The sequence below is a fragment of the Taudactylus pleione genome, unplaced genomic scaffold (assembly GCF_031769625.1).
Source record: "Taudactylus pleione unplaced genomic scaffold, aTauple2 ptg000007l, whole genome shotgun sequence".
Lineage (NCBI taxonomy): Eukaryota > Metazoa > Chordata > Amphibia > Anura > Myobatrachidae > Taudactylus > Taudactylus pleione.
The window spans coordinates 18,247,628-19,401,060 of NW_028284410.1; the positions used below are offsets into that span (position 1 = coordinate 18,247,628).

A 1,153,433-nucleotide genomic window follows, 5' to 3' on the forward strand; every position below is an offset into this window, starting at 1 on the left:
ATATATATATATAAATATGATCCCTATGTGCTAGTAGGCACACTCAACAATCTCTCCTGTAGTGCAAGGCACATGGCTTCGGGCAAAAATTAGGCCATCCCAGTCAGGGGTCCCAGCGGCTGTGGTCCTGACGCTTTCATGGAAGACATCCTTTGTTTATCTCTGGGAAGCCACAGTCATGTCCCACACTCCCAATTGAAGGGCATGGTTAATTGCACACGGAGAAGCCTCAGATGGAGAATGGGGCTATCAGGGAAATTAAAATTCCCTTAACTCCTTCTCTGCCTGACTGAAATACAGTGGCATTGTTGGTAAAATTAATAAAATATATTATTAATTGCAAACAAGCTTTCAGCAGATTTAATTATGGTTTAAATAGTGTAATTTAAATGTTACACATTTTAAAAGAAGCTTCCTCCTCTTTTATCCCCAGCATCTCCTAGCCTCCCCTATCTCTTCCCTGGCCCTTGCCCATGAGGCCATGGCCCTTTTTCAGGTATACTACCTTATTTAAAAAATGGGGGGGAGGGGGCTCCAATGCTCTCTCTGGAACAGGACACCAAAAAGTCTAGTAACGGCTCTGCAAGAAGGTGCTATGATCACACATCATGTTGGCATAGTCTCATCATTTTTGGATCATGCCCAAACTGTATGAGCACTGGGCAGACCCCATAGCCTTTCAACACCCTTTTAATGCAGTCCACTGGCGGATTAATGAGACAGAGCTCTGAAATTGGGACTGTCCTATCTATATATACATTTCATATTTTGTTCATCAAGCACTATAAGGGTAAAAATATGCACCCCTGCAACACATTTATTTTTGCACAAGTGTCAACAAGTGCTGATTAATTTTAGCTTTTCCTTTATTCCCTCTAAAATACTGCTCAGGTAGGATTCATTTATTACTTAAATTAATCACAAGAGCTGGAACATCAGTAAAGTGCATCTGGGCTGTGCAATATGCATCCTATTGAGTTTGTTCTCCTCCACTTCTGAGGATGTGTAACATTAAATACTGCAGGGAGAAAGAAAGACTATACAGTTCTCTGCTAACTATAATCTCTGCAATATCTGACATATCTCAGATGATATTCTGCCTTTACTAGCTTTGCCTCCCCTCAAAATAAGCCCTTGAGAAATATGCAGCTGCCAGATCTTGGCTGCACAACCAGAGAAAGCAGTGCTAGGTACAAATAATAATAACCGCAACATATGGATATGATAGTCACTTGTAGATGGGAGACAATGGTGCAGATGGAATAATAGAATGTAAAATAAATAGTAAATGGATAGACTTGGAAAGAACCAGTGGCTGGCTGGCATAACGCATGGAGCACATGGAATTCTTTGCTGATAAGGCAATATTTTTTTTACATTTATTGCTTAATCGAACAATAAATGTTTTAATTATTATTGCCATCCAAAGAAGTAGGAACACATGGCAGGTGGGTGGAGGTAGTAGTAGGGACACATGACAGGTTGGTTGAGGTAGTAGTGAGAGATGTGTGCCGACCCCCGTGTTTTGGTTTTGGATCTGTATCGCCTTTTGTTTTGGATCTGGATTGGTTTTGCCAAAACCGCCCTTGTGTGTTTTGTTTTTTGTTTTGGATCTGCATTTTTTCTAAGAAAACAGCTAAATCACATAATTTGGGCATATTTTTGTTCCTACAGTATTATTAACCTCAATAACATTTATTTCCACTCGTTTCCAGTCAATTTTGGCCACCTCACAGCTCACAATATTGATTTTTTTCATCTAGTTAAAGGCCAAAAGGTTGCATCCAGCTAGCTGACTGACTAAGCTAAGCGACTGCAGTGGGCGGCACTAACATGTGGCAGTTCAGCTTCCAACATGGCACAGACTGGTATTGCAGTGGTAGACAGGATGGCAGTTTAATAAAATATACAACCCCTAGGAATTTTAAAAACCAAGAATGTTTTCCCTAACTAGGTCAGAGGCCCGACGGAGTTGGAATGTTTATGGACTGAAGACAGGGAAAGAACGGAAGGATTTCTTCATTTTTAATTTATTTAATTTAATATTTTGATTCTTAAAAAAATTATGAGGGAAGATCAATCTAGGATCAAGTTCTTCAGTTCCTACAAGACATATTTTATCTGGAGGAGGTTTTCTAATTTTTTATGCATCATCATGATATAATAAAAAAAATTAGGTGGCCTTGCTTGGGGAGGTGCTGCCAGAACATACTGTAAACAGACATTTACTAGTTTGTACTCAGGGAGGTTGTTAGGGATAATGGGACCAAGATTTGCTGTTTACATTAGAGGAAAGCAGCCTGTAGTTCTCTGGCTGAACTAGAACTCCCAGCATCTGTGATGTCTGCTGGGCCTACTAGAAGTTATTTGTCAACATCAGGTGGTTTGCTTCAGGTTACCTCATCCTGCTTTATGCATTGTATGTACCATGTAAATATGCATGTAGGTGACCAATATACACAACTAATTTTTGTATTAAACGTATATGCACTTTATTGCACACATCCTGGCAGGAAGATGCTCTGTGCTGCTGCTCATAATTGCTCACCCCATCAACTTGGTGGTTCAGAATTTTCTTTAAAAAAATTGAAAGGGGCTTGCAGGAGATGCTGTCTGTGGAAATTACAATTTCTGGACATTCATAAACCATAAAATTAAAAATGTCAGGCAGCAATGCCCCAAACAGCACATAATGCAAAGAAAAGAGGTGCAATTGTCCTTGGGCCCGCCTGTCCACCCTTATGTTGTATATATGAAACAGGAGATTCCCAGTTTAACAAACCAATCACTTCAGCAACAGGGACTGCCACTAGTGGCTGAAATGATTGGTTTGTTTGGACCTCCACAAAACAAGCTGCCCATGCGCAGTGCACATTGGTGGCAATGATCCCATACACAAACTGGCTTTACAACATAGGAAAGATCAGATGTCGTCATTGTCATCCCCATTAGGTGCGGTTAGTTATTGGTCACTTGAGGAGTATAAGCCTATTGTGGGTTTTAGGGGAGGGCTTAGAGGTCCTATATAAATAGCCTGGTGAGAGGAGCCATCTTCCTCTTTCCAGTTTTTTCAACGTCACCCATCCACCCGTGTAAGCTGGTTTATGTCTAGAGAATTTGTATGTGGTTTCTCCCAACAGCTAGAGGTGCAGACTGGCGAGAAGCAGTGCTCCTGGGTGGCCTATTATTGGCGCAGGAGTGCCTGGGGTAGCATCTTTTCTTTTGAGAGCAGCAAATTTGTCACCGCCTAAAGGGGGGACATGGTCTCCGTTCCAAGGGAGGGGCCAAGGCTGTGCCAATTAGGGAAGGGTGGTATTGCCCCAGGTCAGTCTGCGCAGGGTGGGTATCCGCCCCTTTTATTTAGTATTTGTATCCTTTGGGCTGTGGCCTTGGAGCACTGCTTTCTTCTTGCCACCTATTCTAAATTTTCAGTTTGATCAAATTTTGGCTGTGACCTCTTTTAATTCCATATATATGTGTCAGTGTGTTTATTTCTAGGTTTAGGCTTAAGTTAAGTTAACAAAAGGGAATAATAAAACAAATAGGTGACTTATTTTTTACAAATACACTGCGTTTCTTTCCACTAATAGTGTGACAATATTTTTTACGAATACACTGCGTTTCCAGTAACAGTGTGACAATATTTTTTACCAATACACTGCGTTTTCCACTTACAGTGTGACAATATTTTACAAATACACTGCGTTTCTTTCCACTAACAGTGTGACAATATTTTTTATGAATACACTGCATTTCCACTAACAGTGTGACAATATTTTTAACGAATACACTGCGTTTCCACTAACAGTGTGACAATATTTTTTACGAATACACTGCATTTCCACTAACAATGTGACAATATTTTTTATGAATACACTGCGTTTCCACTAACAGTGTGACAATATTTTTTATGAATACATTGTGTTTTTTTCCACTAACAGTGTTACAATATTTTTTACGAATACACTGCTACCACTAACAGTGTGACAATATTTTTTACGAACACACTGCATTTTCCACTTACAGTGTGACAATATTTGTTATACACTGTGCTACCGCTTACAGTGTCACAAACAATATTTGTATGAATATTACACTGTGGTCTGACAGGTAGCGTCACAGTAAAAAAAAATATATATGTAGTTCACAAAAAATATATAATATATTATTTTTTTATTAATTATATTATTTATTAGCTTTTTTTTTTATACACTGGGCATCCTTGGATGGCAGAGCACCCCTGGTTGGACACAACAGCCCCTGCCCCTGGATGGACACAGAAACCCCTTGATGGACACAGCAGCCCCTGCTCTAGATGGACACAACAACCTCAGGATAAACACAGCAGCTTGAATAGACACAGCAGACCCTGGAGAGACACAGAAGCCCCTGTCCTTGATGGACACAGCAACTCCTGGATGGACACAGCAGACCCACAGCAGCTTTTGGATGGACACAGCAGCCCTGGCCTGGATGGACACAGCAGCCCCTCTTGGATGAAGCACAGCCCTGACAGCCCGGGACTCAGCAAGCAAATGGCGCCGATCACCGCGGGGGAGGGACTTTTATGCAATCCAATATGCGTGAGAATCCGACACAGTGGGATGATGACATTTTGCTTTGCTTTGAGATCCGAGTCAGGTGGGAAAACCAGAGCCGGATTCAGATCTTGCCTCAGATCTGCAAGTTTGGGTGGGTTCGGTTCTCAGGGAACCTGACCTGCTCATCTATAGTAGTAGTAGAGAAACATGACAGGTGGGTGGAGGTAGCAGTAGGGACACATGACAGGTGGGTGTAAGTAGCAGTAGGGACACATGACAGGTGGGTGGAGGTAGCAGTAGAGGGACACATGACAGGTGGGTGGAGGTAGTAATATAAACACATGACAGGTGGGTGGAGGTAACAGTAGGGACACATGACAGGTGGGTTTAGGTAGTAATATTAACACATGACAGGTGGGTGGAGGTAGCAGAATGGACGCATGATAGTTTGGTGGAGGTAGTAGTGGCACAGGACAGGTGGGTGGAGGTAACAGTAGGGATACATTACAGGTTGGAGGTGGTATTCGGGACACATGACAGGTGGGTGGAGGTAATAGTAGGAACACATGACAGGTGGGTGGAGCTAGCAGTAAGGACACGACATGTGGGTTGGAGTAAGAGTAGGGACAATTGATAGTATGTGGGAGTTGCAGTAGTAAGTATACATGTCAGGTGGATGGAGATAGTAGTAGCAGGGACACATATGACATTTGGGGGCCAGTATTAGTAATAGGTACACAGATGACGTTGGGGTTATTAGTAGCAGGGAGACATGAGATGGTGATAATAGTAGTAGTAATAATAGTACTGACTGGGTGGGGATAATAGGAACACATGACAAGGGCGTTGGTGGATGTAGTAGTAGGGACTAGGTGGCGGTAGTAGTAGTCCGGACACAGATTATAACTTAGTAAGAGTAGTAGGGACACACTGGGTGACAGGGTAGTATACTGGGGACAGTCAGTACCTTCAGTTCTTTTGGAGACCGGGATATGCTGTCAGGCTACATTAGCTCACTGCGGGCGACTGTGTTGTAGTGAGCTTACTTTTCACTCAGCCTCCTAGACTCCCTCTTAAGCTTCTCCTACCTAGGGATATCCATCGACCATCAATGAATAACAAATATTGATGGTTAACCACCGTAACAACCATCGATGGTTCTCCATCATCAATGGTACAGAGCCCTGCCCCAAATAATTTTTCTCTACTTTGCATCGGGATTTGTGAAGCTCTGCCCCTACCTCTGATTGGGTCTCTTCCTGGTAAATAATAGAGCAGTGAAGACCATTGGTGGGTGAAACCACCAATGATTTCATACAATCAAGGTTAATCACCAATGGTGACTATTGATGGTTAACCCATAAAAGGCCATCCCTACTCCCACCTCTTGAATGTGCTGCTGGGCACCAACTCCATCCTCCTGTTTCACCCTACTCCCATGTCCTGCCATTGTGTTTCTATTCCGAGATGGCAGAACAGTGTCTGTCACTCTCCCAGTCCTCAACCCTTGACACAGTATACCCCACCTCATGCAGACTATGGGAGCTCTGTAAATCCAATACTCACCTGCAGGCTGCTTCTTGTTCATACAGAAAATGACGCACTGCATGGGCTGCACATATACAGCCAGCAACCCCAGTTCACATCCAGCTGCACTGACAGGCAACAGCAAAGAAACAGCCGCCCCCGCTGCAACCCAGCCCCTGGCTAGAACTGACAAACATGTGATATTAAATCCGTAGATGTAGGGTTGGATAAGTAAAAGCAAAGGTCAGGGCAAGTTATAGGTGATCGGATAATAGGAATAACTAACAACAAAACAGACATTTTCAGTCATGTAACATTAAGGAGACATATAATTAATATATCCTGTTCCTTTACAGTGATGCCAGGAAGCCGCCTTTACAAAGATGACCACTGCAACCTTTCCTGTGCAGGCGCTACCCCGTGCCCCTGTGACTGTGATGTAATGTACAGAAATTTAGGTGGCTCTGCTGTCACCATTACTAAGGCACCAGGGAAAGTACCAGAACAACAATATAAAATGGACAATATGGCTTGTCTGGTTCACAATGTTAAAAAAAAAATGTGATCCCCAGACATCTGCAAAACAACCCTGTTATACCTGGACACCACATAATGGGCCTGATTCTGAGTCATACACAGCCGCTGCTGTATCTGTATGCTAATGCCGCAGACGATTTTGTACATAGTGAGACGCCGACTTGCAGCAGTGCAAATCCATTTCGGTGCTTCTTTGGCAGATGCAGTTTCTCTCTGCATTAACATCAGCATCAGGACAGCATTGTGTCTCTATATGCCATGCTTGCTGGAATGATACCTTCTAGGGACACAAGCCAGTTATTGGTTTAAATAATAGCGAAAATAAGATCTTTATGCTCTTTTCTTCATCCAAGGGCAAGTGTCTCTACAACTGTGTTGGTGATAGGGCATGGCCTTCTGTGCTTCTAGTCATTTTAAAGAATTAAGTTTATTGCTAAATTTTAAGAAAAGTCAACTGTAGAATTTGCCCTCTTGCTAATCTGTCCCAAATGACAGTGTCTGTCCTATAGAAACTCCCCCGGTTACCTTCAGCCACCACAAGATGAATGCATTGAGAGAGCAGGTGAGTTCATCCATCTGCCACAGAGATCAGAAGAACATTCTATTGGGTTCTATGGATGAGGGGTGGTTTCTTATTTAAAAGTATAGATAAATGATTTACCAACTAATCCATGTGGCACTCCAAAGAGGAACGATCAATTTAGGGCCTGCTTCAGCAAGGATTGCAGTTGCTTATACGTACGCAATCTGCCTATTGTTTCGCACTGCGCATGCATGCACATCGCAGTGCGTGTATGCAAACCGGCCACTGCGATCCTACACAGACCCATCACAGAGTGATTGATAGGAAGTGCCGTGTGTGGGTGGTAATGGGGGGGTGGTCGGGGAAACGCAGGAATGCCAGTGCATTCGGACACCGTTGCAGGGACGTGCTGAAATTAGCCACTGCGATGCCATAAGCAGACTGAGGTCTCATAGCGTGCGCAGGTCAACAATTCCTGAGTGAGGTCTTAATTATCTGCAAACAGTAGAGGGTAAGTTCATACCAGGAGCCCGAAGGCGAGGTAGTTGTTGGTGACTCCCCCCCGCTTGCATTCACTACCAATCATCACTCACACCCGCTCTCCGAAAACCATATTCACCACCAACACTACAGCAGCACCCAGTCACACACTCTCCTCTCCCTGTATTCACTTCCAGCACCCCAGCAGCACTCAGACACACACTCTCCTCCCCCCAACATTGGCTCCCAACACCTCAGCAGCAAACAGTCACACACTCTCCTCTTGCATTCACTTAAAACATCCCAGCAGCACCCAGACAAACACTGTCATCCCCTACTTCCCTCCAATTTCACTTGAAAACCCCCAGCAGCACCCATACACACACTCTCCTTCCCCTGCATTCACTGCCAACACCCCAGCAGCACCAAGACACACACCCCAATTAACTACCAACATCTCAGCACACAAACACCTGTTGCTGATCAGCATCTTCCATTCCTGCTATTTGCTGTTCTCACAGCAACAGCAGAGGAATCAGGTGTGAGGAAGAACCAACAAAGGAGGGACACCAGGCTCTGCCCTGCCCCTTCTATGTACATTGGTGCTGTTTCCTTGCTGGATATTCATCCCTAGAGACTGGACTCCAGGGTAGAGTCCCTGGAAAAGGGAGGACCAAGCACATGCCCCCTGGGCTCCCTGCTTATTACTGCTCTGGGAAACAATGGTGGAGGTCAGTGTGCCCCCTTCAGGGCTAGCGCCCAGAGGCGACTGCCTTCCATTATCCCTAATGTTTACACCCCTGGCAGAGGTGCCCAATGTCTGCAGTCAATCTAAAGAGGTTTTCTCACGCTCTGTTTCATCTAGAACATAACCTGAAATATCCTCGAAAAGTGCTTATCTCAAAGAGTCGTATGAAGCTCATTAAATAAAAGCTATTACTTCCTTGTTAATATACATATTAGAAATTTTGTTTTGTATTTTATCACCATAAATTAAGTGTATTATTTGTCTGGGGCATTAACTAACTTGCTTAAAAACCCTCAATGTGCATTGTTACAGTAAGAAAATTATGCACATAAAGTCATTATAATGTTGTTATTCTATTACCCACATTATGAATTCTATTGTATTGACCACTCAAGTGTCTGAGAAATTAAAGCACTTGCTTATATACTGCTGTTTATAGACTGCCTGCAAATGCTCCTTTCTTCGGATGGTTATTGAATTTATCTCTGGCTTGGCACATATATCTGACTCTGTGTGTAATACATAATCTAATTCCAGATGTATTGCCTATGCAAATTGATACAACGACATGGTGAATTGATTTATTTTCTGGATAATTAGTAAACTTCAATATCTGTACCAAAACGGCCAGCAATCAGTAGATGTTTAATTAACATGCAATAACTGTCGTATTAAATCTACATTAGCTTCCTATTTAAAGGACTTAATTAAAACTTGATATTCACGAATGCTTAGGAAGCATTGCATTTACACATAACAGATGTAAAATATATATATATATATATATATATATATATTGCCCAGCACTCCTGAATAAATAGTATTCAACATATATATATATATATATATATATATATATATATCTATATCCAAAAGCAATAGGCGGCACTCGTCAAACTTGTAAAAATAGAGAAAACTTCCTTTATTCCGACATGTTTCGGGGACAACCCCCGTCCTCAGGGACAAATGTATACTAAACATACAACACATACAAACATATATAGACACTCCCATCCCAATCTGTGTGAAAACTGCCTAGTGCATGCACCTGTGTGTAGTCGGCCCCTAGACAGACCGCAGGGCGTGGATCACACACCCTACTGAGCCCTCCCGGCCACAGCCCACAGGTGCATCTAATAAATCATAGCAACCAACATTGCTAATGACGTAAACTTACACCAAGATTTCACTACAAAGTATATTGACATATGTATTCCATAATATAATTTGTCACTATGCATTCCATAATATGTAAAAATAGTTATATTCATTTATACTGCTCAATTTCTTGGATTCAAGGAGGGCACCACAGCGCTATTGAATACATTGATTTATTTTTCCTGACTCACGGAGTGCCGGGCTGAGGATTGCAACTATATATATATATATATATATATATATATATATATAATGAAATCAACTGCTGAAAGAAATTGTGTCAACATGCTGAAATGTAATGACAGTTGGTCTGAACTCTGACCCCCCACACACACACACCGGTGTCAGTAATGTTACTTCCATAGAACAAATCTACAATATTAACAGCTGGATTGATATTTTGGTTGACACAGGGCACTTAAGACAGGGAAGCCCCTATGGTCTAGAGTAGGGGTAGCCAACTTCGGTCTTCGAGAGCTACTAACAGTTCACGTTTTCCAGACCACCTAGCTGGTGCACAGATATATTCATTACTCACTAACACATTTGAAAAGATCCACAGGTGGAGCTAAATATTTCACTTGTGATTCTGTGAGGAGACATGGAAAACATGCATTGTTGGTAGCTCTCGAGGACCAGGGTTGACTACCCCTGGTCTAGAGTCACACAGACACACATCCTCACCAGAGTAATGCAGTCACATAGCCAAAGGCATGCACAGAGCATTACAGAGCATTACAGACAGGTAGAGTCACACAGACATACACAAGGTGACACATATATAGGGTGACACAGAGACACAGACTGAGGCACATAATATAGTGCGCTCTCTCCCTCTCACCCAGGTAAAGGAGCTGTCACTGAGTCTAAAGCTGGGTACACACTATAAAGGCTCATAACCACTAGATGTGCTGTTGGAACAATATTGGTGAAAGATTTCCCTTGAACTTTCTGTAGTGCAGGACAAACGATAGTGGGTGTACACATTGAAAGATGTCTTTAAATATATCTTTCAGTGAAGTCATCCTGCCACATCTCTGAACAGGCAATTCTTGACGATATCGTCAGATTGGCCTGCATGTACGGACAACAAAAGACATCATTAACAACCCGTGGGAACGCGCATCGTTGGTCGTTCACTGTGCACACACTGAGTGATATGAACGATATATCGTTGAAAGAAAATCATAAAAATCATGTAGGGTGTAAATGCTATCATACAATATATCATTCCTATGGGGATTGGAACAATATATTGTGCAGATCATATAATGTGTACACCCGATTGTGTGTGCAGTCATTAATTCCATTGTTTCATCTGCTGTGCTACACAGCAGATGGGATGTTTTAATTAACTATGCCATGCAGCTACATGTCGTACACCGGATTGTGTAGGGTGTGTGTGATATATTTTTACATTTCGTTGTTCTGTTGCTGGATACATACATTGTACAATGTGTACCCAGTTTTAGGACTACAGCAGCTCCACCCCCTACTATTTCCTATGGTGCCTGCAGGAGCCCCATCCCACTTCTCAGACTACACCTCCTTCCTTTCCTGCCCCTTTACATCTCTGCGTTTGTAACTTAATGGTCTGTGCAGAAATCAGGGTTTAATGCCTGAAGCTATTCAATTAAAGCCCCTTTTTCTCACCCACTAAATAACCCTTGCAATGGGTGTTAACACATAGGTTCGGGAACTTATCCTGGATTCTATGCGTTAACATAGTCGTGGCACCGGTTAACAGCCTATTTATCGGGGATTTAATTTTGGGTCTGATCAGACCCTTCCAAAAAATCCCAGTTAACTACAGCCTGCAGGCTGTCTTTGGGGTTAATTGAATAGTCCTGGGGGTTCATTTAGCCTACTGTAAATTTCCGTGGTTAATTGAATTCCATCCATAGTAATGTAATGCTTTAGTAAGCTGGTAGCGCCACTTCCTCCCACACAGCCCACGGTGCCTCTAGAGAGGAGACATGTGTGCAGAGAACCCGTACCACAGACACAATCCCATGGTATTACTAACAGCGGGCACCACCATCTCCCACACAGTCCCCGTCACATAAAGCAGGGACTGTGTGGGAGGCAGCAGCGACACCGGCTGTTAGCACTACCATGGGAGCATGAATGCAGTCTGGATCCTCTGCAGATATGTTTCCTATCCAGCAGCGGCGGTGGAGACAATGCAGGAGGCTCCATTTGGCTCAGCAGCTGTCACATTGTCAAACAGAAGTTGCTGTGTAAAAACATCAGGAAGAATACTTGGGGCAGTCTCAGGTCTGTCAGTCAGAGTCAGTCAGGGAACGAATGAGCAGATGTCATACAGTTTACTAAAGCATTACATTAGTAAGAAGTAGCAATTTAAGATCCGAAGTCAATTAACTGCGATATGCCGCTTTTCATCGAAATATGGCTCATTGTGCGAATTTATACTTATTGTGCAATCCTATTAGCTGCAGTTTTCGCATCTGTGAATTCTCCATAGCCAAAAGAGGTGAAAAGGCTTTTCCATAACCAGAGCAGGTGATAGGTTGTGCAAAACCCCAATTTTAAGGTAAAAATTTCAGGACTTGGTGCAGAACCCCTCGGACACTCCCCTTAATGGTCAATTAGGGGTGAAATAGTTTTTAATTAGCGTAATTTGGCCAATAATGACATGTCATTGCTTTCTATAATTTTTCCACTGTTCTACCAAGATGCATATAACAACCATTGACACATTTTAAGAACTCCAAATACTTTTATTAGGACCACTAATGCACTTCTATATTATTTTCCTATATCAGTTTGCCTTTTTTGGGAATACAGACAGATATTCCCAGTTCCTGCTGTACTTTTCGCTGGTTACACCACTGACAGTTTATGGGAGAATGCCGCATTGCAGCTTTTGGAATTGGATTCTGCGAAAAACAGGAGCGTGTATAGGCAAGAGACGCGAAATTAACTCACAAAAAGTCCCGCAGTGTGCGAAAACTTAACATACATTAAGTTTTCTCATTTTCGCATTATTGCGGCTAATTGAATTTGGCCGCAAGTGTTACTTTAGTAAGAGGTAGCAGTTTGTGTTACATGAGTTTACTTAATATTCCAAACAAGTTTACTGTTGTTCTGAAGCAGTTTACTAAACCAGGAACGCCCATGTTCTTAGGGCCACCATCAGAGGGGGAATGCCGGGACTCCAGTCATGGGCCCGGAGAGTGGGTGGCAGTGGTGCGGAATGCCCCGGCAGCCAGAAAGAGCATCAGCAGCATTTGAAATATGGAGGCGACCGTGAGCCAATCACAGCAACGCCACCTGGAACCCCTCTCTCTGGAAATGCCGCCAGCATTGTTTCTCTATGCCTGGCAGAAGAAACCCCCTAGTCCACCCCCCAGTTCAGCTGTCCTTTCTTGCCCTTTGCCCCCCCTAGTCCAGCCAGCCTTCCCTGCCTCACCCCCCAGTTCAGATGTCCTTCCTTGCCCTTTGCCCCTCCTAGTCCGGCCAGCCTTCCCTGCCCTGTGCCCCCCCCAGTCCACCATTCCACCCTTCCTATTACAATGCATTTTATGTAGATCTGACTCTTTCAATGCAATTTATGCGGATCCGACTTTTTAAATGTATTTTATGCGTGGTCGGCTTTTTCAATGTATTTTATATGGATTTGGCTTTTTCAGTGCATTTCATGTGGATCTGGCTATTTCAATGTTTTTATGTGGGACTGGCTATTTCAATGTATTATGTGGATCTGGCTATTTCAATGTCTTTTATGTGGGACTGGCTATTTCAATGTATTATATGGATCTGGCTATTTCAATGTATTTTATGTGGATCTGGCTTTTTCAATGTATTTATGTGGATCCAACTTTTTCAGTGTCTTTTATGTGGATCTGGTTATTTCACTGTACTATGTGTGTGTATATATATATTATATATATATATATATATATATATATATATATAGGCTGCCGATATTTGTGATCTATGATCGGGAAGTCCAGTGTGACCCACACCCAGCAGCCCCTCATGATCGCCCACCCACTGCTGCTGGTTTTACAGACGGCGATAGTCTTTTCTAACTAGTCTATCACCATCTTATAGATGACATAACTCATTTTTTCTCCTGATGTCAACATGAAAAAATGTCATTTTAACATGACATGCAAATAGGCCATGTAAACTTGTCCATGAGCAAAACAGTCTCCACTTAGGTCAACTCCAGCCAAGTTAAGTGTCTGTCCGTGTGCTTTATTTATTGTCATGCCAAAAACTGAAAATCCGAGTAACACATTTAAAAGTGAGCTTAAATTTATTTTGGAGGATTCCCTGGCAGTGGTGTGATATCCAAGGACGTATTTAATTTCTTGTTTTTATTACATCCAGTTACACCAACGTTTTATTATTTACCAAAGATACACAAATCTTTAATTTGTCCACCAAGGAGACCTGTCATTTCGGGAGTGGGTTCTATTACTAGTAATCTATCATGTTTAGTTGATATTTATTTGCAGAAATATGTAAAAAATTTGAAATCATATATTAAGGATACAAAATGTGTCTTGAGATTAATAGAGAATATTCAATGGAAATCTATGTATGTTTTTATCACATGTGACGTGGAGTCACTCTATTCGCATATTGATCATGAATTGGGGATTTAAGCAGTAGAGTATTATTTGTTACTTGATACCTCCATTACAAATTATATGAGACAATTTATTTTACGAGCTATTAGATTCATTTTGTATCATAATTATGTTTTATTTGATCAAAAATATTTTTTGCAAATTCGGGGGATGGCGATGGGGACCAGCTTCGCCACCAGCTTTACAAACCTTTTTTCATGGGCAGGTTTGAGGATCAACATGTGTGGGGGAGCGAGATGGGGGCAGGGCTGGTCCTGTTCGGCCGTTACATTGATTTTTTTTTTTTTTTGGGGATGAGGCACTTTTACCAATTCACCAATTTCTACATAATTTGCTTCATAATAATTTTGGTATTAAATTCAAAAGTAATACACACCCGATTGAAATTAATTTTTGGGATATCACACTCACTGCTAAAGATCAAGGTTACCCGACAAAGGTATTGGATAATGCACTAGAAGAGATCAAAGCATTAGATAGGAGTGTATTGCTTAGTGAGAATAGGCAGGACAAGAGAGAGGGTAAGGATAGATCTATTTTGTTTATAACTAAATATAATAGTGAAGCATAACTTGATGAAACTCTGAACAATATCCCTGAATTGTGTAATAAGGTAGTGTTCAAAAATTCAGATAATTTAAAATCATGAGATGTAGATAAGTGGCTAATGTAGTATGGAATATATCCCCCACTGGCACTCAACAACGTGTTTCAACGCTCATCGGTGTCTTTATCAAGTACAGTGACCTTGTAACAGGTACATGTGGCACTCGTATCTGCGGCGCAGATACGAGTGCCGCATGTACCTGTTACATGGTCACTAGGGGATATATTTCATACTGCATTAGCCAGCTATCTACATCCCATGATTGAGTACCCAGGTTTAATATCATCTGGAGATTGTATTTACCTGGCTTGTCACCATCTGATGAATGGGAAAGTTGTGTTACGTTGAAAAAGAAACCTTTATGAGCCTGTAACAAGCTTGTTTGTTGTAAGCTTCCTGTAACAATCACTTTATATTACTTGATACACTTAAGGTGTATTCATCTCTACATCCTGGAGCACACACCTTGGGAACTAGTGGAATATCCCTATCCTTACTGCATATCATAACTGCAATAGTTATGTAATATATTGCATTTTTTTCTGTTTTTTATTTTATAAAATTCTGTGATGGAGCCCTGAGAAAATAGGACAACTACCTCAAGACATCACAACCATAGTTATTGGGACTATTTTTTTTGGACTTCTACCTCTGAGCGCTATATGGTTGTTCCTTTTGTATGTATATATGCTTATGAAGTGGTGATTCATCATTCAACAGGAGCTGCTTTTGAGGTGTAGTGCCCTATATTCTAGTGTTTTTGTTTTTCTTAAGCATTTAAAGATGGCCGCCTATATAAGGACTGACTCACAACAAGGCTTTTAGCACATGGTGCAGATAGTGCATGTGTGTCCAGTGAATAATGGCGGGCAGATCTCCGCTATACATACCGGAGACAAAGGGGTGGATGTATCTGAGGAATCCGCTGACGCTGTTTGGAAAGGCAGAGGAACGCGTTATATACTATCTCTATCACTCTGAGGAGGCTGGATGCTTGGGCTGATAACAGGAGAACGGACTGTTGAAGCTGGATTATTAGCTGAGACAAGATCAGTTTAAAATTGGATCTCAGTGATGCCATCTTGCGACTGGCCGCAAGACGCCATCTTGGAAATGAAATCGCAAGATGCCATTTTGCGAATGGCCGCCCAAGCGCCATTTTAGATAAACTCACTTTAGTACATATATTATTACTATTAGCATCATGCGATTGCATCTTACACCATTTCTCATACACACATTAATACGCACAATTGCGCAGTTGACTAGTCGCATATTAGCGAATGCATAAGATCCTGTATGAAAACGTCGAATATTAGCTTCATGCATATGCATCTGCCCCAAGTTAACTAGCATCTTTACATCAAACCCCACATACTCACACATTACATATTCACATACAAGGTTCCATAAGCTTTAAGGTATAAGATTCAAGTATGCACATTTACTATAATTGCTATGAAATAAAGATTATTTTGTAACTAAGGTTTTATACGTGATAAATAAGCCATGTTTGGTATTGTACTGATGCGTACTCTCTCAACACTATTCCGGTAACATCGATGTAGAGATCGCAACATGCATTCTCAACTTATTGACCGCAGAGACTTCAAGCAACAAAATGTACACTATATGACCAACTGTTAGGATTTGCATGAGGCGGGAAACCAGAGACCACCAGTTGTTAGAGGCTGGACTGTGTCTATTTGAACCAACCTGTTAGATGCCTTGTAACATATGCCCTCGCCTTTAGGACCAATGGTATTAGCAACAAACTTCTCTATTGTGTTGTCTATTTCTGGGGGGGGGTATAAATATGTGTGCTCTGACCCTGGGTTTCTAGTCTTCGTGCTGAATGCTGATTGATGAGGGGTTTCTTGCTGATGCCTACATCTGGTCCAGAGCGCTGCGTATGTATAACTGTACTTGGGTCTGTATAATTCTTTTGGTCTAAATTGTACTTATAACTAGTGTGTAACTGACTATACTTTTACTTGAATAATACTTTGTGCTTTGGAACCACAGGTTCTAGGTCTGGAGTCTTTATTTACTGTATAACTGTGTACGCAAAATAGCGTCATCCTTAGAGGTAACTGTAAAGTATCTTATATCAATGAGTAAGCAGTTAAAACAACAGCAGCAGAAACTGAAATTGTTGTCCAATGATATGCCTGAAACTAACTGTCATGATGTTGAATCAGGAGAATATGTTATGATCAGAAATTTCTTGCGTTCAGGTTGTTTGACTGATCGGTGGGAAGGTCCATACCAGGTGCTGCTGACAAGTACTACATCTTTGAAGGTGGCTGAGAGAGATACCTGGGTCCATTCCACTCACTGCAAAAAGATCAATCAACCGGTGGAGAAACAAGTCTGATAGCGTGGACCTGTCGCTCGCGAACTTGTTCCGGGAGGATTGAAAAGGTCATAGTGAGATACCTGAACTAAAAGAAATCTGCAGGTCTTGTTGTGGCAATGGACTGGCCTTCTGTGTTCATTTTCATGTTCTCTTTTAGAGTGTTCACCATCCTGGTCGGTTCGGGAATGTCCGGTTTCTGTGAAGGGGGACCGATTGTGGACAGGGGAGTTCATGACAGTGCTGATGGAGTGGAGTCAGAAGGAGTGCAATGCCAATCAGGGGAGTGTCTGACCAATCTTAGTACTGTTAATGTTAAGAGAGCTGTTTTTCCGGATACTTGGGGACGGTGTGGAGGTTTATCGTCTGAAGATTCCTGTATTTGTGAGCTTTATGGGTTCCTAGTTGATGAGAATTGTATCCAACGGTGCCAGCCTAAATATAACCTGGACTGGGGTGGGTATCCTTTAGAGGATTATCATAGCATGGTAGGCAAAGTGTTAAATCAAACTGATTTAATGTAGGGTTGGTGCCATTTCCGCTGAATATCACGGAAATTTTAGAATTACAAAAAGGGAAACCATTGGATGGAAAATTCCTCCATCCAAACCTCCTCATTTCAAACTCTATCAATTCCAAGTAGATAGATCACTTTTGTGTTTAAACATAACCAACCCCAATAAACCCGGGAGTTGGGAAGTGACAGGGAATAATCAGACGATGACCTTCTCACAAAGAGCTTATAATGAGTCCATAAACCATGATCTGTTACGCTCAATTAAATCTAGTGGGAGACATTTTAGGTACCGTATGCATTAAGTTCCACCAAAGAAATTATTGGTAAGGTGCCAGATGGTTATTGTGCTAAAATAATACAGCCAGAAACTTGCATGTACCAGATGGAAGACCCAGAAATAGGATTGTTTGCAAGGGAAATGTGCTTACTGATAATGATGTATACCATTCCTTATGTTCTCCCTGATAATGTATATTTTATATGTGGAAGAAAATCGTATAAGTGGCTCTCCCCGAGTTCCGAAGGTTTGTGTTACCTGGGAAGAGTAGTCCCAGAAGTTATGACCCTCACACATGTTGTATGCTTGGTATACATAAAAACACACCGTCACCATATCTTCACACACAATATGAACACAGAGGCAAATGAAATATGTTACCTGGTGACGTGCACAAAGCCACTCAGTTAATTAGTGAGACAACTGGCTTTCAAGTTTTAGTCGCATTGGATCCCACCAGGATCGCTCGGGGTACATTAAACTTTAGATATATTCAGGAACTTGCTAAATTGATAGATAATATCACCGAGATGTACGATGACACATTCAGGTATACAGGGAGAGAATTGCAAGTGTACAAGAAAGAACTGGTGCAACACAGGCTAGTGTTAAATTATTTAACTGCTGTTACTGGAGGGTACTGCATAACTTTGGCCACCCAATTTGCAGTAAAATGTTGCACCTATGTCACCAATGATACCAGCGACCCCAAGGAGGTGATAGACCGAAAGATGGATGAAATTCTGCAGCTAAAATGGGAATTTCGTAAGAACCATAATGCTTCAGTGGTTGAAGTAGGGGAGAAGATAGAAGGATGGGTTTCATGGCTGAACCCCGTGAAATTGTTCTCAGGTCTAGGGGAATGGGTCCAGGAAGTGATCACCAGCATAGGCAAATTCTTAATTCTTATACTGATTGTCATCATAATAATTGGCATATGTGTCCGGTGTGTTCTTATTGTGTTGAAGTGTGGAAAATTTAAAAATAGAGTAAAATGAAAGAACGAAATTATGATGGTCGTCAGTATGAATACTGAGGTAAATACAGAACTGCATTACAACCCTGAACTAGGAAATACCATCATTTAATGTATTATATTTAGACATGCATAGAATGTATTATTGAAATGTTATTTTAAAACACCTCAGATAATGTAAAGTCTCAAATTTCCCCTTCAAGACTGCCTTTATAGGACTGGTGTATTCCCACACATTTCACATGATCTTCCAAGATCCGCGGTGTGCGTATAATAATGCTAGTTTTATGTCCCCACTCAGAGACACATTATTGATGGATTAAGAACCACCTTGTGCCATCCCATAATAACACTAAATAGTATATAAATGTAAGCCTAAAGATTATATTTTAAAATCAGATTGTGATAGCATGTTGTTCGCTATCAAAGGGTGGACTGTCGAAGCTGGATTATTGGCTGAGACAAGATCAGTTTAAAATTGGATCGCAGCGACGCCATCTTGTGACTGGCCACAAGACGCCATCTTGGAAATGAAATCGCAAGACGCCTTTTTGCGAATGGCCGCCCAAGCGCCATTTTAGATAAACTCACACTTTAGTTAGGGATGTGCAGGCTCGGTTCTACTCGGTTCCGTTCGTTTTTTTTTACCGAATCTTATTGGGTATCAGCTGTCACGAGTTTTGGATAGCCAATAAGATTCGGTACAAAAAACCGAACGGAACCGAGTAGAACCGAGCCTGCACATCCTTAACTTTAGTACATGTGGCGATATTACTATTAGCATCATGCAATTGCATCTTACACCATTTCTCATACACACATTAATACGCACAATTGCGCAGTTGACTAGTCGCATATTAGCGAATGCATAAGATCCTGTATGAAAACGCCGAATATTAGCTTCATGCACACGCATCTGCCCCAAATTAACTAGCGTCTTTACATCAAACCCCACATATTCACACATTACATATTCACATACTAGGTTCCATAAGCTTTAAGGTATAAGATTCAAGTATGCACATTTACTATAATTGCTATGAAATAAAGATTATTTTGTAACTAAGGTTTTATACGTGATAAATAAGCCATGTTTGGTATTGTACTGATGCGTACTGTCTCAACAGTATTCCGGTAACATCGTTGTAGAGATCGCAACATGCATTCTCAACTTATGGACCGCAGAGACTTCAAGCAACAAAATGTACACTATATGACCAACTGTTAGGATTTGCATGAGGCGGGAAACCAGAGACCACCAGTTGTTAGAGGCTGGACTGTGTCTATTTGAACCAACCTGTTAGATGCCTTGTAACATATGCCCTCGCCTTTAGGACCAATGGTATTAGCAACAAACTTCTCTATTGTGTTGTCTATTTCTGGGGGGTATAAATATGTGTGCTCTGACCCTGGATTTCTAGTCTTCGTGCTGAATGCTGATTGATGAGGGGTTTCTTGCTGATGCCTACATCTGGTACAGAGCGCTGCGTATGTATAACTGTACTTGGGTCTGTATAATTCCTTTGCGCTAAATTGTACTTATAACTAGCGTGTAACTGACTGTACTTTTACTTGAATAATACTTTGTGCTTTGGAACCACAGGTTCTAGGTCTGGAGTCTTTATTTACCGTATAACTGCGTAAGCAAAATAGCGTCATCCTTAGAGGTTTATAGGCAGGATATCAGAAGATATAGGCAGGGGTGTGTAGAGGTTCAAAGGTAGTATCATTAGGACCTAGTGGAGAAGTATTTACTTTTCTGAATATCTTTCTAAACCTGGCTGTATGATTGTCAAACACTGGCAGCAGGTGATATAAGTGACCGATTTTGTTTACTGGGGACCTGGACTGACAAGAAGCCTGTCAGAAACAGTTTTATATGAGAAAATGATTGAAGTTTTATAAAGTCACAATATATATAACTAACAAGCTGTGAAAAGGATCCTATCAACCAATTGAAATCTATTGATTACTAAGTGACTGCACATAAAGGATTTTTTTTTGAGATTCAAATAAGGCCTTATTATTGTTGTTTTTTTTTCAGCATGCTGTCAAAGACGGGAAGCCGATGGACGGAATCCCGACCGCCGGCTTCCCGACTGTCTAATCCTGGCAAGGGTTAAATGACTGGCGTCAAAATACCGATGCCTGTCATTTTACCTATACCGGGAGCCAGACACCTGGCTTACCGATCAAAGGTAAGCTGGGCATCGGCCGTGGAGAGCCGTTTTAGGTTTAGGGCTTCCGAGGGGGACTTAGGGTTAGGCACCCCCCAGGAGGTTAGTGTTAGGCTAGGGAAAGGGGGGGTTAGGGTTAGGCACCCCTGGGGGGAGGTTAGGGTTAGGCACCTCCCTGGGGGACTTAATTTAGGTGGTGGGGAAGGGGGGTTAGGTTTAGGCACTTGGAGGGAGGATTAGGGTTAGGCACTTGGGGGGAGGTTAGAGTTAGGCACCCCTAAGGGAGGGTTAGGGGGTAGAATAGAGTTAGGAAATACCTTGGACGATCGAGATTTTTACCCCTGCGGGCAGCCGCTGTTGAGATTTGAACCATGCGGCCGGCGGTAAATCATACCGAACCCTTCAAAGACTATATAGGACTGGTTTTCACTATTACAAGTGGACCACACTCAGTGTTGGACTAGGACATGAAGGGCCCACCAGGGAAATACAATGGCAGAGGCCCACTGACGGGTTGTCATCAACTGTTTTATAGACACCACAAATAAATTATTTTGTAGTTATACTGTAGTTTAGACATTAATTCATTGTTCTAGAATTGTAACCAACAGGATTCTACATCTAGTTTTTTGCAAAAAGATATCTACTCTTGAAAATAATACAATTGTTTTCTTTTTTGCAAATTTTTGCCATCCCAATTTAAATGTTCACTATGTGTAGGTATAATATTGTTTCCCAACAAAGGCTAATATTTTTAAAACTAGGAAAGCTACCCCATTAAATGAGGGGACCCCTTTTTTATTTGACATAATACGGGGGGGGGGATCTAGGCTTTATTTTGTTTTTTGTTTAAGTCATTGTCTGGTGATCATCAGACAAGACAATAACTACTAAGGGGCACATTGCAAAAGGGGAGTGTCCTCTTTCAAACAAACAAATATACTCCCACATGTGTGTAGGACAGTATGGGGGAAATGGGGCACAATGGTCCAGATGTATTAAGCTCTGGGAAGTGATAAAGTGGAGAGTGATAAACAACCAGCCACTCAACTCCCAACTGCCATTTTACAGGCTGTATTTGAAAAATGACAATGAGGAGTTGATTGGTCGTTTATCACTCTCCACTTTATTACTTCCCAGAGCTTAATACATCTGCCCTACTGCCCTCCCCCATCTATGGAAAAATTTATTTTTTTGTAGAGCTGGGTCATATCATCTGGTGATCACCAAACAATAGCTGCTAATAGGGCAAATCATTTGAAAGAGGAGACTCTTCTATTTCAAACAAGGGTACCAATGTGCATGCCAGTGTCATTATGTTAGTGATTGGACTTTACATGCCCCGTCCGCTGCCTGCATGTCTCCACCAGTCAACCAGACTGGCTGGGAACATAAGTTGCTTCAAACTTTTGTTTTACCCTTTGCTCATAGAAGGTGACCACTAGTCATTCGTAGTTTTAGTGTACATGTTCCTCCAGGTAGAAGAATATTACGAATTTTTAACAACATGTATGTAAATCTACACTTTCTGAAGTCAGTAACAATGTGATTCTAATAGATATTTAGTAGATAATGGGACAGGAAACAGATATACAATCCCAGTACTACGCTATTAATGTTCTCAAGGGTGTGTGCTGTTTTGTCAATTATTATTATTTTTTTTAATCAAACATTATTTTCTTTATCACATGACTATTTATAATGCACATCAATGGTCTGATCAATGCCTTCTCAATATCATCTAAATATATCAAATCAAATGTCCTGACTGACTGGCTGACTTACTGACTCATCAACGTCCAGCCCAAACCCCTGGACCTAGAAAAATAATGTCTTGGAGTATATTCCTTATATGATGTAGGTGCCCACTAAGAAGGGATTTTTCGATATTTGACTCCTAAGGGGGTGAAAAAGGGCTAAAATGTATCCTCCCCCTGTGCAGTTTCTTGCTGACTGTCTCATTATGCTGCAGCACAGTTCAGAATTCAAACACCAACTGTCACCCCAAGTGCTGCGGAACATCACTTGGTGTGGCTCCTCTATTTGAATAGTGAGGAAAAGGAATGTGTTACTACAGAGGTGAGAGAAGCAAATGTGTTACAACAGCTATAAGAGGGGGATGTGTTACTATAGAGGTGAGGGAAGGGAATATGTTAATACACAGAGGGAGGGGAATGTTTTACTATAGATGTGAGGGACGGGAATGTTTTACTACACAGGTATGGAAGAGGAATATATTACTACATAGGTGAGGGAGGGAAATGTGTTAGTACAAAGGTGAGGGACTGGAATATGTTACTACATAGGTGAGGGAGGGGAATGTGTTAGTACATAGGTAAGGGAAGGTAATGTCTTACTATAGCAGTGATACATTACTATAGAGGTGAAGGATTGTGTTATTGGAATGGTGAGATGGAAATGGAAACAGCAAATATCTATTGTCTACTTGGGTGAAACCGGATACATCAGCTAGTCTTATATATATAAAATCAAATGTCCTGACTCACTGACTCATTAACGCCCAGCCCAAGCCCCTCGACCTAGATACATGAAAATAGTTAAGTACATGTCTTCCATGATTCCATGACGAAGGTGCCCACTAAGAAGGGATTTTTTTAAATTTTCCTAAGGGGGGGGGGGGGAGACCTATGTTTCCTCCCCCTGTGAAACGTACAGCATGACTGGCTCATCGTGGCTGGAGCACAGTTCAGAATTCAAACACCAACTGTCATGCCAAGTGCTGCGGAACATCACTGGCAGTTGGTGTGGCACCCCTATTTGAAGGGAAAGGAATGTGTTACAACAGAGGTGAGAGAGGAAATGTGTTACAACAGCAATAAGTGTTACTATAGAGGTGAGGGAGGGAATGTGTTAATACACAGAGGGAGGGGAAAGTTTTACTATAGAGGTGAGGGAAGGGAATGTGTTACTGCACAGGTATGAAAGGGGAATGTGTAACTACACAGGTGAGGGAGGGAAATGTGTTAGTACACAGGTGAGGGAGGGGAATGTATTACTACATAGATGAGGGAAGGTAATGTCATATGTATTACTACATGGTGAGGGAGGGGAATGTGTTACTACAGGCATTAGCAGGGGTAATGTGTTACTACAGTGGTGAGGGAGGGGAATTTGTTACTCCAGAGCTGAGGGAGGGAATAAGTTACTACAGGTGTGAGTGTGGGTAATGTGTTACTACAGGTGTGAAGAAGGGATTGTATTTCTACACAGGTAAGGGGGGCAATGTTGAATGTGTCATAACATGGGCGAGGGAGTTAAATGTGTAACTACAGAGGTGAGCAAGGATAATGTGTTACTACAGAGGTGAGGGAGTGGAATGTGTTAGTACACAAGTGAGGGAGGGTAATGTCTTACTATAGCAGTGATACATTACTATAGTGAAGGATTAATGTGTTACTGGAGTGGCGAGATGGAAATGGAAACAGTAAATCTCTAAGGTCTACCTGGGTACTATCCTAGTCAAATATAAATCTTGCTTCCTTGTCCCAGCAGATGCCCAGAATTGTACAGTAGCTGTAACTAATTTTACTAATATGATAACCCTACCCCTGCCACCCCCCGTCATCTGGCTCTGATTCATACAGAGATGTTGCACTTTCCATCTTTCTTTCAGGCTTCTCTTCTGCAGACACTCTGTATTTAACATGATGCATTGTGTGGCTGCAAGTGCTTTATTCCTAGGTTCCTCTTCTTCTTCACAGTAAGCATCCACGGCATGACAGGATGATGTCACTTCACACCGAGCAGAACAAGAAGCTGGGCAGAGCTGGACTCGGCAGGTGTCCCTGCTGACCTCAGAGCATGCATCGGGTTGGGGGTGGGTTGTGGGTTGGGTGGGTGCTGGCTGATCATGGTGCTGCAGAAACAAAATATGTGACACAATCCGCTGGTGAAGGATACCTTGTGGACAGGTTTGGCCCTGCCCCTCCATTGTGGAGGGCAGGGCTCAGAGTCAGTGTTGCTCACTGGGTATCGGGTCTGTTCAAAAATAAAGCAGAAAAATGGCATAACAAAACTGATGCTTTTCTCTGCATATAGCTTATCAGTTTTCAAAATATTTCAATATTTTGTCAGGAGCAAGGGTGCCTGACATGCCTTATTGTTGCCATTTTCCGCATTTGTGAAAAACTGCACATTTACCTTCCTCACTGTGCATCTGCTGGGTTGGCGCCTGCACCGAGGAGTCGGCGGCAGGGAGGCACTGTGTGAAAAAGCCAGAAGACAACAGTCTCTTTCTGCTTTTCTCCAGTGTCGGCAGACATAATGCCATACAGAGATGGTGTTATGTTTTTGCTTCTCTCATCTAAATAAATATTGTTTGAGCGCGACTCCCATTGAAACCTAGAGGGCTGTGGGGCCAAGCACTAGCAAATAAAAAGGTGGAGAAATCAGTGATTTCTCAGCACCTTTCTCTGTACTACAAATATAAATTATGTGCTAAGCTATAATGCTTGAGAAAAGCCTTATTTGATGTTACTAAATACTGTCTTGCACTAACATACGCACATACTGAAATTCACAGAGAGAAAGTGGGGGTGATTCAGAGGTGGACGCAAAGCAGTAGCAGCTGCGACTTTATGCTAATGATCTGCCCGATGGGCTTTCTATTGAGACACCCACCAACTGCAGCTCTTATCCACCATGGTGTGCACAAAGGCCACGACTGAGCGGACATCGACTGCACACATATATAAATCGAGGGTCTGACATAGAGAGACAGTATTTCACATAAACTCAGGCTCTGACTGACAAACAAGCACATACAGACACACCTATATACATAGAGGGTCTGACACTCACAGAGAGAGTGTCTCACATACGCCAGTGAGCGATACCTTGTGGACAGGTTTGGCTCTGCCCCTCCATTGTGAATGACAGCACACCCAGAGCCGGATTAAGGGGGGGCACAGGGGACAAGTAACCCCGTGCCCACCTCTCACAAGGGGCCCCCATGGACCCTCACAGTCATGCAGCTGCATTGCTGCAATCATCAGGGGCCAGGCCAGCACTGCTGCTGAGTGCTGATCTGTATTCAATACAGTAGGCGGAGTAATGAAGCCTCTCTCACCTCCTTGCCGAGACTCTGTCTCTTCTCCTCCGTGAAGACCCACCCATTTCTGTCTTCTACCTAATGTCTGGGCTTCTCCCCTAGGGGTCTATTCATTAGATTATTTATCGGGGTGCGACCCCGATAATTAACATACTAACTCGGTGTGAGCGCCGGAGCAGCTGATCCGAAAATCAGCTGTCTCTCTGCGAGCGGCTTCACTGATCCTTTCAGAGCAGTGAAACAAGTGTGCATGCATGCAGGTCACGCATGCATGCACAAAAGCCCCGATGTCCGGCGGAAGGTGTAGTAATATTATGGGGGGTATATTACTGCTATCTGGGTGGTGGAATGGGGGTGTAATAATAGTGGGCAATATTGAGAGGGATGGATCTGTAGTAGCAGCTGCAACAAAGTTGCCGCCTCTACTGTGTCTTTATGCTAATGCTGTGGTCGGTGCTCAACCTATTGAGACACTTACCAGCCGTGATGCAAATTCGACAATCATCTGCACCATCAGACATTAGAGCAACACTATGGTTGCTCAGAATGTCTGTCGGATCATTGTTGCCGGTGCCAGTGAAGCTGTACCTTTCAATGCAGTCCCTGACACCGACATGCCCATCGCCGTTAAAGTCACCGTCCAGGAACACCTATAGAAATTGCAAAGATCTCTGTGCAATTCCAATATGCGTACCCCAGAGGTAACCATCAGGAAGCCTGAGCAGTGCACTGAATGTTTGACTGGCTGCGTCCACCTCTGGATCAGGCTCACTATATGGAGTGAGGGGAATAGTAATACCATCTGGGAGCAGATAAGGCAGAACATTAATGTTGTGCGTAAAAATTATATATAAATATATTAGAGATGAGTGGGTCTGGTTCCCTGAGAACTGGACCCACCCAAACTTCCAGTTCCAAGGCGAGAACCGAGTCCAGCTTGGATTTTCCCGCCTGACTCGGATCTCAAAGCGAGGCAAAACGTCATCATCCCGCTGTCAAATTTTTGCGGGTTTTGGATTGTATAAAAGTCCCTCCCCACAATGATCAGTGCCATTTGCTTGCTGATTCCCGGGCTGTCAGGGCTGTGCTTCATCCAAGAGGGGCTGCTGTGTCCATCAAGAGCAGAGGTTTCTGTATCCATCCAGGGTCTGCTGTGTCCATCCAGGGTCTGCTGTGTCCATCCAGGGGTTGCTGTGTCCATCAAGGGCAGGGGCTTCTGTGTCCATCCAGAGCCTGCTGTGTCCATCCAGGTGCAGTGGCTGCTGTGTCCATCTAGGGCAGGGGCTGCTGTGTCCATCCAGGGGTTGTGTACATCTAGGGCAGGGGCTGCTGTGCCCATCCAGGGGCTGCTGTGTCCATCCAAGGGTTTCTGTGCCCATCCATGGGCAGGGGCTGCTGTGTCCAACCAGAGGTGCTCTGTCCATCCAAGGGTGCCCAGTGTATAAAAAAATAAAAGCTAATAATAATAATAAAATTATTGAAAAAATAATAATAAATATTTTTTTGTGCTGTACCCCAGTGTACATTATTATTATTTATTTTATTGTGACGCTGCTTGCCAGACCGCAGTGTATTATTCATACACATATTGTTTGTGACACTGTAAGTGGTAGCGTAGTGTATAATAAATATTGTGACACTGTAAGTGAAAAATGCAGTGTATTCGTAATAAATATTGTGACACTGTAAGTGGAAAACGCAGTGTATTCGTAAAAAATATTGTGACACTGTAAGGGGAAAATGCAGTGTATTCATAAAAAATATTGTGACACTAAGTGGAAAACGCAGTGTATTCGTAAAAAATATTGACACTGTTAGTGGAAACGCAGTGTATTCGTAAAAAATATTGTGACACTGCTGGTGGAAAACGCAGTGTATTCGTAAAAAATATTGACATTGTTAGTGGAACAAATATTGTGACACTGTAAGTGGTAGTGCAGTGTGTTATTCTTTTCTTATTCATAAAAAATCTTGTGACACTGTAAGTTGAAACTTCACAATTTTACAATTTAATAACACAAAGTTAGAATAAAAAAATGCAATGCTTTTCACTTCTTTCCTCAATCATGAATAAATGATTAGTCTACACGCCGACTACAAGACCACAACAAAGTGCTAAATAACGTGCATAATATATTAAACATAATGACATCACAAACAACTCAGCTGAGATTCACATAAACATATTTTCAAAAGGTGAAAATAGAGGATATGGTTTTAAAAATGGAATAAAGCAGCTAAAACTGCGTTCTCTGATATAGGCCTGTATTCTATTAGCTTCGCACCCGCGATACTTTTCCACCTGCCGCACTTTTCGCCTACATAGCATGTTTTGGCCACAGAAACTTATCGTGCATCCCCCGCTATTTGCCGTATTCAATTTCAAAGAATGCAAAAACGCGTCCCGGCGAAACTCAAACAAGCGAAAAGTGCTGTCAAAAATGGGGAAATCAGCCTGACACCCCCCAAAAGATGCACTAACATTGGGGATCAATATAGATGTTCCCGAATAGCCCTACTGAAGCTATTTTGGGTACTTAAGTGCTGTCAATTGCTTCTAATTAGCGGCTTTGCACAAGTGGTGAAGAATAGCATTAAGCAGGTTTTTTTTATGGAAATAAGTAGTCCTGTCAAATTTGGGGTACTTGAAAATGGGTACAAGCATGGTTTAAAGTAGGGATGTGCAGGCTCGGATAGGTTCGAGTTTGCACGTGGAGTTCGGATTTTTCCCTCCAAAAAAACGGAACTCAGAAAGAGGCAAAACGTCATCTTACATGGACGAACATCATCATTCCTGGACAAAAGTCCAGGAATGATGATGTTCGTCCATGTAAGATGACGTTTTGCCTCTTTCTGAGTTCCGTTTTTTTGGAGGGAAAAATCCGAACTCCACGTGCAAACTCGAACCTATCCGAGCCTGCACATCCCTAGTTTAAAGTCACTAAAGTAAAGTTTTAAAAATTTTAAAAAACGCACCTTTTACAAGCACCTGCAATGAACAAAACACCTCCCCCTTACTTGGAGACCCCCCAAAAGTCTATTTCGCTAGCTTAAAAGTTTGTACCCCCACTTTGCACTTTTTCACCCACTATTTTCAAAGTCTTTTTTGGGGTGTTCCTCACTTTTTTCTCAGTTTTTTTTACATAGTTATGCTTTGTAGGGCTGGCCCAAGGGTGCTGAGTGGTTTCCCGACATTTGCACACCAAAACTGCAATTCTGCACTTTTTTCCACCTGCTATTCATAGGCGAAACTTTTCCGCCTATTACATTGCATTGACTTTCCACGTATGCGAAAAATATTTGGAATTGAATAAGGAGATAAGTTTCCACCAGGCGTCATTCCCGATACCTTTTCGCGGATTCTGACTTTTTTGCTGCTAATTGAATGCGGGCCATAGTGTCCCTACTCCCTACCCATGGCCCCTCTATCTGAATTTCAGGGAGTCAGAGGGCAACTCCATGCAACCGTATTCCAGAGTGCAGCTGCTCCTCCTGTAGCCCAGGTCAGAAGATGTGTAGGGGGTGTCAGTAGCGCACGCAGGGGGGGTTTCTGAGTACCCAGAGACCCCCCCTGATGGACCAAATTTGTTTTTTTAGAGACTGAGACAGCACTGTCTCCGTCTCCGCACTGCCCGCGGGCGTGACGTAGCTGCCGCGGCTCACAGACAGCTCTCTACCAAGGAGGATCAGTGCAGCGGGCGCCGGGCAGGTAGCGCTGTTGTGTGCCACTGTCAGTCCCTGCTGTGCTGTGATTGGCTGGCTGTGAGGGGGCGTGTTGGTGCAGCGGCAGTAGGGGGTGGAGCAACCGCATGTCTCCTGGTCACTGTTCCCACTGTTTCCCATCATGGTGTGCGGATGCTCCCGGGCCGTGAAGGGCCATCGCTGTAGTCGTCCTGGTGCAGCGTGCAGGTGCTTCGGTGAGCCTGGCTCAGCTCCAAGTCCTATGTATTCAGCCGGGAGGAAGCTACTACGCATGCAGAGCAGCTCCGCTCACATGGACTCCAGCGGTGACCCTCCTCCTTCTCCCTCCTCAGCCATCGGTAAGTATACTGATGTTTATGTATGTATGTATATGTATGTTGTGTATAAGTATGCGTGTGTGTGTATATATGCATGAATGTATGCTGTGTGTAAGTATGTATCTATCTTGTGTGTAAGTATTTTGTGTGTGTGTATGCTGTGTGTAAATATGCTTGTGTGTGTATGTAAGTATGCTTATGTCCATGTGTATGTTGTGCATGAGTATGCTTATAAGGTCTGTGTATGCTGTGCATTTACACATGCTTTTGTGAGTATGCTGTGTGTGTGTATGTATATGTATGTATACATGTACATATATATATATATATATATATATATATATTGTGACACAGTCAGATTAGGGGTTCCCTCTCCTTGGTAGAAGGACTCCTTTCTTACACACACCCACAGCAGCAGGGAAGCAGCACACCAGTCTGGATGCGAGTGGATGAACAAGCTGGTCGGCGCCAGTCTTTATTGTACAATGTCAGAAATAACATAAAGAAAACATAAACATAAATCCTAGCCCTGTCGGGGGAAATAACTTCACAGGTGGTTCCCTCACTACCAGAACCTGGCAGGGCCTAATGCCCTCACCAGCAACAAAGGCACAGCACAACACTCACAGTTAGGTTTTCAAGTGTCTCTGAGCAAACTCCCTGCCTGCTCTCCCAGGTGAGACACTCAGCCCTAAACATACTAGGCTTATATTGGCCACTCTCAGGTGGAAACCCTAACAAGCCTGTTACCAGGCTACGAGAACCAAAACCTGGAGTGGTCGTGGGTGGAGCCCTCCCTCTCCTCTCACCCACAACCCCCAGGTCCCAAACCGGTTTTTCAAAAAGCCGAGACTCAAGCCTGCTACACTGCAGACTTTCTCCTGGGGGTTTAAAACACATAAGACAGGAATCTGGGACAAATGTACCTGCCACAGACTACTTTACCAGTGATCCTATCACATATCCCCCCCCTTTGTTTCGACCTGTGGGGCGGAACAACTGAAGCCCCCAAACAATGAACACGTGACACCGCGTCAGCATTGGCCAGTTGGCTTCCTGGCCTGTGTTCCACTGAAAATTTAAAAGTTTGTAACGCCAAGAACCATCTCGTAATTCTCGCATTACTGTCCTTATTTCGGACATCCACTTCAAAGGGGCATGATCAGTGATCAATTTGAACTTTCTTACAACCAAGTAGTACCTGAGAGCCTCTAACGCCCACTTTATGGCCAACGCCTCCTTCTCCACTGTGGCATCGGGTAGGCACCGAATTTTGAAACACTGTTCAACTTTCGGAAGTCATTGCAGAAACGCACACTCCCGTCAGGCTTTGGAATCAACACAATGGGACTTGACCATTCACTATGTGATTCTTCAATAACCCCTAACTCTAGCATATTTTTAATTTCTTTCGACACCGATTCTCTTTGTGCTACTGGTAACCTATAGGGCTTTAGATTAACTTTAACCCTTGGGTCAGTGATGATGTCATGTTTAACGACCGAGGTTTTCCCAGGTATGTCAGAGAAAAGCACCCTATTTCTGATCAGAAACTCCTTGACCTCTTGTTGTTGAATTGCCGACAGGGTTTTTGCCACTGTCACTTTGGGAACTAAGGGCCCTGGATTTACTGGAGGGGCTCGGACGGCCGACAGTACCGTTCTATCTTTCCATGGCTTTAACAGATTTATATGGTATATCTGTTCCGGCTTTCTTTTCCCCGGCTGGTAAACTTTGTAATTGACCTGTCCCACTCTTTCTAAGATTTCAAAGGGCCCTTGCCATTTAGCCAAAAGTTTATTTTCCACAGTGGGAACCAACACTAACACTCTGTCCCCAGGAGCAAAGTGGCGTAACCGAGCATTGCGGTTGTATACCCTCTGCTGTGCCTGTTGAGCCTGTTCCAGGTGCTCTCTCACTATCGGCACCTCTATAATAGGCAATGGAACTAGTGGACCCTTAAAATGTGGTCTGGGAGCATGATACTGACAATCGGGGCAGGATGCGCAAAAGTCAGATACCTCTTTATGAAGCCCGGGCCAGAAAAACCTCTGCATTATTGGCTCAGTGGTTTTCTCTACCCCTAGATGGCCTGCCGTTATATGACCATGGGCCAGATCCAACACTGTTCTTCTGTAGGCTTTGGGAACTATTAGTTGTTCCACAACATCTTCCCCCTTCTTAGTCACCTGATATAACAAATCCTGACACATTGCCATGTGGGGATAGGACAAAGGACTATCAGGGTCTATGGGTTTACCATCAACTACTTTTACATTCTCCCTGGCTTTTACCAAAGTAGGATCATTCAACTGCTCCACAGCAAAGACCTCTCTTCTGACCTCTAAATCAGGCAGACGATCAACTGGCCCAACAACACTTCCCACCTCAATGGGAGGCACATCAGTTGGCGGGCCACCGTCACGCTCCGCATTCTCTAGTTCACCAACCATAGTAGAAAAAGGGAATAACTCTGACTCCGAAGAAACTCCCTCCTCCACTACATCGACAACCTTCTCAAATGGACCGGGGTTGTTCACTTCTGGAACAAAACGACTTTCCCACAACTTCCAGAAGTGAGCAAAGTCTCTCCCCAATATTGCATCGTACATCAGACCATGCACCAAACCCACAGAAACTATAGCAGAACCACATGGTGTCTCGATGTTCACCTCGGCAGTAACATAATATCGAGTATCCCCATGTATGCAGGTCACACCAACAGTTTTCCCCTTATGCCTCAAGGGGTTCACCAGCTCAGCTTTCATAAGTGTCACCAAGCTACCAGAGTCTAACAGTGCCTCTACTCGGGTGCCATCTACAGTGAGTACACACATGTGCTTATCAGTCTCAACCTGCCGGTCAGCCGTACAGGCTGTCTGTGCAAAGAAAGACCCCCTGCGGTAGACATGAGCAGTATCACATTGCATAGGTTCAGTTGTAAGTGAACAATTAGCGGAAATATGGCCGAAGTCACCACACCGGAAACACTGAATCATTAATGTCTAGTCGTTTACGGGGCAAAAACCTTCCTGGTCTGGTAGGCCTGTCTCCAGGTTCTACACCCTCAGTCTTAGGTACATTCCACCGCCCAGCACCCTTCTCCCCTGGAACAGTCTTATCAGTGTCTGTGGGAGTTCGCCGGTGCGCCATCGGGGCTCGGTGGGGCATACTCATCAGCTCCTCAGCCGCCACGTACCTCTCCACCAGCTCGACCAACTGGTCTGCGGACTTAGGGTCTGCATGGCTCACCCACTTGCGCAGAGTCACAGGTAATGACCGCAGGTACCGGTCCATCACGACCCTTTCCATGATCTGTGGTCCCGTCAGCGTCTCGGGCTGTAGCCATTTTGAGGACAGATGGACGAGGTCATGCATCTGTGAACGTGGAGGCTTGTCCATATGGAACTCCCACCGGTGGACCCGTTGGGCACGAACAAAGGTGGTGACTCCCAAGCGAGTTAGGATCTCCTGTTTTAGGTTTTTATAGTCCTTGGCATCAGCCAGGCATAAGTCGAAATATGCTTTTTGTGGCTCCCCAGACAAAAAAGGTGCCACCAGACTTGCCCACTGCTCCTTGGGCCAACTCTCCCTTTCGGCCGTTCTTTCAAATGCGGCGAGATAGGCCTCCACATCATCGCCCGAAGTCATCTTTTGGAGGAAGTGACTGGCTCGTATGGAGTGAGTGGTGGTGGGAGGACCAGTATTAACATCTCTGGGCCGGGCGACCAGGTGCTGTACCACCTCTTTTAGGGCCTGGCTGTTTTCCGCTAAGGCCTGGCGGGTTTCCTCAATGGCGACCTGTTGAAGTTTGTTCGTCTCCTGCTGAACTGCTGTAGCTTGGAGCAAGGCCTTAATAATGTCCTCCATTTTGTCCTGGGGTGTAGGTTGGAAGCTGAACCTTGCCTCTCTGAGCATTGGCTGACACCTCTTCTATGGGACTCCAAGGACACAGCGTTATTTCCACACTCACAAATTGGGTGTCTGTCCCTTTAATTTTTAAACGGGAAGTTTTCCTCTTGCTGCAACTTCAGTGTGTGTGGGTGCCCGCATTCTCCACCATATTGTGACACAGTCAGATTAGGGGTTCCCTCTCCTGGGTAGAAGGACTCCTTTCTTACACACACCCACAGCAGCAGGGAAGCAGCACACCAGTCTGGATGCGTGTACAAGCTGGTCGGTGCCAGTCTTTATTGTACAATGTCAGAAATAACATAAAGAAAACATAAACATAAATCCTAGCCCTGTCGGGGCACTAACTTCACAGGTGGTTCCCTCACTACCAGAACCTGGCAGGGCCTAATGCCCTCACCAGCAACAAAGGCACAGCACAACACTCACAGTTAGGTTTTCAAGTGTCTCTGAGCAAACTCCCTGCCTGCTCTCCCAGGTGAGACACTCAGCCCTAAACATACTAGGCTTATATTGGCCACTCTCAGGTGGAAACCCTAACAAGCCTGTTACCAGGCTGCGAGAACCAAAACCTGGAGTGGCCGTGGGTGGAGCCCTCCCTCTCCTCTTACCCACAACCCCCAGGTCCCAAACCGGCTTTTCAAAAAGCCGAGACTCAAGCCTGCTACACTGCAGACTTTCTCCTGGGGGTTTAAAACACATAAGACAGGAATCTGGGACAAATGTACCTGCCACAGACCACTTTACCAGTGATCCTATCACAATATATATATATATATATATATATATATATATAATTTGTGTGTGTGTGGAAACCCCCCCTTAAAAATCCTGCGTTTGCCACTGGGTGTGGTGATGATATGGACTAAAATGGAGCTCACATCCACTAAAGTGGACAATGAATCCCCAATCTATCAGGGAGCACAGCTATAATTTATACACAACACAGGATGGGATGACAATATAGGCTTGGGTGCTGGTATAATTTGGGGTGATGGTGTAGGCTGGGGTAACGATATAAACTGGGGTTATAGGCTGGGGTGATGCCTGGGCATAAGACCAGAAAAGCCACATCTTGGGTGCAGAATTATTTTAGCCCAAAACCTGACAACAGTTGTGAAGGCATCTGTACCATTGTAAAGCCAAAATTAGTAGAGATAGAGACCTTAACCATCTAGAAACCTACACCTTTGTACGTCATCTGCAGAGCATCCATCAAAAACATTTTTGCAAAATTCAGAAACTGGCTAAAAAAGTAACAACAAGCAGTCCATCATCAGCTAGCTCCCTTCTCTTTGCTAGATCAAAGCACTTTGAAGTATGGGGAATGGCTGCGCTAATACGCAATGATCTGACTTGGGTTATAGCTGCTGGGTGTTAGTGAGGGCACTACAAGTCCTTACTGAATATGTACATAGAAGTGGTTAAAAGGGGGGACACCCAGCGCGTATAAAAGCCTTCAATGATAAACGGGCTGGTCATACCCTATATAGATAGCCGTACAACATATATTTATACACCTTATTGTAGTGAGGTATATATCTAGTTTAATATATATGCTGATAGGGTTAGTATAATATAATGCAGTATTAGTACTAGACTCGTGGTACAATAGATTTTTTTAATATAAAGGCATGTACAGTGTGTGTAAATAAATAAATACACCATGCATTTGGTGGTGTGGTCAGTGCAGCGGAGGTGTTCAGTCTGGCTCCAATTCAGTATGGTCGGTATCCCCGTGCTTTAAGATTCTTTACCTAGGTATGTAATTATTTTGATCTTCCGGGTGCGGTCCCTCTCTAGTGCAGTACCTGGATGCAGCCCATGAGAGTCCCGTGGAGCTGGTTGTCTGCCGGCAGACTTCCTAGGACGGCTGCAATGAGAGCTGTGCGGCACGTGTCAGGATCAACTCCTCTGCAATCTACGCGTTTTGCCTGTAAGGCTTCCTCGGGATAGCAGATGTCAGTCTACCCAGCTGGGGCTCTAATTATGTCGTCCTGGCTGTGAGGCAGCTGTGGCCATTTTGGACAAGGGATATTGCCATATATAAAATAATGCCTTCCTTGATGTTATTTTGGTGAACAGATAACCAACTGAATGGTTTGCCAGGGATACGCATATCTATGTGTGGGGTGCATAATCAAACGGGACCGATAAGGGACATAACATAACATTAACACAAAAAAACACACACAACACACATAAATAGAGTCAACACAATAAATGTATATCTGGCTATTCTGTATTTAGGGGGATACATTTATCTATATTGGACATATTGCATGCCTGCTTGGTCCAGTTTGCTGCATTCGTGATGAACAGGGGAACAAATCTATACTGTGGTAACAAGAAGAATAAATATGTTAGCTGATGTAGGAATAATGGTGTTAGATATTTATACGGTTGGAAAATATGATGTAGTGGAATATGGATGTACCCCTGTTATTTTATAGGGGACATTCCATAGTATAAAGTGTACGGGGTGAAACAATATTCTGACTGGTGTTTGATATAGGTCAGTGCCATGAGACTATAGTATTAAATGTAAATAATGAATAGGAGAAAGAGAGAAAGAAGAAAATATCCATAAAGTGTGAAACAAAGGCTGAGATGATAAGTGTATTGACTTAAGTTTGGTTTGTTGACTTATAGGAATGGTGACTTAAGTATGGTTTGTTGACTTATAGGAATGGTGACTTAAGTATGGTTTGTTGACTTATAGGAATGGTGACTTAAGTATGGTTTGATGACTTATAGGAACGGTGCAATCTCCATGTCTATATTCAGGCCTTTTGGGTTTAATGTTCACATTTCATATCTTGTTTTGGTTTCCTCTTTTCTGAGTAACTTGTCTGTATTTCCTTCTCTCCATGGTCGTATTATTTTCTAGAGACCAATAAATCGCAAGTCCCTTGGATTGCTATTGTGTTTTTCTTTGAAATGGAGTGGAATACTATGATTCTCTTTCTTATTCTGGATGTTGCAAAGATGCTCCTGTATTCGAACATACAGTTTTCTCTTCGTTTTCCCCACAAACTGTAGGCCGCACGGACATGTGAGCATGTATATGACGCCTGTGGTTTGACAGCTGATCCGATCCTTAATACTGAATTCTCTGTTATTGCTAAATGATTTTATTTGTTTGGTAATTTGTGTGTGATTCCACTTGGTCTTTTTGCAAGCTGTGGAAATCCTGCATCTTGAAAAGCCTGTAGTCTTTGGAGTCTTCTTAGTACATACTTCTTTAAGGTTGCTACTGACGAGTGCAGATCTAATGGTCGGGGCTCTTCTGTATACAATCTTCGGGTATTCTGGTAGATGTTTCCTCCTGACTGTGTCCGCACTAAATGTGCTTGTAAACTCCAAATTAGCCGTATTTTTGTTGATGGTCTGTATGAATTGTTCTAAATTCTCTCTTGGTCCTTTCCATATGATGATTACATCATCAATGTATCTCACCCATAGTTTCAATTCCATTCCATATTGCATGCTGTTCCATATATTTTTGTCTTTCGATTGGGAAAGGAAGAGGTTGGCGTATGATGGTGCAAATTTGGTTCCCATCGCTGTCCCCTTCCATTGGACATAGAAGGTGTCCCTCCCCATACCAGAAAAAGTTTTGCTGGAGGATGAAGTTGATAGCTTCTACAATAAAGTTAATTTGCAGTTGTTCTAGGCCTGAATCTTTCTCTAGTCTCTTCTTAACATTGGTACAACCGATCTCATGCTCAATGCATGTGTACAAGGCTTTGATGTGGCATGTAGCTAGGAGGAGGTGTTCTTCCGAGGTGATATCTTTTAATATATTAAGGCTGTGACTTGTGTCTCTAATATATCCAGGTTGACATATTACCATGGGTTGTAGAAATTTGTCCACGTATCTGGACAGATTGGCTGTTAAAGATCCCACTCCTGCTATAATCGGTCTTCCAGGCAGTTTCTTAGTGTCTTTATGGACTTTAGGTAGATGGTAATATACGGGGAAGATGGGGTCTTCTTTTTTTATGAATTGGTATTCCTGTGTTATCAGGATCCCTATTACCAGACCTTTCTTAAGTAATACTCCTAATTCTATTTTATACTCTATGGTCGGATCTTTTTTGAGTGGTTCATATGTGGATGTGTCCTGCAGTTGGTTCAAAGCTTCTTCATCATAGGATTCCCTGTCCATAAGGACGATGCCCCCACCCTTGTCCGCCGGTTTAATAACCAGGTTTTTGTCCTATTTTAGTGAATTGATGGCTTCTTTCTCTTTCTTAGTGATATTTCTTTTGTTTCTACTAATTTTGTTCATCATATTTTCTATATCTTGTTCGACTAATTTTTTAAATGTTCTTATAAGCGGTCCTTTTAGATGTTGGGGGTAAAAAGATTTTGGTTGTAGCTCTATGTGTTTAAAGGTGTTGGTGCTTCCTTCTTGTATATTATTTGTAGTTTTAGCCATTGATGGTTTGTGGTTGAAAATTTTTTTAAGAGTTAACTTGCATATGAATTTATGTAAATCAATGAAAGTATCGAATTTATTCAGTCTGTTTGCGGGCGTGTATTTTAGGCCTTTCTGTAGAATGCTCTCTTCTGTGTTGTTTAGCTGATGTTGACTCAAGTTGAATATGCCTTTTGATGTTTGCTCTTCTTAGGTTCCCTTCTGTGGCTGTGGTTCCTTCTTTTTAATCTTAGTTCCTCCTCGCTTTCCTCGCTTGTATTTGAATTTGTTCTTTTCTTTCTTTTCCCCTTGTTCTTCTGTCCTTGTAAGTTTTTGGAATTGCTCCTGTTCGTGTATGTATTTTGTTATTGCTCTGGATGGCGTCCATGTACCCTTCTGCCTCGTCTTCTTCGACATATGATTGGTGTTCTTTGTGTAGTAGAAGGCTTTGGTTTTTTCCATTCAAGCGATTCATAAGTGTGTGTGCAGACAAACTTAATTCCTCCTCCACACTCTTCTTCCCTTGCTTGAGGCTGTTAATAAGTTGTTGTTCACTTGGATATTTGTGTTCTTCTGTATTCCATCTGGATGTTCTCTTGGCGATATGGTTCTTCTCCTGTTGTTGGTATCTATTTTCTCTTGGGTTGGTTGTATATGTGTAATTCTTATTGTTTGTAACTCTGAGATGATCCATGTTGGGGGGGTGTCGCTCATCTCTAATGTAGGGGGGATGCCACGCTGTGTATTGATGGGAGGGGTGTCTATAATTGGAATTTCTAGTTGGAAATGTCGGAGTTCTTGTTGTCCATTTATCCAGTTCTCTCAAGTGTTGGTGGTATTGTGTCTGAAAGAGAGGTGTTCTTTTCTCAATCTTCCAATTTCTGTAGTCGGTTTTATAATCTTCAAAGTCTCATACAAATTTTCTTTTCTTTAGCTCTATGACTTCGTACTCAATTTTCCTTAATTTATTTTTGGTTAGAGACTCCAATTTTTTTAAGTCCTCCAATTTCTTCAAGGGTTCTACTCTTTTATTTATTTGTTCAATCTCCATTTCCAGATTTTTGATGGATTGTTCTCTGTCTTCTATAATTAGCTTCATTAGGCTAGATGAGCATGTATCTAAAGTCTCGTTCCATCTCTTCAAAAAGTCTTCATTTTTTGAATGGAAAGTGTTTTTTTTTATTAATCTTAAACCCCTCGGGATCATGTTCTGTTCCAGGTACCTGCTGAGGGTAGTACTTTCCCACCAGTGTTTTATTTCGGTGGTTTCCAATCTTTCCAAATTCAGGTATAATGTACAGAAATTTTCTTCCAATCCGTGTGTGTTTGTTTCAAACATGGGATAAAAGATTCTAGATGTCTGTATCTTCTCAGTTTAAAGCCATGTAGTTTAGGAAAGGTTTATTGTTTAGGATAGGTCTTGCTTTTTGTAAATAATGTGTGTTAGTGGTGATAGATTCTACTTAAAAAAAGGGAAGAAGAAAAAAAGAAAAAGCTGCTATCCCTAATGTAGTGCGATAAGCAATATGATGTATGGGGAAGGGATTCGCTAATCTGCAATGATCTGGCTTGGGTTATAGCTTCTGGGCGTTAGTGAGGGCACTACAAGTCCTCACTGAATATGTACATAGAAGTGGTTAAAAGGGGGGGACACCCAGCGCGTATAAAAGCCTTCAATGATAAATGATAAACAGGCTGGTCATACCCTATATAGATAGCCATACAACATATATTTAGACACCGTATTGTAATGAGGTATATATCTAGTTTAATATATCTGCTGATAGGGTCAGTATAAGATAATGCAGTATTAGTACTAGACTCGTGGTACAGTAGATTTTTTTATATAAAGGCATGCACAGTGTGTGTAAAAAATAAATACACTGAGAGTGGTATGACTCTGTAAACAATCATAAAATTTATTAGAACTGTGTTATAAAAGCATTGATATAAGATCAAATACAGCTGTAACCAATGTGCTATTTAAAAGAGACTAATACCGGTATACAACATAAAAAATGACATTTGACAAGACATTCAAACCAGTATATGACACATTGGACCTCATTCAGACCCGGTCGCAAGTGCTGCGCGCTCGCAACCGGGTCAATGTTTTGGTCCTGCGCACGTGCAGCGGCCGCACTGCGCGTGCGCAAGCCCCGGAGCGAGAGAGAGAGAAACTCTCTTGCTCCGGAGCTCACTACAAAAGGGCTGGCTGTCAATGTTGATCGACACCTCGGCCCATTTTGTAGGTGGGTCGGGGGGGTGACTACACAAACGGAGGCGTTCCTGATGGAACGCTTGCTGTTTTGTGGGCGGTCGCACCGACATCAGCAGTGATGTCAGTGGGGAGCTTTCTGCTTGATCAGAGCAGGAAGCTCTCTGGGGCTTGCGGCTGCCGAGACCCAACCTTAGGATCTCGTTGCAAGCCCCGATGGTCGCGATGGTCTTGACCATTGTGACCATCACCCTGGTCGGTCGCTAAGCTGTGGGTCCCGTTTGATTATGCACCCCACACATAGATATGAGTATCCCTGGCAAACCATTCAGTTGTCTCCATCATCATCCAATTCCTCACCATTATCAGTGTATACATCATCTTCACACAATATTAATTTGTCCCTGCTAGAATCCACCATTACAGGTGCCTCTGTAATTTTTGCATGTAATTGACGGTAAAGGTATTTCTCACAGAATTTGTAGTTCATTTTGATGGACATCAACTTTTCCACATTTTGGGGAAGTAGCCTCATAGGCCGATCACTGTGCTGAAAACGCTTTCTGAGTACACACTGGAAGGTGGGCAGCTCAAGTAAAGCAAAGCCAATTTGTGCAAGGGCCTTCAAATTACCTTTTTTTCCTGCCAGTAGTCAAAAGGACTGTCTGACATGCCTATTTGGATGCTATCATTAAAATGTTTTAAATAGTCCTCAACCAATCTTTGAATCGTGACCATATCAGATGGAGTCACGGTAGAGGTATCATTAATTGTAGGCAATTCTGACCCTCAAAAGTTAAAACTTGGTTGTGTTGACTCATCTGCATCACCAGTGGGTGTTTTGAAAGTTTTGTTTTTTCTTGACAGATGCACTTGCTGGAGAAACTGAAGGAGAAGCCATCGCTGCATCACGTGCCACTTGAGCTGATAATTTGCTTACCAACAGCTCTTTACATATCTTCAGATCTGTGTCCATTGGGAAGAAAGAAACAACGTCTTCATCCCTTCTGGGATGAAAATCCACTCCCAGCAGCAGCAGGCATGGTGCTCAAGGATTCTCAAGAAAGACACAACGTAAGACTTAAACCTTAAATATTGCATTTGCTCTGTTCTGCTTGCCCACATATCTGTGCTGGTTAAGTGGACAGTGGGTACAACGGCAGTTTGGAGGCCACTATGTTTTTTTAATGTCCCTGTACAGATTGGGAAATGCTTTTCAAGTGGAATCTTTGTAAAGGATTATTTAACAGTCAATTGTTTAACAGTCAAGACTACTAGTAGTCTTCCTGGTCCCCTTCTGGGATGAAAATCCACTCCCAGTAGCAGCAGGCATGGCTGATGTGAATGAGTAAAATATTTTTTGTAAATGCCTCCCTTCCCCTTCTCCCTCATAAATTTATTTTGGAATCAAAATTTTTTATTAAATTTACTATCAATCAGCCCTTCCTGTCCCTACCTTCAACTACATACATACTCCAACTCCCTCAGCCCTTTTGAATAATAAAAACATTTGTTTCCTGATGTGCCATGTTGGAAGTTGAACTGCCACATGTTTGTCCTGCCCACTGCTGCCACTTAGCTTAGTCAGCCAGCTAGCTTGGTGCAAATTTTGTGCCTAAACTGGATGAAAATAATATTGTGAGCTGTGAGGTGGTCAAAATTTAATGGATATGACCGGAAATTAATGTTATTGAGGTAAATAATACTGAAGGAACAAATAAAAGCCTAAATTATGTGATTTTAGTGGTTTTTATATTTTTTTGATAAAAAATACAGATCCAAAACCAAAACACGCAAGGGATGGTTTTGGCAAAACCAATCCAGATCCAAAACAAAACATGGGGGTCGGTACACATCTCTATTAGAGAAGAGCAGGTCCAGTTCTCCGGGAATGAGACCCACATGAATTTCGGGGATCCGGGGGGATCAGAGACACAACTCGGATCTCCCTGCCTGCCCTGCATCCCTAATTGAGGCAAAATCTTGCGATCCCACTGTCGGATCTCGAGGTTTTGCCTCGAGTGGCCATTTTATAAAGTCCAATTAAATTCAATGGGCTTAACACTTATTGGCTGAGAGAGCCATCTGTCATGGCTATCAGCCAATCAGCGTTAAGCCCATTGAATTCAATGGGCACAGGAAGGTGGAAGATGCCAACCATCCCCTTTGCCTGCTCTCCCCGATGCCAACTGCACTGGCATCAACCACTGCTGGCACCCCAGCTGCCAACACCCCTGCCACCCTGCATTGAGGACACCACCTGCACCCACCACTGCCAACACCACTAGGACCCCCACACTGAGGACATCGCTGGCACCCCCACTATGCCAACACCACTGGCACCCTGCACTGAGAACACTGCCAGCACTCCCCACACTCCCCATGTACTGAAGACACCATCAGCAACCCCACACTGTCGGCACTCCCACACTGAGGACACCACCGGCACCCCCGCACTGCCCACACTTGGAACCCATTGGCTAACCAACATTATCCTACCCCCTCCCCCAATCACTAACCCTCTGTGTCCCTGAGTGTGCAGAGTGACAGACTGGAGGTTTATGGCACTACGGTCATATAAAATATCCTCCATGTTCTTTCCCACTCTATGTCCACGTAGATAGTAACTGATGATGTTGGACAGTAACTAATGACATCAGGGTACATCTACTGAAGGGGATCTATCTGTAACCACACTACCACAGCCAACAAAGAGGAGAACTACTAGTCTTTGTATCAGGTATGAGGGAGGGAGGTGGTTTGTGGGTTTTATGGGTACTGCAGCTTAGGAAACCTTCTCTTTTTCCAGAACTTGGACAGAGAAGTACTATTTTCATTGTCTTAATAGTTTGTTGTCTAATTATTTGAATTTTTCCCCTTTTCTCATCTTCTCACATTCTTTCCATTCTTTATTTTCTTTTCTTGGCTTTCGTTCCCTTCTTTTTCTTTCCTTTACTCTCTTTCCTTAGTGGTTGGTATGGATCATCCCTGCAGGAATCCACCATGCAAAAAAAAAAATGGTAGTTGCTCAGTTCAGCTTAATTGCATAACACAGGTGCTTGTAAAGGGCGGGGTTTACACTGACCACAGAAAAAAAGAGATTTGCCCTCCAGCACACTGCAGCAAAAACAATACTTAAATCCTACATGATAAAAGCGATTCAGAGGTATTAGTTACACACATTTGCAAATATATGAATAAGCGCCAGGCCAATCATCAAGGCTCCTCTATACTGGCGTCCCTAAAATTAAGGGGCTCACATTCGAGAAGCAAGGCACCCCAAAAGAATTCCAGCCAAGGGCCATCCCCAGGGCATCACATGTAAAAGGGAAAAAAGGTGATAGTGAAGTATAAAGGAAAGATGTGTAAAGTTAAATCAATAAGTGTTAATGAAATGAAAAAGAATTAAAATGACATAAATAATGTACAAACAAATAGAGAAGTGATAAAAGTATTCCTTGTGAATTAAGTGGTGATGCCATGAGAAAGGCCCAGTCAGAACCCCCCCAGGGGCCCCACTCCCAAACGCTCACCCCAAAATAATTATTGCTACATAATGGTAGCACCCACTCTGGGTCATATAATTACAATTGATGTATTGCATGATAACAGTACATATATAAGCTGAGAGCTAACTTACCTTGGAGGTACCCCAAAAAGCCTCCACATGGCACTATAAGCATCAGCACCTCCTTCTAATGCTGACTGCCTTCATGCCTCTCCAAACTTGCAAAAAAAATGGTAGTTGCTCAGTTCAGCTTAATTGCATAACACAGGTGCTTGTAAAGGGCGGGGTTTACACTGACCACAGAAAAAAAAGAGATTTGCCCTCCAGCACACTGCAGCAAAAACAATACTTAAATCCTACATGATAATAGCGATTCAGAGGTATTAGTTACACACATTTGCAAATATATGAATAAGCGCCAGGCCAATCGTCAAGGTTCCTCTATACTGGCGTCCCTAAAATTAAGGGGCTCACGTCCGAGATGCAAGGCACCCCAAAAAAATTCCAGCCAAGGGCCATATATATATTTGCAAATGTGTGTAATTAATACCTCTGAATCGCTATTATCATGTAGGATTTAAGTATTGTTTTTGCTGCAGTGTGCTGGAGGGCAAATCTCTTTTTTCTCTGAGTAATGCCACCATCCCAGCCCACTATTTAGTTAATGTATTAGGCAGCGGGCCAGTCGTGCAGGACGGGGCTGTCGGGGTGAGAGGAGGTGGGCGGGCTAGGGACCGGGCCATTATCTGTGACCTCTCAGGCTCTAAAGATCCGGGCCTGGGGGTACAGGCAAGAGGCCACGGCAGTTCCATCAAGCATTATGCTGCAGACAAGGCTGTTGGTTTGCCCGGTGCGCATCCCGTCAGAGGGAGGTCGGCGATGTCGCGGAGCAGGCGACCCCCTGGTGGTTCCCGGGGCATCGGGCCTATCAGTTCTCGTGGGGGTCGCAGCGGGCCCGCGCAGCCGGACCAGTCTATACAAGGTACATTGTGCAAAGAGGACATTGCTCATCACCATGTTCGGCAGCTAAGGAGGGGTTCGCATGGAGGCTGCGGAAATATGCACAGGTGCCCCAGCCCCAGGGACAATACAAATCTCTCATCCATGATCCTCCTACCCTTCCGAGCATATCCCAGTGGCCGGGCCCCAGCCAGCTGCAGTGGAGGTAGTGGTGACACTGGTGAGATACAGGGGCAGGAGTGAGAAACAGGGGGCTGTTGTGAGATGCAGAGGACTGTGGTGACATGGCGTCGGTTGTTATGAGATGCAGGTGGCTTTGACAAGATTAAATTGCTCCCGCAGGAAGCCGGGGTGGGTCGCTAGTATATACTGTATATTAATATTTCATCTGTTTAAGTTGAATGTATTCACTTTTGTCATCTTACTACAGTGCACACTCTGTATTTTGTTCATTTCTCTTTCATATGACATTAACAGAAATTTTGGTCGCTACCTTGGGCTTAAATGTAAGCATTGCTTAAGAACACTAGAGTGTCATAAAGGTTAAGATTTACACATTCTGTACACATTCTATACACTGCACAAAAAAGAATACGGTCCTAGAACTCTTATATAGCTTTTCTTCTCATAATTCACAAAGTACATCCAAGTTCCGTATACAGTATGAGAGGACTGGTACAATGTGATATCACTGTGATATCCATAATAACTACAATATATAGATCAACTTATTCTCACTTGCAAAAGTGATTGGTCTGATTTGTTTACATATGAGTCTGAAATGTCAGTATCTGCAAAAACATATTTTTCAAAAGGATTGCTGCTCTCAGTAACACTATTCTCAAACAAAGAAACCAGTGAAACCATGCATCATGTGTTGTACCTCCAGGGCTATATCTTACCTGTTAATGGCGTTATCTCACAGGTAGTGGTGGAAGGACTTAGAAGCACAGCTGAATGGTTTTCACGCCGGGCCTGTAAATTAGACCACAAGATTAGCATACATCCCCCAAGGGCCCGCTGCTTCGTTTATTAAAAGTCAGTTTCCTGTTTTCTACTTTTTTCTTTATTAGTGACAAACAGCTCAATCAATTCCACATGCAAATCTATAAATATCAAAATCTTACCAAGTCCCTTCTACTGTATGCTCACTCTACTTTTCCTACTGGTATTAACAACCTCTCTTTATTTTCATTTGACCTGTATTCTTCCTCGCTTTTATCTGTGGCAATACAATGGGTGATTAAGCCTCACAACCAGCTCCAGATGAGATAAGGTGCGTACATACTGGATGATATTTTGCCCGATTTTCCCGATTTCAATGCATCGGAACGACAAAAAATATGTCAAATCGAGATCACAATGCCGATGCGCGTCCCTGTGGGTCATACATCGCATCTTCAGATCTTGCCTACAGCAGGCAAGATCTGCCAATCTTGTTAATAAGATTCAGTTAGTTGGTCAGATCGTTTGTCAGATTGGACAGTTTATGCAACATATTGTTTGTCTTGGAGTGCAGGGGAGTTCAATGGAAATCGTTGACGACATTGCATCTTTTGCGAGTCGGTTAGTGTGTACGTACCTTTAGAGTGAAACATAGGGGGAGATCGATGTGTCAAACTTTGGAGAGAGTGAAAGTACCAGCCATTCAGCTTATAACTGTCATTTTACAGGCTGTGTTTGGTACTTTATCTCTCTCCAAGCTCTGATACATCTCCCCTTGAATTTCTTGACCAATCCTACAAAAAGGCCTAAATTATTATTTAAAAAAAATAAAACAAAAACCCCCCCAAAAAGCTGAAAAATGATATCTGCTACTCTTGTGAGCATTGGCTCGAAGAACATGGATTTAAACTGGAGGTGGTGGGTGATTGGTTACTCCAATAACTGTAAACATTATGTGGTAATGGAATTGTTTCCCAACCTATATCTAGATACATTACAATATGTTTGTAAACTAGTATAAATTAAGCATGGTACATAGATCAACAACATTAATAGACATCAATCATTGAAGTAAAATTCATATGCAGTGGGATGCACTATGATGGATTATAAAGAAATACAAATGTAAGTTTCTTTCACTACCTTATTCACTTTTGGTGCACACTGCTCTATGTTTATATTACAGTGAACCTTTTGGGTGCAGATATTTATTTTCAGTTTTCTGGGTAGCTAATATGTTATCTTGATGATATTATTTTATTTTCTTCAAAAGTTACCTTAGGTAATGATTCACGTATTTAATATGATTAACATAACGGAGTTCTGTATATATACATTATATATAAATAATATTTTAGGTGGAGTAGCGTACAGTATTCATGACTGTGGTTTCACAATATAAATATAGAGGACAGAATGTATAGAGATCACTCACTCACTCACTCACTCACTCACTCACTCACTCACTCACATACCAATAAAGCATCAGCTTGTATGTGCTTTTGACTATTTGAAACACAAATAAGCAAATTTAGATATAGTCTAAATTCTGATGTATATGGTGTGCTAACCACTATCAGCTGATATGGTTAGCCACGTAACTACTAATGCATTTATTGGGTTGAGTGTAAGTATTGTATTACATTTGCATTTTATACAATATTTTCCTATTGTGCCGCTAGCCGATATAATTGTTTAAGTGTTCAAGTAACCTTTGTGTTTCATCTTTCTTTTCAGAAACCATAATCATAAAGAGGGCATCCTGGGTAACAGAAAGAGAAAAAGAAAAACATAAATTACAGAGAAAACAAAAGCTGATATAATAAAAGTAATACATAAACATTGTAGCAAACCTGCCCTTATACAGTGTAAATCAAGGGAATAGTTCATACTGTGTAAAGAGCCTTTGCAAACAAGAATGTCAAATACTGATGTTACAGAAATCTCACAGGTAAATCCTGACTGCCTACATACAGAAGTGATCCACTGTTATAACTGCTAAGATCAAATGCCATAAAGTCACGCACTCTACAACATAGTATGTACAATACAGTTCAGAAGGATTTTGTCACTAATTATATAGGCGCAAATAGAATGCTTCAATAAAAAGGTAAATGATTATTTTTTTAATATTATACAAGTACTTGCTAACACATAAATACATTTTAAAAATAAGTGTGAGCTACTGTATGTGAAAAGTACAATATATATAAACAATATATACATAATATTATTATTAATATAGTGAAACCTCCAAGTATTATAGTATGAAACCTCCAATTAATTTATTTACATATAAATTATTTATATATAATGTATATTGCTATAAGCCAGAATTTATATAATAACATTGGAAGGAATAGGACAATTAGACAATGGCAATACCTGTAATGAAATGCAGCAGCAACAATAAGAGAATAGAGAAAGATTACCTAAAGTTTAAGGCAGTAAACCTGGCCCTCACAAGACAAATATAGACTGAATGGGATAATTGTTAATAAAATTAGTGAAAGCTCAGCCACTTCTGTAGTTGTTGAGGTACGTTGTCTCTATGAGGGTAAAATGAAATAAGAAAACAGATACATATGTAGACCCACCAGCCTTGAAGCTGACCTCCTCTCTAACATCCCGCTACATAGTGTAATTTTCTGAGTACCTAAGCATATGTATAAAAGTGAAATCAAATGACTGACTCAGATTTGACATAAATGCTGAGGTAACAGTGAAGCATTGTCCTCTATTGAAGGACACCACCTTGTCTAGATAAAGTCTTGTAAATGTTCCCCTCTAAAACTTAGCATTCTCTGCACCTACCCATCATGTATATTTATAGCTGCATTAATAATGTTCTTCAAAATGACTTATGTTACCAAACCATACATTAAATACACCTTCCTAAAATAGATATTCCCTAGAGCAACAAACCAAGGAATTTAGATATGCATAAAAAACTCATAGATTAAAAGCAGACATATTTCATGCAAAACAAATAACAGTATACATTTGGCGTGATTATGAGTAATAGAAAATTATATTTAGTCATTTGGAATCCTTGTTTTGTTTCTGTTCATTGCCCTATTTCAATCTGCTTGAAATTAATCAGCCTTGTTTTGTTTAAATATATCGACATACATTGTCCTGAAAAATCTGAGACAAATAAGGTTACTTTCTAGCCACAAGCTAAGTGTGGTCAATGGATTTTGCTTATGTGAGGGATCTGCTGTTAGGCAGGTACGCTTATACATTAATCTTACAGAGTGAAATGTCTACAATGGACCTTTTTTTTTAGGGAGATTTATAACAGAGGAAAACAGAAGAAAGACTAGTAATGTAAAGAATTACGTAAAAAGAAAAATATTTACATATTTTATGGAGTGCATGAAAAACATATGCAACAGTTATATTTGTATGCCTTATATCTGAAGACATTTAAAATGAATGAAAATTACCCACAAACAATAAGGACAGGAACAGAAAACACGTGAAAGAAGAGAAACAATGATGAAAAGAAAAAAAAAAGAAAAAAGTGCTGTGGTACAGGCTGACCATGACCAGGGATTTCAAAGAACCAGCAATTAACAATATGTAAAAGCTATATTAATGTATTATTGTGTTTGTGTCCTTAACTTTCAGCCAGTATCCATAACTTAATTAGGTACATTTATATATATCCAGGCTGTAATATGTTACCAGTGTGGATTACATGGGAAAACAAAGGAAGCCCATTAAGTCAACATCTTAAATTCAAGCAGGAAAACTGTTTTTGCATAAATCAGTCGAGCATACTGTACAAGTTACATGAAGTTGGATACGACATGTCTGAATGCAGCAAATACAGTAAAGGTAGCTCAGCATTTGTGGTCAGTTCATAAAGGTGTCTAAGTTATAATTTGAGGTGAATAATACCCCTTTAATTCAATTTGTGGATTTTGGGACAAATTTGGCTCCAAATTCATGAATCATAGCAAATTATATGATATCACATCGCATATAGTGAATTGAAAAATATAAAATGACCCTGGCTGATCCTGATTTAACATAGTCAGCGGTATTTATAATAGTTAAAAAAATATATATATTATTTTTTAAAAGTCAAATATAAATGCCACCACACTTCCCCTTAAGTCTTCATCCAACCCCAGTACTAGACAGGCTTTGATGGTTTCATTATAGCCAGGAGATTATAAGCATGGGGTTCACTTGCCATAGTGAAAACTAGCCTCAATCTGGTCAGCACATGGCACATGTTACAAAGACCGTATGCCTGCCTCCCTGCTTGTGCATCTTATTTGCATTGCATTGCAAATAAGAAGCATTTACGGTGAAAAAGACACACGAAAAGATGCTTGGCATGAGTAAACTTTTGTGGAACTAGGTGCGTCTAGAAGGGCTGTTACATGATTGCAGCAACAAAAACGGAGGACGCATCTGTAAACTTTTTATATATACTCTGTTTGCTTAAAAGAGTCCATACTCACCAAATCCTTTTTTGTTCGGCGGGAGGCTTGCCACGTAGCAACAGCTGCTGGGTAGGGTACAAGCCTGCCCACATCGCTGAGAAGGTAAAGTGAAAGAAATCTTCACTTCTCGGACAGCCGGGGGAGCGGGTGAAGCATCTGCCTCAGCTGGCGCATGCTTGTCGTGGTCACTTGCACATACGGTCACATGCACACTAAGCCTGTTCCCTGATCAGATTCTACCTCAGCACTGACAGAGATGGAGGACTCTGTGTCCGTGTCTGCTACAGACACCTTACTTTTGTCCCCATCTCACAGAAAGAGGGTTATTAGATAGCCTGTTAATTATGGGCTGTCTGATACATCTAATTCCTTTTCAGAGGAAAAAATATTGTTTAAAAAGAGAAAGATTATTAACCCTATCTGGTCAGAAGACAGCAGGGATTCCTTTGAGGAAGAAGGAGTGATTCAGGCTGTGCAGTCTCCTTCTCCTCCTGACGTCGAACAAAGGCCTGCCAAGAAGTGCATTGCTAAAAGGAAAGACATACTGTAGGTGGTGTTTCTGCAATGGATGCCTGTTCAGGAAAAAACATCTCAGCTGGAATACCTCTACGGTCCACAGCAGACCTTCTTCACCTGCCCATGGCCGGCACGCATTCCCTGCCACTGACCAGCATTATAAGCTACCACGTTCACATAGGGTCGAACCTTTCATCTTACTCATACAAGGGCTTGAGTGGACTGGGAGTCAGAGGAGGTTACTCAGATCAGTGTGTCCTCTCACAGAGACGAGTATAGTGACCTGCAGATGGCCCATGTAGCTCTGGAGGGCAGAATGCCTCCATCTAAGATGACTACATCTCACTGGGCTTTGAGCAAGCGCTATTAGGTATATAATTTTCCTGAGTGAGCATTTGGAACAGCATTCATCAAGGAAGATGAAATGGTTCTCCATAACCATACCGGCATTCCGGACATCTCTTCCCTCTTTGCCCGAGAGATCGACCCGGCACTTTCTTCACTCATTGGAGATAAGGCCCAGGATGATGTAATTGACAAATTACTCAGAAAAGAGGTCTCAGGTGCTGCTGGTCCACTGTTATTCATCTTGGATAATGCAGAGAAAGAGGGAGTTTAAGTGGCTCCCTAGAATCACTCGTAGTGTCCAAGACAGCACTCAAAAGCTATTAGTAGAGCTACCTTATTGATTGATATAAAATCAAAAGTTTGGAGAAACACCCATAGAACACCCATAGAACTAGCTGGCTAGCAAAAGTGGGTCTGACTAATCTAGCTTCCAGGCCAGTGGACATTCCCAATCTCAGAAACTCTGACCTGTTTGGCCCCGATTATATAGGCGAGGGCAAAGTCTGTTATAAAGCTGGCAGATCCTTTTGCCAGGAGGGTTCTGTCAGAGTCAGGAGTGCGACCCAAGACCACGAGGCGTCCCCAGAGCACCTAGCAAATTCCTCAAAGAGAGACAGAGGATATGGTAGGTCACCTTATTACACTTTCCACCGCCTCGTCTTTCTCAATCTTTACCTTCCTGGAAGCAGATTGCCCCAGACAGGTAGCTATTAAAAATCATAGAGAAAGGTCTCTCCCTATCCACTGTTCCACTTTCCTTTTCTGTTTTCCTCTCCCTAGCACTGTCTCAGGTCAAGATAAAGTTAGACACCTCCAAGGCAAGCTGGATCAGCCATCTTTTTCCCATAAGGAAACAGGATGGTGCTTAAGACCCATTTTGAATGTCAAATTTCTCAACCAATACATAAAGTCTTGTTCATTTCTTGCTTCTCCAGAATTATTTTTGCATCAAAATAGACCTCAAAGAGTCCACCCGAATCACTGGAGGTTTCTAGGGTTCCTTTGGCACGATATCCTCTACCAATGGATCGTCATGGTTTTTGGCCTATCCAACACACGCTACACATTTGCTTGGCTCAGGAAGGCTGTAGTGACACACCTTTGCTAGAAATGAGTACATTGTATCATTTATTTAGACAACCACCTTGTAGTTCACTGATAACAGAAGAAAATCTTTTCCCACCAAGACCTCATTCTTACCCTTTTTCAAAATCTTGGTTTCACTGTAAACATCAACAAGTCAATACTGACATCTTGTCAGTCCATTAATTTTCTGGGATTCCTAATAGATTCCCATTCTTTCTGTATAGTGGTACCTCCAGAGAAATGGATGGATGCTCAAGTCTTTGTCTCTAAGGTTTTTACCGCCAACCTTCTATGTGAGTTTTAGCCAAGATCATAGGGAAAATGAGAGCCTTAGATCCAGGTTTCCACCATGCTCCCCTCATATACAGATGCTCTCAGATCCTTCTATAGTCTCTACTCCGGGAGGTGTTCAATTAGTCTCACAAGATTCTGTTAACCCCTGCAGTCCACTGGGATATACAGAGTTGGACAGTCCTTCCTCTACCTCCTTCCAAGCCACTTTTAACCCCTCCTCCACACATCATCATCACCTCTGGTGCTTGCCTCACAGGCTGGAGTGCATTTACAAAAGGCTAGGCTGTAAGGGGAAGGAGGTTGGCCCAGTAATTTGTGAACCACATCAACCTTCTCATGCTGAGAGCAGCCAAGTTAGCACTGCTCTCCTTAGTGCCCCCATATATTCAGAAGAACTCTGTCCTGATCTGCCTGGACAATAGAATAGCAGTCTCCTATCTTTACAGAATAGGAGGCTCTCAATCTCTCCTTCTCTGTTGAGAGGCGGTAAAGATCTGGAACTAGGCGGTGGAAAGCTCCATACATCTGTCTACCACATTCATTCCAGGAGAGTTAAACAAGTTGGCCGATTCACTGTCCAGAAAGAGACTCATATTAGACCAAGCAGGTCTAAAACCAAAGATTTTCCTCAAAATTGTGGCAACCTTTAGCCAGCCACAGATGGAACTGTTTGTGACCCCCATCCAATACACAAGTCCTAACTTTCATTTCCAGGGTCTGGACCCAGGGGGCCACTTACATGGATGCAATGTCCTTCCGATGAACTGATCTTCCCATCCCTTATGCCTTTCCCCTCCTGAATGCTGAGAGTTCTCCACAAGGTCAAAACAGACAGGGTGTCTAGGCTCATTCTAGTTTACCCGATTTAGCCCTCCAGAGTTTGGTTTCCCTTGATCACCCAGCTCCAAAAGGGGCACCAACTTTCCCTAGGCATGTCCAAGGACTGCTTCCAGGGTACTTCTGACCTACTTCAGGAACTTCGTCAATGCATGCGGATAGTAACATTACTCGGCTGTTAACTGACTCTAATCTTTTGGCTTCCTCCAGAGCCTTGATTAGCGCTTCACTCAAACCAAGAATGAGATCCAGATACTAAGCTATCATAGACGAATTTGATTATTGTCGGTCTACGTGACCTACATCTGCCCCTTCAATATCCCAATTCAACTTGGCAACAGAGTTTCTAGCTGTTAGGTACGACATTAGTTTAGCCTCGGCTACAATTCGCTCTTATGGTTCTACCTTGGCCATCCTAATTTCCGGCCTTACAGAGAATAAGCTACAGTATACCTTTGATTGCTTAAAGGTATTTTCTTCTCCAGGCCATCATGCCCACACTACAGTACTCTTCCATATGGGATATTGATCTTTTCTTGACATTTTTAGCTTCTATACCTTTTAGCTTCTATATTTGCTTTTGATCAACTGGAATGCTGCCCTGATTAGATAGATAGATAGATTTTTAAAGGTATTCTAAATGGGGGAAAAAAAATCCTATAAAAATGAATCCTACAAATTAGAGGCACCTGGTCCTTGCTGATTACAGCTGGGAGCCCCCAGTACTTCATTCACTTATGTGGGAAAACAACCACTAAACTGCAGATCTGAAGATGCGATGAAAGACACACCGGAATGTGTAATAGTGTGTACACACTGGACGATGTGGGTGATTTGTCATTTTGAGGTCAATCAGACGACAAATCGTCCAGTGTGTATGTGCTATTGCTACCGTACGACAAGTGTAAAAAAATTGCTTTAGGCCACAGCTATGCACACCACTACCTGATGAAGAATGCCCCAAAACCAACCGAACCGGAGGCATCAGTGTACAACTGATGCTCTGAATTTAAACCAGATTCTCAAATCATTCTGTAGCTCCAAAAAAGGGTGAATCAAGTAATTATCTTTTTTTACCAAAGCGGTCACTCTCTCTAATCGGCACCAAAAACCCTACCCATTGGAATAACCCAGTAAGCTAAATTCAAAAGTGCCAAAAGAGACTGGACTTGTTTCATAAAAACATTTTTCACGTCCACAAAGTTCAGCATCAGGCTTTGCAATCTATCCACGTTTCCCATAGGTAAACACAAATCCAACAAGATATCAATCTCGATACCCAGAAAAGTAAGCCTAGTCATGGGCCCTTCTGTCTTATCCCTAGCACACAGAACACAAATACTTTAACTGAAAAGTGAATCTCATTACACACAGAACTACCCAAAGGCCTCACCAACCAAAAATCATCTATATTATGTATAACCCAAGCCTGACCTGTGCCAGCATGGACACACCATTGCAAAAACAAACTTAAATGCTCAAAAAACATGCAGGAAATCAAATAACTTATTGGTAGACATTGTTGTAAAAAATATAGGTGCCTGATTTTAAACCCCATGAATTTGTAGGAATCTGAGTGTAGTAAAAGCAGCCAAAAGGGGGACTCAATATCCACCTTCGCTAACAATGGACCTTTGCCGGCACCTTGAACAATTCATAAGGCCTGCTCAAACAACCGGTAAAATTCCCTACAATATCTAGGAATGAAGGCGTCATTTACGGACTACCTTCTGGGTATAATACGTATTGAATCAAGGGGAAATTCCCAGGTTCCTTGTTATGTACAACACACAAAGGTGAGATGCACAAACTTTCCATGGTTGGTGACATGCAGCCTAATCTGATCTCTGTGTCAACATTAGCGCTCACAACCTCAGGAAAATCCCTAGCGGATTTTAGGTACCTTTTAGCTCAGCCAATCCTATTTCTTACAGAAGCTCTCATCATAATGCCTCCACACTGGCCCCTCAGTTATCATTTACATTCCATAGATCATATGCATCTAGTACAAAACATACATAAATTCAGCTTATCCAGACTCAAGGTAGCATGCCCCAAAAATGTAAATCCCTGCCAGCCAATGAGAACAGCACCAACAGGCCTCCTCAGCCACTAGGCCTGCAGCTCTTGCCTCGTCTAATGTCCATTAAGCCTCACCTAAGACTGAAAATATATTGAGAAAATGTCCCCTACAAATATTTTCCTTAACCTTTGACCAAACCCCTCTTAATATGGATGTGTTGGAGCAGTGGACCATACTACCCTGGGCCTCGACACTCCCCTTGCTAGCTGCCACACTAGATGCCCTATGACCCTTAAGCTTACCCTTAAAGTGCTGCGCCAAATACTTTATAAACTTACAGATGACTTAAGGAGTACTTGAATCACTAGACAGCATCGGACATCCACAATTGGAAATAGTCCGGGCATGCTTACCGGCTCTGGATGTGAAATGCATCGGTCCATCCCTCACCGCACAGCAGGCCCATCACGACTTGTCTTGACGACTCAATGTTCTTAACTTGAGCAATAAACGGCATCTCGTAAACCAATATGGGAACCTGCAAACTTTCAAGAGGCACCGTTAAAACACTGGCCAGCACATTTTGCACGGAAAGCACAGTCCTAGTGAGGGGCAAACGGGAAGTCATGCTGTGTAGGAGGAGCGGAGTGGACCATGTGGCCAGCTGGTACTTGGCTAGCAAATTGTGCTGTAATAACTGGAGCAGGGCTGACAGAAGGCGATCTTACTGTAAAAGGGGAAGGAGCACTCTCTGGGACCCCTGTCTCGGGGTTCCAATAACTGCTGCAGCTGTGTCATGCACAGGCTGTCCAGCAGTAATTTGCCCCATATATTAATTGACCCATCAATGGTGGGCAATGGAGCTGTGGCAGGCTGCCCCTTATATCAATATATCTATTACTGGTGGGCAGTGGAGCTGTGGCAGGCTGTCCAGCAGCCATCTGCCCCCTTATATTAATATACTTATCATTGGTGGGTAGTCAAGCTATGACGGGTTGCTCAGCAGGTATTCACCTTCTTATATTAATGGACCCACCATTGGTGGGCAGTGGGGCTGTGGCAGGTTGCTCCACAGCTACAGGCACTGTGGGAAGAGCTGTGATTTGGCTGCCAACCTGCACAGTGCCTAAGAAGGCAGCCAAGTGCATGGGAATGGGGCCGTCTCCCATCTGCAAGAGCAGCATGATTGCTGCTGCTGGGGACTGATCAAGGGTACTGTCACAACTCACAGCACCCCTTTGAGCTAGGAGACCACAATGGTAAATTTACATTGGTGATGGGTGGGTTTTGTGTTGCCAGGCCATTTATAAATTCTGCAATTACACACAGCAGTGCACCCAGTGGCGGATTTTGCCTAGGGACTGCGATGCTACAGCCCCCCCCCAGTAAAATCCGTCACCTCATTGGCTGTACTGGCTACACTGTGACTGGCAGTGGCTTCCTATTGGAGGCGCCAACTGCCAGTCAGATAAACAGGCAGTCTCAGGGTGAGGTGTCTCCTTCCCCTGGGACTGCCAGTCCGGGCTGCTATTGCAGAGAGCTGCTTCCAGGAGGAAGCCACTATTCTGTCTTTCAGCAAGCCCTACCCAGCTCCTAGGGGCTGCAAACGATGAAGCCCTTTGAAAGGTGTGAAAATTTGCATGCGCGGCTCCCCACCGCTAATCCGCATGCGCTGGTCCTGGAGCCTGTCACATTGATTTTGCATGCACCGGGACCCGGCCAGTAGCTACATCAGTGGTGAGTCCCCCTCGGGGTGAGTCTTCTTGGCAGTGGCAGTCCCCCTCCTCTAAGAGGGTAGGAGCCGCCACTGAGTGCACCCCATAACCAGACCTCAGCTGTTGCTGACAGCCTTGGTTTCCAGTGGAGTGGCCAGGAACCATTTCTTACTGTTCTCTGGCCTATCAGGAATAGATACAGTGTACCTTACATACAACAGTCATGTTTGCTGCTGTAAAATTACTTTACATTGAATTATCAAAACTGACTAGAGATCTGGTATAACAAAAACATGAAAAGACATTGAAGTAAATAATCAATAAAAATTTTTTTTTACTTTATAGGCTTGAAAAGGTGAAAGTTACAGGAGAATGGGAAAATTCATGGAAAAGTGTATTTTTCCTGTATTTGTCTGTTGTTTTTGTCTGACATCACTGCACAAAAAAATGTATCGATTTTACTACAGTATGTTACCAGAGGATACCACTACCTGTCACCCACCACCAAAAAAGTTACAATTCCAAGGTACTTTATGTAGTTAAAAAATATATTCTCAGTTTAACCAACACATAGCAAAACTGTGAAATGTGCTCTGGTCTACACGGTATGAAAGCATTAGATTGTAAAGGTGTTAAGTTAACAGTTGACACAATATTCAGAGATACTGTACAGTATATGTTCTAGCTCCCATACTATGACAGATTTCAAAATATTTGACATAGTATATAGTATAATCCTGTTTGCTACACTAGTAAATCTATTGTCATATGCCCTTTCCATTTTAGGCTCTGAATGGCCCTGTGTAGTATTTTTTAAATGGATTTGCACACAGGAAACCTGCCATGTACAGAACATATCATTTCTCCAGAATTATAGCATTAGCATAAATATTTTATTTGTAACAAATGTCCTAACTTTGGAGCATTAACTATTTCATAGTAAAGTAGTTTTTTTTATTTAATGTACTTAATTTTGTAACACCTTTTCATCTTTTTCTTTACTCTAACGATGGATGATAGATTCAGATTAAGGGCCATATTCATCATGATAAAAATGAGTGATAATTTAGTTTTGAACTCGCCGCGAGTTCATTGTTAAATTTTAACCTATTCATCATTCCTCAATTACTAAAGTATCACTTCCAAAAAGCTGCTATTTATGCGGAGACAGCTTTTTGGAAATTTGATACTTTTCCCCGTCATCCCACTGACTGTATAGTGAGTGTCTTTGCTCTCCACACTCCCTGCCAGCACTCTACCCAGTGTCCCTGCTCCCTGTCGGCATTCTCTAGCCACCAGTGTGCCCTGCCCAGACTGCCCTCTCCTCCGGTGTCTCACATCCAGAAGGTGCAGCGTAAAAGACATCTTCGGATGTCAGAGTGGCATACAGTATCACTCACAAGTTTCAAAAAATACTAAAGTATGGGGACTGTGGACTGTGGACATTATTGGGGGAGAATTGTAACTGATATCTCCTGTGTTACAGGAATGATGAATGGGTCTGACACTTAATTTATACAAAAATAGGTAAAAATGTTAATTTTCACCTACTTTTGTAGAAATTAAGGGATGACGAATAGACCCCTATCTATCTAACTAACTATGGACTTGTTTGGTGCCTCCAACTGACCTGTCTTCTTTCTTCCAAGGTCAGGGGGTTCCCCAGGGGTTAGCTCGGGGATACCCTTAATGGGCTGTTGTGTAGGGAGTAGTAAAACTTGCGTCCTCTGTTTGCAAATGCTTGATTTAAGAGTGAGTGTGGCCAGTACATGAATAATTAGCATATTAACCAGCTTTAATATGCGTCATACAAAGTGTATTGTGTGTCATAATTCTAGCATATACAGGACCAGCGATCACAGTAAGCCATTAGATGCGGTAATAGGGCCATCCTGCCTGAGCTGAATGGTTTTAAGTCAGATGTGGGCACCATTCCAGAGCATGGGAGCAAGTCCGGGAGTCTGGGGGAGCAGCAAAAGAAGCTAGCACAGCCCTGGACATATATGTACATATTGGTCTAGTTATGCACTGGATAGTGTATGATTATACAGTATTAATATTTAACCATATAGATGTTCTATAGCAGTGCATGTTTTCCAACTCTCCTAGTTGGTGCACATGTATATTTATTACTGGCTGACATGTGTTAAAAGATCTGAGAAGAACACGCAGCACTACTAAAATGCTATTATATTACTGTTTCTATTATGGTTTGGGCTGGGGAGGGAAGTTTGCAGGCAACTCTAAACCCCCCTGTGTTTGCATATGTCCCTCGCAGTGACTCTGTTTATAAAAATATATATACCCTAAGAAGGGTAGAGAATTTTAATAAAATAAGCAAATACATACAGTATAACTTTTCCCAAATTCATTAGATGTAACAACTTGACGCACACTGCAAACTAAGGTATATCCAATTGGGAAATATATACAATTTAAAGGTAAGAATGAATGCAAATATACTAATATTTAAACCTCCCGCAATGAGAATCCCTATCCCAACTATACCCTTTAACTTATACCTCTTTTCCACCAAAAACCCAGGTCCGACCTGGGTTTTTGGACATGGTTCCAACCCTGGTCAGACCCATTTACACTGCAGCTTCGATCTGGGTTACTCCCAGGTCAGCCCTGTTCACACTGAACTCAGGTCTGCCCTGCTAAACCTGTGAGGTCATAAAAAGTGGGAGGTGAATGCCCCACAACCACCAATCAGCTCATTGTAGGCATGACCCAGGTCAGATAACCCGGGTTGAACCATTTACACTGCACCATTACCCAGGTCCATCCTGGGTCCAACCCTGGTAGCTACCTGGGTTGGATTGCTGGGTCACTTGACCTGGGTTATTTTTCAGGGACCCTTTTACACTGAGCTGCGACCCGGGTAGACCCAGCAAAAACCCAGGTTTTTGCTCTGGTGTAAATGGGGTATAAGTTGTCCCCATTCCAACTTTTATAATCTCATCCCTAATACCCTTTTCACACCAAAATTCTGGGTCTGACCTGGGTTATTGAACGTGGTTTCCACCCATTTCACAGCTGCCATCCCTGTTCACACTGCATTCATGTTTGCCCAATAAAACTTGTATGTGTCATTAGAAATGGATTGAATTGCATTAATCATGACCGATAAGTTACCACTGTGTAGCCTGGAGTTATTGTGGGTTACTGCTGTTTCAAAGAGAAAATGAGAGCATGATGCAGCTTGTTACACTGTGCTTCCTTGCCTAGGCTTATTTCAGGAGGAGAAGGGCTTAATCTATGGCCTAGAGGTCTAATGCTATATGGCGGCAATGGTTGTGAACCGCGCTCATACAATGTCTGTGTAGATGGTGGATGGGTGGGGTGGGGGTGGTTTTGTTGGGGGGAAGGTGGTGGGAGAGGTGGCGGGTGGCAGAAGGGGTGGGGGGGTGGGAGGGTAGGGTGTGCTTAGTGTAGATGTGGGGTCCCGAGTGGAAGTGGGTGGGTGCGGTTGAATGGGTGGTGGGGGGTAGAAGTGGGATATGGGGGTAGTTGAGGTTTGTATGGGTATCTGTGGAGTTGCTGGGAGGGGGGGAGGGAAGAGTGCTGCACCTGTAATACGAGTACCTGGTCCTACTGAGAATGCAAACTGAAAAGATGGGTCAGGTGCGCTCTCTGGATGTGTGGGAGAACTGGATTGTGTGTGTGTGTTATGTTTTGATTGTGTGGAGAATGAGAAATGGACAATGAGGCAGTGGCGGAACTCCCGGAGACAATGGAGTCATTTGCCACCGGGCGTCAGCCCTGAAGGGGGCACCTGGCTTCATTGTCCCCGGGAGCTGCATGGAGAAGGAGCGCCGCTGATCGGCGCTCCACCTCCATTGGCGTAACTACGGAGGGTGCAAGGGGTGCGGTCACACCCCCTGCACAGTCCATTTGCCGAGCGCCCGCTGATTGTGTTACCAGCTGGCACCCGGCTCCTATTGAATCCCCCAGCGGCAGCCGGAGGACGGAGCTCTCTCCGTCTTCCGGGTCCCGCAGTGTACTATGGGAGTGACATCATAACGTCACTCCCATAGTGCCGAGGAGCGGACGCCGGGGACGGAGCTCAGGAGTGAGCTCCGTCTTCCGGGTCCCGCAGTGCACTATGGGTTACGTCACTCCCATAGTGCCGAGGAGCGGACGCCGGGGATGGATGGCAGCAGCTCTGGAGCGGGGATAAAGGTAAGTGTTTGTTTGGTTTTTTTAGTGTGTGTGCGCGCGCGCGGTGGGGGCCATCACTACTGGGGGCAACTACAGGGGCCTCACTACTGGGGGTAACTACAGGGGCTCACTACTGAGGGTAACTACAGGGGCTCACTACTGGGGGCAACTACAGGGGCCTCACTACTGGGGGCAACTACAGGGGCCTCACTACTGGGGTTAACTACAGGGTGCTCACTACTGGGGGCAACTACAGGGGCCTCACTACTGGGGGTAACTACAGGGTGCTCACTACTGGGGGCTACTACAGGGGTCTCACTACTGGGGGCAACTACAAGGTGCTCACTACTGGGGGCAACTACAGGGTCCTCACTACTGGGGGCAACTACAGGGGCTCACTACTGGGGGCAACTACAGGGTGCTCACTACTGGGGGCAACTACAGGGGTCTCACTACTGGGGGCAACTACTGGGGGCAACTACAGGGTGCTCACCACTGGGGACAACTACAGGGGCCTCACTACTGGGGGCAACTATAGGGGCCTCACTACTGGGGGCATCTACAGGGGGCTCACTATTGGGGGCAACTACAGGGGGAAACTACAGGGGGCTCACTACTGGGGGCAACTACCGGGGGCTCACTACTGGAGGTACTGCATAGGGGGACCATTACTGGGGAGCACTACATAGGCGGGCACTGCATAGGGGAACCATTACTGGGGGCATTATATAAAAGGAACTGCATAAGGGGGGCGGCAGCAGTTGGTGATGGCATAGGTGCTGGGGGGTGGTACATTTTAGTTTGGGGGGGGGCACCAACATTTATCTTGCCTCCGGGCACCTGGGATGAAGTTACGCCACTGCAAGGAGGTGTAGGGCTGGCTGTCTGATGTCCATATATAGGGGCTGGCTGTTGTCCTGTCCATAGGGGCTGGCTGGCTGTAGTCTATAGGGGCTGGCTGTTGTCCATAGGGGCTGGCTATTCTGCTGTGTTGGTCAGGGGGTGCTCTGTTCATAAGGGGTGCTCTTCACCCCCAGTGTGAAAAAAACAAAACATATTTTTCTACGCGTGTTAGCCACACCTGTCATCAACGTAGGTGCGCAGGGGAACTGTGCTGCTGTCTATCAAGGGGCTGCTGCCTCTTTCAGGGGTGCTTTTCTCCCACCCCCAGTGTGAAAAAAACACCAAACAATTTTTTCTATGTGTGTGTTAGTCACACTTGTCAGCAATGTATGTGCACAGGGGTGCTTTGCTGCTGTCTGTCAAGGGGCTGCTGCCTCTTTCAGGGGTGCTCTTCACCCCCAGTGTGAAAAAAAAAATTCTGTGTGTGGTTGTGTGCTTTAGCCCCAACTTAGCTGCGCTATAATTGCTTGGTGACACTGCTGTAAGACCACAGTAAGTATGGAGGACAGTCACATGACCGGAGAGCAGGATCCACATAACAGTCTTGTAGCTGCCAGCAGCAGTCATGACGACGATGCAAGGCTGTCAACGTAATCTATGAAGGCCGATGTACCAGGGCTTAAGTCAGGCCAAAATGTCAGGCTAAAAATATCAAATTTTACCCTGTTATAGCAAAAAAAATCTAAAGCTAAGTCAGCTTTAGAGAAACAAAAAATTGGCAATATGCCATTCACTACACGAAGTGTCAAGGAAAGGATAAGGCCTTGGCTTTTATTTATGACTGGTAGTTCTAGTTGTGATGATTTAAGCCCTTCTGCTTGTAAAAGAGGTACAAATAAAATAAAAATTGTCTCCGAAAATTCACAGATCCCAGAGGAGAGTCCAAGTGTGTCCGCGGTTGCCATGTGTGAACCTGACCTTTCTAATACTGTACTTGAAGGGGATCCTACTTCCACCATTTGTGTGCTCTCTACAAATATGGGGAAGAGCAGCACAAGTCAGCATGCTGACGTAGAAATCGAGGATGCCTCTGTGGAATTGCACCATGAGGATGAGGAGGATATTTATGTAGTTGGCGATAACAACCAAGGATGATGAGGATGTTGATGATGATGAGGATGTTGATGCCGAGGATGTTTGTGTAAAAACTGTAAATCAGGCAACAGTTGCCCATGGTGAGAAAAATCCCATTGTTACCATGCCTGGGCAAAGGACCAAAAAAATTCACTACTCGTGTGGAATTATTTCCACCTAAATCTGGACAACCTTTTCCAAACCATTTGTAACCATTGTGAAGTAACAGTGTGTAGAGGTAAGGACCTTAACCATCTAGGAACCTCCTCCCTGTTACGTCACTAGCAGCGCATTCATCAAATTGAAAAGGGTATTTCAAATTCAGAAACTTTGGAGACAAAAGAACCTGGCAACAATCAGTCCAGTGTCAACTAGCTGCTCCCTTCTCTCTGGATCCAAGCACCTGCAATCTCCACCACCAACACCTGCATCATCATTAACATCCTCAATCATGATCGGAAGTAGTCCTGCATCCAATTTCAAAAGCATGACTGACTCCTCTCCTATCCGTGATTCCTCAGAAGGATCCTTGAGTGCTTCGTCTGTTGCTGCTGCTGGGGGTGGATCTTCATCCCAGAAAGGGACCAAGAAGTCTACTACTAGTAGTGATTTCAAAAAACAATTGACTATTAAACAGTCCTTTGATAGAGGAAGTAAGTATAACAGCTGTCATTCAGTTTCACAGCGGATCACTGACGCCATGACGGCTGTACTAGTATTAGATGGTGAAAAAATAGAAAATGAGGATGAAAGTGTGGAGGAAGTGCAAAAGGAGGATAAGGAGGAAATTTGTGTCCTATCTGACGCTAATGAGGATGTTGATGATGAGGATGTTTGCATAAATCAGCCACTAGTGGCAGCTGTTCTTGCTCATGATAAAAAGAAAGCCAGAAAAGTCACATCTTGGGTGCGGAATTATTTTAATTTAATTCTGACAACAGTTCCATTTGTAAAGCCAAAGTTAGCAGAGAAAGGGACATTAACCATCTAGGTACCTCCTCCCTGTTACGTCATTTGCAGCGAGGTCATGCAATTGGTTTAACAAAATTATAATAATTTGTAAATTAATAACAATCAGTCCAGTATCAGCTACCAGCAGTTTGGACCAGCACATGCAATCTCCACCAACCACCAACACCCTCATCATCAACCTCCTCCTTAATAATTGAAGGTAGTCCTTCCAAAAAATGTTTAGTGGGGGCCCAAACAAACCAAGGAGTTCAGCCATGAAAGTGTCAGTCCTAGTCGCTAAGGTGCTTGGTTTGTTAAACCGTGCATGTCCTTTTTAATATCCCACATAATATCCAACATAAAAGTGAGTGGGAGGGACAATTCCATCCTGCACCTCTTTTCTTTATATTTTGCACAATTTGGGGCATTGCCGACTGACATAATTATAGTTTATTAATCTGCCATCCTGTCTGCCACTGATGTGTGGCAAAGTTTCATAGATGTCCTATATTTTTTTAAACTGCCGTGCGTTTGTGCTTCTGCTCTGTTGCTTACTTTAGCCAGCCAGCTCGCTGCAGCCTTTGGCCTATATTGGTGAAAAATAGTGAAATCAATATTGTGAGATGTGAGGTGGTTAAAAATGCCTAGAAATGCCTGAAAATGATTGTAATTAAGGTTAATAATACAGTAGGAACAAATACAGGCCCATGTTATGTGGATTTAGCTGTTTATATCATTTTTTGGAAAAAATACAGATCCAAAACCAAAAAACAACCAAGGCAAAAAATCCAAAACCAGATTCAGATCCAAAACCAGGGGAGATCCAGATCCAAAATCAAAACCAAAACACGGGGGTCGGCGCACGTCTCTACTATTAATGTTCTCCATTACGAGTCATTAGTGACATTCTTATGGTACTTCTCTGGCTCTCTCTCATGTGGGTCAGCCTGCCATGATATGTATGTCTTTCCAGTGTATGGATATTTTCTTAACATGGAAAATTAGCCATCTTGAATTTTTACAATTAACACTATTGATATTACATAAGAACTAAAGCAGTTGCTATGCAGCAGTTTAGGTGGACGTGTGGAACTATCTCTGTAACCAGTGTTAGTAATCGTGTGACCAAGAAGCAATTCCGCTACCATCCACATAGTATTCCATGTTAGGATGGATGATCAGAGTATCCATACAGTGGCGGGACATACATACCATCGCAGTTTGACACACATTAGAGAAAGCCATGTGTTTCAAAAATATGGCACTGACAACATACTTACAGATCTTTAGTCTTAGGCCGCATACAGTAGCGGTTCTAGGCCCGGGCAAGCCGGGCCGTCGCCCGGAGCGCCATGGTGTCCGGCGGGCACTGGAAACGCCCACCCTCCCTCCCCGTGCTAAAGCGTTTATGAAGCTTCAGGGGGAGGGAGCGGAGGAGGGAAGGGGCGGCCACACAGGACGGTGCTGGGCGCAGCAAAGCCTAGCGCCGGCCCTGGCCGCATAGACACTTAATGATATGCTCCATGAGCGATGTCTTAAGTGTTTCCCCTGCACCGCCGGGATCAATGTCGTTAACTATATCGTTCAGTGATAGCACCCTCCCTTATCCCCATACTTGCAGAACCTGACGAAATCTTCAGGTTGCCCTGCAAGGGATGTAGTTATGAGCCCGGTGGCCGTAATGCCGCCGGTCTCAATCACGATGCTTAAACTCCGACACGGGATTGGAGTCAAAATACTGATGTCTATCTTAATCTCGACGCCAGCCCGAAACGAAGGTAAGTTGGGACATCCTTAGTGTTAGCTGCGGGGGAGAGGGTTAGGTTTAGGTAGCATAGTGGGGTTAGCATTAGGTTTTGGGGGGGTAGGGTTAGGCACCCCAAGGGGGAGGGTTAGGCACAACTGGGGGGGTTAGGGTTAGGCACTAAGGGGGGAGACTTAGGTTTAGGCACTAACGGGCAGGGTTAGGGTACAGGGAAGTTTAGGGTTAGACTACAAAAAGGAAGGGTTAGGGGGAGAAGAGGGAAGGGTAAGTATACTTACCCGACACCTGTCGGGATACAAACTATCGGGATATGGCTGTTGGTATTTTGACAGTAGGCATCCTGACAGCCGGCTTTACATACCGATTCCGTCCTGCAAGTACAGGCCATGAAAAACATTATTAATGATCCACGGGAGCACGCATCGTTAACGATATCTTGCATACACGCTGGATGATATTAAACGCGATGAATGATAATGATATCGTTATCGTTCATAATTCAACTTATCTAGTGTGTATGCGGCAATAGTCTTGAGGGATTTTAGCTAAGCTGGGGCTTTTCAAAGCAAATAGGCAATTATATTAAATGCAAATTATGTAGCCAGTATTAACATTGGGTGGTGCTATCAAATGGCGCTACCTATTAGATCCTTAATAAGCTGGATTTAGGATATTGCCCTGAGGAAGAGACAGGAGCCTCAAAATATGTTGGCTTGAGCAGCTATCCTTCACCTTCACTACCCAAACTTGCACAGGAAAACAGGTACGTTCCACCCACTCTTTTATCATTCTGCTTATTCGGATTAAGGTGTTTGTGTGGAAAGCGGCGGGACTACCTGTATCTTGTTGGTTATAGTACCCAGAGATCGTATCATATTTAATTTGTGTATCACTGCAGCTTTCTTTGTAAACCTACCGAATAAAATGTTTATATGTTTAAATGTTTACATCGGTACTGGTCTGCATCCTGGGAGAGAAGTAACCTTCGGCTTTTGTGGAGAAAGATACTTTATATGTTTTATGCAAACCACTCTACCATGTGTACTGGTACATTTACTTCATAAAAGAAATACAGTGAGATATTATGATACTTTTCTATGCCTAAAAGCGACCTTCCCTTAGTGACTTGTTGGTACACTACCCTATTTCTACCAGGGGGAATGCGTGCAAAAGAATCCTTTATATGAGGATATCTCCCTTTTCACTTAGTAAGCAGGGTATGTGTAATTTGCCAAGTGTTTCTTGAGAAAGGGAGTACTCCAACCCCTGTTGACCAGTGAAGACCAGTGGTGGATTTTACCTAGGGGCTGCGAGGTTGCAGCCCCCAGAGTAAAATCCTTCATTTCAGTAAGCCAGTGCAGTCCGTGACTGCACTGGCTACACTGTGACTGGAGGTGGCTTCCTATTGGAATGGCCACATTCCAGTCACACACAGGACAAGCAGCCCCAGGGGGTGGTGTCTCCTTCCCCTGGGAATGCCAGTCTGAGCTGCCATAAGCAGAGAGCAGCTTCCAGTGGAAGCCGCTGCTCTGCCTTTCGGGCAGCCCTACAGGGTTTCTCAGGGGCTGCTACCAATGCAGCCCTCAGAAGCTGGTCTAGTGTTATGTACATGCACAGCGCTACCACCGCTCATGCGCATGCGCAAGTCCTGGTGCCTGACATTCATTGTGCAGGTGCCGATACCAGAAGCAGCGGCAGTCCCCCTCAGGTAAGTGGGTAGGAGCATACTGTATATAAAGCAGTTACCAGTGCTAAACACTAATAATTAAATAAATAAGTAGTGGATGGTTTTAAACTAATTATTTAGACATTTATTGACACAATAAAATCACCAGTAATGGATACACATGTATCTGATATCACACTAAAAACAATGTAAATGATCACATGATCGCGAGTGACTTGTGTCAAAGAGCTGTACGAACAAATCACGTGGACAGGACTTCTTACAGACACACCGCTCTAACAACTTTAAAGTTTTTTTCATAATAATGAAATTTCATGAAACGTTATATAAAAGATGTAATAGGATTGCCTTGATCAAATGAATTATTTTAATATTGTAAAGTGGATAGTTTTTAATATGATAAATGTAATTAAATACATGTGTGAATAATTGATTAACTTAGAGATTAGGTATATATAGGCCATGGTGAACCATTCAACCATATACCCCTGAGGAAGCTGGATAATACTATACCCAGCGAAACGCGTTGAGCGATACATGCTCTCTGTTGACCCAGCTCTTAACAATCTGTGGATGTTTATGCTGCGGACTTTAGATTTCTCCCCCTGGTATACTGGCAGAAATAATGTACATCCGGAGGCTTTACAAAAACCCCATTCATGTGCAACTAGAACACTGCAAAGGGACTGTATCATCCGTGGAAAAGGTGGAAACACATTAACCCATTCTGTGCAAATTATGCTGCCCAAGGGACTGTGTGATATCCTTGACACCTGGATACAGTAACTAATTTTGATGGCACTAGGGGAATGTTTAGTCCAAAAGCAAGTATATACTGTAGAGTCCAGCCTGACAAAGGACTTTAATGAGTTATGAGCCTAAGGTCCCAGTACATTTCTATTTATTTACATTGGCCCTGATTCAGACCCACTCGCAAGTGGGCGTACGCACGTTCGTCGTACGTAAAAAAATATTTAAATTCAAGCACTCGCTCGTTTTTTCCTACGCAGCTAAAAATCCGCCCCAAACTCAGGCGACCCCTCCTCTGACTAACGAGCGTGCCAAATAGCGAGCGTACATCCCCGAAATGGCTTGAAGGGAACGCACGCACAAGTACTAAACCGGAAGTGGGACTGTCAGATTCCGATTACCTGCTCGTTTTTTCGGCCTACCTCCCTCAATCGTATCATGCCAATCAATGTATCAATTAGCTTAATTGGTTTGTTTTTTTCAACACAATGCAATAAACTTTAATCTTGTCCGTGTTTGTATTTGCTCGCAGAATACGTACGGCTGAAACCTTCGCTTTTATTGTTCCAAAGACATGTTAGCCCCAATTAAACAATTGTTCTATTTGTTTGTCTCCCCACAATTTTTCTGTGGTTCATTTCTTTATTTAAATTTGCTTACGCATGTCACTGCATCAAGCCTATCATAACTCTCAAGAGATTTGTGGCCCTGTCGAACACATGACTCATACACTAACCAATAGAATTTGTCCTGTTAATTTCCCAAATACATTAGCCAATCAAATTTTTTTGTGGTGCTTTATTAAAAATATTTTGTCAAAAAAACACCATTGCCATCATGAGATCCGCCGCATTCACCAGGCGCGAACTGCTGGTGCTGACGGAGGTGATGGACAGGAGGATCACCAGTCAGCCTCCACCCATCTCCAATAGGCGCAAGCGTTCGGCATATGCGGAGGTACGTCGACGCCTGCGCTCCTTCGGCTCACGCCGACATATTGGCCAGCTGGAGCGCAGGTGGTCGGACCTGCACCGGCGGACGCCCCGCTTGCTGGCATGCTTTCGCATGCAGATTGCGGAAAGTAAGTGTTCTGGACTGTGGTTTTCAAGTTTATCTTGTGGGCCCTAACTGCGTGTGCATGTTTTCATATCTGTCCTATTGTGTCATTGTAGTCATATCTGCATGTGCATGTTTTCATGTCTGTCCTATTGAGTCATTGTAGTCATATCTGCATGTGCATGTTTTCATGTCTGTCCTATTGAGTCATTGTAGTCATATCTGCATGTGCATGTTTTCATGTCTGTCCTATTGTGTCATTGTAGTCATATCTGCATGTGCATGTTTTCATGTCTGTCCTATTGTGTCATTGTAGTCATATCTGCATGTGCATGTTTTCATGTCTGTCCTATTGAGTCATTGTAGTCATATCTGCATGTGCATGTTTTCATGTCTGTCCTATTGAGTCATTGTAGTCATATCTGCATGTGCATGTTTTCATGTCTGTCCTATTGAGTCATTGTAGTCATATCTGCATGTGCATGTTTTCATGTCTGTCCTATTGAGTCATTGTAGTCATATCTGCATGTGCATGTTTTCATGTCTGTCCTATTGTGTCATTGTAGTCATATCTGCATGTGCATGTTTTCATGTCTGTCCTATTGTGTCATTGTAGTCATATCTGCATGTGCATGTTTTCATGACTGTCCTATTGAGTCATTGTAGTCATATCTGCATGTGCATGTTTTCATGTCTGTCCTATTGTGTCATTGTAGTCATATCTGCATGTGCATGTTTTCATGTCTGTCCTATTGAGTCATTGTAGTCATATCTGCATGTGCATGTTTTCATGTCTGTCCTATTGAGTCATTGTAGTCGTATCTGCATGTGCATGTTTTCATGTCTGTCCTATTGTGTCATTGTAGTCATATCTGCATGTGCATGTTTTCATGTCTGTCCTATTGTGTCATTGTAGTCATATCTGCATGTGCATGTTTTCATGTCTGTCCTATTGTGTTTTTTTTTTTTTTTGTTTCCTGTTGAAACTAACAACAATTTTTTGGTCATTTTTTAGGGGCACAGCAAACACTACGGCGGCATCGCCACACAAGACGCCGGTCCCGGCCCCTCTCTCCAACCCCCAATTCCTCTATTCCCCCCTCCTCCCCAGACCCTGTGGCCGAAATTTCTGGCCTACTTCCCCTCCAGCCCAATTCCCCCTCTCCTCCATCCATCCCTCCTCCAAATACCCCCTCCCAGGATCGCGAAAACACCTTGCCCCTCGGGTTGAGGAATGTAGCCACCTCCGAGGTGGTCCAGGGAGTGGCTTCTGGCTCTCTCGTTTTGGACACCACAAACTGTTTGTATGTAATCATGTGTCGTCCCCATTTTTTTTGTCTTTTTTTCGCCTTAGGGTATTTTTGGGGGTTGTCTTTACCTGTTCCTGCTGATGTCACCATACACATATCACACCTGTGTGCCTTTTTTTAGGGCCCTTGTATTTTTGGCATACGACATTTTGGGGTTCTGGGTTTTATCCGTGTAATTTATTTTTGGCCCACAAGCTTGTAAGTTTGTGTTTGCTTGTTTTTTGTTTTTTTACAATGTTGCTTCATTATCGATTTATTAATCCCCAAACTTTTGTCACCCACAGAGGAACAGAGGCGTCGGGAACAGATTGTGAATTGTGTGGGCCGTATGCGGGAGCAGGTCACCGGGCTAATGCAGGGCCTTGACCATCTGTTGGTCCTCCTTCGGAATTATTATTTTTTTTTATTTTTTTAAAAATTGTTTCTTAATAAATCTGTTTAAAATCAAGCTCTGTCTCATGCGTTTGGAGTAAATCCAAGATTCTTTACACTGACATAAGTAGACTCATCAAGCAAGGTTTGCTCCAGAAACTCACTACAGATTGTGTGTTGTATTTTGAATGCAAACAGGCACAAGAAACACCTCCCAGTACCAATGTCATTTTCCTTTTTTGTGGTGGTCAACATGATAGTTTACACCATTTTTCAGGTTCCTATTTGGTGGCCAAACTGCTTAGGACAATCTTACGAAGGCAACTGATTGTACACGATTCCTTGTTGTGTTGGTTAGTACCCCGAAAACATATTACATTTTAGCTCCACTTGCTTCATTACTGGGTTACCCCTTAGGTAAAATTAACGTTTGGGATTTTGTTTACACTTGCTTCTAACGTGCCCAAAAAGGAAACAAATTACACTCTCCAAATATTTATTCACAACAGAAATCAAAATACAAAGTGGTCACTCACAAACAAAACACACAGTGATAATCAGAAAAACTCCACATACCAAAAACACTAAACAAACACACAACAAATCAAGAACTGGTTGACGAAGGTCCATGCCCACATGATTTCACAAATATGGCGTTGCAATATTGGTGTCAGAATATATTCCCGAAGTTTCCACAGAAAGGTTTTTGAAGGGTAGCAGGAAGTAGTCATCGTGGGAGTGCCAAAGATTATGCAAACAAACAGAAGATGGTGCAAGAATTAATATAAAAAAAGATGAACGTTAAAAAAACGTAACACATTGGGTATACACACTGTTGTTTGATCAATAATTACCTAAAATATCGGGCCACCACATCATCGCGTATGGCCCCCCCACATACTGACCTCCGACCAACCTCGGGGGGGCCATCCTCAGGTAAGGCATCCTCTGGCTGCATTGGAACACCAATCCTTATGGCGATGTTGTGAAAGATCCCACACAGGACCACAATTTTCGAAACCATATCCGGCAAATACATGAGCTCGCCACCAGAGCGGTGGAGGCATCTGAATCGGCCTTTTAAAAGGCCGATACAGCGCTCCACCACTTGCCTGGTGGCTGTAAGTGCGGTATTAAACTCACTTTGTGGACCTGGTGTGGGAGCCAAGTAAGGAGTGAGCAGCCAGGGCATGCAAGGGTATCCACTGTCTCCTGTGAAAAAGAATAGACAACATCAGGATCACTGTGTATCAAGCTTAACATTGTTATGTACTAAAGGTCTACACTTACCCAGAAGCCACGCATCACCAGCTTGTAGGTTGTTTAATTTGTGCCATATCCCTGATTGCCGGATGACGAAGGAGTCATGTGCACTTCCTGGTAATTTTGCATTCAGGGACAGGATCTGGAGGGAGGCATCACATACCACCATTACATTCAGGGAGTGATAGTGTTTCCGGTTTCGAAATATGGCCTCCAGCCGTGCTGGAGGCTGAAGTGGTATGTGAGTACCATCCACAACCCCTATGATGTGTGGGAAGCCAGCTATTTGGTAAAAATTGGCCTTGGCCACACTAAGGGCACCCATATCCAAAGGCATTTGAATAAAATGATGGAGGTGCTTGAAAAGTGCCTCCATCACTGCCCTCAGGATCCGGGAAAAGGAGGATTGTGAGATGCCTGCCACTATTCCCACCGTTGTTTGAAACGATCCTGAGGCACAGAAATGTAACACCGCCATAAATTGCGTAAGTGGTGGTATTGCTGTAGGACTGTCAATTTGCCGCTCAAGATCACTCTCTATTAATGAGAGAGTGTCTATGATGATTTTGGGAGGAAGACGGTAGCGTCTTAAAACCTCATCATCGGGCATTCCAAAAAGGGTGACACGTGTTTGAAATATCTGGGGCCTTGCACGCCTACGATGCCTACGCCTGGGACGAGATTGAGGTTGGTCGGCTTCCGGGAGCATGGCCAGAACAATCCGCCCTAGATCAACCTGAAATGGCAAGATTGTAATGTAAGGCTTTGGACCCACCCCAAAAGAAAATTCAAAACAACTTAGCTTGATGATACCATCCATTGCTGCTTACATGCCGGGGTATTGTCATGATACGTCCAAACTGAAATTAATCACAAAAATTATTTGAAAAATTTCACTCTGTGCATTTTTGTTTCTAAATTTTGTGCTAGACCAAACTTAAAATATGCGAAACACACATTTGGCAAAAGAGCAAAACGACATTGCACACAGTACATCAAAATGGGTTGAAATGTTTGCCCAAAAAGCGAAAGGGCAACCTCAAAAAAATGAAAATGTTTAATAAGCATTTAAAAATGCGCAAATTAGTTCGCAAATACAAGTCCCAATAGTAAGTAGTAAAAATGCGCTAATTAGTTCGCAAATACAAGTCCCAATAGTAAGTAGTAAAAATGCGCTAATTAGTTCGCAAATACAACTGCCAATAATAAGTAGTAAAAATGCGCTAATTAGTTCGCAAATACAAGTCCCAATAGTAAGTAGTAAAAATGCGCTAATTAGTTCGCAAATACAAGTCCCAATAGTAAGTAGTAAAAATGCGCTAATTAGTTCGCAAATACAAGTCCCAATAGTAAGTAGTAAAAATGCGCTAATTAGTTCGCAAATACAACTCCCAATAGTAAGTAGTAAAAATGCGCTAATTAGTTCGCAAATACAACTCCCAATAGTAAGTAGTAAAAATGTGCTAATTAGTTCGCAAATACAACTCCCAATGGTAAGTAGTAAAAATGTGCTAATTAGTTCGCAAATACAACTCCCAATAGTAAGTAGTAAAAATGCGCTAATTAGTTCGCAAATACAACTCCCAATAGTAAGTAGTAAAAATGCGCTAATTAGTTCGCAAATACAAGTCACTATACAAACTGTGAAAAATGCGCTAATTAGTTCACAAATACAAGATAAAAAATGGACTTACCAAGAGCAAATATATAAGAGTCCAAATCAAAAGGTCTTTGGGTCCGAAATTAATCAAAAGCTAAAATATATGAAATTATGGATCCAAAATTTACAAAAATGAAGAAACACAATGAAACAACAATTGATCAAAAGTTACACTTCACAAAACTTACCAAATCAAGAAACGAGGTAAAAAAAATAAAAAACAAAAAAGAGAACGGAAAATAAAAACGCAAATCTACCAAACAAAATAATCTCCAACCGCCAACTCCTTTATACGCAAACAATAAACTCCAGCCAAGGTAACCTCCAACAATCCAAAAATGCCACCTCGACTCGAGACACACCAAGCCATAAATAGTGTTTTGTTTCCCGCACAAATTAAGGAGGGATCATAGGAACGCACAATCAATGATGCGGCCGCAAAATAAGGACGCATGTATAAATACGTCACGAAAACACATTAAAATTCTGGTGTATTTCTTGTTTGGACCTCAGACATGGCGACAGACCAGGGAAACAATGCCCAAGAGTCAGGCGGTAAGTCTTTCATGCATTTTGTATCAATGATTAAATTGAAACATAAGATTGGGCAAGTTGTGATTTGGTGAAATCTGAATATTTACACAAATAGGTGAGGAGGATGACATGGAAGAGGCTGCCGGGCCCAGTATTCCGGCCAAAGCTGCCAAAAAAAAAAGGCAGCCACATTTCACAAGAAAGGAGATGGAGGTTTTGATACAGAAGTGTGTGGACATCCTGCCACAGGCAGACAGGAATATGAGTCTAAGCCAGAAGGGGAGAATGTGGGAAGAGGTAGCCGTTGCTGTCAATAGGGTGGGTGATTATGTCCGTCTAGCCCGGGATGTCAAACGGCGGTAAGTAAACACTTGCCCCCCCTAAAAACAAACACCATTTTAAACAAAAGGATAATGGATTCCATTTTTTCCCACAGATGGGGCGACTTCAAATATCGCCTAAAGCAAAAACTCGCGGACAGGGCTAGGCATGCAAGGGGGACAGGTGGGGGTCCCACCCCTGTGTCATTGGAGTTGACCGATTTAGAAGAGCTGGCACAGGGGTGTGTGCAGCCTGTGGAGGTGTTTGGCGTGTCCAACATGGATACGGACATGCCAGACTTTGCGGCTCCTCATGTTGTCCCAGGTAAATCTTTGGATGTCATCAACTCTGAAATGTTATTGTGCCAATATGTAGATTCTAATGTGAGGCTTTTCTCTTTTTTCCTAACAGAGACACAGGCGGATGAGTCTGCTCCAGAGGGGAGCCTTGGCCGCCGAATTTCTGCTGGCTCGGCAGGGGAGGAACCAGTACATCCGGCTGAGGACCCTGCAGAAGCCAGTCCAGGGCAATCCCCCTCACAGGCAGTGTCCCTCCTCACAGAACTCAATTTCAAATCGGATTTCCATACGGAGATTCTGCAGAGGATGGACGCCAGTCTGCTACGGGTGGCTGAGGCCCTGGAGCAAAATGCTGCGGCCAACGTGACCATTGGTCAGGCCCTGGCGGAAAATACCAGGGCCAACATCCGCATCGCCAATGCCCTGGAGCAGCTCATTCGACAGCACATGGTGGAGCCGACCTCCCTTCCTGCCGGAACATCAGGATCCTCCACCTCTGGCACAACATCAGCCAATCCTCCAAATGTGCCTAGCCCTGTGCCTAGTCCAGAGGCCACAACATCTGCCTCTGGACAGGCCAGCCCGATGACATCCCAGACCCGGTCTGGCGCCCTCCCTCCCCCATCCAAACGGGTGAAAAAATGATGACAGCAATGGTGACTTTTCCCACAATCCTTCTGTGCTTGGCTCATATTCCTTTCTGGTCAAAACTTCCCTCTCCTTTCTTGTGAAATGTTTTTAAATTTTTTTTGTATGTTTATGTCAACAGTTATGTTGGGCCAATTTGTTTGATTTTGGGACATATCTTTGGCAAAAAAAGATGTTCCCAAATTTTTAATTTTTTTTTATTTTGTTTGAGCAATAAATTGAAACAAAAAATCTGACATTGGATTGTGAAATTATTGTACAAATGGGTTACATTTAATCCTGGACCAAAAGGCAAAAACTGGGAAAAAAAAAAATGGGCTCTTTAAGGAACGTTTAAAAAATCATATAACGAGGCAAATTCAAGAGGCAAAAATAAAATGGTGCGAAAATTAAAACATGATGACATTATTGTTACAATAGGCCCTAACCACCAAATTGAGGGCAAAATAAACCCCCACAAATGTACGCAAATTGATTGTGTCATCCTGACATTAGCAGCTCTGATTTCCACCTGCGTACGGTTTTGTGCTATCCCAAAAAACTGATTTCAAAACACATAAAAGCCGGTTTTCAATCCAACACTAATTGCTTTTCAGCCCTCCCGCGATTAATCGCAACAACATCGTGGAGTCCCGGGACGGAGGAGAAGGTCATCGCCAATGTGGTCGAGTAATCCAGACCCAAACTGTGCGAGCATTTTGAAGGGAAAGAGGATCATCCAGTGACGTATGAGTCGGTCCGAACACATTTTACGCTCGCATTTGCTAATGTATGTACGCCCCAAAAACGCCTCGCCACGCCTGCGTTTTTCCATCTCCACCCCCGTCAACACCCAAAAACGCCCTGTTCTGTCAATCACATTTGACATGTCACTTCCTGTACGCTATTTGACGAACGAGACCAAAAAAGCTCGCAATCTGCCGTACGCACATGCGCACTGTTACACCGACGCATGCGCGGTTATTCAACATCGGAACGCAACGAGAGTACTGCTGTTTGCGAGTGGCTCTGAATGAGGGCCTTTGTTTTTAGTGTGATATAAATACATGTGTATACGTTATTGGTGAGTTTATTGTGTCAGTAAATGTCTAAATAATTTGTTTAAAACCATCCACTACTTATTTATTTAATTATTAGTGTTTAGTGCTGGTAACTGCTTTAAATATATTCTTGTATCCTTTTAAGAGGTTGACACCCTCTATACCAGCTGCTCTCTGTCAGCATTTTTGGCTCTTTTCAGATAGTTTTTTTCCTTTTTCAAGAGGGCAGGAGCCGCTGCTGGTGAAGACATTTCACCAAAGGGATTGTTTATCATTCATTATTTACATCGTGCTACACATTATTTTCTCCTTTTTTCCCACCTTTTTTAACAACTCTGTGTCATCCACACACGTTACTCTATGTCATCCACACATGTTACTCTTTGTCATCCACACACGTTACTCTGTGTCATCTACTCACGTTACTCTATGTCATCCAGTGGCATAACTTCATCCCAGGTGCCCGGAGGCAAAATAAATGTTGGTGCCTCCCCCCCAAATTAAAATGTACCACCCCCCCAGCACCTATGCCAGCCCTGGCTGCCACCCCCCTATGCAGTTCCCCCAGTAGTGGTCCCCCTGTGCAGTGCCCTCTATAGAGGTCCCCCTATGCAGTGCCGCCTATGTAGTGCCCCCCAGTAATGGTCCCCCTATGCAGTACCTCCAGTAGTAAGGGCCCCTGTAGTGCCCCCAGTAGTAAGCCCCCTGTAGTGCTCCCAGTAGTAAACCCCCTGTAGTAGGTCCCCAGTAGTAAACTCCCTGTAGTGCCCCCAGTAGTAAGCCCCAGTAATGCCCCCTGTAGAAAGCCCCCAGTAATGCCCCCTGTAATACCCACTGTAGAAAGCCCCCAGTAATGCCCCTGTAGTAAGCCCCCAGTAATGCCCCCTGTAGTAAGCCCCCATAATGCCCCCGTATTGACGCCGCTGGAGGTGGAGCACCGATCAGCGGCGCTCTATCTCCATAGCAGTGCCCGGAATGGCCCGGGGGACAATGGAGCCAGGTGCCCCCTTAAGGGCTGGAGCCCGGCGGCAAATGACTCCATTGTCTCTGGGAGTTCCGCCACTGATGTCATCCACACACGTTACTCTATGTCATCCACACATGTTACTCTGTCATCCACACACGTTACTCTATGTCATCTACACACGTTACTCTGTCATCCACACACGTTACTCTATGTCATCCACACACGTTACTCTATGTCATCCACACACGTTACTGTACAGCAGGGGTGGGGAACCTTCTTTCTGCCAAGGCCCATTTTGATGTATATAACATTATTTGCGGGCCTGATGCAGGCCACACCCCCTCCATGTAATGTCACACAGGGGTGGGGCCACAATCGCTGGTGATTACAGCAATGCCATGGGCATCCCTGGATGCTCCGGGGAGCTGTTAGGGCAGTGGTGTGACTGTCTGAAGCATACTACGGATGCTCCAGGCAGCACTGCTGCATAGATTCTGGCTACACGGTGCCATTCTAGGCATCAAGTTAGCCAGATGAGGCTAGCAGAAAAAAAGCTCCAAGGGCCAGACCAAATGATTCCTAGAGCCTTATACGGTCCCTGGGCCTGAGGTTCCCCATCCCTGCTCTACAGTATGTCATCCACACACATTACTCCATGTCATCCACACACATTACTTTATGTCATCCACACACATTACTCTGTCATCCACACATGATACTCTATGTCATCCACACACATTACTTTTTGTCATCCACACACGTTACTCAACAGTATGTCAACCACACACGTTACTCCATGTCATCCACCAGTGGCGGAACTCCCGGAGACAATGGAGTCAGCCGCCGCCGGGCGCCAGCCCTGAAGCGGGCACCTGGCTCCATTGTCACCTGGGTCCCGGCCATTCCATTCCATCTACTGGCTTCAGTCCCACTCCCAAGTCTAACTAGTAGTAGAGGAGCCGCTGAGCGCCGATCAGCATCAGCGGCGCTCCTCCTCCGGCTCCACCACGCACGGCATTATATCAGATACAGTAATGAGTCAGACTGACTCATTACGTGAGGCCCCGCCCCCACCCGCAAGGCCCCGCCCCTTATTTACCGGCGCCGTGCGAAGTAAAGGTCCCTGCCCGCTCCGGGTGTGAGCTAAGGAAAGGACGCCACTGCAGGTAAGTGTGCTGGTGCTGCCAGGGAGAGGTGCTAATGAGTGCTGCAACCCCCTTGCAGTAAGCTGTTGGGGGGGGTGGCTGCAGTGTGTGTTATGATGGGCAACTAAGCTGTGAGGGGGCAGCGAGTGCTGCAGTGCAAGGGAGGACTGTGAGCTATGAGGGGGTTACTAGGGTTAGTGCATGCTATGATGGGGTCATAATCTGTGGGGGGAGCAGTGATCTGTGAGAGGGAGGTAGGCTGTGAGGGGGTCAGTGTGTGCTATGAGGGGTTGTAAGCTTAGGGGGGGTCAGTAAGTGCTGCAAGTGCGTGGGCAGTGAACTTTAAGGGGATGGTGAGCTGTTAGGGAGTCAGTGTGTGCTATGAGGGGGGAGTGACTGCTACAAGGAGGGACAGTGATCTATAAGGGGGGGTAGTAAGCTCTGTGTGATGGTTGCAGTGAGTGTTGTGTGGTGGCAGTGATCTATAAGGGGGGTAGTAAGCTCTGTGTGATGGTTGCAGTGAGTGTTGAGTGGGGGCAGTGATCTATAAGGGGAAGTAGTAAGCTGTGTGTGATGGTTGCAGTGAGTGTTGTGTGGGGGCAGTGACCTATAAGGGGGGTAGTAAGCTGTGTGTGATGGTTGCAGTGAGTGTTGTGTGGGGGCAGTGACCTATAAGGGGGGTAGTAAGCTGTGCGTGATGGTTGCAGTGAGTGTTGTGTGGGGGCAGTGATCTATAAGGGGGGTAGTAAGCTCTGTGTGATGGTTGCAGTGAGTGTTGTGTGGGGGCAGTGATCTATAAGGGGGGTAGTAAGCTCTGTGTGATGGTTGCAGTGAGTGTTGTGTGGGGGCAGTGATCTATAAGGGGGGTAGTAAGCTCTGTGTGATGGTTGCAGTGAGTGTTGTGTGGGAGCAGTGATCTATAAGGGGGGTAGTAAGCTCTGTGTGATGGTTGGAGTGAGTGTTGTGTGGGGCAGTGAGCTGTGAAGGGTGCTGTGTGCTGAGAGGAGGTAAGTGTGTGCTGCAAGGGGGGCAGTGTGAAATGGAGGGAAATAAAATGGTAGACAAAAAATACAGTGCTAGTAAAAATATGCTAATTTCCAAAATATGAAGTGCTTTTTTATCAGAAATGTCTTGTTATATTTAAGGGTTCAAACATGTTATGATTGGTGCAGATCAGACAAGCAGTTTTTGGGGGGTACAGTTAAAGATCATATCTTTTATCACTCTGCCAGTGCCATGTTAAATTATTTAACATGACAGAATGATAAAACATATGCTCATATCCCTCCTTCTAACATTACAGAGTGATAAAAAATGCTCTTTAAAAATATAATCTCCCCTAACATTACAGTGATAAAACATATGCTCTTTAAGTATATAAAACTCCCCCCTTACATGACAAACTGATAATCAGGGGCAGAACAATGGGAGACAATGGAGGCGCCTGCCGCCGGGCGGCAGCATTGAAAGGGCACCTCCTCCTTTGCCCACAATATATTCACCCCACTTAAGGGCTATTTTATATGAGTGTTTTTGTGTATATGTAATAGATTAGATAGATATGCACCATATTTATTTTCCCTATTTTAATAGGTGGGCACCAAATTATAACTTGCCTCCGGGCGTCTGGGAAGAACTTATGCCACTGTCATCCACACACGTTACTCTATGTCATCCACATACGTTACTTTTTGTCATCCACACACGTTCCGCTACAGTATGTCATCCACACACGTTACTCCATGTCATCCACACACGTTACACTTTGTCATCCACACACGTTACTCTACAGTATGTCATCCACACACATTAATCCATGTCATCCACACACGTTACTCTTTGTCATCCACACACGTTACTCTTTGTCATCCACACACATTTTTCTCTACAGTATGTCATCCACACACGTTACCCTATGTCATCCACACAAGTTACTCTGTGTCATCCACACACTTCCCTCTATGTCATCCACACGTTACTCCATGTCATCCACACACGAAATTTGAAATTACTCTGTCTCATATACACACATTACTCTGTGTCATCCTCACACATTACTCTGTCATCCACACACGTTACTCAATGTCATCCACACACGTTACTCTGTGTCATCCTCACACATTACTCTATGTCATCCGCACACGGTACTCAATGTCATCCACACACGCTACTCTATGTCATCCACACACGAAACTTGAACGTTCTCTCCAGGGATGTGTTATTCTTTTATTTTTCTGTTGTTTAGAATGTATACAGTATGTAGTTGAATGACCCAAGGGTGCCTAGATTTCCAAACACACTTTTAAATGCAAAATATGCCTGTTTTGGCATTTAATACTATTGCCATTTTATATCACTCAGGCAAAACAGCTGACAATTGGTGTTTTTGAAAATTCGCAACTTTGTTAATATTCCCATTAGACTATAATGTCATTATGCACAATGTCGACATAATGAACATGTTGACATGATGTCGATGTCAACATTTCTGTATGTCTAAATGCCCTGATAGCTGTCTGAGTTATGGGACCTCATTCAGAGTCGGTCGAAGCGGCCGCACAGTCGTACGGAAAAAGTGGCCGGATATTCAAATGATTCCCTCGCAAGTTGCGTCCCTAAGTTCGGATCGGTAATTGGCCGACCAAGGGGAGGAAGCGGTCGGAAGACAAAAGAATACGCCCCCTTCTCGTACGCATTGCACGTCATCTCCGGGCATATAAGGATTAATCGAGATCATCGGGAACCATCGGCACTGGCCGTAGAGCTTGAGGTTGACCATACCCTCTCTTAAGCTCTACGATCATGTCAGTGTAAAAACCTCCCATGTCACATGTGCCATGACGCTACTTTGTTAATTATGCACTCCCATAATCCGTATGCACTCCCATAAAACGCCGTTCGCATAATGAGGCACGCCTGCGTTCGGATCTCCACTCCCCCGTTTTCAAGCACCTTCCCCTGTTACCACCCACAAACGCCTCCATCTGTCACTCAAACTACCGACCTGGCTGTGTTCAAGGAGAGAGAATTTTCTGATTGTAGCGGCTAGTTTGCGCACGCGCATTGCGAACTTTAAGCATGCGCAGTATAGCGAACATCGGTGGCGTGCGACCGTGCAGCCGCAACAACCGACTCTGAATGAGGTCCATGGTCCCTATAACCCTAAATCTAGCACTAACATGATTTCTTGACATTTTGACTGTCGCCATGCACAATGTCGACATAATGACCATGTTACCATTATGTCCATGTCAGATTTTCATATATCGGCATGTTACAGAACATGTCACATTAATCACCATGTTGACATTCTGACTGGATACCTAGCTCTTACCCCTTAGACTTTATTTACAATGTACTGTATGTATGCATCACAATGCAGATACTACTATCAAAAATTGGTAACATAGAGCTTTTGCGGTGCATTTCTGCTCGTTTGTACAGGGAGAAAAAGATTTCCAAAAAACAAAAGGAGATTGAAGTATGATTCCTTGCTGTGGGTAGTAGACTCCTTGTTCTGCAAGTGATGTAAACAGTTTTGGGTATTCGATACATTTCATTTTCAGTAAAAGGCCTCAGGCTGAATGCTTTCATACAGGTTACAGATCTCCAAGGTTATTTTTAATACACAATGTCATTTACTGCAGGGGGTGCATTATTTGTTATAATATCCAAGTTTTACTAATGAACACTGAAGCGATGTACAGTATATAGATATTGCTTACAGGAATATTTACAGACAATATATATATATATATATATATATATATATATATACATATATATATATATATATATATATACATATATATCTATATATATATATATATATATATACTGTATATAAGGTGTGGAAAATATGCTGCAAAGTAAGAATGCTTTCAAAAATAGAAGTGTTAACAGTTTATTTTATCAATTAACAAAATGCAAAGCGAATGAACAGAAGAGAAATCAATATTACATTTTAAAAAAGGATTTATTATGCACATAAACATTTTTTTATTGAGCATACATAAAAAAAAAAAATACTACTCATCTGGTAAAACCCAGGAAAACCCAGTATATACACACAGTATACAGTATATGCAGAGAAAAAAATATATATATATATCTACAGTATATATGCATAGTATAGACAAATACCCTAAAGCTGGGTAAACACCTATGTACAATCCTGGCACATACACACTTAGCAATTGTTCGGCCAATGTGTATGCACTGACAAGACAACTGCAGGGACCCGCCAGTGACTGCCGAATTGAGATGTCAGTCACTGGTGGGTCCCTGTAGCAAGTGTACGGGTGGTTTGGCGGGTCACCCGTACACACAGCCAGACATGCCGATATACAGTATCTGCAAGATATATCATCATCGACTGTGCTGCAGGACAGATATGAGATAATGAGATGCGAGACATAATGTCTGTACACATCAGCCGATGCACTATAGATATATCGCCCGTTCAATGTAACGGGCGATATATCTGTCAGTCTGTACCCAGCATAAGTGGTACCCCTCTTGTTTATACACAGTCGAGTCACATTATTATGACCACCAGCTAATAGCCAGAGTAACTTCCGTGTGCAGCACAGAGAGCAGCTAGATGGGCTGGGAGTGACTCAATAAGGTGCTGGTAGGTTGGCACTAGGGGTGTGCACCGGCCACTTTTCGTGTTTTGGTTTTGGATCTGGATCTTTCTCCGTGTTTTGGGTTCTGGGTTTTGTGTTTTGGATCTGTATTTTTTGAAAAAAAAAGCATAAAAACAGCTAAAATCACAGAATGTGTTGGTTTTTCTGCTCCTATGCTATTATTAACCTCAATAACCTTAATTTCCACTCATTTCCAGTCTATTCTGAACACCTCACACCTCACAATAGTGTTTTTATGTCCAAAAGGTTGCACCGAGGTAGCTGGATGACTCTGCTAAGCGACACGAGTGGGCGGCACAAACACGTGGCCCATCTAGGAGTGACATTGCAGTGGCAGACAGGATGGCAGTTTGAAAAACTAGGCCCCAAACAGTACATAATGCAAAGAAAAAAAAGAGGTGCATGTTGGAATTGTCCTTGGGCCCTCACACCCACCCTTATGTTGTATAAACAGGACTTTTTCTGAACGAGCGAGCGCAAATAGCGTCCGGCTCTGAATCAGGCCCACAGCCCCTATGGACAACAGCAGCACAGCACAACACAGCCAGCCCCTATGGACTTTGGAGGAGTGGACACAGCCCCTATGGACAACAGCAGCACAGCACAACACAGCCAGCCCCTATGGACTTTGGAGGAGTGGACACAGCCCCTATGGACAACAGCAGCACAGCACAGCACTACAATGCACTACAGAGCCCAGCCAGCCCTAACTCCCACCCTCCCTCTTCACTGTCCACAGCCGAGTGTGAAAATGGCGCCGACGCGGGTACCTTATATATAATCCAAAACCCGCGAGACCCGGAAGGCTGATGACGTTTTGCCTCGATTTCAGATCCGAGTCAGGCGGGAAAAGTCGAGCCTGACTCAGATCAGCCTCGGATCGGGGGGGCTCGGGAGGGTTCGGATTTCAGGCAGCTAGAGCCATGCTGACTGCAGTGCATCCCACAGCTGCTGGAGGGTGTTTGGTGGAGTATCCATAGAGTGAACACAACGATCAAGGTGGTCCCACAGATGCTCAGTTTGGTTCAATTCCGGGAATTAAGGGGCCAGGGAAGTACTAGGAAGTCTTTGTTGTGCTCGTCCAACCACTGTCTTTTCTAGCCGTGTGACATGTGTGTCGCATTGTCTTGCTGGAAGATCCCATCCACCAAAGGGAAGACAATCACAATGTATGGGTGTACATGCTCTGCAAGGATGGATTTTATACCAAATCGGTTGAGGGTGCCTTCCACGTGGATGAGTGGGCCCAGAGAATGCCATGAAAACATTCCCCAGACCATAACCCTGCCACCACCAGCTTGTGTTCTTCCAGCAATGGTTGCAGAGTGTTTGTTCTCCGATGTTTCCCGCATGACATGCCAATGTCCTTAATAAAGCAGAAAGCATGACTCATCGGAGAAGGCAAGCCTTCACCAATCAGCGGAGGTCCAATTCCGATACAGGCATGAAAATCGAAGCATTTCCCACTGATGCACCTTCATTAGCATAGGTGCAGTGACTATATGTTTGCTTCAGAGCCCCATGCGCAACAGGGTCACTGAACTGTCATTTTAGACACAGTCTGGTGGCCCCCAGGTCCATTTTGACGGTGAGCTGCTGCACAGTAGCGCGTCGATCGGCCCTCATGCACATTTGTAGCCGACGTTCACCTCTCACATCAGTGGCACACGGTGCTCTGCAGTTTCCACGTCGGTTATTTGCAATGGTGCCATTTGTCCAGTCACAATACACCTTCACCACAGAAGCATACGAACAGTTCACAAACTGCGCTGTTTCAGAAATACTGCCACCCTTGGCCAAAAAGCCAATAGTCATCCCTTTTTTTTTTGCAACTCTGATAACTTGCCCTTTTTACCCATGACAGCAACAAGTGATATGTTTGCAGACGGCCTATAGCACACCTTATATACCCACCAAGCCAGCGAATGGCACGTGACGTACTTCGTGGGCTACGTGCTGCCGACGTTAAATGTAGGAGGTGGTCTTAATAATGTGACTAGACTGTATAATATAAATTGGTTGGTGAACTAAGCTGTTGAGCTGTCTGGTGGGAAGGAAAATCTGGTAATGAATGGGAGCAAATAACAATAGAAATTTGCTCTCAAACACTGAAAAACTGACTAGATTTTCCTTCCCACTAGACAGATTGGACAGATATATCTATAGGTGTGTACACAGCTTATGGTTACTGTATATCAGTAGTGTCGCAACTGCTAATGGAGAGTACATACTGTATGCAAAACAGAGAAAGCAACCATCTCTCCAATACAGTACCCCATCACAGATAATTAGCTTATGCCTAGATGACACAATTAAACACTACTTGCTGCTCACCACAGCATAATGGACACAATCTCACACTTATTGCTGTTCACCAAAATTTAATAGACACAACCATAGAATAATTACTATTCACTGAGATTTCAAGTGTGTAATCATCTCCTTACTGTTCGTTATTATACACTCACACTAATTCTGTACTCTGAAGAATGAAAATGCGACTTTGGGTAAACATTTGTATGTAAAACGATCATTAATGAGTGCTTAACATTTACTGTATTTTTAATAGTACGGTATATATGACAGCGTGTAGCCATATTTTTTTATTTTGAACTCAATCTACAGTAAATTTGTTTTATTTGCAATTGAAGATGAATCACTCAGAAATAAATGCAGTTTTTACAATTGTCTTTTTAAAGACATGGAAGGCCTACATATGGAATTATGAGTATAGGTATTGTAATTACACAATTTTTCAATTTTATACAGTACCTACAGTAGCTAAATTAGGATTCTACATCCAACTAACCTTAAACAATATATTAACATGGTGATGCAATTCTATATAGCTTTCTTATAATTGCATTACATTACTGTTTAACCATTGTTTGTATATTTTAATCCAGGAAGGTTAATGAATATTTTATTGTTCAACAATGTGCTTACTCATCAGAAAAGTTATGAATTCAAGAACAAACTGGCTCAAGTGCAGAGCCATATGGGCGATTTGGAATACCGCTGTTTTACGACAAGAAAGCCACAGCGTTCTGAAGTGATGATACGCACAGTCAGCATAACATTACAGTGAATAAGGGAAAATGTTTCTCTGTCACACCAGACCGATTCAGTTTTCAAACTGCTGTATTGACTCTGGTGTGCCAGGAGGACTGTCACCATTCACAATGTTACACTGGCTGAACTTATCATTGCTACAGAAAGCTATAATATTTGTGTAAGAAAACATCACCGTTTCACATTGCACACCTGTCAGTGGGCCTGATTCAGCTTGGATTGCAGTTGCTAGTACGCACGCAATTGGCAGATTGTTTCGCACTGCGCAAGCTTGTGCAACGCAGTGCGTGTGTGTGAACCAGCTGCTGCTATTGGAACTGCGATCACAGTGGTGACGCAGACCCATTGCAGAGTGATTGACAGGAAGTGCCATTTGTGGGTGGTAACGGGGGTGTGGTCGAGCGAATGCAGTCGTGTCAGTGCGTTGGGATGCCGTTGTAGGGGCGTGCCTAAATTATCTACTGTGATACCATACGCAGCCTGAGGTACCATAGTGTGCCCTGAAGTTAGCAATTCCTGAGTGAGGTCTGACCTGCCTTAACTGTGTGTATGGGTCCGATGTTACTCGATGTTACCGACTATTTAACTATGTTGCCAAAGTGTACAGATGTAAGTATGGGGAAGTGGGCGTCCTTATGTTAGTTGCGATCACAATGTGAATGCAATCCTTTGCATATCACCGCTGATATTAGCAACTGCGTTGCGTGCATATTAGCAGAATAGCTATCCTTGCTGAATCAGGCCCTATGCTTTTATGGTCCTTGGAACTCAAGGAAAAGCATTTCAGAAAATTAGAGGGACTTTTAAATATGCTCTAAAAATATCAAGCAATTAAATGCAGATATTTCTTGTGTCAGACTTTCCAATCAAATAAATTTAGAAGCAAAGCAAATAGAAACACCAGAATATTGCAAGAACAATATACAGTCAGGTGCATAAATATTGGGACATTGACAGAATTTTCATATTTTGGTCTCTATTCACCACCACAATGGCTTTGAAATGAAACAAACAAGATGTGCTTTAACTGCAGACTTTCAGATTTAATTTGAGGGTAATTACATCCAAATCAGGTGAACGGTGTAGGAATTACAACGGTTTCTATATGTGCCTCCCACTTTTTAAGGGGCCAAAAGTAATGGGACCATCAACTCAAAAGCTATTTCATGGACAGGTGTGGGCTATTCCCTCGTTATTTCATTATCAATTAAGCAGGTAAAAGGTCTGGAGTTGATTCTAGGTGTGACATTTGCATTTGGAATCAGTTGCTGTCGACTCTCAATATGAGATCCAAAGAGCTGTCACTATCAGTGAAGCAAGCCATCATTAGGCTGAAAAATCAAAACAAACCCATCAGAGAGATAGCAAAAACATTAGGTGTGGTCAAATCAACTGTTTGGAACATTCTTAAAAAGAAAGAACACACCGGAGAGCTCAGCAACACCAAAAGACCCGGAAGACCACGGAAAACAACTGTGGTGGATGACAGAAGAATTATTTCCCTGGTGAAGAAAAACCCCTTCACAACAGTTGGCCAAATCAAGAACACTCTCCAGGACGTAGGTGTATATGTGTCAAAGTCAACAATCAAGAGAAGACTTCACAAGAGTGAATATAGAGGGTTCACAACAAAAACAGGAAGACCAGATTAGAGTTTGCCAAACAACATCTAAAAAAGCCATTACAGTTCTGGAACAACATCCTATGGACAGATGAGACAAAGATCAACTTGTACCAGAGTGATGGGAAGAGAAGAGTATGGAGAAGGAAAGGAACTTCTCATGATCCAAAACATACCACCTCATCAGTGAAGCATGGTGGTGGTAGTGTCATGGCGTGGGCATGTATGGCTGCCAATGGAACTGGTTCCCTTGTATTTATTGATGATGTGACTGCTGACAAAAGCAGCAGAATGAATTCTGAAGTGTTTCGGGCAATATTATATGCTCATATTCAGTCAAATGCTTCAGAACTCATTGACGGCGCTTCACAGTGCAGATGGACAATGACCCGAAGCATACTGCAAAAGCAACCAAAGAGGTTTTTAAGGCTAAAAAGTGGAATGTTATACAATGGCCAAGTCAATCCCCTGACCTGAATCCGATTGAGCATGCATTTCACTTGATGAAGACAAAACTGAAGGGAAAATGCCCCAAGAACAAGCAGGAACTGAAGACATTTGCAGTAGAGGCCTGGCAGAGCATCACCAGGGATGAAACACAGCGTCTGGTGATGTCTATGCGTGCCAGACTTCATGCTGTAATTGCCTGCAAAGGATTTGCAACAAAGCATTACAAAGTTAAAGTTAGATTTAGGATTGTTTAGTTTGTCCCATTACTTTTGGCCGCTTAAAAAGTGTGAGGCACATATAGAAACCATTCTAATTCCTACACCGTTCACCTGATTTGGATGTAATTACCCTCAAATTAAATCTGAAAGTCTGCAGTTAAAGCACATCTTGTTTGTTTCATTTCAAAGCCATCGTGGTGGTGAATAGAGGCCAAAATATGAAAATTCTGTCGATGTCCCAATATTTATGCACCTGACTGTATATATATATATATATATTAGGGGTGTGCACCTGCAACTTTTCGTGTTTTGTGTTTTGGTTTTGGATCTGGATCTTTCTTTGTGTTTTGGATCTGGATTGGTTTTGCCAAAACCACCCTTCCGTGTTTTGGGTTCTGGGTTTTGTGTTTTGGATCTGTATTTTTTTTTTAAAAAGCATAAAAACTGCTAAAATCACAGAATTTGTGGGTTTTTCTGCTCCTATGCTATTATTAACCTCAATAACCTTAATTTCCACTAATTCCCAGTCTATTCTGAACACCTCACACCTCACAATAGTGTTTTTATGTCCAAAAGGTTGCACCGAGGTAGCTGGATGACTATGCTAAGAGATACGAGTGGGCGGCACAAACATGTGGCCCATCTAAGAGTGACACTGCAGTGGCAGACAGGATGGCAGTTTGAAAAACTAGGCCCCAAACAGTACATAATGCAAAGAAAAAAATGAGGTGCAAGATGGAATTGTCGTTGGGCCCTCCCACCCACCCTTATGTTGTATAAACAGGACATGCACACTTTAACAAACCAATCATTTCAGCGCCAGGGTCTGCCACACGACTGTGGCTGAAATGATTGGTTCGTTTGGGCCCCCACAAAACAAGCTGGCAATTAATCTGTCCCTGCACAAACTGGCTCTACGGAGGCAAGATGTCGTCCTCATCCTCCTCATCCACCGATTCCTCACCCTCTTCAGTGTTGTGTACACCCTCATCCTCACAGAGTATTAACTAGTCCCCGCTGGAATCCACCACCACAGGTCCCTCTGTACGTTCTGGAGGCTGGTCTCCCTGGAAGAGTTGATAATTCATTTTTATGAACATCATCTTCTCCACATTTTGTGGAAGCAACCTCCTATGCCTTTCGCTGACAAGGTTCCCGGCTGCACTAAACACTCTTTCAGAGTACACACTGGAGGGGGGGCAACTCAGGTAAAATAGAGCCAGTTTGTACAGGGGCCTCCAAATTGCCTCTTTTTCCTGCCAGTACAGGTACGGACTGTCTGACATGCCTACTTGGATTCAGTCACCAATGTAGTCCTCCACCATTCTGTCAATGGTGACAGTATCATATGCAGTGACAGTAGACATGTCAGAAATTGTTGCCAGGTCCTTCAGTCCGGACCAGATGTTCAAACTTGGTCCTGCCTGCCCTGCATCACCGCCAGCGGGTTGCTTAGGATACCTAAGTTTTTTCCTGGCAGCCCCAGTTGCGGGAGAAAATGAAGGAGCTGTTGACGTGTCACGTTCCGCTTCAGCTGACAGTGTGTTCACCAGCAGGTCTTTGCACCTCTGCAGGCTTGTGTCGGCCGGAAAGAGAGACACCACATAGGCTTTAAACCTAGGATCGAGCACGGTGGCCAAAATGTAGTGGTCTGATTTCAACAGATTGACCACCCTGGAATTCTGGCAAAGTGAATGAAGGGCTTCATCCACAAGTCCCACATGCCGAGCGGATTCGCTCCGTCTTAGCTCCTCCTTCACTTTCTCCAGCTGCTTCTGCAAAAGCCTGATGAGGGGAATGACCTGACTCAAGCTGGCAGTGTCTGAACTGACTTCACGTGTGGCAAGTTCGAAGGGCTGGAGAACCTTGCACAACACGGAAATCATTCTCCACTGTGCTTGAGTCAGGTGCATACCCCCTCTTTTGCCTATGTCATCCTCTGAAGCATATAGAGGGTTGAGTTCCACCGCGTCACAACCTCTTGCTTCAGGTGATGGCGGGGCAGGTTCAAGAGTGTTTGCTGGCGCTCCAGTCTTCGGCACGCAGTCCCTGAATAGCGAAAGTGGCCAGAAATTTTTCGGGCCACCCAAAGGGTCTCCTGCACGCCCCTGTCGCTTTTCAGAAAATTCTGCACCACCAAGTTTATTGTGTGAGCAAAACATGGGACGTGCTGGAATTTGCCCAGATGTAATGCCCGCACAATATTGGTGGCGTTGTCCGATATCACAAATCCCTAAGTCTAAGTGCGGTAAGCCACTGGGCGATGATTTCCCTCAGTTTCTCTAAGAGGTTGTCGGCAGTGTGCCTCTTACTGAAACCGGTGATACACAGCGTAGCCTGCCTTGGAACGAGCTGGCATTTCTGAGATGCTGCTACTGGTGACGCTGCTGTTGTTGCTGCATAAGGTGATACATCTACCCAGTGGGCTGTCACAGTCATATAGTCCTTAGTCTGCCCTGTTCCACTTGTCCACATGTCCGTGGTTAAGTGTACATTGGGTACAACCGCATTTTTCAGGACACTGAGGACACTTTCTGACGTTTCTATACAGTCTTGGTATCGCCTGCCTAGTGAAGTGGAATCTAGATGGGATTTGGAACCGGGGACACACTACCTCCATCAATTGTCTAAATCCCACTGCACTAATGGCGGATACCGGACGCACGTCTAACACCAACATAGCAGTCAAGGCCTCAGTTATACATTTTGCTTCAGGATGACTGCTGTCGTACTTCATCCTCCTTGCTAAGGACTGTTGGAGGATCAATTGTTTAGTAAAAGTAGTGGTGTTCCTATTTCCTCTCTGGGATGATGAACGACTCCCAGCAGCAACAGCAGCAGCAGTAGGCGTAGCAATTCAGCATCCTCCAGAGGAATTCCGGATAGGAGAGTCAGTCATGCCAGTGACATGGCCTGCAGGACTACTTCCGATCCTGGCTAAGGAGGAAATTGACGAGGAGGGAGTTGACGGTGTGGTTTGCAGGCACTTGGATACAACAGGAAAAAGGGATTTAGGTGTCCCTGGATTGCTTATGGTCTTAGCCAAAGTTTCTGAACTTGACAGTAACTTTTTATGAACGCGCTGCAGGTGCCATATAAGGGAGGATGTTCCTAGGTGGTTAACGTCCCTACCCCTACTTAATTCACCTTTACATATGGTAAATATGGCAAGACAGTTGTTGTCCGGATTTGGATAGAAATATTGCCAGACCAAAGAGGTGGAATGTTTGGTCTTTTGCCCAGGCATGACTGTGATGGGCTTTTTCATCCCACGGACAACAACTCCCCCGGAGCCTGATTTAAACAAACCACATCACCATCAAAATCCTCCTCGCCAACTTCCTCCTCAGCGCCAGCTACACCAGTATCCTCATCCTGTTGTACTTCAACAGTGACATCTTCAATTTGCATATCAGCAAGTGGACTGTGGGAGCTCCTTTCAGCACTTGCAGAGGGGGCGTGCAAGTGGTGGAAATAGCCACCTCTTCCCGTCCAGTGCTGGGAAGGTCAGGCATCGCAACCACCACCACACTTGGACTCTCCTTGGGGATTTGTGATATCTTCTTAGAATGCACAGTTCTTCACTGTGCTTTTGCCAACTTAACTCGTTTGATTTTTTTAGCGGGATGAGGGCTTCCATCGTCATGTGAAACTGAACCACTAGTCATGAACATAGGGATAGACCTTAGCCGTTCCTTGCCACTCTGTGTCGTAAATGGCATATTGGCAAGTTTACGTTTCTCCTCAGATGATGTAAATGTTTTTTTCAAGGTCATTTTCCTGAACTTTGTCATTTGGGATTGTATGTGCCCTCTACTATGACATTGGGCATCGGCCTTGGCAGACGACGTTGATGGCATGTTATCATCTATGTCATGACTAGTGGCAGCAGCTTCAGCACTAGGAGGAAGTGGTTCTTGATCTTTCCCTATTTTATTTTTATCGGAGAAAGTTTGGTCCTCCATTTATGTTATATTGATATATACGTGCGGCTAAGGCACACACAAACGCAGAAAATAATTTGGTATTTTTGTTGGAGACTAGTACACTTTGTGGGTTACACCACCCTTTAAGAAATGAGCCAGCCAGCCCTTTACTTATGGGACACAGACGCACGCTTGGTGCTGCTCCTTTGTTGATGCACGTGCAGCCACAGTGCACACAATTCACAAACACAGAAAATATTTTTTTATTTTGTTTGGAGTGCCCTTTGGGGGTTACAGCACCCTTTAATGGACAAGCCAGCCGGCCCTTTACTTATGGGACACAGGCGCATGCTTGGCGCTGCTCCTTTGTTGATGCACGTGCAGCCACAGTGCACACAATTCACAAACACAGAAAATATTTTTTTATTTTGTTTGGAGTGCCCTTTGGGGGTTACAGCACCCTTTAACGGTCAAGCCAGCCGGCCCTTTACCTATGACACAGGCGCACGCTTGGCGCTACTTTGTTGATGCACGTGCAGCCACAGTGCACACAATTCACAAACACAGAAAATATTTTTTTATTTGGTTTGGAGTGCTCTTTGGGGGTTACAGCACCCTTTAACGGTCAAGCCAGCTGGCCTTTTACTTATGACACAGGCGCACGCTTGGCACTACTTTGTTGATGCACATGCGACTACTGCGCACACAATTCACAAACACAGGAAAAATATTTATTTTTTTGCACTTGGGGGGAGCACCCCTGATGGACAGAGCACCCCCTGGACAACACTACAGCTCCCCTTTAGGACTGGGACACTGCACAGGACTTTGGAGTGGACACAGCCCCTATGGACAACTGACTGCACAACACAGTCCAGCCAGCCCCTATGTACTTTGGAGGAGTGGACACAGCCCCTATGGACAACAGCAGCACAGCACAACACAGCCAGCCCCTATGGACTTTGGAGGAGTGGACACAGCCCCTATGGACAACAGCAGCACAGCACAACACAGCCAGCCCCTATGGAGTTTGGAGGACACAGCCCCTATGGACAACAGCAGCGCAGCACAGCACAGTACAACACTACACTGCACTACACTACACTACACAGCCTAGCCAGCCCTAACTCCCACCCTCCCTCTTCACTGTCCACAGCCGAGTGAGAAAATGGGGCCGACGCGGGTACCTTATATAGAATCCAAAACCCGTGAGACCCGGAAGGCGGGATGATGACGTTTTGCCTCGATTTCAGATCCAAGTCAGCCGGGAAAAGTCGAGCCTGACTCGGATTGGCCACGGATCGGGGGGGTTCGGATTTCAGAAATCCGAACCCGCTCACCCCTAATATATATATATATATTTATTTATATATATGTACAGCTTTATTTGCTACATTATTGCATTGCAGCGTAATTATGCTACTAGTAAAGGGATCTTAGTTAGCCCCCTGATCCACTCCATCCCACCCTGCACTCTGTATAGCGTTGAACCCTGTCTAACAGCTCCTCCCCTGCTCTAGCCCACTCTGCCCCACCCCCTTTCTGTTACTCTATCCCGCCCAGCCAACTCCACTCTGGCCCCATTCCTTACAGAAAACTTAGAGCCCTATTCATCATCAAGGGTCATATGATTACTCTCCTCTGTCCCCCCGCTAACCCTCCCTTAGTGGTGCCTAACCCTTACCTCCCCCTAGTGCTTAACCATAACCTTCCCCCGGTGGTGCCTAAACCTAACCCCCTCCTACTGCTCCCTAAACCTAACCCTTCCGGGGGGGGTGCCTAACCCTAATCTCTCCCTGGGGGTGCCTAACCACAACCCTCCCTAATAAGAGTGCCTAGACCTAATCTCCCCCCCAAAACCTAACCCCGCTAGACTCCCTAATCTTAACCCTCCCCCCCGCAGCTAAAGCTAAGGGTGCCCCGCACTTACATTCACTCGGGCTGGCGGCCTCTGCATTCCGGCGTCGGGATTAAGATAGGCATTGGTATTTCGACCCACCTCTGCCTATTTTGTCAATACTGTGTCCCACAGTTTCTGATGGAAGCCCTGGCGCTTCTGCATGGTTAACAGGTAATTTATCGTATGATGAAAAGGCCGCCAAGGCAAAATTCTGCCAGAGAAGTGTGTATAATTGTACTCCAAATTGCAGAATAATGTGATTATTGTTATTAAAATTAACAACAACAAGCAAGTAACCCTTAGACTCTCTTACCAACATTTTCAGGAACCATATAACATTTGCTAATACAGGTTGAGTCTCCCATATCCAAAATGCTTGGGACCAGGGGTATTTTGGATAACGGAATATTCCGTATTTTGGAATATTTGCATATCATAATGAAATATCTTGGGAATGAGACCCCAAAATACACACAGAATGCATTTATGTGTTATATACACCTTATACATACAGCCTGCAGGTCATTTTATACAATATTTTCAATAATTTTGTGGCTCAAGCAAAGTTTTTGTACAGAAATGAAATTCATTTGTTTCATATACACCTTATACATAAAGCCTGAAGGTAATTTTATACAATAGTTTTAATAATTTGTGCCTTAGAAAAAGTTTGTGTACATTGAACCATCAAAAATCAAAGATTTCATTATTTCAGTCATTCCAAAATAATTCTGTATTTCGGAATATTCCGTATTTCGGAATATTTGTATATGGGAGACTCAACCTGTACTAATTTTCTAATTTTTAAAAAGTAAAGGATTGGTTCTCATATATTATCGTATATACAGTAGTAAGCTAACCAACCTTTGTGTACGGTTCCTTTCTTCATGTAACAGTATGGAGAATCAGCATAAGCCTCTGAGGACAGCAATTGTAATTTCCACATCTCTATCTGTAACCTAAACATTACAAGACTGAATGTAAAAGGAGAAAACAAAAGACACAGGAATTAGATAAGGAAATCCCTTGTAGACTTTGTTAATGATTCATAATCAGCTAATAAGCTCATCTCTGAAAGAAAAATGATCCACTTGCCTGCTTGCTCATTTATCATCATGTTGTACAAGCAGGGCCGAGAAAGCTAATTAAGTCTCACAATCATTACAAAAGGATTCCTTTTAATATAGGTACAATGAGGCACTGGGGGCTACCCCACATGTTTTATCTGGGGACTGTGAATGAGAAGGTTTTACTTAATAGTGGCTGGTTCTGAAATCCCTAACGTCCAACGATATCTGATGTGTGTTCCCATTTCTTCTCCATTGGGGCTTGGAGTATGATGATAAAGAGAATTGTTACTATTTTGTTGAAAGCATGCATGTAGTTTTGTGCCATAAATTATGTATAAAATATATAACATATTAACAAAACTAAAAGGATTATTGTAAATATTAAATAATAAAACTACTTCAAACGAAGTGAGGTCACTTTTAAAATAGACAATAAACAGATAAAAAAATATCTTGGTTTTGCACCAGTGCGATACAATGATTGGAGAAGCGCACATCAAGGCACTCGTCTACTCTATGCAAAGTAAAAGTCTCTTTATGAAGAACACTGCAAAAGTGTTAATGTCATATCAAAGTCTACACTTTTAGGCCCTGATTCAGAGCCTGATGCTCTGACAGAGCGCTCGCTCTGAATCAGGGCCGTCCTTTTCTTTTTTTAGAGCGGCCTCCTGGTCGCTTGCATATAGTGAGCGGCCAGGAAGATGGTCGCGATGGTCAAGACCATCGCGACCATCGGGCTTGCGACGAAACCCTTGTGGTAGGGTCTCGTTGCCACAAGCCCAAGAGTGCTTTTGCCCCTTTTAGAGCCAAAAGCACTCCCACTGACATCACTTGTGATGTCAGTGGGGCCGGCCCTAGACGGTAAGCGTTCCCATGGGAACGCCTCCGTCTGGGCAGCCACGCCCCCGGCCCGCCCACCAAAGGGGGCATGCTGCCACTCAACATCGACAGCACGCCCCTATTGTAGCGAGGCCCGTCGCTATCCGGGTCTCGCGCATGCACACGACGGAGCCGCCTCCATCGCGCACATGCGCACTGGGCCAACATCGACCCGCTTGTGAGCGCTCAGCGCTCGCGAGCGGGTCTGAATCAGGCCCATAATCCGCACGCAATGCCAAAAAGACGCTGCTGCAATTGAGATGGACGGTATCAGAAATGTTGTGGAAAAGTGATGGGTGTTCCTTCGTGACTAGTAGTGCACGTAAAAATGGTCCATTCAGTGGGTGTGTTATTGGATTGTGGCGGGTGTGTCAATGCAAGTGGCTGCATTCACAGAAATAAGGCATAAGAGGCCATAGTCAGACAGAGAAACTGCATCTGCCATAGGGCTGGTGCAAGTTTCGATGGTGCAAGTGATGTCTGCCTATAAGAACATTCCAATCGTTATTACAGCATGCACGGTTGCTAAAAGTGGATGACTCAGACTTTGCCCATTTGGCTGCACAGATGTACATGAGGGTAGGAGTTTGTATCATCATTTGCATAAAGTTGAAGACGGGCCACTGCCAATATAAACGATAATGTTATCGTTCATCGCATTCATTATCGTCCAGTGTGTATGCAAGATATCATTAACAATGTCTTTCAGAGAGGAGGGGGGAGCAGGTACTAATTATTCGTGCCCAGGCTTGCGAGAGGGGCTCGGCGGGGGCCCGGACCAGGTGCTGCCCTCCCTCTTACATCACAGCAGCCCAGCACACGATGCTGTGTGCTGGACTGCACTGGGAGAGTGCTCACGGCTGCTGCGGAGCAGCCATAGCAGTCTCCTATGTCTGTGGGGGGGAGCGATCACACTGATCGTGCCCCCCACTGGCTATGCGCCAGGCTGAGGGGCTCACAGCAGTGCTGCAAAAAATGTTTTTTTCCTCCTAAGGGGGCATGGCCACACCACCGTAAATAGGCCATGCCCCCTATACCCGGGCCCGGTTTGGCTATCGGTGCGCCTGAGTGCAACCTGATGATATCGTCAGGTTCTGCAAGTTCAGGGATGAGGGAGGGTGCCGTCACTGAACGATATAGTTCATGATATCATTCAGTGTGTATGCTCAATGTCGCTAACGACATTGAGCCCAGCAGTGCAGGGGAAACACAACAATATCGCTCATGGAGCTTTTAGACTCCTTTCAATTAATACAACTGTCAATTAATTTCCTTTTTTTATATTAAAATTCTACTCCATTTAAAATGGTTTGTCGCTTAAATAAGTTATGAGAGTAAAGGGACACAAGGACAGTTTACATTATATGCCTATAATGCACTTCACCGCCAAAGACCATTGGCGTTCTGGCTCTGTCTATATGTTTAATGGTATCTGTTTGGTACATCCGCAATGTCATACACTTTACACAGAGATTGCTAACTGTAATAGTACAGTTTCCAAAAAATAATAATAATAAGAAAAAAAATAACGGGTAGACCACAAGCCCCTGGTATAATGAGAACCAGCCACTGTATTACATAGATATCAAATTAATGCTTTTCTACGATACAGTACTATAAATTAGCAAAATCCATTTCAGTTACTTTTTTTGTAGTAATTAGAGACTTCTGTAACTACTGTGGTTGTTAATAAATTGAAATAAATAAAATTCCAGTGCACCTCTTTCTTGATATCCCAAATACAGGATACTGTACAGTATGTCTGTTCACAGGGTTAACGAGGAGAGGTAACGAGAGGAAAAGATGTTAGCCTGGTGTTCCACACACATCGTTATGTTGCTGGAATTAGCTCTGATCTATATAATACATTAAATTTTAGTGCTTGCCATTATTCACTCCTGTAATGCTGTGGTAACTATATATTCAATAGCTCTAATGATTAACGCAGAGGATAGAAATGTACCTGCTTCAAGATCCATTTATCTCTCCGGGTGAAATCTGCCCAAACAGAGAAAAAAGAACATGCGGAAAAGGGGCCCTTCCAGCTGTGGCTATTAATTAAAATAAAAAATAAGAACTCTAAGTGGCATCTTAGACTGGATACCAATTCATGTAATTGAAGTCTTGGTCCTCTAGGGCTTTCTCAGATGTCCCATTTTTTTGCATTTATTAGTGTCTGACCCTCTTTCCGAAGGAACACCTTCACATTTGTTTTCTAGTAATGCAGTCCAGTGGGAGATAGGACATAAGAGGGTATAAATAATCGGATTATTTTCTTTTTCCTGAAGAAGGATGGTCTGCTTAGGACATCTTAAGACCTGGTATTGAGTGGAGGAAGCAGATTTCCTGTGGGCTTTACAAGCAGTGATGGATATGGTCAAGATCAATTCATGATGGGATGAGGTTAGATTATATTTAAACCTTATAATATTTATATGGTTTCTCTAGAGCTACTTATTCTGGCTTGTGAAGGATAAGGGCCTTCCTAGGTGAACATATTACTTTATCAGAAACCTCATAGTGGCCACTTGGAAGGAGATTTTTCCGGTTTGCCATGCTGCTCAGTCTCCCTTTTCTAAAGATGAAAAACTTCAGACAAGCGTGCAATAATATAGTGACAGTCATGTGTGTTTGGTTCAAAGCTAGTATTAAAAGTTGACATAAATTCTGCTAAATAATAATCCATAAACAAACATAGCTAGGTCATAAGCCATGTACTCACTAGCATTTGGACTGGAGCTCACTGTGCAGTGTGTTTGCGTAAGGTAAAAACAGTTGGGAGTTTATTTGCTAACTAGCAGCTTTTCAAACCCTCTGAATTTTTGCCCACAGAATTTAAAATAGGAGTACTATTAACTAAGTGCAAACTGAATGTGTTCTGCTGCCAAAAACACTGACAATGGTGGCTTTTAGTCACCGTTTAGTAAATAACCCCCTTGGATGGTGCAAGATGTGTTCCAAAACACACTTGGGAATGCTAGTAAAAAATTCAGTAGGTAGTGCGACATTAGAAATAATAGGTTAAAAATGCTACTAAAATGTCTGCAGCTAATACCAGTGGCATCATGAGGTGGGTGCGGGTCGCACGTGGGGGTCACCCTCAGAGGGGGTGACACCAATATGCCGGCTTCTCTGTAGTGACAGGAGCCGGGTGCTGCAGTGTGACATTCTCTTGCAGCACCTGGCTCCTGTCATAGAAGAGGAGCCGACAGAAGAAGAGGTGCCTCCGGAGTGAAGTCATCGGGATCCCCCGCGAGGCCAGGCACATTTATTTTATACCATGCCCCCTTCTTGGGTGCGCCTCTGGCGCGCAGGGATAGTCAGGCCCAGTGATTTGGGGCAAAAAATCATAACCAGGCAAATTTGTTGGTGTATTGGTTCTGCAACTTTTATTAAATGCAGGTATGAGATGTAATATGTGAGATCATTAGGACTCAGGATTCCTGTAATTTGGGGAACCCTGTCTTAAATATACTAGAATGCACTTAAATTACTTAGGGGTCTATTTACTAAGCAGTGTTAGGAGACAGAGTGAAAAGTGATAAGGTGCCAGCCAATCAGCTCCCAACTGTCAACTCACAGGCTCTGTTTGAAAAATGACAGTTGGGAGCTGATTGGCTGGCACCTTATCACTTTTCACTCTGTCTCCTAACACTGCTTAGTAAATAGACCCCTCAATTAGTATTTTATGTGGGTGTCATGGACAGGTAGATAATGATTGTCGCCAGCACTAGTGAACTGGTTGTGATTGGCTGTTTGTGCATGCTATTGGTGTTTTCAAGCAAATGTTTTTTTTTTCAAAGATGTGGTTTTGTTTCTGCTGTATTAGAGTAGTATTTTAAGTTTTATTGATAGCTAATAGTGAATGCGTATTTTGGGAATAAAACAAATGGCTATCAACATGAGTGTAAATGTATGTGCAATATGCCGTAAACTGTGAGCATATACTTCTGGTGTCAACCAACATGTATCTTGTGATATTTGCAGAAATTGCAACTTTTTGAATAAATGCAAACTGCTCCTGTGTTTTGAAACACAACTGTGGACAACCCTGCATCAACTCCTTGGTCTATATTTCTAACAAAATAACTGAACTGCAACAATAATTATATTTTTTATCTTTCTTGTTTTTGTATCTCCAGCGATGCTGGGCTGACACCAGAGTGAAGTCATCGGGATCCCCCACAGGCCTATTTATTTTAGGCCACAGACCATTTTCGGGGCACATCTCCGGCACACAGTAATGATCAGAGTGTGCACCGGGCATCACCAGACCTAGTGACGCCTCTGCCATATTGCAGGCATATATCTTCAAGTTAGGTTGCTTTTCACAAAAAGAGTAGAGCCATGGCAAAACTGCCCCTACATGCAGATCCTGGGCTACAGTCAGTGTTGGACTGGGGCATGAAGGGTCCACTGGGGGAAGGCATTGGCAGGGGCCCATGCTTAAAAAGTGGGAATTTGCAGGGAATTGACCAACCATTACAGAGGACATAACCTACAGACAACATGCATTCAACAATGCATTGTCTGTTCATTCATGTCTCTGCTCTGCCAGGTACCTGACCATGTAATAGAGTAACAATGTGTAATTCAAGTGCACTATCTGAAACCTGACATTAGAAGAAGAGGTGGGGCTCACAAGCAGTGGGGCCCACCGGGGATTTCCCCTGTACCCCTGTGGGCCAGTCCGACCCTGTATGCACTAATGAGAGAAAGCATCTCCTTACTGAACCTGGATATTGCACAGTGATCGCATTTGCAAAGGAATGCTCATCTTAATCTTTATGACTTTCTTAGTGTTTTTCCCAATGCCTTTATATAATCTGGACAGGATTGTTCATTTTTGTTGCCACTGTTTATAGGATAGCTTAGCTCTTTGTTGTACATGCGATTGTGTCCACACAGTAAGTTTGTAATATATTTGGATAGCTCTGAACATATGATATATAAGCATCAAGATGCAGAACGGTAATATAATGTACTTATGAGGGATTGTAAGGTACAAATCAACACAATAAAAACATCTGAAGATGAAACCACCTTCAAAACGCTAGGGAATTACAGAGACAGGACAGCTCTCATCTTAATAGAGTTATGCAGTTTTTTTTAGTACACTTACTGTAAAATTGTATTTTTTTTTAGGAAGTGTTGTATTATGATATGTTTTTATAGACCCACTTATAGCAGTCAATGGTGTAAAAAGACACAAGTGGGAACTATCTACCCTGGTAGGAAAAGAAAACATTGAAGTGTAATATTTTTGTTATTACGTATTGAAAACTGGACTGTTGACTAGCAAATCAGACCAATAATATAAATAATTATAATGGAAAGTGAAAAGTAGCATACAATGCCCCTTCCATCCTTTCCCTCCTGCCTTATTCAGTAAATGTGTGCTGTATGGTGCTGTTTGTGTGCAGTTTAGGATTTTCCATGGGCACATATTTCTGTATACAGTATTTTCAAAAATACTGTATATATTTGACTTATATGACAATATTCAACATGTAATATGCATTTCATTGGAAAGTGCAAGACAGTACAGGTACAGTGTCAATTACAGGTGTGTCTAACTTCCAGTTCCTATAATTACTAGGGGTAGATGTACTAAATCAGAGCTAATGAGATAAACTAGATTGGTGGAATGAGTTGTCATGTGACTAAGGGGGAGATGTCCTAAGTCTTTCAGAGAGATAAAGTGGAGAGAGATAAAGTACCAACTGTCAAACACATCCTGTAACGTGACAGTTAGGAGCTGATTGGTTGGTACTTTATCTCTCTCCACTTTATCTCTCTCCAATGCTTAGTACATCTCCCCCTTAGTCACATGACAACTCATTCCACCAATCTAGTTTATCTCATTAGCTCTGAATTAGTTGCATCACTTACTGTACACTCACACACGTAATTTTAGCTTTATACGTGGAAAAATAGCAGAATTATATTCTAGTAAAATTGAGGTAACATAAACCTTAATACAATTCATATTAGTAGAGGCTTCAAATTATGGACTACATGTACTAAAACTCCAAATGCCGCTCCTGCTTTGCCTGTTATCATGGTAAAGCAGGAATCTGTTATCATGGTGTTTAGTGAAGCACCGTGTCGAAGAGGGTGAACGAAAAGTCACCCTATCAGTTTTTAATTTTGCAACAAAATAAATAAAAATAGATCCTTCTCAATTAAAGCATAGATTAATAAAGTCGTCACAGCATAAAAATAGAGCAATACTATACATGTGCAACCAATCAGTAAGAACAGAGATAAACAGATGCTCCAGTGAAACACAATAGGAATGAAACAGTAACATCAAATAATATATACCAAGAAGAAGGTGTGAAGGGCAAAGCGGACGGGAGGTCTATAATGAATACATTAAAGGTCATCAATATCGCAGCATGAACCAAATCTGGATTGACACCAGCAATCCCAGATTTTACGGTACTTATGAACAGCATTTCTACTAGTGTACAAGAATCTTTCATGGTCAGGCGAGTCATTATTTATTTATTAACCATTGTGATTTACAATTGGGAAAAAAACAGCAATAAAACACAACTTGTTAATAATAGCAGACAAAGGGGTAAATCCTATTCCCTGCGAAGGGTGCAAGTTCCCATTGCAACGGCCCACTCCGAGCACAAATTAACTTAATTTTGCTTTTTCCCCTATGGGCTTGTGAGCGCTTTCAGGTGTATCCGGGCTGTTGTAAAGTGCGCCCGTTGCCATGATGACTTGCACCTGCAAGTACATTGCATACAATTGGATTGAGCCCAAATATGTAAGAGAGCCCTGCTCGCAAGCTTGCAATGTGTAGAGAAATAGGCATTTGATACATGAGGATAAGTGCTACATATTGCATATTAGTCCAGCTAGATTACAGAGGCTCTTGGGGTGCTGTACGAGTGTATGTAAAGTCATGTGTGGACTGTGTAGGGGATAGGAAATTAGTAGAATAGTTTAGGTTATGTGGGTGGTTCTGGGATTTGATTGCCTGAAGAAAAGGTGAGTTTTCAGGGAATGTTTGGAGGTTTGGAGACTAGAAGAAAGTATTGTTGTGTGTGGGAGGGCATTCCACAGAGTGGGTGCAGCCCGAAAAAGTCTTGTAACTGAATAGGAGCAGGTGATGAGTGTGCATGAGAGATGAAGATATTGAGAATAGGAGTTGAGCTGGGAGACAAGAGATGAGCAAAGGGAGGTACAGTATGACTTTGTGAGTATGTGTGAGTGTGTACAGTACGATTAAGAACACTGATAGGAGTGGCCTCTGCCAACCGAGTATTATTCATGTATCAGTTTTTGGAACTTGATGAATGGACAATGTGCCACATTGGGACAGCAATGGTGAATTAGTCTGTTATTTAAAACATGAGTAAACTACTGTTTTCTTATGTCTAACTGACCCGTTCACCTTGATGATTAGGCCCCTAAGGAAGGTATTCATTCCATTCGGGATTCTCTACTTTTCATTTTCTTGTTTCATGGAATCAAAATGCTATTCTGAAATTCTTCCTACTGATCAATACAAAATTCTCTGCAGAAAACAATATTTTGCAGCGGTCAATTTAGTTCCTCAACCTTTAACTGTTTGAGAATCTGTGGAATGATTTGAAAATTTCTGTTTGTCAGTGTTTTCTGTCTAGTCTAATTGAACTGGAACAATATTGCAAAAAAAAAAAAAAGAATTGCAAAGGGGTGAGTACTTTTTATAGCCAATTATATATATAAAGATGTAAGACTGTGCCCCTTGCATACATGTTTTAATGTCTACAAGTTTAATGCTTTGACAACATCGCTCCCTGCATAATCATTACTTTTTCCTTATTACTCTGTGCATGGCAGTTAAGTGGTTATTTATTTTTTTCCCTCCTAACGAACACTGAAAGAATTAATTGTCTGCAGTCACTACATTGAGTAACAATGTTATATGCTGATCGATGATTGCTCTGATCATTCAATTGCTGGGGCTACTTGCCAAACTCACTATGCAATTGACCACAATGTCATTCCATTTATTTTTGGCTGCCATTGTTGTCCAGTTACGGTAGGCCAAGGATATTTTCCGGTCTTTTGCATCCATGCTGGGAAATCTGAAGATTGAACACCAAGTATTGCATGAGAGATGCTGGCATTAACTCTTTCACTTTTAGAAAGTTACCTGTTGCATAAAATGTATACAAGTGTGTGTTATTATTATTTGATGAACCAATAATAAAGCATTTGGGATTGTTGCTAATCAGAACGATTTTGTTCTTTGACTTGAAGCAAGTGCAATTGCTTTTTTGATTATCAGAATTAAAGTCTCAGATGTGCATTCCCCCTTAACTGTGTGGGCAACACTTTTAGGGTTTATGCTGACGCACCCTGTCATATAATGTTCTGATGCCACACTCTGATGCCTCATTCAGTGGTGAACACTGATCGCGTCACTCCTGTAACTTCTTTTGCAGAGATGCCCACCACCAGCTTCTCAGATCCACCACTTGCATACAAAAACGCAGCACTGAAAGAACATCAGTCACACCATCAGAATGAGCAACACTATGCTTGCTCAGAATGGGCCTGATTCAGATTGGTTCGCGGTGTCGATTTCAGTTGCAAGCGGCCAATGTTTTTTGTCTGAGCATGCGTCAAAGACGCACTGCACATGTACCGAGATAGCCTTTTGTTGTAGTGTGACTTAGGACTGATTGATGGACAACGACAGTTTGGGGGAGGTAAGGGTGAGTGGTGACACTTTTGGGGTCGTGTTGCAGCCAGCGACTGCATCCTCATACACGGTGGTACAGGCACGGATGGCTTAATTGTAGCTTAGCTGCGATGGACATTGTCCGTAGCAACTAAGCTGCCGGGGGAATTACCACTGGGACGCAGTCATTAGCTGCAACATCCCTCTCAAAATGATTGCCACATATCTGCGTTTTAGTCGCCACTTCCCCATTACCTCTCCCAAATGGTCGCTGACCATTATACCATGACTATCGCGGCATTCAGGAGAATGCAGCAGTTCAAAACGTCTAGAACCTCAGACACAGGTCCTGATTCAAAGGTGGACGCAATGCTGCTGTTTGCACAGTTGAGCAATCATTTGCTACTGCACATGTGCAAAAGGTCCTGTAAACCCCTACGGCACATGCATTTTCCTGAGTGTATGTGGAGTCCATTGTTGCATACAGAGGTGATGGCATTAGAACTGGCGAGGTAAAACTATAGGATTTCCTGGGCGTTGTATGGAAGGTGGCCTGAAGTGAGTGTAAGAAAAGGCTATCTTAAGGGCGTGTTATGTAGACTGTCACGGGAGCAGGGCCATAGCTAGAGTAGTGCGGCCAGTGCCATCACACAGGGCACCGCAGGGCAGGGGGCGCTGGTTGGGCCTGTCAAATTTCTGTTTATTGTTATTCTCACTTGTAGCTTCCTCTTCTTTTATCCCCAGCATCTCCTGGCCTCCCCCATCTCTTCCCTGGCCCTTCCTCATGAGGCCATGGCCCTTTTTTGGGTGCATTATGTCCCTTTGAAAAATGAGGGGGGCGCCAATGCTCTTTCTGGCACAGGGCACCAAAAAGTTTAGTTACAGCTCTGTATGATGGCAGTGTCAATGAACATACAGAGCCACAGCCACAGAGGCCATGTTTAGCTGCAGTTCTGAAAGAGACACTACGCCAGTCATACGCTGGTGCAAGTGTTGATGGTGAACGCGATTGTTGGTGAAGTGTTCAGAAGCACCGATCGAGTTACACTGACAATGGACATTGGAAGAGGGTGTCTCAGGGCTTGCAAAGTCTTGCGCATGCTAGAACACAAGAGGAAGGCTGAAAATAGCATATGCATATTACCACCACTTATATTGTGAAGAAAATTTTAAGCTAAGCGCTCTATGGTACTGCAATAAGTATTCTATTCACGTCCTAATGTATGTCGTGGTCTATCTATAGAGCGTCCTAATGATTGTGTATAGTTCCTAGTAGGCTTATGTCAGGTAGGCAGTATCTATACACAATATATACACAATCATTAGGACACTCTATAGATAGACCACGACATACATTAGGACGTGAATAGAATACTTATTGCAGTACCATAGAGCGCTTAGCTTAAAATTTTCTTCACAATATATTTGGAGAGGTTTGGAACACCTCATAAAGATAGCAGCACTTGGTACATTTAGCGGGTTACTTAGTGTGCGCAAACCGTCTATTCTTACTACCTTATATTACTACCACTGCAACTCAAAAATTCACAACCACATCCACCCATAAATCAGGCCCACAGTCTCATTCAGGAGAGCACCACAGCTCATACCTTAAGTAATGCTGGGAACACGACGTCGTTAAGGAAAGCGATGCAGCTAACAGCCTATAACACTATTCAGGGTGGCACCGCGGGTTACAAAACTACACCAGAGACTGTGGACCTCATTCAGAGTCGGTCGTTGCAGCTGCATGGTCGTACGCCACCGATGTTCGCTAAACTGCGCATGCGTAAAGTTCGCAATGCGCGTGCGCAAACTAGCTGCTACGATCAGAAATTTCTCTCTCCTTGAACACAGCCAGGTCGTTAGTTTGAGTGACAGAATGAGGCGTTTGTGGGTGGTAACAGGGGAAGGTGCTTGAAAAGGGGGGAGTGGAGATCCGAAAGCAGGCGTGCCTAATTATGCGAACAGCGTTTTATGGGAGTGTATAATTAACAAAGTAGTGTCATGGCACACGTGACATGGGTGGTTTGTACACTGACCTGATCGTAGTGCTTAAGAGAGGGTATGGTCAACCTTAAGCTCTACGACCAGTTCCGATGGTTACCGATGGTCTCGATTAATCCTTATATGGCCGGAGATGATGTGTAATGCGTACGAGAAGGGGGCATATTTTTTGTCTTATGGCCGCATCCTCCCCTTGGTTGGCCAGCTAACGATCCGATCTTAAGGACGCAACTTGCGAGTGCATCATTTGCATATCCGGCCCCTTTTCCCTTACGACCGTGTGGCCGCAACGACCGACTCTGAACGAGGTCCTGTCTCTCATTCAGAGTGCACCACAGCTTCTTGCTTCTGTAACATCAGACACACACAGCCTCATTTATCAATGTGTTTATAACTCAAAACTAGTGATAAATATCACTTTTTATGATAAATGGTGCTCTAGCCAATCAGCTCCCAACTGTCACTTTTTTAACAGTTGACAGTTGGGAGCTGATTGGCTGGAGCACCATTTATCATAAAAAGTGATATTTATCACTAGTTTTTAGTTATAAACTAGTTGATAAATGAGGCCCTTATTCAGTTACAGTACATTTCTGCAACTACAGTATACCAACATCAATAACTGGAACTCACTGTACATTCTAAAAGCAGTTGCTACAGTATCTGTGTGAGCAGTAATAAACAAATAAAGGAAAAAAATGTAAATGCACAAGAAACTGATTCAAACAGCCAAAATTTGTCAAGGAGTGTAGGGCGGGGTGGATAGGCGCATACACACATACACGCCATTACCACGTGTCTTCCTGTACTGTCCACCGGATAGTAAGGATATGCCCCTGAGTGTCTCCCAAGAGAAGATTGTGCTAGACACTGCTGAGTACACTGACAAGCCACTGTGTCACCACAGCTTACCACTCGGTGTGTTCAACTACCACTATTGCATGCTACATCCACCGCACACCACTTGCAATAACCAATTCCTGGCTAGATCTGTCTTATACTGCATGCTACTGCATTGTGCTGCATTAACCCTGTGTTGCTCACGGGTTGGATAAGGGATCCCATTGGTCGGGATGCCGGAGGTCAGACTACCAACAGTAGAATCCCAACAGTCAGAATCTCGGCCCAATTAGGTAATTGTCCTAACCCTAACCCCAAACCCACCTTTCACGCAGCCTAACTTTAACCCTTCCGCTCCCGCAGCCTAACCCTCCCCCTAGTGCCTAACCCTCCCCCTAGTGCCTAACCCTAACCCATAACCCTAAACATAACCCTCCCTTTAACCCTAAATCTTACCGTTGGGATGCCGACGCTCAGGATTCTGGTGCTGGGATTCCAACTGCTATAACTACATCCTGTTGCTCACATCTTGCTGTTCTACCTGGTTAATAACCCAATTCATGGTTAAGCTATTCAATGTATGGACTAACCTCCATCACATACCGCTGTCACCTATCAACATAGGTTCTGCCAATAAGAGCAATGACAGGAAGAGGGAGAGAGAAATAGGAGGCAGAAGGGAGAGAGAGATGGGAGGAAGAAGAGAGTAATGGGAGAGAGAGTTGTGAGGTAGAGGAGGACTTAGATATGGGAGGAAAATGGAGAGAGAGAGGGAGGAAGATGGAAGAGGACTTGTTAGACAGAGAAAAGCTGGGGGAGTAGATTAGAAAAAATAACTGCAACTCCATGAACAATAGCCAGCGACTCGGCAAATGCTGATCTAAAACACTAGTAGAGAAGAGAACACAATAGATTAGAAAAAAATAGGGATGTCCAGGAATGATGATGTTCGTCCATGTAAGATGACGTTTAGCCTCTTTCTGAGTTCCGTTTTTTTGGAGGGAAAAATCCGAACTTAACGTGAAAACTCGAACCTATCCGAGCCTGCACATCCCTAAATAAAACCAAAACAAGTAAGTACTCTTGGTCCAATTATGGAGGATGCATTTATTCTAGATAGTGGTGGTTATCCAGAGACTTAGCACCACATGTCAAATGAACAACATCACATGTCAAAATGAAAAACATCACATACTAAATTTAACAACATCAAATGCAGAGAACTACCTAAGTCAATGTTTCAATGGTCAACAGATGAATATTAACACATCATTTATTAATATTAAATAAATCATGTTTGTAAACAACAGTTGATTATTAATTTGTACAGCAGATTATTGTACTTTATGAAATAGATAATTTTGAAGGCACATAACTATAATGTACATTAATTAGTTATGTTATTTATTTATTTTTATTTATTTATTTATTTGCAGGCCCATTTAAACTGAACTTACTGCTACAGGTAATTGATTGAAGCCACTGGAATGATAGAATGCTGATTTTAGAGTTATCAGCTGTACCCTGTGTTCACAGGTAGCGCCAGTGTACAGGAAGAGCGTTCGCCAAATGAATCAGCTAATCTAAAGTTTCTGAGTGTGTCTATCGTGTTGAAAGCACCCAAAGTATAACATTACGTAGGAGCCTTATTGGTGTCTGTTTGTACAAGGCCAAGTACTATATTTCCAGACAAATCTGATGCAATTATACTACTACACTTCTCATTAATGCATGAAATACAACTCATTAACATTCTCACATATGACAAGTAAATACGAATGGGACAAATCTGTCAATACATTCATCATTCCAAGGGCTTAAACAAAGCTCTAGAGGAGTGAGACTTTCAGTTTAAAGTACCTGCAATAAAAACACTATGTATTTATGTGTCATTTATAAGACAAATAATAAAAGAACATAAACTGAACATGAAAATATCTAAACTGAGGATGGTTTCATTTATGTGTTTATAAATATGAATGTGGTCTACTAACTGCCATAACTTATTAGGATAGAATTTTAAAAAGTGTATTGATCCGAGTTCTTTCTCTGAAGCATAATTTTTATAAAAGGTCTATAAAAGAGCATTTCTTTTTACTAAACAAATTCAAATAAATGTCCCATAAAGCCCAACTCTACTGGCTTGTCTCATAGATTGGATCCATTTAAAAAAAATAAAATTAAAATAACAACCGCAAACAGCTCATTAGACTACATGTGCATTGGTATACTTTTGTATGTGTTTTTGCATCCATTTATCTTCCTTCTCTCTCTCGTTAATCGTCACAAATCGGGCAGTTTAATGTCGAAAACGACCAGCGTTGCACGCTCCCGCTGGTCGTTTCTGACATCTACCATCGCCTAAACATGCTGGTCAATCTGCCGATAACGACAGATTGGCCATGTTGGGGAATGAGGGAGGGTGCCTACACTGAAAGACTGATCGTTCAGTGTAGGCACAGCACAGACTGTGAAACGACTGCACGATTACATTGTCATAATCGTGCAGTCGTTTCACAGTCTGCTAGTGGATGTGCCCCTTAACTCTAAATTAGGTCCTCCTAATATACTGTATACATCAGAGTTTTGGAAAAGTGTTGCTTGAATATAGTCATTTTCAGTGGCGGATTTAAGCTAAGGGCTGCAGCCCCCTCAGTAAAATCTGCCACCTCAATGAGCCAGTTGCAGTCCTTAACTGCACTGGCTACCAGTGGCGTAACTAGGGTATTTGGAGCCCAGGGCAAATTTGAAAAGGGAGCCCCCCAACCCCATGTGCGCGCGCCGAAGGCGCGTGCGGCAAAAAATGGGCGTGGTCACTTAAAAATGGGGCGTGTCAACATGAAACACCCCTTTATTTTCAAGCTGAACATTCATATCCATATGCACCTTAACCCCAGTACCCCCAGTAGTGGCCCCCCCAAATGCAGTGCCCCACGTAGTGTTCCCCCTTATGCAGTGCCCCCAGTAGCAGTCCCCACAATGCAGTGCGCCCAGTAGCGGTATCCCCTTATGCAGTGCCCTTTTATATAGTGCCCCCAGCAGTAGTGTCCCCCCCATGCAGTTTTCCCAGTAGTGGTCCCCTTATGCAGGCACCCTGTAGTGATCCCCCCTATCTAGTGCCCCCTGTAGTGGTCCCCGCAGTGCCCCTAGCAGTAAGCCCCTTATATAGTGCCCCCAGCAGTAGTGTTCCCCCCCTCCCATGCAGTGCCCCCAGTAGTGGTCCCCCTGATGCAGGATCCCAGTAGTGACCCCCCCCCTATCCAGTGGTCCCTGTAGTGGCCCTTCCTATTATTGCCCCCAGTAGTGGTCCCCCGAGTGCAGTGCCTCTAGTAATAGGCCCCTTTTAGAATGCTCCCAGTGGTAGTCCCCCCCCAAGTAGTAGTCCCCAGTAGAGTAGCCCCCCCAGTAGAGGTCCTCCCAATGGCACCCCCAGTAGTAGCCACACCTCCCCCAGTAGAGGTCCCCCCAGTAGTAGCCAACCCCTCCCCCGTTGTGCAGATAGGTTTAAAAATAAATAAATATATAAAAAAATATACTTACCTGATTCCACGCTGCTCCTGTCCGCGATGCCGCTCCTGCCCTCCAGTCCGCCCGGGCTGGCGCGCTCAGCATTATGGTACTGACGTCATGACGTCAGTCCCATTACCCACTGCAGGAGCCGGACGGAAGTCCGGCTCTTGCAGTGGGTGCTGCAGCAGTCAATGAGAGTCTATCTGACTATCATTGGCTGCTGTTTAACAAACGCATCGCCGCCAGCGCTGGCGGCGATGCGTGTGTTATGCACAGCCTGAGCCCACCTCCTGGCGCTATTGGGCAAGCGCTCAGGGGTAGGGAACGGGCTCAGGCGTGCAGCACAGGACCGGCGCTGGAAGCCTAGCGCCGGTCCTGTGCAAATGTGTAGCGCTGACCGCACTCATTGCGGTCGGCGCTACACTGGCTATCTAGGGCGGGCGGGCCGGTACCGTGGCTGGGGGCGCCCCCCGCGCCGCCGGTCCAACGGCGCCCAGGGCATGAACCCTGCTCGCCCTGCCCTAGTTACGCCACTGCTGGCTACACTATGACTGGCAGTGACTTCCCATTGGAAGCGTTACCTGCCAGTCACGCACAGGACAGGCTGTCTCAGGAGGAGGTGTTTTCTCCCCCTGTGACTGCCAGACTGGGCTGCGATTAGCTTCCAGTGGGAAATAGCTCCTCTACCTTTCGGGGAAAGCCCTACCTGGTTTCTAGGGGCTGCTGCCATTGCTATGCACATGTGTGGCACCACCACTGCGTGTTCGCATGCTCCGCTCCCGGTGCCTTCCAGGTATAAATGGCTTATCAGTGTGCATTTTCTTGTAGCAATTTAAACTTATATGGTTTTTAACATTTTGGGGAATTTCTACGGGTGTCATTATGCATTCTGCTTCCGTACTGAGTAGGTTAGCAGTTACTGTATGCTCCATTTGCAGTTAGCTGAAAATGTTCCTAATTGAGGTCATTACCTCCATTACTTTTTCTATTGGGATGAAGTACTGTTTGCCAGACCTGGAGAAAAACAAACAAACCTTGCCTTATGGTAATTTGCATTTTTCTGTAATAACCTTTCAGATCAGCAAACCTCGGCTACACTTACACATTCTTTCAAAGAAACGTTTTCTTAGACAGACTTATTGTCATTTCCTTATCAAACAACTTGCTAACGTACACTATATTTTCCAGTATCATTCTTGTCCATTGTCTATGATCCATATGCTACCAAGGAGTACATTGACTTAATTAATTTTAGATTTAAAGCAACCGAAAGGCCCTTTATTAAAACAGTAAGCCTGGAAAAGAATGGTGACATAATTAAAATGTCAGCGTGGGGATCCCTTGCTGAAAGTATGATTAGTAGATGTTTCACTTAAGAGCAAGCAGGTCGGCTTCAAATTTGAGTTATAAATTTAAGGAACTCACACACTCATCACTTGCCTCTATTATTAGCATTTTTATTTGCTATGTACCTTAGGAAAGAATGTCAGATGTAATTGGAAGTTTCTACTAAGAGAAATACAATCCAAGGAAATACTTTATTTTGTTGTAGCAGGGCTGTACTGTACTTTACCATGCACTTCTGCTTTTAAAGAGGTGAAATACATGGGATGTAGTTAATAGACCGGCGGACGCAATGCCGCCCGTCTAAATCCTGACACGACCTTCCCGACAAGGGATTTAAGATAGGCGCTGAAATGCCAACGCCTATCTTAATCCCGGCGCCGGAAGACCGACCCCCGCCATCCCGATCGTCCTCTGCCAGGAAAGTATAACACTTAGCCCTGGGATGGGGGGGCTAGGTTTAGGGACCCCAGGGGGGACTTAGGGATAGGCACCCCCCCGGGATGGTTAGGCTTAGCCTAGGGGAAGGGGGGGTTAGGTTTTGGCACTAGTGGGGGAGGTTAGGATTAGGCACCCCCCCCGGAAAGGTTAGGTTTAGGGTGCAGGGAGGGGGGGTTAGGTTTAGGCACCCCTGGGGGGAGGTTAGGGTTGTGCACTAGGAGGGGAGGTTAGGGTTAGGCATCCCTAATAGAGGGTTAGGGGGCAGAGGGGAGGGTTAGGGTACTTACCAATGCCCGTATGGATCCCGATCTGTCGCACTGTCACAGTCGGGATTTGAACTGGCGGCTGTTGAGCCGCCCGTATTTCAATCCCATTCCAAAATACATTGAAATCATTTTTTGATGCACTTCATATTAAGCCTTTCTTATTTGAGTCTCTCATTTCCAGTTTTGTGTAAATAAGCATGTTAATCTATTCTGATAATATAATATTGGAGTGAACTATGACAATAGTGGCGCACTCTATCAAAGTGTTGATCCACCGCAAGATGGCTCTAATCATTTACTTACTGGGACGATACCAAGATGGCTCCAGCTACAATCTTATAGATGAGCTGAAAAGGAGTTTAAGAATATGTTGGGCATTCTAAGAATTTATAATGACGTCAAGATGACATTGGTGCTTAGAATACCTGCACTGGGATCCAGACACCTGTCAGAATCCCGGCACCAGGATTTTTATTTTACCTTTATTACACTGTTTGGTGCCCCTATTTCCTTTATAGGGCAGAATTGAATTAGTTTTGCATCTGCAAAAAAGTTCCGCCTGCCTGACTTTTTGCCTACATAGCGTGTTTTGGACGCGAAAACTTATTGTGCGCATCCCTGCTTTCCGCCGTATTCAATTTCCTAAACAGGCGAAATCGTCATGCGGCGAATGCAGAACAGGCAGAAAGTACTGTCAGACTTGGGGAAATCAGAGTGAACCCCCTAAAAAGATGCACTAACATTGGGGATTAATGTAGATGTGTTCCAATAGCCCTAATAAAATTAATTGGGGTACTGCAGTTGTTTAAAATTCTTGTAATTAGCGTCCTTGCAAAAGTGGTGAAGACTGGCATTAAGCAGTTTTTTTGGGTGAAAATAAGTAGTCATGTCAAATTTGGGGTACTTGAAAATGGGTACAAGCATATTTTATGTCTCTAAAGTGAAGTTTTAGAAAAGTGAAATTCCGCTGTCATACAAGCACCTGCAATCCCAAAAACACTTGGCCTCTTCTTAGAGCACTCATATAGTGGGTGTAGAGTCACAAGGACATGGCTCAAAAAAGAGAATTTTCCATTTTTTGGTGCGCTCTTAACATATAATAATACAGCATAAAACTTAACTTTTAATTAATTAGACAAACAGACATGAAAAAACATACAAAACAAATCTGCTTGCAATTTGAGCATATAGTGCTGCAGATCATTACCTCCTATTAGGAGAATTCAGTGTAAACCTGGCTCAAAAATGGGTCTGTCAGAGTGAAAACAGAGGAGTGAAAAGTACAGACGGTTCCTACTTTCCCTGCTAACTCCGGTATCTCCCTGTTGCGAGTACACAGTGCAGGGCGGAATCGGCGGTGAAAGCGGGATGAGGGGGCCGACAGAAATACCTGATTGCCCTGGAAGGAGGTCTGGCAGGGGAGGGATGGTCGGAACAGCGTCCCGCTAGACAATCTTGCAGCCGTCGGTAGCCGGGTCACATGGGCGCCCTGTGAGAACCGGACTCCTGGTGCTGATTGATGACGCGCGTTTCACATAGAGAGCTTGTTCACATTGGAGATGCTCTGTATCCATGGATTAAATGCAATGGATAATGGTATATTGATAAAATAGCATACATAAGATAATAGCATACTGCCAAATTAACAGACCCATACCAATTTTTGAGCCAGGTTTACACTTAATTCTCCTAATAGGAAGTAATGATCTGCAGCATTATATGCTCAAATTGCAAGCAGATTTGTTTTGTATATTTTTTCATGTCTGTTGTATAATTATTTAAAAGTTAAGTTTTATGCTGTATTATTATATGTTAAGAGTGCACCAAAAACTGGAAAATTCTCTGTTTTGAGCCATGTCCTTGTGACTCTACACCCACTATATGAGTACTCTGTACTTTTCCGGTGGTGCACCACCAGCCATTTTCTGTGAATTAATAAGGAATAATACCCTGTCTTCAATATAAACAAAGCCGGTTATTAATTATTGAATTTCAATAACTGTTTTAATAATTATCAATTCTTTCTCCTGTGCAGTTTCAAATAATCCCCCCTCTTTCCTCTTCTTAGAGCACCCCCAGAAGCTTATTTCTCTAGTTTTTGAAGTTGTGCCCCCACTTTCTTCATTTTTGTCCCAAATTTCAAAAGCGGTTTTTGGGGTGTTCCTGGAATTTTTTATTCTTTTTTTGGGTGAATTGTCCATTGTGGGGGTGTACCAAGGATTTTGAGTGGTTTTCCAACATCTGCACCCCAAAATATAGATTTTACACTTTTTTTCACCAGCTATTCTGTGGAGAAATAGTATCGCCTATTTCAGTGCCTTGACTTTTCGCATAGGGGAAAACAGACTGGAATTGAATACGGAGAAAAAAAAACAGGAGAAATTTTCGCAAAAAAACACGCAAAAACGTTTTTTAACTCCGAATTGAATACGTCCCTCAATCTTTTTCAGATATTACACACTTAGCAGGTGTATATCAGAAGAGGCTGCCATGTTATACTATATGTATTTCACATTTACAAATATATCAGTTTTATTTAGTGAGAGCTCTAAAGCTGGCCACACATCTGGCCGATTCCAGCACATTGGAACGACAGATCGTGTAAAATATGGCCAAATCCTGAGTAAATTGTGAGTCCCCACTCACGATCACGATGCGATGTGCGTCCCCGCTGGTCGCACATCGCATCTTCAGATCTGCCGTGTTGTTGGGCAGATCTGACAATCTAGGACACGATGCACTGTGAACGTCTGGATGCAGGAGAGATTGTATGAAGATTGGACACCAAATTGTGTGCAGATCGTGTGCAGAGCTGCCGGGGAGAGTTTCAAGGGAAATCGTACATAAATCATAAACATCGGCTGATCGGGTGCAGATCGCCATGTGTGTGGCCAGCTTAAGCCTATTTCTGTATACAAATTGGGTCTGATTCGGAGCCCACGCCGATGTTCATGCAGTGATTATGTACTACACATGAGCAAGACATTCTGAAAACCCCTATGGTGTATGTGCTACACAATGTGAATACACAAAGGTGCTACTGAGATTGGGTCAGATGGTATCAGAAAAGTGGCAGAAAAGCGAAGGGCATTCCTGGGAGGTGAATGGGTTTTTTCTAGTAGTGCAGGCAAAAATGGTCTATTATGGGAGTGCAGGTGTGTCCCTATTAGAGATGTGCGCTGGACCATTTTTGCTTGTTTTGGTTGTAATGCGGCATCCGGTTTTGGTTTTACCTTTGCTAAAAAGCTGTGACTGGTTTTGGTTTTGGATATTTTCCAAAAATTTACAAAACAGCTAAAATCACATAATTTGGTTCTATTTTTGTTCCTAGGCATTTATTAATCTCAATAACATTAATTTCCAGTCATTTGCACTCATTTTTGACCCCCTCACAGCCCACAATATTGTACACCAATATAAGCCAAAGGCTGGCTGGCTAAACTAAAAAACAGAGGAGCAGCACAAATACACGGCAGTTTTTCAGTTTACAAATGTTTTGCAAATTAGTAATGTGATCAATCAGCCTTTTTGTTGAGCAGTTCCAGACACAGTGCAGGATACAGTGCGGTCGGATATAGCATGGGTCGGATACAGCGTGGGTCGGATACAGTGTGGGTCGGATACAGCGCGTGTCGGATACAGCGTGGGTCAGGTAGAGCGCGGGTCGGATACAGTGAAGGTTGCATACAGTGCTGGATACAGAGTGGGTCGGATACTGTGTGGGTTGGATACAGTGTGGGTCGGATACAGCGTGGTTCGGATATAAAGCGGGTTACAGTGTAGGTCAAGTACAGTGCGGGTTGGATACAGTGTGGGTTGGATACACCAATGGTGCACTTACTGTGACAGAGGGTGCCGGCATTGTCCTCAATGTGGGTGTTTCTGCGGTGTCGGCAGTGCGGTGGTGGTGGCAGTGCAGGGGTGCCAGCGGTGTTCTCCATGCTGGGGTGCCAGTGGTTTCGTCAGTGTGGGGGTGGTGGCGGTGTTATTAGTGTGGGAGTGCTGGCGGTGTAGGCAGTTTGGGAGTGGCGGTGTGGGCAGTGCCGGTAGTGTTCTCAGCAGTGTCTGCAGTGCAGGAGTGCTGGCAGTGTTCTGACTATGGAAGTGCCGGCGGTGTCAGCAGTGCGGGGGTGCTGGCGATGTCCTCAGTGCAGGATTTCTGGGTGCCAGGGCTGTCGGCAGTGTGGGGGTGCCAGCGGTGTCCTCAATGCAGGAGTGCCGACGTGTCGGAAGTGCAGGAGTACCGGTAGTGTTCTTAGTGCGGGGGTGCCAACAGTGTTGGCAGTGCAGGGGTGTCGGAAGTATTCCGAGTGTGGAAGTGCCGGCGGTGTCGGCAGTGCGGGGGTGCCGGCGGTGTCCTCAGTGTGGGGTTTCTGGGGTGCCAGTGGTGTCAGCAGTGCCGGTGGTGTCCTCAGTGTGGGAGTGCTTTCAGTGTCAGCAGTGCAGGAGTGCTGGCTGTATTCTCAGTGTGGTGGTAACAGCAGTGTCATTAGTGCAGGAGTGCTAGCAGTGTTCTGAGTGCGGAAGTGCCAGCGGTGTCGGCAGTGCGGGGGTGCCGGCAGTGTACTCAGTGCAGGGTTGCTGGTGGTGTCTGCAATGTGGGGGGTGTTGGCAGTGGTGGCGCAGCAGATGTGGCATCCTCAGTGCAGTGGGGGTCGCCATCTTGTCTCCATCTGTCCCATTGAAGTCCATGGGGAAGCGCTGATTGGCTGAGAGCAGTGGCAGATGGCTCTCTCAGCCAATTAGCGGTCATCCCATTGATTTCAATGAGATTTTTAAAATTGGTGCCCTAGCCAAAACCGCAAGATTTGACAGCGGGATCTCGAGGTTTTGGCTCAGATAGGGATCCGATGCAGACAGGGAGATCTGAGCTGCGGTTTGGATCACCTTGGGCCTCGGAAGGTCGGGTGTGTTCGGATTTCAAGGAATCTCTAGTCCCTATAACCTATAGATACTCTTATGAGAGCAGCCGCCATCACTATCAGCATGTATTTGCACCAGCCCTATACTATGGACAAGAGATTCATCTGAGATCACAGGATCTTTGCATACGCATACATCTGAACAGGCTGCTACAGTATATTGGTTTAAACACCCAGGACACACCCACAGCAAATGTATGCTAAGTGCAAACGTCCCATTGCCGCCCAGTTACACCCTTTAGCCACAAGTGGAGATCCAGCTGATTTACGTAATACTCTGAATAGCCCCAGAGATCTGCAGAAATGTATATGTACGCCTCATTTGGCCTCAAGATCATGTGCAGCATGAAAAATTGCAGATTCGGTCGCTCTGAATCAGACACTGTGTAGTTGTTAAGGGGTTAAAGCACCAACATGTGATACAAACCATAAAGGCAAAATATAGTATCGTTAACCTGCCATTCTACTGTACCTCTTATTAAAAAAATAGGAATTACCTTGCAACTCAATTACAGGCAGTTGAAGGACCTCAATGCACATTTTTATAATCTGAAACAGGTCAAAACACAGATAATGCAGCCACGTGCTCGCTCTGAATCAGGGCCGTCCTTCCTGATTTTTAGAGCAGCCTCCTGGCCGCTCGTATAGCTGTGGGTGACCACCCACAGCTATAGCGAGCGGCCAGGAAGATGGTCGCGATGGTCAAGACCATCGCGACCATCGGGCTTGCGACAAGACCCTTGTGGTAGGGTCTCGTTGCCACAAGCCCTAGAGTGCTTTCGGCTCTAACAGAGCCGAAGGCACTCCCGCTGACATCACTTGTGATGTCAGTGGGGCCGGCCCCAGACGGTAGGTGTTTCCATGGGAACTCCTCAGTCTGGGCAGCCACGCCCCCGACACGCCCACCAAAGGGGGCGTGCTGTCACTCAACACCGACAGTACGCCCCCTTTGGTACGAGACACGGAGCGACGGTTTGCCCGTCGCTATCTGGGTCTCGCGCATGCGCACGACGGGTCTGAATCAGGCCCTTAGGTCACTGTTCCCAGACCTGTCTTTGTGTTTGAATCAATTAACTAATCCAATGTATGTCATTTCTGTGAAGCAGCTCTGCTAAGTTATAAGTCACTTTGGCACTCATGGATGGATGCATTTGTCCCCTGAACCTTAATACAGATTGCGGTAGATATACTGTTAAATTCAGGTGCAGCCACTGGGTGTTAGTACTAGATAGCAGCTGTACAATAAGGAATAGTCAGTTCCCTTCAGAAATATATATAAAAAAGCAAATTTACAGTGCTCTATTAATTCATTCTTACATACATCATTGCCATAAAAAGAAGGTCTTGTTTAATATAAAATCTGATATTGAAGAAAATATAAATAACATACAATGATATAGAATATAAAACACTATAAATTCTGAAATCTGGTTTAGTCCGTAAGCAGTGAGGAAATACCTTCTTCTTGATGAAGGTAATGCCAATGAAGCTAGGTTCTCCTTATTGCTGTGATGCCGATAGCTGTTGTGTCGAGTTGGAGCAGTATATTGGAGATCTTGAATGCCAGAGGTAAGTGATTGGCAAGGCTTCTAACGCATTTTGCTGTGTTACTCACAACTTTATCAAAGTGCCTGGAACCTTAGCAAGAAGACACATGCAGGTCGGATGCAGCCAGTTGATCAATACTACAATAGTATAGAGAAAGCGCAGGGATAGAGTACAGACAGAATAGTGCAATACAGACAATGTATTTATAAAAAACTGTTGATAAGAATGATTTTGTGTCACCAGTTATTGCAACAATAGAAAATCTCCTAGTGCTATAATTTATCAATAAAATATTGCCAGGGTAGCCACAAGGCAATACTGTCAGAGAGCAAAAAGAGTGATAAGAGCTGATCAGTTCACTAGGCCGGTCTCCAGATATATGGGCATAGAGATGTGTCCTCATACACCTAGGGGTAAATTTACTAAGAATCGCTTTTGGGTGAGTTTGCAATCTCATGTGAGTTTAGGCATGTTTTTCATCTTGCAAATTTACTAAAGACAAACTCGAGTGAGTTTGGAAGTGAGTTCTCTCTTTTCACTGTTAAAACTCATGTGAGATGGCAAACTTGAAAAAACTCACCATCTGCCAAATTAGGAAGTACTTTACAACGATGCAACTTGCAAATTTACGAAGAATCGAGTTTCCAATCTCATGTGAGATTGTAGCAAACTCACTGTGAAATTGAGATATTAAACACTCACCTCCTGAGCTATAAGTTTGGCAGAAACATACATAGATCATTGTGATTTGTGTATGTTTCTGCCTGTATACCTAATATAAAGTGTTTTTAATTTAAATAAAATTACATAGGGTCCCCCCCACTCCCACAAAAGCCTAACCAGCCCCGGACTTGCCAGCCAGCCCTGGTTCCTAAAATTACGGGGAACAAAAATGTATAGTGTTCCACCGTAGTTTAGGTACCAGCACCAGGCTGCAGGGCCAGTCCTGGTTTTAATTATAGGGGGAAAAAAAATGCGTAGGGGTCCCCCTATAATTAAAACCAGCACCGGACCCAAAACAACTGGGGTGTAATGCCACAGACCGGAGACCCTATTACCGGGTCTCCAGGGCCAAAGCATTCTCACCCCAAGTCGCTCAGGCCAAGCCGGGGATCTCAGGGGAGGTGGGGACCCGCAAAAAAAGGGGTCCCTCTCTCCCAAAAGCCCAGGCTTGGTCTGAAGCCCGAGGCTCTTCCCCGCACCCCTGGGCTGTGGGTACAGGGTTAATAAAGTGGAAAATCAAAGTAAACTATTGTATTTTACAGTGGAACTACAGGTGCCAGCATACCTGCCAGCAGGCGGTCGGCACCCGTACCTCCACTGTAAAATATATAGTTAACTCAAGACACAACACACACACCATGACAAGTAAAAGTTTAATACACACCTACCCACTCACACATACTTACCTGCTGCAAGGAGTACCTGCAATAAAGATCCTATACAAAGATCCTATGCAAAGACACCCCTGAATGCTACAGAGACCAGCGCGAGGATGGAGGTGAGTATAGGATATTTTTTGCAGATCATTCCTCACGTATTTCTCCATGAGAACATCTGGCAGCAGGTAAGTATGTGTGAGTGAGGTATGTGTGTATTAAACTTTTGCTGTATACGGTGTGTGTGTTGTGTTTTTATTTAGCTATTTATATTACAGTGGAGGTACAGGTGCCGGCTGCCTTCTGGCACTTGTAGTTCCACAAGTGCAAAAGGGCAGGCATGCTGGCACCTGTAGTTCCACTGTAAAATACAATAGTTTACTACTATTTTCCACTTTATTACCCTCGTACCCACAGCCCAGGGGTGCAGGAAAGAGCCCCAGGCGGGAGAGGAGAGACACCTTTTTTGGGTGGTCCCCACCACCCGTGAGATCCCCGTCTTGACCTGAGCAACATGGGGTGAGAATGCTTTGGCCCTGGAGACCCGGTAATAGGGTCTCCGGGCTGTGGCATTACACCCCGGTCATTTTGGGTCCGGTGTCTGGTGCTGGTACCTAAATTACAGTGGAACCCTACTCGGTTTGTTCCCTGTAATTTTAGGTACCAGGACTGACTGACAAGTCTGGGGCTGGTTAGGCTTTTGGGGAGGACCCTACGTAATTTTTTTAATATATTTTAACCTGATTTTACAGGTACAACACACAAGCAGCTTACAGATATCTCACTGATATGTGCAGGCTGCTTGTTAAGGAGAGTTTGGCAGAGAGAAAAAACTCAATCTCAGGTGAGTAATCTCATCTAAACTCACAAATAAGGGGAGAAATCTCGATCTGCTTCACCATCGGAAAACTCACTTTCAGCTAAACTCACTTCTTAGTAAATTTGCGAGTTGTTAAAGGGTAAACTCACCCGAGTTTCAGTGAAGCAAAGAGAGTTTAAAAAAAACTCGATTCTTAGTAAATTTACCCTCTAACATCAATACGCCATATAATGCAAGGCGCTTGGCGCGACCGAGCTACGCTGAGAGGAGTACCGTACCATTGTTGCTTTATAATTTGTATCTTATTTGCATTGCAGATGCAGCGAAATACCACTCAAAGTGTACTACAGACGCTGTGCTGCAACTTTAATCGTACAATTAGGTTTAAACCTGTACAGAGCCACGACTGTTACATTGTAGCACTTCATATACAGAATCAGAAGCATTCATATACAGAAGTACAAATGTCGCACTTCAAATTGATCATTGCAATCTAGCAAAGTAGTGTTGTTGCTTCCAGTTGTTTTATTTATGGAAATAAGATGCAAATTTTGAGCAAGAAAGACACTCGGTGTGTTGAGTTGGGCTGTTTGGCGCAACGGAAGCCACAGTGTATTAGGACACATCTGTACATGACCCAGCTATCTGGTTTATGCATAAGCACTACAGATAAAGATCTAAGCTTGCGGTTTCTGGTCCACAATTAAATTGGAAAAAAAAAGGTTAAAAATAGACGAGATGGTAATAGCGGAAATGGATTGCAGCTGTACATATGCCGCCAACATCCTTGTTAAATAGATTTACTTGTGCTTTGAATGGGGAAGCTATTGTCAGACAAATCCAGATAATCTTTTCGTTGGTAGAGGTTAATTATGGAAATAGCATTGGTGTCATCAATGATAGATAAACCCCACCCCCGGGTTTTAAAGCCTTAAGAGACATATGAATTTCTTCTTTCCTGCTGCAGTCTAAATTGAAATATCAATTAAGTATTAAAGTGCAATCAGTGGGAGATATCAAGATGAAATCAGTAACCCAGAAAGGGGGTAGCTAGTGTTGACAGTTGTCATAATTATAGTATTCTTGCACCAGTGCTCCAGCACCTACTAGAAATGAGCCTCCAGACAGATGTTTATGCGTCTGCATTTAGATCGATCTCAGTCATGAACATGCCCAGGTGCACCTAAAGGGTAGTAGGGAGGGTACAGATTACCTGGGTTCAACTTCATTTGGTGCCCAGGAGAGCAGGGGAGGCATAACTGTCTCCCTCACAATGCCATGACCCCACCCACTAGTTCACGCAATGCCAATTCCCAGCTCTACGCACCACTGGTATGTACACAAGGAGGATTAGCCAGGATCACTACAAGGCCACACTCTACCACCCCCAACACCCAGGCCCTGAACAAGTCTTTACAGTACTTAGTGGAATTACTTTCTTTGCCTGCCCTCTATCTCGTCCAGTTGTAATGAGGCGATAGTGTAAGATTCAATCAATTCTAGATACAAACTTATGCACAAACATTGTTAGTTTGTGCAGAAAGTACCGATATAAATCCAACTCTAGAAGCTGATTCTGAGTCGAACGAGGACTTGGATTTTCTAAACTAAGACACCGACTTGCAGGGTCTTGAGATGGTGCATTTCCATCTTGGAGCGTCTGTAGACACACCATCGGTCACAACATCAACACTTGCACCAGCCCTTTGGCAGGTGCAGTTTCTCCGTGTGAGTATGGCCTAAGTGTGACAGTACAGTGTCTTTGGACGTAGCCGCTTTCAGCTGTTTTAACCCAGCAACCTCCAGTTATATAAAGCATGTTTTTTTTTGTTCATTTTAAACACTAGATATTTCATCTATATTGCTTATCTCTGTGAAACACAACCTTCTATATACAGTATAACTATATCATTTGTACAAACCTCTCTCCTTCCATCATACATGAATTATGCAGCAAACCAACCACAATCACTCACAATTCAAATGATGCATGCAATTATCTTGCATGCCCAAAATGTACTAAGATATATACAAAATCATTACATACTCCTTATGTACATTCTCGAACAAACATTTACAGTATATAAAAATGAATCATATTCTGATGCTTATTAGATTCACTATTAAGCATTAGGTCAAATTACATTTTAAGGTAATTCCACCATGAGTCATTATCTTCGGGGCAGATTTATTTACTTTTATTGATTTTGGCTATACAATATATGGGTGTAGTAGCTATTACCGCCGGCCGCATGGTGGGTGCCTAACCCTAAGTCCCCAGGGGAGCCCTAAACCTAACCCTCCTGCCCCGCCTCGTGGCTGTCCGCACCTGGCGCCCGGCTTACCTTCTTTCGGTATGCCGGGCGTCGGTCTTCCGGTGTATGGTTAATGACAGGCCTCGAGTTTTCAACGCCTGTCATTAGTACCATGCCGAGATTAGAAAGTCTGGAAGCCGGCGGTCGGCATTTAGACCATCGGCTTCCAGACTACATCCCCAATATATAGGCACAGGCCTCTGCTGTAAGTTACTTTTTACTTGAGGATTAGTCTTGGCTTAGTTAAACAGTGTGACTGACCTACAGTATAGTAGGATTGGCCCATCCATGGTTCGTAACCATCGATGGTTTCCCCGCAATGGGGGTTAGGTCCGATGGGTTAGGTCCAATGATAAAATCCCATCACTTTTAAGTACTGCGCATTCGAGGCTGCAGTCCCCGTTCCTTCGCACATGTGCAGACTCAAACCATTGTTGTTTTTACCCCAATGATTAAAAACCATTAAGTATTATCCCGTTGATGGCCATCCCTAGACTGAACTGCACAACACTGGACTCAGAGTGCCTGATTTAGAGCCATACACAATGCCAATATTTGAGCAAATGGTTGATGATTTTCAATTGCGCAGAAAGAAGCACATGCTACATTGGTACAAAATGCACACATGGACGCTGCAGTGTCCAACTCAAACAGGTACCTAACCCACCCCATGCTGCTAAATAGTGCCTATAAAGCAGCCAGCTCCTGACTGGACAGTGGCACCTTATTAAGATGGTTCTAGTAGAGATTGCCAATGCAAGGAGATCTACCTGAGCTTACTGATGGTTGAGAGGGGAGAGGTCATAAACCATTGTGAAAATAGTGAAGTGTGCAGTGTGTGCTGAGTTGCAATGTGCTGGAAGACAGTAGTTAAGGTTGAACAGACAGCCTGGAAGGAACAAAAAGTAAGTAAAGCAGTGAGCAGTGTACTGAAGGTTACTACAGAATAGCGGGGAAGACCCGCAGCAGCAATTCATGAACATGTTCAATCCAGCAGCAAGTTATGACAGATATAACCATACTAGTAAAGAGTAAGTACCACAATATTAAGAGTGTGTGAGGAACATTACATCTAAGCCAGCAAGCAAGTTAGACTGTGGGCCTGATTAAGAGATGTACGCTAATGCATTTGCAGCTGTGATCCCGCAAGCAGCTGCTGTGGGGAAATATGCTAATGCTGTAGCTGCCTGTAAATGTACTGAGATGCCCACTGGTGGCTTCACATGTCCAAGCAAGTGTGTACAAATCCGCAGCAGTGTATAACCATCACATTTGTATAACCATCACATACTGAAATACTTAATTTTGGGACTCTTAAATAAGGACACTACAAAGTGATTACAAAATATACATAGTAGGTAGTGTGCAGTTTATTTCTGTCCTTAGTTGTTTCAAATCTATGAGCCAATTCTTTGGAAAGAAAAAATATATCTTAACATATTCTTGTTTAGCTAAAGTGTTTCTAGAATAAAAAGATATAGCATAAATTATTGCATTAACTATGTGCTAAAATTTGAGGCTTTATATTTTACATAAAATTAACAATGATTAGAAGAATGTTTATTTATATGACACGTTTCTCCAAAAATGACTCAAAGAGCTTTACATTTGCAGGAAATAAGGCAGCCATCTTGGGTGCACTATAATGATTACAGTGGGTAAATACAAAATCTAAAATACAAACTGTAAGTTACCCTAGAATCATCAGTTCCTCTTCATCTTGCCCAAGAAATTCAAGGTGGAACAGCCATCTTGGTTCCACTACATAGGTTACAATGGCTGGATTAATTAATAAGCAGAGTTATGATTACAGATACAATATACAAACAATATCCACAAAATCAACAGTTATGTGGATTGCTTATTCTATATGCAAAAGCACCAGGTGAGGCAGCCATCTTGGGTGTACTACCTAGGTTGCAATGGGGGTGATAGGCACTACCTGGAGATACCTATTGAGAAAATACAGAAAATGCTGAAGAGATATACTTGCTGTAATGGGTACTCAATTTTTGATGCTATAATATACTGTATTGCTCATTGAATACATATATTCCTAGCAGAGATGATAGCATTCCTTAATTCAATCAATGCAAAGTAATTAAATATTGAAATGATTTCTCACATTCCAATATTAAGTTATCTGCATATAATTTTTGGGTGATTTTATCCAATACAACTTACCACCATCATAGTAAGTTTCCCAGAGGGCTGATGATTCAATAGCCACAAATATATGTGCTATGTTCCAATTCTTTATATCTAACTCTGGCAGGGTTATATAGTAAGCTAGCATTTGTCCATAGTTTTGCTCACATTGATGTTTGTTATTGCTCAGCTGAACTCATATTACAAAGACAGTATTGGCAACTAATATTGTGATGTATATTTTATATTGTAGACATTGATCACAAATTGTCTTTGTAAACAATATTTGCAGTTTATCTTTCAGAGATTAACACAAAAAGATGCTTGGGGCTACTAACTTATGAGCAAGCCTATTGATGTGCCATTTACTGTATTGACATGTATACTGCAACTTCATGAGTCAAGATAAGCTGCCTGATTAGTGCTTAATGTATAGTAGGATTTTTCTGTGAAATAAATCTTGATATATATAATGTATTTCTATATGCATACATAGATAACTGTTTCCATTCAGGATGTGCAATATATGTATATATTGTATATACTGTATATATTTATATACATATAGTCATTTTGGACTAGAGGAGCCTGTTGAATTCCGATAAAAACAACTTTTTGTCTCCATAGCTCATAAACAGTCCCTAAAAGTATATTTGTCCTCAAAACATTATATTTATATACATCTAGTCATTTTTGCCTTGAGGAGCCCGCATACTGCACACATTGAGTGTCAAGCATCTAGTTTTTCCTATATTGCTCCTCTTCCTGATGTCACATTGAGGTAATACATAACTCAGTTTCTTTTTAGGTGACTAAACTATACAATATGGGAAATGCAATCCAAATTCATCCCGTAGTTTTTGCGTGATGCCGTAACAAACAGACAGACAAACAAACAAAAATTAAAAAAAATATATATCATTTCCATAGTTCATACAAAGTCCCAAGGAGTACATTTCTCCCAAAAATTTCTATGCACTGACACAACCATTACAACTTTATTATAAGTATTGATTTAATTTTATCAAAATTCAAACATAATTAATTAGTAAAAGTAAATAATATAAAAAAGTGTAACAATATTTATAATAACAATATTAATGTAACAATATTTATAAGATTACTTTTTATAAAAGAATGATTTCTCAAAAGCATTTTTTATCATACTTAAACTGCAGTGTATTACTGATAAGCAGTTATGTTTTAGCGGTGGAAATGAATATCGTTAATATTAGCATCTCTGCCATCATGAGACCAATTTGCTGCATTGTTAACTGCTCAGATTTTCTAACTAAAGAAAAACAAAGCACAAAAAAAAAATAATGGACAACACAAATAGGATTTTGGTTCAATGCCTTGTTCAAGGACTCATGGACAAGTATGTTGTGTTTCTCTCAGAGAAATTAATGGGGATTTGGGGGCTAGAGATGAGAGCTTAGGTGCTTGTGGAGGTCACTAACTGACAATGGAATCATAGCTTAGGAAAGCCTCTAGGGTTTTTTCTCAATGCAAACTAACAAGACGTTGTGATCATTTCGTGGAGAATGGCCTTGCATCAAGCCGGATTTAAATGCAGATTATAAAGTGAACTGCATACCCCCGCTAGTATTATCGTTGAGGAGAGAAAGAGAAAAATAAAAAATACAGAAATACGCAGAAGAGAAATGGGCTTGGAAAGTGGTCTCCATTGAGGCAGTAGGAGCTGTCAATCAAAGGTGTTGACAGGCTGTAGAGATTGACAGACAAGCCCTCTCTCTTGACTCCAGCTATCGGGGGAATGAGAGAAAGTGTCTACAAGAACACGCTAAATTGCCAAAGTCATTACGAGTCGCCAATTACCAAAGAAAAGATAACAAGGTGTAGTTTAGAAGAAAAAGGCACAGAGGAAAGAAAAAGAAAAGAATGATAAAATCAATGCTGTCTTGGAGAAATTCAATAGATTGAGTGCTTCAGAACTTCAGGAAAACAAAATGAACCATTTAGGGAATACAGAATAAAGTTCTGTCAGCGGTCAATGGATGTTCATATCAGATATCTATGTTTACACCTATGCTTACTATTAAATAAGAATAAAATGAAATACTGTATAGCCGGATATGTACTCTGCACTGCACTTGTATTTATGTATGATTTATTGTTATGTGACTCAGGTAATAGTTATCAGAGTATTTTTTCTGCTAATATTTTATTTTGATTAGTTATTGTGTGCTTAAACAAATAACAGCGTGCTACATAAATCATTCACAAAAATGTTACTTATACAAGCCGATGCCAACACCAATTCCACAAATTGTTAATAATTCACAACTATAAAAAATTCAAATGCTCTGCACTTCTGTGCAGCCTTCTAATTGTTATGTATTGGTTACTGTGTGCAATAGACCTGATTTGATATTTGATTTATATGATAAAGTTTACATGTGAGTGATATGTAATAGCATAGTAATAAATTTAAATTATAATTATTAACCTACATTAATGTAGCACCAACATGTTCATTTGATGGGGCAAAGGCTATGAAAAGAGTACTGAATATGGCATGCTTATATCATCCAGGTCAGTAGCAAATGTTTCTTGGAGATAAGTATAATAACTTCAAGAAAAGTGGAGAATGGAGAATTAACAAATCAACAACAATAATAACAAAGTTTATATTAATATTCTGTGTGCCTTCTTTTTTTATTTATTTCTACTCTTTTGAATTAATGGGCAGACATCCCTGTCTAATATGCAGAGAACACTGGGGTTTGCCCCTGCTGGAGTCCTTTTGTTAATAATTGCCCAGGTTCTTACAGATCGGTAGTGGGTGGGGCAGTAATCTCAGGGAGGGCATGCTGTTTTTTTTTTTTTTGAGGGGGGGTGGGCAGTTACATCAATCAGTCTACTCCAGGTCATTTCCTCTAGGATGGTTTAGAGTTTAGGAGGAGGAGGCACACTGCCTGCTTTTTCATGCTTTATTTGCCCAGTGCACGTTATATATAAGAGTTTTAGCTATTTATTTACTATACTTTAAACAGTTTAGGTCCTGTGAAGCCAGTGCTTGTGCTACTGCTGTGTAAATAGAGAAAACGTTGCCTTAGGGCAATTGCTATGGTGTTGTGGCCTGTCAAATTTCTGTGTATTATCATTCTCACTTGTAGCTTCCTCCTCTTTTATCCCCAACATGTCCTGGCCTCCCTAATCTCTTCCCTGGTCCTTCCCCATGAGGCCATGTTTTTTGGTTGCCCGTCTTATGTCCCTATTTGAAAAATGAGGGAGGGGGGGGGGCGCCAATGCTCTCTCTGGCACATGGCACCAAAAAGTCTAGTTATGGCTACTCTCCAGTGGATGTAACATTTATTTATCTAATGTTGGTGAATCAGGACCTATTCACAAAATTAATTAGCCGGGAGGGAAATATCTGACATTCGCTTATTCTATTTCTCATGGCTTTTATTATAGAGCGTAAAAAGTATTTTTAGTCATACAGTACTTGCTTATTTGAAGGTTTGTAACTGTGTGCATATTATAACTACAGTATTATTGTAATTTGTTCCCACACACACATCCTCCTCAGTGCATCACCTGCATGTTTTCTCATCCTTATGCATTTAACATGATTGGGAAAAGAATATAGCTTACACTATACCAGAAGTCATAGGATTAAACCTTAAAGACACCGTATCATATTTACCATTTATTAACAAATGAGGCAGATCATGTCTATTTGTTACTTTAGGAAATATTTGGTAGTTTGTGTTCATCATCTTTTTTACTTTTTAGTTTCTCTGGGTATAATTCAGTACTGTCTTCTTTTGTACATGACTGAAATTATACAAAGTACTTGTGGTGGCCTAATATATGTCCATGGGTTGTGTTATATATAATAATAAGATACTAAAAGTAGAATAATAAGATACCATGTGACTTCTCCTCCCCACCTCATTTCCACTTTTTCTATTCTGTACCCTTTTACTATTTTTGTTTGAATACAAATTATTAATGCTAGAAATAACAGGTTTGAAAACAAACAAAGAAAAAAAGACAATAATAGGGTAAATTTTTTGTCAATAGCAGTATGTTTTTGGAGTGTGGGAGGAAATCAGGCTTTGTGCCCAAGTGCTCAAGCCTCTACAGCAAGGGTGGTCAACCCAGTCCTCAAGAACCCCTAACATTACACAGGTTACTAAAGGTGCCCACACACATACCGACTTTTCATCCAGCAAAGTTTTCGACTACTTTCACATTGCGCGCTCCCGTTTTTCACCCTATTCAATTGCAAAACAGGCGAAAACGCAGCAAATAGAGAAACTAGAGAAAAGGACAGTTTTTTTGGGGAAATCAGTCTTTACCCCCTAAAAAGCCTAACTGACCCGGGGAATCAATATAGACGTGTAATAATAGACCTAATAAAAGTATTTTAGCTTCTTAAACTGAGTCATAGACTTGTTATTTATATACTTGCATTAATGTGGAAAAATTATAAAAAGCTATTTCTTTCAGGAAAAATAATTGTTGCAGTTAAATTTGGGGTTCATTTAAATGGGTACTAGGACATTTTTGTGTCTATAAAGTGTATTATAATTTGTTTTAAAAAATACACCTGCTGCAGCCTCCTGCAATCCTAAAAACATCTGACTCATCCATACAGCACCCCAAAATGGGATGTAGTTGTGTGACCGGAGACCGCAAGGCTGCCAGTCACAATCCCAACGACGGAATGCAGAATGACGCAGGCCCAGGGGAGGTAAGTACGGGCATCCGACCTCTTAGCCATGCGGGGGGGGGGGTAGGTTTAGGGCACCCTGGGGGGACTTAGGGTTAGGCATCCTCCGATGAGGGTTAGGCTGGGGGAAGGGGGGGGTTAGGGTTAGGCACTAATGGGGGAAGGTTAGGGTTAGGCACTGGGGGGGAGGTTAGGGTTAGGCACGCCTAAAGGAGGGTTAGGGGAAGGAGAGGGGAGGGTTAGCTGTACTTCCCTCCGCTGTCGGGATATCCTCCCTTCGACCAGCCGCTGGCAATACAATCCCATTCCCCCAAAAATACCCGAACCAATACTTTATGCCCATTTTACAACACTTTTTACACTTTCTCCCCAAAATGTGTTTTTAGGGTGTATTTAGATATATATATATTTTTTGCCTAATTAGTCATTAGGGGAGGGAGGTGTCCAAAGGGTTCTGAAGCAAGTCCCCACATTTTTAGGCAAAAATAGGTGGAGAAACTTTTTTGCCTGTTTTTGCCTATGGAGTTTCGCACATGCGAAAACGTGCTGGAATTGAATAGGGTGATACTTTGGAATGTGGCGAAAACATTGCATCGGCTAAAGTTTTTCGTCAATCGCGGCTTTTCGCCTCTAATTGAATATGGGCCCTAGAGCCTCATTTATCAAGGAGTTTTATCATTTACAACAAGTGATAAAACACGTTGCGTATGATAAATGATGCTCCAGCGAATCAGCTCCCAACTCTTATTTTTTCAAACAGATGACAGGAGCTGATTGGCTGGAGCACCATTAATTTATCATATGCAACAAGTTTCATCACTCTTTGTGAATGATACAACTCATTGATACTGTAAATAAGGCCCCTAGATAGAGATTTGGGGCCTCTTTGAATGATAAAACTCGTTGATAAATGCGGCCCTTGGAGAGAGATCTGGAGAAAGAGCTGGGAATCTGTAGCCAGAATCCTGCAGTCTGGGCAACACAGTGAAGTCTTCATTAGAGCAGCAGGGATGAGAGCTTCTGGAGGGATGTGTGTGAAGCTGTAGAACTACAGGCACCAGCTAGCGTAGGGCCAGCTGAACCTGTATGTGTAAGGTGCAAAGTACAGAGAAGTTAAAGAAATGCAAAATAAAAAGGAGAAAGACATACGGACTGCAGTTCAGCTGCTGAGCTAAGCGATTTCAAATGTCATTGCAGTAGCTATCTGTTCCTTCCTACTTTGGTCATCTCTGTGGCCTCTTGGTGGCAAAATCTGCAGCGAACATGAGGAACTAGCAGGCACAAAGCTACTCTGATAATACAAAAGTGAAACCATTCTCTAGAAGATGAAGAGGAAGGAAGATTACTTATTATAAACTATAGAGAGTAGTTATGGTTGCCTACTGGTCATACTTGCCTACCCTCCCAATTCGGCCGGGAGCCTCCTGAAAATCTCGTGCCACTCCCGGCCCCCTGGAAAGGCAGACAAGCTCCCATTCCCCGGTCACCCATCTGGCCCCCCCCCCCGCGATTACCATATAAACCCCGGCAGCGGAGGGGCCAGTCATGATGCAATTCATACTGAATCGCGTCATCGTGGCCCCGTCCCTTGCTTCACAATGCCATTATTCTCGGCATTGTGAAGAGGGGGAGGGGCCATGATGATGCGATCATGCTGACACGCCCATGCTCTGCCCCTGTTTTACCTGGCCACGCCCCCCCCCACTGATGAAACCCGACAGCTCCCTCCCGGAAGGAGGGTTCTAAAAGTCGGCAACCCTGCTACAGGTACCAATGTTATGATTTCTACAAATACTAGTTTATATTTGTTATCTCCACCTTCCACTTTGTCTCTTCATTCCCCCTCTACTACACAATTGGTAGCCGCTAAAAAATGCTAATCACCAATAGCTGATTTAACATTGGTGACTGATAATGCTTATGTCTTGCAATACACACATCATTCACAATAAGCTACAGGTGTGCTTCTTGCTTATTTCCTTAAGTGTGCCCCGGAGCATTGATTGATTGTAAGCACATTTGGGCATTGGGCCTGATTCAGAGTTGTACACTACTCTCATCGCTGCTGCATCTTTCGATGCGGCAATGATAAAATAATATTGTAATGCTGCAAGAGGCATCTGAGGACAAAAGACACCCCCTGCCGGCATCGCAGATCAGTGTGCTACGTTAGAAGAAGCAGCATCAGATCACCATCGCAACCATCGGCCACCTAAGCAAGCCTCAGCTTATTCAGTATGACTGCTGGAATTGCTCAGCCAAGGCCAGGAAATCTGCATCAGAAGATGCAGTCCCTGGAGTTGGCACTCCTAGAAAATGGGGGTGATACTCCCCATTTGTCAATTATGCTGCAGCTTAGGGGCTCTGTGAGTGTACTTGCAGATAGAGACCTGCACATGCGCTGTGCAGATCCTGTGTATACACAGATCTCTAACAATCGGACTTGCATGCAAACCATAATACCCTCTATGTACAGAGATAAGGGTTGGGATTTCATACTGTATGCAGACTAGGAAAAGTGAGAGCATAACAAAATAAAGGGAAAGAGCGTGAGAGGAGGAATATATGATAACGACTATAAAGAAGAAGGGACTGAAGTGTAAATAGAGCAGGAGAGTAAAAGGATACAACAGAGGGGAGACATTACACAGGAGAAAATAACAAAGGACAAATGGAGGATAGAGACAAGAGAGGGATAGAGTGAGAGGATCACTAGTCCTGATGAGACTAGAAAAAGTAATAAAAAAATAAAATAAAAAAAAGATAAAGGGCCTGATTCAGAGCCGCTCGTAAGCGGCCTCTCGTTCGCTCCGAGCGATGTTTGCCCAACTGCGCATGCGTACGGATCGTTATATGCATGCGCGAACCAGTCAGTGCGGTCAAAATTCATGTGCTCGCAAAATAGCGAATGCCTGATAATTTGAGTGACAGAATGAGGCATATGTGGGTGGTAACAGGGGAAGGTGCTTGAAAACGGGGAGTGGAGATCAGAACGCAGGCATGCTTAAAGGTCAAAACAGGCGTTTTATGGGTGTGCATAATTAAAACAGCAGCATCATTGACCACGTCACTGGGTTATTTTATAGCCAGAACTGCTCGCAAGATTGTGGTAGCAAAAACCAACCACAAGAATAGCGAGCAGTTCATACCCTGGTCGATGTACTCGATTAATCTAATAAATAGCGGACATGACGTAGGATGCGAGCGGCCAGGGGGCGTATTTTTCAAAAAAACAACCGCAAGTTTTGTTCGCTCGTTCAGACCTAGAGGCGTGAACAGACCGCAAAGAGCGAACGGTTCATTTGAATAGCCACCCCTATTTTCTGGACGAGCGAGCGCTAATTGCGTCCTGCTCTGAATCAGGCCCAAAGTTTCCAGGGAATCAGAGGGGAGTTAAGTTGCACTAAGATAACAACTAAGGTTGAGGTCTAACAAAAGAGAACTAATGAAAGGGGTAAATTCTAATATAAAACCACAGTCTGAGTGTGCGATATAGTTAATGGGGTAAGTGTGGAAAATGAGGACCTGATTCAGACCCGCACGCTAAGGCGTGATCGCTCACTCTGAGCGATTTTCGCCCATCTGTGCCTGCGTATAATTTGCAGTGCGCGTGCGCAAGAAATTCATTACAATCTGATTTTGGTTTGCTCGTAAGCCACTATCAGGCTGCTTTGAGTGACAGATAGTGCCGTTTGTGGGAGGTAACAGAGGAAGGTGCTTGTGAACGGGGGAGTGGATGTGCGAACGCAGGTGTGTCAGGCCACCAAAACGCTGTTTAAAAGGCATGCATAATTAGCAAAGTAGCGTCATTGTACACGTCACCTGCATGTATTTCAGCCAGCGCTGATCGCTGTGCTTGCGGCAGGTTAAAGCAACCCCAAGGGCTGCGAGCAGCTCCGATGGCTCACGATGGCCCCGATTAATCCTTTATTTCCCGGAGATGACGTGTGTTGCGAGTGGCAAGGGGGCATCTTTAGACACTTGCGAGCGCAGTTTGCTGTAGGTCGCTAAAACATAGTGGGCGTCCTTGCGCGACGCAGTGCGAGCACTTCATTTTTGATAGCGTATACAGGACATACAGTAAAGTAGCTAGAATAGATTAGGTCTCACTATAATACCATAGAGACAGCGCTACTGTACTCACTGCTGTTATTGCCTCCAAAGATGCTGCTACCAAGTATTAAACAAAGGTTTGCATGTAATCTATTACTGTCTGGTTTAATTAAGAAAAATCTTTAAACAGGTTATGTTTATTTAATCTTTTGTAATGATCAGCAGTAAGAAATCCAAAGTAAACTAATTTGTAAATGAATGACAGAAATTAAAATATGAAAAGTGACAGGAAGAGAAATACTTGTTATAACTAGGGATGAGCGGGTTCGGTTCCCTGAGAACCGAACCCACCCGAACTTCGGGGATCCGGGGCGATCCGAGCCCAAGCTCGGATCTCCCTGTCTGCCCCGGATCCCTCTCCCGAGGCAAAACCTCGAGATCTGCTGTCGGATCTCGAGGTTTTGCCTCGAGCGGCCATTTTAAAAAAAATGCCTTTGCCTTTAATGGGCAAAGTGCTGATTGGCTGACAGAGCCGTCTGTCACGGCTCTCAGCCAATCAGCATTATGGTGCTCATTTGCATGTAGCACGGACTCGTGAGATCCGTGCTACATGCATCTGTGTGATTGACAGTGACACAGAGCACAGATGGGTCAGTGAGACCCGTCTGTGCTGCTGTGTATTTCAATGACACAGATGCACGCACGGACCAGGAGATCCGTGCTACTTGCATCTGTGTCATTGACACAGAGCACTAACGGGTCCGTGAGACCCGTCTGTGCTGCTGTGGTAAAAAAAAAAAAAAAAAACCTGTGTAACTAAAAAGAGAAAAAAATGGCGTGCCCCCCCCAAAAAAAAGAGCAACCAGCCCCGGGCATTAGTGACCCAGTGCTGGGTGTGCTTAAATACAGGGGACAAACGACATAGGGGTCCCCTGTACTTAAACACAACCGGCACTGGGCTAGTCAGAACCAGAGCTGGTTGCCAAAATACGGGGGACAAACGACGTAGGGGTCCCCCGTATTCTGCGCAACCAGCTCTGGGCTCTGATCCGGTCCTGGTTCTGGAAATACAGGGGAAAAAAATGAGTAGGGTTCCCCTGTATGTTCCAGAACCAGCACTGGACTTTTTCTAGCAGGGGGCTGATGCCACAGCCAGGGGAGCCCTTTCACCGGGCCCCCCAGCCGCAGCATCAGCCCTGACCGCTAGTCAGCCCAGGCCGGGGATCCCTGGAGAGCTGGGGACCCCCCCAATAAAGGGGTCACCCTCTCCAGGGCTCCCCAGGCCCATGCTGATAGCCCGGGGCTATCCCCGCCACCCCTGGTGGCGGTGGGTGGCGGGTTGATTGTGTGGTGTGGTGTAAATAAAGAATATCAAACATTGTCTTTACAAGTAGAACTGCAAGTCCCAGCAAGCCTGCCCCGCATGCTGGTACTTGGAGAACCACAAGTACCAGCATGCAGGGCATTAAGGGCCCACTAGTACCTGTAGTTCACCTGTAAAAAAATGTTTAAAAAAAACACAGGACACACACACCGTGACAGTATAAGTTTATTAAACATACATACACACACACACACACATGTACACATACTCACCTATGTAACCTGTAGCATCGGTCCACTTGTCCGGTAAAGTATCCATAGGGGACCTGTGAAAAAAAACATACTCACCATCTCCTATGCGAGGTTCTGTCCTCTTCGTTCCAAAGTAGGCATCCCCGGACTTGGCAAAAAAAAAAAAACGAAAACGCGATCCACGAACTTAGTACCGTTCTATAGAACGGTACTTCCCGAATGAGAGCTTAGCGGCGGGATATCACCATGGAAACCCCGCTGCTAAGCGTTCATTGGCTGAGAGAGGCCATCTCCCGTCTCTCTCAGCCAATGAACGGCTCCCTCCATTGTAGTCAATGCTGGGAGCCGCAAGGTTATTAAAGTTTACCCTGCGGTTCCCACCATTGACTACAATGGAGGGAGCCGTTCATTGGCTGAGAGACGGGAGATGACCTCTCTCAGCCAATGAACGCTTAGCAGCGGGGTTTCCATGGTGATATCCCGCCGCTAAGCTCTCATTCGGGAAGTACCGTTCTATAGAACGGTACTAAGTTCGTGGATCGCGTTTTCGTTTTTTTTTTTTTGCCAAGTCCGGGGATGCCTACTTTGGAATGAAGAGGACAGAACCTCGCATAGGAGATGGTGAGTATGTTTTTTTTCACAGGTCCCCTAGGGATACTTTACCGGACAAGTGGACCGATGCTACAGGTTACATAGGTGAGTATGTGTACATGTGTGTGTGTATGTATGTTTAATAAACTTATACTGTCACGGTGTGTGTGTCCTGTGTTTTTTTAAACATTTTTTTTACAGGTGAACTACAGGTACTAGTGGGCCCTTAATGCCCTGCATGCTGGTACTTGTGGTTCTCCAAGTACCAGCATGCGGGGCAGGCTAGCTGGGACTTGCAGTTCTACTTGTAAAGACAATGTTTGATATTCTTTATTTACACCACACCACACAATCAACCCGCCACCCACCACCACCAGGGGTGGCGGGGATAGCCCCGGGCTATCAGCCTGGGCCTGGGGTGCCCTGGAGAGGGTGACCCCTTTATTGGGGGGGTCCCCAGCTCTCCAGGGATCCCCGGCCTGGGCTGACTAGCGGTCAGGGTTGATGCTGCGGCTGGGGGGCCCGGTGAAAGGGCTCCCCTGGCTGTGGCATCAGCCCCCCGCTAGAAAAAGTCCAGTGCTGGTTCTGGAATATACAGGGGAACCCTACTCATTTTTTGTCCCCTATATTTCCAGAACCAGGACCGGATCAGAGCCCAGAGCTGGTTGCGCAGAATACAGGGGACCCCTACGTCGTTTGTCCCCCGTATTTTGGCAACCAGCGCTGGTTCTGACTAGCCCGGTGCTGGTTGTGCTTAAGTACAGGGGACCCCTACGTCGTTTGTCCCCTGTATTTAAGCACACCCAGCACTGGGTTACTAATGCCCGGGGCTGGTTGCTCTTTTTTGGGGGGGTGCACGCCATTTTTTTCTTTTTTTACACAGGTTTTTTTTTTTTTTTTTACCACAGCAGCACAGACGGGTCTCACGGACCTGTCATTGCTCTGTGCCAATCACACAGATGCATGTAGCACGGATCTCCCGGGTTCGTGCTACATGCAAATGGGCACCATAACGCTGATTGGCTTCCTGTCTGCCACTGCAGTGCCACTCCTAGATGGGCCACGTGTTTGTGCCGCCCCCTTGTGTCGCTTAGCATAGTCATCCAGCTTCCTCGGTACAACCTTTTGGCCTAAAAACAATATTGTGAGGTGTGAGGTGTTCAGAATAGAGTGGAAATGAGTGGAAATTAATGTTATTGGGGTTATTAATAGCGTAGGAACAAAAAAAGGCCCATTTATGTGATTTTAGCGTTTTTTTTTATTTTTTAAGAAAAAATACAGATCCAAAACACAAAACCCAGAACCCAAAACACGGAAGGGTGGTTTTGGCAAAACCAATCCAGATCCAAAACACGAAGAAAGATCCAGATCCAAAACCAAAACACAAAACACGAAAAGTGTCCGGTGCACACCCCTAGTTATAACCACTGTGTTCTTTATTACTCTCCGATATCACTAGTCACCAAATATAAGAAGTTCTTACATTCTCACTCGTATATGCACTTACAATACCAAGAAATTCATACATACAGTACTACATCACAGCTATACTAGATAGATAGATAGATAGATAGATAGATAGATAGATAGATAGATAGATAGATAGATAGATAGATAGATAGCAATTGCTATCACATTAGTGTTAAACATAAGATATGCTTCTTAGTTTCAGACTTACAGTATCTGCACACAGGCTTTTATATGTAAGACCCCCACCAAGCATCTCAGCTATGACACAAGTTGGATTAAATGAACTAACACTGGGTGGCATGAGAAGATGTGATCATAAAAATATTAATAAATAAATTAATAAACTAAACAAAGGACATTGGGCCTGATTCACTACAGATCGCTATCGTAATTGCAGCTGCGATTACTCTCGGAGGTCCGCTGTGAAAGTATGCTAATGAATGCAATCATAAAGCTGTTGAACAGCCAGCATTGAGACGCCCACTACCGCTATCTCACATCCATAATACCTTGCACTTCTGCATCACAGCTGACATCGAGCATCAACCCCGTTGCTGCCCACACCCCCTGTGGCTGCCCACTTCCTGAGCAAAAGTAGACAGTGCGGGGGGGGGGGGGGGGGTGATGGCATTAGCTTAGCTCCCCCACTGTACAGTGCCTATAAAATTGTCTCTGTACAGTGACAGTACAGAGGCCACGATGACACGACTGAGTCACCACATCCCCCTCACTGCCCACCCATTGCTATAACACCCCCCTGTTGTGATGTGGATGCAGACCTGGCTACCATCTCCCAAAGGGGGCAGCCAGAAAGTAGGCAAGTCTGATCTGGGGTGATTGTTGTATGCACTGGCATAACTAGGGTATTTGGCGGTCAGGGCAAGGTGAAAAATGGAACCCTCCCAACTGTGTGCCTGGCCATGTGCCAAAAGGGGTGTGGTCACTGAAAATGGGGGCGTGTCAACATGACACGCCACCGTTTTTCGTCACTCTGGTTACATTCCTTTCCATTCCATATGCACCTTAATGCCCCCAGTAGTAGTGCCCCTTATACAATGCCCCCAGTAGTAGTGCCCTTTATGCAATGCCCCTAGTAGTAATGCCCCTTATGCAATACCCACTGTAGTAGTGCCCCTTATGCAGTGCCCCTAGTAGTAGTGCCCTTTGTGCAGTGCAACCCCCAGTAGTTGTGTCCTTTATAGAGTGCCCCTTATGCAATGTGCCCAGTAGTAGTGCCCCTTATGCAGTACCCCCAGTAGTGCCCCTTATGAAGTGCCCCCAGTAGTACCACTTATATACAGTGCCCCCAGTAGTGCCGCTTATGCAGTGCCACCAGTAGTGCCCCTTACACAATGCCCCCCAGTAGTGCCCCTTATACAGTGCCCCAAGTAGTGTCCCTTATATACAGTGCCCCCAGTACTGTCCCTTATACAGTGTCCCAGTAGTAGTGCCCCCAGGGCTGAATTAAGGGGGCAACAGGGGCAGTCATCCCAGGGCCACCAGACACAAAGGGGCCCCCACCACTAGCGCACGCAGCCCTACGCCAGCCAAAGTGGGGGCAGAGCCAATATGGCAAGCTCTGCCCCCATATCACTCACAAAATCGCTGCACTATGGTGGCAGGGGGCGAGACCTAATGAGGTGCCCACGATTATCATCCTGGTGTTGCATTAAAATGTAAGTGAATGTGTACTAATTTATTGTGTATGTATGTGTTAGTGTGTATTTATGTGTATGTTTAGTGTGTGTACAGTATATGTGTATGTATGTGTTAATGTGTATATGTGTTAGTGTGTGTATACTGTGTATGTATATGTGTTAGTGTGTATGTATGTGTTTATCTGTGTGTATACTGTATATGTGTGTGTTAGTATGTATGTTTATATAATATACAGTCTACATTTGCTACATATATATATATACAGTCCCACATAGTAGAACAGATATGTACAGACCAAACTTGGCACTCCCGGATTTGTAAAAAAAAATGTGGTTTGTTCATTTGGACTTCTGGACTACTCAGAGCCCTGTCGTCAGGATGATATTCCCAGATGAAAGCTGAGCTGTTGCGGTTCTGTGTTCTAAATGCAGCATCATGTCCGTAATGCTGATCACTGATGTCTGGCCTCAGGAGCAGCTCTGCGCTCTATGCAGCAGTGCTGACTGTGCTGTTTCATTTACAACACAGAGGCAGAAGTTAAGTAATCAGGAGGGGTCAGGGTAAGCTCCATGTGGCGGCGGCGGGGGTGGTGGTAGTAGGCTCCGTGTGGCTTGGTGGGTGCCCCCACAACTTAGTTGCCCCAGGGCCCACACAAGCCTTAATCCGGCCGAGTGCCCGTTATATACAGGGCCCCTTATACAGTGCCCCCAGTAGTAGTGCCCCTTAGATACAGTGCCCCTTATATACAGTGCTCCCAGTAGTAGTGCTCCTTATATACAGTGCCACAGTAGTGCCCCTTATATACAGTGCCCCCGCCAGTGAACGCTGGCCTCTGAAGTGATCAGAGGATAAGGAAGCCTCCGATCTCTTCAGAGGCCAGTGTTCCCAGTGAAGCATAACGTCACCTGTGATGTGAGGAGCCTGCGCAGCCGCGCCTGCTGGCTCAAATTATATCAGGTCAGCAGAGCAGCAGGAGCAACAGCCTGGATGATGACCGTGTGGAGTCATGTAAGTACTGGGGGGGGGGCACTACTTTAAGGGGCACAATTACAGGGACACTACTTCAAGGGGCACAAATACAGGGGCACTACTTTAAGTGGTACAACTACAGGAGGCACAGCATATGGCCACCACTACAGGGGGCAATACATATGGGCACAACTACAGGGGGCACTGCATATGAGCACAACTACAGGGGGCACTGCATATGGGCACAAATACAGGGGGAACTGCATATGGACACAACTACAGAGGGCCCTGCATAAGGGGCACTACTATAGGGGGCATTGCATAATGGGCACTACTACAGAGGGCATTGCATAAGGGGCACTACAACAGGGGGGCATTGCTTAAGGGGCACTGCTACAGGGGGCATTGCATAAGGGGTACTGCTACAGGATGCATTGCATAAGGGGCACTGCTACAGGGGACCCTGCATAAGGGGCGCCGCTACAAGGGGCATTACATAAGGTGCACTGCTACATGGGCCCTGCATAAGGGGTGCTGCTACAGGGGGCATTGCATAAGGGGCACTGCTACAGGGAGCCCTGTATAAGGGGTGTTGCTAGAGGGGGCATTGCATAATGGTACTGCAGCAGGGGGCCCTGCATAATGGTACTGCAGCAGGGGGCCCTGCATAAGGGGCACTGCTACAGGGGCCATTGCATAATGGCACTGCTACAGGGAGCATTGCATAATGGGCACCTCTACAGGGGGCATTGCATAATAGGCAGTACTACAGGGGGTATTGCATAAGGGGCCCTGCATAATGGGCACTGCTACAGGAGGTATTGCATAAATGGCACTACTAAAGAGGGCATTGCATAAGGGGCACTACTACAGGGGGCATTGCATAAGGGGCACTAGGACAGGGGGGCATTGCATAAGGGGCACAACTACATGGGATTACTACAGGGGACACTGTATAAGAGGCACCTACTTGATACATGCAGTTTACAGGTTATAAACTATGGCCCTCATTCAGACCTGGACGCAAGTGGCCGTTCGTATGTTCGGCGTACGTACAGACATATGTTAATTCAAGCACTCGCTCGTAATTTCGAACGCATCTAAACATCCGCCCCAAACTCTACCAACCCCTCCTCTAACTAACGAGCGTGCCAAATAGCGAGCGTACATCCCCACTGTGGCTTGCAGGGAACGCACGCACAAGTACAAACCGGAAGTGGGCCTGTCAGATTCCGATTACCTGCTCCTTTATTCTGCCTACCTCCCTCAATCGTATCATGCCAATCAATATATCAATTATCTTAATTGCTGGGATTTTCTTTTTTTTTTTTTTTTTGGCAATGCAATAAACTTTACTCTTGTCCGTGTTTGTGTTTACCCGCAGAATACGTACGGCTTAAACATTCGCTTTTATTTGTCAAAATACATGTTTGAGCCAATTAAACATTTGTTTTATTTGTTTTTAACCACGCATATTGTACTGGGTTCATTTCTTTATTTAAATTTGCTTACGCATGTCACTGCATCAAGCCTATCATAACTCGCAAAAGATTTGTGGCCCTGTCGAACACATGACTCATACACTAACCAATAGAATTGGTCCTGTTAATTACCCAAATACATTAGCCAATCAAATTTATTTTCGGGTCTTTATTAAAATTGTTTTTTATAAAATACACCATTGCCATCATGAGAGCCTCGGCATTCACCAGGCGCGAGCTGATGGTGTTAACCGAGGTCATGGACAGGCGGATCACCAGCCAGCCTCCCCCCATCACCGATAGGGAAAAGCGTTCCGCATATGCGGAGGTACGTGGCCGCCTGCATTCCTTCGGCTCACGCCGCCAGATCGGCCAGCTGGAGCGCAGGTGGTCCGACCTGCAATGGCGGACGCCCCGCTTGCTGGCATGCTTTCGCATGCAGATCGCGGAAAGTAAGTTTTTGTGACTGTGGTTTTCATGTTTATCTTTGTGGCCCTATCTGCATGTGCATGTTTTCATGTATGTCCTATTTATTCTTTGTACTCATATCTGCATGTGCATGTTTTCATGTATGTCCTATTTATTCTTTGTACTCATATCTGCATGTGCATGTTTTCATGTATGTCCTATTTATTCTTTGTACTCATATCTGCATGGGCATGTTTTCATGTATGTCCTATTTATTCTTTGTACTCATATCTGCATGGGCATGTTTTCATGTATGGCCTATTTATTCTTTGTACTCATATATGCATGTGCATGTTTTCATGTATGGCCTATTTATTCTTTGTACTCATATCTGTATGGGCATGTTTTCATGTATGTCCTATTTATTCTTTGTACTCATATCTGCATGGGCATTTTTTCATGTATGGCCTATTTATTCTTTGTACTCATATCTGCATGTGCATGTTTTCATGTATGTCCTATTTATTCTTTGTACTCATATCTGCATGGGCATGTTTACATATTTGTGTTGTCAAAAATTTGCGTTTAACTAGGTCAGGGTCGAAAATAACCACAATTTGTTTCCCATCTTTTAGGGGCAGAGCGAAGACTACGGCGTCATCGCCGTCAAAGACGGCGCTCTCGGCCCCTCTCCCCAACCCCCAGCCAAACCTCCACACCCCAAAATTCCATTATTTCCCCCTCCTCCCCAGCCTGCACAGACCCTGTGGAAAATGTGTCGGGGCTCCTTCCCCTCCATCCCAATTTCCCCTCCCCTCCAACCACCCCTCTCGTAACTACCCCGTCCCCTGAATCCCAAATCACCCCTCCCACCTCGTTGGGGAATGTTGGCACCTCCGAGGAGGACGAGGGAGTTGCTTCTGTCCCGGGCGTGATTTTGAACGGTATGTTTGCATTTTTTTAATCTTTTTTTAAAAAAATGTTTGTATGTAATCCTGTGTCTGTGCCTTTTAATTTTTTTGGTTTGTCAGAATTTGGTGTAGATTTCTGTTTGTCTTTACCTTTTACTGCTGATTTCCCCATACACATATCCCACCAGTCAGAATCTGATGTTTTTTGGTGCAATTTTTTGGGTGTCCATTTTTGGGTCCTTGGATTTTTTGGGTTAAATGTGCTTTTGGTCACAATATTGTCATTTTTGGATAGCTTTGTTTGGCTTGTTTTTTCATGGGGTTTCATTAATTATGTATTAAGCCCCACACTTTTCTAACCCACAGAGGAACAGAGGCGTTTGGCGGACTTAGCCGGATGCGTAGAAAGGATGCGGGGCTACGTCATCGGGCTGCTGGTGGTCCTTGACCATATGTCTGTCATCCTGCGTCCCTAATTTTTTTTTGTTTTTAAAAAATAGTTGTATTCATTAAAAATGTAAACTTAACGTTCTGTCTCATTCCTTATCACCAAATCTTAGATTGTTTACAGTGACATAAGTAGACTCTTCCAGCAAGTATTTGCAATTAATGTCACTAAGATTGTGTGTTGTATTTTTTAGGGAAACAGGCACATGAAACACCTAACAGTAACAATCTGCTTGGCCTTTTTTTGTGTGTGACAATTTATATATTACTACATTTTACATGTTCCAATTTGGGGGGCAACCTGCTTAGGCCGAGATTACAAAGCCTACTGATTGTACAGAATTCCTTTTGGTGTTGGTTTTGACCCAGAAAGCATATTTAAATTTAGATCAAATTGCGTCATTACAGGATTAACCCTTAATAAATTTTAACGTGGGTGAACCTGGTTACACTTGCTTGTAATGGGCAATAACATTTCCAAAATTACACTCTCAAAACATTTATTCACAACATAACATGACTCACAAACAATACACACAGTGAAAACCAAAAATACAACCCATCAAACACCATATGAAAAAAGAAATGAAAAATCAAGAACTGGTTGACGAAGGAGCATGCCAACATGATTCCACAAATGTTGCGTTGCAATATGGGTTCCAGAATATATATCCAATGTGTCCCCATGAAGGTTTTTTTTGGGTAGCAGGAAGTAGTCATCGTTTGAGTCCCAAAGATTAATCAAACAGAATATGGGAAACAAAAAACAAATTAATTAGATGTTCTCCAAAAATCCTTACCACATTGTGTCTAAACACTTTTGTGTTGCCAATAATTACCTAAAATATCTGGCCTCCACATCATCGCGTATGGCCCCCCCACATACTGACCTCCGACCAACCTCGGGGGGGCCATCCTCAGGCAAAGCATCCTCTGGCTGCATTGGGACACCACTCCTTATGGCGATGTTGTGAAAGATCCCACACAGGACCACAATTTTCGAAACCATATCCGGCAAATACATGAGCTCGCCACCAGAGCGGTGGAGGCATCTGAATCGGCCTTTTAAAAGGCCGATACAGCGCTCCACCACTTGCCTGGTGGCTGTAAGTGCGGCATTAAAATTACTTTGTGGCCCTGGTGTGGGAGCCAAATAAGGAGTGAGCAGCCAGGGCGTGCAAGGGTAGCCACTGTCTCCTGTGAAAAAGAAGTGACAACATCAGGATCACTGTGTATCAAGCTTAACATTGTTATGTACTAAAGGTCTCCACTTACCCAGAAGCCACGCATCACCAGCTTGTAGGTTGTTTAATTTGTGCCATATCCCTGATGACTAATGAGCCATGTGCACTTCCGGGTAATTTTGCATTCAGGGACAGGATCTGGAGGGAGGCATCACATACCACCATTACATTCAGGGAGTGATAGTGTTTCCGGTTGTGAAATATGGCCTCCAGCCGTGCTGGAGGCTGAAGTGGTATGTGAGTACCATCCACAACCCCTATGATGTGTGGGAAGCCAGCTATTTGGTAAAAATTCTCCTTGGCCACACTAAGGGCACCCATATCCAAAGGCATTTTAATAAAATGATGGAGGTGCTAGAAAAGGGCCTCCATCACTGCCCTCAGGATCCGGGAAAAGGAGGATTGTGAGATTCCCGCCACTATTCCCACCGTTGTTTGAAACGATCCTGAGGCACAGAAATGTAACACCGCCATAAATTGCGTAAGTGGTGGTATTGCTGTTGGACTGTCAATTTGCCGCTCAAGATCACTCTCTATTAATGAGAGAGTGTCTATGATGATTTGGGGCGGAAGACGGTAGCGTCTTAACACCTCATCATCGGGCATTCCAAAAAGGGTGACACGTGTTCGATATATCTGGGGCCTTGCACGCCTACGATGCCTATGCCTGGGACGAGATTGAGGTTGGTCAGATTCCGGGAGCATGGCCAGAACAATCCGACCAAGATCAACCTGAAATTGCAAGAATTGAATGTAAGGTTTTTTTGCCCAAAAATAATTGAAAAATTACTTAGCTTGATGATACAATCCAATGATGCTTACATGCCGCGGTATTGTCGTGATTTTACCAACCTATAAATAATAACAAATAAACAATGCAACAATTTAGGGTGGGCATTTAGTAATCTAAATTGGGTGCAAGACAAAACAGAAAAGGGGAGAAACACACATTTGGGCAAAGAGCAAAACGACAGTGCGCAGACTACCTCAATTTGGGTCCAAATGTTTAGAAAAATTGCTAAAGGGAAATCTCAACCAATTTCACGGTACAAAATAAGCAGATAAAAATGCGCTAATTAATTCGCAAATACAAGGCAACAAATACGCAGATAAAAATGCGCTAATTAATTCGCAAATACAAGGCAACAAATACGGAGATAAAAATGAGCTAATTAATTCGCAAATACAAGGCAACAAATACGCAGATAAAAATAAACAATTAGTTCAAACATTTCGGATTCACAAAACCAAAGTTTACAAGTGTAAGGTCAAACAAAGTTGCGTTAGAAAAAACATGACCATTTAATAAACAAGGGAAAATATAAACTTACCAATAGAGGATATATAAGTCACCGGATAAAAAGGTCGTTGGGGCAGAGCCAAAAGAAACCTAACAAAGGAGATTTGAAAAGAAATTAATGAGCCAAACTTCACAAAAAGAAGGAGACACAAAGTGAACAAAAGTAAGACGGGCAAAAACTTACCAAAAAAAACCACGACAAAGAAAACAACCACAGCAAAAAAAGCGAACGGAAAATAAAACGCCAACAAGACAAACCAAAAACCACTCCAAACAACGCCAAATCCAAATCCCGCCTACAATGCACTCCGACCAATGTAACCTCCAACAACCAACAACCGCCACCTCGACTCGAGACGCCCCAAGCCATAAATACTGTTTATTTTCCCGCACAAATTAAGGAGGGATCATAGGAACGCACAATGAATGATGCGGATGAAAAATAAGGGCGCATGTATAAATACGTCACGACCCCCCAAAAAAATTCTGGTGTATTTCTTGTTGGGAGATAAGAAATGGCTACAGACCAGGGAAACAATGGCCAAGAGTCTGCCGGTAAGTATTTCATGCATTTCCAAACAAGGATTATTTTGAAACATAATATAGTGAAAGTTGTCAAGCTTAAATTTCTCAACGTTTAAACAAATAGGTGAGGAGGATGACATGGAAGAGGCTGCTGGGCCCAGTATTCCAGGCAAAGCAGGGAAAAAAAAAAGGCAGCCACAATTCACAAGAAAGGAGATGGAGGTTTTGGTACAGAAGTGTGTGGACATCCTGCCACAGGCAGACAGGAATATGGGCGTAAGCCAGAAGTGGAAAATGTGGGAGGAGATAGCCAGTGCTGTCAATAGGGTGGATGATTATGTCCGTCTAGCCCAGGATGTCAAACGGCGGTAAGTAAAAACTTGACCCCCCTAAAACCAAAACCAAAAAAACCCCCAGAATAATGGTTCCTTTTTCACCCACAGATGGAGCGACTTCAAATATCGCCTGAAACAAAAAATGGCGGACAGGGCTAGGCATGCAAGGGGGACAGGTGGGGGTCCCACCCCTGTGTCATTGGAGTTGAATGATTTAGAAGAGCTGGCACAGGGGTGTGTGCAGGCTGTGGAGGTGTTTGGCGTGTCAAACATGGATACGGACATGCCAGACTTTGCGGCTCCAAATGTTGTCCCAGGTAAATATTGTGATGTCACCAACTCTGAAATGTTATTGTGCCAATATGTAGATTCTAATGTGAGTCTTTTCTCATTTTTCAAACAGAGACACAGGCGGATGAGTCTGCTCCAGAGGGGAGCCTTGGCCGCAGAATTTCTGCCTGCTCTGCAGGGGAGGAACCAGTATATCCGGCTGAGGACCCTGCAGAAGCCAGTCCAGGGCAATCCCCCTCGCAGGCAGTGTCCCTCCTCACAGAACTCAATTTTAAATCGGATTTCCATACGGAGATTCTGCAGAGGATGGATGCCAGTCTGGTACGGGTGGCTGAGGCCCTGGAGCAAAATGCTGCGGCCAACGTGACCATTGGTCAGGCCCTGGTGGAAAATACCAGGGCCAACATCCGCATCGCCAATGCCCTGGAGCAGCTCGTTCGCCAGCACATGGTGGAGCCGACCTCCTTTCCTGCCGGAACATCAGGATCCTCCACCTCTGGCACAACATCAGCCAATCCTCCAAATGTGCCTAGCCCTGTGCCTAGTCCAGAGGCCACAACATCTGCCTATGGACGGGCCAGCCCGATGACATCCCGGACCCGGCCAAACGGGGGAAAAAACGTTGACAGCACTGGCTACATTTCCCACACTCCTTCTTTGCTTGCCCCATATTCCTTTCTGGCCAAAACTTCCCTCTTCTTTCTTGTGAATTGTTTTTAATTTTTTGATTTAAGTTTCCATACCTTTTATGTTTGCACAAATTATAATTTTTGTAGGAATAACACTGCCAAAAATGTTTGGGCCAAAAATGTGCCAGAAATTGTTTTTTTTTTCCAATAAATTGTCAAAAAATGTTCGACACTGTATTCTGACATTATTTTAGAAATGGTTTACATTTAATCCTGGCCCACAAGGCAAAAACGAGCAACCAAAAAATTAAAAGTAGAATTTAAAAAAAAAAGGGCACTTTAAGGAACACTTTAAAATTTACATAAGGATGCAAATTCGGCCGACAAATTCAAATTGGAATAATACACACAAACATGATGACATTATTGTTAGAACAGCACAAAAACCAAATATCAACCCCAAAAAAAAGACCAACAAATGTACGCGAATTGATTGTGTAAACCTGAAATTAGCTGCTATGATTTCCACCTGCGTACGGTTTTGTGCTAACCAAAAAAACTGTTTTCCAAACACATTACAAGCTGGTTTTCAATACAAAACTGATTGTTTAACTGACAAGCCGTGATTAATCGATGAAACATCGTGGAGGGCCGGGACGGAGAAGGCCATCGCCAATGTGGTCGAGTAATCCAGACCCCAAGCTGCGGTTTGAACGGAAAGAGGATCATCCAGTGACGTATGACTTGGTACGAACACATTTGACGTTCGCATCAGATAATGTATGTACGCCCAAAAAACGCCTCGCCACGCCTGCGTTTTTCCATCTCCACCCCCGTCAACGCCCCAAAACGCCCTGTTCTGTCAATCACATTTGACATGTCACTTCCTGTACGCAATTTGCCGAACGAGACAAAAAAACTCGCAATATGCCGTACGCACATGCGCGCAGTTACACCGACGCATGCGCGCTTTCTCAACATCGGAACGCAACGTGCGTACTGCTGTTAACGAGCGGCTCTGAATGAGGGCCTATGTTCCCAATAATCTGGTTCTACACAGACATAGACACTGTGCAACCTGTCTTGAGGTTAGACTGGCAGGAGCAGAGAGGAGTCTTGGTGAAGTGGATCTTTCAGGGCAGGATGTAATGTGGGCATTACTGTGTGGCATAATGCACTATTAGGGGTATTACTTAGTGTGGCATAATGTGTTATAAAGGGCATTACTGTGTGGAATTATGTGTTATAAGGGGCATAATGTGTAAGGGGCATTACTGTGTGGCATAATGTGTTACAGGGGTATTACCACTTGGCATAATTTGTTATAAGGGCATTACTGTGTGCTGAGAGGGATCAGTGATGTGAGAGGAGGGGGGTCTGTACTGAGAGAGGAGGGGGGTCTGTGCTGAGACGGGTCAGAGATGTCAGAGGAGGGGGGTCTGTACTGAGAGAGTAGGGGGGTCTGTGCTGAGAGGGGTCAGTGATGTCAGAGGAGGGAGTCTGTACTGAGAGGGGAGGGGGTCTGTACTGAGAGGGGTCAGTGATGTGAAGAAAGAGGAGTCACTGATGAGAGGGGAGGGGGGTTCTTTGCTGAGAGGGGTCCATAATGTGTGGAAAGAGGGGATCTGGATCTTTCTTCCAGGTTTTGGTTTTGGATCTGTATTTTTTTGGAAAAAAGCATAAAAACAGCTAAAGCACAGAATTTTTTTTTTTGTTCCTACGCTATTATTAACATCAATAACATTAATTTCCACTCATTTCCAGTCTACTCTGAACACCTCACACCTCACAATATTGTTTTTAGGCCAAAAGGTAGCTGGATGACTATGCTAAGCGACACGAGTGGGCGGCACAAACACGTGGCCCATCTAGGAGTGACACTGCAGTGGCAGACATGATGGCAGTTTGAAAAACTAGGCCCCAAAGAGTATATTGGCCCTCTATCAGAGCCGCTCGTAAGCGGCCGCTCGTTCGTTCTGACCGATGTTCGCACATCTGCGCATGCGTACGGATTTTAATACGCATGCGCAAACCAGTCAGTGCGGCCAAAAACCGTTTGTTCGCTATATAGCGAATGCCTGCTACTTTGAGTGACAGAAGGAGGGTGGAAACAGGGGAAGGTGTTTGAAAACGGGGAGTGAAATTCAGAACGCAGGCGTGCTTAAAGGTCAAAACGGGCGTTTTAAGGGAGTGCATAATTAATCCAGCAGCGTCATTGACCACGTCACTTGGTTTTTTTTTAACTCAGAACTGCTCGCAAAATAGCGGTTGAAAAAACCAACCTCAAGAATAGCGAGCAGTTCATACGCTGTACGATGTACTCGATTAATCTATTAAATAGCGGACATGATGTATGGTGCGAGCGGCCAGGGGGCGTATTTTTCAAAATTACAAACGCAAGTTTTGCTCGCTCGTTCAGACTTAGAGGCGTGAACAGACCGCAAAGTGCGAACGGTTCATTTGAATAGCCACCCCTTTTTAGAAAACGAACGACCGCAAATAGCGAGCGGCTCTGAATCAGGCCCATAATGCAAAGAAAAAAAATAGGTACCAGATGGAATTGTCCTTGGGCCCTCTTACCCACGCTTTTGTTGTATAAACAGGACATGCACACTTTAACAAACCAATCATTTCAGCGCCAGTGTCTGCCACACGACTGTGGCTGAAATGATTGATTTGTTTGGACCCCCACAAAACAAGCTGGCAATTAATATGTCCCTGCACAAACTGGCTCTACAGAGGCAAGATGTCATCCTCATCCTTATCCACCGATTCCTTACCCTCTTCAGTGTTGTGTACATCCTCATCCTCACAGAGTATTAATTCATCCCTGCTGGAATCCACCACGACAGGTCCCTCTGTACTTTCTGGAGGCTGGTCTTCCTGGAAGAAATGATAATTAATTTTGATGAACATCATCTTCTATACATGTTGTGGAAGCAACCTCCTATGCCTTTCGCTGACAAGTTTCCCGGCTGCACTAAAAACTCTTTCGGAGTACAAACTGGAGGGGGGGCAACTTAGATAAAATAGAGCCAGTTTGTACAGGGGCCTCCAAATTGCCTCTTTTTCCTGTCAGTACAGGTACGGACTGTCTGACATGCCTACTTGGATGCTGTCACCGATGTAATCCTCCACCATTCTGTTAATGGTGACAGCATCATATGCAGTGACAGTAGACATGTCAGAAATTGTTGGCAGGTCTTTCAGTCCAGACCAGATGTCCAAACTTGGTCCTGTCTGCCCTGCATCACCGCCAGCGGGTTGATTAGGATATCTAAGTTGTTTCCTGGCAGCCGGAGAAAATGAAGAAGGAGCTGTTGCTATGTCATGTTCCGCTTCATAGGATCGACCACGGTGTCCAAAATGTAGTGGCCTGATTTCAACAGATTGACCACCCTCGAATCCTGGGAAAGCAAATGAAGGGCTTCATCCACAAATCCCACATACCGAGCGTAATCGCTCCATCTTAGCTCCTCCTTCACTTTCTCCAGCTGCTTCTGCAAAAGCCTGATGAGGGGAATTACGTGACTCAAGCTGGCAGTGTCTGACTTCATGTGTGGCCAGTTCAAAGGGCTGGAGAACCTTGCACAACATGGAAATCATTCTCTACTGCACTTGAGTCAGGTGCATACCCCCTCCTTTACCTGTGTAATAGGTGGATGTATAGGCTTGAATGGACTTTTGCTGCTCCTCCATCCTCTGAAGCATATATAGGGCTGAGTTCCACCATGTTACAACCTCTTGCTTCAGATAATGGCAGGTCAGGTTTGCTGGTCCTCCAGTCTTCGGCACACAGTCGCTAAATGGCGAAGGTGTCCCGAAATTTTTGGGGCAACCCAAAGCATCTCCTGCATGCCCCTGTTGCTTTTCAAAAAATTCTGCACCACCAAATTTTTTGTGTGAGCAAAACATGGGATGTGCTGGAATTTGGCCAGATGTAATGCCCGCACAATATTGGTGGCATTGTCAGATATCACAAATCCCCAGGAGAGTCTAAGTGGGGTTATCCATTGGGCGATGTTTCTCTAAGAGGTTGTCGGCAGTGTGCCTCTTACTGAAACCAGTGAAGTGGAATATAGATGGGATTTGGTACCGGGGCACATTACCGCCATCAATTTTCTAAATACCACTGCACTTATGGCGGATACCGGATGCACGTCTAACACCAACATAGCTGTCAAGGCCTCAGTTATCCGCTTTGCAACAGGATGACTGCTGTCATGCTTCATCCTCCTTGCAAAGGACTGTTGAACGGTCAATTGCTTAGTAAACAAAGTAGTGGTGTTCCAACTTCCTCTCTGGGATGATGAACGACTCCCAGCAGCAACAGCAGCAGCAGCAGCAGTAGGCGTAACAATGCAGGATCCTTCGGAGGAATCCCGCATATGAGAGGAGTCAGTCATGCCAGTGACATGGCCTGCAGGACTACTTGTGATCCTGAGGAAATTGGCAAGGAGAGAGTTGCTGGTGTGGTTTGCAGGTGCTTGGATACAACAGGACAAAGGGATTTAGATGTCCCTGAACTGTTTACGGTTTTAGCCACAGTTTCTGAACTTGATTATGAATGCGCTGCAGGTGACGTATAAGGGAGGATGTTCCTAGGTGGTTAACATCCTTACCCCTACTTATTACACCTTGCATAAGCTACATATGGCAAGACAGTTGTTGGACGGAGGTGGATAGAAATATTTCCAGACCAAAGAGGTAGATATTTTGGTATTCTGCCCAGGCATGACGATGGGCTTTTTCATCCCATGGACAACAACTGTCTACCCCAGTGCCTGATTTAAACAAACCACATCACCATAAGAATCCTCCTCATCAACTTCCTCCTCAGCGCCAGCTACTCCAAATTCTTCACCCTGTTGTACTTCAACAGTGACATCTTCAATTTGAATATCAGCAAATAGACTGTGGGTGTTCCTTCCAGCACTTGAAGAGGGCGTGCAAATTGTGGGAGGAGCCACCTCTTCCCGTCCAGTGTTGGAAAAGTCAGGCATTGCAACCGCCAACACACTTGGACTCTCCTTGGGGATTTGTGTTATCTTCTTAGAACGCACAGATCTTTGCTGTGCTTTTGCCAGCTTAACTCTTCTAATTTTTCTAGCGGGAGGAGGAGGACTTCCATCGTCATGTGAAGCTGAACCACTAGTCATGAACATAGGCCAGGACCTCAGCCGTTCCTTGCCACTCCGTGTCGTAAATGGCATATTGGCAAGTTTCTGTTTCTCCTCAGATGATTTACATTTTTTGGGGGGGGTCATTTTACTGAACTTTGGCTTTTTGGATTTTACATGCCCTCTACTATGACATCCACCATCAGCTTTGGCAGACGACGTTGATGGCATTTCATATCGTCTATGTCATGACTAGTGACAGCAGCTTCAGCACTAGGAGGACGTGGTTCTTGATCTTTCCCTATTTTGTCCTCCACATTTTTGTCCTCCATTATTTTTATGGAGTGCATTATTTTTATGGAGTGAATAACCCCTGTAAAAATTATTTGAATGAAGTGCAGCTTACACCACACAGGACAGCCCCTGTAAAAATGATTTGGATGAAGGGCAGGTTACACCACACAGGACAGCCCCTGTAAAAATTATTTGGAGGAAGTCTTTTTTAGATATTCATTTTTGGAGCCTATGGAATCTAGCATTAACTTCATTGGAGCCTTTATCAAAGAGAATAGATCTATTTAAAAGTACTTATATTGGACATTATGCTGGCACTTAGTGCAAATTATAGAATATCTGAAATTGTTTGATATGTCAAAAAACATATATCATTGCGCCCTCTAAGTATTTTTGTGTGTGTATATATATATATATATATATATATATATATATGCACTCTTCATCACAACGACTAGCTGTAAGTAGATACTCTGGGCCTCATTCAGGGGCGGTCGTTAGATGCAAGTGGTCACTCTGAATCAGGGCGGCCGCTTGCATCCTGAACGGCCGCCTCCTTGTCAATCATTAAGCTGTGGGTTAACAGCCACAGCTCTAACGACCATCGCGACCATCGGGGCTTAAGACCAGACCCTAGGGTAGGGTCTGGGCACTCGTAAGCCCCAGGGAGCTTCCTTCTCTGTTTGAGCAGGAAGTTCCCCACTGACATCAGCAATGATGTCAATGGGGCTGCCCCCAAATGGCAAGTGTTCCGATTGGAACGCCTCCATTTGGCCGGGCATGCCCCCGGCCGGCCAGCAAACGGGGCGAGCTGTCACTCAACATCGACAGCTCACCCCGTCTGCTACGAGACCCCTAACTACAGAGTGCCCATCGTTAGCAGGGTATCGCACATGCGCACGACGAAGCCGGCTCCATCGTGCGCATGCGCTGTGGGGCAACATCGAGTCGGTTGTGAGCACTCAGCGCTCATGACCGACTCTGAATGAGCTCCTCTGTGCCCACCTCTAAATAACTACATCTGAGCATGTCCTCACTGACCTCTGGGGGTCATTCAGACCCGCTCGCGAGCAAAGGACGCTCGCAAGCAGGTCGATGTTGTGCGAATGCACATGCGCATGATGGAGGGAGCTCCGTCGTACGCCTGCGCGAGACCCGGTGAGCGACGAGGAATACATCGCTCAGGGTCTCGCACCAAAGGGGGCGTGCTGTCGATGGTGAGTGACAGCACGCCCCCTTTGGTGGGTGTGCCGGGGGCGTGGCTGCCAGACGGAGGCGTTCCCATGGGAACGCCTACCGTCTGAAGCCGGCCCCACTGACATCAGTAATGATGTCAGTGGGAGTGATTTTCGCTCTGATAGAGCCAAAATCACTCCTGGGCTTGCGGCAGCGAGACCCTACCACAGGGTCTTGTCGCAAGCCCGATGGTCGCGATGGTCTTGACCATCGCGACCATATTTTTGGGCGCTCGCATATGCTGTGGGTGGTCACCCACAGCTATGCGAGTGGCCAGGAGGCCGCTCCATTTTCAGGGAGGAGGGCACTGATTCAGAGCGAGCGCTCTGGTCAGAGCGTTCGGCTCTGAATCAGGCCCTCTGTTAGCAACCTACAATATACATGGGAACTCTGAATTAAATAAACAAAAATCAATCTACAGTAATTCATCAAACTTCTACTTTCATGTTCCAGAGTAGAATTCAATGATTTACTAAGGTATATCCTTTCACAGTGGAAAAGCATGGCAAGTCATATGTTTGAGTTGCTAGTGTTTGTTTTTAACAAATAAAATTTTTATAACTAATATGATATAAAATAAATAATATCTTGCAGTTCTGTTTGCCGAGTGATTTGTGCTAATGTTTTTATTTCAGTAAATCGATTTAAAAATGTTTTTCATGTACAGCATATATGATGCTATTGTGGCATACAAAGCTGCAGTGGCTGTGTGACAATATGTAAATGCTACAGGTGGTGTCTTGTGTAATAAGATGCCTCTTGCTGGTTCCCTCAGGTTACTCAGGATGTCCAGGTATGTCAGGCTGCCAGGGCCAGTGACGCTGTGTCCAAGGAAACAGCCACTGTCTTCAGCACACCCAGAAAACGGGAGCGACATGCCCCGTTTTCTGGAACTTTCATCATCCCCGCTCTCAAATACCAGCAGCATATCAGTCAGGCTTTGGGGCACTGTGACCGACATCGCAGTAACAGATCTGCACAAGTGCAGTGCAGCTCCTGCACATGCCTAGCTCTGCAAACATAGGGCCTGATTCAGAGCCAGACGCTCTGACAAGAGCGCTCGCTCTGAATCAGTGCCCTCCTACCTAAAATTGGAGCGGCCTCCTGGTTGCTCGCATAGCTGTGGGTGACCACCCACAGCTTATGCGAGCGGCCAAAAAGATGGCCACGATGGTCAACACCATCGCGACTATCGGGCTTGCGACGAGACCCTGGTGTAGGGTCTCGCTGCGCAAGCCCAGGAGTGCTTTTGGCTCTATCAGAGCCCCACTGACATCACTAATGATGTCCGTGGGGCCGGCCCCAGACGGTAGGCGTTCCCATGGGAACGCCTCCGTCTGGGCAGCAGTGCTGAATTTACTTAGCTATCATAGGGGTCTTTTTACTTAGCCTTGGATGGAGATAAAGGGAACTGAGATAAAGTACCATCCATCCAGCTCCTAACTGCCATGTCACAGGCTGTTTGAAAAAATTACAGTTAGGAAAATGATTGGCTGGTATTTTATCTAAATTCAGCACTGGCAATAACAGTAGTTAATAAGTTACAAAACAAGTAACAAATATCAGCACAAATAATCAAACATTAGAAATTAGTACTCAATTGTTGCCACTTGATTGACGTATAAGCTACAGTAATACATCTCAAAGTATCTGTTTTTTAGGGTCAGGGGGAAAGGAGCCTATGGAATCTGACCTGTCTCACATGTGTTGTTAAACAGGGTCAATAAGTTTGAAATATGTGTTCCTAAGTATTGATGGAAGGAGTGTGCTCCTGAGCTGCCTCCCTCTAGCACTAGGACCCACTGAGACTCAGCTTAGATAAGTCTGAACTCTGACATGTGCTACTGCATATGTGCAGCGTCTACACACGTCTTGACTCCATAGCATTCATGAGGACAGGTCAGACCAGGAGACTCTCACTACCAAAGGGCCCTACAGTGCCCTGCTGAATGCCCGCAAGTACGCTATATCACCACCATTGTACACTAGACCACCAGTGCTACTATCCGCCTGTGTCAGAACTGTGATCACACCCGGCTCACTATAATGCACAGCAATACCCTGAGCTACAGGCTGCCACTAACAGTGTATTACATCTACTGCTGGTTCACCTGTAATTTTCCCTGTGTCACATGCTACCTGTTGTTCTACCTGATATATAATAAATCTAAGAGCTGGTTAAGCATACCATGTGTGGACTTACCGCCACCAGCACCAACTACTGCATTATACAGATGTGTCAACATACATCTGAGTTCCTTGCGTGTTAGACAGCCCTTCTAGTCCATGCCATGGTGGGACTCGGTAGTGCAGAGCATCTTTTCGTGCAATTTTGTACCTTTAAATGTGTCTTATTCACAAAGTGATGTGAATTTGACGCACAAGCAGCTTCTGCTGATTAAAATCATATATGCGGCATGCCTATATTCTGTGTGTGACTGCGGCTGTGTCTACATGCTACATGCTACATTACAGAGTCACAGCCGCTGACTCCTATAAAAAATAGTCATGCCAGTGTAGGAGGACACCAAAATGAAATTTGAAATGAATAAATTGCCAAAGCCATAAATATTGTTAAGAAACTGAGCTATTGATATGACCAATTATGGAAGTGGAGATTATGGAATATAGCAATGGTTCCCATACTGGGTACCATGGCACCCTGGGGTGCTGACAGCACTTGCAGGGCTGCCATGGGTTGGTGGTCCAGGACCAAAGCAAATTTATAGTCATTGTGATTGATAGTCACCAGCACTGGTTTTGCATATCATAAAATGTGGACAGTACTAACAGAAACACAACCATGTTCAACACCACAGAATTGGATGACAAGTAAGCACAATTTACTTAATTTAATAATCTTTGCTGTTATCAGCTTTGTAGTCTATATAGACCACAAGCTGATCACTGCAAAAAAAAGAATTGTTTTTTTAACTAACAGTTACCTGTAACCAGAGGTCTGCTGATTGGAAATTGGCTAACTCTCTCTTGCGGTCAGCTGGTCGCCAGGGCTCCTGAGAATCGCAGAAGAGAGATCACCGATCACAGAGATAAGTGTCAGCTGGGGGAGAGGGGGTTGCGCGGGCGGGTCGCAGGGGATGTAGTCTGGAACCCGACGGTCTAAATGCCAACCACCAGCTTCCAGACTGCTTTATCCTGACTAGGGACGAATGACAGGCGTCTAAATCTAGACGCCTGTCATTTCCCCGATGTCTGGAGACCAGCGCCCGGCATGCCGATCGAACGGATGCCGGGCACCGCAGCGGACAGCTGCACAGGGGGGGAGGTTAGGTTTAGGGCTCCCGGGGGGGACTTAGTGTTAGGCACCCCCCCGGGAGGTTAGGCTTAGGCTAGAGGGAGGGTTAGGGTTAGGGTTAGGCACCCCCAGGGGGAGGTTAGGGTTAGGCACCCCCCCGGGGGACTTAGGTTTAGGCAGCGGGGAAGGGGGGTTAGGGTTAGGCACTTAGAGGGAGGGTTAGGGTTAGGCTTATTGGGGGGAGGTTAGGGTTAGGCACAGGGGGGGAGGTTAGGGTTAGGCACCCCTAAGGAGGGTTAGGGAGGTTAGGTTAGGTTAGTGAATACTTACCTTTAGGACGATCGGGATTTCCTCCTTTGTTGGGCAGCCGCTGTCGGGAATTGAACCATGTGGCCAGCGGTAATACATATCACACCCGGTCGTAGCACTAGCCGGCATTGGCGCATGTGCGGGTGCACTCTCACTGTACCTTTAGTGAAAAATACATTGTGAATTGTACGATAATGATTCGCAGGGACATAACTTTCTCACAAGCTCTGTCCCTGCTTGAGAATGTTGATACATTCTAGTGATAATTCCTAAATTCGCAATGCGAATTTAGGTGAAATTATCACACTACAATCTGCATTTAAAATGCAGATTGTAGTAAATAGGGGTCCATGGCCCTCATTCAGAGCCGGACGCTATTTGCGGTCGTTCGTTTAAAAACAAGGGGTGGCTATTCAAATGATCCGTACGCACATTGCAGTCTGTTCACACCTCTAAGTCTGAACGAACGAGCAAAACATACGCTCGTTTATTTGTTAAAAACGCCCCCTGGCCGCACGCATCCTACGTCATGTCCGCTATTTATTAGATTAATCGAGTACATCGACCAGCGTATGAACTGCTCGCTATTCTTGTGGTTGGTGTTTGCTACCACAAATTTGCGTGCAGTTCTGGCTATAAAATAACCCAGTGACGTGCTCAATGACGCTGCTGTTTTAAATATACACACCCATAAAACGCCCGTTTTGACCTTTAAGCACGCCTGCGTTCGGATCTCCACTCCCCATTTTCAAGCACCTTCCCCTGTTACCACCCACATACGCCTCATTCTGTCACTCAAAATAGCAGGCACTCGCTATATAGCGTACAAAGGATTTTCGGCCGCACTGACTGGTTCGCGCATGCGTACTAAAAAGCGTACGCATGCGCAGATGTGCAAACATCGCTCGGAACGAGCGTACTGCCGCTAACGAGCGGCTCTGAATGAGGGCCCATATGTGAAAGTCTTCTTTAAACATCAAACAAGATGAGTAGTTAAAATTGTAAAATATTGTAATTTGATTTTTTTTTATAATTTTAATTTCTTTACAATTGAATAAATGTGGAAGTACCCTCTTTACTGACTAAGTAGAAAAAGAATTACAGCTCCTCTACTGTAGAATGTTGTTCATTTATTGAAAACATCTACATAATATATGGGAACAAAATAATGAATATTGATTAATGACTGTAGTCTACTGATCCTGGATTAAGACTTTCATTTCCACCACATTCCTACAATAAGATACCTTTGATACAGCATTTGTGCTAGAACTTCAGACAATTCACTTTACTTACAGTACATGCAATATTGAAAGACCTGCTACTACTGTTGGGTGCAGAATGCCAGAGCTCGGAATCCTGCCCCTGACCCTAACCCTTCCTTCCCGGTGTCTAAACCTGACCTCCCCCTCCCCACACCCTAAACTTAACCCTCCCCCCTTAATGTCTAACCCACCCTCTAGTGTCTACCCCCAACCCCTTACCCCTAACCCTCCACCTATCCCCAGTACTTACCGTTCGGATGCCGGCAGTCACGATGCCGGTATCCTGATAGGTGTCGGAATCCTGGCGCAGGCATTCTAAGTGCGGGTATCCCATCTGTCTGGATTTTGACCTGATCCCTGCTATACTACTGTTGTGCATACTGTACTAATGAATAATAGGGATTGTGGGACAAAGCATTCATGTTAGAAGAACCTCTAAGAATACTCACTTTATTATACATACACTCCCCGGCTAGCAACTGCACATTAGTATTGCTCTAATGCAATAGTCTGATATATGGTAGTAACTTCGGGTAGACTTGGACGCATAGTTGAATCTATTGAGTACTTTAATGGTCAAACCTGTTTTCTACTGTTTGTACCAATCTCCCTAATTCCCTATCTAGTGCGTCAGACCCCTCCAGCCACTGATTAATTCATACATACCTTTATACAGATGATCAAGCCTATATAGGGATCCTAGGCAGCAAATTCAATTGCTTTCTGACCCAGGTCTAAAGGAGTGGTGTGGTAGGATATGTAGATATTCCTAATGTTGACATAGTCATAATGTCAACATTGACCATGTTGACATTCATCAGGTAAACACTGATGAAATGTTGACATGTTAGAGTGTCGACATATCGCCTTGGTGGGAAAAAGGGTGACCTGCCTACTCCCGACGGCTGCAGCGGCTCCATCTCCGCCTTCCAGGTCCAGACATTTGGTGGAGCGGCTATTTTGGTGATTATTCTCCACCTATCTCTAACCCTAATCCCTTCTCCTAACCCTCTTGTGCCTAACCACAATCACCCTACACTGTAGGACAACCCTAACCTCCCCCTAGTGCCTAACCCTCCAGTCCTGCAGACTAATCCTAATGTCGACAGTCTGACAATGAGTGTTACAACATCTGTGCAAATAAAACAATCTCATTTTATGGGATTTGTAATAAAGGAATAGTTGTATGATTTTAGTTATCTAGGATTAGATCATGTATTCATAAGCATTGTATTTTCTTTCTAATTTATATATTGATCAAAAATCGTTTATATGGAACAGCACACCCAAAAATGATTTATAATATCAAACAACATATAAAACAAAATTATTAGGATAAACTGGATCAGAAATTATGATTATAAAAGATACAGTGCGAATAGTAAATCTTATTGGATTATAATGTTTAGATAATGCAATAATAATATTAATGTTATATGTTTGGAGTGGAAGTTATGCTGGTGCATACAATCTGGGTAAGTAGACACGTTCCTCTTAGAACTGCCCTTGGATGTAACAAAGTTAAATAAAAACAAATGCATATTTACAGTAATTCACTGTACAGCAAAGCAACAAAGACCAATACAGTGGATTATATATGTAAGAAACTTCACACAAAAACAATCAAACAAACAAAAAACAGACTAATTTAAGCATAGAGAACATAATCATACAATATTAACTTTTCCACCTCCTTTGTTCTTGTAAAACTATAGTAACTGTAAAAAAGCACAAATTGTGAAATACGAGTTTATTGATGATGAAGCCAAAAATGAGCTAAGGGCTGTAGTAATAAGTAAAACTGAGAGGGCTAATACTAATGACTGTGACAGGAAAAAAAACAGAACCTAATTTTTATTATCTGTTTTTCTCTAAAAATGCAGTGTTAGTCTGTCATGGGTTTTTTTGCAATACTGTACCTACAGAAAGAATGTTTTTGTTTTTCCAATTGTCACTCTGCATCCTGTATGTGGTAATAAAATGTGTTATATGGATGAAACGTAAATTATGTGGCAACAATTTAACTCCTTAGGCATTTAGGGAAACTATGCAATTTGTAGCATTAAAAACTTCCAACATTCTTAAAATGACCCTCCTTTTCACAATACCATAGAAAATTGCTACACATACTGGGGGAAAAATTACACTACACCATTGTTCTAAGGGGGCCAGTGAGTTTGTCAGGATTAAATGGGCTTATTTTTTTCCCTACTAACACCAAGTAATTTGCAGCTTTTTATGAAGCACTAATTACAAATATTCATCCGATCATAAAGCTGTAATCACTTGAGATGGGAAATTAGAGGAGCTCTTGTGCAGATTGCCATTGCCATAAAAAGGGATATTTTAACCCTGTCTGTCTACAGTGGGCAATCCTGACAGGAAACAGTGCCATACTGGTCTCCAAAGCAGTTTGAACTGACACGGGTTTGATTTTCTCTCTTGCTGGTGACAACATAACAAATGCCAGATGATCCATTGAGTGAATTGTATTTCCTCATGTAACAGCAGCACTTAATAACTAATTCTCATTCACTAATTACATAATCCATTGATAGCACTACGGCAATTCATGAACATGGAAAGAATAGCATTTCAAAATAGACAATTGTTTGTATCTGTTTATTTTAAAAGTACAGGAAACATTATGGGGCCTATTTATCATTAGATATTTGAGGCATATTCTGCAATAAAACACCTGTTTTCAGGGGATATCCAGAAATTTTAAGTTTCCGCCATTTCTGTCAGCAGCTGCAGCCATCATAGGCTTCTATGGGGGTTGCAAAGCTGTCGGGTTTACCATGCTCCGGAATTTTCAGACCCCTGAGGAAAACTGGCAACAGTTGTAATGGACCATTGGGCAGTCAGTGAATACCACCTCTGTATACCCATGATGCATATATGTGAATAAAGCTTCTTCATTATTTCAAGTGAGCGCTGCTTCTGCCATATCTATTTTGAATGGGTGAGTGTTATATATATATATATATATATATATGTATATATATATATATCTAGAGAGAGAGAGATATGCACACGTTTGAATAGGTTGAGAGTTCCTCAGGTTTTGAATTATTTTTTCTCAATGGTAAGATTGGGAATCACTGCTCTACATAAAGCCAGGTATTTAGAAATATGCCATAATTTAGAACAAAGCAGGTCAGCTTTATGAAATTCAAACATGAAATTACAAATTCACCAATTTTCATTATCCTTACAAGGATGCCTACTAAGGTCCATATTCAGTTAGAAGCGAAAAGTCAGTTGCCAGACTTTTTGCCATCTTCACGGTTTTTCTGCGCGAAAAAGTATCGCACTCGTCCCTGCGTTTCCCCGTATTCAATTTGAAATCGGCGAAAACGGGACATGGCGAAACTCAAACAGGCAAAAGTTCCTGTTGTTTTTGGGGAAATCAGCCTGACACCCCCCAAAAGATGCTCTGACATGGGGGTTCACTATGGGTACCCCCGATTAGCCCTGCTGAAGGTATTTGGGGTCTTTGAATGGTCTCAATAGGCGCTATTTTGCATCTATCAGCAAGTGGTAAAAAATAGCATTTTGCAACTTTTTTGGGGGAAAATAAGTATTCCCATCAAATTTGGGGTACATGAAAATGGGTGCAAGCATATTTCAAAGTTGGTAAAGTCAAGCTTTAAAAAGCGCCAAAAACACACCTTCAGCAATCACCTGCAATCACCTGCAATCACCTGCAATCACCTGCAATCAAAAAAACACCTCCCCCATACTTCCAGTACCCCCCAAAGGCTAATTAGCTAGTTTTTGCATTTGTACCCCACTTTGTTTTTTTTCACCCCTTTTTTCAAAGTTCTTTTTGGGATGTCCTTTGTGGTTTTTCTTTTTGACGCAGTTAACATCAGGGGGGAGGGTGTCCAAAGGGTGCAGGGTGGTTCCCGCAACATTGCACCCCAAAACCCCAATTTTGCACTTTTTTCCGCCGGGTGTTCATAGGCGAATCTTTTTTGCCTATTACATTGCATTGCGTTATCGCGCTGGCAAAAAAATGCTGAAATTGAATATGGGGATAAATGAAATCAGCGAAATGATGTCATCGGCAAAAAGGTTTAGCTGAAAACGGCTTTTTGCTTCTAGTTGAATACGGCCCTCAGTCTAAAGCAAAAATAATAAGTAGTGTGTGAAAATCTTCAGTGGCTTCAGGAGAGTGATCTTCATTGGCAGCAAGTGAAAGCGGGGTTTGTAGGTCAGCGAAGACTATATACACTTGTTCTTCTTACTTAGGGCCCATTAGCCCTGGTGACAATAGCTCCATCTGCCAGCTCTAACTTCTCCCTAATACTAACATTGTAGACATGAAAGCACTTGAGCTGCCAGTATGAATCATGCTGTGCCCATTCTCTGATGCATCCAAGGCACCTGTAACACCTGTAAGGTAAGGAATTGAGTTTCGGCAGTAGTTCTATTTATAGCACTAACAATAAAGGGGCCACCTATTTATCATTTTCCCTAAAACGTCCCTGCAAACTATCATTTCTAATTGCCCCATATCAAGGCACTATGAAATTATTTTTCTTTGAAATTTATCAAACTTCTCTTGCTAGGACAGTGGCTCCATTAAGATAGAAAATACACAAAAATACAGAAATACACCTGGCGCTAATCTTATTTAAAAACACTATTTAAGTCAGGAAAAATATATACTGAATCTGCAGCTCACTATATAAGAGAGCTACTCACAATCTCATAAATGCATATAATAGAACAATGGGAAAGGAGCACTAGAAATAGTATTAATGAATACATATTTATTTTCATATAAACACACACATTATATATATATATATATATATATATATATATATATATACATATATATATATATATATATATATATATATATATATATATATATATATATATATATATATAAATATGGTTCTTTCCGATGAAATTTATCTTAATGCCGGCCGGCAATATTTATAGCCTGATTGCTATCTATAAATACACAAAATATATCTAGTAGAAAAAACACATATAAATGATACATTTATAAAATCCACATTATTTGGCCCTTTTTAATAAAAATCAGAGTCCTGTGTAGACTTCTAATGGTAACATCCTTAGATAATTATTAGCTGTTCCACATCTTTCTAAAGTTTTCACAAATTGAAACATATAAAGCAAAAAACAGCAACAGTTATAAAGAGAGTCTATTTTGTATCCAGCTGTAGAGACAGCCTTGCAACAAGTTGGTAGCTTTTGTTCTTTGCACTAGACTGATTCACAGCAGCATGTATACTTATTCAATTGCTGCACTCCTGAGATAAAAACGGACATGAATATTTGTCCAATTATTTATAGCAGCTCAGTAATGATTTGGAGCTGCAATATTTATATTAAAAAATCATATACAGTCTCCAATTAGCTGTTCCTCTGAACATACTGTACATGCCTTTTTTTAAAAGTCTCTGCAGTCTGCAATATATGTAATGTATCCATCATGGCCATGTGGTTATGTAGGAAAAAATGCAACTCTTTACCAAGATGTTGAGTCCGCAGTCTCAGGGGATCTAGCAAGAGACTCTCCCGCTGCTACCTGTTGGTTTCCGTTGCTCATTTCTAGGGGATGTAGCCATACAGCACCCTATGTATTTTGCTCGGTGAGTGCAGGAAAATGACAGCTGGCGCCACTGTTTAAAAACGCATTTCTCCGCCTCAGAGATCGGCGGCTTCCTCAGTTAGTTTCAGGAGTGCAGCAATTGAATAAGCATACATGCTGTTGGCTCCATTAAGATCCTGTCCCAGTGAAATGTACATAGCAAAGTGGTAACTTTACTATTACTATGCCTGTGCAAGTATACTGTAGGCTGCTGGGTAGAGATCAGAAGATCCCTGGATGTGTGAGAGACAAATGGTGATATTGTAGCCTATATCTGAACCGATCCCATCTGAAGATGGTGTTAGCTTTTGGGGCCAAGCTCTGAACACAAAACTTTTAGGAGCTTGGTAAATTGAGAATGTTCTCAGTTCCCACAGATAGCTATGGGATCTTATTATAACTGCTATACTCAGATACGAGTGTCAGGGGTGTATCTAGGGGTCTGAGCACCCCTGGCAAAGTAAGGGACTGGCGCCCCCCCTGTTGTCAGATAGTAAACAGGCACCATGGTGTCTGTATGCGCGGTGAGGGCCTCTCCTCTTCTCCACCCTCTCATTGTCTGGCACTGATGTATGTATGTATGTGCTGGGAGTTGTGTTACACCACCTCATATATCACTCTACAATCCCCTATACTGTAAATAATAAAAATAACTCCAATTTCAGTGTGTTCATAATGGATAATTAAATTAACACTGCCTCCCTACAGCAACACTGCCAGTCAGCAATCTTCCCAGAGGATCACTTACCATTACTAGCCTACTTTCTCATGCTGGTGCTCACTGTTCCCACAGTCACATGCTGGCCGCCATGGCGGAGGAGCGGATCCTGCTTCAGCTGAACTGTGAGGAAGAGTCACCAGTGAGGAAAGGTAAGGGGCCGTGCGCTGTGCCGCCACACAGTCCAGTCAACAGACATCTCTGGCCCTCACTCTACAGCCACACAGATATGGCTCAGAGGGCAGTGCCATAAGCGTAGTTTCCGCCACAGCAGCTGCTGATGAAAGAGGGCTTCCAGCCAGTGGGAAGTGCCCTGTTCTTTTGGTGGCCTTAATCCTGCTCCTCCTCAGCTCTTATTTGCTTTACACACACGCACGCTAATTACAGGCATGGCATGACGTCATCATGTCACGTCATGCCTGTAATTAGTGGACTGGAAAGTCCATTGATTTAGGCAGCCTGAGCCGGCAGTTACAGGGCAGCTGGAGTTCAGGTCAGAATGGGAGCTGCTAGTCTTCTTAGTTCACCCAGTCCTGGGGGGAAGGGGAGTTTCTGGCTGTGGGTGGCACTACTGGGCGGCTCCGGCGCCCCCCATCGGCCAGTGCCCCTGGAGAGTGCCATCCTGGCCAATAGGGAAATACGCCCCTGACGAGTGTGGCAATTCTCTGAAAACAGACATTTTCAGAGAATTACTGTAACTTCAAGATAACCTAGTAATGTTTCACATTGGTTGGCTGAATGCAAATCATACCAGCTTATAAATATTTTCACAGTGAGATCAAAAGAACATAACTAGTGTGCTATGTAGTATTAAAAGAGGATGTCATGAACTACTGGTTTACACAGGAATGAGGCTACAATCCTTATTTAATCTGTAGCAAAATATATCCAAGTTGGTTTTTTCTGTAGTCCTCACCTTCTGTCATGTGTTATACTTTTCCTACAGTCCTTCTTAAATGCACCTTGCATTTAACACAAAGCCATTATTTCTTTCTGAAACCTGCTTTTGAAAAACTATCAGCAACAAACTTTAGCATTAATGCAGGCAACACTCGTTTTCTAACATTCTAGCCCAATACATCATCACCGTTTCTGCTCTAGCCGTCCTGCCATGTTCTCTACCAGTGAGGTGGCCATTAATAAATCACGTCCTCCAGCACGTCAGATTGTATCTGTGTCTGTCATGCAATCTTCTTACTTTGCAGATGGGATTTGATACTGGTTAGGACATGCATATTATTAAGCAGAGTAGACTGTTAGTTTCCTATCGGCCTTGGATCTGAGACGATCCAGACGAATGGATGAAATGAAACACTTGAGTGGAGATATTTGTCATCCTCAGTAATAAAGTCCTTGTAAAGAGATACAGATTATCAAGGTTTTACTACATATAATGTATATGATTCATTTTGTTCATCTATATATTATTACTATTAAAATAGTTAGACTATGTATGTTTTTTTGAACCTAAGAGCTTCACTTGGATTTATGTGCTACTCACTATTGACTTGAGCCTCATGCATATTGCTGAGAGATCTAATTTTGAAACAGAATAATAATAATATTAATAATAATAAAAATAAATTATATATATATATATATATATATATATAGTGATTTGGGTATATCATGTATGGTTCATCAAAAATAATTCTATCCAGACATTACCAGTTTAGAAGGGCAGTGGGTAGGCAATAGAAAAGGGGATTGCTTATATAGCTGAAATGATTACTACCTATAGTGGGATTCAGCATACATGCTCATGTTAAAAGGTCCAATATTATTGTTATTGTCGTTGATTCGCAATGCATTGTAATACTATGCAGAAGATAAACTGCAGTGTCATTTTAGTTGTAGGCTCTAAAAAGAGGTGGGTGTTCAGAGATATTAAAGCTGGTAGATAGTGTACGATTATAGGGCCATATTCAGAGTTCTACGTAAACCCGTGGTTAGTGTACAGCTCCGATGTTTGGAGATTTGCACATGGGCAGGATCTGTACTGATCATGTGCTGATCTCCATGTGCGAGATCGCTTGCAGTGACAGGCTGCGGCTGTTTGGGGAAGAAACGGAAGCAGCATCAGGCAGCGTCCCAGAAAACAGGGCGTCAGCTCCGTTTTCTGGGTGTGCTGAAGCCATTTGTTGCATCCTTGTATGCAGCTTTACTGGCTTCAGGTGCGTGAAAACACTGGCAGTTCTAAGTAACCTGAAGGTTACATTGAACATGAAAAATCCCTGCACACTGTATATGCTGACATCTTGTAGTTGAAACATGATACATCCTCCTGTTACTTCAAGACCATGTCATGTCATGGTTCCACACTATTTTAAAATATGCCCAGAGTTAAATGTGGACTTTTCATGCTACGCAACAAAATTTTATATGTGCATTTTTTAGGACATACTTTACGGTATCAGAGTTTCTTTTGGTAACATTTTTCAATAGATAGCTTCTAATTAAAGATGTGTGGGTCCGGTTCTCAGGGAACCACCAACAACCGAATTTAGGGGTTCTGAGTTTAACCAAGTCCGAGTTTGGAATCACTTTGGGGTACCGAGTCAAACCGAGTTCCGGTTCAGATCTTTCTGCGGTTCAGAACATGGATTTAAAAAATGTACTTGGGTTTATAATGACGTAATTTTAGCTGTTTTTTTAATTTAAAAAAAAAAATACAGGTCCAAAACCCAAACACATGAGGGTGTTTTTGCAAAACCAAAACACTAAAATGAATCTGGATCCAAAACCAAAGCAGAGGGGTCGACGCACATCTATACTTCTAATACATTCAGAATTAAGTCCTAAAAAATATATAAATACTTTTTTAAAATGTTTACCATGGTTACTGTTACATGTCAAGCGAAATTCCATAAAATGACATCTATATGTCTGGATCTGTCGATTGCAGGGATTCGCAATACAGTACGTGTATTTTTAGTCAATCTCTTACGTCATTTTAAGGACATAAATAGGAATGTGTTTTATCTTGTTTTCTTTTTAACCCTTTCTGTAATAAGTTCTTTCATTTTTTGTTGTTTATCGATCCAATGCATACTGGATCTATTGGTAACTGAAATTTCAGTTACTGTTACATCCATGTTAACATGTGACATTACCTAATTTTACTTTATTATTTTGTTTTATTACATAGTCATAATCTTATGCCTGTGCTTCGCTCTCTCCTGCTATGAAGTGGGCAGGAGTCTGCCTAGAAGAGATAATATCATGGTATATAATATATTATTACCTTGGTGTACAGGATGTAATAAAAAAGAAAAAATAGTACCGGACCTGGTGGCATGTCTCCTTTCAGGGCTTAAGAGATATGTAGATTAATATGGTTCAATTGGTTTGTGTATTTGGAAGCCTTTTTCATGTATAGGCTGAAGTGCTCCAAGCATTATTTTAATAGGGGGGTCAGATGCATGCTGATGGCAGCTTAACAAGAAACTATTTAGAAACCTGTCTTTATTCCATTTCTCTATGTTGCGCTAGCTGTGGCAGTTATAATTGCAGCATGATGTCTGTATCTCAATTATCCATGGTAACATCACATCTACAAATGGTAAAGAAAAAATAGATTTCTTTAACCTATCTAATGAGAGTACACGTATCAGTTCAGTTTGTTCCAAATTTAGTTTTGGATTAAATATAGCTAAGATATATTCAGACAAACTTGGGGATACACTGTTAGCAAGCATAAAACTATTTAAATGTCTAATAACACACATGAGATTATATTTTTAGAGCTATACAGTACAAGAGTTCATGTACTGTATATATAACAAAAATAAAAAGAAATGTATTATATGATTAACTGGCAAGAAGGCTGAATTGGTTTAATAAAGGTAATCTACAAAAGTTCAGAAGTCCTTGCACTACTGTACTGTAGCTTAGTAATTTGCATGTCAAAATGGCAGTATCGGCAGGAGAGTCTAGACAGGAGGCACTAAATATAAATGTTGGCTGGGCACACTCATGTTGTATGCCTCATTTCACACCCACATGGAAAAATTAGCTCTCAGCAGGGCCGTTGCATGGCTTCTTGGCACCCTAGGCATAGCTTTAGCCTAGGGCCCCCTCTTTCCTCAGATAGCTATACAAGCCCTTATATAGTACCCCCAGTAGTGGTCCCCTCAATGCAGTGCTCCCACTAGTGGTCCCCACCTATACAGTGCCCCAGTAGTGGTCCTCCTAAGAAGTGCCCCTTATACAGTGCCTCCAGTAGTGCCCTTATACAGTGCCCCAGTAGTGCTCCTTATACAGTACCCCAGTAGTGCCCCTTATACAGTACCCCCAGTAATGCCCCATATGCAGTGCCCCAGTAGTGCCCCATACACAGTGCATCCAGTAGTGGTCCCCCATATGCAGTGCCCCCAGTAGTGGTCCCCCTATGCAGTGTCCCCCAGTAGTGGTCCCCCTATGTAGTGCCCCTTATACAGTGCACCCAGTAGTGCCCCTTGTACAGTGCCCCCAGTAGTGCCCTTTATACAGTGCCCCCAGTAGTACTCCTTAGACAGTGCCCCCAGTAGTGGTTCCCTCTATGCAGTGCTCCTTATACAGTGCCCCCAGTAGTGTTCCCCCCATGCAGTGCCCCCAGTAGTGGTCCGACCTATGCATTGCCTCCTGTAGTGGTCCTTATACAGTGCCCCCAGTAGTGCCCCTTATACAGTGCCCCCAGTAGTGGTCTAACCATATGCCGTGCCCCTTATACAGTGCCCCCAGTAGTGGTCTCCCCTATGCAGTGCCTCCAGTAGTGGTCCCCCTATGCACTGATCCTTATACATTGCCCCCAGTAGTGGTCCCCCCTATGCAGTGACCCATATACAGTGCCCCCAGTAGTGGTCTCCCTTATGCAGTGCCCCAATAGTGGTATCCCCTATGCAGTGCCCCCAGTAGTGGGCCCCCCTGTGCAGTGCCCCTTATACAATGTCCACAGTAGTGGTCCTCCCTATGCAGTGCCCCTTATACAGTGCTCCCAGTAGTGGTCTCCCCTATGCAGTGCCCCCAGTAGTGGCCTCCCCTATGCAGTGCCCGTTACACACAGACAACAACAAATAACACAAAACTTACCTGAATCCCCGCTCCTGCTCCTGTGCCCCCAGTCGTCCGTTCCTCCATCCTCCCGCTCGGCACTATGGGAGAGACTTCATGACGTCTCTCCCAACACCCACTGCGGGAGCCTGAAGGCGGAGCTCATGAGTGACCTCCAGCCTGGCTCCAGCAGTGGTCTGTCTGACTGTCCAGAGAGTCTGTCTGACTCTCATTGACTGCTAAAACAAACACACTGGCGCCAGGTAGAACGAGTGTACTACCCGGCGCAGGGGTTTGTTACTGAAATGTATTTTTCTAGACCCATCCGTGCCCTCCAGTTGCCGGCGTTTACAGAGCTTTTTCCTTCCATACTTGTGCTTGTTGTTTACACGTCCATGGTGATGTTGGAAATCAAACCTTGGCTTATACAGTACTTTCACTTGGGCACCTTTTACACATTCCAGTTGTACTTACATGGGAAAGTACAGCTGGAAAGGTGCATCTCTTCTAATATAATAAAAACAATTAAATATTTGAAAGTGACACACACCTCACCACTCTTACCATTTATACAAGACGTAAATGAGGCTAAGCTGATCAGTATTTTCAGCAATCACTTTACGGTGAAAAAAATGAAGGTGGTAGACCTAAAGTGGTAGAAACTTGACATTTGTAGTCTCCACTAGGCAAATTTTAGTCAGACACATATAGCCACAAGAGAACACACATCGCATATTTTATGGTTGGTGTCTATAATGTACAAGTCAAAAGTATAATATACTTATACAGTATTTATTGGTAGAAAATACAGACTCACCTATTTTTGGGGTGGGTGTGAGGGATATTAAGTTCTAAATTGGTTTTTCCAATGAATTCCCCCCATATTTCTGTTTTTGACCCTTTAGTCAGTTTATACAGTAATGCTGTGAAACTGATTTTCATGAATGGACATTGTTTTAAGACACATTAAACAAATGACCAATCTTCATAACAGTGTGCAATATGGTGAAGATTTGGCAAAAAGTACAGTATGCCTTTCACACATGGAGAAAACCAATATTTTTAATGCTTGTAATGGCCATTATAGCCAGATAATTTCTGAAAATCAGGAACAGGAATTGATTGTATAATAGGTGTCTGTACTATATCACATTCTTTAAAGTAGCTCGCTATCAGTGTCCAAAAACTGATTTAAATGGAGGAAAAGGCAAACCCACTAAACATCAGGATTGTTAGTCCTTGCAACTTCCCCTTGTATCTAATCCTGTAATAAGCGTTGTTAATGCTAGTATGCTAGGAAAATTAGCCACTTAAAAACAGGATTATCTTGGCAAAATAGGGACACATGGTGGCTATACTTTGATGGAAGTTGTGAATCCCAATTCTCAAGAAGTATAAAGCTTTATTTTAAAGTGTCAATGCTTAAAATCAGTTGCCTTAATCAGCACAACTAAACTTAAGGAAGTATGTAATGTTCTGTGAATGTAAGTGATTGTGCATGCAGATGGCGGTTACTGTTAATGCCTATATAATTATCTTCTCAAACATATGAATCAGTTGCAAAGTTGAGAAGGCAGCAGGAATTTACATGGTGGTGCAGAAGACTGCCCTCACCCCAAGGTAGTGGTTGCTTCAAAGATCACTTTGTCCCAATGGCGGAAATGTTGGGTGGTAAGATCTGTTCATCGGTTACAATAACTGCTACATTGAAGGGTACTGTAAGTATACAGCAGCCAGAGTCCTATACACTGGTGTCATGGTATCAGAAATCAGATCATCCCTCCATGTTATCGAGTCCAGCAGTACAGTCTCTATCTACACTGTGTCCTGTTGTCCACTTCTTTGAGCATGGCAGCCATTTCCCCTGCTACTAGACAAGACCTGGTGTGCCCTCAAGTGGCAAACAAAAGGCATTGTATGGGGGATATAGGGATGTTCACCTGGGGGGAGATGCACTAATCCTTGCAGAGTAATAAAGTGGATGGAGATAAAGTACCAACCAATCAGCTCCTGTCATTTTTCAAACACAGCCTGTAAACTGACAGTTAGGAGCTGATCGGTTAGTACTTTATCTCTCACCATTTTATCACAGTCCAAAGTTTAGTGCATCTCCCCCACTGACATCACAGAGCTGCCAGATTTGAATTTTGCTGCCTTTTGTAACTCACTGAGGACTACAGTCTCCAAATCATGACTGTGTCCATGACCTTTTAGCCTGTCCTCTGCTACTGAACCATTGTTTGTGACCCCAACCATTGGCTTAGTGTCATGATCTGAGGCTAGAAAGGGAGCCGGGGGGTTAGGATGGTTAGGAAGCAGCGAGGGGAGTGGCAGTGCTAGTGTCCTCAATAAAGGTCCGTCCCAGGTGTTGGCTAGACCTAACCAGAGGTGCGGAGTCTAACCCACTCAGTATTCTTCACCAGTGACCCCTCCTGTTGGGATATGGGTTTCGCCGCACCGAGTGAACAGGTTGCGGCCCCCTGGTTAGGTACCGGGAGTGACCAGGAGACTAGGAAATGTCACTGCAATAATGAGTGGAATGACACACTGGTATGTTTTTGGTAACTCGGTAGATCTGGACGCAAGGTAGTGTAAAGACGCTCTGTAGATCCAGTCATGGAATACAGTAACTATATAGGTACTCAGACGCAGCACAGTCACAGAGGAATTGTTTCACAAGATGGTACTAGATGAAGGTACAGAGGCCCTGATTCAGAGCCGGATGCTCTGACAGAGCGCTCGCTCTGAATCTGGGTATTTTTTTTTTTTTTTGATGGAGCGGCCTCCTGGCCGCTCGCATTGCTGTGGGTTGCCACCCACAGCTAATGTGAGCGGCCAGGATGATTGTCGCGATGGTCAAGACCATCGCGACCATCGGGCTTGCAATGAGACCCTTGTGGTAGGGTCTCATGGCCGCAAGCCCCAGAGAGCTTTCGGCTCAAACAGAGACAAGTGATGTCAGTGGGGCCGCCCCCAGACGGTAGGCATTCTTATGGGAACGCCTCCATCTGGGCTGCCACCCCCCCGGCCCGCCCACCAAAGTGGGCGTGCTGTCACTCAACATCGACAGCACGCCCCCTTTGGTGTGAGATCCGGAGTGACGGATTGCCCGTCGCTATCCGGGTCTCGCGCATGCGCACGATGGAGCCGGCACTGTCATGTGCATGCGCTCTGGGCCACCATTGACCCGGTTGTGAGCGCTCAGCGCTTGCGACCGGGTCTGAATCAGGCCCAGAGTACACAGTCTGTGGCTATAGACGCAGCACAGTCACAAATGAATGGTATGAGATGATACTAGATGAGGGTACAAAGTACACACACTGTGGTTATAATCGCAGCACTTGTCACTGGAAGATGATATCATAAGATGGTACTTGATGAAGATACAAAGTACACACACTGTGGTTTTAATTGCTGCACTTGTCACTGGAAGATGATATTGTAAGATGGTACTTGGAATGAGAATCGATAGTAATCAGCTCTTGGAGTGAGATACTGAGAATCAATGGTAATCAGCACTTGGAATGAGACACTGAGAATCGATGGTAATCAGCACTTGGAATGAGACACTGAGAATCGATGTTAATCGATACTTGGAATGAGACACTGAAAATCGATGGTAATCGATACTTAGTATGAGATGCTGAATGGCGATGGTCACGAGGAGGGTTCACTAGGAAGGAACACAGCGGAGCATAAGACTCAGTCACAGTAGAATCCACTACAGGAGCGAAGTAAACACAGGGATGCAGCTAGACAGCTAAATTAGTAATTAGCTTGAAGGCTGACACATGTAACACAGGGAGGCAGCTTGGGAGCTGAGCACCACACCGAAAGACAACACAGGAACTGTTACAGGAAACACTGGAGTTCTGTGAGAGAGCTGAAGAAACACGCTGAGAGTTAGCATGAGAGCTAATACAAGTAACACTGGAGGTCAGCGTGAGGGCTGAAACAACATACTGGAGATACTTTGTGGAAAACACCGGAGAGCATAACAATCACTGGAACAGCGAAGTTGAACAGCGGTTTCCTGTTCCTGGAGTCAGACTTAAACTTTTCAACCTTATCAAACCCTTGCATTGGCTCCTGCCTTATAGTTGAACAGCGGTTTCCTGTTCCTGGAGACAGACTTAAATACCCTTAGGTAGCTGGTCATTGGATCAGCTGAGTGACTGCAGGACTACCATTGGAAGAGACTAGTCAGGTGATATGGACCAACATGGTTGCGCCCATGCCCGGCATTCCGGGAACCAGGACGTATGCACGGAAGCCCAAGCAGACCCCGGGGAGAATACTCAGTCACCACTCACCTCCACTCCCAGTGACTGAACACCTAAGCCCAAGGACACCGGTGCAGAGGTGAGTAGCGGCCGATCCCAGGCCGCATCCTGACACTTAGTCTGACTTCTTTTCTATTTACAGTAATCCATTTGACTTTGACATGTCTGCTTTCTGTACCAGTATCTGCCTGTTGATTACCCACCAGCCTGTCACACTAGGACCAACTCAGGGGCACTGCGACCCGTGTTCTGGGCACAGTGAAGACCAAATCCTGGTGAAAACCAACAGTACTTTAGACTCAATGTCCCTATTATTAGTTGTGCCAGTCCTAGTAAATAGTAACAATCCATTAAATCTGTACTCAAGCTGTGAGTATACTCTGGCAAAGTGATGTATTCCGCTGGGAACTCTTAACGGCTTATTGCAGCATTTAGTGTTTCATGTGGAAAAACTGGAAGAAAACCAGTAGCAAATGATTCAATGCCTGCAAGGCACTGTGGGTCGATGTTTGTCCACTGGGCATGCGCACGACGGAGCCGGTTCCATTGTGCGCATGCGCGAGATCCGGCTAGCGACGGGTGCTCCGTTGCTCTGGGTCTCGCACCAAAGGGGGCGAGCTGTCGATGGTGATTGACAGCTTGCCCCGTTTGGTAGGCGTGGCCAGGGGGTGGCTTCACAAACGGAGGCGTTTCCAAGTGAACACCTGCCATTTGTGGGCGGCCCCACTGACATCACCAGTGATGTCAGTGGGAGAGCTTCTGGCTCTATTAGAGCCAGAAGCTCTCTGGGGCTTGCGGCCACGAGACCCTACCACAAGGGTCTCGTCGCAAGCCCGATGGTCATGACCATCGCGACCATCATCCTGGCCGCTCGCTATAGCTGTGGGCGGTCACCTACAGCTATGCGAGCGGCCAGGAGGCCGCTCCAAAAAAAAAATGCCCTGATTCAGAGCGTCCATCTCTGAATCAGGCCCTCTGTTTGGATTCCTTACAAACAGTTAAAAGATATAGAACCTGAACTAATTCCTCTAACTTTCCTAATTTTGAAGGGGAGTCTAAGAAGTACAATTGATTCTTGAATCGGTATTCAATACATGTTGAGGTCCTTCCTGGGATTTTTTCCTCCAAGAAAGCCATGGTTGCATTTTGTATTTTCAACATGATCAAACCCTTGCATTGGATACTGCCTTATAGGGGTAAAGTGATCCACTTCTTCATAACTGTACTGTGCTCTCAAAGGTCTTTCAGAAAGTTTTTGATGCACCAGATTGTGTTTCCCCTGCATTAACCAGTTTTCTCCCTTTATGTCTTTGAACATACACTCTGCATAAGAATTGAGCTGTAATAATAAGGGGCCCTGGTGACCACCTTCTGGTGGGGGCTTTACAAAAGGATTAAAGATGAGCTTGAACCAGAGAACCAGCTTATTTAGATGATCTGATTTATCTGTGTATCAAGGTGGACATCCATTTTAAGGAGAGGGTTTAATAAAAAGAATCAACCTGTCGTTCTGGGTTCAAGTTGGCTCCTCATTTCCATTCCCTTGTGGCTTCCCGTACATCACTACCTGTGGCATTTCCTGAAAAGCCTATGCATTTGGGCCACTTCAGGTTGACTCCTGAGGAGCATGAGAATCAGCTTTGGAAACAATCTGTGCCTCTACTTCTTTAGAATCCTCAACTCAGTTCTTAATGATGATATCGTTGGTCACAGCCAAGGACTCTGGAGATGTTGGAAATTTCATCTGTGCCTCTTTGGTAGAGAAATGTCAGATTCCCCCTACTCCTATGCATCAATGGGACCAAAATTACCAAAGGATCCATTGTTGCTAAAATTAAACCCATTGTTATGCTAACAGGAGTTCTTTAGCAAGAATAAATAATTTTCTACATTATACAATATAGAGCCTTGCCTGAAGTCTTCAGCAAACAACATGTGGAGTTACCCTCCCCTTTCCACAGAGAATGGGACTGTGCTATTGATCTGATCTTTGTAAAAATACCTCAATGTAGATGGGTATATTCTCTTTTCATTCTAGAAACTCAGGCTAAATTAAGCAAAATCTTGAACATAGGGTCATCTACCCATCCTCATCTTCAGCTGGTGCTGGCTTTCCTATCCTCTTCCCCTTACTCCTATTAAATCCAGAGATGAGTGGAAAACTGCATTTGACAGCAATGGTGGTCACTTCGAATGAACAGTTTGGGGCAATTCAATTGTTTTATGGGTGCCCAAACATAATGGGTGCCCATCAGAGTAATTCAATATTTCACCCCAGTGCACATGTGTGTGTGCCCAGAATCACCGGGTTTAGCTGCATAAAGCGCAAAATCTGTGCCAACTACAGTAGAATGAAACAACATGTAACAGAAAGATAGCAATTGCATTCCATGCCATTAAATCTCCTTTTCTTCAACTGATGTGAAGAAAGAAACCACAAGGGTTCCGTAGCGCCTTACAAAGTATTTAAACAAATGAGCAAACAAGAAAACAGCGACTTACAGTACAAAACAATGTAGGACAAGGACATAGTTTATAAACATTGCTGCGATAGCGATCATAACACTCAAATAAGCAGCAGAGCGTCCTCAACCAAGTGTTAGGTGCCCTTGTGGGGAGTTATGAGTAGACAATCGTATGATTAAGAGAAGGAGAAGCACATGAGGAAGAGGGCCCTGCTCGTGAGAGCTTACATTCTAAAGTGGAGATGCAGACAGACAGCGGTGACACAGATGGGGTAGACAGTGGGGAAGGAGCAGGGTATCCCATATTGATGGGACACATTTTAAATGCAGGTATCTACAGTGGAACAAGCACATTTATTAAGAACTATGTGCAATACATAACCAAGGTACAGGAGTCCATAGCACTGTTAAAGGTTTGAAGATCACATCCCTTATTATTATTATTATTATCCTTTATTTATATTGCGCCACAAGTGTTCCGCAGTGCCTTACATAGTACATAGAACTAATAAGTGAACAAGAAACAAGTAACTTACAGTACATTACAGTGCAGGACAAGGACACTATTTATATACAATGCTGCAATAGCAATTAAAGCACTCACAATAAGCAGCCGGGAGTTGGCAGTCACGTGTTAGGTGCCCTTATGGGGAGTAAAGGTCACGACGTCGAAGAGAACAGCGTATGTGTATGTGTCTGCCCAAGATCAGATTAGTCAGCCAGTGGGTGAGATCTGCTCTACTTGGCCGTAACATTAAGGATCAATGTCCTGGAAAGGAGATCAACATCAACTCCCAAAGTCAGACTTTGAAATACAATACATTTTAATGATGGGCAAGTGCCTACGCTGTTGTAAAATGTATTTATTATATATCTATATATATATAGATATATAATAATGTGGCTGCATTTCCATGTGTTAGAGCATGCAGACAGGATCAAGAAGCTCAGTTGTTCAGACCAAGCAACAGACTGAGGATGAAATATGATCTAAGTGACTATGGGGTCTATTTACTAAGAAGTGTTAGAAGACAGAGTGAAAAGTGATAAGGTGCCAGCCAATCAGCTCCCAACTGTCATTTTGCAAACACAGCCTGTGAGACAGGAGTTGGGAGCTGATTGGCTGGCACCTTATGACTTTTCACTCTGTCTCTTAATACTGCTTAGTAACTAGACCCCTTTGACAGTGAATTGGTTGTTGGTTCCAGAAGTGGTGGTTTAAGTGTATGTAAAACAGCTGATAGCTTGTGATTTAGTGTGCAAAAAAATAAAAAATTCAGTGAGCAGCTGTTCTGTGGGTGAAAATCCTGTGTTAATGAGAGAAGGCAGAGGAGACTTGCCATACTGTTTCAAGCTGTCAGGATGGCAACAGTAACTCAAATAACCATGCATTACAATAGTGGTATGCAAGAAAGCATCTCTGAACACTTCACACCTTGAAGCAACAGAGGACTACACCAGGTTACAACATAAATCCATGGATCCACCCTATGTTTGTCAAAAGATCAGGCTAGTGATGGCAGTATAATGGTGTGAGGAAGGTTTTCTTTGCGTACATTAGGACCCTTAATATTAGCTGACCAACAGTTAAATGCCCTAAACTACAGTACCTGACTATTATAGTTGACCAAGTGCATTCCTTTATGGTCATAATCTACCTTTTTCCAATGGCTACAAACAGCAAGAGAACACACCATGTCATAAAGCGCACATAATCTCAAGTTAGTTACAATAATATGGCATTGTGTTCAGTACACTTCAAAAATGTAGCTTTCACAGTCACCAGATCCAAACCCATCAGAGCACCTTAGGTCTATAGGTCTGCAGTGACTACGTGAAGCTATCATGTCAACATGACCAGAATGTTTCTAGCATCTTGTTAAAACCATGACAAGAAGACTTTAGACTGTTCTAGAGGCAAATTGGGATCCTACCCAGTACAAAAATGAGTACCTAATAAAGTGTGCAAGTATATGCAATGGTTTGCACCCTAAGTCAAAACTTTAGTCTGTATTATAAATGACATTTACACAGACTGTTCCAGACAGTATTTTTATTGTGAGCCATTAGACCAGGGGTTCCCAAACACAGTCCTCAAGGCACACTAACAGTCCAGGTTTTGAGGATAGCCATACTGGAGCACAGGTGACTTAATTAGTACCTCAGTTAATTTGATTTAACCATCTGTGCTCAAGCCTGGATATCACCAAAACCAGGACTGTTAGTGTGCCTTGAGGACCAAGGTTGGGAATCACTGCATTAGACTCTTGGGGGTATATTTACTAAAGATTGATTTTAATCTATTTAAAATTGATCAATATCAATGTTGTGTTCCTGGGGCTAAATCACACATTTACTAACATTTAAAAACCAAATCAAAATTGTTTGTTAGTAAATGTATGATTTAGCACCAGAAACACAACATTAATGTTGATCGATTTTAAATAGTTCAAAATTGATTAAAATCGACCTTTAGTATATATACCCCTAAAAGTACATTTTTAAACTCGTAATTCATTATTTGTCTGGAGATTTTTTTTAAATAAAACGGAAAAATGCTACTGGCAAAAGTATTCAATACCATGTGCTGTGGACAAACCCCTGTTTTCGTCACACTGGGTGTTTGCCCAGCACTCCGGGAGCTGCTGGGCAGCCACCAGCCTCTCTCGACTCCCGGCATAGTGTGGATGACGCGCAAATGCAAAGAAGCTGCAATAGATGTGTAAAAGGAAATGCTTGATACAATTGTGGTGGATGTTGTACAACAAGTGGATATCCAGAATGTCAACACTAGAATGACAACATGGCCAGAAAGTCAACAGTTGGCATGTCGACAATGTGTTTTACTGTTCATTCTGCATCTAACCTTAACCACAGCCTAACCCTGACCCTAAAATCAACTGTCAACATTCTGTTTGTTGACATTCACAATGTCGACAATTTAACAAACTCAACATTCTGTCAGTGTTAAATCCTGATTGTCAGCATGTTGTATGTTGACATTCTGAATGTCAACATCCTTGTGTCAACATTTTGAATGTCGACATCATTAATGTATACCATTGTGGTAAATCAATGAGTCTGTACTGTCTCTAGATTTATAACACAGCTCTGTGGCCTAGGCCTTATAACCTTGTCACTGTCCCTTATAGATTACAATGTGGGACTGGCCCACAGAGACGCGAGGAGAATCCAAATGGGCCCCACGTCCCAACCCTTTTTCCTAGGGGATTGCCCTGGGCATGGTGCTTCTTTAATGGACTACTTAGGAAGGACTGGTTATTTCTCATACAAGGGGGTGGGCTTGCATTGCCCTGACATTGATGCTTTGTGTGTGTGTGGTGTTAATATACTGTGGTTTCTGGTGTATGTTTATTAGAAAATTAAGAAAACTGCGCTAATATACAGACAAAATGAATAAATTTATTAAATAAAAAAGTAGAATAAAAATACCAAAAAATAAATAGTTGTCAACAATAATGCATATATATAGATGAATGGTGGATGGAATTAGTGAGCCACTAAAATTAACCACAGAAGTATCTGAGGATTATAATGATATCAACAATATAGGTATTATAAGATAAAGTACATATGAAAAATGGCATATATTAGACAATAAAGAGCACGTAATACACAATGAGTGTATCTATATTGAATAGATTCACTGATGAGTATAGATGATGCAAATATTGCTGTATTAAGAGTTATTGAACAACAACCGTTGTGTAGCAAAAGTTCAGTAGCATCAATGGAAAATGTTTAGCCACTTGATTGTTGATAATTTATTAATAGCTTCTTGTTGCAACACTGTAACTGCAAGCCTGCAATAAAGGTATCCTTTTTTAAGTGTCCACAATAATGTGTTGTCTGTGTAGAGAGGTGGTTGGTAAATAGCAAAAGTCAGAGTGTCACCCCGTCGGGTGCATGATATAAAAATAAGCTTTGCACACTGACCAACCTCAAAGTCACAGACGGCAGCTGATGTTAACAGCGCGGCTCTCTGTCCGGCTGTATGGTGGAGACTGCTAGCCGGAGAGGAAGGCAGCCTCCGTGTCTCATGGCTGTAGGGATCAGATGGTAGGCTCTCTATCCGGCTGCAGGTAAAATAATAAGTAGTGATGATCAAGCCCGGAGAGGATGCAGGAAATATTGGATGGGTGGATAAGCGCGGCTGCGGCTTATCAGACCTCTCTATACCGTTGGCTTTTCTGATCTCTCCACATCAAATAAAGGCTGTGGGCATTGGCACATGCAGGAGCTGGTTACAGGGTAAAACAATTGTAGTGGATAAGGGCAGCTACGCGTTTCATCCCATCTCGGGACTTTTTCAAGCTTATGCCCATACCAAAAGATCCCTCCCTTATAAAGGGAGCTTTGTAAAGCCTTTATTTGATGTGGAGAGATCAGAAAAGCCAACGGTATAGAGAGGTCTGATAAGCCACGGCCGCGCTTATCCACCCATCCAATATTTCCTGCATCCTCTCGGGGCTTGATCATCACTACTTATTATTTTACCTGCAGCCGGATAGAGAGCCTACCATCTGATCCCTACAGCCGTGAGACACGGAGGCTGCCTTCCTCTCCGGCTAGCAGTCTCCACCGTACAGCCGAACAGAGAGCCGCACTGTTAACATCAGCTGCCGTCTGTGACTTTGAGGTTGGTCAGTGTTCAAAGCTTATTTTTATATCATGCGCCCGACGGGGTGACACTCTGACTTTTGCTATTTACCAACCACCTCTCTACACAATATATATCACAGACAACACATTATTGTGGACACTTAAAAAAGGATACCTTTATTGCAGGCTTGCAGTTACAGTGTTGCAACAAGAAGCTATTAATAAATTATCAACAATCAAGTGGCTAAACATTTTCCATTGATGCTACTGAACTTTTGCTACACAACGGTTGTTGTTCAATAACTCTTAATACAGCAATATTTGCATCATCTATACTCATCAGTGAATCTATTCAATATAGATACACTCATTGTGTATTACGTGCTCTTTATTGTCTAATATATGCCATTTTTCATATGTACTTTATCTTATAATACCTATATTGTTGATATCATTATAATCCTCAGATACTTCTGTGGTTAATTTTAGTGGTTCACTAATTCCATCCACCATTCATCTATATATATGCATTATTGTTGACAACTATTTATTTTTTGGTATTTTTATTCTACTTTTTTATTTAATAAATGTATTCATTTTGTCTGTATATTAGCGCAGTTTTCTTCATTTTCTAGTGTTGTGTGGGGTTGCAATTTTCCCTTTATTTTAAACTGCTGCAGCTACAGATAATACAAGTGTTATTTAAGCGCCCTGATATTTCTTGTCTTCCGTATGTTGTATGTTTATTACTCTAATATACTACGGGTTCTTGTGTGTGTGTGTGTGTGTGGTTAATATTCCTTGGGAACTGGTGGGTACCATACTGTGGGTAGGGGCGTTTCTAGAGAGGAAGGGGCCTGTGTACAGTCTCCGACACGGGTACCCCCTCCTCTCCGTCGGCGGCCGGATGCGCACTGAGCCGTGTCACTAGAGTGTGCCCAGAGTCTATAGCGCATACACAGGTCACTGAGAAAACAGCCGTGGCGTGGTGTGTCCTTTGCCAGACACAACCAGTGATGTGAGGTGAGGTCAATGGCTGGGGAGGCACACATGGAGATAGGTCTAAGTGCTGGGAGCCTGTCTCACCCCACTCACTGTAACTCTCCCCTCGCTACACTAAGCGTCAGTGTCCATAGATTCTCCTCCCCTGTGTCTTCTCTTGGTTCTACTGATTGAGCTCCAATCTCTAAACACTGCAGTGCACTTCCTGGTCACATGACACATCCAAGCTGTTCATCAGTGCTCATGGCACGCCCCCATACTCAGAGGCATGCCTCTATTAGCTCTCTTTCTGTGCAGCTTACTGCTCATGATGTGGCCCTGCCCCCAGCTCTGAAAGCAGTGTCTGACTATACAGAAGTGTGGCTGAGCTGTTGCTGCCTCTCTCGTCTCCCTGCAGTCCTAGTGAGCTACACAAAGCTTGTGAGTGTTAACTATAAAAATTATTACTATAAACAAAGAAGATGTTTATAAGTTATAAATATCTTCTTTGTATTCATCTTATATATATATATATAGAATTTGTTTAGTCTTTTTGTCTGGAATGCTCTTTGAATTTTAATATCTCAAATACCAATTAAGATATTAATGTGATTCTTTTGCGACGGATTTCAATCAGCAATAAATTACAGAATTTGGAATAAAATTATATAAAATTTCATGGAAAAAAAAAAAGTCAACAAAACCCATAATAAATACTTTTGTATAGCTAACCTTAAAATGTCAAGAAAACTACCAGAACACAGAGCCGCCACAGTGACCCGGGGGAAGCGGGATAGGAGTGACCACCGCCGGCTGCTGTTTTCGCGCACTACTGGTGGTCTGTGCTCTCACATGGACCCGGTGCCCTAGCCATGTGCGGACACTGATTACGTTCTGCTCAGTTTGGCTCCTGATTGGCTGCCAAGCTGCATGACGTAGCGATTACATAATGAGGGGGGGCATGCAGGTGGCATAACACGTGAGGCTGCTGCCGTAGGAGATGCTCTTCCCTCACAAACTTTCTCCAACACATCAATTCCAGGCTCGCAACTCCCAGCCAATCTTCACCGGGTTTGTGCCTCGAAAGCAACTCCTCTTTTCTTTGCTTTCCACAAGAGCTGCCTGCAGCCACTGACTGGCGGAAGGCTGGGAGACGGTGAGGCGGAGTAACAGCGCATTATCATTTGCATCTATAAAGGCTCAGCTTGCAATACTCCCTGGAAACGGTCCACACCTTGCATCAGAATCCATGGACAAATATATCAACACATCGATTCCAGGCTCGTAACTACCAACTAATCAGCACTGGGTTTGCACCTTGAAAGCAACGCCTCTTTTCTCTGCTTTCCATGAGAGCTGCTGGAAGCCGCTGATTGGCGGGAGGCTGGGAGACGGTGAGGCGGAGTAACAGTGCATTATCATTTGCATCTATAGAGGCTCAGCTTGCAGTACCCCCTGGAAACAGTCCACACCTTGCTTCAGAGTCCATGGACAAATATATCAACACATCGATTCCAGCCAATCAGCACCGGGTTTGCACCTGGAAAGCAACGCCTCTTTTCTCTGCTTCCCACGAGAGCTGCCGGAAGCCTCTGATTGGCGGGAGGCTGGGAGGCAAAGTAACAGTGTATTAACATTTGCATCTATAGGGGCTCAGCTTACAATACCCCCTTTGCTTCAGAGTCCATGAACAAATATATCATCGCACTTACAAATTGGCAAAATGTTACAATAAAAATATCCCCAAAAACCATAAAAGGGCATGGCTTAGCCACTTCTATTTCACACACATTTTTTTACCCGATTCCGTTGTATTAACATATGATCTAGCCATTATCTTGTGAAGCATTGTCCATATGTACTGTATGTTCTGGGTTCAAATTGGTGAAATGTTCGCCACAGGCATACTAGTCATTTTTATATCAAATCTCAAAAGTATGACAGGGGAGGCTCCGTGGACACTACCTCTACCATACTACCCCTCAAAATGTACACTATAACATATTCAGTTGCCACAACAAGGACCATTGATTTCTCTGTCTTACTTGGCTGGCAAACAAAATATATTTATGAACTGTAAAAATAACACACACAAAGGGGCTGATGCAATGTGGAATGCAAGTTGGATGTAATTTCTCCCGCATTGCAAGCACAGAATTATTGCATTTATTTGCCCATATGCAGGATTATACGCATCTTTGCGAGCAGACTGTCTCTATCTGAGCGCTTGGGACCTGATTCATTATGGATCGCAACTGCGATCACTGCTGTGATTACGCATGCAGTTTCACCGCGATCGGTATGCTGTTGCAGCTCTACACAGGAAAGTCCACCTTACCTTACATACATCCATAATGTTTAGCAAGACTGCAAAACCATCGGTAACGTCGAGTACAATCACAGCCTAACGGATACTTACACAAGGTCTGACCTTACTCAGGAATTGCTAACTTCCACACACGCTGTTGTAACTCAAGCTGCATATGGCATCGCAGTGGCTAATTTATGCACGCCCCTGCAACGTTGTTCAAACGCACTGGCACGCCTGCGTTTTGTGGACCACCCCATCCCCTATCACCACCCACAAGCGCCACTTCCTGTCAATCACTCTGCGATGGGTCTGCATAGTCTCTGCGATCGCAGACCCGATCGCTACTTCACGCACGTGCACTGCGATGCATATGCATGCGCAGAATGCAACAATCGGCCAATTGCGTACCTAATTGCAGTTGCGATCGGTAGTGAATCAGGCCCTTGGTTTGATAACTGTTATCATCATCATCATCATCAGTGTGTCAGTCCTATCCTTGGTGCAAAAAATGTATTTGAATATAGAGATATTTACATATACTCTGCATAATTACTTTACTCTGTATATGCTGCCATTCTGGCCACACACCCTTACTGATCAGTGCCTATGTGAGAACGCTGCATTGGTGTTGCACAGTGGTTATGCCTCCTCAGTAACAAATGGTGAAGCGTCTGGAATGACTCTGCATCGCTCGTACTTGTGTACACTTGGTCCTGGCGCTTGCAAACAAGCGCACATTAAACTCTGCATCAGCACCTAAATCTGTATACTAAAATGAGGGAACCACTTTCATTCCATGAAGCCTTTCATGAAAATGACAGAGTGCACAAAAATGCACAACGCCTTTATTCTAATAAACCTGCATAGCTCCTTTAAGGATATTTTAGCAAATACAGTAGGTGTTACTTAGTAAATACTGTCAACCATGCATTTTGTTGTTTCAAATGAAACTGCTGAATTAACCACTTTGTTTCCACATACATTAGTAGTCTGATCCGGGCAGGGGAAAGGTGAATTCACACAGAAACCAGGCCTTGTGGAGTCAGGATTCTCTTTCAGTCATTAATCCCTCTAGATTTTGCCTTCCATGAGGCTGTGAGATGATGGAAAAAGCCATCGGTTTTGATTTAGTCTCTGAGGACGAGGACATGTCCCCAGTACACTTCTACACTGCAAGAGGTGGGTGAGCAGGTTAAGAGCGTTTCCTTTGTCTAGTTTCCATTAAACTTCAATCAGAGCTAGAGAAAGAGAAATTCCTCTAGGCTTTCACACATCCAGGTATCGGGCCCGGCTGACTTTAATAAAAGTCATAACTGATCTCTCGCTAGGAGGTCCCTAGTGGAATGAGCTCAGCAAAAATTCAAGCAACTCCTTTGAGAAGCAAAACAAAAGCCCGTCTTAAACATCACATTATCCTAATAATCCCATTGCTACTGAAGCCATTCAATTATTTTAAAGGTCTTAATTTGCAAACTGTGGTATTTGAAAGTTTTGTTCAATGTTATTGAAGGATGGGGATGAGGGTATGTGTAAATGAATGTCATTTTATTTACAGTATTCTTATGTGGGTCTTGTTAATTGGATGGTAAACTCTTTCACTTGTGTCTTAATGCTTAATTTGTACCTGTCTTAAAGAACATCTGTAATATTCTCATTTATGAGTTTGTGGGACATTAGAAATTAATTCCTTGCAATAAATGTGCAACTTGAGAGTACATTAATTTGCCTACAACTAGGAATTGTGGAAAGAGGGCAACTTTCTCTCATGTTCCTTTTCATCAGAGGATATGTTTGTACTTTAGTGAGCCAACCCGTGTTTTGGTTTAGGATTTGTTTTAAAAAACATCATTGTGTTTTGGTTTATACTTTTTCAAAACCAGGCTAGTGTTATGTTTAGTTTGTATGTTTGCTTTTATATTTGAATATAATCAACAATATAAATGTGATAACAAATGTTAAACACACATAACATTTTGTAATTTAGAGTTGTTCTTTTTTGTTTTTACATTGTTGTGTAATTTACATGCTTTTGATCAAATTTACAGTCTATTTACAGTTATATTTAAGTGTTTTCTAGTAAATTGCTGTTTGTGCCAACACATTACACTCTGCTTTGTTGACAATTGTGTAATCATATAATATATACATTTGTGGCTTTATTTTTTTCAACTGTATCCTTTGTATTTTCCTTTTGTTGTCATATTCATCAGAAAAAGTATTGCATAACATTATACCTCCCAACACTTTTAAGCCTTGAAGGCAGCACATGGGGGCAAAGGGGTATGGCCAATCATTCATGGCTGTGGTAACACTCCCAGTACTTTTTTTCTTTATTCAAGTTTTAATGTCGGATGCTGTGGTGACACCCTCCCCACTAGTGTGTGGCAGTGCAAAACTCCACAACCTCATGCTGTCTCTCCAGCCCTTCAGTGTCTCTCCAGCTACAGCCAGCCCCCTTCTGTCTCTCTAGCACTCCAGTATCACTCCAGCTCTGGCCCCGGCATCATCCGGCTCAACACCACAGGCATCCTCTTCTGGGACTTCTGGCTGTTTCTCTTCACGCCATGGCTCCTCTGCCTTTCAGTGGTGTGTCGCAATGTGCCCTCATGATGTCACATGTGCCGCATTGTGACTGGTGTTTGGTGCAATTTATTTTTTTTGTTTATTTCGGCAATAAACAAAAAAACCCTTTATTGCGCCAGCTGCCTTAAGAGACAGCGGCTCCCAAGACCCCATAGATATATCCATATATAACCACCGGCTGCACCACTGAGGTGATCATTAGGGTGAAGCAAGTGATTATAGATGGATTTATCTGTGTGCTCCTTCTACATTCCCTGCCGCTGGACCTGCTCCTCAGTGCCCCCCTGACAGCTGGCACCCAGAGGCCAATAACTTTACTGCCTATGGAAGTTCCACCTCTCTCCTGGATGACTTCAGACCAAATGATTAACACTGCAACAACACTGTAACTCCTCTTCAATAGAGTACTAGAACTATATGGGGTGTTAGTGGTTGTGGGAGCACTGAAGTCACCTGTCCCCATAAATTTGTTTTCCTGATTAAATAGGGTATAAAATATATTGTGTGCTTTTTCAGTAGCGCTTACTTTTTTTTAATGTAACTATTAAATTACCACCATTAGTGCCATGAAACAAAAATCAGAGGCCTTCTCCTTGCACAAAATTCTCTGAAATGAAGATCGACACTGAATGGGAAATGCTGTTTCCCACGTGCACTGCTTTCCATGTGACAGGAAGTGCATTCTCCATCGATACCTGCAGAATGCCACATTTGGCTTTTCAATACATGCATGGTCCCCAGATCCTTCATAATATACAATCTATTTTCATACATGAATTAATTTCCTTCTCTGACCTTGATTTTTTCTTGTTTCATTAAATTTTTTCTTAACATGTCCTCCATCTTTTCTCCTCAGTGTTGAAGTTATTACGTTTTCCTCTTGTTCCCTTTCTAACTAAATTAAATAAACTGAAAATAAGAGTATTGTTTACCACAAAACTCCAATAGTCAGCGAACAACAGATGCCATTCTGAATGTGAAGCTCCAAGCTCCACACAACGTGCACTGAAAGTCTTCCCAGAGAACAGAGGTCTTACTTCCCCCATGCAGTAACGTGTTACAGATATCACACAGCCATACAGGACTATGTAAAAAGAAAGGCAGCCTGTACAAGGCAATCAGTGAATGAGCACTAAGTGTGTGCCATCAGCATCCCATTTGTATTGTGTTGTGCTGAGCTTAATTGCAAGTCAAGTGCCATTTCTAAAGAATAGAGTGGAACCAACCATTTGAGTGAATCGAACCTTAGCTCAGAGAGGAACATTTTACAATACGCACACTGAAGGCCATGGCAGATGCTTTCAGAAAGACACTACACTTATTATCAATGGGCAAAGGGCACTTACTGAGTTCACAATAATCACACATTCCTCCATTTGCAGAATTATTGGTAAGTACATTTAACTATTTCATAGCTGTGAAGAAAGATCCACAGGAATGTATTTCATTTTCTATAAGCATAAAACACAAATGAAGAGAATTAAGTTATTAGATACAGAGAAATGCTACACATTAAACACAGAGGAATATTTGATATATATGATAATGGGGTGTAAAATAAGTATAAGGAATAGCTAGGGATGGGCAATATTTTTCAATACGGGCAGCACAGGCGGTGTAATGGTTAACATTACTGCCTCACAGCAGTGAGTTCGTGGGTTTGATCCACACCATGGCCCTAATTGCGTGGAGTTTATATATTCTCCTTGTGCTTGCATGGGTTTCCTCCTGGTTCTCCGGTTTCCTCCCGGACTCCAAAATATACTGGTAGGTTAAATTAACCCTAGTATGTATATATGTGTGAGAGCATGTGGTAGGGAATATAGGCCCTGATTCAGAGCCGGACTCTCTGAATCAGGGCCCACCTCCATTAATATGGAGCGTCCTCCTGGATGCTCGTATAGCTGTGGGTCACCACCCACAGCATATACGAGCGTGCAGAATGATGGTCGCAATGGTCTTGATCATCGCGACCATCGGAACTGCGAGTAAAAGCCTGCGGTTGGGTTTTTCAACCACAAGGCCAGGAGTGATTTTGGCTCTATCAGAGCCAAAATCACTCCCACTGACATCACTAGTGATGTCAGTGGGGCCGGCTTCAGACGGTAGGCGTTCCCTTGGGAACGCCTCCGTCTGGCAGGCACGCCCCCGGCACGCCCGCCAAAGGGGGCGTGCTGTCACTCACCATCAACAGCACGGCCCCCTTTGATGAGACACTCCGAGTGAAGGAAAGTCCTTCGCTCGTCGGGTCTCGCGCATGCGCACGATGGAGCTCCCTCCGTCGTGCGCATGCGCAGTGGGGACCATCGACCCACTTGCGAGCGGACAGCCGCTCGCGAGTGGGTCTGAATGACCCCCATAGAGTGTAAGCTCCACTGGAGCAGAGATTGATGTGAATGGGCAAATATTCTCTGTAAAGCGCTGCAGAATATATGTGCGCTATATAAATAACTGGTGGTAATAATAATAATAATAACAAAATGTGTCTATTTGGATAAACTACAGCAAGGGTGTATTGTATAAGCGCGGCAAGGAGGCATTAGTCGCAGCTCTTTCTGATGTTGATGTTTGGTCCTTGCTGGGTATGGCTGGGTGTTCCATGCAGAGAGCAGGCAATCTGCAATCCTGCACCTAATGCCATGCCCACATGCATAAAAACAGTAATTTTCCTGTGATGCTCAGTGTTCTTGTGAAGCTCAAGGCGTGCATTTGGATGGCTTAACATTTTACAGAACTCCTTAAAATATTTCTGTTGCACAAAACAGATAGATTTTACATTACTTTGGAGTTACACCAGGTACACATCAGGATGACGGCCAATCATGCAGTTGGTCAGAGTGATTTCCCTTCGCCCCTGGCCATCACAGATTGGCCATACATGCTACAGGATTTAATGAACGATGGAACGATACCTCATTCTATCCTTCATTAAACGGCACAGCCGCGCATATGATATCGTTTGATTGGGCATGCAGCAGGGCCAACCAGAAGGTCTCGCATGTGACCCATGGGAGCTTGCAATTGTGGTTACACACTAAATGATGCAGACGATTTGTCGTTCCAATATGGCAAATCATCCCGATATCGTCCTAGTGTGTACCCGTGCTTAGCTTGTGCTATCAATGGAACATGTCTGGGCATAAATTATAGAGGACATAAATATATGGGAAAGCAGTCCTAGACTGCACACCCTGAATATATATAATGGGGGTATTACCTGTTGAGACTGTTAATGCAAACACAAAAAAAACAAATAACAGATGCACAACTCCAAATTACTAATGTTATATACATAAATACATTTTGCAATAACATTTTTGCAATAAATAAGAGTTTTTTTTAGCATAATCATGGCCAAGGTTATGGGCCTACCCACCATATCCTGGTAACCTCTTTAGGGTAGGTCCCTAACATACAGGGGTTCAATCCAGGGTGCAGGACACCCCCAAACGTGGGTCCCAGTCAATGAGCGGGCACTAATGTGAAGCCTTTGCTCATTGGCTCACGGCCCGGGAATAATGACAGCTCATTCCCATGAGCTGTCATTCGCGCACTGTAACTACATGCTTCAGCATGTACGTACAGTGAGTCCGTGGTCCATAATAGATTTCTGCGGAGAACATCGTGGGACAAAAGGTGAGTATTGGAACTTTTTTGCAGATACATCCATGGATAGTTTATGTTGACAAGGGGACGTGAACATCGGGCAGCAGGTAAGTATGTGACAGTGTGGTAGGTGTGCATTAAACTTCTACTTTCTACGGTATGTGAGTGATGTGGTTTTATAACTATTTATTTTACAGTGGAGATACAGGTGCCGCACATCAGCTGGCACTTGTAGTTCCACAAGTGCCAAATGGCAGGCATGCTGGCACCTGTGGTTCCATGGTAAAATACAATAGTCAAACTTTATTTGGCCCCCCCATTACACCTAGCCTGGGGTTAAGGGAGAGGGGGGAACTCTTTTTTCGGGGGTCACCACCTCCCCTGAGAACCCCAGGTTGGCCTGACCGGCTTGGGCTGCGAATGCTTTGGCCACGGAGCAACGGTGAAAGGGTCTCCGGGCTGTGGCATTACAGCCCGGTCGGTTTGGGTCTGGAGTTGGATCTAAATATAGGGGGTACCCTATGCAATTTTTTTCCCTCTATATTTAAAACCAGGACTGGTGCTGGTTCTCAAATTACGGTGGAACCCTATTATTTTTTTTCCCTGTAATTTTAGGTACCAGGACAGGCTGACAAGTCCGGGGCTGGTTAGGCTTCTGGGGGGGACCCCACATCATTTTAAAAAAAAGAAATTAACCCTTAAACCTTAATAAAATAAACAATGGGTCTGCACATATTTCACTGATATGTGCAGCCTGCTTGTTCGGGAGAGAAATTCAGGAATCGGGACTTCAAAACGGACAGGATCGTCTAAATACACTGTCAATTAAAACAATCCTGTCAATACCGGGAGCTTGGTAAATTCCCGATTTTTTCAGTGAAAAAAATGGCCGTTTTTGACCGATCCTATCCAAGTTGAGAAACGGGACAAAAATCGGGAACAAATCGAATCTTCGTAATTTACCCCTTAGTCACTGACTAATTATCTTCCTGAATGTTATAGCAACAGTGACATCTACAGGCTATTACAGAATTAGACATACTAATAGAGATGGACATTTAGAATAAAGTATTAAATGTACCCATAAACAATGTATTTTATGATGGCATAAAGTGCAAGGTTTAATACATTTTACATCATATTAAAGCATCTATTTCTATATAGTTCTCTTCTAAATGTAGAATTGGCTTAATCTGCAGGAGATTGTAAATAATTCACTCACTTTTACCATCAGGTTATATGCAATGATTTAAAGGGTACAATGTTTGCAAGATCGTCTGTGGTAAACATTGAAAATGTTATAGAGAGACATCCATCAAGTTTTTTTTAACCTCAGCATATTACATCTGTCCTGCTTGGAAGTGCAAGTTTAAATAAAGCAGAGGGTTTGTAACACTTTCACACTTCTGCTACTCACACAGCAAATGATCCATCTCCTCTCAAACTGCTCGAGATAAGAAAAACATGCTTTCCAAAATTCAAGGAGTTTAAATTGATTACCTTATAATGAATACCTACAGTTCACAGCAATACTGCTTGCCCTGAAAACAGGAACAAATTCTGTGTGAGGTGCCTGAGTGAATATTTATCAAAGCAGCCTGGAAGAAGCAGTGTCCTTAATAATCTCACTCTGACAGGGGAGGAAAGTAAGACCGATCCTGTGGAGTGATCAGTGAATTTACTTATCTTAATTCACTTGCTTTGGTTTAAGTCAACTTTTCACAGCGGTAATTAATAGGAACGTTGTGTGCGCTCGGACAAACTAGCACTTTGTGACTTTAGTGTGAGGTTAGCATGGAGTGCTTTAGTAGAGCTAATTTTGACTTAAAGCTAGAAGTCGGATGCTTCATCTTAAAAGTTGCTAAACAGAATTAATAGTTTTTGATTGACATTAATGGCGGCATTTTTATCTATCTAATGTGGAGATGAGAGAAATTCCCCAAACTGTTCTGCAGAAAATTAGTTTCAATATGCACTTGGCTTTCATATTTGCCTGGCAGAATGTATCCTGAAGTGTGCCATGCAGCATTCACCCTATCATTTAGTTCTATTGACCATTGTTTTCCCAGTTCTGTTTGTAAACTATACAGTAAGTTTAGCAAAATGAAAAATTACAAATGCAGAGCGGCATCGCCAAGCAAAAGCAAAACTTGATGATCATATATATTTGCTTATAGTTATTGCAGTCATTTGATAAATATTGCAATACATATGCCATGTCACCTCAGTCCACCCTCTGCTCTGCCACCTCACAGTCAGGGGCGTATTAAATGAGGAGGGGGCCCGTGTGCAGTCTCCATCCGGGCACCTTCCTCTCTAGCTGGCAGCACATGTGAGTAGACTCTGGCGCTGACCAAGAGACTACTGCGCATGCACATATCTCTAGGAAAATATTGTGGCGGCCATTTTCCCTGCAAATTTTTAACTGTGCAATCACATATCGCCAGGAAAATGGCAGCCATGGAGTTTTCCCACTGATTTGTACAGCACTGCCACCATGGGACAATGAAGAGGTAATTATGAAACAACATGGGGGCAGGGTGTGTGATGTGGGCCCGTGTGCACCATACTTCCTGCACCCATTATAGATACACCACTGGTAACAGCCCTGTTTATAACCCGTCCTGCCCCATGTCTTCGGTGTCCAGCTCCCCTTCCCCTGCCCACTATATATTAACTCTGATCATCAAGGTGCAGAATGGTATACCATACACACTGGCTGATCTGTCCCTATGGTGCAGTGGGTGCCGTTCGATGGAGTTAATGGTAAATATTCCCCCACCTTTTTTGATATGAAGATAGTACTCTAGGCCAGTTACAATTGAATGAAGAAGTTGAGACCTCTGCTCTTGATCTAGTTCTGTTGCATCTACTTCCAGTCGTGGGACAGGATGCACTAAACGTAAAATACAGTAAAACCCCTGTTTACCGCATTTTCCATATGCATCAATCACCTGGCCACCAGGCTCCAATGCGGAAGGGCGTTACCCTATAGAAGCCTATGGGCTTTACCGCATCGCGCTGCTATGAGGGATCTGATCTGATTCCTCCCAGCATGCCCCGCGGCTGTCGCATCACTTTGCGCATGCGCAGATGGACTCCCGGGTCATAAACCCGGAAGTCCATGGCGCAGGGCAGATCGCAAAGGACAGCTCTTATCGAAAGAGCTGTCCTTTGTGCTACTGATCGCATATGTTAGTGTATATGAGATCAGCAGGGAGGTGGTGTCCGGCGGTAAGTGCTGCGAGATGTTAGTGCATCTCGCCCCTGATGGAGAAAAGCGCTATATAAATAAATATTAATTAATTATTATTACTTTTGTGTAATTATGCCTCATAAATGGCTCTATTTTTTATCATTATTTTTAATAAAATAAAGTGAAAAAGGGTGTTTTCACACCCTTTTCACATTATTTTAGTTTCACCTAAAGTTACTAAAGGGCAATTGGAGTAGAATTCGTAAAATTCTACTCCAACCCCTAATTATCACTTATTTTTAATAATCAGATCGCATTTCCCATAATGTTAATGGGAAATGCGATCTGCCTGGTACTGTAGTTACTAAAAATAAATTGGGAAAAAAATACAGGGGAAGCCCTGTGATAATAACGGCAGGTGGCGTTATCCAGTATCTCCCCCGATTACCAGACTCCTGCTCTACTCTAATAGGCAGAGCAGAGCCCGGAGCCGGCCCCAGTGTAAAATTGTAAAAAAAAATTAGATTAACGGAGGTAAGTGCAATTAAGTGAGGGGGGTCGCAAGGGGAGTCGCGGGAAGGGGGTTGCGATTGCAGGGGCGGGGCTTAGCAGTGGGGGCGGGGCTTAGCAGTGGCTGGTCGGCGCATGCGCGGGCACTTGTCATGGTATTTTTTGCGAAAATACCTTGATAAGTATGCGGAGGTTATTCACAGGGAGAGAGCTTTATCGCAAGCTCTGTCCCTGCAAGGGATTTTTAGTAAATCCCTGTGATATTGGATGAATTCGCAATGCGAATTCAGTCGGTGATATCACACTGGAATCTGCATTCAAAATGCGGATTGTAGTAAATAGAGCACATAATGTGGGCTGCACAGACAGTGTAATGGTTAGCATTACTGCCTTGTCCACTGCCAGAGAGGTTGGGGCCCAAATGGAGGCTGCACATGGGCCCCCTCCTCTTTTAAAATGCTGCTGCTATTTAGGTGACTTTCAGTCAGTAACTACAAACCAGAGAGTCGTATGCAGCAGCGTCCGTGTGTTCATCTTTTGCACAGTTGTGTCAGCAGCTTTATGCTAAATACTGGTATAAGCCCTTCCCTGGTTTATATCCTTGTGTCTGAATTTGTAGGATGGAGATGCCCACTTCATGCTTGGTGCATCTTTAGCCTTGTACCTGCCCCATGCTAGGTGCATAATCTCTGTCAGAGTATGGCCTCCAATGTAGACGATTAAGCATCTGAGTTTGCAACCAGTTCTGCCTCACGTGTAGGGGCCCATTATATTATTGTATATTTGTGGGTGTTTTGGGGGTTAACCGCAAATATTATGTTTCCTCCAGAAAGAGGTGTAGCATGTGGCCAGGGTGCCCCGGAGCACGAGCGTGCTACCATGCTCTCCCCCCCAAAAAAGTGTGTTTGCTATATAATATAACCACTACATATATACACATACATACATGGCAGGGTCACACATACATACATACAGGGTCACACATACATACAAATATATTGAATACACATACAGGAATGGTCACACATACATACAGGCAGGGTCACACATTCATACATACATAGAAACACACATAAAGGCAGGGTCACATACATACACACACACACACAGGCAGGAACGGACACACATACAGTACATACACACATACAGTACATACAGGCAGGAAGAGTCACACATACAGTGCATACAGGCAGGAAGAGACACACATACACACATACAGTACATACAGACAGGAAGGGACACACATACAGTACATACATACAGGCAGGAAGGGACACACGTACGTACGTACGTACATACATGCATACACACATAAAGTACATACAGGCAGGAAGGGACACACATACGCACATACAGTAAATACAGGCAGGAAGGGTCACACATACACGCATACAGGGCCTAATTCAGACCCGCTCGTGAGCGCTGAGCTGTGCGCATGTGCACGACGGAGGCCTTTGGTACGCGCGGGGAAAAAATGGGCGTGGTCACTTAAAAATGGGGCGTGTCAACATGACACACTCCTTTATTTTCACGCTGAACATTCCTATCCATATGCACCTTAAGCCCAGTAGTACCCCTTATACAGTGCCCCCAGTAGGCAGTTGTGGTCCCCCTTATGCAGGCTCATAGTAGTGCCCCTTATACAGTATCCCCAGTAGTGGTCCCCCTTATACAGCCCCCAATTAGTTCCCCTTACTCAGTGCCCCCAGTAGTGGTCCCCCCAAATGCAGTGCCCTATGTAGTGTTCCCCCTTATGCAGTGCCCCCAGTAGCAGTCCCCACAATGCAGTGCACCCTTTAGTGGTATCCCCTTATGCAGTGCCCTTTATATAGTGCCCCCAGTAGTAGTCCCCCCCTATGCAGTGGCCTTTATATAGTGCCCCCAGCAGTAGTCCCCCCCATGCAGTTTTCCCAGTAGTGGTCCCCCTTATGCAGGCACCCAGTAGTGATCCCCCCTATCTAGTGCCCCCTGTAGTGGTCCCCGTAGTGCCCCTAGCAGTAAGCCCCTTATATAGTGCCCCCAGCAGTAGTCCCCCCCTCCCATGCAGTGCCCCCAGTAGTGGTCCCCCTGATGCAGTGCCCCCAGTAGTGACCCCCCTATCCAGTGGTCCCTGTAGTGGTCCTTCCTGTTATTGCCCCCAGTTGTGGTCTCCCCAGTGCAGTGCCCCTAGTAGTAGGCCCCTTTTCTAATGCCCCCAGTAGTAGTTCCCCCCCCAAGTAGTGGTCCCCAGTTGAGGTTCCCCCTCCCAATAATGGTGCCCCCAGTAGTAGCCACCCCCCCGTTGTGCCCCCACCCCAGTAGAGGTCCCCCCAGTAGTAGCCACCCCCTCCCCCATTGTTCCCCCAGTAGTGCTGACAGGTTTTTTTTTAAAAAAATATAAAAACATACTTACCTGAATCCACGCTGCTGCTCCGGACCGCGACACCGCTCCCGCCGCCCTCCAATCCTCCCGGGCTGGCGCGCTCAGCATAATGGGAGAGACGTCATGATGTCATGACGTCTGTCCCATTACCCACTGCAGGAGCCGGACGGAAGTTCGGCTCTTGCAGTGGGTGCTGCAGCAGTCAATGAGAGTCTATCTGACTCTCATTGGCTGCTGCTTAACACACGCATCGCCGCCAGTGCTGGCGGCGATGCATGTGTTATGCACAGCCTGAGCCCGTCTCCTGGCGCTATTGGGCAAGCGCTCAGGGGGAGGGAATGGGCTCAGGTGTGCAGCACAGGACCGGCGCTGGAAGCCTAGCGCCGGTCCTGTGTAAATGTGTAGCGCTGACCGCACTCACTGCGGTCGGCGCTACACTGGCGGCTAATTAGGGTAGGCCGGACCGTGGCCGGCAGTGGCCCCCGTGTCCTGCCGGTCCCACGGCGCCCAGGGCACGCACCCTGCTCGCCCTGCCATAGTTACGCCACTGCCTCTCTTACCTTAATGTGGACCCTGAAGCTTCTTCCTCAACATGCTGCTGTAGACCCGCTGCTGGGGTTAGTTGAACATCTGCTGAGCTCCACCAATCAGGGCTCAGCACAAGCTCTTCTAGTGCGCAGGAGTTTCTCACTAGAGCAGGAAGGCAGGACAGAACGCTGCCGCGGATCCGGCACAGGCTGTCAGCTACTTGACAGCTGCTCCAGAGTCTGACTGCAGGGCGCCTTCTGGTAAGAAAGGAGCCTGGAGCTCACGCTCCAGTGGAACCACCCTCCCTATGCCCCTGCCTCCAGACGTATCACAGAGGGACCACAGCAGATATCTCTGATCCCTCTGTTACCACCGGGGGATGCAATGCTGCCTTATTTACCAACTTCCGGAATGCAAAGTATTGATGAACTTGGCCCCCACATCTACCGCCATCTGAAGATCATGGTAGCCCATTGTAGCCTATGGGTTATACATCGCAGATCCAGCCAGCACAGGGTTTCCCAGGAACCCTCCCCAGAAATGAACATGCTTATGCATTTGTTCCGTGTATATTTATGTGCATGCTATTTACTCTGCATTGCAAAGTTGAAGACATGTAAAATCACCAATTTGTACTTTCAGACTGTTCCTTAGAAATGGAACTTTTTCAAATACATAGGGGCATATTCACGTCCGGAGCTATTCAATTATTCAGAATTTTCCCTGCTTGGTAAACCCTGGGTAACCTATAGATTGTGCATAAAATGCTAGAATCTGTGGGTTTCCCATGTGTAAAACCCCAGAGGCTGCATAAGTCTGGGCTGACAATTACCCCCTACCCACTTCCCTCACGGCTAATTGGATATGTCCCATATCGCTAGATATGAGAGCAGTTGCATCACACACCTTGGTGACACACAGTGCGGACTGAGGACCTCATTCAGAGCCGCTCGCAAGATGCGATCACTCGCATCCAGCGTATGCAAATTTTTCAAAGTGACGCCATGGGAGCGATCGCTCGCCAAGGCATAAGCACACCCACTTTGGCTGTGCGATCGATCGCTCTGTGTATGCTGATACCCATTATCCTATGTAGAGACGCCCACTAGCGCACGTCATCTCCAGGAAGTGTATTAAAACATTGGTACATCGAGCACCATCGGTAGCAATCGCAGCGCTTGTGGTTGTCTTACCCTGCCACAAGCACTGCGAGGACTTCAGTGTAAAAAACAAGCATGTGACGTGTACTATGACGCTGTCTGTTAATTATGCACACCTTAAAAACGGCATTGAAACTCCCAGGCACGCCTGCGTTCGCACCAACACTCCCCCGTTATTAGAGTCCTGCCCGTTACCACCCACAAACGGCCTCTTCTGTCACTCATTTCACTGGGCAGTCTTTGCTGGGCAAGTGAGCGGCCTGCGATCACACAGAGTAGTTCATGCACACGCAGAATGAAGCGTGCGCATTCGCAAACCATCGGGCCGCTGGCGAGCACATAGCGCTAGCGAGCGGCTCTGAATCAGGTCCTGCTACAGTGCGGCACCCGTTTCCTGTCACTGAGGAGTCTGCACTTTGGAGTCTCCCCTTGGCAGATGACACCCAGGTGCAGCCCGCACCCCCCTTGTGACGCCACCGTATGAGAGTAGCAGAGGACATGCTGCTTCAAGTTCATGGTCAACTGAACTACAGTAACTATACCAAGAATTGAGTAGCACTTGCTGATATCCAAGTTTCCATACAGCAGATACAGTTATTCATTGATACTAAGAAACCTGGGGGACAGTTACCACTTCCATATCTCCTAGCATTTGCAATGACATATGCGGGACTTCCCAAAAAGGGTGTAGTTTACTAGTAAAGGAGGTGTGGCCTTGTGGCACGTCCCCATTTACATCACTCAGGGGGCGAACCTAGCAATCCCGGAGATGCTGGCCTGCCCCCAGGCTCTCCCTCACAGTGAAGAGATGCCAAGCGCATGTGCACGTCATCTATTCACTCGCTGCTCTGCTATGCAGCGGTCAGAGTGATCTCCCGCAACTTCCCCCCACCACCATACACTGCTGCCCGTGGGACAACGAAGACATACCAGACCAAAATAGACTGTCCATATATTCAATAATTCATTACACATTTATCCTGTTCATAACCTCTTAATGCAGGCAAATGTCAGTACCCCATGTTTGAATAAAATATATTCTTTTTGTTTGTCAGTTATTTTTTTTGTTATTTTTATTATTATTTATTTTTTATTGGCGTACCAACAAAGAAGGAAACATTTTTTTAACAGGAAACATAGTTGAAAAGTAATACAATAAAAAATATCAATCATTGGGGTTAATTTATCAAGGAGTTAAATGTGTTGAGAAGTGGACCTGTGGAGAAATTGCCCATTGCAACCAATCAGCTCCTACCTATTATTTTATAGACTGTGCTTGATAAATGCTACTTCAAAGCTGATTGGTTGCTATGGGCAAATTCTCCACTGGTCCACTTCTCCACGCTTTTCACTGCATGACACATAAACCCCAATGTCAGATAATTGAGTATGATGGAGTGCCATACATAATATAGGAAAGGACATTGTCAATGAAAATATTAGCAACAGAACAAAATAAGCTGATGGGGCCCACCATACACCAAACGTAAAAGCGTATATATAAAATATGAGAGGAGTCACTTATATTATATATGAGAGGTCACAGCCTTCAAAAAGAAAGGAGGATAAGGGGGGCGACAGGGGCAGCAGCCCCGGGACCCCCACATAGGGTTGGTGGGACCATGTAGCAGAAAGATTAAACCAGTCCAAAAAAAGAAAAAATGAGGGTCAGTGCACATCTCTACAAATAATCAGAATTTCATTGTGGACATGATATGAATACAAAAATAGTTTGAAATTTATTTTTAATTACTTGCATTTTAATATTACAGTGCTTATCTGTATACTGTACACAGGTAATATGTTTACTAAATTCAACCAGCAAATGCAGTTCAGTATACAACACATTCTGTGTATATTTCTATACAGGTCATAGAGCCAGACAGATCCAGGGTACTTATGGCAAAGAAATCCAGGGAGTAACAAAGAGGACTCATTGGGCCTGATTCAGACCCACTCGCGAGCGGCTGTCCGCTCGCAAGTGGGTCGATGTTATGCACTGAGCATGCGCACGATGGAGGGAGCTCCGTCGTGCGCATGCACCAGACGCGACGAGCGAAGGAAATTCCTTCGCTCGTTGTGTCCGATCAAAGGGGGCGTGCTGTCAATGTTGATTGACAGCACGCCCCCTTTGGTGGGCATGCCGGGGGCGTGCCTCCCTGACGGGGGCGTTCCCACGGGAACACCTCCCGTCAGAAGCCGGCCCACTGACATCACTAGTGATGTCAGTGGGAGTGATTTTGGCTCTGATAGAGCCAAAATCACTCCGGAGCTTGCGGTTGAAAACCTCAACCGCAGGCTCCGGCTCGCAATTTCGATGGTCGCGATGGTCTCGACCATCGCGGCCATCAAAAAGCACGCTCGTATAGCCTGTGGGTGGTGACCCACAGCTATACGAGCGTCCAGGAGGACGCTCCATGAAAATGGAGCCCGGCCCTCATTCAGAGCGTGCGCTCTGCTCAGAGCGTACGGCTCTGAATGAGGGCCATTGTTAGCACTTTCCTTACAAGTAATGGTATTATAAAATATCAGTAACTCTAAAGCATATATCTAATAGAGTAGCATACAGAAGCCATGAAGATGACCTGATTTTGAGGAGATAACAATTACTGTAATAGACTGCTCTCAGACTACAGATAAAGAGCATTGAATAGAATAATATATGTAAATTTACCCACATTAGTCGTTTCTCAATTATCAACTACTGTATACGAAACTATACAAAATATGAATCATGCAAAAGAAGCAATTCCACAATCAAGTTATTTTCTAACTGTTTTAGGGTACTGGCAAAGTTTCTAGGGAAGAAAACCCACCGTTCACTAATCTGTAGGGGCTGACAGCCCACCCTACTCCTCTGCACAATGTTCTGCACTTGCTGCTCAAAAGAATGGGTTCTCTGAGACGATTTTAATTTTTAAGTCACATATCGCCATACGTGATAGTTAGACATTCCCCCCCTCCCCCTCAACTGTTGGGCCATGTACAGTAGCAGCTGCTACACTAACAGCTATGCCCATGCTACTAGAGATGGTCAAGTCAAAAACTCCAGTACACATTGTCTTCTCACACTGTGGTATCATCAAACAGTGTAATGTTTCCAGAACTTGAGTAGGGCTCTGTTGCCTTTTTTCTTCCCACACATACTCTGGGCTGTAGAGAGCCTGGTCGGGCCCGAGTAATGGTAAGGGAGCGTAGCCAAATGTAAAAAAACCTTATCTGCAGCATCGCTTGTGTCCCTCGGCAAGGGGGGGTGCGATCAGTACAGTGCATTGGCAACTGCTACTGCAGGTGAGACGAACCCAGGCTCCTGCCGGGCACCTCCAGCAAAACCAGGCCTGTATAATCAGTACCCGCTCCTCCACCTCTCAAAGGCCCTGCACATACTGAGGGGAATGTATTGTGTATTGCCAGAGCACTGTGGCACCAAATGCATGGCCGAAAGCTGGGATATCAGGGCCCCCTTCAATTTGCAAATTTGTGCTCTACTCTCTAAATTAAAATGTATTCTAGATTCTTGGAGGACACTGTGCATGCCCCTCATCCCTCATATCCAGCACAGATTAATCTTCTCTGGGGCCTAAAAATCTGTATCCAGTTCCCAAATTAATTACAAAGGGCAAAAGTGGATCCTGCGCTCAAACCCCTAAGTCTGTATGGAAGCTCTGGGTTAGTATTAGGTGTAGAGACCCCTTGAGGTGTAAATGCGATCTAAGGATCAGTGCAGAGGTTCCAAGATAAAAAGTATACGTAAAATAATACAAATAGGTTTACTGGCAATATAGGTAACCAGAATCGCTTATCTGAGCACGTACCACCCCACACACCCCTTACACATATCTTTCAACCTTTGTGACTCTAAATTTGAGTGTGTGCTGCCTTGAAGCATCGGAGCACCAATGAGAAGGAGTTTCATCCAATGCTTCTGAAGTCCTGGCTTATCTCCACTCTGTCTTCTCTTCTAAAATCACTCCATTACTTAGCAGGGTATTCCTCCTAGCTGTTGCCAACTCAGGACAATAGTCCTTGTATACAAGAAGGCAGGACATTCCTTTCAAATTGCAACAGTTAGGATGCATTGCCCATTTCTCACCTTAGTACATACTTGCCTACTCTCCCAGAACTTGAGGGAGGCTCCCAATATTTTATGTCACCCCCGAAGGAGTAGGCAGATCTCCCGCATCATCCCCACTTTGTAGTGAAGTGGGCCGGTTGGGGAGATATTACGGGGAATTCACAGGTTTGCCGAGAGGAGGCAGGGCCAAAATTACACGAATTGCATCATTTAGCCCCGTCTCTCCCCACGGACCCGCGAATCGCAGCCTTCTCTGTGATGGGGTGGGGTCTAATGACGTCTACAGTCCGGACCCACCCCCCGAAGATGTCAGCAGAATCTTCTCTCTGGGCTTCTCCTGGGGAGGAGTTTTGTAATGTCAATAAGTATGTCTTAGCACCACAAACCACTATGGTGCTTGTATTTCCCATTTATTGACTAATAGAACTGTTCACCTCAGAAGGGTTTAATCAAATGCATTGCAATATTAAGTGATAATTTAATTTTCTTTTTATGCTTTATTTTTTAAGTCTGATTTTTAATTTTAATTAGTATTTTTTATTATTCCACTAGCCATTGTTGTCTACAATAGTGAAAACAATTTTATTATTTTTAGATTTCATTTATCTATGACAATAATTATTTGAAATATGATGCCATTAATCTAACTATTAAACAATTTGATTATTGATTACTAATTTTGGTTTGGTCATCCCTTATTTGCCAATTGCAGCCCATATTCCATGTTTGGGTAAGATGGTGTTTGACCATTCATATCTTGAGTGCTGACACTACCTTTAACAGATCTATATTGCTTGGCTCCCATTTATAGAGAGTAAGGGACTAATTTTGCATAGGGGAAGTGTCACAATGAAGTTTTGATCTACAAAGTACCCTTCTCAGCGCCAGAGGTTCTATCCCAGTTTCACTTTTGATTGTAACCCGTTTAGGTCACCCGTTGAATACCACATGCCGTTAGTGAGATATGATAATAATGACTAGATTGAATGAATAGACATTTATGTCCCTTTGGCAGGGAGTTGTTTTATTTACACATTCAGGAAATTGTTCCAGTTTCCTCTGGCTGCCCAACAGAACTGTCTTCCTTGGATTATGTTGGCATATTAGCTGTCTTTTGTTTTTTCAAAGTAACCGTATTATCCTAACTCAAATGAGCCAACGAGAAGCATTAAGCCAAGGAAATCCGGAACAGCAGAGTAAGCAGATGGAAATCCCAGTGCTATGTTTTTGTCTCTACAGGGTGGACAGAGTGCGAAACAGTAATTATCATCTTTAATGTTTATTTTAACTTTATAATGGAGCTAATCTATATAGAATAAATAAAATATAGACAAAATATACAGTTAAAAGGAAATTAAAAAAAACACGAAATTCAATTTGAAATATTAATATATAGTATATTAAAGATTGTGTATTACTGTGCCACATAATATACGAGAAAATAATGGATCATTTATGCGTAACTAAATCTGTCCAGCATGCTGTCTGTTCTATTCTTTACAGAAAGCAGATATTATGTAGGAAGGAAATTCTGTATATTTAGAACATGTGTTACCATTGTAGGATAGTTCAGAAGGCAGAGTTTGTGTGACTGTACAGTATATATGTATATACAATACAGAGTTTGTGTGATTGTATATATTGTATAGATATACAATACAGAGTTTGTGTGATTGTATATATTGTATAGATATACAATACAGAGTTTGTGTGAGTGTATATATTGTATAGATATACAATACCGAATTTGTGTGATTGTATGTATTGTATAGATATACAATACTGAGTTTGTGTGATTGTATATATTGTATAGATATACAATACAGAGTTTGTGTGATTGTATATACGAGGGTGGATCCAAAAGTCGGTGTCCTGACCATGAATAACAGAAATTGAAGTTTAAATGGAATTTATTTTTCGACATAGGGCCGTATTCAATTAGACGTGAAAAGCCGTGATCCGTGGAAAAGTATCGCCGATCTCAGCTTTTCGCGTGGAGGAAACTTTTCTCCGTATTCAATTCCAGCCGCTTTTCGCGTACGTGGAAACTCAATGCAATGTAATATGCGAAAAAGATTCGCCTCTGAATAGCAGGTGAAAAGAAATGCTACATTTTTATTTTGGGGTGCAAAGCTGGGGAAACCACTCAGAACTCTTGGGACAGCTACCTGAAGGACAACTGTGTCAAAAAATCCTGGAAAAAACTGAAGAACACCGCAAAAAAGTACTTTCATTTTGGGGGCAAAAAAGTAAAAAGTGAGGGGACAAGCATAAAAACTAGCGAAACAGACTTTTTGGGGATGTGCAAGGATGGGTCAGGTGTATTTTTGATTGCAGATGTTTGTAACAGGTGCTTTTTTCACGTTTTTTTTATCTTCACTTTAGAGACTTTAAACCATGCTTGCACCCATTTTCAAGTACCCCAAATTTGACAGGACTACTTATTTACACCAAAAATACTGCTTAATGCCATTCTTCACCACTTTTATAAGGACGCTAATAGCAAGCAATTCTCAAAACTTAAGTACCCAAAAAAGCTTTATTTGGGCTATTAGTACTCAATCTATATTGATCCCCAATATTAGTCCATCTTTTTGGGGGTTTCAGGCTGATTTCCCCACTTTTGACAGCACTTTCCGCCTGTTTCACATTCGCCGGGTCCCGTTTTCGTGTGGTTTGGAATTGAATACGGCGAATAGCGGAGGTGCGCACGATAAGTTTCAGCGTCCAAAACACGCGATGTCGGCTGAAAGTCCAGCATGCAAAAGTTTATCGTGGGTGCGAAACTAATTGAATACGGCCCATAGTCTCCGTTTACTTCAGTACATTTCTCCCATCAATGCTCTAACCTCTTGATTCCGTTTAGGAAGAAGTCCGGTGATTGGTCCTCAAACCAGTCCTGTACAGCAGTCATGACATCGACATCAGATGCAAAAGTCTTCCCACAAATGTGTTCCTTGAACCTAAGGGGGTCAGTCAGACCCGGTGGTTAGCGCCGATGTGCCCGGGTAGATGGCCCCCCACAGAGCATGCGCAGGACGGCGCTGGCTCCATCGTGCGCATGCGTGAGACCCGCTACGACCGACAGCACCGGTCGTAGCGGGTCTCGATCCAAAGGGGGTGAGCTGTCGATGTTGATTGGAAGGCGGGCCGGGGGGGTGGCAGCCCAAACGGGGGAGTTCCCATGGGAACGCCTACCGTTTGGGGGCGGCCCCACTGACATCACTAGTGATGTCAGTGGAGAGCTTCCGGCTCAGACAGGGTCTCGTTGCAAGCCTCGATGGTCACGATGGTCTTGACCATCTCGACCATCACCTTAGGCGGTCGTAAGGCTGTGGGTGTTAACCCACAGCCTTACCACCGCAAAGGAGGACGTCTTGAAAATTCAAGACATCCTCCCCTCATTCAGACCGACCGCACGCTCTGTGCGACCGGCTCTGAATGAGGTCCTAAGTGTGAATGTCAGTAGGCATCATCATCTTCATTTGCAAATATTTAATGAAGGCTCGTCTTTCAGTTTCTCTATTTGTCAGTATTCTCCATTTTTCAACTTTTAGTGACGTTGCTCCCAACTTTCAGGGATGTTGTTCTGTTTATTATTCAATATCTGAAAAAATAAAAGAAGAATTGTGCAGTTAATTTCCACAGTGTTCTGCTAAAACCTCCAGCAGTATATATACAGAATATCAATACGGTGCAACATCTACTACTACGTCAGGACATGGATTTTTGGATCCACCCTCGTATGTATGTAAAATGTTTTATATTGTAAATTATTCAGTTATTACAAATTTTATTTAACGTGCTAATGTTATGGAGAGTTTGAGTTCTATGATCTCTTACTACCAAAGTTTGGAGAGTGCCTGTGACAACTTGTCCTTTTGCAAATGCTACCATCTTGCTCCACAAACCTGCATGTATGCTTTAGGGTGGAAATCTAGGCACAATCGCAGAAATAAAGGTACATCGCAAAATTCTACGTGATTGTGGCAGAAAATAATAATACTAATAGCATCCAATAGCATCCAATAGCAGTACTCAGCAATATCTGCTTCTCCCTTTAACCATCAACAGCAAATTTACCATTACAACTGTTTGAATCTTTTCTAGTCTACACAAGGATAACAGTTGCAGAGCAGGTAACATATTTTGAAAAAGGTAGTTGAAAGGTGCAAGACAGCCTTGCTGAGATAGGGATGACTAACGACCATTGATCGGTTTGCCATTGATGTTCAATGATTTTCCCATCGGATCAGGCAGCAATGTTTTTATTGTATTTTTCCCAGCGCAGGGGGCATAGAGCTTAGCTCCAACTCTGGCTGTCCACATACCCCTCCACTACTGTGTTCTGTTCAACAGCCTTCTTTGTCACATGTGGATAAAGGGAAGTTTAAAGTATTCAATACTTTCTGGGTTGTTCTAAGAAGATTCATCACTGACTAGTGGCAAGTTCAGAGGTTAGGTTGCAGCGCAGTCCAAAATTCAAATAGGGGAGCCTCACAAACTGCCCTTTCAAAAGCTGCCAAACATCTAGGCTGGGACTCACTGACACTTGGTGTGGCTCCCTTATTTGAATTTTGGACTGTGCCGAAGCCCCACCTCTGGAGCTGCCACTGTCACTGACTAGCCAAAGCTTTGCTTTCCCCATGTCAGAATGCCACGTTTGCAATTTCTCGCAGCCCAGTTACTGAGAAATACATCGCTAGGTTACTTAGCAAATAAGATGAAGGAACCTTTTAATATATTGTAGTTCCCTTGGATCACTGAATGACTTTTTATTTAGGTTTCATATAAATTACAATTTAATAGATAAAATTACTGTGAGTTAGGAGGACATATCTATAGTATATTTTTTTATATGAAAAATAAAAATGTATATGATTTTGCATTGAAGAAATAATCACGCACTCATATTTTTATGTATATGTGTTTATTTTTTGTTGCTTTTTTTACATATTTTCCATTTGTCTTTATTGTTAGGAACTTAGCTTGCGTGGACGACTAACTTCATATAACATGGAGGTGTATAGTCATCACAAGCAGACAAGTGTGTGATTGGAAAAAAAATTTGACGGGAGACTTAGCTTGTCTCTTTAAGGTAACAGGTGCTGACAGTGAAGCCTCTGCTTAATCTAAAAATGGAAAGATAGTACTATTAAGTAGATTAGTTCATAATGAAACAGGGAATTACACACGCTGCACTACTCATAAACGCTGCAACTGATTTTATTTACAGTACAATCAAAGTGATTTGAATCAAAAATTATTCGTAAAGATTTACATTAAAAAAAATATTAATCATTCATTTGACAGAAGTCAAATTAATGTATCAAAGCAAAAAACACTGTTTGTGATTACGCATCTGTGATTTAAGCTCTGCCTGTCTCTCGCACTGGGTCTTGGATGCGAACAGCCTATGAACTTGTTTAGAAGTGCATAAACCAAGACAAAAAATGTTGTGTTTAATATAGATGCTCAGAAAGTTTTTATGATGCTTTACTCTATGGTAAACTCATTTGTAGGCCCCATTCAAACGTTGGGACACTCAAAATAAAGAATAAAATAAATAGAATATGTTGTATACTACATGCACAATTTGAGTGGATATATTGCATTTATTCAGGGTTGGACACATTTTCTGAAGCTTATAGGGACAGAAATGTATGTGTCCCATCAGTTAAGCTCACCTCTAAACCATATGCCTTAATAGCACTTTTATATTTATTTATGTACAGTATTTAATGTTTTAAATCTGTTAATATTTAAAATAAAAATATAAAATGATAGCAAAACAAACCAGACATGACAATTCAGCAGTGATAGTCATCAAATAAAAAAAGGATGCTATCTAGCCTGAGAACTTGTGTTTGCAGACATCGGTGTATATTTATTAAAGTGCGGGTTTTTAGATGTGGAGTTGTTGCCCCAAACAACTAAAGATGCGTTCACACGGACAGATATATTGTTACGATATGAACGATAACGATATCGTTCAACGATACATCGTTCATTTTTATTCAGTGAACGACCAAAGATGCGCGTTCCCGCATAAACGATAACGATATCTATGATCGTCCGTACATGCAGGCCAATCTGGATGATATCGTCCACCTTGCATGTTCAGAGATGTAGCAGAATGACTCACTGAAAGATATCTTTGAAAGATATCTTTCAAAGATATCTTTCATGTTGTTGGTGGTACAGATCGTACCGTATGTATGCAGCTTAATCTGATTCTACTTATCATTTATCTAGTACCTTCTAGAAGATATTAGCTAGAATCTGATTGGTTGCCATGGGCAACAACTCCACTTCTAAAAACCCACACTTTAGTAAATATACCCCCTACATGCCACCAGGTGATGACAGATGACCAATGCTACAAGAAGAGTGCATATAAAACCATGCAAATCTGGAACAAATCTGGGGGTTACAGGAACAAGGCTGGAGGAAAAGTGTTGGGGAGAGTTGAGTAATAGAAGTGTTGGGGCAGGGGAGAGTGGAGACATTGAGGAAAATATACTCTTCCTTTTACTCATGTAGGCTTTAGACGAACTTCACACCATTGTCCAGCACATCTCTGGTCTCTGCATGCCCAAGTGTCTTTGGTGCTACAATGGTTTAAAGGGGAAATCATTTAAAAGTGAAACCCAAGTTGACTGATTGCCCCTTTAAAACATCAGGCAGACTCGATAGGATCTCGCCGATGCCTGCAAGTTGCAGGCTATTACCTTTACTGCATGATGTTTCAAGGCACCTGGGAGGCAATACAATGGGACTCAAACACTATTACACAATATTATGAATATAAAGTTCAGAGTGTGGTAGGTCACAATGTAGCTGGAGATAAAAGAAGGGACAGATTGAGCGAGGTCTGACCCTAAACAACCTAGTTAGCACTCAAATAGCAAATGTCTGTACTTGTAGTCCATTGGGAAAAGTCTACAGCATATAGAAAAGATAACACTGGAGACAGAGTGGAGGAGAGGTGTTGGAGAGTCCTTGGGTAATTCCAGCATTGTAAGACGGGGAGCTGATGAAGAGATAAGATTGGAAGCCAGGAAACCACCTCTGGTGGGAGGCCTAGCCCCTGTTTCTCTATGGAAACCCATTGTTTGTTATCCCAGTGCATTTCAGGATTCTATGAGGTGTATAATTTAATAATAACTAGCAATATTAGGTAGTTAAAGACCTCCCTGGTGTTTTCTGCTTAGTAAGACATCCTGTGGAAACATAGGACACTTCCCTCTCCAAACTGTAACTTTTTGATGCCTTGGATTGCTAGGAACCAAGAGGCTGGGACATGAATCGGAAGGGACAACATCTATTTATCTATAAGACTTATAAATGAGAATGTATGTTTGTTTGTTTTGTTTCAATAAACTCTAAAATCACTGAACCAGTTGTGATGTGGTTTTCCCATTGTGTAGGTAATTTTTCCTGGCAGGTGTTCCACTAAGGATCATCACGATCGGTCATCAGGGGGCTGTGAGCAGGGCTTCATGGTGAGGAGTCCCCTGCACTGCTCTTGGCAAGTCTAAATTATTTTTAGCCCTATGCTCTGAAGAGAAGCTTTTGCTGTGAGCAGTGATAGGAGTCCAGAGCCTGCAGTAAAGAGGGCAGCTGCCACTTGAGACCTATTACAAAAGCGTTGGTGTACCAGTTGCTTAGGGACCCATTATGTACAGTGATCGGTGGAGCTTCCTATCATCTGAGGATGCTGTAGCACTGCTCTCAGTGATGAGAATACCAGAGGGCAGTCTCTGAAGAGAACAGAGGGGCGCTCAGTACAAGTCTCTAGAGGTGGTTCCTGTGCAGGAGGCATGGATCAGTACAAAGGAGCTGGTGTCCAAGTGGCAGAGATCACCAGAGTGCAGCACAATGAGCAAGGGAGTCGACTGCCTAGGGAGAGACAGATCACCAACTTCCACCTGAGCAGAGCCAGGTTTTGCAGTTAGTTATATATACAATTTTCAGCAGCTTGTTCATTTTGATCACATTTATCCTCCCTATCCAAATAGCTTTTTGGTTTGCCAAGATCTATAATCCATTCATAGAGGCTTGAGAATTGTTGCATAATTCTGTGGGAAGAAATGTGGGAGATTACTGGGAATCAGATACCTAAAGTCAATGGCGGCTCCAGGTGTGGGGCTCCAGCACAGTCCAAAATTCAAATAGGGGAGCCACACCAACTGCCAGTGAGTCCCAGCCATCTATATTTGGCAGCATTTGAAATGACAGTTGGTGTGGTTCCTCTATTTGAATTTTGGACTGCGCTGCAGCCTCACCTCTGGAGCCTCCACTGCCTGAAGTGTGTGGGATGCCAGACAAAGGAGAATATCCATTGTAGACCCTCAATCACAGGAGCAAGCAGTCATGTTCAGAGATATTTACTATTATAATTAATTTAGAATCTGACAGCCTGCTAAATTATCTACATTTATGATCATGACCCTACCCCCCCCCCCAACCCCCACATAGACACCGGAGATATTTGGACTGGAGCAGATAGCCCTGGTCACACCTCCATGCATAAAACAAAAATTTTAATGATACTGGACAGCCTTTCCTGGGACTATTCTTGATGTCAAAGGCTTCAGATACTGAGCAATTGATCTTGATCCTAGCTCAAGGGAAGGTAAATAGGACCAAGACCCTGTGAAGCCACCTATCATAAAATCAGAGCACACTCTGTCAAACTCCTCTGCTTCTATATGCAGGAGCTCAGGGGGTGGCAGATCATGAGTCATAATACTGTAAGGTCAATAACTTTTATGGTCATGATGGATTAAAGTAGGAAGCACCAGTTTTAAACGGTCAGCCAAGAGTTTAGTATATATTTTGACATCAATATTTAAGAAGAAGATAGGACAATTAGCTCAGACGAAGGTTGAGGTATTTTCCCTCTTTTGGGATGACAATGATTTGTGCCTCCAAAGATTGTCAAAAGAATTACGAATTCTCAAAGATGGTGCTAAATACCTGAGGAAGAAGCAGGGCTAGTTGCCTATAAATTACTTATAATAAGAGGTGGCAAAGCTGTTTGGTACTTTTCCTACTGGGTGAGGGGACTATTGCTTGTTCTACTTCCTGCAACATGAAGGGTTGCCCCGAGAATGCATACATACGTGGGTGTGAGCCTACAGTAATAATATATTGTAGCTAAGCATCAATATCATTCCATCTGTTGCCCAAACGAACCATAGATGAGGACCCTGCAATATTGTTAAGTCTGTAGAAGTAATGTCAATGTACGTGTCAAAGTGAAACTGACCTACCTCAACCTTAACATAATCCTGTTAGAAGCAATTACAATTTTTAGGTAGGACAATTTAAGTTTGGCATTAAGTACAGTAGTTCATTCAGTGCCCACCTGGTGGCCACCAGTACCGCATATTGAGTATAGGAGAGAGAGAATACGTAGGAGGTTTCTAGAGTTTAATTTTTTTAAATAAAGAAATTATGTGGCATTTGTCAAGCTGTTTGGTCAGGGAGTCACCGACACTGCCATATATCAGCCAACAATAATTATTATCTCTATTGGCTTTAGCCAAAATGTTCATTGGTGAGGATCAATAAATGGCACATACTGTATTGGCAGCCAATGTAACTCCCCCACTGTAGCATTCAAACAAGGAGGGTGGGATGTGTGTTTGAAATTTGTTCAAATCAAATCAGTGTAAATGAAATAAGCAAAGGATTCTTACATGGAACACAGAAGGAAAGGAAGAGGAGCTGAACAGATGAGAAGATTAGATGATTTGAACTCTAGATACTGTATTATTCCGACTTAGCAATGCTTTTGCATGTATAGTTTTAGAATAAAGAGTTTTTGTATCACATGACAAATGAATTGTTTATTAATTTAATCTTTAAAGTAGAGATGAGCAGTTCGGTTTTGCTGAAAACCAAAAACACCCAAACTTTGAGGTTCCCAGTCAAACCAAGTCCGGGCTCGGATCACTGTGGGGTCCTGAGTAGAAGTTTGGAACTCAGATCTAGAAACCGGATCTGATGTGTTTGGATTGCAATTAAGTCCCTCCCTTGTGATTTCAGGTGCTGTGAGGTGGTCAACATTGTCTGGAAATTACTGGATATTAATGTTATTGATGTTAATAATACTATAGGAACAAAAGCAGGTCCAAGTTACATGATTTTACCTGTTTTATCAATTTTTAAACAAAACTAAACCCAAAACAGAAACTGGACCAAAACACTTAAGGGTGATTTTGCCATAACCAAAACAGGACAATTATTTAGAATCAAAACCAAAACTACTTTAAAGGCATTCAGCTTACCTGCATAAGGTGAATAACTAACCTTTTCTCAACACAGCCATCACACAGTGCACATTATTGGATGTTTTGTCTCTTTCCCATATACTTCCCAGAACAATTACTTGGAAGATATTCCTTACTGCATGGAGGAGCCATATGGCAGATGTGCACCGCTCTTGTCAAAGTACAAATATAACCTATTTTATGTGAGTTCATTTACACTTTCTCACCATCAATTCTATACAGAGAGTAGTTAATGCAGAGTTCAAGACAGATTGGGCATAGTAGCCCCAACATTGCATATATTAAATGTGTATATCCGCCCATACGCAGATACTGTATGTGTATACAGTATGCCCATACACGCACAATTCTCATGAAAGAGAAGTAGGATACAAGAATGGGGAGGCTGCTATCCAGAAATATATAGGATCCAAAAAAAAGACCCAAGTGCACAAGACCTAAAACTTTTTACTTCGGACCTGCAAGTACAAGTGTTATAAATATAATAACCAATAAAAAAATTGTAAGCGGAGGTTGAAGTGTAGGATGAAACCTCAAAGCCAGAGAGGGAAATGGTTTGGGTGACTAATCACCTGAGCACCTAGTATGAGGTGCCCAGTTGACGGGCTGGGCCTGATTCAGCAAGGAACGCAGTTGCTAATATGCACACAATCGGCTGATTGTTGCGTACTGAAAATGATACTATGTAACTACTTCCCATGCCACCTGTTGAAAGTACTACTGTCTTATATCAGCCAACATCTAGAGGCACTGTAACCAGATACATTCTGACACCTTGCTGTTTATATCATGCATATTAAGTAGCTAGTACTCTGAAAAGAGAAAGTATATGGAATGTAATGTCCTATCCTTTTGCATGCTCAGAAGAGTAGACTAGGGCCTCTTCATCTACATGCCCCACAGACATCATACCTTAAGCTCTCTATATGAATAATATTCATCATTTTAAACTACTTTTAATATCTTGTCTTATAGCAAAAAATCTACTTTTGCATTTGGATACAGAGTGAGGCATTTACCTTTAGCAACAAACACAGCTCTCCCATGAGACAAAACATAGGGCCTGATGCACAGCGCTCCCAAGCAGCTCGATGTTTGGCCACTGCGCATGCGTGAGCCCCGCCGAGTGACTTAACTTCAGTCGCTACGGGGCTCGCTACAAGACGGGGCGGCTGTCAATGGTGAGTGACAGCTCGCCCCGTTTTGTAGGCGGGTAGAGTGGGGTGGCTGCACAAATGCCCTTAGGAACGCTTGGCGTTTGTGGGAGGACCTACTGACATCACTACTGATGTCAGTAGTGGACTTCCTGCTCTATTAGAGCAGGAAGTCCACTCGGCCTTGCGGCAGCCTAGACCCTACCACAGGGTCTTGTCACAAGGCAGATGGTCGCGATAATCATGACCGACTCCAGGCTGTGAGTGGCAGGAGGAAAAAAACTCCCACAGACCCTGCGAGCTGCCTGCGGCAGCGAGTGGGTCTAAATCAGGGCCATAGCGCATATCTTGCAAGATAATGCATGAAATCTTATAAATATGCTCAATTACTCCAAAAATGGCATTTGCATTGTAAGTGCCTCTATGCATATTGTAAATATTTTGAAAAAGCATTTAGTAAGAATCTAAATTGCATGTAGTAGTGTTATTCTTCTAAACAAAAGTGTGAGGGCTATTCCAATCCCAAATGTATTCATAATATATCACAGCATGCAAAGTAGTGCAATTGGTCATGCTACATAAAGGTGAGGTTAGTGTGATAATAAATAAACATTTCAAAATAATCCCAGCATACAAAAGACATGACTCTATGCATTAGAATCCATACTTGCCTACTTTTGATAAAGCATTTCAGGGAGATTATGAAAGCAGCACCTATGAGCGCGCTGTTACAGTGAACGTGTGCTACTATGTCTGAGAGGGCTGGGTACAGACGGTCTCTCGGCCGACGGCAATTTGACTGTATCCCGTCTGAGAGACGTGTCATAAAATTGATTTCCATCCAAATGTAAATGAGCCCTAAAGCAGTTAGTAAGAGCTACTTGTTGATAAAAACACACTGATACTTTTCAGAAAATGCATATAGCCATAGGGATCATTGTGCCTTATAAGTTATAACCAATGCAGGGAAATTATACTAACGATCCCATTTTACTGTATATATCTCTGTTTTTTTGTATATACCAGCTTCATAAAGGGGGTAAGGTGCAATCAGGGAGATTGCTGGACCCTTCAGGGAGTCAGGGAGATTGCCACTATTTCATGAAGTCTCCATGACAATCAGGGAGAGTTGGCAAGTATGCATTAGAACCACACTCATCTTATCAAAAAATGGTTTTATGTTCATCCTAATTTTTTTTAAATTCATCTTACTCTCCATCCTGGCTGTTATCTAACACCTTCCCCTCCTGCCTCCTGATTGCAGTGTTAAGTGTAGACTCCTATGTTCACGGTAACCCTGTAGAAAATGTCTTATTCTAATTTAACTTCATATATAAGGAACCATGGGCCTGATCCAGTAAGGGTCACTATTGCGATCGCAATAGTGATTACGCACGCAGTCTCATTGCAAAGGTAGCTAATGATCGCAATCGCAATGCCGTCACAGCCAAGCATGTGGACGCCCCCTTTACCTTACCCACATCCGTAATCCTTAGCAAGACTGCGAAACTATCGATAACATCGAGTACAATCGCAGCATCACCACACTTGTACAAGGTCTGATCTTACTCAGGAATTGCTAACCTCATCGCACGAGTGAATGCCCAAACTGCGTATGGCATCGCAGTGGCTAATTTATGCACGTCCCTGCAACGGCGTTCAAACGCACTGGCACACCTGTGTTTCACTTACCACCCCCCCATCACCACCCCCAAATGGTACTTCCTGTCAATCACTCTGCGATTGGCCTGTGTAGTCGCTGCGATCGCAGTCCCAATTGCAGTGGGGTGTTCGCGCACTACGATGCATATGCATGCGCAGAACACAACAACTGGCCGATTGCACGCGTAAACGCAGTTGCCATCGCTGAGGAATCAGGCCCAATGCTGACAATCTCTAGCAGTGCTTAGAAAAACCTGGTTCTTGAAAATCCAGAAGTTATCAAAACAGTACTGTAAGCAATGTGAAAACCTTCCTCTGTCACGTAAGTCGGCAACAATAAATATTGTATAGATTGTAGGATTGAGATAGTAAAAATAAAAAAGGACATCACCAGTAAGTACAGAGACAAATTATGCCAGCTTTCTGGCCTTACCCTCTGTACACGTTTGGGAAAAACTAGCAGTGTTGCTCATCAGGTCTGGGGCTGTTAAACCCACATCACTAGCAAAAAGACTACAGTACATACTACATTGCAATGAGTTCCAGTGCTCTCAGCCCACAGAAAGGGTTAATGTGCCATTGTCGCAAGCATGTAAAGGAGAAATTTCCCTTGTCCTTGCCTAAGTGAATGGCTGGGATTAAACTGACAGCCCACCTTAGTGATGGCGAAATAATTGGTTGTTCAGCGATGTCCTTGTCAGGAGCTCTGACAGTTCTGCAGATGTCCTGCTCAGCTCTCCAAAGGTTACTCTCAGCTGGGGCCGCTGCTCATTAATCATTCCTCCGTGACAGGCTTGGGAGAGGCCCACATCTGCCACCCTGTCCCCCTCAGAAGTCCCTGTCGCGCCAGCCCCTCATGTCACCAGTCTCTGTGATGTTAACCCCTGCAATATATTTGTGAGGTAATGTGGGCAGGGCAATTGCATAAACACCCAAATGGTGGCAAATCAAGATGAGTAGACTGGGCAGAGAGATACTCATCTTATAGGCTATACAAATTCTATTGGCTCTTTTAAATTGCCTCTCTCACTAATTTTTGTGCTAAATCACAAGTTAGACCTCAGGCCATGTTAGATAAGCTGTGCTCTTTCGTACTTTCCAGTTCTGGTTCAATCCTTCCAATTGGGAGATGTCTCATTATAGAAGACTAGCATTCACAGCACTCTACTTCTACCAATCTGTTTTTGTTCTAACTATATGCTATGAGCAAACCCTGCATACTGTACAGTATGTGCAAGACAAAATGTGTTATATCTAACATCCACAATTCAATACTGTTTGAGTGTCTAGATATTCTGTAGAAAATATAAATATTTTGTCAATACAACATTTTCAAGTTTTGTTATTTTTCAGTAATTTAACCTAGATCATGTTTCACTGCATTATTAGCACTTATATGAATAACTTATGCTGTACTTGTGAATCTCTAGGACTGACATAGTGTTAAAGGTGGCATCATCAATAGATTATGCATGCTTGCCTGCTTTCCTGGAGTATTCTTGATACTTCCTAATTATGGGGCCTACTCCCAGACTCTGGAAAGAGTAGGCCACCTTCCTAGATCCCAGAAGCTTCCATAGTGAAATGGGAGGAACCTTGATTACATAATTTTTGTTATGAAAACATAACACGCAGCAGTGGGTGGGGCTATGATGATGCAAATCCCATCATCATATGATCCACATTTTTATCTTGGACCTCCACACCAGGATCTCCCAAATGGGTGACTCAAAAAGTAGGCAAGTATGGATTTATGTGATGACCTCACTTCCTGTATTTACTTTATGCTAATAGAGATTGATAAATAGAATGTGCACCCATGTGTCACAGTGATTTGACTTAGAGATGGTCAGAAAAACAGCTACATTTCACACAAATCCCGTGTCTATTTTGCCCTGATTTATCCTCTATCGGCATGACAGTAGCGTATTCCCTAGTTTGCAAGTTTGTTCCAAATTGCACAAAATTTCCAGGAACAGACCAAAGTTTTAAACATTTGGCCCTAGAAATTTAATAATTTATTATTTACCCAATACACATTCTCATATTCTGTATATGTACTTTGTACTGCAATTGTCACCATTAATGCTAATGTTTTGGCATGTATGTTAATGTGTATTGAAGACAAACATTTAAAAAGCAAAAAATATAAATGGTTTTAAGTTTAAAAAAACATAACATGAACAAAACTCTGCAGTGAAAGTAAAATGCATGATGAGCTTAGATGCACCTTGGAAGTAGCAGGTCTGCAGCAGATTACTATGGGGCTGATGAAGAGTAACTCAAACAAAATTTAAAACCACTGCAGTTGTTGCCCACCATTTTACCTCCATTACCAGAGAGCATACCCCTATAGCTTGACATACTAAGTTATTGAAAGCTAGTGAATGCCAAAGATAAACAAGCTCTCAGAATGCTGGGGTTCTGAAAACAAGAATAGCCATGTGCGTGTGACATGAAAATATTATTGTAATAGTACACATATGCCAATGAGAAACTCAGGTAAATTGTCAGAAACCATGAATGGATCTGCCAAACCTCTTGTATTTGTGTGGTTACAGAACATAGTTGGATGGGTTTTTTTTTTAGATTTTATTTGTTGGTTGGAGATTTATTAGGCCTAGTTTCAATGCTTAGATGAGGGTATGCTTTAAGGTAATTTGGAGCAGTTGTTATTGTACAGTATAGATAGGGCAATGGCTTTGAGTCACTGATACTCAAGTTCTTAGAGAAGGAGCAAGGAGGGTTATATCTTTAGACCTAAAAGGTTTGGGCTTCAGTACCATACAGGACTTGGTATTATTACAAATAAAATAGCATACACAATTGGCAAATTGGTCCATGTGTATTTTGTGCAGCTTGTCCCACAGTACAATGAAAAGGCAATATCATGTGTGTTATGGGAAAAAAATAACTACTGTTTGTAGCTGAACCATACCCATCACATACAACTCACCAAATGTGTTATGTGCCCATAATAATGGCTTCCTACTCACATTGGCCAGTATATACAGAGTCTGACTCCCATTCACAGTTTTGCCATGCATACTAACCTTATGCATATCAACAATTCCACTTCCACCATATACAGCTACAGGAGTGCCCAGCATACTAGCTTTGTGTACCAAAAGTCCTATGCCTTTCAGAGTACCCAGTATAAGTTTCCTGTCCACACAAATTTACCTCCTTCAATTTGCTGTAGTCATCAAATATTCTCTCTTGGGGGGAGATGTATCAAGTGTTGGAGAGAGATAAAGTGGAGAATCTGCACAAAGCTACCAATTGGCTTCTAACTGGTATATATCTAGCACAGTCTTTGAAATAACAGCTAAATTCTGATTGGTTGCTTTGAGCAACTTCTCCACTTTATCTCTCTCCAAGGCTTGATAGATCTCCCCTTTGGTTTTGATTACTGATTCCTCCACATTAGCAGTATTATGAGTATCCTGATATGGTGGAGAATGAATGGAGAGTTAACACTGTATCAAAGTAAATTGCCTCATTGCAACAAACTCAAAGGTGGTTTCAGCCAATGACACCACAGTGTTTTTTTTTTTAACACAAAATGTATTGATTGTTTGCATAAACAGTCAGTAGTGGGTGGGAATGCAAACAGAAGAAAAGGGGGGGTTCTTAGCGTGGCAAATTTTGAATAGTTGTAGAGTCATTGTATAGAACATATAAGAAGCATATTCCGTGGTACAGAGAGATACGAAGCAGTGATAAAAGCAAAACAACTGTTTAGATATTGTGTAGCAAGGTTTGGATTGGTTAAGGGGGACCAGGATAGTCAGGGAGGAAACCATGGACGTGTTAGTACAGGATAGATATGTGGAGAGGAGGAAACTCTGGAGTCCACATTGGTTATAAAGGGACAAACTACAGGAAGAAAAGTCACTTAGTCGCTTATACTTGGTGCAAGGACAGATCTCTGTATACTCTCTCCTCTGAATTGCCCTCAATTTTGACAACATGCCCACAACACACGCATGGCACACTTATCCTACATGCAAACTCACGGGTGCCGTGCAGTTACACCCACTGAGCTGCAAGTGGAGATTCAACTGAGATCTGTACGACTCTGAATCTACTGTAAGTGCTCTGTGTTGCAAGATCCTTCCGCAGACTGCTTTCCAAGGCAACTATGAATCAGGCCTAGGGTGGTTTGGTTATATTATATCTGAATAGTTTTTTTTTACACTGTACAGTTTGTACTACATCTTGTCATACTCCGGACTATTAAAACCACTTTCTCACCTCTCCGGTGCTTGTTCAGTATAGCACAGAGGTCCACTCATGCTGCACATTGCTCTCAGCTGGTGCTGAGGTCTGTCTGTGCTGCTCCTGCCCCATCCGCTCAGTATCCTGTTACTGAGCATGGAGCCTCTGCAGCTTCTTGCTCACAGTGTGTCTTCCCAGCATGATGGCACACATGCTACATGCCAGAGTTCACACCTAAACAACAGCATGGACCCAGCCAAGTTGGACTCTGTCACCTGACACTGTTCGCAACTCAGAGCGCTGCTCCCAGACCAGCTGATTGCAGCATCCAATCACTGGGGATCCTCCCCTAAAAGTTCCATTTCCAGACTGGCCTCTGTTGCCAGTACAGCGTCGCTTCTGCTGAAGTTACAGCTCTGTGCTGAGCTCCCAGGTAGTCCGTATCGCAGAGGTTCTCAAACTCGGTCCTCAGGACCCCACACAGAACACGTTTTCCAGGTCACCCTTCAGGTGCACAGGTTTATTCATTACTCACTGACACATTTTAAAACTTTCACAGATGGAGCTAATTATTTCACTTGTGATTATGTGAGGAGACTTGGAAAACATGCACTGTTTGGGGTCCTGAGGACCGAGTTTGAGAACCTGTGCTGTATCTGAATGGTCCCAGTCTGTCAAATCCAGTTCCTATACCTTGTAAACAAGTGTCCTGTACCATCTTGCACACCAGTCTGGTTTTTACCACTGAGACTTGTTCTTACTGCCACCATCGGTTCCAGCCAATACCTCCAACCATCGGTTTCATCCGATGCTTCAATCCATCAACATTGTTCCCAACCGATAAAGTTAATTAATTCATCAACATCGGACTTGTAACAATTAAGTTCCTCAATTCATCAACATCGGTCCCAACCGATCAAGTTCATCCATTCATCAACATAGGTCTCTTATCAATTAAGTCTTCAATTCATCAACATCTGTCAAGTTAATAATTCATTAATATTGGACTCATATCAATTAAGTTCTTCAATTCTGCAACATCGGTCTCAAACCGATTAAGTTAATCAATTCTTCAACATCGGATTCAAATCCATCAAGTTTTTCAAAATCATTGGTCCCAATCCGATTCTGCTCATTCATTCAGTATTATCATCTCCAGTTCTCATTACAACCTGCTGTTTAATAAAGACATTATATTTCTGTCCTCGCCTTCCGGCCCATCATCCACTGCCGTATCTCTATCTCCTCACATCATTACATGAGGAGGTCCTGGCTCAAGCCACCAAAGTTCCTTCATGCATCTCTGATCTCCATTTCAGCCTCCCACGCCTTTTCCTACCCAAACCAACCCTCAGCTGTGACACATCCTAGTTAACCTTTTTCAGAAGTGCTATTTATTTGTAAATATAACCAATCTGTGTTTCATTCCAAGCGCTTACTGAGTCACACACAAAGCAGCTGTAAGTGCGGACCAGCCAGGACAGCCAGATTTAATACCCTATGTTATTGCAAGTATCCGTACAACTGTAAGTGGAGAGTCATGCAACCCACTGTTTTTCTGTCCACAGCCATAACTATTATTATTAATATCAGCACTGGCACCTGCCCCATGCTGGGTGTAAAAGCTCCATCAGAAATAGGCTTCCCTTCACTGTACGCACCTCAGAACAGCACAGAACTCTAGTAACATGCCCACGACACTCCCATGACACAAGTTTGTCGCACAGTTGGCGATCAGAAATGTCCATTTCACGGACAGAGTGGTTCGGCCAAGATCCGGCTGACTCTGACTCAGCCAGAGATACACAACAATGTGTAAAGTCAGTCCTGCACATGTAGTAGATAACATTTGTCAGCCGCATTCAAGAGAGAATCAGGCCCTGTGTGTCATACTGTACCTTTTATTACCACTGCACGCAGGTCTGTCTCCTGATTATTTATCTGTTACCCACCTTCATTTTCACACCATTTGGACACAATTATATTTTTGTTTAACAATTATTTCCTGAAATCATTATAATTGAAATTGTTCACACTTTACAATAAATGTAAGTTTTACCATTCAATGTGGATTCATTATTTTATTTTGGGGGTGCGGTTAATGTTATTTTTATCATTTAATCTACAATGTATTCATTCCCACCCCTCCACTGTGTTTTACTTATGTCTATGTGCTGTATATGCTGTATCTCTTCCTAATATTTCAGTCTATAATTAACACAAGTGTACAACTCTTATAAAGTTTTAATCGATACTAGTAGCAACTCTGCAGAAGAAAGGGAGAGAAAATTGTCTTCATTCAAATTGTTGCGTCTCCAAAAACCTGTCTGTCTGAGTGATGGCTAAACCACAAGAGGGGTCCAAACAGTGTATGAAATGAATCTACATGTTTAATATGTAGAGTGGCCATTAGGTATAGCTGCAGTCAATGAAGTGGAGAGAATACACATTGTGTATTACGGGGCAGAAGCTTCATGCACACACCAAAAGAAATGTCATTCTTTCTTTGCACATTTACCATTGCAATTTATTTCTACTCCCACTCCCTGAATTACAGAATCAACAAACTACCATAAATAAAATGTAATAGTATCATGTATTGTTCTTATGTGGTTTATAGAATTGCCACGTCAGCAAGAAGTCAGATTATTGTGCCACCAGTACTGTATGTACGCAGTTTAGGTTTAGGTACTATTATGGCAAACAAGCTTTTTACCCTTTATCTGCTAGAACAATTCTTGGATTTATCAAACAAATTTGACACAATTATGTTTATAATAAACCCTTACTCATAAATTCTGCATTATATGTATTATATGATCACACTTTAGAATAAATTTATGTTTTACCATTCAATATCGTTTCATTATTTTATTTTTAACATCAGAGTATCAACATATTCATCAAGTGATATATTATGTACTAGATGCTTTTGCAATGATAATGACAACACAAGGTAAGGTGAGTACACACGGTACGGTATATTTGAAAGATAATGATATTGTTGAACGATATATTGTTCATATCGTTTAGTTTGTATGCAATGAACGACCAACGATGCGCGTTCCTGCATGAACGATAACGATATCTATGATCCTCCGTACATGCAGGCCAACTTGGATGATTTCATCACGATTTGCATGTTCAGAGATGTGGTAGGATGACTTCACTGAAAGATATCTATCATAGATATATTTCAATGTGTACACCCAATATTGTTTGTCCTGCACTACAGAAACGCTCAAGGGAAATCTTTCAACAATATTGTTCATTGAACAGATCGTACCGTGTGTATGCACCATTAGAGTTGTAAATTATGTTTTTACATGGCATTAAGGCCCTCATTCAGAGGCGGTCGGAGGATGCAATCGGTCGCTCAGAAACTGGGAGGCCGTTTGCATCCTGACCGGCCGCCTCTGTTTCGGTCGTTAGGCTGTGGGTTTACACCCACAGCTCTAACGACCGCTAGGGTGATGGTCGCGATGGTCATAGACCATCGCGACCATCGGGGCTTACGACGAGACCCTAGGGTAGGGTCTCACTTGTCGTAAGCCCCAGAGAGCTTCTGACTCTGTCAGAGCCGGAAGCTCTCCACTGACATCACTAGTGATGTCAGTGGGGCCTCCCCCAAACGGCAGGCGTTCCCATGGGAATGTCTCCGTTTGGGCTGCCACCCCCCCGGCCCTCCTTCCAAACGGGGCGATCTGTCAATCAACATCGACAGCTCACCCCCTTTGGAAAGAGACCCGCTACGACGGGCGCTGTCGGTCGTAGCGGGTCTCACACATGCGCACGAAGGAACCGGCTCCCTCGTGCGCATGCGCACTTGACAAACATCAAGGCGGCCGTGCGGTCATAGACCGTACGGCCGCCTCTGAATGAAGCCCTAAGTGTTCAAGAGGCACTGTTAACATTTTTTAATAATATAAACTTCTATTGTATGTTAAAAAATAAAACTTCATTTTTAGAGTGCCACACGGCTTATACTAGGGGTGCTGTGAGTCAGTTTGTTGTGTGTTCAGTGCCTTTAGGCACTGTTAAAACACTTTAAAATATAAAACTTGTGTGTTAAAAAATATAACATCATTATCAGGGTGCCATCCGGGTTATACTCGGAGTGCTGTGAGGCAGTTTGTTGTGTGTTCACGCGTAATTAAAAAAATGTTACTATAAAACTTGGGTGTTAAAAAATTTGTAAAAATATGTAAACAATTTTTTTAGGGTTCCACCCGGATTATACTAGGGACGCTGTGAGGGAGTTCGTTGTGTTGTGTTCAGGGAGCACTGTTAACATTTTTTAATAATATAAAAATTATTTTACAGATGGGTCCACATACATCTAGCCTCCTGGCGAGTTAAACAGCCCTTCTAGTTGCGCCATGCAGTGGTGTGACTCAGTAGCGCTGACTGTTATTTTGTTCATCTTTTTACCTTTCATTGCGTCTTATTCATACAATGATGTTAATAGATAACACACGCAGCTTCTGATGGTTAAAATTATATGCAGCATGCCTATATTATGTCTGCATCTGCGGGTGTATCTGCATGCTAAACACTACGTTATAGTGTTACAGCCGCTGACACTGTACCGTAGCATTTCGCATGCAGATACACCTGCACTCGCTCAGAGAACATAGGCATGCTGCATATCATATTAATTGTCAGAAGCTGCTTGTGCTATCCATGCACATCATTGTGCAAATAAGATGCATTTGAAGGTAAAAAGATGCACAAAGAGAGGATCGGTGCTACCAAGTCACACTGAGCTCCCGCGGTATGCATGGCACGACTTGTAGCGCATGGAGGATAGATGTATGTGGGCACATCTGTAGTTTGCATATTAAAGTCCCTCCCTCGTGATCAGGCTCCATTTCACACTGGAAACCAGAGGTATAGGGTGTGATTATAGGGGCACTTTGTATGCAAAAAACAAACACTATTAGGAGCACTGTTATGTTAAGATGGGATCCGGTCAAAATCCCGGGATGCCAGCGATTAGAATGTTGGCGCCGGAATTTTTACACTATCTTGAGGAAGGCACAGGCTTCTCCTGAAACATGTAGTTACAGGACTACTCAGAATAAGGGATTGTCCAGAGGAGCCCCTTGATAGGGATCCAGTAAGAGGTTTCTGGAGACCACCAACTTTTAATACCTATGGGCCCTTATTAGAGGGACTTCTGGTAATTCCCCATTTTTTATCACCATCAAGTGTATTACATTTTTATGTGGATTGTGGATTATGTGAATGACACTATTTTTTATTATTTGATTGTGGAAAAATACATTTTGTGTTGAAATATTACACTATGTCTTGCACAGTGCTTTTGTTTTGCATGCAAAAAATGACATCATCCAAGAAATATCAACCAATTTATGTGACCAACTTTGTGCTTCATTAAGGAAAGTATTTTTGTTTTACCTATTGATTAATTGTGTGACACTAGCACATCTGCGTTATCACTGTTTTAATATTGTGTATTTTGGAGAGGTTTGAAGAGTATAACCATTGTTTGATCAGTCAGTTGCTGCTACTTAAGTGTCAGTGCACCCAAGGCTACTTCAGGAATCATACTGCATATAGTTGTGTGTTAAACAATATAACTTCATTATGAGGGTGCCACCCAGCTTATACTAGGGGTGCTGTGAGGCAGTTTGATTTGTGTTCAGGGCCTTCAGGTACTGTTATAATATAAAACTTGTGTGTTGGAAAATATAACGTCATTAAGGTGCCATCATTACTAGAGTTGTTGTGTGTTAAGGCAGTGTTATTAAAATTATAAAACTTGTGTGCTAAAAAATATAACATCATTAGGGTGCCACCCTTATACTAGGAGTGCTGTGAGACAATATGGATCAGTCAAAAGAAAAGCCGAAGCAGCAACCCAGTACTAGTGCTGCAGCTGCTGCCAGCAGTCATGGTAGTACTTCAACATCTACTAAAGGTGGTCCAGGGAAATAAAGTTTAAAAAGGGCACCTGAAATCTAAACAATATTTCACAATGTTACAGAAAATATCACCTCTAATAACATAGAGAAAAATTACTGCAGAAAACAGTAAAATTGCCAACATTCCATACACCACATGCAGTGGCAAGGAAAGGCTCAGGCCCTGGCCTTTCTTTGTGAGTGGTGCTCCTGTTACTGATGTTTCATGCACTAGAATTCCTACTGCAGAAGCTGGGAACAACCATAGTCAGGCATCTTCTGAAACCTCACCTGCAACACCTTGTCACTCTAAGGGTTAAATTTATTAAGATTTGTCTTGGTCCCGATTTGCATTTTCAGGTGATAATATAACTTTTTTGCAAATTTATTATCATTAAAGTCGGTTGATTTGTGGTGGTTTTGGTGTTCAAATCGGGTGGTTTAATACCGCAAATTTGTCCATTTTGACCAATAGAAATGATATCACCATCGGCTCAATTCGGAAGTACTTTTCACTTATTTCTGCCTAAATCGGGAATTTACCATTATTCATTTTGCAAAAGTTGGGCATTTTACGCTCCAATCGGTGACTCAATAGAAGTTTTAAATGCACCAGCTCCTGAGCTGCGAGTTGTCATTCAACATACACAAATCCGAGTGATTTGTGTATGTTTATTAATGGAAAGTGTTTTATTTAAAAAAATGACATAGGGTCCCTTCCCAAAAGCATAATCAGCCCCGGACTTGTCAGCCTGTCCTGGTACCTAAAGTTACAGGGAACAAAATGAGTAGGGTTCCACCGTAATTTAGGTACCAGTACCAGGCTCCAGGGCCAGTCCCGGTTTTAATTATAGGGAGAAAAAAAATATGTAGGGGTCCTCCTATATTTAAAAGCAGCCTCGGACCCTTTCTAGCAGGGGGGGTGGGGGGCTGATGCCACAGGCAGGTGAGCCCTTTCACCAGGCCCCCCAACCGAAGCATCAGTCCCAACCGCTAGTCAGGCCAGGGATCCCTGGGGAGTTGGGGACCCCCCAGTAAAGGGGTCCCCCTCTCCAGGGCACCCCTGGCCTAGGCTGATAGCCCAGGGCTATCACCGCCACCCGTGGGTGGCGGGTTGATAGTGTATGTGGTGTGTAAAAAATATAGAAGTATCAATTTTGTCTTTACAGTTGAACTGCAGGTCCCAGCAAGCCTACCCCGCATGCTGGTACTTGGAGAACCACAAGTCCCAGCATGTGGGACATTAAGGGCCTGCTGGTACCTGTAGTTCACCTGTAAAGAAATGTCTAAAAAAACACACAACACACCGTAAAAGTACAGTTTTATTACATACATACACACACACATACTCACCTACATTACCCCTTGTCCAAAGTAGGCATCCCAGGTCTTCTTAAAACAAAAAAACAAAAATCGAGATCCACGCATCAGATACAAACCATGATGGTTGATATCTCCTGAATTAAACACTCAGATGCGGCTTCTGCCCTTATAGAGCCGTATCTGAGCTCTCATTGGCTGAGAGAGGTGAGCCCCTGCCTCTCTCAGCCAAACAATGGCTCCTCCATTGAAGTCAATGGAGAGCCACAGGTTACTAAAGTTTATTCTGCAGTTCCCACTCATCCCAGCTTATCCCCGTATTCAATTTGAAATCGGCAAAAACGGGACATAGTGAAAGTGAAATTGGTGAAAAGTTCTGTCAGTTATGGGGAAATCAGCCTGTCACCCTTCAAAAGATGCACTGACATGGGGGATCACTATGGGTACCCCCTCATACCCTGCTAAAGGTATGTGGGGTCTTTAAATGGTCTCAATAGGTGCTGTTTTGCATTTTTAAGAAAGTGGTTAAGAATAGAATTTAGGAGATTTTTTGGGCAAAATAAGTAGTCCCATCAAATTTGGGGTACATGAAAATGGGTACTAGCATATTTTGAAGTTGCTAATGTGAAGTTTTAAAAACCTTCAAAAATCCACCTACTGCAAACACCTGCAAACAAAAAAACACCTGGGGCATACTTGGGGACCCCCCTGGAGTCTATTTTGCTAGTTTTTAAGTTTGTCCTCCAACTTTTTGGGGTGTCCTTAGGTACTTTTTATGTTTTTTACACAGATTACCTTTACGGGACTGTCCAAGGGGTGCAGGGTGGTTTTTGAAGTCTACACCCCAAAACCCCAATTCTGAATTTTTACTCACCACCTATTCAATGGGGATGCTTTTTTGCCAGGTCTGTTGCATTGACTTTGCGCACCACTGAAAAGTCAGCCAAATTGAATACGGGGATAAATAAAACCGGCGAAAAATGACGTCATTGGGGAAATAGTATCGCTGAAACAGACTTTTCACTTCTAATTGAATACGGCTCTTTGTGTATCCACGAGTGCTATGTGTGAGTCTGACATTTCTGACACTGTACTTTTAGATAAGCCTCTTTCCACCATTTCTGCACTCTCTGCAAATGTGGGGATGAGCAGCACAAGTAAAGCTGGTGACATAGAAATTGAAGATGCTACTGTGGAAGTGCAACATGGTGAGGAGGATATTTGTGTATCTGATGCTGATGAGATGTTGATGATGAGGATGTTGTTTATGTCAAAGTAAGTCAGCTACTAGTGAAAGCAGTACTTGCCCATAATAAAAAAGAAGGCCATTGTCATGCCTGGGCAAAAGACTAAAAGCTATCTCTTTTATGTGAAATTATATTTACCCAAACTTGACAAAATTTGTCAAGCCATCTGTACCATTTGTAAAGCCAATGTAAGTAGAGGTATGGATGTTAACCATCTAGGAACCTCCTCCCTGTTACGCCATTTGCAGCAAGTTTATCCAAAGTTTTTAGAAAAGATTGAAAAATCTGGTAAAATAATAACAAGCAGTCCAGCATCAGCTAGCGTTCAGCTCTCAGCTAGATCCTAGCTGATGCAATCTCCACCAACAATATTAATCATCAATCTCCTCATTAATGATCAGAGGTAATCCTCCTGCATCCAATTTGCGAAGGATAACTGACTCCACCAGTATCCAGGATTCCCCAAAAAGATCTTTGCATGCTAGAGCTAATGCTGCTGCCAGGGGGGAATCTTCATCTTAGAAGGGGACCAAGAAGACTAGTTTGAAGCAACATTTGACTGTGAAACATCCCTTTGCAAGAGGAAGCAAGTTTGAAAGATGCCATTGAGTTTCACAGCGCATCACTGAAGCCATGATGACTTTTCTTGCATTAGATTTGTGTCCAATATCCTGGACATTAGATCTGTGTCCTGTGACTACGCTATCAAATTCCTTCTCATTTCCATTTGACAAGAAAAGCAATTCCTCACCTGTATAGGGACATTAAAAGAAAACTACAGTAGTTCTTGGCCTAGAAAATGACATTGTACCCATTATCCATTTAACCAAGATATGTGGACAAGTGGTACTGGTCAAATGAAAAATTGCATGACTGTGACAGCAGTAGCATCTAACACACAATGCCAGCTCATTTACAGACAGGCTACTCTCTTTATCACCAGCTTCACTAAGAAGCATACCGGTGTCAAACTGCTTTAAAAATTCAGAGATGTCATAGCAAAATGGCTTACCCTGGTAGGACTATCCTCAGCGGTACTGGTCAAATAAAAAATTGCATGATTGTGACAGCAGTAGCATCTAACACACAATGCCAGCTCATTTACAGACAGGCTACTCTCTTTATCACCAGCTTCACTAAGAAGCATACCGGTGTCAAACTGCTTGAAAAATTTAGAGATGTTATAGCAAAATGGCTTACCCTGGTAGGACTAGTACACACAGACTAGTCCACGGGAGCAGTACACAATTTCAGGATCCCGGGGAAACTAAAACAGGAATTAGGGCCATGAGGCCACACCCCCTGCCCGAAAGGTCATGCCCCCTACTTCGCAGCATGCACTAAAATCCCCTCCGTACCATGTGTCACAACAGGGAGGCATGCCACTGGGTCAAGGGGGGCCTAGGGACCCTGCACCCATAGTATACTTACCTTGTGCCAACAAATTGGTCCCTTTTTCTCTGCAGTGTCACCTTCCCAGTGCCATTTTCCCAAATATCACTGGGAAGATGGTGACCCAGAGGAGGAGGGACCCGCTTTCTAACAAAAGGTAAGATGTAGGGCCCCCTCAGGCGTTAATAAGCCCCGGGTGTATAAATTATGCTATATAAACAGTTACACTTAAATAAACTAAGGGAAGGTAGTGCCCAAAGCCTCAGCTGATGGACAACAGTGCCACATAGGCATATGCTCATTGTCCTGTATGGATGAAACTGTAGGTTTTCATCATGCACCAAATGCATATCCATCCAAAGATGGCTCAGAGAAAGCATATGTAATAGCATGAGAAAAGTTCATTGTAGTGAGTCATGGATGAATGGTCTAATGGAAAATACAAATGTTATTCCTCCTTAATGTCCATTATAAAAATATCTACATGCACAGCCCAGAGAGTAGCAATACTGGGTGAATTAGGCAGAATACTTTTCTGTTTCTCCATAGGTCATTTTATGAGCAGGTCCTCAGTGGGGTTTCTTAAAGTAGATTCCTTTCTTAGCAGGAGTGATAATTACAACCTCAGAAAATGTTTATGATAGTGTGAGGATGCATTTGGATGTGTGCAGTCTAGCTCCTGAGAATAAGCAAAAAATAAAAGGTTAGTCAATATCAAACTGTGGAGCATTTTGTTAATTAACATGACTTTCATCTGACGTGGTTCATTTATAGTTTTATCATTTGTCATAGTGGGTTCTTAGTAACCATAATATTGGTACTAAAGTACAGTAGGTGTTCAGACACTTTTCAATACTAATTATTTAATCTTCACAATGATGTTGAATAATTTACACAACTTTGGTACATAAAAGTTAGAATTGTTATTTATGTTGACATGGCTTTAAGGCTTCCTGTAATGTAGATTAATGGATTATAAGATTTTGGGGACAATATTTGATTTGTATTTATATGTTTTAAATACAGTATAGCTTGTTTATTGATTAATTTTACACTTGCAGAGCGTTGCAGAATATGTTATCATGGTTAGAAGTTTGGGTTGTAATTTTTAGTTGCAATATTTTATTATTGTCCATGCCTCTCATACATCAGTTCCTTTCCCAGTGGAGCTTGCAATCTAATTTCCCTATCACAGAAACACAAACACACACTAGAAACTATTTAATCAGAATCAGCTTATCACTATATCTTTGATTTATGGGATGAAGAAAATATTGATTATTTTATCTACAAGTGACATAAAATTCAAATAATCCATGACCTACAAGAACTCCTACAGTTTTCGTCCTATGTGTTATAAGTAACAAAGCACAGCTAGTAAAGAATGTATATATAAAAGATAAATATATATAAAAAAGCAAATATTAGCTGATTGTGCAATTGTACACATATCTAAGCATATTACTGGTAAACCCATTTTTTTCCATGGTAAATGTGTGCGATGAAGGTAATACCCCTTTTCCACCAAAATTCCGGGTCTGACCCGGAGTTGGAACAGGGTTCCTATCCGGATCAGACCCGGAATTTAGCCGAGGCCGACTCGGGATATTCCCGAGTCAGCGCCGCTCACACCGCAGTCGGGTCTGCATAGATCCAGCTTTTCCGTCGTGAAAGTGGATGCTTGGAGATGATGTCATCTCCAAGCGCCACTGAAGACGGACCAATCGGCCGGCTTGCGGTGCACTGCAGGTCATCAAGACCTGGAGTGCGCCGTACACACAGCAGGGTTTCACGGGCTAAGCCCGTGTTAAGCCCTGCTATTTACCTGGGTTGGATTGCCGGGTCACTCAACCCGGCGATCCAACTCTCTCCCCTTTTACACCAAGGAGCTGCCTGGGTTAACCCTGCAATAACCCGGGTTTTAGCTCCGGTGTAAAAGGGATATAATTGTGACATAAATACTGCAGTATAGGTTGTTTTATCTGTTTTTGTAGTTGTGAATTAATTTCTCTCATGGATTAGGTTGCTGAAGCTGCTGGACAGCTCCTGGGCACTTCAGCACTGAGTTTACTACCTGCAGAGCTACTGTATTCTCACTGCCCCACTGTAACAAACTGAAAATTAAATACACTTTTTCTAAAGAGAGAACTCATATCTATCTATCTATCTATCTATCTATCTATCTATCTATCTATCTATCTATCTATCTATCTATCTATCTATCTATCTATCTATCTATCTATCTACATGATGATTAAGTAATAAGGGGACCAACAGATGAACGTAACATATATTTTTAATTATAGAGAATATGTTATACATTTCCAACCACAGAGCTATGATGTGGTGGAAGTATTGAAAGTGGTAGGATCAATGAGTGGGAGCAGGCAAGACCAATACACAGACAGAGCTTAAATCACACGGTACAGGATTGTGTACTATCTGTAACTTCTAAACCTTCTCAGTGCTGTTTCTGGAACATGTGACTAAAAAAGACAAAACCCCCGCTCCCCAAAACAAAATTACATTGAGCTTTATAAGTGAATGTCCAAGTCGATTTGACATCTGAATAAAGTCAGTACTATTTCAGCACATGCTGGATACATGATGTTGTTAGGCAAGTACACAGCTTGCTAGCTTTTATGTAACACTTTCGGTGTGGTCAAATTAAACATCTTATTGAAGCAAATCTGTCTGCCACAGGACAACAGTGAAAAATTGTCCAATGCTGATTAACCTCCTACGGAGGGTGAGTATATTCCCAAGATACAACACTACTCACCATGATTGAAGACACCACCCATAAAGAATAATTCCTCATTGAGGCTCAATTGTAAATCCCCTGGTTGTCTGGCAGCATACAGGGTGCGGGAGGCATCAATCATCACATTTTGCATGCGACGCATCCCGACACTCATCGCATGCATGCCAACGTTAGATGCATCCCGCCACTCATCGCATGCATGTCAGCATTAATAACACCAGTATACATGAAGAAAATCAGAAAGGACAGCTCTCCCAATAAGAGCTGTCCTTTGCAATAGAAGGACTTCCGGGTTTATGACCCAGGAGTCTCTCGGCGTATGCATCATATAATGCTCGCGCTGTGGGGGGTGCAGGGAGGGTTCCGACTGGATCCCTCTCACAGCACAGTGTGATAAAAAGTATATAGCAGTGGTTCCCAAACTTATTTGAACCACGGCGCCCTAGAGTATCAGCATTGTTTGCACGGCACCCCTAAGTTTATCTTTGTTGTTGAGAAATTCTGAAAAAAATTTAGTAAAATAGTAAAGTGAAGTAAATTGTGCTTACCTGTCATCCTTGGGCTCAGTTATGTGGTGGTGGACAGGTTTGCACTTCAGTTTATTCACATATTTACATTACATTGACCATATGATTTGGTTTTGGACCACCAACCTGAGGCACCCCTGAGAGTGTCCCAAGGCACCCCAGGGTGCCACGGTGCACAGTTTGGGAACTACTGGTCTATAGGCTTCTATTGGGCAATGTCATCTGAAGATGGCATTGCCCATTGGGTCCAAGTAGCGGAAAGCTGTGCTTTCCAAAGCTTGGTGCATATGAGAAATGCGTCCAACCTGAAAACTGCATTTTTGGGGGTTTGACTGCATATTTAGCTTTGATGCATTCCGCCCTGTATCAGTGACCCACACCATAGAGGATTTGTGGCGCAGGTCACCACACAGATATTCGACTTCTGAACTAAATATCTACTGTATTGTGATGCTAACAGCTGGTGACAATTGAAACTGTGTACATTATATAAACATTTTCTATATCATTTAAACTGGATTTTTAGTTTTAGTTTAAAAACGTACTGTATGTATTAAAAGTCCAGATGTCAGTCAAAAGTCTGGTGGCTTAAAGAGGGTCAGTAAAACCAATGCGCTGTATACATTTTGTGTTATGCTTTTGGCTAATGTTATTTTATTATTTGGTGCATTGTGAATTTGACTGTACTCATGAGATAAGCTGTACATTGCAAACTGAAAGTAGAACCCTTTGCGTGTATAAATGCAGAAAAGCAGGCACACATAATGCATCAAGTCCTAGTCCCTTATTTCAAATCAACATAATTTAGAAAATTACTTTTCTTCCAAACCAGTATATTAAATACAGACTATCTGCACTAGACTAGAAAAAAATATTTTGCTGAACTACTGGAATTCCACATTTTTTAATGGTTTGGACAAACAGTCAAGCCAATTACTGATTAGAAGGAATTTTCTAGGCATTTTCAGGTCCTGACTGTAACAAAAAATCACCCTACGTAGAACACAGAACTATTTTATGTATAAAAAAAAGCATTCCATAACACTAAGATAAAATATTATCCTTTCATAAAATGTAAGCTACTATCTCTATATAACTAATCAGATTACACTCAAACTATTATCTATTTCAGCAACCAAGTATCATATAAGGATCACTGACATCCAACACCCTTAGTTATATTAATAGGTTTACAACATCCTCTTTTCTACGTTGCTCTGTCCTAGTTAATATGTTAGGGCTGTAATAGTCATCACTTTAGAGCATTGATTTACTGTCTATCCCCAAAAGTTTACAAAGAAACAAGCAAGGACACTTTGGGAGTAAACTGAAAGGATTACAATTCTGTCTAGAAGAAACCGTTGTGTCCTGTGTTCTGGACGTTTATCAATGAGGGTGAATTCCATTGTATAAAATAATAGAATACTGACTGTATAGCAGTAGGATCTAACCTGCATAGTCTGTTTCAGCATAAAGTATAGCAAATGATTTATGTTTGTATTTAATTTACTAAATATCCCCATTGACTATATACCAATTTGTACAGGGAAGGGCTTAGGGTAGCTTGATGCATGGGTTCTCCATATTTTATAGGCTTCCATATTTTGAAACACAAAACCAGAACATACCTGTGAAATGACATTTTCTTAGTTTATTGGAGCCATCCCTTTGTGTAATAAATGCACAAATGTAGTTACTGTATACTACCACTACTCTGTTTAATCCTTGTGCTCCGGTTCTCCACATCTTACTCTGAGTTAATGATTCCTGCACTATCATGAGAAATGTAACCAGACAACATCACTTTGGAGATTTTATCTGCCAGTTTTACAGGATTTTATTGTGTTATTTTTTTTAAACTACATCAAAATCACTTCTTCACACTTACTTCACCCATATCCAATCTATTTAGAAAGCATCAATGTGTCATTAATGCTGTATTTTTACACTATTTCCAGATACATTTTGTCTGCTCATACTACCAATTGTTAGGTCTCCAATAATATTTCCTGGTTTTCTCTGAGCAGACTACTTTTATCCTCTCTACCTTACAGTATGAAAATACAGGGCTGACATATTCAGCCAGAGGAGTATTAAACAACAGAGGCTGTCAATTATTGTGGTACACACATCAATTATTAGTGTTATTGGACTGTTTCTAGTTGATTGACATGGTGATTAGCCAATACAGTAGGTTTAGAGAAGTCTTTGAGGGTGGAGTTTTGGTACATTATAAAGTAGTTGAAATGCCAGAGTTTGGTCTCTTTGTTCCTGATTTCTCATCCTCCCTTCCCTAATTTGGCTGGTTTATGTGTGTATATTAGCTTTTGCTGTAAAAATTGGCAGTTGTGGGCAATTACTAAAGTTATAAAGTTATTGGGTGTGCTCTCCTTATAAAGTTGAGAGGGTGACACTAGCCTTCTGGGAATGATGACACCACCTGGATGGGTTTGATGTGTATAGTTGAAAGGAAAGTGAATGGGTTGTTGTATGTTTGATGGCTTCATGTTCCCTGCCCGTTCATTCTCCCATCACCATATTTCTCTTATAAAAAAATTGATTTGTTACAAAATGTAAAGCTTTTATTATGACTGCTATTTTAGGTTAAGTTATATTAAGGTCTATTAAGCTCCATTGATTTGATGCTCTCATGCACAATGGGTGATCAATCATTTGGGTGTTTATAGGGACTTACTACTTTCAATAGATTTTGAAATAAGTATTTGCTTTCACTGTATTTCAATGTATCCATTGCTATCAGTAGTAACACTTAGTCAGTATATTATACAGAACATATATGGGGAATAACTGTCATACAGTATTTACAGGGCTGGTTCCAGGAGGAGCAGCGCCCTGTGCTGAATGAGAAGGATACGCCCCTTAACCACACACGTGGTGAAAAGGGTGTGTGACCTAATTACCATAGGTCACATCCCCTAAATTATGCTATTTGGGAGCATGCCCGTAGAGAGCTTACATTCTTATTGGTAGAGGGCACAGCTGAGAAAATGGTAGTGAGTATGGCTAAGAGTGAAATTTGGGACAGTTGTGAGGGTGCATTAGTGAAGGGTATTATAAGTAGTATTTCAGAGATTTGCAGGCATAAGGAGAGTGTGATAGGGTATTGTAGGAAATGCCATAGGTGGGCTGTGGAACAGGAGTCTTATAGTTGGACATCACTGCGATATCCAGCTGCGCACACTGTGGTCTATTACAGCAGTGCAGTGCAGTAGGCAGTAGCAGTGCTCTCTGGGGCTCTGTGCTGGCTCAACCCCTATGATGTCACAGAGGGAGGGGGCGGGCCTCCGGTAGATGTGCAGCATAGAAATTCTGAGCAGCTGTACACACCGCTGTCTGCGTGTCCAGAGCATCCTTCAGTGCTTCAGTCAGCACTGAAGCTGCACTACTGGCCGAAGGGTGCCGTCTCAGGCACCTTCCCAGCCAGATGCACGGGCTGTGGGGCACCTAGGGTCCTGTATCCTAGGTGATGACAACGCTTGCACACCCCTCCCTACGCCCTTTATTACAGTGCATAATGCCTTCACCCAAACATTCTGGATGCACTTCATGGCTATATCACTGAATTGAATATCTTGCATAGGGCATGACTAGGTTGAGCAAATGTGTGTTTTCAGATTTGTTAATTTGTACTGTACATGATCACAAAAAATGGTTTGGTCCTACAACTTCCTTAAGTTTGGAGATGCAGACACCAAGTACAATAAGAGTGTAAGAATGAACAGAGGCAGACTTGTACAGAGATGCATATATGTCATTTAGTAACTGTATATATTACAGGTGCAAATATACAGTGATGATGATAAACATTGGTGACTCCAACCTTATATAGAGAGGGAGGCTGCCTGGCTGCTGTTCATTTTGTGTGGTAGTGTCTACTGCGCATGTGTGAAAATCATAATGGAAGGTAAGGAAAAATGCACATGAGTACAAAACTTGTCTTCTAGGAATACAGCACCTAGAAGCCAGGTTGCGCTGGCGTACTCAATGCAGAAGTGGCTTTTCACTGGAAGAGCTTTCCGTTATAGGGACTGTCAGTACCGGGGGAAGGAAAATGCCGCCCCCTGGGACAGACAGTCCAGTGTGTAACTAGCAGAGAGTGCTTCCAATGGGAAGCCTGCCAGTGCATGGACTACTGTAGATTGGGGTATATTTACTAAAGTGAGAGTTTTTAGAAGTGGAGATGTTGCCCATAGCAACCAATCAGATTCTAGCTATTATCTTTTAGAAAGTGCTAGTTAAATGTTAAGTAGAATTTGATTGGTTGCTATGGGCAACATCTCCACTTCTAAAAACTCTCACTTTAATAAATATACCCCGAAGACTGGGGGCTGTGGTGGATTTGACTAGGTAAAATCCACCACTGATGCACAGTAGCAAATATTCATTCAACTGAGCAAACATTAGCAAGATAGGAAGCTCAGAGTTTCAGTCATTGTCATAAGTACAGTAAGTGTTTTATTGATTGGGATGTAGTTAATAGACCGGCGGACTAAATGGCGCTGGTCTATATGCCGACAGCAGAAGCCCGTTCAGGGACTTAAGATAGGCATTGAAATACTGATGCCTATCTTAATCCCAGCGATGGAATGCTGAAGGACGCCAGACCAAGGTAAATCTGGCTGTTCTTAGCACTTAGCCGCATGGGGGGGTTAGGTTTAGGCAACCCCGGGGGGGACTTAGGGTTAGGCACTCCCCAGGAAGGGTTAGTATAGGGGAAGATTACAATTAGGCACCACTGGGGGAAGGTAGGGTTAGGCACACCCCTGGGAGGGCTAGGTTTAGGGTGTGGGGGGGAGGGTTAGGTTTAGGCAACCCCGGAGAGGACTTAGGGTTAGGCACCACCCCGGGAGTTTTAGGGTTAGGCACCCCTAAGGGAGGGTTAGGTTTAGGGGGGTGAAGGGCAGGGTTAGGGTACTTACATGCTCCGTCGGGATTCTCCTCTGTTAGGCTATTGAGCCACCAGGATATCATACCCAGCCCTATTGATTTAATTAGCCTCCGTAGGTAACATATGCAACAGTACAGGGACAGCTAGACATACAGTAACATTGACTTTCTTTTGCACAAAGGGGACAGAGATTAGAGAGCATGATTCAGAGGTGAACGCAGTGCTGCTTTCGGTCGCAAGCCGCCGATGTTTTCAGTGTGCGCATTCATCCCGATGGTCACCACCTGGAGATGTAAAATGAATTTGTACACTGAGAGAGACAATTTCAGTGGGTGTTCATGGGTGGTAACAGGGGTATGGCTAGCTAGATGCGAGGGTGTTTTCAGAGTTGCACTGGCAACGGTGGCCATGTTCTGATGGATAACCTGAGCAACGACAGGGCTCCTCTAATGTCCGATGGTGCAACCAATGTGTAACCGTTGGATGCTGATGGTGCGATGGGGCTGCTTTGAGTCACAGTCAGTGGGCTTCTCTATACAAATCTCATCGGTCGTGGCATTAGCATAAAGATGCAGTCATGCTGCGTAAGAAGATGCAGTCAGGGCTCTTATAACCGCCAACCCAATTACTATTATTATAATATTTTTATTTTTTAGTCAGTATAATTTATTTAGTATTGCCTATTCTTTTATCTTTTTTATGTTATTTATACATTGCTTTCTAACTGGAAAACAAAAAATAATGCAAAAAAGTTCCTTCCCTCTTATCAGCTGTTTAGTACACTGCCAATGTGCTACCCATCCAAGATCAGTGATGAGCAGTAGCCGTCAAAGCTAAAACAACATCTTAGTAGCCATATTTAAATACTCAAAAGCAAGTACAGCAAACCCAAAAATGGACAAAATGTGTTTTGCGTCTATCACTTTTGAGCTTTTTTAAGCAGCTGCAGATTCAATTAGAATATTTCTGAATACTTTCCAGGAAGGTCCTCTTTCTGCAGGAACAAACATTCTGGGATTTGGAACCTGATGAAAATGGGCAGCCTTTTAAGTAAAAACAAAAGTAGTATAATTAGATTGAAATGAGTGAAGGTCAGTGTCCCAGAACACGCACTGCTTTGGATCTCGTGTCTCTGTATATCTGCTCATCATTCCACTAGCTCAGCAATTTCCTTTTCTTACACTACAAAGAAATGACTGTAACTCTGAGCTTCCTGCTGCAGCATAAGGTTTTTGCATTTTATTGACACCTTTACTTAACTCTTCCTTATTTTCTTATAAAAGGATGTATAAGATCTATCTATCTATCTATCTATCTATCTATCTATATTGTATCTATCTATCTATCTATCTATCTATCTATCTATCTATCTATCTATCTATCTATCTATCTATCTATCTATCTATTGCATCTATCTATCTATCTATCTATCTACCTACCTATCTATCTATCTATCTATCTATCTATCTATCTATCTATCTATCTATCTATCTATCTATCTATCTATCTACAGTATATTGCATCTATCTATCTATCTATCTATCTATCTATCTATCTAACTATCTATCTATATTGCATCTATCTATCTATCTATCTATCTATCTATCTATCTATCTATCTTGCATCTATCTATATTGCATCTATCTCTCTATCTATCTATCTATCTATCTATCTATCTATCTAGCTATCTATCTATCTATCTATCTATCTATCTATCTATCTATCTATCTATCTATCTATCTATCTCTCCCATGGTGTAGGTAAGTGAATATACTGTATATTCTTTGAAACATTTCAGCAAATGTTATACCTTAAGAAGTGTATTGACCATGTCGATATTCTCATGTCAACATTCTGAATGTCGAAATAGTGAATGTCGAACTCGATTACCACACTTGGTTAAACAATGAGGCTGGGGGTTGTGTTGCATGTCATCTGTCCTTAGAAAGTCAATCAGTTAGTGGGGCTGTGATTAGGGGATAAGGTATTTAAATCAGTGTCTATAAGGCTCAGATTATTCATCAAGTGAGGGGTATATTGCTGATTTGCTGATCATTTTAGTTGTGATAAAGAAGGAGGCCTGGGCTGCTAATCTTAAACATAATAACAGGTGCTACCATACTGAGACTTGTTTGGCCAAAGATGATTGTCCACCTACCACATCACGGTGAACCTCATAAGGTGGGTCCCTAACATCCCTAATACAGCCACATTAAATCATTGTTGGAGTTTATTATAAATATTTTGATCATCTGAATTCTTAGTGGTTAGAGTGTGCACATGCATTTTCCTTTTTTTCTGCAATTTAATTTTGATGCCTGTATTACATTTGCTCTTAGCTCATTGCTCTGTATTTTGGACTAAATTTAACTCTCTAACAAGTTTTGCCCTTTTATTCCTTCATTTGTTTTTCCTGGGATGCCTGGAGTCCCCCCCTCCCTGTTACATGTATTGTGTCAAGTTGCACTGGCAAGGCTGATTGAGTCCAGAGAGCAGGTCTTATCCAGTATCCATATATAAAACAATATTGAACCCCGCAAAAGCACTCAAACCTAAACATACACACAACAATGCAGAGAAAACATCTTCCCTTTTTTAAACCTTTCAAGCTCTCAGTTGTAATGAGTCATAGGGGAGAATTTACGAAGCAGCGGCTTCTGTAAGCCTCTGCTTCCTGGCGGTTTGCAGGTGAACATTTTAAATGGCGCTCGGAGTCAGTGTAAAGCCCGGTGTGCTTTACACTGACTCCGGGTGCCATAATATGTACCTGCAACCCGAAGGGAAGCAGCGGCTAACTGAAGCCGCTGCTTCGTAAATTCTCCCCATATTCTCCTCAGTAACCATGTAAAAAAAGAAAAGGGGGAAAAAAATACACTATGCCATAATATTCTGTCCTGTATAAGCAATGTACGTGAGAAAGAATCCCAGGTGTTTAAGTTACAGTACGTGATAAGGTGATTCTGTCCACCTTGAAGAAGAGTTGCCAGCAACTGGAAACTTATTGGTAGCGGTTTGACCCACATGCCTCACCATCACAGATATTACAATGACAAGTGCTTGCCATGGGATGTTCGATGTCCTGTGTATATAATATAATAATTTAGCATCTCTCTGCAATGGTGTGGTGTTGAGTTCTGGGGGTCACAGGATGATTTCCTATGCATGGGGCCTGCTGACTCTCCTTGCTGTGCACGGTTGGTGTTTTCGTAATCCCTGACATGCCTCTTTCTCCCTACCCCTAACCTTACCTTCCCTGTACCTAAACCAAACCTCCCTAACCCCTTTACTTACCTTTGGGATGCCGGCGGTCCGTATGCCAGTGGTTCGTATGCCGGCGTTGAGATTCTAACAGATGTCGGGATATCGGCGGCGGAATTCTGAGCACCGGTATCCCCATGGTCAGTATTATGGCCACATCCCAATTAAACAATGTGAGAATCTTCAATTAATCAACTTAAATTTGTACATGAAAAGATGTACACGTAACAAGGAATACACATGTGTCCTCATACACCTAGCATATATACACCATATGGCGCAAGACGTCTGATGCGACTCAGCCGCTTTGAGAGCTGTAGCTTCCCATCTTTTTCTTTAAGCTGTGCGTGTTGTTTGCATCTCAGATGCAGCAAAGCACCATAGAGTGTACTAGAGATGCTGGGCTGAAATTTTAACCACACAGGAATTCGTTTTTAAAACGTACCAAGTCACAGATGAAGTGCAGCGGAGACTGCCATGAAACAAAGCCACAGCCGGTGCATCATAGCACTTTGTATACAGATTCAGACTCATTCGCACACAAATGTACAAATGTTGCACACCAAATTGATCAGTGTAATCTAGCAAAGTAGTTTTGTCACTTCCAGTTATTTTATTTATGCGATTAAAACTAGAGCTGTGCGCCGACCACCGTGTTTTGGTTTTGGTTCTGTATCTCCCCTGGTTTTGGATCTGGATTGGTTTTGTCAAAACCTCCCTTCCGTGTTTTGTTTTGGGGTTTTGGTTTTGGATCTGGATTTTTTCTAAAAAAATCTTAAAAACAGCTAAAATCACATAACATGGGACTGTTTTTGTTCTTACAGTATTTTTAACTTCAATAACATTTATTTCCACTTGTTTGCAGACAATTTGACCACCTCACAGCTCACTATATTGTTTTCATCCAGTTTAGGCCCAAAATTTGCACTAAGCTAGCTGGCTGACTAAGCAAAGCGGCAGCAGTGGGCAGCACAAACACGTGGCAGTTCAACTTCCAACATGGCACATCATGAAACAAATGTTTTTATTATTCAAGAAAGGCCTGAGGGAGTTGGAGTATGTATGTAGTTGAAGGTAGGGACAGGAAGGGTTGATTGATAGTAAATTTAATTTTTTGATTCCAAAGTAAATTTGTGAGGGAGGAGGGGAGGCACTTACAAAAAAAATTGACACATTCACATCGGTCCTTGCCCCAGCAGAATCCTTGAGCACCATGCCTGCTGCTGGGAGTGGATTTTTTTTCCTCCAAGAAAGGGACTAGGAAGACTTCTAGTAGTGCTTTCCAAAACAATGACTGTTAAATAATCCTTTACAAAGATTCCACATGAAAAAGTGTTTCCCAACCTGTACAGGGACATTGAAAAAAACATAGTTAGGTGCCTCCAAACTGCCACTTAACCAGCACAGATATGTGGACAAGCTCAAGATTTATGGTCTTATGTTGTGTCTTTCTTGAGAATCCTGCACCTGCTTCTGCTGCTAGGAGTGGATTTTCATCCCAGAAGGGAACCAGGAAGAGTGCTACTGCTTTCCAAAACAACTAACTGTTAAAAAATCCTTTGCAAAGCTTCCACATCAAAAGCATTTCCCAACCTGTACAGGGACAAAAAAAAAAACATAGTTAGTGGCCTTCAAACTGCCGTTGTACCCACTGTCCACTTAACCAGAGCAGACATGTGGAAAAGCGGAACAGAGCAGCAAATGCAACATTTCAGATTTAAGGTTTAAGTGCCTGACTCAGACCTGCTCGTGAGCACATCAATGGTTGGCCAGTGCACAATGCGCTTGTACGAGCCCCGGATCGAGTGATGCGACCCCCGGAGCGAGTGAGAACTTCACTCGCTCCGGGGCTCACTACAAAATGAGGCCTGCTGTTTGTGGGTGGCCCTACTGACATCATTCGTGATGTCAGTAGTGAACTTCCTGCTCTATTATAGCAGGAAGTTCACTAGGGCTTGCGGGAACCGAGACCCTTGTCTCGTCGCAAGCCCTATGGTCACCCACAGCTATGCGAGCAGTCTTGAGGCGGACTTTTAACAAAAAATATCCGCCCTGATTCAGAGCAAGTGCTCGCAAATAGCAAGCGCCTCTGAATCAGGCCCTAAGTCTTGTGTTTTTCTTGAGAATTCTTGAGCACCATGCCTGCAGCTGGGAGTGGATTTTCATCCCAGAAGGGATGAAGACATTGTTTTGTCTTTCCAATAAACACAGATCTGAAGAGATGTAAAGAACTACTGTCAGGAAAAAGAGGCAAATTGTAGGCCCTTACACAAAACTGACTTTGCTTTACTTGAGCTGCCCACGTTCCAGTGTGTACTCAGAAAAAGTTTTCAGCACAGCCGGGAACCTTGTCAGTGATCAGCCTGCTTTCCCAAAATGTGGAAAAGATGATGTCCATCAAAATGAACTACAAATTCTGTGAGAAAAATCTTTACCGTCAATTACATGCAAAAATTACAGAGGCACCTGTAATGGTGGATTCCAGCGGGGACAAATTAATATTGTGTGAAGAAGATGATCTATAAATCACCCCAGATTATACCATCACCCAAGCCTATATCATCATTCTATCCTGTGTTGTGTATACATTACAGCTGTGCTCCCTGTTAGATTGGGGATTCATTGTCCACTTTAGAAGATGTGAGCTCCATTTTAGTCCATATCATCACCACACCACTACACATCTTCTGACCTGGGCTACAGGAGGAGCAGCTGCACTCTGCAATACGGTTGCATGGAGTTGCCCCTCTGCCTTGCTGAATTTCAGGTAGAGGGGCCATGGATAGGGACTGGGAGTAGGGACACTATAATCAGAGAATGCAGTTTTAGCTGCTTTATTCAATTTTTTCAACCATATCCTCTATTTTCACCTTTGAAAATGTTTATGCAAATCTCAGCAGAGGCGTTTGTGAAGCCATGGCTATGCACGCACACACACAGAAAAAAAAACACATTGATTGATTGGATTAATTTTTTGGGGCACTTGGGAGAGAGAGCACCTGAACGAGGCAGCAGCCTCTTGATAAACAACTCAGGCAGCACCCCTGCAAAGCTATGTTGCTGGTGATAAGTTTTGCTAGCACGCACACACACAGAAAAAAAAACACATAGATTGATTGATTGGATTAATTTTTGGGGGGCACTTGGGAGGGAGAGCACCCGAACGAGGCAGCAGCCTCTTGATAAACAACACAGGCAGCATTGTCTCCTGCACAGCTACTTTGCTGATAAGTGTGGCTAATGCACACACAGAAAAAAAACACTTGTAAGTTTTTTACATTGAGTAGGGGTCCCCTGAAAATTCCAGAACCAGCACCGAACTCTTTCTAGCAGGGGGATAATGCCACAGCCAGGGAAAATCTTTCACCGGTTTACCCAGCCAAAGCATTATCCCTGTCTGCTAGTCAGTCCAGGCCGGGGATCCCTGGGGAGTTGAGGACCCCCCCAGTAAAGGGGTCCCCCTCTCCAGGGCACCCCAGGCCTAGACTGATAGCCAGGGGCTATCCCCGGCACCCTAGGGCGGTGGGTACCGGGTTGATAGTGTAAAGTGTAAAGTGTAAAATTAAAGTTTCCATATTGTCTTTGGTTGTAGAACCACAAGTACCAGCAAGCTTCCCCTGCATGCTGGTATTTGGAGAGCCACAAATACCAGCATGCAGGGCATTATGGGCCCGATGGCACTCGTAGTTCCACAACTAAAGAAATACGTAAAAAAACAAACATACACCGTGAAAGTATAATTTTAATAAAACATACATGCACACTCAAACTCACACTCACACATACTCACCTAGTATCCAAAGTAATCCATAGGGGTGTACCTGAAAAAAAAATCCATACTCACCTCTACTATGCGTCGATCACGTCCTCTTCTCCAAGTAGGCAATCCAGGGGTTAAAATAAAGAAATGCAAAAAAAAACGATCCATACGGACTGAGCAAAGGTATGTGTGTAGTGTACATATACCTTTGCTCAGTGAAGGGGCCGCCAGCCAATCAGGGAGCATCTCCATCGGAGCAGCTCCCTGATTAGCTGAATTCGGCCAGCCTGTGTGTCCCATAGACGTCTATGGTGAGAAATCCCCATAGACGTCTATGGTGAGAACCGCTATATCGTAGCCGCAAGATTAATTGAGGTTAATCTTGTGGTTACATCAATGATACAATGTCGCAACTGAACCACTTATTAACTATGATGTAATGACTTGGGACAAAATGTATTTTTCATAAGACAAGTTTTATTTTAAAGTCCCTGTTGAGTGCCTTCCTATCTAGATACTATATATTATAAGGGCACAGTCGTGCCCTTATATTAATGCTGAATCAAGAAAAATGGAAATCTCCATAGAGACATCCAGAGGTGTGGGGGGGAAATCTATAGGAGGTACCGAGCTGATATTTGGCATGGGCGGGTAGAACTGTCGTTCAGTGCTGCATGCCACATTTCAGGGCAAAAAAATAAAAAAATGAAGATTTGGGAGTAATCTAAAGTTCCAACTGTCAGTTTTTTCTGACACTCTCTGTTAGGACCACTTTTCTGCTGTTCTTTATGGGGGATATTTGGGAAGGCATAACTCAGGGTAGGGGCAAATTTAGACTTGGGGTTTGTTTTATTAGGTAGCTATTGTTCCAGGGTAGGGCCTTTTGGGTTTCAGATAATTGAGAAACTTACAGTTTTTAACCTATTAGCTCACAATTGCACCATTATAGAGATAGGAAGATTAAATTCCTTGCGCAGCCTCAGTAGGAGCCTCCTGCAGGTGTACTCATTGTGGCTTCACCTTGGTACACCAAGATGGCTGTCCTCTGAGGGTGGTAGCGGGGGTCGGAACCAGGGTCAAGGAAGCTGGCGTTTCCTGTGGCTGGGGCCCGGGGGGATGTAGCGGACATTAGCGGTGGCTGAGACCCAGGGAAGAAAGCAGGCAGCAGTGGTGCAGCCTTTAGTGGCCTAGGCAGGGCGAGTGGCAGGCAGTAGGACCCGGGGGAAGTAGCTGGCATCAGCGGCAGATGCAGGGTCGTGAAGCCTGCATCTGTTTGTAAAAAAAAATTTACTTGTGTAAAAAAAAAAAAAACTGTGTGGCTCCCCCTCTAAAAGAGCAACCAGCGCCGAGCTTTTAGTGACCCAGTGCTTGCTGGGAAGCTTTCTGAGAACTGTAGTTCCACAGCAAAAGACAATATGTAACTTATATTTTTTACAACACATTACACAATCAACCCGACACACACTGCCCCAGGGGTTCCGGGAATAGCCCTGGGTTATCAGCCTAGACCTGGGGTACACTTTAGAGGGGGACCCCTTTATTGGGGGATCCCCAGCTCCCCTGAGATCCCTGGCCTGGGCAGACTAGCGGTCAGAGTTGATGCTTTGGATGGGGGGCCCAGTGAAAGGGCTCCCCTGGCTGTGGCATCAGCCCCCTGCTAGAATATGTCTGTTGCTGGTTCTGGAAAATACTGCTATTTTTTTCCCCTGTATTTGCAGAACCAGGACTGGCTCAGAGCCCAGTGCTGGTTGCGCTGAATACGGGGTCCCCTACATCATTTGTCCCCCGTATTTTGGCAACAAGGACTGGTTCTGATTTGCCTGATGCTGTTGTGCTTAATACGGTGCCTCCGAGGTCGTTTGTCCTCTGTATTTTCACAACCAGGACCGGTGGTTAAAAGCCCGGGGATGGTTGTGTTTGGGGGGGTTTCCCTTTTTTTAATTTTTATTTTACACAAATTAAAATTTTAACACAGATGCATAGATGGATCCATACATCTGTGTCTTATTTTCTCAGTGCACTTCTGTCGCCCGCTGATGCCCCTGTGCACTGCTGCCCCTGCTCTGCATGCCGCTGCCCCGCACTCCTGCAGCCTGCTTCCGCAGCCGTCTCTCCCTGTTCATCCCCAAAACACCTCCTGTGTGCCGGCCTTCCTCCACCTGCGCTAATGTACCATTTTGTTGCCCTTCTCCCCTGCAGGTGGCTCGGTTTGCTCCTCCAAACCCTGATAGTTAATACATTTTAAAAAAGCAACGAAATTCCATAGACAAAAACCTTAAGGTTTCACATGTCCCATTAAGGCTTCTTAAACATGATCTGAAATTTCACAAAACCTATTGAATTTCTGCCACTCAAACTTCAAAAAGCAATAAAATTATGATAATTAAGGCTGATGTCTTAATGGACATGTTCCTTGCGTAATACAGATATGGTAAGCCATACCAAGTGGTTAACTGCAGGTTCAGCACTCTCGCAGAGTGAGATTGCTGTCACTCACAAAATGGTGGAGCTGCTAATTCACAGAATTGTGTGCTCATTGGAATACACACATGCAGTCTATGCAACTGAGGTCTGAGCAGAACATAGAGCTGCCCAGATGGGATAAGAGTATGGTGGATGGGGGGAGAAGACGGAGTGGTGTGGATGGGTCAGACCTAAAGGTGTGGAGAGGGGAAGATTAAACAGTACAGATGTGGACAAGCCAAAGTGATGCAGATGGGTGGAAAACAGTGGTGCACATGGGGGGGAAACAGAGTGACATGAATGGGGGGGTACAGAGTGGCATGTATGCTGGAAGACAGAGCAGCGCAGATGGGCAAAGACAGATTGGTGTGGGTGAGGAATACAGACTAGCACAATGGTAGAACACACAACAGTAGGGATTGGGGAAGACAGATTGGTGTGGATGGATGGGAAGACAGGGTGTTGCAGGTGGCAGGGGAAAGACAGAGTGGCAAGGTTGGGGGGCGACAGAGTGATGCAGATGGAGGAAGAAAGAGTGTCAGAGATGAGGGGAAGACAGAGTGACATGGCTGGGGGCAAGGCAGTGGTGCATATGGAAGGAAACATAGTGGCATGAATGCAGGAAGACAGGACGGTGCACATGGGGAAAGACAAATTGGTGTGGATCAGGGCATGCAGACTAGCACAGTTTGGAGAACACACAGCTGTAGGGATTGGGGAAGTTATAGCAGCATGGAGGCAAAGATAGTGTACATGTATAGACAGTATGATAGTTTTAGCAATTGTATAAAGCTGAATGTGTATAAAGAATGAGATGGATGTATTTTGTGAGAAGGATGTTGGATTATTGTTGTGACTAAATGGGAAGATTGTGGGCACTGAATGAGATGTCTGTGCCACATAACTGCTCAGACCTCAGTTGCATAGACTGCATGTGTATATTCCAATGAGCACACAATTCTGTGAATTACCAGCTCCACCATTTTGTGAGTGACAGCAATCTCACTCTGTGAAAGTGCTGAATCTGCAGTTAACCACATGGTGTCATGGCATACCATATCTGTATTATGCAAGGAACACGTCCATTAAAGATGATCGTAATTTCATTGCTTTTTGAAGTTTGAGTGGCAGAAATAGGTTTTGTGAAATTTCAGATTATGGTCTGACCGGCAGTGTCACCGAACAATATATTTTTTACACTGGGGAAAAGCACCCCTGAATGAGGCAGCAGCCCCTTGATGGACAACACAAACACAGACAGCACCCCTTCTGAGAGCGGACAGACCACCTGGAGAGTCACAAATATGTATACGATAAACTGCGTTCTCGCTGGCAGTGTCACCAAACAATAACAGTGCAGCTAAGTTGCTAATGCACACACACAAACAAAATATATATTGTTTTAGATTTTGTGGATTGATAATATTAATTTTATTTCACTTTTATTTTTTAACACTGGGGAAGAGCACCCCTGATCGAGGCAGCAGCCCCTTGATGAACAACACAGACCACCTGCAGAGTCACAAATATGTGGATGATAAACTGCGGTCTGGCCGGCAGTGTCACCAAACAATAACAGCGCAGCTAAGTTGCTAAAGCACACACTCAAAAATATATATATTTTTTAACATTTTTTGTGGACTGATAATATTGATTTTATTTCACTTTTATTTTCTAACACTGAACAAGGAAGTAGCCTCTTGATGAACAACACAAACAGCACCCCTTTTTTATGGCAACAAAGAACTCTTGCCGAGTGCGGACAGACCACTTGCAGAGTCACAATGATGAGATGATAAACTGCGGCAGTGTCACCAAACAATAATAGCGCAGTTAAGTTGCTAACGTGCACACAAAAAAAAGAAAAAAGCACTTTTATTTTTGTTTACACTGGGGAAGAGCACCCCTGAACGAGGCAGCAGTCCCTTGATGAACAACACAGACAGCTCCCCTTTATTATGCACCCCTGCCGAGTGCAGACAGACCACCTGCAGAGTCACAAATACGTGGACGATAAACTGTGGCAGTGTCACCAAACAATATTAACGCAGCTAAGTTGCTAATGTGCACACACACACCAAAAAAAAGAATGGAAAAAAAAGCACTTTTTTTTACACTGGGGAAGAGCACCCCTTATTGACAGAGCACCCCTCCTGGACAGCACAGCACCCCTTTATGGACTGCAGCCCTAGCATGATGGACAAGCCAACAACACAGCAGCAGCCACAATTAATTGATACAGCAGCTGCAGCACCCATTGAAGGAAGCCCTCCTTTATATACTGCAGCCTAAGCCCCTTTATGGACAACACAGCAGCAGCCTTCAGCCCAGGACCCAAGTAGACACACACACTGAGTGACTGACAGTGACTACACGTCTGCTAGCTTCTCTTTCCACAGCCGGAGTGAAAATGGCGCCGACCACAGGGACCTTTATATAATCCAAAACCCGCAAGAATCCGACAAAAGGAGGATGACGTTTTGCCTCATATTGAGATCTGAGTCACGCGGGAAACCCGAGCAGGTCTTGGATCCGACTTGGAATTGCAATGTACGGGTGCGTGTGGTTCTCGGAGAACCGTACTCGCTCATCTCTAATTGTGTCCCTTTTGAAACTTGAATGATATTTGCTATGAAGCTCTATTTTCTTCTGAGACCCAGCAATAAGATAGTAGCTTAGTCATTTAAATCAACATGAAGTCATAAAAGTTGGTTGATGAACATATAATGGGTTGTATACACTCGGGATCCTGGCAGTCAGAATCGCGATGCCAGCATCCCGACAGGGTTAAGATATTGACACCTGTCGGTCTGCATCCTAACCCTTCCCCACTTCCTAGCCCTAACTCTAACCCTCCCTCCCCTGTACCGAAACCTAACCTCCCCCTAGTGCCTAAACCCAACTTCCCCCTCCCCAAACCCTAAACCTAACCCTTCCCCCTTAGTGCCCAACCATAGTCCTCCCCCTAGTGCCTATCTCTAACCCTAACCTTCCCCCTAACCCCGCTACTTACTTTCAGGATGCCGGCGCCGGGATTCTGACAGGTGTTGGGATTCCGGCGCCGGCATTCTGAGTGCTGGAATCCCCGCAGTCGGTATTATGACTGCATCCCCATATAACAGCATCCTACTAAAATTTAACAATGTAGTTTGTAAATAAATGATGTGTCCTTGTTGAGTAAGATCTATAAACAGATAGTAGGAGAGCTAATACAGTACCTGAGAAAGTTCGGCGGATAGTTGAAAATGCCTACACAGCCTCTAGTTATAACTTATTTCCCATTTGTTGGTGATTGAATTGACTGTTTCTTTGTTTGGTTCTGATGCTATAACATTGCTGCTTATTATGTGTTAATATTACAGCACCTCACTGTAGTCCTATATGCATTTTACCAGAATTATATTTGAATAATCCACTCTGTAGCAGTGCATGCAGGTTTGTTCAAGATTCCATCAGCAATAATGTCTACCCCATGTAAGCTGTACATTTTTTGTATGTTTTGTGGAATGCTTTCTTTGGGGATGGGATTCCAAATGGCATGCTTTTTAAATCGTGTTTAAATATTGCAATGTTTACAAGTACTCTCTCTAGCTTTAGTTGTCAGTTTCCAGATTGTTCATGAAGATCAATGCTTATGCCAGTTTAAGAAATGCCATCCAACAATGTATTCTATAGTGCTCTCTTATTATAATCTCATTTAGGTCCCGTGGGTCTATGCAGATCCTAATTATATAATTATATTTCTTTTTTGCTGCTACCATTGAACTCATCCACTCGTATGGGTCCTTGACCTTTACTATTGCACCCACCTTTCCCATACTTGCAATTGCCTTTTTAATTCTCTCTCTAAGAGCTATAAGAATATTTCTCGGGTTATATAAAACTGCTCATGCCCAAGGTTGCAATATAATGGAGCATATATCTGGCAAACAGTCCAAACCTTGAAAAAAACCTACATACTGTAGGGCTCCAAAATCTTCTCCATTGTCAGGTGTGCTTCAACCTGCTCACTGTTCATTATTAATTGTACCTTTTTGGATTCTTGCAACCTGTAAGGAACCTTAAACAGCTGGGTCGGTTGTGCCCATTGTTCACATGTTCATTTGAATATATAGTTGCCTATTATTATAAAATTGTTTCAAAACTGTATCCTAATAGTCTTGATGGACTTGTTTTATTAGAGCACGTTTGTTTTGTGCAACATGTGTATAAATGTATATTCAATTTACTTGTGCACCTGTGTTAATCGTGACATATAATTACATTTGCTTTTATCCACTTTTAGTACACAATATTCTCCACGTTTGTCAGCACATTTTCAAGTGCCTCTATAATGTATATGCAAATGTCATCTCAACATTAGAAATGTTCTGGGCCAGATGGCAAGCATGTTCATGGTGGCATGTCCTGTCATACTGTGATACGCCAGTGTGGATGTGCTCATGAGTAATGGATAGATGTTATGTGCCTGTACAAATCCAGGGCACAGTTTATGCAGGGAACGTGATAGGAGCCTGCTATCTGCCTGTCTTAATCTTGGCTTTGGATTTACACTATACTTCTTTTTACTAATTTGAAGCAGCCCCAGGCTGAGTATTGTAGAGTTTAACCTGGCTTTGATCTTGCCTTCTTTGATTCTGTTTTATCCTTGTGGCTTCTTAGGTCTGGTACCCTGTATTCCTTGCTGACAAAACACCTCTGACTCATACATAATTCTTTGAAATTTAATACATGCATTCAAAATTTGCTTTAAGAGAAAGGGCTGCTGTAGGTGACAAGCGGGCTAGTCTGATCACTAAGGTTTAATGACAAAGAGGGGGCTCAGATACAACAGTTCCTCCTTTTGCTCAATATTACCCAGTGGACTTCATTTACAATGTACATTACACAGCCTGGGACTAATTAAAGTTCCAGGCTCCTTAGGCTTTCACAATAATAGTGCTTTATGTTTGTTTTCATATTCAGCGGTACATACCGGACAACTGTCCTTGGACTTAGGACAAGAATCAAGATAGTTGGTAGACTGTCCCACTCTCTCCTACCTATTCTTGCAGCTTTCACTTTTTCCAAAACAACCCATTATCTACCACTTCCGTGCCACTACATTTCATACTTCTCATATCTTTTATTGAACTGCCTAGTGTTTGTGCTGTTGTGTCTGTCACTAATTTTAGCCAGCCAGTTTGCACAGCGATTGACCAATGTTAGTGAAAATATTTACAAATGTGAGGTGGATATTAATAAAATTGTGTATCAGTTATTGAAAATGAATGTTATTTACAGTCAGGTGCATAAATATTGGGACATTGACAGAATTTTCATATTAATTTCATAATACTATTAGCAAGTTACGGCGATTCACCAGAAGCCTATTTCATGACTTTACATATTATAAAGGATATATATTTTACAAATGATTTTATAGTATGTTAAAATTGCATTAGGGCAAGCGGCCAAGTGACAACTGGCTTGTGTAGATAAGCTTCCTGGATAGTGTTAACCCTCACTACAGGTGGTCTGGCTTGAATACACACACCTTACATTAGCAAGCTTCCTGCAATGAAGATTAGAGTTTCATCTTAGGTCTGTCTCTTGTAGCTGGGTTATTTGCATTTCACACAAGAGTTTCGTTTGAAGGCTGGGACAGGTGGGGGGGGACTGCTCACAGAGTGGGTTTGTGGAACTACCTGGCTCAGCATGTCACACTGCTAAAATGTTCACTCAGTGAGAGTTAACTGCACCCCTTCCTCATACACACATTAATATGTCTTTATATCAAACCCTGGATACCCACACATTACATATCTACACATAAGGTTCTATAAGCTCTAAAGTGTATGATTTAAGTTGGTTCAGTTAGTTTAAATGCTGAGAAATAAAGATATATGATAACTAAGGTATTATACATGCTAAACCAGTCATGTTTGGAATTGTACTGATGCGTACTCTTTTCACAGTATTCCGGTGTTATCGGTGGGGAGATCGCATTGTGCATTCCCGAGTTATGGATCGCAGAACTTACAAGCAACAAAATGTATATTTTAGAAACAACTGTTAGGATGCTACGAGAGGCGTGAAGAGGAAGACCCCCAGCTGTTAGAGGCAGGGAGAGTCTGTTTGAACCAGCCTGTTAAATGTGCTGTAACAGATGCTTCACCCCTGAGAACCAATGATATCAGCAACAGACTTTCCTTCTGTCCTGTTTATTCTGGGGGGGTATAAATATGAGTTCATGAACGCTGGTTATGAGTCTTCGTGCCGAATGCTGAATGACTAGGGATCTCTTGTTGATGCCTATCTCTGGGTCCGAAAGCGCCTGCATATGTATACTGTACATGGGTCTGTATAATTTCCTTTTGCGCCTAAATTGTGTCTTGATCAATTGCGTGTAACTGTCTGAACTTTTTCCTGAATATCACTTGTGCTTTGGAACCACAGATTCCACGTCTAAGTCTTTATTTATGGTGTGACTCCGTACGCAAATTAGCGTCATCCTTAGAAGGTATAGGCAGGACATTAGAAGGTATAGGAAGGTGTGTATAGAGGTTCATTCTAATATTAACAGATGGGGGCTCATCGAGTGAAGTCACTTACCTACTCATACGGCACATACGGCTATCGATGTCTCAGCAAAGGGTGGAGTGGCCACATGCAGGGTTTTCCTGCAACCGCTTTGTGCTAAAAAATCGCTATCCGTTTTCGTGTGAGCAAAGGAAGCTGACTAGAATCCAGGGACAAGAAAGGAAAAAGTTTGCTTTCCTTTGTTGATAGAACCTAACGTTTAAAAGGGGTGCCGCAGTATTGAATACGCGGCTGAGTCGCAGCTTTGCGCACAGCAAAGATGCACTTTTGCGTACGCAGTTAAAAAGTCATTATACAGTTGTGTGGTAGTCGCATTATTGTGTATGCGGCTGGTCACACAATAGTGTATACGTACTTCCGGTTCTGCTGCCACGTGTGTTGAACAAAGCCGCTGAGATTTTGTTTTTTTATTTACAGCTAGCATTGTTGTAAGTATCTCGATTGGTGTTGCCATAGTCTGGGAGAACGTTTATTTTTCTGCGCAGGAAAAGAGTGTGTAATAGTGAGTATTTGTTGTTTTAGGGTGTAACACGGTTCCTAAGATTAAGGGCAATGTATGACCCTTAAGTACTAGGCACAGGGGTCAGCCTAGTAGCTCGGTAAGTAGCTTACCGTTCTATACACATCAGCAGGTGTACATGTCGTCTTTGTTGTAGGGACCGGCTCTCAGTGTGATTGCAGTGTTCAATAATTAGGTTGGGTTATTTGAGCATTGTAGTTGAGCCGCACTAGGAAACTTGTGATTGTGAACTGAGAGATAATAGGTGAGTGAAAGCATCTAGAAATAACTTTCATAGGTGAGTGAAAGCATTTAGAAATAACTTTCATAGGTGAGTGAAAGCATCTAGAAATAACTTTCATAGGTGAATGGAGGCATCTAGAAATTTCTTCCATAGGTTTGCTGCTGTTGAAAGCGCCATTCTGGCCGGCATGACATATTATGCATACTAAGTATGGTGCCAATGCAACCAGATATTGTGATTTATGGTTTAATATGACGAGAAAGAGTGTTAGGCCATTTCCTAGAATTGGTAGCTTTGTTAAGGAGATACTGAGCAATGTCCGACAGTACATCTGATTGATGCATTCTCGAGTGAATAAGGTAAAATATTGTGAATGTTTAAAATTGTGGCAGCATGAAGGGGATGCATGGCTTAAAAATGTGCAAGCGACGCAAACTAGCGTCGTGAGCGCATTGCCAGAAAATACATCTGCGACGTTAAATTGCAATACGGGCGAGCCACAAATTGGCTTGCACATGCGGCAATGTAGCATTGTGGAGAGTATTACCAGCTGTTCACGCTCACCTCCCCTACCTTATGTGGATGGAGGTGCAAGTACAGTTACCAAAAATACCCAGAAAAATGTAACAAGCAATTTGTACCCTCTCTTAAGCAACCATAAAGAAAATGTTTATGATATGGATGATGAGCCTATTGTAATGTCTGCCATTTCCCATACTGTGCAAATGATAGATGCTGCATCACCACAATCATGGGTGGTGCCGCCATCTCCATAGGTAACAGCAAGGGAAATGTTAACACACTCTGCACCAGTAGAGGAAGTTGTTAATACCATACGTAGCAGCAGCAGATTAAACCCCCAGCCAGGTAACCAGGTCAAAGGTAGCAGCTCTACTGGTCTGCATCCCAATCGGACGATAACTGTTCCGAACGGAAATGCAGATGCGAATGGTGTAGTGCCCACGAGGGAAATAGTAATGCATTGTCCTTGGACAAGAGCAGAACTAAATTCCATCATAAATGATTTCCCCGATCCCAAAAAGGAACTAGCCAAATGTCAAAGATTTTTGAGAAATTTGGGTAGTTCTCATGAGCCAACTAATAAAGGCCCTCATTCAGAGCCGTACGCTCTAAGCAGAGCGCACGCTCTGAATGAGGGCCGCCCTCCATAATTATTGAGCGTCCTCCTGGACGCTCGTATAGCTGTGGGTCACCACCCACAGCCTATACGAGCGTGCAGTTTGATGGCCGCGATGGTCTTGACCATCGCGACCATCGCCACTGCGAGCCGGAGCCTGCGGTTGAGGTTTTCAACCGCAAGGCTCGGAGTGATTTTGGCTCTATCAGAGCCAAAATCACTCCCACTGACATCACTAGTGATGTCAGTGGGCCGGCTTCTGACGGTAGGCGTTCCCTTGGGAACGCCCCCGTCAGGGAGGCACGCCCCCGGCACGCCCACCAAAGGGGGCGTGCTGTCAATCAACATCGACAGCACGCCCCCTTTGATCAGACACAAAGAGCGAAGGAAAGTCCTTCGCTCATCGCGTCTGGCGCATGCGCACGACGGAGCTCCCGCCGTCGTGCGCATGCGCAGTGCACAACATCGACCCACTTGTGAGCGGACAGCCGCTCGCGAGTGGGTCTGAATCAGGGCCAAAGATTGGTGTGTGGTGTTAAGGGCCTGTCTACCACGCAATACCGACGTGACAAAATTTATCACGGATTGTGTATTGGATGGTGACGTTCCCTTAACAGACCAAGTAAATCAAGGTAACTTTTCCCACATTGTAACTCAATTGGGTATATATTTTCCAGTAGTAGTTAACTGGAACAAAATTTTCACCATTAAACAGAAAGAGAGTGAGACTGCAGAAGATTATTGCGATCAGGCTCTGCAGGCTATCACCCAGTACACTGGGATAGAAGATATTAAAGATAGCACTCACCACAGGGGAATGATAGTCACGGTACTCATGGAAGGTCTGAGAGACGACTTAAAGACTCGGGCTCAGACTTCACAGCCTGGCTGGAGGGGAATCACAATAGATAACCTCATAGAGTCTGCCATAGAACATGATAAAAATATCACAAAGAAGAGAGAGACCCAGGGCGAAAAACTAATGTCTGTCAGTATCCAAGCTCTGGAAGGAATGACAATAACATCACAGCCAACCGACACCCCTTCACCCACACACACACCTGCACCTGAACAATTACACGTCCTCACCAATCCCACACCACAGCAAACACATCCTTACCCCACATATCATACACAACCACAGGTCCCATACTCATATCCCCCACAATATCCTTAGCCTCCCTATCCTTACCCATACCCACCACCTTTCCCTCTTGCTCAAATCCCACAACAATCTTTTCATCCACCCCGTTCAAAATTATGTTTTAACTGTCACCAAGTGGGACACGTAAGTAAGTACTGCAAAGTGAAGAACACCACACAGGAACACGAGTTTCCCATGGGTTCATAGGTAACCCCAGTATCTTCTCCCAGGCCTTATATGACTGTTTACAATCTTTTCAACCTGCCAATGTATCTGTTCTAATGTAAAATGTGGACGATTTATTGTTGTATTTTAGGTCATGTTTAAATGATATTAAACTGTTGTGCTTTATCTCCCACTTATAGGACACAAGGTTGCTAAGGATAAACAGCAGCCATGCCAGGCTGAGGTCAACTACTCGGAATATTATCCAACCCAGTGGCACAGGCATTATTTAGAGCAGTAGCTATTAGTAACAAAATTTAATTGCAGGAACCTGTATGCAGATACTATATCCCTAGAATTATTAAAAATGATAGGGGGACTTATTTTACAGGTCACGTTTCCAAGAACATGTGTAAGATGATGGGTAACAACACTAAGATTATCCCAGACTGTCTTTTCCTTTATTTGCCCCCCCTTTGAGATACTGTTCAAACAGGCAGCCTCATGTGAAAATATGATAATGAGGTTACTGTGCAGGGTCTCACGAAGATGAATGAGAATAACCGAAATTGAAAGTGTTATTAACTAACATGTCTAATGCAACCTGTCATAATGTCAAATCTGGAAGAATAAGATACCTGAACTGAGAGAAATTTGCAGGTCTTGTTGTGACAATGGACGGGCCCGCTGTGTTCAGTTTCATATTCTCTTTTAGAGTGTTCATCATCCTGGTCAGTCCGGGGATATCCAGTGTCTGTGATGGGGGACCGATTGAGGAAACGGAGCTGATGGCAGTGCTGATGGAGTGGAATCAGGAGGAGTGCAATGCCAATCAGGGGAGTGCCTTTCCAATCTCAGTACTGTTATTGTTAAAAGAGCTGTCATTCCGGATACTCAGGGAAGGTGTGGAGGGTTATCGCCTGAAAATTCCTGTATTTGTGAGCTTTGTGGGTCCCTAGTTGATGAGAACTGTATCCAACGGTGCCAACCTAAATATAATCCGTACTGGGGTGGGTATCCTTTAGAGGATTATCATAGCATGGTAGGCAAAGTGTTAAATTAAACTGATTGCTGGGTGTGTTCACATGTGCCCCAGGGACAACATAACGTAGGGTTGGTGCCATTTCTGCTGAATATCAGGGAAATTTTAGAATTACAAAAAGGGAAATCATTGGATGGAAAATTCCTCTCATCCAAACCACCTAATTTCAAACTCTATCAATTCCAAGTAGATAGATCACTTTTGTGTTTAAACATAACCAACCCCAATAAACCCGAGAGTTGGGAAGTGACGGGGAATAATCAGATGATGACCTTCTCACAAAGAGCTGATAATGAGTAAATAAACCATGATCTATTGTGCTCCATTAAGTCTGGTGGGAAACATTTTAGGTATCGGTATACATTAAGTTCCACCAAAGAAATTATTGGTAAGGTGCCAGATGGTTATTGTGCTAAAATAATACAGCCAGAAACTTGCATGTACCAGATGGAAGAACCAGACATAGGATTGTTTGCAAGGTAAATGTGCTTAATGATAATGATGCATACCATTCCTTATGTTCTCCCTGATAATGTATATTTCATCTGTGGAAGAAAAGCGTATAAATGGCTCACCCCGAGTTCCGAAGGGTTGTGTTACCTGGAAAGAGTAGTCCCAGAAGTTATGACCCTCACACATGTTGAAATGCTTGGTATACATAAAAACACACCGTCACCATATCTTCACACACAATATGAACACAGAGGCAAAAGAAATATGGTACCTGGTGATATACATAAAGCCACTCAGTTAATCAGTGAGACAACTGGCTTTCAAGTTCTGGTCACATTGGACCCCACCAGGATCGCACGGGGTACATTAAATTTTAGATATATCCAGGAACTTGCTAAATTAATAGATAATATCACCGAGATGTACGATGACACATTCAGGTATACAGGGAGAGAATTGCAAGCATACAAGAAAGAACTAGTGCAACACAGGCTAGTGTTGAATTATTTAACTGCTGTTACTGGAGGGTATTGCGTAACATTGGCCACCCAATTTGGAGTAAAATGTTGCACCTATGTCACCAATGATACCAGCGACCCTAAGGAGGTGATAGACCGGAGGATGGATGAAATTCTGCAGCTAAAATGGGAATTTCGTAAGAACCATAATGCTTCAGTGGCTGAAGTAGGGGAAAAGATAGTAGGATGGGTTTCATGGCTGAACCCAGTGAAATGGTTCTCAGGTCTAGGGGAATGGGTCCAGGAAGCGATCGCCAGCATAGGCAAATTCTTAATCCTTATACTGATTGTCATCATAATAATTGGCATATGCGTCCGGTGTGTTCCTATTGTGTTGAAGTGTGGAAAATGTAAAAACAGAGTGAAACGAAAGAATGAAACTATGATGGTGGTCAGTAATGACAATATGTATACCGAGGTAAATACAGAACTGCAATACAACCCTGAGCTAGGAAATACCATCATTTAATGTATTATATTTATCCATGCATAGAATGTATTATTGAAATGTTATTTTTAAAACACCTCAGATAATGTAAAGTCTAAATTCACCTTCAAGACTGCTTTTATAAGACTGGTGCATCCCCACACCTTTCACATGATCTTCCAAGATCCGCTGTTTGTGCGTATAATAGTAGTTTTATGTCCCCACTCAGAGACACATTATTGATGGATTAAGAACCACCTTGTGCCATCCCATAATAACACTAAATAATATTTAAATGTAAGCCTAAATTAAATTTTAAGATCAGATTGTGATAGCATGTTGTTCACTATCAAATGGTGGACTGTCGAAACTAGATTATTGGCTGAGACAAGATCAGTATAAAATTGAATCGCAGCGACACCATCTTGCGACTGGCCGCAAGACGCCATTTTGCGAGATGGCCGCCTAAGCGCCATTTTAGATAAACTCACACTTTAGTACATGTGGCAATAATACTATTAGCAAGTTACGGCGATTCACCAGAAGCCTATTTCATGACTTTACATATTATAAAGGATATATATTTTACAAATGATTTTATAGTATGTTAAAATTGCATTAGAGCAAGTGGCCAGGTGACAACTGGCTTGTGTAGATAAGCTTCCTGGATAGTGTTTGCCCTCACTACAGGTGGTCTGGCTTGAATACACACACCTTACATTAGCAAGCTTCCTGCAATGAAGATTAGAGTGTCATCTTAGGTCTGTCTCTTGTAGCTGGGTTATTTGCATTTCACACAAGAGTTTCTTTTGAAGCCTGGGACAGGTGAGGGGGGGACTGCTCACAGAGTGGGCTTGTGGAACTATCTGGCTCAGCATGTCACACTGCTAAAATGTTCACTCAGTGAGAGTTAACTGCACCCCTTCCTCATACACACATTAATACGTCTTTATATCAAACCCTGGATACCCACACATTACATATCTACAAATAAGGCTCTATAAGCTCTAAAGTGTATGATTTAAGTTGGTTCAGTTAGTTTAAATGCTGAGAAATAAAGATATTTGATAACTAAGGTATTATACATGCTAAACCAGTCGTGTTTGGAATTGTACTGATGCGTACTCTTTTCACAGTATTCCGGTGTTATCGGTGGGGAGATCGCATTGTGCATTCCCGAGTTATGGATCGCAGAACTTACAAGCAACAAAATGTATATTTTAGAAACAACTGTTAGGATGCTACGAGAGGCGTGAAGAGGCAGCTGTTAGAGGCAGGGAAAGTCTGTTTGAACCAGCCTGTTAAATGTGCTGTAACAGATGCTTCACCCCTGAGAACCAATGATATCAGCAACAGACTTTCCTATTGTCCTGTTTATTCTGGGGGGGTATAAATATGAGTGCACGAACGCTGGTTCTGAGTCTTCGTGCCGAATGCTGAATGACTAGGGGTCTCTTGTTGATGCCTATCTCTGGGTCCGGAAGCGCCTGCTTATGTATACTGTACTTGGGTCTGTATAATTTCCTTTTGCGCCTAAATTGTGTCTTGATCAATTGCGTGTAACTGTCTGAACTTTTACCTGAGTATCACTTGTGCTTTGGAACCACAGATTCCACATCTAAGTCTTTATTTATGGTGTGACTGCGTACGCAAATTGGCGTCATCCTTAGAAGGTATAGGCAGGACATTAGAAGCTATAGGAAGGTGTGTATAGAGGTTCATTCTAATATTAACACAGGTGAACGATGTAGGAATTACAACAGTTTCTATATGTTCCTCCCACTTTGGGACAAACTAAACAATCCTAAATCTAACTTTCACTTTTTAATACTTTGTTGCAAATCCTTTGCAGGCAATTACAGCCTGAAGTCTGGAATGCATAGACATCACCAGACACTGGGTTTCATCCCTGGTGATGCTCTGCCAGGCCTCTGCTGCAAATGTCTTCAGTTCCTGCTTGCTCTTGGGGCATTTTCCCTTCAGTTTTGTCTTCATCAAGTGAAATGCATGCTCAATTGGATTCAGGTCAGGGGATTGACTTGGCCATTGCATAACATTCCACTTTTTAGCCTTAAAAAACTCTTTGGTTGCTTTTGCAGTATGCTTCGGGTCATTGTCCATCTGCACTGTGAAGCGCCATCCAATGAGTTCTGAAGCATTTGACTGAATATGAGCATATAAAATTGCCCGAAACACTTCAGAATTCATTCTGCTGCTTTTGTCAGCAGTCACATCATCAATAAATACAAGGGAACCAGTTCCATTGGCAGCCATACATGCCCACGCCATGACACTACCACCACCATGCTTCACTGATGAGATGGTATGTTTTGGATCATGAGCAGTTCCTTTCCTTCTCCATACTCTTCTCTTCCCATCACTCTGGTACAAGTTGATCTTTGTCTCATCTGTCCATAGGATGTTGTTCCAGAACTGTAATGGCTTTTTTAGATGTTGTTTGGCAAACTCTAATCTTGTATTCCTGTTTTTGTGGCTCACCAATGGTTTACATCTTGTGGTGAACCCTCTATATTCACTCTTGTGATGTCTTCTCTTGAGTGTTGACTTTGACACATATACACCTACCTCCTGGAGAGTGTTCTTGATTTTGCCAACTGTTGTGAAGGGGTTTTTCTTCACCAGGGAAATAATTCTTCTGTAATCCACCACAGTTGTTTTCCGTGGTCTTCTGGGTCTTTTGGTGTTGCTGAGCTCTCCGGTGCGTTCTTTCTATTTAAGAATGTTCCAAACAGTTGATTTGGCCACACCTAATGTTTTTGCTATCTCTCTGATGGGTTTGTTTTGATTTTTCAGCCTAATGATGGCTTGCTTCACTGATAGTGACAGCTCTTTGGATCTCATATTGAGAGTCGACAGCAACTGATTCCAAATGCAAATGTCACACCTAGAATCAACTCCAGACCTTTTACCTGCTTAATTGATAATGAAATAACGAGGGAATAGCCCACACCTGTCCATGAAATAGCTTTTGAGTTGATGGTCCAATTACTTTTGGACCCTTAAAAAGTGGGAGGCACATATAGAAACCGTTGTAATTCCTACACCGTTCACCTGATTTAGATGTAATTACCCTCAAATTAAATCTGAAAGTCTGCAGTTAAAGCACATCTTGTTTGTTTTATCTCAAAGCCATTGTGGTGGTGAATAGAGGCCAAAATATGAAAATTCTGTCAATGTCCCAATATTTATGAACCTGACTATATAAATACAAATTTAGGAAAAAAACATCTCAAAATGACATGATTTACCTGTTTCTGAACATTTTTCATGAAATCTAAACCATAACACATCAGTGTGATTTGCCAAAACCAAAATATGAGGATGGTTTTAGAACCAATACCAAAACAGGTAGGTCCGTGTGTCCACGAGGATCCATCATCCCTGGAAGCTCCATTGGGAACCAATAATATAAAGAGATTCGTGTTCATCCAGAGCTGCCAGTGTGACGTGCCAGTCAGAGCCGCTGACTGTTTGAATGTTGGATTTGTCCCCTTGTGTTGGTTTATATTAGCAGCGTGAATCAGTCACACTGGCCGATGGGGAGCACACTGCAATCAGGAAGGAAGAGTCGGAAAATATGTCACAGTGGTAGAATGAAGCCAGAGTGCCAGAGAAGACATTAGAGCAGTGTGATTAAGCCAGGAGGAGATTTTATATGGCAGGATCAAAAAGGAGGAATTATAGACTGTAAGAGGCAAAGTGAAAAGAGGCATCTGTAGTCAAAGGAAGCAGCAGTAGTGAAAAGTAAAAAAGCTAAGAAAGCCTCCAACTGCTGCCCCTTTGGTCTTCATTCTGCCGAAAATGGTAAGGCCTTTGGGCACTTACCTATTACTACCCACTATTTCGCCAATGGGAGCAATAGGCTGCAAGTCCCCTTCAGTGCCCAGTTTGGCCCCAAATTGAGCACTGGACTTGTGCTCTCACTTTGTGCAGGCCTGTGAAGGTGGCTGTGTGGCCCACATGGACATTAAACTAATCCACTGTAAAATCAATGAACTGGGTGCAGTGCAGTAAGAACTAGGTTTACTACAGTGTAGCATGCATTTAGACCTGGAGAAGGTTAGGAGGTGAATCCTCATTCTGTTGCACCAAGTGCCTCAGAGTATCACCACAAGTTGGGCAATAGGCCTATGTTTTTACTATGGTTCTGTTATGGTAACTTGCTGTTTACAATTGTTTGCTTGTATTGTCACTAGTATTACATTATTGTTGGTGTATTGCACTAATGTTGTTAAATATAGCTAGGGTTGTACACCTACTGTTGCCTTGTTATATATAGCTACTGACCATCTAGATCAGGCCTGGCCAACCTGCGGCTCTCCAGCTTTTGTGAAACTACAAGTCCCAGCATGCTTTACCATCTGATCGGTGGGAGGGTATGCTGGGACTTATAGTTTCACAGCTGCTGGAGAGCAACAGGTTGGTCAGGACTGATATAGATACTGTACAGTAGTTGATATGGTCAGGGGCTGAATTTTTTTAATTTTGATGTTCTTAGAATAAGTGTAGGGTTAATACACTTTAGAAGTCATTAGACAAGTACTGTGCAGAAAGCTGTAGTGTGAGACATCTTGATTGACAGGTGTCAGTCAGTATATATACGCTGAGACAGAAGTAAAAGAGTGAAAATACAGTTTATTTGGAGCAATAAAGTGATAGCAATATTATATTATATTCATATATCAGAGTTTAATGTATTTGTTAAGTCTTCATCTAAATACAATTTTAGGGGAATTTATTTGTCAATCGCCAATACCCAGAGTTCAATAGTCAGTTCAGTACTAGCACACTGCTTGCACGGTCCATGGCTTAGCTGAATCCCACAGAACATAGGCAAGACTCAAACTTATATACAACTGATATACATACATAATGACTCACTATGGTCAGCCACCAGGACTGGCACAAACTATTTTTCAAATAATTGTTACAGACACCTTACAGACATTTTATAGCAGCAATCTCTTACAGCTACAGTAGCCCCCTTTCTAATTTTTGTGTTTTTCTTGCTTAGCAAGAACTTACAGCATAGCATCTACTGTAATTTCACCTTTTATTAGGCTTCTCACAAAGGACATCATTCCGAGTCGCACGCAAAATATCAAGCAGCAGGTGCCCGTCTGCAAGTGTATGCAAATGTTGCTGCAAATTCCTTGCTGATGAATGTGCAAGGACTGAGATGCCCACTTTTAGCATCCGTGCATTCTGTAATACCGATTGGAATGTCCTTATATGCCAACATCAGTTGCACCATTCAAACTTGCACCAGTCCTATGGCAGGTGCAGTTTCTTTGTCTGACCGTGGCCTCCAGTGCTTGCGGCTATGAATGCAGCCACTTGAATAGACACTCCTACAACACTCCCATAACATCCACCACCCAGTCACTCCCGTGACTTTTCCACAACATTTCTGATACCATCTGACCAGGGTCATATCTGTAATGCACCCATTTTATTTAAAACTTACCTCACCGAGGTCCCGCGTAGGGTCTCTCAGCGCTGCTCAAAATGCTGGAAAATGGCCACCGCGCCCATTTTTCTGATGTTTTGCGCATGCACTGTGAGGAAATTGCCAAGGAAAATGGCGACCAATTCCCTGGCGATCTGTGCATGCGCAGTTGACTCTTGGTACACTCTAGCAGGCTCAAACTGGGCCGCCGGGGAGTCAGGGGGATTCCTCGGTGGGCCCCAGTGCCTAAGAGCTCTGCCCACTATAGCAGGTGGGCAGGGCCCAGATTGTCCATCTGACAGAATGGCCATCAGGACAAGGTGGCATGTGCCCCCCCGTGCTGCTACAATATTGCAGGTATGGGGCCGCCAGCAGCTGCAGCCGCACACTGCCTCACATAATCGGGAGACAGAGCTGGGCTGCATCCTTTGTTCTATCTGTATCCCGGCGGGTGGCGCTTCAGTGACATGGTCCACCTCCCCCCTCCTATGGGATCGGGAATGGGATTGGGAATGTTCAGGGATGCTCCCCCCCGAAGTGCAAAAAAAATTAATAAAAGTGTTTTTTTTTCTGTGTGTGTGCGCATTAGCCTCACTTAACAATGTAGCTGGTGAAGCGTTCTGCCTGTGTTGTTAATCAAGGAGCTGCTGCCTCATTAAGGGGTGCTCTCCCCCCCAGTGTAAAAAAAATAATATAATAATAATAAAAGGTTTTTCTTCTGTGTATGTGTGCACGTTAGCCACACTTATCAACAACGTAGCTGCGCCAAGTGTGCTGCTTGTGTCATTAATCAAGGGGGGTTGCTGCCTTGTTCAGGGATGCTCCCCTCCCAAGTGCAATTTTTGTTTTATAAAAGTGTATTTTATTCTGTGTGTGTGCGCATTAGCCACACTTATCATCAACGAAGCTGCGCAGGCGTACTGCCTGTGTTGTTTATCAAGAGGCTGCTGCCTTGTTCAGGGGTGCTCTCTCACCAGTGTAAAAAAAAAAAAAGTGTTTTATCCACTGTGTGTGTGCACGTTAGCTGCACTTATTAACAACGTAGCTGTGCCAAGCATGCTGCCTGTGTCGTTAATCAAGGGGCTGCTGCCTTGTTCAGGGGTGCTCTTCCCTCCCCCCAAGTGCAATTTTTTTTTTCATAAAACTGTTTTTTTTTTCTGTGTGTGTGTGCTCGTTAGCGACACTTATCAGCAATGTAGCTGCGCAGGGGTGCTGCCTGTGTCGTTTATCAGGGGGCTGCTGCCTTGTTCAGGGATGCTCTATAATTGCTTGGTGACACTGCTGTAAGACCGCAGTGAGTATGGAGTACAGTCACATGACAGGAGAGCAGGAACCACATACCAGTCTTGTAGCTGACGGCAGCAGTCATGTTGATGATGCAAGGCCGTCAACATCATCTATGAACGTCAATGCACCAGGGCTTAACTCAGGCCATGTAAAATAAAAAAATCTAAAGCTAAGATAGCTTTAGAGAAACAAAAAGTTGGCAATATGCCATTCACTACACGAAGTGGCAAGGAAAGGATAAGGCCTTGGCCTTTATTTATGACTGGTGGTTCTAGTTGTGATGATTTAAGCCCTCCTGCTTGTAGTAGACGTATAAAATAAAAAAAATTGTTAAGACGAGTAAGACACCGGAACCAACTGTGTGCTCCTATTAATAACAAATCCTCGTGGAGAGTTCAAGTGTGTCCCCGGTTGCCAAGTGTGAGCCTGACCTTTCAAGTAGTGTACTTAAAGAGGATCCTCCTTCCAATATTTGTGTGCCCTCTGTAAATGTGGGGAAGGGCAGTCAACATATTGCTGACGTACAAATCTAGGATGCTTCTGTGGATTTGCACCAGGAGGATGAGGATGATATTCCTGTAGTAATTGGTGCTGCCACTAATAAGGATGATGAGGATGTTGCTGATGAGGATGTTGATGCCAAGGAGGATGTTGTTTGTGCAAATCAGGCAACAGTTGTTGCCCATGGCATGAAAAAGCCCATTGTCATGCCGGGGCAAAAGACAAAAAAATCCACCTCTCATGTGTGGAATTATTTCCATCCAAATCCGGACAACAACTGTCAAGCCATCTGTACCATTTGCAAAGCAAGAGTGAGTAGAGGTAAGGACCTTATCCATCTAGGAACCCTCTTGCGTCACTTGCAGCACATTCATCAAAAGTGTTTGCAAAATGTAGACCGTTTGGCCAACAAAAATGTAACAATGAGCAGTCCAGTGTCACCTAACTGCTCCCTCCTCTTTGTTACATCAAAGCACCTGCGATGTCCACCACCAACACCTGCATCATCAACATCATCAATCTTCATTGGAAGTAGTCCAAATAAGAATGAGTGACTCATCTCCTATCCATGATTCCTCAGAAGGATCCTTGACTGCTACCCCTGTTGCTGCTGCTGCTGTTGCTGCTGTGAGTGGATCTTCATCCCAGAAGGGGACCAGGAGGAATACTACTTGTAGTACTGTAACAAAACAATAGACTGCCAAACAATCCTTTGCAAAGGGGATCAAGTATGACAGCAGTCACTCAGTTGCACAGCGGATTACTGACGCCATAACAGCTATGCTGGTATCAGATGTGCATCCAGTATCCGCCATTAATGCAGTGGGTTGTAGACAGTTAACTGTGTCCCCGCTACCAGGTCCCTTCTAGATTCCACTTCACTAGAACAGCAATTCCCAGTCTGTACAAGGACATTATTAATGTTCTCCGAAATGCTGCCGTACCCACTGTCCACTTGACCACTGATATGTGTATTGGATAGGTGTATTGCCTACAAAGCTGCAAACAACAGCAACAGCATCTAACAAATGTCAGCTCATTCAGAGGCAGGCTACTCTGTGCATCACCGGTTTCACTAAGAGGCATACCGCGGACAACCTCTTAAGAAAACTCAATGATATCATTGCAAACTGGCTTACTCCGCTGGCATTCTCTTCTGGATTTGTGATTTCTGAGAATGCCCCCAATATTGCATTACATCTGGGCGAATTCCAGCATGTCCCATGTTTTGCTCACACAATTAATTTGGTGGTGCAGCATTTTCTTTAAAAATGATAGGGTGTACAGGATATGCTCTCGGTGGCCCAAAAAATCTCGGGACATTTTCGACATTCAGCGACTGCATGTTAAAGATTGTAGCACCAGCAACTACTGTTGAATTGCCCTGCCATCAGCTGAGACAAGAGGTAGTAACTAGGTGGAATTCTACCCTCTATATGCTTCAGTGGATGGAGGAACAGCAAAAGGCCATCCAGGGCTACACAATGGGCTATGACATAGGCTGTGGAGCGGAAATGCACCTTACTCAAGCGCAGTGGAGAATAATTTCTGTGTTGTGAAAGGTTATCAAACCCTTTCAACTTGCCACATGTGAAGTTAGTTCAGACACTGCCAGCTTGAGTCAGGTCATTCCCTTAATCAGACTTTTGCAAAAACAGCTGGAGAAACTGAAGGAGGAGCTGAAATGAAGTGATTCCACTAAGTTTGTTGGACTTGTGGATCAAGCCCTTGATTCACTTCACCAGGATCCAAGGGTCGTCAATCACTTGAAATCAGATCACTATATTTTGGCGATCATGCTTGATCCTAGGTTTAAGTCATACATTGTGTCTTTTTTTCTGACGGACATAAATCTGAAAAGATGCAAAGAGCTGTTGGTGAAAAAATTGGCAGCTGAAGTGACAAATGACTCGGCATCATCTCCTCCTTCAGTTTCTGAGGCTGCCAGGAAAAAACTACATTTTCCTAAGAGACCCACTGCTGGTGGTGATGCAGATCATTCAGAAAAACATGATGATGACATCTGGTCGGGTCTTAAAGAACTGCCTACAATTACTGACATGTCTACCGTGACTTCCTCTGATACGGTCACCATTCAGAGGATGGTTGATGACTATTTTAGGGATTACATCCAAAAAGGCATGTCAGAATGTCCGTTTCAGTACTGGCAGGAAAAAAGAGGCAATTTGGAGGCCATTACACAAACTGGCTTTGCTTTATTTAAGTTGCCCACCCTCCAGTGTGTACTCCGAAAGAGTTTTCTGCGCAGCTGGGAACCTTGTCAGTGATCAGTGTTGGAGGTTACTTCCCCAAAATGTGGAAAGATGATGTTCATTAAAATTAATTACAAGTTCTACGAGGAAGACCTTTACCAGCAATTCACTCAACAAAATACAGGCACGTGTAATGGTGGATTTCAGCAGGGACAAATTAATTTTGTATGAAGAAGAGGTGCATTGACAGCTTGTTTTTCTGCGGGCCCAAATAAATCAATCATTTCAGCCAGTCCTTGTCGCTGAACTGATTGGTTTGTTAAATTGTGCATGTCCAGTATACTAAATGGGTGGGTGGGAGGGCCCAAGGACAATTCCATCTTGCACCTCTTTTCTTTGCATTATGTGCTGTGCTGTGCTTTGTCATTGCTGCCTGATATTTTTAATTTTATAGTTTCAGAAACTGCCATTCTGTCAACCACTGCAGTGCCACTCTGTGACATGTTGAAGGCTGAACTGCCACATGTTAGTGTGGTCCACTGCTGTCACTTAGCTTAGTCAGCCAGCTAGTTGGATGCAACCTTTTGGCCTAAACTGGGTGAAATCAATATTGTGAGCTGTGAGGTGGTCAAAATTGACTAGAAATGACTGGAAATATGTTATTGAGGTTAATATTACTGTAGGAACAAAAAAAGGCCCTGTTTTTATGATTTTTTTGAAGAAAAAAAAACCAGATCCAAAACCAACACCAAAACACGCAATGATCGTTTTGTCAAAACCAAATCAAGATCCAAAACATGAGGTAGATACAGATCCAAAACCAAAACGAAAACACGGGAGTCCGCACACATCTCTAGAATACATATAAAGTGGAGGTCAGCAATGTCTGGGGCATAAAGTGGGGATCAGTCACAATGCATGAGGTTGGTTGGAGAGACAGGGGTATGACTCTGGAGAGACATAGGAAGATTGTGCTGAAGAGACACAGGTGAGAGATGCTGGGGGGTGGCAGTAAAGAGAGGCAGTGGGGATGGTACTGTAGAGATGCAGAAGGTTGACACTGGAGAGATGTAGAAGGATGGTGTTTCCAGGATGTTTGATAGGGGAAGCTTCAAAAATGTACAGTATTCCTCACTCTCATAGCCCCTAAAACTTCTGGGAGCCTAAGCGGGACAGCATTTATTCTGGTCTGGGCGTTATTTGCAATGGGAGGAGGGAGGGGAATAGATTTGGACCATAACTTTTAATTTAAGGGCAGGCAGATTTTGGGTAAGGGCTTTAATTATGGAGATGTTTGCTTGTGTGTGTGTCTACGGGGGACAAATCTAATGCATTATTTTTAATGATGGAATTGTGTTTGTGTGGCGGGAGGGCAAATCTAGGGTTTTATTTTGATTTGTCCTGAGGTATAGCTTTTAGCAAGTGTGTGGAGGGTCATATCTCGAGCATGAATTATAAAAATGGAGGTTTGGTTCTGTGAACTCTGGTGTCTGATTTGAAACAAAGGGGGGTTAGATCTGGCATATCATTTTTAATGAACGAGGAGAGGCGGTCAGATTTGGAGGTTTATTTACTAAGCATTGGATCCTAAAACACTGCACTTTAGATTGTGTTAAAGATAAAAATTAAAAAGGGCAATGCTTTTACACTAGCCATGTTTTGCTAGTAATATCATTGCCCTTTTATAATCCGGTCATAAATACAATCAGAAGCACTGGGTTTTAGTTCTTAGTAAATAACCCCCTTGGACTTTGATTGGAAATGTGGTTTATTGTCTTTCTTAATTGCACTCCATAAGATCGAAATTGTGAGGGGGGATGTACATATATCATGTGGGCTGCTAAATAAGCAGATATTGTGCTATGGCACTAATGGCACTTCTCTCAGGTAGATGACACACGCCCTCTGGTAAATAACCATGGTTCTACATGGGCCCCTATGATTGCATTCCCTGGTGGGCCCTTCATACCACAGTCCTTGACATTAGTGCCCAGTCTATTGATGATGCGGTAGCTGGCCAGCCACGTCAGTTGGCTGCCAGCCGCCGGGGTGAGAGGAGGGGCCCCCTGACGGGGAATGCACACGGGCCCCCACCTCTCTTAAGACGCCCTTGCATCTGACCCAATAGAAACAGCACCTTTATTGGCAACCAATCACATTTTAGCTATTATCTTCTAGAAGATGTTAGATTAATGATAAGTAGAATCTAATATCCACTTCTATAAACCCGCACTTAAGTAAATATACTCCAAATTGTAACTACACCAAAAAATATATCTTGTAATAATACATTTTATCATTTGCTAACTTACATATGAAAATAATGGTGATACATTTACTGTATAAGTATAAATAAATTGGTGATCACTTACACTAAGGGGGAGAGTTAATAAGGCTTGGAGAGAGATAAAATTGGAGATAAATAGTACCAACCAATCAGCTCCTAACTGTCATTTTTCAAACACAGTGTGTAAAGTAACACATAGCAGTTGATTGGCTGGTGCTATTTATCTCCTATTGTGTCTCTCTCCAAGCTTTATAGAACTCACTTCTTATATTTGCTTTTGAGAGAATCTACAATAATGTATTTTTACAATCGACAAGTCCATCATATCCTACTTATTTATTAAAATGATCCCTTTCTTGAATTGGTAATTAATGGGGAGTTACTTTGTGAAAATAATACTATATACACCTAAACAAGCTGGTTCCGAATATATAAAAATATATTGTATTTTGGTAACTAATAATAATAATAATCTTTTAAAAACAATATTGAACTTTACAATTTCCTACGTCTTATGGTTAATATTTAGACAACTGTGGAGCTGACTCAGAGTTGTATGCAAACCGATGCCTTCTCTTGGAAAAGTGATGGGCATTTCTGGGCGGTGATAGGTAGCCAACTTAGTGCACACACAGAGATGGGCATGTTATGGGCGTGTTGTGGGCATGTGTGTGAAAGTGGTTATATACTCATATGCCTGACCATTCACACAAGAGGCCATACCCAGACGGAGGAACTACACCTGTCATAGTGCGACTGATGGTCTACGGACGCTGACAGTGGGCGTATCAATCTTTACACATTCAGACATATGGATTTTACACATATACACCATACCTGCCGACTTTCTGGCTGCTCCTTCCGAGAGGGAGCAGCCAGATCAGCAGAATGAGGGGGCATGGCCAGAACAAGGAGGAGTAGCTGGGCGGGTGACAGGCACTTGTGGGCATGGCAGTGTCAGTTTGGCCCCACCCCCGCTACACAATGACGATAATATAGGCATTGTGAAGCAGGGGGCGGGGCCAAAATGATGCTAATCGCGTCACCGGCCCTCCCGCTGCTATTCCCGTTGCAGGGGTTATTTTCAGGAGGCTCCCAACCAAATCGTGAGGGTAGGCAAGTATGATGTACACTAGGGAAGGGCTTTGGTATGGAATTTGCATAAAGCTGCAGATAACTACTAATAGATGCAGCCGCGTATCTTTCCACCCCTAAATCAGACCCATAATCCCCTATATCTCTATAATTTGAGTAACTTACATGAGTTTTTGTGAAAACCTATGCCTCCATATCTACTTTCTCTCCATTATATGAAGTGTCAGTTTAATACCTATGTGGTGTTTTTGTTAGCTGGTAGAACGCTCTCCTTAGGCTGCCAGCAGTTTCTCTTGTTTTTAAGTTGCTCTTCAACTTAAACAACAAAACAATCGTGACTCCTGTCTTGGTTTAGATGAGAACGTATAATTTTGTCTGCTGGATACACTGTCATCCATTGTTAACAGTCCCCTCCACTCAAATCTTCCTTCAGTAACCCTTGTCTCAATGGCTCCAGCTGTCATTCACTTACTGCCACATACTGCTCCACAGCTTATATTGTCATGGCAACTGAGGGTCATGCGACCACTACTACAGCCAAGGGCCCATGGTTTTGGCGATGGCACAGTTGGCTCAGCTTGTGGGGTGCATGGGAGGGCACTCCACTGCCATCATGTCAGATAACAAAATTGCCAGATAATTTATTAACTTGGTATAATGAAGAGAGGCACTTGGCCTACTCTTCTATTACATCCTGTGAGCATGTATGCCAAGGGCAAGGGTCAAAGCACTGCCCTAGTACAGCACTGCCTGCTATTCCTTACAGGCCAGCCTTCTCACTTATCCGCTGATATGCTGGTTTTCTCATCAAACAGGTCTTGTCCATTTTCATGCTTTTGGTATCCTCCGCCCTGTGAAAATGTGTCTGCAATAACCCTCCATTTACCTGGAGTATATTAAAAGGCAATATGTATTTATGCAACTGTAACATAATTCTTTATATTATTGTAGGAATCTGATCTATGGGCCTTTATAGAATGGCTTGCAAAGTTTTCATGATCTGACTGAACTGTTACATAAGTTCTATAACTTCTGTATACTGATCTAATTTATTTTATTATTTATTGCAGACACAATTGTAAGGAATTCTTTCGCAATTAATGCATAATTTTGTTCTGTACGTAACATTGCTCTGGATGCATAAAAGGTTGGTTTACCATTTTTGCATAAAACATGCATCAAGGCCATCTTTAACAGATTAAAAGAAAAAAGAACTTAAAAGAAATGTATGCAAATATGTTATTGAAGTGTATTTCCTAAGGTATTCACTAAAGTAATAAAGAAATTACAGTAACTACTATATATTTCATATTGTGGAAAGAGATTACTGAAATGAGATAAATGAGTGAAGAGAATGTATTTTTAGAGCCATCTTTGCTCAGTAGAAGGTCTCTGGCCTATGTTTTAAGAAGGCAATCATTTAAAGGCAAAACCAGGTTGTTTGCTACTTTAGAACATTGGCTAGACTTGCCGAGAAGTTGCTGATGCCTGCAAGCTTTCTCAAACACGTCAGTTTGAAAAAGAAAGTAATTAAAAATGCGTCAGTATGCTTGAAGAAAATCGCAAGAAATTTGCAAAGGACAGCTCTCCCGATAAGAGCCGTCCTTTGCGAGAGGGGGACTTCTAGGTTTATGACCCAGAAGTCCCTCTGCGCAAGCACAGAATGACGTGTGCGCAGCCAGGGATGCTGAGAGGGATCCGGTTTTATCTGTCTCACAGCACTTTGCAGAAATAACGCCATTTTGTTTATATATATATATATATATATATATATATATATACAGTATATATAAATATATATATATACATATATATATTCAATCCAAATTACCGGCACTCCTGTTATATGAGCAAAAATGTTTTTCTTGCTGCGGTGCTCACCCTGAGGATGGACGTTCCCTGTATGTAAGAATTTCCAGAAAGGAGGCTCTCACAGGCTGAATAGACTTAGAAAATAACTAATGCTTTATTGCATTAGCGCATCTACGTTTCGGGGTACATTCCTCGTCATCAGGACACAAATAATGCATACAAAATACAAGTGATTTATACTGACAGTCATGGTGCAATTTCCTGCCGCATGCTGTCCCGGTCTCCGGTGTCCGGCGTTCTACTTCCGGTTACATATGGAAATTCTTACATATATATATTTATATATTGTGACAAAAGCACTGGTAAGGTTACACACCAAAGATATATATGTCTCAGGTTTCTGACCTATATGTTTTTTCTTTGCACACCCTGATGAAAAGACCGGTAGGGTCTTGAAACGTCAGCTTAAAAATAAAACACTGATATTGATTTTTTGAAAGACCGTTGGAGTGCTGCCAATTCCTTCATCCGTGGTATAATTGCTGTATATCACCCTCTTTAAGGAAGGCACCTCGGTATTTCCAGATGTTATTCCATGAGTGCCCAACTAAATGTCATCATTATATATATAAATCACCAAAATGGCCACTGACCAGAGCCTATTCACAAGGCCAGCAAAGGTTTATTTACTTACAAACCATCATACAAAATTGACGTTTCAGTCCCTAAGGACCTTTGTCAATAGGATGTTCTTAATATAACAACATAACAGCCATCCAACTCCATAAGGCTGTGATGCTGTTGTATTAAGAACATCATATTGACAAAGGGGAACGAAAGGTCGATTTTGTATGATGGTCTGAGCGCTGATTTAGTTATTTTTACTAAGATATTCATATACCAGTCTTATTGTATTTTGTACTAAGATATTCATGTACCAGACTAATTGTATTTTGTACTAAGATATTCATATACCAGTCATGTACTGAGCTATGTAATATGATACTTCAGCCTTGCCACAAGTAATAATGACAGTTCCAATGTTCCATTACTCTCATGATTAATGTAAAATATTTAATAGGGCTAACCCAAGTAGTGCTTTAGGAGAAAATCTCTGCACATCTAGGTGCACCTCTAATTTGTTGCAGCATCTCCTGAAAGTGGAAGGTAAGCGTGAACCTTGATATACACTAGGTAGAACATCCAGGCACATTGGTGGAAGAAAATTTACCTGTTGTGTATGATTCCCACAGATTCCATTTGCAAAAGTCCAGTAGGTTGTTTTTGGACAACAGTAGATGCCATTGTCAGCTATAGTAAAGCAACCTTGTAGGTTTGTTGAATACAAGGCAGGAATACAATCAGCCTCACAATAAATGTGTTTATTGATGACTGTTCGCAAAGGGATTACATAAAATATTCTGAATATTGACCAAACATAAGTGTCTTTACATGATTTTTGTAAAATAAAGTCAATAAGTAATTAGCTAATTTGATGTTGATTATAGTTTGAAAGTGAGTCAACTATGAATTTGGCGAACAACACTTCAGTGCTAAGGGAGAATCCCACTTGTCTTTAGTGTGTACAGTACATCAATGATGCTGAAGATGAGTTTCACTCATCTTCATCATTACAGTACTGTAGGGATTGTAAGTATTGCTACAGGTTGGGAATGGGTAGGAGGCTGGATAAAAACTAGATAATTATGATGGCCAGCCTGTGATAGTGTAAATTACAGGAGTAGGTTTTACCTTACACTAGGCAAAAAAAAATCTGCAAGGGCTGAGGGTTTATAGAAAGGTCTACTATGTTCCACATCATGGCATCTAAAGAGTAGCTGGCATTCTAATTTGAAAGAGGGGAGTGACACTGGCATTAAACTATAGCATGAACATATAAACATAGCCTTAGTCGTAAATTACTGAACTTCACAGATTATATTTTTGATAAAGAAACACAAGAATAATACTTCATCTTTTTATGAGCTGTAAAGAATTTTTAAATAACTAACTATTTCCCGCAGCTTCGCTTGCGTGGATGGCTGTTATCCCTCAGCTGAACTAATTTTACAATGACAGTAGTGGCATCTAATATTGTGATATATATATTTTATATTGTAGTCATTGATCACAAAATGACTTTGTAAAAAATATTTGCAGTTTTTGCCTTCAGGGAACGACACAAAAAATGATTGGGGCTACTTACTCTTGAGCTAGCCACTTAATCTACAGTAACTCTGAAAGGTTGCAAGTAACATGAGTAGCAACTCTATGATATGTAGTAATTGTCTTTGTGCACAATCTACTGGATTGACATGTATACTGCAACTTCATGAGTGAAGATAAGATGTCTGATTAGTGCTTAATATACAGTTGGATATTCCTGCAAAACAGATATATATATTCATGTATTTATGTATGCATACATATATAACTGTGTGCATTACAGATGTGCAATATATATATATATATATATATATATATATATACATACATTTAGGCCATACAATGGATTTCACTCAGGATCAAAAACAAATGATAACTCCAAAGGTGTATCAACATTTCAGGGTGCAAAACCCCTTTATCAAGACCAGCAATTAAACTTAGCATGTACCTTACATAGATGTATCCAAAGTGCTCCCTGTTCACCTAGCCACGCTGTACGCCAGCGCTAAGGCGCATATGTCACATCATCGGAGACACGATGATGTCATGTATGCACCTTAGCACTGGTGTACTGGTCGTCTCAGGGGGGTGTGGTTTATCACCATAGTGACAGCTAAAAAAATACAAATAAAACAAATGTGAATCAAAAGACAAGTTCAATCCAGCTTGAAAACTAAAAATGGTAAGTAAATAAGTAAGAACAAAGAAAGGAAAAATACATAAACGTCCTCACGTCCTCAGCACAGTTTTGAAAATTTATACTGGGTAAATTACAACTACTGCTCCCATCAGATGCTGTTTTAGTGATTGCCTCAGCACAGTTTTGAAAATTTATACTGGGTAAATTACAACTACTGCTCCCATCAGATGCTGTTTTAGTGATTGCCTCAGCACAGTTTTGAAAATTTATACTGGGTAAATTACAACTACTGCTCCCATCAGATGCTGTTTTAGTGATTGCCTCAGCACAGTTTTGAAAATTTATACTGGGTAAATTACAACTACTGCTCCCATCAGATGCTGTTTTAGTGATTGCCTCAGCACAGTTTTGAAAATTTATACTGGGTAAATTACAACTACTGCTCCCATCAGATGCTGTTTTAGTGATTGCCTCAGCACAGTTTTGAAAATTTATACTGGGTAAATTACAACTACTGCTCCCATCAGATGCTGTTTTAGTGATTGCCTCAGCACAGTTTTGAAAATTTATACTGGGTAAATTACAACTACTGCTATACTAAGAGCAATTTATCTAAAGGAAGTTAGGAATGTATTGTGAATCTGTGTTGGCCTCCCCCTTCTCACAAATTGTTTATCTTAGACTTTATTGCATCCCAATTTAGTGTGTGTTAGAGCTTTTGGGGTGGGGTCCCAATCAGTGAGCACAGAGACACATGTTTGTAACTTTAGATATTACTGCTCCCACAGGCTGCATAGCCGGAGGCTGCCATAGTCTGTGTTAAGATTCAAAGTGTTCTGATTATAAGTGTAAATACAATTTGATAACTAAGTCGGAGTTACGCTGGAGTTAAACTGGAGGAAAACGAAACTCAAAACCAGAACACTTTCTGAACAACAAGAAGCAACATACTTATGTGAATGAACAAAATCAACATCTTCTGCTGTATCCAGGCAACTACTTACTGCACTCACTGCTTGGACACTGCAAGTGCTCCCCTGTCTGTGTACTGCTCTTGTTGATTGATCTTTGTTGATCAGAACACTTTGGACTGGATCAGCTCGGGTACATTGTAATTTTGTCCTCATTCATTTTGTATTGCCTTTTCCAATTGTGTCACATCTATCCACATTAATCATTTGTTTATAAACTAATTCCTGCACCCACTACTCACATACCTCTCCTTTATATATCACTTTTGGAGCTGCGCTCATACATTAGCAGCACTGTTCTTTACATGTATTTTTGAACATTTAACAACTTTAATCCACACTGACTCTATATCTCTCTGTCTCTACATCACACAGCCTCCACATTACACTGTCTCTATATCACACTGACTCTATATCTCACAGCCTCCACTCCAGTTTACATCTCAATTATTACCTTGTCCACAGCATGAACACCCTTACTTCACACAACCCCCATATTCTATGTCCACATAATCCTCTACTTTATCCGTCCCTCTCTTCCCCCTCCTGTTTCCTTCACTTGCTGTTCTTCCTTTTTTTCTCTCATCAGTCTGCTTCCAACCCTCTGCTTCTTTCCCCCACCTCTCCTATACCTCCACTCTCAACCACCTCCCTCCATGGTCTTGTTACCCCACTACTAAGCCCCATTCCCTCCTCGTTCTGTCTGTCACCTCCAGGGCTGCCAAGAGAAATTCTGGGCCCGGGTACTGCAACATCCTGTGGGACCACATCATGTATGGCTGCACCCATTTGTGAGTGGGTCTAGCATGTGAGATGCACCCACTCACAGGAGCATGGCATAGCACCCAGCAGCTGGAACTAAAGTAGTCACTACTGTATTAGGATGGTGGGACAGTCCCATAATAGCTGCATTTCTTGTCAGGCTGTATATAGATGCTAAAATGTAACACACAAATTAAAGTGCTTCTACTTTACTTTGTACATCTCTCATGTAAATAACACAAACAATCTATTTTCTATCATAGAGATAGATGTATGAAGGACTTAATTTTTACATAACATCAGGTCGTCTTATACACACACATTCCGCAGCACATATCCTAACCCACTGCTCCATGCTCCTTCTTCACTATCTACCCCTCTGTGTCGCCCCTGTCTGTCTGCCCTTCCCCTTTAGAATGTAAGCTCTCACGAGCAGGGCCCTCATCCTCACGTGCTTCTCCTCCCCCTACTTATAGTATAATTTACTCCTAACTCCCTACAATGGCACCTACCACCTGGTTGCTCATGTCCTGCTGCTTGTGTTTTGCAGCTGAGTTTATAACCTTGTCCTTGTCCTGCATTGTTTTGTATTACTATTAACTGTTTTTCTTGTGTGCTCATTTATGTACTGTGTAAGGCGCTGCGGAACCTTTGTGGCGCCATATAAATAAAGGATAATAATAATAATAATAATAATAATAATAATAAATGGAAAGAAATGGAAATAAGCTTTGCAGAGCAAAACATAACTATGTCCCAAAAGACATTTGTATCATTAATACTATACTAAGCATAAGAGGAATGTTTCTCTGTATAATACATATCAAAATATCTCCAAGGCAGATTTTGAGATGGTGGTTCAAATGAAGACTTTTTGTAAATAGGAGATTAAGATTAAAAGAACACTTTGCTGAGACACCAATCGAACCAACAGATTCAGCTCCTATTTACAAAAAGTCTTCCTTTGAACCACCATCTCTAAATTTGTCTATAAAAAACTTTATGCCACAGATGGAGAAGAAATTGACAGAACAGATTACCAACCACAAAATTACTAATAAGAAATTGTCAATATAAGAGAATAAGGCTCTGAGGTATCTAGGTACGTATCAAGATATAGTGATCCGCCCCACCGATAAGGCCGGGCCATAGTTCTTCAAGATCTCAGCACTTATAAGAATGAAGCTTATCAACAGCTTTCTGATGAGAATATATATAAGATCTTTCCCAAGGACCCCACAGAATCCTTTAAAAAGGAGCTTGAACTAATTTTGGATAGAGCTGTGGAACAGCATATTATCTCTAAGAAAATCAGAGACTCTATGTTTACAGATTGGGTGGTAATTCCGGTTTTTATACTATACCCAAAATGCACAAAGATGCACAGGCACGCCCAGCTAGGCCCATAATAGCGGCTAGAGAGTCTCTCTATTATACAGTGGTGCAGTATTTGGACTATTACTTACAGCCCATTGTTCAAGCACAAGACACTTTTTTAAAAGATACCACAAATTTCTTATGGAAGCTATTAGAGCTATAACCTGTACCTAAAGGTACGATATTATGTACTATAGATGTGTTCAATTTATATACCTGCATCCCCCACTCATGTGGATTGGAAGCAGTAAGAACTTTTCTGATGGAGAACAGTTTACACAAGGGCCCTAATCTTGATTTTTTTTTATGTTATTGTTGGAAATTCACCTTGACAAGAAACTATTTTCTTTTTGATTCTAAGATCTTCCTACAGCATTCTGGTTGTGCTATAGGGTCCTGTGTGGCCCCTAGTTTTACCAACATCTTCATGTCTAAATGTCAGAAGTGGGATACAAAGGGTTAATAGCCATAAATCTGCTAAGAATGTGTAGTGGATGGTTTAGCGTTGTGCAAACGCAGGTTTGTGCAAACCCAGTGTTGAGTTGTGCAAACTCATTGTAAATTGCCTTCATGGTTCAGCATTGTCCTGAAGGAATGTTCCTCTGTCTCATTTTAATGAGGGATGTGTGACCTGATCAGTCAGAGCATGTATACTGTATGTCACAGTATATGTGCATGTTGTCTGTTTACTGCCTTTGTGTTACTGAACAAACAAGGAAAATGCATTTTAAGAATTTTAAAAAATAATATAATATTGTAAAAGATAAATTGAAAATTCAGCTGGCCGATTTCCAGAGAAAGCATGATGTTAGTTTTTCACTGCCTAAGAGTAAAAGTAGTGACATTTTACGTAGTCCCATATATGTTGTGAAGGGAGGAGGGAGTGTAAAATCCAGGCAGAAGAATTCAGCAGTAAAAAGCAAGCCTGTCTCACAGATAGAGACACGAAACTTGAAACCACAATGTCCCATGAATTCACAAGGGAGGGGCAGTGAGGGGATTCATTTAGCAGCACCTGCTAGTGAGAGAGAGCACTTTACAAGCACAGCTGTAATTGAGAGAAGTAAAGATATCGCAGAAGATCTTGATAGTCACACAGTGTTAGAACAAGAGTATGGTTCTGAATGGAATGTAAACAAATGTGTGCAAGATGTATTAGAAAATAAAGTTTCTGATAACATGACATTGGTTTGTGGCACTCCTGAGTTGAAAGATGGTACACCTGAATTGCCACATGCTGCCCAGTTGGCTGTGTGTCAGGAAGTGCCTGTGTACCCATTAGAAAATGTTGGGCAAAGTGATGATGGGGGAGTAGTTATGATGCCTGTGATGAATGGGAATTACCAAGAGCCAGGAGGTGGGAAATTGGCAGGATTGCAGTTAAAGTCTATACCCCTGAGACAGAAGACTGCCCCCATGATGATATTTCTTCCCAAAGAGTTACTGTGAGGTTTCACTATGATGAAAATGTATGCTTTTCAAATGACAATTATGGTTTATCAGTTATTGATGAAACAGTAGTGGTGGGAAACACACTGATACTGATAACCAGTGATCCATCACATATGGCAATGCACAACAATCTTGCACCCACAACATACAAACTGATTAGGCAAATGCTGTTTGACAACAGAAAACAACAGGAAAATTTGGGATGTAAACACTGTGTTTTGTATTACAGAAGAGCTGATTGTGAGTAGTAAGAAAGATCAGACCCCAGTGTATTTCCTGATAAGACCTTATCAGTCAATGGTTTTAAATCTGCTGAAAGATGCACAGTCACCAACAGCAATTAACAGAGCTGACATGTCGATTGCTGAGGAGTTCAAAGCAGAGGAATGGATTGTGCATAACAGAGGCATGCAAGATCAGACTTTGATACATGGAAGATGGTACTTACAAGAAAGGATATGCATGAAACAACAAAGCCCTTAAGTTGTACCAGTTATTTCACAGACAACTGCTGGGCTTGTCAAGTTTAAACCATTGTTGCCAACGATACCAGGACTGGACTATAGTGATGTTTGCACCAATACCAAACTGTTATGGACTCTTTCTGTAGAGTTGCAGCCATCTTTTCAAACTGTCAGACAGACAAATGAAGAAGAGAAGCTACCCCTGCTGCAAATATGTGGGAGACCAGTTCAGAGTCATGTGCCAAATTAAAAGTACACCAGCTGCAACTTGTGTGGTTCACGGATATATCGGCCACACTGACAGTGCAAGGACACTGCTGGACAGCACCATCATTCCAGCCAGCTACACAAGGACTGTTGTATGAGAGCAGTGAAGTTGGATCAAACCAATATGCAGAACTGCGAGCTATTTGGTAATTGTCGCTCGCCCTCTGTACATGCTAATACATATGCCCATAGCCTGAATAGTGTGAAATTCATTGCTGATGCAGCACTGATTGTGCAAAGACTTGTGAGCTATGAAGAAGCTGATGCACATTCCAGCAAGCCTTATTTCAAACCATGGACAGAGACAATGCAGAAAATGTTCATGTTTGACAAAGACATTTGAGAAGCTTTAAACCAACACAGCACGGAGTGATTCTAAGATGCAGAAACCCAAATTGATAAGATGCTGTATAAATTCCTTATGAGGGGGTACCACCCCAAAGAATTAAAAAGAGCTAAAGAGAAACACTTACCATCTCAAGACAAGAGGCTTTATTATTGATAGCAAAGAGAAATAGCAATTCCAATAAAATAGTTTGGACGCAAGGTTATACATCAGTCAGTAAACCGATTATACAGTTAGCTAAAAAAATCTTGCCCATTGTTACATCAGATTATCAACTCCCAGGATTTAGAGAGTGCTCCATTCTACCATTGTTCAAAAGGGCTAGAAATATAAAGGACATAGTTGTCCAAAATGATGTATCAGTCAGGAACAGTAATTATCCAGAATACTTCCTTACCTGTAAAGCAGGTTACTTCAAATGCACAGGCTGCATAACCTGCAGCTTCTTGGAGACAGGCAATACATTTGCACATCCACACTTGGGCAAAATTTATAAGATCAAATTTCCTTTAACATGTTTGAGTAGATTTGTAGTCTACTACATAAGATGCCCATGTGGGCTACTTTACATAGTAAAGACATCAAGACAATTAAAGGAACTGATGGCCTTACATAGGTCCAATATTAGAACAGCCCTAGATGACAAGTCGTCTGATCATCCAGTCGCAAGACACTTCCGTGATTTAAACATTCTTTGTCTACCATCAGATACAAGATGATAAACTGGATACCACCTAATCGCAGGGGTAGTAATAGAGATCGATTGCTGATACAAAGAGAATCTTGGTGGATCCACACATTCCATCTGCCTTGGAGATATTTTGATATGTATTATAGGGAGAGACATTCCTCTTATGCTTAGTATAGTATTAATGACACAGATGTCTTTTGGCACATAATTATGTTTTGCTCTGCATAGTTTATTTCTTTTTCTTTCCGTTTATGTATTTTTGTTCATACTTATTTACTTACCATTTTTAGTTATCAAACTGGCTTGATCTTGTCTTTTGATTTGCTTTTGTTTTATTTGTATTTTGTTTATCTGTCACTATGGCGATAAACCACGCCCCGGGAGACGACCGGGACGCCAGCGTTGAGGCGCATACGTGATGTCATTGCATCTTCGACGGGATGTGCAACATGGCTAGGTGAATGGGGAGCACTTTGGATACATCTATATATGGTATGTGCTAAGTTTATTTGTTGGTCTTGATAAAGGTTTTTACGCCCTGAAATGTTGATACACCTATGGAGTTAAGTATCTTTTGTTTTTGATCCTGCGTGACATCAATTGTATGGGCTACATGTAATCGGTTGTGAGGATGAGCACCAGGAAAGCTGTATCTCTAGTACAGACGAGTGCCGAATGCTGTAACTACATTATATATATATAAATATTTATGTACATATAGTTATTTTGGATGTGTGGATCTTGTACAAATTCCAATGAAAAAATATTCATAAACAATTCCTAAAACTATATTTGTCCCCAAAATATTATATTTACATACACCAAATCATTTTTGGCTTGAGGAGCCTGCGCACTGCATGTGCTGAGTGTCAAGTGTCTGCTTTTTCCTTTATTGCTCCTCTCCCTGACATCACATTGACATAATACATAACTCAGTTTCTTTTTAGGTGACTAAGCTAGACAATATTAAATAACACAATCCAAATTCATTCCCGTAGTTTTTGCGTGATGCCGGAAGGAACAGAAAAACAGACAAACAAGAATTCAGAAAAGTTTTTCTTTCTCCATAATTCACACACAGTCCCAAAGAGTACTGTACATTTCTGCAAAAAAATTATATGTACAGAGTGTTTTAAGAGTTTGTGCCTAAAAAATATAAGACATTTTCTATATCACAAATCGGAAGAATATATTTAAATAATTACCATGATTCATAATCTCATGACAAATTGTTCTTGGTCAATGGTCATCCCACCACTGAGGAGAATCCTGCTACTATTAATAATACATTCCAGAGGAGAGTAATATTGTAACAACATGTAAGGATATGAATCATAAAGCTACTGCACAGAACATAACACAGAAATAAAATGGGTATTGCGTGGGTTTAATGGTTAATATTGCTTGGCTCCTATATGGTATTTTAGCATTTAAAGCAGAAATCTAGCTCATACTGTAATTCATAAATGCTGTCCCATTTTCAATTTTGTTAAGCGATATACAGTAAAGAAGTTATACAAATGTATCTCTCCTAAGCTGGTTATTCCTAATATATCAAGTGTTCAATTTCCTAAGGCCCAACTTTAATGATTTTCGTTATACTGTAGACCTTTTGCTGACCTATTATTGTAATATTGAAATGCTGTTCACTTTCATTGAAGTTAAATGCTATCTGATTGCTTAGTTCAGGTACATTTTTACTGTTTTATTTAATGTAGTTCTGTCTTTTGTGTACACATCTATCCTCCACTCATTCTACTTCCCAGTTTTGCTGCTGTCATGCTGCTCCTCACTTGATACCTTGACCTGCATTAAACTTTGACTGCCTTCTGACGGTGATCATACCATACTATAGTTACCCTGACATTGCATTTTGACCATGATATAAAGTTTTTGACGTGACATTCTGGAGTATATTTACTAAAGGTAGATTTTAATCAATTTTGATGTTCTTTTTCTGTGGCTAATTCACACATTTACTAACATCATTTTAGATTAGTCTTTGAGGGATGTAGTTTGGAAGCTGACGGTCTAAATGCCGACCACCGGCTTCCAGACTTTCTAATCCCGGCGTGGTACTAATGACAGGCGTCAAAAACTCGATGCCTGTCATTAACCAGACACCGGAAGACCGACGCCCAGCATACCAAAAGAAGGTAAGCTGGGCACGGGCAGCCGTGGGGGGTGGGGGGTTAGGTTTAGGCCAGGGGAGGGAGGGTTAGGGTTAGGCACCCCCCCAGGGGACTTAGGTTTAGGCAGCGGGGAAGGGGGGTTAGGTTTAGGCACTTAGAGGGAGGATTAGGGTTAGGCACTTGGGGGGAGGTTAGGGTTAGGCACCCCTAGGGGAGGGTTAGGGGGTAGAATTAGGTTAGCGATACTTACCTTAGGGACGATCAGGATTTTCACCCTTGCCGGGCTGCCGCAGTCGGGTTTTGAACCGCTGGCCATGCGCCCGGCGGTAATACCTACTACACCCATTTTAGAAAGTATTAGTAAATGTGTAAACACCATATATATGTTGATCAAGTTTGATTGATTTTAAATTGTTTAAAATCGATTACAATCGACCTTTTGTAAATATACCCCACTGTATCTGACCTGGTTCATAATTCTAGCTTGTTGACAACAATCTTAAGCCTGATGTTCTAAAGGTCATTAAGTAAGAGATGCTTTTCTTTACCAACATGAAAAAGTGTGCAATCAGGACATGGGACACATACACACATGGCAATCAACATTTGTCTACACTTCCAAAAGAGATTAGGCGTTTGGAGGACACCTGTGTCTGTTGCAGAGACCTAGCCTTAGGATCACTACTTAGTGTGCAGTGTGTGACTCTGCTTTCTCAACAGAATATGCCATGCTGCAGCACAACTCTAATACGGTTGTAGCTAAGTTTGTGAGGCTTCTCTGTGCACCTGATAAAGCAGCTGAGGGGCTCTGCTGGAGTGACCCCTACACTCAAAAAAGTGAAATAAAGTGTGAGTAGTAGTGTCCCTTAGCGCTAAGTGTTTCAAATAATATACAGAATATAAGTGAATACAGTAATATAAAACTTTTATCAAAGACACATATAAACTGAGTAAAACAATAAGTGCAGTTTTGGAGTCAAGAACACTGTAACAAGTAATATCAAAAATGGAAACTGCACATCTATGACTTCCCAAAATAGGAATACAGAAAGATATTGATGATGATTTGCCAATATAGATACTGATTGACCTGAAGTGGTCTGAATTGTCAAGGATCATTGGTCAATAAAGTTCTAATAATATGTAAACAGTAAATCCCCTGGCAGTGAAAGTACTAATAACAATTTAACATATAAATTAGCTCACAAAAGGAGCAATTAGGTATAATATAGTCAGTTAGCTCCAACGGGTAGAAGGAATACAGCAGCGTATATCAAAGTTTATCATGTCAGTTGGTGGAGGTGAGTGTCTTCCAGGTAAGTAGCAGGGTGTCTCCGGAAAAGACTGTGCTAGAGACTTACCTCCCTCTTCCCTTAGACCCTCTGCAGCTTATTAAGTGCTTCCTCCAGCCTCTACCTTGCCTAAATGCATTAAGCCCCCTCTATCATCTCCAATCATTAGATTAACCAGAAGTTGCCGGATGTGCACTTCCAGTCATGATGGTGTCACCTCCGGTGATGCCACCGGAACCAGCCTACCAGGCATACAGGTATCCTTAAAAAAGAGCCACAAAGATCGCAACGCATTGGGCGTACCTGAATGTGGTTACCAACAGCCACCAGACTTTTAGAACCTAAGCCTGTGAGTGTTGAGCAGGGTATTTTCCGGTGACACTCTGTTATGTACCCGGAAAACACTCACCTCCACAAACTGTAAGATAATCTTTGATATATGCTACTGTATTCCTTCTCCCTGTTGGGACTAATTGACTTTATTTTATACCTACTTTCTCCTTTTGTGAGCTAATTTATATGTTATATTGTTATTAGTACTTTTCCTGAGAGGGGATTGACTGTTTACATATTATTAGTACTATTTTGGCCCATGAGCCTTGACAATTAGGCAGATCAGTATCTATATTGGCTCATCATCATCATCTTTCTTTATTCCAATTTTGGGGAGTCAAAGACGTTCATTTTCCATATTTGATACCACTTGATACAGTGTTATTGACGCTAAAACCGCACTAATCTTTTTCTCTCAGTTTATATGTGTCTTTAATTAAAGTTTGATGATACTGTATTCACTTATATTCTGTATATTATTTGAAACACATACTGTAGTGCTTAAGGGACACTGCTACATACACTTTATTACAACTCTCATACAGAGCTAGGAGACCTGGAGATTACCACAGTGCACAGGACACTGCTTCCATCGAAAGGCAAATCTTGCCAACAACATTAGGACTCTATGAGGGGTATTCAATATGAAACGTTAACTTCACTGTAGAAGTTAACGTTTCATATTGGAGTTTTTACCTGCGTTAAAGTATCGGGCACGCTCCCGCTTATACCCGTATTCAATATCAAATTAACGAAAACGGGACACTCTGAAGTTGGATTTGGGTAAAGTTACGAATTTTTCCTTAAAAAAATTGTAAGACCCCCCTAAAGTAGTAAAAACATGGGGGAACACTATGGGTACCCCCATTTTTGCCTTTATTTGAAAGTCGGGGATTTAAATAGCCGCAGCAGGTGTTTTTTTCCGACATTGAAGAAGTGATGCAGAAGAGCACTTAGGTTATTTTTTTCATTTTTTTAAGTGGTCCCATCAAATTTGGGGTACATGAAAATGGGTACTAGCATATTTTTATGTCCCTAAAGTAAGTTTTTAAAAATTCTGCATTTGTGCACCTGCCGCTATAATTCTATTCTAGAAAACATCTGCCGCATACTTGCAGAATAGCCCTGAACCTATTTCCGTATTGTTAAACAATTTTTTCCCATTTTTTTTTTTTCACCCCAATTTTTTTATTAATTTTTTGGGGTGTCCCTATTTTTTTTTAAACTTTTTTGGACACAGTTCTTTTTTAGATGTCATTCCCAGGGGTGCAGGCTATTTTTTTAAAGCCTGCACCCCTAAACCCCAATTCTGCACTTTTTTCGACACCTATTCAATGGTGAAAACTTATCCCCGTTTTTTATCAAAGACTTTTCAAAACTGCGATAAGTCTATGAAATTGAATACGGTGTAAAAGTAAAACCTGCGATAATGACGTCATACCTCCGATATTAACGCAAAAACGATGTTATCGCACCCATATTGAATACCCTTGTATATCTATATTGGAGGAAACAGTTACCCCCTAAAATGACATTTCCTAATAGAACTTTCTTGTGGCTACTAAACAGTGACTATATCATTACTGGGTTAACTAGGCTGAACTGCGGCATTCCATAAAACATTTTCACAGCCTCTTTATCCCTATCTATTTATTATTGGAAATGCAATATATGCTATTATAGTAACAATATGTTTTAATTCCGTTTATTATAAAGGCACAGTCGTGCCCTTATATTAAGGCTGAATCGAAAAAAACTGAAATCTCCAAAGAGAATTCCGGAGGGGGGCATGGTGTTTAAGGGGCTACACCTCAAAAGCTATAGGAAGTAATGAGCTGAAATTTAACATGGGTGGGTAGATCTGTCGCTCGGTGCGGCATGCCAAATTTCAGGGCAAAAAATTAAATATGAGGATTTGGGAGTAATCTAAATTTCCAACTGTCTTTTTTTTCTGACACTCTCAGTTTGGACCACTTTTCTGCTGTTCTCTATGGGGGATTTTTGGGAAGGCATAACTCAGGGTAGGGGGCACATTTAGACTTAGGGTTTGTTTTATTAGGTAGCTATTGTTCCAGGGTAGGGCTTTTTGGGGGTCAGGTAATTGAGAAAGTTACAGTTTTTAAACTATTACCTCACAATTGTGCCATTATAGAGATCGGTAGATTCAATTCCTTGTGCAGCCACAGTAGGTGTACTCACTGTGGCTTCACTTGGGTGCACCAAGATGGCTGTCCTCTACAGGCGGTGGCGGGGGCCAGGGGGAAGGAAGCTGCTGTTTGCTGTTTCTGGGACCCGGGGGAGGTGGCTGGCATAAGCGGGCGCTGAGACCTGGGGGAGAAAGCAGGTGGTGGTTTGGCCATTAGCGGCCTAGGTGGGTGAGTGGCAGGCAGTAGGACCCAGGGGAGGTAGCTGACATCAGCGGCAGATGCAAGGCTCATGAAGCCTGCATCTGTGTGTAAATTTTTTTACATGTGTAAACCCTCCCCCCAAAATAGCAACCTGCACCAGACTTTTAGTGACTCAGTGCTGGTTGTGCAAAATACAGAGGACTAACTATGTAGGGGTCCCCCATATTAAGCACAACCAGCACCAGGCTAATCAGAACCAGTCTTGGTTGCCAAAATATGGAGGACAAACGACATAGGGGTCCCCCGTATTAAGCGCAACCAGTACTGGGCTCTGAGCCAGTCCTGGTTCTGGAAATACAGGGGGAAAAAATTATTTGGGTTCCCCTGTATTTTCTAGAACCAGCACTGGACTTTTTCTAGCGGGGGGCTGATGCCACAGCCAGGGGAGCCCTGGGCCCCCCCAGCCAAAGCATCAACCCTGAACCACGTGGGTCCCAGCCAATGAGCGGCCGTACATGTAAAGCAGCTGCTGATTAGCCAGCCAGCTGTGTTAAAAAACAGATGATTCCAATCATCTGTCAGTTCACGTAGTATAAGTATATGCAACAGCATATACTTACACTTGTTCAGATTGGTTCGGGTAAGTCGTTTTTTTGTTTTGCAAAGACCCTGAATGCTACAGAGAGCAGTGCTAGGATGGAGGTGAGTATATGATCTTTTTTGCAGGCCATTTCCCATGGATTCTACATTGGAGAATAGGACAGGAACATCTAGTAGAAGTTAGGTATGTGTGATAGATGGATGTGTGTAATACATCTTTACTATTCTTTATTTACGTAATAATTAAGAAATCATTATAAAACCCACTGATAAGGGCAGGGGGGGTAGTAATTATGGATAAGTGTTAATATGATATAGAAGTTTTAAAGCAATTGAATGATGAAAATACATATAGAAGATTAAAACAGAATCCCTATGAAAGGGTAGAGACGGATTCATGAGAGAGTCCAGAATGGAGGGTATTATTTCCATGAATGAAGAAAAATATATAATTAAGAAAAATTCCTCCATCCCAGTATTCTATATTCTACCCATAAGGACAGTATGAACCCACCTGGATGAATGATTGTAGTGGGGACCTATTCGGTCACCTCTGACTTATCTCATTATTTAGACCATCAACTCCAGCCTGAGGTTTTAAAATTTGTCTTATTTAAAAGATACCACAGGTATTTTAAATAAAATTAAAGACTTTGTTTGGCATGAAAATTATAATTTAGTAATGGCTGATGTTAGCTCACTGTATACAATTATAAATCATATACACAGAGTGGAAGCAGTGGAACATTTTCTTAGAAAAAGTGGGATGTTAGAGCAACAGATTGATTTTATAAGAGGTATTTTATTCATTTTAAACAATAATTTCTATTGGTTTGATGGGCTTTTTTAAACAATTAAGAGGCACAGCAATGGGTACGTGATCTGCACCCGCATACACCAATTTATTTATGGGCCTATGGGAGGAATATACAGTATGGAACAAAATATAGTAGAGATCATAAGGAATATCAAAAAATGGTATAGATATATAGATTATATTTTCTTTATTTGGGAGGGTGATGAGAAGAGTTTAAAGAGTTTCCTTGATTATTTGAATAATAATGAATGAAATATAGAATTAACATTCAACTTCAGTAAGATGGAAGTGAACTTGCTAGATTTGATCATTTACATTGAGAATAATGAGATCAAAACGAAAAACTTTTACAAACTCACAAACAGTAATTCTTACATTAATATCAAAAGTAACCATCATCCATTATGGTTGAATAATGTACTCAAGGGCCAAATAAGAAGAGTGAAAATAAACCTTTAAGGACCGAGTAAGTGACCTGAGAAAAAGATTTTATAAATAGGGTATAAGAAAGAGGATTTAGACCCACATATAGAGCAAATGATTCATATCGATAGAGAGGAATTATTAATGAAAAAGGATAAAGAAAAAGATTTTATTTTACCATTTATTACCACTTATAATGGTCAACAGAAATTGATAGAGACAAATCATTAAAAAACACTGGTATCTATTGAAACAAGATCCAATTATTAGATCAATAATTCCGGATTGCCCCAAATTCATATATAAGAAGGACCCAAACATTAAAAATAAATTAGTTAAAAGTACGCTCCCAGTTAGGAAAGCAAATAGAATCAAAAGTAAAGGCTTTTACAGATGTGGACTACTGTATGTTTGATGTGCAGAAACCATACTACACAAGAAGTAAAAATTGAGGAATAGATTTAAAATTCGACGGGAACAAAATTTCCAATAGAAGATTTTATAACACGTAATAGTAGAAATTGTTTATATTTAGTGGAATGCATGTGTGCCCTGCAGTACATTGGACGCACATCTAAAACATTAAAAGAGAAATCGGGTGAACACCGTAGGAATATTAAAAAAGGATATGAAAATCACTCGCTCCCAAATCATTTTGAAGAATGCCACTCCTGCCTAATAAAATGAATTAAGAGAGTAATTGGGGTTAAACAAGTAAGACAGCACTGGAGAAAAAGGGGTATGGATAATCAATTGGCTAAATTAGAAATGAAAGCAATCTATGATTTCAAAACATTTATTCCATGAGGTTTGAACAGTTAATTTGAAAATAAATGGTTTTTATAAATTTTAAGAATTTGTAGTAACTATGTATATTTTTATTAATGGATTTGCTCTTAATAATGAAAATGTCTGGATATTTTGGGTTTTATTAGTATATTTAAGGTACTGTTTTATATATTGGGGATACTGGGGATCTCTATAGAATATGATATTAATTTACATGTTTTTATCAGATCAATATGGTAATTATATCCTAGTTTTTATGTACATTTTTTCACCAAGCACTTTATTGACTACTTTTTTCCTATTAAGTGGATCAAACAACGAATACTCTCTTTCACTTTACCATTCATCATTGCAGTAACTGTGCATTCCAAAAGGTGGAATGCATACTTCCAAGATAGAACCCGGAGATACAAGTGGGCAGACCAAGTTTACACGTGGGTTTGCGTTCTTTGGTGGGAAATGCATAAACCCAGGAGAGGCCCTGTCACAGCAGCAGGAGCCAGCGATGTGAGATTGCCTCCCTAGTGATCTCACTAGATATGATGTAGCCGTCAGTCAGAGGGTGGCATTCCAAGTGTAGAACGCAATAATGATTTACCCTGATCATGTGACCAGCCATAGCAAATTATAGAGAAAATTAGATATACCATACCCACAAGACTTATGGTGCATACACACGGTCAGATTTTTCTTCAGATCTGAATGATAATGATTTAAAAAATCATTCAATCATTCATATGTGAAGGAAAATCTGACATATCTGACATGCCTGAATGATGAATGATGAACGATGCGCGTTCCCGATGGTCAGATAACGATATCTGACATCTGATGTGTTTGCAATCAGACTTGGACGATTCCATCCATTTTAATGCAGTCAAAAATCGTTCACTCGTTCAAATCATTCAAATCGTTCAAATCTTTGGTAAAATCATTTAAATCGTTCAAATCGTTCAATCGTTCATCTGACAGATCTAACAGATCTGAAAAATCTGACAAATCTGACCGTGCGTATGCTCCATTAGGGTGAGTTCCAGAACGCCGATACCAGAAGTAAACATAGACTTCCATGATCAGTAGGATTTATAAACTTTTAAAAGGTAATTACATCACATGTGTTACAATTAAATGTGCTCATAGTTAAAGTTTATGTGCTGAGGGAAGTTTTAACGATGTCTGTAATTGCTATCCCCACTCCCTGACAATCAACCAATGAGAGGAAGGGTAGGGGGATAAAAGGGTTTCAAATCCACCTAATGTTCACACCTTGAATAAGACTCTAAGAGTAGAAATGCATTGGTGGAAGGTGGGAGCTAACTGTATCCAGAGAGGAACATCTGAAGGGATTACCTGCACTGGTGTGCGATGCTACTGGTTTTAAATCTGGATTGGAATCTGTTTTAATACATGCATCTTGGTCTACTGATTGCACCCTTGTTTTTGGTACGCAGGATAGCCCCACGCATGGTGGATATATGTTTTTTTTATTATTATCTATTTGGTATGAAAATTGTACTTCACTATTGGTGATTTAATTCAATTCCCCTATGTGCTGAATATGGGGATCATTGAGAGGAACTACATAGGATGACTATGATTGATGAAGATTTTGCTGAGAATTGATGTTTCCATCGTGGAAGGATATATGAGACAGAATTGGATAAAGTGAATAATTGAACTTTATTGACTTATGTAATCAAGAGGTGACCCATTTGAAAACGCCTGACCTAGTGGTTTTTCGTATATCTGTATATTAGGAGATAGTGACCTCCTTTGAGGTTAATTGGCAGCATTCATTGTGAAGCGCAATCTTTTTATTTTTTGTGTATCATATAATAAACTCTGTACTCATGTGTTTAGCACAGCTAAACTTTTGATAGCCACTAATTGGAAAAAATCTACTGCACCTTCTATTACAGCACTAATTAACAGACTTTGGTATACCGCCTCCATGGAACATATCACTGCTCTCCTCCATGATAAAGTTCCAAAATTCCATCAAGTTTGGACCCCTTGGTTCTTACACTTTAATAGAACACTTCCAGCCCTGGTGTGAACCTCATTTTAGAATATTGGAATTGTTTGCCACTTCTATATATTCTACTAAGGTTGGTTATATTCCCCGTACCCTTGCAACTCTGCTGCCTGGTGTTCCCCCTTCTCTACACCCACCATTATTTTTTTTTCTAGCTATTTTTTTGTTTATCGGAATTGTAGGTTTATATATTTTGATTCACAAAAAAAATTAAAATCCGGTAGTTTGACATTTTTTTAGATATTATGTTGCTGTTATGTACTTTTGTCTAATTGTGACTCTGTACTATTTGATGCTACATTATTTTTTATTTACTTTTGCTGTATGTATTTTTATTTATTTGTTATCTACTTTTATAAATAAAGAGATTTAAAAAAAAAAGTTCAGAGTGCAGAGCACCAATCTTGACTCGCAGAGGTCAAGTCTGATGGGTAATTGTAACCCCTGTGATGCACCTTCCATCAACCGATGTGAGGTAAATAGGATGAAGCATACTCTTGGTTGGTAATGCCCATTGCTGGACCAATTCAGATGTGACAGTTACCAGTTACCAGCTGTGCCTGAATTCAACAGTGCAGAGACTTGCTTGAAGCACTTGGCCACTTGAAGAGAAAGTTAGAGAATAAAATCGGTTTTCTTTGGAGAGGAATGAACTACTCCTAACTTGCTGAATTAGGAGTTTCCCAGACACTTCAATCAATTGTTGAGCTGATGAGAAGGAGCAGATTCTCAGACTGTCGCCTTTTGCATTCTTCCTGTGATAGGCGAGAATGGTTGATTTGCATCGGTTCCTCTTTGGGAGGAGAAACTTACTGAGGCAAGACTATCGCTCAAGGTTTAGAATGAATGAATCTCTCTCTCTCAATAGCATGTTCTTTAAAACATAAGTCCACTTTGGTGCACAAGGAAATCAAGTCCTCTAACTTGCCCAGGAGATCACGAGTAAAAAGAACTTCTTTAATTTTATCGGATAAGCCATTCCAGAAGGCTACATAGAATGCTCCATCATTCCAAGAGAGTTCTGATGCCAGTATTTGAAACTGCATCAGATACTGGCCTACAGAATTTTAACCCTGGCATAGCCATAGAAGGTCTGAAGATGCAGAAGACACTTTCCCAGGCTCGTCAAAGATTCAGCAGAATGTCGTGACAAATTTCTTGTAAGATGTTAGGATGAGATCCGATCTTTCCCATAAGGCTGAAGCCCAGTCTAAGGCAGAGCCAGATAATAGGGAGATGATATATTCCACAAGGGTACAGTCTACAGGAAAATTGCTGGGTTGGAGCTCAAACTGTATTTCACATTGATTTAGAAAGCCCCTGCAATTTTTGGGGTTCCCATCAAATTTAGCAGGAGTAGGAATGTGCAGACAAGGTGCCACTGAGGAAACTGGAACCGGAGAAATCGGAATGGATAAAGTGGCAGCTCCAGAGCCTCTCTCTAGGGTCCCAAACTGGGTCTTAAAGGCACCCTAACAGTCCAAGTTTTAAGGCTATCCATGCTTGACCACAGGTGACAATTAGTACCTCATTCAATTTAATTTAACTACCTGTGCTCAACCTGAGCTGTTGGGGTTCCTTGAGGACCACATTTGGGAACCTACGTGCTAAAGAAATCTTAGAGGCATTAACAATCTTAAATTCAATCAAAGAATTTAAAGCGTATGGGCCTTTTGTTACCTTTGTTCTGCTACATTTGCCTATATATGTTCTAACTTAGTCTGAATGATGAATACATTTCTCCAGCATCACTCACAAAACTTGGGATGAAAAGGCTATTATAACAAGCTCTAAGGGAAAAGCAGTTGCGTACTAGTACTGACCACAAGTTTACCAGAAGTAGCTTCTAGGACAGATTTTGAAAAAAGGATATTGGGAAAATTCTGTTGCCAACTACAAAGGTCCTGTTTGCTCATCTGGCAAGTCATCCCAAACTGGGTTCTCAGATCATTTGAAGAACTGGATCATGTCTAAAACAGTGACAGAATAAATTACTTAATTTCCACAGCATACTTCCATTAATAAGAGTCACATTTCTCTAAATACACAAACTGCAATCAGGTCAGAAGGACACCAAATGCTTACATTTCCAAGAACTCTGCCCAACTTACTCACTATCTGAGCAAACCCAGCTCTTATTAAATTGATGAAGTTCTTGCTGGTGACAATTTAAAGTGTGAGACTATAAACCAGCAGAAGACTAGGGCATGGTTTAGGAGACATATTATTTTACCTGCATGAGACAGTGCTAGTCTTATATATAGGTTGTCTGCAATGGCCGCTATTATATTAGTGCTGGTGGCCAATAACATTATTACGTACAGAAATACAGAAGAGCAATCACCACAAATCAAATCACTGCTTTTTAAATAATTAAATTAAAAAGAGAAATAGTGATTTAAACTCACATGAAAATATAAACCTCTTTGATGATGTCCCTTTGGACTTTCTTACACTTGAAGATGTATTGTATATTCCAGACTGGCACACTGATTGTTTGATATGAACAATGATCCCCATACATCAAACCTTCCCTCCTTTCATCCAGTCTCATCATGCTAATTTGGTTTCTCAAAATAATGCCCATCCCTTTATTACAGAAACTCATTTGATGTCCTTGTATACCTCTGATGGATGCTTGTTGACATTAACCAATTTCTAGCATTCATCACCTTTTCCGTACTGAACACAGCCTCTCCATTTGCAGCAACATAATCTACAGTATTATAATGATAGGCTATTTAAGTGCATCTACTTCATTAAGGTTATTGAGCAACTATGTTAAAGAAAATATGTTGCCTTTTGTTTCATTTAAAGAAGTGTCTACGTATCATTTTATTTACTAATGTTGCCTAAGAATAGCACACTGATGAAACAAAAATGGGATCAGTAACAAACATGAATCTCCTGTTTTGGGATGTCATGCACCCACTGGTGCTAAGATGGGAAGGAGAAGGAACAAAGTATCTGGTCCTGCCTGGGGGCCAGAGACTGTCAGGTAGGTGTAGGTCTGCCACCAAAATGGCGTGACCATGCATTTTTCACAGTGGCACAGCATGTTACTAGGGCCCCAGTATTCACAATGGGTGTGACCATGCCACCACATGATTGAACACTCAAACATGTTACCTCCCCCGACAGATTTCCCAGTGGCCCTGCACACACCTACTTTAATGGACAGTCACAATGAATAACGTGGTATTGACTGATTACTAATTTTTGTGCATGAATGAATGAACAAGGTTTTGATTTATGGGATAAGGTACTCGTGTGAAGTTTTGTGAATGCTGAAAGTATGTTGAGGCATTCGCCAATGTAACAGGGCTAGCTGACCTTTTCTTAAAAAAAAAGAAAAATTTGAATACACTGGAACTTATTAATAATTGGTTCTACGTATGCACAGAAATTTGTGCACGCGTATGTTCATATAAAGTTTTTGTACATCATTGATTTGCGTCTCACGCTATAAGAGACCTAACTGGGGTGGAGATGCAAGGTTGACTATAGTATGGGTATATTAATATAACTGCAGACACATCTGTATATGTGCCTTTGAGAAAGGGTATATTTTACAGATGTGAGTGGCTGTATTATATAAAATTGTGCCTAGTTATTCGCGTGACACATGTCCATTAAACCTACTGCAGGAAAAAGAGAAAACTGCAGATTTTTGTATTTAATGTACTGTCATTTAATTTAATTTGTGTTAAATATGTATTTTTTGTTTGTATTTAATTGCATTCTATATTTTTATTATGATTTTATTAATAACACTGTCACATGATATATGTGTTCTCTTTGTTATAGCAATGCTATTGTAATTCATAAGTATACACACTTGCATATATCTGACTATGTCTGACACAAATGCTACTGCTTTGAGTCGGACATGTCTTGACTTGAATATGCACTTAAATTTGCTTTTTCATTTTTTCTTTTCCAAGGCTTTAATAACAGCCCTGTCCTTAATGAATGGCTACCTTAGGGACAGGGTATAAATGTGAAAGAAGATAGTACTGTACTTTGATTCACTTTATTTTAAAACTTTAGCTGACAGCGAGGTATCATAAAGTGTCTGTTGTACCATACCATGGCAATGTGAAAGGGGCACATATTTACAAATACATACATTTTCCAGATATGTTGCTACAATTGTTACTTTGCTTACTTAAGTATCAGATGTTCCCCGAGCCTCTTAGATTGTAAGCTCATTTGGGCAGAACCATCTTTACCTTCTGTTTCATGTCATTGTAAATCATTTTATCATGATCTTTTCAATGTACTGTACAGAGCTGTATAATTTGTCAGTGCTTTATAAATAAAGGATAATACCTCTATGTTGTATCCATCTGTCTGGAGCTTACCGGATGAAATCATTGAAAACACATGTTTATATCATCCAAGCTGTTCTGTTCTTTTTCTTTCCTACATGCTCAAAAGCAGTGAATATTGTTTGGTGCCAGCCATTCTAGATGTACAGAATAGCATCATATGACAGTATGTGCTACACAATCACCTAAAACAGGTGGTGCTGTTCCCACACTGTCTTATCTAGCAGATTGGAGGACCTCATATAAAGCTATGGCACATTGCAGTCTAACTGAACTAATCTTCACTTTCATCCAACACCATCTATGACATTGATATTAGTTATGTTCTTTATGAATATCCCTCAACAACTAGACATCTCCAGCACTAAAAGAGGATATCACCACTAGAAATATATATTTTTTCTATTTCAGTAGCCCAGATTCCCGGTCACAGAGCCCGCCCAGGCAGCAGCTGGATTGCAGCTCTGACTCCATGTCTGGAACCTCCCCATCCTTCATACACGCACCCCTCCATCACCCAGGGCACATGCCCAGCCAGCTGCCTCAGCTGCACACTAGTACACATCACATTGCAAATAAAATCAGCCATTAACTATTTCTTTATTATAATGCAAAACATGTCACTACTGGTCAATCACTAGCAGTACTATTCCGTAACAGTCCCTTAAGATTATGATGGAACTTATTAAAACCCGATGTACAAAAGAGAATTCATGATAAACAATTTAAATCTGCACAAAAACATACTAAAAGTTTATGTGTGAGTCAAGATGTGTTGGCCCATGATTATTGGGATGATAAATAGTAGCTTGGCAACTAATGTATTTGGTGGACATTGGAAACAGTGTATGGCAGTGCTGTAAATATACTGTATGTACATCTCGGATTGCTTGAAGTTACATGTTTACCAACCAGTCTTTGCCCACCAGAAGCCCCCTGGTGGCCATGATGTGTTAGTTGTTTGTAAGTTAGCATGCAGTAAATAAATGTTTAGTACATCTCCAGTATTCTGCCATGCATACATAGATTCGACCAATTTACAAGAGCAAGTTGTAAATCTTAAAGGAAAGGAATTCTGAAGCAATACCGGCTTCGAAACCAGAGTCTGAAGCCAGAGTTACTTCAACAACCGGATACGAGGACATATGGACATCCACAAGATGATATGACCGATATGTTCTCCCAACAGGAGGCCCACAGGGAGACTCCCAATAAATAAGGGAGCATTTCACAGTAAAGAAAGTCTGTAGCATATTTACAAGACGATGCATCAAGCCTTCTAAAACAGACACATGAAGTTGCCCATAGTATAACCAATCATAGCTATAATTTATCTAGTACAGTCTATAAAATAATTAGAATCTAACTGATTGCTAGGGACAACTCCTCCTCTTGACCTCTTTAGAATGTTTTGTTTTGTTGCACTATATTGTTTCCCCTGGTGGATATATATGCTGTGTTATATGTTTGTATACAGTGATTAATAATTAAGCGTGTTGACAGTTGAAAGTAAAGTGTTGCTCAGGGACTGCTGTCTAATATCAAGAGTCTCCCGAGTGATTTATTTGGTGTTGAAACACTATAGTGTATAAGTCCAATTATTTGTTGACTGTATTCAGCTACATTTCAGGGTCTAAATAATTACATTTATATTTTTATTAATAATTTTTCCAAATATAGGCTTTTGATCAAGATACTATCCAGTTACTAATCTAAAGGATTTCAATTTATGGATAACTTGATTATACATTTTAAGAAAAGTGTCTGGGAACGGTTTCAGCAGTGCATGCAAGTGCAGTGCTGAATGCAGATTCACGATTATCGGGAATCTGTGTGTGCGCAGGACCCATTCTGGTCAGAATGGGTCCTGCGTAATTGCACATAGCCCCTTTGGTGCCTCTGGCTGATTGACAGGCAGAGGCATTTAAGGGGCGGTGCGGGGGCAGGGGCGGCCGTTGTTCCAAGAAATGGGGGTGTGTCTGTCCTGTTTTTGGGGAGTGGCTAGGCCAGGGACTGCGTCAATGGACACAGTTTCCTTACCTTGCAAGCTGGCAAGCCAGAGTAAGCTGAGGCTTACTCAACTGACTGGATGCCCAGTGCAATCCACCAATGCAACCATCGACCGCCGATGGTGATCCCAGCCTGTGACCTCGCATTCGCATATTTGCAAGGATGGAATTGCAAAGCTACCTGCGTGCAGGCTTACAATTTTGTCCGATGCTAAATTACCCCCTCTGTCTTTTGATTTAAAATGGATTTGTACTGTAGGTGACTAATTTAATTTCTTTGAGACTATGGGGTCTATTTATTAATAGACCAGTTAAACCCAGAAAAAAGCAATCCATATCGCCACACATTTTTGGAATGTTTTAAATTTGCTCTTTATCAACCCGGGGCTCAAGATGGCATTATACAGAAGGGAGTCTGGCTCCAAAAAGCTTATTTTTCATTACTTGATAAATTAGAAAAGACTGAAGCACCAATAACTGCGGTATCCTGCATTACTTCAGAATTCAGAAGATATCTGTGATAATTTCTCCGTTCAGCCTTTAGTAAATTGCAGTGATACATAAATCATGCATAAACTGATGATATATGGGAGGGGCTTTTTATAAATAGACCCCCTTAGAGCTAAAATACTGTCTAACATATATTATGACATGCATCTTGTAAGCATCCTTAAAGTCCAAAACTGACTATAGCCAAGTGAAAATGCCTTAAATCATCGACTGTAAGGGACAAAGGATAAAAAGCAGCCTCTATTAGCATCAATTTAATAGTAGAATTACCTTAATGCACAGACCTAACATCTCTTTGCCATAAACATCTTGGTAGTACTCTGCATTATCTTTAGATTCTTTATGTCTTTTTGTTTGGCTGTCACTTCTCTCAGATCACTTGTAATATCCCCCAAAATGCCCTGTCACATACAGGTTCACTCACTGTCATATGAAAGAAAGTCTTGTCTGCCTGAAAGACGTAGCCCGGCTTTGGATAATGACAAGCCTAAATTTCTCTAGTCAGAAGACATGTTCTTGACTGTACAGAACACCGCTGTGACACACGATATACTTATCATAGGCAATTTCTCTATGACCAGCCAAGTGTTAACACAGTGTTTATTCCAGGCAGCATCCTTTGAAAATGTGAGAGAGAGAAGAAAATGAGTTGACATATTATTTCTTCTGTCTATATTTCTTAAAGTTTATTTATACAACGTGGTGGACATGTCTGTGGCAAAAAAGTTGTCCCATATCTTTTGTTCATACATTTCTTTTGATGTGTTTCCTCAAGCCAAAAAGTATTGAGCCAAAGCTTCCCATATCTCAGAGAAGCTGAAATGAAGAACAGTAAATATATATATATATATATATATATATATATATACTTATAGGAATATTGCTGCAGTGCCTTCCCAAATTTTGTATAGCAGACAGAGACCCGTATATATGTGTGTATATATATATAAATATATATATAAGGAACAGAGGCGCCCCTTTATATATATATAGTATATATAGGACACTGTCTAATATATATATATATATATATATATATATTTTAGATTGATGATCGCTATGGGTAATGTTATACAAATCCATTTCAGCTCCCCAAATCCCACATAAGCCAAACAGGTATGATGATGAATTTAGTATCCTCCACCTGTTTGCATACTGAACCAATTCTTATACATAACATTCTGGGTAATGACATGTAAATGGATTATACTCACATGCTTGTCCTAGCAATAACACCCCACAGAGAGATCACTCTAAACATAACATACCATACTACACAGCTCCTCTACTATCCTTGTAGAGGAATTACACCATGTTTGTCATCGGTGTTTGTTAAGTGCTTGTTTATTGGTTTATTTAATGTGAAGTACATAGGATAATGCACCCCCTGCTGTAAAATATAAAGATATTAGAAATCACCAAGGAGTTCCATGCTCGAATATAAGCATATTGTAAGTCAGCACAGAGACTTTTCATATTCTTATATTTCACACTAGGGAGTGGAATGTGGCTTTTCTAGCTCCACGCAAGCTAAGAATTTGTTTATGCCTGATATTTGTACCATAATGCAACAAAAAACAATTATTTTCTTTCAGAGGAATAAATATTGAAATTTATATTGAGGGTGGAGTGGCGCATTTGCCGGGGCGTTCCCTGTGTTGTGAACTGATGTCCTAGGAAAGGATTTATTTAGCAGAAATCTTTATTTTCAAAAATACAGTATAAAGCAATACAGATCTGTAAGTCAGAGTATCACATACAGAACACTACCCCTGGGCGTAGCCCCAGGCAGTGTCACTATGTCTGCAATGTGTTTATTTGTAAGCAGGGTAGCAGTTTCAGCAAGTTTTGCTTTTGCTGACATTACCAAAATAACCTTTTTATTCATAGCTTTTAGAAAAAAATCCCTTCTTACAGCTTAATCGGAAAGTCCCTTGGAATATAACATGGCATCGGTTTCCAAACATAGCATTAGAAGAATGTTTAACTCTTTAGTTCTTTGAGGTCCCGCATCACTGGTTTGGCAGGAGGCTACAAAAAGAGCGAATTTTCATAGCGATATTTTACATGGTAAAGACCACCATTATTCTGATGAAATTTTCATGTGACAAATACCCTAAATGTCACATACAGTATGTAATGTAATGTTTTAAGGAATGTAATGAAGAACCTACCAATGTCTCATTCTCATGAATAATGCATGACATAAATAATGCTGGAATTAACAGCATTTTAGTAGAAGGGAATGGTTGAGTTTAATAAAAGGGGATATCCTAAAATACCATTTTACTCTTTCTACCATGCACCTTACTAGTGGGACCTATAGTCTAAAACACACCAATGTTGGTTTGTACTTGGTGTGTATTTGTGTATATATAGCTTGAAATTATTGGTACTGTGGTCACTTATATCTAGTTTAGATGAGCTCCTCTTTTATCTCTTATTCTGTAACTGTAATGTTGCCTTCGCCCTTGCTTCTATTTATCACTGTTGTTTCCCTAGCATATGTATCTGTAACTTTGGCCTTCTGTCTCATCCTTGCTTCCCTTGTCGATCTTGATCCAGTCTTATATCCCTTGTGTGTCCATCATGTGCTGCAAGGTACTGGTAGCTAAAAAAAGTCCTGCTGGCTTATACAGAAAAATAATCAAACTGTAAAAGGCAACCACAACCTCAGGGGTATATTGAAGTGCCAAATGTATATATATTAATGTGTGCATAGGGGGAGTTTCCAGTTGCCTGGAACTCATGCTGGCATGGGAATGGTACAGTTATTGATCCAGGAGGGGGCATAGTATGCATCCTGGCAACTGGCCCCTACCCTGGACCAGACACTCTATAGCATTCATTCCAGTGTTTGCCTGCCCCTCCTTCCCTCACTGCTAGCAGGAGACAAGGTGCAGCAATGGATGGAAGATGGTAAGTGTAGGGAGATGGGACCATTGGAATAAAGCATTTATTTAATTTCCTAATATATCATTAGCAGAAGGAAGAATCTATGTAAAGTTTTATGACAGCATTTAGATGTGAGAGTTTTGAAGTGAGAGTCTTCAGTACTGTAGAGGGAGGTATATGCTGCTGGCATTTGTTGTGCATTCCTTGTATATTCACCTAAAATTCATTGGAAGGGATTCAAGTCTCCACAATGTGCCTCTGTAACTTTGGTTAAGGCACTCTGTGAAGATGTACCTTTACTTATTTTATGCATTTCTAGAAACTAGTGATGGCTCATATAAAACATTATACATAATTATAACAGTATACCAAATATGCAATACATAAATAGTGGATAATCTACAGCAGGGACATATATAGAAATTTGAGTACCCCATAGCAATTTAAAAAGGAACTGGGTACCACTCACTGGAAAATTCATATATACAAATAAGGCTTTGACAGAGAATTCAAGCCCCCAGTAGTGGAATTATTGGAGGTGTGACTACTACCAGGTCCAGATATGAGGGGGTCACTCAAAAGAGCCCTACAATGCCAGGTCACTCAGAAAAGCAAAGTGGATGCCTATTTTGTTGTCCAGAGCCTGATCAGTAGGGGCATGTATCTGAACTTTTAAGCTCAAGAGATGCCCCCACTTTGATCTTTTGAAAGCAAAGGGAGAGGCCTGGGAGGCAGTTGCAACATTGCTAGGTACCTGCCCAAATGTAGATATCGGAATTGGTAATGTACTGTACGACAATAATACCTTTGAACCAAAGATGAAAGGAGGTAATACAGTATAAGATTTAGAAAATTGGTCACAGCTATATGAAATGATGGGAGAGATGTACCAAACCTTGGAGAGAGATAAAGTGGAGAGAGATAAAGTACCAACCATTCAGCTCCTTACTGTCAGTTTTCAAATACAGACTGTGAAATTACAGATAGAATCTAATTGGTTGGTAGATTTTCTCTCTCTACTTTATGTATTTCCAAAGTTTGATACATCTCCCCCATGGTCTGAGTACTGTCCTAATGTTATAATGGTTTCTGGATTCATGTTATATTACTACAAATTCAGTAATTTACTAAGCCAACCCAAAGCATACTGAACCAACATTTGCTTTGTTGAAATCCAAAATTTTGGATTTACATGCCGTGCCTTTAATTTCACAGAACCTTGCATCAATTTGCAGGTGAAAAAGAATGTGCAAATCTTAAGCTGCATACATACGTAAAGATTTTCTGTCCAACCATCCAACTAGTTGATTGGTTGGAATGAAAATCTGGTAACGTATAGGAGTAAATGATGATCAACAATTTGCTCCTAAATGCCAGAAAACAGATGAAAATGGTCGTCAGACAAGCTTGTTAAATGTTTGATCTAAACAATTTGTTCAAACAACAGTTTTTGTCCATTTTCTGGCATTTGGGAGCAAATTGCTGATTGTCATTTGCTTTCATACCTTAAAAGATTTTCATCACAATAAAGTTCAGGCAACTTTGCTTATACCCCTAGTTTCATAAAGATTCAACGAACTATTCAAAAAGGTTTTTTAAGTAAAATAAAAACCTAACTATAAACAATATTATTAGCTAAATACAATATCAATGTGTTTTCTGGTGAAAGGGTAGTGTGCAGAGATAAAGACTGATCTGCCACAAATGCTTAGAGCTCCATAAGGAAAATAGCTCTGCATTCAAGGGAGGCAAAAGAAAAATGTACAGATAGAGAAAGAAATTGATGGCTGAGAAGTTTATGAACGAGGTCCATTATGTCAAGATACAAATTACTGCTGAACTGAATGGCCCATCTTAAATGTAAATTTGAAGCTTTTAAGACCATTTTCATTACAGTTCAGTCCTTGTTAGAAATACAGTAAAGTCCTGGTGATTCTGATCGCTAGAGAAAGAAATTATTGTGATTGCACTTTTGATCGGAGATTGCAGGGATCAAAGGCCAAATTTCCATTGTTTCCAATTTGTTTAGAGCTTAAATAAATATAATCGAAATTTCAGGAGGCAAACAGAGAGAGAAAGAGACGGGGAGGGGTGTAATGATATAGAGAAATCCTGGGCTTCTCTAAAGAAGGAGTTATGACTCATAAAGGAAAATCAATGGCTTTAATGGAGTGATACTGAGTTTTTTAAAATGACATACAGCAATGTACTTGGAGATCTGTAATTAAACTAATGTGCTTTTAAAGGCGAGCATCTGATTGGCCGTTGGTTTCCCTTAGAAAAGATGAGGTTAACGGCCTGCATCTACCCATACGGCTTGTTTTATTGCTTTAAGTGTAGTTAACTATTTGCTATCAATGAGTTCAGTGAAACAATCTGTTATATTACACTCAGCTAATGGACAGGTACAATATCTTCCTTTTTTTAAGTAACTTCAATTTCATTTTAACCTATTACATACATTTATCTTAGCACTTCAAGCAGTAATGCTAAAGTAAAACAGCAGGGGGCAAACTTTTTGCTTTCCTGCAGATCTGATTATGCTTATTATATTATAAATGTTCTCCTGCAAAACAGTGCTTCCCCGAAGTCTTAAAATGAAGCTACAGTAAAACTGGAAAAAAGTTTTGATATAAAATGTCACAAAAGATCTGGCTAATAAAAAAAGTAATGAGAAGTTGGTTTCTGCATGCTGCGGAGTACTGGCATAATGCTGTAATAGTCTGCGTTTCTTAATCACTGGGTCTCATTTACTAACATTGCATTTACAAACAATACTTGCACTGAACCATAGAGATCAATCAGCAATTAATTTTTGTCTTTGTAGTGCAAGTCAAACAACAAGGCAATTTACACACAGCAAAATTCACACTTATTAGAGTGTGGAGACAATGGAACAGTTTTTATTACTGGTCATGTGTTACTTTTTGTGTGTTTGACTATTTCTATTACATTAGTAAAAGTGCGGTTAAACCTGAGAATACCAATAGAAATGCACCCTGTTTCACCGATGCCAGTTCATGTAAATAATTTAATCCCATTGTCGAAGCCACATAATTGGCTGAGACAGAATCTGTTTAAAATTAAATCTGCAGGACGCCATTTTGCGACTGGCCGCCTAGCGCCATTTTAGCAAATCTCACACATAAGTACATACGGCGATGCTATTATTTAGCGTCGTGCGATTCCCATGCAATAGAAAGATGTTAAAAGTCCTCATTATATAAATACAGACAGTTACTAAAACATGTAATATGATCAACTCTGCAAAACACGTACCATGGTGTACTCCACAAATCACGTAGTCGCACAATGCTAACTAACGTCTTTTCTTAATACCCCAATACTTACACACTGCACACTTACATAAAAAGGTTCCCTAGCATTAAGGTTAATATTTAAGGTTTTATTTATTATCAGCAGTGTTGTTGATTAAATGTTATTTGATATCTGAGGTTTAGTACATGATAAGCCAACCGTGTTTGGTGTCATTCTAAACCACTTTGTCTTTGCAGATTTTGGGTTCCATTGGTGAAGAAATCGCAACATGTGTCTGCAAATTATGGATCATAGAGAGTTAGGCTATGCATTAAAATGTATCCTGTAATGCAGCCAGTTTAGATTTGTTATGCAGCGGGAAAATAGACACAAAGAGCTGTTGGAGGCTGGAATGTGACCATACGAATTGACCTATGAACTGTACTGTAACAGAAGAACCAGGAAGAAGAGCCAATGGAATCATGCCAAACTGTTCTATTGTATTGCCTATCTCTGTAAGAGTATATATGCAGACTATTTGAAACTAGATGCAAGTCACCTTTCTTTGCTGTTGACGGAGGTTTCATCTTTGATGCCGGGATCTGGATTCAGAGCGCGTGTGTATGTAACGACTGTACCTTGTGACTGTATAATTTGTTTGCGCTAATTGTAATTTAGATCACAGCGTGCAACTATCTGCTGTTGTGTTGAATAATAACTTTTTGTGCTTTGGAACCACAATCAAAGTCTGAAAGCAATTATTTCTTGTGCGACTCAAAATGCTAAATAGCAACAATTTTAGAGTGTATAGATAGGTAGGAATCGATACCATATAATAAATCTCTTAAACCGCATCAGTTCAAAACTAGATACACTTTAGATGTCCGTAATCATAATAGTGTACATATACTATCACTAAGCAGGCACAAAAATGGGGCGTGGCAATATCCCATTCGGGCATGCTACATTCCATGAGGGAGTGACCAACAAATTTGAAAAGTTGGGCTGCTCCTTCCCCTTTCTTACTAATATTCCACTAATGCCATACACACCTGGAAGTGGCAACCACATTTAGGGCACATCTCCTAACTGCCTTGAAATCTTTGGTATATTAGGCCAGTCTTCCCAACTTGTGACTTTCCCACCTAAATTACTGTAGATCAGCTGGAAGTTATGCATACCTCCCGGCCATTTTCAATTTCTGCAGGGTGGTCGCTATTTGAGGGGTTTGTCCCAATGTTACAGTAAGGACTGAATTGTCCCAATCACCAGCCAGTTGGGCCTGTATGACCATTCACTGCTGCCTCCTCCATGATGCAGACATGTCCCCTGCATGATGTGGCCACACAATCAGTCTCGAAAGGCACAATGTCAATGTTAGGAGGTATGGTTACATATATGCTCCTATTTAGTAATTAGTAAGGAAGAACAACCAATCTACCCTACCCCATTAGACAATGAAAATGTTTGCAGCACTGAATATACTGCCATCTTGGGTCTCAAATTCATGTGCTTACCTGTATTTTCTGGCATATTCATGCAAAATAGGAGTGTTCTGTCTCCAAACAGCACTTGCATTTGCATTCCGACCGCCGGAATTCCGAATGTAACTAGCGGGGTCGGGGGAGGGTTAGGGTTAAGGGTTAAGCACTAGGGGGAGGGTTGGGCAATAAGGGGGAGGGTTAGGTTTAGGGTGCAGGGAGGCTGAGGTTAGGCTAGGCACTAGGGAGGGAGGTCAGTGTCAGGCATCGGGGGTGGAGGGTTACAGGTAGGGAGAGGGTGAGGGTTAGAATACTGACCAACAAGTGTTGGTATTCTAACCCTGTCAGGATGCTGGCATCAGGATTCTGACTGCCGGGATCCAGATCCCCGGTATCCCGAGTGCCAGTATCTCGTACCTAAGTATCCAAAAGGACCAGCACTCAATCTGCACAATCATTATATTGTGCCCGAGTGCCCTCCACTATGTTAAATACAGTAGTAGTAAAAATATGAGACGGCACTCCAGGTCTTTGCAAAAACTATTATTCCATGTTACAAAGTATTCACCAATGCTTCAGAGCGCCATCACACTCTTTGAGAGAGTGATGAAAGTGATAGCGCTCTGAAACGTTGGTGTATACTTTGTGACATGCAATAATAAACATTGAAGTTTTTGCAAAGACCTGGAGAGCCACCTCATATATCTTCTACTAATACATATATATATATATATATATATATATATATGTAGAGTTTTTATTATTTTATTGATAACTTGCAGATCACATTTTCTTACATGAGTTCTAATTTCATATTTGGAAGTAAATTAAATACAGAGATGCCAATCCCTCATTTTTAGGGGGCAATTAAATTTTGTGGAATGTGCTGCTGAGCATTAACGTGATACTCTCGCAGCGCAATACCTGCAACATTACAAGATTTCTGCATTCCTCTATGGTAGCGTTTTTCAACCACTCTGCGGTTGTCAAGTGTGCTGCGAGGTCAGCGAAGCCTGTGTTGACTTTACTTGTACTGGTTGCCCGGGCAGTGTTGGGCTCTTCTGGGAGGTTGAGGCGCACCTGAGCCATGACTTATGAAGACGCGGTGGCAGTGCTTAAAGTGGTCTTAGAGAAGTGGTGGAACTTATCGCCCCCCTTGGTGTATTTTCAATAAAGGGACAGTGCGCACCTTCTGCAGTGCTCACTATGTAATGCCCCCATTAGCAATCCCCCTGTAATAGTGCCCCCAATCAGAGCCGTAACTAGACTTTTTGGTGACCTGTGCTAGAAAGAGCATTGGCGCCCCCTCATTTTTCAAAGGGACATAATGCACCCAATAAAGGGCCATGGCTTCATGGGGAAGGACCAGGGAAGAGATAGGAGAGGCCAGGAGATGTTGGAATGAAATAAGAGGAAGATAAAAGCAAGAATGATAATAAACAGAAATTTGACAGGCCCAAACAGCGCCCCCTGACCTGTGGTGCCCTGTGCAATGGCACTGGCCGCAATACCCTAGCTACGGCCCTGCCCCCAATAGTAGTGTCCTTAGTAGTAGTGCCCCCAATAGTAATGCCCCAATAGTATTGCCCCCAGTAGTAGTGCTGCCTGAGTAATGACCCCAAATAGTAGTGCCCCCAGTAGTAGTACCCCCAGTGGTAGTGCCACCTGGGTAATGCCCCCAGTAGTAGTGCCCACAGTAGTAGTGCCCCTGAGTAATGCCCCCTGTAGTAGTGCCCCCTGAGTAATGCCCCCAATAGTAGTGCCCCCACTAGTAGTGCCCCCAGTAGTAGTGCCCCCTGAGTAATGCCCCCAGTAGTAGTGCCCCCTATATTGAAGCCTTTAACGCACACAAATAAATACTAATACTTACTTTAAGCCCCGCTCCCAAGTCTGCTGTCGACTGGTCTTCCAGGCTGCGTCTCTGAACTATGGGAGAGACATTATGACATCATGACGTCTCTCCCATAGTGCACTGCACACTGCGGGAGCCGGAGCTCCGGAGTGAGCTCCAGCCTCTGGCTGCCACTGTCGCTGCGGGGAGGGAGCCAGGTCCCCGCTGGTAACAAAATCTTAGAGGGCGCCCGGCAAATGGAGCCTCCCTGCGGCACTGGGCAGTTCCACCCCGTTCCGGTCCACTTTAACCCCTGCGTGGCGGCATGACATAGGTCACACATGCCGTGCTGCATGCCCATCTGCACACTGCTCGCAGCTCTGCATTGTGTGCTCAGTCACTGAATGTGACTGAGCAACCCCACCCGATGAGGGAAAGGACAACTGGTTATTTAAATTTTTTCTGTGGCGGCCAATGTAATTTTTTTTTATCCTGTGGGGAGCAATGTGATTGTTTTTTTCTGTGGGGGGGCCAATGTGTGTGTTTGTTTTCTTTCTGTGGGGACCATTTTGTTATATATATTTTCTGTGGGGGCATTGTGTTTCATTTTTTTTCTGTGGGGTCTAATGTCTGTTCTTTTTCCTGTGTGGGTGTTTTGTCCCATGAGGCCAATGTGTGTGTTCCTGTGGGGGACTGATGGTGTGCCTTAGCAATTTTAAAATCTTGTTCGGTGTGCCACGAGATGAAAAAGGTTGAAAATAACTGCTCTATGGGGTTGAGGCAGGGTTGTCTCTTCCATTGGGCTTGTTGGGCAGTTGCCCAAAAGCCCGAAGCATCAAGGGGCCAACCAGCCCCCTGCAGCTGCGGGCAGTTTTTTTTCTTTAAAGCACCACTGTGTTCCGATCCGCCAGTCCCTCCACCGGTGATGAGCGGACTCCACCCCCTTGCGGTTGACAAGTACTCCCCCACTGCCGTCCGCCGTTACTACACTGTCCTGTCTGCTATATCTGCCTGCGCCAGTCAGACAGTGTCTCTCTGAGAGACAACTGCCTTGATGCGCGAGCCGCAGTAGCTCCGCCCAGGCCTGCTTCTGGCTCCTTCTAGTATGCCGCTGCTGCCCGTAGCTTGCCACGCAGTGTCTGGTGCCGGACTGGTCACTCGGGGATCCGTCCAGTCCGACGTCGTCCCAGTCTCTCTCAGCCTCCTCAGGAGTCAGGACAGGAGACTCCTCTCCTCTGCCAGGCGAGCCACTGCGTCCCGACCGGGTGACACGTCAGGTAAGAGACTGGCCCTGTTTTCCGCAACAGGGCCTGTCTGGGCAATGGGCATTGTGTCCTTCATTAAGGTTTTAATTTGGGAATGGCTGTTACATTCTCCACTCCCACTAAAGCAAATAATAACAAGTGCAATAAATAACAGGCTAGAAAGAATAGATTTGCACCAATACGGGCAGACAGCAGGCTCCCTTGTGTACTATATGGTGGCTGTGTCATATTTAACATTTATTTTTTTTATATTTAAACTGATTTTGTTGAAAGTACTACTAAATCTAAAGGTTTTTTTTATTGACCATTTACTGTACATTTTTTTTCCCGTGAATGGTTGGGTAGGGGCCCCAGTGCATTGCTTTGTCCAGGGCCCACACTGCTGTTAAGACAGCCCTGGGTTGAGGAAAGATTTGTGATGTTGCTGGACGCTGTGTGCCATTCCACGTGGTGTACCACATACACCATGTAATGTACAGTATAAATGAATTGCCCCCTTAGAATCTATCATTGTCATTCAGTGTACATATGGTTGCAAATTGCTAACTGAAGATGTGAATATAAAATAGAATGTGTTATATGAATTAAAAAGGTTTCTGCTAAATAAATGACAACAATGGAAATTAAGCATAATTCCACTTTTTTTTTTTCGATTTTAAAGGCAGGATAGGAAGAAATAGCATTAGTAATACATTTTGGAATCAAAATGCATTTATTGTGTAAATATTCTAACATAACAATATATTATGAAATACTGAATTAAAAAAGTAAATCTTTCAGGGGCCTATTCATCAACACTAAAATAAAGGTTTTAAGGATATTTTCCTTAATTACCGTTTTTTTTAGTATACATTAACACACTTAACACAGGAGATATCACTGATATCTCCTGGTTAAGTGCTTCTGCGTTAATTTCCGCGACTCCCCATACATTAGTATGGGGATGTAGAAATTAGGCTATTCATGAAATTCTGAAAATTATGTATTTTCGGAATTTAATGGTGTTACTATATGCCACTCTCAGGTGGCGTACAGCGGGATATAGTTACCTACTTCCAGCGTGAGCAAGTCCTCCTCGGCTCCCTCCATCTCTCCCTGGTCACTCCTCCAGCTGCGGCTGCTGCTCTGCCTGTGTTCTCCCAGCAGAACACAGTAAAGTTAAAAAAAAAAAAGCATTAAGTTTGAAAGAAAAAAAAAACATTAAAGTTCAAAAAAAAAAAATCTTCAGATGGAAGGTCTGGAAGGTCGGGGTCCGCGGCTGCAGGCTGCTGCACATGCGCCACTTTTGTGAACATACAGTACCTTGCAAAAGTATTCACCCCCTTGGCTATTTACCTTTTTTGTTACAACCTGTAATTTATTTATTTTTTTAATCTGAATTTTATGTGATGGATCTGCAAAAAATAACCTAATTTGGTGAAGTGAAATGAGAAAAATATATATAAAAAAGAATCTTTAGAAATAAAATTCAGAAAATTGGCCTGTGCATATGTAATCACCCCCTTTGCTATGAAGCCCCTCGGTGCAACCAGTTACCTTCAGAAGTTACATAATTAGTGAAATGAAGTCCACCTGTGTGAAATCTAAGTGTCACATGATCTGTCAGTATAAACACACTTTTTCTGAAAGGCCCCAGAGGTTGCAACACCACTAAGCAAGAGGCATCACACCATGAAGACCAAGGAGCTCTCCAAACTAGTCAGGGACAAAGTTGTTGAGAAGTACAATTCTGGGTTGGGTTATAAAAAAATATCCAAATCTTTGATTATCCCCTGGAGCACCATCAAATCCATCATCATCAAATGGAAATAACATGGTAGAACAACAAACCTGCCAAGAGAAGTCCGCCCACCAAAACACACAGACCAGGCAAGGAGGGCATTAATCAGAGAGGCAGCACAGCAACCAAAGGTAACGCTGAAGGACCTACAGAGTTTCACAGCAGAGACTGGTGTATCTGTGCATGTGACCACAATAAGCCATACACTCCATAGAGCTGGGCTTTATGGAAGAGTGGCCAGAAAAAAAACATTACTTAGTGATAAAAATAAGAAGACATGATTTGAGTTTGCCAAAAGGCATGTGGGCGACTCCCCAAATGTATGGAGAAAGGTGCTCTGGTCAGATGAGACTAAAATTGAACTGTTCGGCCACCAAGGAAAACGCTATGTCTGGCGCAAACCCAACACATCCCATCACCCCAAGAACACCATCCCCACAGTGAAACATGGTGATGGCAGCATCATGCTGTGGGGATGTTTTTCAGCAGCAGGGACTGGGAAACTGATTCGAGTCGAGGGAAAGATGGATGGTGCTAAATACAGGGATATTCTTGAGCAAAACTTGTTTCAGTCTGCCTGTGATTTGAGACTGGGATGGAGGTTCGATTTCCAGCAGGACAATGACCTGAAGCACACTGCTAAAGCAACACTCGAATGGTTTAAGGGGAAAATTTAAATGTGTTGGAATGGCCTAGTCAAAGCCCAGATCTCAATCCAATTAAGAATCTGTGGTCAGACTTTTGCTGTTCACAAGCGGAAACCATCCAACATGAAGGAGCTGGAGCAGTTTTGCCATGAGGAATGGGCATAAATCCCAGGGGCAAGATGTGGCAAGCTCATAGAGACTTATCCAAAGCGACTTGCAACTGTAATTGCCGCAAAAGGTGGCTCGACAAAGTACTGACTTTAGGGGGGGTGAATAGTTATGCACGCTGAAGTTTTCTGTTATGTTGTCCTAAATGTTGTTTGATTCACAATACAAAAAAAGACAACTTCATAGTTGTAGGCATGTTCTGTGAATGAAATGATGCACACCTTCAAACAATCCATTTTAATTACAGGTTGTGAGGCAACAAAACATGAAAAATGCAAAGGGGAGTGAATACTTTTGCAAGGTACGATTACATCGCATGCGCAGCACTGATTAAAGCTGCGGTAAGGTAGAGTAGATGGGGAAAAGTATCTATTTTCTGCAAAGCTGTCATTGCAAAAATGACAGCTTTTCGCAATAGATACTTATGGAGCGGAGGAATGATGAATTCCAGAGCTGTAACTAGACTTTTTGGTGCCCTGTGCCAGGGAGAGCATTCATGCCCCCCCCATTTTTTAAATAGGGACATAAGAAAGTGCACCTCAAAAATGGCCATAGCCTCATGGGGAAGGGTCAGGGAAGAGATGGGGGAGGTAAGGAGATGCTGGGGATAAAAGAAGAGGAAGCTACAAGTGAGAATGGTAATAAACAGTAAAATTGACAGGCCCAAACAGCGCCCCCTGCCCTGCGGTGCCCTGTGCCATGGCACTGGTCGCACTACCTTAGTTACGGTCCTGATGAATTCCTCCGGTAATTAGGTAGCACTCCATGCGAGTTCTAAACCTAATTACCGCCATCGATTTTTAAGTAATGCTGAATAGGCCCTTCAGTATCTACAGCAGTAGTGGGTTAAATATCACTACTAGAGAAACATACTTTAACAATTAAAGTGCCAAGAGAAGATTCTTATCACATGACAGATAGTATTAAAGTGTACAGTGCCAGATTAAGGTTCACATGGGCCTGGAGCTGAAATTTATGAAGGGCCTATTGCGTGATGCGCAGGGGGTGTGACCAGTGCCGTGGAGGTGTGACTAGTGATGTGAGGAGATGTAGGTTGAAAAAGCGCAAATCTTATATTCTAAATATATACATTGTTGATTATGGTGAAAAATTAATAAATCCATTTTTCACCATAATTAACATTGTAAATATTTAGAATGTATATATTTAGAATTATTTTATGTACATTGCTGTGAGGGTACTTTGTGACCTAGCAAATTTACGCTATGTGCTCTCTGCTGAAATTGTTTCGATAAAATAATTAAATAATCATACGACTATTACAACAACACAAAAGATGGCATAATAATAATCAAGGGTCTCATTATGTCATATTTCATACTATGGGCATGTTTCAGATGTGGACGTTATTGCTCAGCCACAAGGAAGCGGTTGTGCAATACTGTCCAACTAGAATGCATATGCAGCAGGAGGTACCTGTAGGATATAGACATCTCCTGCATGCATCTGCGATCCCAGTGCAGCATCCGTAGACACTGCCTCGAATCACCATTGCGACCATCTCCCCCAAACGGCAAACTGCGGCTTAAGGACTAGGGAGTGATCACAGGGCCCATTCTGTGCATGCACCTTCAAATATGTACGTAAACCATTCGGTTTAACTTTATCTACATATCTGACTCAGGCTCTGTGGCCATATACGGTGTGTTTGTATATAATATACACAAATGTATACAATACATATATACAGTACACAGATTCTGGCACACAAGCATACCTTGCAGAGGCAGCGCTACAGCAGGCTTTTGGAACTCCTGGCTTACCAGGACTGGGTCACGAGAAGGAGGAGCTCAGCTGCTCTATACATTCAGCCATGGTAGTGGGGTGGCATGACATCACATGTCTGAGGAGGCGTTGAGATACTAGGTGAGCAGGGGGATTCTGTGAAGCCTTCCCCTGTGCCGCCTTTTGTATTATGGTGACCAAGTGTACAGCATGATTCCTTGGTGGAAACACTGTGTGCCCATTGTGGAGGCTGCTGAGCATTTAACCCTGTGCACCCACCAGGCGACAGAGGGGGTGGGGGACACATTTGGGGAAATGTTTCCGCAATTGTCTTAGTAAGTGATGCAGCTGCTGGGGTACTTAGTGGTGCATGAGTGCAAGCTCATTAACCCAGCTAGTGAGAGAGAGCTTGCAGTGGAGACTGCTGAGCAACCCAGGGGCCAGAGCAATTGTTACCTGGGTGAAAGCATTAGTTCTTCATTAGAGGCAGCACTGCAGGCTCTCTAGGTGCCATGCATTGCCCCTTGTCATCGATCTAGCTCCAGTCCCCGACAGCCGCCTATGTGCTGGCTGTATGACTGTGGATGCGGGCAGTAGGACACCCTGGCTGTCACTGCCTGACTCATCCCCTCCGTTCAACTTCAAGCCACACACATACTACATACATACATTCAGTTTACTTACATTCGAAGACGTCCTGCGCAGTACCGTTGCAACGCCCACTGCTGCTCTATGGGAAGTGTAGTTCTCAAGGCCATAGACGCCCATTTGTTACTGCACTCATTGCCGTGCATGGACACTACAGCTCCCATCGGGCATTGCGCGGGTGGGAAGTGACTAATGGAACTTGAGCTCTAGATAGTGAAAGTTAAATGCAGGGCAGGAACTGTCCGAGGCTGAAAACCCTGGACTCGACTTGACCCCTAGGCAGGCAGAGCGGCCAGGGAGGTGTGTGGTGTCGGATTTCAGTCAGCCGCTGACAGTTTTTGGCAGGATTTTTTTTTTATTGCCAGCTGATCTGGTATGCTGTGGGCCTATTTTCGCTAGAGGCCTGGAGCTGTAGCTCCATCCACCCCATTGTTAATCCGGCCCTGACAGTGTAAATACCAAAAAATTGAGATGACAAATGATCATATAGTAATTTGCTATATACTCATATACTATATTGTACTGTTGTTTAGGCATTATTACACCTGTAATTCTATTTTGGTGCTTTGACATTGTGTTATCATTAAGAACAGTCGCATGTCACAGCGCCCCAGGCAGTTGTCTAAGAGCCACAAAATATTTGCACTATTTGCCACGGAAAGAAGTTGTCATTTGTTTTGTTTGTTGTCTTCGATGCACATTTTCTGTATTTTGTCTTGCACCCTGTATGTCATTTTAAAAGGGCAATCTCTTGGCACGTTCATTATTACATCTCTATTAGTAATACATAGTAAATCTACTGCTGTCTGAGTAATCAGATTTTATTTTTATTTACATGTTTTTTTTAAGTTTGTATTCATACAGTATATCGCATACAAGCTTATTGCTCAATACATCTATATTATTCGATTATTTTAATAATATTTGATGATTTGTAACATGTATTGTATGAAGCAAACTTTATTTATGCATTTCATATTTACATTAACGTGTTTTGTATTTAATACATAAATAATTGGGTGCTTTAAATCATGGGAAATTCAGTTTGCTGTGATGAAATATGGAGTGTGCTAAGTCACTGTCTCCATGAATGCTCCTTAGCTGAAGCATTCTCCTTTACCAAGATGGCCACCGGTTGGTCTTCTGCGCTTGCGCAGTGCCATCTTGTTATTGTGTTAGAGCGCCACAGTGGAACACGGACATGTTCCACTTAGCTCCAGAGACCCTGTGAATATTCTGCATAGAACCTGCATATAACTGCACCGCTACCCTCATACATGCCCAGCTGGTCCTCTGTTTGTCCCGCTAAATCTCCGCTCCATCCATTTCCACTAATTGTATTACTGTCAGTACGGCTGTACAAACACCTCTACTACACTTCAATAATCAAACACCTGGTTAAGGCTGCCAGCTGTATCTGGATTCTGCTGGTGTCTACTATTATAACTTGCCTCCCACCACAAGTAGCACACACATATCAGCATGCTGGATATCACATCACTTAAGGTGGGTACACTACACATTAGACGATATTTCGGCCAATCCGAAGGATCAGTCAGACATATCATCAAAATCGGCTAATGTGTATGCTCTATGTTGGGCCATGTGCGCTCCTGTTTGGTCGTCAGTTGCATCATCAGGTCGGCCCTACACAGGGCAGGCTCCACGGGGAGCAGCACCTTATACTGAATGGGAAGGGGGCACCCTTTAATCACACGCATGGCATAGCGTGCATGACCAAAGGGGTGTGGTCTAATTACCATAGACCACACCCCTTAAATGCCGCTATTTTGGGGCACTGCCTATGGTATGCCTCCCATTAAATGTCAGGCTGGGGGCGAGCCCAGCACTCCATCAGTAGCTGGGCTGTCCCCAGCCCTCTCTCTGCACTGAATGTATGCACGGCATCCATTCAGCTTCTACGGAGTCCGGCACCGCCGCACAGTTGCGGTGGTGGGAAAGTGCCTGAAAAACGAGACTGTCCTGCTGAAATCGGGATGGTTGAGAGGAGTGCAGTCTCTATGGGGTGGTGCCTGTGTTTGACCGCACTGGTCGAACGCCCCAAAAGCCAGCCCTGTCCCTACATGCAGCTCAATCTGACAATGAGAGTGACGACCTCATGCATTTTAATGCGGCTGGTGAATGACATCATGGGTCGGCTGGATCGTCTGTCGCATTGTGGGTCATCTAATGTGTACCCACCTTTAGGGTTAACACCTTTGCATTTTCAGATTCCTAGACATGGGGCAAGGCAAGGAACTTGGTAAAACTAGATTAGTTTTACTGACTGGAGCCAGTTGCGGCTCCAGAGGTGGGGCTGTAGCACAGTCCAAAATTCAAATAGGGGAGTCACACCAACTGCCACCCCAAATGCCACCAAACATCGCTGGCCAGGACTCACTGGCATGTGTGTGGCTCCCCTATTTGAATTTTGGACTGTGCTGCAGCCCCACCTCTGGAGCCTCCACTGTTTACCAATTTATTTCTAAGATTTCAGGCCCACATATGCCACTTTGGCAGGTGCAGGCCGATAGCAGGCGCAGTTTCTCCATCCAAGTATAGCCTCCTATGTGAGCGGTTGACCGTCAGTGTAGGCAAGCACTTATACCGACATAAAACGCCAATAAGCCTATCTCTGTGAATAGCCACCTCCCAGTCACCACCATCAAATACATTATCAATATAGGTCTCCGTGCGTGCATCTGAAATTGCAAAGTGACTGAGTACAGCAGTGTGTGTGACTCAGAATCAGCCTCTTATATCAGAGGCCCCTCATGCTCCTTTATATGCCGGGTGGGCGGCAACCTTAGCAAGGCCACATCTATTTCGGTCACCAGGAAAATTAGACTGATTGCAGCTATAGGCACATCACCAAAATTGGAGAAAAATAAATTAGTGTATAAAAAAACTTTTTAAGTCCACAGTTTTGACAGGTTTGTATATAATCCTTATTATAGTGAAAGTATATTATGTATGGCTTTTATCATTGAGTAAAACAAAGGTCCTCCCACAGCAGTGCAATGCTATATTCATAGTTTGATATTTGTTTTTTGTTCTTTTTTTAAATGAACCTTCTACGACTTTCATATTATCACTTTGTTTTGACAACATCCACTATGGAAACTTTGTATAGGTAGAGATGAGCGGTTCGGTTTCCTTGGATACGCAACACACCCGAACTTAGGCGTTACAAGAGAATCCGAGTCCTGGCACAGATCTTCCTGCCGAGTTTTGATCCCAAAATGAGGCAAAACTAATCTTCCTGGCCTTCCCCCGGGGGATCAATTAGCCACGGCTCCTGAAAGAATGTTGTCGGCGCCCTCTACCCCTTGAGATTTCCTTACACTGTCTTTCTGTTATTACCAGCCCTCTGAACTTGGACAGATCATATGATTTCCGGATTGTTTTGAGAAATCTTGAAGGGTGGCAGCCCTAACATTACTATTATTTTACCGTTAATGCTCAAGACTATCGGAGCTACAAGTTTGCACTAAAGGAAAAAGATAATTTGCATTCGTGGCTCAATTTTCTTTTAGATGCTGTTAAAGCCATCATAGATACACAGTACTGTACATACCCTTATAATATTATACAGGTAGAATATTTGCAAATTGCTTAGTAAAGGACCTTATGTTTTCCTTAAGCCGTTGCCTTTATACACAATTAAAATGTTTGCAGTAATCAGTGTATTCAGTTTATTGAACTTCACACCTGATCCCCACACTTTAGAGAGCTGGGTCTTTTCATCTCCTTCTAATACTGACTTGTAGTACCCACTATTTCATTAAGCTTTGTGTTGAAACACTGAACCCGTCCAACTTCTGATTCAGGTTTCTTATTGCACTTTTCCCATTATGCCATATGGCACTAACTGATGAAAATGAGTTAATGTTTCGAGCATGAATTGTTTCTTGACATATCAGTGGCAAAGAACAAGTTAAGCACATTTTTTAGCATTTGTCAACAGAGAAAGTTGGCAAGAGCCAAGAGGTAGCTGGCAGCTGCTGATTACGGCATAAACCACATTAATAGAAAGACTGTGGAGAAATATTTGAAGCTCGTGTGGGTGAGAGCAGTGAGGAGGTGAGAAAGAATAGTATTGATTCCAAAAAAAATACTAAAATAAAAAGTTCTGCGAAGGAGGAAGAAGTGATGTGTATGACAAACTGCATCATTTTAAGCTATAAGGTCAGGTTATATCTTGTCATGTTGGGGGTGGCTGAAGCGATGTTCATTCCTATATATCAGTCTACCCTACAATTCATTTTAACTCTCCCAGCTAGAATCACAGGAGAACCACTGCTGAATTAGTGTAGTAGTGTATCATATTGAGTATGGGATAAAAAGCAGAGTTGGAGCCATACATTTTTGGACACTATTTTGAAATGATGCCTCATAAGGAGAGCTACTGTGGATAGTCTTTAAGTGTAAATTTTAATTTGCATATTAAAAGTCTGGGTGACTCCTGATTCATGGATGGCTCTCCCAGACTTTGAGTAGGGCAGGAGAGGCTCATAGGGGTATATTTACTAATGTTCGATGAGTTTTGGGTGATTTCACATTCGATTTACATTCGGTTTTTATTTGATTTTGCCTTTGTATAATTACTAAAGGTAAAACCGAATGTCAAATTGAACATAAAACCGAATCACACTCAAATCCCACTCAAAATCGAACTTCGACAAAACATCTGTACTTTTACATAGACCACATAAAAATCCCACATTTACAATTATTCAATTTGAAAAGGAACACCAAATCGTACTCAAAATCGAGCTTCAAATCCCCAAAGTAATAGTCTTGCTTCATCGGGTGATTTTAGCATGAGCAGGTATGTATTACACTAGATCAGTGAGACCGTGCATGCTACTGTGTGTAAAAAGTTTGTAAAGTGTGAAACTTTTTTTAAAAAAGGATGTGGGGTCCCCCCATAAAACCACAACCAGCATCAGGCTTTTCTGAACCGGTCCTGGTTGTGAAAATGTGGGGGACAAAAGTTGTAGGGTCACCCGTATTTTCCAAAACCAGCACCAGATTCTTTCTAGCGGGGTTGTAATGCCATGTCTGGAGGACCCTTTCTCCAGGTCTCCCAGCCAAAGCATTATACCTGACTGCTAGTCAGCCCAGGCCAGGGATCCCTGGGGAGGTGGGGACCCCACCAATAAAGGGGTTCCACCTCTCCAGGGCACTACAGGCCTGGGCTGATAGCCTAGGGCTATCCCCAGCACCCCTGGCAAGGGGTGCTGGGTTGATTGTGTGTAAAAACAGATTAAATAACATTTGTCTTTTACAGGAGAACTAGAGGTCACAACAAGCCTCCCCCGCATGCTGGTACTTGGAGAACCACAAGTACCAGAGTGCAGGGCATTAAGGGCCTGCTGGTACCTCTAGTTCACCTGCAAAATAAATATTAAAATAAACCCAAGACACACACACCGTGAAAGTAGAACTTTATTACATTTCCACTCGCACTGCGGCCCTGGCGCATACACTGTACTGAAATCACTGGTCATTTGGGACCGAATTGGGACCGCATCAGAACCTATATCAACAGTTGGATTAAGGCTTTTCTGGGTCCAAGGTGCTTAAGACAGGTGCGGGTCCTATGGTCTAATATTATGGACATAGGGCCTTAATGAAGATGTGGACACTAATTTTGTACACAGCTGCCGTGCGAATATATGCTAATGCTACAATAGCCTGGAAATGTATTGAGACGCCCTGCGTCCTCATAGATCTAAGCGTCTGTTTACAAATACAAAGCGGTGGTCACAGATCCTTCGATAATTGACCATCTGAGTAATCCTATGGTAGTACAGATTGGGCGCGAGAACTGAGATGCTGGCTCCATATTTTCTGTGTACGGGATCACAGAAGTAGGCAGATACATGTCCTGAAATCGGTCACTATACACACGTGTTTTTGATGTTACTCCCTGTTACCTCCCACTAAACAGCCCCTGTCTGTCATTCATTGTGAATAAATCCTCACTAGAAACGTAGTCGCTTTTGTTCACAATTCAACTGCCGCACGTGCAAATCGCATCTAAAATGCATGTGCAGTCCTCCGATAATCTGTGTGAACACTGAAATAGCGTCCACATCTAAATCAGGCCCATAGTGTTATCATTCACAAGAGAGAGGAAGTTACTAGTACAGTATATAGTAAATATTACGGAAAATTTACAAAATAAATATTTATTTATAAAATCTACGAAAGTTATTTTATTAATGTTATTTTTGCCTTGTTGTTACTAAGCAAATGAGTGAGATCTATCTGGAGGGTGACAAGAAGGGACAGCGCACTTCAACGAGAATGGGAGTGTCTGGTCCAGAGTCTGGATGGAAACTTAACCCTGTGGGAAGGTACAGTACACCGAAGTGGCCAAGTGTGTGCTGCCAAAAGCGACATGCATGGGCGCCGAGAGGGGGGGGGGAACGGGTACAATTTACCTAGAAGGACCCAGCGGGGGCCCGGGTCAGGCGCCGGCCTCTCCCTCCTCTTTCCTTCGCAGCAGCGTGTGCTGGGATGCAGTGGGAGATTGCTCGCAGCTGCTAAGCAGCAGCCACAGCAATCTCCTATGCCTGAGGGGGGAGCGATCACACTGATTGTGCCCCCCCTGGCTTTGCGCCGGGCTGAGGGGCTCATAGCTCCCCCTCCCAAGCGTGTAGCGGCACTGCAAAAGTGTGTTTTGTTTTTTCTTCTCAAGCGGGCGTGGCCACACCCAGGGGCGTATCTATAATGGGTGCAGGGTGTGCGGGGCCCCGTACCGCACACCCAGCACCCATAGCATACTTACCTCTCCGGAGTCCCACGTCGGAGCGGGGGAACGGCGCTCTAAAAACAACTGGAAAATGTCCGCCGCGTCCATTTTGCCATCCTTTGCGCATGCGCAGTACAGGGAACATGGCCGCCGTGGCCATTTTCCCGGTGTCCTGTGCATACTCTATAGACTCTGGGCGCACTCTAGTGCCCAGAGTCTATAACTCCGGGGCTGGCCGTGCACAGCTCAGTGCGCTACTGCCCGCCGGACAGAAAGGAGAGGGCCCATGTCAGAGACTGCATACGGGCCCCCTCCTCTCTAGAAATGAACCTGGCCACACCTCCCGCGATTAAGCCCCTTCTTTACCTGGGCCCAGCGGCGCTCTCTACGGCACTGGCGGCATGACCAACTTTTTATGGATATGTGCCTAGTACTAGTACTAGACAGCACTGTAACCCACTTCCTCTACATTTCTCCTGGTCTTACATACACACAGCACAACCACCACCAAATACATATTTAACATGTAAATAACTAATGCCCTAAATTAAATTTATGCCCGTAATGTAATTAATTTCCTTCCAACAAAATTCATTTCTGCCCCTCAAATCATTCATAATCAGCACCTTCAAATTGTTTCTACCCCAGTATACACACATACAGGCACCAATACACACAGACATCCACAGAGTCACACTAGAACATAGTTGCACCCTCACAAATTCACTCAGATACACACACACATAACGAGAGACTCTGAATGAGGTCCAATGTTTTCAGTCTGTGCATGCTTCGTCTTTCACTGTGCATGCATCCCGATGGTTGCTGCCGGGAGTTGCAGAATGAAGTTAGATGCAGAGAGAGCCAAATTTTGGTGGGTATGTCTGGGATGGAACAGGGGGGTGACTAGCCAGATGCAGGCATGTAGTGGTCAGAAACTGTATCTAAAGACGCAGTTGCAGTGACACAGATAACCATGTTCAGATAGAGATTCTGTACCTCCATAGGGGTAGTGCAATCTCCGATGGTGTGCCGATGCATCCGATGATGTGTCTCAATAAGCACAGTATTGGATTAGTGCCGAAGCCCATGAGCATCTCTGTACAAATACCATTGGATGTGGCATTAACATAAGGACGCAGTCGTGCTGTGGCACATGACGCAGACGCGGCTGCAATAGTGTGCACCTCTGAATCAGGCCTGCAGAGAGACAGACACCCACATATAAAATCAGACATACAGATTCACACAAATACACTGACTTGGGCACATAATATAAGGCTTGCTTCAGAGATGCAAGCTATTGCAGATGTGCCTGCGGCTTTTTGCATAGTCTCAGGGGTGGTAATATGCAAATGCTAGTTTCAGCCTTTTCCTTGTGTACTAGCGAATGCCAGAGAGTGCAAGCCCTGAGATGACCACTTTTAATGACCATGGATGATGCAACTCCACCAGTGGTTCTGAACAATCCACAATCAGTGCACCATCGTGAGTACCATCAATTCTGCCCATGGCTGTAAGAAACAGGAGAATGGTCCTAAAGAGATGCTGGGTGGATGGTGTTGGATAAATGCAGGATGATGGTCCTTTATCAATGCAGCTGAATGGTGCTGGAAAGATGCAGGACGATGTTGCTGGAGAGATGCATGGGTTATAGTTCTGGATCGCAGCATTGAGGTGGCACTAGAGAGTCACAGATGGCTGAACTGGAGAGACCCAGGGGGATGAGCTGGAGAGACAAAAGGAACTAAGCTGGAGAGATACAGAGGACTGAGCTGGAGAGATGTAGGAGCATGGTCCTGGAGAGACGCAAGGGGGGATGGTGTTGGAGAGACACAGGGTGGGATTGCTCTGTAAACATGCTAGAGGAATAGCATTATAGAGACATGAGTGATGGCACTATAGTGATGCAGAGAGAGGGAGCTGGAGAGATGTAGGAGGATGGCATCTCTTTAGAATGTTTAACTGGGGAAATTTGCTTTGCTCCAAAACTTGAGGCACTCAAGTTCTCAAAAACGTTTAAGGGGACCCCATAAAAAAATACTGGGAGGGTTGACAGAAAAATAACTAAGAGTGACACTGATGGCAATTTTTTCTTATTAAGTCACCTAACGTTGTAGTCTCAGCTAGTGGCAGGGTTAAAAAAGTATCTAAAATGTATTTCCAACTTGTACTTTAAGTTTTCCAAAACACAAAAATATGTAGTTTTCCAATACACAACAGTATGTGTGTGCACATGATATTCATCCCAGTCATTGGGGTTTTAGCTTGCTCTTGTGTATTCCTTTTGTGCTTCCTATGTGTGCTTCAGTACCAATATAAGTACTGTATACAGCCAGAATTTTAAAGAACAGTTTTCAAGGGTGCATTATTTTATTTATTTGCCCTGGGCACCATCTGGCAGTGGCAAGGCAGCATCTCAAAGTAGCTCTACCTCACGTGAGGGTGGGAATGGGGATGGGGAAGATCATTGGACAACCTTACCTAGGACAAGGGAGAAACAAAAGAAAGATCAGCCAATACAAACTATGTGAGATCTTGCAGCATATAGGGCCTGATTCAGTAAGGATCGCAACTGCAATTACGCACGCAATCAGCCTATTGTTGCATTCTGCGCATGTGTATGCATCGCAGTGCGCATAAGCGAATACTCCACTATGATTGAGACTGTGATTGCAGTAACTACGCAGACCCATCACAGAGTGTTGATAAAAGAGGAATCTACAGTGCGTGTTTGTGTATCCAGACTCTGAAATAGAAAAAGGTGTTTATTTGTCCTATCCACCATGTTGAAATCAGCATGTGAAGATTGCAGCATGTGCTTGATCCTCTTTATACATTAAGAGTTCCTGTTTGATTATTCTTTATTTACTTTAAACTTATATTTAAAATTGCAATTATGGAGTGCAATCTGATCATATAACCTATAAGCAGGCCTGGTGTTACCTTTAGGCAGCTGCCTAGGGAACCAGGCATTTGGAGGTGCCACTGAGCCCGGGACCAGGTGGCTGGGTTGCTCGATGCAATCAGGACCATCAATGGCCATAACGAGAGCAGTGACAGGCAGAGACGGGGCTGTAGCAATGCAAGAATCTCTCTCTTCCCTTCTTGTCATGCGAGTGAGAGAAATATATCCTCTTCATTTGCAATATTTATTGCGCAGTGCAGGAGCTGGCAAACAGGCCCCCTCTGCAGGAATGAAGAATTGGCAAACACTTCAGGCTCTGCTAGGAGGATTCACTCTGAGGTGGCAGGAAACGCAGAAATGGGTAGAGAATGGCCATCGGTGGTCAGACCATCAATGGTGCCATCAAAGATCTTCGTCAATGGCACAAAACCATCTATGTGTAGAAAGCAATGTGCTACTGCACTGTCTCATGCTGTACACTAAGACCCAGGGGTAAATTTACTAAAGTGAGAGTTTTTAGAGGTGAGTTTTAGAAGAGATGTTGCCCATAGAGTCTGGACCAAGCGCTAACCTGATGTGCTACTACACTTGTGACTGCAGCCATCTTAGTAAAAAACCTTCCATTGGCAGCAAGTGATTCCTTTGAGGGGCACTCTTTTGTAATAAATTAATTGATATAATTGATATCAGGAAATATAAATAATTACAATATAACTTTTAATCGGTTCCCTCTTTAAAGAGATTGGGGATTATTTTGACTCTGAGGGGTAAATTTACTAAGCTTCGAGTTTGGGTGAGTTTGCAAACTCACGTGAGTTTAGGCATGTTTTTCATCTCGCAAATTTACTAAAGACAAACTCCTGTGAGTTTGGAATTGAGTTCTCTCTTTTTACTGCTAAAACTCATGTGAGATTGCAAACTCGAAAAAACTCACCAACACCTCTATGTGTGAGCGAGAGAACGAAACATGCGCTCACTATTTTGTAAAGACGCCCCCTGGCCGCTCGCATCCTACGTCATCTCCGCTATTTATTTGATTAATTGAGTACATCGAAAGGCGTATGAACTGCTCACAGTGCTTGTGGTTGGATTTTCCTACCGCAATCATGCGAACAGTTCAGGGTAAGAGACAACCAAGTGACGTGGCCGATTACGCTGCTTTGTTAATTATGCACACCCTTAAAATGCCCGTTTTGACAATTTGGCACGCCTGCGTTCGGATCTCCACTCCCCGTTTTCAAGCACCTTCCCCTGTTACCACCCACAAACGCCTCATCCTGTCACTCAAATTAGCAGGCACTCGCTATTTTGCGAGTGCTCGATTTCCGACCGCACTGACTGGTTGGCGCATGCGCATTACGACCCATACACATGCGCAGATGTGCGAACATCGCTCGGAGCGAACGAGCGGCCGCTTACGAGTGGCTCTGAATCAGGCCCTGAGTTTCCAATCTTGTGTGAGATTGTAGCAAACTCACTGTGAAATAGAAGTTTCATATGGACCACCTCCTGAACTGCCAGTTTGGCAGAAACATACACAGATCAGTGTGATTTGTGTATGTTTCTGCCTGTATACCTAATATAAAGTGTTTTTATTTAAAATAAATTACATAGGGTCCCCCCCAAAAGCATAACTAGCCCCAGACTTGCCAGCCGTCCTAGATCCTAAAATTGTGGTGAACAAAATGAATAGGGTTCCACCATAATTTAAGAACCAGTACCAGGCAGCAGGGCCAGACCTGGTTTTAAATATACAGAGGAAAAAAATGGTGTGAGGTCCCCCGTATATTTAAAACCAGCTCCTTTCTAGCGGGGGATTGATGCCACAGCCAGGGGAGCCCTTTCACTGGGCCCCCCAGGTGCAGCATCAGTCCTGACCGCTAGTCAGCCCAGGCCAGGGATCCCTGGGAAATTGGGGACCCCTCCAATAAAGAGGTACCCCTCTCCAAGGCACCCCTGTCCTAGACTGATATCCCGGGGCTATACCCGGCACCCTAGGGCGGTGGGTGCCGGGTTGATAGTGTTAGTGTGTAGTGTAAAATAAATGGTTAAATATTGTCTTTAGTTGTGGAGCTACATGTACCAGCAAGCCTCCCCCGCATACTGGTATTTGGAGAACCACAAATACCAGCATGCGGGGCATTAAGGGGCCGCTGGTACTTGTAGTTCCACACCCAAAGCAATACGAAAAAAACACAACATATACAGTGAAAGTAAGATTTTATTATAACATACATGCACACTCACACATACTCACCTACTATGCGAAGTAATACATAGGGGTACCTATAAAAAAATCCATACTCACCTCACCTATTCGTAGTTCACTTTTCTCCAAGTAGGTATCCATGGGCTTAAAACAAAAAAACAGGTGCTCCCGATTCCAAGCAGGACTGAGCAAAGCTATGTGCTTCCACATTGCTATACTGCATGCAAATGACCGGGACACACGTGTGCCCCGTCATTGAAGGAGCCGCCAGCCAATCAGTGGGCATCTCTGTCAGAGCAGCTCACTGATTGGCTAAGTGCGGTCAGCCAGTCTCCCCCATAGACTTCAATGAGGAGAATTCTCCATTGAAGACTGTGGTGGGAACCGCTACATTGTGTCATTGATGTAACCATAAGGTTAACCGCAATTAACCTTGTGGTTACATCAACGGTGCTGCCGTGTGTTCCTCTCTTATCCCAGATCCGCTTAATTTGAAGACCTGGGAAAGCAGAAGGAACCAGACCCTCACACCGTACCTAACCATTTATCTGTCCTTTTTGAACCTCTTTGGTTCTTGCTTCCAGCTCATTTATGAATAGCAGTGTTCATGTATTTTCCCCCAATTGTTTTTCCATGAAGTATAAATAATAATCACCAGAGACAGGGGCTGCAACATTGTATACATGACTAGATGTGTCATTTATTTATTATTTATTGTCTTTTATTTGTTTCTAATACATGATACTGAATTGCTGGCATTTATGGTTAAGAGAAAGACAGAGATAAAACAAACTATCTCTCATATAACAAAAGTATATCGAGAATATATCTGTCCAGTATGTATATACTATACCTGCAACATTTATCACAACCATTTTTAGAAGCATTATAGTGTTTAAATTCTAATTTATGTGTATGTTGGTTGCATATAGTTCTACTACATAAATTAATTAATAAAGAAAGGGAGTGTATGTACTAACTGCTAAACCTGCCTATTATACCAATTAGGGGATACATTGTTAATGCTTAAAGATCACCACAAGCTAATTATTTCATACACAATTATAGAATGTCTAATATATTTATGTGTGCTTGTTGATGGATATGATATTTATGTGTGCTTAATGATGGATATGATATTTATGTGTGCTTATTGATGGATATGATATTTATGTGTGCTTATTGATGGGTGACTCTATCATATTTTCATAATCAGAGTCATAATAATTCCCAATTTCTTTTAAAGAAGGATCCAATTAAAAATTATATACAGATAAACAAATGACCAAGCCACTTGTGCTCACAGACTGCTGCCTAGTCCACACTCAGGAGCACCAACCCTTTAAACACTGAACAAATAGAAAGAATGAGCGGTCCAATAGGCGCTGAATATATCAGTCTTCTCTAGATTCAAGCACTGGAGATATGTCACTCTCAGGGGAAAAAACAGAGACACAATTTTCCTTAATTAATTTTCAACGTCTGCAATCTCAGTATGCAATAGCCCGGAATAACTTCGGACTCACCTAATACAGGTAAAATGCATTCAGATGGATAGGTTGGGAGCCCTATCCAAACCGAAAACAGAAAAAAGTAATAGTTGTAAGTAGGGATGTGCAGACTCGGATAGGTTCGAGTTTGCACGCCGAGTTCGGATTTTTCCCTCCAAAAAAACGGAACTCAGAAAGAGGCTAAACGTCATCTTGCATGGGCAAACATCATCATTCCTGGACAAAAGTCCAGGAATGATGATGTTTGTCCATGCAAGATGACACTGGACTATATTGACTAATGACCCACTCCTTTCAGAACATATTGATGTTCGCCCTGATTTTGTATACCGTAAGGCACGTAATATTAAAAACCATGTTGTCAGGAGTGCAATAGATACACCTGTACCAATTGGCAACATACGATCTAAGGGTTTTTTCGCTGTGGAATGTGCAGCATGCGTAGGACATGTAAGGCAAAAGAGAGTAAAATAACACATTTTACGTCCACCCAAAAGGGGGAAAACCTTTGCGATAGAGGACTTCATTACATGCAACACCAAGTATTGCATATATATATTGGAGTGCTATTGTGGTAGCCAATATATAGGTAAAACAACCAGGGCTTTAAAGGAAAGACTTGTAGAAACATTTAAATAGGGCTTGAATCACATAATGTTTCTCTACATTTTAAGCAGAATCATCAATGCGATACCAAACATCTGGTCTCTTTTTGTGGTATTAAAGCTATCAATATGGGTTGGAGGGTTAATGATAGGGATAGTAGATTAGCCAAAAGTGAAATGAAAATGATCTATTTAGTAAAAACGTTGGTGCCTATGGGACTAAGGGGGTCATTCAGACCCACTCGCGAGCGGCAGTATGCTCGCAAGTGGGTTGATGTTCCCCACTGCGCATGCGCACGACGGAGGGAGCTCCGTCGTGCGCATGCGCGAGACCCGGCGAGCGACGGGCTTCCCATCGCTCCGGGTCTTGCACCAAAGGGGGCGTGCTGTCGATGTTGATTGACAGCACGCCCCCTTTGGTGGGCGTGCCGGGCGCGTGCCTGCCAGACGGAGGCGTTCCCATGGGAATGCCTACCGTCTGAAGCCGGCCCCACTGACATCACTAGTGATGTCAGTGGGAGTGATTTTGGCTCTGATAGAGCCAAAATCACTCCAGGGCTTGTGGCTGGGAAACCCGACCGCAGGGTTTCCCTCGCAAGTCCGATGGTCGCGATGGTCAAGACCATCGCGACCATCTTTTTGGACGCTCGTATATGCTGTGGGTGGTGACCCACAGCTATACGAGCGTCCAGGAGGATGCTCCATTTTAATGGAGGAGGGCCCTGATTCAGAGCGAGCGCTCTGGTCAGAGCTTCCAGCTCTGAATCAGGCCCTAAATGTGGACTTTGAAATTAAATGGTTTTTATAGTTTTAATCATAGATACAGTATATGTGTTTTAGTATTTTATGGTTTTTACCTATTTTTATTGAGCTTATTAGTTATATATTATATCTCACTTACTTCTGCTATTGTGCTTCCTTTCTATATAGACCACTGATTCTGGAGGATGGGAACATCATAACCAGAATTATTTAAAAAATGAAGATATTTGTATTGATACAGACCAACACAAAATGGCGGTTTCCTGAAACTAGATGGCATAGTGTCATCACCATGACACACATAGACGCTAGTTATATATAAGTCAGAAGCTGCTTTCAGATCTCCGTGACCATAACAACCAGAGACGCTACTGCCGTGGAAACTGGAAGTGGTCCTCGTGCAACCTCGAAACCCATACTCTGGAGGAACCAAGAATATGATGTGCTCACTGGGGGAACATGTAGTTCTGCGGAACTTACATACCAGAAATGACATTTACAGACATCCAACTGCATCATTTGATGTTTATCTTATAATGGATCACACATGTGCTCTAATGTGAATTACCAGCGACCAAAAAAATATGGACTGGAATTTTATAATGTTTGGTCTTTTAGGATATGTCTTTTGTACATTTTGTGATATTATTTTATTGATTTATGTGTGGAATTGTATTTATACTGTACCTATGGATTGTGGGATTTATGATATGTATATGGAATAGAGTATTTTTTAGGATTGATTTCTAGGTTTTACCATAGACTTTTTTGTTTGTTTTTCTATGTTAGATTATGTTGTAACATAGGGTATATAAATCCACAATTGGAAGGTCCCTGTACACCCTGAGGAAGGACCCGATTGGTCAGAAATGCGTTGGTGGTGAAGAGGGACCCTCCATCTGTATTGGATTCACTGAGCTAAGTTTTCCATCAGCTAGGGCTATCTAAATCTCACTCATTCCGGGTGAAGGGGATAGGGTAGCCCTGTGAGACCACTCTATGTTTGGAGGATGCGTTTTTTTTTGGGACTGTATTTCAATGACTTTGTTTGGAATAAATAATCTTGTATGAAAATCATCGGGATCTTTTGATGTTTCCACCCATGATGTTTGCATAATCGGTGTATGGATTTTCTGATATCCAAAAAGATACCTTTTGGGGAACGCCTATACCTGTACGCAGGTGAGTCTATCCCCAAGGAGGAAATTTATCATCCCACCGTATTATCGATTACTGTACTTAAGAATATGTAGGTGTGACAACTTGAAAGTCCGAAGTTATTCCGGGCTATTGAATACTGAGATTGCAGATGTTGAAAATTAATTAAGGAAAATATTTTTTTTCCCCTAAGAGTGACATATCTCCAGTGCTTGAATCTAGAGGAGACTGATATATTCCATTCAAGGGACAGTGCCTATTGGACCACTCATTCTTTCTATTTGTTCGATTAAAAGTTCTGTTTTAATTAATTTTCTGTCATCAACTATATTTATGGGTGTTTATTGATGGTATCATACTTTAACACTCAGAGTCAAAATAATCCCCAATCTCTTTAAAGAGGGAACCGATTAAAAGTTATATTGTTATTATGTATATTTCCTGATATCAATTATATCAATTCATTTATTATAAAATGAGTGCCCTACAAAGGAATCACTTGCTGTACATTGGCCGAGGCCAATGGAAGGTTTTTTCTGAGTACTTGATATTCGATTCCAGGGAGCACCTCCAGCTATATCTATAATTTGGTAACTAATTATTAGAATGTACTAAATTGCTGGTATATAAATTTAATTACATTTTTGTCCTGTGCAGGATATTATTTGTGTTTTTTGTCAGACTGCAGCCATCTTGTCTGAGTACGGTGTAGAAAGACATACCCGGAGACAGAAGTCTCCTACTTAGCTCCTATTATAGACATGATAAATACCTGTGTTTACAAGCTGTACCAGCATCCCTGCACCGCTTCCTGTTTGCAGCAAACACTCACTGGCTGGTGAGCTGTATAGAACCACGCTTTGCACAAGCTCAACTCCGGGACCAGTGTACATGTATCAGTGAGTACAGCCATGGGCCAGGGGCGTATCTATAATGGGTGCAGGGTGTGCAGGGAACACGGGCCCCGCACCACACAGCCTGCACCCATAATATTACTTACCTCCCCAGAGTCCCACGTCGGCGCAGGGGTCCGGCACTGTAAAACAACTGGAAAATGGCCGTGGCGGCCATTTTCCCGTCATTTGCGCATGTGCAGTACAGGGAAAATGGCTGCCGTGGGCATTCATTATAGACTCTGGGCACACTCTAGTGCCCAGAGTCTGTAACTCCGGCGCTGGCCGTGCACAGCTCAGCGTGCTGCCGGCAGCAGGGCGGAGAGGAGGGGGCCCGTGTCGGAGACTGCACATGGGCCCCCTCCTCTCTAGAAACACCCCTGCCATGGGCATAGCTATAATGGGTGCAGGGGGGGCCGTCGCTATGGGGCCCAGAGGGTTAATGGGCTCCTGACCTAGGTCACATAGTTGTCTACCAAGTTCCCTGTATTGCCTGCTAAGCAATTGGGTCAGGCCCGTTGCATGGTCTGATAAGGTTGACTCTTCAGCACTCATATAGGGAGTGTCTCTTCCCCTCAGTAAAGCTGACATTGATATTATCCATCTCCAGTGCTCCTGTTTCACCACCACAAGCACAGCTGAGTTAATCAGTGAGCCCAGCACTGTTGGAGACTAGGCTTCTCCTTGATTACAGCCTTTGTGAAGTAAGTGAGCTCAATGGGATATAGGGACTAAGGGCCTGATTGAGAGATGGACAGAAGTGCAGAGCTGCACACAAGCGGCTGTGCAATTCCATCCATCTAAAATTCTAATGCAGCAGGAGTTTAAGTATTATACACCTGCACACTGGGGCCAGATGACCTGTTCGAGGAGTGCTGCTGTTATATAAAGGTTTCCCTCCTTTCTTTTTGGAATACTATTACATATATGATACTGCGCTCAACCCCTATGATGTATCTGTTGTGCCATTAAAACGACAGTATATTAATACTAATATGCACATGCAGTGTGGATCAACATAAGTGCTTTAATAGTGGGCACAGAAACACAACATGTATAGCGAAGGAATAACAATGTCGATTTACACACCTCTTATACAATATTGAGATAATAACTCATACTAATTTAAGTAAGTTCTTATTAGTTGGGAATGAAATAGGTGTGCATATGTTCGTTGAGGAGTGTTCTGCTGCATCCCACTGGTTCCCCTAAAATAAAAGTCAGTTTTGTGCACTTACAACTTTCTCAGGTCAGTCTGGGATGCCTAAATGGTCTTCAGGACTACTGGATGGGGCATGTGCCTTATGGGTAGGTATCAGGGACTACACACTGGGCTAACCCAAATGATGATCAGACCTGTGGTTCATCTTTTTGCAGATGTCCCCCAAACTCCTTGTTTATCAATGGCATTACAAATACCTAGGGAGGGGATGACACCTGCTCAGGTTTTGGGACCATTTGCAGAGCACCCCCTCCACTTTGGAGACTCACCTGCTGCCTGATAGACTCCCTCTCCTTCCCTCTATCCCCAGGACTTGAGAAGCAGCGTGTTTTAATGGCACATCAGATACATCATAGGGGTTTTGCACAGTATCATATCTGTAATAGTAAATGCAGCAGGCGGTGTCTGTAGGATCGACACCTCCTTGCTGCATCTGCTAAAGCTTTCCGCAGCCTGATCGAGTCCTGGTAGCTGTGAGTCCAGGAAATCTGCGTCCACCGACGCAGACCCCGGCGTCGTCCCTCCTGGAAAACTGTGCCTAGGAATGCCCACACTCCACCCCCAAACACTGCAGCATGTCAATCATGCTGCGGCTTGGAAGGACCCGTTCTGCACATTTCCAGCAAGTGTCCTATGCATGCGTAGACCACTCACCATCCAAGATGGGTTAGTGTACATTTCTGAAACAGGCCTTGACTCAGATATAGATGGTATGTGTGCAGCTGTGCAATACTGTCCATCTAAAATACTAATACTGCAGGAGGTGAAGAGAAGAGACGCCTCATGTCAGCATTTACAATCCCAGAGCTACAACCAAGGTCACTACCTGGGATCACCATCACGACCAATGGGCACGATGTTCCCCGGCATTAGCCAGTTGCGTAAGCCTCAGCTTACGCAGGCCGGCCAGCTCCTGGTTGCTTGCAAGGCCAGGAAGTCTGCATCCATGGACACAGGCGCTGGCTTTAGCACACCCAGAAAACAGGGAGCGACATTTCCGGGAACTCAGGCCATCCCCGTCCCCGCACCGTGCCCCAAATGCAGAAATGGAGAGCAGCTATGAGGTAGGGAGCAGCATCAGATATGGACTGCAGTTATGGGGAGGGGGCAGATATGGTGTGCAGCTATAGGGAGATGTCTGTTATGTGGAGGGGGCAGATATTAGAGCAAAACTATTGGGAGGAGGCAGATATGGGAGCACAGCTGAGAAGAGGGTAGAATCAGATATGAGTGCAGCTATTGGGAGGGGGCAGATATGGGTGCACAAATATTGAAGTGCGGCTATACAGGTGAGGGGCCAAATATGGGAGAAAATCTATATTGTGTAGGGGGCATATGAGTATGGGAGAGTGTCAGTATAAGAAAGCAGGTATGGTAGAGCATCAAGTCAAGGTTGGGCATATCAAAGAAAGTTAATAAGGGTGGTTATTGTGCCTCTTACTGAGGCGAAGCAGGAAGCATTAACACCGAGATGTATTAACATCTCTGCCACTGAAGTTAGGGAGAGAAAACTCCCCAGTGCTGATGCACTGTGTCACCTCCTGGCTGGCCCAACTGTACTTGCGTGAAATCTCACAAACATTGAGAGATCTTGTACGCAGCCAGCCAGACCCTCACAGAAGCTGCCACACGTTTGCAGACATAAGGCCTGATTCAGGCAAGTAGCTATGTGGGCCTGATTCACGCAGGCAGTTTTGCAATTGCGATCCTTGCAATGTATGACACCTCCTGCTGCATTTGTGATCCCAGAACTGCGACAGAGGTCGCAGGCTGGGATCACCATCGCGACCATTGGTGGTTGATAGTCGCGATGGTGGATGGCGCTAGCCACTCCCGGAAAACGGGGCGTACATGACCCTGTTTCCAAGAACGATGCACTGCCCCTTAAATGCATCTGCCTGTCAATCAGGCAGCGGCATTGAAGAGTTTGCGTGTGACTACGCAGGGCCCAATCTGCACACTCGGGATTCTGCGATCAGCAGCGCACTTATGTTCCCTGCTGAATCAGGCCCATAGTGTACCAGCAGGAAATCCTGCCAGAATATGAAAAAACTATAAGCCACAAAAGTGCGCTTACTGTATTTAAAAAAAATAATAACATCTAAATGATTTTCCATCACCACACAATAGTATGGCAACAGCAAAATAGTTTGATGTTTGCAGATATTGTAGAGAAATTTGATTTCTCTACATTATCTGCTTTCATACATACCAAAATTCATTGTAAATGTCAAATAGTGCTAGTTATAACACATTTGACACTTGCCACCTCTTCTTACATCTCCTCCAATGCTACACGAAGTGGGGTGGAGGGGCACACTGTCTGACCAGTTCCTGTTCTCTCCATATATTATACTGGGATGCGTTCAGCATCCCAGCGGTCGGGATGCTCACGCTTACATTACTGGTGCCGGAATACTGACGCTGGTCTGAAACCCGGTGCCAGCATCCCAACCGCCGGGATACCGAAGGTAAGTAGCAGAGTTGGGGGAAGGGTTAGGTTTAGGGGTTAGGGTTAGGCACTAAGGGGAGGGTTGGGTTTAGGATACGGGGAGGGGGAGATTAGGTTCAGGCACTAGGGGAGGAGGTTACGTATCAAAGAGGGAGAGTTAGGGTTAGGGTAGAGAGAGAGGGAGGGTTAGCATACTGATCAACAAGTGTTGGTATGATAACCTTGTCGGGATCCCGGCGTCAAGATTCTGATCGTCAGGATCCCCACTGTCGGTATTTCATACCGAGTATACAGTATGTCCTTAGAAGCTAGAATGCTTCTTCTATTGTATGATAATTACAGTAGGATGCTCTCTTTGTATTATATCAGTCACTTGGATGTTCTCTTTATTGTAAAGCAGTCATTAGTATGATCGTATGGTAGGCACTAGGATTATTTCTATAATGTATTACATTACCCTCTGGGATGTATGCCAAGTGATATTGTAGTGCAGTGATGTACAGTATGATGCTATATGGCTGTAGTTTTGTACACAATGATTTTTATATAACGATGTATGATACAGTATCATGTAGCATGGCTGTAGTATTGTACCCTAGAATGGTGATAATGCAATACAGTTATGTATGGTATAGTGGACAGTATGATGTAGTGTGGTATGTGTTACAGTTCAATACAGTGATATAGCATGAGGTGTGGTATAGTGTAGCAAGCTCCTGCCATCCAGACATGCTCCAGATCCCCAGAGGAGGTGAGTAGCTATGTGGGCCTGCAGCTGCTTTTATTATATAATTCTTCAGTTCGATATTTTTTTGTCTGATTTTAAATAGACAAAGTTTATTGCATCAACGCACGTTGCAGCTGCTCTTGAAATTGCAGTTGTGGGAATGTACAAATGCTAATCTCAGCCTTGCCTTTGTGCTTCACGATGAGATGGAGTGTACGAGCGGTGAGACGCCCATTTTTAGGCTGTGTGGTCTGTATATTTGCAATGGAGAGTGTGAACACTCCAACATCGGTTGCTCCATTGACATTTGCGGTAGCCTAGGGTCTACTCTAGCTACTCTCCTAAAATACAACTAAACATGATCTCTGAAGCATTAGATTTGCAGTTTGTAATGCAGCAGTGTCCCAAGACACTCTCCTGACACTCCTATACCATGCCCATGAATCGGCCCCTTTTTGCGATCACTTTAGGTCACCTCTCAATCTACGCCCTGATATGCTCAGGATCACAAACACCTTTTGAAGTGTTAGTGTTTCCATACACTATTACGAACTGCACAGGACACTTGGGTTCACATCTGCACAACAAGAGAATTGTGGCCCTTTCGTACATGCTCAGTAGCAAAACATCGCTTAAATGCATAAACATCGGAAATGCGTCATCCCTGAACCAAGCCCAGAATTCTGAAAACATGTCAGGACTTCTCAAAACCTATGCATTACTGATTCCCTCTATATCTACATGTCACAGCTTTGAGCTTTATATCACAAACCTTTTCTTTCGAAAAACATTTGCTGTAATACATGCAGTTGAAATATAGTAGTGTCATGAGAGCAGGATTTAGTTACCACTGTCGTTAATATACTGTATGTTTCTATTTTACTGGTTGGTATATAATTGACTTTAGTTTCCTTTGTTATTGACTATCAGTAAATTTACTAATGGTTAGCATTGCTGCCTCATTATTTCTCTTATACGGAGGAACATAAAATATTTCTATACTCTGAATAGTAAGTATAAAATATTTTTACTAAATAAGAACCATTTGCTTTACTCTATATGTAGTGTTAGACAAAAACATTGAAGTTTATATTATAATTCTGTCCATCAACTATCATAGTAAAATCATCCCTCCCCATGCATGCACGCACAGCTTTAATCTTATAAATCAATAAATATCCATTGATGCAACCTAATCTTTATCATTTCCTGGGCTCTACAACAATAAAATAAATATGTGAAACAAATGCAGAAGGAAAAATCTAATTAGAGAGAAACCCTCTCTGCCCCAAAAATGATTGCTGAAGTTAACTGAAATAAAACAGTACAGACATTAGCTACTTTAATTGCATTAAAAAAAAGCTGACAGATGAAAAGCATTATTACATATTGATTTCATGCTAACTTAAAAAAGCAATGTGTGTGGCAATCCTTAAAATTAAGTACCTTTGTAATAATTGCTCTAAAAAAAACCTTTTGTGTGTGGGATTAAACAGCATAATATCAAAATGACATAAAATTAAACCAGTTCTGCGAAGAAAGAAAATATAAATATGTTACAAAAGGCAGATCTATTTTTAATGAATCCATCTAAGCTCTTTCTTCTTGCTTTGCATGCTGGATATCATGAATAGAGAAGAATAAGAACATTGATTTGTTAGCGGAATTTAAAAAGAATCGAAATATTGCAACATGAAGTAAAATATCCCGGAGTCTACTGCCGGGAAATCACACAGGCTGGAGAAACATAAAGGGAAAAATGGAAGAATGATGACACGATAATGTCAACTGCTGTAGGGGAAAGTGACCAGGGTGTCATTATTTCAGGTAACTTAAAAGTACTCAAATTCTGATTGTTTCGAGGTTACAATCAAAAATAAGGAAAAAAATAATGGATTCTACTAAAAACAGTGAATTCTATATCTGCCTGAGTACTGTAGCTACCTACCAGTCTTCTATGGTGATTGGGGAATATGATGCATTTTGTACACTGAGGGCTTGTTTCCATCTATACACTGTTAATGCACTTTCCATCTGCTCACTATGGCTGGACAGCATTATATAAAAATAGTATTCATTTTTCTTATTGCTCATTGTCACCATTACATTCTACAGTATAATATAAATGCTGCACTAAACATTTTAGAAACAGTGTAATGGTATTCTTAATCATAAACCTAGACTACCCACATGCTTATTAAGGTTATTGGTAAAAGGACATCTATCTATCTATCTATCTATCTATCTATCTATCTATCGTATACTGAATCTGTAGAATCCGGCACTATGGGCCTGATTCAGAGCCGGACGCTATTTGCGCTCGCTCATCCAGAAAAAGGGGGTGGCTATTTAAATTAACCGTTCGCTCTTTGCGGTCTGTTGACGCCTCTATGTCTGAACGAGCGAACAAAACATGCGAATGTAATTTTGAAAAAAACGCCCCCTGGCCGCACGCATCATACGTCATGTCCGCTATTTATTAGATTAATCGAGTACATCGGACGGCGTATGAACTGCTCGCTATTCTTGTGGTTGGTTTTCCCTACCACAATCATGCGATCAGTTCTAACTATAAAACAACCAAGTGACGTGGTCAATGACGCTGCTTTAGTAATTATGCACACCCTTAAAACGCCCGTTTTCACCGTTTGGCATGCCTGCGTTCTGATCTCCACTCCCTGTTTTCAAGCAGCTTCCCCTGTTACCACCCACAAACGCCTCATTCTGTCACTCAAAATAGCAGGCATTCGCTATTTAGCGAGCACACGATTTTCGGCCGCACTGACTGGTTGGCGCATGCGTATTAAAATCCATACGCATGCGCAGTTGTGCGAACATCGGTCAGAACGAACGAGCAGCCGCTTACGAGTGGCTCTGAATCAGGCCCCATGTTCCAATAAAAAAGGTAAGACAGCGTGCCCTCGTATCTGTATACACAGTATATCCTTTGGTTATGTGAATAACCCATGCAGTACTATTTGTGTATAATATCACCAAATGCTTCTTTACTATGAAAGATCTTAGTGTTTTATACAGTTCAATATAATGACACCAATATTCCTGCAGACAAGTCCCTGCTTTTCAATGCCTCAGCACTGTAACCAAAGTAGCATGCTGTCTTCAGCCCAATAATAATGCGCAACGTATCCATATAATCCAAGTAAACTGCAGTTACTGTGCATATACAATGTAACAGAAATGATAGCATATTGATATTTACCTGTGCCGTGCCAATGTTTCAGGGCATCACAGCACCCTTTCGTCATGGCTAAATCGGGAAAATAATAGTTTTATACTTGAAAAAAGGGCACTGTGATCAGGGCTGTAACTAGGAGTGTTCGACTGGTGTGGCCTCGCAGAGTGTAGGGCTTTGTGGTTGGCATCGTTGCCGCCCCAAGGCCCTAGCTTCTGGCTAGCAGGGTGCCTGGAGTGGCACCCTTCAGCCAGTATCGCTGCTGCATTGCCACCCGTAGCATTGTTTGGAAGCTTCAGACAGACATCCTACCGTAATTACAGCTGTTCTGACCTTCAAGACTCTCCAGGCACTGCTGCAGTTCCAGGTGCTGGCGGCCCCATCCACTATGCGTGACATCCTGCGCAAAGGGGGTGGGGTCAGGCACAGGGCGCTTAGAGCCCTTGTTATGGCACTGGATGTGATGCCCTGAAACGTTGGCAATGCACAGCAGGTGGTGAGATCAGCTTAATATCAATATGCTATCATTTCTGCTACATTGTACATGTACAGTAACTACCGTTTACTTGGAATACATGAATACCATGTGCATTATTATTGGGCTCCAGACAGCATGCTATTGGTTACAGTGTTGACGGCCGTTTCGGTGTGGCTAAACCTTCGTCATGGGCCCCGTCGGGCCACTGACCATATTCTGCATAATGTCACCAGGTTGTTGATGAGTGTATACGTTGCCAATCATTATCCAAATATATTGCATTGTTGCTTTTGCAATAAGGTGTTCATTTGGCTGCTGCTTCATTATACTTGTTGCAAGCATAAAGAGACAAATGCAAGTGCACAGGGTAATCATGCTGAACCTAATAATATAACTGCTAAATAGAAGAGGTTCTTTGCATAATAATGGCCATAATTATCGGCCTGCCCACCGCGTCCAGGTGACCTCTATCAATCAGGTCCCTAACACTCCTATGGAGCAAATATAGGGCAAGGGACCCCCCAGGTCAACCCAGCAGAACCGCCCCATGACATCACACTAGTGTGAGATTTAGAGTGAGGGTTAAAGAATAATAAAGAAAGCCTATGTGTTAAGTCCTACATAAGTAGGAGGTTTTAGTAAAAAGTGTATAAAGTGCTACATGTATAAAAAACAAACTAAAGAAGTGAAAAAGTGTATATTATGATGCCATGAAACAGTCCAGCCACACCAGCCCAGCCACACCAGCCCAGGGAGCCCCGCACCCAAATACCAATCCCAAAACTGACACAGCATATATATAATAGGTCTTACCCTCAGTGTACCTCATTAGATGTGCAGTCTTGGAGTGCAAGACTATGTCCCCCTATTTAATTTGTACTTTATGTATGTATGTACAGTGGAAGGACGAGACTCCTTCCACCTTGATTTTCACCCCTCCTATCTGTTCCTTGGTGTTTCTAATTAGCAAGGAGTTCTTGCTAATTAAACCAAAGGATATACTGTGTATATAGATACGAGGGCACCCTGTCTTACCTTTTTATTGGAACATAGTGCCGGATTCTACAGATTCAGTATACGATAGATAGATAGATAGATAGATAGATAGATAGATAGATAGATAGATAGATAGAAAGAAAGATGTCCTTTTACCAATAACCTTAATAAGCATGTGGGTAGTCTAGGTTTATGATTAAGAATACCATTACACTGTTTCTAAAATGTTTAGTGCAGCTTTTATATTATACTGTAGAATGTAATGGTGACAATGAGCAATAAGAAAAATGAATACTATTTTTATATAATGCTGTCCAGCCATAGTGAGCAGATGGAAAGTGCATTAACAGTATATAGATGTAAAAAAGCCCTCAGTGTACAAAATGCATCATATTCCCCAATCACCATAGAAGACTGGTAGGTAGCTACAGTACTCAGGCATATATAGAATTCACTGTTTTTAGTAGAATCCATTATTTTTTCCTTATTTCCACTTTAAATTTCACACTAGTATGATGCCATGGGGCAGTTCTGCTGGGTTGGCCTGGGGGGTCCCTTGTCCTATATTTGTTCCATAGGAGTGTTAGGGACCTGCCTGATAGAGGTCACCTGGACGCGGTGGGCAGGCCCATAATTATGGCCATTATTATGCAAGGAACCACTTTGATGCTATTTATCGGTTATATTATTAGGTTCAGTATGGTTAGAGTGTGCACTTGCATTTGTCTCTTTATGCTTGCAACAAGTATAATAAAGCAGCAGCCAAATGAATACCTTATTGCAAAAGCAACAATGCAATATATTTGGATAATGATTGGCAACGTATACACAATTTGGTGTTTCCAAATTCTGGAAGTAGGCACGCACTTAGCGTAATTTCAGGTAATATTGTGTAAAAATAGAAGTAGTGCTGGCCTGTGGACTTTTCACTTCATAAATGACCCTCAGGGGTAAATTGTCAAAGAATTATGTTTGCCGTAGGCCATCAAACTTACTATGAATCGTGTTTGTATGTGTGTTTTGTTTTGATGGTGATCCTCTGCGAATTGTGGTGTGTGAGATTTGATTGTGATTTAATGCAATTTCAATTGTAATGAGTGTTTTCATTTGAAATCGAAAAATCCAGTATGCCCCTGAAATTGCAAAAACATTCTCAATGCACTACAATTTAATTCTCAAATCCAGTATGCCCCTGAAATCGCAATGACATTCTCAATACACAGAGAATGCCTCTGCGGCACCTCTACCTGCTGGTTATTTTTATTCTGTGTACTGCTCCTGGGTCATTTCAGTCAGCTGCGACAAAACAAAACAAAAACGGCTTTGACCCAACACAGCAAAAAAAAAAAAAAAAAACACCTTCTGCCATGTTGCAATCACACACAGTGCTGCAGCTGCGTTGGGCTCCTTTTATAAGCATCATGATTTATCCTGGACGAATAGAAACAGTTTTCACATCCAAACAGGCCACATGAATTGGTGGTCTATTGATTGTGAGCATTGAGCTATTATTTCAGTGCGAATTCAATCAATTTGACAAAAACAATTCTTAGTAAATTTACCCCTCAGAGAGCTATATAAATATTATTAATCTCATTTATTTACTTGTTACAAAAAATATGTTACATACTGTATGCCCAAAGTGTCCTAATTACTTCTGATTGTTTTATTTTTGTGGGGTTTATAAAGGTGCATACTCACGGGACTATGGGCCTCATTCAGAGGCGGTCGGAGGATGCAAGCGGTCGCTCAGAAACTGGGCGGCCACTTGCATCCTGACCGGCCGCCTCTGTTGCGGTCGTTAGGCTGTGGGTTAACACCCACAGCTCTAACGACCGCTCCGGTGATGGTCGCGATGGTCAGAGACCATCGCGACCATCGGTGCTTACGACGAGACCCTAGGGTAGGGTCTCCCTTGTCGTAAGCCCCGGAGAGCTTCTGGCTCTGTCTGAGCCGGAAGCTCTCCACTGACATCACTAGTGATGTCAGTGGGGCCGCCCCCAAACGGTAGGCATTCCCATGGGAACGCCTCCGTTTGGGCTGCCACCCCACCGGCCCGCCTTCCAAAATGGGCCAGCTGTCAATCAACATCGACAGCTCGCCCCCTTTGGATCGAGACCCGCTACGACCGGTGCTGTCGGTCGTAGCGGGTCTCACGCATGCTCTGTGGGGGGCCATCGACCCGGTCCGAGCTCACCGGCGCTAATGACCGGGTCTGAATGACCCCCTATCTGTACCACCAATGACATGAAAGATATCTTTCAGTGAGTCATCCTGCCACATCTCTGAACATGCAAAGTTGACGATATCGTCCAGGTTGGCCTGCATGTAAGGACGATCATAGATATCGTTATCGTTCATGCGCATCGTTGGTCGTTCACTGAATAAAAATGAGCGATGTGAACTATATATCATTAAACGATATCATAATCATTCATATCGTTTGTGTGTACGCACCTTAAGTTTCCCAGTCTGCTAAACAAAAATATGGTTCTCATGGTTTTACATCATTATGGCAAGAAGGGTTAGGGCCAGGGAGGCTCAGGGCGTGACTGTATCAGACGAAGGGCAGTATGTATGTACAGTAAGTAGCAGATATCCAATGGGTGTGAAGTTCCACTTGTCTTCACTCAGAAGATTGGAGACAGGATGAGGTAACCCACAGATATCAGATATTAGATGTGATAAATCTAGAGCCAGTTACTGTAAGGTGACGATACATGGATATACCGAGCTGCTTGACCCCAGTGCCCAATAAACAAATCTACATCCAATTTAGCTAGAAACTTTTTGGCTGTTCAGCATTCGGATCAAGATTACTAGCCAATCTTTTGATTAGACAATTTTGCAGCCTGATTATGACCATCATCCAGCTGATTGTTCTGCAAGATTTAAATAAGATATTACAGGTTTTGGTCAGGTCTGGTAGACATTGTGGGCCTAATTTCCAGTTAATTAGATTATCTAACTGACTGACAACAATACAGCATATACTGTAGAGGAACCTAGAGACTAGCAATCCATTGCCAGTTTCATTACTACGAATAGCATATTTTTTTTCTATTCAGAGCATGTTAATGAAATAAGCCATAGGCTAGGATGTACTAAAGGAAAAGTGCTATAAAACCCCAATTTTCTGGGTTTTTACCGCATTTTCCTATGTACTAAGCCCCGGCCGCCCTAATTATCAGTGCAGAGAGTAACGCCAGAAACACCTGGCATTACCCTATAGAAGCCTATGGGCTTCTTATCGCATCCCGCACCTGACGCTTCGTCACCGTCTCGCCAGCCTGCACTCGCCCAGCACTGGCCCCACTCACATGAGTGTCCTGGTCGTCAGCCTGTGCTCCTCCTGGGTCCTCCGCCTCCTTCTCCTCCTAATCTTCTTCCGGGTGCAGAGAGGAGGAGGAGGAGCCTGGGACTTCCTGCACAGGTCACCAGAAGGAATTTCCCCACGGAGACCCCCTCACCCGGCGTCGGTTGCTTCATAAAGGGCAGCTCTTATCACAGGAGCTGTCCTTTGCGATACTAATCGCTTATGTTAGTACATATGTGAGGGGCGAGTGCGGTGCAATGCCTGCCTACTGCGGGGTACTCAAGGGACTTGGGCCTACTGCCCAGAGTCCCGCTCTATTTTGCAGCTCAGGCCTAGTGGCCTGCCTAAAGGTGGGCTCTGGTAGTGGCCTGGGCCTAATATCCAGACCACTTTTATTGGGGCTCAGATATAGGGCCTAGTGCCCTCCTGTATGGGTACAGGCCTACGCCTGGTTTATGGCCACGGGCCTAGTGCCCGCCTACTCGATCATTTAGTGGCCTGGGCCTAGTACCCAGGCCACTCACACCTTATTACGGGCCAATCCTTTTATAGGGCCTAATGCCCACTATAGTGCCCCGGGCCTTGTGCCCGCCTACTTACCCACGGGCCTAATGCCCGACAACGCTCCACGGGTCTAACGCCCGACAATCCTGGCGGTCTAGGGAGGGGGTATATGGTGGGCCTCACGGAGGGCCTACCTGCTACGTTGGAAGAGGCTGCGGGGGGAGCTTCGTGACGCTCTTTCACTTCCCACCCCCGCAGTCCTCTCCGGTCCTCAGCCGCATTCTTCTGCCGCTGGCCCGTCCTGGCCAGCGGCGCCGCCTCTTCTTCTCTTCCTCCAGCCGGCGCCGCCTGTCTTCTCTCTTGACAGCGGCGTCTTCTGGCCTCTTCCGCGGCCGCCGCCCCTGTTGCCGCGCCGATCTTCCACTCTTCGGGAGGTCTTCTCTCCTCCCTCTCCGCCGCCGAACTGACTTTTCCCGCTCTGCGCCATCTAATACAAGACGGCGCGAGTGGGCGGGGCTATGACGCGGCGAGCCGCGATTGGCTCGTCGCGTCCGCCTCTGATTGGCTGCTGGCCCGCGAGCCAGATTTGGCTCACGGCCAGAGCCAAACGCCCGCCGCGCCCAACGCCTGACCGGCGCTGGGAGCAAGTACTCTCTCCCAGCGCCGGCTACCCGCCGCCTCTTGGCTGCCGGGCGCCAAGCTCCGCTGAGCTTGCGCCCGGAGCCAAGCTTCTCCCGGCGCCACAGTACCGCCGGCACTGGTGAAAGGGACCAGGCGGTCCCTTCACCGGGTGCCCGCGGTATCTGCACCGATGCTAGGGACATTACTGTCCCAGCGCCGGCAACGGATGTGTCCCGCAGAGGACACATCCCTCCTGCCTGCCCCTGCACGTCAGCTGATGCTGGGATCAAACTCGTGATCCCAGCACAGCCTTCCACACATATGCGATTAGTAAGGTTGCAGTGACTGGCGGGATGAACACCACAAGGTTAGTACATCCCGGCCATAGTGACCTGGCTTCCATATCTGTCCAAGGTCACTTGTTTTAAAAGCTTGCTAAAATACTGTATAGTATATAGGGCCTGATACAGAGATTTATGTAAATATGAAAAATACGCAAATCTACAATGTTTAATGATCTGCACAAGCGCAGGAGCCGCACTGCTCATGTGCAAATCTGGTCTTGCAACATCGGTCGCTGTGCCCCAAAAGCTGCAGTATGACTGACATGCTGCTAGCATTTGGGGATGGTGGCAGGGAACATCCCAGAAAACGGGGACGTGTCAGCTTTATTTTCTGGGCGTGCCGAAGCCAGTGCTTCACTGGCCCCGGCAGCGTGATTTTACTGGACCTGAGGGTTACTCAGATGTCCGATGTTCATGCATTTAATCCGATGCTGTGTCTTTGGATTCAGCAGTGGATCAGAGAAGCTGGCAGACGAGTGTATTTTTACTTAAGACACATCCTGCAGCTTTTGCATGATTTTGCACAGACGATGTGTACAAAGACATCTCTGAATCAGGCCCATAGATTCTAACCATTGTTATTTGTTACATGACACATATTCTACATATCCATGTAGAATACAACAAAATCTGATGGGCATTCCACAGTGGTGCAGTATGAATAGATGTGATCAATAGATACAACATTACAGCACATGTGAAGAAATCAGCACAGGATGCTTGCGTCCAATGTCTGCTTACAATGGTCTAATGAATTTTTCATATTATCATTGCAGCTTTTGGAACATTCATGGGATGGAGTAAAAATATAATTTCTATAACTTTTACTCTTATGAACTTGTTTTCAGTACAGTAGTTGTGTTAAACAGACTTGGTTAGACTGATGGGGAGTCCATTAAACATTTGTGATGACATCATGCAGTCATTGTTCAACTGGCTGTGTCACCACAAATCATCCTTTTTGTAAATTAAGTATGGGCAATGGGAGTATTAACTGCCCAAATTGTTAATTTCACAGTGTTCTTTGTATTGTTCCCTAGTTATAAGAGAGGTGAGTCCCCATATTTTGTCTTTGTTTTCTTTTTGCTCTACAATATATCCCAGCACCCTCTTATTTGTTAAAACAGGCATGGTTAGCAGTAATTGCTGTTGACATTGTTGGGATCCTGGCCTCATCACAAGGGACAAATCTTTCTTTCACCAAGGACAGCTCGTTAGGCTGTCTCTGAACTCCAAAGGCACTTAATTAAATTGTAAGAAAAAAAAAAAGCTTGGTACTGGTGGGAAATTTGCACACAAAGACCTTTTGGCTGGCTCTCGTCTTTTCTATTGTGCTTTTTTTTTCGCACAACTCCCCAAACAAATATACCAGTATCAACTCTCCCTCCCATCTTTCTACAGGACTCGTACGCACACTGCTTTCAACTGCTGCAAAAAGCTGCTGGCGACCCTCATTAAACTAAAGAAATAAATTGGGTTTGTTAGGGAATGTTTTCCCAATGATTCACTAACAGGACTTTTCTTTCCAACACAATCAAGGATATACAAGTGCTTCAGAATAGCCCTTAACAGACTGATTGGTGAAAGACTTTGTGGAACTGAAGAGAGAAAACAGGTACATGAAAAAAGACAGTCTTTTGTTGGGCTATGTAAACACTCGGAAGAGGCTGTCCACAGTTAAACTGTCAAACCTGAGGCTTCTGTTTGTATTCACACAATTGGTCCGACAAATATTTTGGCACTTCTGTTCCTTAGCATTCCATGAGTGTATGCAGCGGTCACCCTTCCGTACTGGACTGTTTCAGATGGCCATGTCCTCTTTTCAGACACTTGTATAGAAATCTCTGCAGCACCATTATCTGTCAGCATAATAGTGGGTGATAAAAGGAGAAAGCTGTGATTGTCTTGTCTTCAAACAACCCTAACAAGATGTATCCAATCTATAAGGATGAGGAAAAGTTTGTAAATGACATATTTACACATAACAATTTTAGTGTTGGATATAAATAAATAGTTGCAGTAGAATAAAAGGGATATTTATTACAAACTAAGGTCCATCGTCCTATAAACAAACACTTTACCTATTACCACTTTCCTTGGTAGGCTATTACTTACCTGAGTACATAGCAATATGAATATAAATAAGAGAAATGTGTAGCTACATATAGTAAGTGTATATATAAAGCGTGTTGCATTTTAGGCAAAACAATTGTGTTACATTATATATGGTTGAAAATTTTTGACCATACAAGAAAAGTTTTTCAACTGAGACAAAAATGTACACACTAACAATCATTCTTTTTGTTTTTGAAAATACATAATTATCATTCTTTTGATTTCTTTTCACTTATTCCAATATTAGGGGCATACTTGCCTACTCTCCCGGGAGTCTCGGGAGTCTCCCGATTCTTCAGGTAACCCCAAGTACCCCCGAAAGAGTAGTCAAATCTCCTGCAAGACGCCCACTTCCTAGTGTAGTGGGCAGGATTGGGAGATCTTCTGAGCAATTTTGCGGGTCCATAGGAAGGGGGCAGGGCTAAATGACGTGAATCGCTGCATTTAGCCCTGCCCCCTCCTCACAGACCCATGAATTGTGGGGCTTTCCTCTAAAAGGGGTGAGGTTTAATGACGGTTATAGTGCTTATAGTGGGGTTCCAGCCCTCTATTGTCTCTTCAGCTGCAGCCCCCAGTGTCTTTCCAGACCCAAAGAGTCTCTCCAGCTGCAGCCCTCCCAGTGGTTTTCTAGACATCTGGTGTCTCTACAGCTGCAGCCTCCCAATATCTTTCCAGATCCCCAGGGTCTCTCTAGCTGCAGTCCCCCCAGCTGCATCCCCCTGTGCCTCTCCAGACCCCCAGTGTTTCTCCAGCTGCAGCCCTCTGAGTGTCTCTCTAGACCACCAGTGTTTCTCCAGCTGCAGCCCCCAGTGTTTTTCCAGACCAAAAGAATCTCTCCAGCTGCAACCCCTCAGTGTCTCACCAAAACCTCAGTGTCTCTTCAGCTCCAGGCAGCCCCTGTCTGTCTCTCCAATCCCTTCTGTCTCTCCAGTCCCTATGGTCTCTCCAGCCCATAGACACTTAACTTCAACTGTGTCTTCTGGCTGCTCCTCATCCTCTCTGGGCTAAGGCTCCTCTCCTCAGTAGTGTGATGCAGCGTGACATCATGGGTGCTGTGCCACAATAAACAAAGAAACTTTATTACATCTGCCGCCAGTGCAGAAAGTAGTAGCGACTGCCGGCTCTCCTAATCTTCCAGTACATGCCTGCCCCCTGATGGTCACTGCAGAGGTGCAAATAGCTGTGCCTTGAAGTGGCAGTATGTTATTCCACCTTATACTGCCCAACTTCAAGCCCTGATCTAGTTTATTTATTATCAGCATACTATTGCCAACGTCGGAGATATCCCTCTATTTTCTATCGCATAAGCAGTAACCAAAGCTTTCTATGATAACTGCAAATTGGTGAAAAGTTTATCTTATTGTTGCTGGCACTGACAGGCACTTACCACTGATTTAATTTTGCATTCGATTCTACATCAGTCCATAGTCTACTAATGTTTTCTGAAAACATCATAGATGTCATAGAAGTTTACTGATAGACATGTTCAGTATATGTAAGTAACTAACTACACTAAATAGGACAAGGCAAGCAAAGATTTAATACTGTAGAATCTTTCTTCCTTATAGCGTGTCTATAAGTAGTTGGTGATGTAAGTTTTAGATTACTCACTAAACATAGCTTTACACCCCACTACTGTTTTAACCTTGACATCTGTAAAGACATTTCCCTGAGGAGTACTTACAATTAAGAGCTAGGGGGACAGGTCCTGACTTGGGTGTGTATTCTTCAGCAATATCCTTCTATATAAGGACACCTTGTGGGAATTTAGTGTTTGCTCTTAAACATCCATCAATGAGGAGCTACCTGTCTTTGTAATAGAGTCATAACCCCACTTAAGCTTGTCTTTCAGTAATTACTTGTATAATTTATCACTCTGTGAATATTTACTTTGAAGGTAACTGTATCTAGTTACACCATACCAGATAATTTATCACACAGCACTGGTTCTTCACTCCTACATAAGGAATGTGAAAGTGAACTCTTTATATAAGGGTTATCCTTTTGGACACCACTGTACACATTTGCATATCAATAATTTGAGTGTCAAGTATCAAGCATAGAGAAAATCCCTTACATTTTAATTGTTACAGGGATCAGCCATCTACCAGTATCCAGGGATGACATGAATAGTTTAAAGATCCAATGAGGAAACATTTGTGATTCTTTGTTGCCTGAACTAACATGAGCTGAAACACAGGGGTAAATTTACTAAGAATTGTGTCTAGTTCGAGATTGCCCGAGTTTAAACACGCACAGAATCGCAGGAATACGGGTGACTTTTATCAGCTGAAACACTCAAAATCTACCAAGAATCGTGTTTTGCTGTATCGTATATTCGATGGTGTATGTGATCGTGTTTCCTACCCATGTTCCCTATGATCTCCATAGCCCAACACTCCTGAACATGCAGCCTACACATATTAGTGAGATACGTGCTGGTTGCATGTGTGTTTTTTGTAAAAAAAAAAAAGGTAAACAATCAGAAAAAAATGGCGTGGGGTACCCCCCAAAAGCACCAGCCCTGGGCTATGTGAGCCAGTCCTGGTTCAAAAAATACTGGGGACAAAATGTGTAGGGGTGCCCCGTATTTAATAAACCAGCACTGTGGGCTCTGTGAGCCGGTCTTGACTTTAAAATATGGGGAAAATATGGTGTGGTGTTCCCCCATACTTTTAAAACCTACCAGGCTCCACTAGCCGAGGTGTAATGACGCAGCAAGGGGGCCCTTTCAATAGGTCCCCTGGTAAAAGCATTAACACCCCAAACTAGTCAGCCCAGGATGGTGATCCCAGGGGAGGTGGGGAACCTCTCAATAAAGGGGTCTCCACTCACCTGAGTACCCCAGGCCTGAGCTGAAGCCCAGGCTATTCCTTGCAAACCTGGCCTGTGGGTGAAGGGGTAATAGTGATAATAGTCATAGCGTAATATTGTTTTTTACAGTGGGACTACAGGTCCCAGCATGCCTGCCCTTTGGTACTTGTAGAACTACAAGTGCCAGCAGGCGGCCTACCCTATCAGTACCCCCACTGTAAAAAATATATTAAAATAACCACAGTACACACACCGTAGAAAGTAAAAGTTTCTTGCATAAACTCTCACTCACACTATACTCTCCTTGTCCCCGGTGTCAATACTCACCTACCCCTTGGCGCAGGTCGGTCCTCTTGTCCAGTAGCATCCCAGCCATTAAAACACAAAAAACGCAATGTCCCGAGCCATTTCAGACTGAAGAGCTGTATGTCTTTACACATAAGGTTTCCTGCACTTGCCGGCCACCAGCCAATCAGAGGCTGGTGATTGGCTGTGGGTGGCCTGGCTGTCAATCAACAGCGTGTCTGTTAGCCAATCAGTGACCTGGCTGTTCCCGATGTTTGCGCTGATGCACATTGTTGAACGGATAAGAGAAGGCAGTAGTGGGCATCCTGATGCTCAGGTAAGCTTTGGATGACATTAGCATATTTTCGCAATTGCAATCCATGAGCGATTGCAGTTGTGATTGCATTAGTGTAAATCTCAGAATCAGGCCGTCAGTTTATCTCTAATTGCCACTTTAAATCTTGAGGCTAAATTGCCAAGATCTCTGCACTTCCTGCAACTCTAAAGCTAATGCAGTTGACCCAATGGCTAGTTGTTCTAATGTTAGTGAATATTTTGTTGTTTGTGTCCAGGAATGACTGTGTGTTTAATTGAGTTGGGAATATGCAGCTCTTAAATTTAATAGCATATTATGAAGTGTGTTATAGAGCAATAATGCTGTATATTGTAACATATATAGTATTTCTGTCTACTTAGATTATCTGGTTATATGTTATTATGTTGAGGCTTGATGCATTTTGGCGTAGTTTGGTTTTGTTGAATATAATGCCTGTTGTTATATATTTATGATATACATCTATGAGGACTGCTATGATGTATAGTTTGATGGAGTTATCAATATTATGTGTATGCTTATAGAATTTTCTGTGGCTAGTTCCAGTCCAATGGGATTCCAGAAGCTATGCTCAATGTTTTGGTTATCCAATTGACCCTGGGAGCGCGCTATTTAAACGAGCTCCAGAGACCTGCTCATTGCCAGAACAACTCAATTCCTTCTTATAAGCATAGTTCCCTGGCGCCGGCTTCATTTGCTTACAGCGCTGTTCCTGTGTCTCTCAGCAAGTGCTCCATTTACACTTAGTGCCTGTATCTCAGCAAGAACTCTGCATTTTGGAAGACACTAATTAAGTTTTTTTAATGTGCCTGGACAGGCTGGTAATTGCTTTTCTAGTGAAGTTGTACCTAGATGGGATTTGGTAGCGGGGACAGAGGACCTCAATTAAATGTCTAAAAACCACTGCACTAATGGCGGATATGGGATGCACATCTAATACCAGCATAGATGTTATGGCATCAGTGATCACTGTGCAACTATTAGGGCATGGGCATGACTCTTTGGAGTATAGTCCAGCTACAGCCTTCAGGGCTGGAATTCTTGGCTGAATGCGGCTGTATAACAGCTTTGTGAGCTGGAGGAAGACTTGGCTTGTTGGGCCTAAAGGCCGTAGATGATGAAGTGACCTTTGGGCCGTGCCACAGCCTTGAGGGCTGGTGTCACTTGGCTAGTTGTGGCCAGTGGGCCGTGCAGCAGCCTTGGGGTCTGGAGAATATGAAGCGGCCTCTGCAGCAGCCTTGGGGGCTGGTATAACTTGCCTGGATGCAGCCTGTGGGCTGGAGAATGTGAAGCAGCCACTGGGCTGTGTGGTGGCCTCGAGGGCCATAGCAACTTGGCTAGATACGGCAGTAACAGAAGCAAAGTCACTGATGTAGGAGCGCGGGACTGCGCACTGACTTTGCTGGAGTGCGGCCTGTGCCGCCGGGTTGACACTAGCAACTGATGCAGTAGTGCGGCCTGTGCCACCAAGTTGACACAGACAGCTGATGCTGTAGTGCGGCCGGTGCCACCAGGTTGACACCAGCAGCTGACACTGTAGTGCGGCCTGTGCTGCTGGGTTGACACAAGCAGCTGATGCTGCAGTGCGGCCTGTGCCACCGGGTTGACACAAGCAGCTGACACTGTAGTGTGGCCTGTGCCGCCTGGTTGACACAAGTAGCTGATGCTGCAGTGCGGCCTGTGCCGCCTGGATGATACAAACGGTAGGTAGATAGTATGCAGGACTGTGCCGCCTGGATGACACAAATGGCAGGTAGATATTATGTAGGACTGTGCCGCCTGGATGACACAAATGTCAGAACAACAATATACTATAGGAGGCAGGAAAACTGGAGCTCAACTGGAAGACAGGAGACAAAGCTAGAACTGGAACACTAAAACTCTATCACCGGCATCGGAGCAGCGTTAGTGCCAGCAGGATATAGATGCAGGACCCAATCTGAAGTGATCCACAGAATGATGGACAGGAGGTAAGCGGAGATTCAGTGAACACTTGCTCTGTGTACACCTCACACAGTGTTCACAGTGCGGGGGCTTGTGACAGCAACTAGGTGACTGCTGTCATACTTGCTCCCCCTTGCAAAAGATTGTTTAACAGTCTAGAACTACTACTAGTAATCTTCCTGGTCCCCTTCTGGTATGAAGATCCACTCCCAGAAGCAGCAGCATGCATAGCACTCAAGGATTTTTCTGAGGAATCCAGGATAGGGGAGGACTGAGTTAGCCTTATCAAATTGGATGCAGGACTACTGCCGATCATGATTGAGGATATTGTTGATGAAGGTGTTTGTGGGGAAGATGCCAGGTGCTTCGATCTAGCAGAGAGAAGGGACCTAGCTGAAGCTGGACTGCTTGTTGTTACTTTTTTAGCCAAAGTTTCTGAATTTTGCAAACACTTGTGATGGATGTGCTGTAGATGACATAACAGGGGGGAGGTTCCTAGATGGTTTGGGTCCCTACCTCTACTTAATCTGGCATGGCAACGGGATGGCTTGACAATTGTTGTCCAGATTTGGGTAGAAATGATTCCACACATAAGAAGTGGATTTTTTTGTTTTATGCCCAGGGATGACAATGGGTTTTTCCACAACTGTTTCCACTAGGGCCTGATTTACACAAACAACATCCTCAACAACATCTTCATCATCAGCATACTCATCATCAACATCCTTATTAGCGTCAGCTACACAAATATCTCCCTCATCTTGGTGCACTTCCATAGAAGCATCCTCAATTTCTATGTCAGCATGTTGACTTGTGCTGCTCATCCCCTCATTTGTAGAGGATGCAGAAGTGGTGGAAGGAGGCTCCTCTTTGAGTACAGTATTGGAAAGGTCAGGCTCACACATGGCACATGCCAGCACATTTAGACTCTCCTCAGGGATTTGTGACATTTCTGAGTGCACAGTTGGTTTCTGTGCCTTAACTATTTAAATTTTTTTGAAACATCTACAGGGAGAAGGGCTTACATCATCATAAGCGACAGAATCACCAGTCATAAATCAAGGCCAAGGCCTTAGCCTTTCCTTGCCACTTTGTGTGGTGAAAGGCATAATGCAAATTTTATGTCTTTCTAAAGCTAACTTTCCCTTTGATGTTTTTTTCTTTACCACTGTAAAAGATTGGTTCTTTGATTTTAGATGCCCTAACTAAAGTCCTGTATGCCCTTGTGCATTGGCTTTAGTAGATGATTTACACAGACTAGAATCATCATGACTGGTGGCACTGGCAGCAGCTCCAGCACTAGTATGTGGTTCCTACTCTCCTCTCAACTGACTGTTCTACATATCAACAAAGACAAATGAAAAGGGGCACAGCACACATGTAAATTTGTACCAAGTTTAAATATTACACTGCGGTATCAATGACCTATATTTTTTATGAATAAAATAAAAACACACTGCGCTTCCACTTACAGTGTCACAATGTTTTATGAGTAAAACACTGCACTACCACTTACAGTGTCACAATATGTTTTATGAGTAAAACACTGCACTACCACTTACAGTGTCACAATATTCTTTATGAAGAAAAGAATAACACACTGCGCTACCATTTACAGTGTCACAAAAATATTTTTCTGAATAAGAAAAGAGTAACACACTTCGCTACCACTTACAGTGTCTCAAGATTTTTTATGAATAAGAATAGCACACTGCACTATGACTTACAGTGTCACAATACATGGATGATAAACTGCGGTCTGGCCGGCAGTATCACAGAACAATAATAGCGTAGCTAGCACACACAATTTTTTTAAATTTAACTTTTATTTTTTTACACTGGGGAAGAGCACCCCTGGGCGAGGCAGCAGCCCCTTGATGAACATCACAGCACCCCATTATGGACAACAAAGCACCCCTGCAGAATGCAGATAGACCACCTGCAGAGTCACAAATACGTGGATGATAAAATGCGGTCTAGCCGGCAGTGTCACCGTACAATAATACTTTTTACACTGGGGAAGAGCACCCCTTGACGAGGCAGTAGCCCATTGATGAATAACACAGCACTCCTTTATGGACAGCAAAGCACCCCTGCAGAGTGTAGACGGACCACCTGGTTTCTGGTTTATTTCACGTTATTACATTTGCAGATGATATTGCAATTTGCAGATGATATTGCAATCGTCGGCCTGATCAGGAATGACAATAAGAAGGAATATAGGAATGTCCTCTCAGAGGTAAATTTATTAAGATTCGATTTGGTCCTGATTTGTCCCGTTTTTAAACTCGGATAGGATTGATCAAAAATGTCGGGTTTTTTTTCACTTAAACAATTGGGAATTTACCAAGCTCCCGGTTTTGACACGATTGTTTTGATTTATGGTGTATTTGGTTGATCCTGTCCGTTTGGAGGTCCCGATTTAACCGCCAGAATTTCTCTCCTGAACAAGCAGCCTGCACATATCAGTGAAATATGTGCAGACTGTTTTTTTTTCTTATTATTTTTAGGGTTCATTTTTGTTAAAAAAATGACGTGAGTCCCCCCCCCCCCCAAAAGGCTAACCAGCCCCGGACTTGCCAGCCTGTCCTGGTACCTAAAATTCCGGGGAACAAAACGAGTAGGATTCCACCGTAATTTAGGTACCAGCACCAGGCAGCAGGGCCAGTCCTGGTTTTACTTATAGGGGGGAAAAATTGCTTAGGGGTACCCCTATAATTAAAACCAGCACCAGACCCTTTCTAGTGGGGGGCTGATGCCACAGCCAGGGGAGCCCTTTCACGTGGCCCCCCAGCCACAGCATCAGTCCTGACTGCTAATCAGCCCAGGCCAGGGATCTCTGGGGAGTTGCCCTGGCCTAGGCTGATAAGCCGGGGCTATCCCCGCCACCCCTGGGCAGTGGGTGGCGGGTTGATAGTGTATGTGGTGTGTAAAAAATAGAATTAACAACATTGTCTTTACAGTCGAACTGCAGGTCCCAGCAAGCTTCCCCTGCATGCTGGTACTTGGAGAACCACAAGTACCAGCATGCGGGGCAATAAGGGCCCACTGGTACCTGTAGTTCACTTGTAAAGAAATGTGTAAAAAAAAAACACAATACACACACACCGTGAAAGTACAGTTTTATTACAAACATACACACACACACACATATTCACCTACATTACCAGGGCTGGTCCCCTTTTCCAAAGTAGGCATCCAAGGTCTTCTTAAAACAAAAAAACGAAAATCGCGACCCACGCAACAGATACCAACCAGGATGGTTGAAATCTCCCGAATGAAACGCTCAGACGCGGCTTCTGCCGTTATAGAGCCGTATCTGAGCGTACATTGGCTGAGAGAGGTGAGCCCCCACCTCTCTCAGCCAATGAACGGCTCCTACATTGAAGTCAATGGAGAGCATTAAACCACCCGATTTCAACCTGAAAAAATGAAGAAATCACACGACTTTAGTGATAGTAAATTTCCGATTTGCAAAAAAGTTATATTATCACCTGAAAATGGAAATCGGACAAACCTTAGTAAATTTACCCCTCAAGGTAATGGTATGCAGACGGGATGCAGATGGTCTAAATCCCGACCGTCGGCATCCCGACTGTCTAATCCCGGCAAGGGTCTAATGACAGGCATTGAAATCCCCACGCCTGTCATTTTACCTACGCCGGGAGCCCGGCATCCTGATCGAAGGTAAGCTGGGCACCGGGCGCGGACAGCCCTTTTAGGTTAGGGGCTCCCGGGGGGGGAGGTTAGGGTTAGGCACTACCCTGGGAGACTTAGGTTTAAACAGCGGGGAAGGGGGGTTAGAGTTAGGCATTTGGGGGGGAGGTTAGGGTAAGGCATCCCTAAGGGAGGGTTAGGGGGGGTTAGGTTAGTTTATACTTACCTTTAGCACAGTCGGGATCTTCACCTCTGCCGAGAAAAATAGAACTGTAAAAATCATTGATTTTAATTGTGTATAAAATAACAGACATTATAGTGGACTTTAGCAGACTTAGGAGGCAGCCCCTCCAGCCGGTAGTTTTAAATGGCCTGGCTGTTAAGGTTGTAGAGTATATAAAATTTTTAGGGATAAACATTTCAAATGATTTGTCATGGTTCCTCCACACTCATTCCTTCGTAGTCAGGACTGCGTGGCGCGTGATTGGGCTAAAGTTGCCAAGTGCTCAAGAAATCTATGAGAAGAGAATTTTAAGGAAAGCTATGGGAATATTTACTGACAAGTCCTATCCAATGATGGCTTATTTAATATGTTGCCTTTGCATATGCAGTACTCAACAATCAGCCGATTTTGTGCGCATTAGCAACTGCGTTCCTTGCTGAGTTGGAGGTTTTTAAGTAATTCTTTTTTCTTATTTTAATGATTGAAGATGACTTGCATACAGTATGTGTTTGATTCGTAATACATGTATTCTGAATTTGTAAATGACATTAAAGCTAGAGCAAATTTGCATGATCACTACATGATTGATGTTGCCTACAAGGGTGCAAGGCCAAGGTGGCAGCTACCCAGTAATGCCAATTCAGCCGCATATGAGATGCGTAAAACTCATTCAAAACATTCAAATGCTGAAAGTTGCAGTCCATGATCCATGCAGTTTGTGTGCAACTTTGAAACAGGCTTATTATGGGGTGTTGATCATAGAATATATGTTTTGTGCATTGTGGATACGTGTAGGATATATGGTTTATATAGGTAAATAAGGCTGCAGCCTTAGATGAGAGAAGTAGCTCCCAAAATAATCATTAGGCAGTCTGTATAACTGTATATGGATTTATATACATGCAGGGGCAGGCTGGTTCATGAGGCAGGTGGTCATATGCCACCTGGGCTGGTTCTATATTGAATAGTAAAGGACGGCATCTGTAGGCTTTGAGGGCTTAGGCATGCACACTGCTACTTTCACGCTGGACTGTAACCGATCTCCACAGATCATGGGGCTCACAATCATTCCCTATGACTCTTCTCTTTTTGGATTTCTCCTGTCTACCACCACACATGGAATGGATGGTAAAATAGCTACCCTCCTCTGCTTCTGTGCAAACAGACTGTGGGCCTGATTCAGTACGGATCGGAACTGCGATTGCAATAGTGATTACGCACACAGTCCCAAGGTATGCTAATATCTGCAATAACAATGCCATACGCAGCACAACATAAGGACGCCCACATTACCTTACACACATCCATAATACTTAGCAAGACTGGGAAACCATCGGTAACATCGAGTACAATCGCAGCCTCACGCACACTTGCGCAAGGTCTGATCTTACTTAGGAATTGCTAAAATCGTCGCACACAGTAGGAGCTCAAGCTGCAAATGGCATCACAGTGGATAATTTGTGCATGCCCCTGTAATGGTGTTCAAATATACTTGCATGCCTGCGTTTCACTGACCATCCCCCTGTCACCACCCACAAAGGTCACTGCCAGTCAATCACTGCGTAGTCACTGCGATCGCAGTCCCAATCGCAGTGGTGTGTTCGCACACGCGTAATGGGATGCATATGCATGCACAGTACAAATCAATTTGCTGTTTGCATGTGTAATTGCAGTTGCGATCGCTGCTGAATCAGGCCCTGTGTCCTTCACTAAAGCATCTCCACACCCCTCTGACCGTGTACTTACAGGCCATGCGGTCTAAATATGTCTCTGTTACTCTTCGGCCTCTCTATCTGGCTCTGCTCCCTTTGTACACTTTTCTGCATCTGCATGCCACACAAAAAGCACTGCTGCTCACACCCTTCTTCCCAGGCTATTCTTTTAACTCCTCCTCCTTCTTGATATTATGGGGTTTCTCAGCATCACCCCTCCTCTCCATCCATGTAATATCTCCTCACTTCGGGTGCAATGTACATGTGCCCAACCTTTCCTCACCAGTTGGATGTAGACCCTGCTGCAATCCTCAACAGCAACTAGCAGGCTTTGATGATTGCGGCAGCCAAAGTGATACCCGCTAATTTGCAAGATATCATATTTACATATCTACAGAGACAATCAGTTCATCAGAGTTCAAATTCACATTTGCAATGAAAAAAATGACAAATACTATACACTGTGGCCCTGGTTCAGAGGCGCTCGCAAACAGCGAGCGCTCGCTCTGAATCAGGGCGGGCGCTAGTTTTTTTAGTTGCGGCCTCTTGGTCGCTCGCATAGCTGTGGGTTACCTCCCACAGCTTACGCGAGCGGCCAGGTGATGGTCGTGATGGTCAAGACCATCGCGACCATCGGGATTGCGATGAGACCCTTTGCGGTAGGGTCTCGTGGCCGCAAGCCCCAGTGGACTTCCTGCTCTAATAGAGTACGAAGTCCACCTACTGACATCACGAGTGATGTCAGTAGGGCCATCCACAAATGGCAGGCATTCCTGCAGAAACGCCTCCGTTTGCCCAGCCACCCCCCCTCCCCGCCTTCCAAACGGGGCGAGTTGTCAATCAACATCAACAGCCGCCCCTTTTGTATGCAAGCACCGGAGCGAATGCTTTGTGCACTCGCTCCGGGGCTCGCGCGTGCAAACTGGGACACCATCGACCCACTTGCGAGCGCTATGCGCTTGCGAGCGGATCTGAATCAGACCCTGTATCCATTTTAGCTCAAACATGCCCAAATGTTTGAATTAGCTCAAACGTGGTTCACTTGTACTGTACTTTGCTTAGCATTTTATTAGATGTAGAATTTATATTTATATATTTTTTAAATTAAGAACTAGTTCTATTAACCAGTTAAAGAACCAATTTCTTTTCATGATGTGGTAAGGAGAATAGAGTTATATGTGCCCATCTCAGCAACTCAGCAGACTGAAGCAGGAAGATTGTAGAGTCAAACACACCACTATATGAAATTAAATTCACGGGCACAACTTGTTAAATACAGTAAATTTTATGTTTGATGTCAGTGTCATGTCATTGTCTAGTATCATGCAATGCAACGCCAATGCTAGGATTACCTGGATTGACATATTTTCAGCTACCAATATGTAATATCACAGTTTCTCCTTGGAAAGGAACTTTCTGTTTATGGCTTCATCTCCCACTGATAGTGAGGTAGTAACACAAAGTACTTATGGTAGGTAGGATAGGATGTCATGGTTGTCTAGATGACTGAGCCTCAATCCTGGTTGATCCAACCATGCAGGTTTGATGCTTAACATATGAGGACAGATTAAGGATAATCATTGCCTCTGGTACCACCACTTTGTTTTTCTGTCCTCTTCAAAGTTGTACTTCTGGCCTAGTTCATGTGGGTCTTCACTTGGTCCTGAAGTCATATTGGTCATTGTTCCTACAAAGAAGAACATATTACAGCATAATTGCATAATTGCACAGATGCAGTAGTGACACTAATCACTGGTACATTTGACCTCCTAGTTCTTCTGGCATAGCCTGCTCACTTCCTGTGTCCTTATCAGTATCAATTTTTCTTCTGGAGATGATAACAGAGCCATGGAAGGGGAAGAGGGATAATATACATGACACTTGAAGCTGTGGAAAGGACCGAGAATATTAGTTGGGCATATCAAGTGCTTGTCAAATGTTCTGTGAAAGGTTTTTTGTACATGCTTCTCTTGTATATTGCTGGATACTAGGATTTGGGGGGAGTATAGAAGCATTGCAAGAGCATAGAGCAGATGTAGCCTTGGTTAAAGACAGGTGTTACAGTATTTATGCTTCATTATGGCGGCTATTTGAAGTGGATATCCATGATATCCAACCATCATGGGTATCAGGTATCTTTATTTTAGAATAAATAATCTTATGCTTCATTTGATAAGGTCTTTGGTTGGTGAGGAGTGCTGGCCAGTGCACTCATTTAAAATAGTTACCTATTGTCTGTTAACAGTGCACCCCATTGGTCTGATTTACAGTTGGAAGTAAATTGGGCATATGTTGCCCTTGACTTGGGGGGACACAAAAAAATGCATATATTTATCTATATGCTGAGTTGTACAGGGCCAGCCCTGTTCATTTTGGTGTCCTAGGTGATTTCATCTGCTGCTGGCCCACCTATCACAGTGGAGGCACAGGCCTAATGACCAACCTATCTCGTGAGCATGGGCCTAGTGGCCGATCACAAGTGGCTCCGGGCCTAGCGACTGCACTACATGTGCCCCTTGACCTAGTCCCCGCATCACTGTTGCTAATGGTGGTCTAGGGTGATAGTTATAAAGGCAGGATGACCCACTGTTTATGAGTACCTACCATGATCCTGAGCCTGCAGAACCAACTTGCTGAGTACTTCATCTATAACAACCCACTTTCCCGGAACTACTATCGTTCACTGGTACTGTACTCTGCTGCCACCAGAACTTATACTCTAAGTAGTGCAGGTTCAAGATCTCAGACACATATATTTAAAGGGAACAGGACACTTCAAACATGACTAAGTGGTATAGGAAAACAAAATCACTAGTTAAATGTACCATTTAATAGATGGCACTAGGAACTTAATGCACTAGCTAAATATGCCAACTAAATAGCCATAACCGGATAATACTAAAATTGTATATAGAAAACAGCTAACCAAATATTCAGAATTGTTCTGGTAATAACACCAAAGAATATGTTAGCCGGTTTTCTGAATAGCACATATAATTGAACTAAAGGAGAATGCTGGGCAGATCTTTCCAAATAGCACAAGTAATTTGCACAGTGGAGAAATGCTAACACATAACAGGTTTTCTGCATAGCACAGAAAATTGAACTGTAGAGAAATGTTGGTCAGATCTTCTAAATAGTACAGGTAGTTTACATAGTAGAGACATGCTGAACCGATCTTCCAAGTAGCACAAGTAATTTTCACAGTAGAGAAATACTCTCAGATAGCAAGTTTTCTGCATAGCACAGATAATTGCACTGTGGAGAAATATTGGCCAGATCTTGCAAATAGCACAGTCAATTTACAGAAAAAAGAGACAATGGGCAGATCTTCTGAATAACCCTGTTTGTTTGCACTGTGGATAAATGCTGATAGATATTCCAAATAGCAAAAATGTAAGAACTGCACAAAGCAGCATAGAGCAGTTATCAAAGTAAATACCAGAACTGACAGGTTCAGACCAATTACAATCGACAAAGGAGTGTCAGGGGGAAATCACTAAAAAGGTTAAACAGCCAATAATCACAGATAGAAACCAGCAAGGCTCTGAAATCAGCTGCAGTAATCAAAATGCAGAACACAGACTGCACAATGACCCCTGGTCTGCACACCTGTCTGGTTGCCAGGAGACTGATTAAAGCCACTAGAGCTAACATCACTAAGAGCTGCTGTCCTGTACTTCTTTTGGATCTAACACCCACTGGGACCTTACATGCTCTGCTAATCTTGGTGGGCACAGAGCGGTGCCCACCCCTTCCCCACAGGAATCAGTGTTACTACTCAGTTTGCCAGATCTTATCTTGCCCCATTGTGCTGTCTTGGCTCTGTCGAATACTTGACTTTTGCAAGAGTTTACCTGAACATGAAGGGGACCAGTAGAAGCTGTTTTGCAAGAGCCTCCTTGCCGGCAGTGCTTAGGAGTTCTCGATTCTTCTGGTTTGACCCTGTGTCATCTGTTTTCCTTAGGCTGCCTCTTCCAATCTACTGTGTTTCATGCCTTTTTGGGAGCTCTTCTATGCTCCCCCTCAACCATGGTGCTGACTTTGCTCCTGCTAATAAAAGCAGAAGCATGTGGGCAGAACGATTATGCATCTAGTTCCAGCTGGACACATCTCTACAGTGTAGCTCCTGTAGTGACCTCTGCCCCAGCCACCCCTTGGTTCCCCCTCTGGAGCTAGGTCACCTTCAGCAAGTGCCTAGGTTGTCTATGCCAAGGGCAAGGCTTGGAATGTGATTGCCTGCTATGTTTGGTTTTGCTTACTAGCCAACAACATCATCAGTATGCATCTGTACCTTCTGTGGAAAACATGCCTTAAAACATGAATATTTTTGCTTTTATCCATCTTTCTATACGGCGCTCAATTCATCTTTTATTTCCAATTGTATTCTGGATCATTAAATAAGCATTTTTTTAGAATATGTGGTGAAGCCTATTACAGTGTTTACACTATTTGGAATAATATATTTTCATAGTTTCTAGTGATTTAGAAGTCTCCCTTCCCTGCTGGCAATGTTTCAGTAGCCAATTGTAAAGAACAATGGAATATGACAGCGAATATATATAAAGAAAGCCTTCTGATGAGACCGGGGGTCATAATACCCAGAGAAACACGTTAAAGTTACAGGAACATCTAGGATTTTGCTTTGCACTTTACTGGGATCCTGTCTGTCAGTATACCTGCCTGCCACATTGAAAATCGTGCCTCCATCACGTTCCGCTCAGCCGTTCACCCCAGGACGAACGTTATCGGCAGAATCATCCTTGGAATTACAGGAGGGCTAATATCATCATGGGGAACTACAAAGGATAGAGCCGACATCTTTAAACAGGAGTGCCAGGTGGCTACATAAGTGACTGCTCACAGGACATAAATATTTTCTATGTAACAGAGAACATTTGGACTCAGAGTCTATACCTTAAAGTGACTGCTCTAATACGGAGTGTTGACTACTATTACACCAACAGTGGAACTTTAACTGGCTGCTTTTCATTTTCCTATGTAGGAACACTGTTACCAAAGCTAAAAGGACAATCAGCTCACTCCCTCATTGAAGGGTTTCTGCTCACAATATCATATAAGCTACACATCATATCAGTGTTACTGCAGAAATGAATATATGTTACAAGTGAGAGAATACATTGTTGCAATATACCGGATTTACGGCCCAATTCAGACCCGCTCGCTAGGTTGTGTTCGCACGCAGCCAGCCGATTTTTGCAATGCATCGCAGTGTGCAAACAAGTACGAGTGATCAGGAAGTGTTCGCTCGCTGCGCATAGACAGCCCGGCAGATTGAGTGACAGGAGAAGCCATTTGTGGGTGGTGACAGGTGCTGGCTGATAAAAACGTGGGAGTGGAAGTGCGAACACAGGCGTGCCTGAGCGTCTTAACACCGTTTCAGAGGCGTGCAAAATTAAGAGGCAGCGTCATAGTATACGTCACGGCTGAAATTCACACTGAAGCGCGTGCTAATGCCTTGCCATGCGATCGCCTGCCTTGCCGAATTTGCATATGCATCTAGTGAGCGAACGCATCTAGCGAGTGGGTCTGAATCGAGCCCTCTGTGCAATACTTATTTAAATCCTTTTTAATATTCAGAGACCTCCTATAAACAGGTTTTTTTCTGCTGCATCATACACAGTGTTATTTACGGATGCTTTTTATATTTCTGTTTTTATGTAATTAACATATAATTGTACTAACATTATTGAGACCTTAATACATGTTTTAATTAATTCATCAACTAAATTCAGGGTCAGCGCTTCACATTTTTTCCTTTTTTGCTATATAAATAAAGCAGCCTGTTATATAATTTTGCCCATTAAAACAGACGATCTGCAAGGTTAGCAGAGTTGATAGCAAATTTGCTGCGGTTGGTTTATGGTGAAGGTTCTAAAAAAAAGTAAAATTGATGGAGTTAAAATCACAATGGTGATCTCATCTTCTTAGCAGATACGCTACAGATGTGTCCTCCCTCGTTCTTGCTGCAGTCACGTCAGAAAGCCACTCTCGAGGCTCTACTACCATTGGGTGTCTTTTTTTGCTGACAATGCTTCCAAGTCGCAATGTGATGTGACTAGGACACACCAGGAGATTGCTGATTGATTTGATATGCCACATTTGTATGAGTATATCTGTGTGCTACAATGCAACAGCCACAGCTTTTTTCCATACCAATTTCTGTTTGCAGACTCAGTTGCAAACGGATATACAAGTGTCACATATCAAATTAATCAGTACAGTCTCCTGGTGCTGCGACTTAGATGCATTTTCGGTAAAAAAAGATGCCCGACGCTAGCAGAGTTGCACGAGACCTGGTAGTTCACTCATTACATGGCTTATTGAGGCTAGATTATACTTACCGACTTTGCATAACTCCTCCCTGGGAGCAAACCTCTTCGGGGGCAGGGCCAGACTGTAGATGTCATTAGGCCCCGCCCCACCACAGCAAAAACATGAGTCAACTTTGAATCGGGCCTCTTGTGCTGTGGTAATGGAGTTTTAAAAACAGTATTTACTGTACATCCAACCACACTGCAGTACAATTGGAGTATGATGGAGTTGGCCTGGCTAATATGTCATGATCTGGTGCTTCCTCCAATGATTGTTGGATTGTGCTAAATATCTAATATAAATGTGTTAGAAGTATATAATATGGCTGCATTCTCAGCCTGCAAAACTTTGAAGTACAAACAGATTGGTTCACTTATGCACAAGAGCTGCTTCTCGCCAATGGCAATATACACTAAGAACCACTGTAATGTAATGGTCTCACTAAAAGCTCACTCCCAGAGTTTAAGTATTTCTAAATTGGATATATTACACCTATTAAACTGTCAATGAATGTAATAATCATTAATTTTGTTTCAATTTTGAACCAGTTTCATAAAGCATTATTAACTAAGGTGTTGATACTCTAATGCTGCCCTTCAGCTACTGAACTGAATCCAAATCTATCACTGTAGTTGAAATCACTCCAAAATATTATTCACATGTGATTACAACAATTGTTATTTTAGGCAACTCTGTATTATCTATGTTTTTATGTACAAAGAAGAAATGGATATATTATATATGCTAGCGACCCGCCACGGTTTAGCAAGGGGGCAATCTATCTTGCCACAGCCCCCTGTATCTCATAAGAACCTGCTTCTTGCTCCAGTCCCCTGCATCTTACCAGTGTCAACACAACCCCCACTGCTGCTGTCCCGCAGCTGCCTGGGGCCTGGCCACTGGGACGTGCTGGGAAGGGCAGGAGGATCATGGATGAGAGATTTGTATTGCAGCTACTGTAAGCATTATTAGAAGCATGTCCCCAAGGCTGAGGCACCTGTGCATAGTTCTGCAGCTTTCATGTGCACTCCTCCCCAGCTGCCGAACATGGTGATGAACAATGTCCTTTTTGCACAATATACCCTGTATTTCCTGGGCTTCCTGTTGAGCATCCTCGCCATGGTGCCCCTGTCCGAGAACAGCACTGACTTCAATGGGAGGTGATACTGTTCACAGAGACTGTATTGCTGAGTGGGGATATCACACTGGAGAGGGAGAGCTTCACGGTGGAAGAGTGGTGGCCGGAGTCCGCCTGCAGGTTCAACGTAGGGATGGACATCAGAATCCGATGGTTAATAGCCATCAATGTTTTTTGTTCCAATGGTAGTGTTTTTACCGTTTGATAAATGCGGTCCGATGTTTGCCACCATCAAATACAAATCATTCGATAGTGTTCCAATGGCTGTTTGTTTTAGTTTTAGTTTTTATTTATTTCCCCCAAACTAGGACTTCCTTACTTATTATATAGATATAGGTATTTATATCTATATAATAAGCAGGTAAGTGTGTGTGTGTGTCTGTCTGTTTGTCCTTTACACACGGCCAGAGTTTTGTAACTAGCTCCACCAAATTTAGCAGGGTGGTGTAGTTTGAACAGGATTACATTTTTGCCTAGGTTTGAACTTCATCAGGGCCACACAATCCCATAAAACCAGGACACTCTTAAATTACACAGGTCCTGGGACTGAGGGGCTGGCTTCATACACACACTGTCACACTCTCATCTCTACCAAAGTGCTGTGTTGTATCACTTTTTCAACAGCTGCATACATGAAATATGGAGTTAGTCAGCCCTCTGTGTTTGCATGATAAACTTTGACATTAAACAATGTGCATTATTAGCATTTCACTCACTGTCTCATCTTACAGCAGCCACCTAGGGGGTCTTAGCAGAGTGCCTGGCAGGCTTGTGAGCAGCTCAGCACTCAATACATTCAGACTGTGGCAGACAGCATAAACAATCTACAATCTTTGATCCTGGCAAAGCTTAGTGTAAAGAGATTACAAACAGCAGGAGAGATTGATCGTAGGCACACAGTACAACTGTGGATGGGTCCTCTTCTATTTGCGAATGGGACTCCAATTCTGACATTCTCCCTCTGATGGCAGCCCTGCTAGACATAATCTTCAATGTTGGTCTGCAGAGTGATTTCAGGGGGTGAATCAGCTGCTGACGCAGTGACAGCGATCACACAGATTCCCAAATTATCAGGAATCTGCACATGTGCCTGACCCATACTGTGCATGTGCCAATCTTCCATATATAGATATAGTTTCAAGATCAGGGTAAGGGTGCCATCTCCTGGGGTAAATGGTTGCACATATTGTACAGAAACTAAGTAGTAGTACACCAGCCCAGGGCCTTGGTACAAGAAGCCACTGCTACTTTTATTAGCAGAACAAAAATAAACAAAACATAAAAGAAAATTCTGGCCTGCTCTAATTAAACAAAAGTATTCTCTTTCTGAGAGTGAAATTACCTAATGTCCCTCTCACAAAACAGAAGTCTCACAGCACTTACATTTAGTAATCACAGTTTCTCTCAACAGCCCTATGACCTGCTCCCCTGACAGTGAGAGACTGACAATGTTTCAGATCAATGGGAGCCTTTATCAAGCTATATCAATTTATATAATGTGATAAAGGCTCCTACTGATCCGAATCGTTACTAGTTTGTATAATACACACCTGGTTCATTGCAACTGTTTCAGTGTAAAAATGTGCGCTCTCTTTTTTTCGCAATTTCACACACACACACACACACACACACACACACACACACACACACACACACACGTACTTGCTACTGGTCAAATTATTTAGAACACCCCTATTTTTTTCAGTTTATTGAAATTAGGCACTTTAATTTCTCAATGTACTCTGAAATAAGAGCATATAACAAATAAACAATTGGAGATAAAAAGCAAATCATGAAATCATTATATTCTAAAGTTTGAATCAATAAAGGAGCCAGGTTGCAATATAATTCTTTTTACAATGGAAGTCAAATATTATTTGGAAAGTTCTTCCCAACACTGTTGCATTAGTTGCCACAAATATGTTGCATTTGTAGGTTGGTTTCACCCTTCTGTCCAGTTCATCCCGAACCAGCTCAATGGGTTTAGGTCTGGAAACTGTGCTGGCCATTCCATGATTTGAAGCATTTTGTCTCCTTTTTCATCCCTATAGTTTGTAAGATTGCGAGCAGGGCCTTCCTACCTCTGTGTCTGTCTGTTTTTACCCAGTTTTGTTCTATAAATGTTTCCAATTGTGAAGCGCAACGATATATGTTGCGCTATATAAGAAACTGTTAATAAATAATGAAGGTATTTCTGACACAGCCTGGAGGTATGTTCTGGGTCATTATCTTGCTATAGGATGAACCCTTGGCGAACTAGGTATAGACCAGATGGTATTCCATAATAGTGCAATATTGCATATTGCAAAATGCTCTGATAGCTATTTTGATACAGGGTGCCAGTCATTCTGTGCTAGGGGCTCACTTGGGATCCAGCAAAAGAACCCCACATCATCATGGTTCACCTCCTCCATGTATGTTAGTTTGTGTTACAGAAGTGTACTTACTAATGCTGGGCATACACTGCCAGATAAAATGTCTGTCAGACCGACAGACATTTTATCTGGCTGGCTGCCAGCCGCAGATGTCCGCGGCATACACTGTGAGAGAAATCTCACAGTGTATAGCCCGACATCCACGCTCCGCCCCCGGGGGAGGAGACATTTCCCTGTTCCTTCCGTAGGAAGGAACACAGGAAATGTCTATCTGTCGGCCGCGCTGGGCATACACTGCCCGATGCGGCCGACAGTTTCTCGGGTAAATATCGCATCGGACGGGCATGCTGGACAATCCAGCATGCCCGACCGAGCAAAATTTAACCCTCGGTCGCCCGCATACACGCTGCAATTATCGCGGCGATCCGCCGATATCGGGCGGATCGTCCCGATAATTGCAGAGTGTATGGCCAGCATAAGATGCAGCTTGTAAAAGCAGACACATTCCAGTGTTTTTAAGTCAGAAATGTAAATGGTCAATGTGGTGTCCTTCTATTAGAAGCATTGAGCTTTTACATTTTGTGCTTAAACACATAAGTAAATATATATATATATGTTTGTGTTAGCTTGATGTTTTTGTTTAATATTGTCTCTGCTATTGCAGAATATTATTGCATGTGCGGCAGGAGAGATGCATATTCGCATGTACATGCTGCCATAAATGGACTTGTAATCTGATTCTGGACAACAAGTATACTGATCACGAAGACATTTCTTAAGAAAAATGGCAAAGCTACCGCAGGTGATGCCAGTGACACAGTGGTTTCATAGCTCCTGCTTCTTTTAAGTAACATCTTTTACCATGAACTTGCAAGTTTGAGAAACGTTTCCCAGGGCGAATGACAATTGAGTCCTGTCAGTTTAATTGCTTAATTCAGCGTAATTTGTGGAAATCCTCATTTTGTGTATGCATAATTAAATAGCTATTGTATATCAAACAGTAAATGTGGATTGGACTCAGAGCTTTTGTTTTGAAGCTTTAAGTGCATTCAAGTGGCCCTGCTGCATCTCAAATAGCTGGTTACCAGAATAGTTTTTTGGAAGAATAAAACTTCATTAAAAACTCTTTTTTCTTTTTTAGATCGGACAATAAGTTATTATTCTGTAATAACTTTTTTATTAATCAGCTGATAAGATCTACGTCGTTTTCAGTAGTCCATGGCAGTGCTTCATAGCCCAGGTAAGCCTCCTATTCATTGCCACAGAACAGCTGTAAATCTGTAAGCCTTTGCTTGTTCCCTAAAAGGGCCTTTTTTATTACTCTGCAATGTACCAGTTTTTGCAAACCTAAACTTTTTTTCTATTTACCCCTAGCAGTACGTATAACACTTTTGTACCAGTTGTTTAATTGCTTACATTTCAATAAAAAAAAAAAAGGGGGGATGTTCTCATACTGTTGTGTTTGTGTGTGTGTAGACACTCACACACACACACACACACACACACACACACACACACACTCACATACTATATGATCTCTTATACAACTATTGTAATAATAGTTTAAATGTGCAAATAGTTGAATGCATTAAAGAGGTAGGCAGAGGAAGGCCCAATTTACTGTGCATGTGACAGAATTCAACTGAAGGAGTGTGTTCCAATAAAGAACACACACAAAGCAAAAAGATGTGTTTAGAATTATCCCAGAAGACCACACACTTCCAACAACTGCACAGTGTTTTCCTTAGAGAATGAAGACTCAACGAGCCAAAAGAGATGAGGGCAAAGGTTCCGAGCCTTCTTGAACAAGTCTCCAGAAAAAAAGCATCTGTTTTGCCTTTATAAATGCTTTTGTATTTGGTGTTTGAGGTAAAATGACCAACAATTGGTTATTTTTTGCCTACAAATCCCACTTAAAAACAATAGGAATCTTACTTTGAGAATAATGTATTGGTTTGCTAATGCAGTGCAATGACCTTCTTCACCTCACTTCTTTTCCTTGGAAGCCAGGATGCAGTGAGGGCCAACAAGTCTATTGTAATGATTTAAGTGGGTTATTCTATTGTGCCAGCTGACTAACCGTATGCACCCAAAGGACATTGATCTCCTCCAGTTTTGGTCACACTTTCATCCTCTTGTGCTAAAGGGATAACAAAAACAATACTTATTTCAATTAATATGGGAAATAATTCAGAAAACTTGTACACGCAGTAAAAATATAATTACAGCCATTCATATGTTTGGTATTTGCTAACCGGTACTGAAAAAATTATTAAAGAACATGCTGATTCACAGGTACAGAGTTACGTCCTTACATTCTTCAAGTTTACCTTTTGCTTTGTCAGGTAATGTCAATGTGCACTGTTTTTGTAGTTTCTGAATCTGTAGAATTTTATATCTATCAATATAGGTCTGCAATGATGACTGTAGATGTGTGTTATGTTGGGTTATATTGGTCTTTCAGGAAATGATACATGGACACTGATGTCAGAAGTTGAGAGTCCAGCTACTGACATTACTCTATGTTATTAATAGCATTTTTTTTTTATCTCCCACACATTTGCTAAAATACTTTTGGCAACATCTGAGTTTGTATGAAATATAAGATAAAGGAACAAGCTTACACAATGTTACATTTCTCCATTTGACAAATCTGATGCATTTGTTTATGAGGAGGGGGAGGATAAGGAAGACCACGATATCCTGTTACAGAAGTTTGAAAAAATGTGTCTACCTGTAAAAAAAAATCAGAATGGACAGGCATATTTGATGAAACAATACCAATGCAGTCTTATGCATCCATTTTCAAACTTCTAACAAAAAATTGTGACTGTGGTGTCATTGACAATGAGTTGATTAGGGACAAAATAGACTGTGATATACATAATGATAAAGTCTGGGCACATGTACTGTGGGAAAATGGGTTAATAATTGGGTCTGCCATATATTTTTAACAAGCAGTCTGAAAGAGGTGCTGGAGTGTTAAAGAAAGAAGCTGAATTGTGCAATGCCCAGTACACACAACAAACATTTACAGTACTCAATGATTGAACTACACTGGGCACTACCACCTAGACCAATAGAAATGTCTGGCTTGTAACTGGCAATGTAATGAACCACTTAGTCAAATGTAGCAAGTTTAAACACGTACCAGTTGTTAGACTGCAGCGTGACACACAGAGAGACATCTGCACAAGGTCAATCGGACAGACACTGAGCCAAAATAATAACCCACCAGGGTGTTCTACCATGAGAGTATTGACCTCATTACTGAACGAGGTAAATTCTTACCAAGCCTCCAAGTTTAGTATAGCGATTACATCATGTAGATAAAAAACTTACACTGTTGCTATATGCAATGTCACATCACAAAACCTCCTTCTCAAAATGAATCCTCATGACACATTGATCATACAATTTATGTGAAACTAGTAACATATGGAGGCCAGATAATTAAAACACCATGGCTATGCTGGATTTCACAGTGCCATATTGCAGTTCCACATGGTCAACCATTTTTGTTACCATATAGCAGTTTCAAGTTGTCAAACCATTATTTATCCTACCTGATGGTGCTAAGCCTTGTCAATACACTTAGAACCAGAAGTGCAGACAGGGCAGGATTAAGGTTTGTGTGGGCCCTATGGTAACCAACTTGTGTAGTCCCCTAACAAATAAAATTGTTAATACGATATGATATTCCTGGCAATGTTAATAGAAAGTCTAATGTGTATATCCTTCCAGCACCAAAAATGTGATAAACACATTGTAGTGCCCGCAGTTCAAATTATGCACCACAGAAACCCCAGTTCACAGTGCCCCCATGGTGGTGATCGCTAAGTGCTGGGGTTCCCCAATGTGTGTGAGTCTCTGGACAACTGCCTCTCCCAATGCAGTCAGGGATGAATCTAGGCTCTCTATCACCCATGGCAAAGACGACTCTGCTTGGTTCCACTCCCCTCCTGCTCCCCCCTCCCATACATAGTAGTCAACCTTGGCTACCTTGGACACAGCTGCCAACTTTGTAAATAAATGCATCTAGTGTGAGGGAAAAACTCTTGTTTAGTCCTGTTACATTTAGGTGTCAGAGTCTACTTTATTTATTCTATGGTTCTGGGGTGTCTACACTTTTCAATGGAGCAGGCAAGCTCAACTGTCTCAAAACACAAAGCATTACAGTCACCGCCATACTATACAGAGAGCTTTGCAGTTACCGCCATATATTGCAGAGAGCATCAGTGACCAACGTATAATGCAGATATTACAGTGACTACTATATAATGCAGAGAACATGGGGGTGGGTGGGACTGGACTGCACCCAATAATTTTAAGCATAATAAGAGGTGCTACCATGCTGAGACTTGTAGTGCTATGAAGAAAAGAAAATGCAGGTGCACACTCTAAGCCGTAAGAATACTGATAAACACAATATTTATAATAAATTATAACAATTAACAATTAGTATAAACAAGGTTCTTAGCACGTTTGACCAAAAATGTATGCCCACCTACCACATCAAGTTGTACCTCATCAAGTGGGTCCCTAACATCTCTAATACTGATACAAAGAACAATGACCACCAGATAATGCAGAGAGCATAACAATAACAGCAAGATAATGCAGAAACATTGCAGTGACTGCCATATAATGCAGAGAATGTCACAGTGACCACCATATAACAGAGAAAATCACAGTGACCACCATATAACTGAGAACATCACAGTGACCACCATATAATGCAGTGAGCACTGCAGTCAAAAAGTGGTACAGTTAGAATATGAATTGATTCAGTTCACCTAAAAAAGGCAGTCTTATGGCCTCACCACCTTATCAGCACCAATGAACAAGTAACCACTGATATGCCTTAACCATAGGGATCTATCACCCTTGATGCTAAAAGCAGATTTTCAAAGATTTCTCTTGATGCTGTCCTCCAAGCTTACTACTTGCATTATTTATACACATTGGTAGATATGCATTCCTGCTCATGCTATATTGTCCAACCACAGCTCTCTACTGGTTACACATGTGAAATTATTGTTAATGATATCCTTGCGTGGAGGGCATACCAAATAGGAAGATGATGAGCATTTAATCCAAGCCCTTGAATGGGTATGTGCAATACACCTCAAGTTTGAACCTAACAAATGTTGCATTAGTATATCAGAAGTAATTTACCTCTGACATATCTTAACCAACCCCATAGTCAGACCTGATCCAGCGAGATTTGCAGCCATACAACAGATGTCACCTCTGGAGGACACGTTTGGACAACAATGATAAGCATGGCTAATAATTATACTGCAGTAGTTATACATCAAGACACAAAGGGCCAAATGTAATAGGGTGTGAGATTATTCTCACATATGGATTCGCACCTAATCGCATGTTTTTTTAGTTACGAGTATCACTCTCAAATCGCGTATGTAATATGTAAGCAATATTTCAGCCACATACGCTGTTCACACGTGACGTCTTGTGAGAAAACTCCCAGGAAAAGCCGTGAATTTTAGTCCAACCGGAATGCGAAATTAATTTCAGCAAGCATACTGACACAAAGAGAATCACCCATTGGCAGGGCAAAGTCCCATGACTTAGGCATCACACACTATATAAACCCATGAGCAACCATTTTGTGGCTTTGATAGGGAGTAAGGAGCTGAGTGAATGAGAGGAGAGGCGTGGTCTGCAGACACAGTGATGCAGCATGGCAAGCAGGAGAGCAGGGGGAGCTCAGCAGAGGCTGGAGGAGGAGGAGGGACCGCAGGTGTTTGTCAGGCAGAGTCATGGGATGTAGTCAGGAAGCCGACGGTCTAAATCCCGACCACCGGCTTCCCGACTTTCTAATCCTGGCGTGGTACTAATGACAGGTGTCGAAATCCCTACGCCTGTCATTTTACCTATGCCGGGAGCCTGACACCCAGCTTACCGACCGAAGGGTTAGGCACCCCCCGGGAGGTTAGGGTTAGGCTAGGGGAAGGGGGGGTTAGAGTTAGGCACCCCCGGGGGGAGGTTAGAGTTAGGCACACCCCGGGACACTTAGGGTTAGGCTGCGGGGAAGGGAGGTTAGGTTTAGGCACATAGAGGGGGGGTTAGGGTTAGGCACTTGGGAGGGAGGTTAGGGTTAGGCACCCCTAAGGGAGGGTTAGGGTTAGGGGGTAGAATAGGATTAGTTAATACTGTACTTACATTTTGACGTTCAAGATCTTCAACCCTGCCGGGCTACCGCTGTCAGGATTTGCAGCCGGCAGTAATACCTACTACACCCAGAGTCTCAGTCATCAGGAGGAGAAAGGTTTGTCTGACCAGGAAGCACAGGAGGAGGATGATGACACACAGGTGGGGGAGGAAAATGAAGATGAGGGGGAGGATGAAGAGGAGGAGGTGGAGGAGGCTGAGTCTGCTGTCCTTTGTCTGGGAAGACGTGCTGTGGGCACAATATGCGCTTCACCTATGAAGAAAATTCTGCACTAGTACATGCTGTGGTACCAGGTTTGTGCAGTTCAATCTAAATAACTGGACCACCACATGATCTGAGAGTCCAGGTCCATCCTTAGTCGATATACTCGCCTGGCACGGAGCAGAATAGGGACCTGGATCTGGTAATGCTCCTGCGCCCTCCTCCTGCGCAGCTCCTCCATAAAAAGCAGCCCACAAGCATATAGCTCTAATGAAGACAACAAACTCCATTTCTCCAACCCTCACAGGTGCAATGGCTGTAGTTGTGGTTTATATAGAGAGTGTATTAAGTTTTATGGAGTTCACATGGGTTAATTTGGCTCAGATTTTTTGAATTTATGAAATTGACATTAAACTCGCCTATCTGAACCTGGTCTAATGGTTTTACGATTTTTTGTTAAGTTTGGATTGCAAATTCATAACCCACACTCTATTGTATCTTTAACATTGGAAAACATCTGGATGCGAAGTTTCACAATGGGGAGTTTGAAATAGAAGAGAAACATGTGAAAAAACCTGTTCACACTCTATTACATTTGAGAGTTCCGAAAAAGTGCGAATTTAATGTCAAGCTCACAAAAAAAATCGCAATCTATTACATTTACCCCAAAATTTTTGAAACACTGCATCACAGAAAGCTGGGAAATCATGGACAGTCTTTACATTCAATGAAAGGATTTGTTTGTTCTAAAGCTTCCCCTCTAAAGTCCATGAGAAGATAACCCGTAGCCTGTGCATGAGTGAAGGGAGCAGATGATGCAGATTGGAAATGCATTATTGCAAGAAAACACAAAATTATCTCCATCATAATAAACTGAAGGTCTAATTACAGACAGCCTTTGTGAAGGCTGGGTGGCAGATGGACACTCTGAAGGCTGGGCAGATGATGGACACTCTGAAGTCTGGGAAGCAGATGAACACTCTGAAGGCTGGGCAGCAGATAGACACTCAGAAGGACTGAGCTGGAGATTCCAATTTAGGACCATCAGAAATGGCATCAGTATCCTCATGCCTCAAGGCAAGGGCAGCATCTGACTCTGGAGCAATTTGTGACAGAGCAGCTTAATCCACATGCCCAGAGGCATGGGCAGAATTGTCCTCACTCCCGGTGGCAAGGACATGAGGCATCATCAATGAGTGTCATGAAGTAATGCTTCTGACTCATGGATCCTACCTACATTGCTCCACACACACCTGTATGCACTAATTCCATTGGCACTTGTGCTCTGGATGTTTGCTTGGGAAAGGTGTAATGTGTTTGCTTGCCCATTGCGCAGCTATCACATGCTGGTCTTACAGAATTGTTCACTGACATCCCAATCTCCTTGGTTGGATGCAGCAGCTACAATTGCATGACATCCTACTGTATCTAGGGTGTAGAGTTGTTGGTACAAGGTTGCTGCAGCAAATACAGTCCCTCTTTGGTTGTACACAACCTACAGACCATTTGCAGATTGGACCTAGAAACTGATGGCTCTTCTGCTACTGTATATGAATATTCAACACATGAAATGAGATACCCACTGTCAGCATCCGTAGGCGCTGGCATACCAATTGGTGCGTTTTTGTCAGGTGCAGTCGCTCCATCTGAGCATGGGCTCCTATGTAAGCAGTTGAATGTCTTTGTAAGCAGTTTAATGTTTTTGTATCCTGACACACTCACAACACGCCCATAAGATGGACCATCTCACCACCCAGAAATGCTCACTACATTTTTAACACATTTCTGATGCCTTGCATTATTATTAGTACTATACTTTATTTATATGGTGCCACAAGGGGTTCCCAGTGCCTTACAAATTACAGAAATAAACAGTACAGTATGAACAAAACAAGAAAGAAGTGACTTACAGTACAGAGCAATGCAGGTCATGGACACGGTTTATAAACATTGCTGCATCAGCAGTCATAATACCCAAATAAGCAGAAGGGCGGCAGAACACAGGGGTCACTGTAGGCAGTGCGGAGGAATTGATGGTATAAGCGTGGGAAGGAAAAGCATGTGCGCCTCAATCGCAAAACCTATTCTGTGCGCGCACTATCTGGACGCATACGCAGTTTGACATAGACGCATGTGTAGAACAAAAACTTGCTCCACTGCATCCAACATCTGCAGTGCCTGCGACTTAGAATCATGCCTAATGTGCGTCAGTCCCTTCCATGTGTGTCAGTCCCTGCTTTGTGTAAATTAATCATTATGTCGTTTGCGTCAGTGCCGATCTGTGTGCTAAGGCACAGCTACAGTATTTAAAATAAAAAATAGTCCATTCTAAGGAATACTGTACTACCTACTTTAAAATATCATTAGATTTTTTTAATTTACCTGAAAATTCTGGGACCCGTAAGTTTCCTCCCATGTTCAAACCATTGTATTTGTAGAGCTATATCACTCACACTCCAGTGCTCTTTCTCAAATTCTCACCTGCCCCGTTAGTGTAACTGTATGCTAATTCATCAAGCCTTTATTTGCATTTCTCATCTCTGGACTTATTATTATGCTCATGGCTATGTGATATTTTTCTATCGTAAATGCACAGATATGTAGTAGAAGTGTTTAAATACCATGGAGGAGTTGGGATTTATCTAAGTAAAGGAAGCCATTTAAAATCTCTATACAGTATGTGTCAAAACAGTTCATTAAGTTTATTTGAAATATTCCCATAGCTTTCAGTGTAAACAGATATGTAAAATAAATTTGGATCATTCCGCACAATACTATGCATTTTTATCAAGATTTGGGATCCTCTATACACTTTGGATAACTAGGCTTTGCCCCAGAATCACAGGTCCTAGCCGCTACAACTACACACAAGTGATCTGCAGATATATCTGCAGATGATGGTCATTCATACACACTGAACGGCCATCATCTGCTTGTGCCTCAAGTCCCGGCGGCCGGGGGTTGGGACCCGGCAGCCGGTGGGTGGGTCGGGGGCGTATCCTGCCTCCCTCCTCACGGCTGCCGCTGTGTGTGTGTGGGCGGTCTGCAGACCGCCTGTACACACTTGCGGATGGCCAGATATGTCTGCAGACATATCTGTCCATCATCTGTGCAGCACAGCCAATGCGATATGTCGGTGAACGCCGACATTCACCAACATATCGCGGGTACACACTGGCCGACGGGCAGCAGATATATTGGCCGATCAATTGATCGGCCAAAGTATCTGTCAGTGTGTACCCAGCATTACTCTCAGCTACAGTATTTTCAGATTATTAACAAATCTATAGTTGACCCTAGGATCCTGGTCTGTAAATTTAACTAAGATTTAGTATGTGCCAGTGTTTATTAATAACTGTTGTTATATTTAGTGTTGCTAGGAAACAATATGTCATGCTGGTTTATGTACTGGGCTAGTTACTATGTTGTACTCTTGTCAGGCACTCTTAGGGTGGTACATGCTTATTCCTTGAATAAATATAGAGAGTGTTGCGGACCCCCACAATGAGTGGCAAGATTCCCCAACTGCAAAAAGACTCCAAGAAATGGATGAATCTTAATTAGAAGGAAGTACAGAACATATGGAAAAAGAGTGGAAATTGAAGGATATGTTTGAGATTGACAAAAACAAATATTTAACAAATGTTACCACTTATAAATCAGTTTTGACAATAAGCTGTATATTATACTATCAGTACAATATAGTTCAATTATGTCTCAGTGTGTATTACCTTTTATGTCTGCTACTAGTCTTTATTCGTCTTTACAACTTATAATAATTTTCTTTGGTATAAATGTGAATTAATAAACTTAATATATATATATCAGCTCCAGGCATGCTCCGTGTGTACTGCCGCACAGGGGCACCTGGGTGTGGCTGGAGAAGATCCCCGCCCTCCACCCACCTCACCTGCTGCTGTTATTATTTTATGCTCAGGGGGAGGGCGCAGTGAGTGAAGGGGTGGAGGGGGAGCATGGGATGGGGCTGGGTGCAGAGATACCTAGCACTGGCCCTGATGTACAGTATATGCACTGTGAACTAAATTCCTGCAGTAGTTCTCACGGGCTATTAAATGTACCATTTGTTGTAGCGTTAGGTCTCACATGAGTGCAGATCCCTCCCCTGGGTGTCTCTGACACTAGATGTAACTAGGTGCACTAGTTGCAAAATAGCCCATGTATTATCATCATTGGAAGGTAGAGTTTGAACATGTTATTAGAACAAAACCTGTCTCTATTCAACTGACCAGGACCTACAAGGAGAGCCCTTAGCTTCATCATAATCATTTACTTATAGATAGTTATAGATTCCATAGACGTCATTCATGTAACAAATATGACAAAAATAAAAATGAATACAATTAAGCATGATAATACATACATGGATAAGCATAGAATTAGCACAAGTTCTGGTATGAATTCCATGTGGGTGGCAGAGACTTAACTAGGGATAATGCCACCTAGAGCAAATGTAAAAATTGCAGGGGAGGGTGAGACTGATGAGATACAGAGGGGGATGACACTTAGCAGGGGAGGTGACGCTTGTGAGACATGGGGTGACGATGATGGCGAGGCAACAGGAGGATAGTGCGGTGGAGACGCACAGGAGTACGGTTTCGGAGTGACGCAGATGGGATGACTTCTTTGTACCTTTGTTGTATGAAGATTATCTATTATTCCTATGCAAACAGGTGGCTTTTATAACACATGATCTTCTATATGCATACATAATACTGGTTTAAAGACACTACCCTTGGCCACTAGTCAGCCCAGGCCAGGGATCCCTGGGGAGCTGGGGACCTCCCCCAATAAGGGGGTCCTCCTCTCCAGGGCACCCCAGGCCTAGGCTGATAGCCCAGGGCATGCTGTTTTTTTTAAAAAAAGTTACACAGGTATCTGTTTTTTAAACACAGACGCACAGATGGATCTCACTGATCTGTCCGTGCATCTGTGTCTTTATTTTTTTACAGAGATGCATGTATCATGGATCTCCCTGATCCGTGCATGCATCTGTTTTCTATTGCACACAATCTAATTAATATGCAAATCATTTGATCATGCACGATAGATCTGTTGTACATCGTGCAGCTTTTGCTGCACATTGTGCACTGGAACTGGCGGGGAGGGATCAAGGGAGATCATTAACGAGATTGGATTGTAAACAACATCATACTGTGTGTACCCACCTATACTTGACAGCTTGTCTCCCTTTCTTTTCTATAACTTAACACTATGCAAACTGGCCTTATTCAATATTTAAGTAAACCACTATAATAATTCCCCAAAGAAAGTTCACACCTTCTTGCACAGTTAGACAAGTTGGTTGCAGCAGGGCCGTAACTAGGGTGGTGCAACCTGTGCCATGGCACAGGGCATTGCAGGTCAGGGTGGCGCTGTTTGGGCCTGTCAATTTTCTGTTTATAATCATTCTCACTTGCACTGTAGCTTTCTCTTCTTTAATCCCCTGCATCTCCTGGCCTCCCCTATCTCTTCCCTGGCTCTTCCCCATGAGGCCAGGGCCCTTTTTCAGGTGCACTACCTTATATCCCTATTTAAAGAATGGAGGGGGGGGGTGCCAATGCTCTCTCTGGCACAGGGCACCAAAAAGTCTGGCCAATATAACGTTGGTACACATTAAGGGTAGTAGTATCTGCTTTGTGATACCTGGTTTATATAGGTTATGTCGGAGTTATTAAAAAACTCCATAAATCCTGAATTAGGTTGGAGGCATTGTATATGGTGGTGTTATTTCTCACCAGTTAAGTCTATATTAATATTAAACTCCTGAGTCATAATATTCAATTGTAGTCTGCAACAGATCTCCTTAATAATGATGCTTCTGTGTAGTAACCTGGTGCTTCTTTATTGAACTAGTCCAAACTGTCAAAATATTGTATTACTTAGTCCTCTTAACCCCTTAGTGGCCAGGCTGCAGGTAAATTCAGAGGAAAGGGGTTTGCAATTATATGAGATGAGGGAGTCCTGCATAAACTTAGGGGTCGATTCAGACCCAGATGCTAAGCTGTGCTTTCTCGCAGCCAAAAGGGGCCAGGTATGCAAATTACGCGATTGCACTGTCTGGTGTAAGGACGCCCTCTATGTCTTAGAGAGCGAAGGCAGAACGAATGCATGCCGGTCTAAAGACGCCCACTTTTCTTTCTTAACACACGTCATCTCCAGGAAGTGGATGATTAATCAGAATCATCGAGAGCCATTGGAGCTGCACGCAGTGCTTAGGTAGATCCTACTCCACTGCAAGCACTGCGATCAATGCAGACTGAAATATGCACACCCATAAAATGCCGTTTAGACAACCAGACACGCCTGCATTCGCAGCACCACTCCCCCGTTCACATGCACCTTCCCCTGTTACCACCAACAAACGGCACTATCTGTCACTCAAAGTAGCATCCAGTCTGTGTACTACGAGCGCACAGTGAGTGACTCGCACATGCGCATATTGACGCATACGCATGCGCAGACCAGCGACAATCACCCATAGCATGTGTCCGCATCTTAGCGTCCGGGTCTGAAACAGGCCCTTAGTTTTTAAGAGCTAGTTATTTTTATGATTTATTTTTCAGTCACATTACTGTAATTGCTCCTGTACTGGGCAATTGGGAGAATCTCCTCTTAAGATTATTTAACTAATATGTATAAGCTTGGCTTATACATATTAGTTAATATTGGAGGTCTGACAGGAGTTTGAGACATACAATTCTGTAAACGCAGCGTAGTACTGCTTTTGTGGTGCTGCACAGACCTCTTGGCAGTCATTCAGTACCTGGCTCCTGGACAGCTCCTCAGACTAGTTACTAGCTTCCCTCCCTGATGTCGAGCAGGAATGTCCCTAGCTGGGATGCAGTCAGGAAGCCGAAGGTCGAAATGCCGACCGCCAGCTTCCCGACTGTCAAATCCCGGCAGGGTACTAATGACAGGCGTCGAAATACAGATGCCTGTCATACCTACGCCGGTAGCCCGTCGCCTGGCACACCGAACGAAGGTAAGCTGGGCAGCGGCCGCGGGGGGGAGGGAAGGTTAGGTTAGGGGCTCCCGGGGGGGACTTAGGGTTAGGCAGCCCACCAGGAGGGTTAGGGTTGGGCTAGGGGAAGGGGGGGTTAGAGTTAGGTACTCCAGGGGAGGTTAGGGTTAGGCACCCCCCGAGAGATAGCTTTAGGTTGCGGGGATGTGGGGCGGTTAGGTTTAGGCAATTAGGGGGGTTAGGGTTAGGCACTAGGGGGGAGGTTAGGGTTAGGCACCCCTAAAGGAGGGTTAGGGTTAGGGGGGTAGGGTTAGTTATAGTTACCTAAATCCCCTGTTGGGATTTTCACTGCTGTCGGTCTGCCTACATCAGGATTTGAAACGAATACTGATTCCCTCTAGCTTTCACTCCTAAGTGTAGGCGGCGGCTCCTTGAAGCTCACTGGTACTGCTCTCTGGCAAGCAGAAGGGGGAAGTCCTGGTCTCCTCTAGCAGCCTCACCCCAGCGCTGGCTCTCTCCTCACACTGACAAGCTGAGCAGCGGTCAGCAATGCTCATCCAGCGGAGCACCTACCTCCCAGACTGTTACCTCAGGAGACTACTAAGCCAAATAGTCATAGCTGGTCTGTTTATACCTTGCAGTAACGTACTGGCTGGTTTACCACTGGCTGCACATGCTGCTGTAACTGACAGCTGCCCTCTGCACACACAGCTCAGACAAGACTCCCCATTTCCATCAGAGACACCCTGCCACAAGCCCACATTAATTTCCTTTCTATTGAGGAAGGCTGCACACTTGCAACTTTTTTCAATGCTGGGGTGACACACATGTACATTCAAATGAACCCCACCACATTACCATAGGTTTAATATATACATATGTATACATGCATGTGCATATCAGATGAAGACCCCAACCAGACAACAAGCATGTTTTAAGGGTATCCATGCTTAAGCACAGGTGACTTAACCACTTGCCTGACCTGGTTGCATTTTTCCTTTCACCCCAGGCAGTGCTTTATCTGATCTGGTCACAATAATTCGACCAGCCAGATTAACCGTGTGGGCGGCTGCAGTAAGACAATCTTCCCGCAGCTGCTGCTCTCAGAGAGACCTTCCGGTCTCTTTGCTTGCCTGCACCCTCCCCCAGTGTTTGCTGTGCTGCTGATCACTGCTGATCGGTCAGCACAACAGGATCCCCCACCCAGCGGCTGCAGAGATTAGCAGCCACTGCGAAAAGGTAAATTAACCTCTCCCCTCACCCCCAAGTGTACCTGGTGCTTGAAGCTGCTGTTGCTGCACATCAAACCTAATGATATCGCTAGCTACCAGTGCATTGTTAATGAATGATGTAACGGTGATCATCACATCGTTCGTTAAAGTTGTCCAGTGTGGATGCACTGTTGTGTACCCAGCTTAACTCTGGATTTAATATGAACTTGCATGATTCATAATGTTTGACACTTGCTCAGACTGTGAGGTTAAAATAATTCATGAGTGTCCCCATTTTTAGTGATTGTATGATAGTATGTGACCCTGGAGAAGTTCAAACCTACGCAAAAACCAAATACTGGTCAAACTACACCACCCTGCCAAATTTAGTGGAGCTAGGTCCAAAACTCTGGCCGTGCATAAAGGACAAACAGACAGACACGCTTTCTCGCTTATTATATAGATTTACTCCCATATCAAACCTTTCAGTGGCTTTTTCTATACAAGGTTTTATTTTATATACATTATTTTAAATGACTATCCTCATGCATACGGTATATACAATGTTTTTGTTTTGATTAGCTGCACAACTGACTAAACAGTGAATTACCTGTTATGCTATACATTGAAATGTATTTAAAGAAACATGGGAGAGGAGCTCTTAGTCTGTGGAACTTACATTTTAGTGAATAAATGAGGGATGCTGGAATAAGAGGTCACAGTTTTTTCAATCTACATGCACAGACAATAAAAAAATACCTATAACAGTTACAGTGAAAGTCAGGGAAAAGTCACAGGAAATATCAAATTAATATTCAAATGTGTACTGAATGGAAATATTTAGTAAAAATATGTTGCTTCTGTGTGAGTAATAATAGGATTCTCAAAATGTTAACATTTGTCTCTCATTTCTGAATCTAATGAGGATATTCTGGGTCCTAACAAAGAGTTATTTACATGTTATCGCAGAAGAAAGCTGGTATTCTGATATTCAATGAAGGTTAAAATTTTCATTTTTTTTATCACGTTTCACAATTGATTTTAATGACAGGTTCAAAATTATGCAGCAGGGAACTTTTAGCAGTTTTATCAATACAAATACATTTATTCACTCACATTAACCCATGCTTAACTATTAAAGCTATTATTATTATTATTATTATTACTAATAAATATTATTATTATTTATGTGACTAAATCTGTCTTGCTTTATGGCTTCCCTGTATCCCACAATAACTAGGACTTCCTCCCCACACTTTCACTCTTGTCATGCTTGGTGGGGGCATTACGGTGATAGCACCTGAATGCGCATCCAGAAGTACGGCAAGTATATTGATTAGCTCTGCAAAATTATACCTTTCTCTGTCTGCTGGATGGTACGACGCAAGAGTCAGCTATATGCGTTTTCAAAGGGATTGGAGATTCAGGGCCTGATTCCGTAAGGACCGCTATTGCCATCGCAGCCGCGATTACGCAAGCAGTCTCGCTGCAAAATATGCAAATGATTGCAATCGCAATGTCGTCGCAGCCAAACATAAGGACGTCCCCCTTACCTTACACATATCCGTAATACTTAGCAAGTCTGCGAAACCATCGGTAACAATAAGCACAACCGAAGCCTCACGCACACTTGCACAAGATCTGACCTTACTCAGGAATTGCTAACCTCGTCACACAGTGAGCACATAAGCTGCGTATGGCATCGAAATGGCTAATTTATGCACGCCCCTGTAACGGCACTCAAACGCACTGGCACACCTGCATTTCGCCGACCACCCCCCGTCACCACCCCCAAATGGTCACTTCCTGTCAATCACTCTGCAATGGGTCTTTGTAGTCACTGTGATCACAGTCCCGATCGCAGTGGAGTCTTCGCGCACGGACACTGCGATGCATATGCATGTGCAGAGCACAACAAAATGCTGATTGCGTGCGTAATCACAGTTGTGATCGGTAATGAATCAGGCCCTCAGTTCAGGCTAATTGCCATTTTGTTTCTTAAATGAAACCAAATGAAGAATATTTTACAGCACCTGGACAATCAGGAAACTTCATTTACAAAGTGACAAATTCAGTTAAAATAGATGAAAAAGAGGCAATTTGCACCTTTCCTAATTCCTCACACAGTCATAGAACTGGCCAAACTAGGGTGGTTTCCTCTATAACAGAAAGACATCACTACACTAAAAACAGCCCCTTTACTGTCAGTTGGTACCTCTATGGACTACAAGAGCCAGAATATTAAATGAGAATATGACCTTGGAAAAGGGAACTTTCCAGGCCAGTGTTGCCAATGTAATGTACCTGGTCACCAAGACTCATTTCCATTGGAAAAAAGCACAATTTTTAAATAAACTTTATTTGAACAAAAAATTGCTGATTCTTTTTACCCTCAGGCATCAAGTGGGCCAAACACAGGGTCATAGGCACATCCACTTGCTAAATCTATGATTACAATTACTGTGCTTTGTGGTGGTGCACACCTATGAAGGGGGCATTCCAGCTCCCCACCGGGTCTGGGTAAGTAGTACCCACCCCACCCTGCTCTCTGCATCCCTGAACACCAAGTAAACTGAAAAACAAAAGACAGTGAACTGATTTAAAGTCCAAGGGTCGGAATCGGTATGAATTACCGCTGTACCCCTTGCCGGCGGTACAAATCCCGACAGGGCGTGGCCGACAGAGGAAGAAATCCCGATCGTCCGTAGGTAAGTATTGACTAACCTAATCTACCCCCTAACCCTCCTTTAGGGTGCCTAACCCTAACCTTCCCCCCAGTGCCTAACCTTAATCCCCACTCTAAGTGCCTAAACCTAACCCCCCCTTCCCCGCCACCTAAACCTAAGTCCCCCTTCCCCGCCTGTCATTCGTCCCTAGTCGGGATAACAGTGTCTGGAAGCCGGTTGTCGGCATTCCATCCGCCGGCTTCCTGAACGTATACCCCAAGGGTCTACAAAGTGTACTGTAATTATTTAGTGCTATCAGTGTCAGTAGCAGATAATAATAGGAGTGGATGTGGTGACTGCTTGTGGCAATAAGGGTGACCGATTGGTTGTTTGGCCCCATATTCCCTACGGACCTTCCATCACCACTATTTGTTTCCTTGGACTTGTATGGATTTTTTTTTTTATCCCATTTCTTTATTTTTTGCTATGGATTAGAGAGGTCCTGGTGTCTGACCTGGTGGCTGACCCCTCCCTAGGGACCAGCAACCATACTGACCTCTTAAATAGCTAATATTTAAACATTTATGAACTAATTCTGTTAAGAACTTTTATTTATAACTTATATAATTCCTTTTTTTCCTGTATGACATATTTGGAAACAAAAAAAATTTAATTAGTGTATAAATGAATAAGAACGTTAATACTATTTATAGCTTCTTTAGAACTTAGTTAACACAATTCTAATATCAAAGTTTGAAAACAAATTCTGTGTGATACTGTATATTTGAAACATGGTACAGCACACAGTCTGACATAACACACTTTGCAGAAGTACTGTGTTTCTTTGTAGGTTTTTTGCCACTATCATCTCTCTTTAAACAGAAAACAGCAAATTTTCAAGCTGGCTTGCCTCTTTTCATTGCTGGAAGAACCATACGGACTATTATCCTTATGGTTCCTACCCTACCATGTGTTGATGACATGTGGATGCTTTGGCGGGATGGTAATTTTTAATAAGCAGTAAACATCACCAGCAGGGGGCGTAGCTTGGAAGCAAGTGAGGTGGAATCGGCACCATTGTGCTTCACAAACACTGGAGCTTTTTGTCCATATTACTGCTGCTCCACTCTGCAATCCTGCCTGTACTTGTTCCACCTTGCATTTTTGCCGCTGTTTAGGGAGGTATACTGCAGCTGAATCTCGGCAGCCTGTCTTTCTTAGTCTGCTGGCGATCCCCAGCGGGACCCTCCTGTGTCCAACTGTCTCTAAATTTATAAATGAAGTGCTACAATGCAGCAGCTGCTGCTTTTTTCCACCACAAGTTTCATTGTGCTTCATATCCAGACTCAGGGCCTGATTCAGAGATGGACGCAAAGGCGATTATGCATGCAATAGAGCAATTGTTTGCCATTGTGCATGCGTATAAGCAGAACTGCACGTGCTCAGCGATCGCACTGCAATCACGGACACACATAGGAATCTATCGCAGAGTGAGAGACAGGTTGTCACCGTTTGGGATGGTGACGGGGACTGGTCTGAAAAATGCAGACATGTCTGTCCGTTTAACCGCTGTTTCATGGGCGTGCTTAAATTTGCCACTGCGCGTGTATACACAGAGCTCTGCCTATCTAAAGAGCCCCCAAGATGGCTGCTGATGTGCTCCAATGTTACCGATATTTACGCAGGTAAGAAGGCAGCAGAGGGCGTCCTTATGCTCGGGTGATCTTTGCAGACATTAGCATAATTTTTGCTATTGCGTTGCATGCGATATTACAGCTGTGATCGCATTAGTGTCCATCACTGAATCAGGCTCTCAGTCACATATTAAAAAAATCAGTGCAATCTTCTGATGCGTCCTAGTGCCATCACATTGTGACTAAGAAGTATTTTCAGCAAAAAGGATGCAAAAAAGACGGCCGGCGTTAGCAGAGTTGCACGGGACCTGGCATCTCACGCCAGGCATCTGGCAGTGCATGGCATAGTGAGGCTAGATGTATTAGGACTAGGGGTGAGCGGGTTCGGATTTCTGAAATCCGAACCCCCCCGAGCCCCCCCGATCCGAGTCCGATCCGAGTCAGGCTCGACTTTTCCCGCCTGACTCGGATCTGAAATCGATGCAAAACGTCATCATCCCGCCTTCCGAGTCTCGCGGGTTTTGGATCCTATATAAGGTACCCGCGTCGGCGCCATTTTCTCACTCGGCTGTGGACAGTGAAGAGGGAGGGTGGGAGTTAGGGCTGTGTAGTGTAGTGTAGTGTAGTGTAGTGCTGCTGTTGTCCACTACTTCAAAGTCCATAGGGGCTGGCTGTGTTGTGCGGTGCTGCTGTTGTTAATAGGGGCTGTGTCCACTACTTCAAAGTCCATAGGGGCTGGCTGGACTGTGTTGTGCAGTCAGTTCTCCATAGGGGCTGTGTCCACTCCAAAGTCCTGTGCAGTGTCCCAGTCCTAAAGGGGTGCTGTAGTGTTGTCCAGGGGGTGCTCTGTCCATCAGGGGTGCTCCCCCAAAGTGCTAAAAAAATAAAATATTTTCTGTGTTTGTGAATTGTGTGCGCAGTAGCCGCACGTGCATCAACAAAGTAGTGCCAAGCGTGTGCCTGTGTCATAAGTAAAGGGCCGGCTGGCTTGACCGTTAAAGGGTGCAGTAACCCCCAAAGTACACTCCAGTCCAAACCAAAAAAAAAATGATTTTCTGTGTTTGTGAATTGTGTGCGCAGTAGCCGCACGTGCATCAACAAAGTAGTGCCAAGCGTGCGCCTGTGTCATAAGTAAAGGGCCGGCTGGCTTGACCGTTAAAGGGTGCTGTAACCCCCGAAAGTACACTCCAGTGTCAACTAAAAAAAAAATTATTTTCTGTGTTTGTGAATTGTGTGCGCAGTAGCCGCACGTGCATCAACAAAGTAGTGCCAAGCGTGCGCCTGTGTCATAAGTAAAGGGCCGGCTGGCTTGACCGTTAAAGGGTGCTGTAACCCCCGAAAGTACACTCCAGTCCAAACCAAAAAAAAAATTATTTTCTGTGTTTGTGAATTGTGTGCGCAGTAGCCGCACGTGCATCAACAAAGTAGTGCCAAGCGTGCGCCTGTGTCATAAGTAAAGGGCCGGCTGGCTTGACCGTTAAAGGGTGCTGTAACCCCCAAAGTACACTCCAGTCCAAACCAAAAAAAAAATTATTTTCTGTGTTTGTGAATTGTGTGCGCAGTAGCCGCACGTGCATCAACAAAGTAGTGCCAAGCGTGCGCCTGTGTCATAAGTAAAGGGCCGGCTGGCTTGACCGTTAAAGGGTGCTGTAACCCCCAAAGTACACTCCAGTCCAAACCAAAAAAAAAATTATTTTCTGTGTTTGTGAATTGTGTGCGCAGTAGCCGCACGTGCATCAACAAAGTAGTGCCAAGCGTGCGCCTGTGTCATAAGTAAAGGGCCGGCTGGCTTGACCGTTAAAGGGTGCTGTAACCCCCGAAAGTACACTCCAGTCCAAACCAAAAAAAAATTATTTTCTGTGTTTGTGAATTGTGTGCGCAGTAGCCGCACGTGCATCAACAAAGTAGTGCCAAGAGTGCGCCTGTGTCATAAGTAAAGGGCCGGCTGGCTTGACCATTAAAGGGTGCTGTAACCCCCAAAGTACACTCCAGTCCAAACCAAAAAAAAAATTATTTTCTGTGTTTGTGAATTGTGTGCGCAGTAGCCGCATGTGCATCAACAAAGTAGTGCCAAGCGTGCGCCTGTGTCATAAGTAAAGGGCCGGCTGGCTTGACCGTTAAAGGGTGCTGTAACCCCCAAAGTACACTCCAGTCCAAACCAAAAAAAAAATAATTTTCTGTGTTTGTGAATTGTGTGCGCAGTAGCCGCACGTGCATCAACAAAGTAGTGCCAAGCGTGCGCATGTGTCATAAGTAAAGGGCCAGCTGGCTTGACCGTTAAAGGGTGCTGTAACCCCCGAAAGTACACTCCAGTCCAAACCAAAAAAAAAATATTTTCTGTGTTTGTGAATTGTGTGCGCAGTAGCCGCACGTGCATCAACAAAGTAGTGCCAAGCGTGCGCCTGTGTCATAAGTAAAGGGCCGGCTGGCTTGACCGTTAAAGGGTGCTGTAACCCCCAAAGTACACTCCAGTCCAAACCCAAAAAAAAATTATTTTCTGTGTTTGTGAATTGTGTGCGCTGTAGCCGCACGTGCATCAACAAAGTAGTGCCAAGCGTGCACCTGTGTCATAAGTAAAGGGCCGGCTGGCTTGACCGTTAAAGGGTGCTGTAACCCCCAAAGTACACTCCAGTCCAAACCAAAAAAAAAATAATTTTCTGTGTTTGTGAATTGTGTGCGCAGTAGCCGCACGTGCATCAACAAAGTAGTGCCAAGCGTGCGCCTGTGTCATAAGTAAAGGGCCGGCTGGCTTGACCGTTAAAGGGTGCTGTAACCCCCGAAAGTACACTCCAGTCCAAACCAAAAAAAAATTATTTTCTGTGTTTGTGAATTGTGTGCGCAGTAGCCGCACGTGCATCAACAAAGTAGTGCCAAGCGTGCGCCTGTGTCATAAGTAAAGGGCCGGCTGGCTTGACCGTTAAGGGTGCTGTAACCCCCGAAAGTACACTCCAGTCCAAACCAAAAAAAATATATATTTTCTGTGTTTGTGAATTGTGTGCGCAGTAGCCGCACGTGCATCAACAAAGTAGTGCCAAGCGTGCGCCTGTGTCATAAGTAAAGGGCCGGCTGGCTTGACCGTTAAAGGGTGCTGTAACCCCCAAAGTACACTCCAGTCCAAACCAAAAAAAAAATAATTTTTTGTGTTTGTGAATTGTGTGCGCAGTAGCCGCACGTGCATCAACAAAGTAGTGCCAAGCGTGCGCCTGTGTCATAAGTAAAGGGCCAGCTGGCTTGACCGTTAAAGGGTGCTGTAACCCCCAAAGTACACTCCAGTCCAAACCCAAAAAAAAATTATTTTCTGTGTTTGTGAATTGTGTGCGCTGTAGCCGCACGTGCATCAACAAAGTAGTGCCAAGCGTGCACCTGTGTCATAAGTAAAGGGCCGGCTGGCTTGACCGTTAAAGGGTGCTGTAACCCCCAAAGTACACTCCAGTCCAAACCAAAAAAAAAATAATTTTCTGTGTTTGTGAATTGTGTGCGCAGTAGCCGCACGTGCATCAACAAAGTAGTGCCAAGCGTGCGCATGTGTCATAAGTAAAGGGCCGGCTGGCTTGACCGTTAAAGGGTGCTGTAACCCCCGAAAGTACACTCCAGTCCAAACCAAAAAAAAATTATTTTCTGTGTTTGTGAATTGTGTGCGCAGTAGCCGCACGTGCATCAACAAAGTAGTGCCAAGCGTGCGCCTGTGTCATAAGTAAAGGGCCGGCTGGCTTGACCGTTAAGGGTGCTGTAACCCCCGAAAGTACACTCCAGTCCAAACCAAAAAAAAAATATATTTTCTGTGTTTGTGAATTGTGTGCGCAGTAGCCGCACGTGCATCAACAAAGTAGTGCCAAGCGTGCGCCTGTGTCATAAGTAAAGGGCCGGCTGGCTTGACCGTTAAAGGGTGCTGTAACCCCCAAAGTACACTCCAGTCCAAACCAAAAAAAAATAATTTTCTGTGTTTGTGAATTGTGTGCGCAGTAGCCGCACGTGCATCAACAAAGTAGTGCCAAGCGTGCGCCTGTGTCATAAGTAAAGGGCCGGCTGGCTTGACCGTTAAAGGGTGCTGTTACCCCCAAAGTACACTCCAGTCCAAACCAAAAAAAAAATAATTTTCTGTGTTTGTGAATTGTGTGCGCAGTAGCCGCACGTGCATCAACAAAGTAGTGCCAAGCGTTCGCCTGTGTCATAAGTAAAGGGCCGGCTGGCTTGACCGTTAAGGGTGCTGTAACCCCCGAAAGTACACTCCAGTCCAAACCAAAAAAAAAATAATTTTCTGTGTTTGTGAATTGTGTGCGCAGTAGCCGCACGTGCATCAACAAAGTAGTGCCAAGCGTGCGCCTGTGTCATAAGTAAAGGGCCGGCTGGCTTGACCGTTAAGGGTGCTGTAACCCCCGAAAGTACACTCCAGTCCAAACCAAAAAAATATATATTTTCTGTGTTTGTGAATTGTGTGCGCAGTAGCCGCACGTGCATCAACAAAGTAGTGCCAAGCGTGCGCCTGTGTCATAAGTAAAGGGCCGGCTGGCTTGACCGTTAAAGGGTGCTGTATCCCCCAAAGTACACTCCAGTCCAAACCAAAAAAAAAATTATTTTCTGTGTTTAGCCGCACGTATATATCAAATCGATATAACATAAATGGAGGACCAAACTTTCTCCGATAAAAATAAAATAGAGAAAGCTCAAGAACCACTTCCTCCTAGTGCTGAAGCTGCTGCCACTAGTCATGACATAGACGATAACATGCCATCAACGTCGTCTGCCAAGGCCGATGCCCAATGTCATAGTAGAGGGCACATACAATCCCAAATGACAGAGTTCAGGAAAATGACCTTGAAAAAAACATTTAAATCAGCTGAAGAGAAACGTAAACTTGCCAATATGCCATTTACGACACGGAGTGGCAAGGAATGGCTAAGGTCGATCCCTAGTATGTTCATGACTAGTGGTTCAGCTTCACATGACGATGGAAGCCCTCCTCCCACTAAAAAAATCAAAAGAGTTAAGCTGGCAAAAGCACAGCGAAGAACTGTGCTTTCTAAGAAGATATCACAAATCCCCAAGGAGAGTCCAAGTGTGGTGGTGGTTGCGATGCCTGACCTTCCCAGCACTGGACGGGAAGAGGTGGCTCTTTCCACCATTTGCACGCCCCCTGCAAGTGCTGAAAGGAGCACCCACAGTCCACTTGCTGATATGCAAATTGAAGATGTCACTGTTGAAGTACAACAGGATGAGGATACTGGTGTAGCTGGCGCTGAGGAGGAAGTTGGCGAGGAGGATTCTGATGGTGATATGGTTTGTTTAAATCAGGCTCCGGGGGAGACAGTTGTTGTCCGTGGGATGAAAAAGCCCATCACGGTCATGCCTGGGCAGAAGACCAAACATTCCACCTCTTTGGTCTGGCAATATTTCTATCCAAATCCGGACAACAACTGTCTTGCCATATGTACCATATGTAAAGGTGAAATAAGTAGGGGTAGGGACGTCAACCACCTAGGAACTTCCTCCCTTATACGGCACCTGCAGCGCGTTCATAAAAAGTTACTGTCAAGTTCAGAAACTTTGGCTAAGACCGTAAGCAGTCCAGGGACACCTAAATCCCGTTGTCCTGTTGTATCCAAGCACCTGCAAACCACACCGTCAACTCCCTCCTCGTCAATTTCCTCCTTAGTCAGGATCGGAAGTAGTCCTGCAGGCCATGTCACTGGCATGACTGACTCTCCTATCCGGGATTCCTCCGGAGGATCCTGCATTGCTACGCCTACTGCTGCTGCTGCTGCTGTTGCTGCTGCTGGGAGTCGTTCATCATCCCAGAGAGGAAGTAGGAACACCACTACTTTTACTAAACAATTGACCCTCCAACAGTCCTTAGCGAGGAGGATGAAGTATGACAGCAGTCATCCTGAAGCAAAACGTATAACTGAGGCCTTGACTGCTATGTTGGTGTTAGACGTGCGTCCGGTATCCGCCATTAGTGCAGTGGGATTTAGACAATTGATGGAGGTAGTGTGTCCCCGGTTCCAAATCCCATCTAGATTCCACTTCACTAGGCAGGCGATACCGAGACTGTACAGAAACGTCAGAAAAAGTGTCCTCAGTGTCCTGAAAAATGCCGTTGTACCCAATGTCCACTTAACCACGGACATGTGGACAAGTGGAACAGGGCAGACTAAGGACTATATGACTGTGACAGCCCACTGGCTAGATGTATCACCTTACGCAGCAACAGCAGCAGCGTCACCAGTAGCAGCATCTCAGAAACGCCAGCTCGTTACAAGGCAGGCTACGCTGTGTATCACCGGTTTCAGTAAGAGGCACACTGCCGACAACCTCTTAGAGAAACTGAGGGAAATCATCGCCCAGTGGCTTACCCCACTTAGACTCTCCTGGGGATTTGTGATATCTGACAACGCCACCAATATTGTGCGGGCATTACATCTGGGCAAATTCCAGCACGTCCTATGTTTTGCTCACACAATAAACTTGGTGGTGCAGAATTTTCTGAAAAGCAACAGGGGCGTGCAGGAGACGCTTTGGGTGGCCCGAAAAATTTCTGCCCACTTTCGCCATTCAGCGACTGCGTGCCGAAGACTGGAGCGCCAGCAAACACTCTTGAACCTGCCCCGCCATCACCTGAAGCAAGAGGTTGTGACGCGGTGGAACTCAACCCTCTATATGCTTCAGAGGATGGAGGAGCAGCAAAAGGCCATACAAGCCTATACATCCACCTATGACATAGGCAAAGGAGGGGGTATGCACCTGACTCAAGCACAGTGGAGAATGATTTCCGTGTTGTGCAAGGTTCTCCAGCCCTTCGAACTTGCCACACGTGAAGTCAGTTCAGACACTGCCAGCTTGAGTCAGGTCATTCCCCTCATCAAGCTTTTGCAGAAGCAGCTGGAGAAAGTGAAGGAGGAGCTAAGACGGAGCGATTCCGCTCGGCATGTGGGACTTGTGGATGAAGCCCTTCATTTGCTTTGCCAGAATTCCAGGGTGGTCAATCTGTTGAAATCAGACCACTACATTTTGGCCACCGTGCTCGATCCTAGGTTTAAAGCCTATGTGGTGTCTCTCTTTCCGGCCGACACAAGCCTGCAGAGGTGCAAAGACCTGCTGGTGAACACACTGTCAGCTGAAGCGGAACGTGACACGTCAACGGCTCCTTCTTCCTTTTCTCCCGCAACTGGGGCTGCCAGGAAAAAACTTAGGTATCCTAAGCAACCCGCTGGCGGTGATGCAGGGCAGGCAGGACCAAGTTTGGACATCTGGTCCGGACTGAAGGACCTGGCAACAATTTCTGACATGTCTACTGTCACTGCATATGATACTGTCACCATTGACAGAATGGTGGAGGATTACATCGGTGACAGCATCCAAGTAGGCATGTCAGACAGTCCATACCTGTACTGGCAGGAAAAAGAGGCAATTTGGAGGCCCCTGTACAAACTGGCTCTATTTTACCTGAGTTGCCCCCCCTCCAGTGTGTACTCTGAAAGAGTGTTTAGTGCAGCCGGGAACCTTGTCAGCGAAAGGCGTAGGAGGTTGCTTCCACAGAATGTGGAGAAGATGATGTTCATCAAAATGAATTATCAGCTCTTCCAGGAAGACCAGCCTCCAGAAGGTACAGAGGGACCTGTGGTGGTGGATTCAAGTGGGGACGAGTTAATACTTTGTGAGGATGAGGATGTACACACTGAAGAGGGTGAGGAATCGGTGGATGAGGAGGATGAGGATGACATCTTGCCTCCGTAGAGCCAGTTTGTGCAGGGACACATTAATTGCCAGCTTGTTTTGTGGGGGCCCAAACGAACCAATCATTTCAGCCACAGTTGTGTGGCAGACCCTGGCGCTGAAATGATTGGTTTGTTAAAGTGTGCATGTCCTGTTTATACAACATAAGGGTGGGTGGGAGGGCCCAAGGACAATTCCATCTTGCACCTCTTTTTTTTCTTTGCATTATGTACAGTTTGGGGCCTAGTTTTTCTAACTGCCATCCTGTCTGCCACTGCAGTGTCACTCCTAGATGGGTCATGTGTTTGTGCCGCCCACTCGTGTCGCTTAGCATAGTCATCCAGCTACCTCGGTGCAACCTTTTGGACATAAAAACACTATTGTGAGGTGTGAGGTGTTCAGAATAGACTGGAAATGAGTGGAAATTAAGGTTATTGAGGTTAATAATAGCATAGGAGCAGAAAAACCTACAAATTCTGTGATTTTAGCTGTTTTTATGCTTTTTTTCAAAAAAATACAGATCCAAAACACAAAACCCAGAACCCAAAACACGGAAGGGTGGTTTTGGCAAAACCAATCCAGATCCAAAACACGAAGAAAGATCCAGATCCAAAACCAAAACACAAAACGTGGCCGGTGCACACCCCTAATTAGGACGCACCTGTATATGTTCCATGTACATGGAGACAGACTGGACGGTTTCTCTTTAGACGGAAATAGGTGTCTGCACTCCTTTCCTGAAAGGTCGATAAATAGAAAAGGGAAAAAAGAGAGCCACAGTAGACATATTGCTGGGACACAAATTCCATATATGCTCTTTTTATTTCACTCAACTTTTAAAGCAGAGAAATATGCCCATAAAGGTATCTTACACAGCGTGTCATACCCAGCAAATTAACAATGGCCACAATATTTTGTTCAATATTCAACATTTCATGTCCAGCAATGACCAGGATATTATTGCCTGCAATGAGCAACATTTTAAATCCAGAAATGAATAGCATATTATTGTACCATACGCCTTAAAAATATTTCAGTGTTTGCCCATTTAGTTACTGTATTATACTTTGAATACCTAAAGTAAATTTGCCCTTGGCCAAGTTGGTGTACTGTAGAGGAAAAGAAATATTAGGAGGAATATTGGTTGTTAGTTCCTCCATATTTTGGTCACTATTCAAAATATCTATTCAATACAGTAAAAAAACATTCACCACAACGTTGACAATTAAATTTCAAACCAACTACACACTCTCAGATTTTTTTAATCAGGAACGAGCAACGGGACGATTTTTCAGAAGATTTATCAGAAAATTGAAAGCTCCAATATCTGTGCTGCACATTATGCATTTTTTTCCATAGAAGCTATAGATTTTCATCACACCACACCGATTTTGCATATGTCCACCCACAAAGATGATGACATAGTGACAGGAGAACGTATGAGCAGACGTATGAGCAGATTATTTAAAATGCACATGTGATACCCCGCTAGGGCAAGGTATCATAATAAAAGTGATACAGTATGTAAATATATTATATTATGTAAATGTTAATGTAAAAATGAAGTGGTATGGATTACATGAAATGTTTAACCTGTTGAACCCAACACGTCATACATAGGAAGTAACAAGGAAAAAGGCTCTAGTCTTATATAGAGAAGAGAGACACAGTTCCACTATATGCTTTCTAACAGGACAGCCCCTTCATAGCTAAGGATTGAGCACAATGAGCCTTGCAGTGACTGCTATTTAAGTGAAGTCAGAAGAACTTCTACAATAGAGATATAGAGATATTAAGCCTTGCGCAACCAAGCCGCTTATAGAGGACCTCAAAGAATGGAGCTTGAGGACAGTGGATAAACGAGTTCTGTAAGGGGAGGTCTATTATTTAGCAAAGTTGTCCCTTATAGAGAGAGAGATATTCAGAGAACTATTTGGCTATTAATTGGCCTATTGCCTTGAACTCAATAATGTTGAAAGTCAAGTTAACATTATTTCTCTTCACAAACTTTAGCAACAGTTCAACTAAATATTGTTTTTTCTCCCTCTGGAGAAGTTTCAGCAGCACATTAATGAACTTTAATAATTCATTTAGCACAGATAAAGTTTATAACAGCTACTAGTACAGACTTCAGTCATTGTCTACCTTGGACGCACATTACAGGAACGAAAAGAAGGAAAACCTTTGTGCACCACCGAGCTCATAACCCTGGGTAATATTCTAAGGAGAAAATAATTAATTTGAGGGACGTTATACTGCAGTATAAATACAGTTGTGGTAGCTAGCAGGGTGAGAAAAGGGTTAAGGTAGTTTAGGAACATACTGTAAGTATAAATTATTGTATTGTACCCTTTTTATTGAAAGAGTAATGTTTTAGAGTGCTAGATGAGTTGGCGACATAGAGTAACAAAAGAGCAAGATAATTTGTTGATGTTTAATTTTCTAAGTGTAATAATATAGTATTTTCAAAATAAAGTTAACTGTTTGTGATTATTGTATTTATTACCTGTGGCTAAGCTACATGAGACTGTCTTGTCCGACAGATCAGATAAACAAAGGAATGCATTTGTGGTTATTTTTTAACCGTTTTATCGGTGAAATGCTGAAGCAATCATTCATACACACTATGCAATAAATCAGGCTGATTATTTGCAAATCGGCCCAATAATTGTATAGTGTGTAGGTAGCTTTAAGGATAACAGATCCCATTCCTGTGCAGTGTTAAGCCACCTACACACTATACAATTATTGGGCCGATTTGCAAATAATCGGGTGATTGGCATGATTTATTGTATAGTGTGTAAGAATGATCGTTTCAGCGTTTCACCTATAGAACTGTTAAAAAACATCCACAAGCGCATTCCTTTGATTATCTGATCTGTCAGTCAAGAAAGAAAATCTCGGCCTCAAATTCCCGATATGGAGCAGTGTGTGTGCATTTTTTATGATCTGCCCATGTTTCCTATGTTCTCCTGTCACTATGTCATCATCCTTGTGGGTGGACATATCTAAAATCAGTGTGGTGTGATGAGAAATGTGTAGCATTTAAATTTTCAAAAATGTCATCCCATTCCTCGTCCCAATCAAAAAAATCTGACAGTGTGTAGCTAGCTTTAGTACTCATGTATTTTAGGAAATAGACAAAAGGGGATATTATGAATATTTTAGAGTTGTAATTTATATAGTAGAATTAGGATTTAAAGTCCCGTCAAGTCTTCTGTTTAACTGGCAACACATCTGATTGCCATGCTGTTGACCAAGAGTCAGATGAGATTGCAGCAGACAATAACAAACTAGCCAGTCCGCTAATAATAATACAACAGGACAGACAGTGTACTGTCTGGGGGGCTCACACAGTTGGATCTTGTGGTTACATGTGACTGATCATAGGATATTTTTGCCAGTGTATCTCTATAAAATTTTTAGTGCATGTTAGTTTAATTCCTTTCAAAATAGTTGGTGCCAATGTAAGCTACTGGTAACATGTTGGTCATACTGTAACATTTTAATGCATAGCGGCAGGGAGCTACGATATGTGCTACAACAGCACATCAAAATCTGTAGCTACGGTGTAATACAAAAAACACAGTGAATGATTCCAATATGGTGCTTCTGAAAGCTAGAGAGCAACCACATTGAGACTGATTTCATTAGCTGCGCATTAACTAGATTTCCCATATTTCTATTTAAAAAAAAAAGTTAAAAGCCAGCAATGTACTTATCAGTGATGTGTAAAGATTGAAATGATGATGGACTGTGGCTTTCAAATTATTAAAGAAAAAACAACATCATGTTTATTTTATCTGCCCATAAAAGTCTAGCAGTTCTCCATGAATATGCAAACTGATTTGGTTTAATTAGCATGATTGGCTTCTGCAGAAGCAGAGTGGAATGTGTTTAGAGGGATATGAGGCAATCACTAATGAGGTCAGGGTAATGGGCTTGTAAAAGAAAGCTTCAACTGCTGGTCCATCTGCTACACAACCAACATAAAATCATACAGTTTGTCTCTATTGAATCTTTTCTGTGATTGTAAGAGGAATCGTGGAGAAGTGGGGATGATAATGAGTTGCCATAAACATGTTGAATGGGCATGAAAAGGTTGGTACTGGCTGTGCTGGAACTTTGCTCATTGTTGGAAAACTAATTCAACATTTTAGTTTTCATATACAGTAATACATAGAAGACCTTATATACTCCATATTTGACTTCAGGCTACCCCATTAACTGACCCCCCCCATGTATGCCTCTGAATCACCATTCCCATGTGTGCCTCTGACCCCTCCCCACCTCTGTGTGCCTCTGAACCACCCTTACAATGTGTGCCTCTGACTGCCCCACATTTGGCCTTTAGACCCTGTTAACCTATTGCCTGTCGACCATCTGGTGCCGACCTCTAGACACGATAGATCTTACATCTGAATATTACCTCGATATGTTATATAAAATGTATTTAAATAATAAAGACAATATAATGGAGAAAAATATTTGGCACATTAAGGGCTAGATGTAATAGTTTGCTGTCTTCCGATGCTGCTGGGATTTATGTGAGTCTCCCAAGCTGGTTTAGCCTTTAAAGTGATTGTGACTTTAATAATACGGGGAGACTCACACAAATCTCCACGCCATCGTGAATTTGAAGGTATAAAATAAAGGACTAGTCCAGTCTAATCTTTGTTTTCTGATAAACCCTTCTCAAACCAAATGGTTTTCATAGTCTAGGACTCCAACTGTTCCAGCGATTATCAAGATACCTATGTTTCTTAATAATGAACAGTTGTATACAGTACATTATATACAGAAAGGCAAATGATCTTTTGACACTGTAGTCACCCTTAGTAGTCATTTAGTACTGATGTCAACGAAATGCATTGACACTATCTAATTGACTGTACTGTATCTACTATTGGATTCCAAGACCCTGAGGATTGTTAGCAGTACATTGGAGTCAGCCTGGATATTATTTAAAACTCAGATATGACTGATTATTTTTCCATTTTCACTTTTGTATGCACACTAGAGCCAGTCAGACATCTTGGTGCCCTGGGGATGAGAGTGCACCAGCACCCAACCCCCTTCCCCTGGCCTGCATCACAGAGCACCATGTTCTGTGGCAGTAGCTGCCATGCCACCAGAGGGCATCAACCCCCAAAAAATGACCCTCCCTTCAGCTCTCATACTCACTAGGTACTTATAGTTATATGAAAAGCTTCTGGACCCAAAAAGTGGTATTCATATAAGACTATTTGTAAATTAAATTGGTTCTCACACCATTTACAAACATTATCCAGTTTCTAAAATGAATGCTCCTATAAGTGTCTTTTCTTCCTTTTTTTCACAGATTACCGTACCAGCACAAACAACTGGTTTACCATTCTTGGGAAGTCTGGCAACCTCAACATTAGCAATTCTTTATTTTCTGTATTTTATTTTGAACACTGGTGTTGCTGATTGCCAACTTTTCAACATAATTTGTCACAATCTTTTAACTGCACCAAAGGGTAAATTTACAAAAAATCAGTTTGTGTGGCAGTTTCACTGCGGTTTTCACCTCCATACTGCTGGCTACGTGTGATTTGATCAACCTTGCCTCGCACAACCCCAGCATTTGTTCTGCCATTTTTTTGGTGATTTGTCAAACTGCAATGTGGTGCTTTGTAAAACAGTGGTTTTCCAGCATTTTGACATGTAGTAATTCATGCGATTTCAAACCTAAAAAGATACAGTAAATCACCAAAAAATGTTGTTTACAAAACCACCTTTGGAAAATCTAGACCTAAAACTTTGATTTTTATAATCGTTGTATCAGAACAAAAGACTGAAAAAGTGTAATACTTACCAGAATGTTAGAATTGGTAAAAAGATACAGTTGTTTGGAAAATAAGGATTATTTCAGAAGTTACAAAAGCTGTATGTGTGTGGACAGCTTAAATCAATCAAATATACCAGCAAAGTACCGTGCCACACACAGTATAACAGCACAGTAACCCAGTGTTATTCCTGTGACATTCCTTACTATGCAATACTGACCCATTTCTCTTTGTGGCTAGCGTAATCTACAGAATTCATATATGTGTGGCTAATATACAGTCAGGTGCATAAATATTGGGACATTGACAGAATTTTCATATTTTGGCCTCTATTCACCACCACAATGGCATTGAAATTAAACAAATAAGATGTGCTTTAACTGCAGACTTTCAGATTTAATTTGAGGGTAATTACATCCAAATCAGGTGAACGGTTTAGCAATTACAACGGTTTCTATATGTGCCTCCCACTTTTTAAGGGGCCAAAAGTAATGGGACAAACTAAACAATACTAAATCTAACTTTCACTTTTTAATACTTTGTTGCAAATCCTGTGCAGGCAATTACAGCCTGAAGTCTGGAACACATAAACATCACCAGACGCTGGGTTTCATCCCTGGTGATGCTCTGCCAGGCCTCTACTGCAAATGTCTTCAGTTCCTGCTTATTCTTGGGGCATTTTCCCTTCAGTTTTGTCTTCATCAAGTGAAATGCATGCTCAATCGGATTCGGGTCAGGGATTGACTTGGCCATTGCATAACATTCCACTTTTTGGCCTTAAAAACTCTTTGGTTGCTTTTGCAGTATGCTTCGGGTCATTGTCCATCTGCACTGTGAAGCACCGTCCAATGAGTTCTGAAGCATTTGACTGAATATGAGCATATAATATTGCCTGAAACACTTCAGAATTCATTCTGCTGCTTTTGTCAGCAGTCACATCATCACGCCATGCCCACGCCATGACACTACCACCACCATGCTTCACTGATGAGGTGGTATGTTTTGGATCATGAGCAGTTCCTTTCCTTCTCCATACTCTTCTCTTCCCATCACTCTGGTACAAGTTGATCTTTGTCTCATCTGTCCATAGGATGTTGTTCCAGAACTGTATTGGCTTTTTTAGATGTTGTTTGGCAAACTCTAATCTGGCCTTCCTGTTTTTGAGGCTCACCAATGGTTTACATCTTGTGGTGAACCCTCTATATTCACTCTTGTGAAGTCTTCTCTTGATTGTTGACTTTGACACATATACACCTACCCCCTGGAGAGTGTTCTTGATTTGGCCAACTGTTGTGAAGGGGTTTTTCTTCACCAGGGAAATAATTCTTCTGTCATCCACCACAGTTGTTTTCCGTGGTCTTCCGGGTCTTTTGGTGTTGCTGAGCTCTCCGATGCATTCTTTCTTTTTAAGAATGTTCCAAACAGTTGATTTGGCCACACCTAATGTTTTTGCTATCTCTCTGATCGGTTTGTTTAGATTTTTCAGCCTAATGATGGCTTGCTTCACTGATAGTGACAGCTCTTTGGATCTCATATTGAGAGTCGACAGCAACTGATTCCAAATGCAAATGTCACACCTAGAATCAACTCCAGACCTTTTACCTGCTTAATTGATAATGAAATAATGAGGAAATAGCCCACACCTGTACAGGAATTAGCTTTTGCGTTGATAGTCCCATTACTTTTGGCCCCTTAAAAAGTGGGAGGCACATATAGAAACCGTTGTAATTCCTACACCGTTCACCTAATTTGGATGTAATTACCCTCAAATTAAATCTGAAAGTCTGCAGTTAAAGCACATCTTGTTTGTTTAATTTCAAAGCCATTGTGGTGGTGAATAGAGGCCAAAATATGAAAATTCTGTCAATGTCCCAGTATTTATGCACCTTTCTGTATACTACATGTATGCTACATGAGCTATTCTTTTGTGTAGAATATTCAAAGCAAACACATTTTCTGGTAACCACTGTTTAATGCAAATTTTAAGAGGTTCCTGTGCAATATAGAATCCATTCTTTGGTGGCCAAATGACATTACAGACAACCATTTTCTGGTGTCTAGCAGACAATGCAAATTTTATTCTCTCATGACTACTGGTCAGTGAAGACCCCATCATCTTCCTATTTTTATCAGACCTGCTAGGCCCCTTTGACACAAAGCAAACTTGGCAGAAGCCATACAGCCTGATTGAGAAGTCCTGTTGGCTTTGATGCTGCCATCAACATTTGCCATTATTGCTGAATAACAGCAGCCAAGTGGATTTCAATCCCCGTAGACAATGGAAAAGGAATTCTGGTCATGTGACCAACATACCCGTAAAGAGCATCTCAGTTGTTTAGCAAAAGACCCTGGGAGAATTAGGAAAAATGGTGGCTACTCCCTACCTGTGAGCTGCCTTCAATGCTATGGCTACTAAAAGAGGCAAATGGGAAGCAAGTTTTCAACTGACCATGAATCAACCAGAGCTGTAATCTACATAGGCAATGAGGCTTAACATTTGGCTATGGCAGTAGTGGAAATCATTGAAGGGAAAGTATCAGAAAGACTAAATGTTTAAGGAAAGACTGAATTTGGATCTGTTCATTTCTCTCTGGCCTTCTTGCCCATTCTGGAGAACATACTAGGACACACTCCTGGAGGAAATGATTTGCACTTCTGCAATACAAACATGTTATTTCCTCTTCTTTATTGTCTTTCTTCTTTTCTTCTTTTATTTCTTCTGCCCCTCATTCAAATAGACGAATGTCAAATTTAATACACCTGTGAATTAATTCTTCAAAGTCAACCAGTGGGTCAATCCATACTATTTCATCTTTTTACAACTTAACTGTTGCTACATATCTGCTGCTTTCCTACATTCAATGTTGTCCACCCTGCAATGGAATAAGGTCACATATTAAGACACTAAGGGATACATTTACTAAAGTGAGAGTTTTTAGAAGTGAGTTTTAGAAGTGATTGATGCCCATAGATGAATTAGTTTTGAGAAGTGATCCTTTACCTTAGCTCTCAGTAGATCACTGGTAACTTTAGTTAAGTCTATCTTAGAAGGGTGCAGAGTGTTGGAAGTTCTATTGCAAAGTACCTGGAATTAGTGAACAGAGAGAAAGTCTGTAGTTGTAGACAATGGGAGAGTAGTTGGGATGGCGAGAGTAGTCAGCTGACTGAAGAACAAACAATGGGTTTGTGCAAATTGGTGGATATTAGGGATCTTAGATAGGTTTCTTTGAGACAAGAGAGGGCTGGATAGGAGGAAGATAAGATATATTTGAAATGGTAAACTGTGTGGAAGTGAGAATTTACCCATTCATGTTCAGCTGTAACTGAGAACTTTTGCAGGTGCCATCTCTGTTTGGAATGCCAGTACTGGGGTTTGTCTGGAGCTGCCTTGACTGGAACTGTTTAGTTGTACAAGAAGACTGGCATTAAAGCAGGGCAGGGTAGTAACAGGTGACAAGAGTGGTTCAATTGTGACAAAGACCAATTATTTATTGCTTTGTGAGCACTTATTCAAGTGTTGGTTGGGGTGGAGAAGGCAAAATACTGTTGATGAAAAGGAATTTGTGGTCAGCGAGTGGGGAGGCAGAGAGTGAAAACCTGGAGATGGCACAGTCTGCTAGAAGAGTCACCGGATTGGCCATAAAAAATCAGAAATATATGAATTACATGTGCTGCACTGCAAAGGTTAAAAACTGTACATTTTTAATTGACTTTGTAGTATGTATATTTTATGAAATATGTACTGTAGTGTTAAATATTCTAAAAGTGTCAAAGAGCAAAAGTACAAACAAACATGGTACATGATAAAACATTTTTATTCGTGTCCATCATGCTTATGTGATTGTTAAATGACAAACAGAATAACAAACAGATCCAAGTTAACAATGAGACATGCATCACAAGATGAGGTGGAAGAATGACTATGTCCTGCGTGGTGTGCTGTCAATCAGCAATGTAATGAGTACAATGCTTTCCACAAAAATAAAAAAATGTACTGGCTTGTGAAGTGACAGCACGCAAATAGAGCATATGCTGATATATACTGTACCCACACAAACTAATTTCAGAATGCCATACCAAGTACATCCTGCTCTATGTAGAACATACAGTATGAGAAACACTTATCCCTATCCAGATGCTTTTAAGAACACCTGTCACCTGCACAATAAACAGATATATTAGTAATAACTAACATATGATATATTTACTGTTTGTTACAGTCATATAGATTATTTTATATTAAAATTTTACTTGTGCATGAAGTCATCTATTTTTCAGACAGTTTTTCAATATTTGTGAGTATTTCTGATAAAGGAATAAAGGAGCCTGCTCACTATGCTCACTGAGAAACTTTCTGTGATGTCACCTACCAGCAGCAGGAAGTCTGTCAACTTTCAGTAACGTGTATTTGAATAATGACATGATAATCTCATCACAGGATGCCCAGCAGACAGAAACAGCTTGACAAATAGCTTGACAAGTAGTACTGGAAAGTACTGCTATTTACTATTATATGTTTCAAAATATGAGAGGCCCTCTTTAAGGGCTCAGAGGGTTACTGGGTTAAAGTGGACAAGTTATAAAGTGATGTGTGTAGAACATGTGAAAGAAAAATGCATAGCGGTCTATTTATCATTCAATTTCTCACAAATATTTTTATGTTTTTGCATTGCCTTCATTAAAATTATGTATTGCCAGGAAATGTCATAGTGCTTAGGAGATTTCACAAAAAGTGCACAAAAATCAGCTCCGTTTGCTCTTCCCATACTTCTAATGGAAAATGCATTCAGCCTGTATTTACCAAATTTAAATTGTGTATTTCAATTTGCAGGGAGCCCTTCAAAACAAAGCCATCTTCAAAGTTCAAATACCTTCCCATTCTCCTGCTCAGCCCAGATTAGGATACATTCTCATATAGATGTACAAATGTTAAATTGTAAAAATGAATGAAGGAGTGGCGTCAACAGGTGCCCAATCTCCTCGACCTAAGGAAAACTACTGTGTTTCCGAACTTAACCCAAACGGAATAGAATTGAATTGAAAACAAGAGAGTATCTCCGGCGCTGAGAAAGGAACTTTAATGATCAAAACATCATTGTGACACTTCCCCCTATGCAAAACTACACAGGCAAACGCAGGGGGGGGGGTTTCCGTCTGCCTGGAAACCCCCCTCCCCAGCCCACACCATGACCACAATAGAAATAGTAATATAATAAATAAATGTAAAAAATAGCACCACCTGTGGATCTTTTAACATGTATCAGCCAGTAATAAATAACCTGTGCACCAATTAGGGGATTTGGAAACATGCACTGTTAGGGATGCACTGCTATAGAGCCCAATATTTACATATATGTCTAGGACAGTGCTAAGTTCTTCTGCTGCTCCCCCAGACTCCTGGACTTGCTCCCATACCCTGGAATGGTGCCCACATCTAAAATAAGAACATTCAGCTCAGGCAGGATGGCCATACTGCCACATTTAATTGCATACTATGCTGGAATTATGGCACACAATACACTTTGTATGACGCATATTATAGCCGGATAAGTGGTAATTATGTCCTCTTCATGGACTGGCCACACTCACTCTGAAATCACGCATTTGGAAACCCCCCTCTAGAAATCCTGCGTTTACCACTGAACTAGTCTCTTAATCTCCATAAATGGGAGCCGAGCAATATAGGACTGTTGAGTGTCAGCACTTAAGATATAAGTGGTCAAGCACCCTCTTACCCAAACATGAAATATGGGCTGCAAATGGCTAATAAGGGATGACCCAACTAAAAATATACAAACAATAATCAAATGATTCATTAGTTAGATTAATTGCATCATAATACAATTCACTATTGTTACGGATAAACAAAATGTAAATATAATAAAATCGTTTTCACTATTGTGCTCATTCAACACTGCCTGAGGAAGAGCCCAGGTGCTGTGAAATGCACTGCAGTTTTAAGTTAGAAATTTTCTTTATGCTTTATTTTTTAAGCCTGATTTTAACTTGCGATACTGTGTTTTTAAGTTATTGTTAAATTATTTGTATTTTTAATGATTCTTTTGACCATTGTAGTCTACAACAGTAAAAACGATTTTGTTATTTTATATTTTGTTTAGCAAAGTAGGTTGGTTGCTTACAGTCAGAGCCGGTGCAAGGTTTCAGGGCGCCCTAGGCAAAGGTTCAAAATGCCGCCCCTGTTTTCCCCCAAACCCTCCGCCCAGCTCACAGACACATACACAGCGCCCTAATAATATTCACATGACCCGAATTAAAGGGATGATTCCCCCTGCAGTGCCCCCAGTAGTAAGGGCTCCTGCAGTGCCCCCAGTTGTAATTTACTTGTAGTGCACCTAGTAATGCCCTTTTAGTGCCCCCAGTAGTAATTCTCCCTGCAGTGCCCCCAGTAGTAATGCTCCCTGCAGTGCCCCCAGTAGTAATGCCCCTTGAAGTGCCCCCAGTCGTAATGCTCCATGCAGTGCCTCCAGTAGTAATGCCCTTGTAGTGCCCCAGTAGTAATGCTCCCTGCAGAGCCCCACTAGTAATTCTCCCTGCAGTGCTCCCAGTCGTAATGCCCTTGTAGTGCCCCCAGTAGCAATGCTCCCTGCAGTGCCCCCAGTCGTAATGCCCTTGTAGTGCCCCCAGTAGCAATGCTCCCTGCAGTGTCCCCAGTAGTGATGCTCACTGCAGTGCCCCCAGTAGTAATGTTCCCTGCAGTGTCCCCAGTAGTAATGCCCTTTTAGTACCTCCAGTTGTAATGATCCCTGCAGTGCCCCAGTAGTAATGCTCTTTGAAGTGCCCACAGTAGTAAGGGCCTCTGTAATGCCCCCAGTTGTAGTGTTCCCAATAGTGCCCCCATATGATGCACCCAGTAGTAAGGCCCCTGTAGAGCCCCCAGTAGTAAGGCCCCTGTAGTAAGCCCATTGTAGTGCCCCCATATGATGCCCCCAGTAGTGCCCCCTGTAGTAAGGCCCCCCCAACGCGCACAAAAAAAACTTACCTTAAACTCTGCTCCAGTGCCTGCTGCCGTCCCCGATGCCTGCTCCTCGGAACTATGGGAGTGGCACCATGACGTCACTCCCATAGTGCACTGTCAGGAGTGAGCTCCATCCTCTGGCTGGCGCCGGGAGGGGGGAGAGAGGAGCCGGGCGCCCGCTGGTAACACAATCTCAGCAGGCGCCCAGCAAATGGAGGGTGCAGGGGGTGCGATCAAGCCATAGCAATCGCACCCCCTCTACCCTCCGTAGTTAGGGCTGACTCAGAAGCGCCCTCCAGTGGCCGGTGCACCTAGGTAGCTGCCTAAGCTTGCCTAGTGGAAGCGCCGTCCCTGCTTACAGTTGCTTTATTTATGCAATAGAGACACACATTTTTTAGTCAATAAGGCTCTCGAGGCATTCGAGTCGCCTGGTACCTGACCTGTTTGGTGAGACTGAAGTATATGAGTACGTATCTGTATATATAATGTTCTAAATTTAGTATATGCAAAAATGAGCAAAGGTATGCAAAACATGCAGATTATACAAATACAAATTATATAAATAACACTAATACTGGAGCCAAGTAGCTGTATGTATGTGTTGCTGTGCATGCCCTTTGTAAGATTGGTGCATGCACAGAACAAAAGCCGAGAGAGGAAGGCTTTTGCGAAACCTGGATGAAGTCTATAATGGGAGTGAAAGACAGCGTCCTTCTTGCAAGGGCATTTGTGGTGCGATATTTGATGATAAATATGCCCCATAGTCTATCGGCTTTCAGATAGGTAATAGTTTTCCCACTTCTCATGTCATTTTGCTTTTTGGTATTAATATATATACTACACTTGTGCATATTATTGATTTGTAATTTGTAGTTAAATTGTAACACGATGGTCCCAAAATAAAACAATAAACCCAAAAAGTGAATGCTCTTACTTAATGTGCATCGCTACCATTTCTTAACTCGTTCCCCATACCTGTAACACTCACAGAAATATTACATGAATTCAAAATGTCATTTATATAACATAAAATTGAAAAACAGTTTGTTAAAAATAATTTACCCCATAAAAAATTATCACCTTAATCTTAATAAAAATATACCTTAAAATAACATTCAATTACCCACTTAATAAACCTTCTCACTCTCACTACTAAGGAGGCCACAGAGATCACCGACCAACTCACCTCTAAATTGAGGACCACCACACCGACTATACGCCTCCCTCAGGACACTGCCCTTGGAGTACTTTTCTAATAATATCTGCTCACTTGGGTATCTTGGGTACAAATGGGTATCCCACCAAAGATAATATATGACCCCAGCTGCATTGCTGTGAGATAATGTAACACTTATCCAATGCCAGGCTAATACAAATAGATGGGAGGGCAGGAGATGTTGTTCAACCACCTAACAATTTTTTAACCCCATTCTGCTTAAGGCATAGAAACCACAACAACAATTATCTAAACTTTTCCCTTATTGAAATTAATGAAGATCTAGTCTCCCCTTTTAAATTGTCCAGGTGATTCATATTGGGATGTACTGAAGAGACAGTCTCTGAAATGGGCATTTCTGGATTGCAACCATAGACAAAACTAGGGGATAGTACTACTAATGTGTTTGCTCCTCTGTGTTTCCTTCTCAACTTTTGGGATTCCTCCACAAAAGACCAATTGAACACCCATATCTATGCAAGACTGTTACAGAAGTAAGTGGCTCACCCCCTTTAGATCTGGTAGTTCCAACATTAGTCATATAATTATGATCTAGGTCCACCTCAATAAATAAGTAATGATAATTAATGTTCCCAAGTATAATAATTCTGCAGCAGGAGCGGATTTAGATGCCACAATCAGGGTCGCTGCGAAAGGAGGGGGGGATCGAGTTCTAATTACTCGTGCCTGAGCCTGTTAGAGGGGCCCAGCAGAGGCTCCAGTCCTTAGGCCCCTCCTTCTTACCTGTCAGCAGCAGCACCACACGCTGCTGTGGGCTATGGAAGATCCAGGGTGGCTACTGCCACTGAGAGCAGCAGTCTCCTTTGCCTGCATGATGTGCGGGGGGGGGGGGGAATGATCATACTGATCTACCCCACTGGATCGGCCCCTGTTCTGATATTCAATGGTACAGTTGAGTAGAATTCTACAATAAATCAATATAACTATTTCAGGTATATTCACACTTTTTTTATACTGAAAACAACATGATCTCTAGTGTAGAGCTTACATTTGAATTAACAAATACAGTATGAATGGAAACTGCCATATTGATTGTTGTTGATTGCACTGAGCTTTTTTAGCTAAGCGGACACATTTTGTACCATCTTAAAGTTTGCTGTAATTACACCTTGACGGCTACATACAATGGGATGTAATTTGCTTAGTTTAAGTGCATTTCATAGAGGAAACAAATTGTAGAGCACATATAAATCAACATATAAACTTAAAATGTAGTGTTGACACTTGGAATAAAAAAATGTTTCCTTAATACTTGTATCATGAGTTTTGAAAAACAAAAATGAGGATAAAAAACAGTATTAAAGAATAAGAAAATGATAGTTGTAACTAATGAAGTTAAGGTAACAGTGGGTAGAGATCGACAAATGATTCACATTCATCCATATTTCAGCATTTTGCTAAATCATTTACAAATCAAGTCAGATTAGCAAAATTCTTCAGATGACTTCAATCCCTGGAGAATCATAGGCCAATCACATTACATGGAACATGAAGAATCCAATCAGCAAGAATCAAGTAATGTCACTATACTATAGCCTTCTAAAGGAATCTTAGGCATTCTACTCATCCAAGACTGGTGTGTTTATTGCTGTCCATATTAAATTAAATTTTATGACAATTTGTAAGCTAAGGTCTACTGCACACTAGTCCCAAATTCCAGAAAACTTGTATTTTATAATAAACCTTATAAGTTAACAGCAACAATGGGGCATACCTGGTACAACAAAAAGACACATACTGTAAGTGGATGTGCGTCAGTGTTACCCATTGTTTTCGAGCCTCCCAGATATATTCAGAGGGTATCCAACAACTTTTGCTGTCTCACTTTAATTACTTGTAAAATTAGTGTTGTGAGGGGCAACTATGCAAAGACACAAAACGGAAACGGAGGAGTACATTTAGAGACAGATGTGAGAGATGACCTCATACAAGACTACAGGCAGAAAAGAGAATGGTACACACACAAATGAGATACACAGTGACGGGGGGTGATAGAGACACAAATGCTGGGGGGGCTTATTCATATCTGATGCAGCAGTAGATCTGAAGAGAATCCCCAGTGAAGGAGGAGCAGAGAGAAGTTCAGGGGGCATAGCATGTACATGAAAAGTTTTGCCCCCTTTGTTTATTGGTTTGGCAGCCTCTATGGGAGGGGAATCAGGTGTGAGGTCAAGGGCGCAGCATATGCACTGAAATAGTATTGTCCCCTGTGTATCCTCTGACATCCCACACCCTTTTTCTGCCCCATCCCAGCAGTCTTTATTGAAAGTAAAAATGCATGACATAGTTAGGTGGCCTCTGCAGGTAGCCCCACCAATCATTGACACCCAGAGTACATGCTCTGCCCACTTCAACAATGCTACACCACTGGGCACACAATAAACATAAAAAAATTGTTTGTCCCACAAAACAAATCTGAGTAACATAACCCCCTCCCTAAAAGTGGAGTGCGGTACTGCACAGATTCCAACTTCCTACTTTACCAGGGAGACTTCATGTCCTGTTCAAAGATGGCGACTGAAGTCACTATTGAGCATGTGCAGGGACCATTTTGTTTTTACTGTGTACTGTGTGAAGAAAGACATGGTGGGAGACAGTAGTCTCTTACTTAGCTCCTATGAGAGACACAGATAATTACCTGCTGTAATGATGTTCCAGCACTGCTACCCATTAGCAGCATACACTCAGCGGTTAGTGAGCTATATAGGACCCTGTTTTGCTCAAGCTCCGCTCCATCACCAGTGTGCATGCAACAGTGAGTATGCCTTTATCTGCTATAGATCAATAACCCTACACCACTGGTTAAGTAACTAGGCTGTTCATAGTTTGAGTCATCCACTGGTGTGTGCCTACATAACTTTGCAATATCAACACCTGCACATACATAATTTCCAACATAGATGGGGGCCAACCTCCAACCCATCAGCAAAGTATCCAAACTCCCCTCCAAACTACACACAAGAAGCCCACCTGGACCGGTGGTGTTGCTGAAACCAGCAAAGTAGATTCAGCTGAACCCAAGTAATGGTGGGGAGAGCATCTCAAGACCTACATCAAGACAGCCACTGCTACTGTTCTTTCCTACCAACAAAGGTCCCATTAAGGAACTGAAGTGCCACCATACAAATCATCTACAAACACCTACGTACCAAGTCTCCACTACAGTACATAAAAACATACCTTCTTCAGTAAGATGAACTCCATTAGGTCTATAAAGATGGGTTTCTCTAAATCTACGGATGACTGACAACTCCACTACCAAGACTCAAGATTTTATGACCATCACAAGATTTACACTCTTCCTGGCCAAATCAATGGCCACATTACTGTTACAGCAACACCATCAGCCAAGGAATAATATTGGACCAAAGTACTCAGAAAAAACAGCCACATTTCCACAACCATCTTCACAATTTTCCCAATCGACCATCTCAAGTCTAATGATGTCTAATGGGACCAAGTTGATAATCAGAATGAGGGGAAAACCAAAGGCTTGAAGAGCCTGCTGCAAACAATCATTAAAGGAATGTTACTGCATCCCCCTCTAACCTCACCAAAGAAAAATACCAAAGGAAACAACTCAAATTCAGAATAGTCCAAAAAACAAAACAATGGAATAGAACCCAAATTCATTTGGAATCAATATAAAAACTACAAAAGATCAACAAGAGGGATTAATACAATTCCAATAACTAAGAACAACAACAGAATAATGCCAAACATGAAAACCTAATAAAGTGATAAAAGAAGTAAAGGGTAGGAGAGGGGAGGATGTGTCATAACTTGATCTGAAGCAAAACACAAAAAACTTGCCTATGTGGTATGAAGCCATAAGCAAACACCAGCAGGGAAAAGAAAATTCCTCACAGACCCTAACCAAAGGTAGCGAGTGGCTAGGACACAAGTTAAGCTAAATCCAATGTATCACTTGTATGCATTAGACTTCCAGCGCACAAATTATAATTGGTTCAGCTTCATCTAGAAAATATGGTTTCTGTACTGGCAATTATGGAAAAAAGTAAGAGTTGTTCTTTTTTAAGTGTGAAAATATTGCACCTTTCATGTCTTAATGGAATTAGCATGGTAACATGTACTGTAGAAACCTGTGCAAAGTATTTTTTTAAGAATTTTGAAACAGTAACATATTCAATTATTCTGTGCCCCTCCATGTTGCCTGGAGTTCCAATGTATCAGTTAGTCAAGATGTCGTATCAGATGATTCAACTATCATTTTAAACTGTTCATTTTTGCCTTTTTATTTAACTGACTTAATGATCATTTAATTTTCAAAAAAAAAATTCTGAAGATTCCCCCACAAAATATGCAAAACTATCCATCCTCTCAAGACTTAATCCTTCTCGTGAGCATTGCGTAGATAATTTATGCAGAGTGGCAGAATCCTGGGACACAATTAACTTAATCATTTTATGCCATGAAATAAGAGAGCATTCATTAAAGCCCCTGGCAGGTACGGACCGCTAGTATGCGAAGAATAAATTGGACAACCTATCTATAATATTGTTTCTGAGTAGCTGGAAAGAGAGGATATTATACAAAGAGAATATTAGGTAATGTGACAAATCCATTGGTCTTTAAAATCCTAATCATGTTGTTAAATCTTTTAGAGGAATTTTATATTAAAGAAATTGTCAGCTGCAAATTTAGTAAAGATTATGCTACATTCAAGGTGACAAGATGGAAGTGTCACTTGGTAATTTTTCACTAACACATGCCTTAGACCTTGACGTTACAGTTAATATGGAATTGTGCTTAATATAGGATAACGCTAAGCATAATACATACAGAGGTAGGATTTAAGTAAACACACCACATGCAATCACCCATCCCCCATCCTGATATATAGAATCTCTGCATTGTCTGGGCATTGATTGTATTCCATGCAGGTCACTGTTGCAAGTGATTGTCAGAAATGCTTATAATGTTGCACATAGTTCTTACAGTTGTAGTTATGCCCTGCTGACAATACATATAAATAGACTTTCGTTCCAGAATAGGATGTGAGTTGATCAGGTGATGCTGACATCCTATCCCAGGGCCGAAACTATGATATTTGTCACCTGGTGCAAGGCAGCAATTTTGCGCCCCCTCCCTTCCTGTACCTGAAGTTTGTCCTTGCTCGTCCATGCGGAAGGCTGGCATAAACCCCCTGGCAATGAGCATAAACCCACCTGGCCAGTAAGGACCTCTAGCATTTGTCTCCTCTTTGGCGGCGGCCATTTTTGGATGGCCATTTTCAGCTTTTTTCACCCCCTGCAATCTGGCACCCAGTGCACGTGCACCTCTAGCCCCCCCCTAGTTGCGGCCCTGCCTATCCTTGATGACCGGGTAAGCCTGTTGGGGCTGATACATATTACCAATGTTAATAAGCAGCCAGGGATTTCCAACCCCTTTAATTATGTTATATATAACTAGAATAAACCTGTGCAAATAAAGGGAGAGTTTACAAACTCCACACAGATAAGGTCTTGATGGGAATTGAAACCATGGCCCCAGCAGTTTGAGGCAGCAAAGCTACAGTACCTGATAGAGAGGGGGTGAGGGGAGGAGGGAGAGAATGAGAGAGTGGTGTTTAATAATTATTTGTTTTTATTTCAGATAGTCTTAGAGTAGAGATGATTATTGCTTCAACACTAAAGATGCTGAAAAACTGGTTCCAAATTCAATCAAGGTTCACTGCTTTGATAGCCGTTCCCATATTTGCGTTACAAACATTCCTTGATACGAATGTGAAGTTTTGGACACTCGCTGTTTGCTTTGGACATTCGCAGTTTCGAGGTTCACTATTTCCAGTTTTTGCACTCACATTAAAATGGGTGATCACATTTTTAATTATATAAACACTATTTTTAATAATATTCGAATGTTTAATATTTACTGTTCGCTGTTCCCATTCAGGAGTTTGCTCTTCACGTTTGCACTTAAAAAATATTACAATGTATCAACATAAGTTTGAAATTACATTTAGCTGCATTAGGGTATAATTGATTTATATAACTTGTTTTAGATATTGTATGGGAACAAGCACAGTAGAGGGGGAATAATATCTCCCTCGTTCCAATGTTGTCCTTCCATGACTTAATACACTATTCCTGTGGATGACCTAGCCTCTGACTGTGGCTGTTTTGCATCTTAAACCACACACTGAGTGGAATAATAATATGTTTTATATTTTGGTGAATGCTGAGGAGTGGATCACAGAGAGTGGGAGGTTTCTGTTGATTTCCTATATAAGGCACACGTGAACTGCCATTTCAGCGTTTCAGGTACTTCATTCATGTTGTGGGAACTGCATCTGTGTTTAAAGGCAGGGAACCACTTTTCGAGATACCTTATCATCTTCTGATAAAACTTATACAGTAACTCTGCATCTAGAAGTTAGATTTTATCTGAACCACACATGCTTAATTTATATTGAAATTATTATTAATTCCATATGTTTATATTTGAACATTTCATTGTTCTACTATAAAACACTCTTAATTATCATAATATTGGACATATTTCTACTCTTTTATTACAGTACATTCTAGGCTGAATGTGACATACAGAGGAACATTGCTCACTAATTATTCTTATATCTCTAGTAAAAAAAAGTTCTACAATGCATAAGGAAATATTTACACCTTCATTGATAACCTTAATATATTATTTTTTTTAGGTTGAATATAAAATATCCAGTAGTATAGCGTAGAGCATAGAAACATTTTTTAAAGAGGTAAGTGCTTTATGTTTCAGAAGTGATATTATTATTGGTACTGTATGATGAAAACAACTGTATAAAACAAGCTGGGTTCTCATATACAGCTTTTTCAGACTGAAGAACAGGCATGCAGACTTTGGACCCCTATAATTAATTACAATTCATATGACCAGCCAATTTTGTGTTGTGTGAAACATGATAATGTACATGTTCGTTATATGTTTTAGGCATTAAAATATTGGGAAAACAAAAATGAAGAGTTTGGAGGAGGAAATGAGCTACACAAATCACATAATATTCATAACTGGAAGCAAACGTGCGTTAGTCCTACTGTACTATGCAATCTTCCTCACATTTTTACTGGCCACAAATAGTATCTATTAATATTATCTATTACATATTAGATCTTTTTAAAAAATACAGCTAAAATCGAGAACGTAAAAGAGGTTCGGCCATGTTAGTTCAACCATGATAGAACCTGTTCAACAGTTTCAAGCTTAAACTGACACATTTGAACTGTTTTTATCTTCAAACCTTGGCAAATCTTCAATGCAAACACCAACCTTCATTATTTAAAAATATATTTAGATAGCAATAAAAATATTTAAGTATACTAATTATAACGCACACCTGGAACACAAACCTCATATGCGAATGGCAAACTTTCAACATGAACAGTGAGCATGAGCAGCAAATTTTCAACCCCAAACTAAAAGAGTCAATTGAAGATTTTACAGAGAAAATGTTTGTGCTCATCAGACCAGTGATATTTGAATTAATGCTTTCAGGGGGAGATTTATCAAAGCTTAGAGAGAGTATAGTGGAGAGAGATACAGTACTAATTAGTGAGCTTCTAAAGCTGGGCACACACTATGCGATGTGCTACCCAGAAACAATACCATGTAGTAATATATCGCGAATGCCGTACACGGGTTGGGTATGAAATCCCGGCTGTTGGGATGCCGCTGGTCAGAATACCGACAGCGGCATCCCAACAGCCAGAATCCCGACACCCATGGGAAGGAATGGTAAGTACTTTTCTAACCCCTACCATAACCCTCCTTCCCGGAATGGGTATGAAATACCGCCATGCGGCCGGCGGTTCGATTCCCGTTAGCGGCAGCCCGACAGGAGCAGAGTGCGACGCAGCGGAAGCCCGACAGCGCTGGAAATCCTGATCGTGGATAGGTAAGTATCCACTAACCTAACCTAACCCCCCTAACCCTCCTTAGGGGTGCCTAACCCTAACTTCCCCCCCAAGTGCCTAACCCTAATCCCCCCTCTAAGTGCCTAACCCTAACCACCCCCTTCCCCGCTACCTAAACCTAAGTCCCCCGGGGGGGTGCCTAACCCTAACCTTCCCTCCCCCTAGCCTAACCCTAATCCTCCCGAGGGGGTGCCTAACCCTAAGTCCCCCCGGGAGCCCTAAACCTAACCCTCCCCCCCGCGGCTGTCCGCTCACGGCACCCGGCATCACTACGATCGTGATGCCAGGCGCCCGCCATCGGGAAAATGCGGGCGTCTACATCTAGACGCCCGGCATTTCACCCTTGCCGGGATAAGACAGTCGGGAAGCCGGCTGCCGGTATATAGGCAGTCGGCTTCCCGATTGCTTCCCCTCCCTCCTCGATGCCTAACCCTAACCTCCCCCCTAGTGCCTAAACCTACCTTCCCCCTCCACGCACCCTGAACCTAACACCCCCTCCCTGGTGCCTAAACCTAACCTCCCCCTAGTGCCTAAACCTAACCTCACCCTCCCTGCATCCTAATCTTAACACTACCTCCCCGGTTTCTAACGCCTAACCCCACTACCTAACCCTAACCTCCCCCTAATATCCCGATACTTACCTTCGGGATGCCGGCGGCCGGGATACTGGTGCAGGGATCCCGACCTGTCGGTATTTTGGTGCCGGTCTTCTGACCGTTGGCATGCCACACGCCGGGATGCCGACTACATCCTGCCGTACTCACTGAACAATGCGGTGCACGATGGTGTGATGTATCATTACATGCTGCATGTAACAGCACCAGGAAAGATCCGGTCTTAAAAAATGAACTTCCAGATAAACAGGCGTTTTATTTATCGCAGAGCTGATAATTTAAAAAGTAAACTGGTACGGAGTGCATTAGACTTTTCGACCAATAATCCAGTACGTACCAAGGGGTTCCATCGTTGTGGGACTTGTAGTATGTGCATAAATGTCCCAAAATCCTGCAAAAAAATTACACAGTTTACAATCAAAGGGAGAACTTTTAAAATTACTGATTTTATTACATGCCATACTACCAATATTATTTATCTTGTCAAATGCGTCTGTGGATTATACTATATTGGACGAACATTAAGGGCTTTAAAAACGTGCATGGGTGAACATATACGCAATATCAAGAAAGGAATGGAAACACACTCCCTTTCAGAGCATTTTAAGAAACTACATAATTGCTCACCAAGGAACATTGTTAATTTTATGGGTATACAACATATTAAACCAACATGGAAAGATAGGGATGTTGAGACCAAACTTGCGAAGAATGAAATGAAAGGGATCTTTAATTCAAAAACACTGGTGCCAGATGGACTGAATAAAGACTTCAAATTGAAATGGTTCATTTAACGGGCAGACTTCTTACACTAATTCATAGACTTACATATATGTTTTTAATTTGTGACCCTAGGTTTTTTCCTAAAACATGGGCTTAAATTGTGTTTTTTAAAATATAAAATGTTTTGATATAGGTTTTTTATATATTTTTATATATATTGTTTTTATATGTATTTTATATATATAGTTATTATATGCTGTGTTACCATTCTCTGTATTCTCTCACAAGATGCACTTTATATATGTATATATGAGTATTCTATATGAATTTATAACCTCCGTTTTTTATCTATTTATGTGGACTACCAAAGTGAAGGTCACTATCCCCGGGGACTTTTTAACAATGTGACACCATTACTATGACAACCAAGTGACCACTTTCGGTTTTGGAGGAGGAGAAAACCGGGTGCTTACATCGAGTGACTTCTGGAGGTTGTGCTGAGGAGTTTTATGATCAGGAGCACTATTACGGAAGCATCATGTTGTGGTTGATGCAGGAAGAGAGGAGTTGGGCAGCAAGGGCGAATTAGATGCCCTGTAAACTGAACGAACGATGGGAGCCACGAACAGGAAGTTGCGGGCCACGTCACTTCCGGTTTCGGCACTTCCGGGTCTTGGAGGGACAAATCCACTTCCGGGTAGAGGGGTATATAAGACCACTCTGGAGAGAGACTCTGCATCCTTCTGAAGAAGAGCCAGGTGGGCTCGAAACGCTTTAAGGACAGCAGACCACATGCACTACGGAGAAGGACACTGGAACCCGAGTACCTGCATTCGTTGGTCAGTCACTGTTTTGACTTTATCCGGATAGTCGGCAGTGCAAACGCAACGCCTCTTTGATCTGGTATGCAGGGTATTTGGGTCCTCTTCTTTTTTAAGAGACATATGTTCTTTAGCCTTAATAGGTATTCATGTTGATGGCCATGTAGAGCTTAATTTTATGATTGTTGTTTTTTATGTAAATTTTTATTGATGAATTAATAAATGTACTTTTTGCTGGCAATATTATACTATTGTATACATTTCTTCTCCACATATTGGAAATTTCCTATCATACCGTTCCAAGAGGGATCAGGAAAGAAAAGTAACTAAAATTTCCCTTTTTTGGTTATAGCGCCACTTGGTGGTCACACACGTTATATTTTGTCATGAGTTCTGTTTTAGGGGTTTAAGGTACCCTTGTGTTTCCACTAGCGGCTGCTTTACCGGGATCATCTTAGGTGTTGTATAAATATATATTTTTATTGTAACAGCACCAGGTCGTTTATTGCATCGACCCATCTGCTGTGCAGAACAGCAGATGGGACAATGCGATGAATGACCATCTAGAACAACAGATCCGGTGTACACACTGGGCCTGATTCAGAGATGGACGGAATTGCACAACCGCATGCAAGCGGCTGTGCAATTTCGTCCATTTAAAATGCAAATGCAGAAGGAGGTGTCAGACACCTCCTTGCTGCATCTGCGTGATCACAGCCTGGTATCACCATCGGTCGCGATTGTTGTCCCTTCGGCCAGGCTGCGGGAGCTGAAGCTTACTGCAGCTTGACCAGGTCCTAGCAACTTGCGAGGCCAGGAACTTTGTGTACACCCACGCAGATCCTGGCCTCGTCCCTCCCGGAAAATGGGGGCGAAACATCAGGCCCATACAATGTGTGGGATATATCGTTCCAATCAGCGGAGGGATGATATATCGTACAATTTATAGGCTGTGTTTGAACAATGACAGGAGCTGATTGGTTGGTACTTTATCTATGTCCACTTTATCTCTCTCTAAGGTTTGATAAATCTCCTTTTCAGTGTCTTCTTCTTGTGTTATTCTCTGGATGACTAAACTACCGTAGCATCATCTTTTCATTATAATACTCATTTTAATATTTTCTCTGGTCTTTGTCAGTTTCTGACAATTCGTTATCCCTAGCATTATTATTTTGATGTTGTTAAACTGCAAAAGAGCTTTGTCACCAAGTTTATTAAATAGTTGAATTATGGATCTCAGGGCCCGATTAAGACCCGCTCGCTAGATGCGTTCGCACGCAGCTAAAGTATGCAAATCCCGCGATCGCATGGCAAGGCATTAGCACAGCCACTATGTCTTGGCGTGCGATAGCGGTGTGTATTTAGATGCCCAGCAGCTTGTCTTAAGACTCCCACTTTCCCGCATCATCTACAGGAAGTGTATGCAACAATCGGTAACATCGAGTAACATCGGACCCATACGCAGCACTTGCGGATGACCATACCCTACCGCAAGGACTGCGAGTGCTTCAGTCTGTAATTCAACCATGTGACGTGTACTATGACCCTGCGTCTTAATTATGCATGCCTCTGAAACGGCGTTAAGATGCTCAGACACGCCTTAGTTCGCACCAAAACACCCCCATTTTCATCGACAATCCTCTGTCACCACCCATAAACGACACTCATTCTAGCGAGCTCACTATGCACAGTGAATAAACGCTTTACGATCGCATGGACTAGTTTGCGCACGCGCACTGTGGCTTATATGCATGCGCACATTGCAAACATCAACAGGCTATGTGCGAATGCAGCCTAGCCAGCGGGTATGAATCGTTCCCTCAGTTCAAAGTAGAGATGTGCGTAGATCCCCATGTTTTGGTTTTGGCAAAGCCACCCTCAAATGTTGTGGTTTTGGCAAAACCACCCTCAAGTGTTTTGGCTAGAGATGTGCGCCGACCCCCGTGTTTTGGTTTTGGATCTCCCCTGGTTTTGGATCTGAATCTGGTTTTGGATTTGTATCCTTGATGTTTTGTTTTTAGGTTTTGGTTTTGGATCTGTATTTTTTCCCCAAAAATGATATAAACAGCTAAAACTACATAATTTGGGCCTGTTTTTGTTCCTACAGTATTATTAACCTTAATAACAATCATTTTCAGGCATTTCTAGGTGTTTTTAACCACCTCACAGCTCACAGTATTGATTTCACTATTTTTCACCAATAGAGGCCAAAGGCTGCAGCTGCAGCGAGCTGGCTGGCTAAAGTAAGCAACAGAGCAGCAGCACAAACGCCCGGCAGTTTAAAAAAATATAGGACATCTATGAAACATTGCCACACAGCAGTGGCAGACAGGATGGCAGTTTAATAAACTATAATAATGTCAGTTGGCAATGCCCCAAATTGTGCCAAATGTAATGGAAAGAGGTGCAAGATGGAATTGTCCCTCCCACCCACTCTTATGTGGAATATTAAAAAGGACATGCACAGTTTAACAAACCAAGCACTTTAGCCACTAGGACTGACACTTTTGTGGCTGAACTCCTTGGTTTGTTTGGGCCCCCACAAAACATTTTTTGGAAGGACTACCTTCAATTATTAAGGAGGAGGTTGATGTTGAGGGTGTTGGTGGTAGAGATTGCATGTACTGGTCCAAACTGCTGGTAGCTGATACTGGACTGCTTGTTATTAATTTACAAATTATAATTTTGTTAAACAAATTGCATGAACTCGCTGCAAATGACGTAACAGGGAGGAGGTGCCTAGATGGTTAACGTCCCTTCCTCTGCTAACTTTGGCTTTACAAATGAAACAGATGCCTTCACAACTGTTGTCAGAATTTAGATTAGAATAATTCCACACCCAAGATGTTGCTTTTCTGGCTTTCTTTTTATCATTAGCAAGAACTGCTGCCACTGGTGGCTGATTTACACAAATCCTTATCTTCAACATCCACATTAGCGTCAGATAGGACGCAAATTTCCCCCTAATCCTCCTTTTGCACTTCTTCCACAGCTTTTTTTCCAGCTCCAGAACTTGAGCCCAGAGCACAGATTGATGACGACTGGAGTCGGGCAGCACTAGGTTGCGTTGCCAACTTGCTAGATCTTGTGCAGCTAAGCCTAACACGCACACAGACAAATGTATATTACACAAAAAAAAATATTTTTTTTTGGGGGGTGTCCAGAACTTGGGCCCAGATGGCCGCAGCAGATAGCACAGCAGACAGAACCAGCCTAGATGGATCAGCAACAGCCCAGATGGACACAGCAGACAGCACAGTGACAGCAGTAGCACCAGCCCTTATGGATCAGCAACAGCCCAGATGGACAAAGCAGACAGCACAACAACACCAGCCCAGAATGGATCAGCACCAGCCCAGGACACAGCAGACAAAACAGTACATCACCTCTCCCTAGCCCTACACTACCCACACTCCCTGTTCAGTCTTCACAGCAGGAGTGAAATGGCGCCCTCTGCGTCCCTTATATATAGAGACGAAAGCTCGCGAGCCACGAGATTTTCGTCTCTATGGTTTTGCCTCGATTTGAGAGATTCGAGTAAGGCGGGAACATCCGAACCGGCTTGGATCCGACTCGGATCGACAAAATTCGGGTGGGTCGGATCTCTGAAAACCGAACCCGCTCATCCCTAGTTTGATTCAGATTCAGTTTTGATTTAGAATTTTTTTTAAGTGATAAAATCAGCTAAAATCATGTAATTTAGACCTGTTAACATGCAATCCAAAACCCGAGATTCTAGTTTTAAATCCAAGTTCCGAACTTACAGCAGACTTGAGCTGGGACTCGATTCTACTCGGAACCCCAAAAGTGATCCGAACTGGGACTTGATTCAACTCGGAACCCCCAAGTTCGGGTGTGTTCAGTTTTCATGAAAACCGAACTGCACATCTCTAGGTCAAAGGCCCTATCATATAAAATTGGCTCAACAATTTCAATATAAAGAAGCAGCGATTGGTTTCCAACCCCTTTAATTATGTTATATGCAACTGGAGGAAACCCATGTAAATAGGGGAAGAAAATACAAACCCTGCATAGATAGGCACTTGAGGGGAAATCGAACCCAAGATCCCAGCACTGTGATGGAGCAAAGAAGGATGATAACAGTTTGACAATAAAGATCCCTGTCTTAGAGTGAAACAGATGACTTCCATTTTTTTTGCTCAAAAGTCTACTCATATATAGCTATACTACAACATGTAAGATCTATCCCTGATAGGATTCTCCAGTTGCCTTCAGTGCTGCAGCAATCAATACAATTGTAAAGGAGCTGCCCTTCTTAACATTAAAGTAGACAATAGAGTATTCAAAAATGTATGATGTCCTGAGTCTTGCTTCTCACTGCACCATCATGCTGGAAACTCACCTGCCTCCTTCTCCGTCCCCTCTCTTGTAATATAACTACTACAGGCTCTCTCTAAGTGGGATGTAGTCATCGTCCCAGCGGTCAGGATGCCGGCACTTAGAGTAAAGGCACCGGAATCCCAAAAGCGGTCATAATCCCGGCTACAAAATCCCGACTGCTGCCATCCCGATGGTAAGTATTAGGGTAAGGGGAGGTTTAGGGTTAGGTTTAGGGGAGGGTTAGGGTTAGGGTTATTCTGTGGGGGGGTTAAGGTTAGGCTGCTGGGGCAGGAGGGTTAGGGTTAGGCTGCAGGGGGGAGGCTTAGGGTTAGGCTGCACGGGGAGGGTTAGGCTGCGGAAAATGTATGTTAGGGTTAGAGAGAGGGTTAGGTTACTAGCCACCAGGCGACGGGATTCTGACTGTCAGGGTTGCCGCTGTTGGTGTATTGACCGCCGGAGTCCCAACCGACAGAATCCCGTACCCAACACCTCTAAGGTAGTGGTCAAACATCTGCTGCAGAGAGAGTCAACTTACACTTCAAAAAGTAGGCCCATATTATTTAACCTGTATATTAAAGAGCTGAAACAAATCACTGCTCTGCACCAATGTACATACAATATACATAATTGGAGTTTTAGTTTGCTATAAAAACCCTGTATTTAATTCAACACAGTTTTATTAATTTCCTGTACATTTTCATGTACACTGTTTGGATTAGATATGTACAGTCTCTTTTATTTTACTCTGTCAAAAATTAGGATATTATTTTCATATATGAAGTTGCAATTTGATTTAGATAGCACTTCAGAGGCGGCACATGTATATCATTCTGGCAGCCATGAACTGGGGCATGCAAGTGCAGTAATGTGTAAAGGCTACAAGTACTGTATAATTACAACAAGGCTGAATAGTCAGCTCTGCATTGTACGCAGGTAGACACAAAGAGATCATTATGCTCCTTTGACCAGCTGCTACATGAATGAGTCTAGAACAGCTTTAGTCAGGTGAAGCCCTTGTACTGGAGTAGACATTATTCATAAAACTGCCCATACTGCACACACAGATATGATGATTGTACTGTAGTTGAGATTAATTGTGCAGCATGTGGTACTAGATAAAATGGAAAATCGGTTTCATGAGGTGATCCTCAGAAATAAACATGTTTTTCCTGATTCTGTTATATATGTTTATAGCAAAACACAACCTAAATTTTATAATTCACGAGTGATGAGTATGATAAATGGTGCTCTAGCCAATCAGCTCCCAATTGTCATTTCTCAAACAGATGACAGGAGCTGATTGGCTGGAGCACCATTATTATATGTAACGAGTTTTATCACTCGTTAGGAATTATAAAACACGTTGATAAATGGGGCCCTATATATGGCTTATCCAGCACAGAAGAGAGTGAGGAGAACAACTAAAACTCACTGGGTTTAACTTTTAAAGGATAAATGTAAAAGGAGACTTGCTGCTCAAAGTAATTTCATAGCTTGGATACATTATGAAAATAACAGAACTGCTCCATATCAACACACATACCACATCTATAGCAACCTGACATGGATGCCTAATAGTATTTTTAGGGCCTAATTCAGATATGTACGTAAATTCAATATTTACGTACATCTCCGATGTTTGCAGATCTGCGAATGTGCAGGAGCCGTACTGCACATGTGCAGATCTTTTTCTGTGATGATGCTTGCAGTGCCCCAAAAGCCGCAGCATGATTGACATGCTGCTGACATTTGGGGGTGGCGACAAGCAGTGTTCCAGGAAATGTTGGTGCGTTGATCTCATTTTCTGGGTTTGTCGAGGCCAGAAGCTGTGTCCTTGGATGCAGCTTCAATGGCCCCTGCAGCATGATTCACCAGACATACTAAGCAACCTGAGGGTCACTCAAGTCCGATGTTCACACAGTTGATCCAATGCTGTATCTTTGGATGCAGCCATTGGATAACAAAAGCCTGCAATTGCATTTTACTTAAGATGTCTCCTATTTTAGCACAGCCACAGCGTAAAGAGATGTAATGGCTGTGTATGTCTGTCCATCTCTGAATCAGGCCCTTAGACGCTTCCAGAATGAGTTGTGGCCTTTTTGGACTCCCTATGCTGCAAACTGCTTAGGGACTGTGGGGCTCATTCAGAGTTGCATGATGTCTAGAACTGCTCATACTTCCTGGCTGAGCATACACAACTTTAAGCAACTAGGAGCAATTGAGTCAAATTCAGTGGCGTTATTGGGGTCAGTGACACCTAGTGCACCAAGTAGCCCCTGTGGTGGCCTTGCGGTGAAGGGTGTGGCTTCACGGCACACCCTCAGTTTTATCACTCTGGAGGCATGCACAGCACTTCCGAAGATGCCAGGCTGCCCCCAGAGACTCTCCCCATACTGCCAGCTTTTCCTCATTGACTGAGAGCCAGGTGTTGGACAATAAAATCACAGTATATAGAAAAGGGGGCCCTAGACTGCACACTCTGAATATATATAATGGGAGGATTTCAACCCCAGTATGTTAGGGACCTACCCTCAGAGGTTACCTGGGCGTTTTGGGTAGGCTCATAACCATGGCCATGATTATGCTAAAACCTCTTTTTGCAAAATTCTATTGCATAATGTATTATATATAATTAATATTAGTATAGAATTAGTAATGTTGGAGTTGTGCACCTGTACATTTTTTTCTTGTGTTTGCAATAAAATCACAGTGTCACCCCTGTCTGTCTGCCCCTCCCTTTTAGAATGTAACTTCTCATGAGCAGGGCACTCTTTCCTCATGTGCTTCTCCTTCCCTTACTCGTACTATTATCTACTCCTAAAGGTGCATACACACGTAACGATTATTTGAACGATTTAACTATAATGACATCGTTATCGTTCAATCGTTGAAAAAATCGTTCAGTTTCTGAGTTAAAACAATGAACGATTATCATTCATGCGCGTTCACGTTTGTAGTTTGTAGTTTGTACTTCAGTCAGACTGACCAACTCAACGATTTCAGTAAGGGACTATGCAAAAATCGTTTGTAGTTCAAAAAAATCGTTCATTACATTTAGTAAATGAACGATTTTAGTAAACGATTTTCATTCATTTTTTCAAGAGAAAAATGAAAGAAAATCGTTTACTAAAATCGTTAATTTACTAAATCGTTGTGTGTGTATGCAGCTTAACTCTCCACAAGGGCACTTAACACTTAGGCCCTCATTCAGAGCCGTACGCTCTGAGCAGAGCGCACGCTCTGAATGAGGGCCAGGCTCCATGAAAATGGAGCGTCCTCCTGGATGCTCGTATAGCTGTGGGTCACCACCCACAGGCTATACGAGCGTGCATTTTGATGGCCGCGATGGTCGTGACCATCGTGACCATCGAAATTGCGAGCCGGAGTCTGCGGTTGAGGTTTTCAACCGCAAGCTCCGGAGTGATTTTGGCTCTATCAGAACCAAAATCACTCCCACTGACATCACTAGTGATGTCAGTGGGCCGGCTTTTGACGGGAGGCGTTCCCGTGGGAACGCCCCCGTCAGGGAGGCACTCCCCCGGAACGCCTACCAAAGGGGGCGTGCTGTCAATCAACATTGACAGCACGCCCCCTTTGATCGGACACAACAAGCGAAGGACTTCCCTTCGCTCGTCGCGTCTGGCGCATGCGCACGACGGAGCTCCCTCCGTCATGCGCATGCTCAGTCCATAACATCGACCCACTTGCGAGCGGACAGCCGCTCGCGAGTGGGTCTGAATCAGGCCCTTAGTTGCTTACACCCTGCTGCTTGTTGAGTGTTATGATCACTAAAGCAGCAATGTTTATAAACCATGTCCTTGTCCTGCATTGTTTCTTACTGTAATTCACTGTTTTCTTGTTTGCTCACTTGTTCATGTACTTTGTAAGGCGCTGCGGAACCCTTGTGGCGCCATATATATAGGATAAGAATAACAATTCTGATGTGTCAGAACTGCACTGCACACGTGCAATGGATGAATTACTATCGCACTCACTGTGAGGATTCACTCACAATTGACTGACAGGAAGAGACTGTTTTGTGAATAGTTACTTGGAGTTTCGGCCAAAACATGGGGGCGTGTTGGAGCCATTTCCTGGGTGTGTACTAGCCAGCGTTTGCGATCGTGTACGCAGAGAACAAAGCTCCAGCGTGCCCATTCTGAGTGACCATAGACTCACTTGAGGAATTGCTGTTTTCAGGATTTGCATCCAATGCATTTGCATTTGCATTAGCGCACAACTCTGAATCAGGCCCTCTGTTGGGGATGTAGTCTGGAAGCCAACGGTCTGAATGCCGACCGCCGGCTTCCAGACTCTCTAATCCCGGTGTGGTACTAATGACAGGCGTCATTAATCATACGCCGGTATACTGAATGAAGGTAAGCCGGGCGCCGGGAGCGGACAGCTGCGGGGGGGAGGGTTAGGTTTAGGGCTCGTGGGGGGACTTAGGGTTAGGCATCCCCCTGGGAGGGTTAGGTTGAGGCTAGGGGAAGTGGGGGTTAGAGTTAGGCACCCCCGGGGGGGGAAGGTTAGGGTTAGGCACCCTCCCGGGGGACTTAGGTTTAGGCAGCGGGGAACTGGGGTTAGGTTTAGGCACTTAAAGGGGGGATTAGGATTAGGCACTTGGGGGGGAGGTTAGGCACCCCTAAGGAAGGGTTAGGGATCTTCACCCTTGCCGGGCTGCTGCTGTCAGTAATACCTACTACACCCCTCTGTTGTTACCATAATAACTTTTCTTATCTACTATGTTCGTATGTGGTTGGTATGTTATACTTAACCAATCATCACATCTGGTTGAGATTTGCTTGTGATGACATCAGGGCTTTCCATTTACACACTGTACAGTATATAGGAATGTACTATAACAGGAAAGGATTCCTGTGATTTTATATTGTGTTTATTTATGAGGCATAAATAAAACTTTACATTTGACTGTCTATAACAAACTTCCTTTCCTCCTCCCTCGACCACTCTAATCTGACTTCCATTTCTTTCAATCAACAGTTACTGTCCTCTCCAAAGTTACCAATGATTTCTCTCTCCTCTATTAATCACTCCCATGTCTTCCCTCTCCTCTGTGTAGATATCTCTCTCCTATGCCGCTCAATACATATGGAGCACAATCCCAGGTCCTATCAGACACCACCAGCATCTAATATTTAAAATGTACCAGTGTTTTAGTTAACTCCACTCTCACCATCTGAGCGTCCCTACACTCATATTCTCAGACTGTGTCCCCTTCTTGTCTCTGCCTTACCCCTCGCCTCCTCCTGTTTTGTCTAGCCTACCTCAACCATCTGTATGTCATTCTACATTTGCCTCCTGCAAGGTCTGTATGACAACTGTTATTTACCTTGCCAAATACACAATACAGTATGTACATAGTCATCTGCCCAATGCTTTGCCTATTGCCTCAACCATTTTCCCTCTGTACGTTTCTGTGGTTTTTGAAACTCTTAATCAATAAATTATAATAAAAAAATGTGGCCTCAGCTGCTGTATTCCCTGTTTGAAATTATTGGTGGTGGATCCCTCGGACAGGCACTGATTTGCTATATTGTGTGGTCTCCATTAGCTGTACTGTACTATTCCTTAACCAACAATAAGAAAAGATTTAGTTTAAAATACAAATAAATATATCCTTTCATAACAGCAGGTACACTTCAAATAAAAGTTTAAAGCATAATAATTATGGTTATATGTGCTAGCTTATTAGAGTAGTCACACTTTAATTTCATTATGTTTTAAAGTCATTACTTAATATTAATTACATTTACTGTACTAACCAGACTGTTGCTATATAACTATTGTTTATTTTATTACTTAATCTGTGGGCTGCTCTGTGTATTGAGCCATTAATTCTCAACCGCAAAGCTTTGACTTCTTGACTAAACATGTTCATCTATTGTTGGGCTGTGCTTCAAAGGTACTCTATAATTTTCTTACACTGTATTTTGTACAAGTTATTTTTTCTATTCTACAACTACCAAATAATAAATTTAGGAGACTCTTTATATATTCACTTTATGCTGTTTATTGTGTCCGTTCCCTCTCTGACAGATTTCTGTTTTTGTTCACATGAAGTAAATTATGAGTACTTTATTAGTAAATTATGGAGGAGGTTATTCACCCCTGTGACCATATAAAGATAGCTTTGCACTTTTATACAGGACTTAGATTTCCAAGTTGTCTTATAGGAGCTGATTCTGGTCACATAGATCTCTCTTCATGGAGGCAAATGGCAAGTGTTTGCATACAGAGCATGTACAGTAATGGCTTTACACATTCCTGTGTATGCTCATCCTATTCAGAGTCAGACGCAAATTGTCCGAATCTGTATGGGGCTGGTGCAAGTGCCAATACTAATGATGATGGTTGCGGCTGCTGGCATGAAATCAATAGGTGGCACGAGTTTACGCTTGCATGTACACAATCCCTGCCATTAGATGAATGGATTCTGGTATTAGCATAAGGTAGCAGCTGCAACTACAGCCACATTGCGTACGACTCAGTATAAGCCCCATAATGTCTATACTAATTTGCAGAAGGCAGATATTCCTGTACTATATAGGGGTCACTAGTGAACGCTAAATGTCATTCCATCAAAACTCCCTCATTATGTGAAGACTATTTATATACAGTCAGGTGCATAAATATTGGGACATTGACAGAATTTTCATATTTTGGCCTCTATTCACCACCACAATGGCTTTGAAATGAAACAAACAAGATGTGATTTAACTGCAGACTTTCAGATTTAATTTGAGGGTACTTACATCCAAATAAGGTGAACGGTGTAGGAATTACAACAGTTTCTATATATGCCTCCCACTTTTTAAGGGGTCAAAAGTAATGGTACTATCAACTCAAAAGCTATTTCATGGACAGGTGTGGGCTATTCCCTCGTTATTTCATTATCAATTAAGCAGGTAAAAGGTCTGGAGTTGTTTATAGGTGTGACATTTGCATTTGGAATCAGTTGCTGTCAACTCTCAATATGAGATTAAAAGAGCTGGTACTCTCAATATGAGATTAAAAGAGCTAGTGAAGCAAGCCATCATTAGGCTGAAAAATCAAAACAAACCCATCAGAGAGATAGCAAAAACATTAGGTGTGGCCAAATCAACTGTTTGGAACATTCTTAAAAAGAAAGAACGCATCAGAGAGCTCAGCAACACCAAAAGACCCGGAAGACCACGGAAAACAACTGTGGTGGATGACAGAAGAATTAGTTCCCTGGTGAAGAAAAACCCCATCACAACAGTTGGCCAAATCAAGAACACTTTCCAGGAGGTTGGTGTATATGTGTCAAAGTCAACAATCAAGAGAAGACTTCACAAGAGTGAATATAGAGGGTTCACCACAAGATGTAAACCATTGGTGAGCCACAAAAACAGGAAGACCAGATTAGAGTTTGCCAAACAACATCTAAAAAAGCCATTACAGTTCTGGAACAACATCCTATGGACAGATGAGACAAAGATCAACTTGTACCAGAGTGATGGGAAGAGAAGAGTATGGAGAAGGAAAGGAACTGCTCATGATCCAAAACATACCACCTCATCAATGAAGCATGGTGGTGGTAGTGTCATGGCGTGGGCATGTTTGGCTGCCAATGGAACTGGTTCCCTTGTATTTATTGATGATGTGACTGCTGACAAAAGCAGCAGAATGAATTCTGAAGTGTTTCGGGCAATATTATATACTCATATTCAGTCAATTGCTTCAGAACTCATTGGACGGCGCTTCACAGTGCAGATGGACAATGACCCGAAGCATACTGCAAAAGCAACCAAAGAGTTTTTTAAGGCTAAAAAGTGGAATGTTATGCAACGGCCAAATCAATCCCCTGACCTGAATCCGATTGAGCATGCATTTCACTTGATAAAGACAAAACTGAAGGGAAAATGCCCCAAGAATAAGCAGGAACTGAAGACATTTGCAGTAGAGGCTTGGCAGAGCATCACCAGGGATGAAACCCAGCGTCTGGTGATGTCTATGCGTTCCAAACTTCAGGCTGTAATTGCCAGCAAAGGATTTGCAACATAGTATTAAAAAGTGAAAGTTAGATTTAGGATTGTTTAGTTTGTCCCATTACTTTTGGCCCCTTAAAAAGTGGGAGGCACATATAGAAACCGTTGTAATTTCTACACCGTTCACCTGATTTGGATGTAATTACCCTCAAATTAATCTGAAAGTCTGCAGTTAAAGCACATCTTGTTTGTTTCATTTCAAAGCCATTGTGGTGGTGAATAGAGGCCAAAATATGAAAATTCTGTCAATGTCCCAATATTTATGCACCTTACTGTATAGGAGAAAATACATATTTTAGCATCACTTGTGTACTAGTGTGAGGGCCTGATTCAGAGATTTACATATGGCAATATTTACGCAGATCGAGCAATTGTTAGCCATTGTGCATGCGTGAAAGCCTGAGTGTGCACGCACAGCGATTGATTTGCGATTACGCTCGCGCAGAGGATTCACTCTCGGGTAGTCAGCGTTTGGGGGAATTAACGGGGAATGGCTAAGCAAACACAGACATGTCTGACCGTTTAAACTCTATTACATGGCCATGCATAAATTATTAGCCATTGTAATCTCATTCGCAGCATTCTCAGGAGACACGCTGTGTTTGGGACAGGTCAGACCTCACTCAGAAACTGCGTGGCTGCTGATGGTACCAATGTTTAAATTGTTGCATGTTGTCGTTTGGCTAAGCTTTGGAGACATTAGCATATTTCCGCTAATGCGATCTATAGGAGATCGCAGTTGTGATTGCATTAGCGTCAATCCCGGAATCAGGCCCTATAAGTAGAATTGTGACATACTACAAAGGCACAAATCAGTAACAAAGTGTGAGAGTGAATGTGGTAAAGCATTATAAAGATCCATGCACTATGCCTATTTAACACTATAATACCATGGCTCAGATAACACCATTAATGCTGACACAATGGAAAACATTGACTAGAAATAATAACTTTTTGAGAGTACATGATGAATGTCAGTCATAACAAATGACTAATGAGCGGAGAGTTTACCAACTAATTCAGGGCATAGGAAGCATGGAATATCTTAAGACACTTGTAGGGTGGAACACATGAAAACAATCCCTGCTAGTGACAGATGCATTTGTATAGGCTGATTTGTGGGCAGCTGTGACTTCTCCCTCTCTTTTAATAAAATGCTAGTATTTTCCTTGAGATATATGATGCCAACTGGCAAACGCCTATGTGCTAACTCCCACACCCTGCAGGGTAATGACAACAGGTATCAAGTGTAGGCGCTACCTGGCAGGCTTCTTGATGCTGACTCGTTTCTTCTGAAGGGCAACTCTTCTGTCACCTGCAACATGAATTCTATTTATATAAACTCGCTCACTGTGCATTTATGTACAAGATCTGTACTAGAAAGTATTGTTAAAGGCAAATATTCCTACTGTAATATTTCTGCTCAATGCTGCCTGCTTTCATTCACATTAAAATTCCGTTATCTGACAACTTATACGTATGTTTAAAATACAGTACATGTTGCTGTCTGGGACACATAAGCTGGGTACACATTTAATGATGTGTACCCAGCCGACAGCGCAGCAGCGGGGGCCATGCTCCATTTGGCAGCATGGCCCTCGCTGATGATGTCGCTGATGATGCGTGGGTGCATCGTCAGTGACATTGAGGATACATACTAGATGATGTTGCCGACATTTTGTCCGATCCTGCTGGATCTGACGACATATCATCAGCACAATCGATAGTAGTGCTACTTTAAGGTATCTCAGCTCCAGTGCAAAATATGTCAAGCTTTCCTTTCTTAGCACCTGTACAGTTACAGTGCAGCATAGTGTAGAACGGAATGGCATATGGTATCACAGGGAATCAGTATGAATCGGCAGATGAAATACCAACGCCAGAAGGCCGGCAGCTGAAAATCCCGACTACAGTAAGTAAGAAATGGGTGGGATGCATGATGCATCACATTTTGAAAGCGATGCATCCTGCCACTCATCACAAGCATAGAAGGATGAGAGCTGTCCTTTGGCATAGAAGGATTTCCGGGTTTGAACCTTATTTGCAATGTGCATGCATAATTTTTAGGAGGGTTCACCACAAAATATGCAATGATGCATCCCACCCCATGTACTTATAAAAAGCAAATGGGCAAATGTACAGAAACCCATGGCATTCAATTATATTTGATTAAACTCATTTTTATTCATTAGACAAAGCCAAACTAAGGGACCTATTCATCATCACTTAATTTTCAGTAAAGAAGGTGAAAAAAATGAACATTTTCATCTGCAATTGTAAAAATTAAGTGTTCGGGCCATTCATCAAGAAGGTAAAGCAGGAGATATCACAGATAGGTTGTGACTGAGACCTTTGCTTGTCCATATAAACACTAATGTTGCACTTCTGCAGTACCAGTGATTCACTGATGAGTTTGAACAGAAATGAACTTGATCAAAGAAATTAGCTGACTGTATTCTGTAGTTTTTGTGCATGGGTGGGTATGATATGTCGACAGATGTCTGCAGCGACTCTAGCTGCGTCTTCCGGGTCCTGGCGGTCATATGACTGTGACTTTTGGGTGAGGCCTCCGATCCTCCGGTGTTCGGGTGAGCATTTTTCTCCTAACCCTAATCCCAAACCCAACCTCTAGTGTCTAACCCTAACCCCTCCCCTGCAACCTAACCCTAACCTTCCAACCCGCAGCCTAATCCTAATGTCCAAAATCTAAAATACCAATGCGATACCCAGGTGGCTTGTGGAATGGAGTGAGTATAGAGCATACAGAGTGGAGGTACCTTTATGTAGGAGTGTCCTCTCCAGGAAATATTTTGCTGCTGTACCCTGCCCAGGCAGGGAGGCAAGGTTTCCCCCCAGGTTCACAGATATGATGCAAAACAATAACATGTTTATTCTGTGATCTGGTATAAAGCCTAAACTAATCATGTTATAAATAATCAAAGTTATATTGTACATTTACTGTACAATATAATCCAATCGATAATGGGCTTGTATGAAACACTTTTGTTCTATAGTATTGAACTGCAAGTTTTATCAAATGTCTTCAAGGATTACAGCTCACACTATACTGTATCATTTACATTGCATTGAAATCCTACAAATAAATTGTAAATGAGCAATTCAGTACTTATGCAAGAAATAGTCTCTTCCTATAAAGCATTAGAATACTCGTTGTGGCCAGTTGGCGCACAGTAAACATTGGCTAGAATAAGAGTAAGAATAAAGCTTAAAGTCCTGCACAGTAACAAGCACAGTTGCAGCACTGTCTTAAATAATGGAGCAAGGAGGATACAGTATTTGGTATAGGGTTCCCACAGTATGGTAGCAACAGCAGGTACTGTACAAATGGAGTTGCAGGGAAGTGATGAACAGCAGAAGTTTGGAGGGGACCGCCGGACGCATGTGTCATCTACACAAGATGTTAGAGGGGCAGATGGAGTGAACAAATTCACATGGAAAGGGGTGTAAAGAGAGAAAAGCAAAAGGCTGACAACAGATCCTTGTGGTATTCCAACAGCTAGAGGAAGGGGTAAGGAACATAAGTCAGAAGTAGAGGCACTGAAGTAGTGACCAGAGAGGTAGGATGTGGACCTGGAGAGAACGGTGCTGCAAAGCTAAGGTAGTGAAAGGTGCCAAGCAGAAGACAGAGGAAAAGATGGCAGAGATGTTGTGGAGTATGAGTAGGGAGAAAGTACCCTGTAATTTAGACAAGAGTAGATTGTTTGTCACTTCAGTAGGGGAAGATTTGGATGACTGTAGAGGACAAAACAATGATAGCAGTGGGTGGAGGAGAGGTAGTGGAGAGAAAGTGGATCGGGCACAAATTTCGGACAAAGTATAAGTTGCATATACTGTAGTAATATAAAATATCCATCAGACTACAGAAAATTAGGACAGCAGTGTGTGACATTATAATATTGTATTATAACATTTTTACTTTTTCACACAAAAAAAATCATGTTTGTTATTCTTTTATATGTTGTTTTAGTTGATGATATTGTTTATGGTACATTTAAGGAAATGTCAGTTTATTTTTTATTTTATTTTCCGCAAAATGTACATTGTGACATAGGTGTGAATTGTTGGATGCTATTTTACCATCTCTGATGGAAAACTATTCAACGAATCTGCCACCTCTTTAGAACTGTATTCCAGTGATTGCCACTTAACCCACAACTCTTCAGATTAGCCTCAGGGCAGGAACTTTTCTCTCACACTTTTCACTCTTTGAAATGTGCTTGTTACTATGTATGCTTTGTTTAATCGCCTAATGAATGCAACATTTCTATAATATTCCACCATCCCCTTCTCTCCTCTAATGCATTTCAGACATCCAAATTAGGATCTGCCTTCACTCGACATGTTCTATTACGCTCCTTCATCTTCCCTCTGACTTCTGAGAGTGCCCCCATATAATTGGCGCAATTATCACATTGATTAATTCCTCTGCCTGACTTCAGCATTTGCATAGGTTGATCTCATAGCATCCAAATGATGCCAAAATGAGATCAGGTCAGACTTATGCAAGATGTTCATGTTAATTCTACAATAATAAATATAATAAATATACAGCTATATATACAATCCCATATATACTGTAGTATGGGTTTTGCTCACTGGGGTGGTTATTGGTAAGGTTTACACAGACCTTTATATTCATATAGACTCATTTGGTCACAGTTTCTTTTCACAGCAGTTAATCTGCCTTTATTAAACAATAGCAAAGTCTTTCATGTAGTGTTTTCAATAAACAGTAACCTGTCTGTCACTTAAAGGTTGCTTCTTACAACAGGTAATTCATGAAATAAACTCCCTGAGTTCAGTCATTATTACTGTAGATTCCCTACCTAGCACCTAGGTCCAAGATAACCAAGAAAACATAGCAATGTAGTAGTTACATAGTATACACAAAAGCTTCTGCTGACAATACTTTGGCTGACTAGTGCATGCCACACACTGATGACAATCCATCATCTGGGTTGAAGGGGATGAGTGATTTGAATTATCACTGAGCGCCTCCATATACTGACTGATGTTTCAGCCCAATCTTAAGTACAGTGAAGGAAGTCGGCAGAATGACGGTGTGACAGTCCAAAACAAACATGTTAGAAAATGAAAACCAATGATCCCAACTATTTGTATACTGTTTTTCAGTGTTGAATGATTATTATACATGTACAATGATTAGTGTTCAGTGTATGGCCAGCTTTATAGTTACAATCCTACAAAGTAGAATGGAATAGTAGCGCTCGACTGGGCCAGAAAGGTCAGTACCTACGATTAAGGACACCTGTGCCGACAGTTAATGTTATGTATGTGTCAAAACTGCTTCAGAAGGCACCTAGACACAGTACATCTTTGCATTTTTATTTATACATGTTTGGGATTAAGACCTGTTTACTTACAACATATGCAAATTGGTACAGACAGATTTAGAATTTGGAGGAGGGTGTATCCTAGCTCAGATGTACTGTAAGGCTGGCAAGTATTTATGTGCTACGTGCAAAAACAGTGAGCGAGTTCCTTGCATTTAAAAAAAAATGAGCTTGCATTCCTTGGTTCGACAAGGTTCCAATATGAACCATTTACCTGGATACCTACAGTAACTGAGGTCCCAAGTGCTGCCAGTTGTAGAGTACCCAAAATCGTATTTTTTGTAGGTTTCTGACAAACAGACATAACTCACTTAGAAAAAAAGTAAAAAAAATGGTGCGCTGTTGACTCAGGTGCTGTCTAATATAGAGACTTGCTGCTGAGACCAGAGGGATACCTGCAATCTACCCTCAAAAGGAACAAAGATACATATAAGGTGTCCTTGCTAATCACTATATATAAGAACAGGCTTTGAAAATTTTAAATATTTGGTTTTATTAAGTACATATAAAAATGAAATGCAGCTCAACTCTAGGAACATATATAAACATATATAGACATTGCACTTTAAGTAAAGGAGGAAAATTGGTGCTTGCACTAGTTGTCTAAGCACATGCTGTTTTAAATATAACATAGAAAAAAAAGGTAGAAGCTATTGTCCTCTCTATGTAGCCTTGGTGGTAATCAGCATATAGTACCAATATCAACTGGAATGGTAACAATCTAAATAGATAGAGTCGCTCTAAAAGGGGCCTGATGAATGAATGTGACGGCTCCCTGTATGAACGGAGCCGTATAGGCGAAAAAACACTTGTGAAAAATAAGTAGTAAACAGAAGGTCTCCAGACCAGTATCACAGTCCAGTATCTTACCTGTCCCGTGGGCTCAGAGCTCCAAAATCACCCAGGGAACCATCTGCTTGTACGGCTCCCGGGCGGATCGAGATGGTAAGAATGGTATAGATCCCTGTGCCAGCGCCACTCCGGCGGCTAACTGTGGGACTAAGCGTAGCTCCGGTGACTCAAAGGCAAGGGAGTCATGCAGGAGATGAGCCGTCCGCATCTCAGCGGCTCCTGAATGGAGCGTAAGCAGTTATCACTGGGCGATACACCTCTGTATGAGGCCCCCCGTCCAGCGGAGGCAGTAGGTGGCGGAGGTAAGTGTCCGCACAGACAGGCTCAGCAATGTCCGTCAGTCTGTCTCCGCAACACTGATGTGTGAGCGGATTCTGATGGCACAAATAGCCAATGACGGTTCCACAGGTGGGGTACAGCGGTGGGATATGGTAGAAGAATTGAAAGGTGCTCTTTGGACTGTGGACTGTGTCCACCAGGACAGGTAAGGCACTGGACTGTGATACTGGTCTGGAGACCTTCCATTTAATACTTATTTTTCACAAGTGTTTTTTCTCCTATACGGCTCCGTTCATACAGGGAGCCGTCACACTCCATTCCTCAGGCCCCTTTTAGAGCGACTCTATCTATTTAGAGTGTTACCATTCCAGTTGATATTGGTACTATATGCTGATTACCACCAAGGCTACATAGAGAGGACAATACTTCTACCTTTTTTTCTATGTTACATTTAAAACAGCATGTGCTTAGACAACTAGTGGAAGCACCAATTTTCCTCTTTTACTTAATGTGCAATGTCTATATATATATATATTAGAGTTGAACTGCATTTAATTTTTATGTGTTTAATGAAACCAAATATTTCAAATTTTCACAGCCTATGTTTTATATACAGTGATTAGCGCAGACACCTTATTTGTATCTTCATAACTCACTTAGGTTGTATAGAATTCTATCACACTACCACATGCATCAGAATGTTCACAACTCTCCATGAAAGTTTGATAATGCTACTGATGTTGAATGTTTATGTTGCTTTTGTGCTATTTACGAGGATCTATATAATATACGGGAGGGGCAATTAATTTAATCTGCATTTGCCGCAAAGTTCGGCTTGTTCACATAACTGCCCTATATGGTAGCCTCAACTTCGCTACTTTTCCTGCACATCACTATGTTGCTGGCTGCCATGTCTGTACAGCACATAGCAGCCATTACGCTTAATTGAATCAACACCAGTGCCCTTGGACACAACACATATGGATCTATTATGGGCCTAACAACATAACAGTATAACCTTAACTACCAAGGGAGTTATTGCAGATGCTAAAGGTATAAGGCAATGATATTCACATAGTATATGCAACTACCCAGCATCAAAGTGTTCATTGAAACCTGTCAGATGTTGTCCAGTATGCAATATCTGTTTATCTAGAGTATATAATAAAATAGCATTTTATTTAGGACATGGTTCATCCTTTAGCTTTCATCAGAGAGAGGTTGACTGAAAGATACCCTGAATGTATAAAATAAATGAAAGCAGAAACCCCTGTAGTAAAATGATCATCTGGTCAAAGTGAAGAGTGGACACTCTGAGAGCTATGTAGAACATTATATTCCAGGAGACCAGCAGTGAGCCCTCTAACACATACACTGAAGTGGCAGACTAGAGAGCACTGCTGTTTTAATGTTTGCAGTGCAGACTGATGAGGAATATATATATTTTTTAGTAGGCACACATGCACTTGATTGGAATGTTTCATCAGTAAGATGTAATTGGTGCAAACAGGTAATTTGAAGATTACAAGCCTTATTCCACTATAACAGTGATTACTGATTGCTAATTATAGTGCTGATTTTAGGAGCCTGAAATCTTGACAGTCACATTAGCCATTTGATTTAATGCTACATACAGTAAATGTTTCTACTTCGAGCAAGATTTCAATGTGAGCTTGGGAACGAGACAGAGTTTGACTTCTGATCTTACCGAGGTAGCTTTTTATTTCTTAATTGCAAATCTGATTTAGACTTGATGCAGCTGGTAAATATATGTAGATGTGTTAAAAACAGAAAGCATACCTTGAACCAGGGACAGGAAACTACTTTCCAGCTGTTATTGTGGTACAACTTCCAGCAAGTTCTGCCTGCTAAGGGATAATAGAATGTTATATAACAAGATGCAAGACAATATGTAATCAATTACGTGATATATGAAATAAATAATATCCTAGGCACTAGTGATGTCCATTAAATTGTTACAAATATTTACTGTCAATAATTTATTTGTAAAGATATTGATTACATCAACAAGCCACAAAGTAAATAACATCTAAAACTATTTAAAGTTACAGTATGTGTGATACTATTGATGATAAAATACTGTTTGTAAATCATTTCATGTGAGCTTCAGAGAAGCTCTGAAAACACCTTTACACATGGGCATACTGTAACTATAGGAGCCCTTACAAACTTTTGCTATGTGGCGTTCAAATACCTAGTTATGCCCCTGCCTTCACAGGTGAGGCAGGTTTTGTTGCAACATGCAACAATTAGAAAGAATTCCATGACTCGTTCCCTTATATATATGTTGCAGCTGTGGCATTCAGTTAAGATATCCCACGTTAGGCATAATCACAATAGTTGTCTTAATTTGGGCTTCCGTTTTCAAGTATTGGCCCCCATACACCAGCTACGGATTGCTGCAATGCTGCGTTCCTGTGAGGCCAGGTTGGAGGATGGGTGAAATCCAACAACAAAATATGATCGTGATTTGCAAATTGGTGAAATTAGTGTAATTTCTCTGATTTTCAGAATGATCGCGGAACATCAATAACCATCGCAGGATCCGGCAATCCGTCACCTAGTGTAAGGGGCCTTTTGTTGTAAAGTATTATATACATTACTTATTGCATGAAAGGATACAGAATGTCAGATAATGTTAGAATCTGCTTTACATAATTATTTCTTACTTTACAGCAGTAACTCCATTGGAAACAAGAAAACCCAGAGAGTTACAACATGTTATGTCACCCCACATATCAGAAGTTTTTGTAATTGGAACCAACAAATAATCTTCCTAAGACATCTTAAATATTAAGATGCCTCAAAATACATTCACATGGTCACAGGCACAGGTTAGAATTGAAAAACACATCAAGATGTGCCCTTCCCATTTCAATTCTTAAGGATATGGCGCTGATCCAAGTATCTTATAAGGGAGGAGTATGCTTGTTTCCAGGTCAGTTCTCAGCTTGTTGTAGTGAATACCTAAAGCATTGCAACAAGGATAACAAGAGAGAGAAAACACTGGCCCGGGATGACCTCTGCAATGCAGCTTCTGTCCACAAAAAACATATAGTCCTAGAGTGATAATTGCTTATGTACTGCTAAAAATAGACATACATGTACTGAAGTGGAGACAAATAAAAAGTACATTTCTGTGTATTTGTGTACTATATCATTGTCAATTCAACAGACCTGCAACCAATGGCTGACAAGCTTACATAAAGTGACATTACAGTCTGTAATTAGTATTACCTATTTATTAATGATGTTGAGATGAGATTGGACAAATACAAGAACACAGAGTTTATTACTTCACAGACTGTCACCATTTTTGGCATTTCCGTATGTTTTATCTTGTGAGCCATTTATTTATTTTGCAATAATATTTGTGACCTTGCACTGGCCTGAACTGCTTATTATTAACAACATACAAACAAACAAAAGAAAAAAGAAATTAATTAGCATAAATCGTAAATATTTGCAAAACAGTTCACTGCTTGTATGACAGACACATCAAATTAGTGCTCACCAAATAGAATCTTGATAACCTTCTTTTCTATTTTTCGCTATTAAAAGTTGGCCTGTAACCCACACACAAAGAACAATGATATATCTGAGATATATTAAAAAAAAAAAAACATTTACAGTAATATACTGTATAAAAGACTCTTTAATAACACATTTAAGGGGACCAATTTTTTTTTCTTTTGCTATAATGCCGGAGTTAGGGAAATGCTGGTTACCAGACACAAAGAATAGAGAAGATATTACCAGGATGATGGTCAAATCTTGTGCAGATTAGTTATGGTGGCAGTACAGGCCATTTCATAGAGCTGATCATTTTGGGGATACATTATTTGAGTTACTCTTTTGCTTCGCTATTGCACGCTGTATGTGTAAATTATCATTTCATGGATCATTTAAAGCCAAATTCTGCTGGTAAATAGTACAAATTGCAGAAAAAGTTAGCAAATTCGGATCACCTCCAGGAGAGATAAATGCCAATAGCTGGAAAGTTCAGTAAGCTCCTTTGTAACAATAATAAGTAGTATTTCAACATGCATAGGCCCTTCTTTATTTAGACTGATTATTAGATCAATATATTGTGAACTCACATAAGCAGACATAATTACCTGACTAATGACCTTGAATACAGTTATCTATAGCATGGCTAGAAAATAGTAAATCATTGGGTGGTGGGGGGGGAGGGATAGTAACTCAAAATCAGTCTGTCAGTGTTTAAAAGTATCAAAATTCCTGAAATATTTAAAATGGTCAAGTCATTCCTTTGTAATATTATGTGCTATTAATATAATTTACAAATCAGGCTGGTCCTGCATAGAACTGCCCCTTTAAGTATAAACCTCACGCTGGTCTCCATTAGATACGCTCTACAAATCGTTTTAAATAATGATGCAATTATCTCTGATCCAAATCTCCAGGGTTTGTACTAACTCCCTTAATCATGTTAAAAAGGCTTCTTCACACCTCTCCATCTAACCCCTGGGGTGATTACGGCAATTTACCTGGTTTGGACAATCTAATAACTGTACAGGTGTCATTTTTACACTTTAACTTTGCAAGCTTGGGATGCTGGTGCACCTATTAGTAAAATATGCTAATATAAAGTAGTTCTTAATGCTAACCAGAAGGTTCTTTCGTTCCAGGAAAACCCTTAACTGCTTCACTCCTCAGAGACAGTTTATGAGTTGCCAGGTATGCAAAATTGTTTCCTCCAACAAACTTCTAAATATCAATGGAAGAGTTAGTGACTGGAGACTGGTCTATTTTTTTTTCATATCACAAGCAGTTATGTATTTTCTCCATTTCTATTTTAGCAGTGATGTTTTCTGTCAGAAACACCATTTGTATGTCCCACAAAAATATGTGTATAAGTAATGCAGTGTATTCTGAATAGGGGATTTTCACTATCAGAACTAGATTAAAGGCAATCCTATTAACCCTACCTTTCTTCTTTGCATTAGTTAATATATAGAACCTAAAATTCCCAGAGAGGGAATCAATCGGATCCCTCCCAGTGTACCCAGCGGTTCGCGTGTCATTCTGCACTCCCAGGTCATAAACTCAGAAGTCCTTCTATAACAAAAGACAGTTGTTAATCGCATTTCTAGGTATGTACCGACATTATTAATGCCAGTATGTATCCGATAAATGGCAGGATGTATCGCATCTGTCAAAGCCGGATTAGTGGCTGAGACGGAATCAGCGTAAAAATCCATGATGCGATGCTTAGTACATCCCGTCCTGTGAGTCTAAGCTCATCACCACACTACAGCACCAGAAACGGCTAGCGATAGCTAACATGTTCTGATAAATATGGCCCTCCTCACATCATGTTATGTTTCAGCATTGGCAATGATAAGCACTTACGTGCAGTGTTCCTAAAAAGGTAGCAGGCTGCCTTGGTTAAGTATACTGTACATTGAATTCATAAATATATTTATTAGTAATACTCAAATAGACATTACAAAAGTGTGATTCAGGTATGACAAGGGCAGGTTTGGTTGAGCAAAGTGTTGTTATTACTTGGCTAGTGGCACAAAAGTTGCATGCAGTTGTTTTGTCTCTGCTAGGGAAGTCAGTAGAATAGATATGAATGCATGTGTGTCAATATTGACATTTCACCTTCCCATCAGTTGTATCTCATTACATCTTGGCAAATTGTTCTGTAACACAGCACTATACTGATTTCAGTCATTTACTCAACACATTGAGTTTGACATAGTCTTGCAGGATGATGCTATGATGCTGTAACATTGGGTATGTCAGAATAGCTGTGACAACCGAGAACTAATAAACACAGAGAATTATTATAATGACAGCATGCCAATCAAGAAAATTTTAACAGGATTATTCAGTGTTTCAAAATTCATTTCCTTACATTTCTGTTCTGCAGCTTGCTGTTTGGAGTTCTGTTTATGTCCCCACAAGAGGTAAATTTGCTAGGATCAAAGTGTATTTGTTAATAGTTTATACAGTCTTCTGTAAGTAGAATGTGTGTGGTACCGCAGTACTCCCATAAAATTAGCTGTACAACTTAAAATAAAAAAAAACAAATTTCCTTCAAATACACATATTTTAACATAAGGGCATGGAGAAAGCATATTTATTATTTTATAGTATTTAATGGATCCATCTTACAAGTAGGTGTCGGTGTAGTTGTTAGCACTGTACAGTATTTTTACTAAAGTTCAACTACAAACATTAACTCATGGTAAGTGATGCAAACCCTGTTGGAAGTTGTAGTACAGTAAAATCTAAAGTTAACTCCTGCCCTCCATAAACCACTTTCTGGCATCAGATCTCATATCCATTTCCCTTCTGTTTCCTTTTTTGCCACTTTTGTTTCTCCATATTCACTATGTTTCTCCACCTTTCCCAAAAAGTTTACATGTTCCTTCACCATCTGGAGTAGTGACAGATAGGAAATGCAAACTTCTGGAATGTTAGCACAGCTGGAATAACTACTAATTATTAAGCCTTCTTAATGCAGATGATTATATTCAGTCTCCATACACAGACTTCACAGTAGTAATACACAGATTCTGTAAGCTGCATATACTGTATCAGCATCTAGGTACTCATGGGAAAATCTGACACCACTTGATAATCAAAAATTGGTTAAAATGAGTGCTCATGTTTGGGGGTAGGAAATGGGAAAGAAAAGGGGGTTGGAAGAAGATAAAGTAAGGAAAACAAACAGAAAAGTAAGGAGAAACAGAACAGAAAAAAATCCTTGAAAAAGTATCAAAGGCAGGTACAAAACGCGTTGGTTAAAACTGAACAGAGGATTGAAGAAGCGGGCACTACCAGTGGACCAGCCGTCATGAATTCCGCAGACCACCGTAGTCATTTTTGGCCGCCATGTACAGCTTTCGCTACCCTGTCGGGACCAAGTGAAAGTTTCTGCTCTGATAGGCAGAGTGAAGACGCTCTACCAGCACTTGGAACAAAGGAAAAGGTAGGGACAGTTTAGGTTAATCGCTCCAGACTGGACATTATCCCAACAGTATCCGGGCCTGCCTTACATCTTTTTGAAAGAGCTTAAACATTTATTGGTATCAGACATGCAAATTTATATTTATTTTTATTTCATTATTTTTGATTACTTTTTATAATTTTTTCTGTTTTATTCCATTCTTTCTCCTTACTCTTCTGTTTGTTTTTCTTACTTTATCTTCTCCCAACCCCCTTTTCTTCCCCGTTTCCTACCGCCAAACATAAGTGCTCGTTTTAACCAATTTTTATTAGGAAATCCTACTAACTGAGCAGCTTTTAGCTTACTCACATAGTGCAGTTCATTCTCTATATTTTCTACCACTTAATAATCAAACATGTTGCTTGGCTGTAATTGAAAGATATATTGTTAGGATATCAAATAATTATACCAATTGAGTATATGTCTTTCAAGTTTCACCAGGACTGTATTTCCAAATAGGCTGTAACCACAAAAGCATGGGCTTTTATTTTCACTTAGTGCACTCATCACACATTTGAACCAACTACACATAACACTACACTACACTAAAATATATACATATATAATTATATTTAGTTACACAATTTGTGCTTGTGGTTTAGATGCAAATTATGTCCATCTTAGCATGTGCCCCGAAGTATTATAAATAATTACACATTTCTCAATTCACAAATGTGCTATTTAACCCACAAATAATGATCCTTTTCTGTTCTAGGTTAACTGTTAGCTTTAGTCATATGTATCATTATATACTATTTATAGGCATCACTAGCACATGCAGGGGGGGTTCTGAGTACCCAGAAAGCTCCCTGACAGACTGGAGAGCAGGCTCCATCTTGTTAAACTCCGCCCACTTGCAGAAGAATGCCATGATTCGCAGGCCAATCGGGAGGAGGCGGGGCCAATATGACATGATTCCATTAGAATTACATCATTAGGCTCTGCCCCCTCCCAATTGACCTGCAAATCACTGCATTTTGTCGCTAGGGGGAGGGGCATAATGACATGGTGCCAGCCTGCCAGGTCCCATCCCGCAGCTGCTGCAAGGTAAGTGTGTGTGTAATGTATGTGTTTTGAGTATGTAGAAGAAGCACTTGTCATTGTATTGTGTAAGTGTGATAAGGTGTGTGTAGTGGGGTATAAAATAAGTAAAAATTGTAAAAAAAAATTAAAATTTAAAGTAAACAAAAAACAAACTGAAAAATAAAATATATGGCTAAAATGGTAAAATTAAATGAAATTAAGTGGTATGGCAGTGCAAAAAGAAAAACGGTTAATAATTGTTGTAATACCACTGGATGTTTATAGCTCTTAATTGCATATTTGTGGGGCCAGCTATCGGGGTAAAAGAAGGAAAATTTTCTGCAGGCGGTCTGGCTTGCTCGATGTAGGGAGACACTTTGATGGTCTAAGTACCTTGCCCTAATCCTACATCTGTCTCCTGGCAGCAATTACCTCTTCCTCACAGTGATGTCTCACTCACTGTCAGCGTTCTCCGTTCACCGAAAGTGGACGCGATCTTTACTTCCGGTTCGATGACTGTCGGCGTTCCCACTGTCCAACACGTTTCATGCAATGACGCACTTTGTCAAGGATAGTGTTGTCTTGTAATTGGTCCCTATATATAGCAGGGTTTTTGAATAAAACTTTATTTAATTTACTTTAAAAATGGAAGTCCTCATCCGAATCTTGTATAGAAATGTTTAAGTGTATTTGCTCTACAGTATTGCCAAAAATAAAAATCAAATAAATTAAAAATAAAAGTAAAACTAAATATGAATGGAAATAAATGGTAAATATAAAAATAAAAATAAATTGTATATTGCCAAAAAATATATAAGTGTAAATAAATAAAAAAGGGGGGTAGATATAAAAATGAAGTGGTGTCGAAGCTGGATTACTGGCTGAGACAAGATCAGTTTAAAATTGAATCGCAGCGACACCATCTTGCGACTGGCCGCAAGAAGCCATTTTGCAAAATGGCCGCCTAAGCGCCATTTTAGATAAACTCACATTTTAGTACATGTGGCGATAATACCATTAGCATCATGCGAATGCATCTGTGACCATTACCATAGGTTACAGCGATTCACTAAAAGCCTATTTCATTACTTTACGTATTATACGGGATATATTCCAGAAATGGCTTTGCAGTATTACATTAAACAAGTGGCCAGGTGACAACTGGCTTGTGTAGATAAGCTTCCAGCATAGTGTTTGCCCACAATGGGTGGTCTGGCTAGAATAAATAAGCAAGCTTCCTGCAATGAAGGCAGGGAGAGTCAATTTGAACCAGCCTGTTAAATGTACTGTAACATATGCGTCTCCTCTGAGAACCAATGATATCAGCAAGAAACTTTCCCTTTTTCCTGTATTAGTCTGAGGGGGATAAATATGTGTGCTTGTATACTGGTTTTTTAGTCCATGCTGAAGGTTGTATGAACTGAGGGTCTCTAGTCTGAGGTCTATCTCTGGGTCCGGAGGCGCAGCGTATGTATACTGTACTTGGGTCTGTAATATTTCCTTTTACACCTAAATTGTGTATATATCAATTGCGTGTAACTGACTGACTGTACTTTTACCTGAATAATACTTGTGCGTTGGAACCACAGATTCCACTCCTGTCTTTATTTGCGGTCAGACTGCGTACGCAAATTAGCGTTATTCTTAGAGGTTTATAGGAAGGATATTTAGAAGGTATAGGCAGGGGTATATAAAGGTTCTGATCCAGTTTCGTTAGTTGGGGGCTCGTAAATAAGTCACTTACCTGCTCACACGGTACATACGGTCATCAATATTTCATCAAAGAGTGGAGTGGCCACATGCAGGGTTTGCCTGCAACCGCTTTGTGCTGAAAGATCGCTATCCATCTCCGTGTGAATTAAGGAAGCTGACTAGAATCCAGGGACAAGAGAGGAAAAAGTTTGTTTTCCTCTGTTGATAGAACCTTGCGTTTAGAGGGGTGCCGCAGTATTGCGTACACGGCTAAAACGCATTTTTGCGTACGCAGTTAAAAAGTAATTATACGGTTGTGTGGTAGTCGCTTTAATGTGTATGCGGATGGTCGCACAATAGCATATACGCACTCCCGGTTCTGCTGCCACGTGTTTGAACAAAGCCATTGAGGTTTACATTTTTTTCTATTACCAATATCTGGGTTAAACGAGTATTTTTCTGCGCAGGAAAAAAGTGTGTAACAGTGAATATTTGTTGAACAAAGTTAAGGGTATCTTATGATCCTTAAGGGCTAGGTGCAAGGGTTAGCCTAGTCGCTCGGTAAGCAGCTTTACCGTTCTATACACAGTAGCAGGTGTACATGTTGTATAGAGGTGCGTGAGAGTAGCCGACATATAAACTCTCATAGGTCTGGAAGTTACCTTACTAAAGCTTATCCGGGTGTGGAAGTGGCCTGTTTCAAATCTTATCCAGGTGTGGAAGTTGCCTTACTAAATCTTATCCAGGTGTGTGGGCGCCGCTGACTTAAAATCGTCCACAGGTAAGTGAAAGTATCTTGATTGTCTTTCACCAGTTTAAATTTTTATTGAAAAGCGTAGGAGTTGTCTCAGAATGGGAGCCACGCAAACAGTAGAGATGTTAGGCAATGATGTGCTGCTAATAGAGGCTCCCATTGGATCGGCCCGTCTTATTATGCATACGAAGTACGGTACTTATGCAATAAGGTATTGTGATTTATGGTTTAATATGACGAGAAAGAGTGTTAGACCGTTTCCCAGAATTGGTAGTTTTGACAAAAGTGTGTTAGACAATGTCCAGGATCACATCAGTATGGTGCTATCCTGAGAGAAAAAGATTAAGTATTTTGAATGTTTAAAACTATGGCAGCATGAAGGGGATGCGTGGCTTAAGAATGTGCAAACGACGCAAACTAGCGTTGCGAGCGCATTGCCAGAAAATACGTCCGCGACGCTGAGTTGCAATACGGGCGAGCCACAAATTGGCGCGCACGTGCGGCAATGTAACAAGTAATTTGTACCCCCTCTTAAGCAACCATAAAGAAAATGTTTATGATGTAGATGATGAGCCTATTGTAATGTCTGCCATTTCCCATGCTGTGCAAATGATAGATGCTGCATCACCACAATCACGGGTGGTACCGCCATCTCCATCGGTAACAGCAAGGGAAGTGTTAATACACTCTGCACCCATTGAGGAAGTTGTTAATACCATACGTAGCAGCAGCAGATTAAACCCCCAGCCAGGTAACCAGGTCAGAGGTAGCAACGCTGCCGGTCTGCATCCCATTCGGACAATAACGAATGGAAATGCGGATGCAAACGGTGTAGTGCCCACGAGGGAAGTAGTAATGCATTGTCCATGGACAAGGGCAGAACTAAATTCCATCATAAATGATTTCCCTGATCCAAAAAAGGAATTAGCCAAATGTCAAAGATTTTTGAGAAATTTGGGTAGTTCTCATGAGCCCACTAATAAAGATTGGCGTGTGGTGTTAAGGGCCTGTCTACCACGCAATACCGACATAACAAAATTTATCACGGATTGTGTATTGGATGGCGACGTTTCCTTAACAGACCAAGTAAACCATGGTAACATTTCCCGCATTGTGACTCAATTGGGTGTATATTTTCCAGTAGTAGTTAACTGGAACAAAATCTTCACAATCAAACAAAAGGAGAGTGAAACTGCAGAAGACTATTGCGACAGGGCTCTGCAGGCTATCGCCCAGTACACTGGGATAGAAGATATTAAAGATAGCATTTACCACAGGGGAATGATAGTCACGATATTGATGGATGGTTTAAAAGAGGAGACTTACAATAGATAACCTCATAGAGTCTGCCATAGAACATGACAAAAACATCTCAAAAAAGAGGGAGACCTAGAGCGAAAAATTAATGGCTGTCAGTATACAAGCTCTGGAGGGAATGACGGTAACATCACAGCCAACAGACACGCTTGCACTTGCACACACACTCATGTCAGAACAAGTTGCTCTCACTAACCCCACTCAACAACAAACACAACTCTATCCCACTAACCCAATGCAACCACAGGTCCCAGGATATCCACCTACTTCTTATCCTCCACAATACCCTTACCCTCCATATCCTTACCCATATCCACCACCTTTACCCTCTGCTCAAACTTCAAAACAACACATGCTTTCACCTGAATCACGGACATGTTTTAATTGCAAACAAACAAGACACTTAAGTAGAAACTGCACAGTAAAAAGAGTATGGACCCCACATCAGGGCAAACCTAGATATCCCCATAAGGGATATGCGCAGAGGCCAGCAAATGTTCAGCAAGCACCAGCTCCAATTGTAGCTGTAAATGCTTTATTGGAGAATGGTAGCCAACGCTAGGCGTCAGGTCATACCTGTAGTCTACAGATAGTCAGGTTAACGGGAAGTACTAGGGAAGAACCGGTCTTGATGGTTGATGTAGCTGGTACTGAATATCCTTTTCTTGTAGACACAGGGGCGACCAAGTCAGTGATGAAATCTCCCATTAATTTACAGGTGACCAACGAGACAATACCAACAATGGGTGTGACAGGTAAAGTGGAACGTTATCCTTTAACAAAGTCCGCAGAGGCTAGTATTGGGCCATTGCATACCAGACATTCTTTTCTCCTGGCTGCCGCAGCTCCTACTAACCTGCTCGGCAGAGACTTGTTATGTAAAATGGGATGTGTCATATATTGCACCCCTGATGGTGTATATTTAGATATCTCAGAGAGAATGGTATACGAGGTGCGGGATATGTTAGACACTCCTCAAAGGATAATGTATCACTCTACCGTTTTAAAAGAAAATCCATCACAAGTAGATGAAATGTTGTCCCAAATTCCAGATTCCCTATGGACAAAAGATGGACAGGACACTGGATTAATGGCAAACGTAAGCCCAGTAATGGTAAACTTAAGAGGCGGCAGGCAAGCTCCAAAAATTCCCCAGTACCCACTAAAAGAGGAAGTAGAACTAGGGGTGTTTCCAATAATTGAGCGATTATTGCAACAGGGAATTTTAGTTCGTACAGCTAGTGTAGCCAACAGTCCCATCTTTCCAGTAAAGAAGAGTGGTGGGAGGGGTTATAGGCTGGTGCAAGACCTTAGAGGTGTTAATAAGGTAGTAGAGAGCCAATTCCCTGTAGTGCCAAATCCAGCTGTCATCCTGATGCAGATCCCACCAAATGCAACCCATTTCACTGTCATTGATCTCTGTTCTGCTTTCTTCTCTGTGCCTCTCCACCCTGACTGTCAGTATCTATTCGCATTCACATACAGAGGTGTGCAATATTCATGGACACGATTGCCCCAAGGTTTCATAGACAGCCCCAGTATTTTCTCCCAGGCATTGCATGACTGTTTACAAGCTTTTCAACCTGCCAATGGAACAGTTCTAATTCAATATGTGGACAATTTATTGCTATGTTCTGACTCTTTTATGTCATATGTGAATGATACTAAACTTTTGTTACTTCATCTCTCGCATACAGGACACAAAGTGGCTAAGGACAAGTTACAGCCGTGCCAGCCCAGAGTAAAATATTTGGGACACTGCCTAACCCAGGGGTTACGACATCTCACAAATGGTAGAATCCAGGCCATACAAAACATGACACTGCCGCAGAATCAACAGCAAATTCGTACCTTCTTGGGAATGTGTGGATATTGTCGAATGTGGATCCCAGGTTTTTCTATTTTGGCCCTGCCTTTAAAGGAACTAGTCTCTTCCTCAAAGCCCGATCGTGTCATACACACTGAGGAATCAGAACAGGCTTTTCTTAATCTTAAGGATAGTCTGACAAAAGCTCCTGCATCGGGAATACCCGATTATGAAAAACCTTTTGATTTATATTGTACGGAAGCTGATGGTTGTGCTGCAGGTGTCCTTACACAAAAACATGGTGATGCCAGTAGGCCCGTAGCATACTACAGTGCCCAATTGGACACGCTAGCAAGATCACTCCCCACCTGTTTGAGAAGTGTAGCAGCTACCACTTTATTGGCGAGTAAAAGTGAGGACGTAGTATTGGGCCATGATATGATTGTCTACACTCCCCATGCTGTATCTGCTCTGTTGAACTCAGCTCAAACCAGACACGTCTCCTCGGCTAGGTTCACCAAATGGGAACTAGCTCTAATCGCTCCTGCAAATATTACTGTCAAACGTTGCAGTACGCTGAATCCAGCAACATACCTACCATATGTACAACATGATGTACAAAGGGTGGAAGGAGAAGAGTTGCTGGTGGGAGGTGAGTTCGGCAGACATGATGATACTCATGATTGTATGACATATCTGAATCAGACCTTTACTGCTAGACCTGACATACATGACACACCTTTAGAGAATGTGGATGTAACTTTCTATATGGATGGGAGTTGTCATAGACAAACAGACACAGGTGAATTATGTACAGGTTATGCTGTTGTAAATGACACAGACATCATGGAAGCTAAACCTCTCGGTCCTCCTCACTCAGCCCAGGTGGCAGAGTTAGTAGCACTGACTAGAGCATGTGAACTGGCAGCAGGCAAATCTGCTAACATTTACACTGACTCGAGGTACGCGTTCGGGTTGGTGCACGATTTTGGGGCTCTATGGCGTCTGAGAAATTTTATGACAGCAGCAGGCACACCAGTTGCACATTCCCGACACATAAAACATCTCTTAGAATCAATCCAACTGCCCAAAGCAGTGGCAGTAATTAAATGCAAAGCCCACACATGTGAGGATAACCCGGTGTCACTGGGCAACAACAGAGCCGATGAAGCTGCAAGATGGGCAGCAGGGTTAAAAATGTCTTCCCCAATTGAAACAATTATGTCATTCCAAACCATTGATATGCTGAAATTAATTGAGATGCAAAATTTGTGTTCAATTCAGGAAAAATCCATTTGGAAGTCCAAGGGGTGTGGGCAAGAGTCTTCTGGGCTCTGGAGGGACGGACATGGTAAGCCAGTAGCCCCCAAGGCATATTACCCCAGCCTGGCTGAGGCAGCACACGGTCTAACTCACCTAGGTAAACAGGGTATGTGCAAGTTGGTGAGGGCATACTAACCAGGCTTTTCTTCACAAGCAGAGAAGATAGCAATGTCCTGTCTGACCTGCTTGAGAAAGAACATAGGGAAAGCGATCCCTACCAAACCGTTCCACATTCCACCAACTGATGGACCTTTCGAGGTGATACAAATTGATTTCATCCAATTACCACCCTGCAGGAACCTTAAGTATGTATTAGTGTGCACAGACGTATTTTCCAATTGGGTTGAGGCCTACCCAGCGGCCACTAATACTGCTGCGTTTACCTCCAAGAACATAGTTCAGGAATTTGTATGCAGGTATGGTATCCCTAGAATCATCGAGAGTGATAGGGGTACCCATTTCACAGGTGATGTTTTTCAAAATATGTGTAAGCTGATGGGTATTAATAGCCGACTTCATACCCCCTACCGACCGCAAGCCAGTGCCAAGGTGGAGAGAATGAACGGGACTATTAAAAATAAATTAAGTAAAATTATGGCAGAAACTGGACTAGGATGGCCAGAAGCGTTATTTTTGGTCCTACATAGAATAAGGACCACTCCTAGACCTCCTCTGAATCTGTCCCCATTTGAAATACTATTTGGCTGACAACCTCATTTGATTATAAGTCCACAGGAAGACTTGAAGGGTAACAACAAGGTAACTGTAAAGTATCTTATATCAATGAGTAGGCAGTTAAAGCAACAGCAGCAGAAACTGAAATTGTTGTCTAATGATATGCCTGAAACTAACTGTCATGATGTTGAACCAGGAGAATATGTAATGATCCGAAATTTCTTGCGTTCAGGTTGTTTGACTGATCGGTGGGAAGGTCCATACCAGGTGCTGCTGACGAGTACTACATCTTTGAAGATGGCCGAGAGAGATACCTGGGTCCATTCCACTCACTGCAAAAAGGTCAATCAACCGGTGGAGAAACAAGACGGAGACAAGGCTGATAGTGTGGACCTGTCGCTCGCGAGCTTGTTCCGGGAGGATTGAAAAGGTCGTAGTGAGATACCTGAACCGAGAGAAATTTTTGCAGGACTTGTTGTTAAAATGGACGGGCCTGCTGTGTTCATTCTCATATTCTCTTTTAGAGTGTTCACCATCCTGGTCGGTTCGGGAATATCCAGTTTCTGTGATGGGGGACCGATTGAGGAAACAGGAGCTGATGGCAGTGCTGATGGAGTGGAGAAAGGAGGAGTGCAATGCCAATCAGGGGAGTGTCTTTCCAATCTTAGTACTGTTATTGTTAAAAGAGCTGTCATTCCGGAAACTCGGGGAAGGTGTGGAGGGTTATCGTCTGAGGATTCCTGTATTTGTGAGCTTTGTGGGTCCCTAGTTGATGAGAACTGTATCCAACGTTGCCAACCTAAATATAATCCGTACTGGGGTGGGTATCCTCTAGAGGATTATCATAGCATGGTAGGCAAAGTGTTAAATCAAAGTGATTGCTGGGTGTGTTCACATGAGCCACAGGGACAGCATAATGTAGGGTTGGTGCCATTTCCGCTGAATACCACGGAAATTTTAGAATTACAAAAAGGGAAAACATTGGATGGAAAATTCCTCTCAACCAAACCACCTCATTTCAAACTCTATCAATTCCAAGTAGATAGATCACTTTTGTGTTTAAACATAACCAACCCCAATAAACCCGGAGGTTTTGAAGTGACGGGGAATAATCAGACGATGACCTTCTCATAAATGAGCTGATAATGAGTCCATAAACTATGATCTGTTATGCTCAATTAAATCCAGTGGGAAACATTTTAGGTACCGGTATACATTGAGTTCCACCAAAGAAATGATTGGTAAAGTACCAGATGGTTATTGTGCTAAAATAATACAACCAGAAACTTGCATATACCAGATGGAAGAGGCTGAGATAGGATTGTTTGCAAGAGAGATGTGTTTAATGATAATGATGCATACCATTCCTTATGTTCTCCCTGATAATGTATATTTTATATGTGGAAGAAAAGCGTATAAATGGCTTTCCCCGAGTTTCGAAGGTTTGTGTTATCTGGGAAGAGTAGTCCCAGAAGTTATGACCCTCACACATGTTGAAATGTTGGGAATACATAAAAACACACCGTCACCATACCTTCACACACAATATGAACACAGAGGCAAGAGAAATATGATACCTGGTGATATGCATAAAGCCGCCCAGTTAATCAGTGAGACAACTAGCTTTCAAGTTTTAGTCACCCTGGATCCCACCAGAATTGCTAGTGGTACATTAAATTTTAGATATATCCAGGAACTTGCTAAATTAATAGATAATATCACCGAGATGTACGATGACACATTCAGGTACACAGGCTAGTGTTGAATTATTTAACTGCTATTACTGGAGGGTATTGCATAACATTAGCCACCCAATTTGGAGTAAAATGTTGCACTTATGTCACCAATGATACCAGCGACCCTAAGGAGGTGATAGACCAGAAGATGGATGAAATTCTGCAGCTAAAATGGGAATTTCGTAAGAACCATAATGCATCAGTGGCTGAAGCAGGGGAAAAGATAGAACGATGGGTGTCATGGCTGAACCCAGTGAAATGGTTCTCAGGTCTAGGGGAATTGGTCCAGGAAGTGATCGCCAGCATAAGCAAATTCTTGATCCTTATACTGATTGTCATCATAGTAATTGGCATATGCGTCCGGTGTGTTCCTATTGTGTTGAAGTGTGGAAAATGTAAAAACAGAGTGAAACGAAAGAATGAAACTATGATGGTGGTCAGAAATGATAATATGTATACCGAGGTAGATACAGAACTGCATTACAACCCTGAGCTAGGAAGTACCATCATTTAAATGTATAATATTTAGACATGCATAGAATATATTATTGAAATGTTATTTATAGAACACCTCAGATAATGTAAAGTCTCAAATTCCCCTTCAAGACTGCTGTTATAAGACTAGTGCATTCCCACACCTGTCACATGATCTTCCAAGATCCGCGATGTGCGTATAATAGTAGTTTTATGTCCCCATCTAGAGACACATTATTGATGGATTAAGAACCACCTTGTGCCATCCCATAATAACACTAAATAATATGTAAATGTAAACCTAAATTAAATTTTAATAGCAGAGTGTGATAGCATGTTGTTCGCTATCAAAGGGTGGACTGTCGAAGCTGGGTTACTGGCTGAGACAAGATCAGTTTAAAATTGAATCGCAGCGACACCATCTTGCGACTGGCCGCAAGACGCCATTTTGCGAAATGGCCGCGTAAGCGCCATTTTAGATAAACTCACATTTTAGTACATGTGGCGATAATACCATTAGCATCATGCAAATGGATCTGTGACCATTACCATAGGTTACGGCGATTCACTAAAAGCCTATTTCATTACTTTACGTATTATAAGGGATATATTCCAGAAATGGCTTTGCAGTATTACATTAAGCAAGTGGCCAGGTGACAACTGGCTTGTGTAGATAAGCTTCCAGCATAGTGTTTGCCCACAATGGGTGGTCTGGCTAGAATAAATAAGCAAGCTTCCTGAAATGACACAGGAAAGGTGGGAGGGCCTGCTGACAGGACATGTAGAACTATCTGGCCCAGCATGCTAAAATGTTAGAGAACTATCTGGCCCAGCATGCTAAAATGTTAGAGACAAATGCACTCATCTTCATACACACATTAACTAGCGTCCTTATATCAAACCCTGAATACCCACACATTTCATATTCACACATAAGGTTCCATAAGTATCAAAATGTATGATCTAGGGGCCTGATTCAGACCCACTCACGAGCGGCTGTCCACTCGCAAGTGGGTCGATGTTAGGCACTGAGCATGCGCACGACGGAGGGAGCTCCGTCGTGCGCATGCGCCAGACGCGACGAGCGAAGGAAAGTCCTTCGCTCGTTGTGTCCGATCAAAGGGGGCGTGCTGTCAATGTTGATTGACAGCACGCCCCCTTTGGTGGGCGTGCCGGGGGCGTGCCTCCCTGACGGGGCCGTTCCCATGGGAACGCCTCCCGTCAGAAGCCGGCCCACTGACATCACTAGTGATGTCAGTGGGAGTGATTTTGGCTCTGTTAGAGCCAAAATCACTCCGGAGCTTGCGGTTGAAAACCTCAACCGCAGGCTCCGGCTCGCAATTTCGATGGTCGCGATGGTCACGACCATCGCGGCCATCAAAATGCACGCTCGTATAGCCTGTGGGTGGTGACCCACAGCTATACGAGCGTCCAGGAGGACGCTCCATGAAAATGGAGCCCGGCCCTCATTCAGAGCGTGCGCTCTGCTCAGAGCATACGGCTCTGAATGAGGGCCTAAGTTGGTTAAGTTAGTTTCAACGCTGAGAAATAAAGGTTTTTGATAACTAAGGTATTATACATGATAAGCAAGTTGTGTTTGGTCTTGTTCTGATGCATACGCTTTTTACAGCATTCCGGTATTATCGGTGGAGGGATCGCATCATGCAAACTCAAGTTATGGATCGCAGAACCTACAAACAACAAAATGTTTAAACTGTTGGAATGTTCAGAAGACGTTACTAGAAAGATTTCCCTGCTGTTAGAGGCAGGGAGAGTCAATTTGAACCAGCCTGTTAAATGTACTGTAACATATGCTTCTCCTCTGGGAACCAATGATATCAGCAAGAAACTTTCCCTTTGTCCTGTATTAGTCTGAGGGGGATAAATATGTGTGCTTGTATACTGGTTTTCTAGTCCATGCTGAAGGTTGTATGAACTGAGGGTCTCTAGTCTGAGGTCTATCTCTGGGTCCGGAGGCGCAGCGTATGTATACTGTACTTGGGTCTGTAATATTTACTTTTACACCTAAATTGTGTATGTATCAATTGCGTGTAACTGACTGTACTTTTACCTGAATAATACTTGTGCGTTGGAACCACAGATTCCACTCCTGTCTTTATTTGCAGTCAGACTGCGTATGCAAATTAGCGTTATTCTTAGAGGTTTATAGGAAGGATATTTAGAAGGTATAGGCAGGGGTATATAAAGGTTCTGATCCAGTTTCATTAGTGGAAAACCATTATATAGTTATAAGTAAAATCAAAGGTATTTACTCAAAGGTAATGAATATATCATATAGAGAAACATTTAGATGTAATGTGTGGACATGTAAATGACTAGGTTTTGAATACATGAGCTTCTTGAAAAGTCCGAGTTACAGGAAGGTATTGAGCTCAATGTCTATGTTGAGGCCCCTTGGTTTCAAAGTGTCAAGTTCATATATCCACTTAGTTTTGTTCTTTTTTAGTTCTGTGACCAGATCGCCTCTGCGCCAGTGTGCAATTATTTTCTGGATTGCAGTAAACTTCAGTCCATTCGGATTCTTATTGTGTGTGTCTAAAAAATGTTTAGACATGCTGTGTGTGAGTAGTCTTTTTTTAATATTATAAATGTGCTCAGCTAAGCGTGTTTTCATCTTCCTTTTTGTCTGCCCCACATATTGGAGTCCACAAGGGCACTCCAATAAATAAATAACTCCCTCGGTTTCACAAAAAATTTCATGACAAATCTCGTACATTTTGTTTGTTTGATTGCTTTTAAATGTTGTTGTCTTTTTTGTTGTTTTTTTGTTTGTGATTGAGCATCCCTTACAGTTTAAGCAGTTCTGGAATCCTTTTGATTGGGTTCTTATTTTCTCAATATTTACAACAAGAATGAAGCTGGATGTGAGTTCTTGTCTTAGACTGTTGGCTCGTCTGTATATGATATTTGGTTTTGGTGAAACAATAGTCTTTAGCTCTTCATCTAACATCAAAATGTGCCAGTGTTTATTAAAAATTTCTTCAATTTATGTTTGGAGTTGTATTTGGTAATGAATGCTGTTGATCGTTATTCTTAGTCTACTTGTTTCTGTTTGTATTTGATCATACTGGTTCTGTCCAGTTTGCTGATTTTTGCAATTTCTTTGTCCAATAGTTGGTTGTTGTAACCATTTTTTATGAATTTCTTTTTTATTTCTTGACTCTGGTCATTGAATGCTTTTTCACTTTAATTTCTCTTGATTCTTCTTGACTGGCCTCCTGGTATGTTGTTCAACAATTGTCGGTGGTAGTTACTACTGTATGGTAAGATGTTGTTCCCGTCAACTTCTTTTATAGATTTTTTTTGTGTGAATTTTGCTCTCCATTATATTGATTTCGAAGTCAAGGAAGACTATGTTTTCCTGATTTGTTGTTGTTGTGAATTCCAGACCAATATTATTTTTGTTCATATATTTGGTGAATTCATTTAGGTCTTCTTTATGACCCCTCCCATATAAAGAAGAGATCATCAATATATCTGTGCCAACATATTAGGTTTTCTCTGTATTTATTGTTTTGCCATATCATGTCATCTCTTCCCATTTTGACACGGATAGGTTTGCGTAACAGGGTGAAAATGATGCCCCCATTGTGGTTCCTCTTATTTGTAGAAAGTAGTCATCATTGTACCAGAAGTAGTTGTTATGTAAAATGTATTCAATTTGTTCCATAATAAAATTGATTTGTCAGTTTGGTAATTCTGTTTGAGTGGTTAGGTAGTGTCTTGTGTATTGTCATCCCAATGTGTAGCCAATGCATGTATATAATGATTTTACGTCACTGGTTCACAGTGTATATGTATTTTTCCTTTAGATAACTTTTTTGTTTTTTAACAATGGGTTGTAAGAAACAATCAATGTAATGGGATAGGTTTGAAGTTATGGATCCGATTCATGATATTATAGATCTGCCCTGTAGTTTTGTTATATTTTTATGGATTTTGGGAAGGTAATAAAAAGTAGGTATTTTTGGGTTTTTGATCATGATGAATTCATATTCTTTTTAATTGATTATTCCCATTTGTAAACCTTCATGTAATTGTGCTGTAAGTTGGTCTAGGAATTTTTTTGTTGGGTCATGTGATAGTATCCTATAGGTTTCCTTACCCGATAGGAGACTTTCTCTTCATATTCATACTGGATTTTGTCCAGAATAACTAGACCTCCTCCCTTATCAGCTGGTTTTATCTTTTTTGAGTTGTTTTAATGCATTCTTTTCTTTTGCCGTAAGATTGTATTTGGTTTTGTTTCTCTCTGGTAGTTTGGCGATGTCTTCGTCCACTATGTGTAACATACAGTAGGTGTGTATGTAAGAAATGTGTGCATATCATACTTACAGACCTTCTGGCAGCCCCTTCTGGGAGGGCACTGCCAGGTCGGTGCAGAAGAGAGAGTGGGGGCAGCTTCAGTGGGCGACATTGTGACCCCGCCCCCTGCTTTAGAATGCCTATATTACTGGTATTAGAGAGCAGGGGGCAGAGCTACGATGACTCAATTCAGCGCAAATCTCGTCATCGCTCCCCTGCACCACCCACTTTCACATGCGGGGGTGGCGGCCAATCCGGGGGACTTGGCTGCTCTTGTGGGGTGCCAGGAGGCTCCCAGCTGTCCCGGGAGAGTAAGCAAGTATGGTCTGTATATATATATATTGTGTGTATATATATATATATATATATATATGTGTATATCTATGTGTGTGAGAGAGAGAGAGAGAGTTCAATCCCGGCACTCGCTCAGTAAGATGATGTGAAAGGCATGGGTGCCCTCCATGGACCATTGGGACCCATATAGCACTCCATAATGGCGGCACTCCATGACTGATATATATATATATGTGTATGTGTGGAAATCCCCCTGTAAAAATCCTGCGCTTGCCCCTAGGCATACCATGGACACTTACAATAATTTTGATGGTACAGTACATAAAATTTCCTTCCAGTCACTTAAATACCTTAGATAGGTTTAGTATCACATAAATCGGATGTAGAACTCCTGTTCTAGGGAATCCCTCAGATATGGCAGCAGGGGTGATCGATGGCTGATAGGCAGCAAGGACTTTTTGAAATTTTTGAACTTGGCACCGGTCACGAGCCATTCACGACTCCCAAACCAGCAGTCAATTAGAAGCAGAGATGGCGAGTCAATTATGGCTGATGTCAGACCTTGCCGAGCCTTCAGTATGGCGGTGGAGGTTAATAAAAGAGGACATCGGTTGAAGAGCTCCGGCAGCAGTGGAAGAGGCCAGAAGATGGCACTGCTAGCCAGGACGGGCCAGTGGCAGAAGAAAGAAGATGAGGACTGGAGAGTGCTACAGGGAAGCAATGGGCTAAACAAATCTCCCTACTGCAGCCTCTCCCAACTTAGCAGTAGGTGGCCTTGGTAACTGGTAATTTACCACTCCCCCTCCCTAAACCATCAAGTGTCAGGCATGAGGCCCGTGGGTGCAAACAAACCTCATGTAAGACAGCCAGATTGCCCATGCCACAAGTAAATGTGACTCTGGACATTAGGCCCAAGTCACTTTAAGTGCCCTAAGGTAGGCAGGTGATAGTCTGAGCTCATGGGGAGTGGCTTGGCATTAGGCCCAGGTCACTGTTTAGTAACAAATAGGTAAGAGGGGCCCCTACGGTGTGGCATAATGTGTATAAGGATTACTACTGTGTAGCATAATATGAATAAGGGGAATGCTGTGTGCATAATGTGTATAAGGGGCTCTACTGGGTTGCATAATATGTATAAGGGGTACCACTGTGTGGCATAATAGGTATAAGGGGCACTACTGTGAGTGGATGGGACCACGCATCTTTCGGCATCTGCGCTGCTTTGTTGTGACATATTCTGCAGTGAGGAACCTCTTTTGCGCAGGATTAGCTGGCTACATTACACATAATACACTTTGTAGCACACATATAATGGGTTACTGTGATCGCTAATCCTGTATATGGTGGAATTATGACACTCAATAAACTATGGGCCTGATTCAGAGCCACTCGTAAGCGGCCGCTCGTTCGTTCCGAGCGATGTTTGCCCAACTGCGCATGCGTACGGATTTTAATACACATGCGCGAACCAGTCAGTGCGGCCGAAAATCGTTTGTTCGCTAAATAGCGAATGCCTGCTATTTTGAGTGACAGGAGGAGGCGCATGTGGGTGGTAACAGGGGAAGGTGCTTGAAAACGGGGAGTGGAGATCCGAACGCAGGCGTGCTTAAAGGTCAAAACGGGCATTTTATGGGTGTGCATAATTAATACAGCAGCGTCATTGACCACGTCACTGGGTTGTTTTATAGTCAGAACTGCTCGCAAGATTGTGGTAGGAAAAACCAACCACAAGAATAGCGAGCAGTTCATACGCTGGTCGATGTACTCGATTAATCTAATAAATAGCGGACATGACGTAGGATGCGAGCGGCCAGGGGGCGTATTTTTCAAAATTTCAACCGCAAGTTTTGCTCGCTCGTTCAGACTTAGAGGCGTGAACAGACCGCAAAGTGCTAACGGTTCATTTGAATAGCCACCACTTTTTTTTAAACGAACGACCGCAAATAGCGAGCGGCTCTGAATGGGGTCCTATATATGACACATATAATGGGTTACTGTGATCGCTGGTCCTGTATATGCTGGATATATGAAACAGAATACACTATGTATGACGCATCTAATGGCTTACTGTGATCGCTAATCCTGTATATGCTGGAATTATGACACACAATACACTATGTATGACACATATAATGGATAACTGTGATCGTTGGTCCTGTATATGCTGGAATTATGACACATAATACACTATGTATGACACATGTAATGGGTTACTGTGATCACTGGTCCTGTATATGCTGGAGTTATGACATACAATACACTTTGTATGACGCATGTAATGTTTTACTGTGATTGCTGGTCCTGTAAATGCTGGAATTATGGCACACAATACACTATGTATGACACATATAATGGGTTGCTGTGATCGCTGGTCCTGTATATGCTGGAATTATGGCACACAATACGCTATGTATGACACATATAATGGGGTACTGTGATCGCTGGTCCCGTTTATGCAGGAATTATGACACATAATAAATGATGACACACAATACACAGTTTGCGCGCTTTCGGTTTGCGGGGGATTTTCAAGCCCTGGTGCTGTGCCTATGGTTCCTCTTTCTACGTCTGTGAATGTGGTTATGGAATTTGTGCCTGTTCTACCTTCTCCCTCCTCTGCGGGTGTTGCTGCGGCTGTGACCTCTGCTGACCAGATTGATGACGCGGTGGTTTGCTGAATAGATTGGTTAGGTTGCTAACGTTAGCAGGGGGGAAATGATAGCCGATAGATAGGTGTGTGCTTATCGCAATTTGAATTTAATTTGCTCAAATTGGCATTTACAATGGCGTCATGGCGTATTTTGGGTTAGTGAGTGGATGGGACCACGTGCGCTTCGGGATCTGCGCTGCTTTGTCGGGACGTATTCTGCAGTGAGGAACCTCTGCTGCGAAGGTTTAGTTAGGAGTAGTTCACATATGATCAGTTCAAATGACCTGATCTTCAAAATGAACTAGTTCAATCAGTTCACAGCTCTGGCAATGATTAGTTCATCATCATGAGTTAAAACAAGTGGGATTCCCCATCAGCTAAAGGCACAGTGGTGTGGAGAAGTGTAGTGGTGCATCAGGATGGGGATTCCAGTGGTAAATACAAATTTGGTTAGTTTTTGCAGCAGTGTATGGCAGATCTCGGTCTACCTTAGCGCGAAAATGGCGCTCATTCGTTTCGAATGGGGACTGCCACGTCTGCCCCTGCTTCCGGTTTTCCAATGTCAGAGATTCAGGCTCTGGGTAGGTGGCAATCCGGAGTATTCCGTCTTTATGTGCGTTCGTGCACGGGGATTGCTAGTGCTTTTTCAGCATGCTAACCAGGGGTTTAGACTACTTGCTTTTAGGGGTTTAGAGGGATTTTTATTTTTCCTACAGAGGCAACAACTAGTTCCCCATATAAGTAGAAAAGATCCTAGTAGGTTTTGTATTTACCTCCAGCCTGGTTGGCATGCTTGTGTTTGCCACTAACATTGTTATTGTTGTTTTATGTTGTCCTGTCTGCGGCTTGCTAGTGTGCATGGTATGGTTTGAAAGTTGTGGGTTCTTCAATACTTTTATTGGGGCGTCTGATGTCTACGGGGCGAATGTTTGGTCGGCCTACGGTGTTGATCATGCACTTGGGATGTGGTTCATAGTGCACTCAGGTGACATGCATTAGTTTAGGATTGATGTGGTCCTTTGTTGAAAGCAAGTTGGATTATGTTTGTGGCGGAGTTGTGGTTCATAGTGCACTTAGGTTCAATGACATGCATTTGTTTAGGACTGATGTGGGCCTTTGTCGGAAGCAGGTTGGATTATGTTTGTGGAAGCGTTGTTAAGGTGATGGTGGAGTTGGTTTGGTTTGTTTGGTGTCGGGCTGCGGCTTGAGTTGCCTCGCTTTGGCGGAAAGAACGGTTATGTGCTTTTAGTTATACAAATTAGATGGGTGCGCTCTCCTGGTTCAATGATAGGCCAAAACCGTCCCGACCGGGAAATGACACAACCCGTTCGGGCGTGCTTTTTGCAGGAGAGTTGAACATCAACAGTGATGTGTTTGGTCTACGTGTGTTTTGTGGGAGTGTCCGTTCTTTGTTGTCCACCACCATACTAACTTTAAGCTCACAATCAAGTTCAATGGGCAACATCTAATTATCTAATTCAATAGCCCAAATTCAATATTTTATTAATTATTCATTAATTATTAATAATCTAATGTCAAATAATTTTGACCTATAATTTTAAATCCAACTCCTGTTGTCCGTGTGTTTATTTTAGATAAGTCTTTAGTTGTGTTAAGTCTGTAAGGTATAGTGCACATATCAACCATAGGGAGTATATAGTATTATCGCTGCAAAGCAGTATTGCAGCACAGTAGTATGACAGCATAGCAGAGTTGCATGCATTGTAGTATAGCAGCTTAGTAGTATGACAATCGTGGGCTTAGCTATAGTGGGTGCAGGGGATGCCATTGCTAGGGGACCCAGAGGTTTAAGCTGGCCACACACTAGACCAACTTACATCCAACCAGCCAACTTGTTGATTGGTTGGAATTAGGGGTGTGCACCGGCCACTTTTCGTGTTTTGTGTTTTGGTATTGGATCTGGATCTTTCTTCGTGTTTTTGATCTGGATTGGTTATGCCAAAACCACCCTTCCGTGTTTTGGGTTCTGGGTTTTGTGTTTTGGATCTGGATTTTTTCTTAAAAAATAAAAAAAACCGCTAAAATCACATAAAATGGGCCTTTTTTTGTTCCTACGCTATTAATAACCCCAATAACATTAATTTCCACTCATTTCCACTCTATTCTGAACACCTCACACCTCACAATATTGTTTTTAGGCCAAAAGGTTGCACCGAGGTAGCTGGATGACTATGCTAAGCGACACAAGTGGGCGGCACAAACACGTGGCCCATCTAGGAGTGGCACTGCAGTGGCAGACAGGAAGCCAATCAGCGTTATGGTGCCCATATGCATGTAGCACGAACCGGGGAGATCCGTGCTACATGCATCTGTGTGATTGGCACAGAGCAATGACAGGTCCATGAGACCCGTCTGTGCTGCTGTGGTAAAAAAAAAAAAAAAAACCTGTGTAAAAAAAGAAAACAATGGCGTGCACCCCCCCAAAAAAGAGCAACCAGCCCCGGGCATTAGTTACCCAGTGCTGGGTGTGCTTAAATACAGGGGACAAACGACGTAGGGGTCCCCTGTACTTAAGCACAACCAGCACCGGGCTAGTCAGAACCAGCGCTGGTTGCCAAAATACGGGGGACAAACGACGTAGGGGTCCCCCATATTCTGCGCAACCAGCTCTGGGCTCTGATCCGGTCCTGGTTCTGGAAATACAGGGGAAAAAAATTAGTAGGGTTCCCCTGTATGTTCCAGAACCAGCACTGGACTTTTTCTAGCGGGGGGCTGATGCCACAGCCAGGGGAGCCCTTTCACCGGGCCCCCCAGCCGCAGCATCAGCCCTGACCGCTAGTCAGCCCAGGCCGGGGATCCCTGGAGAGCTGGGGACCCCCCCAATAAAGGGGTCACCCTCTCCAGGGCACCCCAGGCCCAGGCTGATAGCCCGGGGCTATCCCCGCCACCCCTGGTGGCGGTGGGTGGCGGGTTGATTGTGTGGTGTGGTGTAAATAAAGAATATCAAACATTGTCTTTACAAGTAGAACTGCAAGTCCCAGCTAGCCTGTCCCGCATGCTGGTACTTGGAGAACCACAAGTACCAGCATGCAGGGCATTAAGGGCCCACTAGTACCTGTAGTTCTGTGCTCTGTGTCACTGTCAGTCACACAGATGCATGTAGCACGGATCTCACGAGTCCGTGCTACATGCAAATGAGCACCATAATGCTGATTGGCTGAGAGCCGTGACAGACGGCTCTGTCAGCCAATCAGCACTTTGCCCATTAAAGGCAAAGGCATTTTTTTTAAAATGACAGCAGATCTCGAGGTTTTGCCTCGGGAGAGGGATCCGGGGCAGACAGGGAGATCCGAGCTTGGGCTCGGATCGCCCCGGATCCCCGAAGTTCGGGTGGGTTCGGTTCTCAGGGAACCGAACCCACTCATCCCTAGTTGGAATGAAAATCTGGTAAGGAATGAAAGCAAATGACAATCAGCAATTTGTTCCCAAATGCCGGAAAATGAACAAAAACTGTTGTTTGAACAAATTGTTTAGATCAAACATTAACAAACTTGTCTGACGACCATTTTCATCTATTTTCTGGCATTTAGGAGCAATTTGCTGATCATCATTTACTCCAATTCCTTACCAGATTTTCATTCCAACCAATCAACAAGTTGGCTGGTTGGATGTAAGTTGGTCTAGTGTGTGGCCAGCTTTAGGAGGCCCCAAACCCAAGTTATATAGTTGTCTATCAGGTTCCCGAAAATGGTCACTAAGCAATTGGGTCTGGACCATTACCTGGCCTGAAAAGTGAGACTTATCAGCACTACTATAGACAGCAGTCTCTGCCTCTCACTAAAGCTCCACACGGATATGATTCCCCTACCACACTCCCATTTCACCCTCACTATTACAGCTGAGTTAATCAGTGAATCCAGTGCTGTTGGATAGAAGGCTTCTCCTTGATTACAGCCTTTGTGAACTAAATTGGGGGGAGATGGAGGTTGATCTTCGAGATTTGGACAAGGGACAGTTTGCGGAAATTAAGAAAATCTCCAAGCGCTAGATAAGGCATTAGCTAGTGACATTCTATTTTCAGTGAGTGTTGTGTGTAGTGGATGTTATAATGTTAAGCAGGGTGCATGTAGTGGATTTTATAATGTACGGTGGCATAATCTGAATTGGGGCACTGTAATGTAGTATAATATGAACTGGGAGCACAACAATATTACATAATAAACTGGAGGCACTACAATGTAGTATAATATGAACTGAGGGCACTACAATGTGGCATAATATGAAGTGAGAGCACTACAATGTAGCATAATATGTACTGGTGACACTGTGTGTCATATTGTGAACTGGAGGCACTACAATGTGGCATAAGATACACTGGGAGGGGTGGGGCCTCAAATGCTTGATGTTAGAGCAAGTGTGGCCTATGAGAGTGCATAATTAACACTTAGGGGCAAATTTACTATTGGTCGATTTGCAGGTTGATTTGAGGAGTGATTTAGCACTTCTCAAATCGACTCAAATCGAATGTTTGAAAACCAGTGATTTTGCCAAATTTACTAATATTTGTTTTGAAGGTAGATTTGGCAAAAAAATTTGATTTCAGTCGGTTTTGAAGAGTGATTTGCAGCTCAATTTGACATGTTCATGTCCAAATCGAACGGCAAATCACCCTTCAAAACAAACTGAAAATCCCCGACACACGAACTGCTTCATGCTTTCACTTTCAGCATGAGCAGTTCGTTGTCACACAGATACATGCAGACATCAGTGAGATGCCTGCATGTATCTGGCTGTAAAAAGTGTATAAATAGTTAAATAAAATAAAAAAAAATGTGAGGTCACCCCCTAAATCAGAACCAGCCACGGACTACTGAAACCCAATTCTGGTTGACTAAGTACAGGAAAAAATGACGTAGGATCTCCCTGTACTTAGTACAACCAGCACTGGGCTATGGGAAGCAGGGCTGGTCCTGGATTTACAGGGAAAAAATTGCGAGGGTTCCCCAGTAAGATCCAGAACCAGCCCTGGACCCTTTCTAATGAGGGACTGATGCCACAGCCAGGGAAACCTATCACTGGGCCCCCCAGCCGCAGCATCAGCCCTGACTGTTAGTCAGCCCAGGCCAGGGATCCCTGGGGAGTTGGAGACCCCTTAAAAAAAAGGGGTATCCCTCTCCAGGGCACCCCTAGCATAGGCTGATAGCCCAGGGCTATCCCCGCCACCCCTGGGCGGTGGGTGGCGGGTTGATTGTGCAGGTGTTGTGTAAAAATAGATATAAATAAACATTGTCTTTCCAGTAGAACTGCAGGTCCCAGCAAGCCTCCCCTTGGAGAACCACAAGTACCAGCATGCGGGGCATTAAGGGCCCACTGGGACTTGTAGTTCACCTGTAAAGAGATGTTGCAAGAAACACACACACACCTTACAAAGTATAACTTTAATACATACATACATACATACACACACTCACACAATACTCACCTATATTACCTCCAGTGGTCCCCTTCTCCAGTAGGCATCCATGGGCTAAAATAAGAAAACGAAAACCCGACCATCGTATTAAGGAATAATCATTCTAATCAGAATGATTACTCCTTCCCGAATGAAGCGCACAGACGCGTCTTCATCCTTTGAAGCTCCGTGTTTGTGCGTTCATTGGCTGAGAGAGGTCAGGCCCCGTGTCTCAGCCAATGAACGGCTCCTCCATTGTACTCAATGGTGGGAGCTGCAGTGTTACTAAAGTTTATCCAGCGGCTCCCACTGGTTGTACTAAGTACAAGTGCTGGTTGTACTAAGTACAGGGGGACCCTACGTCATTTTTTCCCTGTACTTAGTCAACCAGAACTGGGTTTCAGTAGTCCGGGGCTGGTTATGATTTTGTGGGGGACCTCACGTCAATTTTTTTCTAATTTTAACTCTTTCTTTGCTTTTTACAGCCAGATACATGCAGGCATCTCACTGATGTCTGCATGTATCTGTGTCAATCCGACCTCCTCATGCTCAAATCGAAAGCATGAAGCAGGTCTATTGTATTGGGGATTTGAAGTTCGATTTGAAGTCCGATTTTGAGGTCAATTTCAAATTGAAGGATAGTAAATAAGGGCTTTGTGTGTTGGGCTATGTAAAAGTACCAATGTTTTTCCGATGGACGATTTGAGGGTGATTTGAGTCCAAATTCAATTTGAAGTCCGATTTTACATTCGATTTGGCCTTTAGTAAATACCCAAAAGCAAAATCGAAACCAAATCGAATGAAAATCGCACCTCAAATCACTCAAAATGCTAAATCGACCTTTAGTAAATTTACCCCTTAATTAGCTATAGTCTCCCTCATACAGCGTGCAATATATGGGATTCGTCAGACATTTACAGGGACAGTGATCAACCATCCCGATTTTGGCAGGACAATCACACTTTTCTATCACTGTCCTATCGTTCTGAGTTTATGACTATTTACCACATCAACCTAAATAAATGCCTACAGAATGATGGTCGACCTAATGACCATGTCGATCTTTTTACTGTCGACATTCAGAACCTGTTGACTTTCTGGTGTCGACCTTCTGAATGTCCACCTTTATACCGTCAACCTTTTATACCACACCCCTGCAGTAGTCAGCCATACATAGTGCAGTGTATTTAATACATCAGGCATATACTGGGCCAGCGATCACAGTAACCCGTTATATGCGGCAGTAGGGCCAACCATACATAGCGCAGGGTATGTAATACATCAGACATATAGAGGACCAGCGATCACAGTAACCCGCTACACAGCTTGCAGCAGCAGAGTCAGCCTTACATAGTGCAGTATAACATATACAGGGCCAGCGATCACAGTAATCCGTTAGATGCAGCAATAGGGACAGCCATACAAAGTGCAGTGTATGTAATAATACTCTATGTCTGACATATACAGGGTCAGTGATTACAGTAACTTTTGGCATACGGCAGTAGGGCCAGCCATACATAGGGCCTGATTCAGACCCGGTCGTTAGCAAGCGGCCGCTCGTTGCAGACGATGTTCGCTAATGTGCGCATGCGTGTAGTTCGCAGTGTGCGTATGCAAACTAGTATGAGCGATCGGATTTTGCTCGCTCGCCCTGCAAAGACTGCCCACTGGAATGAGTAATTTACAGATGTAAGTGGCTGGCGCTATGTTCCCTGTGAAGTCTAGCGATAGACCCAGAATGCAGCCATGAACTGCAGGAGCTTTCAACAAGGCCCCTCAAAAGGATAATTGTATTTTGAAGTGGTTCCGGCGCTTCCTGTGATCTAATGAAAATCTTTTCTTTTTGGTATTTTTCTCCAAAAAATATATGAAAAAGAAAAAGAAAATATATAGTGTAAAACCGTAACAATGTTTTATAAATCGTGAAAGGTTGATATAAACTCACCCTTTAGATGTGAGTTGTAGACGTTGGACCCAATTTTCACCGTGGTCGTGCTGTGGTTGCAGAATGCAACGTTGGCCTTTAAGGCGAGGTCTTCAATTCCTCCCACAGTGTTGTAAATGGGGAAATAAATACAACAAGACTCCATGGTACAGATCAATTTACCCAATCCAAGATTTTACACAATATGCAGTGTACTCACCTTGGGATATATTATACGCCTTGGATATTCATTTTCTTATCCCGATGTCCGTTGGTATATTACTATGGGTCCTTATACCCAGTCCAAAAATAATTGTGGAATTAGACTAATTTCTTTATAAAACAGTAATTTATTTCTTAATCTGTATATGATAAAAAGGTCTTAGCGGTATGTAGTTAATTTCACCAGACCTCAAAAAACATACAACAATTTCTGTGTAAACAAATTTAAAATATATAAAAATGCAAAAATAAAAAAAGAAATAAAAAAAGCAAAGATAATTCCAAATCTTAAAAGAAAAAGGAGAAATGAATGAGTGGAGGATTCTAATAATGAATACCTAGCTCACATCTAAAGGGTGAGTTTATATCAACCTTTCAACATTTATAAAACATTGTTACGGTTTTACACTATATATTTTCTTTTTCTTTTTCATATATTTTTTGGCGAAAAATACCAAAAAGAAAAGATTTTCATTAGATCACAGGAAGCACCGGAAACACTTTACAATAGAATTATCCAGTGGAATGAGTGACAGGAGAGCCCGTTTGTGGGTGGTAACAGGGACAGGGCAGTAGTAACGGGAGAGTGTAGTTGCAGACACAGGCACGCCAGAGTGTTTTCTGCCGTTTCTGGGGTGTGCGTAATTAACAGGCAGTGTCACATACACTGAAGTGCTCACAGTGCTTGCGGTAGGGTACAGTCAACTGCAAGCGCTGCGGTCGGATCTGATGGAACCCGATGTACCGATGGTTGTATATACTTCCTGGTGATGACGTATGCTAGTGGGCGGCTAAAGACAGGCTGGTGGGCATCTATAAACACAAAGTGATCGCTCGCCAAGACATAGTGGGCATGCTTATGCCTTGCTGAGCGAGCGGCTGCCTTGACGTCACTTTGCAAAATTTACATACGCTGGGAGCGAGTGGCCGCATCTAGCGAGCAGGTCGGAGTCAGGCCCATAGTGCAATGTACTGTACATATGTATCTCAGGTTCCTAGACAATTCCCATGTTCCCATGATGCTCGCTATTCATGTAGCTCATTATTGCCATAGCTCCCTATTCCTATGTCAATCACATAAGCAGATAGAGTTTACTTACATTACATCATAATGATTTCATAACAATAAAGCATCATTAGCTTAGCATTAACAATAATTGAAGCATACTGATTTCTTATAAATGTGTATTCATATACACCTAAGGGTATATTTACTAAAGTGAGAGTTTTTAGAAATTATGATGTTGCCCATAGCAGCCAATTACACAATCTACTTAACACTTCACTAACACCTTCTAAAAGATAATAGTTAGAATCTCCACTTCTAAAAACTCTCACTTTTGTAAATATACCCAATAGCCTCAATACGCCATACGCCGTATGACACCTGGCGCGAGTGAGCCGCCAGGTTCCATGTGACTCTGCTAGTGCCGAGAGTCTTTATTGCGTCTTTGTTGTCTGAAAATGTGCCTTTGTCGCAATATGATGTGACTAAGACGCACCACGACACTGAACTGATTACTTTGATAATGAGAATTATGAATCTGTATACGAAGCACAATGGACAGTGGTGTGATAAAAAGCAGCGGTCGCTGCATCGTAGCACTTCTTATACAGATTCAGAATCAGTTGCACACAGATATACAAGTGTCATATCTCAAATTAATCAGTGCAGTCTCCTAGTACATCGTATTAATTTGCGACTAATACCCCTTTTCCACCAAAATTCCGGGTCTGACCAAGAGTTGGAACAGAGTTCCTATCCGGATCAGACCCGAAATTTAGCCGGCGCCGACTCGGGATATTCCAGAGTCGGCGCCACTCACACCGGAGTCGGGTCTGCATAGTGGACGCTTGGAGATGACTTAATCTCCAAGCGCCACTGAAGCCAGACCAATCGGCCGGCTAGCAGCGCACTCCAGGTCATCGTGACCCGGAGTGCGCTGTTCTCACAGCTGGGTTTCACGGGCTACGCCCGTGTTAAACCATGCTATTTACCTGGGTTGGATTGCCGGGTCAATCGACCCAGCGATCCAACCCTCTCCCCTTTTACACCAGGCAGCTGCCCGGGTTAACCCTGCAAAAACCCGTGTTTTAGCTCCAGTGTAAAAGGGGTATAAGATGCATTTCTAGGTAAAAAGATGCAAAAAAGACATTCAGCTCTAACAGAGTTGCATGGGACATGGTGCACTGAGAAGGTCTGTTTGACTCGCCTGCAGCAACAGTGTATGAGGACAGGGCCACAACTGGGGGGCGGGCTAGGAGGACACGTGCCTTGGGTGCCAGATTAGAGGGAGCATGATCGCGGCTGTTGGGATTCCCAGTCTCCCAGAATGCCGGTGCTGGGACCAGAAGCTTCATAGAGATACAGGCTGGGATGCACTAAGGCTGCGGTGACCATTCCGCCAGTCACCGCAACCATACTAATCGCATATGTACTAACATATGCAATCAGTATCGCAAAGGACAGCTCTTGCGATAAGAGCTACCCTTTGCGAAGCAGCTGACACCAGGTGACGGGGTCTCCGTGGGACCCCGCTCCCTCCGAGCCCCGGGAGCTTCCTGCTGTCACTTGTGCAGCAAGCCCCGGGCTCCTCCTCCTCCCTGCACCCGGAAGAAGATTAGGAGGAGGAGGAGGACCCAGGTGGAGAGCAGGTGAGTGGGGACCAGCACTGGGTGACGGCGAGGCGGCAGCGAAGCTTTGGGAGTGGGGTGTGGTAAGAAGCCCATAGGTTTCTATAGGGTAATGCCAGGTTTTTCTGTTGTTACCCTCTGCACTGATAAAAGTGCGGTCGGCTTAGTACATATAGAAATGCGGGAAAAATCACGAAAACTGGGTTTTTACAGGATTTTTCCTTTAATACATACCGGCCTAAATAGTAATGTTTAATAATTTAATCTTATTTTATATGTATTCCTGAAATGTTCTTTCTAATAATTAAAAAGCTATTAAGCAACCAATAGAGTACTTGTTTGTTGTAATTGACTGTTGAAGACATGATTGTATGCTATTACACATAAATGCAATCTAGGCATAGATACGGTTCAATGAGCAGCACTGAATGGTGTTATTTTAATTTAATTTATTTTACTGTTTTCAGTTTAATTTTTTTTGCAACATTAAATTAATCAGTTCGCTATTTTCTCAATAAAAATAATGGAAGAGGTTGTTTTGAATAAAACAGCATCAGCCTGTGGGTACATCACCGTTAACTTAGAGTATAGGGCCCGATTCAGAGAAGGACGCAATGCGAATACCTACGCAGTTGAGCAATTATCGGTAAACTGTGCAAGCATCTATAGTGCACTGAGCATGCATCAAGGTACATTATCGTCATAGCTTGCAGCAATTATCTACTCACAGTGTGATGACAGTCAGGGAGCATTTGGGGGAGGTAACAGGGAGTGGCAGCATAAACACAGGCTTGTTGCGACCATTTTGGGGGCATTTTGCAGCCTGCGTCTACGATCCCATACGCTGTAAAAATTACTCTGGCGGCTAAGAACACACAGCCATTGAGTTACTTAGAAGGTCTTTGTACATACGCAGATGCTTGAATTTGCGAAGATGCCGGTGGGTGTCTCAATACAAATCTAGGCATCTGCGACATTTGCATATTTTCGCACAGCCGCTGTGTGCAAATTCACAGCTGCGCCATGAATCATTTACAATATTTACTAACTCTAAATAAGTCAATATGTAGCAAAATATTTACTAACTCTAAATATAGCTCTTCCTCTGAGGCTGAAATGAATTAAGGAACAAAATCTGATTCATATTTTCTCAATAAAAATGATCAATTGCAATAACTGTAAATGTATTTATAGTTTATACCACATATGTAATAAATATTTCATCAAGACAATATGTATTGTCAGACAATCAGATGACACAATTTCAGTGATAACAGTAAGTTGGATATTTTTCCTTTCTGAGCTCCTTATTCCCTCCACCCAGCAGGATTGTGATACAAATCAGGAACTCCCTTGCCTTTTAAGAAGAATTTACATTCACATACACACCCTATGTCTTGCTCAAGAAACATGAATCATATTTTCACACCTTAGCAATCATCCAGTTATCAAAACCACACAAAGAAGAGTTAATGTTAAGGGCATTTAGAACTAATGACTACCTTTGATGCCCAAGATTGACATATCAAACTGGTATTTTACAAAATTGGATATACAACAGAGGATTTGCCAGGAAGCAGCTTCATTTGAATACCAGCAGTGCCACCTACTTACTACTACTGTGCCTTGGAGAATATTTTCCTTTACTATTTATCCACAATAATCCTCCACTGTTTACCTATCCATACACAGTATATGTAAATTGCTTTGTGCCTTGTTGTAATATATCTTGAGAGTAATGTAATTTACACTGACTGTTTCAGTCTGTTAATATTTTTAAATAATTATTTTAATTAACTCATATGAAGGAAACACGCTTCATCAAACATAGTTATTTACAAACCTCAAAAAAATGCAAAGAGCAAATGCGGACCCATGGGTCTATTTTTGCACTATTGTGCTTATATTTTTCGGAAAGATGCAACAAGTCAGTAGCAACTGCAAGGGTGCCAGGGGTGTATTTATAATGGGTGCACCCATAAAGCTTACGTCTCCGGAGTCCCACGTTGGCTCCGGTGTCTGCACCTGTAAAATCAACTGGAAAATGGCCGCCACTGCAATTTCCCCGTCGTTTGCGCATGCGCAGTTCAGGGAAAATGTCCGCCTCGGCCATTTTCCCGGTGACCTGTGCATGCGCTATAGACTTTGGGCACACTCTAGTGTCTATAAGTCTATAAGTGCGGCGTTGGCCGCTCTCCGCTCAGTGCGCAACCTGCCGCCGGACGGAGAGGAGGGGGCCCGTGTCGGAGACTGCACATGGGCCCCCTCCTCTCTTGAAATGCCCCTGAATGGTGCTAAATTATTTTGGGGGTTCTGGGTCGATCACTTGTTTGTTCATGAATGCAGGGATATGTCTTGTATTGCTGCAACATGCAAACACAAATGATTGAGAAGCAGAATATTTATATGGGCTTCATAGGGTGTAGAGTGTGCGTATTTCAAGACTAATTTATGTTTAATCAGAGTAATTGACAGGTTTTGGGCCAATACCTTGGATGCAGTGGCAGAACTAGCGGAGGTGCAACTGGTGGCTTGCACCGGGACCCACTGTGGTGCAGGGACCCATAGCCGCTGCACCCGCCGCCAGTGTCCCCTGGGCCCCACAGTATTTACTTGTGATATTGACAGTCATTGTGTCTACACTACAGTACATATGTCAAAACCACCAGCATGACGACATTAAAACGCTACTAAAAGTTTATTAATGGTGTTGCTAGGTCACATAATTGTCTACCAAGTTACTAGAATTGCCTGATAAGCAATTAGGTCTGGTCCATTGCCCAGCTGGAAAAGGGGGACTCGTCACTGTTTATATAGGTGTCTCTCTCTCCCTCTCACTAAAGCTCCATATTGATCCATCTCCCTTTCTCCCATTTCACCCTCACAGGTCTAGCTGATTACAGCTTTTATGAAGTGAGCTTGGGGGAGGGGATTGAGATCTGCGATTAGGACTTTCCCAGAAAGGGACAGTGTGGTTATATTAATAGGATCTTCAATCAATATTGAATATCTAGCATTAGGAAGTATTTCAGTCTGGAAGGAGACAGTTGGTCCCCGACCCCTCCTTACCTATCCTTACACTCACTGGAAACTGCATACTTCTCAACTCTGAGGGCCCTGCAGTTGTGTGGCTATCGTGTATATTGTAATTCAAAAGCTGCCAATAGGGATGGAGTAGTTGAAGCTTCACCATTGGCAAATATGTTAAGATAAGGCTGCCTAATGAGGTGACATTCCAGTTTCAGTGACTGGTGTGTGTAGTGGATATAATGCTGGTAAGGGTGTGTGTAGCGGATGTTATATGTACGGAGGGCACTACCGTGTTATATAATATAAACTGGGAAACTGCACTGTAGCACAATATGAATTGGAGGCACTATAGTGTTGCATAATATCAATAGCATGTACTGCAACATGGAGTTGGCAGGGATGTACTAAAGGAAAAATGCTGTAAAACCCCAGTTTTCGGGGGTTTACCGCATTTTTATATGTACTGAGGCCCAACTGCCCGATTTTCGATGCGGAGGGTAATGCCAGGTTTTTCTGGTGTTACCTTATAGAAGCCTATGGGCTTCTTACCACATCTCGCTCCCCATCACCTTGCCACCCTGCAGTTGCCCAGCAGCTATCACTGCCCCCTCACCTCAGCCACCTGCATGCTCCTCCTGTGTCCCCTGCCTTCTTCTCCTCTTCTTCCGGGTGCAGGGAGGAGGAGGAGCCAGGGACTTCCTGCATAGGTCACCAGCAGGAAGCTCCCAGGGCTAGGAAGGGGAGGAGACCCATGGAGACCCCCTCACCCGGCAGCTGCTTCGCAAAGGGCAGCTCTTATCACAAGAGCTGTCCTTTGCGATACTAATCACATATGTTAATACATATGCGATAAGTATCAGTGCAGTGACTGGTGGGATGTACACTGCATGGTTAGAACATCCTACCCATAATATGAATTGTGGGGTACTGTAATGTTGCACTGTCTGAAGTGGGGGCAATACAGTATAGCATAATATGAGCTGGCAACACTACAATGTGGCACTATATGAACTGAGGGCACTACAATGTTACATAATATGAACTGGGGGCACTACAATTCAACTTGGCAAAAATGTACTGAGGACATTATGTGGCATAATATAAACTGTGGGTACTGTGTGGCATAATTTGTGCTTACAGCATTACAGTATGGCTTAATATTAACTGGGGGCCATGTGTAGTGTAATGTGAACTAAGGAAATACTATGGGGCACAAAATTAATTATGGCACTACTATGGGACATAAAATTAACAATCACTGCAGACAGTAGTTAATAAAAACTTAAAAAATGTCAATGTACTCTTAAGGATCAATGCATTAAATTTAGAAATGTGTGCAAACCCCCCTGTTTTGGTTTTGCCAAAACCACCCTCAAAGAGTTTAGTTTTGCCAAAACCACCCTCAAGTGTTTTGGTTTTGGATCTGTATTTCTTTAAAAAATTATAATAACAGCTAAAATAATGTAATTTGGGCCTGTTTTTGTTCCTGCAGTATTATTAATCAATAACATTAATTTCAGTTATTTACAGTCAATTTTGACCACCTCACAGCTCACAATATTGTTTTCACCCATTTTGGCCAATGGCTGCAGCAAGCTGACTGGCTGAACTAAGCAGCAGACCAGCAGTACAAACACATGGCAGTTTAAAGAAGAATATAGTACATCTAAGAAACTTAGAGGAAAAGCAGTGTTAGACAGGATGGCAGTTTATATAAACTATACGATGCTATAGAATGTTTTTCATTAATCAAGAAATAGATCAGAGGCCCGAGGCCACCACAGGTAAATGTAGTGTTAGTGTAAGGCAGGTAAAGGTTTGATTGATTGATCGATTAATTAATTAGTTTGTTGATTGATTACAGACTATAACTATAAAGAAAAACAAATCAGAGACATGGAAAATACTATTAAAAAACAAGAATCGAAAATAACATTGCGATTAATTGATTGATTGATTGATTAATTCATTGTTTAGAGAATTAGAGAAATAGAAAACACTACTAGAAAACAAGCATCCAAAATCCCAATGAGATTGATTCCTCAGGATTCAATGCAGAAAGACAGCCTAGCCAAATTGAAATTTAATTATTAATTATTAATTGTATGATTATATGATTCGATGACACTAGTGTGTATCTGCTGGGAAGCTGCAGGAAATGGGGCCTGTATGCCTGTATGAGAATATGATGATGGATGGTATTGCAATGTACAAAAGAACATTAGTTTTCCAGTAAGTACAGTAATATACAGTACACTGTCAGTCAAACACACACAATCTTGGCAAAGTCCATAATGAAAAGTGGTGCATGATGAAATTATCCTTTGGCCCTCTCACCCTTATGTTGTATATTAAAAACATAACAATGACATAACATAACAAACATACAGTTTAACAAACCAAGCAATTCAGTGACAGGGACTGCTACTTTTGTGGCTAAAGTGCTTGCTTTGCTTGGGCCCCCACAAAAAGCTACCAATGGGCTTGAGGCAGCTAACAGTGTTGTTAATCATATCTACAGTTGGAAGATGTCATTATCATCCTCATCAGTGTTGTTAATATCATCATCACACAATATTAGCTCATCCCTACTGGAATCCATTGTTTCAGAAGTCTTTGTACTTTGGCGGCAAAGGTCTCTTCATGTGTAGCTCCACATTTTTACGAAGTAGCCTACTATGCCTATAACTTAAACGTTCCTGGCTGTGCTAAATTCTCTTTCTGAGTACACATTGGAATGTGTGCAGCTTAAGTAAAGTAAAGTTTGTCCATGGGGCTCCAAATTGCCCTTTTTACCTATCAGTATTCAAAGAACCTGTGAGACTTGGTCATTTGTACATTGTCATTAAAATAATACTCAGATTGATAGTATCAGATTGAGTCACGGTAGAGGTGTCAGTAATTTTGTTCAATTCTTTTAAGCCTGACCAGATGTAACTCTGGTACGCTGAGTGATCTCTTGGGAAAGCTCAGTATTTTCCTGGCAGCAGCATTTGCTGGAGAAACTGAACATAATTAGCAGAATCGCTTCATTTCATCTTCTTCAGTTTCTCTAGCTGCTTTTCCAGTATTTTAACTAATGGAATCACTTGACTTAGGCTGGCAGTGACTGAATGGGTTGGATACTGCGCAAGGGATCCCATCGGTCAGAATCCCGATGATGGAATCCTGACAGGGTAAGGTTACTGACACCTGTTGGTAGGTATCCTAACTCTACCCTTACCCCTCACCCTCCCTCCTTGCACCCTAAAGCTAGCCTTCCTCCCTAGTGCCTAAACCTAACCTCCCCCACAGCCTAAACCTAATCCTCCCCCCTAAATGACTAACTCTAACCCTCCCCTAAGTGCCTAACCCCTAACTTTCCCTCTAACCCCACTACTTATCATCAGGATGCAAGCGCCGAGATTCTAACCGGTGTCGAGATACCAGTGCCAGCATTCTGAGCGCCGGCATCCCACACTCTGGGATTATGACTACATCCAGTCTGAACTTACTTCAGTTGTTACAATTTAAAATGGTTTCAGTTTCTTGCATAAAATGGAAAGTATTCTCCACTGTGCTATAGTAAGGTACGTTCCCCCTCCACTCCCTATGCCATTGCTGGTTGTGGAAGGCTTGCTGCTGTTCCTTCAGTCGCTCAAGCATATAAATGGTGGAATTTCACCTGATTACTGCCTCTTGCTTCAGTTGGTGGAATGGCAAGTTTACCTGCTCATGCAGCTGCTGCAATCTTCCACATGCAGTTGCTGAATTCCAAAAATGGGCAGAATTTTGTGGGCCACAGAAAGTATGTCCTGCACACACCTGTAAGTTGTTTAAAAATTCTGAACCTCCAAGTTTATTGTGTGTGCAAAACATGGTACATGTTCAAATTCCTTGTGTAATGTTGCTTGCATTATCGGAAATTACAAATCGTGAGAAGAGACTTAGCGTGGTAAACCATTTTGCTATCATATTTCTGACTTTTTGCAACAGGTTGACATTGTCCTGCCTCTTAGTGAAGCCAGTGATACAAAGAGTAGCCTGTCTGTGAATTAGCTGGTGTTGTGTGTTAGAGACTGCTGCTGCTGTAGGCGATACACCCACCCATTGGGCTGTCACTTAATCTATTGTTTGACCAGTACCGCTTGTCGACATATCTGTAGTTAAGTGGTACACTTGCACAATGGCATTTTCTGGGCCAAGAATATTTTTTTTTTTATTTCCTGTACAAGTGGGAAATGCAGTTCTGGCAAGATAGAAACGAGGTAGAATTTGGCAGCGGGGACACAGGACATCAGTTAACTGTCTAAAACCAGATGCATTGATGGCAGATATTGGATGCAGAGCTAATGCTAGGACAGCCGTCATGGCTTCAGTGATCTGTTTTGCAACTGGAAGGCTGCTTTCATATTTGCTTTCTCTTGCAAATGATTGTTTCAGTCAGTTGTTGTTTGAAACTAATAGTCTTCTTGGTCCCTTTTTGTGATGAAGATTCATCCCCAGCAGCATCCCTAGCATGCAAGAAATCTTCTTGGAGTCAGTTAGCATTCACAAATTGGATGCAGGAGGACTACCTCCGACTATTGATGAAGAGATTGATGTTGGCGTGAAAATTGCATGTGCTGGGATCTATCCATGCTGCTGCTAGCTGAAGCTGGACTGCCTGTTATTATTTCACAGGATTTATTAGATTTTCCCAAAAAAATTGTATGAACTCATTGCGGTTGAAGTAACAGGGTGGAGATTGCTAGATGGTTAACGTCCTTACCTCTACTTACTTCGACCTCACAAATTGCTTAACAAATGTTTTCAGGATTTGTGAAAAAGTAATTCCACCCAAAAGCAGTGGCTTTTTTTGGTCTCTTTCTTATCACTGGCAAGAACTGCTGCCACTGGTGGGTGACCTACTTTGACACAAAAAACATTCTCCTGAATTTTGTCAGCTTCTTCTTGTTCAACACATTTATCATCTACATCCTCATTATCATCAGAGTCACAATTTTCTCCCTTATCCTATTGCACTTCCACAATAGCATCCTCAATATTTATATCACCATCATTACTTTTACTGCTACAGATCCTCACATTTGCAGAGGGCGTAGAAATGGTGGAAAGAGCCTTCTCAACAATTACAGTTTCAGAAATGTCAGACTCATACATAGCACTTGTGGACACTTTTAGACCTTCCTGAGGGATCTGTTTGTGAAAACACTGTTTGTTCTTCAGCCTTTTTTGTGCCATTTTTTGCCTAGTTGAAACATGACACCTCTAGACTCAGAAGCTGTTGCATGCTTGGTTATTAATGAAAATGCCTGATTGTGTTTGGCCCCACCTTACGCTATAGGCATTATAGCGCATAAAACAGCAGTAGCAGGACCACCACTCACAAAGGAAGGCTATGTTCTGAGCCTTTCCATGCCACTGCATGTGGTGTATGGCATATTGTCAATTTAAATTTTTTTGGCAGTATACAGTATTTTCCTTTATTGTTAGAGGGGTTTTTTTTATTTAACACAGTTAAATATTGTTTAGATTTTAGGTGCCCTTTCTTAAACCTTCTTTCCCCTTGACTACCTTTAGTAGATGTTGAAGTACTATCATGACTGACAGCAGCCGCAGCACTAGTACTGGGTTGCTGCTCCTGAGAATTGATTTGGGGTGCAGATGATGGGGGGATACCTCCTCACACACCGTCACTTACACTGGGAGGTAAACAGTCTATGCAATTTTATTTGCACTAATATCTATTTTTTATACCGATCAACACTGGCAATTGACACGCCAGCATTTTTCTAACCAACTCCCCATTATGTCCCCCAAACGCTGACTACCTAAACATTTGCTGCACATTCACAATGCGGATTTCTAGCATGCGCAATGGTTATCACTCACTCAAATTGCATAAATATTGGCATTGCATTTGGATCTGAATCAGGCCCCATGCCAACATGATGCAATAAATGAACATGAGCACAGATGCCATTGCAGCTGCGATATCTCATTGTTCACAATTGCGTAAATATGCTAATGACACACCCGCCATCCAGTACTTAGAGACGCTGAAAGCATTTCACATAGAGACACTGAAAGCATCTCACATTCTTTGCTCATGCACAAAACCGAAAACATCGAACGCAGATCCGTAAGCCATCAGCCTTCTGAGTAAGTCAAAGCTGTTGTTGACATAGCGGGTGTCCAGACACGCAGGGGGCTTTCCTGCTGCAAACAAGGACGCTAATATGCACCCCCTGAAAACAGTGTTTAAATGGTCAGACATGCCTGTGATTTTCTAACCACCCCCCGTTATCTCTCCCAAACGCTAACTACCTGTCAATCACTTTGTACGTAAATCCTCTGTGTGAGTAATCACAAAACAATTGCTGCACATACACAATGTGGCTTTCACGCATGCGCAATGGCTATCAGTCCCTCAAACTAGGTGAATATCAGTATTGCGTGTGGATCTGCATTAGGCCCCATGCCAACATGATCCCAATAAATGAACATTAACAAGGATGCCATCGCAGCTGCGATATCTGACAGCTCGCAATTACATAAATATGCTACTGACACACCCGGCATCCAGTACTTAGAGTGAATCCTCTGTGTGTGCGGCTTTCACGCATGTGTAATGGCTATCAAACGCTCAAACTGCATAAACATCGGCATTGCATGCGGATCTGATTTAGAAGACCCCGTACCAACAGGATGCCCATAATGAACATGAGCCCAGATGCAATCATGCATGCAGGTACTGCAGCTAAAAATACTGAAGCTCACAGAATAATTTCTCAAAAACCGGCTGGCTATAAATCTAGAATGTTTATTAGGTAATGATCTATCTGTATTTTAGGATTTAAACAATGAATACTGGTAAAAATGGTAAAATATAAATCTTACAGTGGTCCAAAAGTATAGGTAGCAAATGTTTGCTTATTGCAGCATGTACATTTAAGATAAATTATTCCAAATGAAGCCTCTATATGTCTCAGAAGTGAGACAAAACAGCAAACTTTTTTGAGCTGGTAACATAATGGGATCGGTATGAAATAGGTCCGGCAGTTCATATCCCGACGCCGGAAGACCAGCAGCAGTGAAGATCCTGACAGCTAAAAATTTAAGTATAACTAACCCTACACCCCCTAACCCTCCATTAGGGGTGCCTAACCCTAACCTCCACCCCTAGTGCCTAACCCTAACCCCCCCTAAGTGCCTAAGCCCCCTGCCCCAGCAGCCTAAACCTAACTCTCCCAGGGTGGTGCCTTACCCTAACCTCCCACCGGGGGTGCCTAACCCTAACACCATCTTACCCTAGCCTAACCCTAACCCTCCCAGGTGGGTGCCTAACCCTAAGTCCCCCCTGGGAGCCCCTAACCTGTCCCTACCCCTCCGCAGCTGTCCACGCCCGGTGCAAGCCTACCTTCATTCAGTATGCTGGGCGTTGGGTCCCGGCATAGGGATAATGATAGGCATTTGGATTTCGACGCCTATAATTAGACCCCTGTTGGGATTTGACAGTCGGGAAGTCTGCGGTCAGCATTTCAGCCATTGGCTTCCTGACAGCATCCCAACATAACATATTGCAAAGTGATGCTCTATTTTAAAGATTCAACCAATCTGAAAAACAGATTAGGCCCAAGCAGTTAGGCAAAGAAGGACTAGATCAGTGTCCCTCAAACATAATATAATTTGTATGTTCTTTTGAATAGTACTGCGGAAAGTAGGGATGGGACATTGAGCCCATAACATCAATGTTATCATCACTTATTCCTATCTGCACTTTACCATCGATGACACTTAAACTTTGACTGCAATACATTGTAATTTTAGCCATAGAACTTTGATATGTTTTGAGCTAGATACAACTTCCAGAAGGCATCATGGCTAATTGGCTTCATTGTGCTGTGGTCCTCAGTGGATTGTTGCTGTGGGGCTTGGAACTTCATCTCCCTGCACAGAGATGAAACAAGCTTGTCCGAGTCTCTGAACCCCAGATTTCCAACCAACTCACTCAACAGCACAGCAGCGTTGGTGCTTCTCCAGATCAAAAGGGAGTCATATCTCCAAGTGACATCACTTGAACATCACATCAATAGTCTGTTGTCAGGGATGACAGCTGGGACCACTGCCTGAGTACTGCTGCTTAGCCCTGACTATGACCCTCTACAACCCAACCCAATCCAACTACTAGTCGGTCATCACAGTATGTCTCAAACTACTATGTCAGTCACACTGCAGTGAATGGCGTCACATGCACGGTGGCTGCTGAGTGCTGCAGACTCTAAAGTATTAGCAGAGTGTAGGGTGACAGCAGATAGTAATAGCAAAGAGTACTGTTACAAATACAGTATGAGTAGCGGATTGTGCTTGGTGCAGCAGTCATCCAGATATGGAGCTAAACACTCTTATCCACATCTCATACAGTGTTACTTTCCCAACTTTTTCCAAATAAACATGTGACTCCATCGCTAGACCAACTGTTGCCATAGCTCTGTCTAAATCCTCAAGATTTGGATTATCACTGGGGGTGTCAAGAACAGTGCTCACCCTCAGGCTCATGCTGCTCTGTCCTGGCGGGTGTCTTGGCCAGGGATCTCACGTATGGTGCTGCCAGCAGGTGATGGTGGTCTCAAGGGTCCAGAGCTCTATTGGCAATCCCACCGGCTCCAGGCACTGAGTGCTGTCTTGGCGGCTCCTGTCCGGTTAGGTGTGTCACTGGAGGATCCTCAGTGTGCTGATGGTCTCAGGGGGCTCGGGGTTCCGACGGCCTTGGACACTGGGTACCACCATGTTTATCATGGTCAGCTGACCACCATGGCTCCAATGCATAACAAGGTCAGCGGCCACCTGATGGTTTCAGCCAATTCCTGTGAGTCACAAGGTAAAAAGCCTCACTCCTCTCAGCATTCAGTGCCTGATCTTCATCGCTGATACATGCTCCCATGCTGGTTATACTTGTATCTGACGAATCCGGCTCCAGTGTATTTCTTCAAATTCAGTCTCAGTTTGGCTCCAGTGCATTTCTCAACTCTGAGTCATTCCAGCATCAGTATATGCTCCAAAGACTCTCCCATTCCAGTATCAATATATGCTCCAAGTCTGTTCTATTCCAGTATCAATATATGCTCCAAGTCCGATCCATTCCAGCATCAGTATATGCTCCAAAGATTCCTCCATTCAAATATCAGTATATGCTCCAAGTCTGACCTATTCCTTCATCAATATATTCTCCAAGTCTGATTCAAACTCCAGTATCTACCATAATGCTGTCTTGGTCCCTGTACCATAACGTGACATTGACATCCTGGTGTATACCATCTATGAGTAGGTCTTATATCAGACCTTCCTTATTGCTGGCCTCCCATACCACCAGAGAGCAGGTATTGGGTCCTCATCTGAGCAATCCAGAGTCTCCAGTTCTGACAGGTGGTACTAGTGATCTTCCACAATTTCTCCTGCTTCATTTGCATCTGCATGACAAACTTTCATGTACTATAATTCTCAGCACTGTCAAAAGACATGTTGCTCCCTGCATTTCTATCATAAGGATTGTATAAGAGTCTGTCACTTAGATTATCTCATTCCGTGTCATCTGCAACCTTGTTGATCTTTGTATCAGCGAATACCACACCAAGGGTATCTGAAGTTTGGCAGCACAGTGACGGCTTTGGAACAGAACCCAATTGCATTGCCCTGGTGGTTAGAGAGATATTTTTTATGGGGATAGATGGTAATTGCTAGCACATGCTTACTGGGTCCATAACCTATTAGCAACATGTAGGGTGACAGCAGATAGTAATAGCAGTGTACTGTCACAAGTATGCAGAGCGGATTGTGCTTGATGCAGTAGTCCTCCAAATATGGAGTTAAACCCAGGTACACATGTGTTGACAAAGGTATTGATGACACTGTGTGTGTAATGCAGCGTTGGTGCTGATGGCAGGTTATTCCAGTCATGGTATGCTTAACCAGTACTTAGATTTATTGTAATCTGGCAGTAATGCAAGAAACATAAGACACAGGGATATCACAGGTGTAACAGCGGTAGGCAATCTGGTCCTCATTCAGAGTCGGTCATTTAGTCGTAAGGTAAAAAGGGGCCAGATATGCAAATGAAGCACTTGCAAGTTGTGTCGTTAAGTTGGGATTGCTAGCTGGATGAGCGAGGGGAGGATGCGGCTGTAAGACTAAAAACATGCCCCCTTCTCGTTCGCAATACATGTCATCTCCGGGCATATAAGGATTAACCGAGACCATCGGGAACCATCGGAGCTGGTCGTAGAGCTTAAGGCAGACCATACCCTCTCTTAAGCACTACGATCAAGTCAGTGTAAAAACCTCCCATGTCACAAGTGCCATGACACTACTTAGTTAATTATGCACTCCCATAAAACGCCGTTTGCATAGTCAGGCACGCCTGCTTTCGGATCTACTCCACCCCGTTCACAAGCACCTTCCCCTGTTACCACCCACAAACGCCTCATCCTGTCACTCAAACTGACGACCTGGCCAAGTTGAAGGAGAGAGAAATTTCTGATCGTAATAGCTAGTTTGCGCACGCGCGTTGCGAATTTTACGCATGCGCAGTTTAGCGAACATCGGTGGCGTACGACTGAGTGGCCGCAATGACCGTCTCTGAATGAGATCCTCTGTGTGGAATATAGCAGCCTGGAGTGCTGGGCGTTGTAGTGCACTGGGTGTGAGCCCCAGCGGATGATAGCCCCAAAGTCCCTCTGTGTATCAGTGGTGGTATAGGTTACTTATGGTTATTGTTACTTGCTGTACTGGCATGTATTCTGGTGGGAGTCTCTGGAGTCCATCCTATCCTAATGGACGCTGGGGAATTAAGGCGCACAGAGACACAGCGATGTGCAGTAGCGCATGCCATAGGTCAGACTCCTCTTGACTGAGCTGCGTCGAGTCCTAGTGATCACCAGTTCAGTTCCACCAATAGGATGCTGCTGCTGGAGGGAGGAAATGCAGGAGCGCACTTCTTCCAATAGGAAGAAAGGGGTAGGTGGGGCTGGTCAGTCATTGGCACAAATCAGTAAATAGTGACATCAGATTGCCAAAAATCAGTACAAAACCATCAATGGTGATTAAACATCACCCTCTCACCATCGATAGAAAAAAAAATTGATGCAAACCATCCATGTTTATGAACGATCGTTGTCCTTGTCCTAAAGGTCATGGATGGAAAAGCATTATGTGCCTCATGAGCTCACAAACTAAAATGGTAGTGGGGATATTAATGGTTGCTTTTTATATTTTTCTGGACTTGCACATCTTACAGTTACTGATGCAAAGTAAGTGCACCCTTTGGTATCTAAAGCAATAGTCTGAGGTAACAGTTTAATATTTTGAATCAAACTGAACTAATTCTGCTCTTTGTGCACCTGTCAGTTTTAAACACTGTAGAAAGAAATACTTGGTAATGTCTTCATCTCTATAAAATAATTTCCCTACCATGGAAAAGTATGTTGTGAAACTGATCTACAGTATGTGTGGGTTCAGCTGACACAGCACGTAACCTCAGTTTAGGTCTGTGTGAGTCCCTGAATTATTTCCACAGTATGAAGGTTTGATCCAGACAAAATATCCCTCCCTTTGTACTATAAAGCATTACACCTCACAACAACACATTCCACCCTAACCTCTGAGTATTTTTCCTTTTAGAGCATGATAACTACTGAAAAATACTGTATCTTTTTACTTGATGTCCACTCACCTTATTAGTATCTATCAAATGATTCACCGAACGGTATGTTCAAGATGTATTGACTTCTGCTCCAGTAATCATTAAGATGCATTGTCTCTCAGGGGAAATATTGACCTTAGGTTTGACTCTGTCACTGTTTACAACTTTGGTCAATAAATCTTCATGTTCACCTAGAGGAAAAGGAACAGCATGTTGGGAAATAAATAAAGCTGTGAAGAAATAGAAAAGCATGGGTGAGGAAGTTCTGCAGCATTTATCACTGTGACCATTGAAAGCTATACTGTGGAAAATGAGGTGATATTAATGGAGGGCCATTAACACTACCTGCAGTTGTTGGTAGAAGGGGGTTCCCCCAGGACCACGTTCACCCTGAATAGCACATTTTATACAATGTTCACTTATCTGTGTCCTGGACCAGTTTCTTCAGCATTGAGAAGCTTTCTATGCTCGATTCAGGCTCCCAGTTAAGCTACTGTATCACACTGTGTTGTTTGCTCCTTTGTCAGCATTCTCTATACTTTACATGTTTTCCAGTGTGATATCTCCTGTCCAGGGGCCCATTTATCAAGAATCACATACTCAATTTGATCTGGGAGTGATATTAGCGCTCCTGATCACATTGCAGTATGCAATAATGCCGTGTGAATGTATGAAATAGCACACGCAGGGGCAGGGACTCCAAAAGCAGCACGTCACTGCAGTGTGTTCAGAGCGGTCTCTTCACTCCATCGGGGCTCCTGAGTATGCGCTGTCTGCAGACCATGTATTTGTGGCGGCCATTGCCGGTAAAATTTGCAAAGTGTAGTCCATAGGCTACAGCAGCGCAATGGCGTAAGCTGCGAGAATGGTGAATCTGACTGTATAACATCCACTATAGAAACCTATGGGGGTTGTGGCTGCTGTTAGAAGTGGTAGGACAGCAGATACAGTATGTGATCCCTCCATAATATATAATAGGGGAAACTTAATATTTGCGGATATCCTCCCGAAAACGGGAAATATGCCGCAAATATTTAATAGGCCCCAGGAGAGAGTATAGTACATAAAGCAAGTGCTATATTTAATGTTCCCTATTTGGTGAATTGAATCCTAAGGGAACCCTTTTTAGAGCACTTCATAGCGCAACAGGTACTATGTAGTAAAATAATGAAATGACAATTAAGATCTGGTTACAGGTTCACTTTAACATATGTACAGAAAAAAATTGCATTACAGCTCAATTCATTTAATATTATAGGGGTCGTAGTGTAACACACCTGGCAATACTGTACTCCAAGCTGCTTCTGCCTATTAGAAAATGTGTCTTTTATTGAAATATTTTCTATCTTCACTGTACTTTTAATCCATTTATTGTTGCATTGCAAAAAACACATAATGGTGCTGATGAAGAGTTGTTAGCAAAATGGGTATAAATTACTTGTAAAATAAAATCTTAATTCAAATATCAGGCTCTAGTATAAATAATTCTACACATTTAAAATATGTCTTCTCTCATAGCATAAATTGCCGCTCCTAGGTAGTACCTCTGACCAGTACTCAAATATACAATAGGTAATGAGAATTATAATTCTCAAAGAGCACAACAAATTAGCATAAAATGTAACTATTAAAAAAAAAAGCAAAAAAAAGATAAATACATAAATATACTGGTACAAGTACAATATGCAAGAAACAGTTTAAATATTTTAATGCAATAGGGAAATTGCTATAGTAATATTAACACATAAAGATCCAGATGCATCTGTAGATAATGGCACTTGATTGAAAGTATATCCAAGGTTGCCAGACATACTGTTAGCAATGTAATCTGGAAAAATAATAAAATCGGCAGTGTTCTTGGTACTTTTGCTGACAAGGAATATTAATATGTAAGTCCCAGGAGTGTGCACACTCTACTGTTGGGGAACACCTCAACCTCCCCCCATGCTGCCGCAGCCCCGGTCCTTTGTTCCAGGCACCTGGCTCCCTACTAGTGAAGAGGGAAGATACAGTCCTCTTTGGAGGTAATGTGTCGGCGTGTTCTTGTATGGGTTGTGGTGGGGCGCAGTGGAGCAGCACAGCGTTCAGGAGGGAGGGAGAACATCCCGAATATATGATCCAGCAAGAAGTTAGTAGATGCAGCGTCAGTCAGGTTCCGGTTCCCCCCCTTACGCGTTGCTCTGCCTTGTGTAGTGGCAGCTTCCTCAAAGGGTTTGAACAAAAGATAGTTTGCAGTTCCCTGGCTCCATATTTAAATTGATCTTATCCAATGAAAAACCTTTCATCCGCCTGTATGATAATTAACCCCTGTAACCCTACATGTAACCCCCCTTTTACCTCTGTAAAGGGTCACCAGGTTACTAACCTCCCAATGAATGTACCCACCTTTAACTTCATGTCAAATTGTGCACCTTATGTTAGATCAGTGCCTCCACCCAAGTACAGGCTGAGTCTCCGATATCCAAAATGCTTGGGACCAGGGGTATTTTGGATTACGGAATATTCCGTATTTTGGAATATTTGCATAACATAATGAAATATTTTGGGAATGGGACCCAAATACACACACAGAATGCATTTATGTGTTATATACACCTTATACACACAGCCTGCAGATAATTTTATATAATATTTTCAATAGTTTTGTGGCTCAAAGTTTGTGTACATACATAAAATTCAGTTATGTTTCATATACAGCTTCTACACACAGCCTGCAGGTCATTTTATATAATATTTTTAATAATTTGTGCCTTAGACAAAGTTTGTGTACATTGAACCATCAAAAATCAAAGGTTTGATTATCTCAGTCAAGCCAAAAAAATTCTGTATTTCGGAATATTCTGTATTTCGGAATATTTGGATATGGGAGACTCAACCTATATATGTAGTAAATCTGGGCCTACTTGGGAAAACCCAAATCAGGGATTTGTTGATATACTCGTGTTGTTCTTATTTTTCTAATTACAGGAGGTTAGGTTCACTGACATTTTAGCACCATAATAAGTCACAACAACATATGGTTCAGTTGTAAATCCTTGTGTTTATGAAGTTGTAGGATAAGTAGTACATTCCTTACCATGAACATAACATTACATCACCTACTATATTTATAGATAATACATAGGTTCATATAATATAGTGTCATTACATAAGACAATATATCAGTACATATAACAGTTTCGCCTAATTCAGGTAGAGTTGGTATTCAGGGGTAGTGAGGGCACAACCCTGTTACATGTATTTCTTATATATGCCGCAATAATGAGTATATTTCTCATTGTTACCTCAATGGTAACTCATATACCTATTAATACCACTCTAGTCTTGTACCATACGCTGTCTGCTTTATTAGTACACATATATGTATATACATGCCCATCAGGGGCGGATTGGCCGTTGCCTACAGCGGGAAGATTCCCGGTGGGCCGATTGGTGTGTGGGGCTGCTTGTCATCTGTGGCCCCGCCCCCTTTAGCAAGTCCCCGTCATGGCTTTCTTTCATGACAGGCAGCCCACCGGCTGCCTGTCACAGCTAATAGTGCGGCCCGCGGCTGTTATCGCGGGAAGAGGAGAGGCTCCAAGTCCCACCCAGCTGAAGGAGAACAACATGCGCCACAAACGCCGGACAGTGACGTCATGCACTTCGGAGGCAGAGGCAGCAGAGCAGGTCCGGGACCGGCAGGAAAGGTAAGTCACTTCCTGATAAACTAGGCACAGAGCAATCACATAATTCACGGGGGAGACAGCAGTGCTGACGATGCCCGCTCACCATCTTTGCACTTCATCGGGCCCCCACCTGCTGCTTGCCAGCCGGACTGTACAGAGGACTCATAGGGGACATGACTGGAGATAGTTGGGGGTGGCCAGGAGACTCAATTTGCAGGCCAGTGCTGTCATTGGCACCTGCTGCGGCCAGCCTGTCAGTCCTGCTTGCAGGGCATTTTATTTGAAAGACTGACAGGCTGCCTGCAGAGCTGCACTGGCTAATTGATTTCTGTCTGGGGGGTTAGTCTGTACTAAGGGGGAAATGATGATCTGTTTTGGGGGAAGGGGGTTATTCTGTTCTAGGGGCAAATGATCTGTCTGGTGGGGAGTGGGGTTATTTAGTGTTAAGGGGAGATGATTTATCTGGGGACTGGGCTATTATGTGCTAGGGCAGGATGATGGCGCTGGGGAGACGCAGGATGACGGCGCTGGGGAGACGCAGGGAGATGGTGTTGAAGAGACACAGGGAGAAGGTGTTGAAGAGACGCAGGGGGAAAGCACTGAAGAGACACATAGGGGGGATGGGCTGGAGACACCAAGGCGATTGTGTAGGAGACACACAGAGGACAATAGGACTGCTGGTATTATTAGAAGAAAAGACTGGGGAACGGACAGTAATCTTCAGTAAGACAACAATTCAAATGAAACCATATCACTGATGCAAATGGTACCAAATTAACAAATATATTTTATTAATATAAATTTGTTTGATAAGGGAAACTCACATTTGTCTTGCCCAAAAACTTCTGTTACTATGGGGCCTATTCATTATGTTAATTATCTGGGTCCGAACGGACTCGGATAATTAACATTCCATCTCGCTGCGAGTGCCAGAGCAATTCATCATTGCTCCAGCACGGAGACAGCTGATCCAAAAATCAGTTGTCTCCTTTCGGAGCAGTGAGACAAGTGCACGAGTGACCTACATGTCACGCATGCGCACAAGAGCGCTGACGTCTGGCAGAAGGAGTCGGACTGGGGGGGGGAGGGATCCAAAAGGATCCCTCTTCACAACCCGGACCTGTTTCCCTGCAGTCAAGCTCCGAAATTATTGCATTTTCGGAGCTTGATAAATTCTGTCGCCATACTATTGTATGGGGTCAGCGGGCCATTCCGCAAGAGGATGGCCTGATATCTCCTGCTGTACCTTCTTGATGAATGGCCTGATAACTTAATTTCTACAATTGCAGGTGAACATGTTCATTTTCACTTGCTTTTGTAGAAATTAAGTGATGATGAATAGGCCCTTAAGTATTATCTAGTTGAACTACTGTTGCATGATGGTGACATTGGCTTTATTGCTACACAAACAGGTGGTTTCCAGACCATGTGATCTCCTGCATGAATAGTGACTACCGACTTAAGACACGGCCTGTCCAGAATCAATTTCTTCAGAGGTTCCCCATTGCAGAGAAATCATATAGGTAAGAAAATGCTCATTCACATGCTGTGTTTATTCACTTGAAAGAGGGGCTGTGGGCATGCACATCAGCTCCTCGAGCGGTGAGTATGCCCCCAGCATGACGAAAATGGCAGGCAGTGGCTTGCGGGCATGGCATATCATGTGAGGCCACACCCCTTTCCGTGAGGCCACGCCCATTTTTTAGGCGCGTGCCGATGGCGCGCGCACACGGCGTCTCTTTTTCAGATTTTTCCAGGGCCACTTTCAATTCCCAATCCGCCCCTGATGCCCATCCTTTCAACTGATATCACATTAAATATTATTGATTATTGAAAAAACAATGCCTGAATTATATGTGTCCTTAGTCCTGGCTGTATCTATCAATTTGGATCTGCAAAACCCATCTAAAGTTCAAAGTCTGCAGAATCCTGAATGGAACTCATGGAGCTAACATGTGTGGGTATCCTGTTTTGAAACTGGAAAGGCTAGAGCTATACTCCTCATTAGTTCTAGGCTTAATTAGCTCTCCTTTTATAACTTATAAGTCAATGTCTTTCTCAGGAGAAGATATCCTCTGGTATTTTTTATGGAGTGTTTTTTCTTCTAGCCTAACCTACCCAAATGTCTGACCTGGCTCTTATAATGGGGATTAAGCAAAATGTATGCCCCTAAATTAGCCGACCAATGCCACCAATACCCTTTTTGTGAGGTAGCTCCTAAACAGTACTGCTTAATGCAGGTTAAGTGACTTATGGCTGGAAACGTGGCATCGGTGTGAATGTAGTGTATTATAATACTACTCACAGCAGGCACAGCGCTACTGATGTTACCCACTATCACTGGCTTCTTTCAATGTCCCCTCCAAGTAATACTGGGACTCTCTCACTTCGTGTATCTTTTGTCATCCGGCTCCACTGACCAGAAACGGGCTACCACGGCCATCTGGTCACAACCCCCGGCCTCTCTCTTTCCTGCTCCCCACCTCCTTGTCAGATACGGTATTTCCGACTGAGGATCTCAGCTGCTGCCCCGCCTCCTCAGCTGGCGGGGCAGCTGCTCCTGCCGGGCACATGACCGCTGCTGACAGGTATCCATGCCGAGCAGGCAGAGTGAATACCACTGCCCACCGGCATACACAGCTCAGGCTGGGCTCCCTCTCTGGCTCTGCCCCCTGCGCCCGGCAGCCCATCGCCGCTTGATGGCTGCCCGGGTCACAAGAGGGCAGGCACTGGAGGGAGGGAACAACAGACTGGCCGGCAGAGCTCACAACCAACACTGCACACGACCCTTCTCTGGCCACGTGACCCTCACCTTCCCGCCGGCAGCACGAGCCACTGATGCCTCGTGCTGCTCTGTACTTTAACATGAGACCTCTCTCCTATAACTATAGCTTGTGCCATTTCTAGCACTTTCTAAAGTGAAGTGAGCTGTTCCTATCGCCTGCATTTTTAGCTTTGGCTAAAACCTGTCCAATACATACACAGTATGACTGACATTATATACATAGCTCTTGTTACTGTACATATAAATTCACATACATTTTACCTCACAAATTGTAGAGCTACAAACATTACAATCATCTGTAAGGACTGTACCTATTTTAACCCTTAAGCAGGGTTAAATACAGAATACACAATTATCTAGGGAGGTTTAATTGAGGGATTTTAGTATTGCATTTTAGGGACATTTTTGTTCATATTTCTAAACCAAAAGGCAGCCTTCTTAGAGCTGAATTTTCTTCAGCTGAGTGTTAACCAATGCTCTTCACTACATGTGTGGTGGTCATCTGTTAAGGCACTGTATATAATTACATTTGCAAAAACCTTGATGTAACATTGTGAAACTCAGAATTAGTCCCGTTTAGGCAGTGTATTCATTAAAAGGACAGAAATGCCATTCCTGTGTTTTTAAAAGTGAATTCATTAAGAAAATTCTATAAAGTGCATAACGAAAGCATATTTCAGAAAAAGAGATGTGCCAAAAGACTAGGTCAGCCTCTAAAATGGAAGGTTATAGGTTTCCTGGAATATGTAACATTGAACATTGCAGAAAGGGTTATAGACAGAACTCTTAGGAGGTAAAAAAAGACTATGAAATAGGTAATATACAGTATGCTGAGGGGGGGGCAAACTACTGGGGGCCTTGTAATGGGGGGCATACTACTGGGGAGGCATACTACTGGGGGCCTGCTTATGGGGGGCATACTACTGGGGGGGTCTGCTAATGGGCTGCATACTACTGGGGGCCTGCTTATGGGGGCATACTACTGGGGGGGCATACTACTGGGGGCCTGCTAATGGGGGGCATACTACTAGGGGGGCATACTACTAGGGGGCATACTACTGGGGGGCATACTACTACTAGGGGCACTGCATAGGGGGCCCTACTACTAAGGGGACTGCATTGGGGGCACCACTACTGGGGGCATTGTGTAAGGGACACCACTTCTGGGGGCATTGTGTAAGGGACACCACTGCTGGGGGCATTGTGTAAGGGACACTATTGCTGTGGGCATTGTATAAGTGGCACTACTACTGTGGGCATTGTATAAGGGGCATTACTACTGTGGGCTTTGTGTATAAGGGTCACTACTGTGGGCATTGTGTAAAAGGGTCACTACTGTGGGCATTGTGTAATAGGGTCACTACTGTGGGCATTGTATAAAAGGGGCACTACTGTGGGCATTGTGTAAAAGGGGCACTACTGTGTGTCGTAACATAAATAAGAGACACTACTTTATGGTGTAATGTGAATCAGGGGCACTATGTGCGGTGTAATGTGAATAAGATTGTGCACTGTGACTCCTTGGGCCATAGCCCACTTTGTAAACTGTGATTCTGCTGGTCGTACCCCACTGGGTGGGTGCACTACTTTTCATTTCTGCCACTGCTTTGTGGCAATGTGTCATAGATGTGCTTTATACTGTGGTGTCTTTGTCGTTGTGCCGCTGCTTTGTCGCTTAGTAACCAGTCAGCTCACTGCAACCTTTGGCCAATAATGTTGAAAATAATATTATAAACTGTGAGGCGTTCTAAATTGACTGTAAATTAGTGTTATTGAGGTTAATAATACTCTAGGAAGAAAACAAAGACCAATTTATGTGATTTTAGCTTTTTTTGTCAATTTTTGTAAAAAAATCCAATCCAAATCCAAAGCCAGTCACCGCAGTTTGGCAAATCCAAATCCAAAGCCGTACGACGAATTAGAACCAAATCTGTCAAAAATGGTCCGGTGCACATCCCTAGTTTGTAGTGGCATTTGCATAAAGTCGGAGATGGGTATTTTGCAATAAACGCTGCCGCATGCGTGTGAATCATACACAACATTTTTAATATAATTTTGAGAAGCCGCGTGGGTGTGACATGAGTCAACTTTTACACAACATATCTAACTGTATGACTATTTTTGCAACTGATTTTACACATATAACACGTATAAATTGGTTTCTTTCTGTTTAATGATAATCTGAGGTAATATTTCAATCATAATGTCGACAAGAGGTATGTGGAGCTCTGAATGGGATGTCAACAAGTGTGAAATATTATTTAAAGTGTTTCCAAGTTGCCGACAGTACAACTGTAAACATCAATGGTTTCTTTCTGCCATTACTGTTGTTTGTATGCAATTTAAAATAGTTAAGCATCCCTTTGTATACTGTATGAAAAGAATGAGGCATATGAAGCACGTTTCGAAAAGAGAAAAAATACATCCCCCAAGGAGTATTTAACTCTGTTTAAATAAATGCACCTATTTCTTAGCCGGGTGCACATATACCATAGGCAAACGCAGGGGGGGTTTCCGTCTGCCTGGAAACCCCCCTCCCCAGCCCACACCATGACCACAATAGAAATAGTACTGTAATAGAACTTTACTAGTGTCAGTAATAAATAACCTGTGCACCAAATAGGATATCTGGAAAACTTTCACTGTTAGGGATGTGCTGCTATAGAGCCCAATATGTACATATATATGTCCAGGGCAGTGCTAGGTTCTTCTGCTGCTCCCCCAGACTCGCTCTAATACTCTGGAATGGTGCGTACATCTAAAATAAAAACATCCAGCTCACTGCCGCATCTAATGGTTTACTGTGATCTCTGGTCCTGTACATGCTGGGATTATGACACACAATACACACAATACACTTTGTATGATGCATATTAAAGCTGGTTAAATGCTAATTCTACCCTCTTCATGGACTGGCCACACTCACTCTAAAATCAGGCATTTGGAAACCCCCCTCTAGAAATCCTGCGTTTGCCACTGTATACAGTAGTTGCACTCCCACAGTCCAGTATTGGATGCTATCCCTGTGTTATGGGATTGTACATTTATCCATGTGCATAGGACATTCACATAATGGGAAAATTGAAAATGTGACTTTAAAGTAGGGGTGTGCACCAGCCACTTTTCGTGTTTTGTGTTTTGGTTTTGGATCTGGATCTTTCTTCATGTTTTGGATCTGGATTGGTTTTGCCAAAACCACCCTTCCGTGTTTTGAGTTCTGGGTTTTGTGTTTTGGATCTGGATTTTTTCTTAAAAAAAAAAAAAAAAAAGCTAAAATCACACAAAATGGGCCTTTTTTTGTTCCTACGCTATTGATAACCCCAATAACATTAATTTCCACTCATTTCCACTGTATTCTGAACACCTCACACCTCACAATATTGTTTTTAGGCCAAAAGGTTGCACCGAGGTAGCTGGATGACTATGCTAAGCGACACAGGTGGCCCATCTAGGAGTGGCACTGCAGTGGCAGACAGGAAGCCAATCAGCGTTATGGTGCCCATTTGCATGTAGCACGGACCCGGGAGATCCATGCTACATGCATCTGTGTGATTGGCACAGAGCAATGACAGGTCCGTGAGACCCGTCTGTGCTGCTGTGGTAAAAAAAAAAAAACCTGTGTAAAAAAAGAAAAAAATGGCATGCCCCCCCCCCAAAAAAAGAGCAACCAGGGCCGGGCATTAGTGACCCAGTGCTGGGTGTGCTTAAATACAGGGGACAAATGACGTAGGGGTCCCCTGTACTTAAGCACAACCAGCACCGGGCTAGTCAGAACCAGCGCTGGTTGCCAAAATACGGGGGACAAACGACGTAGGGGTCCCCCGTATTCTGCGCAACCAGCTCTGGGCTCTGATCCGGTCCTGGTTCTGGAAATACAGGGGAAAAAATTAGTAGGGTTCCCCTGTATGTTCCAGAACCAGCACTTGACTTTTTCTTGCGGGGGGCTGATGCCACAGCCAGGGGAGCCCTTTCACCGTGCCCGCCAGCCGCAGCATCAGCCCTGACCGCTAGTCAGCCCAGGCCGGGGATCCCTGGAGAGCTGGGGACCCCCCCAATAAAGGAGTCACCCTCTCCAGGGCACCCCAGGCCCAGGCTGATAGCCCGGGGCTATCCCCGCCACCCCTGGTGGCGGTGGGTGGCGGGTTGATAGTGTGGTGTGGTGTAAATAAATAATATCAAACATTGTCTTTAGAAGTAGAACTGCAAGTCCCAGCAAGTCTGCCCCGCATTCTGGTATTTGGAGAACCACAAGTACCAGCATGCAGGGCATTAAGGGCCCACTAGTACCTGTAGTTCACCTGTAAAAAAGGTTTAAAAAAAACACAGGACACACACACCGTGACAGTATAAGTTTATTAAACATGCATACACACACACACACACACATGTACACATACTCACATATGTAACCCTGTAGCATCGGTCCACTTGTCCGGTAAAGTATCCATAGGGGACCTGTGAAAAAAAACATACTCACCATCTCCTATGCAAGGTTCTGTCCTCTTCGTTCCAAAGTAGGCATCCCCAGCCTTGGCAAAAAAAAAAACGAAAACCCGATCCATGAATTTAGTAACGTTCTATAGAACGGTACTTCCCGAATGAGAGCTTAGCGGCGGGGTATCACCATGGAAAGCCTGCTGCTAAGCAATCATTGGCTGAGAGAGGTCATCTCCCGTCTCTCAGCCAATGAACGGCTCCCTCCATTGAAGTCAATGGTGAAAGCTGCAAGGTTATTAAAGTTTACCCTGCGGTTGACTAGCGGTCAGGGCTGATGCTGCGGCTAGGGGGCCCGGTGAAAGGGCTCCCCTGGCTGTGGCATCATCACCCCACTAGAAAAAGTCCAGTGCTGGTTCTGGAACATGCAGTTCTGGAACCCTACTCATTTTTTTCCCCTGTATTTCCAGAACCAGGACCGGATCAGAGCCCAGAGCTGGTTGCGCAGAATACGGGGGACCCCTTCGTCATTTGTCCCCCGTATTTTGGCAACCAGTGCTGGTTCTGACTAGCCCGGTGCTGGTTGTGCTTAACTACAGGGGACCCCTACGTCGTTTGTGCCCTGTATTTAAGCACACCCAGCACTAGGTCACTAATGCCCGGGGCTGGTTGCTCTTTTTTGGGGGGGTGCACGCCATTTTTTTCTTTTTTTACACAGGTTTTTTTTTTTTTTTTTACCACAGCAGCACAGACGGATCTCACGGACCTCTCAGTGCTCTGTGTCAATGACACAGATGCAAGTAGCACGGATCTCCTGGTCTGTGCATGCATCTGTGTCATTGAAATACACAGCAGCACAGACGGGTCTCACTGACCCATCTGTGCTCTGTGTCACTGTCAATCACACAGATGCATGTAGCACGGATCTCACGAGTCCGTGCTACATGCAAATGAGCACCATAATGCTGATTGGCTGAGAGCCGTGACAGATGGCTCTGTCAGCCAATCAGCACTTTGCCCATTAAAGGCAAAGGCATTTTTTTTAAATGGCCGCTCCAGGCAAAACCTCGAGATCCGACAGCAGATCTCGGGGTTTTGCCTCGGGAGAGGGATCCGGGGCAGATAGGGAGATCCGAGCTTGGGCTCGGATCGCCCCGGATCCCCGAAGTTCGGGTGGGTTCTCAGGAAACCGAACCCGCTCATCCCTACTTTAAAGTCCTGCTTACTTTAAGACCAACCTCTTCAGAACCCTCATTAGGTGGACAGAGAACCCAGTGTCCATTACTGTGTCCCCAGGACCCATGCAGGTATCACCTGACAGTATCAACTGATACGCCAGTGTTAGCCATCTGTTAAGCACAATCAGTGTCCACCTATTCCCCACTCCCATATAGAGATGTGCGGTTCGGTTCTCCATAAATCCGAATCCACCCAAATTTTGTGAATCAGGACAGATCCAAGTTGCGGTTCTAAACTCCTCAGGAGATCAGATAAATCCAAGTCGCGGTTCTGATCCTCCAGTGCTTTGGAATTCGGATTTTAACTCTAATTTTCTGGTTTTGGATTGCAAAAATTACATGATTTTATCTGTTTTTAAAAACTTTTCATCATTTTTTTTTTAAGTTTAGATCCAAAAACTTGAGGGTGGTTTTGCAAAACCTATACCAAAATATGAAGATGAATCCAGATTCAAAACCAAAACATGTTGGACAGTGTACATCTCTACTCTCATATGATGTTATATTGGCAGAAGCTACAGTAATGGTGGGTACACACTACACGATATGCTCCCTGAGCGATATCGTGTAGTGTTGTCCCCGGCAGGCTGTGCTCAATGTCGTTCATGACATTGAGCACAGCCGCTGAACGATATCATTAACGATATCATTCAGCGCCGGGCTCTCTCCCCCATTCCCTGACATGCAGCAGCCTGACGAGATCGTCAGGTTGGCCTGCATGTCAGTTCGATGAACGATAATGATGAACGACCCGCGGGAACGCGCGTCGTCGTTATCGTTCATCTTTTTGGGGTTAAAAATGGACGATAAAGTGGACGACTGAACGATAACAATATCGTTATCGTTCAGTCGTCCACTTTATCGCCCAGTGTGTACGCGCCTTAAGTAAGTAGGGACCGCAGGCCACACAACAAGCATGTCAAACAATGCTGTGCAATGCTTATGTTTTATTCGTCTGCTCTAAAAATACAATACAATCAGAGGGAGAGTAGTTTATATCAGTAAATTCCACCAATAACAAGTCTAGCAAACACAATGGCAGCTTAACGCCTCCACTTCCTCTTGTATTGCTATAGGACTAAGCATCGCATCACCACAATCATCACCTGCAAAACAGCCACCATATCCCTTAATGGTTTACAATCGGGAAACAGGCTGCCTTACTACCGGCAGCTGACTTTCCGACTGTCATATCCTGATCGAAGGGATGTCGGGCGCCGCGAGCCGACAGCCGCGGGGGGGGAGGGTTAGGTTTAGGGCACCCGGGGGGGACTTAGGGTTAGGCACCCCTCCTGGAGGGTTAGGGTTAGGCTAGGGGGAGGGAGGGTTAGGGTTAGGCACCCCCGTGGGGGACTTAGGGTTAGGCACCCCCCCGGGGGACTTAGGTTTAGGCAGCGGGGAAGGGGGGAGTTAGGGTTAGGCACTTAGAAGAGGGATTAGGGTTAGAAACTTGGGGGGGAGGTTAGGGTTAGGCACCCCTAAGGATGGTTAGGGTTAGGGGGTTAGGTTAGGCTAGTTTATACTTACCTTAGGGACGATCGGGATTTCCAGCGCTGCCGGGCTTCTGCTGCCGGGCTCTGCTGATCTGTCGGGCTGCCGCTGCCGGGAATCGAACTGCTGGCCATGCTGCAGCCGGGATCCTATACCGATTCCCCCTTAATGTAAATAATATTGCAAATAGGTATAGCATCACTGGAAAATATGGTTTTTATTTTAGGCCTGTTCTTGGGCATTGTATAAGTGCACAAGTTCAACACTCAGATGCGTGAGGCGGATAGTGAACTAAGAATAAAAATCATTATGCTCAGACACTCAAAATAATTCACAAAATATGTGTCAACAATTACTAATGCTGGGCATACACTACAATTATCTGCCAGATATCTGTCCAATCTGGATGGTTGGAATGAAAACTTGGTAATGTATGGGAGCCGATGACCATATGGTCTTAAACACTAGAAAATTTACAAAAATGATTGTTCAAATTGGTTAAATTCATTTGATTTAACCACTTTGTCTGCTTTTGTCTGTTTTTCAGTGTTCGTGAGCAAATGGACGATTGTCATTTGCTCCCATACATTACCAGATTTTCATTGCAACCATCCAGATTGTTAGGTTTACAGGGAAATCAGGGAAAAGCTGGGAGACCTGAGCACAGGTGGGTTGGAACTGATCCAAAATGTATATCAATTTATATGTAATAATGCTATAGTTATCCACAATTGTAGAGGAAATCACTATTATAAATAAACAATAGTCACGCATGTGGAGGTGCCATTAGTGGATGCTATCACTATATTTTGAAAAACTGTATATAAATGTATATGTAGTTATATGTTGGAGATAAGAAGTAGTGAGTGCATAAGAGACTACATATTGGTCTATTAGAAGACTATACTAGGTGACTCTATTTAAGCAATTACCAGCTATTATATATTGTCTTACTACAGATTATATACAGAGAGTTGCCTATTTACTTGAATATGACTGCTGCCTATACTACTGAGTATTAACACTCAGTAATACCATACTATTTATTATTCATATTACAGTATATTATATCATCGTTTGATACTATTTTAAGTGTTGTACGTTGTTTGTTTGTTGATAATTTTAACATACATAATAAAAGTTATATTTTAATATTTTGTCTAAGAGTGCCCCCAGCAAAGATGAGAGTTCCTTTTCTTCCTTTGTCTTCTCAACCATCCAGATTGGACAGATGTCTGACAGATAATTATATAGTGTATGCCCAGCATAAGACCTGCCAAATGGTTTTGGCTACTCACACATGCAGCAGATAATGCCCAGTTCTAGAAACTGGAGCAAAAGCCTACAAGGATTTTCACTGACGGAATGGCAATAGGGCTGGGTTCTTAGCATCACAGCAGTAGGTACTTGGAACAATAGCAAGGAAAATAGGGTGAGTTGCAGAATAGGAACAATTTTGGATTCTCCCTGAGAATCTTCTCTGGACCCAATTTATGTGTTCCAGTTCTTTGGATATGCTGGGATTCGTGGCTAGCATTGGACAGCCTCCTAATGTCAATGGTGCCCCCTCCCTTATCACTCAACTACTATAATCCGCCTATACTAACAGACACATGTACTTAAGCCCTGGGTAGAAGTTACAAATGAACATCAGAGGTGGTCAACAGGCAGCCCTCCAAGCCTTCCTTCCTCTTTTGTAATCATATTTGTTTGTTATAGATTGTAACACCTATTTATTTAACAGGCCTACTGATTTGATATAACATATAGGTGTCTCTTTGATTAAATTAATTAATTTAACTTACTACTGATATTAAGAGTGCGGCCCTTTAGAAGACCTCCCAATGCGGCTAATGAAGTTTATTGGGTTGTGTATCACTGGTCTACATAGTCTAATTCTCTGATTTGTTACAGGATGGTTCTTGCTCTGCCTACTGTACTTCAATATTGCTTAAACATTCACCCCAGCCAAGCCAGGCCCTAAAGCCAAAACAAGCTAGAACAATCCAAGCATATGACTTCAATTAGACAATAACCTTTTTTAAGTAATCCAAGTGTAAAATTGTTGTAATACACTAGACTATACCAGAGAGGGGTTGGATGTGGGAGTTTGTAGTCGGGATGACGGCTGTTAAAATACGGACAGCGACATCCAGATGCTCAGAATCTCGACAGGGGCTAAGTAAGTATTCTAACCCTACCCCCTTCACGCTCTAACCCTAACCCTCCCTTCCTCCATCCTAACCCTAACCCTCCCCCCCACCCCCTAACCCTCCCAGTTAGTAACTAAACATAACCCTCTCCCCTAAGTGCCTAACCCTAACCCACCATGGTGGTGCCTTACCTTAACCCCCCCTGGTGGTACTTAACCCTAACTCACCCCTGGGGCCTATCCCTAAACCCCCATGGTGTCTAAACCTAACCCCCCCAATGGCTAATAGCTAACCCGAGCCGCTATACTTATGATCGGGATGCCAGCTGTCAGGATTCCGGTATTGGCATCTCACCTGATGTCGGGTTTCCAGGGCCGGTGTTGTGGCCGCAGGTCGGGATTTCACCCGCCAGCATCCCGATAATAGGTAATCTGACTACATCCAAATAAAAAGTATAGTGGTCGCTCACATCAGCTTAATGATATTACACAGGTGCTTGTAAAGGGCGGGGTTTACACTAAACCACAGAGAAAAGGGATATTCCCTCCAGCACACTGCAGCAATATCAACAAAAATACTTGAATCCTACATAATAATAGAAATTCAGAGGTATTAGTTACATACATTTGCAAATATATGATTAAACGCCGGGCCAGCGTCAAGGCTCCTCTGACTACATCCCCCAGAGAGAATATATACTGTATATATGTTGTCTCTAACATTAAGGGGTTCACGTCCGAGCGCAGGGCACCCCAAAAGAATCCAGCCAAGGACCATCCCCAGGGCATCACACGAAAAAGGGAAAAAAGGTGATAGTGAAGGGTAAAGTATAGATGTGTAACGATAATCAATAAGTGTTAATATAATGAGGAAGAATTAAAATTACATAAATAATAAACAAACAAATAGAAAGGTGATGAAAAAGTATCTATGTGAATTAAGTGGTGATGCCCTGAAAAAGGCCCAGCCAGAGCAACTTCGGGGGCCCCACGCCCAAACACTCACCCCAAAATAATTATTGCTACCTAATAGTAGCACCCACTCAGGATCATATAATTACAAATTAATGTACTGCATAATAATAGCACATGTATAAGCCGAGAGCTGACTCACCTAGGAGTTACCCCAGAAACCTCCAAATGGCACTATACGGACCAGCACATCCTCCCAATGCTGGCTCCCTTCATGCCCCTCAGAACTGCAAATAAAAAGTATGGTGGTCGCTCACATCAGTTTAATGATATTGCACAGGTGCTTGCAAAGGGCGGGGTTTACACTGAACCACAGAAAAAAAGGGATATTCCCTCCAGCACACTGCAGCAATATCAACAAAAATACTTGAATCCTACATAATAATAGAAATTCAGAGGTATTAGTTGCATACATTTGCAAATATATGATTAAGCGCCGGGCCAGCGTCAAGGCTCCTCTGACTACATCCCCCAGAGAGGATATATACTATATATTTGTTGCTGACAGACTAACATATTCAATATTTCCAATAACAGAACTGGGTACTGTACATAGGGACAAATTTAACAACTAATCTTATTACCAGCAACATTATTTGGTTTAGTATTGCAGTGTTACTAACTAATAAGCCACTGGTATAACATTATTTAACCTTCTAACGAGGTCCAGCAACATCCCCCTCCTCAGCGGCCTACTCCACTCTGTTTCTGGCAGCCTATAACTGTCAGCGACGGTCTGCTGTGTCCTATGCATGCGCGATGGCCAGTCTGTCTTGGTCCCAATTGCCAGCAATGTGTACCGTATCACACTCACCATCCCATAAGTGATAGTGACAAACAGCGGTAATCTTGGTTTTCCGCTGTTTGTTAAATATTAAAAGGAAGACATAACCCTGTTAGCGAGTGCTAAAGTGGTTATGTCTCGTTGTTAGAGATATAAAGTTGCATGTAAAGACAGCTAGCCATATTGACTAAGGACATAAAAGTACATGAACAGATAATCATGAAAATGTTTTCAAATATTAATTGTTTGTATTCCATGTTATAAAAGGGTACATATAAGTGTTGTTTTATACATGTATTCTACATAAACACAGTATTTCAAAGTTCATAGAGTATCTTCTTTCATTTATATTCAACATATTTTAAAACTGATGTTTTATTAATCTCATCGGTTAGCTTTAGTAGAACATTAACAAATATAGATAAAATATAGTGTACATTGGATAAAACACTTTATACTTAAGAAATAGAGTTTTGTATTTCAGTGTCTGTGATGTATTTTGAATTTCAATATTGTTAAGTAATTATTCATATTGATAGATGATGCAACTGCATGTTACCTCATGCTCTTTGCTTTTACTCTAACCTCTCTGTTTTTGGATATGTTTTTATAAGAAAAAAGCAAGCAGTTCAATAATTTAACAGTTTTTTAGTTAGTGTTTACATATTATGCAGTGGATTACAGAGAGATTATTTGTCAATCAAATCAGTCTCTAATCCATTGGAGTTTACAATCTAAATTTCCTAACACAAGCACAAATAATAGGGTTAACTTTGTCAGATGCCGTTTAAAATAGAGATGAGCGGTTCGGATTCTGTGGAATCCGAACCGCTCGGAACATAGGGGATCCCAGTCCACCCGAACGCTGTTCGGGTGTTCCCCGCCTGACTCGGATTCCCCTTCAAACGGCAAGAGAATCTGACATCAGGATTACTAGGGTAGGGCAGAACGCAGTGATAGCGGTTTGCCTTACACAGAAACAAACACACAGCCACCAGCGGCACCTGTGTGTTTGTTATAGCAGCCAATGAGAGTCAGACAGACTCTCATTGGCTGTTGCGTCCCCGGAGGGAGCCGGCTGGGTAATGGGAGAGACGTCAGACAGCTGCAGTCACAGCAGGAGCGGGAATTCAGGTACGTTTTTTTTTTTCTGTGTAAGGCAGCGCTACTGGGGGCAGTACTAATGGGGGCACAACTACTGGGGGCATACTACAAGAGGCACAACTAATGGGGCACAACTACTGGTGGCACTTCTAATGGGGGCATACTACAAGGGGTACTTGTAATGGGGAAATACTACTGGGGGCATACTACAGGTACTACTATTGGGGGCATACTACTGGGGGTACTACTAGTGGGGGCATACTACTGGGGACCCATCTACTGGGGGCATACTACTGGGGACCCAACTACTGGGGGCATACTACTAGGGACACTACTATTGGGGCATACTACTAGGGGCACTACTACTGGGGGCATACTACTTGGGGCTTACTACTGGGGACACTACTACTGGGGGCATACTACTGGAGGCATACTACTAGGGACACTACTAATGGGGGGCATACTACTAGGGGCACTATTTATGGGGGGCATACTACTGAGGGCACTGCATAGGGGACACCACTGCTGCCAAACAGAGGCGTTCCCGAAGGAACGCCTGCTGTTTGAGGGCAGCCCTAGTGACATCACTAGTGATGTCAGTAGTTGAGCTACCTGCTCTATTAGAGCAGGAAGCTCACTGGGGCTTGCGGGAATGAGACCCTACCACAAGGGTCTCGTCGCAAGCCCGATGGTCGCAATGGTCGCGACCATCACGACCATCATCTGGCTGCTCACAAAAGCTGTGGGTGGTCACCCACAGCTTAGCGAGCAGCCAGGAGGCTGGATTGAGAAAAAAAAACATGCCGCCCAGATTCAGAGCGAGCACTCACAAAGAGCGTCTGGCTCTGAATCAGAGCCTTTGTGTATAAGGGTCACTAATGTGGGCATTGTGTAAAAGGGCCACTAGTGTGTGTGTAGTAACATAAATAAGAGACACTACTTAATGGTGTAATGTGAATCAGGGGCACTATGTGCAGTGTAATGTGAATAAGATTGTGCACTGTGACTCCTTGGGTGGTAGCCCACTGTGTAAACAAGTACTGTGACTCTGCTGGCCATACCCCACTGGGTGGGTGGGAGGGCCCAAGGACCATTCCATCTTGCACTACCTTTCATTTCTGCCACTGCTGTGTGGCAATGTTTCATAGATGTGCTTTAAACTGTGGTATCTGTGCCGCTGCACCGCTGCTCTGACGCAGCGGTGCAGCGTCCAAATCCAAATCCAAAGCCAGTCACCGCAGTTTGGCAAATCCAAATCCGGAGGACGAATTAGAACCAAATCCAAATCCGCCAAAAATTGTCCGGCGCACATCCCTAGTTTAAAATACCATTATATCTTTGGATTGTTGAGGAAACCAGGGCACCTGGGGGAAATCCCGAGAGGCTTCAGGAGAACATATAAACTCCACAGAGATAGGGTCCTTGTTGGAATTGAAATCATGACTTCAGTGATTTGAGTCAACAATGCCATCCATTATGCCACTGTGTTGTCCCATTTTCCTAACTAGTAAATATTATGAATGATAAACTAGAAGACCACCTCTAAGGAAAACTTTGATGCTAGTCATAAATATTAATTAAAACCCATATTTAAGTAAACAATAAAATGAAACAATCTAAATTATATTGTAAAGCATAAAGGCATATAACGCTTTTAAGTGGATTGGTATGGAATACCTCTGGATGCTTGGTTCTAATCCCGACGGCGGAAGGCCGGCAGTGCAGATCCCGACAAGTAATTTAACTATTTACTAACCTAACTCCCCCCTAACCCTCCCTTAGGGGTCCCTAACCCTAACCTACCCCCCAAGTGCCTAACCCTAACCCCCCCCAGTAAGTGCCTAAACCTAACCCCCCCTTCCCCGCAGCCTAAACCTAAGTCTCCCAGGGGGGTGCCTAACCCTAACCTCCCCCTGGGGGGTGCCTATCACTAACCCCCCCTTCCCCTAGCCTAACCCTAATCCTCCCGTGGGGTGCCTACCCCTAAGCCCCCCCGGGAGACCCTAACGTAACCCTCCCCCCACGGCTGTCCGCACCTGCCGCCCACAGCTTACCTTCGATAGGTATGCCGGGTGTCGGGCTCCCGGCGTAGGTAAAATGACAGGCGTCGGGATTTCGACGCCTGTCATTAGATCCCTGCCGGGATTAGACAGTTGGGAAGCCGGCGGTCGGCATTTAGACTGTCGGCTTTCTGACTGCATCCCCTTTTAAGGCACCTCTTCCCACTGGATGGATCCTAATTGGTTCAGAGCTATCATAAGGAATCCACAGACCTTCTTATGTATGTATTTTTCAAAACAGTGCTATAAATAGAAGATTGGCTATGAAATAAATTACTAATTATTAATATCCAAAAAACAGCAAAAAAGATATATATAATTATACATTTAAATGTAAAACCTCTACGCAAGCAACCTATTAAAATCAAGGTATATAAATTGTTATGTATATTTCGCTACATTCTCACGACAATTCCCCAATACAGTACATTTCAGTTACACAGTTGAAAGTTCCTTGAAACACAACCTCTTATTTTATCTCTAATTCCAAACTTCATAGTCAGCAAAACAAATTGTCCACTACACTGGGCTTTTCTACTGGACAATCATCTTGCATTATAGAATTAACATTGAGGTATTTGTCTTGTGTAGACTTGTCCTTTATATCAGTAAACTGTTATAGGCTGTTTATACTACTGCATTTAAAATGATGTTCTATGTTTTGCAATATCAGCACATAGAGAAATGCTATCACAACATAGTGATCAGAATCTTCTTTAGGGTATTGTGTTCTATGATTATATTATTCCATTTTTACCTACCTGCTACTCTCCATTTCAATATAACAGGTCATTGTTTTATGCATACTACAACCTTATGTGTAACCCGTGGACTGCCAAACAAATATGATCATGATGTCAATCATTAGAGTTATTATTAATATGGCGCAGATGTGGATCATATCACATGCCTTTACAGGTTGAAGGTTTTCAAGCAGCAGCCAGTGTCCCAGGCTAGTGCAGATTCCGGACTTAACATATGTTTCTCAAGGAAGCTAACACCCGAGGTGTGATGTCAGTGGCTGCAGGGAGTGCACCTTTCACCCATACAGCAGAGAAAACATACTGATGGGTGTGTGCATCCCAGCCAGCTGTCACAGAAGACTGATTGCACAAAGGATGTTGTGCTGATTAAAGGAAGAGAGGATATTATTTTCTAGTCTAATGATATACATTGGGCTAAGCTATGGAGGTGTTTCTACAGGAGAAAGAAGGGAATGAGAACAAGTTTTGTAAGTGGTATATAGCTATCATAAAACATCTCATGCCCAGCTCATCCTTCCTATAATATATAATGTGTATCTTCAATGGTTTCCATGACCATGGAGAGATCTTTTCTGCAGACAACTGGTAAAACAACATGACTTTTATAATTCCCTAGCTTTCTTTAATGACCGATGTACTCAAATTAAATTACATCTTGATTAGTCAATGTGAAAATGTATTTGCGTATTTAGAAAGGATTTTTTATATGGCAGCTACATATTACACAGCACTTTTAATCAATGTGTGGGAAGTATCTTAAGCATCTGTAGAAAACCCACTAAGCATGGGGAGGACATACTGTACATTCTACCCCAAAATCTACCAATGTATTATTATTGCTGACAATATACTGCATATCAATGCAGTATCAGACACAAAAGCATTGGCCAGCATTTTAAAAGGGATGTAGTCAGGATCCCATTGGTTAGGATGCCGACTGTCACAATACCGACACCGGCATTCCGACGGCCAGAATCCCAAAACATAAGTTTTGATAAGTCAGTGATAAGTCCAACATTATTAGTGTTAGTATTAGCCATCTGAACGAGGTGGTTAAAGGGACTCCACAATTTGAACAAAATTTGCACAAATAACCTCATGCTTATTCTAAAAGTCAGAATCTGTATTTTGCATAGTTCAACAGTTATTATGTTATAGTCTTAGTGCCAGAAGTGTGCACCTGCATCTTGAATTGTATATAGACGTACACAGTTTTCACCATTTAGACCTCACCACCATTTAGGAAAATTGACAGGAATTAATATCAAGTCACTTTTTCATAAAAATATTTAATGCCTAGCAAACTTTGACAAGGATCGGTTCATTTAGGGTGTTCTAGTGCTAGGCCAAAATACAGCCTGTACACTTAATTCAACTAACACTAAATTATTGAGTAAATTACATACCACTGCTGTTTATCTGATTGCAAAGCACAAGTTTGCTGGAGGAGGGCGAAAATTAGAATTTCACAATTGCAACATCTCTTGTATGAAGGGCAGTGATTGAACAGCAAAATCAACTCTGTGGTCTAAACTGACAACATTAAGATGTCTATCTGCTGACATAGACGAACCCATGGGGTAAGTGTCTAGCAAATGTAGATTTGTTGCCCTGTTGTACTATAAGCAATGAAGTTTCCCTGACAAATTACAGAGAAATGAAACATGGAGAATCAGAATCCCTGAATATTTTTCTAATTGGTCATTAAATGGCGCTGATATGTACCAACAGTAACATTTTACATTCCTAGATGTAGTGTAGACAAGGCTCCATGGTTTTAATGATTTACTCTAAATTTTACAGGTTGTCCAAGGTTGAGGTATTTAACATTTAATTCCAGGAAAACCTTGGACCACCTTATCTTTAATTGATTTTATTATCTTTTCATTTCTACAGCTAAGAAATCTACTTTTAAAAGGTTAAAGGTTTCCTTCGACTAGCTTTGTCATTTTATATAACCCTGTTTAATATCAGAAGATCAAACACGGCTATGGCCTTTTCTCCTTACTCATTAGTAAAAAACAAAAAAGAATGACTTCTGTAAATGAAAGATAGTTATTTAGAAGTCTAAGAAGTATTTTAAGAGATGATACAGAAAATGTATATAAAAAGTATCTATTAAACAGCTTTTGGATAACAGTATAGAGGAAAATGCACACAATTCTAATGCTCCAGGCATATGACATTAGAAATAAGAAACAAACACAAGTTTACTGTTAAGCAAATTATTGCATAGTGCTCATCTGTGTGATGGTACAGTACAAGGAGGAAAAGGTCAGAAGATCACTTACTAAACTAAAGCTGGCCATACACGGTGCGATTTGCACCTTGCAATGCGGCAGGGGATCCGACGGCCAACATATAAGGTGGTCTCCACTCACAGTGCGATCGGGTGGCCGACCGTCCAATATGCCAGCACCCCCCTCCCCCACTCGCATAGCGCTGCATGGGATTGCACATCGCAACCCTAGATCAACTGAACCTGCAGTAAGATCTGAAGGTGTAATGTATGACCCCATGGGTGCGTGCAAAATCTGATATCATGCCCATACACCGTACGATAAAGCAGCTATATCGCACCTTGTATGGGCACCTTAAAACCATGCAAACAATACATAGAAATAAAGGAATCTACTGGTGATTTGCATGCGCCTAATGGAATTTCAGTAATCTCAGTATAGTGCACCCCCTGTGTACCCCCTGACCAGGGCCGCCATCAGGAAGGGACTGCCGGGACTGGAGTCCCGGCCCGGACCCTGGCTGAATGTGGGGGGGCCCGCTTGGGCCCACCTGCTCCTACCATCTGCCGCAGTAAAGCCTGCAGCGCGCACTATCCCTTTGACCAGTAGAAAGGGGGACGGCCGCTGCTAACGCCCGTCATCGCCGCTGACCCAGTCCCCAATGGAGGAAGCAGCCAGGACACCCGCCGGCCAAATATTCAATAAAGTTTGTTTCTTCTGGATTGGTGCGCCGCTGGAGGGAGAGTTCGGAGGAGCCCCGGCGCAGGAGGAGCAGCGTCTGCTGAGGAAGAAGCGGAGAAGATGCCAGCGGGAACAACTCGGAGCCTTCTTCAAAGAAACAAGGTAAGTGGTAAAGCGGTGCACAGCGGGCAGGGAGAAAAAAAAGCTGGGCAGACTGGCAGAGCACTAATAAATGGGGCAGTGAAGTGGGGAAAAATAATTGGGCAGAGCACTGGATTTAATGAGGGGTGGGGGGTTGGGGGGAGTACATTTCTGAAAAAAAGCTGGGCACACAGGGCAGAGCACTGGATTTAATAACCGGGGAAGGGGTAGGAGTGAAGTGGGGAAAATGAGCTGGGCAGAGAACTGGATTTAATAACCAGGGGGGAGAGTGAAGTGGGGAATAACAGCATGGCAGAGCACTGGATTTAATAATCAGGGATGGGGGAGTGAAGTGGGGAATAAAATGGCTGGGCAGAGCACTGGATTTAATAACGGGGGGGAGGAGGGGGGTGGGGCCCTGGCTATTTTGTCAGTCCTTGACCCCACAGTTTCTGATGGCAGCCCTGCCCCTGACATTTGGACAGCTTACTTCCTTTTCTTACACTTACAGAATAAAGTTGTTTTAGAAAAAAGCAGAATATCCATATATGTTCCTAGTATTTTTATTGATCAAAATTAAAATAAATAATTGATTTAACAGCAGTTTGATCCATGGACTTTTTCAGACCCAGTGAATGGGCAATATTTCTGCAAGTAATTTAAATGTTTAAGCAATTTGCATTTGAAATCTCTGTTTTGAATATTCTAATCTGTTACTATAATTTCTTTCATAAAATAGCAACTGACAAGAGGACACTGACAGTTACACTCCTAAATACGGCCACCCTATTGGATTACCTGTAAATAATTGTTTAAACTGTTTGAAATTCCAAGAATATTCAGTCATCCATTATCCAATCAGTTCAGTTTAGCACCTTTTTATACTTAAAATTATGTCTTTATTACAAATGTTCTATTATTAATTTTAAAGCTAAAACAGTTTTAATTATATCCAGTTTAGATTGAATCAGCATAGTTACTGATACCATCAGAATGAGCCATACTCCTCAGTGTGCTCTGTGGATTCACAGAACTTGGACAGTATAAATCATAAATATTTAAAAATCTTAACATGTCCAACCAATGTGGCCATTCTAGCAGTAACCCTAGCTTTGAGTAACAGCAATATCCCAATGACAATTTTAATATTTTCGGAAAGGAATATCACTACATTTGATCATTAAAGCAACTTCACATTTAACAAAATATTTTGAGGGCCATATGTATTCATGGAGACTCCATACTCCAGATTCCATACTGGGAATTTACAAAGCATGGCGGCACAGTACCAAAGCTGTTTACTTGCCTCATAAGCTAATGTTAGTGCCCCTGTGCCTACCATGTGGCTTTTTGGTGCCATAGATGGCTGTTGAAGAAGCATGTATTATTACTGGATGAGGTCAGATCAAGGGGTTCCATACACGCAATGGTATAGGCACAGATAAAGCGCAAAATTGTAACAATAATAATGCCAGTTTGGAGGTGATGCCACCCAGTTATTTCCATAGGGGTAAACTCCACAAATATTACATTTGAAGATTGCCCCGCTGTCTCCTTACTATCTTGAGTTAATGAATACCTATTTAGGGTATTTTGAACAGTTTGCTGGAAAATATCCAGAAAGGTTCAGTTTAAAGAACTAATGTGTAGACATTGGAAAGTAGGCTGCAATTCAGGCTCAAATTGATTCTTAGGGGTATATTTATATATACAGTCAGGTGCATAAATATTGGGACATTGACAGAATCTTCATATTTTGGCCTCTATTCACCACCACAATGGCTTTGAAATGAAACAAACAAGATGTGCTTTAACTGCAGACTTTCAGATTTAATTTGAGGGTAATTACATCCAAATCAGGTGAACGGTGTAGGAATTACAACGGTTTCTATATGTGCCACCCACTTTTTAAGGGGCCAAAAGTAATGGGCTATCAACTCAAAAGCTATTTCATGGACAGGTGTGGGCTATTCCTTCGTTATTTCATTATCAATTAAGCAGGTAAAAGGTCTGGAGTTGATTCTAGGTGTGACATTTGCATTTGGAATCAGTTGCTGTCGACTCTCAATATGAGATCCAAAGAGCTGTCACTATCAGTGAAGCAAGCCATCATTAGGCTGAAAAATCAAAACAAACCCATCAGAGAGATAGCAAAAACATTAGGTGTGGCCAAATAAACTGTTTGGAACATTCTTACAAAAAAAGAATGCACTGGAGAGCTCAGCAACACAAAAAGACCCGGAAGACCACGGAAAACAACTGTGGTGGATGACAGAAGAATTATTTCCCTGGTGAAGAAAAACCCCTTTACAACAGTTGGCCAAATCAAGAACACTCTCCAGGGGGTAGGTGTATATGTGTCAAAGTCAACAATCAAGAGAAGACTTCACAAGAGTGAATGTAGAGGGTTCACCACAAGATGTAAACCATTGGTGAGCCACAAAAACAGGAAGACCAGATTAGAGTTTGCCAAACAACATCTAAAAAAGCCATTACAGTTCTGGAACAACATCCTATGGACAGATGAGACAAAGATCAACTTGTACCAGAGTGATGGGAAGAGAAGAGTATGGAGAAGGAAAGGAACTGCTCATGATCCAAAACATACCACCTCATCAGTGAAGCATGGTGGTGGTAGTGTCATGGCGTGGGCATGTATGGCTGCCAATGGAACTGGTTCCCTTGTATTTATTGATGATGTGACTGCTGACAAAAGCAGCAGAATGAATTCTGAAGTGTTTCGGGCAACATTATATGCTCATATTCAGTCAAATGCTTTAGAACTCATTGGACGGCGTTTCACAGTGCAGATGGACAATGACCCGAAGCATACTACAAAAGCAACCAAAGAGTTTTTTAAGGCTAAAAAGTGGATTGTTATGCAATGGCCAAGTCAATCGCCTGACCTGAATCCAAATGAGCATGCATTTCACTTGATGAAGACAAAACTGAAGGGAAAATGCCCCAAGAACAAGCAGGAACTGAAGACATTTGCAGTAGAGACCTGGCAGAGCATCACCCAGCATCTGGTGATGTCTATGCATTCCAGACTTCAGGCTGTAATTGCCTGCAAAGGATTTGCAGCAAAGTATTAAAAAGTGAAAGTTAGATTTAGAATTGTTTAGTTTGTCCCATTACTTTTGGCCCCTTAAAAAGTGGGAGGCACATATAGAAACTGTTGTAATTCCCACACCGTTCACCTGATTTGGATGTAATTACCCTCACATTAAATCTGAAAGTCTGCAGTTAGAGCATATCTTGTTTGTTTCATTTCAAAGCCATTGTGGTGGTGAATAGAGGCCAAAATATGAAAATTCTGTCAATGTCCCAATATTAATGCACCTGACTGTATATATATATATATATATATATATATATATATATATAATATATATATATATATATATATATATATAGTGCAGGTTTTTAGAAATGGAGTTGTTGCCCATAACAACCAATCAGAATCTACTATTTACTTAGCACCTTCTAGAAGATAATAGCTGGAATGTGATTGGTTGCTATCATCTCCACTTCTAAAAAATCTGCACTTTAGTAAATATACCCCTAAATACTTTGTGCATTGGGGAATTTGATAACATGATATTCCTAGGGAAAGATTAACCATCGGCCGAAATGGAGAGTTATATTTCATTAGGAGTGAGAACATAAGTGTGCTCTGATTGTCAAAACACATCATTCAGCACTTCACCACACTGTCATATGACCCCACCCAATATATCTATTACAGTCAATAACTACATTGGCATAAGTATTAACACCAACATGGTTACAACATAAGTAATTAGATACAAGCAATTACACAACAGTGCCACTTGTTTTTATTATAAGGAAAATAAATCTTTTTGCAATGCATATCATAATCAACAAATCTTCAGTTGAACTACTGGACCAGATTAACTTAATTAATACTTGTAATCAGGGTTGTCAGATGATGATCTATCTTTTTAGACAGCCAGGTTGCGCTACAAATCTTGCTCTGCAACCTGCTTATAAACATAGCGTCCCATATCCTTCATGGAATTATATTCCTTAGAAAGGAGAAGTTTCATTAACATTGGAGATGCTTCAAACTAAACACCCTAACTTTTTTGGATTGTTGTGTTTCCCATTAGGAGAGTAATACCAGCCTGGAGATATCTGACAGGTAGGCACAAGTCTGTATCCTAAAATTTTCTAAGCCTGTTTGGGCACATGTACCATTGCTGTCGTAACTGATTCCACACCCATAGATTCTGAGAATACAGCACTGCCAAAGCTTGAAAGAGTCACTAGTTATTATAGTAATATATCAGGAATAGTTAAATTGCAATTGTCTTGCTTTTACGTTGTGTAAGGCCCACAAATCAGTCTCCCAGTCAATGTCAGAATATAAAATTGCTTTACAACTGCTAAACACATGAAAGCATAAATTCATAAAATGTATTATAATAAAATAACAACTATTTACTATTATATCTGTTTGCTCAAAGCTGGCATAAAAGAGCAATGTCTTTACTTTTATAAATTTGTTATTTACAGTATATACAGACTGATATTTTATCTTAAACTAATGGTGTAACCCGACCGATGATAGTGGCCGAGCTACAGTAGTTCAGCATCATAGTGCTAGTTTGCACTGTTTGTAGGTAACTAAAGTTTGCTTCATATGCCCATTTGTTTTATGGTTCTCAAAGCTTCTTTTTACCTTAATGTACAAATCTGTTCAAACTTTGTTTTTTTTTAAAGAAAAAGGCTAAAATTAAATTTAATATATAGTCCAAGTATTTGTACTAACTGCAAAATGCATTAATAAAGAAGGCTGATTATAACCCTAAAGTGTTCTAGCCCCATAATACAAATACTGTGTTTGCCACTTTATAGAATGTACTTAATTTACTTATTATAAATAAATTGTCACCGTAGAAACTAACCACTATAATCTTAAATATGCTAAGAGCTGGACTGTACCTCTACAAATAATATAATGGTACTTTTATCACTAATGATTTTGTCTTTTGCCAGAGCTATAATTACACACAATTATTTTATTTCCAAATTAAAATAAATGTGTTTTTCATGCCTAAACACAGATATTAATTTTTACTCTAAATTACACTCTTCTAGTATGTGGTTTTTCATGAAACTAAGAGGATTTTTTTCCTGGGTCATAAAATGAAATAAACCTAGCAATAGTTAATGGGCAAGAATAAATTAATATATAAATGGCATTGAAATATGCGCATATATAGAAGTGTCCCCCCAAAAAACTGAAGGACTGACAAGAAGCAAATTACGTAATATAAATTTAAAAAAATATATATAACAAATCAATCATATTAATCTTTTTACTCTAATAAGCCATGCTTATTAATTGATGAAACAGAAAATTTAAGCCCTTTCCGATTAATTTGATATAAGTAGTGATACAAAGGAATGTTTGCTTTACAACTGCTAAACACATGAAAGCATAAATTCATAAAAAACAATATAATTGTTACTTTTTTGCCCCATGGGCCCTTCACTTTATTAATACACTGATTTCTTTAAAGCATTGTCTAAAACTTCATTGATTCTTTTTATAAGATAATCTAATAATTACCAGAAGATCTAAATACAGTATTTAAAAATTTGTGCTCACCTCCTGAACATTTGCAAGTTTTTCTAAGAACATCTTGGACCTTATACTGGTTTGGACATACATGTGATTTGCATATTTTTCTTAGCTGCATCTTGTATGTCATTTAGTGCATATGTGCGTCTTTTTACATTGAGCATCTTTTTTTTCAGGCGTACACCAGCCCCGTGACAGCGTACATATATGGTGCTGATATTGGCATGCAGACATGGCCAAAATACACTAAGGGCTGGAATGGTCTGATTTGCTGGTGCTATAACCCATGAAGGGGAGGGACCAGCTCTGAATATGTCTCAAAATTAAACATTTTTTTCGGATGCATCTTGTGATTCTGCTCACGTCCAACTTTAAATAAGACCCTTTATCTGTATATATTTTGTGTATCTTAGAACAAAAGAAAAAAATGGATGGAGATTGCAGGGTACCAATTAATTGGTTTGCCAGGCTTCTGCGGCCATAATGAACTACTTCCCCACAATTCACCAGGCTCAGCTAGGGCACATGCACAGCTTGAAGTGAGAGTTACAGAGAGGACAGTTAGTGACAGTTAAGCAACGTATCCACTACACAACATAATGAACGATTGAACGATAACTTTATTGTTCAATCGTTCATTATATTGTGCAGTGGACATTGAGCCCACACTGAACGATATATCGTTCAGTGCCCACAACCTCCCTCATCCCCAAACCTGCACAACCTGATGATATCCTCAGGTTGGACAGCAGATTCAGACGATGAGTGACGGCATCAACGACCAACAGGAGCGCGCATCGCTGGCCGTTGATGGCATATCCAATGCACAATATTGCGGACAATTGAACGATAACTATGTAATTATCATTCAATCGTTCATTATATCGTGTTGTGGATATGCAGCTTTACAGAGAGGATAGTTATAGACCAGTGTTGGCTAACCTTGACACTCGAGCTGTTATGGAACTGCATAACCCAGGATGCACTGCTACAGTTTTGCTATTAGGGCATGCTAAAACTGTGGCAGGGCATGCTGGGATATATAGTTCCACAAAAGCTGGAGTGTCAAGGTTAGCCAACACTGTTATAGACTGTTACAGATGTGGCAGAGCTGGACAAGGAGGTGCTGGGTGATCTGCACATCAAGGTGAGAGGGAGAAATACAGCTCCAGAACATGGCAGTGGGATCTAGAGTCACTGACACATACTAAAGGGAGCCAGCAGTTGTTATCATACGTGACTTTACCCAAGTTCAGAGGGAGAGCTGATTCACTAGTGATACTCAACACTAGGTGAGAACGTTCCAATTATTACACCAGATTGTGGAATAAATATTGTTGTTAGATTGTATCTGAATTGTATTGCATCTCTCTGTGGGTCTATTTACTAAGCTGTGTTAGGAGATAAAGTGAATGGAGGTAAGGCACCAGCCAATCAGCTTCTAACTGCCATCTCACAGGCTGTGCTAGAAAAATGGCAATTAGAAGCTGATTGGCTGGTACCTTATCTCCGTTCACCTTGTCTAATAACACAGCCTAGTAAAAAGACCCCTATGTCTGGGGAAGCCTTGCCCCTCTGCCGGGGTGTGGCTTTAGTGAAAACTGTTGCTAAAAGAAGATTTCCCCACCAAGGCAACTCTAATCTGTACTGGTACCACACTATTACTACCCTACTACTTCAGGGTATCACATACAGGGGCCTATTCATCAGGACATTATTATAACTAGTGATAATTATGTTTTAAACTCGCTGCGAGTTTAAAACATGTTTTGGAGGCATTCATCATGCTTCCATAACTAAAGCATCACTTCAGAAAAGCTTCTCTTTTTGCGGAGTCAGCTTTTCGGAAAAGTTATACTTTTCCCCATATAGATGAGGTATCCATGACTCTCCCTCCCTACTTCACTCTCTATACCCCCGCTGTGTGTCACCTCCCCCCCCGTGTCCTCCAGTATCTGGCCACACCCCCCCATGGCCACCAAGGGTGTCCAATCGCCCCCCCACAGGTGTCCAATCGCCCTCCCCCGCTGGTGTCCGATCCGCCCCCCTGCCTATGGGTGTCCGATCCCCCCTTCCGTGGGTGTCCAATCCCACCCCCTGCCTCTGCCGCCACCGCTTCCTCTACCCCCGGCTCACTTGTCTTCTGCCGGTCCGGGCCACATGTCTGCAGTGCCTCAGAGCTCTTAACTTAGGGGCTCTGCAGTGCAGAGTCAGACACATCTTAAGTGATCCCTCTGCTGTGGCTGGCATGTAAATCTTCACAGGCCTTTGTGCAAACAGCAGCCTGTGAAGATTATCGGAGGCTGAACGCCATCACGCCATCTCAGGATGACGTTCAGTAACGCCATCAAGTTCTTAAAAAAATGCTTTTTCGGAACTTGATGAATGGCCCTGACAATGTAAATTTACACCTGCTTTTGTAAAAATAAGTGATGATGAATAGGCCCCCTTGTATGTCTGGCATATATGTAGATCTGTTATGAAAAAAAAGAAAAAAAATGGTAAAGGCAAACTACAGTATAATCCACATAATTAAAACCTACAAAAATTTAAATGCTATTATGATTTGTTTTAAAAACTGTACAAGTAAACAAATACTTAATCGACAAAAAATATCTTTACATCACTGAGTTATTTCCCCCCAACCACCACCATCATTGCCTATTGCATTTATTTACTTTAAAAAAAAATAATAATAATAATAGTATTACATGCATATGAAAAAAAATGTTTGAGTGTATATATTAATTTTAATACCATCATTTCCAGTTATCTAAAAAAAAAACATGATATACAACTTTTTTATTATTCATAATAATATTAATATTATAACTACACTACTCTAGAAAGATCAAAATGGGACAGGCCCTTGAATGGAGGGAAATGAGTTTTAGTGTGAACAAATAATCTAGGCGATTATAGAGAATATGCTATATAAAGGATTACATGCAGTAATCAGTTCAGATAAAAGAACAATAATAGTACAATAAGGCACAAATGGCAGAATCCATTCATAGAAGAAATACAATGACAATTAAAAAAAATTAATAATATAAAAATGGGTTCCTGGGTGATTTGGTTGTTGTATGTCACCAGCATTCTATAGTGTATCTCTTTTTTGAAGATTGTACCCACAGTCGTACCTAACTAAAGTATAGTACTTATAACCATCTTGAAATTGTGTGAAGGAAAATAGATTATAAATAATTTACAATGCACAATACTAAATAAATGACATATACTAAACTTAATATTAGCTGAAACTGAATGTGTTCATATAATTTCAGAGTGATGTAGAAATAGGTTCCACCATTCACAAAACACATCTTCCACTTGTAATATCGCTGAAGTTTGTTGTAAAGGGAGTATTAGACCTACATACTGTATGCAGAAGTCCTTATTGCAGCACGACTCATTCTCACAATAAAATTGAATTAAAGGATGATGGTAATCTTTCAAACATTGTCAAAGTCTATGTATAGTACAGTATTCACTTGATGAATTATGGATATTTCAGCAGGAAAATGTGCATGATTTTTTTGGTCTTAGTTAGGCCTGCTCCTGCAACTCCAGTAATTTTCATGCAGTCACTTACAGTGATAACATATAGAACTATTTCTATTTGTATTTTATCATTGTTCATCATAATAGTTAGTGCAATGCCTATAGTGAGAAGAGGAGTAGCTGTGACCAGTGTTTGTGGGTGTGGCCAATGCGGTGGGTGTGGTCAGTGTTGTGTGGGTGTGGCCAGTGCTATAAGTGTGGCCAGTAGTGTGGAGGTGGAAGTTGTACACCCCTCATACATTATTAGCCCTGATGTCTTCCTAAATATGCAAAACTAGAACAACTGCATCACTTAGTAAGGAAAGTAGAAATAAAATGTTACTTATGGTTTCTAACATGTGGCCAGATGGGTGCAGGTCATCATTGTGCTGTCATGTTGATGGGCCTACTTTTATGCGGAGGCCTTTAGTCCCATCTGTCCCATTGCTAATCTGGTCCTGAGTTGCTGACATCAATATTTCAGATTTGGAAGCATAAAACTTTTTGTCATTTAGTCAAATGTATTTGTCTATATAGTATTCTACCAGAGAGAAGTACACGGAGAGTCACCTTTCATTTTTAAATCTGTCCCACATACCTGCATCATATACTGTACAGTTGTGACCTAATTGCAGACAATAGCATTAAACATTGCAATTACAAACATGTTAACAGAGTTGAATGGCAGATCTCTGACACATGGCAGATTTAAGTGACATAGGGGGCGATGTATCAAGTGGAGAGGTTGCTCATAGCAATCAATCAGCTTACAGCTATCATTTATTAAGTACATTCTATAAAATGATAGCTAAGAGCTGATTGGTTCCTATGGGCACCTGTACTCTTTGGAAGATGTGATACATCTTCCCCTCAGGTACACTGGCGAAGAAGTATTTAATCACAGTACTGTAAGTGCTCTGCAAGACTCCCTCATCCTCTGTGTCATCAGAATCCCCCTCCTCATCTTTCTCAATGTCCTCCATGTGCTGGTCCAGGGGCTGAACCCTCCTCTTAGCACTGGATGCCATGTTGCTTGCTGGCTCCTGTCCCAGCTCCCGGCCGGAATGCAGAGGAGGAAGTCAGCATGAAGCTCCCTGGACTGTACCATAACCATCAATAACCGGGGGAGAAGGGGGTGTTCTCACAGTAGGCTGCTTCACAGTGCAAGTGGCGATTTACCTTTGTTTCCATTTCTTCATTTTAAATCAGTAAAAAGTAAAAAAAAAAGCCTATTAGCACCTTGATAATGAAGGTTTATTAAATGTACAGTACTTTGACTGTGCTCTTGGTGACCAGAATAAAATCTGGGCACCATATATTTCTTGCATAACCTGCGCAACTAATGGTTGAAAGGAAATCGCGGTATGATGCAGTTCGGTGTCCCAATATTATGGCGTGAGCCTAAGGACCACTGTACTGATTGTTATTTTTGTCTAACTAGTATTGCTGGGCATTTCATTAGAACTAAGCACACTATCAAATATCCCAAAGTGTCTTCAACGCTAAAACCTGTGCCTCATGGAGAAGAGCAGAATGTTCCTGTAGTTCCTGTGTGTACTAGTGAATTGGGGACATCAGTGGAAAGCGAGTCAGAAGACACAGAAATTACTGGGGAATATCACCGCAAATCTCAAGACAAATATCCTCACATCATAGAACAGGAAGTTCTGACTTTGGTTCATGACTTGACACTGTCAAAACAACAAGCCAAACTTTTGGGTTGTAAGCTGCAACAGTGGAACCTTCTGGCTTAAGGTATGACAATATCAAGTTTTAGAATAAGAAACTTTTCTTTGGCCACATTTTTTGAAAAGAAAAATTCAATGTCAATTGACGGTTTAATGATTGAGTTTTGTGTTCAGCACAATATTAGTGAGTGGCGACTGTTTATTGATTCCTTGAAGAGTAGTCTGAAGGGAGAACAAACTACCTTTAGTTTCTTTGGCCGATGCAGCAGACATGAAAGAAACCTATGAAAATATGGCTGTTATGTTAGAGGGAATCAAGTATAAAGGTTATGGATGGAATCTTTGTTGTGATTTAAAGGTAGTTGCACTGCTATTTGGTTTGCATGGAGGCTTCACAAAGTACTGCTGTTTTCTGTGTTTATGGGACAGCAGAGACACTAAAAATCACTACACTGTATTACAAAGAAGTGGCCAAAGAGAGACAGTTATGTTGCTGGAAAGAAAAATGTCAAGTACACTTCATTGGTTGAGCCCCATAAAATCATTTTACTTCCGCTTCACATTAAGTTGAGCCTAATGAAGACATTTGTGAAAGCTCTGGATAAAGAAGGCCTGGTTTATCTGAGGGAAAAGGTTCCAAAGTTAAGTGAATCAAAGCTAAAAGAAAGTATATTTGTTGGACCCCAAATAAGGAAACTTATTTATAAAATAAATTATAATGATAAATTGATGGCAACTGAGTCTGCTGCTTGGTCCTCCTTGAAGGCTGCTGTGCGTGGATTCTTAGGGAACAGAAAAGATGTCAACTACGTGTCCATCGTGAATGAACTATTGGACAACTACAAGAATATGGGTTGTAGAATGTCAATTAAAATTCACTTTTTACATTCCCATCTAGACTATTTCCCTGTCAACATGGGTAGAGTAAGTGATGAACAGGGTGGAACGTTTTCACTAAGACATTCTGAGAATGGAGCATCGCTACCAAGGATACAGGGACCCTGCAATGATGGTTCCTTCTTAGAGAGCTTAATGAGACACTGTACAAAGGGAAAACATCAACATCCTGTTTCCCTAAAGCAAACTGACTTTACTTTTTATCTTTTATTAACAATTACATTACAGCTAATTTGGATTCTCAAGAGCTTCTGAAGTTCAGTTTCTGCAGTTTTTAATCGTTTCTGTAGTTTTATTAGTATTTTATAAATGAATAAAATGAGAATATTTACATTCTAGAGATCAATTGAATTTTTACTTATCTTACTTTGTTTCAGATATAGCTATTACTGCTTTTGTTATGTGTGTATATCTAATAAATGTGAAGTGATAGAGAAAATCAGATTTTCCACTGAATTCAGCATCCCTAAATTAGGCGAAATCACATTCACATGCCAGATGCAAAGCATTTTTTACATTTAGTTGAGTAGTATTTGTGATGATCAACCTGTAAATTGGAATAGTCACATATGTTCGTACCACTGGTGGCTGCACCACTCTTTGCACTCAGTATCATCATCTGAAGGTACAGTATGCTCTAATAGGCTTATGCTGCAAATAATTGCTTGCTCTCACAAATTTAGAGTAAAGTTGGCCACACACACGATCAGCCGATTTGTACGATTTCCCTTGAAACTCTCCCCGGCAGCTCTGCACACGATCTCCACACGATCTGCACACAATTTGGTGTCCAATCTTCCTACGATCTCTCCTGCATCCAGACTTTCACAGTGCATCGCCTCCTAGATTGTCAGATCTGCCCTACTGCACGGTAGATCTGACGATGCGATGTGCGACCAGCGGGGACGGGCATTGCATCATGATCGTGAGTGGGGACTCACGATTTACTCAGGATTTGGCCATATTTTACACGATCTGTCGTTCCAATGTATCGGAATCGGCCAGATGGGGTAAAATATCGCTATGTGTCTGGCCAGCTTTACTGTTACAGTAAGATTCTCTTGCTTGGGTGCTCATTATTCTATTGTTATCCTATAACTGTAATTGAATGTGCCTGAACCATTGACTTTGATGTTCTTCGATTGTTCTACTACAGAACTGAATCTTGCTTCAGTTGACTTTACCTTTGGCCCTGGTGTTTTAGAACTATCTATACTGGTTCATGTGACCTTGCCTTTCTTACTGTATTTGTTCTGCCATTGCTAATATGCTTCCTGACCTCCAATTGTTGGACCACAGATTCTCATTTTATGTATTTTCTAAATCTAAGTAATATTCACTACAGAGGCATTTCTAGAGAGGAGGGGGCCCGTATGCAGTCTCCGACACGGGCCCCCTCCTCTGTGTCCGGCGGCTGGCAGCGCACTGAGCTGTGCGGGTCCAGCGCCGGAGTTTTAGACTCTGGGCACTAGAGTGCACCCAGAGTCTATAGAGTATGCACAGGTTACCGGGAAAATGGCTGCAGCTGCCATTTTCCCTGTACTGCACATGTGCAAACAACGGGAAAATGGCAGCGGCCATTTTCCAGTCGTTTTAACAGCGCCGGACCCTGTGCCGACATGGGACTCCAGAGAGGTAAGTAATATTATGGGTGTAGTGTGTGCGGTGCGGGGACCCTCTAGACCCAGGGGCCCGTGTGCCCCGCACACCCTGCACCCATTATAGATACGCCCCTGAATCACCAACAAACCTGTCTACAATGACAACTGCAACATCTGAGGATCTGCTGTAATCCCAGCTACAGACCACAGGTGGCAATGCACAGTCAACACTGACAACTGCACATTTTTCACTTAATGCAATTAGAACTTTATTAAAGGTCAAGTCAATTATAATTATGAGACCACCTATGTAGCCTTTATTAGGACATCACTCCTATCAAGCATTGCATGAGTGAAATTGGAATTGTGGACCTGATTCAGACCCGCTCGCTAAGGAGCGATCGCTTGCTCTGAGTAGTTTTCGGTCATCTGCGCATGTGTATTATTCGCAGTGCGTGTGCACAAGCCATTCGTTGCGATCTGATTTTGGTTGCTCGTAAGCCACTATCAGGTCGCTGCTTTGAGTGACAGATAGTGCCGTTTATGGGAGGTAAAAGGGGATGGTGCTTGTTAACGGGGGAGTGGATGTGCGAACACAGGCTTGTCTGGCCACCAAAACGCCATTTAAAGGGCGTGCATAATTAGCAAAGTAGCATCATTGTACACGTCACCTGCATGTATTTCAGCCAGCACTAATCGCTGTGCTTGTGGCAGGTTAAGGCAACCCCAAGGGCTTCGAGCATCTCCGATGCCTCTCGATGGTCCTGATTAATCCTTCATTTCCCGGAGATGACGTGTGTTTTGAGTGGCAAGGGGGCGTCTTTAGACACTTGCGAGCGCACTTTACCGTAGCTCGCTAAAATATAATGGGCTAGTGAGCGACCGCAACTTGAGAGCGGGTCTGAACTGGGCCCCGTGTTTCTCTGCTGATGCTTCAAAGCCGTGTATTTTGTTTTTCTGTTTATTTGGCTTCTTCCCTCATGATTCTAAATTTTTCCAACCCATCAATTTCATTTTTTTCCCTCATGACCAGTCCTCTCAGGATTAAGTGGTTTGTCCATTTGTGGTGTATCTCCAATAGCAACTCCAGCCAAGTGGTAGTTCTCTCAAGACAGTAACCATCACTGTGACACTGAGCGTAGCTACAGTCGCTTTAAGGGAAAAGGGACTACTATAGGTGAAAAGCAAGACTAGCCTGGATTAATGTTGTTCATAAAATAACGCAGGGTGACATTACAATATTTTTTGAAACAGAAAAATGCTATTTTTCCTTACGCTTACCAACGGACATGAACGTTACAAATAATTTTTGTTGTTTTCTGCATTTATATCAGGTTGGTTATTACTAGTGTTATAAAATTACATAAAGCATGATAAGAGCTTTTGAAACTGATAACTGCTAAGATGCCAATTTAATATCCAATTCCAATTAGGAAATCAATAAATCTTATAAACAGATCTGCAGACAACACCCTAATCTAAGTGATCCAATGCAATTACATTTATTACACCTTAATAATATCCCTGAGGTGCCTATGCAGCTATACACAGCCAGAGATTACAGAGATTAATTAATGTACTTTATGTGTGTATTAAAATAGAATGTGTGGCTCGCCCATAAGATAAGGTGAACCTGACAAACAAAAAACAAACAACAATATACTGCTTAATTTACAAAATAATAATCTAAATTAAATTCATTTTGTATTTGAATCTGTTCAAACATTACAATTAGGGGGACAACCTAACTGCTCATGATAATGGCCTAGGAAGTGGCCAACTGATATTAATTTCTGATAGGTTTATTTTTTCACAAAGCCTATTTTTATTGTTATGATGCTGGTCATAAATGTCAGATTCCATAGATCTGCGGGTTGGGTCACACGGTCTATCCCCGAGGGTAAAATAATGCTATTTAATCAGAGACCCACAATCAACATGTCCAGTGCAGCACTTACTGCTCATTTCTGCTCATACCCCAATCTGTCTGTTTTACCCTCAGTATCAGCTGTTTGCCACTATTAACCCTTCATTTTCACCAAGCCCCATTCAGAGTTAGATTAGCCACCTGAGAAACCAAGAAAATCCATATCAGGCCCAACTGTCTGTTGTCCCGTATTCGCTGATAAGAGAAAACTAAGTGGATGGACTCACTAGGGTTAAATTAACAAAAATATCAAAATAAGTTTTGACCATCTAAGAAGCTTCTTCAGAATTGGGAGCTAAGATATTCAATATAAAATACTTTTACTTACACATAAGGCTATTAACCAAACTACACCAACATACATCTCCTCACTATTCTCAAAACATCTCCTAGCTCAACCACTTTGCACAAGATCTATGTCTCTCATTCTCACGCATCACCTGCTCTTGTTCAAGTTTACAGGACTTTTTGCGGCCTGCACCCATTCTGTGGAATGCACTCTCATGCACAAATAGCTGTTCTCTAGTCTCCCAACCTTCAATTGTTTCCTGAATACTAACCTTTTTTTAGGCAAGCTTATCAAATTCCAGAATCACCCACATAGCCTCCATAAGCTAGCCTACCAATTACCTCCCTACTGTACAGTCCACATATAAATACATATTTCTCTTTCATCACTTTCACATCCTCCTGACCCTTGGCCAACATTCCTGTGTGACTGGAACATACAGTCCACCAATAACCACTGCTGGACCTGCAATCTGTACTGTAGCACTTATCCTTGTGTATCAATGCCTATTTCCCTATAGATTGTAAGCTTGCAAGCAGGGTCCTCCTACCGCCATGTCTGTCTGTTATTACCCGGTCTTTATTACTGTTTGTTCCTAATTGTAAGGTGCAATGGAATATGGTGGTGATATATAAGTAACTGGTAATAAATAAATAAATAAGATACCTATACAATAATTGGCTAGTTGCACCTTTGCTAAGTAATCTTATATTTTAATAAAATGGGACTCTTAATATCATAATTTGCCTTGTCAGTCCATGCAAGTCAAGGTCACTGTGATGTGCTAGATGGACAGATTTGAAAATTTACTGGGAGAGCCAGGGCCGGACTGCCCATCTGGCTGTTCTGGCAAATGCCAGAAGGGCCGATGGCCAGATGGGCTGGTCTGGCCAGTGACGCCAAGAGGGTGTGGATGTGCTCCGTTAGTGTTCCTCCGCCTCCTTCACCAGCGGACCGCCCCTCCTGTCACTTACTGTGGTGCAGCCTGCATGACGACCCGCCGGCTCCTTTTGCAGCATGTCGTATATGACGTCATGCCGTCACCGCCGCCACTGAAGAGCCGGGTCCTGGAGGACATTGGACCTCAATCAGAGGTGGTCGTTAGATGCAAGCGGTCGCTCTGAATGAGGGTGGTCGCTTGCATCTTGTAGTGCCGCCTCTTGGTCGACCGACTAGGGTGATGGTCACGATAGTCAAGATGATCGCGACCATCGGGGCTTGTGACAAGACCCTAAGGTTGGGTCTCGGCACTTGCAAGCCCCAGGGAGCTTCCTGCTCTGATCAAGCAGGAAGCCCCCTACTGACATCACTGCTGATGTCAGTGGGGCCACCCCCAAACGGCAAGCATTCCTTCGGGAACGCCTCCGTTTGGCTGGCCACGCCCCCTGCCCGCCTCCCAAACGGGGCGAGCTGTCACTCACTATCGACGTGCGCATGCCGAGTGGGGAAACATCGACCCAGTTGCGAGCGCTCAGCGCTTGTGACCGGGTCTGAATGACCCCCATTATCTGGTAAGTGTAAGCCAGTGGGTAGCAGGTGGGGGCATAATTGTGAACGGGTGACTGGTGCTCCGGGCCTGCTTGTGTCAGAGCAGCTATAGATGGGTGGTATGGTACGCGCTGTGCGGTGGCCGACGGTAGCCGCACCCAGGGCCACCTGAAGTGTTTGGGGGGCCCGATTATGCCTGCACCATGGGAGTTGTCAGACTGCTGCCAGGCATCTGTCCATACTGGCCCCCTGGTGATATATAATGCTGTCTACACAGTTTATATACTGTATATATATTGACTTCTCTCTCAACCCCACCTCCCCTTGTGTGCCTCTGCCCCAGCACCCATATGACTGTGTGCCTCTGCCCCAACGCCCATATGACTGTGTGCCTCTGCCCCAGTGCCCATATGACTGTGTGGCTCTGCCCCAGCCCCATATGACTGTGTGGCTCTACCCCAGCCCCCATGACTGTGTGCCTCTGCCCCAGCCCCCATCTGTCCCTCTGCCCACTCTCCCCATATATGCCTCTGCCCACCCAGCTTTTGTGAACATCTGCCGGCTTCCCCCCCATCTGTGTACCTCTGATTGGAGGAGCCCTACTTAATTTAATGGAATCGGTATGATTTACCACCGGACGCATGTCCGGGGGTTGGAATCCCGACACCAGCATCCCGGCAGCAGTGGAAATCCCGATCGTCCTCAGGTAAGTATTAGCTAACCTAATTCTACCCCCTAACCCTAACCCTCTCTTGGGGTGCCTAATCCTAACCCCCCTCCCAGTACCTAACCCTAATCCCCGCTCTAAGTGCCTAACCCTAACCCCCCCTTCCCCTAGCCTAAGCATAACCTCCCAGGGGGTGCCTAACCCTAAGTCCCCCCCGGGAATCCTAAACCTAACCCTCCACCCCCATGGCTATCCTCGGCGCCTGGCGTCCCTTCGATCGGGATGCCGGGCGTCGGTCTCCTGGCGTATGTCTAATGACAGGCGTCGACATATCGACGCCTATCTTTAGACCCTTGCCGGGATATGACAGTCAGGAAGCCGGCTGTCGGGATTAGGTCTGCCGGCTTCCCGACTGCATACCAATTTAATTTATCCTGAGCCCCACATATTCAGATGTAAGCCTACGTGCAACCACTGTGCTGCATCCTTGTAGCCTGGCAGTGCTTGACTTTTACAAGTGACTCAGATGCTATCCGATCCTGGCGTGACCCAGAGACTGTGATGTGGTGACATGACGTCACGTAACTGCATGGTGCCTTCTGCTACAGCGATGCAGTGACACAGCAGGGCAGGCTGTAGTGCAGTGAGTTTGAATCAATGTTTCATTTTTTTTCCCGTGAAGGCAAATGTGTTTATATTTTTTCCTTTGGGGTCCAATGTGTTTATATTTTTTCCTGTGGGGTCCAATGTGTTTATATTTTTTCCTGTGGGGTCCAATGTGTTTATATTTTTTTCTGTGGAGGCCAATGTGTTTGTATTTTTTTATCCTATCGGGGCCAATGTGTGTTTTTTTTCTACTGGGGCCACTGTGTGTTTTTTTCTAACAGGGCCAATGTCATCTGCTACATTCTTCATGGGCTGCAGCTGCTAAATTGTTAGATTTACAGAAAACCTTAATTTTGATGGGAGGTATGACCCAGAATTTTTAAAGTGAGGGGACCCTCGGTTTTTTTGGCTCAGTGCGATCACGGGATGGTGGAAAAGGAGACACAGGTCAGGGATCTGTTGCTATAGGGACAGGGGAGGTATAATCTGGTGGGAAAGGAGACATAGGGCAGGGAGCTACTGCTATAGAGACACGGTAAGAGGGGGGGGTCGAAGCTGCTGGTTGGAGAGGAGACATATACACACTTCATGTGTTTTAAGGGGCATTACCGTGTAGCATAATGTGTTTTAAGGGGCAATCATGTGTGTGGCATAATATGTTGTAAGGGGCATTACTGTGTGGCATAATATGTTTTAAGGGGCATTACTTTGTGTGGCATAATGTTTTTAAGGAGTACTACTGTGTGGCATAAAGTTTTTAAGGAGTACTACTGTGTGGCATAATGTGAATGGGCTCTGTGTGGCGTAACGTGAATGGGCTCTGTGTGGCATAACGTGAATGGGCTCTGTGTGGCGTAATGTGAATGGGCTCTGTGTGGCGTAATGTGAATTGGCTCTGTGTGGCGTAACGTGAATGGGCTCTGTGTGGCGTAACATGAATGGGCTCTGTGTGGCGTAATGTGAATGGGCTCTGTGTGGCGTAATGTGAATGGGCTCTGCGTGGCGTAATGTGAATTGGCTCTGTGTGGCGTAATGTGAATTGGCTCTGTGTGGCGTAATGTTAATGGGCTCTGTGTGGCGTAATGTGAATTGGCTCTGTGTGGCGTAACGTGAATGGGCTCTGTGTGGCGTAATGTGAATTGGCTCTGTGTGGCGTAATGTGAATGGGCTCTGTGTGGCATAATGTGAATTGGCTCTGTGTGGCGTAATGTGAATTGGCTCTGTGTGGCGTAACGTGAATGGGCTCTGTGTGGCATAATGTGAATAAGGGACACTACTGTGTGATGCAGTGTGAATAAGGGGCACTTCTGTTCTTTGTTATTTGAATTGAGGTACTATTGTGTGGCCACACCCCTTCCCAGCGAGACCACACCTGTATTTTTCGGCGCGCTACTTCAGTCCCTACTTCAGTTGTGTATGACGGCACCAATGCACATTATGTGCACATGGCACCAAAATGTGTAGTTATGACTCTGCTTTTGGGTGCACAGATGTGTTCCCTGTGCTCAGCACCCCCTGCCATCCCTCTTCAACTGCTAAGCTAGGGCTTTGTAATTGGGAATATGCCATACCTTTTCTTTGTGTGTGACCTTTACCAATGAAGTGCTAGCTTTACCTAACAGAACCAACCAAATATCAAATATCCGACTATGCACATGTAGGAACCCCTTACAGGATGTGCTCTGTTGTGTGTAATTTAATACAGAGGTTGATGTACACTTATATGTTGTTCTAATATAAATTTTATTTGTAAGAGCATAGACTAAGCAGTGGGAGGAATCAGGAATTGTTAGGGGAGGAGTCTATGCCAGGAACCAGGTGCTGACGCGAGGTGGGCCTGTGTGTTTAAATACCAGGGCCTATTTTTAGTCCCAGTCCAGCCCTGGGGAGAGTTGTTATGTTATGTTATGTTAATAAGTCTGGTTTGCCTCAATGGCTCTCACTGCTGTTGAGACATGACAGATGAGGAGGGTAAGTATAATGTGGGCATATGAGGGGGCGGAGGCAGAGTAGGGACAGAGGATTCGGGAGGGGATGGAGATGTAGGAAGGAGGTGGGGAGGAGGCAGGAAATGGCTAAAGCAGAGGCAGAGAAGGGATCAGTAGGTAAGTACACGGTTACCTAGATACCACCGTGCGGAACGTCGCCTACAGCAAGACTTTTATAACCAACACGCTAACTATCAATGTACCTGGACACTCCCATAAGGCTCGTAAGACTGTACCTTCATTTTCCCTCCTATTAGACACTACAACACTATCACCACATCCACCGCCAGTTACAGCCCCCCCTCATAGGAAGAACGCTCCTAACCACCCTATACCACAGGGACAGACCTAACCCATCATAGGATAGATCCAAAACTACTAGTAGTTAATGTTATATATTTTCTTAATAATATTTAAGATTTGTAATGATACATTTTGTTTTCACAATTTATTGCCTAATATTGCTATTAAGGGGATATTTTGTTATTTCCAAAGTGTAAACTGAATCTGAAGAGGACATAGGATTTTCTACTAAACTATATGAAGGCCACCTTGCATCTATAATCTATAGGGGCATATTTATTACAATTTGCAACTTAAATGCGGATTGGCTGCGATAAAATTGCCTAATATAGCAAAGCAATGTTTGAATACATAACAAGGATGTATCAAAATTGCATGCAGGGACAGAGCTTGCAATAAAGCTCTGTCCCCGTAACTCCACTTTACACACTTTTCACTGTATTTTTCACAATAAATACAGTGAGAATGTGTCCGCGCATGTGCCGCCAGCTCACAAATGATATCCCCCGTGACCCCGATCGCCCCCCCCACCACGATCACACCCTCTGCAACCCTCCCCCCGCCGCAATCACCCCCCCCTCCCTCTTCAGCTTACACTTACCTGCTCAGTGATCAGTGCTCTGGTGAGGTCCTCTCTCTCGGGCTCCGGTCAGCTGGTCTCCAGGCTCCTGCACTGTGACCCTAGCCCAGAGACCAGCTGATAAATAGGCCCCATAGTGAGTCAGCAGACACACGTAGGCCATTTCTAGAACCAGATGAGAGATGCATGTATCAGGCCCAAGCTAGCCAGGTGCTTGGCATGCTGCAGAAGTACCGTATGTCAGATACTGTATGAGGCATGGTCTAATGTAGCCTTATTTCTATTTGAGAGTATAAAATACAGTGGTGTCATGGTAGCACCCACATCACTGTAAAGAGTAAGCCACCCATATAGCATCAGCTGTCCATGTTGTTTGTTACTTGTTAGACCACAGTTCTGTTTTGGCAAATCACAGGCCTAGGTTGCTACATCAGCCTCTGTCTGGATTCAGTACTCAAGTCAGAAAATCTAAACAGTCCACTGACAAACATACACAATAGTAACAGATATTAAGAATGACATTCAGTTTGCAGAGTAAAAGTGCGTACACACAAGACGATATTTTGCACAAGTTACCCGATTTTGACGCAAATCGTGTAAAATATGTCAAAATCGTGAGTGTCCACTCATGATCATGATGCCGATGCGCGTCCCCGCAGGTCGTACACCACATTTTCAGATCTTGCCTACAGCAGGCAAGATCTGCCAAATTCGGTAACAAGATTTGAGTCGTTGTCAGATCGTTTGTCAGATTGAACAGTTTATGCAAGATATCGTTTGTCGGGGAGTTCTAGGGAAATCATTGACAACATTGCATCTTTTGCGAATCGTCTAGTATGTTCGTACCTTAGATACAAGTGCTTTAGAGTTTTCCAGAAATAATAAAAAAGTTACTGAGAACTGTGTCAAACATTCAAAATAATGTAAAAAGCACAAGCGAAAGAAAACATTATTATTATGGCATATCCTGGGGCTGGACCTGTACTCACAAACCAAAATCACTAAAGAGCATTTGCTCTGCCAAAATTTTTTTTTTAATAGTACTTGGGAGAACATTTATTAGAAAAAACAGTGCACTCACCCTTCAACTGGCTCCATCATAATTTTTTATTACATCTGTGCTTTACCTGTCAGTTTGAAGAAATGCAGGGTTGTTTTGCAACAGTGCCTGCGTGATCACTAGATAATTATGTCACTTGAGGAAATACACTCTCCCATGTAGGGATGTTCTATCACACTGATATACTGTACCTCAGCCACCCTGTGTTCATATGCTAAGGGCTAGCTGTCTGAAACACAATTTTGTCTTTATGCAATCACTTCTGCATCACTATATACAAGCAATCAAGCACTTATTAAAAGCTAGGATGGTTGGCAGAGAAAACATTGGTTACCAATAAGTGTTTTCAGGAATTTCCTTTTTGTTTGATAAAATCTGAAGAACATGACAGGTTTAGTTTGTATGTCTTCTGTCTGATGATTGTTTTTATGTTTACCTATCCATTATGAGGAAATACATTTTTAATTAAAGAAATTTCAGATGCCCAGAAACCAGTGGCGTGACTAGGGGGGTTGAGTGGGGCTCGTGCCCTGGGAGATGTGGCAAGCCCTGCAGTGGGGGGCCCCCCACCACCGGCCAGGGCATCGTACCCACCCTCCTGCCCTTTCCTCCCCTGCATTTGTGTAAAATAAGTGTGTGTGTGTATAGGCTTTCAGTGTGTGTGTGTATATGTGACAGTGTGTATGTATATGTGTCAGTGTGTGTGTATATATGTCAGAGTGTATGTGTATATGTGTCAGTGTGTATCTATGTCAGCGTGTGTGTAAATGTGTCAGTGTATGTGTGTATATGTGACAGTGTGTATGTGTATATGTGTATATGTGTCAGTGTGTATCTATGTCAGTGTGTGTGTATATGTGTCTGTGTGTATCTATGTCAGTGTGTGTCTGTGTGTTGAGGGACGATGCATTTTTCATAAATGTTTTCATATATATTTTTTAATTAAATTTATTTTGATTTTGATACACGTAATATATAATATGGGAAAGATTTCTGGACTGCACAACCAGACTATATATATAATTGGAGGTGCTACCTGATGAGACTAATTGCAGGCACAGAAACAGACAAATCTCAGATGCACAACTCCAAATTATTAATAATATATATATAAATGCAATACAATTTTACAATTAATAGAGGTTTTTAGCATAAGCATGGCCAAGGTTATGGGCCTACCCACCATATCCATGTAACCTCTTTCGGGTAGGTCCCTAACATACTAGGGTTCAAATCCAGAGCGCAGGACCCCCAAAAACTGGCCCAGCCAAGCCGCCCCAGGGCACCACCATAGTAAGAAAAGTGCAGTGTAAAAAGATAGTTAGGAGCAGCTGCAGCTGCATATAAAGAATGAAAATAAAAAAGTGAAGTACATATATATTAAACACACACAGTGAAGGGTTAAAATGTGTTATAAAGGAAAATGTGTTATAATGCGGTGCCCTGAGACAGATTAACCAACGCAATCCAGGGGGACCCACACCCCAAAAATGAACCAAAGTTGCACTACAGTATATAACTTGTAGGACTTACCTAGAATTGTGCCTAATACAGTGTGCATATACATTACCATACTCCATGCTTTGAAACCAATAAGGAAGGGTGCTAGTCCAGAATGGGGGCGTCTCCTATCCCTCAGAAGTGCAATAAAGCACATTAAATGGAGTATATGGGAAAGATTTCTGGACTGCACAACCTGACTATATATATAATGGGAGGTGCTACCTGATGAGACTAATTGCAGGCACAGAAACAGACAAATTATTAATAATATATATAAATGCAATAAAATTTTGCAATCAATAGAGGTTTTTAGCATAATCATGGCCAAGGTTATGGACCTACCCACCATATCCAGGTAACCTCTTTCGGGTAGGTCCCTAACATACTAGGGTTCAAATCCAGAGCGCAGGACCCCCCCAAAACTGGCCCAGCCAAGCCGCCCCAGGGCACCACCATAGTAAGAAAAGTGCAGTGTAATATACAAGAAATATCTATATTATTTAATCTGTATGCCACCCATTTTTCTGTTTAGTACTATTTTTTGATTTCTCTTTAATACAGTAAAATATCTCTCGATTTTATAAGCATATTCAGTATATGCCTGTTTAGTAATAACCAGTGTTTGTATAAGTAATTTGATATTTTATTAATAATAATAAACTGTATAAATGATGATAATCGAATACCACATAAAGCAGCTGGGACGCTATGTACTGTACCTCTCCTGTGAGCACTTTGCTGAATAGATGTGGTCTTCATTGCAGTCATTTAAAAATACTTTATATTAATTTAAGAAACTCAGTAAAGTCTTTCAAAATAAGATTTTATTTTGTTTATTGTTTTTCATTACATAAACTGGTACAAAATAAGTTAATTTTATTGTAAACAACAACTAAGCAATATACCCAAACTCAACATATGTTACTCTTTTGTACCTTATCATCGTAAGCCTCCTGTACAGGTGTTCACTAATTAATATATCACAGCCTCCAATGCTGTTACTTGTTGAAGGTCATATAAATTTGCCTTGTCCTTAGCAGTTTTCATTATTACTGTCTTTTGATGGAAGCCATGCAAGCCGAAGTAAAGATGTCAAGGAATTGTGCTATCTGACAGGGACTGACAGCAATTACTGAACTAGGAGCACCCCTAATCCATTTATCTGGCAGCTCCTATCCGCCTCTCCAGCTGTTAGTTGACATCCGACTGCATCGGTTCTCGATGCCCAGCCACCTGAGTCCATGATTTAAGTTGGGTACACGTACAGTACAGTAAATGCAATTATTGGGCCAATCACCTGTATGCAGGAGCATTAGTCGATAAACAACTTTAAATGCTCCTGCAACATTCAGATCTTAAGGTCTGACCTCCTGATCACTTTGAAGAAAGCACACATTGAGCTAAAAATAGCTCAGTATGTAAAGTGCACTGTGATCTGATAATCCTTCCAAGGGTTAGAGCAGGGGTTCCCAAACGCGGTCCTCAAGGCTCCCCAATAGTTCAGATTTTAGAGATATCCATGATGAGCACAGGTAGTTAAATCAAATTGACTGAGGTACTAATTAAGTCACCTGTAGTCAAGCATGGATATCTTTTAAATTTGGACTGCTATGGTGCCTTGAGGACTGAGGGGTTGATTCAGACCCGGACGCTAAGCTGTGCTCTCTTGCAGCCAAAAGGGGGCAGGTATCAAATTCTGCAATTGCACTGTCTGGTGTAAGGACGCCTTCTATGTCTTAGAGAGAGACGGCAAAGCGAACACACGCCGGTCTAAAGACGCCTTTCTTTCTAATCACACGTCATCTCCAGAAAGCGGAGCTGCACACAGCACTTGAGGTAGACCCTACCCCACCGCAAGCACTGCGATCAGTGCAGGCTGAAATACAACCAAGTGACGTGTACAGTGATGCTTCCATGCTAATTATGCACACCCATAAAACGCCGTTTTGACGCCCAGACACGCCTGCGTTCACAAGCACTTTCCCCTGTTACCACCCACAAACGGCACTGTCACTCAAAGTAGCGTCCAGTCTGTGTATTACGAGCACATGATTCCCGGATGCAGTGACTGGTTCGCTCATGCATATTTTGCTGCATACGCATGCACAGACGGGCGATAATCGCCCATAGCGTGCGTCCGCGGCTTAGCAACCGGGTCTGAATCGGGCCCTGAGTTTGGGAACCACTGGGTTACTGTGTTTATCAAATCTGCAGAGTGTGTACACAGGGCCTGATTCATCACAGATCACAACTGCAACAGTGGACCTCATTCAGTGCTGGACGCTATTTGCGCTCGCTCGTTCAGAAAAAAGGGGTGGCTATTCAAATGAACTGTTCGCTCTTTGCGGTCTGTTCATGCCTCTAGGTCTGAACGAGCGAACAAAACATGCGGTCGTTTTTTGGAAAAATACGCCCCCTGGCCGCTCGCATCCTACGTCATGTCCGCTATTTATTAGATTAATCGAGTACATCGACCAGCGTATGAACTGCTCGCTATTCTTGTGGTTGGTTTTTCCTACCACAATCTTGCGAGCAGTTCTGACTATAAAATAACCCAGTGAAGTGGTCAATGACGCTGCTGTATTAATTATGCACACCCATAAAACGCCCGTTTTGACCTTTAAACACGCCTGCGTTCGGATCTCCACTCCCCGTTTTCAAGCACCTTCCCCTGTTACCACCCACATACGCCTCCTCCTGTCACTCAAAATAGCAGGCATTCACTATTTAGCGAACAAACGATTTTTGGCCGCACTGACTGGTTCGCGCATGCGTATTACGATTCGTACGCATGCGCAGTTCGGCAAACATCGCTCGGAATGAACGATCGGCCGCTTACGAGCGGCTCTGAATCAGGCCCAGTGTACACAGATCAGTTAGTGGTGCATACGGCGCATGCTTATGCATCGCATTGCCCGTGTGTGAGTTAGCATTGCGATCGCCCTGCGATCACTCACGCAGAAAGAAAGCCATCGCAGAGTGAGTGACGGGGGGTCAGCGTTTGGGGGTGGTGACGTGGAAGTGGTTGGAAACGCAGACGTGCCTGTCCGTTTGAACGTAGTTGCATGGACGTGCATAAATTAGCCACTGCGACGGTATACACAGCTTGAGTACTTACTGCGTGCAACGAGGTTAGCAATTTCTGAGCAAGGTCAGACCTGCCGTAAATGTGCTTGAGGGGCGATGTTGCCAATGTATATGCAGGACTGCAAGGTATTATGGATGTGAGATAGCAGTAATGGGTGTCTCTATGCTGGGTGTGCGTTGGCTTTGTGATTGCACTCATTAGCATATTTTCACAGCAGACGGCCATGCATAATCGCAGCTGCAATCGCAATAGCGATTCGTAGTGGTAAGAGAGCTGCTTTGTGACCTAGCGACATTAGACATTTCACTGTAATACACCTTACAAGGAAGGACTTTGTGTTCCAACAAGTGACTGGTATTTTCTGCTTCACTTACGTCTCATGTCACTGCTCACATTATCTGTCCAGCCTTTTATGTTAATGGGCTAAACAGATATGTTAGACTTTTTCAACCTACTTTGAATATCTGCTTAGTTCTGTATGATGTTTTGTGTATATGTTGTTATTATATGATTTTTTTATATGATATGATTTATTGACTACAGTCAGATCTTATGGATTTTTATATTTTAAACATATTTATTAACTAGTATTAGATTCTACACACACATATTTTTTTAAAGTACCTCTATTGATGCAATCTATTGCATCCACCTGAACCTTGTACAAATAGTCTACCATAGGATTGTACATATTCAGTAGCGGCTCCAGGCACGGGCAAGCCGGTCCGTCGCCCGGAGCGCTACTGTTTCCAGAGGGGGCAGCAAATGCACACCTCCCTCCCAGCGCTATGGGATATATTTAAGCTCAGCTGGGAGGGAGCGGAGGAGGGAAGGGGCGGCAACACAGGCGGCGCTGGGCGCAGCACAGCCTAGCGCCGGCCCTGTACATATTGCTTGGTGTCTAAAGAGGTACCAGTGCCTAATAACAACTATGAAAAGCTACACTATCTGCAAAATATATAACTATTTATCTTCTATTCCGTCAACACTAGGTATAATGTATTATGATCTCAGAGATCCGAACCCACCCCGAACTTAGCGATCCGAGCCGAGATCCGAGTCGGCTCGGATTTTACCTCCTGACTCGAATCTCAAAACGAGGCAAAATGTCACCATCCCGCTGTGGGATTCTCGTGGGTTTTGGATTGTATAAGAGGTCCCACGATCTCTGCCATTTTCATTCCTGCTGTGGTGATGGAAGAGGAAAGAGGGGGCTGTGGTTGCTGTGTACATGGGCTGGCTACTGTTGTTACTTGTCAGAGGCTGGCTGCTTAATGTCCATAGGGGCTGGCTATTGTCCATTATGGCTGGCTGGCTGTTGTCCTGTCCATAGGGTCTAGCTGGCTGTTGCCCGTAGGGGCTGTCTGGCTGTCTGTTGTCCATAGGGGCTGGCTGGCTGTGCTTGTGTGTTGTCCAGGGGGTGCTCTGTCCATCAGGGGTGCTATTCACCCTCAGTGTGAAAAAAAGAAAAGTTTTTTCTTGTTTGTGTGTGTGTGTGCACGTTAGCCACACTTATCAGCAACGAAGCTGCGCAGGAGTGCTGCCTGTGTCATTTATCAAGGGGCTTCTGCCTCGTTCAGGGGTGCTCTCCCCCCAAGTGCAAAAAACTAAAAAATAAAAAAAATTCTGTCTGTGTGTGTGTGCATTAGCCACATTTATCAGCAACATAGTTGTGCAGGATTGCTGCATCTGTCATTTATCAAGGGGCTGTTGCCTCATTCAGGGTTGCTTTCCCCCCAAGTGCAAGAAAATATTAAATTTTTTCAGTAAGTGTGTGTGCGCATTAGCCACACTTATCAGCCACATAGTTGCACAGGATTGCTGCATCTGTCATTTATCAAGGGGCTGCTGCCTCATTCAGGGGTGCTCTCCCTCTAAGTGCAAAAAAAATAAAATGTTTCTGTGTATGCACGTTAGCCACACTTATCAGCAACATAGTTGTGCAGGATGGCTGCATCTGTAGTTTATCAAGGGGCTGCTGCCTCAATCAGGGGTGCTCTCCCCCTAAGTGCATAAAAAAATTAATTAATTTCTGTGTATGTGTGTGCGTTAGCCACATTTATCAGCAATGTAGCTGTGCAGGGGTGCTGCATCTGTTGTTTTACAAGGGGCTGCTGTCTCATTCAGGGGTGCTCTCCCCCCAAGTGCAAAAAAACTTTAAATATTTTTTTTCTGTGTGTGTGTGTGCGCACATTAGCCACACTTATCAGCAACGTAGCTGTGCAGGATTGCTGCATCTGTCGTTTATCAATGGGCTGCTGTCTTGTTCAGGGGTGCTCTCCCCCCCAAGTGCAAAAAAATTAAAAATATTTTTTTTCTGTGTGTGCGGTACCCACACTTATCAACAACATAGTTGCACAGGATTGCTGCATCTGTCATTTTTCAAAGGGCTGCTGCCTCATTCAGAGGTGCTCTCCCCCCCAAGTGCAAAAATTTTTAAAATTAAATATTTTCTGTGTGTGTGCACATTAGCCACACTTATCAGCAACGTAGTTGTGCAGGATTGCTTCATCTGTCGTTTATCAAGGAGTGTTGCCTCGTTCACAGGTGCTCTTCCCCAGTTTTAAAAATATATATATTTTATTTTGTGGTTGTGTGCGTTAGCTGCAACTTAGCTGCGCTATAATTGCTTGGTGACATTGCTGTAAGACCGCAGTGAGTATGGAGGACAGTCACATGACAGGAGAGCAGGATCCACATACCAGTCTTAAATCTACCGGCAGCAGTCATGATGACAATGCAAGGCCATCAATGTCATCTATGAAGGCCGATGCCCCAGGGCTTAAGTCAGGCCATGTAAAAAAAAGTCTACTTTTACCCTGTTAAAAAAAATTAAATCTAAAGCTAAGTCAGCTTTAGAGAAACAAAAAATTGGCAATATGCCATTCACTACACGAAGTGGCAAGGAAAAGATAAGGCCTTGGCCTTTATTTATGACTCGTAGTTCTAGTTGTGATGATTAAACCCTTCTGCTTACACAGTCACAGATCCCCAAGGAGAATCCAAATGTGTCCGCGGTTACCCTGTGTGAGCTTGACCTTTCTAATACTGTACTTGAAGAGGATCCTCCTTCCACCATTTGTGTGCCCTCTGCAAATGTGGGGTTGAGCCGCACAAGTCAACATGCTGACGTAGAAATCGAGGATGCTTCTGTGGATTTTCACCAGGAGGATGAGGAGGATATTTATGTAGTTGGCAATAACAACAAGGACGATGAGGATGTTGATGATGATGAGGATGTTTGTGTAAAACAAACTGTAAATCAGGCAACAGTTGTTGCCCATGGTGGTAAAAATTCCATTGTTGCCATGCCTCAGCAAAGGACCAAAAAATCCACTTGTCATTTGTGTAATTATTTCCAGCCAAATCCAGACAACCTTTGCCAAGCCATTTGTAACCATTGCCATGTTACAGTGAGTAGAGATAAGGACCTTAACCATCTAGGAACCTCCTCCCTGTTACATCACTTGCAGCGCATTCATCAAATTGGAAAGGGTATTTCAAATTCTGAAACTTTGGGGATCAAAAACCGAACAACATTCATAGCAATGTCACCTAGCTGCTCCCTTCTATCTGGATCTAAGAACCTGCAACACCAACACCTGCATCATCATCAACATCCTCATTCATGATTGGAAGTAGTCCTGCATCCAATTCCATAAGAATAACTGACTCCTCTCCTATCCATGGTCCCTCAGAAGGATCCTTGAGTGCTACGCCTGCTGTGCTGTGAGTGGATCTTCATCCCAGAGGGGGACCAGGATGAAGACTACTTATAGTTTAACCAAACAATTGATTGTCGAACAATCCTTTGCAATGGTTAACAAGTATGACAGCAGACTCCCAGTTGCACAGCGGATTACTGATGCCATAACAGCTATGCTGGTATTAGATGTGTGTCCAGAATCCACCATTAATGTAGTGGGTTTTAAACAGGTAATGGAGGTCCTGTGTCCCCGCTACAATGTCCCTTCTAGATTCCACTTCTCTAGAATAGCAATTCCCAATCTGTACAAGGACAAAAACCTTATTAATGTCCTCCGAAATGCTGTTGTGCCCACTGTCCACTTAACCACAGATATGTGGACAAGTGGGACAGGGCAAACTTAAGATTACATGACTGTGACAGCCCACTGGGTGGGTGTATTGCCTCCAACAGTGAAAACAGCAGTACCAGCATCTAACAAATGCCAGTTCATTCAGAGGCAGGCTACTCTGTGTATCACTGATTTCACTAAGAGGCATACCACTGAGAACCTCTTAGAAAAACTCAGGGAAATCATTGCTAAATGGCTTACCCCACATGGACTCCTCTTGGGATTTGTGATTTCTGACAATGCCAGCAATATTGTGTGAGCATTACATGTGGGCAAATTCAAACACATCCCATGTTTTGCTCACACAATTAATTTGGTGGTGCAATATTTTTTTCAAAAATGACAGGGGTATGCAGGAGATGCTCTTGGTGGCCAAAAGATTCTGTCCATTATTGACATTCAGCAACTGTGTGTCAAAGATTGCAGAACCAGCAAGAACTGTTTAATTTGCCCTGCCTTCACCTGAAGCAAGAGGTAGTAACTAGGTGGAATTCTACCCTCTATATGCTTCAGCAGATGGAGGAGCAGCAAAAGGCCATCCAAGGCTACACTATGGCCTATGACATAAGGAGAGGAGTGGGAATGCACCTTAGTCAAGCCCAGTGGAGAATAATTTTCATGTTGTGCAAGGTTCTCAAACCCTTTGAACTTGCCACATGTGAAGTTAGTTCAGACACTGCCAGCTTGAGTCAGGTCAATTCCCTAATCAGACTTTTGCAAAAGCAGCTGGAAAAACTGAAGGAGGACCTGAAATGGAGTGATTCCGCTAAGTATGTTGGACTTGTAGATCAAGCCCTTCATTCCCTTAGCCAGGATCCAAAGGTCATCAATCTCTTGAAATCAGATCACTATATTTTGGCGATCATACTTGATCCTAGGTTTCAGTCATACCTTGTGTCTTTCTTTCCGATGAACATAAATCTGAAAAGATGCAAAGACCTGTTGGTGAAAAATTTTCAGTTCAATTGGCACGTGACATGCCATCATCTCCTCCTTCAGTTTCTGCAGCTGCCAGGAAAAAACTACATTTTCCTAAGAGACCCACTGCTGGTGGTGATGCAGATCAGTCAGCAAACACTAATGACAACTGGTTGGGTCTGAAAGAACTGCCTACAATGAGTGACATGTCTATCGTGACTTTGTCTGATACGGTCACCATTCAGAGAATGGAGGATGATTATTTTAGGGATAGCATCCAAATAATAGGCATGTCAGACAGTCCGTTTCACTACTGGCAGGAAAAAGAAGCAATTTGGAGTCCCTTACACAAACTGGCTTTGCTTTACTTAAGTTGCCCACCCTCCAGTGTGTACTCTGAAAGAGTTTTCAATGCAGCCGGGAACCTTGTCAGTGATCAGCATAGGAAATTACTTCCCCAGAATGTGGAAAAGATGATGTTCATCAAAATGAATTACAAATTCCATGAGGAAGACCTTTACCAGCAATTAAGTAAAAAAACTACAGAAGTGTCTGTAGATTCCAATGGGGACAAATTAATATTGTGTGAAAAAGAGGATGTACACACTGATGGGGATGACAATGATGACATCTGATCATCTTACCTATGTTGTAAAGCCAGTTTGTGTATGAGATCATTGCCACCAATGTCCATTGCACATTGGCAGCTTGTTTTGTGGTGGGTCCAAACAAACCAATCATTTCAGCCACAAGTGGCAGTCCCTGTCGCTGAAGTGATTGATTTGTTAAACTGGGAATGTCCTGTTTCATATTTATACAACATGGTGTCATTTATCAAGGGGCTGCTGCCTTGTACAGGGGCGCTCTCCCCCCAAGTGCAAAAAAGAAGATATTAAGTGTTTTTTCTGTGTGTGTGAGTGTTAGCCACACTAATTACCAGCAACGCAGCTGTGTAGGGGTGCTGTCTGTACCAATTACCAAGTATCAACTCTTCTTCAGCCAGTGGCTGCACCAATTATCAAGTATCAACTATTCTTACTTCAGCCATTGACTGCGCCACCTATCAACTATCAATTCTTACTTCAGCCAGTCGCTGCACCAATTATCAAGTATCAACTCTTCTTACTTCAGCCAATGGCTGCACCAATTATCAATTCTTCTGCCAGTGGATACACCAATTATCAAGTTTCAACTCATCTTACTTCAGCCAGTGGCAGCACCAATTATCAAGTAACAACTATTCTTACTTCAGCCAGTGGCTGTGCCAACTATCAACTATCAATTCTTACTTCAGCCAGTGGCTGCACCAATTATCAATTATCAACTTTTCTTACTACAGCCAGTGGCTGCGCCAACTATCAATTCTTACTTCAGCCAGTGGCTGCACCAATTATCAAGTATCAACTCTTCTTACTTCAGCCAGTGGCTGCGCCAACTATCAACTATCAATTCTTACTTCAGCCAGTGGCTGCACCAATTATCAAGTATCAACTCTTCTTACTTCAGCCAGTGGCTGCGCCAACTATCAACTATCAATTCTTACTTCAGCCAGTGGCTGCACCAATTATCAAGTAACAACTATTCTTACTTCAGCCAGTGGCTGTGCCAACTATCAACTATCAATTCTTACTCTAGCCAGTGGCTGCACCAATTATCAAGTATCAACTTTTCTTACTTCAGCCAGTGGCTGTGCCAACTATCAATTATTACTTCAGCCAGTGGCTGCACCAATTATCAAGTATCAATTCTTCTTACTTCAGCCAGTGGCAGCGCCAACTATCAACTATCAATTCTTACTTCAGCCAGTGGCTGCACCAATTATCAATTATCAACTTTTCTTACTACAGCCAGTGGCTGCGCCAACTATCAATTCTTACTTCAGCCAGTGGCTGCACCAATTATCAAGTATCAACTCTTCTTACTTCAGCCAGTGGCTGCGCCAACTATCAACTATCAATTCTTACTTCAGCCAGTGGCTGCACCAATTATCAAGTATCAACTCTTCTTACTTCAGCCAGTGGCTGCGCCAACTATCAACTATCAATTCTTACTTCTGCCAGTGGCTGCACCAATTATCAAGTATCAACTCTTTTTACTTCAGCCAGTGGCTGCACCAAAGTATCAACTATTCTTACTTCAGCCAGTGGCTGTGCAAACTATCAATTCTTACTTCAGCCAGTGGCTGCATCAGTTATCAACTACCAATTCCTCCTTCAGTAAGTGACTGTATCAGTTACCAACCATCATCTTTGCACAGTTCTCAACTCTATTTTTCACTCAGTTTTGAGCCAGCTAGCTGGATGCAAACTTTTGACCCTTAACTAGATGAAAAAATCAATATTGTGAGCTGTGAGGTGGTCAAAATTGACTGGAAATGAGTGGAAATAAATGTTATTGAGGTTAATAATACTGTAGCAACAAAAACAGGCCCATTTTATGTGATTTTAGCTGTTTTTATAATTTTTTAAGAAAAAATCAAGATCTAAAACCAAAAACAAAAAACAAAACACGGAAGGGAGGTTTTGGGAAAACCAATCCAGATCCAAAACCAGAGGAGATACAGATCCGAAACCAAAGTCAAAACACAGGGATCTGCGCACATCTCTAGTCTTGACCCAGGTGCCATAATTCCTTGTGACAACACTTACCTAACCAGTGGGTGAGATGTATTGCAATGAAGAAAAAAAATTTACCTTGCCAATTACATACCAAAGGTCCCAATTATCAAAGAGTATTATCATATGAAACAAGTTTTAAAACTTGTTGCGTATGATAAATAGTGCTCTAGCCAATCGTCTCCTAACTGTCATCTTTCAAACAGATGACAACACATTTTTTAAAACTTATTGCATATGATAAAACTCGGTGATAAATGAGGCACCAAGTTCTTTTCTATCTGTAAATTAAAATATTTAATGTTACTATAGTATGGTATGTGTTCTACCTAATATTTCACAAACAAAATCCATCTGTCACTGTTCTCACCTAATCTGCAACACAAACTATTTTAATATTGCATTAAGAAGCTGTTGAGTGATAATTCAACAATGAAAATGATAGTAGAATTTAATCCTTGGCAGATATTTAAGAAACAATTATATACATTAGTATGCAATTGGGGTCACTCTGTTCCTTCAATTTACAATTCAAACACTTCTTTTTTAGTGATATCTGTCTAACAAGGGCTCATTTTTATATTTGTTTGAAATAATATATTTTGTTTTTTTTCTCTCTGAGAGCTGGGAGTGATTTCAACAGAGACACATCCAGTGATAGTAACACAGCATAACTGTACCTTTCAACTGGCCTGATTTCACCAAGATAGTCACAATTAGAGATGTCCGCTGACTCCGTGTTTAAATTTTGTATTTGGTTCTAATTCATCTTCGTGTTTTGGATTTGGTTTTGGATCTGGATTTTTTTTTTAAATTGATTAAAAAATAGCTAAAATCATATAATTTTGGGCCTTTTTTTTTCCTACAGTATTAACCTCAATAAAGCAGCAGCAAAAACACATGGCAGTTTAAAAGAATATAGCACATCTATGAAACAGTGTGGCACAGCAGTGGAAGACAGGATGGCAGTTTAATAAACTATATGACCCCATAGAAAGAATATTATCATTAATCAAGAACTACTGTAGATCAGAGGCCTGAGGGCAGTACAGAGAAATGGAGGTGAAGTAGGTAGTGGAAGGTAGGTAAACAATTGCAGCAACTAAGAGAAAAGGCCATGAAATAATACACTGTTAATAGCCAAGGATTCCTCACAAGGGTTGCAAGTGAAGCTGGCCATAAAACCCCCTTCCCTCCTTCTTTATTGTAGTACATTTATGAGATGCACCAGAGAATCTGAGTATGAAGGGAACTAGCTCAGAGGCCAGAAGGCAGTACAGGGAAATGGAGGTGGAGTATTTAGTGAAAGATATGTATAAAAGAACAGTTGATTAATTAAAAAAATTTACATTGAGATGTGGCCCTGTATCTTCTTGTTCATATTACTAGCTACTACTAAATGCTCCATAATTCTCGTTATTTTTTTAGATTTTTTATCGGTGTGTCTCTTAGGACTTCTCTTCCGGTTATTTGTTTACCATTACTATGGCGCCAAGTGACTAGTTCCGGTACAAGATGTCACTTCAGTTTTCTCTGGCGGTGCTTTTGGAAATCACTGCAGGTGAGTTTGTTCACCGTGATTGGAGTTCAGATATTTAGCATTTTGTGGGGGCATATGGTATTTATGCTCATGAAGAAGGTGTTTGGATACACAAAAAAATGACTGCTATCGGGCATTATGCAATTGATGGGGACTTGTGAACTTGTTGACTTGGGATGAGTATCTACCTGGCAATACTGCTCCTCATCCTCTGACATATGAATATGCACTTTATTTATAGAAGCACTGATCTTTTTTTGCACTGTGTTAGATAAATACTAATCATTTTCATATGGAATTGATGGCTCCTTTTGTCATAACTAAACAATGCTAAATATGCTTCATAATTCTTTTATTTTTTTTATTTTGTGAGGCACCACATTATTTTTGGTTAAAATGTGTTGCAAATTAGTTATGTGTTAGAGCAATAACCAATAAAAATGTTTGTCTATGCAAGAAAGACCATCACCATTGCCCCCCAATTATACAGCCCATAATGAAAAGAAAATGGTCCACAATGGAATTGTCCTTGGGATTGTTGTATATTAAAAAGAACCTGCACATTTTAACAAACCAAGCAGTTCAGCCACTTTTGTGGCTGAAGTGCTTGGTTTGTTTGGGCCCCCACAAAACAAGCTACCAATGGGTTTAAGGCAGCTAACAGCGTTGTTAATCATGTCATTATCATCCTCCTCATGCTCATCAGTGTTAACACAATATTAGCTCATCTCCACTGGAAGTCTCTTTTCACAAGGTCTTCCTCGTGAAATTTGTAGTTCAGTTTTATGAACATGATATTTTCCACATTTTGAGGAAGTAGCTTCCTACCCCGATTGTTCACAAGGTTCCCGGCTGTGCTAAACACTCTTTCCTAGCACACACTGGAGGGTTGGCAGCTTAAGTACACCAAAGCTAGTTTGTACAAGGGGCATCAAATTGCCTTTTTTTCTTCCAGTAATCAAAAAGACAGTGTGACATGCTAATTTGTACATTGTCATTAAAATAATCCTCCATCATCCTATTGATGCTTAGGGCCGGATTCAATTAGCCGCGAAAAGCCGCATTTTGGTGAAAAGTGTTCACAGGTGCAAACTTTTTACACAAAAATGCATATCGTGCAATCCTTTTGCTTAAGTTTACACATAAAATTCCATAGACAGAAACCAGCGAACTGTTCCAGAGCAGCAAGCCATCTCAGAGCTAGAGAAAACTTGTGCAAAATCCCTATTTTGGCTAAAAATGTGTGGACTGGATTCAGAACCCTTTGAACACGCCCCCCTAATGATTAATTAGGCAAAGATATTTTTTTATTTAACTTAATTCCCCATAATAATGACATGTCATTTTTGGGGTCAAAATGTAAAAAGTGTTTGAAAATGGGTTTAAAGTACTGGGTCAGGTATTTTGAAGGTCTATATGGATAGGACAGGTGATTTAAAAATGCAGTTGGTTGCAGTAGGTGTATTTTAAAAAAAAAATGAAAGTGCACTTTTAAGACACAAAAATATACTTGCACCCATTTTAATGTACCCCCAATTTAACTGTAACAATTATTTTCTAAAAAAGAATAGCATATTATAATTTTTTCACAATTACACAAATATGAATATTACAGCTATTTCACACAATTTAAAAACCCAAAATACTTTTACTAGGTCCACTAATACACTTCTATATAGATTTCCTCTGTCAGTTAGGCTTTTTATGGGGTACAGGCTGATTTCCCTAAATGTGCTGTACTTTTCACTTGATTCACCATGTTCAGTTTTCGCGTGAATGCGTTTTCACGTCTTTTGTAATAGGATAGTGTGCGAAAAATGGGAGAGCACATATGCAAAAGACATGAAAATATCAAACCAAAGCACACAAAATTTGCAAGAAACTTCTCGGACATTAAGTTTGTGCTTTTTCGCATCTAATTGAATTCCCCTTTAGTGTATTAGAATGAATCAGGGTAGATGTGTAAATAATTGTGGGCAATTCTTGTAAGCCTGTCCAGATGTCAGAATGGTGTTTCACTTTGGTGCGCTGAGTTGACTCACCATCCATACCCCCAGTGGGTCTCTTGAAAAAGGTCAACTTTTTCCTGGCAGCAGCATTTGCAGGAAAAACTGAAGCAGTTGTTGTGTCCAGTGCCATTTAAGCTGACAACTTGCTGGCAAGGAGCTCTTTGCATCTTTTAAGATCTGTGTCAGTTGGAAAGAAAGACATTACGCATGACTTAAACTTAGGATCAAGCATTGTTGCCAAAATGTATTGATCCAATTGCAAGATCTTTACAACTCTTTTCTTCTGGCAAAGCCAAAAAAGAAGTTGATCTACAAGGACTTGTTTCATCTCCTCCTTCAGTTTCTCTACTTGCTTTTCCAGTAGTTTTATTAAGGGAATCACCGGACTCAAGCTGGCAGTGTCTGAACTCATTTCATTAGTTAATACTGCAAACGGTTTCAGTAGCTCACATAAAACAGAGAGTATTCTCCAGCGTGCTGGACTAAGGTACATTCCCCCTCCTCTCTCTATGTCATGGCTTGTTGTGTAGGTTTCGATGGCTTACTGCTGTTCCTCCATTCACTGAAGCATATAAAGGGTAATATTCCATCTGGTCACTACCTCTTGCTTCAGCTGGTGGCATGGCTAATTGAACTGTTGTTGTTGTAGGTTCTGAAATCTTCGAAATGTGGTTGCTGAATGCCAAAAATGGCCCAGATGTTTTTCTGGCCACAGACACCATCTCCTGTATACACCTTTAATTTTTGAAAAAAAATTGAACCACCAAATTTATTGTGTGGGCAAAACATGGGCCATGTTCAAATTCACCCAGTTGTAATGCTCGCACAATGCTTCCGGAAATTAAAAATCCTGAGGAGAGTCCTAGTGGTGTAAGCCATTTTGCTATGTTATATGAGTTTTTCTAACAGGTTGACACTGGTATTCCTCTTAGTAAAGTGGGTGATACAGAGTGTAGCCCATCTGTGAATGAGCAGACATTGGCCCTCATTCAGACCCGGATGCAAGTGGCCGTTCGTACGTTCGGCGTACGTAAAAAAATATGTAAATTCAAGCACTCGCTCGTATTTTCGAACGCAGACAAACATCCTCCCAAAACTCAACCGACCCCTCCTCTAACTAACGAGCGTGCCAAATAGCGAGTGTACATCCCCGAAATGGCTTGAAGGGAACGCACGCACAAGTACAAACCGGAAGTGGGACTGTCAGATTTCGATTAACTGCTCGTTTATTCTGCCTACCTCCCTCAATCGTATCATGCCAATCAATATATCAATTAGCTTAATTGTTTTTTTTTTTTTAAACACAATGCAATAAACTTTAATCTTGTCCGTGTTTGTGTTTACCCGCAGAATACGTACGGCTTAAACATTCGCTTTTACTTGTCAAAATACATGTTAGCCCCAATTAAACAATTGTTCTATTTATTTTTATCCCCGCATATTTCCCGGGGTTCATTTCTTTATTTAAATTTGCTTATGCATGTCACTGCATCAAGCCTATCATAACTCTCAAGAGATTTGTGGCCCTGTCGAACACATGACTCATACACTAACCAATAGAATTGGTCCTGTTAATTACCCAAATACATTAGCCAATCAAAATTATTTTCGGGTCTTTATTAAAAATGATTTTTAACAAATACACCATTGCCATCATGAGAGCCTCGGCATTCACCAGGCGCGAGCTGCTGGTGCTAACGGAGGTGATGGATAGGCGGATCACCAGTCAGCCTCCACCCATCACCAATCGCGAAAAGCGTTCCGCATATGTCCTATTTATTCATTGTACTCATATCTGCATGGCCATGTTTTCATGTATGTCCTATTTATTCATTGTACTCATATCTGCATGGCCATGTTTTCATGTACTGTATGTCCTATTTATTCATTGTACTCATATCTGCATGGCCATGTTTTCATGTATCTCCTATTTATTCATTGTACTCATATCTGCATGGCCATGTTTTCATGTATGTCCTATTTATTCATTGTACTCATATCTGCATGGCCATGTTTTCCGATTTGTGTTGTCATAAAATAGTGTTTTTCTCGGATTTAGGTTGAAACTAACCACAATTTGTTTCACATCTTTTAGGGGCACAGCGAAGACTATGGCGTCATCGTCATCCAAGACGGCGCTCACGCCCACTCTCCCCAACCCCAAGCCAACCCTCCACAACCCCAAATTCCCCTATTTCCCCCTCCTCACCAGCCTGCCAAGACCCTGTGGCGGATATTTCGGGGCTCCTTCCCCTCCATCCCAATTCCCCCTCTCCTCCAACCACCCCTCTTCGAACTACCCCCTCCCCGGAATCAGAAATCACCCTGCCAAGATCTTTGGGGAATGGAGGCACCTCCGAGGAGGATGAGGGAGTGCCTTCTGGAGCTGCCGTTTTTTCGAACGGTATGTTTTTGATTTTGTTTTTTTTTGCGCCACAAACTGTTTGTATGTAATCATGTGTCGTTCCCTTTTTTTTGTTTTTTGGTAGACTTTTGGGGAATTTTCGGGTTGTCTTTACCTGTTCCTGCTGATTTCACCATACACATATCACACCTGTCGGAATCTGTTGTTTGGACTTGTATTTTTGGGCTAGACCATTTTGGGGGGCTGGGTTTTATCGGTGTAATTATGCTTTGTTTCCCAATATTTTAATTTTTGGTTTGCTTGTTTTGGCTTGTTTTTTAATGTGGTTTCATTATTGATGTATTAATCCCCACACTTTTCTAACCCACAGAGGAACAGAGGCGTAGGGCTGAATTTGCCGGCTGTGTGGGCCGTATGCGGGAACACATCATCGGTCTGCTGGTGGTCCTTGACCATATGTCGGTCCTCCTTAGGAACTAGTTTTTTGTTTTATTTTTTCAAAATGTAAATAAATTAATATTTTCAACTTAACGTTCTGTCTCATTCATTGTTTCAAAATCAGAGATTGTTTACACTGACATAAGTAGACTCTTCCAGCAAGGATTTGCAATTATTGTCACTAAGATTGTGTGTTGTATTTTTAAGGAAAACAGGCACAAGAAACACCTAACAGTAACAATCTCATTTCCCTTTTTTGGTGTGGTCAAAATTATATATTACTACATTTTACAGGATCCTATTTGGGGGGCAAGCTGCTTAGGCCGATATTACGAAGCCAACTGATTGGACAGGATTCCTTTGGGTGTTGGTTTGGACCCAGAAAACATATTACATTTTAGCTCAACTTGCGTCATTACTGGATTACCCCTTAGGCAAATGTAACGTGTGTGAACCTGGTTACACTTGCTTGTAACGTGCAAAAAAAGGAACAAAATTACACTCTCAAGACATTTATTCACAACATAACTAAAAAAACAAAGTGGTCACTCACAAACAAAACACACAGTGATAATCATAAATACAACACATACCAAAAACTATAAAAAAACACACAACAAATCAAGAACTGGTTGACGAAGGACCATGCCAACATGATTCCACAAATATGGCATTGCAATATGGGTTCCATAATATATTTCCAAAGTTTCCACATAAAAGTTTTTTAAGGGTAGCAGGAAGTAGTCCTCGTTGTAGTGCCAAAGATTATGCAAACAAACAGAAGATGGAGAAAAAAAAAACAATTAATTAGATGTTCTCAAACAAACCATACCACATTGGGTATAAACACTGTTGTTTTGACAATAATTACCTAAAATATCTGGCCACCACATCATCGCGTATGGCCCCCCCACATACTGACCTCCGACCAACCTCGGGGGGGCCATCCTCAGGTAAGGCATCCTCTGGCTGCATTGGGACACCACTCCTTATGGCGATGTTGTGAAATATCCCACACAGGACCACAATTTTCGAAACCATATCCGGCAAATACATGAGCTCGCCACCAGAGCGGTGGAGGCATCTGAATCGGCCTTTTAAAAGGCCGATACAGTGCTCCACCACTTGCCTGGTGGCTGTAAGTGCGGCATTAAACTCACTTTGTGTCCCTGGTGTGGGAGCCAAATAAGGAGTGAGCAGCCAGGGCGTGCAAGGGTAGCCACTGTCTCCTGTGAAAAAGAATAGACAACATCAGGATCACTGTGTATCAAGCTTAACATTGTTATGTACTAAAGGTCTCCACTTACCCAGAAGCCACGCATCACCAGCTTGTAGGTTGGTTAATTTGTGCCATATCCCTGATTGCCGGATGACGAATGAGTCATGTGCACTTCCTGGTAATTTTGCATTCAGGGACAGGATCTGGAGGGAGGCATCACATACCACCATTACATTCAGGGAGTGATAGTGTTTCCGGTTGCGAAATATGGCCTCCAGCCGTGCTGGAGGCTGAAGTGGTATGTGAGTATCATCCACAACCCCTATGATGTGTGGGAAGCCAGCTATTTGGTAAAAATAGGCCTTGGCCACACTAAGGGCACCCATATCCAAAGGCATTTGAATAAAATGATGGAGGTGCTTGAAAAGTGCCTCCATCACTGCCCTCAGGATCTGGGAAAAGGAGGATTGTGAGATGCCCGCCACTATTCCCACCGTTGTTTGAAACGATCCTGAGGCACAGAAATGTAACACCGCCATAAATTGCGTAAGTGGTGGAATTGCTGTAGGACTGTCAATTTGCCGCTCAAGATCACTCTCTATTAATGAGAGAGTGTCTATGATGATTTTGGGAGGAAGACGGTAGCGTCTTAAAACCTCATCATCGGGCATTCCAAAAAGGGTGACACGTGTTCGAAATATCTGGGGCCTTGCACGCCTACGATGCCTACGCCTGGGACGAGATTGAGGTTGGTCGGCTTCCGGGAGCATGGCCAGAACAATCCGACCCAGATCAACCTGAAATGGCAAGATTTGAATGTAAGGCTTTTTAACCCCCCCCCAAAAAAAGAATTTAACTTAGCTTGATGATACCATCCATTGATGCTTACATGCCGGGGTATTGTCATGATACGTGCAAACTGTAAATAATCACAATATAAAAATACATCATTTTATGCTGGGCATTTCTGTTTCAAAATTTTGTGCAAGACAAAACATAAAAGGGGAGAAACACACATTTGCCCAAAGAGCAAAACGACATTGCGCACACTACGTCAAATTGGGCCCAAATGTAAGCAACAAATGCTAAAGGGAAAACACAAACAATTTAACGGGATGAATAAGCATTTAAAAATGCGCTAATTAGTTCGCAAATACAAGTCACAATAGAAACTGATAAAAATGCGCTAATTAGTTTGCAAATACAAGTCACTATAGAAACAGATAAAAATGCGCTAATTAGTTAGCAAATACAAGTCACAATAGAAACAGATAAAAATGCGCTAATTAGTTCGCAAATACAAGTCACTATAGAAACAGATAAAAATGCGCTAATTAGTTCGCAAATACAAGTCACTATAGAAACAGATAAAATGCGCTTATTAGTTCGCAAATACAAGTTAAAAAATACGCAGCTAGAAAAACACAACATTTTAGAAACATTTCTGACTAAGAAAAACAAAGGTTACAAGTGTAAGGTCCAACAAAGTTGCGTAAAGACAAACATGAACATTTACTAACCAAGTGAAAAAATGAACTTACCAAGAGATAATATATAAAATTCTGGATCAAAAGGTCTTTGGGGCAGAGCCAAAAAAAAACCTAACAGAGATGAAATAACGCAAAAAAAACGTTAGAAAATTCAGAAAAAGAAGGAGACACAAATTGAACCAAAGTTAGACTGCCAAAAACTTACCAAATCAAGAAACGCCAAAAAGAAAACCAACAGAAGAAATGCGAACGGAAAAACAAAAAGCAAATATAGCAAACAAAAACTACTCCCACCAACGCCAACTCCAAAACCCGCCAACAATCATCTCCGACCAACGTAACCTCCAACAATCCAAAAATGCCACCTCGACTCGAGACGCCCCAAGCCATAAATAGTGTTTAGTTTCCCGCACAAATTAAGGAGGGATCATAGGAACGCACAATCAATGATGCGGCCGAAAAATAAGGACGCATGTATAAATACGTCACGAGCCAAACCAAAAATTCTGGTGTATTTCTTGTTTTGAGCTAAGACATGGCTACAGACCAGGGAAACAATGGGCAACAGTCTGGCGGTAAGTATTTCAGGGATTTGTAAACAATGATTAATTAGAAACATAATATAGTGCAAGTTGTGAAGCTTACAATTCTCAACATTTAAACAAATAGGTGAGGAGGATGACATGGAAGAGGCTGCTGGGCCCAGTATTCCGGCCAAAGCTGGCAAAAAGAAAAGGCAGCCACAATTCACAAGAAAGGAGATGGAGGTTTTGGTTCAGAAGTGTGTGGACATCCTGCCACAGGCAGACAGGAATATGAGTGCAAGCCAGAAGTGGAGAATGTGGGAGGAGGTAGCCGTTGCTGTCAATAGGGTGGGTGATTATGTCCGTCTAGCCCGGGATGTCAAACGGCGGTAAGTAAACACTTGACCCCCCCTAAAACCAAAAGCCATTTAAAACAAAAGGATAATGGTTCCAATTTCACCCACAGATGGGCCGACTTCAAATATCGCCTGAAGCAAAAACTGGCGGACAGGGCTAGGCATGCAAGGGGGACAGGTGGGGGTCCCACCCCTGTGTCATTGGAGTTGAATGATTTAGAAGAGCTGGCACAGGGGTGTGTGCAGGCTGTGGAGGTGTTTGGCGTGTCCAACATGGATACGGACATGCCAGACTTTGCGGCTCCTCATGTTGTCCAAGGTAAATATTGTGATGTCACCAACTCTGAAATGTTATTGGGCCAATATGCCGATTCTAATGTTAGTCTTTTCTCATTTTTCCAACAGAGACACAGGCGGATGAGTCTGCTCCAGAGGGGAGCCTTGGCCGCAGAATTTCTGCTGGCTCTGCAGGGGAGGAACCAGTACATCCGGCTGAGGACCCTGCAGAAGCCAGTCCAGGGCAATCCCCCTCGCAGGCAGTGTCCCTCCTCACAGAACTCAATCTTAAATCAGATTTCCATACGGAGATTCTGCAGAGGATGGACGCCAGTCTGGTACGGGTGGCTGAGGCCCTGGAGCAAAATGCTGCGGCTAACGCGACCATTGGTCAGGCCCTGGCGGAAAATACCAGGGCCAACATCCGCATCGCCAATGCCCTGGAGCAGCTCGTTCGCCAGCACATGGTGGAGCCAACCTCCCTTCCTGCTGGAACATCAGGATCCTCCACCTCTGGCACAACATCAGCCAAGCCTCCAAATGTGCCTAGCCCTGTGCCTAGTCCAGAGGCCACAACATCTGCCTCTGGACAGGCCAGCCCGATGACATCCCGGACCCGGTCAGACGCCCTCCCTCCCCCAGCCAAACAGGGGAAAAAACGTTGACAGCACTGGCTACTTTTCCCACACTCCTTCTGTGCTTGCCTCATATTCCTTTCTGGCCAAAACTTCCCTCTCTTTTCTTGTGAATTGTTTTTAATTTTTAGCTTTACATTTCCAAAAACTTTTATGTTTGCACAATTATTAAATATTTTGGAAAGAACACTGCAAAAAATGTTTGTGTAAAATATGTGCATGAAATTGTTTTTTGATAGCAATAAATTTTCCTAAAATGTACGACTTTGTATTCTGACATTATTGTCAAAATGGGTTACATTTAATCCTGGCCCACAAGGCAACAACGTGCAACAACAACATTTTACATGAAAAAAAAAAAGGGCTCTTTAAGGAACGTTTAAAAATTTACATAAGGATGCAAATTCACCTGGCAAAAACAAAATGGCCAAAAAAACAAAAACATGATGACATTATTGTTACAATAGTCCAAAAACCTAAAAATGAGGCCAAAATAAACCCCCACAAATGTACGCAAATTGATTGTGTAATCCTGACATTAGCAGCTATGATTTCCACCTGCGTACGGTTTTGTGCTAACCCAAAAAACTGATTTCCAAACACATACCAAGCCGGTTTTCAATCCAACACTAATTGATTTTCTGACAAGCCGTGATTAATCGATGTTACATCGTGGAGTGCCGGGACGGAGGAGAAGGCCATCGCCAATGTGGTCGAGTAATACAGACCCTAAGCTTTGCGAGCATTTTGAAGGGAAAGAGGATCATCCAGTGACGTATGAGTTGGTACGAACACATTTGACGTTCGCATTTGATAATGTATGTACGCCCCAAAAACGCCTCGCCACGCCTGCGTTTTTCCAACTCCACCCCCGTCAAAACCCAAAAACGCCCTGTTCTGTCAATCACATTTGACATGTCACTTCCTGTACGCTATTTTAAGAACGAGACCAAAAAAACTCGCAATCTGCCGTACGCACATGCGTAGTGTAACACCGACGCATGCGCGGTTAGTCAACATCGGAACGCAACGAGCGTACTGCTGTTAACGAACGGCTCTGAATCAGGGCCATTGTGTGTTAGGTTTTGCTGCTGTAGGCCATACACCCAGAAAGTGGCCTGTCACAGCCATGTAATCTATTGTTTGACCAGTACCACTTGTCCACATATCTGTGGTTAAGTGGATAGTGGGTACAATGGCATTTTTATGCTTGTGCAACTGTATGGCTGCTTCCTCTTGCAAAGGATTGCTTCATAGTTAATTGTTGTTTAATACTAGTCTTCTTGGTCCCCTTCTGGGGTGAAAATTCACCCCCAACAGCAGCAGCAGAAGCAACCTTAGCACACTAATCTGTATAGGCGAGAAATCAGTTAGCCTTCACAAATTGGATGCAGGAGGACTACCTCTGATTATTAATAAGAAGATTTCATGAGCTGGGATAAAGCTGAGAGCTAGCTGATGCTGGACTGCTTGTTATTATTTTACATGATTTTTCAGCTGTTTTAAAATATTTGCATGAACTCACTGCAAATGATATAACAGAAAAGAGGTTCCTAGATGGTTAACATCCCTACCTTTACTTACTTTGATTTCACAAACTGTACAGATGGCTTGACAAATGTTGTTAGGATTTGAGTAAAAACAATTCCACACAAAAGAGGTGGCTTTTTGGTCTTTTGCCCAGGCATGACAATGGCCTTCTTTTTATCATGGACAAGAACTGCTGTCACTGGTGGCTGAATTATTTTGACCAAAACAATATCCTCATCATCAACATTCTCATCAACACCTCATCCTGTTGCACTTCCACAATTTCTGTGACACCATCTTTACTTGTGCTGCTCATCCCCACATTTCCAGAGGGTGCAGAAATGGTGGAAGGAGGCTTCTCTAAGAGTACAGTTTCAGAAATGTCAGACTCACACAGCACTTGTGGACACACTTAGGGGCATATTCAATTGGGCATGCAGTTTAGTGAGGTAAAAAACCTTGCGCCCCTCCCACCCAAATTTTTGAACACCATGGGTATGAGAGCTCTCGATACCTGTGGCATCCAATTTAAAAAAAGTGGTGCCACATAAAAAATGTAAAAAACAATTCTTCACTTACCTGCCCAGGGGACTCCAGTGGTCTCCATGGCTCCCAGTGGCCTCCTCTCTATCTTCACACTGGGAATCCTGGGAGCTGCAGGGAGGCTCCAGGGGCTGGTGGGAGGGGCTAGGGCTGCTGGGAGATGTAGTTCTCCCAGTGCCCATTCTGGGGGGAGCACACAGACACTGGGGGGCCACTCACACCGGGGGCCACACACACACAACACTCACACACACACACTGACATACTCACTCTGCAGCAGAGAACCCGACTTCCGATGCTGGATGCAGAAGAAGATGCAGAAGACAACGCTGCAGAAGGTAAGTAATTAAGGACTAATTAAGCTAATTGGAAACTTCCAATTGCTTAATTAGTCCTAAGGGGAGGTTCCGCCGGGGACCCAGAGCAAGTCCCATTGATTTTTCCTAAAAAACCCCGCACCTAATTGAATTGCAAACATGCGGGAATTTTGCAATTCACACAAACAATTGAATATTCTTAGACTCTCCTCAGGGATTTGTGAAGTTTGTGAACACACAGTTTATTCTTCAGCCTTAGTTTTGTTTTGGTGAACTGTTTTTTTTTTCTATTTGAAAGGTTACACATGTAGACTTAGGTATATATTTATCAAAGCTCGATTTTGCATTCGATTTTATGTTCGATTTAGCTCACATCAAATCGAATGTAAAAATCCCTGTCAAAATCACACATTTACTAAAATTAAATTTTAGAAGCCTTTTTAAAATTGAATTTGATTTGGTTCGAAGTGGAATAGTGATTTCATAGTCAAATTTGCATGCACATGTCCAAATCGAACACAAAATCGAACTTCAAATCCCCAAAATAATAGACCTGCATCATGCTGGATTTTTTTTTTGCATGAGCAGGTATGAATTACACAGATGCATGCACAGATCAGTGAGATCTGTGCATGCATCTGTGTAAAAAGTGTGTAAAGTGTTAATATTATTTAAAAAAAATGATGTGGGGTCCCCCCTAAAAACAAAACCAGCACCAGCCTTTTCAGAGCCAGTCCTGGTTGTGAAATTACAGGGAGACAAAAGATGTAGGGGTCCCCCATATTTGCCAAAACCAGCACCGGACACTTTCTAGTGGGTGTGTAATGCCACAGTCAGGGGAATCATTTCAACGGGTCCCCCAGCCAAAGCATTATACCTGACCACTAGTCAGCAAAGGTGGGATCCCTGGGGAGGTGGGGAACCCCCCAATAAAGGGGACTGCTTCTCCAGGGTACCCCAAACCTGGGCTGATAGCCCAGGGCTATCCACGGCACCCCTGGCCATTGGGTGTCGGGTTGATTGTGCATACAATTATATATAATAACATTGTAGTTTACAGTAGATTTACAGATCCTAGCAAGCCTCCCTCGCAACCACAAGTACTAGCATGCTTGGCATTAAGGGCCCGCTTGTACCTCTAGTTCTCCTGTAAAAGAAGTATTAAAATAAACACAAGACACACACCATGAATTAAAACTTTATTACACTCACACTCACACATACTCACCTACAAACTCTGGGCAAGTCCTCTTGTCCATGTAGACATCCACATCTTCTTAAAACAAAAAAACGTCAATTACCGACCCACAAACATAAGTACCATCCTCTAAGGACAGTACTTCCCGAATGACAGCTCACTGAGCTCAGCCACAGCATCTCTCTTAGAAATGCCTGGGCTGAGCGTTCATTGGCTGAGAGAGGTGAGCCTCCGCCTCTCTTAGCCAATGAACGGTTCTCCCCATTGACTTCAATGGTGAGAACCTCTGGGTAACCTTTAATATAAACCCTTTTCTTATTTATGTTAAGGATAAAATTAGAGTGTGGAGCCGACTCCTCCTTACAGTTATGAGTCGGGTCAATGTAATAAAAATGGTCCTTGCAACCCAAGCTTTTATACATAGGCCCTCATTCAGAGCCGCTCGTTAGCGGCAGTACGCTCGTTCCGAGCGATGTTTGCACATCTGCGCATGCGTACGGTTTTTAGTACACATGCGCGAACCAGTCAGTGCGGCCTAAAATCGTTTGTACGCTATATAGCGAGTGCCTGCTATTTTGAGTGACAGAATGAGGCGTATGTGGGTGGTAACAGGGGAAGGTGCTTGAAAATGGGGAGTGGAGATCCGAACGCAGGCGTGCTTAAAGGTCAAAACGGGCGTATTATGGGTGTGCATAATTAATTCAGCAGCGTCATTGACCACGTCACTGGGTTATTTTATAGCCAGAACTGCTCGCAAATTTGTGGTAGCAAACACCAACCACAAGAATAGCGAGCAGTTCATACGCTGGTCGATGTACTCGATTAATCTAATAAATAGCGGACATGACGTAGGATGCGAGCGGCCAGGGGGCATTTTTAACAAATAAACGAGCGTATGTTTTGCTCGCTCGTTCAGACTTAGAGGCGTGAACAGACTACAATTTGCGAACGGTTCATTTGAATAGCCACCCCTTGTTTTTGAACGAACGACCGCAAATAGCGAACGGCTCTGAATCAGGCCCATAGTTCAATATTCTCCTGTTTTTCTTTCTGCTGGTATATTTAGGAAACTAAATAGTCTCCTTTCCTCATTGGTTTAGGTGATTCGTCATTCTCATATTAGTTTAGACACTGTTACTAAGACTAGATCTGCTGGAGGTCTTGCCAAATTTTAAATGCTATTATTATGCAGCTCAAATGGTCCATCTGCAGATATGGCTTCAGGATCTATCTAGTGATGCTTTGCATGTTCTTTTAGTATCTCAGTCATACCCTGCGTTACTCCTCTACAAATATTGTTAGAAGGTAGAATTATTGCATCCAGCCCGCCCTTATTAAAACTAGAGATGAGCGGTTAGGATTCTGTGGAATCCGAACTGCTCCGAACATTGGGGATCCGAGTCCACCCGAATGCTGTTTGGGTGTTCCCTGTCTGACTCGGATCCCCGTTCGAGGCTGAGCCGCAGCCTCCTGATGTCAGATTCTCGCAAGAGAATCCGAGGTCAGGGCTCCTCTAGTGTAGGGCAGACCAGTGTGATAGCCGTCTACCCTACACAGATCAAACACACAGCTGCCAGCGGCAGCTATGTGTTTGTAATAGCAGCTAGTGAGAGTCACACAGACTCTAATTGGCTGCTGCACGGAAGGAGCCAGTTGGAGCTCACTCATGCGCATTGTAGAGCAGAGCAGAGTGGACGGCGGCGGAAGCGGGGATTCAGGTAAGTTTTTTTTGTGTGTGTGTGTGTAAGGGGGCATTACTAGGGGACATACTATGACTGGGGGCCTGCTAATGGGGGGCATACTACTACTGGGGACCTGCTAAGGGGGGGAGCATACTACTACTGGGGGCCTGCTAATGGAGGGGACTTCTACTACTGGGGGCCTGCTAAGGGGGGCACTACTACTACTGGGGGCCTGCTAAGGGGGGGGCACTGCTACTACTGGGGGCCTGCTAAGTGGGGGCATACAATTACTGGGGGCATGTTAATGGGGCCACTACTACTACTGTGGGCCTGCTAAGGGGGGGCACTACTACTACTACTGGGGGCCCGCTAAGAGGGGGCACAACTACTACTGGGGGCCTGCTAAGGGGGGCATACCACTACTGGGGGGCATGTTAATGGAGGCACTACTATTGGGGGCATGTTAATGGGGGCACTACTACTACTGGAAGCCTGCTAATGGGGGGCATACTACTACTGGTGGCCTGTTAATGGCGGACATACTACTACTGGGGGCCTGCTAAGGGGGGGGCATACCACTACTGGGGGCATGTTAATGGAGGCACTACTACTGGGGGCATGTTAATGGGGGCACTACTACTACTGGGGGCCTGCTAATGGGGGCATACTACTACTGGGGGCCTGCTAATGGGGGGCATACTACTACTGGGGGCCTGCTAAGGGGGGGAGCATACTACTACTGGGGGCCTGCTAATGGAGGGGACTACTACTACTGGGGGCCTGCTAAGGGGGGCACTACTACTACTGGGGGCCTGCTAAGGGGGGGAATACCACTACTGGGGGCATGTTAATGGGGGCACTACTACTACTGGGGGCCTGCTAAGGGGGGGCACTACTACTACTGGGGGCCTGCTAAGTGGGGGCATACAATTACTGGGGGCATGTTAATGGGGCCACTACTACTACTGGGGGCCTGCTAAGGGGGGGCATACTACTACTGGGGGCCTGCTAATTGGGGGCATACCACTACTGGAGGCATGTTAATGGGGGCACTACTACTGGGGGAATGTTAATGGGGGCACTACTACTGGGAGCCATAATACTGGGGGCATGCTAATGGGGACACTGCTACTGGGGTTGCATACCACTGGGGGGCATACTACTACTGGGGGCACTGCTTAGGCGGCCCTACTACTAAGGGGACTGCATAGAGGGCACCACTACTGGGGCCGTTATATAAGGGACACCACTGCTGGGGGCATTGTATAAGGGGCATTACTACTGTGGGCTTTGTGTATAAAGGTCAATACTGGGGGCATTGTGTAAAAGGGTCACTACTGTGGGCATTGTGTAAAAGGGGCACTACTGTGTGTCATAACATAAATAAGAGACACTACTTTATGGTGTAATGTGAATCAGGGGTACTATGTGTGGTGTAATGTGAATAAGATTGTGCACTGTGACTCCTTGGGCCATAGCCCACTTTGTAAACAAGTACTGTGATTCTGCTGGCCGTACCCCACTGGGTGGGTTCACTACTTTTCATTTCTGCCACTGCTGTGTGGCAATGTGTCATAGATGTGCTTTATATTGTGGTGTCTGTGCCGCTGTGCTGCTGCTTTGTTGCTTAGTAACCAGTCAGCTCACTGCAACCTTTGGCCAATAATGTTGAAAACAATATTAAAGCTGTGAGGTGGTCTAAATTGACTGTAAATGATTGGAAATTAATGTTATTGTGGTTAATGATACTCTAGGAAGAAAAAAAAGGACCAATTTATGTGATTTTAGCTGTTTTTGTAAATTTTTGTAAATAAATCCAAATCCGAAGCCAGTCACCGCAGTTTGGCAAATCCAAAGCCAGACGACGAATTAGAACCAAATCCAAATCCGGCAAAAATGGTCTGGCACACATCCCTAATTAAAACAAGCAATAAAGTTTGGAGGCATGTCTCCAGCATGATAAAGGATCCTGGATTAGATCCTGATACTTCCTTGACTAAATAGAGTATACTGACCGAACTTGCTGGTTTACAGTCCGGCAGCCTGTGGGCATTTCTACACTGGGTCAGTTGCATGATAACTCAGTTCTTAGCGCATTTGATCAGCTTAGACAGAAGTATTACTTCCCATCAGAGTATTTGTATCGATATCTACAGCTTAGACATGCCTTGTTGACATAGTTTTCAAGTTCACCCCATTTTAATTATTTCTTTATTAAAAACATTTTTGCTGACTCTCGGCCCCCGTAAGCCTTTATCACACTCTTATTCATTTTTACTATACTTTCAACATGCTATAAATTTACCTAGACTTAAATCTCAGTGAGAAGAGGACTTGGGTCTTATTAAAGATTAGACTTGGGCTGAGACATTGAAGTCTCCTAAGGTTTCTACAACATCTATTAGATTTTAACAAATTCAATTGTTTATTTTACATTTAACGTATTTTATTCCAGTTCATTTAGTTAGATATGCTCTTCCAATCATTGTCCTAAATGCCACACAGAGAAGGGGTGATTTAGGCATTTATTGTAGGAGTGTCAATTAGTTAATCAATTCTGGTAGCGGGTTAAATATGTTTTAATTGAACTGGGAATTCCTAATGTAATACTCACTCCAGTAGCATATTGTTTGGGAACGATCGAGGGAAATCTTGTTAATAAAAATAGTAAACAGTTTATAATAAATATGTGTGCCTTAGCTAAAGTGTATATTGCCCATTTATGGATGGCTCCAGAGGGATGGGAAGTTGAAGTCTGGTTGTCTTTGGTTCACCTTACTGTACAGCATCAAAGACACGTTTATATTACACGTAAGGTGGAAATTAAATTTAATCAGATTTGGAGTAGATGGCAGGAGTCGAGATTTGCCTCATCATAATGAAATAAGAAAGATTTCATAATAGTTTATCTCTAGGCAAACTTTTACCAAATATTAGATGTACATAATAGTGTATGGTTTTCTTTGTGTATTTAAGTTATGATAAGAGAGCCAGTGCAGCTTTTGAGTTTATTTATTTGTTTATTTTTTGTTATTATTTTTTTTTCTGTCTGTCTTTCTCTTATCTTGTTTTTGTATACATACTGTAGTGATGGTATGTGTAGGCATAAAATGTATATTGTAAAATAGATAGTTATTACATTTACATGAGATAGTTATTAGATTTTACATGGGAATAGATTTTTTTATCAATTTTTTCATAATTTATATATTTTGGTTGTAATTGGGTTGTTTATATGGGTGTGCACCTGCCACTTTTCGTGTTTTGTGTTTGGTATTGGATCTGGATCTTTCTTCGTGTTTTGGATCTGAATTGGTTTTGCCAAAACCACCCTTCCGGGTTTTGGTTTTGGATCTGTATTTTTTTGGAAAAAAGTATAGAAACAGCTAAAATCACAGAATGTGGGGTTTTTTTGTTTCTACCTACGCTATTATTAACCTCAATAACATTCATTTACACTCATTTCAAGTCTATTCTAAACACCTCACACCTCACAATATTGTTTTTAGGCTAAAAGGTTGCACCAAGGTAGCTGGATGACTATGGTAAGCTACACAAGTGGGCGGCACAAACACGTGGCCCATCTAGGAGTGGCACAGCAGTGGCAGACAGGATGGCAGTTTGAAAAACTAGGCCCCAAAGAGTACATAATGCAAAGAAAAAAAAGAGATGCAAAATGGAATTGTCCTTGGGCCCTCCCACCCTTATGTTGTATAAACAGGACATGCATACTTTAACAAACCAATCATTGCAGCGCCAAGGGCTGCCACATGATTGTGGCTGAAATGATTGGTTCGTTTAGGCCCCCACCAAACAAGGTGGCAATTAATTTGTCCCTGCACAAACTGGCTCTATAGAGGCAAGATGTCATCCTCATCCTCATCCACTGATTCCTCACCCTCTTCAGTGTTGTGTACATCCTCATCCTCACAAAGCATTCGTCCCCTCTGAAATCCACAACCACGGGTCCCTCTGTACTTTCTGGAGGCTGGTCTTCCCGGAAGAATTGATAATTCATTTTGATGAACATCATCTTCTCCACATTTTGTGGAAGCAACCTCCTACACCTTTTGCTGACAGGGGGCCTGATTCAGACCCACTCGCGAGCGGCTGTCCGCTCGCAAGTGGGTCGATGTTATGGACTGAGCATGCGCACGACGGAGGGAGCTCCGTCGTGCGCATGCGCCAGACGCGACGAGCGAAGGAAAGTCCTTCGCTCGTTGTGTCCGATCAAAGGGGGCGTGCTGTCAATGTTGATTGACAGCACGCCCCCTTTGGTGGGCGTGCCGGGGGCGTGCCTCCCTGACGGGGGCGTTCCCACGGGAACGCCTCCCGTCAAAAGCCGGCCCACTGACATCACTAGTGATGTCAGTGGGAGTGATTTTGGCTCTGATAGAGCCAAAATCACTCCGGAGCTTGCGGTTGAAAACCTCAACCGCAGGCTCCGGCTCGCAATTTCGATGGTCGCGATGGTCATGACCATCGCGGCCATCCCAATGCACGCTCGTATAGCCTGTGGGTGGTGACCCACAGCTATACGAGCGTCCTGGAGGATGCTCCATTTTCATGGAGCCCGGCCCTCATTCAGAGCGTGCGCTCTGCTCAGAGCGTACGGCTCTGAATGAGGGCCAAGGTTCCCGGCAGCACTAAAAACTCTTTCGGAGTACTTAGGTAAAATAGAGCCAGTTTGTACAGGGGCCTCCAAATTGCCTCTTTTTCCTGCCAGTACAGGTAAGGATTGTCTGACATGCCTACTTGTATGCTGTCACCGATGTAATCCTCCACCATTCTTCCAATGGTGACAGTATCATAATGCAGTGACAGTAGACATGTGAGAATTTGTTGCCAGGTCCTTCAGTCCAGACCAGATGTCTAAACTTGGTCCTGCCTGCCCTGCATCACCGCCAGTGGGTTGGTTAGGACATCTAAGTTGTTTCCTGGCAGCCCCAGGAGAAAATGAAGAAGGAGCTGTTGCCATGTCACGTTCCGCTTCAGCTGACAGTGTTTTCACCAGCAGGTCTTTTCACCTCTGCAGGCTTGTGTTAGCCAGAAAGAAAGATACCACGTAGGCTTTAAACCTAGGATCGAGCACGTTGGCCAAAATGTAGTGGTCTGATTTCAACAGATTGACCACGCTCGAATCCTGGCAAAGCTTATGAAGGGCTTCATCCACAAGTCCCACATACTGAGTGGAATTGCTCCATCTTAGCTCCTCCTTCACTTTCTCCAGATGCTTCTGCAAAAGCCTGATGAGGGGATTGACCTGACTCAAGCTGGCAGTTTCTGAACTGACTTCACGTGTGGCAAGTTCCAAGGGCTGGAGAACCTTGTACAACTCGGAAATCATTCTCCACTGCACTTGAGTCAGGTGGATGTATAGGCTTGAATGGCCTTTTGCTGCTCCTCCATCCTCTGAAGCATATAGAGGGTTGAGTTCCACTGCGTTACAACCTCTTGATTCAGGTGATGACAGGGCAGGTTCAAGAGTGTTTGCTGGCGCTCCAGTCTTCGGCACGCAGTCGCTGAATGGTGAAAGTGGCCCGAAATTTTTCAGGCCACCCAAAGCGTCTCCTGCATGCCCCTGACGTTTTTAAAAAAATACTGCACCACCAAATTTATTGTGTGAGCAAAACATGGGACATGCTGGAATTTTCCCAGATGTAATGCCCGCACAATATTGGTGGCGTTCTCAGATATCACAAATACCCAGGAGAGTCTAAGTGGGGTAAGCCTTTGGGAGATGCTTTCCCTCAGTTTCTCTAACAGGTTGTCGGCGGTGTGCCTCTTACGGAAACCGGAGATACACAGCGTAGCCTGCCTTGGAACGAGCTGGCATTTCTGAGATGCTGCTACTGGTGACGCTGCTGTTGTTGCTGCGTAAGGCGAAACATCTACCCAGTGGGCTGTCACAGTCATATAGTCCTTAGTCTACCCTGTTCCACTTGTCCACATGTCTGTGTTTAAGTGGACATTGGGTACAGCCGCAATTTTTAGGACACTTTCTGACGTCTCTGTAGATTCTCGGTATTGCCCGCCTAGTGAAGTGGAATATAGATGGGATTTGGAACCGGGGACACACTATCTCCATCAATTGTCTAAACCCCACTGCACTAATGGCGGATACCAGATGCATGTCTAACACCTACATATCTGTCAAGGCCTCAGTTATCTGCTTTGCAACAGGATGACTGCTGTCGTACTTCATCCTCCTCACAAAGGACTGTTGGACAGTCAATTGCTTAGTAAAAGAAGTAGTGATGTTCCAACTTCCTCTCTGGGATGATGAACGACTCCCTGCAGCAACAGCAGCAGTGGCAGCAGTAGGCGTAGCAATGCAGGATCCTTCGAAGGAATCCTGGATAGGAGAGGAGTTAGTCATGCCAGTGACATGGCCTGCAGGACTACTTCCGATCCTGATCGAGGAGGAAATTGATAGGGAGGAAGTTGCTGGTGTGGTTTGCAGGTGGTTGAATGCAACAGCACAAAAAGATTTAGGTGTCCCTGGACTACTTACGGTCTTAGCCACAGTTTCTCAACTTGACAGTGACTTTTTATGAATGTGCTGCAGGTGACGTATAAGGGAGTATGTTCCTAGGTGGTTAAAGTCCTTACCCCTACTTATTACACCTTTACATAAGCTACATATGGCAAGACAGTTGTTGTCTGGATTTGGATAGAAATACTTCCAGACTGAAGAGGTGTATTTTTTGGTCTTCTGCCCAGGCATGATGATGGGCTTTTTCATCCCAAAGACAACAACTGTCTCCCCCGGTGCCTGATTTAGACAAACCACATCACCATCAAAATCCTCCTCGTCAACTTCCACCTCAGCGCCAGCTACACCATTATCCTTATCCTGTTGTACTTCAACAGTGACATCTTCAATTTGAATATCAGCAACTGGACTGTGGGTGCTCCTTCCAGCACTTGCAGAGGGTGTGCAAATGGTGGAAGGAGCCACCTCTTCCCGTCAAGTGTTGCGAAGGTCAGGCATCGCAACCGCCGACACACTTGGACTCTCCTTGGGGAATTGTGATATCTTCTTAGAACGCACAGTTCTTTGCTGTGCTTTTGCCAGCTTAACTCTTTTCATATTTCTAGCGGGAGGAGGAGGGTTTCCATCGTCATGTGAAGCTGAATCACTAGTCAAGAACATAGGCCAGGACCTTAGCCGTTCCTTTCAACTCCATGTCGTAAATGGCATATTGGCAAGTTTACATTTCTCCTCAGACGATTTAAATTTATTTTTTTGGGTCATTTTACTGAACTTTGGGCCTGATTCAGAGCCGCTCGTAAGCGGCCGCTCGTTCGCTCCGAGCGATGTTTGCCCAACTGCGCATGCGTACGGATCGTTATATGCATGCGCGAACCAGTCAGTGCGGTCGAAATTCATGTGCTCGCAAAATAGCGAATGCCTGATAATTTGAGTGACAGAAAGAGGCGTATGTGGGTGGTAACGGGGGAAGGTGCTTGAAAACGGGGAGTGGAGATCCGAATGCAGGCGTGCTTAAAGGTCAAAACGGGCGTTTTAGGGGTGTGCATAATTAAAACAGCAGCGTCATTGACCACGTCACTGGGTTATTTTATAGTCAGAACTGCTCGCAAGATTGTGGTAGGAAAAACCAACCCCAAGAATAGCGAGCAGTTCATACCCTGGTCGATGTACTCGATTAATCTAATAAATAGCGGACATGACGTAGGATGCGAGCGGCCAGGGGGCGTATTTTTTCAAAAAATGACCGCAAGTTTGGTTCACTCGTTCAGACCTAGAGGCGTGAACAGACCGCAAAGAGCGAACGGTTGATTTGAATAGCCACCCCTATTTTCTGGACGAGTGAGCGCTAATTGCGTCCGGCTCTGAATCAGGCCCCAAGTCTGGCGGGAAAACCCGAGCCGGACTCGGTTCCCGCCTTGGATAGGGAGGGCTCGGGAGTGTTCGGATTTCTTAAATCTGAACCTGCTTATGCCTAATTTATAGTTAGTATATATGTTATTATTATATTTATAAACACAATATATATGGTTTATTAATGATAATTTAAGTTAAATATGTTATTCATAGTCACTATTGCCACTATATAATTAGTTAGTAAAATGATTGTTAATGCACGTATAGTTAATATACTTATAATTATTACAATTGAAGCAAACACATTTATAATCAATGCACTTATAATCAGAAAGGTACATGTTAATTGTTATAGTTGTAGTTATGTTTTAGGTCACTATATTTGAATATTTATATCGCTATAGTTGTGATGGTTAAATGTGGATTTCAATTTGCCATTAGGCACTATATATTGGGTTTTGGTTCTATTTACTGAATGTTGGAATAGGTATTGAATTTTAAATGTTTGCTGTGTTATGTCTGTCAAGCATCTATATGTTTTATTTTATGTTGTATTATTTGTTACATGTTTTAAAATGGTAAATTAATAAAATACTACTGAATTTAAAAAGAAACAGTATATATTAAATACCGTAAATAGAGGATTTATACTTAATACTCTTCACCTCCCTTATAAAAAAATTATCCAGTGACCTGTACCCTGTAGATGATCCACTCCATGGTCCCACCTCCAGATCTACACCACCATAGCCAAGTGCAAAAGCCGGCACAGGTGGTGCCACTTCTGAACTTTCCCCTCCATCAGGTAATGGACTACCTCTTCCCCCCTCCATCTGGGACATACTGTACATTTGTACATTACTCCCTTGGGCTTCCAGGTGAGTAGTGTATGTCTTGGAGGTAGAGGGGAAGGGGTAGACCATGACCTGGTGGAGGAGGAAGTGCCAAAGTTGCACCCTTTGTGCTGGCTTCTGCGAATGCCTTTGGTCACTATATTCCATTTCCTAGTGTAAAGTTACAAATATCCTGATACCTGCTGGCTTTGTGAGCTCCGCCCACTATTCGGTCATATTACTGCAGGAATCTATAGATGCCCACAGAATCCTGTGCTGTTGTGCATACAGGAGAGTGGGAGAGCATACTTTCAAGAGTTTCCTCTTCTTCCTCTGCTGATTTGATGGGCAGTAGCATGCGCCTGTGTTAAGAGCATCATATGCTGCTGATTGGCCAGAGCGCATCCTTTTGTTTTAGTTTTTACAGTAAGTCCCCACTGGTGCTTTCATTTTTGAGTAAAAGATATGGTATAGCAGAAATGCAAACAGTAGGCTGTGGTTGCTGGTGCCATTTTTAAGACTTTTTTAGCAGTCAACTTTCACCACCCCATGGCTATGCCACTGACAACTAGCTATTAGACACTTATCTGGCACGGTCGTGTTGGATGCACCCGCAGCCAGCTGGACTTTTGTTGACACGGTCGCATCCTATGCAATCATATCTTCCATGTCTGTCCCCCACCTGTCAAAGAGGAATCGCTTCTCCACATGATCAGAACAGAATTGCTAATCTGGCCTCCCGGCAGTGATGTAGAAGTCTGTGACCGTCATCATCACTGCTGAAGTTGGGCCCCAGATTGCTGGGCGAACTGTACCCTGGGATGCATACTTAGGTACAAAAAGTGTGGGGATACATATACTGCATATATATATATATGAGGCTTCAAACTTCCCATACTTTGGAAGAGTGTGTATTGCAGATAAAGAGATGATTTTTGTGTACACTATTATCAAGAAGCCAGAAAATTCCAGGCCTAGAAGACTTTATGTAGTTTCATATACTGAATACAAACATGTACTGTGCCATCGCCTCTTGTTAAAGATTACAAATTCCAGTATGTTTTATAGGATGATTTGATTTTCTAGCTATATTAAACCAGATTGATTGTGAAGAAAGAAATGATTGCTTGATATTGATCTAACTAAAAAATATTAATACCTACTTTCAAAGCATCCTTTCCTTTGACAATGATAGTCTTTGCATGGGGTTGATTTATTTTACTAATCCTGAGTTTTTCCTGAGAATTATTGCAGCTGGTTGCATTCTGAGAATGTATTGTACCATTTTATGTAATTAATTATTTTGACCTTCCTGTGATTTTGGGGTTCCTCTGGTTGAAGACCCATACTGTATATGGACTTGCATAATTGGGATAATTATGAATGGAGATAAAGATATCAGATTGCATATTTTATTTCACAGCTTCACTGAGCCATTTCTATAGTGTGATAGGCTTGATAATATATTCTGATGACTTGTGTAAAAAAAATAGAAGAAATAGAGGTTTTGCCCTATCCTAGACCCTATGATTGCCCAGTTAATATGATTCCAGGTTAAATGCCTGTGCCCCATGCAGGACCAAAAAATTCAGCATTAGAGTTCCTATAAATAGATACACCAATATGTAGATTTAGTAACAAAGGTTATTTGTGTATATAAAGTTAGCCAATGACTGCATAAGCATAATGCTACATATGTTGCTAGTCTTGGAGCTGATAGGTGGGTTCTTAGTTGTTTGAGTTAAAAATAGTTTGTCATTTGGAATTGGGGCCAACGGATAGACGCACTTAGCAATATATCATTCGTTAACTGTACGAACTTTATATCGTGTAGTGTTTACCCCTCTTAACACTCCATACTGAATATTGTGAAGAATGTTCTGAATATCAATAACATTTTGTGCATAAATATACTAAGTTGTAGTAGTTGCACACTGGTTTCTAAAAATCCAATAAATATCCCCCATATAGCATAGAACCATTCTACGTCCTCTTCAATATCTTTCAAAGTATAGAATCTTACTTTAAGAGAGGAGAGATACATTTTTGAAGAATCATCTTCTGGGCAAATGTCAATATGAAAGTCCAAAGGGTAAATAATATCACAGATATCACAGATATCTCCTGCTTACCAGAATGGCCCACTGTCCCCATATACTAGTATGGGGACAAACTTAATCAAACTCCGAAAATGCCTGTGTCCCATGCAGGACCAAAAAATCCAGCATTAGAGTTCCAATAAATAGATACACCAATAAGTAAATTTAGTAACAAAGGTTAATTGTGTATATAAAGTTAGCCAATGGCTGCATAAGCATAATGCTACATATGTTGCTAGTCTTGGAGGTGATAGGTGGGTTCTTAGTTGTTTGAGTTAAAAATGGTTTGTCATTTGGAATTGGGGCCAATTAGCCTATTGTAGCGTAGCAGTGGAGGGTCTTAGGAGTTTATATAAGGAACGGACAGGTTCACTTATATTTTCTTCAGGATTCCGGAAGGCTAAGTACTCTGTGCTGGGTTTATGTGTTCTTTCATTGAGCTTGTTGTTTTCTCAATTTCTTCCATTCTTTCCCTTTCTCTGCTTTTATTAATTTCTCTCCTTTCTTACTTCTTATTTATTTCTTCTTAATTTTTACTTATTTGTCTTTCTTTGTTTACTTTTGTTTGTTTCCCCTGTCAATATATCCTGTCGGCAGCTCTCTGCCCCCCTCCCAGTCGCCTAACTGACTTTTGTTATCCACTCTCCTCCCTTGTCTAGGGAAATCAAGTATGATCCGTGGTTGTCATTCTTGAGGGACTTTAAAGGAGTTAGAATTTTGTCAGGTCTGTCTATGGCCAACCTTCCAGTAGTTCGTAGTTATTTACAGATGCATCAGCCTCATCTGGATGGGGAATGGTGCACTGAGCCCTGGCCTCTGGCTTGGCCCAATATTTTTGGAACTTGATTGCGGGAGCATTCGCCATCTTCAGGTGGCGAGTGCTCCCGCTACCCTTTCCTTTCCTATGGGAAGGAGTCCTGGGTTACAAAAGAGATCCTTTCGGATCCCTCCACTCCTGTCCTTATGCAAGACGTTGGGGGTCTTGTGTGCATGCATAACCTGTAGGTCACACATGCAGACTAGTTTCACTGCTCTGAAAGAAAAAAAAACCTGTGGAGATAGCTGATTTTCAGATCAGCTGTCTCCACGCCAGAGCAATGATGAATTGCTCTTGCCCTTGCGTTGAGTAGGAACGTTAATTATCGGGGTCCATTCGGACCCCGTTAATTAACATGTTGAATAGAGCCCATATTCTTCAAATGGCGAGTACTCCCGCTACCTTCTCCTTCCCTATGAGAAGGAGTCCCGGGTCAGAAAATAGATCCTTTCAGATCCCTCCACTCCTGTCCTTACACCGGACATTGGAGCTCTTGTGCGCATGCGTGACCTGTAGGTCACGCATGCACACTAGTGACAAGTCCTGGAGTTTAAGCCAAATCGGGGGGTTCCATAGTGAACCCCCATGTCAGAGCATCTTTTGGGGAGTGTCAGGCTGATTTCCCCAAATCTGACAGTACTTTCCGCCTGTTCAAGTTTCGCTGGGTCCCATTTTCACCTACCTTCAAATTGAATATGGGGTAAAGCGGGCACGATACTTTTCCGCCTACAAAACAGACGAAGTAGGCGAAAAGTCTGGGACGTGAAAAATATCGCGGCTCGGCTCAAATTGAATACGGTTCATAGACAGTTTGTCGAGATTCAGCAGCCACAGTATGTATTACAATTATGCTGAGTGGAAAAACATTTGCAGACTTTTAAAAGTCTATACCTATATACTGTAGATGGCTGGTTTACTTGTTGATTAATCGTCAAATTATTCAGATGTAATAATAGTCAACTCCCTGATTGCACAAATTAACAGAGCCGCTTATTTTCCTAAAAGATAGGGTTTCTAATAGTTTGTTTATTATAAAACAAAAAATGTTTGCTTATATACAATTGAAAGCACAAAAAACACCTAACAGCTAGTAAAGTTGTGCTGAATATTAGGAACAAAGAAAGGGTTTTCTTCTTTATTCTCTAAGGGGCCTATGTATCAAGCTTTTTTACATTAAATTTTGCAGAAACTACAGTTTATGCATATATGTATTGTAGCTATGTACTAATAGCACAATGCAGGAGATTTCACAGAAATCTCTGGCAAAGTGCTAATTAGCACTGCAGATCACAGTCCAAATTATTATCAATGGAGAATACGATCTGACCCCTATGTACTAAACTCCAAAAAGCAAAGCTTTTCGGTTTGGCCCCAGTAGTTTATACTATCTTCAGATGGTGTAAACTGTTGTAAGCCTATGGGGACTACAGGTGCAGGAAAGAGATCTTTCGATCTCTCTATCGCAGCCCCTGGCCGGCTCTGGAAGCTACCACTGTCTGCATGCGTAGTGACAGCCTCCCCCACTGAAGTCTTTTACTTCTGTGAAAGACTTCTACAATTTGCCAGGGACATAACTTGCAGGGACAGTGCTTTCCGCACCACTGTCCCTGGGTGTTCCCCTTTGTACATAATAATTAAAAATTAAAATATCCCCAGCGATATGGATAGATAATAATCTCGGCTGGTCTGTGATTATTAATACAAAGGCCCGTATTCAATTTGAGCTGAGCTACGATAATTTAATGCGGCCCGGACTTATCGCCTCCTTCGCCTGTTTTGTAGGCGATAAAGTATCGCGCCCGTGCTCACGTATCCCCATATTCAATTTGAAAGTAGGTGAAAACTTGGATCGGTGTTAAAAAAACGGGAATTTTCTGGAAATAATCCAAGGACCCCCCTAAAGATGTCCAGAGATGGGGGATCACTATGGGTACCCCCGTTTTTGGCTGCAAAAGAATGTCGGGTTTTTAAATAGCCGCGACAGGTGTTTTTTTTTCCCGACTTTGAAGAAGTGATGCAGAAGAGCATTTAGATTATTTTTTTCATTTTTAAAAACGGTCCCATCAAATTTGAGGTACATGAAAATGGATACTAGCATATTTTTAAGTCCCAAAACGCATTTTTAAAAATTTCTGCAAAAATGCACCTGCCACGGCTATTTGAGACCCCGACTTCCTTCAGGAGTTAAAAATGGGGGTACCCATAGTGATCCCCCATGTCTACACATCTTTAGGGGGGTCCTTAGAATATTTCCTTAAAATTTAAATTGTGCTGTACCTGTGAAAAAAAGAAGTAAAAAAAAATAAATAAATAACATAAGCCACCCCCAAAAGCCAAACCAGCCCCAGGCTTGCCAGCCAGTGGTGGTTTCTAAAAATATGGGGAACAAAATGTGTAGGGTTCCACCGTATTTTAGAAACCAACCCAAGGCTGTAGGGACCAGTTCTGATTTTAAATATAGGGGTAAAAAAAACGTGGGGATCCCCCCATATTTAAGACCAGCACCAGACCCAACGACCGGGTGTAATGCCACAGCCCGGAGACCCAATCACCAGGGCTCCAGGTCCAAAGCATTAGCACCCCAAATTGGTCATCGCAAGCCGGTGATCTCGGGGGAGTCAGTGACCCCACAAAGAAGGGTCCCCCCCTCCTGAGCACCACAGGCTTACACTGAAGCCCGGGGCTCTTCCCCATACCCCTGGCTTGGTGGGTATGGAGGTAATGGGGGGCCAAATAATGTAAAACTATTGTGTTTTACTGTGGAACTACAAGTGTCAGCATGCCTGCCATTTTGCACTAGTGGAACAACAAGTGCCAGCAGACATGCGGCACCTGTAACTTCACTGTAAAATAAATAGTTAAAAAAAGACAAAACACACACACCGTGACAGTATAACTTTATTACACACACCTACCCATTCACACATACTTACCTATACCAGATGTCCCCTTCACCTGTAGAATATCCTTAATACATGGCTCTGCAAAGGCGAGTCACACCACGTGGGAACTGTCAGTAGCTGGAGCCAATCAGTGGGCGCTCTACAGTCAGCGCGGCCGCTGATTGGCTGATGGGACTGCAGAGCCCCGTTCAGCCCCATCAGCTGGCATTCGGGAGCTATACTCGAGTATGTGTAGCAACAGACATATTGATAGCTGTTGCGTGTGTCATGTCTTCTAGTTTTTTTGTTTTGCCAAGTACCTCGATTACTGCGGAGACCAGCACCACTATATAGATGAGTATGAATTTTTCTTTGCAGCGTAAGCCTGTGGTGCTCGGGAGGGGAGGGACCCTTCTTTGGGGGGTCCCCGACTCCCCCGAGATCACCGGCTTATGCTGACCGATTTTGGGTGCTAATGCTTTGGACCTGGAGCCCCGGTGATTGGGTCTCCGGGCTATGGCATTACACCCTGATCGGTTGGGTCTGGTGCTGGTCTTAAATATAGGGGGATCCCCACTTTTTTTTTTACCCCTATATTTAAAACCAGAACTGGTCCCTGCAGCCTTGGGTTGGTTTCTAAAATACGGTGGAACCCTACACTTTTTGTTCCCCGTATTCTTAGAAACCACCACTGGCTGGCAAGCCTGGGGCTGGTTTGGCTTTTGGGGGGGGCCTTATGTCATTTTTTTTTTATTTTTACCTCGTTTTTTTACAGGTTAAACAAAATGGGAATTTTTGGGAAATTTTCTAGGGACCCCTCTAAAAAGTGTAGACATAGGGGAGGACAAAGGGTACCCCCATTTTTAACTCCTGAAGGAAGTCAGGGTTTCTAATAGCCACAGCAGGTGCATAAATGCAGTTTGGAATAAGGTGATACAGAAGAGCATTTAGAAGTTTTTTTAGGGCAACACAACTATGCCCACAAATTTGGGGTACTTGAAAATGGGGTTCAGCATATTTTAAAGTTGCTAAAGTGACTTAAAAAATTGTGAAAAACTCACCTGCCGCAAACAGCTGCAATAGAAAAAAAACACTTGGGGCATACTTGGGGAGCCCCCCAGAGTCAAGTTCGCTATTTTTTTTTTTCGCCCCCTTTTTCAGTCAATTTTTAGGGTGTCCTTAATTTTTTTTAAAACTTTTTTGACACAGATTACCTTTGGGGGACTGTCTGAAGGCTGCACGGGGATTCCCGAAACGTTGCACCCTAAAACCCCAATTCTGCACTTTTTACCACCTGCCATTCATAGGCGATACTTTACCGCTTATTACATTGCATTGACTTTCCGCCTAGGCGGAAAGTCTTTCAAATTGAATACGGGGTAAAACTAAAATAGGCGATAATGATGTCATCGGCTGTAAATTAAAGCGAATCCAGACTTAACGCCTCAAATTGAATACGGCCCATAGTCTCCTAATTATTTGAATAAAACTTCTCACATGGAGTGTTCAGAGTTAATGTGAACCAAGTCCATTTTTTATCAAAAGAAAAGTATAAATTAAACATGGTACTAAATTATTGAAGCAGTAAAAACAATTAAAAGTTAATGGTTAATTAAATACAGTTCTTCAACTTTGAGAACTTTTTTCTCAAAATTGACCCTTGGTTCACTTTACTTGGTTCATTTTAACTCTGAACCCTCCATATCAAATTGTGATAAAAGTTTTGTAACAATGTGGTACAAATGTATTCATTTTCCATAATAGGGTATGGCAGATTGTACCCATTAATCTGGGATACAATGTTTCTTAATATGTTTGATACTGTTTGATACTGTTTTACCTGATATGATTGATTAGTCACAGTGTATTTTATTTTGGACAGACTGGCTTATGTGGTGTACGACGGTGCTGGTCCACAAATGATAGTGCATAGACTGGTCGTCAAAGTAAAATATTTATATTTCTATTGCTAAGCAGTGATTACAAGCAATCTCTGCAGCCATTTCCGTTTCACTAAAGCTTAATCACGGAGGCTTTTTTCCTGTCTCTACTCTATTTAATTATTGTTTTAAACGTATTTATTGAAAAAGTCACAGATAAAACACACACATACACAAACACACACACACACATATATATATATATATATATATATACAGTATATCTATATATCTAAATACATATATATATATATATACACCCAAGTGCCAAAAGTCATGGTGTAGATGCCTAGTATTGTGTAGGACGATGGACCCCCTCTAGCCCGGCAAAGTGCTGCAACACGATGTGGCATTGCTTCCACAAGTGGACGGAAGACCTCTGGAGAGATGTTGACCCATGTCATCTGGATAACTTCCCACTGCTCCCTAAAATTTGTAGGTGCAGGATCTTGGGTGCGAATGGACCTCTCCACCACATCCCATAAATGCTTGATTGGGTTCATGTTGGGCAAAATTGGTGTACACATCATTCATCAGAGCTCATCAGAATGCTCTTGGAACCAAATCTGGAAAACTTGGGACCGATAACACTGTGCATTATCCTGCTGGAATATTCCATAGTTGAGGGGGTACATGAAGTCCAAGAAGGGATGCAAATGATCATCAAGCAATGCAACATAATGGTTACCGGTTAAAGACGTGTCCAGGAGGACCAGTGAATTAAACCCATGCCACGTGAATACACCCCGCACCATTATAGAACCACCACTAGCCTGCATTGTGCCTTCTTGACAACTGGTAATGCTTTCCATGAGGTATTCCCAGTACACACATGACACCATAGATTGAGGAATTTTGAATGTCTGCACAACTTATAAACTGGAATGTCATATCCATCGGGCACCCACTCTAATGCCCAGTTCGAACACCAATAATTCACGTCCCCTTGTCAAGAGTAGCCTAGCCGGTGTTCAAACTGACTCACAAGATGGCAGATTACAACTGATACAAGTCTGGGAATTTCCAAGATGTCACAGTACAGAAAAGCTACCTACCATTACCTTTACATAGTGCTAACCCATATAACAGCATGTACAGTAATATGTAGAGAACATAAATAAGTGTTGTAACCAGCCACATTAAAATGGAGCAAATAAAAGAAATAAATAACAGTACGTGAAGTGTAAATAAAAATAGGCACATGGGGTCAAAAACCCTGTTAAAGTTTCTACAGTTAAACATTGAAAAAACTACCATTGGTAAGACACTGTTGAAATCTGAGGCAGAATAATTGCACCATAACAACAGCATTTCCAAGATATTAGAATGGAGGGGGCCCCCTGATTAATGTTTTTCAATTGTATCAGGTCATCAGATGGACAGCTTGTCTAGTGATTCCCGGGTGTGTGATATTTATTGATGTAGTTGGTCTCCATAACCTATTTATTGGGAATGTGATTGATAAAGAAATGTGCACCCTGCAAAACTCTCCCATAAAGTACTGTAGAATGACATTTCCCAAAGACTCATATCATGACTACACTCAAAAACAGACTGGTATCTACCACTCTTATATAAATGCTCTGGACACTGCCAAACAAATATATACCAAATATCTCATTGCTCAGGCTTGTAAGTCCAAATACCCCTTTAATACATGCAACCCCTCTGAGCACTGTCACTGCCCAAGATCTTGCCTCCTATAGTATTTCACATACTTGATAAGCATGTATTCTACTATACATCAACATACAAGATCAGCATAAATATAACAACCTTGTAAACCTTAAATATACTGTGTATAATAGCACTGTCAATGGCAGGTGATACACAGATTGACTACTGTATGTAGAGCTGAGTGGGGATAAATGCTCTCTGAAGGGTCCTAAAGATACTTGTCCTCTGACATCCGTATTTCATCATAGCTGACTGAGAACAGCATCAGTGTTTAATTTTTTGAAAGGTTTTCTATTATAATAAATATAGCAGCACCAACAATACAGTATGTGCTAATTGTTCAAACTCATTTCTGTGAAGTAATGCAGCATGTGGTACCATGATAAATCAAAGAATGGCCAAACTGTTGCATAATCTACTATAAAAGTTTGTCAACAAATTCCAAAAGAAGCACATTAAAAAATAAAACAAATGTGTAACAATGAACATAATGTATACAGCCATAAGAAATGTGTGACTCTATAGCTGTTGTTCAAAATAGATTCACTAGACACACGGTGGTCACACTGTGGTTCTGGAGCCAAATGAGGCTCTTCCGTTGTTCTGATGTGGCTCCTATGACTGAAACTAACTGCCTTCTCTGATAGGCGTGCAGCTGTTCAGAGGAGGCTCCTCCTTTATTGCAGCGGTCTGCTCCGCTCCAGAGGCATGTAAGGGCGATGTGGTGATGTCACGCGGCAAACAGGAGATGGAGCTCAACTTGTGACACAACCTGCAGCCACGAGGAGAATACGGTCTCAGACGCCGAAGCCTACCTACGTGATCAGACAGTCGCAACAGGGTAAGAGCTGTGGGTTTTTTTTATTTGTTTTTTCATTTTATTTGTGACATGTGTGTTGGGGCTGTGGCCTGTGGAGTGGGATGGAGTGTGGGAGAAGGTGGCTTGACATGAGGGTCTGCTGTTGTAATACATGAGGGTCTGCTGGAGTGACATATGGGGGGCTGGAGTGGCACATGAGGGGCTGCTGAAGTGACACATGGGAGGTTGCTGGAGTCAGTGCCAGAATAATGTCCACATGGGCCTGGAGCTGAAATTTTTGATGGGCCTAAGTTGCATAAACTGCATGTGTGTATTCCAATGAGCACACAATTCTGTGATTTAGCAGTTCCACCATTTTGTGAGTGACAGCAATCTCACTCTGTGAGAGTGCTGAATCTGCAGTTAACCACATGGTGTCATGGCATACCATATCTGTAGGCGTTAGCCTTAATGATCATAATTTCATCGCTTTTTGGAGTTTGAGTGGCAGAAATTCAATAGGTTTTGTGAATTTTCAGATCATGTCTAAGCAGCCCTTAATGGGACATGTGAAACCGTGAGGTTTTTTGTCTATGGAATTTCATAGATTTTTTATAATTTATTAACCATCAGGGTTTTGACGAGCAAACTGGGCAACCAAATAGGTACACTAACAACAAATAGGTACACTAACACGGGTGGAGGAGCAGACAGCACACAGGAGGTGTTTTAAGGGTGCAGAGAGAGAGACAGCTGTAGGGGCAGGCTTTAGGTGTGTGGGGCAGTGGCAGCAGCAGGGGTGTGGAGCAGGGGCAGCAACAGGGCCATGCGCAGAAGCATCAGTGGGCGACAGAGGGACTCACTGGTGCTGGGTATGCACCTGAGAAAATCAAATCAATAAGACAGATGCATGGACATATCAGTGAGATTCATCCATGCATTGTTTTAAAAAATGAATGTGTAATATAAAAAAAAAATTACGTGGCCCCACAGCACAACCAGCATCAAGCTTTAGAGCCCCAGCATTGGTTGTGCTTAACACAGGTGACAAACAACGTAGGGGTTCCCTGTATAAAGCACAACCAGCACCTGCCTAATCTGAGCCAGTCCTGGTTATCAAAACACAGGGGACAAACGACGTAGGGGTCCCCTATAGAATTCTCCCATAGAGAATTCCAGAGGTAGGCGGCATGGTGTTTAAGGGACTACACCTCAAAAGCTTTTGGAGGTATGGAGCTGAAATTTGGCATGGGCTGATAGAATTATTGCTTGGTGCTGCATGCCAAATTTAAGGGCAAAAACATAAAAATTGAGGACTTGGGAGTAATCTACATTTCCAACTGTCAGTTTTTTCTGACACTCAATTAGGACCACTTTTCTGCTGTTCTCTTTGGTGGATTTTTGGGAAGGCATAACTCAGGGTAGGGGCGAATTTAGACTTGGAGTTTGTTTTATTAGGTAACTATTGTTCAACGGTAGGTGCTTTTTGGGTTTAGGGAATTGAGAAAGTTACAGTTTTAAAACTATTACCTAACAAATCCGCCATTATAGAGATAGGAAGTTTCAACTTGATACGTAGCCTAGGGGTCCCTCGTATGAAACACAGCCAACGCTGGGCTATGAGCCGGTCCTGGTTCTAGAAAATACAGGGAGAAAAAATTCATAGGGTCCTCTTGTATTTACCAGAACCAGAAAGGGCTCCCCTGGCTGTGGCATCACCCCCCCTCCTAGAAAGAGTCCGGTGCTGGTTCTGGTCTATACAGGGGAGGCCTACACATTTTTTCCTCCTGTATTTCCAGAATCAGAACCGGCTCAGAGGCCAGTGATGGTTTGCGCTGAATGCGGGGTACCCCTACATCATTTTACCCATATATTTTGGCAAACAGGACTGGTTTTGAAAAGCCGGGTGCTGGTTGTGCTTAATACGGGGGACCCCTACATTGTTTGTCCCCTGTATTTAGCACAAGCAGTACTGGGTCTCCAAAGCCCGGTGCTGGTCGATTTTCGGGGGGTGTGGCCACGCCATGTGTAAGCTTTGTTTTTTTAAACACAAGCAGCCAGTCCTGGTTGTGCTTATACACAGGGGACAAACAACATAGGGGTCCCTCATATTTAAGCACAACCAGCACCGGGCTAGTCAGAACCAGCCATGGTTGCCAAAATACTGGGGACAAATGACATGTCCCTCGTAAGCTGCGCAACCAGCACTGGGCTCTGATCTAGTCCTGGTTCTGGAAATACAGGGGAAACATGAGTAGGGTTCCTTGTAATTTCTAGAACCAACACCAGACTATTTCTAACGGGTGGCTGATGCCACAGCAAGGGGAGCCCTTTCACCGGGCTCCCCAGCCACAGCATCAACCCTGACCGCTAGTCAGTCCAGGCTGGGGTTCCCTGAGGAGCTGGGGATCTCCCAATAAAGGGGTCCCCCTCTCCAGGGCACCCCTGGGCGGTGGGTGTCAGGTTGTTTGTCTGATGTGGTGCATTTTAAAGAATACTTTCTTTTGCAGGTGAACTATAGGTCCCAGCATGTCTCCCTGCTTGGAAAACCACCATTAAGACCCACTGCCACCTGTAAAAAAAATATTAAAATAGCACAACACACTTTAATAATGTAATATTTTATTTTACAGATTTTCACCTGGAGAACGGCAGCCTTTAAGCTCTTCTACATGGCCGCCGCCACCCCAGGGCTTAGGCATCTTCGCCTGGCGTGCGCCGACCCACCAGGGCTTCGGCATATTTGCCTGGCGGGTTGGCGTCTTCACCTAGTGGGCGGCAGCCTGTGTCAGCTCTTTTTCATGGCTACCGCCCACTAGGACTTCCGGCATCTTTGCCTGGTGGGTGACGCCCCACCAGGGCTTCAGCGTCTTTGCCTGGTGGATGCAAACCCACCAGGGCTACGGCATCTTCACCTGGCAGGCGCCAACCCTCCAGAACTTCTGGCATCTTCACCTGAGGGGTGGCAGCCACTTAGCTCTTTTGCATGGCTGCCACCCCCCAGGGCTTCTGTTATCTTCTTCACCTAGTGGGCGGCAGCCAGTGTCAGTTCTTTTTGTATGGCCGCCACCGACTAGGACTTCTGGCGTCTTCACCTGGTGGGCGCCAACCCGCCAGGGCTTCGGCGCTTTCGCATGGTGGGCAACAACCTGCCAGGGCTTCGGCATCTTCAACTAGTAGGTGGCAGCCTGTGTCAGATGTTTTTCATGGCCGCCACCCACTAGGACTTCCAGTGTCTTCACCTGACTGGCGCCAACCCGCAAGGGCTTCAGCATCTTTGCCTAGTGGGTGGCAGCTTGTGTCAGCTCTTTTGCATGGCGTCACCCACTATCTTATGTCTTCGCAAGGTGGGCACCAACCTGCCAGGGCTTCAGCCTTTTCGCCTGTCGGGTGCCAACCCACCAGGGCTTTGACGTCTTCACCTAGTCTGCAGCAGCTTGTGTTAGCTCTTTTGCATGGCCGCTGCCCAATAGGGCTTCTCATGTCTTCACCTGGCGGGCACCAACCCACCAGGGCTTTGGCGTTTTTGCCTGTCGGGCACCAACCCGCCAGGGCTTCGGCATCTTCACCTTGTGGGCGGCAGCTTGTGTCAGCTCTTTTTCATGGCTGCCGCCTACTAGGACTTCTGCTATCTTCACCTGATGGGTGCCACCCCACCAGGGCTTCAGCGTCTTTGCCCGGTAGATGCCAACCCGCCAGGGCTGTGGCATCTTTGCCCGGCAGGTGCCAACCCTCCAGGACCTGGCGTCTTCGCCTGAGGGGTGGCAGCCACTTAGCTCTTTTGCACGGCTGCCACACCCCAGGGCTTCTGTTGTCTTCTTCACCTGGCGGGCGCCAACCAACCAGGGCTTCGGCGCTTTCACCTGGCAGGCAACAACCTGCCAGGGCTTCGGTGTCTTCAACTAGTTGGCGGCAGCCTGTGTCAGCTGTTTTTCGTGGCCGCCGCCAACTAGGACTTTTGGTGTTTTTGCCTGGTGGGCGCCAACCCGCAAGGGCTTCGGCATCTTCGCCTAGTGGGCAGCAGCCTGTGTCAGCTCTTTTGCATGGCCGTCACCCAGTATCTTACATCTTCGCAAGGCGGGCACCAAACTGCCAGGGCTTCAGCCTTTTCGCCTGTCGGGCGCCAACCCACCAGGGCTTTGACATCTTCACCTAGTCTGCAGCAGCTTGTGTTAGCTCTTTTGCATGGCCGCTGCACAATAGGACTTCTCATGTCTTCACCTGGCGGACGCCAACCTGCCAGGGCTTTGGCATTTTTGCCTGGTGGGCACCAACCCACCAGGGCTTTTGCATCTTTACCTAGTGGGCAGCAGCCTGTGTCAGCTCTTTTTTGTGGCCGCCACCCACTAGGACTTCTCACATCTGTGCCTGGCGGGCGCCAACCCACCAGGGCTTCGACCTTTTCGCCAGGCGGGTACCAACCCACCAGGGCTTTGGCGTCTTTGTTTAGTGGGTGGCAGCCTGTGTTAGCTCTTTTGCATGTCTGCCGCCCACTAGGACTTGTCATGTCTTCGCCTGGAGGGCGCCAACCCGCCAAGGCTTCGGCGTTTTTGCATGGTGGGCACCAACCCACCAGGGCTTTGGCATCTTCACCTAGTGGGTAGCAGGCTATGTTAGCTCTTTTTCGTGGCCGCTGCCCACTAAGATTCCTGCATCTTTGCCTGGTGGGCGCCAACCCTCCAGGCCTTTGGCATCTTTGCCTGGTAGGTGCCAACCTGCCAAGACCTTGGCGTCTTCGCCTGGCGGGCGCCAACCCGTCAGGGCTTTGGCATCTTCGTCTGGTGGGTGCCAACCCACCAGGGCTTCTGGCATCTTTACCTTGGAGGTGGCTGTCACCTCCACAGGGCTTCTGGTGTCCTCTGGGTCCCTCAGCTGCCACCCCCATTAATGTAAGGAGCTGTGATCGGCTCGCGGAGGCCATCTTTGAAATTCCATTCTTCCATTCTTCAATAATGGCTTGCGACATCATAGGTGGTGGCACCCAGCAGCTGTGGGACCCGGTGCCTGTGCAGGTGTCAGTGGTGGGACTAGATCTGAGAGGATCCAGTTCCTGCCAGCCATTTTGCCGAGTACGGCAGCAGCGCCCATTTCAAAAATGGCCCCCAGCGCCATGTTTTGAAATTCAAATCTGTGATTGGCTCGCGGTGGTCATCTTTGAGTTTCAAAAATGTCGCTGGGTGCCATTTTAGAAATGGGCGCTGCTGCCATACTTGGCAGAATGGCTGGCAGGGACTGGATCCTCTCAGATCCCTGCCCGCCGCCAACGCCCATACCGCCGCCGGTTCCTCCACTGCCGCTGGGTCCTGCCGACACCCGCGCTGCGACCTACAACCGCGCCGATACACACCGGCGACACCCGCACCACAGCCTCTGATGTCCTCACTGCCACCACCATGTTGTAGCCCCTTAAACACCCTGCCCCCCCTTTCGGGCTGAGCTGCCTTCCCTCCTCAGCTAGGCGATTGGTTGAGCAGGACTTTAGAGCAGGATGGTACAGGGGCAGAGTCTCTATATCATGGGCCGGAGCTTTGGTGGGCTGGGGACAGAGCTTTGGTGGGCCGGGGGTGGGCGGGGCTTCAGCCTGGACGGACGGATCATCCAACAGGAGGGGGATGGGTGGGGGTCAGAATGGGCTAAGCTGTTTCTGGTGGCCATTAGGTGAGTGTGCTGGGATGTTCGTTGGTGGTGCCAGGAAAAAAAAAAAAATGTCCTGCTAGCACTGCAATCTGTGAAGGCCTACTTTCAATGGGAGGCCTGGAGCTGTAGCTCCACCCGCCCCATTGTTAATCCGGCCCTGACTGGAGTGACATATGGAGAGGCTGCTGTTGTGACACTTGAGGGGCTACTGAAGTGACTCATGAGAGGGACTGGAGTGACATATGGAGGGCTGGAGTGATACATGGAGGGGCTGGCTGACACCTGGGGGGGTTGGATTGTATTATGTGAATCTCTTTTTTTTTTCAATGTATTTTTTTGTGGATGTGGCTTTTTCAGTGTATTTTATGTGGATCTGGCTTGTTTCAGTGTATTTTATGTGGATCTGTTTTTTTCAATGTTTTTTATATTGTTCTGGCTTTTTCTTTCCCCTTAATAGTTACCTCCACAGTGATTGTGTGCATGCGCTTTTACATGCTTCTACAATTATCATCCCAGGGGCGTAGCCTAGCTAGCTACTCCCTGTTTTTGCATGTGTGCCTTCAGCGTATGCATGATCTCAGCTCTTTGACATATATACAGATATTTTGGGGCTCTTTGCCTCTGACTGGTTGGCAACCCCTGCACTAGACACTCATTTTGTTACATATTTCTTTAGGTGTTAGATCTGCTTTTTAATTTTTTTTATTTAATGTAAATAATGTGTGAATCACCGTGCACCATCTAAGTTCTGTATTTCGTTGCACTTGGAAAACACTTGAGCTTCGGATAAAGAGCTAGAGTACAGTAAAACTAATACAACTAGTATTATTATGACAATTAATCCACAGGGATCAACTTTAGGGCCAAGCTGAATAATGTTTGATAAAAATGAAACCAGATTATGAGAAAGATTGTGTAAACTCTGACACCAAAAATTACTATTGCATTTGTGCTAAGGCATTTCATGAGGTCTTTAATTGAGTATATTAACTCCATAAAGCATTTGGCCATGTCAAGATTTCAAAATCAACAAGATATTTTCTTTGCATACATTTCTGCCATAAATTACATTTGACACTCAAGCACCACACTATTCTAATGAAAACCTATCTCCTGGAGTCTTTGGAAAACAGCAAACTAAAAAATGCAAATTTGTATATTATTGCAAACACTTGTTTTTGTTTTTATATATTCAATTTGATTTTATTAAATGGGATTCATGAATCCAAAATGCCATTGCCATTTTTTTAGATGTCAGTGTATATAATATGTATGTGTTATTTTTATCATTTAAATTAGGATATCAAATAATACATAATCATTGGGAGAATAATTCTGATATATGATACTGATACTACTGTATTATATCTCAACTTGTTATTACGTGCCACATTGTGACGCCTCTACCTACTGTTTAGTAACATTCAGACGATAGTTCCCATCAATTTAATTTGTTGGTAGCAATACACAGGAACCCTTCTAATTAGGGATGTGCGCCGACCCAGGTGTTTTGGTTTTGGATCTGTATCTCCTTCAAGGTTTTGGATCTGGATTTGGTTTTGCAAACCATCCTCAAGTGTTTTGGTTTTAGTTTTCGATCTGGATTTTTTAAATAAAAAATAGACAAAAAGTTTTAAAAACAGGTAAAATCATGTAATTTATTAAATCCAAAACCCGAAATTCGGTTTTGAATTCCAAACCGCAAAAAGATCAGAACCACGACCCGGATTTACCTGGTTCTCCTCATAAGATTGAACCGCGAATCAGATTTACCCGCATTCACGAAATTCTAGTTGATTGGGAATTCTGGAGAACCGAACCACAAATCTCTACTTCTAATGAGTGGAGCACTTTTATTTTGACCAAGTTCTTTCCACCAAATTAGTGTGTTTGGATTTATTTTATTTGCTATCCATAACACATGTGAGCCGGATAGCCAATAAGATGCCGTTTTTGAGATCCAAACATAACCAAGTAAAGCCAAACCGCTCATCTCTAGTTTAAATTCACATCCAATCAGCTCCCTGTCACACTGACAACAGACTCCTTTGGTCCAAAAATTTAGCACAGTGTAATATACAAATAAAATAAAGTTTATTTAGAAATATTACAGTAAATGCACTTACACTGAAGATCATTCATACTATGTAGCTTTCTGTGCAGAGGGCACCAAAAAGTCTAGTTACGGCTCTGTCGGGTAGTTCTCCTGTTTTCCAGTGTAGTGGCGTCACTGGGATTGGTGACACCCAGTGCGCCAAAAAGACCACCTGCATTTGCCTGAAGCTCTTTTGCCTGAAAAGGGGCATGACCCCGCAGAGAAGGGACATGTCCTCATGGCACACTTCCATTTGCATCACTCTGGGGTCTTCCCCAACATTCCCAGAGATGCTGGGCTATTCTCAGATACTCTCCCCACACTGCCAACTCCTTCTCAGTGACCGGGAGCCGGGCGCTGCACAATAAAATCATTAAAAATCAGTTACAGTGCAAATGTACACAAGCTGTATTCTTATTGTGGGTTGCAGGTATCTGACACCTGTGGTTATTTGTGCTCAGAGGCAGATAAAGTGTGTTTTCATCCAAGTGCACTACAGTAGGGGCATGCAGACGCAAGTGAAGACCCACCTGTGATAAATATCACACACACTAGGGTCAGTACTATTGAGTAAAAAACTAAAAATGTCTTTGCAAAACAGTGTTATAGCTATTTTATAGTGCCCCATATATTTTTGGCTGCAGTAAGATGACATAAATAGATGTATGCGTACATCTATATGAGCCTGGGAGGGTGTAGATTGGAAAGGTAGATTACAAAAGAACTGCTATGGTTCCTTTCTTCAGTGCATTATGAAAAGATAGGAATTCCACCATGAGAAGCAATACACACAGAACAGATGATTAACAACCCCACAGGTTTATTGCTTTCACCAGAAATGGTTACATCTGTTTTTCTATCTATTGACTTCAGATTGGGTTTTGAAATACTCTTGACAGATAATCCATCGATATGACACATGAATAATTGCTTAGTAAAGATCTGACGTTGCTTTGAATTTGTACGTACTAAAGATCAGATATTGCTCTCAGTTGTGAACCCAAGGACACCAGAAGACAAGTAAAATACCAGGTCAGCAGCAAGCGCTTCCACCTCCCATACATAAACATTATCCTTCTGCCAGCTAAAATTCCATTTCATAAACAGAAAGAAATCATTTAACAAGAGACATTGATAACTTCCAAGAGCTGTTTGCTGTTAACTAAACCAAGATTTAAAAGTTATATAGAAAATAGAATTCAGTAAGGAAATGTAAACGTGAATTTATACTCTATTATTCAGAATGTAATAAATGCAACTTATGGATAAATAGAGTTAGAAAGATAGATAGATAGATAGATAGATAGATAGATAGATAGATAGATTATTGATGCTGAGTTGAACGTATATTGTGTATCTTTTTCACTACGCATCCTCTTGAAAAAAGAAAGTACAGTTGCATCCACACTTACAACCACGGAGGTGTAACTGGGCTATATTGGAGCAATCTTATGAAGGCCTAGGTCAGTGAGGGCATGTTAAAGCAACAGTGGGTAATGCAGAGTTGGACAGAAGCGTAAATATGCAAGAGGAAACAATAGGACTTGCAAAACTAAGGATTCTAATCTGTCATCGTGGCAGAAATATAGTGCAAATCGACCGCAAAAGACGCTAAAACAAACCCAAATAGAAATATCAAGAGTATCAATTCGAGTTTGACATCTGAACATACTTAACCATCACTGACACCTCAAATCTGTGGCCACTAAAAGGAGGTTAAGCATATGCATACACTTCTCTACTGTTACAAAGAGAAACAAAGCATGGCCGAGTTTTCTGTGCTGGTTGGAGATCTTGTGGGGGCTGTGAGATACCTGAGGCTCTGACACCAGGCTGGAAGAAACCAGGGTCCTGAAATTGAGCATGGTTGCACAAGCAGCTTCTGCTGATTAAAATGATATGCAGCATGCTTATATTCTGTGAGCCACACAGAACATAGGCATGCTGCATATAATTTTACTTAGCAGAAGCTGCTTGTGCTACCTGTTATGCATTTGAAAGTAAAAAGTCGCACAAAAAGAAGCTCTTAGCTACCGAGTCACACGGAGCTCCCGCATTATGAGGCAGATTCAATTAGCTGCGGGATTTACCCCGCGACTAATTGCCGGCTTAAATTCCCGTGGCACGGGGAAAAGCTATTCAATTAAATAGCCTTTTTCCCATGCCTTAAAATCGGGACTTGCGTGTAAACTGCGGAGTCAATGTGTTTTTTCCTCGCGCGCGAGGCCGATTTGGTAGGTTTGACATGGATTTTACCTTGCACCTACATGAGGTGCGAGGAAAAGTCCAACTGCAGGGACTCGCATGCGGGGTCGGGGACTCTCGCGCGAGAAATCCCCGCTGATTGAATAGGTCCAGCGCAGCAATTAGCTGCTGGATATATCTCGTGGCTAATTGAATCTGCCCCCATGTGTAGCATGACTTGTAGTGCACAGAGGACACATCTGTAAGTACCTAGAGTTTTTAATATTTTAAAATCAGAAAAAAAAACGATTTGGCCCTCTCCCCAAAAGAACAACCAGCACCGGGCTGTGGAGACCCAGTACTAGTTGTTCTAAATACAGGGGACAAATGACGTAGGGGTCCCCCATATTAAGCGCAACCAGCACTGGGCTCTGTGTCAGTCCTGGTTCTGGAAATACAGGGGGAAAAATGCACAGGATTCGCTTGTAAATTCCAGAACCAGCAACGGACTTTTTCTAGCAGGGGGGGGTAATGCCACAGCCAGGGAATCCCTTTCACCGGGTCCCCTGGCCAAAGCATTACCCCTGACCACAAGTCATTCCAGGCCAGGGATCCCTGGGGAGCTGTGGACCCCCAAATAAAGGAGTCCCCCTATTGAGGGCCAACCAGGCCTAGGCTGATAGCCCGGGGCCATCCCCGGCACCCCTGGCCGGTGGGTGCCGGGTTGATAGTGTAGTGTGGTGTAAAAAAATAGATGAGATAATATTGTATTTTGCTGTGGAACTACAGGTCCCAGCAAGCCTCCCCCGCATGCTGGTACTTGGAGAACAACAAGTACCAGCATGCGAGACATTACAGTAGTTCCACATCAAAAGAAATATTAATAAAACCATAGAACTCACACACCGTACAAGTTTAATAACAAATACATGCACACACACACATGTACACTCACACTCCCTATCTCACATACTCACCTATGTATCCCTGAAGCCATCATGTCCACTTTTCCAAGTAGAATCCGTGGGGTACCTGTAATAAAAAATCCATACTCACCTCATGAATGGTTCACATCCATGTAAGCTTCCACGGGCTTGGCAAAACAAAAAAAATAAAAATCGCAGACCCACGAACTTAGTACTGTCCTCTAAGGACAGTACTACCCGAATGAGCTCACTGCTGCAGGATTTCAGAATAGAAATCCCGGTGCTGAGCTTTCATTGGCTGAGAGAGGCAAGCCTCCCGCCTCTTAGCGAAATACAGACGGACGTTTGCATTTATTTCCTAGCATGGAAAGCACCAGCTTTAGGTGCAACTCTGAATCAGGCCCAAAGTGCATAGCCGCCGTCTAGTCTGCCAATTTGCAATTGATAATAAAGTTCAAATGGGTGATTTGTATTATTCACCTACATTTTGGAATATGGTCATTTTAAATGTCTTACACAAAAGTCAGTATTACACTTATTATCTGTAAACTAAACTTATGACTCTATAAACGTGAGAAAATATATCAACAGCCATCATTGTATTACATAATATGCAAATTAAATATCTGAAGCTGTTGTTCTTATTAGAGAGTTCTTCCAGTTACTGTGTATCGTTTAACAGATATGAGCGCCTTTCACACTGTTATAGCTGCTGCTGTGATGACATCATTACATAGAAGTAACAGAATTCATCTTTTTATAGGTTTCTATATCTGTGTTATTAGCAGAGTGTAGGGTGACAGCAGATAGTAATAGCAGAATGTACTGTCACAAATGTGCATAGCAGATTGTGCTTGGTACAGTAGTCCTCCACATATGGAGTTAACCCCATGCACACTTGTATTGGCCAATATGCTGATGATATAGTTTGTATAACACAGGTGTTGGTGGAGGTTAGTACACACATGGCATGCTTAATCAGTGCTTAGATGTATTATAATCAGGCAGAACAGCAAGTAACATAAGACATAGGGATATCACAGGTGTAACAGCAGTAGGCAATCTGTGAGGAATATAACAGCATGGAGCTTAGGGTATTGCTGGGCATTGTAGCGTGAATGCACCAGCAGATCACAGCCTCAAATTTCCTCTGTGTATTGGTGGTGGTATAGGGTACTTGCGTTTATTGTTACTGGCTGTAACGGCATGTATTTTGGTGGAGCCTCTAGAGTCTGCCTGTCCTCATGGACGCTGGAGAGTAAAAACGCGTGGGGTCACAGTACATGCGCATTAGTGCATGTCAGAAGTCTGAAGTCTTCTAACGGACTTGCGCCGGATCCTAGTGGCCATCGGCTCAGTTCCACATACAGAATGCTGGAGGGAGGCAGCACAGGAGCTCATTCCTTCCAGCATGCAGGAAATACTAGTACTGGAGTTCGGGAGACAGTTTTCATGACCCCAAAAGATATTATAGGGGGTGCAACTCCCCTGATTCTCAGGCCTCATCACAAATGCAATTACGGCAAACTATAGATATGCTGCTGGTTCCATCTTCTCCAGGGGTCTTTTCAAGTAGTTTCATGCAAGATTTACAAACTGCATCAGTGTATTATAGATTATATGATAGGCCTGACAAAGGCAGGAGAGGCCGCTTATTCCTGAATGTATACGCACATTGCTACTTCACAATATTGCCCTCCACTGTCACCCCACAACTCTTTATTCTCACCAGTGAAAACTGAATGTCAGCATTCCAAGATTGGTCTTGGAAAATCTACGAATCTCTGTTTTTCTGCTGATAGCAGCTACATTTCACTCCTCTGAACTCTGCCAGCCAACAGAAGTTTAGTAGAGGATAGAAATTTAACACTATCAGCATGTTCTGTTATTTGAATATAGCTTTCAGTTTCCTGCATCAAGCTCAGGTTAGTACTGGAGTTCACTGGAAGAGAGAAAATAGAGCTTCCATTAGCCATCAGGGAAATGGGCATCTTCATTTAAATGCAATTGTAGCGAAACAAGGGGCTAAAACTTTTCTAACATTGGACAATTTGTGAAAATACTTTAAACCTCTTTTTCCCCAATTAGTCCCATGTCATGGAGAGAGTGGTACCAGGTATCTTCTTATAAAGGTTAAGGCCCTGAGTCCATACAGTATTTCCTCTCAGTAGCCCAAGTCATGATATCTCGGTATGTATAGATATTATTATACAAACTAAGAGTCTATGTGTGTACTTGTGTACTTGGTAAAATATCACAAAAAAAAAGCTGGATACACCCACGAGGAGATCGGTCCTATAAAAACTAATCCAAGTGCATGCTGCTCCAGCCTGGCTGCTACAAAAACCAGGGCCTTGAATTGTCATTGCCAGCCAGGCACAAGTCAGGCCAGAACTCAGGATATTGCAAAAAAAACCACAACAAATGTGTTAATACAAAAGTGATAAGGCTCCTTTATTGAGCCCCATTGTGGGAACACCTTACCTGTAGACATCGTGGCCAGTGACGTAACGGGGGGGGGGGGTGTTTCATGGGCGGGCATATGCCCTGGGTGCCGTAGCAAGCACAGCAGAGGGGGGCGCTGCCGGCCAGGGCATCGTGCCTGTACTGCCTTCAGCTATGATTGGGTTGCTATGGGTAACATCTCCCCTTCTAAAAACCTGTACTTTAGTAAATATACCCCTAGATGTCAAAAGATATGTGCAACCACAAATAAACAATATGTGCTTCTTTTTGTGGCATCCATTTACACCTGACCTCAAAATGTTATGTTCAAAAATTGACATTTACTTTTGAAATGGTATGCAATTGATAATAGCAACAAGAAATATTAGATTATTTATATAATAATGTATCATTCCTAGCACAGAAAAATATTTAATTCCATCTAGGAAAAACTAGGAAGTACAAATGGTGTATTGGTATCTAGTATGTAATAATCGTATGTTGCACTTTACACATAAAGAGAACAGCAGGGATAACCTATAATAACCTGAGGTTTATCAATCTGTAAAGGTTTAAGGATATCTGCTCCAATATACATTATAATACAGTGACTGAACCACAGGGACACAGATATGGTTATATATTTTGTTTTGACCATGGGAATATATTTTTGTACTAATAAATGTAGTCTAAGTGAACTAACATCACACAATGACCTAAAAGCAATACATTATAAAAAGTTTGGGGGAACTGAATTCAGTTACTGATAATACAAAAGATATGAATTCTCCAAAGAATGATCTTCCTGTGAATTTAGACCATATTGTATTCATACCATGATAGGCATCTCATTTCATGTCTCAGAATGCTGTCAACTTCAGTGATCAATAAGTGCTATGACATGCAGCGATACAGGCCGGAGATATTAAAGATAAAAGCTTTGAATGTGCTTAGCTTTTCAAAAGCAAGCAGGGTTCCTCTAAAAAAATGACACATAAGCACTTGTAATCTTTAGTAAAAGTGATAAAGATCAAAGATAGTCAGACAGAATTCCTGGAAATAAACTGACTTGTTAATACCACCAGATCAGGTCTATAATGACAAGTATACTCACTGAATATTTGAGGCAAGGATATATGTAGGGTTATTGTATCATGCAAAATATGTATCATCGATTTTCCCCAAAGATTAAGTCCACTCATTTCCAGGGTACCACAGCATTTTCTGGCAGCTATATACTGTATATCTTTCTCATACAAAATAGAATATGCTTATTTGTGGACTTGTGCCATAATGTACTTTGCATTTCTGGGCACAAAATAATAATAATAAAGAATTATGCTTTAAAAGTACAAACAAAAAAACTTGGTAAATTAAGTTAGGCAAAGATAGACTGTGTCATTTATTAATTTATTTTTTTGATAGAGCACCTTTAGTTTGGAGGGCGATGGGCTTATTGCCGTTGGGCCTGGTTACATCTGTAGTTGAGGAACTGTTGAGTTCATTTAACTTATTAGAAAGGAGCTGGTAATGTGGGTCTGCGGGAATAGCCAGGTGAATATTGAATGTCCAATGTCAGTCTAATTTAAAGAAACAGTGAACACAGAAAAAGATCACAGTAATTTTCACAATGATCAAACAGTGTTTGGCACTAGTAAATGGGCAAAATGATTAAACAATAAAGTATAGTACTTTATCTGGCATACTAAATCCAGGTTAAATTGTATGAATTTGTAATGCTTACAGCTCTGCTGCAGCTTTGTCTATGCTCCCCACAGCCTGTAAACTGACAGGAGTTGATTGGCTGGTACTTTATCACTCTCCAAGGCTTAGTGCATTTTCCCCAAAGAGTTGTATCACTGGAACTTCACACCTCTGAAAAATAGCTTCATCTGCCGCAAAATTCGTTTCACGCCAAATCTTGCCAACAGTTTGCTCATCCCTAGCTGATACTCTGTATTTAAAATGGTAGATTAAACTGTTTGTTAGAGATGAAATAAATGCTGTAATCCATCATTGGGTCATTTAATTAAGGCTGCATTATTTTCATTAATTTTAGAAACTGTATATCTTCCTTAATAGATGCGTGTACTGTACAGTTTTCTAGCACCCGTTACACAACCCTCCAGCAGCATATGGGTTCAGAGGGGCTTCTTTGATACAGGCATTTTAAATTTTGGCCTACTTTCCGTCTGGCAGGCTGGGAGGTTTTCTTGCACTTAATTGAGTTGGCTAGTCACTCAAAAGTAAAGATTCAACTCCCAGCAGGGATTACTGTAATTGGCAAACAGAATTTCCTAACGCAATCCTGACAGAAGCAGAACTATTTATAACACCTGTCCTCATAAAGACCTAACAGGGCACCAGCCGATCTTCAAGATCCAGGGTCAAACTTTAGTTTTTTGGGATACCTCAAAACATCTCAGTATGGGTGTTAGATAAAGAGAACATTGATGTCTGTGTGCAGGCTACTCCTGTATATTTCAGCATCTATTTGTAGAATCTTGTCTCTAAGAATGGGCTCCAGGGAATTAACCCATGGCTATAGCTTGAAAAAAACTGCATTCGATGTTGCTGTTCAAATCCAGCAATCACTGATACTTTGCATAGCCTGAGAAAATTTCAATGGTGTTTGGGGAGATTTATACTAGTTCACTTACAGTACATGTACATCATGAGCCAGTCGTGAACAAAAACAGTGAAAACAAATAAGTATGTTATTTTTTTTTAAGGCTATTACTTGTCATCAAATTCTGCTTCATCTGATTCTTGTGTACGTGAGTCACCTCTATTAGGGATGCACAGGATTATTGCCAAGTTCCATAGCATCATCGGTGGTTGCACTGATGACAAATTCTATCCATAAAACGTCTGATCTATACTGATTTATAGATTGCCAGTAACTTATGCAGTGTATCTTGTGATGCTATTACACCTGCTGCAAGATACTACATGCCAGGAGCAAGGGCTGATAGAAGAATAATCGCTTCTTTAGTGATATGCAGAGAAAGGGAGTACAGAAATCAAACCATGTCTTATTTTAAATTGTCTTGCAACTTAAATAACTCAGGCCCTGATTCAGAGCCGGAGACTCTGAAAGAACGCTCGCTCTGAATCAGGGCATTTTCGTGACCATCGGGCTTGCGATGAGACCCTTGTGGTAGGGTCTCGTGGCCGCAAGCCCCAGAGAACTTCTGGCTCTAATCACCAGTGATGTCAGGGGTGCCACCCATAAACAGCAGGCGTTCGCATGGGAACGCCTCCGTTTGTGAAGCCACCCCCCACGCCACGCCTCCAAAACGGTGCGAGCTGTCAATCAAATTTGACAGCCGCCCCCTTTTGGTGCGAGACTCAGAACGACGGAGTGCCCGTCGCTAGCCAGGTCTCGCGCATGCGCATGTCGGAGCCGGCTCCGGCATACGCATACACAGTGGCCTAACATCGACCCGCTCGCGAGCACATAGTGCTTGCGAGCAGGTCTGAATCAGGCCCTCAGTGCAGACTGAACAATAAAAGCTGTAAGCACATAGCTCCTAATGCCCTGACATGGGGGGCAAAAGGAGATATCGCTCAGCTGCAGCATCTCCATACACACTTACATGACAATAATACATATGGTATTTTGAGGTTTATTTAGCTTGTATGAAACCCCCTCCTCTCTCCTCTGTATCTGATATACTTTTTGCTCATGCTCCCTAAAGCAAGTATCACTTATTGCATTACTCTGAACTGTGTTTCGGAATGCGCACAGTGCTGTCAAGGCAAATTTAAACCAGACAGATCCATAATTTGTAACGTTTTACAATATTTTCAGGGACACTCTGCCGATCAGCCGGTGTATCCATGCAGGTTACACGTGATGCTGTCTTGGGGGACGTTGGAGCCACAATCCCCATGATCTCATCATAACTGAGGGGGTCTATTTACTAAGCAGTGTTAGGAGACAGTGAAAAGTGATAAGGTGCCAGCCAATCAGCTCCCAACTGTCATTTTTCAAACACTGCCTGTGAGATGACAGTTGGCAGCTGATTAGCTGGCACCTTATCACTTTCTTATCACTTTTCACTCTGTCTCCTAACACTGCTTAGTAAATAGACCCCTGAATGTGACAATAGTCTACTATTTTACACTTTAAGCTAGAAAATAAGAAGAGATGGAAAAAAAACAAAAATCTGAGTTTTATTGTGCAGATAGTTAACCTTGAAAACTGGAGACATTTCTAGAGACAAAGGGGTAAATTTACTAAAGTGAGAGTTTTTAGAAGTGAGTTTTAGAAGTGATGTTGCCTATAGCAACAAGATTCTAGCTATTATCTTCTAGAAGGTGCTAGTTAAATGTTAAGCAGAATCTGATTGGTTGCTATGGGCAACATTACTTCTAAAACTCACTTCTAAAAACTCACATTTTGGTAAATTTACCCCAAAGTATTAAAATCTCATTCTGTTACATGGAAATTAGAGAATGTTATCAACTATGCAGATATGAAATACACACGTTACAGCAATAAATTATTAACTTTTGCCATAGCTATTTTACACTTTAACGGATTCTGTGCATCTTGTGTATTTCAAACAGTTGTAATATGAATAGTAGTCTTTGGAAATATTTGCAGTGCAAGCAATGTGTTTACTGGTATCTCCAACTGGGACTTTCGCCCTAGATTACAGCCCTCCTGTATACCCTTAATGACTGACATTGATCAGGCTACAAGAGTTTTCTAATTGTACAGTTGCTCTGACATAATGTAAAAAATATTGGGCATTTATCCTTCAAAACTATTTAGTTTGAAGTTTGAACCAGAAATGTGGCAATTGAATGACAAGTATTTTGTTACTTCATTTCAGGGTTAGAACCCCAGACTGTTCAACGGTTCTTCTGGTATGGTCAGACTAATGGCAAGTTTGGGTATATAATACCCCCTTTCAAACTGCCAGCAATAACCCGGGTTATTTCACGTGAACGCACAGCAATCCGGGTTATTGCGCAGTGTGAAAGGACCCACAACCCGGCTCGCGGGGCAGTGTGAAGGCATAACAGGGGTCGATGTGACTCGGGTCCCGTTCACAGCATAGGAAGAGCTGGCACTTGGAGATGATCTCATCTCCAAGTTCCGGCTCAGCATGCGGCGTCGGTGATGTCATCGATTAAGCAATAAGCTGGGTCGGGCAGCCAGTCTGGAAGGGGTCTCACCTGGGATGGACCTGTGTACAAAATCCAAGGTGCAACCTGGGAATGCAGTGTGAAAGGGGTATAAGATGGCTGTGATTGTAGGTAATGGGGGATGAAGCAATAGAAAAAGACCCCTGATGCATGGGTTGAAGAGAGTGCTTAAAGTGAGGAGAACATGGCCATCCTTCATAAATCACTGACTTGTTAATCATACATGTGCTCAATGATATTTATAACATATATTATCTAGAAAATGTAAATGTTGTAACAAGCTTCTTAGCTCTAATTTGATCTTTGAATGTATGACTCCCCTTAATGTCCAGCGATTTTTATTGCACTGAGGGCTATCTGATATTCACGAGAGAATAAGAAATATTTCCACTAGCATTAAATTAATTTTACAGCTCAGAAGCAGAATGACTTTTAGGTCTTCAGCTGCGACATGAGCCAAATTCCCAGTTGCCGTCTCAGAAATTCAGACGCTTCGTCTCCCTTAGCCCATCAACGATTCTTCTTTAATTTGAAAGATTCACAGAGGCCACGCTCAAGTCTCATATGGTCAATTACAGCTTCTCATAACAGCAAAACAGACTGGCTGATCGCCATTCGTAGAAAAAGTATCAAACTCAGCACTTGTGAGCTTTCTTTGCTTCCTTTCAACTTATCTAAGGATTTAACATCATGATAAACAGAAGTTGGTTGAAGTGTTCAGTAGTATGTTTCTACTGTTGGTAAACATTAATGTAATATAAATTGTTACATATAGCATGGCTTGCTTGTAATGATTATATGCCATGTTATAGTGTGTTGACCTATTTTATCTTGAAGTTTATGTTTACATCTGTTTAATTTGTGATCTACTTTTTTCCTCCCCACTACATTGTGCGTGTGATAGTGCACAGGAGATTTCAACTCTAACCTCACTCTTGGTCCTAGAAAGAATCCCTGCATATCACCAAAAAAGTGATTACCCTTCTCTCAGCCACCTCATTGCATGAGCAGCCAGTCCCTCCTCCTCCTACACCATGTAACAAGCAGCAGGGAGGATGGAGGGGGGTGGGAGTTCTCCCCTGCAGGTCTTTATACAGACACAGGCCATGGACAGAGAGCTGGACCTTCAAATCATAATCCAGGGGGCAGTTGGGTGGGGACCTATAAGTCTGGGGGTATCATGTATAGGAGGACTCTACTTGTGCCTGTCCAGCACTAGTGGATCTACAAGTCTCAGCACACCTTGTCGGCGGCTGATGTGCTAGAACTTGTGTCACTGCAACTTGAGAGCTTTGATGGGTTGGTGATTTTGTAAATAAAATTACAATCAATTTGCATTATATGCTTAATATTATTCTATGCACTGAACATCATCAAGGGCGAGATGCATTAAGGATAAATATGCAGTCAAAAATGCAGGTTTGACCGCATTTTTCATATGCACTTGGCTGCGGTGGGTTTCTCTCCATCGAGTGCTGATAGAGAGATCCAATCGGAGTCCTCCCAGCACCCCCTGCAGCATGTGCAGAAGGATGCAGGAGGGGCATCTGGGTCATAGACCCGGAAGTCCCTCCACCGCAAAGGGACGTTCTTACTGACAGAGTGGACCTTTGCGGGGATCGTCATGCATGCCGGTATTGCCAACGCCGGTATGCATGCGTTGACCGGCGGAATGCATTGCATAGCGAGTGCAATGCATCATTCATCCTGCCCCTGATGTTATCTCTGCTGTCTGGTGTATACTGGAGTGCTGTCTGCAGAATGGTTGTCACTGGGATGCTATCTGTCCAGTATGGCAGTCACTGGGAAACTGACTGGGTAGTATGGTTGTTACTTGGATGTTGTCTATATTGTATAGAGCTCACTGGGATGCTGTGTGTTCTGCATGGCAGTCACTATAATGCTCTGTGTGCTGTATAGCATTGTGAATATCCGTATATTACACTTGACAGTTATGTGAGGATCCAAAGAGGCACCTTTTCCTATTGTGACAAATTTAGTTTTATCTCTTTTGCTACAATATCATTTATCTAAAAAAGGCAGCATTAGATATATGCACCAGGTAAACACGTTCATATATTCTGTATTGAATTATCACAATTTTTGCCCAACAATGGGCATTCCTCCTCCAGCTGTGTAGCACAGAAAGGCAACAGCACAGCAACTGCAGACTGTCTCCCAGCCTTTGCAATACCTCCTCTATCCCTACCCACCCTACCTTATTACTGTGTCCCTCCTGATTACTATGTCCCCCCTGATTACTGTGTCCCCCTGACATTTATTTCTAGATCTGCCACAGTCCCTATAAAATCACGATTTGTGACTGGGAAAAAAGGTACATTTGCTCTTAAAAAAAGGAATGTTCCAATCAATGGGCCTAATCTGGAGGTGGACCCAGACATGGCCGTGGCTGCTCCTTTTGGCGGTCGCCAGTCTGCGACTTTATGCAAATGCCACTACAAAGTCCTACCATTTTGTACAATTACAGCATCTGTAGATGATGTTAAATTGCCTGCTGCGTCTGTAGACACCACCATCATGTGTTTTTTAAACTTGTACCAGCCCTATGGTAGGTGCAGATTTTCCATCTGAGTTTGGCCTCCACTGTGAACAATTGAGTGCAAATAATGTGACACACCCGGGACTCTCCCATAACATGCCCAAAAGACTGACCATCTCCATGTGTCTCTTTAGCAACCGCCCAGTCACCATCCAGAAACGCCCAGCAATTTTCCAAGACATTTCTGATACCATGGGGCCTACTGTATGTACTAAGCCTTGGAGAGAGATAAAGTGGATGGAGATAAAGTACTAACCAATCAGCTTTTAAGTACAATTTTTCAAGCCTGTAACAGTGATTTAATTTTATTATTTAATGGAACAATAACCAGTTTCAGCTCAGACCCTCCTAATCCGGGACTGTGTAATGCTGCTAACGGGTTAACAATGGAATAATAGGAACTCACAAGTATGGAACTTACAGCTTCCTATTGGTCCTCCAGCTTACATGGCAAACCAGCAGCCCTCGTTTGATTCACCAATAGCATATTCCAATGTTTTGCAGTACCCTTGTGTATTGTATAAACCAGTGGCTTAACTAGGGTCTTCGGAGCCCAGGGAAGCTGAAGATTGCCCCCCCCCCCTACACACACACAATACAGCAAAAAATATTTTGCGCGTGGCAAAAAAAGGGTGTGGTCACATACCAGAAGGGGCATGGCTGCTAAAAATGAGGTGTGTCAACATGACATGCCACCCATTCTTGTCACTCTGGGAACATTCCTTTCCATTCCATATGCACCTTACCTATACAGTGGTTTCTCACAATGTGGAACCTCTGAAGAAATATATCCTCCCTGAGGTGATGACGTCTTCAGTCGGTAATCAATATTCATGTAGGTCACATCATCTGAAAGATGCCTGTTTGTGTAAGAATATTAACAAGGTCATCATTATACATATTCCCCCTGTATCTCTCAGCCACACCATCATCTCACTGCATTGTCTCTTAGCCATACCTTCATCTCCCTCCCTCCGTGTCTCTCAGCCACACCATCACCTCGTCTCTCAGCACACCATCACCACCACCCCTGTGTCAACTCCCAGCACACCATCATCTCCCCTCTGCATCATCTTCCCCCCTGCATCAACTCTCAGCACACCATCATCTTCCCCCCTGTGTCAACTCTCAGCCACAGCATCACCTCCCCCCCTGTGTCAACTCTCAGCACACCATCATCTTCCTACTGAGTCATCTCTTAGCCACACCATCACCGCACCCCTGCGTCAACTCACAGCACACCATCATCTCCCCCCTGCGTCAACTTTCAGAACACCATCATCTCCCCCCTGTGTCAACTGTCAGCACACCATCATCTCCCAACCGCATCATCTCTCAGCACACCATCACCGCCCCCTGCGTCAACTCTCAACACACCATCATCTCCCTACTGCATTGTCTCTCAGCACTCCATCACCTCCCCCTGTGTCAACTCTCAGCCACACCATCATCTCCCCCCCTGCGTCAACTCAATGAACCTTCACCTCCCCCCCTCCCCCTGTGTCGTCTCTCAGCACACCATCACCTCCCCCCATCTCAATCATGCGATCAGCTCCCCCTCGCTTCATCTCAATCATGTGATCAGCTCTCCCCTGCTTCGTCTCAATCATGCAATCAGCTCCCCCCCTGCTTTGTCTTTCAATTACCCCATCATCTCCCCCTCCACATTGTCTCTCTGCACACAGACACACACAGACACAGATACACACATACACTGACAAATAAACACACTGAAAGCCTATACAGACACACAAACTTCTTTCACACAAATACAGCCAGCAGCCCCCCATCCCCCCTCCCCCTGCACCACACATGAAAAATTAACACACACACACCCTCCCAATAACCCACCTGCGGTCAGCAGAGACAGAAAGCGCCGGGGAAGGAAGAATCACTCCTCACCCGGCTCAGATGGCAGCTCTACTAGTTCAGGTCAGGATAGAGCTTTGTAAGAAGACTGCCTGGGAGGGGCTGCATGCTTCCGCTGCAGCTCCCCCTACAGGCAGCCCAGCCAGCACCAAGCTAGCAGGCACACTTGCCTGCAGTTCTTGTTAAAGAAGTTAGACTCAGGACACAATGGTGGTGGGAAAGGGGTGCGGCAGGCACAATGCCCTGGGTGGCGGCGCTCCCCTCTGCAGGGCTTGCCACGGAGCCCAGGGCATGAGCCCCGATCAACACCCCCTAGTTATGCCACTGGTATAAACTTGCTATACCTCATTAAAGCACATACAATATTGCTCCCATCATTAAAAGTTTGCCTCTCCGACAGACACCATTTTGAATTGCTAGCTCATGAATATGCCTGTAACAATGGCCAACTTCACAAAAATAATTGTATGATTTCATATTTTTAACATTTCTGTCCGTTAAAGAATCCTTAATATGTCAAATTCTTATATTTTTTATGTACTTTAATTCCATGACATACTGTACTACAAAAGAATGAAATATTTAAACTCATATATGTAGTAGACTGGTCTACTATTGCAAAAAAGATAGCAGATGTATCAAGCCTACTAAAGTGTGGAGAACTGGACTAGCAGGTAAGTTTGCCAAATCAACCAATCACTTTCTACTGTGTCTGGGATTTATCATTTACATTCTCTAAAATGGTAGGAAGAATCTGGCTGGTTGCTATGGATTACATCTCTTTCTAGAAGGCTTGATACACCTCTCCTTAGAGCAGGGGTGGGCAATAAGCGGCCCTCCAGCTGTTGTTGAACTACAAATTCCAGCATGTCTTGCATCAGTTTTAGCATGGCCAAATAGCAAAAATGTGGCAGGGCACGCTGGGATGTGTAGTTCTACAACAGCTGGGGGCCACTTAATGCCCACCCCTACCTTAGAGCTTAATCTATCAGTATGGGCTGCAACCCACCCGCACATGCAGGGGGGGTTTCCGAGTCCCTGGAAACCCCCCCTGTTCGACCCGGCGAGCAGCGCTGCTTAATAAAAAAAATTTTTTTTTAAGAAATACTGTGACACTGCCTGGGCTGGCTGTAGGGGGAGCTGCAGCGCGCAAGCCCCTCCCAGCCAGTTCCCAGGCAGGCACCGTGAGCATCAGCGCCTCTCAGCTGTCAGCGGCGCTCTGTGGACTGCCGCGCCTCCGGAGCTGTTGAGTTCGGCGCCGGGCGGCCACAAGATGTAAGTGGCCGCCGAATTAGGTAGGGTGACGGGGGCTGGGAGTCCCAGTATTATTTTTTTTTTTTTTTGTGACTGCAGCCAGGTGCCATATTATTCTACTGCTGGGGGGGGTAGGTAGGGTGACAGGGGCTGGGAGTCCCAGTATTTATTTTTTTTGTGACTGCAGCCAGGTGCCATATTATTCTACTGCTGGGGGGGGTAGGTAGGGTGACGGGGGCTGGGAATCCCAGTATTTATTTTTTTTAATGCAGCCAGGTGCCATATTATTCTACTGCTGGGGGGGGTAGGTAGGGTGACGGGGGCTGGGAGTCCCAGTATTTTTTTTTTTTTAATGCAGCCAGGTGCCATTTTATTTTACTGCTGGGGGGGGGGCGGGCAGGCGATTATTTGGAAACCCCCCTTTCAAAATCCTGCGTTTGCCACTGCAACCTGTTATATCTTTTGTTTTGTATCTCTGCTTCTTGCAGTCATATCTATACCAGGGATGGGCAACCTCAGGCCCAGGAATAATTTGGTCTGGCCCTTGGAGTAAAAATCTATGCAGCAAAGCTGCCTGGAGCGTCCTTTCTCAGTTGCCAGCAGATGAAAGATTAATGTAAAATGCCTAATGTATGTGAGGCAGACATCTGTGCGGGAAACAGTCGGGAAGCCGATGGACGGAATGCTGACCGCCAGCTTCCCGACTGTACAATACCGGCAAGGGTTAAATGACAGGCGTCGAGACCGATACCTGGCTTACCGATCGAAGGTAAAATTAGGTTAGGAAATACTTGCCTAGGACGATCGGGATTTTCATCCTTGCCGGGCTGCTGCTGTCAGGATTTGAACCGCCGCCCGTGCGGTTCCATCTGTGCATGCGCATAGTTGTGTAACTCAGTAGGAATCCTGTGAAGCCAATTTGACTTTGCTGGTCCCCATTGCCAGGTATAGATAACATCATCTCAAGATGGCGTTATCTAGTGACGAAAATCTAGGCTTTGAGTGATAAGTGCAGGTAAATGGGTTAAGGCTAGAGACATCTCTGATTTCTGTGGAAGTAACCCTTTGATAAATGGCATGAAACAGTGAAGAGACTATTTGCCTATTTTCCAGTGTAAAATATGCTCTTCACTGACTCATAAATTGAGCCCCAAGTCAGATATTCTTTAAATATAATGTAACACGTCTTATTCTGTGCTAAGGTAGTGATTGAACAGCTATATATACACATTAACCTCGAATACAAGTGTACAGTACAGTAAAAATGTCCCAGAAATGGCACATACAATACTTTGGAAAATGGATTAAGCCTGTATCAAAGCCATTTTCAGGACTCCTGAACATTGATACACTGTGTCCTTCATACTTTATTTTGAAACAATATACCATGCATCTAGCTCAGTATCATGTTTATGCATTCTCCCACCTCTTTACATTATTGCTCCACTTCTCACTTGTCTGGTAAAATGCTCACAGATCGAATGAATAAACTGAGGATGTGGTTTTACCAGAACATACACTAAATATGCAAAACTTATATCTGCCACATCCCACAATATTTAAATGTATAATATTTGTTTATATTTTTACTTGTAATGAAGATAATAATAATAATAATAATAATAATAATAATTATTATTATTATTATTATTATTATAATACCTGCTAACATTTTGAATTGTGGATGCGTGACTTTATACACAGCCTAGCAGATTACTTTTTAGGGGCATGACCACGTGCCACTTCCCTCATTTCTCATGACAGTGGGGTGAGCCCAACACTCCGAGCTCCGGAGCTTCCTGCTGGTGACCTGTGCAGGAAGTCCCGGGCTCCTGCTCCTCCTCCTTGCATCTGGAAAATTAGGAGGAGAAGGAGGCGAAGGACCCAGGAGGAGCACAGGTTGGCAACTAGGACACTGAGGTGAGTGGGGGCTAGTACTGGGCGACAGCGAAGTGTCAGAGCATGATGCAGTAAGAAGCCCATAGGCTTCTATAGGGTAACGCCAGGTTTAGTTTAAACTGGGTTTTTACTGCATTTTTCCTTTAGTACATCCCTCCCTTGGAAAGATGTAATATTAGTACCATACAAAATAAACAAGAGAGGCGTCGGTACAGCAAATACTATTATAATATTTTTAAAGGTGGTGTGGCCACGCCTTCTTAAATTAGACCACACCCCCAAAATTACCGGGCACGGCCATGCTTGCAGCCGCAACTTGCAGCGAGTTGGACACTGTAATCCGGGCTTGATAATGAATAAGACCTTGAGAATTTGTATAAACCAAGAAAATAAAACACCACTAACTTAAAATCTATCCACGCATTGTCCTCAGTAACAATATTAATATTCATCTTTCTATCAGTTATCCTTGGTGAAAACCACTTGGAATATGATTAGATTACAGTATTTCACATGATTTAGCTAATGTATCATTTTTTACCTTATTCACATATCTCATTATTTTGTGAACCTATTTACTAATATGTGTACATTTAAAACATATATATCCATAAAATATGCAGAGATCATATTTATGCAAATATAATTACATATTATTTACGTAGTGTCAAATCACTGCATTATATATAATTTTCATTCCTTTAAAACTAGCCAGTTAAATAATAAGGAAACAACATAGTGATAATGTTAAAGTTTTGTGCTGTTCATTTTCAAGTGAGTCTAAATCTCCTGAATAAAATTAATTTTTTGGTCAATTACTTGCGAAATAAATGCTTCCGAGCAAAATCCCACACACCAAATTACCCCAGTGGTCAGAGTCCATGATAGTTCCAATCAAGCAGAAAAGCAGAATTGCTGTTGACTGTACTTTTGCTGTGAGCTGTGTCTGGAGAGAGGCTTAAATGGGTCCTTCTCCCCTCACATACATCACAAATCCTTTAGGGGCTAAAGCATCATGCTGTCTCAGCAAACCTTATACATGACCTCTTCCATATTAAATTAATATGCAGATCACTTACTCTCTCTACTTGCTGCCTTTACAGCGGCCACTTTATTCCTAAAGCCCACAATACATGCTTAGTAATCTTAATAATAAAATAATAAAAACTAGTAAATAATGCTGGTTCTAGTCAATTAAGTTGATCTTGCACTCATATTCTGCTAAAGATTGGTATTCTCACTGACTTCATAGTTTGCTTTAAAATTGTTGTTTACTGCAGGATACCTTTTAAAAGCAATACAGTATTGGGGATATGGATCAATCCAATGTTCGATGTGGACAAAGTGACAAAATATACACACATACTGTAGTATGTGTGTATGCACAAATGCTGCAAAACTATTGTAAGATCACTTGCAGAAATTATCCAGAAATACTATTAACAACAAAAATAATTGGAAATAAAAAAAAATGGACACGAATATGTTAGGCCTGGGAGATTTGGATAAAGTGAACTGAGTGACTTTACATGAAACCGGAGTATACTAGAGGATAAAGATGGTGAACAAGGCAAAATACTTGAGTGACTTGGTGAATGGATGCAGCATGAAAAAATGAAGACTGATGATTATGTTAAAACACTGCAACAAACTGCCATATACTGTATACTGTATGTTCTAGTCCTTGTTACTTAGCTTTAGAAATGAGAGTATTAATAGTAGTTGTTAGCGTTTTTTCTACTTAAAACTCTGAACAAAAAAACATATAAATATATAACAACTGGACGTTGTAGTTATTTTGCAATGCTGGCTAAATCTCTAAAGGCACGCTAATTACAGTTATAATTTATATGCATATTGATTAATAGTTTTTTTTATTAAGCACTTATGTATTGTACAGAGAATACTCAGTCATTAATATCAGTCCCTGCCTCAGTGGCTTGGACGCTGAGATGGGAGGTGGCAGATACCCGACCCTGGGCCTGTATGGTGGCCAAGGCCTGTCAAAGAGGTGCAGCCATGCCTCCAAGACCTACTTGCCTACATTTGATTTCTCCACTCCGAGAGAAGCCTGGAGGGGAGGTGCAGGAATGCAGGCTGCAGTGTCCCCCCACTACGGCTGAGCCACAGCAGCATCATGGCACATGCGCACTGCGACTCTGGCACAGTATCCAAAACATCGGCCAATAGCGACCAAATCCCCACTTGTGTCCATCTCTGAATCAGGCCCCAAGACCCGGTCAAGAAATATCTCATAGCAGTCCTACCCAGTAGAGCTTACAATTTTATAATATACTTTATTTGCATTTCAAAGCTGTTCGCGTATGTTTTTTCAGTATAATACACTGGAGTCTGGGCATAACTTATGCTGGGCGTACATTATACAATTATCTGGGCGATCCATCTAGTATCGGCGGATCGCCCAGATAATTGTACTGTAAATTTGCCTGACCAATCACATAATATTTTGTCATCAGTCAGACATGACGAATCATCCAGCATATCTATCTGATGCAATATTCTCGGCCGCATTGGGCAATGTACTGTATGCACTAACGCAGGATAGGAAGTCAGATATTGCAGCCAATACACTGTGAGATACCTCTATAGTATGGCCGCAGTATCTGCTGGGTTACAGGTTGTCACATTAAATGTCTATCGGTCTGCCAGGCATTTTATCTGCCACTGTATGCCCTGCATTATGCTTACTAATTATTATAGAAATTAGCTAAAATGTAACAGATAAAGATAAACTGCACAGTCTTAGCTACTCTCTTTACTTGTTATAAAAGCTAATTTGACTGCATACCAGTTATTCATAGGTTGCTTATTGCACATTTCCAAATTAGTTTTCTCTGTTTTTCTTGTACACACCCCTAAATGTGACGATGATGATGACTACTATCAGACAGAGGGCTTGATTCAGAGATGGACGGAATTGCAGAGCTGCACACAAGCGACTGTGCAATGCCGTCCATCTAAAATGCTAATGCAGCAGGAGGTGTCTATAGGAAACAGACATCTCCTTACTGTTCTGTATCTGTGATCCCAGAGCTGCAACTGAGGTCGCAGCCTGGGATCACCATACATAGATCGCGATGGTTACTCCTTTGGCCAAGCTGCGGAGGCTGAAGCTTACCGTAGCCTTAACATATCCTGGTCATTTGCGAGGCCAGGAAATCTGTATCCACCGACGCAGACCCTGGCCTCGTCACTCCTGGAAAATGAGGATGACGCCCCCATTTCCAGGAATGGTTGCCAGTCATTCCCCTATTCCACCCCCCCAAACGCCACAGCAGACCCCAAAACATTGGAGATGTGTGCTAATCATCGTGTTAGTGTACATCTGTGAATCAAGCTCTAAGTGTATAGATAAGGGATATACACACTGCAAAGATGCACATTACTCTGCATAGGGGCAAATATACGGATTTATAGTTCTATCGATTTGCATTCAACGTAACATAAGGACATTTGTAATAAGAATCTTCAACCTCAATCTAAGCAACTCACAACAAAACATTTAAACAATTTACTTTTGTTAGACTGAACTCACTTTAATTATATTTTCGGTGAGCTAGTGGAGCCCATTTATGATATGCAAATAGATAAGACTGAGCCCACAGTCCTCTACGCAATTCAGTTTGGGTAAGTGCATCTATATTTCTGACACGCATACCTATTTCAACTTCAGTAATATCGAAGTACACCGGTGGCCATCTTACCCTTTTGGCAGGTCTGACCTGCCGCAGTCATGGGAGCTCTTCTGACATGCAGAGCTGCATTTGCAATCGCAGTGGCTAATTTATGCACGCCCATGTAACAGCATTTAAATGGACAGGCACACCTGTGTTTTTGTGACCACTCCCCACTACCACCCCGAAACGCTGGTAGTCTGTCACTCACTTGGCGGAGGATTCCTCTGTGCGTACATGATCGCAATGCGATCGCAGTGCACGCGCACTGCATACGCATGCGCAATGGCAAACAATTGCACGGTATGTGTTTGAAAATTGCATTAGTGTCCGTCCCTGAGGGCCCAAAGTGCACAGGTTTATGTTGGCATTTGAGGTAGACTAGAAGTTTGCACCAGCAGATGGGAGTAGTTGGACAAGGAGAGGCTGTTTTAAGTTATGATGTGCACAGTGTACCTAGTTTATGCTCTCTCTAACTGTACAACGTAAGAGCTGGCAGCTCTCTGTTATAGGCTTGATTTGTATGACTCTGATTACACCCCCAATAATTCACTTCCCACGCACTGTCATTGGGCCATTCCGGAGCTAACAACTATTAATGAGTAAGAAGTACAGGTAATAACAATTTTTATTTGAGAAAAAGGGTGGAGAGTAACATAGAAAATAGTTAAGTGGGCAACCACTTTCCAAACAAATAATAATAATAATAATTTTAATTATATAGCACTTTTCTCCATCAGGACTCAAAGTCGCTTTACAACATCAGAACAAAGCACAGGGGTTTAATATTACAGAAAGAAGAAAACAAACCAAAAACAGTCATCATAATGGGTATGATGCACATAATGCAGGGTTGGTGGAGCAATTTTGGGTAATAATTTCTACAGGTTATACAGTATATCCCACACACAGAGGGTACAAGGTGAGGCAGCCATTTTGGGCGCGCTACATAGGTTATCCTGGGTGGAATAGGTAACTGCTAGGAGAGATAACATAAAATGAGGAAGTTGCAGCTTACTAAATCTAAGAGCAGGGACCTTACATATCCAATCAAATATGCTCCTACGTATAGCAAATATCTCCTGTTATTTATAGTTAAGAGCAAGCTTCTGTATGGAGGATTCTATCCTACAATAGCTCTGAAAGAGAATAACTCTTCCATAGAGTTCTGTAACAAAACTATTGATGGCACACACAGGTAATGAGCACAATTAGGCGCTAGCAAGCCGCTGGCCTCATTAAAATAGGGGTTTCCAAAGAGGACTACCCTTGTAAATGGGATGTAGTCAGCATCCCGGCGTGTAGGATGCCGACAGTCTAAATACCAGCGACGAAATCCAGACAGCAGTATCCCGACCACAGGCATCCCGAAGATAGGTATCGGAAGTTAGGGGAGAGATAGGGTGCGGAGTTAGGGTTATGGTTAAGCACTAACTAGGGGGAGGGTTAGGGCTAGGCACCGGGGAGGGAGGGTTAGGTTTAGGCTACGGGAAGGGAGTGTTAGGTTTAGGGTGCGGGGAGGTGGAGGTTAGTGCTAGTATACTTACCTATGGGTGTCGGGATTCTGACTGTCAGGATGCCGCTGTCGGTATTCTGACCAGCGGCATCCAGACCCCGGCAATCCATACCCAACCCATTTAAATATGTTAAAAAGAATATTATTAAAATATTTATATCTAAATATTTAAACTAGAAAGGGAAAATAAAAGCATACAAAGCAATTTAGTACTTTGTTATGCACAAGAACACTTTCTGCTACTGTACATTCAGCGAGAGGCCTCACTACTAATATCTGACAGTACAAGTTATTCTGCATACTGAAGCTGACATTGCAGCACTTTTGTTTATTAATGACAGAGAAGTGACATTCTGCTGTCAAGGTGGCAACCATCTGCTGCTGGAACTCTGGCACTTGCCACTTTGTGCCCTCAAGGCTTTACAGGTCATGTAAGTGTTATATGAGCATTTCACAGCCAAGGTGATGTTGGGGTGCAACCAACAGTCTCAAATGCTGCAAAATAATCAAAAAACTTAATCTGTAATGAAATTCTCTGATAGTTTATTTTTAATAGTGATAATAATTTTTAACAGCAATTCTCATTTTGGTTTGAAATGTGAATATTTAGAAATTGATAAAAATGTTGTAAATGTTGTAAATCATCAATGATGACTACATATGAGTGAACAAAGCATGCTATGTTTTAAACAGAGTGATGTTGTCAGATAAAATAAGTATTCCACCTCTAGATACAGTACACTAATAAAGTCACACAGATAAGCTAAGCCATATGGTTTTCCATAAGACCTCCATTGGTTTATTGCCGATTAATACCTTAAACATCCTTACTAAACTTAACACTTAGCTTATCTAAAAAATAATGAAACGGGCACAAATACAGCATGGCTAAAAGGTCACAGTTATTATTTATCAATTAAATAATTCACCTAACCGAGGTGGCCGGGAGACGCTGCATACTCAGTTCTAGCTTTCAAGCTGGAGACATACACGGGGAACAACTGAAACGCTCCCCCTAAAGACGCACTTACATTGTGAAGGTCTCGCCTCTCTGCTGGGCATAGTCCGAGCGCTTCCATACAAAAGCGCTCGGGCCCCCTTGTACGAGAAGGACAAACTCGCCATAATACAGTTCCGGCGCCCTCACAACCTCTGAGATGCAGCGTTCTCCCGCCATGCTGCGCCTTCCCTGAATCAGGAAGAAAAAGTTAGCACAACAAAATACAAGCAGCAAAGCTTTGGGCTGGAGGGTGGGCTCCAAAATTGACAACCACCTCTTATATACATAATCCTCAAACACTCCCATAATTCACTCCATTGATCATATAACCAACCACCTGACCAATAACTTCGCTAATCTACCTAGTAACAAGGCTGTCAAGACAGCCAAATCAGCAAAACACCCAGGATTATTATTTATTCTCATGTCTATATGGCCTTCGTCTGCTATTGGGTTGGGTTGTTAACATCAAAACCAGACAGTTGCAGTGTCTGAAAAATAAGCTTTAAATTAGCTATTCGTGTAATTATATATAATATGAGTATAGAATAAAAAGCATGGTTAGTACATGACAGATAGAGGCCCATCCCTGCGGGATGTAAGAAGTAAATGATCGTTAATGTGATCATTTCTTTATTACCAGGTTCGGATCGGCTGCGCTACTGTGCATGCAGGGTCATCAGACTGCTCATATGCTATGGGACAGTACCAGATCCCACTCCAGGAAATCTTTGTGTAATTGTGGGGTTTATGTATCAAGCAGTGAAAAGCATGAAGTGGACCAGTGGAGAAGTTGCACATGGCAACCAATCAGCTTTGAAGTAGCATTTAGTAGCAGTAGTTGCACATGGCAACCAATCAGCTTTGAAGCCTGGTAAGGAGAGGCAGGTGGGTGGAGTTGTGGACGGAGCCGTCTGAAATCATGTCATAAAGCACCGTCCCCTTGTGGGAATTTGCCACAACAACGCATATTTAAAATAGGGGGCGGGGCTAAATGATGGGAATCGCCCACAACGCACGAACCCGCTGATCCCCGCTATTATTCTCCCCATTCTGCCCACTTCACTAGGAAGTGGGCAGAAAGCGGGAGAAGTGCCTACCCTTCTGGGAGTGCAGGGGGTTACCCGAATAATCGTGAGCCTCCCGCGAATTCCGGGAGGGTAGGCTTGTATGACCTCTTAGTTAATAGACTACGTTGGTAGAGGGGAGTGTGAGACTAGTTCAGGAAGCAGAAGAACAGACCACTCATGTGCTGTGTCATCAGGAAGCTCCCAGCACACAGTTCAGGAGAGCCTGTATTATACAGGTTGTATATCCCTGATCTGCAGGGGGGAAATAGGGTGAGCACTTTCAGTGTGTCTGTCTGACCTGGAAGCCTCTTTTCTAGCACAGTCAGTGTGACTGTAAGTCAGTTTCTGTTTCTGCTTGTCTTGTAAGTATGTCTGTCTCTCTGACCAGTGAACTTGTCTTTTAGCATTGTCAGAATGTCTGTCCCTCAATCCTGCTTGTGTTTCTGTCTGTCCTGTCAGTGATTCTGCATTCCAGTCCTGTCTGTGGGGGAGATGTACTAAGCCTTGAAGAGAGATAAAGTGGAGACAGATACAGTACCAACCAATCAGCTCCTAACTTACAGTTATAGGCTGTATTTGAAAAATGACAGAGGCAGATTTGGTTGATACACACCACCCACACTGCACACCCTGCACCCACATATTTATACTGACAGTCCCATCGCGCCTGCCTTTTTCTATGATTACAGTATGTGTTCTAAGGGCTCAAACACAGTAGATAACCATGTCAGGGCCGCAACTGGGGGGGGGGGGGCTGGAGGTGCATCCGCCCCCAGGCCCGGCGCCACAGGGAGACTCCTACCCGAATGCACGCTGAGGTTTTATTACTAGCGGGCGCGCTCCTTCCCTGCAGGGCCACGGTTGTCGGAGGCTGGAGTTCTGTCCTGAACTCCAGCTTCCGGCTCTCCCCATGGGCACTATGGGACAGACGTCACGTCTCTCCCATAGTTCCGAGAAGCAACCGAGCAGACCAGACGGCAGCAGACGTAGGAGTGGAGTTTATGTTAGGGGTGTGCACCGGCCACTTTTTGTGTTTTGCTTTTGGATCTGGATCTTTCTTCCGGGTTTTGGTTTTGGATCTGTATTTTTTTGGAAACAAGCATAAAAACAGCTAAAATCACAGAATATTTTTTTTTTGTTCCTACGCTATTATTAACCTCAATAACATTAATTTAGCTGAATGACTATGCTAAGCGACACAAGTGGGCAACACAAACACGTGGCCCATCTTGGAGTGGCACTGCAGTGGCAGACAGGATGGCAGTTTGAAAAACTAGGCCCCAAAGAGTACATAATGCAAAGAAAAAAAAGAGGTGCAAGATGGAATTGTCCTTTGGCCCTCCCACCCACCCTTATGTTGTATAAACAGGACATGCACACTTTAACAAACCAATCATTTCAGCACCATTATTGGTTCGTTTAGGCCCCCACAAAACAAGCTGGCAATTAATCTGTCCCTGCACAAACTGGCTCTACAGAGGCAAGATGTCGTCCTCATCCACCGATTCCTCACCCGCTTCAGTGTTGTGTACATCCTCATCCTCAGAGAGTATTAATTTGTCCACGCTGGAATCCACCACCACAGGTCCCTCTGTACTTTCTGGAGGCTGGTCTTCCCGGAAGAATTGATAATTCATTTTGATGAACGTCATCTCCACATTTTTTGGAAGCAACCTTCTACGCCTTTCGCTGACAAGGTTCCCGGCTGCACTAAAAACAGGTAAAATAGAGCAAATTTGTACAGGGGCTTCCAAATTGCCTCTTTTTCCTGCCAGTACAGGTACGGACTGTCTTACATGCCTACTTGGATGCTGTCACCGATGTAATCCTCCACCATTCTTTCAATGGTGACAGTATCACATGCAGTGACAGTAGACATGTCAGAAATTGTTGCCAGATCCTTCAGTCCAGACCAGATGTCCAAACTTGGTCCTGACTGCCCTGCATCACTGCCAGTGAGTTGGTTAGGATATCTAAGTTGTTTCCTGGCAGCCCCAGTTACGGGAGAAATTGAAGAAGGAGCTATTGCCGTGTCACGTTCCGCATCAGCTGACAGTGTTTTCACCAGCAGGTCTTTGCACCTCTGCAGGCTTGTGTCCACCAGAAAGAGAGACACTACATAGGTTTTAAACCTAGGATCGAGCATGATGGCCAAGATGTAGTGGGCTGATTTCAACAGATTGACTACCCTCGAATCCTGGCAAAGTGAATGAAGGGCTTCATCCACAAGTCCCACATACCGAGCGGAATCGCTCTGTCTTAGCTCCTCCTTCACTTTCTCCAGCTGCTTCTGCAAAAGCCTGATGAGGGGAATGACCTGACTCACTGCACTTGAGTCAGGTGCATACCCCCTCCTTTGCCTATGTCATAGGTGGATGTATAGGCTTGAACGGCCTTTTGCTGCTCCTCCATCCTCTGAAATATATAGAGGGTTGAGTTTCACAGCGTTACAACCTCTTGCTTCAGGTGATGGCAGGGCAGGTTCAAGAGTGTTTGCTGGTGCTCCAGTCTTCGGCGCGCAGTCGCTGAATGGAGAAAGAGGCCCGAAATTTTTCAGGCCACCCAAAGCATCTCCTGCACGCCCCTGTCATTTTTCAAAAAATTCTACAGCAGAGCAGGTCACCCCCAGACTGATACAGCAGCACAGCACCACTGGAATGATACAGCAGAGCACGTCACCCCCAGACTGATATAGCAGCACAGCACCACAGGACTGGACTGATACAGCAGAGCAGCCACACCACTTTCCCACAGACACTACACTAGAGATTGAGACACGTCCTCTCACTACCCTCTCCAGGACTGGAGTGAAGATGGTGGGGTGGGAGATGAGAAATGTGTAAAGTCCGGGTCTCGCAAAAATCCGACACCAGGATGATGACGTTTTGCCTCGTTCCAGGAACAGAGTCTGGCAGGAAAACTCGAGCCGGACTAAGTTCCCGGCTCAGATCGGGGGGTTCGGATTTCAAAAATCCGAACTCGCTCATCCCCAGTTTAAGGTAAGTATTGGGGGTTTTTTTGTGTAAGCGGCACAATGGGGGCATTACCATAAGGGCACTACTATAGAGGCATTACTATATGGGCACTACTGCAGGGGCATTACTATGGGGCATTACTATATGGCCACTACTACAGGAGCATTGCTATATGGGCACTACTACATTGGCATTACTATGGGGGTATTACTATATGGGCACTACTGCAGGGGCATTACAATGGGGCATTACTATATGGGCACTACTACAGGGGGCATTACTATAAGTGCACTGCTGAAGGGGACATTACTATAGGGACACTGCTGAAGGGGGTATTACTATGGGGAATTACCAGGGGGGTCGCCAAATTACTGTCTTGCCCAGGGTGACAAAAATCCTAGTTTCGACCCTGACCAATCACATTTCCCAGCAGTTCACTCAGCATCAACTGCATGGTGGACAGAGCAAGAACTACCATCTCTATGGTAAATGTACTGTATCTTGCTGTATGTTTACTGTAGTCTTCTGAACATACCTTAATATGTGGTGGATGCAGATAACTTCACTGCAGATAAAATGTTATTCTATAGTGTGAACAAAAACATTTTACACTTTTACATATAATATTAGTCTGACTAGGTAAGTGTGTGAATAAGCAACCCTATGGGATTCAACCATATGTTTGTGAAGTAATTTAAATACAAAAAATCTCTGTGTTAGACTTATTGTGGAAGCAGGGAGACTGCTTCTCTGCCTGTGGGGGAGAGCGAACACACTGATTGCGTCCCCCCCCCCCTGGATCTGTGTAGGGCTGTGGGACTCACAGCGCCCACTCCCCTAAGGGGGTGTGGCCATGCATCCCGCGATTAGACCACACCTCCCATCAGTACCCAGGCCAGTGGCAGCTCTTGGCGGGCATGAGTTTGACACCAAAATCTTCCTGCATCAGTTGTACAGGAGTCTTCTATCACTTTCCTGTACTGTAAAAGTAACCTGCCCCTTCTATGATCTAACTCTTCAGGCTTATGTACTACACCCCTTGTTTTGCTATTAAAAGCATTGCCCTTTTACATTGTTTGTGTAAACACGCCAGAAAGCAGCAGCTTATTAAACAGGCCCTTTAGTTTGCAAAAGTAATTTCCAAAAAAGAAAAAAAAATTGCTAGGTTAGGGAATTGCTCCTGGAAAATAAAGGTGTGGACAGCACATACTGTACAGTAACCTACTGTGGGAGGTTCAACTGGAAATGTAGTTGTAGAAAGAGTAAATACTGCACTTCAAAATCTAGCTTGCCAGCAACTTTTCAGTTTTATTTAGGTTTTTCACCTAAAGTACAAGTCATCTTACCTTTATTTACATGTTATATTAATCATTACAGTGAGACAACATCACAGGAGTGCATCACAGGCAAGTAGTCCGGTTCCAGATGTTACCCTCTGTACCTAAGGTGAGTGCATTTAACTGCAATTTAATGGTGTGTTTGGCATATATACTAGTGTAGGGCTTGCAGATAATTGGGGTCGATGGGCTGCAAGCTTAAATGTTTTGATTACTATATGAACAAAATCACTGTGTTTTTATTTACTGGATAGATGCAGATTTTGCAGGATATTATTGTTAGCACCAATAGCAAAAGTTTTTCTGTTTTGGCTTTGCATGGGAGAATTTCATCTCGCCACAGCCCCCTGCATCTCATAACAACCTACACCATGTCACCAGTCCCCTGCTTCTTACTCTTGCCCCCTGCATCTCACCACAGCATCCTATATTTCACCGCAGCCCTTTGTAACTCACCACAGCCCCCCTGCATCTCATAACAACCTACGTCATGTCACCACAGTCCCCTGTATCTCACCATAGGCCCCTACATGTCACAACAGCCTCCTGCTTCTTACTCTTGCCCCCTGCATCTCACCACAGCATCCTACTGTATATTTCACTGCAGCCTTTGGTAACTCACCACAGCCCCCCTGCATCTCAACAGTGTCACCACAACCACCACTGAGATACAGAACTAGAATATTGGTCTCCTACCTAAAGCTGGGTACACACACACACTTAATAATTTGTCTGCCTGGTGTGCCTGGCTCGACAGCTGAAATGGGCGTGCATTTAAATCGCACATCCATTTGAGCTGTCAGTCACCGCCAGGTGCCACAGCATGTGTACGGGCAATCGACAGGTCGCCCGTACACACCAGCAGATGGCCGATATATCTTTCAGATATGTCACCCCTCTGCTGTGCTGCCCAGCAGATCAGATATGTCTGTGAACGACGTCGTTCACAGACCATATCCGCTGTACACACCCGGCAATGCACTATAGATATATCGCCTGTTCGTTGATATATCTATCATTGTACTGTATATATCCAGCTTTAGTGATAGACATTCACTCCACTCTAGAAAGATAATGGGCAGGATGCATGACACATTGCACTTGCGATGTGATGCATTCCGCCAGTCATTGCATGCATGCTGGCCTTGGTAACGCCGTTACGCATGACGATCCCCGCAAAGGACCGCTCTGTCAGTAAGAGCGGCCCTTTGCGATGGGGGGATTTCCAGGTTTATGACCCAGAAGCCCCTCCAGCATCCTTCTGCGCATGCGCAGAAGGACACACACACCGCGGGCGGCCCTGGGAGGAATCAGATTGGATCCCTCTATCAGCACTCAGCGGGGAGAAGCCCATAGGCATATGAGAAATGCGGTCAAACCCGCATTTTCGGGGTTTTGACCGCATTTTTCCCCTTGATGCATCCCGCCCATAAAAGTCTCCTACATTGGATTATGTATACATTAGCCGCTTACTCTCAAAATCTTTGTGTCTAGCCATCGATTAAATCAATATGCGCAAGATGAAAGGCTTTGTTGCTAACCGTTGATAAAGAGAATATGGGGTATATCTCCTAAGCAGAGTTAGGAGAGAGGGCCTGATTCAGAGCCGCTTGTAAGCGGCCGCTCGTTCGCTCTGAGCGATGTTCTCACAACTGCGCATGCCTATGGGTCGTAATGCGCATGCGCAAACCAGTCATTGCGGTCGGAAATCGTGCGCTCGCAAAACAGCGAGGGGCTGCTAAGTTGATTGACAGAGTGTACCGTTTGTGGGTGGTAACAGGGGAAGGTGCTTGAAAACGGGGGAGTGGAGATCCGAACGCAGGCGTGCCTAACGGTAAACAGGGCGTTTAATGGGAGTGCATAATTATTAAAGGAGCGTCATCGACCACGTCACTTGGTTGTCTTTGAGGCTGAACTGCTCGCAGTGATTGCGGTAAGAAAAACCTACCACAAGCACTGCGAGCAGTTCAGATGCCTTTCGATTTACCCGATTAATCTAATAAATACCGGAGATGACGTGTGATGCGAACAGAAAAGGGGCGTCTTTACAAAATAGCGAGCGCATTTTTCATTCGCTCGCTCAGATATAGAGGCGTCAACAAACCGCAAAGAGCGAGCGCTCAATTTAAATAGCCAGCCCCTTTTTTGGAACGACCGTCCGCAAATAGTGTCCGGCTCTGAATCAGGCCCAGAGTGAAAAGTGATAAGAAAGTGATATGGTGCCAGCCAATCAGCTCCCAACTGTCATCTCACAGGCAGTGTTTGAAAAATGACAGTTGGGAGCTGAGCATATGAAATGAAGTGGAGCTTAGAGCCTGTTTCTGCAAGGATTGCTATTGCGATTACACACGCAATCGGCCGATTGTTGCGTTCTGCTCATGTGTATGCTACGCAGTGTGCGTACACGAACACTCCACTGCGATCGGGACTGGGATCGCAAAAACTACACAGACCCAATGCTGAGTGATTGACAGGAAGTGCCGTTTGGGGGTGGTGACGGGGCGGTGGTCTGCAAAACGCAGGGGTGCCAGTGCGCTTCAACGCTGTTGCAAGGGTGTGCATAAATTAGCCACTGCAATGCAATAGGCATCTTGGCCTGAGTAAGGCCAGACCTTGTGAAAGTGTGTGTGACGCTCCAATGGTACTCGATGTTACTGATGTTTTCGCAGTCTTGCAAAGTATTACAGATGTCTGTAAGGTAAAGGGGATGTCCATATGTTGTGCTGCAACGGCATAGCAATTTCAGTGGATTAGCATATCATCGCAGTGAGACTGCATGCGTAATCGCAGCCGCGATCGCAGATGCGATCCGTACTGAATCAGGTGGCAGGCCCCTAGTCCACAGTTTCCCCTGGCAAACTCTTGTAGCCACCACCAGTTTTGTTATGCAAATAGAAGAGGCTGAAGTCACTGCAAAGATTAGTAAGGAAATCTGCTGCAAATTCAATGAAATAAGACATCACAGCTGAAATCAACAAGAAGATGCTACCATATCTTATACTCTGTGACTGGCATTGACATTAGTGGTTCCATCAGAGGAAGTGGATGAGGACCATGTTCAATGTGACCAGCTTTTTCTTTGTTGAAAAGCCTTTTCGGGAAACGGCAACCATCGCCGCCCCCTCCCCGCCCACAAATGGCAGCAGACTGTCAATCAATGACAGTCTACTGCTAGCCTGCGTGCAGGATCGCAGAATAGGTCGGGAATCTGCGTGCACTGCTAAATAAGGCCCATTGTACTATGTGCTATAATGGGTTACTTGTTTTAAGTGTCCACATACTGTATGCAAATACTTCTCACTTTACCTTTCTTCAGTGCTGGTACTATGGGTGTGGCTCATATACTCCATTTTGCAGGTGAAAAAATACCTGACTTTTCTAGCTTTTTCATATAAGACAATGCTTTCATTCCTTTGAGTGTTCATACCATTTTAATAATAGGATTTGTGCAACAGTTAATCAGGGGCCTATTCATCATTGATAAGTGGCATGCAGAAACGCATATTTTAGTTACCGGGCCATTCATCATCAGGGGTTTGATAGGACCCCCTGATATTCAGCAAACTCTAAAAACTGAAAGTTTTCTGAGTTTGCTCACGAGAACAAGTGCCATCTTCAACTCCTATGGGAAGGAGTTCCAGGGATGTGAAGAGGGAGCCGAGCGGATCCCTCCGCCACCTTCTCACGGACTACTCGGTGGCTGTGCACATGCATGTGTAGCCGGGCTGACAGGAAGGAGGTAAGTAATGCAGCTACAGAAGCTGCGATACTAACTGAGGGGACAGCTGTCCCCACACCGGAGCAATGATGAATTGCTCCGGTGTAATCTATCCCCCGCTGCGAGTTCAGCTTGTTCAATACTTAACATACAGCGTCTGATGATGAATAGGTCCCTCAATCTGTTAATATGTATATGAAGCACAACAGATATTATACATGTGTTGCACATGAAATTAATCAGCGCAGACTCTTGGTGCATCCTAGTCGCATAGCATTTTTCAACCAAAAAAAAAAGACACTAAAATCCACAAGAGTAGCACGGGACATGGGCTGTTTGGCGTGACTGCAGCAATGATGTATGAGGACACAATTGTACTGTTTTATATAATCATTTTTAGAACATTTCTTTATCTTTAAACAAACAATGGCTGGCATTTTGTGAGGTCTGCCCATATAGAAAATAAAACATTCTCTGTTTAAAAGACATTTTATTTGTGTTTCCAGTCAAAAACTTTTTGATGTAATGTTGATGCATATGAGGGGCCATTCAAGTCGATGCACCCTTGTTGCAGTAGCTATTGGAGTTGCAATAAGCACTGCACAGACATATGTTATATCTGGTTCAGATAATAATCTCTTTTGAATACTTCATTGTGCATACCACATACCATCCAGTCTCATATTACATCTGAAAGACCAACTGCAAAGCCAGTGTTGATAATATGTTAACTCTGCTACATATTCAGATATTCTTTCAGTTTAACTAGTTTTTAAGTGAGATCTGTGAAAGAGACAGTGGTGGATGGGCAATGAGAGATCTATGAATTTAAGTGGGCAGTGAGAGCTGTGGAGAGAGCAGATAGAGATTTGTGGACAGGAAAGGGCAGTGAGAGCTGTGGAGGTGAAATTAGAGATCTAGGGGTAAATTTTCTAAAGGTCGATTTGGCATTTTGAGTGATTTGAGGTGCGATTTTCATCGATTATGGTTTTGAGTATTTACTAAAGGCCAAATCGCATGTAAAATCAGGCTTCAAATCAACTTTGGACTCAAGTCACCCTCAAATCGACCATCGGAAAAACATTGGTACTTTCACATAGCCCAACACACAAAACCCTTATTTACTATCATTCGATTTGAAATCGACCTCAAAATCGGACTTCAAATCACTCTTCAAATCCCCAATACAATAGACCAGCTTTATGCTTTCAATTTGAGCATGAGCAGGTCGGATTCACACAGATACATGCAGACATCAGTGAGATGCCTGCATGTATCTCACTGTATAAAGCAATTAAAAAGACCCAGCTAGCGACGGGCAATCCGTCGCTCCGGGTCTCGCACCAAAGGGGGTGAGCTGTCAATGTTGAGTGACAGCTCGCCCCCTTTGGTGGGCGGGCCAGGGGGGTGGCTGCCCAAACGGAGGCGTTCCCATGAGAATGCCTGCCATCTGTTAGAGCCAAAATCTCTCTGGGGTTTGCGGCCACGAGACCCTACCACAAGGGTCTCGTTGCAAGCCCGATAGTCAAGCATGCAGGGGAGGCTTGCTGGGACCTGCAGTTCTACTGGAAAGACAATGTTTATTTATATCTTTTTTTACACCACACTGTCACAATCAACCCGCACCCACCGCCCAGGGGTGGCGGGGAAAGCCCCGGGCTAAGCCCAGGCTAGGGGTGCCCGGGAGAGGTAGACCAACTCCCCAGGGATCCCTGGCCTGGGCTGACTAAAGGTCAGGGCTGATGCTGTGGCTGGGGGGCCTGGTGATAGGGCTCCCCTGGCTGTGGCATCAGCCTTCCGTTAGAGAGGGTCCAGGGCTGGTTCTGGATCTTACAGGGAGACCCTATGCAATTTTTTCCCTGTAAATCCAGAACCAGCTCTGCTTCCCATATCCCTGTGCTGGTTGTACAGGGAGACCCTACGTAATTTTTTCCCTGTACTTAGTCAACCAGAACAGGGTTGGCAAAGTCCGGGACTGGTGGTGTTCTGGGGGGTGACCTCATGTTTTGTTTTTTAAAATTAACTATTTAGACACTTTTTCCAGCCAGACACATGCAGGCATCTCACTGATGTCTGCATGTATCTGTGTGACAATGAACTGCTCATGCTGAAAGTGAAAGCATGAAGCAGTTCGTTGTGTCAGGGATTTGAAGAGTGATTTGAAGGGTGATTTGCCTTTCGATTTGTACATGAACTTGCCAAATCGAACAACAAATCACTCTTCAAAACCGATGCAAATCGAATTTGTTCTGCAAATCGCAAAACAAATCGACTAATAGTAAATGCAGTGAAAAATCGATTTTCACTGCATGCGATTTGAGTCGATTTGAGAAGAGCTAAATCACTCCTCAAATCATGCTGCAAATTGACCTTTAGTAAATTTACCCCCTACAGTATGGACTGCCCCAGTGATAGCTGTGGATAAAGCAATGAGAAATCTATGGATTGGAGGACACAGTAAGAGCTGTGAAGGTCACACATGGAGATTTGTGGACTGAAAGGTGCAGTAAGAGCTGTGGAGGGGCAATGAGACATCTATGGACAGGATGGTGTAATAAGGGATTGTTGGACTGGAGGGGGAAATATGACAGGAAGGGGCAATATGACTGGATGGGGCAGTGAAAGCTGAGGAAAAAGCAATGAGAGATCTATAGACTGGAGGGGACAATTTTGGCTTTCAGCACTTGGGACTCTTTTGTTAAGGGACTCATTATCAGATAGCCTACGGTGATCCAATTATAGGGCCTGATTCAGCATGGATCGCAACTGCTAAAGTATACGCAGATGGCCGATTGTTCCAGACTGTGCATGCGTATGCATCGCAGTGTGCGTGCGCAAAGATATCATTTTCGATCGCACTGCGATCACGCAGAGCTATTGCATAGTGATTGACAGGCACTGAACATTTGGGGTGTGGTGACAGGGAGGTGGTCGGAGAAATGCAGATGTGCCTCATCGTTTGAATGGCATTACATGGGCGTGCATAAATTAGATACTACGACAGCATATGCAGCTTGAGTGCTCACAGTGGGCCTGATTCAGACCCGCTCACAAGCGCATTGCGTTCGCAAGCGGGTCGATGGTGGCCCAGTGCACACGCGCGGTGTGCGTGCTGCAGATGTGCGAGCCCCGGAGCGAGCGCAAAAAGCACTCGCTCCGTGGCTCACTACAAAAGGGGTGGCTGTTGATCGACAGCTCGCCCCATTTTGTTGGCATGGCGGGGGGGTGGCTTCACAAACGGAGGCGTTCCCATGCGAACGCCTGCCGTTTGTGGGCGGTCCAACTGACATCACCAGTGATGTCAGTGGGAGAGCTTCTGGCTCTATTAGAGCCAGAAGCTATCTTGGGCTTGCGGCCAGGAGACCCTACCACAAGGGTCTCGTCGCAAGCCCAAAGGTCGTGTTGGTCTTGACCATCATCCTGGCCGCTCGCAATAGCTGTGGGTGGTCACCCACAGCTATGCGAGCGGCCAGGGGGCCGCTCCAAAAAAAAAAAAGCCCTGATTCAGAGCGAAAGCTCTTTCAGAGCGGTTGTCTCTGAATCAGGGCCAGTGTGCAGAAAGGTTAGCAATTTCTGAGTAAGGTCTGACCTGCTGTAACTGTGCGTGATGGTCTTGATGTTTTTGGTGGATTTGAAGGTTTTATGGATATGTTATAGGGGAAGTCGGCGTCTTTATGTTGGACTGCGATGGCTTTGCAATTGCATTCATTAGCATATTTTCGCAGCAGACCTGCGTACGATTATGGAGATGCGATCACAATAGCGATCTCTAATGAATCAGGCATGGGCGTCTTAAGAGAGAAGGGGACCCGTGTGCACTCCCCTCTCTCCCCGGTGGCCGGCAGCCGACTGACACGGCTGGCCAGCCACCGGAGCATTAGTAGAGTGTGCCCGGAGTCTACTGCACATGCGCAGAATGCCAGAAAAATGGCGGCGGCGGCGGCTATTTTACGGTGTTCTGTGCATGTGCAGCAGACTCTGGGCCTGATTCAGACCCACTCGTGAGCGCACAGCGCTCGCAAGCGGGTCGATGGTCCCCCACTTCGCATGCGCACGCCGTGCGCATACGCGAGCCCCGGAGCGTGACAGAAATTATCTCACTCCGGGACTCACTACAAAAGGGGCGGCTGTCGATATTAATCGTCAGCTCACCCTGTTTTGTAGGTGGGGCGGGGGGGGGGGGTGGCTACACAAACGGAGGCATTCCCGAAGGAACGCCTGCCATTTGCGGGCGGCCCTACTGACATCACTCGTGATGTCAGTAGGTGGTCTCTATTAGAGCAGGAAGCCCGCTGGGGCTTGTGGCCACGAGACCCTACCACAAGGGTCTCGTCGCAAGCCCGATGGTCACGATGATCTTGACCATCGTGACCATCACCTGGCCGCTAGCATAAGCTGTGGGTGGTCACCCACAGCTATGCGAGCGGCCAGGAGGCCATCTTTAAAAAAAAAGAGACGCCCTAATTCAGAGCGAGCGCTCTCAAAGAGCGTCTGGCTCTGAATCAGGACCTCTGGGCACTAGAGTGTGCCCGGAGGCTACTGTGCATGCGCAGAACACCGGAAAAATGGCCACGGCGGCTATTTTTCCGGTGTTCTGAGCAGCGTTGACACCTGACGTGGGACCACGGACAGATAGGTTTAAACTAATATGGGTGCAGGGTGTGCGGTGTGGGGCCCCGTGTGCCCCGCACACACTGCACCCATTATAGATATGCCACTGGAATCAAGCCTATAGACAACTAATATGTCTTCCTAAGATTTTGCATCGGTTTGTATGCCTCTAATATGGTGTTTGTACGTTTTTTCTTTGATAAATATTTGTTGTTATCTTTATCTCCATATGTAGTTATGCTTTACATGTGATTCATATATTATATTTTTGCAAAGATTGCATATCTTGGAGCGAGAGGCCCAGTATAAAAAATTTTCAGGGGGCTCATAATTCTCACGGCAGCTCGGTTCCTATGTATCTGTGCAAACTTCATATTCTGTTGATTAAACTTATTATTATAGTGATACGATTTCCCAGAGAAAAGATATTTCATTTATATACAGATGTGTCCTTTTTTACTGTGGCTTCAGTTGCATGTGACCCTTTCGGTTCATTGGGTCACATGCGACTCGGCTGTGCAGAGCTTCTATTTAGCTTAAAATGTGCATCTTATTTGCATAAATAAAACAACTAGGAGTGACAGAATTACATTACTAGCCTACACTGACCACTGGGGTGTGCTACATTTGTACATCTGTTTGCGACCGAGTCTGAATCTGTGTGAAAAGGGCTCTGATGTGTGCAGCTATGGCTTTTCCTCATGCCAAGTTTTGTTGTGCTTCATTTGCTCCTTTGTATGTGTGTAAAACCAATTACTGTGTGGTTAAAGTTGCAGACTAGCTTCTCTAGTACACTGTAAGTGGCTTTTCGCTGAGACTCGGATACTGAATTGCAAGAAACATATAATACACTACACCTCTCGGAGTGTCTTAGTCACGCCAGGCATCTTGCCCCATAGGGCTTAAAGACGCTCAGTAAATGAGAACACATCTGTAATTCCTGAGTACAGTGTGTTGGAAGAAAGGCTGTGATAAAACTAATTAGCATACACACAGACCTTTTTTAGTGACCTCTCAGTGAAGGAGAGGTTGAGGGCAGCAAGAGAGAACTAAGAATTGCTATTATGATTTGAGACATTTTAATTTCTCAGGGGTTAATATGCTAGTGATGATCTGTACATGTTCCAGCCTCCTACACCTGTTCATTTCATTTACCTGCATATTTTAAATTACATATATCAAATATTGTGACTTTGTTGATTGTATTACATTTATTTAATAACAGTCATGTGCCAGGTTGGCTCATTGTTTTATAATACTACATTTAAGGTAGATAATTGTATGTGTAACATTAAAAAGGTAGATATTGTATAATGAGATACTGTATGTCAGGGAGTAACTGAAGATTTACACGAGTGTCAGCTTTGTAGCCAAATCTTTGTGGTGGGAGAATAGGATAGATCATAGTAAGCATGAGATATTAATTTGGAAATTTAATCATTTTAAGACAGACCAGGTGGCTAATTTTGTCACTCCATTTCGTCCTCCCCTCACCATCCCCTACAGAATCCACTTTCAGCCCTCCCTCTTAAACCACTCAACCACTTCTCCCCCTCCTATATCTCTGAACTCATCTCAATCCACACTCCCTCTTGCCCTATCTGCTATTCCTCTGATTGTCACCATGCCTCCACGCTGATTACCTCATCCCACTCCACAGGGCTGTAACTTAGGGTGTGTGACCGGTGCCACTGCACAGAGCCCAGTGGGCAGCACTGAAGCCAGTAGAACCCTGTGGATGCTACAGACAGGCACCCTGCATGCAGCTGCTCAGAGTGTCTTCAAGATGCCCTAGGCACTGCTGCACCCCCTATGTGAGACGTCATGATGTTATGCACAAAGGGGCAGGGGCGCCGAGAGGGGGGGGGCGAGTGGGTGCAGATTACCGGGGCCCGAGCTACCTGAGGGACCGCCCCCCCCACTCCCTCACAGCAACCCAGCACACAGCGTGTGCTGAGCTGCAGTGGGAGACTGCTCGTGGCTGCTGAGTAGCAGCCACAGCAGTCTCCTATGCCTGTGGGGGGAGCGATCACACTGATTGCTCAGAGCGCCCCCCTCCCCAGCGCGCAACGCCACTTTGTGGTGCTGCCATTCTTTTTTTTTTTCATTTATCACCTCCTGTGATTAGGCCACGCCCCTCTGTTGCTCTTGGCGGGCCTGCAAAGGGGTGGGGTAGAACCTTGTTACAGCTCTGTCACTCCCACATCCAAGCTTTGTGCTGCACTCCTTCTGGAACTTACAGTACCACCAATTCTTTAGCCTGTAAGATCTCACGAGCAGGCCCCTCCACACTCTTAGGGGGTCATTCAGGACGCTTTGAAGCGGGTCGATGTTGCCCCACTGCACATGCGCACGACGGAGGGAGCTCCGTCGTGCACATGCGCGACACCCGGATAGCGACGGGCTCTCCGTCGCTCCAGGTCTCGCACCAAAGGGGGCATGCTGTCGATGTTGAGTGACAGCACGCCCCCTTTGGTGGGCGTGCCGGGGGCGTGACTGCCAGATGGAGGCGTTCCCATGGGAACGCCTACCGTCTGAAGCCGGCCCCACTGACATCACTAGTGATGTCAGTGGGAGTGATTTTGGCTCTGATAGAGCCAAAATCACTCCAGGGCTTGCGGCAGCGAGACCCTACCGCAGGGTCTCCGTCGCAAGCCTGATGGTCACGATGGTCTTGACCATTGCGACCATCATCATGGACGCTCGCTATAACTGTGGGTGGTAACCCACAGCTATGTGAGCGTCCACAAGGCCGCTCCATTTTCAGGGAGGAGGGCCCTGATTCAGAGCGAGCGCTCTGGTCAGAGCGTTCAGCTCTGAATCAGGCCCTTAGTTCTCACCCTGCACTCGTTATCTTCAGTGTACCCCCACTGATCCTTTCTGTCAGCCCTTCCCAGGGCACTTCGTCATTGTATGCTGCTTTTATTAACTATCATTGACTAACTGTAGTTGTCTGCTTGAAACATTTCATATTGTATTGTTTGTTTATATTATTGTAATTTTTTCTGTAATGCACTACAGACACTTCGTGGTACCATATAAATAAAAGATAATAATAAAAGAATACTTGTATAATGTTGGAAAGATACCAGTGCAATGAGAGAGATAAAGGTAGGAAGTGTACTTATCAGTCTGGCATATGAAACTAGCAAAATAACCTCAGGCAATATTTAAAAAAAAAAAAAAATGAAACATAAAAAAGTAAAATATTTTTTTATGAATTTATAGTTATATTACAGTAATACACTATTCAGAGACTTCTCCAGCTTCCAGCCTCAGGCAGCTGATGAATGCAGGTACAGATTTATACCAGTTCTTGCCTTAGGACAGCTGATGACCACATGCACTGTGCCAGTTCTTGGCTAAAAGTAGCCCTCGGTCACAGACACTGGGCGAAATGTAATAGGGTGAGATACCCTTACTAAGCAGAGCTGGATTTAGGCCCCAAAGGGCCCTAGGCAAAGTGCAAGTTTGGGCCCCCCCACCTTCTCCATCCGCTTCCACTCTACCTTATGGGTATCTACTGCTTGGGACGGTATTAAGATTTTCTGCTGCTGCTTATTGCAGAGACAGAAAATATTCTATTAATTAAACTTAACATATAAATAAAGCCAGGAATGCTCAGCTCCCTCGCTCGAACAGCCAACGATGTACGTTCCCGCGGGTCGCTCGTCATCTGGGAAACATGCAGGCCAACCTGACGATATTGTCAGGATGCTGCATGTTGGGGAATGGGGGAGAGAGCCCGGCGCTGAACGATATTGTTAATGATATCGTTCAGCGGGTGTGCTCAATGTCATAAACGACATTGAACACACCTTGCCTGTGACACAAGACGATATCGCTTATGGAGCATATCGTCTAGTGTGTACGCTCCTTAACACTATAGCTTTTACTGCCAGGTATAGTCCCTTCTACGCATGTGTAGCCTGGCTCTGATGATCACATTTGCACTGAAAGCCTTGACTAGAGCATCCAGCAGGTTCTACAAAAAAATAATTAATAAATAAATAATAATACGTAAAAAAATAGTCAAAATATTATTAAATAATTATCAAATAAAAATGATATATATGGTGATTATGTGTCTATTTAAGGTAAGACACTTGTATTCTGCTGTGTTGTGATGAAAGTGCCACCTGTATTAGGCACTGGAAGTTGCTAAGTTATATGCTGCTGTGATTGTTGTTTGTTCAACGAGTGCTGCACGACATGGGAATTGTATGTATTTACTGTGCGGGCACTTGGCGCTGATTTTATATATATATATATATATATATATATACATATACATATATACATATATGCATCTGTGTGTGTATACATAATATAATTATATATATATTTGTGAAGGTGTGTCTGTACAGTATGTCCACTCTATATATATATATATATATATATATATATACATATATATATATTTATACATATATATACTTATTTATTTATACTGCAGGATCTTGAGTGCTGACCTCTTTGATATATATATATATACAAATATATATACATATATATATATATATATACACTGTACAGACACACCTACATATATATATATATGCAATATATATATATACACATATACATACACACAGATGCATGTACAGTATATCTATATATAAAAAAATATATATATATATAAACGCACACATTATATATATATATATATATATATTTATATATATATAAATATATATATATATATATATATATAGTCAGGTGCATAAATATTGGGACACTGACAGAAGTTTCATATTTTGGCCTCTATTCACCACCACAGTGGCTTTAAAATGAAACAAACAAGATGTGCTTTAACAGCAGACTTTCAGATTTAATTTGAGGGTAATTACATCCAAATCAGGTGAACGGTGTAGGAATTACAATGGTTTCTATATGTGCCTTCCACTTTTAAAGGGGCCAAAAGTAATGGGACTATCAACTGAAAAGCTATTTCATGGACAGGTGTGGGCTATTCCCTCATTATTTCATTATCAATTAAGCAGGTAAAAGGTCTGGAGTTGATTCTAGGTGTGACATTTGCATTTGGAAACAGTTGCTGTCGACTCTCAATATGAGATCCAAAGAGCTGTCACTATCAGTGAAGCAAGCCATCATTAGGCTGAAAAATCAAAACAAACCCATCAGAGAGATAGCAAAAACATTAGGTGTGGCCAAACTGTTTGGAACATTCTTAAAAAGAAAAATGCATCGGAGAGCTCAGCAACACCAAAAGACCCAGAAGACCACGGAAAACAACTGTGGTGGATGACAGAAGAATTATTTCCCTGGTGAAGAAAAACCCCTTCACGACAGTTGACCAAATCAAGAACACTCTCCAGGAGGTAGGTGTATATGTGTCAAAGTCAACAATCAAGAGAAGACTTCACAAGAGTGAATATAGAGGGTTCACCACAAGATGTAAACTATTCGTGAGCCACAAAAACAGGAAGACCAGATTAGAGTTTGCCAAACAACATCTAAAAAAGCCATTACAGTTCTGGAACAACATCCTATGGACAGATGAGACAAAGATCAACTTGTACCAGAGTGATGGGAAGAGAAGAGTATGGAGAAGGAAAGGAACTGCTCATGATCCAAAACATACCACCTCATCAGTGAAGCATGGTGATGGTAGTGTTATGGCGTGGGCATGTATGGCTGCCAATGGAACTGGTTCCTTTGTATTTACTGATGAAGTGACTGCTGACAAAAACAGCAGAATGAATTCTGAAGTGTTTCAGGCAATATTATATGCTCATATTCAGTCAAATGCTTCAGAACTCATTGGACGGCGTTTCACAGTGCAGATGGACTATGACCCGAAGCATACTGCAAAAGCAACCAAAGAGTTTTTTAAGGCTAAAAAGTGGAATGTTATGCAATGGCCAAGTCAATCCCCTGACCTGCATCCGATTGAGCATTCATTTCTCTTGATGAAGACAAAACTGAAGGGAAATTGCCCCAAGAACAAGCAGGAACTGAAGACATTTGCAGTAGAGGCCTGGCAGAGCATCACCAGGGATGAAACCCAGCGTCTGGTGATGTCTATGCGTTCCAGACTTCAGGTTGTAATTGCCTGCAAAGGATTTGCAGCAAAGTATTAAAAAGTAAAAGTTAGATTTAGGATTGTTTAGTTTGAGTGGACTAAACAAGAGTGGGAGGCACATATAGAAACCGTTGTAATACCTACACCGTTCACCTGATTTGGATGTAATTACCCTCAAATTAAATCTGAAACTCTGCAGTTAAAGCACATCTTGTTTGTTTCATTTCAAAGCCATTGTGGTGGTGAATAGAGGACAAAATATGAAAATTCTGTCAATGTCCCAATATTTATGCACCTGACTGTATATATATATATATATATATATATACACATATACATTATATATATCACAGTATATAATGGGGGGGTGGAAACAAAGACAGATGGGGAAACAGAGGGACAGTTAGGGGACAGCACAGGAACACCAACAAAGTCACAGATACAGTACCTATAAACACAGGGTTGGACAGAGACAGTGGGTGATGGGATCATACACACTGGGAAAGGGGTAAACAAACACTTACTGTACCTACCTATTCATTGATAGTAGCATGGGGAGGAGGTGGAGCAGAAGTGTCCAGGAAGTGCACCGACTGTAGTGCAATTGCATAACAAGGCAGCAGCTACGATCCTCACATGTCACAGTAATCTCAGGGGGCATGGTCAGCCTGAGCAGACAGCAGTTTCATTGGTACCTTATCCTCTGGCCCAGGAAGGAAGTGAGCTCCCGGCCAGCAGAAGAGAGGTCAGGGGGCACAGCATGCGCACCGTACGTACTGTTCCACCACTTCCCCCCGGCACAGAAAGTGCGGTGGGAATAACTACTATGTCCTTCCCCCGCCAGGTCAGTGCAGTTACAGCGGCTGGTGTTTTTATCTGTACTTGCCGGTGACGTTTGACAGGCGGGCCCCCTGGGACCACCGGGCCCTAGGCGGTCGCCTGTACTGCCTTGTGGTAAATCCACCCCTGTTACTAAGAATTTAGAAAATGTGAGAGTAAACTCTCACACTTTTTAAACTCGGCCAATGTAATAGAGTCCGAGAACATGTAAACTGTCATGTTTTTCATACTCTAAAAACTTTCACGATTGAAACTCTCATCCAGATGATTTCCCATTTTGAAGATACAACTCGACCAATTTATCAGTGTGAGTTTAAAGCTAAACTCTCACATTTTCTAAACTCTCTCCCTATTACATATTGGCCCACTGTGTCTGTTCCTTACTTTGGGCAGTTGCCATCTACTGGCACTTTTCTAGTTCCTGAATCTTAGCAATTACAGACACTGTGCTTGTTACTTGCCCCTGACCGTTGATAACCACAAATACAGCATAAGTTTCCAGCTCAGGGATTAGCACTGCTTTAATTACGGGCTACAGGAAATTGACAAAATAACCAGCTCCATAAGCACTGAAGTTGTTACTACTGTATCTTGAAGAAACAATGTTTTATATGTGGCAATTATAGTCAGGGTAATGATCCTCCCAATATTTTAATCTGTAAATGAGGGTCAGTGTCTTATTACTTTAACCCTTTCGCTGCAAAGGATAAGTGGGGCTTGCTTTCTGCATATAAACTAAGACTGTGGAGGACAAGCCACACTCATCTTCAACAACAACATAAAAAGTGACATATCTCCCACTGGTTCAAATTACTTCAGGCATCAAGAAGTTTTGAGAAGAATAAAAAAGGGTGGAGAGAGGGACTTTAAGTTCCTGTATCTACCTGTCTTGGCATCTACAGAGACGGGCAACCTGGTTTTGCCTTTTAAATGATTGCTACTTAAACATTGGCCAAACTTGCTCGAAGTTGCTTACCCCTAAGGGCGGGATGTACTATGCATTGCATTGCATTTTCGATGCGAAGCATCCTGACACTTATTGGCTGCATAGCAGCATTTATAATGCTAGTATGCATTTAGGATTGCTAAGGACAGCTCTTCCAAAAAGAGCTGTCCTTTGCGATGATAGGACTTCCGGGTTTACGACCCGGGAGTCCTTCTGCATATATACCTGTTGACTCATGTGATGCGGGGGACACTGAGAGGGATCCGACTGGATTCCTCTCAGAGAACATTGTGAAGAGAAACCCATAGGCTTCTATTAGGCAATTGGATAAAGGGGAGTGGGACTGCACTCAACCCTATATAAGTTGCTGCTTTAAACGTAGGTGGGGTCACTACCAACCTCACTTAATATGTACAATTCCAAAAGCATGGGGGGGATGTTAAGCGCATCCAATAGCCATGTTGAATATATTATAAATATGTAAAATTTCAATAAAAAAATAGATAAATAAATATGCACAGCGTTGATGATAAATAAGATATGTTTATTTTGTACAGTATATTAAAACTAGGGATGTGCAGGCTCGGATAGGTTCGAATTTTCCCGCCAAGTTCAGATTTTTCCCGCCAAAAAACGGGTCTTGGAAAGAGGCAAAACATCATCTTTCATGGACAAACATCATCTTCCATGGACTTTTGTCCAGGAATGATGATGTTTGTCCATGAAAGATTACGCTTTGCCTCTTTCTGAGACCCATTTTTTGTCGGGAAAAATCCGAACTTGGCGGGAAAATTTGAACCTGAGCCTGCGCATCCCTAATTAAAATGTATATTAAGAATAGTTGTATATTATAAACTAATACCGGTATACAATACAACATATAACAGTAGACAAAGACAAGACTGCATGTGTAAAAAATTATTATCCTTAATTACCGGAAGTCCTTATAGAGTGATACGCTAAATAGTGGTTTACTCACATCTGTTAATGAGACTCAAAGTTAGAGTTCCAATGGGGTCTTAAACCCTCTGGGTATGTGATGTAAAGCCACTACCTCCCGGATGTACTGTATGTCCTGTATGGTGTAGCTGTATTGATATCCAATGCCCGTTATAGGCGGGGTTGTAAATCCTGTGAGTACAGGTTACCTTGGTAGTAAGTTTGTTCGCTGTGGGTGGAGTGGTGGGTCCTGTAAATACAGGTTACCTTGGTGGTGAGCTGTGTCATGTAGGAATACCTCCGTAGAATTCTGTTCCCGCTGGAGTTCCGGTGAGGTGGTGGTCTGCCGGCAGACTGCCTGTCATGGCCGCTTGCGGTCGTTTCAGGATAAATGCGCTCTGCGATCTACGCGTTTTGCCTTTAAAGGCTTCCTCAGGATTGCAGATGCATGATCTCCCAGCCCTGGCTCCTTTATTCAGGTCCTTTTCTGATGTCATATCCGCCCTTTTGGGTTTAGACTGCAGTGTGGATTTTGCCAATAGTTAAAATGGCTTCTTCTCCTTTTCATAATTCAGAATCCTTTTGTGTATGTGGTAACATAAAACAACTAACACATTAACACAACAATTACATTTGATACAGTTATTCAAGCTGCCTAATAATATATAATAATTATATTGATATGTATTTAATTGACGTATGTGGCTATATATGAGGTAGGTATGTCATATCCACTACAATATGCAACTTTATTACAGAAAAATGTTACATAACTAATTCAGTAAAACTATTGAAGTAAAATTATTTTTATAAAAAATAGTAAAATGATAAATGATCAATTATACATAAAAAATATATAATATAAAATTTATAAAATATATAATATCTGCACATCTTCTTAAAAATTATGTTATATATCCATAAATTATAATTACACATATGTACGTGGGTAATCTGCATTATAGGTGTAAAACTCTACCTAAGTATGCTCCTTTAAAAGTCGAGTGGGTTATCGTTGAAATATCGTATATGTCTATGTCACTATTAGGAGCTTCACTTGTGTATTTTATATAGGGCACTTTCAGGCGTGTGTTGGGGCAACTTTATATTGATGGGAGTTCTTTGAAAATTTGGGTTCCTTTAGAAGGTACGGAGGTGAATATGGTATGTACATTCCATCTTTTAATTTTCCAATCTTTACTCGTAAGAGTGTTTAGGGGTTATTTGACAAAGGGTGCGATTTCCATATTAATATTTAAGCCTTTTGGTGCCATGGTTCCCATTTCATAGATCATTCTCGTTTCCTCTTTGCTCAGAATATCGTCCATGTTTCCTCCTCTCCACAGAGTTTTCACTATCTTGAGTCCCACAAATTGTAGGCCTTTTGGGTCACTGCTATGTTTATCCTTAAAGTGTAGCGGAACACTATGATTTTCTTTTTTGTTGCTGATGTTGCATACATGCTCCTGTATTCTTGTATGTAGTTTTCTTTTGGTTTTTCCAATATACTGGAGTCTGCATGGACTGGTTAGCATGTATATGACTCCTGTAGTGTGACAGATGATCCTGACTTTTATGGAAATTTCTTTATTATTGCTAAAGGACTGTGCTTTTTTTATCACTTTCATGTTGTTATTCTTCTTAGTTTTTTTTACAAGCTGTACAGAAACTGCATCTTGAGAAACAAATAGTGTTTGATGTTTGTTTAGTAGAGGAGTTTTTAAGATGGCTTTTGACCAATACGGACCTTACTGTGGGGGGTCGTCCACATACTATTTTAGGGTATTCAGGAAGACTTTCATTGAGATCTTTGTCTGCTTGTAATATGTTCCAGTGTTTCTTGATACTTTTTTCCAGTCGGTTACTTTGAGCTGAAAAATTTTAGATAAAACGTATATTCTCTGGATCTTTGTTGCTATTTTGTTATTGAAATTTTACATATTTATAATATATTCAACTTGGCTATTGGATGCGCTTAACATTCCTCCCCTGCTTCTATTAGGCAATGCCATCTGTAGGTGGCATTTTTTATACAACAGAAGATAGTGTCAATAGCGCAGTCTTTATACAGAGATTTATAAGGCAGCCACCTTCATCTCAATCAATATCTTCACCAGAACTTTGCTTCTGAATATAGGGTTTTGTTTCTTTTCCCATATAATGGATAGAACTCACCATTTTAAATAAATGACGTTCACTGAAAGGTTTCTTTTACATTTCCTTTCTCTTTCAATGAATCACACTTCTAAGGGTCTATGGACAAACACTCACCATTTTTCCCCCTTGATTCTTGCACATATAGGTTTCTTTTCAGGCTCACTTCTCATGAAGAGTTGGAACAGGAAAATTATTTTTATAAAAAATCCTTTTATTCCAATAGGATCTACAAAAAATGAACAACCATATAACATATAAAAATAGCAACAAGAAGCAGTATAAGGATCGCAGGTGGCAATGGAATGTCTACAATGTGGTTTATGAGCACATCTCTGTGTACCCGGGAATCCCCAGAGATATTCCTCCAAACAAATAAAAAAATCTGGGAGAAAACCACATGAGAATCGTCCAAAAAGAAGTTATATCACCTGTGGTACAATTCCTGCTTCCAGCTCCACCATCTACGCGTTTCGGACCTATGGTCTTTTCTCAGGATGTGGAGCATGAATCTAGGAAGGGCTTTATATACCCCTCCCCTAAAGAAGATAATTAACACAGCATTATCCAATGATCCTATGTAAACCCTATAAAACCTCATTGTCAACTTTTCCATTGCCATCTGTTATCCCATACAATTAATAAAAAACAATCACTACATAATATATATTCCATTAGACAATAACTTATAAAATAATGCACTTAATAAAATAAAATGCAATAATTGGTAATCCCAAAAATAAGGGAAGCTAATCCGCCTCTCTCATTTTATTAATAGGCTTAGCTCTTTACTTTATATTAGGGATGTGCAGCCTCGGATAGGTTCGAGTTTGCACGCCGAGTTCGGATTTTTCCCTCCAAAAAACGGGACTCAGAAAGAGGCAAAACGTCATCTTGCATGGACAAACATCATCATTCCTGGACTTTTGTCCAGGTGATGACAGGCAATCATCCCCAGAACTTAAACAATGGGCAAATTCCTCCATCACTCTATATAAAGTAAAGAGCGTAGATGGTGGAGCTAGAAACAGGAATTGTACCACAGGTGATATAACTTCTTTTTGGATGATTCTCATGTGGTTTTCTCCCAGATTTTTTTATTTGTTTGGAGGAATATCTCTGGGGATTCCCAGGTACACGGAGATGTGCTCATAAACCACATTGTAGACATTCCATTGCCACCTGCGATCCTTATTCTGCTTCTTGTTGCTATTTTTATATGTTATATGGTTGTTCGTTTTTTGTGGTTCCTATTGGAATAAAAGGATTTTTATAAAAATATTTTTCCTGTTCCAACTCTTCATGAGAAGTGAGCCTGAAAAGAAACCTATATGTGCAAGAATCAAGGGGGAAAATGGTGAATGTTTGTCCATAGACCCTTAGAAGTGTGATACATGAAAGAGAAAGGAAGTGTAAAAGAAACCTTTCAGTGAACGTCATTTATTTAAAATGGTGAGTTCTATCCATTATATGGGAAAAGAAACAAAACCCTATATTCAGAAGCGAAGTTCTGGTGAAGATATTGATTGAGATGAAGGTGGCTGCCTTATAAATCTCTGTATAAAGACTGCGCTATTGACACTATCTTCTGTTGTATAAAGGTTGTATATTTGTTTTTTTGGGTGAACCTAAGATAGGACACAGCAGCGGTCTGTGGTCGCGAGTTACTGCCATTCTTTTTTCTATATGTAGGTGGCATTTGCCCAATGGGTCCAAGTTCTGGAAAGTATCGCATTCTGGAGCTTGGTATATATGGGAAATTCAGTTAAAACCCTGATAACGCCAGTTTTCAGAGTTTTGACTGGATTTGCTTTTAGTACATATTGCCCTAAGGGGTCTATTTACTAAGCCTTGGATGGAGATAAAGTGGACGGAGATAAAGTATCAGCCAACCAGCTCCTAACTGTTATTTTTCAAACAAAGCTTGTGACATGGCAGTTAGGAGCTGATTGGCTGATACTTTATCTCAGTCCACTTTACCTCCATCCAAGGTTTAGTAAATAGACCCCTTTGTGTTTAAACCAAGAAAGTGAAAATCAGCACACAAAGAAATGCATTTTCAAGAACCACAAAATATTTATTGGTGGTATTAATAAAAAGATGTGAAAATATCACAGTTGCTTTAAGTTCACTGTCTCGATATTTCAATTAAAAAAGGTATTTTTTTGGCCAGTTTGGTGATTCTTCACTCTATTTGACTTGTTAAAGGAAACATAAAAACTTGTGGTATTTCCTGAAATTGCAAAGAATGCTGAAAAAACAAGGTATAATTTCTGTGGGTATTGCATATAAAAATAACTGATACAGGTTGAGTCTCCCATATCCAAAATGCTTGGGACCAGGGGTATTTTGGATATCGGAATATTCCGTATTTTGGAATATTTGCATACTATATTGAAATGTCTTAGAAATTGGGCCCAAATCTAAACACAGAAGGCAGTTATGATTCATTTCATATACACCTTATACACACACTCTGAAGGTAATTTTATACAATATTTTCAATACTTTTGTGGCTCAAGCAAAGTTTGTATACATACATGAAATTCACTTATGTTTCATATACACATTATACACATAGCCTATAGGTCATTTTATACTTTATTTTTAATAATTTTGTGCCTTAAACAAAGTTTGCGTACATTGAACCATCAAAAAGCAAAGGTTTCACTATGTCAGTCATGCTAAAAATATTCTGTATTTCGGAATATTCCGTATTTCGGAATATTTCGATATGGGAGACTCAACCTGTACAGATGTGGGAATGTGACGAGCACAAACAAAAACAATTATCTTAGCACAGGATTGAGAAAACCTTCAGCAGTGAAGGATGTTGTATTGACACACTTATAAAATTCAGTAGATTTACTGATCAGAAAATATAGTTTTTAGAAAGCTATACATTAGACCCAAAAGAAGTTTGAAAGGGATGAGGCATAGAGATATTTATGTCCAAAAGAAGAATAATCAGGATGAAATTACTGTATTTTTTTCTCAAATAGCTTTAATTTGTACCATATGGAAAGCATAAACACAATAATGCTTATTTAATAATATGGTGTAAAGTGCACAATACAGTATCCTGTAAAATATAACTATCAGTTAGAGATTAGAAAATGAATAACAGCCCATTGGATAATGGCATCCATCTGTTCAGCACAGTCGCTGAATACACACACGCGCAAACACACTAACATTGTTCTACATTGAATGATAGTCTAAGAAGAAAAATCTCTATTTTTTATTAACAAAGTATCATTATAAAGCAGGAATTTCCCCCACAGCAATGTACAAAGTGAAAGTATATACTGGACATTTGAACAGTTATGTAAATTTAAACGTATAAAAAGATATGAAGACAAGATAGGAATGAGAATACTGCTCTAAATAGTTTATGATTGTAACAAAAGTTAAGAGAACATGTAAAGTAAGATTGGGTGTTCATTGTAATTCAGATTGTAAACAAGTTATAAACAATCAGATGAGTGAAGTTGCTTATACATAATAGGGTCAGGTTATGTTACTCATTTGAATTGATAGATATTCTTTGTGGGAGTTGAGACTAAATAATAGATATCCCTTAGATGCGCATAAATCATGCAGCCTAAATACACCAAAAACTGTGGCTTCACCACAATACCTCACGACAATCTAAAAATAACAATGTGATTTTGGGTAAACAGATGCTTGATATAGTAAAAGATTGAGAGTATACTCCCCTTGTGTATATGATTCCTAGAGATGAGCGGGTTCGGATCTCAGAGATCCGTAGCAACCCGGATTTTGAGATCCGTGATGAGAACCAAACGTGCGATCGGTTCCTCCGCCGGCCCTGGATCTCTGGGGCAAAACCATAAAGACGAAATATCGCGGCTCACGGGCTTTTGTCTCTATGATCTATGTAGTATATAGGGACCACGTGGCGGACACCATTTCACTCGGCTGTGGAGACTGAACAGGGAGGGTGGGTAGTGTAGGGCTGGGAGAGGTGCTGGTGCTGTGCTGTCTGCTGTGTACTGGGCTGGTGCTGATCCATTCTGGGCTGGTGCTGTGCTGTCTGCTGCGTCCATCTGGGCCCAAGTTCTGGACCCCCCCCGAAAAAAAAAATATATATTGTAAATGTATTTTCAGCCGCACAAGATACAGCAAGTTGCAACGTAGTGATGCCCGACTCCAGTCGTCAACAATCGGTGCTCCGGGCCCAAGTTCTGGACCTGAAAAAAATTAAATAAATAAATTGTCTTTTTTTGTCTAATATTTGTCTGTGTGTGTGCGTGTTAGGCTTAACAGCACAAGATACAGCAAGTCAGCAAAGCAACCTAGTGCTGCCCGACTCCAGTCATCATCAATCTGTGCTCTGGGCCCAAGTTCTGGACCTGAAAAAAATAAAAATAAAGGCCCTCATTCAGAGCCGTACGCTCTGAGCAGAGCGCACGCTCTGAATGAGGGCCGGCCTCCATGAAAATGGAGCGTCCTTCTGGACGCTCGTATAGCTGTGGGTCACCACCCACAGGCTATACGAGCGTGCATTTTGATGGCCGCGATGGTCGAGACCATCGCGACCATCGAAATTGCGAGCCGGAGCCTGCGGTTGAGGTTTTCAACCGCAAGCTCTGGAGTGATTTTGGCTCTATCAGAGCCAAAATCACTCCCACTGACATCACTAGTGATGTCAGTGGGCCGGCTTCTGACGGGAGGCGTTCCCATGGGAACGCCCCCGTCAGGGAGGCACACCCCCGGCACGCCTACCAAAGGGGGCGTGCTGTCAATCAACATCGACAGCACGCCCCCTTTGATCAGACACAACGAGCGAAGGACTTTCCTTCGCTTGTCGCGTCTGGCGCATGCGCACGACGGAGCTCCCTCCGTCGTGCGCATACTCAGTCCATAACATCGACCCACTTGCGAGCGGACAGCCGCTCGCGAGTGGGTCTGAATCAGGCCCAAAGTGCCTTTTTTTGTCTAATTTTTGTGTGTGTGTGCATGTTAGGCTTAACCGCACAAGATACAGCAAGTCGGCAACGCAACCTAGTGCTGCCCGACTCCAGTCGTTATCAATCTGTGCTCTGGGCCCAAGTTCTGACCCTGAAAAAAAAAAAATTATTGTCTTTTTTTGTCTAATATTTGTCTGTGTGTGCACGACTGCACGTGTGTGAATTTTATAACCGCACCTTGGCTACACTATTGGTGCTTGTGACACTGCTTCAAGACCGCAGAAAATATGGAGGGCTGTCACATGACAGGAGAGCAAGGCCAAGAACCACATGTTGTAGCTGCCACCAGCAGTGCAAGGCCGTCAATTTCCTCATCCTCTATGAAGGCCCATGCCCCAGGGCTTAAGTCACGCCATCGATATGGTAAAGCTTCTTTTACTGAAGCTAAGAAAAAAAAATTGAAAGGAAATTTGCCTTTAGATAAACAAAAATTAGGCAATATGCCATTCACTACACGAAGTGGCAAGGAAAGGATAAGGCCTTGGCCTTTCTTTAGGAAGACTGCTGATTCTGATTCTGATAGCCCTTCTGCTTGTAGTAGTAGTGGTGGTAGTACCATTAAAAAATTGAAAGTTGTTAAGATGAGTAAGACAGCTCCGGAAAAAAAACTGTGTGAAATCAAAATCACAAATCCCAGAGTGCAGGTGTATCCGCGGTTGCCATGTGTGAGCCAGACCTAAATACTAGTGTACTGGAGGTTCCTCCAAGTTCCAACATTTGTGTGCCCTCTGTAAATGTGGGGAAGGGCAGTCAACATCTTGCAGACGTACTCATTGAGGATGCTTCTGTGGAATTGCACATGGAGGAGGAGGATATTTTCGTAGTTGAAGGTGCTAAGGATGATGAGGATGTTGATGATGAAGGTGTTGGTGATGAGGATGTTGATGCTGAGGATGTCCTTTGTGTAAGTAAGGCAACAGCTGTTGCCCATGGATTGAAAAAGCCAAAGCCCATTGTTGTCATGCCGGGGCAAAAGACAAAAATATCCACTTCTCACATGTGGAATTATTTCGACCCCAATCCGGACAACAGTTGTCAAGCCATATGTAAAAATGCCAAGCAAAAGTGAGTATAGGGAGGGCCCTAAACCACCTAGGAACCTCCTCCTTGTTACGTAACTTGGAGCGCATTCATCAAATATCAAAGTGTATGTTGCCAAGTTCCAAAACTCAAAACGTAACAAGTACAGTGACACCTACCTGCTCCCTCTCTGTGGGATCCAAGCGCCTTCGATCTCCAACACCTGCATCATCAACAGCCTCATTCGTCATCGGGAGTAGTCCAGCTGCATCCAATGTTGTTATTCGAAGCATGATTGACTCCTCTCCTATCCGTGATTCCTCAGAAGGATCCATGATGACTACGTCTGTTGCTGCTGTTGCAGTGAGTGGATCTTCATCCCTGAAGGGGACCAGGAGGAAGACTACTTGTAGTGTATCCTCCAAAAAATAATTAACTGTCAAACAATTGTTTGCAAGGGCAAACAAGTATGACAGCAATCACCCAGTTGCACGGCGGATTACTGATGCCATAACAGCTATGCTGGTATTAGATGTGCATCCAGTATCCGCTGTTACTGCAGTGGGTTTTCAACAGTTAATTAAGGTCCTGTGTCCTCACTACCAGATCCCTTCTAGATTCCACTTCGCTAGAACAGCAATTCCAAATCTGTACAAGGACATTAAAAAAAACCTTATTAATGTCCTCAGAAATGCTGTTGTCCCACTGTCCACTTGACCACTGATATGTGGACAAGTGGGACAGGGCAAACTAAGGATTACATGACTGTGACAGCCCACTGGGTAGGTGTATTGCCTACAACAGCAGCAGCAACATCTAACAAAATACAGCTGATACAGAGGCAGGCTACTCTTTGTATAACTAGTTTCACTAAGAGGCATACCGCTGAGAACCTCCTAGAAAAACTCAGGGAAATCATTGCTAAATGGTTTACCTCACTTGGACTCTCCTCGGGATTTGTGATTTCGGACATTGCCACCAATATAGTGAGAGCATTACATGTGGGCGAATTCTAACACGTCCCATGTTTTGCTCACACAATTCATTTGGTGGTGCAACATTTTTAAAAGAAATGACAGGAGCGTTCAGGAGATGCTCTCGGTGGCCCGCAAAATATCCGGTCATTTTAGACATATGGTAAACGCTTGTCAAAGATTGCATGACCAGCAGGTACTGTTAAATTTGCCCTGTCATCAGTTGAAGCAAGAGGTAGTAACTCGGTGGAATTCTACCCTCTATATGCTTCAGCAGATGGAGGAACAGCAAAAGGCCATCCAGGGCTATACAATGGCCTATGACATAGACCGTGGAGGGGGAATGCACCTTACTCAAGTGCAGTGGAGAATAATTTCCGTGTTGTGCAAGGTTCTCAAACCCTTTGAACTTGCCACACGTGAAGTTAATACAGACACTGCCAGCTTGAGTCAGGTCATTCCCCTCATCAGACTTTTGCAAAAACAGCTGGAGAAACTGAAGGAGGAGCTGAAATGGAGTGATTGTGCAAAGTATTTCGGACTGGTGGATCAAGCCCTTGATTCACTTCACCAGGATCCAAGAGTTGTCAATCTATTGAAATCTGAAAAATATACTTTGGCGACCATTCTTGATCCTAGGTTTAAGTCCTACCTTTTGAGTTTTTTTCCAGCAGACCAAAATCTAAAACTATGCAAAGAGCTGTTGGTAAAAAAATTGTCAGCTGCAGCCGCATGTGAAACGCCATCATCTCCTCCTTCAGTTTCTTCAGCAGCCAGGAAAAAACTCAATTTTCCTTATAGAATGCCTGCTGGTCATGCAGATCGTTCACCAAAAAATGACATCTGGTCAGGCCTGAGAGAACTGCCTATTAGTGACATATCTTCTACCGTGACTATGTGTGATGCAGTCTCCATTCACAGAATTATTTCAGAGATGACATCCTAATAGGCATGTCAAACAGTTCCTTTCAGTACTGGCAGGAAAAAGAGGCAATTTGGAGTCCCATACACAAACTGGCTTTGCATTACTTAAGTTGCCCATCCTCCAGTGTGTACTCCAAAAGAGTTTTCAGTGCAGCTGGCAACCTTGTCAATGATTGGCATAGGAGGTTACTTCTTCAAGATGTGGAAAAGATGATGTTCATTAAAATTAATTACAAATTCCACGAGGAAGACCTCTACCAACAATTACATCAAAAAATTACAGAGGCACCTATGGTGGATTCCAGCGGGAATGAATTAATATTGTGTGAAGAAGAGGATGTACACACTGATGGGGATGACGAGGATGAGGACGATGACAACTTGCAATGTAAAGCCAGTTTGTGTATGGGATAATTTCCATGTCCAATGCACATTGGCAGCTTATTTTATCGGGGTCAAAACAAACCAATCATTTCAGCCACAATTGGCAGTCCAGCACAATTGGCAGTCCTTGTCGCTGAAATTATTGGTTTGTTATACTGTGAATGTCCTGTTTCGTATACAACATAAGGGTGGGTGGGAGGGCCCAAGGACTATTGTACCTTTTACCTTTCCATTATGTGCTGGTTGGGGCAATGCTGCCTGACATTTTAAATTCACGTTATGGTAGTTTTAGGAACCAATGATTTATTTTTAAATTAATTTATAATCAATTTTACAGTCAGGGGCTGTACCAATGAATTGTTTTTTAATTAATTTATTATCAATTTTACAGCCAGGGGCTGCTCCCAATTAATCGCTTTTTAATTAATTTATTATCAATTTTACAGCCAGAGACTGCACCAATGAATTTCTTTATTTTATTAATTATTCAGCCTGGGGCTGCACCAATTAATTGTTTTTTAATTAATTTATTATCAATTTTACAGTCAGGGGCTGCACCAATGAATTTCTTTTTATTAATTATTCAGCCAGGGGCTGCACCCAATTAATTGTTTTTTACTTTTTTTTATTAAATTATTATTATTTATAATTAATTATTCAGCCTGAATTGTTTTTTTATTAATTTATTATCATTTTACAGCCAGGGGCTGTACCAACTATCAATTCTTCACTCCTCAATTGTATCCCAACCATCATCTTTGCACAGTCCTCAACTAATAATAATTATATCAATCAGTTTTGAGCCAGCAATATTGTGAGCTGTGAGGTGGTCAAAATTGACTGAAAACGAGTGGAAATAAATGTTGTTGAGGTTATTAATACTGTAGGAACAAAAAAAGGCAAATTTTATGTGAGTTTAGCTGTGTTTTTTTATTTTTAAAGAAAAAATCCAGATCCAAAACCAAAACACGAAAACAAAAAACGGAGGTGAGGTTTTGGCAAAACCAATCCAGATCCAAAACCAGGGGAGGTCCAGATCCAAAACCAAAACGTGGGGGTTGGCACACATCTCTAATGATTCCAGGTTCACCCTTGGATCAGATGTCATACATATAAAGAAAAGAGAAAACAAAGCACAACATAGTGTAATCCAGTTTAAGAGTTTTCACATGTGGATATTTAAAACATGAATGTCCCAATCACGGTGTTGTATGTTTTCGGGGAATCCCCTTGCATACGACTCACACTTTAAAATTAAATCAGGTGCATATCAGAAGGATAATATTCTTGATGAATCAGCTTTTATTTATTTGTTATATTCCGTCACCAAAAAGCAATGCAGACAGATATCGGGGTTGCCCCCACACCATTCCACTCACTAGTAAAAGAAGAAATTCATTCATATAGTATTCATTCATATAGTAGGTGTTATATTGGTGACGGAATATAACAAATAAATAAAGCTGATTCATGAAGAATATTCTTCTGATATGCACCTGATTTCATTTTAAAGCGTGTCAGAGCCAGCCCGAGCCAAATAAGTGCCCTAGGCAAGATTTTGGGTGGTGCCCCCTCCCCGTGCGATCCTGAAAAGTGGTGTGGTCAGCACAGTACAATATCAGCACCCAACACCCCTATCCCAGCAGTGAGCACCACAGCACCCCGGCCATCTCCCAGTTGCAAACTTACTTTACTTGATCGCAGCCTGCAGAGCCGTCTGCCTTATGGTACAGCAAGCTGCGGGTGGCGGACCCACTTTTCCCGTCCCAGGTTGGCAGGCCGCAGCTATGTGTGATGATTGCTAGAGGTGGAACCAAGAGCCCTTAGGTGTGACTCACTACTCCGAACAGGCCCATGGTGCAGCAGCCCTCCCACGATTGTTTATTTATAGTCCTGAATGAGCCTCTGCCCATGCGCAGAAGCTCATTCTGATTGTGTGACGCCTCAGAGCTGGCTCAGCGCTAACCACAAGCTGACATCCAGTTGCTTCGTCCCCACAAACTACCGCCAGCTGTTCCGCTGCTGCCTGCTCACTGTATGCTGCTGCCAGGCCCAATTGGAGCTGTCAGCTGTGCTCCAATCATGGACGTTGTGCAACGGCAGTAGCAGCTACCAGAGTCTCTGCCCAGCTGGCAACAAGTGCCCGGGCTGTGCTTGTACCATACCTCCACTGGCCCTAGGCTGGCTTGGATGCCCCATGGCATTTCAAATGCCCTAGGCATTTGCTTAGTTTGTCTATGCCTAGGGCCAGCTCTGGTGTGAGTCATATGAAAAGGGATTCCCCGAAAACATACAACACCATGAAAAACTCGTAAACTGGATTACACTATGCTGTGTTTTGTTTTCTCTTTTCTTTATATGTATGACATCTGATCCAAGGATGAACCTGGAATCATATACACAAGGGGAGTATACTCTCAATCTTTTACTATATCAAGCACCTGTTTACCCAAAATCACATTGTTATGTTTTGTGGGAGATTTTAGAGACTTGAAGCACCCAGTGGTATAAGAAATAGGGGGTATATTTACTAAAGTGAGAATTTTTAGAAATTAAGCTTTTGCCCATAGCAACCAATCAGATTCTAGCTATTATTTTCTAGAAGGTGCTAGATAAATGTATATATATATATATATATATATATATAATAGAGTCTGGATGGAGAGCAGTGCTGAGGCTGCCATTATTTATTTATTAACAGTTTCTTATATAACGCAACAAATTCCATTGCGCTTTACAATTGGAAACATTAATAGAACAAAACTGGGTAATAACAGACAGATATATATGCAGGAAGGCCCTGCTCGCAAGCTTACAGTCTATAGGGAAATAGGCATTGATGCACAAGGATACGTGCTATATATTTCATTATGGTCCAACCAGAATGCAGAGTTTCTAGGTGGGATGCATGATCCAGTCACACAAGAATGACGGCCAAATGTCATGAGGATGTGAAAGAAAGAATGTATGAGGTTATGTGTGGACTGTGAATGGGGATGTATTAGATATGGAAGCTATGAAGGTTATTTGAGGTTCTGGAATCTGATAAGCTTGCCGGAAGAGGTGTGTTTTCAAGGAACGTTTGAAGGTTTGGAGACTAGAGGAAAGTCTTATTGCGCATGGTAAGGCATTCCACAGAGTGGGTGCAGCCCGAAAAATGTCCTGTAACTGTGAATGGGAACAAGTAAAGCATGTGGATGAGACGCAGATCTTGTGCTGAGGGGAGAGGTCAGGTTGGGATATATTTTTGAGAGTAAAGAAATGTATGTTGGTGTGGTTTGGTTAATAGCCTTACGTGTAAGTAAAAGTATTTTGTATTGAATACAGTAGAAAACCGGCAACCAGTGGAGGGACTGACAGAGCGGAGTCGCAGATGATGAACGTTGGCAAGGGAGATCAGCCTCGCAGCTGCATTCGTCGTGGATTGTAATGGCAAGAGCCTGTTTTTGGGAAGACCAGTAAGGAGACTATTGCAATAGTCAATGCGGGAAATAATGAGTGCATGGATTATAGTTTTTGCAGTATCTTGTGTGAGATATGGTCGAATTTTGGATTTGTTTTTTAAATGTATGTAACATGATTTGGAGACAGATTGAATGTGGGGAACAAAGGAAAATTCAGAGTCAAGGATGACACCTAGGCAGTGGGCTTGTGGGGCAGGGTGGATTGATGAGTTGTAAACATAAGGAAAGGGGAAAGGGGGAAGAATGGGGTATCACCGCACAGGTTTAAATAATACCAATAATGAATAAGTCAATAAGTGAAGAAAATAGTGTAGAAGTATTGCTATAACCACAATCTAGAGAATTAAACCCATGCTGGTATATATTCTGCTGTGGAGGTGCTTCTCAGAGTAAAATCACATGAGAAAAGAAAGTAGTGGATGATCTAGTCACCCACAAATAGACTCTATAACGAGAGCACACAAATCTGCAATACTTCTCTATTGTAAAATTTAACCTTTAATGGGTATCAAGTATTACATAATAAAAAGGACTTACAGACACACAAAACAATTACTATATACACACATATACAAAATGGAAACTGAAGTTATGTAAATCACTCCAGTCATAATAGATACATAATAGGCGAAATATTGAAACTACATTAAGGAAATAAAGAAAATGTTTAAAATTATACTGTAAAAAACACAAGGTACATAAAGATGAAATAATTGGTCCTCTTTGTGAGGCAAATGAAGACCACCGTCACTATTGTATCTGCATAAATTGGAGAAAAGGTGAGAATTGAAAGAGAGAAAGCAAAGGTAAATTGGATGTATCCAAATCTGCAACTGGGCTCTACTATCTTCTCTCATGCAGTGTAGAGAAGAGAGAATGAGAGATCTGCCAGTGCAAGCATCCCTTGAATAAAGTCAACAGTGAACCACTACATCAAACCCAATCTCTGCTGTTGGTTATTATACAGTATGCATTGGATGACCAATGAGAGGATCATAAGCTCGGTATGTGAGTTCCTGGGAAAAAGATTAGTATGTGCGAATCAAGGATTTTATAAGGAGATATAGAAAAAGTCTGGAATAAAGATTCTGATACACAGGCTCTGCTGCTTCATCTCATGTACATGTACAGAGGAAAAGAAGTGAGAGATCTCCCATGTACAGTTATTCCATTGAAAAAATATATTTCTATAAACAGTGGTTAGCCATATAGACCAAAATCTCTATCTATTAAAGTCTTGCCAGGTGGTATTGGACAATAACGGAGAGGTTTTTAAAGGGTCAACATGGCGCCATTTAGGAAAAAGAGGAAAAAATGAAATATAAAGACAGCCGAAAGAGTATGGCTCATCTGCAAAATATACAGCGACCATCAAATCATAATCAGATAAACAGTCATTTCATCATTGTATAGATAGTTAATGTGACGTACATAAATAGCGACCATCAATTCGTAACTGGATAACCAGTCATTATAGCTCCATCAATATATAATATATCCATATAATGAGAACGCAGATAAAAATATTAAAAAAACGTAATTTGCACTTAAGGAACATATGTGACATCAGTTAACTGCTTAAAAAAAGATATATTACTTAGACATGTAATTTAGAAAGTGTTATACCATAGCCATCTTTTCACACAAATATTAGATACCTTGTTAAATAATTATAGATGTAAATTAGAGTGAATCAGGAACAACTGTAGAGTCAGATAGAATATGGAGACTATGACAATGTAAGCTCCATAGATCAGACATAACTCATAAATGGTGCAGATAGACCTCACATTAGGGCGTTTCGCACCATACAGTCGCGGAACACCCAGCTCCAAAATCTAAGACTGCAATTGGAATAGTAATAGTAAATAATAATCTAAGTAATGTCCGCATATGGGACTAGAAAGGGTAAGCAGCGCCGTAGGTTCTAACGCTCAGGTGTCGCACAGACAGTGTCAGCCGGGCACCTAGTCGAGGTTAGGATAATGTCAATTCCGTATGTGCAACGAAAGCGGGGGTGAACGGAGTTACTGAACCTTGTGTTGGTGTGTCCCGCTGCTGCAGTCGCGGGGCACACGTGTCTGAATCCGACGCGCGTTGCGCCTGTCTCTGGCTTGGTCACGGAGATCAGCCTATTATGTATCTATTATGACTGGAGTGATTTACATAACTTCAGTTTCCATTTTGTATATGTGTGTATATAGTAATTGGATTGACGAGTTATCAACAGTGATAGAGAGATCAGATTGGTAACTGTTATTGGCCGGTGGAAATATAATGAATTCTGTTTTAGAAGTATTAAGTTTGAGGTGGTGAGATGACATCCCAGATGAAAAGGCAGAAAGACAATCAGTGACACGGACCAATACAGATGGTGATAAATCTGGGGAGTATATGTAGATTTGAGTATCATCCGCATACAGATGGTACTGAAATCCAAAAGAGCTGATTAGTTTGCCAAGAGAGGTGGTATAGATTGAGAATAGCAGAGGACCTTAGACTGAGCCTTTTGGTACTCCAACTGATAGAGGTAGCAAGGAGGAGGCAGAATCAGAAAAACAAACAGTAAAAGAGCGATTAGATAGGTAGGACAAGAACCAAGAAAGAGCTGTGTCCTTAAGACCTAGGGATTGTAGTGTTTGTATGAGAAGAGAGTGGTTAACCATGTCAAAAGCAGCAGGGAAATCTAGAAGAATTAGAAGTGAGTAATGGCCTTTAGCCTTGGAAATGACCAGATCATTCACTATCTTAGTCAGTGCTGTCTCTGTGAAGTGTTGGGAATGAAAGCCAGACTAAAGTGGGTCCAATAAGTGTGTGAGTTAAGAAAGTATGTGAGGCGGGTGTAGAGAAGTCTCTCAGGTAGCTTGGAGGGGCATGAGAGCTGGGAGATGGGACCGTAATTGAGTGTTAGGGTTAGAATTTTGTTTTTTCAGAATGGAAGTAATCATTGCATGTTTGAACAGTGATGGAAAGATGCCAGTAGAGAGAGAGATTACATATTTTAGTTAGGGTTGGGATGAGCACAGGAGATAGCGTTTTGCTGATTTGTGAGGGTATAGTATCAAGAGGAGAGGTAGTAGAGTAGGAGGATGAGAAGAGTGTAGATACTTCATCTTCATTAGTGGGGTCAAATGATGAGAATGTGCCAGAGGGTTCAGGTAGGGAATTCAGCAGGTCACTGGCTGAGGAAGAGCCCACCATTTCATTTCAGATCTTATCAATCTTGTCCTTGAAATAGGAAACAAGATCTTGTGCACCGATAGTAGCAGGTGGGTTGGGTGAGGGAGGGGTAAGAAGCAGTTTAAATGTATATTATAAAGTTGCTTGCGGATAGAGGCTTGAGCAGAGATTAGAAATTGGAATTATGTTTGGCAGCGTCCAGAGCAGTACGGTAAGAGTTGTATATAGTCTTATATTTGAGGAAGTCACTTGGAATACGAGACTTACACCACTGATGTTCTACTTTACATGAGAGTTTTTGCAGATGTCTTGTTAATTGTCTACGTGGGGAGTGATGGGTACCTGAGGCTACTTCATCAAGGGCTTTTCTAGATTCTGGTTCAGGTGTGATACAGCTGTCTAAGTAAAATGTAGAAATTGGTGAGAGTAGTGATGTAGAGAGAGGATAATTGTTGAAAATTAATAGTATTAATATTTCTGCGGGTTTTAGGAGGTTTGGTTGAGTTCAATGACATTGAGGTTGACATAATGGTGGAGAGTGTGCAGGTGATCTAAGAGAGGGAAAAGAGAGTTAGTGAAATCAGAAACGGAGCATAGTCTGGTAAATACAAGATCAAGGCAGTGGCCATCCTGATGAGTAGAGGAGTCAGTCCATTGGGAGAGTCAATTGCCATGAGTCTTTCTTCCTGCAGCTGAGACTGGGCGATCATATGAGGATCTCCCTTCGCTGTTCCCAAGGAGAGAAAAGAGGAGTGGGGAGGATCAGAGGGACCGAGGGATGTGGCACTGTAACATAGAAAAATAACATAGAAAAGTAAAATTCATTGATCGCAGTTCTCCAAAAAAAAAAAAAACCATAAGGCTTGATTCAGCGGCACGCGCAATGCATATGCAATGGCAATGTTCACATAGCTGAGCTATTATTTAGCAAATGTGTATGCGCAAAAATTACTTAAAACCCCTCTGGCACATCCATTACACAGAGTGTACGCCCCTGATGCTGCTGCATTCGGGGCAGACAATGGTATTAGAAATGTGGCAAAAACGGTGATGGGCAATCCCAGGTAGTGACTGGGAGGTGGCTAGTAATGCATGTAAAAATAGTCCATGCAGTGACCGTGTTATGGGAGTGTCACAGTTGTGTCAACACAAGCGGCTGCATTCCCAGGCACACAGCCACAGGCATAGGAGGCCATGGTTAGACAAGGAAACTGCACCTGCCATAGGGCTGGTGCAAGTTTTCATGATGCAACTGATGGTGATGCACCAGTCGTTATTACGGCATGCACAGATGCTAAAAGTGGGCATATTGGTCTTTGCACATTTGGCCGAAGCCGAACGTTGGTACATAAGGGATGGAGGCCCTGATTCAGAGCCGGACGATCTGACAGAGCGCTCGCTCTGAATCAGGGCCGTCCCTCCTTCATTTTGGAGCAGCCTCCTGGCCGCTCGCATAGCTGTGGGTGACCATCCACAGCTATAGCGAGCGGCCAAAATGATGGTCGCGATGGTCAAGACCATCGCGGCCATCGGGCTTGCGATGAGACCCTGCGGTAGGGTCTCGCTGCCGCAAGCCCAGGAGTGCTTTTGGCTCTATCAGAGCCAAAAGCACTCTCACTGACATCACTAGTGATGTCAGTGGGGCCGGCCCAAGACGGTAGGCGTTCCCATGGGAACGCCTCCGTCTGGTCAGCCACGCCCCCGGCACGCCCACCAAAGGAGGCGTGCTGTCAATCACCATCGACAGCATGCCCCCTTTGGTGCGAGACCCTTAACGACGGCTTGGCCGTCCATATTCGGGTCTCGTACATGCGCACGACGGAGCCGCCTCCGTCGTGCGCGTGCGCACTTGGGCACCATCGACCCGCTTGAGAGCGCTCAGCGCTCGCGAGCGGGTCTGAATCAGGCCCGGAGTTTGTAGTGACATTTGCATAAATTTCCAGATGGGTGACCACCAATAGACGCTGCTGTGTGCCCTTTTGTGTGCGACTCAGAATCAGCACCATATTGTTATTACTCTGGTACCCTTGGGAGACTCAGGATTTATACACATTTCATTAAATATCGTAAATATTGTAACGAATTAGAAAAAAAAAAAAGAAAAACAGAGAAATATTACATAGTGTAAAAAGCACTATCAGATGAAGAGGGCAACCTGCTAGATTAGGAAATATATCTATCTACATAATTATCTCTCTATCTGTCTATCGATCGATCTATGCAAAAAAACAAACAAAAAGTAACACCAACTCTCTATGACACCCAGGATGAGCTATCCAGCTTGTAAGATGTACTCTAAAACAAGTGCTTATCAATGTACTGTTAACCCAGCGTTGTCCTTAAATCACTCATAAAGAAAAAACACTGAACTAACATTGCAAACTAACAAGTGCATCACATAAACCAAAGCATCTCTAAATGATGAAACATATTGATGAAGACAAAGGTGTGCCTGTACAAGTAGAGGTAAAATATTGACCCATGTTCCTATTTATAACAGTATTATATCAATAGTCATCTAGTTCAGAGTATGAAGATCGAATACAATTTATTTTCTACCGGGTATAAACATCCCATATCTTCATAAAAACGGAATTGGTAATAAAGCATGAGGTTGAGTATGCCAATTAGAGTGGCAGGCGGAGATGGACAAGGTTATGGTGTACGTCTCTATTAGTCCTTGAGCTGATATAGAAGAAATGGTATCATTTATATTATAACCTTTAGTCTTACAAGAAATAACCAGGCAAACGTTCCCTCAGAGTTTACAATCCAATGAGCTTCCTATTATAGGCACTACATAAGAACTACAAACTTAGCACCCGTGTCATTTGCTTGCCTCAGTTTCAGGGCCGGATTAACAGGGGGGCGACAGGGGCGGTCATCTCTGGGCCCCCACACGTAAAGGGCCCCCACACCCTTCGAGGTTAACGTGCGCCGGAGGAGACGGAACCAGTTCCGCCTCCTCTGGGCCACCTCAGCCCGGCTCCGCAGAGAGGGTCAATTTACCGGGCGCCTGCTGGTAACCAGCGTGCACCCAGCTCTCCCCTCAGCAGCAGCCGGAGTCGGAGCTCACTCGAGAGCTCCGACTTCTGGCTCATGCAGTGTGCACTATGGGAGAGACATCATGTTGTCTCTCCCATAGTGCAGAGTAGCAGCCGAGCGGACCGGACAGCAGCAGCGGACGTGGGAGCGGGGTTTAAGGTAAGTATTAGTTGGTTTTTTTTTGTGTGTGTGCAGGCAGCTTTATTACTGGGGCAATACGCGGTGGACATTATTACTGGGGACAAAGCTCGGGGGACATTAATACAAGGGGCAATACTCGGGGGGCATTAATACGGGGGGCAATGCTCGGGGGCCATTGCTACTGTGGGCAATGCTCGGGGGGACATTACTACTGGGGGCAATGCTTGGGGGGCATTACTACTGGGGGAAATGCTTGGGGGGCATTACTACTGGGGGCAATACTCAGGCGAATATTACTACTGGGGGAAATACTCAGGGGGAGCATTACTATTGGGAGCTCTACTTGAGTGTGGTGCATTACTACTGGGGCACTACTACAGGGGGCACTATTACAGAAGGAGCATTACTATTGGGGGCACTAATACAGGGCCATTACTACTGGGGGTATTTATACAGAGGGCTCCACTAGAGGGGACATTACTATTGGTGGCACTACCACAGGGGGCATTACTACTTTGGGGGGCATTACTATTCGGGGCTCTACTACTGGGGTCATTTATAAAGGGGGCATTACTATTCGGGGCACTACAATACGGGGCATAACTACTGGGGCCATAACTACAGGTGGCACTACTAATGGGGTACTGAATAGGCATTGCATAAGGTGCACCACTCCTGGGGGCACTACTACTCTGGGCTCTGCATATAGGACACTACTACTGTGAGCACTGACATTACTGGGGCACTGTATAAGGTCCCCATTGTGCATGCCCCCAGTTTGTCCACATTTAATAGGGGCCCCCACATGTTTGTTGCCCAGGGGCCCCCACAGACCTTAATCCGTCCCTGCTCAGTTTTTTAAGCCCTCCTGTCAGATGCTTGTAATATTCCCACTTTGTTTACTTGTGACAAATGGTTTATACAGTAGTACATTCAATACAGGTGCATTTTTCAGAGTAGGGGGACATTTGAAATTTCCATGCGGGCCACCCCCTTATCCATGGTGCATGCGCAGGGAAGGCTATAGTACTGTCAGTATTCTGTATATTATGCACATACCTACAGTTAAATGATGCAGCAATATTTTAATAGTGATTTATTCAGCAAGGTAAGTAATGTGTGAAGGAAGTGCAGGCCCCTCTTGACTCAGAGGTCCGTATTGAGAGCACCCCAGCCTGCACCCATTATAGATATGTTAGCAGAGCCAGATTTAGATCTCGTGGGGCCCTAGGCAAGATACCGGTTTGAGGCCCCCCTCCCTCAAACAATCCTGTTCATATTTTACAATAGGTGTCGCTGGGTCAAGATACACACACATCATATTATATACAAGCATTATAATAAATATATATATATATATATATATATATATATATATATTATCATAATGTGTGTATCTTGCTCCAGTGACACCTACTGCACAGTTATTACAGCATTACTAGATCACATTATATATATGTATGTATGTACAGTATATATATATATATATATATATATATATATATATATATTAGGGGTGAGCGGGTTCGGATTTCTGAAATCCGAACCCCCCCGAGCCCCCCCGATCCGAGTCCGATCCGAGTCAGGCTCGACTTTTCCCGCCTGACTCGGATCTGAAATCGAGGCAAAACGTCATCTTCCCGCCTTCCGAGTCTCGCGGGTTTTGGATCCTATATAAGGTACACACGTCGGCGCCATTTTCTCACTCGGCTGTGGACAGTGAAGAGGGAGGGTGGGAGTTAGGGCTGTGTAGTGTAGTGTAGTGTAGTGCTGCTGTTGTCCACTACTTCAAAGTCCATAGGGGCTGGCTGTGTTGTGCTGTGCTGCTGTTGTTAATAGGGGCTGTGTCCACTACTTCAAAGTCCATAGGGGCTGGCTGGACTGTGTTGTGCAGTCAGTTCTCCATAGGGGCTGTGTCCACTCCAAAGTCCTGTGCAGTGTCCCAGTCCTAAAGGAGTGCTGTAGTGTTGTCCAGGGGGTGCTCTGTCCATCAGGGGTGCTCCCCCCAAGTGCTAAAAAAATAATATATTTTCTGTGTTTGTGAATTGTGTGCGCAGTAGCCGCACGTGCATCAACAAAGTAGTGCCAAGCGTGCGCCTGTGTCATAAGTAAAGGGCCGGCTGGCTTGACCGTTAAGGGTGCTGTAACCCCCGAAAGTACACTCCAGTCCAAACCAAAAAAAAATTATTTTCTGTGTTTGTGAATTGTGTGCGCAGTAGCCGCACGTGCATCAACAAAGTAGTGCCAAGCGTGCGCCTGTGTCATAAGTAAAGGGCCGGCTGGCTTGACCGTTAAGGGTGCTGTAACCCCCGAAAGTACACTCCAGTCCAAACCAAAAAAAAAATTATTTTCTGTGTTTGTGAATTGTGTGCGCAGTAGCCGCACGTGCATCAACAAAGTAGTGCCAAGCGTGCGCCTGTGTCATAAGTAAAGGGCCGGCTGGCTTGACCGTTAAGGGTGCTGTAACCCCCGAAAGTACACTCCAGTCCAAACCAAAAAAAATATTATTTTCTGTGTTTGTGAATTGTGTGCGCAGTAGTCGCACGTGCATCAACAAAGTAGTGCCAAGCGTGCGCCTGTGTCATAAGTAAAGGGCCGGCTGGCTTGACCGTTAAAGGGTGCTGTAACCCCCAAAGTACACTCCAGTCCAAACCAAAAAAAAAATTATTTTCTGTGTTTGTGAATTGTGTGCGCAGTAGCCGCACGTGCATCAACAAAGTAGTGCCAAGCGTGCGCCTGTGTCATAAGTAAAGGGCCGGCTGGCTTGACCGTTAAGGGTGCTGTAACCCCCGAAAGTACACTCCAGTCCAAACCAAAAAAAAAATTATTTTCTGTGTTTGTGAATTGTGTGCGCAGTAGCCGCACGTGCATCAACAAAGTAGTGCCAAGCGTGCGCCTGTGTCATAAGTAAAGGGCCGGCTGGCTTGACCGTTAAGGGTGCTGTAACCCCCGAAAGTACACTCCAGTCCAAACCAAAAAAAATATTATTTTCTGTGTTTGTGAATTGTGTGCGCAGTAGTCGCACGTGCATCAACAAAGTAGTGCCAAGCGTGCGCCTGTGTCATAAGTAAAGGGCCGGCTGGCTTGACCGTTAAAGGGTGCTGTAACCCCCAAAGTACACTCCAGTCCAAACCAAAAAAAAAATTATTTTCTGTGTTTGTGAATTGTGTGCGCAGTAGCCGCACGTGCATCAACAAAGTAGTGCCAAGCGTGCGCCTGTGTCATAAGTAAAGGGCCGGCTGGCTTGACCGTTAAGGGTGCTGTAACCCCCGAAAGTACACTCCAGTCCAAACCAAAAAAAAAATTATTTTCTGTGTTTGTGAATTGTGTGCGCAGTAGCCGCACGTGCATCAACAAAGTAGTGCCAAGCGTGCGCCTGTGTCATAAGTAAAGGGCCGGCTGGCTTGACCGTTAAAGGGTGCTGTAACCCCCGAAAGTACACTCCAGTCCTAACCAAAAAAAAATTATTTTCTGTGTTTGTGAATTGTGTGCGCAGTAGCCGCACGTGCATCAACAAAGTAGTGCCAAGAGTGCGCCTGTGTCATAAGTAAAGGGCCGGCTGGCTTGACCGTTAAGGGTGCTGTAACCCCCGAAAGTACACTCCAGTCCAAACCAAAAAAAAAATTATTTTCTGTGTTTGTGAATTGTGTGCGCAGTAGCCGCACGTGCATCAACAAAGTAGTGCCAAGCGTGCGCCTGTGTCATAAGTAAAGGGCCGGCTGGCTTGACCGTTAAGGGTGCTGTAACCCCCGAAAGTACACTCCAGTCCAAACCAAAAAAAAAATTATTTTCTGTGTTTGTGAATTGTGTGCGCAGTAGCCGCACGTGCATCAACAAAGTAGTGCCAAGCGTGCGCCTGTGTCATAAGTAAAGGGCCGGCTGGCTTGACCGTTAAGGGTGCTGTAACCCCCGAAAGTACACTCCAGTCCAAACCTAAAAAAAAATTATTTTCTGTGTTTGTGAATTGTGTGCGCAGTAGCCGCACGTGCATCAACAAAGTAGTGCCAAGCGTGCGCCTGTGTCATAAGTAAAGGGCCGGCTGGCTTGACCGTTAAAGGGTGCTGTAACCCCCGAAAGTACACTCCAGTCCAAACCAAAAAAAAATTATTTTCTGTGTTTGTGAATTGTGTGCGCAGTAGCCGCACGTGCATCAACAAAGTAGTGCCAAGCGTGCGCCTGTGTCATAAGTAAAGGGCCGGCTGGCTTGACCGTTAAGGGTGCTGTAACCCCCGAAAGTACACTCCAGTCCAAACCAAAAAAAAAATTATTTTCTGTGTTTGTGAATTGTGTGCGCAGTAGCCGCACGTGCATCAACAAAGTAGTGCCAAGCGTGCGCCTGTGTCATAAGTAAAGGGCCGGCTGGCTTGACCGTTAAGGGTGCTGTAACCCCCGAAAGTACACTCCAGTCCAAACCTAAAAAAAAAATATTTTCTGTGTTTGTGAATTGTGTGCGCAGTAGCCGCACGTGCATCAACAAAGTAGTGCCAAGCGTGCGCCTGTGTCATAAGTAAAGGGCCGGCTGGCTTGACCGTTAAAGGGTGCTGTAACCCCCGAAAGTACACTCCAGTCCAAACCAAAAAAAAATTATTTTCTGTGTTTGTGAATTGTGTGCGCAGTAGCCGCACGTGCATCAACAAAGTAGTGCCAAGCGTGCGCCTGTGTCATAAGTAAAGGGCCGGCTGGCTTGACCGTTAAGGGTGCTGTAACCCCCGAAAGTACACTCCAGTCCAAACCTAAAAAAAAATTATTTTCTGTGTTTGTGAATTGTGTGCGCAGTAGCCGCACGTGCATCAACAAAGTAGTGCCAAGAGTGCGCCTGTGTCATAAGTAAAGGGCCGGCTGGCTTGACCGTTAAAGGGTGCTGTAACCCCCGAAAGTACACTCCAGTCCAAAGCCAAACCAAAAAAAAATTATTTTCTGTGTTTGTGAATTGTGTGCGCAGTAGCCGCACGTGCATCAACAAAGTAGTGCCAAGAGTGCGCCTGTGTCATAAGTAAAGGGCCGGCTGGCTTGACCGTTAAAGGGTGCTGTAACCCACAAAGTACACTCCAGTCCGAACCAAAAAAAAATTTATTTTCTGTGTTTAGCCGCACGTATATATCAAATCGATATAACATAAATGGAGGACCAAACTTTCTCCGATAAAAATAAAATAGAGAAAGATCAAGAACCACTTCCTCCTAGTGCTGAAGCTGCTGCCACTAGTCATGACATAGACGATAACATGCCATCAACGTCGTCTGCCAAGGCCGATGCCCAATGTCATAGTAGAGGGCACATACAATCCCAAATGGCAAAGTTCAGGAAAATGACCTTGAAAAAGACATTTAAATCAGCTGAAGAGAAACGTAAACTTGCCAATATGCCATTTACGACACGGAGTGGCAAGGAACGGCTAAGGTCGATCCCTAGTATGTTCATGACTAGTGGTTCAGCTTCACATGACGATGGAAGCCCTCCTCCCACTAAAAAAATCAAAAGAGTTAAGCTGGCAAAAGCACAGCGAAGAACTGTGCTTTCTAAGAAGATATCACAAATCCCCAAAGAGAGTCCAAGTGTGGTGGTGGTTGCGATGCCTGACCTTCCCAGCACTGGACGGGAAGAGGTGGCTCTTTCCACCATTTGCACGCCCCCTGCAAGTGCTGAAAGGAGCACCCACAGTCCACTTGCTGATATGCAAATTGAAGATGTCACTGTTGAAGTACAACAGGATGAGGATACTGGTGTAGCTGGCGCTGAGGAGGAAGTTGGCGAGGAGGATTCTGATGGTGATGTGGTTTGTTTAAATCAGGCTCCGGGGGAGACAGTTGTTGTCCGTGGGATGAAAAAGCCCATCACGGTCATGCCTGGGCAGAAGACCAAACATTCCACCTCTTTGGTCTGGCAATATTTCTATCCAAATCCGGACAACAACTGTCTTGCCATATGTACCATATGTAAAGGTGAAATAAGTAGGGGTAGGGACGTCAACCACCTAGGAACATCCTCCCTTATACGGCACCTGCAGCGCGTTCATAAAAAGTTACTGTCAAGTTCAGAAACTTTGGCTCAGACCGTAAGCAGTCCAGGGACACCTAAATCCCGTTGTCCTGTTGTATCCAAGCGCCTGCAAACCACACCGTCAACTCCCTCCTCGTCAATTTCCTCCTTAGTCAGGATCGGAAGTAGTCCTGCAGGCCATATCACTGGCATGACTGACTCTCCTATCCGGGATTCCTCCGGAGGATCCTGCATTGCTACGCCTACTGCTGCCGCTGCTGCTGTTGCTGCTGCTGCTGGGAGTCGTTCATCATCCCAGAGAGGAAGTAGGAACACCACTACTTTTACTAAACAATTGACCCTCCAACAGTCCTTAGCGAGGAGGATGAAGTACGACAGCAGTCATCCTGAAGCAAAACGTATAACTGAGGCCTTGACTGCTATGTTGGTGTTAGACGTGCGTCCGGTATCCGCCATTAGTGCAGTGGGATTTAGACAATTGATGGAGGTAGTGTGTCCCCGGTTCCAAATCCCGTCTAGATTCCACTTCACTAGGCAGGCGATACCGAGACTGTACAGAAACGTCAGAAAAAGTGTCCTCAGTGTCCTGAAAAATGCCGTTGTACACAATGTCCACTTAACCACGGACATGTGGACAAGTGGAACAGGGCAGACTAAGGACTATATGACTGTGACAGCCCACTGGGTAGATGTATCACCTTACGCAGCAACAGCAGCAGCGTCACCAGTAGCAGCATCTCAGAAACGCCAGCTCGTTACAAGGCAGGCTACGCTGTGTATCACCGGTTTCAGTAAGAGGCACACCGCCGACAACCTCTTAGAGAAACTGAGGGAAATCATCGCCCAGTGGCTTACCCCACTTAGACTCTCCTGGGGATTTGTGATATCTGACAACGCCACCAATATTGTGCGGGCATTACATCTGGGCAAATTCCAGCACGTCCCATGTTTTGCTCACACAATAAACTTGGTGGTGCAGAATTTTCTGAAAAGCGACAGGGGCGTGCAGGAGACGCTTTGGGTGGCCCGAAAAATTTCTGGCCACTTTCGCCATTCAGCGACTGCGTGCCGAAGACTGGAGCGCCAGCAAACACTCTTGAACCTGCCCCGCCATCACCTGAAGCAAGAGGTTGTGACGCGGTGGAACTCAACCCTCTATATGCTTCAGAGGATGGAGGAGCAGCAAAAGGCCATACAAGCCTATACATCCACCTATGACATAGGCAAAGGAGGGGGTATGCACCTGACTCAAGCGCAGTGGAGAATGATTTCCGTGTTGTGCAAGGTTCTTCAGCCCTTCGAACTTGCCACACGTGAAGTCAGTTCAGACACTGCCAGCTTGAGTCAGGTCATTCCCCTCATCAGGCTTTTGCAGAAGCAGCTGGAGAAAGTGAAGGAGGAGCTAAGACGGAGCGATTCCGCTTGGCATGTGGGACTTGTGGATGAAGCCCTTCATTCGCTTTGCCAGGATTCCAGGGTGGTCAATCTGTTGAAATCAGACCACTACATTTTGGCCACCGTGCTCGATCCTAGGTTTAAAGCCTATGTGGTGTCTCTCTTTCCGGCCGACACAAGCCTGCAGAGGTGCAAAGACCTGCTGGTGAACACACTGTCAGCTGAAGCGGAACGTGACACGTCAACGGCTCCTTCTTCATTTTCTCCCGCAACTGGGGCTGCCAGGAAAAAACTTAGGTATCCTAAGCAACCCGCTGGCGGTGATGCAGGGCAGGCAGGACCAAGTTTGGACATCTGGTCCGGACTGAAGGACCTGGCAACAATTTCTGACATGTCTACTGTCACTGCATATGATACTGTCACCATTGACAGAATGGTGGAGGATTACATCGGTGACAGCATCCAAGTAGGCATGTCAGACAGTCCATACCTGTACTGGCAGGAAAAAGAGGCAATTTGGAGGCCCCTGTACAAACTGGCTCTATTTTACCTGAGTTGCCCCCCCTCCAGTGTGTACTCCGAAAGAGTGTTTAGTGCAGCCGGGAACCTTGTCAGCGAAAGGCGTAGGAGGTTGCTTCCACAGAATGTGGAGAAGATGATGTTCATCAAAATGAATTATCAGCTCTTCCAGGGAGACCAGCCTCCAGAAGGTACAGAGGGACCTGTGGTGGTGGATTCAAGTGGGGACGAGTTAATACTTTGTGAGGATGAGGATGTACACACTGAAGAGGGTGAGGAATCGGTGGATGAGGAGGATGAGGATGACATCTTGCCTCCGTAGAGCCAGTTTGTGCAGGGACACATTAATTGCCAGCTTGTTTTGTGGGGGCCCAAACGAACCAATCATTTCAGCCACAGTTGTGTGGCAGACCCTGGCGCTGAAATGATTGATTTGTTAAAGTGTGCATGTCCTGTTTATACAACATAAGGGTGGGTGGGAGGGCCCAAGGACAATTCCATCTTGCACCTCTTTTTTTCTTTGCATTATGTACAGTTTGGGGCCTAGTTTTTCTAACTGCCATCCTGCCTGCCACTGCAGTGTCACTCCTAGATGGGTCACGTGTTTGTGCCGCCCACTCGTGTCGCTTAGCATAGTCATCCAGCTACCTCGGTGCAACCTTTTGGACATAAAAACACTATTGTGAGGTGTGAGGTGTTCAGAATAGACTGGAAATGAGTGGAAATTAAGGTTATTGAGGTTAATAATAGCATAGGAGCAGAAAAACCTACAAATTCTGTGATTTTAGCTGTTTTTATGCTTTTTTTTCAAAAAAATACAGATCCAAAACACAAAACCCAGAACCCAAAACACGGAAGGGTGGTTTTGGCAAAACCAATCCAGATCCAAAACACGAAGAAAGATCCAGATCCAAAACCAAAACACAAAACACGAAAAGTGGCCGGTGCACACCCCTAATATATATATATATATATTAGGGGTGAGCGGGTTCGGATTCCTGAAATCCAAACCCCCCCGGAGCCCCCCCGATCCGAGGCAGATCCGAGTCAGGCTCGACTTTTCCCGCCTGACTCGGATCTGAAATCGAGGCAAAACGTCATCATCCCGCCTTCCGAGTCTCGCGGGTTTTGGATCCTATATAAGGTACCCGCGTCGGCGCCATTTTCTCACTCGGCTGTGGACAGTGAAGAGGGAGGGTGGGAGTTAGGGCTGGCTGGGCTGTGTAGTGTAGTGTAGTGTAGTGCAGAGTAGTGTTGTGCTGTGCTGTGCTGCGCTGTGCTGTAACCCCCAAAGTACACTCCAGTCCAAACCAAAAAAATAAATATTTTCTGTGTTTGTGAATTGTGTGCGCAGTAGCCGCACGTGCATCAACAAAGTAGTGCCAAGCGTGCGCCTGTGTCATTAGTAAAGGGCCGGCTGGCTTGACCGTTAAATGGTGCTGTAACCCCCAAAGTACACTCCAGTCCAAACCAAAAAAAAAATTATTTTCTGTGTTTGTGAATTGTGTGCGCAGTAGCCGCACGTGCATCAACAAAGTAGTGCCAAGCGTGCGCCTGTGTCATAAGTAAAGGGCCGGCTTGACCGTTAAAGGGTGCTGTAACCCCCAAAGTACACTCCAGTCCAAACCAAAAAAAAAATTATTTTCTGTGTTTGTGAATTGTGTGCGCAGTAGCCGCACGTGCATCAACAAAGTAGTGCCAAGCGTGCGCCTGTGTCATAAGTAAAGGGCCAGCTGGCTTGACCATTAAAGGGTGCTGTAACCTCCAAAGTACACTCCAGTCCAAACAAAAAAAAAATTATTTTCTGTGTTTGTGAATTGTGTGCGCAGTAGCCGCACGTGCATCAACAAAGTAGTGCCAAGCGTGCGCCTGTGTCATAAGTAAAGGGCCGGCTGGCTTGACCGTTAAAGGGTGCTGTAACCCCCAAAGTACACTCCAGTCCAAACCAAAAAAAAAATTATTTTCTGTGTTTGTGAATTGTGTGCGCAGTAGCCGCACGTGCATCAACAAAGTAGTGCCAAGCGTGCGCCTGTGTCATAAGTAAAGGGCCAGCTGGCTTGACCATTAAAGGGTGCTGTAACCCCCAAAGTACACTCCAGTCCAAACCAAAAAAAAAATTATTTTCTGTGTTTGTGAATTGTGTGCGCAGTAGCCGCACGTGCATCAACAAAGTAGTGCCAAGCGTGCGCCTGTGTCATAAGTAAAGGGCCGGCTGGCTTGACTGTTAAAGGGTGCTGTAACCCCCAAAGTACACTCCAGTCCAAACCAAAAAAAAAAATATTTTCTGTGTTTGTGAATTGTGTGCGCAGTAGCCGCACGTGCATCAACAAAGTAGTGCCAAGCGTGCGCCTGTGTCATAAGTAAAGGGCCAGCTGGCTTGACCGTTAAAGGGTGCTGTAACCCCCAAAGTACACTCCAAACCAAAAAAATATACATTTTCTGTGTTTGTGACTTGTGTGCACTGTGGCTGCACGTGCATCAACAAAGGAGCAGCGCCAAGCGTGCACCTGTGTCCCATAAGTAAAGAGCCGGCTGGCTCATTTCTTAAAGGGTGGTGTAACCCACAAAGTGCACTACTCTCCAGCAAAAATAAAAAAATATTTTCTGTGTTTGTGTGCGCTTTAGCCGCACGTATATATCAATATAACATAAATGGAGGACCAAACTTTCTCCGATAAAAATAAAATAGGGAAAGATCAAGAACCACTTCCTCCTAGTGCTATTGCTGCTGCTGGGAGTTGTTCATCATCCCAGAGAGGAAGTAGGAACATCACTACTTTTACTAAACAATTGACCCTCCAACAGTCCCTAGCGATGAGGATGAAGTACGACAGCAGTCATCCTGAAGCAAAACGTATAACTGAGGCCTTGACTGCTATGTTGGTGTTAGACGTGCGTCCGGTATCCGCCATTAGTGCAGTGGGATTTAGACAATTGATGGAGGTAGTGTGTCCCCGGTTCCAAATCCCGTCTAGATTCCACCTGCATCCACAAAGCAGTACACAAACAATAAAAATATTGTTCTTTTTTTTTCGGTCTTTGTGAAATGTGTGGGCTGTAGCCGCACCTGCATCCTTAAAGCAGCAGCGACAAGCGTGCGTCTGTCTGTTAAAGGGTGGTGACACCCTCAAAGTGTGCTACACAAACAATTAAAATATTGTTCTTTTTTTTTCTGTCTTTGTGAAATGTGTGGGCTGTAGCCACACCTGCATCCTTAAAGCAGCAGCGACAAGCGTGCGTCTGTCTGTTAAAGGGTGGTGACACCCTCAAAGTGTGCTACACAAACAATAAAAATATTCTTCTTCTTTTTTCTGTCTTTGTGAATTGTGTGGGCTGTAGCCGCACTTGCATCCTCAAAGCAGCAGCGGCAAGCGTGCGTCTGTCTGTTAAAGGGTGGTGTATCCCTCAAAGTGCGCTCCACAAACAATAAAAATATTCTTTTTTTTTTCTGTCTTTGTGAATTGTGTGGGCTGTAGCCGCACTTGCATCCTCAAAGCAGCAGCGACAAGCGTGCGTCTGTCTGTTAAAGGATTACATCGGTGACAGCATCCAAGTAGGCATGTCAGACAGTCCGTACCTGTACTGGCAGGAAAAAGAAGCAATTTGGAGGTCCCTGTACAAACTGGCTCTATTTTACCTGAGTTGCCCCCCCTCCAGTGTGTACTCCAAAAGAGTGTTTAGTGCAGCCGGGAACCTTGTCAGCGAAAGGCGTAGGAGGTTGCTTCCACAAAATGTGGAGAAGATGATGTTCATAAAATGAATTATCAACTCTTCCAGGGAGACCAGCCTCCAGAACGTACAGAGGGACCTGTGGTTCCTGCAGGGATGAATTAATACTCTGTGAGGATGAGGATGTACACACTGAAGAGGGTGAGGAATCGGTGGATGAGGAGGATGAGGATGACATTTTGCCTCTGTAGAGCCAGTTTGTGCAGGGACAGATTAATTGCCAGCTTGTTTTGTGAGGGCCCAAACGAACCAATCATTTCAGCCACAGTTGTGTGGCAGACCCTGGCGCTGAAATGATTGATTTGTTAAAGTGTGCATGTCCTGTTTATACAACATAAGGGTGGGTGGGAGGGCCCAAGGACAATTCCATCTTGCACCTCTTTTTTTTCTTTGCATTATGTACAGTTTGGGGCCTAGTTTTTCAAACTGCCATCCTGTCTGCCACTGCAGTTTCACGCCTAGATGGGTCACGTGTTTGTGCCGCCCACTCGTGTCGCTTAGCATAGTCATCCAGCTACCTTGGTGCAACCTTTTGGACATAAAAACACTATTGTGAGGTGTGAGGTGTTCAGAATAGACTGGAAATGAGTGGAAATTAACGTTATTGAGGTTAATAATAGCATAGGAGCAGTAAAACCTACAAATTCTGTGATTTTAGCTGTTTTTATGCTTTTTTTCAAAAAAATACAGATCCAAAACACAAAACCCAGAACCCAAAACACGGAAGGGTGGTTTTGGCAAAACCAATCCAGATCCAAAATACGAAGAAAGATCCAGATCCAAAACCAAAACACGAAAAGTGGCCGGTGCACACCCCTAATATATATGTGTGTGTGTATATGTGAGGATGGGAGAAAAGGGAGATGAACGAACAGAGGCAAACAGGAGGACAAGGGGTTGACCAGAGGTGGACGAGAGGTAAGGGAGACAAGGGAAAGAGGATGACCAGTGGGAGACTGGAGGAAAAGGGGAACGACCAGAGGGAGACGGGAAGAAATGGGGGACAAACAGAGGGAGATGAGAGAAGGTGGGAAAACAGAAAGGAGAACAATAATAAATAGCTAGTGACTCTGCAAATAATTTATATATATATATTAGGGGTGTGCACCGGCCACTTTTCGTGTTTTGTGTTTTGGTTTTGGATCTGGATCTTTCTTCGTGTTTTGGATCTGGATTGGTTTTGCCAAAACCACCCTTCCGTGTTTTGGGTTCTGGGTTTTGTGTTTTGGATCTGTATTTTTTTTTTAAAAAGCATAAAAACAGCTAAAATCACAGAATTTGTTGGTTTCTCTGCTCCTATGCTATTATTAACCTCAATAACCTTAATTTCCACTCATTTCCAGTCTATTCTGAACACCTCACACCTCACAATAGTGTTTTCATGTCCAAAAGGTTGCACCGAGGTAGCTGGATGACTATGCTAAGCGACACGAGTGGGCGGCACAAACACGTGACCCATCTAGGAGTGACACTGCAGTGGCAGACAGGATGGCAGTTAGAAAAACTAGGCCCCAAACTGTACATAATGCAAAGAAAAAAAAGAAGTGCAAGATGGAATTGTCCTTGGGCCCTCCCACCCACCCTTATGTTGTATAAACAGGACATGCACACTTTAACAAATCAATCATTTCAGCGCCAGGGTCTGCCACACAACTGTGGCTGAAATGATTGGTTCATTTGGGCCCCCACAAAACAAGCTGGCAATTAATGTGTCCCTGCACAAACTGGCTCTACGGAGGCAAGATGTCATCCTCATCCTCCTCATCCACCGATTCCTCACCCTCTTCAGTGTGTACATCCTCATCCTCACAAAGTATTAACTTGTCCCCACTTGAATCCACCACCACAGGTCCCTCTGTACCTTCTGGAGGCTGGTCTCCCTGGAAGAGCTGATAATTCATTTTGATGAACATCATCTTCTCCACATTCTGTGGAAGCAACCTCCTACGCCTTTCGCTGACAAGGTTCCCGGCTGCACTAAACACTCTTTCGGAGTACACACTGGAGGGGGGGCAACTCAGGTAAAATAGAGCCAGCTTGTACAGGGGCCTCCAAATTGCCTCTTTTTCCTGCCAGTACAGGTATGGACTGTCTGACATGCCTACTTGGATGCTGTCACCGATGTAATCCTCCACCATTCTGTCAATGGTGACAGTATCATATGCAGTGACAGTAGACATGTCAGAAATTGTTGCCAGGTCCTTCAGTCCGGACCAGATGTCCAAACTTGGTCCTGCCTGCCCTGCATCACCGCCAGCGGGTTGCTTAGGATACCTAAGTTTTTTCCTGGCAGCCCCAGTTGCGGGAGAAAATGAAGAAGGAGCCGTTGACGTGTCACGTTCCGCTTCAGCTGACAGTGTGTTCACCAGCAGGTCTTTGCACCTCTGCAGGCTTGTGTCGGCCGGAAAGAGAGACACCACATAGGCTTTAAACCTAGGATCAAGCACGGTGGCCAAAATGTAGTGGTCTGATTTCAACAGATTGACCACCCTGGAATCCTGGCAAAGCGAATGAAGGGCTTCATCCACAAGTCCCACATGCCGTCTTAGCTCCTCCTTCACTTTCTCCAGCTGCTTCTGCAAAAGCCTGATGAGGGGAATGACCTGACTCAAGCTGGCTGTGTCTGAACTGACTTCACGTGTGGCAAGTTCGAAGGGCTGGAGAACCTTGCACAACACGGAAATCATTCTCCACTGCGCTTGAGTCAGGTGCATACCCCCTCCTTTGCCTATGTCATAGGTGGATGTATAGGCTTGTATGGCCTTTTGCTGCTCCTCCATCCTCTGAAGCATATAGAGGGTTGAGTTCCACCGCGTCACAACCTCTTGCTTCAGGTGATGGCGGGGCAGGTTCAAGAGTGTTTGCTGGCGCTCCAGTCTTCGGCACGCAGTCGCTGAATGGCGAAAGTGGCCAGAAATTTTTCGGGCCACCCAAAGCGTCTCCTGCATGCCCCTGTCGCTTTTCAGAAAATTCTGCACCACCAAGTTTATTGTGTGAGCAAAACATGGGACGTGCTGGAATTTGCCCAGATGTAATGCCCGCACAATATTGGTGGCGTTGTCAGATATCACAAATCCCCAGGAGAGTCTAAGTGGGGTAAGCCACTGGGCGATGATTTCCCTCAGTTTCTCTAAGAGGTTGTCGGCGGTGTGCCTCTTACTGAAACCGGTGATACACAGCGTAGCCTGCCTTGTAACGAGCTGGCGTTTCTGAGATGCTGCTACTGGTGACGCTGCTGCTGTTGCTGCGTAAGGTGATACATCTACCCAGTGGGCTGTCACAGTCATATAGTCCTTAGTCTGCCCTGTTCCACTTGTCCACATGTCCGTGGTTAAGTGGACATTGTGTACAACGGCATTTTTCAGGACACTGAGGACACTTTTTCTGACGTTTCTGTACAGTCTCGGTATCGCCTGCCTAGTGAAGTGGAATCTAGACGAGATTTGGAACTGGGGACACACTACCTCCATCAATTGTCTAAATCCCACTGCACTAATGGCGGATACCGGACGCACGTCTAACACCAACATAGCAGTCAAGGCCTCAGTTATACGTTTTGCTTCAGGATGACTGCTGTCGTACTTCATCCTCCTCGCTAAGGACTGTTGGAGGGTCAATTGTTTAGTAAAAGTAGTGGTGTTCCTACTTCCTCTCTGGGATGATGAACGACTCCCAGCAGCAGCAACAGCAGCAGCGGCAGCAGTAGGCGTAGCAATGCAGGATCCTCCAGAGGAATCCCGGATAGGAGAGTCAGTCATGCCAGTGACATGGCCTGCAGGACTACTTCCGATCCTGACTAAGGAGGAAATTGACGAGGAGGGAGTCGACGGTGTGGTTTGCAGGCGCTTGGATACAACAGGACAACGGGATTTAGGTGTCCCTGGACTGCTTACGGTCTTAGCCAAAGTTTCTGAACTTGACAGTAACTTTTTATGAACGCGCTGCAGGTGCCGTATAAGGGAGGATGTTCCTAGGTGGTTGACGTCCCTACCCCTACTTATTTCACCTTTACATATGGTACATATGGCAAGACAGTTGTTGTCCGGATTTGGATAGAAATATTGCCAGACCAAAGAGGTGGAATGTTTGGTCTTCTGCCCAGGCATGACCGTGATGGGCTTTTTCATCCCACGGACAACAACTGTCTCCCCCGGAGCCTGATTTAAACAAACCACATCACCATCAGAATCCTCCTCGCCAACTTCCTCCTCAGCGCCAGCTACACCAGTATCCTCATCCTGTTGTACTTCAACAGTGACATCTTCAATTTGCATATCAGCAAGTGGACTGTGGGTGCTCCTTTCAGCACTTGCAGGGGGCGTGCAAATGGTGGAAAGAGCCACCTCTTCCCGTCCAGTGCTGGGAAGGTCAGGCATCGCAACCACCACCACACTTGGACTCTCCTTGGGGATTTGTGATATCTTCTTAGAAAGCACAGTTCTTCGCTGTGCTTTTGCCAGCTTAACTCTTTTGATTTTTTTAGTGGGAGGAGGGCTTCCATCGTCATGTGAAGCTGAACCACTAGTCATGAACATACTAGGGATCGACCTTAGCCGTTCCTTGCCACTCCGTGTCGTAAATGGCATATTGGCAAGTTTGGGTTCTCTTCAGCTGATTTAAATGTCTTTTTCAAGGTCATTTTCCTGAACTTTGCCATTTGGGATTGTATGTGCCCTCTACTATGACATTGGGCATCGGCCTTGGCAGACGACGTTGATGGCATGTTATCGTCTATATCATGACTAGTGGCAGCAGCTTCAGCACTAGGAGGAAGTGGTTCTTGATCTTTCTCTATTTTATTTTTATCGGAGAAAGTTTGGTCCTCCATTTATGTTATATCGATTTGATATATACGTGCGGCTAAACACAGAAAATAATTTTTTTTTTGGTTTGGACTGGAGTGTACTTTGGGGGTTACAGCACCCTTTAACGGTCAAGCCAGCCGGCCCTTTACTTATGACACAGGCGCACTCTTGGCACTACTTTGTTGATGCACGTGCGGCTACTGCGCACACAATTCACAAACACAGAAAATAATTTTTTTTTTGGTTTGGACTGGAGTGTACTTTGGGGGTTACAGCACCCTTTAACGGTCAAGCCAGCCGGCCCTTTACTTATGACACAGGCGCACGCTTGGCACTACTTTGTTGATGCACGTGCGGCTACTGCGCACACAATTCACAAACACAGAAAATAATTTTTTTTTAGGTTTGGACTGGAGTGTACTTTCGGGGGTTACAGCACCCTTAACGGTCAAGCCAGCCGGCCCTTTACTTATGACACAGGCGCACGCTTGGCACTACTTTGTTGATGCACGTGCGGCTACTGCGCACACAATTCACAAACACAGAAAATAATTTTTTTTTGGTTTGGACTGGAGTGTACTTTCGGGGGTTACAGCACCCTTTAACGGTCAAACCAGCCTGCCCTTTACTTATGACACAGGCGCACGCTTGGCACTACTTTGTTGATGCACGTGCGGCTACTGCGCACACAATTCACAAACACAGAAAATTTTTTTTTTGGTTTGGACTGGAGTGTACTTTGGGGGTTACAGCACCCTTTAACGGTCAAGCCAGCCGGCCCTTTACTTATGACACAGGCGCACGCTTGGCACTACTTTGTTGATGCACGTGCGGCTACTGCGCACACAATTCACAAACACAGAAAATATTTTTTTTTTGGTTTGGACTGGAGTGTACTTTCGGGGGTTACAGCACCCTTTAACGGTCAAGCCAGCCGGCCCTTTACTTATGACACAGGCGCACGCTTGGCACTACTTTGTTGATGCACGTGCGGCTACTGCGCACACAATTCACAAACACAGAAAATAATTTTTTTTTTGGTTTGGACTGGAGTGTACTTTGGGGGTTACAGCACCCTTTAACGGTCAAGCCAGCCGGCCCTTTACTTATGACACAGGCGCACGCTTGGCACTACTTTGTTGATGCACGTGCGGCTACTGCGCACACAATTCACAAACACAGAAAATAATTTTTTTTTTGGTTTGGACTGGAGTGTACTTTTGGGGGTTACATCACCCTTAACGGTCAAGCCAGCCGGCCCTTTACTTATGACACAGGTGCACGCTTGGCACTACTTTGTTGATGCACGTGCGGCTACTGCGCACACAATTCACAAACACAGAAAATAATTTTTTTTTTGGTTTGGACTGGAGTGTACTTTCGGGGGTTACAGCACCCTTAACGGTCAAGCCAGCCGGCCCTTTACTTATGACACAGGCGCACGCTTGGCACTACTTTGTTGATGCACGTGCGGCTACTGCGCACACAATTCACAAACACAGAAAATAATTTTTTTTTTGGTTTGGACTGGAGTGTACTTTCGGGGGTTACAGCACCCTTAACGGTCAAGCCAGCCGGCCCTTTACTTATGACACAGGCGCACGTTTGGCACTACTTTGTTGATGCACGTGCGGCTACTGCGCACACAATTCACAAACACAGAAAATATTTTTTTTTTTGGTTTGGACTGGAGTGTACTTTGGGGGTTACAGCACCCTTTAACGGTCAAGCCAGCTGGCCCTTTACTTATGACACAGGCGCACGCTTGGCACTACTTTGTTGATGCACGTGCGGCTACTGCGCACACAATTCACAAACACAGAAAATTATTTTTTTTTGGTTTGGACTGGAGTGTACTTTCGGTGGTTACAGCACCCTTAACGGTCAAGCCAGCCGGCCCTTTACTTATGACACAGGCGCACGCTTGGCACTACTTTGTTGATGCACGTGCGGCTACTGCGCACACAATTCACAAACACAGAAAATAATTTTTTTTTGGTTTGGACTGGAGTGTACTTTCGGGGGTAACAGCACCCTTTAACGGTCAAGCCAGCCGGCCCTTTACTTATGACACAGGCGCACGCTTGGCACTACTTTGTTGATGCACGTGCGGCTACTGCGCACACAATTCACAAACACAGAAAATATATTATTTTTTTAGCACTTGGGGGGAGCACCCCTGATGGACAGAGCACCCCCTGGACAACACTACAGCACTCATTTAGGACTGGGACACTGCACAGGACTTTGGAGTGGACACAGCCCCTATGGAGAACTGACTGCACAACACAGTCCAGCCAGCCCCTATGGACTTTGAAGTAGTGGACACAGCCCCTATTAACAACAGCAGCACAGCACAACACAGCCAGCCCCTATGGACTTTGAAGTAGTGGACAACAGCAGCACTACACTACACTACACTACACAGCCCTAACTCCCACCCTCCCTCTTCACTGTCCACAGCCGAGTGAGAAAATGGCGCCGACGCGGGTACCTTATATAGGATCCAAAACCCGCGAGACTCGGAAGGCGGGATGATGACGTTTTGCCTCGATTTCAGATCCGAGTCAGGCGGGAAAAGTCGAGCCTGACTCGGATCGGACTCGGATCGGGGGGGCTCGGGGGGGTTCGGATTTCAGAAATCCGAACCCGCTCACGCCTAATATATATAAACAGGTAGAGAAAACAGTGTTAATGGTCTCGCACCAAAGGGGGCATGCTGTCGATGGTGATTGAATTCCAGGAGGGTAGGCATGTACGCCTACTACCATCGTAGGAACTGGCAAGAATAAATATGTCATATTGGCACAGCCTCTTCTCCCCGTGGACACACAATTTGTGGAATTATCCTCCCCAAACCATCAATATCATTAGAAAGTGGGCAACATGTGGGAGTCATAGGGGGGGTTTCCGTCTGCCTGGAAACCCCCCTCCCCAGCCCACACCATGACCACAATAGAAATAGTAATATAATACAATGTTACTAGCGCTGCATGTTTTTCTCAGTATCATAAATCAAATAAATAGCACCACCTGTGAAGCTTTTAACATGTATCAGCCAGTAATAAATACACCTGTGCACCAATTAGGGGATTTGGAAAACATGCACTGTTAGGGATGGACTGCTATAGAGCCCAATATATACATATTTATCCAGGGCAGTGCTAGGTTCTTCTGCTGCTCCCCCAGACTCCCAGACTTGCTCCCATGCCCTGGAATGGTGCCCACATCTGACATAAATACATTCAGCTCAGGCAGGATGGCTTACTGACGCATCTAATGGCTTACTGTGATCGCTGGTCCTGTATATGCTGGAATTATGACACACACAATACACTTTGTATGATGCTTATTAAAGCTGGATAAGTGGTAATTATGTCCTCTTCATGGACTGGCCACACTCGCTCTAAAATCAACCACTTGGAAACCCCCCTCTAGAAATCCTGCGTTTGCCACTGGGAGTGTTGGCTAATACAAAATAAAAGTACTAATTAAAGGCTATTAGTTATAATGGCTGGCATTATCAAAACAAATGCATGTAAAATACTTCCTATGGGGAAAGGGTTAAACATTTGAAGCACATATTATGAAACCCAAAGCCTATAAAACGTTTCAGAAGTCTTTGGGCCTGATTCAGACCCGGACGCAAGTGGCCGTTCGTACGTTAGGCGAACGTAAAGAAATATTTAAATTCAGGCACACGCTCATATTTTCGTTCGCATCAAAACATCCTCCCCAAACTCAGGCGACCCCTCCTCTAACTAACGAGCGTGCCAAATAGCGAGCGTACATCCCCGAAGTGGTTTGAAGGGAACGCACGCACTAGTACTACCCGGAAGTTGGCCTGAGACATTTCGATTAACTGCTCGTTTATTCTGCCTACCTCCCTCAATCGTAACATGCCAATCAATATATCAATTAGCTTAATTGGTTTTTTTTTTTATTTTACACAATGCAATAAACTTTATTTATGTCCGTGTTTGTGTTTACCCGCAGAATACGTACGGCTTAAACATTCGCTTTTATTTGTCAAAATACATGTTAACCCCTATAAACTAATTGGTATATTTGTTTTTAGCCCCGCATATTTCATGGAGTTCATTTTTTAATGTAAATTTGCTTACGCATGTCACTGCATTAAGCCTATCATAAGTCTCCTCAGATTTCTGGCCCTGTCGAACACATGACTCATACACTAACCAATAGAATTGCTCCTGTTAATATCCTAAATACATTAGCCAATCAGAAACTTTTTGAGCACTTTATCAAAAATTATTTTTTGGCAAAACTCCATTGCCATCATGAGAGCCTCCGCATTCACCAGGCGCGAGCTGCTGGTGCTTACGGAGGTGATGGATCGGCGGATAACCAGCCAGCCTCCACCCATCACCAACCGGGAGAAGCGATCCGCATATGCGGAGGTTCGGGCCCGCCTGCGCTCCTTCGGCTCACGCCGCCATATCGGGCAGCTGGAGCGCAGGTGGTCGGACCTGCAACGGCGGATGCCCCGCTTGCTGGCCTGCTTTCGCATGCAGATCGCTGCGAGTAAGTTTAATGGATTGTGGTTTTCATGTTTGTCTTTGTGGCCCTAACTGCATGGCCATGTTTTCCGTGTCTTTCATCTTTATTCATTCTCCTCATATCTGCATGGCCATGTTTTCCGTGTCTTTCATCTTTATTCATTCTCCTCATATCTGCATGGCCATGTTTTCCCTGTCTTTCATCTTTATTCATTCTCCTCATATCTGCATGGCCATGTTTTCCGTGTCTTTCATCTTTATTCATTCTCCTCATATCTGCATGGCCATGTTTTCCCTGTCTTTCATCTTTATTCATTCTCCTCATATCTGCATGGCCATGTTTTCCCTGTCTTTCATCTTTATTCATTCTCCTCATATCTGCATGGCCATGTTTTCCGTGTCTTTCATCTTTATTCATTCTCCTCATATCTGCATGGCCATGTTTTCCGTGTCTTTCATCTTTATTCATTCTCCTCATATCTGCATGGCCATGTTTTCCGTGTCTTTCATCTTTATTCATTCTCCTCATATCTGCATGGCCATGTTTTCCGTGTCTTTCATCTTTATTCATTCTCCTCATATCTGCATGGCCATGTTTTCCGTGTCTTTCTTCTTTATTCATTCTCCTCATATCTGCATGGCCATGTTTTCCCTGTCTTTCATTTTTATTCATTCTAATTTTTTTTTGGGGGGGGGTTTGGGGGTGCATTTGAAATTGATTTTGTTTGCGGATTTGTGTTGGATCTAACCACAATTTGTTTACCATCTTTTAGGGGCCCAGCGAAGACTACGCCATCAGCGTCCCGCCAGACGGCGAGCACGGCCACTCTCCCCCACCCCCAGCCAACACTCCAACTCCACTCCTTCCCCTATTCCCCCCTCCTCCCCAGCCTTCCTACACCCTCAGCCAGATTTTTCTGGACTCCTTCCCCTCCGTCCCAATTCCCCCTCTCCTCCAACCACCCCTCTTCGAATGACCCCCTCCCCGGAGTCGGTCGTTACACCGCCCCGATCTTTGGGGAATGGACCCACCTCTGAGGAGGACGATGGAGGGCCTTCTGTAGCTGGCGTTGGGTCTTCCGGTATGTGTTTTTTTGCTGTTTTTTTTCGACACAAACTGTTTGTTTTTTGTATTTAATTTTATGGTTTTTGTTTGTTTAACACAAAAATAAGTGGTTTTGGTCGTTTGCCGTAACCTGTTACTGCTGTTTTCAACATACACATAGCACACCTGTCTGAATTTGGACATAGGCCTTGTATTTTTGCCCTACACCATTTTAGTGTGATGAATTTTAATGCATTTTTTTTTTTTTTTAAATTGTTTTTTTATGTGGTTTCACTATTGTTGTATTAATCCCCAATTTTTTCTCAGCCACAGAGGAACAGAGGCTTCGGGCAAATTTAACAGGATGTGTGGCCCAGATGCACAGCCAAATCATCGGGGTGCTGGTGGTCCTTGACCGTATGTCGGTCCTCCTTAGGGAGTAATTTTTTTTTTGTTCAACATTCTGTAAATAAATTGTTTTGTTTGAAGTTACGTTCTGGCTCATTCGTTTTGTCCCAACCACATATTGTTTACCCTGACATAAGTATAGTGTAACTGCAAGGATTTCACATTTGGGCCAATAAGAGTGTGTGTTGTATTTTTGGGTCAAACAGCCACAAGAAACACCTAACAGTACAAATCTGATTTCCCTTTTTTGGTGTAGTCACAATTAGATATTTCAACATTTTCCAGGTTCCTAGATGGTGTGCAAGCAGCTTAGGGCAATATTACGAAGCAAAAGGATTGTCCAGGCTTCCTTTTGGTGTTGGTTTGGACCCAGAATAAAGGAATCATTTTTGCACAAATGGCGTCAGTACTGGATTACCCCTTAGTCAAATGTTACATGTGTGAACCTGGTTACACTTGGTGGTAACATTACAAAAAAGGGACAACATTTTGCTCTAAAAAAATTTAATACCAACATAACAGAAATTGCAAAGTGGTCACTCACAAACAAAACACACAGTGATAATCTCAAATACAACACATACCAAAAAACAAACACCCAAAAAAAACAATCAAGAACTGGTTGACGAAGGACCATGCCAACATGATTCCACATATATGGCGTGGCAAGAAGTGTTCCCGAATATAGCCCCAAAATATCCACATACAGGTTTTGTAAGGGTAGCAGGAAGTAGTCATCGTTGAAGTGCCAAAGATTATGTCAAAAAACAGAAGAGGGAGAAACAAATTAGCAAAAAATTAGATGCTCTCAAACAAACCCAACCACATTAGGTATCAACACTGGTTTTTTGCAAATAATTACCTAAAAAATCTGGCCACCACATCATCGCGTATGGCCCCCCCACATACTGACCTCCGACCAACCTCGGGGGGGCCATCCTCAGGTAAGGCATCCTCTGGCTGCATTGGGACACCACTCCTTATGGCGATGTTGTGAAATATCCCACACAGGACCACAATTTTCGAAACCATATCCGGCAAATACATGAGTTCGCCACCAGAGCGGTGGAGGCATCTGAATCGGCCTTTTAAAAGGCCGATACAGCGCTCCACCACTTGCCTGGTGGCAGTAAGTGCGGAATTATACTCACTTTGTGGCCCTGGTGTGGGAGCCAAATAAGGAGTGAGCAGCCAGGACGTGCAAGGGTAGCCACTGTCTCCTGTGAAAACGAAAAGACAACATCAGGCTCACTCTGTATGAAGCTTAACATTGTTATGTACTTAAGGTCTCCACTTACCCAGAAGCCACGCATCACCAGCTTGTAGGTTGGTTAATTTGTGCCATATCCCTGATTGCCGGATGACGAAGGAGTCATGTGCACTTCCTGGTAATTTTGCATTCAGGGACAGGATCTGGAGGGAGGCATCACATACCACCATTACATTGAGGGAGTGATAGTGTTTACGGTTTCTAAATATTGCCTCCAGCCGTGCTGGAGGCTGAAGTGGTATGTGAGTATCATCCACAACCCCTATGATGTGTGGGAAGCCAGCTATTTGGTAAAAATTGGCCTTGGCCACACTAAGGGCACCCATATCCAAAGGCATTTGAATAAAATGATGGAGGTGCTTGAAAAGTGCCTCCATCACTGCCCTCAGGATCCGGGAAAAGGAGGATTGTGAGATGCCCGCCACTATTCCCACCGTTGTTTGGAACGATCCTGAGGCACAGAAATGTAACACCACCATTAATTGCGTAAGTGGTGGAATTGCTGTAGGACTGTCAATTTGCCGCTCAAGATCACTCTCTATTAATGTGAGAGTGTCTATGATGATTTTTGGAGGAAGACGGTATCATCTTAAAACCTCATCATCTGGCATTCCAAAAAGGGTGACACGTGTTCGAAATATCTGGGGCCTTGCACGCCTACGATGCCTACGCCTGGGACGAGATTGAGGTTGGTCGGCTTCCGGGAGCAGGGCCAGAACAATCCGACCCAAATCAACCTGAAATGACAACATTGGAAGGTCAGCCTTTTTACAACACCCAATAAAAATACATGTAACTTTGCTTTCAAATACCATCCAGTGATGCTTACATGCCGGGGTATTGTCATGATATGTTGTAACTGCCAATAATAACATCAAAAATATACATCATTTTATGCTGCCCATGTCATTATCACAAATTTAAGCAACACAAAACATAAAAGGGGACACACACACATTTGGCCCAAGAGCAAAATTACGTTACGCACACTACGCCAAATAGAGGCCAAATGTAATCAACCAATGCTCCAGGCGACAAAAAACATTAGTAAGGGATGAATACACATTTCACAATGCGCTAATTAGTTCGCAAATACAGGGCACAATAGCAAGTAGTAAAAATGCGCTAATTAGATCGCAAATACAGGGCACAGTAGCAAGTAGTAAAAATGCGCTAATTAGATCGCAAATAAAGGGCACAATAGCAAGTAGTAAAAATGCGCTAATTAGATCGCAAATACAGGGCACAATAACGGCGGCCAAAAATATTAACAAAAAACACAGAGTTCGATTTGCCAAAAAACAACGTCACATGTGGAAGGCCAACCAAAGTTGCGTACAGACAAACAAGAACATTCCCTAAACAATTTAACACATGAACTTACCAAGAGCTAATATCTAAGAAACCGGACCAAAATGTCTTTGGGGCAGAGCCAAAAAAAAACCTAAGAGAGATGAAATGACGGAAAAAAAAAATTAGAAAAATCAACACCACAATGAGAGACAAATTGCCCCGAAGTTATACTTCCCCAAACTTACCAAAACTGGAAACGATCCAAAAAACCAAAAGTGAAAAAAAAGGAACTGAAAACCAAGAAAAACCGCTAACACAAAAAAAATAAAAAATAAACGCAATCTCCAAAACCAGCCAACAATCAACTCCAACCAACGTAACCTCCAACATTCAATAAACGCCACCTCGAGTCGAAACGCCACAACCCATAAATAGTGTTTAGTTTCCCGCCCAAATTAAGGAAGGATCAGAGGAACGCACAATCAATGATGCGGCCGCAAAATAAGGACGCATGTATAAATACGTCACAAGACAAAAACACAATTCTGGTGTATTTCTAGTTGGAACAACACACATGGATACAGACCAGGAAAACAATGGACAACAGTCCCGCCGTAAGTATTTCATGCATTTTGACTCAATGATTAATTCTAAACATATTATTGTGCAAGTTGGGAATTTTAGATTTCTTCAAATTACCCCAAATAGGTGAGGAGGATGACATGGAAGAGGCTGCTGGGCCCAGTAATCCGGGCAAAGCTGCTAAAAAGAAAAGGCAGCCACAATTCACAAGAAAGGAGATGGAGGTTTTGATTCAGAAGTGTGTGGACATCCTGCCACAGGCAGACAGGAATATGAGTGCAAGCCAGAAGTGGAGAATGTGGGAAGAGGTAGCCGTGGAGGTCAATAGGGTGGGGGATTATGCCCGTCTAGCCCGGGATGTCAAACGGCGGTAAGTAAACACTTGACCACCCTAAAACCAACAACTCAATCAAATAAAAAGTAATGCTTCCAATTTAACCCACAGATGGCAAGACTTCAAATATCGGCTGAAACAAAAAATGGCACACAGGGCTAGGCATGCAAGGGGGACAGGTGGAGGTGGAGTTTACAGATTTAGAAGAGCTGGCACAGGGGTGTGTGCAGCCTGTGGAGGTGTTTGGCGTGTCCAACATGGATACGGACATGCCAGACTTTGCGGCTCCTCATGTTGTCCCAGGTAAATGTTGTGATGTCACCAACTGTGAAATGTTATTGTGCCAATATGTAGATTCTAATGTGAGTCTTTTCTCATTTTTCCAACAGAGACACAGGCGGATGAGTCTGCTCCAGAGGGGAGCCTTGGCCGCAGAATTTCTGCTGGCTCTGCAGGGGAGGAACCAGTACATCCGGCTGAGGACCCTGCAGAAGCCAGTCCAGGGCAATCCCCCTCGCAGGCAGTGTCCCTCCTCACAGAACTCAATTTAAAATCGGATTTCCATAGGAGATTCAGCAGAGGATGGACGCCAGTCTGGTACGGGTGGCTGAGGCCCTGGAGCAAAATGCTGCGGCCAACGTGACCATTGGTCAGGCCCTGGTGGAAAATACCAGGGCCAACATCCGCATCGCCACTGCCCTGGAGCAGCTCGTTCGCCAGCACATGGTGGAGCCGACCTCCCTTCCTGCCGGAACATCAGGATCCTCCACCTCTGGCACAACATCAGCCAATCCTCCAAATGTGCCTAGCCCTGTGCCTAGTCCAGAGGCCACAACATCTGCCTCTGGACAGGCCAGCCCGATGACATCCCGGACCCGGTCTGGCGCCCTCCCTCCCCCAGCCAAACGGGCGAAAAAACGGTGACACCATTGGCTACTTTTCCCACACTCCTTCTGTGCTTGCCTCATATTCCTTTCTGGCCAAAACTTCCCTCTCCTTTCTTGTGAATTGTTTTTAATTTTTACATTTACGTTTATTCAAAAATTATTGTTTGCACAATTAATAAATATTGTGGAACACTGCCCAAAATGTTGTAGTTCAATATGTTTTTTTTTTATGGGTGGATACAAATAAATTTTGCAGAAATGTACGACTTTGTATTCTGACATTCTTTACAAAATGGGTTACTTTTAATCCGGGCCCACAAGCCAACAATGTTCAAAAACACAAATTACACATTGTAAAAAAAGTGCTCGTTAAGGAACGTTTAAAACATTACCTAAGGAGTAAAAAACACCTTGCAAACACAAAATGAGGGACCAAACCTAAACATGATGACATTATTGTTACAATAGTCCAAAAACGAAGACATTGCGGCCAAAATACACCCCCACAAATGTACGCTAATTGATTGTGTAATCGTGACATTAGCAGCTATGATTTCCACCTGCGTTCGGTTTTGTGCTATCCAAAAAAACTGCTTTCCAAACACATACCAAGCCGGTTTTCAATCCAACACTAATTGAGTTTCTGACAAGCCGTGATTAATCGATGCAACATCGTGGAGTGCCGGGACGGAGGAGAAGGCCATCGCCACTGTCGTCGAGTTATCCAGCCCCTAAGCTGTGCGAGCATTTTGAAGGGAAAGAGGATCATCCAGTGACGTATGAGTTTGTACGAACACATTTGACGTTCGCATTTGTTAATGTATGTACGCCCCAAAAACGCCTCGCCACGCCTGCGTTTTTCCATCTCCACCCCCGTCAACGCCAAAAAACGGCCTGTTCTGTCAATAACATTTGACATGTCACTTCCTGTACGCTATTTGACGAACGAGACAAAAAAAACTCGCAATCAGCCGTACGCACATGCGCAGTGTAACACCGGCGCATGCGCGGTTAGTCAACATCGGAACGCAACGAGCGTACTGCCTCTAACGAACGGCTCTGAATCAGGGCCTTTGTTGTGGTAACGATTAGGACCTCTGAGTCCAGTACTATTTTATTGCTAATGTAAAGGTGTGTGTAATGTAAAACTAACCATTGTAACGGACTTTTTGTTGCTCTCAGCTGCCTCCTCAGCCAATGAGCAGGACTGGTTCCTGGTTAGCAGCATCATCATGAGATGCTGGGTGTGGGGAATGAGATGTCCTGTTCTCAAGGCACTGTATGTGTACAATGTCACTGGAGTAATGTTGCCTGTTTCCATGCCATTTCCTAGACGGTCTCTCTTTTAAAAGACGTGAAACTCACAGGGCATCCATGTACCATACTGGTGGGTGATGAGGGCTTTGCAAGCATACTTACAGTTAAATTACCTCTTAGTATAAGCCAAGCTCCTATACAGTATTACATTCACTCCAGGAGTAAAGGATGCACATTTGCTACACTTGCCGAACCAGAGGCATATTGTGCATATGGCCAGCTCTGTAAGCTAACTAAAAATAACTGGAGCACATCTTGTTCTGTCATTTAGACTCACATGATGTCCAACTCAGGGTAAGCCCATCAAAATCCACACAGACATATAATGCCATGGTTAGTTTTAAACCCATGTCCCCAGCACTGTGAGACAGCAGTGTTATCCACTATAACTATAAGCAGCAATTTCATGTGACATTCTTACTCTTTACCACAGTCATATTCTTATCAGTGTTATCAGTATCCATACTTGAAAAAGAGAGTAATCTCGAAACCTTTTACACGGAGGCGTCAGTGAACCCAGGACATCAGTATACATCAGCTTGCGCAATTCACCACCAAGAGGACATTGTTCCAAAACTTGACCCACTCTACTTATCCGCTGATTAATTGATTGTGATTTTGCGGTAGGAGGCTAGGAAGCCCTAAGGGGACTCGTTTGTTTTTAATTGAACATTCATATTATTGTTAGTGCAATTTGTTATGCTTATGTACACAAATATTTAATATGAGAACACACTATGTTTATTTCTGTAACCATGGGAAAATCCTTTGATTATTAGGTGGGAGGAACCATGGACGTAACTATCATAGGTGCAAGGGGTGCAGCTACTAAGGGGCCCAGAGCTGAGCGGGGCCCATCTTCCTTACATAGGGGTCCTTACAAACTTTTGCTATGGCACCTTCAAATACCTAGTTACACCCCTGGGAGGAACAGAATCCATCTTAAAGATTCCATTCAAAGCTAGTGATCCAGTGCTTCTCTGTAAGTATAATTACATAAGGGGGATTGCTTTTCAAGTTGGACTAAAGGTATATTATTATAACACAAGTCTGATTCAGAGTTGTATGCTATACACACAGCCGCAGCTGCAGAAGATGTCTTGGGCTAATAGATGTCTCCTGCATGCTTGTGTGATCAGCTGCTGCATCCGAGGAAGCAGTCACCAGATCACTTGCAAGACCATAGGCCCCTGTTTTCTTGAAGTGTCGAGGCCAGTGTCTGTGCCTCCTGATGCTGATTTACTGCCCTTGGCTATGGATCTGAAACATGCCAATTTCCCAGAAACCTGCATGGCGCCACCCTCTCCCTGCCCCCAAATGAATGCCTGCTCCACACTCTCAAACCTGTACAGGGGACAGTGCATACAATCACTCAGGACCTGTTCTGCACATGCCCAGAACAGGTCATGCACAGTTCCCCCGCCATTGGACAAGTCGGAATCAGGCCCACTCTGCAGTGTGAGCGTTTGTGCACAAGGGTTCATCCAAACTCAAATGTATTAAACATATTCTTTTTGTCTCTTTTTTTTTATATGACAAAATATTGAAACATACAGTATATTGGAACATTTGAGAACATCATCTGTTAACAGTCAGAGCGACTACCTAACACAGTGTTGGCTAACCTTGACACTCCAGCTGTTGTGGAACTATATATCCCAGCATGCCCTGCCACAGTTTTAGCATGCCCTAATAGCAAAACTGTAGCAGTGCATGCTGGGTTATGTAGTTCCATAACAGCTGGAGTGTCAAGGTTAGCCAACACTGACCTAACACATCTTCAACTTTCTACATTGTTTGTGATATGAGGCTATTCTTCAGTTGTGCAGGGAGCGACTCAATAATTCTTTTCGTAACTTAACATTCTTATCAGCTCCCGTAACCCTGATAACAGGAAGGGGGTGACTATCTATGCAGAAGGTGGCAAAATACTGCCATTTGTAGAAAATAAAATATGTTCTGCATCCACATATTCTGTGCTTAATAAATTACTCCCTGAAAAATGGAATTGTCCACAATACTTCTCGGATGCTAGGACACAGTCTGGTATCCCTTTAGGGCACTCTAACTCTAAAGTGATATTTCTACAGCAACTATGTCAGTAAAAATTACAGCTTGAAATAACCGCAAACATGTTTTCACAGACACCTATAACATCTTAGAGGAGACTGTCACGCCAGCAATTTTCCTCTAGTGATCCACTGGCTGTTGCAGCTAACAATGTTTTAGTGGAAAAAACACTACTGGAAAATGCAGTTCCACTGATTTTAATGGTATCTTAAAATTATAAGGGCCTATTCATCATACCTTAATTAAGGTTTTTTCAAACATATCCTTACTTTTAAGTAAGGGAGCCATTAATTAAACTAGTAGTGCAGGAGATATCACTGATATCTCCTAGTTACAGTCCTGCTGCATTAATTTCCACACTCTCCATACTTTAGTATTGGGATGTAGAAATTATGCCATTAATTAAATTCCCAAATTATGTATTTTCAAATTTGATTGTGTGACTGTACACCATCCTCAGGTGGCGTACAGCCCCCATAAGGCTTGAAAAGCTACCATTACATGCCAACTTGTGAAGCAGTGGGACCGCAGTGGGACTCCCTCCCTCCTTCCACCCTCTTCAGTGCTCCGTCCTGGCCGGTTCCCTCCCCCGCCGCTGCTTGCTACTACAGTGTTAAGTGTGTTTCCTCTCTGTCCGGTCCTCAGTGGCACTTATAAGTGCTTATTTAACTGTTTATTTACTTAAAACAGTTAATAAAATAGAAGAAGCACTTACAAGTGCCCCCAGGGAACAGACAGAGGGGAAATGCTTCACACTGCAACAGCATCAGCATGCAGCGGCGGGGATAACAAACAAGAAATGTAATTTAAATATTATTTAACACTTACCACTGCTGTTTTGAATGCTGCGCATGGCCTGCTTCTGTGAATGGAAGTTGCGCATACACAGCATGCATAACAGCAATTTTAAGTTGGAGCAGACAGGGAAAAGTATCTATTGTACGAAAGGCTGTCATCGCAAAAATGACAGCTTTTCGGAATAGATAGTTATGGAGAGGAGGAATGATGAATTCCTTCGGTAATTAGGTAGAACTCCATGCGAGTTCTAAACCTAATTATCTCCACATAATGTTAAGTAATAATGAATAGATCTCATAGAATCACAGCTGTTAAGAAACGATATGTAGCTGCATTTTATTTCTGCCTGGAAAACTCTCAATATACAAGATAGTGTAGCAGTTTTCAGCATAAAAAAATCACTGAGTGATTCTGTGAAAACCTCTCATTCTCTCTCTCTCTCAATCGACACTTACCTTACTGTACAATTGTTGTAAATAGATATGTCAATTAATGCATACCATGTGTTTGCCTTTTCATGAAATGTTATTGCAAAATTCTCTTAATTCTCATCTACTTGGTTTGTATGCCTCATTCCCAGACCTGCAACTAGGGAATTATATGCTGGGGCAAGGTATCCTGTAATTAATTAATTTTAATTAATTGTACGGCCATGATATACAGTCCCTTTGCACAACCCTACTCCGCAGTCACACTGCACCTGCACAATGCAAATGTGATAGTGTGCTATACTGGCCTGCATTGCAAGCTGGGGATGGAGCACAACACTGTTTTGAAATGTCCTAGCCCATAAATCGCAAATGCCAGTCTCTCGGTTTACAGTACCTGGAACTCTTCGATGGAATGTGTCTATACCCTTCTCCTGCAATTTGCAACCTCTGGTTTTCTGTGTAATAGGCATGTGCATAAAATTACAAATAGGCATACAGTAAAATATATTTTCTATTATCATTTACAACTGGAAACCTTTTATCATTTAAATACCGTTATCTAAAACTAAGCAGTCATCATGTCTGGTCAACTCCCTAATGAAATCTCTAAGGAAATATACTAATATGTCCATATTGTGTGGCAAATTGCACCACGCATGGAGCAAGTCACGCACCCGCGAACGGATATGCGCGCTGTGTTCGCACCCGCAAACTCCATAGGATTGCATGGTGTCAACCCAGCACACAGCATGGCGTAGCCTGGCACATGCGGCCATGGCTAATCGCATGTCGCGATATGTCGGCACGTTTGCAGCGCGATTGGAAAAGATGCAAGAGGACACATCTGTATGAACTAACGTAGCAAGTGCATGGTAAGAGCTAGTCTCTGCCAAACATAGGCGAGCATGAAGATATTCTTAAAATAATTGGTGCTAAAGTTGAATGGAATATTATATGAAGGAGCAACTGACCTAAAGTTTGTGTGATTATTAACTGAGGGGCTGATTCACCACCGTAAGCAACTGCGACTACGCACGCAATTGGCTGATTGTTGCGTTCTGCGCATGCATTGCAATGCGCGAACTAGCTACTGCGATCTGGACTGGGATCACAGAGGCTACATGGACCCATCGCAGAGTGATTGACAGGAAGTGCGGTGTGTGGGTGGTGATGGACATGGTGAGCTTCTGCTAGTTAATCCAGTCAAGTAGTTCTCTCCTGGGCACCTTGACAGAAACTGTAAACAATTATGTTTGCATAATGCTTTACTGCACTGCTAATCTTATCCTATTTTTATATTTTTGGGAAAGTGATCAAGCTGTGACACCTTTAAGCACATCAGTGGTTTTACAAAGAAATGTAGAACTGTAAATGTAGAACAAGTGTGTGTGCAGGAATAATATACCTAACACATGTTTTCAAAAATAAATACCCCATCCCCTTAAATGGATAGGGAAAACTATATATTTTTTTTATTTGACAATCATTATCATGCAGAGAAAAAAATAATTACATCATAGACTGTTAATGAATGGAAGATTACAGAAATATTAAAACCTATTTGCAGAAAAGTATATAATAGTTATATACATTATAAGATTAAGATGTCTATTTTATATAGGGAGAATGGGTGGAGAATTTGCTGGATATAGAGCTGCTCCGTATCTACCAAGCCCCTTCTCCAAATATAGTTGCCCCATTAAAAGACTATTTAAGAAGCATCAAGGTAGGACATGTATACCGCAATAATCATTTTATAGCTATCACCATCTTAGGATGGCGACAGCAGCGGAAAAATGCTGTATTTCATTAATTAAACAATGCATTTTATTAAACTATTTACAGCATCATTTATCTTTTTTTTTTTACTATTTTTAAAAATTATTTTTTTCCTTTCTTTTAATCAAAATTGGCTCGGAAAGCTCCAGTCCAGACTTCCAGTGATTTGTGAATGCCAGCTCATGGATGTACATTTACCTCTATAGTAGCTTGGCGCAGAAGTAAGTTTAGCTATACCACTGCTAGGCAGCACCGCCAGGGAACTGAGCATTGCGCAGCTTCACCAGAGAGGTTTATGTGGTAAATTGTGGCGATAGAAAATCTTTACTATTACGACTACAACAGACTCCTACAGTATATCAGTTCTCTTTAGTATTGTTTTTTTTTAGGTGTGAAAGAACCATAGCAAACTAAACTAAACTAAAGTATAAACTACAAATGAATCATAACAAAAATCTTAATACTTGTTAAAATATGTTTCAAAGCTTCTATTTGAGACATTATCCTGGTTAGTAAATACAATTGGTGGGCCCACGAAGGGTTAAGTCGCACATTAATCACAAGCCATGATAAGTGCTAACTCTTGGAATTCATTGTCTACCTGAGAAGAAGGCTGCAAATGCAACACCTAGATAGGCTGACAAGATGCGCGCCTTCCTATTCCCAGAGCTCACACAGAAGCTGACTGTGGAATGGACCACTGACCCGTTTTCCCCTAGTACGTCATACGCTTGAATGCATATTGAGTAGCTCCACATTCTCTGGTTTTACAACCTTTATGATAGACACGTCAAGCCTGGGGTTCCATAACTGTCTTCAATCAGATAAACGATTCTGGAAAAAAAAACCACATCAAATATGTCACTGTATTGTGCATGTCTGTAGTATTTCTTATGATAAAGACACCTCTCTACAGAATCTGCAAAAATCCATTATATGCAAAAAGCTCTATAATACTATCAGGTTTTTTATTTATTTAGAGTGAAACTGAAATAATTTGAGCATAAAATAAGAATTATACACATGTACAGAATTAGGGCTGGATTCAATTAGCCACGAATAGCCGCAGTTTGGCTAAAACTTTTCGCAGGTGCAGACTTTTTGCACAAAAATGCATATCGTGCAATCTTACTGCCGAAGTTTTTGCAGGTGCGAAATCTCCATAAACAAAAACGTCTATTTTCACCATCTCAGAGCAGGTGAAAAGTTGTGCAAAATCCCTATTTTTGTTTAAAATTGTGGGGACTTGATTCAGAACCCCTTGGACACTATCCCTAAAGATAACTTAGGCAAAAATATTTTTTTAAATATCTTCATTTGTCCAATAATGACATGTGAACAAATGTTGTAAAATGGGTTTCAAGTAGTGGGTCAGGTATTTTGGGGGCTGTATGGATGGGACATGTGATTTAAACATTGCTGGTTGATGCACCTGGTGTATTTTAAAAAAAAATGTAAAAGTTCACATTTTTGACTAAAAAATATACTTGCATCCATTTTAATGAACCCCCAATTTAACTACAGAATTTATTTTGTTAAAAAAAATGCTTTTTATAATTTTTTTAACACTTATGCAAATATGCATATAACAGCTATTTGACACAAATACTTTTATTAGGGCCACTAATACACTTCTAAAATGTCAGTTACCTATTTTAAGGAGTACAGACAGATTTCCCCAAAGTCACCTGTACTTTTCGCTGGATACTCCATGAACAGTTTTGGTGCAAATGCGTTTTTGCTTCTTTTGTAATTAGATAGTGTGAAAAACGGGAGCGCGCATAGACAAAAGATATCGCACCAATACACGCAAATTGTGCAAAACCTTCGAGGTTTAGTTTTGGCTTTTTCACGTCTAATTGAATTCCCCCCTTAATCTATTAATATCTGTAAACTATTAATTCTTAAAATTGCTGCTGGAAAGGAACAGTATAAATTTTAAATGCTTTTCATGTAACTATATTTACAAGGCTTTGATTAGAAATGAGCAAAGTTACAGCAAAATGTAGTGCAAATTAAATCTCACAGCAGAATATTCCGTTACACATGTGTGCAATCTTTAAGTATTCTGTGGACTAGCCATTCTGCACTGTATTTGTAATGTACACATTCAGTAGAATATGCAGTGTATAAATAAATAATTATTGTACTACAACTGTGCTAATTAATTCTGCAATGTAATTTAGCTGGGGTTTAATAAGGGACAAATCAGGACCAGTGCTATTTTTCTGGGGGAACGAAGCGGAATATAGTTCTGGAACTATTTATAATAATGAAGTAAGCAGAAATTGCGTCGCTAAAACTCTTAAATGGCTCCAAGCACTACTGTTAAATGGAGCTGGTTGGGATAAGCACAGCAGGGGACAATATTATAGAGAGCCGTTCCACCCACCATTCTGTAGCTATTTGTCTGATGAAGAGCGGGCAGCAGCCACGGTACGTTTAGGGGGAAGAAGTTGGACAGTGCTGTGTCAGATTCGGCGCATCTCTCACTAGAGTTCTTGCCCTCAAACATCGCACTGACAAGTCCATAAATGCCTGTCTGCTGGTCTCTACCTCTCACTAATGGTCTCAGCAGATCAGGGAAAGTTGAGGAATGAATTGTCACCATACTCAATTGACTACTACTGACAGGACACCTATGAGTGGATAGGATACAGTGCATTTCGCTGTTTGTCTCCAAACTACCTAATGCTAATGTGATTTTCTGTAGGGCTAATGCAAGGACTTGTGCCAAAGCCACAAACGTCATCATTATCATCGGCACATGCACCAGTCCCAGGTTTCAATATAGTGTACAGTGTGCATAGTAGTGGGACACACTTACAGTGTATAGCCAGTGGTGCAATGGCTCTTATACAGATTTGTCCTCTTGCATCCTTGCCGATCATGCTACAAACGTGCGCAAGCATTGCGCCATGCAATTACCTGTAGCAGCATACTCTACGGTACGCTATGGCGCACACTGCGTTCGCACCATGCAATCCTATGGACTGGTGGGTGCGAATGCAGTGCGCATATCCGGTCACGGGCACATGCCTCGCGCTGAGGCAAAAATGCAAGAGGACACATATGTATATACTGTAAGGAGTGGTGGTGGTGTAGTTAGCCACTCAGGAGTCGTATCTATTATGGAGACACTGCAGGGATTCTCCGACTCCAATAGAGGCTTGCAGGGGAAGACACACGTAGAAGTCATGTATACACAGTAGCGCATTCTGTCTATGAGGTCACGTTATCGCAGCTCTGACAGTTCTTGGACTGTACACAAAGAGGGTGAGACAGTATGTGGAGTGCACTCCTCTCTCATCACAGTGTGCACATTACAATTCCTGTTTGCTACATGCATGTTACATGAGATGAGGGATCCAATTCTTACTATTTATGTGTATTATTATCTGGGTATTATGAAGTATGCAAATTCTTAGCTGGGTAAGAGTGTGGAGGGACCATACTAGGAAAACAAATATTGGCAGACTGGCATAAATTTGGAAGGTAATCTTCATTCTGTACAATCTTCACCCTAAACAAGTATAACTGGGGGGCAAGTTTTAAAGAGAAATAAAAACTCTTCATAATATTTTTTTAAAACTTTATATTACTATTTTTTTCCTATAGTGAAATAATGATTTGATGCACCTCTCATGGACACTAAGGGCTCCATTAAAAAATTAATCATAACTCCTTTATCCCTCACTAAAGGGGATTATGACATCCATGCAATAATTACTGTAGCAAACAGCTAGATTGTGCCACTTATGCCATCAATCAGGGCCAGCCCCAGGTCTTCTAGCACCCTGTGCAAAAATTGTCGGTACAACTCCCGTCGTTTGGCATCAGTTGTAATAGTAGATCAACAGTGTATAAAAGGGTTCATGCCCTCTGCTGGTCAGGAGAGCTGCAGTGTTTGCGATTGCTCAGACTTTCCACAATGGCAAGATGGCAGCTCAATGTTTGTCGTTGTTACCAATATTTACGCAGGTAAGCGACGTTGTAAGCATATGAGAAGGCAGCGGTGGGCGCCTGCTACTTCGCCTGCTAATGTTGCAAAGCAGGAGCTGGCTAATGTGTTGTATTTTAAAAATAGCCCCACCGAGGAGAGTGAACATTGAGTCACTCCCTCGGAGGTGTCAGCAGACAGCAGAGATTGTGGACTCACCCTCTTACCCCTTCAGCTGCAGCAGTGACAGCCAGTGAGACTTTTTTTTTTCAAACCTTTTTTGACAAGTGACCAAAGTGACAGAGAGGTAACTTCCTGCTTCTACAGTGAGAAGAGGCAGATAATGCGGAGGTGACGAAGCCTGCGTTGGAGAAGACAGCTGATGTTATGTGTGTTGACAAGTAGTTAAATGCTATATACACAGAAAGAAATACAGGTGCACAACTCCAAATTAACTGATTATATATAAATAAATACATTTTTGCAGTAAATAGAGGTTTTTGGCATAATCTTGGCCAAGGTAATGGGCCTACCCACCACATCCGGGTAACCTCTGTAGGGTAGGTCCCTAACATACTAGGGTTCAAATACAGAGCGCAGGACACCTCCAAACCGGCCCAGCTAAGCCAAAGGCACCGCTATAATATATATATATATATATATATATATATGTTCAGGGTGTGCAGTCTGAGGCCCATTTTCTATATAAATAGATGCGGTGCATTGCTTTACACAGCTGAAAGCTTGAGCCACTTTCCACTCTGACTAGCACCCCTACTACATTGGTTTAGAGCATGGAGTCTGGCCTTGTAATATGCACACCAGTCAGAGGCACAATATAGGTAAGTCCTGCAAATATTTAGACTGTGTAGTGCAGCTTTGCTTCATTTTTGGGGCGGGGTCCCCCTGGATTGCTTTGGTTGATCTGCTTCAGGGCACCACAGTATAACACATTTTTCCTTCAACACATTTTAACGCTTCACTGTCTGTTTTTTATAAATGTATTTCACTTTTTCATTTTTATTCTTTATATGCAGCTGCAGCTGCTCTTAACTATTTCCTTTACACTTCACTTTTCTTACTTTAGCGGTGCCTTGGGGAGGTTTAGTTGGGCTAGTTTGGGGGTGTCCTGTGCTCTGTATTTGAACCCTAGTATGTTAGGGACCTACCCTACAGAGGTTACCCGGATGTGGTGGGTAGGCCCATAACCTTGGCCATGATTATGCCAAAAACCTCTATTTACTGCAAAAATGTATTTATTTATATATAATCAGTTAATTTGGAGTTGTGCACCTGTATTTCTTTCTGTGTATATATCAATTGTTTCCACAGGCAGCACCTCCAATTATATATATATATATATGTTCAGGGTGTGCAGTCTGAGGCCCATTTTCTATATAAGTAGTTAAATGCTACAAGCTGTCTCTTAACTGTGTGTGCATGACTCATGAGTCTGAATAAACATCACATGTCTGATTGAATGTTATTTGCCAAACTGAAAAGGTGTCTCTTTCTAGACTCTAGACTGTAGCTGCAATACTTTTTTACCTGGCTCTATATAATGGTCTGCATTTGCCTGTCACTGTGTTGTTGGAGCCTCTACTTAGCCCAAGAGAGTTTGACTGCTGTTTGATCACCTGTATCCTGTTATCATCAGTATAACTTTGGTATGGAATCAATGTGTGGACTAACCTCCTTGTTCACATCCATTATGCACCTACCAAATTGTAGGCATCTGCCAATATAGTAACCTCTATCTTTAGTAACACTTGGGTCACTTACAGTAGCGCTGCCATAGGTATTATGTTAGTCGTTAGCAGCTCTGTTCATATGTAAGCATTACACATATCTGCGAAATTATTGAAAAAACGTTAATATCTTGTTTTTTTTTCTTCAAACTTCGTTTTGTCGCTTTTTGCTTATAAGCTTTTTCTGTGTCGTCTCTGCGTATCATCCAGCAGTAGTCAGCCATCATGCTGATGTCCCAACGACCCTGGTATCTTCTTTCTACATCTTTAACGTCTTGGTGGAACCATTCACCCTGTTCTTCACTGTAGTCTCTGAGATTACTCGGGAAATGCTCAATATGGGAATCAAAAAATGTACATTTAAACTCATATTGCAGCCAAGGTTTCTGTAACTATTAAGCATTTCCCTGACAATTTTTTTTGTAGTTTGGATCCTTGACATTGCCTAAAAATGTTGAAATCACTTGTACTGTATGAATGGTGTTTACCGAATATGTACTGTGTGTGTGTAGTGTGTACTGTGTGTGTGGTGGTGGTAAGCAGGGGTTAAAATGAGCTGGCACAGGACAAAACTGTGTTGCATCTGTTGTATTTGGTACCACCTTCGCCAGATCACCTTGTAGTTGTAGTGTGTGTGCAATGTTACTTTAGATAGTATGGGGTTTAGGCCCTTTGTAAATTTCAGCTCCAGGACCATGTGGACCTTAATCTGGCAAAGGGCAGGGGGAAGTTTTATGACGAGAACTGAATTGCAACATTCTATACTACCGACTGAATTCATTTAAGACAATGTTTTATAATAAATGTAGGTAGAATACATTTATTACTTTAAAGAATATAAAAAAAATGACTTATTCATAAATACACGTTTTGCAGAAAAACGTGATGTGATATGCAAAATCGGGAGTCATTTTCGTGTTCAGAAGCCAAAAATCTATAAGTATCACATAAATTCGTTAAATTTCCATTGCAGACCTGTGTTATTAGTGAATAGTGTTCTAATCCCTCCCCAACAGCCTCCATGCTCCTCCCCACATGATCATCACATTTTGCATGCAGTGTCCTAGCAGCAAGCAGTAAAGTGATAGCAATAGCGATTGCTTTGCTGACAACCTCTTTGTTGTAACGGCAACCGTTTCTTGTTTGATTACCCAGGAAACCATTCCTTATTGCTGCAATGTGAACCGATACTGATACTCGTCTGGGAATCGGTATGTAATGCCGGCAGCTGTTTAGCCGCTGGATCAAATACCGACAGAGGCATCCCGGAGGGTCGAATTCCTGACAGCTGAAGGTAAGTACCCTAACACTCCGCTCTCCACCTCCAAACCCTAACACTCCCTTAGGGGTGCCTAACCCTAACCTCCCCCACTAGTGCCTAACCCTAACCCTACCCCCCTTCGTTCGGTATGCCAGGTGTTGGGATTCCATAGTGGGGCTAATGATAGGCATCGGGATTTCACCGCCTATCTTTAGTCCCATGTTGGGATATCGGCGGGCAGGATAGCGCCCGTCGGTATCCTGACTGCATCCTCTCTTCTAGGCCACACTGCCAACAATGAGAAAAAGACCTTTAACTCTTTAAGGGGTCTATTTACTAAGCAGTGATAGGAGACATAGTGAAAAGTGATAAGAAAGTGATAAGGTGCCAGCCAATCAGCTCCCAACTGTCATTTTTCAAACACAGCGTGTGAGATGACAGTTGGGAGCTGATTGGCTGGCACCTTATCACTTTCTTATGCCTGGAAACCCCCCTCCCCGGCCCTCAGCATGACCACAATAGAAGTAGTAATATAATAGAATTTTACTAGTGCGGAATGTTCTTCTCAGTATCACAATTAGATCATTAGCACCACCTGTGAATCTTTTAACATGTGTCAGTCAGTAATAAATACCTATGTACCAACTAGGAGATCTGGAAAACATGCACTGTTAGGGGTGCACTGCTATAGACCATCTATAAGCTTAGTTATTAATACTGGATAATAATTCACTATCCAGTGCATAACAATACCAATATGTACATATATGTCCAGGGCAGTGCTAGGTTCTTCTGCTGCTCCCCCAGACTCCTGGACTTGCTCCAATGATCTGGAATGGTGCTCACATCTGAAATAAAAATATTCAGCTCAGGCAGGATGGCACTTTATATGCTGGACTTATGACACACAATAAACTTTGTATGACGCAAGATGGATAAGTGCTAATTATGACCCCTTCATGGACTGGGCACACTCACTCTAAAGTCAAGCATCAAGCATATGAAACACACCAACCTTTCCTTATTTTGAAAAGCATTATTAAAGCGTTAGATATTTTCTTTGCACATATATTGGCTCATCTAGCGATGAGCCAAAAGTACCCACGAAGTGAGAGCCTCAAAATTGTGCTCTTACTTTTTGAGTTGCACATATAAAGAGAAAATAGAATTTGATATGACTAGCACTTCAAATGTGTAGAATAAAAATGAAAATAGATAAATGACAGGCTATAACAGGCTGGCTGTTACCACTATAAAAGGGAAACCCGCAGTGTGCTGTTCTCCTGCCAGGTTGGGACATACCTACACTAGGTTGAATTCCCTTGAGGGGTGGTTTCCAAGCCTTCACATATCATGTCGCCTTAAGCCATAATCAATTTTTTCTCTTCATCCCTAAACCAAGGGAACAATTTAATTAGCTGCAATACGAGTTATCAGACAGAAAAAGCTTATTTGAACAATGAGATGGTAATAGGATGATGGTACTGGTCATCTTTGTGTGCTTCTGTCACAAATAAGATTGTACAATTGACATATCAGTTGATGGGGTGAAGGTCTGCAATTCAGTGTGAGAGGTTTAGAGTGTTTTAGTTCAGCATATGTACACTACTTGAGATTATGCAAAGAAATGCAGCACAGAGTACCACTTGCTGGCCACCTGTTTGTCCTGTTTAATTAACTCCTAATCAGACCTTCCATCATGTCTAGCCACCTAGAGTGGTCCACCACCAGGAAGAGCCTTCTTGGTAAGCAGAGTAAGTAATGGTTGCACAGAAAAAAGGGATTTGCCCCCCAGCACACTGTAGCAAAATCAAGAATACTTAAATCCTACATGATAATAGAGATTCAGAGGTATTAGTTACATACATTTGCAAATATATGAATAAGCGCCAGGCCAATCGTCAAGGCTCCTCTATACTGGTGTCCCTAACATTAAGGGGTTCATGTCCGAGAAGCAAGGCACCCCAAAAAATTCCAGCCAAGGACCATCCCCAGGGCATCACACGAAAAGGGGAAAAAAGGTGATAGTGAAGTGTAAAGGATAGATGTGTAAAGATAAATCAATAAGTGTTAATGAAATGTGAAAGAATTAAAATGACATAAATAATATACAAACAATTAGAGAAGTGCTAAAAATATTCTATGTGAATTTAGTGGTGATGCCATGAGAAACTACCATATTTTTTGTAAGTAATGGTTGCCTCGGGAATGTTGGCTGTATGGTGAAAAGAGGAGTGCATGTCTGTGGAGGAGGAGAAGGAGAAGGAGAAGGGGCTACAAACAAGTAGTGTGGTGGCAGTTGGAGTAAATGATGCGATTTGCCTCTTTAAGGCTAACAAGCAGCACATGGCTCACAAACATACAGGTTCAAATCAATTGGAAATTACTGTATTAGTGTAATATGGTCAGCATAAAAAGTCAAACCTGGACAGTGGATGTTGAGATAATAATGTAAAAATTTACTAAAAATAATATTTTAGTATATAACACTATGGATCCCAGTAAAAGCTAGCAACCATAAACTGTTTGGGTATGTTACTGAACTAGTAATGATGATGACTGGTGATCCTAGTAAATGGTTAGGGCTGGAGAATGGTTTCCAGGTGCCCTGGGCAAAGCTTTACCCTACTGCTCGTGCTCCCCAAACACCCTCTTCCTAGCCCTTCAGATGCACACTTTGTTATTTAAAAATGAAATTAGATTGACTTCAGATTTACAACCACATAAATTATAACAATAATAGCACTACAACAGTAATAGCAAACTCATTACAGCTGGGTACACACTAGAGCGATGTCATTTGGGCCAATTTGTCCAAATCAGAATGACAAATCTTGCATATCGGGCAGTGTGTACGCACGATATGAGCGCTCCCGTGGTCACTTGTGAAGTTTTCAGGTTTGATGTGCTGCACATCAAACCTGATGATATTGCTTGTGGTACCATGCAGTGTAATGAAGGACAGAACGAGTGATCATTCCTTAATTCATCACATTGTTCTGATGTGTACCCAGGATACCCAGGATCCGATTTGCCCCCCTCTCCAGGGTACCACAGGCCAGGGCTAAAACCCTGGCCGGTGGATGCGAGGTTGATAGTGTTAATTTATTGTGTAAAACTAATATTCTCTTTGGGGGGACTAGAGGTCCCAGCAAGCCTGCCCCACATGACGGTACTTGTAGAACTACAATTACCAGCATGTGGGGCATTAAGGGCCTGTTGGTACCTTTAGTTCTCCTGTAAAATAAATATAAAAAATATGACAGGACACACACACCAAAGATTGTAATATTTTATTACAACATACACTTAGTGAATCATTTATCTGCATCTTGCATCAGTCTGTCCCCTTTTCAAGTAGAATCCACGATCGTACCTGTAAAAAAAAATACACACTCACCCGCCCTTGGTTCAGGTCCTCTTTGTTCCCCCATAGACTTCAATGGTGGGAATGCACTTTAATAACACATGGTTCTCACCATTGAAATTTATGAGGGAACCACTCATTGGCTGAAAGGCGGAGGCTCCCCTCTCTCAGCCAAGAATGCTTCTGTTGAAGTGCAACAGGATGATGGAGATTGTGTATCTGATGCTAATGAGGATGTTGATGTGTTTAACAAGAAAAAGTTGATAAAATTCAGGAGGAGGATGTTGTTTGGGTCAAAGTAAGTCAGCCATCAGTGGAAGCAGTTTTTGCCAATTATAAGAAGAAGGCCATTGCCATGCCTAGGCATAAGACTAAAAGAGCTACCTTTTTTATGTGGAATACATTTTTTTACCGAATCCTGACAACATTTGTCAAGGCATCTGTATCGATTGTGAGACCAAAGTAAGTAGAGGCAGAGACGTAACCATCTAGGCACCTCTTCCCTGTGACGCCTCCTGCTGCAGTTTCTCCTGCAAATGCTGCTGCCAGGAGAAAACTGATCTTTCCCAAGACACCCATTAGTGATTATGGCAAGTTAACTCATGCACCAGAGTGAAACATTATGACATCTGGTCAGACTTAGAAAAATTGACCACAATTATTGATACCTCTACAATAACACAATCTGATACAGCATCAATAGAATAGTGGAGAATTTTTTAAATGACAACTTACAAATTAGATGCTCACACATTGACCTTGAATACTGCAAGAAAAAAGAAAAGGCAAAATGGATCCCCTTGTACAAACTAGCTTTGCTTTACTTAATTTGTCCACCCTGCAATGTGTACTCAGAAAGAGTGTTCTGTATAGCTTGGAACCTTGTGAGGATTCTACAACCATAAAATGTGGAAAAAATGGTGTTCATAAAAATGTACTACAAATTCTATGAGGAAGACATTTGCTGCCAATTACAGCAAAGTACAGAGACTTCTGTGATGGTGGATTCCAGTGGGGATGCCACCCAACACCAGCTTCTCATCCAGGTGTATATGCCTTGTTTCCTGCATCTTTTCGACAGATACACAGTACTATCAACAAATCATATAATCACATAATTAATAATTATCAACTTTGACTAGCTGTTACTCTGCCTTGAATCTACAGTATTGAGGCCTGTGCTTTGCTGTTTGGATTCAGTTTCCATTTAAAAAATCTCATTGTTATTTTGTCTCTGATTTGTATTTTTTTTTTAGTTATATCAGTACAGTAATCAATCAATGCTTTACCTGGCTTCCACTAAATACTCCACCTCCGTTTACATGTGCTGGCCTCGGGCCTCTGATCTAGTTGATAAAAAAAAACATTCTATAGGATCATATAGTTTATTAAACTGACATCCAGGCTGCCACTGCAGTGTCACACTGTTTCATAAATGTGCAATATTCTTTTAAACCGCAATGTGTTTGTTCTGTCGCTTAGTTTTGCCAGTCAGTTTGCTGCAGCTTTTGGCCAAAAAGGCTGAATATTGTGAGCTGTGAGACTGTCAAACTTTACTGGAAAGGACTGAAAATTCATGTAATTGATGTTAATATTGTAGGAACAACAACAGGTCCAAATTACATGATTTTAGTTGTTTCAGCCCAGGAAAGTTGGGATCACAAAAATAAAATGTAGTCCTCCCTCCCAAGGGACAATCAACCCTGGGCTATTCCCCATATCCCTGGTGGTGATAGATGCCGTATTAATGGGTAATTCAGAAGAGCGAAACAATAAGTGTTTGCATGCCCAGACATGGGCCAGCTGGCACCTGTAGTCCGCATATAAAGAAAATATTAAAATATACACAGGACACTGAGGAACCTCTTCATTCCAAGCAGGCATCCTTGGGTCTTGGCAAAATATCAAACCAAACAGAACCCATCGGACAGACTGCCATCGCAAAATGACAGGTCATAGAGATAAATGGGGTACAGAATAAAACAAGTCCTTCTGTAGGGAGATAAATGTCTTGATCCCTCCACCAAACTAAAAATGTCTGAGCCTGAATGTGCCATTTCCTTCCCTTGAATCTCATTTCAATCTTGATCTTCAAAAGCAAAATCTATTTTATATATGTATATGCATAACTGCCCTTAGTCCAGTCAGCAAGGATCTCTCTGATTAGCCCATATCCTCCAATCAAAATATATCACGTTTTACAACTCTCTTCCAGGTGCCAACATGTTTACATGCAAATTCCATGTTTCATAAAATTAGGTGCATGAAATACTAAAATCTTCACTTTTGTAAATGATCCTTAATGAGTAATGAAATATATTTCGGAATTGTACAGATGGTAAATAGAATAGCAATAGATGTTAAATATGAAAATCACTCTCAGATGAATTGCTGAGCCTCTTATATAAACTTTGTGACTTCTAAACTGAGCTTCAAAATATTTTGTCAGCACAGCTGCATAATGCTGATGGATAACCTTTTCTAAGGCTGACTATGTGCCAAACAATGTGTAATACATGAGGCGCGCCGTTAACCTTTGTCACACTGCAGCTTAAAAGGTCATCAGAACCAAAGGACAGGCCATTACCCCCTGCGCTGCTGCATCAAGTGACTGACTGAGAGAGCAAAAGTACGCAATAGAGTCGGGAGAGAGGAGCATGAGAATCTGTCAGCAAAACATCAGTAATTATGAAAAGGACTCGTACTCTTCTGCTGGTGATCATCAAACGCTTATCTGTAAGAGAGCCACATTAATGTTCCTTTGACAAGGACATCTAGTGCAAACTGTAATGTTTTCAGGCTATTCCTCGTATTCTTTGACTATGTCAACAGTAATACAAAATTCTGATAAATGAAAGGCATATCTTGCATTAATGTGAACATTACTTAGGGTTAGTTTATTACATTTACACTAATTTTTTTTGTTTGCTTTGCTTTTATTTTATGTAAATATTAACAAATAAAGATACAAGTATGGAATCTTTTATCCTGAGACACGACATCCACAATGTCAAAGTTGCTGCTGCTTAGTGATAATGGCATATAAACAGATATGATCAAGTGCCGTCTCCTACAGTTACTGTAAGAAGCTCAGTCCACAAGTTAATGATGAAATTGTAATTTGGAGCACCATGCCTGCAATTTACTGGAAAGAAACTATTATCCACAAAATTCCAAGTCCTACGCTATCTGGTTAAAGATCCTATTACTGTATAATTTTTGCTGTAACTCACAGAGAGCAGACAGACAGGGCAGATAAAGCCTCATAGAGCAGGCAGACAGGGCAGATAAAGCCCACAGAGAGCAGGCAGACAGGGCGGATAAAGCCCCATAGAGCAGGCAGACAGGGCAGATAAAGCCCACAGAGAGCAGGCAGACAGGGCAGATAAAGCCCCATAGAGCAGGCAGACAGGGCAGATAAAGCCCCATAGAGCAGGCAGACAGGGCAGATAAAGCCCACAGGGAGCAGGCAGACAGGGCAGATAAAGCCCACAGAGAGCAGGCAGACAGGGCGGATAAAGCCCACAGAGAGCAGGCAGACAGGGCAGATAAAGCCCCATAGAGCAGGCAGACAGGGCAGATAAAGCCCCATAGAGCAGGCAGACAGGGCAGATAAAGCCCCATAGAGCAGGCAGACAGGGCAGATAAAGCCCCATAGAGCAGGCAGACAGGGCAGATAAAGCCCCATAGAGCAGGCAGACAGGGCAGATAAAGCCCACAGGGAGCAGGCAGACAGGGCAGATAAAGCCCACAGAGAGCAGGCAGACAGGGCGGATAAAGCCCACAGAGAGCAGGCAGACAGGGCAGATAAAGCCCACAGAGAGCAGGCAGACAGGGCAGATAAAGCCCCCATAGCCTATGCAAAGGAAAACATTTAGATATTCCCGTGTTATACGCAGAAATAAACAAATAAAAGTTTTCAATGACAGAGCCTCTAAAGAGAACATATAACTAAGGTGTGGACTTGCATTTTACACACTTACCATGTATATGGGTATGGATATGTAATATTGGCTGTCGGGATGCCTCCTGTCAGAATACAGACATTGGCATCCCAATATTTGGTATCCCGTCGGGTAAGTATGCTTACCCTCCCCCTCCTCCCCCTAACACTCTAGCATAGCATAACCCCAACCCCTCACCACCCCGCACTTTAACCTTCCCCGTGCCTAAACCTAAGTCTCCCCCCTTCATGCCTAAACCTAACCCTATCCCTTAGTGCCTAACTCTAACCCCCCCCCCCCAGTGGTGCCTGACCCTAACCCTCCCCCCCAGGTGTTCCTAACCCTAACCTCCCCCCCAAAACCTAACACTAACCCCGCTAACTTAATTAAACCTAACCCTCCCCTTCCCCCGCGGCTAACACTAAGCGTGCCCCGGCTTACCTCCTGGATTCCAGCGTCGGGATTAAGATAGGTGTTGGTATTTCGATGCCTATATTAATGCCCTTGTCGGGCTTCCAGCGTCGGCATTGAGACTGGCAGCCGCCGGTCTCTTAACTACATCCCCTTACCACATAGTGCATTGTGTAGTGTGTAGGTATGTAGAAAAATGGCTCTCCTCTCTGTCCCTTGTCACCCATATTGTGCAGCTTTAAAATGGCATGCACAGTATACTGACAATTGTGTATCCCCTACGCGCCTTGCAGGCGCTATACTGTAGGTGTATTCACTCAATGGCACCTAACTCTGAGGTAAATTTGAAGTCACTATAACTATTCCATTTCTCTCCATCCGCACAGATCTAGTCATTACTTTCTCACTTGGGTACCAGTTTGCCTCCTTCCATTCCATCACTAGCTAAACACGGGGCAGTATCAAATGCAGTGATATACCTTATGGGTGTCTCTCAGAGCAAATATCCACAATCACACTATTCAGCTCACAGGCAGGACAGGTTAACAGTCTTATTCCCTGGAGTAACTCTCGAGTTCGCGTTTTGAACTCTCTGCTGCCTCTCTGAAGTACTGCATTAATCACAAGGGGCACTGTTCAACAAGTGTTACGAAGGTGACACAGAGTTGCTGTCATAAGTAAAAGGTACTGGAGAGAGAGAATAGAAATACACAATAGATACACATACACAGCAAACAAGGCAATATAATTATCAGTGTCGGCCATTTTAGAAGTTATCAGATGCTGTACTCAACTTGGTGTAGTGTGGATGAGGTGGAGACATCTCTCCTGATTGCCACAAATACAGGAATTTACACAATGCTTACGAACTTTTTCTATTTATAGTTCAGCACTGGGAAAAAAAAGTTCTTTAATACTACAACTAACAAAGCGTCTAGAAGAAGCCACCCTAGTATGTAGTGACCTCTTTCAGCAGTACTGCTACTCTGACTACTGACATGAAGCAGAGCAAAATTCACATTGAAAGACCAAAAGCCCACGTGCATGCAAGACTGTGTTAGGCACAGGGGGGAATGCAGCAATATGAGAAATGTGGCCAAACCCCCAATAATGCTGTTTTTGGGGGTTTGAGCGCATTTCTTATATGCACCAAACCCCGGATTGTGATGCATTCTGGGGCTTGGATGCGGTGGGTAATGCCATCTTCAGGGTGTTATCTTATAGAAACCTATGGCCTTCTATCGGGAGAGTGATGTGAGAGGGATCCAATGCGCAGAAGGACGACAGAGAGACTTCTGGGTCATAGGCCAGAAGTCCCTCATTCGCAAGGGACAGCTCTTACCGAGAGTGGTGGGATGCATCATGCATCCCACCCAGTACCAGGTAACAAACATAGTGACAGAGGACATGAGGTGGTGAAGATGACTAAAAAATTATTACAGTGTCGTTGCTTAGGGCTTCTGACTGAGTCTAATCGAGTCCCAGTTCAGAATCACTTTGGGGTTTCCGAGTAGAACAGAATCATGACTCGATCTTTTTGCAATTCGGAACTCAGAATTAAAAATTGGATCTCGCGTGTTTGGGATCGCATCATGATGTGGTGCTGTGAGGTGGTCAAAATTTATGAAAATTATTGATGTTAATACTAAAGAAACAAAAGCAGGTCCAAATGAATTGATTTGAGTTATTTTTATACATTTTTAAAGAAAACTGAATCCGATCCAAGGGCCTGATTCATAGATGGACAGAACTGCAGAGCTACATGCAAGTCTGTCCATCTCAAATGCAAATGCAGCAGGAGGTGTCTTTAGGAAACAGACACCTCCTTGCTGCATCTGCGTGATCCCAGCACTGGAATCGAGGTTGCAGCTTGGGATCACCATTGGACACGATTGTTGTGCATTTGGTCCGGCTATAGTTGCTGAAGCTTACTGCAGCCCTAACTGGTCTGGGCGGCTTGCGAGGCCAGAAAGTCTGTGTCCATGGACACAAACCCTGGCTTTAGCACTCCCAGAAAACGGGGGCGATATGCCCTTGTTTCTGGGAATGTGGGCCCTCTCCGCCCCCCAAACACTTTTACCTGTCATTCAGGCAGCGGCTTGGGGGAACTCCATGCGGTATCACAGGACGCATTCTGCACATGCGCAAAACGGGTCTTGCACATGCACAGAAAATATCAGAGATATGATCTAACCATCAACTGAGAATTGGGTGTCCTTGGGTACCAGTCCCTACTATTATCATACTACACTGTTTAGTTTTGTTGAATTTAGTGACACTTTAAATAAATTGGAACCAGGATGTACTGATAGTACAGCTGGGAAATGTACGCTGTGGCTGGACATAATATACTACGGGACCAGAGGGTGGAATGTTCGCTGACATTTTGCAGCGATACATAAAATTTGTTACCATGTTTTATGGTACAGTGGCTATTATTAAATGTATTTGCTCAGCTTGCATTTTGTTTTAATAAAACCATGTAGGAATTTAGATACAAAATGGTTGCCGGAAGCTCCAGGTTGGTTACTGAGGAACACTTTGTGCAAATATTTGGGTATTATTTAGGGTCATACTGTATGCAATGTATAACTTATTACAACTTATTATGGTATATGAGCTTATGTCTTCTTTACACTGCACTAAATAGACATGGGAGTAGCCACAGTGACCATTTCTGGGTCAGGAAATTATTTGTGAGTGAAGGGAGCTCCATGTATAAAAAGCATGAAAAGGATAAAACTTCCCCTCTGCTGGAGATAATCAGATATTAAAGGGCTTATTTATCAAACAATATTTGCTGAATATTCCTGGAAAACGCCCATTTTGGGGGATCCCCACAAATATTAAAGATCCCCCAACTGTATGAAGGAGGGACCACAGCAGATATATCCAATATCTGCTGCTGACCCTCCATTTCTGACAGCAGAGACAGCCCTCATAGGTTTCTATAGGGGCTGCAAAGCTGTCAAATTTACCAAGCTCCGGAATGCTTTGAGTTTTGGAGCTTTGCCCCAATAGAATAATGCCATCACCAGATGGCGTTACCCTATAGTAGCCTATGGTCTATTATTTTGCAAAGATGACAGAAAGAGGGTCCCTCAGGAGCCGTCTCCATCATTGGACGGCGCATATGCGTGGTGTGGTGATCGCACATGCGCAGAACAGCGCCTGGCTCCAGCTATAGACACATCCTAGGGACGGGCTCCTTTCGGAGCCCCTGTCCCTGCCCCAGCATGTGATTTTTACTACATTCAAGTGAATGTGAATGTCTTTTTGCCGCAACTAGTGGCGATAAAACATTCTAATTATCGGGTCTCAAACCCAGTGATTAGTAAATATGCCTCTAAGGTATTTAAGCTCTCAATGTCCTCATACAAGAAGGCTCATTGTTTCCCCAATTCCTTACAGACTTTAAGGCACCAAATTCAGCAGGTGGTCGCCTGGGGAAAAAACACCTGGGGGTATGAAAAGTACTGTCCCTTGTCAACAACACCAACCAATAATGCCCCAAGATTAGACCATAGGCCTGCCTCCTCAACTTGGTGTATGATATAAAGGTTTTAAAAAGAGAGACAGTTTTGTTGGGGTTGTGTATTCGCTTTGGGATGGCGGGGGTAGAGGTAGTGATCTACCAAAGACCTTGTATTACTGTTTCTACTATCTGTAACTTGTTGAGACTGTTGCTTTGCAGATTATTCATGTGTATGTACTGTACCTGAAGTGCCCGTTACAGTTAAATAAAACTTTGTTGCACTAACCCTGTGTGGTGCTGAGTGATCTGAATGAACCCCTATCTTGGCAAACGCTTCTCTAATATAGGGAAGTAGCACTGTGCACCATCTATAGAGAGCTGACTAGAATGGTGCAGATGACCCCAATGTAGAATTTGCTTTATGCCTTTGTAGATACAAAGACTAGTCCATATTATGGTTAGCACATACCTACCTGTACATGCTTATAATGAGAAATGCAGTTGTACATTTCTTGGTGTGTGAGGTAACACATCTGGTGTTTGATAGTTTATCATTAGATGTTGAATCCTGTACCCAAAAAGGATAACGCTGTTAACTATTTCTGTTAAACAACTGCTACCTATCCCCTGTCATTGGCCTGGAGGGAAAGATGAACATATTTTAACTAGGGGTGTGCACCGGCCACTTTTCGTGTTTTGTGTTTTGGATCTGGATCTTTCTTCGTGTTTTGGATCTGGATTGGTTTTGCCAAAACCACCCTTCCGTGTTTTGGGTTCTGGGTTTTGTGTTTTGGATCTGTATTTTTTTGAAAAAAAGCATAAAAACAGCTAAAATCACAGAATTTGTAGGTTTTTCTGCTCCTATGCTATTATTAACCTCAATAACCTTAATTTCCACTCATTTCCAGTCTATTCTGAATACCTCACACCTCACAATAGTGTTTTTATGTCCAAAAGGTTGCACCGAGGTAGCTGGATGACTATGCTAAGCGACACGAGTGGGCGGCACAAACACGTGACCCATCTAGGCGTGAAACTGCAGTGGCAGACAGGATGGCATTGAAAAACTAGGCCCCAAACTGTACATAATGCAAAGAAAAAAAAGAGGTGCAAGATGGAATTGTCCTTGGGCCCTCCCACCCACCCTTATGTTGTATAAACAGGACATGCACACTTTAACAAACCAATCATTTCAGCGCCAGGGTCTGCCACACAACTGTGGCTGAAATGATTGGTTCGTTTGGGCCCCCACAAACCAAGCTGGCAATTAATCTGTCCCTGCACAAACTGGCTCTACGGAGGCAAGAAGTCGTCCTCATCCTCCTCATCCACAGATTCCTCACCCTCTTCAGTGTTATGTACATCCTCATCCTCACAGAGTATTAATTCGTCCCTGCTGGAACCACAGGTCCCTCTGTACGTTCTGGAGGCTGGTCTCCCTGGAAGAGTTGATCATTCATTTTATGAACATCATCTTCTCCACATTTTGTGGAAGCAACCTCCTACGCCTTTCGCTAACAAGGTTCCCGGCTGCACTAAACACTCTTTCGGAGTACACACTGGAGGGGGGGCAACTCAGGTAAAATAGAGCCAGTTTGTACAGGGACCTCCAAATTGCTTCTTTTTCCTGCCAGTACAGGTACGGACTGTCTGACATGCCTACTTGGATGCTGTCACCGATGTAATCCTTTAACAGACAGACGCACGCTTGTCGCTGCTGCTTTGAGGATTCAAGTGCGGCTACAGCCCACACAATTCACAAAGACAGAAAAAAAAAAAGAATATTTTTATTGTTTGTGGAGCACACTTTGAGGGTTACACCACCCTCTAACAGACAGACGCACGCTTGTCGCTGCTGCTTTGAGGATGCAAGTGCGGCTACAGCCCACACAATTCACAAAGACAGAAAAAAGAAGAAGAATATTTTTATTCTTTGTGTAGCACACTTTGAGGGTGTCACCACCCTTTAACAGACAGACGCACGCTTGTCGCTGCTGCTTTAAGGATGCAGGTGCGGCTACAGCCCACACATTTCACAAAGACCGAAAAAAAAGAACAATATTTTAATTGTTTGTGTAGAACACTTTGAGGGTGTCACCACCCTTTAACAGACAGACGCACGCTTGTCGCTGCTGCTTTAAGGATGCAGGTGCGGCTACAGCCCACACAATTCACAAAGACAGAAAAAAGAAGAAGAATATTTTTATTGTTTGTGGAGCACACTTTGAGGGTGTCACCACCCTTTAACAGACAGACGCACGCTTGTCGCTGCTGCTTTGAGGATGCAAGTGTGGCTACATCGCACACAAGTCACAAACACATTAAAAAAATAGTTTTTTATTTTTTGGAGCACTTTGAGAGTTACACCACCCTTTAACAGACAGACGCACGCTTGTCGCTGCTGCTTTAAGGATGCAGGTGCGGCTACAGCCCACACATTTCACAAAGACCGAAAAAAAAAGAAGAATATTTTTATTGTTTGTGTAGCACACTTTGAGGGTGTCACCACCCTTTAACAGACAGACGCACGCTTGTCGCTGCTGCTTTAAGGATGCAGGTGCGGCTACAGCCCACACATTTCACAAAGACAGAAAAAAAAAGAACAATATTTTAATTGTTTGTGTAGCACACTTTGAGGGTATCACCACCCTTTAACAGACAGACGCACGCTTGTCGCTGCTGCTTTGAGGATGCAGGTGGAATCTAGACGGGATTTGGAACCGAGGACACACTACCTCCATCAATTGTCTAAATCCCACTGCACTAATGTCGGATACCGGACGCACGTCTAACACCAACATAGCAGTCAAGGCCTCAGTTATACGTTTTGCTTCAGGATGACTGCTGTCGTACTTCATCCTCATCGCTAGGGACTGTTGGAGGGTCAATTGTTTAGTAAAAGTAGTGATGTTCCTACTTCCTCTCTGGGATGATGAACAACTCCCAGCAGCAGCAACAGCACTAGTAGGAAGTGGTTCTTGATCTTTCCCTATTTTATTTTTATCAGAGAAAGTTTGGTCCTCCATTTATGTTATATTGATATATATACGTGCGGCTAAAGCGCACACAAACACAGAAAATATTTTTTTATTTTTGCTGGAGAGTAGTGCACTTTGTGGGTTACACCACCCTTTAAGAAATGAGCCAGCCGGCTCTTTACTTATGGGACACAGGCGCACGCTTGGCGCTGCTCCTTTGTTGATGCACGTGCAGCCACAGTGCACACAAGTCACAAACACAGAAAATATATATTTTTTTGGTTTGGAGTGTACTTTGGGGGTTACAGAACCCTTTAACGGTCAAGCCAGCCGGCCCTTTACTTATGACACAGGCGCACGCTTGGCACTACTTTGTTGATGCACGTGCGGCTACTGCGCACACAATTCACAAACACAGAAAATAATTTTTTTTTTGGTTTGGACTGGAGTGTACTTTCGGGGGTTACAGCACCCTTTAACGGTCAAGCCAGCCGGCCCTTTACTTATGACACAGGCGCACACTTGGCACTACTTTGTTGATGCACGTGCGGCTACTGCGCACACAATTCACAAACACAGAAAATAATTTTTTTTTTGGTTTGGACTGGAGTGTACTTTCGGGGGTTACAGCACCCTTTAACGGTCAAGCCAGCCGGCCCTTTACTTATGACACAGGCGCACGCTTGGCACTACTTTGTTGATGCACGTGCGGCTACTGCGCACACAATTCACAAACACAGAAAATAAAATTTTTTTTGGTTTGGACTGGAGTGTACTTTGGGGGTTACAGCACCCTTTAACGGTCAAGCCAGCTGGCCCTTTACTTATGACACAGGCGCACGCTTGGCACTACTTTGTTGATGCACGTGCGGCTACTGCGCACACAATTCACAAACACAGAAAATAATTTTTTTTTTGGTTTGGACTGGAGTGTACTTTCGGGGGTTACAGCACCCTTAACGGTCAAGCCAGCCGGCCCTTTACTTATGACACAGGCGCACGCTTGGCACTACTTTGTTGATGCACGTGCGGCTACTGCGCACACAATTCACAAACACAGAAAATAATTTTTTTTTGGTTTGGACTGGAGTGTACTTTCGGGGGTTACAGCACCCTTTAACGGTCAAGCCAGCCGGCCCTTTACTTATGACACAGGCGCACGCTTGGCACTACTTTGTTGATGCACGTGCGGCTACTGCGCACACAATTCACAAACACAGAAAATATATTATTTTTTTAGCACTTGGGGGGAGCACCCCTGATGGACAGAGCACCCCCTGGACAACACTACAGCACCTCTTTAGGACTGGGACACTGCACAGGACTTTGGAGTGGACACAGCCCCTATGGAGAACTGACTGCACAACACAGTCCAGCCAGCCCCTATGGACTTTGAAGTAGTGGACACAGCCCCTATTAACAACAGCAGCACAGCACAACACAGCCAGCCCCTATGGACTTTGAAGTAGTGGACAACAGCAGCACTACACTACACTACACTACACAGCCCTAACTCCCACCCTCCCTCTTCACTGTCCACAGCCGAGTGAGAAAATGGCGCCGACGTGGGTACCTTATATAGGATCCAAAACCCGCGAGACTCGGAAAGCGGGATGATGACGTTTTGCCTCGATTTCAGATCCGAGTCAGGCGGGAAAAGTCGAGCCTGATTCGGATCGGACTCGGATCGGCGGGGCTCGGGGGGGTTCGGATTTCAGAAATCCGAACCCGCTCACCCCTAATTTTAACGCATCCAGCTTGGAGAAGAGTCAGGAAATGTACATTTTAGATTCAATTGAGAGGTGTCAAAAGTACATTACAAACATTAATACATACAGTATATGATATCTGCACATATACAAAGGTTTGAGGCTAGGGAAATATTTATTTGCATAACGAGCTGAGACTTACATTATGCTGTATATTTTACAAAAATATATTTCAAATAAAAAAAAAGAGTCAAACAGAGACTTAAGGTTACTAGTTCTCAATTACCCACCATGTTAAGCATCCTCTCCACTTGGGGGTATTTTAGGTGGATTGCAACTCATAATGTGATCAATTTGTTCATCAGGAACAGTCAGAAGTTGGCAACTCACAGACAAAACCGATGGGGTACCGCTTATCCAGCTGGAAAAATCCTTGTTAAAGATGTTGCCTAGAGCCAGTTCCATGTTGGCTGCAGTGATCGGATCTGTGGACAAAGCAAGGCAAATTAGCAGTGTGTCTGGCTCATCATAAATCAGCTGTGCTTTTCCACAAATGCCGACATGCTTGGGCTTCAAGTACAACAGGTTATAAAATCAGTGCTACCTGCTGCCTCTCTGTCATTTATTATTAGGCTCTTTAGAAATAAACCAACATTATTATTGGCCTTGCGGAGCCAAAACAATATGGCTTTAATATGTTCTTTAAACCATAAAAAAGTAGCATAAGCAGTGCTGCTTATAATACTTATTTCATACACTTCAACTATTGTCTGATCTCAGTACTAAAATAAGTGGCTGTGCATAAATAAATCACTTTTAAAAGTAATGCATATATATATGCTGACTTCCAGCCTGGTGCCAAGTTCCTTGTTTGCAAAAAGACCCACTGATTGCTTGTAGTTGTTATTAGGGGAGTGAGCGCTTCAATGTTTTTCCCTCTGTTACCACCAGGTCCGGAGGTTCGCTGACATTAGTGTGACCACCTACCCTCCAACATGACCCGTTCCATTAGGTACAGGATACTCTGCTCCTGAACTTCCCACCTAATTTATGATTGCAGTCACCTGTGTTGAACTAGGTAATTGATGAGTCAGGTGTGTCACCACAGGTGTCTGCAATCATACATTAAGAGGGAAGTCCAGGAGCAAAGCATTTTGTACCTAATGGAACTGGCCATGTTGGAGAGTCTGCGACCTCTGACCCTGACTGAATGTGCTACTGCCGCATCTTCATCTTAGTATATTTACTAAAGTGTGGATTTTTAGAAGTGGAGATGTTGCCTATAGCAACCAATGTTAATGAAACTAAACATGCAGATAGGGGCAGTGCAGCCTTAAAGATACATGCAACTCTGCATATGGGTGAATATCCACATTTAGGGCCTCATTTATCAAAGAGTTTTATCATACGCAATGAGTGATAATACTTGTTGCATATGATAAATGGTGCTCCAGCCAATCAGCTCCCAACTGTCATTTTTTAAACAAATGACAGGTGAGAGCTGATTGGCTGAAGCACCATTATCATACGCAACAAGTTTTATCACTCATTGCGTATGATAAAACTCATTACTAAAAAAGTAAAAATATATATATTTAAATTCAATAAAAAATATAATTTTACTTGTCCTTTTACTTACCTATCCATTGTTACACCGCATTTTTGGGCTATGTATAGGATGTAAAGCCAAAGACGTTACTTTCCTAATTTGAAGAATAAGAATGGCATCATGTTAGTTTGATAATAATACAGTAAAGCAGCACATATAGAACAGAACACCCTACAGCTAAAGCTGGCCACACATCTAAAGATTATCTGTCCAACCAGCCAACTAGTTGATTGGTTGGAATGAAAATCTGGTAACGTATGGGAGTAAATGATGATCAGCAATTTGCTCCTAAATGACAGAAAACAGATGAAAATGGTCGTCCGACAAGTTTGTTAAATATTTGATTTAAACAACTTGTTCAAACAACTGTTTTTGTCCATTAGCTGGCACTTGGGTGCAAATTGCTGATTGTCATTTGCTTTCATACCTTACCAGATTTTCATTCCAACCAATCAGCTAGTTGGCTGGTTGGACAGATAATCTCAGATGTGTGACCAGCTTAAGTCCTAACAATCCAATGACAGCATATTTTTCTCTTATTGTCACTATATATCCAGCAATTGGTACAATTTATGTAATTCACATCCCCAATCTATAATGACTCTGGGCCTGATTAAGAGCAACACACAAAGTGGCACCTGCAATTTTTAGCCATGTGTGGTTACTTAGGCTAAAATTCTCATCTCTGCAGATCTGCAGGGCTAATCAGGGTAGCACTGAAATCAGCTGGATCTGGAGCTTAGCATAAATTTGCCGTTGGGAGTGTTGTGGGAATGTAGGCAGAATTGTGTCCTACACAGAAGTAAGAATGTGCAAATATCTGGCAATAACAAACTAGAGATAAGCAGTTCGGAACCAAACTTAGGGGGTTACGAGTGATTCCGAGTACTGGTTCGGGTCTTCCTTCCACGTTAAGATCCCAAAACAAAGAAAAACGGCATCTTCCCGAAGTCGTACAGTATCTCCGTGTTTTGGATTGAAAATAAAAGTCCGTCCCTCATGATCGGCACCACTTCACAAAGGAGAATGAAGGGAGAGGGTGTGGGACTGTGGGCTGGAGCACAGTGTTGAAAAAAACTGGTTGGGTACGGGATGCTGGTGTTCGTGATCCAAGCGGTCAGAATCCCAATGCCACCATCCCGACTAGATTACCATCCCGACGGCTGTAGATAAGTATCCTAACCTAACCCTACCCCACCCTCCCCGATGCCTAAGCCTAACCTTCACCCCTAGTGCCTAAACCTATCCTCCCCCTCCCTGCACCGTAAACCTAACCCTCCCCCTAGTGCCTAACCCACTCCCCAACCCCGCTACTTACCTTCGGGATTCCGATGGTCGGGATTCCGGCGGTCAGGATGTCAGCGCATCTATTCCGATAAGCGTTGAGATACCGGTGTCTGCATTCTGACCACTGGAATCCGCGCTGTCGGGATATTGAACGTATCCTGAAAAAAACACCATTAGCACGCCATCAGGGTGCCATTAGGACTAGGAGGAGTAGGTATGATGCAAAGTAGTAGCTGGAGTAGGTGCCTGGTGGAAAGGAACAGGGAACTCAGGTAACCTCATGGTGTGTTTGCTTAACTTGTCACACACACTGACTGCACACTCCCATATTGCAGTGCAAGCAAACAGGCTACTGTTTGTGTGGTGGTGTTGTTATTTGTGTTTTTTTTTAGTTTGTTAAGGTGATCCTACATCTTTTTATCCCCCTAGGAAATCTATCACTGCAAAATACTTTATATTATATATATATAACTGGGGAAGTCCTGTGGAAGTCCTTTGGGATGAAACATGTTTGGGCTTGGTTTATGACAGAGACGCTGTGACATTATCGCTCCAGGAAGCGCTTGTGGATTGGAGAGGACTACCGGGGTGCCAGCTGATGTGAGATGATCGGCGGTCCTATTTCCTATTTTTTTATAAAAAAATAATTTCTTGACTGGTGTAAAAAAAAAAAAATCTCTATTCTTTTAATAAAACTGCATGGTAAAGGTAACAGTCCCTCCTTTTCCTATCTCCTTGTTTGTACATTTACTTTGTGTGGTGGCAAATAAGTTGAACAACAATAGCTTTACTCCTGTCCAGGTGTCAAAAATAAAACCAATCACAGATCAGTCGATAAAAGAGCAGGATCAGCAACCCAGTTCTAGTGCTGTTGCTGCTACCAGTCATAGGGGGTCATTCAGACCCACTCGCGAGCGGCAGTCCGCTCGCAAGTGGGTCGATGGTCCCCACTGCGCATGCGCACGACGGAGGGAGCTCCGTCGTGCGCATGCGTGAGACCCGACGAGCGAAGGACTTTCCTTCGCTCAGAGTGTCTCATCAAAGGGGGCGTGCTGTCGATGGTGACTGACAGCACGCCCCCTTTGGTGGGCGTGCCGGGGCGTGCCTGCCAGACGGAGGCGTTCCCTTGGGAACGCCTACCGTCTGAAGCCGGCCCCACTGACATCACTAGACGTCACTCCTGGCCTTGCGGTTGAGAAACCCAACCGCAGGCTTTTACTCGCAGTTCCGATGGTCGCGATGGTCAAGACCATCGCGACCATCATTTTGCACGCTCGTATATGCAGTGGGTGGTGACCCACAGCTATACGAGCGTCCAGGAGGACGCTCCATATTAATGGAGGTGGGCCCTGATTCAGAGCGAGCGCTCTGGTCAGAGCGTCCGGCTCTGAATCAGGGCCATACTCTACATCTACTGTACTTAGCGTGGTCAATTAAGGTGGTCCATTTATGCTACATTTTGAAAACATTTTTCCTTTAGTATAAAATGTAGCAGTCATTTTGATACATGAAATCAATAACAAAAGCACCCAAGACAAAAGATTTTGCTTATTAATATTACTTGTGAAATATTTCCTTAAAATAAATCCTCATTAAACAGAATGCTTGCAAATGGCAAGTTTTCAGTGATTAAACACATTCATAGAGAGTGAATGAATCAATCTGTTAGAAATCGTGGTCACGACTTGTTCCTCTCCAGCAATTTACTTCCTTCTGGCAGTATTGTTTCAGTTCCGCCGGTTGCCAGGCGATCTTTATACCGCAGGGTGTCACGTGTTCTCCACAATGCGGCATGATTGGTTCCTCTTCTTATTTGTGCACGCTGGCCTTTTGCCGCCTCGCTGAATATAGCGTTCCTAGTGGATCTCTTGGCTCTGCTGAATGATCAGCGTTCCTGTTGTTCCAGATTGTAGTGAACCCTGCATCACTGGCTCCCCAGCCACTCCATCAGCTTACAAGCTACTACAGACTCTCTGGCTGCTCCATCGGCTCTCCAGCCGCTCCATCCATTCACAAGCTGCTACAGGCTCCCTAGCTACTCCATCAGCTCACCAGCCACTCCGTCAGCTTGAAAACTGCTACAGGCTCCCTAGCCATTCCATCGGCCCTCCGGCCACACCATCAGTTCTTCAACTTGTACTACCAGCTAAAAGCCACACCACTGGCTCTCAAAGCCACATCACCGTCTCTCAAGCTGCACCATCAGTTCTTCAACTTGTACTACCGGCTAAAAGCCACACTACCGGCTCTCAAAGCCACATCACCATCCCTCAAGCCGCACCATCAGTTCTTCAACTTGTATTACTGGCTCAAAGCCGCACCATCGGCTCTCAAAGCTGCATCACCGGCTCTCAAGCCGCACCATCAGTCCTCCAACTTGTACTATCGGCCCCCCGGCCACACCATTGGCTCTCAAAGATGCATCACCAGCTATCAAGCTGCACCATCAGTTCTTCAACTTGTACTGCCAGCTCAAAGCCGCACCATTGTCTCTCAAAGCCGCATCACCGTCTCTCAAGCTGCACCATCAGTTCTTCAACTTGCACAACTGGCTCAAAGCCACACCATCAGCTCTCAAAGCCACATCAATGGCTCTAAAGCCACACCATCAGTTCTCCAACTTGTATTACTGGCTTTAAGCTGCATCATCGGCTCTCAAGCCGCACCACCAAGTTGTACTACTGGTTCTAGCTGTACCACTGACTATCTTACTGGTATCCAGTATCTTGTGCTATTCTGTGGTTCCCATAGGTAATATGTGTAAACCACTACTACTCCGAGTTTAAGTCTAGGCGGCCACTTAAGTACCAGTCAACGTTTATAGTTCTAAGGGAACAGTGGGTGGCTTTTAGTGGCAGAAGACCTTGCTAGCCTGGCTTCTAGGAGGTTTACATGGAGCAGCCTAGGGAATCATAACACAATCAATCAATCCATTAATTAATCAATCAATCAATACTTTACCTGGCTTCCAATAAATATTACTCCACCTCCATTTACTGTGCTGGCCTTGGGCCTTTCATTTAGTTGTTGATTAATGAACACATTCTATACCATTATATAGTCTATATTAAACTGCCATTCTGTCTGCCACTGCAGTGCCACTATGTTTCCTAGATGAGCTTTATTGTTTTTTTAAAAAACTGCCATATGATTGTGCCACTGCTCTGTTTAGCCAGTCACTTTACTACAGCTTTTGACCAATATAGGCAAAAACAATATTATGACTGGAAATTAATGTTATTGAGGTTAATAATACTTTAGGAACAAAAACAGGCCCATATTGTATTATTTTAGCTGTTTTTATATATATATATATATATATATATATCCAATATCAAAACACGTGAAGGTGGTTTTGGCAAAACTAAAACACGGCGATCTGTGCACATCTCTACTAATAACCCTGGATAGGACTGACAGAAATACATCCTGATGATGATGATGACAACTGCTCTCACAAACAAATGTGTATGCAGCCACATTTTCTGCCACTGAATACTGGCAGAAATCCACGATTATTTTTGATCATGCAATGCACACTTTGCATGCGGCTCTGAATCAGGCCCTCTATTTTAGGATACATTTTAAATAACTAGACCTGCACCATGGTAATTGGGTATTCTTAATGCAAGACACAGGGAAAGGCATATTTTGCTAGTGAATTTTAATCTTCTTCTTGTTGGCCATTTGCTTTGTATAACCAATCATTTAGTTACACAGAACAAAGGTATGCACTGCCAGTGGCTAAACCGTCACTTGATGAATAGGTTCACCAGCAGACTGATTAGCAAAGCAGAAAACCTATGTACTTCTCACAGTAAAAGTCAACATTAAAGTTTGCAGTTCCATCCACAGAGACTTTGTGCCGGTGGCTGAAAGATAGAAAGAGGCTTTGGCGGATGCCCATGGACTGGCATGAAAGACATCAAATGATACTGCCATCTGACCCAAGGAAATAGAAGGGTCAGCACAGGTGCACAGAGCAACTGGGAAAGCAGGATAATGAATTCAGTTTCCTTTGTAACCAAGATTAGATCTGACACAAAATCTCCTAGAAAACCATTTTATTGCTAGAAGCCAGCCTCATATCTAGACACAGCAGTGCAAACTCACTTGGTTCACAACTGACAGATTATGACCATTAATACATTATGACCATTAATACATGTGCGACCTGATCGCACTTACTAACCCCTTAATTGTTCTTTAGAAGACTGTTTGTAATGATGCAGAGCATTCAGCAGAAAACTTACTTCATATAATAATCATTTTCTCAATAACGCACTACCACCTATATTTTCAGTGCACACTAAAATAAAAAGGAAACCTAAAGAAAAGTACTTTTGGCAGAAGTCAATCCACTGTACATCTACACAGTAACTTTAAACTACAAGTTGCTTAACATGTAGCAGCTGCTTCTAAGACTGACAGATATGTAATAGATTCAGGAACTTATTACAAAAAATATTTAAGATAACGCAAGTAGAGTTTGTTCCATTTTTTTTTATTTACCAAAACAGTGGATGTGCAATGTCCATTGTTCAGTTTAATCATCTGAACGTGTGATATTCAGGGAATGTGTCCAGATGGAAAAGACCTATATTGGATTTAATAACTTTGATACTAATTTTCTAAATCAATCATCTATAAGGAACAGAAAGGTTAAGCTCCTTGTTGACACTGGTGCACACAGGGGTGGGATGGGAACTTAAAGTGGTACAATTATTATTATTTTTTAAATAGGTCTCATATGAACGTTCATAGTCAACTTTAGACAGGGCCAACAAAAACATAGGTGAGGTTAGCAAACTGTTAACCCTAGCCATAATACAATAGAGGGTCTTCCAGCGACCATTAAAAAAAGAGCTTCCCAATAACTGCCAAACAATACAGATAGCATCAATGTAAGTGCCATGCAGTACTGAAATTATTTACATTACCTCCATACAGCACATTGAGTATTCCACTGAGTGACATACATATAAATATAATCCATGTCACCACCATACAGCACAATGAGCATCCCATAAATGTTATACAGTTCAGTCCAATGCCCGCCTTATTGTACATTTAGAATCCCAGTGTCTGCCATAAATACATTGAGCATCTTAATTACTGCCAACAGTACACTAAGCATTCCAGTGTCCACCATAAAATATATTCAGTATCAGATAGTGCCAGACAGTACATTTCATTGATCATCTCAGGGGCTGCAAAATTGTTCATTGAGCATACCTGGGACTGCCATAAAACAAATTGGGCCTGATTCAGAGACGGACGCTCTGAATGAGCGCTCACCCTGAATCAGGGCGTTATTTTTATTTTTTTTGTTCGGCCTCCTGGCCGCTCGCATAGCTGTGAGTGACCACCCACAGCTATTGCGAGCGGCCAGGTTGATGGTCGCGATGGTCAAGACCATCGCAACCATCAGGCTTGCGACGAGACCCTTGTGGTAGGGTCTCGTGGCCGCAAGCCCCAGAGAGCTTCTGGCTCTAATAGAGCCGGAAGCTCTCCCTCTGACATCACTGGTGATGTCAGCCGCCCCCAAACGGCAGGCATTCCTTTGGGAACGCCTCCGTTTGGCCAGCCACCCCCCTGCCTGCCTACCAAACGGGGCGAGCTGTCAATCACCATCGACAGCCGGCTCCATCGTGCGCATGCCCAGTGGGCAAACATCGACCCGGTTGCGAGCGCTCAGTGCTCATTGTGCATCCTAGTAATGACCATTCAGTACATTGAGCATTCCAGTGACCACCATACTATACATATGGAATCAACTTCCACCATATTGTACACCAAGTGACAACCATATAGTGCATTCATTCGCATGACCATAAAACAGTACATTATGCATCCCAGTGATCACAATATAGTACATTAAGCATCATAGTGATTGACATATCACATTGAGCATCCCAGTGGCTGCAATACAGAACATTGAGCATTGCAGTGACCACCATGCAGTATGTTGAGTATCTCTGTGACTGCCATACAGCATATTGAGCTTCCCAATGACCACCATGAAATATGTTGAGCATTTGAGTGACCATCATATAATACTTTGAGCATACCAGTGAGTGCCATATAGTACATTGAGCATCCCAGGAGCCATCATAAAATACAGGGAGCATCTCAGTGACCAAAATACAGTATATTAAACATCCCAGGGACCACTGTAAATAATTGAGCATCCCAGTGACTGTCATACAGTAAATTGAACATCCCATTTAGTGCCATAGAGTACATTGAGTTTCCCAGCTATTGCCATACAGTATATTGAGCATCCCAGTGTCCCCCTAAATACATTTAGCATCCCCTTTAATGTTAAACAGATTATTGAGCGTACCAATGACCACGTTAAGGTACTATGAGCATCCCAGATACTGCTGTACAGTATACTGAGCATCCAGTGACTACCATATTGAACATTTAGCATCCTAGTGACTTCCATGAAATACATTGAGCTTTTCAGTGACCACCACACAGTTCATTGAGCATTCTATTGTAGTGCACATGGATATTCATAATAAATTAGTTAAAAATTCCTAATAAATCAGGTAAAACTAATTAATTAAAAATTTTATTCCATCTATTACAGAATTAACACTTTTCTACAGACAATAATAAATATATATTTTAATGGGGAAAATATAGTCTTGTGACATTTTCTATATATATTTTGTTTAATTTTAATATATCATAAATTGCTTTCCTGTAAATCTATATTAGTTATTAGCCTTTATTTAATAAGTCTATTATTTGTTCTATGTACCAGGTCACAGTTAGGGAACCTAGAAAGTGGCATAACCATGAGGAGTTAGAATAGGAGCAGGGCATATGAGACAGGACCTGGCACCCCAAGAATGGCTGTTTGATGCGACTGCAGCAATAGTGTATGAGGACACATCTGTATACAATCATATATGATAATCACTAAATCTACTATATAAAAGTGAAAATTTGTCCTTCTGTCTTTCTATACAAATCCACAGTTTACAAGCCAAGATCATGAAATTTTACATACGAGCATATTAAAACACGGCGGAGGCAAATAAAAAAAATTGAAATCGGAATTAATTACTGTTAATTTATAATTTATTAAACACCACTATTTTTGCTGTATGCTCATTGTGGGGCCTCACGGCATATGGGTAGGGCCTTGGAGCAAGCATTTGTGTTGTCATGTTTTGTCATGCTCTTAATGTTTATTATCGAAGAGAGCTTTAGCAGGCTTTCTCAGCTCTCTGACTATACCAAATTACGCAACAACATTGAGTTCTTTCTTCGAACTGTGTCAAAATGATGACTTTGCAAGGACCCCGCTGTACTGGGAGCTGCCAAAATATTACACATGGAATGCTTCTCAAAAAGTTTTTATGCGCAGAAAACAGGGAGTCATTGTAGATGGTCATCCTGGTATCAGAGCAACAGAAGCTCTTGGCCGTTTTCACACTGTACATCCAACAAATTTTGAATGCTTCTATCTCCAAAGTTTGCTTTACACCATTACAGGTCCTACTTCCTTTGAAGACCTTAGGACTGTTGTCACACTTTTCGTGAGGCCTGCCTAAGGAGAGGTTTGTTGGAGGATGATGTGTAAACAAACATTCTTAAAATCCTGGGCAATGCTGGGTACTCCAGCTAGTAAAAAATAAATTTGATATTAAGACTATTATGATCTTTTTTCGTACTAGGAATATTTTGTATATCACTAGTCCATTAAGCATTTCTGCAGTGGCCATATTGCAAATTGAGCTTCCCAGTTATACCCATTTGGTACATTAAACACCCCAGTGATCACCATAGTGTACAAGGAGTATCCCAGTTACCACCATGCAGTACATTGAGCTTCCCCGAGATCATCATACAGTATTTTGAGCATTTCATTCACTATAACACAATACATTGAGCATCCCAGTGACCAATATAAAAAAATACTGACCATCCCAGTAACAATACACTACATTGAGTATCCCAGGAGCAATAAGTTGATATATATATATATATATATATATATATATACACAGTATGTATACTGTGTATATATATATATATATATGTATATATAATTAAGTCCAAAGATCCAAAGAATGGCAATAGAGCCAGAATCAGGGCACTCACTGCTTGTTCATAAAGAAAATCCAATTTTATTGATCCAATATCACCAAAGTTAAGTCGACGTTTCAGCCCCGAAGGGTCTTTGTCAAGATAGATTCATAGAAGACATCTGTTCAGCATGGAACCAGAGAGCTCTGGTTGCATGCTGAACAGATTCATAGAAGACATCCGTTTAGCATGCAACCAAGCAATGGTTGCATGCTGAATGGATATCTTCTATGAATCCATTGCTCTATTGCCATTATTTGGACTTTATTAATGGAATGACACTGGTCTTTTCTTTAAAGGAGCACCCTGCATAAAGTGACATTTGAGATGTGAGTGCAGATTATTTTTGTATTTTATATATATATATATATATTTATTTATTTTTTTTCAACTGCCTGGGACAATTCTTACTCACCGCTCCCCTCCCAAATGCTGTAGCCTACACTCAGATGAGGAAGCGGCCATTGTGGAGGAATGAGATCAGGGAGGCGAGAATCAGAAGATAGTAGGGGAGTGAGGAGATGTACGGGTGGGAGGAAGAGTATGAATTCTGATTAGCCTGGGCTACTCTACAATATTCAAAGAGTAAGGTGGCTTGTCCCTGGGGAGGGGGCATGGCATGACCATCAACCAGGAAGCTTAAGAACAGACTAAGATCAAGCCTCAAAAAACACTGTGCACCCAGGCAAGGAGTGCAAACTAAAGATCTATATTAAAGAATTAATTAGAAGCCCCTGGTGCAACCTATGGCCAATCCGCCACTGGGTAAATAGAAATTATATTTTTTTTGTGAAAAATGTTGATCATGGAGAAGGCAAAGTTAAGCTGAAGATATTATTTTTGATTCATCAATTTTATAGTTGAATTTTATTTAAAAGTGTGACTTTAATGCCAGATGTTTGGAAAACTTTAACTCAAAATGTGTTTTATCAACCAATATGTTATCATAAAACAGTAGTAAGGAAAGGATGTACTAGGCCTTTAAGAGAGATAAAGTGGAGCAAGACAACGCACCAAATAAACGGCTCCTAACTGTCACTTTACAAGCTGTGTTTGAGAATTGACAGTTAGGAGCTAATTGGTTGGTACTTTATCTCTCTCCACTTTATCTCTCTGCAAGGTTAAGTACAGCTACCCCTAGGTCATTAAGTATATCTACCCCTAGGTCATTTACATCTATATGTGAACAATTATATATATTTTTCTTAGTGTTAAAAACACACAATTGTACTACAACTTTGCACATTTTTATGGTCTATCTGTCCATCTGCGGCTTGATATAGCACACCAAGACTAACACAATGGGCCTAATTCTGATAGTCATGCAAATGGTCAATGTTTTTCAACTGCGCATTCATCTAAGTCCCACGGTGTATACGGACAGATGCGCAGTAGCGGTTGAGATGCACAGTCTCAGAACTCTATTAGAAAATGTATTGGGCATTCCAGGGCAGTGACTGGGAGATGGCTATTCAGACGCACAGAGATGCATTGTCTATTGGATGTTAGGCATAACTGGTTACGGACTAAGGTGCTTACTCGCTTACATTGGAGTCCATACACTGACGGAGAATATGAACCTAGTATGGGGCTGGTGCAAGTTTTGATTGTGCCCTTGCACATTCAGATGCTCGTTTGTACACCAGGGATATTAGCATTAGCTTATAGTCACAGACATGACTACGGCAAAAGACACTAAAGCAGTCAGAGCAGCGACTCTGAATCAGGCTGTATAAGTTGCAATGTCATGTCCCTTGCTCCTGGCTTGGGGGTTAATACAAGTAACTTAATTACAATATTGGTGTGCACTTGCAAATGAGCAAACCTAGTGGTGTATCTACACTATTTAAACAAAAGTGATTGGACACCCCTACGTAAGCACAATGCATACTATTGTGTAATGTGGCAGTTTCAACAAGAACACTTGGTAGGGAGGCCCATGCACTTGCAGTTCTGCAGAAACAACAAATGTTTATATCAGGACGACAATGCCACCTGTCATGTTTCCTACGCTGGACTGGTATACAGAAAAATAAGTAACCCGGATGGACTGGCCAGCTCAGAGTCCAGATCTTAACCCCATTGAGAACCTCTGGAACGAATTAGAGCGATGGGTGCGTTCTAGGCCAACTCAACCTTCTTCAGTGTCACAGATGGTCACTGTACTGTACTTAGGGCGGAATAACAAAACATACCGCCTGCTTGCCAAGAAGGGTGTCTGCAGTAATCACTGCACGTGGTGGACCTACAAAGTACTGACGTCAATAAAATCTTGTTCATCTATTTGCTGTCAGTGTCACTTTTGTCTACATGTATAATGGGTGCAGGGTGTGTGCAAACTGCATACAAACTTTATCAATGCATCCTATTTACAGTGTCCCTAAAGCTAATGTAAAGCTATACTGTATGTTGATGATGATCACAGCACCAGCTCAATCCTTTACAGATAAAAAATGTAGCTCCCTCCTAAATCAATAACCAGCACAGTATTAAAGACTGGGACTAGCCTCCATTAGCACAGAGGACAACAATGCATATAACGAAAATGAGGGGTATAGCAAATTTTGTGCTTTGTGTGATTAGATCTTAGAAAGTGCAACAGTAGCTTTTAAATGCATAAGTATGATATACAAAGTGCAGAGGTATAATTGTGGAATGCAGATCCATACATTAAATATTATATATAATAATCATTAAGCATACAAAATAGTTTGATGGATATAGCTTTTTATCCAATTCCTAACATATCCTTAATGATATAATGTCATTATTCAGTAGTTCTGTGATACAATGCACGCACTGTAGTGCAGCAGCCATGTTAGTTACCTACTTTTCCGGTGTTCTGTTCTTATCTGTAGAACCGTATCCTTCTTCTGCATCTTCCCAACAATAAACATGGTCATGTTTCTCCAGTATTATTGAGCATTCTTGCACACACTGCCCCGCAGCTGATTCTCAGCTCTTTAGCGTGCACTGTGGGACGTAGCGGTAACTTCCACTTACAGCTTGAAGTCCGTGGTCTTCAGATTAACATCTCCATGTGGATGATCAGGCTTAGTTTGCATAGTTTGAGTTAGTTTCATATTAGAGATGTGCGCTGATGCATCCAAACACCAGCATCTAACGCACAATTTAGTACCAATATTACAGTATGCTTGAGAGTAGGATTATGTTATTCATATAATACATATCCCATAGCTACTTTATCTGATGACTAAGGGGTAGATGCACTAGGCCTTGGAGAGAGATAAAATGAAGAGAGATAAAGTACCAAGCTCCTGTCATTTTTTAAATAAAGCCTGTAAGATAACAGGAGCTGATTGGTTGGTACTTTATCTCTCTCCATTTTATCTCGCCCCCTAAATGAGACTGAATTGAATGGAGCTAGGCAAGCCTTATGTCATCTATCCATTGGTTGCTTTATGTTATGCATATAACGTATCTTTGCTCCCAGCTGTGTTCATATTTTCTAGGGTATTCCTCTTAACCACTGTGTAGGCCTTATACCCCAGGGATTCCTGTGTGATGCACCCGCTGCATCGGTGGTAGTTCCGCCCTTGGTGTAACCTCTTTTTCATCCAGAGAAAGCAATGCTTCTTGTTATAGACTGTATTCTGGAACTCATATAAGTCTTTCGCTATCATTATGATTTTGCTGTACCCGATTGCTCCACATGGACAACACTCCTCTCTCTATTCTCTCTCACCTCCTCCGTTAAGTTCAAGAGCATTTTGATACTTTTTGTATTGTAAATTGGACAATAGGATATACTTCTTTGAAGCTTTACATGATTTGTTTGTGTGTTTATTGATATTGCCTCCATACACCATAACATACAAATAAGATTAGCATCTAGTAACACAGCACAGACTAATTTTGTGATTCGGTGCCTAACCACACCAGCAATCATCAGGCTACAATGAGATTCCACAAGCAGTAAACACAACCTATGTGTAAGCATGAGGATAAGTCATGGATAGTATGTTCATCGGGTGCAGTGTTGATACCTAACAATTTCTTCAATACTCTAGTGTGACAGTTCGGACTCCTTTCCTGGTACTGTAGCTCCTAATTACATACCCTAGTATATGACACGTTTGAATGCAGTAACACCCCCCTCATTGCTAATATTATTTTTTGTTATCGTTAATTTGTTTATTAATACATTTTACAATTTTATACAAAATCTGTATTATTTTACTTATATTAAATAGATTATTCATAATGCATCAGATAAGAATAAGAAATAACTGATACACAACACATAATATTGTATTACATTGACAGTTGTCTAGTGCAAAATGAAGATCCATCTATATGACAGGTAAATCTGTACAATGTGTTTTAAGTTGGATTTATCTATATCCCAAATGCATAAATATGCCAGATGTATCTGTACAATATGTCTAACTAAAAATTCACATGTGAGACTGAATGTTTGCAATCTTTGTGCACATTTAAATTTACAGTAATCTTAAATCTGTCCCTATATGTACATAAGTTCCACAAGCCCCAGTATGCCCTGGCATGACCTGATAGTTATGGCCACGCTCAATGACTGCCAGAGGCAGGGCTTGCCAATACTTGTTGTTTCATGACAGTTCTTAATTCCTTCTGGGAAATTAAGATAAGGACTGTGATGAGATATCTGGCATGCCTTGCCTTTATGTTAAGCTGGGTATACACTGACAGATATATTGACCAATCAATTGATCGGCCAATATATCTGGTGCCCGCCGGCCAGTATGTACCAGCGATATGTCTATGAATGACGTCATTCACAGACATATAGCGCCGGCTGTGCTGCACAACCGATGGACAGATATATCTGCAGACTAGAGATGAGCGGGTCCGGTTCTCCGAGAACTGGACCCACCCGAACATTGCAATTTCGAGTCGGATCCAAGACCGGCTCAGGTTTTCCCACCTGACTCGGATCTCAAAACGAGGCAAAACGTCATCCCCCCACTGTCGGATTCTCGCGGGTTGTGGATTCTATAAAGGTCCCGGTGATCGGCGCCATTTTCACTCCAGGTGTGGATGGTGAACTCAACAGACATGTTGCTGTTACTGTCTGTGTCAGTGTGTTGTCCAATTTGTCCTGTCAGGGTCTCGGGCTGATGGCTGCTGCTGTGTTGTCCATAAAGGGGCTGGGGCTGCCAGAACCGGCCCTAACCAAATTGGTGCCCTAGGCAAGATTTTGTCTGGTGTCCCCTGGCAGATAATTCCACCACACTACACTTTACAGACATTCTCCCCACCTATTCAAACATTATACTCAGTATCACTAACCTCTTAGGTGTTCCTCCCTTTTCTTTCTTCCTCTTCTTTCTTCCTTTAGGAGTCTGGCAGAGGACATAAAATTGTGATTCATTTGCACCCATTTTAACATACAGTATCTATTACATCTCTCTCTCTCTAGATAGATAGATAGATAGATAGATAGATAGATAGATAGATAGATAGATAAGATCCAAAACACGAGGAGATACAGATCCAAAACCAAAACAGGAGGGTCGGCGCACATCCCTTCTGCAGACATATCTGTCCATCAGCAAGTGTTTAAGGCGTTCTGCCGACTGCCCATACACATGCAGAGGCAGCTGTGGGGATGGGGATGGCCAACGGGACCAGCGGCTGCCTGGAAGATGATGGTCATACAGTGTATATGAATGACCATCATCTACAGATATATCTGCAGATCACTCGCTATATCTGCTAGGTGTATACCCACCAATAGATTTGTTTTAATTTATGGTGCTAACATCAAAATGTATACTAAGCTTATATATAAAGGGAATTAAGTTTAGGGTCCTATAATTTGCATGAGTGTTACAATGTAATTTAGGACTCTAAGAAAAATGGCCTGTTAACCATGCGGAAACGCTAGTTTCTGAATATTTAAGTTACCGGGTGTCACTACTCTTGGATGGGTTATGGATGCGGCCCGTATTTAGGGAGTTTGTTAGACCTATGCCTGAGGCGCGGAGTCTAATGTGCCGGCGGTATTCACCAGGGACCCTCGCAAGAAGGTATGGACTTGACTGCGTCCAACACACAGGTCGCGGCCCCCAGAATAGGTTCCCTTATACAGGTGCTGGTAAATTCTGGACACAGTGGAGGAGACGTATAGCATAGTCGACAGGCCAGGTCAGAACCAAACGGACTAGACGGTACCAGGGAGCAGGCGAAAGTAGGTCACAGGGAATAGCCAAAGTCAAAATCAGATATCAGGTGCAGTACCAGGGGTCAGGCGAAATCGGGGTCACAAACTAAGCCAAGGTCAGAATCAGGTAACGGAGTATCACAGGAACACTGGAGTATGGTGAATGAGCCTATACTCTGAAACCTGTCTGGTGCCAGAGACTTCCTCTTATAGGGAGAAGTCCAATTCTCACGCCAAACGTGACTACACGTTTAGCGCGCCTGTCCCTTTAAATTATTTTCAGGTCGGCGTGCACGCTCCTAGGAGAGCCACGGGCGCCTGCACTAGAGAGGGAGATCTAGAGGTGATTTCACGGCAGTGGGGGCCGGGGATTCTCCGCCGGCTGCCCGCCGTCGGAGGTTCCAGTGCTGCCGGACCCGGTAACTACAAGCCGGAGCCCGGAGCACTGTGACACTGGGCCATTTATCATCAGGGGTCTGAATAGGACCACCTGATATTCAGCAAACTCCAAAAATGTAAAGTTTACTGAGTTTGCCTGCGAGAACAAGCTCCATCTTCAGATGGCGTTTCATCCTATGGGAAGGAGTTCCGGCGATACGAAGAGGGATCCGAGTGGATCCCTCCACCTTCTCCTCACTGACTCGCCGGCAGCTTTGTGCAGAAGTTGGGCGCGGGGACAGGTAAGTAACGCAGCTACTTCTGTAGCTGCCAGGACAGCTGCTTTATGGAGCAACTGTCCCGGCAACAGAGCAATAATGAGTTGCTCTGGTGTTAAGTTATCCTTGCGGCGAGGGGGATACTAAAGTATAATCCGCGGTGAGGTGAATACTAAAGTATCGTCCGCGGTGAGGTGAATACTTCGTCATCGGGGGCCATATATGGCCTCCAATGATAAATAGGCCCCTAAACCTCATTATTGTCTGCTGGACTATTTACTTTAAATCACAATTTACAGGCCCTTGTCCTATTCTGTTTGGAAGATGTATATTATATAGTATATACATTTAACATTGCATTCTACCTTTTCTGGAAGAAAATACCAAACATATGCTGACAATTGGTTAGCTCATATGAAATGTGCCTTGGTTATATTTATTACCAGTTATATGTGATGCTAATTTAAAACAGAAGTGTAAGGGCAACAGCTACTGTTTTCAATATTATAATTCCAGACATTAATGTCCTTTTCAGTGAAATGTACCTGTAGTATTTATTTGCCAAGTGGGGCATACACCTTTAAGAAATGAGAAAGAGACAAATGGCTGTGCTGGGAGTCGATGTGGCCTTTACTTAAACAGAGCTATAAATCATTAGACTGCCAGTGCATGGGAACACTACTGGAAGAACCAACTGCGCTTCAGGCTAACTATACAGGGATACAAGGTATGTTTGTAATAAAACAGCAGCTATGTAGATATTAACCCTAAACTGTACAAGGTGACAAAGATACTCTGACACTCAGTGCTAATTATTAAAATGGTAGGAAAACGTACAGCAACAAGCTAGTTGGGTGTCTGTGGGGATTATTTACTAAGTCTTGGATGGAGATAAAGTGAACGGAGATGACGTACCAGTCAATCAGCTCCTAACTGTCATTTTTCAAACACAGCCTATGACATGGTAGTTAGGAGCTGATTGGCTGGTGGTTTATCACTCTCCACTTTATCTCCATCCAAGGCTTAGTAAATAGACCCCTCTGTTTAATGGGATTGTATGCTTCTCTTAAGGTAATAGCTGATCACAGCTTTTGAAAACAACTCACTTGTAAAGGGTGATTATTCCAGATTACCAGGGCAGCATATGATTGGTTGTGAGTTGGAGAAGGCCATTATCACTGATACGTAGGAGCAGCAGCCAGCAACATCACAAAACAAGGCAGAGAGTATGCAGAGTGCACCATACTGTAGTTAATTTGAATGATCAAACAACCCTATCTACCCCATTGTCAGCCAATGAGGAAAAAGGATATATTGCAGTGATTGGGGTGCAGCAGGGCACAAGCAGGGGTGCCATGGGTTGAGGGTCAAGCAAATAGTACAGATGTGCACACACCCCCATGTTTTTTAATTCATAGTCATGTTTTGGTTTTGTCAAAGCCACCCTGATGTGTTTTTGTTTTGCTTCTGGATTTTAAAAAATGATTGATTAAAACAGCTAAAATCATATGATTTGGGTCTGTTTTGTTCCTACAGTACTATTAACCTCAATAACATTAATTTGAGTCATTTACCATCAATTTTTACCACCTATCAGCTCACAATTTTGTTCACCAATATTGGCCAAAGGCTGGCTGGCTAATCTAAGAAATAGAGCAGCGGCACCAACAAATGGCAGTTTAAATGAATATAGCACATCTATGAAACATTGCTGCACAGGAGTAGCAGACAGGATGGCAGTTTAATAAGCTATACAACCCGATAGAAAGAATGTTTTCATTAATCAAGAACTATATCAAAGGCCTGAAGGCAGTACAGGGAAATGGAAGTGGAGTATGTAGTGGAAGGCAGGTAAAGCATTGGTTGATTGATTGATGATTAATTAAGAAAATGTAATGTGAGACATGGCCTAGCAAGAGCTGTTCAGCAACTGAGAAGAGAAAAGGCCATAAAAGAGTATAATGTTAATATAGCCAAGGATTCCTAACAAGCTGGTCATACTACCCCCTCCTTCCTAATTGGTTAACAACCCCAGTAGTACATTTATGAGGTGCACCTGAGAGTCTGAGTATGAGGGGAACTACCTCAGAGACCCGAGAGCAGTACAGGGAAATGGGTTGGAGTATGTAGTAGAAGGCAGGTGAAAAAGTATGATCAATTAATTAAAAAAATTTAAATTGAGACCTGGCCTTGTTTCTTCTTGTTCATATTAGGCCTTGTTTCTTCTTGTTCATATTAGCAAATAATACTAAATATGCTCCATAATTATGTTAATTTTTTGTATATTTTGTGAGGCACCACATTATTTCTGGTCAAAAATGTGTTCCAAATTAGTAATGTGTTAGAGCAATAACCAATAAAATCTTGCACAAAGACCATCATCAATGCCCCCAAACAGCCCATAATGTATTACATATGCTAGAAGTACTACCAAAATTATAATCTCTGTTCTCTCACTAGTTGCTATTGTTTGTCTTTGCCCATGTGTGGAAGCCACACTATGCACGTGCACCGATTGTTTTGTGATCACGCATGGGATTCACGTGCAAAATGAATGACAGGTAGTCAGCATTTGGGGGAGGTAACAGGGGTGGTTAGAAAAACGCAGGTGTGTTGGAACATTTAAACACTGTTTTCTCGGGGCGTCCTAAATTAGCCACTGCATCCCTGTTCGCAGCAGAGGAGCCCTGTGGATGTTTGGAGACCCGCTATGTCTACAAGAGCTTAGACTCACTGGGAAGCCTGAAGGCCGCCTGATCTGCGTTCAGTGTTTCCGATGTTTCCAGTTACGTGCATGGGTGGCGATTGTGAGATGCTTTCAGTGGGTGTCTCTAAGTGCTGGATGGTGAGTGTGTCATTAACATATTTTCGCAATTCCGATTCATGAGAGATTGCAGCTGCGATGGCATTTTCTTTGACATCTGAATCAGGTCCTATATTCTTTAAAGTGAGAGTTGTTTTATTCTTTTTCCTTAATAAGAGTAATTTGGTCATTATTCTTCAGTAGTATTTTCTTTATCATAAATGTCCAGACTATACACCTAGCAGTTGTTAGTTTCCCTTTCATCCAGGTCACCTATACTGTGCCATAACTATTTCAGGGTGTGTTAAGAATGACACCTCTTTTAAGCCCTCCTTAGCCTGTGATCTTTGTAAATACTGTATCAAATGTTTGAAAATACATTTATTCACCTTTCCTATATAATTTTACAACTGTTATCAGCCTTACCCAGTCTGTGGTGTGATATTATATGTTTGGTACTAATGCAAATGGTGTTAAGTTGTGCTGTAATACTCTCTTATTGAGAAATGTTTTCTATGTTTATCGTGTATGGCCCTGCTGAATCATAACTAGACATTTGGGTGAGCGACACCATCTATGTTCACCCCTCCCCTGTATATGTGTTGGGGCAAAGGTAGTCACTGTAGGTGGTGCTACATGTCACACCTTAGCTATGGATTAGTCAGGGGAAAGGGCTCGACAAATCCCAGGCTCCAGGTTGTCATGGCGATGAAGATTTGCAGAGATCCTGGTCTGTCAATGACAACAGTGAAGGTTTGTTTAAAAACTAGACTAGACTCTGCTCTGTCCATCCACCTTAAAGCACTGTATGACTATCGCATCCACCGGTAGTCATGCAAAATGAGGACCCAACCCCGTTTTGTGATTGGCTGCACTCTGTTTCAAATTTTGAATGGGTCCTGCAGGATGAACTGCAGCACTGACAGGAGAATGGGACTGGTCTGGCTCTCCTCGCAGCTAGCACCACTTTGAACATGATGTTCTCAACTGCCTCCGCCATCCATTCTGTCATCACAAGCAAGAGCAAGCAAGCTCCTGGGTCCATAAGCAGAGAGAACAGCGCTGGGCTTCCTTGAAGTTTCCCTGATAATCAAAGCTGCACAGAAACCCAGGCTTGAGCCACGTAGACCTGCTGTGTGAGGAAGAGGGCTGCTGTGTGACTGTCACTCAGAATAATGCTGTAGGCTTGCCCTTTCACACTTGCTGGACAGCGTGGGCTGGTTTATTAGAAAGCTCTCCCAGCTGCTCCTACTGCAGGAGCTCTTCCTGAAGATCATGAATGTACACTTGCCAGCAATAGCAGGGACATAAATTGCAGGGGCTGCTGAAAAAGACCAGCTCCAAGGATCCCTTGATAGACCATCTCAGATACCTTCACCAGGATTAGCTTTTTATCATCTCCTCCCCAGTGCTCCAGTAGCTGCCCAGCTACAAGTAAAGAGTCAATTAGACCAGTCAGATCATTCTGCTGGTGTCTCAGATCCTAGCCCATGCAGTAGATGCAGGGACAGCAGCAGCTTTGTCTCCCTGTACACATTAATTAAAATGATTCACATTTTGGATGCACTGTGGTGTGGTATACTATGTATTGTGGTCACTCTGGTGTGACATACTATGTTTTGGGGGCACTATGGAGTGGTATCCTATGCAATGGAGGCACTACATTGTGGCATACACTGTGTCGGAGGTGCTACATTGTGGTATACTATGAATTGGGGGCACTACGGTATGGCATACAATCTAATAGTCAATGATAGTGAGTGCACCCAAAAGTAAATAATTGCACCCAAGTTGATAAAACCTGCTGTGCTTTTCCTGCCAAAGCAAAGGTTCTGACTACCATACACTACCCCAAATCAATACAATAAATAACCCTAAACAGATCCTCTACAAATAAGAAAGCCCATCCTCAGTTAAATGGATTCCATCAGGCCTGTAAAGGTAACTTAAACAAAAGGAAAGGGTGAAGTGCCATGAAACCATCATGAGCCAACAAAAACTTTGCCACAGAAGTATTAACTTTTTTAGAGGACTCATCAAAAGCTACAAATTTTGATAGCCTCTCTAAACTAACCTGGGAACTATATCGGACCAAACCACCTTACAGCCAGGCCAGGCAGACATGAACTGAGAAATATCCCCCATGCTGGAATATTTTAAATTAACTGCAGTAATTGTTCTGAGATATTTACCACCAAGATACATAACTAAAATATGAGGCAAGATGTACCTGGCAACTGCCTCCAACAATCTCTACTTAAGGGAAGCCCAAAGCATACCCCTAACATCATGTGTCAGCGGCAGTGATACATTATTGGCTCACCACCCTGATAGGCAACTCATTTAGAAATTAGAAAATTGATTAAAGAAATGATAAATAAATAGGGAAAACTTTTAAAACTAGAGGATCTGCCAAAATAAAAAAATTGTATTTCAAAAATGAAAATTGAATTTTAAAAATTAACAACTGAATACACATAAAGAGAGATTGGGAAGACAAAACTGTAGGGAGGTAGCAGGAAACAGATGACAAAGGAAAACACAATTTAACTCGGCGTGAGGAGAAAAAACATAAAACCTGCTGAGGGACTGAGAAAGATCAGAATTCAAATGAGGCCGAATTAGTTTGAATTATGTCTGACTAGTCAGGCCAGAAATGTTAAAAAAATTATGTAGACTTCTACTGTGGAAAGTGGCAAAAGCCCAAAGTAGGATGGATAAAGAAGACAGACAAAAAACACAGGACAAAAACCACACGTAAAACAACAAAGAACAAAAAAAGAAAACAAAATCACAAAAACAACCAACAAAATGTATTAACAGTCACAACTCAAACAGCTCACCAAATATAATGCCTATAACTGGCCGACTTCCACCTGCCATAATTTCCACAACAAGAAATTCAGCAGGCGCCGCCACTACCATTGCTGCTCAGATTCTAAAGGGATGCGTTCCAACGTTGCGAGGAGAGAAACCAACTCCAGTGATGCAGCACCTCAAGACCCAGCTAAACTGATATTTTATTAAAGTAGAACCATCACAATGCACCAGCCAAGAACCAGTAGTCTTCAGTTTCAAATATTAGCAATCAAGGGCTAATGGACAAATCTGCACGTCATCACACCTAGCCAAAGATACCCCTGCCAAACTGATCTTAGAGCACCGCAGTCAAAAAAGAATTGTCCTCTCTCCCATGAATACGTCAGCACAGAGCAGATTAGACGCCATTTTAAAAGAAGCAACCAACTCCAAAATTCATAAAGCCCCATGGAAAAAGCCAACAAAAATAAATACATCTCAAAATCAGAGCATGCTACATGTGCCAAACTCTTTGAAGCTTTCAAAATCAGAAAGCATTTAGTCAGGTCAGGAAGGCCCTGTAAACACAAAAAGAAAGAAATACCAGCCAAGGCACATGTCAGCACATATCTAGATCACCCAGAGACATAAAGACTCCATATAAAAGAAAGCATCAGCCGATGCCTGCTCTTACCTCTATGTCAATGACTGCAAGAGAATTCCTCCCATTCTTCCCAAGTGCAGCTATAAGTGGAAAAAGTGTTCAGAGCCAGCGTTCTTCATTCCAGCACAATCACCTGCCAAACAAATGGCAGGCAATACTCACCAATTGCATCAGCCTCAGGAAAGAGATACCTAAATCTAGACCACTGGAATCTAGACAAAGCATCTGTAATTATATTGTCAACACCAGGCACATGTTTGGCTTTGAAAACAACATTACATTGTAAGCAAGGAAACATCAGCTACACAAGAAGATGTTTCAGCCTATTAATGGATTAATGGTGTGTACTATGCCAAGGTTATCACACCTGACTACTCTTATTACCCAGCCAATTGCCCCAAATCTCCAAATTGACAACAATAGGAAAGAGTTCAAGAAGGAGGTCTTAAATCAGTCCTCTCGATACCCACTCTGCAGGCCAAGGAACACAACACCAGGAACCATTGAGGTAACCCGTGGACCCGGCAGCATCAGTGAATAGCTGCAATCGGAAATTATCTACTGCCGGCACTACTCTGAGAAGGACACCCTTGCGGTTCTCAAAAAAGGTAATTCAGGTTGCATTTCAAATCAAATGACACTCTAATAAAATGAGAAGGCTTTACCATGCCAGCTGTAGCTTCCAATCGAAAACCCTACCCATAGGGAACACACTACAAGCAAGGTTAAGCAAGCCTAACAATGGCTGAACTTGACATAAAGTGATTTTTTTTTGCAGCCAAACAGAAGTGTAAAATTCAAACACGCTAGTCATCTGACCTAATTGCAATTTCTTATACACTTCAAAATGGTAGGAAACTCCTTTAGCAGATTTCAAGTTCCTACAAGAACCCAATGCAGCTGAACTCACAATAGGTAACTGAAAAGCAAACTAAAAAACAGAAATTCTGCATTCATCCTGTTAAGATACCAAGCTAACCATTTGGCCATGGTTACCAAATGGATGGGAGAAGAAGCCTTACTTAGGACCCAAGGATCCTGGAGTCTAGGCTGCCTTCTGATGCCCTCCAATCTGGAAATAGTTAGAGACTGGGTGAGCCCCCTTACATCACAAATCAGAGGTGATGAGAAGGACACTTCTAGCCTTGACAGCAAGATGCGTTATTAAAGAAAAAGCATTCACCCTTGAAGGATGACTGAACAGAAATGCAACCTAGCTCAGATTCAATGAGCTGCCACCAGTTCTGGCAGAAGACAGCTAGGCTGTGTCACTTCCAGCCACACTTCCACATTTTCACAACCAAAATCCATTATATAGACACCTTCCTGCTTACAACAAAATTCCTTATCATAAGCGTGCCAAGTAGATGAAGATATGATGAAGATATGTTATGATATTACCATGTTCATCTGGAGTATAGAAGGTAACAAACTGCAAACTCATAAAAGTTGAAGTATAACTTAAATGCCTTAAATCCAATGCCACTCTTAGCCCTAGCAATCCTCATGTCCTTACGCGCAGTCTCCATTTTCTAAAGAAACATTGTACCTTGTCAATCTTGTCCTAACAACTTGGACATAGACCATGAAGAACCTCTTTGTTGTCACAATGAAAACCACCTTGACCCAAACTCAGTGGCGGATATACATTTTTGGGGCCCAGAAGCTTGAACTGTTATGGGGGCCCCTTTGCAACCAGAAACAATAGGGCAACATCCAACAAGGTCCAAAGAGCCTTGCTGCCCTTGCAACCACCTTGAGGCCCAAATGGTGGAGATGTAGAAACTGCCCAGAGAGTGAAAGACTGTAGATAGATAGATGTAGAAACCCCCTAGAGATTGAGAGACTGTAGATAGATAGATAGATAGATAGATAGATAGTTAGATAGATAGATAAAGAAACCCCCCAGATAGTGAGACACTGTAGGTAGATAGATAGATAGATGTAGAAACCCCCCAAAAAGTAAGACACTGTAGATAGATAGATTTAGAAACCCCCCAGATAGTGAGGCACTGTAGATAGATAGATAGATAGATAGATAGATAGATAGATAGATAGATAGATAGATAGATATAGAAACCCACCAGAGAGTGAGACACTGTAGATAGATAGATAAATGTAGAAAGCCTCCAGAGAGTGAGAGACTGTACATAGATAGATAGATAGATAGATAGATAGATAGATAGATAGATAGATAGATTTAAAAAAAACTAGAGTGAGAGACTATAGAAAGATAGATAAATAGATGTAGAAAACCCCCAGAGAGTGAGATACTATAGACAGATAGATAAATGTATAAACCCCCCAGAGAGTGAGAGACTGTAGATAGATAGATGATATATAGATAGATAGATAGATAGATAGATAGATAGATAGATGTAGAATCCCTGCAGTCAGTGAGAGACTGTAGATAGATAGATGATAGATAGATGTAGAAATCCCCCAGAGAGTGAGAGACTGTAGATAGATAGATAAATATATGTAGAAACCCCCCAGAGAGTGATAGACTGTAGATAGAAAGATTTTGAAAACCCCCAGAGAGAGAGACCATAGATCATAGATAGTTAGATAGATAGATGTAGAACCCCCCCCCATGACAGAGAGACTGTGTATACATCACATACATAACCAAAACTTACTCACTACCTCTGTACTCTGTAGGATCCGAGCTGAGTCAGGTCTCTCCCACACGTTGCATGCTCCCACCTCTGAGCTGCATGCCATCACTCAGTCAGCTCAGCTTTCAGTTTGTGGTCAGCATTGCAGGGCCGACTTCTGGCAGATGGGACAGCACAAATGGAGTTGGAGCATCTAGTGGCACCAGTCAATACTGCTCTCAACAGTGACACTGACAGCAGCTCTCTATTTTGCGCTAGGCCGCTCATAAGAGCCATCCTCTGGTCAGAGCTGTAGATATAGTGTCTGCAGGCCATTACTGATCAGGGGAGGTTTCTGGGTACTCAGAACCCCGCAATACATGCACTACTGTAGAGCATATTCTAAGGTCAATTTTAAATACTTCAACCCATTGGCTCATGATTCTATCACTAAAATGACCTTATTTTAATAACACACACTTAAAAACCCCATTGATTTTGTTGAAAAATTCACTCATTAAAAATAAAATAGCTTCAGGGCCCCTCCGGGGATAGGGATCCTTAAGCTTAACCTTCATTAGTTTCACAGTAGATCTGCCTCTGATGCCATTCGCTGATGCATCACTCCTGCTAACATTTGCTTGTTGAGAACGCTGCATGCATCGCATATGACCACTGACGCCTCTTCATTCTCAGACTCTGAAAAGAAGTCAACACCAAATCCTGCACATTTGATTGCAAAAAAGCAGAGGAGAATGCAGAAGCCGCAATACCGTAGCACCAGCATCTGCCGAAACAGAAAAGGCAGAAGGAGAAGGCGCAGAAAATACCTTGGCAAGATCCCAGAAGCACTAAGCTACTTTAAGTAATGGCCAGTCAGTGGTACTATGGGGTAGTCACCAGCGCCAGCCAATGCAAGGCAGAAAAGGAAATCATGCCCGTCAACAGAAGAAAGGGACAGCAGAAGAAAAATAGGCAGGCATAGCAGCAGCAGGAGGGGCGGAGGGTATGGACCCCTTATCCCATCTCACCAACTGCCTAGCATAAACAGTGGGAGAGAAAGTGCATGAAGGAATGAGGAGTAGAGATCCAGACAAATGATCTGTACAGATCTTGCTGTCTCAGGAGTCAAAGAGAAGTATTGATGCCTGTACTTTAGAAGCCTACCCATCACACTTACCCCTCACTAAATACCTCTCATTCATCCCTAAAGCCCTATATCGTGCCACTTGCCCACTACTATTCAAAGATCGCATCCCTCAATGACAGAAATACCCCTCACCCACCAACACTTAATGACAATATACCTCAATTACTGAAAATCCTCTCACTCAGCACCTCTCCCTGGTGTCATCCCACACCCACCACCACTTCCTGACTCTATACCTCATCCACTAGTACTCCCTGATAATATACCTCAATTACTGAAAATCCTCTCACTCAGCACCTCTCCCTGGTGTCATCCCACACCCACCACCACTTCCTGACTCTATACCTCATCCACTAGTACTCCCTGATAATATACCTCAATTACTGAAAATCCTCTCACTCAGCACCTCTCCCTGGTGTCATCCCACACCCACCACCACTTCCTGACTCTATAGCTCATCCACTATTACTCCCTGATAATATACCTCAATTACTGAAATTACCCTCACTCACCATCATTCCCTGAAACTTTACTTCATCCACTGAAATAGCTTTCACTTACCACTGCTACATGGAAGGTGTAATGACATTACTGCCTCACAGACTTACTATTTATGTGTCAGGTGGTAAAGTGCAAGGATGAGAGGTGAGTGAGGGATTTTTTACTTTCAATGTGAGGCATGATGTCAGGGACCCAATTCTCCACTACAAAGAGCATGGCAAAGTGAAGCCCATCTGCAAAAAGAAAAAGTCTGTGGGCCAGAGATAACCCCCATATGTGCTTTCTTCATCACCTTTTTTTAAATACTTTCACTCCGTAATACATACTTACTTTCACTCCGTAATAAATACCATTGAGTTTGCATCTGGATTTGTAAGTAGCTGCACTCAGGTGCTTTGACCACACTCGGCAAGGAACATCTTAATTGATAGAACATATCCCATTAGAAAGTGCAAACAATGTCCCACAAACTGTTGTTTATCTGCAAAACGAGTGCATCTGAGCGACATAATTTGCACTTTGGAGCCTTTATAATTGACAGAAAGGACTGAGACAAGCATTTGTTAGATTTTTAAGAACGAAGAACATAATATGTAATGGATATATATATACAAAACATTTCAGAAACATGGGAGCATTGTTTTTTCCCGGAAGGAATGTCTACACAGTGTTAACTGTTTTATTAATACTTTCTGTATAATGGTCCTTGAATGAAAGTCTAATTTTGATGCTGTACTATTTACAAAACATAATAAATAAATTCTACCAATTAAACCACTCTGCATATTTTGCTTGTTTTGTTATTTTCTTACTATTAGCATAAAGATGATTGCAGTTCAGTTAAATGCCCCTAGAAAAATAAAATATGACAATATAATTTACCTTAAATTTAGGAGTATAAGAGCCCAAATGAGTTTTTGCTAATAGTTTGAGAGCCTATATTATATTATCATGCTTTAGAAAACAACGGCATCTAATGAAACAAGTGTTAACAAAGAGAAAAGTTTGCTAGAAACTATTTATTCTTAAATATATATATGTTGTTATCCCATAAGGTCACATAAAGCTGTAGTGGGAGGGAAGTATAACTTAATTTAAAGGGATAAAAATTTACTTCAGTACAGAATAGTTTCAGAAATAATTGTTAGTAGTTTAGCTGCGTTAGCTGAAACATTTTTTAAAGAACCGCTAACCCTAAATTTGTCATTGCCATTTATAAAGCATTTAAGCAAACCTGGCTGCCCTTTCAGGACAGCCTTGTTAGGTTGTGGTATGATATGTCAACTTTCATATTGTAGACACTGATGAAATGTCGACATATTACAATGTTGACATATCGTCCTTGGTGACCCAGTGATCACTGCAGTGTTTCCAGTGCAACTTCTGGGTCCCGGCACTGATGTGACCTGCACTTCTGGGTCAGACCTGTGACATTGTGGTGTCGACAATATGAATATTGACATTGTAAATGTTGACCTAACGACTAAATCCCCTTTGTTAAAAATAAAAAAGTTGTTATATACACAGCAGCTGTGCATGAATCTGTGCTCCAGTACTGTGTTTTGCTTGTAGCTGATTGGAAGTGTTACAGCGCGCCAGAGCCCGGAGCTCACTTACCAGGTCTGATGGAGCTGGTCTCCTGGGGCTGCTGTGGTCCCTGAGCATTAGGCTCCAAACCTAGCCCCAGTGTTTGTTCTCCCTGTATACCCCCTGTACTCACTAATAGTGATTTCTGGTTCTGACTTCAGCTAATCCTTTGACCTAATTTGCTTGCTCCCTTGTACTGCATTGTCCGCCTGGTTCCTTCCCCAGTCCTGATGACTATGTTCCAGTTCGCCCCTTGGCGACTGGCTTCCACCTGACTTCAGTTCCTTCATACACCTGCCCGTACAGAGGAACCCAGACTGAGGACCGCAATCTGCATTTAAGGCACAGCGAAGTTCAAATCCCTTTGCGGTGGTCCCTTGAGAAAGCCAACAATAAGCTAGACTCCGCGCTTCAGTTCTGAGGAGGAGAAAGGACGCCTGTTTCTAATGGATCTTTTGCACCCAGCATGACAGTTGCGGACAGAAAAACAATGGGCGTCTGACTATACACATGAAGATAGACGTACAGTATACTCACATTAGCATAAGTTAGTGAGTCATCTGCACTTGAATCAAGCCCTGTACCAGCACTCTACTTCATTACTATGGGCAATGGTGTCCCTCCCCGTGGTGACACCCGTTGCGCGCTGTGAATTTGGGGGTCACGGAGATGCGGACTGCCCCTGGGGACCAGTCTGTGTGCAGTGCCGGCTCCATCACTGTGTGAGACTCATGTCACTGAGGAGGAGTCGGCACTTTGGGGATCACCCCTCGGCGGGTAACACCCGGGTGCGGCCTGCACCCCCATTGTGACACCACTGACTATGGGGTTCATTTAGAGTTGAACCTAAGGGACATTTTTCTTGAGAAAAATACATATCCTTACATTCATATATTAATGAATCTGCATATGCCAGATTTGTGCCTCCTTACATACGAAAAGGAAGAAAGAGAGAGGGAATGGGAGTTTAATAGCAGGGCAAGTACATTAAAGGCATGCCCATATACTGTACTTAATGTGCGTTTGGAGGTCAAAACAGCCACAAATTAGTAGTGAATCTGTTCATTTTTTCTGGGTGCACTACATAGAGTGCTGGTGTCACTGTGTGTATCTGAGGGAAGGGGGTTACAGTTATCTTTTTCAGCACAGCCTGAAACTGGAGCCACTAGTGTGCCTCCCCATGAGGCAGTGCCTCTTATATGATTATACCAGCAGGACCCCTTGGGGGTATATTTACTAAAGTGCAGGTTTTTAGAAATGGCGTTGTTGCCCATAGCAACCAATCAGCTTCTACTTATCATTTATCTAGTACCTTCTACAAGATAGTAGCTGCAGAGTCTGATTGGTTGCTATGGGCAACAATTCCACTTCTAAAAACCCGTACTATACCCCTTAGTATCCTGGAAAGTGTACATCTGATACATACCTGGTGATTCATATTTAATAAGTAAAATAATTATTTTAGTCAAATGGATATTAGTTTAAGGTGGAAAAACGTCAACTTAATGGATATGTCACCAAAATACTAGAAATGTTTTACAGCCTCTACTGTTACTTAATTACAGTTTTTAAAAACTGTATATGGCATAGCGACATGAGGTCAGCAGTTCTTTACTGGGAATTATGCTTTTTGATAGTATTCAGAGAAATTACCATTATAGCAGTAACTTCAAAGTGTGATGTTTTATACATATAATCCAGCAGGGAATATGGAAAGATCTACAGTCCTCTCCTGTAGGCCTTGCAGGTGAGTGTGCACAGTGGTATTAGAGCAGCTGTACAGCCTTGTTTTTTATTGAAGTTTTAACAATTTCCACCATGTACATTTGCCAGCCGGGCCAACCTTGCCAGTTACCATTCATTCTGTTGACATTTAATAAATCCCATCCTTGGTGTGCTATGTGTGATATGGAACATAAGTCTGGCAAAAATAGGCTAAAAGTGATTTTCTAGGAGCAATTCCCAAAACTGGAATGTGTTCATGTACCTATTTATGAATGAACGGGAAACATAGGTGCATTTACACTAAGGACCTGCTTCACAGTTGGATGGAAATGAGAGTATGGAAAGAAATCTGTATATCCCCCATATGCAGAGTTGTATGGATCCTGCTGTGCCATGGTCCAGTCTGTGTTAAGCTGGGTACACACGTAAAGATTTTCTGTCCAACCATCCAACTAGTTGATTGGTTGGAATGAAAATCTGGTAACGTATGGGAGTAACTGATGATCAGCAATTTGCTCCTAAATGCCAGAAAACAGATGAAAATGGTCGTCAGACAAGTTTGTTAAATATTTGATCTAAACAATTTGTTCAAACAACAGTTTTTCTCCATTTTCCGGCGTTTGGGAGCAAATTGCTGATTGTCATTTGCTTTCATCCCTTACCAGATTTTCATTCCAACCAATCAACTAGTTGGATGGTTGGACAGAAAATCTTTATGTCTGTATGTAGCTTAAGCTTGCTTTGCTAGCATTAGGTCTAGGCTAAAATAACACAAAAATTGTGTGTTAACCTTTTTTGTATCGACAATCTGAATGTCGACCTTTTAACCATGTCGAGCTTTTAACCCTGTCTACCTAAGTCACTGTCGACCAGTTATCTGTCGACCTATTAATCCTGTCAACCTTCTAACATCTTAATGTAAACATATCAATCCACACCCCTCCCACATTTGTAAATAGACTGAATAATGAATAGTCACCAATGGTCAAAAAGAGCATAATGAACCCCATAGGAAAAGGACATGCTGGATGCAACAAGGGGGAAACGTTTTATGCTATCTTTTGTGTGAAAGTTGGTGTCACCATTTTAATAAACTCACAGCATGTTTAGCAGAGTGAAGCTCAGTGAGAGAAGTTTCCTCGGCCAGAAGCCACTGCTGTCTCCTCGCCAAAACACTGAAGGTGTCAGCTGGAATATAAAATGATCAGAGAAGACAGCTTGGAACTTATAAATAACTTATGCTGGAAGAACTAATGTAAACTTCCTCCTGTTACATTAACAATTTTGAGCTTATGAGAAAGCGTAGAACTTGGAACAAATAGAATAACAAAATCAATGACTGAATATTTATAGTTTAACTTCCTAAATTCCATATTGTTCTTAAGAATAGCATATATTATACTTGTTCTTCTATCTCCTGTTATTATGAAATGTCAGAATATCAGTTTACCTATATGTACTGCAGTCTGCAGGAGGCAATTCAATCTGCAGTGATCGGAATGTCAGCACCTCATGGCCACACATTTTTCCTTGGTCCCCATAGAGGCGTGTGCAATTTGGGGTACATTAAGTCTCACTGATGTGCACAGGTACACATCATGAGTGCACATCACAGAAAACTGAAATGCACTGTAAGAAACACAGAAAGGTTGTAGGAACCATTCTGTCAAGCAGCTTTCACTTGAAAGTCATGTGGCAACAGCAGTCTGTGCTTGATTTAAGTATCTGCGCTATTAAGAAGAACCTACTGTAATGCCATGGGGATTGTGATCTGTCCCTATTTACCAAGCTAAGAAAAACTTAGCATTTTAGAGCTTGGCCCTCATAAGTTAATACCACCATCAGTTCGCGTTGCAGACACTTTTTGGCAAAGGTGGCGTTATCGCCAACTTTCTACTCCTCTCCAGTTCATTGCATTTCTTGTATGCACATGCCCAAGCTCTTTGCTGGGACTGCAATTTATCGAAGCTTCTGTGTCAGCAAGAGATTTTTGATAAATAGGTTCAAAAATATATTCTTTATTGCTGTGATATGCAGCAATAAGGATACTAATTAAGAGGGACAATTTAGCAATAATGATAAATAGGCCCCTTAGATGTAATCAAGATTGTGCCGCTTCATCCTTCTCAGCGGTAGCGCATGCCTTGTTCAAAGAGTATACGATGGGGCATAGCTACAGCCCCACCCCCTCACCACTTACCCCTCCAGTATCAGAGCACATGCAAACTTTTGGTGTCCTGATATAGAGAATGTCTCTTTAGCGTAAAACATTGTAACAGATCGCTAGCCACCAGTCTAATTTGAATTGCCACTAATTATATTAGAGTCGCTGTCAGGAGATTATACGCAGCTAACAGACTCTTTATTTTAAAATGTTATATTCCAGTGATACTGTAGTAACTTTCAAATAATAATCAGAAGGGAGCTAAAAGCGATACAGGAAACAGCTGATGTGTGTTAACTATGACAGATCTCACAGTAGAATAATATAAGCCGTTAATACATTAAAAAAATGGCTCATAAAGTAACGCCCTTGTAGGACTTTTTATAATTAGAATTTACAAATAAATTGTCAGCCACCAGTTTTTAGCCACTATACAGAGCAGATGTAGAGAGAATGCCCATATACGGAATGGCCCTCCACTACACACTTGGGAACACATGTAGAGTTGGTTGTAACAGATTTTGCATGTTTTTTATCTTCAAGATGCATTTTTGTCACATTGCATATATTCTCTATATCTCTATATGCATTCTTTACCCTTACCAACTGCAACACTTTTACCACCACTTAGGACTCCTTGCACAAAGGTGGTGGGAGGGGGCGTGTGTACCAAAAGTACAATAAGGACATGTTCATACAAAAAGCACCCAATGCAGGGTACCAAACAGACCCATATAACTCTGTTTGGATGCTAATCATTTGCCGGTGCTTGACCCCTGGTACAAGTTGTAAACTAATGACGATGATGACTGGCGGCTACATCTGATAGGCTAAATGTATCTAAATCCCTCTGAATTATGTTAATATTCAAGTAATATTACCGCTGCAATTAGCTGAATTGCAGTGAAACCTTTTTATATATATGCGTCTTGTTTCTAATTTTATTTTACATGCTCTCTATGACGTTATCATTTATTAGTCACACTGTCTGGCCATTCACTGTAATGCGTATGCAGTGTGGACTGATTTTCGAACATTTTTGACCATCACTGAGAAGCTACCTCTCCAATTGTATTGTTGTTGCTCCTGTTGTTTGCAGGACTAAGGAGGCACATTTTGCCAGACATGCAGACATGGCCGCATATTACATTTGCACTTTTTATGGGTAATAACATGCATTTTTAACCAAATGTATATTTTTCAGTAGGTTTGTGATTAGACACAAATTGTGTCTAACTTAGCACAAAATGCCCTTAATAAATAAGGCTTCACTAATGAAATTGTGCAGCCTAAGTACTAGCAAGGGCTGTGCCAAGAGTCCCCATAAGGCTTACTGGTAGTATGCATTCCCTTCTCTTCTACTGAAATGGTATTGACACTTACAAGCTATAATTAGAAGATGTTAACGAAAGAGGAAATAACTGAAGCCCCGAGCTACTAATTCAACAAGACATATTGACATTGTAAAAGTTATTCTTTACAAATAGAGTCATTTATTAACAATATAGTTACAATGTGTAATTTCTAGGGAGTTCTCTAACAAGGAATGAGAAAAATTTCTATTATACTGAGCGATACATATCTTAGATCTTTGTTAATATAAGATCAGGTTCAGCAACAAAACACAAATTCAATTTACTGCGGATAGGGAAATGAGGGCACATTGTTTTAATTAAATAAAGTATAAACAAAGGATTAAAATGTGTGATTTTATGCTTTTTTATATACCTGTCAATAATCCAAAACATAACATATGGGATGTGATAGTTTGACAATTTGAAACCCTTATTTTAGTATTGTAATTCTCTGTACATAATAAACTTCAAGGTACTATTTTCTAAAATATTTAGATTTTGCCAAATGAATAGAATTACTGATACAGGCAGATACATTTTAATATAATAGTAATAAAGATTTGATTTATGCTAAAATTGTATTGGTATTTAGGAATGCCTCTATACAGTATACTATCTTTATGTATTGTCTTATTCTCCTGTAACATATATCCTGGTCTGTACCCTCTGGGACAAGACTTGTTGTACCTTGATTAAGTCAGATGTAGAGTTGAGTCCCATCTACAGTGCACATATGTCTGCTTTTTGTTGTTTGTCGTGTACTCTGTTCTTGCCAAAATGTTAAAGTGACCTCCATGGGTTGACTATCTCTGACAGCTGGCCATTCCCCTTCAGCTCACACTACTTTATTGGATCCTACCATTGCATTAACCCCCGCACCCACCCCAGTGTATGGTTCATGTCCCAACCTGGTACCGGTGTCTGGAAAGTTTTCATATCAGATAGAAGATATAGCGTAACCATACATACCTAATTCATTTGTTAGATCTTCATTAAAACCTTAATTGCTCTTCATCATCATAATCTTTTTTTTTTTTTTAAATATGTTTATTGGAGAAGTCAAGCATGTATATATTAAATACAGCAATCATACAAATAGTCATAGGTTTATAATACAACCAAAGGAAATGTGGTGACAGCAAAATGTAGGTCACTCTAAACTAAATTCCTGTTGCAAAAGAGTACCCAGATACGGAAGGGAAATGACAACTTAGAAAAATAGACTAGAACAGTGGTTCCCAAACTGGGTGCTGTGGCACCCTGGGGTGCCTCAAGGCACTTGCAGGGGTGTCTTGGTAGGATGGTCAAGAACCAAACAAAATGATTTTTAGTTAGTGTGATAGGCAAAACCAGTGCTAATGGCTGCCTAAAAAAAATGTGGACAAAAAGAAGTGCAGCCCTGTCTACTATCACATAACTGATCCTAAGGGTGACATACTGTATAAGCACAATTTGCTTCATTTAATTTTGCTGAATTTCTCAATAAGAAACTTTTGGCCCAGGGGTGCCTTGGAAAAAATGCTGATACTCTAGGCCGCCGTGATTCGAAAAAGTTTGGGAACCACTGGATTAGAACATCCCAGGAGACCAAAGGGGTTTTCATATTCAAACCTAAAAAACATTTGCAACCAATGATAAACATAGCCCTAGTGAAGGGGGAACATTCTTTAGAAACGTGGGTCAGCGAACATGACAGTTCAAGAAAGATCCATTGGTCAATATTTCCAAATGATACCAGGAGGTTAGCCTATCCATTAGCAGATAAATTTGAACGATGAACGATTTATCGTTCAATCTGAACGATTTATCGTTCAGTCGTTCAATTTATCTGCTAATGGATAGGCTCTGAACAATAAAAAATGCGCACTCCCGCGGCTGACAAATTTGGTCTTATGTCTCTCCAAAGGGGCCTATCCATTAGCAGATCTTACTGAAAGTCAAAAGATTTATCTTTTGAAAATTCCTGGGGCTGCTGTGACAGATATCTGTCATGTACATGACAGATATTTGCAATAGACGAACGACGAACGATATTGGATGACATAATTCTTTGAGTGGATTTTTTTTAATGTTTCTGTTCATTTACATAAAAGAATCGTTGGACGTTCGTCGCTTACTGCGACAGATATTTCTAATATCTGTCAGCGATAAACGATAATTGACCAACATGTTGGAGAGACAAAAGACCAAATTTGTCATCTGCGGGAGTGCGCATTTTTATCGTTCAGAGCCTATCCATTAGCCTATCCGTTCAGAGCCTATCGTTCATCTTTCACATTTATCTGCTAATGGATAGGCCCCTCAACATGTTGGTCAATTATCGTTAATTGCTGACAGATATTAGAAATATCTGTCACGATAAACGACGAACGACAAAAAATTTTTAATGTAAATGAACAGAAACATAAAAAAAATCCACTCCCAGAATGATGTCATGCAATATCGTTTGTCGTTTGCAAAAATCTGTCATGTACATGACAGATATCTGTCACAGCAGCCCCAGGAATTTTCAAAAGATAAATCTTTTGTCTTTTGTCTTTCAGAAAGATCTGCTAATGGATAGGCCCCTTCACTGCTTGTCTCATCATAATCTAAATCACTTTTATTTATAAGGCACCACAAGACTCTGCAGCCTCAGACAGTCAGCACAACAAATCGCACAAAAAAACCCAACTTATTAATTGCCTTTCCATTATTACTGTTATTATAACAAATGTTAAGTAAAATCAAAGCTTACTATTACACCAGATTAAAAATCATTCAATACATAATTATAATATCTCAGTACAGTACATTAAAAAGCATATTTTTACTTTAGTACAAAGAACATAAATCTTGTCATCTAAGTAGCTCAAGGAATTCCCACCTTACTATAACAATATCTGAATAATCCATGCATTTTAATATGTTAGTACCTGTATTTTATTATTTTCACACATAAATGGTTCATAATGTGTCTATTACAGTTATGTAAAATCCAGTAATTCAGGATAATGTTACAAATCGGAGCAGTTAGTGATGAGTACTAAGTCAGGGTACCATGGGGAAATATATGTAATTTTCTCCTAATTCTATTTACAAATTGTATGTCCCAGTGTATCAGCTTGCAGTCAGTAAATATATAGTAGTCACTTAGAAAGGTTTCAGTAAAATATGTTTCTTGGTACAAGTTTCCGAAATTAACATGATACACTGGGAACTGGTGGAGCCACAACTCAATAACACAATATTTTTCAAATGGTTCTTATTGATTTTTTTTTCAACTAGAAACACCCAGGAATATATAGAAAAAAATAAGATTAGTGCAACAATGATGCTCATGTAGAGTTCGACATATGTCTGTTATTGTTTGTGTGTGCGCGCTTGTGTGTATGTGTAAATACGCTTTTTTCACTGAGCACATGTACACAACAAAATTGGGTGCAGCTAAACACATTGAAAGAGGCCGGATTTAGAGAGGGAAGGGTTTGGAAAACATACAGTAAGTTTAGTAAAGTGATTGTGTGTTCATATAATTGCATCAAAGGTAGAAATTTGTGCAAATGCACAGGCTCTTGCAGCTGCTGGAGGGCAGCAAAACACAATGATGACAATGACAATTGACCAGTGACGTGTGATGAGGTCAATGGCTGGGGAGGCACACATGGAGATGGGTCTGAGTGCTGGGAGCATGTCTCACCCCCTACTCACTGTAACTCCCCTCACTACACTAAGCTTCAGTGTCTATTGATTCTCCTACCTGCATCACTATGTCTTCTCTTGCTGCTGCTGACTGAGTTCCAATCTCTAAACACTACAGTCACATCCTGGTCATATGACACATCCAAAGTGTCCATCAACGCTCAAGGCATGCCCAAATATTCAGAGGCATTCCTCTATTAGCTCTCTTTCTGTGCAGTTTACTGCCCGTGGTGTGGCCCCATCCCCAGTTCTGCAAGCAGTGTCTGACTATACAGAAGCGACGCTGAGCTGTTGCTGCCTCATCTCTCCTCTCCTTGCAGTCCCAGGGAGCTCCACAAAGCTGGTGAGTGTTAACTATAAAAATGATTACAATAAACAAAGAAGATGTTACAAATATTTGTATTATTCTTATTATATTTATATCAAATCTCAAGAGTTTGACAGGGGAGGCTCCGCCTCCACTGTCTACCCTGACTGCACATCCCTGCAATAGGCAGCACAAGCTTCTGATTCTCTGATTGTGCACTCCTATCGATAGTACTTAAATCAATAATGTGGCCACTATATCAAATTGTGGCCATCTGTTCTCATTACATATTTGATATTTCCATTTGGACAGTGGCAGAAAATAAAAGGAGGTTCCATATAATTGTTATAGGAGAAAAAAAACAGGTGTTTGTAATGTATATTATTCAATTTAATTTGTATTTGTTCTTGCATTGGTGTTTGTTTTCAATTTCATTTTATATGCTAAATGAATTATTCACATTTGATATCTCTTTCGAGGTACTATTATTTTTTTGTGTATTAGACACATCATTACATTATTATATTGTGTACACTCTAAATAGGGTAATATTGACTTTAGCATTTGCTAGAAACCCTTTGACACTTAGGGGTATATTTACTAAGTGAGGTTTTTAGAAATGGAGATGTTGCCCGTAGAACCAATCAGATTCTAGCTATTATCTTCTATAAGGTGCTAGATAAATGTTAAGTAGAATCTGATTGGTTGCTATGGGCAACAACTCAAATTCTAAAATCCTGCACTTTAGTAAATATACCCCCACATCTCTACAATGTCTCTAAATTATCTCTATCTGTACCGCTATGCTATCCTTTTGCTTTTTCTACACTACAGTATATTGTTGCGTAAGCATACAGTACTCACTCTTTACAACTAATGTATATGTGGCACATATGCTAGTGCATAAGAGCTGGATGCATCGTGAGGTGGGTACTCACTCATATATACTCATAAATGCTCATTTCATGCATGCTTCTTTTTCTGCTTATGTTTGGGACACAAGTATATCCAACTGTACATGAGTTCTACTATAAGCAAGTGCATATATAAAAACTTTTATGCTGTGAAACTGAACAGATATCTTCACCTAGCTTTATTGGAACATCAAGTGCCTCCTTATAATACAATTGTAATCTGCTGTAGATATATGATAGGAACACCTTCCCTCCTCCCCAGATCTTTTCTATGGCCAATTCTCCTACAAGAAGAAGATGGGCAATTTAAAAACAGTCTAGCTTGGGTTCCAATGCCCATCTCCAGGTATTAGGTGAGGTAGGACTACAGCTTCCAGCACCCTTTTAACCTCCCATGCCTGTGGGGATAGATTACAGGGTTAATGCATCCTCATTTTATCCCTGTTCATCTCATGGCACCGTGAGCCCCAACTATCCCACAGCCCTACAATTTTGCTGCCTGTATTTTGTTTGTTTTCCCCTGGCATTAGGTTTAGGGTAGGGAGAGGGTTAGGATACCGACCAACAAAGTGTCAGCATTCTAACCCTGTCGGGATTCTGGTGTTGGGATTCTGACCCCTGGGATCTCGAATGCCGGCATCCCATACCATCCCCCTCTTGCACTCCATCATTTAGGCAGCAGCCAAGGTGGCTGTGGATGTTTTGTAGCTTGCATTTTCCATGTACTTCAGAGCTTTCTGGATTTATGAGCTTGTAGCCACAGGCAAATGGTCAGTCTTCCGCCTTGCTTTTATCTTAGTAAAGACCAGTTGATGTTGTTTAAGATCCACAAGTCTAAAACTGAGCAGTAAAGCAAAAATCATATGGTCCCCTAGCAGTTGTCCTGTTACACTAACTGGCATTTCTTTTGTGTGTGTGTGTGTGGGGGGGGGTCATGTTCCTTGATGAAGGACCAGTACAATGCCAACCAAGGGGAGTGGATCCCATTCATGTTGCATCGAGGAAGGTGAAGTTGACTGTTGCCATTAGATGCAAAGCTTTCAGGACCCCCACTTTTACATTCTTAATTATTTATATCTGTGACCACATTTCACCAATTATTGTCTCCTGTTTTACGGTTACTGTAGTGCTAAGATTGTGGGTAGGGTTTAAAAAAGTATCAAGATCTGAACAAACTCATCAACCATTTTTTTATTTTATTTAAGTCCGAGGTGTGTGCTCCAATTAGGGTCATAGAGGGCTGGCTTGGGGGAATGGGGCATGGCCTAATCAAGGGAGGCGTGACCACACCCTCTTCAGGTGGAAGATATTTTTGCAGCACTGGGGAGGGGAGTGCTGTGATTCCCTCAGCCCAGTGCAAATCCAGGAGAAGGGAACGGTCAGTGTGATCACTCCCCCACCCTCAGGCAGAGCAGTCTCCCCCTGTAGCCCAGCACACAGCAGCATGTTGAGAAGTAAGAGGGAGGGATGAGGGGAGAGGCAGCATCAGACTTGGGACCCCGCAGGGCCTTTCCAGCAAGCATGGGCTTGTGTAAGTAGTACCCCCCTTCCCCCTCGGTGTCCCTGGCTCCAATCCCCAAGTGCAGTGAAAAAATTGTGCTGGGGACTTGGGTCATTGGACCTTCTTCCATTTTTCCCCATCCCTCTTCTCCCCCCTTCAAGTCCCCCTTCACCAAAGTAGGAGGGACCCCTTGACATCCCAGTCCTATGGAGCTAAAATAGGGCAAGGGGCATGGGTTTATCTCTGCCAAATACTCAAGTTCAAATGTTGTCCAAAGCTTTCACTCAAAGTCCAGTATCTTCACTCTTCTCCTAAGGTGAGAGCCTACAACAATATGGGGAGAAGATGGCCCTTAAGGTTCCCACATAAAAATCCTACAATAATAAGTGGCACACACAAAAAAGTGAAAAGAGTGCAAAAGCTGGTGAATACATAAATATTGCAAGGAATATAAAATTTATCCTTGCCCCAGCCAGAAGGCGTTACATTTTACCAAAAAATTCAAAAATGCAAAGTGTAACTAAGTGCAGGATGGGATGCCATCATCTTTTTGGGCACTCCTGGCTCCGGCAGCACCAGAGGCACATACAGTAGCACCTTTGTTTGCTGGCAGCTGGCCTTTAAGCCCTACAGCATACATGGACTTCTACACCTGATCTTGGGCAGAGAAGACTGAGTATGGTATACTAAACTAAGGTTGGGCACACACTGGAGCGACCTGAACAGTGATTGTGCATACACACTGGATGACTTTAATGAACAACAGAACAATTACTGTTACGTTATTCATTAACAATGCACTGGCTGCTAGCGATATCGCTACGTTTGATGTGCAGCACATCAAACCTGGCAACCATCGATAGCGACAGCAGGAACGCACAATCATGCGTACACACTGAGCGATGTAGGGGATATGTCGCTATGAAATGGCAAATCCACCCGACATTGCTCCAGTGGGTACCCGGCTTAAGACTAGACTGTAGTCTAAACAAAGTCTTTTAATATTTACAGCCAGATTGATTATTTCCTATTACCATTCTAGATATATTTAGGTTAAAAATACATCTATTCTGTGACTTGTTATATCCTCTACTTAAGTTCCCTCTGGCAAATCTGTATAAAGCTTTCTCTTACCATACAGTATAAATTCTGCCTTGCTGTATTTCTTCTTAGATGACCACAGTTCTCAGGTAGGGATTTAAATTTTCCAATGTATTGATAATTAGTTCAGTTCAATGTACACCATGACCTTTATAAACTATAATTACATACTTTTGACTGTATGAAAAGCTTTTTTAAGGGATTTTTGTTTCATAGAAATCACAATCACCTGTAAAGATGTATTAAATAATTTACTTCCATGAAACTGTTATTAAGGTGAACTTAATTAACAGGACAATAGACCAGTATTACCATTTTCATTAATATGCAGTAGCCATCTTTATCTTATACAGTATGTATTGTTAACAAAAAATATGCACCTACTAAACTTATGTTTAAAATGATTTTTCCCCTCTCTGGCTCCTTAACATTTTTTTATAGCAAGAGAAAAATAATCACTTCTCCTGACATCACAGTCTGATAGAAGTGCACCATCTCAACTGTAAATCAGGGGGAAAAGTGGTGGGAGCTGGAGAGTTTGATGAGGTGCAGAGATATTATATCATGTTATATTACTTTCTTACCCTATAGTAATGCTCATGTGTCATGGAAATGAGACAGAAATCCCAGAGCCTGTATTAGGAGAGTGCATCTGTTAAAATAAATAGGGTCTTTCTCTCTGTAGGTATCTGTATACTGGGGATTTGTTAATGTCCACAGCACATCTTGCAATGCATATGTTCCAAGTTCAACTTGCATTTTTAAACTATGAGATAGTACTGCTATCATTCCAGGACTCCTGGTTCTTTTTGTTCTTCTAGAGCATGACAGCATTAACCCTTTCAGAACCAAGGTTCACTCCTACAGATGGTGGTCACATGTCGTGCAAATGAAGAATGAAGAAGGCTGACCTCTTTTTTTTTTGAGAAATGTGTTTTATGCATTCAAGGATAATCAATCTTATCATAAAGTATTTTATTTCCTGTGCTGTGCCAGTCATCATACGTTTTCAATAACAAGTTCTGTTTATTCGTGCCTGGAATTTTTTTTATTTTGAAGCAAATATATATATATTAGCAGTCATGAACAGAGCCTTAATAGGGCATAAATGAGCTCTGTGCTGGCCCTCCACCTTACCACCTGACATGATGATGCCAATACGTCCCGCAGATGGGGAGGGGCTGGCAGCTGCAATAAATGCAGTGCCTGAGGACACTTTGATCAGCTGTACAGACTGCAGAGTGCCTGTCTGGAGAAGCTAAAGCAGGGATGGGGAACCTCAGGCCCGTGGGCCGTATAAGGCCCCCAGAATAATTAGTCTGGGCCTCGTCGCTTTTTTCTGCTAGCCTCATCTGGATAGCAGGGTGCCTATGATGGCACCCTGCGGCCAGAATCTTTGCAGCAGTGTCACCTGTAGCATCCTCAGCATGATTCAGATGGTCACACCGCTGCCCTTACAGCTCCCCAGAGCATCCTCAGGATGTTCCAGGCATTGCAGTACTCACTGGCGATTGTGGCCCGTCCCAGTGTGACATCATATAGAGGGTGGTGTAGCCTGCACCGGGCCCGCAAATAATGTTATATATATATATATATATATATATATATATATATATATATCAAAATGGCCCTCTGCAGAAAAAAGGTTCCCCACCCCTGATCTAAAGTATGCTCCAGCAGTGATCCTGACTGCAGGGTGCTGTTCCAGGCACTCTGCTAAGTAGAAGAAAGAGCCATGGGGCAGTGACGGTGTACAACAGCACTGGTCGCTCACCCCTAGTTCTGGCCCTGGTCATGTATCCTGTCTCACTTGCCCTTCCCAGCCTGTTGTCCCCCCCCTTCCACTCTTCCTTTCACTCTCTGCGCACTTCCTCCACCTCTCCTATCCCATTACTAATACTTACTCTCCTCCTTTCCTGGTCCTCTTCTCTACTGGCGCATGCCTGGATGTCACACTTAATGTACCCTGCATGCAGTGGAAGCTGAGGCACACCATGCTATCAAAATATATGTATTGCATTCTAGTAAAACAATAAATAAAGCAATATCAGAGGTGCTTTGTTCAAAATCTATTCATTTTATTGTTTTAACATGACTGAAATGTGCAAGTCTACATTGAAATCATATTAACCCATCATCAAGTAATGTTAATTTACTGTATCAGATGCAACTTGCAAGTTACACAATGGAGAAAAAGTATAATTGTCTGGTTTGGTTTTAGTGCAGATCTGTGCAGTGTACATCTGCACATGAGTCAATAAGGCCCCATACCATCCCTTGACTTATGAAAACTGTTCCATCCTGAATCCAGAGCAAGAATCACACCTTGCACTCCAGGACATGAGGCTAGTTTCACCATGTCACCGTGGCTTGGCTAAACCCTCATATCCAGTGGCGGCTCTAGAGATGGGGCTGCAGCGCAGCCCAAAATTCAAATAAGGGAGCCACACCAGCTGCCAGTAAGTCCTGGCCACCGATGTTTGGCAGCGTTTGGAAGGGTAGTTGGTGTGGCTCACCTATTTCAATTTGGACTGCGCTGCAACCCCACCTCTTGAGCCTCTACTGCTCTTATCCCATTTCTGCATCTCACTTATTGCACATGAAAGGTGGCATATCTATAATGGGTGCAGTGGCCCAGAGGGGGCCCGCACCGCACACACCGCACCCATATTTTTTTTAAACTTACCTGTCTGAGGTCCCGCGTCGGGTGTCACTGCTGCTCAGAACACTGGAAAAATGGCCGCCGCGGCCATTTTCCAGTGTTATGCAAATGCACAGTAGACTCCAGGCACTAGAGTGTGCCCGGAGTTTACAGAACACCGGAAAATGGCCGCCGAGTCCATCTTTTCGGCTTTCTGCGTATGCGCAGTAGACTCCAGGCACACTCTAGTGTCCGGAGTCTACTAAAGCTCCGGTGGCTGGCCAGCCGCGTCAGTCAGCTACCAGCCACCAGGGAGAGAGGAGGGGGCCCTGCACGAGGAGTGCACACGGGTCCCCTCCTCTCTTAAAACGCCCCTGGCTGCCAGCATTGACTTGTGATATGTTAACTGGCAGGTGACAACTGACTAGTCACTAGATATACAGTGTGTGCTTGCATGGTAGAAACTGAGACTGCAAGCTTCAATAGGACAGGGACTGAATTGATAAAGTCTTTATTGTCTGAAAAGCACTTCAAAATATGGTGATATTAAACAAACAAAATAAAATAATAAATTAATAATGTGTTTCATAGATCAGTGCAGATGATTGCACAGTGTAAAAATATCTAAATACAGCCACACTGACTAGATCAAGTTGCTGTTATGATAATGTAATGGAAGATAAAATAAAACTTCAAACTAATTTCCCACAAGGGCGTTTATGGGAATGTACGGAGAAAAAAAAAACATGTTTATTTTCTCTGCAAAAGTATACAAAACGCCATCTGTAAGATGCTGTAGAGATTTGCAAAAAGATTTTGTCTGATGACAATAAAGTGGCGCTTATTGGCCTGGATGTACAAATTAAACACTGCTCACCAATCATGTAAGCCCATCCCCACTCTGAAGTGTGGAGGAGGCAGCGTCATGCTACTGTATTACAGTGCTCAGTGGCAATGACCGGCAAGTTTGTCAGAATAATTAGGAAGATAAATGCTGCACATTACTGACACGTCCTAAACAAAAAACTGCTACCCTCTGGCAAAAAAGCTCAAACTGAGGATGACTTTGGTTGACATAGGATGACCATAAGCGAATGCAACACTGCAATGGCTACAAAATAAAAAAAACAATAATTTTGTGGCCCAATCCTGACATTACTTAAATAAAAAATGTGTGAAGATCTCAAAGTTGCTTATCATTGTCACTCCAAGATTAGTGTGACCCAGCTTGAGCAATTTTGTAAGGAGGTAATGTACAAATATTGCTCCATGTCAGTGCTCTTCCAAAAATACTGTAAAACCTAATAGCTTCAATAGATGGTTTAAGTACTTAATTACCAAGGAGGGATGAATACATTGACATACTGTATCTATCAGTGCCATTTTGTAAGAGATATGCATTGTCAATAAAGAAATCACTGGGAAAATGGCATCGCATCCATATTCCCAGAGATATGCGCATGTGCAATAGGCTCTCGCACAGTTACAGAGTCTACACTGTACACGCACTGGGGAAAGGGGGGAGGTGGTTGGAGACTGCACACTGGGTCTGGCGGCACTGGTCCCCTGGGGCAACAGTAGCTCCATTACGGACGGGTGCCAGACAACTATTTTTACCCTGGTACAGAGGCTCTACATCACCCAGAAAGGGGAAATTGATACAAGCTACAACAGTGATTCCACAGATTGTTGTCTCCAGTAGAAGAGAGGAAACCCTTCCAGGTGGAAAGTTACTGCAGTGATCTCCAGCAGTGGAGACGGGTATGTAATATCTCAGTTTTCTGTCTCTGCGTGTGCTCTGTAATTGCCAGAAAGTGTGTGCATTGGGTCAAATTGAGCCATCCAGAGGAAAAAGAGCTTTCTAAATACACTGTTTGACCAGCCTGGAGCAAAAGTTAGATAGGATTGATTTCTTCAGGTTACTCAGGATGGACGGTGTTTTCACACAGCTGAAGCCAGTGAAGCTGCGTACATTATACTGTGGCCCAAAACATGGAGAGGAGAGACAAGAGCACGACCAGGCCCAGATTATGCAGTATTTGCAGACGCTTGTGCAGCAGGTTGACGTTATTCAGCTTCTTCAGCCACAGGATCCTTGTCTCAGATTTCTGATGCCCAAAGTTTGACAGAGAACCCAAAAGTTGTTGGAGCTTTTTGAACCAGTGTTCTGTACAATTTAAAATACAGGCTGACAACTTCACTATATAAAGAACGTAGGTGGCTTAAATTATCCCTCATTTTTGAGGCAGGCCTTGGCATGGATCTCCCCTCAATGGGAAAAAAAACTATCCCCTGGTACACAAGAGTGCAAATTTGCTGGACACCTTTAACCACTGAACTGACAATTTTTTCTGGCAAAACCGGGCAGAATTTGCCAGGTCTGCAGGAGAGTCCAGGGAGTCAGAGGAGATCTATTCTGCACATTTGTAGAACGGATTTCCTCTTCAAAAACCATGCGGGGAGGGGTGGTCGCATCTTGTCAGCTCAAGCACAGTTGGCTGCATTAGCATCCCATGCGACCACATTAGTTAAGTGGTTAAAAAGGTTTTCGAGAAGCCCGGACGAGTAACATCTGCAGCATCCGCCAATTTGCTAATGAAATGGGACCCAACCCATGGTGCAATATGCCCTACTGTTCAGGACTCTTGCTTCAAGCTTCATTGGAATAACAAGACTATTGTTGTCACCTTCTGCCAGGTGACAACAATAGTCTTGTTATTCCAATGAATAACAAGAGCTGCCATCATCCTTGGATGATTTAATATTACTCTGCATCAAAGTGGATCTTCGCCATAGGGAGAAAGGGAACAGTCCCGTCACTCCAACTACAGGTTGGCTTTATGTTCTCTTCTAGTGACCTCTGAAGAGTTTATGAAAAATAGGAAAATGTCTGGTTCCTGAGGGATGAGAAAAGAAGTTCAGGAACAAGCTATGCTTAGATTGTAGGGAACCAGGACACCTTCTCACCAATTGTCTCAAGCATCGAGAAAAAAGAAAGTCTAGCTGTCCAAGGGGTGGTCAGATTAAGTTCAGTTCAATACACCAAGAAAGTGTTTTAATGTTAACTTGAGCCTTTCATCAGCCTACCACCCTCAGAGGAACGGACAACCCAAACGAGTAAAGGATCTGGAAAAATGTATTTGACTCTACATCTCTCTCTATTGCCATGGCTGAATTTGCCCACAATAACCTGTACCATGAAGTCTTATGTCATTTTCCTTTCTACATTCTAAATAGATTCCATCCTGCTTTACCTGAATTGCCCTACTGTCAGTCAGTTCCCATTCCGACAGTCTGTGATATCATCACGCTTTGTGAAGATTTGGAATGAGAAGAAAAGGAATCTATGCAAAGTTTCTGCACATTACAAGTTCTTCTCTGACAGGAAAATGATGAAAGCTTCCTTGTTTAAAACTGGTGACAGGCTTGGCTTTCAACTAAACAACTATGACTGAAAGTTCCCACCATGAAACTTTCTCCTAGGTTCATTGGTTCATTCCATATTCTACAGGTAATTATCCCTGTCACTTTCAGTTTGGACCTTCCATAGACACTTAAGATTCCCAATGTTTACTATGTCTCCCTCCTAAAACATTTGGTTCTGTATTAGTTTCTTCATTCAAAAGTCCTGCTTCTGCCAGCTCTGATAACCATCAGGAGGAATATGAGGTGAGACAAATTCTGGACTCTAGAATCTCTCAAGGAGTTATTCAATACCTGGTGGATTGGAAGGGGTTTGGCCCTGAAGAAAAGTTTTGGGTAAAGTCTTCAGGTATTGACGCTCCCCAGATCCTCTGCAAATTCTACAAAAAATTCCACCATAAACCTTTTGTGGAATGTTTGGTGTCCACCCATAGAGGGGACTGTCACAGTGCATTGGAGCCTGGTTCCTACTTACCAGCTTCCATAGGGATAAGCGAGCCTCTCTATTTTAGAGTTATAGTGACAGGCAAGCCAAAAATGTCACATCATGCTGGCACCAAATTTGAATAACTGCCAATTACACTGACTGTCTACCCTCAGTTCCTCCTGAGTCTACCAGCCCTGTACAATAAGAACCCAGTCACAGGGCCGCGACCTGCGTATGGGGCGCAGCAAAATCAAAACCTCCTTGCAGGGGTCCCTGGTGCAAACCACCGATACATTAGACTCTGCAACTCTGCTTAGGGTATTAGCAAATCCTACAAGTATGGTCAACATCCACACCGTCCCTGCGAGAGTTATAACAGTAGCATAGTTAAGCAATTAGCATATTGGATGCACTTACTTAGAGACTTGGGGGAATGGTAAAGGGTTGGAGATCATTTGTATTATTTGCTTGTAAATAATTCATCTTATTTTCATATTAGATATTTAAAAATCCAATATCACTATGATAACAGCATCAACATTGCATGCAGGTAAATTCTATAAATCTTAAAATATTTACTTCTGCTAAGTTTTACAAATCACACAAAAACAGAAAATGGCAGCTGCTCAAATCAATCTGGCAGTACTCTTCAGGTGCATGAAAGGGAGGGGTCATACCAAGTAGAAAAAAGGGGGGTTAAGATGCATGAATGAGCCATTCTAGTAGTGCTAGTTGGAGTTCCCAGGGGTGACTCCCAGGTAAGCTGGCTCTCAATTTGGATGCATTCATGCATGTGCTTTTATCATGAAGCCTTACAATTGGTAAATATATTACCTTTGGGGTGAGCATTTGGACGTAGGGACCCGGGGCTACTCTGGCTGGGCCTCTTCAGGGCATCACCACCTAATACACATGGGGCTCTATTTACTACAATCCGCATATTGAATGCGGATTGTAGTGTGATATTACTGAGTGAATTCGCTTTGCGAATTCAGGCAATATCACAGGGATTTACTATAAATCCCTTGCAGGGACAGAGCTTGTGATAAACCTCTGTCCCTGCGGATCCCATCCGCACTCTAGTCGCAGTATTTTTGGAAAAAATACAGCGACTAGGAGCCCGCGCATGAGCCGACCCACTGTCGCTGCTACCCCCCACCGATGCTAAGCCCCGCCCCCCATGATCGCGGACCCCCGCGACCCCCCCTCCCTTCATTACACTTAGCTGCATCCTCCTGGCCTCCGGTGATCTTCTCCGGGGTTCCCGATCAGGTGATCTCCCATACTGCACTGGGACCCGGTCACCTGATGACCGGGCCGCAGTGCACTATGGGAGACCAGCTGACCGGAGAGGAGCCATCACAGGAGGCCCGATCACCGGTCCCCGGATTCAGGTAAGTAAAAAAAAAATGTTTCAATTTTTTTTTTCTTTTTTTTACAGCAATCAGCTTGCGGTCTGTTTAGACCACATAGCTGATTACTGGTACCGGCTCCCGCCTCTGCTCTCCCCGTGTTTGTTTTTTATTCATGTAATTTTTTCACATATATATATTTTAATCCTTTTTCAACACTTATTAATTAGTCTTACACATCTATACTTTACACTCCACTGTCACCCTTCTTCCTTTTTCGTGTGATGCCCTTGGGGGTCCTGGGCTGGACGTTTTTTGGGGTGTCCTGCATCACGGATGTGAACCCCTTAGTGTTAGGGACTGCTAATAACAGAGAAGCTGTGACGTGGCCTAGCAGCTTCCCAAGTATTTGCAAATGCATGCAACTAATATCTCTGAATTTCTATCACCATATAGTCTTCATGTATTGTTGCAGGTGCAATTCAGTGTTCTGAGGAACAATAGGGGGTTAACCCCCCCTTTTTTTCTACTAAGTTTTACAAATCATCTGATTTTATTTATTTTGAAGCATGCATATTTTTCAGTATATTTGAATCACAAATGCAAAACATGTAATTTGACCTGAGAATGGATTGAATCTCCTTCATAACTTAGTGTATAATATGCAAAGAAGAAACAGATATTTTCTGCAGTAATGACTGCATGAGAAGTACCCAAGTTAATAACGATGAAACTGAAGCTGTGTTTACATGTGACTGGTAGTCACTTAAGGATCTTAAATGAAGTTGAATTGAATTATGTACAAATCAGCATTGTATCAAGATGTGTAATGAGCCTTGTAACTGTGGCTCTTGAATTTGTTATTTCATCTATTAAGCTCTGTGATTTTTACAATTGGTGCTAATGTGATTTTATAATAGTTTAGTGTGTGCAGTTCTATTTCAAACTGTAAATGAAAGTATTTTATTGCGCTCAAGAAACCATAGGCGGAAGAGAACTGCCTATCCTCAGGGTTGATGCTAAGTTTTGATGATAGGGTTCCAGGTCTCTAGCAATGTGTCCCACTTTATTCTTAAAATAGTTTTTTATATCCTTTAATCAATATACAGCAACTTTAATTGTTTTGTGACTGCAGATAGAGGTTATACATGAAGAGTAGAGAGAGCTGAGCACAGTCAAATAACAGAGCAAGTATTGCTTTTTGGAAGATAAGAGCTTAGATGGCAGGTTCATGAGCACCAGAATCTGAGGGCATGGGTACAAGCTGAATAAGATTTATGTGAGATCCCGTCGGAGAGAACCACGATACTCGCGTGGCATAGTGAAAAGGATTTAGAAAGAGGAGATCTACAATAGCTGGGATGATGCAAAATTAACTATGCGCAACAGTGGAAAGTTATTTTTGTCAAAATGCTTTATGTGTTGTGTAATGAGACTATTGTCGAAGTCGGATAATTGGCTGAGACAGGGTCAGTTTAAAATTAAATCTGCGCGACGCCATTTTGCGAATGGCAATGATACGCCATTTTGCGACTGGCCGCTCTGGCACCATTTTAGTGAATCTCGCCCATTATAAGTACTTACGGCGATGCTATTATCTAGCATTGTGCGATTCCCACACAATAGAAAGAAGTTAAAAGTCCTCACTGTATAAATACAGAGAGTCACCAAAACTTATAAAATGAGCAACCCTGCAAAACACGTACCATGGTGTAGTCCACAAACATGTAGTCGCACAGCGCTAACTAGCGTCTTTTCTTAATTCCCAAATTCTTACACACTGCACACTTACATTAAAGGTTCCCTAGCATTAAAGTGTAATATTCAAGGTTTATTCAGTAATTATTAATGTTGTGAAATAAAGGTTATTTGATATCTAAGGTTTAGTACATGGTAAGCAGATCGTGTTTGGTGTTGTACTGATCCACTGTGTCTCAACAGATTTCCGGTGTCATCGGTGAGAAGATCGCAACATGCTTCTGTAAACTATGGACTATAGAGAGTTAAAACATTAAAATGTACTCTGTAATGTTATCAGCTTAGATTAGCATGCAGCGGGAAAAGGACACAAAGGGCTGTTGGAGGCTGGTTTGTGTCCATTCGAATTGACCTATGAACTATACTGTAACAGAAGAACCAGGAAGAAGAACCAATGGAATCATGATAAACTGTTCTATTGTATTGCTTATCTCTGTAAGGGTATATATGTGGGCTCTCTAAACTTGGATGCCAGTCTTCTTGCTGTGCTGTTGACGAGGTTTCTATACTGATGCCGGTATCTGGGTCCAGAGCGCGTGTGTATGTAACAACTGTACCTTGGGTCTGTATGATTTATTTGCGCTAATTGTCTTTAGATCACAGCGTGCTTCCATCTGTTTTTATATTGAATAATAACTTTTTGTGCTTTGGAACCACACTCAAAGTCTGAAAGCATTTATTTCTTGTACGATTCATTACGCTAAATAGCGACAATTTTAGAAGGTATAGGTAGGTAGGAATCGATAAGTAGGAATCCATAGTTGGGTGCTCGCAGTGTAAATCACACTACCGGTCACTTGGTAACACTCGGTCAGCGATCTCTCAGCAAAAGGGTGGAGGCGCCATAGCAGGAGAACGCATTGTGCCTTTGAAAAAGTTTGTGTTCCTTCATTGATAGATTTTTAAAAGGGGAAGTCGCACAATAGCATAAGGGTAATAACATGTTTTGTGTAGTAGTCGCATTATTGTGTATGCGACTAGTCACACAATAGCGTATACATATTTCCTGTATTGCTGCCACGTGCTTTAAACAAAGCCGTTGAGAGTGCACGGTGATATTAATAGATAGCATTGTTGTAAATACCTTGATCAGTGTTGACATAGTCTGGGAAAGCGTGTATTTTTCTGCACAGGAAAAGGGTGTGTAACAGTGAATATTTGTTGGTAGTGGTAACATGTTCCCTAGTTAAGGGTATTGTATGACCCTTAAGTGCTAGGCGCCTGGTGTCGGCCTAGTGGCTCGGTAGTAGATACCACAGTCTATACACATAAGCAGGTGTAGTTGTTGTCTTTGTTGTAGTTTCGGCTCTCAGTGTGATTACAGTATTCAGTGATCAGTTAGGGTTATTTGAGCATTGCAATTGAACCGCACAGTTTTGGCTAAATTGTGATTGTGAACTGAGCAGAGGGTGGACGAAATCACTGAAAAGGATAGGTGTTATTGGAATACCTACATGCTAGCAGTTGAAAGGTAGTCAAAAAGGGATTAGGTGCGTGGAAGCAGCCTGGTTATTCTTCCATAGGTGTGTGGACGCTTCCTGTTAATATCGTCTGCAGGTAAGTGAAAGTATCTTGACTGTCTTTCACCAGTTTAAATCTCTGTTGAAAAGCTTAGGGTTCTCCCAGAATGGGAGCCAAGCAAACGGTAGAGATGTTAGATGATGTGCTGCTGTTGGAAGTGCCGCTTGGGTCGACACGGCATAATTACGCATACTAAGGGCCTGATTCAGAGCCAGATGCTCTGAACGAGCACCCGCACTGAATCAGGGCGTTTTTTTTTTTTTTTTGGAGCATCCTCCTGGACGCTCGCATAGCTGTGGGTTACTACCCACAGCTTATGCGAGCGTCCATGATGATGGTCGTGATGGTCAAGGTAGGGTCTCGGTGACCGCAAGCCCTGGAGTGATTTTGGCTCTATCAGAGCCAAAATCACTCCCACTGACATCACTAGTGATGTCATTGGGGCCGGACCACGACGGTAGGCGTTCCCACGCCTCCGTCTGGCAGCCACGCCCCCGGCACGCCCACCAAAGGGGGTGTGCTGTCACTCAACATCGACAGCATGCCCCCTTTGGTGCGAGACTCGGAGCGACAGCTTGGCTGTCGATATCTGGGTCTCGCGCACGCGCACAACAGAGCTCCCTCCATCGTGCACATGCGCACTAGGGCACCATCTACCCGCTTGCGAGCGCTCAGCGCTCGCGAGCGGGTCTGAATCAGGCCCTAAGTACGGTGCTTATGCGATTAAGTACTGTGATGTATGGTTTAAAATGACGATGAAGAGTGTTAGACCGTTCCCCAGAATTGGCAGCTTTGATAAGGAGGTATTGAACAATATCCGAGATAGCATCTGTATGGTGCGCTCTCGAATGAAAAAGGTAAAATATAATGAGTTTTTAAAATTATGGCAGCATGAGGGGGATGCGTGGCTTAAAGGTGTGCATGCGACGCAAACTAGCACTTTACCGGAGAGTACACATGCAGCGCTAAACTGCAGGGCATGTGCGACGGGAGATAGCGTGCATGTGCAGCAAGGTAACGTTGCGGAAGGTATTGCCAGTGGTTTACACGCACCACTACCGCCCTATGCAGATGGGGGTGCGGGTACAGTTGTTGTAAAAACCCATACAAATGTAACAAGTAACTTGTACCCTCTCTTGAGTAATCACAAAGAAAATGTTTATGATGCGGGTGATGAACCTGTCGTTATGTCTGCCATTTCCCATGCTGTACACATGTTAGAAGCTCCATCACAACAAGCACAAGTGGTGCCGCCATCTTCATCAGTGATCGTACAGGAAGTGTTAACATCCACTGCACCCGTAGAGGAATTTGTTAACCCTATATGTAGCAGTAATAGACTCAATCCCCATCCAGGTAACAAGATCAAAAATAGCAGTGCAGCCGGTCTGCATCCCATCCAGACAATAACTGTTCCGAATGCGAAATGCGGATGCGAACGGTGTAGTGCCCACAAGGGAGGTAGTAATGCATTGTCCTTGGACAAGAGTGGAGCTAAATTCCATAATGAATGATTTCCCTGATCCTAAAAAGGAATTAGCCAAATGCCAAAGATTTTTGAAAAATTTTAGTAGTGTTCACGAGCCAACCAATAAAGATTGGCGAGTGGTGTTAAGGGCTTGTCTTCCACACAATACCGACGTGAAAAAGTTTATCACGGATTGCATATTGGATGGAGATGGCCCGTAACAGCCAAGAGTAACCAAGGTAACATTACCCGCATAATAACTCAATTGGGTGTATATTTTCCAGTAGTAGTTAACTGGAGTAAAATTTTCACCATAAAACAAAAAGAGAGTGACTCTGCAGAAGATTATTGGAACTGAGCTCTGCAGGTTATCACCCAGTACACTGGGTTAGAGGATATTAAAGATAGCACTCATCACAGGGGAATGATCATCACTGTACTCATGGATGGTCTAAAAGAGAACCTAAAGACCCGAGTTCAGACCTCACTGTTAGTATTCAAGCTCTAGATGGAATGACTGTAACATCACAGCCACCAGACACACATGCACAGCTACACATCCTCACCAATCCTGCACCACCACAAACACAGCCCTACCCCACTTATCACACACAGCCTCAAAACCCATACTACCCACAACCACCATATTACCCTCAACATCCTTATCCACAACCAAAATCTATCCCTACTGCACAACCCACACAGCAACCCTTTCACCCACCCCACTCACGAAGGTGCTTTAACTGCAACCAAGTGGGACATGTAAGTAGGAACTGTAAGGCGAAGGAGGTAGAAGCCCCTAACCAGGGAGTACCTGGATATCCCCATAAGGGATATACACAGAGTACAGGAAATCCACAACAGTCACCAGCCCCAATTGTGGCCTTAAATGCTGTATTGGAGAGTAAGAGTCAACGCTATCGGTCAGGTCACACCTGTAGTCTACAGATAGTCAGGTTAACAGGAAGTACAAGGGAAGAACCAGTAATTATGGTTGATGTAGCTGGTACTAAATATCCTTTTCTTGTAGATAAAGGGGTGACCAGATCAGTGATAAAATCTCCAGCTAATTTACAGACAGTACCAGCAATGGGTGTAACGGGTAAAGTGCAACATTATCCTTTAACTAAATCCACAGAGGTCACTATCGGGCCATTGCATACCAGGCATTCTTTCCTCCTGGCAGCAGCGGCTCCTACTAACCTACTGGGAAGGGATTTGTTATGTAAGATGGGATGTGTCATATATTGTACCCCTGATGGTATATTTCTAGATATCCCAGAGAGAGTTGTGCACGAGGTGAGGGATATATTTGACACTCCCCAAAGGATAATGTATCACTCTACTGGTTCAGGTAAAAATCCATCTCAGGTAGATCAAATGTTATCCCAGATCCCAGATTCACTTTGGATCAAGGATGGACAGGACACTGGATTAATGGCAAATGTAGCTCCCATAATGGTAAATCTAAAAAGCGGTAGGCAAGCTCCAAAAATTCCTGAGTACCCATTAAAACAGGAGGTAGAGTTAGGGGTTTATCCCATAATTGAGCGATTATTACAGCAGGGAATTTGAGTCCATACAGCAAGTGTAGCCAACAGTCCCATCTTTCCTATGAAGAAGAATGGTGGGAGGGGTTATAGGCTGGTACAAGACCTTAGAGGGGTTAATAAGGTGGTAGAGAGACAGTTTCCCGTAGTGCCAAATCCAGCTGTCATTCTTATGCAAATCCCACCAAATGCAACCCATTTCACTGTCATTGACCTCTGTTCTGCTTTCTTCTCTGTACCTCTTCATCCTGATTGTCAGTACCTATTCGCTTTTACATACAGGGGTGTACAATATACATGGACACGATTGCCCCAGGGTTTCATAGACAGCAACAGTATCTTCTCCCAGGCCTTACACAACTGTTTACAATATTTTCAACCTGCCAATGGATCTGTTCTAATACAATATGTGGATGATTTATTGTTATGTTCTGATTCGCTTATGTCATGTTTAAATGATACTAAACTTTTATTGCTTCATCTCTCGCAAACAGGACACAAGGTTGCTAAGGACAAACTACAGCCATGCCAGTCCAGGGTTAAATACTTGGGACACCGCCTAACCCAGGGGTTATGACATCTGACAAATGACAGAATCAAGGCCATACAGAACATGACACTGCCACAGAATCAACAGCAAATTCGTACCTTCTTGGGAATGTGTGGATACTGCAGAATGTGGATCCCAGGTTTTTCTATTTTGGCCTTGCCATTACAGGACTTGGTCTCTTCCTCAAAGCCCATTCGTGTCATACGCACAGAGGAATCAGAGCAGGCTTTCCTTAATCCTAAGGATAGTCTGACAAGAGCACTTGCATTGGGAATACCTGATTATGAAAAACCTTTTGAATTGTATTGTATGGAAGCTGATGGTTGTGCAGCAGGTGTCCTCACACAAACATGGTGATGCCAGTAGGCCCATAGCATACTACGGTGCACAATTGGACACTGTGGCAAGATCACTCCAAACATGTTTAAGAAGTGTAGCAGCAACTGCTCTATTGGTCAGTAAGAGTGAGGATGTGGTACTAGGCCATGATATGATTGTCTATACTCCCTATGCTGTATCTGCTTTGCTAAACTCTGCCCAAACCAGACATGTTTCCTCAACTAGATTCACAAAATGGGAACTAGCCTTAATAGCACCTGCAAACATCACCATCAAAAGGTGCAGTACGTTAAACCCAGCTACGTATTTACCATATGTGCAACATGATGCACAAAGGGTGGAGAGAGGTGAGTCGCTGGCGAAAGGTGAGTTCTGCAGGTATATTGATGCACATGATTGTATGGAATATCTGAATCAAACCTTTACTGCAAGACCTGACATACGGAATACACCTTTAGAAAATGTAGATGTGACATTTTACACAGATGGGAGTTGTCATAGACAAACTGACATTGGAGAGTTATGTACAGGTTATGCTGTGGTAAATGACAAGGTCGTCATAGAGGCCGAACCTTTAGGCCCACCACACTCGGCCCAAGTGGCTCAACTGGTGGCACTAAAGAGGGCATGTGAATTAGCAGAAGGTAAATCTGCTAATATCTACACTGACTCTAGGTACGCCTTCAGGGTAGTACACGATTTCGGCGCTCTATGGTGTCTGAGAAAATTTATGACAGCAGCAGGCACACCAATTGCACATTCCAGACATATAAAAGGACTATTGACAGCAATCCAATTGCCTAAGACAGTGGTGGTAATTAAGTGTAAAGCCCATACATGTGAGGATGATCCGATGTCACTGGGCAACAACAGGGCAGACGAAGCTGCAAAATGGGCAGCAGGGTTAAAAATGAATGTACTAACTGAACAAATGATGACTTTTCAAACGATTGACATGCTGAAATTAATTGAGATGCAAAATTTGTGTTCCATTCAGGAAAAGGCAGTCTGGAAGTCCAAAGGATGTGGGCAAGAGTCTTCAGGACTCTGGAGAGATGGACAAGGTAAGCCAGTGGCTCCCAAGGTGTACTACCCAAGCCTGGCTGAGGCAGCGCATGGTCTGACTCATTTGGGAAAGCAAGGTATGTGTAAATTGGTGAGAGCATACTGGTGCACACCAGGTTTTTCTTCTCAAGCGGAAAAGAGAGCAATGTCCTGTCTGACCTGCTTGAGGAAAAACATTGGGAAAACGATCCCTACCGAACCATCCCACATTCCTCCGACTGACGGACCTTTTCAGGTAATACAAATTGATTTCATCCAATGACCACCCTGCAGGAATCTCAAGTATGTATTAGTGTGCAGTGATGTGTTTTCTATTTGGGTTGAGGCATATCCAGCTGCCACTAATACTGCTACTAATACTACGTTCACTGCCAAGAAAATTTTTCAGGAGTTTGTATGCAGATACGGTATCCCTAAAATTATTGAGAGTGATAGGGGTATTCATTTCACAGGTGATGTTTTTCAAAATATGTGTAAACTGATGGGTATTAATAGTCCACTTCATACCCCCTACCGACCGCAAGCCAGTGCCAAGGTGGAATGGATGAACGGTACTATTAAAAATAAATTAAGTAAAATCATGTCGGAAACTGGACTAAGTTGGACAGAAGCACTACCACTTGTCCTTCATAGTATCAGGACAACTCCTAGGCCTCCTCTTGATTTGTCCCCCTTTGAAATACTGTTTGGTAGACAACCTCATTTGATTATAAGTCCGCAGGAAGATTTGAAAGATAACAACAAGGTAACTGTAAGGTATCTTATATCAATGAGTAAACAGTTAAAACAACAACAGCAGAAACTGAAATTGTTGACACATAATATGCCTGAAACAAACTGTCATGATGTTGAACCTGGAGAATTTATTATGTCCAGAAATTTCTTGCGTTCAGGTTGTTTGACTGATCGGTGGGAAGGTACGTATCAGGTGTTGTTGATTAGTACAACCTCATTGAAGGTGGTGGAGAGAGATACCTGGGTCCATTCCACTCACTGTAAGAAGGTCAACCAACCGGTGGAGATACAAGGAGGAGACGAGGCAGATAACGTGGACCTGTCGATCGTGGGCTTGTTCCGGGAGGGTTAAAAGGTTGCAGTGAGATATCTGAACTTAAGAAATTTGTAGATCCTTGCTATAGCAATGGACTGGTCTGCTGTGTTAATTTTTGTATTCTCATCCAGAGTTTCCATCATCCTGGTTTATTCGGGGATTTCTGGTTTCTGTGACAGGGGACCGATAGAGGAGATGGAAGCTAATGGCAGTATTGATGGAGTAGAGTCGAGAGGAGGAGTGCTATGCCAATCAGGAGAGTGTCTGACCAATCTTAGTACAGTAATTGTTAAGAGATCTGCTATTCTGGTTACTCGGAGACAGTGTGAAGGTTTATCGTCTGAGGATTATTGTATGTGTGAGTTCTGTGGGTCCGTAGTCAATGAGTGATTCATCCAACAGTGCCAGCCAAAGTATAACCAGTATTGGGGTGGGTATTCTTTAGAGGATTATCATACCACGGTGGGCAAAATTTTGAACCAAACCGACTGTTGGTTGTGCTCTCACGTGCCCCAAGGACAGCATAATGTAGGATTAGTGCCATTTCCATTAAATATCTCTGAAATTTTAGAATTGCAAAAAGGGAAGACACTGGATGGAAAATTTCTTAATACCATACCACCCCATTTTAAACTCCACTAGTACCAGGCAGATAAAACACTTTTATGTTTAAACATCACCAACTCCAATGAACCAGGAAGTTGGGAGGTGACTGGGAATAATCAGACGATGACCTTCTCACAAAGAATTGATCATGAGCCTATGAATTATGAACTGTTACACACAATTAGGTCAGGTGGAAGACACTTCTGGTATAAATATATACTGAGTAACACCAAGGAAATGGTTGGCAGAATACCAGAAGGATACTGTGCTAGGGTTATACAACCAGAAACATGTATCAGCTGCAGTAGATGGCGGAACCTGAGATAGGATCATTTGTGAGGGAAATGTGTTGGATGATTATGATGCATTATATTCCTTATGTTCTCCCCGATGATGTATATTTTATATGTGGAAGGAAAGCGTATAAGTGGCTCTTTCCGAGTTCCGAAGGTTTGTGTTACTTGGGAAGAATAGTTCCAGAAGTTATGACCCTTACACATGGTGAAATGCTTAGTATTCATAAAAACACACCATCACCATATCTTCACACACAGTATGAACACAGAGACAAAAGAAATATAATAGTTGGTGACATGCATAAAGCCACACAGTTAATTAGTGAGACAACTGGCTTTCAAGTTTTGGTATCATTGGATCCCACCAGGATTGCTCGGGGTACTAAATTTTAGATATATCCAAGATCTTGCTAAATTAAAAGATAATATTACCGAGATGTATGATGACACATTCAGGTATACAGGTAGGGAGTTGCAAGCTTACAGGAAAGAACTAGTGCAACATAGACTAGTGTTAAATTATTTAACAGCTGTCCCTGGAGGGTACTGCATAACTTTGGCCACCAAATTTGGTGCAAAATGTTGCACTTACATTACAAACGATACCAGTGATCCGGGTCCAGGAAATGATTGCAAGTGTATGTAAACTCCTGATCCTCATACTGGTTGTCATCATAGTAATTGGCTTATGTGTCAGGTGTGTTCCTACTGTGTTGAAATGTGGAAAATGTAAAGATAAAGTGAATCAAAGGAATGAAATTATGATGGTGGTCAGTAGTAACAATATGAATACTGAGGTAAATGTAGGACTGCATTACAACCCTGAACTAGAAGGTACCATCATATGATGTATAAGATTTAGACATGCATAAAATGTGTTATTAAAATGTTATTTTAAAACATCTTAAATAATGTAAGTCCCTATACCCCTTCAAGACTTCCTTTATAGGATTGGTGCATCCCCACATCTTTCCCATGATCTTCCAAGATCTGCGGTGAGCGTATAAGGGTAGTTTTATGTCCCCTCCTAGAGACACATTAGTGATGGTTTAAGAACCATCTTGTGCCATCCCATAAATTAACATTAAATAATATGTCATAATGTAAGCCTAAATTAATGTTAAAATCAGAGTATGATAGCATGTTGTTTGCTATCAAACGGTTTAAAATTAAATCTGTGCGATGCCATTTTGCGAATGGCAATGAGACGCCATTTTGTGATTGGCCGTCCAGCGCCATTTTAGTGAATCTCGCCCATTATAAGTACATACGGCGATGCTATTATTTAGCATTGTGCGATTCCCACACAATAGAAAGAAATTAAAAGTCCTCACCATATAAATACAGACAGTCACCAAAACTTATAAAATGAGCAACCCTGCAAAACACGTACCATGGTGTAGTCCACAAACATGAAGTCGCACAGCGCTAACTAGCGTCTTTTCTTAATTCCCAAATTCTTACACACTGCACACTTACATAAAAGGTTACCTAGCATTAAAGTGTAATATTCAAGGTTTATTCAGTAATTATTAATGTTGTGAAATAAAGGTTATTTGATATCTAAGGTTTAGTACATGGTAAGCAGACCGTGTTTGGTGTTGTACTAATCCACTGTGTCTCAACAGATTTCCGGTATCAATCGGTGAGAAGATCGCAACATGCTTCTGTAAACTATGGACTATAGAGAGTTAAAACATTAAAATGTACTCTGTAATGTTATCGGCTTAGATTAGCATGCAGCAGGAAAAAGGACACAAAGGGCTGTTGGAGGCTGGTTTGTGTCCATTTGAATTGACCTATGAACAATACTGTAACAGAAGAACCAGGAAGAAGAACCAATGGAATCATGCCAAACTGTTCTATTGTATTGCTTATCTCTGTAAGGGTATATACGTGGGCTCTCTAAACTTGGATGCCAGTCTTCTTGCTGTGCTGTTGACGGACGTTTCTATACTAATGCCGGTATCTGGGTCTAGAGCGCATGTGTATGTAACAACTGTACCTTGGGTCTGTATGATTTATTTGCACTAATTGTCTTTAGATCACAGCATGTAACCATCTGTTTTTATATTGAATAATAACTTTTTGTGCTTTGGAACCACACTCAAAGTCTGAAAGCATTTATTTCTTGTGCGACTCATTACGCTAAATAGCGACAATTTTAGAAGGTATAGGTAGGTAGGAATCGATAGGTAGGAATCCATACTATGGGGAAGATGCAGCAAGCCTTGGAGAGAGATACAGTGGACAGAGATAGAGTACCACTCATTCAGCTCCTAACTGTCATTTTTCAAATACAGCCTGTTAATTGACATTTAGAAGCTGATTGGTTAGTACTTTATCTCTCCCCACTTTATCTCTCTCCATGATTTGATTCATCTCCCCCTATGTTTATAAATATATATATAATGTATCCTACATAGACAATAGGCTCCCATGGTTTTCACCATTAGTGCATGTGCATTCTTTCCTAACTCATCTATAACACAGATGTGCAGGAAATTGTGCTTGTCTTTTCTAACCCATATCTATATAATAAGCGAGAAAGTGTGTCTGTCTTTCCGTATTTTTGTCCTTTATGCGCGGCCAGAGTTTTGGTCCTAGCTCCACCAAATTTGGCAGGTGGTGTAGTTTGGAGGATTAGGTTTTTGCCTAGGTTTGAACATCGTCAGGGCCACACACGAGAACAAAATCACTAAAAATGGGGACACTCTTAAATGACACAGGTTCCAAGGCTGGCTCCAGTGAAACCTGTGAGAATGCCACAAAAGTATCCTTTTAACCTCAGTCTGAACAAACTTAATGACTCATGCAAGTTCATATTAAATCCAGAGCCTCTGCGTTTGCATGCAAGGGGCGTAACCAGGGGCATAGAGAGGAGCCGCCACTGTTGATTGCCTGCCAGTCCGTGAGCTCTGATTGCCTTGTGATCAGTGATGCTGTCTCTCCATGACTGCCTGCTAGTGTGCCAGCTGTAATCAGCTGGCAGGCTGGCACCAAATCAACATTGCTGACACCCAGGCCCCCCTTGATGGCCCTGACTGGACCGTCCCACCTTGTGTGCATGACTGGGTGCAGGGGGAGTGGTGGGCCACAGAGGCAGCTTGGGCAACATGGCAGCTGCACTCCTTGCACTCATGGTAGTTATGCTACTGTTTTGCATGCATGTTAGCAAACAGTGGGGTCCTTTTCTGGATCAATGGAATGGGAATATAGGCGAGGACAATGTAAACAAATAAAGGATGCAGGTGTACTTCGGGGTCCAGTCTTCAACCTGGGCAACGCCGGGTATCCCAACTAGTAATCATATAACCCAATAAAGAGAAGACTGACATACTGGTGGGCAGCCTCCAGACAATAACTTGGAGAACAGAGTTCAAGATCATGAAATCACTTTTTCTGCCCCACAAAGACAAACAAAAAATATTTTAATTTACTTAATTTAGAATCTTGACACTCAAGCGCATTTACAGTACCTCTTTTCCTGACACTTTCTGTAGTCGGCATTGTATACTTGCCCGTAGCAGACATTCCACTTATGTATTCTACTAAGAGCTGGCAGCATGATGGGACCACAGTCAGCTAAAGTGGAAACTGCTGCACTATATCGCCCCTGTGGAAGACGGCCTGTCGGGTTACTCTAATAGGGTGTGACTCAGAGTTATACACAAGTCACTTGTGCATACGGATCTCACACACTCATCTATACTGTAAGCAAATCAGAGCTGTATGCATCTCTGAGATCAGGGATAATGTCACTAGTCCATAACACAAATAGATCTCTCTGGGAGTTCACACATAAGAGGAAAGAAAAAATAAAAATCAATAAATTGGAGTGATACATTACATTACAGTTGAGATTGTACAGAAATAGTAATTGGTAATAACCATGTTAATGTTCTTAGTAGCGCACACTTGGGGGGAGGGGTGGAGCTTCCTGCACACACACTGATGGCCCGTAACTTCCTCCGCAAGGGCTGTCAAGAAAACACCCCTCTGTTACTTCAGCTATCGCTGAGGCAGAGAAGGAACCCTCACTCTGCACTAAGGGTTCTAAACCCGCACCCTCTAAACATGCTGTTGCACAGGAGCTCTCCACTGTGTTCAAAGCAGCCGGACAGTCACAATGATGAGTTAACTCTTTGAAAGCCTTGATATATATATATATATGATTGAGGATTCCCCCCTTAAATATCTTGCGTTTGCCCCTGGTGCTTGGTAGAGAATAAAACTACCAATACATAGCATTAATATATATTTAAATCCTTAGGTAGCCAGGGAAGGCGATATTTAATTAATGAAATGTGTTCTATATCTAACAACGGAAAATATGATAGCATATGGAGCCAAATGTATTAGGGTGAGAGGTTAGAAAATGTGAGAGTTTAGCAGTAAATTCTCACATTGGTCGAGTTTTATCTTCAAAATGGTAAAACATCTGGATGAGAGTTTAAATCGTGAGAGTTTTTTTAGTCTAAAATCAAGCGAGTTTGCACGTTCTCGGACTCTACATTGGCCGAGTTTAAAAAGTGAGAAAACTAAAATTTTCTAAACCCTCACCGTATTACATTTGGCCACTGGTGTTATAAGCCCTGGCTGACCTCTAACCTCAGATCAGTATCAGGGGTTGCTGATATCTATATTGCATTTAAGACAGAAATGTGAACAAAGATAATAATCTCATAATAACTATTTTCTAAGGCATGAAAATCCATCTTCCCCAGCTTCCAGGATGCAGCCTAGTTGTACTCCATGACAGTCCTGTTGATAAAATGTACAGCTCTTCAAATAAAGTAATAAATGTCATATCCAATCTCTGGCTTTTTGCACCATACCCTCCAGCTTTATAGACTTACTGGTAATAACAAGTAAATCCAATATACTGTATAACATTAATAAATATATTAAAAACTGTGCACTACTGATATCTTATATATACAATTAATTGGTCTGTTTGTTTGTTTGTTTGTTTGTCTGTCTGGTGATGCATTCAGTCACCCCTGCACCAATTGGAATGAAACCAATGCGAGGTGGTCCAGTTGGATTATGTCCAGGTTTTAGGGGGGTTTGGGTCCCAGTCGGACCTCCCGTTGGTGTACGCTGGGCAGAAATTTGACCCGTGGAGCCTATTCTGAGTCTTCCACTGGATGGATTTGGATGAAAACTTCACAGAGGGGTGGCAATTGGTATGGGATGATTAACTTAATAACTTGAAAATTTAAACCCAGGCAATGCCGGGTACTTCAACTAGTAAATAATATACCTGAAATACAGTAAGTGGTGTGTTTATACTTAACTGAATATTAGAGATGAGTGGGTTCGGTTTCCAGAGATCTGAACCCACCCGAATTTAACAGAATCGAGTCGGATCCAAGCAGGCTCCGATGTTCCCACCTTACTCAGATCTCTCAAATCGAGGCAAAACCATAGAGATGAAATCTCGCGGTTCGCAAGCTTTCGTCTCTATGATCAATGTAGTATATAAGGGACCACGCGATGGACGCCATTTCACTCCGGCTGTGGAGACTGAACAGGGAGGGTGGGTAGTGTAGGGCTTGGAGAGGTGCTGGTGCTGTTTGCTGTGTCCTGGGCTGGTGACTGCTGATCCATTCTGGGCTGGTGCTTGTGACAGCTGTCACTGTGCTGTCTCCTGTGTCCATCTGGGCTGTCTGTGCTGTCTGCTGTGTCCTGGGCTGGTGTTTTTCATGTCTGCTGTGTCCATCTGGGCTGGTGCAGAACTGTAGATACATCTGGGCTGGTGCTGTGTCCATCTGAGCCCAAGTTCTGGACTCAAATGACAAAAAATTTATAAATAAATATATATATATATATATATATATATATATATTTGTCAAAAAAATATCAAAGTGTCTTTTATAGTTTTCTGTGTGTGTGTGTGTTTGCGTGCATGATAGGCTTAACTGCAGTACCGCACAAGATCCAGCCAGCAACGCAAGTTGCAAGCTAGTGCTGCCCGACTCCAGTCATGGTCAATCTGTGGTTCTGGACCCGAAACCCCCCCCCCAAAAAAATTGTATATTTTGTCTATTTTCTGTGTGTGCGTGTTAGGCTTAGCCACACAAGATAGTGCAACGCAACCTAGTGCTGCCCAACTCCGGTCTTCACCAATCTGTGCTCTGGGCCAAAGTTCTGGACCCCCTCCCCAAAAAAATAGTGTCTTTTGTATATTTTTTTTCTGTGTGCGCACGACTGCACGTGTGTGAATTTTGTAACCGCACCTTGGCTACACTATTGGTGCTTGTGACACTGCTTCAAGACCATATAAAATATGGAGGGCTGTCACATGACAGGAGAGCAAGGCCAAGAACCACATGTTGTAGCTGCCGCCAGCAGTCATCATGATAATGCAAGGCCCTCAACTTCCTTGTCCTCTATGAAGGCCCATACCTTCAATCCTCAATGGTATCCCAACCATCATCTATGCTCAGTCCTCAACTCTATTAATAATTATATCAATCAGTTTTGAGGTTATTAATACTGTAGGAACAAAAAAAAGGCACATTTTATGTGATTTTAGCTGTTTTTTTTTTTTGTTTTGTTTTTTTAAATCCATAACCAAAACACGAAAACAAAACAAACCAGGGGAGATCCAGATCCAAAACCAAAACACAAGGGTCGGTGCACATCTATGAATATATACACCGTACTCTCTCACTGTTCTTCTTAGGTTGCCAATGTTATGTTAAGAGGAAGATGCTTCTCTATTTACAGACTGTGACTGACTTACAGCTAGACCAGAGGTTGGAAATCCTTCGCATAGGTGGCATGCAAGACTGTTTCGGCTAGCACCCACAGGATGTCTTTAGCTGGCACCTGGCGTGATCTTCCCCAGGTCCAATTTCTTACTGTATGTTGCCTGATGCAGCAGGCAACAAGTGGAAGGGATCTCTGAGATCCGTTCCTCCCTTAACTTCCGCACTTAGCCTGAATCTGACCACCCCTCATTCCGCCAATTAACGAGAAGGGGCATCCATGGGATGGTGCCACCATCCAGCATAATGTGCTTCTGGGAGGCAAACTGCCTCTCCAATGCAGAGTGGTGAGTGCCAAGGAAAGAAAGTAAGTGTGGGAGGGAGGGCTCATAAGGATTTGCTGTGGACAGACATGGCATTATAGTAATTTAATGGTGAGGGTGGTTGCTAATTTTTTATTTGGTAGGATATATTATTTTCTTGATAGGGGTAATTTATTAGACGGTGAGGGTAATTTTACTATATAATGTTAGGGCTGTTTTTTCTTGCGGGTTAGGTCTGTTTATTAAATGTGAGATCTAATTATTAAATGTTTGTGCTAATGATTACATTTCAGGATTTGTTTAGGACAAGAATATTCACTCACTGCTAGACTGTCCATGTTTCATGTAGCAACCTTTTGGCCCTTTAACTAGATGAAAAAAAATCAATATTATGAGTTGTGAGGTAACCAAAGGACAAGAATATTCACTCCTAGACACTCCTAGATTGTCAGATCTGCCCTACTGCACAGCAGATCTGACGATGCAATGTGCGACCAACGGGGACGCGCATCGCATCGAGATCGTGAGTGGGGACTCACGATTTACTCAGGATTTGACTATACTCAGTACTCAGGCTCGACGACAGGGGACAACAAAGGGGACAACCAAACCAGGCTCCGAGGATCAAAAGGGCCCCAAGGATCAGGGAGAGAAAAAATAGGGCAACAGCACCTAGTAATAAACTTTAAACAACTGCTGTACTGTAACAGCAGCCATCCAGCCAAAGCCCCGCCCACTGACATCCTTCCCCAGTCAAAACCCAGGTCACGCAGGGGCTGATGCTCCTCCTCCTGGGTCGCACATCCCCCTGCACCCAGCTCCGGCACCTCACCCCTCCTGATCCTCTCCCATCGACTACCATCAACTTCAACCCCCCACCCCACTTGTGCCACTCCCCAAACCTCCCCCGACACACACACACACTCTGGGTCCAACTGATCCAGCTGAAGAGCACAGGGACAAAGCGAAGTGTCATGACAGTCCACTACCTCAGCATGAAGGTAGGTGACTGTATTGTCAATTTTAATGTGTGTGTGTATGTATATTTGTATGTGTGTGTGTATATATATGTGTGTGTGTGTATATATGTATGTATGTATGCATGTGTGTGTATATATGTGTATGTATATATATATGTGAGTGTGTATATATGTATGTATGTATGCATGTGTATATATGTGTGAGTATATGTATGAATGTGTGTGTGTGGACCCAGCATGTGTGTTTGGAGGAGGGGTCAAGGAGGGGGCACTGGGATGGGGGAGGTTTAGGGGCCCCAGAGATTCAAGTGTACCGGGCCCCAAGAATTCTATTGCCGGCCCTGACAGTACCTATCCAATTTTTCTAAACAGGGCCCCAATATTCCAGGATCCAGACAATCACCAACTGAACAAACAACAAGAGGATCCTTAGGTAGGGTAGCTTCAAGAACAGGTAGGAGAGCAGAACATTCTAATAACTATATATAAGAATTGGGAAATGGGGATTTAGGAGAAGGATTCCTGCACAGGTTTTAGATGAAAAAATTGTGGAAAAAAAATAGTCACTAAACCAACAGTACCTTAGAGCATGTCAATAGGAGGGGACCCTCTATATTACAAATTAGGTGTTGGTGGTGCGCCCAGGAATAAAAAAAAAAGAAATTCTAATGGAATGTTTTGCACAGGCAAAAAAAAACCGAATATATTCCTTTTTGGGGCACTCTTATTTGAAATCTCCAATGTATGTGATATGATTATGATGTTTAAAATATACCTATCATTATTAAGTAACTTAAAAAAATGTGTTTATAAAGGAAGAGAAAATTCCTATAAGCCAAAATATATAAGTAAATAAATAAATTGATTCTGCTAAACAGTCCAGAAAACTTGTTTATAGAAGCTAACAAAACATTTAAGATGCCCACACACATAGCGATCTGCACATGATCAGCCGATGTGTACGACTTCCCTTGAAACTCTCCCCGGCAGCTCTGTACACGATCTGCACACGATTTGGTGTCCAATCTTCATACGATCTCTCCTGCATCCAGACTTTCACAGTGCATCACCTCCTAGATTGTCAGATCTGCCCTACTGCACGCGCATCGCAACGTGATCGTGAGTGGGGACTCACAATTTACTCAGGACTTCGCCATATTTTACACAATCTGTCGTTCCAATGTGTCGGAATCGGCCAGATCGGGTAAAATATCGGTGTGTGTGTGGCCAGCTTTAGGCTTTAAATAAAGTGCAATCACTAACAATCATCTGGTTTGGGCAGTGTTGCTTTTTGTACTAGAATTACTGCTCCGCTCACACTTTGTGGTAAAGGTGTCTAATTGCGTGTGTTTAGTGTTTGAGGAAAACAAGACTGATATTGCACAGTTCAAAATTAAATAGACAAATTGTTTTGCACCAATCAAATTGGCACAGATCAAAATAGCATAGATCAAAATTGCATAGATCAAAATTGCACAGCATTCAATAGAGTGAAACAATAATGCACAGGCTACAGTACACATGGATATTGCATTGATCAAAATTAAATAGAAAAAAATGTGTTTTTGCCCAATCAATTTAGCATGGATCAAAATTGCACAGATCAAAATTGAATGAATCAAAATTACATCAAAATTGCATCAATGAAAATTTCATAGGTTAAAATTGCACAGCTCCCATGTGGCAATTAAACGATATGAGTGCTCTAAAGTGTTAACAGTCATATCAATAACACAGAACACACTTAAATAATCAGTTTATAAATCAAATTTGCATAGACCACAAATGCATAGATCATATATAATCATTGAAAAGTAAGGACATAAAACAATATCCGGATCATATTCCTATCTGTATATCACATTTACCCCTTTAGTAGCAGAACAGTAATATTATGGTGTGACCACCTGATATTTATTTAGAGATAGTAAGACATCCTAAGTGTCCCCAACTTCTACTTTTGCCTGTTGTACAGCGCCTTGTATTGGACAGGCAATGAGAGAGTGGTAGAGCTGCTGTCTCATGAAAGTACAGTGTGGTGGTTAGATGTTAAAGACCTGTATACGGGTGTTAGGTGGACCTTGGTGCTAAATAGCATTGCAGGGACTAGATTCTCTCATGGGTGTTAGGTGGATCCTGATGCAAAATGCATTGCAGGAGCCAGATTCGCCCAGGTCAGTCAGACTACCACCTGAAAGAGATACAATAAATATACACCTGTCTATGTGGTCACACCATACCTGGAGGACTGTTTTTCTGTGTTAGCTGTTTATCCACAGTGGGTCGGTATGCTCTCTATAAACAGCAATGTATTGCTGAAAGCTGCAATGTGCATGCTGCTTTTAGAAGCATGTGCTTCCACATCTACTCATGTAACCCGGGATCCTCAGAGCCAGTTCAGGTGAGTAACAGATGTGTGAGCTGTAGCGTGTCTATCTGTTCACTGATCCAACCAGAAGTGCAGGTGTTTGACGTGTGTTTCGCCGTAGAAGCTTGTTCACAAACAGACTGCCTAATCCTCTAGCAGCATGGCCCTGGTTAAGACCTGTCCATAGCCAATAGCAATCATCTTTCAATTGACTGGCAGAGTAGTAAGCCAATCAGAGGTATTGGAGTATAATAGATATTCATTGGTTTAGCATACTTGACTGACAGAGTGTTTATCCAATCACAATGCCGTTCCCTGGAATCATGTATCCCAGAGCAACTTAGCTAAACAGTGTGAATCATAGTGGTGCTGTTGATAGAGTCAAATTAGTAACCCTGTGTGTAAATAGTGAATGGTGAAGTGAAGATTATATGCTAGAATAAGGGTGGTGCTGTTAACGGGATCATTATGGTGACCCTGTGTGTAGGTGATGAGATAATTAGTGAAGTGAACATTGTGAACTATGATGAAAAGGTTGTGAGCTGATTGGAACTCCTGCTTATCTATCTAAAGAGGTGAAAAAACGTTAATGTGAATGTGCTAATATAGTACCTTGGTGCTATATTAATGTGAATGTGCTTCTGTTGGATGGTGTAGAGTGTTTGTGTATATGTAGGATGTGATTTAGTGAAAACCAACAGGTGGTGTTTGACCAAATGGTGAAGTGAAAAAGACTTGAATATGATAAAGACTTGTATATGAAAAAATGCATCCTAATATTATATGGGGATAGCTAAATGTGAATTTAGAAAGCAGGTAATAGTATCTAGTTCTGAAGAAGAATTATTTAGAAAAAGGCATTGAAATTGATGTTTTCATTCATGCCATTAGGGGCAATGCTGCCCAATCTAAAGATCCAAGAACTCTTCTTTTTAAGAAGCTCATTTGTAATATTTCCTCCTCTGATACCCAAATTAATGGTTTCTAGGCCAAAAACTTTTAAGTCCTTTGCTGAGTTACCATGTTTTTTTATGAAAATGATGTGCAACTGTGGTCAGTTGTTTCATTTTCTTAAAATCTGACTCAGCATGTCGAATAGTACCCATGTGCTCGAGTATCCTCTGTTTCAACATGCAAGTCGTCATGCCAACATTCTTCATACCACAGGAGAACATAATGCAATAGATTCAATTTTTACTCTGACAATTGATGTAATGTTTCAAATGGATTTCTTCCCCATACATCTTTGATCTTCTTAATGTTGATGATGTGGTCACATATTTTCCATGACCCACAGCGATAAGTTCCTGTTGTAATGGCTTTTCTTCCCGGATATTTTGAGTTGTGACTCCTCACTAGTTGGTCTCTTAGATTGGTTGATCTTTTCCAACTCATGGCAACTTTGTTGTCCAATTTGTTAGAAAGGTCCGGATCTGGTCGGAGAATAGGCCAGTATTTTCAGATGGAATTCTTTATCTCTCTACAAATATGACAGAAATTACTGACAAATCTGATATTGTCTGGTATCTTGGAGCTTACAGATTTTGTTCCTCCATAAATCAGGCTCTCTTGTGTCGTCTGAGAAGCAAATCTATATGTTTTTTAATGGGTTTGCTGCTATAACTTCTTTCCTTTAAATAAATAGTCAGATCTGCACTTTTAATTTGATCATTTGTATCATTAGAACAGTTCCTCCGCAGCCTTAAAAATTCTCCCTTGGGTATATTTTCCAAGGTAGGAGGAAAGTGGGAGCTAGAGTGATGAAAAAGGCTATTTGTAGCAATATTTTTCCTTTATAAATCAGTTGCTATCATGTTGTCTTTATCTTTGTACACTCTTAAGTCCAAAAAGGATATGGTGGATATGGTGGTGGGACTGATTTCATGTGTGAGTTTGAGGTTCATATAATTTTTGTTTAGGACATGGATGAATTTTTCCAGTTATTCTTGGGTGCCATCCCAGATGATCAAAACATCATCAATATACCAAAGCCAGGTGATGATATGCTTGGTACATTGATCATTGTCTTCACAGAAAACTCTCATACTCCCACCACCCTTCGAAAAGATTGGTGTATTTGGGGGCACAAGCCTCCCCCATGGCTGTTCCTCTTATTTGCAAGAAAAATTGGTCATTAAAAGTAAAATAATTCTTGTAAAGGACAAAATTTAGAAGCTTTAGTAGAAATAATTGAAAATCACTCTGGCCTTCCATAGTTAGGAAGTATTTCACTGCTGCTATCCCTTCTTTGTGGCCAATACTTGTATACAGTGATTCAACATCAACGCTAACCAATAAATTGTTGTCCTGTAATTTGATATCATTGATTTTTTTAAGTACATCAGTAGTGTCTTGCACATATGACAGAAGCCCAGTGACATGATACCGTAAATGTGTGTCAATGAATATGCTCGCTTTCTCAGTGATACTCCCAATCCCTGAGATAATTGGTCTCCCAGGGGGTTCTTCCAGATTTTTGTGGACCTTTGGGAGTAAGTAGAATGTTGGAATCCTGGGGTTGTCCACTGTTAAGAAGTCATGTTCTTGCCTCATGATTGTGCCCTCTTTCACAACTTTGTCAATGATATTCATATATAAATCCTTATAGTTGTCTGTAGGATTTAATAGTATTTGGTATATCACTTCTTATCATAGAGTTGTCTATTGGCCTCCTTGATATACATTTTAGTGGGCCATGGGCAATATTACCACACTTATCTGATTGCTCAATGATGATATCAGGGATAACTCTGAGCTCTTTGATGGCTTTGCTTTCCTCCTTCTTAAGATTACCATGATGGATGTGGTATTGGTGTTTCTTATGAATATTGTCAAACTCCTTTGACACTAGATTTATAAAAAATTTACTTCTGGACAAAGAAGGTTTTACTTCTGGACAAATTCTACTATATAAACTGATTCTGGCATGTCAGTTCCAAATTTGGGTGATTGACCCCCTTCTCATCTCCCCTCCTCACTCTTTGCCCTTAACCCTGCTACCCACTTTGTATCTAAAATGTAATCCCTTCGTTGGGAGATAACATCCCACCAGACCCTCATCGTCCAATCTTCTTTTCAAGCCTACCTCTCCCCATCTTCCCTATCCATTTTACTAACTCTGACTTCCTTCTCCCCAGTATCAGGTGCCCTAGTGTGGTCAATGCCCCCTATCACCTCCCCCCCTTGATCCTATCCTACCCCGTATCCTCCCCTCCTTTTCTCCCATTGCCTGTTCCCATCTTTCTCATCTCTTCAATCTTTCCCTCTCATTCCCATCTGCATTAAAGCATGCCCTTGTCTCCCCCATTCTTAAAATCCCATAATTGATTAAATACCACCCAATCTCTCTCCTCCCATTTGCCTCCACACTCCTTGAGCGGATTGTGTACAACCGTCTATCTGCCTTTCTTACTTCCCACTCCCTGACTGATCCATTTCTGGCTTTTGTCCTCTCCACTCCACTGAAACTGCCCACAACAAAGTCAGCAATGTAAATATAATGATTGTGTGAAGCTGCTAGGGGTCACATATACCTTAGAGTGCTGACCAAAGAGGTATCCCAACCTCAAAAGTAGTCAGAAAACATGGGTCTGAAGCACTCTAGGGCACTTTTAAAATACAAATGGTCAAAAAACAAATAGCTTAATGTTTTTCAGGTGCAGAAATAGTTTATGTGCCTCCTTTGGTCACATCATAATTGTCACAAGTCTCAATTGTATGGAACTGGGGGCCTGATTCAGACCCATTCACAAGCGGCCGCTCACTCGTACGTGGCCGATGTTATGCATTTGCGCATGCGTATGCATCACAGTGTGCGTGCGCAAACTAGTTTGAGTGATCAGGTAGCGCTCGCTCGCCCAGCAAAGCCAGCCCAGTGGAATGAGTGACAGGAGAGGCCGTTTGTTGGTGGTAACAGGGGCAGGGCAGTAGTAACGAGGGAGTGGAGTTGCGAACGCAGGCATGCCTGAGTGTTTCAACGCCGTTTCAGAGGCGTGCATAATTAACAAGCAGCATCATAGTACACGTCACCTGGTTGATTTTTCAACAGAACTGCTCACAGTGCTTGCGGTAGGGTACAGTCAATCACAAGTGCTGCAGTCTGATCCGATGGTTCCCGATGTACCGATGGTTGTATATACTTCCTGGAGATGATGTATGCTAGTGGGCTGCTAAAGACTGGCTGGTGCGCATCTATAAACACAAAGTGATCACTTGCCAAGACATTGTGGGCATACTTATGCCTTGCCGTGCGATCGCCTGCCTTGACATCACTTAGCTGAATTTGCATACACTGGGAGCGAGCGGCCGCATCTAGCAAATGGGTCTGAATCAGGTCCTGAGTACCTAACATGTTTATGAGAACACAAGAGTTAAAGGGCACAGTATGTTGACTCCTAAATCTGTGGGTAGGGTGTACTTAATATGTTGATAGATATGATCTGATGAATCCTTAGGGCCATATCCAATTAGCCCCGAACTCTGTTCGGGCGCTAATTGATCTCCGTGATCGGCGAAAAACGGGGATTTTTCGCCAATAATCCCTGATTTTCGCCAATATTTTTTTTTCCCCTATCCTATCAATTCAGGCAAATTAATAGGATAGTTCTCCCGTTAACACATAGGAGCCGCGATAAGCTCGCAGCCCTATGTGTTCTCGCCTTTTTTTGGGCGAAAAAAACGGCATTTATCGTGGATTATTTTTTGGGACACATCAGGTCCCGAAAAAAAAAACATTATAAGTGCCGTCGTTAGGCTGACTACGGGGCTAATTTGATAGCCCCGAGAGAGCCCCGTGCGAGCTAATTAGCCGTGGTAATTTACCGCAGCTAATTGGATATGGCTGTTAGTGTTTATATGATGTGCTATGATGCAATGGCTGCGTTTTTTTTTTTTCATCTGCGACTTTGTACATAATATTTGCCTAATATATGTTCTATTTTTATGTATAGATTACTAGTCTTCTACCGTATATCTATATAATAGTATTAAAGTTATAATGGTTTTATATATACCAATTTTATGCTAGCTACCATGTGCTGACAAATGGACAATCAGTAGAGGACACTGATTGGCTATCTATGGCTACCAATTTGAGAGTGATTGGATTCATTATGGCTCCTATTTAAGATGGAGGATATGGACATGGGCATTTAGCTTGAAAAAGTCCCAGGAACGGGACGAAACGCGTTGCTGCCCATACCTGTTCAAAGTGTCTTGTCCTGTAACCTGCTCCTGCAAAGTGCTGCCAGTGTCCGCAGTGTCTGATCCTGGTGCGAGGAGAATCTACAAGCCGCGGCCGCGCATAATCTCTTCCTGGATCTCCTCTCAGCTTTCCCTTGGCCCTGGTATCCGGCAGGCAATCATACTGTATAGCCGGACGGAGAGCCACCGCACCAGATCTTTGAGGCTGCGCGTCTCCGAGTGCATTCTGACCTGGTCAGTGATTTACTGCACAGCCGGTGAGACATTACATAATCTCTACCGTGCAATTGTTCAAGACTTCCAAACTGGTCAGTAACTTAAATCTTCTCAACATTGTGTGCCCGACGGGGTTAACACTTCAAGTATCCCAAAAGCCATTAACTGTTGTGCTATACAAGCTCCAGATTATCTATCATTGTGGATATTCAAATTGATACATTGTTTGCAGGCAAGCGGTTACATTATTACAAGACCATGAATTAACTAGCAAAGTGTGCCAAAACGTTTTTCATATGTTTATTTGGAACTCTTCCATGCAGGATTTGTTATTTTTGATTTCAACCCAGCACAACTAGTATTATCATTTGCACATCAGCTAGTTATTATATTATTCATTTATTTATGGTTTTTATTTTTGTGTTTGTTTCCGATATATGTTATGTTGATTTATCCTATGTACTATTTCATTTGCACAATTTTTTGTTAAATTTATTACATTTCATTATCTAATTTATCTGTTTACCAGAGCGGTGTGTGTGTTCCTATACATTTCATATGCGACTTTGGCCTGTATTTCAATTAGCCGCGATAATTTCACCGCCATCGGCAAAATCTAGTTTCCGCCTACATCGCATGTTTTGGCAGCGGAAACTTATTGGGCGTGCCCCCGCTATTTGCCCTATTCTATTCCAAAGGAAGCAAAAACGGCAAGCCGCGATGTCGGAACAGGCGGAAAGTTCTGTCAGAAATGGGAAAACGGCCTGAACCCCCCTAAAAGATGCACTAACATTGGGGATCAATGAAGATGTCCCAGAACAGGTCTAATAAAGCTGTTTGGGGTTCTTAAGTTGTTTCAATAGCTTCTAATTAGCGTCTTTGCACAAGTTGTGAAGAATAGCATAAAGCAGTTTTTTTTGGTAAATATATGTAGTACTGTCAAATGTCAAAATGGGTGCAAGCATATTTTAAATTCTCTAAAGTGAATTTTAAAATATTACTGTATGTAAAACCCACCTGTTGCAAGCATCTGAAATCATAAAAACACCTCACCCCTACTTGCAGACCCCCCAAAAGTCTATTTCGCTACTTTTTATGTTTGTACCCCAACTTTGTACTTTTTTGCCATCTTTTTCAAAGTCAGTTTTTGGGGTGGTGGGTTTTTTTTTAGGGATTTTTTACGCAGTTATCCTTTGAGGGCTGTCCCAAGGGTGCTGAGTGGTTTCCCTACCTTTGCACCCCAAAACCGCAATTCTGCACTTTTTTCCGTCTACTTTCATAGGCGAAAATTGCCTATTATATTGCACTGACTTTCTGTGTATGCAAAAAGTCTTTGCAATTGAATACGGTGTAAAGTTTCCGCCTCGCGAAATGACGTCATCCGCGATACTTTTCCGCGAATTCCGACTTTTCGCATCTACTTGAATACGGGCCTTTGTATGTGTTTAAATGTAATTCCTGTGCAGTTACAGTCAGAAACCAGCATCAGTAACACACTGAGTGGTATTTCACTGCATCTGCAATGAGGCTAAGACACAACATTTTAAGAAAATGACACCTCTTGGAGCGGCTCAGGACCTTATTCAGAGCCGCTCGCTCTGAAAGAGGGCGGCCGTATCTCTAAAAAGAGCCGGCCTTCTGGCCGCTCACTAAGCTGTGGGTGACCACCCACATCTTTAGCGAGCGGCCAGGTTGATGATTGCGATGGTCAAGACCATCGCGACCATTGGGGCTTGCGATGAGACCCTTGTGGAAGGGTCTCATCTTCCGCAAGCCCCAGAGAGCTTCCGGCTCTAATAGAGCCGGAAGCTCTACCACTGACATCACTGGTGATGCCAGTGGGGCCATCCACAAACGGCAGGCATTCGTTTAGAAACGCCTCCGTTTCTGAAGCCACGCCCCCACCATGCCTACAAAATGGGGCGAGCTGTCGATCACCATCGACAGCCGCCCCTTTTGTAGTGAGCCCCGGAGCGAGAGAATTTCTCTCTCGCTCCGGGGCTTGCGCACGTGCAGTGTGGCCGCTGCATGTGCGCAGAGCCCAACATCGACCCGCTTGCGAGCACTCAAGCGCTTGCGAGCGGGTCTGAATGAGACCCTCAGTGTGCAGAATTTTGGCTTTGGTTTAGGCCAAAGCACCCTCAAATGTCATGGTTTGGTTTTGGTAAAGCCACTCTCAAGTTTTGATTCGGTTTCAGTTTTATTTTTCTTTTAAAAATGGATAAAAACAACTAAACTCATGTAACTTAAGCTGCCCACACACATAGCGATCTGCAGACGATGAGCCGATGTGTACGATTTCCCTTGACACTCTCCCCGGCAGCTCTGCACACATTCTCCTCACGATCTGCACATAATTTGGTGTCCAATCTTCAAACGATCTCTCCTGCATCCAGACTTTCACAGTGCATCGCCTCCTAGATTGTCAGATCTGCCCTACTGCACGGTAGATCCCAAGATGCGATGTGCGACCAGCGGGGCGCGCATCGCATCGTGATCGTAAGTGGGGACTCACGATTTACTCTCAGTTTGGCCATATTTTACACGAACTGTCATTTCACTGTGTCGGAATCGGCCAGATTGGGTAAAATATTGCTATGTGTGTGGCCAGCATTAGATCTGTTTTTGTTTTGTATTACTAACATCAATAATATTAATTTCCAGTCATTTACAGTAAATTTTGACCAATATTGGCATCTAAAATCATGAGGGCGGGACTTACATGCAGGTAAAGACACGCAAGATCCGAGATTCGACTTGCGGGTAGACCCGAGCAGGAAATCGATTCTGGTCGGAAACCCCAAAAGCGATGCGAGTCGGGACTCTATTCGACACGGAACCCCAAAGTTCAAGTGTGTTAGGTTTTCAGAAAAACCAAACCGCTCATCACATAACATATATCATTATATTTATTCCCTGGAATAAACACAAGTAACTTTGTGAAACCACTGTATTGCTTGAGTATTTCATTGTTCATGTAGGGGAATACCAGTAGTTAAGTTACAAAGGTAACCACCAACAGATCCCACAATCCACAATGCTCTTACATTTGTAGCTATGTGTTTTGTTATTGTATAAATGTTTCATGCTGTCAGTGCATTATATACATAATCTATTTTTTTTTTTCATGGAAACCCATGAACCAGTGTCCAGATTGCCTCATCCCTCAATCCTGTGACACTCGGCAAGCACACAGCAACCAAGCAACCCATTCCTCAATTCTTCTGATATTTCAGACTTGGAAATCGCTCGGTGTCAGACCTTTAATGCAGCACAAATTGTCAACTGTCGTGGACGTGCTTGGCTGGCCTAAACGTTGCTCATCTTGAACGTCTGTCTTGCCATTATCAAAGGCAGTGAATCAAGCCCAACCTGTTTCTGTGACATGATGATATCACAAGTTGGTGATGAATTTCAGCTGTTGATGTGCTCTTTAGATGCAGAAATCTGATCACATTACGCACCTCAATGTTTGACCATGTTTCCGCAAACCCCGCTATCTTACCAGGGACAGCTCCAGGAGGAAAAGAGAAGAAAAGGACTCTATTTGGGGGCACACAATAGGTGATGAGATAGGGCTAATATAGCCAGAATAAAAATTAAGGGTGGAGATTGTGAGCAAGCGCGACAACGGCGAAACGCGCGTCTTTACTTCCGGGTCACGTGATGCGCACACGTGACGCCGGCTTCTTCCCCAGGCACAGCGGCATGCACTCATGCAACTGACATCAACACAGACTGTATTTTGGACTGCCGGCTGATCAGGTAAGTGGCGTACACCCCCTGCACTGCCAGGCGCATCAGGGCAGACGGCCACGAACCCTGTCAGCTTACTCCTCTTTTTGACAATTTTGACTGCAGCAGCATGTACATGTTTGAGTACCTTTCTAAATATGATGCTGACGACATGTCAAATGGCCTATGTGTTATCAGATGGTATTGAATTATAACTCTTATATATGTCACATCAGTTATCTTCCTGATTTCCTGGCCATTTACATTATTATTTTATTGGCAACCTTTACATATCATCAGTGGGTTGTCCTAAACATACAGTCCTGTTGCCGATTGATAAGATGCATGCAGGCATTGGTATTTAATATCATACATGATATAGATATACCATATCTATTATTTCTATATGCCTAGTCTGTGCTTTACTGGCGTTACATTATAGTGCTGAATCAGCAATATACATACTTTATTGGTTTTCAATTATCTCGCCTGGCTTTTAGTTAATTCCAGGAGGAATATACCTCCATATATCTTTACCTTCAAAGACCAATAGTGTCTAAATTATATGTTTGTGTTGTGCATTTGTTTGTCTAAACTGAGAGATTGCAGTCTCCAGTTAAAACTACATGTTTTTTGTTGTATGTTATATTTGTGATAATTGCTCCTTTTAATATATTTTCATTAAAAGTACATTTTTATTCTGGCTATATTAGCCCTATCTCATCACCTATTGTGTGCCCCCAAATAGAGTCCTTTTCTTCTCTGTTTCTTTAAATACCATTTATTGACTCTGGGGAGCACCAGGAACTTACCCATATATTGATTTTTTTAGACTAAGGTCTTATTATCACTTGTTTGGGTATATGCATATTGGAAGAATATGCAATATATATTTGTTTCTTGAATAGGTCAGTTTAAGAGATATATATCATACATTAAGATCAACAGTTACTCTTTCCTGTGCGGTTTTCCTTTCCCTGTTTCTATGTACAGCTCCAGGAGGAGCCACACCCTGTGCAGAATGGGACCCATAACCTGTTACCGAAAATGGGGGTGTGACCTAATTAACATATGTCATGCCCCCTAAATGACGTTATTTGGGGGTGTGCCCGTATGGCACGCCTCCCGTTAATGTCAGGCTGGGGGCGAGCCCAGCACTACGTCAGTAGCTGGGCTGCCCCAGCCCTCTTCCAGCACTGAATGGATGCCGCACACATGTGCGCAGCATCCATTCCTCTTCTCTGGGGCCGGCACAGCCGCGGTGGAGGAGGTGCTCAACCTCCCACTGTCCGTGGGACACTTCGTCCCGTGAGTGGAACAACGGGGCAGTGCCCGAAAAATTTGACTGTCCTGCTGAAATCAGAAATGGTTGGGAGGGGTGCACCCTCTTTTAGTGTGGCCTCTGTTAGACCGCACTGGTCGAACGTGCCTCGAGCCAGCCCTGCATCTTACAGCTGATGTTGGGACAGTATGACTGATGTTTGGTGTAGTCTGATGGCCGTAAGGAGAAGCAGTGGTCTACATGCTCTGGCCTGGTGGACAATTAGAATGAAATAGAGAACATCATTACACATGTTAGAGGTCTTGTTACCTTACTTATTGAACCACCTTAACGTGTTTCAGTCCATAAGCAGATTTTCATACTGTATGTGGAAGAACGTAACGGATGTTTACATCTGATTCAGAGGCATATCTAGGGTATTTGGCACCCAGGGCAAGATGAAAATGGTGACCCCCAACTGTGTGCGCCCGCCGAAGGATCACGTGACAAAAATGGTCATGGCCACATGCCACAAGGGGTGTGGCCACTGGAAAATGGGGGCATGTCAACATAACATGCCACCGTTTCTCATCACTCTGGGAACATTCCTTTCCATTTCAGTTTGAATCCCAGATATGACTGTATTTTAGATTATGGAGAATGTGAATAGTTAGAATTCACAGGATTACACTATAGTAGCAGATTGCTCCATTGGTAAGGTGACTGACTACAAAGCATGAAGGTGCTAAGTTCGAGTCCTAGGTATGACTGTATTTTAAATTAAGGAGCATATGAAGTAGCATGATATAGTTAGAATTCACAGGCTTGCTTTGTACTAGCAGGTGTCTCCATTGGTAAGGTGACCGACTGCAAAACATGAGGTGCTAAGTTCGAATCCTAGATATGTCTATTTTAGATGAATAAGAATGTAAAGTAGCTTGATATAGTTAGAAATTTAATTCATAGTCTTCCCTCGAAATAGCAGATGGCTCATTGGTAAGCTGTCTGATTGCAAAGCATGAAATGACAGGTTCAATTCCCAACTATAACTGTATTTTGAAATGTGAATATGACTGAAGGGGAGGAGATGTCGGGACTCTCAGAGCAGGAAGCTACATTGCCGAGGGACTTTCCTTCTATATCAGCAATTTCCAGATAAGCTGTCCTGGCAGGCGGCGCCCCCCTCTGCTGGGCCTGCAATCATGCCCTGCTTGACACCCCCCTCCCCCCAGTTACGGCACTGATCTGAATTAATTTAAGATGTTATCTGTATTTAATTGCATTTGACCTTCTAAATGTGATGTTTAGCAATAACATGCCCAGAAACAATGTAATCTTATGTATATTATACTTCATTATAGTATTATATTGTGTAGAAATTGGGATATGAAAATGGAATGGCTCAATACTCAGCTCATGACTCAAGTTCACTATTCTTCACCAAGCTAGATAGCCAGGCATGGAGGATTGAGTTTACCTGGCACCCTAGTAATATTCATTCATCACAAGCAGCATCTCTTTACATGTCCTTCTGGGGATTCATAAAAATCAAGTCAACTTGCAGGGCTAAAATATATCTACATATGCTGTAACACCCTCTAAGGGGGGAATGCAACTAGCCGCTGTATATACCACAGACTAATCAATCCCTTGGGGCTAGCCAAGTAGCCTAGATGTCAGCCCGTAGGCTGCACTTAATGCGTATTTCTTTTCGGGTCTCAGCAGACCGAAAAGATATACACGATAATTAGCTTACTATCAGGCGCATGTGGTTTAACACATAGGTCCGGGAACTTTTCCTGGATGCTATGTATTAATGTCCGATAACAAATAAGTTATCAGGCAAGAAAAAAGGGCTGTAATTGAATATCCCGGATGTTAAAGCCTGAGACTGCCATCTTTTTTTACCCCCGATAAATGATTATTTGAAATCCCCCCGTTATATGAATTGTTCACAACTCATTATCAATATATCATTTGAATACAGCTTCCTGCAAAAAATACCTCCAAATCTGTCAAGCAACTGTTATCAGATGGAGCATCATTTTGCTCTCTGCAGTTACCACCATCTTGACGTTATTAATAAACAAAGGAACTATATTTACTGTGTACAGTACATCTGTAATGTTGCATTCATAAATTCCCCTTATTGACCTCAATAACATGCACTGTAACCAGACCATGGAGCACATGTGGGTCATTTTGCTGTGCGGTGATGAGCTGTGTAGACACTAATTAATAGTACTAATCTTTGCAATCTGTTGGGAGCAACGGCTGTATACAATATCAACAGCAATTATAGCAATATTTAAGAGGCTGATTTAGTTATGGTTTCAAACTTTAGACACTTAAACATTTATGGAAATTACCATTAAACATGATTTGAAATAATGTTTTAAACCACAAGAACTAAATTATAACTAAGTTATTTTGTTTTATGTGTTCAGCAGCAACTTTCTGCTAGAGAAAGTTGTCAACCCTATATTTGTTATGGTGAGTTTATAATATAACCCTGTGTAACCCTGTGTGTGGCAGCAGTGCTGAGATCAGGGAGTGGAACCTCTTACATACAATGTAAAAGACTGTCGTGTGTTATGCAGTGCTGTTCTGTCTCTGAATGATAATAACAAGTACTGAGAAACACAATAGATACTGAAACATATGTAAGGGAAAAGCCACATTGCCTCTTTTAAGCTGATCATGCTTGATTCTGTGGGGGAGGCAGCTTGCATCATGAATAGGCATTTGTATCTGCTTCCACCCACCCACTGGCTCACGATTGGCTGACACTCATCAAAGCTGACAAAAAGGCAGTTTTGTTGCGTTATGATCCAAGAGTGAACATTTCCAAGTTCGGGGGATTGAGAAAGGGGGGGGGGATAAAATAAAAATGGTATTCAACATAATACAAGCTAGCAACAGACGGCACCAGATTGTTCCTCAGTAGCTGAAACTTGATTTAGTGTTTGCAATGTGATGTGAAATAATATATGGTAACTTCTGAATTGGCAGTTTACTAACATTGTTGCTGTCTATCAAGTTTTAAATAGCATTTATTTACTGTGTTTGTGGCGGATATATTCTACAGCAAAAAATAAATAAATAAAAGGATAAGAATGTAAAGAGGATAAAACGGAGAAAAAAAGGTGCTAAATTTCTCATCGTTTTCCACTGCAATGTAACCGTCAGTGAGGTGATAGGGGCACATATCTATTCATACAGTCACTATAAAAAGAATGTATCCCTTGAAGTTATGGAATTTAAAACTATTTGTAAATTCTTACTAGTGTTGAACACAAAATACTCTGTGATATCAAAAAATATTAAACAAAACGCAACAAAAAAACCTCTAAAGACGACATGGGAACAGATTATTAGGATGTGATCTTAAATATGTTAATATACTGTACATAGATGGTGATTTGCAAGTTGATAATTATCTGAATGTTCTAGGAAGTTAGAGTTATAAAACATTACTCAGAGTTGGACACAATGTAGGCCACAATGGGACACAGCATTGGCTGAAAACACTTAGGCCCTGATTCAGAGGCGCTCGCTATTTGCGAACGCTCGCTCTGAATCAGGGCAGGCCTTTTTTTTTTCACCGGCCTCCAAGCCGCTCGCTAAGCTTTGGGTGACCACCCACAGTTTTAGTGGGCAGCCTGGCGATGGTCGCGATTATCGCGACCATCGGGCTTGCGACGAGACCCTTGTGCCGGCAATGATTGATCAGGTATACACACTATACAATGTGTGCGATATATTGTTCCCGAACCTCGTCATAACAGTATATCGTATGAAACATCATATATAGGGTCTCATTTAGACCCACTCACAAACGCTGATGCGCTCGCAAGCGGGTCGATGTAGAGGCACTGCGCGTGCGCAAGCCCCGGAGCGAGAGAGAAATTCTCTCGCTCCGGGGCTTACTACAAAAGGCTTCCCTGAGAAGGAATCGAACCCAGGTCTTGGCAGAGATATGCTCGATCCTACTCACTAGACCACCAGGGACTTCAGTGTTGTTGACGTGATTATGTATGTAGCAGAGAAGAGTGTAAGAGTGGATTAACCAGGCTGAACTGGGTTATTACTTGATAAAATAATAGCATTCTTTTTGCTTGGTACTGTAGTCCAGAACACTTGAATGGCAGAACTTGGCAGACATATATACCAGGCTTGAACTGGGTTTTCTCTGTAGTCTGGGAGCACTCAGATGACAATAGGAACGGACTCAGACCAAACAACGGAAGGGATGGTAGCTGTAGAATAATCGGGAACAGAAGCAGGGAAGTAGGAATGACTGATATCACCTGAGCAGTCAGGTGTGTGCTTTCCACAGGTGTAGATCAGAATCAGCACACATGAGCAGGTTGGATATTATCTGTGCAACTGGAGATGTGGATTTGCACAGAAACAGAATGGCATACAGTAGAAGTTAGGGCAGCAATAATATTCAGAACTGCACCAGCAGGACAACAAATGAATGTCACAGTTGGCTTCACTCAGTTGGGACTGAGCTAGACATTTTACTGGCGATGATTGAGAGCCAGAGGCTAGAATATATACCCCGGGGTTAGCCAGGATTGGATGAGCAGTGTCAGATGATACCAGCTGGCTCAGGCTGGCAAGTGATTGGCCAGATCGTGATCGGGACAGCAGTACTCCGGATCTGGCTGGATGTGAGCTGCGGCCTAGTTGGTCAGAAAAAATGAAGCCTCCATCTCCTAAGGATGACAGGAGACGCATGAACTGAACTCAGGGAGCGAGGTGGCTGGCCACAGGAGCGGTAAGTGACCCAGTGGCAGGGATAACAAGCCAAGGCTGTGACGAGAGGGCAGTTTCAGTAGATTTTCAGGGTAAATTTACAAAAGTCGAGTTTGTTTTTCTGGTAATTTTACCATCAGTTTTGCAATCTGCCCATTTACTAAAGGCAAGACCAACAGAAAAACATCCAAATGACCAACTTTAGAACACTTTAAAGTATTGGAACAACTATAGATTATAGACAAGTATAGAAACTGCAGATTTACTAAATAATACACCTGTATGTGACAGGCGAGTTGGTGTGAAGCCTTGCACAGATCAATATGATCTGTATAGGCTTTCTTGTATTAAAATATTTCTAAATAGTTAAAATAAATAAAAATGTGAGGTCCGCTAAAAATCCATATCCAGCCCTGGGCTTCTGAGCTTAGGCTAGTGTTGAAATACAGGGAGAAAAATGGTGTGGGGTCCCCCCTATTTCCCAATAATTAGCATCAGGCTGAACCAGCCGGGGTGGGGTCCCCTCCTGATGCCATAGCAGGAGGACGCAGAGTGAGGGGTCTCCCTACCATAAAGGCAACCAGCCCCAAACTGGTCAAACCAGGGTTGGAATCCCTAGGGAGGTGGGGACCGCCAGCCTGGCCTTTGGGTGTGGAGGTAATAGGTAAAACAAAGAGTTAAATAATATTATTTTTTAAATGTGACCAAGATTTTAAATGCTACATCTAATGAAGAGGACTGATCCCTTAATATTGTGAGTTAAAAATTGGTGAGCGAGGGTGGTGTGGGGATGTTTTTATTTATTAGAAGACCTAAAGATTCAGTGTCCATGTGGTGTCTTTTGTTTAGTACTTTTTTACAGGTGGACTACAGGTCTCAGCAAGCTTGGCCCGGCATTATGCACTGGTCACACCACTAGTGCCAGTATGCCTGGCCATTAAAGGTCTGCTGGCATCTGTAGTCCACCTGTAAAAAAATATTAAACAAAAGACAGGACACGGACACCGAATGTGTCAGGTATGTCAGCCATCAGATCTAGCAGTTATGTTATGTATTATAAGTCCATAAATGGATGTGCTTTATAATTGCATAAATGGGTGTGCTTTATAAATGTATAAATGCGTGTGCTTTATAATTGTATAAATGGGTGTGCTTTAGAAGCATTTGCAAATCAGACATGGTCAGTGGCCATCATCATCATCTTTAGCTAGCAACAGGGGTCAAGTATTTGCAAATCTTCCCCCATCAAACAGACGCATTTCAGCCTCCTAGATTGCCATCTTGCATTGTATTTTGCATCCACACAACCTTACTGTACTATACCAGGGCAAGATACATGCATGTACATTTAAAAAAAAAGAGGAGATTGGTTGCAGACTATGATTAGATACCTTCACCTGACATTGGGGGGCTGACCGGTTGAACTTCACCTGGATCCACTACATGTGCTTGGTGGCCAATGTAGTCAGAGGGAGAGTGGTGAAACCAGTCCAGGGTCAATATTTTCAGAGAATTTGATCCCATTATATTGTATTCGGAGACTCCTTAGCACTGTTACTTTATGGAGGAGGCGCAGGAGAATTCCCTTTTTAATTGATATTGCAATATAACAAAGTATTTGTGTTGACTCCTGAATAAATTTTATTTCTTTGATATATTATTATAAAATATGAAAAACACCACAGTATACTTTTACAACCACTATATACAGTTTATGCATTTGTCTGCAAGTCATGAAATGTTTAATTGACATTTAACTTGTTAGTACAGTATATTGAGATCAGGTTACTAATTTATTGTGAGTCACAACCATACAGTGCAGGCGGGTATCCCAAATACCACCATAAAATACAGAGACTATCCCAGTGATTGCCTGGCAACAAAGAGATTATCGCAGTCACATCCACACAATACAGAGTGCATCCCAGTGTCTTCAGTACAGTGAGCATCTCAGTGACTTTCATTCAATACAGAGAGCATCCCAGTGCTCTCTGCCTTGAATGAATGGTCAAATGTTTTAGAACACCTCCATTTTTCCAGATTTAATCGATATCTATGCAGTTAGATGTCTCAATATTGCCATAAAATGAAAGCATAGAACAAATAGTAGGTGATAAATCCCACACACTGAAAAGCTATCCTTTCACCTACTTAATGGTACACAAAGCCCTGCAAGAACCAAAAATTTTTTATTTTGATTAATTGGTTTGGTCGGTAAGACATCCTTCGAGTCATCAGTAGTCCACTGGCGGTGCTTCATGGCCTAGGCAAGCCACTTTTTCATTTCTACAGAACAGCTGTGAATTCTTATCCCATTACTTATTCCCTGAAAAAAACCTTCATTTAGAACTCTAAAATGTACAGTATTTTTTATATTTTGCTAACCTAAACCTTTTTTTTTACCACTAGCACTTTACATCTTATTTTTGTATCATTTCAGATTATTCACTTTACATGGATAAATATCAATAAAAAACTAAATCTGACAATATTAGGCTGCAGTATTTATATAAATTGTAAAGAGCAGGATTTTCCAGAAAAATTTACAGAATAAGGACTCATCACTCCAATTATATAATAAAAATATCAAAAAAATTTAATCATCATAATATCAGAAAAGACCATCTTACTGAAATACTTCAATCGTAATACTTATTAGTACAGCCATAAAGAATGGATGTTTTACTAGGTATGATGCCACAAATTGATAAATTACAGAGAAACTGGGTGTTTTATCGCTGCAATATTCAGCGATACAAAAATCACTGACCCAACAATGTTAATTAGACCACTAAAAGTATTAACTTGTAAGTAGAATTTCACATGGTTTACTAAATTGTATTGGAGTGGGATGAGTATGACAGACAAAAGAACAGTAGCTGGAAACACAACCCACAACCCAGTAAACAAGCAAAAGTTAGCATCTGGTCTTGTACACAGTCCAAATAAACCAAAATCTGCTTTTCCAAAGATGAATTTGTCATTCAAGAGCTGTGGGATTGCCAACGAGAAGAGAGACGTGCAGCCTTTGTAAGCCATGAAATAATAGCGATATAAGCTGTTATTTGCATAATACATTATGTATGGTTTCTTTGTGAGTTTACATCCCGCAGTGCCAGTTCTAAGAATTGGTAACCATATAAACAAACTGCCAGTATTATTAGGACATAAACGCATGCTAAATAACTTATGTGGTTCAAAGGCAAATTATAGGTAATATTGATGTCATCTTTTTACCTACATTATACTATTAACAAAAGAAAACATAAGTACGGTAATATAAATTTGGAATGTCTACTCATTTTGGTATTTTACTGCTGGTAAATCAGAAAATGAATCAGAAAATGGGCTGAAATTTTTTTTACGATTTTGGAAAAAAATATTTTAATATTTTCTCTCTTCTCACCAGTCTGCAGCATTAACAGTTTCACCAGCAAGAGGAGAGGCCAAAAAATATGACAATTTTATGGAAAATGCTGCATGATCTGCATCATTAACCTAATTCCTGCTTCACACTATATGGGCCTGCATGTTTCTATCCCTGCTGGACAGAGCCTACAGAATGTCACATGAGCTTTATACATTCAGGGCCTGATTCAGAGGCGGACGCTCTGACAAGAGCGCTCGCTCTGAATCAGTGCCCTCCTACCTAAAATTGGAGCGGCCAAAAAGATGCGCTCGCATTTTGCGAGCGCCTCTGAATGAGGTCCATAGCGTTGACCCAGCTTTACATGTAACTGCCAATCAGATGTTGCAATTATTAATATTACTGACAATTTAGTCAATCCCACTTAGGTCCATATTCAATTAGAGTGCGAAAACGGGTTATCGGTGATAATTTATCGTCAATGATGTCATTTTCGCTTGTTTCACTTATCTCCATATACAAATACAAACGGGGAATAAGATTTCACCACTGTTTAGGTGGTGAAAAAAGTGCATACTTGGGGTTTAGGAGTGCAGAATAATAAAAAATAGCCTGCAGCCTTTGTAATGTCCCCTTAAAGTAATCTGTGTCAAAAAAAAATTCAAAAGTTCCTTAGGACACCCCAAAAAAGGTACTTTAATTTTGGGGTTGAAAAAAAAATTTCGTGGGACAAACTTCTAAACTAGCTAAATAAATCCCGGGGGGGTTCCCAAGTATGCGGTAGGTGTTTTCTAGAGTGTGGCTGGTAGCGGCAGGTGCATTTTTGAAGAATTTTCCAAAATCACTTTAGGGACTTAAACATATGCTTACACCCATTTTCATGTACCCCAAATTTGATGAACATAGTTATTTTTCCCCCAAAAAAAGCTAAGTGCTAGTCTTCACCCCTTCTTCACAGGTGCATTTATGCACCTGATGCGGCTATTTAAAAACCCCAATTACCTTCAGCAGGCCAAATCGGGGGTACCCATAGTGATCCCCCATGTCAGACCATCTTTAGAGGGGTGCCAGGATGATTTCCCGAATATTGATAGGACTTTTCCATACTTATCTTTCCGTCGGGACCCGTTTTTGCCGGATCCAAATTGAATACGGGGATAAGCAGGCACGCGCCCGATACTTTATCTCTGCAGAAACCTCAGATGATGGCGAAAAGTCAGAGCTCTGACTTTTCGCCTCTAATTGTATATGGCCCTGTATGTGTATGATTAATCGTGAATACATAAACTTTTACTATAATGGAATAGTGTGTTATTAATAAAAAAAGGGGGGAGATGCATCAAACTATGGAGAGAGATAAAGTGGAAAGAGGTAAAGTAGCAGCCAATCAGCTCCTAATTGTTACTTTTCAAACACCGTCTGTAACATGACAGTTAGGAGCTGATTGATTGACTACTTTATCTGTCTCCAAGGTTTGATAAATTTCCCCCAAAATTTGCTTTGTCACTTGCTAAATTGTTATAATTTGATATTTCTGCTACAGACATTATCAAATTACTGGTAGTTCTACTGTTTAGTATTACCTACACAAACAACAGGAGCGATACTGAAAATACAATCAAGGTTGACGCACTGTTATTATGATAATCATTGTTATTATTATTAACATTTGTATGAACTTAGGATCTGATTCAGACCCGCTCGCTAGGATGCGTTCGCATGCAGCCAGCCAATTGTTAGCACTCTGCGCATGCGTACTCATCACAATGCGCGTGCGTGAACCAGTGCGAGCAATTTCGAAGCGTTTGTCACTGCGCATAGACTGCTCGGCAAAATGAGTGACAGGAGAAACCGTTTGTGGGTGGTGACACGGGCTGGCCGCTAAAAACGGGGGAGTGGAGGTGCGAACGCAGGCGTGCCTGAGCGTCTTAACGCCGTTTCAGAGGCATGCATAATTAAGAGGGGGCGTGATAGTACGCATCACTTGGTTGAATTTTACACTGAATCACTCGCAGTGCTTGCGGTACGGTATGGTCAGCCACAAGCGCTGCTATCGCTTCCGATGGTACTCGATGTTCCGATGGTTGCATACACTTCCTTGAGATGACGTGCGCAAGTGTGCGTCTTTAGAATAGGCTGGTGGATGTCTGTATATACAATGCGATCGCACGCTAATACATAGTGGGCGTACTAATGCTTTGCCATGTGATCGCCTGCCTTGCCGAAATTTGCATACGCATCTAGTAAGCAGGTCTGAATCAGGTCCTTAATTTCATAAGGTTCTCAAACTCGGTCCTCAAGACTCCAAACAGTGCATGTTTTCTAGGTCTCCTCACAGAATCGCAAGTGAAAAAGTTAGCTCCACCTGTGGATCTTTTAAAATGTGTCAGTGAGTAATGAATGCACCTGTGCGCCTGCCAGGAGACCTGGAAAACATGAACTGTGTGGGATCCTGAGGACAGAGTTTGAGAACCATTGATATAGAGGGATGTTCATATACGCATTGTGCTTGTCTTCAGGAAAAAAGATTCACATACAAGTAGTGCTCCACTCGTATATAAAAAAAACTGTTTAAAAGCGCTTAATAAATACTTTAAAAATGACATGTGCACCCCTGAAGCATTATTCTTTTATATTGAGAAAAGCTAATAATAATAACGCTTGAAAAGTACTTGAAAGTGCTCCGAAAATGTTTAAAATACACAAACGATTCAAAGCATATTTGAAGCACCTTTGAACTGTATATCAAGGCTCCACTGATTTAATTGAAGTCCTGCTGAATGCAGCAAAACACAGGTCCCTGAACACTGACTTGTTTAAAAACGGGAACACATGGACATCACTGACCTGAGATTGAATAAAACAAGCACTGACACCCTTGTGCAACAGGGCTAGAAAGGAATTCTAAAGGTGCATACACACATAACGATTTTTTGAATGATTTAACTATAACGACGTCGTTATCGTTCAGTCGTTGAAAAAATCATTCAGTTTCTGAGTTACAACGATGAACGATTATCGTTTATGTGCGATCCCGTTTGCAGTTTATTCTGACTGACCAACTGAACGATTTTCATTAAGGGAAGTTCCAAAAATCGTTTGTACTTCAAAAAAATCGTTCATTACACTTTAACAAATCTGACAGATAATCTGACAGAAAATCGTTCATAAAATCATTCATAAAATCGTTGGTAACAAAATCGTTGGGTGTGTATGCACCTTTACAGATATAAATACAAATAAAGATGAACAAACCAATGACAATTCAGTCAGGTGGGCCATTTTGCTACTTACGTTAACTGTAATACAACTGAAAACCTAAAGAATTACAATGTTTGTGTGTTTTTATTTAACTCCCCATTCATCTTTTTCTGATACATGTTTTAGAAAGGGGAAGTGTGATTTTTTTCCCGCACCTGAATCAGTTCACTGTATTAGAAACTTGTACCAAAAGATGATTTTGCTAAATTTTCCAGGCCATAAGAAGCAGCAATATGTATACAAAATGTCAATAGTTCATTCATTTATAGTACATAACATGTTATAATGAGAAGGCATTGTTCTGTGCAGACTGCGAAGTGAAAGAATGAATAAAGGAATAGTTTGATTTGTTTATATTTCATTGCTTTGTTTCCAAATTTTGCATTGAAATCTCAAAGCTTTTACAGCAGAGAGAATACAAGAGATGTGCATGTGTGATAAATGGCACCATCTCCAGGATTTTTACCAGACAGCAGTGAGCTCCACACTGACAAGTGTTAATAACATTCACTAAAACATTAAGGTTTCATGAAATTCTTGCAAGCTTTACAGGACCAGGAAATGGTTAGATGTGCAGAATACAAAGACATACTGTATACATTTTTCATATGTCATTTTGACAGAAATGTGAAACAGGTGATTTAACTTAAATAGTCATATTCCCATCACACAGTTATCTCCCAACACTGTATATTATTTCAGCAAAAGGAGACATGCCCACTGTATGTTGGGGGTGTGGCTACATTACAGTGGGACATACCACGTCTCCCCGGGCTGTGCTTGGTGGTTCTGTATTGCCTCTCATCCGTTATAAATTGCTCACACGCACCACAGGCAGGCACATGTTATTGGTGAATGGGAAACACTTCACAACAGTTAGAATAGTCTCTGACAACTGTGACTGTCCTGTCTAAATCAGTTTGGATTTATGATTATTGTACTCTGTTACCTGAATCGATTTGTGATCAAAGCATTTGCATGGTCCAATCGTTTCTTTGTGTATGGAATAGTAGTGAGTTGTTTCCATAGGAAAAAAAAAAGGCACAGTGTAAAGTTTTGGGGCCTTTATCTGTGCTATTATGTATTATACACTAATATGCTCGCACAAGCATAGAGGTCCACTGGTTGCAATCTTTTTGCATGAGTACATAATTTGATCATTTGAATAATTAAATAAAATATTGTCTGTTTCAAAATTGTAACTAACCAGCAGTTATTTGTATGAGTTTTCTTTTCTTAATGTCCCCCACATGGGTGGGATGTATAAAGTCTAGGAAGAGATAACGTGGAGAAGTTTCTCAAAGCAACCAATCAGCTACTGTCATTTTCTAGCACAGTCCTTGAAATGTCAATTAGAAGCTGATTGGTTTATTTGGGCAACTACTCCACTTTATCTCTCTCCAAGGCTTGACACATCCCGTCCATGGTGACACGGTGGGGGATATTATGGACAGAGTGATAAGATGGGAGACATACACAGACATGGGTGGATAAATAGAGGAGCACCGTTAAGTTTTAGTGGTAGGGGCCCCAGACACATTGCTTGCCCTGGGGCCCCAGAACTTTTTAATCTGGCCCTGTAGCCTCTGCAACTTGGACAATTTAGTGGAGAGTGATTCATAACTCCGAACAGTCAACTTTTTGGGATTTGGACCCAGTCATACCTTCTTTTCTCACTTGGATGCATTATGGTGGGTGTGTCCAATGTCTCTAGATGTCCCCAACACCACTCCACTCCCCTAACCCAGTCACCTCTTAACAGCTACTGGCACCAATTCATAACCAGTGCTTTGTTTTTCTTAAACGAACTACAGTCCTTGTATACAATGAAAGATAAAAATATTAGAAAAATGTATGAGGTTAATAAAAATATACAGTACTTTATATTTAAGGGTCACACCTGCAAAGGTGGAGTGTAAAACAATGCGTATTTCTCATATAAGTAGCAATATGAAGTATTTTTTATTACACTTTAAATAGACACATTTTGTGCATTCTGAAGGCACACATGCATTTCACAGTGCCTCTAAACTAGTGCCTAATACAGAGACAAAACCTCAAACAAATCATAGCAAAAAAAGTGTGCCAACTATAAGGACAAAGTTTTTACTGTTTGTTCTGAAACCAAACATTTGGAACCCCCTACCCTATATAAATACTTTCTTAGTCCTTGGGCACCACTAGAGCCTGGACTGTGTCCTGCATCAAACTTCAATGTACAGTAACTGGACTGTAGTCTCACCAGTTGGGAGTACATAAGAGTAATTATTTCTAACTTACAAGAATCAATGTGTGAGGAACTGAGAAGTGGGTATTGGGAGAAGGAGGGGCGATAGGCTGAAGATTTGCCTAGAACTCTAAAAAATCTTGCACCAGCCATGATTGTCAGTGGCAGATTCTTACCTGGGAGGGGTCATTTGCAGCAGCCCACCCCCACTCTGTGCTCTCTTCAGTCCGCTCTACCATCTTCCTTATAAAGATGGTGGATTTGCAGAAAATTGGAAAGTCTGTGGCACAGTGCCAGAGTCTTTACTATTACCTGCGCCATCTTTCTGAATATGTCACATGGAAGATGGCACCGCTGGCAGATTAAATTGGGGAGGAGCAGCAGCAGGCACACCTTGAGGTCTATTCTGGATGCAGAGTGGGCACCCATTATACATTATTGCTGCTCAATATAGAAATTCATGTCCTGTACAAAGTTATTCCATCCATTCACAAATAACTTCCAGTGTCTTTAAATATGAACTTCAAAACAAATCAGTTGGGTAGAGAAAGATAAGTGCACTTTTCCTTATGTTTCACTACATACCCAATAATACTTCCATACACATACTGTAGCAAAATTCTGTAAACAAAACATGAAACCTATAGACACAAGTACACTATTTTACACACACGTGTTCACTGTGGCAATGATTCAATTAGAAACTCAGTTTTGGGAGTCATTGTCTAATATATTAATAGTTAGACCCAAGTAATTACAACTAAATGTCCCCATTGACTTTATGGGATATTTTTTCTAGAGGTCGATTTTAATTGATTTTAAATTGATCTAAATCACATTTACTTTTAGATAATTATGTTTTTTTTAAGTGTTAGTAAATATGTGATTTAGCCCCAGAAACACAGCATCTATTTAAATCAATTAAAGTTACCTTTAGTAAATATACCCCTAGGTCTCTGTGAGTCTTCATCTCCGCCATGGCTCTGCAGTATCTGTGTAACAAACTGACTCCTGAGCTACAGTATAGCTATTTCACAAATCTACAGCATACATATTGTAAATATGAAGTCTGCTTTTGTTTGCCTTTTCAAATTACATAGAGGCTCAGTTATAGTAACCAACCACTGTAAGTCATTATTACTTTAATATTGGGCATGGTGTCAGCACAACAGAATGCAGCAACTGGTAAAACCATTCTTCTCCAACTAACCATGTACATTAACTAATATGAGATGACTTTTGTGACATAATATCACTCATTCATTGTCACCTTGGTGCCTTTATACCATATCAAACAACTTTTGTCTGTATAACACTGTTGCCAGTTACTTATTTTATGAGGGGCACACATTTTTACAAAAACATTCTATTTTCAAAACAGCAGTCATAAACATCAAGTTGATAATGGTGAATTTTGTATATGTGCACTGGTTGGTTGCATCAAAGTATGCTTTGCCCTCTCTGGTCTTGTAGCTCTTTGCATCTGGAGGAGCAAAATGGGGGCAATCAAGTTTTAATTAAGTACAATAAAGCAAATATAATACTTCCTGGAGATGCAAAATAATTAGACTTGAACATATTCTTCCTAGATTCATATAGTTTTATCTTTTATAGAGATAAACTAGAGTTGTAAAAAATATGTGATTACGATGACACTAATAAGACTAGCTAACACAGTGGCTCCCAAACTTTTTTGAATCACGGCACCCTAGAGTGTCAGCATTGTTTTCACTGCACCTCTAAGTCAAAAGTTTGTTATTGAGAAATTCAGAATAAATGTAGTAAAGTGAAGTAAATTGTGCTGACCTGTCATCCTTAGGTTTAATTATGAGGTGGTGGACAGGTTTGCACTTCTTTTTGTCCACATATTTACATTACATTGACCACAAATAATTTGATTTGGTGCTGGACAACCAACCTGAGGCACCCCTGCAAGTGTCCCGAGGCACCCCACAGTTTGGGACCCACTGATCTAACTGCTTCTGGTTGGCTATTTGCTTATTGACCCTTCCAGCTGACTGTACTTCATTCATTAGTATTCTGACTATGTTATGTCAAGTCACGATTACTTTTTTTGTATTTTCCATTTAGACTGATTTTATTCATAAAGCAATAACAACATTGGGCGCCCACCCAAACTTCCACTGCATGCGCATTGAGGAGATGGTACAGACCTTACACAATTGTTATGTAGATATGAGTAAAATGTTAGTTTTGCATTTATAGATAAAGCTGTCAAAACACTATGCTCTCATATTTATATGACACTTCAATGCATCCTGTGTGACTGTATCGTGCAGCCCACCAAGAACCACTGCAATCTGGCTGGACCAATATGCAAGAGGTAGTACCTATCCTTGTGTATCAATGCCTTTTTCCCTATAAACTGGAAGCTTGCAAGCAGGGTTTCTTTACCTCTATGTCTGTCTGTTATTACCGAGTTCTATTACTGTTTGCCCCCAATTGTAAAGCGCAATGGAATATGCTGGTGCTATACAGTTAACAGATAATAAATACATACAATATGTTTTTTTGACAGATTTAACTATAACAACATCGTTATCGTTCAAAAAATCGTCCAGTTTATGAGTTATAAAGATGAATGAAATTCGTTCAAGCGCACTCCCATTTGTAGTTTACTTCAGACTGTCCAACATAACGATTTTCATTAAGGGAAGGAACATTTTTTGTTCATCATTGTAAAAATCGTTTATTACACTTCAAAAAATCGTTCACTTTTTCAAGGGAAAATCTGACAGAAAGTCGTTGGTTACAAAATCGTTACGTGTGTATGCACCTTAACTGGTGACTCACAAAAAGAACTGGGCACCCCAGAACATTGACAATTGTGTTCATCCTGAAATCAAAAGCACCTGCTGCCTTAATGGGATGCCAGTCCCCTCCTAATAAATCAGATACCTAAAGATATGCTAGGCACTGGTACTGGATACAGGAAAAACATCCAGAATGTGAATAATTAATATACTAAAATACAGACAGTAAATACAATAATAATAATAGAAACCAGGGGCGTATCTATAATGGGTGCAGGGTGTGCGGGGAACACGTGCCCCTGGGTCCAGGGGGCCCCGCATCGCACACCCTGCACCCATAGAATTACTTATCACTCCAGAGTCCCACGTTGGCGCGGGGGTCCGGCGCTGTAAAAACTACTGGAAATGGCCACCGCTGAAATTTTCCCATCGTTTGTGCATGCGCAGTACAGGGAAAATGGCCACCGTGGCCATTTTCCCGGTGCATCCTCTATAGACTCTGGGTGCATGCTAGTGCCCAGAGTCTATAACTCCGGCGCTGGCCATGCACAGCTTAGTGCGCTGCCGGACAGAGATGAGGGGGCTGTGTCGGAGACTGCACACGGGCCCCATCCGCTCGAGAAACGCCCCTGATAGTAACCAGAGAGTAAAACAGACATGAATTAATAAATTTAACAACCTGCATCACTACACATATCTAGAGCAAGTCTGGAATGAATAAGTGTGCAGATACACTTTTTGGACATTTTTTAGCATTTGAGGGCATACATAGACTAAAAGAGTTTTGTTTCAACCACTCAACTAATTGGCTGGTTGGAACGATATTATTTGAGTGTATGCCGAGCTTTACAAGATGCATCTGCATGCTGTTAGGTGTAAGTACAAATATTTATAAGCCTGAGGCAGGCCTCAACCTTAAACCTCTGCAATGATTACCTAATTGAGTATTGCCATGTACTGTATGTAGAATCTTGTCCCAGAATAAAACATCTCATATGGGGGCCTTTGGGTGTTGAAAGGTTTAAAGCTTACATGAGTTTTCAGGAAGAGAAAAGGAAGAGGGAAGATATTGTGAGTTGCTATGTGTATTTTAATGGAAGCAGCCTTGTGCCATTTTACAGAAACATTATGATAATATGATATGTAACCACATTTATGTTTCTATAAAAAATATAATTTCTTAATATATGCATTAATACTTTGGAATAAAAAAAAGAGAGATTGATTTTTATATTCACGATATCCACAGGCAAAACAAAGCAACCCCAGGCCCCAATGCAAAATTGGATAGGAGAATGGTGATGCTGTTTTTGACATTCAGGTCCCTTACTTTCAATAAAGCATATTGGTGGCCACTACGGAGTGTGGGCCTGACCAGCATATACTAAGACGAGGCTTCTGCACTTTTGAAAGCATAGCGGGGCTTGAGAGTAGAGCTGAAGCCTTGGATGGGTCCATGTCATGTCTGATCTCCATAGAACCCGCATCCGCTTGAGAGTAGAGCAGAAGCCCCGGATGGGTCCATGTAATCTCTGATCTCCATAGAACCCGCATCCATGCCCTCACTATAGGTCTGTCCCTGATGATACCCTTACATGTATTGCTAAGTAGCCATCGTGTCCCCTTAATTTACTAATCTTTCACATGTTCTGTTTAATTTGAATCCATAACTGTTTTAATGAGTACCTCTCCAAACTTGCCATATTCATTGCTTCTTGCTATTGTCTCTCATTTATCAATCGCGCACTCACATTGTTGTTGGAACACTCTCAGAAGATTGTTCTATGGTTAAACCAATAATAAACATTCCACTCCAGCTGGCTTCCCCAGTCCTGTGTTTTATTGTCCTCCTCAAACAGTGCATGCTCATCTTCAGGCACATAGTATTTAGTGTAGAATAAATTTCCTGTAAGCATGCTAAGATAGGATGGGGTTTATTTGCGTGTACTGGTGGGAGGTTACATGGCATAAAAAAAAATCTGAAATTAGATGCACATTTAATGATGTTGTTGAGTCTTGCATTATGCAGGCTGGTTCTCTGTGTGCTCTGCCAATTAGTTTGCCAAGGAGGCAGCCACAGCCGCCTTGTCCTTTGGGAATATCTTAACAAATCTTTTTCAAGGCTCTTGAGCTCTCATAGAAGCGTTTTAAAGAGGATGTGTATACACAGGCTGCACATGTGGAAGCTGCTTGCTCTGAGTTGAAAATCTATAGCTCTATGAATCAAGCTCATATTTTTTTTTTCAATTTAGTAAGAATAAGCGAGTCCACTCTCTGCCCCAATAGATCACCTCCTGTTCATTTGTGCTGTGCAATTTGTCTTCTCTTAGAAAGCCTAGGACACACTTGTATGAATTTATAAGGGTCCTGTACTATGACTTGGTATTATTAATATTTCTTGTTCGGGTCAGAGAGTAAGAGTGCATGCAAAAGGGTCTAACAGTGGCGTCCCAGATTACAGCAGGTTTGGAGGGGTGCTAGATTTACAGTCCTATTATTTAATTCCTTGTAATATTCTTGTAATATTCTTAAGAATGCATTTCCAAATTGGAAGGAATCTTGCTTTTGTTTGGCTATAACAACAAATGCTAATACAGCAAAGTGATACTGATTCATTTCTAATATAAATCAAGAATCATTTCAGTTTTGTGTTCAAGTAAACATTTTACTCACGAGACATTAAATTCTGTTTCAGCATATGTCATCTAACCATGCATGGTGGAAGGTGCTGTGTTTTGTAAGCCTGAAGACAGTCCAGATTCATAATTAAGCATACAAGGCTTATCTATCTCTGAGATTGTGTTCTGAAAGCTACACATCTATTTTATTAATTCACATACAATACAAATCTTACTACTATTCTATATACAGATGCATATCATGTGTAGAAAAGCCACCCATTGTCTAGCTGTGCAGTAGTCAGACAACCTTGAGGTTTGTATCAAATGTGTATTTCTTACAGATAGAAATACATGCATAAAGCATTTATCATTTCAATACTTTTTATCTTAAGGTAACCACATGGTGAAAACCATTAGTGAAATTGTGTGTTTATTTTTATTACAGATACAGATCACCATGGAAATATAGCACTTATTTTCAATAATTGCCAAATGAGCAAATTATTATTTGGAGCAGTCCAAATAGGAGTACACCATAAGGAATGTAGAATTGATGCTTGTTTCATGCACAAACGCAAACTCTAGATGGTCTAATGAACTATAAGGGTTTACAATTTAAGGTTTATCAGCTTACACTTCTAGGCATACTTACCTACTCTCAATGAATGTCAAATATACTCCTGAATTTCATGCAGCTCTCAATAACTCTTGGGTGAGTAGACCAGACTCACGTATACCTCCCACACATCCCCAGCGAAGTGGGCTGACCGGGAGCATGATGACGCGATTTGCGGTAATTCACATCATCATGGCCATGCTACCTTGCTGCCCAGGGAGGAGCCACAATAACACAATTTGCACTGACCACGCCCATCACTCCTCCCACTTTCGACTTCCTATATGGAATCTGAGGACCAATTAAAAGTAGGTAAGTAAACTCTTATATAGATGCATTTTACATGTAAAGTAGTTTATATAAAAACCAATGTAATTAAGAAAAAAACTACTCATGTCAATTATATATGGTATTTAGAATAAAATAGTTTAAACTAATTAAACTGCTGGTTGAATGTTATAGTATGCAATATACAAAGAGGTGGCTGTAGGGAAGATTGAAATTGCAGCAATATTTTGTTGAGTTTTGCCATGGAACAGATGCAAACTTCTTTTTTGGTGTATGTAATGGAGCCTAAAGAAAGTGCTGCATGCCAGCAATATTTGTGATTTGTTAATGACTCCAAATCTATTTGACATCTATTCATAATCATATACAGAATATTGGATGGTTTGTCATTTAGTAAGGCAAGAGTTAGAATCCAATCAGAAACGACTAAGCTCGTGCCAGCTCAGACTTACTTAGATTTACTAAAAACAAGCAAAATATTAGAACATCATCGTCTTCTTCAGTGAGCACTTCCACCAGCCCATATTCGGAAATTGTGTACCTGCATGGCCCACAGTTGTGCTGACACGCTCTCACTGAAAATGACCTATGTGATAACATTCTGTTATCGCCCACCAATGCTTCCTTGGCTGTAAGTGTATATTCCAGTGAAATGTGTACAATTAGCATCGCCCGTAGCTCTGCTTACTTGTTTCCAGAAAAAAAAAAAAAACATAAAATGCACTCTGCACTTTCTTAGCCTTACTTACTAATTATTCATTTAGTTATCTGAACATTTTGCTTTTGCTCACATATACTGTACATAGGGCTTCATGTAGAGTTGAATGCATCCCTGTAATTTTGGAATGTAATTCTATACACCTGTGCACCTTCTGCTTGCAACTGCTTACAAAAGCGGAAGGAAGAGGGCAAGCATAGTCCAAGTACAGTAACAGATATGTTGTTTGCCTACAACAGCCAGACAGCACTGCAAACAGATATCTGGTTTAGGGTTAGGATTAGGGTTAACGTTAGGGTTATGTATAGGCTAAACTATGCAAACAAATGTATGTAGATTTTCAGTCGTCGACATGTTAAACATCGACATCATGAACATGTTCACATTTTAACCATGTTGACATTTGTAAATGTAGACATATTGCTTTTTCGGCCTAATGTCCATGTAAATATTCTGTCAACATTCAGAACCTGTTGACATTCTGAATGTCGACTTTTCATACCGCACCCACATTAAAACATGGATTTAAATGTATTATTTAATACATGAAGCACAAATAAACATTTTAATCTATGCCATTAACGTATTTCATTCTGTTTTTGTTCTTATCATTTTAAATGATCAGATAGAAAATGTGGATAACATTGTGTCATGAAATGATTAAACATGTATTTGATTTGCAAACGTACTGTATGGTGCTTTCCTGCACTTAGCTGACATTCTGTGGGCATGGATGTCAGCACTGTATGTGTCTCAGTTCCACAACATGTATAATATACATCTTTGTGCCCTAAGCTGATTGTTAAGTGGATAGTAAGGAACCTCTATTAGCTTATGAAATCTTCTTATTTGCATTAACAGACTTTGTGACCTTCTTCTGAATACTTATAACACACATTAATAGGTGTATAACCTAGAATAACTGCAGCATAAAAATCTCTGTTTCTATAGATAATCTATGAAAACAAGATTTTTTTACCATTTTATTGCAACATGTACTTTATTACTTTATTAGCTCAATGTTATCTGAGTATTACCTTAATAGTTTCTTGTCAGGTTGAGATCAAATGTTTTCATTATAAATATACAAGCCATGCTGTAGTTATTTTGTGTAGGCTGCTTCCATAACCTGGCCCTCTCTAGCTCTAATATGATTACTAGAGAGTTAAACACGTACAGCATCCTAATTCTAAATTAGCCTTATTTAAATAAAATCAGCACAGTGAAAAGCTGAACTTGCTAACCTTGGGTTCTTTTGGTTTTCAAAGGTGATGCATTTGACAGCAGATCTCTTTGAATAGAAACTAGAAAGCAAAATTACTCTTAGAAGAGAACTCTGTGCATCTGACAGACAGTAAACGCCAGGGCAAAAAAAGCTTCTCGCAATTATAATTACCCAGTGTAAATAGAGAGAAAAATCCATAAGTGCTGGACAGTTTGAGTTAATCTGGAAAAAACTTGAAGTCAGTGTACTGTAGCTTCCAGTTCAGCTCTAAAACAATTAGCAGAACATGCACTAATGGTCTAATTCAGCTAAAAACATTACTTGCAGGAGTGACACATTCAACCCTTTAATTAAGTGATTGTAATTGCAATTACTGATGGTACACTAAACAAATATTCAGGTCTTCATAGGTCATACTGCAGAACCAAGTGGAAAAAAACTCATCATCGACCTGAGTAATTGTATGTCCTACATGTAAGCTGTGTTCATATATGTGCTATGGATAAACTTTAAAATGTGAGTAATATTAACATTAACTCAATATAATTTACGAATATATATATATATATATATATATATATATATATTGATGCTTGGCTGGCACTCCCTTGCTATCCAATACATACAGCTGCGTCCGGTGCCATTCTTTTACCTCTCACTGGTGAAGGACAAATGTATAGCAATACAGGATAGGTGGCACAAAAGATGTCTTCAGTACAAAAGTACAAACCCGCTGATATGCGTCAACGTTTCAGAACTTTATTATACGTTCTTTCGTCAGGATATAAAGAATAAAACAAACAGCTCACCTTATAAGTGCTGCACCACCGCCCCCAGCCCGTCGCAGCCGCGGCAATTGATGACATCACAAATGAAAATTCACGTGCACCCTTCACCAAAAAAACATACACTGATGTATAGTAGTTAAAGCTTTGCATTGAGAAGAGACTCGCAAATAGAAGCACATGATAGGTTACAGAAACAATTAAGTCCTAATTGTTCATTCAACCCTTTTGGAAACAAAGGCCCTCATTCAGAGCCGTACGCTCTGAGCAGAGCGCACGCTCTGAATGAGGGCCGGGCTCCATTTTCATGGAGCGTCCTCCTGGACGCTCGTATAGCTGTGGGTCACCACCCACAGGCTATACGAGCGTGCTTTGTGATGGCCGCGATGGTCGAGACCATCGCGACCATCGAATTTGCGAGCCGGAGCCTGCGGTTGAGGTTTTCAACCGCAAGCTCCGGAGTGATTTTGGCTCTATCAGAGCCAAAATCACTCCCACTGACATCACTAGTGATGTCAGTGGGCCGGCTTCTGACGGGAGGCGTTCCCGTGGGAACGCCCCCGTCAGGGAGGCACGCCCCCGGCACGCCCACCAAAGGGGGCGTGCTGTCAATCAACATTGACAGCACGCCCCCTTTGATCGGACACAACGAGCGAAGGAATTTCCTTCGCTCGTCGCGTCTGGCGCATGCGCACGACGGAGCTCCCTCCGTCGTGCGCATGCTCAGTGCATAACATCGACCCACTTGCGAGCGGACAGCCGCTCGCGAGTGGGTCTGAATCAGGCCCAAAGTTTCCAATCTAAAAATTCATCTGGATTCTTTCTGTAGCAAACGTTTAGCTTGGTCCCCACCTCTCAAAAGAGAGGGGACATGATCTGTGATCCTGTAGCGTAAAGAAGCTATGCTGTTATTAGCCTCCAAGAAATGTTGCGCCGCTGGTTGGTCGGAGCTGCCCTTAACCATAGCTGATCTAATGGCACTTCTGTGTAGTGCCAGCCTTTCTTTATACATTCTTTCGGTGTTGCCGACATAACATTTGCTGCAGGGACAGCTAATGAGATACATCACTAATCTTGTCATACATGTTACATGATGTTGGATTTTTATGTTTGTATGGTGAAGGGTACACATGAATTTTTATTTGTGACATCATCAACGGCCACGTCTGCGATGGGCTGGGGGCGTTTATTTACTTGTGGTGCAGCACTTATAAGGTAAGCTGTTTGTTTATATCCTGACGAAAGAACGTATAATATATATATATATATATATATATAAAGAAAAAGTTCAACAAAAGATGTCCTCCCCCCCTCTAAAACTTCTATCAGAGCAATAACTTCCATAAAATATAAAACCTCTGCCAAAACTTACTCAAACTGAACAATGTAGGAAAAAGATTACATTCAATCATAAAACATTTAGAATAATAAATATAATAATCAGGGCTGTTCAACTGGGACTGTGAATTAAGCCCCTCCTTGTCTCCCCTCTCTCCACCACTAATAATAATAACAATAATACATAATAGTGAATATATAAATATATCCTATTTATATCTATAACAATTTTTATTGCATGTACAGTATACTGCGATTTCTGTGAAGAACTGCATATGAGGTGGTAGAAAGACATAACAAGAACACAGGACCATTGCATTTACCTGAGTGTTTGAGAGACAAAGGTGAATTAATCAATCAGAAAAAGTTTTGAAGAATTATGTTACTGTATTATTCATCCAGTACTAGGATCTTTTCATGCATTTCTCTACTAATAAGCTTGATTTTTTTTTTGGTCTTATCACAGTGGTTGAAGAGCCCTCGCCTCTGCAACCTATGAAGAAAATATCGCTGGGTAGCTTAGCAATAATCAGCTGCCTAAACAATGCTTTCCAATAGCAGAATGGGATACTGACTGTCCACTTTGACCAGATCAGTCTCTCCAGCTATACGCATGAGTGAGCTGGCAAGATTGGGGCTTTTGATGTAGTCAAAGAAAGCATTATTTAAAAAAAAAATGTTTTTCATCTATTATAGCCATGCTGTCAATAACAGAGTAGGTGTTACGGTGGTACAAGCAACACCATAGTACTTGTTAATACTTGTTAAATAGGCTTTCCCATGTCAGAATATCTTGTCTCAAGTGATAGCAGTATTTTCATCAGTGACCTTTTGTTCCTATAGGGTGAAACAAACAATTGCAGCTGAAAACCGCACTTTTCACCCATTGATAAATCCAATCCTAATTCTTCTATTATACTGTATACTGTAGCTTGTGAGAAAGAGAAAGATGTTATCTGTATCATCTACCACTATCATAGGTGACTAGAGCCTGTAAGTGATTATTGCATACAATGCACAAATCATAACCTGCACCCACAATTCATAGTTTTGATAGCATTTTTGTTTTGTTTGATTTGTTTACATATTAGAAAAACATTTTTAATTTAGTATCCCCTTTATAATTTTGCAAGTTAGTTGCTTTGTGTTAAGTGGAGTAGTAACATTATATAAAGAATATAGCTTGATCTGAATAGACGTGAGCCTAACTAACAAATAAAATGGGGGATATTAAACTCATAAAATATAAATACAAAGTACATAAATTTAATTAGCATGTAATTCTATAAAATTGAAAGAAATAACAAGAATTAAAATAATAAACAAAAAAAGTGATAGATATTGTTTTATAATGACAAAAGAGATTTCAGGGGTTACTTTATAGTCAGTCTACAATACTTAAATAAAGAAATGCTAATTTATGTGATAATATGATTAGTAGAAGCAATTGTGTGGATATTTGTTTTCCCTTAATTTTATCTTTTATTTCACTTATTGTAAAACAATAAATAAATCCAGTCAAATCTAACAACTAGAGGTCACAATAATCCAGGCACTTTATTTAATGCCTTTTACTATGTTGCAATAATTATTATATGTTATTTATTTGACATCACAAAGGCTTGGTAGCAGCATACATATAGATGAAACACAGGATTAGCGTTTTAATGTGGACTTTATTTAACATTAGTTAGATAGTACTAGATACTGTATGCTTTTAGTATAACTCTGGTTTACACTTACAGTATCTACTTTTGGAGTTTAAGGCGACAAGGGCCCTACTGGCCAGCAGCTATGTCCTTCATAATAGTTTGGAATTAGTACAGTAACTTAATACTGTAACTAGTGGGAATGGCCAGGTAACACATGTGAGTGTCTGAAAAGTTTTAGGGGTCAATTTACTAAGCTATTTATTTCACAGTGGGGTACAGGTGCCACCCGTCTGCTGCTACTTGTAGTTCCACAAGTGCCAAAGGGCAACATGCTGGCACTTGTAGTTCCACTATAAAATACAATAGTTTCATTATATTTCCCCTCTTTATTACCCCTGTACCCAACGCTCCAGGGGTGCGGGGAAGAGCCCCGGGCTTCAGACCAAGTCTGGGTTTAAGGGAGAGGGGGAACCCTTTTTTGGGGGTCCCCACCTCCTCTGAGATCCCCAGCTTGGCCTGACCGGCTTGGGCTGATAATGCTTTGGACCCGGAGCCCCGGTGAAGGTCTCTGGGCTGTGGGTCTGGTGCTGGTTTTTAAATATAGGGGGGACCCTATGCAATTTTTCCCCCCTATATTTAAATCAGGACTGGCCCTGCAGCCTGGTGTTGGTTTCTAAATTACGGGGGAACCCTACACATTTTGTTCCCCGTAATCTTAGAAACCAGCACAGGCTGGCAAGCCTAGGGCTGGTTAAGCTTTGGGGGAAGGGGGGGCCTATGTAATTTTTTTTTTTTTACACTTTTAACCCGTTCTTTTACAGGTGCAACACAAGCAGCTTACACATATCTCACTGATATGTGCATGCTGCTTGCTCGGGAGAGTTTTGCAGAGAGAAGACACTGCAATCTCGGGTGAGTCATCTCCTGCAAAACTTGCTACTCGGGGGAGAAATCTCCGGCAAAACCTGCTACTCGGCAGAGAAATCTCGTTCTGCTTCACCATCGGCCATCTCACTCTCAGCTAAACTCCCCTCTTTGTAAATTTGCAAGTCTCAGGAGCTTCAAATCACCCGAGTTTAGGTGAAGCTAATAGAGTTGAAAAAAAAAAAAAAAACCTCTCCCAGACTCGATTTTTAGTAAATTTACCCCTTACAGTGTTTTGGGAGCACATAAAAAATGCTGAAAGCTTTCAACCAAACACAGGATCACTAAACAGATCCTCATAAATGAGAAGATACTGTATATCCACATGTACTGACCAACCTTTCATTTTCAGACTTTCCAAAACACAACATTTACAGACAAAATGCTTGGACACACCAGAAAAACGTGAATAAAATGAAAAATAAAATAAAAATTGAGTATTGCCTGGTTTTAATAATCATATAATAAACTAGATCCCCCAATATCACACTATTAAGTCCACAAACCTAACTACGTTTATTTTAACCCTACATTTGCCAAAGGGCCTGTAACACTTATTTTGCAAAAACAACAGCTACATATGTAAATGTGTTATGTTGCTAATCACTTACATGTGGTTGTAGGTTCAACATATGCAGAGACTTGGAAGTGTCCTTTTAATTCCCTGCTGTCAGGTGTTGTAACATAACAGCTTTGTTTAAGAATTCCTTTCCTGCTGGTAACCTTGTTACACCCCAGAGGTATCTGACAGTGTATAATTACCCCACCTGTTCCACAGTTCTTCCATAATGCTTTTCCCGCGCTCTCTGAGGATTTCCCTCTGTGAGCACTAGTGCAGCCACAAATCCCTTTCACGACACATTACTAATTTTTGTCTATCTCCATTTGTACAAGAAATATATTTTCTGTAGTATCTAAACATTCACTGCAGAATGGTAATGCCAAATACACAGTAATCAGATAAATTCATTGTTGAATAAAGGAATTACATTTGGTAAAGCAGTATTACATTATTAAATATTATTCTTTTTAAAAATAAAATAATAGTGTAAATTTTAAATTAATGATACAGATATTAGGTAAGATACTTTTGGCTGCAGAAAATAACTTGAAAGAAATGAATCCCTTGCCATTGAAATTTTAGCTGAGCTTGGCAAACCAGTGATAATGTTTATCTGTATAAAAGAGGCTTGCTGGATTTCCATAGCATTAGGCTAGGAAGTAACAAAAGTGTTCATATTATCTGTAAATACACTCATTAAGATTTACATACTTTCCAATATTTTCATTACATCCAAGACACCTTGGAAAAGCCTATAAATTATTGTGACTGGCACCAATGGGTCAGTGTCAGCCATTTTTTCAGTTTTTGTGCCCATTACATATTTATGGCATCTAAAGAAATTCCAAGAATGTCATTCACTCCCTGGATTTTATATTTTGCTACAGAACAACAAATCCCAGCATGCTCTAGCTTCCAACACAGCCTAAAGCTACATCTACCTACTGTGGATTTATAGATTAAGGATTAGCCACACACTTCTTACCAACAGGGATGGCTGGGAATGATTCTGATACCAAGGGCAGGGCCATCTCTTTCATTGGGCTTGTTGGGCAGTTGCCCAAGGGCCCAAAGCTTGTAGGGGCCCACCAACCCGTCTCCCTACAGCCGCGGCCAGTTGGTACATTTGTGATAGCCGGATGCCAGTGCACTGTATTCTGATCTAACCACCCCCACCTCCTGGTGACGAGTACTCACCTCAGTCCTAGTTTGACTTATCCGCCGGCTTCAGACCAATCAGACAGAGTCTCTCTGTATGTGTGGGAGGTCTGATGGGCATGCAGGATGTTTTAATTTTATTGACCATTTACATTTGTTTCCCGTGAATGGGTGGCTAGGGGCCCCAGTGTATTCCCTGGGCCCACACTGCTGTTAAGACAACCCTGACCAAGGGACATGGCCAAGTGTGTACAGGGGTGCCCTTAGGGAGATACCTGCTATCCAGAAGCCTCCACATGGGTGGTGAAAATTAGTGCTTAGCTTCTCTGTTATACAGAAGCTCTGGCCATTGCAGAAGATGAGGGGTGGGACTTTTTCAGGAAGCAGCAGAAAAGACAAATCTTGTGCCACATGTCTTCTCTGTGTTATGAAGAAGTGCTCACTGTCAGTGTGTCTGCCCCTCAGTCCTGCTTGTGTTTCTGTTTGTTCTGTCAGTGAGTCTATGGGGTCTATTTACTAAGCAGTGTAAGGAGACAGAGTGAAAAGTAATAAGGTGCCAGCCAATCAGATCCTAACTGCCATCTCACATGCTGTGTTTGAAAAATGGCAGTTGGGAGGTGATTGGCTGGCATCTTATCACTTTTCTCTCTATCTCCTAACACTGCTTAGTAAATAGACCCCTTATGGTACAGCACTGTCAATGCGTCTGTCTATCCTCACACACTGACAGATATATCTGTCCAATATGTCTGGTTGGAAGGAAAATCTGTAATGTATGGGAGCAAATACAACTAGAAATTTGCTCCAAAACCCTTGAAGACAGACCAGATTTTCCTTTCCACCAGACAGATTGGACAGCTAGGACAGATATATCTGTCAATGTGTACCCATGCTTAAATGAGTCTGTCTCCCAGCACTTTTGGTCTGTCTGCTCCCTAGTGCTGCTTGTGCTTCCCTTCTGTCCTCTTTTTTTGATTGTACCTCATGCATGGTTGGAGTGACTTTGTGGAGAACTTGATTGAGTCACTGGAAATTGTGGATCACAGATGCAACATGCACCTTTCTCTCCTGAATAGTGCATTTTTTTCAACTATGCATGTGCAGCAAAACAGGATAGGGAATGTGTAGGTGTTGCCAAAATACATTAAGGGTATATTTGCACAACATGTACCCCATGCTGAAACCAAAAAAAAAATGTTTTGCCAGTTTGGAGGCGGATCACTTGCAGTTAGTTGACACCTGATGTAGAATACAAACTGATGATGCTGTTGACAATCAGCAGCAACTTCTTATTGGCTGAGTGCTTCTGTATCTCTATCTTTTCTGCTAATACTACAGTAAGGTGCCAGCTGCAATCTATTTATATTGATTGCAAAGAAACATTGATTACAAAGTGATATTTGCAATCGATCATATGCAGCAATAAAGCATATTTCCATTCAATTCTATAAAGGGAAGGTGACCGATGTGCGTATTAATTTGGATAAAAACCTATTATTTTCTATTTACATTTTGTTAATTTCCTGTACATGCGAATGAACACTGACGTACTGTTTGTCATATAAATTAAGTATTGCATTATAAGCATTTACAGCCGTCACTGTGAAGTCACACCTCCTGGAGTAAACCAGTCACATAAATGAGGCACATATGCCACCCTTGCTAAGCTGGGCTAATCTTACAATACTCTTTCTTTGGGGTGCATTTTGTACCTAAAATTTAGATGCAAATTCTGTCCAACTCTACATGAGCCCCTGTATGGGCAAGTTACAATTATAAATGGCTATTAAAGGGGAACTGTCATCATATTTTATAATCATATGCGTGCGCAGAAGCCGGCACAGGGAGTGCGTTAAGAAGACATCCCCCCACCGGGTGATGGACTACCTCCCCCCTCCAGGACATACACTACTCACGGCCCAGGTCACCCAAGTGAGTAGTTTATGTCCCAGCGGGGAGGGGGGGAGTAGTCCATTACCCGATGGGGGAAGGTCCTGTTGCGTCACCACCTATGCCGGCTTCTGCGCACACCAGTGTTTATAATATCATGTAAATAAAAATACATTTAATAGTAAAGTTTGCATAACTAGAAAACTTGATTTTGATAATATTTATTGGTACCTTATGGAAATGAAACTAGTTATGTATTTTTCCAGTGAATTAAATGTCACAGTTTCATTATATTCATTTCCACATAACATTTAAAAAAAACTGTGTTTTCATAATAGTTTTCCTTCAATGAGGATTGGCATTCACAGAATAAGAATACTGTACTTGCAGCAACATCATTAAACAATGCAGCATGTTAATGGGCAGCCCTGGTGCTTTTCATGAACCATTGCTGTAGGGTATTAATTGTTTTTAATGAATAAGGGTTGCCAGGAGCCAGTGACAACAGAGAAAGAGCTATCTTTGATCCTCTATTACAAATAGGTGCTTCTATTTTCTATACTTCTATCATTACAGTTACATCACAAGGACATTCTGAAAATGTATTTAGAATTCAGTAAGTGTGTTTACAGGCTGAGGAAAAAGACTCAATCATTCTTATTCTTCTATTGTGTTAGAGTAATACCAATTCACCCCTAACACTTCATCTGCTTATTGCGTGGTTGACATCAGTTCAGCATTTAGTATGTTACAAGGTGGATTATGTGTGAGATGCATTAACCTCCAACATGACTTCAAAAACAGCCTTTTAATACTGAGCTAAAGAGTGATCAAATTGGCTGCATAGTGAGCTGGAACTTCTACAGATCTGTTAATGACCTTTAAACCAGCTCTTTTTATGTGAGATGGATGATCATTCTGCAGTCCTTTAGAAATAAAATGCGAATCTGGTGCTATCCTTGAAAAGCATAGTTGTAAGGAGAAAAGATTATATTGATAATAGTAATTATGAATGGAAGGAAACATTAGGCTATTAGATATGGTTTGATTAGCCATCTGTTAGTCCTTTTACAATTATTTAATGTGTCAAATTTATTAAGTGCTGACTTTTTAAAATTGCAAATTTTAGGTGTGTTTTTGGGTGGGTTACAAAGACCTCATATATATATATATATATATCATTTTTGTTGGTACCCAATTAACCTACCAGTATATTTTTGGGGTGTGAGAGGAAACCAGAGTAAACCCACGCAAGCAAAGGGAGAACTCCACATAGTTAGGGCCATAGTGGGAATCGAACCCACAACCTCAGTGCTGTGAGGCAGTAATGCTGACCATTACACCATCTGTGCTACATATATATATATTAGGGGTGTGCACCGGCCACTTTTTGTATTTTGGTTTTGGATCTGGATCTTTCTACGTGTTTTGGATCTGGATTGGTTTTGCCAAAACCACCCTTCCATGTTTTGGGTTCTGGGTTTTGTGTTTTGGATCTGGATTTTTTTTTAAAAAAGCATAAAAACAGCTAAAATCACAGAATTTGTGGTTTTTTTTGCTCCTATTCAATTATTAACCTCAATAACCTTCATTTCCACTCATTTCCAGTCTATTCTGAACACCTCACACCTCACAATATTGTTTTTATGTCCAAAAGGTTGCACCGAGGTAGCTGGATGACTATGCTAAGCGACACGAGTGGGGGCGGCACAAACACGTGGCCCATCTAGGAGTGACACTGCAGTGGCACACAGGATGGCAGTTTGAAAAACTAGGCCCCAGACAGTACATACTGCAAAGAAAAAAAAGAGGTGCAAGATGGAATTGTCCTTGGGCCCTCCCACCCACCCTTATGATTGTATAAATTGGACATGCACACTTTAACAAACCAATCATTTCAGCGCCAGGGTCTGCCACATGACTGTGGCTGAAATGATTGGTTCGTTTGGGCCCCCACAAAACAAGCTGGCAATTAATGTGTCCCTGCACAAACTGGCTCTACGGAGGCAAGATGTCGTCCTCATCCTCCTCATCCACCGATTCCTTGGATAAAACAGGAAAAAGGGATTTAGGTGTCACTGAACTGCTTACGGTCTTAGCCAAAGTTTCTGAACTTGACAGTAACTTTTTATGAACGCACTGCAGGTGCCGTATAAGGGAGGATGTTCCTAGGTGGTTAACGTCCCTACCCCTACTTATTTCACCTTTACATATGGTACATATGGCAAGACAGTTGTTGTCCGGATTTGGATAGAAATATTGCCAGACCAAAGAGGTGGAATGTTTGGTCTTCTGCCCAGGCATGACCGCGATGGGCTTTTTCATCCTACGGACAACAACTGTCTCCCCCGGAGCCTGATTTAAACAAACCACATCACCATCAGAATCCTCCTCGCCAACTTCCTCCTCAGCACCAGCTACACCAGTATCCTCATCCTGTTGTACTTCAACAGTGACATCTTCAATTTGCATATCAGCAAGTGGACTGTGGGTGCTCCTTTCAGCACTTGCAGGGGGCGTGCAAATGGTGGAAAGAGCCACCTCTTCCCGTCCAGTGCTGGGAAGGTCAGGCATCGCAACCGCCACCACACTTGGACTCTCCTTGGGGATTTGTGATATCTTCTTAGAACGCACAGTTCTTCGCTGTGCTTTTGCCAGCTTAACTCGTTTGGTTTTTTTAGCGGGAGGAGGGCTTCCTTCGTCATGTGAAGCTGAACCACTAGTCATGAACATAGGGAAAGACCTTAGCCGTTCCTTGCCACTCCGTGTCATAAATGGCATATTGGTAAGTTTACGTTTCTCTTCAGATGATTTAAATGTTTTTTTTAAGGTAATTTTCCTGAACTTTGTCATTTGGGATTGTATGTGCCCTCTACTATGACATTGGGCATCGGCCTTGGCAGATGACGTTGATGGCATGTTATCGTCTATGTCATGACTAGTGGCAGCAGCTTCAGCACTAGGAGGAAGTGGTTCTTGATCTTTCTCTATTTTATTTTTATCGGAGAAAGTTTGGTCCTTTTTATTTTTGTTGGAGACTAGTGCACTTTGTGGGTTACACCACCCTTCAAGAAATGAGCCAGCCGGCCCTTTACTTATGGGACACAGGCGCACGCTTGGCGCTGCTCCTTTGTTGATGCACGTGCAGCTACAGCCCACACAATTCACAAACACAGAAAATATTTTTTTATTTTGTTTGGAGTGCCCTTTTGGGGTTACAGCACCCTTTAACGGACAAGCCAGCCGGCCTTTTACTTATGGGACACAGGCGCACGCTTGGCGCTGCTCCTTTGTTGATGCACGTGCAGCCACAGTGCACACAATTCACAAACACAGAAAAAAATTTTTTATTTTGTTTGGAGTGCCCATTGGGGGTTACAGCACCCTTTAGCGGTCAATCCAGCCGGCCCTTTATTTATGGGACACAGGCGCACGCTTGGCACTACTTTGTTGATGCACGTGCGGCTACTCCACACACAATTCACAAACACAAAAAAATATATTTTTTTATTTTGTTTGGAGTGCCCTTTGGGGGTTACAGCACCCTTTAACGGACAAGCCAGCCAGCCTTTTACTTATGGGACACAGGTGCACGCTTGGCGCTGCTCCTTTGTTGATGCACGTGCAGCCACAGTGCACACAATTCACAAACACAGAAAAAATATTAATTTTTTTTGCACTTGTGGGGAGCACCCCTGATGGACAGAGCACCCCCTGGACAACACTACAGCACCCCTTTAGGACTGGGACACTGCACAGGACTTTGGAGTGGACACAGCCCCTATGGACAACTGACTGCACAACACAGTCCAGCCAGCCCCTATGGACTTTAAGGGAGTGGACACAGCCCCTATGGACAACAGCAGCACAGCACAACACAGCCAGCCCCTATGGACTTTGGAGGAGTGGACACAGCCCCTATGGATGGCTAATGGCCACTGAATTAATTATTTTAAGTATTTTGAAAGGCCCAATAAAGCGAAGAACAATTTTCATGTTGGGAACTTTTCGACGTAAATGTTCAGTTGGTAGCCAGACTTTGTTTCCGGGGACTAGTTAAGAACAATTCATCTTTTCCTATGTACAATGGTTTTATAATGTTTTGTAAGATGCCTGAAGAAATTTTCGACCTTGTTTTGATAGCAGGAAAGTTGCGCAACAAAGAATTTACAGCAGGGACATGATGGATATATTGAAAGAATGGAATGGCAGGCATATTGGATAAAGAAGTGTGAAAATGAACTATCATTATAATGATTTTTATGGGCAAAGTCTGCCTATGGAAGTAAGGCCACCCAGTTGTGTTGTCTTGATTTGCTGAGACATGAATTCTAAGAAAGAGCTCCAGGTCCTGATTTACAGTACACGTATAGTTTGCCAAAGTCTCCTGTTAAGGTGTTTTGTGTCTTTCGCAGAGTGAAAAGGCTGAAATGTATGTGTAGAATATCAACAATAGTCGTGGGATAGGAAATCCAATGATTTTTTTTGCCAGCATGCCCATAAAATCAATAGGCATGAGCCCATAAAAGTAGTTTTGCGTAAAAAATCTGACGAAAGACCTCTCTGCAGGTAGATTTTGACAGGGAGAAGTGAATAATTTTACCACACAAGCGTTGAGAATGGGCTTAGGAGCTGATTCAGACCTGCTCGCTATGATGCGAAAGCTTGTAGCTGGCCGATGATCGCTTTCTGCACATGCGTACGCATTGCAATGTGCGTGCACGAACCAGTGAGAGCTCGGGATGCGTTCGCTCGCTGCGCATAGACTGCACAGCAGAGTGAGTGACTGGAGAAGCCGTTTGTGAGTGGTGACAGGGGCTGGCCACTAGAAGCGGGGGAGTGGAAGTTTTGACGCAGGCGTGCTTGAGTCTCTCAACGCCGTTTGAGAGGCGTGCATAATTAAAAGGCAGCGTCATAGTACACGTCACTTGGTGGGATTTCACTCTGAAGTTGTCGCAGTGCTTGCAACAGGGTATAGTCAGCATCAAGCGCTTATTCATATATTTGCAAATGTATGCAACCGATACCACTGAATTTCTATTATTATGTAGGATTCAAGTATTTTTGTTGATATTGCTGCAGTGTGCTGGAGGGAAAATCCCTTTTTTTCTGTAGTTCAGTGTAAACCCCGCCCTTTACAAGCAGATGTGCAATGTTATTAAGCTGATGTGAGCGACCACCATACTTTTTGTGGATATCTGCATAAACTAAGTGATCGCACGCCAAGACATAGTGGATATGCTAATTCCTTGCCATGTGATCTCCTGCCTTGCTGGGCGTGCATTTGATTTGCATACGCAAGGAGCAAGCGAACGCATCTAGCAAGTGTGTCTGAATGAGCTCCTTAGTCTTAGGAACTAGTTGAAATAAGGTGGGCATGGCTTAACTGCCATAATACCAGGACATGCCTTGGAGCGGTTCCTCCACCCGGGTTGTGAAATTGGCTTCCTGAGGCTCTCCGGCTGATGGACATCTAGCTGATACCACTGAGCTGCACCTGGGTTCCCCTGTGTCCAGCTCTGACTGTTGCCCATTGCAGCCTATACTGCCAGTTGCCCCACCCCTCCTCCCACCACTCCCTCTTCCTAGGAGATTTGCAGTCTGGTTTTCATATATTATATTATTCACTATGCATCCAAAGTGGTCTAAAGTCTCTCTCCCTTCCCCAGTGAAATTCTCTAGCCCAAAATTGTGCAAAGACATTGGTCATTCAGCCCCCACTGCTGCTACCCAGTCTCCACCCAGCACTAGACTTTTGTCAGTGGGTGCTACTGGACTATTTGTGATATCTGATGTGTATATCAGTTCTGAAGCTCAGCTGCTGGTTAAGACTGTTTACTAAATGTTGTTTGCCTTTAAAACTGAGCTGTCTAATGAGCTCATTGCTGCTACACAGGAAGTGAAGACTGAACCTTCTGCTGTAGGAGACCATATGGATCATCTTGAGCAGAGAATGGGGGAATTGGTCACCTCTCACAATTATTTGTATTCGGCCTATGATCAACTTCAAGCCAAAATAGATATGATATGTTTCAGGATAAAATGACTGGAATGTAGGACAGTTCCCTCATAAACAGCATTAAAATGTTTGAGGCATCCCTGACTTAGTTTCCAATGCAGAACTACTGGACTATGCCATTTCCCTATTCCATAAATTACTCCCTGACTTGGATGATAAGGGCCTTCTCACTGATTGTATCCGCCATGTTTCTGGCTCTCTTCTTGGGACTCTGATATGTTTACTGTGTCTATTTTGCTGTCTTCCAAGTTTTATATGTCTTATACAGATATGTCCTCATACATTCTTGCTGCAGTCGTGCCAAACAGTGCCCTTAGGTGCGCCAGGGCCCGTGCACCTCTGCTAGCTCCGGAAGTCCTTTTGCGCCTTTTGGCATGAAAATGCGTCCTAGTTGCAATGTGGTGCAACTAGTATGCATCAGGAGACTATGCTGTTTCATTTTATATGCGACACTTGTATATCTGTGTGCGGCTGAGTCTCTGAATCTGTATATGAAGCGCTACAATCTAGCAGGCGCAGCTTTTTTCCATGCCAGGTTTGTTGTGCTTTATTTACAGACTCAGTCAAACACATATATACAAGTGTCGTATGTCAAATTAATCAACACAGTCTCCTGGTGCGTTCTAGTACATCACATTGCGACAAAGATGCATTTTTTTGTAGAGAAAGACTCCCGGCACTAGAAGGGCTGGTGGCTCACTCACACCAGGCATCTTGCGCCACATGGCATATTTGGGCTAGATGTATGCGTTTAAGTATGTTTTGTTCCTTTTGTTTTTCCTGTTTACTTGATTGTTGAACATTTTCATACATGTAATTTCCTTACTGTTTTCTGATACTGTTTTACCATGTTTAATTGAGAATGGTTGGTGGTGTTAGTGCCACTTCCCCAGCTTTATTACTTTACTGAACTGTTCCTATGCAGTAATTACTCTAGCCCAATGTACCAAGCTATTTCAGTTTGCCCTCTCCTACATTTGAATGTCTGCACTCCCTACCCCTTCCTTGTACCATGTGGGATATTTGGGTTTATATATTATGTAAGAGAATTGCTTGCTTATCTGCTATGCTCTGTTTAACACCCCAGTCTTGGTGACTGCTTCTATTTTTTTAATTCTTTGAATGGTTTGGATTTTCTCCCCAAATGTTAAGAGGTTGAACTCCCCTTACAAGTGTAGACTGGCATTATCCACCTTTCATAAATAGAGAGCTGATTTGATTGCCTTGGAAAAAACTAATTTCTCTTCTTCAGACCCCCAATATTCTGCGACAGCAGATATCCCCTGAGTTATTTTGCTACTGGTCAATTTAAACGTAATGGGATTTGTCTTTTGTCTTACATGCGAAGGTGGAGAATAAAAATGGACTTTATCTCATTTTGACTTGTCTCATGGAGGAGAAATGGGTCACTATAGTGTCTCTTTATGTTCTTAATTCTTACCAACTACCTTTTCTATGGAAGGTGTGTGTAGCTACACAGTAGGTTAAGAGTGGGGCTGTTTATGTTCTTGATGATTAATTTGATCCCTGGTCCCATAGTGGATAGTTCCTGTCATTCGTATGTCCTCCTTTCAGTGTTTGTAACTGGCCCCTCACCTGGCATTCTGCAACCTTTTAGCGGAATTTGATTTATATGATGTCTGGATGTCACTGAACCCAACGGGGCCAGACTACACTTTTTTCCCCAATCCATAACGCATATTCCTGCATTGATTTACCCTTATCTGATAAATGGACTTTGCAATATTCAACCTCTGTGGTTATACTTCCGATCACTTGGTCTGACCACGCCACTCTGTTTTTGTCTTAGGACCTCCTCCTTACTAGACTATTTATCCTTGGAGACTGTCAACCTATCTGTTAACTGATGTTGATGACAATTTCTTGATGGTTGTATTTCATTATACTTTGACACTAATTCTACTGCCAACACCTTCATTTTTATATTCTGGTGTGCCCTTATGGCTGTTGTTCGTGGTACAGCTATCTAAACTTGAGCCCATCTTAAATTTCAATATGCTCAAAACCAGATAGATTTGGGGGTCAGCTGAAGGAAGTTAAATAAATAACATTCCTCTAGTGCCCTCCATAAAGAATGTTCTTCTTTAAGGCGTAAATTACAGAAACTCCTTATCCCTCGCACTCATGTTGCCCTAAATAAGTTGTAACAGATGTTCTATAAGGCTGGTAATAGAGCAGGGAAATGATTAGCTGGGAAACTAAGGGTTTGCCAAGCTTGCAACAGGATTAGACATGTTGTGTCCCCAATGGGATCCAAGATCTTTAATCCCACCAAGATTGTCAATTAATTTGCTAGATAACATGCTCAGCTCTATAATTTATCAACAGATTCTTCTATTCCAAAGCTTCAGATCCCTCTATGAAGTCCTTTCTAGAGGGTCTTCATTTACCTTCTCTATCTACTGATGATTTACAGTATGTGCCTTAAGGTGGGTACACACCTGACAGATATATCTGCAGATATATCTGCAGATGATGGTCGTTCATACACACTGAACGGCCATTATCTGCGGGTCCCGGCGACCAGGGGGCATATCCCGGTGGGCGGGGGATGTGTCCCACCCCCCTCCTCGCGGCTGCTGCTCTGTGTGTACGAGTGGTCTGCAGACCGCCCGTACACACCTGCCGATGGACAGACATGTCTGCAGACATATCTGTCAATCGGCTATGCAGCACAGCCAATGCAATATGTCTGTGAACGCCGACGTACACCGATATATCGCGGGTACACACTACCCGACGGGCAGCAGATACATTGGCCAGTCAATTGATCGGCCAATGTATCTGTCAGTGTGTACCCAGCTTTAAATGCTCCCTGGACACAGCAGGAGGTTGAAATGGTAATTAAATACCTCAAGTCTGATAAAGCTCCAATTTTAATGTCACTTTTAAGGAATGTTTATTGCCTACTTTTACTGACTTGTTCATTTTGGTCACTGGTTCGGAAGTGTTTCCCCTCCAGGTGCAAATTGTGACACTCACCAAACCCGGCAAAGACCCTGGAGATTATAGTCCTATAGCACTTCTCAATGGTGACGTAAAAATTTATGCTAAACTAATTGCCAATCATTTTAGCCTTTTTCTTCCCTCCTTAATCCAACCTGACCAGGTGGGGTTCATCTCAGACAGACAAGCCTCAGATAATACTTGCAGAGTTTTTGACCTAATTGACCATTTCGGGGACTGGTCTTGTGCTACTTTCCCTTGACGCTGAGAAAGCTTACATTGGTTGTATATGTGTACTGTTTTGTCTGTTTTTGGTTTCCGAAATCAGATTCTCTCCTCTATTTTATCTATAGTGCCCCCTCTGATAGAGTGTTTAGTAACAAGTTTCTATCTGACGAGTTTCCTATAACTGATGGTACAAGATAATCCTTTTACCCTTAATTTTCATACTAGCAATAAAATTTTTTGCTGCTAAAATTCACACTGTAGAAGGTTTCCCAGGAGTGACAATAAGGAATACGTCCCACAAATTTTGCCTGTTTGCAGATGATGTCCTGCTTTATGCTGTGGAGCCTTCATCTTCATTGCCATGTCTGCATACTTTATTGTATAGTTAAGGAAAGCCTCCTATTATAAATGAAATGCCACTAAATCAGATGTATTGCCTATTAACCTAACGGAGTCCTGTCTTACTGAGCTCCATACTAGATTTAAATACAATTGGCAGATTATTTCTCTTTTATACTTAGGTATCCAGATCCCCCTTCTGTGTCTATGGTATTTGATGTTAATCTTGTGCACCTTATTACCAAGTATTGTCCCTCACAAAATCCTAGCTATCTTTGCTGGGCTGATTTGCTTCATTTAAGATGATAATGCTCACCAAACTTTTATACCTATTTTGAATACCTAACTAAATGTCAAGCTATACTGACATATTATGTTTGGAACAATAAATCCCTTAAAATTGCATGATTCTTTCTGGGGAAAAAAAAGGACGGTGGATTGACATTCTCGGACTCGGTTCATTATCAGGAGGCCTGTCTCCTCGTCCAACTTCAGGATTGGACGCTCCCTCCTGCTGTTAAATATTGGGTGGCCTTGGATCAGCAGCTTGCAAAGGTCACGCCCTGGCGTATCTCTTGTGAACGCCCCGGTGCTTACAACCTTGCCTTCCTTTAAGCCTTTTTTCTATAAAAGCCATGTTGCAAGTCTGGGATGAGTTAATTTTTCTGCATGCGGATGTTTCTTTCCCCACTGCTAACCTCTCTATATTGGCTCTCTCCAAGCTAATCCCTAACTTGCAGTTGGCGTCCTGGCAATCTAGTGGTATTGTGATCCTGCAGAATCTCCTTGTTCGTAGTTCTCTCCGTTCCTTTGCCTCTGTGCAAGCTCAATATTCCCTCCCTCCCCCTTATTTATTTAAATATTATCAGATTAGACATTGGTTAGCGTTGGCAATGCTATTCGGCCTATGGAATTGATTTGTACACCTGCTAGTTTACACCTCTGCTTGGCCTCGGGTAATGGGAAAGGTGACATACTGTTTCCTATTGGTACCTTCATGTTCTTCAATATTTCCTTGTATTAATCACCCCCCCATTCTTACTGGGAATTGGATTTGGGCTATCCTATCACTAATGTATAAAAATAAGGCTGCACTATGCAGCGCTGAGTATGTTGGATTCAATTGATGAAGCATATATTTTATTGAATTCATTCTAAAGGCTTTTTTCATTATAGTCCTCCTTAAATGTGAGGCCTAATCCAGCTCTTGACTGTTACTATGAGCAACGCCCAAACCTTTAAATGATCTGTATTGGTATACAGGATTCACAGATGATCCTTCCATTAAATGAAAAAAAAACTTAAATATATTCAAACAGTCTAGTAAAAAACCTACAAGCGCATTGTCATATGCCATGGACTCCAATGTTGGTCTGCAATGTAAAAATGAAAGCTGCAGATGTACTTCAAGGTCCATTCTTCAACTTGGGCAATGGCGGGTATCCCAGCTAGTATAATATAACTGAAAATCACTACTCCCAGTAATCACATATAGCACTGCATACATCACACCAACTTAAGCACTTCATAAGCTTATAATGATGATTGCTGTATCTTTGTTAAAGACACATCTTTAACTGAGATTTTAAGTTACTTTTATTGTAGATGCAAAATATAGATGCAAACAATTATATCATATGTATACAGATGTATCCTCATCCACCTAGCATCTATACGCCACATGGCGCAGATGTCGTTGTCATTAATTATATTGTACATGTAAGTATTTTTCTATGTATAAAATGACAGCATGTCAAAAAACAAACATTCAAATAATAAATATTTGTATGATAATGTCTTACATTAATATTTTATTATACATATAAGGTAATACAGAAGTGATGTTAAAATATGTATAAACTCCAATAAATAAATATATCTGTATAAGCAGAGTTCTGATTTCATCTCTTATAATGGGTTGGTTCTGATGTCATCTCTTCTGTGCTCATTAGGTAAAGTCTATATCATAATGAATAATACTTTTTGGGGATATTATGTCACCTTGGATTTTGTGACCTGTATAAAATCATGCAGCCTTTGGCCCTGTTGACATCTAATACTAGTATACAGGGAGGGCATTATCCAAAATATTATATGTACAGTATGTAGCACATATATGTATAGTATTGGTTTTATTTTCTCTGAATGTTAAAGTACATGTCACACTACAGTATGTAATTACTGTTTGCCCTTGCAGGTAGTGGTGGTCTAAGGGGCTGATTCAGCATACTGAACGCAGATTCACGATTATCGTGAATCTGCATGTGCGCAAGATCTGTTCTGCACATGCCTCTGCCTGATTGACAGGCAGAGGCATTTAAGGGGCAGTGCTGGGTGGGGGGCGCAGTGCTGGGGACAGCTAGCGTTCTTGTAAACGGAGACATGTCAGCCCCGCAACGCCAGGAGCTGCGTCCACGGATGCAGTTTCCTGGCCTCCCAAGCCACCAGCCTAAGTAAGCTGAGGCTTACTCTTCTGGCCAGAGGCCCGGCGCCGTCCACCGGACGCGATGATGATCCCAGCCTGCGACCTCGGTCGCAGTGCTGGGATTGCAAATACAGCAGGGGGTGTCATACACCTCCTGCTATATTTACATATCAGCAAGAACGGAATTGCAAAGCTGCTAGAATCCACCCCCTAAGTCTCTATTCTTACAGATAACCTCATCTCCACATATATTAGTACTAAACACAAAATTGAACAGTAAATCATTACTGTTGCTTGCCATAAATCTCTTTGGCCCATATATACCATACCTTTCCATTCAAATGCTGTTTCTAATTTCTTATACCTGCGCTAACAACTCCACAGGAAGATGACACCATGTAAATAACAAACTCTGTTTTTCCCATACGAAGCTTCAAATGCTACAGAAAATGTTACTTAAATCATTTCAATATCAATAGAATGGAAATTAAACATAAATATTAAATTTAATTACTCTTGTTTTGCTTATGTTGAGCTGAAACATTACAGCAATTCATTGAAAACTTTTCCCACTGTTTTCCTAGGCCAAATGATGCTCTGCGTGATGCCTGAATTAATTCCAATTACATTACCATAAAGTTCTATTTACTGTAACACTGTTGTGATTCCTGGTGTTTATAAATTGTGGAAGAGCACCTGACACTTCAGAGATATTCTGTTATCTGTGAAACACAAGGGAGAGTGCACCTGATATTCTGGCGCCCGCTCTTCCACTTATTGAATGTTTGGTTCGAATGAATAACACACACAAAACGAAACTTCAAAAGCAGAACTTCGAGGAGGAAAGCAAAACTTCACTTTAGAATCTGTATAACCTTCAAAAACACTTTCAGATAAATAAAATAATTAAATAGCAGAAACCGCACATAATGTGGATGATGTAACTTAAGTCTCACCGTCCATTTCTTAATATCATTTAAAATTGTCCATTTGCCTGTAATGTATTCTACAGCTAACAATTTAAGTGAAATCACTTATCAATATCTTTCACTTTTACCAACACACATTATGATATTCACACTGTGGGGTATAGTTGCTAAAGGTCAGTTTAAAATCAATAATAATCGATTAAAATCGATGTTGTGTTTCTGGGGCTAAATCACACATTTACTAATATTTAAAAAAAAAAAAAAAAAATGTCTGTAAATGTGTGATTTAGCCCCAGGAACACAACATCGATGTTGATTGATTTATATTGATTTAAAATTGACCTTTGGTAAATATACCCCCTGTGAGTCTAATTCAGAGATTTATGTAAATTCGATATTTACCTATACCTCTAATGTTTGTAGATCTGCGCATGTGCAGATCTATTTTTGCGACATCGGTGGCAGTGTCCCAACGCTACAGCATCATTAACATGCTGCTGGCATTTGGGGCCGGCAACATGGAGTACTGCAGAAAACTGAATGTGTCGGCATCGTTTTCTGGGTGTGCTGAAGCTAGTGGCTGCGTCCTCGGATGCAGCCTCACTGGGCCTGATAGCGTGATTTCACCAGACATCAAGAGTAACCTGAGATGTCCGATGTTCACGCAGTTGAACCAATGCTGCATCTTTGATCGCAGCAGTGGATCAGAGAAGCTGGCAGAGGGTATCTTTAACTTAAGACGCCTCCTGCGTCTTTTGCATAATTTGGCACAGCCGCAGCCACTGTGCTTTAGCATACAGAACATCTCTGAATCAGGCCTGTGACATAAAGTACTGAGGTATAAATAAAGGGTACATAATTATGGGATAATCCTCTCTGATTTGGGAAGTCATTATAGTAATATTACATAGTATACCTTTCCTCTCTCTATACCCTTGATGTATATTATGAAACGTACATAAGAGTTTGGCTTTTACTCAGGATGTACTATTGAATGTCAGAGCTTTCAAAACTGCATGATAAGAACAACTTATGTAATACCATACACAGGATTCTAGAGATGCCAGATAAAAGCAATTTTGTAACCATGAGCATTCTTGGAATGATAATACATAATAAAGGCAAACTATCAGAACATAGTAAAATAAAATCCACAGGGACAATGATATGCGACCCTCCTTATGCAGGATTCACTTCTGTTTCCTCAGGAATGTGCATGCATACAGTATATATTCTCATGGCCTCACCTGGGGACTGTACACAATTTACCTTAAAGGCCACCTTTGTGGACTTATTACCTGTATGCACAAGACATATTGAACCAGATAACATTCTGTAAGTAGGCTGGTGGTGGGACCCTGGTATATGTAGAGAGCTGCATATGCCTAGTCCGCTCCAAAAGCACCAGGAGGAGAGGGGCACAGGTACTTAACTACAGTGGCTTGGTTCTACCATATAGTTCCAGTCATGCACCCAAGATGGTGTGGCTACGTTCCCAAACAAAGTGGTTTGGTTCTACCATATAGTTGTAGCCATGCACCCAAGATGGTGTGGCCACGCCCATGCTCCCAAACAAAGTGGCTTTGTCCTACCATATAATTGCAACCATGCACCCAAGATGATGTGCCCATACTCCCAAACAAAGTGGTTTGGTCCTACCATATAGTTGCAGCCATGCATCTAAGATGGTATGGCCATGCTTCTACACAGTGGTTTGGTCCTACCATATAGTTGCAGCCATGCACCCAAGATGGCATGGTCACGATCCCATACAAAGTGGCTTGGTTCTACCATATAGTTGTAGCCATGCACCCAAGATGGTGTAGCCAGACCCATGCTCCCAAACAAAGTTGCTTTGTCCTACCATATAGTTATAGCCATGCACCCAAGATAGTCACTCACTACCCATAGTACAGGGCCTGGAAACTGTTTTGGTGCCACTTGCCCTTCAAAATGTAATTGCTGCTGTGAAGATACTGGGTTTATGCCAATAGAAGGAAGGGTAACAGATTAGGGCAATGATTTCTTGGACAGTGGTTGCCATTGGAATTGTGTTTCCTGAATAAAAGGCTGGCCTTGATATTTCAGGAGATATTTAACTTGATATGCTTGGAATCATTGCATTATAGTAAGTGCATTTCTTCTGGGGAGAAGGAGACACTGACTTTTGATTTATTGTCCCTGCCATTTTATCTACTTTTGATGTACAGTATATTGCGATTATTGTTGCTGTGTTTATAAGGAGAGCCTATAGTTGTATATCTTCTTACTTTAGGGCAGATAACCTGGTTGTTCCTATTTGCATTGGATAACAAGACTACATAAACCACAAAGCATAACCAGTATAGTACATTTGGTGTGAAGTACTTTCATGGGTACACTCATACTTAAGCCACACAGCACTAGTTTTAAATGACTATGGAAGGCAGATCATATAACCATAATATAACTGTCACGAGTCGATTACTTCAGCTTGACTCAGTGATGGCAGGGCACCGTGTGACAGGGGACAGCACTGGTTGGCCAGCATGCGCTATCACCCAGTTTGTGGGACCCTTTATCACTTCTGACTTCCAGCGGGCACTGCGCAGCCTGGGGTCACCCTATAGTCACCCCCTGCATGGCCCCGAGAGCCTTGTTATCAGGACACCTAGCTCACTTCTCAGGGGAATTTCAAACGTGCACTGGGACACCTCAGGTGGGGATGATACATCTGGAATTAAGCCCCCCTCCGGGAATATGCGGCATGTGGAGGGATCTGCAAAAGGTGCAGTGTAAAACGCAGCTTGCGATGGGATTCCAAGTTTGCTTTTTCAGAATTGATGAATGACATAATTTCCAAGTCCCCATGCTAAAGTATAGGGACTGTGGAAATTCAGGGGAGAATTGAAACAAGGAGATATCAGTGATATCTTCTGCATTACACAGTTAATGAACGGCCCTGAAACTTAATTTAAAAAACAATAGGATATATCACTGTGCAAACTGGGAACTGCAATTTGGTCAATGTATACTGTCTGTCACCCATCATACAAATAATCAATTGCAAATATAAAAGAAGGGAACACAGTCACTAATTGCGCTCACTGATACAGAGACCTTGAAAAAGATCCAGTTGAAATGCTTTGGTGGAGAGGCTGTGGACCTAGCTGAGGTTAGGTTCCACTGAAACTGGAGGCAGCATCTCATCTGAGGGGCGGTGGTCCAGACTATATATCCCTCTTCTGGTCATTTGCTCTGTTACCACCTACCTTTATGTTGCTAGTGGCCATACCATATATCCTGCACTTTATGTATATTAATGTTTTATGTATAATAAATGTGTTGTTTTTTAAGTCATCCCTGATAAGAGCTTTCTTTATTCCTATATATATATACCTCCTAGAGCCACATGGGGTAGGATAAAGGGGAAAGGTCAGTAAAAGAACCCAAAAGAAACCTTGTTGTGAATTGCCAGACATTGATACTGTGAGTAGGATATGCCCCATTTGTTTATCTCTACACACGGGGTGTTACCCTCTTTCTAAGGGTGTATATTTGAAGACCTAGATTGCTGTTAAATAAACCTTTATTGGTGTATTGCATGACACCACTGTGTGAGTATGGTACGCCACCTTATATTCCAATTGGAAGGTGGAGAACGTAGTCACTAGCGATATTGACCTCTGCATTTCACGTGCACTTGAGGTGGATACTTAACCTGTTGGAACTTATTACACTATTTTTGTCCTATTTCTTTTTGTTTCATGTACCTAGAGAATTACATCATTTAAGAATACCACCATTGAAGATTTGTCTCCTTCAAGGATATTTTGAACTGTATTTATTATTGGGGATGCTTACACTGCCTCCGTTTGGATTCATTTGGCCCTTGAGCTTAATTTCTACAAAAGTTTGTGAAAATCTTAATTGTACCTACTTTTGTAGAAATTAATGGATGATGAATAGATCCCTCAATAGCTACATTAAGTCCAGGTGTTTGACTATGTTAATAACATCCCTTGATGTGAAAAATTATATTAGTAGATATAACATGGGGTATATGGGTAACAGAAGAAGTGCTAGAAAAGTACAGTGTCTCAGTCCATAATGTCAACACCAGAAGTTTGACATTTATTATGTCGACATGGTTAAAATGTAAGCATCATAAATGTCGACATTGACAGAATGTTGACATAAAATTTTGATATTGTCAAAATATCAACATTTGAATTACACCTAAGGTTAGTGTTAGGGTTACCGTTATCAGTAGGGTTAAAGTTAGTGTTAGGGTTACCTTTAGGGTTAAGGATAAACAGACAGGAAAAAGAGGGTATATCAATATTCCAATCATGTCAACATTACATCAGTGTTGACATGCTGAATGTCAGTATGATCAATGTCAACATTATGGACATGTTCATTGTCAACATTCTGTAACAACCATGTCCACATTCTCATTCAACATGATCAATGGAGACATAATATACCAGACCCAGGGCTGTAGCTAGGATAGTGCGGCCAGTGCCATCGCACAGGGCACCACAGGTCAGGGGGCGCTGTTTGGGCCTGTCAAATTTCTGTTTATTATCATTCTTGCTTGTAGCTTCCTCTTATTTCATTCCCAGCATCTCCTGGCCTCTCCTATCTCTTCCCTGGCCCTTCCCCATGAAGCCATGGCCCTTTTTTGGGTGCATTATGTCACTTTGAAAAATGAGGGAGCGCCAATGCTCTTTCTGGCACAGGGCACCAAAAAGTCTAATTACGGCTCTGACCAGACCCCTCTATAGTGGGAGAGATGAGGTGCAGGAATAAATGAATGATGGTAGATCCTCATTGTTGAAAGTGGAATGTGCTACTGTGCAGACTCCATCTGATTGTCCCTTTATTCCCTGCACCAAGAAGGCCGCCGTTAGTGCTGCGCGTGTGCCATCTTGCCACTGTGTAGAGTGACATGGTGGGAGACGGAAGTCTCCAATTTAGCTGCTAATAAGAGACCTGGTTATTACCTGCTATTACGCTGTCCTGCACCAATACCCGCAAGCATCACACACTCACCAGCCGGTGAACTGTATGAAACCCATTTCCGCTCAAGCTCCACTCCATCACCAGTGTGTATACAGCAGTGAGTATGACTCTACCTGCTATATCCAAATAATCCAACAAAACTGGTTAAGTAACTGGGCTGTACATACTCTTTGAGTCATCCGCTGGTGTGTTCCTACATAATTCTGAAATGTCAACACCTACACACACATCATTTCCAACACTCATCTCATCACAGCTGCTGGAGAGATTGACTCTGCTAAGTGCAGAGTAGAGATACTGTACTAATGATGACCTTTGCAGCAGCCAGCATAAAATCAACCCCCAGATTAGTGGATTAGAAACTCAGATTAGCATAAGGTAGTAGATCAGGTAACTGCGGCTGCCTACAACTACAGCCACTTTGTGTGCAACTCATAAACAGCCCCAGAGTGTAGAGGATGAGCCCTACTCATGCTTTACAGTGGCTGGTATATCGCCCCACAGAAAAAAACACTGCCACCGCTGCTGGTTCCGAAAGTGCTGCCAGAAGCACTGTTGTAAAAATAATAATAATAATGAAAATGGTGGGAGGGTTTTTTTTGAGACTTTAAGTCCCTCAATCTCCCCCACCATATAAAGATGTGCCCACATATCTATACTCCATGCGCTACAAGTCGCACCACACTTTTTACCTTCAAATGCATCTTATTTGCACAGCAATGTGAATAGATAGCACGAACAGCTTCTGCTAATTAAAATGATATGCAGCATGCCTCTGTTCTGTGTGTGACTGCGGGTGTAGCGTAGAAAGATAGGGACCCTCATTTGAAAGAGGGTAGTCCCAAATTAAAGCTAGTGTATGGTGATCACTCTATACAACAGAGAAATAATGTAGCCTAGACATGAGGAATGCTTTCACCCAGTAATGATGGGCCTCCTTAGAACTTGTTGTCTGGTAATAACTTGCAATTTCCAGACAATGTTTCTCCAACTTTGGAAAACGTAAGTTTTCTATATATGGGGGGGGGGGGAGTACAATGGTTATATCACCCCTATAATCACACCTGCAACCATGTATACACCAATGTTTTTAAAACAGGGAGTCCCCTCTATCAAATTATGTGGACCCTTAGCAAACATAGGGGTTAATGTATCAAGCAGTAAAAAGAGTGGAGAAGTTGCCCATAGCAACCAACCAGAAACTGCCTTTTATTTTATATAATATATTTGATAAATGCTTCCTCAAAGCTGATTGGTTGCTATGGGAAACTTCTCCACTGGTCCACTTCTCCACTCCTTTCACTGCATGATACATTAACCCAATAGGCTTGTGATCACCTGTAATCACCAGATGATATCACTCAGCTCCTCAGTAAAAAAAAAAAAAATCCATATAAGGGGTAAACTGGTCTACTCTGCACACACATGGGAGCACCCTGCTTTGAAAGAGTGTAGTCTCCTCTTTCAAACAATATGCCTCTTAGTAGTTAATGTCTGTTGATCACCAGACAATATTTAAAAATAAATACAAAAATACAACTTTCCACAGCTGGGGGGGATCTAAAGCCCAAATTTCCCACCAAAGGGCTCCCCTCATTTAATGCAGTGAGTTGTCTATTTAAAAAAGTGTTAAGCTGGGTACACACGTAAAATTTTCCTGTCCAACCATCCAACTAGTTGATTGGCTGGAATGAAAATCTGGTAATGTATGGGAGTAACTGATGATCAGCAATTTGCTCCTAAATGCCAGAAAATAGATGAAAATGGTTGTTCAGACAAGTTTGTTAAATGTTTGATCTAAACAATTTGTTCAAACAGCAGTTTTTGTCCGTTTTCCGGCGTTTGGGAGCAAATTGCTGATTGTCATTTGCTTTCATACCTTACCAGATTTTCATTCCAAAGGAGCAGCGCCAAGCATGCGCCTGTGTCCCATAAGTAAAGGGCCGGGTGGCTTGTCTGTTAAAGGGTGCTGTAACCCCCAAAGGGCACTCCAAACAAAATAAAAAAAAAATTTTTTTTTTGTTTGTGAATTGTGTGCGCAGTAGCCGCACGTGCATCAACAAAGTAGCGCCAAGCGTGCGCCTGTGTCATAAGTAAAGGGCCAGCTGGCTTGACCATTAAAGGGTGCTGTAACCCCCAAAGTGCACTCCAAACAAAATAAAAAAATATTTTCTGTGTTTGTGAATTGTGTGCACTGTGGCTCCACGTGCATTAACAAAGGAGCAGCGCCAAGTGTGCACCTGTGTCCTATAAGTAAAGGGCCAGCTGGCTTGTCTGTTAAAGGGTGCTGTAACCCCCAAAGGGCACTCCAAATAAAATAAAAAAATATATATTTTTTGTGTTTGTGAATTGTGTGTGCAGTAGCCGCACGTGCATCAACAAAGTAGCGCCAAGCGTGTGCCTGTGTCATAGGTAAAAGGCCGGCTGGCTTGACCGTTAAAGGGTGCTGTAACCCCCAAAGGGCACTCCAAACAAAATAAAAGAAAATATTTTTTTGTGTTTGTGAATTGTGTGCGCAATAGCCGCACATGCATCAACAAAGTAGCGCCAAGCATGCGCCTGTGTCATAGGTAAAGGGCCGGCTGGCTTGACCATTAAAGGGTGCTGTAACCCCCAAAGTGCACTCCAAACAAAATAAAAAAATATGTTCTGTGTTTGTGAATTGTGTGCACTGTGGCTGCACGTGCATCAACAAAGGAGCAGCGCCAAGTGTGTGTCTGTCTGTTAAAGGGTGGTGTAACCCCCAAAGTGCACTCCAACAAAAATAAAACAATTTCTTCTGTGTTTGTGAATTGTCTGCACTGTACGTGCATCCTCAAAGCAGCAGCGCCAAGTGTTCGTCTGTCTATTAAAAGGTGGTGTAACCCCCAAAGTGCGCTCCACAAAGAATAAAAAGTTCTTTTTTTTTCTGTCTTTGTGAATTGTGTGGGCTGTAGCTGCACGTGCATCAACAAAGGAGCAGCGCCAAGCATGCGCCTGTGTCATAGGTAAAGGGCTGGCTGGCTTGACCATTAAATGGTGCTGTAACCCGCAAAGTGCACTCCAAACAAAATAAAACATTTTCTTCTGTGTTTGTGATTTGTTTGCACTGTACGTGCATCCTCAAAGCAGCAGCACCAAGCGTTCGTCTGTCTGTTAAAGGGTGGTGTAACCCCCAAAGTGCGCTCCACACAGAATAAAAAGTTCTTCTTTTTTTTCTGTATTTGTGAATTGTGTGCACTGTGGCTGCACGTGCATCAACAAAGGAGCAGCGCCAAGCATGCGCCTGTGTCCCATAAGTAAAGGGCCGGGTGGCTTGTCTGTTAAAGGGTGCTGTAACCCCCAAACGGCACTCCAAACAAAATAAAAAAAAATTTTTTTTTCTTTGTGAATTGTGTGCGCAGTAGCCGCACGTGCATCAACAAAGTAGCGCCAAGCGTGCGCCTGTGTCATAAGTAAAGGGCCGACTGGCTTGACCATTAAAGGGTGCTGTAACCCCCAAAGTGCACTCCAAACAAAATAAAAAAATATTTTCTGTGTTTGTGAATTGTGTGCACTGTGGCTCCACGTGCATCAACAAAGGAGCAGCGCCAAGTGTGCGCCTGTGTCCTATAAGTAAAGGGCCAGCTGGCTTGTCTGTTAAAGGGTGCTGTAACCCCCAAAGGGCACTCCAAATAAAATAAAAAAATATATATTTTTTGTGTTTGTGAATTGTGTGCGCAGTAGCCGCACGTGCATCAACAAAGTAGCGCCAAGCGTGTGCCTGTGTCATAGGTAAAGGGCCGGCTGGCTTGACCATTAAAGGGTGCTGTAACCCCCAAAGTGCACTCCAAACAAAATAAAAGAAAATATTTTTTTGTGTTTGTGAATTGTGTGCACTGTGGCTCCACGTGCATCAACAAAGGAGCAGCGCCAAGTGTGCGCCTGTGTCCTATAAGTAAAGGGCCAGCTGGCTTGTCTGTTAAAGGGTGCTGTAACCCCCAAAGGGCACTCCAAATAAAATAAAAAAATATATATTTTTTGTGTTTGTGAATTGTGTGCGCAGTAGTCGCACGTGCATCAACAAAGTAGTGCCAAGCGTGCGCCTGTGTCATAAGTAAAAGGCCAGCTGGCTTGACCGTTAAAGGGTGCTGTAACCCCCAAAGTGCACTCCAAACAAAATAAAAAAATATTTTCTGTATTTGTGATTTGTGTGCACTGTGGCTGCATGTGCATCAACAAAGGAGCAGCGCCAAGCATGCACCTGTGTCCCATAAGTAAAGGGCCGGCTGGCTTGTCTGTTAAAGGGTGCTGTAACCCCCAAAGGGCACTCCAAACAAAATAAAAAAAAATTTTTTTTTGTGTTTGTGAATTGTGTGTGCAGTAGCCGCACGTGCATCAACAAAGTAGCGCCAAGCGTGCACCTGTGTCATAGGTAAAGGGCCAGCTGGCTTGACCATTAAAGGGTGCTGTAACCCCCAAAGGGCACTCCAAACAAAATAAAAAAAAATTTTTTTTTGTGTTTGTGAATTGTGTGTGCAGTAGCCGCACGTGCATCAACAAAGTAGCGCCAAGCGTGCGCCTGTGTCATAGGTAAAGGGCCAGCTGGCTTGACCATTAAAGGGTGCTGTAACCCCCAAAGTGCACTCTAAACAAAATAAAAAAATATTTTCTGTGTTTGTGAATTGTGTGCACTGTGGCTGCACGTGCATCAACAAAAGAGCAGCGCCAAGCGTTCGTCTGTCTGTTAAATTGTGGTGTAACCCCCAAAGTGCACTCCAACAAAAATAAAACATTTTCTTCTGTGTTTTTGAATTGTCTGCACTGTACGTGCATCCTCAAAGCAGCAGCGCCAAGCGTTCGTCTGTCTATTAAAAGGTGGTGTAACCCCCAAAGTGCGCTCCACAAAGAATAAAAAGTTCTTTTTTTTTCTGTCTTTGTGAATTGTGTGGGCTGTAGCTGCACGTGCATCAACAAAGGAGCAGCGCCAAGCATGCGCCTGTGTCATAGGTAAAGGTCTGGCTGGCTTGACCATTAAATGGTGCTGTAACCCCCAAAGTGCTCTCCAAACAAAATAAAACATTTTCTTCTGTGTTTGTGATTTGTTTGCACTGTACGTGCATCCTCAAAGCAGCAGCGCCAAGCGTTCGTCTGTCTGTTAAAGGGTGGTGTAACCCCCAAAGTGCGCTCCACACAGAATAAAAAGTTCTTTTTTTTCTGTATTTGTGAATTGTGTGCACTGTGGCTGCACGTGCATCAACAAAGGAGCAGCGCCAAGCATGCGCCTGTGTCCCATAAGTAAAGGGCCGGGTGGCTTGTCTGTTAAAGGGTGCTGTAACCCCCAAATGGCACTCCAAACAAAATAAAAAAAAAAAATTTTTTTGTTTGGGAATTGTGTGCGCAGTAGCCGCACGTGCATCAACAAAGTAGCGCCAAGCGTGCGCCTGTGTCATAAGTAAAGGGCCGACTGGCTTGACCATTAAAGGGTGCTGTAACCCCCAAAGTGCACTCCAAACAAAATAAAAAAATATTTTCTGTGTTTGTGAATTGTGTGCACTGTGGCTGCACGTGCATCAACAAAGGAGCAGCGCCAAGCATGCACCTGTGTCCCATAAGTAAAGGGCCGGCTGGCTTGTCTGTTAAAGGGTGCTGTAACCCCCAAAGGGCACTCCAAACAAAATAAAAAAATATATTTTTTTGTGTTTGTGAATTGTGTGTGCAGTAGCCGCACGTGCATCAACAAAGTAGCGCCAAGCGTGCGCCTGTGTCATAGGTAAAGGGCCAGCTGGCTTGACCATTAAAGGGTGCTGTAACCCCCAAAGTGCACTCCAAACAAAATAAAAAAAAATTTTCTGTGTTTGTGAATTGTGTGCACTGTGGCTGCACGTGCATCAACAAAAGAGCAGCGCCAAGCGTTCGTCTGTCTGTTAAATTGTGGTGTAACCCCCAAAGTGCACTCCAACAAAAATAAAACATTTTCTTCTGTGTTTGTGAATTGTCTGCACTGTACGTGCATCCTCAAAGCAGCAGCGCCAAGCGTTCGTCTGTCTATTAAAAGGTGGTGTAACCCCCAAAGTGCGCTCCACAAAGAATAAAAAGTTCTTTTTTTTTCTGTCTTTGTGAATTGTGTGGGCTGTAGCTGCACGTGCATCAACAAAGGAGCAGCGCCAAGCATGCGCCTGTGTCATAGGTAAAGGGCTGGCTGGCTTGACCATTAAATGGTGCTGTAACCCGCAAAGTGCACTCCAAACAAAATAAAACATTTTCTTCTGTGTTTGTGATTTGTTTGCACTGTACGTGCATCCTCAAAGCAGCAGCACCAAGCGTTCGTCTGTCTGTTAAAGGGTGGTGTAACCCCCAAAGTGCGCTCCACACAGAATAAAAAGTTCTTCTTTTTTTTCTGTATTTGTGAATTGTGTGCACTGTGGCTGCACGTGCATCAACAAAGGAGCAGCGCCAAGCATGCGCCTGTGTCCCATAAGTAAAGGGCCGGGTGGCTTGTCTGTTAAAGGGTGCTGTAACCCCCAAACGGCACTCCAAACAAAATAAAAAAAAAAATTTTTTTCTTTGTGAATTGTGTGCGCAGTAGCCGCACGTGCATCAACAAAGTAGCGCCAAGCGTGCGCCTGTGTCATAAGTAAAGGGCCGACTGGCTTGACCATTAAAGGGTGCTGTAACCCCCAAAGTGCACTCCAAACAAAATAAAAAAATATTTTCTGTGTTTGTGAATTGTGTGCACTGTGGCTCCACGTGCATCAACAAAGGAGCAGCGCCAAGTGTGCGCCTGTGTCCTATAAGTAAAGGGCCAGCTGGCTTGTCTGTTAAAGGGTGCTGTAACCCCCAAAGGGCACTCCAAATAAAATAAAAAAAAATATATTTTTTGTGTTTGTGAATTGTGTGCGCAGTAGTCGCACGTGCATCAACAAAGTAGTGCCAAGCGTGCGCCTGTGTCATAAGTAAAAGGCCAGCTGGCTTGACCGTTAAAGGGTGCTGTAACCCCCAAAGTGCACTCCAAACAAAATAAAAAAATATTTTCTGTATTTGTGATTTGTGTGCACTGTGGCTGCATGTGCATCAACAAAGGAGCAGCGCCAAGCATGCACCTGTGTCCCATAAGTAAAGGGCCGGCTGGCTTGTCTGTTAAAGGGTGCTGTAACCCCCAAAGGGCACTCCAAACAAAATAAAAAAAATTTTTTTTTTGTGTTTGTGAATTGTGTGTGCAGTAGCCGCACGTGCATCAACAAAGTAGCGCCAAGCGTGCGCCTGTGTCATAGGTAAAGGGCCAGCTGGCTTGACCATTAAAGGGTGCTGTAACCCCCAAAGGGCACTCCAAACAAAATAAAAAAAAATATTTTTTTGTGTTTGTGAATTGTGTGTGCAGTAGCCGCACGTGCATCAACAAAGTAGCGCCAAGCGTGCGCCTGTGTCATAGGTAAAGGGCCAGCTGGCTTGACCATTAAAGGGTGCTGTAACCCCCAAAGTGCACTCTAAACAAAATAAAAAAATATTTTCTGTGTTTGTGAATTGTGTGCACTGTGGCTGCACGTGCATCAACAAAAGAGCAGCGCCAAGCGTTCGTCTGTCTGTTAAATTGTGGTGTAACCCCCAAAGTGCACTCCAACAAAAATAAAACATTTTCTTCTGTGTTTTTGAATTGTCTGCACTGTACGTGCATCCTCAAAGCAGCAGCGCCAAGCGTTCGTCTGTCTATTAAAAGGTGGTGTAACCCCCAAAGTGCGCTCCACAAAGAATAAAAAGTTCTTTTTTTTTCTGTCTTTGTGAATTGTGTGGGCTGTAGCTGCACGTGCATCAACAAAGGAGCAGCGCCAAGCGTGCGCCTGTGTCATAAGTAAAGGGCTGGCTGGCTTGACCATTAAATGGTGCTGTAACCCCCAAAGTGCTCTCCAAACAAAATAAAACATTTTCTTCTGTGTTTGTGATTTGTTTGCACTGTACGTGCATCCTCAAAGCAGCAGCGCCAAGCGTTCGTCTGTCTGTTAAAGGGTGGTGTAACCCCCAAAGTGCGCTCCACACAGAATAAAAAGTTCTTCTTTTTCTGTATTTGTGAATTGTGTGCACTGTGGCTGCACGTGCATCAACAAAGGAGCAGCGCCAAGCATGCGCCTGTGTCCCATAAGTAAAGGGCCGGGTGGCTTGTCTGTTAAAGGGTGCTGTAACCCCCAAATGGCACTCCAAACAAAATAAAAAAAAAAATTTTTTTTGTTTGGGAATTGTGTGCGCAGTAGCCGCACGTGCATCAACAAAGTAGCGCCAAGCGTGCGCCTGTGTCATAAGTAAAGGGCCGACTGGCTTGACCATTAAAGGGTGCTGTAACCCCCAAAGTGCACTCCAAACAAAATAAAAAAATATTTTCTGTGTTTGTGAATTGTGTGCACTGTGGCTGCACGTGCATCAACAAAGGAGCAGCGCCAAGCATGCACCTGTGTCCCATAAGTAAAGGGCCGGCTGGCTTGTCTGTTAAAGGGTGCTGTAACCCCCAAAGGGCACTCCAAACAAAATAAAAAAATATATTTTTTTGTGTTTGTGAATTGTGTGTGCAGTAGCCGCACGTGCATCAACAAAGTAGCGCCAAGCGTGCGCCTGTGTCATAGGTAAAGGGCCAGCTGGCTTGACCATTAAAGGGTGCTGTAACCCCCAAAGTGCACTCCAAACAAAATAAAAAAAAATTTTCTGTGTTTGTGAATTGTGTGCACTGTGGCTGCACGTGCATCAACAAAAGAGCAGCGCCAAGCGTTCGTCTGTCTGTTAAATTGTGGTGTAACCCCCAAAGTGCACTCCAACAAAAATAAAACATTTTCTTCTGTGTTTGTGAATTGTCTGCACTGTACGTGCATCCTCAAAGCAGCAGCGCCAAGCGTTCGTCTGTCTATTAAAAGGTGGTGTAACCCCCAAAGTGCGCTCCACAAAGAATAAAAAGTTCTTTTTTTTTCTGTCTTTGTGAATTGTGTGGGCTGTAGCTGCACGTGCATCAACAAAGGAGCAGCGCCAAGCATGCGCCTGTGTCATAGGTAAAGGGCTGGCTGGCTTGACCATTAAATGGTGCTGTAACCCCCAAAGTGCTCTCCAAACAAAATAAAACATTTTCTTCTGTGTTTGTGATTTGTTTGCACTGTACGTGCATCCTCAAAGCAGCAGCACCAAGCGTTCGTCTGTCTGTTAAAGGGTGGTGTAACCCCCAAAGTGCGCTCCACACAGAATAAAAAGTTCTTCTTTTTTTTCTGTATTTGTGAATTGTGTGCACTGTGGCTGCACGTGCATCAACAAAGGAGCAGCGCCAAGCATGCGCCTGTGTCCCATAAGTAAAGGGCCGGGTGGCTTGTCTGTTAAAGGGTGCTGTAACCCCCAAATGGCACTCCAAACAAAATAAAAAAAAATTTTTTTTTTGTTTGTGAATTGTGTGCGCAGTAGCCGCACGTGCATCAACAAAGTAGCGCCAAGCGTGCGCCTGTGTCATAAGTAAAGGGCCGACTGGCTTGACCATTAAAGGGTGCTGTAACCCCCAAAGTGCACTCCAAACAAAATAAAAGAAAATATTTTTTTGTGTTTGTGAATTGTGTGCGCAGTAGTCGCACGTGCATCAACAAAGTAGTGCCAAGCGTGCGCCTGTGTCATAAGTAAAAGGCCAGCTGGCTTGACCGTTAAAGGGTGCTGTAACCCCCAAAGTGCACTCCAAACAAAATAAAAAAATATTTTCTGTATTTGGGAATTGTGTGCACTGTGGCTGCACGTGCATCAAAAAAGGAGCAGCGCCAAGCATGCGCCTGTGTCCCATAAGTAAAGGGCCGGCTGGCTTGTCTGTTAAAGGGTGCTGTAACCCCCAAAGGGCACTCCAAACAAAATAAAAAAAAATATTTTTTTGTGTTTGTGAATTGTGTGTGCAGTAGCTGCACGTGCATCAACAATGGAGCAGCGTCAAGCATGTGTCTGTGTCCCATAAGTAAAGAGCCGGCTGGCTCATTTCTTAAAGGGTGGTGTAACCCACAAAGTGCACTAGTCTCCAACAAAAATAAGAAATTATTTTCTGTGTTTGTGTGTGCCTTAGCCGCACGTATATATCAATATAACATAAATGGAGGACCAAACTTTCTCCGTTAAAAATAAAATAGGGAAAGATCAAGAACCACTTCCTCCTAGTGCTGAAGCTGCTGCCACTAGTCATGACATAGACGGTAACATGCCATCAACGTCGTCTGCCAAGGCCGATGCCCAATGTCATAGTAGAGGGCACATACAATCCCAAATGACAACGTTCAGGAAAATGTCCTTCAAAAAAACATTTAAATCATCTGATGAGAAACGTAAACTTGCCAATATGCCATTTACGACACGGAGTGGCAAGGAACGGCTAAGGTCTTTCCCTATGTTCATGACTAGTGGTTCAGCTTCACATGACGATGGAAGCCCTCCTCCCGCTAAAAAAATCCAACGAGTTAAGCTGGCAAAAGCACAGCGAAGAACTGTGCGTTCTAAGAAGATATCACAAATCCCCAAGGAGAGACCTAGTGTGGTGGCGGTTGCGATGCCTGACCTTCCCAGCACTGGACGGGAAGAGGTGGCTCTTTCCACCATTTGCACGCCCCCTGCAAGTGCTGAAAGGAGCACCCACAGTCTACTTGCTGATATGCAAATTGAAGATGTCGCTGTTGAAGTACAACAGGATGAGGATACTGGGGTAACTGGCTCTGAGGAGGAAGTTGGTGAGGAGGATTCTGATGGTGATGTGATTTGTTTAAATCAGGCTGCGGGGGAGACAATTGTTTTCCGTGGGATGAAAAAGCCCATCATGGTAATGCCTGGGCAGAAGACCAAACATTCCACCTCTTTGGTCTGGCAATATTTCTACCCAAATCCGGACAACAACTGTCTTGCCATATGTACCATATGTAAAGGTGAAATAAGTAGGGGTAGGGACGTTAAACACCTAGGAACATCCTCCCTTATACGGCACCTGCAGCACGTTCATAAAAAGTTACTGTCAAGTTCAGAAACTTTGGATAAGACCGTAAGCAGTCCAGGGACACCTAAATCCCGTTGTCCTGTTGTATCCAAGCGCCTGGAAACCACACCGTCAACTCCCTCCTCATCAATTTCCTCCTTAGTCAGGATCGGAAGTAGTCCTGCAGGCCATGTCACTGGCATGACTGACTCTCCTATCTGGGATTCCTTCGGAGGATCCTGCATTGCTACGCCTCCTGCTGCCGCTGCTGCTGTTGCTGCTGCTGGGAGTTGTTCATCATCCCAGAGAGAAAGTAGGAACACCACTACTTTTACTAAACAACTGACCCTCCAACAGTCCTTAGCGAGGAGGATGAAGTATGACAGCAGTCATCCTGAAGCAAAACGTATAACTGAGGCCTTGACTGCTATGTTGGTGTTAGACGTGCGTCCGGTATCTGCCATTAGTGCAGTGGGATTTAGACAATTGATAGAGGTAGTGTGTCCCCGGTTCCAAATCCCGTCTAGATTCGCCTTCACTAGGCAGGCGATACCGAGACTGTATAGAAACGTCAGAAAAAGTGTCCTCAGTGTCCTGAAAAATGCGGTTGTACCCAATGTCCACTTAACCACGGGCATGTGGACAAGTGGAACAGGGCAGACTAAGGACTATATGACTGTGACAGTTCACTGGGTAGATGTATCACCTTATGCAGCAACAACAGCAGCGTCACCAGTAGCAGCATCTCAGAAATGCCAGCTCGTTCCAAGGAAGGCTACGCTGTGTATCAACGGTTTCAGTAAGAGGCACACCGCCGACAACCTCTTAGAGAAACTGAGGGAAATCATCGCCCAGTGGCTTACCCCACTTACACTCTCCTGGGATTTTGTGACATCTGACAATGCCACCAATATTGTGCGGGCATTACATCTGGGCAAATTCCAGCACGTCCCATGTTTTGCTCACACAACAAACTTGGTGGTGCAGAATTTTCTGAAAAGCGACAGGGGCGTGCAGAAGACACTTTGGGTGGCCCAAAAAATTTCTGCCCACTTTTGCCACTCAGCGACTGCGTGCCAAAGACTGGAGCGCCAGCAAACACTCTTGAACCTGCCCCGCCATCACCTGAAGCAAGAGGTTGTGACGCGGTGGAACTCAACCCTCTATATGCTTCAGAGGATGGAGGAGCAGCAAAAGGCCATTCAAGCCTATACATCCTCCTATGACATAGGCAAAGGAGGGGGTATGCACCTGACTCAAGCGCAGTGGAGAATGATTTCCATGTTGTGCAAGGTTCTCCAGCCCTTCAAACTTGTCACACGTGAAGTCAGTTCAGACACTGCCAGCTTGAGTGAGGTCATTCCCCTCATCAGGCTTCTGCAGAAGCAGCTGGAGAAAGTAAAGGAGGAGCTAAGATGGAGCGATTCCGCTCGGCATGTGGGACTTGTGGATGAAGCCCTTCATTCGCTTTGCCAGGATTCCCGGGTGGTCAATCTGTTGAAATCAGACCACTACATTTTGGCCACCGTGCTCAATCCTAGGTGTAAAGCCTATGTGGTGTCTCTCTTTCCGGCCGACACAAGCCTGCAGAGGTGCAAAGACCTGCTGGTGAAAACACTGTCAGCTGAAGCGGAATGTGACACATCAACAGCTCCTTCTTCATTTTCTCCCGCAACTGGGGCTGCCAGGAAAAAACTTAGGTATCCTAAGCAACCCGCTGGCGGTGATGCAGGGCAGGCAGGACCAAGTTTGGACATCTGGTCCGGACTGAAGGACCTGGCAACAATTTCTGACATGTCTACTGTCACTGCATATGATACTGTCACCATTGACAGAATGGTGGAGGATTACATCGGTGACAGCATCCAAGTAGGCATGTCAGACAGTCCGTACCTGTACTGGCAGGAAAAAGAGGCAATTTGGAGGCCCCTGTACAAACTGGCTCTATTTTACCTGAGTTGCCCCCCCTCCAATGTGTACTCCGAAAGAGTGTTTAGTGCAGCAGGGAACTTTGTCAGCGAAAGGCGTAGGAGGTTGCTTCCACAAAATGTGGAGAAGATGATGTTCATAAAAATGAATTACCAACTCTTCCAGGGAGACCAGCCTCCAGAACGTACAGAGGGACCTGTGGTGGTGGACGAGTTAATAGTCTGTGAGGATGAGGATGTACACAACACTGAAGAGGGTGAGGAATCGGTGGATGAGGAGGATGAGGACGACATCTTGCCTCCGTAGAGCCAGTTTATGCAGGGACAGATTAATTGCCAGCTTGTTTTGTGGGGGCCCAAACGAACCAATAATTTCAGCCACAGTCGTGTGGCAGACCCTGGCGCTGAAATGTTTGGTTTGTTAAAGTGTGCATGTCCTGTTTATACAACATAAGGGTGGGTGGGAGGGCCCAAGGACAATTCCATCTTGCACCTCTTTTTTTCTTTGCATTATGTACTGTTTGGGGCCTAGTTTTTCAAACTGCCATCCTGTCTGCCACTGCAGTGCCACTCCTAGATGGGCCACGTGTTTGTGCCGCCGACTCGTGTCGCTTAGCATAGCCTTTTGGACATAAAAACACTATTGTGAGGTGTGAGGTGTTCAGAATAGACTGGAAATGAGTGGAAATTAAGATTATTGAGGTTAATAATAGCATAGGAGCAGAAAAACCAACACATTCTGTGATTTTAGCTGTTTTTATTCTTTTTTTAAAAAAAATACAGATCCAAAACACAAAACCCAGAACCCAAAACACGGAAGGGTGGTTTTGGCAAAACCAATCCAGATCCAAAACAAGAAGAAAGATCCAGATCCAAAACCAAAACACAAAACACGAAAAGTGGCCGGTGCACACCCCTAGTGTGTATGCAGCTTAAGACTTGTTGGGCTATCATTCTAAATTGAGGTGGGTGAAATTTGCAAAAAAAAAAGATAAAAATACATGATAATATTCAAGTGTAAAAATGTTTTTGGTGTAAACCTAAACATAGAAGCCTCCCTTTTGCTTTTTTGGTGAGGTGGATTACATCATCTGAATACTTAGCATAAGAGGATAAATAAGTACCTGTTTTTTATGGAATCTAGTGAAGTCAGTTAAGGGTTAAGGTTCAGAGTGGGTAGCTGTCAATAATTATGGCTCACCTATCAGATCAGTTCTGGGAGGGATTCTCAGTCCCATATAAATACCTGCCAACCATTTTCCCTCTTTTCAGTTTTTGATTTCAGCAATTCCAAATCTGTACAAGGACATTAAAAAAAACCTTACTAATGTCCTCAGAAATGCCGTTGTACCCATTGTCTACTTGACCACTGATATGTGGACAAGTGGGACAGAGCAAACTAAGGATTACATGACTGTGACAGCCCACTGGGTAGGTGTATTGTCTACAACAGCAACAGTAGCAGCAACATCTACCATAAGACAGCTGATACATAGGCAGGCTACACTGTGCATCACCAATTTCACTAAGAGGCATACCACTGAGAACCTCTTAGAAAAACTCAGGGAAATCATTGCTAAATGGCTTACCCCACTTGGACTTTCCTTGGGATTTGTGATTTCGGACAATGCCACCAATATTGTTACAGCATTACATATGGGCCAATTCGAACACGTCCCATGTTTTGCTCACACAATTAATTTGGTGGTGCAACGTTTTATTAAAATCTGACACGCTCGTGCAGGAGATGCTCTCGATGGCCTGCAAAATATCCGGACATTTTAGACATTCGGCAACTGCTTGTCAAAGATTGCATGACCAGCAGGTTCTGTTACATTTTCCCTGCCATCAGTTGAAGCAAGAGGTAGTAACTCGGTGGAATTCTACCCTCTATATGCTTCAGCGGATGGAGGAATAGCAAAAGGCCATCCAGGGCTATACAACGGACTATGACATAGGCTGTAGAGGGGGAATGCACCTTACTCAAATGCATTGGAGAATAATTTCCGTGTTGTGCAAGGTTCTCAAACCCTTTGAACTTGCCACACGTGAAGTTAGTTCAGACACTGCCAAGTAGAGTCAGGTCATTCCCCTCATCAGACTTTTGCAAAAACAGCTGGAGAAACTGAAGGAGGAGGTGAAATGGAGCGATTGCGCAAAGTATGTCGGACTGGTGGATCAAGCCCTTAATTCACTTAACCAGGATCCATGAGTCACCAATCTATTGAAATCTGAAACATGTATTTTGGCGATCATTCTGGATCCTAGGTTTAAGTCCTGAGTTTTTTTTCCAACAGACCAAAATCTAAAACTGTGCAAAGAGCTGTTGGTAAAAAAAATTGGTAGCCGCAGCCACATGTGAAAGGCCATCATCTCCTCCTTCAGTTTCTGCAGCTGCCAGGAAAAACTAAAAACTAAATTTTCTTCACAGCATGCCTGCTGGTCATGCAGATTGTTCACCAAAAAATGACATCTGGTTGGGCCTGAGAGAACTGCCTACTAGTGACATGTCTTCTACCGTCACTATGTGTGATACGGTCTCCATTCACAGAATGGTGGAGGACTATTTCAGAGATAACATCCGAATAGGCATGTCAGACAGTCCCTTTCAGTACTGGCAGGAAAAAGAGGCAATTTGGAGTCCCATACACAAACTGGCTTTGCATTGCTTAAGTTGCCCACCCTCCAGTGTGTACTCCGAAACAGTTTTCAGTGCAGCTGGCAACCTTGTCAGTGATCGGCATAGGAGGTTACTTCCTCAAAATATGGAAAAGATGATGTTCATTAAAATGAAAAACAAATTCCACGAGGAAGACTTCTACCAACAATTACATGAAAAAATTACAGAGGCGCCTATGGTGGATTCCAGTAGGGATGAATTTATATTGTGTGAAGAAGAGGATGTACACACTGATGGGGATGACGAGGATGAGGATGACAACGAAATCTGATGTTGTAATGTAAAGCCAGTTTGTGTGTGGGATCATTTCCATGTCCAATGCACATTGGCAGGTTGTTTTAATGGGGTCCAAAGAAACCAATAATTTCAGCCACAATTGGCAGTCCTTGTCGCTGAAATGATTGCTTTGTTAAACTGTGAATGTCCTGCTTCGTATACAACATAAGGGTGGGTGGGAAGGCCCAAGGACTATTCCATCTTGCACCTTTTTCTTTTCCATTATTAATGTTATGGTTGTTTTAGGAACCAATGATTTGTTTTAAACTTAATTTATTATCAATTTTATAGCCAGGGTCTGCACCAATTAATTTCTTTTTATTAATTATTCAGCCAGGGGCTGCACACAATTAATTGTTTTTTTAATTAATCTATTATCAATTTTACAGCCAGGGGCTGCACCAATGAATTATTTTTAAATTAATTTATTATCAATTTTACAGCCAGGGGCTGCACCAATGAATTTCTTTTTATTAATTATTCAGCCAGGGGCTGCACCCAATGAATTGATTTTTAAATAATTTATTATCAATTTTACAGCCAGGGGCTACACCAACTATCAACTATCAATTCTTCCATCCTCAAGGGTATCCCAACCATCATCTTTGCACAGTCCTCAACTCTATTAATAATTATATCTATCAGTTTTGAGCCAGCAAGCTGCATGCAACCTTTTTGCCCTTTAACTAGATGAAAGAATCAATATTGTGAGTTGTGAGGTGGGCAAAATTGACTGGAAAAAAGTGGAAATAAATGTTATTGAGGTTATTAATACTGTAGGAACAAAAAAAGGCCAATTTTATGTGATTTTTAGCTGTTGTTTTTTATTTTTTAAGAAAAAAACAGATCCAGAACCAAAACACGAAAACAAAACACGGAAGTGTGGTTTTGGCAAAACCAATCAAGATGCAAATCCAGGGGAGATCCAGATCCAAAACCAAAACACGGGGGTCCACGCACATCTCTATTTACAATCCAAATATTCAGTCTGACCAGTGCCAATGGATGCAATACAATCACATGTACTGTAGATGGTGGACATTTTCATCCAAAATGAATCAGACTGAAGCTGATTGTAGTATATGTATTCGACTACGTAATTCTGTAACAAAACAAGTAATGATCATATAAATATCCTCAGAACCATAGGAATGGGCAAAAGTTTTTGCTGTAGTTCTGGTATTATTATAAAACTTATTTACTCCCTGTGTTTATATAAATGCATAACTTCAGTACTAGTAATGTCACAAATTTCATATACGGTCATCCCCCTTCTCTGGGATGAAAAAAACCCCTGCCCAATTATCGCCAGGGTTGTGGATTGAGGGCCTGATTCATTACGGATCGCTATTGTGATCTCAGCTGCGATTACACACACAGTTCTGCTGCGAAAATATGCTAATTAATTCAACCGCTCGGCCAGCATAGAGATGCCCACTACCACTTTCTCACATCCGTAAGACCTCGCAATCCTGCGTATACATCGGTAACATCGGCACGTTGCTCAGAATTACAGCAGGTTTGACCTGTCTCAGAATTTGCAAGTCTCGACGCATGCAGTGAGTACTTAAGCTGCGTATGCCGACGCAGTGGCTAATTTATGCACGACCATGCAATGGCGTTCAAATGGACAGACACGCCTGCTTTCTCCAACCACTCCCCCGACACCACCCCCAAATGCTGACGTTCCGTCACTCACTCTTCAATTACTTTCTGTCTGCGTGTGATAGCAGTACGATCGCAATGCTAACTTGCGCACACGCACTGCGGTGCATACGCATGTGCAGTACACACCATCAGCTGATCTGCGTACGCTGCTGCAATTGCGATCCATGCTGAATCAGGCCCTGAATATTTATCTATATGCAGAGTTGTACAAAATGCATGTTGTATCTGCATCCACGTGTGTAACTTATGCCCCTCTTTAAGTGATCCACATTGGTGATTGCTTGCCTGGCATATAGTAGGTGCAAAATACACGCCACCATAGAGGCATTTATTCGCTTCTGTCCAGGTCTAAACAGGCTGCATTTGCCTTCCTAAATTCTGTCTACATTAGAACACCCCTTCACACCCCAGTTTCACCTCTATGGTTGGAGATAGTTACCAATGCATTAAATTTATCACATACTGTAGGTACTGAACCAGATGTACTGCAATTTACTGTATGCAATCTCTGCACATGAATAAATGCAGTTTTGTCCTGACTTTTATAAATGCGTGTAATGAGTGCCACAAAACTGATAACATCTAAAGCTGATAATTGATGAAATTATCTTCATCCATTTTCCTTTCACAAAAGCTCTTATCTGTAGTTTAAACATATTATTGCATACACAGCACTTAACTCCTGTGCAACACTCATTGCTTGGCTGCCCTTTAATTGCTTGCTGGAATAAATATGGGCTATTAACCAATCATTAGGCATTATAGAGCTCATGTATTTTGCTATACATCAGGTAAAGCTAATACTGTTGCATTTTTATTGTTCCCCCATTGGAAATGGTTGAAAAACAAATGTCTCCTAGAGAATTATTTATTTGGCATGCACCAAATTTGCCTGACAAAGACTAAGTTCTGTGAAAAACTTTATGTTTAAATCTGCCTAGTTATTGAAAGGGTCACTTTATTTTAATTTTTTTTTAATTATTATCAATGGCTAATATACAGGAGCATTCAATGTAATTTAAAATCTGTAAGTAGAGAATTTTCAGAAGACTTGTGTAAACCAAAAAAGGAGAATAACACTATGAATGTAATAGCCTACAGCAGTGGTTCCCAACCACGGTCCTCAAGGCACACTAACAGTCCAGGTTTTAAGGCTAACCATAGCTGGGCACAGGTGATTTAATTAGTACCTCAGTTATTTTGATTTAACCATCTGTGCTTAAGCATGGATATCACTAAAACCAGGACTGTTAGTGTGCCTTGAGGACCGTGGTTGGGAATCACTGGCCTACAGGCTTTAAAGAGATTCCAGCAAGTGTGACCATGTTTTTAAAGCGGCAACCATTCAAAAATGCAAAACCAGGTTTGTCTTGATGTGGGAGTTGGGTTTATGTGGGGTCAGTCAGTAATATGAAGTAGAATATAGGTACTCTTTACCAAACTATGGTGTTCAGGGATTAATAATTGAGTAGAGAAAAAGATTGGTGAGGGAGTGCAAGGATTTTAAAGTTCAAATCTGCTTTCCGTGTGGGCGTCCTTGTTTAATGTGGTTGTTGGCAATGGAGTCTGGTAGCATGGAAAGATGCACTCAAAGGCAATGTCTCTAGGGTATGATGTTGTTTGGTATGGATTCTTTTGAACAGATAGCAGCTGGGAGCAGTTAACAGTGGTGGTTATAGACAGATGGTCCTGTGCTGTCCCCGTCCCCTCCAACACGGGAAGTTCAGCAGTGCCTGGTGCGTCCTGAGCTCTGAGAGGCTCTACAGACTGCAGGGTATATGCATGGATCACCCAAAGGACGCTCAGAGTGGTACTGAACCTACTTTTGTAGAAATTAAGTATCAGGGCATTCATTATAAAGGAAATACAGGAGATATCACTAATATCTCCTGCTTACTTTTCAGCCCCGATCTGTCCCGCTGTCTGCTATACACTAGCTTGAAATTCATCAAGCTTTGAAAATATAATATTCTTCAGGGGGCATTTGCTCCCGCACCCCTGCTCCTTCCATATGGGAAGGTGTCCCGGGTTGCGAAGAGGGATCCTTTTTGATTTCCCTGCCCCTGTTTGGCTTCTTCCACCTGATGCCAGAGTTTTGTATTAGTATTAGCAATGTTAGGGACCCATCTGATGGGGATCACCTTGACGTGGTGGATAGGCAATATCTTTGGCTAAACATGTACTATACGCCATGTTAATTGTAGAATTGACCAGGATTATTTTGACTTTGTTCTTAGTACTTACTACAAGTCTTAGCATGGTAGCACCTCTTATTATGTTTAAAATTAGGGTGTGCAGTCCAAGCCCACTCCCCCTTTCCTCTATATGTGTGTATATATTGTACACTTGAAGGCTGAGACACCATTTTGCCACTGTGTAAAATGACATGGATTGAGATGGACATCTGCTACTTAGCTCCTAACATGAGACCTAATTATTACCTAATATTATGCTGTTCCAGCATCCTGCACTGCTACCCACTAGCACCATACACTCACCGGCTGGTGAACTGTGTGAAACCCCACTTGGCTCTATCTCCAGTGTGTATACTGCAGTGAGTACGGCTGTTCCTGCAAAATCCAAATAAACCAACATCACTGGCTAAGTAACTGGGCTGTTCATAGTTTGAGTCATCCGTTGGGTGTCATAACATTGAAATGAAGGGAGGGGGAAAGTATTGAACATGAAATGATGTCTCTTTATGAAACCTGCCCATGTGTCTTTAAGCCAGGCTTCTTTACACCATGTACTTAAAGTATACAGAATGGATGGCCCGTAGTAAGTACAATATAGTACAATGTCTATATAAAATGCAGCTGGGTGGCATAACATAGAAATGAAAGGTGGTGGCAATTCCGTAGCAATGTATTAAGTTTGGCAGAGTACCTTAATAATATTGAACTTGAATTCCTCTGTCTGTAAGAAATGCTGAGCATGCGTCTACACATCAATGCAGATAAGTATTCTTGTAAAACACACCAAATGATTTAATCCTTTATTCATTTGTATTTTTTTGGATTTACAAAAAAAAACTGATTTACAAAGTTACATCGTCCCTTTCTGGGCCTTGAACTCAAGGGGCCAGCTATGAAAAATACTCACCTTACCCACTTACTCATGAAAGCCAGACATAGCAGCTGTTACACCTGTTGTGTATGTCATGTTAAGCGTGTTTAGAGTATAATGCATCTGGGTGGCATAACATAGAGATGAAGGCATGTGGGAAGGTCCCGATAGTATACAGTTTAGTCCTGACACAAAGTTTCAAGCAGCGCTCCTGGAGGCCACCAAAATTGCAAGGACCATAGCACAAATGGCAGAGTATAACACTTAGTGTAGGCAGCTTCCCCACCCCCACCCCCCTGTGAGATTTGTGATGAGTGGCTTATGCTGGCTTAGGTTTTGGGGAAGGGACCCATCCAGCACAACAAGCCTGTGTGTGTCTTTGCTCCAAGTAATGTGTACAATACAATACATTGTCTATAGTTGTTTAGAGTCTAATGCAGCTTGGTGCCATAACATAGAGATGAAGGTTACATAAATTTGTTGAGCAGAGTACTTTAAGAGTATTGAACTTGAAATTATCTCTCTTTATGAAAAACTGCCAGTATATCTTTAGGCCAGGCATATTTACACTATGCAGCAACAGTAAACAGTATGGATGGCCCATAATGAGTACAAAAAACAATGTCTATAATGGTAAAATTCAACTGGGTGGCATAACATAGAAATTAAAGGTGTTGGAAAGTTCAGTGCAGTGTACTAAATTCAGCAGAGTACCTTAATAATATAGAACTTGCATTGCTCTGTACTTATTAAATGCTGCTTGTGCATCTTCACACCAACGCAGATATATATTCTTATAAAATACAGGACCAAATGATTTAATCCTTTATTTAAACCTGTATAGTAGAGTAAAAAAAATAAATAAAAGATATTGAGTTACAAAATGACATTGTACCTTTCCGGGTCTCGAACCTAAGGCGCTGGCTAAGAAGCACTCACCTTACCCACTCGCCCACAAAATCCAGCCATAGCAGCTGTTACACCTGTTGTGTATGTCCTGTTAAGCGTGTCTTTACACCAAGTAACGTGTACAATGCGATGTTTGTAGCGGCTTAGAGTTTAACGCACCTGGATGACATAAAATAGATATGAAGGGATGTGGAAAGTACGGATCGACAGTACACAGTACAGACGGCCTGTAATGAGTACAATATAATGTCTATAATGGTTTAGTCTTGACACAAAATGATCAATTCAAGCACCTTGAGGAGTGACTGAACGTGATTGGCCAGCCTCTCACCGATCACCATTCACGGCTAAAGTACTTTATTCAGTACTGTAGTTTTCATCCATGGAGCATTCGACACCCAGCAGTTAAACTGTGTACTACATGGTGTGTAGTCTATCGCAGCATACAGTAGGCCACGGCACTCCATAACGCATATTGACATGCTGCGGCAGGGAAGCCAGAATGCCGCCCTATGAGCAAAGATGTAGCAGGACACATTTGTAGCTAGCACCTTAATGTTTACACTATAATCTGAAATTCATAATCAGATTGTGCATTATATCCACTATGAAAGTTTAAAAATACTTTACACAATCATAAAATATATACTCTTCTACATATATAATACAGTACACATCCAACTTCTCAATTCACCTTTGTGCCTGCCCGGCATTCAAACTTGTGATGCATTAATATGAGTAATATTACTTATGTTTCCGGGAAGTTGATTAAAAATTCACCAGTAATATTACTTGGAACAGATGTCCCTTTTATATTTATATAAAAAACTCACTTGTCCTTTAAAAAGAGGTACAGGTTAACAGCGCTAGAGTACATTAGCTTGAGTACCAGCGAGGACCTTTTGCATAAAACGATGTATGGCAATAATAAATTTCAGTGTATCATTGGAAGAAAGAATTTCAAGAAACGCCATGTCTTTCCCTTAAATTACTTTTTCATTACTTACTAATCCAATTTTGCTTTGCTCTTAATAGGGTTGGAATGGAATACCTGCTGCATAGATGGACATCCAAATGGAACCCAGCCAGATAAAGAAAATCTTTAAGAGTTCATATATTCATAAGTTTCATACTTAATGTGTTTCTTAACACTTTCATGAGTATACTGTAATATGAACTAGCCTTCTGCTTCAGGAGTACATCGGAATACAAAGACGTAAACCTACAAAACATTATAGCATAGATATGCAGCTTGACTGTGTTAGCAATAAATAAAAAAATTGCTTTACTCTATTTATAAACAATATAATGCAATAAAGTGTTATATACTTAGGAGAGAATTGTACCTTGGCAGTGTTATGAATTAACGTGAAAGTCAGATTTTCTAAATAAAATGTAAGGAATTACAAACTGCTGCCTTCCAAGAAGTGTATCTGGAAATGCATCTAAGTCTCATTAAGTTGCATCTCCATATTGCTCTTACTGTAATATTGTAATGCTTGCATGCCCAGTCTGCCAAGTCTAAAATATGCTCAAATCTAGATATAAAAAGGAACACATGCACAGTATAGAAGAAACACCATAAAAATTGGCATACACGTTTAAGTCGGTATGGGTATGTATTGCTGGCTGTCGGGATGCCTCCAGCCAGAATAACGACAGCGGCATCCTGATAGTTGGCATCCCGACATGGGTCAAATAAGTATACTTACACTCCCCCTTCCCCCCTAACCCTCCCTTCTTGTAGCCTAACTCCAACCCTCCCCACCCCGCACCCTAACCCTAACTCCCCCTCTTCGTGCCTAACCCTAACCCTCCCCCCTAGGGATGCCTAACTCTAACTTCCCCCCCAAAACCTAACCCTAACCCCGATACGCTCCTTAAACCTAACCCGGCCCCCCCTCCCCGTGTGGCTTTCGCTAAGGGTGCCCCACACTTACCTAATTCGGGTGGGCGTTCTTTGGTGATCCAGTGTCGGGATTAAGATAGGCATCAAAATACCAACGCCTATCTTAAGTCTCTTTTCGGGATCTCACTGTCGGTATTGAGAACGGCTGCATCGCAGCCGCCGGTCTCATAACTAAATCCTGTTTACCTCTTGTGGGTTTTTTCATTATCCCTTAATTTATACAAAATTAGGTGAAAATTAAAATGTTCACCTACTTTTACAGAAATTAAGTATCAGGGCCGTTGATTATAAAGGTACAGCATAACTTTCAGTCCCATTGTGGTCAGCTGTCCTCATACACTAGTATGGGGACCCAAATTCAACAAGCTCCGAAAATACAAATTTTCAGAACGTGACAGCTGGAACCTTCATTATCTTCAGATGACGCTGATTCCTGGAGCCCATTCTTTCCTTATCGAAAGGAGCCCTGTTTGCAAAGAGGGATCCTTACGATTCCGCCGCCCCTGTTTGACTCCTTCCGCCAAACGCCGGGTTCATCGTGCACATGCGTGATCCCAAGTTTACAAATGCACACTGACACTGCCAAGTCAGACTTGGCAGTGCTAAGGATTGCGAGGACAGCTGATCATCGAATCAACTGTTTTTGTTTTTGGAGACTTTGTTTCCACTGCTGCTACTCGCAGCAAGGTGGTACTTAATTATCAGGGGACCCGGTGTACTATGAATAGGTCTCTTAATCTTAATCTTTTAGCCAATTGACATTATAAGCTTATTTATTTATTACCAGCTATTTATATAGCGTACACATATTCCGCAGCGCTTTACAGAGAATATTTGGACATTCACATCAGTCCCTGCCCCAGTGGAGTTTACAATCTATATTCCCTATCACATGCTCACACACACACACATACACACGAGGGTTAATTTTGTTGGGAGCCAATTAACCTACCAGTATATTTTTTGAGTGTGGGAGGAAACCGAAGTACCAGGAGAAAACCCACGCAAGCACAGGGAGAATATACAAACTCCACACAGTTAGGGCCATGTGGGAATCGAACCCACGACCTTAGTGTTGTGAGGCAGTAATGCTAACATTACACCGTCTGTGCTGCTTTTGACATCAGGGCAGGATTATAAGCAGGTTTTTTACTCAATTAACGTAGCTTCCTGCCGTGGCCCATGATTAAGCCTCGCCTCTCCCGGCATTTGGCTCTCTCACCCTCTTGAAAGACCCATGAATCGCGCTGGTCCGACTTCTGCCTCTGCATCTGAAACCAGGAGAAGTAAGCAGTACTGTATATGTGTATTTGTGTCTATGCGCATGTGTGTATACATAGGTGTATCTGGGGGTCTGAGCACCAGTGGTGTAACTAAGGGGGGTTGAGCAGGGCGTGTGCCTAGGTGCCGTAGGACCGGCGGCGCGGGGGGGGGTGCCGCCAGCCACGGTACCGGCCTGCCCTAGTTAGGCAGTGTAGCGCCGACTGCAATGAGTGCGGTCAGTGCTACACATTTACACAGGACCGGCGCTAGTCTTCCCTGCGCCAGTCCTGGGCTGCACAGCCGAGCCACTTCCCTCCCCGAGTGCTTACCCAATAGCGCCAGGAGGAGGGTGGGAGATGGGCTCAGGCTGTGCTAACACACACATCGCCGCCAGCGCGGCAGCGATGTATGTGTTTACTAGCAGCCAATGAAAGTCAGACAACTCTCATTGGCTGCTGCTGCTGCTGCTGCACACACATCACCGCCGAGCGGCGGCGATGTGTGTGTGAATCAGCAGCCAATGAGAATCAGACAGACTCTCATTGGCTCCAGTGCCCACTGCAAGAGCCGGGCTGGAGCTCACTCATGAGCTCCGCCTTCCGGCTCATGCAGTGGGTAATGGGAGAGACGTCATGATGTCATGAAGTCTCTCCCATAATGCTGAGCGCGCCAGCCCGGGAGGAATGACGTGCGGTGGCGGCAGGAGTGAGAGAAACGGTGTCCAGAGCCAGAGTGTGGATTCAGGTAAGTGTATTTTTTTTTTTAAAAGTGTCTGCTCTACTGGAAGCACAATGGAGGAGGGGGTGGCTACTACTGGCAGCACCATTACTGGGAGGGGACCTCTACTGGGGGTGGGGCACTACTGGTGTCTACTACTGGGAGGGGCTACTACTGGGGGCACTTCATTGGGAGGGGGAACCTCTACTGGGGACTACTACTGGGGGCACTATATAAGGGGCTTACTACTAGGGGCACTGCACTGGGGGGACCATTACTGGGGGCAATAATAGGAAGGACCACTACAGGAGGCACTGGATAGGGGGGATCACTACTAGGGGTCTGCATAAGTGGGACACCTACTGAGGGCACTGCATGGGGGGACTACTGCTTGGGGCACTACTATATAAGGAGCTTACTGCTAGGGGCACTGCACTGAGGGGACCACTACAGGGGGCACTGGATAGAGGGGATCAGTACTGGGGGCCTGCATAAGGGGGGAACTACTACTGGGGGCACTATATAAAGGGCACTGCATAAGAGCGTACCACTACTGGGGGCACTGCATTGTGGGGACTGCTACTGGGGGTACTATATAAGGGGCACTGCATAAGGGGGAACACTACTGGGGGCACTTCATAGGGGGGACCACTACATGGGGCACTGCATTGGGGGGGACCACTACTGGAGGCACTAAATAGGGAGGACCACTAAAGGGGGCACTGGATAGGGGGGATCACTACTGGGGGCACTGCATGGGGAGGGACTACTGCTGGGGGCACTGCATGGGGGGACTACTGCTGGGGTCACCACTATATAAGGGGCTTACTACTAGGGGCACTGCACTGGGGGGACCACTACTGGGGGCACTAACTAGGGAGGGCCACTACAGGGGGCACTAGGTAGGTGGAATCACTACTGGGGGCTTGCATAAGGGGGACCACTACTGGGGGCACTGCATAGGGGGGACTACTACTGGGGGCACTATATAAAGGGCACTGCATAAGGGGGGTACCACTACTGGGGGCACTGCATTGTGGGGACTGCTACTGGGGGCACTGCATAAAGGGGAACACTACTGGGGGCACTTCATAGGGGGGACCACTACATGGGGCACTGCATTGGGGGGACCACTACTGGGGGCACTGAATAAGAGGAACTAATGGGGGGCTGTATAAGGGGGACCCCACTACTGGGGGTACTGTATAAGGGGCACTACTATGGGTCTGCATAAGAGGGACCACAACTGGGGACATTGCATACTGGGGGTACTGTATAAGGGGCACAACTTGGGTTAAGGTGCATATGGATAGGAATGTTCTGAGTGACGATAAAGGGGTGTGTGTCATGTTGACACGCCCCGTTTCTAAGTGACCATGCCCATTTTTCACAGCACGCACTGAAGGGGGGGGCTCCATTTTCTAATTTGCCCTGGGCTCCAAATACCCTAGTTACGCCACTGCCGAGCACCCCTGGCAAAGAAGAGACTGGCACCCCCCCCATCCCATTGGCAGTAAGCAAACAGTCACCATGGTGGCTGTACGGGCATCAATCTCTTCCCCTCCCTCATCATCTGTGCTGATGCTTCTGACTGAAAGATCAGCAACAGCACCGATTTTTGACAGACAGAGCTTGCCGCGGGTGGCACTGCCAGGAGGCGCCCCTGGCGAGTGCCATCCTGCCCAATAGGAATATACACCCCTGTGTGTGTGTGTGTATGTATATGTATATATTATAAGGGCACAGTCGTGCCCTTATATTATAGCTGAATCGAAAAAAATGGAAATCTCCATAGAGAAGTCTGGGGTTTAAGGGGCTACACCTCAAAAGCTATAAAAAGTACCAATCTAAAATTTGGCTTGGACAGGTAGAACTGTTTCTTGATGCTGCCTTCCAAATTTCAGGGCAAAAAAATAATAAATGATGATTTGTGAATAATCTAAATTTCCAACTGTCAGTTTTTCTGACACTCTCAGTTACGACCACTTTTCTGCTGTTCTCTATGGGGATGTATGGGAAGGCATAAATCAGGGTAGGGGGCAAATTTAGACTTGGGGTTTGTTTTATTAGGTAGCTCTTGTTCCAGGGTAGGGCTTTTTGGGGTTCAGGTAATTGAGAAAGTTACAGTTTTTAAACTATTACCTCACAATTGCGACATTATAGAGATAGGAAGCTTCAATTCGTTGTGCAGCCTCAGTTGGTGCCTTCAGCAGGTGTACTCACTGTGGCTTCCCTTGGGTGCACCAAGATGGCGGTCCAGTGTGGGTGGTAGCAGCAGTGGGACCTGGGGGAAGGAAGCAGCCGTTAGCTGCAGCTGCGGGGGGTGGTAGCGGCAGACAGATTAGCGGTGGTGTGTTGTTGGCGGTGAGTGCTGCAGGACCCGGCAGCAATGTGGGCAGCAGCAGACAGATGCAGCATGCACAGATCTGGGAGATCCGTGATGCCTGCATCTGTGTGTGATAAATATAAACACAGATGCACAGACAGGATCTGTGCAGTCTGTGCTGCTGTGTTTAAAAAAAATGAAAGAGTTAAATTGCAGACCCAGTCCTGGTGGTGCTTAATACAGGGGACAAATGACATAGGGGTCCCCCGTATTAAGCGCCACCAGCACTGGGCTCTGAGCCGGTCCTGATTCTGGAAATAGAGGGGAAAAAATGTGTAGGGTCCCCCTGTATTATCTAGAACCAGCACCGGACCCTTTCTATCGGGGGGTAATGCCACAGCCAGGGGAGCCCTTTCACCGGGCCCCCCAGCCAAAACATCATCCCTGACCGCTAGTCAGCCCAGGCCAGGGATCCCTGTGGAGCTGGGGACCCCCCCATAAAGGGGGCCCCCTATCCAGGGCACCCCAGGCCCAGGCTGACAGCCCGGGGCTATCCCCAGCACGCGTGGCTGGTGGGTGCCGGGTTGATTGTGAATAGTGTGGTGCAAGAGTTAAAAATATTGTCTATTGCTGTGGAACTACAGTTCCCAGCAAGCCTCCTCTGCATGCTGGAACTTAGAGAACCACAAGTACCAACATGCAGGGCATTACGGGCCCGCTGGTACCTCTAGTTCCACAGCAAAATAAATTTTAAAATAAACACAAGACACACACATCATTGAAAGTAAAAGTTTCTAACACATACATGCACACACATGTACACACACATGCACACACACATGTACACACACATGCACACACTATCTCACATACTCACCTATGTATCCCTGAATCCAATCACGTCCACTTCTCCATGTAGATAATCCAATGGTGTACCTGTAATAAAAAAAATCCATACCCACCTCCTCCTATGCGTGGATCAGGTCCTCTTCATTCCATGTAGGCATCCCCGGGCTTGGCAAAAAAAAAAAATTAAATACACGGACTCATGGACATTAGTACTGTCATCTAAGTACAGTACTACCTGAATGACAGCTTCGCAGCAGGATTTTACTATAGAAATCCCGATGCAGAGCTCTCATTGGCTGAGAGAGGCAAGCCTTCCGCCTCTCAGCCAATGAGCTGTTCTCACTATTGACTTCAATGGTGAGAACCGTGATGCCCATTTAAAAACTGGCACCTCAGTGCCATTTTTTTTATTTCATGATGGCCACCGTGAGCCAATCACGGTTCGCAGCGTCATCGTCCAGCCCCCTCAGCTGGCTTATATAAGCCAGTGCGTGGTGATAGCACGGGAGTCTCAGCCTGGAGGCAGCAGAGAAGAGCTGCCGAAGAAAAAAGATGCTGGGGAAGTCCAGAATGGGTGGCGGCAATGCAAAAGAGCTTAAAGGCTGCCGCTCTCCAAATGAAGTCACCATGGAAGTCCTGTGGTAGGTGGCATGCAAAAGAGCTTAAAGGCTGCATCCCCGCAGGTGAAGGTGCAGAAAAATAAAATATAAAAAAAATTGGTGTCCTTGTTTTATTTTAATATTTCTTTTACAGGGGTGCTCTAGGTACCAGCGGGCCCTTAATCACCTGCTTGCTGGTACTTGTGGTTCTACAAGTACCAGCATGTAGGGGAGGCCTGCTGGGACTTGTAGTCCTACTGCAAAAGAAAATATATTTACTTTCATATGCACTACACTACACTATCAACCCAGCACCCCTGCCAGGGGTGCCAGGGATAGCCCTGGGCTATCAGTCCAGGCCTGGGGTGCCCTGGATAGGGGGACCCCTTTATAGGGAAGTCCCCAAATCCCCAGGGATCCCCAGCCTGGGCTGACTAGTGGTCAGGGGTGATGCTTTGGCTGGGGGACCCGGTGATAGGGCTCCCCTGGCTGTGGCATTATTGCCCCACTAGAAAGGATCCGGTGCTGGTTCTGGATAAAACAGAGGGACCCTACACATTTTTTTCCCTTGTATTTCCAGAACCAGGACTGGCTCAGAGCGCAGTGCTGGTGGCGCTTAATACAGGGGACCCCTATGATGTTTGTCCCTTGTATTTTGGCAACGAGGACTGGTTCTGAAAAGCCCAGTGCTGGTTGTGCCTCATATGGGGGACCCCTAAGTCATTTGTCCCCTGTATTTAGCACAACCAGTATTGGATCTCCAGAGCCCCGGCCTGGTTATTCCTTGGCCACGCATTTTTTATTTTATTATTAAATATACTTTTATTAATTTTTTTAACACCGATACAGTACATGGATGGATCTCACTGATCCGTCCATGCATCTGTGTATTATTGTTTTTTTTAATTTCTTTAGAAGCACGCCACACACATTTCACTTATCCGTGCGTGCACCTCTGAATCATTTATTTTACACAGATGCCTGCATCACGGATCTTACTGATGCCCCTGTGCACTGCCCCACTGCTGCTACTGCCCCGCATGCCTGCAGCCTGCCCCCTCAGCCTTCTCTCCCTCTGCACCCCCGAAACACCTCCTGAGTTCTGTGTCCCCTCCACGACCAGCACTAGTGTACCATTTTGTTGCCCTTCTGCCCTGCAGGTGGCCCAGATTGCTGCTCCCATCCCTGATGGTTAATAAATTATAAAAAAGCAATGAAATTCCATAGACAAAAAAACTTACAGTTTCACATGTCCCATTAAGGCTTCTTAGAGATGATCTGAAATTTCACAAAACCTATTGAATTTCTGCTAATCATACTTAAAAAGCAATGAACTTACGATCATTAAGGCTGATGCCTTAATGGACGTGTTCCTTGCTCAATACAGATATGTTATGCCATCACACCCTGTGGTTAACTGCAGATTCAGCACACTCACAGAGAGATTGCTGTCACTCACAAAATGATTGAGCTGCTAATTCACAGAATTGTGTGCTCTTTGGAAAACACACATGCAGTCTATGCAACTGAGGTCTGAGCAGAAGATAGAGCTGCGCAGAGGGGATAAGAGTGGTGTGGATGGGGGGAGGAGACAGAGCTGCGTGGATGGGTGAGAAATAAAGGCATGTAGAGGGGAGGAGATTAAGCAGTACAGAGGGGGGGAGCCAAAGTGATTCAGATGAGTGGAAAACAGTGGTGTGGATGAAGGGGAAACAGAGTGGCACAGTTTGGAGGACAGAGCGACCTGGATGGGAGGTACAGAGTAGCATGAACATGCAAAGACAAAGCAGTGCAGATGGGTAAAGACAGATTGGTGTGGATGAGGGAATACAGACTAGCACAAATGGCAGAACACACAACAGTAGGGATTGGGGAAGACAGATTGGTGCAGATGTGGAGGAAGATAGAATGGTGCAAGTAGGGGGGAGACAGAGTTGCACAGTTGGGGGGACAGAGTGGTGCAGATGGAGGAAGAAAGAGTGGCACAGATGAGAGAAAGACAGAGCGGCGTGACTGGGGTGAAGGCTGTGGTGCAGAAGGAAACAGAGTGACACGGATGCAGGATGGTGCGGACGGGTAAAGACAGATTAGTGGGAATGAGGGAACACAAACTAGCACAGTTGGGAGACCACACAGACGTAGGTATTGGGGAAGATATAGCAGCATGGAGGCGTATAGCTGAAGAAAGTGTACATGCATAGACAGAGTATGACAGTTTTAGAAATTATGGAGCTGAATGTGTATTCTGAATGAGATGGATGTATGGAGTGAGAAGGATGTTGGAACCCAGTGGGAAAGTTGTGGTGAACGAATGGGAAGATTGTGAGCACTGAGTGGGATGTGTGTGCCACATAACTGCACAGACCTCAGTTGTATAGACTGCATGTGTGTATTGCAATGAGCACACAATTCTGTGAATTAGCAGTTCAACCATTTTGGTACTGACAGTAATTTCACTCTGTGAGAGTGCTGAATCTGCAGTTAACCACAGGGTGTGATGGTATACCATATCTGTATTGCGCAAGGAACACGTCATAATTTCATTGCTTTTTTAAGGTCGATTGGCAGAAATTCAATAGGTTTTGTGGAATTTCAGATCATGTCTAAGAAGCCTTAATGGGACATGTAAAACTGTAAGGTGTTTTGTCTATGGAATATATATGCATGTGTGTATGTATGAACACGTTCCCAGAACATCTCTACTGCATAAGCGCAAATCACTGGGAAAATGGCCACCACTGCCATTTTCCCGGTGATTTGCGCATGTGCAGTAGAGATGTCCCAAGAACGCAGCGTGGGCGCCATGTTCCCGATGACCTGTGCATGCGCAGTAGTCTCTGGCAATGTCAGAATCTACTGCACTGCTGGAAAGGAGGGGGCCCAATCAGAGCCTGCACATGAGCCCCCTCCGCTCTTAAAGCACCTCTGGCCTAGACCTGGCAAGAACTTAATAAATTGAGGCTATAAATAGTGATTTTGGCTAATGCATGCTAGTCAGCTTTCTTCCTAAGCATGAAGCACATTGAAAAGAGCAACAGTAGCCCTCAGTTTGTTTCAGGATAGTTTTTGGAGTGGAGAACAACTAATTCACGTTTGGAGGTGCATAACCATTTGTTAAACAGAATAATTTGATCATAGTTAAGGAAATTCATAATACACCAACAGCTGACTTTGTTATATGTCTTCTCAAACCATAAGCACAAGTAAAATGAAACAACCACTTTTATTTTTTGCCTGGTGCTAAAGTTGGTAAAATTTATAGTTTATTGAAGTTACATTAGCTCTCTCTCTCTCTCTCTGTCACTGTTGGCATTGAATTCTATCATCTGCCCTTTCCCTTTTAAATCAAACCTAAGCAACTGTGCTGCACTAATTTCCTCTGTTAATCATATACTCCTTAACATCAATCAGAGTCTCTCTCCTTGGATGCAATACAACATGAATAATGTTCTACAAAGTGACTAAGCCATTTATCAATAAGACAAAACTTTAGATAAAAGAGTCATTTTGTGACAAAAATGTTAAATGAATTTTGCTTGCTCTGACAAAGGGTACAACATAGAAATGAAAGTTGGATATTGAACATGCGGAAAGACAATTCTTGGAATTGGAAGACATGCTACTGTGACCCTTATCTGTGCATGCCTTGGAAATTTTGTAAACCCACTAATTCACTTAGAGATGCTACAGTTTATGTTTAATATTATTTTTGTCTGAAAATCATTTTTGACTTTTGAATTTATACAGTATTGTTCTTTCTGAGCTGGGAATAGCTTCCACTATATTTGCCAATGACTGTCTAGCTTATTGGTGCATACTGTCTTGTCTCCAGTATGCACCAATAAGTAATACTTGGTCACCTACATTTAGGGGTTCAACTTGATCAATATTATCAAACCCTATGTATTTATGGTGTTTCATCATCCATTGAGAGCGATCTAGGTTTTTGGATCAATTTCTAATTCTACGGATAACATTCCATCATCACGAAGATGTTTGTCAGGAATGACTCAGGAGGAGCTCCTACTAAGGCTGCTGGAAGCTGAGGTCCGGGGTTGTGGAAGGAATCGGAGGCGAGGGGTCTGGATGTATGACCTCCTCATCCACAAGTATCGGATGTTGGCGAGATCCGACCAAAGGCACAAAGTTTAACCTGCTGGGAGGTGTTCACCAGTGACCCCTGCAAGTGGGATATGGGTTTAAGCTGCACCCAGCAAGCAGGTCGCAGCCCTTTGATCAGGTATCCGATACACATGGGGAATGGAGATTGGAACACCGATGAGGCCCAGGAGGTTTGTACTTCAGAAAGAAGCACTAGCGAGGTCACTGTACGAGGATGTAGAACTAAGTATACAGGCAAGATATCAGATGACCATTGGCACAGGAGGGATACACAGTAGTTGCACTCGAAGAATGTACTGATTACGTGGGCTAGGTGTTCAGGTGCACCACTGGTACAGGAGGATGGCACTGTGATTGTACTCACAGGATGTACTGAGTACGCGGGCAAGGTGTTTCAGACGCACCGCTGGCACAGGAGGATGACGCTGTTATTGTACTCACAGAATGTACGGATTATGCAGGCAAGGTGTTACAGATACACCGCTGGCACAGGAGGATGTCGCTGTGGTGGTACTCGCAGGATGTACTGAGCACATGCAAGGTGTTTCAAAGCACCTCTGGCACAGGAGGATGCTACTGTTATTGTACTCGCAGGATGTACTGAGTGAGTACGCGGGCAAAGTGTTTCAGATGCACTGCTGGCTCAGGAGGATGTCGCTGTGATTGTACTCGCAGGATGTACTGAGTATGCGGGCAAAGTGTTTCAGATGCACCGTTGGCACAGGAGGATCTTAGAGTAGACTTTGAGAGTAGAACAACAAGGGAACCTGGAATGTAGTGACGGCAAGCATACACTAGTAGTGACGACATTGTACAGGCAACTTCCTGCTGTCCAGAGCCTGTTAAATACCCAAAGGTAGCAGTCCTTTGGAAGGCAGTGTCAGCTGACAAAGATCATGCTACCATTGGATGGAGGGTCAGTCAGATGATGAATACTGTCATGGCTGCGCCCATGATGGCAACCTCGGTAGCCAAATCATGGAGCAGCAACTGGAAGACAAGTGCACCTAAGGCATAATCCTCACCGCTGCACCAGACGTCAGACCACGCAAGAAGTCAGGGGAAGTCGGTGCTGAGGTGAGTAACGGCCGATCCTAGACCGGAACCTGACAATGTTCCTGCAACCTCAACATTAAGAAATGTTGGTAGATAGATAGGTTGATAGGTAGATAGATAGATAGGTAGATAGATAGATAGATAGATAGATAGATAATATAGCCTGTAGAAGTCTCTTGGGTGTTGTACACTCAATAGTCATTTAGAAGATAAAGGTTTACAAGGGAAACAGTCTAATTTGTCTTCACGCACATCCATCATTTATTTAAATTTAAACCAATTAATACACCTTATTCTAAGCATTTTTTTTTACTGGGATTAAAGTATAATATTAAGAAAACACAGTTTCAGTTAAGCGGCTTGCAAGACCATCTTGCAAACCTGGAAACATCCTCTCCCCCCATCATTATCGCTTTTTAAATCAAAACTACAGTACATTACATGTTCTGGATGAACTGGGTCAGAACCTAAAACAGACATTTTTTCTCATGTGGAAAAATTTCATTGATACACTTTCTACCCCCTATGAAGAGACAAATCCATCATAACCTAAAGAGTTCATCCTGGTACTTAACACGATTTGTACCTAATGACTCTCCTATACAATTTGAATCTGTTCCCTTTCTTTGTGGATTTAAATTTTTAACATTGCAGACATTCATCAATCTCTGTGGTGTTCTGTGGGTGAGGAAGGGGGAGATGGTGAGGCATCTATTCTTATTGACCTTGTGCTCTATTGCATTATCATATATTGTTATGGTTCCATGTGGTTCCTCTTGGGTTCCCCCTTTGTTTTTGCTGCACATTTTATCTGTATCACATATACAGTACATTTAAAATTACTCTATGTAATTTCATGTGTCCTTTTTTTTGTATTGTTGTTCTCTAAATTTTATGTGTATTTGACGGAATCGGTATGTAATTCCAATCGGCTCATTAGCGGCCGGATGAAATACTGACGCCGGAAGCCCCATCTACATTCCAACTGGGTCTGGTACATACCCTAATCCTCCCATGTCCCACCTCTAATCCTAACCCTCCCTTAGTGGTGCCTAACCCTAACCTCTCCCCAGTGGTGCATAACCCTAACCTCCCCCCGGGGGGTGCCTAAACCTAACCTCCCCCTTCCCGCACCCTAAACCTAGCCCTCTCCAGGGGGTGTCTAACTCTAAGTCCCCCCTTTGGGTGCCTAAACCTAACCCTCCCCCCTATGGCTAACAGCTAGAAAGCTCCGCTTACCTTTGTTCGGGATGCCGGCTGTCGGGATTCTGCACGGGGCTAAAGATAGGTGTCGGGATTTCAAAGCCTATCTTTAGTCCCGGGTCTGGCTTCCATTGCCGGGATTCCGAAGGCCGGCATCCTGGCCGGTGGTAATCTGACTCCATCCCATATCTGACACGAGATGCTTAAAGAAAAAGAAAACATAGTTTGTGTTTTAAAAAACGGGGCGCACAGACTGTTATTATGCAATATAATAAAAATAACAATAGTGTAAACTGTATATTTAAATTAACATAGGCCTATCACAAGAACATGCTAGTAGGAGCTTTCCAGAAAGGGGTATCTAAGCTCCCATACATAACAACTTAAATAGAGGAATAAGGAAGCACAAATAGCATGAACAAAAATGCATAATTACTATTCAACACAGAATAATTGCAAGAAGAACAAATAAAAATAAATACCATTGAGAGGTCCAACCAGGACCTCAACCCCCTAGTATTGTATGTCTTCTGGAATCCAATGTTACCACTCTGTGAAGTTTTGGTCCAAATTATGTGATGTCATCCAAATCCATCCAGTGGAAGGTTCAGAACAGGCTCCCTGGGTCAAAGTTCTGTCTGGCGCACTCCGCCGTGAGTTCCGACCGGGACCCCAACCACTCCAATAGGAATCCCAAACCAATTGCCACCCCTCTGTGAAGATTTCATCCAAATCCATCCAGTTGAATGCTCAGAACAGGCTCCCTTGGTCAAAGTTCTGCCCATCGTACACCAAAGGGAGGTCCAACCGGGACCTTAACCCCTATGAAACCTGGTCAGGATCCAACTGGACCACCTCGCGTTGGTTTCATCCCAATCAGCGGAGGGGTGTTCGAATGTATAACCAGACAGACAAACAAACAAATAAAAATACCCTTGCATTTTATATATAAGAAACAAATAATATACTCTATAAATAAGTTTGGTATATTTTGTCAAATCATGTAGACATGAGACTGTTGAGATGCAAAATGTTGAAATGTTTGGTATGTCAACATTGACTACATAACATTCATCATGAAATGTTGACATGATTAGGATGTCGACAAAACAGCATGCAGTGGTTCCGGTGGTAAGTTTCACTTACCTCTAACCATCTCCCTAGTGTCTAACCCTATACTCCCCTCCCGCTGCCTAACCCTAACCCTCAGCCTTGAGCCTAACCTTAATCCTTCCCTCTCATAACCTAACTCCATGCAGAATGTCGATATGTTCGACATTGTGAACATGTTGACATTCTGCAGATGTCGACATGTTCCATGTCAACATTTCAAACTGTCGATATTAAGGTTTTGACATAATGACTGCATCCCCTATAAATGATTGATTGTGTATATGTTAGTGTCACACTTGTGATATACTGTAGACAGACTACATACTTTGACTAGGACAATCTGTAAACACAGAAAAGTTCCATGAGATAGGGAGTGAAATAAAAGTCCACTAGGGGCTGTGGATGAAGTAAAAATTTAGACAGTCAAAACTTAGACAACGAAAAGGTCGACACCAAAATGTTGACTAGAATATAAATAATAATCTGCGCTGTATAAAACGGGGGGAGGAAGGGGGGGGAGGGAAGGGTTAAGTGTGAGCAGCTTGATAAAATTGGTAAATGGTAAAAATATATATAACAAGCGCTGAATAAAAGTAAGAGAGACAAATTGTAAAAGATAATAATGATGTTTACAGTCCTTTTGGGGTAGTGTGATTGGAGCAGGTTGGAGGAAATGGGGACGCTATTTCCGTGTCTGCACAAGGATTCCAGATTTTTGGCTTGGTGAGTGTTGGTCTAAAAACTTTCCCTACTCTAAAGTCTGCCTGTCCTCGCAGACCGGGGATCTCTGCCAGCCAGATGGTGTTCAACCGGGGCGCCGCTTGATGACATCAGACGCCCGGACCTCGTGCGGTACGTGGATGGTTCTCCCAGACAGCTTCCTTCCGCTTTGCTCCTCACTTGTTCCAACGCGTTTCACGCCAATGTCAGTGTGAAAATCCCTGGTTTTGGAGATTATGGGGGTATGACCACAGAAATAAGGGGTATGCCGGACACTAGTTTTTATTATCTTTTACAATTTGTCTCTCTTACTTTTATTCAGCGCTTGTTATATATATTTTTACCAAAATGTTGACTGTCATAATGTTGACATGGTCAGAATGTTATCTGAGGCGGGCTGCATGACACATCGCATTCGGGATGCGATGCATCCGGCCACTTTGAATGCATGCCAGCAATTAATTACGCCGGTATGCATGAAGAAAATCACAGGATAGCTCTCTCGATAAGAGCGGTCCTTTGCAAATGAGGGACTTCTCGGTCTATGACCACTGAGGGGGGTGCTAGGAGGAATCCGATTTGATTCATCTCAGATCTCTTTGGGAATAGGGTAACGCCATCTGAAGATGGCATCACCCAAAGCATATAAGCCATGGAATGTATCACATTCTGGAGCTTATTGCATATAAGAAATGTAGTCAAACCCCCGAAAACGGCATTTTTGGGTGTTTGACAGCATTTCTTGCTTTGCTGCATCCTGATGTTGGAGTGAAAAAAGCAGGTATATCAGGTAAACATGCATGGCTGCTGCTGAGAACTGACTCATCTTTCTTAATTAGAGCAGAATGACAGACAAGCTGAGTGAATTTAAACACCTCCATATTTTCTGACAAGGCCCAACAAGGGGCGTACTGTTTAGCTGGTGGTGTTTTACCTGCTAAAGCTACTCTAGCCATCTGAATGTTGTTCCATTCTCCCCTTTAAGAAGAGGAAGCTGAAAAGTCTTCCTCCCCAGACTCCCAGTCCACTACTTGCGGATGTCTGTCAGGAGAAGTCGACCTCCTATGGGATACACTCTGTAATACATGTTTGGAGGTCAAAATCATAAAAGTACATGGTGTTGCAATGCAAGGGGGTGCAAATATGTTGTTGTTCTTATTCTTTTCTTGTATGCTGGGTAAATAAAGGTCTGGTTTTTGCATGTAGCCTAGAAATGCTGGACAGCTTTATTTTTTTACACTGCAATTTAGATCTGCGTTTGGTCCTGCCCCTCCCAAATATAAATCTCTCTGCCCCTGCTGTAGTGCAACATATTTTTACCAAAGTATAAAGTTACTTTGCTCTTAATTTAGAAACAGCCCCATGCGATCTCAGTTTAATTCATTTTACCCATACGTATTGATCATACTGTTACTGTATATGTTACTGTAAATCAAAAGCAAATTACTCAGCCCATCAGAAGGTCACACAACAAGACTACTCCATACTCAATTACAGTTGGGCCACACACATTATAATTGTCCAAACTCACTTTACCACTCATAAGGGTCTATTCATCGCCGTGAGGGATACTTATCAATGGAACAATTCTGCATTGCTTCGGTGCAGGGACAGCTGCTCTGAAAAGCAGCTTTCCCTGCGATCAGTAACACTGCTACTTCTGTAGCAACTTTGCTTACCTGCAGGGGCATTTCTAGAGAGGAGGGGGCCCGTGTGCAGTCTCTGACAAGGGCCCCCCCTCTCTGTCCGGCGGCCGGCAGCGCACTGAGCTGTGCGCGGCCAGCGATGGAGTTATAGACTCTGGGCACTAGAGTGTGCCCAGAGTCTATAGAGGATCCACTGGTCACTGGGAAAATGGCCACGGTGCCCATATTCCCTGTACTGCACATGCGCAAACGACGGGAAAATGGCCACGGCGGCCATTTTCCAGTCGTTTTTGCAGCGCCGGACCCCCGTGCCGGTGTGGGACTCCGGAGAGGTAAGTAATTCTATGGGTGCAGGGTGTGCACCCATTATAGATACGCCCCTGCTTACCTGTCCCCGTCACCGACTTCTGCAAGACCTGAAGTCATGCATGCGCAAAGCCACTGGAGGGGCAGTGAGGAGGCCAGTGGAGGGATCCGTACGGATCCCTCATTGCATTCCTGGAACTCCTTCCCATAGGAAGGAGCGGGGTTTCTACAAGAAGCCCCATCTGAAGATGGCATTTTTTCTCACAGGCAAACTCCGAAAACATAAAGTTTTCTGAGTTTGCTGAATATCAAGTAGTCCTATTGGACCCCTGATGATGAATGACCCGTCACCTTAAATATGCAGATGCTAACGTTACCTCATGGTTAACGGGCCATTAAGGAATGATGAATAGGCCACCATAGAAATGCACTTTGAGGGACTAGTTTGTGCCCTGGTACCCAACATTATTAAATAATCTAATACTTGGTTATTACTCTGAATATCTTAATTAAAAGCAATAAAACTATAACTGAATTGGTCAAGAGTTTTCTAAAAAGATTTCTAACAATACAAAAATCAACAAATTGAGAACATTCCTTCTGTCTAGTAACTAAATATTCCACTCTAAGCACATCCTTCCTTTCTATAGAACTGCAACGCACCAGCTAGGAAAAAACAGCATTTCTCCATACTATCGTCAAACAAATGTAAGAGAAAGGGCAAGCATGATCTGAAAGAGATGATTGTTTCCTTTGTAGGGGGATGAAGATACCTACTGAGAAAAGACGTACATGCATTCTGATTTGCAATCATTTCCACTATTTATGAGGTCAGTGGGCCTCCTCCTGCTGTGCTCAATCTAGCAAAGTCTCTGGTGGGATCATCGGAGAGAGAATATTACAATCACATTGACTTGGTGATGTCCCTAAACAAAAATATAAAGCTGCACACTCAAATATCTTATCAATACCCAGTTAGAATGATCCATACTCATCATTCTGTGCCCACATGTGAGCAAAAGAAGTGAAATTGCCATTGACTGTTATGAAAATGTCTTGAAACTGCAAGTTCTGAGACAAAAGTTTCTAATTTGTTATACAATGACTCTGCTTCAAAGAATAAATAACATTGTGTCTTCTTGCAGCTGTATTTAGGGCATTTTACTGCAGGGTGCATCCATCGTAAGCTGGATACACTACACCCTATACTGTCTATAATTCCGATATATCTTTCTGTCACAGATTTGAACGATATATTGTCCCCATCGTATAGGGTGTATGCCCAATTCGTCGTTCACTGCAGGCATTCATTGAATAAACCCAACTGCTGTGCTGCACATCGGGTGGGGCGATTCCACGGCCGATGTGGTGTTGTTACATGCAGCATGTAATGATACATCGCACCGCTGAACTTCGTATTGTGTATGACGACATGATGTATCGTTATATAGCATTGCCACATCACTGAATCACACCATCGTTTAGGTGTGTACCCAGCTTTATTAGTTGTATAATACTAGTATGTGGCCATCAAGCTTTTCTAATGATTTCAATAGACTTTATTTAATGGCACATGTTTTAAAAAGATTAATTCAATGCACTAATATAGAAATAGAAGGTGTTTGTATATGGTGTTGTTACTGGTTACTAGTATTTAACAAACAGCGGAAAACTAAGACTACTGCTGTTTGTCACTGAATCGCTTACGCCATCTATAGATGTTAAGAGTAATACAGTCCCCATTGCCGGCCCAACAACAGATTTTCCATGCTTCAGTGAAGCCTTCCAGGCATTGCTGTGTCCCTGCCGTGTGAAAGTGACTTGCAGTTGCGCATGCGTATGACACAGCAGATCGTTGCTGGCAGTAAAAGGCCGCCAGCAACAGTGTGGAGAATGCCGCCGAGGAGGGAGATGTCGCTTGATGGGAAAGTAATGTTGAATACCAATGGCATAAACCCGGAATTCCTCACACCGCAAAGAACAGTTCTTGTCAGAAAAGCTGTCCTTAGCAGTTTTAATCATTAATAAACGCCGATATGCATGAGATCAGTGTCAGGGTACATCACATTCCACATTCAGTGCATGATGCAACCCACTTAATATGTCAGTATTAGCAATGTTAGGGACCTATCTGATAGGGTTCACCTTGATGAAATAGTAGGGGCATATCGATGCCCAAGGGGACCCGTGTGCAGCAGACCTCCTTTTCTGGGCAGCGAGCCCCCTTTTCTGGGCAGCAGGCCCCCTTAGCCACACTCCTTACCTTATGTGCTGGAAAGTGGGTCCCTCCACCTACATGGCACCATCTTCCCAGTGATATTAAGGAAGATGGCACATGCACACAAGAGAGCAAAGGCTCTGGCACAGTGCCATAGTCTTTGCTTTCACTGTGTGGCGCCATCTTCCCGAAGATGTCAGGAAGATGGTGCCGCGGAGGAAGAGGGACCCACTTGTCGACACAATGTAAGTATAATCTGTGTGCAGGGTGTGCAGTGCGGGACTCCCTGGACTCATGGGCCCGTGTCCACCCCTGCACCCATTATTTATATACGCCTATGCGTGATAGATGGGCACACATTTTTGGCCAAATGTGTTAAGAACCTAACTTATACTCCATGTAAATTGTAGAGTTTATCAAAACCATACTGACTACCAGTATTCTTAGTGCTTAGAGTGTGCACGCACCTGCATTTTATTTTTCCTTGCTGGTACTACGAGTCTCAGAATGGTAGCACCTCTTATTATGTGTAAAATTAGTGTGTGCAGTCTGAGGGGCCTATTCATCAACACTAAAATAACGGTTTTAAGCACATTGCTCCTTAATTACCGTTTTATTCATTAACACACTTTACACAGCAGATATCCTGGTTAAGTCCGTATGCGTTAATTTCCAAATTCCCATACTTTAGTATGGGGATGTAAAAATTAAGCTATTCTTCAAATTCTGAAAATTATTTATTTTCGGAATTCGATGGTGTTACTGTACGCCACTCTCAGGTGGCGTACAGCGTAATATACTTACCTGCTTTCAGCAAGGCAGGTCCTCCTTCAGCTCCCTCCATCGCTCCTGGTCCCTTCTCAGGCTCCGGCTGTGTGCTCTCCCGCCGCATTGTTGCTGCAGTTAAATAGAGACGCACTTACAAGTGCCATTGGGGAACAGAGGGGAGGGGAGACGCTGCCTCGCAGCAGAAGCAGCATTGCAGCGGGGAGAACATAGTAAAGTTTAATAAAGAAAAAAGAAAAAAATCTACAGCCCCCTCTGCCTGGCCGTCCTGTCCTCTTGTAGCCGCTGAGGCTGGGTGGGAGGTCAGGGTCCACGGCTGCAGCCTTAGACAGACAGTCGGGTAGGTGGGGGGGGGTTGCGGAACGCATTTTATATTCAATTACCGCAGCTGTCATCAGTGCTGCGCATGCGCCACTTCTGTGAACGTAACGACGCATGGGCAGCACTGATTACAGCTGCGGTAAGTTAGAGCAGATAGGGAAAAGTATCTATTGTCAGAAAAGCTGTCATTGCTAAAATGACATCTCAGAATAGACACTTATGGAGAGGAGGAATGATGAATTCCTCCGATAATTAGGTCGAACTCCATGCGAGTTCTAAACCTAATTATCTCAAGGATAGTTAAGTAATAATGAATAGACCCCTGGGTCCCCTCTTTTGACATTCAAAACCTGTCGACATTCTGGTGTCAACATTCTGTCGATATTCTGACCACTCATTATTTCCATATATCTTTATTCATATCAATATTTTTATATTTATTATTTTTGTGAGAAGGGGAAATGGTAGAGGAAGGGAGGGTCTGCACCTAAGGTACCTTAATCACCTATGCAAAACAAGCTATAATATAGATAAGGGAAAGGGAAGAAACTTGAGGTACATTATAAAGAGGTAACAGGCATTAGATATAGGGGGTGCAAGTTTCGATAAGCAATTACTGACTGCAACCTAGAGGACTATTTCATATGGGAAAAAGTGATGGCATACAAGGATCACAGTATATATAAGAAGGAGAAAATACATAACAAAAAGGGGCTAAAGTAAGGTGAATGGCAAGAGATAAGGGTGAAGGTAATGAAGCAAAGCGGCACATACAGTATATTAGAAAAGGAAAGGGCCAATAAGATACATGAGGCCAAGCAAAGGGAGACAGACATGAGATGTTGTTTCAAGCAAGTGTTACAGACAACTTGGACCTAAGAAGAGCTACAGTAAGGGTAGTGAGCAGGTAAACAAGCTAAAAAGGGAGTAAATGGTGCTTTTACAGTCGGATTGAGTGATCCTAGCTATGCAGCTTTTATGCAGATCATTAAGTCCTAGTGAAGATGAGTGTAGAGGGACTTTAGATGGCGCTGGCATAGGATATCACTAACAGTATGGTCTTATTATCTAGAGGGAGCAGCTGGGATACAAAGACAAAGAAAAGAGCAGTTGTTAGAAACAAAATGGAGAGTGTAAGTTTGGCAGTCAGGAAAAGATGAAACAAGATTGGAGACAAACATTTGGAATATGAAAATTGGCAGAAAAGACAAGGGAACACAAAGGGAGCAATGTGATGCAGAGAGTAGGATGTGGCAAGGAACACTTTGTAGTGGCCATGGCAAACAGCAATCTTACTGCAAGTTCATTGATAGTTATCAATGTAATCTGCTTTTTGTTTTTTAATGTCTGCAGAGTAATACATATTTTAATGTCACAAGTTTATGACTTCAGAAGGGCATTGCTGACTTCTTGTCTCAGTGTTCAGTCTGAGTTCAGGCATTGGCACCAATAGAAAGGTAGTCTCCAGTTACTTTCCCAGAGTATCTGTGGTTCCTTGGATGAAAGCTGTGGGAATAAGGGAAGGGGGCCGGGCAATGTAGCACTAACAACACCATAATCCTGTGTGGAATCTTTTTCTTCATCTAAAAATATTGTATAATAGTTATTATTACAGGAAAAATGCTTAAGGGATTAAATATTGTGGTTTCTGGCCAGGTTGGGGAACAGGAGAATATCATTGTTATTGGTAGATGTCTGTGGCATTTTTATCATTTCTCTTCAAGTTACGTAGCTGGAAAAATGTAGGTGTCTGGTAAAATAAGCAATACATAAGGTTTGCTTTATGCATATAGCAGGAGACATATGATGTTTGCTATGTTTGACAAATTAAGCTGGGTACACACCTAAAGATTTATCTGTCCAATCTGTCTGGCTGGAGTGAAAGTCTGGTAAAGTATGGGAGCAAATGACAATTGGCCATTTGCTCTCAGACACTGAAAAACAGACAATGGTTGTTCAGACAAATTGGTTAAATCAGTTTGATTTAACCAATTTATCCAAACAATTGTTTTTGTCCATTTTCCAGCGTTTGGGAGAAAATGATAGCAGGGCCAATATAACACAGTTCATTTAATTGTGTCATTTTGGCTCTCCTCCCTCTACATATACAGAAACCCCACCTTGCAAATCCTGTGCTTCCCCCAGAACTGGGTTATTGGTTCTATGTTGGGAAGGCTACAGATCTTGATACTCAATTCTCTGGGGATTTTCTTTCTTTCTTATCAAAGCTTGGATGGAGATCAAGTTGAGATAGCTATAGTACCAACCAATCAGCTCCTAACTGTCATTTTCAAACACAGCCTGTAACATGGCAGCTAGGAGCTGATTGGTTGGTACTTCATCTCTCTCCACTTTATCTCTCTCCAAGCTATGATAAATCTCCCCCAAAGTTTGAAGTCACATTTTCCTCTTGGATATGGCTCTGTGTGCTGCATGGCCATATAGATGTCCTTGTGACTGGTATGGCTAAAGAGCTCTGGCAGTACAAGAAGAGAAAGAGAAGGACAAAGCTCTGTGCTTTGCTGACAGTAAAATGAAGCAGTTTGGCAGCTACTTTATGTATTATATCAGGGGAATTAAAATATGCTATGTCTAGCAAATGGGCACTAACTAAAGAGGTGAGGTCCACAAAAATAGTCAGTGCCTTTATTGTGCAGCTTACTTGACCCAGATGTTTGAAAAGTAGACTTAGGAACGCCCAATATGACCTCAATAATAAAGTAAAAAAAAAAAAATGTAAATAACATTTTAAATGAGTTATAATTTAAATTTCAATGGTTTTAAATAACACATGGTCAATTATTTCTATAAGTAAAAAGTATCTTCCAACACCTACTCTACTCTGACTATTTCAGATTTTTCAAACACTGTTTAAATTCCCTTTTGATTCTGGAAAGTGCAAACGCTTTGGAAGATATACCCTTTCTGCAAAGACCATCCATTTTTCCTCTGTGTTCTCATTCATCCTGAAAGCTTGAATACTGCCAGCCAATTAATTCATTAAAAGCATAGAAACATAATGTGTTTGCCCTCATTAGATTTATGGAGACATGTGAAATTCATTTTGAAAGCCTTAGGTGCTTAATATAACTCTCCGAAACAAAGTGTATTAGGTGAGGTGAGAAGATCCATAAAACAGTTTTACTTACTTTTTACAATCATGATGCATGGAGAGAATGTAAAATGTATCTTTTTTTATAAACTTCTAAAGTATATTTCTTTATCTTGATTAGTATTCACAACTGAAACACACTAATATGTTCAACAGGCATTTTTATGATGTAACAGAGAAGCAGACAAGACAGCAAGAGCTTGGAACCACTTAAACTACTTACAGAAATGTCAACTGTTATGGCGGTCACCATCATGAATGACAAATTGATGAGGGTCATATGCAGGGCTGGATTTTACTTTTTAGCCACCACTGCCCCGTCTCCCTCCCACTGCTTTGCCAATTTCTCCTGACAATTTCCGTAAATCAGCAGAGTATCAGTGATTGTCCCCAGGCCTGTGTGCTATAGTATATATTTCTAATAAAGACTGGTGCAAACAAACAGACTAGTAGAGACAACATCTCTAAGACAAGAGAAAAAAAGCAGAAAAAAATCAAAGAGAGGAATAGTTGAAGAGACGATGAGAAGAAGATAGGATCAATGCCATTAGATGTCACTGTGTGTGCATAGATCTGGTTGCAGGTGGGATAGCAGGAGGCAAGGAGCCTGAATCAGTCACACACAATGCTGATATTCATGGAGCTCAGTCATTTTTTTGCTACTATACGTACATGAAAATTACTAAAACCCCCCACAGCGCATGTGTTACACAGTGTGCATGCACAAAGGCATTATTGCGACTGATGCACGTGGTATAAAGAATGTATTGGAAAAGTGCTGGATGTTTCTGGGCGGTTACTGGGAGGTGGATAAACAATTGGAGGCCATACTCTGACAGAAAATCTGCACCTGCCATAGGGCTGGTGCAAGTTTCCATGGTGCAACCAATGATGGCATTTAAAGATGCACCAGGTGGTATTACAGCATCTACAGAGGCTGATAGCGGGCGTCTTAGTCCTTGCACATTCATACACATAGGTGTACACCAGGGAAGGGCTTTGTAGCAACACTTGCATAAAATGACCAACTTGTGACCGCCATAAGATGCACCCGTGCCGAATCTGCATCCAACTCTAAATCAGGACAAATATGAGGTAGACTGAAATGAGATTGTAGCCAGAGAGCAGCAAGACCAAGGGGGAGATTTAATAAAACTTGGAGAGAGATAACAATTGGAGATAAATAGCACCAACCAATCAGCTCCTAATTGTCATTTTTGCAAACACAGCCTGTAAAGTGACAGTGAGGAGCTGATTGGTTGGTGCTATTTATCTCTAATTTTATCTCTCTCCAAGCTCTATTAAATCTCCCCCTAAGGGCCTGTTTCAGCAAGGATGGCTGATATGATCGCGGCAGCAAGCGAGTACACAGTTCTGCTGTGAAATGATGCAAATGAGTGTGATCGCAATGCCACTGAAGCACAACATAAAGACGCGCATTTCCTTTTACTCACATCCGTAATACCTTGCAAGTCTGCGAAACATCGGTACCATCGAATACCATGGGAGCCTCTTGTGTATGGTGGCTTCTCAGGTGCCTGGAAGAGGTGCCATGTATTGGGTGATTCTGACGGTAAACTCCGGGTACATACAGTAGTTACAGCCCTAAGTGGGGAGAATATATTGTGGGCAATGGACGAGGTGCCTCTTCAGTGCTGGTGCCCGGTGGCAGGTGCCTCCATTGTCTCTCATAGTACTACCCATGGGGACACACTGCAATCTCATTCCCGATAGCAGTGGCTAGTTCGCGCACGTGCACTGCGATGCATACACATGTGCAGTTCACGAAAATCGGCCGACTGAGTGCGTCTTAGCACTTGCGATCCTTGCTGAATCAGGCCCTAAGATACCAGTCATCATCATAAACTTGTAAAAAAAGGACTTATTCCCAAATCTAGGTCCAATGTTTCACCTGTGTTAGAGCTCTTCAGTGAGGGCTGGGATTTTCTGGTAAGTATGTGAAGTGCTATAGAAACAGTTTCACTATTCCTTTGTAGCTCTAGTAATCATTTATTTCTAAAAATATATTTTCTCTTTCTAAGTACCATTAATACATTCTGCAGCTATGCCTACATGATGAGTCTAGTACCCTGGACACCGAGTACTTAAATAGTAAAATTAGCAAATTGTGCTTTAATACCAAACTTCTGTTTCTACAGTTCCTTTTTGTTGCTAAAATGTGTAGCTTGTATGAGCAACACATAGAGAAAGAAAGAGGATTGCTGCGCAGACAACAAGGTGTAGGGAAGTTATTTGTATGCACATGTCAAAACATGTCAGTTATGTCGAATAAATCAGATTTATTGCACCTATTTATAGCACTCCTCTAATGACTACAAGCCAGGGTCTCAGAAATAGAATCTAAATAAGAAAACAGAAAATACTTTTACACTCTATAGCCCAATCAGTTTTAGTAAGTTATTATCTGTGGAGGTTGCAGTTTCCACGTAGCCTGTATACATGTATACACTCTATGGTATTGCATATAATATATATATATATATATATATATACACACACACAGTATATATATATATATACATACATACAGTAGATCATAATCTCTACAATTTCTGGGTACTTTGACCTTGAAATATATTTATGATTAATATGGTACATTTCCATGACCATGTATAGAAAGCATGAATGCATTTATGTACATTGGCACATTATGTAAATAAATTATTGAAATACAGTATGATTGTACACACGTTTTCTTTTTATTATGATTTACCGTATATACTCGAGTATAAGCCGAGTTTTTCAGCACATTTTTTGTGCTGAAAAAGCCCCCCCTCGGCTTATACTCGAGTGATGCTCCAGGACCAGGGCCAGTTCTCCCGTTATGCAGCTGAGTAGGGCGCCACATATTGGAGGGTGCCTCACTCAGCTGCGTACCATGCGGGCCGCGATGCAGACTGTGTCTCTGTGACACAGCTGCACTGCGTGTGTAGCGCTGACCGGACTGAGTTCGGTCAGCACTAAACAGTGCCAAACACACAGCCGCCGGCAACGGCAGCTGTGTGTTTGTTGTAATTAGCAGCCGATGAGAGTCTGTCAGACTCTCATCGGCTGCTGCTGCTCCCACTGCGGGAGCCATCTTCCTGCTCCCACAGTGGGTAATAGGAGAGACGTCATGATGTCATGATGTCTCTCCTATAATGCAAAGCGGCCGGAGGAGCCGGTAGCAGCATCGGGACCAGGAGCGGGGTTTCAGTTAAGTGTTTTTTTTTATTACGTCTCTCTCTACTGGGGGGGGGGTAATACTGGGGGCAGTACCAGGGGGGATTACTACTGGGGGCAGTACCAGGGGGGGATTACTACTGGGGGCACTACCAGGGGGCGATATTACTACTGGGGGCACTACCAGGGGGGGTTACTACTGGGGGCACTACCAGGGGGGATTACTACTGGGGGCACTACCAGGGGGGGATATTACTACTGGGGGCACTACCAGGGGGGGACATTACTACTGGGAGCAGTACCAGGGGGGATTACTACTGGGGCACTACCAGGGGGGGATATTACTACTGGGGGCTCTACCAGGGGGGATATTACTGCTGGGGGCACTACCAGGGGGGATTACTACTGGGGGGCAGTACCAGGGCGGGGATTACCACCAGTAGCTGCTGCATTTCCCACCCTAGGCTTATACTCGAGTCAATAAGTTTTCCCTTTTTTTGTGGTAAAATTAGGTACCTCGGATTATATTCGGGTTGACTTATACTCGAGTATATACGGTGTGTGTAGCCCAGTCAAGGCTATGGCTTATGATTAGAGATATTCATATATCTAGAGCCAATTTGAAATTAGCTATAATTTTGTTGGTTTTCTGCAATCTGATTGTGACTTCTAGGCCATTATAATTAGACTGGTGTTGAACTGCAATGGTTGAATTTACAGTTTGCGTTCTAAGTTCAACTTCATAGATCACAGTTATGGTGCATAGACACTGTCAGATTTTGTGTCAGATCTGAACGATAACGATTTGAAAAATTGGTTAATCGTTCATATCTATTATTAAGAAAATCTGATATGTGAGCCTGCAACGATGAACGATGCGCGTTCCCGCATGTCAGATAACGATATCTGACATCTGGTGTGTTTGCAGTCAGATTTGGACGAATCCATTCATTTTAATAGTGTCTTAAATCGTCGAATTTTTCAAATTGTTGGTAAAATCGTTTAAATCGTTCAACTGCTCAATCGTTCATTGTTCATCTGACAGTGTGTATGCATCATTAAGAGAATAGACTTTGGGGGAGATGTATCAAACTTTTCAAACAACCTGTAAAATGCCAGGTGATTGGTGAGTACTTTATCCCTCTCCAAGGTTTGAAACTATAATGTGTTGTTTGTTTGAGGTACAGAGGCGGATGCTGAGTTGGATACATTTGTTTTCACATAAAAAACCCTCAATTGTTTTTATGCTAAGTCGCATGGATATTTGGATATTAAGATATGTGCAATTCTGCATATACACGTAATTTTGTATGAATCTTTAAGGCAGTGGTACCAAAACTGTGAGCCACGGCTCCCTGGGGTGCCGCGGCGGGCAGTGGCCTAAAGAGGCCAGCCAGTGTATTTTTTGTGGGAGAGGGGTTGGTGGTGCAGAGTAGAGCAGAACGGAGCAGCGGTGGGGTGAAAAGCGGGTGGAGAGCTGTCACTATAATGCAACAGGCAACGATTTCTGATGCTAACTTTTGCTGAATGGGGTCCTACAATGCAATGCATTGTGGGAAGAGCAATGCTGCAGAACGGCACTGACAATCACAACTAATTGTAAGTAAGCGGCAGACATGGAGGGGGCAAAGGGAGAGACATGGAGGGGTTAAATGGACAGACAAGGGGGGGCAAAGGGAGAGACATGTAGGGGGCAAAGGAAGAGACATGGAAGGAGCAAAGGGAGAGACATGGAGAGGGCAAAGGGAGAGACAAGAAGGAGGAAAAGGGAGAGACAAGAAGGGGGCAAATGGAGAGACATGGAGGGCACAAAGGGAGAGACATGGATGCGGCAAATGGAGAGACATTGAGGTGGCAAAGTGAGAGACATTGAGGTGGCAAAGGGAGAAACATGGAGGGGGCAAAAGGAAAGACATGGAGGGGCAAATGGAGAGACGTGGAGGTGGCAAAGTTAGAGACATTGAGGTGGCAAAGGGAGAGACATGGAGGGGGCAAAGGGAGAGACATGGAGGGGGCAAAGGGTGAGACATGGATAGAGGCAAAGGGAGAGACATGGAGGTGGCAAAGTGAGAGACATTGAGGTGGCAAAGGGAGAAACATGGAGGGGGCAAATGGAGAGACATGGAGGGGACAAAAGGAGAGACATGGAGGTGGCAAAAGGAGAGACATGGAGGTGGCAAAGTTAGAGACATTGAGGTGGCAAAGGGAGAGACATGGAGGGGGCAAATGGAGAGACAAGGAGGGGGCAAAAGGAGAAACATGGAGGTGGCAAAGGGAGAGACAAGAAGGGGGAAAAGGGAGAGACAAGAAGGGGGCAAATGGAGAGACATGGAGGGGGCAAATGGAGAGAAATGGAGGGCACAAAGGGAGAGACATGGATGCGGCAAATGGAGAGACATTGAGGTGGCAAAGTGAGAGACATTGAGGTGGCAAAGGGAGAAACATGGAGGGGGCAAATGGAGAGACATGGAGGGGACAAAAGGAGAGACATGGAGGGGGCAAATGGAGAGACATGGAGGTGGCAAAGTTAGAGACATTGAGGTGGCAAAGTGAGAGACATGGAGGGGGCAAAAGGAGAGACATGGAGTGGCAAAGGGAGAGACAAGAAGGGGGAAAAGGGAGAGACAAGAAGGGGGCAAATGGAGAGACATGGAGGGGGCAAATGGAGAGAAATGGAGGGCACAAAGGGAGAGACATTGATGAGGCAAATGGAGAGACATTGAGGTGGCAAAGTGAGAGACATTGAGGTGGCAAAGGGAGAAACATGGAGGGGGAAAATGGAGAGACATGGAGGGGACAAAAGGAGAGACATGGAGGGGCAAATGGAGAGACATGGAGGTGGCAAATGGAGAGACATGGAGGTGGCAAAGGGAGAGACATGGAGGGGGCAAATGGAGAGACATGGAGGGGGCAAAAGGAGAGACATGGAGGTGGCAAAGGGAGAGACATGAAGGCAGAGGCAGATTTGCTGCTAGGCAACCTAAGCGACTGCCTAGGGCCTGGCGGGTCCTAAGGAGCCCAGCCAGGGAAAGGACACACACCACACTTGTGTTATGAGAAGAGAGGGGGTCTGTGCTGTGGGGGGAGTGGTTCTGTGCTGTGAGAGGACAGGGGGGACTGTGATGTAAAGTGGTCTGTGCTGTAAAGGGGTAAGGGGGTCTGCGCTGTGAGGGGAGATGGGGTCTTTGCTGTGAGGGGTGATTGGGTCTGTGCTATAAAGGGGTGAGGGGGTCTATGCTGTGAGGGGATGGTTAGGTCTAGAAGGAGAAGTTTTACAGGACCTGTGACATCACAACCACATGACCCACGACTAAAGAAGAGGGCAAAGTTTAAAACGGGGGGGCCATAAGTGTCCCCTTGTGGGCTCACTTCGCTTGCTATGCTTCAGGCATGGTGGCCCGCTTTGTTCGCCACAGGTTTATATTCCCCCTCTATGACAATGTGGATAGTGGTAGCGGTCCAGCCCTGCTGCATCGGTCACGTGGTTGTGACATCAGAGGTCCATTCTTCTTCTTGAATCTAGCAACAACTGTGAGCGGACTGTACTGTGAGCGGTGAGGGGGGTCTGTGCTGTGAGGGGGGAGGGGTTCTGTATTGTGAGGGGAGGGGGGTCTGTGCTGTGAGAGGAGAGGGGGTCTGTGTTGTGAGGGGGTCTGTGCTGTAAAGGGGTGAAGGGGTCTATGCTGTGAGGGGAGGGAGGTCTGTGCTGTGAGAGAAGAGCGAGTCTGTGCTGTGAGGGGAGGGGGGTCTGCTGTGAGGGGAGGGAGGGTCTGTGCTGTGAGAGGAGAGGGGGTCTGTTCTGTAAAGGGAGGGGGTTTGTGCTGTGAGGGATGAGGGGATCTGATCTGTGAGGGGAGGAGGGGGTCTGTGCTGTGAGTAGAGAGGACTGCTGTTAGTGAAGAGGGGTGCTGTGCTGTGAGGGATGTGGGGGTCTGTTCTGTGAGGGATGAGTGGGTCTGTGCTGTGAGGAGAGAGGGGTGCTGTTAGGGAAGAGGGGTGCTGTGCTGTGAGACTGGCAGTGACGGGGGCAGTATGTGGTGCTGTGAGGGGGCAGTGAAGTGTGCAAAATGTGGTGCTGTGAGGGGCAGTAAAGTGGGCAGTATGTGGTGCTGTGAGGGGGCAGTGAAGGGGGCAGTATGTGGTGTTGTGAGGTGGGCAGTAACTTAGCGTGTGTACTGTGGGGGGCTCGATGTGCTATGGGGGGCAATGATTGAGCTGGGATGGAGGTCAGTCTGCTGAGTGAGTGATTGCTGTGACAGGGCAGTGAGTCAGTGTGATATGGAATGGACTGGCAGTAAGAGCTATAGAGGGGGAAATCAATGGGGCCAAACTCGGAAAAGCTTAGCAAAAACAAGTGTATTATACATACATAGCCGGCGTTTTAAGGGCTTGGTGGACCTTATCTTCAGGGTGCTGTACAGGGTCATAAATCAGGAATGAAAATATAGTGCTATACATTGTTTGAGGGAGGGGGGCCCCAAAACTGGTAGCTTGCCTAGGGCCCCATGAGGTGTAAATCCAACTCTGCATGTAGGGGCAAATGGAGGGACATAGAGAGGGCAAAGGGACAGACATGGAGGGACAATGGGAGAGACAAGAAGGGGCAAAAGGGAGAGACAAGAAGGGGGCAAATGGAGAGACATGAGGGGGCAAATGGAGAGAAATGGAGGGCACAAAAGGAGAGACATGGATGCGGCAAATGGAGAGACATTGAGGTGGCAAAGTGAGAGACATTGAGGTGGCAAAGGGAGAAACATGGAGGGGGCAAATGGAGAGACATGGAGGGGACAAAAGGAGAGACATGGAGGGGGCAAATGGAGAGACATGGAGGTGGCAAATGGAGAGACATGGAGGTGGCAAAGGGAGAGACATGGAGGGGGCAAATGGAGAGACATGGAGGGGGCAAAAGGAGAGACATGGAGGTGGCAAAGGGAGAGACATGAAGGCAGAGGCAGATTTGCCGCTAGGCAACCTAAGCGGCTGCCTAGGGCCCGGCGGGTCCTAAGGAGCCCAGCCAGGGAAAGGACAGTGAGTGATTGCTGTGACAGGGCAGTGAGTCAGTGTGATATGGAATGGACTGGCAGTAAGAGCTATAGAGGGGGAAATCAATGGGGCCAAACTCGGAGAAGCTTAGCAAAAACAAGTGTATTATACATACATAGCCGACGTTTTAAGGGTTTGGTGGACATTATCTTCAGGGTGCTGTACAGGGGCATAAATCAGGAATGAAAATATAGTGCTATACATTGTTGAGGGAGAGGGGCCCCAAAACTGGTAGCTTGCCTATGGCCCCATGAGGTGTAAATCTGGCTCTGCAAGTAGGGGCAAATGGAGGGACATAGAGAGGGCAAAGGGAGAGACATGGAGGGACAATGGGAGAGAGACAGAGGGCGCAATGGGAGAGACGGAGGGGGCAATGGGAGAGAGATAGAAGAGGCAATGGGATAGAGATGGAGGGGGCAATGAGAGAGAGAGACGGAGGGGGCAATAGGCAATAGGAGATTGATGGAGGGGGAAATGGGTAAGAATAACAGTTTTTCTCTTTCTTTATTCTCTTTATTTTTTAAATACTTATTATCTTATTTTGACCCAACTACTTAAAAAACTGGACTGCTCCGTAATTGTTTTGGCTTAGGGGTGCCTTGAAAAAATTATGGAGACCCTATGGGTGCCTCGAACTGAGGATGTTTTGGCACCACTGACTTAAAGCACAATCTAAATGATGATGATTGGTGTGTTGTGGTTAGACCCCATGCGGGTTTCACCGCTACTACCCAATACAGAGTGTTTTTTCCACTCTCTGACCAATTAGACTGAAGCTGCTCTGTATTGATTAAATGTTGACATACAGCACGGCCTATCTTTTACATTGCTGCTCTGCAATAAGCATGTTCTCATTGTACACTGGATTTTATTTTTTTACTAATGGATTTCATGGACAAAACAAGAAGAGATCTCCCAGGAACTAGGTGAGCAATAAAGAAGTAAACAAGAATGTGTTGAGGACTTGTGTTTTTTAAATAAAGTTTTTCTTTTGTTCCATGTTGTTTGTGTGTTTATTTTACCACATTTTTTACAGGTGCACTATAGGACCCAACAGGCACTGGAGCCCAAGACATGCTGAAACTTGTAGTTTAACAAGCGCAGCAAGGTCTGGCAACAATGGAAATGCTGAAACTTGTAGTTCCAAAAGCAGAAGCAACACCAAACAATTAAGGGCTACCAGGACCTACTAGGTCCAGTAGTGCATCCGTAACTACAATGATACAATGTTTCTTTCACATATTTATTACCCCAGTAACGACAAGCAGGATTTCAGCATGGGGCTGTTTTTTCAATGGATTGGCCCAGTTGCAATACTGAAATCAGGCATGTGCTGTGTGTCCCTTTATTATATTGTCACAGGTCCAGCCTGTCATAGTGTAGTGCGGCTGGCGACTTCGGGGGATCTCTGCACTTTCAGTGGATTTGGTGAACTCTGGGCCTGATTCAGACCCGCTCGCGAGCGATGTTAGCCAAGTGCGCATGCGCACGAGGGAGCCGGCTCTGTCGTGCGTAGGCACGAGACCCGAATAGCGACGGGCAAGCCGTCGCTATGGGTCTCGCTACAAAGGGGGCGTGCTGTCGATGTTGAGTGACAACACGCCCCATTTGGTGGGCGTGCCAGGGCGTTGCTGCCCAGACGGAGGCGTTCCCATGGGAACGCCTACCATCTGGGGCCGGCCCCACTGACATCACAAATAATGTCAGTGGGAGTGCTTTTGGCTCTGATAGAGCCGAAAGCACTCCAGGGCTTGCGGCAACGTTGTGCGTATGCGCGAGACCCGCATAGCAACGGGCAAGCCGTTGCTATGGGTCTCGCTGCAAAGGGGTCGTGCTGTCGATGTTGAGTGACAGCACGCCCCCTTTGGTGGGCGTGCCAGGGCGTTGCTGCCCAGACGGAGGCGTTCCCATGGGAACGCCTACCATCTGGGGCCGGCCCCACTGACATCACAAATGATGTCAGTGGGAGTGCTTTTGGCTCTGATAGAGCCGAAAGCACTCCAGGGCTTGCGGCAACGAGACCCTACCACAAGGTCTTGACCATCGCGACCATCTTTTTGGCCGCTCGCTATAGCTATGCGAGTGGCCAGGAGGCAGCTCTAAAAAAAGAGAGGGAGGGCACTGATTCAGAGCGAGGGCTCTGAAAGAGCGTCCGGCTCTGAATCAGGCCCTCTGTTATATTGCTAATTTAACTATTTAAAGGATCTTACACTTGACCTTCAGCAGCAATATATATGGCTTTTGACAGGCATTAAAACCAATTTAGAATCAGATGCATTTGCGTGAACACACCTTTACTGTACTTTGCCTATGCTTGCCCACCCTTTGCCTTCCCTGTCCCACCACTCTAAACATAACCATAAGGAGATGCAGGTGCATGATGCATACAGATCTGCATACAGATAGCAGCTTGTATTCTGAGCATGAGGAGAGCAAAAAAGACATAGGGCCTGATTCAGACCCGGACGCTAAGCCGCGATCGGTCGCTATGGGCGATTGTCGCCCGTCTGCGCATGCGTATGCATCACAGTGCACGTGTGCGAACCAGTCACTGCAATCGGGAATCATGCGCTCGTAGCACAAAGAATGAGCGCTACTTTGAGTGACATGATGTGCCGTTTGTGGGTGGTGACAGGGGAAGGTGCTTGTTAACGGGGGAGAGGTGCTGCGAACGCAGGCGTGTCTGGCCGTCAAAATGGAGTTTTATGGGTGTGCATAATTAGCATGGAGGCGTCATTGTACACGTCCCTTGGTTGTATTTCAGCCTGCAGTGATCACAGTGCTTGCGGTAGGGTAGGGTCTACCTCAAGCGCTGCGTGCAGCTCCGATGGTTCTGATTAGGGATGTGTGCCGGACCATTTTTGCCAGATTTGGATTTGGTTCTAATTCGTCGTCCGGCTTTGGATTTGGATTTGGATTTGCCAAACTGCGGTGACTGGCTTTGGATTTAGATTTGGATTTGGATTTTTTTACAAAAATTGACAAAAAAAGCTAAAATCACATAAATTGGTCTTTTTTTTCTTCCTAGAGTATTATTAACCTCAATAACATTAATTTCCAGTCAATTTAGACCATATCACAGCTTATAATATTGTTTTCAACATTATTGGCCAAAGGTTGCAGTGAGCTGACTGGTTACTAAGCGACAAAGCAGCGGCACAACGACACAGACACCACAGTATAAAGCACATCTATGACACATTGCCACACAGCAGTGGCAGAAATGAAAAGTAGTGCACCCATCCAGTGGGGTACGGCCAGCAGAATCACAGTACTTGTTTACATAGTGGGCTACGGCCCTAGGAGTCACAGTGCACAATCTTATTCACATTACACCACACATAGTGCCCCTGATTCACATTACACCATAAAGTAGTGTCTCTTATTTATGTTACAACACAGTAGTGCCCCTTTTACACAATGCCCACAGTAGTGACCCTTTTACACAATGCCCACAGTAGTGCCCCTTTTACACAATGCCCACAGTAGCGGTGTCCCTTACACAATGCCCCCAGCAGTGGTGCCCCCTATGCAGTCCCCTTAGTAGTAGGGTCCACTATGCAGTTCCCCCAGTAGAATGCTCCCTATTAGCAGGCCCCCCCAGTAGTATTCCCCCCATTAGCATGCCATCCAGTAGTATGCCCCCCATTAGCAGGCCCCCCCAGTAGTATGCCCCCCATTAGCAGGCCCCCTCAGTAGTATGCCCCCCATTAGCAGGCCCCCCCAGTAGTATGCCCCCCATTAGCAGGCCCCCTCAGTAGTATGCCCCCCATTAGCATGCCACCCAGTAGTATGTCCCCCAGTAGTATGGCCCCCCCAGTAGTAGGCTGCCCCAGTAGCAGCCCCCCCCCAGTAGTAGGCTGCCCCAGTAGTAGCCCCCCCTGTAGTATGGGCCCCCCCTGTAGTATGGCCCTCCCTGTAGTATGCCCCCCCCAGTAGTATGGCCCCCCCAGCAGCAGGCCCCTCAGTAGTATGGCCCCCCAGTAGCAGACCCCCCCAGTAGTATAGCCCCCCCCAGTAGCAGGCCCCTCAGCAGTATGGCCCCCCCAGTAGTATAGCCCCCCCAGTAGCAGACCCCCCCAGTAGTGCAGACCCCCCCAGCAGTATGGCCTCCCCGCACCCCCAGTAGCAGACCCCCCCAGTAGCAGACCCCCCCCCAGTAGCGCCCCCGGCCCTTGCACAAATAAAAAATAAAAAAATAAAAACTTACCTGTATCCCCACTCCCGCGCCGTCCGCTCTGTCACACGCTGAGGAGGGAGCCAGAAGACGGAGCTCATGTGTGAGCTCCAGCCGGCTCCCTCCGTGCAGCAGCCAATGAGAGTCTGTGTGACTCTCATTGGCTGCTGTAACAAACACACAGCTGCCGCTGGCGGCTGTGTGTTTGTGTCTGTGTAGGGCAGACTGCTATCACAGCGCTCTGCCCTACACAATAGGAGCCCTGATGTCGGATTCTCTAGTGAGAATCCGACATCAGGCGGCCGCCGTTTGGCCCCCGAACGGGGATCCGAGTCAGGCGGTGAACACCCGAACAGGGTTCGGGTGGACTCGGATCCCCAATGTTCGGAGCGGTTCGGATTCCACAGAATCCGAACCGCTCATCTCTAGTTCTGATTAATCATACACTAACTGGAGATGATGTGTGCTAAGTAAGAAAAGTGGGCTTCTTTATACCGGCGTGCGCTCACTCTGCCGTCGCTCTCTAAGACATAGAGGGCAGCCTTACACCAGACAGTGCGATCGCGGAATTTGCATACCAGGCCCCTTTTGGATGCGAGAGATTGCGGCTTAGCATCCAGGTCTGAATCGACCCCATAGGTCTCATCAGGCCCTAAATTGCTATATTTTAAATATTGTTTTTCCTTTTTCTAGCTTCAAAGTATAAGTTCACTAGTTGACAGTTTAAACCCTTGTAGACTCAGTTGAACCTGATTGCCTTGCATTCAGAGTTTATTGTAAAGTTTTCAACTTTACAGCTTATTAGAAAAAAAATAAAAAAATTGAGCTCCTCTACTTATGATAATAAGGGAATTTTCAGGGCTAGCGCTACGCTACCACTAGGAGAACCTAGGTGGTTGCCTAAGCCACCAAGATTATTAAAGATTGCCTAAATCACTGAGAGGCATATTTATTAATTTCTGTATTTTAAACCTAATAATAATTTCTCATTGCTGATCGCTTGGATGTAGGATCACTTCACTTCTCCCTCGGAACCCCAGTGCCATTCTGCACATGCGTGGTCAGCTGAACATGAATGCTTGTGCAGATATGATGGAGAGGAATCCTACAGATCCCTCTCCATACATTTTGCGGAAAATAGTCCATAGGTTACAATGGCTAATGCCATCTGGAGATGGTGTTAGTTACTGGGGGAAAGCTTGGTAAACTTGGCAAATAAGCTTTTGTGATCGAATATATCTACAGCGGACTGCAGCAGATATCTGAAATTTCTGCTGTGCTCTCCTGTAGATACATTCAGGGGATACTTAATATTGTGGTGATATCCAGCAAATATTAATTGATTAATAGCCTCCTTAATGAAAGTGAAAATACTATGGAGACCCTTGCTATGTGCCAAGCTCCGACGAGAAGCTGCCAGCTTTGTCCTAATGTATGATGTCCAAGCCTTGCCCCCCACCCTCCCAAGATGAGGTCATGCTGCTCTACCCCTGTTTCACATAAAGAACTGGTGAGCGGGGCAGTGCCCGATGGAAGTGCATAACCAGAAGTGAGTTGTGATAATATCTAGAGATGTGTGTCGACCTAATTTTTTGGTTTTGGATCTGTATCTTCTTCATGTTTTGGATCTGGATTTGGTTTTGACAAAACCGCCCTTGAGTGTTTTGGTTTCGGATCTGTATATTTTTTTTAATTGATAAAAACTGCTAAAATCACATAATTTGGGCTTTTTTTTGTTCTTACAGTATTATTTACCTCAATAACATTAATTTCCACTCATTTTTGACCACTTCACAGCTCACAATATTGTTTTCATCCAGTTTAAGCCCAAAAGTTGCACCAAGCTAGCTGGCTGACTAAGCTAAGCAGTGGGCAAACGTGTCAGTTCAACTTCCAACATGGCACATATGGAAATATATGTTTCATTAATCAAGAGGCCTGAGGGAGATGGAGTATGTATGTAGTTGAAAGCCGGGAAAGGAAGGGTTGATTTGTAGTAAATTTAATTTCATTTTTTTATTCCGAAGCAAATTTATGAGGGAGGAGGGGAGAGCATGGGTGAACAATATGACCCATGTTTTGCCCAAAAAGTCAACTTGGTGGTTCAAAATATTTTTTAAAATTAAAGGGGCATGCAGGAGGTGCTGTCTAAGGCCATAAACATTTATGGACATTTTTGGCATTCAGCAACCACATGTCAAAGTTTGCAGCAGCTGTGGCAGTTCAACTTTCAACATGGCACATCAGGAAACAAATGTTTTATTATTCAAGAGGCCTGAGGGAGTTTGAGTATGTATGCAGTTGAAGGCAGTGAAAAGAATGGTTGATTCATATTAAATTTTATTTAATTTTTGATTCTGAAGCAAATTTATGAGGGAGAAGGAGAGGAGAGGAGAGGAGGCATTTACAAAAAATACAAAAAATATTTAAATTATTCACATCAGCCCTTGGCCCAGTTGAGCTCTTTGGTAGGTTTGCATTTTTTTTAAATGAAAGGTGCATGCAAGAGATGCTGTCTGTGGCATTTTAAAGTCTGGTGCTGAACATATGTTATCATTGTGCTTCTGTGATTATGTATGGGAAGGCTGGGAGGGGAGGAGGGAGAACATCTCCAGATACCATCACAAACTAGCCTCTCCATTTGGTGTTTGAGTTGCATCTTACCAAACATGGCTGTTGTGATCAAAGAAAACCAAGCTCACCAGGCTGATATCTACAAATCAAGGTTGAAAAATGGATGGCATGAGTATACCAATTTCTGATTTTAGTTTAAATAAATACAGTATGAAACAAAAAAAAGGTAAGCGTCAGAGCAGCGTCACAAAAGCACGGCAGTTTAAAAAAAATATAGGACATCTATGAAACATTTGCCACACAGCAGTGGCAAACAGAATGGCAGTTTAGTAAACTATAAAATTAAAAATGTCAGGCAGCAATGCCCCAAACAGCACATAATGCAAAGAAAAGAGGTGCAAGATGGAATTGTCTTTAGGCCCTTCCACCCACCCTTATGTTGTATATAGTAAACAGGACATGCACAGTTTAACAAACCAATCACTTAAGGTTCCTAGATGGTTAAGGTCCCTACCTCTACTTACTACTCTGATCAGAAGTAGTCCTGCATCCAATTCAGTAAGGCTAACTCAGTCCTCCCCTGCCAAGTAAAAAATAAACTTTTCCAAAAGACCCACTGGTGATGCAGATGAGTCAATACAACCAAGTTTTGACATCTGGTCGGGTCTAAAAGAATTCCCTACAATTAATTAGACCGTGACTCCATCTGATACGGTCACCATTCAAAGAATGGTTGAGGACTATTATAATGACAGTATCTAAATAGGCAGGCATGTCAGATAGTCTGTTTGACTATTACAGGAAATAAAAGCAATTTGGTGGCCCTTGCACAAACTAGCTTTGCTTTACTTGAACTTGTGTACTCAGAAAGAGAATTCAGAACAGCTGGGACTCTTGTCAGCGATCGGCGTAGGAGGCTACTTCCTCAAAATGTGGAAAAGATGATGTTCATCAAAATGAACAAAACATTCTATGAGGAAGACCTTTACCGCCAATTATGTCCAAAAATCACTGAGGCTCCTGTAATGGTGGATTCCAGCGGGGACAAATTATTATTATGTGAAGATGATGTACACACTGATGAGGGTGAGGAATCGGATGATGGCGACAACATCTTGCCTCTGTAAAGCCAGTTTGTGCATGTCGAGATCATTGCCAGCAATGTCAGCTAACCATTGGTAGCTTGTTTTGTGGAGGTCCAAACAAACCAATTGCTTCATGATTGAGGATATTGTTGATGAAGGTGTTGTTGATTAAAATAGCAGGTGTTTGGATCTAGTAGAGAGAAGGGAGCTAGCTGATGCTGGACAACTTGTTGTTACTTTTTTAGCAAAAGTTTCTGAATTTGGCAAAAACTTTTGATAGATGTGCTGCAGATGACATAACAGGGAGAAGGTTCCTACATGGTTAAGGTTACTCTGGCCTTACAAAGGGTACAGATGGCTTGACAATTGTCCGAATTTGGGTAGAAAGAATTTCACACATATGAAGTCGATTTTTTGTCTTATGCCCAGGCATGACAATGGGTTTTTCATTTTCATGGGCAACAGCTGTTTTCACTGGTGCCTTATTTACACAAACAACATCCTCATAAACAATATACTCATCATCAACATCCTTATTAAAGTCAGCTACACAAATATCCTCCTCATCCTGGTGCACTTCTACAGCAGCATCCTCGATTTTTATGTCAGCATGTTGACTTGTGCTGCTCATCCCCACATTTGCAGAGGGTGCACAAATGGTGGAAGGAGGCTCCTCTTTGAGTACAGTATTGGAAAGGTCAGGCTCACACATGGCACTGCCAACACATGTAGACTCTCTTCAGGGATTTGTGACATTTCTGAGCACACAGTTGGTTCCTGTAGCTTAATAATTTTCTTTTTTGTTAAACTTCTACAGGCAGAAGGGCTTACATCATCATAAGATGCAGAACTACCAGTCATAAAGAAAGGCCAAGGCCTAAGCCTTTCCTTGCCACTTCATGTGGTGAAAGGCATATTGCCAATTTTATGTCTTTCTGAAGCTACGTTCCCTTTTGTTTTGTTTTTCTTTAACACTGTAAAAGATTGGTTCTTTGATTTTAGATGCCCTGACAAACCCTCCTTACACTTGGACATCGGTTTTAGTAGATGACGTTGGGCATCGGGTTTAGTAGTATCATCAGAGGTGGCAGCAGCTCCAGCACTAGTATGTGGTTACTGCTCTCCTCTCTGATCATTCTCCATATCAACTAACACGAATGAAATAGGGAACAACACACATGTCAATTTGTACCAAAAAATTATATTTTTATCTTTAACTTTATTTTAAACTTTGTTCACAAACGACACTGCGGAGTCACAACAATTATGTGAATGCACTGGGGTAGAAGCTACAGTGTCACAATATTTTTATGAATATTACACTGCGGTATGAATAACCGACAGCGTCACAATACTTGTAAGAATATTACACTGTGGTATGATGAACCTACAGCTTCACTCACAGAACTTGTATTAATTTAACACTGTGGTATGATGAACCTACAGCGTCATAATACTTGTATGAATTTTACACTGCGGTATGATGAACCTACAGCATCACTCACAATACTTCTATGAATTTTACACTGTGGTATGGATGGCAGCGTCACAATATTTTTATGAATATTACACTACGGTATGAATGATCTACAGCGGCATAATATTTTTATGAATATTACACTGTGGTATGGCCAGCAGCGCTTCAGTGCTTATATATGGACACACTGGGGGATGGGGGGGGTTGGCAAACAGCATCACTGCGCTTATATGGATACACTGGGGTACAGCACAAATAAAAAATCTTTTTCACTTTTTTAATTTTATTTAACTTGTAGTCCCTTTTTTTTTTACAGCCCGTGGACGGACAGCATACCCCTGGATGGAGAGCACAAGCCTGGACAGCACACCCCTGGATTGGACAACACAGCCCCCTGCCTCCTTCCTGGACAGAGCACAGCACACCCCTGGATGGACAATACAGCCCCCCCTTGATGAAGCACAGCACAGCTTGACAGCCTGGGACTCAGCAAAGAAATGGCGTTGATCACCACGGCGAGAATCCGACAGCGGGGAAAATGAAGTTTTACCTCGTTTTGGATTGCTAGTCAGGTGTGAAAACCCGAGCCTGACTCAGATCCTACTCGGATCTCCTATGTTCGGGTGGGTCCGGTTCTCGGAGAACCGGTCCCACTCATCTCTAATAATATCAGGATCTCTCCACAGGGGCACTCACCAGCCCTAGAAATGCTACGTTTATGGCTTACTATAAAGCACTAGAAAAAAACTTTGTTGTTCAGTTGTTTTATAAAAATTATATTTTTTCTTATGCATACTGTGACAACTACTGCACTGTATTTGTGTTTGTGTTTTGTGGCTTTATGGTTTACAATAAATAGTTAATAAAATGTATCTAAAAAAAAATATATATATATATATAAAGCACAGGAAACTGGAAAGTGGCATTTGGCTAAGATGTGTGTTGCTGCATCTTGAACACCAGTGTGTTTAAGCTCTTTGAAACTCCTGGAAAATGGCCTGAATTATGTGATGCTAACATGATCTGGGGCTAGGAGAACAGTGACAGTCACAAGCTTAAGTATAATATCAACAGCAATTCAGTGAAGATGACAGTGCCAAATCTGACAAACCAAAACTACCAGTTATGAAAGTTAAAGTGAATAAGATGTGCTGTTTATAGCACTATTTAGTTTTAGCATGGCCGGTGAAAGTATACACTGGAAAATACATATTACTATTAGTTACTGTTACTTCATGGTTAGTGTTATGTATCTGTTCTATTCTTATATCTGATCTGATATATATAGAAAAAAGGTCTTCGTCAGGAAGTCCTGCAATTATCGCAATAAGAGACGAAATGCATTGAGGAATCGGTGACCTCCGTTATTACAACCTCCAGATAAGCCTTTTTGATTCATTTTAATTGTAATTACCCATTGTGTGTGTGTGATGTATTAAAGTATGGTTTAATTATTACACGATGACAGTTTTTTTCTCTCTTCTCCCATTGTGAATACTTTGAGCCTGTACTACATATTATAAGAAATACCTCCTGAACAGTTCCAGGAAAAGACACCATAATACATGCCTAATTATTTAGGCTCATACAGTACGCATTACTATTGAAATAGCATGGTGATAATTTTGTGTAATTTACTACACTGTAAGGTGCTCGTTCTCACCTTTCTATTTTCATACATATATTCTCTTTTACTATACATAATATTTTTATAAAACTATTACCATGACCCTTAAAGGACCCATACACGGGACGATTTGAAAACGTACGACACCTCTTTATGTTTTCAAGTTTCGTCCGATGCATCGCAGCATGCTGTAAATGGTATATGATGCATCTTACAAAATGCTTCTTTTACCCATTTACAGCATGACAGATTGTAGATCAAATGGTTTTTACAGCTGATCTACAATTCCGATCCACAATGCCGGGGAAGCACATCGCTTCAGAATCGTCTATGAAAACCCTATTTTGCACACGATTGGTCGTTACGACCAGTCGAAAATGGCCAGATCGTGTGAAAAAATTCCCCCCGTGAATGGGGGCCTTTACTCTATATTATGTAATCAAAAGGTGTTATTTTGATATTGAGAGCTGCTACATACATTAAACAGGAGCACTTAGAATACCTGCAGAGTATCTGAAATTAAATAGTTTATACTTATACACTAGGGATGCAAAACTTTTGGTCACTACTGTATATGCTGTTCTCCAGTAAAGAAGCATACTGTGTTTGCCCCAAACTGAGGGCCTCATTTACTAAACAGGTTTATCACCAAAACAAGTGATACATTTCACTGTGTATGATAACGGTGCTCCAGCCAATCAGCTCCCAACTGCCAACTGTTAGAAGAATGACAGTTAGGAGCTGATTGGCTGGAGCACCGTTATCATACACAGTAAAATTTAACATTCGTTTTGGTGATAAAACTCTTTAGTAAATGGGGGCCTGTGTGTGGTATCATTCAGAGATGAGCGGGATCGGTTCTCAGAGAACCAAACCCACCTGAACTTACCAAATCCGAGTCGGATCCAAGCCGAGACTCAGATCTGCCCTCCAATTCCAGACTCCAAAAGAAGGGAAAACATCTGGTGCTGGAATCTCGTGAGTTTTGGATTCGGGGGCCAATTTCAAATTCCCATTGAAATCAATGCGTTGACCGCTGATTGGCTGAGAGAACCGTCTCTCACGGCTCTCGGTAAATGGATCCCTACAATCTCATCCAACAAGAGGCTGTTGCTACGCTGACACAAGCCAGGCATGGCAGGCACTGAGAGTGTACACTGCAACACTCGGACCATCATCATACTCACAGACACCACTGGGGGCATTTACCATCGGGGGGACACTCCTGCCTGACATCATTGTTGGTATATCCAACCCACACTGTATCCACTATCCGACCTGAAATGTATCCAACCCGCACTGTATCCAACCCCCACTGTACAGTATCTGCCCCATACTATATTCGGCCTGCACTGTATCCAGCACAGACATATCTTTTCATTGACTGTGCAGCATAGCCAATGCGATATGTCTGTGAACGACGTTGTTCACAGACATATCGTCTGTACACACTAGCCGACAGGGGCACAATACATTGGCCGATCAATTGATCAGCCAATATATCGACCAGTGTGTGTGTACCCAGTTATAGCTAATGAGCAGTATATGACTTCAGAAGAATGTGTGCAGCTCAGCGCCAGGCTTCCCTACACTGATCCAAAATATATCAGTTAGTAATACACAATATGAGCCAAGTATTGAAAATAACCAATTGTTTGGGAATAAACTCACAATACAAGGCAATGTTGTGACATTGAAGGATGATTGTTTGTATCATCATTAAGGGAGGCGCTCTCTTGAAATAGGCTAATCACTGATGAAATATACCAGCTGAAGTGCAAAGAAGTAGTCATAACCGGAACAACATGCTGCATCCATATCAGGCTTGCCTACCCTCCCGAATTCAGCGGGAGTCTCCCGATTATTAATTAAGCCTCCCGCTGCCCCGCAAATCATACTACTTCTCCCGGTTTAACAGCCACACTGTGAAAGTCCAAACTGCGCATGCGCAAGTCTGGAAATGCAGGGGGCGGGGCCTAACAGGAGACGTCATGAATGAAGATACGCTAGCACCACAGCGGCGCACCTAGTCCTAGCCCCAGCAGTACCCGGCTGACTCTCTCTGCCTCTACCAGCTGCCTGCCCCCTCCTATCCCCAGCTCCCCTCCACTGCAAATACCCTGTTCCCAGGGTGGACTCTGCCGGGTTGCAGGGGGATTGTGCTCACCTGGCTCGCACCATCTTGTACTGCTGTGGGCCACCGGGTATCCAACACAGTAGTAGGTGCATGCAATCTTGACCTGTGTGCAGCCCATGCGGCACTCCGTCCATTGCATGAGCAACAGCAACAACCTCCTGACCAAAGCCTACAGGAGGCGGGGATTAAGAGTGACAGACCGCTGTTCTTGTCGTGCTGAGTCCCGGCAGCTGCCGCAGAACATGGAGGAGGATGTGGATAGGCAAAGTACTACTGCTGTGGAAGATCCTGAGAGGCTGAGAGAGGAGCGCACTTACCCCCTGCAGCTGCCCCACACAGACTCATGTAGCCTAATGAAGGACGGTGCATCCCTGCTTCCAGAAGAAGTACAGGTACTGACTGACAACATTATACTCCCCTGTCATTTGTGTGACCCTACTACTTGTACTAATCGGAGCTGACTTCTGTGTCCCTTCTAGTACCCTCACCCAGTCCCTGCGACTACCACTACTACCACCCCACCACTTGATGTCTGTCAGTACTGCTGCTACTACCTACACCCCCCACAGATTAAATGCATGTCACTTCTACTACCTCCAACCAATCTCTGCTACTACCATTAACAGTCCAGGCAGTCATCTGTGTCCCTGCTGCTACCCCCATCTGTCACCTGTGTCCCTCTGTCACCTATACACCTGCTACTACACCCATCTGTCACCTGTGTCCCTCAGTCACCTATACCCCTGCTACTACACCCATCTGTCACCTATACCCCTGCTACTACACCCATCTGTCACCTGTGTCCCTCTGTCACCTATACCCCTGCTACTACACCCATCTGTCACCTATACCCCTGCTACTACACCCATCTGTCACCTATACCCCTGCTACTACACCCATCTGTCACCTATACCCCTGCCAGGGGCGCCGAGAGGGGGGGGGAGCGGGTACAGATTACCCGGGCCAGGGCTTCCTGAGAGGCCCGGCGCCGCTCCCCCTCCCTCACAGCAGCCCAGCACACAGCATGTGCTGAGCTGCAGTGGAGACTGCTCGTGGCTGCTGAGCAGCAGCAACAGCAGTCTCCTAAGCCTCTGGGGGGAGCGATCACACTGATCGCGCCCCCCCTGGCTTTGCGCTGGGCTGAGGGGGCTCAGAGCGCCCCCTCTCCCCAGCGCGCAGCGCCGCTTCGCGGCACTGCATATCTTTTTTTTTCCAGGAAGGGGGCGTGGCCACGCTTCCCGCGATTAGGCCACGCCCCCTATTACCCGGGCCCGACACAGCTCTCAGCGGGCCTGACCCCTGCTACTACACCCATCTGTCACCTGTGTCCCTCTGTCACCTATACCCCTACTACTACACCCATTTGTCACCTATACCCCTGCTACTACACCCATCTGTCACCTATACCCCTGCTACTACACCCATCTGTCACCTGTGTCCCGGCTACTACCGCCATTTGTCATGTGCCCCTGCTACTACAGCCATCTGTCACCTGTGTCCCAGCTACTACCGCCATCTGTCACCTGTGTCCCAGCTACTACCGCCATCTGTCACCTATACCCCTGCTACCACCCCATCTGCCACCTGTATCCCATCTACTACCACCATCTGTCACCTATACCCCTGCTACTAACAACATCTGTCACCTGTGTCCCGGCTTCTACTGCCATTTGTCATGTGCCCCTGCTACTACTGCCATCTGTCACCTGTGTCCCTGTTGCTACTGCCCTCTGTCACCTGTGCCCCAGCTACTACCCTCCATCTATCACCTGTGTCCCTGATGCTACCTCCATCTGTCATCTGTATCCCTGTACTACTACTTTTGAAGCGTGTGGGCTAGTAATGTGTGTGTGCCCCCCAGGATTAGATTTGCCAGCCAGCCCCTGGCAGTGTTGTGAGTAGCGGTGGCCACCTAGCAGTTTTGGACTGTGTGCTTGGCGGTGATGGAGGACGTGGCGGCAGCCGCAGGCATGCAGTTGTGGCCCTTCTCCCCACCACGGTGGCTAAAATATAAGGGAACTGCATCATGGGGTCCATAGTGGCTGGGTGGGGAGTGTCACAGGTATTCACTACACTCTGAAATGGCACTCACTGACAGCCATTCATTCCATGGCTGTCAGTGAGTGTCCTCTCTGGGAGCAGGTAATGCCTGTGACACTCAGCACCCACATTCTTCCCTTTCTCCTGTTAGCATTTGGGTCTGACAATGTAGTAGTGTAAAAAGGAGCCAATGTCTCCTACACTGAGTGGCAAATGATAAGCCCATAGGTGATGGTAGACACGCCCTTTGGGCAGAGATAGCCACGCCCCCTCTACTTTTATAATGTCCCTGAAACTACTTTTCAAAAGTAGGCAAGTATGATCCATATGTGGCATTAACATCTAGGGCATAGGAACCTCAAAGCAATAAGAAATTTACTGAAAGGACAGTTTGGTATAGTTGTCCGTCGATGCAGCCCGATGATAAAATGCACTAGTTATCCAAAACCTAAGCAGAAGTGAACATCCTCTGGGCCTGACAGACATGAATATACAGTATGTGTGGACAAATGAATATTGAGACTATATAATGAATATTGAGGAAGACGGTGTTTTTTTTACATTTAAAAGGATCTACGAAAGTACACAATTGTCTACAAGTTTCACGGCAAGAAAAATTTCATATAGTATTTTGCTCAAGTAAGGTAGAAATTTGGCAGAATGACAAGATACTACATGCCGAAAACGGCATCAGTGCTGAACGGCATTAGTAAATATGGACTCAAAATAGTGTGATTGATTTCTATGTTTCAGAGTCTTCATCAGGAACAGCAATGTTTTCCTGTTCCTGACAAAGGCGCAATAAAACACTGAAACGTTATAATCAACTACACTGTTGTGAGTCCGTATGTACAAATCTGGTGTGCCGCCATCACTACACAACTATTATCTTCAGCTTCGTGCTGTTAATTTCCAGGGCACCTGGTAAGCAAACTACTGTTTTAAAGCTGATAATCCATTTTTCACATTTGGATGCCGCCATCCCTATATACATATATCTCCACACCCGTCAGTCATAACATTAAAACCGCCTGCCTGATATTGTGTAGGTCTCACTCATGCCGCCAAAGCACCTCCGTTCTGTTGAGGAATGTACTCAACAAGACCTCTGAAGGTGTCTTGTGGTTTCTGGCCCCAAAACTATTGCAACAGATCCTTTAAGTCCTGTAAGTTGTACAGTGGGTCCTCCATGGCTCAGACTTGTTTTGCCAGCATATTCCACAGATGCTTGGGGAATTTGAAGGCCAATTCAACACCTTGAACTCTTTCTCATGTTCCTCAAACCATTTCTGAACAATTTTTGAAGTTGCAGGGCATATTATCCTGCTGACAGAGGCCACTGTCATTAAGGAATACTGTTGCCATTGGTTTACAACAATGTTTAGGTAGGTGTCAAAGTAAGTTCCACATGGATGCAAGGGCCCAAGGTTTCCCAGACCATCACACTCCCTTTGGCAACTTACTATGTTCCCATAGTGCATCCTGTTGTCATATCTTCCCCAAGTAAATGACACACATGCTCTCAGATGTCCACATGATGTAAAAAAAAACAGTGATTCAGCAGACCAGGCCACTTTCTTCCATTGTTCCATGGTCCCGTTCTGATGCTCATGTGCCCATAGTAGGCACTTTCGACAGTGGACCAGGATCAGCATAGGCACTTTAACTGGTCTGCGGCTCCACAGCCTCATACCCAGCAAGCTGCAATGCACTGTGTTCTGGCACCTGTCTGTCATAAATAGCATTATCTTTTCTAGCTATTTGTGCTACAGTAGCTCTTCTGTGGGATTGGACTTGGCAGGCTAGCCATCAATGAGCCTTGGGCACACATGACCCTGTCGCCGGATCACTGATTTAACCTTTCTTGGACCACTTTTGGTAGGTACTAACCACTGCCTACCGGGAACACCCCATAAGACCTGCAATTTTGGAGATGCTCTGGCCAGTCATCTAGCCATCACAGAAATCTCCTGCAAAAGGCTAATCTGAGCTGCAGGCTGCAGTCACCATTATAATCTAAAGGGTCATGGTAAGACCCCTATGAGCTAGTTTGGTCTTGTTGGTTTATGCCATAATCAGATGACATAAACAACTTTATGCCTATTCTTGCAGGTAAGCGATCTTTTGATTCCCATCCCGTAGCCTCTGTCCAGCTCTGGAAACTGAAACGGTGCACATGTCAGATTCTCAGGAGTGAAAGACACCTCTGATGTCCCTATGATGTAACTCGCAGGGACATCGGTTATCCTGTCCTTGTGAGTTACATTTAGTATATAGAAGGGAGATTTTTGTTGAAAATGAAAGTCTGTCACAATACGTATTGATAGTCCTTCACTCTGGTAACCTTTTCTCACTTCTGACTTCAAGAATTCTCTTGTGCTGCTCTCCATTTATGGAACATTCTACCCACCTAATCAGGCAATAAACCAGCCTTCATTCTTTTGATCACTCTCTCAAAAGCATAGGCGTCTTTATAATAGATGCAAGGTGTATGATGCACACAGGCCCCTGGGGCCAGGGGGGCCCACACCGCACATCCTGCACCCATAGTTAATAAATACTTACCTCTCCACAGATTCTGATGTGTTGCTACGCCGAACCAGCTCTGCAAAAGCACAAAAAATCACTGGGAAAATGGTGGCGGACATTTTCCCGGTGACCTACGCATGCGCACAAAAGATGTCCCCGGGAAAATAGGTGCAGGCACCATTTTTCCCGGCATGAAGCCAAAATCTACTGCTCTCGGGAGCTCATTCAGACCCGTTGGCAAGCGGCTGCTCGCTCGTACGCGGCCGATGTTTAGCGACCGCGCATGCACTCACTTCGTTCTGCACGTGCGCGAACTACTCAGAGCGATCGGAATCCGCTCGCTCGCCAAGCAAAGACAGCCCAGTGCAATGAGTGACAGGAGGCCGTTTGTGGGTGGTAACAGGGGCAGGACACTAATAATGGGGGAGTGGACGTGCGAACGCAGGCGTGTCTGAGTGTTGCAACGCCATCTCTAAGGCATTCATAATTAACAGACAGAATCATAGTACATGTCACCAGCCTTTTTTTTACACTGAAATCCTCGCAGTGCTTGCGGTAAGGTAAGGCAACCACAAGTGCTGTGAGCTCTTCCGATGGTCCTCGATGTACCAATGTTTTAATACACTTCCTGGAGATGACGTGCACTAGTGGGCTTCTGCATACACAAAGTGATCGCTCGCCAATACAAAGTGGGCGTGCTTGTGCCTTTCCGAGCGAGCGCCTGCCATGCCATCACTTAGCCGAATTTGCATACGCTGGGAGCGAGCGATCGCATCTAGCGAGCGGCTCTGAATCAGGTCCTTAGTGCGCTGACAGAGAGCAGGGGGCTCAAACGGAGGCTGCACACGGGCCCCCTCCTCTCTTAAAACGCCTCTGCTCAAAAGCTAAATCTTTGAGTCATACCAGCTCCTATTGTACCAGCATCGCCTTGTCCCTCTAGACTTTAAGGGATATATTTACTTAAGGTCGATTTTAATCGATTTTAAATCAATCTAAATCGATGTTGTGTTTCTGGGGCTGCTGTAAATCACACATTTACTAACACTTAAAAAAGCAAATTAAAAAATTGTCTGTTAGTAAATGTGTGATTTAGCCCCAGAAACATCAATTTACATTGACTTAGATCAATTTAAAATTGATTAGTATAGATTAAAATTGACCTTTAGTAAATATGCCCTAAGTCATCCAGCAGTTTTATTATTCCATACTCTATCGTATCAAATTAGCTAGAAATAAACACACAGACAACTGTATTGCTAAAAATTTGGCTACTTCAAGTCACCTAATAGCAGGGACTGGGCAAAATAATGCCACTGACCGTTCATACATTGGGTGGCACATCTATGGTGTAGATAGGCGCTATCTTGTAGATGGCAGCGCCGATAATGATGGGGGCACATAGCACCCCTATAATCTAACATCCAACCCCACATTAATACTTGGGGGAGAAGCGGTATCAGCATACATAACGTGCGCTGATACCACTAAACCCCCATATCGCCCTTCATACATCTGACCCTCAGAGACTTTTAGGGGGGTGCTCATGAAATCTTGAAGAAAGATAAAATAATGGGGTCTATTTACTAAGCTTGGATGAAGATAAAGTGAACGGAGATAAAGTACCAGCCAATCAGCTCCTAACTGCCTTGTCCAGGCTGTTTGAAAAATGACAGTTGGTTGGTTGGTACTTTGGGCCTGATTCAGACCCACTCGCGAGCGGCTGTCCGCTTGCAAGTGGGTCGATGTTATGGACTGAGCATGCGCACGACGGAGGGAGCTCCGTCGTGCGCATGCGCCAGACGCGACGAGCGAAGGAAAGTCCTTCGCTCGTTGTGTCCGATCAAAGGGGGCGTGCTGTCAATGTTGATTGACAGCACGCCCCCTTTGGTGGGCGTGCCGGGGGCGTGCCTCCCTGACGGGGGCGTTCCCACGGGAACGCCTCCCGTCAGAAGCCGGCCCACTGACATCACTAGTGATGTCAGTGGGAGTGATTTTGGCTCTGATAGAGCCAAAATCACTCCGGAGCTTGCGGTTGAAAATCTCAACCGCAGGCTCCGGCTCGCAAATTCGATGGTCGCGATGGTCTCGACCATCGCGGCCATCACAATGCACGCTCGTATAGCCTGTGGGTGGTGACCCACAGCTATACGAGCGTCCAGGAGGACGCTCCATGAAAATGGAGGCCGGCCCTCATTCAGAGCGTGCGCTCTGCTCAGAGCGTACGGCTCTGAATGAGGGCCTTTATCTCCGTTCACTTTTTCTCCATCCAAGGCTTGGCAAATAGACCCATGTAAAAAATAAAGTACCAACCAATCAGCTCCTGTCATTTTTTAAACACAGGGTCCCATTCAGACCCTCTCGCGAGCGCAGGACGCTTGCAAGCGGGTCGATGGTACCCAAATGTGCATGCGCACGACGGAGGGAGCTCCGTCATGCGCATGCGCAAGACCCGGATAGCGACAGCCAAGCTGTCGCTCCGGGTCTCGCACCAAAAGGGGCATGCTGTCGATGGTGAGTGACAGCACGCCCCCTTTGGTGGGCGTGCCGGGGGCGTGACTGCCAGACGGAGGCATTCCGTCTGGGGCCGGCCCCACTGACATCACAAGTGATGTCAGTGGGAGTGATTTTGGCTCTGATAGAACCAAAATCACTCCAGGGCTTGCGGCAGCTAGACCCTACCGCAGGGTCTCGTCGCAAGCCCGATGGTCGCGATGGTCTTGACCATCTCGACCATCATCATGGACGCTCGCCTAAGCTGTGGGTGATAACCCACAGCTATGTGAGCGTCCAAAAGGCTGCTCCAAATTTAAATAGGACGGCCCTGATTCAGAGCAAGCGCTCTGGTCAGGGCGTCCGGCTCTGAATCAGGGCCACAGCCTGTTAAGAGTTGATTGGTTGGTACTTTATCTCTTACAATTTTATCTCTTTCCAAGCTTTCATGAATACCCCCCCCCTTAGTCTCACACATATATACATGTGTCATATATCAATTAATCAGCACAGTCTGCTGGTGCATACTAGTCTCATTGCATTTTCACCAAGAATAGACATCCGACGCTAGCAGAGTCTCACTCTCACAGGACCTGGACTGCTGAGAGGAGCTTTTTAGCGAGCAAAGATGTATAAAGACACATCTGCAGTTAGGAAGTTTCTCAAGAAAAATAACAGTGTAAACCTCAGTCACAGCCATATAAAGATATTTACATAAATGGGATGGCACCCACCCCAACAATACCAGGATTGGGCAGTACCACTTCCCCTTAATTGCCATAGCACTTGCCCCTCCCTGAAATGAAGACCAGGTCCTCCCCTGAGGTAGAGACAATCTAGTCATTCTCAATGGGGAGTGCCACCCAACTACTCATGTGCTACAAGAGGTCATCAAGGAGCACTGCTTTCTGCTAAAGCCTGATTTAAAGTACCGTGACCTCCTACCCCTATCTACCAACTTCCTATCACATGGGCATGGATAGTTCTATGAAGCTTGCAGAAAGGATCTATCTCACATTAGCCTTTATATTATATTATTTACCTAATGTTTATGGTAGTGTTTATGGTATTTCTTTACAACCTTTCTGGTCAGTTCCCCTATCACTCCAAGTAGAAGGCTGAAATAATTTTCGTGAAACATCACCTAATGAAATTCAGTTCTGGAAAAGACAAGTCAGGAAGGGTCAGAGTTAAAGTTATCTACAGTATAGGTGTTCAGTGTCAGATTGGAGCATGAAAGGTCCACCAAGGGAATGCAGTGGTAGGGGCCAGTGATTAAGATGCATGGTCAACCCCCAGAGGGAATGTGGCCAGCCACCAAAGAGACTTGGCCAACCATTAGAAAGGACACTGAATATATAAATATGTAAATAGTAAAAAGCACAAGTTTATTGGTTATGTGCAGATAATCTCTAGATTGATAGCAGTCCATAATCCAGCTGTAAGGGCTCTATTTACTACAATCCGCATATTGAATGCAGATTGTAGTGTGATATTAACAACTGAATTCACATTGCGAATTCAGGCAATATTACAGGGATTCACTACAAATCCCTTGCAGGGACAGAGCTTGCGATAAAGCTCTGTCCCTGTGAATCCCCTTCGGAGCCTTATCACGGTATTTTCGCAAAAAATAGCGTGACTAAGTGCCCGCGCATGCGCCGACCGGTCGCCGCTGCTACCCCCCGGAGCTAAGCCCCGCCCCCTGTGCTAAGCCCCGCCCCCAGCAATCACGGACCGACCGCGACCCCCCTCTCCCTTAATTACACTTACGGCATGATCCGGGCCTCCGGTGATGTTCTCCATGCCTCTGGTCAGGTGATCTCCCATACTGCACTGGTACCCGATCACCTGATGACCAGGCAGCATTGCACTATGGGAGACCAGCTAACCGAAGGGGAGTCATCACCAAGAGCCCTGATCATCGGTCCCTGGAGTCAGATAAGTAAATTTTTTTTTTACAATTTTTTTTTTCTTTTTTTTAACAGTAATCAGCTTGCGGTCTGTTTAGACCACACAGCTAATTACTGGGACCGACTCCCGGCTCTGCTCTCCCCGTTAGAGCAGGGCAGGAGGCCGGTTAACGGGGAAGACCCTGGATAACGCCACCTCCAGGTGGCGTTATTATCACAGGGCTTTCCCCGATATTTTTTCACATTTTATTTTTAGTAACGCTGGTCGGATCACATTTCCTATTACAGTTATGGGAAATGCGATCTGCTTTACTAAAAATAAGTGATACTTAGGGGTTGGAGTAGAATTTTACGAATTCTACTCCAATTGCCCTGTAATAGCTATAGGTGATACTAAAATAATGTGAAATGGGTGTGAAAACACCCTTTTTCACTTTATTTTAGTCAAAATAATGTTAATAAATAGAGCCCTAAGTGATGTTAGTGCAGCACCTAACTCACAGCCAGAACCACACAGGCATAATGCACATGTAAGAAGAAACAAATGGAGGACGCACAAGTGAGTTTCAGAATCAAAATAAAATGTACTTATATCAATGCTCACATATATCCGAAATAAGCAGTAAACAGTATCAAATAGCTCAGCCTCAGGTTATCCACTCTGTTGCTTCCGGATTACAGCAGGCAGACAAATTCTCCTGGCATCAGCAGCATGTCGATCGTTTGGTACTTCCTGGAACGGACCTATAACATAACCACGTTCACCATCTGATAGGCCATACCCAACATGTTTCGTCACAACCAAGGACTTTGGTTGTGACGAAACATGTTTGGGCGTCTTCCCTTTTGGGAATCGGAGACTGATGCCCCTCAATCACTGACAGTCTGCTGCCGCTCTGCGTGTAATCACGCAGAACCCATTCTGAACATGCGCTGAACGGGTCCTGATTCCCAATAATTGGAAGTTTATGTTGAAACTTATGTGCAATGCTGAATCAGGCCCAATATCACCATGCACTGCAGAAACACTAGTATAGCCAGGGCCGGATTAAGGCCCACATGGGCCTGTAGCTGAAAATGTTCAATGGCCTATACTGAGAAGGGGAAGAGCCGTGATCTGTGCTGAGTGGGTGTGGTCAAAGTCACCTTGGTGTGTACACCCTCCCTAACTACATAGAAATAGAAAAATTGCATAATTTGTTTTTAGGGGAAAACTAGAAAAACTATTTATGGCCATTTGGGCAGCTGGTAATCATGTTGTCATGTTGATGGGTCTATTTTTATGTGGAGGCTTGGAGCTGTAGCTCCATCCGCCCCATTGTTAATCTGGCCCTGAGTATAGCCAGAGATATGTGGAAGCACATTCAGGCACATCCTGGTGATTACTTGAGGGTTCACATGTTTGGAAGGGGGAATCCCCTCTTTCACACTATGGGCCTGATTCTGATATGGATGGCATTGTGCAGTTGCAGGTAGAGGATGTGCAACACCATCCAACTACAATGCACCTCACAGTGGCGGATAGTAACTCCATCAAATTCCGAAAATACATAAGTTTCAGAATTTGATGAATAGCATAATTTCCATATCCCCATACTAATGTATGGGGAGTGTGGAAATGAACGCAGGGGGATTTAACCAGGAAATATCAGTGATATCTCCTGCGTTAAGTGTGTTTATGAATACTAAATTAATGGTAATTAAGGAAAATGTCATAAAAACCTTATTTTAGTGTTGATGAATAGGCCCCCTTAGATGCATGCACAATTGTAAAACATTGATCATTTGCCCAAATATGGGCAGTGTGTGCATCTCAGAATCAGGCCCTGTGGGAGTTTTTATTGAAAATGCATTATCACTGTGTAGTGCAGATATTGGGGCGGATTCTGAAACGCACGGAGCAGCATCTATTTGCAGTTACCCATCTGCGAGTTTATGCAAATGCCGCTACAAACTCAGGGCTTGATTCAGACTCACTCGCTAGATGTGTACGCTCGCGACCAGCGTATGGGACTAAGCAGGCAAAGACAACCAGTATTAGGGTGCCACCTTTTATTTTTAAATGTATTATTCAAATTTGAAATAGGCTACTTTTTTATATTTTGTATATCATAATTTGATCTGATTATTATTTTTTTCTCACCAACTTGCTCCAAGGATAATATTGTAATTTGTGTGGTCAGTTTCAAACTAGAGATGCTTCAAATTATTAACTTCAAAGAAGTCTGCTTTTACATTGAGGGGGAGATGTGCCTATCCTTGGAGAGAGATACAGTGGAGAAAGATAAAGTACCAACCAATCAGCTCCTAACTGTCATTTTTCAAACAGCCTATAAAGTGACAGTTAGGAGCTAATTAGCTGGTACTTTATCTCTCTCCACTTTATCTCTCTCCAAGGCTCGTTACATCTCCCCCTAAACATTTTAATACTAGAGAATGTATCACATATATACACACACATATTGGCCATACAGAGCATACAGTCACATCTGTATGTATAAATCATTGTACATTTGCCAAAGCATTAATTCTGAACACTGTCCCTTTTTAATAACAGCTGTGACCACAACAATGGACACTAACAACAAGAAATCAAATCTGCTTTCACGGGGATATTGGTACCTTTCAATTATAGTTTTATAAGAGAAAATGCAGTTTGTGTTTAAAGGTATGAAATGCTTAAAGAATCACCCTTTACTAAGGAGCTATGTGGAAGAAAAATGTGTCTTTATAAACAGACCAGTAATTTGGTTTAGCCCCAAATATAAAATATCTAGAGTCAAGGTGTCTGCGATTATTATCTATTGTGATGTTTCTGACACTGATATACAGAGTTTTATGGCTCCCACCAATGAAGATTAAAAAAAATGCTGCAAACTCCCACTTGGTATATTCGTAATACTCCTTAATATTTTCATTTTGATGTAATTTGCGGCCCTGGCTTTTTAAATATCCGCTGTGTAATAATGTTTAATTTCAGGGGTCACTCCGCCAAGGAGTATATTAAAGCTTATAAAACTCATTTCCAGAGCTCAAATATCACGCTGTGATCAGGTTAGTAGGGCAGGATCTGGGAATATTTCATCTTTTATCATGCTGATAATAAGGAGATGACAGAGGCACATTATTACAATGAGAGAATTGCTCATTTCAGGCCTGGCTGCTGGAAGCTAAGGTCTGCAGTGTGTGTTACTCAATAAAAGCAATTCTGATATGAAAAGCAAGTCTACTGAGCCTCCACTGTGTCTTATTTGATTGCGATGAATAATATATGGTGGAGAGGGTGTGTGGCAGGTGGAGGAAAGGGAGAGGGAAGAGAGGAGATGGAGGAGGGGGAGGTTTAAGTTGAGAGGGGCACTTGAGTAGAGACAGCAAAATTATTTATCAAGAGCTGTATGTTATTGTCTGAACATAAAGTGAAGGAATCCACGCTTTGTTTGAAATGATTACCTGAAGCAGAAAAAAAAATGCATCGAAATATATCACAATTCTACACAATGGTTGCATTCCTATGTAAGATCAAACTAGAGTGCTATAAAAGCTCACACATACACATATTCTTAATGTGGGTCGTTATTCTACCATATTTATATGTATCTGTACACATATACTGTACAAAGAAAAAGACAATCACAGGTCTTCACAGAGCCGTAACTAGACTTTTTGGTGCCCTGTGCCAGAAAGAGCATTGGCGCCCACCCTATTTTTTAACTAGGGAGATAACTCACCTGAAAAAGGCCCATGACCTCATGGGGAAGGGCCAGGGAAGAGATAGTGGAGTCCAGAAGATGCTGGGGGTAAAATAAGAGAAAGCTACAAGTGAAAATGATAATAAACAGAAAATTGACAGGCCCAAGCAGTGCCAACTGCCCTGTGGTGCCCTGTGCCATGGCACAGGTCGCACTACCCTAGTTACGGCCCTGGGTCTTCATATATGAACAATCATAGGGGTGATGATCACCAAAGGTGGAGCTACCAATGTAGCAGGGGGTGCAGCTGCTATGGGTCCCACAGCTCACAAGGGTTCGTTCACTTGTCAATGCCCAAACTTGACTTATTATTTGTATATTTATTTAGGTCCACTTTCTGTCAGCAGCATTACATGTGTGTTTGTGTTCTAGGAGAATCGGAAGGGATGCAAGGAGCTTCTGTGGCTCAACCCAACTAGTAGGAGGAGTGGAAGGAAGAACTGAAGCAATGTATGTGACATTACTACTGATCAACCAGCTGGCTGCAAACAGGAGCCCCAGCCCCAAAGTCATTAGATATCTGGATAGGCTGGTGATGGAGGAATTGTTGGGTTGCTTGGGTAGGATGTCTTTGGTGGGGTGTGGATGTCGCCACACCCCATCTATATACAGTATATACAGTATACTGGAGAGCTTGCAAAATCAAAATATTGCTACGGGTCTCACAACAATGATGTATTTATGACCTATGTGATCAATACCAATTTGGGAGCAGCACACATAGGACAAAGTGTTACAAAGACAATGTTGTGAGACCCATTTAACCCCCCACAGCCCACCATAATGTTGCTGAGCAACCTGTCAGCAGCACCCAACACAAACTGCTGTCTGTGTACTAGGCTGCAGTGAGTACAGTGAAACTGCTACCGCTGAACAAAGCAGCAGTATCCTCTGCCTGCACCTGATAGTAGGGGGAGAGCGATCACACTGACACCTTAAATCTGCCCCTGGCTGAGAAGCACAATGGCGCCCATCTGTGGAGCGTGTGACATTGCTTCATGACGCCACACTAACTGTTGTTTTTGTAAGAAGGTGTGGCCATGTCTCCTTACATTAGGCCATGCCCCTTGTAAGTACCTGGGCCTAGACAGGCTCTCTTCAACCCTAGGCTTTCCCATTGATGATGGAATATACTTGCTGTTCTACAGCTAAGCCAATGCTTCCAATGCCTCTATCCAACTTTTTGAGATTTGGGTTGTCTCCTGGATCAATCATGACCTTCCACAGCTTCTCACACTATACTTGCATTTCTATGGTGAATTTCCAAGTAGTAGTTATCTGAGCCTTTTAATTTTTCACCTTCAATACAAAGTTGTAATCCTGTTGAATGTGTCCTTCAGAGCTGCATTGCTGAGCCCATAACCTATTGGCAGATGCCTACAAGTAGGTAGGTGCATAGCATATGTGAGCAAGGAGGTTAGTCAACACATTGATTCCAAAACAGAGTAGGTTTTATTGAAGATAACAGGAGACAAGTGATAGAAGATAAACAGCAGTCAATATGATAAAGTATCAATCTCTCTTTGGTTAAGTACTGTACCACCGTACAGCACTGTGATGCTCCAATCACACAATGACAGGCTTGTGCACAACCCCTTTATAAAAAACTAAGTGAGAAAGTTTTGCACCTACAGTCAAGACAGCCTGACCTTTAAGTTTGGTAAATATCATTTACTTAGACATGTGGGGGTAAATTTACTAATGTGCAGGTTTTAGAAGGAGATATTGCCCATAACAACCAATCATATTCTAGCTAATATCTTCTAGAAGGCGTTAGATAAATGTTAAGTAAAATCTGATTGGTTGCTATGGGCAACATCCCCATTTCTAAAAACCTGCACTTTAGTAAATCTACACCGATGTTTATTTGCATATTTTTACATAAGCATACATAGACCATTAGTGTACATCGCTAAATCAGGTCCTAAGATGTGATCATTTCCCCACTGACAAGTAAGCAGAACAGCAACAGGTGAGTGGGGTAGAGGGAGGGATATTAATGTTGAGGTTCAGGGCCTGATTCAAAGATGCACACTAATGCATTTGTGGCTGCAGCTCTTTGCGGAGTCATAGTGGTGGTAATATGCAAATGGTAGGTTCAGACAGTGCAGGCCCTGAGACACCCACTTTCATTGCCCATGGATAGTGTAAATCTGCTGGTGGATCCAAACACTCCACCATCAGTACACCATCATTTTCACCAACAACACTTGCACTTGCCTATATCCTTCTGAGCTCCTGCTAAACATGGCCTCTGTGGCTGTGGGGCTGTGTCTGGGAACCCAGCCGCATTCATTGACATACCTGTGACACTCCCATAATACACAACCTTGTTTTTTGCACACTTCAGACCACCACCCAGTCACTAGCTAGGAATTCCCATGGATTTGCTTTGCCAGTTCTAATGCCAGTGCTTCCGTATGCAACAGCAGACTCTGCATACACTCAATGGAACACATGCACTATATGAGTTTTTGGGACTTTTCACGTATGCGCAATGGTAAATAATTGCTCAACTCCACAAATGCAGGCATTGCATGCACCTCTAAATCAGGCCTTCAGTGAGGATCAGGTATGATCATTGGGGGTTAATTATGAGAGTGAGTGGATGATGAAAAGATTGCTACAGCAATGCTGCAGAACTTGATGCCTGAGTTTGACTTCTTGGTTGTGGCGTTAGAGGCAAACACAGCAAAGTTAACAACAGACACAGTCAGAGCAAAGTTATTACAGTTTCAAGAATGTGTGCCATGAGATTGGAATGCTGAGACTACTGCTTAACATACAAGAAGTAAAATATTCTGAAAATTTTAATACAAGTGTTATAACTGTCCCAAGCTAGGTCACAAAGCAATTGAGTGCAGACAAAATAATATGAATCCTATGCAAAGCCAGAATGGCAACAGCAAAGATAAGTCAGTCTTGAGTGTTACAGATAGTCGCAGAAAGGATTACTGGTATATCGGTTCAGGTGCAACAAAGCATTTTAGCTGCAATAAGGAATGGTTCGCCAAGTTAACCAAATGTGACCCTATCACAATCAAAATAATTGAAAATGATGTACTTACATCTACTGAAGTTGGGACAATTAAAGCTTGCTTAAAAATTGGAACAAGAATAAGAGTCACAAAGATCCAAGATGTGCTTTATGTACCAGAAATGGGAACAAATCTTATTGCCTTCAGTGTCCTAGAGAGGCCACTTTGCTAATGGAAAGTGCATTGTGAGAAACAGAAAAGAGGCAGTGATAGCTATAGGCACAAGATGTCAGCAATTGTATGTCCTTGATACACAGGACTGTTATACAGTGATGCCAAGTGCGTCACAGTCACTGAAACTCTGACATAGAACATTTGATCACCATGGATATGACAGTGTTTAGAAGCTACAGAACAGGATGGTCACATGAATGTTAGTGCCTAATGTAGAGAAACCTGTATGTGAGAGCTGTATTGCAAGAAATGAAAGTTGTCAGTCATTTCTAAAATCAACAAACAGAGCTACTAATTAAATCACTAGGTATTGTACTTTCAGATGTGTGTTGGCCAATGGAAGTAAAGTCTGTGAGTGGATAAAGATACTTTGTGATGTTTATAGATGACTTAACAAGGATGACATCAAAGAAAAATCTGAAGTAGCAAAGAAGATTGCAGATTACAAGAAACTTGCAGTAAATCAAACAGGTTACAGACTCAAGACTCTGAGATCTGATTACAGTGAAGAAAATCTCAACAGAGAGGTGGAACCATTCTTAAGAAAATATAGCATAGAGCAACAATGACCATTGCTTATATGTCTGAGCAAAATGGTGTCAGTGAATTATCAAACCATACACTAATAGAGAGAGCAAAATGCATGCTAAAGGATGCAGGCCTAGATAAGCAGTTTTGGGCGGAAGTCATGTTCACAGCAGTTTATATCAAGTACCATTTTCCAACAGTTGCCCTAAAGGACATAACACCTATTGAATCCTGGTCAAACAGAAATCCAAGTGCAAGACTCTTGGAAGTATGGCCTGTGTGCATAATCCAAAGTAGAAAAGATGAAAGCTGGATTCAAAGTCAGTAAATTGCATCATGTTTGGCTATTGCAATGAGACTAAAGGTTACAGATTGTGGAGTCCAAATACCAGAAAGATTCTTAAGTCAAAATACATCCAGAAATGTTATCTTTAAAGAAACAATGTAAATTGAAGACAAGTTGGAAGCTGATACACAGAGCAAGTATGTGTCACTGGACATACCAGTAACTGAAGATGTCTGAAATAGAGACTATCAGTGTGGAAGTTCAACCAAAGAGATCTTCTGCAAAGTCAAATATCAGCTTGTTTCAAAACTTGGATGCAGTGTGTCTCAAGATATCCAGAAGCCAAAACCAAAGTCGGATTGGTGTGAATGGAAATCCAAGATAAGCAAAAAGACTTTGCAAGATTTAAAAACCACAAGTGTGAAAAGCATCAAGAATCATGAAAGTTGCAGCAGTCCCAAGTTTGTGAGTCAAGAGACTATTGTTAAGACCCATGCTATCAGTGGAGAAACTTTTGCCAAAGTATCTTCTAAAAAGGCCAAGTTGAAGTCAAGTGATGTGTTGATGTCTTTTCATGTGTTTAGCCCAATTTATTTTACATGCTGCTACAGAAAAAGCTGAAATGAATTGTTTGTATAACATAGCTAAGCTTGTAGCGAGGGTGGGGGATGTAAGAAAGCAGTGTGCTCCTGCATTGTCTCCTCACTGCATACATGCTGGGCACTAGGACCCAGAGTCTGCAGGGAGGTCCAAACTCCAACCTGATTTCTTACTGCACTTGTGTCTGCAGCCATCTTGCCTGTTTACAGTGAGAGAGACAAGGTGGGAGAAAGAAGTCTCCTACTTAACTCCTACTTAGATAACCTGGTTAATAGCTGCATATAATGCGGTTCCAGAATCCTGCACTGCTAACAGTTTGCAGCATACACTAACTGGCTGTTGAGTTGTATAGAACCCCACTTCGCTCAAGCTCCGCTTCATTAGCAGTGTACATGTAACAGAGAATACGGCTGTACCAACTATCCTTTAATAAACCAACCTTGTAGTGATTATGTCACTACTACATGTAGATGGTATGTTATGCTATCCTTTCTAGTACACTGGTTATACCAAAGTTCCAAAAGTACTGAAATAAGTAAGTGATGTCAACCAGTATATACAATTAAATTACATAATCTCTCATTGATCACTCAGAATAACACATCTGTATTAAAGATTAGAAAGATAATTAAAGTTGACTGAATGACATACTAAGCTGGAATCCTCATTGGGGGAATCTGCAGCAATATCTTCTATGGATAACAACCAACAATGTGGAATGATCTAACCAGGGCCGGTTCTAGACATTGTGGAGCTTAGGGCGAAAGTTCCCAGTTATGCCCCCCCCCACCAAAAAAAAAAAAAAAGAAAGATTTTTTTTAGATAAGATAACATTATGCCACACGCAGTAAAGGCCTTTATAACACATTATGCCACACACAGTAATGCCCTTTATAACACATTATGCCACATGCAGTAATGCCCTGTATAATACATTGTGCCACACACACTAATTACCTTTATAATACATTATCCCCAATTCAAATTACACCACACAGTAGTCCCTTATGTTATGACACACAGTGGTGCCCCTTTTACATTATGCCAATATTAGTGTCCCTTATACACAAGGCCCACAGTAGTAGTGCCCCTTATACAATGCCCACAGCAGTGGTGCCCCTTACACAATGGCCCCAGTAGTGGTGCCCCCCATGCAGTGCCCGCATTAGTAGTGCCCCCAGTAGTAATGCCCCCTATAGTAGTTCCCCCAGTAGTAAAGCTCCACAGTAGTAATGCCTTGATTAGTAATGCCCCCTATAGTAGTGCCCCCATTAGTAATGCTCCCCAGTAGTAATGCCCCAATTAGTAGTGCCCACAGTAGTAATATCCCTTATAGTAGTTCCCCCAGTAGTAATGCCCCCCATTAGTAATGCTCCCCAGTAGTAATGCCCCCATTAGTAGTGCCCTCAGTAGTAATGCCCACAGTAGTAATGTCCCTTATAGTAGTTCCCCCAGTAGTAATGCCCCCCATTAGTAATGCCCCCATTAGTAATGCTCCCCAGTAGTAATGCCCCCATTAGTAATGCCCACAGTATTAATGTCCCTTATAGTAGTTCCCCCAGTAGTAATGCCCCCCATTAGTAATGCCTCCCATTAGTAATGCTCCCCATTAGTAATGCCCCCTATAGTAGTGCCCCCATTAGTAGAGCTCCCATTAGTAATGTTCCCCAGTAGTAATCCCCCCTACTGTAGTGCCCCCATTAGTAATGCTCCCCAGTAGCACTACCCCCATTAGTAATGTCCCCTATAGTAGTGCCCCCATTAGTAGAGCCCCCATTAGTAATGCTCCCCAGTAGTACTGCCCCCATTAGTAATGCCCCCAGAAATAATGCCCCCTGTAGTTGTGCCCACTAGTAGTAATGCCCCCTATAGTCGTCCCCCAGTAGTAATGCCCCCCAGTAGTAATGCCCCTATAATCGTGCCCCCAGTGCTAGTGCTTCCGACTGAAAAAAACCCCACAATACTTACCTTTAGCCCTGCTCCTGCTGCCGCTGCCGTCTGGTCCGACCGCGGCTCCTCGGATCAATGGGAGATACGTCATGACATCATGACGTCCCTCCCATAGTACTCTCTCTGCTGGAAGCCGGAGCTCAGGAGTGAGCTCCGGCTTTCGGCTGCTGCTGCTGGGAGGGAGCCGGGTGCCTGCTGATAACAAATATCAGCGGGTGCCCGGCAAATGCAGCCTCACTGCGGTGGCTAGCGGGGGGCAGGGACCGACGTATTTTTATTTTGTTTTATTTTTTTCTTCCTTCTAGGTTTTTTTTCAGGGGGGGGGACCCAGTGGCGCCCTCTAGGTCAAGACCATCGCGACCATCGGGCTTGCGAAGAGACCCTTGTGGTAGGGTCTCGTAGCCGCAAGCCCCAGAGAGCTTCTGGCTCTAATAGAGCCGGAAGCTCTCCCACTGACATCACTGGTGATGTCAGTGGGGCCGCCCCCAAAAGGCAGGCGTTCGCATGGGAACGCCTCCGTTTGTGAAGCCACCTCCACGCCACGCCTCAAAAACGGTGCGAGCTGTCGTTCAAAATCGACAGCCGCCCCCTTTTGGTGCGAGACCCGGAGCGACGGAGCATCTGTCACTAGCCGAGTCTAGCGCATGCGCACGTCGGAGCCAGCTTCGGCGTGCACATGCTCAGTGACCTAACATCGACCCGCTCGTTAGCGCATAGTGCTTGTGAGCGGGTCTGAATCAGGGTCTGAATAGTGCTTGTGAGCGGGTCTGAGTATCCCCTGCACCACCCTCCCCGGTGGGTCCCATATCCATCACACCCCCAGCAGCTATAGTTATATCATAAACTATGTGCCATGATTACAACCAAAATAGTATATATATAAACTTCCAAAAGTAAAAGAGTAACTGATGGCGATATTCTAGTCACTTCTGTTAATAATTGATTAGGATTCTGAATACTGTTATATTAATATTGTAATAGACCATACTTCCTATGGAGAACCAATACTGCTAAAGAACACTTAAAGACATACAGCACTTCGGTATCTGCTTTAGGGTATGATATAATGTACTTACATTTTCCTCCAATGGAAAAGAATTGGTAGCTCTTGTCAATAGCTGCTTGTCAATTGAGTCTTTATAGTGCTAGTGCGTGTTTGAGTCTCTTCATATATAACAGCAAGGCCTGTGGGCATACAAAAGTGTGCATACTGTACCTGTGTAACCCAATTACGTTATCTAATAAGTATATCATTATGATTAATGCGCCTCACTAGTGCATTTTTCTTCCAGACTAATTCACATAGACAGGTTTTATAATAAAGCACTGGTTCAGCCTGTGGGGGAAACCTGGATGTCTTGTACTATTGATGTAACATCTCTACCAAATAACTGGCTAGTCCTGAGACTATTATAGTAGTCAGATGAGTAAATGTCACTTGTCCAAAACTGACAATGTATAAATGACTCATTATCGCTCTCCCTGGTCATGACAACAACCCAAAACCCACATGTTCTCTCTTAAAAATGAAGCAAGCCCTGACATCCTCTTGAAAAACTGATTTTAAAAGTACAGGAAAATGAAATCAATGAATGTACTGCAAAAGACTGAACTATGGTATGGTATGAACTATGGGTAAAATATAACCTCATAGTGCATGAGGTCTCTATATAATACTGATAGCTATCTCACAGGATAAAGCAACAGTTGAGTGATAAAAAAAACAGAACCACAAGAGTCGTACAAGCTTAGTCACTGTTTGAGTTTGCAGAGCGGCAGACAAATCGTAAGAACGCACTGTGCAAAAATATGAACATCTTGTCCAATGTCCTCCTCTTAAAACTTTAAACACATCCTTTTCATTAAATAAAACTTTTATGTTCTTCTCCATAATTAATAAACTTAACCAGCTCAGAGTTGGTGCAAAAGGGTTGGGTATAAAATACCGGCAGTCGGGGACTCGGGATGCCTGCTGTCAAAATGCCGACAGCGGCATCCCGATGCTCGGTATCCCAACAGGGGTCGCGTAAGTATACTAACCCTCCCCCCTTTTCCCCCTAACCCTCCCTTCTTACACTCTAAACCCTCCCCACCCTGCAGCCTAACCCTTCCCGTTAGTGCCTAAACCTAACCCCACTCCTTGGTGCCTAAACATAACCGTCCCTCCTTAGTGCCTAACCCAAAGCTGTAACTAGACTTTTTGGTGCCCTGTGCCAGAGAGAGCATTGGCGACCCCCTCCCCCATTTTTTAAATAGGGACATAAAATAGTGCACTCGAAAAAGGGCCATGGCCTCATGGGGAAGGGCCAGGGAAGAGATAGGGGAGACCATGAGATGCTGGGGATAAAAGAAAAGGAAGCTACAAGTGAGAATGATGATAAACAGGAAAATTTACTGGGCCAAACAGTGCCCCAGGTTGCACCACCCTAATTACGGCCCTGGCCTAACTCTAACTCCCCCAGTGGTGCCTAACCTTAACCCCTTCCCCCGTGGTGCCTAAACCTAACAGCTAAGACGCCCCAGTGTGCCTTCGATCGGGATGGCGGCTGTCGAGATTCCGGTGTCGGAATTTTGACTGGCGTCAGGATTTTGACGCCTATCTTTTGTCCAGGGTCGAGCTTACGAAGCCGGGATTTCAATAGCCAGCATCCCGTCCGCCGTTATACTAACTACATCCCGGTGCAAAACTGTGTCATTTTGTGTAGTAGAAATGATTGTGCAACCCATAGCACAAAAAAAGGAATAAGCTAAAACTGTGGCTACGACAATTTTTATCCAGTTTTAGTAATGTCACACAGCAAAATAAAATCTAAGTTTTGCACTAGACAAATGAATACTTTTGGTGGAACACTCCCACATTGCTATTTTGTATAACACTCCCACACTATTAATAGGTGCAATCTTATACTGTATATACTGTACATCTCTGCAAACACCACCATCTTGCCGCTAAAAGTCATGTGCTTTGGTGGAAATCTAGGGCTTAGCTGCACAGTGCAGGTGGAAGTTTGAGGGTGTAGAGCACAAGAGTAGTGTGAATCAGGAAAAGGAGACAAAGTAGGTGATTGGAGAGAAGATGGGACATGAGTGATGGATCTGGTGAGAGGAGATTATTTAGGTTGATAGTGTCAATTTTGCCTTTGAAACAGTGGTGTATTTAGACTTTTCTTTTAGGGGGGATGATTTACTGTTTAGTGCTGACTCCTCCGCTCTCCAGTCCCAACTCCTCCCCTCTCCAGCTTTGTTAATAACACCTTGCCTTGCCAGCCAATGGGGTGAGCTGGGAGGAGGAGGGACGGACCTGTGAATCTCTGCAATCAGCAGCAGGGAGCTCAGCAGGGGGTACACAAGCTTGACAGGCAATCAATAAGGATCAAGGAATGTGGGTCAGGGAAGAGGGAACAGGACTAGGACTGCCGGGAATTGGACAGGACGTGTCCATTTCTGTCACAGTGAATCTTCGGATTTTCTCTAAATACCCCAATTCTCTAGAAGCACAGCTACCAGACATCATGTATGTATAATGTATGAGGACAGTATAAAGTATAAAGACAGTATAAAGTATAAAATAAGCACACACAAATATATGTAACATGTCCGTGTTGATGGCACCCTGAGAGCCTATACCAACAGACACCCATGTCCTATGTGTCTGGTGTCCCTGTGACCACTCCTCATGCGCTCTATCCTACCTGCCCATGCTGCTCTGCCCAATCACTGCCTGGAGCCCGCTCTCCCTGCTGCCAGCAGTGTGGGACACACAGCTCACTGCCCTGTCCTGCCTGATCATCCACTGGCAACAGCATAGACTGAGCAGGTGGGATGGATCCGGGCAACACCTTCCCTGACAGACTCTACAGGCAGATGATGCAGTCGCACCGGAGGCAACAGTTGCCCCAGTAACCGCTGTGATCAATTATGCAGCTGCTGCCAGAATACCAGGGATCATACGGGAGAGGCCGCCATGCTGTCTTGGTACTTCCTGATGGGGGCTGGTCCTCAGGAAAATGACAGATGCTCTTCGTCTCTCGCAACACTGGTGATGTCAGTAGGGCCACCTACAAACGCCAGGCGTTCCTTCAGGAACGTCTCCATTTGTCCGGCCACCCCCCCACCCTGCCTACAAAATGGGGTGAGCTGTCAATCAACATCGACAGCTGCCCCTTTTGTAACAAGCCCTGGAGCGAGTGCATTTGCTCCGGGGCATGCGCAGGCCCTCACCATCGACACGCTTGCAAGCGCATAGTGCTTGCGAGCGAGTCTGAATGAGGTCCAAAGTCAGTGTTGGTGCAAGTGTTGTATTGTTTATAGGGTAGTCTTAGGAGAAAAAGGAGTGGTCAAGAGAGGCTAAGAAAATGATTCAAGTTATTTGGGTGTTGCTACGTGCACACAGATTTGGGAGCAGCTGAGACTGCAGTTGGCAAAGTGTAGTAGAAGGAAAGGAGGTTTGTTATCAGAGATCAAGAAGAGTTTGAGAAGTACAGAAATCTGACCAATGTGATGGGTGGGAGATGATATCCATTGGATGAGCCTGCAGTAGGAAGAATGTATGAGGATTTTATGTCAGCAGTACCGGTAAGGTTGTCATCCCCCAGAGCAAGAGTGGATAGATCATTGGAAATTAAGAAATAAAGCCAGACAGCAGTGTTTTTGAGGTTTTGGAAAACTGGACCCCAGGAGTGAAAATTGGCAGCAATGCAGAGGTTATAGATAACGGTTTCCTTTTATAGGATGATTCCTGCAAAATAAGATTCATTGCTTACTCAAGGTTTCCACTAAAGACAAGTATGTATCACTCAAAAACAAGGGAAAAAGGGAATAATAAATAATAATACACTAATGGCTGTACTCTTTACATATCCTCAGTAATTTTATGTTTGAGGTGACAAAGCTGATGACTTTTTACTTTATGTTTTATATAATTCTTTCTCTAGTATTATCGGAGAATAGGGTGTCCAAAAACCGAGAGAAAAAATATCCAAAGGTTTTGGAGAAACAAATAGAAATACTTGTGAGAAAGCTTTATGGGCATTCAATTGTTGTAGTAGCCAGCAAAATTCTACCTGATCTACTGACCTAGCCCCATAAGAGCGAAACAGACAGGTCAGTACTAGTAGTCTCTACATCACTGGCAGCAAGAGCCTTGTTTAGCAAAATAAAAACAATTTTTTCATACAAGAAACCGCAAAGAACAAAGGCCCTCATTCAGAGCCGCTCGTAAGCGGTCGTACGCTCGTAGTCATCCGATGTTGTTAAATCACGCATGCGTCGGTGTAACAGTGCGCATGTGCGTACGGCTGATTGCGATAATTTTTTCAGTCGTTCGTCGAATAGCGAACAGGAAGTGACATGTAAAATGTGATTGACAGAACTGTCCGTTTTGGGGCAGTGACGGGGGTGGAGATGGGAAAACGCAGGTGTGTCGAGGCGTTTTTTGGGCATACATAAATTATCTGATGCGAACGGCCAATGTGAACGGAACAAGGGTTACGTCACTGTCTGATCCACTTTCCATTCAAACTGCTCGCTCAGCTTGTGGTCTGGTATTCTCTACCGTAATGACGATGGTCTCTTCCTTCTTCCTGAGGCTCATCGATGGTTTTCCGATTTATCAATTGAGGCCTCAAAAACAATCAGTTTTGAATTGCAAAAATGCCTGTAAGGTGTTTAGCCAATACCCTTTTTTTAGTAGCAAAAAAACGTACGCAGGTGAACTACTCAGCTGCTAATTTCTGGGTTACACAATCAATTAGTTTACAAATTTATTTTACATTTGCGTGTTTTTGCCAAATTTGTTTGCTATTTTTTTTAGGGCAACAATATTGTACGCAGGTTTGTTGTTTTTCTTCACTTTTTAGGGGCCAAGAAAACAATCGTCCTTTTGTTTTTTGCTAAGTGTTAATTAAAACTCATAAATTGTTTTTAACCCTTGGGTTTTTTTAACAAAAATAATGTTTAGATTTCCGTTGTATTGTTTGTAATGTTGTTTGCGGGATTACCTTTTAACCAGTTTTTGAATAAATTAACAAGAGAATTGTGCAGATTTTCAAAATTATTTTATTTATTTTTTATTTATTTTTTTTTAAATTTTGGGGAAATAAAAAAAACTTGATAACGTAAAAACAAATAACAAATGATTTTAGTAACACACAAACAAAATAAGTGGCATTTGAAATCCACAAACACAATTAATAAAAAAATCACAAGAAAGGAGAGGGAGGTTTTGGGCATTAAGGAATATGGGGCAAACACTGAGAAGGATTGTGGGAAAATTAGCCAGTGCTGTCATTGCCTTTTGGCCCGTTTGGCCGGGGTAGGGAGGGAGCCTGAACGGGTCCGGGATGTCCTTCTGCTGGCCTGGCCAGAGGCAGATGCTGTGGCCTCTGGACTAGGCATAGGGCTAGGCACATTTGGAGGGATGGCTGTTGTTGTGCCAGGGGTGGAGGGTCCTGATGTTCCGGCAGGAAGGGAGGCCAGCTCCAACATGTGCTCGCGAACGAGCTGCTCCAGGGCATTTGCTATTCGCACATTGGCCCCAGTATTTTCCGCCAGGGCCTTAGCAATGGTCACGTTGGCCGCAGCACTTTGCTCCAGGGCGTCCGCCACCCATAGCAGATTGGCGTCCATCCTCAGCAGAGTCTCGGTCTGCTGATCCATTTTAATATTGAGATCAGTGAGGAGGCCCACTGCCTGCGAGGGGGAATGCCCTGGACTGTCTGCCACAGGGTCCCCAGCCAGATCTACTGCTTCCTACTGAAATTCTGCGGCCAAAGCTCCCCTCTGGAGCAGACTCATCCGTCTGTCTCTGTGAGAAAAAAGAGAAAAGAGTAACATTATAATCTAGATATTGGCCCAAACACATTTCTGAGTTGTTAACATTACAACATTTACCTGGGGCAACATGAGGAGCCGCAAAGTCGGTATCCATGTTCGACATGCCAAACACCTCCTCATCCTGCACACACCCCTGGGCCATCTCCTCCAAATCTGTGAGCTCCAGTGACACAGGGGTGGGACCCACACCTGTCCCCCCTGCATGCCTAGCCCTATCAGCCAGTTTTTGCTTAAGACGATATTTGAAGTCGCTCCATCTGTGGGGTAAAAAGTTGACATTATTCCTGCAGTATTTGGACCTGTAAATACTTTTTACTAAAATGTAGTTTTTATGTACCGGCGTTTGACCTCCCGGGTTGAACGTTCCTTGCTGCCTGTGGCAGGTTGTCATTGCACATTTGCACCAAAACCTCCATCTCCTTTCTTGTGAATTGTGGCTGCCTTTTTTGGGGGGTTTAGTTGGCCTACTAGGCCCAGCAGCCTCTTCCATGGCATCCTCAACACCTTTTTTTAAAATGGGATTAAAATGTATAATGTAAAATGTTCCCAAAATTATTGTTAAACAGAATTCTTTTGCCCAAAAAAGAGAAATACTTACCTGGCGCCTCTTGGCCAGTGCTTTGCTGCTCTGTAGTCATTTTGGACTTTCAGGTCTCACTACAGCAGACCGATTTGGTTTTTCAGTGATGTTTTTATGCATACGTCAGCATTATTCGGCCGCATCATTGACTGCGCGCTCCTATTGTCCGTCCTTAATTTGAGCGGGAAAATAAAGACTATTTATGGCTTGGTGTGACTGGTGTCGATGTGGCATGTTGTTTGTTGGAGGTTTGGCATTGGAGTGGTTTTGAGGTTTTGTGGTTTAGTGAGTAGAAGGAGGACATTTTCGAAGCGTTTTTTTTTTTTTTCTAGCTTATTTCTTTTCCGTTGTTTTTTTTTTTTATTGTTTGGCTATTTTTTTGTGATTTTTTTGAGTAAGTATTTTAAAAAACCACCGTAAAAATAATAGTAAATAGTTTACAAATGTTTTTTTTTTAAAAAAATTTTTGGTTTACAGTTAGTTTGGCATTGCCCCAGTGAAGTTTTTGAACTTTGGGATATTTGTCTGTATTTGGTAAGTGTTTTTGTTTTCATGATTTTACAAATTAGATTTGTTGTTCTTAGCATATGTTTCGCAAAGTAATGTTGTTTATTTTCTGGGAACAATCATGTCTTACCACTAAATGTAGCGTACTAGTTAGCGAACTAATGTTTGAGTGGTTTTAACTGTAAAAGTAGCGTACTATTTAGCGAACTAATGTTTGAGTGGTTTTAACTGTAAAAGTAGCGTACCATTTAGCGAACTAATGTGTATTGACTTAACTGTAAAAGTAGCGTACTATTTAGCGAACTAATGTTTGAGTGGTTTTAACTGTAAAAGTAGCATACTATTTTACGAACTAATGTGTCTTGACTTAACTGTAAAAGTAGCGTCCTATTTAGCGAACTAATGTGTCTTGTTTTAACTGTAAAAGTAGCGTACTATTTAACGAACTAATGTTTGAGTGGTTTTAACTGTAAAAGTAGCGTACTATTTTACGAACTAATGTGTCTTGATTTAACTGTAAAAGTAGCGTACTATTTTACAAACCAATGTGTCTTGATTTAACTGTAAAAGTAGCGTACTATTTTACGAACTAATGTGTCTTGTTTTAACTGTAAATGTAACGCACTATTTAGCAAACTAATGTTTGAGTGGTTTTAACTATAAAAGTAGCGTACTATTTTACGAACTAATTTTTTACTAAATTTTCTGGGTAAAATCTTGTCTTAACACTAAATGTAAAATGTAGCGTAGTATTTTCTGAACTAATGTGTGCTCCCTTCTTTATTTTTTCACGAAATCAATTTGTTTACAATCATATTTTCTTTAATGAATCTTAAACATATTTTCTACTTTTGAAATGTAGGGTGTTCTGCACATGACACGTCCCAGGCCTGTAAGCATCTTTGGATTTCTGAGAAAAGATAAGTATATTTTTCTTAACACATTTGTCTAAAACAATAACTACCTGGCTTACCATTTCAGGTTGATGTTGGTTGTATTATATTGGCCATGGTTCCAGAACCCGACCAACCTCAACTTCGTCCCAGGCATAGGCCTCGTAGGCGTGCAAAGCCCCAGATATATAGAACACGTGTCACCCTTTTTGGAATGCCAGATGATGAGGTATTAAGGCGATACCGTCTGCCGCCACAAATCATCATAGACACTCTCTCATTAATAGAGAGTGATCTTGAATGGCAAATTGAAAGTCCTACAGCAATACCACCACTTACTCAATTAATGTCGGTGTTACATTTTTGTGCCTCAGGATCCTTTCAAACCACTGTGGGAATAGTTGCTGGAATTTCCCAATCCTCCTTTTCAAGGATCCTGAGGGCAGTGATGGAGGCCCTTTTTAAACACCTCCATCATTTTATTAAAATGCCATTGGATATGGGTACCCTTAATGTGGTGAAGGCCAATTTTTACCAAATAGCTGGCTTCCCACACATCATAGGGGTTGTGGATGGCACTCACATACCACTTCAGCCTCCAGCAAGGCTGGAGGCTATTTTTAGGAACCGCAAGCACTTTCATTCACTGAATGTAATGGTGGTATGTGATACCTCCCTCCAGATCCTGTCCCTGAATGCCAAATTCCCCGGCAGTGCACATGATTTCTTCGTCATCCGGCAATCAGGGATTTGGCACAAATTAAACAACCTACAAGCTGGTGATGCGTGGTTTCTGGGTAAGTTGAAACCTTCTGTTGAAACCAATGCAAAGCTTGTTACACAATGGTTCTGATGTTTGTTTTTATATTTTCACAGGAGACAGTGGTTACCCTTGCACGCCCTGGCTGCTCACTCATTTGGTTCCCACACCAGGGCCACAAAGTGAGTATAATTCCGCACTTACAGCCACCAGGCAGGTGGTGGAGCGCTGTATCGGCCTTTTAAAAGGCCGATTCAGATGCCTCCACCGCTCTGGTGGCGAGCTCATGTATTTGCCGGATATGGTTTAGAAAATTGTGGTCCTGTGTGGGATATTTCACAACATCACCATAAGGAGTGCTGTCCCAATGCAGCCAGAGGATGCCTTGCCTGAGGATGGCCCCCCCGAGGTTGGTCGGAGGTCAGTATGTGGGGGGGCCATATGCGATGATGTGGTGGCCAGATTTTTTAGGTTAATTATTTTAAAAAATTAAGTTAATTGACACAATGTAGACATGTAAGATTTTAATGGCCAATTTTAATTTGTGTTTTATCTTTTTTGGTCTTTTATTCCATAAAATTAACCGAACAAACGATGCCTACTACCTGATCCCAAAAATTGACTTCATGTGGCCACATTGGTTATAACTTCTGGAACAATGATTTCTTTGCCTCATTTGTGGATTCATGTTGGCATGCTACTTCTTCAAACAGTTCTTGATTGTTGTTGTTATTTTGTTCTTTTTGGTGTTGGTTGTATTTTTGAGTGTGTTTTCACTGTGTGAATTGATTGTGACAATTCACTTTGTGTTTATTATTTGTGTGCATTAAATTTTTGTTTAACGTTAAACAAACATTTCCTTGGTAAATTACAAGCAAGTGTAACCTGGTCCCAAAAAGGCAACCTTGCTTAATGGCTAATCCTGTAATGTGTTAAATTGTAAATTGTTTTACCCTGCTTTGTGGCTAAAAACAAACACCAAAGGTATTATGGTGAATCAGTATGTTTTCTAATCTAGGCCTAAGCAGGTTTGATTTATTTTTTACATTACCCCAAAAAAATTTTTAACAAAAATTGTTAATTCTACAAACCTATTGGTATTGTTAGGTGTTTAATGTGCCAGCTTACATACTTACTTGAGCTTTCTACAATCTAATTTACATTACTTAAAAAAACATGCTACAATAGTCGACTTATGTAAGATTCAACAATCTAATATTTACAGACAAGGAATGAGACTTTAATAAATCAAAATATATTTTATTTGTTTAAACATTTTTAGGGCGAAAATATAAAAAATTAGTGGCGCTGGAGCGCCAACAAATGATCCAGGACCACGAGCATGCCTACTACATGGCCCCTCAAGCTCTGCAAGCTGGAAAACAGTTCTTGGTTCCGCCTCTGGTCCTCTGTGGGTTAAAAAAATGTGTGGATTACTAAAATGACACCTCAATTTATATGTTTCCAAACAACTTAAAAATCAGACTATACTTAAAAAAAAGAGAAAAAAAAAAACCACCAAAGTAATGTCAAACGCAAAGATTGCATAATAAAAAAAAAAAATAGGGAGAACTACGCAAAAATACTACATTTGTTGTTACCGTAAACAAGAAAGACACAAGTATGAGTGTTTGGACATGTGTCATATGTGTAAGGGGAAAACATCCTAGACATTGTTTGACAAAGATATATATCCAAAACATTAGAAATACTTAACAAATTGGAAATGCACAGGCAAAAGGACAACATCAACCAAAAACAAAATAATGCAAAAGCAACCATAGTTTAAAAGGGAAACATACCAGTCATAATGATGACTGGGCCTGGAGCCCCGACATCGTCCTCCTCAGAGGTGGGCCAGTGCTGGTCGGATGGAGGAGGGGTGATTTGGCTGGAAGTGGAGGGTGAGGAAAAGAGAGGGGTGGGTGGAGGGGAGGGTGATGAAAGAGAGGGGGGGTGGAGGGGAGTGTGAATTTTGAGGGATGGCAATGTGATGAGAGGGAGGGGCATCACGGTCTGCCAGGTCTGGGTTGGAGGGGGAATTTGGGGAAGGTTGGGAAGAGGAGGTTTGGGTGGGAGTGGGGTATAGGGGACGAGCCCGACGTCGTTGACGTTGTAGACGTCGTAGTCTGCGCTCAGCCCCTAAATGATGGTTAAAAATTAATATTATTAAATATTTTATTTTTTAATTTAAAAATTTACACACCCAAAAAAAAAAGCGCTATACGGAAAACATGCACACGCAGGTATGTCCTAAATAAAGAAACAGGGCGATACAGAAAACATGCACATGCAGGTATGTCCTAAATAAAGAAACAGGGCTATACAGAAAACATGCACACGCAGGTATGTCCTAAATAAAGAAACAGGGCTATACGGAAAACATGCACACACAGGTATGCTTACATTTAAAATGTTTAAAAAAAAACACTTTCAACAATTTGCTAATGCAAATTGGCCAAAAGGCGTGGGGATCTGCGGCGTAGATCGGACCATCGCCTTTCGAGCTGGCCGATATTGCGGCGGTAGCCCAATGTACGCAGCCGGTGCCGCACCTCCGCATAGGCTTTCCGCTTGCGGAGGTTAGTGATGGGGGCCGGATGTTCTGTTATTCTCCGGTCCATCACATCTGTGAGGACCAGGAGTTCGCGGCGACAAAATGCTGCGGCTCTCATGATGGCAATGATTTTTTCAACACAAAACAATTTTAATAAAGGTCCCAGAAAAAAATTGATTGGCTAATGTACTTTGAAAATTAACAGAAAGCATTCTATTGGTTATTGTATGAGTCATGTGACCTACACCCTCACAAATATAATGTGAGTTATGATAGGCTTGATGCAGTGACATGCGTAAGCTAATTTAAATATTATTAATAAAGATGAAAAATCGGCATATAAACAAACGCAAAACTATAGTAGCATTCAAACAAACTTTAAAATTTGAAAAACCATCCCCTTGGTACAAACGTACGTATTCTGCGGAAGGAATGACACACACGAACAATAACAAAGTTTATTGACATTGTAAAAAAAAACGGATTGCAAAAATGTGAATAACAATTAAGCTTATTACTATACTGATTGCTATTAATCGATTCAAGTATGTTTGCTGAATGAAAGCAGGCAATCGAAAACTGACAGGCCCACTTCCGGAAGAGACTTGTGCGAGCGTTCCCTGCAACCAAAGAGGAGACGGACGGTCGCTATTTTGAACGATCGCTAGCTAGAGGAGGGGTTGGGAGACTATGGGGCGGAAGATTAGCTGCGAGCGAACATACGAGCGAGCGCTTGAAATTACATTTTTTCGCTCGTACGCTGAACGAACGGCCACTTGCGTCCGGGTCTGAATGAGGTCCAAAGTACCAATCTTACTCTACCTAAAAGCCACAAAGTAGCAGCAGTTCTGCAATATGTGATGCAGATGTTGACTACAATGGTTTCCTGTGGGAAGCACCACATTTTTGACACTTAATAGGCATTTGCGATTGGGCAGATTTACTATGAATCAATGACATTGTAGAATAAAATGTTTCCTTTCCACAGAACAGACTTTGTTCTGCAATTTATGTCTAAAAAATCACATTGTAGGAAGTCTAATCCCACACCATCATCACTGAAGACTGCTCATAATCACTGTACAATTTCAATGGATTTTTTTGTTGCTCAGTCAGGCTGATACCACTTCACAGTACAATAAATCTTTTTCTATATTGTATTGAACCTGCAGGGGACCAAGCAGTATTTTCTCTGATACATAGTCATATTCTGATACATACATACTATACATACAGCATGCTAAACATGATATCATTTACATAGGCCTGATGGAAAGGGAGATGCTGTTATTGGTGTGAAGCATTACAATGATATATACTGAGTGCACAGCAAATGTGATGGAATGAACTCTGCTTTAAAAATTCTAACTGGATCAAATACATGGAATACGTGGAATATTTCAGATGTATTTTACCTATAAGTTATATGTGTCACAAGTCAATTTTCACATGACAGACCCACTTTTTGCAACTTTGAAATCTTTAATTTTGAATTCTTATTTTCCTTAAATTCAGATTCATTATATATTTAGCTCAACAGAGTTATACACTCCAAAATGTTTTATTTTTCTAAGGGGCATATTTATTAATGATATTGATAATCACATTTTTTCTATGTACATTACTGTGGCATATCTCCACAGATAATGACATCGCTGCAAAATTGTTTGCCGGGATGTATGAAATTGCATATATGGGACAGCTCCTCCTTTATCTTCCTGTCCTTATTATGAAGCCTTTAGCACTCTGATGTTAGAAAAGGAGGTTACCTAAGACACATACTGCACTATCTTCACAGCAAGGCTCAGAGCCAGATTAATAATGTGGTGGATCAGGGGCAGTTTAAGAGAGGAAGGGGCCCATGTGCAGCCTCCCTGTGTGCCCCCTCCTGTCTGGCAGGGGGCACATCTCTAGTGCGCATGCACATATCACCGGGAAAATGGCCTGTCGGTCGGTATCCTAACCCTCCCCCTCTCCCTATCCCTACCCCTTTCTCCCCGGTGCCTAAACCTAACCTCCCCCCTAGTGCCTAAACCTAACCTCCCCCTCCCCGCACCCTAAACTTAATCCCCACAGTCAGTATTATGACCGCATCCCATATTTGACATGTAACCATCCCCAATACTGCTTTTAGGATGAATATATTTTGTGCGTACTGGATGAAAGGTGTAAAGATTCACGATGATGATGATGACATCAGCAGCACTATCTAGTCACTTATTATTATCTACTTCTCTTTTAATTCCTCCAGCGGTGACTTACCTTACTCCAGCGCAGTTTCCAGTTCCCGGCGGTCATGTGACTGTGACTTCCAGGTCAGAGCTGTGATTTGCCGGCTTTTCTGTATTTCTCCCCTATCCATAACCCCAGCCCCTCCCTCTAGTGCCTAACCCTAACCTTCCCGCCCACTGCCTGACCATAGTGTCCAATTCTGACATTTCACTTGTTGACATTCTGAAAATGACTACACGTTGTCTGACGCCATTTTAACAATGTCGACATTATAACTGTCAACATTGTGGTGTTGACTCTATGAATGTCGCCATTGGAATTGTCGACCTTTTGACTACATCCCATATTATATGAACCTATGTATTTTCATTACATTTAGGGGTCTATAAATTAATCCTTGGAGATATATAAAGTGGATGGAGATAAAGTACCAACCAATCAGCTCCTTCACTTTACAGGCTGTGTATGAAAAATGAGTTAGGAGCTGATTGGTTGGGACTTTATCTCCTTCCACTTTATCACTCTCCAAGGCTTAGTACATAGGGCCTGATTCAGACGGATGGTCCCCGACTGCGCATGCGCTGCCTCTGGCATGCGCATGCATGAGACCAGTACTGCGACAGCAGCTCCGTCGCAATGGGTCTCGCTACAAGACGTGGCGGCTGTCGATGTTGATTGACAGCTCGCCCCGTTTTATGGGCGGGGAGGGGGGGTGGCTGCACAAAAGCAGGCGTTCCCTTAGGAACGCCTGGTGTTTGTGGGCGGCCCTACGGACATCACGAGTGATGTCAGTAGTGGACTTCCTGATCTATTAGAGCAGGAAGTCCACTCGGGCTTGCGAGAGCTGAGACCCTACCACAGGGTATCCTCACAAGCCCGATGTTCGCGATAGTCGCGTCCATCGCCAGGCCGCTCACAAAAGCTGTGGGTGGTCACCCACAGTTCAGTGAGCGGCCTGGAGGCCGGAAAAAAAAAAAAAATCCCCGCCCTGATTCAGAGCGATCACTCGCAAACAGCGAGCGGCTCTGAATCAGGCCCATAGACCCCTAGACTACTACAGTAAAGTAAAGCCCATTGAATTATTTAAGTAGGAGCATTTTAAATGGAAAATGTTTCTCATTTATTAAAACCTTTCCAGAAACTCCTTATATCTCATAATACTTCTTCATAACAATGATAATATTATATTGCATAAAAATAGGGTGATAAGACCAGGGCCGGCTCTTGGGGTGTTCGACCAGTGCGGTTGAACAGGGGCGCCACCTCATAGAGGGCGCACCCCTCCCCAACATCCCGAATTCAGCGGGACAGTACTGTCCACACGTGGGCCGAAGTGGCCCGCGGGTGCTCAAATCGGGAGGTTGGGGACCCCCACTGCCGCAGCTGTGCGGTGGTGCCAGACCCCGGAGTAGCTGAATGGATGCGCGCGGCAGCCATTCAGTGCCGGGAGAGGGCTGGGGGAAGCCCAGCTAGTGACGGAGTGCTGGGCTTACCCCCAGCCTGACGTTATTTGGAGGCGTGCCATATTCGCCGTGCACAAGTATTGGGTGCAATTGACTGAGCCGGTACAGGGTGCTCCGACCCCTGGAGCCGGCCCTGGATAAGACGTGCGCATGAACTATTAACTCTGAAAAATTGCATTCCTACCCCATCGTTAGGTGTATGGGTAACATTTGTATGCTTCATGCAGTTGCTGTGGAGTTCAACATATTTTGAGATACATGTGATTCAAGTACACATGTAAGTTAGAGATGTGCGCAGACCCCATGTTTTGATTTTTGTTCTAAATCATTGTCGTGCTTTGGTTTTGGCAAAACCACCCTCAGGTGTTTTGGTTCGGGTTTGGTTTTGGATCTGAATTTCTTTAAAAATTTATATAACAACCTAAAATTATGTAACTTGGACCTGTCTTTGTTCCTATGGTATAATTTCTGGTCAGTTTTGACCACCTTGCAGCACCTGAAATCACAAGTGGGGGACTAACATGCAATCTGGTTTTTAGATCCGAGTTTCGAAATTAGCGTGAAGACCCGAGTTGGGACTCTGGGCCTGATTCATCAAGGATCACAATTGCAACAGCATATGCAGATTAGCCGATGGTGCGTACTGCGCTGTGATCACGTACGCAGGTAAAAAGCCATTGCAGAGTGAGTGAAGGGACATCAGCGTTTGTCAGTTTGAACGTCATTGCATGGGCGTGTATAAATTATGGAACTGCGACATCATTTGCAGGGTGCGACGAGAGGGGCCGATGTTACCGATGCATACACAGGATTGCGAGGTCTTACGGATGTGAGAAAGTGGTAGTGGGCGTCTCTATGCTGGCTTAGCAGTTGCAAAAATTAGCATATTTTCACAGCAGAACTGCGTGTGTAATCACAGCTGCGATTGCAATAGCGATCTGTGATGAATCAGTTCCTCTGTTCTACTAGGAACCCCAAAGTGATCCGAACCGGGATTCGATTCGACTTGGACCCCCAAAGTTCGGGTGTGTTCTGTTTTCAGCAAAACCGAAGCACTCATCTGTAATGTAAGTATGCTATTTTCATGTATGACTGTAGTGCAAACTGCATCAAATGCTAAATATACGCCTGAATATTTTGCACCTTGTAGGCTACATGTGCTGTGTGCAAAATATTTAGGTGCTTATTTAGCATATGACGCAAGTTGTATCACCAAATACAATACCAGTACCTGTATATGGATATACATACAGCATAACTCCTAATTGTTGGTATAACCCAATATTTATTGCCTCCTTGATCTGAGATCGATTTGACATCTTCCTGCTGTGTGGAGTCTACAAGTAAGGTGGAATAAAATAAACAGTCTTGCATCAGGGTGGATTGACAGTCTCACAGCATGGAACAGCATGTATGCCAGTGTTGTGCAGTGAGTGGATGCTGGGCATCTCAAACCAATGGCTCAGCAAATGTTCATAAATTGCTGTACACAGAAGCATTTTAGGTACTCTGAACAAAGGCACATGGCTCGGTACATAAGTTTACACTATAAATTAGATTTATGATTGCTCAGCAGCAGTCCAAATAGTGAACATCTGGATGATAAAATTAAAATGTTTAGCATTAGTAAATACTATTCTTAATGTATATGCTCACAATAGTATAACTGCTTCATCCTTTGTATGATGAGATACAGCTGATTTTCTTGTGATATTCCTACAGTCCTGGGCAAAGCTGCTTTATACACAAGAGACTGGTGTGTCAATTTCTTACATTTCTTGATGGGTTATGCCAATGATTGTGATTATGTTTTCCATTTTAGCTACAGCATTTATACTTTTGTATTTGAGCTTCTTTACAATATTTTTGGAGCACTGATTTAATAAAAACACACACCTCCTTACATGCCCCCACATACCAACTCTCACCAATCCGCATACATCTGATATGCCCCTCACACCTCCCCATATGCCCTTCACACCTATCCACATAGAGTACATCTGATCTGCCTCTCTCACTCCCCCATATGCTTCTCACTCCTGCCCACATATATCTGATATGTCCTCATCCCCCCACATGTACTCACTTATCCCTCACACCTATCCACATACATCTGCCCTATACTCCTCCCCACATGCCCTTACATGCCACCCAGGGCCGCCATCAAGGGGGGACAGCCAGTACTCCTGTACCGGGCCCGGACAGCCGAGGGGCCCCGACGCCGGCAAGCAGAGTTAATTGCTAATTTATTGCCCTCATACAGGACAGCTGAGGCTGCTAAGTGCTGGCCGGTGAGTTCTATGAATGAGTCATCACTCACAGCTCAGCAGTGTGTGATGACTCATTTATTAATGAACTCTCCGGGCAGCGTTGCATGATCAGTGTCCTGCTTCTATTACTGTGATCAGGAGCAGCTGCAGGAGGACCAGCTTATATAATAAAGGTAGGAGTACTGGTCCCCCTCACAGACAGCTCCCCTCTCAGGACCATATCAAATTAGTTACTTCAGTCACCTCTGCCTCCATAGTTGCTCCACCCTCAGCTCTCCTCCTCTCCTCCCCCTGCTCTCATTGGCCAGATAATGTGTGCACTACACTGAGGAAGGAAATGTGAGAGAGCAACTGCGGTGCACACACAGAGGTACCTCTGCCCCATCCCTCCCTCCAATAAAATCTGCCCCATTGTCCCCTGTACTATACCTAAATCCTGCCTCTGCCCTCCCCTCCCCCTCCTGTACAATCTGTCCCCTGTACTATTGCTGAATCCTGCTCTGTCCCCCTCCCCCTCCTATACAATCTGCCCTGCTGTCCCCTGTAATATTCATGAATCCTACTTCTGTCTCCCCCCTCCCCAAATTTCTATCTCTGTACTCTCCCCATATGTGTCCATATCTGTACCCCTGTTCCCCCATACCTGTGCCTTTGCCCCCTCTCCATCTCTGTCTCTGCCCACTTCCCATTTTTGACTCTGCTCCTATCCCATCTGTGTCCTTTACTTAAGTGTGCCTCTCTCTATTTGCACCTCTGCCCCCTTGCCATGTCCGTGCTGGGCCTGATTCAGACCCGGTCGCTAAGGAGCGATCACTCGCTGCCGGGGCGATTGTTGCTCAATGCGCATGCATCCAATTCGCAGTCTCAGCGATGGGAAATTGTGCACTCATAGCACACAGACTGCCTGCTACTTTGAGTGACAGATAGTGCCTTTTGTGGGTGGATAACAGGGGAAGGTGCTTGTAACGGGGGAGTGTTGTTGCGAACGCAGGCGTGTCAGGCCAACAAAACGCCGTTTAAAGGGCGTGCATAATTAGCAAAGTAGCGTCATTGTACACGTCACCTCCATGTATTTCAGCTAGCACTGATCGAAGTGCTTGCGGCGGGGTAAGGCTACCTCAAGGGCTGCGATCAGCTCCGATGCCTCTCGATGTTACTGATTCATCCAACAATCCCAGGAGATGACATGTGTTGCGGGGGGAAAGGGGGCGTCTTAACACACTTGCGAGCGCTCAGTGCCGTTGCTCGCTAAGACATAGAGGGCGTCCTTACGTGACGCAGTGCGATCACATAATTTAAATATCCGGCCCTTTTTTTTGCAGCGAGCGAGCGCATCTTGAGAGCGGGTGTGAATGAGGTCCAGTGTTCCATACCACATACAGTAATTGAACCTCCGGATGGCAGGTTAGTACAGTTCTGTTGTACATCATTAGGTAGGCTTTTCTCAATTTAAGAAACAAAAAATCTGTTTATTCTTTTTTAATATTTAAAGAAAAAAAAAAAAATATATATATATATATATATATATATATATACTCCAGATACCAGAGCTCAACCCCACCCCTTTGCGTCCACCAGACCTTTGGGGGGAAGAACAAAGGGGGTGAGGGGGCCCTGCCTTTTTCATTTGTACCGGGCCCCACGATTCTGATGGCAGCCCTGATGCCACCCCACACACACACACACACACACACACCTGCCCACATATACGGGCACCTACCCACATATACAGGCATTACGTTTGACAGGTGTACCTCACACCTTTCCACATGTACTCACATGCCCATCACACCTACCCACATGCAATCACAAACCCCTCACACCTCCCCACATGCCCTCACATACCCATCACACCTGTCCACATATATCTAATATGCCCCTTACACCTCCCCACTGTTATGTTCTGGGTTGTTTGTGGACCCGAGGTGGTAGCAGGAGCGATCACAGGAGCAGATTTAAAGGTAAATGTGGAACTTTTAATGATTGGCTTAACAGACATGGGAATGGCAAGAAATAGTCCAGGTATAGCACTAAAGTGCACTTAATAACTGTAGTGGAGTAAATGGGAGAATGTCCAGAAAGTGACAGGCAGGAACAGTCCAGTATGCAGGTATGGTGAGCTGTAACAAAATGCAGGCAGAGGTAACGAAGTTCAGCTGGGTGTAAATGGAGGTATGGTGCAGGGAAACAGCAGGTTCAGGTTCTCAGGCAGGGGAAAAGGTAAATGGAGGGTGCAGGGTAAGTCTAGCCGACACAGGTGCTCAGGCAATAGGAAAGGAAATTGGAGGAGGCAGGGGAATCCAGCAGGGTTGGAGCAGGTCAGGTGAAGCAGGCTTAGGCAATGAAACCATGTGAAAGCACAGGAACTCACTCTCTCAGCTCTCACTGAGAAACACGTTGCACTGGCCATGCAAGGGAGCTCTGAACTCCCTTAAATCCCCAGTGCTCAGCCGTGACTGGTCAGAGAGGAGCATGTGACAACAGGATAGGGCAACTAGGTCACCTGACTGGAGACAAGATGGCGGCACCCATGCCAGAACGGAACAGAAGCACCACCAGGCCTAACCAGACCAGAGTGACAGTATGCCCACACGGAACCACGCACAGCCAATGCTCCCCGCCAGGCACCAGTGCCACCGCCAGACGCCCCTCGCCATAGCGTCCTCACAGGTATTACCCGTCGACTACCATGCCGAGAAACCCTGGTCGTGACAGTACCCCCCCCTCTTTATGGGTGGCCTCAGGACACCTTCTAGGCTTTACAGGGTGAGCCAAGTGAACTATTTTGACAGGACTGGAAGCGTGGACATCCTCAGCTTTGGCCCAACAGGAACCGGAACTGGAAACTGAAAACCCCTCTTGGGGTACGAGACTGGAGGCCCCTTCCTGGGGTGCTAGATTTGAAATCCCCTCCTGGGGAACAAAACTTGAAACATCCTCTCGAGGTATGGGGCTGAAAACACCATCCTGGGGCTGGACACTCAGAAATCTCTTAAGGGGCTGAGGCTCTGGAGTCACCCCTCCTGGGGCTACAAAGGACCTCCCAACAGGCGGTTGTAGTTGTGTATCTGTGAAAACTTTTGCCCCAAGCATGGGCGTATTCCGTAGTGTTTCTAGACCACTATCAGGGGATAATGACCGTGACAAGGCATCGGTCTTCGGAAGGCAAGACACTTGACATTCCACACTCCATGACTGAACCTGCATAGTGTTCCAATCAATTCTGGGGTTGTGCTTACACAGCCACGGGTATCCGAGTATAACTTCATGGGAAGTCTTGGGTATAATGAAGAAACTGATATGTTCAACATGGAGGTCTCCAACACGAACTAAAACAGGTTGAGTTCTCTTAGACACAGTTCCATTACAAAGAGATTTACCATCAATGGAGGTCCAGGCGACAGAATGATCCAAGGTGCTGCAGGGAATTTGTAATTTATCTGCCAACCAAGACGACATGAAATTCCCCGCTGCCCCAGAGTCCAAAAGGGCAGACACAAACACAGGGCTAGAATTAATGTCTAAGGCTATGGACAACACAGAGTCAATACGTTTAGAGGACGGAAGAATTGCTCCTAGCTGAGTGCACCCAGAATTAGCTAGAAACGGGACGCTCCCCGGCTTGCGGGTACAGGAAGCCACCAGGTGACCCGAGTCTCCACAGTATAGACAAAGGTTCTCTTTAAAGCATCTCTGTCGTTCTTCGTTAGAGAGACGGGTATGATTTACCTGCATGGGTTCTTCCATGGAAAGGGAGGGAGTGGGACAGGTAGGGGAAGGGAAACGCTTAGCTCTGTGTTTTTCATCTTGGCGCTCTCTAAAGCGTATATCAACTTTATTACAAAGGGAAATGAGATCACTAAGACTAGAGGGTAATTCGCGAGTCACTAGATCATCCTTTAAACGATCTGATAGACCTTGCCAAAAGGCCAATGTCAAGGCTTCTTCATTCCACTTGAGTTCAGATGCCAAAGTCTGAAACTGAATGACGTACTGGCTGACAGGACGGGTCCCTTGTTTTAACTTCATAATACTGGAGGAAGCAGAGAAAGTTCTTCCAGGCTCATCGAAAATCCTCCTGAATGTTGCTAGGAACTCTGGGTAATTGTCCAGAAGCGGATCTGAACGCTCCCAGAGTGGAGAAACCCATTCTAGGGCGGAGCCGGATAACAAGGACACAATGTAAGCCACTTTGGTTCTAGGAGCAGGAAAATTAGAGGGTTGCAAAGTAAAGTGCACATCGCACTGATTGAGAAATCCACGACACAGTTTTGGAGTACCATCAAACTTATCAGGTGTGGGAAGATGCCAACGAGGAGTAGATCCAGAGGAAGAAATCACAGGAATGGGGCTAAGAGTAGCTGCAAGCACACTAGGAGCCGTTGATGTAGCTTGTACAGTATCCAGACGGTGTGCAATGTCCTGCACAAACTGTGCCATCTGTCGCTGTATAGTCTCCACACTCTCCAAGCGAGTTGCTATGCTCTGAATTAAGTCCATGAACTGAGCCATTTGGTGCTGCATAGCTTCCACGTTTTCCAAACGACCTGCAATACTTTGGAATAAATCCGCACCAGACTCCTGTCCTGTGGCCGGATCCATGAGGCCAGTGCAAACTGTTATGTTCTGGGTTGTTTGTGGACCCGAGGTGGTAGCAGGAGCGATCACAGGAGTAGATTTAAAGGTAAATGTGGAACTTTTAATGATTGGCTTAACAGACATGGGAATGGCAAGAAATAGTCCAGGTATAGCACTAAAGTGCACTTAATAACTGTAGTGGAGTAAATGGGAGAATGTCCAGAAAGTGACAGGCAGGAACAGTCCAGTATGCAGGTATGGTGAGCTGTAACAAAATGCAGGCAGAGGTAACGAAGTCCAGCTGGGTGTAAATGGAGGTATGGTGCAGGGAAACAGCAAGTTCAGGTTCTCAGGCAGGGGAAAAGGTAAATGGAGGGTGCAGGGTAAGTCTAGCCGACACAGGTGCTCAGGCAATAGGAAAGGAAATTGGAGGAGGCAGGGGAATCCAGCAGGCTTAGGCAATGAAACCATGTGAAAGCACAGGAACTCACTCTCTCAGCTCTCACTGAGAAACACGTTGCACTGGCCATGCAAGGGAGCTCTGAACTCCCTTAAATCCCCAGTGCTCAGCCGTGACTGGTCAGAGAGGAGCATGTGACACAACAGGATAGGGCAACTAGGTCACCTGACTGGAGACAAGATGGCGGCGCCCATGCCAGAACAGAACAGAAGCACCACCAGGCCTAACCAGACCAGAGTGACAGTATGCCCACACGGAACCACACACAGCCAATGCTCCCCGCCAGGCACCAGTGCCACCGCCAGACGCCCCTCGCCATAGCATCCTCACAGTTATTACCCGTCGACTACCATGCCGAGAAACCTTGGTCGTGACACCCACATGTACTCACATGCCCCTCACCAGGATGCCGGTGTCATGATTTTGAAAACTGGGATCCCGAACTCTGGCATCCCATACCCATCTTCCACATATATCTCATATGTCCCTCACACCTCCTCACATATATCTGATATGAACCTTACAACTCCCCACATGTACTCACATGCCCTTCACACCTACCCACATATATCTGATATGCCCCACATATATCTAATATGCCCCTCACACCTCCCCACATGTACTCACATGCCCATCACACCTCCCCACATGTACTCACATGCCCATCACACCTTTCCACATATATATGATATGACCCTCACATGATCACACCTCCACACATATGGGATACATTCAATATCCCAGCACATGGGATAACGGCAGTCAGAATGCCAGCTCCGGAATCACGACACCTGTCAGCAATCCTGGTACCAGCATACCGACCGCCAGAATCCCGAAGGTAAGTATCAGGGTTATGGGGAGGGTTAGGCACTAGGGGGAGGGTTAGGTTTAGAGTGCGGGTAGAGGAAGGTTAGGTTTAGGGTGAGGGGGAGGTTAGACTTATGGGGCCCACCAATCAGCGATGGATTGGCACGATCCCGCGATGCTACAACCCGGCATCGCGGGATCGCAGAAATCCAACATGTTGGAGTTTCCCGATATGACGATCGCAATAAAAAAGTGATCGCGATCGTGAATTCACCGACATTTAACATGAAAAATGTATGCGATCTGGCAACGGATCGCAGAACATCGATGGTGGAAGGTCGGCGTTTCCATCCGGAAACGTCGGCACTTCCCATCGCATCGCCGGATTGCAAAATCCTGTGTCTGATGTTTGGCCACCTTTAGGCACTAAGAGGGATGGAGTTAGGTTTAGGCACCAGGAAGGGAGGGTTAGGGTACACATGTTAACACTGTTGGGATGCCGTTGTCAGGATTTTGAACACCGGGATCCCAAACGCCAGCATCCCAAACCCATCTTCCACATATATCTCACATGCCCTTCACACCTACCCACATATATCTGATATGCCCATCACATCACATCACTGGATAATATACTGCCTTTTATTCCCTTCTTGCTGCCCTCTTGTGAGTGACAGGTGTCCCCAACATGTGACATTGAGCCTGCATTGGAAGGAGGGAGAATACACTACACTCTCTCCTAATTCTCCTCTGATTGTACTATGTGCCATCACAGCTGATGCCTAGAGATGAGGAAACAAGATCACAATCCAGGGAAAGTTTGGCAGGAGTGGCCACTGGTAGCCCAACAAGGGCTTGTGAGTTTATAGAGGCGGCATTGTCAGCATTAGAAAGGGCATGACTATATTATAATGATCACCCAATGTATTGGAAATGTCATTATATTATCCCGGTTGGAATCCTGGGGAGACATAGCTAAGTAGATTCAGGGGGAGATTTATCAAAGCTTGGAGAGAGATAAAGTAGAGAGATAAAGTACCGACCAATCAGCTGCTGTTATTTTTCAAACACAGTCTGTTAAATGACAGTTAGAAGCTGATTGTTTGGTACTTTATCTTTCCCCACTTTATATGTCTCCAAGGTTTAATATATCTTCCCCTTTTAAGAGAAGAACGGGAGATACATGTAACACCCAAATGGCAAATTTTTCTCAGTGGCGGGTTCTAAACCCCGGCGGTTTGGTGGGGGCTTTGCTATCCACAGATTTACTAAGGCCAAAACCGCTGCAAAACCACTGTCAAATCTAATTTTAGAATATAATAGAACAGGGCTGCCATTTAGAAACCGCCACCAAGCCTCCACCAAACCGCAGGGGTTTAGACCCCGCCGTTTAGTAAATTTTGACCACTAGCATATTTTTGCAGATACATTGCGAGTGCAAACGCAGTAGAGAATGCTATAGCATACAACTCCGAATCATTTGTTATAGCAAGTAAGGTAGATAATCTACAAGCACTACAAAACATTAGGTGGTTGCAAAAGTTAAAAATTAAATAATTGTAAAAAAAACGGGAGCAGGAGGATAAGTTAGAGTCACAGCTATGCAGCCTAGAGCATTTACAGCATTATGTAGTTGCAATTTTGCTATTACATAAGCATTGACTGGACAGGTGACATATAAGTCTGATAAGAAAGTGGTAGTGAAGTTGGTAGTAAAGGGCTGCAAACCATAGAAAATGTAAAAGATAAGCCTATTAAAATGTTAATAATAAAATAATAAATAGCAGATGCTTTGTTCAGGCTCATCTTCGCAGCATTTCACACCTTGGCTTCACAGACAGTTCTGGCTTGCACAGATATCCTGCTCTCACTTGGGAGTTAGTGATTGCAGCAGTATGAAATTAATTTGGGCCCCATTAGCCACTTACTGCAGACTTTGGGAAGCATGGGTGCTGTAGCTTCTTCCCCAGGAATGCCCCAGGTAAGGGATACACTGTAAATAATAGACCTATTTCTTTGGACATAAGGGCATGTGGCCAGTTCAGCAGATAGACTGCCTGCATCTATATTATTTTACTTGAAATCATTAGGCTTACTGGGTGGCACACAGCAGTTTAATGTAAGAAGGATGGTGGTTGGCTCAAAAAGGCTCACTTCAGCCCCAATTGCAAGTACCCCATAACATCAGTGGTGTTGAAATGTGAATAGTCTGACTAGTAAGTACTAGCAAAAGCTGGGGTAAACATTATTCATGGCAACTTTTGTTCCAGCTTTCTTTAGGGCTCTAAGGCCCCCATACATCAGCAATATTGCGTTTTGAAGATGATTGTGTTAAAAATCTGCAATGTACAGTATGGGGTTCACTGATCGCAGATTGCAACCAAAAAGTGATTGGAATTGGTAAATCAGGTTGTCCAATATGTTGGATTTCACAGAACAATTGGGGCTGTAGATTGCTTATGTATGGTAACAATCAGCAGATTTGCAGACCGTTACTAGTAAAAGGATGGGCCTTTCAAGACTGGCAGATCTGTTTTTGCCGAAATCGATCTGCAAATCACTGAAAAAGATCTGTAATGTATGGGCGCAGATTTGCTAGATTGGGAAATCCTCAAATTGAGCAACAAATCTTCAAATTGTTCAATTGTGGTTTTCTGATTGTATGGGGGCCTTTAGTCAGTCCTACAAAGAAAGAGGCTTGGGGGTAGTCACAAGTGATATCAATCTGAAGAGGGAGGAAAAGTGAGTGCCTGATTGCAGTAGGAGCACTTGTCATCCAGAGGTCAAAGACCAATTAGCTGGGCTAAACTAAAAGGGTGATTTTGAAGATGATATCTGGGTCTCCTAAATCTTTAGTATACATGGTGCATTAATTCAAACACATGTGCCATAAAAATGTGTTGCACAGTCTACACAAACCATGGGTAGAAGTGACAAGCTTACAAACTGAGCACTGAGGCCCAGATTTATCAACAAGTGATATTCTTGTTATCACTCATTACTTATCTTAAATTGTACTCCAACCAATCAGCTCCTAACTGTCATGTGTTTGCACCATTAAAGATTAGTAACGAGTGAAAAGAAGAATATCACTCGTTGATAAATTTGGGCCTTTGTCTCAGATGAGGCATAATTCAGATCTGAGGCCAGTAAATAAATAAATGATCATACTAGCGATCCCAGAGCTTTGCAGGTTCTTCCCAGTTACTGTAGAAATGCACGTGGTGTACATATAGGATGACATTCCTACCAGTGTGTGACACAAATAACAAGAAAAATGTATGGCCGGGATTTATTTTGGATGGAGCTTATAAACTTTTCCTATGGCAATATTAACCTCCCATGGAAAATCCTCACTAAGTTTAGAATAGTTTTTTTAAACTTTTTTTATGCTGATTACCATCTTAAAATAAAATGTTTGTAATACTGAGGGGTAGATTTACTAAAGCTTCTAAAACAGACAAGTTGTGATGTTGCCCTTAGCAATCAATCATATTCTATCTATCATTTCTCTATTGCATTCTAGAAAATGATACACAGAATCTGATTGGTTGCTATGGGCAACATCACCACTTGTCTGTTTGTAGTAATATACCCCCAAATGTGAAGTACAATTGGATTTTTAACATAAGATAAATAACCAGCTTTTAAGGGGCCCATACATCTATCTAACGATCGGCAAAATCAAACATATTGGAAATCCCCAATCTGCCGATTCCGACCCAATAATGATCGAAATTAGCAAATTGTAGATTTCTAACATGTTGGATTTTGATGATCATCGGAGAATCGGAATGAGAATAGGGGAATCGAGTAAATGAACATTCACTTCATCATGCTATTTAACACCAGTGGGTAGTTGGCCTTTAGCACTTGTGTGTGTGCACCAGTTTTACAAGTGCTTCCACTGCGATCAGGCACTCACGTCTTTCACCACGAATTACAACATTAACCTCTTTCACTGTTTTTTTACAGTAACAATAGCATAGTAACCATGACACTGGAAATATCATTTAACTCTCTGGTTCCCAAACTGTGTGCCGTGGCACCCTGGGGTGCCTTGGGACACTTGCAGGGGTGCCTCAGGTTGGTGGTCCAGCACCAAATCAAATTATTTATGGTCAATGTAATGTAAATATGTGGACAAACAGAAGCGCAAACCTGTCCACACCACAAAACTGAGCCTAAGGATGACAGGTTGGCACAATTTACTTCACTTTATTACTTTACTACATTTTTTTCCTGAATTTCTCAATTAAAAAACTTTTAGCTTAAGTGTGCCGTGAAAACAATGCTGATATTCTATTGCGCTGTGATTCAAAAAAGTTTGGGAACCACAGTAAGCATGTTGTAACTTGTAAAGCTGCATACACACACAACGATTTAGTTAAAGAACGATTTTAGTAAACGATTTTCTCCCTTGAAAAAATGAACTAAAATCGTTTACTAAAGTTGTTCATTTACTATGTTCATTTTAATGTAATGAACGATTTTTATGAACTACAAACGATTTTTGCATATTAACTTAATGAAAATCGTTGAGTTGACAAGTCTGACTGAACTACAAACTACAAACGTGAACGCGCATGAACAAAAATCGTTCATCGTTTGACTCAGAAAGTGAACAATTTTTTCAAACGATTATCGTTAAACGATATCGTTTAACGATAATCATGTAAAAAATCGTTGTGTGTGTATGCACCTTTAGTGTTTGTTTTATTTACATAATTATTCATTATCAGAAATGTAATGAGATTGGCAAAACAATGCTCTAACATCCACTACCTATGGCACATTATGGTAAACAGGTAGATCTTGGTATCTACACTTCATTCTGAACTGCATTATTACAAAGGCAGAGCTTTACATGTAACATGCATGGATGAAACAGCCCAGCTGAGTCCAATATGGGACTTTTATCATGGTGAAATATACCTAAAAGACTTCAATTTAAACAAGTGGTTCTCAGCTACGTCATACATGCTCTTAGTAACCCATTTTAAGAACTTCAGAGGATGTGAACACTTCTCCTTCATTGTCACTTTGCACCACATGATATGTGGAAGAACAGTTATTTTATTCTTGATAGCTTCTTTTTACAGTAAGAAAGAACTCACTGTGTCACCTCCTTGATTGCTTCCAAAAATTCCCTCAACAGACATCATTATATAGCCTCTTAAAAAGGTCTAATCAGCCATTTAAACAAATCCACCTCATTTTATTCTCCGGGATGGGACTGAAGATGCCCTAGTGGAAAGGCTTTCTCTCTGTTAATGGACAAAAACAGCACTTTTACTGAGCGTATAACCTTAGGTACCTGCTATAAAGCGCTATTTTGCCTGTTAATAGAACGTATTACTCTAGTCGGTAGCTTTTAAAGGGTTTGGTAATGGCTTAATGACTTTTAACACTATCAAAATTAAGGTGTTGCTAATAAATTTTACTTTTATGCACATAAATCAATAGATCTGCTTATTCAGCTGTTAAAACTTACTTATGAGTGGATTGTGCTCCTCTGATTAAACGATAGCTCTTTCCACTGGTTGTAATAGTCTTGTTAATGGAATATTAACTATGAGAGTCCCATCAGTGAGTGCTCACAGCAAATTTTCAATTACTACGGAAGACAATTGCTTGTTTCTAAAGTCACACTGTTTGTGCAGTGTTTCTATGAGATCATATTGGAAAAATATGTATCATTATGCAGACAGATTATATATATACAATGGAGTTAAACAATGCCTGTAACTTCATTATGCTTAATATTAACATATTTGTAAGATGAGTTCTGATTGGATATCTTCACATTATAATATCAACCTAGGCCTTTATTGCCTGCAAGGCAACAATTTACACAGCACCATGTTTGGCATACAGTACTGGGGATTCTCCACGCTGTTGCACAGCTTTGGTTACATCTATTGCAATTATTCAGTTGGTGCTTAGGAGACTTAGGGGTCTATGTACTAAGCCTTGGAGAGAGATAAAGTGGAAAGAGATAAAGTACCAACTAATCAGCTCCTAACTGTCATTTTTCAAACACAGCCTGTAAAGTGACAGTTAGGGGCTGATTGGTTGGTACTTTATCTCCCTCCACTTTATCTCTCTCCGAGGCATAGTACATAGACCCATTAATGGTTTACATGCTGCGTGCTTGGGACATTTTACCACATGGGTGGTATGGGCTGAGAGGACTGCAGATTTTATTTGTCATAAACAATACCAAACTCAACTTGATGTCTGTCTATAGAGTTACATAGAGTAGGTTTGCCTATCAGTCCTAAACCGTATGCATATTAATACTATTAGTTTAATGTTATTATCTATAATATCCAATTTTTGGTATTAAAAAAAACATTACTTTAAATGAAACATACACATTAGTTTGCTTCCATATATTTACTGATCCTGATATAGGCATTGTTTTTCAGTTTTGCACTCTCCACCTGCCCTCTTTTTTGTGGATATGAAAGGTCATATGAAGACAGTGTAGAACAAAAATATGAAAATCTCACTAGGGAATCTAGTTATAGAGCCCACTGTTGAGATTAAATTAATAATTTATGTGTATCAGGCATATTGTACGCTCTTAATACACAATAAAATATGATATAGATATGTTTAAGGGAATTTTGAAAGACATCAGGGAAAAGTAATATGGAAAAGAAAAATTGTTAGATAGACTTATTTAATCATATATTATGTAGCTAGTACTAAAATCTGAAATGTGGTTCCCTATTGGGAGCACCTTTACTCTAGGTGGATAATCAGTATAGTTTCATATGTGTGCTTATCCATCTTTCCATTTAGAACACACTATATTTATACAATTGGGATAAAAAAAAAAATCATAGAAATATTTTTTTAAAGAAATTAAATTAGAATTTTTGACTCATCAAAGTAGTCACATTTTGCAGATCTAACCAATGAACACATTTGTGGAATTCTTTCTACAATGAAAATCAAAATTCAGTTGTTGCAGAAGTTCCCACAAATGTGTTGCACTTGTTGATTGCTTTGTTTTCACCCTTCTGTCCAGCTCATCCCAAATCAGCTTAATAAGGTTTAAGCCTGGAGACTGTGCTAGCCATTCCATGATTTGGAGCTTATCGTCTTGTTCTTTTCTTCCAAGGTTGTTGTGACACATGGCATGAAAGTATGTTTTGTGTCATTATCTTGCTGCAGGAGGAACCCTTGATCAACTAGGCCTAGACCAGAGGGTATTGCATGGTGCTGCAAAATGCCATGGTAGCCCTTGGGTGCCAGTCATTCTATTCAAGTCAAGACTAGGGATCCAGCAAGAGAGCCCCAAACCATCAAGGTTCCTCCTCCATGTCTGATAGTTGATGTCACAGGGGTTTATTTGCTAAGCCACTGTTGGTAAAACCCGCTACTTCCTGGCATGTTTAAGCCTGAAATGTAAAAAGACAATGCTTTTAACAGCAAAACTTGGGGTATTTTACTATTAAAAGCATTGCCCTATTACATTTTGGGCTAAAACACATCAGGAAGCAGCTTAGTAAATAAACCACACACTTTAAAACCATCCGTTTGCCTGCTTAATTGCATACAAAAATCCTGAATGATGGACCAAAGTTTTAAAATTTTAATTAGCCCTTTCAGTCTTCAGTAGTCCACTGGTGGTGCTTCATGGCCAAGACAAGCCTCTTTTTCATTGCTGCAGAACAGCTGTAAATTCTTAACCTTGAAAAACTATAATTTACTTACTCTTACTCTTACATTTACATTTTAGTTTTTTCTAATCTAAAACTTTTTTTAACCTATAGCAGTTTACCGCTTACCTGCTGTACCATTTGAGGTTATTGACTGAACTTTAATTGCTTAAATTTCAATACAAACTTTTGCTCAGTAGTGCAGAATTGTATTCTTTCAGGATAAGAATGCATTCACGGGTTGGGTACAGGATGCTGACGCTCGGGATTCCGGCGGTCAGTATGCCGACACTAGCATCCCGACCAGGTTAGAATGCTGATGCACCCAGGTAAGTAAGCCTCACCCCTAACCCTACCACTCCCTCCCCGGTGCCTAAAACTAACCTCCCCCTAGTGCCTAAACCTAACCTCCTCCCCTCCCACAGCCTAACCGTAACCCTCCCCCTAGTGCCTAACCCCTTACCTTAACCCTCCCCCTATCCCCAGTACTTACCTTTGGGATTCTGGCGGTCGGAATTCCGGCGTCTGCATTCTGACCGCCAGAATCCCAGCGGACGGCATTCTGACCGCATCCCGTTTTGACTTAAATCTAAACACTAATAGCTTTGCTTCCTTGCAATGACTGGACACTATGGGCCTGATTCAGAGCTGGGAATAGAGAGAGCGATAGCACTTAACTGTGTACCTGGGCAAACCATGTTGCAATGCAAGGGGTGTAAATACATAAATTTTTTTGCATGTAGTGTAAATACTGGCTGCTTTTACATGTAGCTCACAAATACTGCACAGCTTTATTATTACACTGCACTTTAGATGTCAGTTTGGACACCTCCCTCCCAAATCTAATTCTCTCTGCACATTTTAAATCTGCCCCATCTGCAGTACAGCATGGTTTCACCAAGATGATCAGTTGAGAGAGATATCTCTCTCTATTCCCAACTCTGAATCAGGCCCTAGGTTTGATATTTTTCCTGATGGAGTGATCGGTGTGGACTTTGGGCCTGATTCAGACCCACTCGCGAGCGGCTGTCCGCTCGCAAGTGGGTCGATGTTCTGGACTGAGCATGCGCACGACGGAGGGAGCTCCGTCGTGCGCATGCGCCAGACGCGACGAGCGAAGGAAAGTCCTTCGCTCGTTGTGTCCGATCAAAGGGGGCGTGCTGTCAATGTTGATTGACAGCACGCCTCCTTTGGTAGGCGTGCCGGGGGCGTGCCTCCCTGAAGGGGGCGTTCCCACGGGAACGCCTCCCGTCAAAAGTGATGTCAGTGGGAGTGATTTTGGCTCTGATAGAGCCAAAATCACTCCGGAGCTTGCGGTTGAAAACCTCAACCGCAGGCTCCGGCTCGCAATTTCGATGGTCGCGATGGTCTCGACCATCGTGGCCATCAAAATGCACGCTCGTATAGCCTGTGGGTGGTGACCCACAGCAATACGAGCGTCCAGAAGGACGCTCCATTTTCATGGAGGCCGGCCCTCATTCAGAGCGTGCGCTCTGCTCAGAGCGTACGGCTCTGAATGAAGGCCTTTGTTTGCTTTTCTCATATGTCCGTAAGTTTCTTCAGTACGATTTGGATTTCTCCCACAGGGCTCTATTTACTACAATCCGCATTTGTAATGCAGATTGTAGTGTGATATTATCGACTGAATTCGCAATCTTGATTGTGCTCTCTGGGTCTCATTCAGACCCGCTCGCGAGCGCAGGACGCTCGCAAGCGGGTCGATGGTACCCAAATACGCATGCGCACGACGGAGGGAGCTCCGTCATGCCCATGCGTGAGACCCGGATGGCGACAGCCAAGCTGTCGCTCCGGGTCTCGCACCAAAGGGGGCGTACTGTCGATGGTGAGTGACAGCACGCCCCCTTTGGTGGGCGTGCCGGGGGCTTGGCTGCCAGACGGAGGCGTCCGCATGGGAACGCCTACTGTCTGGGTCCGGCCCCACTGACATCACTAGTGATGTCACTGGGAGTGATTTTGGCTCTGATAGAGCCAAAATCACTCCAGGGCTTGCTATCCGCAGGGTCTCGTCGCAAGCCCGATGGTCGCGATGGTCTAGACCATCGCGACCATCATCATGGATGCTCGCATAAGCTGTGGGTGCATTTTTAAGTAGGAGGGCCCTGATTCAGAGTGAGCTCTCTAGTCAGAGCGTCCGGCTCTGAATCAGGCCCTCTGTCCCATCCCAATGTCCGGCATTGTGCTGTCTTTCTCCCCATACAGTGTATCCGGAAAGTATTCACAACGCTTCACCTTTTCCACATTTTGTTATGTTACAGCCTTATTCCAAAATGGAATAAATTAATTTTTGTCCTCAAAATTTTACAAACAATACCCCATAATGACAACGTGTAAAAAGTTTTTTTGAGATTTTTGCACATTTTATTAAGGAAGAGTCCTGGTGGTTCTGAACTTCTTCCATTTATGGATGATGGAGGCCACTGTGCTCATTGGGACCTTCAAAGCAGCCGATATTTTCTGTACCTTTCCCCAGATTTGTGCCTCGAGACAATCCTATTTCGGAGGTCTACAAACAATTCCTTGGACTTCATGCTTGGTTTGTGCTCTGACATGCACTGTCAAGTGTGGGACCTTTATATAGACAGGTGTATGCCTTTCAAAGTCATGTCCAATCAACTGAATTTACCACAGGTGGGCTCCAATTAAGCTGTAGGAACATCTTAAGGATGATTAGGGGAAACAGGGTGCACCTGAGCTCAATTTTGACCTTCATGGCAAAGGCCGTAAATACTTATGCACATGTGGTTTCTTAGTGTTTTGTTTTTTTTATTAAATTTGCAAAGATCGCAATAAAACTTTTTACACATTGTCATTATGGGGTATTGTGTGTAGAATTTTGAGGACAAAAAAATAAATGTATTCCATTTTGGAATAAGGCTGTTACATAACAAAATGTGGAAAAAGTGAAGCGTTGTGAATACTTTCCAGTTGCACTGTATATATGTCATGCATTGTGCTGTCTGTCTCCCCATATGTGTGTCCTGCATTGTGCTGTCTGTCTCCCCATATGTGTGTCCTGCATTGTGCTGTCTGTCTCCCCATATGTGTGTCCTGCATTGTGCTGTCTTTCTTCCCATATGTGTGTCCTGCATTGTGCTGTCTTTCTTCCCATATGTGTGTCCTGCATTGTGCTGTCTGTCTCCCCATATGTGTGTCCTGCATTGTGCTGTCTTTCTTCCCATATGTGTGTCCTGCATTGTGCTGTCTGTCTCCCCATATGTGTGTCCTGCATTATGTTCTCTGTCTCCCCATATGTGTGTCCTGCATTGTGCTGCCTGTCTCCCCATATGTATGTCCTGCATTGTGCTGTCTTTCTCCCCATATGTGTGTCCTGCATTGTGCTGTCTGTCTCCCCATATGTGTGTCCTGCATTGTGCTGTCTTTCTTCCCATATGTATGTCTGTCTCCCCGTATGTGTGTCCTGCATTCTGCTGTCTGTCTCCCCATATGTGTGTCCTGCATTGTGCTGTCTTTCTTCCCATATGTATGTCCTGCATTGTGCTGTCTGTCTCCCCATATGTATGTCCTGCATTGTGCTGTCTGGGCCTGATTCAGACCCGGTCGCAACCGGGTCGATGGTAGCCCAGAGCGCATGCGCACGACGAAGCCTGCTCCATCATGCGCGAGACCCGGATAGCGACGGGCAATCCGTCGCTCCGGGTCTCGCACCAAAGGGGGCGTGCTGTCGATGTTGAGTGACAGCACGCCCCCTTTGGTGGGCGGGCCGGGGGGGGTAGCAGCCCAGATGGAGGCGTTCCCATGAAAACGCCTACCATCTGGGGTGGCCCCACTGACATCACAAGTGATGTCAGTGGGAGAGCTTTCAGCTCTGTTTGAGCCAAAAGCCCTCTGGGGCTTGCGGCCACGATACCCTACCACAAGGGTCTCGTCGCAAGCCCGATGGTCACGATGGTCTTGACCATCGCGACCATCATCCTGGCCGCTCGCATTAGCTGTGGGTGGTAACCCACAGCAATGCGAGCGGCCAGGAGGCCACTCCATAAAAAAATAAGACACCCTCATTCAGAGCGAGCGCTCTGTCACAGCATCCGGCTCTGAATCAGGGCCTCTGTCTCCCCATATGTGTGTCCTGCATTGTGCTGTCCCCATATGTGTGTCCTGCATTGTGCTGTCTTTCTTCCCATATGTGTGTCCTGCATTGTGCTGTCTGTCTCCCCATATGTATGTCCTACATTGTGCTGTCTGTCTCCCCATATGTATGGCCTACATTGTGCTGGGGACACTGCGTGCTACAGACAATGTCCCCCTCAGCAACTGGCCAAAGCCCCGGCCGGGTCCCTTCAAAAACCCCAGGAGTGGTAAAAAGTCTATAAAACAGTTTACCAAACTCCATAACAGTCCAGGTTTTAAGGATATCCATGCTTAATTCCAGATGGTTAAATCAAATTGACTGAGGAAGATATTAAGCCACTTGTGCTCAAGCATGGATATCCTTAACACCTGGACTAAAATAGAGGAGTTTGGAAAACTCTGGTCTAGTGTGTACTAAATAAAAATACATCTTACCTATATGGTGAGCAGTGACTTCAGTTGGTAATTATTATTCATGTAGGATATCCCAAGGTCTGGAAGATGCCTGTTTGTGTAGGAATATAACTGTTGTCATTATCATATGGCAGAGGTTCAAGAAGACTTGGCCCCCTGTGTCCCATCCAGCCTCCTGCCCCTGTCTCCCCAGCCTCCTGCTCTCTGTCTTTCAAGCCACTTGCCCTGTGTCTCTCCAGCCTCCTGTGACTCTCCAGTCTCCTACCGTTTGTGTCTCCGCAGCCTCCTGCCCTGTGTCTCTCCAGCCTCCTTATCCCTGTTTCACTCTACTGCATTCTGCCACCAGACTCCTGCCACCCAAGCCTTCAAATCCCACCTTTATGGCAGCCGGGGATCCATCCATCCATCCATGGGGGGTAGGGTAATGCTGTGCTGCTGCTGCATAGATGCTCTGTCCTCAGCCTTTGCCTGCACGCTGCTGCTGCATCGCCATGCAGCATGACTCTCTTAGTGACAGTGATACTGCATGTAGCAATATGCATAGATTTGCCATAATATCCCTTTAATCCAGGACACATATGAATTACACAGGTTCTGTGGCTGGATAAATTCAAGCTTGGATTTCACCTGGTATAAATCAGAACCTGTGTAAATCATTGGTCTTCCAGATTAAAGGGCTATAATGGCAAGCCTGTGTATAATACAGAATGGGTGGCAACCCTACTTCTCCCACCCTTACCCTCTATGGGCCTGATTCAGACCCACTCGCGAGCGGCTGTCCGCTCGCAAGTGGGTCGATGTTCTGGACTGAGCATGCGCACGACGGAGGGAGCTCCGTCGTGCGCATGCGCCAGACGCGACGAGCGAAGGAAAGTCCTTCGCCCGTTGTGTCCGATCAAAGGGGGCGTGCTGTCAATGTTGATTGACAGCATGCCCCCTTTGGTAGGCGTGCCGGGGGCGTGGCTCCCTGACGGGGGCGTTCCCACGGGAACGCCTCCCGTCAAAAGCCGGCCCACTGACATCACTAGTGATGTCAGTGGGAGTGATTTTGGCTCTGATAGAGCCAAAATCACTCCGGAGCTTGCGGTTGAAAACCTCAGCCGCAGGCTCCGGCTCGCAATTTCGATGGTCGCGATGGTCTCGACCATCGCGGCCATCAAAATGCACGCTCGTATAGCCTGTGGGTGGTGACCCACAGCTATACGAGCGTCCAGAAGGACGCTCCATTTTCATGGAGGCCGGCCCTCATTCAGAGCGTGCGGCTCTGAATGAGGGCCTTTGTTTGCTTTTCTCATATGTCCGTAAGTTTCTTCTGTACGATTTGGATTTCTCCCACAGGGCTCTATTTACTACAATCCGCATTTGTAATGCAGATTGTAGTGTGATATTATCGACTGAATTCGCAATCTTGATTGTGCTCTCTGGGTCTCATTCAGACCCGCTCGCGAGCGCAGGACGCTTGCAAGCGGGTCGATGGTACCCAAATGCGCATGCGCACGACGGAGGGAGCTCCGTCATGCCCATGCGTGAGACCCGGATGGTGACAGCCAAGCTGTCGCTCCGGGTCTCGCACCAAAGGGGGCGTGCTGTCGATGGTGAGTGACAGCACGCCCCCTTTGGTGGGCGTGCCGGGGGCTTGGCTGCCAGACGGAGGCGTCCGCATGGGAACGCCTACTGTCTGGGTCCGGCCCCACTGACATCACTAGTGATGTCACTGGGAGTGATTTTGGCTCTGATAGAGCCAAAATCACTCCAGGGCTTGCTATCCGCAGGGTCTCGTCGCAAGCCCGATGGTCGCGATGGTCTAGACCATCGCGACCATCATCATGGATGCTCGCATAAGCTGTGGGTGGTCACCCACAGCTATGCGAGCGTCCAAGAGGCCGCTCCATTTTTAAGTAGGAGGGCCCTGATTCAGAGTGAGCTCTCTAGTCAGAGCGTCCGGCTCTGAATCAGGCCCTCTGTCCCATCCCAATGTCCGGCACTGTGCTGTCTTTCTCCCCATACAGTGTATCCGGAAAGTATTCACAACGCTTCACCTTTTCCACATTTTGTTATGTTACAGCCTTATTCCAAAATGGAATAAATTAATTTTTGTCCTCAAAATTTTACAAACAATACCCCATAATGACAACGTGTAAAAAGTTTTTTTGAGATTTTTGCACATTTTATTAAGGAAGAGTCCTGGTGGTTCTGAACTTCTTCCATTTATGGATGATGGAGGCCACTGTGCTCATTGGGACCTTCAAAGAAGCCGATATTTTCTGTACCCTTCCCCAGATTTGTGCCTCGAGACAATCCTATTTCGGAGGTCTACAAACAATTCCTTGGACTTCATGCTTGGTTTGTGCTCTGACATGCACTGTCAAGTGTGGGACCTTTATATAGACAGGTGTATGCCTTTCAAAGTCATGTCCAATCAACTGAATTTACCACAGGTGGGCTCCAATTAAGCTGTAGGAACATCTTAAGGATGATTAGGGGAAACAGGGTGCACCTGAGCTCAATTTTGACCTTCATGGCAAAGGCCGTAAATACTTATGCACATGTGGTTTCTTAGTGTTTTTTTTTTTTTAATTAAATTTGCAAAGATCGCAATAAAACTTTTTACACATTGTCATTATGGGGTATTGTGTGTAGAATTTTGAGGACAAAAAAATAAATGTATTCCATTTTGGAATAAGGCTGTTACATAACAAAATGTGGAAAAAGTGAAGCGTTGTGAATACTTTCCAGTTGCACTGTATATATGTCATGCATTGTGCTGTCTGTCTCCCCATATGTGTGTCCTGCATTGTGCTGTCTGTCTCCCCATATGTGTGTCCTGCATTGTGCTGTCTGTCTCCCCATATGTGTGTCCTGCATTATGTTGTCTGTCTCCCCATATGTGTGTCCTGCATTGTGCTGCCTGTCTCCCCATATGTATGTCCTGCATTGTGCTGTCTTTCACCCCATATGTGTGTCCTGCATTGTGCTGTCTGTTTCCCCATATCTGTGTCCTGCATTGTGCTGTCTGTCTCCCCATATGTGTGTCCTGCATTGTGCTGTCTTTCTTCCCATATGTATGTCTGTCTCCCCATATGTGTGTCCTGCATTGTGCTGTCTGTCTCCCCATATGTGTGTCCTGCATTGTGCTGTCTTTCTTCCCATATGTATGTCCTGCATTGTGCTGTCTGTCTCCCCATATGTATGTCCTGCATTGTGCTGTCTGGGCCTGATTCAGACCTGGTCGCAACCGGGTCGATGGTAGCCCAGAGCGCATGCGCACGACGAAGCCTGCTCCATCGTGCGCATGCGCAAGACCCGGATAGCGACGGGCAATCCGTCGCTACGGGTCTCGCACCAAAAGGGGCGTGCTGTCGATGTTGAGTGACAGCACGCCCCCTTTGGTGGGCGGGCCGGGGGGGTAGCAGCCCAGATGGAGGCGTTCCCATGAAAACGCCTACCATCTGGGGTGGCCCCACTGACATCACAAGTGATGTCAGTGGGAGAGCTTTCAGCTCTGTTTGAGCCAAAAGCCCTCTGGGGCTTGCGGCCACGATACCCTACCACAAGGGTCTCGTCGCAAGCCCGATGGTCACGATGGTCTTGACCATCGCGACCATCATCCTGGCCGCTCGCATTAGCTGTGGGTGGTAACCCACAGCAATGCGAGCGGCCAGGAGGCCACTCCATAAAAAAATAAGACACCCTCATTCAGAGCGAGCGCTCTGTCACAGCATCCGGCTCTGAATCAGGGCCTCTGTCTCCCCATATGTGTGTCCTGCATTGTGCTGTCCCCATATGTGTGTCCTGCATTGTGCTGTCTTTCTTCCCATATGTGTGTCCTGCATTGTGCTGTCTGTCTCCCCATATGTATGTCCTACATTGTGCTGTCTGTCTCCCCATATGTATGGCCTACATTGTGCTGGGGACACTGCGTGCTACAGACAATGTCCCCCTCAGCAACTGGCCAAAGCCCCGGCCGGGTCCCTTCAAAAACCCCAGGAGTGGTAAAAAGTCTATAAAACAGTTTACCAAACTCCATAACAGTCCAGGTTTTAAGGATATCCATGCTTAATTCCAGATGGTTAAATCAAATTGACTGAGGAAGATATTAAGCCACTTGTGCTCAAGCATGGATATCCTTAACACCTGGACTAAAATAGAGGAGTTTGGAAAACTCTGGTCTAGTGTGTACTAAATAAAAATACATCTTATCTATATGGTGAGCAGTGACTTCAGTTGGTAATTATTATTCATGTAGGATATCCCAAGGTCTGGAAGATGCCTGTTTGTGTAGGAATATAACCGTTGTCATTATCATATGGCAGAGGTTCAAGAAGACTTGGCCCCCTGTGTACCATCCAGCCTCCTGCCGCTGTCTCCCCAGCCTCCTGCTCTCTGTCTTTCAAGCCACTTGCCCTGTGTCTCTCCAGCCTCCTGTGACTCTCCAGTCTCCTACCGTTTGTGTCTCCGCAGCCTCCTGCCCTGTGTCTCTCCAGCCTCCTTATCCCTGTTTCTCTCTACTGCATTCTGCTGTGCTGCTGCTGCATAGATGCTCTGTCCTCAGCCTTTGCCTGCACGCTGCTGCTGCATGGCCATGCAGCATGACTCTCTTAGTGACAGTGATACTGCATGTAGCAATATGCATGGATTTGCCATAATATCCCTTTAATCCAGGACACATATGAATTACACAGGTTCTGTGGCTGGATAAATTCAAGCTTGGATTTCACCTGGTATAAATCAGAACCTGTGTAAATCATTGGTCTTCCAGATTAAAGGGCTATAATGGCAAGCCTGTGTATAATACAGAATGGGTGGCAACCCTACTTCTCCCACCCTTACCCTCTATGGGCCTGATTCAGACCCACTCGCGAGCGGCTGTCCGCTCGCAAGTGGGTCGATGTTCTGGACTGAGCATGCGCACGACGGAGGGAGCTCCGTCGTGCGCATGCGCCAGACGCGACGAGCGAAGTAAAGTCCTTCGCTCGTTGTGTCCGATCAAAGGGGGCGTGCTGTCAATGTTGATTGACAGCACGCCCCCTTTGGTAGGCGTGCCGGGGGCGTGCCTCCCTGACGGGGGCGTTCCCACGGGAACGCCTCCCGTCAAAAGCCAGCCCACTGACATCACTAGTGATGTCAGTTGGAGTGATTTTGGCTCTGATAGAGCCAAAATCACTCCGGAGCTTGCGGTTGAAAACCTCAACCGCAGGCTCCGGCTCACAATTTCGATGGTCGCGATGGTCTCGACCATCGCGGCCATCAAAATGCACGCTCGTATAGCCTGTGGGTGGTGACCCACAGCTATACGAGCGTCCAGAAGGACGCTCCATTTTCATGGAGGCCGGCCCTCATTCAGAGCGTGCGCTCTGCTCAGAGCGTACGGCTCTGAATGAGGGCCAATATCTTGTATTGTCTCCTTCTCTCGGCCCTCTGTCTTGCATTGTCCTGTCCCTTCTGTCATGCATTGTCCCTCCCCCTGCCCTCTGTCTGGCACTGTCCTCTCCCCTCTTTCTTGTTCCATCCCTCCAGACCTTTGTCCTGCAATGTCCTCTCCCCTCTGCCATCTGTCTCACATTGTCGTCGTCGTCCCCCCTCGGTTACCGGTCTTTCTCTGCGCTGTTGTGCTCCTTCGCGCTGCCGCTCCTCCAGGTACAGTACAGCCGCGCCACTGCATAATTGTCAGATGGCATTGACGGCAGCATCAGAATGACGTCATCTGAGTCATCCGCATCGCTGCCTGGCTGTTGCGCCGGGGCCTGGCCCCAGCAATAGAGTGGGGACTGTATCGGGATTCGGGGCAGGCGATTCGCTGCGGCTCTGCTGTAGGAGGAGGGGATCAGTACCACGGGCTGCCGCCTATTGTGTGTAGCAGCTAGATGAAGTGGCCTGTATTCCCTGCCACTGACAGTCAGTGACACTTGTCCAGCAGGCACTTGAGTAGGCAGTAAGTAAGGTGGTACGGCGCCGGCCAGTAACATCTTACTTGCACCACTCTCCAGCGGATCCTGTGGGCCTATTATCATGGGGAGGCCTGGAGCTGCAGCTCCACCCGCCCCATTGTTAATCCAGCCCTGCTGGCACCTTATCACTGACTTGTCACTTTTCACTCTGTCTCCTAACACTGCTTAGTAAATAGACCCCCTTGTCAGCCAGACATATTTTTTTTTTATAATCTCTAATAATACCAAAATTGGGGAGGCAGGGGAGCATATATATAAAATGTGTAGACAGGTTTAGAGTTTGGAGAGTCTGTCCTAACTCAATTCTAAATGACAGTGTAAAAATTAATCTGACCAGTTTATGTGCTACAGGCAGAAGCAGGCCGTACTTTCCCTGCAGGTAAACATGCACCTGCACCCTTTAGTTGGATTAACACCTATCTCTAAATATTGTGTTTTGTTAAAAGCCGTCCTGATCTAAGTCGTATTTTCACTTGCTGTTGAGAGGGTGGAACTGGGCAGCAACAGGACATTCACATGTAGTATAAGTTTGCAGTGTTGTGAGTGTGCTGATGATCTCCTGCACCAGGAATAGGGCTGGTGTAAATGTGTGTTGCAGATCATAATGACTGCTTTCATTAGTGGATGGATGAGGTTGTTTGGTCATATGGATGTGGCCAAATCTGATTACAGGTGGAAAAATATAAATTTCTCTTCTCTGGGAGCTGCACAGTTGCAGGAAGCTACATCCCCCACCACCCTCTGGGGTGCAAAGAAGTGACAATTGGCAAGAGGACAGCTGAATGTCAGTAACTTTCAGCAGGCTGAGGAGAAGCTTCCGTATCAGTTAATACCAGAGGAGCATTGGGACCATTAGGAGTGGTGGCGCCATCTTGTACAGAGCTGAGGTTGGCGGAAAAACAGCTCTAGAATGAGGGTGACATCTTGAGAACAGCAGCAGAGAATAAACAGTGGGTTCAGGCTGAGAGATCCTGAGTGAGAATCAGCTGACGTAATCTCAGAGAGATCCCTAGGAGCCTATTTATCAATTATTATTTGGGGGATAACAGGTGTTTCAGGGTGTACCCGCAATTAATAAGTACCCCCCTAAGTTATGTAACTGGGGACTGCTGCAGTCTCCTGTTTTTGCTCTCAAAAGCAGACCATTAGGTTTCTTTGGGAGCTGCTTATTACCTGCTCCCCATGCCCCCAAGTGAAAGAAAGAGGCGGAAGGACACGTTACAGGGAAGTGATGAGCAGCAGAAGTTTGGAGACTCGCAGATTATCCTGCTGGGGCTGGAATCAGAGGGAAAGCTGTCCATGTAATACAATGCTCAGTTGTCACATTACACATGTCCAAGCTCCACATAGTCACCTACATTTCAGAGACAATAATTCTAATCCTAGCCAGGGGTCACCAAAAGAGGTGGAGTTAGCAGACACTGACAGTGTTTATTTTGTACTACTGAAGGGGGAGTTGATGTATCAAAGCTGTCATTTTACAGGTTGTGTTTGAAAAAATGCAGGAGCTGATTTTTGGTTGGTACTTTATATCTCTACAAGGTTTCATGCATCTGCATCTAAGTGACATATTAATTGAATGACACTGATACCTGTAACTGCAGTCATACAATGAGAGCCCTATACCAAAGGAGAGTTTACATTGAATCCACCTTGCACATTTATTACAGACAGCGCTGCAACTGTGCTTGCTAGTATGCAGGGCTTTAAGTGTTATTCACTTATGCTAGCCATTACCATTACTGTGCACCAAATGGCCACAACAAGTACTCTATTGATTTATACTAGAGATACTTTTTCTTGCATTATTGTTACATTTACTATTTTTGTGTAGGTTTTCATTTAATTGATACAGTACAGTGTAAAATATAACTTTGATTAATTATATTGTGATTGTATTAGGCCTTATACCAGATTGCAGAATAAACCGTGTTATTTTTTTGCATCATATCTGTGTCTCTCTCTGTGAACCTTAGGGAAGACCTTGCCTCTCTCTCTCAGTGAACCTTAGGGAAGACCTTGCCTCTCTCTCTGTGAAGCTTAGGGAAGACCTTGCCTCTCTCTCTCTGTGAACCTTAAGGAAGACCTTGCCTTTCACTCACGGTGAACCTTAGGGAAGACCTTGCCTCTCTCTCACTCTATAAGCCTTATTGAAGACCTGGCCTCTCTCTGTGAATCTTAGGGAAGATCTTGACTCTCTCTCTGTAAGCCTTATTGAAGACCTTGCTTCTCTCTCTCTCTCTGTAAACCTTAGGGAGGACCTTGCCTTTCTCTCTGTGAACCTTAGGGAAGATCTTGCCTCTCTCTCTCTGTAAACCTTAGGGAAGACTTTGCCTCTCCCTCTCTCTGTAAACCTCAGGGAAGACCTTGCCTCTTTCTCTGTGAACCTTAGGGAAGACCTTGCCTCTTTCTCTGTGAACCTTAGGGAAGACCTTGCCTCTTTCTCTGTGAACCTTAGGGAAGACCTTGCCTCTCTCTCAGCACAGCAGAAATGTATTTTCAGAAAAGGACCATCCTACATCAAAGTACCTACACTCTTTGCCCACTCCACCCCACAAGTCAAAGAAGTATCACATTTGAGGCCACTTTATCATAGGGGCATATTTATCACAAACCACATTTTTAATGCATATGTGATTATTTTTTAATGGCTAAATTCACAAAGTGTAAATATAAATTTTCACTCGAATTTAGCAATAATCTCATACCGGGAGACTGGCAAACCTATGTGCGCTGCTTTGTGGACGGAAATGGAAGGAAGACAGGAAAGATATCTGATGTCGTCCCTCCATGTTATCTTCCAGGGATGCTTAATATTTGTGGGTGCCCCCAAAACATGGATGTTCTCGGGGGATAGCCTGCAAATATTATTTAATAAATATGCCCCTGTGTGTGACTCTGAGTCAGACCCACTCTGTGGCTGCCCAAAAAATTAAAAACATTTAAATATCTGTGAGCTTTCATCTATCTCTTATGAAGGTACCTGTTTACAGATACATCTGCTTACATTACATGGTAACAAAAATACATACAATGCCCAAAAATTATGCAGTATGTTAAGGAAAGTCCTTGTTTCAGGATGCAGTGGATACACTAGAGTAATTGGTAACTCAGAATCATGCTGCTTAATAGCTGGCATGGGGGAGAGAACTGCCTACACTACAGGTGACTCTCTTCAAAGAAAACCATGCTTATTATTTAGTGACATTAAGATGACTTGCACACCGACCCGGGTTGCCTCTAAACAGTCTTTTGTTAAACACACAATAAATCTGCATTGAGAACTACACGGCAATAGGAAACAAAGAGAAGATATTGTAATGAATGGTACTATTTTCTACATGCACTTTAATAGAGATGTCCAGAAGAGAACAGGTGACATTCAGATGATTCTGTTTCATTGCAGGTCACATAGTTACTTGTGAAATAAGATGTCACAGCAGTTTTTTCAATATATGCTGAGGAAGCGTATCACTTCTGAACTGTACTGGCCCCGTGTTTTATGTAACTGTTTGACTAGACCTTTGGCACTGTTATTTGTATACAATAAATGGATTCTCTTTATTCCAACCGTGTCACCGTGGCCTTCATTTACATTGGTAGCGAGCTTCCAATGTCACTGTGATGTCAACTTACTGCATCCCAGACCTGTGTATGCAAAATCTTTGACAAAGACATCAGGATTGTGAATGTAAACCAAATGTGACAGGGGAACATTAATTGCCTGGCCATCATCTAATCTATTGTGAAACAGAACAGGTGGATGTCACCTATCCTCATTCCAGACCCTCACAGAGACTTGGGTGATTGTTTAAATCACTGATCTTGGGAGGATGTTTAAAGAAGTAACCCCTCAAGTTACATAAGATGTAACACCCTCTTTACCTACATCATAATATTATCTAGTGGCACCAAAAGAATGTTGCCAATTAAAGCATTATAATCGTTTTATAGCTAACAAACTGAGGCCCTCATTCAGAGCCGTACGCTCTGAGCAGAGCGCACGCTCTGAATGAGGGCCGCCCTCCATAATTCTGGAGCGTCCTCCGGGACGCTCGTATAGCTGTGGGTCACCACCCACAGCCTATACGAGTGTGCAGTTTGATGGCCGCAATGGTCGTGACCATCGCGACCATCGAAACTGCGAGCCGGATCCTGCGGTTGAGGTTTTCAACCGCAAGGCCCGGAGTGATTTTGGCTCTATCAGAGCCAAAATCACTCCCACTGACATCACTAGTGATGTCAGTGGGCCGGCTTCTGACGGTAGGCGTTCCCTTGGGAACGCCCCCGTCAGGGAGGCACGCCCACCAAAGGGGGCGTGCTGTCAATCAACATCGACAGCACGCCCCCTTTGATCAGACACAACGAGCAAAGGACTTTCCTTCGCTCGTCGCATCTGGCGCATGCGCACGACGGAGCTCCCGCCGTCGTGCGCATGCGCAGTGCACAACATCGACCCACTTGCGAGCGGACAGCCACTTGCGAGTGGGTCTGAATCAGGCCCTGAGACACATGTATAAATGTAACAAAATAGGTTTTTGCAAATCTATTATTAACACAACAGAATGGTGCTGATAGCTAAAAGTATGCTCAATTGCAGAGCTTATCTTGTGTGAATCCCCACTGCACATGCTCAGATATCGGGTGCACCAAGTAAGGGTGATCAGGAGTTATATGCATGCCAATTGTAACTACACCTACGCCTGAAGAGCTGTGAGTGAGTTGTAATGGGATGTTCTCACGTACTGTAGGCAGAGTTCAGTGATGCATATTTGCCTACTTATTGTTGCTCCTCTTAGGGAGGGGCCATACACTCATATAATTAAGCCCTACCCCCATCATGGCAAAATGCGATGAATCAGGGATCAGTGAGGAATGGGAGCGACTAAAATGATGCAATATACACCGTTTTAGCTCCACCCATTTATACGGACCAGAGATTCTTGGTATTATCTCCCCATCCTGCTCACTTCAATAGGAAGTTGGCTGATGCTGGAGATCCACCCACTGTTCCAGGGGTGTGGGGGGCAACCCGAACAATAGGGAGTCTCCTTCACCTTCCAGTAGAGTAGGTAAGTATGCATTGAGGACATGTTAACATAACTGTGGGCCATGCAGAGGAAATACTCATGTTTAAGAGGCATATCTTTTGTACCATAAAGGCTAAGTGCACACTGATGATGATGATGCAAGCCAAGTGTACTGATATGTCTACAACTCAACATACAGACAAATATCTTTGACATAAAACAATAAAGAAATTGCGCAGAACTATAGGTAACTATCTCAGTGTCTTCTATAATGCTGATCAAGCACAGAACAGCCACTTTCACAGTCACTTAGAAATTGTAATATAGTGGAATTTATTTTTCTTAACTTACAGACTCGGGGGTCTATGTTATCTATAATAAATCGATCGTGAATGCACAGTGGAACTTTTAGTTCCACTTTTAAACCCCTTTGAAAAATATTTTTTTCAAATAATAAAGCACTTATTTTTTTACATTTCTTTCCCAAGATGGAAATAACAGAATAAGCATTAAAAGGACTGCCATCCTTGTTAAATAGGAAAAGCATGGAGAAGCTTTCATTGGTGATATTGACAAGTCTGAGCATTCAGTTTCACTTAGTAAACTGTATACGTTAAACAGTTCAAAATAAATATATACAATATATATATCTATATATATATATATAGATATATATATACTGTATATATATACAGTATATATGCTGTATATACACACACATAGAGTATATATGTTAAACTGTGGTAAGTGATACAATTACATCAAAGTCTAGGGTCATCCTCCTTGACCTCTGTACCACTGTATACACAATTGATCACCCCCTCTTTTCCTGCACACCTTTCACTCCACAGTTCTTTCCTGATTCACTTCCTACTTGTCCAACCGCTCCTTCATTGTAACTATCAACATCTGACACAATTTTCCCAGCTCTCCCATAATCCTTTAGGGTTCACAAGTTTCAGTTTTCAAATAGTTGCTATTTTTGACTCAACTTTACACCTAGGGTGGGATGCATGATGCATCGCACTCACGATGCAAAGCATTCTGCCAGTCATCGCATGCATGCTGGCGTTTGTAACGCCGGTATGCATGACGATCCCCGCAGTGACCGCTCTGTCGGTAAGAGCGGCCCTTTGCAATGGATGGACTATCGGGTCTATGACTCAGAAGCCCCTACGGTATCTTCCTGCGCATGCACAGAAGGCCGCGCTCGCTGTGCATCGCATTCCAGGGCTTGGTGCATATGGAAAATGCGGTCAAACCCTCATTTTTGTGGTTTGACAGCATTTTTCCTGGTGATGCATCCCGTCCCTAGTCTATTAGTGAGCTAGTTTGTTCTTTGCACCTCCTCCTACTGTGATGACACCCAAATATACCTCTCCTGACTCAACCTCTCCCATTTACTATTGTGTTTTACCACATGTCTCTCTGCTATCTCCACATGGATGTACCAATCTAAAGGTTATAATATTACCTGCTACTAGGGTTAGGGCCACCATCAGGGGGCTACTGCCGGGACTGGAGTCCCGGGCCAGAACACTTAGCTGAAGGGGGGGGACCCGCTCTTACCCCTGTAGTTTATAAAAAAAAAATTACGGAGCGCAGCAGCACTGCTGCTGCTGGCTCCAGTAGATAGTTCCCGCCGCGGCTCACACAGGCCAGCTCCATCCGGCAATGACTGCGCATGCGCGTCAATGCCCTCGACACAGAGGAGACAGACAGCTAGTGCGAGTGGGCAGGAGATGGTCGGCATTATTGCGACCATCGGGTTTGCGAGGAGACCCTGTGGTCTCAGGTCTCGCAAGCCCAAGTGGACTTCCTGCTCTAATAGAGCGGGAAGTCCACTACTGACATCACTCGTGATGTCAGTAGGGCCGCCCACAAACGGCAGGTGTTCCTTTGCGAACGCCTCCGTTTGTTCAGCCACCCCCCCTCCCCGCCTACAAAACGGGGCGAGCTGTCGATCAACATCGACAGCTGCCCCGTTTTGTTGCAAGCCCCGGAGCGAGTGATTTTTCACTCGCTACGGGGCTTGCGCACGCCGCGAGTCCACACTGGCCCACCATCGACCCGCTTGCGAGCGCTGTGCGCTCGCGAGCGGGTCTGATTCAGGCCCTAGGTCCTTGATGATCTTTTTAGTTAGACACAGGCAGACTAGGATTCATTTTTATGAATTTGTTTATTTTGCTGCACAAATAAAACTAATTGCAGATACTTGTACCAAGGCACTCGACTGGTGTGATACTGATTGGCTGCTGCAAGCAGAGTGCGGCTGTTTAACCCGGGAAACGGCATTCCTTAACCTTATTTTGCAACAGTATTTACTCATATTAATAGAATACAATAGAAGAAAAATACCATGCACACGGTACATTATTAATATTATAGGTACAACTTTTTTAAACAAAAGCTGTAAAAAGCTGACATAATACAATAAGATGGAACAAAATGTTCCAAACTGTGGTTAAACATTCCAGACCAGCGTTGAATGCAACATCTCCCAGAACTGCTACACAATGGTAAAGGATGGTAATACACTGGCTTTATCCATTCCCCAGATACATGATAAAAATAATTAAGCTACAAACAACAAAGAACTAAATGCCTTTAGAAGGAAATAACAGATGGGAAGATGCTGTAACATTGTTTATCATATCCAGTACAATTTGATTGTCATAAAGAAAAATTATGAAACAATTGCAAAAAATTTCCCCCTAAAGCTTAATCGCAACTATAATGGGAATAATCTCAAGGAATGTGATGTTTTCAGTAAGGCTGTGATTAACCCAAGGCTGTGACCAGCATCTGTTGGACCACTAAGAATGAGAAAAGGAACAAAGGACCTCATTCAGAGCCGGACGCTATTTGTGCTCGCTCGTTCAGAAAAAAGGGGTGGCTATTCAAATTAACCGTTCGCTCTTTGCGGTCTGTTCACGCCTCTAGGTCTGAACGAGAGAACCAAACATGTGGTCGTTTTTTGGAAAACTACGCCCCCTGGCCGCTCGCATCCTACGTCATGTCCGCTATTTATTAGATTAATCGAGTACATCGACCAGCGTATGAACTGCTCGCTATTCTTGTGGTTGGTTTTTCCTACAGCAATCTTGCGAGCAGTTCTGACTATAAAATAACCCAGTGACGTGGTCAATGACGGTGCTGTATTAATTATGCACACCCATAAAACGCCTGTTTTGACCTTTAAGCACGCCTGCGTTCGGATCTCCACTCCCCGTTTTCAAGCACCTTCCCCTGTTACCACCCACATACGCCTCCTCTTGTCACTCAAAATAGCACGCATTCGCTATTTAGCGAACAAACGATTTTCGGCCGCACTGACTGGTTCGCGCATGCGTGTTACGATCCGTACGCATGCGCAGTTGTGCAATCATCGCTCGGAACGAACGAGCGGCCGCTTACGAGCTGCTCTGAATCAGGCCCAAAGTCTGTCAGTCTATACTGCAAATCTTAATTTGATACCTCCAGAGTCATCTAAATAGAAGTACTGTTAAATTGTCTCAAAATAGGTATTCCATACTCCATAGTTACCTACTTTCAGTTACCACCTTCCGGGAGGGAGATGTCAGGCTTCCACAGGCAGGGGGTGTGATGCTGCAATGATGCTCCGTTGGGGGTGGAGCATGGGACGTGGCAGTATGACCGCGTCATCGTGGCCCCATCCCCTCTTCATAATGCTGAAATTAACTGCATTGTGAAGCAGGGGGCGGGCCACGATGATGCAATTCAGCGCGAAAAACGCACCATGCTCCACCCCTGGGGGTTCCTAGTGTAACTGCGGGGGGGGGGGTGGAACGGTTTGGTCAGCAGCTGCCGGGAGGCTTGTCTGCCTTTCCGGAGGGCCGGGAGCGGCATACGATTTTCGGGAGGCTCCCAGCCGAATCGGGAGGGTAGGTAACCCTGCATACTCCCACGTTATTCCAATGATAAGCAGTCATCCTGGTGACGTGATAAACACCCTTTATGGCTGCCCTAACTTGTGTTATATGCCTGCAGAAAACCCTGGCAAATGTTGCAGACAAAACTTTACTTGCATCACAGGGGCTACATCTACCATGCAAGCCTGATGAAAAGTAAACCCTTCACCAATGAATGACAAAAGTTAGAAACTTTATTCATGGATAAATAGAACTCTATATCCTCAGAATCCAGCTGAATAGATAACATTTTTCTGTAGATGAACCTTTCGCCTTTTCCCAGAAAAATCCAACTCCAAAATAGAGATGAGCGGGTTCGGATTTACTCGGTTTTACTCGGATTTACTCGGATCTCAAAACGGCATTTTATTGGCTGTCGGCTATCACGTGTTTTGGATAGCCAATAAAATAAATCCGAACTAATCCGAACTTGCGGTAAAATAGCAATAAGAACCGAGTAAATCCGAACCTGCACATCTCTACTTCAAAGCCAGGTTGATACTTGCTCCATAGTATTTAGTGACACCAAGCCAAGATAATAAGCTTAAGGACACCTAAATAAAAAGCACTTAAGTAATGAACGAACAGCCCCTGATTTCAGTACCAGCTATGGATTTGTGTCAGATTTCCACCATTAATGCATTAAATTTTAGCAGATTATTTGAGTCCAGGCTACAAAATTCGATCTTGATTTCATATGCCCCAAACAGTAATTCCAAGGCTGTATCACGAGGCTATAAGTCATTCATTCACTAGAAAATGCCATTTTATCGACTATCCACTTACCTACGAATTTGTGGGCAAGTGGTGCTACTGTACATGATAGCTCACTGGGTAAGTGTATCGCCTTTAGCAACAGCAGCGCCTGTAACATTGTCATTATCCTTCTCATCCTGCCAGCACAGTAATGCCCCCAATGATGCTCTGTTGGGGGTGGAGCATGGGGCGTAACAGCATGATCACGTCATCATGGCCCCGCCCCCTCTTCACAATGCCGAAATTGACTGCATTGTGAAGCAAGGGACGGGGCCATGTTGATGCGATTCAGTGTCAGGGGGCGGGGCCACGATGACACAAAGCCAGGATAGTGTTCATAGGGCCCCATCATCTGAGCAGCACCCCCAAGCGCTGCATCTTACCTTGTGACAGCAAGCAGGTCACTCCTCCGCCTCAGCCATCTTCCCAGTGATACTCGGGAAGATGGCACATGCATACACGAGAGCAAAGGCTCTGGAACCGTGGAGGAGGAGGGACCCACTTGCCGGTAGAAGGTAAATATACTATGGGTACAGGGTGTGCACTGCAGGAGACCCCCTGGACCCTATGGTAAATCACAGATAACCTACTGTACTCTATGTATCGCTGGATTTACTGGATTCACTAATGCTGAGTACACACTGACCAACATATATCGGCCGTTCAATTGAATGGACAATATATCGTGTGCCCATCGGCCAGTGTGTACAGACGATATGTCTGTGAACGACACCATTGACAGACATATCGCGCGGGCTGTGCAGTGCAGCTTATGGACGATATATCAGCTTATCTTGCTGAGTGTACGGGTGGTCAGCTGACTGCCCGCTGCACAGAATGTCGGGGAGGGGGTTGCTAGTGGGACCCCCAGCCAGATGGCAGTCATGGTTGTTCAGTGTGTATGAACAACCATCAAATGCAGATATATTTGTCAGGTGTGTACCTACCTTAAGAAATTAACCAGTGTCAATCTGTTGGAAAATCTCAGGAATGACATAGCAAAATGTCTCACTGTGCTAAGACTCTTTTCAGGATTCCACATTGCTGAGAATATAGCAAATAATAAATTTAGTGCTTCAGAATTATTATGCTATCTGTATTATATGGCAGTCATAATGCTCTCTCTATTATATGGTGATTACTGCGATCCTCTCTGTATTATATGGTGGCCATTGATACTTTCTGTATGATATGGCGGTCACTGGAATGTTCTATGTATTGTATGGGTCCGTTGTATTTTTTTCTGAATTATATGATGGTCACATGGGGTGGAATTCAATTGTTTTCTCACGCCTGATCTCCCGTCTAAAGTGACAGTGGGGCAAGATTCAATTGATTAGAATGGGCACCCAAACGGGTCACTTTTCACGCATTTCAGCTCGCCCCCAACAAGAGCAACAATTGAATAGCTCCGTGGGGAATGTAGGAGGCTGGAAACAATTGAATTCCGCCCATAGGTAGAGAGTAACTGCTATCTACTGGGGAAGTGGTGCAGAGCTGATTCTGTGCACCTGGTGACATAAAGCTTAGCTTCTCCCCTAAGCTAATGTACAAATTAGCAGCTAAGGCACCACACTATGCATACACGGCATGATGGCGGGTAGGGGAGCGAAAGGGGATTTTTGGGTGCAAATGGGCAGTTACTGTACCTTGCTGATGCCCATTTCCATCTTGTGGGAGTGTCATGAGCATGTAGCCATACTTCCTTGCTTGGCTGGGATGCAGATGGAGAAGGGACGTCTGTTTTAGACGGATCTTTTGTACACAACATGGGTGTAAGTACCAATACTAATGATAACAGCTGCAGATGGAAACTATATGCATGAAAACAGGGGATACTCGCATAGACAGATAGATACTCAAATTAGCTCAAGGTTGTAAATCTGGCTGCCTCACGTCCACACTTTGTGTCGTATTCAATTAGATTAGCCCGGCGATACTTTTTTGCCTCCCGGACTTTCTGCCTACTTCGCCTGTTTTGTCAGTGGAAAACTATTGCGCGCGTCCCCGCGTATCCCCGTATTCAATTTGAAAGTAGGCGAAAATGGCACCCGGTGAAACTGAAACATTCGGAAAGTGCTGTCAGATTTGGGGAAATCAGCCTGACACCCCCCAAAAGATGCACAGACATGGGGGATCACTATGGGTACCCCCGAATAGCCCTGCTGAAAGTATTTGGGCTTTTAAAACGGGCTCAATAGGTGCCATTTGTGTTTTTGGTTAAGTGGTGAAGAATAGTATTTAGCAATTTTTTTTGGACAAAATAAGTATTCCCATCAAATTTGGGGTACTTGAAAATGGGGGGTAGCATATTTAAAAGTTACTAATTTGAAGCTAATTTTTAACTTTGTCCCACCTAATTTTTTTTTTTCGCCCCCTTTTTCAAAGTAATTTTTTGGGGTATCCTTAAGTGTTTTTTTTTATTTTTTTACACAGTTTACCTTTGGGGGACTGTCTGAAGGCTGCAGGGGGGTTCCCGCAACTTTGCACCCCAAAAACCCCAATTCTGCACTTTTTTCCGCTTGCTATTCATAGGCGAAACTTTTTCGCCTATTACATTGCATTGACTTTCCACCTAGGTGGAAAGTCTTTCAAATGGAATATGGAGTAAAGTCAAAACAGGCAAAAATGATGTCATCGGCGAAAAAGTATCGCGCATACAGACTTTTTGCCTCAAATTTAATATGGGCCTTTGTGTCCTACTCATCATAATTAGGTCCAGAATCTCTAATGCTGTATTTCAGAACGGATGAACTGATACCTTGTTATTATTGACATCATTGATGAGAGTGATAACAACATTAATAATGAAACCACCATTTGTAAAATCCCTATCTCTTTTACATTCCAGCCACCAAAATGTTTTCTTGCATGGGGGACCAAATAGCCCCACCGTGGGGCATCTTCTGTTCTGAAATGACCATCCTACCTCTATTCGTAAGTTTATATTTATAATTATTGTATATTTTTATTAAACTGCCATTATATCTGCCACTGATGTGCCACTATGTTTCATAGGTGCTGTATATGTACCATGTGTTTGTGCCGCTGCTCTGTCACTAATTTTAGCCACCTTGTTGCAGTCTTTAGCCAGTATTGGTGAAAGTATTAACATTTGTGAGGTCGTCATTAGAAAACTGACTTTACAGTATATAAATGTCAATGATAGAAATACTTATGTAGGAACAAATTACATGATCTCATCTGTTTTTGATCATTTTTTAATAATATCCAATACCAAAACGCATCAGGGTAGTTTTGCCAAAACAAAAAGATAGCTTTAGAACCAAAATGTGTGGGGGTCGATGGGATCAATTTTATCATAAACAAAGGGGCATATTCAATAAGCACACGATAAGTAGAGTACTTTTCTTTTCGCATGCAGTTTAGCTTTGGGGGGCCGAGGGTGCAGGGGGGTTCCCGCAAGTTTGCACCCCAAAACAATAATTCACTTTTTCCATCAGAAGCTGGAGCTCTAATATCCAGCGAAACGCGTTAAGCCTTTTATACAGTCTCTCTATGGACATTGGGATTTTTTCAATTTGTGGATCCAGTGAGTTTTGCAGCTTTTCCATTCCATAAGGTTCCATCCTCTATGCCTGAGGAGACAGCTACCTAACATCTTTACCAACAGCTACCTTGCAGTGATCTGCTAATCGGACCATTATTCTGAGGGACCATTCCTGTGGACTGAAGATTCAATACCAGTCATTCACCACTGTTATTATTTTTGCAGTTATCTGCTAATTGGACTGCCATCCCAAAGGATCTTTATCCAGTAACTATTTGCTGTATTTGAACCGATATATCATTGTCTATACTGACTTATCATCTGGACATTAACTCTATCATCCCACCCAGGATGTCCATAGATAGAGATCAAATTGTCTGACTCACCCCAAAGCTCCTTAATTAGTGATTTTATTTCTATATTCTACATATTGGTTTTTATATGTATTAATTTTCAATAAATGTGTATAATATTGTTTTTTAGACATCCGCTTCCTACTCATTCAATTGTAAATTGTATTTGTTCAATTATTCATTAGCTCTTAGCGCCAGTCTTTGTATTTTTATATATATATTGTATTAGAGGCTGACTACCTCTGACTGGCTGCTTAAGTGACAGCGCACCTAAATACTTTCTTACATCACTGCAAAAAGTAACCTTTCTCATTTCAGCTGTTAATTATGAAGAAAAAAATATATATTTCTGTCAAGTGGAATAAATGTATTTTTTTTTCTATCTCAGAGTTTGAGGTACAACACTGCCAAAAGACACCTCTCCCTCTAGAGACTACTCAGGGATGTATGCTTACCCTCCAACATGACCCCTTCCACCCAGTACAAAATGCTCTGCTCCTGAACTTACCACCTAATTAATGATTGCAGACACCTGCATTGAGCTAGGCAAATGATGAGACAGGTGTTGCACCACAGGTGGCTGCAATCATCAATTAAGAAAGAAATACAGGAACAGAGCTTTTTGTACCTGGTAGAAGGGGTCATGTTGGAGGGTTTGCGTCTGTTCAGTCAGAAATGTAACAGTCCCTGAAATTGCCCAAGGGTGGCAAAACATGAGGTGCAAAAGTGAATGTGGAGATAAATTCACACAGGGATGCCTGTACAGGCACAAATGGATCCTTGCCCGGAGATGGCAAAGCACCAGTGTCCTCACCAGACACATTTCTCCTGCCCATAGCTGGCACCATTAGGACACCCATTTAAGACTAGGGATGTGCGCCGACCCCCATGTTTTGGTTTTGGATCTGTATCTCTTCCAAGATTTTGGATCTGGATTTGATGTTACAAACCACCCTCAAGTGTTTTGGTTTTAGAACTGGATTTTTAAAATAAAAAATAGATAAAAAGTTCTAAAAACAGCTAAAATCATGTAATTTATGCAATCCAAAACCCGAAATTCGGATTTAAAATCTGATTCCGAACCGCAAAAAGATCAGAACCGCAACCCGGATTTACCCGGATCGCCTCAGGAGATTAGAACCGCGACTCGGATTTAACCGGATTCACGAAATTCGGGTGTATTCGGATTTCTGGAGAACCGAATTGCACATCTCTATTTAAGACAAAAGGGGTCCCAACCCAATGTTCCAGTATTAAACTCTCTTGAGTATGTATGTCCACCATGTCCCTCTTGACTGTGAGTCAGAAGAGGTGACTAGGTCATCAGCCTCTTTAAAGAGGCAAGTATAGTGACATAAAGATGGCTAGCATTGCATTAGCAGGTAAAACCTCCCACCAAATGATATACCTCACACTGGAACCTTAGTCATTGGTATGAGATATACAAATTTGCCCAGCTAGCCTGTACAGGAGCTGTAGGCTGCCCTCCAGTTGCTGTGGGATTGTGCATCCCAGCATGCACTGCCTCAGTTTTGCTATCAGGGCATGCTAAGGCTGTGGTGGGGTGTATGGTTCAGCAGTGGCTGAGAAGCCGGTTATTTCCCACCCCTGCTGCAGAGCAATCCTAGTCAAAAATTATAAATGGGGTTTAAGGAGTTATACAGGGCTCCAAGATGCACCTGCACTATTTGCCCTGAAGTTCACTTCTCTTTTTGTTCACATGGGGTGATAGGTCTTAAAGCAATGCACTGAACCAAATGTTAAGACAAATTCAGTTTTAAAATAACTGGTGCTCCTGGTTCTTTACGTTCGGGTCAGAAAGATTGATTCTGCCATACAGTACCTGGGAAGCTAAGCAGTGTCAGCCCTGCAGTGGTCTGGATAGGAGTACAGGAGCTGTAGGCTTTTTTGTGCACAATAGAGTCTCTAGTAGCTTTTAAGTAAATCCTACTGAAGGCAATTAGTAGAGCCACCCTCATTATTGGCAATGGGCTAGCGGTTGACCAGAGCTGGACTAATGAGTTTAGCCCCGAGGCCACGTGACATGCCGATTCTGGTAGATGCAGACCTCTTTGGCCAGATTTCATAGGTGAGGTCAGGAGTCACATTCAAGGCCCACAGGTCACGCTCAGACAGGTGGCTCCTAAAAATACTTTCAAGCAGTCAGAGTATCCTCATTTACTCTTCTTTCTAAAATATGCTCAAGGAGTTGCAGCCTCTTGCTAGTCAAAGTCTTGTCTATAGCTTAGCAGTAAGGGAAAATAGATTTTGCAGTCATGGTCTCCGAAGTCTGCACGATTCATTTCTTATAGAGGTCACATGTGTCATTAAAACTAGAACTACTGTAAATGTAAAGTCACTGAATACATATATTAAATATATATTCCCTTTTTCTTTTGCCCACTAATTGGTTTTGCCTCAAATTATACCTATAGGAGGTTTTCCATTTGGTTTGTCTACCACAGCCATTGGAATCTTTGCCATTTTCTAACAAAGAGACCACCTGCTTCAATGGACTATAAAGGTGGTTGGACTCTCAATAGCGCCTTACACCTTTACATGTTTAATAAAAGCAGATGTTCCATACTAGTGAAAAGTGTAAAAAAAACACAAATGGTGAGGCGCTGCTTGAAATCAATCCCTGTGTAGGATATATAGATTATCAAAGAACCAACTGTAATAAAAATCAATAAACATATATACTAAAATTGTATATAAAATTGAAGGTGGTGCCGTATGTACTGGGTAGTTCCCCCTGGAGAATAATATGAACAACAGAAAACAAAAAATTACTTTTAGAAAAACAGCGCAAAAATCTAATATTGCACTGAGCAAAATAGATGAATAAATATTGTGTGAGCAACCTTTAAAGCATAAAAAAACTAATTTAATAAGCACAATATGCAGTCTAAAATATATCCAGCAAGCACATGTAATTCAATCATACAAATGTCATTTGGCCTATAATAGAAGGCGTATATGTGGAGTAAATTTTAAAACACCAGAGGATAGGACCAGTCCATGTTGCAACAAACACTGCATATCTATGAAGCGAGGGATCCAAGTATAGTTAACGGGTGCCGCTCAGTCCTTTAGGGTGTAGTTGATAAAGTCCAGCAGGGTTGGAATAACCTGCAGCCTGTGCAGTCCCTTGGCTGTGAGATACTCCCAATCAAACAGGTTCCAGAGTAGCTTATGTTACATTTATCCGGTTTTTAGTTGAAATAAAATCTCTTCCCAAAGATGGTGTAAAGTGAGTGGTCCAGCAGGTAAGAAACAATCCTCTGGTGGTGTGACTGACGCGTTTCCCTGTCACAGACAGCTGTTACATAGTGCCTTTGAGAAAGCTGTCTGCGACAGAGAAACGCACCACCAGAGGATTGTTTCTCTTTTGCTGGACCAACCCTGCTGGACTATATCAACTACACCCTAAAGGACTGAGTGGTACCCTGTAACTTTCTTTGTTCTTAGGGAATAGGGTTGCCACCTAGCAACAGCACCAACCCTACCCACCCTATACCTTGCTAGGTCTGTTGGTTGCTCTGTCCAAAGTTGCTCCAGTAGATTGATACCTTTATTATTTTCTCCTGAGTGAGCCAGAGGATCATAGCAAGCCACAGCCATCAACTGTTAGATACATCAAATAATTCGCTCTGTCTTACAATTTGGTTGTGGCAATTATGATCAAGTCAGCATCTGTTTTTTATCCATCATGCCATTTGGGCCTATAGTTGGGCCTAGCCCGTGGATGCTCTTCATGTTGCTATGTTTGTACTGTATAATGAATTAATTGCATTGCTCAAAACTATGTTTTTGTTACCAGTTCAGTAAACAATTTACCTGGAAAGATTCAGTGTCTTCTTTCCTTGCGTTTGAACTGATAAGCTTTCTTTCATTATCCAAGTCTAGTCTTAGGATTGCCAACAGTAGGCTTCCGAAAAATCTAGCTGAGGGGGAGCTCAAGGGGGAACCATTAGGTCAGAGAGCAGATGCTCGGCCCTGCCCTCCTGTGTAGGGACAAGCTACAGTAAGTAAGTGAAATTTTTTCACTTTACCTTGTTCCAGCGGTATTCGGGAGACTTGCTCATCCACCCCACCAGCTGTTGCGAGGTGGCAACCCTATACCCTAGAACAAAGAAAGTTTGCAAATCAAAGACTCCTGCAAACTAATGTATTTTAATTCATCTATTGCAATTTCATATTTATTTTTATCAAATAAATATATTCTTCTGACTTTAGAATCCAAAAGTTGAATTCTTTATATCAACTGATAAGCACAAGCTCAATAGCATTCCGTACAATTACAAATATGCAATTTGCTAATTAAATTAAATTTAATGAAAAGGACTTAAATGTACTAAGTTCATTTTATTTTTCAATATAATTTATAAATATGCCACATATCAATGCAAGCAGAAGCAAGACTTCTTCACTCAGGAAATTTAACTGTGCGTTTAAAATACAGTATACAAATGTTAAAGTAATCCCCATCACTGTTTCACCTGATAATAAATGTAATAAATGCAGCAATCTATGTAACATGAAACGTGCAATAATTTATATACCACTGTGTGTGTGTATATATATATATACAGACACAAATACATATATATATAAACTTCTATCTTAAGGTCATTATGTCGATTGCAGAAATACCTTGCAAGCACCTCTGGTAACAGAAGGGTTTATTCTGCCCTTGGGGAGAGAGACACAGTGAAGATAGCTGTGCTTATAAACACAGGGACAACTACAGCTGAACAATTGGTGCCTGTCATTGATCATTAGCGGAGAGAGCTGGAAACCTGGTTAACATTCTCAGGGTGGTGCGAACAAATAACCCAACATCTGCTTTATGGCCGTAGGGAGCAAGTTTTAATTTTGCATTTTTTATACACACATACTGCCATGGGGTCGAGGCCGCAGACTCTCAGGAGAGCAGATCCTGAACCTGCCCCTTTTCTAGGGTGGGAAATAAAAGGAGAGCTATAAAACTGGAGGGAGGGGGGAGGAAACACCAGTACCACACTATATTTACACAGTTTTTTTATATATGTATATATACACCACGCATAAAGCGTAGAAGGATATTAAACAGCAGTCTTTTATTGGAAGCAGTAAGAATTAAATCTGGATACGCTACATGTTACAATACAATGACAAAATCTCATCTCTCTCCTAGCCAAGCTGCCCTGCGTGTAGTGTACCTCCTCTAGTAATGTATGCAAACTCCTGCTGAATATCTAGGTGTTATTATTCCTTCCCATTTTCTATTACAGTGTGATAAATGATGCCCCTAGGGCTCAAGCTGCCCCTGTGAATGCTTATTACCGTTCACTTAAGTAGAAGTTGATTTAGCTTAAATAGCATGTTTCATGTAGCATAGACACTGCACAGCCTTTGCTATTGTAGTCAGCAGTGAAATAATGTGCCTTTAATTGAATTATAACTACCTTGCATGCCTATTAGTGTGTTAACAGTGTATTATGCCTTGTAATGCTGGCTGGTGAAAGCTAATTGCATGTTGGTAAGACAGTAATATATTTACACTTTATTTTGAGAATGTCTTCTTACAGTAAAGGAGGTGCTTGGGGTTAATCAGTTTTATGAAAGCCTGCATGATGTTTCACGAGTGATATGTATTTGGTGTTAAAGAAATAACTTACTTTACAGGAGTGAAAGTGTTGGGTCAAAAGTGACATTATGGAGCTGTGTACGGCTGCTCCAGTGTTTCTTTTCAGCTGCCAAGATGCATGGATTAACCTCCAGATGGAGATGGCTGAGATAAATAGTATAGCATGTACATTAGTAGTAATTATTAACAGAAATACAAAGGACAGTATTATGACCAGTAGCAAGTTTGTGCAAGGACAGACTTAACAATTCTTTCTTTCAGACATTCTATATCCCAACCTAAAAATAGTTCCATTGTTTTAACCCCCATCTGTATAAATTAAATACACTGGCATTATCTAGCACCAATTCAGCCAATTGTTAAATGTTTATATATGATAATAATATGTTATTATAATATGTTTAGTAAAAAATAGAATGGGATATAAAATAAAATATACAATTTGTTGTATTTTAGACTCATCATTCACCAGGTCGCAAGCACTCAAAATACATGAAATGCAAACTGCATGGGTACTTGTAACCAAATCAATCATTCCAGAAGAGTTTCCTGGAGATGACTAAAGAGTCTACCAAGGGCAAGGGACATGGACCACCTTTTGTGTGTTGCCCCACTGGGCTTGTTGAACAAAGTATGCCCAATAAATTTGCTAAAGCCAACACTGTTCAGACATATTGAATTACTGAGTAAATATTTGATTCATCGGTTGGTAACATTTTAACGTTGACTTGCTGATGGGATTTTGTTGATCATAGAAAAGATAATACTTCTGCACATGTATACAATTGGCGTAACAATATTCAAATGACTCTGTATCCTTGTTGCTGTAAATGCAATTCTGTCGGGGATGCTGCCTAATGACAACTTGTATAAATTCAAAAGGTAATCAGAAATGAAGACACAGCAGGACAGACTTGTTTTAATGCAGTTTTCTTTCTTTATTCACATTCTATCCCAATTCTTGTGTATATATGTTACGCTGGTTTGTTACCAAATTTGGACACTTTATATGAATTTATTAAAAGTGAAGTAATGTGCGCCACCTTAAGACAACATCTTTTTCTCTTACATTTTAAAAGGATTTTGTTCAGGTAAAAGACAACATAAAATAGTCTATGACTAAATATATGCCAATAGAGCCTAAAGTTTGACCTTGGCTTTTAATTATTAAGAAAGTCTGATAGGAACCTGCTTTCCCTTTAATGTAAAGGACAGGTCAGGGTTAATTGGGGCCAGCATATTGCTAAGGACAAATACCCTTCTACCCTCAAAAGATCCTGTAAGGACTTCATAGTCAATTACTTTGAAATTAAAGATGTGCAGGACTGGTCCTCAGAGAACCGACAATAACCGAATTTAGGGGTACTGAGTCTAACCAAGTCCCGGTTCGGATCTCCCTGCGATTCTGAACTTCTGAAAAACCAAACTCTGGTTTTGGATTGCATGCTAACGGGTCAAAATAGCATCTTTTTAGCTGTTTTATTTTTATTTATTTTTTAAATACAAATACAAACCCAAAACACATGAGGGTGGTTTTGCAAAAAACAAAATCAAAACATGAAAATTAATCCGGATCCAAAACCTGAACCAGACACGTAATGTCAGCGCACATCTCTACTTGACATAATTTGCTAGACAACCAATCTAGTGCCCTTACACAATGCTTGACTAGAGTCAAGATTTTGTAGTATTACCGACTGCTCCAACTTTTAATTAGGTTTATGAAATGGTATCCTCCAAGTCTAAAGCTAGGTATACTTCTATACAATCGTTAGGCCGTTCTTTCGATTCACGACCCCTTGATACAATTAAAAGTGTTTACACACCTTTGTTCATATTTTATCAGAAGAAAAGAGGTTGCATCTGAAGATCAGGTTTTATGTGCAGTTTTATTTGCATTGGATTCTATGGTACAATATCACACAAAAAGTGAAGTGTGTACTTTAGACAGTTCTGTCCGATGCTTCTGCCCATACTCCTCCAGCAGCAGAGCCGTCTTTGTGTCTTTTCAGCAGATATTTTAGACAGATGAGTAAACTGGATCGCAAGTTAGTTGTAAAGGTGTGTATGTATGAATCATCACTGTGTACGGGACTTCCGAATGTAAGCGTAATCGAAACTAAAATTGCATTGAAAGCATGAGTGTACAAGTGTGCCCCTAGCTTAAGACTGTTCAGAAACTCATTTAGGTAGTTGTTAACTTCTTCAGTAATGGCACTGCAATGTACAGGTGTTTCCCAATGTCAGATAATACATGTGGGCTAGAGAGACTATAAAGTCTAATCCATGCATTTCTCAGTTAGCATCAGGTGCACTTCATAAGTAACCTAAAGTAATTTTTGGTGTTATCACTTGAATCAGCAATATATTACATGAACTTCTGTTGATTATTTAGGATATTAGAAGTTACCTCAGATTTTTGTACATGATTTATGACTATCGGGCATTTTCATCATCAGAGGCCATATGGCCCCCGATGATGAAGTATTCACCTCACCGCAGGGGATACTTAACACCGGAGCAATTCATCACTGTGCCGATGTGGAGATAACTACTCCGGAAAGCAGCTGTGCCCGCGATTAGTAGTGCAGCTGCAGGAGTAGCGGCGTTACTTACCTGTCCCTGCAGCCGGCTTCTGTGCATGTGTGATCTGAAGATGGTGCTTCTTCTCACAGGCAAACTCCGGAAACTGAATTACAGTATTGCAGTGTCTTAAATTTGGTGGTACATGTATTGGCACTTGAAGGGGAGGAATGTGTAAGTGCTGTGGTCGAGGGGGGCCCCCCAGATATATCAATGTACCAGGCCCCAAGATTTCTGTTGCTGGCCGTGGTCCCGCCCCTTTATATCTTTGTTTTCCACCAGATTTCATGTCTCTCTCTTCCTCCCCCCCCCCCCCATTTCCCTCTCGCCACTTTTTTTTCTCTTCCTCATTTTTCTATCTCAACCTTTTTACTGTCTCCCTCCCCTCTTTTTGTGCTCTCTTTCCACATTTTCCCTGTTTCTACTTTTGTGTTCTCAATTATATTATGTCTATGTCTTTATTGTAAAGTCTATTTCTTGTATTTAGGCTGCGCTCTCTATTTTATTTTTTTATTTTGACTTAACCGCCCTTCTGCCTCATGTCTCCCCCTGTTGTGTGTGTTTCTCTTTCTTTTTCTTTAATATCAACCTTTCTATTCCTCCTCTATATTTCACTTTGTGTGTATCTCTTGACAGCCTCGATGTTGCTGTGACCAAGCTGTGAGTTATTACTAAATATTTTAAACTGTAACATTGGCTACCAGCACCAGGATGCGTACAGTAGTCTACAGAGATAGACTATACAGGGACAAGTTCAACATGCTCAACTATTCCACTATTTGTAACTACTCCATGTGCTGGCCATTATTATGTTACATTTTAGGCTAATCTGTGGTCCTATCCTCTCTTGCCAGTGGGAACTGCAAGCAATGGGCACCTCTGCTGGGTCTCATTGTGCATGTCATGGATTTACATTATTGGGAGTGATATAATACATGCTGTATACTTCTGTATTACTCTACGGTGGCCTTCCTAATTATATATGAAAGCCTGCATTGGATTTTGACCTTGAGTGCTATAGTTATGTAACAGATGTGAATGGGACTACATGAGTGATAACAGGTAATAGAGGTAATTACATTTTTTTTAATTATGTACACTTATAACTGCAGCAGGATTTTTGCACTGTTGTACTTGCTCCATTTTTAATATGATCTCAACAGTGTTGCTCCACTGTGATAATATTTTCTTTGTCTATTTTTTTGTTATTATTAGTCTGAACATCCTTGGATATTGCACTTGAGAATCAATGAGCAGAATCAATGTCAAGTAGGAAGTCATTAGTAGCTTTGCAGGTAGAGACAAGGATCTTAGGGCACACACTTCCTGGAGATGACGTGCGCAAGTGGGCGTCTTAAGACAGCCTGGTGACCATCTGCATACACAATGCGATCGCACGCTAAGACATAGTGGGCGTGCTAAAGCATTGCCGTGCGATCGCCTGCCTTACCGAATTTACATACGCATCTAGCGAACGAATGCATCTAGCGAGCGGGTCTGAATCGGTCCCTTAATTTGTAAGAGAAGCTTTTTCCAATTAGGTTTTACTATTTGCACAAATTTTTTATGTCAGACCATTTAATTGGGAATAATATGGTCATTGAATGTAAGATTAAATAACATTGTGGTGAAAGTGTTGCATAAATACAAATATAATGGAAAACACGTTGATGGCCTTTATGTGATATCTGTTCATAATTCACAAATCCTGAGTTGCCCAGTCCCAGGCTGTTGGATGAGCACCGGATCCCCCCCCCCTTTTAAATCACAGCAGCCCAGCACAATCTTAAAGGGGTATGACCACACCTCCTGTGATTAGGCCATGCCCCCTTCACCCAGGCCCGGCCGACCTCTCTACGCCCCTGCTCCCAACTGCCATTTTTCAAATAGATGACAGTCAGGAGCTGATTGACTGGAGCACCATTATCATACGCAACAAGTTTTATCACTCGTGAATGATAAAACATGTTGATAAATGAAGCCCTTAACCTGGTATTCCACTGCAGTTCTGTCAAAAAGTATAGTAGTTCTTCCACATTCCACTACAATCAGTGAAAGCTCTCCCCACATCTATAAGACAGTCCTGATGGGAAATTATGCAGGTGTGTCAGTCAGTTGCTATGACATCACTGCAGAGCAAGTCTGTCAAAGTGGGTACGCACCTAAAGATTTATCTGTCCAATCTGGTTGGAATGAAAATCTGGTAAAGTATGGGAGCAAATGACAAACGGCCATTTGCTCCCAGACATTGAAAAACAGACAATCAGTTTAATTTAACTAATTTATCCGAACAATTGTTTTTGTCTGTTTTCCGGTGTTTGTGAGCAAATGGTTGATTGTCATTTGCTCCCATACATTACCAGATTTCACTCTTGTTCTACCTGCTAACATGGCAACCTGCTACAGAAGAACTCCTATTTACATCATGAAACTCAACCACACAAACCCTAAAAACAACCATCAAAATATTATGTAGCCGTATTTATCACTTTGTTTTGACTTTCATTTTATACAGCCCTGTGTACAGATATTATACTGACCAGCACTAATCCCTCTCACTTTATCCCATCTGGTTCTGATGTTCATTTACATTATCCGTGTTCAATATAGAGCTGCCAATGTAATTATAGTAACAGCAAATAACATGCCTTCCCATTAGTTATTTCTACACCCCATAAAGCTTAAATGTTTACTGTAACAGGCTGAAACTGATCTTTGAAAAACAAATCTAATATAGTAAAGCAGAATAATTATGTTGGACAAGTTATACATAATTAAGATTTCTCATTTTGGGGTCTCAAGTACACACATTCGGTTATGATTTGAGAATTTCCTTAGTCATGAATGGAATTAAGGGGGAGATGTTTTATAGTAGCATGGATCGTGCCACTTTAGCTCTTCCTCCTTCGCCTCTTTAGCGAGGCGAAGCAGGAAGCAGTACCGACAAGATGTTTTAACATCTCGTCTGCCAGACTCCAACAGCGTATGAGCCTAGTGCTGTGTCTCACCTCCCGGCAGGCTCCAGTGGATATATGCATGATATCTCGCAAGCATTGCGAGACCTCCCTTGCACAGCCTGGAGCCCAGCAGCCTCATGGCTGTAATCTTTGCCCCAATGGTGCCTCCTTAGGTGCCTGGATCATGATCTCAATCCCCACTTTCCCGGGCAAGCTCTCGTTCACGGAGTTGGCATTCAGTAAGACTGGTGAAGTCATGAAGAGCCACGCACTCTGGAGATAAAAGAGCACAGCCGACAAGGCATCTAATGGGGCAGGAGGACCACAATATCGAGATGGCAGGCAGGAAGGGGAGGTGGGGGGGTAATTTTACTGACAAGATAATTGCCCTGGGTCCTCCACAAATCATAAACAGTCTCCTGATTAAATGGTTGTTAAGCATAATCATGTGATGGCAGGCATAGCATAATATTACAAGTAGTTAGATTGAGACATGAATATAAGTGTAGCTGATGTATCCAGTCAAATTGTTTTTAAGCACCAAAGTCAAGATTCCTGAATTTCACTGTGATGTAGCCGGGGATTGGTGAGCTTCTAGTGGTGTAATATACTGTACCTCTGTATTAGTAGGATAATAGAGAATATATTTTTGGGAAGAAGAGGATATTGCCTTTAAAAACAGGAAAAATTGAATAAGGACAGTATGTTAGTATAGAGGTAAAGGTGCAGTGAGAGACACCATTACATGTGTGTAATGGTTAGGTGGAGTGCGCAGATAATTTGACCTATACCAAGTCTTTCTAGGAGTCTTTTGAGCATTCTATCTATTAATTGAGTAAAACACACATGTGTATGTTATACAATGTTTCTTTTCTAGCACTGAGCTTTCACCTGAATGTGTTTAACGCATCTTATTTGTATTCAGCAAGAAATGTACATCTCTCAAATGATTATATATTTATATGCACTATTATTCAATTAAAAATTAAGCTTTTTTTATACTATACATAAAAACAAAGGTATGATATTAATTCATTTTGCTATTTCATAGAAAAATATCTGACAAAATCAGAGCTAGTTCAGAAATGAGCTGATAAGCAATTGTAGTTGATAATTGTATCAAAACTCCTTGGACTGATTCAATCTGTAATAGGCACAACCAGTGGTATAGCTTAGAGAGCCTGATACAGAGTTGTACACTATTTCGATGTTTACGATGTTCCGATACTGCATACACACGTAAAGATTTTCTGTCCAAGCATCCAACTAGTTGATTGGTTGGAATGAAAATCTGGTAATGTATGGGAGTAACTGATAATCAGCAATTTGCTCCTAAATGCCAGAAAACAGATGAAAATGGTCGTCCGAGAAGTTTGTTAAATGTTTGATCCAAACAATTTGTTGAAACAACAGTTTTTGTCCATTTCCGGCGTTTGGGAGCAAATTGCTGATTGTCATTTTCTTTCATACATTACCAGATTTTCATTCCAACCAATCAACTAGTTGGATGCTTGGACAGAAAATCTTTACGTGTGTACCCAGTTTAAGTCGCGATGCGCATTCGTCAAGCAGGGGCTGAGTAATTTTGTCAGTGTGGCCTAATGTTTGTAGGCATTGCCATGTCTCCTAAAAATATAGTATTTGCTGCATCGTGAAACGGTGCATCACGCTTCACTGGGGGCACAGACAAAAGAGACCAGCCTCCCTGGTCCCACCACAGCCCAGCACACGCTGAGGAGACAGTGGCACTGTAGTGTGAATGACAGTCAGGTAGCATTTTGGGGGAGTGGCAGGAAAGGATGCAGACGTGTCGCGACCGTTTTGGGGCCTTGTCACACCCTGCGTCTGCGATCCCATATGCAAGAAATTTGGCTCTGGTGTCACAAGTCCCATGGCCATTCTGTGGGACCATAGACTCACTTAGGACTGCCGTAATCAATGCTGTGTCTTTGTACACAGATGCTGTGACATTTTACGCAGATGCTTGGATTTGCAAAGCTGCAGTGATATTTGCGTGTTTTCGCATTGCAACTGCGTTCACATACGCAGCAGTGGCGGCATTAGTGTACAACTTTGAATCAGGCTTTGTGGAGCCTGATTCTTAGTTGGGAATAGAGGGCCTGATTCAGAGATGGACGCTAATGCGATCTCATCCGCGATTTCATATGCAACGCAGCAGAGAAAATTTGCTAATGTTAGCAAAGATCACCCGAGCATAAAGACACCCACTACTGCCTTCTTACCTGTGTGCGAAGACTCATATCCACGTAAATATAGGCAACATCGACTGACAACAGCGGCCATATTACCCTTGCGGAAGGTCTAATCTGCCGCAGCCTTGGGAGATCTTCTGACACGCAGAGCTGTATATGCACTCACAGTGGCTAATTTATGCACGGCCATGTAATGGCATTTAAACGGGCAGGCACGCCTTCGTTTTTCTGACCACTCCCCGTTACCACCCCCAAATGCTGACAACCTGTCAGTCACTTTGTGATGGGATCTTCTGTGCGTCTATAATCACAATACAATCACTGCATGTGCATGTGCAATGAAATCACCCCCAGAGTAAGAAAGAGCAAGTAACTGTGCACCTTGGTAAACCCATGCTACACTGCAGGTGGGGCAGATGTAAAATGTGCAGAGATTTAGACTTGGATGGGGTCTATCCAAACTTAATCTAAATTGCAGTGTAAAAATAAAGCTGTCCAGCATTTGTGGACTACATGTAACAGCAGCCAGTATTTATCCCATTTGCACCCCTTGCATTGCTACATTATTTTTCCAGGTTCTGTACACTTATGCAGGCCATACACCTGCATGACCAACATCAGATCCGATTCACCATCCGACTCACCGGAGCTCCCTGGAAGTCTCGGCAGCATATTTGTTGTTTTTCTTAGCACAGGATCTGTTGTATGATCGATCCTGTGCCTCCCGCGCTTATTAGGGAAACAGTCATTGAAATGACTTGAATTTCCGCGCGATGGATCGCATGAACAAAATAAACGGCATTATCTGCACACAATAAGATGGAACATATGGGCTGCACATCTGATCATAAGATCCGATTATAGGAGCTGCAGGAGCACGCATCGGATCTTATCTTACTAAAAAAATACACGATTTTCACAAGAGCCATCATATGACTCATCGAAAATTAGACAATCGGCCTGAAATCGAGCAGGTATATGGCCAGCATTACTCTTTCTTGCTTTATTTTCAACTAATAATCAGGTTCATGAACTCAAAAATAAAAACATCTAGATTTAATTAATCTTGTTATATTCACTCATCTCAATATCATATGAATATATGATATTCCACAGAAGTACTGTATGTTTAAAATCAAATCTATAATGTTTCACTAACATTCTTTTTTATAACCCAAACTGCCTGCTTGCAAAAAACAAACAGACAAACAGTCAACTTGGTACACAATAAAATCAGTTTCATAGCAAATTCCTAGCTTATTCGTCATACTTGTCTACATGTACAGTGGATGATCTACTATTTGCAGAACAAGAGAGCCAAAGAGCCGATGTTAAGTTGCAAAAGTGACACGTTCAATTTCAAGGACTTTGGGCTGGCACACCAATTGCAGGGTCGGAGGATCATCCAAAATCTGAGTGCTGGGACTGTTAGTATAAACCTATAAAGCTATATTGAGATAATGCTCAACAACTTTGGAACAACAGATACCAAGCTAGTCAGCACACCAATCAACAAAAGTGTGAAAATCTCAAAAGAAATTTGTCCAACAACAGATGCAGAAATTAATGAAATAAAAAAAGTTCCCTATCAGTGTGCCATTGGATCTTTAATGCATGCTTGCGATGGCACACCACCAGACATCACCCACTCTGTCAGCTGTGTAAAGCTGGGTACACACTGTGCCAAGGGATCTGCCAACGGGCAGATCCAGCAACACAGTGGGCGATCAGGTAAGCTATACAGACCTACCGATCGGTCGCTCAATGTGTCTTCCCTGACATTACAACTGGGCGGGCATTTTAATTTGCCCACCCAGTTGAGATGTCAGCCACCAGCAGACCCTGCAGCAAAGGTCAACCGACCGCCCATACACACAGCAAGATGCGCTGATATATTACCCAGTGTATACCCAACTTAAGCCAATTTGCAATCAACTGAAGTAAAAAACAACCAACCAACCATTGCCTTATCCACTACCAAGGCAGCTTACAAAAACAGCCAAAATAGCATTATGGCTGAAAGAGACTATGCATTTTATTTACTAAGCATTGGGTTTTAAAACCCTGTGCTTCTAATCGTGTTTATGCCTGAAATTTAAAAGGGCAATGCTTTTACTGGCAAAACACAGCTAGGGGTATATTTACTAAAGGTCAATTTTAATCGATTTTGATAGATTTAAAATCAATAAAAAATCGATTAAAATCGACCTTTAGCAAATATACCCCCTAGTGTGGTAAATATGTAGATGCATTTGTCTTTACTTGAGAATCTTAAAAAGCTTATTTGCAGCACAGAAGAGAGTTGGCATTGAATAGGATGCTTAGAAATCTTATACAATTAGCTGAGCGGAATTTGCATTTTTAGTGCTGCCTATTTGGGAATGCTTCCTTCTGAGCATATGAGGGTCTTGTTCTTCCAATCATTGAGACTGAGAGCACTGGGCAGCCACTGAATGTTAAGTTTACCTTTTACCTGCCTGTGGTCAGGGAGAAGGTTATGAAGGAGGTACAGCTGGGGCACATGATTGGGCCTTATGCTGCTTATACTTGCCTGGCTTAGTTTTGTCTCCAGTGGATGTAGTTCCTAAAAAAAAAATCTTATTTAATACATCTGTCCTATCCTTCAGGCTCTTCTATTAATGATGCAATCCCTGAAGGTTGCTGCTGGGTGGTATTTCATTCATTTCATAAAGCCCTGAAGCTAGGGCATTCCTTTGGGGCTGGTGCCCTATTGGGGAAAGTTGATATGGAATCAGCTGTTACTCTTACATCCAAACTCTTTTTGGTACATAGATTTTTACTTGAAGGATGGTTTCTATATCGACAGTGCTTATTTTCAGTTGAGGTCTACATTGGTGCATTTGTGAGGGGCACCAGACAGCATTGGGTAGCTCACTAGTTTGATGATTTCCTAGTGATGGGATCCATCCACTGCGCTGATTTGCTTTTATCTGTCCAGGTCTTATTCTCTGCTTTTGGTGTTCGCATCACATCATTTATTGATGCGTACTATGTATTTATTTCTGACATAAATCATCAGGCATTTTAAGATAATTGTTTGATTGCATATTGTAGCAATTGCACCTTTCTAGTTAAGATAGATTGCGCAAGCAATTTGCGGCGTATCTGTAACCAACAATGCATCAGGCCCTATATACTTAAAGTGAGCATAAATGTGACAGGTGACTAGTGAGTGAGTTAGCTCATTGAGCTTCAGGCTGTGGATTTGTCTGTTACTTAACCAGCTCCCCTCATTGGTTGCTTAATGTGAGTACATGAGTGTTTGGACTTCTATGAGTTATCCCCCTTTTCCACCAAGATCCTGTGTCTGTGCCAGGAATTTTTACTGGGTCACACCCAGCTTAGACCCCGTTTCCACTGCACCGTCATCCTGGGTTTTTCCCGGGTCACCACCGTTACTGCTTAACCTGGGTAAGCCCAACAAAACCTGTGGATGTCATTAAAAAATGGCCTTTCCACATTTAATTAAATTTTTAATGTCATTGTTTATTAACATTAGTTATTATTATTTATAATTATTATCTTTAGAATTTATTTTATTTAATTCTTATTAATATTATTTATTTCATTATTATTTATTTAATTTAATGACATTTTTAATGACATCCTTTATTCAGGCATCTCCTCTGGTCTCTGGGTGATTACATCAGCAGCCAGCACCCTGAAAGGACCAATCAGCAGCTTCTACCTGGGTCAAAAAACACGGGTAAGAGCTGTTTCCACTGCAGTGTTACCGGGTTTTCTCGATCATCTCGATCAACAGCAATTCATCTCAACCACCGCAACAGCTCAACTCAGCCAACACAGACCTGCAGCAACGTAACACCTTAACAGCCTACCAACTTCAGGCCTTACCTACCAGTAGGTATCAGACTTCGAGACTCTGTTACACACGCGGGATGCCGCCAGGTGTTCACACCCACCCACCTTACCTCTTGCTCCACTTTCCCCCCTCCCACCCACCGAGACTCCCAAGACTGTCGACCAAAGGTCCAGCAGGGGTAACGTGCCAATCTATTGAACCGCACGGAAAGGAGCCCCCTGAAAGGGTCAACCCACCTCCCCAGTCTCTCCCTATCTCTCACCTACCTTGTGCCAGGGACTACATAGGAGAAGCATTGTGACTACTCTAATAAAACAGTTCACTCCCACTTTGTGTCCGCCTCTCTCATTCTTTCGGCCCACCCCTCACCACACCATACACAGCAGCATCCACATACACAATCCAACACTCCCCGACTACCATTGCAGCCACAGGGCGAGCTCACCTTCCATCCCCTAACGTCTCTATCCAATTATACGCAGGACCCGGTACGCCTGCGATCAGTGCAGCACCCCACTCACTCATCAACCACACCTTTCAGCCTATTCACACACCACTTCTGCCCACACAGCAAAGTGCAGTCCTACCCAACCATTACCGTTAAAAACCCTGCTCGATACCAGTGAACAAATCCTTGGTCAGTAGACCCGGGATTTTTTCCTTGGAACTGTTTCCACTGAGCAGAGTCCAGGGTAGATACGGCAATTACCCAGGTTTTTTAGGCAGTGGAAAAGGGGTATAAGATACACCTGCTTTTCCTGCCTCTGACATGTGACTTATTATTGACCACTCTTTCAATTTCTGCACCTTGCTAGGCTAATTGTTTCAGATTATTGGATTAGAAATTAAATCCAACTCACCTGCAGACAGAGGTCCATGAAAAAACTTGTGATATGAACAATGATATGCCAGAAAAATAATTAAGAATGAAGGATAGACTACTTTAACAGACACGGATTAAACACCTGTAATGACACTCATCACTCGCAATACAATACTGTATATTACTATATTATTACTAGCAAAACTGCTTAGAAGGCAATACTTCACTGGTGTACCATTACGATTTTAACATACATCAATCCCTCAAAAAACACACTGATATAAGAAGTAGTTAGTTAGTAGTTAGTAGAAGGGTTATTTACTATTTACTTAAGGAAAGACAATCAGATCTTTTATGAATATGACTACAACAAGTTAACATATTATCCCATTCAGATTGCTCTACTTTTACTGGGCTGACACCCATAATCCCCTGTAGTGAAAGCAGAGCAGTGTTAGATGGTTGAGTGGTCTTAATTTTCAGAACAATAAACATAGGTCTTTTTAATGGATTGTTATCTCCTAAGGCTTCCAATCCATTTACACATACAAATTCATCACCCATCTGTTGTTTTTGCTGTCCCATCCATCTTAACATATCAGTAGACATGCGACGATGGCAAGATGCATAATTTTAGCTACTTTGAGGTTAAGATGAAGAAGCCAAAAACAAGCAGTTTATTCGTAGCTAGTTTTATAGCCCACAGTTTACTGGTGCTGGACAGGACCTTTGTCATCAGCACAGACTGGTCAGTAAATGATAGAAAAACATTCCTCAACTCATGGGGGCATATCCAATTGAGTGCAGGATTTGCCTGCAAATAATTAAGCAGACTTGCAACCAAGTGTTCTGGCTGCTCCTGGGTCTCTCACCATCCCTGTGGGCTACCCTCCTGCTGGTCAATTTATGGAGGAGGATGCTGGGAGGAGGAGGTGGCTTATGGGAGATGTAGTTCCTGGCTGGGTTAGAGGTAGTGTTGGGCTGCAGTGCTAGCAGTGGTAGTGTAGTGTAGTGCATTGCATTGTAGTGTGTGCGGGGAGGAGGTGCAGGGTTAGTTGCGGTAGTTTAGTGCAGTGTTAGTGGTAGTGGAGTGCAGGGTTAGGAGTAGTACCTGTTCTGTGCCCGGCAAGCCTTGGAAGCTGTCTGCAAAGCTGGAGAAGAGACAAAGGAGGAGGACAGCGCTGCAGAAGGTGAGTTATTAAGGACTAATTAAGCTAACTGGAAACTTCCACTTGCTTAATTAATCATTAGGGGGTGTCCAAAGGGGTCCAGAGCAGGTGCCAACAATTTTTCCTTAAAACATGGATTTTAGTAAAAATTGGATTTGCTCAAAAAAATACTCGCGCTAAAAAAACAAAAAAACTTGCACTCTATTGTATACCAAAATCTCGCACTTGCGGGAAAAACCCTGCAGGTGCGAGAATATTGGTAAATTCACGGCTAATTGGATATGCCCCATAGTGTGCAGATAATAAGAATGAAATATTATATTACATATTTACTAATAACTACACACCATGGGAATTTCTATTTTTGTCAATCATTACCAAATTATCTTTTTGTTATTTCCCTAAGATGAGCCCTATTCATCTCTCATTTTTTCTCAGGTGGGGTCTTGTTCAGCCAAGAGCTGGATAAGATAATTTTTTTTTTAATTCTTTATTTAGAAAACTCATAAAGACGTAACATAGAAAAACACAGATATAATAAAAAGTGTACATGAGCCAATTTTTCAATAAAGTTAAATAAGTAGCAATATGCATATGGGGGGTCAATAGAGTGGGTGGGAGAGTATTGGGGGGATTGGAGCAGGACTATCAAAAGAAGCAAAATATCATAGAAAATGCCAAATGCTGTGCAAGAAGCATTGTAAGGTAGAAAGAAAAATGTGCCATTTGGAGGACAGGAGAGAAGAATATTAAGTTAATTAGTGAGGTTTGCATAGGGAGGTCGAATTGGGGAGAGCAGACTCAACCATCGTGCATGAATCACACATGGGTAGTGAGCGCAGGGAGCAGAGGCAGCAAAGCGCTGTCGTATGAGAGCCATGGAGCCCAAACTTGAGAGAACATATGGCCTCTATCATGAAGATAGTAGGTAATATTTTCCATTTCCGCTATATGTCGGATTTGTGATTTTAGGGCAGAGAGAGTTGGTGGAAGAGGGTTTTTCCAGTTACGGTTAATCAAACTTCTAGCAGAAACTAAAATGTGGGACAACAATTTAACAGAGCGGTTGCTGAGATCAGGAGGGGGGTAGCTTAAAAGGAAGGTCCATGGGTCTTTTGGAATCGGGTCTCCAAAAACAGTGTTCAGAAGAGCATGGACCGAGGTCCAAAAAGGCTCAAGAGCCAGGCAGATCCACCAGATATGGGTTAGGGTACCTCAGAGGCCACAGTTTTTCCAACAGAGGGGTGAGGCAGAAGGGAACATATGGGAGAGCCATACTGGGGTATAGTAGCAACGGTAATACAATTTATAAGAAATTTCTTTACGGCGGGTAGAGATAGAGGTTTTAGCAATTGCAAGTCTCATGTCGTCCCAAGCCTCTTCGTCAGATGGAGGGCCAAGATCTATCTTCCAAGAGGATTCATCCTAGTAGAAGGCAGAGCAGTGTCAATGAGGATGCCGTATACATAGGGCAATATTTACAGAGTCGCTCAAAAGGAGTGAGGTTGCGGAGAAGTGGGGACTGTGGTACAGTTGGGAGCCTAAAAAATGTTGTATTTGGAAATATTCAAAGGGATTTAGAGATTGAGATGGACATTGCACTTGTAGGTCTGAGAGAGAGAGCCAGAGCCCTTGTGAACAAAAATCAGCAAGAAATTTGAGGGACGCTGTTATCCACGACTTCATGAGGGTCGCATGTAAACCTGGGGGGAAATTGGGGTTACACCATATGGGGGTAAAGGGGGATATAAAAGTGGTAATATCAAATTTAAGTGAGTATAAGACCCATATGTGTAGGAGGAATTTTAGTGTTGAAGAAAGGTTAGAGGGAGGAGGACGTTGTTTCTTTGTAGGCCCCATAGGGAAGATAAGTCTGGGGAATTAATATAGCTAGATTCAATATCAAGCCAGGAGGACGTTTCGTGAGGGGAGTAGAACGAAACTATTTGGGAAAAGTGAGAAGCTAGATAGTAGAGCTTAAAATCCGGGAGACCTCTACCTCCTTTGGAAATAGTTTTTTAAGGATGGACGAAGATAGCCGAGGGGGTTTAACATACCAAATAAAACGGTTGACAGATTTCTGAAGCTTTTGAAAGAGGGTAAGGGGAACTGCCACTGGGAGGGTTTGGAAAAGGTAGAGCCATTTGGGGAGAATATTCATTTTCTCTGCGATGATCCTGGCCAGCCACGAGAGTATAAGCCGTTTCCATGAAGTCAGATCCGCTTGTAGTTTCGTAAAAAGTTGGGGAAAGTTTTCATGATATAAAAGATCATAACGGGATGTCAGAAAGACCCCAAGGTATTTAATGTTTTTATGTTGCCACTTAAAACTATAGGAGGATTTAAGAGCCTCAACATCCAGGTGGAGGATATGGAGGGGCATGAAAAATTTATTTTATATCCGGAGAGCACACCATAACGGTCTAATAATTTGTAAAGGTTGGGTAAAGATATCCGGGGCTGAGTGAGGGTAAGTAGAATGTCGTCGGCAAAGAGGGCGATTTTGAACGATGAATTCCCAACCTGCACTCCATGAATGTTAGGGTTTAGTCGGACAAGGGAGGCCAGAGGTTCTACTAGGGCGAAGATCAAAGGGGACAGACGGCAGACCTGCCTGGTGCCATTTGAAATAAGGAAATGGTTGGAGGGGATTCCGTTGTTGGAAACAGTAGCAGAGGGAGTAGAATAGAGGGAAATGACACCAGTCAGGAAGTCTCCCGATATCCCAAATAATTGTAGGGTTTGCGACATAAAGGTCCAGGAGATCCTATCGAATGCTTTTTCAGCATCGAGAGAAAGGACAAAAGCTGGGGATCTCCTAGAATTTATGGTATGGATTCAGTCTATGGTCCTGCGGGTATTATCCAGAGCCTGATGACCCGGCACAAAGCCGACCTGATCATAATGGACCAAGGAGGGAAGGACCTGGTTGAGTCTATCGGCTAGAATTTTAGCATATATTTTAATATCTAGATTGAGGAGGGAAATAGAGTATATAGGAAAGGTTCCTGGACTGTACACCCTAAATATATATAATGGGAGGTGCTACCTGTTAAGAGTAATTGCAGGCACAGAAACAGACAAATCTCAGGTGCACAACTCCAAATTACTGATAATATATAAATGCAATACAATTTTGCAATCAATAGAGGTTTTAGCATAATCATGGCCAAGGTTATGGGCCTACCCACCATATCCAGGTAACCTCTTTAGGGTAGGTCCCTAACATACTAGGGTTCAAATCCAGAGTGCAGGTCACCCACAAACTGGCCCAGCTAAGCCGCCCCAGGGCACCGCCATAGTAAGAAAAGTGCAGTGTAAAAGAGATAGTTAAGAGCAGCCACAGCTGCATATAAAGAATGAAAATGACAAAGTGAGGAGGGAAAAAGACCTATAACTAGAACAATTGTGCGGGTCCTTACCCTCCTTAGGTACCATGACAATTCCGGCCTCTAGCATTTTCACAGGAAAGGAGCCCCCCTGTAGAACAATATTAAAAAGGAGTGCAGGTGGGAAACCAAATGCTCCATGATTTTTTTATAGTATGCAGCTGTAAAGCAGTCAGGTCCAGGTGACTTGCCAGACTTCTGTTGTTTAACGGAAATTATGATTTCCTCTTCTGAGATCTCCTCACTCAAACCCTGAAGTGCTTCATGAGATAGCTGAGGAAGATTGGCAGCGGAAAGAGATTCTTGAATTGCCGTCTCAGAGGGTGGGACAGAAGTTGGGGATGAGGCAGAGTGTAGGTTGTACAAATTGCTATAGAAGCTCTGAAATTCAGAGCGCATAGCTGCCGGGAAATGAAGAAGGCATCTCTCATTTCTTAACCATTCTTCTGTTTCTATCAGTAACCATAAATATACAGTACATCTAGTATTCGATTTTCCAATCTTAGCGAACACTTTAGAGGCTGTGGTGGCGGCTCAGAATTGTATGAAAGCCGGCCACAATTGCACTTGTGCTACCTTCACAGAACCAAGTTAAGATGTTGCATGCATCTCTGCAGCCACGCCATCTCAACCTGTATGCTTGTTCAAATAGCAGTCATCATTATCAACATGCACGTGCACCAGCCCAATACTGGGTAGTAGAGGTGTCTTACTAAGCACAGCCCATGTCCGAACTCCCCGTTGCCACCCAGTCATAACCATTCAGCATCAAGTGTAGTTGTCCCTGTCTTGGAGTCACCTGTTCAGCTACAGAGCATGGGCATGTTGCAAGATCTGTATGCAAATTGGATGTAAGTGAAATTAGGAAATTAGGAATATATATGTGAGCACAAACAATTTATATATTAATGTAGTTGTCATTATGATATGCAATAATAAGTTAAATACATTTTAATTATGATAATTTTGAATACTTAATAATTTATTCGATTTCTGTAATGAGTTGGTTCTTCTGTGTTTTTTGTTTGTATATACTAATCTATTTGCTTACATCTTTTTGGACTATCAGTGTTAAAGTGTGATTACCATACTTAAGAATGCACTTCAACATGCAATATTAACAAGCTCTTAAAGTTGGAATTATCCTTTAACATTAATTTGTAATTTCTCAAGTAGACCTGATATGATAATCAAAATTATATTTAAGCCTTCATTGGTTCAAGGACATGAAGTTATTAATAAAATTCTAATTTATATTATATTTTACATATAAAACATAAATATACAGCATTTTCTAATTGCTTAAATTTGGGTATTAGAAGATGTCTAGGAATTCTTTATCTATATTTAGTTTTGAACCTTAAACTTTAACCTTATTTTGAACTTACAATAAAAGTATAATGTAAGAAACTGATAATTACTGTGGCATACAGTATGCAAAAGGTTGTAGTACTGTAAGCAGTTTACTACATACATGCACAGTGAGAATAGATTCTTAGAATTATATCCTACTTATGGGAAAATACAAGTGGCAATCTGCATTTATTAAATCAGGAACCCCTCCATAAATTGCTAAATTAGTAAATTGCGTTTATTAATTAATGCAGTTGGAGGATACTGTGTCTCTATCAGCATTTAATTTATGACCACGTCGCATCATAGGTACTTCCCAGCTTACTATTTATTTATTTATTTATTGTCAGTTATTTATATAGTACACACATTGGCCCTCATTCAGAGCCACTCGCTATTTGCGGTCGTTCGTTCTAAAACTAGGGGTGGCTATTCAAACGAACCGTTCGCTGTTTGCGGTCTGTTCACGCCTCTATGTCTGAACGAGCGAACAAAACTTGCGTTCGTCTTTTGGAAAAATACGCCCCCTGGCCGCTCGCATCCTACGTCATGTCCGCTATTTATTAGATTAATCGAGTAAATCGACAAGGGTATGAACTGCTCGCTATTCTTGGGGTTGGTATTTGCTACCACAATTTTGCGATCAGTTCTGACTATAAAATAACCCAGTGACGTGGTCCATGACGCTGCTGTTTTAAATATGCACACCCATAAAACGCCCGTTTTGACCTTTAAGCACGCCTGCGTTCTGATTTCCACTCCCCATTTTCAAGCACCTTCCCCTGTTACCACCCACATACGCCTCTTTCTGTCACTGAAAATAGCAGGCATTCGCTATTTTGCGAGCACATGAATTTCGGCCGCACTGACTGGTTAGCGCATGCGTATAACGATCCATACGCATGCGCAGTTGGGCTAACATCGCTCGGAACGAACGAGCGGCCGCTTACGAGCGGCTCTGAATCAGGCCCATAATCTGCAGATCTTTGTAGTGAATATATGGTCATTTGTCCCCTATTCCAGTGGTGCGTACAATCAATATTGCCTATCACATATTCTCACACACACATATATATTAGGGCTATTATGTCAGAATCCAATTAGCCTGTTTTACTGTTTTTTGACTGTGTGAGTAAACCACAGCCCCTGGAAGAAACCCACGCAAACACTGGAAGAACATACACACTTCACACTGTTAGGATCTTGGTGGGAATTTAATCCAATACATCAGTGCTTTAAGGCAGTAATGCTAACCACTATGTCAACTATGCTGCCCAAAGTACTACTGGAGTACTAGTTTCTGGCTGGCCTGAGTTGGACAGGCTAGTTACTAGCTCAAATCTTAATTGAGTGCATTGTTCTTTCGATATATGTATCTCTATTGGTTTTATTTGTTTTATCACTATTTGTTTATCTTCATGGCGCTCTTTCAATAAAATGTTACAATTTTAAAAAATCTCAATCGAGTGCATGGGAATTGGTATTGGCCGGCGGTTCGATTCCCGGAAGCGCCTGGCCGACAGATGCAGAGTTCCCGGCAGCGGAAGCCCGACAGCGCTGGAAATCCTGATCATCCTAAGGTATCTACTAACCTAACTTAACCCGCTAACCCTAGCCCTCCTTAGGGGTGCCTAACCCTAACCTCCCCCCCAAGTGCCTAACCCTAATCCCCCCCCTTCCCCGCTGCCTAAACCTAAGTTCCCCCTAGGGGTACCTAACCCTAACCCTCCCCCTAGCCTAAACCTAACCCTCCGGAGGGGGTGCCTAACCCTAAGTCCCCCCCGGGTGCCCAAAACCTAATCCTCCCCCCCCCTGCGGCTGTCCGCTCGTGGTGCCCGGCATCCCTTTGATCGGGATGCCGGGCGCCGGTCTCCCGGCGTCGGGGAAATGTCAGGCGTCTACATCTAGACGCCTGGCATTTCATCCCTCGTCGGGATATGACAGTCGGGAAGCCGGCTGCCGGTATTAAGGCAGCCAGCTTCCCGATTGTATACCAGTGCATGAACTGAAGCTATTGGATTAAATTTTTTAATATCACCACTAGCTAATACCTACAGTATATGAGTGAATGGGCAAAACTGACCACATTGGAGGATGAGGAAGATGGCATGGTTGGCACGGCCTGGAGTGAAGCTGCATGCCCCACAAAGCAAAGGTGGCTTTCAGATTTGATATAATGTCGACTTTATTATTTTCACATTTAGGGAAGTAACACGGTGCCCCTAGTGTATAAATGATCATAACAAATCTATTTTTATAACAGCAAGTTGTGTACATTTTTACCATGAAGCTGAAGATACCTATACCTCATTGTTCTCACACATAGAAGCATTGGTTCACTATTTTCACAGGAGAGTGTAACCTAAATTAGGTCTGCATTAGTCAGCCACTAAACTCCTCTGTGGTAATGGTGGAGGAAGGAGGGGCATGCTGCATGCATATTGACAGAAGTTCCTAATTCTGGGTACACACTGGCCGACATATTGGCCACTCAATTGAATTTCTGATATATTGTGTGCCCATCGACCAATCTGTACAGACAATATGTCTGTGAACTTCGATCACAGACATATCAAATCGGCTGTGCAGCACAGCCGATGGCTGATATATCAGCAGATATATCTGCTCATCGTGCTGTGTGTACTGGCAGTCAGCAACCACCCTTACCCTGGCTGCAGACTGCCGGGGAGGGGGTCGTGGCTCCCAGCCAGCAGGACCACAGATGATGGTTGTTCAGTGTGTATGAACAACCACTATCTGAAGATATAGAGGTAAATTTACTAAGAACCCTGTTTTGGCAAGATTAAACTCGAACAGGTTCCAACAAACACGTGTGAGTTTTCCCAGACCAAACTCGCAAATTTAACAAGAAGTGAGTTTTTGAATAACGTGTTTTTTTCCGATGGTGATTGCAAACGTGTTTTATCGTGTGAGTTTTAGGCAAAACATGTGTGAAAATGGATGTGTTTATAAAACACGTGTGAGAATGGATGTGTTTATAAAACACGTGAGAATGGTTGTGTTTAGAAAACACACAGGGGAATGGTTGTGTTTTATAAAACACACAGGAGAATACATGCATCATCCTAGAAACATGTTCTGATTGGAGCAGTCACATCATGTACACACTGTCTAAGGATATAAAAACACCATAAACAGCCCAACTTTTGTGGGTTTTGTTGGTTGGAGGTTGCAGAGGGACAGTGAGGAGTGTGTTTAGTGGTGTAGGAGAGTTTTTGGCTACTGGAATAGATTGCTGCTTGGTATGTGGAAATAGTTTTGTGCTTATTTATTGACTTGTCATATATCTGTTTGTTGCATTTTTCTGTTTTTCTTGATTGTTTTTTTCTTTTGTCCTGTCAGTGTTTTTTTTGTGTGTGGCATGTGTGTGGGTAGTTTGTCTTTTTTTTCTGTGTGTTTTACATTTGTATAGGGAAGGGGAAAGGAATATGTCTAGGGCATAGGAGAGGCAGGGAGAGAGTGAGGTGGAGGAGGTTGCATCTCAAGAGGCCCTATAGAGGCCCTATTGAGCAGTACAGGCAGCAGTGATGAGGTGCCCAAGCAGAAGGGCAAGACCAAGATGGTGTGCAATGTGAATTTTTCTGTGGAGTAGAACATAGTCCTTGGGCAGGAGGTCATGAAATCCCACCACGGATGAAAGGCTGTCAGCAGATTGACCCTCCACAAGAATGCCATATCACCCAGGACATTAGGCATGCCAGCAATGCTAAAAAAAAATCTACCCTGACTGCATGCCACTGTGACTCCTGGCTAGGGAAGCAGATGCAGGCATCCATTAGTGGCTGAAATGCCGCCATTACCAGAGTTACTGTATGTACTTTGAGAATGTTGACTGTGATATCACGAGAACTCTACTGGTCACAGACTGAAAATAGTAGCCAAAGACAATGGGAGTATGCTGTGTCAGGGTCTAGGTCCAGTTTGACTTGGTCATATAAATGAAATATGTTGTTACAGTTAATCTGGAACATCTGTTTGACTTTGCCATCGGCCAATGCGTTCAGGTTCAAACACATCCAAAAAAATGTGCCCTGAGCAGCTTTTTTGATACTGTACCTGCATTACCTCCATTTCTGTTCAGTTTCTTGCTTCTGGGTCCTTCCAGACGATTGGTAGGATCCTCGGAAATCCCAGCCACATGCAATGAATACCAATGGTAGTATATATTGCCATTTTTGCTTCACACAAATCAATGCAGCTCATTTAGCCCATTTAATAGTCATCTTCATTGTTTTCCCACTAATTGCAACTTGAAACACCTGTGAACACATGCAAACACATCCAAACTCACACAAACACTCATCTATTTGAAAAGTCTATTTTTGTGACAGTTTGGTAATTTCTCATATGAGTTTCGAAACTCGATTCTTGGTAAATTTGCGAGTTGTATGGTTTCCTATGGAAAGTACTTGCAAGTTTGGGCGATGTCTGTTTCATAAACTCATGCAAGTTTTGATGTATGTTTCCTGCGAGTTCACATGTGTTTGCCTTTAGTAAATTTGCAAGTCAAAAAAACAGGCAAAACTCACGTGAGATTGAAATCTCACCCAAATACGATTCTTAAATTTACCCCTTCCTGTATTTCAGGTGTGTACCCACCTTTAGTTTCTCTGCTCACTACATTATGGGGGTGATTCAGAGGTGGACGCAGTCGCAGTAGATGCTACTGCATCTTTATGTTAATGCCGCAGCCGATGGGTGTCATATTGAGACGCCCACCAGCAGCGGATGAATCTGCCAAGGTGTGTACAAGATGCACCATTGGTGGACCAATGCCAGCACCATTGCACATTACAACTGCCTATGTCTGAGGGACCATGGCAATCTGTGTCAGTAGAACTGTGTCTTTAGATGGAGTGGATGAAACCGATAAGCGCCCAAACTTTTCCTAGTTACCACTCAGAATCGCCCATCGAAATTGTATAGCTTTCCATGCAATTTAAATTTGCGTCCTCCAGTGGTAACCATCTCGGAAGCATGTGCAGAGAGAAAGCATCGAGTGTTTGAGTCACCCCCCAATATGTTATGTGGATGCTTGATATGGCAGTTTAATGATAGACTTAGCAAACTGTAAGTCAGTATTAGCAGATTGAGACCAAACACATGGAAAATTACCAAAACTATTTTGATTATTGCAGGTACTTTTAGTGATTTATGTTAAAGAAACCACCTCATGTATAGAAGGGATTGGCAATCCCAGTTTACCCTCCCAAGGCCCCCACTCTGCTCTTAAATACATGCACAGTGAACCCCATGTTACCCCCTGGATTGCAACTGTGGCTTTTTCATTGAATATTTTTAAAGGTAGCACCAGCTACACCTAGGGCTACATTATTTAACAACATATTTTACGTTTGAAAGTAAAATACATCTTTTACATATATGCGTACAACCAGCACTTCAATATTTTGGTCTTGAAAAAAGAAAAAACAAATTCTGTGGGCAAGACATAAACAGAATACAGTGAATAATGTGTTTGTGGAAATTCATGGTTCTTCTTCTTTGGCATGTAATGCTGGCAAGTATGAATAATATATAATATACTTAGCTGCACACATGAACACACATTAGGCTTCATTTAGCTCAGCCGAATATCACATGGATGAAGCGTATTTTATCTGTACTCCTTTAGCCAGAGGGAGTCATTTATCAGCAATGACATGATAGTAGGTTCGGAAGGCAAACAGCTTTATTGCTGAGTGAGATTAAGCCAGACTGCAGTAATTAGGGACCAAGATAAGGAAATTATAGCAGCGTCTAATAAAATAAATCTTAATGCCTAGTGGACAAAAGGGATCAAATGCTGAGATACTTCACAAGCTCTTAATGCAGTGAGTGTTTTACAGTGTGATGTTGCTTGTAGAGATATGCGTGAAATCGTGATCTGTTTGCAGAAAATCTGAAATGAAATTGCAGGGAGAGAAGTGCAGCTTTATGTTCTGATTTGGAAACATAGAAAGTATGTTCTGTCCTGAGCGGGTAATCAGAAAGCCTTCAGGGTGCAAATCAACGCTTCTTGAGGGCTTATTTAAGCATAGCCACATAATCTTTATTCATCCCTATATAAATGAGGAATCTGGGCATCGATACTGCGCTTTGACGCAGGCGCAACCCGCAATATCATCTTCTTTCTTCCTTTATAAAGAAATCCTGATGTGTCTAAAGATAGATGGAAGCCTATGAAACAAAACAAGAGAACTTTATCACCTCATTCCAGAGGCAAATTGGTTAAAATGCACATTATTAGCAAAAGAAAAAAAATTACACAAAACATGAAAATGACAGTTAAAGTGAGAAAGTAGGTAGAGAGTAGGCATATGTGTAATTGAACGTTACATAGAACTATTAGTGTAACGCACACAATTAGTGTCACTCATGCAATTGTGCTATGTGAACTGTGCGTTGTTATTTCACAAACCGGTGCTTTGAGGAAAGCAGAATAAAAAATAAAATAAAAAAAGAGCCATTGTATGTGTTTATGTTGTTGATGAAATCTATTTTTGCATGTTGTGTTTTATAATTTATAACACACACATCTTGGATGGCTAATTTGTTGGTAATTTGCAGGCAGTTTAAAAAGTGCTTATTAAATTAACCACCTCTACATGTGATATTCAAATGTCTTTGCCACTGTGTTCATGTCCATATACTGTTAAATGAAAGGCTTATTTGTACTGTAATCTTTTAAAGGAATCAGCACATCAGGGGATACATTTGGAGCAATGTGAATGTCCCTATATATTTTCAGAAATATGGCAACAATGTACAGTATAGCTGCTGTAGCACATATGATGCAGTGATACAATGGAGAGCAGTCTCCCATTTAAAAATCTGTAGTAACATAACAAAAGTAACATAAGTTCTTTTTATCCCCTAGGTGCGGGGCTGCTATTTAAATTTTGGATCATGTGCTAAAATGCCTTAAAAGAACGCTGTTTATCAAAACACATACACTACGTTTACATTAGACATTGGGTACATATACTGGATATATTATAACTCTACATGTGCAGACCTACCTACTTTCTGTTACAGTATCATACTTTAGTCAAATGTACTGCAGTACAAGAAAATACAGCATCATGCATAACCCAGTGCACAATATGGTATAATAATACATTTTGTGCTTATCAGTCCCATCGTACAACATATTATAGAGTCCCATAAACCTCATATACAGCACATTATTCACCATGTAATGTTATACTGCCCACCATATACAGTCCCATGGTCAGCATAACATCTACATGTAACCGTTTTATAGTTACATACCACCACAACGCCACTGGACCCATTCAATACTATACTTAACACCATATTGCAGCCCAATCTCAGCACTGCCCTATCCTGCCATAATAAGGCTCTGCCATCCATAGTATAACCCCATGGACACACTGCATTAATGGCCATTAGTCAGCCACAGGACACTATAATGCTGATGCCACTGCAAGGATGTAATCTGTAATTAGTTAGATCTCAATGATTGCAATTCCTACAATTAACTTCAATAGACTTGTGTTTCCAATAGGAAATGTAACCATAGGGCTGCAATTAATTACAGTCAAAGGTGCTTCCTGTTAAAAGACAGCAGCGCTCTTTAGAATGGTTTCACCAGTGAGCAGAGTTTAAAAAGTGATGAGTTCCGAGGAGCAGGTACAGATGTGTCCTCTTACACTGTTGTTCAAGTCACGCCAAATAGACCCTCTTGGTACGCCTTTCTTGCTCAAAATGTACTTTGGATGCCATCCGTCATTTTGGGTGCTTTAAAGGCACCAATGTATTTTACCTGAGTGCCCCTTGCCACACCCCCATTTTATGCCTGGAGATGATATTTCAACTGCTAGTCACTGTCAGACAGGGAACACAGACATAAGGTCAGGGGCGGATTTAGGAGTCAGGCCGTCCTTATTGTGCACCCACTCCACCCATCCTGCAGGAGACTCCTCCCCCTCCAGCTACCTGTTTTTGGCGCCTTTCATAGGCTTCTATAATTTTTTTAAGAACCTCCTCTTCCATGCACATGCACCCACTCCTGAGACTCCCCCTGATGCATGATGGATAGATGTAGTCTTTATCCTGTCCTGTATCCAAATAGTCGTAGCTGAATTGGAGCACTTGAAAGCTCTAATATAGGGGCACTGCTGTGCCATCCACAACTAGTGGCGACTCTAGGCACCAGCCTTACGTGTTGTACGTGGACCCACCGCTCACTAGTTCCGTATGAGAAATGTAGGGCTAAATTACTTTTCAGCTTAAAAATTATAGATAGCTGCACTAAAATATTGTATTAGAAGTCATAGAGAACTTATATTGCTGGCAGAAAGGTTATGTGACTCCAATTTATACCACTAGAAAATGCAGAATGGTTATTGCATCTTGGTCTCCTGCCCCTTCTGTCTGCCACTAGTTACAGCTGTGCACATGCCTGTTTAATCATCTTTGTTGTCTGTTATTATGTACAAAATACACATGCATAGGTAGGTCTATGTGCAGTTTGTTCTATACTGTACATTTAGTACAAATAAATCATGCTCAATGCATGCTAAACATATAAGCATAGCATCATAAAATATTACTATATATAACTTTGACTAAAAATACCTCTAGGATTTATTTGTTAGTTGGCATTTTGTCTGTGTTGACTGTAGTAGGGAAAGGGATTGATTATTTAGTGATCTTTAAAAAAAAGTATACTGAAAGGCTTAAAGCAGAAATTGAGATAATTTATTTCAACAAAAAGATAGTAATAGACCCAAAATATGTTATGCATGCCTATGAATGTGTAACGTTAGAGTCACTGTCATACGATGCATCACTATAGTGCAAAAGCCAGACCAGGAGCCAGATTGAGTTTTGCTAGTACTGTAATGTAAGCCACTACTCGGGGTCAGTAAATTGTAGACATCTAGCACAGTTCTAACTGTGACATCTATTTATTACATAACATAGATTCACACTGTCTGACCTTACATTTATAGCAGCCCGATATCATTCCAAGGCTAAGCAAATTTTCGCCACCTTGAAAAACAAATCATTAAAATGCAAATACCACTTGTTTTTCAAGAGTAAGAATTATGTCGGGAGATTTTGGTTTATTGCTTTGAAAAAAAATGCAAAAAAAAAAAAGTCAGAAAATAACTTAATAGCACTTCACGGAGAAAGGAAAGTGTTATATGAGTGAGCTGTGAAAGGAGAAGAATAGCACAATGCTGGACCTTTCACACACACACCTTCAAACAAGACGCTCCTTAACAATGAAATGATGATTTGCTGAAATTAAAATGCTATTATGGAAAAATTAGGGCTTCAATATTTTTAGCAGGTTTAATAGCCCATACAGCTTAAGGGACATCAGATAATAGATAATTACATTTCATCTTCAAGCGAATGAGTTGTTTTCTTACGGAAAATACTTTTCTTTCTTCCGCAGAGGTTAAAGCATAATCATCATTAGTAGATGCTGTAGGACTAAGGTGCCTGCATCAGCTTGGGGAATTTGCATTAGCATATAAATAGCCTTCGGAAGCTGTCTGATTCTTGCTATTTTACGTTTCATTGTGGCATCAGAATGCTCTTAGCGAAAAGCTTTCCTGAAGAAGAAGAGCCCTGTAATATGTACTAAGAATCTTTACTTTGTTGTAGAAGATTGTCCTGCAATATTTTTTTTTCTTTTTTTCTTTCCTGGTATTGTACTCATTCAATAGCCTAATTACAAGCACCAGGGCACAAGCTGATACAATCACAACTCCTGGCAGTTTACAGAGTGGTTTATCTATCCACCCAGCAAATGATTACAACTTAAAGGGAAGCATTTGAATAGTTGCAGGTGTTCTGAAGGCGCAATGCATGCTTCTACAATTGCGCTTGCAGTCTTGGTGCTCACTGGTGACATCACTAACTGTAAAATGGGTGAATCCAGATTTCCTTCCCAAATCAACCAACCTAAATGTAACAGCAAGAGAAGGGCTAACACTCGGCAGAAATAAACACACAAAAATGGCAGTGTTACGGTATGCCGGCACCTATTACATACAGGAAAGGGTTTGTTGTTATTTTATTATGCTCCCTGTATTCTATGTGAGGGTTATTTACTAACATTGCCCAAAGGTATAAAACTGTACTAAAAACATATCAACCAATCAGACATTTGCTTTCAGTGTCTATCATGAACAAGACAGAACAATGTTAGTAAATAACCCTTATGGATTTATTAGTTAAACAAACACATCTTAAAAAGAAAGCATTATATAATGATTTTTCTAGTTCTAGTTTAAAACCAGAACAGTAAGGTATCTTCATATTGTTCCCCACAATCTATAGTGGAATGGTTAATGTTTCTTATTTACACTATTATAATATAGCCAACTTTGGGCCTGATTCAGCATGGATCGCAATTGCAACAGCGTACGCAGATTGATGATGGTGCGTACTGCGCATGTGTCTGCACCGCAGTGTGAGTGTGTGAGTTAACACTGCAATCGCTTTGCGATCACTCAAGCAGAATAAAAGCCATTGCAGAGTGAGTGACAGGCTGTGAGTGTTTGGAGGTGGTGACGGGGCAGGGGCGTTTCTAGAGAAGAGGGGGCACGTGTGCACTGTCTGACACGGGCCCCCTCCTCTCTGTTCAGCGGCCAGCAGCACACTGAGCTTTGAGCGCCAGCACCGGAGTTATAGACTCTGGGCACTAGAGTGCACCCAGAGTCTATAAAGTATGCACAGGTCACCGGGAAAATGGCCACAGCAGCCATTTTCCTGTGTACTACGCACGTGCAAACGATGGGAAAATGACAGCGGTGGCCATTTTCCAATCGTTTTTACAGCGCCGGACCCCTGGCCGACGTGGGACTCCGGAGAGGTAAGTAAAACTATGGGTGCAGGATGTGCGGTGCGGGCCCCCCCTAGACCCAGGGCCCTGTGTGCCCCACACACCCTGCACCCATTATAGATACGCCCCTGTGATGGGGGAGTGGTCAGGGAAACACAGGCATGTCTGTCCATTTGAATGCGGTTGCATGGGTGTGCATAAATTAGAAACTGAGACAGCATAGGCAGCTTGAGTACTCACTGCGTGCAAGAAGACTTATAGTTTCTGCGACAGGTCAGACCTGTTGTAAGTGTGCGTGAGGGGCCGATGTTAGTCGATGTTCCTGATGTATACGCAGGACTGCAAGGTATTACAGATGTGAGATAGCGGTAGTGGGTGTCTCCATGCTGGCTTAGCATTTGCATTCATTAGCATATTTTATCAGCAGACCTCCGTGCGGGCCCTTTGTCTCCACTCTTTCATTACCCTAGGTTTCCACAAGAACTAAAAAGTCCAAAATAGCAAATAAAAATTATTAACATGTAAACTGTTAAGAACATTTGGGGAATAAATCATCAGCTATCATATACCATATAAGTTGATGTTGAACTAAAACATGATTATTAAGTTATGGCAACACTGCTTTTAATTATAACTCCCAAAATATTGAGAGCCTGGCTCGAGACATGTGGGGTGTGTCTGCATTATGGAGGGGGCATGGCAATGCAAAGGAGGGGCATGCCTAGTGCTGCCCTTTCTTATCCCGTCCCTTGCAATCACCCTTTCACTACTGCACACACCAGTGGCAGGTGCATCCGGCACCCATTCACCATTGGTCATACCTTCTAACTGGATGGTTCGGAGGTATGTTTACCTAATGCAAGTAGCAGTTGCAATCAAAAGGGTGAGAGGCCAGTGTTCATATTTAATCCATATGTAGTCATTTCTTTAATATTGTTATCATTAAGCATATTCCACTCAGCAAATGGAGACAGCAACCATCAAACCAATTACAATAGGCAAGAACTGTATTATTTATTACATTACTGAAAGACTATGTAGGTGCCTTTAGCACAGTATTTTAATATAGTTATCATCTCCAGTCATGTTTTCTTTGCTTGAGACAAGGACTAATTTTCCTCCACAGCAAAGTGGGTTAAAAAATGTGTGTGTACCTTAAATGGAGTGCTCACATAAGGCTTTTATGGGTTACATTGCACATTAGAGGTAGATGCTATTATAGTGACCTAAATTGATCAAATTCGTATGGCAGAAAACACACCTGCCATATAAATCAGCCACCCACTTTCTCCGCCACTTTAAAAATCTAGGGCAATGTCTCAAACATCATTTACAAAATGAAGGTATGTAAACTAAGGCAATATCTATTTTTACAGTACAACACAAGTAAACTGCATGCTATGATTCTTTATATTTGCAGCTGTCCGGGCATAAGTCTTATGCATAAAGATCTCATTTCCATGCATAACTGCATCTATCTACAAGTGGGTGTTGGGAAAATATGGCTTAGGTAGAATATGCTCTCCCCCTGTCCATTTTGGATAAATTGTCATGGAAAATGATGGAACACTTTTGCCTTTTTTATGTTATAACATTTAAATAAAGCCAGGAAAGAGTGAGTGCAATGTGATGTCACGTATGAAGCACGCAGCTGATATGCCAAGCTAAATACTGTACCCTGGTTTTTCACCAGTGCTCCTTAATGGCTCAATCAGCATACTTCAAGCTGCATGCCTACTCTCCACTCTACAGAGAGGACACCACAACCACTTTCAACCAAATAAACCACTTTTAAAAATCACTTTTTCTTCTAAAGTAAACTATTATTATTATTATTATACTTTATTTATATGGCGCCACAAGTGTTCCGCAGTGCCTTACATAGTACATAGAACTAATAAGTGAACAAGAAACGAGTAACTTACAGTACATTACAGTGCAGGACAAGGACACGATTTATATACATTGCTGCAATAGCGATTAAATCACTCACAATAAGCAGCCGGGAGTTGGCAGTCACGTGTTAGGTGCCCTTATGCGGAGTAAAAAGTAGAAGAAAATGTCGATATATTATTCATTCGATTGATGAATTATATATTGCAGATATATCCAGGGGCGTATTTATAATGGGTGCAGGGTATGTTGTGCACATGGGCCCCTTGGTCCAAGAAGGGCACCCATCGTACACCCTGCACCCATACTTTTGTTATTTTATACTTACCTCTCCGATGTCCCATGGAGTAGCACTACAGAAAACGCCTGGAAAATGGCCACGGCGTCCATATTCCTGGCATTTTGCACATGCGCAGTAGGAAATCACCGGGAAAATGGATACTGCGCCATTTTCCCGGTGATCTAGACTCCAGGCACACTCTAATGCCTGGAGTCTGCCACTGCTGTCAGTTTGCTGACGGCAGCCGGGAGAGAGGAGGGGGCCCCGGACGGGGAGTGAACACGGCCCCCTCCTATCTTAATACGGCCCTAGATATATCGGTGCATCTGCACGTGTGTGCGGGCGACCCGCTGACCGGCCGTACACTAACTGCAGAGACCGCTGACACTGACATCACAACTGGGTGGGCAAATTTAAATGCTTGCCCAGTTGTTATGTCAGCCCAGACAGATCAAACGACCGATTTTTAAATGTGTATAGCTCACCAATCGTCCGTTTGGACGGTGATTCGGTCTAGTAACCGATTAAATGGTGATAGTGTGTAACCAGCATTATACCATATCTCCAGCCATGTGCCCCTCCACATAAAAAGCTGCATACAGTACATGAAAATGCTCTCGCTATTTATCTTATTATTATATTCTCACTCCCATAAACTGTTCTTGTTTCTGCGCTGCTCTGTAAAGTCAGGTGCACTGTACGACTACTCCATACTTTGTACAGAAGCCTAATAAAAACATGAATGTTCATGGTATGCGGATCTAACCCCCTATTCTGGAGAAAAGGACAAAGGAGGACAGATGCTTTTGTCTTTTTTAAATTTCATGTGACCATGTCCCTATATTTAGAGGAAAACCATCCCTCTAGATCTGGGAGGGTAGTGACTAATATAAATAATAATGTAGGGAAACCATTTAGTATTCAGCTATGTTCAAAGATGGTGAAGGAAAGATTGTACGATGAGCCTGAATTCAGAGATAGTGGTTCATAAAATAATTATTAAAAACATAAAACCTATAAAACCTACATATTCATTCAACGCTCGAGTCAATTCCAGATGTGCTCATGTGCAGGATCAACATGAATTGGTGTAACACAAAAAAAGTGAGACCACTATTTTTGCTCTGATAAGAAAGGGTTAAATACTGTACTTACCTAATAGATCAATCATTATCCAGAATCCACACTCTAATTGCACAATTAGCATTCCAATTTTAAATAATAACATTGTACGGGTTAGGGTCATAGACCTCATCTCTGGTAAATTTAGATCACTTTTTGTCCTATTACTGTAGATGGTAACCAGAAAATCAAAAATTTTAAGCACCAGAATAAAACTTGGTTTCACTGTAAAGCCTAAGTCATTATCATGTCTACACATGACATTTAATCTACGTGACCTTTGATTAATACTGTCTTTCGGAAACACTCAGTATCGTGGTATGATTGAGCTGTTGTCATACATATAGTTAAATGCCTGGAGAGGTTCCTAGCAATGTTTGTGGGTACTCAGTGACTCGATAGAAAAGATCCCTACTGGGGATTCTGTAACACAAGATGAGAGCCTCTTGATCATGCTTTCTTTCTGCTGTTTTCATTGTATGAACCATATTTAACATAGGCAAGTCTTGAAATTATTTTCTGTATTAAGCCAAATTACTACAGTAATATAAGACTTCAGTTGCAAATGAACGGGTCAGGGTAGAAGATGACATGGGCCACAAACTGAAAGTTTATTAAAAAATAATGTCAATTGTTAATAAAATTGCATTTTTTTTATAAGAAATCATAACCAAATCTCAGTGTGATTTGTCTTCAGTGACAATTATGCATTACACTTTTTCACAGTCTCAAAATACATTGTGGGGGGGAAGGGGCACCAGCCCTGCTAAAGATAATTTTTACACCAGCTTTAACTCAAAATCACTGTAAACTCAAAAATCTGTAAATTTATTGTCCTTTCTAGCATTTAGTTAAATTAATTGCAGTTATTTTAAATGATTTTGGGTCTAGTGGAGGGTCTTCTTTTTAATTAAAGATTATTTTAAAATCATGTATGTGTTTTTTTTATTATTATTATTATTATTATTATTATCAATAATAATAATTGTACTATTTTGGTGTAATGACAAGAAATCTTTGAGAACTCATAGTGAGGATAGCAAAATTAGTGTTTGAAACTAGAGAGTTTATTTTTGGCAATTTACATGGCAATTCACTAAATCAATATTTCATAGACAGAATCCTTCTGTTCCATACTTCCATACTTCCATATCATACTTGATATCAATGATATTATTATACCTGACAACTTTTTTCTAAGGTTTGATAAACTAGTAACCTCTATGGGGATTTCCCTACAATAGATTTGGTGATTGGAAAAATCACCATGTAAATTGCTCAAAAGTAGAGATATAAATAACTATTTATGAAGCTTATTTTTCCTGTACTTTTTCTTTGGTAATAACATCATCTTATAACCCCATAGATGGTGTTGGTACAGGCCAACGTGATTGTTCACTGTCCAATCTTTTTGCTGAGGACAATATTTGCATAGAGGTGACATATTAAAATGGCCCTCCCACTAGCTTTTCCCAGGTTCCTCTCTGATTCTCTGATAGCACTGGATGAAAACCGGGAGAGTGTTAGGACCAGTCACAATCACTGTTGCTTGTGACTGGTCTTCCCACTAAAAGTTCTCCCCAACTAACATGTAATGTTGGTTAGCAAATGTCTAAATTACAGAACCAGCAGAGGCCAGCATAGGGCAAGGTATGGAAAATATTTTCCCAAGTGGTAGTGCAGGTTTAAACTGTACTATCTCGGTTTCTTAAGCAATTTATTATGGCTTCTTTATTTTGGGAACTTATGTCACATAATCATTAAGGGCTTCATAATTCAGTTTAAATATTGCTTTCATTTCTGCCATTAAGCAGGGAATTATGTAAATTGTATCCATATAAAGTTCCAATTATTGAAATTCAGTAACAAAAAGCTACACGTTATAAGGGTTTGGAAGTCCGTTTCTTTGTATTTTGGCCTTGTAACAGCACAATTCTTAGCCTCTTAGGTACTTGCCACTCAATGAAAACACAAGTGGGAGAATAGAGAGAAATAAAATATGTGTAGTTGGCAGTAAATGGGAGCCCACCACAGGTGAGAAATGAGAAATTTCGAGGTCAGTTGAACACTGTAAAAAAGAAGAAGTGCCGTTTAATGTAAATGTTTTCAAAGATAAATCAATCATCTCATCTCATCTGAGCATTAGCTCTGGGGTGTCCTAGAATCCAGTCCAAATAATACAGAGTCATCAGGCTCACAGGAGATCATAATAATGATGTGGAGGATTTCAATGAAACAGTGATTTGTCCATGTTCTGCTCTCAGCCAGTCCTTTGTGTATTGATGGAGTTTTCTGTCTGTTTGTTTGCAACTTTTCAACTTAAGTCACACTTAGAACCATATAATAATAACTATGCATATTTTTTTATAACATGTATGATATATAGAGATATAGAATCCAAATATAGATTGTTAGTCAAGTTGCTGCTTTAAAAGTGTTATTAAATTAAAAAGTGAAATATGTGCCTTAAGGCGCATACACACTAGATGATATGCTCCATGAGCAATATCGTTAGTGTTTGGCCTTGATCTCCCGGGCTCTCCCGGGCAAACGATATTGAGCATAACAATATTATTCAGTTACATAACCCTGCACTTCCCCGAATATGCAGTTCCTGACGATATTGTCAGATTGACCTGCATGTTCAGACAACAACAGACATCGTGGACGATTTCCCGGAGCACACATAGTCCAACGTTTCAAGCATACACACTGGACGATATGAATGATAACGATATCGTTATCGCCCATATCGTTCACTTTTATCGTCTAGTGTGTATGCCCCTTCAGTGTTTTTATTAACTTGTGCAATGCAATAATTATATGCAAATAATCAGCAATTAGTTTTAATTATGAAAAGTTGACAAAATAAACCATCACCGGATGTTTTAGGTTATTGAACCATTGTCATTGTTAGTGAATAATACCAAGTGGCACCAAGACGGTGTCGGTGATGGTCAAGGACAAAAGTGTATTTCACAGCGTTTGGGTTCTCCTGTATCTATCCTGCATTGTAATGTGTCTCACTCCTGTGCCCCAACTAATCAGAACAAATGACTAATGAGCTTCACTCCTATTTGCCACAATTTATACTTGTACTACTGGGCAGCTAAATCTAGGGAGGAAGCTAAGAAATAATAATATAACGTCATGTTAATGTGTTGCTTGGGGCGATGGGGTGTACAAATGTGTTGCTACAGAAATAAAGGAGAACAAATTAGGGAAGACCATTGACCATCGGTGGTGAGCAAGTTTGATGGTCAAGTACAGATATCAAATAGTTTTGTCCTTGATGGATGTTCACTAATGATGAACATCGGTCGTGGGGATCCAATGGCTGCAGTCTGTGTATGTGCAACTGAGGACCTTCAATTGTTCATTCATTGATTGTATTCCCCAGAGGATTTAAAAGTATTGATCATCTATGGTTAAGCCATTGAAAGCAAATGTGTTATAGAGGAGGAGCATGACTTGCTGCCTGGAGATAATATAGAGATTATGATATTGCTAGTTATGTTTTTCTTTTGATGGTAGTTTAATTTGCCCCACACTTATCTATAGAATGTTAATTTTACTATGACTCACAGAAACTGTATATAGATGAATTGACTTCTGTGTCAGAGATGAATATGAAGTTTCATTAGCATGTTAGATTTACTCAATATAATTTTGCACCTGTGGTGCTTCCTAAGTGCTAACCTTATGTATCTTTATTTTGTATGTAACCTGTTATGACTATAGTATATGTGTATTGTGGTGTAATAATTTAACGAGCGCCGGTTATGTCAAATACTGTCATAATACAATGTAATATAATGTGATATAATAACGCCACAATGAGTCATTAGTGTTATAATATAAACAATAATGTTTATTTTAATATTGAAGTGAATTTGATTCATGCATCAATTATGTTGGTTTAAAATAAATGATATTAAATAGCCGGCTGATGTTTGTTAAACATGTACAGTATCTGAATCGGCAGACAAATGTAGGGTGGGGGTGGGTGATTGGTAATGTGTTGACACAGGACTTAGAGACAAGTTGTGTGTAGTGTTGGGGTAAGGTCGGGAGAGATATTGGGGGAGGTTCTGTACTCTATGGGGCGACTCTATACCTTGCTTTGGTATATTTGGTTAAGTCCTGTGTGGTATGTTTGTTTTCCCACCGGGGTTCAGTACTGTTGACAGATATTGTAAAGAGAGGTTGGTGACCTCATCCCTGCGCAGCTCCCGCCATAGGTGCCAGAGAATTTTGTTGCGCAGGGGTACATACCAAAAACCTTATATATACTCAGGATGCAGCTCTGATGACAGGACAGCCTATTGTCTGTGAGCTGCAAAGTGATTTCTTAGACATGGGAAGCTGGTACCAAACCCAGTGTGAGATAATTGCACCACTCGTGAATTCCCTCTGCTCACTCAGGTGTTCTTAGCTATAGGCAGATCAGAAAACTCATCGTCTTTCATCTCATTTATGACATAAAATTGCTGTTTCAAGGATAGCGGGAAGCTTGAAAAATCATATTCAAAGGGCTTGAGGTCGATATGCAAATAACAGAGATTAATGTGAACACTCCATAACTTAGGTAATCATTCCACCGGAGAAGTTATGCATAATTATTCGGATATAAGTAAATAGTGACTTGGACAGTTCTGGGGGGTCCCCGATTTAATTAGCTGGCCAGCCAAAGACGTGGTTATATCCATTAACAGTCAAATCAAATTGGTGGGAACAGCTGGTGACCTGGATCTGGTGCACAGGAGCAACAATTCAGAGACCTGCCTTATCTTATGCGGGAAAGAGGGTCCATTTTTAATTTGGAATTTAAGGCTCCTTTATCAATAATATTCCATTCGCAGGTAAACCTGTTAATGGTGGATTTTTACAAATACTGTTTTAACTGTTTTATTTGAAGTTGTTTTAAATATTTCAATAAATTGGATATACTACACTATGAGGAAACATATTTCTTTTGTTTGAGGCCAACGTTTCTGGGAGGAATTCCATGAGCAGTAATGGTCTTCTTTATGCATTGATACAAGTGGCTACATTGTCACATCATACAAGAAAGGACTTTGTACTGCGTACTGCGGACATGTGATCAACATGGAGGAGGAAACCCTGGGCCTGATTCTGAGTCAGGAGCAAAGCAAAAAAGAGCAAATAACTTTGCACATTGGTAAAAACATGTTGCACTGCAGGTGGGACAGTTCTAATATGGGTGTATCTAATCTCAAATCTACATTGCAGTGTAAAAATAAAGCCGTCCAGTATGTGTGGGCTACATGCAAAAAAATGCCAGTATTTACACAGCATGCAAAAGAAAATAAATAAATATATATATATATATTATAAGGGCACAGTCGTACCCAGGGGTGGATTGGGAATTTAAAGTGGCCCTGGAAAATAACTTAGAAAGTGGCCCCATGCGCGCGCGCGCCATAGGCGTGCGACCAAAAAGTGGGTGTGGCCTTGTGGCAGGGGTGTGGCCTAATGTGAAATGTTATGCCCGCAAGCCACTCCCCCCCATTTTCATCATGCTGGGGGCATGCCCACTGCTCCAAAAGCTGAAAGCCATGCCCCCAATCCCTCTTTCTAGTGAATAAGCACAGCAAACATGTTAATGACAATGAGTATTTTCTTACCTATATGATTTCTCTGCAACTAGGGAACCTCTGAAGAAATTGATCCTCCCTGGACAGGTAGTGTCTTGAGACGGTATTCACTATTCATGCAGGAGATCACATGGTCTGGAAGCCGCCTGTTTGTGTAGTAATAAAGTCAATGTCATTATCGTTCAACAGAGGTTCAATCAGATGTTTTGGGGCAGGACAAATGTGGGTTTCCCATATCAAACAATTCTATATTAATAAAATATATTTGCTAATTTGGTTCCATTTGCATCAGTAATATGGTTTCATTACAATTGTTGTCTTACTGAAGATTATTGTCCCCTAGTCTTTTCTTCTAATAGTACCAGTGATCTTATCATCCTCTATGTGTGCTCCCTCACCCCCCCCCACCCACACACACAGGAGTCAGTGCCATCCCCCCTCACAGGGGTTAGTGCCAGCCCTCCTTACCCCACACACATACACAAGGGTCAGTGCCAGCCCCCCTCATACTACACACGCATACACAGGGGTTAGTGCCAGCCCCCCTCACCCCACACACATATACAGAGGTCAGTGCCAGCCCCCCTCACCCCACACAGACACACACGGGTTAGTGCCAGCCCCCCTCACCCCACACACATACACAGGGGTTAGTGCCAGCCCCCCTCACCCCACACACACAGGGGTTAGTGCCAGCCCCCCTCACCCCATACACACCCACATACACAGGGGTTATTGCAAGCCCCCCTCACCCCACACACACAGGGGTTAATGCCAGCCCCCCTTACCCCAAACACACACACAGGGGTTAGTGCCTGCCCCCCTCACCCACACACACAGAGGTTACTGCCAGCCCCCCTCACCCACACACACAGGGGGTCAGTGCCAGCCCCCCTCACCCCACACACATACAGGACAGTGCCATGGAGCTGCTGGGGTAGAATCACAAACACTCACTTTGGGACCATGCACTTCTCCTCCAGCCACTCCGCTCAGCTCCAGTACCAAGCCGCCACTAAACAGGAATCTCCCCATCAGATAATAGCTTCTCTCTTCACCCGGCCAGCTCCCCCATCACTCCTCCTCCATGTCTCACTCCACAGGCTCCACACGTGCATGGGGGAGGGATCCGTCCGCATGTCTCGCTCCCCGCTGCTCCAAATGTGCAGGAGGTAGAGGGGAAGGGATCCACCACTGCCGCTGCTGCCACAGGAGACTTCGGCTGCAGACCCGCGCGTCTGAGCAGTGAGCACTCTTCCTCCAAAGTGCTGACGTGCGGGCCGGCGCAGCATCTGACTGGGATTCGGGGGGCAGGGCCAAGGCTCAGAAAGCCTCTTCTTGCGCTAGAGGTGGGCAGGCCACGGGCCGTGGGCAGCTTACTGCTTTCTATGTGTGACAGGCAGCCGGGCTGCCTGTCATGCTACAAAAAGAAAACAAATGACTGCCGGGTGACGCGATTCGGGGGGCGGGGCCAAGGTTGAGAAGCGGACCCACAGACCAATCAGCCCACTGGGATTTTCCCCTGGTCATACCCTTATATTAAGGCTGCATCTAAATAAACGGATTTCTCCATAGAGAATTCCGAAGGGAGGGCAGGGTGTTTAAGGGGCTACACCTCAAAAGCTATAGGAGTTACCGAGTTGAAATTTGGTAGGGGCGGATAGAACTGTCGCACGGTGCTGCATGCCAAAATTCAGGGCAAAAACATAAAAAATGAGGACATAGGAGTAATCTAAAGCTCCAACTGTCACTTTTTTCTGATATTCTCAATTAGGAACCCTTTTCTGCTATAGTCTATGGGAGATTTTTTTGAAGGCAAAACTCAGGGTAGAGGTGGAATTTAGACTTGGGGTTTGTTTTATTAGGTAGCTATTGTGCCAGGGTACGTGCTTTTGTGGTTCAGGTAAATTAGAAAGCTACAGTTTTTAAACTATTACCTCAAGAATGCACCATTGTAGAGATAGGACTTTTCAACTTGTTGCTCAGCCGCAGTAGGAGCCTCCAGCACAGGGCCGGCTTAAGGGGGGGCGACAGGGGCAGTCGTCCCTGGGCCCCCACACACAGAGGGGCCCCACTAGCAGCGGTGCAGCCGGTGGCTTCACCCGCCGCTAGTGTCCCTGCCGCTAGTGTAGTGTAGACCGAGCAGTGAGCGCGGCCACACTACACAGTGACATACACACAGCCGCCGGCGGCTGCTGTATGTTTGTTACAGCAGCCGATGAGAGTCACACAGACTCTCATTGGCTGCTGCTTCAATGGAGGGAGCTGGCTGGAGCTCACTTATGAGTACCATCTTCCGGCTCCCCCCCCGGGTGATGATGGGAGTGACGTCATGACGCTGACGTCTCTCCCATACTGCAGGAGCGGACAGCGGCGGTCGCGTCAGGAGCGGGGTTTCAGGTAAGTTGTGTTTTTTTGTGTGTGTGTAAGGGGCACTGCATAGGGGGGCCGCTTCATGGGGCACTGGGGGCAATGCATAGGACAACTACTGGTGGCATTGAATAGGGGTGGGCTACTACTGGGGTCAGTGTATAGGGGGGACTACTGGGGACAATGCATAAGGGGGGACTACTGGGGGCACTATATAAGGGGCACTACTGAGGGCACTGTATAGGGGGACCACTACTGGGGAGTTATATAAGGGGAACTGCATAGGGGGGACCACTATTGGGTCTGGGGGCACTACTGGGGGCACTGTATAGGGGAACCACTACTGGGGCATTATATAAGGGGCACTGCATAGGGGGAGACACTACTGGGTCTGGGGGCACTATATAAGGTGCACTATTGGGGGCACTGTATAGGGGGACCACTACAGGGTCTAGGGCACTACTGGGGGCACTGCATAGGGGGACCACTACTGGGGGGCACTGCATAAGGGGCATTACTACAGGGGACGGTAGTATATAGGGGCCCCCACAAGTTTGTTGCCTAGGGGCCCCCACAGACCTTAATCCGGCCCTGCTCCAGCAGGTGTAATAACTGTGGCTTGACTTGGGGCACCAAGATGGCCATCGTTTGCGAGCTTTAGTGGTGGTGGGCTCGGGGAAAAGAAGCTGGCGTTAGCTGCAGCGGGAGCCGGTGGAAAGGCGTGAGGGGGTAGCGGGCGTCAGCTGCGGCCAGAACCGGGGGACAGTAGTGGGCTTTAGCGGTGGCGGTGCGGCCGCAGTGTGGGTGGCAGTAGTGCAGAAGTTAGGACCCGGGGGAGGTAGCAGCACATAGAATGCAGGCTCGGATCTGGTAGATCCATGATACCTGCTTCTGTGTTTAATTTTTTTAAAAATGGCGTGGCCCCGCCCCCCCAGAAAACAACCAGCACCGGGCTTTGGAGCCCCAGTACCGGTTGTGCAAACTACAGGGGACAAAAATCGATGTAGGGGTCCCCCGTATTAAGCACAACAAGCACCCGGCTTTTCAGAAACTGTCCTGGTTGCCAAAATACAGGGGACAAATGATGTAGGGGTCCCCCGTATTTAGCGCAACCAGCACAGGGCTCTGAGCCGGTCCTGATTCTGGAAATACATGGGGAAAAAATGAGTAGGGTCCACCTGTATTTACCAGAACCAGCACTCCTTCTAGCGGGGGGTGATGCCACAGCCAGTGAAGCCCTTTCACCGGGCCCCAGCCACAGTATCACCCCTGACTGCTAGTCAGACCAGGCCGGGGATCCCTGGGGAGTTGGGGACCCCCACAATAAAGGAGGCCCCCTCCTCAGGGCACCCCAGGCCCAGGCTGATTATGTAAAGTGTGGTGCATATGAAAATATAAATATTGTCTTTTGCTGTGGAACTACAGTTCCCAGCAAGCCTCCCCCGCATGCTGGTACTTGGAGAACCACAAGTATCAGCATGCGGGCCATTATGGGCTTGCTGGTACTTTTAGTTCCACAGCAAAAGCAATATTAAAAAAAACAACACACCGTAGAAAGTACAATTTTATTAAAACATACATGCACACACACATGCATGCACTATCTAACATACTCACCTATGTATCCCTGAAGCCATTCTGTCCTCTTCTAGAGTATATAATCCAATGGGGAGTACCTGTAGTAAAAATTCCATACTCACCTCCTCCTATGCGTAGGTCAGGTCCACTTCACATAATCCAGGGTCTTGGCAAAAAAAAAAAAAACAAGATACCCGGACCCTCGCACATTAGTAGTGTTCTCTAAGAACACAACTGATCGAATTACAGCTCCGCCCGTGATTTCAGTACAGAAATCACGATGCGGAGCACTCATTGGCTGAGAGAGGCGAGCCTTCCACATCTCAGCCAATGAGCTGTTCTCACCATTGACTTTAATGGTGAGAACCGAGAGTGCCCTTTTCAGTTTTTTGAAATTCAAAGATGGCCGCCGCGAGCCAATCACGGCTCGCGATGTCATTGTCCCATCCCCTCGGCTGTCTTAAATATAGCCAGCGCGAGGCCCCATCCATTCAGTCAACGGCCGGGGAGACCAGCTGAAGTAAGAAGATGCTGCGGAAGCCCTGGATGGGCGGTGGCAGCGCAAAAGAGCTTAATGGCCGCCGCGCTCCAGGTGAAGATGCTGTAGAAGTCCTGGAGGAGCGGCAGCCATGTAAAAGAGCTTAAAGGCTGCCACCCCACAGGTGAAGCATAATAAAAAAAAATAAAAAACGGTGTCTGTTTGTTTTATTTTAATATTTTTTTGCAGAGGTACTATAGGTGCCAGCAGGCCCTTAATGCCGCGCCTGCTGGTACTTTTGGTTCTCCAAGTACCAGTATATCAGCCTGAGCCTGGGGTGCCCTGAGTAGGTGGACCCCTTTATTGGGGGGTCCCCAACTCCCCAGGGATCCCCAGCCTGAGCTGACTAGTGGTCAGGGGTGATGCTGTGGCTGGGGGGCCCGGTGAAAGGGCTTCACTGGCTGTGGCATCACCACCCCCCCCTAGAAGGAGTCCGGTGCTGGTTCTGGTAAATACAGGGGGACCCTACACATTTTTCCCCCCTGTATTTCCAGAACCAGGACCGGCTCAGAGCCCTGTGCTGGTTGCACTAAATACGGGGGACCCCCTACATCATTTGTCCACCGTATTTTGGCAACCAGGACTGGTTCTGAAAAGCCTGGTGCTGGTTGTGCTTAATACGGGCCCCCCCCCCCCCCGTCGTTTGTCCCCTGTGTTTAGCACAACCAGTACCGGGGCTCCAAAGCCCGATGCTGGTTGTCCTCTGGGGTGCAGGGCTACGCCTTTTTTTATTTTACACATTCAATTTTTAATAGATGTGTAGATGGATCTCACTGCTGCATTCGTGCATCTGTCACCCACTGATGCCCCCTTTGCACTGCACCACTGCCACTGCTCTGCACCACAGCTGCTGCAGCTACCCCACGTGCCTACAACCATCTCGCACTCTGCACCTCCCAAACCAACCTCCTGTGTTCTGTCCCCTCTTCCACCTGCATTAGTGTACCATTTTGTTGCCCTTCTCCCCTGCAGGTGGCCCGGTTTGCTCATTCAAACCCTGATAGTTAATACATTTTAAAAAAGCTATGAAATTCCATAGACAAAAATCCTTACGGTTTCACATGTCCCATTAAGGCTACTTAGACATGATCTGAAATTTCACAAAACCTATTGATTTTCTGCCACTCAAACTTCAAAAAGCAATGAAGTTACGATCATTAAGGCTGACACCTTAATGGACGTGTTCCTTGCGCAATACAGATATGGTATGCCATCACATCCTGTGGTTGACTGCAGATTCAGCACTCTCACAGAATGAGATTGCTGACACTCACAAAATTATGGAGCTGCTAATTCACAGAATTGTGTGCTCATTGGAATACACACATGCAGTTTATGCAACTGAGGTCACAGCAGAAAATAGAGCTGTGCAGATGGGATAAAAGTGGTGTGGATGGGGGGAGGAGACACAGCAGCATGGATAGGAGAGACACAAAGGCGTGTAGAGGAGGGAAGGACAAGCAGTACAGAGGGGGGGATAGCCAAAGTAATGCAGATGGGTGGAAAACAGTGGTACGGATGGGGGGGAAACAGAGTGGCACGGTTTGGGGGACAGCGACTTGGATGGGGGAAGAGAGTGGCATGGACATGGGAAGACAGAGCAGTGCATATGGGTAAAGACGGATTGGTGCGGATAAGGGAATACAGACTAGCACAAATAGGAGAACACACAACAGTAGGGATTGGGGATGACAGATTAGTGTGGATGGGTAGGAAGACAGAGTAGTGCGGGTGGGGGGAGGAGACAGAGTTGCACAGTTGGGGGGGACAGAGTGGTGCAGATGGAGGAAGAAAGAGTGCCACAGAGGAAAGGAAGACAGCGGCATGGCTTAGAGGAAGGCAGTGGCGCAGAAGGAAACAGAGTGGCATGGATGCAGGGCGGTGCAGATGGAGAAAGACAGATTGGTGCAGATGAGAGAACACAGACTACCATAGTTCGGAGACCACACAGCAGTAGGGATTGGTGAAGACAGAGTGCTGCAGGTGGTAGAGGGAGACAGAGTTGCATGGTTTGGGGACCAGAGTAGTGCAGATGGAGGAAGAAATAGTGCCACAGATGAGAGAAAGACAGCAACGTGGCTGTGGAGAAGGCACGGATGCAGGGCGGTGCAGCTGGGGAAAAACATTGGTGCGGATGAGGGAACACAGACTATCACAGTTGGGAGACCACACAGCATATAATGCCCCACATTATAATTATTCAGGGCTTTTACGGTATATATCATATATATATATATATATATATATATATACCAAAATTGTCCCGCACTCTCAACTCAAAAATAGACAATGATGGAGTGCTTCCAAGGATCAATGGATCCCACATACACGCTTGAATTTCCAACCGATGGAAGGAGGCACTCGCCACTTGAATAATAAAAATAATTTTTATTCAAAGTCAATTTTTACACTTGTTGGGATGCATCTGTGTTCTGGTCAACGTTTTGGTTCCAAACAGGACCTTTATCAAGACCTCATCCAAAAGATCATATATACACATAGTAATAAAAAACTCTCAGTGGCTGATCGATTCATTCTCAGCACACTACAAAATGCACTCCATTACCCATTGAACAGTCCTGATGCATGAGGCATTATATCTTCAATAAGTCTTGCCTCATATAACGGCTTTACTATCATGTGATTAACTTATGAGAGTTTTTTATTACTATGTGTATATATGATCTTTTGGATGAGGTCTTGATAAAGGTCCTGTTTGGGACCGAAACGTTGACCAGAATACAAATGCATCCCAACAAGTGTGAAAATTGACTATGAATAAAAATTATTTTTATTATTCAAGTGGCGAGTGCCTCCTTCCATCAGTTGGAAATTCAAGCGTATATATAAATATATATATATATATTAGGGGTGTGCACTGGCCACTTTTCGTGTTTTGTGTTTTGGTTTTGGATCTGGATCTTTCTTCGTGTTTTGGATCTGGATTGGTTTTGCCAAAACCACCCTTCGGTGTTTTGGGTTCTGGGTTTTGTGTTTTGGATCTGTATTTTTTTTTTTTAAAAGCATAAAAACAGCTAAAATCACAGAATGTGTTGATTTTTCTGCTCCTATGCCATTATTAACCTCAAAAACCTTAATTTCCACTCATTTCCAGTCTATTCTGAACACCTCACACCTCACAATAGTGTTTTTATGTCCAAAAGGTTGCACCGAGGTAGATGGATGACTATGCTAAGCGACACGAGTGGGCAGCACAAACACGTGGCCCATCTAGGAGTGACACTGCAGTGGCAGACATGATGGCAGTTTGAAAACTAGGCCCCAAACAGTACATAATGCAAAGAAAAAAAAGAGGTGCAAGATGGAATTGTCCTTGGGCCCTCCCACCCACCCTTATGTTGTATAAACAGGACATGCACACTTTAACAAACCAATCATTTCAGCGCCAGGGTCTGCCACACGACTGTGGCTGAAATGATTGGTTCGTTTGGGCCCCCACAAAACAAGCTGGCAATTAATCTGTCCCTGCACAAACTGGCTCTACGGAGGCAAGATGTCGTCCTCATCCTCCTCATTCACTGATTCCTCACCCTCTTCAGTGATATGTACATCCTCATCCTCACAGAGTATTAATTCGTCCCCGCTGGAATCCACCACCACAGGTCCCTCTGTACGTTCTAGAGGCTGGTCTCCCTGGAAGAGTTGATAATTAATTTTTATGAACATCATCTTCTCCACATTTTGTGGAAGCAACCTCCTATGTCTTTCGCTGACAAGGTTCCCGGCTGCACTAAACACTCTTTCGGAGTACACACTGGAGGGGGGGCAACTCAGGTAAAATAGAGCCAGTTTGTACAGGGGCCTCCAAATTGCCTCTTTTTCCTGCCAGTACATGTACGGACTGTCTGACATGCCTACTTGGATGCTGTCACCGATGTAATCCTTTAACATACAGACGCACGCTTGCCCCTGCTGCTTTGAGGATGCAGGTGCGGCTACAGCCCACTCAATTCACAAAGACAGAAAAAAAAAGAATAATTTTTTATTTTTTGTGGAGCGCACTTTGGGGGTTACACCACCCTTTGACAGACAGACGCACGTTTGTCGCTGCTACTTTGAGGATGCAGGTGCGGCTACAGCCCACACAATTCACAAAGACAGAATAAAAAAGATGAATTTTTTTATTGTTTGTGGAGCACACTTTGAGGGTTACACCACCCTTTAACAGACAGACGCACGCTTGTCGTTGCTGCTTTGAGGATGCAGGTGCGGCTACTGCGCATACATTTCACACACAAACACAGAAAAAAAGAAGAAGATTATTTTATTTTGGTTGGAGCGCACTTTGGGGGTTACACCACCCTTTAACAGACAGACGCACGCTTGTCGCTGCTGCTTTGAGGATGCAGGTGGAATCTAGACGGGATTTGGAACCGGGGACACACTACCTCCATCAATTGTCTAAATCCCACTGCACTAATGGCGGATACCGGATGCACGTCTAACACCAACATAGTAGTCAAGGACTCAGTTATACGTTTTGCTTCAGGATGACTGCTGTCGTACTTCATCCTTCTTCGCTAGGGACTGTTGGAGGGTCAATTGTTTAGTAAAAGTAGTGGTGTTCCAACTTCCTCTCTGGGATGATGAACAACTCCCAGCAGCAGCAACAGCACTAGGAGGAAGTGGTTCTTGATCTTTCCCTATTTTATTTTTATCGGAGAAAGTTTGGTCCTCCATTTATGTTATATTGATATATACGTGCGGCTAAGGCGCACACAAACACAGAAAATTATTTTTTATATTTGTTGGACACTAGTGCACTTTGTGGGTTACACCACCCTTTAAGAAATGAGCCAGCCGGCTCTTTACTTATGGGACACAGGCGCACGCTTGGCGCTGCTCCTTTGTTGATGCACGTGCAGCCACAGTGCACACAATTCACAAACACAGAAAATATTTTTTTATTTGGTTTGGAGTGTACTTTGGGGGTTACAACACCCTTTAACGGTCAAGCAAGCCGGCCCTTTACTTATGACACTGGCGCACGCTTGGCACTACTTTGTTGATGCACGTGCGGCTACTGCGCACACAATTCACAAACACAGAAAATATTTTTTTATTTTGTTTGGAGTGCACTTTGGGGGTTACAGCACCCTTTAATGGTCAAGCCAGCCGGCCCTTTACTTATGACACAGGCGCACGCTTGGCGCTACTTTGTTGATGCACGTGCTGCTACTGCGCACACAAGTCACAAACACAAAAAAATATATATTTTTTTTTTTTGGAGTACACTTTGGGGGTTACAGCACCCTTTAGCGGTCAAGCCAGCTGGCCCTTTACTTATGACACAGGCGCACGCTTGGCACTACTTTGTTGATGCACGTGCGGCTACTGCGCACACAATTCACAAACACAGGAAAAAATATTATTTTTTTTTTGCACTTGGGGTGGAGCACCCCTGATGGACAGAGCACCCCCTGGACAACACTACAGCACCCCTTTAGGACTGGGACACTGCACAGGACTTTGGAGTGGACACAGCCCCTATGGACAACTGACTGCACAACACAGTCCAGCCAGCCCCTATGGACTTTGGAGGAGTGGACACAGCCCCTATGGACAACAGCAGCACAGCACAGCATAACACAGCCATCCCCTATGGACTTTGGAGGAGTGGACACAGCCCCTATGGACAACTGCAGCACAGCGCAGCACAGCACAGCACAACACTACACTACACAGCCCAGCCAGCCCTAACTCCCACCCTCCCTCTTCACCAGGGCTGCCATCAAAAATTTTGGGGCCCGGGACTGATAAAATAGGCAGGGCCCCCCTAGCCCCCCCCCCCTTTTGACGTCACGTTGTGCCGGCTCACAAGAAAATCTTTATTGCGGCGTATGTAGGAGGTGGAGCTGGAGGGCGGCCTTAGGCGGCTGGGTGAGAAGTGACTTGACTCCTTCTATGGTGCTGCATAAGGTGGGGGGGGATAGTGAGGGACTAGTTGGCAACTTTCAGTTTGGGAGGCAAACACAAGCAAGTGGCCCTGGTTTTGCTATGTGCCTCTGCATGCCCCAGGGAAAAAGGCCCGACACCCTGGAGGTCTAGGGTGGTAATGAAGAAGGGTTGTCCCACTGGGACCTTACCTGCTCTGATGACCTTGGCGGGCACAGAGGGGTACCCTCATCTTGCCAAGCGCTGCATCCTCACTTGCCTCTGGGCAGTAGCTTGACTTTGGCATCTACTTGACTCCCGGCAGACTTAACTTGAACAGCAAAGAAGCCGTTATAAAATATATTGTCTTATCCTTTCTTATACAGCATCTGTATGTACAGTATGTGCTTCCCCCTATATGTTCTGCATTGTGCCCCCTATATGTTCTGCCTCCCCTTGTGCTTCCATTTCCCAATCCCGCACTGTGCTCCCCCTTCCCTTATCTCACCCACAGTGTGCCCCCTAATGTCACCCCACCATGCTCCCTGTCCCTTATCTCACCCACACTGTGCCCCCTAATGTCACCCACACTGTGCTCCCCTTCCCTCATCTCACCCACACTGTGCCCCCTAATGTCACCCACACTGTGCTCCCCCTTCCCTTATCTTACCCACACTGTGCTCCCCTTCCCTCATCTCACCCACACTGTGCCCACTAAGGTCACCAACACTGTGCTCCCCGTCCCTTATCTCACCCACACTGCGCTCCCCGTCCTTTATCTCACCCACACCGTGCTCCCCCTTCCCTCATCTCACCCACACTGCGCCCCCTAATGTCACCCACACTGTGCTCCCCGTCCCTTATCTCACCCACACTATGCCCACTAAGGTCACCAACACTGTGCTCCCCGTCCCTTATCTCACCCACACTGCGCTCCCCGTCCTTTATCTCACCCACACCGTGCTCCCCCTTCCCTCATCTCACCCACACTGCGCCCCCTAATGTCACCCACACTGTGCTCCCCGTCCCTTATCTCACCCACACTGCGCTCCCCGTCCCTTATCTCACCCACACTGTGCCCGCTAAGGTCACCCGCACTGTGCTCCCCGTCCCTTATCTCACCCACACTGTGCCCCCTAATGTCACCCACACTGTGCTCCCCGTCCCTTATCTCACCCACACTGTGCTCCCCGTCCCTTATCTCACCCACACTGTGCCCGCTAAGGTCACCCACACTGTGCTCCCCGTCCCTTATCTCACCCACACCATGCTCCCCCTTCCCTCATCTCACCCACACTGTGCCCCCTAATGTCACCCCCACCATGCTCCCCGTCCCTTATCTCACCCACACTGTGCCCGCTAAGGTCACCCACACTGTGCTCCCCGTCCCTTATCTCACCCACACCATGCTCCCCCTTCCCTCATCTCACCTACACTGTGCCCCCTAATGTCACCCCCACCATGCTCCCCGTCCCTTATCTCACCCACACTGTGCCCCCTAATCTCACCCACACTGTGCTCCCCGTCACTTATCTCACCCACACCGTGCTCTCTCTTCCCTCTTCTCACCCACACTGTGCCCCCTAATGTCACCCCCACCGTGCTTCCCGTCCCTTATCTCACCCACACCGTGCTCCCCCTTCCCTCTTCTCACCCACACCGTGCTCCCCCTTCCCTCTTCTCACCCATACTGTGCCCCCTAATGTCACCCCCACAGTGTTCCCCGTCCCTTATCTCACCCACACCGTGCTCCTCCTTCCCTCATCTCACCCACACTGTGCCCTCCAATGTCACCCACACTATGCTCCCCATCCCTTATCTCTCCCACACGTCCACCCCTTCCCTCATCTCACCCACACTGTGTCCCCTAATGTCACCCACACTGTGCTCCCTGTCCCTTATTTCACCCACACCATGCTCCCCCTTTCCTCATCTCACCCACACTGTGCCCCCTAATGTCACCCACACTGTGCCCCCTAATGTCACCCACACTGTGCTCCCCGTCATCCCTCATCTCACCCACACTGTGCCCTCCAATGTCACCGACACTATGCTCCCCGTCCCTTATCTCACCCACACCGTTCACCCCTTCCCTCATCTCACCCACACTGTGCCCCCTAATGTCACCCACACTGTGCTTCCCGTCCCTAATCTCACCCACACTGTGCCCTCCAATGTCACCCACACTGTGCTCCCTGTCCCTTATCTCACCCACACCATCCACCCTTTCCCTCATCTCACCCACACTGTGCCCTCCAATGTCACCCACACTGTGCTCTTGTCCCTTATCTCACCCACACCATCCACCCCTTCCCTCATCTCACCCACACTGTGCTCCCCATACCTTATCTCACCCACACTGTGCTCCCCATACCTTATCTCACCCACACCGGGCACCCCTTCCCTCATCTCTCCCACACTGTGCCCCCTCATGTCAACCACACTGTGCTCCCCGTTCCCTCATATCACCCAGACTATGCCTCCTCATCTCGCCCACATTGTGCTCCCTGATGATACCCACACTGTACCCCCTCCTCTCACCCATACTGTGCCCCCTCCTCTCACCCACACTGTGCCCCACCTCCAACACTTACCTATTACAACACTGGACAGTCCTGCTCCCTGGCAGCTCCTCTGCTGTGCTCTACTTTGTCATCATGCCTGAGTCCTGACGCTGGTCGGGGTCCCTGGAGAAGCTGAACACACTGCACTGACTGGGGAGGGGGCGGAGCTTGCTGATGACTCATCGGACCTCAGCCAGTGATCAGGGGAGACTGAAGCAGACAACTCAGCTCACTTCAGACTCCTCATATCACTGGCTTAATTATCTGAGGAGTCATCAGGCAGCCGGGCCCCGCCCCCACCACAGTGCTGCTCACAGTGCTCAGCCTCTGCTCTGACAGCTTCTCTGCTAATGCCGGCCCAAGGCCTGGTCCTGCGCATGTGTGCAGCATCTGGCTGCAGATTGCTGGAGGCACCTTGTCCTCCTGCCCAGCCAGGCAGCCTCAGTGGTGGGCGGCTGCAGCGTGTTGTGAGGAGCGGGCCCCGGCCGGAACTGTGACACTTTTTTTCAAAGGGATGTGTGTGCCGGCTGCAGTGTAAATAAGCGGAGCAGGAGGACGGCCAGCACACACTTTTACAGTACAGTAGCAAGGGGGTAGGAGCGGGCCCCCTGAGTGTCCGGGCCCGGGACTCCAGTCCCAGCAGTCCCCCCCTGATGGCGGCCCTGCACTTCACTGTCCAGAGCCGAGTGAGAAAATGGCGCCAACGCGGGTACCTTATATAGAATCCAAAACCCGCGAGACCCGGAAGGCGGGATGATGACGTTTTGCCTCGATTTCAGATCCGGGTCAGGCAGGAAAAGTCGAGCCTGACTCGGATCGGCCTCGGATCGGGGGGCTCGGGGGGTTCGGATTTCAGAAATCCGAACCCGCTCACCCCTAATATATATATATATATATATATATATATATAAAATATCATACAAACTCGGCACTCACGTGCTTTTCAAACTGCAACTCCTTTGAACATAGGGAATGTTGGTTCCAAAATATTGCAATAATTTGTTAAGCTGGCCACCGCTTCACAGTCATTCCCATCTAGCCAGTCCCTACACTGATTCTCAGATAAATGAACTTGATCTGCCATCTTGGCCTCAAGCTTGCATACATTTTAAACAGAAAACTGGGTCCTGCCTTAAAGAGACAGGACCACACCCAGGGCTATCAGTTAATAAGCACCTGGAAAAAGAAAAAAGTTTGTCTTACATTTGAAAAACAGGGTGCCCTAGCAAGTGTGACCACAAAATTTAAATAAACGACAGGCTCAATCCACGGCACTCGACCATCTGGGGTGCCCTTGGTATGTGACCACACCATCTACATAAAAAATATCATACAAACTCGGCACTTTTGGTTTTGGATCTGGATCTTTCTTCGTGTTTTGGATCTGGATTGGTTTTGCCAAAACCACCCTTCCGTGTTTTGGGTTCTGGGTTTTGTGTTTTGGATCTGTATTTTTTTTTTAAAAAGCATAAAAACAGCTAAAATCACAGAATTTGTGGGTTTTTCTGCTCCTATTCAATTATTAACCTCAATAACCTTCATTTCCACTCATTTCCAGTCTATTCTGAACACCTCACACCTCACAATATTGTTTTTATGTCCAAAAGGTTGCACCGAGGTAGCTGGATGACTATGCTAAGCGACACGAGTGGGGGCGGCACAAACACGTGGCCCATCTAGGAGTGACACTGCAGTGGCAGACATGATGGCAGTTTGAAAACTAGGCCCCAAACAGTACATAATGCAAAGAAAAAAAAGAGGTGCAAGATGGAATTGTCCTTGGGCCCTCCCACCCACCCTTATGTTGTATAAACAGGACATGCACACTTTAACAAACCAATCATTTCAGTGTCCAGGGTCTGCCACATGACTGTGGCTGAAATGATTGGTTCATTTGGGCCCCCACAAAACAAGCTGGCAATTAATGTGTCCCTGCACAAACTGGCTCTACGGAGGCAAGATGTCGTCCTCATCCTCCTCATCCACCGATTCATTGGATAAAACAGGAAAAAGGGATTTAGGTGTCCCTGGACTGCTTACGGTCTTAGCCAAAGTTCCTGAACTTGACAGTAACTTTTTATGAACGCGCTGCAGGTGCCGTATAAGGGAGGATGTTCCTAGGTGGTTAACGTCCCTACCCCTACTTATTTCACCTTTACATATGGTACATATGGCAAGACAGTTGTTGTCCGGATTTGGATAGAAATATTGCCAGACCAAAGAGGTGGAATGTTTGGTCTTCTGCCCAGGCATGACCGTGATGGGCTTTTTCATCCCACAGACAACAACTGTCTCCCCCGGAGCCTGATTTAAACAAACCACATCACCATCAGAATCCTCCTCGCCAACTTCCTCCTCAGCGCCAGTTACCCCAGTATCCTCATCCTGTTGTACTTCAACAGTGACATCTTCAATTTGCATATCAGCAAGTGGACTGTGGGTGCTCCTTTCAGCACTTGCAGGGGGTGTGCAAATGGTGGAAAGAGCCACCTCTTCCCGTCCAGTGCTGGGAAGGTGAGGCATCGCAACCGCCACCACACTTGGACTCTCCTTGGGGATTTGTGATATCTTCTTAGAACGCACAGTTCTTTGCTGTGCTTTTGCCAGCTTAACTCGTTTGATTTTTTTAGTGGGAGGAGGGCTTCCATCGTCATGTGAAGCTGAACCACTAGTCATGAACATACTAGTCATACCAGTATGACACACACTAGTCATAGGGAAAGACCTTAGCTGTTCCTTGCCACTCCGTGTCATAAATGGCATATTGGCAAGTTTACGTTTCTCTTCAGATGATTTAAATGTTTTTTTTAAGGTCATTTTCCTGAACTTTGTCATTTGGGATTGTATGTGGCCTCTACTATGACATTGGGCATCGGCCTTGGCAGACGACGTTGATGGCATGTTATCGTCTATTTCATGACTAGTGGCAGCAGCTTCAGCACTAGGAGGAAGTGGTTCTTGATCTGTCCCTATTTTATTTTTATCGGAGAAAGTTTGGTCCTCCATTTATGTTATATCGATTTGATATATACGTGCGGCTAAGGCGCACACAATCACAGAAAATATTTTTTTATTTTTGCTGGAGAGTAGTGCACTTTGTGGGTTACACCACCCTTTAAGAAATGAGCCAGCTGGCTCTTTACTTATGGGACACAGGCGCACACTTGGCGCTGCTCCTTTGTTGATGCACGTGCGGCTACTGCGCACACAATTCACAAACACAGAAAATATTTTTTTATTTGGTTTGGAGTGTACTTTGGGGGTTACAGCACCCTTTAACGGTCAAGCCAGCCGGCCCTTTACTTATGACACAGGCGCACACTTGGCACTACTTTGTTGATGCACGTGCGGCTACTGCACACACAATTCACAAACACAGAAAATATTTTTTTATTTGGTTTGGAGTGTACTTTGGGGGTTACAGCACCCTTTAATGGTCAAGCCAGCCGGCCCTTTACTTATGACACAGGCGCACGCTTGGCACTACTTTGTTGATGCACGTGCGGCTACTGCGCACACAATTCACAAACACAGAAAATATTTTTTTATTTGGTTTGGAGTGTACTTTGGGGGTTACAGCACCCTTTAACGGTCAAGCCAGCCGGCCCTTTACTTATGACACAGGCGCATGCTTGGCACTACTTTGTTGATGCACGTGCGGCTACTGCGCACACAATTCACAAACACAGAAAATATTTTTTTATTTGGTTTGGAGTGTACTTTGGGGGTTACAGCACCCTTTAATGGTCAAGCCAGCCGGCCCTTTACTTATGACACAGGCGCACGCTTGGCACTACTTTGTTGATGCACGTGCGGCTACTGCGCACACAATTCACAAACACAGAAAATATTTTTTTATTTGGTTTGGAGTGTACTTTGGGGGTTACAGCACCCTTAACGGTCAAGCCAGCCGGCCCTTTACTTATGACACAGGCGCACACTTGGCACTACTTTGTTGATGCACGTGCGGCTACTGCACACACAATTCACAAACACAGAAAATATTTTTTTATTTGGTTTGGAGTGTACTTTGGGGGTTACAGCACCCTTTAACGGTCAAGCCAGCCGGCCCTTTACTTATGACACAGGCGCACGCTTGGCACTACTTTGTTGATGCATGTGCGGCTACTTCGCACACAATTCACAAACACAGAAAATATTTTTTTATTTGGTTTGGAGTGTACTTTGGGGGTTACAGCACCCTTTAATGGTCAAGCCAGCCGGCTCTTTACTTATGACACAGGCGCACGCTTGGCACTACTTTGTTGATGCACGTGCGGCTAATGCGCACACAATTCACAAACACAGAAAATATTTTTTTATTTGGTTTGGAGTGTACTTTGGGGGTTACAGCACCCTTTAACGGTCATGCCAGCCGGCCCTTTACTTATGACACAGGCGCACACTTGGCACTACTTTGTTGATGCACGTGCGGCTACTGCGCACACAATTCACAAACACAGAAAATATTTTTTTATTTGGTTTGGAGTGTACTTTGGGGGTTACAGCACCCTTTAACGGTCAAGCCAGCCGGCCCTTTACTTATGACACAGGCGCACGCTTGGCACTACTTTGTTGATGCACGTGCGGCTACTGCGCACACAATTCACAAACACAGAAAATATTTTTTTATTTGGTTTGGAGTGTACTTTGGGGGTTACAGCACCCTTAACGGTCAAGCCAGCCGGCCCTTTACTTATGACACAGGCGCACACTTGGCACTACTTTGTTGATGCACGTGCGGCTACTGCACACACAATTCACAAACACAGAAAATATTTTTTTATTTGGTTTGGAGTGTACTTTGGGGGTTACAGCACCCTTTAACGGTCAAGCCAGCCGGCCCTTTACTTATGACACAGGCGCACGCTTGGCACTACTTTGTTGATGCATGTGCGGCTACTTCGCACACAATTCACAAACACAGAAAATATTTTTTTATTTGGTTTGGAGTGTACTTTGGGGGTTACAGCACCCTTTAATGGTCAAGCCAGCCGGCTCTTTACTTATGACACAGGCGCACGCTTGGCACTACTTTGTTGATGCACGTGCGGCTAATGCGCACACAATTCACAAACACAGAAAATATTTTTTTATTTGGTTTGGAGTGTACTTTGGGGGTTACAGCACCCTTTAACGGTCATGCCAGCCGGCCCTTTACTTATGACACAGGCGCACACTTGGCACTACTTTGTTGATGCACGTGCGGCTACTGCGCACACAATTCACAAACACAGAAAATATTTTTTTGTTTGGTTTGGAGTGTACTTTGGGGGTTATAGCACCCTTTAACGGTCAAGCCTGCCGGCCCTTTACTTTAGACACAGGCGCACGCTCGGCACTACTTTGTTGATGCACGTGCGGCTACTGCGCACACAGGCCCTCATTCAGAGCTGGACGCTCTGAGCAGAGCGCACGCTCTGAATGAGGGCCGCCCTCCATAATTATGGAGCGTCCTCCTGGACGCTCGTATAGCTGTGGGTCACCACCCACAGCCTATTCGAGCGTGCAGGTTGATGGCCGCGAAGGTCTTGACCATCGCGACCATCGCCACTGCGAGCTGGAGCCTGCGGTTGAGTTTCTCAACCGCAAGGCCCGGAGTGATTTTGGCTCTATCAGAGCCAAAATCACTCCCACTGACATCACTAGTGATGTCAGTGGGCCGGCTTCTGACGGTAGGCGTTCCCTTGGGAACGCCCCCGTCTGGGAGGCACGCCCCCGGCACGCCCACCAAAGAGGGCGTGCTGTCAATCAACATCGACAGCATGCCCCCTTTGATCAGACACAACGAGCGAAGGAAAGTCCTTCGCTCGTCGCGTCTGGCGCATGCGCACGACGGAGCTCCCGCCATCGTGCGCATGCGCAGTGCACACCATCGACCCACTTGCGAGCGGACAGCCGCTTGCGAGTGGGTCTGAATCAGGCCCACAATTCACAAACACAGAAAATATTTTTTTATTTGGTTTGGAGTGTACTTTGGGGGTTACAGCGCCCTTTAACGGTCAAGCCAGCCGGCCCTTTACTTATGACACAGGCGCACGCTTGGCACTACTTTGTTGATGCATGTGCGGCTACTTCGCACACAATTCACAAACACAGAAAATATTTTTTTATTTGGTTTGGAGTGTACTTTGGGGGTTACAGCACCCTTTAACGGTCAAGCCAGCCGACCCTTTACTTATGACACAGGCGCATGCTTGACACTACTTTGTTGATGCACATGCGGCTACTGCGCACACAATTCACAAACACAGAAAATATTTTTTTATTTGGTTTGGGGGTTACAGCACCCTTTAATGGTCAAGCCAGCTGGCCCTTTACTTATGACACAGGCGCACGCTTGGCACTACTTTGTTGATGCACGTGCGGCTACTGCGCACACAATTCACAAACACAGAAAAAAAAAATTATTTTTAGCACTTGGGGGGAGCACCCCTGACGGACAGAGCACCCCCTGGACAACACTACAGCACCCCTTTAGGACTGGGACACTGCACAGGACTTTGGAGTGGACACAGCCCCTATGGACAACTGACTGCACAACACAGTCCAGCCAGCCCCTATGGACTTTGAAGTAGTGGACACAGCCCCTATGGACAACAGCAGCACAGCACAACACAGCCAGCCCCTATGGACTTTGAAGTAGTGGACACAGCCCCTATGGACAACAGCAGCACAGCGCAGCACAGCACAGCACAACACTACACTACACAGCCCAGCCAGCCCTAACTCCCACCCTCCCTCTTCACCAGGGCTGCCATCAAAAATTTTGGGTCCCGGGACTGATAAAATAGGCAAAAGTCCAGGAATGATGATGTTCGTCCATGTAAGATGACGTTTTGCCTCTTTCTGAGTTCCGTTTTTTTGGAGGGAAAAATCTGAACTCCACGTGCAAACTCGAACCTATCCGAGCCTGCACATCCCTACTTTTAACATACATACTAGCCCCTTTGGCATTATTCACATTTTACTTTCTCACATAATGTTCTGAAAACTGGATTTTTTCTGGAATTCTAAAAAACTCAAAGTACTCTGTAATGTCAACCTAAAAAAACTTTTTATTACTTAATTACAGATTAGAAAACAGATGCTACTTGATTACATCATTATTTAGCCCCTGCCATCTCCACACTTTTTAAAATACTTGGTAGTAGCATCATTATATGAATCTATTTTGGTAAGTCTGTACTATACTAATTATCAAAGGAGGGTTAATATATATTTTTAAGTTACTATTTGCCCAGCTAGCAAGACATAGGGGTATAATAAAACATATTAGAAGAGTCAAGGTTGTTATTAATGAAAAATCATACAGATGTAATTTGGTGTAAGCCGACCTGACATTCATTGAAGTATATCCTAGCCTGACCCTTTATTTCATAAGCAAACAATATATAGTCACAAAAAAAGACCTAGATCTTTTTTTCACTTCTGTCACTCATATTTCTTATGGGGGCAATCCCAATGTAATGCTAACTCGTTAGAGCTAATTCATTTTCTTTTTAAGTAGAAGCTTTCCCTTTTAAAGGTATTATTGAAGTTGACGTACAGATATTACTGCTTATGCCCTAGAGAGTTTCTGGCTGCGTTACTTATCTACAAATAACAATTGTATGTTATTAAAAAGATGTGAACCTTACCGGTATATCTGGGATGATTTGAAGCTGTATGACTTTAGATGCCAAAATCATATTAAAATCAATTATAATTAGAACAAATAAGTTGTGAAATAGGGATAAATAAATACAATTGTTAATCAGTTATGGGAAGTAAGCTAATGTGGGTCTGTTGCTGGAAAAAGATCGGCTTCATGGCATGTTTCACTGTAGCAAACATTAAAGAAAAAAAGAAAAATTCCCAAAAATGTGAAACAGATGCATGATAAATTAGCAATAATATCAATGTATAGTTTTAGGTTTGTGACTACTATGAGGGTGATTTAATTGTTTTTTGGATGCTCAAACGCAATGGGCGCCCAACAGAGCAATTAAATTGTTGCTCCGTTTGGGCGCTCGTGCCATGTGTGCGTGCCCAAAAGCACGGGGTATTGCCGTGTATAGCAGCTAAGCCCGTCTAAAGTCCTGCTAAACAGCCAACTTATCGCACATTTCTGCTCGCCACCTCAGGAGGCTGGGAGCAGAAATGTATATAACCCAGGCTATGTGTGCCCGAACGAAGTAACAATTGAATTGCTATGTCAGGCTCTCATTAGTTTAGGTGCCCTATACAACAATTGAATCAGCCCCTATGTGTCAGTGACTGAAAAAAAATTATTAAGTATCAAAACTGTTCATTTACTTGTCTTTTAATATGGTATAATAATTGGTTTTCAGACTATAGTAGGAATAACCCTGAAATATTGTAACATCTATATTTACTATGTCTGTTTTGCTAAAAAAAAAAAATACAAAAATGAATTGCACTTATTTTAAAAAAGAAAGAATCAGGACTAGTTGGAGATATTTGCTATACTATAAAAGGTGTTGTTCAATTATGCTTTGTTTTTGTATGTGTTCCTTGCTTTTCTTTTATATGTATGATCTCAGGGCCGAAACTAGGATTTTTGTCACCAGGGGCAAGACAGTAATCTGGCGCCCCCCCTGGTAATTCCCCCCTGCATCAGTGCCCCTATAGTAATGCCCCCTGAGGTAATACCCCTGTAGTAGTGCCCATATGATAATGCCCCCATAGCAATGCCCCTTTAGTAGAGCCCATATAGTAATGCCCCTGTAGTAGTTCCCATATTGTAATGTCCCCATAGTAATGCCCATATGTTAATACCCCCATAGTATTGCCCCTGTAGTGCCCATACAGTAATGCCCCTGTAGTGCCCATGCCCCCACAGTAATGCCCCTGTAGTGCCCATGGTCTCATAGTAATGCCCCTGGAGTGCCCATACAGTAATGCCCCTGGAGTGCTGATGCCCCCATAGTAATGCCTCTGTGGTAATGCCCCTGGAGTGCCCATGCCCCAATAGTAATGCCCCTATAGTGCCTATACAGTAATGCCCCTGTATTGGCCATGCCCCCATAGTAATGCCCCTGTGGTAATGTCCATGTCTCCATAATAATGCGCCTGTAGTGCCCATGCTCTCGAAGTAATGCCCCTGTAGTGCCCATGCCCCCATAGTAATGCCCCTGTAGTGCCCATACAGTAATGCCCCTGTAGTGCCCATGCCCCCACAGTAATGTCCCTGTAGTGCCCATGGTCTCATAGTAATGCCCCTGGAGTGCCCATACAGTAATGCCCCTGGAGTGCTCATGCCCCCATAGTAATATCTCTGTGGTAATGCCCCTGGAGTGCCCATGCCCCAATAGTAATGCCCCTATAGTGCCTATACAGTAATGCCCCTGTACTGGCCATGCCCTCATAGTAATGCCCCTGTGGTAATGTCCATGTCCCCATAATAATTCCCCTGTAGTGCAGCTTATTAAAAAAAAAATACTTGCCTTGAACCCTGCTCCTGCATCCAGCGTCGCCTCCGGTCCGCCCGGCTGCTCCTCGGAACTATGGGGGAGACATCATGATGTCTCTCCCATAGTGCCCGTGGGGAGAGCCGGAAGCTGGAGTTCAGGCGAGAACTCCAGCCTCCGGCTCCGGCTACACCGCGTCGCTGCAGAGAAGGAGCCGGGCGCCCACTGGTAATAACATCTCAGCGGGCGTCCGGCTTGGAGCCTCTCTGCAGAGCCGGGCTGGAGGACACTGGCGCCGGGTGCAGAGGTGCACCCGGTGCACGTGCACCTCCAGCCCCCCCCTAGTTGCGGCCCTGATGATCTTTATATAAAGTAGTTTTACAATATTATGAGGGGAACAAAAGGAATTTGAAGTAAAATGGGAAGAATGGAAAATGAGAGTAGGAATAGGGGGGTAGGGAAAGCCCGGAAAGGGGTGTGGTATGTTATATATCGACAGTCAGAATGTTGACACCAGAAGACATCCAGAAAGCCGAAATAAATGTATGTCAACATGTGACATGTGTACATGCACCATATCATCATCGTCATAATGTTGACATGTTGCAGTAAAAGGTGTATAATATTCCTTATAATTAGGAATGTGCGAATTGGTTTTGGTTTTGGATCTGTATCTCTTTCGTGCTTTGGATCTGGGTTGGTTTTGCCAAAACCGCCCTTGCGTGTTTTTATTTTGGAGCTGTATTTTGTTTTTTAAATTTATAAATACTGCCAAAATCACATAATTTGGGCTTTTTTTGTTCCTACAGTATTATTAACCTCAATAACATTAATTTCCACTCGCTTCCAGTCAATTGTGACCACTTCACACAATATTGTTCACCAACATAGGCCAAACCAACTCGCAAATACGTTCAATAACAAACAATACGACACAGAAATATACTAAAAATCGTACGTGGAATATCCTTGCTCAAAACAATTAGTCGTAGTTAACAGGCAGCAAACAAAAAAACCCTAAACCATTGTGTAAATACAACAGCAGACATGAATGCCCCCTACACAAGTATACATGTCCCAGCTCATGCCTATTCTCAGTGCCCTATCTGTATTTTCCTCCTGGGGGCGCTGGGCCACCGTTGATTAGCCCATGTAAAGCCCCGATCATTCAGTCTTTTTGTTGAGCAACTCCCAAAATCTCCCCAACCATTAAAAACAGTGCTCCGTAACTGCGAGTCAGAAACAGTGCAGTTCGCATACAGTGTAGGGTACAGTGCGGGTCGGATACAGTGCAGGTCAGATACAGTGCGGTTCGGATACAGTGTGGGTCGGATATAGTGTGAGTTGGTTACAGTGAGATACAGTGCGGGTCGGATAGAGTGCAGGACACAGTGTGGATTGGATACAGTGCAGGTCAGATATAGTGTGGGATACAATACGGGTCTGATACAGTGCGGGATACAGTGCGGGTTGTATACAGTGTGATATACAGTGTGGGTAGCGAAAGCGCCAGTAGTGTCCTCAATGCAGGGGTGCCGGCAGTGTTGGCAGTGTGGCGGTGTTGGCAGAGTGGGGGTGCTGGCAGTGTCCTCAGTGCAGGGTGGGGATGCCAGTGGTGTCCTCAGTGCAGTGTCGGCAGTGCGGGGGTGCCATCGGTGTGGGAGTGGCGGCAGTGCGGGGTTGCTGACGGCGTCCTCAGTACGTGGGGCAGCAGTGCGGCAGTGCTGGCAGTGTGCACAGTGCAGGGTGCCGGCGGTATCAGCAGAGCGGGAGTGCCAGCATTGTCCTCGGTGCACGTGTGCCGACAGTGTCGGCAGTGTGGGGATGCCGGTGGTGTCTTCAGTGTGGGAGTGCCAGCAGCGTGGGGTTGCTGACGGTGTCCTCAGTGTGTGGGGAGTGCTGGGGTGCCAGTGGTGTCCTCAGTGTGGGAGTGCCGGCAGTGTCGGGTTGCTGACTGTGTCCTCAGTACGTGGGGAGTGCGGGGGTGCTGGCGGTGTCCTCAGTGCAGGGTGCTGTTGGTGTCGGCAAAGCGGGGGTGCCAGCAGTGTCCCTAGTGCACGTGTGCTGACAGTGGCCCTCATTCAGAGCCGTACGCTCTGAGCAGAGCGCATGCTCTGAATGAGGGCCGTCCTCCATAACTATGGAGCGTCCTCCTGGACGCTCGTATAGCTGTGGGTCACCACCCACAGCCTATACGAGCGTGCAGTTTGATGGCCGCGATGGTCTTGACCATCGCGACCATCGAAACTGCGAGCCGGAGCCTGCGGTTGAGGTTTTCAACCGCAAGGCCCGGAGTGATTTTGGCTCTATCAGAGCCAAAATCACTCCCACTGACATCACTAGTGATGTCAGTGGGCCGGCTTCTGACGGTAGGCGTTCCCTTAGGAACGCCCCCGGCAGGGAGGCACGCCCCCGGCATGCCCACCAAAGGGGGCGTGCTGTCAATCAACATCGACAGCACGCCCCCTTTGATCAGACACAACGAGCAAAGGAAAGTCCTTCGCTCGTCGCATCTGGCGCATGCGCACGACAGAGCTCCCTCCGTCGTGCGCATGCTCAGTGCAGAACATCGACCCACTTGCGAGCGGACAGCCGCTCGCGAGTGGATCTGAATCAGGCCCAGTGTCGGCAGTGCAGGAGTGCCGGTGGTGTCCTCAGTGTGGGAGTGCCGGCAGTGTTGGTAGTGTGGGGTTGCTGACGGTGTCCTCAGTATGTGGGGCAGCAGTGCATGAGTGCTGGCAGTGTCCTCAGTGCAGAGTGCTGGCGGTGTCGGCAGAGTGGGGGTGCCAGCGGTGTCCTGGAGATGTCGGCAGTGCATTTGTGCCGGTGGTATCCTCAATGCAGGGTGCCAGCAGTTTCGGCAGTGGGGGTGTTGGCAGAGTGGGGTGCCACCCGTGGGGGTCAGTAGCGGGGGGTGCCGGCAGTGTCGGGCAAGGGGGATGGGTGGCATCTTCCCACCTTCCTGTGCCCATTGAATTCAAAGGGCTTAACGCTGATTGGCTGAGAACCATGACAGATGGCTCTCTCAGCCAATAAGCGTTAAGCCCATTTCATTTTTTGGGACTTTCTAAAATGGCTGCTCGAGGCAAAACCTTGAGATCCGACAGTGGGATCGCGAGGTTTTGACTTGATTAGGGACAGGGGCAGGCAGGAATTTCCAAGCTGTGTCTTGGATCCCCGAAATTCACATGGGTCCGGTTCTCCGCTCTTCTCTACTATTCCTAATGAACACTAAAGTAAGTACATCAATTATAACAGATATAAAATTACATCAGAAGACATTGGGCCTGATTCAGAGCCGCACGCAAAAGCGTGCGCTCGCTCTGAATCAGGGCGGACGCTTTTTTTTAAAATCCAGCCCCCTGGCCGCTCGCATAGCTGTGGGTGACCACCCACAGCTTATGCGAGCGGCCAGGTGATGGTCGCGATGGTCGCGACCATCGGGCTTACGATGAGACCCTTGTGGTAGGGTCTCGTTCCCGCAAGCCCCAGTGAGCTTTCGGCTCTAATAGAGCCGGAAGCTCACCCACTGACATCAGCCGCCCCTTTTGGATGCGAGCGCCGGAGCGAGTGATTTCTCACTCGCTCCGGGGCTCGCACGTGCGCACTGCCTAACAATCGACCTGCTTGCGAGCGCATAGCGCTTGCGAGCGGGTCTGAATCAGGCCCACTGTTTGTATGGATATTATTTACATGAGTTTGCACATATATGAACATCACTTGCATAAATAGATTCATAGCTTATAAAATAAGATGATAATTTAGAAAACAACTAACTAACTAGTCAATAAAAGTTCTGGGTAGTATCTTCTATTTGGAATACCTGGGATTTATAGTTTTCTGGTTAATGGTTTTTCTCTGTTATTTGTAGTGCCATGCCTAAAATATACATAATGACATTTAAGCATGACCCCTGTCCACAACCATACATTGCCCCTGGCATGCTCTATATCTTTACATTGTGTGGCAGACAGTGGGCCTGATTGAGACCCGGTCGCTGCGCGCTCGCTCGCCGACAAACAGGGCCGGGTATGCAAATCCCGCGATCGCACTGTCTGACTCAATCGTGCCCTCTATATCTTAGAGGGCAACGGCAGTGAGCGTACGCAGGAGTATAAAGCCGCCCACCTCTCTCTCTTAGCACACGTCATCTCCAGGAAGTGTGTGAGTAATTGGGAACATCAAGACCCATCGGAGATGCACAGAACACTTGTGGTAACCCCTACCCCACCACAATCACTGCAATCAGTTCAGGCAAAAAAACAACCAAGTGACATGAACAATGACGCCTCCATGCTAATTATGCACACCCATTAAACTCTGTTTTGACGCCCAGACACGCCTGGGTTCGCACATCCACTCCCACCATTCACAAGTACCTTCCCCTGTTACCACCCACAAACGGCGCTATCTGTCACTCAAAGTAGCATCCAGTCTGTAAACTATGAGCACACGATTCCCAGCCGCAGTGACTGGTTCGCACATGTGTACTTTGCTGCATACGCATGCGCAGATGTGCGATCATCGCTCCTAGCGAGCGTTCGCAGCTTAGCGAACGTGTCTGAATCAGGCCTAGTGTTCCTCAGAGTGACTGTAGTTATATAACGTCTCATATCATCGAGCAACAATAATGATTTGATTATTAATTCCTGGATTTTGAAAATTGCAAGTCACATTTTTTTACTAGCCATGCTAATAAAATAATGGCCAGGTGATATCCTGTAAAGCAATTTAGCAATACAGTTTTCAGATAGCGAGTAAGCTGGAATTACAAAAATACTGAATCTTTCCGTGGAAAGCTAAAAGTGGTTGCAAACACAAAGTAATACTTGGTGAGTACATATTTGTATGACAAAGTAATGCAGGCCATACATCTACGACCCAATTCCCCGTTCTGCCAACTCAGATCCGATCAAAAAACACAGATCGGTAGACATCGATGATCGGCATGCTAGAAATCCTCCATTCAATGATTCTGAACATTTTTGGGTTGGAATCGGGGAATTGAGATTGTCCAACATTTTGGATTTCTCCAATCCCCTGACTCCAGCGTTGGCAGAACGGGGAAATGCCCCGATACTAGCTAGATGTATGGCCCCTATAATATAAATGAAACTCACATGAAAGACACACAAGAGCTCGTATAGTGTTGGATTTAAATCGAACTTTTAAACACAATGGGCGGGATGTACTAAGCATCGCCCATTATCAGGTACATATCGGTGATAATATTGCCGGTATGTACCTAGAAAATCGCAAAGGACAGTTCTCCTGGTAAGAGCTGTCCTTTGTGATAAAGGGACTTCCAGGTTTATGACAGAGAAATCCCTCTGGCGTCCTGTGCCATGGGGGGAGCTGGGAGGGATAACGATTGGACCCCTCTCAGGCGGCATCTCGAAAAGAACCCCATAGACTTCTATTGGATAACCCTATCTAAAGATGGTGTTACCCACCGGGACAAAGCACCATAATGCATCGTATTCCAGTGCTTAGTACATATGAGATATGCGGTTTACCACATTATTTAGCTTAGTACATCCCACCCAAAATGTGCTTTTCATTACTGCGCATGCATATTGCCAGAGCTGTAACTAGACTTTTTGGTGCCCTGTGCCACAAATAGCATTGGTGCCCCCCTTATTTTTCAAAGAGACATAATGCACCCAAAAAAGGGCTATGGCTTCATGGGGAAGGGCCAGGGAAGAGATAGGAGAAGCCAGGAGATGCAAGCTACAAGCAAGAATGATAATAAACAGATATTTGACAGGCCCAAACAGCGCCCCCTGACCTGTGGTGCCCTGTGCGATGGTACTGGCCGCACTACCCTAGCTACGGCCCTGCATACTGCATAGTAAATTAACATAAGCCCTGCTGCATATATGGTCAGGTGCATCTTACGCCTATGACTCCATATGGCAAAAGAGGTTGACACAGAGTGGGAAGGGGCAGACTAGAGTAGCCTGAGTACAGTCAGGACCTAGCCTGGCAGGTATACTGTCACTGTTCTACCTTACTGTAAAAGCATACCTCCCAACTGTCCCGCTTCCGTTTTTCTGGGACTGTCCTGCTGTCCCGCCCGCGGGCCGCAGTGTCCCGCAGTGGGGAAGAAGTTGGGAGAGCACTAACCGCTGCCCTGCATAGCAGAGCAGCAGGTGTGCAGGAGGAGAACAGATGCCGTGCGCATGCGCACGGCATCTGTTCTCTTGTGTAGGGAGAGCCTAGGGGCTGCCCAGCGTCTCGGAGAGTGCTGGGCACGCCCCCAAAGTGACAAAAACGGGGGAAAGCCACGAGGCTCTGCCCCATTTTCCGTAAGCTCCGTCCCTGTACTTAAGCCACGCTCCCTGTTCGGTTGCGCGCTGGAGGCACGCGACCTGTCCCTCCTTGCCAACTGTAAATGTTGGGAGGTATGTAAAAGTGATTCCTGTAATCACTGTAAGGGGTAAATTTACTAAAATGAGAGTTTTTATAAGTGGAGATGTTCCCCATAGCAACCAATCAGACTCTCACTTTTATCTTCTAGAGCTGCTAGTTAAAAGTTAAGTAGAATCTGACTGGTTGATATGGGCAACATCTCAACTTCTAAAAACTCTCACTTTAGTAAATGTACCCCTAAGAATCATGTAAAGCTGTAAACTGGACACATGGTACTTCCCTGCCATACTGGCATCCATACATATAAGGGCCCCAAATTGTGGTGCACTGCTTCCTCTGTGTGGTGTGTGAGAGCTGGTGTATTGATCCAGTGTGTAAAGCTTTGACAATGTATGTTTATGCTATTGATATTATCAATTTATTGTGAGTTATTGTGTCAACCTTTTAAGTATAGCAGAGAGACCGCCTTTACTCCAATAAGTTTTAATTCAACTCTCAATTTCAAACAATGTATTTAATAAGAATCAATAAAAAGAGGACATATATTCCCTCTAAGCGTAAAAATCACAACAATGTTTCACAATCTTTTTCACTCTAATATATACAGTATATAGCACCCTATTGAGTATAATGTCTCAAATGAAAACACATTCCATAATAGTTTTTTGCCCTTATTGTGGCCACATGAATAGATAGTGTGTGTTAGCCTGTTGTTAATATTATAAGTCAAGGAGCTCCAGCTCTACTTTCATCCATGCTGCCTTATAATTGTATTGTTCACAGTGTTATTTCATATTATGCCCGTGTATATTTTTCCATAAGATCACACAGCTGCATTTAGTTATTCCAGTTCAATAAATGTGCCGGGTTGTCTTCTGCAGCACACATCGGGCCTGATTCAGAGTCACACGTTATGCTGATATGAGCGCAGTTGGCCGATGTACTGCTCATGTGCCTGAGTGGCCCTGGGCATGCACCCTGATTGTTACCGAAATGCAGTCTGAATTTGGATGCAGGGAGTGTAGTTTCTAGTAGTTATTCCTGGGAGGAAATAGGGAGCTGGCTAGGTAGACGTGGGAGTGTTGCTGACTGCGGCTGCATCTAATGACGCACAACCGTTCACACAGGATGCCATAGAAACTGCAGCTGCCATAGGGTGACTCAGGATCAGGCACAATGTGTCACAACATGTTATTACTGGGCAGTGGGTTTCCCTAATCTCCCCTGGTCTATTCCAGCACACTCCCCAGAAGAGAAAGCCGTGGCCGGAGGCACTGAAAACATGTTGACATTTTAACCATGTCAACATTTGTGAATGTCGACATCCATGTCGACAGTCTGACTGTCAACATTTAGAACCTGTCAACATTCTGGTGTCGACATTCTGACTGGATCCCATGCCATGCCCAGAAAGTCTATTTTACAAGATCTCTTACTGCTACTTCCCTTTGTGCCACTGGTGGAGTTTCTACTCTCAGCTAAAGGGGCTTTTACTTCCCATTTTGCCACACTTGAAAATGGAGCATATAAAATCCAAAATGAATTGTTCTGATGCAAGGGGTTCACCAGACTTTTCTTATCTTTCAAGCCTCTGCCAATCTTTAGAGAAACAGCATTGACATCTTCAAAAAACAAACCAATTTTCAATATCTCATTGCCTTTCTTCTAGATCCTTCTGTTTTCCATGGTAATTCTCAAGTCTCCATCTGTCTGCTCTAATAATATGTAAATAATAGGTCACTGGCTCTTGAAAATGAGACGGCCCCTAATGACCTGACTAGAAGATAAATGAGAGGCAAATAAGATAGGTGCTTTGTGATCTAATTCCGCCACTGTTATTACAATTATGAAGAAACTGCTTTGGGCCTCAAAGTCAAATCATATGTTGGTGTGAAAGTTATTGTTTTAGGATCCACTGAAGGAAAATAAGAAGCTATCACCATCCACAAGATATTTTAATAAGTCCGGCAGGATTTCAGGGACAATAGGTCTGTCAATTTAAACACACTTAATATCCATGCATACTGCAATGATACAGTCATGAAAATGGAAAATCTGAGCACTCTTATACAAATGGAAAGGCGAGAAGCAGCTCACAGAAAATAATATGCCGTATTAACACAAAAGTCACTGCATGTAGGCAATTGATATTAATTACTATGAAGTGAACTGGCTGCACCAAAGAGCTACCAATTTTATTAATTGTAAGTCTGTTCATCAGCTATGTTATTTCTTTGATGTAGCTGGAGATTGTAAAAGTGCCTTATTGCCCTGTGAAAAAACATAAAGCAAACATTTTATTAAAATTCATAATAAAACAAGTATTAGAATATTAGACATTTTTATTTTTTGTAAAGTCTATTACATTATTATTTGGTAATGATTATTCAGGCAACAGAAATCTCGGGGCCTGGCACACTGATGTTTTTTGGGCCCTTATCCCCTCCCATTAGGTACAAGCAGTTCCGCCTTTGGCTCATTCTCAACTGTCTAACCAAACCTTATCCCCCATGTCTCTCCAGCCCTGTGTCATCTCCCCTGTGTCTCTCAACATTATTATCCTCCAACCCATATTCCTCAAAGAGGGTTAGGTTTAGGGAGCGGTAAGGGGGGTTAGGGTCAGGCACCCCCGGGGTAGGTTAGGGTCAGGCACTAAGGGGGGAAGTTAAGGTAATGCAACACTAAGGGAGGGTTAGGGGGGGACAGGGGAGGTTAGGGTACTTACCTGCCCCTGTCGGGATCTTGATCCTTTCGGGTATCTGCTGTTGGGATTTGAACCACCGGCATTTCAATCCCATTACAGGATTATTACCTTTATAATTAAAAAAGGGCTCATGATTAGACCATGCCCCCTACAGTACCAGGGCCTGGCCCAGTTCTCTATGGCTCTGCTGCTATTCCATCACCCTGCGGGACACTGTAGCCCATGGGAGCCCTGCAGAACCAATGTTCCTCATTATCATTGCTACCGACCAACTTTTTAAAAATAAGATGCCTGAATATGGGTTAGATATTTGGGGTTTCTCAATTGGATATACATTTTTAGGCCTCCTCTGAGCACATATTCTAAACATTAATTGAGGCATGTCCCTTTAAAAAATTGTGCTCAGTGGCAGCTGCTGGATTGTCTGCTTCATCTAATTTTACTAATTCTCCAAAGATCACTGATAAATGACCCACTGAATCCACATCACTGCTGATCCAGACTGATATAATATATGTGGACCTAGGGGAGGTTTCTATTATCGTAACACAAACAAAACCGCATTATCTGTTAATAAGACCCCAACACAAGGCATGCCAATTGCTCATGTTATGCTGTTCTATATAGAACTGGTACTTTTTATTTGACAGCATCTTAAACTGGTAATTTGTGAGCAGAAAAGAATGACTTTCCTTATTCTACTTAACAATGGAAAAGCCATAGAAAAACACATTGCCTACCACACATTGTCATTATTTACAATTGTCTATAAATGTGGTGTGAATCATTATTGTTAACAGCACAGGAAAAGGGCATTGTGCCGCCAAAACCTACACTGAGTTAAACATATGACAAGAATTCATTGCCAGTTAGCAGGGGCAGAACTATGGGAGACAATGGAGGCGCCTGCCGCCGGGCTCCAGCTCTAAAGGGGCACCTCCTCCATTGTCCAAAACAAATTCACCCCACTTAGGGCTGTAACTATGTACCCGGAGTGTACCGTCATGGCCGCCCAAAACATGGCACCCCTTCCCGGCACCTGAGAAGCCACCATGTCAGACCATCAGCTGCTGCCTTCGTCTATCTATAGCCTGTCAGCATGCAAATTGCTACATTACAGTGTCAGCGGTTGTAACAGGGGGGGAACCAAATTATAACTTGCCTCCGGGTGTCTGGGATGAATTTATGCCACTGCCAGTTAGAAATTCCACCTACTGTTTTGTCTCCTAAATCAGTGGTTCCCAAACTTTTTTGAATCACGGCGCCCTAGAGTATCAGCATTTTTTCCAAGGCACCCCTGGGCCAAAAGTTTCTTATTGAGAAATTCAGCAAAATTAAATAAGTAAATTGTGCTTATATGTCACCTTAGGATCAGTTATGTGATAGTAGACAGGGCTGAACTTCTTTCAGCCCCTGACACTAAGCCCCGCCACCCGTGATCGCAGACCCCCCCGCGACTCCCCCCTCCCTTAATAGCACTTACCTGCAGTCATCGGTGCTCCGGTGATGAATTCCATGCCTCCAGTCAGCTGATATACCATACTGTACTGGGACCCGATCACCTGATGACCGCGCCGCAGTGCAGCATGGGAGACCAGCTGACCGGAGGGGAGTCATCACCGGAGCCCTGACCACCGGTCCCTGGAGTCAGGTAAGTAAATTTTTTTTCTGACTTTTTTTTTGCAGTGTATCAGCTTGCGGTCAGTTTAGACCACACAGCTGATCACTGGGACTGGCTCCGGGCTCTGCTCTGCCTTTTAGAGCAGAGTAGGAGTGTGGTAACCAGGGGAGACCCTTTATAACGCCACCTCCAGGTGGCGTTATTATCACAGGGCTTTCCCCGATATTTTTTTACAATTTATTTTTAGTAACTTTGGTCGGATCACATTTCCCACTACAATTATGGGAAATGCGATCTGCTTACTAAAAATAAGTGATACTTAGGGGTTGGAGTAGAATTTACGAATTGTACTCCAATAGCCCTGTAATAACTATAGGTGATACTAAAATAATGTGGAAAGGGTGTGAAAACACCCTTTTTCACTTTATTTTAGTAAAAATAATGTTAATAAATAGAGCCCCAAGCCTTAGTAAATAGACCCCATTGTATGTGAGTCTCTGAGTCTGTTAAGGTGGGTACACACCTAAGCGATATATCTGCAGATGATGGTCATTCATACACACTGAACAACCATCATCTGCATGCTGCAGCGGGTCCCGGCAGCCGGGTGTGGTTCGCTGGTGGGTCCCGGCGGCAGTGGAACGGGTCCCGCCCCTCTCCCCGCGTCTGCCGCTGTGTGTGTACGGGCGGTCTGCAGACCACCCGTACACACCTGCCATTGGACAGATATGTCTGCAGACATATCTGTCCATTAGCTGTGCAGCGCAGCCAATGCGATATGTCTGTGAACGACACTATTCACAGACATATCGCTGGTACACACTGGCCAACGTGCAGCAGATATATTGGCCGATCAATTGATTGGCCAAGATATCTGTCAGTGTGTATCCAACATTAGTCACCATTGTACAGTATCATGGAAATATGTCTGCATAGCTGGTAGGAACTCTTGCATGTGACAATATTTAAAAAATCATGCAAATGGTCTCAGCCATGCCTATGCTGTGAATCTGGGGTAATGTTCCTTACCAGTCTGAGGGGTCTATTTACTAAGCCTTGGATGGAGATAAAGTGAACGGAGATAAAGTACCAGCCAATCAGCTACTAACTACCATGTCACAGGCTGTGCTTGAATTACAATTAGGAACTGATTGGCTGTTACTTTATTTCTGTTCACTTTATCTCCATCCAAGGCTTAGTAGATAGACCCCTTAATCTCTTTGTCAATGTTCCCTCACTTGTTGTCATATAATGTATGCCACTTAGAGAACTGTTGCTCCACTTGCATGTACAGTTACGTTCAGATCTGAAAATTTTCTTCTTATTGGCTATCCGGCTCTCGTGTGTTTTGGATAGACAATAAGATAAATCCGAACTTGTGCTAATTTGGCTAAAAGAACCGATTAGAACCGAACCACTCATCTCTAATTTAGTGTACATATAAAAGTAGTATATAGTCATAATTATGCAACATTTAAAAAACAAGAACAAAAAGTAATATATAAAAGGAGAGTTTAGCTTTTAGCTTTTTTGTGTTCATTTTAAGTTTTTGTTTGTTTTGATAATGGTGGTTGTGTTCAAAAGTGAGATAGAAACATCTTTTAACCTTACATTTTCAGGAACTAATGGCTCTAATCCTGCTCATGGGAGGTATAAAGTAGAAGAGAATGGCTTTTCTCCTGAAATACTGTGGACTGAGATGTGGGTTTTCTGTCTGCAAACCTTGGGAGGGATTAACTAAAGTGTGGTTTCACAAACTGCAGGTTTTCTTGCTATATGCTGTACCATTTTTAGCCGTGCACACAGACACTATGATTGGTTGTAAAAAAAAATTTCTGGCTGAATGGCATCAGTCTGGCCTGCTAAGCTGGGCTTATGCCACTTTGTTAGGTAAAACCATTATCAATACCTGCTAACTTCAAAGGTCTCAATAGCGGGACAGGAGGCATGGATGTGGCAAAAAGGAGGCATGGTAGCGCCAATAGGGGTTGTTTGGTCATTTTGTTCATCTAATTTTAAAGCCTACACAGCATGCAGTAATTCTATATATACAGAGTAGTCTGCACATACCCCGATTATTAATCCTCTTAATAGATGATGATAAATTCGAAAGGCAACTTACAAAATTATAAATGTAGCAAAAAATTTAGCAAACAAATGTATTTATTTTTCTGCTACATTTACAATTTTGTAAGTTGCCTTTCGAATTGATCATCATCTTTTAAGAGGGTTAATAATAGGGGTATGCGCAGACTATTCTGTGTATATATATAATTGTTGTAATTGCAAATTAACACAGAATTTGTATATAGTCTATGCTGCGACCTCTATACTTAACCCCTTTAAGTATAGGTTCCCACCATAAGGTACACAGCGCTGGTAACAATTGATCTGATAATGGGGCAGACTTCCAGAATCAGTACTGTCCAGACAAATAAGGGATATTGGAAGGTATGCAGCTCGCCCCCCACCCCCCCAAAACATTTGAAAAGCGTGGCAGCTGCAGGCGGTCAGGGGCTGTGCCCTATAGCAATAGGCTGCACAGCCCCTGCACTGCATGGTGGAGGAGGTGTAATGTGCAGTCTTTAAGTTAAAACACTGCACATTACACCTCTTCCTCTGTGTGCTGCAGGGGATGTGCAGCCTATTGCTATAAAGCACAGCCCCTGACCGTCCCCCCTGTTCTGGCGCCAATTGGTTGGTGTCATATGCATATTCATTCACTTAGCCTGCACTCATCAAACCAGAGTTCCACCCTTCCCAGCTCTTCCTTTCAGATAATGTAATATCTCCCAGTATGTCACCACCATTATAGCTCCCAAAACCACTGTCAGAAGTGTTTATACTCCAGGGGTGGGTGGGTGACTGGGTGGGTGGGTGGGGGAGTGGTGTGTGTGTGTGTGTGTTTTAAAAAAATTGCTTTATTTGGCAAATTACTTCATATTGTAACATAATTATAAGATAATAATATAATTTATCTTTAGTTTTCATGTGCAGAGACAGTTTATTTCTATGCTCATGTATGACTTCATATGTGATTCATCTCTCTAAATTTAATACCGCTTTCAGAGAAAAAACACGCATATGACAAATGAATCAGCTTAAGGCTACAACAAAAAACCTCTACATATTATATGCATTGGACAGAGATGTATGCATGTATGTATATTTATATGGAAATGATTTCTTTATGAATCAAGAGAATGTACTAGCTATACAAAGACCCAATGTCACCATGTACTGAATTAGGTTGACATGTCCAACTAAGAGAAGACATGAGGTCAATACTTCTCATACACTAAGAAATAATACAACCGTCATTAAGAATTCAAGAGATTGAAGGACAATGGTGGATTTATGGCAAGGAATCCCAGGATATTTGCCTATAAATACATACAGTAAACCTGTACCTATTGCACTCCTGGAGGCCTATTTACTTTTTCATTGGTGTGTTTACTCTAAACTTAACACTCTGGAATGAGTTAAAGCAGCAAGAGCTTAAAAAATATATATTTTAAAATAGGCATTCTTAAGGCATACAAAAGCAGTGTACTGCTTCTAAATAAATAAACTCTCCGTAGCCCTGCATAACTGGTCCATAAGACCATCCCATCTCATCCCTTGCACTCCAAATCACCTTACGCTACATTTACTAAATAAACAAGGTGTCTTCCCTGCTAACGGATATCTACTGGCCCAATAAATATAGGAGTGACCCACAAACCACACCTACAAGACTTCTCGGGTAAGTCTGCAAGAAAAGTTCCCAACATCAGTAAGTAATTAAAGCACAAAAAACACCTAGGCAGGGCAGGAAAAAAAGGCATTAAGTGACGCATATGATGATTTTCACCAACCTAACTGCTTTATGGAGTCGATTGAAGAACCCGCCAGTGCTGTGCCAGTCGCCGCACCTATACCTAAAAGAATGAATTCCATAATGGTCTACTGGCACACCTAAAGCAACTGAACTCTTATGAAACACATAATAAAATTAAACTTGGACAACGGCAAAAGGCTGGCATGGATAAGCCATTAAGCCATTCCATATAACTGCAACTTTTAAAAATGCGCTGCTAAAACTACCAGGCAAACCAGCAGGTTTGAATGTGCAGGAACTGAAATCCAATGGCCCCTACCTAATTGGCCACTTTTTGTTAGGATTTGCGGTTAACAGATCATCTTGGTGGCAGTTCCCAGTCACAGTTACTACTGGGGCACTGCATCAGGTCTTGTACCTGCTCCGGCTGTTGCAGACAGCTGGAAATCCTGTCTAGTCTGTATTCAGCTAAGCTGTATCTTGCCTGTCTGTCTGTGTGCAGAATTCAGCTGCACACTAATTAATTGTCTCTCTGTGCTGAACCCCGCTGCACACTACTCTGTCATTAGGGAGGCTTGAAGGGTTTTGCTCTAATTGGATCCTGCATCTGTTAAGTTACAGCCAGCTCTTCACTCCATGCTGGTTACACTGACTGACTTCCAGGGTATGTGGTCGTGTACTCAGTAACCTGAATTCTATCCAGTTTACCAAGTTCTGCTGTTCCAATTCCCAGTGCCTGTTTGTCTGATCTGGATCTGCCTGTGTGTCATCCAGACTGAATTCCTGCCATGTCTGAGTGCACCTGTCTGGCACCTTGTTCCTGCATATCAGCCTGCTAGGCTGCATCACAGCCTGCATATCCATTGACTATCAAGCCATGTCTTTTTATGTCCACCATTATGTTCACCAGAGTCAGTTTGCAGTGTTCTCAACCATTTGTAATAGGGGAAATGGGGGATGGGAGGACTCGTCGCACAGGCAAAAACGATAATATAGTAATATAATTAACGGTATAGCTTTACCTATATGTACATATATCTGTACATATTCAGAAATACCACTAATCTCACCCAATAGTACCGCTGATAAAGCGGTTCAGGTAAATGAGAAGTGGTGGTGCTCACTAGAGTCATATAGCAATCAAATGAGAAAGAAAACAGAAAAAGAAACTCTGTTGTGCGAGCACTCTTATGTTAGATTGTTGTGGACAGAACATATAAGTGTGTCCTTAAAAATTAACTTTTATTATATATATATCTAAAAGGAACCAGAAAAAAAGTATACACATACACTATACCAAGTACATAAGACAATACACATAGTATAGATACAAAGTAGATAAGAAATAGATAGCACCCTGAGACTAGCGAAATATGAGAAAAATATATACAATTTAATTAGGTACAATATCAATACATACATTAGGATAGCTCTTGATATGCGCCTTGACCTGAACATTGTGTCAGATCTTCTTCTCAAAATGGGTGCTTAGCCTTTTTGTAACAACCTGTGGTCTTGCATTACTCCTAGGCAGCAATGGCGTGGTGCCCATTGTCAGAGGGCTTTGAATGTGGCTAAAAAAAAGATTAATGCTGCTGTGGCTAAATTCATGTTGGTGCATGGTGGTTTTGTGGTGCAGCATCCCTTGATTTGTTTCAGTGATAAACATCTTTATAGGCCCAATAGGGTGCATATGATGGATGAGGGTCTGGTTTTGTTGTTCACTAGCATAGGTCAGGTGATCTAGGTTTTGTATGGTGGTGGGCTGCATTTCTGTTAGGCAGAATCTGGCACTGGCGTGAAAGTACGGCTCATCATCAGCCCGGGTGCAGTTGGTGCACTCACCTTCTAGTAATTTGTAAGAACTACTGTACCACCTGTACCACGGGGGCAGTATAGCCATAGTCGAAGGTTGGTGATTTGGTACCCTAGTGATGGGTTGTTTGCATCCACTTGGTGTATACCGCCCGCAATGCAGTGTTTGGTTGTTTAGTTTGCTTTGTTGGGCTGCACTGTTTAGGGGCCATCCTTTCTTGCCACCATACAATCTTTTAAAAATAAGAATCTTTAAATAAATAGCTGACCTTTTTAATTCTATGTACTGTCTCCGTGTGTTTATTTCTCAGTTTTAGCTTGAATATTCCCACCAAGTTCAGATCTTAGAATGAGGCACAATGTCATCTTTCACGGACAAAACGTCACTTCTCACGGACATCTGTGCCGAGATTTGAGATCTGAACTTGGTGGGAAGATGCAAGCCATAACCGAACCACTCATCTCTACTGAAAACATACCTCTTCAGCCATGCTTATCAAATTCCTGAACCAATTTAATAACCTCCTTTAACTGCTATATAGAAATACCCCACCACTACACAGTTCATGCACATGTCTACTTTTTGTACACTCACACAACCAATGCAATGTACCTTTATTAATAAATTAATATTCTCAAAGTTATATTCCAACTATGAAGGTGATTTGTGAGGGGTAACAGCAAAATTTGTGTAGCGTCCCAATGATGACCTTGTAGCCTCTGCTGTGCTCTCAGAAAAAACAGAATATAGCTCTTCAGTGCATGCACAATCCAGCACACGTGTAGAAACTGTGTACTATAGGCTTGTACTTATTTACATTTATTTATACAGCACCAGCATATTCCATTGCAATTGGGATTGCACAGAAGAGTGCTGCTCTGCTCTATTGAGATTGAAGGCCTAAGAAGGTGTAGGGGTCTTGGAGGTGGGAACAACCTGGCAGTGAGGCTGCTGCTAGTGCAGTTTGTCTCAAGTAAACTAGTTCCATCTGTAGTTCACATATCCCACCAGTCTGCTAATCTCCAGATTCCTACTATTTATTGTTGCTGAACATCCTCCTTCTTTATCTTAAATATAACTTGTTTTTAAAATGATAAAACTTTGTATCTCATTTTCCTTGGATTTGCTTTCTCCATACTATACATATTAAAGTCCTTTGGTCTCCCCTGATAAGTTTTATGATGTATCTAAAGTCCCTTTACTGTAGAAACAAGGTCATAACATTGAAATGAAACATGGCTTCTTTGCTCTGCGCATCTCCATCAACATAATCACACTGCTGGTAACTGCAGCTCGATCCACCGTGTTGTTTTATGTCCAAGCACTGGGATATTGCTCAATCGTAAGTACCTAATTAGCACAGGAGTGAAATCTGAACAAGCAGCACGGTTTCTCCTTTGAAAAGGGGACGCACCTTGCAAAGAGCGATCAAAAACACGTTTGAGTGCTGTTGTACGCCAAGGTGACATAAATAAGACAGCCATTGTACCTTGTTAATCAGGCCTTGCTAATCTAAACAATGTACTTTTCCGGGCTTCTAATGAGGCAATTTGCTTGTGCATTGAAGAGGCCAAGAATGAAATGCTAAACCTTTGATGTCGTTGTTTGCAGGCTGCATCTTAGAATGCAGGTGTTCAGCTCTACAGATACAATGTCTTTCATCCTATTGTGAGCAATGAAGCTTGGGTCTTTGCCACCTAAAAAGACTAGATATAGCCTCAGAAAGAGAAGGCATATAGCATTCACTTGTGTGGATCAAATCAGTAATCCAGCTTCAATATGAGCCAGCAATACACATCTTCATTAAAAATGTTCATTGAAGGGTATTGTTCCAAAAATTAATATGAGTTAAAAGAAAAACAGAGAATTTAACACTCTGCCTAACAATCTGACCTATAGTATAATGCAAACTCTCCTGCTAATGATGCTGTTGTCTATACCTTAATCTACAGACTAAACAGCTAAAAATCTCTACTATATTACCCATATTAGCTTCAGAATCTACCATATCATGGTCACCACGTACACACTGACCATCTGAAGATTTTTCACACCTGGATTTTAATTTGTCTTTCTCACTTTTATCCTCCTGTAATAGGATTTATAGTCTTTATCCTTCCCCTTAATCCTGCGGTGTTATAATCTAGACTTTCTGCCCCCCATCTATGTCTATCCAACTTTTCATACTAGTCCCGATCGAATATTCAATTTATCATTGACTTATTGCTCAGAGTTTGAAAACTACCAAACTCTGCTTTCCACTAGTATCTGCAAATATGGCATTTTCTCCAAACAACTAGGATTGGTGTCTCTGCTAGACCTCTAACACCTTTCAGCAACTCTGTCTCCGTTATTTCATTTCCATGGGCATCATTTCTGCTCTGTTCTCATCAGAAGAAAACACTTACTCATGAGAGTACTTGGGAGGCTGATAAGTATTTGAAGCTGGATGCAGACAACTAGTCCGATGTACAGTATGGTCACTGGCTGCTAAGTCCTTTATCTATGTTCGCACTATAGAAAAGGCTTATAAACTCCTTTTTGACTAGTATCTGGTCCCAACTAAACTGCACAAAATGTATCCTTCTCCTGTTTACTGCTTCCTCTCCCAGATATTCATTAGCCTGTCAATAAACTTGTTGACTCATAATGAGCACTGCCACCTACCTCTTTGCAGGAGTGTGGAAATCCATCCCCCTCCATCCATTAATGCACATATGAATAAAATCTGGTTTATGTATGAAATGGAGCTTACAACTAGTATACTCCAGGACAACTCACTTATGTTACATAAAACCTGAGACCCCTGGTCTCTCCACCATAGTATACATTCCCCACTTCTTTAGGTTCATATTCTCTTTCCTATGTAGCTCTTCGACCTTTTGTAGTGCTCCTGCTGTGGAGATGTTCAAAAGGCATTCTGCCCTTCTCTTTCCTTTCCATCTCACTTTTTTGGCTGTTCTCTTCCTGTTCTCCATCTGTAATTAAAAATCCCCTGCTGGACAAATTGTCTGATGATGGGATCCTTTCTCCAAATTTGGTGGGATTATTCGTTGTTGCAGAGATTCTGGCCTGAGGTGCATGCCCTTGTTGTCTACCTGATGGCTTCCATCCCATTTCATTTTCTGTATTTCTTATTGTCACGTCCCCTTCCAGATACCTACTAGAGTGTCAATAAACTTGTACGTCACATCATGAATGCTGCCATGTGCCATCTTGCTGGAATGTGGAAATCTCAGTCCCCTCCTTCCACTAATGTTCTTAAACTGGGTACACACTGTCAGATATATTGGCCGATCAATTGATCGGCCAATAAATATGCTGCCTGTCGGCCAGTGTGTACCAGCGATATGTCTGTGAATGACTTCGTTCACAGACATTGCGTCTGCTGTGCTGCAGAGCCGATGGCAGATATATCTCCAGATATATCTGGCCATTGGCCAGTGTGTACGGGTGGTCTGACGACTGTCCATACACATGCAACAGAAGCCGTTGGGGCCCATGCCCAGAAGCAGATGATGGCTGCTTAGTGTATATGAACGACCATCATCTGCAGATATATCTGTATAATGTGTACCCAGCATTAGTAATAAACCTGGTATGTTTAGGAAAAGATGTTTATGACTTGCATACTTTTTGACACCTCACTATCGGTCACTAAAACTCAGCTAGCCCTACCTGGCTGCTAGGGGCTGCAGCTGCTGAAGTCTCTAGAAGCCAGTGTTTTGCACATGTGCAGTCCCACCGCTGCATGTGTACATGCATTGGTTTTGGTACCTGCCAGATACATTGGAATGGAACCAGCCGTCTGGGACTACTGTCGCCTCCTCTCCTCCTGAAGTACGGGCAGTGGCAGTCCCCACGGGCAGTGGCAATCATCCATAAGGATTGCAGGCGTTGCTGGACCTAATACTCATACAAACTAGAGATGTGCGGGTTCGGTAAATTATCGCAAGTTTAGATTAGTTTTGATTAATTTTATTAGCTATCCAAAACATGTGATAAACGATAGCCAATAATATGCCATTTTTGAGATCCAAACATATCTGAGTAAAACCGAAATCCGCACATCTGTAATACAAACACACACATTCATCACATTTACGGATGGCGCAGTTTATATACTTGCACAACCCTGACATATACCTTCAAGAGGAATATGGAATAACTGAAATACAGATGTGTCTTCATACACCTAGCCTTAAAACATCATCCAGGACGAGATGTTCTGGCACAAGTGAGTTGCTAGGTCCCATATACAGATTCACTTGCACACAACTGTCGAATAGCAAATTAATCAGTGCAATCTCTAGAAGCAACTTGTTGCATCCATTTGCGAATATGATGCACGGGGAGTGGTGCGCTGAGAAGGGCTGTTTGGCGCGACTGCAGCAATAGTGTATGAAGACACATCTATAAGTGAAAGAAGCACAATGGACCTTGACAAGAAAAAAAGCCACGGCAGCTGCATCGTAGCACTTCGTAGATTCACTCAGTTGCACACAGATATACAAGTGCTGCATATGAAATGAATCGGTGCAATCTCGTAAAGCGGCCCGGCACATCTGTTTGCTACTACGATGCATTTCCATGTGAAAACCGAGTCAGACATGGGGCGTCAAACCCTGAAAATGCAAGTTTGACCGCATTTCTCATATGCAACAAGCCCCTGAATTCGATGCACTCCGGGGATTGGATGCGGTGGGTAACGCCATCTTCCAGATGGCGTTACCCATAGAAGCCTATGGGCTTCTATCTGCAGAGTGCTGTAAGAGGGATCAGATCGGATCCCTCCCTGCACCCCCCACGGTACACGCGTCCTTCTGCGCATGTGCGAGGGGCTTCTGGGTCATAGACCTGAAAGTCCCTCCATCGCAAAGGGCTACTCTTGCTGAGAAAGCTGTCCTTTGCGGTGATCATCACGCCGGCATGCATGCAAAGAGCGGCTGAATGCGTTGCATCCCGAGTGTGATGCGTCATGCATCCCGCCCAGGATCTGGAGCACTGAGAAGGGCTGTTTGCTGCGACTGCAGTAATAATGTATGAGGACACATCTGTAGACCGGTTTCAATAGATGTAGCTGATGTAACACATAGTGCACCAGTTGTCAGATCGTCAACATGTTCAGGATAATTATACATAGTTGACAAACAAAATCTAAAATATGAATCAGTCCAGTTTTATCAATTTTAAACTAACCCAATCATTTTCATGCTGCACAGTGAGGAATAAGCTGGTGGCCCTTGCTGTAGCTGATGTATTTTACTGGTAACATCACCTTTCAACCTGGTCTAACTGATGTAGATGTCACACCGGTCACAATAAGTAGCAGGGTTGGGAGGTGGGTTAGGGTTAGGTTTAGGGGTTAGAGTTAGGCACTAGGGGGAGGGAAAGGGTTAGGCACTAGGGGTGGAGGGTTAGGTTTAGGGTGTTGGGAGGGGAGGGGGAGGTTAGATTTAGGCAATGGGGGGGTTATGGTCAGGCCTGTCAGGATGTCGGCGTCCAGATTCTAACTGTCAGGACCACAAGTGCCTGATTGACAGGCAGAGGCATTTAAGGGGTGGTGGGTGGACGGGGGCGGCCGACATTCCCAGAAACGGGGGCGTATCTGCTCCTTTTCCAAGAGTGGCAAGGCCAGGGATGCAGTGTCCTTGCCTCACAAGGAAGCCAGCCTGAGTAAACTGAGGCTTACTCAGCTGGCTGGCGGCCCAGCGCCGTCCACCATCACGAACATCGACCACCGATGGTTGCGATGGTGATCCCAGCCTGCAACCTCGGTCGCAGTGCTGGGATTGCAAATGCAGCAGGGGTTGTCATCAGGGCCATAACTAGGGTGGTGCGACCAGTGCCATGGCACAGGGCACCGCAGGGCAGGGGGCGCTGTTTGGGCCTGTCAATTTTCCTGTTTGTTATCATTCTCACTTGTAGCTTCCTCTTCTTTTATCCCCAGCATCTCCTGGCCACCCTTATCTCTTCCCTGGCCCTTCTCCATGAAGCAATGGCCCTTTTTCAGGTGCATTATCTTAAGTCTCTATTTAAAAAATGGGGGGGGCTCCAATGCGCTCTCTGGCACAGGGCACGAAAAAGTCTAGCTACGGCTCTGGTTGTCATACACCTCCTGCTGCATTTGCATAATAGCAAGGACGACATTGCAAAGCTGCCAGCATGCAGCTTTGCAATTGCCCCCCTATATAATTGTAAATAAAGAGAGTGCACTCTCCAGAGCTTTCAAAAGAAAAGTAAAGTAAAAAGAAGAGGATCATCCTTGGAACCAGATGTGACACCAACCTTGGCACAGTGCAGAAATCAATAAGGAACAACTGGAATTTGATTAACACTGACCCAGCCTTTAAAAACTTGGGTACCTCACCTCCATTAATGAGTATTAGGAGGGGACCGAACCTCAAAGATCTTTTGTTCAGACCTATCACCCACCCTAGTAAGAGCAGCGGTGAACATTGGCTTCCGAGGACCAACAGTTGCTTCAAATGCCTAGGGTGTATGACTTGTTGGGCCCTTATACAAGGTAGATACTTTTGTCACCCACAAACTGGTAAGAAAATCCAATCTTTGGCACTGGCTTACTTGTTTAATGGACCATGTTGTCTACTTTTTGACCTGCCCCTGCGGGTTCATCTATGTGGGTAAAACTATCAGGACTTTTAGGGAGCAGATGACCCAACACCACTCCTCAATTAGGTTGGCGTTTGGGAGTGGCACCCCTGATAAACCTGTGGCTGCTCACTTTCTCAAAGAGGGGCACCAACTATCCACTTTGAGGTATAGATTGGGCTCCTCCTCCAAGAAGAGGAGGCAATCGTGATATTATGCTCCTAAAGAAGGAAGCTTGGAGGATTCATTTTTTGGATACAGTAGTCCCAAAGGGCCTCAATGAATATAATTTGCTTTTCTACAGTGATATAAGTTGGTTGTTATGTTACATGATTAACTTTCTACTATTAATATATATATTTTTCATGACCATCATTTTATCAAGACCACTATATTTTTGTTCAAGACCATTTTTTCTGCATGATCATTTTTTTCAAGACTATTTAATCTGCATGGTCATTTTTTCATTTTTAGTGTTGGAGTTGCTACTGTTCAACCAGTACTGTGCTTATACTATTTGTTGTATTTTTTGGTATTATTTAATATGTGCCATTGTTTTTGTGTTTACTTTTCTATTATTTATTTTTTATTTGTGTTGTGCCTTAACCTGTAAGACCTTGTTATGTTTGGTGATGGGAACACATGTTTAGATATGTCCCTTGAGTACCAGTCAGCCTGGTAGATTTTGACCCAGGTAGATTTTGACCCAGGTAGATTTTGACTCAGGTAATCATTGCTTCTCCATGTAATCTTAGGTATGCCTCAGGGGTGTCTCTATTGGGTACTGGTTTAATGGTGCTAATATTCTACATTCTACTGTCAGCGTTTTTGTTTATTGCTATGTTGTTGCATTTGGTTGCCAAGGAAACCACACAGGGCTCCTTGATGAGCACTTCCTGTCTACGGTGACTGCCAGGGTAATGCTGATCGGGCTGATATGCAAAATGGAAGTACCACGGCGTGCACACTTGGTTTCGTTGTTTTGATTACTCACCATTCCGATGGCATCTACAGGAGGAATATGATTAGCAGAGATTAAGTACTGTGATACATCAGTATTGTTTGGGTATAGGCTGTTTATTGGATTTTCAGGGTGAGCCTTTGTGATGATGTCACTTCCGGTGGTGTCACACGAGGTTCACTAATTGGGGAGACTGGCTGGTATTTATTTGGAGCAAAGTCACCACGGTGATCGTTTAGTTCTTGTTGGCTTGCTGTCTGGATCTGAGGAATGTCTCATAGTAGACCGAAACGTCATATGGATATGGTTTGATGTGAATAAAACTATTCCTTTTCTTTTGAAAGCTCTGATGAGTGTACTCTCTTTATTTACAATTGTTACTGTGGAGCCCCGATTGGGGTGAACACTGAGAAGCAACCCAAGCCATGTGTGAGTGCTGACCTTGCAGCAAAGTATATATATAATTCCAGCAAATGCGATCTACAATGTTGTGAGCATCTCCCCAGCTCTTTTATTATTATGCATTCTTTTCTATAAGCCTTAGGGCCGGATTCAATTAGACGCGAAAAGCCGTAACCGGCGAAGAAGTTTCGCCTATTGATGCTTTTCACTTGTTTGCATCTAATCTCAAAATTAATTCCAGGATGTTTTCGTCTAAGCGGAAACTCAATGCACTAGAACTAGCGGAAAAGTTTCTCCAATGAACGGCAGGCGGAGAAAAGTGCAAAATCTCTATTTTGGGATACCAATATGGGGAATTGATTCAGAACCCTTTGGACACCCCCAAAATACAAATCATCCAAAAAAAATAAAAAATTACCCCAGAATACCACAAAAAAGCCATGTAATTTTTTGGGGTGAAAATTAAAAAGTGGGGGGACACGGATAAAAACTAGTGAAATAGGTTTCTTGGGGGGCTGTTTGGATGGGCCAGGTGTTTTTAGGATTGCAGGTGCATGCAGCAGGTGGATTTTTCACTTTTTTTTTAAAGTGCACTTTAGAGACTCAAAAATATGCTAGCACCCATTTTCAAGTACCCCAAATTTGACTGGACTATTTATTTTCACCTAAAAATACTGTTTTCTATCATTCTTCATCACTTTTACAAATATGCTTCTAGAAAACATTTAACACATCTTAAGGACACAAAGATACATTTATTAGGGCTAATAGTACACATCTGTAATGATTTCCAGTGTCGGTGCATCTTATTTTGGGGTACAGACTGATTCCCCCAATCTATTCAGTACTTTCCGCCTGTTATGCATTTGCCTATTTGTGTTTTCGCCTGTTCTGTAATTGAATAGGGCGAATCACGGGGAAGCGCATGCCGCAAATTCGTGTCATTCCCAATCACCTTAAAAGGCACATACTCTAACATGCAAATGGTAAAATGGCAGTATAGCATTACCCGTGGGTTTGGGTACCCTAAAGTTCTTTATTAGACACAGATTTCAATGCTATTTAGACGGAGCCTCAAGTAGTGCAGAGTTATTGGCGATTTAGTACCTACGTGGAAATATCTATTTTAATTATTTGATATTGAGTAAAAAAAAAAAAAACTTTAAAGATCGTTACACGCACACTTAGATGAGGCAGCGGGATTGGTGCGCAATTTTGCTACAGACGTGTGTCCCCGTAACGGAGGAGAAACCCTGTCCCCCGTTCGCCTCTCTGACTGGGAGACTGGATCCCTTCCGGCTGTGTCCCAAACAGGCGAATGCGGTGGAAAGTACAACCGGTGAAAAGTCACTGACTTTTCAAGGCTAATTGTATACGGGTAAGAATTTAAACACATAAACCAATGGCATGTTTGTTTTATGCTGATTTAAAAAATAAAAACAAGATTTGTATTTCACTATGAAACCTGTGAGTAGCAAAGGGGAAAACCAGACAACATAGTATGTTAGCAAGCTATGGCTCTACAGCATGCTGGGACTTGTAGTTCAACATTAACTGTAGAGTTGCATGTTGATAAATACGATGCAACTCTCTACCTGTTGTGGAACTCCAAGCATTCTCTGCAATTATTTTCATTTTTAATAATGTTTTCTCATATAAACAAAAACAAAAACTATGAAATATAAGCAAATGTTTTCCTTGGATTTGATGTCTGGCATTATCCAATGCAGTCAAGATCTATGCTGCTAATATTCTTCAATGTGAGATTTATATTAATTGGTAACAATCAATTTGCAGTCTGTGACACATAATTCGACGAGGGACTGTTTAACATTTCTCCAGCAAATGTAAACTCTAATATTGTATTTTCCTCAATTATGTATGGCTGGCACTTATTGACAGCTTTCACAAAAAAATGATGCACAGTCACTTCACAACTAGCCAGGCACTGTGTGATGTGGCCACATGTCACCTATGTGACACCATCACCATATTAGTCATAGGCTCAGGGCTCCCCATAGTACCAAAGTTGAAATAGGCATCTTGGGTGTAAAGCACATGCACCTGGCCCAGCCCTCCCCATGATGTCTATTTATATATGTCTCCTTCACCCACTCCTTCATTCAAATATTGTTGCCTTTAGTAACTGTGACTTACTCTCTGACACTAATTTAATACTGGGATATGTGTGGAGAAACATGGTATCATCCAAGTGTGAGACATATGCATGTTTTTATATTTGTTCTGTGTACAAATCATACTGTAGTTCATGCTCATACTTTAGTTTGCTGAGTTTGGCTAGATCTATGTGCTTTGTGGATCCGGACTATAGACAGACAGTTTAAAGGTCGACAAAGTCTAGATAGACACGAGATGTTAGACAGGCAATACGTCGAGAGGGACAAAAAGTCGACAGGTACAAAAGGTTGACATAGTAAAGGTCAACCTGGAAGAAGGTTGACAGGTACACACGGTCGACAGGGTCAAAAGGTTCACATGAAAATGGTCGACACACCATTCGATGGTTGCCAGCCATCTGCAGCTTTCCGATGCCCATCTGATGGCTGGAGATTTTATTCAGCTGCTTTGCGATGGCTGGAGGTTGTTTCACTTTTTTTTCACTTTAATTTGGTGTCTGCAGCTCAGCTAATCAGCAAGAGAATAGATGCCGTCTGAATGGCATCTATTCACAGTGTGGGGAGGGGGGGCCTGGGGGCAGCCCATCATATCGGAGAGTGCTGGGCTTACCCCCACAGTGACGTTGTCAGGGATGAAGAGAGGCTCCACCGCTTTTCCTGAAGCTCCACTACCATTTTTGAAGTATAACCAGCGCAATGGTTATACTATCTAATGGTTGCAATGCGAATGCTAGTTGTCATCTTATCGCTGGATTTGATGTCAGAAGCCCAGCAACCATTGTACCGGTGATTGTATGTGACGTGGTGTGAGGGCAGAAGTGCAGTTTCATTGCCCTGACAGCACTGTTAATTTGTATCCACTGTAGCATCAGGCACCATGACTCACTTCACTCACCTCAGGTTACTATCCCCACTCTATGTCCACGTGGATTGTAACTGATTGCGTCCAGGTACATCTACTGAAGGGGATCTATATGCAACCATATACTTACCCTGTCCCTGTTCCTCTACTGCTATGTCTGTCCTTTCCCCACGTGCAGTGAGAGCCGTTGGGGGGGGAGGTGCGCGCGTAGGAGACAGGACAGACATAGCGCTGCAGCAGGAGAACGGGGTAAGTATGGGAGCTGGGGGCAGACCTTAGGAAATTATTATATATATATATATATATATATATATATACACACTAAATATATATATATATATATACTGTATATATGCAAAATTAAATGGAGACCGCAGTCGTGAGAATAATATCAGAAAATATTTACTAAGAACAAAGCTCACGTACATCAAGGTAAGAATACAAGTGTATCACCCGGTTCCCAGTCCTCAAACAACCGTCTGTAAGACCTCCCAGGTATCGCTGCCTCTGGAACGAGCAAGATACGTCACCGCGTCTCACGTCAGATGACTACGCCCAACGTGTTTCGTCGTTGACTTCGTCACACCCCCTGACTAAGTCAACGACGAAATGCATTTTGCATCCCTAGAAATTGTGTTCCCTGTGGTGAGGGAATCTTGGAGATCTAGCTGCAATACACCTGGAAATATTTATCTGGACATATTGGGATTTCATTGCGTTTTGGATCATCATTAGTGGAATATATATTTTTTTAAACATTTTTTCTTCATTGAAGTATCAAAGATACACAATAAGTAAGTTCAAGTGTTAAACAATATTATACGAGGAACAATTCAGAGTCCATTACTATGTCATATACTTTAGTGGAATATATTTAATATTTATAATATTAATTCTATTTATTGGTAAGAGAGGAGAAAATAAATTTAAATGCAATAATATTTAAAAAATGCAGTTTAACACAACAAACAAATTGTAAAATGAGGAAATGAGACTACAATTGGGAAATCATTACCTTTAAATTACTGTTTACGGACAATCGCGCTGCTCCCAATTCACAAGCATGCAAGTGTAAACAAAAGAAATTTACATTACCATAGCTGCTCAACCGTACTGGCCTTCTGCAGAAACTCTCATAAGCATGCATTGGTTTAATTATCTCATATAGGTGCGCTTAATGAGAGCAGTGCTGTCAGTTGTGGAGATATTTCTGCTATTTTCCAGTGGGATCCATGAGGCAATGTTGCTGTTGTAATCATCATCATATGCAGCAGGTACAGATTGTATCACTTAGCTGTATCAACCCTTGGGAAAAAATGACAAGTTGAGATGTTACCCATACCAACCAGTCAGATTACAGCTATCAATGTAGAATGTATGGATGTACCTATAGTGGTTGCAGATGATGCCATTGCTATGGGTCCAGACACTTAGGGGGCCCAGTTAACCTGCACCCATGTCATATAGTTGTCTACCAAGTTGTCCAATTTATCAAGTTACAAATACAAACTGGGGCACTACAGTGTGGCATAATACAGTATGTATTGGGGCACTGTGTGATATAATGTGAACTAGGGCACTACTATGGTTCATAAAATGAATGACAGCTGGGGCCCACAAAGTTCTGGCTACCCCACTGGTTAAATGCTATGATATGTACTAAATAAATGCTACCTGAAATCTGATTGGTTGCTTTGGCCAACACCTCCTTTTTGGCCTCTTTAGAAGGTTTGATCTGTCTCTTCCTATGTCTCCTTTTATATTTATAGCCGCAAATGTGTAGGTCTGCATATGACGCACTTATGTGCACACCCCCTTTTTGTACCATGCCTTCCCAGCCCATTTCCGCCTCTTCAGCCGTAAGTGAGGTGCATCCGACTCTGCATCACCTGTACCTATGTGATCCCATTTTTACATGCGCAGTACAAAAACATTCAAAATATTCTACACAAAGCAATGCATGTTCAACACTACACCAGCACAAGTACAGTATATTAGAAACATTTGAGCCACAGTTATTGAATTTATTTGACTAAAATATAGGAATTTTTGAAACAATTGGTAACTGGTAAACTCAAAAATATCTCATAATTTGACCCTTACTTATTGCAATATTTATTTGAGTGAACAAAGGCATTTAAAAGTTTCAATAAAGTGAAAAAAAATCAGCAGCATAGTTTTTTCTTGTCTATTCTACTATTGTTACTGTCCTGTTCAACACAAGCCAATGCACATTTGCATGTATTCATTTCTAAAAATTATATTTCAGTTTTCTTATAAATACGTATAGCACAGTTATCTCATTGAAACATGTATTGTGGTTTTACAATGAAAATAGATCTTTTAAAATTTGCTAAATATAAATATTGCAAACCAATAATATGACTACACTTTCCGCTGTATTTAGGGCCTGATTCAGAGCCGAACGCTCTGACCAGAGCACTCGCTCTGAATCAGTGCCCTCCTCCATGAAAATGGAGCGGCCTCCTGGTAGAACAGGAACATGGATGAATATGGGTGTTTGGTTTGTTTCTATGAAAACTACTGTACACCAAGATTTGCCCTCCTACAAATCAAAATTAGTGGTTGGTATTACAGTAGATCTAATGTTTTCTTGTGTGAAAATAATATTTAAAATATAGAATATTGTAAACTATGTAAATGTGGGGAAAAAGTAACCAACACTAAAGTCATCCTAGTGGCAATATTGTAACTTAGATAATTGAACGAGTGTTGACCATTGATAGCTCAACAGGAGTTATCAATGGTTTGTGTTCACAAACGCTCTCAATGCCCACACATGTGCAAAATATATTTGTGTTTCGCCATTGGCCTCAGCCATCGATAATATACCATCATATACCATCATGGCTGGCCATAGATAGTGAAACCACTCATCATCGACCTCTGACCATCGATGGCTGCTAAACCATTAACAGTCTATGTCCAACCTAAGTTGAAATTTTTTTTTACAGTAAATGTACAGTATTTGGCCTTTACTAGACCAAATACAGTTCTCATTCAATGGCTGTTGTGTTGCGTACAGGGGTCCACATCATATGTAGAGTGCATTAATGTGCATATATATATATATATGACAGGATCACCATCATGTGCTTTATTACTAAGGTTAGGCACCACCCCGGGAGGTTTAGGGAAGGGGAAAGGGGGTTAGGGTTAGGCACCACCAGGGGGAGATAGGGTTAGGCACCCCCCAGGGAGGTTCATTATTATTATTATTATTATTATTATTAGGGATGCTATATATCCCGGGTCTTCCGGGATCGTACCACTTTTTGGGCATCTGCCCCGAGGTCCCAACAACGGTTCGGGATGCACAAAAGTCCAGGGCTGGGCACTGGAGGGCAATAAAGAAGCTGGTGATGTGGGCATTAGAAAAGGTCTGGTGACATGGGTGGAGGTGGTCCCCGGCAGCCAGCTTCATGTTATGCCGTCATGATGTCAGCGGCAGCCAGCCATCTATTTCTTCCTGCTAGCCGCGGTGGGCAGGCAGTCTGCATTTAGGGTATGCATTGGTCTGGAAGGATCATTCCTTTCCAGACCAGGTCCAGGTTCCAATCTAGATACCCAGAGAGAGAGGGTCAGTAAGAATATAGATAGAGATGGAGAGAATAAAGATAGAGAGTCAGAGATAATAGAGATAGAGAGACATAGAATAGTCAGACTACACTGCTGAGGCTGCTGACTAACTGTGCATCAACACCAGGCTGTGACAGTCAGGGTCGTCAAGAGCCAGCTCAGGCCCGGCCCAGGGAAAAAACAGAGAAAAAGTAGTGGTGCGGAGGGGGGCGCTGTGAGACCCTCAGTTTGGCACAAATCAGGGGGAGAGGGCGATCAGCAAACCCAGGCCTGGGTAATTAGTACCCGCCCCACCTCCCTGCGCCCCTGGTGACAGTGACACACACACAGTCACAATGACTGTACAATTACAACCCAATTCTAGCTATTATCTTCTAGAAGGTGCTAGATAAATGTTAAGTAGAATCTGATTGGTTGCTATGGGCAACATCTCCACTTCTAAAAACCTGCACTTTAGTAAATATAATTCAGGCAAATCATTTTTACAGCACTAATTGTGCAAAGCAGCAAAAGACTCCATATAATAATTAAAATAAACTAAATTGTGCAATAAAGTAAAAAAATAAATATATATTGTATTTCAAATTGGTATTTTTACTCAAAAGACTGTCTCCTATCATTTATATTAAATCCTATTTTGCGTTTTAGCTCATAGTTCTAATTTATAATTATTAAAGAATGCCACCACCAAAGAGAAAATGTCAGTAAACTGATAAATTGCGTAATGACTTTCCTTTTATTAAGACATAAAAGAGAATGACAATGAAACTGTTATCCTCAATGTGCAGTGCTATGTTTTCAATTGGCCATGGTGGGTGGTCTGACATTACTACCACAAACCTGCAACTCAGGCTTTTTAACATCATCATCTACATCATAGAGTTTTTAAAATATTTTTTTTTATTTGCTCAGTGGACACTTTTTTAATGAAAAATATTGTCAGGGTAAATTGTGAACTTTAAGGGGTATATTTACTAAAGGTCGATTTTGATCGATTAAAAACCCGTTTAACATCGATGTTGTGTTCCTGGGACTAAATCACACATTTACTAAAAGTAAATTTTTATTTTTTTTTAAGTATTAGTAAATGTGTGATTTAGCCCCAGAAACACAACATCGATGTTAATTGATTTTTATCGATTTTAAATTGATTAAAATCGACTTTTAGTAAATATACCCCTAAATGTGCTTTAAATGTCAAAACACATTGTACTGTACATCCTGTATTTTGCGTTCATGGCAATACAATTCCCATATTATGGGGTTTATGTTCTAGGGTGCGGTGCAGGTTGACTGTGTCGGCACAATCACCACAAATGTGTCTCAATTTGTTTTTGTTTTGTTTTTAATATAGCAACCCTACCTTCACTCGTTCCAAATTCTTTCTATCAACTAATAGAAACATCTGCCCTTCCGCAAATGCCACCATCTTGCTCCACAGATCTATGTTGGCAAGCCACTTGTGATTTTGCTCTGTGTTTCAGCCATTGTGCACACTTAAACAAGGCTCTTATCAAACTAAATACAATTCTTGCAATATTAATACTGTATGACAACACGAAGCAGGATTTTGTTGCACAAAATTACTTTTGTCATTTAACCTTTTTGTTAACATATGTAATGCTGTAACATTTATTTTATTACACAATATACTTTATGTTGCTTTGCAATGTATTTTGTGAAACAGAAAACATTTTTGTGGCATAATATAAACTTGATAGTGCTGCTTGTTATACAGTTGCACACAAATTATTTATATAATGTCATCTGTACAGATAAATTACATTATGCACCACAAAATATTTATCGTGTTTTCAGGGCATTCCACCCCCGTATGCCACCTGGGGCTATATTCACTTCTTTTTTCATGTAACAAAATGTGTTTAGTAATGTAGCAAAATGTGGTCTGCAGTTCTGGGAAAAAACTGTTCCGCTTTTCAAAATCAAAAAATGAACTCACACTGTATTTACATGTCTGTAAAGAGATCTAGTATAGTCCTCCACAGACACCAACAATAGTTACTGCAGACTATTAGAACTACTCCACTAAAATGTGTACAGTTTTTTATACTTTTGAATTATACATCTCTCGTACGGCTGCATTTTTGATGAACTGGATACATTATGAGGATAAGATTGACTTCTATTAGTAATGCATTGCATTCATATAATGAAATAAAATCACAACTACATCCTATAATTATACAATTTATTAAGGTAGTGTACACATTATTTAAACTTAAGACCTTATCCATAGCATATACTTTCATAAAGAAGGTTACATGCCTGATTCTGAGTCGGACGCGGCCATGGCTTAATCTGTGTCTTATGCTAATGCCACACCGAAGCTTATAAAAAACTGAGGTGCCTACTTGCAGTGTCTTGAGATGGTGCATTTCCGTCTTGGAGCATCTTTAGATGCACCATCGGAATTTGCATCCATCCTGTGGCAGGTGCAGACTGTAGTATGGCTTCCTGTGTGAGCGGTTCAGTGTCTTTGGCCACCCTCCTGTTACCTCCCAAGTATGCCCACTAAATTCCACAGATCTTGTGTCCGATACTGAATTGCGTCTCTGTGCGGTAACAAACAGACTTACAACATCAGCCAACTGCATGCGACATGGACATTGCAATCACCCTGAATCAAGCCCAACATGTCCCACTATATTAAACAAAATAATAGTTGTTTCAAATAGAACAATCAATGAATAGCATCCTCAGTACTTTCCAATTGTCCCGTCACTACAGAGATCCATAAGTTATAAATGTTGCTACAGTATTTGTCTCATGTTATTAACCTCATATAATCCAGTAAGGAACATAACAGTGACTGTCTCAATCCACTGAAATCATCTGTGGGGTGACATAGAAGACCCACCTCTAGCTAATTTGCAATAACTAATGGACACATTAGAGACAGCAATGACCACCATCTTTTTTCCTTTTCAACACTTTGTTGAGACCACATCTTGATGTAACCAGACTGTTTGGAGGACATTTCCCAAAATGACACACACTCACATGGCAGGCAAGGAGCATTTCCCATTTACTTCATTATATGTATCATATCTTAGCTGGAAAAGTGCATCATTACAATGCTGGGTGAGGATTACCTCATAAAATGGCAGCATGATGTATCAATATACACTTTATATCTATCATTTAATCTACCTCTATATAAACGCTCAAAGGTGGTTTTCTGCTTCTGTACTTGGTAGAACATATATCTTGTTTCAGTTGTTTGCTTGAATCAGAATATTTATGACTCATAGCAAGCAGACACCTGCAACAAAATCAGCATCTACTTATTGGATTTCACTTAATTTGCTGATTAAGTAAAATCCAAATTTCCAAGCTACATTTCAGCGGGGTATGTGCACATAAATATATGTTCCCTCCTTTTGACAGATGGGTAATTCTGGCAGGGTTACAGATTGCTCACTGTAGAATAAACTGTTGTATTTATTTTTTGCTTTAAAATGTAACCCTTAAAAGTAAAATTCCCATTCATATTAGAAAACAATCCATACAAGGTAAAGATTAGCATCCAACCATTCTATGTTGCCAAATCTACCTGCTCCTCATTTCTTACCTAGTGTTACACTTTGGCTTCATAAAAATGGCAAGAAGAAGAGCAGAAATGTTTGCTTCTGTTTTCAGATACTATAAACAAAACATACTGGAGGCTAAAGGGTCTATGTACTAAGCCTTGGAGAAAGATAAAGTAGACGGAGATAAAGTACCAACCAATCAGCTCCTAAATGTCATTTTTCAAACATAGCCTGTAAAGTGACAGTTAGGACCTGATTGGTTGGTACTTTACCTTCATTCACTTTATCTCTCTCCATGGCTTAGTACATAGACCAGGGCCGGCAAAAGAAACCTCAGTGCACGATACACTCATGTATCTGCCCCCCCCCCACCGCCATCCTCGACTCCACTACACTCAACCCCTGCACCCACACATACCTCCCCTGCGTGTACCAAAATACATGTAACACCATATATACTAGATATACTCTTACCTCACACTGTGTCATTAATGATAATGCAGGCTGCCACCAGTGTGTACTACTTGTAGATATGACTCACTGGTCAGTAGACTACTAGATACCTCTGGCCTTGTACCGGGTCCGCTGCTATGCTGCTGCTGCCTCAGAAGTGAGGAGGGTGTATGCAGGTCTATGCAGCGGACAGTGTGGCAGCTGCTTGTCCACGCCGTGCATTTGCTGTCCCCCACTTTCTGCTCCTTGACGGTGGTGGGTGTGGCGACAGGGTCAGAGATGGGCCAGTGCATCACAGCATTGCACGTAATGACACTGCCTTAGCGTCACTGATTACTGTGGGACAGGCACAGCGGTGGCGCACTAGGTGACATTTCCTCAAGGGAACGTGGATAACAGGGTGGACTCCAGAGAGGTAACTATTATTTTGGTTTACTTAGTATAGTGCCGGCCGGTGTGGTACCTACTTCAAATGTAGCTAGTTGGTGCTGTGTCCCCCAAGTGCTTTGGTTTTGTGCCCATCCAGACTCGGGGCCCCTCCGAACCTCGTGGCACAGGGCAGGTGTCCCTTAGTCCCCCCCCAGTCACCGGGCCTGACACAGACCCCTGAGATGAACAGGATTCACAGTATGAATGCTATAATTCAAATTTAGAAGAGCGACAGTAATTGATTACAGAAAATGATGGAGCCATCCAGGAGTTGACTGGCAACTTTCAGCAAGGTGTTAAAGTCCAGCCAGTGGCACATACTTGCCTACTCTCACAGAATTGGGTATTGCTCCTGGCCACCCGGAAGAGTGGCCAAGTCTCCTGGCCAGCCTCCATGATGTTAAGTGAGGGTGTTACTATATATCCTTAGCATATCTAGGTCCAGGCACATTATACTCGTTGTATGGTGAAGGAGGAGGAAATTATTTCATTTTGAACAGACAGCCTTCTCCAGGATGGTAGGAAAGACAAGGGTACTGATTACCTAGTCCTCAGCTTTCTCCCCCCCCCACCCCCAAAAGGCCACACAATGCTGCTTTCCCCAGTTTTCTTAGTTAAGCTTTCTCTGACCAGGCATGGCCACATTACAGTGCTAGGTCATACACCATCTATAGCAATGGGGCCTGACAGGTGCCATGGTTGGCATAAAATACACTAACCACCTCAAATAGTACATTGAAAATGAATGATTCAAATCTAAGGGGTCTATTTACAAAGCAGTGTTAGGAGACAGAGTGATAATGTGCCAACCAATCAGCTCCCAACTGTGATTTTTCAAACACAGCCTGTGAGATGGCAGTTAGGAGCGGATTGGCTGGCACCTTATCACTTTTCACTCTGTCTCCTAACACTGCTTAGCAAATAGACCCCATAGTGGCCTAATATTCTGTAGTATAAACATCTAATGTAGGTCACGTACAGTAACAGTGTGTTTACAACTATGCCAGTTGAGCCAAAAACATATACGACTTTTAGGATGAGTATATTTTGCACCAGCTATAGGGAAAGTGCAAATAAACGCTGTTATCCAGGCATTGATTTGCCAATACAGAGGCAAATGCATCACTGAGGAGTCAATCCTATTCGGTGGGAGATTGCAAAACCGAGTTTGAATCATGAAACTCACATACATCACGTGATTGCAAGCACCTGAAAAATGTGAGATCCAATTAAAAATGCTGAGTCGTGGGACTTGCAGCGAGGTTGTGCGCTTTTATACAAAGAGCTACCTGGGAGAAGGGTTTTAAAAAGTAGGGAAACCATCCCGGACTGCAATAAAGTTGCAACTGAGACAGCAAAACCGTATAGAAGGCTGTTAGTAGCCATAAGGATAGTACTGGAGGTTCTTAAAAGGTGTCATATGGCTGACTTTTGCACTCTTTGTTAATAGTGGAAAATTATAGAAAGCAAGTATTTCCAGTATTTTTGGTTACGGAAAAGTATATGTAAAGCGATTATTCAGTGTTTTTATACAAATATGTAATAACTTGGAAAAAAACACTTTTTAGCTCTCATCTACAACTTCACAAAGTCTTCTCCCATCAATACAACACCTCCACATGCCTGGCACACATCAATGAACCCATTATTGAACTTTTTAGAAAAGAAACACCTGAAAACTGACCTGTCTTTAGTGGCCAAATTATGCTATTTAACCCTCCAAGTTCATGATTATTCATTGGGAGGGGTGTACTAGATGTTCTGCACTGTGGGCCTGATTCAGAGCCGCTCGCAAAAAGCGAGCGCTCGCTCTGAATCAGGGCGTGTGGTTTTTTTTGTTGTTGCGGCCTCTTGGCCGCTCGCATAGTTATGGGTTACCACCCACAGCTTATGCGAGCGGAATTGATGATGGTCGCGATGCTCAAGACCATCCCGACCATTGGGCTTGCGACGAGACCCTTGTGGTAGGGTCTCGTTGCCGCAAGCCCCAGTGGACTTCCTGCACTATTAGAGCAGGAAGTCCACCTACTGACATCACTAGTGATATCAGTAGGGCCGCCCACAAACGGAGGCGTTCCTGCCACCCCCCCGCCCTGCCTTCCAAACGGGGCAGCTGTCAATCAACATCGACAGCTGCCCCCTTTGGATGCGAGTGCCGGAGCGAGTGCTTTTTGCGCGCGCTCCGGGGCTCGCACTTGTGCACTGGGCCACCATCGACCCGCTTGTGAGCGCATAGCGCTTGCGAGCGGGTCTGAATCAGGCCCTGTGTCCTGACACTTGTACCTTAAAAAGTTTTTTCTACCTCTTCACCTGCTTAGGGGGCTGCGCATAAATAAAGACAACTTTCCTCAGAAAAAGCAATGCGAGTTTGGAATTTGGTTGCAAATGCGATTTATAGTTCTAGTGCACCACTCGCAGGGCCAAATTCACATCTAATAGGTTTGACCCCTTAGTCTCAGCCAAACCCACCTCAATGCACTGGATTTTCTGGATTCCTTCTAAAATGACTGACACTTAATAAGCTATTGGTTCAAAATTATCTAAACACACTTGGAAGGACAAGAACTTGATGACAGGATCCTGTTTGTGCTGCAGTTCTACCGCAATCTTGCTACAGTATGAATCCTTATAGACTTGTCCTAGTCCCCCCATAATTTTGCTGTCTCAAAGAAATGGTAAGTGTAGCTCAGCAGAATTCGAAATACTAAAATATTAATGCATTATTTATAGCATCCCACATAACTATGCAAAATAAGCAGAAAATACCATTGCATAAGAAACATTAATGCATATTTGATCATCAAGTTTTTACCATCATTTTATTTAGCTTTCCTGTGCTACTGTTACACTAGTTAGAATGTTGCTTCTCAGGGGTAAATAAACATCCTCAAACCATGCTACTGAATATCTAAAATCTATTAAAATTGAAGATTACAAGAGAGCGTGTGACCACAGCGGACTCATATTCAACAAATGTAATTGGTAAGGCAGACTTTCTGAAGAGATGGGCAAAAGTAAGTCAGAAAGGAGAAATAAAAAAAAAAGCAGTTTTACCAACTGTAGATCTCTACAAAATTGTTAGTACTCATAGTAATATGACGGCCTAAGTATGAATCCACATTAACTATATCAACTGAGGGGTTCGGTACTGGAGGGTGACACTGACTATATCCACAGTGAGTAAGTCAATATGAGAATGCCGTTTCGTGTGTTATGCTACTTAGAGCATTTTACCCAGGCGGGTGTTATAACTTTAAAAAATGACAATTTTAAGTTTATTTTTTTTTTAATTTAAGCAATTTAAGTTAAACAAATTATTTGAAATGGTATAATAGGTAAGCAGCTGAAATCAGGGAACACATAATGAGTTAAGAATTTACAACTGTTCTGCAGCAATGAAAAAGAGGCTTGCCTGGGCCATGAAGCACCACCAGTGGACTACTGACGAGTGGAAGAAGGACTTATAGACTAATGAATCCACATTTTAAATATTTTACTAATCATGCAGGGTTTATGTATGCCATAGAGTAGACAAAAGGAGAGTTGAAACTGGCTATCACCAGACAATAACAACTAAGAAGCACAGCAGTTGAAAGAGGAGACTCCCCTCTTTCAAGACAGGGTGCCCTCATGTGTGTACAGGCCAGTATGGGGGAGATAGGGGAAGGGCACATTGGGCCCTATCTATGGAATACTATTTTATTAGTAGCATTGGGCAATATTGTCAGGTGATCACCAGACAATAGCTGCTAAGGGAGCCACATCATTTAAAAGAGGGGACTCCCCTCTTTCATATGTGGGTGATACTACATTTACAGGTGTAATTTACAACTATTGTCTGTGATCGCCAAATTATGGTACCCCCATCCAGGGCCGGTGCTAGGGTGTTCGGTGCACCCCTGCAAATTATGAATTTGCTCCCTCCGCTTTTTCTGCAAATGGACAGCGCATGCTGCAAAAAGGAGCATAGTCTCACAAGGGGCATGGTCACACAATAGTATCCCCAAATTAAATTACACCACACAGTAGCACGGGAAGCAGTCGGGAAGCCGGCGGATGTAATGCCAACCGCCCGCTTCCCGACTGCTTAAACCCGGCAAGGGTTAAATGACAGGCGTCGAAATCCCGACGCCAGTCATTTTACCTACGCCGGGAGACCGGCACCCATCATCCCATTCGAAGAGATGCCGGTCGCCGCAGTGGATAGCCACGGGGGGGAGGGTTAGGTTTAGGGCTCCCGGGGGGGACTTAGGGTTAGGCACCCCCCGGGAGGTTAGGGTTAGGCTAGGGGAAGGGGGGTAAGGGTTAGGCACCCCCGGGGGGAGGTTAGGGTTAGGCACCCCCCCTGGGGGACTTAGGTTTAGGCGGCGGGGAAGGGGAGGTTATGATTAGGCACTGGGGGGAGGTTAGGGTTAGGCACCCTAATGGAGGGTTAGGGGGGGGAATTAGATTAGTTCTACTTACCTCTCTAGACGATCAGGATTTCCTCCTGTGTCAGGCAGCCGCTGTCAGGATTTGAACCGCCGGCCTTGCGACTGGCGGTAAATCATACTGATTCCAGTAACACAATCTTATTCACATTACACCACACATTGTGCCACTGATTCACATTACACCTCATAGTAGTGTCCCTTATTCCCGTTACGACACAGTAGTGCCCCTTATACATAATGCACACAATAGTGCCCTTTATACACATAATGCTCACAGTAGTAGTGCCCCTTACACATAATGCCCACAGTAGTGCCCCTTATACACATAATACTCACAGTAGTAGTGCCCCTTATATAATGCCAACAGTAGTACAGTAGTAGTGCCCCTTACACATAATGCCCAGAGTAGTAGTTTCCCTAATACAATGCCCACTGAAGTAATGCCCCTTGTGCAATGCCCACTTTAGTAGGGCCCCTTATGCAATGCCCACTGTAGTAGTGTATGGCCTAATCGCAGGAGGTGTGGCCACGCCCCCTTAGGGAAAAAATGGCTGCAGATCCAGGGGGGGCCACGATCAGTGTGATCGCACCCCCCCACCCCTGCAGAGGAGAGGAGACTGCTGCTGTCTCCCTCGACGAGTGGCAGCAGTCTCAGTGGCAGCAGTCTCCCTCGTCCCACTGCAGCCCAACACACAGCAGCATGTACTAGGCTGCTGACATGAAGCCGGCATCATTAGGGTTTTGTTTTCACAGCCGTGATCGTGTAAACACATGCATCTGGGATCTTGTTTCAGATCCTATGTATTTTCATGGACAGAGATAAAGTACCAACCAATCAGCTCTTGTCATTTTTCAAATACAGCCTGTACACTGACAGTTAGGAGCTGATTGGTTGGTACTTTATCTCTCTCCAAGGATTAGATTATCCCTCTCTGTCTTACCTGCCACTCTCTCCTGTCTCTCGCTCTTCTCCCCACTCTGTGTAATAGGGCTCCATAATACCAACTACCAGTGGCATATTTTGTTTAGTATCACTGTGATACTTACAAATACAAATACGCCACCTATATATAATAACTTACCTGTATAACAAGGTCTAGCAGTATCTACAGCCGCTGCAGCGTCCTCTGCTGAGTAGTCAGCAATCTAACGCTGCCTGCATCTGAAGAGAGTCATAAACAGCGGTACCGCTGCTTGCTAAACATCTGAATGGATGGCATACTCATAATAACCCCTTTAGCAAGTACTAAAGGGATAATGACTTGTTTTTTAAATGGAGCTCTTAGGATGAATAAATATCTGTGGGTGAAATTGAGATTTTAAAGTGGACTTTAGAGGGTGTGGTATGCTGCCAGGTAGTAGTGATGTGTGAAAAGGATTTCAGTGGGAGAGGTATAGGGTCAGGGGGTAGTAATGTTTCAAGGCTATTTCAGTGGATGAGGGATGATGTCAATGTGTAGCAGTGGGTAAGAGGTATTACATACTGTACTTAGTATTTTTGTAGCAAAGTAATTGGTACAGATTAAGCATAACGATGCACGGAGCAGATCACTTGTATTACACCTGTCTTTTGCCTCTTCAAACAGACTTCATCCCTTTTCCTACATTGTGCTACTTTTTCTTCAATTTTGAGTTTTACTTTGCTTATAGTGTATTAGCTAGTTAGGATTAGTGTTTTGGTGCGGCTAAACTGCAAATTTGTGGCACGCTAAACCAGGCTATTTGGTGCGATTTGAGAATAGATGTATATGGAGTTGTGGACAAATTTGAATCTTCATTTATGTATATTGTATGGTACAGTGGATCTTGAGAACATAGAAACCAGTACACCATACACAGTGGATGCCCTCTAAGTGGGCCCCTGCCACTGCATTTCGCTGGTGGGCATTTCATGTCCCAGTCTGGCACTGAATGAACTGAACAGAAGGCTGACAGCAAAGCAACCTGCATGTACAACCACTGGCAGGTTTTACCTACGGGCTGCGGGACTGCATCCCCCAATAAAATCCACCTTCCGCAGGGACTGCCTAGAAGTGTTAGTGACTTGTCATTGGAAGCAATCCCTGCTGATCCCAGGCAGACAGGCAGTCCGAGGGGGAGATCCCATGGCAGTCCCATGGGAAAGTGCTTCCTGTGGGAAGCTACGCTCCCGCTAAAGCATCCCCTAAAAGCCAGCCTGTCTACTAGCAGCTTTCGGCGTAAACCACACCACCTTATTTAGGATCTGCCCCTTGCGGTCGCTGGACTTAAGCCCCGTCTCCTGGTGACATCAGCTGTCAATCACTGGGATGGCAGGGAGGAGAGGGCTGCTTAGACTGCAGCGCAGCCTATGATGTGCAGACCCTCTGGCCAGACAGGTAAGGAGCCGCCACTGTGTACAACACATTTGTGGGAATGGGCTGCAGTTGAAATACCGAAGTGCAGGATGCTGGCGTTCAGAATGCCGATGCCGGAAGCCCGACACCAGTCAGAATCTCGGCATCGGCATCTCGACCACCAGCATCCCGAAGGTAAATAGTGGGGTTTGGGGAAGTATTAGGGGTTAGGCACTAGGGTGAGAGTTGGGGTTAGGCTCTAGGGGGGGGGAGGGTTATGGTTATGTACTAGGGGGGAGGGTTATGTTTAGGCACTAGGGGGAAGGTTAGGCAGGGCCTGATTAAGGGCCACATGGGCCTGGAGCTGAAAATGATCAAGAGCCAATTGTGAGAAGCAGAGGAGGTGTGACCAGTGTTGCATGGGTATGGTCAGCCCCATGTGGGTGTATACACCCTCTACATTATCAGCCCCAATGTCTGCCTAAATATGTACAGTAAAAGTATAAAAATTACAACATTATGTGGGGAAAATAGAAATACAGTTTTAATACCTATGATTTATGGCTGATCGTGGGATCATCTGGGTGGCTGGTCATTAAAATGATGATGGGCCTATTTTTATGTGGAGGTCTGGAGCTGGAGCTCCATCTGACCCATTGTTAATCTGGCCCTGAGGCTAGGTTTAGGGTGCAGGGAGGAAGGGTTAGGTTTAGGGGTAGGCGTAGGGTTAGGTACTTACCCAAGTGCTGGCATCCCGTACCCAAACCATGGGAACATCTGCAACAGTGTTGAGAAGAACTTCCTGAACAGTATTTGATTTCCACTGCAGAAAGAATGCCACAAGTGTGCTTCGTGGTTTTATCTGCAAAAGGAAGCTACTGATGAGTCAAAAGTTACATTTTGTTAAACACAATGAATTTATCATTTATCTTTTGTCTCCAATTGTGTATTTTTTCTATACTTTAATTTCAAAGTTCATCGAGACTTAAAACTGTGTAACGTTCAAGAAATACTGGGACAATGGGGGTGTTTTAAAACTTTTTACCTGGAATGTTACAAATACCGCAGTGCTCAACCTGGAAATAAACAAATAAAGAAAAATAATGGCACTCAACGTACTTGGAATAATAAATAAAAGGGCAGTGCTAATATATGTATATGTATATACAGTGCTCGAAGTGGGAATTTAGAGGTAGGGGTATGGAGATTGAATCCCCCCCTTGGGCCCCTGCTTCCATATAACCCCACTGTACGTCTCACCCCCCCCACCCCCACACTTCTCCCTGTCTGCTCCCCTCTCTCACACCCTGCGCTTCTCACCGATTCCCTCTCTTTCAACCCCTACAATACTAACTGCCTGCCTCCCGCTCTCTATTCCCTCTCTCACACCCTCCCCTCTCTCTACTTCCCTCTTACCTGCGCTGCTGGAATGGAGCAGCCATGATTGGCTGGCAGCCGCGAGCCCCAGGATTGGCTGGCGTCCGCGAGCCCCGTGATTGACTGGCGGCCGCAAGCCCCGGGATTGGCTGGTGGCCGCGAGCCCCTTGATTGGCTGGCACTGCAGCCAGTGTGTGCTGCTTAGTGCTTACAATGCAGCTGGGACCGGATGATTGCTTTGTCCCGGGTACATGCCAGCGTCTCCACTGCCGCCAATCGAGATGTGTCCCCTGCGGGACACATCTCTACTCATTGCCATTGCCGCCACTGTTCCAGCGCTGGGTTTGCCATACTGCATCCCAGCGCTGGTGCATTCTCTTCTGCGGTTAAAATGAAGTGGGGCCGGGAAGTGGCGGTATGTCAAACCGCAGTATACTGCCCCACTTCGACCACTGTATATATATATATATATATATATATATATATATATATAGCACACAGTAATTGGCACTCCACAAGGCTGTATATGAATAATTATGGTCGGGTTCCATCCAACTCCTCAGAGAAATATATACCACACACGGCGGCACTCACTGAGAAATCAAAATAGGGTCATGACGCCGTGACCCTATTTTGATTTCTCCGTGAGTGCCGCCGTATGTGATATATATATATATATATATATGTGTATGTAAATATATATTTATATATATACACATACAGTATATATATATATATATATATATATATATATATTATTCTTATTGTAGTCGCTACCAACACAACAGAGTGCCCATTTTTATAACAACAATAATGATTCTTGGCAGTTCCCTAGGCCTGACATCATAATGCACTGATGCTTTGTCAGTATGAGTGGGGTTAAGATGTCTTACAACTAATGCAATGCGTAGGGATGTTCTTCATTAAGTAAATGCTGTAAAACCAGCTATTCCCTAAAAGATCAGTTATATGGAGATAAATCTTTACTCTGCCTCATTAGCATGAAAACTTTACACACCCCGCAGGAAAAAAAAATTGTGCTGTAAAGATACAATTAAATATTAGGAGTTCCAAAGCTTAATTGGTGCTGGCTTGTTTAATCTTCTGTAAAATCTATGCACTCTGCTGACCACTTATTTTTATTCTGATGGGCATTTTACAGTCTGGAAGCTCTCCTCAAGCCTAAGTGTTTTACATTATAAGATTCTATAGCACTTTAAAGGTTAAGTTTGTGTTGCAAACCCAATATTATATGTACAGGAAGTGTTATTAAAAGTATAAACAATTGTTAAATCAGTTATTAGGATTATTGTATAATAAATTTGTGGTTACTTATCACATTAAAATGTAAAATTTCCATAAGTCACATAACGAAAGACCCCCTGCTGATTGAACAGAAGACGCTCTACTACTGAGTATACCCATTTTCATGTAGGTGAAATGTGGTGTGGTGTCCTGGCACTGTGACATACCCTTGTCATGAAAGCAAGATGCTAGTTCTCAATTATCAGATCACTTGGGGGTCTATTTACTAAGCCTTGGAGAGAGTTAAAGTGGATGGAAATAAGGTACCAACCAATCAGTTCCTAACTGTAATTTTTTAAACACAGTCTGTAAAGTGACAGGAGCTGATTGGTTGGTACTTTGTCTTTGTCCACCTTATATCTCTCCAAGGCTTAGTACATCTACCCCTTAGTTGTTGTTACCTTTGTGACCCAACTAAGCCTTATTCCTTTTCTTTCACACCATGGGCCTGATTCAGAGCCGGACGCAATTAGCGCTTGCTCGTCCAGAAAATAGGGGTGGCTATTCAAATCAACCGTTCGCTCTTTGCGGTCTGTTCACGCCTCTAGGTCTGAACGAGCGAACAAAACTTGCGGTCGTTTTTTGAAAAAATCCGCCCCCTGGCCGCTCGCATCCTACGTCATGTCCTCTATTTATTAGATTAATCGAGTACATCGACCAGGGTATGAACTGCTCGCTATTCTTGGGGTTGGTTTTTCCTACCACAATTTTGCGAGCAGTTCTGACTATAAAATAACCCAGTGACATGGTCAATGACGCTGCTGTTTTAATTATGCACACCCATAAAACGCCCATTTTGACCTTTAAGCACGCCTGCGTTCGGATCTCCACTCCCCGTTTTCAAGCACCTTCCCCCGTTTCCACCCACATACGCCTACTCCTGTCACTCAAATTATCAGGCATTCGCTATTTTGCGAGCACATGAATTTCGACCGCACTGACTGGTTCGCGCATGTGTATAACGATCCGTACGCATGCGCAGTTGGGCAAACATCGCTCAGAGCGAACGAGCAGCCGCTTACGAGCGGCTCTGAATCAGGCCCCATGTTCTCTACCGTGTAATAAAAATTATCCTGTTTTCCCCCCACTGTAACTTGGTCAAACTATTTGAAACTTGAACCAGAGTTTGATTTGATTTGTGGAATCGCCTCATATAGAAAAATCTGTAATAATTATATGATGTCCAAGCCGCTTATCTCTCCTGAGAAGGTTAGATGCCCTGTCACTTGCCCTTGTGTTAAAGATGAGACAACCCATTGCCTAGTCCAGCCGTTGTCAAAAGGGTGAGACCCGTCACTGCTTACCATTCCCCAGGAACCCCAATTGTTATGCAATTATAATACAGTTATAATTGTGTCATCAGCATTGTTGCATTTATAATAGGAAACAGAATGCAAATAATATTTATATATGCATAAATGTTTATTGTGCCACATGTACTTATATTGTTTATTACATAGTCATAGTTTAAATATGTGTTCAATTCAATTTGTATATTATAGAATATGTGTGTATTATACAGGTGTGTGAGGTGGGTAATGTTGCCCTTGCTCTATGTCCTGGCAGCAGATTGTCTTTCCCATCAGGAGATCCTCCATAATAATCTTTCCTTGATCATTAGCGGCCTGCTGTGTGAGACTGCTCTGCACTAAATGACCATTGATTCACTAATGGATGTTGTCTGAGTGACACACTTTTTTCTTCCTAAAATCACTTTTGTTCTCTTTGCTTGCAAAGTGCATCCAGCTATTACTTTTTAGCTCTGAAAAAGCCCAACTTTTTGTAGATGGCAAATCATGAATTTACAATATACATTTTGTAAAAATGACCAATTACTAATAATATCTAAGCAAAATAAGCAACAGTCAATTAATACGGTATTTGGAAAGAAATACTGCATTACATAAACCATGATTTGAGAGCAGCAGACAGCCACATTCGTCTTTTAAACCCTTTATAAGAGAACACTGAAAAACTGAACTGTCTGGCAAGGAAGCTAACGTAATATTACAGACATTTCAAATTATTGAGAATATTTAAGGTCGCTCTTGGGTGTATATTTACTAAAGTGAGAGTTTTTAGAAGTGGAGATGTTGTCCATAGCAACCAATCAGATTCTAGCTATTATCTTCTAGAAGGTACTAGTTAAATGTTAAGTAGAATCTGATTGGTTGCTATGGGCAACATCTCCCTTTCTAAAAACTCCAATTTTAGATGGGTCTCTTGCACTTAGCATAGTGTAGGTATAAGTCTGATACTAGTAATAACAGCTGCGTATATGAACAGAAAAAATGGGGCAGCACAACGTGTATGTATGTAGCTATGTCTATAGTTGCATTAGCTTTCCATTAGCAAAATATTCTCATTCCAAATGCTGCTGCTTATGGAGCTGAGGGCCTGACTCAGACCTGTTCGCTAGGATGCGTTCGCATGCAGCCGTCAGCAGCCAGAGTATGCAAAATCCCTCAATCGCTAGCAAGACATTAGCACGCCCACTATGTCTTGCCGTGCGATCGCGGTATGTATTTATCTAGACGCCCACCAGCCTGACACAAGACTCCCACTTTCCCTTAGTAACATACGTAATCTCCAGCAAGTGTATTAAACAATCAGTAACCTTGAGTAACATCGGACCCATACGCAGCACTTGTGGCTTACCATACCCTACCGCAAGCACTGCAAGTACTGCAGTGTGTAATTCAGCCATGTGACGTGTATGCTTACGCTGCATCTTAATTATGTACGCCCCTGAAATGGCGTTCAGATGCACAGACACGCCTGTGTTCGCACCACCACACCCCCGTTACCATCGACCAACCCCTGTCACCACCCACAAACGGCTCGTCCTGTCACTCATGCTTGCGGAGCGTGTGTACAGGGTGCGAACGCTTCCCAATCGTATGGAATAGTTTGCGCACTGTCTTGTATGCATGCGCAGATTGCAAACATTGGCAGGCTAAGTGCGAAAGCAGCTTAGCAAACGGGTCTGAACAGGCCTTGAGTGCAAAAGAATCAGGCCGTTAATGATCATTGTCACTATCCAGGGTCCTGAAACACAGTTTATTTTACTAATTCCATAGTTAGGTAATAGTTGGATTAACAGCCTACAGCTGTGCCTGGTCTTGTGCAGAGATAGAGGAGAGGGGCAGCCTCCTGACTGTCTGTCACTGTCTAAACAGGGAATGTAAGCCTAAATGAGACACTATCACAGTAATCTCTATATTTTGTTTTGAGTGGGTTAGGTGCCAGGTACCCAATAGCTCTAATTTTTAGTTGTAGCCAGACCAGTACAGTATCCATTTTTATTTTTGCTTTTATTTTCTTGTTGCATTACAGCCTACACTGTAAACTAGCTGAACAGTAGTTACCCTACCTGCTAGACTGTTTCCCTGTTACTGTTTTCTGGCGGGATGCAGCAAAGGTAGAAATGTGGTAAAATCCTGAAAATGCAGATTTGACCATATTTCTCATATGCACCCTACCCTGGAATGCGATGTACTCCGGTTGCTTGGTTGCATTGGATAACGCCATCTCCTGTTTGGCGTTACCCTTTAGAAGCCTATGGGCTTTTATCGGAAGAGTGATGTGAGAGATCCCTCCCAGCACCCCCCCCACGGCATGTGCGTCCCTCCATCGCAAAGGGCCACTCTTACCGAGAGAGCAGTTCTTTGCGGTGTTCATCATGCATACGGGCATTGCTAACTCCACCAAGGGTGGCAGGATGGATTGCATCCCAAATGCAATGCGTCATGCATCCCGCCCATAATCTTTTCCCAATATAGGGGCATATTCAATTGGGTGCAAGATTTTTAACACGGCTATCGCAACCAGTTTCTAATTACCACTACTATGTGTGCTCTTGATTCTCACACTAACGATATTTTGTTTGTCAAAAACCTGCTTGAAAAATGTAAACAAATGGAGAGAACAGCCTGTACCGTAAAAAGTCAAACAAATATTGGATAACATTATAGATGTCTATTATTGTTCTCAACATTTTTTTTGTTAAAATGAATGCTGTAGCTAAATTTGGGGTGCATAAAAATGCATGGAATTAGATATTTTAGTCATGTGGAGATCCGGATTTCCCGGGGCTTGGAGCTGATAACTGCACCCATGTACAGTGTAACTGGCAGTGCAGTATGAAAGGGGTCTGTTCCGGGTCTGACCTGGTTTTCAAACGTGTTCCAAATCCCAGGTCAGACCCGGGACTTTAGTGTAAAAGGGGTATAAGACTTCAATATATTTGAATATAACATTCTTAAAGGTGGGGGAATGAATTAAGATAATAAGCATATAAATGAAGGAGTAATTACAAAACATTATTGTACCTAGTAACTGTTTTAATTATTCTGTAGAAGGATCATTAGTTTCCTATTTTGTTCATGGAAAGTGCAATGTTTGTGATGGTTATACTGTGTACTCAGTGTGAGTTATATTATTTGCAGGTTCATCCACAGCATCAAGAGAATAAGGAGTTGTCACTCTGAATCTGGAGGATAGAGGATGAACATACAGAGCTGTGTTCAGCTTTTCAATGCCTTTAAGAATATCCTGTATGCTGCATAGCTGTTATCACACACAAGTGTCTTCCAGGCATGCTGCTTCTTGTACATGTTATAGCTGAAAAGACAGGACAATTCCTCTCGTGCTGTGTTAAGATGTGGGAGCTCTGAACAAGACTTGACTTCTACGCCTGTTGGGCACAACCCACGAACTTTGCTCCCAAAAAAAACTAATTTGGCTCATTCAAGAGGCCAAAGCCACTCACTCCTACAGCTTATTTTGGTAACCCATCTGGAACACCCTGCCTGAGCCCTGTGCCTGCTCGGACTACAAGATGCTAGGCTAGGAATGCAGAGAGAGTGTAAGGAACACATCTCTTGATTAATCAGATCAGACAGAAATGTGTCCTCTAGCTGGAAAAATAGCCCTTTGTTTGGAAAAATAGAAAGAAAAGTAGTGAAAATCTGAATCCTGGCTAAACACTGAATTTTACAGGGTTGTGTCATTTTGATAGCTTCAAGCTGTTAAAATAAATTCTGTAGGTCTAAGAGCAGATGAACTAATATTATGGTGTGCACAGGGGTGGAAGTGTATCGGTATGAGAGAATACGACATTGTTTCTTCTTACATAGAAATGACAATTTTTCCTCTTAATTGTGCAATTATTTCCTGTAGAGCTTCTCCACTTTATAACATAAACTCACATTCCATAAGCGATTTCCACTGTTCTGCTACTACTACTATATTCTGTAATAGTCTAAATATTGTACATTCAGACAGTGGAAACTGGGCCTGATTCAGACCCGCTCGGGTCGATGGTGCCCTAGTGCGCATGCGCACGACGGAGGGGAGCGATGGGGAAGCCGTCGCTCCAGGTCTCGCACCAAAGGGGGCGTGCTGTCGATGTTGAGTGACAGCACGCCCCCTTTGGTGGGCGTGCCGGGGGCGTGGCTGCCAGACGGAGGCTTTCCCATGGGAACGCCTACCGTCTGGGTCCGGCCCCACTGACATCACTAGTGATGTCAGTGGGAGTGATTTTGGCTCTGATAGAGCCAAAATCACTCCAGGGCTTGCAGTCACCAAGACCCTACCACAGGGTCTCATCGCAAGCCTGATGGTCGCGATGGTCTTGACCATCGCGACCATCATCATGGACGCTCGCATAAGCCGTGGGTGGTAACCCACAGCTATGCGAGCATCCAAAAGGCCGCTCCAAGTTTAGGTAGGAGGGCCCTGATTCAGAGCGAGCGCTCTGGTCAGAGCGTCCGGCTCTGAATCAGGCCCACTATCCCTTGCTCAGTGCTGCACTACAATGAGTGAAATGCCTGAAATTCATTAAACTTTTACAGAATGCCTGACAGTATGAGTAGAAAAAATCCTCAAAGAACCATGGACAAAATGTGTGTTATTATTTCTGTACTTTCATTAATTAATTGATAATACTCAGATAGCACAGTGGTCAGTACTGCCTCCTCACAACACTGGGGTCATGGGTTCCATTCCAACTGGGGCTGTACTTCCAACTGGGGCTGTTTCCTTCCAACTGGAGCATGGACTAAAATATTCTCTGTAAAAAGTGCTGCATAATATGTATGCGATATATAAATAATCATTTAGTAATCATTAATGGCATCAAATATATCATAGAAGCACCTCACTGGACAATGCTTGGAATGATTCATTTAGTCTATATTTGGAATAGAGAGTCCAATTCCAGGGTTATGTAGCTTGATTGGTTAAGTTACTGTATATTGAGTATTAAGGCTCATCAGCTGCAGAATGGGCCTGATTCAGAGTTACTGATACAGTCCATTACCGTAGGTGCTTGCAGCGATTATTTACTCGCATGTGATTGCCAGTCAGGGAGCATTTGGGAGAGGTAACAGGGTGTGGAGGCAAAGGACGCAGGCATGTTGAAACTGTTTTAAAAGGGTGTCACCGTCTGCGACGGTGATCCCATATGCAAGACATATGGCTCCGTCGTCTCATTTTCCACAGCCATTCTGCAGGACCATAGACTCACTCAGGGCAGCAATAATCAAATGATCTGCAACCAATGCTGTGTCTTTGTATGCAGATGCTGCAACATTTTAGGCATAAGCTTGGATTGCAAAGCCGCAGGTGTGCGTCTCACTACAACTCCCAGCAGCTGTGACATTTGCATATTTTCGCATCACATCGCAGTTGCATACACATTTGCAGCAGCTGCTGCGGCGGCATTAACGTACAGCACTGAATCTGGCTCAATATGTAGACATGCAATTAAGTTTTGTGCACCTCTTTGTCCACCTATTACTTTTACATGTGAATAAGTGGATGGCAGACGGGGTAAGATGTCACATCAGTACTATCATCTTAGGACATCCAATTCATTTGTTTCAATGTTATCCTCATAAAATGCTACATGATAAAGATTCATTCATCCCTTAAATTAATCAGGCTAGTTAGACATCCGTATCATTAATTATGTGTTACTAGTGTACCTTTGCATGTTTTCATTGCATTGGTAGAATTTTATCTACAGTATAAGTGTGTGTGAAAAACCATCCCCTTGAAGTATAAGCAGTCTACCAGTCCGGGGGCGGGATGTATCAATGCCTACCGTAGCGGTCTATGCTCTCAAAGGGCGGCACTGACTTGATAGGTCATTTGTTAATAAAGTTTTAGTGAAAAAAAAAATCCAGACAAGCGTTAAACTCCCACGATGCCTCTGCGACGCTATTGTCTACATACACAGCTGATGGGATATGCAGCATCGCATATGTAACAACTGGTTCACAGTAATACATAACGGTGGAAAATCATTAGGAGTAAAATTATAGACAACTTTAAAAATGTGCTATGGTTACGTTTATTTAACAAATATTAATACATCCCACCCCCTGTCTTTTCCAAGCACATACTGTATCAGGTCATTTGGTATGGCTAATGCGGTATAAAAGCCAATTGCTAACCCAGGAATTACCCTAAATTGCATAATCTCAACGAGGTGTATTTCACTAAAGCTTTGCTAAATGTTTGCATTTTCTGTTATTTACTACAAGCTGGGATACACGTTGCCGGCTAAAATAATGGACCTTGAAGTAGATCTGCAACCTTCATTTTTTTACATTGCAGACCAACATTGGAGCATTGGAGCCCATGGCATGTGAAAATGCGCTTGGAGGAAATTAGTAACTGTCAGTGCAGGTGCAGTGTGACAGTTGATCCTCTGACTCACTGCTCTTCTGTTAAAGCTCTGCCTACCCCCCACTGGTACATATCATCCTGTGCTTTCAGATCAGTGCAGTGTAGGCATCCTGAGCAAACATGCTCAAACCAAAATTTAAAATCAGAGACTCTACAGCCTACTTTGTCTAACCTAATGCTGGTCATAGTATATCATCATACCACATTTGGTGAAGCTAAGTACAAAACTATGGCTGTGCATAAAAGACTAACAGACACACACACTTTCTCACTTTTTATATAGATATTATTATCCCTTAAACATAGTACACAGTGCTGCAAATTGAGAACATCATAATAAACACAAATTACATACTGTATGATGACATAAAACAGAAGGTATAGGTGGCCCTGCTATATAATAGACTAGTGGAATAACTACTATATCTGCTGATGGAGAACGTGTCTGTGGCTACTGCAAGCATTATTATTAGCCCCCAATATTCAGCTCTGGTGACTAGCATTTTTGTGCAGCTACTGATCATGTGGCACATGTGCAATGAGGATAGATGGTGGAAGATGTACTAGTTGTTGTAGAGCTCTTAAGACAGTCAGCTACTGACAATTAGGACCATCCTTCACCATTTACATGAACTTCCTATACTGGTTCTTGAGACGGCTTTTGCTTTGAGATGCATGGGCATTCTTGTAGGTATCTACCATCTCGGAGTAGCTATGTACCTGGCATATTTGTTTGGCATCCTCATCATTACAGGACACAGAGCCGGAACAGTTGTCCCCTATGTTTGCAGGCATTTAGGTGTAAATTGCTGCCATGATGGAGCCTGTGGAGATCACTTAAAGAAGAGCAGAGATGTTAATAGCAAAGATAGCTGAACTCACTGGGACCAGCAGCTACAATGACATGCTCTTGCTATAGTTCTATAAAGCAAACTCATCCTTGGTGTGGTGACCCTCCTTAATATCACATTTTACTCTCCCATTGACAAATATTTAATTTATATATGTAAAAAAAATATATAACTTATGTTGAAGGTAGGACACAGTAGCGGTTCTAGGGGCAGGCAAGCAGGACTATCGCCCAGAGCGATGTGGCCTGAGGGCGCAACCGCAGTCCCACCACCGATGCCACTAGAACTGCCAATGGTAGGACTCAGATATAATCTAAAGTGCAGCCATACAGTAGCTAACTGCCATCCACATGCCAAATAGAAAAAATATTATTTAGAATGTCTTACCTAGCATACATACACATAAATAGTAAAGCAGGAAATGTTCAAAATTACCGACTGCAAGTACAGAAGCATCACTGATGTATGCTATTGAAAGAAGCCTATCCATCAAATTTGCTTAATGTTCTGTTCAAAGACTTCCTTTGTATGATGCATCCACTACTCTTCTTGGCATTATTGGGTTAATTTGTCCAATTTAAAATAGAAAACATTGTACATTCAGATATTATAACCACAAAGGTAAATTGCTGATACCCTTATCATTAGCAAATCCTGCTGCTTCCTAACAGCAACCAATCTATTCCTATATACACCCACCCACAGGAGTCTTTTCAGCAAAGATTTTCTGCAGTGAGATGAACAGAAGGAGGTCTGCTTCAACTGCCTAATATACTTTTCCCTGCAGAAAAACAGCATTGCTAGTAGGTATGTATATGTACTATTATAATAATTATAATTACTGACAGTGTACACACACCTCATAAGTAGAAGGCAATAGTAAATATTTAAAGCGTACAGAACAATATTTCAAATGTAGACACACACACACACACAAACATATAGATTAGATAGAGACATGTCATATCTTAGTGTGATCCATTAATAGTGAAACAGATCCTGATACACACTTGATATCTTTGTCATGGTTCAAATGCAACAGTTTTGAGGTATAACAATGTCTACATTGTTAATAATGTAGCAAAAACAACTCAGTTACAGTATGTCCATGGTTAAAACACTTCATAAAATGTATTTGTATTGATGCAGGGGAAATAAACAGTGTTACAGTTACAACTTTAACATCAATGCACTAAAAATTCCTTCCTGACCCCAATAATGCCATTTGGGTAAGTTCTGTGGATCAATATAAAACATTATACTCCACAAATACATGTATACTTACTGCAACTTTATCTGTATACCATTAACTTTGCTAGTACATCACTTAATGCATATGCATATTGTTAATCATTCATACTTCACTGTCTCATCAAGACTCTACCTTCTCTTCTTCCCCAAACCCAATTTACCTCTGTATATAAGCAACACCTCTAACTTCATCCACTCCATCCCTCCCTTTTGAGAAATTGACCTGCACCCATGATATTTTCATCTCTAACTCCCACAGCATCTTTACTATCACAGAAACTTGGCTATCTCTGATTGATACCACCTCTCCTTTGGGGTCTCTCCTCCTAGCACATATCTATACCTGAGGGCCATCATGATGGGGGAGTTGGGGGGGTTCTCTTTTACTCCAACTGCACTTTCCAGGTCATTGCTTCTGATCCATGTCTCTCATCCTCCTTTTGAGGTCCATTTTAATTGCCTCTTCCATCTTGCCCACCTTTGCGCTGCCGCCATCTATCATTCACTAAACTTGTCTTCCAATTCTTCAATAGTTCTCCCACCTGGCTCCCCAATTTCCTCTCCTCAGACCTCCCCTCCTGCATGCTGGGACACTTTAATATCTTGATTTATGATTCTATCAACCATGCTACCTCCAAACCTCTCTCACTGCTTCCTTGTTTGGTCTCTCCCAGGAGAACTCTCTCCACCTCAACAGTGAAGACTCCTTAACTTAATATTGTTTCATCTCTCAACTACATAATTCAACAACTACCTACCCCCTCTCGCTGACCACCACCTCCTTTTCTTCAGCATATCATCCCCCCTCCTAGAACCACCCTTCCACCAGTTTCTCCTCCTCTGTAGCCTTTCTTCTCCCCCTTCCTTATAATCAACCTCTCCTGCCCTGACCTGACAGTCTACGACTATGACTATGCTCTGGACTCTGTTGCCAGCTGTCACTACTAACAGCCTACAACAGTCCCTTTTCACCTTTATACTCGACTCTGACCTGCTTCCTCAGTAAATGCCTTGTGCTGGGGGACTCTGGAGAAAATCACTCTCTCTCTTGCCAATTTATTCCATTTTACATTAACTCTCTGCTATTACAGCTCTGTGCTCTCACTTGCGAAATAGTCCTACTTCAATTCTTTCATTGCCTTTAAACCTTCCAACCTTTGCCACCTTTAAATGTTATTAATTTAATGAAGGTCTGGTTGGGGGATGGGGAGAAGGCATAATTAGTGAGATAGGAAGATACTGATATTTATCGCCAGGCTAATCAAGGGGGAGGAAGGCCTCATTGCTTGGATTACAAGAAAGTGAACAGTAACTATCTCTTGTGCTCCAGGATCCAGCCATCAACAGCTGAGCTTAAAACACCAGTAGCAACAGGTAATCATAGCAACAAGAACAGGTCGAAGAGAGAGAGTGACAGAGTTGGAGGGTGGTAAAGTACTTATAAATGCCATCCTGAGGCCACGCCTCCTTTGGTCGTAAGTTACCACTTGGAAGACATATCTAATCCCACCATGATGCTTTTGCCCTTTCTTGCCCAGGGTAATAAAAATGAGAGTTATGGTAAGAACTTACCTTTGTTAACTCTCTTTCTTTGAAGGCCATAGGGTCCACAGGGAGACTTTGGGGTGTAGGTGATGGCAACCAATCCGGGCTCCATGCATTTAAAGCTTTCAGCTCCCAGAATGCATTGGGACCACTCTCCCTATAACCCGCCCCGAGCCAGAGGCACCTCCAATGGTAATAAGCCAAAGGCCGGACGAGGATAAGAGAGAAGGAAGACTGGAACACTCAAGAATCACACTCACAGAGAAGGAGACGGGAAACTGGTGACCAGTAAGATAGCCCATATGAAGCCATGTTCTTCAAAGAAAGAGTTAACAAAGTTAAGTTCTTACCATAACTCTCATTTTCTTATTCAGGGTCCATAGGGAGACCTTGGGGATGTTCCAAAGCAGTCCTTTTAAGGGTGGGGATGCTCCTGTGCTGAGAGGAGAATCCTGCGTCCAAAGGAAGCATCCTGAGAGGCGAAGGTATCAAATGCATAGAACCTTAGAAAGGTATGGACAGAAGACGACATGGCCGCCTTACAAAGCTGAACAGCCGAGGTGCCACGGCGATATGTCCAAGAGGGACCCACAGATTGAGTAGAATGAGCCTTAACAGAAGTTGGAACAGGCATGCCTGCCTGCGTGTAAGCCTCTGAGATAGTCATACAAAGCCATCTGGCCAATGTTTGTTTATTGCCTGGCTTTCATTTCTTGTGAAATCCATAGAGCACAAACAAGGAGTCTGATTTCCAAAGAGAACTGGTACTGTCCACATAAATCCTGAGGGCGCGGACCACATCCAATGAGGCCTCACCTGCCGAGAGGTCTGGTGATAGAAAGGCCATTACTATAATTTCCTGATTAATATGGAAACTAGAAACAACCTTTGGAAGTAACGAAGCACCGCCCTGTCCTGATGAAATATAAGAAAAGGTGGATGACAGGAGAGTGCTCCCAATTATGACACCCCCCTGGCAGATACAATAGCCAGAAGAAAAAGAGTCTTAGCTGTTAACCACTTAAGTTCCACTGAATCTAGTGGTTCAAATGGAGGACCCTGGAGGGCCCGAAGAACTACTGCCAAATCCCAAAGAGCCACTGGGGAGACAAAGGGAGGTTGAATCCTGGCAGAGGCAGGTTTACGCGCTCTAAGCATTGTGTTGATTACTGAGTAAGAGAATCCCTTGGACCTTAGGAGGATGTCTCAAGAGCCACGCCGTCAAAGACAGACGATCCAGGTCCGGGTAAAGGCAAGGACCTTAAGACAACAGGTCTGGATGTTGAGGCAGCAGAAATGGAGTGTCGATGGAAAGACTCCGAAGATCTGAGCACCAATGACGTCTCGGCCAAGTTGGAGCCACCAGCAGGACAGTGCCTCCATCTTGCTTGAACTTCCGAAGAACTTGAGGAAGCAGGGAGACTGGAGGAAATAGGTACACAAACTGGAAGGTTCATTTCACTGACAGAGCATCCACCAGGCTTGCTTTGGTATCTTTTGTTCTGGACCCGTACACTGGTAACTTGTGATTGTGTCAGGAGGCCATGAGATCCACCTCTGGTAGACCCCATTTGTCCATTAGGAGTTAAAACACCTCTTGGTGAAGAGACCATTCCACTGGATGCACGTTGTGATGGCTGAGGAAGTCTGCTTCCCAATTGAGAACTCCCGGAATGAACACTGCTGAAATGGCTGGGAGATGAGATTCTGCCCATGTCAGAATGCGTGACACTTCTGTCATTGCTGCCCGACTTTGAGTGCCTCCTTGATGGTTGATGTAAGCCACTGTGGTGGCATTGTCGGACTGAACCTGTATGGGCTTTCCGTGAAGAATGTGCTTTGCCATCATGAGGACCCTGTACACAGCCCACAGTTCCAATATGTTGATGGGCAGGAATTCCTCTACCATTGTCCACTGGCCCTGAAAGGAGTGTGGACTGGTCACTGCACCCCATCCCTGGAGACTGGCGTCCATTGTTAGGAGTATCCAGTCCGGGATCCAAAAGGGGTGACCCCTGGTTAGATGAGACATCAATAGCCACCAAGACAGAGACAAGCGCACCTCTGAATTGAGTTCCAGTCATCTGGACCCTGATCCGGTGGGGACTCCGTTCCATCTAGAGAGGCTCAGCCCCTGCAGGGGCCTGAAATGGAACTGAGCATATTCCACCATGTTGAATGTGGACACCATGGATCCCAGAACCTGCATCGCTGAGTGGACTGACACCCGGCAACTGCGGAGACATCTGCATACTAACAGCTGCAGTGTGGAGATCTTTTCTGGAGTTAGAAAGATTCTCTGCTGGTGAGAATCCAGAAGGGTTCCTAAATGAACCATCCTCTGTGAGGGAATTAGGGAGGACTTTTTCCAATTGATTAACCACGCGTGCGCTTGTAGACAAGTAACTGTCAGCTGCAGGTGGTGGTGAAGCACTTCTGGAGAACTCGCCAACAAGAGGAGGTCGTCCAGATATGGTAGGAGCCAGATACCCTGACTCCGCAGGTTGGCTGTCATGAGAGCCATAATTTTGGTAAATACCCTTGGAGCCGTGGATAGGCCAAAGGGCAGCGCCCGAAACTGGATGTGTCATTGCAGTATAGCAAACCGCAGATAATGCTGGTGAGAAAGCATTATGGGAACATGTAGGTATGCATCCTGGATGTCCCAGGTTCCATAGCCAGTATGATGGATCATAAGGTTTCCATCCTGAACCTGGGCACCCTGAAAAACTTGTTCAGTAATTTGAGGTTGAAGATAGGCCGATGAGACCCATTCGGTTTCTGAACCAGAAAGAGAGTAGAATAATAAGCAGTCCCTTGTTGAGATAGCGGAACTGGTACAATTACACCTGCCTGCAGCAAGGACTGTATGACTTTTTGGATATGCAAGGCCTTGGTCTTGTCTGAAGGAGGGCCTGTGGAGAAAAACTTGTGGGGAGGCCTTCGAAGGAATGAAAGGGCGTTCCCCTGAGAGACCACTTCTCTTACCGAAGCATCCTTGGTGGTTTGACACCAGCACTGGTTGAACTGAGGAAGTCGGTCTCCCAGTCTGGGGCCCTCCAGAGGGAGGCCCGTCCCGTCAGGCTGTGGGTCTATCGGTTTGGAGGCCAGGTGTCTTGTGCTCCAGGCCTGTTTCTTAGGCTTGGCTTCAAGGCACATGGCGGGTTATAACACCTCAAACATAACCCATCCCAAACCACATCCTCCTCACTGAAAACTGCTGTACATAATCTGCAATATTGCAGCATAGGTACAGGAATTTGTTCATTACCCTTGTCATACATGTCTGCAGGGTAAATGACGCACAATATAGTAAAACTAACCCTATTCTACCCCATAACCCTAACCCTCCTTTAGGGGTGCCTAATCCTAACCTCCCCCCAAGTGCCTAACCCCCCTTAACCTAACCCCCCCCTTCCCCGCAGTCTAAACCTAAGTCTCCCGGGGGGGTGCCTAACCCTAACCCTCCCTTCCCCTAGCCTAACACTAACCCTCCCAAGGGGGTGCCTAACCGTAAGTCCCCCCCGGGAGCCCCTAACCTAACCCTCCCCCTACCTTCGATCGGTATGCCGGATGTCGGGCTCCCAGCGTAGGTCTAATGGACAGGCATCAGGATTTCAATGCCTGTCATTAGTACCTTGCCGGGACTAGACAGTCGGGATGCCGACGGTCAGCATTTAGACCGTCGGCATCGCGACTGAATACCATATATTTATATATAGACATATATCAGAAGATGCGCTTGAAATAAACCATGCACTGTAGCACAAACACTTAAGTCCCGCTAGAGTCCAGCAAGAAAGAAACACTGGAATAATTCCTAGTGTGAAAGATATGATAACACCAGGTCCTTAATCTGTTTGTCCAAGGACCGCAGCTCTCCTTTAAATGACCAGAGTCCGGGTCCAAAAGATCTGTTAATATATAATGAAAGAAGAGCGCTCCATAGTGCAAAGTAAACGTTGATTTAATAAAGCATCTTTTGCTGATATAACATACACATCACATGGTACCGCTCGTACCTCATTAAAAACAGTGTGGGCTGGTTACCACGTGATTTGATAAAAAATATACTCCACCGGATGTCTCTGGACACTGTCTGGGATGTCTGCCGGGCTCACACACCCTGCCGCTGTGCGCTGCTGCCAGGCCGCTGCAGGTCGGACCTCGTGCGTTCCCGATCAGATGCACAGAGCACCGGGGGTCCGTATAGTGGACGTCACTGAAGCCCCGCTCTAACGCGTTTTGTCAGAGACTGCCCTCTGACGAAGTCTCTGACAAAACGCGTTAGGGCGGGGCTTCAGTGACGTCCACTATACGGACCCCCGGTGCTCTGTGCATCTGATCGGGAACGCATGAGGTCCGACCTGCAGCGGCCTGGCAGCAGCGCACAGCGGCAGGGGGTGTGAGTCCGGCGGACATCCCAGACAGTGTCCAGAGACATCCGGTGGAGTATATTTTTTATCAAATCACGTGGTAACCAGCCCACACTGTTTTTAATGAGGTACGAGCGGTACCATGTGATGTGTATGTTATATCAGCAATAGATGCTTTATTAAATCAACATTTACTTTGCACTATGGAGCGCTCTTCTTTCATTATATATTAACAGATATATTTTTATATATATATATATATATATATATATATATATGCAATAAACAGCGGCACTCACAGGACTTGCAAAGAAGACTCCAGACTCCCAAGGTCAAGTTCAACTTGACCTTGGGGGTCTGGAGTCTTCTTTGCAAGTCCTGTGAGTGCCGCTGTTTATTGCATGTATACATTTTGGCCTGTTTAGACCATCAGATGGCACCCAGTATTTCATTTAACCTGTGGAGTGCCGGCTTTAACCTGTGGAGTGCCGGCTTTATTTCAATATATATATATATATATATATATATATATATATATATGAGGTCAAGTATGAACCACCCAAAGCACACCAGTATTAGGGCAGAATGGGAGAAAGGGTATAGCCATAAGCTGACAGAAAGAAAAGAGACACAGACAGGAAGCGCTAGCACAAGTCACATACAATGCAGGAAAGATGCTGCAAAGCGGCACTATACTCAACTACACAGATGCAGTGTCTGGTAGGCAATAGTTCTACATATGCTGACCCTGGAGAGGTATGCAGGGGGACTGGACCACACGTGTCCTGGGAGAACTGCGACTGCACCATGGAGAAAATGGCCACCAGAGACCTCAGAGGGGGTGTCCAGAGGAGGAGAGCAGCTCAGGGAAGCCAGACTGCAGTGGAAAGGCACGCTGAGCTGAGGGGAGGAGCCGCTTAAACAGGGAAGCTTACTCCCCTGGACGATTATAAACACCTGGTGGTCCAGTGGAGCACGACGGCAAGAGCCTACGTCCACAATCAGCCACCTCCGGTCTGTCTCCTGAGACCGGAAGTATCGACTGCCATAATACGCGGGTCACCGCGAGCAGCGACCTACCTTACCTGTCCCCTGATGTCCGGGTGCAGTCTGGGTCCTCTCCGGGGGCTCTGGCTAGTGCTGACCCCCAGAACGCCCACCGAGATCCCCAGAGCAGTACTGGCGTTGCGGCACCGGAGGGGTGATGGAGCGGCAGCGCAGATGTCCCACGGACAGTCTGTTGCTGCACGCTCTATTCTTGTAAAATTTAAATAAGAAAATAAATAAAATAAGTTTTAGGGGCTGCTTAAACAGCCCCCCCTGCAAAATGGTGACCGGACTCCGGCCGGGCACCAACGAAACTGAGGTGCATCTGGCTCAGGGGCAGGGTATAGTGAGAGTGGACCCAATGCATACTGGGAGCTGAAAGTTTTAACTGTGTGGTGCCCGAATTGGTTCCCATTACCTACACCCCAAGGTCTCCCTGTGGAGCTTATGGACCCTAAAGAAGAAATATCTAGTTACAGCTCTGCCATGTATAACAGTATTAAAGTGAGGGCCTTTATGAAACAGGCTGTGATAGCATCAGACAGAGGGCCTGATTCAGACCCGCTCGCGAGCGCACAGCGCTCGCAAGCAGGTCGATGGTCCTCCACTGCGCATGCGCGAGACCCGGCCAGCGACGGGCGCTCCGTCACTTTGGGTCTGGCACCAAAGCAGAGTGGCTGTCGATTTTGATTGACAGCTTGCCCCGTTTTGGAGGCGGGCAGGGGGGGTGGCTGGCCAAACGGAGGCATTCCCGAAGGAACGCCTGCCGTTTGGGGGCGGGCCCCACTGACATCACGAGTGTTAGAGCCGAAAGCTCACTGGGGCTTGCAGAAACGAGACCCTACCACAAGGGTCTCGACGCAAGCCCCGATGGTCGCGATGGTCGTGACCATCGCGACCATCACCTATCGCTCACTAAAGCTGTGGGTGGTCACCCACAGCTTAGCGAGCGGCCAGGAGGCTGTCTTTAAAAAAAAACAGGAACGCCCTGATTCAGAGCGAGCACTCTGAAAGAGCGTCCGGCTCTGAATCAGAGCCACAGAGCATAGAGATATTCTCTGCCATGCAGACATGCTGTGGAAGTTAGGAGTGTCTGCTAAAGTTTGCCCTGTCTATAATGTAACCTGTTCTGATTTGCAACAGTAACCTAAGACCTATATAGGAGTGAGTGTAATGAGTCTACTTATTTACTAGGTAACCACTTAACCACTGTACAGGAGAAAGTACAGCATATGTAAATAATGACTCAACTACTGCATTTTAGTAAAGCGCTGGAGTTGTACTAACTTGTGCATTCAAGAGATGATCTAGCACTCTATTATTGTATTGTATTGCCCCACTATACTACCACATCACAGACTATGTTTAACATTTCTATGTGCATTAACCCCTCGTCACCTCTGACCACACCCAATGAACTAGTCAGAGCAAGGGAAGATGGCAGTGGCAATATGGACATGGTTGGATTTAGGAGTCAGGATGCCCCTAAGCACAACAGTAATGATCACCCCACACCTCCCAATTTTAAGCCTTTGGCCCTCATTCAGAGCCGCTCGCTATTTGCGGTCGTTCGTTTAATAAAAAGGGGTGGCTATTCAAATGAACCGTTCGCTCTTTGAGGTCTGTTCACGCCTATAAGTCTGAACGAGCAAGCAAAACTTGCGGTCGAAATTTTGAAAAAAACGCCCCCTGTCCGCTCGCATCATACGTCATGTCCGCTATTTATTTGATTAATCGAGTACATCGAACAGCGTATGAACTGCTCACTATTCTTGTGGTTGGTTTTTCCTACCACAGTTTTGCGAGCAGTTCTGACTATAAATCAACCAAGTGACGTGGTCAATGACGCTGCTGTTTTAATTATGCACACCCATAAAACACCCGCTTTGACCTTTAAGCACGCCTGCGTTCTGATCTCCACTACCCGTTTTCAAGCACCTTCCCCTGTTACCACCCACATACGCCTCATTCTGTCACTCAAATTTGCAGGCATTCGCTATATAGCGAACAAACGATTTTCGGCTGCACTGACTGGTTCGCGCATGCGTACTAAAAACCGTACGCATGCGCAGATGTGCAAACATCGCTCGGAACGAGCGTACTGCCACTTACAAGCGGCTCTGAATGAGGGCCTTTATTTGGATATTGGCAGGCGACTATAATATAATAATAAAACAAGCCATTAGCTATGACATTTTATGTCATTTGAAATTATATGTACATATTTACTAAGTAGGACAGGTTACAGGGCCGTCAGTGCATGTCCTACCCACCCACAGTCCACTAGGGGTGGCATACGGTACAGTGCAGTGGGAATATTTTGTAGTTACTGAGTAATTTCAGACTGACAGTAATAAAAGAAGCGTCCAATTGCCACCTCCCAGCACGTGCATCATGTGCCTAATAGGAAATTCACCTCTGAATATGAACTTTTTTTTCACTTTGTCCAAAATCACAAAGGGTTACTATTGGCAAAAGCACAGATATCACTGGCGATAACTCTGCGATATCGTATGTTCTCACTCCTTTCAGCGGTAATAGTTTGTCCATGCCTTTATAAGAGAGAGGCAATTTAACAAGTACTTTGCCGATGCTTGTAGCACCACTTGTTCTATAATCATCATCTCACAAGAAATGTAACTTAACGAGTCAAACATTTCAGTTTGCATAGGCAAACGCAGGGGGGGTGTCCGTCTGCCTGGAAACCCCCCTCCCCAGCCGACACCATAACCACAATAGAGATAATAATATAATAGATTGTTACTAGTGCTGCATGTTCTTTTCAGTATCACAAATGAAATAATTAGCACCAGCCAGTAATAAAAGCCCGTGCACCAACTAGAAGATCTGGAAAACATGCACTGTTAGAGATGCACTGCTATAGAGCCCAATATGTACATATATGTCCAGGGCAGTGCTAGGTTCTTTTGCTGCTCCTCCAGGCTCCCGGACTTGCTCCAATAGTCTGGAATGGTGCCCACATCTAAAATAAATACATTCATCTCAGGCAGGATGGCCTACTGCCGCATCTAATGGCTTACTGTGATCGCTGGTCCTGTATATGCTGGAATTATTACACACAATACACTTTGTATGATGCTTATTAAAGCTGGTTAAGTACTAATTCTGCCCTCTTCATTGACAGGTCACCCTCGCTCTAAAATTAAGCATTTAGAAACCACCCTCTGGAAATACTGCGTCTGCCACTGGTTTGTGCCTACAGCTATGTAAATGAAACCTCAATAACCTTCAAGCACCCTTCCTATTGCTATTAATAATGTACTTGAGCTGTGTGAGTGAAGACTGGTGCAATATAAAAAAGTTGCACTGACCACAGCAAAAAATAATTCAAATGTTTTCTTTCACTTCCAAAACTGCAGTCAAAATCTGATTGTTTTTCATGGACAACACCTCCCTTCCTATAAGGCTTCATAAATGTCACAAAAGATCATAGCTACAGTAGGTGCAGAGAATATGGCTGCTACGGGGCCCAGTTCGCCTCTGGGGCCCGGCCCCCTCCCTGCACCATGTTACACTGCCATCTCCTGAGCCGTGGATTTTCTATTTCACTAGAATGCTGCTATGTGGCATCTGGGCCCAGAGCTAATCTCTCTGTCTTTTATGTGTCCATGTCTATGTTCGTTGTTCTGACGTTGATCCAATGTCTCTTTAAAGGATATATATAAAAAATGAGAGAGAAGTATTATATAGTGTAGTAGTTTTTTAAAGAAATTTAATGACACATATGCAAGAATCAAGGAATATAATTTCCACTACAACAATAACAAATACTTTTCATGCTTAGGCAGCTGGGATCTATCTGCTGGTGGAATTGTCTGACCGTGTGCGGCAAGCTGAACCAGAGGCTTGAAGGGAGCTGGGTTGTTTATCCGGAGACTCCCCAACACACACTCTCTTGAACCACCAAATCTGGTTCCAATCACGGTACGGTTCCAATTTGTATATATCTTCGACTCTGAGTGACCTCAGAACACATTTTGTGTGAAAAGTATTTGTTATTGTTGTAGTGGAAATTATATTCCTTGATTCTTGTATATGTGTCATTACATTTCTTAAAAAAAAACTACTACACTATATAGTACTTCTCTCTCATTTTTTATATATATATCCTGTAGAGCGACATTGGATCAATGTCAGAACAACGAACATAGACTTGGACACATAATAGACAGAGATATTTCAAAGACTTTATATGTTTATAACTATCTGTATGAAACTCCTGATAAGCGCCTTATATATGTGACCAATTTTATTGTATTTCTTGACTTTTCCTAACTGTTCTTGGTGGGGACAGTAGGTCATATATATTGGCTGCTCAAATTCAGAGTGCGCCGGGGTCTTTTCCAAACAATTACTCACTATCCAGAGCTAATCTCAGCTACAGCCATCTTTAGCTGCTGCATGCATGTATTGTGATGTCACAATGCAGGTCACAACCCTATATAAAGAATGCCCAGTTACTGGCAGCCATTTTGTGGTGACATTTTGTCCTACATTGATACTCTCTGAGTAGTTCCTGCTTTATTTAAGTGACTTTGGATAATGACTACTGATATGGGGCCTGATTCATCACGGATTGCAATTGCAACAGTGTACGCAGATCCTGTTTACTAAGAATAGGGTACATTCTTTAACAACTTAACATGGTTACCCATAGTTGACATTGTTCAGGCTGTGCCCTCTGAAGGGAGCTGTGGTTCGTGGCTCCATCTGATGAGAGGTGCGGGGGAAGTGCTGGGGACGTGGCGCAGCTACCATGTCATTGCGACTCCGACCCCTGCATCATGAAAGCTGCCTGGACCCGACAATTCACTTGGAAATTGAGCGGCAACAATGATTGACAATCTGCTGCCGTTTGTGGGCAGGGAGGGGATGGCCTCTGTTTCCCAAAATGGAGGTGTGTCGCAGCCGTTGATGTGGGGGGTAAGAGGCCAGGATCAGTTGACGGAGATTTCCGGGTCTCTTTCCCTCATCTGCAATGGCCGGCCTCCATGACCCTATGGTCACTTAGCTGGCCGAGGATCACGCAGACGATCTGATGCTGCGTCCATAGACGCAGCTCGGATCATTCATGCATGCTGAAGGCATTACGTCTCCTGCTGCATTAACATAATAGCAAAGACGGAATTGCAAAGCTGCTTGTGTGCGGCTTTGCAATTCCGTCCAGTGCTGAAGCATGCCCTTTGTGTGGTAAGTGATATTCATTTTGGGGGCCCAACTTATATATGACACCAGAGCCCACGGATTTTTTTTTGGCAAAACAGAAATAGGGTTAGCTGAAAAATCCAAAGTGCTGCTTACTTTTTCTTGGCTCACGCTGTGTAATAGTTTTCAATGTTAGAATATTTGCTTTTTCGACAACATATGTACAGTATGTGTCTTACATGTATTTGAGTGTGTGTGCCTGTCTTTCCTTGCATTCAATATTACATCCCTCATTTCTTAGTGGACCTCTGCTGAATATATTACATACATTACACTATCAGGAAGCAAGAAGCTGATGGCTGCAAGCTACAAATGTGTTCTCACATCTATCATTTTGCGTCATATGGCGCAAAATGCATGGCGTGACTTAGATGCTCTGCCATGGGATGCGATTCCCGGACTTTGTTATTTATTTGGGGATTTAGCATTTGTGCGCATTGTAGCTGCATGCAACGTTGCTTATAGTGTCCTGGGCACTTAGGCTTAGTATTTTTTTCGCAATGGAGATGGTAAAAATACGCAAATTAAGTACTATACTTTGTGGTACAATGAATGGCATGGCTCACTCGTATTGGTCCTCAGTATTGTGCCTTTTTAGCCAGGTCATCGTCCGAGTCGCACAAAGCTACTGCATACAATGCCAGCACCAGTGTCCAGGGTACTTGTACTATTGTCACATTAGTGATGCCAATAAGATGCACATTCAGTACAAAACTATGTAGTGGGACGCATGGTGCAGCTTAAGATGGCCACACATCTAAAGATTATCTGTCCAACCAGCCAGCTAGTTGATTGGTTGGAATGAAAATCTGGTAAGGTATGAAAGCAAATGACAATCAGCAATTTGCTCCCAAACGCTGGAAAATGGACAAAAACTGTTGTTTGAACAAATTGTTTAGATCAAACATTTAACAAACTTGTCTGAACGACCATTTTCATCTGTTTTCAGGCATTTAGGAGCAAATTGCTGATCATCAGTTACTCCCATAAATTACCAGATTTTCATTCCAACCAATCAACTAGTTGGCTGGTTGGACAGAAAATCTTTAGATGTGTGGCCAGCTTTAGTCACAAAGTCTGTGTCCGCAACAAACAGGGCTATTTGGTGCAATTTGAGGATAGGTGTTTGTGTTCACATCTGTACATCTTAGGACTTGATTTTAATACAGTATCTACTAGGGGTGTGCACCGGCCACTTTTCGTGTTTTGTGTTTTGGTTTTGGATCTGGATCTTTCTTCGTGTTTTGGATCTGGATTGGTTTTGCCAAAACCACCCTTCCGTGTTTTGGGTTCTGGGTTTTGTGTTTTGGATCTGTATTTTTTTTTTAAAAAGCATAAAAACAGCTAAAATCACAGAATTTGTTGGTTTCTCTGCTCCTATGCTATTATTAACCTCAATAACCTTAATTTCCACTCATTTCCAGTCTATTCTGAACACCTCACACCTCACAATAGTGTTTTCATGTCCAAAAGGTTGCACCGAGGTAGCTGGATGACTATGCTAAGCGACACGAGTGGGCGGCACAAACACGTGACCCATCTAGGAGTGACACTGCAGTGGCAGACAGGATGGCAGTTAGAAAAACTAGGCCCCAAACTGTACATAATGCAAAGAAAAAAAAGAAGTGCAAGATGGAATTGTCCTTGGGCCCTCCCACCCACCCTTATGTTGTATAAACAGGACATGCACACTTTAACAAATCAATCATTTCAGCGCCAGGGTCTGCCACACAACTGTGGCTGAAATGATTGGTTCGTTTGGGCCCCCACAAAACAAGCTGGCAATTAATGTGTCCCTGCACAAACTGGCTCTACGGAGGCAAGATGTCATCCTCATCCTCCTCATCCACCGATTCCTCACCCTCTTCAGTGTGTACATCCTCATCCTCACAAAGTATTAACTCGTCCCCACTTGAATCCACCACCACAGGTCCCTCTGTACCTTCTGGAGGCTGGTCTCCCTGAAAGAGCTGATAATTCATTTTGATGAACATCATCTTCTCCACATTCTGTGGAAGCAACCTCCTACGCCTTTCGCTGACAAGGTTCCCGGCTGCACTAAACACTCTTTCGGAGTACACACTGGAGGGGGGGCAACTCAGGTAAAATAGAGCCAGCTTGTACAGGGGCCTCCAAATTGCCTCTTTTTCCTGCCAGTACAGGTATGGACTGTCTGACATGCCTACTTGGATGCTGTCACCGATGTAATCCTCCACCATTCTGTCAATGGTGACAGTATCATATGCAGTGACAGTAGACATGTCAGAAATTGTTGCCAGGTCCTTCAGTCCGGACCAGATGTCCAAACTTGGTCCTGCCTGCCCTGCATCACCGCCAGCGGGTTGCTTAGGATACCTAAGTTTTTTCCTGGCAGCCCCAGTTGCGGGAGAAAATGAAGAAGGAGCCGTTGACGTGTCACATTCCGCTTCAGCTGACAGTGTGTTCACCAGCAGGTCTTTGCACCTCTGCAGGCTTGTGTCGGCCGGAAAGAGAGACACCACATAGGCTTTAAACCTAGGATCAAGCACGGTGGCCAAAATGTAGTGGTCTGATTTCAACAGATTGACCACCCTGGAATCCTGGCAAAGCGAATGAAGGGCTTCATCCACAAGTCCCACATGCCGAGCGGAATCGCTCCGTCTTAGCTCCTCCTTCACTTTCTCCAGCTGCTTCTGCAAAAGCCTGATGAGGGGAATGACCTGACTCAAGCTGGCTGTGTCTGAACTGACTTCATGTGTGGCAAGTTCGAAGGGCTGGAGAACCTTGCACAACACGGAAATCATTCTCCACTGCGCTTGAGTCAGGTGCATACCCCCTCCTTTGCCTATGTCATAGGTGGATGTATAGGCTTGTATGGCCTTTTGCTGCTCCTCCATCCTCTGAAGCATATAGAGGGTTGAGTTCCACCGCGTCACAACCTCTTGCTTCAGGTGATGGCGGGGCAGGTTCAAGAGTGTTTGCTGGCGCTCCAGTCTTCGGCACGCAGTCGCTGAATGGCGAAAGTGGCCAGAAATTTTTCGGGCCACCCAAAGCGTCTCCTGCACGCCCCTGTCGCTTTTCAGAAAATTCTGCACCACCAAGTTTATTGTGTGAGCAAAACATGGGACGTGCTGGAATTTGCCCAGATGTAATGCCCGCACAATATTGGTGGCGTTGTCAGATATCACAAATCCCCAGGAGAGTCTAAGTGGGGTAAGCCACTGGGCGATGATTTCCCTCAGTTTCTCTAAGAGGTTGTCGGCGGTGTGCCTCTTACTGAAACCGGTGATACACAGCGTAGCCTGCCTTGTAACGAGCTGGCGTTTCTGAGATGCTGCTACTGGTGACGCTGCTGCTGTTGCTGCGTAAGGTGATACATCTACCCAGTGGGCTGTCACAGTCATATAGTCCTTAGTCTGCCCTGTTCCACTTGTCCACATGTCCGTGGTTAAGTGGACATTGTGTACAACGGCATTTTTCAGGACACTGAGGACACTTTTTCTGACGTTTCTGTACAGTCTCGGTATCGCCTGCCTAGTGAAGTGGAATCTAGACGGGATTTGGAACCGGGGACACACTACCTCCATCAATTGTCTAAATCCCACTGCACTAATGGCGGATACCGGACGCACGTCTAACACCAACATAGCAGTCAAGGCCTCAGTTATACGTTTTGCTTCAGGATGACTGCTGTCGTACTTCATCCTCCTCGCTAAGGACTGTTGGAGGGTCAATTGTTTAGTAAAAGTAGTGGTGTTCCTACTTCCTCTCTGGGATGATGAACGACTCCCAGCAGCAGCAACAGCAGCAGCGGCAGCAGTAGGCGTAGCAATGCAGGATCCTCCAGAGGAATCCCGGATAGGAGAGTCAGTCATGCCAGTGACATGGCCTGCAGGACTACTTCCGATCCTGACTAAGGAGGAAATTGACGAGGAGGGAGTTGACGGTGTGGTTTGCAGGCGCTTGGATACAACAGGACAACGGGATTTAGGTGTCCCTGGACTGCTTACGGTCTTAGCCAAAGTTTCTGAACTTGACAGTAACTTTTTATGAACGCGCTGCAGGTGCCGTATAAGGGAGGATGTTCCTAGGTGGTTGACGTCCCTGCCCCTACTTATTTCACCTTTACATATGGTACATATGGCAAGACAGTTGTTGTCCGGATTTGGATAGAAATATTGCCAGACCAAAGAGGTGGAATGTTTGGTCTTCTGCCCAGGCATGACCGTGATGGGCTTTTTCATCCCACGGACAACAACTGTCTCCCCCGGAGCCTGATTTAAACAAACCACATCACCATCAGAATCCTCCTCGCCAACTTCCTCCTCAGCGCCAGCTACACCAGTATCCTCATCCTGTTGTACTTCAACAGTGACATCTTCAATTTGCATATCAGCAAGTGGACTGTGGGTGCTCCTTTCAGCACTTGCAGGGGGCGTGCAAATGGTGGAAAGAGCCACCTCTTCCCGTCCAGTGCTGGGAAGGTCAGGCATCGCAACCACCACCACACTTGGACTCTCCTTGGGGATTTGTGATATCTTCTTAGAAAGCACAGTTCTTCGCTGTGCTTTTGCCAGCTTAACTCTTTTGATTTTTTTAGTGGGAGGAGGGCTTCCATCGTCATGTGAAGCTGAACCACTAGTCATGAACATACTAGGGATCGACCTTAGCCGTTCCTTGCCACTCCGTGTCGTAAATGGCATATTGGCAAGTTTACGTTTCTCTTCAGCTGATTTAAATGTCTTTTTCAAGGTCATTTTCCTGAACTTTGCCATTTGGGATTGTATGTGCCCTCTACTATGACATTGGGCATCGGCCTTGGCAGACGACGTTGATGGCATGTTATCGTCTATGTCATGACTAGTGGCAGCAGCTTCAGCACTAGGAGGAAGTGGTTCTTGATCTTTCTCTATTTTATTTTTATCGGAGAAAGTTTGGTCCTCCATTTATGTTATATCGATTTGATATATACGTGTGGCTAAACACAGAAAATAATTTTTTTTTGGTTTGGACTGGAGTGTACTTTGGAGGTTACAGCACCCTTTAACGGTCAAGCCAGCCGGCCCTTATGACACAGGCGCACTTTTGGCACTACTTTGTTGATGCACGTGCGGCTACTGCGCACACAATTCACAAACACAGAAAATAATTTTTTTTTTGGTTTGGACTGGAGTGTACTTTGGGGGTTACAGCACCCTTTAATTGTCAAGCCAGCCGGCCCTTTACTTATGACACAGGCGCACGCTTGGCACTACTTTGTTGATGCACGTGCGGCTACTGCGCACACAATTCACAAACACAGAAAATAATTTTTTTTTTGGTTTGGACTGGAGTGTACTTTCGGGGGTTACAGCACCCTTAACGGTCAAGCCAGCCGGCCCTTTACTTATGACACAGGCGCACTCTTGGCACTACTTTGTTGATGCACGTGCGGCTACTGCGCACACAATTCACAAACACAGAAAATAATTTTTTTTTTGGTTTGGACTGGAGTGTACTTTCGGGGGTTACAGCACCCTTTAATTGTCAAGCCAGCCGGCCCTTTACTTATGACACAGGCGCACGCTTGGCACTACTTTGTTGATGCACGTGCGGCTACTGCGCACACAATTCACAAACACAGAAAATATTTTTTTTTTTGGTTTGGACTGGAGTGTACTTTGGGGGTTACAGCACCCTTTAATTGTCAAGCCAGCCGGCCCTTTACTTATGACACAGGCGCACGCTTGGCACTACTTTGTTGATGCACGTGCGGCTACTGCGCACACAATTCACAAACACAGAAAATAATTTTTTTTTTGGTTTGGACTGGAGTGTACTTTCGGGGGTTACAGCACCCTTAACGGTCAAGCCAGCCGGCCCTTTACTTATGACACAGGCGCACGCTTGGCACTACTTTGTTGATGCACGTGCGGCTACTGCGCACACAATTCACAAACACAGAAAATTATTTTTTTTTTGGTTTGGACTGGAGTGTACTCTCGGGGGTTACAGCACCCTTAACGGTCAAGCCAGCCGGCCCTTTACTTATGACACAGGCGCACGCTTGGCACTACTTTGTTGATGCACGTGCGGCTACTGCGCACACAATTCACAAACACAGAAAATAATTTTTTTTTGGTTTGGACTGGAGTGTACTTTCGGGGGTTACAGCACCCTTTAACGGTCAAGCCAGCCGGCCCTTTACTTATGACACAGGCGCACGCTTGGCACTACTTTGTTGATGCACGTGCGGCTACTGCGCACACAATTCACAAACACAGAAAATAATTTTTTTTTGGTTTGGACTGGAGTGTACTTTCGGGGGTTACAGCACCCTTTAACGGTCAAGCCAGCCGGCCCTTTACTTATGACACAGGCGCACGCTTGGCACTACTTTGTTGATGCACGTGCGGCTACTGCGCACACAATTCACAAACACAGAAAATAATTTTTTTTTTGGTTTGGACTGGAGTGTACTTTGGGGGTTACAGCACCCTTTAACGGTCAAGCCAGCCGGCCCTTTACTTATGACACAGGCGCACGCTTGGCACTACTTTGTTGATGCACGTGCGGCTACTGCGCACACAATTCACAAACACAGAAAATAATTTTTTTTTTGGTTTGGACTGGAGTGTACTTTCGGGGGTTACAGCACCCTTAACGGTCAAGCCAGCCGGCCCTTTACTTATGACACAGGTGCACGCTTGGCACTACTTTGTTGATGCACGTGCGGCTACTGCGCACACAATTCACAAACACAGAAAATATTTTTTTTTTTGGTTTGGACTGGAGTGTACTTTCGGGGGTTACAGCACCCTTAACGGTCAAGCCAGCCGGCCCTTTACTTATGACACAGGCGCACGCTTGGCACTACTTTGTTGATGCACGTGCGGCTACTGCGCACACAATTCACAAACACAGAAAATAATTTTTTTTTTGGTTTGGACTGGAGTGTACTTTTGGGGGTTACAGCACCCTTAACGGTCAAGCCAGCCGGCCCTTTACTTATGACACAGGTGCACGCTTGGCACTACTTTGTTGATGCACGTGCGGCTACTGCGCACACAATTCACAAACACAGAAAATAAATTTTTTTTTGGTTTGGACTGGAGTGTACTTTCGGGGGTTACAGCACCCTTAACGGTCAAGCCAGCCGGCCCTTTACTTATGACACAGGCGCACGCTTGGCACTACTTTGTTGATGCACGTGCGGCTACTGCGCACACAATTCACAAACACAGAAAATAATTTTTTTTTGGTTTGGACTGGAGTGTACTTTCGGGGGTTACAGCACCCTTTAACGGTCAAGCCAGCCGGCCCTTTACTTATGACACAGGCGCACGCTTGGCACTACTTTGTTGATGCACGTGCGGCTACTGCGCACACAATTCACAAACACAGAAAATATATTATTTTTTTAGCACTTGGGGGGAGCACCCCTGATGGACAGAGCACCCCCTGGACAACACTACAGCACTCCTTTAGGACTGGGACACTGCACAGGACTTTGGAGTGGACACAGCCCCTATGGAGAACTGACTGCACAACACAGTCCAGCCAGCCCCTATGGACTTTGAAGTAGTGGACACAGCCCCTATTAACAACAGCAGCACAGCACAACACAGCCAGCCCCTATGGACTTTGAAGTAGTGGACAACAGCAGCACTACACTACACTACACTACACTACACTACACTACACAGCCCTAACTCCCACCCTCCCTCTTCACTGTCCACAGCCGAGTGAGAAAATGGCGCCGACGCGGGTACCTTATATAGGATCCAAAACCCGCGAGACTCGGAAGGCGGGATGATGACGTTTTGCCTCGATTTCAGATCCGAGTCAGGCGGGAAAAGTCGAGCCTGACTCGGATCGGACTCGGATCGGGGGGGCTCGGGGGGGTTCGGATTTCAGAAATCCGAACCCGCTCACCCCTAGTATCTACCAACAGGTGTTTTCAAAGGCAACATCCCTCATTATTTCCATATGAAAAGGACTTACATTTGCCAGATTTCACATGGCTTCTCCATGAATTTGCAAGCTCACACATTCACACAGAGACTTACATGTTGAAGCAGTAAGCAGCGGACCCCATAGCAATATTTTGAAGGGCCCCCAATGCTAGAGAGAATTAAAATTGTGCTTCCCTGTTATGTTTCTGTTCAGTTATGCGGCGTCGAACAGTCTTGTCTCCATTTGCCCATTCTACTTCTGATCCGCAGCTACCAGACTTGGGGAGGGGGCAAAAGCATAGTTAGGGATGGTGGTGGTTACATAGTAAAAGATGGAGAGGGTGGCTCAGGGTCACGCATGGTGAGGTGGCTCAGAGGCACACATGGAGATGGTGGTTCAAAGGAACACATGAGTAAGATGGGTCAGAGGCACACATGGGGAGGTGAGGTCAGAGTAATCAATGGGAGGGAGGTCAGTGGCACACATGGATAGGTGGGTTCAAAGGAACACCTGGGGAGGGGCATCAGCGACACATATGGGGAGGTGAGTTCAGAGGCACAGTTTGGAATGGTGGTCAAAGGCACACATGGGGAGGTAGGTCAGAGGCACCCATGGGGAGGTAGGTCAGAGGCACCCATGGGGAGGTAGGTCAGTTGCACAGTATGGCAGGGTATAAGAAAAACACTATGGAAGGGGATCAGAGGCACACTAGAGGAGGGATAAGGACAGAGGCACACATGGGAAAGTTATTGTGATATTGTGTTATTGTGATACTACTGTGCAAGGCAACGAAAGGATGAGAATAAAGGAGTAGAATTTGGGGTGGAAACACATGAAGCCTCCCATGAGAGGGGTCCAGGGGAAAATAACTTCCACATCTAAAAACTAGAACACTGATCACTGAATATCAGTGTGTCAGTCAGGGGGTCTGGCAATAATTTATTTGTATTGCTGCGATATGCACAATTGTGGTTCTACTGGCAAATAGATCCAAAGGGGCATATTTATTTCAATTCACATTTTAATGCGGATACGCAGGGGCAGAACTATGGGAGACAATGGAGGCGCCGGGCGCAAGCACTGAAGGGGCACCTCCTCAATCGCCCACAAAAAATATTCAGCCCACTTAGGGCTGTATCTATGTACCCGGAGAAACCACCATGCACTAGTGGAGAGCTCAGTGTCAGACCATCAGCTGCTGCCTCCGTCAGACACATGCAGCAGTCCCGGCACACCCCCTCACCCACAACTCCACGTCCCACTCCATACATCTATCCTCTGTGCGCTACAAGTCGCGTTACACATAACGTGTGGGCACAGAGTGACTTGGTAGCACCGAGCATCTTTTCATGCAAATATTTGCCATCAAATGCGTGTTATTAGTACAACATTGCGAATAGGACGCACAAGCAGCTCCTGCTTATTAAAATAGGCAGCATGCCTATATTCTGTGTGCGACTGTGGGTGTATCTGCATGGTAAATGCTACATTACAATGTCAGCGGCTGTGACGGGAGGGGCAAAAAATTATAACTTGCCTCCGGGCATCTGGGATGAACTTACGCCACTGCAGATATGATTTTAAAAAATTGCGTAAATTCACAACGTGAAAATTAAATTACTACTTGTATATTGCCAGGAGATGGGTTCTGATAAGAGCCCGCCCTGACAAAGAGCTGAAAGCAGTGTATCACACAGTGGAAAGCTATCACACTGCTGCGTGCAGCTCCCAAAGAATCTTATAGGGGCTGCATTTGGGGACGAAAATGAAGGGACCATGGCAGATATTGAAGATATCTGCTGCCATTCCTATATAGGACATCTGGGGCATACTTGCCTACTCTCCTGCAACGACCAGGATGCTCCCAAAAAACATGTGGCACTCCTGTCTATCTGGAAAAGTGGGCAAGTCTCCAGGAGGCAGATGATATGATTTGCATTTAATCGCATCATCGTAGCCATGCCCCCCGCTGTACAATGACATTAACCTTTGCATTGTGTAGCAGGGGTGTGGCCACGAAGAAATGATCATGCCACCATGCCTACCACACTGCGTCCTATGCTGCGCCTAGACCCAGTGGTGGTTTCAGGGGAAGGCGAGCAGGGCAACTACCCCCCCATAACACAACTGCAAAAACAATTATTTTTTTCTTCCTCCATAAGGGGCGTGGCCACTGACCCGCGATCAGGCCATGCCCCTTGACTCAGCCTGCTCTCTTCAGGGACACATGCTACATGTCAAGTGCTCAGGAAGATGAAGAGCCAAAGAACCTGTGGAGCAGTAGCAATAGAACGCCTAACTTGAAGAAAAAGGAGCAGTCCGGATGCAGAAATAAAGGTAAGTGGGTTGGTTGTTGAGATTACTCGGGGCTGGAGGCTGAATGACAGGGGCCAGGAAGGGAGACAGGATGACAGGGGCTTGGAGGGGAGACAGGATGACAGGGGCCTGGAGAGGAGACAGGATGACAGGGGCCTGAAGAGGAGACAGGTGGCTGGAATGTTAGAGGGGTGGAGGGGACAGGAGGCTGGAATGACAGGTGGCTGGAGGGGACACATAGGGCTGAAGGCTGGAATGATGAGGGCTGGAGGGGACATGGGGTTGAAGGCTGGAATGATGGAGGCTGGAGGGTACACAGAGGACTGGAGACAGGATGACAGGGGCCAGGAGGGGAGACAGGATGACAGGGGCCTGAAGGGGAGACTGGTGGCCGGAATGTTGGGGGCTGGAGGGGACATGAGGCTGGAATGACAGGTGTCTGGATGAGACACAGGGGGCTGAAGGCTGGAATGATGAGGAGCTGGAGGGGACAGGAGGCTGGAATGACAGGTGGCTGGAGGGGACACAGGGCTGAAGGCTGGAATGACAAGGGGTTGGAGGCTGGAATGCTGGGGGCTGGAGGGTACACAGAGGACTGGAGACTGGAATGACAGGGGACTGGAGGTGACACAGAGTGGTGGATGCTGGAATGACAGGGGTATGGAGGGGACACACGGGGCTGAAGGCTGGAATGAGAGGGGCAGGAGGGGACACTGGGCTGAAGGTTGGATGACAGGGGCCAGGAGGGGAGACAGGATGGCAGGGGCCTGAAAGGGAGACAGGTGGCCGGAATGTTGGGGAGCTGGAGGGGACATGAGGCTGGAATGACAGGTATCTGGATGAGACACAGGGGGCTGAAGGCTGGAATGATGAGGGGCTGGAGGGGACAGGAGGCTGGAATGACAGGTGGCTGGAGGGGACACAGGGCTGAAGGCTGGAATGACAAGGGGTTGGTGGCTGGAATGATGGGAGCTAGAGTGTACACAGAGAACTGGAGACTGGAATGACAGGGGACTGGATGGGACACAGAGCAGTGGATGCTGGAATGACTGGAGGCTGGAGGGGACACAGGGGCTGAAGGCTGGAATGAGAGGGAGCTAGAGGGGATACTGGGCTGAAGGTTGGAATCACAGGGTTCTGGAGACTGGAATACTGTGGGGCTGGAGGGGAAAGAGGGGATTGGAGGGTACACAGAGGGCTGGAGGGGACACAGAGGGCTGGAGGCTGGAATGACGGGGCTGGAAGGAACACAGGGGGCAGGAGACTGGAGGGGACACAGGTCACATTTCTGGTTGAACTTCTGTTGTATGATGATGACATTGATTATATTCCTACACAAACAGGCATCTTCCAGGCCATGTGATCGTCAACGTGAATAGTGACTACTGATTGAGGACACTTTCTGCCAACGGAGGATCAATTTCTTCAGACGTTCCCCATTGCAGAGAAACCACCATCTAGGTAAGGTGAGATTTTATTTAGTATACACAAAAACAGTATTGATTTGTTTGTCCTTTTAAGTGGGACACCAAAAGAATTTTCACCCTGGGCTCTACTTGGTCTAGAACCGGCCCTGATATGACACACAAGGTCCCCCTCCTACAGGTAACTAAAACCGGATTAATGAGGAGTACTTCACTCCCAGGAGTGATGATTGATGGATCGCCGACGCGGTGGCAAGCACATCCTTGCCACCACTGCACATACACACACACACCGTCCCCTCTAAAATAAGAGTCTACATCCACCCCTGCCTAGACCCCCATACCACCCTCTATGATGTTGTGCAGGCCCCCCCTCCCAGCACCACCTTTTGCTGGACAGACCTGGTCGCACCCTCCCGAGGTACCTGCAAATATTAAGGATCTCGTGGATCCTTAATATTTACAGGCTCCCCCCCAAAAAACGGCTGTTTTTGTGGAATATCCCTCACATATTTAATTATAAATAGACCCTTAATCCATTTCTCTAACATAGTTGCATCTGGCTAACAATTCAGACACACTGGCCTGCTGTTCTGCATTGGAGAATGCTATGTCTCCATAGGACATCTGGGGCATACTTGTCTACTCTCCCGCAACGGCCGGGAGGCTCCCAAAATACGGGTGCTAGTACACCTGCTCTACAGATGTGTAAAGGATCTCTATGAAGCCATTGGCATTCAGGTATCCATTCACTGCTCACAGCCATTATGCTTCTATTAAATAGGGACTTTGGGCCTGATTCAGAGCCAGACGCAATTAGCGCTCGCTCGTCCAGAAAATAGGGGTGGCTATTCAAATGAACCGTTCGCTGTTTGCGGTCTGTTCACGCCTCTAGGTCTGAACGAGCGTACAAAACTTGCGGTCGTTTTTAGGGAAACTACGCCCCCTGGCCGCTCGCATCCTACGTCATGTCCGCTATTTATTAGATTAATCGAGTACATCGAACAGGGTATGAACTGCTCGCTATTCTTGTGGTTGGTTTTTGCTACCACAATTTTGTGAGCAGTTCTGACTATAAAATAACCCAGTGACGTGGTCAATGACGCTGCTGTTTTAAATATGCACACCCATAAAACGCCCGTTTTGACCTTTAAGCACGCCTGCGATCGGATCTCCACTCCCCGTTTTCAAGCACCTTCCCCTGTTACCACCCACATACGCCTCTTTCTGTCACTCAAATTAGCAGGCATTCTCTATTTTGCGAGCACATGAATTTCGGCCGCACTGACTGGTTTGCGCATGCGTATAACGATCCGTACGCATGCGCAGTTGGGCAAACATCGCTCAGAGCGAACGAGCTGCCGCTTACGAGTGGCTCTGAATCAGGCCCCTTATTACTAAATTATCTGTCTCCTAGCTTTTGGATCTAGTCCTAACGTTTTGGGGACTTATAAACACTATTCATAAGATCTAAAACACCCTTTTAAGCGCAAACACTAGTAGCTCAATAATATTAAATAATGTAGAATGTCCTCATGTGAATTGAAAGAATGCACAGTGTATAGATGTAACATGTCAAAACCCTTTCTGCCACCTGGATAGGAAAACAGCTCACGCACAGTCAGATCTGGGCATTGCACAGTTAGATGCTATAGTGTAATCTGGCAGTGTAGGTGTTAAATTGTGAGCCATAACTGGCTCCTTGGATCATAATTCTGCAACTCAGTGACAATTTTCCCCACACCCACATATGACGGATGTTGGTGGCATCCTTCATTCATCTTCTTTTGACATTTAAAAAGGAATACTAAAATTTTAATGCCATTTTTCAGACAGTGCGTTATGTTTAACCTTTGAATAAGGAGTTGCTACATTAATTTGTACAGAGTTATTAAAATGCTCTGGCCATAATAATTAGAATTTGTACTTTAAACTCTTAATTTTGGTATTTCGGTATAGAGATATACCAGGGGCAGTTTAAGGGAGAAGGGGGCCTGTGTGCATTATACATGGTAAGTATTATACATGGGTGTGTGGTATGGGCCCATTTGCACCGCACACCCTGCACCCCTTATAGACATACTTGCTGACAATCAGTTCCCTCCTTCCGGGAGGGAGCTGATTGTCGGCTAACAGCAGGGGGATTGCCCGGCCATGACATCACATCTGGGGGCGGAGCCACGTGATCGTGTCATCGTGGCCCCGCCCCCTCTTCACAATGCCGTTATTTTCGGCATTGTGAAGCAGGGGGCGGGGCCACGATGACGTGACTCCAGCCCGCTGCGGGGGTTTTGATATTAACTCTGCAGGGGGTAGGGAGGGATGCCGGCTTCCGGGGGGCTTGCCTGCCTTTCCGGGGGGCCGGGAGCGGCACCCAAAAATCGGGAGGCTCCCGGCCAAATCAAGAGGGTAGGCAAGCCTGCTTTTAGATAAGCCAGTGAAACATACATATATATATACTGTATACATGTGTGTCTTTATACAGACAGAAGTTTTCTATTAGCAAAGTACATGAACTAGTGATGATGTTGAGTTGAACATACTGATTCCTTGAGGTCCATTAAATTGATTAAGTACAACTGAATAAAAGCGTGAGTAGGCAATCACTGCAGTTTTCCCACATTTAAGCCAATTAGAGGCAAGTCTCTCAGATTTGCTATTTATGTGTTAACTCCTCTCATTCTTTCACCTCATGACTCTGCTTGGAGCAAGTAACCATCACATCACAATTTATTTTACTTTTGTTTATTTTTTTTATAAATAAGAAGATTCCATTCATAAACTGTTAGCTCTCATGAGCAGGCCTCCTATAGCCTGTGTCTAATGTCTGCTTCAGATGTACCTGTTATGGTTTATGTGGATGTAGTTAGCATCCCGACGTGTGTCATGACGTCTCTCCCATAGTTCCGAGGAGCAGCCAGCGGGAGCGGGGCTTAAGGTAAGTATTGTGTTTTTTTTTTTTGTGTAAGCGGCTTCACTACAGGGGGCACTACTACAGGTAGCACTACTACAGGGGGCATTGCTACAGGGGGCATTACTACTGCGGGCACTACTACTGGGGGCATGACTACTGGGGATGTTACTAATGGGGGCATTGCATAGGGGCCACTGCATAAGGGGCACCACTCCTGGTGGCACTACTACTGGGGGCACTGCATAAAGGAAACACTACTGTGGGCTTGCATTAGGGGCACTACCACTCTGGGCACTGCCACTACTAGGGGCACTGCATAAAGGATACTACCACTACTGGGGACACTGCATAAGAAGTACCACTACTTGGGGCACTGCATAAGGGGCACTACCACTACTGGTGGCACTGCATAAGGGGCACTACTACTGTGGGCATTATGTGTAATAGAGGCACTATTAATGTGGGCATTGTGTATAAGGGGCACTGCTGGGTGTCATAACATATTATGTGATGTAATGTGACTCAGGGGCAGTATGTGCTGTGTAATGTGGACAAAATTGCGCAACTGGTAAGTAATATTTCATGTGGGTGCCTATATGTGTTTTTCTTTCCTGTGGGTGTATATTGTTTGTTTTATTTTGTGTGTGTCTGTGGTTCTTTTTCATGTGGAGCCCATGGGCCCCATTACAATGAGTCATAACCCCTTTAGCACTCACTAAAAGGATTATGTCCTCCTTTCAGTATTTAACAAACAGCGCTAAGCTTAGCTTATCGCTGTTTGTCAATGTACCGTTTACGAGCGATATGATCCCCATTGCGCATACCCCATTTTCGTTCATATTTAATACGGGCCCCCACATGTTTGTTGCCCAGGGGCCCCCACAGACCTTAATCCGGCCCTGCATACCCCGCACTGCCTCATGATGTTACTGTCTGGTGTCTCAACCAATCTGCGTGACCATAGGATTCGGTAATCGACTGATCTGCGGTCGAGCTGCGTCATATGCAGTAGCTTTATATGCTAAGCCGTTTATGGGCGTCTCAGTACAAATCCCAGTGGCTGTGGTATAATGGATTTGCACAGCTAATTTGGCATACACTGAACTGAAGAAAGAAATTTGAATTCACCATCATGTTGCATATCAGCAAAGTTATGCTTTTCTAAGCATACTCTGCACAGTGTAATAAAAAGCACTACACACACAAATGACAGATGCAATAAAAGCTGTTCCAATGATTAATTTAAAACATAAATTAGGCTCAGTCTAAGACGAGCAGTATTTTAGGAGATTTTTTTTTTTAAAGTTTAAATGAATAAAATGAGTAATATTAAGATGGCAGGAGATGAGGATATGAGGATGGAGTCGCGGTAGAGGTGTCACTTATTTTAGGCAATTCTTTCAGACCCAACCAGATGTCAAAATGTTGTGGTGACTCATCTACACCACCAGTGGCTCTCTTGGGAAAGCTGAGTTTTTTCCTGGCAGCCATAGTTGCCAAAGAAACTGAAGGAGGAGACGTTGTCGTGTCATGTGTTGCTTGAGCTGACAACTTGCTGCCAGGAGCTCCATGCATATGTTAAGATCTGTGTCCATTGCAATGCAAGACACAACATACGACTTAAACCTAGGATCAAGCATGGCTGCCAAAATGTATTGATCCAATTTCAAGATGCTGACAACCCTTGGATCCTGGCAAAGCGAATGAAAGACTTAATCTACAAGTCCGATATACTTAGCGGAATTGCTTTGTTTCATCTCCTCCTTCAGTTTCTCAAGCTGCTTTTCCAAAAGTCTAATTAGAGAAATCACTCGACTCAAGCTGGCAGTGTCTGAACTCACTTCACAGGTGACTACTTCAAAGGGTTTCAGCACTTGCACAACACGGAAAGTATTCTCCACTGGAGTAAGGTACATTCTCCCTATGTCATGGATTGTTGTGTAGATTTGGATGGCTTTTTGCTGTTTCTCCATCTGCTAAAGCATATGAAGGATGGAATTCCACCTTGTTACTACCTCTTGCTTCAGCTAGTAGCAGGGAAAATTGAACTGTTTTGCAGTTGCAGCAATTTTCTACATGCAGCTGCTGAATGCCGAAAATGTCTCTGAAATTTTTTGGGCCACAGACAGCATCTCCTGCATGCCCCTGTAATTTTTCAAAAATTTCTGCAACATCAAATTGATTGTGTGAGCAAAACATAGGATGGGTGTATTGCCGTCAGCAGAAGTTACAACAGCTGCTGGCCATTCAGGCATTTCAAACATTTCCTACTAGGTGAGATCCCATATTAACGGGAATTAATTTTCTATTTCCATATACCATCTGGAAAGATATACCTCAGAAGTGATACATTGGGGAGATTATTGATACCATTCTGTCAGTGTAAGCAGCTTGTCCTTTTAAACTACATTGTTACAGATTATTGCATTGCAACATTAGATTCTATTTGTTTTATTGCATATTGTGTTTTAATAAATTGTCTATATATGTCTATCAGTGCTACCTTTTCTTTCATATCTGCCTCTGAATGACCTGGCATTTGTTAGATGCTGCTGATGTTCGTTCTGCTGACGGCAATACACCAACCCAGTGGGCTGTCACAGTCATGTAATCTTTAGTTTGCCCAGTTCCACTTGTCCACATATCTGTTAAGCGGACAGTGGGTACAATGGCATTTTGTAGGCTAATAATTAGGTTTTTTTATCATCCATGTACAGCCAGAGAATTGCTTTTCTAGTAAAATGGAATCTAGATGGGATTTGGTAGTGGGGACACAGGATCTAAATTACCTGTCTAAAATGCATTTCATTAATGGCAGATATTAGGCACAGATCTAATACTAGCATAGCAATCATGGCGTCAGTGATCCATTGTGCAACTGGATGACATCTGTCATACTTGCTTCCTCTAGCAAAGGATTGTTTAACAGTCAATTATTTTTTTAAACTACTACTAGTAGTCTTCTTGATCCCCTTCTGGGCTGAAGATTCACTCCCAGCAGCAGCAGCAGGCCTCACATTCGAGGATTCTTCTGATGAATCCTGGATAGAATAGGAGTCAGTTAGCTTTATCCAATCGGATGCAGGACTATTTCTGATCATTATTGAGAATATTGATGATGAAGGTGTTGGTGGTGGAAATTGTAGGTGCTTGGATCTAGCATAGATAAGGGAGATAGCTGATGCTGGACTACCTGTTACTTTTTTAGCATAAGTTTCTGATTTTGCAAAAAACTTTTCATGAACGCACTGCGAATGATGTAACAAGGGAAGGTTCCTAGATGGTTAAAGTTCCTACCTCTACTTACTGTGGCTTGTCAGGATTTTGGTAACAATAATTCCACGCATAAGAGGTGGATTTTTCTATCTTATGCCCAGGCATGACAATGGCCTTCTTATCACAGGCAAGAACACCTTCAACTGGTGCCCCACTTACACAAACAACATCCTCATCATCAACATCCTCATTAGCACCGACATCGGCTACTCAAATATCCCTCTCATCTCATTGCACTTCCACCATAGCATCCTCAATTTCTAGGTCAGCATCTTCTTGACTTGTGCTGCTCATCCCCACATTGTCAGACAGTGCAGACATGGTGAAAGGAGGCTTCTCTATGAGTACAGTATCAGCAGGTCAGGCTCACACATAGCACTCACAGACATACTCTCTTCAGGGATTTTTGACATATCTGAACACACAGTTTGTTCATCTGCCTAGTTTTTTTCACCGATATTATGGTTTCTCTAGACTCAGAGTGAGACTCTCTTGCATCACCATGTGAGGCAGAGAAGATGCCTGACTGACAGCAGTTGCAGAACCACCACTCAGAAATAAAGGAAAAGGCCTGAGCCTTTCCTTGCCACTGTGTGTGGTGAATGGCATGTTGGCAAGTTTATGTTTTTCTGCAGGAAACTTTTCCTTTATTAAAGGTGTTTTTTTCTTTAGCAATGTAGTAAAAAAAAATTTGGATTGTAAATGCCCTGACTGAAAGCCTCTATGCCATTGATCATCAGCTTTAGTAGATGACGTTGAAGCGGTATCATCATGATGTCTGGTGGTCAGCGTCATAACTAGAGCTCCCAGCCCCGGTGGATGCCACGTCATCACGCGGAGGAGTGGGAGCATAATCGCCGGTGATTACAGCAATACCCAGAGCATAGTCAGGATGCTTCGGGGAGCTGTAATGGCAGTGGTGTGAGCGTATAAAGCGTCACTCCAGGTGGCACTGCTGCATAGTTTCTGGCTGCATGGTGCCAGATGAGCGAGCCGTGGGTGAGTGGCGGTGCCGCCCACAGAGCGCTATGCTCTGTGCAGCCACACTGCTTGCACACCCCTAGTTACGGCCCTGCTGGTGTTGGCAGCAGCTGCAGTGCTAGTGCTTGGTTGCTGCTCCTGCTGTTCTATGAATTGATCGTCATGTTCTTTATCGACAACTGAAGTTTTGTTTTTTGGGGTTTTTTTTAAACCCTCTTTTTTAGCAAAAAAAAAATAACTGTCCACCAACTGCAACACACTGCACACATAATATTAAGGTGGTGACCCTTGACCTACTGACTGTTACTGTTAATATCATAGTATCTCGACCTGAAGTTTTTTTAACAAAAAAAAAAATCACTTTTTTTTTTAATTCACACACAAGTAATTATTATTAATATATTAATTAATATAATAAATGATGTTCCTGCACTATAAAAGAAAACAAATAATGATTTGCTGACTGCCTATTCAAAACACTAGCTCGGTCAGTATTACCTAGGGGACTGATGTGGGCGACACTGCCCATCAAAGACAGTGTTACTGAACCTGTCCTGAATTGTCTCTGTCTCACTCCTATCTAATTACCCTAAGCTCCTTCCCAGGGGCGTTTTAACAGAGGAGGTGGCCCGTGTGCAGCCTCCGTTTGGGCCCCTTTCTCTCTGTTAGCGGCTCAGCAGCACTGAGTGCTGTAGATTCTGGCTTCATGCCAGAATCTACTGCGCATGCATGGGTCTCTGGGAAAATGGCACCCGTGTCTACTTTCCCGGGGACATCTTTTCTGTGCATGTGCAGATCACTGGGAAAATGTCCGCCACCATTTTCCCAGTGAGTGTTTGCACCAGTCCGATGCTGCGGAGCAGCACATCGGGATCGGTGGAGAGGTAAGTATAATTACCTATGGGTGCAGGGTGTGCGGTGTGGGCCCCCTGGACCCAGGGGCCCATGTGCACCGCACACCTTGCATCCATTATAAAGATGCCTCTGCTCCTTCCCCCCCGGCGGTCCTGAGACAAATTGAAGCTGAATCACTGTGGGAGGGACTTATATCGAATCCAAAATATGCAAGATCCGACGCCGGGAATATGACGTCACGCCTCATTTTGGAAACCAAAAATGATGAGGAAATCCGAGCAGCGAAGTACTACAAGAGTACTACTATACGTTAAGTTTTGCCTAGGGTGCCAAGAAACTTTGCACCAGCCCTGGGTCGTAAACAGTACTGACATTTTTTTTTTAGGTGTAATGTTTAACTCTTATATATAACAGAAATTAATAAAATAAGTATCAGAAATTAGGTGGTATTAAGAGAGGAGGGGGCCCCTGTGCAGTCTCCATCCAGAGACCTCTCCTCTCTACCCGGTGGCCGAGAAAATAGCTGCCACGCCATTTCCTCGACAATTTCCCTAATGCACATGCGCAAAACTCTGGGAAATGGCCAGCGCGCCATTTTACGGGTGATTTGCACTAGGCTGCTACCGCCAACGAGGGACTCAGGAGAGGTAAGTATTGAATAATGGGTGCAGGGTGTGCGGTGTGGGCCCCCTTGGACCCAGGGACCTGTGTGCACTGCACACCCTGCACCCATTATAGATACTCCCCTGATTGGAACACTTATCCAGAGTGTGGAAGCTACTATAAATATTGTGTCCGGAGAGGTAAGCATTTAATAAATGGGTGGAGGGTGTGCAGTGTGGAGCCCCCCGGGACTCAGGGGCCAGTGTGTACGGCACACCCAGCACCCATTATAGATACGCCCTTGGTACCGGTATCTGTTTTTCATAGGAAAACAGCACGGAATGTAAACACACTATATCAGCGAATGTTCAATTTTAATAAATTGATCAAAACCTATATTATTGGAATATCACACATATGGCAAATTCCTACACCTTGAAAGGCAAACAATCTTGTAAAAAAAACGTAATACAACAAACGTCATTAATATTATTATTAAGTTGCTGAAAGTCTGGGAAAGGTGATCCCATTTTACTTATAGCTCCTCAGACTTTAGTAATAGCTTCAAATGCTAATGGTGTCAATCACTGTTTGATTAGCCATGTTGTTCTCATTAGTTCGATCAATAAATAAACTGGTTGTCTGACTTGTTAATGGATGATGATATATGAGTCCCTGGCAGTGGATGGGTTAAAAACACTAAGGCTTTGTTGTAATCTATTTAAAATCTCTATATCAGCTGACATGATAAATGAAACAGAATACATGTACACAGCTAGTGCTGCAACTGGGGAGCTGGAGGAAGCTGTGACTTATGGTAAGTGTACTGTGCCCGTCCTCCCTCTCTCACACACCCTCTATCTCTGTCTCTTTCTCTCTTGGAGGCAGCTGTCAATCACAGGCCATCATTGACTCCCAAGAGGGATGGCTGTGCCCACAGACAGTTGTGGAATAACTGCTCCCAGCCATCGGAGCGGCAGATGGAGTGTATCTGTCAATCATTGTCACTAATTATTACGCTGTGTCACTCAGCAGAGCGTCGTTTCTTCCCTTCGCCTCATCCGCTGTGATTTGAACTGTTACTCTGTTACTCGCAGACGAGCAAGTTCTCCCCCCTCTTCTCGTATAGGGCAGCTGCCAGGGGTCAGCCACTCTTCCAGCAAAGCGAGAGAAGGTGCTTTTCATTTCTTCACACTTCTGGAGCATTGTGAAGGACATTGTCTTGTTTGGCAATGAACCAAGGTGTTCCCTAGCATTTTATTTAACATAGAAGTTAGAGTGTCAGCTTTGGGGGTCTCAATTTTAACTCTTTCAATGCAAAAAAAGTTCAAGAATTCTGAAATACCTGATAAATTGCTAAATTGTTAGATGAAGCCCCCAGAGGTGAAATCGGGGACTAAAACAGTAACATTTTATAATTGGTGCAAATATTACAACTAATTTACATTTATTAACCCAGTGCTGCACAAGTTTTGAATATTTTTCAGGTTCTAAATACAGGTTTCAGAGACTGTAGCCTATTAAAACAATAATGTTTTGATGATTATATTAAAGCATAGAAGAGACAACTCCACCAGCTATGTGCTTCATGCATAAATCAAGTCTGGTTGTGGTATGAAAATGGCTGTGCATTGCACCGCATAGCAAAGATTGCCCCTGAAAATGCAACTTACCTATCACTTTACTGAGTACAATAATGTTACTAAAATCTAATTTGTGTGTCATTCCACAAAACTGAACACACTAGTACACATACTCTTTACTTCAATTAGCGATGCCTTTACTCCACCCAACTCCTCTGTCAGTGCAAATTGTTGCTACTCCTTAAATGTGACTATTGTGCTCTGTACCGAAATGCCCAAGGATAAATCTATGTATAGCAAGGCACATGTTGAGTCTAAATCTACTTTTGCTCATGTGCTCATTTTGCACTGTGTGAAGTACATGAATCTGTTTTTGTTGCACTTAGTTGGGGTCAAATTTCATAAAGTGTGTTCATGCAGCAGCGAGACCAGGCACTTGTCACAGAGAACGCTGATAATTAAATCTGTGTCTAATTGCACCTCACTATCAGAGACTTGTACAGGAGTGGGCAATGCTAATGTGATATATTCTGGTGCCTTTTTTTCAATTAAACTACTTTTCCATCTGTCTGCCGGGTCACACCCAGGATTATGTTCACACCTCCATCCCAGGTGCAACCCGGCTGAGACCCCTTACAGACAAGACCCGGCCCTAATGCCGGGTCGATGATGTCATCTGGATCACATCATCTCATCTCCAAGCGCTGTCTCTTCCTATGCAGAGAACAGGACCCGGGTCGCATTGGCCCGAGTTACCCATTCACAATGCATCACGAGCAGGGTTGAACACATGTTCAACCCTTCTCGTGACCAGGGTTGAAATACCAGGTCACTCGACCCGGCTAATTTCATCCCTACCCTTTCACACTGCGCAGTAACCCGGGTTGCTGCACACTCATGTGCAATATTTGAGCAGGTACTTTGCACAACATATATGCTGGTTTCTGGACTATGGCTGAAATGTGCACTTTAAAGTAATGCATAGAATCACATTTGGACCAATCCCTAAGTAATACGAACTTTTCTATTTCCCCTAAAATATTGGTCACCTGTCCCTCCTTTATCTATTACATAAATATATTTACAGTGAGTTATGTGCCACTATATGCAACCATATTAATGAGCCTAAACTGAGCAATAGGCATCATTAAATATGTATATTGAGCAAAAAATCTTTTCAGAGCTTGGTAAATTGTGGTTTGTGGTATTCTGTGTTAATTTGTCCAATGCAAGAAATATCTCAGATATTTCCTGTATCAGGCTTTTCTTAAATTGCCCCAAGATTAAAATGCCACCTAAAGTATGCAGAAACAGCCATTTCCACACTGTTTTGGGCTTGAAAAATAGACCCCATAGTCTACTACAACAAGGTTTCCAAAGACACACCAGTATGATGGAACCATGGCCTCTAGTCAGCTAAAACAGGAAAAAGCACTGTCACACAGTCATTTTAATCCCTCTGCTTTCCCCATAGTGATTGAAGCAAGAAGGCCACTATTGGATGATATTTAACAAAGGGTTGGCCCAAGTAAGAGCATGTAGTTAGTTATTCTTCCCCGCCTCATGTTAAGACGGCTTAGGGGCCTATTCATCATAACTAAAATGGCGCGTTACACATGCGGAAATGCTTGTTTCCACATTTTTAATGTAATAAGCCATTCCTCATCAGGGGTCCGATAGCACCACCTGATATTCTGAAAACTCTGAAAACTTAAAATTAAAAGGTAAGGTTCCTATTACACTCTGCCAGATCTTTGGCACTACTTACCTCGTCTGGTAGCGGTGGGGTGCGGCGGCGACAGAGTCCTGCATCTGCTCAGTTCTGCACATCCGCTGGGTGCCGCGGTCCCACTGGTCCAGTTCTTTGGCCAGCATCTTCCAGGCACCGGCAGGGCATCTGTTTAGCCAGCACTGCTCACTCCATAAGCGCGGTCATGCAACTCTCCACTAGAATTAAAGGGGCAGTCACTGGTAAATAGTGGCTCTTGCTGCCAAATTAAGATCCCAGACCCTATATAAACTGCACTCTGGCACTTAGACGTAGTGGTGAACTTCCCCAATCAGGCACAAGCCTAAGGGCACCACTTGCTGGGGGGTGGCACTCGGACACTGGTTTTATTACTGTCAGTCTGAGAGCAGACAAGCAGGACATGTGGTGACTGCCTCTGTAAGATGTCCTAATTAGTAAATATGCATAAATAATTAACAACAAAATAAAATGTCATAACTCATGGCCTGTATTATTATTATGTATATTAAACTACCAATGACTAAATGAGTACTTATAACCAAATAATGAAAATAATAAAATTGGGGACAGCCATTACTGTTGTACCTAGGGGAGACCTGAACCATAAATCTGCCCCTGAGTGCCAAAGTATTAGGACTCACTAATAAACCTTTCAGACAGAAAAGCAAATTACCGGGTAATGCACTTTTACCCTGTAATTTGCTGATCAACAAGAGTCATTTTTCTGTGTGAAAGGGTCAACCTGGGTTGTAATGCTCAGAACTTTGACCCTGGTTTTTACCAGGGTCGGAGAACCCAGCAATTTTTACACGTGTGGACCCTTTCACACAAAACAAATACCTGTGTTGATCAGCAAATTACTGGGTAAAAGTGCTTTACCCGGTAATTTGCTTTTCTGTGTGAAAGGGTGGTCAGGCTAGAACGGGCAAACCAACCCGGCACTCAAATGTTCGGATTTTGAACAAATTATGTGTGAAAAGGGTATTGGTGTGCTTTTGCTCCAGCATTCAAGACGTTCTGCTAGATATTCCTGGTAAATCTGACCCCATTTTACTGACTCTGCTCTTGCTTGTCCCTATGATCCAGGTAGGGCCGGCTCTAGGGTGTTCGACCAGTGCGGTCGCACAGGGGCGCCACCCGTAGAGGGGTGGCACCCCTCCCCAGCATCCCGATTTCAGCGGAAGTGGCCCGCGAGTGGTCAAATCGGTAGGCTGCTGGACCCCCGGAGAGTGAATGGATGCCGTGCGCATGCGCGCGGCAACCATTCACTGACGGGAGAGCTGGGGGAAGCCTGGAGCCGGCCCTGGATCCAGGTGACTTGTAATAATCCAGATTCTGACTTCGGCTTGCTCCTGACCTGTTATCCAGTGATTACCTATATTCTGACTTCGGCTTGTTTTGACCTTCCACCTGTTGCATTGTTGCTTAGCGGTGTCTCCTGCCACCCATAGGCAAACGCAGGGGGGGTTTCCATCTGCCTGGAAACCCCCCTCCCCAGCCCACACCATGACCACAATAGAAATAGTAATATAATGGAATTTTACTAGCGCTGCATGTTCTTCTCAGTGTCATAAATGAAATAAATAGCACCACCTGTAGATCTTTTAACATTTATCAGCCAGTAATAAATACACCTGTGCACCAACTACAGTAGGAGATCTGGAAAACATTCACTGTTAGGGATGTGCTGCTATAGAGCCCAATATGTACATATATGTCCAGGGAAGTGCTAGGTCCTTCTGCTGCTCCCCCAGACTCCCGGACTTGCTCTAATGCTCTGGAATGGTGCCCACATCTAAAATAAATACATCCAGCACAGGCAGGATGGCCCTACTGCCGCATATAATGGCTTACTGTGATCGTTGGTTCTGTATATTCTGGAATTATGACACACAATACACTTTATATGACACATATTAAAGCTGGATAAGTGGTAATCCCACCTTCTTCATGGACTGGCCACACTCACTCTAAAATCAAGCATTTGGAAACCCCCCTCTAGAAATCCTGCGTTTGCCACTGCCACCTTTTTGATCCATGGGGAACCCAGATAGAGGGCCACGACCTGTGTACTGGGAGCAGTGAGGCCCAAAGCTTAGGGTTAGTCAAGCTCCCACAGGTAAGTAAGGATCCATCAAACCACCTCCCCCTTTCAACGGAGTAATCCAAGTAGATGTAAATAATAAGAGAAAAAGGACCAGTTCCTGTATTTCAATCACCAAAGCAAACTCTGGCAATTCTGGATACGTTTTACCAGTGACACCACACCTAGGTTTTGAAGGTGGAAAACTAAAAAGGACCCCATTAAACAATGTCGCTATTGCGTTCCAAACACACACACGCACACACCTTACCGGTCTGTTTTATTTCTTTAATGTGCTATTCAACCCTACATAGCCCCTTCTGTATGTTCTTTAGGCCCCTATTTAGCACAATCTGGATTTCAAATGCGGATTGTAGGATGATAATTTCACCTAAACTGCGAATTTAGGAATTATCACGAAAATGTATCAACATTCTCAAACAGGGACAGAGCTTAGGAGAAAGCTCTGTCCCTGCGAATCATCACATCTAAATTCTCACTGTATTTTTCGCAAAAAATACAAAGGCCCTGGGCATCCACTATACAATTATCTGTCAGATATCTGTCCAATCTGGCTGGTTGGAATGAAATCCTGGTAATGTATGGGAGCAAATGACAATCGTCCATTTGCTCACAAACACTGGAAAATAGCCAAAAATTATTGTTCAGACAAATTGGTTAAAACACACAAATGTAACCAATTTGAACATTTTTTTTGTCCTTTTTTCAGTGTTTAAACCACATGATCAACTGTCATTTGCTCCCCTACATTACCAGGTTTTCATTCTAACCAGCCAGATTGGACAGATATCTGACAGAAAATTGAATAGTGGATGCCCAGTTTAAGAGTGCCTCCACATATGTGCCAATGCGGCTAGCGATTTCCCCCTGCGCTACTACCACAGCTGACACTTACCTCGCTGATCGGTGAGCTCTCTCCTCCAGTCAGATGGTCATATTTTCGCACAGTATCTGCGTACGGGATTGCAGCAGCAATGGCATTGGCGTACTGTACATCTCTGAATCAGCCCCACTGTGATCTAGCACATGAAGGTATTTGTTTATCATCTCCTCATTCCATTTTATAAACAGGAAGGCTATACAAAATGTAAATAAATACTCTGTTCCCATTCTTAGATGTAACAAAAAACATTTTATTATATATATTTCAAGTGTGTCAAGGTATAGAACCTTTAGCACACAACACATGAGGCTTTAGACTGACCGAGCTGTTGAAATTAAAGACCATTCAAGGTTCACCGTTATTGTTTCAGTTTGCCTTTGATGTTTGTCACTTGTGTTCAACATTTGCATTAAAAATGAATAAATACTGCATCACTATATTAATATTTTTTTATTTCAATATAATATTTTAACTTTTAAACTACAAAAATAATATTGTTTGCTGTTTGTGTCTGAGGATCGCCGTTCCAGTGGCTCTAGTATTAGGTAATCAATCTGTCAGTAATAGGAAGGAACTAGCCACAAAGTAACTAGCACAGCTGCACCTGGGCCAAGAAACTAAGAATAGGAAATGTAAAAATAAAACAATTTATGCTGTTAAAGTCCGGCAGCCTCCCTCATAATCCCCATTGCTAAAGTTCCCCTTCTTTCCCCTTACTAATGCCTGATACTGCACTACATTGTATTCCTGTCTATCTTGTTCTGGCACTGTCACATGGCATCTTCTTGCATCACTGGAAACACTACCTTGGAACTTGCTGTATACCTTTTATGTGTAACACTTTCATAATGTATTTCCCCACCCATTGCACTTATCAATATGTTTATTACTTATGGAATAGGGAAATTCTTTCATGCCAATTATTTCATTTGCTAAATCACGGTTGGATCAGAAGACAATTAGATATAAAAGCGGACTACAAGTTTTCTTGGCTAGCAATTAAACGCTATGGTAAAGTATTGCTTTTACGCCTTAGGAACGATAAACTTGTGGTACAACAGACAGTGCATCCGAGATTGTAGCAATTGGCTTTGCTTAAATTTTTACTCCAATTTACCTCCTACCATTCTTTTATATACATCTCCCATTGGATCATAAGAGCGTGTGCGGTTCGTTAACAACAGCAAATAAAGTAAATTCATTAAACTGAATCCCTTATTTTTTCCTTGCGAATGGTGACACTTTGTTTTTTATCACTCCTGCAAAGACAAAAAAGTCGATAAGTAGCACCCCAAAGACATTAATTTATGTCAGAGAGACAGGAGTGGAGCCGTTATAGCCACCATGAGGAGAATAAATGTAGGTTTACTCTTCCCATACATTCAGATGTTTTTATGACTATATTTGTAAGTACAATGAGAAAAACACAGACTTTTTTGCATTAGAAATGTTTCTTTAAGGTAGTTGGGTACTAGGATAATGAGAATTGCAAACAATAAATAACTTAAAACTTAACTGGAGGTTTTTTAACTGTACATCTGTGAATCTGTACTTTTTACAACTTGTATGTTATATTGGCTTCGTGGAATTCTGTTATTGAGGATAAAAGCCTTGTAAAAGTAATTCTGGCTTAGTATTATAATAAAATTATGTAGTCATATATATTCTGAATTATCAAGTATTTGAAAATTATATGTGTTTTTCAATGGTGAGAAACAATTGACATTTCCGAAGAATGCTGGGGCATGCATGCGCTGCCGAGTAGTCTAATCTCTTATGGTAAAGAACTGAAATAGATCTGATTCCTTCATGTATTAATGAGCAGCAGTAAATACTGTAGTTAAAGAGCAGTTAGTAAAAGGTTTAGAAGAACATGAAGCAAAGAAGATGCTGTTAGGTGCTACCATATCATGAGAATTGAAAGGAACAGTATACTGTTTGGAAAAGCGTTTAGTATATAACTTAGTATATATAACAAACATAGGCACATATTCAATTAGTTTCGCCTGCCGTACTTTTTAGCCGCGGAAACTTATCGCGCGTATACCCGCGATTCACCCTATTCAATTCCAAAAGGCGCGAAAACGGAGACAAGCGAAGTCAGAACAGGCGAAAAAGTGGTGTCAGAAATGGGGAAATCAGTCTGAACCCCCCAAAAAAGATGCGGAAACGTTTGGGATCAATGTAGTAGTGCCCGATTTGCCCTAATTAAACAGTTTGGGGTACTTACAGTAGGTTGGTACAATTACCTCTTATTAGCGTCTAAGCACAAGTGGTGAAGAATAGCATTAAGCTGAAAATACGTAGTCCTGTCAAATTTGGGGCACATGAAAATGGGTGCAAACAAATTTAAAAGTCGCTAAAGTGAAGTTATAAGAAACGCACCTTCAGCAAAGACCTGCAATCAAAAAAACACCTCCCCCATACTTGTAGACCCCCCAAATATTTATTTCGCTACTTTTTATGTTTGTACCCCCATTTTGCACTTTTTGGCCCCCATTTTCAAAGTGCTTTTTTCGCCTATTACATTGCATTGCTTTTTGCGTATGAGAAAAGTGTTTGCAATTCAATACAGAGATAAGTTTCCGCCTGGCGAAAAGTCACAATCGGCGATACTTTTTCGTGGATTCCGACTTTTCGTGGCTAATGGAATACGGGCCATAGATAGAATCAGACTAAATGGTGTCCAAAGTAGGGGAGCAGTTTTAGGAAATGATGGTCATGGAACAGTCAAATCTAAACCAGTGGTTTCCAAACTTTGTGCACATGGTGCATTGTGACCTTAATGGGGCGCAGTACAACAGCATTAGTTCATAATGTTGCTGTGAGTGGCTGCCGATTGTCAGCTAGAAGAAATGAAGCATGCATGTGCTGTGAACAAGGGACTGTTGGCCTAATTCAGAAATGTACTCAAACCCAATGGTTTATGATGGTGTTAGATCTGCACATATGCCACACTGAGCATGAACAGATCTCGTTCAGCGAGAACGCTCGCAGTGCCCTGGATGCAGCAGCCCGATTGACAGGCTGAGGCCATTTGGGGGTAGAGCGGGGGCAGCAACAGAGCGAGGGCGGCATGCTGAAGCTAGTGGCTGCATCGTTAGACACAGTTTCCCTGGCTTCAGCAGCATGCATTTTTCGTCATTCTGAGTAAGTTCAGGGTTACTCAATGTTCCGAAGCTCACGCAGATGATCTGATGCTGCGTCTTTGGATGCAGCAGCGGATCACAGAAGCTGGTAGGAGGCCGTCTATTTACACAAGACGCCTCTTGCGGCATTAGGTTATTATCACACAGCCGCTGCATACAATTATGCAGTGGCTGTGTGATTAACGTCCATTTCTAAATCCTGCCAGGAGGGACTGATTCAGAGATGTATGCAAACCTGATGGTTTACATCTCCGAAGGTGTGAGATCTGCACATGCACAGGTGGTGCACTGAGCATGTGCAGATCTCGGTCTGCGAGATAGCATGTTGTGTCCCCAAGCCGCAGCATTTCATTTGAGGACGTGGACATGGCAGCGATGGGCATCATTCTAGAAAATGGGGCAATGGCCCCATTTTCAAGTGATTCTGGAGAGGTCACACATTTAAAAAGTAATTGCATTTTGATCAGTTAATCTGAGGATCCCTCCAACGCTATTTACATGGATATCAGTATTTTGGAGAGAACCCTTAATTATTTTATTACCTGAAATTATGTATGACCTAATAAAAAGAAAATTCAAAATACTGTACTGGCCAAATCTTTGATTTTAATTATTAATATTTGGTTTTATTTTTAAAGTGTGGTTAATAAAAGTGACAGAAAATATCATATTTTTCTTTAAAATTGATTTTATATGTATTATTCTTTCAAATGGCTACTAAGTTTTTTGGAAATACATAGTTATTAAGTATAAAGTAGTTTGGACCAGTGGCATCACAAGGGGGGTGCGGGTCGCACCTGGGTGTTACCCGCCAAGGGGTGACACCAAAGTGCCGACTCCTCCTCAATGACAGGAGCCAGGTGCTGCACTGTAGCATTACGTACAGCACTCGGCTCCTGACACAGTGAGGGAGCCAGCACATTGAAACAGACTTGTTCCCAGGGCCGGCCCGCGTCTCCCAGACCCCCGGAGTGACTAACATGGGGGTTTGGGCTGTAAGGCTACACCGCCTACTTGCGAGGCCATGCCCCTGTCCCGCAAGACCGCGCTCCCTTTTTTGCTGGGGCTGTGCTTCGCCCAGTGCATAACAACCCTCCCCTACCCGCACCGGGTGTCATCTTCAGGTAGGGACCCCACTGGTTTGGACTTAGCTATTTAATAAACAGAACTATAAATTACTTTGTCTATCCTAGGGGTGTCATGAATAAATCCTGAGATATTAAGAACTCTGTAAGTAAACCCCAAATTTCCAATGCCACCTCATAGGTGTGTGTGTTTGCATTATGAGAGGGGAAGGCCATATTCTCTGGGGCCTAAGAAAAAACTAGGCTGTCCCACAGCTCCCTTTCCCTTTCCACTATTGAATCAGT

At 43.2% G+C, this 1,153,433-nt stretch overlaps 1 protein-coding gene and 1 long non-coding RNA gene across 6 annotated transcripts; both read left to right on the forward strand.

The window, feature by feature from the left end:
• The first annotated feature begins 423,796 nt into the window (after nucleotides 1–423,796).
• On the forward strand, nucleotides 423,797–911,267 carry LOC148542938 (protein NYNRIN-like). 5 transcript variants are annotated; one of them, XR_015875106.1, is made up of 5 exons: nucleotides 423,797–424,095; nucleotides 497,951–498,061; nucleotides 586,720–586,913; nucleotides 624,534–624,602; nucleotides 911,057–911,267. XR_015875106.1 is itself a non-coding variant. In XM_088462300.1 (4 exons), the coding sequence occupies exons 2-4, from the start codon at nucleotides 447,604–447,606 to the stop codon at nucleotides 457,948–457,950; spliced, it is 1,617 nt and encodes a 538-aa protein (XP_088318426.1). In that variant the 5' UTR covers nucleotides 423,797–424,095; nucleotides 447,567–447,603; the 3' UTR covers nucleotides 457,951–462,791. The 5 variants fall into 5 exon arrangements, 1 of the variants encoding a protein (XP_088318426.1); XR_015875101.1 differs by lacking the exon at nucleotides 911,057–911,267 and adding an exon at nucleotides 869,971–870,239; XR_015875094.1 differs by lacking the exon at nucleotides 911,057–911,267 and adding an exon at nucleotides 736,248–736,303.
• A 48,334-nt stretch (nucleotides 911,268–959,601) lies between these two features.
• On the forward strand, nucleotides 959,602–1,007,008 carry LOC148542939 (uncharacterized). Its single transcript, XR_015873812.1, has 3 exons — nucleotides 959,602–959,723; nucleotides 988,457–988,542; nucleotides 1,006,493–1,007,008. It is a non-coding gene; the product is annotated as an uncharacterized LOC148542939 (long non-coding RNA).
• Nucleotides 1,007,009–1,153,433: the final 146,425 nt, after the last annotated feature.

What these genes read in the sequence shown, in the direction of transcription:
- LOC148542938 (XM_088462300.1), top strand. An exon ending in TGTTTATGTCCCCACAAGAG is followed by an intron (nt 448,854 to 456,382) that starts GTAAATTTGCTA and finishes TCTCGCATACAG; the next exon opens with GACACAAAGTGGCTAAGGAC.